The sequence below is a fragment of the Falco punctatus genome, assembly GCF_963210335.1.
Source record: "Falco punctatus genome assembly, chromosome: 4".
Taxonomy (NCBI): Eukaryota; Metazoa; Chordata; class Aves; order Falconiformes; family Falconidae; genus Falco; species Falco punctatus.
The window spans coordinates 36,078,693-37,232,125 of NC_137583.1; the positions used below are offsets into that span (position 1 = coordinate 36,078,693).

At 43.4% G+C, this 1,153,433-nt stretch overlaps 21 protein-coding genes and 4 long non-coding RNA genes across 94 annotated transcripts; 8 read left to right on the forward strand and 17 right to left on the reverse strand.

Annotated features, from left to right (window-relative positions):
• Positions 1–17,436: 17,436 nt before the first annotated feature.
• On the reverse strand, positions 17,437–75,507 carry CPPED1 (calcineurin like phosphoesterase domain containing 1). 4 transcript variants are annotated; one of them, XM_080383458.1, is made up of 5 exons: positions 63,352–68,655; positions 62,048–62,106; positions 60,600–60,818; positions 39,893–40,315; positions 17,437–23,029 (listed from the first exon to the last, which is right to left on the reverse strand). In XM_080383458.1, the coding sequence occupies exons 1-5, from the start codon at positions 63,408–63,410 to the stop codon at positions 22,797–22,799; spliced, it is 993 nt and encodes a 330-aa protein (XP_080239584.1). In that variant the 5' UTR covers positions 63,411–68,655; the 3' UTR covers positions 17,437–22,796. The 4 variants fall into 4 exon arrangements, with proteins under 4 accessions (XP_080239584.1, XP_080239586.1, XP_080239585.1 ...); XM_080383460.1 differs by lacking the exons at positions 62,048–62,106; positions 63,352–68,655 and adding an exon at positions 71,341–75,507; XM_080383459.1 differs by lacking the exons at positions 62,048–62,106; positions 63,352–68,655 and adding an exon at positions 70,887–71,055.
• A 15,636-nt stretch (positions 75,508–91,143) lies between these two features.
• SHISA9 (shisa family member 9) lies at positions 91,144–287,892 on the forward strand. The gene is given in 6 exon segments (XM_080383438.1): positions 91,144–92,112; positions 92,114–92,134; positions 92,136–92,752; positions 99,965–100,092; positions 261,232–261,387; positions 280,907–287,892. Coding segments are annotated over 6 exon segments (2,160 nt in total). The 5' UTR covers positions 91,144–91,245; the 3' UTR covers positions 281,278–287,892.
• LOC308062262 lies at positions 121,649–371,189 on the reverse strand. The gene is made up of 2 exons (XR_013927526.1): positions 335,915–371,189; positions 121,649–151,889 (listed from the first exon to the last, which is right to left on the reverse strand). It is a non-coding gene; the product is annotated as an uncharacterized lncRNA (long non-coding RNA).
• Positions 371,190–385,743: 14,554 nt separating this feature from the next.
• On the reverse strand, positions 385,744–555,393 carry ROGDI (rogdi atypical leucine zipper). Of its 6 annotated transcripts, XR_013927523.1 has the most exons (13): positions 555,068–555,253; positions 552,805–552,876; positions 551,361–551,443; positions 549,880–549,934; positions 549,271–549,351; positions 546,806–546,901; positions 545,405–545,503; positions 544,803–544,916; positions 544,014–544,063; positions 543,319–543,445; positions 533,312–542,755; positions 422,899–423,040; positions 385,744–387,769 (listed from the first exon to the last, which is right to left on the reverse strand). XR_013927523.1 is itself a non-coding variant. In XM_080383466.1 (12 exons), exons 2-12 carry the CDS (start codon positions 552,860–552,862, stop codon positions 542,714–542,716), a joined length of 855 nt encoding a protein of 284 aa, XP_080239592.1. In that variant the 5' UTR covers positions 552,863–552,876; positions 555,068–555,389; the 3' UTR covers positions 541,753–542,713. The 6 variants fall into 6 exon arrangements, 4 of the variants coding, with proteins under 4 accessions (XP_080239592.1, XP_080239593.1, XP_080239594.1 ...); XR_013927524.1 differs by lacking the exons at positions 385,744–387,769; positions 422,899–423,040 and adding an exon at positions 543,530–543,587 and having other exon boundaries at positions 541,753–542,755; positions 543,319–543,353; positions 555,068–555,393; XM_080383466.1 differs by lacking the exons at positions 385,744–387,769; positions 422,899–423,040 and adding an exon at positions 549,662–549,711 and having other exon boundaries at positions 541,753–542,755; positions 555,068–555,389.
• Positions 555,394–556,118: 725 nt separating this feature from the next.
• On the reverse strand, positions 556,119–583,941 carry GLYR1 (glyoxylate reductase 1 homolog). Of its 9 annotated transcripts, XM_080383447.1 has the most exons (18): positions 583,822–583,910; positions 582,194–582,275; positions 581,701–581,737; positions 580,431–580,510; positions 572,372–572,510; positions 571,528–571,770; positions 568,383–568,469; positions 567,401–567,457; positions 566,363–566,395; positions 566,232–566,282; positions 566,020–566,093; positions 564,097–564,196; positions 562,856–562,966; positions 562,451–562,552; positions 561,189–561,351; positions 560,545–560,724; positions 559,921–560,045; positions 556,119–559,562 (listed from the first exon to the last, which is right to left on the reverse strand). In XM_080383447.1, exons 5-18 carry the CDS (start codon positions 572,456–572,458, stop codon positions 559,488–559,490), a joined length of 1,488 nt encoding a protein of 495 aa, XP_080239573.1. In that variant the 5' UTR covers positions 572,459–572,510; positions 580,431–580,510; positions 581,701–581,737; positions 582,194–582,275; positions 583,822–583,910; the 3' UTR covers positions 556,119–559,487. The 9 variants fall into 9 exon arrangements, with proteins under 9 accessions (XP_080239573.1, XP_080239571.1, XP_080239570.1 ...); XM_080383445.1 differs by lacking the exon at positions 582,194–582,275 and having other exon boundaries at positions 562,856–562,948; positions 583,822–583,941; XM_080383444.1 differs by lacking the exon at positions 582,194–582,275 and having other exon boundaries at positions 583,822–583,941.
• Positions 583,942–585,738: 1,797 nt separating this feature from the next.
• MRPS34 (mitochondrial ribosomal protein S34) lies at positions 585,739–588,106 on the forward strand. Its single transcript, XM_080383472.1, has 3 exons — positions 585,739–586,117; positions 586,198–586,240; positions 587,045–588,106. Exons 1-3 carry the CDS (start codon positions 585,800–585,802, stop codon positions 587,320–587,322), a joined length of 639 nt encoding a protein of 212 aa, XP_080239598.1. The 5' UTR covers positions 585,739–585,799; the 3' UTR covers positions 587,323–588,106.
• A 1,073-nt stretch (positions 588,107–589,179) lies between these two features.
• Positions 589,180–659,914, reverse strand: MAPK8IP3 (mitogen-activated protein kinase 8 interacting protein 3). Of its 25 annotated transcripts, none has more exons than XM_080383410.1 (33): positions 659,514–659,914; positions 641,032–641,152; positions 640,186–640,256; positions 639,328–639,419; positions 635,580–635,603; positions 631,851–631,995; positions 626,359–626,605; positions 623,624–623,726; positions 621,447–621,565; positions 617,885–617,896; positions 616,502–616,519; positions 614,067–614,124; positions 612,934–613,086; positions 611,300–611,381; positions 609,363–609,514; positions 608,717–608,773; positions 608,071–608,241; positions 606,334–606,493; positions 605,404–605,499; positions 603,817–603,978; positions 602,725–602,890; positions 602,081–602,173; positions 601,286–601,472; positions 600,363–600,485; positions 600,003–600,083; positions 599,424–599,491; positions 597,831–597,979; positions 596,828–596,999; positions 596,596–596,709; positions 595,135–595,173; positions 593,098–593,277; positions 592,690–592,833; positions 589,180–592,140 (listed from the first exon to the last, which is right to left on the reverse strand). In XM_080383410.1, the coding sequence occupies exons 1-33, from the start codon at positions 659,829–659,831 to the stop codon at positions 592,019–592,021; spliced, it is 3,999 nt and encodes a 1,332-aa protein (XP_080239536.1). In that variant the 5' UTR covers positions 659,832–659,914; the 3' UTR covers positions 589,180–592,018. The 25 variants fall into 25 exon arrangements, with proteins under 25 accessions (XP_080239536.1, XP_080239539.1, XP_080239533.1 ...); XM_080383413.1 differs by having other exon boundaries at positions 602,081–602,266; positions 631,851–631,992; positions 659,514–659,913; XM_080383407.1 differs by having other exon boundaries at positions 602,081–602,266; positions 609,363–609,493; positions 611,327–611,381; positions 659,514–659,913.
• Positions 659,915–666,097: 6,183 nt separating this feature from the next.
• Positions 666,098–683,577, forward strand: LOC308062248 (lysosomal dipeptide transporter MFSD1-like). Of its 2 annotated transcripts, none has more exons than XM_080383454.1 (13): positions 666,098–672,368; positions 672,600–672,700; positions 674,722–674,846; positions 674,943–674,998; positions 675,772–675,915; positions 676,380–676,538; positions 678,097–678,212; positions 679,115–679,215; positions 681,136–681,247; positions 681,876–682,013; positions 682,586–682,725; positions 682,890–683,001; positions 683,345–683,577. In XM_080383454.1, exons 1-13 carry the CDS (start codon positions 672,347–672,349, stop codon positions 683,459–683,461), a joined length of 1,443 nt encoding a protein of 480 aa, XP_080239580.1. In that variant the 5' UTR covers positions 666,098–672,346; the 3' UTR covers positions 683,462–683,577. The 2 variants fall into 2 exon arrangements, with proteins under 2 accessions (XP_080239580.1, XP_080239581.1); XM_080383455.1 differs by lacking the exon at positions 666,098–672,368 and adding an exon at positions 674,500–674,632.
• A 5,802-nt stretch (positions 683,578–689,379) lies between these two features.
• JPT2 (Jupiter microtubule associated homolog 2) lies at positions 689,380–700,658 on the reverse strand. Its single transcript, XM_080383465.1, has 5 exons — positions 700,505–700,658; positions 695,065–695,213; positions 694,419–694,561; positions 692,502–692,547; positions 689,380–691,763 (listed from the first exon to the last, which is right to left on the reverse strand). The coding sequence occupies exons 1-5, from the start codon at positions 700,546–700,548 to the stop codon at positions 691,579–691,581; spliced, it is 567 nt and encodes a 188-aa protein (XP_080239591.1). The 5' UTR covers positions 700,549–700,658; the 3' UTR covers positions 689,380–691,578.
• A 2,155-nt stretch (positions 700,659–702,813) lies between these two features.
• CRAMP1 (cramped chromatin regulator homolog 1) lies at positions 702,814–756,324 on the reverse strand. Of its 3 annotated transcripts, none has more exons than XM_080383429.1 (21): positions 755,895–756,324; positions 753,325–753,674; positions 743,295–743,488; positions 741,482–741,635; positions 739,268–739,351; positions 736,559–736,607; positions 728,782–728,867; positions 727,903–728,026; positions 726,736–726,817; positions 724,456–725,721; positions 722,169–722,346; positions 718,410–718,591; positions 717,669–717,743; positions 716,332–716,413; positions 715,483–715,587; positions 714,267–714,445; positions 713,614–713,694; positions 712,119–712,353; positions 711,663–711,827; positions 710,875–711,020; positions 702,814–707,475 (listed from the first exon to the last, which is right to left on the reverse strand). In XM_080383429.1, exons 2-21 carry the CDS (start codon positions 753,671–753,673, stop codon positions 707,311–707,313), a joined length of 3,981 nt encoding a protein of 1,326 aa, XP_080239555.1. In that variant the 5' UTR covers position 753,674; positions 755,895–756,324; the 3' UTR covers positions 702,814–707,310. The 3 variants fall into 3 exon arrangements, with proteins under 3 accessions (XP_080239555.1, XP_080239554.1, XP_080239553.1); XM_080383428.1 differs by lacking the exon at positions 755,895–756,324 and adding an exon at positions 754,109–755,844 and having other exon boundaries at positions 743,295–743,485; XM_080383427.1 differs by lacking the exon at positions 755,895–756,324 and adding an exon at positions 754,109–755,843.
• Positions 756,325–757,189: 865 nt separating this feature from the next.
• IFT140 (intraflagellar transport 140) lies at positions 757,190–842,831 on the forward strand. Of its 9 annotated transcripts, XM_080383394.1 has the most exons (32): positions 760,223–760,656; positions 765,181–765,356; positions 766,566–766,787; positions 770,599–770,720; positions 771,405–771,547; positions 775,809–775,984; positions 777,093–777,184; positions 778,340–778,446; positions 779,223–779,371; positions 781,582–781,785; positions 782,150–782,222; positions 783,680–783,771; positions 784,632–784,759; positions 786,500–786,617; positions 787,074–787,201; positions 789,704–789,851; positions 791,436–791,567; positions 792,748–792,780; positions 793,943–794,139; positions 828,344–828,427; positions 833,546–833,723; positions 836,405–836,595; positions 837,646–837,741; positions 838,091–838,223; positions 838,315–838,458; positions 838,866–838,994; positions 839,210–839,392; positions 840,294–840,500; positions 840,717–840,929; positions 841,011–841,177; positions 841,513–841,654; positions 842,426–842,831. In XM_080383394.1, exons 2-32 carry the CDS (start codon positions 765,210–765,212, stop codon positions 842,624–842,626), a joined length of 4,479 nt encoding a protein of 1,492 aa, XP_080239520.1. In that variant the 5' UTR covers positions 760,223–760,656; positions 765,181–765,209; the 3' UTR covers positions 842,627–842,831. The 9 variants fall into 9 exon arrangements, with proteins under 9 accessions (XP_080239517.1, XP_080239516.1, XP_080239518.1 ...); XM_080383391.1 differs by lacking the exon at positions 760,223–760,656 and adding an exon at positions 757,190–757,329 and having other exon boundaries at positions 840,717–841,177; XM_080383390.1 differs by having other exon boundaries at positions 760,222–760,656; positions 840,717–841,177.
• On the reverse strand, positions 794,441–826,247 carry TMEM204 (transmembrane protein 204). Its single transcript, XM_080383470.1, has 3 exons — positions 823,047–826,247; positions 808,283–808,438; positions 794,441–796,591 (listed from the first exon to the last, which is right to left on the reverse strand). Exons 1-3 carry the CDS (start codon positions 823,324–823,326, stop codon positions 796,347–796,349), a joined length of 681 nt encoding a protein of 226 aa, XP_080239596.1. The 5' UTR covers positions 823,327–826,247; the 3' UTR covers positions 794,441–796,346.
• Positions 841,661–862,615, reverse strand: TELO2 (telomere maintenance 2). Of its 4 annotated transcripts, XM_080383433.1 has the most exons (21): positions 862,204–862,615; positions 861,581–861,858; positions 860,910–860,978; positions 860,084–860,231; positions 859,598–859,700; positions 858,744–858,812; positions 857,566–857,707; positions 856,115–856,251; positions 855,261–855,349; positions 854,199–854,309; positions 853,493–853,578; positions 853,097–853,188; positions 851,990–852,106; positions 850,933–851,004; positions 850,480–850,650; positions 849,687–849,778; positions 848,725–848,824; positions 848,252–848,316; positions 847,509–847,624; positions 844,240–844,349; positions 841,661–842,437 (listed from the first exon to the last, which is right to left on the reverse strand). In XM_080383433.1, the coding sequence occupies exons 1-20, from the start codon at positions 862,482–862,484 to the stop codon at positions 844,261–844,263; spliced, it is 2,427 nt and encodes an 808-aa protein (XP_080239559.1). In that variant the 5' UTR covers positions 862,485–862,615; the 3' UTR covers positions 841,661–842,437; positions 844,240–844,260. The 4 variants fall into 4 exon arrangements, with proteins under 4 accessions (XP_080239559.1, XP_080239562.1, XP_080239560.1 ...); XM_080383436.1 differs by lacking the exon at positions 841,661–842,437 and having other exon boundaries at positions 842,730–844,349; positions 862,204–862,536; XM_080383434.1 differs by lacking the exon at positions 841,661–842,437 and having other exon boundaries at positions 842,730–844,349; positions 854,199–854,306; positions 862,204–862,534.
• Positions 862,616–862,669: 54 nt separating this feature from the next.
• RNPS1 (RNA binding protein with serine rich domain 1) lies at positions 862,670–872,383 on the reverse strand. 3 transcript variants are annotated; one of them, XM_080383462.1, is made up of 8 exons: positions 872,250–872,353; positions 868,914–869,105; positions 868,397–868,552; positions 867,896–868,087; positions 866,581–866,683; positions 865,619–865,772; positions 864,982–865,123; positions 862,670–863,803 (listed from the first exon to the last, which is right to left on the reverse strand). In XM_080383462.1, exons 2-8 carry the CDS (start codon positions 868,982–868,984, stop codon positions 863,698–863,700), a joined length of 924 nt encoding a protein of 307 aa, XP_080239588.1. In that variant the 5' UTR covers positions 868,985–869,105; positions 872,250–872,353; the 3' UTR covers positions 862,670–863,697. The 3 variants fall into 3 exon arrangements, with proteins under 3 accessions (XP_080239588.1, XP_080239590.1, XP_080239589.1); XM_080383464.1 differs by lacking the exon at positions 868,914–869,105 and having other exon boundaries at positions 872,250–872,383; XM_080383463.1 differs by lacking the exons at positions 868,914–869,105; positions 872,250–872,353 and adding an exon at positions 872,098–872,243.
• Positions 872,384–872,438: 55 nt separating this feature from the next.
• LOC308062024 (uncharacterized protein) lies at positions 872,439–883,583 on the forward strand. The gene is made up of 4 exons (XM_080382858.1): positions 872,439–874,468; positions 879,921–880,990; positions 881,136–881,311; positions 882,754–883,583. Exons 2-4 carry the CDS (start codon positions 880,576–880,578, stop codon positions 883,129–883,131), a joined length of 969 nt encoding a protein of 322 aa, XP_080238984.1. The 5' UTR covers positions 872,439–874,468; positions 879,921–880,575; the 3' UTR covers positions 883,132–883,583.
• Positions 883,584–884,351: 768 nt separating this feature from the next.
• On the reverse strand, positions 884,352–901,851 carry LOC308062021 (uncharacterized protein). 2 transcript variants are annotated; one of them, XM_080382851.1, is made up of 14 exons: positions 901,427–901,808; positions 899,543–900,672; positions 895,690–895,906; positions 893,954–894,111; positions 893,496–893,597; positions 892,518–892,715; positions 891,573–892,132; positions 890,271–890,544; positions 889,364–889,574; positions 888,098–888,240; positions 887,106–887,219; positions 886,196–886,399; positions 885,569–885,662; positions 884,352–884,628 (listed from the first exon to the last, which is right to left on the reverse strand). In XM_080382851.1, the coding sequence occupies exons 2-14, from the start codon at positions 900,411–900,413 to the stop codon at positions 884,565–884,567; spliced, it is 3,210 nt and encodes a 1,069-aa protein (XP_080238977.1). In that variant the 5' UTR covers positions 900,414–900,672; positions 901,427–901,808; the 3' UTR covers positions 884,352–884,564. The 2 variants fall into 2 exon arrangements, with proteins under 2 accessions (XP_080238977.1, XP_080238978.1); XM_080382852.1 differs by lacking the exons at positions 884,352–884,628; positions 885,569–885,662; positions 886,196–886,399; positions 887,106–887,219; positions 888,098–888,240 and adding an exon at positions 888,253–889,262 and having other exon boundaries at positions 901,427–901,851.
• Positions 901,852–903,236: 1,385 nt separating this feature from the next.
• Positions 903,237–934,295, reverse strand: LOC308062023 (UPF0488 protein C8orf33 homolog). 4 transcript variants are annotated; one of them, XM_080382856.1, is made up of 8 exons: positions 933,635–934,295; positions 932,134–932,272; positions 931,225–931,952; positions 929,647–929,734; positions 929,386–929,532; positions 924,422–929,249; positions 906,585–906,635; positions 903,237–905,903 (listed from the first exon to the last, which is right to left on the reverse strand). In XM_080382856.1, exons 2-6 carry the CDS (start codon positions 932,198–932,200, stop codon positions 929,053–929,055), a joined length of 1,227 nt encoding a protein of 408 aa, XP_080238982.1. In that variant the 5' UTR covers positions 932,201–932,272; positions 933,635–934,295; the 3' UTR covers positions 903,237–905,903; positions 906,585–906,635; positions 924,422–929,052. The 4 variants fall into 4 exon arrangements, with proteins under 4 accessions (XP_080238982.1, XP_080238980.1, XP_080238981.1 ...); XM_080382854.1 differs by having other exon boundaries at positions 929,647–929,737; positions 933,635–934,288; XM_080382855.1 differs by lacking the exon at positions 933,635–934,295 and adding an exon at positions 933,363–933,615 and having other exon boundaries at positions 929,647–929,737.
• Positions 934,296–934,902: 607 nt separating this feature from the next.
• On the reverse strand, positions 934,903–942,723 carry AMDHD2 (amidohydrolase domain containing 2). 2 transcript variants are annotated; one of them, XM_080382853.1, is made up of 12 exons: positions 942,373–942,722; positions 941,715–941,851; positions 940,862–941,001; positions 940,436–940,490; positions 939,800–940,012; positions 938,657–938,745; positions 938,169–938,313; positions 937,793–937,900; positions 937,012–937,080; positions 936,463–936,564; positions 935,967–936,047; positions 934,903–935,845 (listed from the first exon to the last, which is right to left on the reverse strand). In XM_080382853.1, the coding sequence occupies exons 1-12, from the start codon at positions 942,453–942,455 to the stop codon at positions 935,775–935,777; spliced, it is 1,293 nt and encodes a 430-aa protein (XP_080238979.1). In that variant the 5' UTR covers positions 942,456–942,722; the 3' UTR covers positions 934,903–935,774. The 2 variants fall into 2 exon arrangements, 1 of the variants encoding a protein (XP_080238979.1); XR_013927443.1 differs by lacking the exon at positions 934,903–935,845 and having other exon boundaries at positions 936,000–936,047; positions 936,463–936,925; positions 942,373–942,723.
• A 58-nt stretch (positions 942,724–942,781) lies between these two features.
• On the forward strand, positions 942,782–950,539 carry LOC308062027. The gene is made up of 2 exons (XR_013927444.1): positions 942,782–945,553; positions 947,098–950,539. It is a non-coding gene; the product is annotated as an uncharacterized lncRNA (long non-coding RNA).
• Positions 949,915–962,016, reverse strand: ATP6V0C (ATPase H+ transporting V0 subunit c). Its single transcript, XM_080382859.1, has 3 exons — positions 961,644–962,016; positions 951,951–952,134; positions 949,915–950,743 (listed from the first exon to the last, which is right to left on the reverse strand). Exons 1-3 carry the CDS (start codon positions 961,717–961,719, stop codon positions 950,539–950,541), a joined length of 465 nt encoding a protein of 154 aa, XP_080238985.1. The 5' UTR covers positions 961,720–962,016; the 3' UTR covers positions 949,915–950,538.
• Positions 962,017–967,287: 5,271 nt separating this feature from the next.
• Positions 967,288–971,818, forward strand: LOC308062837. The gene is made up of 2 exons (XR_013927717.1): positions 967,288–969,491; positions 970,130–971,818. It is a non-coding gene; the product is annotated as an uncharacterized lncRNA (long non-coding RNA).
• A 6,071-nt stretch (positions 971,819–977,889) lies between these two features.
• Positions 977,890–1,008,242, reverse strand: TBC1D24 (TBC1 domain family member 24). Of its 7 annotated transcripts, XM_080384925.1 has the most exons (10): positions 1,008,115–1,008,242; positions 1,004,579–1,004,632; positions 996,676–996,798; positions 993,984–995,018; positions 991,644–991,661; positions 987,044–987,202; positions 986,060–986,123; positions 983,847–983,942; positions 983,176–983,410; positions 977,890–982,342 (listed from the first exon to the last, which is right to left on the reverse strand). In XM_080384925.1, the coding sequence occupies exons 4-10, from the start codon at positions 994,940–994,942 to the stop codon at positions 982,188–982,190; spliced, it is 1,686 nt and encodes a 561-aa protein (XP_080241051.1). In that variant the 5' UTR covers positions 994,943–995,018; positions 996,676–996,798; positions 1,004,579–1,004,632; positions 1,008,115–1,008,242; the 3' UTR covers positions 977,890–982,187. The 7 variants fall into 7 exon arrangements, with proteins under 7 accessions (XP_080241051.1, XP_080241047.1, XP_080241049.1 ...); XM_080384921.1 differs by lacking the exon at positions 996,676–996,798 and having other exon boundaries at positions 1,008,115–1,008,240; XM_080384923.1 differs by lacking the exon at positions 1,008,115–1,008,242 and having other exon boundaries at positions 1,004,579–1,008,108.
• Positions 1,008,243–1,032,630: 24,388 nt separating this feature from the next.
• On the forward strand, positions 1,032,631–1,077,510 carry LOC308062836. 2 transcript variants are annotated; one of them, XR_013927715.1, is made up of 2 exons: positions 1,032,631–1,065,513; positions 1,066,161–1,077,510. It is a non-coding gene; the product is annotated as an uncharacterized lncRNA (long non-coding RNA). The 2 variants fall into 2 exon arrangements; XR_013927716.1 differs by having other exon boundaries at positions 1,032,631–1,065,271.
• Positions 1,075,476–1,129,805, reverse strand: NTN3 (netrin 3). Of its 2 annotated transcripts, XM_080384920.1 has the most exons (7): positions 1,128,690–1,129,805; positions 1,118,663–1,119,658; positions 1,111,448–1,111,636; positions 1,106,061–1,106,210; positions 1,105,025–1,105,078; positions 1,098,904–1,098,978; positions 1,075,476–1,098,629 (listed from the first exon to the last, which is right to left on the reverse strand). In XM_080384920.1, exons 2-7 carry the CDS (start codon positions 1,119,627–1,119,629, stop codon positions 1,098,301–1,098,303), a joined length of 1,764 nt encoding a protein of 587 aa, XP_080241046.1. In that variant the 5' UTR covers positions 1,119,630–1,119,658; positions 1,128,690–1,129,805; the 3' UTR covers positions 1,075,476–1,098,300. The 2 variants fall into 2 exon arrangements, with proteins under 2 accessions (XP_080241046.1, XP_080241045.1); XM_080384919.1 differs by having other exon boundaries at positions 1,118,663–1,129,805.
• A 19,316-nt stretch (positions 1,129,806–1,149,121) lies between these two features.
• LOC308062768 (noggin-2-like) lies at positions 1,149,122–1,151,391 on the reverse strand. The gene has a single exon (XM_080384685.1). The coding sequence runs from the start codon at positions 1,150,769–1,150,771 to the stop codon at positions 1,150,133–1,150,135; it is 639 nt and encodes a 212-aa protein (XP_080240811.1). The 5' UTR covers positions 1,150,772–1,151,391; the 3' UTR covers positions 1,149,122–1,150,132.
• Positions 1,151,392–1,153,433: the final 2,042 nt, after the last annotated feature.

The following is a 1,153,433-nucleotide window of genomic DNA, read 5'->3' on the forward strand; positions in this document are numbered from 1 at the left end:
ATCCAAAGCCATGCATGGATGAAATATGGCAACATTCAGTGAAAGGTCTGCAATGTGTATAGAGTATCCTTCTTCCAGTCTATTACTTGCTAAAATAACCTTGCAAACTTGTAATGAATATGCATTCCAGATGTTGTTAATTATTTCTGTTGTTGAAAAAGAATTATCTAGGGGTGTAAAATAAAGTCAGCATTAACCCAGTATAATCTTAAAAAAAAGTTCTTTCTATGTCCAGAAAGCATGAAGACAGATAAAGCACACTTATAACACATTAGTGCAGCTGAAATCAGATTTAGCATCAGTATCATGTGGTCATCATAATCCTGTAAATTATTAAATCTGTTCCTGACAGTTGTCCCCTGCAGCTTGTGGCCTTGAGAAGGTGATAAGAACCTTTAAACAGGCTTGTAATAATTTTATATTGCACTGGACCTGCATTGCCCGTGGCAAGGGAATTGACTTGAAAAAAATCTAGTGAAATCCAGGACAGAGAGAAGAGGAGAAAGTAATAAATAAATCTGTTATGATATTTCTGATGTGAGTTAAAATTTACATGTGGCTAATGGAGCAAGAACTGCAATGATAGATTTCAGATGTTAAGAATTCCAAGTATTGATATTTATGTTGCTGGGAGAGGCTACCAAAGGGCATAGGTGCTTTGGTCACCCATTTGTAGTGAAGTAATTTTCAAAGGCTGGCAGTAATATGACATCTTCCTGTCCACACTGCTACACACCAGATGGTCATGTTATCCATGTGGTGTGGAAAATGTAAAGACAACTCTTTTCAAGCCTTTTGAGAGAAACATTACTCTATTACTATTATTATAATATTCATATCACAGTCTAATACAGACACCTGTTTCAGAGCTTGCTTAACCTGTAGTGCCATCATTGTCTTGTAAGAAGAGATCAGTTAAGTCTTTGCCTAATGCTGTAGTTGATAGTTACTGGTACTTAGAAGCACTAGTAGCTCCAGAAGATACATACGTACACCTGATGGGATCTTCATCTTCAGGACTGTCATCCTACTCTGAGGCTTTTAAAAACAATGCCGTTATTTACAAGAGTCTTCATGTGTCTGTATGTGTCTGCACTCTCCATACAGGTAAGTTTTTGATCAGTACTGAATATCCCTATGTAAATTCCCCAAAATAAATTCTTACTTATAACTGGAAAAAAAGATAAATCTAAAATACTGAAACTGTGAAATAATGTGATGTTCTGATAAAATTCAGGATTTCTCCCTGTTGTTTACCAAAAGTATTCTAACTTGGCAAAATGTATTTATTCTACATGAAATATAAAAATGCTTTTATTATGTGAAATATGCAGCATTCACTATGACTAATAAATGCCAGAAAACAAAACACAGATCTTAACAGATAGAGATGTGTCTTTGCCAATGCAGAGTGAAATCTTTGGAGTACTGTGCACAGTCTGGCTTCATATTGCAAGTGTGTGCATGCAGGCACTAGGAAGTGTTGGTGAACTGTACTGGTGAATATATGGACCATAGCTCTTTGTTTACAACCTGAGTCAAGAATTTAGCAGGGAGACCATTAAGGAATAAATTGCCTTACAGTAATAAGTAGCTTATTGATTGTTACAAGCATTTAATGAGGATAGTGGAAAGAAGACAAGAATGATATGTATTGAGATTACTCTTAAGCTTTTGCTTAAGTTTGCTCTGTTTGAATTCCTGGTAGTAAAAAGACAGCATTGACTTTAGGATCATTGTTAATGAAGCAGGGTAAAATGGAAGAGATAGGAAAGAGTAAAATTCAGATCTAAAAGTGACAATCTCAAATATTATATTGGGCCACATATCTTTAATGGATGACAGAAAATTAAGGCTTTTGAAGTGTGATACTATGCAATCATGTATTTGAGTTATAGCTCAGTAAAAAGTTTTTGTATACATTTTGGAATTTTATGTATGTTTGGTACTGCTGTCAGTGCTATATCTTTTGTATTTTTTAACTCTGTGTTTGCACAGCAACTAATTTTTGTCGAGGTAGTACTCCTATATTAATGATTCTGCATTTGATTAAATACCTCAAGCTCCTTGACTTCTGAGTGCAAAGCTTCTGAGAACAGAAATAGCCCAAGTACTGCATTAGAAACAGGCTGAGCTTGACATGGCAGAATAAACTTTTTAAATGTATGGATAGCACTGCATTATTAACTAGGAATGTGTTCATCTCAGTAAAGATCTCAGGATACTAACTAAGTTTGATTAGGCAGAAGAAGTCTTAACCAATATTCAGTTGGTGCTTGTCTTCCAAGGGCAACCTGCTGGTACTTCAAGAGCATCTTAAAAACATCTCTGGAGTTAAGACTAAAGTAAAACAGCTATGGAGTGTTTATCCATCATGCTGGATTTCAGAAATAAGTGTGAGGAATTCCAAAAATACAATTAGTAGTATCTAAAGAGAGTAAGTGTATGATATGCCTTGACAGCAGATCCAGCAGGTGAGAAATGTTTATTGAACTAGAAAATCATTGAGCATAAGGATATCCTTCTTGCTTCTATTAAATTTGACATGAGTGTTTGCAAGCAAGTTAATTGACACTGCCAAACCAAAACATGTAAAAATGAGTTAATCCCCAAAATTGGGATCAACTCAACATTTTAAAGAATGTTCTTGGTGTTTTTTTCCTTTTTTTGAGGGGGATATGAACTAATGTGCTGCAGATAGATGATCTTTGTCATTTGTTTTAGGTTATTTTCAGCCAATTTAGGGATCAGAAATGTTAAAATACAAAAGCTGAGATTCTTAAATTATTACAAAGAAACACATTAAGAAAATGCCCCCCAACAGAACAGGTCTTGACATATGTGTTTATTGGTTAGCAATGGCTGGCACTCAACCAATTGGTTTACTTTTGATCCTTTTATAACCTATACTTTGGTAATGTATTTAAGCTAATGTTGTTTCTTTTTCTAGACTATACTATTCAACCATTGTTCAAAGAAGTAATTTATTTCGTTTTGCATCTCTGGTAATGAAAATTACCCTGGGAAGAGTGTGTCAAGGAGCAAGGTCTGGGAATCTCAGCTATAAATCTGGGTTGATATCAGGGATTTTTAGTAGTACACTACATGTGGGCAGACACACTGTAGAATGATGCTATTTTCCTGTGGCTTACTTCTTTATGACTTTGGAATTTATGTGAAACAGGTAAACAATTATCTGGGTTTTGATGGTTTTTTTAAAAAAATTTATTTATAAAAAAAAATAATCCATTATCTTTCATTTCTCTTTTTGCACGTGTATGTTTTGTTTCTGACAGATTTATTAGGGAAGAAAGCAAGTCAGAATCTCGTAAGGTATACACTCAGTGGAATCTGGTTCAAGCTGTAGTGAATAGATACAAAGCACTTTTCCCAGAAATGTCATTTTGACAAAAAGATTTGGCAGCCAAAATTTTGTACATCTACTATATTAGGCTTCGAGGAGGTGAACTACAAAAGCACATCCTTTTTTTTTTTTTTTTTTTTTTTTTTTTTTTTTTTTTTTTTTTTTTAATTAATTAATGCATGGATTCCTGCATTCTAGAAGTTGAAAACCATGGACGTACAAAAGCTGTGATCAGTAGATCAGACTGGCATTCTCTTTGAACAAATAAGACAGACAGGTGTTACTGATATGAATAAAAATAACTTGCTAACAAATAGATTCTTGCAAAATAACATTGTCCCCATTTGTTCCAAAGGGCTTAAAGCTCTGTTTTCAAGTGGAATGGAATTTTCAGAGTACAATTCTAGGTTATTGTAGATGTTGGGACTTCTGTTGTTTGTGTGACATTTTGTTCCAAGTTTGCCAGCTTAAAGACCAATAAACAAATGGCTGCAAAACAGCACGGCTACCCAGGGTGTGAAACCAGTTTGGCGAGCCCTTTAGTATCATTATATTTTCTTCAACAAAAATGCAAGGGTAAGTGGAACTGCCATCAGAGGGTGCCAAAATAAGATTTTATTTTTCATAAATATTTTATGCTAAGTGTCAGGGGAAGAAGTTATGTACTTATTTCAACTTAAGTACATACTTTGAGCAGGGTTTGGACATATGTCCAAACCGAGGTCTCTTTCAAAATAAAATTTTCTCTGTTTCAGTGCTTTATGTATCAACAGAGTGTATGAAACAAAGTAAAATCATGTTCCTGATATCTTTGCAGACAACAATATGCACAAATAGGAGTATTAGGGAGTGTTCTGTTGCCTCCAGAATACCTCTTTATTTGCACATAAACTTATCAGAACTCATTAACGCATCAGAACAGTTCATGGAGGATCCAAAGAGGACACACATAGGTCACACTTCGTCGTATATGGCTTTAAGCTGAAAGAGGGTAGATTTAGATGAGCTATTAGGAAGAAATTCTTCACTCTGTGGGTGCTGAGGCGCTGGCCCAGGCTGCCCAGAGCAGCTGTGTGTGCCCCATCCCTGGCAGTGCCCAAGGCCAGGCTGGATGGGGCTGGGAGCAGCCTGGGCTGAGGGGAGGTGTCCCTGCCCGTGGCAGGGGGGTTGGGACTAGGTGATCTTTAAGCTCCCTTCCAACTCAAACCAGTCTGATTCTGTATAGTTACCAACAATTTTGGTGGGTTGTGCGGGCTTTCACTCATTTGTTAATTTAGCCTTTTCAGGGTCTTCCCAGTCCCATAGCTGTTTAAACAAGTGTATTATTGGCATTCATCTGCTTCATCACTTACTCCTAGGCCATGGAAAGATACAATCCTGGGCACTTCTGCTCTACCTGCTGATGGGCTTTGATAAAACCTTCTCTTGGTAGTTGACGTCCCTTAGAATGCCTTGCTTGCTGAAGGACTTGTCACAGCGTATGTGAGTCTGGAATTGGAAGTTTTATCATCATTTATCTTGGATAGGAGCATGCATCTTGGAGCCTGAAAGTCTTGGGATGGGTTTTTCTTTGGCTTGTTTCTAATGAAATTCAGAAAAATGAAGTGACTGGCAATCTATTTACTTACTTGACACTTGGCATGCATACGAATATTTTACTGAATAGCAATGTGAAGGATGGTGTAGCCAGTCGCCATGTGACATAGTTCTCTAGTTTGTATATGAATATGAAATTATGTCAATGAGCTGAGGTTCCTTCTTTTTCTCCAACATATCAATAAATAGAAGTATTACATGTGCTTAGAGCTTTAATGTGATTAATGTCTCCACAGGATACCAGGATTTAATGTGTTGCATAGAAAGTTTAACATACAGTAGTATGCTCTTGCTTACCGTATTTGTAACCACTTCTGGTGTGAAAACTTGATCTGACTCTAAAAATAACATAAATTTTGTTTGTATTTTACTAAAGAAAAAAGTATTCACTGATTGTTATGAAGGAGGTTTCACAGTCAGTGAAGAACATTGTAGAAGCGTAATTAGTTGGATGATGATCTAGCGTATTCAGGTAGAAACTAAACTTATTGGTGTGTCCAAAACAAGTCTGCCTGCCTTAATCTGTGTTTCATATAGTTGTTACGACAAGGAAAGTAACGCAGTTTGATTTTAGTGTCCAAGAAGCCAAGAGAAATTGTCATTATTTAAAATGAAGAGTAGTTCAAATCAATGATGTAATATCAAAGCAGGGCCTTGTTGTATTATTCTAGCCTCATTTTTTCAGAATCCTAAGTAGTAAAAGTTCCCAGGAAATCTGTAATATAGTTGTGATCACAAGCAGTCTTTAAATTGGATTAGAAGTGAAGTTCCAGATTAATGTGTCCTATTGCATCCCTTTGGCTTCTTTTTTCCATATTCTGTTCTGATAGCACTATATACTGACAATTCTTGTATAAACAAAGGAGAAAGCTATTTTGAGGGCAGTGATTAGGTTCATCCTAATGGATGGTTGCCAAAATTACTTTTGCCTGAGTTCTTGCCCTGTAATTTTCAGTGAAGTCAGTGATACTGCAGGTCAGCCTCTGTTCAAATGAAAACCGGTGTCTGAGGATTGGCATTTGAAAGCAGAAATGTGTAAGTATTTTTGAAACACTTAAGTCTCTGTGCGAGCTTTTGCTTTCAGAAGTGCCACCTTTCATATGCAGATCTGTTTTCTGTCTTTGCAATATAAAAATAACCAATCTTAAAGAACTGCAGGTACTAAATGTAGTACTTAAGTTGTAATCAGCAGACAAAATAACCTGCAGTTAATCACTTTCTTTCCTGTTCCTTTGCTGTGTGGCACAACATGGTGCACCTCTCCTTGTATTTAGAGCAGAGCACTGGACCTGCAGTAGCTTTTCAAGTGTGGCTGAGGCTGGCAGCTGTGTTAGGATATGTAGTTCAGTAGCTCTGTTTTTTATGTTGCATGATATCATTGTTTGTTGAGACTTGTTCCCAACGAATCCTGCTTTGACTGAAGCACTCAAATGCGATGGAAGCACAGAAACTAGTAGGGATAGCTGGTGCTCACCTGACTTTAAAACCCCAGTCAGTTAGTTACTGGAAGAGGACAAAAAGAATCAAGTGTTTGTCATAGGAATTTTAAAAACAAAAAATTGTAAAAATACTTGGCAAATCTTATTTTTCCCAAGATAGGAAACAGTCTTCTACCATTGGTCCTCCCAAAATCTTCCACTAGGTACCTGATGCAGAAGACTAAAATTGAGGGTGGTATGTTTGATAAATAACTCCGACGGACACAGAACTAGAAAAAATTTTGTGCAAATAAACTGGACCAGCCAAATTGTTCTGCTGTCCTTTGTGAAACCCTATATACACACTGTCCTCCAGAGGTGCTGCCTTCTTTTCTCTCTCCAGCCTTCAGCTGGGATTCTGGGGTGACTGAGAGTACATTTGCTGTTAGTACAGGAAGAAAGGTGTCAGGCTACAAATTCTTAAATCTACAGTTGTGAAAAATATGTTTCCTTAAATAGGACCAAAGCTTGCACAATTCCTCTGTATGATCAGGATGTACTCTTCGACAGAGAAATGTTAACACTTCCTGTTGCTTTTAAAATCTGTGCCTTGTTTTGACTGTGGGTTTCAGTCTTTTGAACAAATGCTTTTGTTCCACAACTCACTCAATCATCCGGATTTCTTTGCTTGTATTGTACCACCTGGAAAGGAAAGAAAAGGAAATGTTTACTGAAAGTTGCTATCTGCTGGGGGTGAATTACCAGATCTGCTTTTCTTGAGGCAAACTTTGAAAAGAGCTTGTTACAATTTGTAGCTCATTGACAACTTTAATCAATACTGGTGTGGAAGGCTTTCAGTTGGACCTTTCTGCAAAGTTCATTCAAAGTGTGATAGCTGATATGAGATGTCTCTGGTATATGCTGTGCTAGATGGCAACGTTGAAGGGAATCTGGCTTAAAGCAGACACTGTTGTGTTTAAAAAAATGTATGTGTTGAACATAAGTATGAAAAGGACTTTTTCTCATGCTTTCTTCCTCCATATGCATACATTTTCAAAATAAATTTCCGTTCCTCTCAAGATGGAGAGTGCTCTGTGTTGTGTGGCAGTGATAAAGAGGAATAGTGATCATTCTCACACTTGACAATCCAACCAGATGATCGACATGCTTTATCAGCTGACTTCAGCTGTGGAGCACTCGTGAAGGGTAGGGACTTTCTTGTCTTTCAGGAGAAATATTGTGAGTTGTGAACCAAACTGATCATCTGCTCTGTCTTAAGCAGAAAGTAATGGTGATCTAAGTGTATTCAGTATCTCAAAGCAGTTATTTTGCTTTCTTGCTCTTAATTTCCCTTAAACAGTATCATCCAGCAGAAAGTAGAAAACATGTTGTTGAGAGTGAAGTCAAAAGCATATGATGAGTGCAATTGTACAATCTGAAGCATACCTCATTGTTTCTCTCTGTTAACACACAGTGTAATTAATGTGTAAAGATGAGGGGGAGTTCTACTTATGCATTTACTGAACATGACATGTTGTAAGATCATTGACAGCTAATTAGAAACTTCCAAACTTGTTCAGCACTCAAAGACCTTTTGTAATCAAATATAAATTTCAAATTTATGCCTTTGTATCTAACCTTATGTATATTCTGTTTTCAGTGGCCTTTAATAAAAACACACACCAGAACTTCAGAGGATTCAAAATGTTGACTAGTTTCCTCTTGTACTAATTCCTTTTAGAGTAAGCACAAGAGCTTTTAGAAAAAGTTCAACAATTTAATTCACTAACCAGACATATATACATAAAAAGAATATTGATATCCTTTATAAAAAATAACATAGGAAGAGTAGAAAGGATATAGGTGTTGTGGTTTAACCCAGCAGGCAGCTGAACACTACACAGCTGCTCGCTCACCCCCCACCTCAGTGGGATGGGGGAGAGAACTGGAAAAAAGGTAAAACTCATGGGTTGAGATAAAGGCAGTTTAATAGAACAGAAGAGGAAGGGGGAATAATGGTAAAAGAATATGCAAAACGAGTGATGCACAATACAGTTGCTCACCAGCTGCTGACCGATGCCCGGCCACTCCCGGAGCAGTTTTATTGTTCACATGGTATGGAATATGGCTTTGGCCAGCAGGCATCAGCTGTCCTGGCTGTGTCCCCTCCCAGTGTCTTGTGCATCCCCAGCATACTCGCTGGCAGGGCCTGAGAAGCTGAAAAGTCCTTGACTTTGGAGTAAACATTACTCAGAAACAACTGCATCAGCGTGTTATCAACATTATTCTTATCCTAAATCCAAACCCCAACATTGTACCAGTTACTAGGAAGAAAATTACCTTTATCCCAGCCAAAACCAGGACAATAGGAAAGGATACAGAAGCATTTATATCACTCTGATAAACTTGTAACCCTTTTATTGCTGCTCTGTGGCTCACATAAGATACCCTTGCTGTCTTATTCTCATTCTTGGTTTTGAGGTGGCCATTCCTTATTTTCCTAATTGTCACTAAATACTGTAGGCAAAAACTTCAGAAGTATACAAAGACTGAGGAACCTGTTTCCCAGCCCTGGGCACACTACTTTCAGCTTAGAATAGAACACTTCTGCTGTTTGAATGGCAAAGCTAGCACCTTAGCTGCTTGGCCAGCCAAAGTGTCTTGGAAGATTTTGGCTAATGGTGGTACCTAGTGACAGAACTACTGGGTAAAGGAAGCAGGCATGGTTTTTCACCAGTTCTAGGTAAAAATGCTTGAATGAATTAGTTAATACTGCAGAATTTGCAATATGATTATTTGAAGAATGTATTGCCCTCATTCTGAAGTAGTATTAACTCTGTACGCAAGATACTGTGAATAACTTATTCAGCAATTTGTCCAAAACATATTATGAGATGTGTTCAATAAAATACATAACATTTGATTGACCTTGATTCAGAGTACTGATGTCCTAATTTACAAGCGGGGTAAGGAACTAAAATCACTTCCACATGTTTTGGTTGATGCTAAATACTAGGTATTAAATTTTCCCAGTACCTTTGCTACTTCTACACTGCGCTTAGTGAAATTTAATGTCCAGGAGCAGAGATGATGACAGGCTGACACTTCTGAATACAACCCTTCCAAACAGTTTGATACCAGGTCAAGTAATCAAATTAGGATATTTCGGAGGATTACTAAGATTTTAATTTCCACCTCCTTTGATGTCACTTGGAAAGTGGCTAACAATTCCAGCAGATCAAAATGTTTTTGAATAATGTTTCTGAAGGCTTTTAGAGTCTTAATTTGAGTGAAACTTGGTTCTACTTTGCAAAGGCTGTAAGACTATTCGATCTCATAAGGCTTTCTTTACTAAAAAGCTTTCTTTGATAAATGGTTATTTTTATCAAGGCTTCTAAGTGCATTAAAATGCATTAGTCACATGTCTTGTTCAGTACTCATCACTGAAATATTAGCTACTTGGGGCTGAGGTGATAAAAAGGTGCAATGCACTTGAATACTCAGTAGTACATCACTTGCTGTCATGGTACCAGTTTTCAGGGGGAGTTCAGTCAAAGAAAGTTCAGTCTGTGAAAAAAACCCAGCTATCAGTCTATCCTTTATTCTTCTTTCCTACGTCTCTGAATGTGGAGAGCTGGCTGAACAATTTCCCTGACTGTTTCTGGACACAGGTGTTAATTTAAAATAATTTTATTGAATCTAAGTTGACACCATCAGTGTCTGAATTTATCCTGGTCCCTCTGTAATGCTTCAGTGTCTGATATGGTAAGAAATCCTACACACAGTTGGAGGCCCTGTTAAGTTTCTGCAGTGAAAATGCTGGACATAGTTTAGTTTTCTGGTAGCATTAATGAGTCAAAGATGAACATAAACATTGCAGAAAAGGTTGTCTTGAGTTCCCCAGCTGAGAAATAAATAGAACTGATGGATGCACACTATATTTGCTAGTTCTTTGTTGTGTTAAAAAATGAAGAATTCTGATCTTTTTTTTTTTTTTTTCTTTTAGCTTGACTGTTCTTGCTGAGAGACTTCACAATGAAGCCTTTTTTCACCTCACCTGTCAAACAGTGACATGCATTTTTTTTAAAGAAAGCGAGGGGTTATGATTTGTTTAGGCAAACTCTTTCCTGTGGCCTTGTAATGAGTCAGGCTGCTCCAGTGTTTTCCTACAGGGAAGACAGCTCATGTTTAAAGCCGCAGATGGGCTGACTGGTCAGTGCAGGATAAGAAAGATGTAACTGCATTCATCCATGCAGTCAAAATAGTAATTAAAAAAAGCCCCAAGTTCTGTTTGGTTTTTTTTGGGTTTTTTTTGTTTTTTACTAATAGCATTTACAAATATTTTGCTTAAACGTTTAATTTCTAGAGATACATTCCTCACTCTATAGAAACTTCTTGCAATGGAATATTTCTACAGCTTGCTGTTAGCATTGATATAAAGAGGAAAAAGAGATAAACATCTGAGAAGAAAGCTATAAAACAGTGTATTGAGACACCCCAGAAGCAGGTACTTGAGATCAAAGTAAATTGCAGCAATTAATCTTCTGCTTGTTAAATGTATATAAAGAACTTTAAAAGAAAATTGCAAACTTTTCTCTCAGCCCATAAGTTCAGAAGGTAAGAAATAAACCTTAATGATAATTATTAAATTAAGGATTTGTATACTCCATGGCACTTGCAGAACTGTGTTTTTCCTCATGGGGATACAGTCCTAGACATCTTCTGTAGGTTTCAGGGTAAGAAGAGATTTATTTCTCTTAAAGTATATTGAATTAAAGATTCATTAAAATTTGATCATATTTGCCAAATAGTTCCCTTTAAATATGTATATTATTTTGTAATAAGCAGTAATATTCACCAGTTAGTCTGTGGTGTGGTAGAAGTACATCATGAATGTATACTAACAGTACTAATGTGAGTGAACTATGCCTTGTCATTTTCAATATGCTGAAAAAATTTGAGTGCTGCCATCAAGCATCAGTTTGATTTCTGTCTCATTAACAGACTTACTTAAAGATATCATTAATTCAGAGTTAACAGGAGGAATAATTAAATATCCTTTGTGTAGTGGTAGTTGAAATGGTAAGAAGCCACCAGTGAGCTGTGGGAAGATCAGTTAGAATTTACACTGTACCTGATAGATGAAGGTTTGCATTGAATATGTGCTTGAAGGTCTGTTTTGGTCATCTTTGAGGCAGGAGGTGAAGACAGCCAGTGGAGAATAAGCAAAGTCATCAGTAGTAAGGCAAAGGATTATCTCCCCATTGTAAAACAGACAATTCCTACAGCAAAGAAATACTTGAACAATCAATTGCTCAAGCTAAAGCAGACAACTAATTCCAGTATTGGCTAGTCACTTCACTTAAAAAAAATTAGGTCAACCTCTGCAGCCATGGTTCACTGAGATTTGGTTGTAGAGCTGGAGTCTGAACCTCTGTCAGATCTCTGAGTCTGTCTTGACTAGGTTTTCTGGTTTACAGCCAACTACATTTTTTTCTGCTAAGGTTCTGTCAGGCGATGTCCTAATTTCAGAACAATATCTTTACAATGTTTCAGTCCCCAAGGGCAGTATCTACACCAGATTTAATTAAAACTGGGAACGCTAATCAGCAGGTCTTCCTGTAACTGTGAGATTTCGAAGACTGCAGTCACTATCCCAAAGTTCAGTGGCTTTTGCATTCAGACATTGTGGGAAACGCTGAAATAATGCTCCTGGGTCACAGATCTCAGAGTCTGTAGTGCCAGTGTTCCTTACAGTGGAAACTTCTGAATAGTGGCAAGTTCATTTGGGGATAGTATGTCTTCGGATACCTCGATATAAGGGTTGCATAATTGAATTCTATAACAAATACCCTTCCTACATTTGCAAAATATAAAATAACAGCAAGACTTTTTATGGATGAATCTGTGTAAGAAGGATATAAAAGACCTTGAATAATTTAGTGCCCTTCTTTGCAACGATTGGATCACATTTCTGCATTATAGCAGATTCGTGTTTCGAGGTCCTGAGGCCTTGGTTAGACAGATTGTCCTAACCAGAGCATCTCAGTTGCCCTTATGGCCTGTGCAACCGGATTTTCTTCCCAGAGTGTGTGTCCTCCCAGGGGACAGGGGGAAGCAGAAGCATGCTCAAAAGCGAGGAAGTACGTGAATGTCCTGAAGTGTAGCAGTTGCAACTAACAGTCAAACTCAGTAAGGGGGAGAATGAATTACTTTGCTGCTTTAAAGAAAGAAGAGGGGAGCAAAGAAAAGGGAATCAAGTGAAGATAGTAAGCAATAAATGTAAATGCTTAAATTTGCATTGCCATAATGTTGTCTAAGAGTACGGAAATTTCATGGGTTATATTTTACTTCCACAGGAAGTTTTGTGTTTATATTTAATTTCTAGGAACCCAAGGGCAAAGCAAAGCAATTAAAATGTTGAAGACTTAAAAATAAACTTCTGAAGCTTCAAGTAAAATACCTTTAGCTGATTAGCGCTACAATGCATCTTTAATGAGAAATAAATTAGGATTGCATTATTTCTTAGGAGGATATGGAGAGGCATTAGATATCTGCATTGATAATGGAGAGCTTAGAAATAATGTAAAACTGTGAGCTGCTTTTCTAAAAGAAGTTAGGAAACTTCTATATGGCCTAATGCACAGATAAGGAAAATGGTGAAACTAATAAATTTGTGAAAGTCTAAATGCTTATTGTGAGGTGAATTTTAACACAGTCTAATCATTCTTCTGATTTGTTTAGACTCACCCCTTTGATATGTATCTGTGTGTCTCCATTTTTGTCAAATCATTAGTTTGTCTTGGAAGTCTGATTTTAATGCAAGCTATATAAAAAGTGCAGGTTGTAAAATTTAGAATTAATGTTGAATGACCCACATACAAAATACTACCTCCTGTATCATTTACCCACAGCAAACAAAATTCTATTAAAAACAGGGCTCAAAAATATGATTTACAAAATATTTCTTCTTAGTTATCCTATTGTGGCAGTGTACCAAATGTAGGGAATAAGAACAGTCCTTTGATTGGGAAGATCCACAGCATTTATGTTTTAAAATCAATTGAATTTTAAATATGCGTTTATTGTCTGGGTTAAATTGCTACACAGTGAAAAGGAATGCTGTTCTCTAAACAATAATTGCTCTATTTCAGCTCTCAAATTGGGTCACAGTAACAGACAGCATTCTCTGTTCTTTCTTTCTGTCTCTTTTTCCTTGCTTTCATGAAAAAGTGATTGAGTACACTGCATTATGGCAGTGTACTCATAAAAATACTATTTTGGTGAAGGATAGATCCTCTTCCTCACCCCTGTTTTTGATGGAATTGTATTGTAAAACACCTTGAGGAAGAACGTAGAAATCTGCGGTCTGAGCAAAATTTGCTGAAATGCACTGAATGAGTACAGCAATCCCAGGTGTTGCTGGAATTTGTTTTTAGTAATGAACACTTCACCTTCTGTATAGGACTGTGGTAAAATGAAATAAATTGGAATGATTAATCTTACACTATTTTACAGTAGTCATGTTCCTACACATGCTTTTTAGTCAGAAAAGAAGGACTGGGTATGAAGGGGAAGTGGTCTACAAAGCTAACGTGCTACATCGCTTATATATCAAATTGCTCTGACAATTAAATAGGCTGGGTAGAGTTTTTTAGGTGGCCACAGCTGTTACCTTGTGAGTCAAAGCAGGAATGCTTTGGCTCAGCCTGCTTTTTACTGAAGTATGTGCATATTTAAAAGGGTATTGATGGGATCTGTGGAGCTGCAAGGAAATACTTTGCCCTGGTTTGAACACAGTGAACATCAGGGCAATTGGGGAGCCTACCCATACGGTATACATAATGTATAACATTAATCAGTATTTAGGTTGTTAACAGTGAAAATTTCTTGATGTTGCATTGCTGTGAGTACCCATGTTTGACAAATGCCGTAGACCAGATCGAGCCACTTGCTAGCAGAGAACTAGTCAAATAGCCTGTGGGAGCACCCATGCACCTGAAGAGTGTCAGGGAGAGGATGGTGTTGACATCCAGCTGACCAAGGTAGCCAGTAGCATGTACTGAGTTGCTTCCCAATACTGTTTCATTTCTTCCCCACGTCTTTATGTTCTTTTTTACATGTCTTCCAGTTTGCATCCTGCTGGGTGGAAGGTGGCTTCATGGGGTAAAAGATCAGACCCTGACCTGTTGACTTCTGCCCTAGCCTTATTGCACTGAGCCTCGCCCATCCTATCTTAGATTTAATCTATAACTCTGAGGTAAGTCCACAGGAGTGGGAGGGCTTGAGGAGAGATGGTGGCAGAGGAAACAGAATGAGGAGCTTCACAGACAGTGTCTGAGCACATGTATGATGTTTCTGTCAGCTCATGTCCTGCCTCTGCTGTGGTGGAGGGCTGGAATGAGACATGGTGGGAACGGTGACTCCTTTCTGCAGCTTGGAAAAAGTGAAGGAAAAAGAGGCAAAGGGAGTGGCTATAGTAGGGAAGTCTTCCTATCCCATCTGTGTTTCACTCACTGTGTAGAGGAGGTGTAAATTATTTGCTAGACCAGTGGAAGGCAGAAGAGGTTGGGTAACCTGGGAGAACTGCTTCAGTGGAATTAAGAGTTTTGACAGCAGGAATCTTGGTAAACCCAAATCAGAGAGCACTCATAAGTGAGAAACCTGAGGCATTATCTTTAATTAGTGTCCGGATTAACATAGTGCTACCTGGAATGGATTGAATGCATGGTACTCTACATTTCTGTGCAAACGTATGTCTGTGTACTACTACTGTTGCATGCTTCTTAGGAATAGAGCTGTTGCTGCAAATTCTGTGCGCAGCTGATGATCAGGGAAATGGTACATTTGTGTATGGGAGGGAGTAAGTGCTTTCATCCCCAAAACATTCCAAATCAGGTAGTAGTGCTGGCATTGTTTAGACTTCAAAGATATAAAAGATAATAGGCTCAATAAAAGTCTCTGGATGCTTATTAGCTTATGTTGTGTATAACCAGATCTATGACTGCTTTTCAGCTCTAATTGTCCTCATTGTACATAACAGAATTTTCTGTCATTACATCGCAGGGATGAATGGCAAAGATGACCTTTGTGTTGCTTTGTATTTAGGTTTTGTTTCAAAATGAGAAATGAAAATATTAAACGTGAAAAAATATGAGTAGGAATGTTAACCAGTATTTTTAAAGTAAAACACGTATTTTAACATGGTTTTTATTTGGCAATTTCTGAGGTGCATTTCTGTAAGCGGCAGAAGGCCTGCTGCCGAAGGGCACTTTGGTGTCTTTGGAATGAGCACATCTAGTCCAGAAGCTCAAATCTGAGGCATTCTTTTGTCTTTGGTAGACCCAGGATAGCTTAGGGATGCTGGATGCAAACAAACATGACACTTTGAAAAGTTTAAGATTTCCATGATTTTTTTGTTTCCTAGCACAAATCTTCTAAGCCATTGAACAGCCATGTTGTTTAGAGAGATGATTATAACTTGTAGTAGGCCTAAGTTTTGTCTTATTTTGGTTTATTTTACCTTTTCCGGTATATTCTTTTTTTAGGATGAGTGTATTTTGTTGCCTTCGCAAAAGTAGGTGTTTCCTGAAGGTGCTGGGAATGATAATATGAGCTATGGTTAGTATTGAGAGCAAGGGTCAGAGGAAGAGGTTGAAGCAAATGTTGCAGTGACATAAAATATCTAAGGTTTGAACTCAAGTAGAAGTTTATAGTTGCATAAAAACCACCCTTCCCACAAACCTTCACAGATCAAGTAGCTGCAACATGGGCATGCAGCCAGCTGTTTTGTTTGTTAAAAGATTGTCCTGGACACGCAGAGCATGGCTAGTCCCTGTATTTGTATTACGTAGCCTTGTTGCAAAGTAAGGATTTTGGTGATTTGGAAGTCAGCTACAACCTTTTCCAATGCCCAGGGCTTCTAGCCCACACCTTGCCCTTTCACCTTAGCAGAGTAAGAGCTAGTTATGGATAGAGGTAAACATTGTCTCCTCCAGAGTTAGCCTAACCTTAACTAAAGGTTAGGAATCTTGTCTAAATGACACCTAGATGATCACTGTAGTCAGTAGAGGCATCTTCAGGGGCAATTCAGGCCATGTCGCTTACACATCAGTTGCAGGATAGGATGAATTACCTGCTGGAGTTCCATACTTCTGTGTGTAGGAAGGAATCTAGTTGTCCAGACTGGAACACCAGCTGAAGTAAAGTGAGATGGCTCCACCTCCTCCTCATTAGTTATGACAGCCCAAGGCTTGGAATTAAGTAAGGATAAGCCTAAGCTTAGCTCAGGCTTTGTAAAAAAAAAAACAAAACCGCAGATTTATTGTCTTTGTGCTCTGTGTCCTATTAGCACCTTCTTGGCTTCAGTGCTTGCGGTGTGCCGGAAGAACCATGTTCTTCTGTGACAGTATTATCGTTGCCTCACATGTATCCAAATACAAGTCATTAGTTTCCTAGCTGGTGTGCTGTTGACATATTATTCAGAAGATTTCTGGACAGGCAGGTTGCCGTGTGTGGGCCTGCTGATTTCAGTTCGTTACAGCAGTATGAGATACATTCCTATATTTCTATGCCTTTTTTAATATGGAAATGGGTGAGAAAGATTGGAATAAATATAGATAATGCCATTACCAGTTCATTCAAAAGGCCACATTGTATTTTTTAACAGCGCTATAACTTTCTAAACAATGTTCAAGAAAGACAGGGATATATTTAGAAGATTAATGTTACAATTGCTGGCTACCGGAAAGTGAAATAACACCAGTATAATTTTAAATAGGACGAGGCCTTAATGGGCCTCCTAGAGGAAAAAAGCTGTTTATTGGTAGAAATGTAGTGAACTACCTGCATTTGACAGAGTGCTAATGGAGGGGATTACTTCTAGAGAAACAAATTAAAATGTCAATTAAAAAAAAAAGTAACAGCTGTCTGAGTTGTGGGGGCTTTTTTCTTCTTAAAATTGCTGGGTATGTTTTTTGTATTGAGCGAGGTTTGTGTCTGTTGCCTTACTTCTGTGGGTGGTGTCACCTCCCCCCCCCAAAGTCCCGTCCCATGTCGTCCCCCGTTCCCCCCCCCCCCCCCCCCCCCCCAGTATCTGCTGCATCACAGTTGGATTCCATTTAGATTGGAGGCCAATTTAATATTCCGGTTTGATGCTTTTTTTCTATTATATGTTTTATTTTTCCGTTTTTTTACAAAGCACAGGCCTGCATTTATCAGCTTTGAATTGCCTAATCTTCAGATGACTGAATAACAATTAATAAAACCCCTTTATGTTGGGGAGAATGGGGTTAGAATAGGTGCAAACTTCTCATGAGACCTTGCTCCCTAATAAGAGGAAATAATTTTGCTAAAACAGATAATCTAAAAATACCATGACAGCATCCATTGTGCTTTCAAGCAGCCATTGGAATAACCTTAAACCTGGTGGATGTGGAAGCTGCCACATGCCAGAATGGAGCTGTAGCAGCAGATTCACACCTTTTGGGCCTTAACATGCCTGGCCATAGAAAGGTTTCTCATATTAGCTCTCTTTTTAGTAAATGTCTGCTATTTGCTTAAGAAATTTGCCCCTCTGCTGGATGTTATTTTGGTAGTGGATCATGGCAACTGGCTGCTGGTGGCCCTAAAGCACCTGGCTTTGCATTTCCATACCTGCCAGTGGTGTGACGTCTCATGTCACCATAGAGTAGGCAGATAAAGAAGTTCCTACTAACTGTAGAATATTAGTGAAGTTGAAATTCCCTCTTTACAATTTTCTACTGCAAACCAGCATTTCTACATGGTGACTGTCACAAAGTAATAAGTAATGTCAGGGTTTGCTTGGCAGGCAAGCTTTCTGATAACTAATGTGTGTGTAAATGTTTCCCTTGGGTTAAGGGATACTGCTGCATTCAAATAGTAGTTGCAAAGAAGACTTAATGAGACCATTAAGGGAAGAAGCTTATTCACAGCATTAACATCAGTTGAAACAATGACGTATTAGCCTGCAACAGCTTGTACGATGACATACGTAAACAGAGGAACTGTGCATTTTTAAAGCAGTTTTGTATATTTGCTTATGTTAGATGTGTCTAAGTATTTGTTCTCATAGCAGAATAAAAACCAAGCTACTTGAGGATCATGTCTGGAAAAAACAGATACTAGAAAACAAGTTGCAGTGCTGAGGCAAGAAAGCAGTCATTGAAGCTGAGTGAGCACAGGACATTGGGTCTGCAAATAGAGATGGTGGAAGAGACTTTACTTCTGCCACTGCCCCTTCCCAACATAAAATGTGATTAAGTTTTAACAAGACATCAAGCATTTATTGCCTGTCTGTAATCTCCAGAAGTTGAATACTGTAGTCCTATCAAAATACTGCCTCTTAAAACTTGCAAGACTAGCTGCTGGACACTAATGAACTAAAGGCCAGCAGTACACAAACAAGTGTATTCAAGGCTTAATGACCTTTCTGGAAAGATTTGGAGGAAGTGTGTTTCTAAATTCGTTGCCTACACTGAAACTGACAAACCAAGATAGATCTCAAAGACTTTTTTTATAATTTGTCTCCTGTTCGTAGGTCTCCACCTCAGATTATGTAGTATTTGGTTACTTTCACAGGTTGTTCTGGTGTTCTCATATGAATTTTCCACATTTAATAAGTCATCAGGGGTTATCTCAGCCTTTTAGCTGCCTGCAGGAAACCAAAATTAATTGTGGTCATGACTTTTTTTCCTTCTCTGCCCAACCCCTTGAGTCCACAGAAATGCATGAGGACTCTCTCCCTGTTTCATCAGTAGTTAGAACTTGTAGTGACATCGTGTTTAAAAGTCAGTCATATGCTGACAGAGAGTTACAATTATCAGCCCTGCTGGAGATACAAAATTAATGTCCTCAACATCAAAATATGTTTTTTTAGATTATAATTAGTGTCTCCATGGGTGGATTGTTTCATAATTTACCATAATATGAATTATTTTACTTTACATAAACAAGATGAGGCACTGTGACCACAAGGACCTCTGCCATTTTAGATTAGTTAAAGCATCAGTATCAATTCTAAATTAGCCAATTATGCTAGGAAAAGTGATCAAAGAAAATTTGTCATTTATGCTGGTAAAAAAAGCGCATTCCTCTTTTATTTTTTTAACTCTGCTTTATACAGCAATGTCCAGCAACACACTGTGGTTAAAAGTCCTCCTTCCCATGATTGTATTATATAAATGAGGATGCGTTTTTCATGTGAGCTGTACATAATTGCATCCACTTCATACGAATGAGAAATTGGGTGGAGGTTTCAAGTTGTTACTCAAAGTAAGAAATGTTTTGCAACAATGTACATTGCAAGGGAAATAGATTTTATTTATTTTCCCTCTATCTTAGATTTTAGGATGCCCACAAGTTTAGTATGTGTGCTAACTTAAGACTACTCTTGTAGACAATGGCAAAATTAGCAACTAATGAAATGCTGGATACCCCTTCCTATTTCAGGTAGCGCAGGCAATTCTTAATTCACTGAAATGAGGCATGGGCTCAGTACTCAGGTCGAAGTACTGCAGAGGCCATTCCTCTGTGTCAGCTGACGTTACGTTCATCAGAATGTCAGGCTACAGAGTAATAATAATGCACACAACTTGCTGGTCTCTCACAGTTTAATTTTCTTCCTTTGAAAACTTGCAGGGTAAGAACCCAAATCATTATCTGCCATGTTTCAAATATGAAACTCAGAGAATATTTTTCTTCATCTTGTGAAGTTAATTACATTTGTAATCAAGTCTTTAAGACTATATCTGGGTTCTTCTACTTTACCATCTAGTTCAGTAAACAATAATAGAAGTACACTCACTACTTAGTGATCACCTGTCCTCCTATCATGAACACATGGGATAGAAATCCAGGCAAGAGCCTACAAAACACGTATGGCTACACAACGCTAGTGTTAGGTCCCACAATCCTACACAGGACAAGGATTTAATTAAAATCAGCAGCCCAACTTTACTGTTTTATAAACCTCCACACTGAAGACAAATCTGGTAATATTTTTACACATGAACATTACAAGATATTCTTAGAAATCACTAAATAAAAGAAGAATTTAGGATATAGAGAAACCTTTATTTTTAAAACTGAACTTAAGCTTTGTATTTAAGTGGTATTTTCATGACAAAATGCCATAGAATTTCTTCTGGTGAAGTGACACATGAAAAAAAATACTATTAAGAATCAAAATTATGCTTATATAAACATTTATGATGTATAGTAGTACACTGTAACTCTGAAAATTTTAGAACACTATATACTACTACTATTAGCATTTTCATATTTGTGGGAAGACTTTCTCCCAAAGTTCTGCTTCGATCTCCCAAGCTTTATATATAGAGTTAAAAACTATATCCTTTAATAAACAGGCATATTTAAAAAACTGTTTAAATTTTTCCTCCATTCAGCTTTGCAATATTGCGCTGGAGCAGGGAGAATATTCCATGCTCAGATTATCTCAGGTCCCTCTGCTGAACTTCTTCATCCTCATGATATAAATTGACTTAAAAGGTTTAAATCAGAGAGAGACTATTCTTCCCTCTGCAAAACATAAACTAGCATTGTCTCATTCCTGAAACTGTTAATTAGCTGTTTATTACAAAACTGTTAATTACAAAATAGCTCTCAGCTCTGTAAGACTAAATTTTAAAAGTAGTCAGTGGCTGAAGAGATATCTAAGTACATAGATTTTTAAAACCAGTATCTGAACTAATGAGTGCTTAACTCCAACGAAACTGCCACTTGGGTACTTAGGTACCTACCTATTGCAAAGTAATCTAGTCTTAGATTTTAGTTCTCATTTCCCAGATGTTCCCTTGAAAATGAGACTGTGAAAACATTCAACTAAGCGAAACCAAGTGGGGAATAAAAGCAAAAAAATTTTCTTTCTTTTGGAATCAAACATTACCTGTGCTTAGGTTATTGTTATGGGATGGTAGCCCACATTTGGTCCTGTCCATCTGCAGGTACTGCTGGTTCACTGGTGCAAGGAAATGCTACAGAGGTAATTTTAGAATCTCACCAGTTCCACAAATCAAGCTTGAAGGAGCCTCCTAGATAAACTGTTATGACTAAAATGTAGAGAAACTGACTCTTCAACACAGCGTTTCATCTCCCTCGCCCCATTTAAATACCTGTAATATCCTCTAGGGAACAATGTTGTATGTTAGTATACAGAACAATGGATAGAATGCATTACTTGTTCAGCCACTGTTGTTTGTGTTCTTTCCTCTTCAGGTGCTCAAGCTGCATGCTCTCTATTTCTAGATAACCTGTGGCATGGATTATAGTATGTTCAACTAAATACATAAAAAATACAAGCAGGTATGTGTTAAATTATGTGGAGACTTTTTTTTTTTCATATTTAACAGTAAATAAATAGGATACACTTGCTAAAAAAAACAGGTAAATAGCAGCACACAAATTTCATTTTATATAATTTATTTTTAAAGACTTATCCCAGTGAAGAAAATACACTTTTTAGGGGTTTCAACATTCAATATTGTATAATATTACAGTAAGGCACTCTCATACTGTATTTGAAAATCAAAGCTCTCCCCTTGTCTAGGAATCAACAAAGTGACTTCTGATAACAGTATTATGTACAGAATATTCTCCCCATGCAATTATTCCAACTTTTGAAGCTATAGCAAGAATATGTGTTAATTGAATGGTAGTTAAATTTCAAAAGGAAAATAGTTTTTCCATGTTTAGTTTTTGTCAGTGGCACCTATATTAGCTTCATTTACAGACTTTCCATTACATAAAATCAGGATATAAACAGACACCCGAGCTGTGACTGCTAAACAGAATGTGTTTGCTCTCCTATTTCTGCTGGCTCTGAAAAACTAAGGAAGTAACATATGGGAAATGGTAGAAAATACTATGTCTAGGTAACAAGATCTGACGCAAAGGTTGCTAAAAGTCAGTGGGACTGTGGTGATTTCAGAGGTTTTGTTTTTACAGAGTAAAAAAATGCCCCATTTATATTATCCAGAATGTAACAGAAATGAGTAAATTTATTGATGATAAAATAATTTCTCAATATGAAACTAAAATAGACTGGAGTTAAAGAGTTGTGTAGAAGCTACAACTCTCACTCTGATACGTTCCTGTCTCATAAGAAAGTCTTCTCTAGAAGCAAAGTAAAAATTCTCAGAACAGTTCTTTTCAATGATAGATTACCGTATTAGTTCTGCTATTTTTCCATACTCCTCACAGGTCTCATTTTCAAGAAGATAAACATGTCAACAGCTTTCTTGTTATTTAAGATGATAACAAATTGAGATCTGTTCTGGGTCATGGTGCACAATCAGAAAACTGTAGCTTCAGCTGGGGGAAGCTTTCTGAAACTTTTTATTTGTCTAATATGGAAAAAAAATCATACCATTTGACATAGCCTAATTTTGCTTTGCAAGCATATCTAGCAGCTCTTTCTCTATGCCTTGACTGCTCAGTTCATTTAAACTGTAGTATCTATGAACAATCTTTTCAGCTGTGACAACAACCACTCGAAGCCCATGCGTGTCTTCTCCCAGTTGACATCCTATTGCTGATGAAACCACCATTTCCAGTCCCCTGTAGGACCCTCCAGCATTCCTATGGTAATGTCCAGAAAACACAGCTTTAATGCCTGTTAAAGAAAAAAGGAAAAAAGAGAGTACGCATTTAGTTAGCAGTTGCAGGTTATGTATAAAATGTGTTTACAATAAAAGATAATGCTGCAGTTATATGCTGAGGCTTACACAGCTGCTGGGGTTGTAGAGAAAGTTCCACAGCAAGTACAGCTACAGGTGTTATGTTTATCTTCATTCTTTAATGGTTCATAAAGCATAAAATTAAACCATCTACGTGAACTTGTATTTTAAACAAATAATTAGTAAACAGCAATAAATAATTCTAATAGCAATAAATAATTCATTCTGCTGTACTAGCTCTGCTTAGGGTTACTGGACTCCAACTTCTTTATGCTTACTACAAGGTGTGTTTGTCTTCTTGGTACTGCTTTGGCTAGAAAGAAGGAACACTCTAGAGGAGGTTGATTAAAATCAGAAAAAAATTTTCAGTGATAGCCTAAAGAATGATGCTACTGAAACATGAGTTGAAAGCCAAGGACTGCGGAGCTGTATTTGTCAATTAACAAACAAAATTTTCTAAGGAGAGCTTAAACCTTGTTTACCCAAGGCTAGTAACCTTAAAAAAAAAAAAAAAAAAAAAAAAAAAAGAGAAGATAATTTGTAATCTTTTCTCAAAGACATCAGCAGGAGTGGGGTGGGTATCCACTGATGGAACAGAGCCAGGTACATCAAAGAAACCAAATAAGCAGAAGAGGTTGTGAGTTATAATAAGAGGGGAAGAAAGATGAGAACAACCAAAAAAAGGAAAGGTTGACAACCTGCAAGAGGAGTCAGGCTTGGTAATGACGTGAATTAACATTTATCTAGTACAGGGTACAAAGCAAGCAGGTTTATTCTGATTTCCTCTGTATTTTTAATGATGTAAGGCTGTAATGTTTCTTTCCTTTTACAAAAAAATAGACTATTTATATATTTGGACTGTTTTGGGGTAAAAAAACCACTCCATTATAAACTTGAAAAGAAAGAAATACATTTGATCTATTGTAGGAGACAACAGAATGCTGTATTGAAAATTTCTGGGAAGGTTGCATGCAAGTAACATCCAGGCTTGGTCAGAAGTAGAAGAAAAGCTAAATGACAAGCATCAGCAGGTAAGGAGGACAAACATGTTTCATATTTAAGGCTTTATAATGTACTTTGAAATCCTTGGCCAAATCATTGTCTAACTGATGAGCCAAATGAATGTTTTAAAGTCCAACCATTCTTCCCCTTTTCTCAGAATACGATAACTGAACAAAAATTAAGTTTGCAAATGCTATCTGATTTTGCCCAGCCTCTAAAGACGATCCATATGCCAGGTCTACTTGCCTGCCATACTCCTCAGTAGCTATGGGATTTTTGCAGAAATTTTGAAACCATTTCAAATCAAATGAAATTGTGTCATCCTCACCTCCACACCAGTAATTTCTGATTTTGTTTCTTCTACATTGCAAACAGAAGCAAATAAATTGGTAGAAGCTGTATTTGCTACTCTGAATGACTTTTCTGATTGTCTTTAGAGGTCAACTTCATACTATCAAATAGATTATTTTCCCTTCCCCATGTGATGTTTTATAAATTTAATCAAATGTTTTTATTAATACAAAATAATGAAACCTTGTTTAGTCTTGTGAGTCAAAAAAGTAAAGAAAAAGTCATTTTGATGCTAAGTAAGTATTTTTCCTGTCACAGTTTGTAAAACCATTAACAACAGAGTTGAGAACCTAGCTTCTTCCTAAGAGAAAATATGCTATCATAGACAGGCATTTCATTTCCACGTTATGTCACCAGTTAGCCATTCCGTGCACTGTTGATAGATACAGCTGAGCATCATAGTCAACAACATTTGTAGTTCAGCAAAAAATTATTCATCAGCTTTCTTGCTAATTTAAGATGGTGCATATTTTATTTTGAATGAAAATGTGGAGTTAGTATAAATAGCTAATTTTACAAACAGGTTTCAGGATTAATTTTTGGCATTCTCAGTCTAAGATCCTTGGATTTCAGACTATTGCAGTTTCCTGAAGCTGCATCTAATGCTATTTTATACTGTTGTGAAACAGAAAAATTACTGGACCAGATGGGAATTTTGTTGTTTATCATCAAGTGCAAAACATGTAAATTAGTTTTATATTTTGTTACAGGAACTGCTTAGATCTGATGCTGATTTACAAAACTATTAGTGACAACTCAAAAATTTTCAAATGCACCTGAAGGATTTAGGTGTAATTTCTCTATTGAAATACAATAGGTTGTGTGCTCCTTAATCATAGTAACACTTTGATGGCTCTACATAAAGCATCTCAAAATATATTAATACTAAGTGACTCAGAAAACACTTCAAGTATTCCCTGATAACCATGACTAGATAGCCAGCAGGTCATCAAAATAACTGCCTACTTTATGAAATTGAATCTTTCCTATTAGTTTACTATGTTGGCTAAAAACCTGCTGTGCTATAACAGGAAAATGCTGGCACTATTCTATAGATGCTGTACCTTGCTGAACATAATTTGTGTTTAATTGAAAAATAAACTAACAAGCAAAGATCTAAACATGTGCCTGTTCCAGCGGAGGACAGCAGAGAAGGGTGAAGCTTAGCATGTGTGGGGACAAGCGCCAGCTATTATGGGCCATGTGGGGTGTGCCCTGATGGCACTCCTTTCCTCTGCACACAGTGAGGGTCTTGTTTACCACCCCAGGTTAAAAGCTATCCTTAAATTTGCAGCACTGATAATTACCTTTCCAACCATTGTTTTTATCATTACAGAATAATGAGTAAGCCTATAAAGATACACAGGGACAGACACTGTGATGACAACATCAAACTTCATTTGTTATTTTTCATATATTCCAGCCATCTGCCATTCCATGCTTAACAGGTTAAGAGATGCTTAGTCCTGTTCAAGTGGTAGGCCAGAGAATGGGTAATCTGTGAGATGCTATAACCTTAAATGACATATAAAAAACTCAAAAGCTAGCAGCAGGTGATTTTTGCCTTCAGACAGCAGAAAGTCTGGAAAAGAGTAGAGGCAATTTAAAGGCAGAGAGCTGTGATTAGGAATGCACTATAACTTCACAAGGAAATCCTTGTTTTTCTGGCCAGAAACACCTTCCACCCTTTCTCCTGCAGTAGCTTTAGACCTCTTTCACAGCAATGAAATGAAAAGGAAAGTGAGGTGAACTTGCTTTAAGACCGTTGGCTACATATGTCCTTTTCTTTTGTGGGAGTGATTTGAAGACTGATATAAAATATATAAACTAGGCTCAAAGTATTGTTAAAAATTAAGCAGCTTGGAAAGCAAAATATAAATTATTCTGCTGTGTGCCTGGTAAAAGCTGCACAGGCTTTCATATTTCAAAATCCAAGGCCTTCCCAAATAGCAAATGACTCAAGGTGGAAAACAGAGAATGATGTTACCTTTATATTGAACAGTGGTACATGGTCATTGTCAGCTAGAACTTGTCTGTTATCATATTTTAGTTTATCAGTACTAATTTTCTTTGTGCAGTGTAACCTGCTCATCTGTCTGGTGCATGAGTTACACTTGTTAGTAAATCAGCATGATAACTTTGAGAGCTTGCTCTGACTCAGCTGCTGGGACCTAGCAAAACAGTTCATGGAGGTTTTGGGGGGCTTTTTTATTTGTTTGGTTTTAGTTTTTTTTTTAAATCTTAGGAGAAACCCAGTCATAGAATCACAGACTCATTTAAGTTGGAAAGGACCTTTGAGATCATCAAGTCCAAGATTATCTTTGCCCCTCCTTTTGTTTCTAACGTATTTGTAAATACATTACGTGGCGGGCCGTACCAGACAAGGGAGTTTCTAGTAACATCCCTTACCCAGGCCCCAGGGAGGCAGCAGACTTCCCTGGGGGCTGGGGCTGGTCGCCATCGCAGGCCCTCCACTTCTCTCAGAATACCTCAGAGGGCAAAGGTGGAATATAAAAGCCCTGTGACATAATGGGCTTTTTGCACAGTTTCTGTACTTCCTAGATATTATTTGGGTCCATAAAATAATAATATAAAGATGTTTTACAACTGATGTTACAGTCAGTGTGAGCAGTCACTTCTCAACTGCTACCATGTTGTAGCTTATTACAGTGACTGTTTAACATACATGTAAGTCAGTCAAGCAGCAGAACTAAGTGTTTCTTTCCTATTGCACACCTGTCCAAACCATGAGGCCGCACTTGCCACCTCCATCCCCCAACCCTTCTGCAGTGACAGACAGAATGTGTCCATCTAGAGCTGTTTATGGCACAGCTGGGCATTCTCTTCTCTTGCTTCCTAATACAGAGAGCAAAACTGAACATTGTGGGACCTTTACATATGACATCCTACTCATTAAAGTAGGATCCATCTTGCCTTGTGGCGTTGTTTGTAAAAGAACAAGCCCTGATGGGCTAGGAGTGGAAGCTGAGTAGATGAGGCTGCTTACTGCAGCCTCTGAAGGCATTTGTGGAGAGAACATGACACACTAAGCTGAACGTTACTGATTTGCTTTCAACTTGGAGCTGCCTGTAATGGATCCACATATGTAGCACTTTCCTGTCCCTCAAGTGCTTAAATAAGGATCTCCGGCAGCACTCTAGATTCTACTCTTAGTCTCACACCTAGCATGGACCCGACTGTATCTTGGTTTTTCCTTGCAGAGCTAAGTGGCAGCTAAATGATCAAGGATTGAACATTCAGAAAGCTCACATCTAGCCTGCTTTATTACGGCACCACCTAGATCTGTAAAATACCCTTACCAGCTTCTGGTAAGTGACAGTACTACTACAGTAACAAGTTCTTTTCAGTATTTTCCACTTCTTCTGCAGGTAAGCAAAACTAGTCTATGAAAAAGTTAGTTAGGATGTAAACCCATGTTATACACTTTTAGTATGGGAAATAAGTGTGCTCTTTTTACTGGAAGCATCTGTGTTCCTAAAGTAGCATCGTCACACCATCCAGAGAATTTACAGAAGCCAAGACATTGTGACATTGTATATGTAAACCAACCCCCAACATACAGTTTCAGTGTGATTAGGAGGACAGAGGATACAAAATAAAGCAACTTTAGTTATGCTGTAAGAAAACAAAAGAATATCCCCTTGTCTGAAAATTCATGGGAAGATTTTGAGAAACCCATCCTAGACAGCAGGCAGACACCAGATAAAATGTTTGGCCCACAAATCGTGCAGCTTTTTTTCTCAGGCAAGTACTGCAGCTTCGCCATGATTATGTTTAACTCCTGCTAACTGCCTATACTCAAGAAGGTATTTTGGTATGGAACTGAAGTAGGAATGATTTGTAAGCAGTGCAGATGTCATACCTGCGACCAGAGAGGATGTGATTTTAAACCCCTTTTACCCCCTGTTGGCTATGGGAGGCAGATTCTGCCTAAACAAGCTGGTGTTTATGGGTACGGTTCAGCCTTTTAGCATATGTATGTCATTCAGATCCTAATTGCACTAGACAGGTGTTCAGCGCTGAAATGCCCTTGTGGATCTAGCTGCTCTGCATCAGCCTCTGCTAGATTTTAGTATCTGCTTTAGATATCTCCCAGTGAAAATTCTGCCCAGACCTCAGGTACTCTTTATTTCCAGTGCTAGTATTAATTCTTGTTATTGTTATGTTACAGTATGTTACACCTTGAACAAAGAAACAAACAGGTCACTGCTATGTATTAATAGAAGTCTAACTGATGATGTTTTTTCTTCAATAGCACTTTTTTGTTCATTCAACTGTATTCCACTCACTTTTGTTAGTTAGCATAAGAAGGAAATGTGAACCACTCAATGCAATAATGCTAAGATGACAAGCAGGCAATTTACTTTGCTCTTGCTTTTGATCTTAAACATAAAAAGAATCTTAGAGATGTATGCACTCAATTTATTCATTTCAGATGTTTTTCTGAAGTAATACTGGCAAGTTGCTAGGAACTCCTCCCCAACCCCCTTTCTTTTTCCTAAACTCTTGTGAGGAAACAACAGTGTCTTGGCAGACCTCATTTTTATAGCTTGCTTTCTGGTATCCTCAGGTCAGTCAAATGCATCCAACTATACACAAAATAGTACAGTCCCTTCCCACTACAACAACAACAAAAAAAGGTAGAACAGTGATTTGGTTTTAATCCCTGGTTTCTGAAATAGCGGTTGGGAAAAGCTTTGATATAAAAGCTGTATGAAATACTAAACAACTACTGTGTAAATAAATGTCCAAAGGATGGCACCTTCACAAGCGTTCAGTATTTCATTTTCTATGAAATATATATAGTGATTTGAATTGAAATGTGACTGGAGGTTTCACAGTATCCATTAATCAAAAAAAGCAGGATCCATTACTTCAAGATACTACTCGTATCTAATGGATAATTCATTAAAAGAAAAAAGGGATTAAAATCAGAATAAAGTAAAAAACTGTACAGATAGTTACTAAACCCCCAGCACCACCACCAGAAAACAAACTACACACACTGTCTCTGCGATCATCATCATCTGACGTCAGACTACATAACAATACAACAGTTACCAGGTATCTGCTAGGGAGAAAGGGCCTGAACTGCCAAATTAATTTCTGATCAGAACAGGACTGGAAGCCAGAGACTCAGGTTGGGCACCATGCAGTGTTGGACACCACATCTTGCCTCTGTCTGTTCTAAAACAGTACCTGGATCATGAAAACACCTAAAACCAATGAGCCTCATGCCTGTACACTAAACATGAATCTTCAGAATCAATCAATGTACAAAAAAATCCATGTCTTTGAAAAAAAATATTTAAATACAGGAATTGATTCTGGTTTTAGTAAACCAAAGATTCCTCCTGCCATGCAATTTACCATCATTTTCTGTTCCAAGCACAAAAAGTCCTTTTTAGTTCTGATCTGACAAAGCTGAATCTAAAAGACAAAAAGATTTACTGTTTCCAGAGATCTGATCATAACTCTTTTTCCCTGCAGAATAATGTGTTCCTACTAAAGAAAGAAATACCTATTTTCGTACAAATTCTGAGCCCAAAGCAGCCTATTTAGCATAAATAATTCATGACATAACAACCAACCAAAACATGGATTGTTCAAGAGTCATCTGAAGAGATGTAATACTTAACATCTGTTGATAAGCCTTAGACTCCTCATTAGCCTAACCATGAAACAAGTTACTAAATACTTTGGTTTTATGCTAATTCACACACTGCATTATGTCAGTTCAGCCTGTAAGGCTACACAGTGACTTCGGCAAGGCAAGAGGGGTAATTGCTGCAGAGGGTAATTAATAGCTCAGGTAATTCATCATGCTAGCTTTGATGCTATCTGTATGTTCATTCATAAGCAGAATCTTTTAAAGCACAACTCAAGTTTTAAAAATCTGAAACAAAATTCGTATTTTAATTTGGATACCTTCTTCCAAGTTAAAAACTTGATATGAACACTTTGCTCATGGTTTCTATTGTTGGCATTTCTCAGTAGAACATTCAAAACCACCTCTGAAGACTTTCCCGTGCCCCTCCCCGATTTCCAATGTCTGCTTTCTAAAGCCAGCTCACCACATAAGTAGTCCTCGCAGCACCTTCTGCAAGCTCTTGATTCACATCTTTCTCAGTTTAAGAGCTCTGGCAAGATGGACAATTTTTACCAGTGTTTCCCATTTTCTCTTGGTTCTCATCAAGCTTTGTGAGCCAAAGCAGTACATGATTAAAAAGGGCTTTCCTTGCAGAGATGGTGTAATGGGTACTGTTAAACTGACTCATTGGCCCATTAGGAAAGGACATCGAAACAAGTATCTGAGATTTGCTTTAGCTGCTTCATGGAAAGGATTTGTTCAGAAAGGGATGACCAGGCCAGCCAGGCTCAGGAGCCTGCGTAGAAGCACGTGTACAACCATCGCATCCTCACAGACTGCAGTAGCTCTGATTTAAAAGAGATTATTTTTTGTAATGATGACCATCTTACAGCACTTCTGAGCCCCCAAACCAGACAAAGCAGAATAACGTTCTGAAAGAAACAGAGCTGTATACGAAATACCCAACCCCTCCTCCAGGACCGGTGATACTGGGACAAATTTGAAAGACAACTTTAGCTGCCTTGGTGGTGTAGCATGCTGTTGATTTTATTCCTGACAAGAATCAGATGAGAAAATAGTTCATTACCTGAAAAGAAGCTACGCACTGAGTATTATGCAGAAGACAGTTAGTCTGTTTGCAGGAGTAGCTAAGGTTGTTTTACAGAATTTTAAAAGTGCATCGTCTTCTTCCCACAAATTATAGTTTATCACTCAGAGAAACGCTTCTCAACAACAGTTCTGCAGCACCAGGGAAAAGGGTCAGCATGATTTTGATATAACTGCACTGTAAGAGAACAAAGGCATTTAGCTGTGTCTTATGGATAATTCCTCTGAGAGTGATTACATCCCAGTCTTAGCTTATTGTGCAGTTGCAGACCTGTAATTCCCAGAGTCCCTTACTCAGTACTCTGCTGCTGGTATATTCTGTAGCATAGAAAAATGCAAGAATATGGAAGACTGTGCATGTTTTCGACTCCATTTGAGACCAGAAAGAAAGGGGACTATGGCCTGCCTTCTCTATGGGGGCCAACAGACAACCACATCTTTTCAGTCAGTGTTTTGACCACTTTTTCTGTTTAAGGAGTAGTTAAGTCACTACAAAATACCTCTACTTTTAAACTTGAAATGCTAGCAAAGAATTTTTTTTGCTTTTTTAAATAGACAGCAGGCATATTCCATAACAATGCAACAGTAAGATTTTGTGAAATACATCTGTTTTCCTAAGTTCTTGAAAAATTTGATGCTTGCTAGTTTAATTCAAGAAATACAGATTGAGCCTGAGTCTCAAAGGAGATCTAGTTGCAGTGATTACAGAAATCCAAATAGTTTAAATGAGGATGGAAAACAATGCACTCACATTTATATTGAAATATTAAAAATTATTTCATAAAGAAACATGTCACCTGGAAAACAACTTTTCTCCCACGATCAGATGATACTGGGCTGGAATTCAGGCTCAAACTAGTTTAAATTCCAGGGATGTCTGATTTCAGTTTCTGTAACTACACTCACTTCCACGGCTTGCTTCCAAAACCCCCTGAATTCAGAAGAAGCTGTTTTCCAGCTCTAGTTCCTAACATACAAAAAACACATTTTGAAGCAGGTTTGCTGCATCCAAAATGCGACTGGCCTAGCCTCAGTTGGAAATTCAAACTGCTCAACCCAGCACTACAGGCAGTGTAAAAATATAGGAAGAAAATTACTAATATAAAAATAAACCAAAGAAAAGCAAGCAGATTTTCCAAATTAGGAAGAGAATGCCTGGAATAATCAGCATAGGCAATCAGTAGCATGCTTTATTTAGACTGAGCCTTCAATTAAATAAATGCTTTTCTCAGCAAAAGCAAATGAGACTGTAAGAGAACGAGAAGGCTAAATTAGTGCAATATGAATGACATAATAAATATGTAATGGCTACAGTACAGACCTTGCTTCTCCTCCTATGCACTCTGTAAAGAATTTGGGGAAAAAAGTTTTTCTGACTGAGCAATGAAATTTATCACATGGTCCAGATTATCCCCTTTAAATGCTAATTAATGTTTTTTACAGTAACTGCAGACATGAATCAGTGTTCACTGCCCTTCACTTACAGATTTATGGCTCTCAATACAGACTACAGGTGAAGTTCAAAGCAAACAAAAGGAGGCATTTCTTCACATAGCTGTGAAACAAGAAACTCCCTCCTGCAGAGCACTGTGAAAAGCTGAGAGTTTTCAAAAATCTACTGAACCAGTCTATAAGAGAATCATTTAATTGCACTATATTGATAACAACAATATGGTACACTAAGTCCCTGAAAGAAAAAATGTTGGAAATAGAAAGAGTACTTGGAAGAAAGACCATTATGCACTTGCTCTCCTGTGCTCTTCGCAAGGGTTTGGTTAGTAGGAGAAGCAGGAGACCGTGCTACAGGGATCATAATTCTGGTCTGGTTACTCTGCTTTTATGTTAGCTGTTCAAGTTGAATGATAAAATCAGGTTTAAAATAGAATTAGGCTTATCTAAAAATCACTGCTTCACTGGACAAAACTCTCATTCAAGGACTGAAGAAAGAGGATATACTAGCAAAAGCGGATCCTATATATAGTTGTTCCCAAACCTGCAAGAGCTAGAGAGGAACAGCAGTAGAGCCGAAATGGAAGCAAGCAGGTGGAAAGCCAATTCTGTAAAAAAAATAAATTTTACTGAGTGAAAAACTTGAACTTTATCAACACTCTAGTACTTCTAGTAGTTCAAGAGTTTTCATAGGCAGAAGAACAAAATAAGTAGTATCCAGGCACAGGGAGATGCTACTATAAGAGACGTGTGTGTGTGTGTACACCCACACAGATGTATGTGTAGATCTATTTTTTTAAAGACAACGTTTCTGGCAAATACAACCATTTAAGTCACATGGATAAGTTGATCTTGAGCACTTCGCCTGGAGTATCAGGCACAAACTAGCTTTTCTTTTTTCTTCTTTCACTTGCAGCATACAGCTGCTTTCTGCAGTGCTGAACAATGTGGTCAGTTCAACAGAATACCTGTCCTTAGAACAATCTTGCACCTCAAAATGATGTTCTTTCGGCTCCCCTACAAGAGCACACATTAACCACAGGCATTTTTTACCATACCTTTTTTCTCCCCAAAGGAGGTGCTATACATCGTTTTTTCAAGACCCCAGTACTACAGAGCGAATGATAATATTTAGTAGTCTTTGGAAACAAAACCTCTCATGTGGAATAGAACTGATTTTACCTCATTGCAGTCTGAGGGTGCTCACATCGCCCCATCTTCCAAGCAGCGCAGATGTGAAAGCATCAGTCACAGCACTGTTAACAGAACTGTTCGTGCTCAGGCAGTTCTCAGACGCTGTCCTCCAAAAAAGCCCAAATCATTAGCTACCAACAGAGCTCCAGTAGAAGGAAGCTGTCCCCACTGGTAAGTGTCGGGGATCAACACCCATCATTTTGTAACCTCTTCAGTCAACCTTAAATAACAACATCATAGAATTTTGTGTAGCCCTTTAGAAGCTCTATGTCATGCCACCTCCTTCATCAGAGGAGTTGTGTGAATAAAACAGAACTGAATATGAGCATTTATAGTGCATAGCACTATAAGCACCTTAATAAAAATATGCCATGTACTGTTGTTCACAAACATGATCCTGCAAACTTGCAGGAAAACTCCTTAAATTTGCTTTGTACGCTAAAGAATCCAGAGCTTGATGAAACTGGTGGTCAGTGGGTCCGTGTAAGTGGGAGACATTACTTTGCAAAGTGTATCTGTGAAAAGTATTTTTATATAGGACAACACTGAGTAGAGCTATATAGAGAAAGATCTTAGTCTCACTTGTTTTTTCAGTATAATCAGAGGAGAAAGCAGCAGCACACCCAGAGGGTCAGTCCAGATCACCTAATTAAAATGCTGGTCTAAATGACACTTTAGAGGTGCCATCTGTGGAAGGTTGCTCTGCGCTTCAAGTTAATTTTTGTGAATGCCTCTTGTGACCTCTCAGTGGAATTTATTTCCTGGTTTTGTTGCTTTTTCAACTTGAAAGTGAGGCTTTGTCAGAGACTTGACACAAACTCCGAACTATCCTGGTTTGCCATGTGCTTTGAGGATCAAAAAGAAATTTTCATCAACCAAAACCACAGCCCAGTGGATAAAAAAGATTTCAGAAATTGATCTAAGAACAACTGTTACTTAATGTCATTACAGACTATTAAATAAATGTCTTTTGTACTTGCTGCTGAATTTTTTTGGGGAAAAAAAAAAAGTCTTAAGTGTATCTACATGCTAGATTACATTATCATACCTGGGGACTGGTCTTAAAAAACCCTCTTACACAGTGATGTAGAAGATCTTAAATTTGGTCACTCTACCTATACAGTGAGTGCCTGATTTCAGGGTTGAAAGAGGTTGACCTAAATCACTAAAGTTGAAAGTATTTAATCTCAATTATCTTAAATACTGCCAAAGCAACACAAAAGCAAGCATTGAGATTACTCACTTGGTGTATGGGCTTTGCCAAAATCAAGGCCTCAGTGGCAGGAAGAAGAAAATATTACTGCCTTGTCAACTTTGATTACACAATAAAGAAAATAATGAAACGTAGCATATGTTGTCTGGTAAATTTTAGAAACAACAGCTTTCAACATTTCATGGTTTAATTTTGTGCTCAACATATCTCAGCTGTGGATGTTCAGAAAGCTTCTTCCTTTAATACTACTCTCCTGTCATAACATTTTTAAGGGGAGAACGTAGCTATCACACTTTCTTAATGAGTAAAGGTGTTAGAATTACAGCATCTACAGTCAGAAATATAATGAAAAAATATGCCATTTAATAAAGTTAGGTTGTTATTTTTCCCCATAAGTAAAAATTATTTTTAACCACATCTGAAAAAATACCTTGAACACATTTAGATGAACTTAAAACTTTTTAATTAAAAAAAGCTGGACACTTATGTCTATTATCTAGTAATTCTCTCTTGGATACAAAATCTTTCACCTAGATAGACCACCTATACTCTTCATCTCACTCTGAACAAAAATGCCTTTTCTCAACTTCGTTGGTGAAAATGCAGCTATTAATTTAGGTTTTATAAAGCAGAGCTCTTAAACAAGTTCAGACATTTGCTTAAATGTTTTAGTTCATTAGGGCCATTAAGAAACACTTATTAATATGTTGTGTTAAGGAATGTAAGTAATCTCAGTGGGAAAAAGGTCTTTAAAAGATTGTGTATAGCTCAACAAAAAGTACCCATACTTTTCAGGTCATAGAAAAAAAGTCTTTAACATCCTAAGAAAATTATATGGGAATAAGATATGTAAGAAAAAGTTTGTCTTCCATTACATAACCGCTTAATTTAAGACCTAGTTTATTACTTACGTTTATCAAAGACACATGACATGCAGACCAGATTTTTGGCTAGACCACTACTACTTCTTTATTTTCCCTACAAAGCTATGAGGAAACCTATTTATATCAGCACTATGTAATTCTTAAAAGCTGAATATGCATTTCACACAGCAGAGTCGAGTGACTCCAGCCACTCTCACAGATGAGAACGTCAGGTCTGCTCATTCACAGTCCTTGCACACAAGTTTTTTTTCTGTACTTCGCTTCTGTACGTAGAGGGGCCAGAGCACTGACAACTGAGGCTAAACTTTCCGAAGTTATACAAATCTGCTTTCAGAAATGAATTTTCACATTAATGATAAACTATACTCTCAACTGAGTTGATTTTCAGTGTCACTGAAATCACTTTTTCTAGGACAACACTTGTTATAATGCATTTAAAGAAAACAGAGTATGAGGGTTTCTTAGATGTGCAGCTTACAAGCATGGCTTAACTTTGCATAGTAGTAATATGTGTTTACAAGTGCCAGACTTTCAATTTATAAATATTTATCATAAGAACATGATTTTATCTTTAATTAGCCCAACTGCTAAGGACACTTCTAATGTGAGAAATGTAATTCAGTATTTCGTACCAGATGTAGCCTCTACAGCTAGTCTTTTATCTCTGCTTGTAATGAGCGGATACTTAAACCAAAACCATTATGTAATACATAATTGATTAGAAGAGAATAACTACAGAAAATCTGGGCTTTGAATTTAAAATAACAGTTTTCTGAAATTGCATACCTCACTCTAAAGCACCTGTGCAATATCATCATACTTTAAGTATCTGATTATTCCCTACACATACCCATATGAATTTCTTTGTTCATGGAAAGACCTGAATTACGAGACTGTCCTTCCTCTCCTGTCTCACTCAAACCAGGTGAGTTACAGCTCTGTTTGACACTTACAGAAAAAGTATAAACATGAAAACTGAGGTAATTCCAGGTCTGATCCTGGGTTACCAACAACTAAAATATGATGCTCATATAATAACATTGCATTGCCAAACACAGCAACCCCCCAAACATGCACGTTACACTGTAATTTTACATAATTACAGAACAAACCTTTAGAGTGGCTAGAAACACTTGAATCGGAGAGTGAGAAAGCAGAAGGAAGGAGGGACTGGTGGCAGGTCAGGGGAAGAAGAACAGTAGCAGCCTGGTGGACTCCTTAAAAAGCTAGACTTACTTTCTTTTCCCAGAATAAATAGTTACACCAAATTTCTAAATTAAGTGCTATAAGGGGTTAGCCTCCTTAAACTGCAAGTCATAATTAAAAACAACAACATGCAAAGTAAATTGGGATTTCATTAGCAATATTCTTGTGCTTCAGTCTGCCAAGAACATGTGAAGTGAATGGGGGGAAAACCAATTTGATGTCTAATGATATGCTGAAATCGATTATTCTTTGACAAAGCAGAGAGTCAGAAAATAAGTGGTGCCATTGCCTGTCTGTGCATCTGTCATACCATGGTAACTGCCTGCTGTTTGCAATCCACTGATAACGTTTTGTGGTCTTACAAAGACGGTTCTTCAATTGAATAATAAAATGGAAACAGAACGCATCCGTTACTAAGGAAACTCTGAGCCAACTTTTGGTTCAGCTAATTTTTCTCCGCAGTCTGAGTTACACTGAGCTGCTTGCTCTCTATATTCATTTAATTAGCAAAATGTTTGATCATTGGATTGTGAATATTACCTATTGACTCATTTACTTCTTGTATAACACAGCAAACAAAAGATCAATGTTTTAATATATTCATGAAGGAACCAAACACTGCGTCATTTTGGGGATGGGAACAAAGGACACAACGGGAAATGACGGAGGGAAGGTACAAATGGAATGCTGGCACAGAAAGGCATTTGGGAATTTCTTCCATAGAGTTGTCTTGTATTGCTGGCTTCCCATTCTCTCTGCCTTTCCCCCGTGACTTGAAACCTACCCAACTTTTGGTTAAGCCTCTGGATACACGTTAGTTTGAAATGTTTCTCTAAGAAACACGATAACATAACAACAATAGATATTATGATAATAACATTTTGTGTAATTTCTTTTACCTCTTGATTAAGCATATGGTTTCAGCTGGGATAATTCTCTTTTTAGGAGCTGGTGCAGTGCTGTGTTTTGGATTTGGTGTGAGAACAATGCTGATAACACATTGTTTTCAGTTGGTGCTGGGTGATGTTTATACCAAGTTAAGGACTTTACAGCTTCTCAGGCCCTGCCAGTGAGAAGGCTGGAGGGGCACAAGAAACTGGGAGGGGACACAGCCAGGACAGGTGACCCCAACTAACCAAAGGGATATTCCATACCATGGAATGTCATTCTGAGTATATAAACTGGGAGAAAGAAGGAAGGGATTGGGGGGACATTTGGCGTTTTGGCATTTGTCTTCCCAAGTAACTGTTACACATGATGGATCCCTGCTTTCCTGGAGGTGACAGAACACCTGCCTGCCCATGGGAAACGGTGAATAAGTTCCTTGTTTTGATTTGCTTGCGTGCCCGGCTTTTGCTTTACCTATTAAAGTGTCTTTATCTCAGCCCACAGGTTTTCTCACTTTTACTCTTCCGATTCTCTCCCTGATGGAGAGAATCCGCTCCACTCCACTGTGGCGGGAGTGAGTGAGCGGCTGCATGGGGCTTAATTGCTGGCCGGGATTAAACCATGACAACTGAGTGTTGCAAAATGTTAGTAAACCATCTGGGCGACAAAACTCTAGAACAGCACTGCTTGGGTTTCCACACTAATGCTTGTTTACTGGGATACACCTGTATGGCAATGTCCTTCTGCTAATAAGCTCTCCAATGAACCAGGACCTGTTTTTAGGCAACAGTACATGAGCAGTCATTTAGCTGCCTCACTTTCCAAAAGCAATACTCCCCACTATATTAACGCTAGCACAGAAATTAAAAAAAAGATACTGACGTATTCTTAATGTGTCTCCTTATGGGAAAAAACCCAACCCACAACCCTCTTCTAAATCCTGGAATCTGCAAATATGTCAGTCTCCTGGAGAGCCCTCAGCTGTGAATTTTGGCTCCACTGGCTGGAAAGAGTAGGAGATTCAGAGCTTGGAAATTGGTTTTGGATGAGTCCAGGCTTAACAATTATATGGTAAATTAGGAACAATATTATAAAATACTTGCATTGTTCAGTAATCCAAGTAACATGCTGTCATACAGATATAGGGAAAACACCACTCCAATGCAGCAATGGCAGGCTGGCAGGGAATTTTGAGGGACTAACACACTCCAGTAACATGCAGGCAATTAACAGGAAATAATGGAACAGCATGGAAGAGGAGCTGTGTACTCTGTCTGTCTCCATGGCATTCAAGTGTCATCAAACAAAGCTAAGGGATTTGGTACAATGCGCTTGTTCAGCGCATGTTCCACCTGCCCTTCATCCCAGAAATGGCCCCTATTAGTAATGGATATGCAAAGGATTGATCTTAGCAGAGCAAGATTCTTTTTAACACTGAATAAATCTGGAGTGTATTACACTCTTGGTTTAAAATTGGCTCAGTGTGGGAGAAAACAACCTCCAAGGTAATTCTGAATTCTGTTTCCATGTTTTATGTAAAACATAAATTCTATATTTTTCTCCTACGGCAATACCTGATCTTCCACTCTGTAGGCAGGAAAAACTCAGGTTCTTACATCTATCAGTACTTGCAAAATGGAATGCTTGCTATTTATTTTAAAGAGTTTCTAACTTTTTAACTTTTCTTTCAAAGTTTTAAGTTTTTCTTGATACTCTTTTTTTGTATGATTACATTTGGTTGATAATTTTGACCTGCAGGGAACAATGAGGCTTATAAACAGTACCAAAAATTCCTTGAAAACAGTACCATGTAAGTTAAATGTATTTTGTCTGGCAGCATAACCATTAACAATTTGAAACAAACATTTAAAAATAGGAAATTGTGAGAAAATACCTGCTTTATGAAACTTTTCCATTATCTCTTGACGAACTGATTTTTCCAAGTTGAAATAATCATGTTCTTCATCAGGTTTTCTCAGAAACAGAGGGATGTGCTGGAACACTATTACATGCTTGCATTTCTGTTTTTCAGCAGTAGCCATTTGCTCATTGAGCCACACATCCTGGGCTTGCTTTAAGTCAGGGCATTTGGAAGAATCAAAGTATAACTGCGAATTCAGCACAAGGAAAAAAACACCTCCAACCCAAAAGCTGAAGTAGTCATCTCCCCAGTTCTTGCAATAATTATCTATTGTTTCTCTTGTTGGAGTATTGCCGATATCATGATTTCCACTGACAAATACCAATGGTATATCCTGGTCAGTGTTCTTCAAAACATTCTTTAGATCTTGTTCTTGGTCCTTTCTCCATTGAGTTCCTATAGAAAAAAACCCACATTTTAGTATTTATGCTATTTTTTCCTATCGTTATTGTTAGCTTTCATTTATGGAACTATGTAAATTAAGAAAATATTTTATATTAGATGTGACTGTGATAACACGCATATTGTATGTCCACTCAACCCTTTCCCTCCCACTTCTTTCCTTCCTATATCAATACTCAGCCATTTTCAATAACTTGCTTTAAGCAAGGCTCTGGATAGGAACCAACAGATAGCACAGCAGTAGGTGATACAGTGGTCAGTGTTTTGCACCAGAAGCTTTAGCAGGCTGATTCTTTTCATCTATAGACAGATGTGGCAAAAAAATGCAGCAGCCTTGGATGATGTAACAGCTTTACACAAGGTAAAAACCGGGTCAACTTCTGGTTTGTATTTTATGGCTGTGCAAAGGAATTTAGTTTTTTTTGGTGGTTTGTTTTTTTTTGGGGGGGATGTGTTTTTTTATTTATTACAAGAACTACTTTAACAGCAAAAATATAATTAGTATCTTGTGGTAACTTCTTTATATGATGAGCCTGTTTTAATCATGAGCATGGCATTAATTTCAAAGAAAGGTAATTGTGTACTTCACTACTTTTTCCCACACCTGTTTTTATATTAATATGCATACCCAGACAGTTGCTTTTCTGGTTTTCAGAAATTTGTCCTTGTCTAGGTAGTTTTATGTAATTGCTAGATTAATTTAAATTCACTGAAAAAAAAATTAGAAAGCATTTTTTTAAAAAGAAGCGGTTTAATAATGACAGAGGGTTTTTAAAGTTTTCTAAAGAGTAATCTTTAACCAGAGGCCATTGATATGTTTATTCTTCATGGATTAAACTGAACATTTATAAATTGTATTTTGTCCTGCAATACATAACATGTATCTAACATGGGCACATTTCATAAATAATTACTGCATTTTTTAACTAAGAAGTTGTAACAGGATTTTTACAAGAACCCTGAAATAGATTTATAATATACATTTGCATACAGGTCTATGCAAATCAATCATAATGTATTTTTAATTAGTGTTCTATTTTTGTAACTACACATACATACAGAAATGTATCGGGGGCTCCTGTAATGTAACTATGAGATAAAAGATTTTTTCTCTGTGTTTCTTCAAAATACCCTACGATCAAGACGTTGACAAACACTGACCCTTAGTAACTATTATTACTGAAGATTTCAATTCCTTTTCTATACCCTACAGATACAGGGTTAAGTACTACCTTATTGTTGTTACTAGAATGCTACACCTTTAGAAAAAGTGGGAAAAAGCCATATTCATGTTACGTCTAAACATCAAGACAGATGTAAGATTTGGTATGTGGTGCATAAAAGTCAAAATCCACAACTCTCTTGTGTTTAACTGCGGTACGAGGCAGAAAGTTACTGTAGCAAAATCTTTGAGTAACTTGAGAAATACTGGGAATATGATTCCCAGTGTAGTCTAGAAAGTAGTGGACAGCAGATCAGTTTGTGGGGTATATTAATGCACCAGGATGGTGGCCAGTTTAGACTGTCCTTCCAGTTATAGAAAATACTGATCTGAAAGAGAAAATAATAGAAAATATTAATCTGAGAAACAACAGGGCAAATGGCATCTCATATTACTTGGGGAGCTGGATTTTAAAAAATAAAAATAAAATTTAAGTAAATCTGGCACACTTTGTTGTCCATGGGGTAGGGTACCTGGCTGAAAAAGCTGCTTTTCCTGCCACTCCCTGACCTGCCTATGCAAAGAGTTGGAAATTTCAAGCTATAAATATGAAAATGTATGGGGGAGGGGGGGTGGGGAAAAGGCGAGGAGGAAAGCTCTGTTAAGATATATGTAAACACATTACACCATGTTAATCTCCATGCTATCACTTTGGGAAATTTAGCTAACAGTTTCAGAGTATAAAGACATTTATGCATAAGTTACAGAAATAATTTGTAGAATTATGTATACCTCTTCCCAGTGGTGAAATGCAGGCTCTAGAGACTAACACTTAGATTAGATTTGTCGACAGCAAGGCGCTAGTTCCCTCATTTAATGCGATATTATTTCTATAGCAACAGAGAGACCTATTCAGTGTTTTATTGCAGAAAACAGACTGCTCAAAATGGAAAACAAGGTCTCTGCCCAAGGAGTCTAGGAAATCACACCAAGTAAAGATTATTTTATTGTATCTTGGCTTGACCTTTTCTTGGTAAAAGGTCAAAACAACTTCAAAAAGAAGAGAAACCCATGGAGATAAAGTTGGGAGGAGGCAAAGTACTGTCTCTGTACTCTTTGGGTGTAGTGCTGGAGAGGAAGGGCTAAGACATGCACGCTAATGGTGAGCTGTACTACAGCGGCACACACTTTGTGCTACAGTGAGCCACACCACTGCACGGTCCCCCCCTGAATGCACCTTCCTCTAAAACTGAGGTAAGTTAATAGATAAAGAAGATACAGAAGGGATAAAGAAAAGGAGAAAGCCGCTAGAAAACTACAGTGGTCACTGCCATAGCATAAAGCACATCCCCTTTAATCTCTACCGGGCACAGAGCTATCTATGTATAGTATTTAATTATTCCAATTAGTATGAAGAACAATTTGATTACATGTATTTCTTTAGCTTAGGTAGAGGTTTGTTGTGGATGAACAGGAAAAAAATGTAATACCAAGAGACAATGATAAAAAATAATTTGAGAAGTGTCAGGGTAGATGTAACCGAAATTAATTTCTGTTGTTTATCCTGGCATCATGTGCATTGACATTTTTAAATCCCAGGCTACAATATTCTGTCTTTATGTTAGGTTCTGTAAATACAGTCCTGCCCTGAGATAAATGACTTCACAAATTAAAAGCCCATAGCGGGCAGTTTGGCTTCTATGAAAAACATGAAAGTCAGAACTGTTGCTAGTGTAGTTGCCTACAATTTCCCACAGCTTCCCAGTCTATCGTTTTTGAAAGTGAACAGGAACGTAACGGTGCAACGTTAACGTCTCTGTGGCAGCACAGCTTTCTGTTGTGTGTTGTATCACTGTTTACCTAAACACTTCCAACAGGCTTTCCTGCATTGCTTAAAGGAGCCAAGATGACCTGCCTTCACACACTGCAAGAGCAGATTTCAAGAAAGTACTTTTAAAGCGTTTTTGCTGAAGCTGGCTTCTGTCAGCAGAATACACAGATTATTCTGCATAAGAAATAATCCTTTAGCTACTAATCCACAGTTTACTTTGGAATTCCAAGCACTGGGTCTGTTTTAAGGCACTAGCTATAAAAACAACTCAAAGCACTGTTTACCTCCAGACCGCATCTCTGCGATGCATGCTGAGAGCAATTCCTGCATCTGAGGCAACTCTTCACTTACAGTAACCTCCACCAATACTGTAACTTCCCCCAAAAATATTCCAAATTAAAAACTGGCAATTGATTAACAACAGCACCTGTTTTTCTACTGATACGAATTAGGAGATGGGAAGGGGGGAGTTATAATGGTATTATTAGGTGGTACCCCCAGGTGTTTCTGTGTCAGTGTTAGGAGAAATCCAAGTACTCCCCCTCACCAAGGCAGGAGAAGCCTGCCAGCCCCTGTGGGGGGCACGGTGTGGGTATTGGCCTGGATCTCCAGTTCATGTCATTTTCCAAGAAACGGAAGTTCTAGTGAGCTAATCCGACTTCTTTTAATGATCAAAGCTATTGGTCATAAATTCACAGAGAAACGAGGCCGTAAGAGGTCAATGACTCAATATTGTGTGATGACACTGCATTTCAGAGAACTTCTACTCCCCAGACATCTGAGGAGGCATTTTCAGGGACCTGGCTGGCACAAGCTGACTCAGCCACAGGGCAGAACTGCTGCAGCTTGACCCGTGATATTGATGTCGCTGCTGTTTCTAAACCTTTTGGGGGTGAGGTTTTCTCAGAAGCTGGAATAGTACCTCTCTTGTGTACCTGCTCAGCACATCTTGACACAGACAGTACTGTGTCATGATTTGCGACACAAAAGGCTATAGGCATAAAAAAACATGCGGACCCAACATCTGCTTTTAAAAGTTTGGCAAGGGGGGCTCTAGCTGAGCCACAGTACGTATGTATGTCCCCACTGATGCTCTGCACAACGCTACGACATCTCTCCAACAACGCTGCTCGGCTTAGGCTGAGGACCAGAACAGGTACTTCTAGGATGAATTACTCAGTATGTACAAATGTAGCACAGCGATTTCCTGGATATCTAAATTACTCTGTTTCAGTATTCCAATGTATCTTAAAAGTGTCCCAAAGTTAGGAGTCGCAAACAAAATATTTAAAAGAAAGCACAAAATTTCAGTTTGAAAAAGAAAAAAAAAGTTAAAAATGTTTTAACTATGAGCTTTTATGTAAGCAACACTTGGAAAAGTCCTGATATGTCAACTGGAATCTGCCTGACATGTAACCCAAGAGACTGATTACCAAAGAACAGGTAAGAGCTAGATTGTAGATTAAAATACTACGCAAACTATCAAATAGAAATAATACCTAAATATGATAAAAGCAAAATAAAAAAAGTCAAAATGCCATCAATGCAAATGGAATTTATAAAAACTTTGGGCCTATTTTTCTGTAATTTATTAATGATACCAGGAGAATTACTCTGACGTGAAAATTAATTCTTGTTGGAAGCAATCACATGACTGTTACAAACAAACAAAAGACAGACCTGTGTATTTCCTGGGCTCTACAGTGCATCAGATTTGGCATGCCATTTAGAGGACTTTCCCTAGTAGTATTCCCTGACTTTCTGGAGAAGAGGGGAGGGGAGTCCCAGGCTGTATTCACAGCATGCTCCTTCTCTAAGCACCTCTGCTGAAACACGTTTAACTGCTCCCTCTCTCCCTCTGCGGGAAAACAGCCTCCTCCTGTTCAACACAGGATTGCCTTTCATCTCTGCAGCCTTTCTGGATACCTGGCTGGTGGCTCCAGTTTAACAGGGCTGCAGCTAAGTTCCTACTCATCCCTCTCAGCATCTCTGAGCTGACCCCCACCCAGTGACAGCCTCACTGCTGCACCCGTCACTTGGAAGACGACGCAAGCCCAAAACAAACGGTATCATCAAGAACAGACTGTATCTTACAGGCCCCTTCTGCAATTATATCTTTAATGCATCTAATTTTTATGCACTACCACAAACAAAAGTTTAACTGAGCTCTAATCTTGTCACATCTCGATTACTGATACACAGTTTTCTCTAATCTTTGCAAATGCAACCCAGAGCTCTGATGCAGATGGAGCTTTCCCGCCCCAAAGCTCTAACACCATTCCCTCCTGGGCTGCCTTCTTTCCTAACCTTCCTCATCTCATCCATACAGGTGACTCCTGCTTCACTCTCACAGCCAAACTCTTACCCTCCTCTCATCTGTTTACATTACCATCCCATAAAAGTAACGATTCTCTCCTTTTCAGTGAACAGTTAGAAAAAAAAAAACAACCCACCTTGCTCTCCACATTAATTTTTCCTAGAATGCTACAAAAAAATGTGATAATAGATTGGGTGCTGGCATAGAAAGAAAAAAAAAAAATCTGTCAGGCCACCCAGTTCAGCCTTATTTGTATTCTTGTTAGTCTGTAGTCTTCATTGTTTTATCTTTCAAACCTTCCCCTCTAGCATCTAGCATTGTTTTAAAGTTTCCTCTCTAGTATCTGCCATAACGAAGTCATGCAACACACTGTGTCATTCTGGGTTATTACATGCAAGAATAAGCTGATCAATTTTCATAAACCCAGTACTGTCATGTTCTGAAATAGGCTTTGCTGGCTTAGTCTGTGCTGGAATAGCTAAAATGTCTCCTCTCTCTTCTTTGGACATACATATTTCTAATATTCAAATAGCCTGAAAACAATTTCATGATGTGCATAAAAAAATTATTACACAGTTAAAAATAATGTCAGTATGACTATATTCACCACTGGACAAACTGACTGCTCAGTGTGATTTATAAAGAACCTCATCTCATGAGCTCCACTGAAAAGCAGGAACTGAAACTCTCATTTGGCTACAGCTGGAAGGGACTGATTTTTTTCAGTGCATTAGAAACAAGTAATAATCTGTCCTGAGAGACAAAAAGTGATCACACCAAAGAATTTACCTGCATGAACAGAATTAAGTTTATTTTGTAACTTTGGGCATTGAAACAAGAAGAAAACTCCAGCTCTAGTTAGTAATTAATAATTACATTAAAACAACGACAAAACCCCAAAAGTGGAAGCCTATTAGGGGATCCATCGCTCCTAGGTTTTTGGTGCATGACATTAAATATAATGACTGCAAATGCCATCATTTTTCTGAGTGCTAGCCACACAGGTGCCCACTTAACAACCTAATTTGTGCCATTTACTGTTCCACCTTCTGCTGTGAAAATAAGTATTACGCTTCGCTTAAGCACAACTCTGCCTTCCTTACCCTTACTCATCTCCTGGCTATGCAGAGCTGTCACATCAAGCACAGCCCATTGCTGCCTTTGGGTCTGTTCTTCTGATGAAATCATCACAGGCACGAAAAAATTCCACAATGTTACAGAAGTTACAACAACCAACAAGAAAAACAAGCTGAAGATACGGAAGTCTAATTTCCAGTAACTGTTCATTTTTAAGACACAGAGCAAGATTTTAATCTTTGGCACTTTCTTCAAATGACTACCTGTGTGAATTTTACAGATTTTTGGGGCCGCCTTCATATTTGCATTTTCATATTAAGCAGTTACAGCATGACTAATAACTCTTGGAAACATCAGCCCCTTAAGTCTAATGTAATTGTCCTCACTGTTAAACTGGGAAATGTTGAAGGTGTGTGCTTCTCCTGATGTCTAAGGCATTGTCTACCCTTACAAAGACATCTTTGCTACCAGAACAAGTGCAGAATGAAGAGGCAGTTAATATCAGCCAGAGTCAATGGTTCAGACACAACACTTCTTCCTTAGAATACACTCTCTTAGCCCAAATAATCTTTTGCCAGTTTGTGTACGAGCTGTAATTCAGAGAATTGCTCACAATGCAGGCAGGCAGAGCGGGAACGCAGCCTGCTCAGAGCCACAGGCACAGGCAGCAGGTGGATGCTCTAGCCCAATTCCTACCCAGTAAAACCGTGTTACCAACCATCAACTATGTTAAAAGTTGAGAGTTTGGAAAAGACTTGTTTCAGCTTGATTAACTCAGAATTATGGGGGCTACATCTTCTGCCACTGACTTCCAAGGAAGAAGAAAATCCTTTAGAATTCAGAGAGATGGAAAAGCATGGAAATGTGCCTTTTAAAAAGTCAGTGCTTTTAAACTAGAAAGACAGGTCTAATTACCTCGTCTGACCATACCTGCATAATCCAAACACTGACTTTGTGCAAGTTACTCCTTACATATTGCAAATCCAATTCCAAGAAAACAAAGGAGGCAACAAAGACTAACACAGAGACATAGTTACTGTACAGTGTGCCAAATAAATAACTCCCTCTGGATGTCTGCTCCATGTACGTATTTTCAAATGTTCATAGACAGCAGTTGAATGGCTAAAGCTGAAATTATGATAAGCTAAACCAAAACTTTCTGGTCAAAGAAGCAAAAAAAAAGAAATCATAACTGGACTTTGAGAATTTAAGTTCTTACTAGAACATGAAGAAAATTAACTATGCTTCCATACATATTTATATGTATTTTTATACATACATAAAATCTAGTACTTGCACTAGATTTTCAGTACTAGTACTGAATCTAGCACTTGTACTGATACTGGTATCATAAAAGTATACGATTTGAGCTAAGCGTGTAATTAATCGCATCTCAATGACTTTCATATATAGAGTGTTACCATCAACAGGATTCTGTGGACTGGACTAGAGTCTAAAATACAAGTAAGTATATACTTGCTGAAGACTAAATATTTGCTTCTGACAGCCTAGTGGTTTCTTTGCAGTATGAAACTGCAGTGTATTGCTGAACATGCACAGAGCATCTCTCATGCTTCCCTGCTCTTAGGCTGATGACAGTACATTAAATTTCACACTAAGCTGTTTGGAGGCTTTGAATGCTCCATTAGGTTTACTAGAATCAGATAATTACTATAAAATGTTTACTTACACAACCATAGCAACAGTCCTTGAAATAGGTGTTATTAGGTGTTTGACAAAGAATGTGCTACTTACTCAAATTCTCAGATGTTATTAATTAGCATTAGCATAAGAGTTTGGAGAAGAAAACAGCCAAGAATCCTTTTGGTTTGAGCTCCATCCTACCGAGCATATCTAAGTTTTTGATAGGTTGTAACAGCAACAGGCATGGATGCGGTGAGTTTATTTAGATTCAGCTACCTTATTGTCAGGAAATTAGGTCACACAAACACTGCTCATGTTATTTCAAGGCGGTAGCAGAAAAAAGCCCCACTGATCAGTAATGTATTCATTAAAAAATTGCCTTGTATTCAACAAATTTTTTACCTATAGCCTGATTCAGTATAAACATTGTAAAGCCACTGCTTCTACCTTGCACTTAAAAAGTCAATCTGTGCCTTTTCTACTTTGTGCTCTATTATAAATCTCCACTAACAAAGATTTAGGAATTGGGATTTAGCTGACAATTTTGCTGAAACTGCATGTGACAGTAGAATACAGCTGCCTCCTCCCCAGCTGTGCCAGGCTGATGGGAGTTAAAAAAACCTACACAAACTTGCTTTTGTTAGTAAACCAAGCAGCCAGTTCAAATGGCATCTCCCCCACCGCCCCCACCCCCCCAAAGGTGACATGCCTACAGTCATTTTTCAAGCTGGAACCATATTTTAAGACACCATTTCTTAACCTGCTCATATGCTTGTTATATGCACAAATGAAACATCAGCATTCATGCTCTTGTCTTCTAAATGAGAAAGGGAAATTTTAAAAGAACAATTAAGTTTTTAGTTAAAGTTAAAACTTTACAAAATATCTCCTTATATACATGCTTCCCTTAAGGACTAGCAGAGCAGCTTAATTTTATCTAGCAAGTTTTTTTTTTTAGATTAACATTCCAGTGTTTTGGGTTATTTAACAGTAGTTTAAAAGCAGTAATGAAAGCAGTTCACAGCCAGACTTACTGTGGTAAAATAACTTTTTGAGAAAGATATTAAGCATTATCAGGCATTTTTTTCCTTTGTATAATGTCCTACTAATTTGCTCTATATAACACTAAGAACTTGAATGGGACCTGACATTTCTCTGTAATTTATTCAGTTCACAAATGTATAAATGGCAGCTTGTGCATTTGCATGCAGATTTCAGCATTACATTCATATCACATCTTGTGTGCAAAACCCACCAGCAGCAAATCTCCAAATCTCCAAACAACTCAGTTATTGAAATGTGAACAAGCTAGTTCATATCTGATGTAATAAAATACAAGTACAGCAGTCTGCCTTCTAGAAAGGACATCAGGCTGAATCGACTGCAAAACAATTGCAAATTTAGATGTTTGTACATTAAATGTCTGTGAAGTATTTCCTACGAAGAACACACACGTGCAAATGACTGTGGACTTTACCAAATATAATAAGAGTCGTGAACTTCAGTATTATCTCAACAGTCCTTTTTAGTGGATCCGAAACTGAAAGACTGGTGGGACTTCCTGGGAGTCACCAACTTTAGTTCTTACGGAAACCAAGTATTCACTGACCTTTCTTGGTCAAGCCTAAGACTGTTTTTTAAGTAAGAGAATTTATAACATTCAACAACTGGTTTTAAACAGTAAAGCTTTGACTAGAAACATTTGCTATGGTATGTACTTTCCCCTTAATTTAGAAAGCTGAACAAGAGTTTTCTTAGAGTTGCCCTGTAAGGCAGGTGTTCTAATTATATGCTGCAGCCTATACTTTAAGATTTAGTATCTATTAGAACTACACTTTTGAAGTCATATTAATGCACTCAGTATTTAACAGAAACAACGAGACTGAAATATTCTGGACTGCGGCAGTTGCACTTCAAATTTGGGCATGGGAAAGAGGCTCAAAATAATCCAGTTAGTAATTCTCTTGGGAGACAGGATGCCTTCAAATGTTACAGTGATTATAAACAGAACTGAAGCCATACTGCTGTCTGGACACCAGAACCATCAGCTCTCATGTTCCTCAGCTCTGAAGCTGTCTATTCTGAACGTAAATAACTTCACTCTCTGCAGCATATGTGTCAGCGCTTATAAGAGGTACTGATTGTATAAAAGCCAGTATGCCCAGCTCATCTTGTATCCTGATCATCAAATTGTCAAGCAGAAGCCAAATGGAGAAGTCCTGATTTGAAAATCATGTCCCTTAATTGCTGCCTGAATACAAACTCAAAATTCCAATATTTGGCACCTGCTTTTTAAAATCGTTGTGCATATAATTGCCTGTATTATATGAAAAAACTGTTTGCATGGAAGAGAGGATAGGGTGCATAATTTTGAGGAGACACCTAGCAAGCAGTTTTGCTTCTCACATTAAAGCACATAGTGTTGCCCAAAATTGTAATTAGCTGAATTAGGCTGATATGCTTTATTGAGGCTTTACAGAAGTGTTCAAGCATTAATGAAATGTGCAGAATTTGGGGGGAAAAAAGCCATGCACCAGAGAGCCCTGTATGCAGTCATGAGGAGCTGGCTAGCAGGTAAGAAGGTCCCGGAACAGTCAGAATCCCTGGAAGCAGCAGGCAGAGAGCAGGAGAGCCACACATCCCAGCTGGGCAGGCAGGGGCTCAGGATGCCTGAAGCAGAGGGAGAACAGGCAAAGGGGGTGAGAAATACGGAGGGATGCTGAAGCAGGCGGTGCACATGCATGTCCAGCAACCTCACAGTGATTCTGTGACGTGATAATTCCCTTGCAAATCCATGATCTTGCCTTTTTTACAGGATACCAGACTGTCTAGGTAGTCTGTACCTTTGCACCACTATACACAGCATGGTGCTAAAGGGCACTGCTTCCCTCAGCTGCAGCAGGTGCCTTGCCCTGCTACCTACCTGCTTTTTCACCCCCATTACGCTTAAAGCAGTCTTATCCCAGCTCTCAGGGCTGCACTGCCTCAATGCCAGTAACAAGCTGACAAGCCCCACAGGACTTGCAGCATCTGGCCAGCAGTCTGTAGGTAGCAATGGCAATACTCTTCTGACTGTGCTCCTGGGCAGCAGTGGCATCCATACCTATACATGACCATTCTATAATTGCCCAGGATAATTAACATCCTTTTCAAGGATGTCTTCAGCAACAGGAAAGTATGAAATGGCATTCCCAAAGGATTAGGGGTTTGCCCTGGGTTTAAATTGATACTGGACAATTTACACCTTAACTGGCTGTAACGTACCTATGGAACGGACTATGGAAAACTGTACATATAGGTACCATCTCTCTGCAGAAGACTGGTGGCACATCACAATTTGCTTTCTCCATCAAGATCAGCAGCGAGTTGTTCCCTCCTGTTGAGTCCCTACAGTTATACTACAAATGTAAGACTATGTATCTTCTATGTTGCCTTAGTATATGGCTCTCTGTTGGATTAAACAGCAGTTGTTGCTATTCTTTTTAGGACATTTAAATTTTACAGATACGGGGGGAAAAATATGTAGCTGCCTCAACTACAATTCAGACATTCAGGCTCTAACAATCTCCTTTAGCTGCAGCCTAACCCCATCCAGCTCAATAGGTGTGCCCCTGCTGTCTGTCTGAAGTTCTTCTGGTACTTTCTGTTGTGCTAACAGCCTGAAACATACATTAGACAGCATAGCAAAACTGTGACAACATGTAACAGACACAATCCTGGAAGATGATGCAATCCAACTATGGCCCAACAGTGTGAGAGATACGGACAGCAAGCATACCAAGGAGCAGTAAAAAAATTACAAAATATGACTAACTCTGTAAAGCTGATTGAAACAATCACGTTTTAACTTGTTCCATTTACAGAAGAGACAATTATAAAAACATGTATATTTTATCATGCTTTAAGGTACCAATATTCTGACCAACTCCATGTAGTTATCCTACCATAAAGAACCTTCCGGGCTTTGATTGACATTAGTGGGTTAAACAAAACCCATCCAACTATCCAAAAAGTTGGACAAAATTAAGATAAAAGGCTGGGTCTAGCTGGTAATAGCCTCTGTAGACAATTCTAAACATTGTACAATTTATTTTGTTGAAGAGCACAGTTAAATTTTTCATACTGGACTACATAACTTCCCTCTGCACACATTTTTGTGCAATGTCATGGTTGGTAAAAATTCCCTACATTTTCTCCTGCTGTACTATGCAGACTAGGAGAGCTTTGTTTAAACTCGGAAGCTTCAGTTTAATTCTCTCCAACCATCTTCTGTTCATTAAGGTGTAACTAGTTTGCAACTGAAGAAAAAAATAAAAAAGTCACACCATTTTTACTGCAGTGTACCATATTCACAATACTTAGAAGATCTAAAATGTATTTCTGTGTATACATGAATGGAAAAACACATGCAAAAATAGATCTGTTGGCACACGCTTATTCTACCAGACAGACAACTATTAAATGTATATGGCAAACCTGTCTAATGTTAAGGAAAGATATTTAATAATAGAATACAAGAAGTTAAATGAGACCTTGTCTTTAGGCTAGATACAAAATTCATATTGCGATCATATACATTCTACAAAGCTACTGTCCTTCCTCACAGGCCCCTTTACTACAGCACTGTAACCACTCAAAATAGTATCTTGGAAAGGCTGCAAGTATTCCCAATATTCTGAGACAGGAAGAAAAGCTGCTGTAAGAACAGCATATATTGATTAGATATAACACATTAAATTAATTTTGTTCTTTTCTGTGCAAAAACTGCCTGTTTATATGATATTTATATTATAATACTATGGTAGTCACTGTTAGAAAACCACAACAGCTACTCTTAATGGAGACCCCAAAGGGTCAGTGTATGACATCAGAAGTGTTATGGAAAAACTGGTCAGATTAATTTCTACTGATGGGTGCTTAAGCTTATCGCATATACCTCTGACAAGATAATTTTACTCTTTTTAAACACCCCCTGGAACAAGGTGTACCAATTTCAGGGCCACTGCTGAGGTCCAAAATGGCACAAAGCAGCTCTAACTCCAGTGAATGGCTCCTTCCAGCTTCCCTCCCTCCCCACAGCCTCTGCCTTAGAGGAGGCGCAATGCAGCACAAGTAATTCAAGAGAGCTAGGAAAGGTACTAAAGGTGTCTGAAATGAGTAAGACCACTTAAATTTTTTTTATCAGCTATAAAATGAATGGAAATCTATGCAAAAAAAGCCGCACAACACCAGACCTTGGGAATGAACAAGAAAGCATGAATAGGCAACAACGGCTTATCTTGTGATCCAACTAGAAAGCAAGATGGACGATTGCTTCAGAAGCTAGTGAGAGAAATGAAAGTATACACAGATTAATTAAAAAGGAAGAAGTATCATCATAATTAATTCCCTAGGCACGTCAGAAGAGCAGACAACAGAATTCCTGTACTGGAATTCAGTTTATTTCAAATACAATGGCTTAGTCTCCTGCCATCACTTACACAGCTGTCTAGATTGATTTGTTCTTTGCAAATGGATATTAAAAAAACCCATATGTGAATCGTTCAGAGAAAAGACCTTTGAAACAGCAGATGCAAGTGATGTGGGCATCCTCCAGCTCTCAGCGAAACAAAGAAATTCTGAAGTAAGAGCACAACACTTACAGCTCTGACCTGTCAGGTGCTGTTCCCCTCACCTTAGCAGTGCTAAAGGTTCCTTCACCAGAATTAAATGTTTCAGAAATGTGCTATAGATAACGGTTTGAAAGCCTGTAATTAAACAATAAATACAAAGCAAAGGCTGGGGGGGGGGGGGAAATATTTTTCAATACTTCGGACTTAATTGACTGAAAAGGCTGATGTCAGATTATATAGCACTGAATGACCTGGGCAGGAATGTGCATATTAGAGATTATGCCTTCACTGAACTAAAGGAATTAGTACAAGTATTCACAGTATACTTCAGGTACCATAATACTCAATTCTAGTGATTTTGTTTTCTTCTAATTAACATAGACACACACAAAGTAATCTAAAACTGCAAGCATAAACATTACTTGCTCACTGATCCATTATCAGACTGCTAACAGATCAAGCTTAATCAAGTTCTATCAATTTTTTTTATTATATACATTATTAGACAAGTCTTATTTCATTACAGTCAGAGCTAAGTAAAGTTTGCAGGAGACTTGATGTCTTACTTGTTCTTTCACTCATGTAAGCAGAGAAATTAATGAAAAATAATTAAACACCTGGTCTAAAGCTACATTGCATAAAGGATGTTGCTGGCTAGAACTGATGTCTATCAAGTTACTGACAGCAGTTGTATCATTAAAAAAAAACCCTGCAGCTAAACAATTTCCTTCAAAGGAATTCAGCCACGTAAAAATAGCTGCTAGATTCTCAGCTTTACAAGTCAGTGTTTCTCTGTGGCTTCAGCAGGGTGACCTTGGCTACGAACAGCTGAAATCTCTGCTCTTGTAACGAAACACGTTGAAATGCGGAAGCTGTTTCCTGGACACCGATCTATACTTGAGGTATGGGATGAAGAAGGAAGCACAATGATTCATGTTAAACTGAAATAGGAAAGACATGCAAGAAAGAAGACAGGGGAGTTTGCCCTCAGTGTTTGGCGAAAGCTACTCTATGGAACAGACACCAGGTTTGTTGAGCTTGTGAGTCAGGTCAGCCACTGAGAGCGGGGTTTTGTTACAGACCACCCGAAAGGGGCAAAGACGTGGATTGAGTCTTCCACAAGCAGCTTGAAAAAGGCTCCAGATCACAGGCCTGTGACCTCTCTTACCGGAGGCTAACCTTCCTGACATATGCTGACAGTCCAGGAGGGAGTCTGAGACAACCTCTTGACACAGACAGGACAACCAGGGCCCACTCTCCTAGCCCGGCTACTCACAAACACAGAAGTGCTAGGGAATGTGTTAAGCCCTGGCAGCCTTGGCTGTAGCAGCCACCAAAGTGGAGTTCAAGATCCTGAGAGAAGTAAGGAAGGCAGACAGCAGATCTGGGGCCTCAGGACAGCAGACAGGCTTATTCAGGGAACTGGTATACGGGATCCTGCGGGAGGCGGCTCTGAAAGGCAAAAGGAGTTTGAAAGAGTTGATGTCTTCAAAGACAAGCACTTCCTAATACGAGAATGGTCCCTCCTGATACTGGTGGGGGAAGGAAGTAGGCTATCGGGAGAATGCCTTGGCTAAACGAGGAGCTCGGGCATGAGTACTGATGGAAAAAGGACATAAAAGGAGATGGAAGCAAAGATGGACTTGAAAGGAAGAATACTGAAAAAATACCTGGGCATGCAGGACTGGTGTTGGGAAAACCGAAGCTCATTGAGGGCTGAAACTAGCAAGCAGCATGATGGGCAGCAAAAGCTACTACTTCAGCAACAAGATAATAAGAAAATACAGGCTCACTGCTGAGTAAGGCAGTGACAATAGACAGGTATTCAGTGCTGCTTTTGCCTGTCTTCACTAAAATGTTCTTGCAGCGTTAAAGGAGCAGAGGAAATACTGTAACATTTAACATACTGTAGCAGAACAGGATTCAGCCAAGTATCTCCTGAAAAATTTCAACCCAAGCAAGTCCATGGGACCGGATGGGATGCATCCAAGAGTAGTGAGAGAGCTGGCTGATCTCACCATGAGGCACCTCTCTATAATCATCAAAATAATCTATAATCATCAAAAGGCTGTGGAGTTAGGATGTTGCAGATGAGTGGAGAACTAGATGGGTGAGAAACTGGCTGGACTGTTGGACTGAAAGGGTGTTAGTTAATACAACAATATGGGAAGTTGTCATAAAACAAAACAGAAGGTTCCAATTTGGTATTAGAAATAAATTTCCAGAGTTTTAGAAAAATGCAGTGAAACAAACATATTATCCAATCAACAATATTTTGCAGACTACCATTTTTGCCATACTAGGTTAGGGTACACTAAATGCATACAAGTGTCTTCAGATGTAAGTCCTTCATTATCAGGGTGTATCTAGTTGTAAGTATCGAGTTTACAGAAATTACTTTCAGTAACACAGTTGCACTACAAGGTATTGCTTAAAATTCTTGATTGTGTGCCACAATATTAGCGTTACTAGGAATAGATATCCTATTCTTGATTATGTAATCAAGCAAAACTTCTGAAAATAATATTCAGTGTACAAACTACTTTTAATCAGCAGCTAAATACCAAGATACTGATTACGTCGTTGCTCTAATGACATCTGTAATGGATTCCAAGTGCTGTGCCTGATTGCTTCCCAGCTGATGAGTATTCTGTTCATCACTCCTAGCCGCTGGAATTCTGAGATTTCTTGGAGTTCCTTTGCAAAAGGCTGCAACATTGCTTCAGCTAGATGACTACAGTGCATGCTTTCTTTACACTTCATATTCCATGACAAAAAAGTATTCAGAGAAGCGAGGAAGACCTGACTTCCCCCTGCTTTTAACTCACAGGCATTGATTATAAAGCAGTAAAATCCAAAGAACTTGATAAACACTGGCCAGTAGATCATAAAATATTGCTGAACTTCAGCTAACCATAGCTTTTTGTCAATAACCATGCTGCAATAGTAACTGTGATACCTTCATTAAAGATGTTTTCAGTTTTAATATGTGACACATACAAGTGATTTAAAAGGCAATTTGAGACATTAAAGATAAATGTACAAGTCAAATTCACAACCGTTAAACCAGTATCCTACGTCACACTTGATTTTTGCCTACTGAAAAAATGAATTTTTAATCCTTCATTTTATTGAGCTAACATGATAAGGGAATTGACACTGTAATTACTCTTGGAGACACTCCTCAGTGGAGAAGTATGAAATTATTCACTACCATTCTACTACAGACACGCATTACGTAGGTCTAAGCATCCTCAGCTAGAACAGTGAAAATACTTAAACTACTTCAGGAAAAGAAATATTACTACTAGGCTTCAATTCTGCAAGCATCTATTTGTTCAAATTATCTGAAAAGCTATTTGCAATAAAAATTTTTCAATTCTCAGCTTGCTCTTTTGATATAGTGTTGCCGAAAGTCTACTTACAATTTCAAATTTATGTTTTTACAAACAATGAAAGTACTGGCAGATTTCAATATTACTCAATTTTGAAATGGAACACTTTCTAGAATTGTTTAGAGTTTAATCAGTTGCTGACAGCTTTTTATCTCTTTGTGTCTTTAAGTTAGTATTGTTTAAATGGATTATGTAAAGTATGAAATCTCAAGCACAGCATTAGTACTGGAATTAGTGGAGACAGACTTCAGCCATATGACAGTGGAAATAATGGCTTCTTTTTATCTGTGTCTTAACTGGTACAGAATACACTAGTGGTTTAAATGCATACCCTTGTAAGAGAAGAAATTTAAGAATTTATTCCTCCAAGAGAAGCAAGTCACCTCAATCCCTGCAATTTAGCATGGATGTGGGAGCAAACTTGAGAATGACTGCAGTTATTTCCACATTTTCCAAAAACTTTCACTGCAAGGAATGTGGAAAGTTTTCATTTCTAACATCAGCGGATTGCTATTTTGATAAAATAATAGGCAGCAAGTAAGTTCTTATAAGGTCAACATCCTGGTGTGATACAGTAACAGCTATTTACAAGCCAAACAAAAAAACTTTTAAATAAGCATCTTGATACTGATTTTTAAAACAGAATTTGAGTTGTCTTGCTTTAAAATATATTTTCTTTAAGTTTTCTGTAACTCATCTTGTGTTTTGAAGGAGTTTCTGCTCCAGAAGTAAGCAAGAGGAAAAGGTAGGAAAAAATCATTTGAAAATATCGATTATTTCACTTCCAAAATAAACATTCATGCAGTTTAAACTGAAGTGTTGTTTCAAATTCATTTAAACACACAGATTTAGATTTATCTTCTATGAATTGTTCTTCTGACACTGCATTTGTCTCCCTTGCTGTATCACGTCTCCCTGCCCTTCTACACAACTAGTCAGTCTTAAACCACACGTATCTGCACCATACAGTGATTCACTTTCATCTCTCATCAGTTTAGACACAAAGACAAATGACTGATTAATACTGTACTTGTAAGTACAATTTAATTAAATTGTACTTTTATGTTTACCAACTCAAGGCACAGAACGCCATTTGTATAGATAAATACAAAGGCAGTAACGAGATAAGTAATTGTTCCAGTTGAATATTCTAAAATTCCTTTTAGCAGTACCTTTCCTTAACTACTTTATATAACTATATGATAACACAGGCTTGCAAAAAAAGTATTAACATAATTTCAATTGACAAGGAATTAGATGAATTGAAATATGGTGGCTCAAGCGATGTAATCATAGAATCATTTAGGCTAGAAAACACCCTTAAGTTTGAGTAATGAACTGCTCTTTCTTGCAATTTCTTAGAAATTGCACTAGGCAGCTTCAAATATTTATGCCGTGCACAATGTAAATATCTCAGTAGTGCAATCCCTTCAGCTTCTTTAACACATTTGTTAGCAAAATCAACATAAAATGTTTTGCAAAACCCTGACAGGTTTGTATTTAAAATAGTATCAAAGGCTGTGACATATGCTGGTAAAAGGGACAATAATGACTACAGATATCCATTACTACAAAAAAACAAAACATAAAACCTGCCACATGCAAGGCTTATTGTATCTAGCCGCTCTGTACCCAGTGGAAGTTAGAAGACTGCTGGCTCTCTCTGGTTTGCACTTACTCTCTATCAACAGAAAAGCCTTAGAGTAACATTGTTTAAAGTCAATATAGACAAAACTACTCAGAACTTTGCATTGGTTTATAAGCCTTTAAGAAATACCCAGGTAAAATGAAACTAACTTAGCTTCCTGGATTACTTAAATTTGTATGGGAAAGATCCTTTTCAATAGGATATAGAACACCTATAATCTGTCCTGAATTTTCTTCCTCTTACAAGGAATACTGAAGGTAACATATTGGAAACACACAAATTAAAAATTCCTAATCGAAATACTTATTAAAACTCTGTAACAGGAAGGCTAGATGATTCTTAGTAAGAGATTATTTTATGATTCTGCGTTAAATCTGTACTACCAAAATTAATGGAAGAACATAAACCAATAAAACAACCACATAATGACAGACTTTACATTATGGTCAAGCTACTGAAGTGTTGTACAGATTCAATCAAGCTTAAATTGTTGGGTTTTACACTTTCCCACTCTTGTCACTAAAATCATGTTCTGGTCAAAAGAAAGTCTGTAGCCTATAAATAAGATCAATCAATCTGACTTGTCAATTTGACAGCTAAGGCTTTAAAATCCACTTTGCAGGACACTGAAGGAATTAGTCAACGGTCTCCAACCTGCTCAAAATCTTGCTGTGCAAACAAGAGCTCAGAAGCACTACCTCAGGTGCAAGTGGAGTGCAGAGTGTAGCATAAAGCACACAGGAGTATTTCCACACTCAGTTGGTGGACTGTTGTGCCATCAGCTACACAGCTAAGGCTGTCTGCAGTTCTGCTTCTTACCAAGGCTAAGAAATGTAAGACACTGTGCTTAGATCTGCTTTTCAGACCACCTGCCAAGTGGTAACATCACTTTTTCTTTCACTTCCAAGAAGAGTATTTATCTTCTTAAAATAAAAAATATTACCAGTCTGTTTTAAAGTTTTAACCGTCAAACTTTGTAACCCACCTTTCTAGATGGTCTGTTGTTCTTCCTGTGACTGTACACAGAAACAGACTGATCTCTGAGTCCCACAGCAACAGGACAGAATACTAAAACTTGGAATTTGCTAACTTTTAGCATTTAAAAAATTTAAATATTGAAACAGTTGGATTTATTAAGCATTAGAAAGCCACAGAATTCTCTGATCTTCATCCACTTTAGGTACTCAAAAAGTTATAGATAATTTTTGTTCTTTTCTTGGCACTGTTTTTTCCCCCCAGTGGCTACAGTCCCTATTTGTCCCCTTGAAGCAATTAATTTCTAAGAAAGAATTTTAATACGTGCTCTTAGGACTTCCATTTCAAAGAAAATTCCTCAGGCCCACTGAAAAGAAAGCAACTAACAAAGGTACATACCTAAAATGAATGATACAAGAAGTCAGATGAAGAAATCAGAATAAAGTCTCCAGAATCATCCAAAAGCACACTTTTATCCCCAAACATGAAAACACTAGCATACCAAATCATATGGAAGAATATTGTGAAGACAAGGAAATTAGATTAGCCTTGTTGCCCATCTGAAATATAAAGAAAATGGAGTTACAATCCCCATTCTACACTTTTAATTGCCTTACCTGGCATTCCATGAACAAGGTCTCCGCACAACACAAAGAACTTGGGTTTAGGGTTTAGTTTGTTGATGGTCTGCACCGCTTGCTCTGTTAATTTGATTTCTTCTCCCCATTCATCATCTCCATTGTTGATGTCTCCAACTGCCCAAGCTTTCATCAGTCCAAACTGAGGATCTGCTCCTTGGATGAAGTAGAAGGGCCCCTTCCATTGGTACTCATCATCTAAGAAGAAAGGGCAGAAGAAAGTTAAGCACCAAGAAACTTATAAAAAGGGTAAGAGCTTCAATATATCATTAAATTGATTGCTTTTCACCTAAGTAAGTTAAGAGAGCTTTAATGAAAGTACAGAATTCTGTATTCATTCATATAGAAGAAATATAAAGGCAGAAGTACAAAATTTTCCTCTAATGAGGAGCTGTAATAAATGAAAGTATATTAATCTAATTATACCACATGGTAATTACAGACTCATTAGAAGAAAAGTATGTGAGGAATTCAGCAAATAGTGCTGGAAATTACAGGGACTACAACACAGCACACGTGTATAACGTTATATTTCAATTGATTCTTTTAAGACTCCAATTATTGCTTCTTTAATTAACAAGTTAAAACGTACACAACATTTCACATTTTATGGTTCCAGTAGACTTGTCCTTAAATTATTAAGGAGTTAAATACGTTTTGGTTTTATACTTTTAGAGAGAAATTGGATGTAGCGCATTCTTTGGAGTTAGAACTGATGCCATTCACAGGACCAGGATCAGCAAACACAAAATCCAGCAACATCCTAATTAGCAGCAGCAAATAAAGTCCTAATTTAGAATTGCCACAATAGCTCCAAGACCTATGATAAAAAGGTGATAACTGAGAAAAAAAAAAATTTCCATTGGTAGCATCAGGGCAGGCAGTGTACCACAGAATTTGTACTGCTACAATTTTCTTGTATACTTGTTTCTTGCATGCTATATTAACAAGTACCACAAAAGAAGCATGATACATAGGACTACAAGCACATTAATAAAAAAAATAAATAAAATCTCAACACCAGGGAAATATAGCCACAGTTGGCTACAAATTAAAAACAAAAATGGGTATCCTGTTTCCAAGACCTATGTCTCAAGTTAGAATTAAAGTACAAAATGAGAACACTGCAGTTACTCCAGCTGCCTGAACGCATTCATTTGCTACCTGAATATTTCAGTTTTGACAGCTGTATTTGGCTTAATACATTTAATGTTATTGGGTTTTTTCTTAAATGGCATTTAAGCTGTTAAAAGCTGACTACATCAACCTGGTTGAATCTACAAAAAATAATACAGCAAATTATTTCAAATTACAATATAATCCATAAATATACTCCTATATTATGTCAGTCTGATCTTACTTTGAGGCAAAACTAATCTTCCAATAACAGTACATAAGCAAGTAACATGTTCACCGCGTGCATTTACTTCTGGTTTTCTTCCAAGTGGCCTGGAGCGTCTTACTTTGCAAGAACAGGGGTATGTTTCTTTGGAGGAAGGTTAGAAAAAAAGAGGTCAGAATTCATATCTTGCACCGTGGATATGGATAGGCTGGGGTGAGGGAGAAGTAATGTGGGCAACACCTGGAAGCTGCTTCCAGTTGTCATCTGTTGCTATGACATCAGATCGTTTTGCCAAATGCAAGCTTCCACAATTCAGTTAAAGTAACATTTAATTTCTAAACAAAATTATTTATAATCTGTTAACACTGTCTGTTAATTCATACCAGCATTGCCTTGCTCCAAATAATAAACACAGATTTTATAAACTATCAGCCATTCATTAGCTTTTAATTACGAAATGAAATTAACTTTTCCAATTACATAACTTAGATAAGTGAAACGATCCATCTATCCATGAGTTTGCAACAGAAGCCTTATGGAGCAGCTGAATAACATGAAATAATTTAGGTTTTTATCTTATGTTTTGCAAGGCAAAATATGAATACCTTAAAAAACAGCTTACGTGCTGCATCAAAGGCATTGTCTGTGCAGAGAAATCAATTTAGAGTTTTTGTAAGTGGAAAACTATAGAAAAGTATCAGTTAAGGAAGCTTGCATCAGAAATCTTTTATGATCCACACAAAACAACTGAAAGAAGGGAAAACCTGAAACAGGAACTTGTTTTGGAGGGATGGCCCAATCCTCAAACACATTTAATGGAAAAAAAGCTCAAATCTTTCTACAACATGGCAGGATTTTTAACACCTGTCCCTTTTCCAGCAACTCAGTAGACAGTAATGATAATCAATGCCGAGCAAAATCTACTTGTTTTGTGAAACTAGTAATTTTTACCACCGTAGCCTAAGTAAAATATAGACACACTTATCTATTTATTTTTACAGGAACTACTCAAAAAACCCACTAGTCTTTGTTTTAAAAGACTGCGTTTCAATCACAGGCATGCTGTGTTTCCCTTTCCAGAGCCCCAGGGATGGCATCTGCTGGCCAAAGGCAGCTGGAGCACCTGCAGCAGGCCAGGTAGCTGGCAGGCTGGCTGGCTGACACAGGCAGCAGGACTGGCCCCGGTCCCAGCTAACAAGGAGCTTCACATATACTGCTTGAACAGAGAGAAATCTGGCAAGCAGACAATGCACTGTCAGGGAGCACGCAGAGCTGATGCAAAACAGGTTGCAAAGCCAGACAGGGGCTATTCTAATATATTCTTCATGGACATTTTTTTTTCCTGCCTTGTAGTCATGCCAATACAGTAGCTCTCTAGGTTTTAAGTACCTGAATGTTTCCAAGACTGTGCACAGATGCTCTGGTTTGAGTGGGTGAGTGATGGTCATGTGAGGCAGAGAGAGAGAGAGAGACACTGATAAGATGAATTTGAAAAGAGAAGTTCAGTACACAGAATCAAGAAGTGGCAAAAGAAAGGAGAAACAGAAGATGCAGAGGTGGAGGTGAAGAAGAGTGGGGAGAAAAGGAAAGAGATAGGAGGTGAAAAGAGAAAGGAACTGAAAATGGTGCAGAGGTATATGCTATATTCTCCTGTAGGAAAGAAAAAGATAAAATGAAGAAAGTGAAGCAGGGACAACAGAAAAGATCCAGGAATCAGGGCTACATAAATAACATTTAGTCAAAATTTTAGTGTAATCATCTGGTCTTAGTCAAATAATTCAGTCAACGGATACTTTTGCGGTATTTGACAACTTCTCAAATAGTTACAAAAAAAATAGCAGTAAGGTTGAATTTTCTACCTTTGTCTTGTTATTTGGTCACTCCAACTAGAAACTTTATTTAAAAGCAAGTAAACCTGGTACTTAAACCCAATTTCATTAGCTTATTACTTATGAAGTGGTATTGACTGATTTAGTTCCGCATGGAACAAGAGAACATATGTGAACAAATTAATACATGGACACCCAGTTTAAACTTACAACTTAAGTTTTTGCTTATCAGGAATGTGTTTCAATTACTATAAAGTACTATAAATAAAAGCAGAATATCACGAAGAAAGTTACATTGGTACAACACCACTGGTGCAAACTTTCACCTGCACCAACTCTTAAGCCTGTTCTGAACTCAGCTTATTGATGAAGTAACACTTAATTGCCCTCACTGATCTGTCTGCAGAGGTCATGCAAGTTTTTCCTTATCTGTGCAAGGCATAACAACATCAGTCCAGCTAACGTGTTGCAACTAGTGCAATTCCGCTAATTCCAGCAGCTCACCTGCACAAGTGCTCTTTCAACAGACCAATATGTTATGAGGGTAGCATTGCAAAACAGAATGTAAAAGCATCCTCCGCTACCATAGATGGATCCAGAAGTCTTTTCCCTAACAATTAAATGATTTATCAATGGACTGTATTCAGATAATTATTAACAAAACTTCTGTACCCTACTTCTCTCCCTCACCAGCTGCTTATTATCACCCTCAAGCAGAACAGGTACTCTCGGCTGTACAAATGAACCTCACCTGCTTAAGCAGTTAAGTCAGGCATTACAAAAAACTGTTTGAACCATTTTTTTGGACTTTGCACTGAATCAGAAGAAGAGTGCTCAGACAAATCATTCCGTTGCTATGCTAGGGGAATGCCAAAGTCTGGCAGAGGGTTAGTAACAAACAGCATTGGGCACAAGTGGTGGGAGGGGGAACAGCTGTTTTTGCAGTGATCATCTAGTCATGATCCAGGTGCTAGATGTTACTCCATAACGTTTCAATTAAATAGGGTGCACAGTTGCTATCTTCCCTTCAAACGCAGCTAGCAATGACTTTTATAGGAATGACATCAAAGACAACCTTCTCACTAGGAGTTTCAATTTTCAAGCCTTTAGATGAGCTATGTAGTTGTATTATACAAAGTGCAGGCTAGGTAAAGCAATACAAGATTAGGATTCAATTAATAAACATTTTTTTCTGCCTTCTCTCTTGCATCGCAGAATTGAGTGAAGCTGAGAACACCTGCAAACTGGCTCTTCATCCCTATGAGCATAGAGGCTGTTAGCAACCACAGCTATAAGAAAACGCAAATGTCAGACAAAAGTCAGTATATTTACCAGATAACTGATGTATATACAGTTTCCATTTCTGAAGGGCAAATAATGTCTGTGGAGCTGCTCTTACACACTGAGCCACACAAAACTCCTTTTTCAAAACTGTTTAGCTCCCAGGCCTCCTTAAGAGCTGCACAGCTGATCGCCACGGAAGAAGTCCAACTTCAGAACATGTTGTTATGCCTCAGTTTCAATAGCTTCCCACTCTTTTTCTGCTCCCATGCATGCCAAAGTACAGAGAGAGGATCAATGCAATGTATTTTTAGTAGCATAGGCTGAAAAATGGTGCCAGCTTCTAATTTTATCTAAGGATTAATTCCGTGAAGGGCCAAAGTAGTCAGCAGCAATTCACAAGAGAAAACCTCAGCCATGTATTGTGATCATGCACAAAAAGACACTTCAAGGACCTAAGTGGGATTTAAGCCAAACCTCACCATTTCTAGAGGACAATAGCTAATACCTTGCCATGCTTTTATTTCTTCCCCTTTTGATTTTCCTGATTTCTTCTCCCTTTTCTTGCTGCCTCTCCAAGGATCACAAACACACATATAGATTGCTCATATAAACCACTGTGAGCTGGCCTCTGATGGCCACATAGTAATGCTTGCTCAGTATACCATGGGCAGCAAAAAATACGAAAAACACCCTCATTGTCATGCTGGGTTTGCCAGGGGAATTAATTTCACTTCTCTGAAAAAATCACAGAATAGCAGAAATATGTACATGGTTCCCTGCCCTGAGCAGTCTCTGCCTCTAAATGTGCCTCTGGCTCCTCTTCTAGGTAAAATTGGCCAAGAAGCACAACCTTGGTTTTCTAAAGAAGCTATAGATGGGAAGGGAAATGGAATCTTTTAAGTGAAGGCAGCATTTATACATCATAAACAATACAAAAGGCTAAAACTTTTTCCTTGCAATTATTTTGCAGTTTACCTTTAAAAGAATTTGTTTTCATTCCTGTCAGTCCTGGAACCGCTTGAAAAATAAAAAAGGACTTGCACTAAATCCTTAATAATTTCTCATTTAATATAAAAAATTATCAATACTTATGGCTTCAAAAATACCACCATTATTGTCTGTATGTCCAAATACAAAAGAATTTCAATCTAATGAAATACACATTCCTTTCAGCTACATCTTCCACGTGTACCTGAGAGACTACCAAAGATATGACTACTGAGGGTTCTGCTGAACGACCAAGGCAACCTATTATAGAAGGCACAAGGAAAAAAAACTTTCAAAACAGGTATCAAACTTTTCTGAGAGAAAATAAAACCCTTAAGAAGAGTAATTATTGTAGAAATTAAGTAGAGTGAGCCTAAACTACAGAGATAATATCAGTAGAAACACTGACTTACAGAATTCAGCTTCTCAAATACATTAGGCAGTGCTACTATTTTTAAAAGATATACTTTTAAGCTTCTTAGGTAACTATCAAGGTAGGAAGTGCTCCCTCAGATACAGTTTATTTGTACTGAGGGCTACAGAATGCTAAACTCTAGTCATGCCTTTATGCCCACACCCAAATTCAACATGTAAACTCATTACAGAAACTTTACAGCCCAAAACTGTAGGTGTGAAGGGGGGTGGCTTGCATAATGACAAGGTGAAGTCACAGAAAGTTGCTCAAAACCCACGTTAAAATTTCCCTAATTCATAGGAGGCCTAGAGACAATATTGGGAATGGAATATGCTAGCTGGGAAGCAGTTCTCATCAGTGCTCAAAAATATGACTGTTGAAGAGCTCTAGAACAGTAATCGTAACGTGCCAAGATCCAACACTCATGTGAAAGCAAGAAAAATTAAGAAATCAACTGCAGTGGTATTTAATTTCAAAGGAAGGTGAATTACATATAATTATGATGCTTTTTAAAAGTGCAAAAATCCTTGAAGACAGCGTGGAAACTATTCAAAGACACTATCCCAGAGGCTCAGACCATATGCACAGCATTTACTAAGAACTTCAGAAAGACCAAAAAGTATCCAGACTGACTAAACAACATAAACAGCAGCCATAAGGATGCTAATAAGAGCAGAACAGCACTCTTCAAGCTAAAGCATCCAAATAAAGAAAATAGGAAAGATTTTACACACTGGAAGGTTAGATACCAAAGTCCAAGAAAACAAGGTAAAAAATGTGACTAACAACTCGAAATAGCATACATCTGAAAACTAATAAAGCCATTTTTAGAGGAATTAGGAAGAGGTAGCCTGCCAGACACCAAGGCTAACAGATGTTGCAGATGTGCAAGATGCACCTGAAGATGAAGGCAGAGCAGAAAAACAATGTAAATTTTTGTATCCACGTTTATTGTGAAGGAACTTGTGAAGATGTAATGCCAGAATTCTTCCTTATAGACAGTGCATCAGATCTCTCTCAATCAAATTACCAGTAGATGATTTCACAAACAGACATGAAGAATAACAAGCTGCTCAGCTTAGGTGGCATCCACAGAACTCAAAAAACCAGCTAACCCACGGGGAGTTACTGCTTGCTTAAAACTGCCCTTGCACCAGAGGAGCAAGAACACGGCCAGTATCACAACTACATTGTAAAGGGTTTCCTGAGCAATCTGGTAACTACTGACTGCAAAACTAGCATCGGGACAGGCAAGTTAATGGAAACTGTAACAAAGACAGTAACTACTGCACTCACTGATTCCTCAGAACGGGTAATCCCAACTTTTACATTGGAGCAGGGAAATCTACTTAATACCATCTCCAAGAAGCATCTGACAGTTATTCACCAAAGACTTTTAAGGAAGCCAAGCTGTCTTGAAATATGAAAGTCAGTCCTCCCATGCATAAAAAACTGGTAAGAAGAAAAGAAAATGGACATGATACACAGATCCCACCTGAACCTGTACTAGGACCTATACTGTTCAACAAATTCAAACCAATCTGTCCCAGTAACTGAAGAGTGAGGAAATGAAATTTGCTAAAACTAAGCCATTTGGCAGTATAAGAATAAGGCTTGGCTGTGAAGAACTGGGGAGAGACTTCTTCATGAATGACTGTTCAAGAAAGCAGGTTAACTTCAATGCAGAAAGTGCAGGATAGCGCACATGGGAAACACACCACCCGCTTCATATAAACCATGATAGCTCTAACAAGTGATATGAAGAAGAGCCACCTCAACATTCAGTAATGGCAAAAAAGCAGATATAGGAAAGGAATAGAGAACTGAGCAAAATAAAAAATATGAGAAGCAACTGAATAGACTTAAAAGAGTTTCCAAAAGACTGGTGAGGGAGGCATGACAGAGGAACACAAAGTGACATCTGGAACTGAGAACATGACTATGCAATGCTGGTTATCCGCCTCTTCCAGATAAAGATTTTGGAACCATCAGCTAAAATTAGCCAACAGGTTCAAAACGGAGAAACTTCTCAACCAGTTAAGCTGATGGTACCATCACTTGCCTATCTATTTGAAAAAAGTTCTCCACCGAAAACAGAAATTCTTTGCATAGTATGCTACTTGGGATAGAAAAATATAAAAAAGTATACTTGGGACAGAAAAAAACCCAAACCAACCAAAACCCAAACCAAAACCAACCAAAACCCCCAAACCCAAACAATTCCCCCCCCCCCACCAAACAACAATCAACCCCCCCCCCAAAAAAAAAAAAAAAAAAACCAAAACCCAAAACCAATCAATAAAACCGACAACCAAACCCAAACACCCCACGACTTTTTGGGAGAAGTGGTGATGACAAAATTTACTGTTTCTTCACTAGAACACTGCTAAAAGTAGTAGGCATCTGAAGCACAATTTCACACAGGTAGAAAAGACAGCGAATTTATTAAAAAAAAACACATTAAATCCAAAACATACAAAGGTCTCTTGCCAATAAAGTAGGGTATTTACACACTATTTGCTACTATGCTCCACTGATTAAACGGATAATTTAGATCCCTAAATTTGAGGGGGCTGTTTTGTCACATATCAAGACTCAATTAGAGCACGTTACAGGTATAACCTCCACATTATGTGAAAGCAGACTAAACAAATTACTGTTAGGAGATAGGATGTGGAGGAGTGATTTTACAGAAAGGGTAGTAAGAAAAAAAGGAAATTAAGCTCTCAATGGTGAATTTCAAATTTTAAAAGGAAACAGTCTGCCAAGCCATAGCAGTAGTAAATGTTTTGCGTAGCTACCTGTTCAACAGGAGTAAAACAACAGAATTGATTTATCAACTTAAACTGCAAGAAACTTTGCCTCAGTTTTATCAGCCCTTGGTTGTTTTTTACCAGGTCATTTAGTTATTAAAAGGTTGTGTTCAACTTCAGCCTCGTAAGAGCTCAGTAAATTATTAACAAAGAAACACTGTACCTAAAGATGGCAGCTGGACTATGATAGCCTAAAAAGTCCTGAACAAGATTTAAAACAACCAGTTGCTAAGTCTTAATTAATATTTAAAGAATACCAAACAAGGACACTTCAGGAGAAAGAAACACACCTGGAAAACAGATACCCAAATCACATCTTTTTCTTCCATGTTTAAGGCACTTTTGTAAAAGTACTTAGGTAAAACTGTTGTTCAGAAATTTTTACACTGCCCTTGAACACTCCTTTTGTTACAATTTCACTATACAGTTGATATAACTAGATGGCTTGTCTGCCATCTGTCCCCTCAACAAATGCTAGGCATTCTGTTATAAACCAACCACACCATCTGTAATTAATAGGTTGCCAGAATAACTGTATATGTATACTTCACATGCTCAGTATCGGTGAATTTTCTTTATTTGGCAACAAGCAAAGCCAAATATTTCCAGTGAAACTCAAGAAAATACCACGAAATTGTTGGGATCGAATAGCCTTGCCCACCTCATCAAACCAATACAATCTGTAATTTACAAACAAATACAAGGAAATAAAATACGTTCCACATGTGGCAACGGGAAAAAGATTTCTCAATGCTGGCACACCGCAGAACCTCCATCCTTGGACAACTTTACCAACAGGCAGGATACACAGACAGTCAACATACTCCTCTGTTGGTGGACACCTCACCGTATTCACCTGGGGCAGGCAGGTCTAGAAGCTGGGAGCCAACTGACACCTGGGCCCTGCCCGGGGTTTGCAGCGCTGTCTCTGCGCAGGGTGGAGCACCAGGGAAGGACCTAGCTGCTAACCTCTGCCCCGAGAGAAGCTGGAATACCCTGAAGAAACTGGGATCTTAGATAGTTCCATTCGTTATGGTACAACTGCCTGTCTTATAAGTAACATAAACAACAAACTACTGTTAGGCCACCCTACAGGTACAACAAACACATGATAACGTAGTGCTGGCACCAGCAGTTTCACAAGCTACGGAGATCAGGTTTAGCAGCACGAGCAAGCGTTTTAAAAGAAATCTGGTGTTGGGCACCGCTGACACCTTCCCATGGGCCGGAGCCCCCCGCGCTGCGGCCGGGCCCCAACGCTCCCACGGGCCTGGGCCTCTGCCCGCCGCCGACCGCGGAGAATCAACGTGGGGCGGCCGCGGCGCCGCGCTCAGGGGGCCCCGCACCGGCAGCAGCACGCCCAGCGCCCCGCTCCCCGAGCAGCGCGCTCCCCCCAGGGCCTCGCCACTGCCCCTCCGCGTCCCCCCCCTCCGGCTGTAGCGCTCCTCCCGCTGCCGCCGGGGGCACCCCGGGCCTGACCTCCGCACGCCCCCCCGCCCGGCTGCGCGGCGGGGAAGAGAGCCCGCCGGAACCCGCAGCCCTATGCCGAGGTTCCGCCCGGCGCTCCCGCCTCGGCGCGGGCCCCGCGGCGCGTACCTTGGCGGAAGGCGGCCAGAGTCCTGCCCCGGGCTCTGCCGAACGCGTCCCCCTCCGCCGCCATGGCTCCCGCCCGCCGCGCGGCCGCCGCCGACAGCCGCCGCCTGGCCACAGGCCGCCGAGGGGGCGGCACCGCCTCCGCCGGGGGCGGCGCCTGGGCGCGGGCGGGAGAGGCCCCGCCGGCGGGGGTCAGCCTGGGCAGGGCGGCCGGCGGGGCCCGGCGGCGGAGGCTGCGCCGGGGGAGAGGCGGCGGCCGGCCCGGCCCGGCCCGGCGTGGGGGCGCTGCGGTGGCTCCCCGGCACGGCCGTGTTCGGGGGGCGGCGGCGCGGAGACATGGCGGCCGCGGGCGGCAGAGCAGCCTGCCCCAGACGTGCGCTGGCTTTTATGTGAATTTAAATGAAAATTAAGGAAATTGTTATTTGTCTTACTTACTAATTTTCAACTTTTTCCTAACCTGCCAACTGAAGTAAACCGATGTCACCTAAAAGCATTGGCTGCCGTCCTGTGCGCCTTGAAAGGATGTTCACTGGTCAGGTTTCCTCCTGGCGTTAATTGCAGTCACAAAAGCAGATGTTTCCAGCAACTGCTCCTCGGGGTAAAAAAAACAAAAGTAACGTGAAAAAAGCGAAGGCACCACGTGCCCCTGCCCCCAGGGCCTGCTGTGACCCCAGCCTGGGCACCCCTGGCCCTGCCTTGCCCATGGGCAGCATGGCGGGCAGCCACTGCAGCCCACGCGCCGCCCGTGTTTCTCAGCACCGTGCCATGCAGTGGGCGAGTGACAGGAATACACAGGTAGCCCTTGCAAGGCGATGTTTTTTTAATCTTTCCTGCACCAGAGTCCCGCTTCGACATAGTGAGAAGGATACCACAGGCGCAGTGTCCCGGGCGCACAGGCGGGAGCCCACGGGCCAGCGCGGTGTGGCAGCCAGAGTGGTGTGGCAGCCGGCACAGTGAGTGCCTCTGTTGAACTTGTGAAATCTGTAGCAGAGCATGAGAGAAGGTTAACATCACCAACTAAAACACATTCATTCCTATGGCTGGATGATTTTTCCATCTGTAAAATGGGGGTGTTATTACCCACAAATGAAAACGGTTTATTTCCTGCTTGTAAACCGCTTGATGATCATTAGATGGAAAGCACTGGAGGAAGTCTTTTTTATTAAGTAGTTTTTGTCAATTCCCCTCTTTATGGGGCAGCATTTGTTACATTAAGCAAGTAAATACTGAAGTGCAGTATTCACTCTCAGGTGCAGCCTATCCAAATATCCTAACACCATCATAGGAACAGGTGATCATGGTCTAATGCTGGAACCACTCATGCTAATATAAGAGCAGTTAGCTGAATGATCCAAAGAGATTTTTGACCTTTTCTCTTTCTTTTCCATTTTCTTCTCATCTTCTTAAGAGGGCTGAGCAGTCATATGCTAGAATATATGAATGCTGTGTGACTTCAGCTAAACTCAGGATGAATTTTGCAAGTGAAATACCATCAAGATCAGGCCAAAAAGCATAGAGATAACATTACTGTTTTGGCAAGACAGCATACTGCGGTTATGTCGCACAGGGACATGAGCTTGTGATCAGCTCACCAAATTACCTTTGTCTGGATGTGTTGCTAAAGGCAACCATTTTTCTTAAGTTATGCGCGTCTGAAGGACTGACAGAGATGTGGATTCTAAGATCTAGATTTATCTAGATGTCTAACTTCACAGCTCATTTTTCTAGGCATGTGTAGGGGGCTCTCTTCTACAAAATTCTGTTGACAGTACTGTGTTTGATATCTTTGCAGGATGGGTCACAGAGGAGCCTGGAGATGCTCAGCTCTTTCTAGGTGGTGAGTATGGTGAGTACGCAGTGTGCCTATGTTACCTCCCCTTCAAATGGAATCCTCTGATATTACATCAGCTTGGGTATTATCTACTGTAATGAGGATGCCACAGGAAATTTCTATTCTGCAATTTAAAGACATTTACTTGTGATTTTGCAGATGGAGTGCACAAGAGTTTTCATCTGCAGAAATAAAGGAACATTTGCATATAAACGTGAGAACTGAGGATGGGGAGTGTTTGTGCAGGAGGGGGATTTCTGCTCTTTCCTGCTTCTTTTACTCTGCCAAATTTGAAGTATGCAGTTTTGAAGCCAAGATCATGGACCAAATGCTAAACTCATTTTACTATGACTAAATCATTTAAAGTTACTACTGATCTATGTTAGTTTAATTATAGATTTTCATGGACTTATTCCAGATGAGGCCTGGATAAAGCAGCAGAATTTTGTCATCGGACTTGATTTGTTATACAAAGTGTCATGAATATGACACTGAATAAATAATTTACAGTACCACGTGTCTTGTCTTATTTATAGAGTATAAATTGAGAATAATTTAACTGATTTTAAAAAGTTGCTGAACATACAGAGGAGAATATACCATTCTAGAAGAGCATGCAGTATATTGAAAATAAGATAGATAGAAAGTGAGAAATGGAGGCATTGAAAAAGAAAAGCTTATATAAGGTTTAGCTTAGTAACAACTGAGATTAGAATAGTGCAGATCTGAGGAGTCCAAATCTTCTAAGACTTATTCTAGTACGCATTAGATCATGCTGCCAATCCTTACAGTTCTTGACAACTTGGAAGTTCTGAAAAATCCAGTAGCATACACTCTACTTTATTTCTGACTGCAGTTTAAAGTATGATCGTATGCACTTTGAGAGACCTAGATAAAGTACTAATAAAACAAGTAAATAATTCTAAAATGTACTATCTCTGATGAGCAATTTGTATAAAGATTGCTAAAACACTCAAAGCAATGGTTGGAGGCGGCAATTTTTCTCTATTCTCGGCACATGACAAGAAGACAACAAATTGCAAAAATGGAAGAATACAAAAGGTGAAAAGGACAGAAAAGGGTTGGTCTAGACACTGGAATTAAAATTAAAAAGCACAGACAGATAGGCAGATTTGAAACTAAACCATCTTAATCTTATACATAGAATAGAATGACTATCTGCCATCTGGAATTCAGGGAATCCAATGAAGGTTGGAGGTGTAAACAACACACACAGGATTATCAACATCTGTTTTCAGTGCATGCTGATATATATGAGTCCTTGAGGGATAAGTTGGAGGAAATAATGCAAATTAATAAAACCTGATGATATAAAAAGGATCACACCATTGTATTTGTTTAGAGACAGTATGGACTTATGTTGAAAATAAATAATGCATACAATGTATCAAGTCTGTTTTCTATTAATCTCTTCTTCCAGCTCCCAGAAATCCTACAAGACAGCATTCCCAGCAGATGTAACATTTTAGAAGGTTTGGTGTATGATACCCCCCCTATTCTTTTCCCCAGAACCACTACTGGATACAAATTATTAAATTTTGAAAACTTACAATAGTACCTCATACTAACCCACTCTGTCTCTGTTGCCTATTCCATTGCTGAGAGTAAAAGGTTCCAGGATGACTATGCCAGTATAAATAAATTGAGCAATCTGAGCCTAAAACGTTACACAATATGATAAAACTTAAGGTCTGTTCCTTTGACATTCTGTATGAACACGAATTAATGACTGCATTAAAGAGTGCTTATCAATGTTTAAAAAAGGTCCTGTTAACATTTGGCCTTGATATCAAATGGCTTTCCGTTTTCAAAGGACCCACAAAACAATTTATAAAAAATATTAAAAATATTTTGCACAAACCAACCTAAAAAGGTTGGTTGACCAGGACCAATATTTTGTTGCTAGGAAGGGAAAAATGATGACATTGATTATTTCCACAGTTAAGAATCCACAATGTAATTGATTTTTATCTGACTCATTTAGTGTGGGCAGGCTCCATTTGTTCAAGAAACCTGTAATATATTCCTTGAATCACTGTAACTATGAGAAATATAAAAGTTGATGTAATGAGTTAAACACACTATTTAACTCAATTTGTTTTGCACACTGAATTCCCATTTCTGACACAGATACAGGTTCTATCTAGATCTACTGGTCGTTTTTGTAAGATGTCTGTTTCATTTTGTGTGCTGCCAAATATTCAAGAGTTCTACTTTAATCAAAGTGCCTCTGATTTTGGATTTCCCTATCCTGAAATTTCATTTTCAAGTACAAGAGTACTCGCACCTTTCATTGAGTAGTTGAGACCTGGGCTGCCAGCAAATTCAAATGTCATGACCAGTAATGACTGCAGTGAATGAGAAAGCTAGACTAGAAGCAATTATTTGATCTGGTGCATATTTTTGATACATTACATGTCTACTCCTGAAGAGACAGGGATGTTTGGGTCATGAGTTTTTATTGAAACTGCTAGACAGAAAAATTGCATAGAAGTCCAGCAGGGCTAGAGCTAGGTGAAAAAAAAACAGGGCTTTAATTGAAGTACCAGCTGCCAATATTACGGAGAAAATTTGTGATTGACTGCCATCTCATCCTAAACTATCTAAGAACTTTCTGACTTAAATGTTCTCCAGAATTATTCCAGTCAGAACTGGACAGCATTTACCTACTATCTAAAGTTTATGATTCCTTCTGTTCATCAAGACCTATCCAGTTACAAATGGAAGGGAATTAGGCATATAAATGTGTCTGAAGAAAATATTTATATATATATATACACACACCCACCCACCTACCCACCCCTACGTGTGTGTGTTTAGGGTACTACAGGCTTCAGGTATATACTATTGGACTTGGTCTAAGAAGAAACCCTAGATTTAAGAGCTTTTAATTCACATCTAGATTGAAAATTTGGACTTGTTGGACTTTTATGATTTTTAAAGAAACAGATTTTCCATTAATGTACAAGCAAAAGCAGCAATCTGGCAGAAGAAGCAGTATTTAGTTTATGCATCTGTATGCATAACTCTCAGATTCCTTTCTTCTTCTTTGCTGATAAATGACATTTTATTAGAAAAAAATAAAAACCCAGATGATCATTAACCACAGTTGCTATTTCTGCCAAAAAAATCAAAGCAGCAGCAATCCTTCAAGTATTAAAATTCAATAAACAATCAGAGCACTTAGATGTTTTTGCAGCTAGGCATACAAGGACATTCTTGTTTTACTGTTACATTGGTTAACTCAAAATACATTGCAAACATACTGGGCAAATCCCTTTGTTTATTTGCTCAAAGCAAGGAAAGCTTTGAAGGAAGAAAAGTCTTTTTCAGACTGGAAAAACTAATTTTTCATTACAGGTCACATGCTAACAATTTGGTTTTTTTGAAAAAATGATACTTCCTTTTTCTTCCTTTCTTGTATAAAGAGAATTCATCCTCTTTCATATCAGGGGAAATTACTTTTTTTGTTGTCACCTGAAGTTTAGCAGGCAGGCTCTTTGCACACTTGTTTAAATATATTTTCAAGACACACATCACCATTCTGACAGGATATAACAAAAAAATATCAGTGATTACAAAAAAAATATGTGAAAGAGGAACCATTGTCATACCACTTTGCAAAGTTGTAGCTTCTGCTACGGGGCAAGGTTTGACACCAAAGAACTGCCCTCTGTGTAAGTGGAAACTGTATTATACATCAATCAGGCAAGTAAACCCTCTTGTTGATTGGCCTTCACAGGTCCCAAACTACCACTACTCTCCCCTCAAAATACAACCTTATCAATAGATTGCATCAGCAATTGAGAGATCTGTGCTATCATAGAGAATGATTTGTGTCCCCTAAAACCTTCATAGAACTCTTCAATACATTAGTATTCACTCATGTGTGCCAGGTTTTGCATGAGAAATGTATCTTAAAATTGACTTTACCATCTGTGATGTCACTAATATAGAAGTCACTGAACTTCCTGAAACAGGATGATTGTGAAGGATGCATCTATTTTGCTACAGATCTATATAAAACAAAATGTTTTTCAATAATTAAAGCTAGAGATGAACAATGAAGGTACTCTGGGAAAACCACAGATTAATTTAAGCATAAATGACCCATTTAATTTTTTTTTCAGTCAAGTAATGACTGAAGAAAATGAGTTCAGAGACTGATGAAGGATGCTGAATAGGTAATTATTGCTATTACAAACCTCTTAGTTTAATTTGTAGGAAATATGATTTGAAAATTAAATAGTACTTGATTTTTTAATGTTTCTGTGTGGACTGTCTTTCAGCTGTGTCTAGCACTTCTGTTTCTCAGAATTTCAAGGACCTTTCCTTTTCCATTAGTGATAGTATTAGATAACCAGAAGGATCCATTTTTCAACAGTATTTTCTCAGCAATAAATTACATTTTCCACTTCTCTTAGGTTCCTGGTCTAAAGATCTGTAGGTGTTTTACAGGCCTTGGGTAAAAGAGATAAAGATCAAATCTGGACACAGGTAGAGGCACACAGGGGCTGATTTATGAGTGGAGACATAACACACACCACAAAGCTTCTACTTTCAAAATTATTAATATATGAGGACAAGACTTCATGCCCTACAAGGCAAAAGTAATTCACCTGTTTTGTACTAGCCCTTCACTTCAACCACTCTCCTCCTTCACCATGTTTGCAATGATTTTTTTCAGATTTTTTCCAGTTGTACTTATTCGTAACAACTAAGTCAATGACAGCAAACACTATGTATTCCCATAGTGGTGTTCTTTTAATATTTTAACCCTCCAGGTTTTTTTTCCAATCTGTTACAAATGTAACAGAATCCAATGTTCAAATATAAAGAAGCAAGACTTTAATTGAAAATAGAGAAGTGGCTTTCCTGCTCTTTGAATGTCTTCCATTTTTAAACCGATGGAGAATGAAAATTTTATTTGTGGAAATAATGCTTGGTCTTATTGATATGTTCCTACATTTGCTGAAGGATGATCACAATAAAGATACTTTCCCTGTACAGCAGGCAAAATAAAGAAATTAACTAAAGTGCCTCTTCTCCAGATGACTTGGAACCATTAAAGGTAATTTTGATGTTTGCCAGTTGGTTGCAGGCATATGCAGTAGAGAATGCGTAGAAGCTATATGTTCTGTACAACAGTAGGCTAAGAATGAGAAGAGTGCTACATTCAATGCTTAGCCCATTTATTCTGTGGCAAATTTACCCAGTGACCTTGCAAAATGAACTGCTCCATCCATTTTCACTTCAGGCACTCTAGCTTTAAAATCAGGTAAAACTACAACCCTACTACTATGAAGCCTAGTCAGGCTTGTTCAACCAGCGTGGTGGAGTCACTAATTGCTGTTGCTTGAGAGTGGGTCTGAGAGTGGGAAAATTACATTATGCCAGTCCAAAGAAGTAGAGAGACTGAAGGCCATTGGTGTACAGGGATGCAGCCAACAAGCAGAGATGTAACAAGCCATATTTAACCATGGCATGTTGATGACACCCATTTGACAACAGGCAGTCTGGCTACAAACCTAAGGTCTTGAACTTACGCAATGGCCTTACTTTATAGACTAAGCTACTGGAATGAATGATAAAACACGAACATCCTAAAAATAGTGAAGCACGATTAACGTTTTTGTTGAACACAGTGGGATGGATTCATCAACTATAACAATTTTTTGAATAATTAACTGTGCTGAATTTTTCATAAAAAAAGCACAACATTCATACGGTGTAATTATTACAGTGTGAAACATGTTTGAATTAGAACAAGATAACTTTGTCATTGGGTAGGTAAATTCATAGTGCCAGGAAATGTTCTTCTCCCCAGGTTCTAGGAATTATGTGCCTAACATTCTCTTGCAGCGCGCAGTACAAGCTACTATTAATAATATATCTATAGCTGAACATAAGGTATGGAGGGAGTATTTAAAATGTTTAATTATTCAAATGAAGGAATTAATTGACTGTGCCTTTTTTGCAGTTCCACAACATTTCTAAACATTAGAAGTGCTCAGCATGCTAGGAGGAATATAGTAAGTGCCTAAGAGGAAATAAAAACTAAAATAATTGGAAAATTAAAAATTTGCTAATAACTGAAGCTATGGCATACACACTGTATATGCTGTCATTTGGAGTTATATGCATAAATCAAACCCATGATATGTTCCTATGTATTTAGGCTACTGAATGGAAAGAAATCAAATAAGAAAAATCATAGATTCATAGAATCACTTAGGTTGGAAAAGACCTTTGAGATCATCAAGCCCAACGGTTAACCCAGGGCTGCCAAGTCCATTGCTAAACCATGTCCCTAAGCACTGCATAAATAGGAGCTTATCATTCCTAGTAGAGTGTCGGCAGGTGGTGTTTGCATATTAACAACCTAGTCAAGGCTCTTGCAGAGATGGCAAGATTGCTGATTGGTGTTGGTGTTTACCAATTAACTTTAATATCAAGAAAATATAAATCTACTTTTACTGTCTTTTAATTAAATCTGTAGCACCCACAAATTCACAGTAAGATGGGTGGTTATGCATGTGTCACTTCCCTAGAAATATTTTTTATGTTAGATCTTGTCATGAATGGAAGATGTCTTTTCAGGGAAAAGGTACATCACATTCAACTGCTTATAAATGCAGTACAAGGCTTTGATCTTTGGTGTTTAGTCTTAGACTTTCAAGGGGTGTCTTCTTAATCCCATTTCATGATGAGTTCCATAACTCAAAATGTTTTCAGAGAATGCAGTGACCTTTTGAGTTGCAGAAGCCATATGAATTATATTGTACTCCAGTGAAAACCTTGAAGAAAGGCCTTGAATGTGAACAAGTAATCACTGACTAGAGAGTCAGTGGAGTATATCTGGTGTTGGTGTAGTACTCATACTCATCCTACCACTTCAGTTTTGAAGAGCAAAGTGAAGTCCAAGTCATTCACATTTAGGCTTTCTGGAAGAACTGTAAGCAAGATATTCTGCTCACTGAAGAACCTGTTTCCTTTTCTGTCCTTCCTCATGTTAATCTGAAATAGCTTCTTCATCTCTTATTAATGGTTTCTGTTGAGTAAACAAACCAAAACCACAGAAAGAAACCAGAGACAAGTCCTTCTTTTGCTGAGAAGATGAAAGTAGGATTCATAGTCCAGATTCTTGAACTGATTAGGAAGAGGCACCTGCTTGCTATCAGCTAGCTATTTAACCCCCATAGAAGAGCACTAGGTGAGGGAGACCTCTGTGATCAGCACTTCGTTGTCGGTTGTCATGTTTTCTACTCAGCATGCAGACTTTCAGTTTCACCCTTCTGAGGCATCTAACTCTCCGTGTGTCTTACAGAGAAAGCTTATGTATCTGAGTCTGCATTTGAGATTCTTCTCCGAAAGACTAGCATTATGGAAAAGCAGTTTAAAGTCATGCATTTGGAACAGAGTAACTGACTACAGGGAAAAATCATATCTATATACATTTTATATATATATATATATATGTATATATACACACAGACACAAAATATGTATATAATATATAAAAAGTATGATTGATGAATCTGATTCAGTGGGTGAAGATGTTGATATACTATGCCTATTTAACATACAAAGCTGCACTTCACTAATATTTACTTTGGTATATGACAATTTTCTTTTATTCCTGATTCCAAAGTGACAGTACCTTTTTACCTTCATCAATTCTTAAGCAATTCTAACCTAGTCTCATCTGCCACCATATTATTTGATTATTTCTGTGAAAAGTATTAAAGGATTCTGATTTGGTGAGAATTTGCTAGTACTGAACTTTTGGCAAAATAGCACTCATTATTATATTTCCAGGCTCACCTGGATAGACATTATCACATTCCTTGCTGGAACAGGCTGATGGGAAAGCAACTATTCTGTTTGCCTCTCCAGAAATCTTCAAGGATAATTTGGCTCAAGAGAAGGTCAAATGTAACTGGAAACCAGTTTCTTTTTATTTACATATTTATTTTCAGGCAAGCTATAGCCAATGTTTAAATGTTGTTAAATATTAAATGTATAGCCATATAATCAAGTTATTTATGCAAGTCAGCATATTTCCATTCATCTCGCAAGAAAGAGGAGGAATCTGTGCAGAGAATCAGCATAAAGACTGCGCATAACTTTTGTCTGCCCTAAGCCTTCTTTTGATGATCTATTTTGGACTGAACTGACCGTTTGTGCAAGGCTAAATTTCTCTTGCAGTGCAGGTTTTGTAAGCCAGTATTGCTAAACTGTAGTAAGGATCCTCCCACTGTGCATTTTAAGGCATGGATAGATCTGTACATGGTCTGTTCATGCACTTGATATGCTACAATATTTGAAGTCCATCTACCATAAATAAGGATGGGAAGTTTGTCTAGAACAGGCTGGGAAGCCCTGACCTCAAGAAGCATCTGTTACCTTGCTGTCAGCCAGAAATAATGATGATGTAAACAGACTGGTACTAGAGTTTCCAGTCTTTCCTCTTGGCTTCCAAAGCCAGAAGAAATCTCTGTAGTTCCGGTGTTGCACTCTTATTTTCCCCCTTCAGCTCCTCATTGGGCAAACAGGCACCCTTTGTCCGAATAAGAGTGATCAATTTTTTTACTAACAACCAGCAGAGAATACTTGCTTTTGGGACTTCTGCCAGGTTTGCTTAATTGGAATCTTTGGATGCAAAAAGCTAGCATAAGGCTATTCTAGTAGGCTCAAAGCTCTGATTTTCACACTTTAGCACTAATTTACTTCTGGATAAACTTTGATTAATCAGATTTCTGCAACTTGGGCAAATAGAGCATGAAATTCACCCTGGCTGAAAGGAGCCCTGGTCCCATTTAGATCCATTAGAATTTCATCTACTAATATTCTCCCAGTACTTACTACTTCACCCAGCTTTTCAAGTATAATTGTTTTGGAAGCATCCAGGTATGTACACAGATAGAGTATTTCAGTAGCTTTAGGTAGTTCAGTCTGTTCAAATTAGTTTCTCAATGAAAAATGTTTTATGCTTAACTCCTAACATACTGAATAACAGATTTATAAGCCTTGGAAACTGGCATCTGGTTTCCCCACAACAGCAATTCTTCCACTTATTTCTGAGAATACCTTGTTCTACTTCTGGAGGGCAAAGATTAGCACCTTGTCCATACCCACTTAGACTTTGATTTATAATGATGCTGCCAGCAAGGACACAAGGTAAAGTGCAATGACATTCTTGTACAATGCAGCTGTTAAGAATTTGGAAATTTTTAAATAGTGGTACTTATTATTCGAAACTTATTAGTTGAGTAAATATCTTGAGAAAGGTTTTGTGGACCAGTGAGATCACTATTATTTTTCCACACATTTTCTTTCTTGAAGAAAAGAGAATTGCAAGAAAAGAGAATTGCAATATTTCTGGGTTCTTACATAGCCTAGTCTAGCAAGTATTTATCTCATCTTCTAGATAAAAATAAAAACCAAACAAAGACAAAGCAAAACAAAAACCCAACCCCAACCCCCCCTTGTATATAAATCCTATGTAAATAGAAAAAATCAAGGTAGAAGCTAACTTAGAGGACTTTCTGTTTGAGCTTCTGAACAATAAATCTCACGTAACAAACATTATACCATTCTGAGTAAAACTTGCCTGAGATGACTGAGCAGACAGATAGGTATATAAAAATTGAGTTTTTTTCCCAAGGAGAACTCACATTTGTTTGTTTATCAGCTAGGGTTTTAGAAGAATTTTTCATCAAGAGAATAATGTACCATAGAGATGTCATTTCTGAAAAAACTGTGCACCTTTCATACAGTTTAGCCTAAATCAAGGTGAACAGAGCATTTTACAGTTTCTGCAAGTAAATTGGTAAAGATCAACAAGACTCAACAGATTTTTAGGACAAAATCATAAACTTGTTGTGGTGAGCACCATGATGTGTGGAGGAGGAAGGAGAAGTGCCAGCTGGATCCATAATCTATCTTGGCAATTTTACTGTGTTCATCACCATGGTATCAGAACACCTTTGCAAGCTCCAAGAGTAATCACAGTAAAGGTTCTCTAGTTTCTCCTCATGTCCTAAGAGGGATGGCTTTGTTATTCTCATTATTATTATTATTATTGTGGAACAGGTGAAATAAAGGATTTTATGTTTTATTCTTAAGGAGCTGAGATTTGTAATTGTTCCAGTTATCAACAGGGAGTGAACTCCACAGCTGTGTGCCAGCTGCCAAAAAAATTTTATCTGCTCATGGTATAGAGCTGACTATTCTCTCGTCCCAGAGGAATGCAACTGTAGTGAAAGGTCATGAAGTCAGCAAGAAGTAGCCTTCATCCTCTTACACTGCCAGGGAGTTGCTTAGGATGTTGCTTAGGATGGGTGTAGGTAGAAAGGTAGAATCAAGGGTTGTTGAATACACTGCTGATTTTTATTGTCTTCCTTAGTAGTACGGGCAGCTTCCATCAGCATACGTGCTAGAGAGCTGTCCTTATCACTCTGCCAGCAGACTGTGCCTCCCTTGGGCTTCAATGTGCTGATGGACATAGAGACCAGAGTTCTGTTTGAATACATTCTGAGCAATACATGGCTATCTGCACTGGAGCTTAACGGGGCACTGTATGTGAAAATATTATTTGCTTAAATATTTCTACATTCTCTCTTTTAATAGGTATCAGAATGTGGCCCTTCTCTTTGTTATTTTAGTCTTATTTTTTTCTGTGTGTTTTTTTCTATATCCTTTAACATTAGATTTTAGTTTTGCTTTCATTATGAATAACATGGACATTATAAAATTACTCCGTTGAAACAAATGGAATTTTATGTCCTATAAAAACCATATCAATTAGAATAAACATATTAAATCTTGATCCTTAGAGTGGTGTCTTCACTCCACTGAATTTAATGGTAATATTCCTGTTAACTCTAATGAGTCAAGACTTTGTCCTTTGCATACAGTTGTCAATAAGTAATAGTGATAACCAACAGACGTAACACTTAAAATCCTTTCCAATGAGATGAAAAGACTGAAAACTGGACCCAGGTTCAGGCTTTGCATGGAGAATCTATTTCTGATCTTGCTGTGCACGTGTTTTTTTAACTTGAGCTAAATTTTATGACAGAAACAAGGGAGATAATTGTGTATTATGAAATATCTGCTCTTTTTCACTTATGGTAATTTTTATGTGTTGAAATAATTGCATTGTTTATGTAGGTAAGCAATCCTATTGTTCAGCCATCTAAATTATTTGTTTCATCATACTATCAAGACTCACTGCAACTGTTGTAGTTTGCAGAGAAATTAGATGAAATTTCCTTTTTAATTTTGTTATTTTTTTCTTTTTAAAGAAGAACAATCACTGTATTCACAGGGACAATTTGTTAACCTGGAAGATCATACTTAAACTTCAAGGTGTGTATAAATTACAAAATTGACTTTAAAGAGGCCAGCTTTCTGTCAGGTGTGTGGAAGTGAATGACAGATCAATGCCCACACACACCCAAGAAAATTGTAAGTTGTCCTTTTAGAAAGTATTCAGTTACAGCTGGCCCTCTCTCTATATATATATAAAATTTTTATATTGTACAGAGGTATTCCTTTTGCAGCTTCTTTACATTTTACTCCAGTGTTACTTGCCTATGTAAATATAAATCAAATAATCCATTCCAAAAACTGACTCTCAGGTGCCAGCTTTTTGTATCTAAAATGTGTTTAACCTTATTGTACTCTGCAGTAATCTCCTATATATGGAACTGATATCCTAGATATATTAACATGAGATTATATTTAGCAGGTTAGAGAGAATCTGCTGATTTAAGTAAACACACCAGACAAAAAGATACCACTAGAATCTGCTGTCAGCATCTTTTTGCACCAGTTCTCAAGACCCCCTGATGGGCGTTTCACATCAGGTAAAGTCCTTCTATTTGTCTTATTATTTGTCCATTTGTGGGATCACTGCTCTTTCACAATAATAAAAAAACTCTAGACAAATATAAGTTACAAAACCACAAGAAAAAAGAATTATTACCGAAAGTGTTCTGCTACACATTATTTACTTCAAGCATTTACTTTTCAATTTACTATTGACATGATGCAAAGAGCAAGGAGACTGGATTGATGTCTTTTGATTCAAGACAGGTATAACAGAATACCTAGATAGATGTTCTATATAGATATTCCATGTATGTAGGTTTAACAGATTTGCACTGTGTTGAGAAATACCAGTGATGAATTGGGTTAACATTATTGGAACGTTCTCTAGAAAAAACATGCATATGGAACAGCATTTATTTTTCCACCTCCCTTCTTCATAGGTATTTGACCCATCTGCCAGTATACCTGGTTGATAGATTATTTCTTCTCACTGGTTATCACGCTAGAGGACAGAGAGGCAAATCCCCTTGGAGCCAGCTTTAGCAGTGCTCTTTACATTGCCTGTCAAGTGGAGTCAAGAAGGGACAGTTGTTACCATCTGCCTCAAAGCATAGTCTGAAACCTGTATATGTATTGATGCACGTCAACAGTTTTCCAACACATGTGCCTAAATTTAGTCTCTGAATTCATTATTGGGCTTTCAAATATGTGACACGGTTTTCAGAAGTACTGACCACTCAGACATCTGGTGATTTCAGTGTAAGCTGTGATTATTCAGCATCTCTTGAACAAAATCACCCAGTGCAGTTTCCATTTTAAATCTATAGAAAGACAGTTGTTGAATTTAGTAGATACTGAGTTGGCCTGTGGATATTTAACCTTTGGCAATCACATTTAACACTCTTGGCCAGGCACGGTAATCACATAGGTGAATCTGATAGCCACATGAAAACTGCAGTGACATATAATCAAAAAAAAGTATCACAGAACTCAGACCATTATTACTTTCCCTGTATCTCTTATTTCATCTGTCTTGTGATTTACCATTTTAAAATCCTGAACATCTTTTAACAGTTAGCATTCTTTAAAAATGGAACGGAACTTTCAGAGAAATTTTCTTCTTCATAAATCTGAAAGTTCATACATCTATATATTATTAGTTTGTATAAGTTACAAAATACATCAAGCCTTGGATGGGCATGTTGTGACAATGATACAGAGAGACATCATTAAAGCTTATTATCAGGGAAGCACACTAAAAAGGTCTAATGTTCAGTAAGAACTTTTGAGTTGGTTGCCTGATGGTACATTTTGGAAGACATGCAAAATACATGGTGGCTAAAATCTTTTGTTAGTTAATACATCACCTTTACATTTCTGTGAAGAGCAAGTTCTTTGCTTCTGAGGTTTACCGCTCACTTCTATAGCCTTTAAGGGTTAAATGTGCTAAAACTATAAATGTGCAGACTATAACTGACTCACTAAATTGACTTCTTCCTGTTCTGGCTTCCATCGATGTATGTTCCAGGCCTGAAGAATGCACATTCTAGACTAAAACTTGTCTACCTCTTAATCTCAGATACTGAGGAGGTTTTAGGAGAGGTATTGGTTAGATCAACTCCTCAGCCGTTCTAACGTATGCCAGAGTCAGACAGCCGAGGATTAGAAAATTTTCTCTGTGTGTCCTCTTCTATATCTAAGCACAGCGTCTCTATGCTCAGGTACAGTATACAGCCTATTATACTGACTTTAACTCTGAAATTTTTTAATGCTATTTTAGATCAATTTAGAAAGGCTTTCTCTCTGCCTTGAAAAGTTGAACTCATGGGAACAAAGGTGGTTGAGTTTTCAGTTGGTAGGATACAAAAGCAGTTCCAATTTTCTTGATCCTCTATAGTCTTTCTTTTCTTTTTTGTTAACAAGATGCAGTGATTTTGTTGTCATGAGTTTGGAATGATCTGAAGAGCCTTCTCTGCCAGTTCCAGTAATCCTTGGACACCTGGCAAATCATTTCAGAACTAAACTCCATGGCAGTCTAATTTATAACATGCAGAAATATACCTTGTTCAAAGGTCCTTGCAATACTGTTACAATTCAAAAGCAACATCAGTTTTGCCAAAGAGGGAAACTAACTGGCAGTTTTACTTGTTCAGAATCAGAGCAATAGCTGTGCACAGCCAAACCTGAAGGCACAACTCATTTGTCAGCTATACTGCTGAAAGGTGCTTTAGACATTTTGGCACGTTTTTTACACTGCTGCATACTGAAGACATTTGCAACATACATGTGTTTCCTTTTGTATATTTGCAAGTACTCCATTTACCTTCTAATTTTATCTGAAATTTTCTGAATTTCCTTTCAATTAAACCAAATCTACAAGAACTCTTAGGATTTCATTAAGTCCACTCCAAATGTGAATGCTGTTACTGCATGCCTCAACCCCCACCCATGCAATTACTATAGTTTTGGTTTTACAAGAAGACTGAAGAGAAAAATATTAGTTGACAAAGGTAATTTCTACATTGTGGAATTGCAATACACTATCTTCCTCCTCAGTGAGCCATGAAAACAAGTCTCTCATGCTTTTTCATTCATGAAGCACCTCCTGGTTCGTTAAGATTTCTTAATGGTCATCCCTTTGCTATGTGCAATGTGTATTTTTTTTCAGACTTGATGACAATAACTAAAAAACACTCAATGTTTGTAAGATGTTCTAGTTGAAGTTGCTATGAATTCATGAAGTTATAAGAACAAGCTCATTCTGTCCTAGTCTGTATGTGCCTCTTTTTTAATGAAAAGAGAAAGGTCAATTTAAAAGATGTGTACTCAACAATTATTAAAGGAGAAGTATATTTAGTGTCAACACACTGCAGGCTGTGATTTCACACATTGCTGCATTGATATGATACTAATGATTGCAGTTATTGGCTAAAAGAGCAAAAGCTTATGAAGTTTTAGTTGTGTAAATGAAAGAAAGGTCTAGAAATTATTTCATTTTAACCATCCAGTGAGCCTAATGCCAATGGGAAAGCATACTCCTCACAGAGGAACAACAAAACTTGGTAGGTGCAAATGGAGCTGTCCAATGTATGCTGATTCAAGAATGCAGAGGTGTTCAAAACAAATTTCTGTGTTGTGTCATTCAGGGGTGTTTACTGTATTTGTAAATCATAGGACTGTTTTCAGTGTCTATAAACCTCATGTCACCTGTAGCCTCCTTGTTAAACACATTTTTCTTCTTCAACTAATGTCTGCTGAAGTATTTCTTTCTTGTCTCAAGCTACCTTCTTGCTCCACTGTAGACATCTTCTAACATTTAACTGTACTTTTAAAGACTAGTGATCACAAACATGCTGCTAGTTGACCTGCTGGAGTAGAACCATCACCTCCTTTGTTTTCCAGCTAAAATACATTTTGTATCTATACATCCAAACATCTCATTATGGTATGAAATAACTATCAAGGTAACAGACATTGACTGCTTCATTCCAGTTTTCACATGACATTTCTTACCACAAAATACCTTTCACATCAATATTGCCAGGGATCAGGCCTTCTAGCTGCTTTTTTAACAGATTTTCACAGCTCGGGAACGTCTGTTAATAATAATGATTGAGCTATATGGCATTTCTTGGGAATGACTGATTGGCTAGAAAGCTCCATTGACTCACTGCTCAGCAAAGGACTGTTCTGTCTAGCAGGTAATCAGTCTCTGGGAAATACTGAGAGGTTGCATCAACATCGTTATTAGCAAAAATGAAATGTAGAATTTGGCACATGATAATTGCAATTACTCTGTATGTTCTAATTGTTCTATATTCTTCAGTTTATCACTACCTCAACATTCAGGTTAACTCATTAACTTTCTCCCCTAATTCTACTCTTTTCCAAACTCTTTTATTTACATAAAAGAATGTGCAAGAATCAGTTCGAAGAGTATATACAATTAAGCACAGAATTGAACATGTATAACGCACACATACAAATGTAGAGTATGAGTGTGTATATAACTTCCACTGAGACATGGCTATACATTGCTACAGGATTTACCACAGAGGAAAAAAAAAAAAAAAAGCCTATTTTCTAGCTTAAACTAGAACAACAAGCATTGCCATTGATCCACATATGAAAATCTCAGTGAAAACAAGTGAAAGAAGTTAGAAGAAAATATAATAGGAATGCTTAATTTTGTGTAAGGTCTGTGCCTAAAATTAAGTATTTCACTTAACTAAATGGATATGCACTTGAGTAAAGAAAACTCTGTAGGTTCTAGCTGAAACATTAATCTTCTCAATTGTTTCAGAAGCAAAATGCACTCCTTATGGGATAAAAATGTAGAAAAGTAGGTAATTATTACTTACCTTAAAGCAATGTCAAAAAGAGAAGTCTTGAGAGTGGAAGGCTATGGTGCTAAACTGGGAAATCTGTCATCAACTTGGTAAAGACACCTGAAATAAATTAGAGGTTTATTGACAGACTTCATTGAGAAAAGCTTTAGAAAAGCACATAATGACCCAAGATGTGCATCAGTACTATATGTAATACCCATTTCTCTCAACTAGTTTTTCTTGTTTCCATTATTGCACTTAATGGCTTTACATTTTGATCATGCAGGTGTTCTTACAGCTACATGCTATGAAACTATTAAAACACATTGCCGCAGGCCTAGTAAAACGGGCTTGTGCCCTAGCCTAAAACAAGTCTAGTTCATTGTTAGAACTCTAAGACATGGTACAGCTAAAATAACTTCACTGCTAATATGAATAACAGGTGCAGAGAGCGTAACAACTAGAGTAACTTATGATTAATTAGGGTAACATGATTTATGGGTTCTGGGTTCTATGGGTCTGATCCAAAGTATTGTGGTGCCATAGGAAAAATTTTTCTTCAAGGAGCTCTAATGACCCTTCTGTTTTCCCCAAGCACATACCCCTTTAGGGTCAGATTCTGATCGCATGAACCTGAATCCTGCAAATGTTAGATTCTTGCCTAAATCCTTTGGGCTTTTTTGCTATATCGGAATGCTTAAGGAAAACCCCAGGAACTTGGTGAAACAAGAAACTTCTTCTATAGTTATTCAGGATTAATAGCCCATAATATAAATAATTTTTGATGTTATTATTTCTGCACATGTATGGCACTAATCATGCAAAATAGTTAAGCAGCTTTTTAGCAGTCAGATCAACAGGGAAACTTGCATAATCTGAAGCGCCTGACAGGACTGGACCTTAAATGTCTCTAGATGCGATAAGCATGGAACAGATTCATTCTGTGCAGTATTTTCAGCACAAACTGCATCACAAAGTGTTAAATAATAAATAATAGCAGAGGGAAGTATACACAAGGGAGGAATGATATGATTTCAGAGGAGACTTGAAAGGGGATGTTGATGAGGTGGAGGTTTTAAGAATTAAATATTAAAAAGCAAAAAGGCTGGTTTTGGCCAGGACTGATAGTTTTTCTCTGCTGAGAAATAAAGGGGCTTTCTAACCTACCTCTTGGACAAAGATGCAAGGCTTCGTGTCAAACAATTTGGTGGAATCATCGCTGTACTTAGAGTCTATTTTTAAGAGAAGGCGAAGGATCACAATTAGCTAACGACAACCCTCTCCGATTCCAAACGTCTGCTTTGTCCTCTGCCTCACCTTTCTGTTTATTTACGCTTAACAGCTCCACAGGGAGTTGGCCGAAGTTCCTCAAGTGCGGCAGCACCATAATCCCTTCACCGAGGCAGGTGGGAGAGGAGTGGTTGGTGCCATTGCTGAGCCCAGCCCCTCACCTCACGCCTCCGTGCCCTCCCCGGGGCAGCAGCCGCCTGCAAGGCTGCAGTGAGGCCATCGCACCCATGACCCCGAGGCTGAGGGAAGCTGCTTGAAGCACAAGCCCGCACTGCTAAATCATGCCATAATGGGCTTTTTTCCTACATTTGGTGGCAGCATAGTATTCAGGATAGTATTATCACTACTTGTGCAGGTTACTGTCAAGCCAAAAGACGGAGACGAGTGGGTTAAACGGCAGGGATGGGGAGTGAATCGCTAAAAAGTCTTTCCCAGAGTCAGTTCGTTGTTTGGGGGAAGTTATTTGAATTCTGTGTCTCTCAAACAACCCGCAGCCTCGCAGTGTCCTCTGGAACCAGCCTGACTGACATTATAACAAGATTTTTAAATAAATGATGTGCTGGGGCAGCTCGTGTTTGGCAGACATAAAGGCAGCCCCGCTCCGAAGAGTGCCGCGCAAGTAGCGCGGTACCTGTGCGCAGTGCGCGGGGCGAGGGCAGCGCCCGCTCCCGCCCATGGTTTAGCGGAGGTGCGGCCCCATGGAGGCCGCTCCCGCCCTGGCCTCACAGGTAAGCGGATCAGCGGGCAGCGCTGGCCTCTGAGGGGAGCGGCCGACAGGAGACGGAGCGCCCTACTCGCCGGGGCAGCGGCGCCCCGCTTTCCCCCCCTCCCCAGGGCGCCAGCCTCAGGCCGCGGGGGCGGTGCGGGGTCGGGGCCGCCTGGCGCCCCCGCTCAGCCTCCCCCGCCCTGGCCGGGCGCCCGGCCGGCGCGCGCTGCCCGTTATCCCCCTCAGCGCGGCGCGCGCGGAGGGGAGGGGACGAGGAGGCGCACCCGCACTTTTGGAGAGGCACCTGTGGGGAGCGCCCGCCTGGGCGGGAAGTCTCTTATGTAAGGGATGGCGGGGAGCGGGGCCGGCCCCGCGGCGGGGCTGAGGGGGGCGAGGTGGGAGCCGGCTTCCGCGGCGGGGCTGAGAGGGGTGGGGGAGAGCCCCACAGAGGGGCTGCTCGGGAGGGGGAGGCCGCCGGCCCCTCAGAGGGGCTGCTGCGGGGAGGGCGGGGGGGGGGGCTTCGGAGAGGGGGGCTGGGGGCCGGAGGGGTGGCAGGCCGGCGCGCAGCCTCCCGCGGAGGACGGGCTGAGCTCGCCGGGCCGCCTCGCCCTCGCTGCCACCCGCACGCTGCCCGCCAAGGCGGATTTCCCCCTCGCGGCAGCGCTTCCCCGCCAGCTGGATGCCGCGGCGGGTCCGTCCAGCCGGCCGCGCTCTGCCCTGGCAGCTGTCGCCTCCCGCGGGCTCGCCCGGCTCCGGGCGGGGCTCGGCGAGCGCCGTGGCTGGCTGAGGGAGTTGTGCGAGAGACCGCGCCGGGCTCGGCGGGGGAGTGGAAGGTGGGTGCCCCCGGCGCTGCACGCTGGCACCAGGCAGCGCGGGGAGGCTGCTCGCTCGCCCTCTCCTCCTGCCCGCCCCTGCAGCGCGCTCGCCTCAGCCCTCCCGCCTCGTGGCCCCCTCCACGCCCCTCTCGCCGAGCCCTTTCTCCCCAGCCCGCCGCGCCGCGCGGTGCCCCGCACTCCCGCCGCCACCTCCACCCCTCGGTACTCCTCCTCCTCCTCCTCCTCCTCCTCCTCCTCCCTCTCCCGCGCGCTCCACAAGTGCCGCGCTCGCTCCTCCGGAGCGGAGCGGCGACGGACAGCGGCCACTGCCCGGGGGCGGCAGCCCCGGCCCGGCCCGCCCGGGGCTGTCCGTGGTGCTGAAGGCGAGCGCGGGCTGCGCGGACGCACGGCCCCTGACGGAGCCCCTTTATGTTCAGCTCCTGGCGCAGCGCAGCATCCAGCAGCTCGAGCGGCGGCGGCGGCGGCAGCATCGCTGAGCCGGGGCTGGGAGGCAGCATGGAAGGCTTTATTCGGCTGCTCTTCGGCTACTTGGTGGCGGACCTTCTCACGCTGGTGTGTCGGGCTCAGGAGAAAGCTGGCCAGCAGCTGGGGAGCTTCGTGGTACTCTCGGGAGGAAACCACTCCAGCCTTGGGGAACAGCTAGACCCCTCTGAACCACCTCCCACCCCGGACTTCTGCAGGGGCTACTTTGACGTGATGGGGCAGTGGGACCCCCCCTTTAACTGCAGCTCCGGGGAGTTCATCTTCTGCTGCGGCACTTGTGGCTTCAGGTTTTGCTGCAAGTTCAAGAAGACAAGGCTGGATCAAAGCACCTGCACAAACTATGAGACACCGTTGTGGATGAACACTGGGAAGCCTCCTTCCCGCATAGACGACCCTCTGCATGACCCTACCAGGGATAAAACCAACCTCATTGTCTACATTATCTGTGGGGTTGTGGCAGTCATGGTGCTGGTGGGGATCTTCACCAAACTAGGGCTGGAGAAGGCACACAGACCCCAGCGGGAGCACATGTCCAGGTAAGGCTGAGTGCCAGGCAGCGGGGTCCCCTTCCCCTCTACCTCCCCTTTCTACTCCTAAAGAGGAGAGAGGAGCCCATGTGTTCCTGTTAACAGACAACTCCTGGCAGGAGTTTGCTGCATTCCCTTGCAAGGCGACTGAGGGAGACCAACTTTGGTGAGCAGAGCTCCTGTGGTTCTCCAAGCTCTGGTTATCAAAGCACATGCATATTGAGGAAAACTACAAATAATTGTGGAGTCCACACAGACAGTAGTCCATTTTTATCTGCAGTGTCTGACCCTCTCCCCAACAAGACCCAGCAAGTGTTCCCTGATATACTGTGCATGAATAGGAAAACAAAAAAATCCTGAAACCAGCAGCACTGAATTATAGAAAGCCTGATAAGTTCCCTCTTCCAACTGTCTCAAAGCTTGGAAAATGTTTTTACTTCTCAACAGAAGGATGTAAACAAATGTCATCTCACCCTCCCTCTCCAGCTGCAAAACGGTTTTGGCAGGACCTTCCCTACTCCCCCAACCCTTGCAAGTGTGTGAGCTATTTGTGAAATTTCTAAGCTGTGAAAATGAGCCAGGGTGGAAGGGAAGAGGGAGACACAAGAAGGAAGAGCTATTGTAGAATTCGTTAATGTTTTTTCAGTTACTGTTGAGAGGTAAAAAATGGAATATGAAAGCCTTGTCTCATCTGTATATGTGTGTGTTATACCCTGTATCCACAGTGTAATGGCTGAGTTATATCAAAAAGAATATCCCCCACCTAGAGTTAGGCATGCTGTGTGCCATCTACTCCAGATATGGCTGCCTAGTGGTGGATAGGCAGGTTGGCAACTCAGGACAGAGCCCAATGGCTTTAACCACACATTCCAAACCCAGACTGTCACAGCAGTTCAAAATCAAGGCATAACACATTTGTCAAGTTTGCAGTCTGTCTGATTCTTTATGCTAATCCCAGGCACATGAAAGTAAAGCAGATGGGGGAAAGGCATTAAAAAAGGCAAACAGCTCCATTAAAGAGTCTAAATAGATTCCAGCATATTGGGCAACTTTAGTGATGAAATGCAATTAAAAGGATACCTTCTACTGGACGTGCAGTGTGGCAGAAAGCTTCCTCTTGCCCTGACTGGTAATGGTGTAGTTCACAATCTTTGAAGCTGAGATGAAGAGTCATCCTTTGAAAGACAGTCCAAGAGATCAACTCAACACCTGAAGCCTTATTTTTTACTGAAGTTTCTGCATGACTTTTTGATTAAGTGCTTATCCTGAAATGAACAGAGGAAGCCACAAAAATACGCCTGCAAATGCATCACCAGTTCACTAGCAATTATTTGCTATTTATAAACTGGCTGATATGGATACGATTTCACTACCAAGGAACAAAGCACATTGCAGAAATTTTAGTCAACATTATGTGTCAGTGATACTTCTGCAAAGATAGTTTTTGTTGAGCAAGGTATAATAATCCTTTAGACATGTGGAATATTTTCACATTTTCTCACTAAACTGAGAAAAAGAATATATGGGTCCCAATTTCCTTTTAAAATCTCACTCTTAAAATACAGAGCTTGTTTGGAAAAAGCTCTTCCTTGCATTAGCCTCCTTCTGTAGTCTCTTCATGCAGGGAAAAAGGCAGGGCTCGTAACAGTTACAAAACCCACAACAGAGTGAAGTTGTAGCCATCTCTGCTTATATATAGATTAAATAAGTCCTATTTCTACTCGTAGAAATATTTGTTATCTAAAGGACAGGTGTGAAGTATTCTGAAATGATATTCTGTCTTAGTTTATGGAAATAGAGTTATAGGGGATTGGAAAATCATTCTGAAATCCTTCAGTCATGTATGCATAAAGATTAGGTTTCTGAAGTGGTTTTTAAAAAAGGTCGTCTGTTACTCTGATTACTTAACAGTGTCTGAGATCTTGTACTTTTCTTGCCATGATAACGTTCAAGTCAGGATTATATAGAAACTTGGAAAGTCATGATCACATGGAAAAACAGTCACCCACTCAGTACACATAATAGCTAGTCATGTTCTGAAAAAGCAGCGCTATAGCTTTTTTTTTTTTTTAAAAAAAGTTCTCACACTCTCTTACAGCTGTGGGGTGGGCTTACCATTAATTTGAAAAGGAATTAGATTTGTAAATCCCTTCGACAAACTAAAAATCTGTTCATTGAGTGAAGAATCGAAGTAACCTCTCTGTCCTCAAATGTGTGTTTAACTAAAATATTACATCCTAGCTCATTTTACACAACTGTGTAAAAAAAGGCTTCAACGCTTAAGAAATAAATAATTTCTGTTTAAACAGTTAATAGTATGAACAATTAAAATATGTAGCTCATATTCCTATTCACCTTATTTTATAACACTCATCGCTACAATATCAAAAAGCAAACCCAAAAAGAACACCTCCTATGTTTTTTTCCTGTACTAAACCTTATTAATAAGCAAAAGTATAATGTATTGGGAGTGTTAGGTAGGCCAAACTAAAAGTACCAAGTGTTACTCCATTTTTGCTGGCAGCAAGAAACACACAGAGGCTGATTTGTCATCTATTTCCTTAGTTAAGATTGTCTTCTCACCCCTTCCTAGCCAATGGCTACATGAAACACTTGAATCCTCTTCATTCCTATGAACAAATTCACCTATGGAAGGGATGGTACTGCTTATCAAAAAAGACAATGCATAATATAAACTGATATTTTTTTATGAGAGCTTATTTATTTTTTAGAAAGTGAACAGAATTTACTGGTGTAAATTGTATATTCCCATTTTTGATTTACTAATATTTTTTAAAATATGAACAGAGACCTGACACATGGGAATGAGAACACTGACTTATAAATAGGAAGCAAAACTGTGCCGCACTTATTAATTCCTTGCATTATTTCATCTTGCAGTCAGTGGATCTGCTGTTGAAGTAAGACACTGGTGTGTGTAAGAGTGGTACAATGTTAATAAAGGAAACTTCACAGGCTTGGTGAGTGTAGTTTCTATACACTTGCCTTTCATTATTTTTTGTTTACTGTTATAACAAAACAAACCGAGACAACTCCATTAATTTCACTGAATTTTCCTGAAATATTTGACAATGAAAAAGCATTGTGGAAACTTATTTGGTGAAAACAATCCATAGGAAAAAAGTACTTATTGGGCAAGTCCTTTTAGGAAAAAGGAGTCAAAGTGTCCTTTTTTAGAGAGCTTGTTACTTCCTTTTGTTTTGAGAAAAAAGGCCAAGTGTGGCACTGTTCACATTTTCTCTATTGTTAGATGAGTGTTTTTCAGTATAAAACACTCTTACTGCTGGCATGGAACTGTAAATCTGGAAGATGAAATGGAGAGGAGAGTACAGTACTAACTGTACATGGCATATTTCACTATAGACATCATATGATAGTGTTTTGTTCATATAATTTTCCTGGTTTTTAAATTTGTTATTTGACATTGAAAGGAGATAAATATTCTCTTCAGCTATAGTGTCCAAGAACTAAGCAGTAATGGTAGTACCAAACAGAGTAACTCTTACTTCACCCTCCTGCTTTCTAGGAGAGTAAGGGATTAAGATGGTGTATGTTTTCAGATATGGCAAAGCAAATGAATGTGGCAGTATTGTGCCTAAAAGGAGACAGAATTGATCTGTCTCCTGAAGCAGACCTAGAAGCTCCGTTAGGCATATGAGGGCAGCATGTTCTTGCTGCTAAAGACTACATCAGTGAGACTTCCAGGCTCCATCAGTTAAAGTGGAGAATCCTCGGTTGAAAATGAGTAGAAAAGAGAAAAGCTTTACTTCTCTTAAGGGGGAGATTTTTCTGTAAACAATACCACCTTTGTCTTCTTCCCTAATCCTTGTGGAGAATGTGCAAACAAACCAAGAACTGAAAGGACAATATTTACAGTCATGCTCAGATGCTATAGCTCCTGTTTTTCTGAAGCAGTGCTTCTGACACTGTTAACAGCCTTCCAAATATTGTGAACCATCTGAGCTCTTCTTCCGTGCTGAGCTCATGAGTCAAGTCTTCTGTTGATCATTCAAAAGGCACATACCTGGGGCCAAAAATAGTCTGACTTGCCAAAATCCTGAATCCTAAGTGTGAAATTATTTCCCTTACGGGTTTTGACCCAGTTTTGGAGGCAAAACATGACAAGTGACCTTTCATGGAATAACCTGCATTTCAGCTTCTTCAAGCTTGTACCCATAAGAGAAATGCCTGGCTCCACGTGCTTTATAACACCCAAAGTAGCATTACATATCCAAAGAGAAAAATCCTATGGCAAGAAAAATGCTGAAGTTTTGTGATACTTGATAGTTCTGGGCCATGAGCTCCTAGGTAGGTAACATTTCTCCACTTTTGTAATGCTGCAATCAATATCAATACACAGGACCTAATGATATCACCACCTGATTAGAAGGTTATCTTGTATTTTGCATTTCCTTACAAAATTATTCAGTATAGCAAAGGTGTAGATAAAGACCCTCTAGGTATATATAATTTTTCAATAGGACCCACTAACAATTCCTTCAGATAATGCACAAAATCTATATGATGATATTCAGGTGAGACAAATGCATGAAGGTATTATAGGAGTCTGTTGGCCTATGTGGAATTTTTTGAAACAAACGTCTGTTCAAGGATTTTGTCGCATACTAGGGCACAAACCTCCCTTTATCCATTTCATTATATGGGTAGATCCCTAAAAGAACAAAGTGCGGGTACAGTATTTCCTTTGTACTTAAGTGATATACAAACTGCTACACATTTTTAACTCTCCCTGACATCAGTGGAAGATAAGGACAAGCTCTTTGTTATATGAACTGCTCTGCCCTGAGACGATTATACAACTTTGACTAACAAAGTATAAAGATAGGTGCTGTGCTGTTAAAAATAGAACTTGATGGTGAATAGTTCCTTTTTTCTTAATATAGCGGGAATCGGACAGTTAATTCCTTAAAACCCCTTGGAAAAAAAGCCACCCTAAAATGGTAGAAAACTCGACAATTTCACAGACAGGCAGTAGTTAATCTGCTACCATACGGGGTGTTATTTAAAGTCTACAGTGAACAATATTTACCTTCAGATTAAGGGCAATGAGGAAAGCACTTTTGAAAACCCGCTCTCACAAAGTTGGGAAATGCTAATCTGTGTATTACAAGATCTCACACTTTCAACTCCCACGTTGTAGTCAGGAACTTTGATTTGCTTTTCTTCCCTTCCCAGAAATGTGTCCGGCTGCTTCTGGAATTAGAATTAATATTGATGTCAATAACTTCCTTTGTATAGAGACATATTTGCGTAAATTGACTAAGTATTAATGGTTTTGGTCCCCACTTTTTTTCAGCTGTGTTTTGCAATATAATGCTTTCCTTTTGCATCATTTTCTACATACCTTTGTGAGGTCTCATCTATTGAATTCTTACTATTCTGCTATGTAGGCCAGCTCTGCTATTTCTGCTAATATAAGCATTGCTTCAAATGGGAGCATTGCTCTGATACCATTAATCATTTGGTTACTGTCTTCTGACCTTTTACAGTATCAACAGAATATTCTGTAACACGTTGATCACAACTGTAACTAATATTTTAATAACATAATGCCTAGCCATAAACACAGTGAAACATCAGTATCATTCAGCTGTGTACCAAAGCAATGTTCCTGCAATCTGAAAGCAAGATCCAGTTGTGGATTCCTCTCTGTCTGTAACTTAAACTAATTTTAAGTATTTAAAAGTACAGTGCTTCTTGATCAAGAAGTAATCATGGCACAGGAATACAGTGGAGGAGCTAGACTGCACTTGCTATGGCTTTCACCAGTGAATGTGCTTATATTTTTTTTTTTATTTATTAGTTTATAAACTAGTCTTCCTTGATGCAGTATCTGGGACACTACATGTAATTTTGCAGAAAATTAAACTAAACCGGGCAAAGTGCCCAGAAGATGCATCCATTCCCTTTAAAAAAAATCACTCAAGGGGTCTAAAAATTAAAACTAGTAAAACAGAAAGGAGGCAAATAATAGCCAGTGATGCATTGACCTGAATAGAAAAGATTTGCACTGAACTCTGAAGACACTGGTAACACACAGCATAGCTTTCCTTTGCCTAAGGCAACAGCTTCTGCAGGTGGGCCAATTGTTTTGTATGGCACAGTAGTTCAGCAGGTAGAGATATGGCATATACCTAAGGGCTAATCCTGCTCCTACAGAAGTCAATGGTAAAACTCCATAGCTCAGAATCACAGAGAAAGTTAGTTGTTGCCATGCTGAGAGTTTCAGAGCTTAAAACTCAGTCACTAACTTGATCTGCAGGGCTAATACAGGTGTGTGTGCTTATCTGTATGCCTGGCACTCAGCAGTACACTCGACAGTGAAACTAGTTCTTAGAAAATACACCAAACTAGGATGACTCTGTCTCTTTCAGAGATAGTTACTGCCTGCAGCAATGCAGGAAAGGTCCACAACCAACATCAGGTTGGGCCTGGCCTAATTGTTAGGAATCCTTTTGCTTGCTCCCTCTTTGCTAGCATAAAACTTTAATCCTGTTTCTGAACTGGCTTCAAAGCAGCAGTACAAACTTTGCTCCATCTTAATGACTAGGACACTCAGAGAACTTAGAAAAGATATATTTGATCTCCTCTTCTGGATGGGAAAAGCTTAAAGCCCTGACCATGAAGAGAGCTATGCCTACTGGGTTTCTACCTGAAAATCATACGACCTTTCAACTTTGGTGACATTTTTGAATGAAAATGGCCAAGACCACTGTGTTGTGTTATGCTCTGTGCAAAGGCATGTGTGAGAATTTACTTTGACAAGCCCTGCTGGTAATCTAGGTGTGAAGTTAAAGGGTTTGTGAAAGCTATAGACAGGGGCTAGGTGCTGAGGTGCTGAGCTTAACCAAGATGGAAACATTACTGAGCACATGCTGTAGCAGAAATCTGCAAGTCTCAGCAAGCTTAGATTATGTTCCTACAAAGCCAAGACAACTAAAGAGCTTAATGTGTTTCTGTGTATTACTGCTAGCATGCTGTCTAAGGCAACCTAAAAAGAGCCTTAGGTGCGAAGTCTCACAATGCATCTGATTCCCTGATTTTGCTGTGAATGGAGCTGGTCTCTCCAGCAGACGTTACAACAGACAGCATCTCAAACAAACAAACAAACAAAAATTGGAATGTATTGGTAATGCCTTACAGATTTTGCAGGTTCATTCTGGTTTGTTTGGTTTTCAGGGCTCTTGCTGATGTTATGCGACCTCAAGGTCCTTGTACAACAGATCATATGGAAAGAGATCTAAACATTGTAGTGCATGTGCAACATTATGAAAACATGGAGACGAGACCTCCTCCAAATAATTTACGTAAGTAACATTATAACTTTATCAGTATCTTGAATGCTGGCATAAAATTAACATTATGAAACAAGTATTGCTGGATGTCAAATGACGGTTGATAGTACATGGGTTCTTGCAAATTAGAAATATTCTTTATTTCAGAATTAGAAACATTTAGGATTTCCTAGTGCAAATAGGGTAACACTAAGAGAAAGCCATTTTGAATAGAAAAATTACTTATTGTATTTATTTTTAATTAGTTGTCTTGGTTGACTAATATTAGGTTTGTATCTTTGTCTCCTACCTGGTGTTTTTGCACAGCACATCAAGCTATGCTTTATTCTATGTTTTGCTATACTAAAATACAAATAGTTAAACTTACATCAAGATTTGGCAAGGTGTTACACAGGGCTATAACATCTAGTAAGAAATGGTCTCATTAGGCTGTTGTATCATCTCCACTAGTAAAACAGTTAAACACTTTCCTGGAGAGCATCAGGTTGTGTGTGGTTTTCACTTTCTAATTTTTTTTCTCTCTAAGGGAAAAGGGAAAGGTATATTATTATTTGAAGTTTTAAATAATATTTTTGTTCTATATCTGCTCTTACATGTTTATGTTATTGAAGGAGAGGAAAAAGTGCACCTTGGAGCTTCAGAGGAAATACGGTCACATTTCAGGTGATTCTGAAGTCCTAGGAAACTTATTTCTCAGTCTTGTATTAGACCAGAGTACAGCTCTTTCTCATGCTCAGATACATTTTCCTTTTATAATGAACAGTTCTACTGCATTTTAATTTGGATATATATTTATGTACTTTATATTTATCCGTATCTTATATATCTATACACATATATAGATATATATACATGCATACAAATAATAGATAATATATTTACAAATTTAAGTTCAATGTATTTATAAGAGAAAAGGGGATAATTCAGGAAGGTTTAGATTGTTAGGCAGTGGATGGCTTTATTCTGTGCTGTAGATCAACATTGATGTGCATTTTACTGCAAATATACTTTTACTGCATTGGTATTTGCATTTTGAGACATTTAAAGTATATGCACTGGTCTTATCTTTCTGTAACTATAGAAAGCAGAAAATTTGCTTATATTTGGACAAAGAACAAGTTTTATTTGGATTGCACGGCACAGTTATTGTAAGATTTTACTGCTTTCTTTTGGGGGAAGGGTGTAAAAACAATGGGAGAAAGAGCAGATTCATATGCTGCGTGCACTCCTGCTACTTGTTTGTGGTAGAAGCTGACTGTGATTTCTTATGCGCATTGTTACAGAGTACTAGGAGAGAATTAAAGCCGTGACCTCTAATAAAGATACCACATATAGTGAAGTGTGACACCTAATCTGTCTGCACTGCTCTACAGCAAAGTACTTCCACCTGGGCCTATGCAGTTCTATACTGCAGAGGGGGAAGTACATACATACTGCAGCATTACATCCCTAACTGTATAAAAACACACCACCTCTGGACTTCTGAAGGCTTAGGAAGGATGGCAATATGCACTGTATCTCTCTTTTCTCTGTGTATTAGTTCTTTGCTGATCTCTGATCCCTCCTGTGACCATGTTTTCAAGAAGAAAGATGCCAGATTGTAAGGAAGTTAGGGTACAATCTCATATGTGAAATGTTTATTCAGAATCCCAGTTAATGAAGGAGCCAGAAAGTAAAGAGATTCTTAGTGCATTGATTGTATTGAGATTTTTGTAATCATCACAATGAGATATTTTGCTTAAAACTCTTTGTATACTGCAATATATGACATAACACAGCAGGTTTTTAAAACTCATTGTTTCTTGGATTTGAATTCAGATTTAAGCCTTGCTTCTACAAACTCTTGCATATAAATGCAACTCAGAGCCACACAGTTACTGCATCAGGGAAGAAAAAAAATACATTTGATAATATCTTAGGGTCTTGGCTTATGATGACCCCAAACACCTGTACCACCTCTGTCTCAGAATTTGGCCCTCTGGCACAGATGGAAGAATTACGTGTGAAACAGCTCTTGCATCACTGCAATGTACAACATAGAAGCACTACTGCTACTTTGGAGCTATCTTAATCCATCGGGTAATGAATAAGGGCAGTCCCAAGACTGCTTCACGTGCAGCTCAGGCATTCCTGCTACAGATGGAAACTTCACAAGCAAGCAGCTACAATGGTAGCTGGTTCATTCTCTAATCAACATTATGGATTAAGTCAATCAATTTTAGATTGTTCAATGCAGACCTTCAAGTGGTGCAATTACTCAAGGCATCCTATAACCTATATTACATATGTTTACTTCATAGTGAGTAGATCATTATTCTGTATTTGTTGCCATTATATTCCCTCATAAACTCATCTAAAACCTGACTAAATTACCTACTAGATTTAGTCTGAACATCACAAATGATTAAAGTCTGTTGAGAGCATGTGCATTTATGGTGCAGAAAAAAAGCTTTATAAAGAAAAATTACTAAGACATATTTTCCAAGTCCAGTATCTTAGCAATTTGAAACTTTATAGTGGAGCTCTGAAACACTACAAGAGTGGATACTACTTGCAGATACTTGGCAGTGCAGTATTACCTACTACTAGTGCTGAAAAAGTGACAGGCTTTTTTGGGTATTTTTACAAGGAAATAAATCAGAATGAATTACAGCTTTTGTCGAAATTCTATTCCAGGTATTTACTTACGCAGAGAAAATGAAATGGTACAAAATTATAGCATCAGACACTTTGATAGGTATTTTATAAGTTTCTAAGTTACCACTTTCTATCTACTAGCCATCTCAAAATGAGATTTAAGAAATTGTGACTGATGTACTTTTCACATTGGTCCATAGATATGAAGAGGGCAGAAGGAATTTCTTAGGCATTTGTACCCCTTCCATATTGTGCCTTTTAGAATACTGAAGACAAACTATTGAAGGCCAAACATTATTAACAATGTCCTAATTTGCATGTTCATTTTCCCTTCCTGCCCTGTTGAAAACATTTTGCTGATGCTGCCAACCCATTCTGAAAGTGTTTTATGAAGGGAAGCTCTGTCAAAAGGACAAATTTCGCACGATCTCTGACACTGAAGATGAGTGTGTTTTTGTTTCTGGACTGTTTGTTACCAGAGGACAAAGATTTCCTGAGTTGCCTGCAGCTAGCACAGCTATTTGCCAAAACTAACACTAATGGAAGGCCAGAAGTAGAGATCCCTTTTCAGTGTCCTGCAGTTTACTCAGTTTCTTGTCCCTTCTTTTCTGATACTCAGAAAATAATAGATGTATCAGAGGTTCTGGAAAAACAGATTTTTTTTTAATTTGCCCATGTGAACCCAGACAACCTAGATGCTTTTTAGTAAAAGCTATTTTGTCCTTAGTTGTTGCTGGTTGTCATAATTTTCTTCTAGTACTGTGCTTTATTTAGTATTACTTTTCTATTACTTCCCTTCATTCAGAGACATTAGAATGTAGTGGTGCTTTGTAAACAGGTAGCAGGTATCTACCAAGAATCACAGCATTTAAGTTTTCTAAGACAAAATGTTAAATAAAATTAAATGAAGAAGAGAAACCCAGGACATTTAAAAGTTATATTAAAAACATAGAATCAAAACCAAACCTTCCTGCAGAATTTGAGTTTTGTTCATCTCCGACTTTCATAAATCTTAGGAAAGCAATAGCGTTCAGTATTTTCTGTTTTCTTTTTTTTTTTTTCTTTCTACTTATTGTGATAGAAGCAATTTATTTAACTTGTTTGGATTATAATACTGGTGCAGTGGGAGTTAGGAGGCTTTGTAGCTACATCCTCATTTCTGAAAAGTGATTACTGCTATTATTTCTAATTATGATATCTATGATAGCTATCTATGATAGCAGAGTGAAACAAATACTTAAGTTAGTGCAATACACAGTCACTTTTCCTAATGATCAGTAAAAGATGTTACTCTCTTCTCATTAATAACAAGCCTTGCACTAGTATATTTAAGGCATTTATGCAGACTCCCAAGATAAAGGTAATACTAAAGGGAAGCCAGCTCCAGATTAAGGAGGTTTTCAGGTGAAAAATGCTAGCTTTTAGTTAGTTTGCCTTGTATGGATTGTTTCTTCATTTTATATTTAACATTAAAAAAAGAGAAATGAATTGCAAACACACCATTCAAGGAAGTGTTGCACTGTATCAAATGATCAGTTTTAATACTGGCCAAGGATTTGCAGCACGTGATTAAAATGACTTTTTCTCTTCTTAATTATATGCAAGAGAATAATGTGTTTGCTGCTGTATTTGATTGTCAGTTGTCCTGGATACTTACTGACTACAAATGCTAATGCTAAAAACAAAGCTAAGACATTTCTGTAACTGGTGCCTTATGATAAGTTAACTTTTGTTATTTCTTTGTTTATGTGTTGCTACAGTAGGCATTTAAGAAGTTCTTGCATATTAGAATAAGTGTTCTATATTGCATATTCCCATGCTTTCCCCCATTTCTGTAAATAGAAGCTCAGCCTCTGTTTTCCAGTGAAACTGTCACTAGTTTTGACACTGTGAAAATGCAGTTAGAATTTGCAAGAATTTTTCTTTCATCCCTAGTGAATATGCTTTTTGTTGTTGAACGCAGTGGTCTTTGTCAAACTAATTATTTTTATGTTTAACATACATAAACATGATTATATCAGATGATTCACTGTTATTGCATTGCCTGAATGTAATTCCTACTGTTGCTTGTGGGAAATAAGCATACAGCCATATTAGGTGACTTTAGCAAAGAGAAGTACTATTCTTTGAAATGCAAAGCTCTTGAAGTATATAAAACATGATAATTAATTTACTTACACAGTAACTGTTGGACAATGAATTACAGAGCATTGAGGAAGTAGTCCTTGAAAATGTGCAGGTATTACTGTAACAATAAGCTTCTGGTGGCAGAGACCTTGACTCTACCTTGTGCGGACAGAGAAGTGCAAAATCCGAAGGACTGAGCAAATAATTGTGTGTTTGACCTCATTGGTATCTAGGTTGTTTGGTTATGGTAAAATGCTTTTTTTAGGCCTGGCTACATGCACAGGTCTAGCCCAGAGGAATTGGACTATGTTCTTCCTAAACTTTAATTGGCTGCTCACCTCCTTACTTGGAAGGACAAAGTACAGGCAGAACAGCTGAGCTGTAGACAGGGTTCCATGTTTTATGAGGAAAAGATGGAGAACACTAATAAGTCCTCAGCCAAGAAAAAGGTAGTTTCAGTACAGTGACAGAAGAAGTGCTGCTGATGGAGTGCTCTGAAATGGTGAAGAATGAGGGAGAATAAAATGGTTAGCTTAATTGCAGGATGTACTTAGTCTGCAAGACACTACAGCGCTACGACAGAGGGAAGGGACTGCAGTCAGTAACTATTGGGAATTTGTTTCCATTTAAAGCCTTATTGTTCACTGCCAGTATGCAAAAGCTCATTTTACTGAGGTTTCTATGATCTATCCAGAAACCACTTGACAGTATTCAAAAGAATTGGATAATTCAGATTAAATTCCTAAGCTAAAAGCTAGTAGTCTTAACTCTGGGAGAGGGCTGCTTTCTACATTTTAGTTGTAATATACAAGGAGGACAAATTCCACATTTAAATTACACACTTTACAAAACTAATCATCCAAGGAAAAGCCCACACTACCATCACCAGCCATGTCAAAAGAAATGTTGTATTTTTAAAATACAATTTATGTTTGAGGTTAAAAGCTGCAAGCTGCTTTGTCACAGCTACCTTGTGACCACTTTTTAAACCACTTTAAATTAATTTCTAGATACCAACTTCAACTGAAATTATGCTACCAGTAGAACTTCATAGCATTAGCAAATTGATGATAGAACTTTTGTTAATATAATTACAGAAGTAGCAATGCATTTCAGAGCTCCAAAGCTTCCATGCTGGAGACAAAAGTTCCTGTATAAACTTAGTCTGAAGATGCATTTCTCTTGCAACTCAGTCAATGTAAGACAGTAATGTTTAATCAGTTCTGAACGTGTGTTTAGCCTCACAATCATTAATATAAAAAATGTTTCTAATTTACATTCAGATTTTAATTCAGATGCATGATGCTGATTTATGACAAGATGCTATGAAACTTCTTGAAACACCGATGAGTATTTTCAAGGAAGTTAATTGCAACCTGAGTGTGGGAGCTTCTGAGTTTAGGAATGACAAAAAGTAAATCAAATGGAATACCTTATTTGTCATTGACTGTCGTATATTTAATCCATTAATTTTTTTTAGAAAACAGGATGATTTTGAAAATGTTAATGTATGCCATACACAACAGCTTTTTATTCATAACTACACCAGTCTTTACCAAGTGTAATATGTCAGAACACTAGCAATGATCTTACCATACAATTAATTCCATGCCTTTGGAATCATCCTGTTGGCTTAATCTGGCAAATGAAAAAAATCTAAAGCAAATAGTAAACACAAAATTTTGCACGAACAAGGATTGAGGGTTTGCATCCTGGGTCTATAATCAAATGAAACTATGAACTTAACATCATTATGTATGCTCAGTGGGTCTCTTCTTTAGTCTAAAGTATTCCTTGTTAGATATGATTTTATTTGAAAGTCCATGAGAATGTTAGGCATCCTACCTGTGATTCTAGCCAGTGGGATATGTTTTGAACCATACTGGTTAGGTCTTCATAAGCTCTGCTCCATATAACCATTTCCATTAGTACTGAACAATGAAGATTTCTCTCTTTTTCATTTATTGTACAATAAGAACAATTAGATTAGATTACTGCCTTGCATCCTATCATTTACTTCTACTCAGCTTTTAATTCAGATAAATTTGACATATCTTAATAAAAATATTCATCAACGTAAAATGTATTTGGGAGAAATACAGTTAATCACTGACATTATCCTTTAGCAGCAATAATTAACATTATAGCAATAAAATTATTTAGAGTATGTTTTTGTACTTTATAATGTAGTTTAAAAGGGTGAATGATTATTTAATAAAATAAAAATTATTTTCATGACAGAAGAGATCATTGCTGTACTAGACTATTATATAGGCAGCTTTGAGTCACACAACAGCAGGCTTGAAGAGCATATATAAAGGACAAGACTCATTTTGCTGTCATTGGGGTGCAGGATAAAGCAGTTTGAAATGTTGCTCAATAGTACAGGAATGTATTTACCATCTACAAGATGAAAAGGTCAATATCTAAGTGTGGTATCTCTTTGGAAAACAGTTACGTGTTTCCCTTGTGATTCCACTTTTACTTCTGTAGTATCAGCATAATTATTTAATAACCATTTAGTACCACAGGTGTTTGTTATTAGATATTAATATGTCCTGTCATCACTCACCTGAAAACAAAGGTAATGCTTGGAAGAATAAGCATCCACTACTGTTCTAATACTTTGCAATCTTTTACTTTCTAATTTTTATTAATGAGGTGCTATTCCTATTATATACTAATCAATTTAATATCTAAAATTGTATTTTGTCTTTGGACAGGCACACTGAATAATAGTATTCTCAATGTTGAATAAAATCCAGTGCAAAATATTCCCTCTGTTAACCCCAACTGTCAGCAAGATCAATCATCAATGCTTCATGCCTGTCGCAATCTTTCATGTCACTGGGATTCTTGATGTCAAAAACTTGTATAGGGAACAATGCCAAACTAATATGAATCATGTCTGGAAAAAATATCCAAAACCAACAACACAGCCTTTTTATGATTGTATGCTGCCAGATTTTAGCTCCTTAAGATGAAGAGGATAGAGACTGAGATACCTTTTTGTTAATATGGCATGAGTCACCTCACTGAAAGGCAAACAAAAAATACCTTTTGCTTTCACTGTTGGTTTGCCAACACCATCACTCAGGCAAACTACACTTGCCTTTTCCATGCCTAAACAATATAGTTTTTAACTGTGGACTTAGAGCTTAATCATCTCTCTCAATCCATTAACTCCCACCCTCATATTTTGTCTTAAAAATCATAGATTTGTAACACAAAGGATAAAAACATCAATTCATTAATACATTAGTTTCTGTTAATGCATTCACGTGCAAGCATTAACTGTTACAAACTGATATATCGACAACAAATCTTAAACATTTTTTACCGCTCTGGCTGTGCAAAACTTTGATACTCTTTATTTTAGATGTTAAAATGCTCTTATTAGAAAGTTATTGTTTTGTAAAATTATTTCCCTCTTTATTTTTTATTCAGTCATACCAACTTTGCTAAGCAGAATCAGTGCAGTGATTACAAAATAAAGTAGACAAGGTTGGCTGCATACATTGGAAAGCTTATGAACACACATCTCAGTATTATGAGGCAATTGTGATATGCTATTTGGTGAGAGATATTTTCATGAATGTCAATCTACAGTTTCAATCACAAATGATTTTTAGTACCTTTGTTCTATGTTCTCTGCTTTACATCATAACTTTCCTTGAAATGTACACATCAGTCCTGACTCCAGTTTTATTATCATAAGGTAAAGTCAAGCAGGGAACTGAGTGTATTTAATATTTATGAAATAGCTTTGTTCATTTTTTATAATAGAAAAAAACAGTTGAAAAAAATTCTGGAACCATGATGCAAAACTACATTGCTAATAATTCCCAGATCATTACAATGCAGGTTTTAATGTTTTCTTAGGTATACTAACAAATTTAATCTTTAAGTTTTAGTTACCGTGTTTAAATAGCTTTTAAGAAACATTCAGTAGCATGTTTTTGTTTTTAACTCATAAATCTAAAAAACACATTCATGTACCCAGGCTTAAGCCTATAGCTATGCTTCTGAATCCGTAATGAATTTATAACATAATCCAAAATAATCCAATTGTCTTTTACCATCCATTCCTTACAAGTTAAAGGAAATGCACATTTAATAAATAGATATTTATACACACCCACAAGCATACAGAAAAGAGTGTGCATGACAAAATTTGGACACTTTTGGAGTTAGAAATGTTGATTGTTTAGCTGAAAGTGTCCACAATAAACTCAGCGTCTCAAACACAGATCTGTTTTTTATCCTGAAAAGTTTGTTCTCACAGTGTTAGTTTGCCTTTTACACGCTACAGCACTAGCTGGGACAAAAACTCCAGCCTTTCCCATGTAGACGTTGCTTTTCCAGGGCTAATCTGATCACTTCTTATCACTTTTGAACTGCTTTATTGCTTTCTCTTAACATATTCTCCATGCATACTAAACCTTGTGCTTCCTATTGCTGTCTTTTCTGCTGCCTGTAACAAACTGGTCCTCCATGACTACAAATACTGTTTCATGATGCTAGTTTTTGTTGGTTTAGTCAGCCATTCTGGACAACATATGAAAGAATATGACAACAGAGAAAACTGGCAAATATCTACCAACATTTCATCTTATCAGCAGAGTACCTTCAGCCATAAATTACAAAATGGTAGTGGATGCAATTCACAGGTGGGGGTAGGCACAGTTTCTGAGCCTTGCAAAAAAAGTAGCATTTTGACAGGACTTACAGTAATGACTAGTTTAAGCAAATTAGATTAAATTCTGATTGGTCAAAAGTCGTTAATAAAGCATTCACTGTCTTTAATGGCTCAAGGATTTTACCCAGGGGCACTACAACTCACTTAGGACTCATACATACCTTACTGAGGGGAATTATGGTTTTGTTATTAATTTTGAATAAGGAGAGAGATCAAGGCATATGCAGGAAGTTTGTCTTATGGCTTCGCAAAAAGACACGACACAGCTTAGGGAATTCAGTGCTGGAGAAGAAAAAATGCATGTTCATTGCCAAGACTAATAAAAGCTAGTCAGGGGAAGTGCAGTGAAAACTACCAAATAATTCACCAAATTAAAACCTCCTGAGAAGTGTTTTGAGAAGCCAGGATGCTAGAAGTCATTTCCAGCTAGACGTACTTCCCATTTTCGTTCTGGTTTCAGGAAAGTTTGGGAGTCTGCAAATGAAGAAAATGTCCGTACCCTTGGCACACAGGAGACAGGGAACCTTTTGTGCTCTTCTGCCATGCCCCTCCGCTTTGGCAGCACAGCTGCTGTAGTTGAACAACTGTTGTCACCCCCAGTATTCAGAACAAGCCTCTTGGAGGGCTTGTATGGATACTGAATTCTCAGCTGCTGAACCTTGGCACAAAACAGAATTGCAGGTGGCAGCTTTCACTTAACATAAGTGGTCTAAAAGGTCTCTAGAACCTTATGTGAGTAGAGCAACTGAGCACAGTGGAGAGTTGTTTCACTGAGGTCCTTCCAAGTATGGAGGGATCCAAGTCAGCACGTTTGCAAGGGAGTAGTTGGCCAAGAACAGGCTAACTGGTCTGCTACTCTGGCCGGGTGGGTCTGGCCTATGTAAAACAATATGCTTACATCATTTGGAAGGGAATCAATACATGAATTCTTGAGCATCCCTGTGTTAAAAAGAATGAGGCCTACTGACAGTATTTTATAAACAGCTTCCAAAAACGAAAAGTAGTCCTTTCAGCATCGTTCCTATCCAGGAGTTAAACTAAGGAAGCTGATGGTAGCTTATATATTTTTGCTCTTTCTTTTATACATCAGAGGACCAGAAGTAGTTGCTGTGCAATGTGCTCTCAGCAATTCCTGCTGGGGGCTGGGCTAAGAATTAGGAATGCATTTTTTTCCTAAAAGCTTTGCTCTACCTCATCGAATGACTAACTTTAGTTTAAATAATATATTTTGCATTTGTAATAATGGGTTAAACTATTTCTCATTTTTTCCAAAGCTGGAAGGTTGGAGAACTACATTTCTCCCATAGTAATCCAGATTCTTGTTTAAAGTTTAAAGTTAATTTCTGAAAAGCCAGCGATACTGTGAGGAAGTGTTCCTCACCCTTTGTCAAAACCAAACCTGACCACCATTTTGATTAGAATAGTTTCAAGTTTCTAGTTATACCTCCGTAGTTAAATTGCGATTAAATGCTTTACTTAGTTAAATGAACTTCTATAAGGATTTTTAAAGCAAAATCATTTACATTTATGATTGATTACTTCTTTCCCAGCATTTTAACACTTCAATTTTCTTTGGTTCCTGCTTTTCCTGCTTGCTTAAGGGCCTCCACTTAAGAAAAGAGGTCTGTGAAAAGGGATAGTTTCTCTCAGAAACAACTGGCCCCAGCAAAGATCTGCAAGAAACCACAGAAAATTGGAAAAAAAGCATGTACTCTGTAGGATAAGACATTTGCAGAAGGTTTTTGCATAGATATTTAACTAGAATAAAGATCTCTTTTAAGAGTTGTAATGAGCAAAATTAACTTAGAACAGCCATCTCTTTATTCTCTAGTATGTGTCTGGAGTTTATCTTGTGTCTGCAAGTTCTTGCATTGAAGTCAGTAAACTAAAATTTTACCTTGGGAGCCCAGTACATTATTCCTTAACCATGCAAAGATACAATTGTGATGATACAGAGGCCAGAGGCTAAGCCTGGGTAAAAATGTTTGTAGCAAAAGCAGTAACAATTACCAGAAAATTTTTAAATCTTGAAGATTATTAGAAGTAAAATTATTTATGCTTCCTTGAAGTTGTCCAAATCTTAGCAGATATAAGTATAAAACAGAGTATAAGTATATAAAATACAATTCATATTATTAAAGTAGCTCTTTCTTTGACTTGTTCATTATATTAATAATTTAATGTGCCCATCTAAGAATTACCTAACTCACTGATTCTTTTTCTGACTGGGATCCTACACCTCTTATAGAGAGGTTGAAATAACTATATGCAAATAGATTAGGCTTCTTTCCTCTCAGAGTAAGCAAATAAGAGAAAAAAACACCAGTGCTGCAGGATTCCTTTCAAGCGCATACAAATGATATATGTTATAATCAATGATCTTGCATTGTCATAATCTAGCATTTTAGAGCCATTAACATTTACTTGTGAAAATCTGTTTTGAAATATTTATTTGCAAGCTACACCTTATTTCCTAGGTGACACCGTTCTCACCATTTCTACAAATACAGAGACATAGTTGAAGATGTCTCTGGAACCAGAGACAAAGAGCTGGAGTTAGGCTGCAAAGCATGAATCACCTATCTGCTCTATGCATAGGAAAAGATTTCCAGATATCATAAGCGTCAAAATCACCCAAACATTTTTAGAAAGGAAGACAAGTTGTCCATGAAAATCTGGTCTCTGTAACTTAGTGCTTTACTCTGCTGAAATTGTCCACTGGAATAACACTAGATCTCCCCTTTTGTCTTTACCATCTCTCCGATCTGTTCATCAGGAAGAGGAAGGATTGTCCATCTCCACTCCAATCCCTCTGCATCTCAATAGCTCATACATGGTATCTCGGGTTCCTATTGTTTCTTGATTCGCCTGGACAAAGAATATCTCTGGCTTTTTCAGAGTTATCTATTCTGGTATACATACACTGACTGATCAGCAAACAGAACAAACCAAACAAACAGCTGTAGGGTTTGTACTTCTGTCTTTTGTCTCCATTCAGTCATTTGTTTTCCTAACAGCTGTAGAAACATCTCATCCTTGAGATCTCAAAAACACCAGAAAGGGCAAATGGGTTAAAAGTTACTAGAGGGAGTAACAGGTAGCTAGAAAAAAAATATTACATTAGCCTTGTTCTCTTTTAAGAACAATAAATCTAGAATTATTTACTGAGTGCAATACAATGCTACAGGTCATTGTTAGCACGAAATTTGGATCCATAAATTAAGTAAGTATTGAGATGCTGCTCTGAGAGTCTGTAATCATCAAATATGGAAATCTAGCCAGCAAAGGATGGGAATACCAGGAAAACAAAAAAAGAAGAATAATTTATGGCACATCCTCTTCCCTGTGGATCAAAGAAGTTATCTAGCAGGATGATGCCTGGTCTGTATTGTCTAAATTAATTCTGTAGGAAAGTCTGAAGGGAGCTGGGATGTGTCAGAAGATCAGATCATAGAGGAAAATACAAGCTCAAAACTTGGTAGATGGTTTATTAATTGCTAATTATTCTTATGTCTACTTTACATGATATTAAGCGTATGCTGGAAGCTTCCAAGTGGAAAATCCACACAATAGTTAAAGCAGTTCAAAGGCAGCTTTAATCCTCCTTTATGGCTTGCAACACTCTTGGGAAAGAAGATATTGCACAGCTTCAAGGATGGAAAGTCACTAGTATTAAGCAATCTGAGGCTAACTAGCAGATTACAAAGGGAGAAGTCCTAAGTGCATATTTCCCCATGTGAAACCTATCTATGTAGTGGTGGCTTTCCTTTCCCCATCTACCTGTAACCTATAGAGAGTCTGAGATCAGTGCACTCTGGAAGCTGGTGAGCATAAGTTAGTAACTTTAAGAATATTCTTCTCGTACAGTTACTGACAAGTCTTTTCAGCTTTGAAGAAATTAACAGAAAAGGAATAATTTTATCTTATTTATCATCCCAGTAAGTTAAAACCGGAGCACATGCATGTCATAGTCCAACATCACAGGCATGACTGCATCCTGGCAGTCAGTATGTCATGATCAATACTCTTATCTGAAGAATCCTTTTGAAATATTCTCATAGCAACTTGCAGCCACAGACTTCACTAGTTGTGACCTATGGGGGATAATTGCAAGTGGTTTGCAGCTACTTGCTTTTGCTCTGTCTTGTGGGTTTGATATCAGTTGACAGCTCCTAACTGTCATTCTCACCAGCTTTCCTCTGATTAAAACATGGCTTTTTTACATTGTACACAGGACTAAAACAGGTACACGCTTCCTTTTGTGTTGAAACAGTTCCTGACAACCCTTCCGTATAAAAAATGGTGAGGCCTTACAGCTGGAACTATGTCCATAGAAAACAAACCTGAGTTTTTTTTCAGCCTGACTGCATGCAAACTGAGTGCCTCTGAGCATCAGATTATCTTTGTGCTTTGTATTGCAGAAAGGTGTTGCAGAAGCCAGTGCAGAGCTGGCTATGGTCCATCAATACATTATCATATTTATGGTTAGATACCTACAACTGGATAGCATAGACTGCTGCTGCCACAGCTGTCTGAAATAGTATCCAGTGCTATCACTACCAGTCAGAGCAAAGTAGGTTTGGCAAACTACCGTATACAGTATCAGCAAGCCTGGCAGATACAATTCACGAATGAGGATCAGCATAGCCTCAGCATAAAGAAATACCAGATGAAAAGGTAACTTGCTCAAAGTGAATGTATTGAACATATGGGATGAGAGAAGCTGTTAAAGGAAGATGACAATGAAGAGCCTCACTTCACAAGGAGGATGTCAGAAAGCACACAGAGCAAACGGGTTCGATTTAAAATGCTCCAGAGAGTCTTTTTTTAAAAAAGGATTCAAGATTTCAGAGCTAGGTAGTGTGTAATACCTGGAGCTGCTTACATAGCTCACTGAACTTTCGGAACAGAGCGCTGTGTCTGCAGGACAGATGTTACCCCCACGGGTAAATTTACCTGGACTGACCATTTGACAATGTATCAATTTAAGTCATTTGGTAGATATTTGAATGATATTTTTCTTTTTATGCCACAAATAAATAATATCAGAAAGAGAGTAAGAAAAAAAGAGCCTGAAAACCAAATTAATTTTACAATAATAGTAATAACTTAGTGATTCACCCAGCTGTGACTCAAAAGCAGGCCAGGCAAAGTCTCATTCTTTGCATCCTGAGGAGTATCTAGTGGATGATACCATTGCTTCAGCTCAATCTCTCTCTCACTTGATCTCTTTCTTGCCCATCAAAGCTTTTCTTGCCTTCGTGTGTTTGTGATTCTGCTTTTCTGTGCCTGACAGTTGTAATGAAGATATGCCACAGTTAGTGACAAGGCAAGTATTCTAGAAAAATACTGCCAGAAGAGAATGAAATGAAAAAGCTAATACCTGCCATCGGTTTGTGGAAGCAATCACCAATATGTAAATTTATGGCACACTCTGTAACTTATAGAAAAAAAGTATTTGTTTAAAGGTCATCATTAATTAAAAAATCAATGAAAACACAAATGCATGGAAGAAAACAACTCACCATTAAAATGTCATTGCAGCATAAGGATCCATAAAGGTGATACGGGAAAAGACAGCATACGTTTGTCTCCATTTCAACACCAATTCTAGCTGAAAAAAATGTTATGAATTTTTAAAAGCTTGAAGTTGTGCTACTCGGCTTAAAGTAACAAATGTTTTTGGTTTTCTTTAAACAAATCATTGTCTTCTTACATACTTTAACATTCTTATCACTTATCACAGGGTACTGAAACTCTATGTATGTCCTATGATGGAATATGACATTTCTCTCTCCCTCAAATTTCTGAATTTAGGCCACTTATGTACAAAGTATGTGTAAGTTGCCACAGTATACACAGTAACATACATTTCCTCAGCAATTCTCAATTTGCTTTTGCCTCACCTTTAACTATTAGCAAGGGAAGAACCTGTTTGTTATTAATACACCTTTACAAAAATATACAAACAAAAAAATGCCTTCTGAGAGATGCATTTTCTAACATTATCTGTAGTTACTATTTCAAAATTCCCTGAACTAATTAATTGCACATTTTAAAGCAAATTAATGTATTTTAGCAGCAGCAGTGTGATCTTTTCACCCATTATTTAAAATGCTTTATAATTATGGTAACGATTACAGGCACAGAAAAATCAAGAATTTTGTATCTTTCGATCTTAGAAATTAGTGCAAAATAAGGTGAAATATACAATAGCATTATTATCCTGATACAAAAGCTGGGAAGTCAAGTATTGTCTTTCATTGTCTTTGAATTTCACACACTGTTTTAGGCTTCAGATGTGACAGTATAATTTGTATCAGTATAATACTATAATAATTTCAGAAATATAATACAATAAACACTATCATTGTTTACATAATCAAGATATTCCCATCTCATAATCCAAGGATGCTTGTAACAATCTGTTGTATTGCTTACATTAACATTATTACCTACCCTGAGTACATTGAGATGTAATTTAAAACAGAAACAACAGAGTATTGGGGATAAGGAAATGCTGATCAAAACCTTAAGGATTTCTAGAGGTCACAACCATCCTGGCAGTCTGCCAGGATCACAGGAGCTGACTAGAGAACACTTTGCAGTTTTCCTGCAACTCCAGGTTAACACAGTTACTAAAATCAACACTTGGAAAAAATTAAGAGTTGGTACTAATCAGGAGCTCATTGTGGGGGGGAGAATGGGAGAACCCTAGGTTTTCTAACATCTATAATGCTTCAAATAAGAGTATTAAAATATTAAAAAATGTAAAATGGCTGTCCAGGCTAATTTATTAATTTTTATGCGATTCACTACAGAAATTATCTTAGTTAGCAATGATGGTTCAAAAATCTGTATATATGAAAAAAACTTCTATTGAAGTGGATGTAGGCATTGACAAAAACATACTGTCGTGAAAAAAAAAAGCCTTAAGGGACTGGATGGTGATTAAATAGAATGTGGAGCTCATCACATCTGGATCCCCAGTTTAAATACAGCCACGGTGAGGATAACAGTGGTCCATTTGTAAGTTTGCAGCCTAAACTATCTGTCACTAGATTTTTAATTCTTTGAACATTAAATAATCTGGAAAGAAACAAGTTTGCCAGTTTCTTTACAGTGTCAGTAACCTGTTCTCTTTAGGAGACAGACTTGCTAAAAACAGAGGTGAGAGTGTTTATTAGCAAATGTTTAATTTATGAACACATTTGGTCTTACAGAAGAAAAATAAAGGTCTTTTAAAGAGAAGCATGTTAGCTTTATTGATTGAGTTTTGAGTGGAATCGTTACTTGGGGAACTAATTCTGTGACAGACTAACTGGGCTATCTGGCAAGGTGGAGTGCCTCTGCTTTCTTTTCTCTCTCACTGTTGTTACAACATGCTTCGGGCTAAAGCAATCACAGTGGTATTGAAGTTCCCTCACTGTGGGAGAAAAAAAAAAAAGGAAAAGCAAATGAGCAAAATGTGGTCCACAGCAATATACTCACATTAGCCAGACTCTGCCTCAGACCACCTCTTAGCTGCATGGACTGTGTGGATTCATAGCTTTTAAAGAAGAAATGACTTCTAGTAGATATATGATTTATACAGACACCCCTGTATAATGCAAGTCCTATAATTTTACCCAGCAGCTCCTATAGTCAGAATGTGAGCTGTGAAGCCAGACTGCTGCTATCCTTCTGTACTAAGGGGTAATATTTCAGTGACATTTTTTTCAAAAAAATAATCAATGCTTGTTTAATTTTTTCTTTACTTTCTTTGGTACCATGTAATAATACAAACCAGAAGTGTAAAATATACCTATAATCCTGAGAGTTCTGTTAAACCCTAACTGATAGTAGGAAAAAGGAGAATACTAATGGAAAGAGCATATACTGAAGATTTTGCTTTCATGTGAATGCAATTAGAGCTTTTCTCTTAAGCTAATAGGATAAGTAACTATATGAGGAAATCCACAGACACTGCAAATGTGCAGGAGGGAGAGAGTAGTGTTTGCTTGGTGTTCAATGGTCCATGTGTAATAAGCTGGCAGTTCCATCTAGTTCCTACTGGACAATTGTCTACACCAGAAAGTCCTGTTTCTCCCCTCCCCCAGCAGCACATTTGGAAGTTTCAGCAGCAAAACCAAAGGCTGAATTAAAAGACAGAGGGCTATATTTTCAAAGCTATTTTATTTTTCATTCTATAGATAAAGATACACTCACAAGTAAATTCCTATTGCTTATATGGCATTGCGATTCAGGACAGCAGTTAATTTCCTGAATATCTGTGAATGACTGAACAACTCCCATGCTTTTTGCCAAATTATTCTATGAGATCTATTCTGATATTCCTAAACTTTGATCTTTTCCTAACAGCACTTGCCAACCTGATATAAACAGATAAATACCCTGTCTCTTGAGAGTAAAATAAATGTTGTAGAGTTTTATATATAGTTACTCTTGATTCCTGGATGATAGACTTGTAATAAATGACATGCAGGATGGATCACAGCTCTAATTAATTTTTTTAAAGATGTTGAAATGATTCCTTAATACTGGTAGTTTGTCTATAGAAAATGTAGCATATACACAGTATAACACAAACAAGCAGTGAATATGTGGTATTTTGGTATGGCACAATTATTGGTATTAATTTGGGGTGTCTTGGTTTTGGATTTCGCTTGCATAAATAATGTACTTCAGAAACCACATTGATATAACCTCTGCAGCAAACCATAGTTACATGTAGGTTCCACAGCTCCTCTATATACAACCAGCAAGCAACTGTCAGTCTTACTTTGATCCATAATACTCTAGCTTGATCTTGGCCAGGACACCAACAGTTTTGTTGTAATATACCATACACAAACTATGGAAAAGACTGTCAGGCCCCTTCCCACCCTGCTGCATGGCCTGGGGTGAGAAGGGCCAGGAACTGGTGCAGCTGGCCAGAAGTTCCCTTAAATAACTAGAGATGCACTGTCCTTTTTAGGAACCATAACAAGCACCAGGGGTTGCAGCCCCTTTACAAGGAAGAACAAGGCATCACTGAAGTTGTCCTTGTAACAGCAACCCCAGGAAGCGCTTTAACTTGCTAGGAGCCAGGATGGCTGGCATAGCTTTAAGACTGCTGTAAAACACATCGTGACTGAAGAAAATACAGAATTAGGATGTAAATTGTGGAAATACAAAAGACTCTTTTCAGCTTTTCCTTTAGTTATGGACAGTCCTTAATGACAATGAGCTCTAAATACTACATACACAGTGCTACAAATTTATGACTCAACAAAAGCTTGCAACAATCTTTAATTTTATATTTTTTTAACACTTGACAGATTGGCAAAACCATACAGTTGTAAAAAATTTCTTAACGGAAAGGCTTTTTTCATATAAGAAGATTTCAGGCGGTATGTATGTTCCTTCGCATGAGACAATGGCTGCTGAGTCTCCAATGCGTTCTGCCACAGCTGAAGATTCACAATTCTCTATTCAGCCTGCAGATCTTTTCATGCCTGTTATATCTTTTTTCTGGTCCTTCAATATTCTTTCTAGCATGTGTATGTGATCCTTGTGTGCAGCTGATATTACTGAACTAACCTAGAATTTATACTTTTTGCCCTCAATTCATGCAGGTTTGAAACAACATTTAGCACAACTGGAATGGAGGGCATTAGTATCATCCATCCTCTTATTGTCATAAATGATCCCTACTGTATGAAACATGTTTTAATTCATGGGCAATATCTTGCTAACCCGAATCCCACTTTCCTGTATGATTTCATAAACTTTAATCCCACTCTGTGCAATCTCTGTAATAGCTTAGATGCATAGTGACTTGTCATTTGCATCCCATGAAGCTTTTATAACAATAGCAACTTCAATTAAACTATGCCACTTGGCTTCATCATACTTCCCCCAAAATATCTTTGCCACCAACTTTTCTGAAAGTGGCAATTCTCCTGAGCTTTCCAGAATTTATAGGTCACAGGTAAAACAGCATGTTCTCTGCAAATGTTAATGAGTTTACAAACTGCTGAGTGTTATAATGATAAATTTGATCATATTTCTCTACTGACTTTACACATTCTTGGCACTGCAATATTTTTAGCTTATATCTGCTCTCAAAGGGCCCAATCCAAAGCTCATTGAAGTCAAGGAAAAGAGGTGTATTAAGATTAGCAGCTTTTGATCAAGTCTGAGACAGACAGTGCTGTAAAAACATTATCTGTGCACATCCCTTATATGCAACTGACATCTCCTTGCACCACTGCAGGTTACTGATTCTCATTTTCTTTGCGGCTTTCCACTTGATCAGGGAATCTATTAAAGTCCAAGCAGTCAAGGCAGCTGTCTTGAGTCAGATAATTTCCAGCTTCCTAAATAAAGGGAACTAATATAATATATACTTTATGCCCACATCACTGTCATAATTCATGTGGTATTGTGAAGGGTTTTCAGAGAGGAGGGCAGAATGCAAACAGCAGTGATTTCTAAAGGCCAGTCCCTGGTCAGTCCTCTGCTTCTGCAATAGGATCCCTCTCCTGCTTTTACAGTTACTTTCACCAACCTTCTTGTGCACAGTTCACTTTACAAAGTAATTGCTATAGCTTTTAAATGTATCCTTTCATATCTGCAGGGGTATATAGTGAAGACTGTGAACAGGAGAGAAGGTTGTGTTGCTGTTTAGTGTCTGATGATACCAGTACAGAGAACTGTAGTCTGATATCTTTCCTGGGCATTTTAATATATTTACAGATAGAAAGGTGACCTTTGTTTAGAAAAAAAAAATTGGTTTATTTCAGCAGGGTGCAGTTTATTTTGTTATGGTAAATGATGGCATTAATAAATAGCATTAGAAGTGCTAGTAACCAAAACCAGAACTACACTTATAACTGCTTACACCTGCTTTGTTGAACAATCTGTTACAAGTTAACTTAAAAATTACAGATGACAAAACTAACATTTTTTAGATGAGAAATTCAGATTCATTTCTCCATGAAATACAGAGCAAATACTGAAAATACCTAGTGGTAACATCAATTATCTTTGTCACTGAAAAATGTGTCTTAAACACGGAAGCCCCTTAGGATAGCCTTCTGTCAGAAGGCCAATCACAAAATCACTAAACCCATACAGACAATTGTTCACTGTTGCTTCAAGCTATTAGTATACATGTGTGAAAAAAATAATTATTCAATAGTTCTGTCAGATACTCTCAATTATGTCAAACTTTAAAGTCCGTGTGACCTTTTTTGCTATAGGAAGTGATTTAAAATCTGCCTTGCCTCTGACATTTAAATATGGGGGACTATACTGTTCATTTATTTGCCAAGATAAATAAAGATTAATGGAAGATGAACAAAGTAAAGCAGACTCTTACAGAAACAAACCGTTAGAAAGGAGTGAATAAATAGGACTACTGGCTTTTCTTGCTTTTCATTTTTTGCAAGTCATTAAGTTTACTTTCACGCAGCATAGGGACTAATAACTAGATACAAGTTACTATAAGCACCTGTCAGCTTTGCCAAATAAACTACTCTCTGTTAATAACATAAAATTTTGTAAGGGTTTTGGTATCATACTGCTGAATGTTACTTGTGGAAAAGGTTATTATCCAACATGACTAAATATTATCACATACACTAAGTCTTATGCAAGTGTCAGAAACTTCCTTTCACATTACCAATGAACAAGAGCCTTGTTGTTTGGTTAGGACACTTGGTGGACTACTTTGGAACTTCACTGAACATTTAAATAACAGATTTTGGTTTTATGTTTAAACTGTTTGTTGAAGTACTTTAGTTTGTGGGCCCTGGCATGGTCAGGTGTTTCTGAAATTTAATTATATGACTATTTTACAGTTTCCTAAGATCCTGCTCTCATAGTAAGAAAAAGACATAGAAGATTACTATTTCCATTTTCTGTTTTCCATTTTTTCTAACACTTTGGGAAAACGAGTAGCACAAGCAATAGTCCTTTCTATGCAAAAATAATCAAAGAGCCTCCTCAAAGGACAATGCTAATCCTTCCCTCTTCCATTCCACACAACTACAATGAAAAAATACAAAATTACCCAAGTCCTCAATATTAGACAAAACTAAAAATACATTTTCTAATCTCAGACTCTTGTATTTTTCTTTCCTTTAAAGCATATTCTCTAGTCAGTGTAATATATCATGTAAAAACACCATACACTCCAAGTACTTTCTAAATACCTGGTGAAATGGCTTTTTGACTTTTTCAGGGCATAGGATGAATGTGCAGTGAATTCACAGAAAAAGCTGTATGTGGAATTTCTGAGATTATATTGATAGGTGTAATTTATTTTTTATTTACAGTCTCTCTTGCCTTTAGTCTTCTCTCCTGCTATCTGAATTAAATATTAAATAACTTTGCAATCCCACAATGCTGCTTCAAGCTTTAAAAAAGTGGATTGCAGCCAATGCCAATTTTGGGCAAGTATCCAAAATTACACACCAGCCACACAGTGCAAAATAACTTTTGTTACCTTTGTATCATGTACCCACAATTTTTTCTTCTCTTCTCCCCATTCCCTTGAGGAATGACCTCCTCGTCTGGGTTGCTCCCATCTAGGAAATGTACTAATTGTTATTATTTTGCTTCCTAACATGAATTGTGTTTAATCCTGTGCCTGTGAAGTGCCTGAATAGTAGTTTTCTTGTACATCACGTACTGTTTGGAAATGTAAAGCATAAGCACTCTTCAAGGTAGCATATGGTACCTGATCCTTTTAGCTCTTTGTTTTGAAGGTGAACTTTAGGAAAACAGTATTCATTACTTTCTGTTTCTCTCGCGTATCAGAAACTTCTGTCCTAGTTATGGAGAGATACTAGAGCCTACTGGCCACAATTCTGACATCTGTAAACACAACTTCATTAGGGAACGAGACAAGTCAGCAACATACACAGCAACAGCTATGCTGGCTGTTTCAGACACAATTAGAAAGTGTGTGTCTCGAGTCTCAAAATCTTAGCATTTGCCCTATACCAATCCTGATTTTGTAAACACTAATAAATACAACAAATCACCTATTATTCCAACATATACCTAAAATATAATGTATTGTATAAAGAAATGAGGTAAAAGAAGGGAATAATTGCATTTCATGAATGATTTGTGGATTTAAAAATATTTCCAAAACATTTTTTATACCACTTTTAAATAGCATGATAATTACCTACATGGAACATCAAATAAGCAATTTAAGGTATTTTCTGAACAATTTTATGGCTATAGTTTACTACATCAGTGAAATTACTATTAATTAATTGTTTACTAAAATTTTGTAAACTAAAAATTAATTGTTTCTATCTGCAGTGGTCATGGCAGTGTTTTCAATAAGAAATATTGGAAGAATTGTAAAAGTGAAGAGGCACAAATACTTCTCAAATGATTGAGATGCTCTTCACAAAGTATATAACAAGTCCATATCTAAAAAAAATAATCATCAAATGAACCTCAGACATAAAACTCTTAAGATTTGCTAAAAGATCCTCTACTTCACAGCTTTAAAAAAAAAAAAAAAAAAAAGCTCCATGGATTACTAACACTTCAGCAGAACATTGTTGTAAGTTAACTTTACGAGGCAATGTAACCAAAAATATTTTGGTGTGTTCAAGCCCATATTATATGGCAATGGTGAGCATAATCCAGAGGCTGAATGTCTCCACCCAAAGCTCTTACATTTCTGTCCAGTGCTTTTAAATAAATAAGCACTTAATTTGGCCAACAGATCATAGGGGAACTGTTGCTGATTAACATGGGAGTATGCAGGTACCTGTTCAGTAGGTGCCAGTGATGCCCACACCAAAAAACTATTCAGTATGAAGTAGGTCAAATTAGGAGAGAAGTTGAGCTGGAAGTAGAAAACAAGACTTCTGGAGTAAAAAGAACATGTTTAGGTTGGTTTTAAGAATGCCATCTAACTCACATTCTGAGGCACTAGTGCTTCTCCTCCAGCTAAGCCAAGCAGAACTTTGCTTTTTGTGTAGATTTTGTTGAGGACTATGAGGGGGTAGTATGTCTTCCATTTATAGTACACCCACAGGTTTTGTTATTGCTCTTTTATTAAAGGCATGATAGACAGAATCATTAGCTGTGCACATCATTTTCTTATATAAGAAGAGAGTGTCATGTTGTGATGGTTCAGGGGTGACTAGCAGCCCTAATACCGCCCTGTGTCTGTGTGCGTACGCCTTCCAGCTGCCAGGCCCTGCTTCTGCTGCTGCATCACTACATCTTTGCTCTGGACCACAAGGCTTTGCAGTCACCCTGTTCCCATTGTCCTGCCATGAGAATGCAGTGAGCGGTGCCATGCGTCTCCAGCAGATTCCTCTAAACTCTCTTCTCATGCATCTTGCAGTCCTACTGCTTTTGGACAGGCAAACCCCAAGGTTTTCCCACCTACCTCCAGCTATCTCATGACTGCCATATTTGTCATACACCACACTCTCTACAGCCCTGTGATTACAATCATCCGCAGTAGCTCCTTTAACATATAAAAGAGAAAGAGTGGTAACAATATCAAAATTATGTATGGTTTGTGTGCCTGGCTCATTTTTCTTAAGACCTTGGTGACCCACGTGCTTCAGGTATATCCCAGGAAACCTGTGGTTCAGGCAAGTTTTATCCTCCTATTCTTTGTGGCTGTCATGTCACTAGACAACGTTTTCAGCAATAGCACTGCTCAGAGCATGCTCATTTCAACTCCTAGCCATTTTTCTTTTCCTGTATTGAAGAGTATCACCCTCCTCCTTCCCACCAATTCCAACAGCATTGCTGCTTCACAGCTGTCTTCTGAGTCAGACTGAAGGGCTGGTTATGACTTTAAAATAACTTAACAAAAACCTGCCGTATATGTAGTTAAAGCTAGATCAGTTCCCCTCACATAGTCCTCAGTGTGGCTGCACAAAATGGGGCTGGACAAACACTGGGGCAGCTGGCTACAGCCTGGGGGGATGAACAAGCTCTTTGTCGGCATCTCTCCACTTTTAGCTGCAGGTAGCTCATTTCTTCTGTAGACACAAGGTTTGTTTTCAACAGTTTAGTGTCCTTCTGAGTTTGAAATAGGAGAGAAATAAGCCTGCTAATCAGATTTCAGCCAGGAAGTGGGCGCCTCTAAATTAATGGCTATTTTCTTAAGGACTCTTAATTCCTTTAAGGACCTCTGATTTCCTTTCTTGCCAATTTCCCAACAGCTCAGAATTAAACAAAGCAAATCCATTCACATATTTCAATATACCAACAGAAGCTACATAGTGATAAAGTAATTGCGTTAATCCTGTGTTCTTCAGGTATGTATACAGACATAATATACTAGGCAAGTAATTCTTCCTAGAAGAGCTAATCAAAGGTTTTAGTTTAATCAGTTCATTTTATATTCATCTTTTCTGTTTTGTCAGCCTAATACACCTAATAAAAATTTAATCTCTCCATTGTTTTAGTAACGTGAACCACTATTTTACAAGGAGTACTTGACTGATGGTCATAGCCAAATGAAGCAACAAGTTTTCTTGCCCTCACAGGGATTTTAAATAACTTTTAATTCTATGCCTTTGATGAAATAGTTTCTTTCCTTGACAACATGAGGGAAAAACAAGATAAATGTGAGGCTTGTGCTGGTTTTCTTTCCCCCTCCCCCTCCTCCCTAACTTTTCTAAGATGGACTTGAAAAGATGTCAGTATAAATAATTCCCAGTATATGCATAAACTGTCTACTCTGCCATGGTTTTCTTGAGTCTCCTAGGAGCAATGTGAGGCTGGTATGGGAAGGGTTGTGTTATAAAACCCCCAAATGACCTTGTTTTTCTAACTGAAACCCATTAACAATTGTCAAAACAGTGGTCAATAGAAATGAAGTGTCAATCCAAAAGGCATAAAAGAATAAATGGGAAACAAAGTGATTTTTCTTCCATGGCCAATGACCTTTCATTTATGGCCAACAGCATACCAGTAATGGTAATGGAAGCCTGAGAAATGACTATGAGGACTGTATGCTCCAGTGTGACAATGCTTTGCCCATCATCAAAAGCTTTCGCAGAACACATTGAAAATAAGTAAATGGTCCCCTTACTGTAGCACACATGGGTAAAAGAACTGTTTGCCTTGCTTCCTTTTATCTTAGAAGATGCAAACATGGTCTTTTTGATTATTTTTGTCTTTTTTTTCAGTCTATGCAGGCAATCAGGCAACCCTGGAAGGAACTCAGCATCTCAATGACTGCACTGTGGAAAGCAGACATTCAGCCTTTCCATTATAACATTTTACAGAACGATGTTTTCTAAATAAAAGCAATAGGTTCCTTCCCTCTCTTTTTTTCCTGTCAGGCAAGCCCTTCTAATGGCATTTTTATAAATGCTGGTAACTTTTGAATTTATGTTTATACCATCATTCACAGCATTGCTATCATCACCATGGAACATACTGGTGAGAGAGTATCTTCTTTCCATAAAGCTTTTCTAATGGCAAATTTCATAAAGATATTGATTTTAATAAATTGAGCAGATTAATAGCAGAACATTAAATGCAATTCTCTGATGGATTAGAGGAAGCTTGATAAGCCATTCATAACTTATGCCAGGATTCAGACTAATTCAAGACCTGGAGAATGGAAAGGTTTCTTTGTTCTGCACATAGTCAGGCTACAAGATGCAGTGGCTTGACAAAAGCAAAATTACAAACATGCTGCATTTGCAGCTTTGGAAAAGCTGCCTGCAATTAAGATCTGTTGCCACCAGCAGTGACAATAAGAGTGGAAACAAGAATACATTCAGTGACCTTGAAATGTAGTTAGGTATCATTTTCCTTCAACATTTTATGTATTGGTATGAAAGAATTAAACCTGCTTGTCTCAAAAGAAAAGTTCTTGAATATTATACTCTTTTTCTACATATATGTAGTTACTTGATACTATTTGTATTAGTCATATAAAATATATTAAATCACTAAATATTGTACTATAATGATGTGCGTACACACACATATGTATTTATGTATAAATTAATATAACCGTAATCCTACTTAAACCTTCAAAAGATGAACTTAACTAGATTTCAGAGAAGTTACCAATCCATGGTCAAAACATGCCATTTTAGAAAAGACTTTTCAAACTGGAAAGTGAAGCAAAGGAAGGGCACTTTGGAACTACATATATATTTAAAAATAAGGCACTTCTTGCTGCTAATAGGCTCTTTGTTATCTTTTAGTGTTGCTGTATAAAACCGTCTCCCCCATTTTTCAATGCTGATTGTAAAAATGCTGTTTTTTGCTTTGTCCAGCACAAGATTCTTTGCTCCAACCTTTTTAGATAGAAAGAAAGGAATCAGCTTTACATAGAAAAGCTCTTAAAGACTCAGACTTATCCATGAGAAAATTGCCCCACTGTAGGACTGCAGAAAGCATGTTTTACAGGTTATGCTGAGACAGTCTCACCGTGCTCACTACTACAAACTCTGTGGAAGAAAAACGGGCATTGTAGCCAGCCAGGCACTGCCACTACACTTCTGTGTTTGCTTTCTGACAAGCTGGAAGTCCTCTTAGCAGCATGTGCCTGTCGCGTGAATACAAGACTATCTTTTGCAGTGTTCCTAAAGTTCTTGTTATTAAACCCAATAAATTTTAAGACAGCTTTCCTATTCTACATTTTCCACTGACTCTTCTCATTACAGAAAATGCCTATAATACCAGTAAAATAAGCAATCCAGGCACGTTAGCTAGCTGAGAAGACTGAGACCAGTGATTGTTATTTAACAACTTTGTACAAGTGTTATGTAAAATAAATTCTTTAATAGCTTATAGGAAAAAGTTAGAAGCCTTGACTTCATTTCCTAAAATTTTTGTAACTGACTTTATGTTTCTAGTAATGCAGAGCTTGTAATCCCATCAGTCAGCTCCCTTTTTCATGGTACACTGATTTGAATGCTTTTATTATTTTTCCTGGAATATGTGGATTCTGTGGGCACAGTTTTAGGTTCTCTCCCTTTTTTTTGTGTCGCTGTGCTCCTACAGCTGGAGATGGCGTTTCTGATAAAGCAGGCTAGTGGCCAGAACATCCCCATGACTCAGTAATCCCTGGCTGCCAGAACTATCCGACAGGACTTTTGGCTGCCAGTTGTCATTAACTTTAAATCCATTATTCTTCTGTAAGGAAAAAACCCCAACTTTCCCAGGTTGGACTGAAGATACACCTATATAAACAGATCATGTTTATATATCACATGGAAGGGAAGTACATGTTGGTAGCGTTAGAAAGGTTGTTCAGTATCAATTTAAAATATTCATAAGTGAGTTTTAAAAACCACTGCAAATGGGGATCCAATATTCCCAGAGGAAAAAAAAAAAACAAACAGTGAAAAATTTGCTACAGGTCACTTGTTTCAAGATGACCTTTAATTCTATATTGTGGTACATAATAACACATGGAGGGTCATAGTAGCAGCCCTTGTCATGAAGTCAGTGATTTCAGGATTTCATTACTTACTATTTCAAAGGAAGATCTCTACATTATTATAGCACATATTCTTTAAAATGAGAAGCCCATTTTTAAGGACTGTGGTTTTTAGAGCTTTTTTTTTTTTTTTTTTTTTTTAGCTTTCACATACTTCTCGTACGGTTAAGGTTATGCTGTCTTCTATCTCCTAGAAGTTGCACAAACATACTAATCAGCGTTTTAGTGGGCATTAGAGAAGTTATAAAATATGTTTGTGCCACTACCCTGGGGCTGAAATCAGTGAAGCAGTTCTTTTTCAGAGTGGGAAGAATTTGCTAACTCACAGAAAAAAAAATAAAATAAAATGACATTGCAGTAGACACCTATAGATCTGTGTGTAATAATTACCTAAATTTTAAAAATGCTGTGTTCTTCAAAGTCTTCATGCATACAAGGTCCACTATACAGTAAGCAATATATAGTCATAGAATCAAAATTTAGGGTGGAAGGGACCTTCAGAGGACATCTAGTTCAACCACATGCTCAAAACAGGTCTCAATAGATGAAGTTTCTCAGGTCAATGTTCAACCGAGTCTTGAACACCTCAGAGGACAGACATTCTGTAACCTTGGTGGGAAACCTGTTGCAATATTTAACCACTTTTCTGCAGAGCAGCATCTTTGCAGCTTGCATTGCTGTATGAGATTCCTTCACAGATGCAAGACCTCACACTGTCTCTTATTGAATTTCATGAACTTCTGCTCAACCCATTTCTCCTGTCTGTCCAGTCTCTCTGGTCTCTCTGAAGAGCAGCCCTTTCCTCCAGTGTATTCACTGTTCCCCCCAGTTTAGTGTCATGCACATACTTGCTGAGTGTGTACTCCATCCCATTCTCCAGGTCATTATTGAAGACGCTAAATGACATTGGTCCCACTGCTAATTCCTGAGGGACACCACTAACTACTGGCTGCCAGCTGGACTTAACACCACTGGTCAGAATACTTTGATCCCAGCACTCCAGCCAGTTTTTCCCCCACCCTGACTATTTATCCCAGCCGTATCTCATGAATTTGCCATACTGGGACAAAGCTTTAAGTTATGCAACATGCACTGTCCTCCCCCTTCTCGACAGGGCTGGTAACCTCATCTGAGAGAGAGCACTGAGGTTGATCAGGCATGATTTGCCCTTTCTAAATCCCTGCTGGTTGCTCTCAGTCACCTTCTTGTCTTTCATGTATTTAGAAATGGAGCTAATCCCCTTAAAAGCCATAACTTTAACAAGGACCAAGGTGAAGCTGATCACAGATTTTATTACAATAAATTGAGTTGTTACTGTTCCACTTGCATTCAGGAAAAAAAAAATCTCACACAAAACTTACTAAGTAATTTATTCTATGTACTTTAATACTACATCAGTGGCTCCAAATACGGTAAAAAGCTGCAAACTTGTTTGTAGCAAGAAACAACTTGCTGACTGAAGAGGGATGGAAGCAGCATATTACCAATACATGAGATAACCATGAGTCAGTTAATTTCACAGACTGCTATAATGGAGGTATTTTGCAAAAATTATTGAGGTACTTTATTAAAAGGCAGATAAATAGCATCTCATTTCTTTTCTGAGGATCTATGAATAAGAAACTCACTTTTAAAAAACCCTAAATCACTGTTAGCCTTTGGGACTCATCCTGTAAAGTGCTGAGTGAACACTTACTGAATAAAATGTGCCTTACTGAATAAAATTCTAATGAGAGTAATTGAGCTTCGATAACTGCTATGTCGTTAAACATAAATTGGTTTTTAACTAATTGTATTTGCATTGTATTATGATTTCTATTAATGAATGCATCAATGTTTATACTCTGCAAACTCTTCTGTAGTAAAATATTAAAGTCTACACCACTTAATCTGAAGTGAAATGACCTGGCATGGCACTAGTGGAAAAGGAATTTGTGAAAGAATTTGGCCCAAATCTTCACCATTTATGATTAAGAACAGCAAAGGAAAGGTGACTGTCGGCTTTTTAGACGTTTCTAGACAAGGGAGGCTGTGTATTGGTCTCTGCAGTGTAGGTCAGGGTACAGTGGGGTTTCTCTAATTTGGGCCAGCTGCCACCAAGCCTGCAGAGCCTATGCTGCAGCCCCACTAAACTGCTCACTCCAATAGTAAAGTGTACTGTGGGACCCAATAGTTTTAGATATGGTGAAAGACAGAAAAATCATACAGCCATTTTCCATTTAAAAACCAGAACCACCCGCCAACCAAACAGTCCAAAATAAGGAGGGAAGAGACGTAAAGTGGTACTGAATATATCATAATTGAGCTGTATAATGCAACTCTTTGTGGCATTCAGAATGAATACCATGAGGTCAGTGCTAACACAGAACTCACCTGCTGGTCAAGTCAGGAAAACTCAATTCCTTAGCGATGCCAGGTTCATTGCGAAGCTATATTGGCCTTGTCTAGAAAAAAAAAAACCAAAACCAAACAAAAAACAACAACAAAGAGACGTTACACCAGACTCCCAAACCAGCTTTATCCATTTTTCACTTGTAGGGGGACCTGAGGCCAGGCATAGTGGTGTGTTCAGAATGGCTGCTGATAACTGAGCATTTGCTCTGGGAATTCAACTTTACACATAAAGTCTTCTTATGTATAGTTGCTCTTGCCTTATTTCATTTCATGTGCTACCAAAGACAATAGTCAACAAATAACCACAAGAATTATTTGTCTAATTGGACTCAGAAACATGAAACTTGTGTTGCTATTCTTGTACCTTTGTCATATAATTTGCCACTGCTCTTAGACCAAATTATTACAATATCTATAAAAAACAATTACAGCACAATACAAAAAAAAGTACTAATCCTCTTGAAAATTCTTTTCATCAACATTCCTAATGTTGATCTTATTCACTAGAATATTTGCAGAAGGCAAAAACTGGGAGAAAAGAACATGGACACAAACTTGTCTAAATATTCACATGAATATTTATATGAACAGGTGTGCATTATTTTCTAGTTATTGCTTCCATGAGGAAAATGGTGCAAGTTATGAAAATTAGACACAGTTCAGAAAGCACACAATAATAAAAGTATTAGGGAAAAATTCAGAATTTAAAATCTGCTATTCCATTAAAAAAGATTGCTTAAAGCCCATTTTCAGGAGTTTGCATTTTCAAATTCAAATAGTTTAAAATAAAATAATTGATCAATTATATGCCAGCTGACCATGAATTTTATTTCATAAACCAAATAATCCAATTTTCTGATTCCAATACATTGAATATTCAGTGTCATCCCATAATTCTGGAATGGAAGGCAAAGATAACAAAGATCACTTTTTGTCTAAATAATTCTAAGCAGCTGGAAATCTGAAACTCCATTTGTCCGAAACTCTAGCATATTTCCAAGAGCTTCCAATACCTTACGGACCACAGGACAGATCTTGCTGTTTCTGTCCTGCACGTTTGCTGGCATTCAGCATTTCTAATAGGCCTTTCAAGATAATTGTAGTTTAACTTGCTAACTGATACTACATTAGTACTGTTATTTGGACTTCCAGAAATTTGGAGTTTGTTGTCTTTTTTGCCTAGGCATTAGCTGCAAATATTTTGTACAATGTGAGTGGTTGTTCTGTAAACCCAGACCAAAAATAATCCTCCGTGGAGGTGAGCTTTATCTCCAGGGTTTGGGTCAAAGCTGAATGTGAACTTCTCTGGAACTTGGTGCTTGCAGGGAGCTTTTGATTTATACACAGCCATGTGAGATGAGATGGGGATGGTTATTACTGTCACAAATTATAAAGCCAAAGATAAACAAGGGAATTGCTTGACAAAGCAGTGCCTTACATTCTGAACTTTAAAATGGAAAAAAAACCCTCAGACAATTTATGCCTTTTACTTATTTGCTACACACTTAACTTGATTAGCCCTCCCAATATTTTTGATTTTTGAGTTTTTGACAGTTTTATAGTGAAGTCTAACTCATGCAAGGCACTGCATGAAGTTGTGCGCAAATGAGGGGCACCTGTACCCCTGGCTCCCTGTAATGAATGATGCATCGTACTTCAGGCATGCAGGTAGCTGTCTTGGAAATCTCAGGAGAAAAGTAGAGGTGGATACACTGCTTAGCAAGTCTGACGTCGTTAAGATATGCTGAACTCACACTGCAATTTACTGCTGTGTGCATGCAACTATATTCCTCTTAGCATGAGTTAGACTTACTGTAGACTTGACTTCCTACTTAACTTCCAGAGATCTGAGATTCTAGGATGCTATGATAAGTAACTTTTTCTTCTCAGATAATATTTGTCAGCATCTCCAGGCAAACTCACTGGTAAAAAAGTTGTGAATCTCCAGATGGATATTAATATATAAATAGAGTTACAATGGTGGAACCCTCAAGTCTCCCAGCATTTTAAGAATGACAATTCAGATGTATCTGGCAGTATAAGCATACCTTTCATACCTACTGAAAAGTCAGGTTGTTGTCATAACAGGACTTTCTTTTCTAGAATTATGCTGTACATTCTGCTAGAAAGCTTTGCATATTTGCATATCACTCATTATTTGAAACAAATGTAAAGCAACATAACCAAATATAATATTGTAGTTTAAGTGTAATGACATTACTGCTTTTTCTACTTTCAACATCTGGCAACTTTTACTGAAGTGCTATTGATCTGAGAAATTGCCAAGAAGTTATTTTTCAAATTATTATCTCTATCTCATATATCAGAAATACGAAGTGTGGCTTACCTAGTTCACTACAGTGCTGTATTGATCTCTAAGTGATCCTTCATGTGTTCTTCAAATATGCAAACAGCATAATCTTTGTTTTTAAAGAAATAGTTACACACATGAACTCAGGATAAAAATGTACTCTTACTGCAGCCTGGTGAAAAACTGCAAGCCTGCCTCCCTGCAGTATTCAGTTTTCACTAGAAGAACTCTGTTGACATAACAGAGTTTAAGCTGTGATTAACGCAGTGTAGGAAAAAAAACGTGACAAAGATTGCTCATACACCATAGGTGTATAATTCATAATTTTTTCCATCAGGAACAAGGATAAAACCCTACATACACTTAGCATCTAACAGAGCCAAAACCAGTTACTGCCATTTGCAAAGTGGCCACATTGGGGCAAGAGATTCTTAAAACTTACGAGGGGACCTACAGAATGAAGGTATATTGGGTAAAAAAATGTGCTGTAAAAGGAACTCTGGAGAAGTAGTACAGGAGATAAGATGCTGCTTTGGTGTTGTCAGCCATCCCATTCTACAATCTACCTTCTACATCCCCTATGAAAACACACAGGAGAATCTGCTTTCTGGAATGTATAGGTGTCTGTTTGTTAGATGAACAGAATTCTTCATAACAAAAACCTGCTGTTTTCAATGGTGGTTTCAATAACAAACTGGGAAATGTAAATGGTCTGTACAATGTTCTACAAGGATTAAAGGTGCCAGAAATATATTCAAGTTCAACAGATCATCTTATGGTGAAAAATAACTATGTATGGTATTTTCAGTGCTGAATAAAATATTTTGTGACAGAAATTTCCTACAAAGGGAAAATTGGAGGAGGCATGTTTCCAGTGTAGGGTGCATATATTTGACATACTGTAAAATTCACGAGTATTTAATTGTTGTATTCGTAAAATACGAGCAGTGAGCTCTGCAGTTTTCAGGCAGTGTCCTGTCTGATTATGCTATTTTGAGCTAAATGTTTCAGAAGTCACAAGCACCCTTTGCTAAATGATTATCTATAATCAGCGATACTTACCTGATTATCAGTGACTTCACTGGCTAAAGCACTATATGCCTTTGGAATATTTACCCCTTAGGGCATTGCTTACGCTGTAGTTAACCCCTCATGAATTTTGCTCATTTCCAAAGGTAGGTGACTGCCCAACTTGTAGGAGCATCAGCTCTTGCTTAACAGTTGAAACTTGACATTGATTAGCATCATCAGTACAGGGTGTGTCCTTTTCCACTCCAGTATTTGCAATACCCTTCTGTCATCTGTGTTTAGGAACCATGATGACTTTTGTGTAGGTATCGCTACACAGCATTAAAAGTTCTGTTAGAAACTCGTCCTCAGTCTAATGGGTACAGCATTAGGTTATCACCCAACAGCATGCAGTGATAGAGAGGGAAAACAATAGCTTTTCAAACAAAGCTAAGTTGAGGATAATTTGTTTTGGATCACAAGCTGGATCTACTGACAAAAGCTAAATTTCATCTAACCTTTGGGTATTGCACTTCCTTTGTGCATGTCTTTGTGAGGAAACAAGAACATAATAGATTATAAAGAAAATAATGTTCCTGACCTGTTCTATGTTTTATTAAATGTGTCATGACTGGTAGATTCAGATATATTGTTTTGTAAATGTAATTATTTTTTCATATCAGTATTAGGAAAGAAAAGTAAAGACTATTCAATCTAATTTATGAGACACTTTAGAAGATGATTCGAAGCAGACTGATTACAGTGTATCAGTCTTAATTACAGTATATATAAACTAAATAATATGAAATATTAATCAGCTGTTTTCAGACCAAATAATCAATACTCAGAATGGAAGTTAATCTATTCCATGCACTTAAGTCAAGAAATGAAGACAGCTTTATGTAGTTTCAGGATAGTTCTGGAATCTGACAATTAAATTAAAACAACCAAAATCGCATTGCTCCAAAACAAAAGCATGAATCTTCAGAAATAAGCACTTGACTGCTTCTTTAAATTGAATTTAAAAATATAATCTATTTTTTATTTGCTTCTTCCAATGTTAAAAAAAAGCATAAATAAATAATTTAATTGAAAAATTAAATTAAGGAGAATCAATTTGTGACACAGTTATGAAAGCATATAAAGATTCTTATGCAATATTGTGTGACTATACTTAATATTTAACAACCAGATTTTCTACGTGATCATAATGTATGATTCCAGAAATACTACTTATTTTAATTTGGTTCTGGGATTCTCTCTTTTTTATTGACACACTAAAATCATATCTGTAAAGCTCAGCCCCCTGTCATATCCTGCAGAAGATTCTGATTCAAATATGGAACTTCTTGATGCAAGATATTCACGCTTTAGCCCTTAGACTTGCAGCCTATTTTTTGTCTGGGTTCAGGATTGAAACTTTTCGCTTGTGCTGCTCCTGGGCACTGAATATAAGTTTCAGTTCTTGGTCTCTAGGATTTTAAGACTTGAAGTTATACCCCAAATATGTCGTGGTGCTCTTCATGCGCTCCTCCTCTGGCACACCAGTGGAACAGCAACCACCACCCTACCTGCAGTACATTAGGATTGGTCTCAACATGCAGCAGAATTTTGCACAAAGAGAGCTAAAACTTTCAGGTTCAGATTTCTAAAAAATATTGTATGAACCAGTAACCGATAAACAGGATTTGACTGTGGTTTGAAGTGGTAGAGAAAGTGAGGCAGGATAAGACAGGCAAGCTGCCAAATAAGAAATTCAGTTTTTTCAGCACATGTGAGACCCTTAAGCCTACAACACTAATAAACAGAATGAACTGGAAATACTTTTCCAGCTTGAGACTAAATGATATGGCAGAGCAGATGTCCACACAACTAACTATTCTCACTTCTCAGACAGAACGGCACCATCCCAGCTGCTTGTTTGGAATAGTTTGTGGCCTGTGCTGCCACCCCAGCCATGCCCAGACGTGTGGGTCGGTGCTGCCGGCACATGCCAAATCTGTAGTGAATGTGCGAACCAGGGCATAGTATGGACAACTATGGCTGAGACAGAGGACTTGGTTAATTCACTGTTACAGTTTGATTATCTGAAGGATTCACACTTAAGCAGAAAGGAGGCCCAAGCAGATTTCAACCAACGAAGTGTAATTACAATAGCCTAAAATTATCCCAAGCTAATTTTAATATCTTAAGAATCTTGTGTGCAGGTTTTGTGGCTTTCTGGTGCACAGTGTCTCAAGGCATGCATGCATGTTGGGCTAAATTAATCAGACTCAGGGACAGCACACATCTCCCATTTTGGAGCAGCTGGTGCTGCTAGATTACTCTACCAACACTAGAGTATTGTGTGGCTCCCACTGCCCTCTGGGGCTGGCAATCACGATGAATCAGAGAGATGTGATCACAAGTGTTGAGCATGCCTCCTTGAACCTGCTCCAGTCCCTTCTCTCCCCACATCTATTTACTGCAGCGTGGCTTCTCTGAAGGTCAGCCATCCAGCCTCCCGAGCACTAAGATTTTGTGACTAGGATTTGGCATTTAAATGGCTTTTATTTTATTTTCAAGGCAACATTTTTGCTTTTTCTCTTTGACTATTAGTTATTCAAAAATGTCAAAGACAATTTCCAAGGGGGAAAAAAAATAAGAAGATCTTTTTTCCTCTCTCCCTGTCTTTGTATACACACACACAGAGCTATTTTTCTCCGTATTCTTTTCTTATACTGAGGATAAGCGTACAGGTTGGGGTTATTGGTTCATTTGTTCAGCCAATTTTGCAGAACTGACCTTGGCATTCAGGGACAAATAATTCTTTCCAATCAGCAAAAAGGAGTCAAAAGAGATAATCCAATACTGCATTAGATTTGCAAGCAGTTGAAGGTCTTACCAGATTCAAAGATCTTTTTTCAAAGAGATATAGAGGCTTCGCAAAGAAATACGTAGACCATTATAAACTTGAAATAATAGTTATAACAGCGGAGAGAGCAGAGGCAGTGTATGATTTCCTTTCAGGTTCTGATGACCTTGGCACTGTAATTACGAGCAAACAGTCCATTACTGTTATGTCTTTAAAAAGACAATAATTACCCCTACATTTCTTGATTGCCAAGAAAAGGGATTTTGATACTCATTTATCAATTACTTGGAAACATCTAATACCAAGGTTAGTTCCAAATTCTGAGTTCAATTTGCTGAAAGAAAAGTATGCCAGTAAATTTTCAGTCTACCAGCCTTGGGCCAAGATAGGTCTTATGATAGCACTTAAGAAAAAAAAAAAAAGAGAAAAAAAAAGAAGACATAGTTGCCATTACCTATCTAACAACTGACCATCCTTTCTTCCTATTGGTTTTAATGCTCAGCGCTTCACAAGGTTTGACCAGGGCCACATTAATCACCTGCATTTAAATGCCTGCATTATTTCACTCCAATTAATAGATGTCATGCCTTAGCATGAAGGGAAGCCTGAAGAGAATTGCACTGTGCAGAGAGCACAAAAAGCAGCCTAAAAACCAATCAGATCCTGGAATTAAATCATTTCTCTCTCTCGTACCTGCTAATATCTGCAAAATTGTCTTTGAACTTCTAAACGTAGAAGACATCAATTTAAAGGCAACATAAAAGGAGGTGGCAGTCAGTGCCTGCTCTATTAGAGTCACTGTGCCTCACTTGGATAAAACCCCTATTAATCTCAAATTTTGTGTGAAAAAGAAAAGTAGACATTGAGATGGCTTTCACCGCTGGCTTGTGCTCATGGCCAGCATAAAGTCTGTGCATCAGTAATTTCTAAAGGCAGGTTTAGTTGGAGCTAGACACCTTCCCTACTGGCAACACGAGCTGGCCAGACACGAATCAACCTGTCAAGAAGCTGTCTACTTGATGAGCCATTGCATGCTTTTTCCCTTTTTAATATTTTTAAAATAAAATGTTAAGCCTTTTAAATATTTTTTAAAACAATACTCTTAAAATGAAACAAATGAAAATAAAGCACGTGGTGGGAGACTCTACCTCCTCTTATATGACTTCCTGTAGTTTCCGCTCCCTTTATGAATGAATCTTGCTCTTTTTCATATATTTATTGACATAGTATAAACCAACCATAAACCTGCTTAGCAAAAGCCTTAACCTGCATGCCAAACAGCTGGAATTGTACCTTGCAGAAGTGAGATGCATCTGCTTCTAGGGAAAAAGAGGTACATCAGCTAAACAGGTTTATAGAGATTTGCTTGGTTTTGCTACGTCTCTCTCGGTTTGTAATTTCAAAAACATGTATGGAGAAGCCTTCCACCTTCTTCAGGGCTGCATATTTGAAACACAGAAATATATATATATATGAAATTTTCCAATTATTTGAATCATACCTTTGAATGCTTTTACCAAAACAGTGAAATATTAGAAAAAATAATGTTTAGACCAGATTTTGAGAGGCAGATACACATTTGAAGCATTTTAAGGTTTTCATGGCTCCTTTGATTCCAACAGCCTGACTCAAACACCTGTTAGCCATGTGTTTGAAGTATTTTGTTAAATGTAGACCTAAACAAGAATTCCTTGGCTAAGAGATACTCATCCAAACTCCTGTTTATGAAAGAAAACACATCTTGCCTCGGCTCTTTCACTTCAGAGAGACAGAAAATTCCTGTTTCTGCTTGTAAAGAGACTGGTGTCAGAGAAGTTTCCAAGGAAATGACAAGCTGCAACTAAACATACTCCTTGTGCAGTGAAGTTCATAGTTAAGAGAACAATAGAGTTTTCAGGTCTTCTGTATTAAGCTTTTCAGGTGAAAACTACTTTTCTAGTACCAAAAACAAGAGTCACACATTGGTCCTGCAAACAAATATTAAAATAAGGGTAATTTCACATGTCAGTATTTAATTCTATAAAGTTGCTAGACTTTGCAAGCCTTTTCAAGATGTGAATATGGTTTAAAACCCCCACCCTTTTAAGGAGCAATTACTTGTTTTAAATTTGCTCAGTATCAGAAATAATAAGGATTTTGTTTTGTTTAAGGAGATGGATTAAACTGATTTAAAAGTCCTAAGAATACTTTTATCTATGGATTCAAAAGCAAGCCCATCGAACTCAATAGAGATACATATTTTCTTCAGGCTGTGGATCAGGTTTGATTGCCAGTTTGATAGCAGAGGCATTGATTTTACTAAGAGCACTCTAATGCTACCTTACTGTAAACTGCTACAGTTATAAAAAGAAAGAATTACAGCTCTCCTGAATGAGCAGAGTACCCTCAAAACAGTGCAGTAAAATTGTGATTCTGAGCAGATTTGTGTTGGCATGCATTCCTCTTATTTGGAGATACTTTGATCCATCAGGATTTGGGTGGTCTCATTGCTACCACCCCTGCCACATAAAAGCCAGTTTGGATCCTAAGAATCCCAGAGGATTATCAGAGTATGCAATACTAAACTGTATCTTTTAATCAGCAAATTTGGAGTTAAAAACCCACAGCTTTTGCACCCATCTGGTGATCAACATCTCTTTGGTCCTCATGTCCATGTCCAGGATCATGCCTAGGCTTTTAGCAAGGTCTTGGGTTTTTTCTGCTGATCCTGGAGTTGCTATTGCCTTCAATGGCACTATCTGTTTTCACCAAAAACTAAGTTTGGCAATTACATTCTACCACAAAATCCCATTCAGCTCTTCATAAGAGGGATAAGTAATACAAGCTCTGCTGAAGACCTGATTCTTGTTCTTGGCTTTTCTGTCAGCTGGTTGTAACTGTAGGCAACTTAGAGAGGCCATGTGCCCCAAGGGCTTCCAGAACTCTTGCCTCCCCTGGGCAAGGAGATGTAGCTTGTCTTATTGGTCCAGATGGTTACTAGAGATTAGTATTGCTCAGCTATATTGCATTAATATTCATTCTCAGATCAGGTAAGCTGTGATTAATTGACTCCATCTGAATCTATGTTTGAGGAGAGAATGATTTATAATGACCATTCCTAAAAGCAGCAGAGGGCACACGATTAGCAAGTCAGCACTGATGGGCTATAGCGGTATTGAGAGGCTGACAGAACTGACAAGACTTTCCATAAGAACATTAACGTACAAGTTAAGCTACTGCAATGACCTTACTGTAGTTTAAATTTGAATACAGAACATACATGTAACCTTGCTATGCTATTCAACTGTAAGATTTACTTTATGAAAAATTTGTCCAAATACAGAGACACTGAAAAAAGTACCTGAAACTACTATCATTTAATTTTTGGTTAGAAGGACACCTCAGATAATTGGAGCACTTTCTATTAAGTGCTTCAGTTTAAAATCAAACCAGAGATTTTCTGTCAGTGACCTATTTTAAGAAACGCAGAATGCAAGATACTACAGTGTATATACTGAAGTTGTTTTTCATTACTATTTTTGGAGTACCTATTATTCTGATAGGTTATTACAATTACATATTCATGAAAAAAACAATATAACTTTTTCTGACTGCTACAAAGGTTCCAATATTTACTGTAGGTAAGGATTTTCTAGGGATGAAAATGAAAATTCAAAGACTGTTCAAAACTCAAGTCTCATAACTGTCACTGTACATGGTCAGAGTTATGATCCATATCTTGTAATATTCTTATTCTGAGGCATTTGGGTGATGTAAGGGACTTTGTAAAATTTACATGAGTGCTTTGAATTAGTATTTTTAAAAGTTGTTGTCTTGACATTGGGAGGCCCACCAGAGAGCCAAGTTTATCCAATTCACCTGCTCAATCCATAAAACAAGATCTGTGGACAGTTCCTTATTTCTGTAAGGCAATTTCTACAGTATTGAATTACATAGTTTTGATGCATTTCATTGTTTGTTTCCGTAGATGTGACTCATTGTATCACAAAAGAAGCATTTGAAGGAGAAATGCAGAACTATTTTGATTAGTGATGGCAGTTTTTCCTCAAAGAAAAACTTGCTGGAATTAGTTAACACTTGAATATAGTCAGTGGTAATAGACTGATGGGTGAAGTTCTCCTTCTGAAGGTTAGACTTTGGTCCCTCATATTTTTAAAGGGTCTTTCTGAGTATTCTATGCATTTTGAATAGAAGTCTAACCAATTCTCTAAGTGGATTCGCTTGATCACAAACCTGCTAAGAAGAGCCAGGTGAAAATCTGAAACATGAAAACAAGTGACCTATGTGGAGGCCAGCACTCTTTTCTTTTACAAAGGCAAGCATAGCTCATGTTATTATTTACCACTATTTTGCATTCTCAGTACAAAACAAGTGACTATAGTATTTCAGTGTAGGCTTACCTATAATTAAAACAAACTTGCAAGTAATCTATTCTGGCTATGCTGTAGTAACAGCTGTCAGATCGAGCAGCACTTTGTAAATCACCTTCTGTTTAACATGCAAGCTTTATTCATAACTATACCATATAAACATCACAAAGGATGTTTGGTGATTCACAGATGATAACAAAGAACATACTGCAGGACAGACACAGAAGAGAAAGCAGCACGTTCTTTTAGACAGAGCTATTTGGAGTTCCTCACATTATTCCTTGAGCGGTCCCCCAAGGGCATTGGCACTGCCACTGGATTGGACTTCCACTAACTTTGCCTGAAAACCCAGCTCTGCTGAAGCTAGTGTGAATTTTGCCCTTGTTTTACTAAGAGTCAAACTTTTGCTGATGGTTTTATGTGACAATACTATGTTAGTATAGAACAACTGAGTGAAAATTTGAGTGTGGCAGGTTTACGTTGAGTGCAGTAATTCCCCAGGTTCTATCTACCGCTGAACCATCAGGTACCGCTCATACATATGACTAAGTGACATATATGCTATTTTGCTAAATACATTGCAGATGACAGCAAAAAAAACCCAACTTGCCCAGGAGTTCCATCAGCCTGAGGGAAAAAAAGGCAGGTTTAAACCTGTTCTGGCAACTCACCCAAAATTGTGCAAAGCACACATAATTCTAGTTTGACAACTGTGATCTCTTTAACATCAGGATTTTCACAAAGTTAGCAAAAATTTAAATAAAATTTCTTGTGCCTGACAGAATATCCTAGGAAAGGAAGTCCCATGCTGTTTAAAGCTTGACAAAGCCCAGCTTTCAAACAGATTGGCTCTTCCTTTCAGCTTTTTGACCAGAGAACGTATCTGCTCTGCTGACCTTGACACAACTACACAGACAGCTAACCTTGGAGTTCAGCGTTAACTGGATAAGATAATTCAGAACAAATCACAGGTGTTTCCTCAGACTTTGAAAATTTGTCTGCCACTGACTCCATGGTTATATATTGCTGATTGTCGGCGAAGGGGATTTACAGATATACTTGATTTTTAATCTGAAGGCATGATGGTGTTAGCCATTGCTCTTGTGTCTGCTGACCTTAAACCTCTCTCCTGGCTGTGACCTGGGCTTTGTGATTTCTGATTGATGATCATCATATGCATCTAAACCATAAGAATGTAAAAACTACTGATAAATAGGAGATCATTTTAGCTATATTGAATTGATTGCTGGAGATTTAAGCTCTGATGCTCAAGGAAAAACTTTATTCTTGGTTACAGGGGGCTTTCTCCCCTCCTGCTGTTTGTGATATTTGATCGATTGCCTCACTCAGGTATGATTGAATCTGCCACAACTGGTAGAGATTAGATTTGTCCAGAAGTTTATTCTACTACTTTGGGAAAGAGGTGGACTAAATATTTCTGCAGACCAAAATTTTGCAGTGCTGCTTTTGGGGATGAAAGCATTTGGACTGGTCTTCCCATACTGTAATAGTAAACATATGTTTGTGTGAGACACATAGCTACCAGCTCAACTCAGAGCAGATGAGTAACTCAGAATCCTAAATCACTGAGTTGGTAATCTTTCTACCAAAGCTGCAATAAGCTACAATAAAAAGTAATATCTAGGACTGTATATGGATGTGTCGCTTATTCAAATACGAAAGCTTTTCTAGTGACAGCTAAACATACAATGCCTGGTCAGCTCATGTACAGCAATGAATTATTATTAGAGAAATGAACAATTTTTGCTTATTGGTCCATTTTATACAATTGATCATAGAGAAAAGCATCATTCCAGGCTTCTAGTCATACTTCAGTCTTGCATAGCTTACATACTTCAGAGTGTCAAGTAGGTCTACACAGAGAGATTAAGGTAGTATAATGAAAGAGTAAGCAACAGAAAGGAGACTTTTTTGAAAAATAAGTATCAGTTAAAAATTAATTCTTATTAGCTGTTTCTAATCAATAACACATTAGTATTGGCACTACTTCAAAATCAGTAGGGAGATAACATTCTGTCACTTCCAAGCATTAGAAATAATTGTTAGAAGTATTCCCTAACCACAGAATGAATTTAATTCTCTGTGGTTGACAGTGGTAGTTTTGACTGTAATTATGGGAGATGGTGTTGTGGATGACTTCAAGAGCAAGAAAATACTTAAGCCAAAATTTACAGATGGAAAACAACTTAGAAATAGTATCAAACTTACAATTAATTGATGGTAACTAAAATTTTCATTATGATTGTAATGTAACAGAAAAGCTACAGCTGCATCCAGATTTTTTTTCAGTATTTATTTTCAACTTTAGATTTTTTCCCCTCTTTTACTCTTTTACAGCAACTGTCAGAGAAATCATATTACAATAAATTTGTCTTTTCAAAGCTCTAAAACCTCATACCATTACCTGGCAGCTAATACAAATCTAATCAGCTCATCTAGCACAAGTTTTCATTGAATGTTGAAATAATAGCTCGTAGTTGCCCTTGGCCAACTTAACTACTGCCTAAGAACTGCAAGCCTCAAAACCACCTACAAAACAAGCAAACAAACAAAAACCCTACAAGCTTTACAAAAGGCAGAAACAATCAATCAGTTCCTGACAAAAAGAGACCTTCCAAATGTTATGCTTATTTAAATTTTTCACACTCTTTCTTTGAAATGAAGAGACAGTGTCCACATATCCTTCACAGTTCATTAATCTTACCAGGGTACAACGGCATATTAATCAAAACTAGTGAAAGGAATGCTGTCCACAGCTGACTGTAATATACGCAAGATGTCTCATTGCATTTCTTTGGAGAAGCATCTTTCTCCAATGGATTATCCCTAAGGATGTAATTCCAAACATAGGCATTCCCAGCATTTGCCTAAATAAAAGATTCTTTGCATTTTTGTCAAGAATTCATTTGTTTTACTTAAAGTAACTGCTGTTGAGGAACAAACAAAAAACAAATTGGAAAATTCTCTTACACCTCTTTAAATTTCACCCAGGTGTTAATTTATAACTTCAGCGAGATAGGAAAGAGTTGTGATGGAGACATCTACTGATTAGAAGTCTCACAATAAGTATTAGAAAATAGAGCTATTTGTACAGCTTGACAGTTGAAGGATGTACATTAAAATATGCAACCTCGGCATGTACCCTAGAGTTGACAGACTAACTACAACATAGAATTTTGGGAAGAATAACGGTAACAGATTCTTTGGCTTGGCTTTCACCTCTTTGATGGCTAGTAATCAATACCACAGCTGCAATAGAAAGCGATGCCATTGACATAGTGTTCGTTGCTTTTCTGTCTTCAGGAATTAGATCTTTGAAGTAACATGTGATCAATCATTAGTTTAATCATTGTTTTGGTGTTTTAAGTTTTATCAAGTACCAGATAGTGACCTTTGAGGTTTTGAATTTTCAGTGCAGTTTTAATTCATAATAGTTCTTGGCACTCCACTGATACATGCGTTTCTTGCATACCATTATAGTTGCAAACAGAAGCCCATATAGCAAATCTAGAATGTATCCATGAAGCAACAACACATGAAGCTTTCAAACACTTGCTTCGGACAAATGCATTTCAAATATCAAGAGGCATTAACGAACATCATAATAAAAATAACCTAGAACTAGACTTTAAAGAAAACATTTGCACACTTTCAATTCCTGCAATAGCATACTCCAGACTTCGTCGAATTTACTGTATTTATCTGGCTTAAAAAACTCTCCCTTTCTCACGTCCTCTCCTCCCCATGTGGAACATGCATTCACTCTGTTGAAGTATGCAACTTTCCTAGGAGACCTAACTATGGGTCTTGAGCAAGTCCTGCTAACGGGCATTCCTCAAACCGTGATTTTTCATATGTTAATAGACAGTTAATGTGCTTATGTTAATAAGACAGTTTCGGTGTCTTAAAAAAAAACAAACCCAAACAACCAATACAAGAAACCCTGTAATTTTCTAGACTTTTCAGAATTAAATATAGGTATAAAATTCAGAATTCACTCGGATATAAGAATTGTGCTTTGACACAGGTGTCACAGTACTAAACTACTATAGTACAACCAAATATAACATAAGAAAATACCCTACCAGAGATGAATTTTGATGATAGCTGCTTTTCCATCTTAGAGTTTCTGTAAGCTGCTACGGACTAAGGAAACCATCACAGCCACCCACACCCCCTCCCTGCAGGCAGTGCTCTCCCCACCCTCCCATCATCATCCACCTGACTGACAGGTGGGGCCATGGCCTTCAATTAGGCACAGCCAATCCTTCTTGAATGGGAGGACGATGAAATCTGTAGGCATTAATTAAATCAAAAAGGTATTAGGCTTCCTCTGATTTTACTGAGATTTGAGAGATCCTGGGAGTGAGTGGATTAACAAAACCAAGGTGCAACAGGAAAAAAAAATCAGTATGAGTTAAAATATATTTTTAAGACTTATGTGAGAAAAGATCTGCATGTGGAAGTAAGGTGAAATCCCAGGTGTTTGGACTGTTTTATTTGACCTTTAGAGCCTTTATTCATGGAACACTGCCACCAGTGTAGACTCCATACCCCCATTCTGAGTAGTGTGAAGATGTAGAAATAGAAAATTTATGCTTAAAACATATATATTTGACAAAATTAGAGCATCTATAGGTGTCATTTTTTATCATTTTCTCAAAATTTTAAAGAATCTGCAGATCGATATCTGTAGGTATATGTTGTATTTTAAATATTTTCTGTATTTTTCCCTTTAAGAACAAAACCACAAATGTAAAAATGTATTTAATTTTAGTTCCTGTGTTGTTGGGATTAAAGTTTAACTGATTCAAAGGACATACATGCCCGAGAAGACTGTTTTATGGTAGGAATAACTGGACATGTTTCCACATTAATCTAATTGAAGAACAACTCTTTCTGACAGCAGCTCTTTCTTAAAAATTGTGTTTTAAATCCAGTTCCTCAAAAAGGAGAATTAGTAGAGCAGGAGATTCCAGCTGTTGTAAAAGGCACTTTATACATTGCATATTAGACTTGTTTTCAAAAAGGCAAGTAACAGAATCTCTTACGTTTTTTGCTACTATGGTGTTTTGCCTCTTTAGCATAATAATAGGTATATATATCTTATCCCTTGTAGATTTTTTTAAGTATTAGGGAGTGCTACTAAGCAATGCAGTAAAAAAAATGTGAAGCAGGAGTGTGAAGAATGTGGACAAGATCAACTCACGTTTTAGTCACATGAACCATTCTTTTATTACTGAATTGTCGACCTACAGTTTGGTGTTAATCTATAGTTTGGTAAAGAAATGTATTTGTTTTACCTGCTGGACATAAGGGATGGGGTCAAGTAAGCCATTCGTTGCCTAGCATGGGTCTTTGAGAAAGAACCAGGAGCATGTACAGCCCTGGCACAGCTCTGCTGCTTCTCACCCCCGTGCTCAGAACACTATTATTCCGCCACTATTTGGTAAGATAAAGCAGATTTGAGAGCTACCCAGGCACTAAGGAGGTACGCGCTGTACCCTTTCTAAGCGGATGCAGGGAAGTGTCCCCGTATGAGCTGTGGCCACCAAGGTACAGTGGAAGCAGCAGGGTTTCTGCATCCCCAGCTCAGCACCACACGTGTGGGCCCACGTCTGTGGCCCGTTATAGCCAACAGGAGTCATGGCAGTGACTGCAGTGGGCTTTGATTCCAGCCCTGGAGAGGAGTTAAGGGATCACTTAGCATAAAGAAAGGCTAAAAAATCTGATGAGCAAAACAGTTGCTTTGAAATATTTCTTCATTAAATCCTCATAGAAAGGACTCTGGCTATCAAACGCTCTGTGGCATAAAGAAAGAACCAGACTGTATTTTCTAACTCATGAATTGTTTGATGAGTATTAGCCTTTCAGCTACTGGGAAATAACCAACTGATCCTCCAATCTACAAAAAAAGTCGATAAACAGGAAATATTACATAAAAATCACAGCACATTTAGGCATGTTGAATGAAGAAATCTACGTTTATGTGTTACTGCAAGAGTCTTTTGTTTTCTCATATTGTTATATTTCTTTACCATGTGTTTTTCTGTTTACATGACAAAGCATTTATAAACAGGGAAGAGATTTTAGCCAACTATTACATATAGATGCATATTAATTCATGCTAAATATTTTTTGTAAAATATCTATATTTCAGCAATATAAATTTTTAATATGGATAGCATTGCATTCTCTCACATAAGATTAGTTTTTTCATTCATCACCTCTACAGTTTTCTGCCTTGCAGCCCTGCATTTTATTTGGGGTTACTGATTTTAACTGTTAGTAAAACTTACCCTTAGATCCTTTGTACAAATAATGACTTGGGGTAATAGTAAAAACTAAAATGTAAAATGAAATGTAAAATGTTGATGTTGCTCTACTGTTGCCCACAAAAAATGGGGAAAAAATGAAGGTCACTCATTTAATGGAAACAAAAGAAAGAAGTGCTATGTTATGTTGAGGATTTGATCCTTGCCAAACTCCATTTGCTGAATGAAAACCTCTGAAAGTAAAATGACTGAGGAAGTGTACGTAAAAATGTAAGAAGTGAAGTTTTATTGTTTCCCCTCTCACAGTCCAAGAAAATAGCATCACTGATTTTAAGTTAGTCCCTTTGCTTTCAAGCATCGGACTAATCAAATGCAGCCATATAAAACCCCACTCTCATTCTGAAACAAACATCATTACAGAGGGCTGGAGATAATAAATGCAAAACATCAATATTTAGCAATTAGGACACCAGAAACTACTTGCCGGAGGTAAAATGGTCTGCCACAGACAAGGGAGATTTAAACATGTGTTTAAATTACTTACAGAGTCATCCTCAGGCTCCGTGTCTGATTCTCCTTTGTGTTGTCCAAAAATGAACACTGGAGCCCAAATGAAAGTTGGTCTTAGCTCATCCTTATGCTACCACATTTTTTTATTGTACCCTTACTGCATTCCGGCCTTTTTTCCCCCATTTATTTAAGCAAAAAATTCAGAAAAGTTAAATGAGAAATCTTGTAGTTGCTAAAATTGAACTATAAAAATATTCTTTGCACCCAGAAAGGATCTACTCCTCAGCATCTTTTGACCAAGTATCTTTTTAGCTAGTACAAAGAATACTAAAGAAGAAGGATCTGCTCTTCCCCAGAAACAGGCTAACATGTTCTGGAAAGTGAAAGCAGTTAAGAAAGAGCAGTCAAATCAAACATTTCAGATCTTAGTCAGTATTGATCATCTTAGTCTTTTTTTTATTCGATGTGAAAAATGTTTTAGGAAATAAAACAGTGATAAAAAAATTGCCTGGATATTTATTCAGGAAACTTTACATCAGTGCTTGCTTTTAGGTGGTTCTCACATGGAACAGCCAAAGCAGGCAGTTGCCCAAGGCAGCAAACTGGGACAGTGAAACAGCCATTGCCATCCTGGTTACATTTCCTCTACTAGAGCTCTGAGACACAGACTGGGTCTGCTGCTGACAATATGCTAAAGATTTTACAAACTGATGAAGGAAGTCGTAACAGCCTACCTTACGGAATGCCTTTCCAGTGGGAGAGGATTAAGGCCATTAGAAGGAAGCAACGATTCACAGTTTGAAAGGAAATTTTCATGCTGCAAATATCGGAGCTTCCATGGTGAGAGGCCACCCTCCAGCGCTCGCTGGGCTCAGCAGGAGCAGTGGACACCTCCGTTAACTCTGCACCCTGTGGAGGGGAATGTGGTAGTGACCATGAGCTGGTTCTGGCAGTGTAGTGCGACGGATGGAGGAAGAAATGGGGGTTCACCAGGGCTTACATGTGTGTCTCTTTCCAGAGACAGGATTTTGGTATCTGACTGAGACCAGATGCTGAAGGAGGAGATATTTACAGCAGCCCAGAACAGTTCCCAGGAGAGGGGACTGCAGCAGTGGGTGGGATGGGAGCCTGTTAAGGGCATTTATTAACAGTGGATGCTGCTGTAATCAGCCTTTCGGCACAGCCTTTCTAGCTCCGTGTATGCTGGTACTGACACAATGGAGTAGGAGCAGAAGTATTTCCTCCTGATGTTTTTTCCAGTCCTAATTTCATAGAGCTGGGAAGGGGGAATGTGTCAGAGAACAGCTCCTCCTGTTACCCACCACCCTAGTGTGGGGTTTGGTACACCATTCTTCAGCATCTTGGGAAGGAATGAGGAGCAGGCCGGAGACATGCATCATTTACTTTTGTATTTTTATTTTCTTTTCCACATCATGTCTCTATATGTCTCATGGGAGCTCCAAGAGATTAGCCACAAGCTCTGGCTGATGATCCCTTTAAAAGCAGTTTGCTGGGCTCCTGTAGAAAACTAGATTGTCGTTCAGGCAAAAGCAGCATATACAAAATATGATATATTTGCTAAAAATGTGCCTTTCCCTCTTTGAAGCTGCCTGTAATTACATATCTAGGGAATAGTTTGATGTTTACATTTTCAAGTATATGGCTGGTTGTATTTAGCATAATATTTTTCATCTTTTCCCTTTCTTGTTGCACTTTTTGTGGTCATAAATCAAATTACATTAAGTTACAAACAGAATGAGGGTTGAGAGCAAGTCACAGCAGCCATGAAACAATAGGCCAAGAACCAGCAAGGCATGTTTAGGTGGTGGCCATCTCCCTTGAGCCATCTGAAAGAGATGCCAGCTGCCTCTCTCTTAACAGTTCCTATTCAGAAGAGTCTGGCTATTTCCCATGATGTCTAACGCCCAAAGGAATCTTACTGACTAGCCTGACATCACTTGGGGAGAAAAGCTGGCCAGCTGCCACAGCCTCTCCCCCCTGCAGCCAGACCAAATGTCTCTTGCTCAATAAGCTGGCTTTGGGCCCTTGAATTAAATTCTCTTGGATTTAGAAGCATAAATTTTGAAAGGCTTATCTGGTTCCAAAGGAGGTATTCCAGATTTACACCAGTTTTCTTGTGATCAGAGGCCAAAGTGGGGTCTAGGATACATAAAATAAATCCAGGCTTTTGGTCTAAATTTATAAGGTTCCTTTCTAAAGCCTTCAAACAAGATTTATTCTCCAGCTAAAAATACGTTTCAGTTGACTTCATCCTTGTCAGCCATTGAACAACATCCTAAAAATCTTATTTGCCACCAACACAGCATTTATTATTTATATAATATATGTGTATAGATGTGAACAGCACCACAGAAATAATTTCAGCTATAAATTTACTGTCTTTTTTTCAAAAAATAATTGTGGCTTTGTGATTTTTCTTGAATTCCTTTATTGCTTTCACAAACATTATCTAAAAATTTTAATAGAGTAATTTATATTCTTTAGGTTGGTAGTTAATTTTCTTCACACAAATATACTGTTAATGCAGCTTTATGATTGCAGACGTGAGTTCCAAATAATGGCCTCTAGAAACTATGCACTGACATCAGTGGGATTTATATGGGCTTCTGCAGGCCAAATATTACTCTATGTTATTAACTTTTGGGCAGTATTTGCACATTTTGGTTTTCAGTATCTTGGTCATTAGAATCAGAGAAGCTTAATGATGCATATTATAGTTTCGGTTTTGGAATACTTAACATATTCTTTGAGTATTTTCATGCATTTCCTGGAAAAATTCCTGCTTTGATATCAGATGCTTTAATGGATGGTTAGTATATATGTTATTTTGTGCTATAATAGACATCAGCTGCTTGGGACAGGATTTAGGGGTCTTGGACTTTTTTAAAGAGACATGCTATTGACATGTTAGTAGGTCTGTCTTATATTAAGGTTGCCTAACGTTGCTTTATAAGACCATGTTTTCAGTTGCAAGCACTAAAAGACTTCAGCCACTTCTGTGCTGTCTGCTTTAGGCTACATATTTTTAGCTACAGAAAGTTTGAGACAGAGCAGTTCAGCCTTTAAATAACATTTAGTCTAGCTCAGCAAACAGGTGGGAGAAGGGCACGGGAAATGACAGTGGGGATGGAGAAAAGTGGGAACCCAAGGGAACTAATTTGGGAGACAGTTACTGGGAAGGGGAAAGAGATCTCAGAGAAGGAGGACGGAGGAAGGTATTATACTAACCAGCAAGGTCTGCATTAAAGTGAATGACAGAGGCAAGTTTAAACTGGAGTATTGAAAAGTGAGCTGAAAGAGACAGAACAGCACTGCATAAAGAAACAGAAACTGAAGAAGAAAGTTTTTGGCAGGAGAGGGCAAGCCTTGGAAGTGGTTTCCAGAAGGACTTGCTCTATTACCTTCATGGACTGTGGTGATGCTAAGTAGCTCATAGTTCCTTGGATCCCCTTTCTTGAAGACAGAAGTGACATTTACTTTCTTCCAGTCCTTGGGAACCTCTCCTGATCACAATCTTTCAAAGATAATAGATGGTGGCCTTGCAATGACATCAGCCGCTCCCTCGGCACTCATGTGTACAGCCTGTCAGATCCCATGGACTTGTGCACATCCAATTTGTTTAAACACTCCCTAAACAGATCCTCTTCCACCAAAAGTGAGTGTTCCTTGCTTCAGACTTTCCCAATGGTCTCAGGGAAGGGGGATTCCCAAAGGATGGTCTTACCAGTAAATACAGAGGCAATGAACGTTACTGAGTACAGCAGGCTTTTCCACGTCTTTTGCCATAAGGGCCCCAGCTGTATTCAGCAGTGGGTCCATGTTTTCTCTTGTTTTCCCTCCATGATATACTCGTAGAAGCCTTTCTGGTTGCCCTTCATGTCACTGATCAGATGAAACTCTAGGTTTCCTAATCCCATCCCTGCAAGCTTGGACAGTGTCTCTATTTTCCTCCTGGGTCACCTGTCTTTGCTTCCATATCTTGCATGCATTTGCTTTGTGGCTGGCTTTAGTCAGGAGGTCCTTGTTCATCCATGCAGGTCTCGTGCTGCCTTTGCTTGACTTCCTACTCACAGAAATGAACCACTCTTCATCTTGGAGGTGGTCATCTTTGAAAATGAGGCAGAGGAGTTGCTGGAAAAGAAAACACATCCTGAATGTTAAATCTTGCCTCAGAAAATCACATTATAGCTCTGTGTCTGTCAAAGGTTTCCTGTCCTCTCATTAAGCAAAACACTTAAGCCAAACTTTTCATAGCCATTAATTTCTTATTTTCTAGGTGTCTGTCTTGAGCTGAGGTTCTGATTGACAGAAATGCTGAACACTTTTTATTGCAACTGAGATGAATAATGATGTGTAATGTGAACATAAAGAGCTTTATTGTTCTAAACACCATGTTCAGAGCATCTCAACAGTGCACCTCCAAGTTAGAGGATACTTTTGACCTTGATCTCTCTGTGCCTCAATTAAATGCCAGCCCTTATCTCACAAGAGTTTGTGAAGTTAAATTAATTAGTCATTGTGAAGCCCTCAGAGACAGCAGTGATAAATGAGACAGAAAAGTCTATGTGGGAACTATTTCTCTTCTGAGACAGTTTGAACAGTGAGAAACAAATACGACTGGTGCCACACAGCACGAAGAGTGTATCAGGAGGTGCTGAACAGCTTTTTGTGAGAACTGTTCACCCTTAGCACTTAAAAAGGCAAGGGTCCTATGGAAAAAGTGCTGAGAGATTATGAATTGCATACAAATGAAGAATACAAGTACACTGCATAGACAACCTTAAATTTCAGCATTTTCCAATTTTTAAATGATCTTTTTGCAAACTTTGAAGTGTTTCTACATGTAGTTATGACAGGGTGTTTGATACCTCAGCAGAACAGGTAGTGTCCAGAAGGTTTTGTTGTCACAACTCTTCAGTTTTTCTTGACTTTGTAACTCATATTTTTGTTAATATACTTTCATTATTAACACTCAGAAGTTTTTTCAGTAATGAAACTGCACGAGTGTCTCTGGTAGTATAAGAAATAGTCTCATTAGAAGTAAGACGTTTCTTAGACACAATGCTGTACTTGGTATATAGTTAATTATCTATCCATCTTCTTCTCTGAAGTGAAATACATACCTTAAATGGTTTCTAATCCTGCATTTCACTCAGAGCTTACACTGTAAGCATATCTCGATTACTGAGAAAATAAGGTAATGGAAAACAACTACATTGCAAGGAAAAATACATATTTCATTTTCATTAATGTAACTGAACACATTTTCTACATAATTACGGTACTGGAACCAGTGGAGCTTTGTTACATATTTTTTTACATTCCTTTCTTTTCATAGGTTCAAAGCTTAGCTATAAGCCTAAGATAGGAAATTCAAACATGAACACTCTCCCCTTTTCCAAAACAATCAGATGCTCTAGTGCTAAATTCTTAAGTTCCAACTACACAAAGTTCTCTTTCTAAAACATGGGACATGCGCTTCTTGCCATTCAGACAGCGAAGTGAGAAACTTCCCCGATTGATTTGAAAGAGATTTAGAATTAATGAACTTCGAAACTGAGAATACAAGCCATTTGATTTAAAAAATTGCTGTGTTGGAATCCAGTTGAAGCCATGGAGTCAGCATGGTTTTACAGCAAGCTGAGACTGAAACAAATGTGATGAGTCAGTGCCCACATGCTGCTGGACCTTCAGTACTTCTTCAGTCCATCTAAACATGTGTCTGTCTATGATGCTACTGTGAAGTTGTGCCGCATTGTTCAACATTTCGATATGGCTGTCCAGAACAATAGCATAGAGAAATTCTTTCAAATACTTTCCATAGCAACCCTGCTATTTCCTTTTCCAGCTGCAAAACACTTCACCTCTACTTACAAACACTGTACTACCTAGTAAAAGGCATGTTTTCCTCAGCTGTGGCACATAAGGTTTAAAGGTATTTAAATCTAATGTGCACACATCTTTTTCCTCATCTGCTATTCCACCACAGAAAAGACTGGGACAGTACCATAAAGCAAAACTGCTGGGAACACAAAAAATACGCCGTGAGACTCTGAACCAGACCTAAATTCTTTTCACCAGGGTCAAAGCAACTCATTCTTTACTCCAAAAAGAGCAGAAAAGAGCACATAAACACATACCCTACAGTAATATTCTGCAATATTTAAAATTCCTCTGAAAATATAAGATTACTGCCTAGTAATGCTACAAGCAAAATTGTAGAAATGAGCTTCAGAAAGCCAGTCACATTTCTGCTGAATGCATGGGAGGGGGAGGGAGTGGGGATGGGAGCAGGATTCAAGTTCCATTGCTTCTGTTTAATTTTGGGATATCAGGAATACACGTAGCACAGCTCCTCAGGCAGCCTGGCAATAACGGCAGCTCCCTGCTACATCAGTCCCCCATGAACATGCTCACCTGCCCCTCTGCCAGCAACCCTGCGTAGGAACTTCTGAGAGTTACTTCTCGTACCTGGCAGAGGCTGCACGACTAACTGCATCCTTTCCGGGCGACCTTGCAGTCACCACCATAGGAAGTTTACACTTTCATGTCATTGATATGCTGAAAACTATATACTCTGAATTGTGACAACTGTTAAAGAAGGCTCAATGTAGCAGAAAAAATGAACATTTATACTTGTACTTGCTCCATGCCACCCCCCCCACCCCACCCCCCGAAACAAATATTTAATTTGACCAGATTTTTTTATGAGGAAAGAAGTGGTACTCAGAGGCACCTGGAATCTGAGCCTTCAAGTTTTAACATGAGAATATAAAAAATACTTTTTCATTAAAGAGAATAAGCATCTGGTTGATGTGTCAGTAAAAAATAAATTTTCATTAAAGACAATCAGTATCTGGCTGATGTGTCAGGTACTTCACAGCCTGACATACTGTTAAAAATGTAACCAGCCATGGAGGTTTCAAGAGGAATCTGTATACATGGCATGCTCCAGTTGATGACAGAAATAAATCTTTTACATACAAAGTCCAAGGCAGAATTCTTCAGCCTACACATACACAATGAAAAGCAGGATGATCCTAGGTGATATTTTTAAGTCTGTACCACTACTCAGGATTACACAATCACTCATTTGACTTAAGAAAATGAGAGGTACAGAAATGGGAAGACCAAAGAAAGGGATGAGGTCTTCAGAGCTGCCCAGTTCATTAAAGGTACCACAATAATGTCTGAAAAGGCCATATGAGTAAGAGCAGAGTAAATTTAGTGAACCACGACAAATGTGACTGTTTCTTTTAAGCCCCACAGGTCTCTTTTAACACTTGTATGAAACAATTATCCTTTTGGGTTTTGGGGGGCTTTTTATATTTTTTAGTGAACGGTTACAATTATTTTTATTCTTGATAAAAACTAAATATGCTGTGGGAAGTAAGGGCACAATTCTGTCTTTGGGAAAGAATTCTAAATGTTTGCACATCTGTTTTATGCAAAAAAAAAAAAAAGTCACCAAAAAAGTCACCTTTGCAAAAACATTTTGCCGCAATCAACAGGTTGGCTTTTTTTTAAGTCAGTGATGATTTTGCAGGTTAAATGCAGAAGTACTTTTTAGTTTCGTCAGTCGTGTCGTTGTTCGGGAGTGATGGGCAGCTGTGGATGCTGGCAGACCTGGGCTGAGCACTGACTCGGTGATACCAGGATGGCCATTTGATCTGGGGGGGACAGTCCCTTGGCACCCCAGGGAAACACGCTGCTTGCATCGCTCCCATTGGTGCAGTAGCAGGTTTTGCTTCTGTGATATGGTCAGGGAGGTGGGTTTGGTTTATTTGTCTTGCTCCAGCTATGGCAGTCAAGTGCGAGGCTGCCCAATGGGTACCCCAGTCTGCACCAATCCTATGGTTTGTGTATTTGAATATCCCTTTTTCCCCTCTTGCCTTTTTACCACCCACTTCCTCTGCCCCACTCTCTTCCACAACACCCACCTAATTACTTTTTTTCCCCATTGCTCCCAGTTTTTCTACATCCATCCCAAATTTGCCAATTCCAATACCATTACCTAGGTAACCTCGACCTTCTGTGGTCTTATGTGATGCAGTCACTTTGGTGTGTTGCAAGATGTTACTCCCGCAAGGGCCTCCAGAACACCTCCTCCATTATCTGCAAAGTTGGGCCTTCTGTTCCATTTCTCACAAAATTCCCCCTTAACCGCCTGTGAAACCCAGCCATCTTGCACAGCGCTATCTGTAACTTTCATCATTTGCCCACACTCTTATCAATTGCAGCACATTCTCATGTAATGTCCGGTAATATTCCACATCCCATTTCCCTTCCTAACCTCAGGCCAGGGCTTAGTCAGTGGCCTAGTTATTTGCTCTAATGTTGATTCCATAAAATAGGTTTTCCATATTTCTTTTTCCCATCCATTACTCAATCCAGATGGATCCTCTTCAGTTTCCTTAATTTTTCCACTGCATCATTTACTTATATATGTCTTCCTTATCTTTCCCCTCCCTCAGCTGATACACTTGTTCTCTGGATTAGGGGTGTTACGGGATAAATTGTTTCGCTTCACCTCCTCCTATCAGCCTGTTAAAATCTGAAGACAGTTGCTGGCCTGAAAGAAATCTAGTTAACCGCAGAAAGACTTCAGCAGAGAGAGGAGTCTTACTGTCAGGCAGAAGCAAATGGAAGTGCTTATCTTGAAAACAGTGGTGTAGCACAATTTCTTCCCAGTACACATTCATAACCAACTCCCACTGTCTATTCTTGAGTACAGAAGTACAGACTCCGATGCAGGAGGATAACTATGCTTTTACATGCATATTACAGGCAAGAGGTAGTATTGGCATAAGATTAAAAAGATTAGGTGTCTTTAAAGTGAAGCACTTTGAAAACCCCGTTTTTTTTTCCAAAAATGTCTAAAATTCATTTCTCTGAAGAATTTCAAGTTAGAAACCCAAAAGCTGACATATCCAAAATAATTAGAAACTCTAAAGATTTTGTTAATAATGGTGAAATATTACAGACACATTCTTTTGTACTCCCTTCACAGTGTGGTACTGAAACAGATACTCAGATACAGATACACTCCACATTACAGCTTTTTGTCACTGTGTACCTACTGTCTACTCAAAGCTAGATCCAACCAGTGCTGTAAGTCTCTGCCATGCTGAGTTGAACATAGCACTCCAGCAGCAAGGAGAGGATCTGCAGAGTAGGAGGAGGCAACACAATGAGTTTGGAAGTAGATATCATACTGATGGGACTACTTGGGTAATTAAAGCAAGCAGGGAAACTGAAGTGATAATACAGGCATCAGGATGACTTTAGTGAATTTGAGATTGTATATTGTGTTGGGATGAGTCCTGTCATTTTCCCCTTTTTAGTTTTCAAATTTATACAGCATAACAAAGATTTGAGAAATTATTTTTTTAGATTTCATTGGTGTCCTGTGACTATAAGCACACATTTTGAAAGAAAAAAATTATGACTTTTGGATGATCTGTAATGTGGGTTTTGATGACTCAGAATTTTCAGTTGGTTTCATACAACTCAAATCTCAACTGCACCTAAATGTTTCATATACAATCATGTATTTAATTTCTTCACCCTGCCTAAATATTCTTTTCTTGGTTTTTTTAACAACCAGTACATTTTTTCCATTAGGTATGGTTTTACCCGTGCACTATGTACTCTTTTGTGTCATGTCAAAGTGGAGCAGCCATGAGATGGTTCTGCCTCTTATTCAGATGCTGCTGCATCCTACTCTGTCATTAATTATCCAGAGCTACAAGAACATCCCCTTTTTAACTGCACTGTTAAATTTTGTCATATTCTGAACAAAACAGCATTAAAACCCCCACACTAAATGCAAAGTAGTGCTGTTCTCTCTTAAATGTGCCTGGAATTTCACTGCCATGAACTTTTTATAAGTTCCAATATCTTATTACTATCCCTTATTTACATTGGACTGGGGGATAAAAATGGAATTGAAAAAAAAAATAAAATAAATTTTATTATCTTATCTTCAGGTTCACCAGCCCAAATCTGCCTCTCAGTTCTCCCAGCCTGCACAAGAGAAGGCAGCTGGGTGTAGTAAGGGAAATCTCCTGAACAGGATGGCTTCAACACCAATAAATCCAGAGGCACCTAAGGCTTTAAAACTTCATGACAAAACGCTGTTCTCAGACGCCTTTCACTAGGGCAACGATGTTACGGTAACAGGGATGGTAACAGGGATGGCGATAGCCTTGCCCAAAGCAATCCTGTTTCTTCTCTGAAGTCACCTAAAAGCTAGATCAGGAAACTCCTGAAAAAATGGTTCATTGGTAGGTGGGAAAACTCACATTAGCAGTGAGTTAGGGGCCTTGGATGAAACAAACTGCCACCAGAGGTTATAAAGCACTGGAAGCTTTGATGTAGCTGGAGCAGGGCTCCTTTGTTTTCTGTTTGTAAAAAGCTCCCCTGTGGAGTTTTTGTTTGAGTTGTTAAAATCTGTTTAACTCAAAGAGCTGACAATAAGCACTTGGGAGCAAAACTTGTCTCTCTGAAAGTCTTTTTGCTATTCAACTGCATTGGCCAGCCCTGCCAATTTATAGCTCTGTTAGCTCTCGCTGCTCCAAAGGCTGCTTAAGCAAACAATTAAGCTTTGCTGATCACTCTAAGCAGCAGAGTGGCAAAATATGCACCTCCTCTATAGCCTAGAAGAAACCCAGAACAAAAACATTTTTTTCACTCACTGTGCCCCCTGCCATGATATTAGTCAGTTTGAGATTTCTGGGTTTATAGTCAAGGGCAACCTATCCTTAGCAAGGGCTTGGTTTCTGGTGTGTCAGAGCCCTGGACTAAAAGCAAAGCAAGTATTAGAAGGCGGGTGTTGTTTTACACTTCGTGTTTCTTGACCAAGGCCATCTCTGTGGAATGTCTATCAGAGTCAGTTTGGCTCACTGATCAAGGTCACATGTTACCCCAACACCAACTGATTTGATAAGTACTACTCATTATTTCCAAATTAATCTAATGGGGTCCTTGCTTCACGCTCTCTGCACTGGCTGCCTTTTTCTTTTGCCAGGAGGGCACAAATGACTTGCTCGCCACTGGCTGCATCTTGTACATTTAATCCTGAGGCAGGAAAAAGGTTTAAAAACAGCATGGCAGCCAGCAAATATTTATCTGATAAAGTGGTCCTTGCAGTCCAGGTGACCTGTGTGGTGGGATGCTCGTGTGTCACATCAGCTCTCAGACTGGGCACCTCCAGCATGTGATTCAAGACAAGCTTGTGCCTGCGCCTTCCCATGCCTACCTAAGGCAGCCTCATAGAATAAGATTTGAGATGTCTGTACAAGCAAAAATAATTTTGCTCCAAGGTGTATGCCACAGGGTATGTTATCAAAATTCACTGGAGTGAAATTATTTATAGAACAGGAATCTGTTGTGCTAGGTTCAACATAACAATACAGAGTTAAAAGGTGGTCTGGAAAGTTTCCTGTTTGTTCTGTTCTGAAAAGTCTTCTTGGGGAACTGGTGAAATCTTTGCCTCTGTAAAACCAAAACAATTGAAAAATAAACTGTATGAGAGCACCTGATTTTATATGTGAAAACATTTCTGAAAGAAAGGAAGCCAAACTTTGACAAGTTTTTCAATCAGTTCTAAACTTAATATTTAATAAATTCCATGTCTGCTAAATTTTAGACTTTCATTTCAGTCAGGTCTTACAGCCTCTCATCCACAGTCTTCCCTACTCCAATTTGATCAGGTTGCCATGGCTAGGAAGTTGATGGGCACAGTGTAAAGAACAAGCATCTTGTACTTACTTTGGAACCAGTACCACTTCCCCCCCAAAAAAAAAAAAACAAAAACCAGTAACAGAAAGAAGTGATCGAGTGAACTTTTGATGCTGTAATTCTCTTTGTAGATGAGCAACAGGGCTCTCTGAGCTTTTCTCTGTGCTCAAGTTCCCAAACAGATTTGTAAGCACAGCTAACTGCTTTTACTCTCCTGACAGTTAAAGAACCTGCTCCCTCTGCAGAAGACACTGGATGGAAAGTCACTACATAGCAGTTGTTTGAGAAAAACAAAGGAGAAATTTTGCTTAATACAATTATTTTATACTGCTTTTACCTACCAAGAATGGCAGCACTTTTTAGAACATTTGGAGAAGGCAGGAGGTGTTTTGTGGGAAGTAGTAATGAAAAATTCATGAAGGATTAAAAATAGTTAGATTTTTTGGGTTTAATTCAGAATTGCTTTATATTTCCCTTAGTTTCCTTCCCTATTTATATTGCATATAAACAAAGAACATGTTCTAAAAGAGTTAGATGAATGGGAATGAACTGGAGTGAAATAAGAAATAAATCAAATAATTTCTAAAGTAGGTGGTTAAACTCTAGACCCTATATCTGTATCTAAGTGTCAAAGTGGTATGGCTTCTTTAGATATTCAGACCATCCACAGATTTATCCACAGCTGCAAGGAATTTGAAGGTGATGAATTCCTTGAGAATCTGTCCATTTTAATTTTTTACATGAGAATTCATGGCCTGAGACATTGCGCTTGCATTTAGCTTTATCTGAGCCTTCCGCTGAGCCTGCACTTCTCTTTCACACTGCTTGAATAAACTGTGCCCGTAACAGAGGGCAGTGGAGACTACAGGGAGAGGGACAGAGAAAATGCAAGAGCAGAGGTAATTTGTGTTATTCTGAATCACGTTATCTGGAAGATCTCTTCAGCAGTAACCTGCTAGATGATACCAATAAGAGCACTTAAAGCGCAGTTCTCTAGCGCAGGCACCCTAACACACTCTTTCACAGTTATTCCTCCCAATTTACCCAGAGCATTGCCAAGCCTTCAAAAGACTGCAGAAATGAGGTAGCAAGAGAACAGAGAAAACACTGCTGCTCCTTAAAGCCCCCACAAGACTGCCAATCCATTTTGAGCCAGGTTTACATGACGCCAGAGTATAGGGTGACAGGAATATGTTGGAGGAGTAATTTCTGTGCTGGTATCTCTTTCTACGACTACACCTGGGCTTCTGCATCATGCCCAGTGTGGTTAGGTCTCAGACGAGCTAAGCAAACATGCAATCTTTTTTATAGCTTTCCTCTGTTAAAATCAAGTTTGGTCACAGTGACCCAAACAAAAACTAGGGATTTGGTAGTTTCATAAAAATGAAACTTTTGAAATCAAAAGAAAAAACTTTCTATTTCTACCTTCAGTTACTATTTTTTCTGGTAATATGTTCAAGGATCTTTACAGATAGCTATGAGAAAAGAATCCTGACTTAGGATACTCTGTCAACCTCTAAATTTCAGAAAGGTTTCAGGGTTAATATTATTTTTGCTTGTTTTCTTTTTCTCACTATAAATATGATGAGCAGAAAGATGTTGCCATGGTGAGAGTTTATAATGTACTTAAAAGCACTTGTTACAGTTATGTACCACAGAGCCACCTTCACTTATGTGTGAATTGTAAAGATACATGACAAATCACCTCAAAGAAGTAGATAGTCTACTGTATCAGATGTTTGCAATGCTTACTTAAAGTACAGGTGTCACAAATATTTTAGCAGCCACTATATTATTTGGAGACCTACACATTTACACCCAGAATGGGGGAAAACGATTGAACAAAATCAACACAACTTAAACATGAAGTGCCACCATTATCTGAAGTCCAGTTTTGTAGTAAGCAGAATTAGCGATTACAAATGAAAAATAACACAGAGCTCTTGCCATCCAAGTCATCCATTGCTACACTACGGGCTTGAGGTCATTTTTGTGTAGACCTATGTGAAGTGCAATGGTTTTGCTTTGAGTAGTATTTTGCCACTGCAAAAGGCAGTTTTCACAAATTACTGAAGCATAGCATCATAGATCCTTCTCTCAGGAAAGCAATAGCCTGGGGGCCAGTGCTGCACTTTAGCTAAGCCTGTGCTGCTCTGAAAATCGTAGGCTCTGGAGCAGTCACAGTGTTACCGTGCTCTGCCTCCTGTCCATTTGACTTTTCTTACTGACATCTGGAAGCACACCTGCGGGCAGTGTGCCCAGGCACTGCTGGTGGCTTCCTTGTTCCCTTGACACACTCAAGCATGTGAGTGCCCAACAAGTTCTAATTTTCCTTGAGTCTGAACTTGAAGGCACACTGTCTCCATAGCTTTTAAGACTGAGAACATTCTGGGGCTCATCTTAAACAGATAACGTGGGCTTGTGCCCTGGAATTTCTCCAAGACCTTCAGAGTCCTTAAATCTCTGGCACACCTGTAGCATGCCAATACTGCCGGTTTGTCTGGGATAGAGCTGAACAGCTCCCACTAGAGATGATAAACTTTAGTTAACATCTTTTTTTAAACAAATGTTTTAAGCAGATGTAGTAAGGCTTTCTCACTAGTCCCAGAAGGAAATATAATCCATCATGAGCCTATTGCTAGCTGAAATAAAATGTCACACCACTCTAAGTCCAGTTGGGAAAGGGGTAACAAAGCTCAAACCAGTATTTTCAGACCTGAATGCAGTTACAGTCTGAAGAGGGCTGTGCAATTGCTTTGTTGTTATGTGAGTGCTGGTGTGCGTCAAGCAGCACCACTGGAAGGAATTAACTCCCTGAATTTCCAAAGTGCCTCTTCTGAGGTTATGGACTCAGTTGTGTGTCCACGTGAGCTGGTGCAGCAGCAGGAGGCAGCACTCCTTGCGCAGACTATCTTCACCTTGGATAGTCTTTTGCACAGGCTAGAGAGAAAGGGGTCACATTGATTTCCTTCCTTTCACCAGCACTAGCTCTTGGCTCCACATTGTCACAGTGAGGCAGCCAGCTCAAAATGCCAAAGTACTGAAGGAAAAAAGCTGCAGTAACCCACAGCCTTTCACTGCCAGAATCAGCGACTTTGAAAGTTCCAGCAGAATTACGGTGATTTATACAGGATTTATGTGCATGATGTATGGGGACCCCCTGTATCAAACTGAAAATGTGTGTGTATATACACAGAGAGACATATATATATATACACATCAGTGAGAAAACTTGTCCTAAGAGGTCAAGGCATAGGTTGAAGTTCAGATTCTACTACCAGACAATTATGAAAAGTTGCATTTAATAACAGTCTTCACCTCACATAACTGAGAGCACCAAATGTGCCTAGAAAAATGAGAGTCAGAAATCCTTTTAGTTTTCAGAATACACTCATATACCATTAAGAAACCCCAAATATATTTTGAAATATTGTCAGGACATCCACAGTTTGAGGGACAACTTTTATCTTCTGTCTTTTTACTGAGAGTAGTGGAGTGGCAATCATTCTTGCATAGTATGGGAAAGACATTATCTAGAGCAGATGTATAGAACAATTATTTGTTAAAAATCTTGCACAGAGGTGAAGGGTCTGGAGCACAAATCTTATGAGGAGTGGCTGAGGGAACTGGGGTTGTTCAGCCTGGAGAGGAGGAGACTCAGGGGGGACCTTATGGCTCTCTACAGCTGCCTGACAGGAGGCTGTAGGCAGGTGGGGGTCGGTCTCTTCTCCCTAATAAAAAGCAACAGGACAAGATGAAACATCCTCAAGATGTGCCAGGGGAGGATTAGGTTGGATATTAGGAAAAACGTCTTCACTGAAAGGGTGGTGAAGCATTGGAACAGGCTGCCCAGGGAGGTGGTGGAATCACCATCCCTGGATGTGTTTAAAAAACGCGTAGATGCAGTGCTTAGTGACATGGTTTAGTGATGGACTTGGCAGTGCTGCATTAATGGCTGGACTTGATGATCTCAAAGGTCTTTTCCAACCTGAATGATTCTATAATTCTATCCCAACAAACTGTTTTGAACATTTAGTATAAAAATAGAATATTGTGAACTTTGAGAAATAAAGGAGGTTCATGTCAAAGCATGGGATTTAAATCTGATAACAGGATTTAAATCTGATAACAGCAATAGCCCTTCCCTAAATTATTCTAATTCACCTAAATCCACTGTAATATTGATACACACACACACACACAAAAAAAAAAAAAGTTAAGGAAGTGTGTCTTATGGCTGTGCACTGGTTGAGGAGTATTTTCAGGTCCAAACACCATTTAACCCTTCCTGATTATTTGCAGCCTACATATGGTCTGAATAAATCGATTTATACAATGCTATAGCTAAAACAATAGGAAACTGGATTATATATTTTGAAAGCAACAAGAAAATATTTTTAAAAGTCGATCTGAACACAGAAATGCTAACTAGCAAGAAGAAGAAAATACAAATGAATAAATTAAAAAAATGGAGGAAAGATAAAGTGACAACAATGGTTATGTAGAAGAAAACCGTGCTCAGCGGGGCAGGAAGTTTTCAAAAGTTCGGCACTTTGTACTTCTTTATGAAATATGTATAAGTTGTAACAGCCCATTCCTAGCTACATGCAGCTGTATTTGAAGTATTAAACCAAGGACACCGGCATTACTGGATAACAGAAACAGAACAGATCTTCAAAAGTGTGAGTTGTTATATTTTATTTATGGCCATGAGTCTCAGAAATGTCTGCACCAATTTCCTTTATTCCCAAAATTTGAAAATAAGTCACTTTTGAAAGGGAACCTTCCACACACCAACAGAGTTCAGCAGTTTTAGTAGGCTGAGAGAGGGTTAGTCAAATTGCCGCTACACCCCGAGCTGCACTGTGGTGGTTCAAACCATCGCAGCAATGCCAAGTGCTGCTACGCACACCACCCGCCAGGTCTCGCAGTCAGCCTGGAGATTTGCATGGTGTGTTGGTCTAAAACAGCTTCTTACTCTCAGTTACAAACCACCTTCAAATTATCCCCTCTGCGTTCTGACTGCCGAGACCACTGAGGTATAGTGAAATTCAATTATGGGTTAGGATTTAAATAGTCTGTAATTTTAGTCTTACATTTCCAACCTTCTGCATAATCCCTCTAACACGCACCTGACAATGTACCTTTGTCAAACCGGCTGTAGGTCCAGCTCCTCAGGAAGAGAAAGCATGGTACAACCAACAAAAGGTGAAAGGACATCTCCCCCTGTTACGCTTGATAGACCCTGTTTCTCTCTCATGCCCCCTGCCCCCCTGGAGAAGAGGTGAATGTAGTGCTCCTTAGTTCATCCAAGATCCTTACTAATATGCTGTCTGTGAGAGCCTTCCCTTCTGCTCTGTGTGACAGACTCTTGAGTTGTGTCTTTTCCCTCTGTTACGGAAGAAGAGCATCTATACAAGCACATGAAGACAGGAAATAGCCTTGTGGGAATTATAATAGCAAAATGGAATATAAATATGTTCTGCATTTCAAAATGCAAATCTTATTTTACAATTACTTTTGTTTTAAATCAATAACCCCTTTAAAATAAACTGTTGAAATAATCACATATATGTATGCATTCAATCCCATGCAGAGATAGACAGAAAAGAGAATCACGTTATATATATTAAGAAATAAACCACTCCATCTCACGCATTCACTTTTTCCAATTGCTTAAGCTAAACCGAAACCACGAGGCTTAGCAGATTACACACAAGCATCTATGGATACACTATCTATTCGCACTGTGACATACATGCACATTTTTGTACTCGTAATTTCTACACATATGCATTAGATATGTGCCCTATTTTTATGCTGTCGCATTAAGTAAAGGAAAAGACAATCACGAAGCCATTTCCCTGACAAACGAAACAGTGAAGGCAAAGCCGTAGTCTCCGCGGCCGTCCATCTTGTCATCTTGTGTGTTGTTTGCAGAAATGGCAATGTTTTCCAATGTTACCTTTTTTAAAATCTTTTTATTTATTTATTTTATTACACCGTGTTCTAGCAATTTTAAAGTCTTTCAGCAAGTGGGCAGCGCGCACGGTGCCGGCCCCGTGCTGCAGCCGCGCGTTTCCATGGCTACGGCGCGCGCGGTTGCCGTGGGGACCGGCCCGCTGGCACCGCCCCGCCCGCCGCCGCCCGGGGCAGGGACGCGCCGCGCCGCACCGCACCGCCGCGCACCAGCGCTCTGGTTCTGAGCTGCGGGAAGTTTAATTGACAATTAAGCGGGTTCTCCTTTTGCAGTGAGTTATGCGCCAGGGGATCGATTTTGCGGGAGCAAAGGAGTTCCGTTTGCAGGGAGACAGGAGGTGCGGAGGGATGAATCGGAGCGTGGCGACGATTCGGGCTCGGTGCAGATTTCTGCGTCGAAAGCCTTGCCCGTTTCCGTGGTATCGATTGAAATAAGGACGACAACAGGATGCTGCTACCAAATTGGGCAAGCGAGCAAAACCATACTGAAATGCGTATAAAAAAGCAATGGTGCTAGAGCGTGGGCTGCACTGCTGCAGCCCCTTGAAACAAAAAGGCTGTGGCACAGTCTGCCACGTCTCAGGCAGCAAGTCATCTCGGAATTAATCTGTAAGGCAGCCACACTCTCTCGGAGATTGCCTCCAAGAAGTGCACCAGGCAAGTTAGCGTGTGATTTTTGCAGAATGCACTAAATATTTGGTATCATCAAGAAACCTCATCTTATCAAACAGCTGCATCGAGAATTACATAATTCTTTGTTTGCCCTAAGGTTTGTTTTCTCCGTGAGCAGTTCCATTTCTTCCTGTAAGTTTTAGTGGGTAGTAAACTGTAGCTGGATGGCAAACTCTTGGAGAAGACGTTACAAAATCAAATACAATGAGCCTTCACAATGGCTTGGGACTCCTAATTGTTCTGACAATACTTCTGGTATTGGGATAAGTAATAACAACAGATTGGAAATGCTTTTAAGCAGAACAAGGAAAAATAACTGCTGCAAAGGAAATGGATAATGAATGCTGCACTAATAGAGGGTGTCTCAGCTGCCTCTTCTTGTGAAAAAAATTGTTATTATACAATCTCTCCAAATGGACTGATTCAGATAAGAATTTGCATTGGCTGACAATAATCATTATTTATGTCTCCAGCCTCCTTTACAGATGCCCCAGAGTAAAGCAGATAGATAATTTAACTCTTACTAAGAGTTACAAAGAAATCCCATGAAATCATTGCAAGTCATCATCAAATCAGGATTTTGCCAGCCTTCCAGCAACCTCCACTAAACCCATCCTGAGTACTGGCATATCCGCATGCTGTTGGAGAAGCATTAGAATAGTTAATTTTTTAAGACTTGCAAGCACCTCCCTAGCAGAATTTCTGGGATCTTGTCACTAATTTTATCATTTCCCCTTTGAATGCAAACTGCTAACTAGATGATTTCCAAAACACAAAAAGACTGTCCTCTGTTTGAGGAGCTTGTAACTGAAAGGCAGATCATTTAGTCTGTTTTAGAGGAATCAGCACTGGACAGTTTATACATGGTTTGAGTTTAATGTAATCCAATATGAAATAAGAATCAAATTAATTCCTTATCATTAGAAAGCCCAGCACTTCCGTTGTATCTATGTTTCTAAAACTGGAGCTTTGTTCTTTATATAGCTCGTATTTTGGCTTTGACAAGCCAGTGTAGTTCTTAGAGTAATGTTGCAGATGTCCTTCGTGCAACATGACCCAGCCTCAAACTCTCGCATTGCCTTTGGCAATCAACAGTGAAATAAATATATACATGTGACTCAGTATTGTAACTGTGACTAGTATGCTAACCTCACTCATTCTTTTTGTCTGTCTATCGTAGTTATTTCTAGGGCACCACACTATCCGAATGCTAAAAATTGTCCTTGACAGGAGCCGAACCCACACATGCTCAGTTTCTGAAGAAGCAGTGTAATTTCTGGCACCAGAACGCCAGTTCTAATTAAGGAAGAATGAATCTCTCTGAACAAAATAATTGACCAGCATCGTAGCCCCACATGTGAAGCGGGCTTAGACCAAAACCTCATTGCAGTCTTTTGTGGTAGTTGATTCAAATTTTTCATTTTTCCTCACATCCCACAACTAATTCTTTTCTATTTAGAATCAGGGAGGGGACCTAAAATTCCATCAAATATGTATTTCTGGTGGGTCTGAAACCAAGCAATACAGGAAATCTGGGAATAATGGGCTGCAACCTATATCCTCTAAATTTTGTGTAACACTCCATGTGATTGGGTACTTCTCTAAACACTTTTTAGACCCTCACTTTAATATTTCCTAGTGAAATTAAATATAGGAATATGCTCAGAATCCTAACTTGTTTTATCTTTGAGAATAGCAAACACAGGAAAAAATTAAATACCATGTTTGGCAACAGAAATAATTGGTACTTTATATAGCATATTCCCCTAAGTTCAGGAATGTTCATATTTGGATGATAATAGAAACGTAAATGGAAAATGGGCAGAGGTTTGTGCTGTTATAATTTTAGTATGCTCTGAAAACAGTTATGTGTCTGGCACCAAAATGACTTGGCTTCACAGACCTTGTCTTCACTCAGAATTTTTTTTTTTTATCACAGGGTTAACATATTAAAAATTTTATGTGTTATAACATTACTGGAGAAGGGACACTTGCAGCAGGGGAGGTTAACACAGCATCTACTACTAGTTTTACAGTAGAAATTATATGTGCTTTGGTCATTTTCATGGTGGGTTTGATGTTTCATTATTCTGTAGAAAAGGCACACCTTTTCCAGTTTATGCATAAGTGAGTGCTGTCCCAATTTGCACATCCAGCAATCATTAAGGAGGAAATTTTGTGCAAATAGATTTGCATTTTATATACCCAATGTGGTAATTAATGTCACAGCTATAGATACAGTGTGATGATTTTAAAAATAAAAACACACATTCTAAGTCATATTGAAGGAAAGCTAGTAATTTTGTTTTCAATTTAAAACCACTGAGCAACATTAAAAACTCAGCTTGACTGCATGTATGGGCTCTTTCCCTAGGCAACAGAAAGAGATCGAGTCCTGAAAACTTTGATTGGGAACTGGAGCCTTTTTGGGAATGTACATGCTAGATGTTTAAAATGATTGCTTTGAAACCACCCTAAAGAAACCTGTGTGGCAGGCTTATCTTCTTACTTTGTAACCCTCCTCATAAAGTTCAGTTGATATTGTTACAATGAAATGGCAACAACAAAATTACTTAAGAAACCATAGTTCCATGTTCAGATAAAATATCTGAGACAGTAGGGAAATTTTCAGTTAATAATGTGTACAGGTATAGCCTATGGAAAGAAAATCCAGTTTTTGAGGTCAGAGCTAATAAACAGGCAGATGTCAATATAAGAGGAAAAAAGGAGCTTTTCTATATACATCACAATATATTGCCTGATAATGATCTGAATTTTGTTAGAAATTGGCTTTCCTGGGTAATCAGCAATGCAATCTTTGCATGAAACCCACACAGTATTGTATTGCTATTGCACTAATAAAGTATCTATGTACTACCTCATGCCTATACAGTGAACTAGGTTGAAATAAGTCCTGCCTTCTTTACACACCTTCAGGAAAAGCTACCTGTAGCCGTATCTATCCATAGCTTCAGTTCATCAGTTTTACAGGTTACTCTTTTCTAAATCTGGCATAAGATCAAAGCCGGGGGAGGCTGATGAGGTTGCTTGTGCTGGTGCTAGTGGGCTTTTCTGTAGGTCCCAGGAGGAGGAAAAGAATTAGAACAGGCATAATTTACCTTCTTTTTTCACCATCATCATATTTTTACCTTCATAACATACCTTCTTTTATCCCAAATACATACAATAGCCCTCCTCAAATGTAAAAAAATATTTTCCAATACTGTTAAAAAAATAAATCTAAATGAGAAAGAATAACTAAAAGAAAAAAAATGCCAGTCAAAAGTGGATGAGGTAAGTCCTCAGGAAGTGCTCCAAAGCCTCGCAGGCCAGGTTTGATGTCAGGACCCACCCCAGAGTGTTACCAGTTTGCAGAACAGAGGAAATTGCAAGGGATAACAGAAAATATTAATGGCACTAAATTTAAACGTCACTCATACTGACATTCAAATACATCAAACATACTTCTTATAAATGTTTGAATGCTTAATATCTTCCTATCAGGGAAATAAACACATTTCAGCATTATATCAAATAATATGTAGAACTACTCCAAACCCACTTATCACAAGAACGGAATGAGAATCCCTTATGTTTACAAAATAGTGTAAACCATCATGCTAAATTTTATGTTGCTGTGATCAGTAATGGAAAATACATAAAATATATTTAACAATGCTGATACGTATATACATCAAGAGTGCTACCATGTATAGCTCAGAAGTCTGGACGCTACAGGAAGAACAGCTAAGTTACATCAGTCAGGACTATCCCACCCAGATCTTTAGGCAAAGCTACTGATCAGATGCAATTGCTCATGCAAATATTCTATTTCTAAAGAGGCTGCATAGACAGTAAAATGAAAATCAACAGGAAACAATTACAGCATTAAAAAAATATACATTATTCACAGGTCCCATTCTCTTAACCATGGTTATAAGGCAATCTGTGAAATAATGATTAGTAAAGTAGCCAATATTTTTTCAGCAGGGAAGCAATTGCTCCATGTGGCTCTGAGTGCCTTTCAGCACTTCTTCTCCATATATTTAAAATTTCTTTCATTAAAACCTGTGCAGCTTCCTCTGTTCTTCAGCAATGGAGACTGCATGAGTAAAATAATTGCTGTTGGAACAACCTCAGCTATTACTTTAGCTATTACTTCATGAATAGAAATTTGCCAATATTGTTCTCTACTTGCATGCTCATTACATGAATGCGAAGAAAAAAAAGTCTTCTGACTTTCTGAAATTTTTTCAGTCTGCCTAAATTCAGTATAAATGTGGCAGACACTTTAATTACTGATAATCTTGAATTTGAGTCATGAACAGCATGAGATGAAGAGTCAAGGAAAGATACAGCAGGTTGAGATGGTCAGAGAAAGGTAGAAAGAAAGAGAAATTTACACATATATTACTGTAAGGGAAAAAAAGAGATCAAACGAAACTACTAAGCAAGATGTTTCCAAATTTGAATGATGTATAGGGAAGAATTAACAACAGTCCCCTTAATTTGTTACTAGATTACTTTAGATAATATTTTTATGCCAATTACATCACTCTATAAGCAACAGGTTTTTTTCAGAGGACCCACAGTCTCCAGTCAATATTTATTCCAGTTGACGTTAGGCTGATCTCCTTACAGGGAATGATGTAATAGATCACAGGTAAAAAAAACCAACAACCCAGACTCCAAGAAATCCAAACTAAATCAACCTCCCACTGCTCCAACGGTTCTGTCAATGGGAATTCTCTTGCACGAGGCTAGGAGAAACAGATGCAGGACTTAAAATGCTGCTGAGGTTTGCAGCCCTAGCACAGATGCAGGAGGCTGCTATAACCTGGGGAAAAGTTGAGCACTGGTTTGTATCACCTGCATGACCAACACGACCATCTCCAACAGACACAGATGAGGTTGTAATAGGCCCTAATGTCTTTTCACCTTGCTCAGCTGCCTCCTGGACTGAAAGAGGGGGTGAGTGTTGTAGGTACTCACTCACCTCTTGGAGAGGAGCAATAGAGAATTCTGCCACAGCAGCTTAACAATAGACAGATCTTTATTTTTTCAGTGTTTAAATGAGAAGACGTAAAGAACATTGTTCTTCTGGTGAAATAGTAAGATTGATTTTCCTGTTCATGCAGAAGGTTTTGAAAGAGTAGTAAGAAACCTATAAGAATGAGGGCTTCAGCAACAGAAAGTGTTTGGAGGTTCTTATATTGTCAGGCATTTAACTGAGCAGCTCCCTAAACTTGCTAATGTCATCAGCCACGTGTGGCAGCCCAGCAGCCCTGGGCAGCACCCTTCATAACTTTTGCAGTTGAAAACTGAAGTTATCAGTTAGGACAGAAAAACGAAAAAGGTTATTTGTTTTTCATGTACTAACAACCATTGCATGTGGCTTCCATAACCCCTCTATCTCATTGTTCCATGCAGAGGGCAGAGCAGATGAGTAACTAAGATCAGCAAAACCTTACATCCTTTGTAAAGAATTGCATTGTATTTTACAAACAAAAAAAACCACTTAGGCATGGGAAAGGAAGAGAAATGCATATTTTTACAAGATAAACACTCTTTTTTATTCTGAAAGCATCAAAAATCTCTTAGAATTAGCCACACATCTGGTGCAAAGACACCAGGTTAAAAGACACTGCTAAAAGGAGCTGGCTGGAGTTCCTATGAACAATACACAAAGGGTCGACAGGAAGAAAGAAGGTGGCTTCTTGAGCTGCATCTTTTGAGACGCAGCCACATCAGCAGCACGATGCAAGGTGGTGAGGACCAGAGCAGCAGCTGCAGCAGTCGCAAAGCCGGGCCAGCCCTGGCAGCACGGGAGGGTGGGCAGAGCAGAGGGGGGCAGGGCAGAGGGGGGCAGAGCAGAGGGGGGCAGGGCAGAGGGGGGCAGGGCAGGGGGGCAGAGCAGAGGCGGGCAGAGCAGAGGGGGGCAGGGCAGAGGGGGGCAGGGCAGGGGGGCAGAGCAGAGGGGGGCAGAGCAGAGGGGGGCAGGGCAGAGGGGGGCAGGGCAGAGGGGGGCAGGGCAGAGGGGGGGCAGGGCAGAGGGGGGCAGGGCAGAGGGGGGCAGAGCAGAGGGGGGCAGGGCAGGGGGGCAGAACAGAGGGGGCAGGGCAGAGGGTGGGCAGAGCAGAGGGGGGCAGGGCAGAGCAGGGGGGCAGAGCAGAGGGGGGCAGAGCAGAGGGGGGCAGAGCAGAGGGGGGGCAGAGCAGAGGGGGGGCAGGGCAGAGGGGGGCAGAGCAGAGGGGGGCAGAGCAGGGGGGCAGAACAGAGGGGGCAGGGCAGAGGGGGGCAGGGCAGAGGGTGGGCAGAGCAGGGGGGCAGAACAGAGGGGGGCAGGGCAGAGGGGGGCAGAGCAGAGGGGGGCAGGGCAGAGGGGGGCAGAGCAGAGGGTGGCAGGGCAGAGGGGGGCAGGGCAGAGGGAGGCAGGGCAGAGGGGGGCAGGGCAGAGGGGGGCAGAGCAGAGGGGGGCAGAGCAGAGGGTGGGCAGAGCAGGGGGGCAGGGCAGAGGGGTGCAGGGCAGAGGGGGGCAGGGCAGAGGGTGGCAGAGCAGAGGGTGGGCAGAGCAGGGTGGCAGGGCAGAGGGTGGCAGGGCAGAGGGGGGCAGGGCAGAGGGGGGGCAGGGCAGAGGGGGGGCAGGGCAGAGGGGGGCAGAGCAGGGGGGCAGGGCAGAGGGGGGCAGGGCAGAGGGGGGCAGAGCAGGGGGGCAGGGCAGAGGGGGGCAGGGCAGAGGGGGGCAGGGCAGAGGGGGGGCAGGGCAGAAGGGGGCAGGGCAGAGGGGGGCAGGGCAGAGGGGGGGCAGGGCAGAGGGGGGCAGGGCAGAGGGGGGCAGGGCAGAGGGGGGCAGAGCAGGGGGGCAGGGCAGAGGGGGGCAGGGCAGAGGGGGGCAGAGCAGAGGGTGGCAGGGCAGAGGGGCGGCAGGGCAGAGGGGGGCAGGGCAGAGGGGGGCAGGGCAGAGGGGGGCAGAGCAGGGGGGCAGGGCAGAGGGGGGCAGGGCAGCGGCTGGCCGTGGCCTGGGGGAGGCCGGGGAGCAGCCGCTAGCTCTCAGGGGCGCTGCTCCATGGTGGGCTCCGTGGGGAACACCGAGCAAACAAGTGAATGTGAAGATGGGAAGACCGGGAGCTAAATCTTTGGGGAATGAACATAGTATAGTCTGGTTACTGTGAATGGAAAATTTGCGTGGTGGAACAGAAGGAAAAAGAATGACAAGTAAGAAATGGCAGTGGTCAGATTCCTCAGATTTGGTCTTAAAACAGCACTAGGGGATTTGCCTGCAATAAGATGCAGGCCAGTCCTTCAAGGAGCTTTGCGCGGCATTCCCATGCACACCAACTTTTTAAGGTTGCTTCTCTTCCAATGGCAGTGTCACAGGTCCTCTCTCAAATGTATACTTTACAAAAATGAGCACGAACCCAATAGTTCATAATTGATTACAATTCCATTAGGAAACAGCAATATCTGCAAGTCTTAAATAATCTAAATATAAATCAATTCTAAGTATATTAGTACTTTTAATACTTCCAAATTCTGAGTTAAATGCTTTACAAATTACAAAATCCTCATTTAATTACTTTAATAAATCTTGTTTACAGATGACTGTGAAAATCTGTGAAAACTAATTCACTTTGACTGTTCTGTCTCCAGTGCTGACAAAAAGAGAACAATTTTCTTTTTACTATGGTCTGAAAAGTGGAGAAAAAAGCTTTAATTTAATATGATCACAATATGTTAGCAGCACGTGTTATTTTCTCACTATTATAACTTGAAATTTTTGAGGAAGGAATTCCTTTTATGGGAAAGGACTTTTGTTCCATTTATTATGGAAAACAAATGTTGAATAGGAACTTGGTAACACAAGTTTATTTTAACTTAAAAGACTTCTGTTTTAAACACCATTATCTGTATTACAGTATCAATGTCTAAGACATTTACTGCATGAGTTCATCTGTTGTAATCATTTGTTAACGGTTAGCAATCAAAATACAGAAGGATTTGGCCCAATATGATTACAAAACACTGGCAGCCCCCTGGGCCATACAAACCAGTCAAACATTTTGATCTTGGCTCTCTGGAACCAATTTAGCAGAAGGGCACTTCAGATGCCACTGAAGTGTGGAAGAAATACAATATGTGATCACAAGTTGTTAAGGACACTCAGAAATCAACAAGATCCCTAATTCACCATTTCTAAATTATTCATATTCTTAATTGCCAACATGCTACTAAAAGCAATTAATATCTACACTTTCAGTAAATAAGCATGCAAGATAGGAGATGACTTCTTCATGGTCTTTGTAACTGATCCTGAACCTTTGGGTGAGATTTTCTTCCCTTTTAGGGTCTGATCTAGAGCTCACCACATTCTATAGAAGGATTCTCATTTACATTGCTGGAACAAAGACGACCCTTTAATCCTTAGATGAATACAGCACCAAGTTAAATGTGGATTATAATATACAAAGACTATTTTCCACTTGGGCTCATTACTGTTTTTCTTTCTGGAACTCATTCAAGCTGAAACATGCTGTACATGACATAATACCAAGACAATAAGAAAAATGCTTGACTATACATACACTCATAAAATGTGAGGATCGAACCAAGAAAAAACAAATTCTATTGTCATTCTCTTCCACTTCCTTTCCAATAGATGAGTTAACAACGGATCTAGGAACCCAAAGGATACACAACTCCCACCCAAACTGGTAGAAAACAGACCTGTCCAGCCAAAATTAACAAGCGCTACCTCTCCGGTAAATAGCAGTATAATCGTCATGATATGTGACGTATGCCCAAGGATAGGAAACTTAGTGGCCTGTTCATACTGACATTCATCAGGAAAATGCCTTCCAAATCTCTCTTTCTCTCTTTTGGAAGGTATAATTTCTGGTGTCATATCTTTCGGAAAGGAGGATCTCCACTGTAATAGCCTTTGTCATTTCACTGTCACATAGACACTCTTACAGTACATGGATTCAGAAGACTGAATCTTTCAATTATTGTCTTCTGATTTAAAACAATTATCTCAACTATTGACGCAATTTCTTACTGACCTAGTTCCACCTGAAGCAGATCTGTTGCCAGCACTGTCTTTATCAGAAGTGCTCCTTTTGCGGGATTATTAAGAATAGTTACAAATACAGAGTTTTTTTTCCAATGTATTTGAAGATTATTTCAGCATACAGAAGGTTTCTTTCATAAATGAAAACAGTATCCAATTAATAGCTGACATATTATTGTACATAGTAGGGCATAGCATACACATACAATATGTTTCCTGATTACTGCACAGTACTATTAACATCACGTTGCGAGTGTGGTATTACAATTCAAAAGCATTTTAGGCAGTCTAATTTTCTTTAGGCTTGACATGGCTCTTTTCTTTGGTTCCTGAAATCTAAACCCTGATCTGAGGAAGTGAGGGCTGTGGACACTTCCATTGTTCAGCAGTCAGGAATAGGATTTGCATTCAAATGAACCAAAAAAAGAAGAGGAATGGTCTACAATTAAGACAGTACATACAGAGATTCGTTGACAAAAACTCTGACAGCTGATGATACTTTAAAGGAATACTTAGGAAAAGAGAGTTCAAGCATGCTAGAGCCTTTCCAGTCAAGCATTTAACAGGTTACTTGCTTTAAGTGACCCAGTTGGAACCACTGTACCTAATCAGGCTAACTCATGTGGTGTAGACGAGTTTAAGAGCTGGATTTAGTTAACAAGATACTGAAAATAAACGTATTATCCTGACAGCAGCCTCTGTTAGAGCTGCCCCTGGTGCTATTACTAAGCTGAAAAACTGGGCTCTGCAAACTGCACAGTATCCTAGTATTTAAAACATCTGGCAATAACAGATACCTGTTTAGAGGAAGAGAAGTCAGAGCTTTCAGAAATGATGAATAGTGTAACAAAAGTTCTGAAATGCAATGTAAAAGCTCAATCTCTTGAGTAAATGTTATGTTTGAGAATATAACTACAAGGACTCTAGAGGTAGGAGGAACCATTATGACAAGCCTGAGTGATCAAAGTTGTCCAGAAGGCTGAATTTCTTGAATGTGGTATGTAATAAAACGTAACTAATGGGACCAAACAGTTTATTCCACCAGAACTCTTGCCATTCACAGAAGCTAAGGAGAGGAGACCATAATTTTCCAAATGAAATTTGTTCTGAGAAACTGTAGGTTTGCTTTGCATCTGGGCGGAGGAAGAGTCACTACTGGTTTGCAACCACATAAATCCTGACTGATACGTCAACATATTACTTGGTGCTATGAGGAACATTGCTCCAAGTAAAGACTGTAACATTCAAGGGCCTAATAAGAATTTGAAAGTGTAACAAGACAGTTGGCAGTATGGTGTCTGTTTCTGTGTATGTTTTTAGTGTAAGTCTTTGTGAGTGCCTTCTGTTGCATCCGTCAGAGACTATTAAGCTGTCATAGTAAGAATTCAGAGCATTATGTTTTAAAGAAGCATTTTTTAAACCATTACTCAGGTATTCTCCTTCTCCTTGCCATCATCAGAAACACAGGATCCTGTCATTTAATCACTGATTTCTTGTAGAATGGACGTAAGTAAGATGTCCTGATTCATTTTAATGATAGGCTATAAGATTTTTGCAGTAATATTTTTCTTCTATTCATGGATTATATTGGCTTGTTTGAGCTTCTTACAGAGACAGAGTTGAAAAGCTTTAGATGTTATTAATAGCCGTTATCTCTAATTTCAGAGTATGCAATACACGTAATGCTGACTGAATTTCTTAATGATTGCTCAGTCTGTGCATTGGACCAGTGGTCTCTGAGGTTATTTTGTTCATATGTAGTGGACAAGAATTTGGTATTCTCTCCCCCAAATAAAATCCTTTAGACTTGCCTGATTTCCATATATTGTTATTTGGAAGCCCACAGAGTAGAATGCAGTTTCTGTAAGGCTTTGGAAAGCCTAACAAAAAAAAAAAAAAAAAAAAAAAAAGGCAGAAGAGTTTGCCAACACATGTGGTAGTGTAGGGATATTGGCAATCGTGATTTGCACAGCTATACTGTTTCATCTACATGTGGGCACATCTGTGCCTCACTGACTGAAGCAAGTAGGACTGTAGCCCACAGACCATAGTCCTGCCTTTATCTTGCTACACCTAGTAAATAAATACAGATACAGCTAATAAATTAAAAATACTATTTTTATGAAAAATGTACTAAGAAACTATTAAACACATTCTTTGACAGTTGTGAAACTCCTCAGTCCTTGAGCAATCTCACTTGGAATAACACTTGCAGAAACTCTCCTGTGTTCCAGTTAATCAGATTATTCTATTCCCAGTCTGTAATTTCCCAAAACAATAGCACATTTGTGTTTTCCACTTTTTGACTCTGCATGACAATATTGCAGTTTTCATAAATTGCACATTTGCAGTTGGAGAAAAGCATCGTTTGCACTCCTTGTACAATCCAAAGAATTACTCCATCCAAATTAATCTCAGTTATCAGTGTTTCCTGAAAACCAGTATGGTGGAGCTCTGTATGAATTGTTCTATGATTCTGTTACCAATTTCAGTTACAAACTGGTTTTCTATCTTTCTGTGCTTTAAGTTCAGACTATGATATAGCTGTTGGGTTTTTGTTTTGTTTTGTTTTGTTTTTTTTCTTGATCCAAATTTTAAAAGCACAAAGATGCTTTAAATGTAATATAATATTTCTATTGAAAATGCATTAGCCAAAATAAATTCAGTTTTCTTATGTAGACATGTTATTCTGCTAGGACTAAAGTGAATAAAATGTAGAAACAAATCTGTTTAAAAAGCTCCCAGCTTTGCTTGGTTATTCAGTTATCCTTAATTGTACCTAAATTCCTGAAGTTCTATTTTATATACAAACTGATCTGCAGAAAATTTGGATTCAGGTAAACTTGGGAATGCTGAGACATGAGTTCATGCTTTCTCCAGCGTACACTGAAATAGGTCTCGGTCCTGTCCTGCTCAGCAGCCATGAGGGAAAACAATGACCATGACAATGCTTTTCTTGGAGCGATGTGTTTGCAGTGTGCAGGAGAGGAAAAGAACCTCTGTGGCAGATGCAGTACTCCTTCTGCCAATCCTTCTGCCAAGGGCTAATGCTCCCTGGTCAGAACTGAAGCAGCAGTTCTAGGTGCTCTGTCTTGCACTTAAAATGTCTTAGGTCACCCTCTAACCTGGACAGCAGCTAAGCACCCTGACAACCAGACTGACATTTGTCATGCCCATCTACAGCAGATACTTCTGTCATGTTTGAGCATGTTGAATATATTAAAATTAAACAAGCCTGAAACTGTTTCCACTTTCAAAAGAAACAAGTATTTTCAAGCAAATGTTATTTGCAAATTACCGTCGGGAAATTTGGATACAGGAAAGTTAAGTGAATAGTCTGTTCACATATATTAAGTGTATAGCAAAGACAGCAGAGAAAATTGTCTGATATTTTGGTCACAAAATCATCCATCTGCTCTCATAGAAGACTGTTATTTATTCATCTAGATTTGCCTGTCCTTGTTAAGAAAGAGTAACTCACTCATGAACTTCAAATGCTTCTTACTGAACTCAAAGATAAAACTCGAAGCTAACCCTCCATCAAAGAGCAGCAGAAAACACTAAGACAGTTTGTTCCTTTAAATCCTTTCCTAAGACATGCTTATATCTGAATTATCCTACTTTTCATTCAGCAGCTCTTACAGATACTACCTGTTGGTGGATTTATGGTAATCCCATACATTATTAGCAACTCAAGTATTTTTCAGCAAAAAAGATGTTAATTATCATGATATTTGGAATAATGTAGTGCAGTATGTTTGAATATCCATGTTTTAGGAGCTGTTGCTCTTTCCCCGAGGGACTGTTTCTTCCATTGATTTTGGAGGAATTGTAGACAGACATTATCTGCATTCAGTGTATGTGAAGACTGTATGTTACAATAGCACAACAACAATCAATCTACTTACATAAGGTACATACATGGGATTAGCAGCGGTCCTGTGTATTTTGCACTGTGTTACTCAACCCATCATAAGCAAATGCACAGAAAGTGCACCCTGTGGATTCCCTAAAACTTGATCAGCTCTTCGCCTTTATCTCTGTCATCATTCCCTCTTGCCTGCTGTACGTGAAATATATCTGTAAGTTTCTTTGTGCATTTGTTCCCTTACCATGGAGTATATCCTAAATGGATAGGAGATAGTTCTTAGCAAATAATTGCATATCTGCTTTTAAAGGGGAAGGGAATGATTTTACTCATTAAGAACATGGAGCTGAAGTTAAGTTATCAGCTCATGTAAATCAGTCAAGCTCCATTAACCTCAGAAGAACTGCATTAAATTAGCCAAGTTGCGGACCAGACCATTAATTATTTTCTCAGTAATAGACTTCTTCGACCTTCTGCCTTTAAGACTATGGCCACTAGACCGTTTTTAAACCTCGGCTTTTCACAAGCAACTGGGAGTTCACTCAGAGCAACTCAGATATTAAATGCAAATTAAAATGTGTATTGGGGATTCTCACTGTACACTTAAAACATCTAATGCAAGATTTAGACTTTTCTTTACCTGTATAGTTTAATTGAGGTTGCTTCTTTGACCTTATTATTTCTAATTGAAAGCAACAGTAACAGAATTTCATTGTGCACAGATTTGAAATATTCATTTACAAAGAAAAATATGCATTTGCAAAAAATTTAAAATAAATTATCACAGTCCTGTTGGCTTTTCAAAAGAAAAAGTCTCCTTTTATTTCTTAGAGGAAATAGTCAATAGAAAAAACCTAGCTAGCACTGGACGAAAGAGTAAGTTGTTCCCAAAAGATTATAGTTTAGCTACTGTATTTGAGATCTAAAAGCTGTAATGGCATCAGATTATCAAATTATCATGCTGGTCGAGTTTCATTGGATCACAGATTACAGAGTGTTCCAAGTGTTCCAGGCATCATCTGACCTGGGACTGCTTGTGGCAGGGAAACGGTGCAAGCAGTTACGTCTGCGTTGCCAGTTTGCCTTGCGCCCTCATTGAGCCAGGACCTGGATTCTCTGACTGCCCATACCATGATCATGCTAATTCACTCCCAGGTTCCTTTTTGAAGTGATCAGCTGGTTTTCTCTGAGGGGACACTGGCACAGCCACATTGGTATTTTACTCTAAAATCCACCAAATGGGTGATGTGGATACCGGCCCTACTGTGTTCTGTTCACTCCTCCCAGGACAGTTTTTCAGTAACAGTCCTTGTGCCCTCATATGCCCTCACAACATGCCGAGGGGCATGTAATACACACACAGCATCATGCAATGAAAGCATAGTCTTAAAAGCATTTTAGGCACTTTGAATGCAAAAGACGTATTAAATAGTAATTTTGCCCCCAGGTCACAAGGGTACTGCACAGGAACACTTGATCTGCTTCTGCTAATAAAGGAGTCCAGAGGACTGATCCCCAGCGCCAGGGCTGAAGTGCAATGGCACTCACCAGCTCACAGCTACTCTGCGTAGAGCTAGTCAGCTCAAAAGTGGAGGAGTCAGAAAAAAACTAGCTGGAATGGTCTCTGAATTAGGGAGCAAGCTGATTGCTAGGAAACGGAGCGATCATGGGCTAGTGCCCTTACTCTGTTTTCAAGTGCTATCCAGGATAGAGTTAGTTTAACCCAGTGGTTACTAGTGCTGAGCATGGGGACAAAATTCAGCTGCAGTGGTCCAGAAGGACAATACTGAAACAGCATGTAAAGAATCAGAGATGTGACACATCCACTAGGACCACTACTCATACTAATTTAGGCCATATAAGCCACAGGTTCCTGTTCTGTACATGAAAGTAGTTATCTGCTCTTCCAAGAGCAGAGTATACTAAAAACTAATTAATGGCATGACACGTTTGGAACCAAAGCCATCATTTATGTTATGGGGGAGCACAGGACAGCTGTTTCTTTTCCAAGCTATAAAAGCTGGCTTCTTTTTCTCTTGGTAAGGCAAAGAATAAGACTATAAAATGCTGCTTAAAACTAATGAAATACTTTCAATATTTACATGCTAAATTTAACTAATATCTTTCTGGGAAAGGATAATTGATGTTTTAGAGAAAAGAAACTGGACTTCAGCAAGGCAAAGCAAAGTTACTGATGTGATGCTGCATATACAACTGCTGTTTAAGATGGAGAAGACAGGACCTGTTATAAATGTCGAGTGGATAAGAACTGCAGGTCATCCTGACAGCAGCTACTGGGCTGCAGACTTTACACAGAGAATTCCTCAAGGCCCAGCGCAGAGGCAGAGCTTATTTGTCTTTTCATCAACAAAAATATGACAAAACCTAGGAGTGTGCTAATTGAATATGCAGATGACAAAAGGTGAGAAGCAGATGCCATGTGGGCAGTATCATGCAAGAAGAAGAGGGATCTTGATGGCTGAAATCAAAAATCAGGCAAATTCTGTGGTGGTTTGACCTTGGCTGGGTGCCAGGTGTTCACCATAGCTGCTCTATCTCTCTCTTCCTCAACTGGACAGGGCAGAGAAAACACAACAAAAAGCTCATCGGTCAAGATAAGGACAGGGAGATCACTCAGCAACTACCATGATGGACAAAACAGACTCAACTTGGGGAAATTAGTTTAATTTATTACTATTCAATTCAGAGTAGGATAATGAGAAATAAATCCAAAACTTAAGAACATCTTCCCCCTATCTCTCCCTTCTTCCTCGGCTTAACTTCACTCCCAGATTCTCTACCTCCTCCCTCCCAGCAGCACAGGGGGATGGGCAATGGGGGTTGTGGTCAGTTCATTAGATGTTTCTGCCACTCCTCCCTCCTTAGGGGCAGTCACACTCTTTCTCTGCTTCAGTGCGGGGTCCTTCCCATGGGAGGCAGTCCTCCACAAACTTTTCTGATGTGAGGCCTTCCCATGGGCTGCAGTTCCTCATGACCTGCTCCAGCGTGGGTCCCTCCCATGGGTGCTGCCCTTCAGGAACGGGCTGCTCCAGCCTGGGTCCCCCACGGGGTCACAGCCCGGCCAGCAAACCTGCTCCAGCCTGGGCCCCTCTCTCCATGGGGGGGGCACAGGTCCTGCCAGGAGCTGCTCCAGCGCGGGCTGCCCACAGGTCACGGCCTCCTTCGGGCATCCCCCTGTCCGGCGTCGGGTCCTCCACAGGCTGCGGGTGGACATCTGCTCCACCATGGACCTCCACGGGCTGCAGGGCACAGCCTGCCTCGCGTGGGCTTCAGCACAGGCTGCAGGGGAACCTCTGCTCCGGCGCATGGAGCCCCTCCTGCCTCCTCCTGCGCTGACCTGGGGGGCTGCAGGGTTGTCGCTCTCACATATTCTCATCCTCTCTGGCTGCAATTTGTTGCCCCGTTTCCATTTGTTTTCCACTTCAATATTTATCCCAGGGGCGCTACCACCGTTGCTCATGGGCTTGGCCTTGGCCAGTGGTGGGTCCATCTTGGAGCCAGCTGGCATTGGCTCCATTGGACATGGGGAAGCTTCTAGCAGCTTCTCACAGAAGCCATACCTGTAGCACTCTGCTCCCAAAACCTTGCTACACAAACCCAATACACAGAATAACATATAATGTCAGTACCTGGGGACAAATATAAAGTTCTGCTAAAATCTAAAGGCTATTTCATGACATATGGTGTATTCAAGCTATGATCCAAGCACCAAAAAGGCTTCCTGGTTACTACTTGATACAACCCTGGCCATCTGGTCCTGTGTAAGCAAGATAGATACACTAACTCAAAGTGCAGCAAGGGTAGAGAAGGACTGTGAGAGTGGTCAAAGAGAAAAACATTTCTGTTTTACAGAATAAGATTAAGAGGAGGTAGTATGGCAACCCAAGCAAGACGACAGCTGAATAAGAGAAGAGGCACAACTGCTTTTGGCATAAGTATATTGGAAGGAAACACCAAGCAGAAGAGCTGTTTGGGCTGATGAACAAAGTTGGTACAAGTACAAACTGGTGTAGACTGGCTTTGCATCTACAGAGATTGCAAATAATAGATTCCTAGTCATGAAAGGAGTGAGTTCCTGAACCAGTATCTCTATCAGAGTAAGGAAAGCAATTGGCCTCAAAGCAAATGTGAACCATTTATACCATAGCTGCCTAAGAAAGAAAACAACTGGATTTGATAATCCAGAGAGTCCTATCCAATCTTATTTTCATGTTCCTGCTATAGGAATGCAGTGGTGAGAGAGACAGTTTCATTTAAATGCTGTGGAGTATTTGTGATACGTAAATGTGTATGTTCATGTCTAAAATCTTGGTCATGGGGAAGAAAATGTGAAACACCTCCTATTTAGAAGCTGAAGCTCTCTTGTGTACACTTGGATCAATACAAGGTTATTTCACTCCTAAACTAAAATGTACAGCAGCAACTTCTTGTCAGGACAAATTAAGTAGAGGCAAAGATCTACTAGTATGTGCGTCAGCTGTGTGTATGTGTTTCTTACTGATGCTATACTTACTAAAAGCTAAAATAGCACAATATGAAACGGAAGCTATCAGGTGGTTTATGCCCAAAATTCAAATCAACTTTGAAGTTTGTACAGAATGTTCTCCACATTTAAACTATATGTATTCTAAATTCATAGCTTTCTTGCTGAGGGAAAAAATAACTGGCAATAAACACTGCTTGTACTTTTTATTCTGCTACTGCAGTAACTGCAGAAGGTACCTCGACTAAGTAAAAAAAAAAAAAAATAATATATATATATATATATATCCTGACATCATCAGTGTAAACAGAAAAGCAAAGAGAAATTACATGCATTTCTAAGTATCATCTGACACCAAGAATTCTCTGTACAGGAAGAAACCTCTAGGGATGTCTGTGTCACAGAGCAAAGAACCTGAATCAGTACTGACGACATGTCCCCTGGGACCAGAAGGAGTTGTAGCAGACTGACGTTGTGAACCAATTAGACACAATGTGAAACAGAATTTATATACCTTTACACAGTGCCACACAAATATATAGCCACACTGCTTTTGGAGTGTGAGCCAATACTCGGTGGTACCTCCGAAGATATCTCCAAAGATGTGGGGATTTTGAAACTGAGCTCTACTCTGAGGGAAAAATGCCTAGTAAGTTCAAACAAAGGAAACTTTGCACTTGGATTCACCTTCAGTTTTTCATTTGAAATGTGTAGCCCGGGTTATTATCCACAGCTTTTCATGCACAGGATGATTAGGTAAATTTGCTGTTTTGAAAAATTGCTAGATCACTGTCCACAGGAGAGAAAATGGAGCCACCAATCAGACTAGCCAAGCAAACTAGCTCCTTCTTTATACTATGAAGATTTCTTAGGGAAGTTGTTCTTGTCAGACTTCCATTTCACTTACCCCCTTTATGCTGAAAAAGCAGTTTACTGTACCTCCTTTGGGAGCTCTGGGATAATGAAGATGTGGGAAGGTATGGCTTCAGTTAAGCTGTGGTAGTGAGAAGCAGAGGCAAAGTCCTGCTGTCCCCACAGCAAGGGGTCCTAGGTCAGGGCAGAGGCAGACTGCAAAGGCATTTCCTAGCATAGTATTTGTTATGTTGTGTTTAAAAAAAGCAATATAATTAAAAAAACCACAACATAATTTTAAAACATTAAAAAAACCCCACAATGTAATTTTATCTCTTGCTCCAAACTTGCAGAGGAAACAGCAAGAAAGAGAGAGAATGAGGGGGAAACAAAGTTTTAACAAGGGAAATCCATTCTTGAAAGATGAATTCAGGGACAAACTAAATTAAGAACAGAGGTACCTGGAGGAGGACTTAAGCAGAATTTCAGCAATTAAAACTAAAGGCAAGAGCAGATAATAACAGAAACAGATGAAATGAATATTTTTCAAACAAAAATTGTCATCCATGTTCTGAGACAACTTAACAGACATTTTGTTTCTACTTCACTATAATGCAAAGTTAATCAACTGTACCCAAGCTACCTTCAGCAATTCAAACCACACAGAGATGAGGACAGGGACACTTTTCCTGCCTCCTCTTGAAACTGTGCACTATAGATAGGAAATACAGATTCAGGAGGAAATCATGGCAGTGATTACATGTGCAAGTTATACATTTTGTGGTGGAGACCTGTCGATGTAAATGGCATTAGGAGCACCTCTGGATTTCCTATACAACAGGCTCTTTGCAGATGTCTGTGTGTGAAGTTAAACCAGAGCAGGTTCTGCACTGCCAGCTCACGGTGAAAGGTCAGGTACATAAACTGGCCTGCGAACAAACTACCTCTTTACATTGTTCTGAGCAATAAAGAAGCACTAACATTCCTAACAATCTAATTTATAATGATTTTAAGGACATTTTATGCTAATAGAGCAGTCCAAGGGGCCTTTAATGTAAATGATGCCCTGTGCCTCAGACACTATTTCAGCTCATGCATTTGTACCATAATAAATACTTAATTACCTCCAGGGTTGTTTTGGGGCCTAATTAATAATGTGTGTAAAGTCCTCTGAGATCCCTTGGTTGAAAGACAGCACGCAAGAACAAAGTACAAAACATATTTAGTGAAACAATGTCTTATAAACCAAAATAAAGCAAAGAACAAGGATGCCAAACGGACGGGCGCAGCTTACTTGCTAGTTTTTATATCTCCACTGTGTGCTCCCATTATGTAACTCAGAGTCGCATGGCTGAACAGTTATTTCTGTTGCAGTTGGACACCACCATCTTAGAGGAAAGCACAGCACAGGTGCATTCAAACCTGCAAGTGTTGCATGTAGAAATAAGTATTTGGAAAGCCATGGGTACGGCACTGTAGAATGTGAAGGCTTTTCTTTGTTGCTCTGCGTATTTGCTGCATACTCATGCAGAGAGTTTACAAGAGAAAAAGCCTGATTCTCTGGGTTGCCACCTACCTTGGAACCCCTACTGCACTGAGAGGGGGATGGGTACGTCCTCTGTCCACACAAATTCTGTTGGAGGGGAAATGCCTTCCGCAACCTTTAGCAAAGTCAGCAAAAAGCTCCCTTTCACATCTAAGCATGGTTTGCTTCCCTGCTCCCCAGTTTCTTTGGTGCTATTCTCACAATTTGAATTAGTAACTTATGACCTCTTATCTCATAAATATAGCAACCTTAAGACATTTTCCAAACATTCTTAAAACCTAAAGACGATTTAATTTTAAGAAATAAACTATATCGCAGGAACACAGGAAGATAGAAAAGTCCTGGGTCACTAAGGCCAGGATGTCTATCTAGCTAGCTATCCATCCACCAAAAGAAACACAGTCCATAAAAGCCTGAATAATAATAATAATAATATGACAACAACAACAACAAAAATAGCCCAGAAAAAAAAACAACCTGTTTTTTGAGTTTTAATCAGTGTACCTATCTTACAGTCTTCTGGGTATAAAAACAGTCCCTGTTATAAGTGATCCATATCAGCTCCTGTTACAAAGTACATAATTGTGATTCAGCAGAGGTGAAAGGAACAAGCAGTACCAGGCAACAGACTACACAGAGAGGCTTTACATCATGCTGTCAAGGTCAGCCCCTTTGGGTTCTGTTCTATCAACTGTGATGCCATGTCTACATGGGGAAAGATAAGCAGGAAAGCAAAGCAGAATTATTTAAATAGAGATGTAAATTTAAAGTGTCTTCAATACAGCCTAGAGTTCATGTGGATACTGTAATTCTGAAGTAAAGTTTTAGTTGACCAAAGTAAAATGAATTTACTTAAAGAGAATTTGTTTCTGATGAGAATATTGGAGAAAGGGATACCTATAATAGATGTATGAATACTGCAGTAAATTAATTTGTTTAAATTTTGCTTACATGTCCCTGTCTAGACATGTTTCTAACCTACACCCTGTAGTAAACTTGTAAATCAAAAGATCTTTCTAAATCTTTCTATGCATTTCTTAGCTTTTGAGTAACAGCAGGAAAAGATGGAAGTACAGTCATGTTCAATGACTATTGATATGAATTGTGGTTGGGGGAGGACTAACTTTTAACAGAGGCCTGTAATTTTGTAGGTGAAACTCTGTTGCCAATTGTATTAAACTAAATCAACATTTTGCCTCTGCAACTAAATGTGGATTTAACTAACAAGACAGAAACACAGCCCTCAGACAGTAAAAACTGAGTCACTGGAAAATGCAGGTTCTATGTATCAGAATAACTGCAGCACTTCTGCTAAACAACATGCTTTTTTTGTGAGAATGGATAGAAATCACCAGCCATCAAAATGACCTCTACAAATTAGGGCTGTGTTAAAGTTTTCACACTGTACTCTAGACTGCTGCTTAAATTGTATGGACTTGGTCACTTCACGGCTTTCTGACCCTTTTCTAGGGCAAATCTGTGCTGCTTTCTGGCCAGTATTTATTTGTCTTGGTACAAAGAAAGGCAGTAACACGGAAAGCCAAAGCAGTGAGAAGGCAGAATGCAGAAGCAGCAACTTGCAGGTGGCAGAAAGGCCACCCATGCGCAGCCTTCCCCAGGGACTCCTGCAAGAGGCAATGACTACTGCCATACTAATGAAGCATTTAAGATTAATCTCACCCAGACATACTTTTGTGAAGCTGGCACACTACAAACCTTTTGAAGCTATTCCATAGTTTTCAAGAAACTCTTTCGCAATTCAGAGTGCATGCAGGATACTTTAAGAGGCAGTGATGAAGTGTTAAACTTTGCTAAAGACCAAAAGATGAAGCATCCTATAAGTTTTTCATATGGGCTGAGTAGGAAAACTTCTCTCTTTCCAGCAGTCTGATCTCACACTTAGTAAGGTTCACTGGGCAGTTTATATATTTGTCGTGAAAGATCCTGCCTAAAGAAAAACTGTGTTTTCTTTTACATTGATTTGAATGAGAAAAAACGTTATAATTAGGCTAATGCAGAACTCAGGATAAGTGTGTGGAATATAACTTTCTTTTATTAAGACAAAAATTATTAAGACACACCTGGTGATAGGGGATTGAATCTTAATGTAATATGCTACATGTTGACTAGAACAGAGAGAAAAATAGAAGGAATAAAGAGAATGATCCTTGCGGAAGCAAGGTCATTACGTATGATCGATGCCCATTTGGACAACTCACAAATGCTCCAATGCTCATATGTAATTCATCTGAGTGGTTTAAAGGACACTCGAAAATCGATACATGAACATTCTGTTAAGTGCTTAAGTGGATATAAGGAGCGTGCATGCTGTTCTCAAGCATTTGACATGGTAAACAGGCAAAAATTTGCTTCACTAATGTCACCAGGTAGTGGTGGACAGTATTTATACATAGTCTTTTTGGTTATTGAGTGGAAATTATTAAACCTGTAAAATTCAAGAGGCACAAGACTACAATACCTGCTACAGAAGGTATTAAATTATTGAGTAATGGAGTTGTCAGAGTGGTTTTCTGTTAACTGCAAGGGAGTCGTGCTATTGCTATTTTGTGAAAACTCAGGAGAACGAGTAAATTTGTTCTGTGTATTTATTTACCTTAGGCTATTTCTGTCACTTACCACAACTGCAGTGACATGAATTTTCTTTTCATCAGAAAAAGAAAGAAACCCCACAACATGGCAATTTTTGGCAAGCTTAACCAAGTACAAGAAAAGCTTTTCTTGTCACATTTCCAGGTCTTCCCATAGAGTTATCTGTATAGTAGATGATAACAGCATGTGCCATATACAACTGCATCATACAAACAAAAATACATACAATAGCAATTGTGTGCCAAAAATTTTCAGTGGAAAGCTTTTTCTATCCAATTAAGCTGTGACAAAGAAGCTGCTTGCATTTTCAACTTCACAGAGATATAACTACAATATTTGTAGAGATCTGGAACTGAATTTATAGTGTGGATCACCATATGTAACATACCGCTTAAACACTTTTGATTCTTGTTGCAGCAAGCCCTTTAACTCTATATGATACACTGTAAATGTTATAAAAGTTGAAATAGAATCATCAAAGATATATTTTTTTTTGGTAACAGAAGAAGAAGTATTTATGCCAATCAGTGCATAGACTCTTAGTTTAGCTTAGTTGGAGTAATCGTTAAAGAAACCTAAGTCAAATTATGAAGAATTTTATCTTGCAGTTGCAATTCAGACACTGAGTATATAATCCTTATAATTAAATTGGGAAAAGGAAAATAAAGAAACAACAGTTTTGATTAAAATAAAGCCAGTTGTATTTTTAACTTCTGTGGTTAGTTTCATGTTGGATTACCTAACACATTAAAAGGACATTATATACTAGATGTTTTACTGTAAAGTGAATCGCTGTTTTAAGTAACTATGTGTGTGTGTGCAGGGGGTGGGATTAAAAAGTAACCAAAAAGTTTTGTCCAGTTCTGCTAATGTGTACGTGTGTGTATGCAAACAGTTCCCCTGAGGTGAGAAATGCCGTTCACGTGCATACAGTTACTGTGCTCGGCAAGTGTTTGCACCAGCGAGGGTTTAGATGTCGAGAAAGGCGAGGTTTTCACTGCACCTCAAAAAGCCTCACACGTAAAACTTGTTGCTGATATTTCGCATGCTGAAGATGTCCTGAATACACATTTTAGGAGGTATTGTGATTCTGGACCAAATTTTAAATACAACTGTTTAAATATAGAACTTGCTTAAAGGAAGCACATCTCTTGTATGTCTCGAGGGGCTGTATTTTAAAATCATGTCATTCACATTGGAGAAGCACAGTTCCTTCATAGACAGACAATTGTAAACATTTTTAGTTTACTCAAGGAGCTGTTAAATACAGTGAGGCTGGTGCCATCCCCTTTGGTGGTCATTTACCTCTCAAAATGTGTGCAATAATACTATTACTCTGCTCTGACAATCTTCTGCATCCACGTTCTTACGTGCTAAGGATCACCTCAGAGAACTATACTCTGGTTTAGGGTTTCCTAGTTAATTTCAGTTGAAATCTTCTTTTCTACTGTAACATAATTTATTAAATATATGAAGAACAACTGATTTGAAGAAGCCATAAATACCGGTTTTTATCCTAAAAACAGGGTCAAGTGAGATTAATCTTGAAATCAAGAGAATTTAAATTTTAAAGTGACGTTATGTTTTAGCTATGGTCGTCCACCACACAATGTTTCATGCTTCATAAAATGAAAACCAAATGCTACAGATTTTCTGTCCTAAATCAAAATTTTGATGTAGAAGCAGATATTCTTAAAAGTTAATCTTAAAAAATTAATAAACCTTAATGAACAGAATAACAACAACCCCCTCCCCCCCAAAAAAGAGGAAAACCTAAAAATGCTGAACCCTTTATGCCCAGAAAAACCACAGCTGAAATATCATAAGCATTTTGTAAAAAAGAATTCAGCATCTTTTTCTTAGGATGACCATTTCATTGCACATAGACAAGAACATGAGTAAAAATGTGAAAGTCATATCTATCACACAAACAAGACACCAAAAGGACCTGATCCTACGTAAGGCTAACTGGGGAGGCTTATCGATTCTACTGGCATTACGCACAGGAAAATGAAATTGTGCAACTGTTTACAGTACAAAAATTAACTACCCAACTAATGCAAAATATTCTCAAGAGCACCGAATGGCTGTCAGCGCTGTGGCACATAGCATTAGTGCTTCCGTATTTAAGTATGAAGCTTCATTGTACTTCTCTCTTACTTTTGTAGGCTATTGTTGATGTTCCCTAGAGGTGTCAAATATAGCTCCACTCCACCACCAGCTTTCATGTATATAGTATGCTACTTCTGCCAGATGATTTATGTTCAAATTCTCAAAAGTAAACACATTTCTCTAGTTCAAATTCTGTATCAGGAGATAATATTTTAAAGGATGGCAGTTCTAGGTATTTGCAGTTACTAAATGCACTCATCTTTATTTTTCAAGAAGGACTGAAATTTAATAATGGCACATGGTGGGAACTGAGAGATGTATTTACTTTGTTTGGAATGATTTATGAAAGTCTTGTTATGGGAGAGAAAATGACTGCAACTGAAGGTGAATTATTGTGCACAGTTTAACCACATAACATCTTAAGTACCTGTAAAAATTTAAATGACAGCTTTAAGGTTCTGATGGAAAGAAGCATAGTAAAGATTGCCAACCACCTGGGAACATATCAGTAATGTAAGTCTCTCCTGAAGCTCAGACTAAAGCTTAACTTTTCCTTAGCTTCAAACTAATTCAATAAACGTTCTTCCTGTTTTTCTCCATCTGTTATAACATGGAAAACTTCTTTTCCAAGTTTCTAACCAGGACTATAGAAAAGATATTTTTTTAGATAAGTAAAGTATTTCAAAAGAATCCTAGATCCCTGGTCACTGGAGCAAACCAGCATTTGGGAAGTGCTAAATTCAGACCTGTGAAGGTTATTCCTGGGGCTACCCACTACAGGCATCAAGGATTAAAGACAGTTCTGTTACCATCTCTTGTTAGCGAAAGACTGAAAAAAGAGAAACTCCTAAAACTGTAATACAGCTACAGAGCACTATGTAAAAGGCAACATGTAGCCAAGAACCATCCCAAGTGCCAGCAGCTCCTAGGAGCAGTAACACGTACCACTAGGGAGCGAGGAGCAGGGTTGCCAGCGAGGTGAAGTGACAAAGAGAAATCTCAAACAGCCGGAGCAGATCACAGCGGGACAGCTGTGGACTGTTATGCAACAGGAGAGGAGTGGTGCAATGCAGACACTGCCAGAACAAGGCATTAATCTAGGAAGTTAAACAGTCAAAGGGATTTCACATGTTTCTTAGCATCTGCTGGTAGAACTTCGTAATGCTTCCTGATTAATTAAGGTCTTAAATAATTAATGAACTTCTCTTAAAATTATTATTACCTTATGATAGTATTCCATCTATGCCTTTGAATAAGAACAGGTATGACAGAAATTCCAGGAATAATGTTCATTCTTCCCATTTACAGCTTACAACAGTAATGCCCATTCTCCTAATGAGCACACAGCAATCACAGATATCAAGAACAGCTTGATGCAATATATTGGCACACTCCTAGGGAACGATGCCACCTGCCTTTTCATTCTTTCCAATGGGATTTTTATAACTCTGTTTTATTGTAACATAGTAGTTTCCTAGCAATGCGCCAGGTAAAGAAAGATTCCACCCAGCATATGTGCCTTTTCTTCTGCTCTTTTACTTAAAGAGCATGTTTTCAACTGCTGAAGCCCACCAGAAAGGCAGAAAGATGAGCAAAACTGTTGATGATGCCATTATTGTTCAATGACTTGGAAAGGACAGCAGAGGGAGTTTTATCATCTGAAAGTGTATTCATGCTGTCTGTCCTTCTCCCTGATAAGTGATTTAGATTAGCTTTTTGTAAGGGTGAAGAAATTCAGAACAGAATATTTTTTTATTTAATGAAAATAAATATTAAGAGATGTAGGTGCTGGAATATGGAAGGAAAAAAAAAGTAAAACAATGAACAGACAAGCTTGTGTAATGTATGTGAAGTGTGCAAGTCAAGAGCACAGACTGTGTTTTGAGTAACGCATTTTGTATAGAAAGCGCTCTGAATAACTCAGTAGAGAACACAGCGTGTAAGTAAGACAATTAAGCAATTTTACCAATTAAACTATGGTCTACCTCAAAATGAGGGTCATTATTTACAGCTGAGATAGAATACTGATAATATTTGTGAAACAACATGCTTAAAGGGGACTGGAAGAAACCTATTTCCTTGTAATACATGCAAAAAGTAGATCATCCTTGGTATGTAATAAACAATAGGACCAAACAGTCTAACCTAGATAAATAAAATGTGTTCACATTCCTACTACGTACGTGGCCTAATTACATTTTATGAATCCCAGGGAAATAAAAAGGGAGCTGCACTCAGCCTCTTTGAAAGTTGTATAATTTTTATTTAGGATGCCTATAATGCTATTTCTAAACTATGAAGGCAGCTTCAGAATTTGCATTTTGAGGGAGTGTGGCTAGTTCAATCAAATAGCAGCTGAGCTGGGGCAGTGCTTTAGAAAGGCTCTATTTCTGGCCTCCCAGAAACACAAACCTCTTGTGACTGCAAAGTTGTGATTTGGAAGTCAAAGGTGTCTTCTACTCTTATTGCTGAATCTATTCCCAGCAGAAAAACAAAGCATAGGGAGATGAAGTCTCAGATATTTATTAGCTTACATGATGATCAGAAAGGGTAAATTGACGGTCTCTTCCAGAATCTAGCCAAAGTACAAGGGGAACAGCAAGACAAAACAGCAAGGCAAATCCAAAGAATGGTTAATGAGATAGAGAAGATAGATGTCTTCCTCTTACCACTTTAGACGACGAAATAATGCTGAAGACAAGTTAGGAAAAAAGCTTAAGATATTTCATCAGTCAGTACTAGGTATCTGCTGAGCTTAATGGTTTAAAAACCATAACTTGATGTTTAACCGTTGTATTACATGATTGCATGCCAATAGCCGGGCATGTTAAAACACCTCTTCTATTGACGCGTCTTTAAATAGAGAAGTTGGAGCATTGAACAATTCATACAGAAAATGAAATTATGAAATGACATCATGAACTCTTGCTATTCAAATTATATTTTTTAGAATTTGCTGGACTTTTCCCATTTCCTATTTTGTTTTCTTGACAAAGCTAACTCAGTTTTGGAGATATTTTGATTTTGATTTAAAAATTCATTTTTTGACCCCAAAATCTTTTAAACAAAAAAACTTCAAACTGAGTGCCTAATCAGGATACCAGAAAGATAGATGAAATTCACAGAATACTGAGATTTATATAGAGAGCAGCACATTTTCAGAAAAATGTAAACTATCAGATAATAGACTAACATTTAACCTTTTCATGATTTCACACAGTGACAAAGACTAGAAATTAGTGGAAACAAGCTATAAAACAAAACTTGAAATGCTTGAGAACACCTGTCTTGGCACTCTTCCTGAGCTTTTAATTGTGGTTCTGGGGCTAATTTACTTGGAAGTACAGTCCCAGATGTAGGACTCCTGGATACCTTCCGTCCTATTCTGCCAATCCAGAATAGGCAGTCCGAGTGGCCAAAAGGAGGAAGATCGTTTCTGCTGAGTAATTACTGCTTCATTCTTCCTGTGGTTGGTAGAGGAGCATGGTGGAAGGAGAAGAGGCATATGCACGTGCGGCCAATGGATTACAGCCTACCTCTAAAAGGATGTTGACAGAAACTTCAAGTTATTACCATCAGGTTGGCAAAACATTGATGGGCTTTGCTGGCAACAGCACTTCACACAAGAAAATCTGTTTGCACTATCAAACTTCACTGAAATTGAAAAAACAATATTCTCAGTATCAGAAGGGATCTGAGTCCCTCTATCTTTCATATTTTTATTTTATGTAGTATTGAAGTAAATATTTAATAGTCATACGTTAATAGCTATTTTACTGAAATATGTCTCTGTCAAGCAGCAGTACAGGAATTTTCAGTACCGCAAGCTTCTTACCACAGAATCACAGAATGGTTTGGGTTGGAAGGGACCTTTAAGTGTCATCTAGTGGCAGCCTCCCTGCTGTGGGTAGGGACATCTTTCATTCTTGGTGGGGGGACACAGGTGAAATACATAAAATGTATTCCAATGGAAGTATTTACTTAAAGGCTTCTTGAATAAAGGATGTAAATCCTTTTAGCTGGCTCACAATTTAAGAGACTTCAAAAGGTAGTCTTTGAAGTTTAGACAAGACCTTTGAAGTGGCTGAATATGCAAAAGAGAAATTAGAGTGTTTAGTACAAAGTACTGAACTTCTTTAAGTGTTTCTGTCAATTAGAAAAAACAGCAGTTTTTGCATAGTAAAAGAAGAAAATTAGGGTATCCTGTGAACAAAGACTTGGGATCTCTCCTGACAAAAACTCTGAAGTTACCTAAGGGCTACAAACTAACACACAGTCCTATTAGGTATACACAGGCTGGACACAGCACTTCCCTTTGGAGATGCATCTAGCTATTATCATCTGATCAGGACACCAGCTTGTGCTCTTACCAGCCAATGTGGTATGTGTTCCTGCCCGCAGGACAGAGCTGCAGCTTTGTAGTATCCTGTGTAGTTCCCTTACCTGCATTTGTTTTGATCGGGGCAGCATCTACATCTGACACAAGCACCTTGAGCTATGAACTGCATCTATGGTCATGTTCTCATAAATCTGAAATCCTGAACTGATTTCACTTTTGTAACTTACTCTTTGAGCAGATGTCCTTGGAGATGCATTATTTTTTGCATTTCGTTAAACACATCTTTCCTCTCTTTTGTAAATAAACATCAGTTGTCTTAAAGGCCCCTTATACTTCAGGTTTCAACTAAAGGACTTAGTGAAGGAGTGCTGACAGCATCTGAGATGGAAATGGTACAGACACAAAGGTAACAGGAGTGAACTTCTCAAAGACTAAACATGTGGACAGCTGATGGGATGAAGTCTGCACAAAGATGTACCATCTGCATACACATGGTTAGCAAACATATTGTAAGCTCTCAGTATGTGAGGGACATCACCTTGCCTGATAGAGGCTAAGCTAAATGTTGAACAGTTTCAAGCTCAAGCCCTAATAAATAAGCTTGCAGTAAACAGTACATCCCTTGCAGAGGGCAGACACCACAAAAGTCCTTTCTTTTCCTGCTTATTCAGCCATAATAATGTACTACAGGGGAAGAGGTAGAACAAGCTTCCTACAAGAAACCTTTAAAACAGAATGCAATTTACATCAACAGTTTCTGTCTATAATTCATCGGTAGCTATGAATACATGAGTAGCTGGTGAATATTGTTATTTTGAGCTGGGAAATTTTCCCAACCTGGTGTTTCTGCCTGCTTGATCAAAACACTGAAGTTACATGTTCAGGCTGCATTGGTCTGCTGATTTTACAGCTTCTAATTCTTTCTGCCTTAAGTAAACCAGGGTAACTAAATGAGACATATTTTCTGATGAAACTGTCCTATCAAAAAAAGAGGTAAGAATGCTTTTATTGTTGATCTGTACATTGTATTGCTGTAGCACCTACATAATCGTGAGTGGGAGCTGTCACAGAGAATACCATCTAGGCATAAGAAAGAGGTAACAGATGGATTCAGGAAACAAACAGAGAGTCCAATATAACAGTGAGACAATATTTGGTGAAAAGAAAAGGAGAGGTCAAAGCATACCAGCTGCATAATCACTCAAGATTCTCTGTCATCATATAGGAAAAAAAAGATTTAGGAAGGGATATGAAGACAGACAACAATTAGCTCGGCGAATGCTGATAGGAGGCTCGTGCTAAGTGTGAAGATCTGTGTTTGAAAATGTAACAGATGAGTTACCAAGCTGATGTTACTGGTACAGGAGAGGTTGAGAGTTGATGTATTAAGAACATCAGGGCTGACAGGTGAGACAAGGATGTGGCATAAAAATTATGTGAGACATGTTGGAACATTTTAAGGTTTTCCCAGGTGGGATCCCTTGATAAATAAAGTATCAAACATCAGTTCTAAAAGGAGGAAAACAACACAGACATGAAGAATCCCTTGTTCTAGCACTGAAATAGGGAAAATGCCCCTGATAAAATGAATACTGATCCTTCAGATTGATTTCTTGCCCAGACAAGACTATCTTCTAGGGAGTAGCCAACATCTACATAACACTTGTTTTGTCTGTTGACTGTCATAATACTTTAGGCTACAGCTAAGAACAGAATTGGCAGAGCTGAAAGGCAACAGCAAAACAAATGGTGTATTTTTATGGTATTTTAGTCCAGACAAGAACAGAAGGCACCGAATGTTCCCACAATAAAAAAAGACCCCAGCATTTTCAAACCAAAGTTGCTGATAGCTCAGATTAGCCTATGTAGATTTTAGTTCATGACAGAACCAAATCTTGGAAAGTTCAGATACAAAGGTCTAAAAATCAGAAGATGGAAATGAAAATGTCAGAAGGTCCTCTTAACATAGGCAAATCTTCACCCCTGCTAGTTACTGATGAAAATCAAAACTCATTCAAGCATCAAGCCACCAGGTAGTGCAACAGACAACATGCGCTTTTAGTCAATTTCTACTACGTAAGCCTTTACCATCACCCACACTTAGACATAAAGTCTTATAAAGGTAACTAAAGATATGATAAAGAAGGTAATGGAAAGTAAAAAAAAAAATTAAAAAAAATTGGCAACATCACAGGACTTTTTAACGTTTCAAAATTTTTACATATATAAAGAATACATATGAAACTTTGGAAAGTATAGGTCCATGGATATTTTTGTAGAAAATAGCAAGCTAGCCTACCAAATGAACAAGGGATTTCAGTACGATTTATGTAATATAAATTAAGAGTTACAGGGCCAGAATTTCAGTTAGTGTAAACTTTCAGCTCTGGTGACTTCATACATTATATGCTAAGGGAGTAAAGATGAGTTACACTCACTGAAGGTCTCACTGACACTGTTCCAAACTTTTTGGAGGATTCAGAAGTGGAAATGCTCAGCATCTGAATTTTCCCAGTGGCAACAAATGGGTATTTAGATCTTTCCAGGCATTTGAATCACAGAGAACACCATTTGAAGGACATGGATGATACGTTTTCAGTAATTGCCATCTAATTTCAATCTGCCGCTCTCCATTTAGTTCTTTTTTATTGCTTCCTCCTCCTCCTGTCATAGCCACCCTCAGCCTCAGGGACCTTTATATTTCTCTCCTTGGCTGGCCCCCTTTAATAAGGCCATGCCTTGTTATTTTATTACTCCTTAAGTGGTCCCCTGTGTTTGGGAGCATCTACTCTCCAAATCTGACTGCATCTTCCAAAGCTGAAATATGAAAGTATTTTGACAGGGTTTGCTATGAAGAAGGTGAAGATGCACAGCTGGACTGGTGATCAGCCGACTGCCTGAGAAGCAGCCGTTTCTGATGTCACCTGATTAACCAGACCAGATTTTCTGTGGACAAATTAGCCTATTCACCCTTTTAATCCTGCTGGTTTTTTTAAGTTTTTTCTTGTAGATGTCTTGATTCTTAAGAGCTATCAGGTATAGCTGTTCATATTATTCTAACTTCTTATAATATTCCAAATGTTGAGTCAAGTCCTGCTTGCATTGAAGTTACTAGCAGTTATGTCATTGACTTTAATAAATGCAATATCAGGCCCCGGTATATTACTTTTGGTCAACCTATATGTGCTTTTGTGTAAATGTACACAATACATAACAGTCTCACTGAAATTGCTTTACTTTTTATACAGCCAAATTATATAGCTCTGACTGCTCAGTCTCTCCAATTTTCAAGTCAGCTATATCTACTTTTTGACTTTCTGAGCTTGCTGAATCATTGCAATGTATGAGTCATGCTCAGCATTATTGTATTATATTGTCAGATGTGAGAAAAGGAAAATAACACCATTTATCATAAACAAAGATTTTAAAATCTCTCATACACAAGCAATGATTATGTATTCTCAGTAATACTGCTTTATATCAGAAACTGTCACAAAAATATTTTACTGATTATAATAAAAATTTTAGACTCTAACCAAAATCATTGATACATTTGTAGGCATTAATCCACCATTTATCTTTCCACATCTTAGACAGGAGCATTTGAGATCCCACGTGCTTTACAAGAAAGTGAGGTTGTGACACAGTATCCTAGGGCACATCTTTTCCACCTCTTATAGTGCTATATATGCTTAAGGTCACATTTAATCCCTAAGGCGACTGCCTGAATGTAGTACAATAAGTGAGTGTTACTTGTCTATAAGCCCAAATAGTTCATGAGAGTATTTTACAGAATTGTACCTAAAATACGCCATTTCCTTGAGGCAGGACAGAAAAAACAGTCCTTAAGGGAGAAAAGGGAAACGTAAAAACTTATTACACACTAGATGGTTCCCATGCCTTGAATTCTTTCCCATTTGACTTCAGTTTCAATTGCTTATTACTTTTTGGAATTTTAACTATTCAGACTGATAAATAAATCTGATATAAGTCAAGCCAGTTCTCCAGTTCATGTTAGTGTCATACCGACTCCTGTTCAATGTGAAAATCCCACTGAAGAAATATGTTCACCCATTTCTAAGAAAGACGTGCAGAAAAAACAGACTGCTTGTCTCCTTAAGAATGTCCAGGATCTTAAACAGAGATTTTTATATTTTAGGAGGACACTGGCTTATGTCAAATATACCAGCACTACTTGGGTAACTCAGCAAAAGCTTCCCAGGCATCAGCACTATTAATCTGCACAATCTGTGCAAACCCCTCTGCCTCAGACCTGCTGTGCCGCCCACCTGAGGGTACTGGCTGAGCTCTCCTACCCCGGCAGGTAAAGCACAAGTCATTCCATAGGGCTCACCTCCCTAAAGGCACCCTCAGACTTTCCCACCATGATTTCACTTTCTAGTTTTTAACAGTCCTTTACATTTCTCAAGTATTATGTATAACAGAAGAGGGATGCAAAGGACCCTACTTAACAAGATCCTTCAGGAAGAAAGGAAAAAGAGAATTTGCTTTCCTCCCAGGAGTCAGATGGGCCAAACTCAGGCTTACTGGGACAATGCAGCACTGAACGGATAAATAGTTTCCTTCCTCCACTCCCAGATTCTCTGCTATTTCATTAGTAAATATATTTTACCGTACCTTCACCTGAGAAGCTGAATGAATTGGCAGCACTAGGAAAACACAGTAAACAACATGTGTTTGTGTGATTAACGATTATCTTATAACATATTCATACTAACTGGATAAATTGCACTCCTTAATTTCTGCACGCTTAGTTTTGCAGACGTAATGCTCTTTTAACATCTTTGCCTGTAGCCTTTTCTGAAGCAAAAATGTCTTATTGAGTGATAATTATCGAAGCAAAGTTTGTATTATAAACATTTATAAGGTAAGCCATCCTATACATGTTGGTCACAGTCAGTGCATCCTTATTACGCCTAAACCAGCTTGATATTTATGCTATTACTAAATCGTTCTTTCCTTTTGACCAATGGACAACCAAGTTCATTATGAACCAGAAGAATGTTTTCAGCCTTACACTTCTAAGAAGCATTTCCAAGAAAGACATTTAGTCATAGCGTTGTGTGCAGCCCGAAGTGATGGTTGTAACAGAAATACTAATATGAGCAAGCTTCTCAGACTTTGACTAATTGCTGACTGCTGACTGCTCAGTTTGTGAAGTCTGAGCTGAGCTACAAACATAGATACAGCTCTGAAGAGATATGAATCAGAACAAGAGCAATTAGTTAAGAAAACATAATCAGAAGCTGTTAAAAATAAACCATGTGATATTTTTTGGACTTAATTGTCCAAAATTATGCATCTTCAGACTTTGCCCTGTATTTAGTCACTCATAGAACCAAACATGCATCAATTTTCTTTGTGAAAATAGGCATTTGTGTCTAGAGTCTTGCTTTGCACGTGCCAGTTAAGGTTTGTATGTAGAAAATAGAAAGTGGCACGTGAACACTTCTGGGTGTAGGCTGTGATTTTTAGTTACTATTAAGATTCATAAATGACCGAAGTGGAACATAAGATGTGATAAACAGCAGAGGACTAAATACCAAAATATCCATGAAAAAATTACACTACTAGATTAGAAAAGGGAGAGGATAAGGAAACAAGAAATCCATGTGACATTTAAATACAGAATCACAAAGACAACGAAACACCTCATCAGCTAAAACCAAGTTAGAGTGTTTAAAATGGCATGGCTACAGCTGAACCCTTTGCTGCTAGACAGAAAACCAAATAATATTAACAATACCTTTACCAGACATTTCTTTTAAGTTTTCTCTGTAGTTTAGGGGAGCTTTGAGGAGTGCTGACTGCACTAGGTAAAGTCAGGATGCCTGACCTTCAGACACACTTAGCATTGGGCTGGAGGAATGGACCAAAAAGAAGCACATGAAATGCAGCAAGGACACCTGTAAAACCTTGCACCTTCAGACGAGCCGCCTACAAAGCTCTGCTGTAAGGGATCTGGCAGTGCTGGTGGACAGGAGCCTAAGCATGAGCCAGCATGTGCCCTTTTTCAGTGAAGACTCATAGTACCCTCATCCTGTATGAACAGGAGTGTCACCAGTAGATGGAGAGGAATGATTTTCCTCCTTTAGTCAGCACTTGTCAGACCACAGCTAGAACAGCATTCACCTAACGTACCAAACACTGCATTATGGGAAACAGATCTGTTATTCCCAGAACAAAAAAATAAAACAAACCAGAAAGCTTGAAAGCTGCAAAATATGAAAGTGTTATTTGAGACATGAACAATAATCCCTCAAGGTATTTTCCTACTTCATCTTCCTTTCCCCTACTTCTCCTCAGACTTTCAGATGCTTTATGAAAAGGATGAAAAAAATCTTAAAAGTTCTATTTCAGACTGAAAACTCCTTTCTTTCTCATTGCCCCAGGATATATTTGATTCCAATAAGCTACGTGAAAAATCTATTTGGGGTTTTCTGATATTCCTTCTGTCCTGACCTATTATTGTATCCTCTTTCAACACTTTATGAGAACACCAATGTAATAAGTGGATATTCAGAGGCTCCCTGCATACGTGGAGCTCAGATGCAGCTGCTAACCAGCAAAATCCAGGTTGCTGCTCCCATTGAGAGGGGGGTGGGGGGGTTTCAGTTCATAAAGAGCATTCATACAGGGGTAAAAAATGCTTAATGATCATTAAGTAAACCTTCAAGACTTCAGGCTTCTTAGACAGAAATCTTGTCTGACAGGGAGGGATAGAACAGAGTTGGTCAGAAATTCTCAACCATTTAAATTTGAACTTGGCAAATCATCACAACTGTTTCAACTCCTCTTCCAATTTAAATATAAAGTTTAATTTTAAATTGCATTTCCCTGTGTTAGGAAGAGTGCTGCCAGCAGGTCAGGGAGGTGGTTATTCTCCTTCACTTGGCACTGGTGAGTCCACATCCAGAGTGTCGTGCTCAGTTCTGAGCCTCCCACTACAACAAACCCGGACATGCTGAAGTGAGTCCAGCAAAGGCTTCTGAAGATGATTAAGGGGCAATACGCAAGCAATGGCAGAGCTGAGGACTAAATGCAAGTCTGCCTACCGAGACACGCGTTTTGACACTGGTACACTTTAAAACTGTAGCCTATGTTTGGATGTAAAGAACTTGGCTTTTCTAATGCAGCCTTTTCCTAAACTGCACCAGCTGCAGCATTTCTAAAATTTGAAATTGCTGGTGAGCAGGGAATATGTTCATGACTACCAGGTCTTCCAGCTACCTGCATTCTCATCCTAAGGCTTGTGCTAGCTCTTGGAGAGGGATCTTGTGGTTAATTCTTTTGGGGTTTCTCCTCACAGTATTATTTCCATAGTGCTTCTTCCTAACAGAAGGTCAGGAGTTAGTTTCATTATCTTGCGAAAGTGTTTCTCCTCAAACAAATATTCCTTGCCACCACCTCCAGTTATCTTGAATAAAGATAAATGAAGTTGGCATGAGAGTGTAAGGAAGGAGAAAAGCAATAAATAATGGAGCAGAAAATAAATATATTTAAGCACTGCAATATGCAATAGGTCTGGGAGAATGTATTGCATTTTCTCCAAAAAAATGCAGCTTTCTGAAGATAGCTGTACAACTACCATCTTCTGAATTTTCTATGCATTTCCAAATTAAGAAATACAAGTTTTGTGTTCCTTGATTAAAAAAAAAAAAAGGAAATTTAAATTTTAAAAATGCCTATATGTTCATTGAAATTGACTTTTCTAGTTCATTCTGCTCTTTGGAATCTTCAAAATTAAAAAAAAAAAAGGTGAAAAAAATATTTATTGTCAAAAGCTCAACATTTGGAATGAAATTTCTTCATGTATGGATAAAACTGTTTTGATGCATTCAGTTCTCCTAGCTAGGTGCTAGTCTCTCTGTCCATGTTTCTCATACTTCAAGATCATTTCTCAGAGGTAGTGTTCTGGGGAAGGTCTATTCAAATATCTCCATAGGGAATTCCATGACTACACTGGAGCATCACAGGAATTCTATGTATAACTGCTTTAACATTCACATTTTAGTATGCTTTTTTGTAATTTAAAAATATTTTTTTTAGATCTGTTTGAAGCCTTTGTAAGGCTAAATACTAGAAAATCTTCATTAACATCTTGCTTATGGTAGATCAGCCTATTCAGTTATTATCATATAGGTAAAGATGTATTTATATATATATATAAACACCCATTCACACAAATCCTTTCTAGATATACTTTTGGGGAAATAACAGATTCGATCAAGTTTCAACCCCTTTCAACTTTCTTTGCATTTTCATAGGCATTTGAAATGTCCTGTGTTTAAAAAAAAAAAACCTCTTTGAACTCATACAAGGGATTAGCCTTTCAAATTGAAATCACGCTTTAGGTGCATGTAAGTTAATTAGCAATGGAGTACCTTTCAAAGGGAATTAATTCTTTTGTGACAGAAATCAAAGATCCCCTTTACAACAGATTTTTTTGACTTCTTCATATTGTTTTTCCAATTTTGGCTCTTGCAACTACTCAAATACGACTTTCCCTGCTTAACACACCCCACTGGGGCAGACAAGTCATTTGCAGAGTGACTTGACAATTTATTACACTGTATCAATACAAGCTCCTGTTTACACAGGTGGTACATATCTCCCTGAAAGAGTCCCACAAGTTTGAACTTAGTAAAAACCAGAGAGCCTAAATTGGATATGCAAGGAACAGGCTAAACTAAACCCTTAGATCACAGTCATCGTGCAAAAATACAGCTAAATACACACACAGATTTTAGGCTATATTTTGAAGTAAATGTGATGACAATGCAATTTGAAACCCCCCTTCTAGAATTTGCAATAACGATTCATTTCTAATGAATTCAATTAGAAAGCAGTTATTTTTTTCATCAAGTATTCAGTGCCCAGTATATTATCACTTGGAAAGCAAATGATTTCAGGTAAAGGGAGTCACAGAACGCACAGGCACCAGCTGCTGAGAATTTAAATATTAACAAGCTTAATCTGTAACATGCACCATTCAAAAAATTTTTTACTTTCTCTCAAAACATCAAGTTTTGCTTCCACTGAGAACAGTACCTTAAGTATATGTTTTACTTCATTTCTTTTTCTCTCAGCAGCCTACACAGATTCACTAACTAGTATGTAGGGGGTTTTGCCTTCCATGTTCTTTCTAATTCATTCCATACTTATAATTTCACTTTGGAGACCATCAAGAAAGCATTCCATCTAGGCTGTGACAACAGATCATGATAGCTAGTACTAATATACATTAAAATATGCATATGTATTTTAAATTATATTTTACTGATATCTATGTCCAAAAATATTATTCTTATTTTAATTATTCATTTAGATATAAGATATTAATGGACTTTTATTCACAAGATGGCTTTACTCACAGCATGTGTTCTCAAGTAAGAAGTGACAGTGAGGAAAAAATAAAAGTTCTAATTTAAGCCTGAGGGGTTTATAGGTTAAAACAAGCACTTTTCAACTCATTTTGAGACCAAGGATTCAGGATCCATGATCACTGCTAGGCTATTAGCCCAGTAAAAGACTGACTTTACTTCCAATATTTCTGTGTTGCTGCTTCTTTAAATCCACTGCCAGTCCCCTGATCTTTCCTGAGCGGGACACTGGGGAGCTCACCCTAATATTAACTGAATATTGTCTGAGACAGCAAGCTATCTCACCAGTGCTGGATAAGCAGGAGGTAAACCTTCACTGCTGAGGGCGAAGGTGCCCTCCTGGGCACACTTCTCCAGCTGGGCTAATTCAGCTTTCTCAGCAGGGAGCAAAGCACAAGTGTAAGGCACGTCTATCATGACCACTGCCCAAGCCATTTCACTGAGCACAGGATCTTGGCATGATAATGCACGGAGCAGGGTTGACACAGCAGAGCGCATTGAAAATATGTGAATCCTTCCTACAAAATCCTGCACCAGTTACAAAGCAATTTGGGAAGACAAGTATGAAAACATTTCGGAAAATCCTCCAAGTCAAATGCAAAATTTACATTCAAAGTACTGGTAAAAGAAAAGGGAATTGCATGGCGAGTTTACCAGATAAACAGAACTGTTAAGAAAAATGACATAGCATTATTGCCAAAGCTAATTCAAGTTGGAGCATCAGTAAAACTAATCTGACCTGGTATTGTTTAGCCCTTCTCTTGTAAGTCTGCTTACCACTAAGAGGTTCCTGATTTGAGAGAAATCCCTGTTTTCACACTTTATCTAGACTAATGTTACTTTGCCAGTCAGTCATATTGTTTCTATGACATGCTATGATAAAATGTGTTGGGAAGACATGAATTTTTAAAAGTGAAGTAGACAAATTTCTCCCAGAACTAGTCCCCATCAAATTCTGAGGAATCCTGCATGCCAGGCAACTTGGCTTTCTCTGGGAGGTATGACTTATGCTGAGGTTGCTGATACAGGATTTAGAAGACTTATGTTTGTTTCACGGCATAGATGCAGATCCCTGCTATGGTTCAGTAGAAGTTATTTAACAACCCCAGTCTCTGTGCCGTATCTGATGAAAGGGAACAATCACACAAGCGAGTTTAGAAACTCCACTGAATATAGTACAGCACTGAGATAAGTGAGGATGCAAATCAAATACTCCCTAGATAGACTTGCATTGATCTGGCAGCATTCCTTTTGAGCTAAGTAGACAAATATTTCAAAATCTGATCTTGTACAGGAGAGGAGACTCTAAGTTGCATTTCTAACCTGTCTGACGGATAATCTGCCTTAGTGTACTAGAAGCACTGCAGACAGTGCTCCATATTGTAATAGGGTACTATATTAGACATGAGGGTTTTTTCTTAATTGAAAGCAGCAGTCAGCCTCCAGGATGCAGTGAAAGACCCATGACCCCACAATAAACTGTATTTAAATTATAGAGGTAACAACTATGAAGCCTTGAACAGGCAACAGTTGAGGAAAACACAATTTCTTATTAGCCAAATTAATGTGAAGAGCAAGGTGAGTAAATGCTTTTCCACAGTGGAAGAACTCCATAGACATTGCTTTAATGACAGCTGATGGCAAGAACACCACCACTCTCAGTGGATCCCTATTGATTAAAAATTCAAACGAAAATGTGAAGCAGAAGAAGGAAGCGCTGAAAAGTTATAGCATTTAGGGGAAAAAAAAAAAAGAGACATTCCGGAAAAGTTGTTGTGCTGCTTAACTCAGGGATAGCAAATTAACTCATGCTTATAACAAGAGGAGATGCTTAAAGAAGGAATGGATAAAATAGGACTATATGCATAAAGGGATAAAAGTAAAAGAGAAATTAAGAAACAATGATGATGGACCCAGTGACCTTTGCTGTTCCAGTAATTACAGTTATTATGTTCCCAAGTTATGCAATTCTTTCATGGTTGTGGCTTGTATTCTATGAATAGGACACTTAGTGTTAAAGTAAATCAGGACTTGTGCTATTTTTGGTTCTAAGCTAATAATTAAACAAACTAAAAAAAACCCACCCAACACTCTACATTCAAATCCTTCCTCCATGCTTGAATAATAGAATGAGATACAAGCTGCCAAAACCAGAGATATTCAGACGTGAAGCTGCTACTTTGTACTAAAATCTTTCCATTGTCCGTATATACTTCAGCAGGAGGGTAAGTGATTAGGGCTGCGTAACTATTTAAGAACATAGTGTTGCCAAAGCCAAGGTTTCAAATATCAGCTAAACCTCAAAAAACCCACAGAACCCCAACAGACCAATTTAAAAGAATGTTTAAAAAAATTGTATTTTGGAAGGGTGGGGTTTTTTTCTCTTTTAAGATTTTTAAACTTAAGGATATACTTCTGTAAAACTTTCAGTCTTTTTTGTATAGTAAAGCCATTACACACTTGTGCTACTAATACTCCTCTCCCTTGCTCCTCTTTAGATGAAGTTCTTCTGGATGAATGCTGGGATTCTCATACAAGAACAATTTCAGAAACTGAAGCTTTAGACTTCAGATTTTTTAAAGATATTTAGGCACCTAAATACAAAGCCAAAATTCTAGTGTGATTTTCTGCCTCTTTAGGCACTTAGATACTTTCAAAATCTATCATGTTTACTCATACCAGGTATGCTATGGTTACAGTATAAAAGACAAGCGCACATCAGACCAAACAAAATAATTCCTGATACAAAAGTGTGAACAGAACCAGGTGATATCTGTATTCAGCAGAAGGTGAAACTACCAGGACAGTAATCTCTTCTCTTCTTAATTCCAGTCCAGTCAGCTGTGGGAAGAAAACCTTTTATAAAGCCCACTGTGAAGAGGCTGCCAGCCTCTGTTGACAGACTGGGGGTTTATAATGTATGCAGAAGGGCTGCAGGGGAGAGCAGTACCTATAGCACACCGTGGGGCTGGACCGCGTCACCATGGAAAGGTAGGGAAGGGCTGGGAGGCGCATCACTCAGACGGGAGGAAGAAATTCAGGTATTTTAGTTGAAGACAAGACAGATGGGCAGATGCCTCAGCTGCTCGGCTTGCTGCCTCCCTCTGCCCCACACAGTAGAGAGCTGAAAACATTTTAGCACACGCATTTTACTTGAGTGGACCACTTACCATTCTTTCTTGACATCGGTTAATGCATTAAAGTTAGGTTCTTGGGATTATTTTAAATTACATAATATTAATTTTAAATAACAATAAAGTTAATTGGTGATTTTAAGGTAGTAATTAATCTGTATCGCAGTGCTGCAACTCCTGCTCTATTTCAGCCTTGAAGAAAGCAGTGGGTTTCCCATTGCCACCTCAAACATATGGCAAGCTGCCTGAGGGCAAGACTGCACTGGGAGCAGGAGTAACTGCCAAATGAGTACTCTCAACAGTTACAAAATCTGGGCTTTGCTGAGTCATGTGTAACACACAAACAACCTATTTTTCTTACTACAGAATGTCTTTTTTGCTATTATTATATATTCTTCCTGCTACATGAAATGGTTTTGAAATCAATGGTGCAGAAGCTCTATTCATTTCAATGGGAATGAGCAAAAAATGGAAAATAGTACACAGAGTGGTATCTGCTCAAACCACTGAAGAAAGATTATCCCATGAGATGAATCAGTAACTCCATTGTGTTTTCAGGCCAAGTTCTTATTATACAGTTTTCTGTTACAACTGTAACACAGATTCTCACTGAGTAGATCCAAAGGCTCTCCTTCAACACAACTAGCTGCTATTTTATATTTACTTTTTTTACCAGTTATTTGCAAATGGAGCTCTGATTCCTACAGAAGCTCCCAGATCTGATTCCTCACCAGTATCTTCCTTCCTTCCTATCAGCAAATACAGCACTTACTAAATGCACAGCAGATGCTTTGTAGAAATTGGATTAGTTAAGGGAATTGACAGTCCAGAGAATTTCCGTGTTGACAGAGCTTTTTAGTTTCACATGAATGACAGGGTCTGTGGAACAGGGCCTGTGCATTTGGGTGGGTTGAGAGGAAGAGAGAAAATGGAACAAGGCTTCATATCTTCTGTTTCTATACAGTTTTAAAGCATTTTGGCTATTTCCAGACCCTGTATCACCAATACAGAGAACCTTCTTAGGCAGCAAGTTTAAACAACAAGTATGTTCTATTATTATTATTATGCAAAATGGAGTTATATGCAGTTGGTGGCCGGCCACAAGTGGTGTTCCCCAGGGCTTGGCGTGGGGGCCAGTCCTGCTGAGTATCTTTATCAACGATCTGGATGAGGGGATAGAGTGCGCCCTCAGTAAGTTGGCCGATGACACCAAGCTGGGCAGCAGCATTGATCTGCTTGAAGGCAGGAAGGCTCTGCAGAGGGATCTGGGCAGACTGGACTGATGGGCTGAGGCCAATGGTATGAGGTTCAACAGGGCTCAGTGCCGGCTCCTGCCCGTGGGTCACACCAGCCCCACGCAGTGCCACAGGCTGGGGCAGAGTGGCTGGGAAGCTGCCCGGTAGGAAAGGGCCTGGGGGTGCTGGTCCGCAGCTGGCTGAACATGAACCAGCAGTGTGCCCAGGTGGCCAAGAAGGCCAACAGCATCCTGGCTCATATCCGAATCAGTGTGGCCAGCAGGACCAGGGCAGTGGCCGTCCCTCTGTACTTGGCACTGGTGAGGCCGCACCTCAAATCCTGTGTTCAGTTTTGGGACCCTCATGTCAGGAGGGATGTAGAGGGGCTGAGCGTGTCTAGAGCCGGGCAGTGGAGCTGGCAAGGGTCTGGAGCACAAGTCTTATGATGAGCGGCTGAGGGAACTGGGGGGTTTTGTTTGGAGAGGAGGGGGCTTAGGGGGACCTTATTGCTCTCTACAGCTGCCTGACAGGAGGCTGTAGGCAGGTGGGGGTCGGTCTCTTCTCCCAGAAAAACAAGCAACAGGACAAGATGAAACATCCTCAAGCTGGGCCAGGGGAGAATTGGGTTGGATATTAGGAAAAAAGTCTTCACTGAAAGGGTGGTGAAGCATTGGAACAGGCTGCCCAGGGAGGTGGTGGAATCACCATCCCTGGATGTGTTTAAAAAATGTGTAGATGTGGTGCTTAGGGACACGGTTTAGCGATGGACTTGGCAGTGCTGGGCTAATGGTTGGACTTGATGATCTCAGAAGTTTTTTCCAACCCGAATGATTCTGTGATTCTAAAATCCTACTGAAAGGCAGCAAACATTCCATTAATTTCAACTACAGCTTTCCATTTACTACCAACCATTTTGAAAGTCAGTATTCCATGGTAGACTGCACAGAAAGCAGAGTCTTGTACAGTCACAGAGGCTGGCAATTATATAATGTTACACATTAAACCAATTTTGTCAAATACGCAGTCTTTTAGGTGATTGGAAGATGCAAAGATAGTCCATGAGGTAGTCAGAAGCATCAAAAAATGCAGTTGTGAAACCACATGCTCATCTGAAGTGCCACAGCTGATGTTGCAAAGTTCTACAGTAAATGTTATTGAATATTGGTATGTGTTCCAAACCTGAGAAAGGCACAAGCTCACCTCAGACGGTAGTCATCTGACACAATAGAATTCTTCATTGCTTTGGCTTTCGTTTATCTAGAAGGTACAAAGCACTGTATTTCTGAGAACTCTGTTTCGAAACCAAGCAGTATATAAAAAATGACTGGAGAATGTTTAACGTTTTTGGTAAAAATTGAATGCAAACTGCATTGCAATGACAATCTGTGTAGAAGTTTCAAGCCAACATGACATACACCAACTACAGTATTATTCTACTTCCATTGTCACAAGAGATACCATATGATATAATGCCACATGGACTGACTCCCTATTACAGCAGCATTTACAATGGGTAGAACTGGAAAAGAAAAAGGTTGTAAAGTTTATATTGTGGCATTTTCAAATTGACAGAAGTGATGATTTAAAAGAACTGCTACAAATATTACAGCTATCCAAAGACATTACAGGCAGTGAAATGTTAATATTGGGAGATCACTTATCTGGATAAAGCTTGACATTAACTTCTTTTGGCTGAAAAAATAAAAACCCTTGAGATGCTTTTCTGCAAAATGAGCACCAGATTTTCCAAACAGCTCAGCTTTTATCTAGACTTTCACAGAAACTAACCAGATACTAAGAACTCATTGAGGAAAATATAGGCTGATGGCAAAAGAAGACAAGATGCCTACCCCCATAAGTAAGACCTTCTAGTCTGTGCTAGAAAAACTTGGGAAAGAAGTACAGAAGTAGAGATGGTCAGACCTTTATGAAAAAATATTTATATTTATATTGAAACCTTTCATACTATTGGATTCTTTTCAACTCACGTTATTTCTCAGATTTAGATTGGATTCAGATGCAGTTTTTGATATGCCAGATGAACTGGACTGTGCAGCTTCTAAATACTCTAGGATGAATTTAGGCTCCAATTTCTATTCTTCTAACAACCACCACCAAAAAAAAAAAAAAAAAAAAAAAAAAAAAAAGTAGTAAAGGTTAGCAAAAGCTTATCATTCTTCATGAATGAGATTTTTCCGTAATTTCTTATTTTAGCTGGCTCTGACTGTGGGACAGCATGAGACATGAGAGAAAGGAGAGGTGAGGGTTAAAATAGAGGTAGCAGTTCTGCCAAGAACAGCAAACACACCCACGTTTGGGAATAGTAGGGTAATATTCTGATTATACCTATGTATTTTCCAACTGAACATTACATTGAGCATGAGGGGCTTTAGCTCAGCATGTATAATCTCATTCCCAAACTCACAGGTTACAGGAAATACCCATGATGGCACATTGCAACACATTCTTCCCCATCTCTGCCTTACTTCTGTAGAACATCTCTGGATTTCCTATCAAAGCAGCAGATAAACAGCTGAAGTCTTTGCCTTTGATAATACATTCTGCTGTTCTGTAAGAGTGTATTGGTAGGAGGACAAAACCAGCTGGTAATGTTCAATTCTTGTGAATGTGGATTTCATTAAGATTTCAGAATAGTTTTCCAGATTTCTTAGGACTCTGTACTGCCCTGTGTGAGAGACATTTCAGAATAGAGCAGAAGTCTGAGAAGATGCAGATGTACTGCAGGGGTTTAGAAGCAAGAAATCAAAACATTACAATAACTGTAGCACAGTGGTTCTTGTGCAACAAACAAGTAATTAAAATGTTTAAGCCAGCAATTTCAAAACCACAGGAGGTGATCAGCTCCTTTTCTCTCCCTAGAGCTGCAAGAGGTCCAAGAAGGAGCACGTGTATTACTTCCATTCTCTACACTGGAGCATCCTAGTTGAAATTTGGAGGGTGGGAAAGAGGAATGGGTTTATTTTAGGAATTGGCATAGGAGAAAAATAGTTTGGGGAACTTTCATTTGAGCATGTGACCACATCACCATTCTCAGCTTAACAATGAACATGTGGTCAAATCTGCTTCTTTGTTCTCAGTCCCCCGTTCACACAACCAGCCTCCTCCCTGCTGTGAAGCTTGGACAGTGGCTAACCCTGAGCTGCTGGGCTATACGTAACTCCAAGACTGGTTCAGCCAAAACTCCCAAACCAGACATGAAATTCCAACCTCGTAAGACTAAAAAAAGTGGCAGAAAATGAGGCACATAGAAGTGTTGCTTGAAATGGCCAGGTAATTTTAAAAGGTAAATGCTTGAAATACCAGGGCAAGCACAGTCTACTCTAGGAAAACAGTCATCTAATCAATTTTTTGTTGCTATCTGATGGTACATTTTATTTTCATCCCTACTTCATAGAAATTCTAAAGGATTTAACATTATATCTTGTTCAGCTACAGCAAGTGTTGGCAAAAGATTTATTTCAAAATACTCTTGTACCATTTAAAGAATTTTAATATTACAGTAGGTTTTGCAACATGACCTGATTTGGCCATGCTATTGAAACTCATAAGTGAAAAGTATAACCAGAGTTTGTTGTATATATAGGTAACAGCTAAAGTTTAACCAGAACCGAGTTAGTTCTGGGTACTTTTAAATTAAGCTGGCCAACCAACAGGACATGTATGCCCTTTCAAGACTAGTTGGTGTTGCTATCTTTAAAGTCTTCTACTCACAAAAGAAGCTTTTTCTGTGAGGAGATCAAAATGTTGCCATGCCATGAGGAACAGCTGAAATGATGGCATTTTCCCGAGGAAGTGCAATTAGTCAAGGATTTGCATAACCAAAAGGACAAATAAATTATTTCAAAAATCTTTGTAAAAACCTCAGTCTGAATCAGAAATTTCAGATTTCTGTTTTTCCTTGGTAAATGACACATTTTAAAATGAGAAGCAAAGCTCCATTTGTCAAAATCTGAATGAGTGACTGCACTTAAAATGTTTAAAAAATGTGAAAATGTGGAAGCAACACAGCTAATGAACCATGCAAAAGCATTTGAAGGATCTCAGTTACTTACTGCTGTTTCTTTTGAAGAAGAAGAGAAAAAAAAAATCAAAGAGGTGTTGTCAGGACTCATACACTTGAATAATAGTGGTGTTTGTATGATTTCCCTTTGCATTTCTCAATTGGTGTTTTATTTTCAAATCTAATGTTACAGGAAAAGATTTTCATTATTAAATGTCTTGGGTTTATATCAAATTAGGTATGATGGAGGAAGTCACTGTATGGACATTACTTGACACAATTAACATGGCCAGCTCATCCCATACACTGCAGTATTTTACACGCACACTATCTTACATGACTTGAATAATTACCTCCACAATTGAGTCAAACATTAGAACTTTTAGGAGGTTGTGTCAGTTTTCTTTAAAATTAAATACAAACAAAAGTACTTGATCAAAATGTTTCTGAATAAAATGAATAGGACAAAATTAGAGACGATGCCCAAATAGGGTTAAAGCAACGGTATGAGAAAACAAGTAGGAGTGTTCCTTGACAGCATCCACTGGAAATTAATCCCACCTCTATAAAATTATTTGATACTATAGTTAATGTAGAACACTTGGGATAGGAACAGTATGAGAACACTATAAAGGATAATAGTTGCCGTTCAACAGTTACGCAGAACATTTTTGCCGTTAGTTCTTCAGTATTTTTAACTGGAACGGAAGTGTTTTTGTTGAACTGCATCATGAACAAGACAGCGCTAAACCATGTAAAACGAAAACATTCATTAAAACTTCATGGAAATGTTGCAAAAAGCATAGCAAAGAGCCATGCAAATGTAACAGCTATAGTAAAACTGTGAAGTCCACTAAATGCAAGTCCTGAGGCTTGTATTACTGATTCACCCAAAAACTTTGAGTACAAGCACCACACATGAGGATACTACATGATATAATTGCCCTCTGAGACTCTCTGAAGATATTACAATAGATTTACTGGACCAATACACACATCGCAGTTACACTTATTTAATTTCCCAAGTGAGCCCTAGCAGAGCAGTCTTATTTGAATAACACTGACAACTTAGAGCTCTAAAAGCTTAAGAGTCATGCAGTGATTTACCTGGGAAACTTAGTTAAAAAGAGTGATGGGCATTCGTAGTCGTAACAGTACTGCACCTGGTTCTGATAGATCCTGAAGATGTGTTGCATTCTGCTTTGGACTCAGATTTTGTAAAGAAAAAGAAAGTGTGCACATCGGCCTATTCTTATTCAGGTCAGTATTTAGAACTACAGAATGAGTCAGGTTGGAATGACCTTCGGAGGTCCAGCCCAGAGTGAGCTTAAATCCTGTTGCTCAGGACCTTGTCCCATCAAATTTGGAATTACTTCCAAGGATGGAGATTCCACAACTTCTTTGGCCATTCTCTTACAGTATATCCTCTAACAATGTTGGTGTTCTTTTTTTTCCTAACCAGAATGTCTTACTTGTGCTCATTACCTCTTGCTCTATCATTTTTCTCCCCTGAACAATCTGGCTCCATCTTCTCTCCACCCTCCCGCCAGGGAGCTGAAGACCTCCTCTTGGTCTTTTCTTCTCGAGGCTGAACAAACCCATTCCCTCAAGCTCTCCTCACAATACATGTGCTCCAGGCCCCTGACCACTTTGGTGGCCCTCCACTGGACTCACTCCACTATTTCAACATCATTTGTGTAGTGGGGAGGCTCAGACTCTACACGGTATACTTTTCCGAGTGTGCAACAGGGAGGAATAACCACTTTTTAAACCTGTTCAAGTCACTGTCTGTCACAGATGCGCAGGGAAGGCTTTTCAGCCAGGTCTATGGTGCCTACTGAACAAGTGAGTTGGCGAAATGGCTGAAGGTTTTGCCTTTCGTCAGAGAGTGGCAGAACAAAGAGTTCTCCAACAGAGAGAAAAAAAAAAAGGCTCAAGGTCTGACTTCTGAACTAGATTCCCTTGCAGGAAAACTGGAAGGTCAGAGCTACAACTACTCAGCTGACACCTGGGGTGGAATCAATTTTCCTAAACATAGGCATCTCCTTCCTGCCACTTTAGACACCTTACAGTGGTTCACACACCTTCCTGGGGCTGGCAGATAGTCACAAGGCTTACGAAACCTCACCTTTCTGGGGAGGCAGCTGGAGGTGAGGCAGGAACGCCTCAGTGCCAGACACGGAGTCTGCAATGGCCACCTGTGGTTCCTGCAGGTCAGTGGTGGAGTCAGGGTGGCCACACCGACCCCCCCACGGAGGACTGCTCTGACTCGTACCATGTTCAGCAACTACAGCCGCTCTGGGGCAGGTGTACCTTTGGCATGCTCGTGGTGCATGGACCTGGCCTTGAACACGGACAGCATATTACATTAGCTCCAAGCAAATATGCAAGAAACCCATCAGCTGTATAAATGGCATGAAAAGCACAAACCCACAATTCCCTGGTTACAGCAAACATGACAGCTAGCCAGTCCTACAGAAGAGAGAAAAAGAAGGGAATGGCTCAGTCCTGTTGTAGCTGTTGGCTTCTTTCCTCTTGTCCTGAAAGGACAGCTGTAACAGGTAGACTGTCAGCTTGGGAATTCAGTTATCTAAGTCCACAGCACCAAGCCAGGCCTCTGCGTATTGCACATTTAGCCATTGCTTCAGAACTGCATCATGAAGATAGTAGCTTATAAGCACCTTTGACATTTGCCTTTCACAGTACTCTAAGAACTCTGACTATCTGAGTTGCTATTTTTTATGCGACTTTAAAAGACTGTAGTATCAGAACTGTGCTCTGGATACATCCATTTAGAAAGAGAATGTTACTTCAGTGAAATGAAGACTTCAGCAGAGCTTACAGCAATCTAAAAATAGTTATTTATTCTATATATTTATTCTGTGCCACTTACTGTTTATGCTCAGTTTAATAAACAGTTTACAAAGGATGACTAATACCAAATAGTTCAGACAGTACGATGTCTCACAAACTACACATTCCTGAATAAAGCTCCACCTGTTAAAAATCTAAGCAACAAGTATAAACTCACAGACAAAAAATGACAAAGCACACCCTTTCCTCTACCTCCAACCAAGCAGCTATATCTGAGCGACCACACAATAACTTGAGAATGCAATACAAAAGTCACAAAGATGGTATACACAGATGAGAGAAGAAAAAGCATATTTCATACTTATCTGATTACCACATGAATAACATTTTCAAGAGTATATCTCAAGGGAAGCATTTGCATTTTTAAAGTCTTAATCCCTTTTGTACAATAACTACATTGATTTCTTTTTTTCAGTTTCACCAAAAAGTAATAATTTCTGAGCATTTTAATTTCAGAGCTTTAGTCACTTTGATAAAGACATTCAATCAGCGTAAGTCACTTCCTGAATATATTTTTAGGATACTAAAAACTACTGGAAAGATGTATCACAATGCAGAAGACAGGAACATGATTGTAACAACTTTCAACAATTAACAATGCAGCCTATAATGGTTATTATGCAACTGTGGTGCTCTGTCACTTCTGGAGAGACACACAAGTTGAATTTTAAAAGGCATTGAATTCTAGACTGTTTTAGATAAATGTTGGAAGTCTGGTAGACTTGATGTTTATTTCTTAATTCGGCAAACATTCCTGCAGCAACAGTCTTTCACCAGTCAATATCTCCGTGCAGAAGGGATTAGTTAGTAAACAGTGATTCTCAGAAAGCCAGATACACTTGCTAAATGATACTGTTAGGTGAAGCTGCAGACATTTTGATTTCCCTGTCAGGATCATATTCAGACTCAGCATCTTTTTAAAACAAAAATAAGAGGGCCATGAGACCATTAAAAAAAGGCAAGGATCAATGTAACTCCTGAGAGTTTCAATTACTTCACTTACAAAGGTAATAGGTTTATTAAAACTCTTCTATCTGAACAGTTGTCTCTCTGTGGTTTCTAGTAATTACTGAGTCACATCATATTAGAGTTTACAAAATGCTTAGGAAGGGATTTTAAAACTTCATTAATCTCCTGGTCCCATCTTTGCCATATTACAGCAATGTTTAGGGGCAGGCAGTCTCCAATAAAATAACTCTGAAACTGCAGCAAGTTACACGTGCTAAATCTCATTCTTTACGTTGTGTAACATGCTGGAACACAATAATGAAACAGCAGTTAGATAAATTGCATTTAATCTAATAAGCATGTAGTCCACTCTAATCCTTAAGGAAATTCAGCATGGTACACTGACAGAGCTGCTTTCCAGGAGACATGAACACCGGTCAGGGAGAAAAATGAATTCTTCAGCTCAGACTCGGATATGAGAGCAAGTTTTTATGAGAGCAGTGAAAAAAGAGGAGGCATTACTCCTGGCTTTTCTTCTTCCTGTCTCAATTATTTGTTCCTGTTGTCAACAAAATGCCTCCAACATATTTAAGTGGTGCATATAGAGAAGCACACAGATACAAAATGTGCAGAGAATCCCTTCTCCCTCTCCTTGCCCATTACAGGAGAACCAATCTCAGCAATAAATTCAGCAAATCTGTCTACTGTACATCTCCTAAACTACTGGGCAAGAATGCATATTTTTTTTCCTTCTAGTTAAAATCTGAGATTCAGACAAGATATATCCTTACGTTTGCAAATGAATACTGCGTAAAAGCTCAGCAGCAGCGTTAGCAACAAAATGCATGAGCTTTTCTATTCCTAGCCCAACGCCTTATTCCAAAATCTAACATTTTTCCTCTCTTTCCCCCACATAAAATGAACATAGTCAACTTCTAGCTGTGAATGAGTTACAAACATCATCAAATGGACAGATTTGGCCGCTGTTCTCTAAACAGATGCACTTACAAACTCTGCTGACCTTTGACAGGGAAATGGATTTCATTAAGCCACCATTTACTATGCTTCTTGTGCTTATTGACACAATAAAGCTGCAATTTGCCTCCTAGAGTTTTGTCAGTTACTGCAGCAGAATGTCAAGCTGAAGGGCTGTGGTCAATCAGCTCAAGCCCATCCCCCATCCTCCCCTTGCTTTGTAACAGTAGCTGTAAATCTTCCTGTGCGGAGCTTGAGGGAATGCATTTTGTTGAACCTAAATAGTGGGAACTTAGTCAAGCACATAATTCTTCCTGAACAACACAGTGACTATCACAGCAGTAATGCTATAGGAAACAGAAAGTGATTTCAGGCAAGTGAAACAAATATTTTGAAACTTTGCTCAAACCACAGAAAGGTAGAATGACTGCTGGCAGTAACTGCATCTGTATGGAAAATGTATACAGATTATTTTTTTTTCCTGCTCAAAGAACCTTCCATTTTCTTAGCAAATGTAGAGTAATTTTGGCTTCCCTGCTACTTGAACAGCCCTTTTTTAATATATTTATAATTCTTATTCAGTCAAATACTGGCAGAAAGACCAATGAGGCAAGAGCAGAAAATAAAATGTTAAATAGACTTGGTTTGAGGCTGCTTGACCTCTCCATCCTTATGGCTCTGTCCTTCTGCTTGTTGCTATCCCATACCTCTTTACACCAGCTTGTGTCTTCCAAGAATTTTCAGCAATCCCACAGATATTCCCACTAATGCTTGACAATATTGACCTCAAACTCAGATCCCTTTCCAGTGACTGTTCAGTTCCAGTTCAGCTGCCAACTTCTCTATTGCTTCTTTCAGCCTATGCAACTATTTTTAACATTAAAGAAATAAACAAACATGGGAAGGAACATTGCAACCTTAAGTATGCTAGTACTAGATGAGATCCTTTGTTACTTACATCTGTTTTACTTTTTCCTGTAGTGTGCCTCATTGTATTCTTTAAACATTACACAGACAAATTAGGTCTGCACACTGAACTTTGGGCTCTCGGCTTCCTGCGCTCTTTTGTTCTCCAATTCATCTGTCTCTGAGTTCTCTACCAGCACCCGTCACCATAGAAACTGAGCACGTTTCAGTGATTACATTTGGTGTATTATATAAAACTTCAGATATAGTAAGAAAGCTTTATGGAAGATTTGTAGGTGGGCCTCAAAGATGATCAGCATCTGAAAGTCCATTCTGCTGTGAGCCCAGTGCTCTGTGTACTGTCACCTCAGGCTTGTCAGGTACTGGGATTTTCTCAAGCCTGGCTGGCATGGTAAAGTGAGATCTGCTGCAGCAGCTTAACCTGCTGGCTGCTCAGAAGATCAGAGAGAAGAGAAGAGGCTAGAAGCCAGGAGCTGGACCAGAATGCAAAATGGGATGTATATGAAAAACGGTGTTAAGAAGACATCAGGCCCCTACCTGCTCTTGAAAATACTGTAGCATTAGCATGGGGGGAGATGCGCTGGTCAAAATGAGCAGTGCTATGACTGTCATGCATGCTGGCAACCCTAAAAAAAGATTTTCTTTGTGGACATTGGGGAAAGCTGCCGCCCAAACAGTATTGCCGGTTTTACCGTTTTCACCATCGTTCTCAGTACGAAAAAGGATCTTGGCCATTACAGTAGAGCACTATCTCCTCAGTTACCAGCAGCTCGTTGCTAACATGGAAGCTACTCAAAGGCCAGGTAGGCTGTGCTGGGGTACAGACTTGTATCGTCAGCCAGGAGGCAACAGGCTCTAACGGCAGTCTCCGTGTTACAGCTTCGGTTTAGCAAGGTGTTAGGCACATGCTTGACTAAGCAAATGACTAATACCACCAACTTCAGGCTCTTCAATGAAAAAAAGCCACAGAAGACCCACCTCTGCTAGTCTTATCAGCCTGTCAGAAGCATTTGCTTGCTGAGAATCACAGTGTAACAATAAAACAAATACTAATGTGAATAATAATTGTGCAATCAGGCTCCAGGTATGCAAAAAACTGCATGGATGGGCAATTACGTCTGCTCTCACAGGATCCTGATGCTGTGCATAGGTGCTGCATTCCTGCAACTTGCCAAAAGCTGTAGGAGTAACGCAGCTGCTCATATATTTCAGCTTAACAAAACAGATAATCTCAAGACTATTATTAAAATAATTTCAAGTGGATGTAAAAGTGATCCTTAATTAATGGGAATGATTCAGTGTGTACTTTTGTGGAATACCAGTCTACACTTATTTTTGAACCAGAAGAGGAAAAATGTCAGAGTTGAGAAGTATGTTGCTTAATTCACCTTGTGTAGAACATATTACTTAGAACAATAGGAAGATGGAGATGCAAGAATATTTTAAAATAGGAATGTATGTCAGTGTTTTCTGGTCAGGAACATGAAACTCCCCCAGTATGGCACAACAGGTGTAGGAACACCAAGCTGGTATGCTCCAGATTTTTTAGTAGAAGATGATGATTTCACATGGGACATTTTAACCTTTTCCAGAAATATTCTGTATTGAACTTACAGCTTTTGTATTTTTTAACAGCTTTTCCACATAGCCATTTTTCCTGAGGCCACTGTAGTGTGAGCCAAGAAAATGCTTTACGAGCATTAAGCAAAACCAGAGGAAATAAAAAAAATATATACTTTTTGCCCATCTACTAGCTCCCAACACATAACACAGAAGTTCCATTTCACATGAGATGGTACTCATGTCATCGGCATTTATGTAATTCTCTGGGCCAGAATCTGCCCTCATCTGAGTTCCCTCTTTTCCCCTGTGTAAATGACAGCAGTCCAGCCGTGGCTGAATGAAAGTGCAAAATATTCCAAGCACAGTATTGAAAAAGTTAGAGAGGGGAAAGACAATATTTTAGTGCAGAATCCAAATTATACTAAGGTAAACAAATGCTGCTTGTGACCATTAAACATGCATATGAAATTTGATAGGTAATTAGTCACAATACACATGCGCTAACCATTTTACAAAATAAAATATCTCAAGTTACTATGCATTTTGATCATTCCTATTAGAGAAAGAAGTTAATGTTCTAAGCAGCTGATTTTAAATATCTGTCCCCAGGGAAGAAGGTACTTTAGAGATAGGTTGATAAATTATCCCACCACACAATAAAACAACAAGCCCTGGGTGCAAAATGCTGCTAGATCAGTATCTGACATCCATTGTGTACCGGCACAAAGACTTTACAAGATTTAGAGCAATGAAAAATGATAACCTGTATGTGCACTTAACACACGCTGCTCAACAGAATAAACCACAATATTTACCACAGCAAATGCAGCATCGGAATAGCAAACACTGAGGATGTCTTTTCTGCTGGCAGTAGTAAGGGCTGAAGAGCTCCACAGACACCTGTGGGACAGCCTTCCCGTGGCTGCCCTGGGAGGGGTGCTGAGCCCCAGCCCAGAATAAAGCAGCCTTTGCTCAGTGGGTCACAGGGACGTCGCAGGCTGGGTTGGGAAAGGCAAGGCATGAGCAGCAGAAGGGTAATAGCACCACCAGCACAAGGGAGAAAGAACCACACTGACAAAAGCTAGTGAGGACTCGCTGTAGCTATTGCTCTCCCATTTCTAGTGGGTGAAAGTCCTGGAGTATTGTGCACAGTCCCAGCTCTCACCTGTGCCTCTCCCAGCACTGGGAACAGGGTGCTGGTATCAACAGTCAGAGCTGCGTGCTCTGATCCTTTCGGTTGCTTTTCCAAAAGAGAGGTGAGGCAACAGCTGGGAAATTGCCCACCCTTCCTTCCTACTTTCCTTCCTTCCTTCCTTGTAGAGATGGAGGAAGCAGAAGGTAGAGTCTCTCCTTTTATGCTTTCCTTGTATCATTCATTCTCCACTCTGTGAGATGTGATGAGGGTGAGGCAGTTTCAGCTTAAATTGGACCTTACACTGAAGCCCAATGCAAGTGTCAGTGAACACAAAAATAAATTCCTTCTAATCGAGTAAGTAGGCTTCAGGTGCCTGTTGGAGTGCCACAAGCCCCCAGACCTGCCTGCAGGAGTTAGCACTGCAGCAGTTACAGTGGCATGGGTTCCCGTCTGCCACAACAAACTACTGCAAACATTGAGGCAGATAAAACCAGTTTGTTTACAGGTCGTAGATGTCTAGTGGATAAAAAAAAAACACCTTTTGATTTATAATGCAAGTTGTATAACATATATTTGTGTAAAAATTGAGGCAAAAATATTGGACATCATAGAATCACCTTTCCAAATATAACCAACCACAAAGAATTTTTAGCAATTCAGAAGAGAATTTTTTAAAAAAACAGACGTGGAGATTTACAACAGATCTGTATCTCTTAGTGCTACTGTTACCTTAAAAAACTTCCATAAAACTACCCGTTTCACCCTACTCAGTGCCTAACAACTATTTCTTCCCCCACTTTTCTCCCTTCATTTGGAAGTTATTTGAAGTTAACAGTAGTGGCAACATCATTACAGTAACCAGCAGCTTCTGATCTGTGCTTTAAAGATGCAAGATCTCTTGCAGAGAAAATAATCAGCATGAAGCAGGCATCAGAAATCATTTGAGTAATACACAGAAGATGAACAGCTACCTTCAGCACAGAGACTAACTTTTCTATGTTAGAAGTGAATGATTAAAGCGCCTGAAAAAGAAGCAAGTGAAAATAAATAGTCAAAGCAGGATGAAGACTACATTGCAGAGAGCCTCAATATCTTTCTCTCTGTGTAAGGGAAGATGGTGTGTGAGTAACTACAGAAGGCTCAGGTAGGAAATGAGCCCCCTACATTCTGAAAAAGAGAGAGGAATAAAAAGAATGGAGCTGCAAGGCACCGAGACTGGGTGCTGGCAAGGGAAATCACCTATGAATTAAATGACGCTGAATTCACAGTAATGACATGGAAAACCTTCTGCATTATGCAGTGAGAGACAGAGGGAAGTACAAGGCACAATTGTAGTCTAAAGCAGAATAAAGCAACTAGAGTGAGTCTGTTGATGTGAAGAGAAAAATAAAGCGATAGTTTTCAATAGGAACGTTTCTCTCTGTTAGTGTCATCATCCCAACACATTTACTGACCATCCAGCTTAGAGACTTGTCTTCACTATTGCCATGACACCATTCTATTTACAGTCATTACTCTGACATTGCACTCTACATGCACAAAACACCAGGAAATATAAATATCACTTCCATGAAGTTTAACAGCCTTTTCATTTGTCTGCCTGGACATCTGGACATGGCATGGGAGGGACTGATTCTCCATTCTTACTGGTGGAGAAAAGGAATAGTAAATCTGCATTGCTGAGCAGCAGTAAATTTGGTACTTGATGTTAAAAAGCATGTTATAATAAGGGTATTGATGAGATCCTCTAAGTTTCAAAATCTTTTAGGATACCTCCTCTTTTTTTTTTTTTTTTTTGGTGTGTGTGTAACAGCTTAAAACACAGTCTAGTCACTCACTCAGACATTTTATCAGCATTTGCTGAGTTTAAGTGCAAGTCCACTTGCGACAGCATTTTGTCTGCCAAAAGTACCTGCATCATATGATTCACTAGACAGAAGACAAAAAAAGTAGTTATCAAAGGGCAATGTCAGTGTTTCCTGAGCAATAAAACTCAGTCTCATCAATAACCTGTACCCAAAGCCCCCAAAATGGTCCCAAGTAACAAATAAAAAAAATCATTGCCTGTTGAATCAAGGCTTGATAGGATTGCCAGAGAGAGCACTGCAAAGCAGAAAAGCTAAACAAAATCAGATGTAGTTCACAATTACGTAAGGATGAACAGAGCTCACTGGGATTAGACTGATTTCCTGCTATCTCCCTTATCATAGTAGGATTCTCATCACAAAAAATAACTTCACTAGACAGAACTCTGTAAAAGAAAGAAAAAACTGATCTCACAAAGAAAAACAAAATTCTGTTTATTTTTTAAAAGGAAAAAGACTCAACATAGCAAAATAAAACAATGATAGCTGATAGGGTCAGTCCTGCAGGTATTTTGTATAAGAACTTCTGATGCTGTGCAGTACATAAAGTATCCATAGGAACACACATGGCATTTGCATGTACTGGAAAATTACAAAGGAAATGAAAAAATAACATAAGTGAAACAGAGGAAGCAGTATTGGAAGGTGCAGTTCTTGTGGACACTTTCTGACTGGACTTTTCCCGAAGCCAAAACTAGGTCCAAAGTTAGTATTTCATCTACAGTCTCATTTTTCCCTGTGCTTTACACTGCCGTTAAAAGATAACTGATCAGCACAGAGATGAAACCTTCGAGGGCTGCCACTTCCCTAACCTGTGAATCTTTAGAATGTAAATAGGCACCAAATGGCGAGTGCTTTGTTGGGACCTACCAGGAAAGGAATGACTCTCCCATCAATACACATCATTTTGTCTTGTCGTTGCTATGCTAGGCTGTATTAGCTGTTATTGTATTGTCCATACTACAGAGCACGATTCATGAGTTATAACTGCTACAGATGTAATTCCATAAATAATTTTCACCTCAGAAGCAGAGCTGACCTGCCCTTGTCCTCACCACTTTCCCCTCTGCCCTGTGTTGCTCTTAAAAACAAAAAAATAATAATTTAGACGTGATAATTTCATGAGCCATTTTACTGCATAGACCCAGAAACAGTTGCATCTGTGCAACTGAGCGGATGGTAAACTGCACCATGGCAGGACAAATAAAAGGCTGGGGAAGAGTGGGAGCATCTGGGATAGGCTTTGGTAGCAATATGAGTTGCAACAAAACAGACAAAGATGTGAGCAGAATTTTACTTTGTCTTGTTTCCTTCTACAGAGAAGAATTTGAGATGAAAAGATGAACGGGTGAGAACCTTTAACTATGCCAAAATCCGAGCGTTTCAAAAATGAACCAGCGGAAACAGGCAGTTACACTCCTTGTGCATTAGCTGTGATGGCATGTTAATCTTAACACACAGCCCAGGGTGAATAAACAAGTGCAAGGAACGTAGATGTGAAAATAGCTAAAGAAAAAAATGCTTAAGAAAACTCCACATATATCAATTAACTATTTGCTCAGAACAGATTTATTTCCAACCAAGCACTCCAGAAGTCCAGTCTGGATCTCAGAAGAGGTATGGGAGAGAACTTGCTTTCTCAGAAATTGATGTGAAACTGTAACATTATTTTTTTTTCGAAAGTTCTGTGTAGGTTGAATAAACTTTTCTGAGCGATACTGAGGACCAGTATTAGAATTATTACAAGTGCTGAAGTTTCTGGTTGCTAAGATGCACTGATCTCTCTCAGGGAGCACATTGATTATCTGACATATCTTTCAGAAAAGCAAGAATGCAAAACACAGCCATTTGGAAATTAATATGCAGTCCTTTCAGTGGAGGAGTTTCAGATTTAAGTGGCTATAGCCCACTAGGTAAATGTCATCCTCAAATGGGCATCAAAATCAAATCTGAGGAAATTTGCCATTTATTTCTGTCTCCTATAAAAATATAAGGGCTTGGTAATTCACGTTGATTGTAAGTCTTTACCACCACTTACAATAACTATGTTTGGCAACTAGTAGCATTTGGGGAGCAGTTTGTGCACATTCTGTATCGATGTTATGAAATTTGTAAAGCAGATGGAGTCTCTCTGCTACCGCAACCTAAACACCCCTGTGGCTCTTATTTGTCAAATACACACATTGCACAAACATCCTGATTGCCTCTGTCATCAAGGAAATCAATAATATCCCGAGTCCTCAGCAAGAGCCCTTCTCAATCTTTTGTAGCGTGTGGCATTTCTGTGACTGAGGCATATGAACAGAAGATGCTTATAGTGTCACTGCCCAGGCTAACCAGTGTCCTATGGATGGCCACTTGGCTTGACAGATGATTTCTTAAGGAACATATTCAATAATAAGATCGTATGAACAAGCACATGAAATACTGTGGTTTTACTGTAAATTTGGGTAGCTGAGCAAATGAGACAAAGGTCCAATGGGTGAGCGTATCGCTGTTTTATATGCCACAGCTGTGTGGCTTCTTAATAGCTCTGCTCTCCACAGCAGAGCTTAAGATTTCCCAGTTGACTTTACTGCTATATTTAACCAACTAAATATAGAGAATACTCGACTCAGATTTGTAGAGTGCCAGTGCACTATTTCTCACAAGATATCCATACTAGCACATACAATTTATGCCCTGGCATAACACTGTGTGATATGTCTGGGGATGAAACCCCCAAAGTGCCCTTGGGGTTCTCCCCTGGCAGCCAGCAACGCGCCGAGGGATGTGCAGGCAGGGACAGAGCACTTCACTGCTGCCCATATAGACTCACCAGGAGACTCTTACTCTGTTAAGTGACATTTCCTTAATCTAATTCTAGTAACATTTCCCACATTTATAATTGTATAATTATCCACTAGACTAGTGACAGGCAAGGGTTGTTTTTAATTGGATGGTAGGTTTTGGTGGATTTTTGTAATTCCGATTAATATTTCTCACTATAGTAAATAGACGTTTATTGAAGCAGTTGCGTTTTCCTTCCTTGCAGAGCTGAGTCTTCTGCCTCCCTAACTCCACCTCTCAGGGATCCCTAGTAGATGTTTCGTGTTTGTCCTTTTTTTCTGGAGGGGTGGGTGTGGGGTTGGGGGCGGGGGAACGCCAGGCGAGCTGCTCTGCTTTACACATCACCTTTGGGATACAAGACAGACTGGTCAGGAAGGTAACTTCTGCTCCTTGCTGATCTTGAGAAAAGAGTTTATTCCTTTGCCTTGCTTGGCTTGGAACCACGCAGGTAGGAGTAGCACTACGATTACAACACCCTTCGGTGCATATTCCCTGGAAAAAACCCTTACTGCGATAAGGTGATGTGTATGGGAAGCACTCTAATCAACAAGGATTTGCAGGACTGAATGTTTGCTTTTGGCATCAGGCCCTTAAACCCTGGCCTGCTTCATGTCTTTAGACCTATGCAGCCAGTGAAACTACACTGTATTTTATGAATACAAGCATCAGATTTAAGTTCTTTTCTGGTATAATTTTTGTCTTCAAAAAAAAAAACCCAATAATTCTTAAAAGCACTAAGATTTGTCACAGTTTTGCCTTAATTATAAATTCAGGTTTTCTTTTTTTTTTCTGAGGAACTTATAATGAAACAAGCATTATTTCTGATCTTCTTTGGCTTTTCAGCTGTGATAGTACCAAAACACAGAAAAACGTCAATATATTCTGTAACATGTTGTAACAACTTGGCATTCTGTACTTTTCTTTACAAATGAGACAGAAAAGAAAATATTGATGCCTTACATGAAGCATATTTTATGCATTAAAACCACCACAATTCAAAAGGACTCCTTTTTTAACAAACCCTTAGGGAGTGCACATGGTTAACAAGGTAACTAGATTTTTCAGACTCAGGCTCCGTTGGAGCAGCAGTGTTGATTCTGTGTTAGCTGGAAAAACACTACAGATAATGCAGAGAGTGGATGCAACACGGATATGAGACAGATTTTGATATATCCGCATCTGCATCTAACAGTGGTTGGGCTCCTTGTATTTCTCACATACATTCTCTTTGCTGTAATCTTTCTTTTACACAAGGAGATTAAAGTAAATCACTGGGACATGGATCAGCATGATTTACCAATTACATTGAACTTTGTATTTGACTTTTTTTTTTGCTTTAATGTTTAATGTTCAGCGTTTTAACTAAAAAAAATAATAATAATCAGTATGAGCTTTAGGTCTAATTTGTGACGTGTCCTGGCTAAACATGGTTCCATAAGAAGAACTTCCATTCTGGAGAGTGGAAGACAGACCGTACCTTTCATGTAATTTCGTATCATCCAAATGTCACAGAGCAATGGTCATTGCACACGTGTTTTATAAAGCATTCACCTGAGTTATGCCTGGGACTTGACTCAGGTAAGAATGTGGTAACAGAATATATGACAAAAACGACAGCAAAATACAAGAAATACCCTTAAGGTAGTGCGTGATTTTTTTATGCTTTTCTTAATTCAACCCATAAAAAGAAAGGCAGTCAGAAAAAACCACACAGCCATTAATTCAAGCATATAAGCATAAAATATTCTGCAAAAAAGACTTTAGCTCTCACTATACTGTTCCTCCTGTCCATCCATTTGTTCAGTAAAGAAGCAAAACTGCTTTATAGCTAGAAATACAACTGCCGTATTGTAGGCTGTTATATTAATTGTTATTTTTTGCAAATGTCCAACTACTTGAGAGCATTTGTAGAGTTAAGTTATATACCAAAAGATAACCTAAACATAATTCAAGAAATAAGTTATGCTAGAAATTGGAAAACCCAATATCCACTTAGACAACAAAACGCTACTATGTGATTAAGGGTGGAATATTTACTCTTGGGAGCACAGAGCCTGAGGGTTTCCAGGACACTTGGAGGGAGTGGTGGCAGAGCAGCACTGAAGTTGAAGGAGAGATCAGGAGTGCAAACACACAGCAGATAAATCCCTCTCCCACAGAATCATTGCCTTATCAAAACTGTGAATCAGTCTCTGACTGCTGGCAGAGCCTAAGTACCTATTTTTTTCAGTGTTCCTAGTTTCTCCATATTCATCTCAGAAAAAATGATAACATTTCTCCCTACCTGTGAAACAAGGTCATTTTTCTAAAAACAATGTGAAAACTTTTTTTTCTAACTCTACTCACGTACATCAGGGAACTAATACTCAAACAGCTGTGGGTACTTTGACACTAAGATACATCTCTCCAATATAAAATCCGTATTTCTCAATAACAGATTTGAAAAGAGCAGTAGGGCTTTCCTCGTCTTCCAACCTGTACTATCATGGTAACTTTTAGGTAGTCACAGAATAGGTGGGGATGGCCCATCATTTCCTGATCTGGTCAAGTACTTCAGTAAGCACTTATGAATTATTAAGCAGTGGTTTAGAAATTAAAACACCTTTGCTTTTTAGAATAGCAGATTATCTGACTTTAGTGTGCCACTTACAAGCAGGAGTTGAAGCAGAGATCGAGTAGATGCACTTCTGGAGGAGATCACAATGTTCACTGCAGTGGCTGCCAAGCAGGCAATGGCACCAGTGGATCATTCACTGCTGGGGGGAATTGTTAGCCCATTAACTGTCCTTTGGCAGCCCTTTGTGTATTGTGCGTTTTCATCTTCACAGCTTCACCTACCCCTATATAGAGGTCATCAATAATTAACTGGGACGGCTACTAGATCTGCAAAACTAATACGCTTTTCTCCTCTTCTGATAAAAGTAGAAAAGGTGCACCAGGAGCAAAGGTCAGTCAGCTGGAGCACTTCTTGCTTTTAAACAGCAAGTATTTTCACTTCCTTCCATCCAAGTACATCAAGCAGTGGCCAGACTTAAGCAATTAAACTTATTTTCTGAAGTAGGTGGTTTAGAAGGAAAGAGGTTTTCTGAAGGAGTGCGTGTGGACCTGCCTTAGAAACATGCACACAGATGATCATTCAAGGGAGAATGGTTAAATCCACATATTTTTAACATAGGAAGTTCATTTTCACCTGTAGTAAAGAGGAATTAGATAAAGAGATTACAAAGAAAACAACTGTAAGAGATATCAGTGGAAGAATAAAGAGCAGGGACACCTTGGCAAGTTTATAAACTGCCTGTTCCAAAAAGGAATCAAACTGTTGTACTCTCTTGAAATCTGGTTTGGTTTAAGCATGTTGCCATCATCCTGCCCCTCTGCAGTCTGTTAATAAGCACATGCACAAAACCCTATACTTCCTCACGCTCTCTTTTTCTGACAGTCAAGAGTTTTTGTTTTTTCTTTTAAAAAAGGTAGCTTATTGTCTAATGCTGAACCTCAATAATTTGTTAGAAAAAACTGAAGCTGAAAAGATGTTTTCCTTTTTGGGACTCTCTTATAAATTCTCTGTACTTTCACAGTCCATCCTATCCCTAAAAGGTAATGTATCAGACAGAAGGATAAGGAAATCAGAGAGTTATACTAACTCAGTTATCCAAACAGGGTGGCTGCCTGTCTCTTTTAAGATGCTCACTTTAAGAAATCTAATAAATCTCTAGTAAAGAGATTATATAAATGTCAATACTTACTGTTGCCAAAAGAATATCAAACACTGACATAAAAGAGCAGGTATAGGGCAAATTTCACTGTTTCTGTAATGCATTTTTCACATACAATTGTTTTGTATTATTTATACTTTGAGATGGCTCTCACTTACTTAGACACGTGCCAAGCCCCATGAAATGCTTTTCTGCTTTGTGACAATTTATATGCCGATGTGAAGTTAATCTCAGTTCACCATGTCCCTTCACAGATATTATAACTCATATTTATGATGTTTTTCTCAGCTTGCTACAACATGCATACTTGTACCTATCAACTCACATTGCAGGAGTGTAGGGTCTGTGTAGCCCCACTGGGGAAAAGGTATACAGAAATCACCTTCCTTTTTCTAGAGAATACAGACTAATGATTTAAATATACATATATATTTACAAGTATAAACCACCTTTTCCAATATGTTATTATGTTTGGGTAGCCATATTTCAAAGCTACAAGCAACAGTAGAAAATGGGGTTACCTTACTAAGAACTACATGTTTTTCATCAGGGCATGATGCTGCATATAGATGCAGGGCTCTAATATCTTTCAAGTTACAAGGATTTAGCATTCCACATAAAGCTTCTCCTTAGACTTTACTCCTTAGATGGACTATTCAGAGATTTTATTCTGTTGTCATTATATTAATGATCAATAAAGTAAAATTTTAGAAAGAATTTAGGTTTGGCATAACATACATTAATTGGGGGGTGGGGAGGCCAGTCACACATTGACATATCAAGTTTTATAATGAAGATTACCACTGATCTTAGATGAAGGAACACTGTGCTAGACCACACCCATGGAATTCCAGGGAATATATCTTTTTGGTTTGGCTAGGACCAAGTGATGTATACAAGCAAGTATAATGATATGAGCCTAAGAACCTTTCCCAATGGAAAGACTCATAGAACACCTCCCCCATATAGTCACTCAACCCACTAAGAAAAATAAAAAAAATCTTGTTTAGCATATCTTTTTCGTCATTCTGTAATATTTCTGTATATAGTATCAAGAATCAAGGCTGCTTTTTCCTTTACAACAACACCAGCTTAGAAATTCATCTGTGTTCAAGATAACACTCTAAAGCAATATGCGTAAGTGATTTCTCTCGGGTGATACAACAGACACAAGAATTGACAAAGAATCTATTCAAGCTGTTACATGGGAGTTGATACCTAGCTATACCGAAATGAGAGAAACATGGTCCAGAATGACTGTGAGAACAGAATTTAAAATTCCTTGGGCTGCTGCCCATGACGTGAGCCCACACAGTGTGAGCACCAAGCAGATTGTCTTGGGAGAGTCTATGCTTCAGTGTTCACAGTCTCAGGTGGAAAATGGAAATTTCACACCACTTCATTAGTTACGAACACAGTACACCAACTCTTGCCCTTCAGCATCCTCATTAATGTGAAGTAACTGTAGAATTCAACAGAACTGTACCTCGTACTAGAGATGGGAGTATTTGGCCCTGATAGCTTTAGAAGAACCTCAATGACAAAAAGAAGACAAAGAAAAACTCTTTTTTTTGGGGGGAACACTAATCAGTGAGACTTCTTAATATTTAAGAATATTTCTTTCCTGGCATGATTTTTCACAGTTTTTGTTTTTCAGCTTATGCAGTAACAAGCTCCCTAGCTCCTCCGAGCCCCAACCTTTCCTTAATTTTCTGCAGCAGGCCAGGCAGTGCAATAAAAATGGATGAAGTCTTTCTGTATTATTTTAGGTACAGTTGAGTACAGGGCAGAACTACACTTTTTCCTCAATGTGCCTTCTTGCTGTAGAAGGAATTCATGCCATCTACATGTTCAATAGCCCAGGGTAAGCAGCAGGGACAGGGGAGCCAGCATTTACCCAGGATTAAAGCTGATACAGAACTTGCAAGCACATACATACACTTCTCACAGAAAACTAAGATGCACTCTAACATAGTTTGCCCTCTTTTAACTTCAGCAAATTAAAGGTTTTATGGGGAAACACTTTCCAAGAAGCAAGTGAGTTGTGCTGATGAATCTCAATTATTTGCTAATGAGATGTGTAATTCCTAACCACCATTCTGGAAATGTACCTCGTACCGTTTGAACATATCTTTGTGTTCTCTAAGGGTGAGCAAATTTCCCTGAACCTTGAAATGAGCTGGTAGAAGGAATCAGTACTTCACGCTTCCTGGGAAAAACCTAGATCACATGGAACTATATCAAAGTAGCAACTGGTGTGGGCAGGGAATGATCATAACGGTGTGAGGCTGAAAACTTTATTTTAGACTCCTGCGTAATTGCCACAAGAAGAGAATCTCACTGACATGAGGCTGAGAAGAGGCAAAAGTGAATGTGCTGCCATTTATTTATTTTTAAATGGAACAGACAGTTCAGAAATTGAATGGTTGTGCACAGCTGGCAAAGTATGGACAGAAAAATAATCAAAGAAAGAAATGGAAAGGAAGGGGAGAGGGGGAGCATGAGAGAGAGGGAAAGAGAGTTAGTTTGCAAGTAAAATCACCAAAATGGAAATGCAGCCTCAAAATACAGGAGTACTCATGTGGAAGATGCATGACCTTATAAAAGATAACTAAAGGTACTAGAAATAGAATCAAACAAAAAAAGAAGTCATATTATTAAGTAATCTGACAGTAATTATTACTTTGCTTATTGGTTAAATGGGTTTGCATAGTAAATACAGTTTTATACATAAAATGAAACATTTTGGCTTGGTAATATTAGAAAAAGACAGTAACATTTGAAAGCTGAATTTGACTGCTATGTACTTCAGTCAAAGTGTCTTCTGATGTGTCACTGTTGTTAAAACATGCCCAAAAAAGGTAGCAATCACAGGAGAAGTGAGAGGTCTAATAATTAATAGCAATGATGTAGTTGCATAAGTTTGTTTATTTACTAAGAACTAAAATGTCACTAGGAACAAAGGCTTTGCAACGGACTGTTAAAACGAGTTAAGCTGAAATAAGAATGAAACTTCTGAAGACAACAGTTAGTGGGTAACTCTATGTGGTTAGAGTAATTTCTTCAGTACCTGCATTACCCCAAGAAATTCACACTTCTGAAAGTAACCTGTCTCCTGGAGATCTCTAGTTTTCTTTGGAAGTTACCCTGGATCAGTTTTGAAGAACCATCAAAAGAGATTTTGGGAAGTGAAGTATCAGCATATTTGAGAATATTTAGAGGATAAGGCCAAGATACCTGAAGGAAACTCTCTCTAAAATCACAGCTTCCTTGCAGACTCTGGTACGACCACCATCATATGTCAGTCTCATGTGTGAATCCCCACTAAATACTGGTCTAGAGCACTGTAACTCTATTAGAGAAAGAGAATTGCTGGGAATCTTGTCTCCTTTAATTCACATTAGTCAAAGTCTACCCACACAGTAAAATCAAGTAATGATATGTTTTTAAAATGAATGAAAAGAAAAAAAAATTATCAAAGTTGTACTTGCTGTGAATTTGGAGGTGATAAACACAGTAGATTAAAGCCAAAATATATTTATCTTCTTCTGTTTTCCATTTGCTAGCTGTTCTCATACACGTAACTTACCCTGCAGAAATCTACAAAAACAAATCCATGCATATTTTCTCATATTAAACTTCTTAAAAACAAATAACTGTCTGTAGGGTTAGCTCTTTCCCTAAGGCTAATTAAGAGTTAAAGTACTCTGAGAAGTTATCTTTGTAAATTATAGCTATTGTATGCTGTTAAATGTCAATTACTAGAGTAAGCTGATTCCTGCTGCATATTTATTAAGATTAATTTACAAGGTATATTGAAGGAATTATTGAACATTTAAAAATGTTAATAGATACAATTACTAATAAATCATCCTGACAACAAAAAAGTCCCTGCTGTTCTTCAATAAGACCATGAAGCTCATTAAATCTTCCAAATGAAACTATGACTGTTCTGTCAGATACAGAACTGGTGTTTCTTAGCTACTGCACTGAAGCCGAATGGTCTCAACTGTACAGGGATGCTGCATAGTGTCAGTGTGGTAATATTCAATATATATAATGTGCTGAAGAGTCTCTTCCCTCTGGCTGCCTGCCATTTCTGCCTGCATTTGGTGATACCTTGCCTCCAAAATTCCCAGTTCGTGTTTCTGTAACAGGGGAGACCAGCCTGAAGGGATGCAGAAGGAATTACCTCTAGAAGTTAGCTGACAGGCAAGGGCTTAGGAAATTCCAGTGTCAAAGATGAAAAAAGTATTTCCAAAGCCCACTGTCAGAGTAGATTTTCAGTATTTATTCAATTTACATGTAATGAATTGAGATCCAAGATGACTCTGCCATTTCATCTTTTACAAGTAACCCCCCAACACCTACAACAGCTGTTCACAAGAAAGCACAATATTAGGGAGTTATTTTTTCATTTTCTTGCTCATTTTATTCTTTTATTTCTATGACCTTTAAAAATAATTATTTGTGTGGTTTTCATTTGCTCCTTCATGAGTTGCCCTCTCATCTGCTCTTCTTTCCTTCCTATTTCCTTCTAAATCTCTACACAACGTTGTCAGTGGGTGCATTCCTCTGATTTTTCTGTTGGCCTTCCCTTGAAACATATTTTCCTAACATTTGCTTCTCTATTAGCCTATGTCCCTGAAAACACTAGCAACATGATTAATCAGCTACTGATCTTTTTCTACTGCTCCCTTTATTAAAGCATTTGGAAGACTATTCTCTGCTGCCCTGGCAATTCCTCTGCAGCTTGGAGCTGGCTGCTCTGGTTGTTTTTCCTAGGGTAATTCATCTTCTTGCTTTCTATGCACAGTTACTAACAAATCAATCAAACTCCTACATTTGAATTTAGTAGCGTTTTTGAACGGCAGGCTACACTATTTCAACTTGTATCAAAAAGGGGCATGTAAAAAAGAGACAGAAATGTTCCCTCATTTTGTTTGAATGGAAACAGCTATTCATTTAAGTCTACAACTGGCTATAAATCAGAGGCATACTCAATAGAAACAGCACAATCTCTCTGGTAATACGTAAATTTACCATTGCGGGTTTTGGAGCATCTGGATATAAAGAGGAATCCCTGGGATGAAAGCATGATGATGATAAACTTGTTAAAGATTAATAGGTTATAAACACTGGTACAGTTAGGGGGTATACAGATCACCAGCACATTATGTAAATATGGAAACCAATTCCATTTTAGGTGGGATGATTACTGTTGGTGACAGAATATGTTTCCTGTGTATTCATCAGTCAAGTCAAAGTAGCAGGGAATTTAACATATAATAATTTAACACATAATATTAGGACACTATCATTAAGAAACCATAAAAGTATTTCCCTGAAGTATTAATTAGAGAGGCTTTGGTTTATAATCATAAACCTTTTTGTATTCTTTTTCTTAGAAAGGTTATTTCATAAAGAGCTGAATGTTTGCAATTCTGAGTGTAAAAACCTGCAGCTAATGGAAGATACTAAATGAAAAAAAAGAAATAAAACGATATTTTGCATCAGCTCTTATATGATACTTCTGCAAATATACAGCATGTGGGAGAAACAAATGCAGTCCTTCCCTGCTTCCTATCAGCTATTTGTAAGGACAAAAAATATGATTCCTGGCAAACAGAGGAGCCTTTTGCTCTTTACAGGCATTCCCAATGCCCCCAGCAGGTGTGGGGAAGCTGCATTTTCCTTCCTTCCTCACAGCAGCCACTGGAGCTGGTCAGCCAGGCAGGGACAGAAAACTCAGTGTACGCACAGTGAACCCGAAAAGGACTGGGCAGCGTCTCCTCTGGGACCTTGCTAAAGACCTCCTGTGGTTCCTTTGCACCAAAGCCTTATTACCCAGAGCTGCACTGCATGGCTTTCTTTTCTGCCATTCTTCTTATTCCTTTTAAAAAGAAGTGGAAGAAGGAAACTGGGCAAAATGTAGATTCACACCACTGCAACAGGCATAATACTTGTTACTGTGACTCTGACCCCATCAGAATAACTCTCACACTCATATTCCTGTGTATGCTAGTTGAAGAAAAAGCCCAGCTGGCTCCCTTCCCACTCAGCTGCACAGTCTTTGCATCACTTGAAACAATTTGCTCCAACAGACTGAATCACCCTCCCAGTGCGCTGGGTGTGCTGCAAGCACTTCCTCACATTAGTAGCCTTCAGCAGGTCCTTCTGCCACTGCTGACCTTGTGGCGGGGCACAAGGGTCTGAGAGGGTCCGAGCAGCTCTGAGGTCTTGTGACCCAGGGCTAGGAGGAACCAGGTAATTCCCTACGTTTCCTCTGGCTCTGGGGAGCAGAGTTCTGTCAAAATGCAACACATCCACCTGTTGCTCCATCCCAGCCCTCCTGGGCTTTCCCATGGGCTGCTCTGTGCCGCGAGGACTGCGGTCACCTCCAACCATCCATCTAAACACAGCTACGCTGCTAACAGCATGTGAGCCCATGATGTGTCTGAAAATTACTCCTGTAGGCCCGTGAAAGAAAAACCACTCTGGTCTATGGCATGCCAGTCAAAATACACTGAAAACGTTTACACAGTGTATAAATACAAGCCTCTTGCCATATGTGCTGTGTGTTGGCTCCATTCACGAGAGAGAATACCACCCCTGGTGCATAATCTTTGGTTCATTTTTACACTAAGTAATAGGAGAACAGAGATGACTTTTGACTGAGCTATCTAGAAAGTACAGTACTGGGTGATTCAGTGAAAGTCTCTCTGTCTTACAGTAATTAATCCACAGGCATAACAGCATGTTTCGTAACAACCACCTGCACGACGTGTAAGTCTAGTTTAAACAACCTCTGCTACCACTGCAGTGTCCCCGCAACAAAAGGAGTGCTATATTAGCTCTAAAAGTAATGAAGTTTAATGATCCAACTATGCCTTTGCCTTTAATGCAATACAGAAAAAGTTTTTTATACGGGCAGAGTACTTTCTCGCCTACAGAAGCATTGTTTGGAAAAGAACTCATAATCAGTAAAATTAGAAAACTAGATTCGGAAAGTCAGTTTCTAGTTTAGGATCCTCTCCATGATATTTTTTCTTGCTGACTATTGTCATTATTTGTTTCTAATAAGCAATGGGCTCCTGACATGCTGTCTCACACATTTTCAAGTAGCAAAATCTGATTTGAGATATTTAGTTACTTTCATATTTGTCTTTTTCATTCTCTGCTTGGAGGACGCCTGGCTGGTCTGAGGCTTATGGTACCAGGCATTGTCTGTCACACCTTGTGTTTCCTTCCTCTGTCACAATTTAATCTATTCCATCCTGCTAGCTGCTATGAATCAGGACCTCAGTTTGGTTGGAAAGGAGTCCAAACCAGTGAGCAAGTGGCATTACGTAATGACCAGCTACAGCTGGAGCCTGGATTGCTGTTGTTATTGAGCTCTATAGGTCATAACAGTTTTATTATGCCTCATACCCTCCTCTGTACAGCAAGCAACAGTCTACACTGTTGCTGCTTATAAGCATATAGATCAAAGACATTATTCTCACTCATGTACATATGTGAGTACATGTGCATGTAAGCAGTAAGTCTGTATCCTTCCCCCTTCATAACCAGCTTGGCACAGTGGGGCTCCTGGAACAGCCACAGGGTCTGCTTTTGAATGTGTAAGCAACAATAGTTGTTAAGATTACCTTTCTATTATCCTAATTATCTTAGTCACATGCATAGTTTTTTTCAAGCAGCCTTTTGTTTGTAAGGAAATAGAAGTGATCAGGCAGCTGAGAACGATGGGAAATGGTATAACAATCAAGCTTGGTGCTTATATAAAAAATAAAAATGAACTTGTGAAACACATCAGCCCCAAGTCTGGTGTCCGTTTGTGACAAGTGAATTAGAAACATTTGTCAAACAGTTCATTCCTACACAGAGGCTGAACTGGGAAAGGTCAGCAGAATGCTGAATTATTCCCTATTAGAACTTCAGTTGCTGAAGTTGCACTTTTCCCGTGCAACTAGACTTTCAAAAGATTATGCAGCTTTGCCCGTATGAATTTTGTTCTGCTTATGCATTTGCCAGACTGTGTTCTGCACTTTGGGGCTTTTTTTGGAGGTAGTAGCTGCAAGACAGAGAAATTCTGGGTATGTGTTATTGCTCAGTAATGGCAGAATATGCATCCCTTTGCTGTTGCTTACCACCAGAAAAAAACCCAAACCAGTTACAACTAAGAGTAACAAAGTAATGATTATGCTTTGTGCTTGGAAGGGTTTTGAAATTTCAGCATTTGGTTTACTTCTGGTTTGGATGAAAAGTAAGTCTTTTGGCACTCTCTGCAAAAGGCCAGTCCAGCACTGAGGCTCTGGCTGCCCTGCACCTTGCTGGATGGGACACAGCTGTGAAGCTGGGCAGCCTACTGCTGAGGAGCTGCAAACTGGAAAGCCAAAATCCCAGTGCCACATCAGCACACCAGGAAAGCCGCAGAACAGCCAAGAGCTGGAGCTGTCTCCTCAGCACCATCACATGTGCTGCAGAAAATGAGGGAGCTGGGAAGCAGCTCTGAGCTTTCACTTCCCCATCAGCTCGCTGGGCAGGCAGCAGAGGTGCTTGGCAGATAAGCTGACAGAGACTGATATAACTTTCAAAACCTGTCCATTTTTCATTATCCTTTGTTTAAAATCAAATTACCCCTGGGTAATGCTTTGATCTTCACAAATCAGCATCCTCTAGTGAAAGCATTTCTGCCCAGCTTTAGCTGAGACTCCAAATCACAAATTCCATGAGAGCTGGATGCCTGTCTCCATCAGGTTCCCTCTTGCAAATCCATTCTTCTGAGAGTACCACATTCTCGGGACACAGGCCTGATGCCATGGACTTTAATGTGTTCAGGATTAGAGCCCAATGGATTTCACACTAAGCACAACCAAGAGATAAACAGCAGCATTCTTTAAGAACCTTTTGAAATAGTCTGTTTCTGAAGACTTAGGACAAGAGAAAAACTTTTACATGAATTTACAATATTTACATTTTTGGTCCTCATTTTACCCTTCTTGAAGAATGAAAATCTTACTAATGATTTATGCTATTAAGGATTGGGGAAAAAACCATGAATACCAAATGTCATTAATGCCAGCCACAATTATAATTGAATTGCCCACAGACATTTATTTCTGCTTATTTTTCCCCTCACAATTCATAACTGAATTTGATATAATTTTACATAGCTAGAATTAAGACTCAATATTTTACTTACATGAGGGCCACGATACTTGTATTTAGTTGATATTCAACAGGCTGTTCTAATTGCATTTCATTTTGAAATCTGAACAATTCATTCAAGACTCCAGTGTTGAGCCATGGGCCTGAAGTTTCAGTACAGAGCTTCAGGTTTTAGCACAGACTCCTTTAGCATCAGGTGTCTTGGAAAATGAAAATAACTTAACAAATCATAAATTATAGTCTTTTGTATTTGCTCAGAATTACTACCTTTTATTACCAGTTCTAGCTCTGCTGCTTTCAAAAATAAATAAAAAAAAGAAAAATCATAACCTGAATCCAGGATTCAACGGGCTTGTTCTTGAGAGGGTGACTAACCTTCCCAAGCAACCACTTCTTTTACCTTAATCTCTTCAGGATATATATTTTTAATTCTTTCCATGGATGTTTCTAATTCTTTCTAGGACTATAGCATTCATACAGCATTTAGAGCTGTACTCCACCACAACTAAAATTTTAAAGATTTCCTGTATATAAGCCTGGTAGCATCATATTCTAGCACAGTGAACAAGCCACTGGGACAGGCAACTTGCAGATGCCTGCTCTGCCGATTAACCAAGGGTCAAAGCTGGCCTTTCTTTTATGGCCAAAATGCCTGCTTAGAAAAGTTTACTCTTTTTACCAGGGTAAATATATCAGGCTTTCTTCCTAAAACCAAAGTGGCCATAGTTTATTTCAAATTGTTTTTTATAAAGGATCGTTCTCCTCATGTTGTAATCACACATAAGATACATAGAGTATCAACGCTGCCTGTATAGCAACTACAGTGGGTAAACAATGGACTTCAGCATCCAGAGCCTTCAACCTTCTCTTCTACCAATAGTAATGTTCTCATGTAAAATCCATTACACTGTCAAAATAGAGATTTTGTATGAACGAGGCACATATACAATCACCAGCTATAATATATCAACTCATTTCAATACGACTAGTATTACTAAACTACTATGCTACAAATCTAGGAGTGGGTGGTTGTCTGGTTCACATACAACTGCTGCTAATGTACGTTAATTGCCCAAACTTTAGGGGTTTAGCATATCTCCCTCAGTTCTGCTTTTGGAAACAATCACAACAATAACATACAAAAGTAATATAATGATTTAGATTATTAACAGGTACTGTTACTTACAGCAATGTACAGCTATATCATTTTGTGCTGTTGATATTGGCTCTGATACCGCTTAATTGAATCCCACCTAGAAATAGGTATGAACTAAAGCTATTCAGAGGAGGATATATGAAAATTTTATAACATATTTGCCAGTGCCTCATGCCAATCTTGGCTATTTCCCTGCATAATCAGTTTGCATGGTTGAAGGCTGAACTGCAAAGAGCTGAATCCTGAAAACAGTACCTGTAAATAGTATTGCTGAAACCTGGGGTTTTCTCCAAACCCCACTGCATACAATGAAAATGATCCACCATGAGGGATTAGGCTGAGGTTATATGGTCTTTATCCAGAAAAAGACTTAGGTGTCTGCACAGTGCTCCTGTGTGGGATGGCTTTGGATGCTTAATACATTGTACTTAAGTGCTTTTTCTCAAATGAGTCCCATATGGAAAATAAAATATTATGAGTGAAAGCTTATTGTCCCTTCCTGCCCTCATCCAGGCTAGGACTTCACATGAATAGTGTGTCTACATGCACCACATGGTTATGTGTAGTACCTGATCCAGCTGGGAACAGGCTGACTTGGCTTTAGAACCACTAATGCTGGGCTCTTCCAGACAGCTGTCCCTGCTGAGATATCCGTACACACAGCCCCTTCTAACCCAAATGAACTCCTGCCCAGAGCTCAGATTTTACAGGTTCAGATTTAAAATGCAAAAAATATTGCTTCCCTACCCCCACCCCCTTTATACTGCTTGTGTCATCCTGTTATACAGTAGATGACATCAGTGGCTGAGCAATGTGTCTTCCTGAGCAGGCTGTTATAAAATGAGCAAAAAGTCAGGAACCTCGCTCCTAGGAGAATAGCTCACTCATTACAAACCATAGCACCTGTTTTCACCTTTGCTCCATAGAAAAGCCTCATATCTTAATATCCTGAAGCATAAAATTTATAGTTTATTTGCAAAAAAATACTTCTAGAAAATGTTTAATTCATTGCCTCTTTCTCAACTTCAGGCTTCATAGAATAGAATAGAACAGAACAGACTGTTTCAGTTGGAAGGGACCTGCAACGATCATCTAGTCCAACTGCTTGACCAAATCAGGGCTGACCAAAAGGTAAAGCATGTTGTTAAGGGCATTGTACAAATGCCTCTTAAACACTGCCAGGCTTGGGGCTTCAAACACCTCCCTCAGAAGCCTGTTCCAATGTTGGACCACCCTGATGGTAAACAAGTGCTTCCTAACGTAGACTCTAAACCTCCCCTGTGCAGCTTTGAACCGTTCCCATGTATCCTGTCACTGCATCCCAGGGAGGAAAGATCACCACCTCCCACTCCCCCTCCTCAGGAAGCTGTAGAAAGCAATGATGTTGCCCCTCAGCCTCCTTTTCTCCAAACTAGACAAGCCCAAAGTCCTTAGCTGCTCCTCACAGGACATGCCTTCCAGCCCTGTCACCAGCTTTGTTGCCCTCCTCTGGATGCACTTAAGTGGTACTGTCTTTAGCCAAGCAAAATCTCTCAAGCCTTTGTTTTAATTAAATGCACATTTCAAGTATCAATACAAATAAGCATTATTCTTTAAAGAAATCTTGCTAGGAAGCGACAACAGTTAACATTCTAAGAGAAATAGATACTCATATGCATCTACAGGACAGAATGCCTACAACATCAAAATTGCCCCAACTTATATTCCCTTTATCATAATAAAGGTCAGGTTCTTTCTCCAATCTTTAGTCAAGTGGACTGATGCATGTATAATAAATTACAGAAATGCCCTTTGTGCTCTATTATTTTGTGAAAAGGAATAGCTAAGCAAAGGGTGCTCATCCACCCATAAGGAAAAAAAAAAACAACCACCCTATAACAGAAAAATCTTTATTCTCTTCTCATTGAATTTCAAAGAGAAGAGGTAGAAAAGTCCTACTAAATTTTTAGTCCTGCCAAGGCCAAACAGATTCATAATTGGCAGTTAAGCACATATTTATCTGCTTTCTGGGTCTGTCTCTGATCTGAAGAGTGAAAGATCTTGCAATTTATTTCAATAAGTGCAGTAACTGTTGACACACAGAGGAGGAATTCTTATGGTATTTATTTGTGAAACAAAAGTCTCAGAGTTGTACATCTTTCTTGATTTCACCCTGATTGCAAGCAAACTACAGAATTCTGCTATGGCTTGGAAAAACATCCAAGTTTCTTCCATTGCAAACATTTGAATAAAACCCTAATAAAAATATGGAGAGAAGCTGGACATACTTCTAGTTTCCATGTTCTGTGTGGCTATTACATCATTAATATACATAACATTCAATGAAATATATAGTGTGTAAATACATAATCTGGATTTTTTTCATATTTTTTTCTGAAAGATTTAGGATTAATGAGCATTTAGTAATCCAACATAAGTCAGATGGAGTATTCAGAAGAAAAGCTGTTTCTGTATATATAATGTTATCTAACTTTTATATTCAGTTGATCACTCTAAATTGCAAGGAGAACTGGTATTAAAAAAAATATCTAACTCTGTTTCAAAGGTTTTTTAATTTATTTGGGGGGTTTTGATATGAATTATCCTAAGCACTAGGGGATATAGCAAATCATTGGTAGTTCTCTGTGGATATGATTCTCCCAGACACAGAATTTAATAAAAAAGATCTTGTTACTGAAATCAAATGGGGGGTTACTTGTACATATACTTTCTGTGCATTAAAAACACAAGTTCTTATATAGTTATCTAAGTTGCTGGCTACAAAATTACATTGTGTATGGATTGTACTGTATGTGGAAAGGTTCAATACTAAATGCGCTGTATTAGAAGGGAATACTCCATTGTCTTGCAGACATTATTACTGTTTATCTGCTTATAAACTTTTGTCTCACTTGATTTTTGTTTCCAACTATTTGATAAACCAAGGCTGTAAGTTATCATCATACATTTCAACCATTTCTTCCCATTGAAAAATGAAACACTCCTACTAACCTGCCTCATAATAATATCTGGGTTTCTAACCATACATGAATCCATCCTGCCAGGCCAGTGCAATGAGCAAATGCTAGCTTGTGCTAGCTGTAAAGTTTGTACAGACCAGTTAAAAAGAAAAAAATGTTGCTATATTAGAAAAATTCTCCATCTGCAAATGCAAAAAACACCAGCAGAAATATATGAAGGGTTTCTAAAAAAATACATTAGGTATACTGTTTACATAAGTCTTTTGGTGATTTCACCATGAGTACACAAAACTGTTGTGGTATAGTCAGGAACTGACGTAATGGATTCCGAGTCCACTACTACTGTTTAACTAAATGTCTACTTGTTTTCCTCTCGGAAGAAGACAGAAAGAGAGGCAGGTTACCAATCAAGCAAAGGGATCAGCAAAACCATCAGCAAGAATCACCCTTGGGTGAAACATGGCAGTTGTTTAATAGGTCACAGAAATATTACATAAAAGATTACAACTTGGTCCAAAAATCTGTAATTAAGATATAGAAAAGAAGATCAAATGATTTCTATGTGATTTATCTTTAATTATGCTGGAAAGGAAATATTAACCACAATATTTCTGGCTGTAAATATATAAGGGAGAGAATTTTCCTGAAATAGCATTGCTTAAAGTTGGAGGTAAAATATAACAAAGGCAGAGGGAAACACATTTACAGCATATTGAGTTTCTGTGGGAAGTTTGAGTAATGATCCATTATTGTAAACAGAGGTTATTTACAGTAATATGCTGTGAGAACCAACAGTTCTGACAGAATTAATACAAGGACATAGCCTTTGGTCACAAAGGAAGTTCACAGGCATCCAAATATCAGAGCTTCCAGTAGCTTCAGCCTAGTAAATTCTTAACACATCAGGAATAAATAAATAATAATAAGACTGCATGGGAAAGTTTTCATAATAACCTCTATAACATGGAGAGAGTTCATTGCTTCAGTCAGCTGAGCAGGAAGCTTCTTGCTCACAAGCAAAGCCTTCCAGGTGGGTAACAGTCCCAGGGAGGAAAACCTGACACACACACCCAGCTCCTGTTGATACTGCGGTGCCTAGAATTTCAGTTCTTCCAGGGCTGTTCATTCAAGCTGTCATAAATGAAAGCCCATTGAAAACTGGGGCACCTCAGCAGCTGCCTGGATGTGACACTAAGGCAGAGAAGGTTGAGGCTTTGGCTTCTACAAGTTTCAGAGCAAGACGTAATTGAAGGAAGTGTAGGAAGGCTGTTGCCAAAACAGTTTTGCTACCAACCAGGAAAGAAAAGGACAGCATAAAAATCATACGTGTGTGTGCCTGGCAGGAGTCCACAAAGCCTTGTTCCTGGAAGACATTCTGAGAAAGCTAAAGAGGCATTCTGCAATTCATTAAAAATAATGTATGCAGAGTAATAGGCTGTAACTAGAAATGCCTGCAAATAGAAGCATCAATTTTACTTTTCCTTTTGGGCCTGTACTTTATTTTTGAGATGAACTGCACTGTGAAAGACCAGTGGATGGCAACAGCCCAGCTGATAAGGAGACAGAAATGACGCAAAAAGTCATATCATAAAGGGACATAAATTGTCTCCCCTATTCAGCCTGCCTTCTGACACATTTTACTTCAGGCAGGTAGCATTGGGCAGGCACTCAAAATCTGTCCTGGGTATTTTTCTCATGCCAAGATGTACTTGGGTTCAAAAGTACTGTTAATTAGCGTCACTGCTAAATAAACTGTCTCTGCCCCCCATTCATCATTTTTTATCAGTTAATCATGGTTCTTAAAGGAACTTAAATTTGATGCAGCAGCACCATAAAAATTAGTGAAACAGCCTGTATTTCTGTTTGAGTATCAATTTATCAAGAGGGAAAAAGCCCAGTTTTGAAAGGTTTCTCACATTCAGTAAACCCATCCGACTTACTCCACACTGAAAGGTAAAGGACTGTGAAACAACAGCTTTTTATTTGGACTGTAACTAAATGACCAAAGTAAAATCCTTAAGTCAGAAATGTCAGTCATTAGTACGTTGCCTCATTTAGGAAAGATAATACTGCATGAATACAGCAGTGAGAGAGGTTATATACCAGACTCAATATAATGTTCCTACAGATTAATGAAAGACAGAACCAGAGCTAAGGGAACTGTCCTGGGATAACAACCACTGCACCTCCAAGGCATCAATGCAAACAAAACCCACGTTCATTTGCAAGGGACTGAGAATGAATTTAACAACTCATTTTTATTCAGTGATTTTTCTGGAAAAGGTTGTTGATCTCAGTCACTTGCCAGTGGCCACATTATCAAATACAGCTCTGAAAAAGAAACTAATAAGAAGTTGGTCTCATCAGGAAGGTCAAAAGAGAAGAACAGGGTGAGACATTCTCAGTGAGGTATGGGGCTTCTTCATGAGGTTAGGGCACACTGGCAATGAGGAGTGCAATAAACACACTGGCATATCTACTGTGTTGAGGATATAAAAGGTACTGTGAAGCTAATTCATTGGCAACACATTTGTAAATTAAACAGTGATGAGGTCTCACTACAGAAGATATGCTGAATTACCGCAATTCAGTTTCTAAATATTGGCCTTACTCCATTAAAGTAGGTGTTCATAAAATACGTTCAGACAGAGCTTCGGAAGTGTTCTAAATTTGCCAGATTCTGCTATTCTTGAAAAGTCCTAGTTTCACTGGGAACAAAGTAAAGGCTAGCCCGAGCGCTGATCAAAACCTCACCCTAAATAAGAGTTTTTAAAACATGAGATCTACATTTTCATACTTTTGCCTCCACTTACAAATTAAACCATGCACGAATTTGTAATGAGCAAGAGAGAAGAATGAATAAAATAATAAGCAAATAGACACCATAAAAGGAATAACCTAGTAGCTGAGAAACTTTATTAATTAATTAAAAATCCAAAGAAAAGAAAAGAAACTGTCCAACAAGTAGTTTACAGAGGCCAATTTTTTCACTGTAAATTCACACCATGGCAATTTATATTATAATCATAAGAGCTGGACACCTTTTATTTTAAATTGACTTGGCAGCAATTAGAAGGGACTCATCATCATCTTCTCTCTTTCTTGTTATGCCACAGAAGGGTGGCACATGCCTGTAACTTTGTCTTCTCAAATCAGAAACATGAAAGTGAGAAGAGAGGAGAAAAGAAAGTGGATGGGAAATGTGTCTCATGACCATTCTGGACACAACTGTGAATGGAAGTACCCCCATGCCTGCAGCTTCAGGCTAGCTTGGCATTGTTGTTCTTTCTCAGAACCAAAAAAAGCTGGTATATATATTTCTTACCTTCTCAGAGAAGGGGGAGCAACCTGTGCAGTATGTAGACAGAACAGTGTATCTTCCTCCTGTTGTAACAACCTCTTTAAATACAGCCATGAAAAGGAAGATAAAATGTTTGAAGTGGAACAAGGGATCCAGAAGGCCTTCCCCGGCCATCTTTCCAGGATAGGCAGTATTGGCAGCCAGGACATAAAAGCACTTCTACATATGCCTTCAGTGATGGAGAGTTCCGGGTTGGGGCGAGATGGTACTTGTAATCTGTCCTGAGGCAGGGTGAGCAACAGCCCCCCAGATAAGCCAGCGGGAAGAGGACAGGACTGCTGACACTGTTCTCTCTTGTCTTGCCTTTTTGGCTACAGCTACATTTCTGAAGAGACTGCAGTTACCTCCAGCTGTGCTGGCCTCTCACAAGCCTGTGGGTCAGTGTTGGTGCCAGAGCCTGCTCTGGAGTCAGTGCACCTCTGCCTGCGCCAGGGCACCTCTGGTGCCTGCAGAGACCTCAGCTAGCACCAATGATGCAAGACAGAGCAGGGGATGAGCATAGCTCCAGAGCCGGTTGTCTTGGCTCTCCAGATGCAAGGTGGAGACCAAAGAGTTAGGCTCAAGATATTTTTGTGGATCCATATCCTATTCCTGCCTCTCTGAGATAGCACAGACACCTGCAGTGCAGGCATTTTTCAGGGAAATATAGCACAGACAGCTATAAACGCGAGGAGAAGACACAGCTGAAGATGCCACACAGCCAACTGGTCATTCTATGCACAGTTTACAGGGAGGAGGAAGACACAGAAAGAGGTCTAACTTAAGATAATGCAGAAGAGAAGTAAGCAACAAAAAAAGCTCCGAGAGAAACCTGGTGGCACGGTACAATTCTCTGCAGTGAGAACTGCAGGTCTCATTTACCTCTGGCATGGCAGGATGAAAAAGTCTGGTGCATAAGCCATGAGCACACGTCCTTGGGACATTGGTTTGAAAAAAATGGTCCCAGCTGTAGCATGTGCAGCACTGATAACAACAGTGTGAATGTACATACACCCTGAAAAGAGGAAGTGCAGTACATCTACAGCTCATAGCACAACAGTTCACACAGGCTCACATGCCCAGCCTTACATGACTAATCCATTCTGGTATCCACTGCCGGACAGGTGGAGGCTTTTTCCAGCTTTCCTCTCGCGCCAGCTGCCTATCTTGAAGACTATGCTTGACTAAGCAACTTGCTACAGTAATGTAGCCCGTTATGCCTTATTTTCAGACAAACAGAATGACCCATGCCTAGCCTACTGCAGTTATTTTGATAACTGCTTCCATTAAAGACTATTTAGAAGAAAATATTTGTGTTTTCGCAAAAAGGTTGTAAAAGGATGGGTAAACAACCTCTGTTCAGGTGGCTGAAGTCTTTTAAAAGCCATAGAAATTTGCTTCTTCAAATTAATGGGATTTTCTCATTTATTGAAACGTATGTTCATCATTGTCCCTTTAACAGTAGGGCTACCAGTCTACAAAAGGCCGTTAAAATGCAAAAATAGAACTAGGTCATCTTTATGCTGCACGTCAGTGTATGTGCGTGGATGTTATTGATCACAGAAATTGCACATAACAGGTTCTTAAAATAACACGGGGTTGAGACAGCAGCTATCACAGCTGTCTTTTAAATCCAAAAGTTCAAAATAAAATGGGAACATTACTGAAATGTTAAAAAGGACAATAACATTCCTGTTGATACAGGATTGCCTCTGCCCTAATTATGGAAATATTTCCTCTGTGCTCCTTTTCCTCCACTCTCATATCTACTTGGCACTTCCTTCAGTAGGTCGGTATGTACATCATCAGTAGATAGGATCAAATAACAGCAGGCTGAAGTCACATAGTATACTTCTGAGGGATCCTTAAGATTATTTAGAATGCTAAAATTAAATGGCATCTGGTAATATGATGTTCATTTCCTTACAGAACAGCAATTTAAAATCAAATAAAAAGCCTAGGAATACATCCCTTCGCCTAGTAAATACCTGGTGGTAATTTCAGGGAAAAAATTGACAGATATTCTTCCCCTGTTTTTCAGGACAGCTTCTGAAATTCACTATTTTAAGTGCAAAAATGAAAGTATTTTTTAAAATATATTTTTCAATTTTCTTTTTCTTCTTTTCTCTAGCACCTAAGCATGAAACAAACAGAGTTATTTCACCTCTTGCTGGAATGTCATCAGTAGCTACACTAGGAAACACTTGTAAGTAATGAGAAAGTTACAAACAACTGGTTTGTGGCCAGTGTCAAGTATGTAGCAAGAGCTATAACCTAAACACCTGCCACACACTGCTAACTATGCTGCCACTAAAAAGACCAGTGCACCTCTCAGCTGACAATGCATGCCTCTTCTCAAATCATAGGGGTTTAAAGTACGTTTTCTTTATGGTGAGAATGTCAAGCTCTGCAAACAGGATATATAACTTATAGTCAGACTGCCTATCTGCAAGGTAACATGGTAACACCTTTCCTAGGCTGAATGATTAGAAGTGATTTACTTTAAAGAAAATCAGTTGGAAATGTATCAGCTTTATGTTTACTCTTATAAGATATACTTAGTCTACTTGCATTATTATACCTCAAGTTTCACTTCAGAGACCTAAAGCAAATAAGATGGGCTAAAAATAAGAAAGAAGTTAAGAACATACTACTTTCTCCCTCAAAGATATCATTTTCTTTTTCAAAAGAAGCTGTTTGTCTGATGTTCTGTCTCACCTATTTTTTTCCCCTAAAACTCTTGCCCATATATATTGCCCTAAATAAAAAATAATTTGAATCTAGCAATTATTGAAATAACAATGTGGAACACATCATAACTAAGCAGCTAGATGTTAATCTATTATTCTACATCAAGGGCCAATCCAAATTACTGTGGATCACATAAATGCTCACTTACGTAAGGCTTGGTGTTAATTAAAGAGAACCATATATAAGACTCCAAAATACTTCATTTTTGTTTAATTTTTGGTTATTACAAGCTAACATATGAAGATCCAAAGAACCAAATTGTCCCTTGTAGAAGACAGTGCCTCAGTATTCAAAGGGCAATAATTTCAAGAAACTAACTAAAATCAGCATCAGAAAAGGGAGGGGTCACACCTGAGGACAAGAAGGGCAGGTTTCAAGAGTATTTGGAAAAATTATAATATGTTACTGCTTGATGGCCCAGAAGGATTCATCCTGCACACTTAGGGAAAGGACTCCAGTGCTTTTAGCACCATTGTCTTTCAGAACTCACCCAATGGATGAAGTTCTGTAAAACTATCAAAAACAAAGGTGTGCTGTTGAGCCTTAACAGAGGAGAAAGAACACAATTAAAATAATTTAGTAATCATCTAATTCATTAATTAAGTGTCAGGGGAAAGGAAGGGAGGAAGGAATCAACAATTAATTCATCAAACTTCTTATAGCATCTAGCCAAAACATGGTTGTGAATAAAAACTAATAAAGATTTGTCAAGAACAAATGGAGCTAAACCTAAGCAATTTCCCTCCATGACAATGTAACAGGCCCTTTGGATGGGGGAAAGCTGTAGATATATGATACCTTGATTTTTAATACTATTTTAGAAACTGTTTCTAGAAGATAGATGCAAAATGGTCTAAAAACTGCATTCAGAGAATAGTCCCCTCCCAGGTGCTTCATATTTTCTGAAATGGAAGGATATACTGAATGGAGCTCCATAGGGATTTATTCTGTCTCAATATTGTGCAGTATTTTCATTCATGAGAAGGACGAGGTGACAAAGGGTACACACACTTACTACATCTTTGGACAACACCAAGCTGGAAGGGGTTTCAAAAGCCTTGAAGGACAGAACTAGAATTCTAAAAATCCTAAAAAGCTGGGGAAATGGTGTGAAAAAACAAGGTGCATCCCTATTAAATGAGATTCAAGGTTCTATGTATAAGAATAATCACCTAAAGAAACACACGATAGGAAAGAGATGGTAAAGAGCGGTCTGACATAAAAGGATTCCTGGGCTTTAGGGGACTGAAGGAGAAATGGCAGAAACACCACCATGCTGATGCCAGAGAAGACATGGTGTGCTAGAGTGCATAAATAAGTAGAGATCCTGCAAGAGATGAGACATATGAGAAGATATGAGATGCCAAACCTCAAGAAAGATGTGTTCAGAAAGGCTGGATTTCTGACACCTCTAATCATTCTGTATGAGAAGACCAAAAGCATTCCCATTCTGTAGCACAGACTTGGTTTAAAAGCCTTGAGCAAAATACATAAAATGCTGTAGCACAAGGGATAGTAATCATCTGCTCTTCATATCCTTGGAGGATAAGAGAACTAATGGACTTAAACTGCCTTAGAGAAAATACAAACCAGATAATATGAGAAGTTCTCTAATGGTGAGGGTACCACTAGAATAGCATTAGAACTGGAGCAGACTGTGGAGGTGGCTGTGGAGCCCCTCACTGGAGACTTTTTAAAAACATGACCTAACATCTATCAAGAGTATAGGTAATCCTTCCTGAAAGGAGAATGGCATAAATGAGATAATCTTTTGAAAAGCCAGTCATTTGTATTTTCTGTGATTCAGTGCAACAAGATAACACGCATCCTACACCCTAATCAGTAAATTTTGTTCTCTATTATTCTAAAAGAAAACAAATTATGGCTATTTCTCTGAGAACAGAACTGTAATTCTTCACCAGCCTTCTGAGTTTTTTCTCTGAGCTTTTGTTTGTGTAACAGACTAAGAAAACAAAACTGACACCACCATAACTAAGATGTGTACATGCAAATCCCTAACTGGATACTACAGCTTCGCTGTAGCACACTGATATATTTTCTTCTCTAGAGAAACTCAAAAAAAATAAACTAAACTATGCCATAAAGTAAAAAGCACACTCTTCCCCATTGCTGGGTCAGGTATATCAGGACAGAATATGCCACTAGAATATGCTCAGGCGAGATACATATTTAAGTAAACTATTTCTCAAATCCTGCATTTGTTGGATAATTAGTTAGTGAAATTGTCCTCAACCTTTGCTGACTGAAGGGGAACAATGATGAGCGACTTCTTTGCAATTTTAACTCTGTCGCTGCCTTAAATCTTAACTCAGTTGCCTTTGCCCATGAACTGTGCGAGAATCCCACAGGCGATTTGTTACACACAAGCTATAGGCAGGGGACCACTAAGTTACTGCTTAGACACAACAGTAAATAACAAAGACATTAAGTCAGTAACATGTTAGCTTTTAGAATTTTTATAAAACACTATGTCTAGTCTTTTCCTTCTAAACAGTTGATATATTGGGACAGCTAATGACAAACTAGTAGAATGCCTGCAAGTAAGGGCATTTTTAATATATTCAAGCTGCATAAAAATTTACACTTACCGGTCATCAATAACCATTATGGTAAGAGAAAACAGTAAACAAGTAAGTCATATAAACATTTAGAATAAATATTATAATGACAGGCACATTTCCATTAAGTAAAAGTATATTAATTGTAGGAAGAAAACTAATTTCATTGAAAGACAAAACGAGCAAAACAAAGAATCTCAGCTGGGTGGTACATCTTGGTAGACTCTTTTTATTGTTGTGAAAAGGTACAGAAGCATTTGATTAATAAAATAACTGATACCTTATAGGAAAGTGTAAAGAACATTCTTCTATGCAAAAAGAAAATCAGTTGTGTAAGTCAAATTTGCTGAATTTATCTTTTCTTAATTTGCATAGCTAAGGATATTTGCAGTGCTCAGAGTGTGTATAACTGGTGGGTTTAATTAATTTCTCAACTCTGTTACTTGAGGCAAAAGAAGATGAAGAAAACCAGAAATGTGGGTGGCAGTGAGAACACATCACCGCTCCCTGCCCTCCTACAACCCAAGCAGTGGAAATTGATATGAAAGCAGGGTCTTGATATCTCAAGAGTTCATCTGCTTATTGCTGCCTTAAAGGTTATAATCCTCTGTTTGTGAAGCCACAATGGGTTGCTCTAGAGAAGATTACAATGTCACAAATCCTATCAGGGGATTATAAATCTGTCAGGTTGTGAGTAATTATGAAGGAAAAGCAAACCATCAGAGGACACAGAAATAACCTTCATAAAAGGAGATATGGTGTCACAATATAAAAGTCTACATGGAAAATGAACCTCTGTAGCACTATTGCTAAGCAAGAGCCCAGAAAATATTACAATAATGTGAGTATGACAGTATAGCATGGAGCCCAAGGGAAACACAGGAGAGGCTTCCAGCCAGTTTAGTCACAAGGCCAGTGATATCCCACTCCCACCCTCCTCGGATGGCAGTAAAACAGCCAACTGATTTCACAGAACTCTGCTCCTACACACTTGGAGTCTAACCAGAAACAAGGAGCCCAAACCTGAAACATGATGAAGGCCCCATCTCCTAAATCACTGTGACCACAGAGAATTCAGCACTTCACAGCATCCGAGACTTCATCTAGAATACAGTGGGAAGCTTCAGTCACTAGCTCTTGAATTTAACACATACACAAAGATGCAGTTGCCTCCTTCCCCATTTGTAATGTGTCACACAGAGTTCAGAAGCAGAAGAGCTCACAGGCATGAGATTCTTATATATATATATCTAAATAATTTCCAAAGATTTAAACATAAACTGGCAGCAGCCCATTCACTAAGAAAAAGGCCCTTTTACAGGAACATTGTGTGAACTTCCCTGGCAGGACACAGATGGAAATGGAGCCCCACACTTCTTTGGCCACATTACTACTGATTTTCCTTCTTTTATGTTTCAACCCTCCCTAAAATCACTATTCAAAGAAATATGACCCTTGCCTTTCACATAGGTAAGTGCCTGAAGGATGTAGATAGAAAATTAAAGGGGTGGAGGGGGGGATTTGTATTGTAAAATTAGTGCTGTCCCCATCTGCACTTCAGGTAAAAGTATTGAGAATGAAGAGTTCATCTGTTTCTGAGTGTGTGTAGATAGCATTGTCTTCATGTGACAGCAGTGCAGATTCCACTGCACTGGAAGGAAACTTGGGAGTTTTACCATCTAAAAACAGGCATGGGGCATTTTTCAAGCAACAACAGCACTCTGACTGTACAGCTCACTGATATGTCTCTGCAGTTTACTTCTCGCCAGAGGAAAATCAGTTCCTCCCAAGATATGCACCAAGAGCAGAGCACCGTGGATTTTGTGACCTGGCTCCTTGACCTTCTTTCCCATGTCCAGATGAGTGACATTGTCTCTAAACATCAGCTCATGATCTCCCTATGGTAATGCTTTCTTATAAAGACTGCATCCACAATAACCTCTTTCATCAGTGTCTCCAATTAGATCAACAAGGTGCTAACAGGTACTATGCCATCCAATCTCTTGCCAATTTTCAGCTTGAACCAACAGGAATTTTGGTGTCAGTCAGCACTACAGACCCTGCTGATTCATAAACGCTTGCAGCAGGGGATACACTTCACTTGCCTATGCTCCATGCTGTCAGTGCAGCCCACAACACCACTGTGTCATAAGGAGTTTAATACCTTTTTGAATCCGACAGTGTAACTGAAGATGTTTCGGTGCCCAGCATTTTTCTGTTTTGAGGAAAAAAGCTTCTCCTCAGAAATCTATTGAGGATATCCAGATGTGAAAGACCATGCAACCTCTACCCATCGCAGAGAGCAACAGACCACAGGGTTAATTATGTAGGAAGAGAACAGAAAATATACAGCACAAGACATCAGTACGCTGAGACACTTGCATTCAGTGGCACCATGGAGAATCAAGAGTATAACATGTAGCATGGGACTAACTCCTACAATTCCTTGATAGGACAGAGAAAGGCACAAGGCAGTATGTTTGATGACAGGCATTTACACTGTAGACTGTCACTTCCATTAAACAGAAACATTTTTTTGCTGGATGAAATGCCATCCCACTCATCCTAGACTCTTTTTGTGATGGTGATTAGACGGGTAGGTTGTCTGTGTTACAAGAATGTTTTTGTGATACGGTGCAGAGACAGAGCAGATAACTGGCTAGCATAAATTGCCATGAAAAATATGTATTGTCTCAGAGCTATCACATTTGGGAAAATACGGCTACTCACATGACTAGTGCATCACTGATGAGAAAACAAAGAAGTCTGCGTATCATAAGGGACAGAGACTTACAGGGATAACTTACAACACCACCATATACTGAATAGCACCACTCCATGTGTTACTGCAGGTAGAACCTCACCTCGGAAGCTGCATTGCAAGGCTACAAGTGTTGAGAAATGGCAGCAGTAATCATAAAAGCTTGGAAAGATAGTCAGAAGAAGAAAGATTGAAAAGAGTGAAATTATTTACTTCAGAAAAGAGGCAAATACTTGAAAAGTGGAAAAAGTATATAAAATGAATGGTACAGAAGCTGGATGGCGAGCATCTGTTCTTGCTAAAATACAGAATCAGTTACATTGCAAGGCAGAGAAATGAAGAATATATGATAGGCACACTTTCAGGTTCAGGACTTCTACTAGACTATGGAAAATATTGCTGCAGAGTGCCATTAATGTAACAAGAGCTGAAATACCATTTTATGACTACGTGGAGAGCAAGACCATGCAGATTTATAACAGTTAATGCAAACCAAAGGGTTTAAGAAGGTTGCTGTTTTGGGGCATGACCTGCATTGCTGTTTCTGAACATAACCCCTACTGTAGGGGATAAACACATACCTTTCAGAGACAATTTTGCATATAATACCATTGGGGCTCTTGTACCCTCCTGTCACACATCTAGTACTGGACAGAGAGCGGCTACTAAACTGGACAGACCACACATATTAGGTGCATGTCTGCACATGCACAAACAGTGCATTATTTAATGGGTGTGCAGCCTGATTTTGATGTACCAGCCCTTGCAGAACATACCCTCGCATGCTCCTGCATGCAATGATGCTCTGGATGTGAATAAGAAGACACAACAGTTAATGCACATCTGAAGGCAGGGGCAAAGAATTAAACAAAAACACGATGACAATGGCAATACAATACCGACAAAAAAATAAAAAAGTTATACAGGTGTAGGAAAATGCACACACAAAACCTCAGGTCAGTTCAACCGCATTGGGACAACTTACAGAGAGGCCAGAGCAAGTGTATAGGCCAAGGATTTGAGTTTCACCTAAACAGGAGGCTCAGTCCCATGAATGGAAAACAGTCTTATTATCCAGGAAGGAACTGGTCTGAAAGTAATTTGATTACAGGCATAGCGAAGTTGTTAAAATCCCAGAGCCTTCATCATATCCAGGATTTTTCAGAAACAGCAACTGCAGTTCCTGTTGGTGAGGCTTGTAGGAATGCAAGTATGGATTTGCTACACTTTACGAGCTAGTCTTATAATTAAGTAAAATATGCTCAAGAACAGAGAGGCAAATATGCATGTTGGTGGCAGTGCAGTTATAGATGGGAGGGGAACAATTTTATACTGGTATTCTCTAATCACTCAGATCTATCCTGTTTTCATAGTTGTTATTTTTAATTTTAGTTAGTTCAGGGCATATCATTTTCTCTTGAGTATCTGAAAATTCTCAGCTATTACTATCTTTTGCTCTGAATTTCCTCCCTTTTCCCTCCTTTACTTCCCAGTTGTCTTTTGTCTGTCTTGTTCTCATTTCTTTTGTATGTGTGTCTGCAGGTGGCTTTTATAGCAAAACCTCATTTCTGCTTTCCTGCCCTTCCCCCATTCCCTCCTATTTTGTTACTGCATTGCCTGTCTCATTTGTTCTTTTCTTTATGCCTGGAACTGCTCATTTACTAATAGATTCCAATCTGTGCCTATGGAGTTTTTTTCATTTTCCCTGTCTTCAAGCACCAAAACTGAATTCATTGCTACAGAAAGGAGTGAATCCGCCGGCCACTCTACATAACAGGTTTCACTCTCCCATGGCTGCAGAGGAGGAGGATAGTGGCTGAGCTTAGGGAACGTTCATGGCAGGTTGTTAGATCTCAAACAGCGAATAAGCTTGTTATTGCTAGCTGCCTACTAGCATCTCTTCCTCTAACCCTGATTTTTTCCCATAATTCTTGACAAAAATAATCAAACTAGGTGAACAGTACATTATATAAACAATGCAGACAACAAACAAACAAAAAGAACAAAGAAGTTTTGGGGCTTTTTTACCCCATTCAGACATGTGACCATGGTGTGTCAGGTGTTTCCACACTGGGTTCTTGTTTGTATTTAATAATTGCTGAGATGCTCATTCCTTGATTTCTGAATGAAACACATAAATTAGATATGACACCATCTTAACTGGATAGAATGCAGCATAGCTACAGCAACCAATTACATTATTGTCACCGTGATGCACACTAAAGCAACTCCAAAATTCACAATCAGGGAGTGGTGGAAACAGCCAAAAAAAAACATTTTCACTTGAAAAATGCAGTAAGCTGTTAGCTGTAACGTCAGGATATAAGTTTCAATTGAACAGTCTGAGATGTAAGTCAAGATAATAAACAGATAATGTAATTATCAGTCTTCACCAGCTACTAGGACTGTAATCAGAAGCCAATGCCTTATAGCCATTTCTAAAGGCTCATTGTTGGTGACCGGGATGTAAACCCCGATTTCTCTAGCTATAAACTGGTTTTGGTGCAGCTTCTTTCCAGTTTATATTTTCTGCTCCCTTTGCCTCCCACAAGCCTTTCTATACCTAGGCCTCTTAAGGGGTTAACAGTCAAAAGGACTCTTCAGCATCTGAAGATTTTTTTTTTTCCTGTATGTCTCATTTTCTGCCCAGCAGATATCTAGCTTCTGTGTGGTGAGTTCCAGCATGCTTTTTCAAACTCTGCCTTTTAGGCTGGTAGTAGGAAGACAGAGAGCAAACTTTTAAGGCTACATCTAGAATGACTCCTCAAAGCCTTGGGAGGTTAGGAAGCAGACTGGCATCGTATTTGCTTGCTTCAGCAGAAAATAAGATAGATTGTGAATATTGCAAGCTTTTTACAATATCATCATTGCTAATCAGGTCTGACTATTCATGCTAGAAGCTGTGGCACAAACAGTTTTTTGACTCTTTGTGATATTCATATTCTCTGTCTTTTGAAAATAAATACATAAATTGGCAGTGGCACAGTGCAGCTGGTTATATGGAATGCCATGCTGGACAATGCACCAGGGTCAGGTTGCCAAAAGTGAAGTATCAGCACAGCCACAGCTTTCAGGTTAAAGTTGTCCCCATTCAGTGAAGCCAGCTATTTGCAAATACCAAACACAGAATATCTGGTTTATAAGTATAAAGGATTTCACTTGGCGCTAGAGTTCAGTGATAAAACTGACAGGGATTTTTCCGGTTAAACTTGCTTCCAATTGAAACCAAACCCTTGTATCCCAAATATTTTTTAATGCAATAGATTACTATTTGCTCCCCAAAATATAAGACATGGTATTTTTTCCAATTTCAGGAAAAAATGTCAAAGTCTCAAACTGAAAAAATCTCAGATTTCATATTGAAATCTTGTGAAGTAGTTGTAGACAAATTTCTTTATTTCCTGAGAGAATCCTTATCCGGTATTGCTGAGACTGGGGCAGTATTTACAAGTATAAGACAACCCTGCTGAGGCCAATATCTTTTTTAGTAGTATATGTGGATTGCTGCTGAGTAGGCAAGACCTGTTTGAACCTCCTAGTTGCTACTGGCCAAGCCTAGGCTCCCCCAGTGGTTAGATTTGCACTCCCTATCACAGGTCCTGCTGCAGAATTTGCATTGCATCATTTTTACTTCCATTACAAACATTTCCTAAATAGCATCCAAATACAAGTGAATTTACTCATCACCATTACATTGCATGGAGAAAACAACCTAAGTGACCCATTTGCTAACTTATTTTGAGAAACCCAAAGATAAGGAATCAGAACACACGTAGTTTAGTGAGCTAGCAAGCAAATGCAACATTCAACAGTCTTGGCCAGTTTGACTAAAATTTAGTATGATTCAAAATTAGATTGATGTATATATCCAGACGAGATTTTCCTTTTAGGCCCTAGAAGTCCATTCCAACGGGAGTCTCTTTACAAATTGTAATTGGTCTTCAATATAGTTCAATGCACTTTGTCAGAGTGTGGCCTTTTGCTTAATTGTCTTTGTGCAAATGGCCAGTGGAATGAGTAATTTGAACTGTGTCTTCTATGTGATGACTCAGTCTTGTATAAGCATCTGGGTACGAGTGAGGGGCACTGTGCAGTCAGTGCAGCAGTGAAAGTAAGTCATTAATTTGCTTGAAATTCATAATTCAGGAAGTTCTGGGCTTTTAACAAGACACAAGAGAAGGCAAAGATGATCCAGAAATGGAAAATGCACTCCCTTCCATCTTCATAAACACTCAAAGAATCAAACCTCAGCAACGTTAGTAACTCAGCAACTTAGTAATAACAGACTGCCACTGAACATCTGGATGAAACACAAGTACACCTCATTCATTTTCCCCAGTACATTTCTGGGGTAACTTTCTTCACTATGTTTAAAGAGCTGACTGAGTAAAAATTATAGGTCTGAGTCCTGGTTAACTACACCTTATTTAATGTGCTCAGAATACTTTCATCACAGTGAAATCATGATGTTTTGATAGACTGAATAATGAGAAGTGCCACAAGTGAACTTTATAGTAGTAGCGCCTACAAAGTGCTGATTTAGCTCTACTCAGAAAAAAAAGGAGTGTCTGTAGTGGTAAAATTTGACACCTTCCTTGTATTACAGGTGCAACCCATGCTGGTATCTTTAGAGCTGCCCCGTTACCGAAACGTGGCTGTGCTAGCACTCCTCCTCAATAATGTGCTTGCAGGTGCATCCATAAAAGAGAGATATTTAGAAGATGTGGATGGTTTGGAAAGAGTGGTCAGCTATTTTATGGTTCAAGCCATTAGAGTAAGAGGCTTTCCGCAGTTGTACTCTCGAGATCAAACAGGAGCGGAATAGGATTTCACTAATTCTTGCTCTAAGAGAAGAGTCACTCCCTTTAGTTACATCAAACATGCCAGTACTACAGCTAAACAGAAACTTACTGAGAGATTTTATGTATTAGAAAATAGAAATTCATTAAAATAACAACTGTTTCTGTGAAAGGGTTGACTTAAAAAACTCACCCTTTCAAGGTAAACCTACCAAAAAAGATTCCAAAAGTGTTCAAATACTGTTTGGGGGAATTCTGAAACAGAAAAGTATCTGGTTTTCAATCCAACATAACGTTTCTCTTCTAAGAGTGAGCCACCTTATTTTATATACATACATATGTAATCTTGCAATCATAATAAAATGTTTCTCCTGATCTGACACAATATTTGCAAAAAAAAAAAAAGTCCAACTTCAGATTTCATTTGTTTGGTAAAAGAAATAAAACCACTTAGTGGAAAATTCTTTTGTTGTGGGAAAATCATTTCTGATTCAGCTCTGCTTACTATCAACAAACAGTTTGTTCCCTATTAACAACCAGCAACAGCAAGAAGAATCATACTGTTAGTAGATGGTAGCATTTCCACCGTTTTTCTTGAGTTGCCTTGAGGTGCCCTCACGACTTGTTTACATGTGTATGTGGTAGGAGGATGTGACCTCACTGCTCTGCAGAGGCAGGGGCACCCTCTGTCTGAACGGCGGAGACCGCACCAGTCAGCGGCAACGGTGAATAAGAAGAAAGTTAAAACACACCTTCACTCTCCTTTTCTCTCCTAGCAGTAAATCTCTTACCTGACTTCAGAGCTGCTGCTCATGCATTCAGCTTCATTAATGAGCTTTGGAAAGGCAAGTGGCTCAATTCCCTGAAAATCCTGGCAAGCTGCAGGGATTATTTGGCTCCTGCCAGATCCTTTGGGCACTTGTGGGGTGGTCCACTCACTCCATCACAATAAGCTTTCTTTCCTCTAACTGTTCAGCTTGCTTTCTACATGATCATAAGCCTGTGCTTGATGCTGTGGGAGTTAGTGCATTGTCACCAATCCAGCACCATGGTTTCATTGCAGGAGAAAAATACGGTCATCTGTGATTTCAGAAGCCATGATAAGGTTCTAGGATTGACCATCAGCCCAAATATCTCAGAATACACAGCCTGGATAAAGACTCGGCGAAAAAGATATGCTGACCATGCTGAAATCTGTGAAATTCAGGTTTTCAAATGGAGTGCAACATACAATTCTGACCAAACCTTTTAGAAGCTGAAACCAAATGTTAAAAACAACTAATAAATTATGATGTATCTTAGAAAGAAAAGTATCCAGGTTGTATTCTCTACTATAAAGGAACAAAACAACTCCAGAATGGTTGTGGGGTGAGTGCTGGTATAAAACTGTACCTAAGCAGTAATTAGCTCCTGCTTTTAGGTATGTAATCTACAGAGAACATTATCTTGGTATGATATTGTGATACCAATCATCAGGGAAAAGGAGAAAACCTAAGGACAAAGGGTGAGCTTTGAAGAAATTACCTAATGATATTCATGAGCTAAAACTGCACACTCTGCAGTGTGCAAATAACCGAGCTGGTTCTGGTATTAAAAGCAGTGTCTAACTGCATATATGCAGCAGACTAGCTAAGCTAATTTTAATTATCCTGGCTATATAACTGCACAGACAGAATGACACTACTGCCCTGTATTCAAGCTACATTGGAATAAAATTCAAGTTTTGGTTTGTATCCTAATGCTGCAGCAAATTCAGCCTTTGTGTTGGTGTGCAACTGTTTTGAAAACCTACTTTTCAGTTCAAAGATCTTTATACGAAAGTTAGCATGTATTGCTACAATCATTCGTCAGACTTTAATCACGCCATTAACTGTTTGAAATACAGGTTTGCTGTACTCAGACTCCCACTTCATAGTAAATAGTGTTTTGTTGCATTAAATCTCATGACATATCCTGTCTAATCTGTACTGGATAATGATGTTAAAATCTTAAGACTGATTTTTTTTTTTCTTAATGCTTGTTGATTTTCTTTAATACAGATCCGCCACAGATGAATAATGTCATGCCAACATCTCCCCTCCTTCCTCAGATGGCACATCAACATTCATACCCCAGCCTGGGACAGATCACAAACCCATATGAGCAACAGCCCCCAGGCAAAGAGCTTAACAAGTACGCCTCTCTAAAGGCAGTCGGTAAGTAAGCAACACAACGCATGACTTCTCTTTAGATCAGTATGTTGCTTTTGCTGTTGTCAGCTGACATTCTGCTTCCAAGTTAAAAACAAAGTCTTGCTCATCTGGACTACTTCATGATAGAATTTCATATAGAATATTATGTTAGTTGCAAGTGTATTAAAAATTAACAGGGGGACTATAATTAGTGATAACAAAATTGCATGTAAGGATCGGTGATCAGAAGTATGTGTGTTTATATGTGCATACAAAATTACACCATACCTACTGTACACCATTTTTCAGCAAGTTTCACCTATGTTGTATGCACAGCGTTCAGCCCTAGTTCTTTATGCCCCGAATACGCCCACCTATGCATTTTGGTATGCATTTTCCATACCTATCTGAACAAATGAGAGAGAAAAACATCAAGTATGTTGCAAATTTAAAGCATATAATTTAGACACCTGGTAAACACTTCCAAAAAGAGAGGTACTTGTATGCTTCCAAAATAAGAGCTTTCACATTTTCTGCAGGATGCGCATTAGTAGGTCACTGAAGGAATAGTCTGAGGCTTTATGATTTCAAATAACTGGTGCATCATAAAGCTCCTAATAAAGGTCCTGGTAGTGGCTATTTTCTGTGACTGATCAGTATAATACACTATTATTTTAAGCAAATGGAAGAAAATCCTCAAAGAAACAGTTGTGGGTAGGGAAAAGGACAATAGTGGGTAAACATTTTGACATAATTTTCATATTGGAAACATAAGTTGATAATACTTTTCAGGGGCTGTAAATACCGGCTGCACACTATGTGAAGACAGAAAGCCTTTATGATGTTACATTTCAGGCCCCTACTAGACAACAATAAATGAAGAACTAAGGGGGGTCTATTCATAGCTTTGCACTAACCCTTGCTCAGCTTACACATATGGATGTTAACATCATTTCCCCATGAATTTAGAGCAGTATCACACTGCCTATTTCCAGCCAGAGCTATTTAGCTCAGAAAAACAGCAGAACAGCTGAGAACGTTCTGACTTAAGAATCTAGTATTTGTCACGCCAGAAATTTCCATCACAAACTGACATTCCTTTATCCAAACTTCAGGATAGCAGACCTCTAACAAAATGTACATTGAAGTCCCATCTCAAATAGTTTAGCCTTGGTTTAGCTTGTCATTTTGTTTCTTACATGTGGCATTTTTAAATCTGTTTATAAAAGACAAGTGTTAATAGCTTTCTGCTGCATTTTGAATACAGACAGAGTAGCTTTACAATTGCTTCTTCAAAAGGTGGTACTGTGTAATGATGTGGTGATTATCACAGATTTATGCTCTGATTCTTTTTCAGATGTCAATTTAGGGCAAGCCAATTGTCAAAGCTAAAAGGTACTTAAGCATAATAAAATGAGAGATGAAACTTCTCTCATCTGCCTAAGAGCCACCGAATGCACTTATTTTAAAAAATTATTAAATTACAACTTAGGTATTTCTTGGGTGTCTGAGTACAAGTTTTTAATGCAGCTAGATTATAACCATACAGTTAAATCAACCTTGAAAGATTGTGCACTTCAGCTCCAGAAGTTGTATAATGCCTCTCAGAATTTTAGATTAAATTAAACATAACTTTCAGAGACATTTTCTTCCAGGAGGATTACAGCATCTACCCGTGCTTTTCCCCCCGCCCCTGTAGACCTACTGGTGTCAGACCACATTGGCCAAGTTTTAGATTCAAGTACATTTTCACAAGAAAAGTACAAAAGTGCTGCATTGTTATCCAAACTTTTCAGCAGAAAACAACAGAGATTTTGAAACTGTTACACATTCACGCCTTCTGTCTGGACGTATGGAGCAAGAGTTAAATATGCTCTGGTTTTAACCACTTTCAGACTCTCAAAGCCACAATTCCTCCCAAGAGGTACCTCTTGAGTACATCCCAAGATCACAAAGAGGTTTTTTCCCATGATGCCAGCCAGGCCTGGGTTTGTGACCATGCTGACATCAGCCTAGACAGACTGCACATTGCAGAGTTCATATTGGCTTTGTAGGAGCTCTGAGAGGAAAAAGCAACTGGCCTACATCAGGCCCCCCAGTATAAATTTAACCTGACAACATCTTCTGAACAAATAGACTGAGTTCACCCTGACCTGGTATTCATGTCACAGGGCAATGGCATTTTTCATATGCTAACATTCAGAGTCGCGTTTACTGATCCCCATGGCAGGTTAATGAATGCATCTAGTCCCTTTCCCTTTGCATTCATTGATAATGGCTTGAGGGTGGATTCATTTGCCACAACATAAGTTTAATAAGGGATGTGCTGTGTATTTCTCCATGTGTTTGAGGCAAACCATATTCATTTAAGTGCCTCTTACTCTGCATGAACCCATTGTTCAGGTGTAGTCCACTGTGATTAATTCTCTTCTTTAATGGAGGATGGAGGTGGAGGAAGAAGTATTGCTATTGCTTTGTAGCAACTGTAGCTATAGTACGTTAATACCACTCGTCACAGTGTGGCCATAAGTGGTAAGAAGTTTAGATAACTGAAAAAGCGATGCTTTACCAGAGGCAGTATTAAATTAATTTCCACACAGCTGCTTTCTTCTGAACTACAGATGTCCTAAAAATTTGGCTGTCTAATTTGGGAAGTAAGCTACTCATCCCTCAGTGACTCGCTGCTGTGAAAAGTCAGTTCATGGGAAAGTAGCGAGTCACAATGATCTCCATCCTGGACCATGTTCAGGACCTGCATTAAATTCAGTACCTAAGACTCAAGCGCTTGTGAAAACAGACAACAGTGCCATTGCTATTAATTTGCCTTGTCCTACAGAATGGGAATGACCAATACCATGGTAGTGAGGCCAAGCTGGTCACTAGGAAGCTATTCAGATCTACACCCTAGACTCCAACAGAGTGCAATTTGAAGTTGGACTGTTCATGCATGTATGCAATGCAACGTGTGCATTGCAGAGTGTCTGATTCAGCACAACAGGGGAGAAGAGAGTTGAAAAGGCCAATGTGGATGTATTTTATATAAAACACAAAATATTTTTTGTGAACCAGTTCAAACTGCACAGCCAAACCCTTACACACTCTATGGAAGAGGATATTTTCCGTATTTCTTGTTAGGAATTTATTTTTTGCAGCCTCCAGAATTCCTTAAGTACTGACCAGCAGCTACTGACCAAATTCAACTTTCCCTCTTACTGTCTACGGGCATTTACATCTCTGAATAATGTGAGAATATTCTGTGCCTATTTTATATTAGATGAGAGCTTGGAGTAATAGTGAGTTGAGATTTACTTACTCTTTCCCTCACCACACCAGAATTTTGCACTTCTTCTACCTTAACACATACACCACCAGACAATAATCAGCAGAAGGTAGAAGACACCCTTGAAATGAGACAGAGCAACACACACTTCCTGAAAGAACAGACAAACACTCCATCTCCTAGCATCTCTAGCCTAACTGATAGGTGCACTCTGTTCATCCATTATTTGCTCATTTTTGAGCCAGAGAATCTTTTCTCAACAGTGCCAAATTTGTCCCACCAGAGAATGCCAGAGACTGTATCTGAGGGAAAAGGGTTAACAAGCTGTAAGACCAGTCCCACCAAAAGTGGTCACTTAATATTTTGTGGCAATAAACCACTCAGTGTTTTGGTATTTCAGTTTTTTGGTCACCTGAGATGACATGATCCTACTTTTCTTTGGTGCTTTTGCCGTATTTCATTATTTATGTGAAAAGTGCAGAAAGAGGTTTTTCTGCATAAATTATTCTTATTTCCAGTTCATCAACCATGTTTTTACTCCATGCTTAAATGGTTATTGCTCACTTAAGCAATCCTGACATGCCTAAAGCTACAAGTGGATGGAGATCTTGTATCTGAACACCTTTATAAAATTCAAGTCCCAAGACATACGAAGGTAGCTCATCACAAATTTTTCTACTCATCATGTGGATACTCATTCAGAAAGCATGAACAATCCAACCTCAAATTCCACTCTGCTGAGCTGTAATAGTCAGAGTCCATCCTGTTGCTTAATAAGTTTCCTAGAGCTCAAACTGGTCTCACTATCCTGAGGTATTAGTTATATTTATTCAGTCACATTGATCTGTGAGCTTGCCGCAGTAACAGTTGATTTTCTTTCCTGAGTTTCAGGGAGTGCAAAGTAACCAACTTGCTTTAGAATTTCTTGAAAAAATTAAAAAATACCTCAAATGCAACTTTCTAAAGCCCTGCAGGACTGGGAGATGGATTACTCAGCTGCTGGAGAGGTGCACAGACACACATGTGAAAACAGAATACAAGTATTTCTACAGTTTAACATGATTTTATATTTCTTTCATAAACTTTCTTCTTCCCCTCTCTCACACACAGCCTTTAAGGAACTGATTGGGCATGACTTAAGAAGAGATAACTCGGTCTAAATTTTTGCCAAAAAAATCCCCCAGACCCAAAACCAAATAATGGACAGAATAACTCCCTGAAACTCAGACCTAGAAAGCCTTCAAATTATGCTGGGAGTTGTAGTCTCCTGTGGGATGAAATCAGATCTCATTAATTCTAATTGATTGGATATAGTGAAGCTAGAGGAGGATATAACTGGCAGAAGACTCACGATCACATCTCTGAGTCCATAGCTCCCAGCATTTCTTGGAGCTTCACAGTTCTTTGATCCCAAAGGAAACATTAGACAGTGCTCCAAGCTCTGCTTGCAGCTGCAAAACTCTAAAGGGAATTTTTGCAAATATGACACTTGAATAATAAGTATCTCCTGTTTAGGTCACTGTTACTATGTAGAAAATATTGTGGCCACAAGTGCATCAATGCACATGGCAACATCTCCCTCAAAAAGGTGACACGTGAGAAAACTGTTTGGTTTGTTTGTCCTTTACAGCTACACACACAGAAGGATCCAAAGGGGAAGATCACCATAAGGTTAACTCTAAGATATTATCTTTGAACCATCCTCCTGCCTGATGTGAAATTTGGTGGTACCTTCTCTTAAGCTTCAGATCCTCAGTTTCCATAAAAATCATTGTAACCCTATGCTGACACAAGATCTGTCTTACTAGGATAGAAGTGACTGCACAACTGCCCCCTAAGAATCTGGTACCTCTCTCACCAGATGAGATTCTGTACTGTTCCCATAGTTCATTATGCTCTGGGCTGAAAAAAAAATAATACTGTAATTGGAAAAAAGGAAACACACAACAGGGAAAAAAGCCTGCCCATGCATTCACAGGGATTGATACAATTCACCTTTAGAAAAGGTAGAACTACAGAATTGTTGGGCACAGTACGTTTGTGTTATTCTCCTATACCAGCCACCCTGTTACACTGACAGGTAAATATTCATGTGTCTTTGGAAGGCTCAAAAAGGAGTTGTGTTTTCATTTCAAAGAGTAAAGAAATTTTCAGCTACTACTTCCATAAGCAGTTACATAAAAATGGATTAAAAAAATCTGGGACATGGGAGTAGCTCCCTGGATTTAACACCATGAAAACAGACAAGGAAGTACAGATTAATGCATCATTTTTCATATCCAGAGGGTGATTCAGTTAATGATTTCATATATCTAGAGGTATGTTCAGTGTCACGCATAATGCCAGACTAGGCAATCTGCCCATTTCAGTGCCGGAACTACGGTTCTATCTCAAGGAAATATGACATAAAAGCTTGGTATCTTATTATTATTATTATTTACTTAGCCCAGTGTGGCTGCAGAATTTGAAGCTTTTGAGTGTTCATTTGTTGAGGAAATCTTTCATACTTTAATCCTTGCTTCTCCTTCAGGCATAGGAGAGAAGCCAAGGAGCACTGAGCAGCGAGCCTCCCCTTACCACCCCCCGGTAGCACCGTTCCCTCAGCCTTCCCATTTCCCAGCAAGATGAAGTCTCTTGTTCCACCTGTGTCTTCTGCTGAGACCCCCCAAGCTTCATGTCCTGCCCAGCTCGTGCAGCCTTTCAAGACCTTTTCTTGCTTGCACTAAATCATTTAATTGTTTCCTCTGTTTTATTTACCAAATTAGCTTCTGATACCCACAGGCACTCTGTCATAGGCAAATAAAAAATGCTCGGGGAGTCTTGATCAAGATTTTTCATATTTTTCCGTCCAGCACACTAATTTCTTCTTCCAGTGAGTAGCCATATTTTAATTATAAATATGTTGTTCATACAAAGCCTCAGTATCTTGAGCAAGATCATTTACATTACTGATATTCTTTTACAGCCTTTTAAAGAAACAACATTTTACTATAAAATCTACAGGGTGATATTCTTTCTGAGGCTGAGGAATTCTGCTCGAAGTGATCAGGCACCCGAGCAGCCATTGCCTATGCCATCCTTTAGCAAATAAGCAGAGCTGTGAAAAGGTAACTCTTTGGGTAGACATTGGTCTTAACAGAAACAACATCTAGGCTGCCAGGAGGAAATTGCAAATAGTCTTTCGTTTACAAGAAGCGGTTTTAACACCAAAATAAGCTGCTCTTAAACGTTTCCATCTACGTTGTCTCATTTTTAAGACTTTAGCAACACATTGAACATGTGAAAGAAAGCAAATCTAACCTTCAGGCCCATTTAGTTTAGGTTTATCTCAGGACTGTCAGTTTTCTGGGTTGGATTCACACCTATTGAATTTGTTTTGTCTGAATTTGGTCCACTACCTGGTTTTATGCTGGATGAAGAATATTTATAAGGATCTATTAAATTCTTAACCTATTTTTCATGCCAAAATAGCAAATTTAAATCTGCACATCCTTAATTCTTGTTCTTGAAATTTATATAATTTCCAGCCATGTTCCCTACACTGGATTCCCTACAAAGGAGAAACTATTTTTTTCTTTTTACCAGCATGTATTTTAAAACGGTGAAAATGAAACCATTGCCAATAGTCATAAAAGTTCAGATTATAAACACCACTCCACAATCTATCAGTTATACATCACAGAGAACTCAAACCCTTCCATTAAAATTTAGGTTGGTTCTCTGGAAACTGGTTTATTTTTAAAATCCTTATTATGTGATAATAAATCTAAATGAAACAAGAAGTAAATTTCTCCTTTTTATAACACACAACGGGCAGATCTAAAATAACAGTACTATGAGTCCAGCTGACTGTTATGGAATGCTACGCTTTCAAGGCTTTTTACTGTCTCTTGCTTGTCTTATGCCTTGGAAGACTGCAGTCTTCAGAGGTAAATAGCTTACAGTAACCAGGTTTATTTCCATCTATTGAGATCAGTGATGGCCACAGGAAGGAAACTAGTAAATCTAAATCAAGCATGGGTTAATCAAACCTATTTCTATGAAGCATTAATGAATGATGCACAGGATTTTTTACACATAAAGTGAAGATATGAGTAAGTGAAACTTTACACTTAGGCAATAAGGCTAAATAGAAGTGAACAAATAAACAAAGCTGAGCTCACGTGAAGACAAAGTCTAACAATGTTAAGCATTTTCACTTGCAATCCTTCTTAAACATTGTTTTCTGCAACTGTTATATTTTGCATTGTAAACACACATCTGTGTATAAACATACTTCTCATTCTGCAATGTAATTTTTTTAACCACTATTTAAGAGCAGAGGTTGATCATAAAGATAAGAAAACAATTGTGAATACTCGCAGATAAATAGAAACACTGTGGGATCCCAGCTAAAGTCTAGATTTAGTTTGAAGTGTGGCTTTTAAAATTCCAAACATTGAGCCTACATATCAATGGTACTAGTTGTTCTGAACATACTCCACCAATTTTTCCATCCTGAACTATTAGCTGTGCAGGTCATTTACAGCAATATCTTTGCAATAAGTTTATTACAGGTTATCATAAGTTTCATACAGGTGCTCAACATGTAATATCCTGCAAGTGGTTCTCAGAAGTACAAAATGATCAAAACTTATAACTTACGGGTGACCCAAATCCACACATAGATGTTTTTCAAAAAATTAACTGAGATTTTAAGAATATATCTTGAGCTTATTACCATTTTTAAATACCTGCAGTAGTTAGAAAATGTTTTAAACTCAGCACATGGAAGTGAAGTTCTAAATGATTTCAAAATGTTAGCTTTGAATTGATTCTGGGGAAAAGTACTGAAGATAATTTTCTTGAATTAAATAAAGAGTTTCTCTAACTAAAGGCTTTCAGGGAGCACTTTTATTTATTAAGTAGTCTTTTATGCTGACAATATCCAAATATAAATCAGGTTATAATTATTGATCCAGGATTTTTTATTCTTAAAAATCAAAAGGTGAAAAATGAAAGGTAGATTTTTAAGGTAGGATTTTGATTTAATTTTTCCCAAGAACCCACCAAAGAATAATGAAGTGAAGGCAGAGAGTATAACTCTGAAATCCTACTACAATCAATATGCTTAATTCTGGAATAAATTTAAGAATTTAGGGTTTGGGAAGCAAACTCAGTGCGAAACAGACTTCAATTCCTATACTCGTACTTTCTTTCCCATAGTTCTACTGATTCACATTGGGTTTTAATTTTGTATGAAAGTATTATTTCTTTAAATACATCAGAATCTGCCTGCAGATTCATATCTCCATGCAGATAACAGACTTTTAAGTATTTCATTCAAGTCTGTTGCATTTACAGTGTTTGTGACATGAACATTCAGGTCTGTCTTAGTAATTTTAAACAGGTATGAGGATTACATTGTTGCAAGTCAAGTTTACTTAAGCAAATAATCCTTTTTTGGGGTCTAACTGAAACAAAAATCTCAAAAGCTTTAATGCTCTCCAGCTTTGTACATGGTATATGTCAACAGCAGTAGTGTGATGTTCTTCAGAATTACCCATGAGTACCAAGTAAGAAGAGTAAGACAACTGATACGAATGAATCCCTTATTAACAATATAACATAAATAGCAGCAGTTATCTCTCTGCTATTTTGGTTCTGCAAATGATGTTCTAAAGACAGTAAATGTGTTTAAGAGAGAAATTACACAGATAAAAGCCACAGAGATCATTGCTTTACTCCTACACACTCATACTATAATAACAAAGGGCTTGAGGCATGGAAGGAGGAAGAGCAGTAACGTGATTTGTAATGCACGCAGTTAATTTTTCTGAAAGTCCTTCCCTGACAGCTTATTTGAAGAAGGATAAGAGGAAAAAAGAAGTTGGGGGGGTAGGGAATCTGATATATAGTAGCTATGATATTATAGCATCAAAAAAATCACTACAAAAATATCAGTCTGTCCCATCCTAATGATAATATTAAGTACAATTGGTAGGTTTTATAGTGGGAAAGTTTGCAAAGCTTTCTAGGCTATGGAAGGTGCTCCTGCAAAAAGTTCACCTTCCCTTGCAAGGGATCTGCTACAGTGGGGGAGGAAGATCTGCAGCAGAGTGCTTTTGGTTCTCTTTTTCACAAGTGATGGTTATGATTGCAATTCCTGGGAAAAAAGGTAGAGGTGGGAGCTGAACACTGATATGGCAGAATTCTTATGTGTGTGTGCATGATTAAATATTCATTGAAGAGAGATTCATTACTGATTCTTCCTTGACTGTCTGTCAGACACAAATGCTTTTGCTTTATGTGAAGGCTGTTCAGAGGGATCTGTTCAGAGCAGGCATTAGTTCTGCTTTGCCTTTGGGTTTGCCCAATATCTATGAAAACCTTATGAAACTGATTTTCTTCTGACAGTGGAAGTTTGGCAGTTGCCAAAGAACACTATTTCTTTCCAGTTTGACACACAACTCTGATTTGAAAACCTCTGGCAATTATGCACAAGACTAATAATACAAATGCCACATAGTCTAATAGGAGGGAGGCAGGGAGAGGACAAGAAAAAACAGAACTGAATGTGTGCATGTACGGCTATGTAATTACTTCCTAGATTTTCTTTTTCTCTTGCTTAATAACTCTCTCTTGAAAAGGATTCCTTCTGGCAAAAAGAATAGAAAAGATAAGTTTCTAATAGAAACAACTTATGCCACAGTTAATTTTGAAAAAAAAAAATCAACCTCAATCCAGAATGATTGCTAAAAATTCTTTAAAATTATAGCAGTTAAGAAACAGACCAAATAAAAATAACTCCTTCAAAAAATAGTTATTACATCACTAGGACCTTTTTCATTTAACCAGTGCAATTCAAAAAGCCTTTAGGCCTCATTCATACACAGAAAAAATAACATAAATCTAGTATGATGTCAGTTGAAAGCCAGAAAAATGCTGGTTTATTTCAGCACTAAAAACACATCTTAATTAGGCATTTAGAGATTTGAAAAGGGTCTTCTGGGTTCTCATGCGGCTTCCTACATCATCACAACTAGAAGTATTTGTAGCTGATTGAGACATATGTTTAAGAGTTATAACCAGCAGTATACTAAAAGACCCAAAAACATCTAATAAAAAGTATTAAAACTGAAAATGAAATTCAGAACACAGAAGAATGCCAACAGGGATGTGTGAAAAAAATGAAATTAGGTTCATGCTAAGAACAGTTATTACAAATAAATGTGGTCAGGAATATAACAGCTTTTTCAGTCAACATTAAATAAGATAAATTGACACCTTAAGGAAAAAACAAACACACATTTTTAGATGCTGAATCACATTGCAGAACACTGTGAATTTTTTTCCAACGTGACCCACATACTACTCAGTGTGCAGCCTGCCAGGACAGTCTACCTGGTTTGCGGTCCACTCCCAGGAGCAAGGCACGCTGCTGTGTGTGGACTGCCTGAATTACTGACTGCAGCACTAGGGCCTGTTATTGCACATGGCTGCACAGTTTCTCTGCAAATGTACAACGAAGCGGTGCTCCTGGAATAGTTAGGAAGCCCTGCCCTTAAACAAACTGAAGGTCCTCACCAACCAAAAAGGTTACAAACAATTCCATATTATTGTTCATGTATGAAAGCATTGCTGTGAGCTTTTGACACAATCAGATTTGTCCTGATTTGCCTGAGAAGCATTAAAAACTACCCAGTGAAAAAGCAAGCAAGATAACTGAAGGAAGAAGCAGAAGAAGCCTTTTAAGCAAGTCTCCTAAGTGTTAACCTCTTTGGCTTCGGACAGCATTTTTAGAAAGCAAGCCAAACCCTCATTTCCTATAATCAGTTTATGCCGCAGTCATGCTTTATTCAGAAGCTAAGCATGACAGCATGACTCCTTAGATAGTTTCTATTTCAAAAGGCAAGTTTTCTTACCATATATAAGGTTTCTAATAAAACTCAAAGTGATAAATATGCCTAAATGAGATAAAACAAAATAAATATTTCACAGCAGACCTTTTCATATATATTTGTAATTGTAGATGCCATGAAAGGACATGAGCTTAGAGGCCTTTAGGAAAAAAAATAATGAAAAAAACAGATTTACAGTTACAAGACAGCCACTGGCTGCATTTTCAAAGTGCCAAAGATTTGAATACATAATTCCCTTAGACTTCCTTTACAATTTCATCCATTGGTTCAAGAATAGAACTGACAATCTTATTTCCTTCTCAAGTTTACCATTCATTGCATGATACTGTACCAGCAGTTTAACATCTTGATGCTTGAATTTGAAACATTAAATCACTTGAGGATGTAACATAGTGTGATCTTTGTCTATCTGCATGCAACATATTTCAGGTGTCCTGAAAACATTTACTATTTTAATGTTAATTAACATGACGTAGCCATCATTTGTTTTCAGGTTGACAGAAATTACTAATTCTGGTAAATCAGAAAAGCTCTAGTATTCTTTACACTGGTTAGACACAACCATTGTGTGTGTCATTGTTCTCTATATTAGGTACAATGTGTGTACGTCTTGAGTATTTTGACCAAACCCAAATCATGGTATCCTTGCTGCACTCTACAAAATTGAATCATAAATGTTGCAATCAATTGTAAATCAAGGCAGTCAAGTATACAAAGCCCAACCGGAAAAGTTGTCTTACATGTCCAAGGAGAAACCTGCCTAAACTTACACAGTAAATAAAATATTTGTAAAAAGAAAAAGAAAAAATAGGCTTTGCAGCACTGTGCTTTTTTTGGCACGCTGTCAGAAGAGGGGTGCTTCTGCTGATGGACACGTGGCTACTCTTGTGTTCCAGGGAACTGTAACACGGTACATAAGGTACCACATATGATGACTGATGCCTGAGGAGTTAATCAAATTATGTCTTAGCATCCCCAGACAAGCAGCAGCATTTGCTGCCTGTAGTGGATAAAAAGAACATTGCTGAGACTGGAGGCTCTGCTTACCAAGTCTGATTACATTCCTATTCTAAACCATTCCTAATGCATTTCAAAACCCAGAAATATTCTGGCCTCTTCAGCCTTTCAGAAACTGTCATGAAAGTAGTCAACAGATGAGAAGAAATGTTTGGACATACATATTTGTGTTTCATCATGTCTGATATCATGAAAGTAGAATATTTTTTTTTTTGCTGGGAAAACAAAATGCAATCTGGTGTCTGGAGGTGGACAAGCTCCTTTCAAACAATGACTGCAGAAGAAAAGGTTGATATAATATGTCTTTTCATGCTTGGTATCTGTCCAGATCAATGTAAGAACTGAGTAAACAGATAAAGTGGTAAAGATGGCAAGGACAGGAATCACAGAAAGTAGGTTCTACCTAAGCTACGAAAGTAATTCATGGGTGGTTCTATGCATTATGTATTTTTCTTTACCTGAATCAGCAATAGTGAATAAAAACCATGAGAAAGAATCCACAGACATAAAATATTTTCTTCCTTTCCAGAACATCTTAAATAAAAACAAACTGGTGTTAGAATTTCTGGGGGAAGAAAGGCAAATATCTAGAACAGAAATCAATGCATTGCAGCCCACAGGCTGAATTCTGCATTCTGAGAGCTCAGTACAAGAATGGAGAAGGAGGGATGCAAAAATTATTTAAAATGGCCTTTGCCCTTTCTTAGAATTCAGCATGGTTTAAAATTGCCCCACCTTATACACAGCCAGGCCAGTGCCCATGAGGTGGGAACAGCCAGTCACCAACTGTGAAGTAGTTATAGTCCTTCCTCTTGGCCACACACAGAGCTATCATTTCGTTCTATCCACTGCTGGCATTATATGAACAGAATCATGTCTACCTGCAACATCTAGCTGTATTCTATTTTCCAACAGACTTCATGTTATGCAAAGCAAATTCTTCTATGCTCCATGATGCTTGATGAATCCTTTCACTCAAAAAATAGGTCATTGGTTATTTGTTTTACTGGATGAAACACAATTTTCAGTTAATTTATTGAATCAAATTAATACCTAGCAACAGCTAATATTAACTCAGTCCATGCTAGTTTTTCCCTCTTACCCAAGAAAAAAACTTGTGCTAGTGTAAAAATGATTTTCAAATGAACTGCAAAAGCTCTCCCATAGAGTTAGCTTGTTATCTTGGAAGCCTTTGAACATATTGTCTTCAATGACAGCTTAGAAAAGCAAATGAATAAGCAATCACACAATCAGACAGGATCCACAACAGCACCACCAAAGGCAGCCACCTAGTATTTCCCTGGGCAAAATTCCTGTGTTGTCATTGAGCCAGGATTCGTGACCCTTCTGTCTTTCCTTGACTTTTCACTTTCATTACTTAGAGAGGGACATGTAAGGGTCCCCCAGCTCCAGGTAACTACACTTACCTGAAAGTCTTAGCAAAGTCACGGCTTTAGAAGCAAAGCCTTGTTATAAACTGTTAAATATTACATAGGGTTAGCTTTACTGTTACACAGAAAAAAATCTACAAATAGGCAGCTAGTGTAATTTGGCTGTTATCTGGTGTGCCATTGTAATCCTTTCATTGCTAACCCATCCCCCAGCACTTTCCATCGACTTGCTTTCTGTATCTCTAGCCCTAAATTTGAAATACAATCTCTTTGTGGCTAGAATAAAGCTCTGCAGCTCACAAAGTAGTTCTTAAAATACGTTCAGATAACAAACAATTCTGTGAAGCACCTAGTGAGAACCAGGGTTCCCTATGTATTTTTGTATCTTCTGACTGTGACTGCAAGCTCTCGCTGAAGCTTTTTTTTTTTTTCTTAATGTCTTTAGAGCTTTTATATGACCTCACTCCTTTGTGGATTCTCCTCTCTCATTTCAGAGGTTTCTTCCCACTCCTAGGTGCCTACTTTCACAGAATCTGTAGGACATAATTGTCTTTTATGATTCTACACTTCTCCCACAGCTGTAAGAAGTGGTGCAAGAATTCAGAGCCATTTTATGGACCCACAAAGATAAGAGGATTGTCAACAAGGAAGAGAGTAAAAAACACTACTTCAGAATTACCCAGGATCTCCTTATGTAGCTGTACTTTCTACACAGGAATACTTGTAACTGCAGTATTTTACAAGAAAAAGAAAGCATTACACGATGCTAATGCATGTTCACACAACTTTATGCCAAAAGTGGTTACACAGCCACCTTGAAGACTGCTTAGCTTAGGGAGCAGGACAATATTACACAGCTTTAGGGCCACTGCTTAGCACAGACAACTTGCACTCAAATAAGTGCACTGAGAAATTCCAGCCCTGTTACAGCCACAAGGATTTTTGCCACTGATTTTCAAGAAAACATGTTTTCATCCATGGTATTTACTCTATAACTTACTATATATTTACTCCATATAATTTACTCTATATTTAGTAACAACTCACTGGTTTACATGCTTTTGTTATATAACTGTGGATTATGAAAAATACGTGAAACTTCCAAGTTTGGTCATGGCCTGTCATCAATCAGCAAAAGACTAAATCTTGTCTGTTAGTGAAGATTTAGGCAGAATGGTGAAACTTGAATCAAAACATACCACCAAAAGCCCATTGCTTTCTGGCCACCTCATCTAAATGAGACTAAACTCACTGAAGTTCTCCTAGGCATCCCCATAACCTTGCTATCTCAAGCAGCTTGGTAGCCATCTCCTTTCAAAATCAAAATTCAAGGAATAAGGCATGGGTCCCAATCTGAGATATTTAACACTGATAATGGCAAAGTTTAGATCAAAATAAAACAAACAGTTGTGGTCACTTTCTTTAAGGCATTGTTGGACTCAGTTAAGGGTGAGGAGTGATACACCTTTTAGAGGATAAGGTTCATGGTTGTATAACTGCTTCAACTAAGTGGGATTTAAATCTACTTTCCCCACCCCAGCAAAGTGCATCCCAGCTTCTGGTAGGATGGTCCCCACCCAGACTCACATCCTGATGCTTGTGCTGAGGAGCAGAAGAAAATTCAAGATTTATTAGTCTAGAAAGACAAAGGAAGATAAAGTATCTCTTTAGCTTAATAGTTAAGGTATTCAGCTGGAAGGGAGAAGCCCTGCTTTTGATCCTGACACTGTTTCTATATTTTTTCAGTTATTCATTTCATGCACAGCAGGAACAAAAGCCCAAGTTCTCCCCCCTCCCAGGCACACAGGTTGGAAAAAAAATCATATTTCAACATTTTTTTCCAGATGAACAGCTACAACAGTAACTAAATTTGTGGGTGCATTACCTTAAAGGAGTAAAAACCTTACAAAAATATTGAAACTAAGAACATTCTTATAATTAGCTGCCAAGACTGGAGGGAGGGAACACGAAGAATAACACTCAGAATTAAAGCCCTTCTTTTCTATTGTTCATTTGGCAATTTTGCAATTCTAATTCTTTACTACTTTTGCAAACATGACAGTGATACCTTTAAATCCTATTTTACTGATTTATATACAGAAGCAAATGCAAAAGGCACTTCTATAGCACCTTTAATCTGAAAACTCAGTATACTCTACAAATAGCAATTAAACTTCATAACACTTAACTACCTCCTCCAATGTGTTAACAGCTCATTTTACAGCTGGTGAAACCAAAGCAGAGGGAAGTTGAGTCATGTACCCAGGGTCACATAATAAATCCATCCTGTAACTCCAAAATGTCTCTTTGCATGTTTAAAGTCCACACAATATTTATAGGGGCTGGTTAAGAATAAAAATGAACTTCCTGAGATTCACTGTTGATTTTTAAAGTAGTTGGCATCAGGATACTATAAATACGCTTTTCTTGAGAAAATATTTGTTACAAAACCATGCCCAATATTACTGTTCTGAATATTCTGCTTTGAAAATCAGGAAAAAACCTGTTTCTGCACTATATTAGCATCAGGTCACTCACGCTGGGGCATAGCACACTGGTATTATAAAACCTGTAATCTAGCCATCTAGCCGGTACGCAAGAATGAGGACTGCTTCAAGACTTGCCAAAAGCCCTTTTGAAGAATTGAACAGTTTGATTTTATTAATGCTTTTTTGGCTACTTATTTGCTACAATGGTATTTTCCCCCACTCAAACCTGGTACATGTGCCTAGGCGTAAGCCTGCGTGTGCATGCTGAAAGAAAACTGTTTTAAAGAGGTAAAAACATTAGATAAAGAGCCTGGCTTTCACTTTGAGCATTTAACTCCTAGGCATACATCCGAAATTCTCAGGCAAAACCCTGCAAACCATTATTTGATCAGAACAAACGCAAACAGCAGCTCCCCACACTGTCACTGCCACACAAAACACGTGCAATCAGCCCTTCATCATGTTTGCCAGCTTTCTGCTTGACTTTGCTGATGAGGTTTTACAGATCAGAGCCTGTTTTTTTCTCTTCAACACACCACTTGGGAAGTGCCTAGGAAGGGACTATGGACTGAATAAGTTAAAGCAACTTTAATGTAACCATATTTACAGAATTAATAATTCCACCTTCTGTATGATCTTCCATAAGAAACAAATAAAGAGCTGAAAATTTTACATATAAGGTGGCATGAACAGGAGCAAAATTAATCTCTCAGATGTGTCATAGGCACTTGTGAGGCCAATTTCTTCCTTGCTTAGTTTTTACAGTGGGGGTGTTGTTTATATGCAGGAGTAATACAATTTACTCTTCTGTGAGGACATTGATCTTGATGTGTTTGGAGATCTGAGTAACATACGTAATGTCTGACAAAATTCAGAGACCAAGAACCATTGCTGGCCGTGGGAAAAGGTGCGAGTGAGAAAAATAAAAAGAAACTAAGGAAGTAGCTTGACCTTGTGGCCTTTTTCACTTAGCCATGCAGAAGAGATACACGGCATGAAAAATCAGGCAACGCAAATATCTGCAAATTTTGGTCATTATTAAATAACTGCATCACCACTGTTGCCTTTGTGAACAGAATTAATTTACCTTGTAACTGATTGTCAAAGATCTTGGTTATGTAAGACAAATTGCTATAGTTTAACTAAGATAAAAGTACAAACTTAGAATTTTATTCAACCCTTACATGAGATTAGTTTATTATTTTTTTCTATGCAAATTAAACCAATTCAAATGTGAAATAGGCAAATGTATCTATATTAGGAGCTGAAAATAATTAACTATACTGAATATAAACTACATAAGCTAGCGTGACTTTTCATGTATAGGCGAGGTCTAAGTGATACGATACAGAAATCTTACCAGCTGACTTGCAGTGCCTTTGATATAAAAATTTATACAGACAAATACTTGTGTGGATATTCACATTGCCTATTCTGCAACTATTTTTCTCAGTTATTGATAACAGATTAATGAGAAATTATCAATACAGACTGCATTTCCCTCCTGTTTTTATTCAACTTGTATATAGTATTGTTTTGGGGCATTCAGTGAATATTAAAAAATTAAAAGGAAAAGCCATATTTAGAACTGGAAAAACTTTTCCAAGGAGAAACAGGTACAACTTCTTGATTATTCAGATTACAGATCTCTAAATGAAACAACTCACCCCACAATCAAAGCAGAACTTAGCAAGTTCTCTTTGTAACACATTACAGGTCTATCAGTAATTGCAACTGCACATTCTGTACTGAAATTAGAATAAGCCATTATCTACATTCTGTGATTTGTTTAAAACAGAAGACACCAGTATGCTATAGAAAAGCATTCACTCATCGATTAAAAAATGAGACAGATGGAGATGGGTAAAACATACAAAGCCTAATTTTACAGCACAGATGAGCAATTTCAGTTCATTGAAAAGGAAATACCTCTTCAATGACAAAATTAAGGATTTACGAGCAAAGTCCAGTCGCACGGTTATTATGCAAAAAATGTCATGAGATGATAAACAGTAACTGCTTTTGGTAATATTTGTCCCTGTTGAGGGACCAGGACAATGGGAATGCAGAACTGAAGCCTGATCTTGAAGATTAATGTGGTGCTCATGGCAATTTCACTGCCTTGCATAAAGATCCAATTGAGAACCAGAGAGAAGGGGAAAATTCAGAGTGCAACAAAAGCCTCCTAGCAGTACTGGGGAGAAAAAGAGGGAAAATAAAAATAGTGCAGGGTATTAAAAGCCTACTCATCATGAAGGCAAGAGGCGCTGAGCTGCACAGACAGCTACATGTACAAGACTTCTGCAGAGAAGCCTTACATGGCATAGCTTCAAGAAAAATGGATGGATCTAGCCAAGGCACTGCAAAAGTTAAATCCAGGCTGACACAATCATACACTCAAAGCCCACCACCACTGATTAACACACCACTGTGTTAGTTGATCTACGTACTTGGCACTATCTTAAATCAAGATCCAGATTTCTAAAGGGGTTAAATAAACCCTCTTTAAATAAAAGGCAAGACCTTAAAAAATTAAATTCAGTTAAGCTCCCCTTAAAAGTCTGATACTCGGTCTCAAAATCGAGATGAGTTGCTGGACTGCTGCAGAATGCTGTTAGCTCCTTAAGCATGGTTCACACTTTTAAGCAAGGCCATATAAATGCCAGCAATAACCACAAACTTGAGCAAAAGCATGCATTGGAAGACACATGACTAGGAAATCACAGAGGGCAAAATCCTAATTTGAGAACTGCAATGCAGTATTTGTTGGCAGGGCTATTACTGTATTTCTTAGTGGCACTGGCCTCAGAAAACAACGTCAGAAAACTGAGGATTTTCATTGTCTGTAAAATTACAGGGTAAATACCTAGCCTTCAGCAACCCAAGGTATTTTCAGACCTATAAAGCATTAGTGAACTTCCAGCCATTTAGAAGAACAGATCCCATTCTTCCTTTTGCCCTAGGGCATTATTTAACAGAAATGGGTCCACCTCATACACCACTGGACCTTACAACTGGCTTTGTTAAACACCTGCATGAGACACTGCATTTAAAGGGATGTACTGTCATACAGCAGGGCAGCCCAAGATGGCCCAACATTTCCAAGAAAGTCTGTACACTTCTGACCACTTCCTAAACTTCCCATGCTATGTGAGATGAGCATTCATAGGAACTGTCCCCATAATGTAAATACCAGCATGGCCTGAGTGATTTGGGGCAGAGACAGCTTTTTGTTAAAGGGCAATAGGGTTTTGTCTGCATATCTTGAAAGCCCAGCATAATGACATCCAAAACCACTACAGAGTGAAAATAAGGGGTGGGAGGTGGCACAGATTTCTCCTGCTGATGTACCTGTAACTGTATCTAGTCCACAGATGTAACTGTGCATGTTGTACTGTAAATGGCATAATGTTTTCTTGTGTCCAACTGATTTTTTTTGTCCCTCCCCCTTTTAAATTCAAATAGCTGACAAAGTCAATGATGACTTCTACACCAAACGCCGACATCTTGCAGAACTCGCTGCCAAGGGGAGCCTGCCACTCCATCCAGTGCGCCTAGATGAAGACAGAGCTTACACCATCGACAGTGGCCTAACCAAACAGAACGGGCAGAAATCCAAAATGGCAAAGATCCACACACACCCATTAGGTTACAATTCCCACTACAAGACCTGGGATCCCAATGACCAGTCTCTTAGACGGCAAGCGTACACAAACAAAGGGAAGCATGGTATGGCAAACCCAACGTTAAGCGACCCGCTGACAACTCGGAGCCAGCATTATCTGGGCCCACAGCCATACTTCATAACTAACAGCAAGACAGAAGTAACTGTTTGAGTTTGTCGTCCTTTCTTTTTTCTTTTTTTTTTTTAAATGAAATTCTTTAAAAACCACACGCAAATACACACACACACCACAAACACTCAACTGAAAGGCAAAAAAATAAATTAAAAAATAGAAAATAATAAAAAAAAAAGGAAACGGAAGGAAGGAACTTCCACCTGGACACTCTTGGTATCCAGCCAACCGTAGGCCGAAGAGTGGGTTAATACCATTCAGCAATACACACTGAAGGTTGAATTATAAACTCCATTTGTATTTCACAATGGAACACAAACCCTTGTGACTAAATTTTTTTACTTGAAACTAAAATCCATGATGAGAAGTAGCACAATCTAGAGAAACTTTATGTCTGCTTAAACAGTTACACTATGTTCCTGCCTTGAGACAGAGGAAGAAAGAGAGAACAATATACTGTAATATATTATTTCAGAGAGGAATTTTGTATAAAACCTATTAATAATCATTAGACCTGTGAAAAGCCAAGAGCAAACACCTTGGTACAACCCGTAACAGCTATTATTGTACTTTCACACCCATCCTATAGAAAGCGCAAAAAATATATATACAATAAGGGAAAAGACTCTTTTACAAGGAATTTATGAAGACTGTTATGATTAAGAGCATATGGGACCTTTCTGGCTAATAGAGAATTCTGCAGGATGATAACAAACAGAAGATTTTATTTCAGTTTACTTCACTTGATTTAAAATTTCTGGGAACCTCCAATATAAGAAGAGACATATCATATGACACAGAAAGCTGCTGGGGGAATAAGGGCATCAGAATATTCCCTCTCAGTCCTCCTGTTTTCAGGCAGATGGTAACAATTCTCACTTTGCAGACTGTCAGGACTTTTTCTTCACCTAAATGTTTTGCCTATCTTCAACTGCTTCAGACTGAAATTAAGCGTGGGTGGTGCCTTTACTGTATTACTATTGTTCAATGACAGTCTTGTTTCTCAAAGTGACCCTCCATTCCTTTAAGCTATTTCCTCCTGTTTCACTAAGGATGACAAGGGTTCTGCCCTGCTCAGCCTCCTCTGTTTGTCCCAAAGGGAAAATGGACTACATCTCCATGCAACAGTTGCACAGTCAAGACTCTTTAGTTAGCCCCTCCATTTTTCCAATTTAAAATTTTTCCTCTAGTCTCTCATTTTGTATTTGCTTTTAGCCATGGTAGTTCTTTGTAGTTCAACTAAATGTTATATGGTATATTGTCTCTCTCGTTTGGCTTTCTATAGTGGCGTTCCCTCTTGGTGGACTATTTGGTGGAAGAGGTTAATGAACTAGCCTCAAACGTCAAAGAGATCTGGGTTTAAACTAAACAAACAATTGGACTCCTGGTCTTGACTGTGGTTCTGATGAGCAGGTTGCCTTGTTCATATGAGTAAAAGCACTCTTGAATAGGGCACTGGTAGTAGACTCGCAGTCCTGGGCCTGTAAAGGCTTCGGCACGTCCACAAAGAGATAAAACAGTTGAGATGGGATGGCGGTGCTGCAACAGCCTGATTGCAGGCAATGCACTCAGTCTTTCACTTGAATTCTTGCCCTTCCCCCAGAACAAGTCATTTGACTAAATCCTAACTAGCTATCTTACTACGGTTGCGTTCTCACCAGCTGTCAATTCTTCTGGAGATTAGTTTTGGAGGAGTATGCAAGGAGGAGTGAGAACTGGTATGTTGTAAGAAGAATTGGAAGTGGCATATCTTACTGTACTCAACTGACTGGCAGTGCTTCTTCTTAGTCAAGGATGCAAGGGCTGAGAATTTGAAATGTGGTTAAATGGAGAGACCATTTTTTAAGCTATATTGAGATTAATTTGCATCCTGAGAGCACCGGCATCTCTCCATAAGCGTGCTGCTAAATTGTATGATCATATGTTTTAAGACTATCAGAAGTGGACAAAGCCCATGGGACAAACACTTTGCACACAACCCAGATTCTCCACTATCGTACTTTTATTCCTTTAATCTTTATTGCCTTCACAACTGGCTGACTTAATTTGACCCTTTATGGAATGTTGCTGTTGATCCATATGCTTTAGATACACATTAAAGCTGCACTCTAATTCACACAGGTTTCGTGTAACTTGAGCATATTTTATGTGGAAATATTTTAGTAACTGTATGTTCTGTAAGTAAACCCGTGTTAATACTTGTTAACTACAGAGTTTATGATACCAATAATACTTCCTACAATAAAATGTTTGTTTGTTTTTTAAGAATGTTTATTTGTAAACATATGTATTCACTATATTAATATGAATTTCTTACCTGGCAATAAAACTGATTCTATGTGAATCCAACTTGCTGGCTCATTCCTGAACTTGTATCATTGGGCCAATTTTTGAGTATTGACGGCTTCTGGAGCCTCTCACTGGAGCCAGTGGGATCCATCTAAGCACAAATGATGATTTGAGTCTGCCATTGGTAGTTATTTGAACAAAAGGTTCTTTGGAAAGTTGCGGCATGTTGTGTACGTTACATATGTGCAATGCCTGTTACACGTAACGTAACATAATACACACAAGGTATGCAAGCCCTGCAAATCTCCATGTACCCTGTAATTGTCCAAGCACCACACACAGCTTTTGCCTCTTGATTAGTTAACTACTATTTTGAGGAAGAGAAAAAGGTAAGCATGCACAGGGCCGGATCCTGGTCCTCATGAATGCATGAGAGTCTTGCAATAAGCTTCAGCCACAACCCAGGATTGGAACTACCCAGTAAGAACAGATGAAACACTGGTGTATATCGCTTCAAAGTTTTTATATGTTCATTACAGAAAAACCTGTACACAACATCTGTGTACCAAATCTGCTGGAACAGAAAGTCCTTTACAGGCTTTTAGTACTTGTAATGGCTCATAACCCTGATAGAGAACAAAATGTCAGAAAAGGAGAGTGTTTGGGTAGCTTCTTCTCTTTGCGGCAATGATGCTGGATGAATTTCAGAAGAAGAAACGAAGAATCAGGACACCTAACTTCAGAATGAACTTTAGTGCATGACCTGGTGCAAATTCTTTAGGCAATTTATGATTCCTAGGAAGTCATGACACATTATCAGAGGGAAAAAATCAATTCAGAAGTGACTACTGTTAGCTATTTTAAACAGTAGAGAAGTCTCATTTTCATTATATGCCTTTATGGGTGCCATGAAATAGTCCATAAAAGTCCCATTTTGGTTACAGGACCATTTCCCTGTCTCAGGCACAACTACAGAAACAACCTCATTCTGCCAGGGTGCTCAGGAGAGACATATGGATTGCAGCCACAACACCACAAAAATTCTAGGAAACTCTGTGACCCGTAGGGAAGCCTGGAGAGCCCAGTGGAATACAGGTCTAACCTACAGCAGACACAACTCACTCCTACAGCTCCACTACCAACCCATCTAACTCACATGTTGTTTCACCAGCAAATCCCTGATTGGAATCATGGATGGCAAAAAGGACCACTGCTTCACTAGTAGAAGTGCCTCTGCATAGGCTTTTGTTCTTCCAGATATGTGGAAAAAAAACCTCTCCAAAAAAACCCCCTGCATCTGATTTTGTGTCTCTGCATGTTTTGTTCTCTTGTGCTAGCCTGATCCTTTTGTCACCATGAACAAGAACTCTGCTGGGTTTCCGTAAGTACTTCCTCCATAACGCTTTTTGATATTAACACAGATGCACTGCACTACAAAAAAAAAACATGTCTTACCAAGAAATGAACATGTTCCATATATGGAGCTATGGAGTTTAAAAGCTTAAAGATCATCTGGTTTAGACCTCTTTACCCTGGAAACATCTGTTCTCATGACTACACCTTTTGAGCATGATCCTCAGCTTACACAAACTGAAGACATGGTTACCTACATAAATAGAGAATCAAGTCTCATGACATTCCACACTACCTACAAAGTGTCTCCAGGACTCAGACTTCAGATTTTAATAGATCTGGGAAAAGATTCATGCTTTGCTCTGTTCTTATAGAATGGTTATTGAATTTTGGGTACTAAATAAAATAACTAGTCCACAAATCCTTTTTGCACACAATCCTGTGCACTTTATTTAATCCTGGTCTCTATAGTTGAATACACAAAGGACTTTCAGTGACAAATATGGTCTTTACTGTAATTATATCTGCTTCCTATTTGGCACAGACAATTTTATTTTGCTAAAAACACTCATGACAGGAAGTATTATTGTATTAGATTATATCATCTCATATATCACTCAGTGCTGAAAATGTGAAAATAGGATGAGTATGAGATTACTAAAAAATAAGCATTTTTTTAATGAGTGGGAAAGTCAAATTATTGTGTCTATGATTATATATGACTTCAGATAACTTTTGTCATTTATTTCAACATTAATATAATACCTATATAGTAGTACAGATGACATGCTAACTTGGGCATGAAAGCTGGGTTTAGCCAAAAAGGACTGAATGAAAGTCCTCTTCAAGTTAAATGGCAGTTTGCTCTATGTATTGTTTCTAAAATACCATTACATGGTCAGTAAGAAATAGCTTTGACAGTACATTAAAATCCCAATTAAAAAAAAAATAATTAAAAACCTGTATTAGTCCAATAACAAAATCCTAAAGGGTTAAAACTATTATTAATGCTGTTGACTGTATTAAATATCAAAAACTATCAGAAAATTCGGGGTAACTAATCCTCTAGAAATGAGACTGGTTTAGGAGAACAAAATGCGAGGTCTTCTAATTGTAGATAAAATTATCGATTTGCCGGTACTTTGGCAGAAGATGTAGTGTATAATGGCATTATTCCAAGTCACCTGGAGTCATGACACTGTCTTGGTTTACAAGATATGCATTATATTTACATTACATTCCTATCAGATTCTGACCACTCTGTTCAGCGGCCACCCACCTGAAGAGATGTACAAGATGATCCTTTGTGCCATATTCTGCAGTTCCCACTAGGCTGCCTATGGAAGAGTGCAGAAGTCTATCCTGACAGCTTAGGATTCAAACTCAAGCTTATCTTTAATGTTTGCCCAAGACGTGAGCAGTGTTTTCTCAACAACAGGCTTAATGTCAAAGGGTGACATTAGAAGAGATGAAGAAAGAGACCGTACAATGTGAATTTGTCTTTGGCAGCTTGGGTTATTACTCACAGAGTGCACCTCTTGTAGCACTCATGCTCTGCTCTAGCAAACTGCACAATCAGCCCAGCTGGCTCTCCTGGTATACATTGCGTAGGACCATGTTTAGGAGGGCAATGGCAGATGAGTGTGACTAATGAGGGAAGATAAAATTCAATGTTTTATGCTAAACTACTAAATCAATTCATTTGAAAAATGTGACATAATAGCACATTAATCTCAGCCTACAGATGGGAAAAAAAGAGCCAGCAAATGCTATTACAGCTAAAACCCCAGGGGAAAACTTTCAATGTAAACACCAACATACAGCTTTAATTTGAAAAGTGGCTGGAAAAAACAATTCTTGGAATTCATGCTCCATGCTTTAGAGATTTCCAGACTCAAATTTGCTCAGCAAGTAAGATGTGTTCTCATGTCTGCCAACTGAATCTGGAACATGAGTGGTAACCCAGGCTTTTCCTCACTATCCAGCTGCATTAATGAAAGTCAGGACCAAATTAGCACACTGGTTATATCCTGTATCTATCTGCACAAAAGCTGCTGTCAGACAAATGCAGCTGATTGGACCTAGTAAACACTTCTGCAGAAAATGCACCATGAAGAATCTGACACCCTGCGTTCAGCTGCGCTGGCCCTGCCAGGTTAGGAAAACATCAGACAGGCATATTTGTCACCAGTGACAACAAATTACTTTATGACAGTGGAAGAAAATCAATCCTGACCCTAGTTTGAGGGATTCTACCTATGTCAGAATCTGCCAAACAAACAATGCCCGAACAGGCCAGGGCTTGTTGGATAGGCCCTCCTCACCCCAGGACGGTTCTTCTTTGTGCCGGCTCCTGTCCGTGGGTCACACCAGCCCCACGCAGTGCCACAGGCTGGGGCAGAGTGGCTGGGAAGCTGCCCGGTAGGAAAGGGCCTGGAGGTGCTGGTCCGCAGCTGGCTGAACATGAACCAGCAGTGTGCCCAGGTGGCCAAGAAGGCCAACAGCATCCTGGCTCATATCCGAATCAGTGTGGCCAGCAGGACCAGGGCAGTGGCCGTCCCTCTGTACTTGGCATTGGTGAGGCCGCACCTCAAATCCTGTGTTCAGTTTCGGGCCCTTCATGTCAGGAGGGATGTAGAGGGGCTGGAGCGTGTCCAGAGCCGGGCAGGGGGCTGGGGAAGGGACTGGGGCACAAGTCCTGTGAGGAGAGGCTGAGGGAACTGAGGGGGTTCAGTCTGGATGAGACTCAGGGGGACCTTCTCGCTCTCTACAGCTACTTGAAAGGAGGGTGTAGGCAGATGGGGGTTGGTCTCTTCTCCCCAATAACAAGCAACAGGACAAGAGGAAATGGCCTCAAGCTGGGCCAGGGGAGAATTGGGTTGGATATTACGAAAAATGTCTTCACCGAAAGGGTGGTGAAGCATTGGAACAGGCTGCCCAAGGAGGTGGTGGAATCACCATCCCTGGATGCATTTAAAAAACTCGTAGATGTGGTGCTTAGGGACATGGTTTAGCAATGGACTTGGCACACCTGGGTTTAGGGACATGGTTTAGCAATGGACTTGGCACACCTGGGTTAATGGTTGGACTTGATGATCTCAAAGGTCTTTTCCAACCTGAATGATTCTATAAGGCTATAATTCTAGTGAGATAAGAGCTTTGCTTCAAAAGCAAGGTGTTCTCTTCAGTTTCATTTATCACCTTCAGAGCCTGTGGTCCCTTTCTGGGAAGCAGAAGTTATGAATTCATGCTTATCTGAGGCTAAGTCTAGAACCCAAATATATCACCACTGCTCTGGTTTCACATAAAAGAATGAGATGCTACTTGTACCTAAGCGCACAAAGCAACGCTATAGTAAGTCTGGTACTTTATGGATGCATGAAGAGGCTCTTCGCACCTTCCTCTTCAGGTAACGTGAGGGCAATTTTGCATCCCAAAACAAAATCATTTTGCAAAATGCCTTGGGGTTTTGTTTTTGGTTTTTTTTCCTGTTGGTGTGGGGTTTTTTGGTGGTTTTTTTTGTTGTTGTTTTTTTAGTTTGTTTGTTTGTTTTGTAAAGGTAGAATCCTTCTTTTATGTCTGTCCAGGGCTTTAACAATACACTCACACTGTTACACACACAGTTGCACCTTGGCTGTTTAAGTCAACACTACCTTCCTTCACTTAGCAACTTCACCTGTTTTGAAATTTTAAGAGGCATCATTGCTTACTGATAGAGGTTGATGTTGCACTGACAACTGCCTTCTGAACCTGCACACCAAGCATTTCACAATAAATAAGGCTGGGAGTACAATAGGCTATCAACAGTGATGATTTCAAATCAAGAGAGAATGTCAGGCAGTGCTGCTGCTCAGTCTGAGGTTCAGCTACAGACCAGAACTGAAAAATGGAAATAATCACAAGCCTTTTCAGTGGTCATTGGCAGGGTTATTTTGTAAAGGAAACAAGTCCTACCAAGCAGCAGGTGTGTCAGTGGAGCCACTAATACTCCCTGAGCAGAAGCACATTCTTCTTTTTACCACATGCAGCTGTTGGCCTTCTTTTCACTCTCTGGTATTCGGCCTTACACTAACATTTTGATCACAGTAGTTATTATTTGAGAGACTTTTGCCAACGTTAGTGCATATAATTCCCTGAAGTAATTGGTCCCCAAGAGAAAGAGCACTTTGCCTGCTACTTACTATTTCTTTAAGTGACAGAAACATTGCAAAAATATCATAATTGCACTCTTTTTCCCTGCCATAGGTGAAAAGAAACTAGGTTTTGCTTTGTCTGTACAGGAGTAAGGAGAGAACTCGATGATGCCTACTTTTCTGTTTCTTTTCAAGGCCATGTTATACTTTAGTAGGGATTTTTCGTACCCGCTCTGCAGGAGACAGCACTGAGCACAGAGACATCCTGTTGACTCCCTCATAGACTAAGAATGAAAAAAAGTCATGCAATTGAAAGACAAAGATAGACTGGACTACTGTGGCATCAATACTGGCTTTGCCATATGCCATGGTTCAGTGGCTGCTTTCCACCACACATTTGAAGAGGTCAGGAGAACTGCATGGTATTTTCAGGACTGATGTTCTCCAGTGAACTTCTGCAGTCTTCCAGAGCATCCCCTTGCACCCAGCACTTCACTTGGGCTCTCAGCTGCCATACCAATGCAGTAGTCTCAAAAAAACCCTTTCTCTCTCTCTGTACACATGTGTATGCACACACACATTTCACAAGATTTTCCACATCAGTCGCTTGAGCTTTGGAGCCTCAGTCCCTAAAACATTTGTGTTTGCAACACCATGAAAGGGTAAGAGTGATTTGGAAAATCCACCTAACTGCCTCACTACTTTTTAAGAGCCTTATATCACTTTTGAAGATGAGATCTATATCCCTAATTTACTTTAGTGCTTTTGAAAATGAAATACTAAAGAATGTGACATTCTAAGGAAGAGACAGTCTAAACTTTAGGGATGAAAAGTGTCCTTTAAGTCTGTAATGTATTTTACCATTACTGTTTGGGGGATGATAATACCAAGAATGATAGAGAGCAACTTGACAGGATCCATTAAGGCAGAGACAGCTTGTATATGCTATTACACACAAGACTCTGTCTATGCAGAGCAAACTGTTCTGGCTTTTACTAACAGTGATTTATGAGTTTGGGTTTTTTTCTGTTCTAAGAGATGCATCTAAAATCACAGGGCTAAGAGTGCTCATAACAAAGGCTCCCAGTTGAATACAGCAAAAGACACAACACAGTACAGCATGACTCCGATAGCAAAGGCCCTGATCCTGTACTGCTGAGTTAGTGGCAGGCTTGTCAGTGTGCAGAAGACCACTGACAACACACTTTCACTCTTTGATATGCAAATTTTTGTAGGCTCCACTGCAAGTGATTTTTTTCAATCTGACACCAACTAAATGGTATGGGAAAGGAAATGCAGCAGATACACCATGGAGTTGCACAGATCTCCTGGACTTGGCCACTGCTGAGACTGGAGTTCATCAAAGCAATGGCTGCAATATTGCCTTGTAGCAAAATACAATTATCCTGCCAGGATCTCATCTACCTGGTATCTTCTAACTTCGTCACAGCTTGTAATGAGTAGGGAAGACTCCACTCTCAGGCTGTTGCTTGGGTTCAATGTGTGTGTTCAAAATCCTTGTGAAAGACAGCTACTACAGCCATTAGGGTACTGAAGTCTGCATAAAGTCGAAGTGCAAGTATAAAACATGGCTTTCTACAAACAGCAACAAAATGTATTGAATTTTGAGGCCCTGTTCCAATTCCCTTGGAATTTGCTGTCTAGCTTCTTAGAAACACCTGCCTTAGACACTCTGTAGCTTCTCTGACTTTTAGTTGGTATTTGGCTGCTTACCTATTAAGATATTTTTCATGTTTCTACCCAAATGAGTATCACACTAAATACTAGTATCCCTTATGCTGTTACTTCACTGTGTACAATTTATTTTACTATTAATTGATGATTTTATTAGGTGAGATATCATTCTCCAAAGATGCCTCTTTTATCACCCCCAAATTTAGTGATAATCACAGTTCAGTTATCTTTGGGGTTGCGCTTTCTTGACAGGTTAGTAACAGATACAACTACTTCTTTAAAAGCTCCTATATACACTACAAAAGCTATTCTGCCATTTTAAATGTTTCTTCTTATAACAAGAAGAAAATACACATACATTTGGAGCCATAACCACTGTATGATAATACCTTTACAGAAGTACTACAGAGGCTGACATATAGCCAATGCATATAATCAACTTTGGGGAAAGAGAAAGTTGACTTTCCAATAATTACTTTCCAGTATGTTCTATTACGTTTATTCACTCTTCAACAGTGACCTTTTAGGATGGGTCACAGTTTCAGAAACAGACGAGATACAAAACTGCATAGCCACTCTTCGTAAAATATTATGCTAATCACTAGCTTTGAAAACCCTTTTCTATCGTCGTATCTGAAAATGGGGGAGGAACATATACTGCACCTGATATACATACATATATGAGAAAAGAAGGAGGAAAAAAAGAGACAAAGCCAGGCAAGACGTGTGCAGGTACAATACCCCCCATGAATGCTGTCAGCATTACAGAATGCTAGCTAAAGAGCCTATTACCAACATTAACAGAAGCAAACTTGCATTAATATGTTTAAGCAGACAGAGGGCATTACTTTATAAAAATGTAATGTTATTTATTTCTTTCTCCTGTGCATTGGCTTTGGGGTTTGATTGGTTGTTTCTGTTTGCTTGGTAGATTTTGTTTGTTAATAGCAGAATGGCCATATTCCCATCAACAAACAGAAAACTGAGGAAAAGACAGATTATCAAAAATGTCCACTAGATCAAGAGAAAGGTTAAAAAACTCAAGGGGTGACTAAAGCTGCAGTAAGAAAAAATATATAGAATTGATAGTGCTGCCTGTTAATAGCTACAGAAGTTTTACACCATCTGCTAATTTCCCCTTTGTCAGCTACACAAGGGAACCACATGAGAGACACCATAACAAACAGAGGTATTTTTTCTCTCTTAGAGATCATAAGTCTCCAGAACCTGTGGCATATATGTTCAGTTACACTCAAGCTGTTAATATATACAAGTGAGAAGAGAACCAGTATTTTTATCAATGTGGAATAGCAGCTGAGACAGACAACACAACCTCCACAGAGGGACACATCCATATGTTACACAATAATGAGTGCCAGAAAAATAATAGAGCGTTGGGGCTTCTCCTGGAGAACTCTATTCAAAGGCATTTTAACTAGAGGTCAAAAACCCACTGTCCACAAAGACTGTGCAAAAACTGACATAGAATGAGATCTCAGGAAAAAAAAACATTTGGAATGTACATGCTCTACATTAATCCCCAGACCTGTTTGTATTATCCAGTTAGGATATACACTGCCTCCTGCCAGAGCCCTGCTATGCATATAGTATATTTCTTGATCTTTTCTGTTGCCTAGTAAAGGTTTTTGAATTTGCTGCCAATTCAACCCCTGAAGCACAGATGGGAATAAAAAGCATCTTATCTCCTACCATACTATTCCATATCATGTTTTCTACTATTTTCAAGTTGTATGACATACCTGCTTTCCTTGGGAGACTATTTCACATGCACACAGAATCTAAAACCCCATGAGCATACTCCTGTATGTAAGGCTTGAAGCTGTGATAGAGAAAGGAGCCTCTCCTCTCATCTGTTTTCATCTCATTCTTTCAGCAAAAGGAGGAAGAATTGCCATAAAGCTGTTTATGCACTTCTCCTCCAAAACTATGGACTGACTGAGGTGGTAGCAGGGAAGACACTTTTGGCACTCCATTGGTGAGCACAGAAAATATCTCCTGAGCATCCTGGTCAGAAGTGCAGATTTCTGTCCTGAATTCAGCCAGTGACATCTTAAAAGTCAGCTGCTCATTTCTAGTGGTAAGGTCTCCAATCAAAAAGGTGGCAAGTAGCACACACTTTGGGCAACACTTCTGATTCTGGCTTGTGTCACATTTTCATAAGAAATTTGGGAAATGTGGGATAAATTAGCCTAAATCACAAAGAGAAATCAAGCAACATTCTTCAAAACTTTAATTTAAAATATCAAAATAGGTTTGTATTCCATTGTCTAAGTCAGTAAGGAAAAGTATTACATTTACAGGTAACTTCTGTCAGCTTAAAAAAGGAAAGCAAAACAAGACTGAAAAAGTGTTGAACATACAGCACAGTGGTATGAAATAAACAGGATGGCTACACTGCATGGTATCATATACACAGTTATGTACTATTGGTAGGAACAATAGCATAGACACACAAATTTCAGAATAACAGCTCAAGCAGAAGATCTGCAAAACACAGGGCTATGTATGACAAAGTATGAATAAACAGAGGTGTAGATAAAACAAATTGTGGGGGAAAACGATGAAAAAACTACAGTTGTTTATGTTGCATAACAGACAATTAAAGAAAAATTATGTATAAATTCTATAACTTCTTTTAAAAAAGCCACTGAACAGAGAATAAAACAGTTCAAGTCTAGTGGAGACAGAATACTGAAAGAGTTAGGTCTCTTCTCCCTGGAGAAGGGAGGGCTCATGAGGGACCTCACGGTAGTATGCTACTACTTAAAAAATGGCTATAAAGAAGATGGAGGCTCTCTCCTCACAAAGAGCCGCATGAAGAAGGCAAGGGGGCAGCTGGGCACAAGTTGCACCGGGATATGTTTCATTTCAATATAAGTAACAAATTATTTTCCAGTGAGAACAATCAATCACCGGAACAACCTCCCTAGGGACGTGGTAGCATCCCTACCGCATACATTTTCAAGATGTGAATGGGCAGGGTGCTACGTAATCCCATCTAGGCTCCCTTTCCCATAAAAGGTTGGACCAAATGACCTTTCAATGTCCCCTCCAACCTGGGTTATTCTCTGAATCTTCAGCTTCTGTGCTTATACCACTGGCAATGCAAGTAATGAGTGACATACCTAAACACTGGTATTGACACTGGTCTGTTGATATTTAACAAACACAGAGGATTTATTTTTTATTTATTTTAAGAAGACACAATATAGACAGTACTGATAATAAATCATGATGTAGGTGGCAGTATGAAGCTGTTTGCACTGTGTATATTTTAGAAATACAGACCCTTCTCCAAAGATCTTATATTTGAAGTGGAATTACCTAGCAGACAGAACCTAATGCTGAATGAGACTCAAGGCTTCCTTCAATTTACACCTCAGCAAAGTCAGTAATTGCACCCAGGATTCTAATTCTATTCAGCCAGACCTCTCCTTCCTAGGCCATCGCTGTGCTCTAAAAGGCTGAGATCCTTCTGCCGCTACTTAGAAGATCTAGTTTTGATCATTTATCTCAATGGATTTTAGCATTATTGTAACAGAAGATGGCAGAGATTCCAACAACAATTCTTTAGTTTCACTATTTGGATCACAGCATTTGTGAGAATAGTGCAAATGTGAAGCCAAGGGGAATAAAAGCACTGGAGAGGAAAGGGGCCTCAGACGTAAAGAGAGGGATCTAATTTTCCTATTGTCTCTTGCTCATCTCACAGAGTAAGTAAATGATGCCAGGAAAGGGAAAAAAAATCACTAACTCATTTCACAAGTATTAGGGGAAAAGAGAAGGAAAGACTCTGAGTGGGATCAGAAGAGGACTGCATCATCACATAACAGGGGAAGATCCTGCATGTAACTCTCCAGCACCTCTGTAACCCTCCCCAAACCTTTTCCCTCACAACTTGTCCAGATGGAACTGCTGTAAAATGGATGTCAACCCAATATCAAGGAAATGCAAATGTTACATTGAGTAAGATTTTCCAGGGGTTCAGTACCAATGACATTTTCAATCCTGACTTAGAGGACAGACTACAGAGTACACTTGCAGAAAGGAATGATTTTGGACTGCAAGTGCTTGTAAGACGTGACTGGAATTCAAATGGTCTTGATTATCCAAGATATTTCAGACCACTGCACATCAGCAACAGCATTTACAAAGCACTACTAACGTAAAGATGTGAAAAACAGACAAGGTAGGAAATGATGGACTAGGAAACTTTCCTCAAAAAGTTTCAGTTCTAATGTCACATAATCCTTCTACTCATATGAGTAAGGTTTAAATGGAAATAGCATCCAGAAATTTATATATAAACTCCAGAAAAGAGAAACAGCAATGGTCAGATTAATAGAAATTACAAAGATAAGGAAGACAGCAAAACCCAAGATAAAATTAAACTGGGTTTTAGAGAGTATTTCTTCCTTTTATTCTACAGAAAAGACAGCTATGGAGAGACATGATTACATCTATGAAAAGAGTTGCTGAAAAGAGGAAAATAATATATGCCACTGGAGACAGGGAAAAAATTCTAGTTGGTGGAAGCACGATTTAGTCAAGTATTTGAAGAAAAACCTTTTGAATGGCATGGAATGACAAGCAATGATATACAGAGGCTGTAGAGTTTCCATTGCTAAATAGTTTTAAAGAAACATTGAACTGATTCTGTCAAGAATGATTTAGTTATTGTTGAACCTTTCTTGAAGAAGAAAGATGGACTAGATGATCTTTGAAAGTCCATTACAACTCTTCTATTATTTTTTCTTTAAGGCCCACAGCAAAGATGGGACAGGAAAGTTTAGTTTTTTCTCACATTTCTTTTACTCATTACTAGCAGAGGAAAGCTGTAATTAGTAACATAAAGGTATCTGAGGTTTCTCTAAAATTCAGTGCTGTTACACTGCAATTGCAAATCCCTAGACAGAGCAGCTAAAAGCACATATATTCGGACACATTACAGACTGCCTGGAAACAATCCTGAGGCAAAAACTATTTTAACTTATGTATTATTACCGATATCAACTTCATTCATACATCTGACAGTAGCTCCTTCATTTCACACCCCTACTTGGAGCCAGCCATGGTCTTTAAAAGGCCAGAATCCTGATCAGCAATATAACATCCCAAACTGATGATATGATCTCAGAGGCAAGGAAAGAAAGAATTGACCTCTACAAGTCAGCTTACAGCTATGACCTGAATAAATCATGCCTCTGAATTCCATGAAAGCATTTGAAATAGTAGAAAAGTGCAGAAGGGAAGGGGAAAGGTTTTGAACCATGAAGATCGGGCTTCCAAAAAGCATAGGTTTCAGTTCCTGCTCTGAAATGGACTTCCTACATAATTTAGGACAAATCAGCTCCTTTTTTGTGGTATCAGTTTATTTAAAGGGGGTGGGGGGTGGGGGAAATCACCTTTCTGTCAGTTCCCTGGGACAAATAGCCTAGCCCATACTATTTAAGAGAGAAAAGATTGCTCCCAGTAGAGTTCGTATAGAAAACTATAGTTAGTCCTGGGAAGCAGGCATAGGGTTAAAGCTCCAAACAGATAAATTCACTGAGAATTTAGGCAATGATGTCACTGTGACCAAAAGTTGGCCTTAAGATTAAATGGGCTTTCAGTATTCCCTGCAGTCATCTGCTGTCCCTTGGCACCAAGATGAAATCATAATGCTTTGTAATTACAGATAAAAGGAATTTGACATGAGAGCTCTCCAAAGAAGCGAAACATCCTGGAAAGTAAAAAAAAAAAAAAAAAGACCCAACAACTTGCTTGCATGCTCATTCTCCAGACCCTAGAATAACCATCGAGACAATTTTCTTATTATTAGCAGCTGTTCAGAAATCAGTACTAGATTCATTAGTTAAATCAGTGGGCTTTCCCAGACAAAAAGAAAATTATAGAAAGAGCAGGATTTGAGAATAAATTAGCCACACTGTAACAATGTCACAAACACAAAACCCTACAGCTCTGGCATGTAGAAATTACACAAAAACAAATCCCACAAACAAAAGATACATTCCAACCATAACTGAGTAACTTCAAGTGTAACCTCCCATTCTTTTGACAGCACAGAGAGTGGACTTGTCTACCCAAGCAAAGACTCTTCTGAGAAAGATTAGAAGGATGCAACAGAAAAAACATAAGAAAACCTTATACACTGCTACATCTGTAATTTAAAACCAGCCCTAAATCATATTTAAGGAAATGTTGCTATCACTCTACAAAGGACAGCATGAAAAAAGGTGTCCTAGAGTTTTTCTCTTCCTATTTGCCTAAGCCAAGATCATAATACACGTGTGAAAGTTCTTAATAATTACCACTGTAACCACTGTTATGACAGTACATGTCAGTAGTATGTTTAAAACATCTAGTTTCGGGTTTTTTAGTTGCCCACATGCACTCTGCACTCTGAGGGTAACCCTATGAGGGTTAATTCTGCAAATTTTTTTTTGGGGGGGCTGGTTTTGAGTTCTGGGCTGCTGCCTACATCAGACCCTTGACTGCGGCAGAAACATTTGCAAAAACTAGTGAGACTGACACAAGAGACTTCTCTCCTCTTCTGAGAAACTCCAGCAATCCAAGCTATTGCTATTAACCCACTACAGAGAAAAGCACTATAAAATAAATCCAAGTTGAATTTATATCAACAGTACAGATGTGCATGTAAAAAGCATAGCCCAAAGTCATACTTATAAAGCATGCCTGTATACATTTTATTGATGAAGCTGAAAAACTGTTTAAAAATCTAATTGCAAATACCTCACATTTGCAATGGAAAAAACCCAAGCATGTTAATTCTTTTCACAGTGAGTTCATCATTAGGAAATGAGGACCACATTAGGAAACTCAAATTAGCAGTAACTGTGATTATTTTAATTTTATCCTTTAAAGCCTTTTCTAAAACTTTAAAACAAAAAATACTGTTTCCTAGCATGAACTATTTCCTCCCAGGTATTTTATCTTTTAAATGTGAAATACTTTGGCTTAAATAATACAAACTACAGATGTGACTCCAAATGTGCACATTAAAAAAAGTAACCATTACCTAGTCTAGATCTTCACCTAAGTTTTGGTCACTAGCTTTCTATAAGCTATCAGTGCTTTCTCTGATGTTGCTTTGCCTTGCTGTTGCTGTTTGTATGAGAAACGTGGTCTTCAGTTTTGTAAACCAGTGTCACGGTCTCTACTAGTACTGTTGTGAGGTATGCTGAAAGAAGACCATTAAACAGGACTTTTATTCTCATTTGCACTGGTGAAAATTCATCTGCCTTGACAGACTATGGGAGAAACTCCTATATGCCAAAGAAATGCTATTTTTTTTTTTTATTATGTATATTGTTACCATTCATAGACAACTATACACTCTAGGCCTGGTTGAATGCCATTATAATTAAAACACAAAAAGCACTCTGCAACTTAAGAGACAGCTTGTTGATCTCATTACACTACAGAATTGGTCACTTAATATTTATAAATGTAAATGTAAAGCATTTATTCAGCTATTTCACAGGGAAAGTGGTGATATTTGTTGAATAATGCTGGCAATTGTAATGTGAAAAGTTTATATGCATGAGCTTGATTCTTGAAGAGAAACAGAGATTGCTAAAAGACATATAAATTGGATTAATATTTTAAAAATCATTGTAAATTCTAAACAAAACTATGTAAAATGCTTCATGCTGATACCAGCAGGATTCCTTCAGAGGTATTTATTTCAAGGAGAGGCAGCACCATTCCCAAATGTAATCCTATAGATACTTTCCTACTCACCTCCATAAGGATTAGTTCAACCTGATGACTCTTACTCAGCAAGGTATTTAAGCACATATCTTATATATGACAGTTATCTGATACTTAAGGGCAGAGGGTCTGGACTTAAAGCTAAACATATCCTTAAGCATCTTATGGCACTGGGCTTTAGTTGAGAAAATACCTTTTTGAAACATGCGGAGTTATTTAAATCAAAAGAGTAGCATCTGAATTTGCTGGAATCTTTAACCCAATACAATGAACTGCTGTCTGCATGCTGAGCTCAGTTTCTGGTAGAGTTCTTTTGCCCAATATTGACTTCTGTCGCAAGTTGCTTGTGTTGCAGCAATTGTTCTAACCTCAACAAAAAGAATTACCTAAAAGGTTTTATTCTGTGTTCTACCATACTATTTGATGTCAGATTTATTTATTTCATTTTATTCCTCATTTACGTAAAGTCTTAAAGTAATATGCAGTGGGAAATCCTAACTGCATGTTAAGTTCTTTCCATTTCTACATATATCATTTCCCTTTTCCAGTGGATGCTGTCTTCTAAGCAAATGAAACTACAAAGTTGTAAGACAATTGCAGGCTTAATAATATTACTAATATTCTTTTTCTCTCTTTTAGTAAAGTGCCATTCAATAAACATTCTCAAAAGAAAAGAAGTAAGGAAAAGGAAGAGTGAACATCTGACTGCAAAAAAGGAGTGTAAAGTGAAGAACCAGTTTTCAAGCTATATTAATAGCTGATCCTAAGTTTTCTGAACAAAAGTGGTCAGTGGTAACAAGTGGTGGGTTCTGAAAGACCTGATCAACTTATGGTGATATGGGATCACTTAGTAGATCTTAATAAATTTTTATAATTTGTTGACATATTGTTCCTGTTTCTGTATAATTTTCAGTTTGTATGAATTTTTGGGTTTGGTGGTTGCTTCTTAATCTAAAAAAAAATATTTTCAGATTGGAAGTACACATCTTTATTTCTTTACTGCGAAAAAGTATTACTACAACATTAATCAGAAGTAGGAACTGCAGCATATATAAATATATTTAAAACTATCAGTCTCTTCATTCTCTGTAAGACTGATGCATGGTAAGGGGTATAATTGTTTAAAAAAAAAAAAAGTGTAAGGAAGAGATTTTCATTTTAGCACGAGATTTTTCTTAAACTTTCTCTATGGGTACTGAGCTGAAAGAAATGTTGCATTCTGATCCTGGAGGGAATTTCCTCAACTGAAATTCATGAAATCATGTTCACTCAGGTCATAAAAGATGAAAAAAAACAACCCAGGTTTTTTTACATTTTGTTGTCCCCTGCAACTAATAATAAAGGTAAACAGCCTGTTGTAACAGTCCCCTAAGAACAACTTACAGCCATCTAACTAGCCTGTGAGGTTTTATACATGAAATTCCTCTTGATTTCAGTATTTCTGTGTTTTTAAATGATGAAAGGTTACCTTTAATAAAATGTTTTCACTTCCACACATTATCCATAGATTAGCTTTTTGTGATTTTTCTCTCACCATACTTTATCTTTCCATAAGTGACTTTACGCAGCTTGCATGCACTCCAGCTTTGCAAGAGCTAGCAGAACATACATCATTGGATAAAACATCATCCCCAGTTTTAACGGAAGATTGCAATGAAGACAGATATTTCATAAATGTCTGGAAAGATGGATAACAAGTCAGAAAGAATTAAAAAAAATAGACAGTATCAATCTACATAATATCATTTGCTGTCAAGAAATGGGCTATCTTAAATGTGTGTAAACAGCAATATTATTCATGGTTACACCACAGTGTAATTGCCTGCTGGATTTGAATGAGGTTCCCTTGAATATAAATGAAGAGATAAAGTGAAGATAAAAGAAGCAGCTGAAGCTAGAAACCAGAAAAATTAAAACAAAAATTATCAAGTCAGATACATCTCCTTTTATTGTGTGAATAGGAACGATTATTAAACCAATAGATTTATAACACTAGCCAGAGTGAAGTACAATGCAGAACGAAAACTGTTTCCCAGCTATATTCTGCCAACATGCCTCAGCCTTGACACCCAGTATTACTGCCAGTGGAACCCTAAGCCTGTTTTAAATACAGTCTTGAAATTGCTTCAAACTGCATCAGAAGAACAGGTGAGTATTAGGAGGATAGATGATTGCAGAACCCTCACAGATCTGTATCTCTTTGTGCTGAGGGAGATCTAATACCTAGGTCACTCAAAGTAAAAGGCATCACACCTGCCAAGTTTTCAGCAGGTTGATTATTAACTGAAAATTGTAACAAGAAACAGAAGGGAACTTAATCTACCATTGTCAGCGTGTTGCCATGATTTGGAACAAACCCAACTGAGTAGCAATGTTCAACGTGTAATTCCCTGGTTCTGCAACTAGAACAATAGGATTATACTTAAAGCTTTCCAAAACTTAGCTGCTGAAAATGCAAAAAGACCAATGCATGAGGTGATCCACCTGAACTGCATTCCCATATCATACTGGGACCTGACCCACTGCACTCCCAAGAGAGGCAGAAACTAGCACAGAAACTGGCATGAAACCCTGACAATAGAAAATCTGGCCTGAGACAGTTTGAAAGGAGAAGGCAACCTCCTCTCTGGTAGCAGTACAGAGATGATGGGTGACTTGACATGGAAAAAACAAAAGAGCAGCCCAGAATAGATGTAGCAAACTACCATCAGTGAGAACAGGGAAAAGATACTGTTTGTCTTCTTCCAAAATGAGCATTTCTGTACAGAGCAGGCAGTTGGAGTTTGGATTCCTCTAGAAAAATTAAGGCTGCCTTCCTATATATAGACATTGGGACATTATTAGTGACAAAATACAGCAGCAAAGACTAAGCTGAAGGAGCAACAAAAATTTTATTCCATTCTAAGAAAACCATATTGGAGACTGCAGTGGAGACACAGAACAGTAGATACATCGACTATCTTGTCAGTCCACACCACATCTAAATTTTTACAGAAACTAGCTGACTGGACAGTTTTCCCACTACTCTCCCACCTCCATCACCAGAGAAAGAGCTGAATTCAGATTAAAAAAAGGCAGACTCGGACATTTGCTTTATGAAATGTGACTACTTTCTATACAGCATGTTAGAAAACTTATTAATAATTTTGAAATATTTCTGCTGCTAGGATTTAAACTTTAATAAGTTTTTAAATTTTCATTTTCTAAATTTAAAAATGAAAAGTTACTATATATAAAATCTGGATATTCACCTCTGTTTAATCAAATCTGCTGAATCTGAAATCTTCTAAAAACCTGAGCTGAAAAATTATTTTTCAATGGCATTTACCCATGAATGTTTTGTTTTGACATCTAGGAAATGCTTGGCTATAGCTTTTTTTTCTTGATGAATGTACAATTGACTCTAGCTCTTGACATAAAAATACTGATACCTGAAACTGTCTCCATGTGCATCCTTAGTACCTAAGCAGGGTACTTCATGAAAGAGTAAAGCTGCTGATATACATCTAGCCTTTTTTCAACATTTTTTTTTATATACAAACTTCTGAAAAGAATCAAAGGACTCTAAAAGCTTTCACTTACAGTAGAATATAATTCCAGTTGTACTTGTTTTCTTGTTTATTTTTATGGTGAACTGTGGATTCATTCATTGAACACTGTTAGTTGTCAACTGAAATGACATTTTGTATTACTCAAACCTAGACATGGTTTCCTTCTGTGATGACGGTAAACAATCATTTAGTAGTTCCTGAGATCCTGTTTCACAACTTGTTCAAATACAGTGGAGAAAAAGGAAGTCGAAGACTTTTTTTTATAAATACTTGCAGGAATTATGCAGTGTACGTCAGACTCTACATGTTACAATTTTAATCACAGCAGATTATTTGCATAGTGTCATCTTCAAAAAAATATAAAAGCTACTTACAAATATAACTACAATTGGAGCTTAAAAACATCTAAGATCATTCAAAGCAAAAAAGAAATTGACACCAATCTTACTGAACAAAGTTGTAATTTTTGGATTTTAATTCTTTCAAAATTTGCTGTGTTTAAAACAAGAAATTTTATGGCAGATAGGATTCCCAGTCTTAGTTTTCAAATGCTGAGGTTCATTTTAATTTTATTCGCTCAAATGTTAAATCTTGGACAAACATTGTAAAAAAGATTAAATCAAATCAGGCATACAAATTTCAACAAAAACACCTGTGCCATCTACAGAGTAGTAGCGTTTGAATGAATACATCTAGAGTAATATTTATTATTAAAGCATTATCGATGGCAAATATTTAACCAAGAGGATAATCCTGAAGCAGTCCAACAGAAAGACTGGGTCAAGGGGAGAAAATACTTAAACAGTAAAATAAGACAAGTACAGAATAACCCTGAATCTTATCTCTCACAATGGGCAGAGAGGCTCAAGCAGGAGCAGTTTTGAGAACAGTGTAAGAACAGGTAGTTCTTACCTTGTACTCCCCTTGGCTTCCAGCAGCTTGCAGTTCAGGATCTCCTGAGCCAAGTATGACATCTTTCTATTTAATAATTGTTAATGAATTATTTTTCTTTCATTATATTTCCCAGTCCCTTTTTACACATGTAAATTTTTAGGACCCTCAACAACCTGTAGAAAGACATTCTGTAACATTTTGTATTGCATGAAGAATAAGCCCTTTTTGCTTGTTTTGCATCTACCTCCTGCTAATCTCATTTGATGCCCTCTGAGCATTTTGAAAGATCAGTTGGATTTAAGCCGAGATGAAGTTGTGAACATAAGGTTAACTATTCTTTATGAAACATACATTTACATCCATTTAATTCATGTGTTATCCTTGTATTTGATGATCAGTAAATGAAAAATTGTGTATTTTAAAAGGTAATTTAATTAAAGCTTAAGGTTACAAAAAGACAAAAAAAGGGAGGAGTGCAGAAATGCTAGTATAGAAATACTGAAAAAAAAAGTTATAAAGAAATGGAAACAGACAGGGACATACTGTCTCCTAAACCAAACCTACTAGTCCCATAGGATCCTAGTCCAGAGCTTTTCCAGTTCTGATCTGCAGACATCTAAGGGTATATGGGCTGCTTGTACAATCTCAGGAAGAGTTAATTAAGAGAAGCAAGTCCCTCATCAATAGTTTTATATCTATTATGCAGAGGTCCACTTCTCTTAGAAAATCTAACCTGTGATTTGAAAAAGACTGAAAACCCCATTCTAGACAAAGCAGAGTGGAAACTGTGGAGGAAATAGTTTGCTGAGTTATAGGGAGGCTAACAAAAGCTATTATACATGATTGTTTTAATATAAAGTAAGTATCTAAAGGATTTTTTTATTCAGAGGGGGACACAGTTTTTCCCTTTCACAGATCAGACTGTACAGTGGATCTTCCCCCAGTGTCAGGAAGCTCATAGAGATGTAACACTTTCCTCTTGATTTTGCTGCAGGTCCCCTTTTACTCTGACATATGGTCATCTCCCAGAGAGTGATTTGTGAACAGATGTGAGTTTAAACTTCAATGCAAGATGGCCAGAGCAAGAGAAACAAGTTTAAGGGTAAAGATATTACCAGTTCCATAGGTTACCTTCCTTGACTTCATCATTAAAGGGAGAGTCAAGTGGCCCTTAGAAGTTTCTTTTCCAATGCAACACTGACATGAATGAAAATAGAAACAACAATATTCGAGTCAATGCAACGTAAGTTAATTAGCTTCTAAAGAGCTTCACGATGTTAGACTTTAAACTACCAAGATAAATTTTATCAGTTTTCATTAAAAAAAATAATATCTTTAATGTGTTTGTTTCCAAGGATCTCTGATGGGAATGGGAGTTTGGCAGTAGTTCTATAGCTGTCAGCCAAGTCATCAGGCATAAAATGTTACTTCAATAATGGATAAATGGCAACAGATTTAGAGTCAGCAGGTATGTAACCTAGGGACACAGAAGCATTAATTATATCAGTAAAGGCAGGCAGAAGCTCAAGAGGAAAAACCTAAACAAGAATTTGGGAAGCACCGATAAGGCTTGATTTTCTCTCTGCACAGCTTGTGCCTCTAGCAATTCAGTTTCTAAGATGCAAGAAAGCTGTGCAACAAGCTATCAGAACACTTGTCAATCACTGGACAAACTGTATCATGGTCAAAAGGTACTTCTAGGGCCTACAGGGAAATAATGGAATGAATATATGATGTAGGTTTATCATTGACTAAGCAACAGCAGTTTTGATTATTGCAGCAAAGAGGCTTAAACAGAAGGGGGAGAGTGATAATGGCTATGTTAGGGATTATAATTCTTACTCTCTTTTCATTTAAAATACTTTTTTTTGTTTCAATTGCATTTGCTAATTTCCATGTTATGGGAGACTTTCTGTATTACAAGGAGAAGGAAGACCATTCTGTAAATTGTTAATTGAAGCTAGATCAGGTGGTGCTCCTTTTAATTCCCAATCCAGGGTTTTGAAAGTGACATAGTGAGACAAAGGTACACATTTATCACTGGAGATGCCTGTTCCTCTTTGAGGAAGATGTGATACAAAATGAGAGAAGAATAACCTAAATTCAGAAGAAACCTGATAGTTGTTTCATTTTTTAAATTATCAGTAAAAGTAATTCTGAGGAAAGTCTTAAGAGTATTCCAAGTGTGTGTATACATTTTGTGTATATGTTTTACATATACACACACAGAGATATATATAAATTATGCATGCACTTTGCGTAGAAACTACTTGTAGTACCTATGGAAATAAAATTACAAATCTGGCAAACTGTCAGTTGTCTAAAGTCTTTGTTAATTGTCTGACCAAGAATGACTAGTAAATGAGAATTAATGTCCAACTTCGGTCTAAATAGCCTGTACCTTATCATTTCAAGTTGCAAGCAAATTAAACACATCTGTACTTGTTCGCTGGGTATAAATCTGTCACCTTGCTATCATATTTTCCATCTGATTAATCAATATGGGAAATTAATACTGTCAGCTCCTTAGGTCAAGTGACATTAAACTGATGTTTAAATGAAAGGTACATGGTTGTTCATGTTCAAATGTGTTCTATGGAGCCAAAAATACTAGCCTGGAGCAGGAGTTTGTGTTGCTTTCTGTACCTATTTTTATTATATGAATGTAATACTTCTGAAAGGATCTGGCTTCATATCAACTTTCAGCTATGCAAGAGCAACACAAAGATTGTTCCACTCTTTAGAAATGAAGTGGAACAAAGAGAATAGGGCATGGAGTACTTTAGTAGCTGGAGAAATATTTGTCTTATAAAAAGAGAAAGTATTTGAGATTTCAAATGTTCAGAACCTGACTATCATTACAATTTTTTGAAAATCCTTTCATTATATTCATTATGTCTTCTGTTCTTAATTCACACATGCATATAAACATGATGGAAATGTAACATTAGAGGAAAAAAGTCAATAGAGCATTATAACACAGCAGCTGAAAATGCAATTGGTTTTTCAAAGCCATTTGTTTTATTACCAGTAACAGATAAAATGTGTATCCAGTTTTCAAAATAATGGGTCTGTCATTACTAACATATGGACCACATCGTAATCTGCATTTTGAGTGAAACTGAAGTTAATCTAGAACCCTAATCTGGAGAGGGGGTCCTGTTTCCTAGGGTATTGAAAAGGTGGAGTAAGGCATAATGGGCAGACCAGTGATGGAAAGAGCTACCTCAGAGTGACTAATGCAACCACCTCAAAACACCAGGGACAGATGACATTTCCACAAGAAACCTTTTCTTAGATGCCTGCAACAGTTCAAATGACAGATCTTTTCCACTCTTCTACATACCTTAATGTGCAGCCAGAAGAGCATGTTTTTGAGTGTGTTATTTTTCTACAAATCCCTCAAACTGAGGGAAAGTTCTATACTTCCGTTATTTAATTTATGCATGATATATTTTGCCTTTCATGCTACCTGTCATCGCACCCCCCCCAAATAACCCCAAGCAAAATTAGCGTAAAAAGTGGTGTTTGAGAAAGATATTTTAAATTATTTGCACTGCACTGAAAACCCAGCTGAATCATGAAATTAACTTACTTAGGCTTTGATGCTGATAGTCTAAAAAAGAAGTTTTCTCACCAGTAGAAATCTTCCATTAATGAAGAGTTTACCTAGAGAAAACTAGATCAAAACAATTCCAAGTGCTAATTATGGTGTTGTTATGAAGTTATATTATGAAGTTGCCCCACCTTCATAAGCACAAATAATGAATGGACAGGTTTTTTTAATGAACAACAACTCTAACAGGAAATTAGAAATGTACATCCCTATTGAAGAGAAAGTAACAGCAGAGTTCATTTTTAATTCACTGAAAACAATTCAGCAGTTTAGTCAGAATGGAAGAAGGAGACATCAGTTACAGGGGACTTGTGCATTAAAAGCAAAACTAATCTGCATAAGCATGTTGTACACATCCCTCTAGAGTCCAAGTTAGAGGAAACAAGATGTGACAAAATGGAAGAGCTGCAAATGGAGAAACTGAAAATATTTGTGAAAAGGTTCAGTAACCTTGCTGCAGACTAATCAATCACCTGGCAGTACATGATCAACACACATGGGAATTCCCAGAGTCTAATAACAGGTAAATAAATTGGGTGATACAATTTTGCTAGTTCTGCTGCTACAACTGGAAAGCAGCCATTCATTCTGGTGATGACAGTTATACCCTCTGGCCATCACCACTAATTAAATCACTATCTTTCCTATTCCATTTTTTCCCCAGATATAGATGTGATCAAAGACAGAACAATATAAAGAAGGAACAGGAAACTAGATTTAGGTAATAATTTTTAAAACCAGGTGAGGTAGCCTGAGATATTAATGCAATCCTTTGGAAAACAATGCATGCTTCTGCCAGGAAGACAGGTGCTACAGTGTAAGAGGTGATGTGCGTAGACCACAATGTTATAATTGAAACCTCATGCCTTTCATAACTCCTAAAATTGCTAGAAAAACATATAGAGCACATACAAATGGGAATAGTTTATGGATAGCATGTTTATCAGTAGTGTATTATCTACGGGTTATTTCAAGTTACAGAACAGCCTGTTTCAAAATTGGGATTAACTGATCCTGTTTCGAATACTCAGAGCAGTTGTCACTTCTTAAAAAGACAAATCATACATTACTTAACCAAAATCAAGGTCCAGCCTAACATCTACAGGACTCTGTGTGCGTACTAGAAGCTGTATTCCAGTGCTCAAACCCTCTCCTACCCATCACCATGCATTTCCAATCATAAACACAAAAGTTAAAAGGAAAAACGAAATTAAAATACAACATGAAGAAATTGATATTAGCGTACCTTTGTGGCTCACAAATTACAGACCACATAATACAAGAGATGGGAGGTCTTGTTAGGATCCACCTAACTAAGGTCAATTCCTTTTTCTAAGTGCAACACCTTGCTCTTCTGAAATGGCTTGTGCACACCCTCACATACTCCCCCTTCCACGGGCCAGCTCAGATGCCAGTCACTGTTTGACACAGGTCACTTCTCAGGTGCCCTGAAAATATTGTGTCACTGCAAGACTCTCTAGACATTCTTCGCTTACACAAGGAATACAGAGCTATGTGCAAATAGGGGCCTAACAATAAAATAACTTTAAAATTAAAGCTCTGACAAAAAGCAGCATAGCAATATTGATACAATTGCAGCAACTTCAGGAGTGACAGGCTCTCAGACATGGTTATTTTGCCTTTAACGTGTGGTGATGAGTTAAATGTACTAGTTTTAGAAATGCAACACAGTGAAAAGCAAAGTACCACTGTAAAGTGTTGCTGCATGTTATCCATCTGCCATCTGAAATACCCTCACATGGAACATTCCCGTAGGGAAGAAATCAAGACAGTACACCCCAAAAACATTCATACCACACCAGCATTGGTGCTTTTCATTTCCAGAATGATGAACTAAAACTCCAGTAAACACAATAAATGATTTGGGGATTTCTTTTTTTTCCCTCAGTGTAACAGTAAATCTTCTGTATGATTTCAGATGACAGACTGCCTCCGAAACTCTGTAGGTACAAGTTGCTGTAATAGCAAGATCACCAGATTATAGGTATATTACTATAGGGAAATGCTATAGAAAAAGGACAGACTTAAAGAAAGGTTAGGAAAATTACTGACAAGACTAAGGAATAACAAGTAATTGCAACACCCTAGTACAGATCAGTATGTGGTTGTGCCAGTTTTCATGTAAACAACAAGGTAACCATTCTTGTCCTAATCTTTGCCACCAACATCCTGTTTCAGAGATTCTTGCCTGTGGAGACAGTTTCAACATTGCTTTGAACTCTCTGTTTCTTTTTCCAGCTACTGTCCTTTCTGAGCAGGAAGTATCCATGGCAAATATTTGGTTGACTATATTTAGCAAATCTGGAGTTCATCCAAAACTAGCATTTCACCAGGAAGGACCTTCGCCCAAATTAACACCAATGGAAAGTTGTATGACATGATAACAAAGAAAACCCAACCCAATCATCTCACACAGGATAGCTTCCATTTAGTTTGCTACTCATTTCTCTCAGAGGTACTTCAGATTTCACCTCATCATTAATGAACCTTGCTGGACTTACAGTACCCAGTGGGGAGGCTGCCCATCATGAAGATGATCTGTCTGCTTCAGCCTCATGGCTCTGATCCAGTATAATTATCTTAAGGAAAAGATGGAGTCTTCAAATCCTGAAGTGTTTTATAATGGGTCATTATCTTCTATAGCCTGTAATACTACACCTTAAGTTTTAATCACTAAGAACTACCTTGCTGCCTAATCCTTTGTGGAAGAGAATGGTGGCTTAACACCATCTTTATCACATTTTTTTTTCAAAATAAAATAAAGAAAAACATGCAAAAGCCTCTCACTGCACAAGCACGAAAATGCTGAAAATTAATATGAGAAAACAAAGGTTCAAATTAAAAGTGGGACTGATCACTAGTGCAATTTAAAAAGGGAAATAGAACATTCAGTACTTAGGGAGTAGTGGAATCCCACACTTCAATCATATTAATTAACAACCTAATGTCCTGGCACACCTTCTTGGGCTAGATGCTGGAGACCAGATTTAGCATAACACAGTTCTGTGAGCCTAAGCAATGGGTACATGGCCCATTCAAATCGCACATGCCTGTTGCTGTGCTGGGTGTCCGAAAGGAGGTTCTGAAAAAATATGAAAAGGCGTTCCTTGCACAGCAGTCTCTAATCTGCAGTTCTTTGTTCACTCATAATTCTCCCTGGTAGTTCTCTAAGTACTGATGTAGCCTCAGAGGAATTCTGCATCTTAAGACATTACTGCCCCAAGCTGTCAACCTCAACCTTTCCATAGAGGTCACATACGACAGTAGCTTAACAGGAGATGCCAACCTGTCAGCTGAGAAAGGTGAGATGTGCACACACATCCCGCTCTGTCAACTCTCGTATGGGCATGTTAACCTATGGCACAAAAGATGGTGATATAATGCTAGGAACTGCTGCAGCAACATTCATCAGGAGTTGACTGCATCCTAACATGAGGCTTATCACAAAAGGGGTTTTAAAGTGTTTTAGCTTTGGGTGCAGCAAGATATTAAACCAATGCACACTCCGGTTGAAATTAGCGTGAATATATACATATACACACACACAAGATTGTGCTTGCTCGAGTACCTTGCTGAATTAGGTTTTAATACCTTATATATTGGTATTTCTAAAGCAATTAATGAAAAACAGCTAGAACATACTAGCACAACCCCACCTGGGAGACTGCATTAACTGAAACAATCACATAGTTGACACATGGTTTTGGTTTCTAATGAGGCATGCCAACTAAACAGAAAATAAAGGGATGCAAGTCCTGATACTTCCAGGTATCAAATAATTAGTCTCAGAACAGAAAGCACTGTTATCCTGAGACCTGACTACCCAACAGCTCACAACAGGTTTCTTGTACTTTGTGACAGCTATGACCACAGCGGACACACAGACAAGTCTGACCTACTATGGAAGCTCCTGTATTCTGTTTCTTTAAGGGATGCATTTAATATATGTCCATATGTCTTCCCTTTTGGCTCCATAACTCCTATTAATGTGATTAATGCTGGAGTGGTTTCAGATGGCTGGAAGACAGAAGGTTTGTCTACACACAACTATTAGTATCAGTCTTCATTCTCTTGGTACACTTCTCCCTGGGACAGAAGTATATACAAAAACAGGGCTAAGGAGTTGGCTAAAGGCATTCCTGTAATAATAGCAAAAATGGTGATTGAGGCAGCACCACAGGGAGCAATCGCATACTTAATTCCTTTCCACAAGTGAATACGTGCCAGGAGTGGCTACACTACCAATAGTTGCTAACACATCTATTTAATGTTTTTTTATTACCCTGCAGTAACAGCAGCAATAATTAATTCTGAAAGAGATAATGCCTGAGGATCTGTAAAACTACACTGAGATTTCATTGATCCTCAGTATGCGTGTTTTGATACACATCAATATAGGTACAGATATATGCACATATTCAAAAGTAGATCAATCTGCAATGCAAGCTTCAGAAAATGCAGAACAGAGAGATAAATTAAAATGCACCCAAATATACTCCCATCCTCAAAGAAGCAAAATGTAAACATATTATTAAAGGCTGAATTAGCATGTCTAATTCCATGGAAATTAGAATATAGATAAAAACATAAACCTAATTAAAAGAAGGCAGAGAGAACATTAACAGGATGAACCATACACTCTAATGCAAAAAGGTATGTAAAACTGTAGGCCTTATTTCAAAATTACTAAATTAGAAAAAAAATACAGTCTGTTCCTGGGAAAAGACTGGTAATGAGCAGTTATAGTTATCATACAAAAACTGTTGATAGTTTCTAAAACTTGTTAGATACTTTTTATCATTTGCAGGTACATTGAAGAAGGTTTTTCCTTCCATGCTTTACAAAAAGAATAGAAGTAAGGACAATTTTTTTGTTACAAATACTGATGAATAGATTGGTAATTATGGGTTTTTTTTAGTTCTCTGGCTACAGATTAAAACTGCAGCTTATATTACCCATTTTAGCCTTTTTAGTCAAAGCATCTCAGAGAATTTCCATTTCCAACTATTAAAGAAAACAGTTTTCCGTTTCAAGTTAGAAGTACAGACATTCCTCTGTTTCTTCATATAGTATTTTTCTGTCTGAATTTCAATTTCAGCTTATAGGAAGTTAAAATATTTTCATGTTACAGAATGGTTTGGACAAGAACTGTCTAAATCAATCAAAGGCAAAATAAAAAATACCAATGATAAGGGTTTTGCTGTCCCTGCTGCTGACGTAGAGGAAGATTTGCCTCCTGGAGAAGAATCATCAGCTATAGTCCTGAAATAATGAAATCTTTTTATTTTGAGAAGTGATGTATAAACTCATTTCCATGGTAACTATGTTTTGTATTTCATTAAGTTCTAACCCCGCAATTTCTCTGTTACACCCAATATACAATGCCAGCTTGCCTCTGAAGTCACTGTCTGTACAATGAGTTGCAAGAATATCAGTTGCATTTCATGTATTTACAGGTGCAAAAGATATCAGAAGCTTTATATCCTTCCTCCACTTTGCAATCCTCTGCTTCCGTTTTGTTTCTCTGCTGATTGATTTTAATCAAGATTTCAATTTTAACTAAAACACATACATGTAGTCAAGTGATTCCCACAGTAATTGACCTATCTGCAGTACAATAAAATTACTTCTTTGTATCATGTTGATTTTCTCACTGCTGTGCAGAAAAAACAGATTCTGACCATTATCTAGTTAACTCCATTTAACTCCAGCTAAAAGAGCGCAGCACCCATACAGAAAGGTATAGTCACACCTGGTCTGACATCTGAGTTTTGGGAATCTTTTTTGAGAATAGTTATAAAAACACCAAAAGTGTGTGCACGTACACACAGTCCACAAACCATCGGGAGTGAGGGTGGGAAACAAACCATGCTTTCCACTGCAGCCAAGCCGTTATTCACTTGTCACGGAGAAAGCAGTACCCATTTTATGTTTTGAAAACTATTTGCTTTATTGAGAAAATTTCTGCTTTACTGTACAAAGTGCAAATACAGTATTTGGTTTCTTTTTAATCCACTGAAAGAGTAACTTCTGGTGAAGCTGATTTTTACTATTTACTAATTTGTTCCTAGTAGATTTTTATAGCAATAAAAGCGTACACGGACGATTCACAAAGGTATTGTAAAGATAAAATACAGCTAGACCTCATATTTTAGAGGTCATAATTAGACCTCATCAACTAGAATCAGGGTTTCTGTTACTGCAAGTGCACTGCTTTCCAAAGGGAGCTTATTTTAACAGCAATCTCATAGGTGAAACTTCCAACAGATTGTGGACATCACTAGATTTCCAAGCCAAGAAACCAAGTAATTTTCTTAGGCATGAGACTGTTTTGGGTCAGGTGTCCTAACAACACACGAATGGTTAATTCCTCAAGAACTGGCTTAAGGTCAGACAGAAGTGTAATGAGTGTGACAACTCGCACAGTTTAATATCAAGTTTGCCGTAGGTGCAGAAGGGTGACTAGCTGCATTTGGTGAAGCTCTTCAGATGACTACCTCAGCAGAGAAGCTTGCTGGATCAAAGCTGTGCCTTCAGGCTAAGACCAATGAACCCATTTCATGGATGACTTGAACCAAACTTTGATGCAGAAGTGAATCATTAACTCATTGTCTCCCTGTGGCACCGGTATTTGTAGGCCACCTCACACAGACCACAGGATAATTCAGGCTGAAAGGGAACTCAGGAGGTTATCTTCTAGTACAGAAGCTAACTCAAAGTCCAGTGCTCAAAACTTCTTTCTGCTCCTCTTTCTGAACCTTATATATATATATATATATAACAAACATACAAACACATTACTGTATGTTGTAAGCAAATCCAGTTTAAGAAGGAGATCACATTCAAGGGCATTATTTTGCTCTGATTTAAGGAAAAAAGCAGCCCCACTGCCTTATGAAAAAAATCTCAACTTTAATAGAAGATGCAAATTAAAATGGAGCATAAAGCATTAGCTTTAAGGCCATACTGGCTTTTCTGTTAGCAGCAAAAGTGCACATAAGAGTTAACATTAAAAATTAAAATGAAATAAATATGCTCACTAATGAACTAATATACGTGGGTAAGGTAACATCTGCTACTTTGTTTATAACAAATGTGTCAAACATTAGATATGCCAGCATTCATGCACATGTTCTCATGGAAGTTAGGGAATTTGCCTTATACACCCAGCAGAAAATGGAAGATTTTATGTCATGGCAGACTAATATCAGACCTGAGAGCACTAGAAAAGAAAGTTAGAATTTTCTTCTTAAGCAAAGACACAGCCCTTCTGATAACTGTTGTTAGCTGGTTACTGCAAAAAAGGAGTCTTAACTGAAGTGATGTGGGAAGAAAGAAAGAACATATTTGTAAAGAAGTTCTGACCTACTTTCTATCTCTAAACAAAATTCTAAGTAAGGAGTGATTAGTAAACTGCACTAGGTCAGGATTAACCCTGGGAGGTAATGTGACTGCTGCTTCCTTTGTGTTTCTCTTCCCTTGCCAGATAATCCTAACAGGAACACCCCACCATTTTCCAAGCTTGTCCAGATCCGCTCTCACAGAGAACATGGGGGATATCCCCTCCTTCTTCACAAGCATCATCTATTCCTTTATAGAAAATCATGAGAGTAATGAATTTCAGTGGATTTTTTAGCACCCACCTTAGATAGTAAGCAAGAAGATTCTATACCAAAGCCTATTTTTTTACAGCAGCAAGCGAGAACGTGAAGACTATAATCTGAAAAGTGCCAGTGAAAGGAGTTGCAAATTGATCTAATGCCCAGTTAGTTCTGTAATGATGTAAACTGCTCACAGACATTTATTTGCTTTAATGGATAACAACTCTTGAAAGCTTATTACATCTAGATTAAACATTTAACAAGAAACTAGACCAATTCCTCCATTTCGTTTCTAAAGTTCAACAGTTCATAGTAACCAAAATGTACTTTTAATTTGCCTTCAGTCCACAAATCAGAAAGTTGCTAAATAATAGAAACACAAAACCCTAAGAGCCATAAAAAACCAAGATTTCCATCCCACTTCACATTCCCACTTTGGATTCTTTTAAGTTAAATCATGTCTTGCAAGATTGCTAATGTGGAGTAATTTTTTTTTAAGCTGTTTTCATACTAAATATTTCAGCTGGTTTACCCTGTTAGAACTTTTTAAAATATTTTTGTAACATTTTCATCTCACTTTGGATAGACAGAAAAACATAACTCACTGAAATAATCTATCATAATATTATATTTACTTATTACTGAAGCACTTTTCCACGAGGATTAAAATTGGCATGCCTAAAACTACCTCTAAGATAATATCCAAGATTGATCTGTGGTAATAATACACGGTAATTAACCCACGATAAATAACTTTGGTTTAAAAAAAAAAGTGAAAGCTGCATTTAAAAATTATGTCTATTGTGCAGGAAAATAGGGAACTTTATAATATAGAATTTTACTTGAGAGTTGGAACAGCAGAACTGTCAAAGTTGTTTGGGCACTAAAGTGCTGAGCATAAGGACAAATGAGTGGGTGTGAAAAATATAACCCCTGGTTCTTCTTGAAGCTCTTTCTGCAGTTGTATATAGGGACTGAAAACTGGGCGAGAACAGAAACTTCAGGCTTACCTGCTGAACACACTATGGGTGTGGGAAGATCTTGACAATATGCAATGTTTTGTTGCAGATTCATTTTGTGATACTAAAGAAATATTTTTTTCATTCCAGGAGTACCAAATGGCTATGACAATTCCCAGTGAAAGGAAAGGTTGCTCCTCGTGTTACCCAGCTCAGGGACACTGGCATTCTATTTTTCAAAAGTCGTCCTCGTGCTCCTCTACAGTGCAATAGTATGTTGTGTGTACTGCCTGACTGGAATGCTGAATGCAGTGAGCACTGAGACAGGGTCCAAACCCCAGCTCCGCACTGAATAGTCTGTGGGCAGAATTCCACTTGCACACGGAGATCTCTTAGCACCAACACATAATAGTTCTTGCTTGCATGATTAGGGAGAAGAAAGTAGGGGACTGAGCCATGACAGTCAAAGACCACTATATGAGTCATGACCAGCTCTTTGGTGAAGAATGAGGAGGAGGCCACGAGCATTAATAATTACTATTTAAGAAGTTTCTCACACCAGCTCTGAATATTGGCTGGAATAGGTGATTGTCACTCATCAACCATATTCTCACTTCTTGGGATCTTGACCCTCCACTGCTTTGCTGACAGTCTTTTCAAATTAATATTAAAAAATGCCCACAAGCTCCCAGTCACTGCTATTCTGCTATACTTCAGTTTCTTCAGGGATTTTTGCAGTCAATGGCATTTTCAGAACATGGAATAGAATTTATTTTTTTTTACAAAATATGCCTATGAAAAGATTACCCAAATTATTTCAAATATGCTGACATTACTAAAATACATGCTTTCCTCTACATCTAACCTGCTCATATACCTTCAGGTATGGAAACTATTTTAATCTGAAAATATGCTTTCTTAATTCATGTTTAACTAAATATTTGTAATTTTTCAAGCTCTGTTTGATACCAGAAAGTATTCATAATAATTCAGAGAATAAACTGTTTTCATTTTACATACTGTCTACATTATTTTATTTTATATATATATATTTATTATTTTATGTTCTGATTACTATTATATGCTACAGTGGTTAAAATTGCATTAGACTTTTTTTCCTCATACTTCCCCTGCATCTTGCTTTTACTAATTAAGTCCACCAACTTTTCTTCCTTTTTACTTCAAGCCGTCTGACAATCCAGTAGTATGTAACAGAATACTATGTTCCTCCCACCCATCCTGCTAATTTGACATGATGTACACTATGAGTTGTTTGTACCCTTATGTACAAGTACATTCCTATTTTTAGAGCTTTTCATCATTTGCTATTTCTCAATATTGAGATATGAGCAAATCTTTCATTTTAAATATCTGGACTTGGCAGGTCCAGCCATTTCGGCTGGTTTTTGTTTCTGCTTGCTTAAACTTCCCAAGAATCAGGAACCATCACTGACTAAATTGTTTGAATTTAAATATGTATATTAGACAGAGTATGATTTCTGAATGCTTTCACATATTCTTCAAGTCTAGCTATCCCCTTCCTTTCACGATAATTCAACTTATGGCTAAGAATACAAGATACATTCTTCTAGTTAGAATGTTCGTCTCTTATCTGTCACATATGAAGTCCTGGCCCCACTGATACAGACGGTAAAGATCCCTCTGATTTATTTTGTATAGGCTTCTATACTCTATACATAATTCACCCAGTCTTAGTTATTAATATCTAAATCTCTTTAAAAGTCCAAACAGTTCTGCAAGTATCACCACTCTTCTAATCTCCAAACATCTAATGAAAATGCAAATAGCATGAAGTACGAAAAAATAAATAGTATGCTGACTATAAGAGAAAAGCTGCAATAGTAATAATTTATCATATTTCTCTAGAAATCTTATTATTTATGCTGCTGCCCATAGTAACTTAACATCAAATTGTACCCAAATAAACTAGTTTAGAAAGTTTTTTACAACATAAGGAGCTGTAGGCAGTACTTTCCTTTCATGAAAACCAAATTTAAATACAAATAACATTGGATTTGCACTTTTCATATTAAAATAATCCAGCCTAAGGGGAAGGAAAAGTTAACATAACGGCAACTATAGCCACCTGTTTCCTTTCTGTGCTGCAAAAGGAAGAGAGACTCCAAAACGCTTATGTCCTTGTTGCTGAAGTAAAGCAGAATGGCTTGGCACTATGATCGCTCCCTTCTAACATCAGTGTGCGAGAGTTAAAGGGATGATGCTAATTTGATGAGTCTTCTGAGATGCAGGTGGAATGGCTGTGCTGTCACTTTCCCTCTACTTCTGCACAACAAAATGGCAATTAATTTCTAAAATCTTTCTCGGCACTACAGATCACATACAGACAGAACTTGGTTCACATACTCATTTCAAATCATAAACACAAAGTGTGTCTCATGTATCCTACATGCAAACACTGCACTAACACTGAGGATAGCTATCAGCAAGTTACTCGAAAGTTTAAATGAAATTGTTTTAAAAGAGATTTTTAAAAGTTAAAATTAAATTGTGCTGTTGTGGATCAACTATAAACTGTATTTTGAAAGTATTCAATCAGAAATTAAAGAGATAAGTGCATACAATAAGAGACAAGAAACAGCATTTTTATAGCTATATGTTATAGATTTAGAAATTATCCACTATCTCCCCCCAAACCTGAAACACAGCATATATCAGTGGAAAAGTTGGAGGAGGGATAGACTATGCTTTCAAAACAATTATCTAACTATAGATGTCAGCAGAGACTCTCACGATTCTTATAAAAACATTCAAAGAGGCAGTCTGAGCTCTGATTCAGGAAGATGCGCTAATATTCAGGATATCATTTCACAGGTACTGAATACTTAATGAGGATGCCTTCCTCAATACTTAGTGGCATTTTTACTTAAAGATCTCAGAATAAGATGAACCCATGCTTTAGGTGAATGTTTTTATCAATATCCAATAAATTGGGTGATGTGCAGCTGGTTAGCCAAACATACGTTTTTATTGCCATATGGTAGAAACAGAAATTTGCTGTCTTATTTTGAGGCTGCTGTGTTAAAATAATTTTTAGACTCCCTTCACTGATCATTTGAAAGGATGAAAAATACCAGATCTCTGTAGTGAGTGTACGTGTTCATCTCTAGTGAATTATTTCATAAAGTCACGAGGGGATAGAGGCGTGGAGGTCACTCAGGTTGATACTGGAATGAATGACCCTTGAAGAACAGCTCTCAAGAGACTTGCCAATAATCCAGTACAGTTTGGACTATAGTGAGAAATGCATTTAAGAGGTACTGCCTCAAAGATCACAGATGTAATCTGGTGCTATAACTATAGATTCAACACAGACACAAGTTTACTCCATCAACATGACGCTTATGAAATGTTAGGTAAAAACACAAGAAAAAAATATGCATAGAAGCACATCACAGACTCAACTGGCAGTCAAGTCTAGCAGAAGTCTATCACCTAGTGACAGCTTCCTTTTCTCTCAGTTAGGATGATATAAAGATAAATGAGCGAGACAACTCCTGGGCTTCATTACTGTAGGAAGAAAATGGTTCCCAAGAGAAAAATGATCAGCAATTTGAAGTATTTTGATATAGATCAAAAAGTCATAAACATTTTAAAATGTTTTCAGATAGTTCAAACCAACTATATTCATATTTGATTCATTAAAAAACAGACTTGCTGATACAGACAGAAAATACTCAATATTAGCAAAGTAGAATATTTACTGGAAGGGTCAAGGAAAGGACTGAAATTTCACTCCTACCTCTAAATCACTCACTGCCAGTTAGAGGGAGATTTGTCTGGTGTATAAGAACGGTAATTGCAACCTCCTCCTTTGAGACTGGTGTTTATTTCCCTAAAAAACAACTGTCATATACTTGGGACATCTTAGTCACTGTGTATTTGTGAACATCATGTATGTCAAATGAAAATATCACTGGTAGGAATACCATAGCTAGCATATGAATGTCTTAACTTCAAAGTAAAAAGTGGGAAATCTTAACTGAACTAGTGGAAATCACATCTGTATAAAAAAAAATGAGGAAAATTTCTATGATTTCTGTTATCTAGAAAAAACCCACCATATCTTCCTTCTTTCTAGTTTAATTTCTTTTTTGTTTCCTTCCACTTTGCTAAGGTAAAGGAAGGGTAAAAGAAACCATAAGCAATAAACTGCCTAAACATTTAGCAGGTCGTTACAAAGGATCTAGTGGCTTTATAAAGAAGACATGCACCTGCATAGCGTGGGCCCCATTAAGGCTGTATAGTGATGTTTACATGAGCTACAATATGGACCTCTCAAGATAGTTTTGAATTTATTTCCAATATGAGAAGGGTGAAACAAGCCAACAAGAGGAAGCAATTACATAGAACATAGTGGTTTAATTTATGAAGTAATTCCTTCTAAGAAAAAACATGTTACCATTGAAGAATTCTCTGTTCTGTTCTTAGCCTTATAATGACTGCATCCATTGAACTCTAGTATATAAACTTGTAAAATAGAAATGTAATCTTTCTGCAGGTGTAAAAACCTGTAAAAGGTTTCCATGTTGTGCTTACAGTTTGGATACTTCTCAAAACAAAAGATTTACATGAATCATAGTATCATTCAGGTTGGAAAAGACCTTTAAGATCACCACATCCAACCATTAACCCAGGACTTCCAAGTCCCTCACGAAACCACGCCTCTAAAGAGGCATGTAGTGTTTCAGAAAATATGTTCTCAAAAGGACTTTCTTACTTGGGAAAAGGACAAACATTTTTGCAAAAAAATCCTAAGTAGGATCATTGTGACATAACAGAAAGCCTTCAAAAACTCAGTTATTACTTACCGGCTTGAGCAAATCCTTGTTCAAAACCTATGTCCATGTAAATTTCCTTAATGACAGGAACATTGTGTAGACACTGTAAAATGTCCCAAGGCTTTTCATTGGAAGGTGTGGGATTCAAGCAGTATTCATACTGTTTTTACTTAATGACATTGAATAGCATCTGCATGTAAGCCACAGGTATTTCTAAAAGCAAAGTGACCACCTGAAAAGCTTAATTACAAAATGTTTCCTAAATCTTTAGAATTATACCCACACAACCTTACAAAAGTAAGGCTTTGTTTAATTCCACTTTAATTAAAGTCAGGATATTTGCTGGAGTGAGGAGGATAGGCCAGACCAGCATCTTTCAGAGGGTGAAAGTGGACCATCACCTTCTGCTCTCACCAGCTCTGAGGACCCCATGCATCCCCCACTAAGGAAAAGTGAGACTCTTTCCTTTTTTGTCTTTCAAAGGAACCAAGAATGGCTGGCAAACAATTGAGGTATTTCTAGTTTCCTGTTTATACAGATGGTTGAACGCAAGTCACAGTTGAAAAGCAGCTTTTAAGAATGGACTGCTACTCAAAAACATGTATCTCCAATTTATAGTTCATTCTGAGTGAGAATTAAGTACACTGTAAATTATTTCAGTAGTAACTGTTACTACCCATAAGCACCCCAGCTCCAATGCTCCAGCATGGAACAAGATCCCATAGCTGGAGAATTAAGTAATAACTTGGTTTTGACTCCCTTCAAATAATACTTGTCAAAGTGTTCAAGTCGTTTTTTACAATAATTTACCATGTTTCTTATGAAAATCATTCCTCTCTTAGTGTTTTCTAATAAAGACAGACATTGTAATGACATTGGCTAGACCTTAGCAAAGCTTCCTCAAGCAAGAGAAATGAGCAGCGACATGAGTTTAGTGCATGGACAAATTCCGGAAGAATCCCTGTAAAAACAAACATCATAGACCTAATTCCATTTTTTTCCCTTCAACTTGTTAAATAAATACCCTACAAATGCTAGATTACATTCAGTGGTAAGAAGGGGGAAAGACAGAAGAAATGACTGCTGTGATAATGCAGAGGCAATTAGTCTCTGACTACTACGTAAAACAGGTAAGGTAAGGAGGCAAAGGTCAGGCAGACATTATTGGAAGCAATTTAAAATTTAGTACATGATATAAAATCAGAAAACCTGTCTGATTAAAACAAATCCCCGTATCAAAGAGAAATCTGTATTATATTATAAACTCAAGAAAAGAAATGTTTTATGATAATAATCCTCATATATCTGAAAACAGAGTTTTCTCTGCATTTCTTGAGGATATAATTAATTTACAAATCTTTCTTTTAAATCTAAAACCAAAGTATAAATTCAGTTCAGTTCCAGTGAAGGCATGAAAACATTATATTTTTTATACTTCATTATCTTGATCTTTTAGCTTTGCCCTGAAACATTGCCAAAAATATTCAGCCTTGGTAACAGAATTCCACTCACCCTCTACACCGTGATAAAATGCATTAGCAAGCTTTGCATTTGGAATGGACACAAAAACTTCTACTGGCCTTTTTCTCCAGGTGCATAAGAATGCTTTCTGTCATCTCAGAGCAAGTTCACTCATGCTGCTTTTCAAGCTGACCTTTGTCTGTACAGACAATACACAAAGTATTTATATTTAGCTGATAGGATTTTAGAAAGGTATGGCCTTTGTACTCCCTAAATATTGTACCCCACAAGAGTTTTCACACAGAAATTGCCATCGCAGCACTTAAGGATCTTAGAAAAGGTAATTACTTCAACTAAGCCTGTGAATTTGAAGGACATTGATTAAATTGCATAAAACTATGTAGATGGTTTAATCCAGAATTTAAATAGCTTATTTCATGTGTCTTAATTCACTTTCACTGTAATTTAGATCAAATCAAATTAAGAACAATTTAATTATGAGTAAGGTTGCCTGTACAGAAATTAAGCAGTGTTTAAGCTGCTAAAAATAATTCAGCCCCAGCATAGACATTCTTGCAGGATGTGCTTACATATTACATTCCCCTCAATGACAAAACCACTGTAAGAAATGGCGATGTCCCTCTGACATCTTTTGCCCAAGCCAGCTGTACTTGTCCCCCACACTGCACTCTGTCATGGACACAGATCTGAAATGATCCAAACTGAAAACAACTTTCTGAAGCAAAGTTGCTGCCAAGAGCAATGTGTGATACCACCTCAGATTTGGCAGTTACACAACACACAGCCGGAAAAGCTAGGCTGACCGTTCTTTGTATTTCCTTCTCTGTATTGACTGACTTTTGTCTGCCATATCCCCCTTCTCCCCACTTTCATGCATGCTGGCATTTTCTTTGCTTTAGTTACTGCAGAGCACTTTTCTTAATACTTCTGCAGCTAACATTATTTAAAACAGTAAAAACAAGGCAAGTTTTAAAGAGCTCTCTCAGATTTGGGATCTGATCATTTGATCATCTCTTTGGACGACAGCTTCCTTGTTTCCCACAATACCCCTATGCAATAATTTGAGAACAGAGTAAATGCTCTCCTACTGGACTCACCTGTGTGTCACCACAACCACACCACAAGCTGCCGTGCTAACCATTTAAGCCATTCTTAGTGCATGTGAGCACTGGAAAAACCATCCAGATTATGATGCTCTTGAATCACATTGAAGTGTCTGAACAAAATCACCTGCGGCTGCTGTGAGCATTACAATTCTTTGGTGCTTCCAAATCCACACAGTTGAGGACCATTTTACATATGAAGTAGTCACCACATTATAACGTAACTGCCAAAGATGCTACAAAGGTCTGTTAGAGCCCATTTTTCTTTGAACTGCAGTGCCTGTTAAAGTACATGCAAATTGCATTGAACTTGTATTTGATTTTAGCTCCCAGCTTCTCACAGAGAACAAAATATATAAAAGACATCATGCTTGCCAGATTAAGGGTTCCTGACTAGAGCTAAAAGAGCTGGCTCAAATACAGATGGGAAATAGAAAAGCTAAGCTTTGATTTCTGTTGGAATAGGTACAAGAACTTATCTGCACTCATAATAACCTCTTCAGTTTCATCTCACAATATATTCTAATATGCAGGAGGATTCCATAGTCTGCCTCATTGGTTTTTTATATTTGAAATCTTAAGTCACAGCAGGTAACTCAACAGGCTGATACTTCTGATCCATGTGGGATAAACTTCAGGCATTCATGTGGTTTATATATTGCTAGAGTTGCCTTTGCATCCAAGTTTTACATGAAATACATTTTTCAGCTTGGATGCAAAGGCAACACTAGCAATATATAAACCACATGAATGCCTGAAGTTTATCCCACATTTTTAGACAACCAGAGCAGACACAGAAGTACTTTTTCAGAAGTTGCAAGTTCCCATCAAGACAGAGTGTTTTATTTAGGTTTAAGTAAATACCAAGGCTGTTTCTCCAGTGCTGCCTGTGCTATGCAGAGGCACAGAATTTGTTTATAGACTGAATTTGAGTGGTCCTGGCTTTAAACAGGGAGTTGAAATGACCTCCAAGAGGCCCTTTGCAACCTATACAGCTCTGCAATTCTACAAATAGCCACAACTCACAGCAGTATGTAATTATAAATCAGAAGTGGCATCTCTCAAAGAGGAATTGCCCTGAGATCATGATCCTTCTATTAACACTAGTTCAAAACTTCAGGTAAAATACAACCATTGAATCTCTACATGTAGCTGTATGTGCCTTTTTTCTACTGATTGATTCTTCCACATTCAACTGTGACATAGGGGATGGTCTAGTGATCCAGGAGGCCTGTTTGTTTGACTCCACAAAGGAAGCCTTGTGACTTCTCACAGTTAAAGCCGTCAGATATAGACTCCACAAATACAAATATTTACAAAAGGAAAGAAAAAGCATTCAAAGTTATTATGCTAGGTTTCTCCTTGTGCATGCTTAACATCAAAGGGTGAATCAGTATGTATAGAACCCCATCACAACCAAAAATCCTTAGTATTTTCTGTATCAAAGTCACCACAATGCTGCATCTACAGTCCTTTACTTGTAGCTTTTACGAAGTGGTTATTACATTCTAAATTATATTAATCAAGCCACTTAAACAAGGGGATTTGGTCTTCAGCAGAAATGGAAAGATAGATACACAAAAGCTGTGCTCAGAGTGTAATGCAAAAAACATAAGCTTGTCTAGTCTGAGTTTAGATACAGACATTTCTTGAAGAAGGTTCACTGCATCTTTCTTTTGGGTTTTTGGTTTGTTTGGTGGGGTTTTTTTGGGGGTGGTAATGTGCTTTCTTTTTTGCTTTTGCCAGCATGTAACGTATGTATCCAAAGCTCACATCTTTCAAATAACATGATGGTGTTTCCCTTTCATTTATACTTATTTTTTTTTTGGAAAAATATATCTGTATCTGGGGAAAAATGGACAATAAAAAGTTTGAGGTTTTGACATCTCTGTCAATATTAGTTCTTCACAAAGTACCGTGCTTAGCAATATTCAGGGGTTTTCTGGCTACTGCTGATTTTAACTAAGCAAGGTTTGCCAAAGGCTTCTACTATCTTTTGTTTCTGCCTTTGCCTAACTTTCTCCTGATTAAGACAAAGCATGTACAAAACAGATTTGCTTGTAAAGCAGTAATACCTAACAGAGGGAAAACACCACCTTATGCCAGGAGAGCTTTTTTGGCAGTAGAAGTCGGATTTACGGTCTTAGTAGAGTGCAAGTTCAGGTAGAGGATTCCCTTGCTGCTGGAGAACCTGAAGTCATGATTTCCAGCCTACTGTGTGGTGCTTTCCTTTTCTTGTGAAAACAGCTGTAAGGGGTTTTTGGTCAAAAGAATCTCTTGGTGAAATTAGATCTTAAACAAGTGGGGAACTATAACCTCATGTGCCATGAAGAGAGTCTCCCTCATTTGGAAAACATGGGTATAATTTTAACTGTCATTTGTTTACAAATAAGTCAATGACATTAACACTATTGTAAACAAATCGGGTCAAATTCAAACACCTTGCACTGTTCAAACTAGGGTGCAATGACCAGAATTCTATGCCATTAATAAATCATTGTTGTGACATTTTTACAAGAATTAATACCCTGGTTAATGTTCTCCTTGTATTATTAGCTGCCCGTATACAACAATGTTGTCCCATAAGCGGGCTTGTTACCTAGTGCGCAGGCAGCAAGCTGAGGTATTTCTATTCCTTTATTCCAGCTTGCACAAAGCAGGGAGCCAGGCAGTAACCCACAAAAGCCTAGCACACCAACCGGCAAAACTTTACACTATTTATACAGCTCAGCAAGCAAAAACATCAGCCTTCACTGGTTACAAGTTACATAATTCCTTCATTACTTAATACTCAGTTTCCTATTTGTCAAGTGATTATCCCGCTTCTCACGTTAATTAGTTCACATGCTCAGTTTCAACTTCTTTTTGAGGCTTTTCTTGAGTCAGCGATTGCGACCTTCCCCTGCCACAATTACCTTTCCTCTAGTTAGTGCTTCTTGTGCTATTCCAGTCAGGTCATTCACCTTGTGGTGGTACTTTCCTCATTTGAACAAAGAACTTGCTGGTGCTTAATAAAGCATTTAAAAGTACATACAAAAATGCTTATATCTTTAATATATAACAACTCAGTTGTTCTAATTGTCTTAAACTACTAACAATACATTCACTTTTATCAAACATTTGATATCAACAAGTCCCCCCATACACCTTTTTTGTCATATACGTATCAGATCCTCGTGTCATTTACAGAGAAATAACTTAGTTAAAATGGATAATACTCAAAACTATTGAAATAATTCTATGTCTACTCAAGCAAGGGCATTCAGAGCCTGGACAACCAGGTTGCATTACTGGTTTACTTTCCGTATTGCTCCTCCTGAGCTAATCTTTGAGATTTCTGCATTTCAACAGTGGAAGCACCACAAATATTTTACAATAAACATTATCTTCCTAATTGAAGATTTAATTATTATCCAACTAAATTCACTAATAGTGCTCTCTAAATACTTAATGTGAAATATGCAGCATAGGAAACATCAGGTGGCTCAAGTTTTCTAAGATTTCTCCAATTACTTTTGTTATTTACTTCAGTCAAGTTGTATTTGATGATGTTTCCTAATCAGAAATCCAGCCATCTTTATGACAAAATAATAACAAGGAGGATGTAATGTAATTTAATTTGAAGAGAAAGTCAGTTCAGTTGAATTTTGAAATCTATTTTATGTATTTTTCAAATGAGGTCATTTGCAAGCAATGATGTGCCAGTTCTTACTGCTTGTCCCTCATTTCTCTGTCACCCATCACAGTGAAATCATTAAAAGATCAAAATTTAATCACATGGAAATTAAGGTCACTAAGAGGCATACAAAAGAAGCCACTCCTTCATGAGAATATGGAAGCTTTTTATTTGCTAGGTTACCATGCCATTTGAAAAAAGCTTATCACTTGCACACAGAAAAAGTCATAATTTGCATGAAAGAAGGATCTCAGCATGCAGTGTTGATAGCAAGGTTCCACAGCTGATGTGTGTTGCAAAGCCTGCCACAGGAGACCAGGATAAAATTTTATTTTGGCTCACAGCTGGCTAACTGCAAACCTGAACATCCTCTTATAACAGCACACCATTCACTAACATAAAGGTTCAGCAAATAACAGGAGGTTTTGCTGCCCTTTTTGTACTGTAGCCCCTCAAGGGCAATGGGGTTTTTTTTCAGAAGAAACGCTGCATTCCACAAGTGTGAGACTTCCTGTGTGGCTTCAGTTACCACTACTGCACATCTAGAATAATTTCACTGTAGTATAAAGGGGTACTAAATACTAGGAAGGTACAGCCCTTTGTGCTGTTGTGTATGGCTACATAAGAGGCAGTGGAAAGAAAGGTCTGATAGTATTCCTGTCTCCTACTGTTCGTTATTAAGATTAAAGTATTTATATTCAATTAAATAAAAATACTTTCCAATCATAATACATAATAAATAAAGCCTACTTGTTGGAAAGCAGAAATGGCAAATATCACACACCATGCTGAGAAAGTTTCTCATTTAGGTATGCTGACTTCTCTTTCCTGAGCATGGCAAGTCACTAGAAGTATTGGGGAAGTTTATAGATCCATGCAAACGATAGTTTGTTTTGTCACTTGAGGCTATATCTCAAACCAAACCTCCTTCTTTTTACCCAACCAGGAAATAAGAACAGACAAAATAATTGTATATTGTATAAAAGATAATCTAACAAAACACCATGTTACTGAATGTACTCAATAGGTCCCTTTCAGTCACAGGTTTCTGCTTCCATCCCAAATAATCAGGTCCAGAGACCAAGACAGCTAGGAAATGCAGCCTCAATACACAGCGTCCAAGCATCAAAACTCACATCATCCAGAAGAAACATCAAGAGACGCTGCCCTCTCCACCTGCAGGAATGACTATAGCACAATTCGGGTGTTTGCCAGTGTAGGCCATCATAAAATTGGCAGAGAAGTGGCAGATCCTGACATTTTAAATGAGATGAAAACAGAGAATGAGACTAGTGAAGAGGTGGAATGTGGGCAATAAAAATGTACCCACGTCACATATGCCAAGTAAATGGAAGAATGCCTGGTACCTCAAGCTTGGGTCCTGAGAATAAGAAAAAATTGCACAAAACTAGGTGGTGCACTGCAATAGACAGCCTTAAACTAGCAGCCAACTTCCTGGGACAAAGGTTACTGACTGCTAAACCTAACTTCAAACAAAAAAAACCCATCTGGAATAAAGCTAGATAAGCATGTGCACCAGAGAGATACAGAAGGAAAAGTGCAATATACGTGTTACTATTCTCCATCTTCTTACTTCAGATGAGTACTCCATCCACAGTGCAGAGTCGGAGTAAGTGAGACATCCCCAAAGAAGCTCAGAGCATCCTTGACTTGGGAATTAGAGACTGGTTAAGCTCAATCACCTCAAAAGGCAGAAAATGTTGTAGCAAGACATGAGGGTGAAAAAACAAACCAGCCAACCCACAGCTACACCAAGCACCACTGCCCCACCTTCCCCTCCAGCCCCTCCAAAGGCCACACCAAAAGTGTTATGCATGAAGTCAGTCATCTATGACTCAAATAAAAAATTACATGAAAGTGCAGTTGTATCACTGCTTTGGGGAATGTAGTATGCCTTACTCAATAACAGATGGCAAATCCCAGCTCAGATTGTCCTGATATTCCATGTGGGGACTAGCAGGAAGAAGTGTCATATTTTTGCAGAACGTAAGAAACTTTTTAGGAGATGGACTTGGAAAGATTCTATTTAAATAGACACATGCCCAGGCACTGCAGGACAGCAGGTGCAAGCTCCCGCTCCCCATACTTCTATACAAGACCACATGCTACGCAGTTTCCTTCTTCATTTGCACACCCTCCCATCTCAAGGAAGAGTTCACTTCTGTTGCCTCTGAGGTAGTAAGTTTGTCTGAAGTGGGGACTGTCCATGTGTTAATGCTGACACCACTTCTGTGTCTGATCAAGGCCTCTAAGTGCTACCCACACTACAAATAGCTAATAAAAATTTAGAACAATTCCTTCTTTGGTGACAGATTGTTATCAGTGTGTTGCCAAGATAGTTTGCTGCTTTCCAATACCTCTTAGAAATAAAGGAACAAAGGTTTTAAGCGTTTTTGCTTTTCTTTCTAAGAAAAAGATGGAAAAAAAAAAAGATGAAAAGCAACAGGAGATTAGAGTTCTGGGAATCACCTTTTTCAGCCAAATCTGTATAAAGCCTCAAAAAATACTGGGCCCTTCACACCCTGTTTACCTCCAAGAGAATGTCCCATTTACTAGACTGATGGAGAGTTTGGTCTTTCAGAGCACGCATCCCTTCCCCTAGAAGCAGAATATCTTCCCCCACTCTAACCAGTGGGTAAACTCTGATCATCTGAATAGGTCTGATTTTTTCCCAGACTCCAAAACTCCTGTCTCCAAGGGCCAATAATAACAGTGATTAGTCAGAAGCCCTCCTCATATCAGAGCCCTATTTACAGAACTTAGATAAAACATTTAAAAAAAATAATACAAGTGGGTTTCCATTTTTTGGTTGGTTAGTTTTGGTTGGGGGTTTTTTGTGGAGGTTTCTTGTTTTGGTGGCTTTGTGTCTGTTTTGTTTTGCTATTGCTTCAGGTTGATCTGGCCTTTCATGAACTTACTTTCTTAACTTCAGAAATGCACTGAAACTTCATAGCATATAACTTCTGGCAAAATAACATGTGTTATCACCTCTTAGAAACAGGGATTTTGAATTCATCTGTTGCAGGAGTTTCTGGGGTGGTTCTTGTTTGTTTTTTGCACTTGCCTGCACATACAAACTCACAGGAAATTCACCCTATTGCTACTAAGGAGTACTGTCTTCTCTCTACTGTAAAAGGAATTAGCAAATTGCTTTCACATAGGGAATTCCTATAATGCAGGATAGTTTTTCTTTGCTGACCCGATTACATATAATTTATCTGACCCTATTACAAAAGGGAGGTTATTGCAAAAAACCATCAACATCTTAGGAGTTACATGGAAAGTTACATAGCTCCTGTTGATGACTTTTAGTACTTGGTATTAATTTCGCCCATTTCTTTGCAATGTATAAAATTCTGATGTATTAATTCATTCAGTCTAAAGTGTCTTCCATACAGAAGTCTTCATGTGAAAATTGTTATTTATGAGGTGTCAAGTGAACAGTATTACAGCTGTAAGAGACTATTCGGTAGAGGCATGGGACACATTAAATTTTAAGTATCTGACACGCCTTGTTAATTAGAAATGCCAACATTTGACATTTTTATTCCCAAGGAAATAGATTTATTATAGATCCATTTAATTTTTGGTAAAAAGCTGATGCTAGGGATTCTGATTCAGTCAAAAAAGGTAGATTTCCAACCACAGCGCAGTACAGTTTCAGATCACCTTATGTTGAGCAGATAAACGAAATGGACAGAGCCAGTATATCTAAAACTCTGAGTAAGTACAGCTGTGTAAGAGAACTTATTTCCATCTACTTTCCAGTTCTTCATTTCCCACCTGGGACTCTGCAAAGCACTTTTTAAGCAGTTCTCCTAGCAGCTAGAAGAAAACTAATGATTTCACCACTCAGTAGACGGAGCTGTGCCAGTGACCAGCAGTTGCTTTTGTTGTTGTTGATTGTTGATTTTTTGTCAAAATAAAAAAGATAAGAAAAAACACAGAATATACAAATTCCTGATTTTTACTATTATTTTTATACCTGGCAGTTCTATCTAAGAAGGGCTGTTGATGCAGTGAACAGGTTTCCTTCTACAGCTGTATAATGCCATCATAAAGGACTAATCAGACAGACTTTGGAGGTTTTTTCCCAGAAATCTTAGTATTTCCCTAGAGCAGGGTACTTAAAACATTGGAGGAAACTGCTTTAAGCATCAGTGCAAAAAACTGGAACAGCCCACTGATTTCAACCACGCTAAAAATTTATTTTCTTCCCTAAAGCAAACATATAACAGTGTGACATGTGGCCAACCTATAGCCTCCCAATAAATTAATCACAGTAGTTGATCAATTCACATAACCTCAGTAACAATAGTGGTTCACTTGCCAACATGGAGTTAAAGTGAGGAGGACACGGTGAGGTACATACAACTTGCCACTGACCAAAGAACCTACACCAGGACTAAGAGGGTACTTCTTGACTATTCAGGGCAGTATTTGGAGGGTTTCAGGCCAAAGTCCATCAGCAGTGGTCCTCTGAGTCTGAGTAAACAAGACCTGGCTTATTCACATGGCTGTATCATAGTTTATTTGAAACTTCATATTATTTTTCAATGTGTAACAGCAAGTTTGTGTGTTTGAGCTTCTTTGTTATTTATGTGGAACATGAATGCTTCTGCAAAACAAACACAGCAAAACCTGCTCATAATGGGCACCAAAGGGACTTCTACTTTTCAGCTCTTTGTAGCAGCTGGTTGAATAAGGCAGGGTAATTAGATTCCAGCACTCAGACAGCTGAGATTTACTGACTGTGAGAAGTAGTGCTGCACCAAGTGAAGAAAGTGACATAAATAGCTCTGGCTCAAGGGGTACCTTGGACATATTGACATTGTCTTCATGAGGTATCAGTATGCCAAGTTCCCCGTGTGCGGGATGAACAGGGAAATCTTGGGGTGGGGTCAGTGTACAAAGAGAGTAATGGAGTGGCAATTTGAAGCATCTGGAGCATCTCTCAGCTTGACTATACCACACAGGAAGAGAAGGTTCAAAGGAAAAGTGCAGCAAGAAGGATATAGAAGAAAAAAAAGAAAGAAAGAAAGAGATAGGGTGAGGGGACAAGAAAACAAGAGAGAAAATAAAGAAATTGAGCTAGAAGAATCTTCCAGAATTAGAAGCAAAGAACTAGTCTACAGACTCCACTTTCACCTTCTTTAAATCCAAGTTATTGCAGACTATTCTGTAAAGAACTGTTGCATTACGGCTATGTCTACACTGTAGGTTTCACCTGTCCCTACAAGTGGTTTTGCCCTGATTACATACAATCCATTAATTTATTCTTCCAGTGCTTGCTGTAATTTGAGTGCTGGAGCTGTTAAATACTCTGTATTTAGAAAGAACATTATCCCATGGTTTCCTGAGGGGGAAAATAATCCTTGGACATTTGGCACAGAAAATGTTGCAATTTACCCACAGAGACACAGGGGAGAATAGACCAAGTGACAGCACACCAGCATAGGGAACCTGTTCAGGCTCCACACCAGTCGTATGGCCTACTTGTGCAGCAGAATTACCTTTAGCTGCATCACCATGGTTATTTCCCAACAGTTCATTTTGGAAGAGGTGCAGGAAAATGTTACAAAAATAAAGCTTTGTGAGAGTCTTCCTAGACACCACTAGTAAATATATGAAACTGCCGAAGGTAAATGGAAGATGAAGGCAATAGAGACAACAAAAGGCATAGCTTGTCTTTTTTTCCCACTGATGTTCTGAGATGCCATTTCAAAAAGGTTTATCTCAAAGCATATAGACACATGTTAGAGGCTGGGCATAATTATTTAGACTCACTGACTCACAGATATTACCTTTAACTGGTTTGTCGGTTGTCATGCACCATCTGACAATCATGCTGAAAAGAAGTACAAGCAAGACTGCACGTGTAGTTTCTAACGACAGTGCTGAATATATTGCACCCAAGTGACTGTCAGAAGCAGAAATCTAAAGAGCAGCTCTTCAGGTAGATTTTTACACTAGTAAGACCTGAAACATGAGTGCCACTCATCTATGAGACACTGGCCTTTTGGTTTACCTACCAGGATTTAAGATCAGAGACCTGCAAAGCGACCATGCCTAAGCTACAGTGCCAAGGGTATGAAGCATTCAGAACCGTTATCAGTATTTTGCTGTCAGACTATGAGGTCATATCACAGAAGTTTTTGCACGAGTCTGACCTTGACAGACAGTTAATCAAATCTTACAGTGTGGATAGTTCAAGTCATGATGTGTTCATAAAGCTGTAGATATCACTAACCTAAAAGAGTTTGCAGACATTCTAGAGGGACAGAATTAAAATTATTTTGAAATCTGTTCATTGAAGAACTGTATCCCTTTCCATGTGCTTTGTGACAAAAACAATTAAGACTGACAGACTGGAAAATTTCTTGCTTTGCTGCAAAAATATTGATGCCCTAGTATGTGCTGAATTAAGCCCACCTGTGCAGGTATTTGTTCTGCCCCACTAGCAGGAGGTAAAATAGGGAGCCAGTGATGCGTTCTAGGCAGCACTGAACTGTATCTCAGGATATTCACATTCAATAAATACAGAGTAATTTTAATTTTTTTTTTTTACAGTTAACAAATTTCTGTAGTGACAAACATTAATCTTCTTAGGAAGCACAGCAATGAAGCATTACTGCCTGCGAACAGCAAGACAACTTGAATGCTGCAGTATTCTTGGCTCCATGTAGTCACCTCAGCTATTATAAAGGACCATGCTACGGACACTTGTATAGCTATGTTCAGTCATGTTTTCTAAGCCACTTCAAAGAACTTCAGAACAAAAGAACAAATACTTCAGATAAAGTGACAAAGGACAATCCCACATTTACAATCAAGACCTATTCTGCTACTACAGTTGTTAAGAATTGAAATCACACGGAGCAGAATATAAGTGAAGCTTTGAAGAACAAATTCCCATATAATCCTAATATAGTTTCTTGCTTTTCATATATTTCCTGAAAGAGGCTCTTGCAATATTCTTAACCATTTATTTAACACTGCAGCTACGCCTAGCCACTATGATTAAGGGAGATAAACATAGTCAGAATAATTCATCTCCACTACTTCATATAAGGAAATAAATGAAATAAAAAAACCCCACCCTGCGTTTCAAGCACATTGGCCCCTAACATACAGTAAGAACTATAATTACCGTTGCTTAGAATATCTTACAAAATATACTGGCTGAAATATTTCTAACTTAGGACACCAAATCGTTGAAACCAAATGCTTTGCTCAGGAAATATGTTAAATGTCTCTCCTTGAAAACAGGGCTTGAAGGTGACAAAAAGGCACCCTTTTTAGCTGAACAGTTATTCTCCTAAGTGTTTTTTATTTAAGAAATGGAAGTCAAAGTTTCTGAAAGTATGGCTGAGATAGACATACCAAATTATCACAGATAACACTTTAAAAGCTTTGAAATGTGCCAATTGAGTTAAACTTGATTTTCTTTTTGGCTACATTTTAACTGTTCTTGTTCCAAGCTAGGGAACACTTCTAAAAGCTGCATTTTTTCATAGACTGGTCCATAAGGCTTGGGATTTACATCTGCATGGGGGGTACATGCAAGGAAGTACCTCACAGAGGATTCCCGTTACATTTTCTGTTCACGATGTTAAAAACATAAAAAAATCCACAATGACACTACTGGACTTCATAGCAAAACCAGCAAAAACTGAGCTTCAAAATCATGGGTTTAAAAGCAGACATATCAAATGCACAAACAAAAATATGGGAAGTCTTGGCACACACACCACATACCTGTAAAATACTACAGAGACTTTGGAATATGTAGACCACGTAGATCCTAACACCAGTAAGCAATGCAGCACCTGGTAACAGCTGTTCTACGTTACAGTATGTTCTTTAAGACCATGACCGGATCAGGTGGAACCCTCTGGTGAGTAGAGGAAAATTGTTCTTCCACTTTGAGCTACCTCATTTTCAGGGAGGAAAGTTTCAGACTGGTTTAAGGGCAGGCACAGGAAGAGGTAGAGAGCAGAAAGAGCTCAGCAAGATCTGGGAGCCTGCAGTTTATTCAAAGACCAGGAGACTACTGAGAAAAGCAGATAGACAGACGTAGTAAGGGTAACAGCAGAGTACCAGCTCTGGGGTTGACCACCAGTGTTGGATATAAAGGGCTATGAAGGAAATCTGAAAATACCACCCTTTGTAATACCTTTGGTGAGTGATACAATATAGAATAAAAACTGAAAATGTCCAAAGACAAAGCAGAGTATCAAATTCCCACTGAACATTTGTTGGAAATGGCTGTCTGTTTCCAAAGGTTCCCCTAGAACACTTTGTCAGCCTATATTTTCAAATTAACCCTTAAAACACAATTTCTTCTTGGCACAATTTCAGATTAAAATAGGATCCATTCTATTTCAGATTGTTTCCTATCCCCACCATTTTTCTCTCTAATATTTAATCAAAATGTGAATGTTGCCATATTTCTCATGTAGCACTGTCAAGAAAGGAAAACAGAATTTGTAGCCTCAACTTTAGTTTTATTTTTCTTTATGCTAAGATTTCCCTATCACCAGTGATTTCACCTGTTTTGTCTCCAAAGGTATTTACTGAAAGGAAAAAAGCCTTTCTGATAGAATCTGTGACAACAAAGCATTGGTATGCATTAAAGAAGGTATGACAGCCAAAACATATGCAAGAGACTGATTCCCCCCTTCCTCCCATTGGTATCCAGCTATTCTTGTTGCAGAGCTTGAGCCAGGCTACAACAGTGCCAAGCTTTAACTACAAATGAACTCTTTCTGATGTATTTCTCAATGTAATTTCTAGACATATTTATTGCAAATCTAATTCCCAAAGGAGCTCAAGCGCTTTGTAAACAAAAGGACTGCACCTCAACAGACTCTTAACTTTTGGAGTAAGAGGCAAGTAAATACTTAGCAGCAGGCAGCAACAGTAAAGGTAATTTGGGACCAGTACCTATCAGAAAGAGGTCTCCAATATATGTAACTTCATTAAAATGTAATTCAACTACCAGGATATGAGCCATGAATTCTATGCTGTCATACTTCAGCAGCTCTTGACAGACATTTTGTAACACTGAAGTTTCACAGTATGAGTTGTTAAGTTTAATGTGTTAAACACATACAGCACCACGTGTCTTACCTGAACTCAATTAGAGATAGCTTACATTGTCACACTTTTGCCATATAAGCATGCCGGATTCATACACATAGCATGATTTAAGAAAGGTCAAGCTTGTTGCAAGAAGTTTACCATGTTTGAATATAATTACACATTTTTAAGAAACACTTAATACTCCTAGTCTCCTAACATGTGAAGATAGATCTTGCTCTAGCATTCAGTGAGCACCAACTCCAAGTAAGAATATCAACCAGCTAACCAAAACATGGCTGCTCTTTTAATATGAGCTTTGGCCTTTTTCCACAGTGAGATATTCAATATTCAGTGCAACAAACCGTGCTGTCTCCAACTTACAGGTATTATTAACAGTTGAACTATCACAAGGTACCTTTGGACGGGTTTATAAAGACAGACTGCATAAAAATTCACAAGCTGTTTTCAAATATAAGCAACAACAGAAGTCCTTGCAAAATAACAAGTTAAATAAGCAGATTCTTCTAGTTACATGGTTGGGTTGTTTTTTTTTTTAAAAAAAAATAAATAAATATCATTCCCTGTATCTCATTTCAGTTCAAGAGAAATTAAAATTCTTTTACCTGGGTATTTGTTTTGCATTGTTCTTCCTTGCTCCCAATGTCACTGCCTCCCATGAAGGACTTTTTGCAAGAACCATTCAGGAACAGGAAATAGAGAGTCCTAGTGATACCAAAAGTAAATAAATTGAACAATTTATTATTTAAGGTAATGAATTTGTGTTATATTCTGATAATGCATGATTATGTGCTCCCCCTCCCCTCACCCCAAACCTGATCTTTATTTCCTGTAACTCTGCTCAACTGATAACCACCAGCAGTGGAGCAGAGGTGGTAATAGATGAGTCTGTCTGTGATGGCTGCATCAGGCTCAAAGTAGATTTTGGGGAGACAGGTAACACCACAATATCCAAGGGCTAATTTGAGCAACACAGCCAGTTAACCACAGTATTCATTAAGGTTCAACTCCAGCCAAGTTTGGAAGAAGCTAACATCTATAGTCAGTATGCACATATGACTATGAGTTAATTGTCTTGCTCCATAAACAGCCGACAGCCCAGGGCCCACTGAGCTATCCTGCACAGCAGCAGGCTGTGCGCCAGGATCTCCCCTTGAGTAGAGACACCTCTCAAGGTTACTTCTCAAGGTTGAGAGAATCCTTATCGCGTCAGACACTTGATAAGTGAATTGGGAATAGACACACTAAAACTCTGAAACCTTAGCTAAATGATACAAAGGATTGATCGTGCACATATAATCTTTTAGACGTAAACCATTGACCAAGTCTAGGACAATGTCTAGATCCAGCCACACTTATACTCCCCGCTTTTGGAACACAAGGGAGTTCCTTTTCGTGACTCAACAGGAGGGTCTCTCTGACCCTCTCAGTTTTGTCTGATCCTGTCCTCTATGCAGTAAATAATCAAGTGTATCTTGCAATAGAATCTTGTTAAACTGCTGTTGCAATTATTACCAGATTTTGTAATTTGCTGTTTTATATTAATAAACATATTGCTACTTCTCTCTTATGAGTGAATTGCATCACTTCTTCCACAATATAATGTAATTTAAAAATAAAACAAGAGAAAAGTATCCTGGAGGATACTCGAAATATGTCATATCAGATTAAATCTAAATGGAAAACCTACTCTTCTGCTTTCTAAATGCAGAATGATTCCATGCCAAAAGTGTACATTCCTTCAAAGGAAAAAAGCTGACACAGGGGACCTAAGATACCAACAGATAGAGGGAACAGAAAATTAAAGATTTACAGATTAATGAAGATTGGGAAGTGTAATTTGAATGATAGAGTATCTTTGGGATTTTCATGAAAAGAAACATAAGGAACATATGGACAACCAGTGTCAGATTAACATCTAGATATGATTGGATCACTGAATACTCCTGCGTCTTTCAATACTATTTCCATCACACTATGCCCAAGAGGTACTTTCCAAATAATTCCTATTAGAGAATGAACTAATTAACTGAGCAGAAAGAAATTCAGAAACTCCTGTCAGTATAAGTCAATGATTAAATCTAGCACATGGTTTTTAACTTTTTTTGAAAAACAGTGAGGTAAGTTTTTAAATCAGTGTAGATTTAGTAGAGATTTAAAGATTTCAAAGACTTTCTAACAGTCTAATAACTGTTTCAAATCTTCAGTAAAAGGTTATTTGATAACGGATGTTAGTCTCCTTTGTTTTTAAATCCAAAAGCAAGGAAGAATACCTTCCAAAACAGCCCTATTTACAATTTTGTCTCAAGGGAGAAGGAAAAAAACCCAAACTGTACTTCAATAAAAAGTAATAAAGAAAAACAGTTTCCTATTCACAGTATTCACAGGAGCCAATTATGTTTACAAAAAAAAAAAAAAAAAAAAAAAAAAAAAAGGAAGAAAAATTCAGAAATTACTTTCAGTAAAACGCAAATAGTAGCAAAGGGAGATAAATAAAAACCCAACAGAATTGCTTGGTGTGATTTTGCAATCGCAGCTTCCAGAAGCACAGAGCTGAAAAAGAATAAAAAGTAAGTTGCTTTCCAATAACATGGAAATAATAACGTTACAACTAGCCAGTCAACAGAGGCAGAAAATGGGTAACTAGAGGAGAGTGACAGAACCAGCTTTTAATGACAGTGATAAAAAGGACATAAAAAGGAGCAGAAAACACTGATGCAAACAAGTATTTGTAAATACCAGATAAAGAACAGCTGAAGGCAATAACTCAGGCTATAACATGGCTGATAAAGCAGCCCTGCAACATTCTAATCACCTACAGTCCCAGGACTCCTTTTTTTGTGAGGAGCAAATAACTCATTGTTTTGATAGAGCAGTGAATTTCATGCATAACTTTGAAGTGTTGAAATAAGATGCATCCCTTAGGAAAGCAGACTGTTTCCAAGTAATTGAGAAATGGACATTGGAAATGGAATTACAATGCAGTTTGGATAGAACAATTCCCGTACGGACAGATTCCTGCAGAGCAGGACGTCCTTATTATTACACTCCTCTTAGTGCCCAGAAGCAGCATCACTTCTACTGTTCCACTCTGCACTGGTAATTTCTGATCATTCCAACTCATCTACGTGGGAAGAGGGGATGTAACCTAACAAAATAACAATCAGGTACAGGTTATAAGAAAGGAGGTACAGGCTTTATAGAAATCTCCCACAGCCACCTACACGTGCATGTAGACTTCAACACAAACTTTGACAGAGGATTGCCAGAAGGCATTTTAGCATCTTTCTTCCTCCCTAAAAACCAGGCAAGTATCAAACAGGTTTCACATATAACTGAGCCCCCACCCATACACTTTGTCAAATAATCCCCCCTGAACCCACCTAAAGGGCACACAGATCTAGCTAATAAGAGTATGACCAAAGCCCAGAACGAAATGTCACTTCAATATGATTAAAAACTGTCTTTAAGCATTTGTCTTCATTGCATTTAAGCAATTGTGAAGTAGAAATAAATATGTGGATGGACCTTGGGCAAATAATAAATTCAACAACAATGGAGCCTCAGAATGCAGATGGATGACGTAAATGTGTTAGAAACAAATTGCACCCAAAAAAATAATTGAACATTAGTCTTTGTATAATTAATTTGTTAATAACTGACATTAATTGTACCTTTCCTTTCAGATTTCTGTGAAGGTATTCTTAATCTCGTAGTTTTTAATTTGCCTGAAGCCTTGTGAGGAAGCAGCATGTGCAATAACACAGGGCAATGCTTCCCATAGCTCCCTGCTGTTACATTCTAAATGACTCCTCTTTGTACAGACTGATGTCTCTTTTCTATATATCTGTGTTAGAAGTAGAGCCTTTACACTTGCTAAAGGCTTCTGTCATCTACATACTATATACAACACGTTAAAGCTCGCATCAGGAAAGATTCAGAATTCATAGCTTTGAGAAGGCATTCTAGGTTTTGCTATACATAAAAATATCCCTGCATACTCCCATTAACAATAACAAAAGATCCAAGTATGAGTCTCCTCTCTGAGCATTCTGTTCTAAAATTGTCCCAGATCCTGACAAACAGCATGCAATTAAACAAACAGGATCAGAAGAAGAGCAGAACAGGAATCAGATTTCTAAACCTCTCTGGAGGGTGCCACATCTGCACACATGTTGATAGGACTATTCCCTTTGGTGATTATAGTGCAAACTGTTCATAACATTTCTAGACTAATAAAAATCGCACCTGAATAGAGCTTCACCCAGTGAGAGCCTGAAAGTTCTTTACACACAAACTTCCCTTTCCATAAAAGAGCTTCCTAACTGTTTCTACTGACTTGTTTGGTGTCTTTTTTTTTTTTTTTTTTTTCTTTTTTAAGGTTTATGCGACTGTAATATTTTTGGTATATATCTGAAAAAAGTGCATCAAACATTAAAGGTGGCAAAGGATTAAGTTTTACCAGCTAGAGTTATGTGATATTTTGGTCACCCCACAACTCTTTATAAATTGACAATCATTCTCACCCTTATAAATACAGTCTTTTGTTTCCTCAGTTGTAATTAATTTTAAGAGGAGTCAAGCAAAACACAATTAGCTGACATTAAGTAAATTTTAGGAACTCGTTAACTTGTCATTCTGTATGAATTTTGGTTCTTGACTGTACGTAGTGAAACTGAGGAAAAAATCCAACAACCCATAGGGGCATGTCTGCAAATTTTAAGTCTTATTAAACATCAGTTGCTTACTAGAAGTCCTAAAACATAGCAGCAGAATTTCCTCATCTTGAATCATTTTGGCTGGTAGAAAAATTTGGACACACCATCTACTGTTGTTCTACAAGGAAGAAAATATTGTTTCATAGTGTGTTGTGTGTGATTAAGTGTTCATGGTTATCTTCTGTATTCTTCTGTAAGATTGCAGCCAATCCTGCCAAGGGGCTCCCCTACCTACTTGCCACTAGGCAGATAGAGGGGTCCTAAGAGACAGGAAGGAATGGAAACAGGTCCCTGCTCAGAGCAGCAGGCAAATCACCTCCCAGCCTACTTCACCTTCCCAGGTACCCCGATGCAACATGTATGCAGCTCTGGAACCTGAGGGCCAGGAAAATGATGATCTGAATGACAACCAACCCAGGCTGGAGGATTTGCCTAGGGAGAGAGTCAGTTACCTCTACGCATCATGACCAGCTCTGCTAGGAAACACAGAAATGGGGGTGTCATTGGTGACTCCACTCACAGAAGCGGAGGGCCCGACATGCTGACCAGCCCCAGCCCCCAGGGAAGTCTGCTGCCTCCCTGGGGCCTGGGTAAGGGATGTTACTAGAAACTCCCTTGTCTGGTACAGCCTGCCGCATATTACCCATTGCTGGTCTTCCAAGTAGGAAATGACGAAGCCCAAACAAGAACCTAGGTCAGGAGTTTGCAGGGCTCATTGAGAGAGCTTTCCAGTCAAAGAGGGAAGGGAATAAAATGAAGCACGTTACGGAGGAGCATGCCAGGGTTGGAGGCAAGAGGGACAGCACAGCTGAAGTGCATCTGTGCCGGTGCCTGAAGCGTGGGCAACAATCAGGAGGAGCTGGAAGCCATTGTGCAGCAGGAAGACTGTGACATACTCGCCATTCACAGAAACACGGTAGGATAACTCGCATGACTGGAGTGCTGCAATGGATGGCTACAGACTCTCCAAAAGGGACAGGCAAGGAAGGAGAGGCAGTGGGGTAGCTCTGCGTGTCAGGGACTGTTCTGACTGCCTAGAGCTGAATGATGGTGACAGCAGGGTTGAGTGTTTAGGAGGAGGGCCAACAAGGCAGATATCCTGATGGGAGTCTGTCAGAGACCACCCAGCCAGGATGAAGAGACTGATGAAGCATTCCACAAGCAGCTGGGAGAAGTCTCAAGATCACTAGCCCTTGTTCTCATGGGGGACTTCAGCCTACCAGATCCCTGCTGGAAATAAAACACAGTGGAGAGGAGAGTCTAGGAAGTTCCTGGAGTGTGTGGAAAATCACTTCCTGCCACAGCTGGCGAGTGAGCCAGCATGGGGAGATGCCCCGCTGGACCTGCTGTTTACAGACAGGGAAGGACTGCTGGGTTATGTGATGGTTGGAGGATGGGCATCGAAATCACGAGACGATAGAATATTCAATACTTAAGAGAAGAAAGGAGAGGGGTCAGCAGAGCTGTTCTGGAGGGCTGAATCTGGCCTGGTCAAGAGCCTGGTTGACGGAGTCCCTTGGGAGAAAGTCCTGAAGGGCCAAGGGGTCCAGGAAGGCTGGACGGTCTTCAGCAAGGTAGTCTCAAAAGCACAGGAGCAGGCCATCCCCATGTGCCGAAAGACAAGCTGGTGGGGAAGAAGATGGGCCTGGCTGAACAGAGAGCTTTGGCTGGAACTCAGAGGAAAAGGAGAGTTTACCTCCTCTGGAAGCAAGGGCAGGCAACTCTGGAGAACTATAAAGAAGTTGTAAGGTTGTCCAGAGCGAAGATTAGAGAGGCAAAAGCCCAGCTAGAACTCTTTGGCCACTGCCATAAAAGATAACAAAAAAATGTTTTTACAAAGGCATTAGAAACAAAAGGAGAGGGAAATATCTTCATGCTTTTTTGGATGTGGTGGAAAACATAGCCACAAAGAATGAGGAAAAGGCTGAGGTACTTAATGCTTTCTTTGCCTCAGTCTTTAATAGCAAGACCAATTGCCTCCAGGGTACTCAGCTGTGGATAACTGGCTAGCTGAAAAAGTTCACACAAACATAGTCCAGCTGGCTGGACAAAAATGCACATCCCTCTCAGCTTATCTGAAGTAAAGCAAAAATACACTATCCTTGGCTGTTCTTAACAGGAAGATCGCAGTGGGAAAAGAATGTTACAGGTTGGAACAGATAACTACAGAAGAGAAACTAGGGGCGGGCTTGATATTTAGGCAACTAACCAATAATGAGCTTAACTTTTGTCATATGTATGAGCTAATTATAACAAGGTATAAAAGATGACTGTAAGGCACAATAAATGAAGTCTGCTGATCACTCATATTGAGTGACTGTGTCTTCCCTCCGTCGCAACACTCAGCCCCCTGAGCTGGAAGACAGGGACAAGGAGGAGCAGTATGAAGTCTCCACAATCCAGTCACAGCTGCCTGACAGGAAGCTGTAGCCAGGTGGGGGTTAGTCTCTTCTCCCAGAAAACAAGCAACAGGACAAAAGGAAATGGCCTTAAGCTGTGCCAGGGGAGGATTGGGTTGGATATTAGGAAAAACGTCTTCACTGAAAGGGTGGTGAAGCATTGGAACAGGCTGCCCAGGGAGGTGGTGGAATTGCCATCCCTGGAGAGTTTTAAAAAATGCATAGATGCGGTGCTTAGTGACATGGTTTAGTGATGGACTTGGTAATGCTGGATTAATATTTGGACTTGATGATCTCAAAGGTCTTTTCCAATTGAAATGATTCTATGTTCCATGATTCTAATTTAGTGTGATAGTAAGTCTCCTGCCGAAAATGCAAATGGAAAAAGAGCTGTAACCTATGAAGCTTTTCCCCACTGGTACTCATTAGGCTCTAACTGAAGAAAAGTTGAGGGAACCCACAACTCCTCTCAAATTCCAAAGCAAAGCCTGAAAATTGGGCAGGTACCAAGCCTTAACCTGCTGAGCTCTCTGCATCTTTGAAGGTACAAGTGTTCCCCTGTGCAGGGGCAGGAACCCACCCCATTTGCACATCTTTTTGAAACTGTCCAACTCAAATATTTCCATTGGGTACCCACCACTCAATTCAAGTAATATTTTTTCCCTTCCTCTAATTAACCACAATTTACTGGTTCAGTTGAATTTACATTTTCCCCAGGCTCTTGAGAAGTGAAGATTTGAATATTGCTGTTGCCACAAATCGGTTTGCCTTAGTTACTCTTTAGTTGGGGCTTGCTTTATTTGTGAAGGATTTATGAGGATAAGAGGTACACAGTGAATATTCCTTTACCCATTGGAGCTGGGTTCTGTCATAATATTTAAATCTGTGGCACATATTTCAGGCATATATACAAATTTTATTAAATTTATGTACTTTGCCAAGCATTTAGAGGCACAAATCAAGCTTAAAATTACTAAATAGTAAGTGCTAGATGATTATTTAATCTCTTATCTGTAAAACATGCCGTTTATTTTTGATATCTAATCTTCATGGCTTTAAAGAGACATGGAGCAAAATAAGCGACATATCACCCATTTGATTAGCAAGCTATTTCATCATTGAATGCACAAGTTTTTTCATCCTGTTTTAGAATATGGAAGTAGAGCATAGCAACGTTGTTTTCCTACTGGTTTCTTACTGATCTAATACACATGGTCTTATTTCTAAACACTCTCTTAATGGAGTTCACGTCTTTTTGTACAGCAATGTTAAGAGATTATCTAAAGCAAAACAGTAAAAGGACTTGAAGTAGTGGGTTGAAATCCCAGAGAAAGTTTTTAAAATAAGGTTGACAGGGGGACCAAATCTCTTTCTCTTCTGCTGTCTGCTATAGCTGGGGGAAAAATCCAAAACCTAGATATGAAGTATTAAAGTTCTTTTGAAGTCATAACACAGCTGCATATAGGACTATTCTCTGATTTCACATCAGTGTCTGCATGAGGCTTCTCCTCTTTGTGGAATGCAGGTCTCCTCCACCCTTGTAATGACAAAGTTAATTTTCAGATCTTTTACTGTTTCAGTTACTTGAAAGTTTACAGCTATACTAAAATTTCTCCTAGTATTGGCCAGCAACACTAAAATGTTAATTGCTTATAAAAATCATTAACCTAAAGAATAAACTTCTAACATTCATTCTCATCACCTGTACTTCATAGGTATTTGATTAAAACCAAAAACCAAACACTAGAATCAAATTTTATCCTAAGAATTGTGCCAAAAAGAAGGAACTATAATCACTGAGTTGCAAAAAAAAAAAAAAAAAAAAAAAAAGCAAAAGTTTGAATGTTTTCAGAGGCATAGGCGTAAGTCACTTAAGCATTTAATTCCTATTGATCTTAATGGAACTCAGGCACCTCTATCCCTTCATGCATCCGCGACTTGCATTCTTAAGGCCTTTCAATCATGGTGAAATAACATACCCCATCATTTGCTAAATAAGTTCACTCTAGGTCGTATTTATGTCAGCTTTCATATGGGCAATGCTAGCAAAGAGAACAGCAATCATTTTCATGTAGCTTGGGGCTTGAAACAAGCTCTCACTTATACAGGAGTAAATTCAGGGTAATTCCATTTACTGCATTTGATTGGATCTGGCCTCTTGCCTCTGACACTGCCTGTGGTAAAAAAACTGTACTGTAACATTTTTCCCCCTCCAAAATAAGACTGCATTTAAAGTAGAATGCTTACCAAGAGGAATGTCAAGTTTCTGCACCACTTACAGGAGATTGCTAGCCTCTCTATATGTTTTTTAAGCACAAGCAACCAAAATCATTTTTTTTAAAACAAGAGGGGAGAAATCATACAGACATAACTGCTACAAAATCCCTTCCCCTTACACACACAATTACTTCCTGCTCCTTACCCCCCAAAAAAGAAAGTGGAAGTCTAAACACACAAGATGCCTGCAGTTATGTCACTGCATAAACCATATTGACAAGGACAGAATGATCTGTGCTAAAGATTAGTAGTTCAGAGAAAAACATAAGTCAGATACCTAAACATCTTTTCCGTCATGGTAAATTATTTTTACTTTTTTGTTTGCTCTGACCTGACTATTCCTAGCAGTAGCCTGCCAGGCAGGAGCAGGTGTACAGCTGCCACTGTGCCAGGTAACATATCACTGAAAAGGGGAGCCAATTTTAAGCACCTATAAAACACTTTCTATCACCTCCTTAGGAGAGTTTCATGTTTGGCATATCTTTGCATCACTACTCTTGAAAATTTTGGCTTTTCTAATTAAATATACAAATATTCCATAACAACTTACAGTTCCCTGTGATAATTATTCTTTCCACTGGAAATTATGGCAACTGGAATCCTCTGCACCACAGCACATACTGTGTACGCCAAGAAAGAAATCAAAGTGTGTCATCACTGTTGATAGAAGGATAAATATAGTTGAAGTCAGATTAATATTTCCAAGATTACTCATTTCTACTTCAAAAGAGAAGCAAAGATCATGTGCAAAATGACAGCTACCCATCTGGGACTAGAAGAGTCACCATATGGATGTATTTTTGCTAATTATAGATAATTTTTTTGAAATAGGGGATTTAAAAGTAGGGATCTGTCAGTTCAAAAATATACTTCCTCTCCTCCCTCATTCAGGCAGTGCTTTGGTGCTGGCTAATCAATTAAGCAGAGCATTGAATCACATCGATTTGCTTCACCTTTAAGAAGGCAGTTTTCTCCTACTTCATGTAATATGCAGTTACACTTGTAGCTTAATTAAAGAAAATTTGTTACAAAGATGCTTGCTTTTTTTTCAGCTCAGAGGAACCTCTATGATCTTTTAGCCCAATGGGCCACCTATCAGAGGCCATGAGACTGCTTCACATATGCTATCTCTACTTGAACTACATCATATACTCCTGAAAGACATCCCAAGTGGATTAAAAGATGTTTCAATAACATAATTATCATCCAAGGTAAGTTTTTAAAAGAGCTATTAATTTACATAAATGTTTAAGTATGTATTCCTAACATTGTGCAAGTTGATTCTTCTTCCACTATAAGATTATTTTTTTGTTCTAATTTGTCTGCTGAACTGATTAATTCTCTACCAAAATCGTGAATTGGTTGCATGTATTTATAGACCAATCACATTGTTCTTCAGCCTTTGCTTTGATACACTAATAGAGTGGGCTTCTTGACCTTGGGAGGTGTTTTCCACATTTTAAGTCAGAAAAAAAGAGCTCCTCTAAACCCTGCAGCTTTTGGCCTCCTTCTAGAACACTAGACGATACTCCAACAGCAATTTTATCAGTGCCACATGCAGAGGCTGTGCAGTCTTTTCATGCCTGCTTAGCATTTTATAGCATTTATACATGGATTGCATTAGCCTTTTTGTCACTACAGCAGAAATTAACTTCAGCACATAAAGGCAGCTGATGTGAAGAAAACTGCATCCTTAAACAATGGGGAGAAACAGGCTTTTCTAGGAGACCACTGAGAGCATTCATAGTATGCTCATGACCCCTGATAGTTTTCTTCCTCCACTCTGTTAAGTACACTAAAGATTAGACACAAGAAGTACACTGGATACCACCCCTCTCTCCCAAATGTATTAAAGGTGAGGAGGGGTGTGGGAAAGAGTTAAAAAAATACAGATGAGTTCTGACCAGCAGCTGTGCTTTTCACTCCTCTGTAGAGGAGTTTAAGACACATCATAGCATCTTCAGCTGTACTTTACCCATACAAACCCAGTATGAGTTCTGGTTAATGTACAAGTCAACATACCGGAGACTTTTTTTTCATACTTTTCTTCTCCTGTCCTGGTACAGTCCTGCATTCTGTCCATCATTAAACCAAGCACCTATCACCGTTATGCACAGAATTAGTCCTTGTACCTGCTTTAGACACCTGAGTATCTACTTCCTGAAGATGGCCAACAGTCATCTTTGACATCTATACATCAGAGAGACTAAGGATGAAAAGGCAGATGGAAATGGTAATTGCACCTGATCCATTTAGTCTACTACTTAAAACACAATTACACCTTGCAGAATTCCTGGTTGTCTCAGGAGCCAGTGCTTCCAGGGAAGCTGCTTTCAGGAGCTGGTAAGCAAGGGCCTATATTCCAGGTTCTGCCATTACCTTCCCTTACAGCCCGGTGTGTGTGTGTGTAAGTAGAGATAACCACAAGAAATCAATTCCTTTACTTATATGACTGTTAATACAGGTGACAATGATCTAGCACAATGACTGTCTCTAAAGTAACATAATTCTCAAATGGAGCATTAGTTAAATAATCCTTTACCCTGAATATGAATCATATCCAATCAAGGAGCTACAGCATTTTTTCCTCCAACCAAAATGCTTCACCATTTAACTAAAAGAGTCAGCTCTCCGCTCGTTACTGAGGCTTTACTTCCAGTCATGTTGTTATGAAAAACTTCATAGTTTATGCTTTACCCATCCATGAAATCTGGAAGTTTAACCATGCATAAAAGCCTTTTGACTGTTGCAGTCACACTCCCAAATGAAGCGCGTCCACTCCCACGCAGACCACAACCTGCAAAACCATCTTACACCACTTCAGTCCACATTAGCTTCAAGTTTTCCTCATGTTATTCTGGAGTTTTCCATACTTGCTTTCAAGAAGTAAAATTACAGCACACAAATGATTTAGTTGTTCAGCTAAACCAAAGAGCCTATGCTTTCCTAGAGAAAATGCAGGAAGCTAGTCAGCCTTCCGAAGGATCACCTAAAACTCAGCTTTAAACTCAATCTAACATCCATCCTATGGGCAAAAGCAGTAGTTCTCCTGAGCAAACTGAAGGTAAAACAGGGCACTAAAATTCTAGGCCTGTGTTCTGAGCTTTTTGCTTTCAAACACAAAACTAACTTGCATCTGCCCCATCACTCTCCTCACACCACCTCGGCAGACATCTTAGATCACAAACCCCTACTGCACTCACACTCCAGCCGATATCCCAAGGAAGGGCATTTCCCTCCCTTCATGCCCTGAAAAAATACCAAGCATTCCTTCCATTATAGCCCTCTATTTATGCTAGTCTCAGCTCTCTAGTAACACCCCAGCCCTTTTACATACTTCAAAGATCACTCACAGACAAAGCAGTTTGCTCCCTCAGCGCCACACACAGCACAGCCTCTGCGGCCCAGTGGCAGACAATCCCCTCTGAAGCCCATGGTCATCAGGCACCAGGCCATAGGCAACTTCTCTCAAAAATGGCTTGTTTGTCCTGAGGCAGGCTCCAGCTTCTCCAGGCTGACCTCTTCCATGCCCTTTGAGACAACCTCCTACCCCGCTGCCTCACCTCAACTGCCCACAGGTGCTGCTGCCAGCCCAGGGCCCCTCGGGGCTGCCAGCACCTGCCCACCTGCACCTCATCCCCCCTCACCTGCGGCTTCTAGAATTTTCTTTTGAAGACTCAAATTAAATTGAGGCCTCCTTATTTGTACAAAAAGGTCAACCAAAACAAAAAAAAAATGCAGGGGGGAAGGTAAATTTAGGAGTTGTGTTGTAGCATTGAGTTTTTAAATGCTTAGCTGTGAATTGGGACTGGAAATTGTAGTGAGAGGCACAGAAGGGTACAGGGAGTCACAGGCCTCGCAACAAGATCCTTAACTGTTAGTACCATGATCAAAGAGCTGCCTAAAGGCAGCGGGAACAGAAGCATTCAGGATAAGCTCCTGAAAAGCTTACCTTTCATGAGAGTCAATAGTTTATGTGCAACTGAAAGGCAGCATCTGCTTCCACTTGAAGTTTGCAAGGCTGAACTTGAAAGAATTTAAAGGCTTTTGCTTTAAAAATCTGTGGTTGCCGTCTCTGCCCTGTTGTGTTCAGTACAGCACTAATCTGGAATAAGGGAGTCAAAGTCAAGTCTCTGGCTTATTTGAAGAAGAAACAGTAAAAACTCCCTTTTCTCACCTTTCTGGAGAGCAAACTATTTTCACAACACATCTAGGCCTTTCTTTACCCCTTCCATCAAAGCCATACCACTCTACAGAGGGCAACAGAGATGTATGGGAAGGGGAGCAGAACCCTGCCCAAAGGACAGGGAGTGTGCTTTGTGCTGGGGGTGGGTAGGACAGAAACTGCTTCAAACAGCACAAACATCTGTATCCCCCATTCTGGATCTTTAAACCAGATGACTATAGAGTGGATCAGGCTTTAAAGGAATTGCCTCCAAAATTTACAAGCATTTTAGTACAATGTCAATTTTTTTTTTTTTTTTGGTCAACTGTTGCATATTACAAACTAACTTGTGGGATGCTAACATCCCATTTATGTATTTCCCAGAGATGCATATTTCCCAGAGGTGTCAATGTGTTATAACACAAATCAGGTTACCTCCTCACTCTGTTTTCACCAGGCTTAGTTTTCTTAGGATGCCTTCTTTGCATTCAGATGGAGGACCATTAGGGCTAAGGAAGAAATTTCACGTGAAGTTTCTACTAAAGAGAAAACCTCTCCTAATTCCCTATGCTGTCCTCTGCCTTAACATGAAACTTGGGGGAAGAAAGGAGGAAATCCCTTAGAATAAAAAAATGAGACTTTAGCCTGTCTGCTGATAAAAGTATTGGTATAGATGGAGTTAAGGGATTGGCACAATCAAGTTGTTTATCTGCTGAAAATATGAAGCACAATGTGAATCATTACAATTCTAAAGAAAATAAGATATATTTGAAAATGAAAAACAGCATACGCTTATACTTCCTTAAAATTAGCTTCAAGCCACTTGTTTGTGTCCCATGATAATACCAAGCATGAAACAAAAGAAGAAAGTTTCTATATGGTGAATTTCGTTTAGAAGTGAGTCCAGAAGTACATGGGTACCAAATGAGCACTGCTCAGGAGAAAACGCATCCAAGGTTTGGTTCTACCAGAATGGCCAGTAAAGCAGCCACCTAAATACACTAACTAAAATGTTTGGTGTTTTGAATGTAGATCTTTCCTATGTAGGGAGCAAGTAATGTGAATTTAGGTCCTTTTGCTACAGTGCTAACTTTCCAAATATTTGCAGATGTATGTCAGAGAATAGGATGTAATGTAAAAATCTGTCCATCCATCAAGATGGTTTAGCATAAAGATACCTCAGAACAAATGGCATGTCATGCATAGTGCGGGGTGTTTTATGTGTGTGTTGTCAGTGTACAAAATTTTAATCATAGAGAAACCATGCGTTCTGATATACTGGCCCAGATGAAAGCAATTAACAGACGTACACCCTGTTCAGCATGTTATTACACTACAGGATTAATGCTATTATGCATATTTACATCTAAGGCAAAAAATGTTTGCAAGCAACTACAAAACAAAATCATCAAATCCTGAAAAAAATGTTAGAATATGAGCCCAGATGAAAGTCAATATACTTTATGTGAAAAAACTTTATTAAAGTCATGAATTCATAGCATGTTTCTTTGCCTTAGCACAGGCTAAGAAATATCAAAGTATTTAGAAAATTTAACTTCAACAACAAATAGATGTTTCTTTCATAAAACTTTAGTTAGTAAAGGTGCTCTACATTTAGCAAAACACTCAAATGTACTGTGGGTATCTTATAAGCAACTTCTTTCTTACACCATGCATTGTGCCATATGTCATCTGTACTAAGTACCACCTCTAACCTGTATTATAACAATGATTTTGCTAGTAGATTATTCTGATTACTTTGGGGTTTCTTAACTTCAGTATTAAACAATGTAAAGGAAAGGGAAGAGCTTTGCCTGCATAGAAAGAAGTATTTATTTCTCTGTTCACTATAAGTAAGACTTTGATAAGTTTTATAAGATGAAAGGTTTTATGTTCTCTTTAGTAGGACATTTCTTCTGCAGGCAACATTCTCAAGTTTTATGTTTATACCAAGTACAAGAAATCTTATGTGACATCATATATGTCCAATGTGATTTGCAGACCTGTAAAGTCACAAAATGAAAAATAATGCACCTGACTGGCTGAACAACAGGTATTATCTCCAGACATTGTGATTGTTTGCACAGCAAAGAAAAAATAAAAAATCAGGGCAAGTTGGCAGCTCAGAAGCCTCCTTTGCACTCTGTGGAGACTGGGCTGGCATGGATCAAGAAGGGGTGGCCTAAGACCTGTCCCTTGTGTAGAGCCAACACAAGCAGGGCTGCTGCTGAGGTGCTAAAGGTTCCAATGTGGCAGTACCTTAAAAATGTGCTAACTCCAGCTACCACGGGAAATATCACATGTCAGCAAGCATAAGGTGCTTGTAGGAGGGCTTTCAAATGAAGGCTTCTCATTAATCTCTTACAGATGAATGATGCTTTTGCTATAGTCTCACACAGCTGTTTAAGGACCCAACTCACCTCATGTTTATTATCCAGAGTACAAGAACCTACACTGAGAGCAGAGAAGCTGCCAACTAGAGATGCACTCCCTCTCTCCTCAGTGGATTATGCCTTGATCTTCTCTAGAATAGCTAGAGGAGAAGAGGAAACTTCACGGAGGGAACAGATTTCTATGCAGTAACCTAGAATTTTATAGTTCAAATAAGTATTCAGCCTAGCTTCTAGAAAAAATATAAATGCTAGTCTCAGTAAGTAGTGATTAAGCTTTTAAGAACTATGAGAGCTTTAACTGTGCGTTCCATGGGATTTTTGTGTGCAAAAGTATTATGGCAATTAACAGTTTCTAGCTTCAAGCCATGGCTGTGTGTGGCAACTTCTCTGATGACCAGATTCCAGTCAAACAGTCTACAGACAGTCCATTGAACAGAAGGCTGAATTCTAGTATAAGGCACAGCCAAGGCTTAGTCATGAGATCAGAACCCCTTCCTGCTCTTGTACTGATGAAAAATATATTGGGAAATATAATAGGTATTAATCTATGATCTCTGGTTTCACCTGAACCTCATGACACTGCGTGCATTACTCAGGGGTGAGCACAGTAACAATGACACAGTTACAATAGGACAAATTTTGAAAAACTTACTTGTGCTGCTTAATATTGTACTAGAGAACTAAGAAATAGTGGCCCCAAGGGTGCCAGAAACTGACACCTACAGTTCTCTTTGTTGTTTCTTGTCATTGCTGCTATTTTACATAAATAGAAATGCAACTACATCAGCAAATCAATCTTATGAAATCTTTAGAAATAATGATCCTTAAATATTTAATAATATTTTAAATTTAAATAATTAATACTCTCAAAACTGTATTTTTGAAATGCATACAAAGATATAACTATGAAGGTAAGAAGTATAACCAAGGTAATCAAAACAAATTCTACTGTTCAATCTGCTATACTGCTCAGCATACACACTTTGAACATAATTCTATGAGGTACTACACATTTACATCTAGGAAGCTTAGAACATAAAACAATGCTGTTTTCTGGCTAATTCGTAGAACTGATGTGCACTCATGTAATAGAAAGTTATCATAATGCATAATCTTGTGCAGCAGCAGCTCCAGACTGTGGAATAAGTTTTAGCTTGAGCTGGCACTACTGTGCTACAAGATATTACCACACAGTAACACAGTCTGACCTAGAAAAACAGTGATGTTTGACCTAGCATTCATGTCAATGTTGTGTATTAATTATGCCACTAAGAGCTACTGGTTTTGCCCCTTTATTTACAAATAAAGCCCCAAGTGTGGACTTCTACAAGAAGCTCAGAGAAAGTTCAGCATAAGTTTGCAGATTACTGGAGCTAAAGCCATAGTTCAGAAGGAGTGCTGATTTCACCATTTATTCAAAATGCACTTCCAAACCCTTAGTTTCATCAGGGTACTGAAAAGTTAAGGTTGCCATTCAAATAGCTATAGTTCACATATTTCATAGTCTGTATGAAATTACCCACTGTTTTGACACCCAGGCAATGTTTAATGTCAGTGGGTTAAACCATAATTCCATTTTCATATAATCATTTTAACAAAGCATTATTCTTCATTAGTATGTGATGCTGCCATGATGGTCTCAGAAAGGAAACTCAAGGGCTGCTATCAAAAATGTGAAGCAGAGTGACTGTGCTTTAATCCATAGTGTTTCAAGCTTCCCATGAAAATTTAATAATTTTTGATGTTTCAAAGAAACATCTGACTTAACAAGTGCTTGTGCCATTACTCACATGTATTTAAGTGTGTGACATTGTTGTCATTTCTTCTTCCATTTCCACCCTCTGGAGAACATAACAGAGTGAACATAAAAATTCCCCAAAAATGTCTTCTAGTCCCTATAGGCTGAGGACAAAACAAAGGTAAACACACACTTCAAGGCATGAAGTCATTCAAGAAAAGCTGTAGTTTAAACTTTCTTCTATCTCTTGCTACTACAGTTGTTACACCACAGAGCAAGATCAGAAGCACAGGAAATGTGAGACAGACCCTGAGTTAGTACATATGTGTGGCTTAAAAAAGTGGGTTTGAGTTCAAAAGTAGGTAAACTCCTCAGATCTAAGTAACACACAAAACAATCTTAACATCCCAGAAACTGATCAGGGAATCAACAAGCAGGTAATAGGATTGCCCTGTACATTCTTTCAGCAGCTTTTTCTCACAGGATAGGAGAAATGAGCTTTTCTAGCAGGTGGAGAGAAAGGAGGGGCACAGTACATTCTGTTTTTAAGGAAACTTCTCCTAGAAAAGTAGTTTGACAGGTAGATGTAAGTTAACACAATTTACACATTTCTATAGCCTGAGTAAGCATAGCCTATCAGTGCAGTATAATGCAACCTATGTGACAAGGGGCTTGAAACAGAGAAAAGATGAAAAAAGATGCAAGATGAAAGAGCTACAGTATGTGATGTGCAACTTACACCATTATTCCTACCACCTCTGTCCCCCAGCTCTCATCGATCAGGAGTGAAACACAACCTGCATATAAGTATGAATATATTGAAACAGCCATAGGCAGCAACTAGGGGAGCAATGAAACTGGACAAGTGTTTGAAGGATACTTCAAAGAGTATTACCCTAGAGAAGAAAATCTGATATATGTTTTATCTGATTTTTTTTTCCTTTTATAGTGCATTTGCACTGTAAGAAAAAACTATTTCACCTTTCCTCTGTGCGCTGAGGAACAACCCAGTAAATCTGGGAGATTTAGATCTTGAGTTTTATTACCCAATATAAAAAAAGTAAACTTCAACATTTCATCCCGATTTCCAGCATAAGTCATTAGTACACACTTCTATTTTCCAAATCTCTTAGAATTACTAAATTATTCCATTGGCCTGGCTGGCTTTTTTATTTACCACTTTTAACACAAAAGTCTAGTTGAAAGCCCTCTTTTTCATATTGTACCTAAAATGTATATTCACCAGATATAAAACAACATAAGCAACATAAAATTTTCCTTGTCATATTTAAATGCCAGTTATCATATGAAACTGTGTGTAACCTTACAGTTTCATACATTACAGGGCTTCAATAAAAATTCTGACAAAAACCCTTCCAAATGCCTATCTGTAACTTCCTTCCCAGTATATACATAAGCCTCCAGCAGGTGAATAAATGGCAGATGAAAATGCCTTTTTTGCTGGAAAATTTTTGGAGCTTTCTACTGCAATATCCAGCATGCTGAAATAGAATTTCTTCCATGGAATGAACTGAAAAAAAAAGCAGCAACTATTTTGCTGACAGGATTGCTAACACATAACTGTTCAGTTTATGCACTTACAGTGTTAACAGTACGGACTTTGTTAAAGAAGTTGTGATGTAGAAAGTGATTGAACTGTTGTTCTTTGCATCACTTATTAACTTCCAGATACAGAACCTGAGAGAGCAGGAATAAAGTGGGCAAAGAAGATTCAACATCATGTGTTAGTGCATTACATCTAGCTACAGGACAGATGGCTATAAATCTTTAAACTTCTGTGGTTGATTGTGAATAGCTAAGTCAAAAGAAAAATAATGTAAACCCCACTGTAACTACATTATTTCAGCATTCTTGTGCCTATACACTGGTGTGTGAGGAAACCTGGACCCAACTGTATAAAAACTCCAGTGCCTAGAAGTACTTTTTCCTCCAGCCTATGAGCTTATCCTCTGCCCTCCCCTCTCCTCATGGTGACTTAGGTCTCCTGTCTCTGTGGGGAGCTCTTTCTTCCTCCTCAAACACAGCCCTAGTAGCATATGTAGCTGTATAATACACTCCTTGTTTCTAAATATTTTTACAGATCTCCAGGATCTCGTGACTGCACAGCTCAAGCAGTCACAGAAACAGCTAGAGACAAAATTAGGGCCAACATCTTGTGATCATCCATGTCTCTATAGGAATCACTAAGCTAAGGCATTTGAAAATGTTAATTTGTTTTGAGGAACACATTTTTATTTTTTTTGTTAGCTTGTTCTGATTTTTTTCCCACATGCTAAAATATTTAAAGGACATTAAAACTTTTACAACAGTTGGTGTCTCATATCAAGGCAAAAATAATATACTTTCAGCTGTCTTGCTTTGTATGAGCTTTTAAAGAACCTCCATCATCTACAAACCATAACTGACAACTCACGACAGAATTACTGTGTGATTATTTTTTTCCAAAAGGTGAACAGATTTCTTTCTTTTGTTTTGTCATTCTTTTTGATCTCAGTATACTTTGTCCTCTTCACTTGGGTAGCCTCCAAAGCTGACTTTACATCCCCTATGTACATACTAAAAAATCCACAGTTTAAATCAATAAAATAATTCAGATTGGAAAGAATCTCTGGAAGTTATCCCATCCAGCCCCACTCACGGCAAGGTCAACTTCAAAGTTCGATGAAATTGTTCAAGGCTTTGTTCAATTATCTCCCCAGATGGAGATTCCACAATATCTCTGGGCAGCCTGTGTCGGTGTGGGAACTCCTTCACCTTGAAAAACCTGTTTCATTATATCTAGTTGGAATTGCCCTTGCTACATCTTGTGTCTGTTGGTCTTAGTCCTTTTGCTGTGTGCCTCTGGAAGGCTCTGCCCTGCCTTCTCTATAAACTCCCACTAGGAAATCGAACTCTGTAATTAGATCCCCCCAGCCTTGGCCTTCTCTTTGTAAGCCCGAACACATGTAGTTTCCTGGTATGTCGTCCTCCAACTCCGTCCTCCAGCTCCGTGGTCACCTTCAGGGTTCTCAGCCAGACTGGCTCCAGTATGCCAATGTCTTTCTTGTACTGATGGTCAAAAAGGACACAGTACTCCAGATGGGAGTGAAAGTTAAGTCTGCCTCAGTTTCTTATTATTCAGCTGTATTTAGAGTAAGCCAGGTATTTGACTTCTAGTTTTCTCTCAGTATCTGCAAGCCACAAGGAATTCTGGCCAATTCTGTGTCTAGATAGCATTTTAGGGAACAGCCTCAAACAAGGTGAGTTTCATATGCATTTAGAGTAACAATAGCAGAAGTTTTCCACAACTATCTCAAAAATCAACTAATCATCTTTCCCCTTTGGGATGCATACACATCGCACGCATTCTAGGATGCATGTAAAAATAATCCTAGTCCAAATCTAACAACAGCAATATATTTAAAGCAGTATATAATGTTTAAGAAAAACATATCATGTTAACAAAGAAAAATAACTCTCTCCAAAGACGGGTTATGTTAACAATCTATGTTCTCCCTTTGTTTCTACCGTGTGTTAAAGGGGCCCATCAGCAAGGTAGCAAATCTATTTCCATGGCAGGCATTCTATAAAACCGTGTGACACATATGAAGGTACTTGTGAGATTCAGCAAATACAACTCTGTTCAGGTCTGAGAAGATATCCCTCGTTTGTATTCAGTTTATAAACTGTTCTTTGAATACAGATTGATTTTAAAGAAATGAGAAAAAGACCAAATGAAAAGCAGTAATGATTTCAAGTCTGATCAATGGAAAGTAAAGGTTGAAAATTTCTTTACCAGTCTGTTCACATATTTGTTCTCTGAAATAGCTCTCAAAGGTAAAGGACCTAATAAATAACATTTAATCATAGATTCAGGGTTCCTATACGGAAAAGCATGAGAACTAGAAACAGAGACAGAAATGTTGGTCACAGGGGGACAAATATATCCCTGTTCTAATTCTGCTGGAACCTATAACCTTGAATTAGATCCACAGAATACATACTTGAACAGATATTTTCAGTAATAATCCAGTAGAAGATTTTATGAAAGAGCAGTTATTCAATAAACATCAAGTGCAAGTCATAACAACAAGGTTCAAACTGCCTCAAAGGATCTTCTCTGAAATAAATAAAACTAAGTTAAGTCCCTGTTCAGCAGTATACTGCCATATCTAGCTTTGGGAAATGAAAATCTAACCTCTCCCATTAGCCTGTTAAGCAGCTTCTCACACTTGCAAATTCTCAGGAGCCTTTGTAACATGGAATCATCTGTACCTTTAGAAGCTAACATGCAAAACTCTTACACAGACATAGCTCGGATGGGTTAATCTGGTGTTTTGTAATGCCTTCAGCTTCAAGCACTAATTGTTCAATGTTCTGTTCTCCAGAATATATTCATAAACAATTGTCATGAGCCTGAAAGTCCTTGCTAATTACCTCGATGATATCCATCCCTGCTCTCCTATCATCTAGTTCTGTGAGTCACCTCTATTACTCCTACATGGCCAGTCTTTGCTGAAGGCTGCCATCCTCTTGATCTAATCCGACCCCTCCCCTCTCTTTCCCCAAGAGACTGAGTCCAAATCACCATAATCTTCATTCCAGAAAATAATAAGTCTGACGGAGGGAAAAAGAGCAGTTCCCTGCAACAGAATTGTAGGCTGCCAAAGTCCTCCTGACAGGACGGATATATCCTGTTCCACAAGACACAGCCCACATCAGGCAAGGTGACCCAATTACTCCAGGGTGTATTTTACCCAGTTGCTGGGGCTTTTGTAGGTGCAATCACAGCATCAGCCGTTTATATAATCAAAACACAACCCTTCAACCCAAATAATGTGTTATCTTGTGGAACACTAACAGGAGAGTATCATCTGTCCTAAGGGTGAAACAAAGCAAGCGTAATATTAATTCTACATGTGCTGGCTGATTGTACACCTGAGCTGCACCATGATTCTTGATCCAGGTGAATCTATAGCACTGAGAAAAGGCATTAATGATCACCTGATAAAGCCATAGCTTAACTTCTAAGAAGATGCATTGATAATTTTGTGATGCCCTTGCAATAGGCAAGTATGACTCTGTGTAACTATAGCAAGCTCTTATGGCACATTGCCTTCTAGAAGAGTACTGCTGATGTCTAGGCTGTTGTATTTAAAACCAAGATTGACTGCAGGCTATTTATAAGCACTTCTGCTTGTGCACACTGAAGGAGTTTTAAACTAAGAAAATGCACTGACTTCATGTCATTTGTTTCTCCTTCAACAGAAAATTGACCACCTCCCCTAAAATTCTCAACAGCTAAGCAGAGGGGAAAGAAAAGCAAAAACAGTGACATGAAAATTTAGCTAAAAGAAAATCATATTTTTTTCCATATGATTTTTCTATACTGGAGAGGTTTTAAGAGCAAATTTGCTGATTAACAGATTTCTTATATTACACCTGGATTTCTTGTGTGGTCCTTATAAATATGCAAGTGGAGAAAGTGAAACTCAAGAATACATAAAACCTTTTAATATATTAGATAGTTGAAAATGGTGTGGCAATACTTCCTTTTCATCCTGACTGGAAGCCTTATTTATTGCTGATGCACTGAAGTGACAGTTGTCTTAAAAATCCCTACTTCATGGAAAGAAATAAAAGTACAAAACTCATTTTTCACACAGTGAACAATAGTCATGTGCAAATGACTAGATTGTTGGCAAATGCGTAAGATTTTCAGACCAGAACATTAGAGAGATCTTTGAGAAAAGAATATATATAGGAAGAGTGATACTTTAAAAGTTTTTCTGACAGCTGGAGCTTTCTTGAGTCAAGATTCAACTTTCTTGAGTTGGTGTTGTGATATTTTAATCTCTCTGGTTGTTCTGTAGCTTTTCTACTTTCTTGGCCCTTACTTTGCTGGAAACCTAGATGGCTTGAGGCAAGCTACAAATTATACTGTATCTAACAGTTTAATAATATAATCTGCTTCTGTTATTGTGCCTGTGAAAAAAATCTTGGACGTTTCTTAGAGGTTGTCATAAAACTCTAGTACACAGATAATACAAATACTCTAATATCAATAAAATTATCTTAAATTCCTGTTAAAGTATCAGCACATGAACAAATTCATCTCCAGTTTGTTTTCTAGTGTAAAAGGCTAAGGGGCATGATTTAGAGGTAGGGAGAAGGAGAGAGGCTAATAGAAACAACAGAATGTTTGGAAATTGGAGTTGGAGCAGTAATTACAGATCAGCTTTTCACTAAACTACTTTCACCTTTTCCTGCACTTTTTGATTGTCATACTTTATTTTTTATAGTGACAAAATAGGTTTGTGAATTAGACCATCAGTCTGACAGTGGTTGTTAAAGGATAGTACTGCAGTCCAAGATTGGTTACTATATTGTTAATATCACTAATATAACTTTTAAGTCCTTACTGGTTTTGGAACATTATTTTTATCATTTGCAGCTCTCTAAAATGAAAACAGGAGGTGTTCTACTGACAGCCTGTCAATAGAGGCTGAGAAATTAAAATAATGTGAAGTTCCCATCTTAAATATGCTCCTAAACTATTGGATGAGGTCTTAATCCCAGTGTTACCAGGCAACATGTTTACAAAACCAAATGTAATTTTTATTCTCTGTGAATGGTTTGAATGTTCTGATCTCCAGGTTTTTGTCTCTTCCATTATTTGATCACTGTAATTACAGTCTGTATTCGTGCTCAATACAGTTTAACAAAGTTTATTTCTGTCAGAGTTCCCTTTAGGACAAAGTTAAATCTATGATGAAAATTAAAGTTTTTGAATAAACATCCACCTGGAAAGACCGCGGGTGATGAATTAATCCAAAGGATTTGCTAGTAAGGCATTTTATGATGTTGGAATGAGATTTCTCTTAAAGTTTTTATCTTCACTGATCCCCTTCAGTACCAAGACCAACAGCTTAAAAAGAATCCCAGCCACATTGGGAGTTTTTTAAAGGTAGAGCCCCTAGTTCCAAGAAGGGTAAAGCTCACCCATACTAGTTGATGTACACATACTGTATAAGGAAGAACCTCTGCCCTTTTATACAAGGTTTGCTTTTTTTTTTTTTTTTTTTAAATACCTATTACAGCTGTGGGACAAGGGCAAAAGGAGGTTACGCATGTTTTCCCCAACCATATAGGGGCTGGTGAAAAACCTAGATACTGAATGTAGAAGATGCCTTTGATTTCACAGCTAGGTGAACACTTCAGTCTGAATTTTATTTTTTTACTGAAAACACCATGTATAGGTCAGCCAGTGACTTGGCTGACCCAAACTTCTTTCTGTTTGTTTCAAAATATTTCATAATTGCAATTAAGAGTTATTCTTTTGCCCATATTCTCCACCCTACAAATAAACTGAAGAATAATTGTGTATCAGGTTTTCCTCAGCTCCAGTCTATTGCATTAGTCACAAGATTGGTCTTGATGTCTTGGTGTCAATAAACACTCACATTTCTGATTTTACTTATGCCAGGTATACTAGCAGGCCTGAATTGGCTTATTTTTAAGACAAATTTTCCCATTAAATGTGACTTTAAAGCAAAGTCAATCAACCTTATATGTATGTAATGGTTCACAGCTTTTGTAGGTCTGTTTGAAAATGTATCAGACTGAAATACTCCATGTAGTATTCACTCTTTGCTCACATTGTTCCTTTGAAACACATCACGCAAATGAGAATATTTAATATTGATGCTGGCCCATTAAGAAATCTGTTTTATGTTTACACTGGCTGTAGTATATTGAGGCCATAGAAAAAAATTACAAAAGACACCCATTTTCCTGTATTTGAGTCTGCAGACAACAGTATCCATTTTCTAAGGATCAGACAACACACCATCAGATACCTGAGCTTTGCTTTTCCCAAACCTCTAGTCAATGTATGAAAAAGTAATGCTTAGTTAACAATTAAGGCTTAAGTGACTCTTCAAAGGAAGATTGAATGACTTGCAAATGCAATATAAGTGGTAACCAGGTTGGGAGGTTATCCAAAGTAACTGATTTGTGCATCTGCCTCTGTCCATAGAAACTTCACATCAGTCTTATGCCTGAATTTCCTTTATACTGCTGAATCCACCTCAGTGTAATTACCCTGAATTTTACCAGATGTGGTAGAGGTATAGTAGATACAAGTTGTCACATCACTTTGTTTCCTTCTATTTTAGTCATGGATAGATATTTTAAACATTTATGACAAAATACAGGACATCTATTTACCACAGAAGGGCATGAACCTCTGCCACTTTGAGAACTGAATTCTGAAATTCAAAGAAAATGAAGTGAAATTTCAGTCAGTTGTACTAAATCCAAACTTTTTTTTTAATTTTCACAAAAACAACTGACAATATTTTCTCTTTTTTTCTGTTGTTACCATTAAATGTCACCACACAACCTATTTGCTTAAAAAACAAAGAACAAACAAAAAGCCTCTCAGTTCTTTTAAAAAAATCCAACAAGCTATTTTGAAAACAGAAATCACAGAAAAAAATTACCGAAGTCTCATCTGTTTTATGCTTAACTGAAAATTAAAAATGTTGTTGCAATTATGACTTTGTATTTTAACTCTGAAACAAAAATTACTAGGCTTTAAAAAAATAAAATGGCAGAGTTGTTAGAGTCTGTGAATTGCCTGCTGTGCCCAGGCAGTAATGTTTTCTAATGTGTATGTCTATATCAGTATAATGACAGCACCATGCTTCAGATCAACTGGATACTAATTACAGATTTACCTGATAGACTGGAATGGCTCCCAAGGAGCTGTTGCACTCTATTTAGCAAGTAAGTGATTCTCCTAAAAGCTGCATAAGGACTTGTAATGCTAAATAATCTCATCTGGATACCATTTTGTAATATATTTTTTTAAAAAAGGTTTTGATGAGCTTCAGCTAATACCCTGCAAGGATGTGGTAAGCCACTGCAGATGCTTGGAGTTCCAGACATTGGGGTTTTGCCTTGAACCCACAAAGTCCATTTGCATAGAAGAGACAGTAGGACCCTTGAAGCAGCTCCTCAAATGTCAGATCTAACATGGTCTTTAACACTTTGTGAAGTCTCCTTTAACTAACTTTGTGAAAAGCAAGTATTCTCCATTTCATGCACAGTGAGAACTAGGATACATCCATTGAAATTATGAAGCAGAATATTCAACAAAAAAAAAAGTGAATTAATTCTTCAAGCAATACACAATTAAACTGTGGATCTCATGACTGCAAGAAATTGTGGAAGCAAGAGGAATAAGTAGGTTTAAAAAAGATGAGCAAAAAATATGACCACAGGGAACACAGCTAGCAGGCCTTTAACGCACACTGGATACAACCTTACAGTTTAGAGCGATCTAAAGCTCTCATTTTTTGAAAGTAAGAGGATGGATTGATAGAATAATTTCTTTAAAGATCCTGAACACTTTCTACTGATTTTTCACATCATTGAAGCAGTTCAGACTGGTATAGAGCCCATAGTGTGTATGCTAACTCCCACTGTACAGCACAAACAATCCCACTGCATCACTGTGGGAAGGTGTTACTCAACATGAGCAGAGTATCAGGTTGTGAGCTGTAATCATTGTTTACAAAAACTTGGAAAGCCTTAGAGAAAGACTAAAAATGACAATTTTTAATGAACACTCTCTGAAGAGGTGATTAATTTGTTCATGACCTGTTACTAAAAATGTAATCAGTGAAGTGTAAAAAAGGTTTTATACTCAATATAATTGCCTGCCTATAATGTAATAGTAATAATGAAAACACCTACAGTAAAGGCTTGTTAACTCAGTGTGGGATATATGATCCTTTTTTCAGTTTAAAGCAGAGAAGTTATTCTGAACCAGCATCAAGAAGAATTAGGCACTTGCTTACGCTCGTTACATCTTTTTGTTTCAAAAGCACAGTAGCATAATCAATTGTTCCCATCTCATTTGGAAAATCAACACTTACAGATTCTATTATGAATCATTATTCTCCTTGTCTATCACTTAAAACAAATAGTTTTTGCCGTTCTTTGATTGTTCTTGTCTTTCAGGTTTTCACTTCTGGATGATAATAAAATGCACATCACTAACTATGCTAAGTAATTTGGTGATTTCTGAGATATGCACCCTGGGCAAAGAAATGAAAATTACACTGAAACAAATTAAAATGCAATACAAAATACACTACAGTTTATAAATGCTGTATTCAGATTACATTGTGGAATAATTCTTGTCATTTACCTAGGCTGTTTAATATCTTGCTCTATAGGAAAACCTGACATTTCTTTTTAAATAATTTACATTGCATCCAACATGGTAGCAAAATCTATTGTACTCTTCTGGATACTGGGAGGAAAAAAAGAAGAATAGCTGAAGAATTCTAAAACTGTGCCAGAGTTTTCAAAAATTCTCTTACTTTTTACACTGTGGGGTTTTTTCCTGACACATTACTTAGGAAGAAGAAATTCCATGAACAGTTAATGGTCTATAACTTATCATTACGGATCAGATTCTGACTTCAGAATACTGAACAGTACCTTACCCCTTCATGTTGAGATTTATTCAACAGAACTAATCTGAAAATGAGGTAGCATTCAGCATCAGTAATTATAAGCCTGCTTGCTTCTTTTCCGCAGATCCTTCTGAGGTTTGTTGCAGTGATTTTGGGCTTTTGTTTTAGAAATTACTGGTAAAAGGTACTAATAAACACACGACAGCAAAGTGAGTCCAGACAGGAAATCATAGATGAGACATTCTTGGAAAAACAAGTAAAAGCTAGAAATAGCCATTGCTGCTAGGAAGAGTTCCCTGACCCCAGGGAATAGCAAATAAGTCTAAAAGATCAAGTGGGAGTTAAGTTTTATGACATTATAATCAATTACCCTGTGGCAAGAATGACAGTTCTGCATAGGAACTTGCTTAGAAGTATCTACTTTTTATTTACTTTTGTTTGGTTATTTATTTTTTATAGGGCATAGGTCTGTATTTTGCTAAGCTTTAATGCTTCAGATCTTCCTAATTTCCTTACAAATGATTACATGAAAAATAGTTCAAGAAACGATTAATAGGAAGCTCCGGTTTCTTATTATTGTTGACTTTATCTAATTACTGCATGTTACTCAGATATACACACATGCATATAAAAGCCTTACACCTTCCCTTACAAAAAATAAAATGGCAGTAACTCCTGCAATCAGATTGAATGTAATAGGATTATCTGTTCAATCTATTCACTGAGTGTCTCCACACATGCTTCTTCAAATCAATAGTTATACTTAATAAAGAACTGTAAAACATGTAGCTATTTAGAACAAGAAAAAACCTTAAAACATTATGTGCTTTTGAAGTTTATTTTCAGTAAATCAAGCCTTCCCTTTTCTGAGAAAAGAAAGGAAGAACACATATTTTAATGCTACAAAAGCTTAAAAAAATGGGATTTTCTAAGGAATCCAAGGAGATCAGGCACCTACTCTGTTAAGCTCCTTTGAAAATTGTAGCATTTATCTTCAGAAGTGCTTACAGCCAGCTGGAGAGAGCCGGGCTGAAAGGATCCCATCAGGATTTCACAACCCTGAAGTCATGTAAATTGTAGCACCCTCTTGATTTGCTGGAGCTTTTAAGTAACACAGACAACATTTCTGCTGCAGAAATCACAAGTGTACCCCAGCATGCCCTACAAGGCTGAGGGTGCGGAAAGCACATTGTGAGCTTAGAAAAAGAGGAGGGGAACATAAGGGAGCAAGATTCACCAGGGGAGGCAGGTTTTCTGTGAGATGCTTGGGAAATGGCCATCCTTGAGCTGAAGAGGCAAGGCAGTACCGCGGAGCAGGGGACCCGTGGCTGGTCTCCTCTGCCAGGAGTCCCTGCGCAGGGAAACGAAGAAACGCTGCAAGTCAAAAAAGGGTTGTGTGCTGGCTTCTGTCAAGCTGAGAAGATTCACTACGATGCTTAACCATATACTTTGGTGACCTGAAGCCAGATACCACCAAGGACAAACATGCCTTAACCCATTCCAGCCTGGGCATCCCTGCTGGGAAGGGCACTCAGAGCCTCTGGGAACAGGAGTGGCAGCTGCTGAAAGCTGACGGGACTGGGGGGAACGGCAATGGGGCTGAAGAAGCTGGAGAAATGACAGCCCTTAATCTGCACCTTTCAGTGTTAATGTTGTGTTAATACAAAATAAAGCTGAGGTTGGGACTTCCACGGTTGTTTTGTACTGCTGGGGAGAAACTGTCCCGAGGATCAGTTGATTCACATCCATTGAAAGATGGGAAACAGAAACGAAGAAGGCAGCCCAGACAGCTGCGAGGGAAAACAAGCCAGATGAAAATCATAAACCATGGTTTGCGAGGGACTCTTCTGTCTAAGTCTTATTCCCAGGGATAAACTGATTGTAGTTCTTCCTCAAAAGCATGCCTACCACACCAGAATTCAGAAGCAAATGTTCTATTTTTTTCCTTAGAAATTTGAACCAAATATATTAAACAGAACTTCTTGCTTAGACACAATATCATCATTAGTGAACAGACACAGAGTCAGGCTTCCAAAAACTGTAAGAAGCACAGTAAATGCTACTAATATAGTTTTGTTAAGCAAATGGAGACATGTGAAACCTCTGACTAATTCAAATTGGTTCTTGTGATGACAATGCTATATGTTTGTTAAGATTTATGAATATTGATTGAATTTGGGTTTCTAGCTCAGAAGCCAACAACTGTTCCTCTCAAAGACTGGGTATCTTTGTTCTGTGTCTGTATGGGTGGAAAGATCAATTTTCCAATACATGATTTGCATTTTAGCATCAAAGAAAACAGCTAAATGGCATATAATACAGCACAGGCAATACACACTTCCAAAACTGCAGAAGTACACATGTCTCAAATGGTAAGAAAAGTAATTGATTTTATATTAAAGGTTTGATCTTCCTGCAAAACATGCTGCATTCAATCCCCAAAGCAGCAAGTTAAATAAACAAATATATACCATCACATGCTAAAAACAGTTAAGTCAAGCACAGAGAGCTCCTTTCATGCACCATTTTTGATTGTCCTACTTTGCTACTTTGCTCTGTCAGGAACAGCAGTGACAGCTTAGGCATTAAAGCTTTTTGACATTTCAACAAACCAAACAAAGCCTAGTTGCACATTTTGGAATTTATTTTATACCACATCTAAAATATAAACAAAATAGGGACTTTCTGGCATTCTCAAACAACAGCAGCAACTGAGGACTGTTTCCAGAGATGTTTTCCTCATATAAGGATTCTCGCTAGCTGAGTAGAAAAAGCATACTTGATAGCCAGCTCCAGGAGCCAGGCTGGCCAACACAATTATTGCACATTCTGTCAGCACATTTCCTCCCTTCAGCTTTACTTCTCCAATCTTTTTCAATATTGTTAAAATGAGCAATCATTTGTGATTCACACTCCCAAATAAGGCAGAAACCAACAATTCCCAATGGCTATAAATTATTAATGCAATTGTGCCAATCACACAGAGCTTAGTGCTTTTAAAAATGGAATGAGATTATCTGCACAGTTATTTTCAATCAGATTCATCTCTTATTAGGGGGCATTATGCATATGGCTTGCTTTCAGAAAGCTATCTTCTTTAAAAAAGATTATTGCACAGTCATTTCTTGTGAAATACTATGCAAGCTCTACTTAGATACCAAATCAATTTTTTGTTTCAGGGAATAATTATATGTAATGGGTATTTTCTTTTGTAGACAGACCGATTCTTTCCAGTGTAAAAGCCTGTTCTGTTCCCAGGTGTTATTCCCGTTCAAACCATCCCTGCTTTGAACTGGACCTGATATACACTGGTCTAGCAAATTTACAGGCAGACCTGGTGGCTGCGATATAGCACTTTTTTTCTGCAATAGCTTCAAGAGGCTGTAATAGAAAAGTTTGTAAGAGTTACTGTATAACGTGTCTGTTAAAAATATAACTGGGGTATATGGCTGTCTCAAAAACTACAAGCTAGAAAATCTTCCTTTCCGATACACAAAAACTTTTAAAAATTACAGTCAAGGGCAGTGGAGATTTGAAGGATTTAAGTATAAAGGTCTATTTTGTGGAATCCAGAAAATGTTCAAGGGAGTGATTTTCTTTGTATATTCTCTCTGACAAATGCTGCTCAAATATTTGTCAGATTTTGGAATCTGTCCTGCCAGGGCCTGCACAGGAGGGTGTATGGAAGAGACAACATGAACCAGAGACCGAGGACAATTTTGTATTTACTGTTGCATCTTGTAAGAGGCTTGTAAAATTGTCTTTGTACTCCCAACTCCATATGACATACTCTAATTATCCCAACATCACGCTGTGGTACCTAGGACCCATCAGTACACTGAATGCAAAGAAACTGCACCCAAATTCAGCGATGCCTCAAGTTACAGGAGTAGAAAAGTTTATTTTCCTATTCCCTTGAGTGTGCCTGGCTAGCAAATTGGAATCTGACCTGCATTATATTCAGATAGTTTGAGTGCTGAAATACTGAAATCACTAGGCTAAAGACACTGATTCAGAGCATATAAGCGTTTTCCTCATAATGGAACTTATAATATATTCTGAGTCAACAAAAATGTCAGCAGAAGACTCCAGCACATGCTTAACATGTTTTTGCCTTACTTAATCTAGGCCAAAAAGCAGATCTCACTTTATAAGACCCTTGCTTTTTGCTCTAAGCATTACATTATTTTATATCTTGCATTGATGGAAAAAGTGATCTTTAAAGCACTGAGCTGTCAAAATACTGCATCAGGATTTTGCTATATTATTTTACATATTTCAGCTCTGTATTTCAAGTACTGGCAATCATCATATTGAACACATCTTCTACAATATGGAGAACTGTCTGATTCTTGCGGTCATATGCCATGGTGCCATTTAACAACATGTATTCCCATCTGTGAGTTTGCTTTCTGGCATTTGGCTTGTACTTTATTTTTCCCATCTAAAAGTCTGGCAATAGTTTTGCACTATTATTCTGATAAGAGTGTAGGTCAAACTCATTCCACTGTGAATGTGCATTTGTACTTGCAGAGAGTGATTGATTGGTATCAGGCAGAAGTGACTTCTCTTGTTACATTTCTGGCATGTTATTCTGTGGTTAATCAGTTCTACTAAGTGTCAGTCAAACCTACCAGATGTGACTCTAATGGATAGCTGCTACTTGCCTGACGTCTGTTTTGTCACTGATGTGGCTAGAGTGCTCCTAAAAGTTAAAAAAAAAAAAAAAAAAGAAAAAAAAAAAAAGGAGAGTACGTAGCTTAGCAAGTACAAGGAAGCTGTACTTAGAAAGTAGCTGTGTTTGTACATCCCTGCTTTTAAATATTCAATCATCTGATTTTTTTCAGTATGAATTAATCACAGGGCTATCTGCCTTTGTGTAATCAGGAAAGATTCACGCAAAACAGTACTTGGGATTTTATGGTATGTCCTGTGGGGGGTAAAACAGTGTTATTATTAATTTACTTATTTAAATGCTTAGCAGTTCTGGAACACGTGCATTATGAATAATCTTCACCAAAAACACCACAGAAATTTGTACCATCACTATGCCTTTTAGGCTGAAGCAAAGTCCCATTGAAACACTGTCAGGAAGACAGAATGGAAGACTGTTCTCTCCCAAAAGGAACTTAAAATTCAGTCACAGTGAAGGAATGAAATTCTTTTCATTTAATTAAAAACTATAAATCCATCCAGTTTTAGATCCAGTATGAATCAAAGACTGCAACTTGAAATATCCCAAGATTCCTTTTCCATTCTGGGTTATATCTGAGAGTGGCCCTGGAATTACCAAACATTTGACAACCAGCAGACTGGAACTTACAGCTTGTATTTATGACAAATGTGGTTCGATTAATCAAGTTGCAGACATTTAAGTATAGGGTTATTTATTCAGATGTAATCTTTAGCAATTGCACATCCAGTTCCACTGGATCTACACTTTATTTATGCATATGAACAGATCTGATACCAATTTTTAACAAAAGTTCAATTATTTCATTGTTGTTTAAGACTGTATTATATTGATGTTTTACATACCAAATAAACAAGCTTTTATTGTGTATTTGCCAAGCCTTTCAGTAGCAGTTAAATCTGCTGCCTGCACAGTTCACTTATTCTTTTCATTTGTTAGCTTCAGTAGTATTATTTGTTTGGCTTCAGAAAGCCTGCCTGCCATTTGAAAATAAAAGTGAAATGTGTAATGCTTGCAGCCAAACTCTGCTCATCCTATTCAGGTTTACTAGAATCAACAAGATCGCCTAAGTATGTGTAGCGCTTGTCCTGCTTGTTATGGAGTACAGCTGAGCCGTGGAATGAAACAACTTACATGTCCTGAGGTCTCTCAGAGAACAAACCTTGAAACTAGTTCCACATTTTAAAGTTTTAAAGTCTTAAAAACATATTTTGGAATAAATAGATCTCAAAGTTCAGGGTGAACTTGGTAGGTGAGCTTCTTTCAGGAATTGCTACAAATGGCCATTTTTGTTTTCTGGCTTTTTTCTTTTATTTTAAGACCTGATTTTTAATATTGTAGAATTGATGCATGCTAGTTTCTGAAACAGAAATCGAATCCAAAATTGAATTCCCTTGGAAATTCCAGGGTATGTTCTTGTCCTAATTCAAATCTATAGCTGCTGGTAGCTGACAAAATTTATCTTCAAATCTATTCCCAACTTGAAAATTAAAGGGATGCACATGATGTCTAATGGAGAACATCAGGAAGGCAGTTTTCCTAAGTGGCAACTTGGAAGATTTTTTCTTTTGTTTTTAAGCAAACTGGAACTTGAATCAAGCATAAATTATAAACCTTGCAATGAGAATGAAGATGGTCATTGTGCTTCATTTTGATCAAGCAGTGAATGTGACCCTTTCTCTTCTGTAGGTATACATGCAATGCAAAGCAAAAATAGATCTTAATTCACTGACCTAAACCACCTATGTGCCTTTGTTGTTTTTAATTTTCAGTGAAAATGACGTAATATCTTAAACACACCCCCAAGTAGTATTTTGGTGGGTTTATATTTTATTAATAGGTCAAGAACAGATGAAGATTGTAGTCATAGTCCTAGAACTATTGTTCTATTGAAGTAAGTTTCATAAACTAGAAGTGAAGCTGGGGTTTTGGCACCTTTTTGATTGGTACAAGTGTTTTGCTTTTCACATTGCTGAGATATCATTTAAAAATAATATGCTAAAGAAGAATTCTGAGGAAGAAAGTCTACGCTTACCTTCATCATATCTTCCTTCAGCTAATTTAATGATACTGAGAAATGCAGAGAAGTTATTAATTATTCTAAGGATTCAGAATTCAGCAGATACTATTTTTATAGCTTCTTACACACTTAATATGTGTAAATGTATGCATGTGTCTGTATATATGCACACAACACTCCACATTTTTTTACATGTGACTTCCTTGCACCATAAACAGACAAGTCATAATGAGCTGTAGCTTTAATAATTCCTTGTAAGCAAATTTAGCACAGAAATTTGGCAAGGAGGATACTGCATATAGACAACGTTGATAATGCCAAGAAAAAGGATCTAGATGTGATTTTAGAAAAGAAAGCAGTTTGGCAGTAAGGATATTTATAGTACTGGAAGCATAGAAGAAACATGAAGCTAAACTGAGAAAGTCAAAGGGACCAATTAAGGAGAGGTAAGGGAAATACTGTGGTTATAACCGAGTCTCTCACAAAGGCAATGATCACTTTTATAATGTGCATAGCAATGCTCTCTTACATGTGCTAGAAAAATGGAGCAGTGAACAGGAGAATTTTACACTGCATAAACCTCTATAAAGGGGCTAAACAAAACATCAAAGAGCTGACTTCATCCTGTTATGAATTTAGGGAAACCATGCTTCCACTCTCCTTATCAGTTTACCCATCCCTGCCTATGCTGCTGAGTTCTACAGAACTTAACCGGTACCTGTAAAGTACTGCAAAGGTAATATTAAATCAGGTAAGCAACTCCAAACTATTACTGTTTTTAATATGGAGACCTGCACCTTGCAAAGAAAGTTTTATTGCACATGTAGGAATGGGTTAGGCCCCTAAAAAACAGCAGTAAAGAAAAAACAGTCAAACCCCATAGTTTTATTTGGGGTCTCTCTTAATTTCAAATCTGCAAGGAAAAAAGTAAGTGAGGAGATGAAGCCTTAAAAAAAGAGTAGCAAGTGTTTTTTACCATACAGAATACTTCTTAGCAAGTGTTTTTTACCATACAGAATACTTCTTGAGTGCAATTAAAGTACAGAGCAGGAGGAACAGCAAGTTCTAGAAATAAAATATAAAGGGTTGCAAGTGTTCATCTATCAAATCTATCCTCTTCATATTAGTGTAAGGAAACCTTTTTTATGTTCTTGGATGTGGTCATTACCAGTAAACGAGTTGGCACAAGCAACAGAAGCTTGCTGAGGGGAACTGCACAGGGTCAGTCCCACACCCCTGGGTACCGCTGGCACTGCGTGAGAGCCAGGGACCCGATCCTTCACTGGAGTATCCCACTTACATGGATCTGCTCCTATGCTTCAGCAGGCTCTGATCCTATAGGGAATGGGACCATTACAACAGAATATCTAGTATACATATAAGAGGATATTAACAACATCTATCTACAGGAGAACAAGAAAGATGCTCAGTAATATTGTCTCAGTCAGTGACAAGTATATGCACAGGCTCCCAGACAAATATGCTGTAAGACAGCTACATCCCATGGTGCAGAATCACTGTGCTGGTTTAAGACTCAGTCCTTAATGGCTTTCTGACAAACCTTTGGTTGTAGCTTCAGCAGCAAGCAAACATGCCCTTTCAAATTGCTGCTTTAACATCTTCATTGCATATTACTGGTAGTGTGCTGTTCATACACATGTTTTTCCTATGTATACAGTCACATCACAGAAACAACAACCTGGTCTAATAACCACCCTTGAGCACCTTCAAATCATTTGTCTTCTGCATATTTTTCCCTTCCTGGACAGTTGATCAAGAACAGAAACTTAAGCTATTTTTTCAGACCCACACTATTAATAACAAGATTTCAAAACCTGTGTAAGGGTAGTGCTGAGGAAATGTCTTACTGAGGTTGACTTACTTCATAAACCTGTGAAGTGATTTGGTCACCACATGTACATCAACATCTCCAGAAAGCTGGCGGATTTTTACGTCAGAGAAGATGCAGGTGCTTTTATAGCTCCATAACTGTTTTGTCCCTTAGGATATGCTAAGTTTATGACAAAGCCACTTTAAAAAAAACAAACAAACAAACAAAAAAAAAAACACACCAAAAAAACCCCATACACTCAACAACATTTTATCCACGCCTGAAAATAATCAGATATTGGTCTGAAAAACAATGATGAAAAGATGAAAAATGAAACACAAGACTGCAAGAATTTTCATATTCACTAACAAACAGCAAAAAGTATGATTCTGGGGTTTTCCCCACAGCTAGGACCAAAATTTTTTAGATGTGTTGATTGTCAGGTTACAGAAATAAAGTAGAAATGAAAAATAATGCAGAGAAAGTACAGATCAGTCACATTTTTTTGAGTGTCCAGGCACAGAAAAGCATCCAGATGTTCTGTTTACATCTTAATTAGTTATAATTGGTCAGTAATCTGAAATCTTAAAAGTATCACATGTGACAAAAGAGTATTTCCACTTCATGGCTGGTCTCCAACTGCTTACTTAGACTGATTAAAAATAAAACCAAAAAATCTTTCAGCTGCCTAGGTAACATTTTCTGATGTTCATTGCTAATTTTTTAAGTAATATTTCTCAAGAGGCCTTGTATAATTAAAAATGTTTTAATCACTAGGATCCTGTAGTGAAGGAAGGCTGTTAATGATGTGCCAGAGCGTGCTCAGGACTAGATAGAATGGTAAAGGAAGCTGTGGATCCTCCTCAGGGGTGTTCCCTTCTACACACACAGCCTATTTAACCTAGTGATGCAGGCAGCTATGGATAAACTGCGGAGTCTGCAAGTTCTCCTGTTTCAATAAATAAATGACCTACTCCTAGATCACATCTCCAGTTATCTGCTCGGCTGTATGTTAGCACCTGTCACTAAGCACCTGGCCATCACTGCCACAGCATCAGGCTGCTTCACAGTCATTCATGGATTTCTTTCTCCTAACTGACATCCCATTTAGCAAGACATTATTCCTTATTTCAAGTCGGAGAATTGCTGTGACAAAAAGTCTGATTGAATTGGAGATTCAGCTCCTGCCTCCCAGGCTCAGCCCACAGTGCTGGTCCCTGGTCCATCCCTACCTGGTTTCCTCTTCTGCTGCAAGGAGAGGACAGCACACACTATGCCACTGCTGAAATGAACTGGAGAGGGTTGCTTTCAAAACATCCCACGGCAAGGTTTTTCCACAGTTCTGCCACTTCCTAAGTCATGTCACCCCTACACTTTGGTACTGCTATGTCACACTGCAATCAAGGTTGCATTCTAAAATCGGCATGTAATATATAACCTACCTGGAAATTAATTGACAGCATATTCAATGGAATTGAGAGGAAAAATACAATGGGTGCTGCTGAATTCCCATCAGAGGCCTTACCCTCTCCAAAGCTGGGAGGGACCCTGGTGTGGTGCAGGAATGAGAACGAAGAGCAGTTTATCTGGGATCCAAGCCTCTTCCCAGTAAGGTTAATTGAAAAACTTCTGCCAGTTGAAGTGGGTTTCAGCAAAACTGATTCCTAGCTTGCGGTTTTATCATATGTTTTCTTAGTTTTCATATCTATTAGTTATATTCTAAATTCTTTTAAACCCCTTTGTTAGGCTGAAGGTACTGTGTGCATTTGTGATGTTTACAAGAGGCAACCTAGTCTGTTTTAACGCGTATATTACAAATATATTATTATTGGGTAAAGAGTTTCCATTAGGTTTTATGGGGCAAAAACCTGTGAATTACAATACATTAGATAAACCCAAGAAGTTTATTATCTCTTGCAGAAGACAGGTAGTGGTATAGATAGCTACAGCTCTCCAGCTCTAACTGGATGAGTTTCACCACTATTTAAGCCCTAAGCCTTTGCACTTCAGATAGGTATGTTTTGCCACCCACAGAAGTTTCTAACCAAAGCCTGAGTTCAGTATGTGTGCAATCTTTCTGAGTCCCAAAAGATACTGCAACATTTGGTACAGCCAAACATCTTGCTTAATTCATTATTCACCATTTAAAATTTTGTCAGAATTCCAGGCATGAAGTGAAAGAATAAAAAAAGTAAGATAAAGAAGTTAAGCAATCACACACCATCATCAACAACATAAATAAATCAGAAAGCCCATATGCTGAAATTCATGAATCCAAATTACATGACAGAAAACTTACACATAACAGAAATAGCACAAATCCCAGGATAAAAGCATAAAAGGGGCACATTTCCAGTGAGTAATTGCCACAACTAGTAATGCCTGTAACCGCATGATTTTTCTATGAACATGTAGCGCTACCAAGCATGACAGTAAACATCCCCTCCTGATGCTTCCTGTAAACTTTTGCATCCTCCTGGAAACACAGTGGTGATCAGGGATACACAAAAAGCTTTGCTGTCAAAGCTCCCCACCAAACCCTACAATTTATGTAGCAAACTATGTGCTTTTCCCCTCCCAAGACTTCACTGAATCAAGAGAAAATTCAGCCTTTTCCGTAAGCCCTTGTACTCCGGGAGCTCCAGAACAGGACTGGCAGAGAGCTGGGCTTTGGTATTTCAGCCTGGGGGTGAGGGCTGCATTCTTCCTGAGTCAAAAGCTCTTTGACAGCCCTCTTGCAGTCTCCACAAAGAAAGAAGCAGCTCTGTAGCTTTGGCAACCCAGCTTTAGTCTTTCTTTGCCTTGCATCAGTGATAAAGTGGAAAAGTACCACTCTTTGTTTTTATCTTTTAAGAGATTTGACTGCCTTAAAGTTACAAACCTGATTTTAGCTGCATAAGGATATTTAGCAGCTATTACAGGAATCTAGGAAGAAGCCTGAGCCTGCAGATGGCACAGCAGAAGTGTTCACTTCAAGGCAACGGGAAGACACGGAAGCTTAAGGGACAGGTCATATACCCTAGGGCTTACAGCAGGAGTTGCCCCTGTAGAAATGGGCTGTGGCCACCAAACAAAAAGCCATTGCTGTCAGGGGGACTTAGAAAATGAAACCACAAGGCTTTCTCAGAAAGGATGTGTACCACTGATTTGATCAAAATACAAAGAATTCACAACTTTTCTCAAATTCAAAATACAGCTGATTGCAAATCATGGAAGTGCGCTTTGCTAGACCTGTTTATACAAACCTTCAAATTTGCTCTGAAAGGACACAAAACTTGATAGGGAAGTATCCTACTCTGAAAGGATACAAAACCCATGATGCTGGGTTTTGATATACTTATTTTAAAATTTGCAAGGAAATCCCTAAATATTAATTGCTTTATGCTGTCACTGAATAAGGTTTTAGCATACCAGTCCTAGGGAAATAAGATTTTAAGAATAGGTTATATAATACAGAGATTTTATATACTTTGAAAATATCATCTATCACAAAACTTAGGTTTTGTTGTTATCTGAAGAGACTGGCTAAAATTATTGCACTGTTACTAGTGCCACCGAGCTGGAAACTGTAGGTAGGAAAAACAGGACAGAAAATAGGATGTTATCAGAAACCTTCAGGCTAGAAGCCTGCCTTTGAATTCCTAAATGTGTGATAAGGAGTTACATAACATGGTAAAAACTCAATAAACAAAGCCTGTCTGCTCAGGAAGTCAAAATTAGACCATTTGTTTCCCATAAGGAGGAATGTTTAAAGTTATTCCTCTGTCAACGGTACAATTATGAATAAACTTAATGAAAAATATAGGATCTGTGGGAGTAAAGAATATGCTTGGCTATAACTTCACTTTTGTTTAACTACTGAAGTATTGTTAGTTAAATGTTCCTCTATCTTAAAACATTGTATATTGTAAGATAGAATGTTCCTCTATCTTAAAACATTGTATACTGTAAGATAGCTCTCTATTCTAATCACCCACGGGGGGGGGGGGGGGGGGGGGAAGTGGGACACTGAAAACAAACGTCTTCCTGGTTGTCTAAGTACCTTCATTTGATGAAAATCTCTAGAAAAGAAAATCAGCTTTAGCCAGCTTAATAGCATCCTAGCTAGCTGTTAATGACCTGTTGTAAGACAACCTGTATTACAGGAAAAGTGCAAAGCTTTTTAAAAAAAATTACCATAGGTCATAAGGTAACCTTAGAGCATTCTCTTTTAAAAAAAAAAAAAAATGTGAGTGAAATTAAGGGTCATGGATAGCTCATACAAGCAACATTCCATCCTTTAAATACTTCCCTAACTGCAGCAAGTGGCCACTTCTGTTGTTCAAACACTGTTTGGGTGTTCAAACAGCATTGTGTGTATTGGATGAAAGACTATTTTATTTCTACCTCTTTCTTCTGCTATGCACTTAGTCTGAACAAGTCCAACAGCATACTCAGATCTCTCACTCTGGAAATGAGTTTTGTAGGAATCACAGCCATCCTGACAATGGGCGGGTCCATTATAAGAGGCATAATCAAGCTGGTCACTCCTAGGTTACTGTTCCTTACAAAGAGGGGAGAGAAGCTGCTGATCGGGGAAGAGGGAGCGAACCACAGCTGAACATGAACCAGCAGTGCACCCTTGGGGCAGTGGATGCTAACTACACAGTTCGCAGGAGCACAGGCAGCAGGTCAAGGGAACCGAGTCTTCCCTTTTATGTAGTACTTCTAAGAACTCAGCTGGAGTACTGCCTCCAGTTTTGTGTCCCCCAGTACAAAAAAAAAAAAAAAAAAAAAAAAAAAAAAATCGACATACTGGAGCCAGTTAGTTAGGAGGCTGGAGATGGTGAAGTCAAAGTCAGGATCTTCTTGGAAACTAGCAAAAGGTCAACAGTGACAAGACACCACAAAGTACAACCAGATATACCAAAAAAAGAATTTTCATAGTAAGGCCAGTCAAACATTGGCACGGATCTTGGAGGTATTTAAAACTTGTCAGAACCAGACCCAAAGCAACCTGATCAAGCTTTGAAGTTAGTCCTACTTTAAGCAGATAACCTTCAAAGGTCCCTGTCAATTTATATAATTCTGTATTTTGAGTTTGGATATAAACATGCTGTTTCAACAGCACACCATACCTCAGAGTAGATTCCCTCAACTACTTATAAAATAGCAGGAACATGGTAGCAAGAACGTACTGTCATCATTCTCCAACTTTCATTTGTGACTTTCCTGCACAATGATAAAATGTATCTCCACTGTACAACGTGGGAGCATTTCTACAGCACTTCCTTCATACTAGGTATGGTGATGGTACAAAAAGCTACATCCTAAAATCACCATTTTGCAGTGATCCCAAAAGAACAACTGTGTAAAGAGTTACCCCAAAGTTTAATAAGTACACAAATTTCAACCAAGCCACGGGGGAACAGTCATGTTCTGGTTTACTCGACTGGTCTTTTGACATCCTTCTAGCTACTTCGAGAGCTAGTGTGTCCTAAGATTATGGCAAGAAGAGGTGGGAAAGGACACAATTACTCTTCCAATAAAGAGGGAGGCAAGGAGCTCCATGGAGCATGCAAACAGCCAGCTGTGAATAATCCAGCTCCCCAAGAAATCAATGGAAACTGGATGGGGGGTTCCCAAACTCCATTCTGCTAGATATGTTTTGACTTTGTATCTGTTTGTCACATTACACGCTGCAGAGACCAGGATTCAACACATCAGCAACCTTAAGTCTGAGTCATTACAATGGATAGTTACTTTTCTCGGAGAAAATGTACTGAATACATTTTAACTCTCAAAATATACTCACAGCCTGGAAAGGCAGAGGTGTGCCTGTAACCGAATGTGTGAGTGCAACATCTTCATGTGTTCTTGTAGTGAAAATCCTGCTGAGAAAGTGGTATCAGCCAGCGTGCCGTTAACGTCCTCGGGACAGGAACAACTACTTCTGTGAATATCACTACTCACTCTAAGAATGTGAACAAGCAATTGAGCAAGGAAAGGAGGAGGAGGTTGATGTGTAAGCACATTCTTTGCTAAGCAAAACCAGCACAGGCTAAGTCCTTCTGAATGTCTAGAAGTCTACGTGAGCTGAGCGGTCCTGATCTGTATGACCTTGTATGACTGCCTAGGAGTCAGCAAGGAGAATATTATGCATAGCTAGAGTATGTTTTGAAAATATAAAACAATTTGTATGAACCCTGGATTTTAGAAATGAAGGATGCTCCTAAAGAACCTGAAATTATTATTTTTTTTTCTGAGAGGAGTTGTTTGCTTATTCATGAATAAAATAATTTAAAATGAAATCACATAGGAGGCTTCATAAATACTGTATACAAGTCAGAAGCAGGCAGCCATGGATTTTGTTCTGATCACATTCCAACAGGACTCGGCTTTTGAGCTACTTTGCAGGCAACAACAAAACATTAATCAGATCTAGATGTTTTATAGCTAAAATAATCCAGAGATGGACATTACTTTTAATATTATTTCCTTCCTACCACTTACCAAATTAAGTATGAGGGCTACCTCGTTCATCGTGAAAGACACCTACTGCCTTTAACGGCTTTTGAGCAAAACTTAATGCAAGCAAAGCCCCTACAGTGACATCGGGGGCTCTGGCTGGCCACGCCCCCTGCCCAGGGCTCGCTTGCGGATGCCTGGGGCCACTGCCGAGGCGGGGAGCGTGCCCAGAGGCTGTGCAGGGACCCAGCCGGGGGGCAAGCTTCAGCCGAGGGGCAGGGGCTTGCCCCACACCGCTCCTGCCGCGGGCAGTGCCAGCAGGAGGAAGAAGCTGGTTCCTTCTGAGGCTCCAGCTCTCCATTCAGTGGGGCAGTAGCTGGAGAAATACAGAAGCTTGGCAAGTGAAATATTTATGAAGTTTTTGTCCTTCCATGATTTCTTTTCATCCGGTGTTAACAAGGAATTACAGCAGAGGGTGGGTCAGGCCTGCACAGAGATGGCAGCAGCCCGGGTTAATGATGGGGTTACTCTTCCCCATGTACCAGCAGCCTGTGGTTTGGGAGCAGCCACTGAGCCTCAAAGAATTTCATTAAATTAAATCCAGCTCTGTGTAAGAGATACATGCCACTTCAGTTCTAATTTCTGCATACTCTTTAAACAGGAAAAAAAAAAAACATTGCTTAAATTTTTTACAAAATAAAAATTTAATTGTAAGCCAAAACCAGGATTTAAGTTTGTTTCCGATACCAAACGGTATATATAGAAACGCAACAGGGATATATCACATCTATCACAAATGCAGTCAGAGACTTTTATCTACAATTATTTATTTCAGAATTTATTTAAATATTTTACTGCTATCTATACTCTGACAACTGGAAAATAAATAAGATGATGATGCATTACTTTCCTGTCAGTAAATTAGAGAGTATTATTAACACAAGTATTCATAAAGATCTGCTAAAATACAGTTTATGTCTGAAGGTGACTTTTGTGTGTTTCAAGTATGATAATGATGGTATGACTTGGGCTTTTAGAAATGTCTTAATGAAATCAAAAAAGCGTTGCTCAAGATTTTTTTGTTCCATTTGGGACTACTTCTAACACTGATTTTTTTACAGCAAGATACGTTGTCTCCTGTAACTGATGTTATTTGAGAAGTTTAAAATGGATCTTCGTGGAGTTCTTAGCAAGGTGAATATTACCATCTTACCTGCCTGTGTTTTCTCACAACAGACAAAATCTTGTGCAGACTTTGCTGGGTAACAGTAAGTTAGCTGAAAATTTCTATTTGTCCTCAAATTATTTTTGAATCAAGAATAAGCTGCAGAGCTTTAGCTTGAAAAGTACATTGGAGAGTGAGACTCAAACTCAGAGTGGAGTTTGAATGAGAGGAGAAATCTACCCGAGAGCTCTGCAGGTGAGCTCAGATCTTTTTCTTCTGCCTGTGGGCCCTTAACTTACTTTTGTACAAGGGGTTCCTTTGATCATGAACACACCATTTGTGCTGGAACACAAGAAGGAATTCTCAGTCCTCATCAACTTTGCCCTCCTTTGAATTAATGGTAAAACATTCAGTGAAACCAAAAATGGAACTTCGGTGCCATTCACCCAGGTGTCCAGGCTGCATTTTCTTCTTCCTTTCCAAACACCCAGTAAGCCAGGGAAGGACACAGCTTTTCCCATGGCAGCTCCTCTCACTGTGCTGCACAAAGGCAATGACCCCGTCCACACCTGCTGTTACTCAGTCCTACCCTATTAGTGCAGATGTTGGCTTCACTTGAACAAACCGGCACAACCAACCACAGGCACGCCAAGGGGAACCCTTCTCCTGCTCTGAAGCCATTCCTTCGGCCCAAGCCGCCTCTCTACCCTGGCCCCCTCCCTTAATCTTACCTGCTCTCGGCCTCACATCAAGCTAGAACTGTGCAACATAACTAATGCAGAAACTAGCAATAAGCGTTCCACTGAAATACCAGGTGAAAGTTAAAAAAAGCAACTTGATTTCGGGGCCCACTGCACCCCTCAACCAGTTACACAGGTGTCGCACCTCACCCCATGTTTGCCCATCTCCCCTCATCACGCAGTTCCAGAGGTTTCCCATGGACAGTCACTGCAGAGACCTAAATACGGAGACTTCAGCATGCCAGGAAATATTAGATCAAAAGAAGAGAGTAAGAAATAAACTGACGTTTTCCACACAATACACAGCTTATCATTAGCATCATATAAAGTGTTATGACAAAAAATTTTGGAACTATTGACAAGAGCCTGAAAGTTAGTCTCTAATCCCGAACTTTAAACTGCTTTTGAAAAGGAAAGTCTCTACTCTTGCCACAACAGATGTGGCACATCAGTTCTCAGTTTTGGATTTGTTGGCACAGAATTAACAAAATCACAAAGCTGATCTTCAGTCATCACCCTAGGGCTTTTTGTATCTGTTTGGGCTCTTCAGCCTTTAGAATTACTTTGATTCATATCATGGAAAACCATTACTCAAACACTTCCACTGACAGGCCCCAGTTCAGAAGACACTTCTTATTGGTTCCCAAGTCAGCAAAGGCTGTAAGATGAATCTGCCTCCTTTTAATGCATTGTAAAATATAGAATTGAATTTTATTTGAAAGTAGGCTAGAATTCCTGAGGAGAAAAACTTTGGGTTGGTGGGCAAAACAGCTTAAAATAAAAGGGTTTTTTAACAGACCTACTCCTCTCCAGTTACATCCTCAGTGGCTGAAACCTTTGCTTCAACCATCCTTTCCAGTCCAACACGTTTCCATGACTTCTTGGAGTCCAGTAAGCTCTATCAGCTCCTTCTTGATTACTATACATGGGAAGTGCGACCTGCTATCACCTCTAAGACTTACCTGTGACCTGGGCTCAGCTTTTCTAAGAGGCGCTCCTAATTATCTTTTACACTCCTGACCTCTGTCTAGCTCTCTCCCATGCTTTCTGCTCCAGGGTACTGCAGAAAGCTCTCTGAGCTGAAAATACACAGCTGCTCTGCAGGAGGGTCCACTTTCCCACTCTGCTGGCCAGTTCCCCTAGGGCCGGGCAGGACCAAGACAGTTTTCCTCTGACACTTCCAGATACTCTACTATACACAACAGCTGTGAACACACAAGGCAGATCTACCATTTATCTATCACATACACATAAATTCAAGCAGGCTATGAAGAAAAACACATTAGAAGTGCTTAAATACCTTCTTGAATAAGAACATCCCTAATCAGATCTGAAGTCAACAGGACCTTCTTCCCCTTTTCCAGTTGGACCAATACACACTAGCTGGAGGAGATACTGGAAGCCAAAACTGCCAGTCTCTTGTACAGAGAAAAATGACTGCTGCCACTTGTATTTGACCCCTCACTTATAATGATTTGAACGTTTACTTTTACCTGAAGGTGTGATCAAGCATTTACCATAAAGGGATCACTCTCCAGTCTAAGATGAAGTCTTCTTTTCTAACTAGGTTTATCTGCCTCCCGACTTTGAAACCCCTAAGATCTGTAGGTCCTAGCAACGTAACTTAAAATAACAAAACTGTACCCAAGTCCTCTGAGCCTGTGACATGTTCAACGAATGCATAAAATCCAACTCAAAGTACCCCTAATAGTGATGGCTCTTATGCAGTAAGTTTGCAATTCAAACACAGATCTACTTAAGATTTTCTTCTTCTTTCCCCCCACTCTTGTTTTAAATTCCTGCAGAAGAACTAACTGATAATTCTCACAAATCTTTAGGGTAGGGAAACATTGTCTACCTCATTATCCAACAGGAAAGAGGTCCATGAAAAAACTGACCTGATCAATGACAGCAAGTGAGTGTCAGAGGCAGACCCGAACCTCAGGAACTCTTAGCTATAAAAGCATTAAGCAAATCAGTTTGACGGACAATGCTGAATACAAAGCAGGAGGAAAGCTCAATCTGGAGCTTACCAGCTCTGCATTTAAGTTAAGCTCAAAACAAACCTGAACACTAGAGCCAACTAAGATCAAAAAATGGTTTAAAGATAATGCAACAATCAAGAATCCAGGGTTCGAGCACTTTTGAAATTAATTGATAAGATCAAATTAGTATTTCTCAGATACTTCAGAAACCAACATCCATATATAACACTTTTTAAAAGTCAGAAGAGGCACACACAGTGAAAGGTTTGTATCTTGAATGTATTCTTTTCTGGGTTTGAAAACCAGGCTGTAACTAACAAGCATTCACTCATAGAACATAAACCTCTTATCAGTTGCCTCTGAAACCAAGCTCAGTGCACCCACTTGATATAAATTTCAGTATTTACAAGGGCTTACATGATCAAAATCAATTGTTCATACTTGTGTTCTGAATTGTGGAAAAAAAGAGCTTTTGACTTCTAAGATTTGCACACTTTCAGTCTAATAATCAAGAAGAATTACTTCCGGCATTTTTAAGATATCAATATCCTCCTTTCCACAATTTTTGGGGGGAAATTTCAGTCAAGATAACTGTAGTTTCAAACAACCTAGCATCCAGGGAAAGAAACTAAACAGAAGTATCATGTGTACTCTATTGTTTTGTTTAATCTACAGGTCATGCTTAGCTGCTGTGCAAGTCTAATTTCATTCCATTTACTTTCTGAAGTAAAAAAACCCACTACATTATTCCTTCCCTGATCAAGTACTCATGGAATGAGCAGGCACTTATAATTACTGCAAAATAATCCAATACAAACAAAATATAATCATTTAGCAAATGCAGACATCTTTGTTCTCCTTATACAGCTTATAACACTTTGTATTATGAGATCACATAATACAAATGCCTGTTCTACAAGATTGTACACAAGCAGAATGCCAGCCACCACTTCCCACACTTTCTACATGTTCACATGTGCAAAGGCCACCTGAGGCACAAAGGCAGCTGTCTCTTCATCATGTCTTCAGCTTTGCCAGAAGATCTCCCCAGTAAACATTTATTTGATTCTAGCCATCCTCTTATTATTTTCTGTTCAAAGTCTGTCTGTCTATAAGATACTGTTGATATGTCTAAATTTGTTTAAGCTAGATGGCTTGCTAGAAACTTAGCTGTGCTTCTTTTAATGCACGTAAATGGCACAAGCAATGGCGAAGAAACATGAACAGCAAGCTGTATTTTGATTTCAATGATCACTAGTAGAGAAAGACAGTGCCATTAATAAAAATTTTACAAATATAGTGACACACAACTAGATTTCAAGTGTCATTAATATCTACAGCTATGTCTTTATAACAAAGTATTTTATTCTTATTGTTAAAGATAATGAGTCCTGCAATAATTCGTCTTTTCTATTCCTACCAAACAGTAGAAATCCTCTATTCAGCAGAAAACTGCTTATAATCTGGCCAAATTACTGAATGTAAAGTGTCCCTTGGACAGAAGTTAGCTCTTCATCACCTCTCTCTTTCATGAGGAAACAGAAAAGAGTTACTGAAAACATTTTCTAATAAATGGCAGCACTTTAAGATGTCAGTGCAGAGCTGATCAGCTTTATTAATTCCACTACACTGTGGTTGGCCTCCTCCCTGCATAACATTGCCATGCTGAATGCATTGCAACAAAAGCTAACTATTTAAGGGAAAGAAAGTGCGTCATTGACAAGCTTATCCCCTTGCTGACTTGCTTCATTTCCCACTCCTTCGGGTTTTTTTTCTTTGATTTGATTAAATCCCTTTCCAACCAACTCAATGGTTCTAATGTACATGAAGCAAATGATTTTGAAAGGCTCGTAACAGAACATAAACACAGTTTTCAAACCCCAGGACTCTTATCTGAGTTTTTAAAGCTTACAGGTCTTTCAAAACTCTACTGATGTTGTCTGAAAAGGCACCTAAACCCAGCCACCCATGGAGAGGTTGCCACGACACAGTAGTGAATGTGAAATTCTCCAGAATGTTACTATGGACTTCAACCACAGGAAAGCATCTTTGGATGTGGGGAAGACAATATTGTAACACCAAATAAGTACTTGAGAGCCTCTTGTTCTGAATGCTAGATGTTCTTGTAGCCTTAATCAAGTCACTTCCTATCAAGTTTACTTAAACAGCTTTTCAAGGGATGCTATTAGACTCGACTAAAGCAAAGGAACTATGATGAATTATGATATAAAGTGCTTCGTAAAAACTGCTTAATCATTGAAAATGAAATCAAAGAATGAATCAGCAAATCAAGCATCTTTGGTGCTTGCTAGCTGAAAGTCTCATTATAAGCCCCAGGTGAAAGAGGCAGAGTTTAAAGGTTATTCTTTAGTAGGGCAGAATCTCTGTTCCTTAATTTCCAGGTTGCTAGTGTTTACTGGAAAACAAAAAATATGTTTAGCAAAGTATGGATATTTCAGTAGCTTTCCTTCCACACCAAGGGGAAAAAAATAAATAAATAAATAAAAAACACAAGAAAAAAACCCTTCAGTGTTTTCAAGGAGAATGCAGGAGACTTTGCCTCCTCAAATATCACATCAAACTCTCCACCTCAATGTGTCTTGGTTGAGTTTTCAGTTACTGCAAATATTTCACATCTTTTACCCTAAAGTCATCCCTCTATGTTGTGATGCAGTATAAATAACCATATATTCATTCTTTCTGCCATAGGTGATTTGAAATACATTTCTTGTTATACTTCACATTTCCCCGTCCTAGTTTAGAAGAAATTATGTTTGTCAAGAATTGGAGAGACTGCTCCTTTCAATCAGCCCTTAAAATAATATCCAGAGCTTTGTGCAACAGCAATTAAGAAAAGATGAGTTCTGACACTAGCCTTATTTTTTATAATAGCAAGAGAAAATCTGAAACTCAGATGGGTCTTGTTAGTGCTAAGTGTACTCCTACTGACTCCAATTTGTTTTGTTCTATTAATTTATCATCTTACATTTGGAATGATTTTATACTCTGCTAGGAAAAGGTCTCAGAAGCATAAAGCAGTGAGATAATAGAATGAACATGCAGCTAACTGTGATATTTCAGAGCAATTTGAGTACTATTTGTGAATACACTATTATTCTAAACACAATCCTGCAGCTTTTTATGCCTAGAGCATATACAACATTGTTTAGTATTAACAAATCTGACAGCCTTGGTGGCAAAAATCAGTGAACCCCATACACACGAGCTTGCTACCCTTACTACAAGTTCAGCTGGAGAAGACCCTGTAATTTGTTCATCTGTAACTGATGTGTCTTTGCATTCGTCAGCTTTCTCAAATCTACCCAAGCCAAACCTTGAACGGCACATGCAGCAAAATACAATTTAAAAAAAAAAAAAAAAAAAACACAAAAAAACCAAAACAGGACCGTACAAATTGGTGAAGGTATTTGCGGATGCTATGATTTAGATTTAATCTATAACTTGCTTGGTAATTAGAATAAGAATATATATTGTTGCAGTAAGTTGGAACTGTGACTTAGGTTACATCACGATGCTTTCTTATTTACACTGAAAGTCTCACTTTAATTTTGAGACACCTTTAGTATGCTTGACTAGTTGCAGGATTCTCAGGATTCGTGCCTTTCTTTTCATACCAAAAATGAATAATGTGTTGCTTCATGCTTTTCTTATTTTATCTGCTGAGGATTCCTGCCAGATACCAGTAAACAAAGACCACCTGAGGGATATTGTAATATATGAATACTTCTACTTTCCAAGATGACAAACAAGTGTTCCACAGCACGATGAAAAATGTGCATCTACTGGCAGTCAGTGAGAGGCGAACAAGTTGAATGTTTAATATCCTTCATGAAGTTCTGCAGCACCCAAAAAAGCACCAAGAACTACAAACTCAGTTACACTTACTGATCAGAGTTATAAAAGGCAGTGAAGAACTCATAAAGTGAGCTGAACTGGTTTCTCAGGTTTGGGGCTTTTCTCCCTTTATTATCACCAGTGGTCAGCAAAGGCAGCTCACTGGATGGCACAACTCCCTGTCAATAAGTAAAATCACATCTCCACAATACCTAAGTGCTCTGTGATGCTAGAGATATTGCACTGAAATGACAGGAAACTACACATTTTAGTTAGATTCCGGGAGCTATTAGAAAATCTATGTTTACTAGTACCTTTGCTACATTTCAACTGAAATCGTCATGATCTTCTAATTCCCTATTTTATTTAACTACAAACTTTTTTTTCTTTTCTTTCTTAGCACTGCTATTAACCCATTTAAGGACACCAGACTTAAGGAGAAACTGTATGTCTATGCACAGAGCTAAATGAATGAGTCATATGTATAATGAGTTACCTCCATTTCTGCAAAAAATATTCATGTCTGCAAATGCAAATATTTGCCTGTGTTAGGATACATGGAGATTCATAAACTAGTTTGTTTTATAACAAACTTTATATTGTTTTGAAAAAATACTGGATATGCTTTTAAGACTTCATAGGATTAGAAGAGTAAAAGCCCAACATGCGACCCCAGAAACACTGGGAAAGGTCAGGAGTTGTGGTCATTCCACATGCAGGCACACCTGACCTTTATTAAAAAGAAAAAAAAAAAAAAATCAGATGAATGTAAAATAATTTCTATTTGGTATTTATCATGATGAAAATCACTTAGCCAAAGGTCATGCCCAAGGGGCAAAAAAGAAGAAGGAAAAAAAAAAAAGGCAAGCCTGAAAAACAGAAGAAATAAAAAAATAATTTTTAGCATAAAAAAGTTTGAAGTGTTTAAAACCAAAAATCAATGCAGAAATTCATTCTTCAGAAGAATGCCAGTCAAAGTAGTATATAGAGGAAGCCAAAGCACATTATTAATATCAGCATCTAGCTTCAGTCCAAAACCACAAAATGGTCCACGAGCACCACAGCAGTGACAAGGGACTCAGCAAAGCAGCTAGGTGACCCCAGCCTGGTGTGGCTGGCCATGGGAAGGGCAGCACTCCAGCTTGCCCCTGGGCATGGTGGGGCTCTCATAAAGGTCCTCTGCTGCATCTCAAGGGAAAGGAACCCGAGCAAAATTTTGTCCTCTCACATCACAGAGCTCGTTGCTGGAAACCCCCTCTTTGATTTCAGTAGACAAGTTCACATCAGGCTCTAGCTGACAGATACAAATGTACTTTGCCTTTATACAAGTGAAGGACGATGAAGCCCATCTCTGCCAAGACACCACTGTGATCATAAATGGTTTTGCCTGAGTCACTGTGTTTTACCTTGGTTGAGGTAAATACTTCTGGACTTGGTACATTCCTGAGGATCTTTCCTGTAAGTCTCATGGAATCACCATGGTAATATTCTCCATTTGCAGTAATTGTGCTTGTATGTCCTCTCTGAATATCTAAGGTAGTTATCTGCAGAAATAAAAGTAATTATATAGCAGTCAGTGTAATACAGCTGTGGGCAGCTGTAAATAAAGTGTTTAAATGGTGATGGAGAAGTTGCAGAGCTTTAGAAAACTGTGTTATGAAAGACAAGAAAATAAGCCTGTTCCAGTTTGTGAGAATATGCAATTTAATCCATGTAGAAATCTTGTTCATCAGTAATTACAGAAGGAGATAAGAGTTTTCTCAATTAAGACTAGGCAGAAAATGCTTTCATTTAATGTGTCCTGAGAAGTATCACATCAAAAATAATTAAACAGAGACATAACAATTTTTGGATATTTTAAATATATTACCTCCTTTGAAATTTAGAAAAGCTTCAAAGAAATGTCAGGTTCTGGCATGCTATGAAAAGAGCACTTGTGTTTAAAAAAAACAAGGCCTTTCCCCTAGTTTTATATATATATTTGATGGAGCCACTCTAAAAATGATAACTGAAAAACCAATTTAAATTCAGACATGATCCTTTGGATAACACTTTTGGCTCAATGGTTGAAATTATTACAAATGAGCCTGTGGCAAACCCTAGATTGGGAACATGACACAAAGCAGTTTCTGTCAAGCTCTTTCAATGATTAGTCTTCTCTTCCTGGTTATTTATATTTCCTTGCAACTCACACGCGTAAGTCATACAGCAATAATACAGTGGCATCGTTTCTGAGGAACAGTCTAACAACCTGCGCTAGCAAAGCGTGTTTCATTTTCAGTTTTAGGATTTTCTATGGGAGGTAAGAATGCTTCTAAAAAATGTTGTACTATTGTTACATTTTTACAATCTCTAATCATTCCTCAGGCCTTTGGTAACCAGTCTTCAGGGCCCACTCTTACTAATTAACTAATCAATTACACACTCACTAATCTGCATTATCCAAAGATAACAAAGTAGAAGGAAAAGGCAGACATAGATTTCTTTCTACTACTTAAAAATTATTTTCTTAAAACTCTGGTTGCACAGACCCATTCTGAGTCACAGACCCCCAGCCCTCCATAGAAATTTTCCGAGCAGCCATGTGAATTCATTTTGATTTGAGTCACTTATTGTGCTCACTCAGTGGGCTATTACATACAATATGGATTGGCTAAGCACTGTCATCAACTCATTTGAAATCAATACATTTATTGTTCACACCCGGTACACCATTTTGGACAGAGATAGAGTACAATGAAATGAGAAGAAAGACCCACTGGAAGGCAAATAATAGTGGGGAGGAGGGGGGGGAAGGAGAAATAGAACAGTCATGAAGTAGAGACAAAAGAATAGAAAGGACGGAAGCGTGGAGATTAAAGGCAAACATTGATCAAAGATAGAAAAGGAACTGCAGACAAACAAGAACCTGTGATCAAAACCTGATGGAAAGGAGTGTGGTGAGATATGAAAAAAGGAGAGAGAGGAAAAAAATCCTCACTGCTTCAGGATATCCTATGTGCTTTTGATTCTCTACTAGTCTCTAATCCAGCCATGCTTAAGAAAGAAATAGTGTATGAATTCCCCTACATCCCCTACCGATAGCAGATTTCTGCCTGGATATCTTCTCATTAACTCTCCATTGTCCACTTTGCTGTGAAGTTCATACTCAATGCTATTTTCAGCCTGCTTTGCTGGTTGCAAGAAAGGATTTTCTCATCTCTTTCTCACAAATTTCTCAACAAAGCATATGTGTTAACTCTTACAAGCTAAATTCTGTCACCAGTCCAACTTCTACAGCACTCCTGCTGCAAATGACTATTAATCACTAATTGTGGAGCTACTGCCAGATTACAGCTATTTATGCACTGACCAGCTGAGGTGCGAGTACCTGCTCCCCAGGAAGAAAGGCCTTAGAACTGCTATGATAACAGTTTTTCAAAAAGTAATCAGGACACGGAAAAACATGAGTTTTGTTCCCAAAGAAATGAGCTGAAACCACACAGAAAAGGGAAACGGGCTTTCAACCCACATGTCTGAGTCCATACACTATCAGATGTAAGCATCATTTGTGGTCCATTATTCCCGCTGCAGGTTTTGGCCAGAAATAGGGTCATATCACAGGTTCACGCCCGCAGCGTGATAGGCGCTCTCGGAGTCCCTAGGCTAGTATAAATAATTACTTTTGCTTTTTGCTGAGTTTGTGACAGCTGAGCCCTGTGCAGGTTATTGCTGCAGCTCCCAGGACTGCTCTTCTGTGAAATTCCTAGTCTGTACTCCCATGTCTGGTTTTTGGAGGTGCTGTGGCAGACTGCTTCTGAGGCACCACAGGGATACCCGATTTTCTCACACTGTCCTAATATTGCTAGGCAACAGGAAAGCTACAGCTGGACATGACTGAGCAAGTCCATCCTGCTATATAAGAGGTAGGTTTCCACTGTGTTTCAATAGCTACTTTCCAAACAAAAATAAAATTATCATAATTTATGGTTTTCTGATGATTTTGCCAGCTAAACTCTATTGGTCAAATAATTCTAAGATTATAATATCTTCAAGGTATTGCTCGTTAAGTGGGTCAGTTAAGCAGCCACACAGCTTTGCAAAAATTTGGGGAAATCTGAGGCAGTACTACAAGACTAATTTTAGTTCACAGAACCACAGACTGATTGACATTGGCAGGGACTTCTGGAGGTCACCTGGTCCACACCCTCTAAAGCAGGACCACCTAAAGCCAGTTGCCCAGGACCATGTCCAGATGGCTTTTGAATAGCTCCAAGGAGGATGACTCCCTGGGTAACCTGTGCCAGTGCTGAGTCACCCTCCCAGTGAAAAAGTGTTTTCTGATGTTCAGACAGAACCTCCCGTGTTTCAGTTTGTGCCCGTTACCTGTGGTCCTGTCACTGGGCACCACAGACAAGTGCCTGGCTCTGTCATTTCTGCACCTTCCCTTCAAGTGTTTGTACACATCGACAGGATCCCCCCGAGCCTTCTCTCCTGCAGGCTGGACAGCACCAGGTCTCTCAGCCTTTCCTCACAGGAGAGATGCTCCAGTCCCTTCATCGCCTTCATAGCCCTGGCCCTTCACTGGACTCTCTCCACTATGTCCATGTCTCTTGTACTGGGGAGCCCAGAACTGGACACAGTGTGGCATCACCAGTGCCGAGCAGAGAAGGACCACCTCCCCTGACCTGCCGGCAGTGCTTTCTGTAATGCCTTTGCCGCAAGGGCACATCACCAGCTCACGTAGGTGTCCAAAACCACTGGATGTATAAAAAGGGGAAGCACTGACATGGTTTGTGCAGATTCAGACAGAAACAAATGCCTATATTTTAAGAGCTGGCAATGAAAATTTTTCTTGTGAGGACACATTGTGGCTAATATTTCACATTATTGGCAATAAGCCGTGTCATAGCACTTGGCTGGAGGGAAGTAACGAGAGTATCAGGAGTTTTAAATCACCTCTTATGCCAAATGTATGTCCTCTTTTCACTTTAGTCTTGGTTCATAAAGATGGGATCAGAATCAAGAGCTGTAGTTGTAAATGATAACTATATTTAAATACCCAGAGGTATTTTTGTGAGATTATTTCTTCTGTGGTAGCACTCAAAATATTCTGTGTTTTGCTGGAGATATTTTAAACCTTCATTATTGCAATTAATGGCTTGTATATTAAGTATGACATTGGCATCTACTGGATAAAGAACTGTTCATAATGCACCACTGATGAGCCCTATAAATTGCTGAATGTTTGGGAGATGGTACTGTCGCATCTGTTCCAGGGACAAGTCTCTAGCAGGGAGAGGCGGGTATCTTTCCAAGATATACTAATAGCCACTATGCACAACCCTGAAGAGATGACAGCAGTTTTGTAATGTACCCAAAATATTGCTGCCATAAGACACTGATAAGAAAATAAAATTTGTGACCACAACACTGCTTTCTACTGGCTTTACAACACTTCATGAGGCAAGATAGGTGCTTTGCATTAGAACATTACAATGCAAAGCTGCTGAGACAGTTATTGAATTACATGGACCTAGAGGACAAAACATTTAAAATTTCAAGCTTTCAGCAGCTAGGATAGAAGAACAAGCAAAAATCTACAGTGTCATTTCCAGCGAGACTGAATCTTAGCAGCAGCTATGTGAAAGCAAGGGCACTTCCCATTTCATGGCAGTAAATCTCTATAGCCTCTACACTTGGTATCTCAGAGTTTAATACGCTTCAAAAGAACTAAGAATTCCTCCTCCTCTTTATCCCAGTTACGATGAGTTTTCTAGCACCGGCAGACGTGAGGAAGTGATTATCTTAGACAAATTTGTTTGTATCATTTCTTGATCACAAATGATACCAGAACAGAAAATATTTGCCTTCATAAATCAAAACTTTTATAGCTATCCTAGCAATGGGTTACAGTACATTAGAATCTCAATCTACAAGACGCTGATGAAAGAAGAACTATACAGTTAATGATTTAATCAGTACACTGTGTTAATTACAAATGAAACAGAAATCAAGAGGAAAATGAAATACAGAAACAGCACATATAGGACCAATCCTGCTTGCTTTATTTACCGTGGCATTCCTGTTTAGATTCAATGGGACTAGCTGCACGAATGAGGCAAGCAAGAGTTGATCCTACATGTATTATCTCTCATAAAAAATATTTAGATACTCCTTCTTGTAGTATACTTTATAATATTCTCATTATAGAGAAGATTAACTCTGTATGAAAGGAACAATGTTAGAAGTTTCTAACGGAATCCAGAACAGTGGCAAAAATCACTTTTGGGGAATTTTCTCATCTGGGTTGCCTCATTAATCCCTTTAACCATGGCGCACACATTTTAATTGCAGAAAGTACCCAAGTTCCCAAGTATCCAAAAGCACAACTGTAAATAGTTTATAAAAACCCAGATTCTGTGGTCCCAGCTATGGAAAGAATGCCTTGGGGGAAGCTGATGGAAAGGAAGACAGTCCTGCGAGCAAGGTGCTGGCCAAGCACCTGGCCAGATCAACGCCCTAGATGCCGCTGACACAGACAAGTTACACAGGCTTTCCGGGCTTAAGTGCTCCCAAGTGCTGTTAGTAGCACTTCCCTACACAGGACTGTAATAGAAGATTAACCAAAACAGAGGAGTGAAATTCACGTTCATACCTATAACCATCACTGTCTTAACAAGGGCTTCATACAACCTTTTCGTCCTTATGCTTCTACTTCAGATCAACTCCCTTTTCCTCTGTACTTCTGTTTTGCGGAGCAGTACACAGAGGGAAGGCAACACACTCTGTTTTTTTCCAGCTGATGCAGTAGGGACCACTCCCGGTAAAATAATTTAAATAAACCTTCAGATTTTCTTCTTGTGTTTCATTTTTCACACAGCTTTAGGACCAGGAGTGTCTTAGTGGTTTTTTGGTATATACCTCACAACTGGCTCCCAGCTTTAACATCAACAACTGTGATCCAGAGTATGTTTTGCTAAATACATCTAGCACTGTTGAGAAGCAGTCATATAAAGAATGGCAAACTTATAAAGATAAAACAAATCCCAGTGCTGACGAGCATTTAATTGTGTCCCAGTGATCTTTTCCTGTCTCTACGAGCAGTGCATGCAAGGAGACATCACTTGCTTGTGGGTCCCATCATAACCCTCTTAAACCCACGACACCAGCTCACCTTCAAACAATAACAATAATTTTAGACACACACACACTCACACTCTAAAGAGTAACTTTAAAAATTGTAATAGATAACTGTGGTTGAACAGGAATCCCAAAATCTTAATCTCAAACTCCAGCTATTACATGACAACTCTCTTCAAGATTCAAATAAATAATACTTTGCACACACACACACACCTTTCCTTCTCTGTCGTCTTTAATTCTCGTCTTAAACTTGATCCAGGGATGAACACAGACTGTGAAACTGTATTCTAGATTCAAGTGTTTCTAAGATAATCTGGGTATTTTTCATTTTGCAAATTCTAATCTGAACTGAACATTTCCCATCCCTAACAGAAGTATGGGAAGTGTCATATATTTATACATATGTATAAATCAGGTATATATATATGTGTGTGTGTGTATCTTGCCACGAGGATGTATTACAAGCAATTAAACCCTTGATAATAAATGGTTCATCAGTCCGCAGGTGATGTACTATAAGTGATTGCTCCTGTAGGTAGTAATCATCTGGTGCAATTGCTAGAATTATAAATTCCCTCTGGGCTGATTGGATTTTATCAACAAGAAGCAGTGAAGTAAAAAAGGGTTTGAGGGCGAAGTTTTTTATAGTCTAATATCTAATATTAGAAATTTGCCGATTGGAAATGAGTGCCTTTCCCTTAAAGACATACCCTCACGATGACTGAACAGCTGTCAGAAAAATGTAACCATTTTCAGAACAACCTTTGGAACCAGAGTATATTCTAAGGGGAAGATGAAATTAAACGGGTTTTTTCCCACCCCCACAAAAATATATGCAACTCTCATACATACTCAAACTGTTTTCCCATGGGCAGAGAAACATTCCAGAAATCTGTATAATGACTGAAATAACATGATCATATTTAAATTAAAGCACAAGAGCTAGTTACCATTATCATTTGGACAATCCATCAGACAATTTATGGATTATATTGATAGCAAACTGAGGAATTTCTATGTATATTGAATTTAGACCACTGATGAGAACGGAACAGTATGTTTAAATTTTTGTTAAAAACCTACTTATTAAGTATACCATCCTTTTTTCTTTTTTTTTCATGTCACAAAATTAGTTTTCTTTAATCAAATATCAAAGCAGTAAATACAGCTGTGACATATACTACCCATCAAAAATAAGTCCAATCCACAAAATCAAAAAGCTCTCTAAAATAGTTCAACGCTTATTTCCACGTCACATGGGTTCTTTTCAAGTTTTTGAAAAAGCATTATTTCTTGCTAACCTCTGATTTTTTGTTACTAATGCTGTTACTTTCCAGAATAGATTTAACGAAAAAAAGGATACCTCAAAGAATATAAGCATTCAGTATTAATTTCAAATTTATGATTAATAGCAGCACTTAAGAGTCTTTTCTTATTTTTCTCATGAAAATTCTGTTGAGCACAAGGTGTGCACCAGACATTTCAGCTTTGCTTGGGGAACAGGATTATATCCCAAATTGAAAAAGTGAAGCAGAAGACTAATGATTTATTTTGCATTTTATGACTGCATCAAAATCCTACCATGGTTATTGAATGCCATTACTTTCAAAAGTTATACCAAGCCAAATGCAGCCCAGTTGCTTACAGGAGCTCTTCCAGCTGGAAAAAAACATTGAGATACCATAGCATCCAGTCCACACAGGTGAGGGGGCTCAGCAGGGAAGAGAAAGTAATAGTTTCAGAGTGAAAACCATTTTATGAGGAAATACAGCAGTAATGTGCTGAAGTATAGATACAGCTAAATATTAAACTATCCCAGATCAAGTAGTTTTAGTGTTGCTCTGCTACGCTGGTTCATTTATACAGGAATCAAGTACCTAGCTATATTAACAGTCAAGAAGGTAAAACACAGTAACCACAGCCATTCTGCATCTCTCTTCTTCAATACAAACTGATTTTTTTCCAACAAAATTAAGTTGTTTACTTTCCCACACAAGCCTGTTCCATATCGTCATGCCTATTCACTCTTACTGCCAGGAACCCCCACTCCCTATCATGCCAGCTAATAAACTGGGAAAGATTTTGCACTAAATCTGCCTAGTGTCACACCAGCTGAGACTCACACAGGGCTCCAGATCTCCCCTGTTCACAAAGTATTTAAGCACATGCTTTATTGTTGGCTGTGTAAGAAGATAGAGGAGGAGGAGGAGGATCTGTGTATTTGGCAAGCAGGTCACTAAGTTGTGCCCTACAGCCTTGCTGCATTTCCAGGCACTGGCATTTCCTTCCAATTTGGACAACAAAGACTACTGTAGAAGCCTTGCTCCCCTGCTGGATTTCATTCTGTATGCTACTACCTGCATGCAAAATTAATGCCTAATAATTGCAAATTAAAAAATAGTTCCCTCTCAATGTATATGAGTCTTTAATACTTTGCACTCTTCTACTACAACAAACGCTTCCTTCTCTTTCCTTTTTTTCTTTTTTTTTTCCTCCCTTTTGTTATAGTCTAAATGAAACTTCAAGATGTTTGGGATGCTTTTTGCTTAGAACATGCTCAATACACAACTAGATGCTTTAGCATAACAAACAGCAACAATAAGAACTTGACTTATATAAGAAAACTATAAAATGAGACCTTTGAAAACACAACAGAGTCATCAATGAATGGTTGAAGGGTCATCCCTGTTAATTTGATTATTCTGACACTGCAAAGCTACTTGCAGTGTAAAGGAGCAATTAGAGTGTACTTAAATTAGACAAGAGCAAATTTATAGCAATAACCCAATAATCTAAGAGCTGGTTTAACCAAAATTTCCAACCATTGACCTGCCTGCTTTGCAGAAGCATTGGAAAAGAGGGTGATGGCTGTTTTGACATAAGCAGAAAACTTACTGTGAAAGAAAGCTATGCAGCTGTCTTAAAACTCGTTAATTTGGAGGCATGACGTGCTTCTGCCTCCAGTATATAGAATTACAGGTATCCAAGAAAAAAACATGGAATAGTTACTATTATAAACAGAAAACCTACTATTTTAGAAGGAACTTTTGCAGTACGATTCATTCTCTTGAGTAAAGCCATTTATTAGCATTATGGCCAGGTATTGCAAGCCAAATTAAGGAACTGAGGGAGGAGAAACCCTTACCTTTTAAAGAGGATTCTCCAAAGCTTGCATTGTTAAGTTAGCAACCTGAAGTGTGTATCACGAGTGGTTCTCCTGGGTTTCTGTGGAAATAACCAGACACTGCACATAAAATTTTCAATGCCACAGGGACCCTGCAGTACTCTGTAAAAATAGTGTGCAGGTTTCACATCACTTTGGGTGCACTTGAAACATGTGAGGCATAAGAATAAAGATTGAAGGAAAACCAAGAAACAAATCAGAGAGCAGCCAGAACCTGTCACTGTATTCCTTCTTTAAGCACAAATGGAAGTTACAGTTAGTTTTTCAGTGAACCTTTACCAGATTTCTAATTTTCCCATCTAATATTAGATATAATTTTAAGAATCCAGAAGATAAAACAGACAGGGATATAAAAGGGAAAAAAAAAAAAAAAAAAACGAGAGAAGAAGGAATCCACATAGACCGTTGCCTGTCTGACTTAGGATAGGGAGAAGACACTTGGAACTTTGTTCTTTCAACCTTCAGCAAAAACATTGTTCCTGGAACACATTTTGTCTTTAGGTATCTTGATATTTGCTCCGTAACATGAAGCATGGATCTAAGGTGATTCATGCAGGATTGTTTATTCTAAAGTTCTGCTGCAAACACACATCATTCTGCAAGACACGGAGACCTTTCAAAGCCATCAGGGTACCAGGCAAAGTGGCCTACCGCCCACTGCAAGACTAGCTGAGTGCAAGGCTGCTGCAATTGTTTCAGGTTACACCAAGCCCTGTTGGTTTAGTGATTTAGGCTTTATTTCCACTAAGTACCATTGCTTCACATGGAATCATAAAATCATTCAAACATTGGAAGGCTGTTATTAGGTCCCCTTCCCTGATGTAAAAAAGCCCAGTTCCCTGAGCATCACCTCACAGGGAACTCCAGCTCCGTTACCATCTTGGGCTCTACTGGGCTCGCTCGTCTTTATCCACATCTTCCTTGTACTGAGGACCCACAGCCAGATGCAGTTGGGAAGGGGGCTGTGTTCACAAATTAGATCAATACCATTAACTCCACAGGTCTTCGAACTCATGGGGCTTGAGTTTATGGAACAAGCATGCCACAGTGACTAGCGCATAGTTGATCAGGCCACAGTTATCATATGTTAAAACCAGAGAATTCTATAAGTATAATTCATCACATCCTATTACGCAGACTACAACCAGATTTGTAATACACAGCCATTTGCCCAGAAAGAGGCGTAACAGTAGGTCATGACAGGAACTAGGAAAAAAACAAACAAACAAACAAAAACAAAACAAAAAAACCAATAATGAAAAAAAGGCAACAGAAATGTCTTCCAGCTTGATATCCACTGCTTATTTTAACATGCCGGTGTAAAAATGTTTAATCCAAATAATTAGCATAAATAAGTCTTTTACACTGACAAACTTCCTTAGTGATCATTTTACATGTGACATTTCTATACTATCAAGCAGACGAGCTGGGCCTTTTTTATTCTTTTGTTTTAATGGAAGCTAGGAATCCAGTACTCATATGATATCTTACATCGATCTTGTCACATCACACTATTCATAGCAGCATTTCTATCTGAAATATTAATGTACTTTTCCGTCTTTGATTGTTATTGGGTAATCCTTAAAAGCATTCCCCTGGATTTCATTTGGAAATGACAATATTTAATACTTTGTTTCTGTTCTTTATTTTCCTTTGTTTTTATTGTCACAAACTATCAGGTAGTTCAGAGTGCTTTCGGGGCTCCAAAGGGCACCTGAATTTCTGGGTCTAGCATTTACAAGCTTCTGCATAATTGATTTCTACTACAGCTGAAAAAACCACCACTTTGATCCCAGACCAACCTTCCCATTTGGAAATCAACTGTGGAAGAACCACCAACACCTAGTTACAACATTTTCAATTTTAAAAATCTGAAAGCATCCAATGCAAAATGTTTTTTTTAAATGAAAAAAAAAATATTATCATTTCTAAGGGAAAAGACAGCCTGTTCTCTACCTACACAATGGAACAGACATGACTGCACAGGAGGGAAGGCTAACCTCTCCTTATCGCTAGGCAGGCACCAGGCTGCTCTGCTGAATGCCAGCACCTTTGCCTCTGCTGACTTCTGTGACCATCCAAGATCATTCTTCTTTCCCTTATGTATGTGCTTAACGTAACGTTCACACCAGTGCACGATGCACAGCTATGGTTTTAATACTTTCTGGAGACATTCAGATTAGGTTGATTTACACCGTCTGTATTAAAAATTATACCCGTTTCCACAGAATTTCCCTTTGAACAACATGCTCAATTGTGTCCTGTAAGATGTTAATTAACATGGCTAGGTACTATGGTGCTAAATTATTTCTAAGTATTTTGAATTCAGGATATTTACTTTCTCTGGCGATAAGCAGCATGAGCTGTATCCAGCAAAACCTCAAACTGTTGTTTGAAGTGGCATCGTTTTTAAAACCACTTCAGCAGCATTGCAGAATTAGGACACTTTTAAGGGAGTGGGAGGAGAGATCCCATATGAAAGAGAAAATATTCTCACTCTCTCCAAAACTCAAGCATGAGTGAAATGAAAAGAAAAAAAACCCACAAATATTTAAATTAACTTTTTGAAATTTATAATGTATTGGAAGAGCAGACTTAAAAGCTAGCTCTAACTGACGGTTGCTGACATTACCTTTTTGGATTTGTAATAGCTTTTGAAAATTCAAGCTACAAAAGATCAGAAAGGAAAAACAACAAAGTACATCAAGAAGATGGGTCAATTAAAAAAACACTAGAGCTTTACGGAATTAGTGAAGGCAGCCACACACTGTTCCCTTTTTGGAAGCACTCCAATTCTTTAAATCAGATTAGGGTCAGTCCTAATTGTTTCAAGCACAAAGATGTGTGGTATTTATTTGCTGGGTGCCTTCTTCTCTGACTGATTAGCTTTATGAAGATTAGCTGCCAGTAATTTCTGAAATGGCTAATGTAAGGTAATCAGCTCACAGTGTGCTGCAGTTTGCACTGCCCGGGAGAAGAGTTTACTCATCTCAACCGACAGAAGGATTATAGATGACATTACAAAAAAAGAAGCAGAAAGTTAGCAGAGTTCCTCCAAAAAAGTTCCTGCAAAACTTGATTCCGCTTTTTTCTAAATATACTTTATATATAGAATATGAAGAAGATCAGTACAGCCTGAACTATGCTAGAAAATACTTCAAAAAACAGCACAAAGTGCTTCCAGAAGTGTTTCCTTAAAAATATTGTGGCGCCTCTCACCTTTTTTGTTCTCTGTGGTATTATGTTTAATCTTTTTATGAAGTTCATAGAGAAAGAACAGTGATGCATCCAATAAGAAAACTGCACTCACAAGGAGATCTTACAGTATGATTTATAAAAGTTTCTTCTCAAAGCTATCTCAAGAAAAAACAGCCTGGAGACAGAAATATGCTAACTAGGGCATTCGACAGAGATTCTCATCATAAAGCCATAATAAAGACAAGTGGAAGAAATTCTGATTTTCCGCAGAACTACGTGATATCCTCGTTCCCGGTTTCAGAAGATAAGGGGGAAGGTAAACAGGAGTTGTGTGGGAAATTCAAGACTTTTCCTTCGACAATTGCAAAGACCAGCTCCTTCAGAAAGGTCCGGCTGCCACCTATGATAATAGGAGCAATGAAAATCCCCTATAAATTCCGCAAGGTAGATGACTGCTGGAGAAGTTAAAGAAGCAAAGCAGCTATGATAAAAATCAACTAAGCATTCTCAACCCAATAATTATGTTTGTTATGTTAAATATGCTGTTAATAATATGTTTTCCATTCTGTTTCTCTATGCTTGTTCTATTATTTAAACCAAAAGATTTTTTATAACTCTCCCAAGTGAAGCTGAGGGTTCAGGTACCTTTAGAACTGGGATTCTTACGGTGTTGTGCATACCACGACAACTCAAGTTACCTGAAAGCTTGTATGGCGCTCGTTCACTGGGAATGGATAATATAGGTATTTGCATCAAAGCGATGTTTTCCATTAACTAAGTTCACCCTGTCGTTCAGCAAGACAATGACTGATACACGAACGCTAGCAAGTGCACAGGAGGCTCTGCCAAGCATTTTGTACTGATGTGCCTTCCAACTAGTTTGTGATTTACTGCAGAAAGTCAGAATCTCTGACTTTAAAGGATCTGTGAATTATTGAATTAAAATAGTTAAGTAACTACCATCTTCAGCCAATTCATATCCAAATTGCTTTCCCCTGGAGCTACCTGTAGTCAGCGTTCAGCAAACATTTGCAAGAATAGCTTACAGCAGTGGCCTGTTTAAATGCAGGAAATTAAATATATTCACCACTTGTTAAGAGGCATGAAATTTTAGTTACAGGTCTCATTGTTTCATCATGTCCTGGTCATCATATTAAACATCATTAAAAGTCTTGTAATATATTTTTTAGAGAATTTTTTTCCCATAAATTTAATCTCAATCTCTATTTTATTATGCACAAAACTTTTGGTTCTTACATAAAACTCATCACACAATATGTGTCAACAGGCAGTGACTCAGTTAATGGGTAGGTGGGAATGTGTGACAGGTAAAATTTGTTAATGGAAAACTTAATGAGAGTATCAAACAAAATAACTATTAGCATTAGGAAGGACTGAAATATTTTTAAATGATTACCAAAAAAATAAGCAACATATTTAAATGTGAGATGACGAGTGAAAAAGAATATTAAAAGTTACTTCACCATAGAAACATATGATGTCATTGATACACAAGAATATTGTGGTTGCCTTAAGCTATACCCAGCTACAAGTCTTCGGGCTGCTATAAATAAGGTCTGTTAAAGTTCTTGGATTGGAAGATAAAATGAACAGAGTTTTTAATCTCAGGAGAAACCATGGTTAAACATTGTAATTACTGAGACCAGCTATTTTAATACTGTGTTAATTTTAATGACCTTATTCATCAAAAGACTTATGAAAAGGATGACTAAACCCTAAATGGAAAGAGTAAAATGTATTCTTAAACAACAAAAGATTTCAGGGGTTCATGGCTCATGTTTAAAACTCAACACACAAAGTAATCTGACTCATACCTGTCTTCTTCGTAATGTTAGAAATCTAGGGAGATACTAAAAATTGTTAAGCAATGTTAGGGCGAGCGAAGGATTTAATTAAACTAAATCGTAATCCTTTTAAGGAATTTCAAAGCTGGATCCGTGGCACTATACAGAGTAATTTGATTGGTTTCCTTTACTAGCTCTCTTCCCTTTTTTTGCATTGTAATATCACTACATTAAACATTAATCACTTCACATAGCCACATGCCAAATTCTTGTCAAGAATCTCATTATCTCATGTCTCAAATATTGCAGTATCTTCTCCTCCAGCCTACTCATATCCACTCAGGTTACTACTGCAAAAACAGGTCGCTTACCAGTAATGATCACAAGTGCCCATAATGGCTAGGAACAGAAGAAAAAAGCATTTCTTTTTATTGTGACTATATCGTCCCTCTTGGAAGATTAGAGGATGTCATCCCATATCTGCCATTTGTAGTCTACATGCTTGACAAAGGCGAGCTAATGCTTTATCATCCGTAAGAATGCAAGGAAGCATACAGTACATCCGACCACAGGCTGACCACCAATTTCAGAACTTCCTGACAAAGAAGATGATGGCAGATATTATCACCAAGTGCCTGACAGCTGAATGTACACAAATTTTTATGTCTGCAGAGGGAGGTGGGATTTTCCCAAGCAGAAAAGACAAGTGTGACTACTGGTCAGAGGGGTGAGTGCCTATTAAAAAAAACATAAATTAAAATTTGTAGCTTTCAGGGAAGTCACTTTTCTGTAGCTATGACTCTTAAGAGAAAGGAGAGAAAGCAAAAGAACAAAATACTATCAAGGAAATGAAAAAGTACTGAAGAGACGGACTAAGTGCTTGAAGCATCAGTGCTGACCTATAATACAATGGAAAGAGAACAAAATTGCAGACTGCAGGAAAAAAACACAACTTTCTCCATCCTTTCCATTAGTTTTCTTTTTTAGATTCTGCAGGTTTTAAGGTCATTCACAGCCTCTTATCAGGATCATTCTATACTGACAGATCAAGCAAACATGAATGCTCACCTCCAAATCTCACTGATTATATTTTCAAACAAATTACTTTTGTTTCCCTGAAGTTATCTTCACACTTAGAAAAATCTCTTTATGAACACCTGCAGTCATGATACTCCAAACTGCTCCTTCTCATGGTACTTAAAAAATAACTTGGAAATAGTTACGCTTCTTACAGCTGGAAAAAACTCGTGCCTATAAAAATGAGTGTTACTGATGATGTCTCCATGGGATTTTGAAGGTAGAGGTAAACAACCTCTACCTATAGTGTGTGATGGGCGATGGGCTCTAGTCAGAAGGATGATAGGTACGTTACACCAAGGGGCTGAAAATCTCAGCAGGACTCTTTAGTTTGATCTTACACTAGCACACATGGCCTCTGGGCTGGGGCTGGCAAGCAGACAGCTGGGGTCTGTCTGGAAAAGACCACAGGTACACAACTCTCACTCTTCAAGTTTAGCCAGATCAAGCAGAAATAGTTACATTGAAAACATACAGATAAGCACAAACCCTAAATTCTCCTCAGTTTTAATTTCTTGATTGAAATAGAAATATGCAAAATCAATATTTTATACCATTGATATATAAAATACTAGCTCCTGTCATTCCAATGCTGATCAAAAGGTTCTGTTCTGATTTATCCTAATCTTTTGGATTTCTTATTCACAATGCAGATGTTACAGGTCTGCACATCATCGACAAGGAATGTCCATGCTGGTATTAATGGTATCTATATTTCTGGTCAAGAGAAGAATATCATTTGAAGAAAAGATCTTTTTCCTTTTTACCCTGGAGATGCCAAAAGCCACCATTACATTGAATACAAATACTACCATAGCTGTTGAAAAGATACCAACAGAAATATTTCTTCACATTCTTATAGTGCAGTAGAGTAGATGAATTTTCATTACTTTTCACGTTGATCTTCTCTGAAATTTAATTCCCTGTTCAAGCTCTACAAGCTACATCTACACTGCCACATGTAGATCCGTCGCTCCACTAGCCAGATCCACGGGAGAGCTTCTTGGCACCTTTCTGTGATGAGTCTAACACGAATGTTCTTCAGTTAAATGTTTGGTAACTGTGCATAAACATACTTTTCAAGTTGTGAGATAACAGAAACTAAAAGTCCCTGCAGAGCAGTGAGTCCAAATGCAGCCCCATGAAGGCACTTTCTGTCCCTGGAATCTGGGGGGAAGTTTTATGGCCACTGGTGGAAATGTGGAATGATAGAGGTGAAAGCACAACTGGAGAGCTCTCTCTTTTCCTGTAATTGTTGTAATGGATCATGAAATTAAAGTCATCAAGTAGGAAAGATCCTGTATGGATTTAAGAGATACTGCCTGTTCTGGCTAATTGTGTCAGCCTGGAGTAGCTGATTAGCATAATTAATCTAAACTTCTGATTACCCAAAGGAAGGAGATGTTCCTGGATGCACGGGTGAAATACAACGACTGAAAGATTATTTCAGAGTCCTGTTTGGTTGTCTCTTGCTTTCTTAAAGAAGGACTGAGGGGAATCAGGAGAGCATACTGCTTTAAACCCCGTTCTTTGCTGAGCATACAGTGTTGTAAGTTATTTTGACTCATTAATGACAAAAGACCTGTGCTAGTAATCTGTATTTCAGTACTGTGGTATTATTACCAACTGTCTGTAGTACAACGCTCTGTGCTCTCAAATCAAATATGGGTCCTTGTGGTGCTCAGAAACCACAGAAAAATCCTAGCAGAAGCTTAGAGTTAAAAAAGCCAGGAAAGGAGAAGAGAGAGGTTAAAACACTGAGCTTTTGCCACCATAGCTGTCAGACAGAGAACTGCAGCTAGGAGTCTCCAAGTGTCTTAGAGTCTAGAAAAAATCTGACCCAAGAAGTCAGTCTTTTCTGTAAGTATTACACCACAAGAGACCCTGCATTACATTCTTGAATGAAAGTTTCCCTAATTTCACTAACTGGTTTATACTGTTACTCTACATCTCGCTTCAGAGCTAACCTAATCTTACCCTAAGTAAAAGCAACCAAAGGCACAGACTCTAGGTATCTGGAAAAGACTCCTAACGACTCCCAAAAAAGGTGGATCCAGTAACTGTGATGATGCTCCAGTTGTGTTCTGTGAAGTCACTGAAAGAGTATTTTAGAAGTTCCAGATAAGGAGTTAATGGACACATTCAGGATTTTATATTGACCTGAGTTATGCATTTGGTTGTCCTCCATTATAGATCAGGAAAGCTTCAGTAACTGCAACAGCTGAGAATCCAACTTAATCGTTTTACCATTTTCCACTATCTCAGGAAGAGAAAGACAGTTACAAAATCATGACAATGTAAGATATGTTTTAATGATTACATATAAAATATTTCTTAGGGAACCATTATAATGAGTTTTAATTGATTGAAAGTTGCATTACCATAAACCTTCTGTTTGTTCTCAGTATGGACACTGATGATGAAACATTGCTTAGTATCATTACCGCTCTTCATGTCTCATCAGCAGAGAATAATTACGGGATTTTCATTTAAAATTCGCTGCTAGGACAATCCTTTGTTCTCTGTTGATACTGCCAGAAAATATGAGGCTCGTGAACTTCAAATTGGACTGAAATTGCAGTTGTGTTGCCATATAAGCCACCATGCAGTCTAGGCCAAGAAATCCCAACTTGTTATACTCTATTAAGAGTCCAGATCACAGAGGAAAAGCCAGATTTGAGTGCTCTTCAAATAAAGAATCTTAGAATCATTTAGGTTGGAAAAGATCTTTGAGATCATCAAGTCCAACACTAATCCAGCACTGCCATGTCACTAAGCACCACATCTACGTGTTTTTTAAAACCCTCCAGGGATGGTAATTCCACCACCTCCCTGGGCAGCCTGTTCCAATGCTTGACCACCCTTTCAGTGAAGATGTTTTTCCTAATATCCAACCCAAACCTCCCCTAGCACAGCTTGAGGATGTTTACTCTTGTCCTGTCACTTCTTATCTGGGAGAAGAGACCGACCCCCACCTGCCTACACCCTCCTGTCAGGCAGCTGTAGGAAGCGATCAGGTCCCCCCAAGTCTCCTCCTCTCCAGGCTGAATCCCCCATTTCCCTCAGCTGCTCCTCATCAGACCTGTGCCCCAGCCCCTTCCCCAGCTCCGTTGCCCATCTTTGGACACGCTCCAGCCCCTCTACGTCCCTCCTGAAGTGAGGGGCCCACAAGTGAACACAGGATTTGAGGTGCGGCCTCACCAGTGCCCAGTACAGGGGGGTCGATCAATTCCCTCATCCTGCTGGCCACACTGGGAGAGAAGCCAGGAGGCTGTTGGCCTTCTCAGCCACCTGGGCACACTGCTGGCTCACGTTCAGCCGGCTGCTGACCAGCACCCCAAGGTCCTTTTCCACCAGACAGCTTTCCAGCCACTCTGCCCCAAACCTATAGCATTGCATGGGGCTGTTGTGACCTTTTGAAACACAAAATTTTGTCACTGGGGGTGATCTTTTAGACAATGAAAATGAGGTTTCATTCCACGGAAATGAACTACAAAGGAAAATCATAAATGAGACTCCAGGAGCAGATTTCCTATGGAGCAAGTTCTCACACCTCCAGTACAACTAGCTGGCATCACACATCCTGCCCTAACACGTTAAACAGCCTCACACAAATGTTTGCCGATGCCTCATCCTGTTCCTGTATAGTCTAGGCCATTGCCCCATCCTGGAGACAAGCTGCAAAGACATTTGGTCAAAATCTCAAATACAAGGATTTTGTCAAGACACGCACAACAGCTGCACAGCCTGGCAGGTGAAAAAAACGCAATGACTGCAGCGATGCACCACTGACTGCCACGGAGCAGATGGGATATGAGACACTTCCTCAAACTGAAACCCAGCTGCTCTGAGCAGGGGGAAGGTACCAGCAGCACAAACATGAACATGTCACTCTGCACTAAAAACTGCCAGCGTATTTGAGAAGTTCATTAGAATCTGAAAATGTTCTTCTCATACCAAGTTTCCTAAAACCTTTGCCACTTCCTGAGTGAATGAACAGGTTGATCTAAAATTTGGCAGAATCATAAAGAAACTTAAGTATACTGTAAAGTCTAATACCCAGGGGCTTGACAGGCACAGCTGTTTCATCAACACGTTAATTGCCAGCCCTCACTGTATCTGCTGTTACTCAGGATACTACTGACTTGTCTCTAAACCTTAACCCTATGGATAAATAAATAATTGCCTTATAATAGCACTTTCTGATACTTTTGACCAGAAAAGAGGCTATCCTCTTTTCTAGTTGCACAGCTAGTTCCCTGCTCTAAGGAAGAAAGCACAGTTTGATCCCCCAGAGTTTCATTTGAGGGGAAGTCCTGCAACTGCTGCACCCTACAAAAGCAGTTCTATGGCAATCTGATCAGATCAAGGAATACAAGTGAAAAATAAATGAAACAAGTGGCATGAAATTTCCAAAAGGGCCGCCCCTTTACCTTAGGGAGACAAGGCATCATGTTGCTCAGGACATGGCTTGGAAAAGTATTCAGAGACAGCTGTCCTGTCTTTAAGCTGGAAGGTCTGCTTGCTTTCAAACACCTGCTTAACTCCTGGCATATAGTTTATTTGGTTATTCTGTGCAGGAAAGGATCTGCTTGACTTTCTGAGTATTATGATGAATGAAAGGGAGACATGTTCAGGAAGGAGAGGCTGGCTTGCATTGTCACGTGTTGCCAGGGACTGGTTTAATTTTGGAAGGCTCACATCACTGTACCATTTTTCTTGCTAAATGAAGCTGCTTTATTTCAGATGCTCAGAAGAGCTCAAATCAGAAGATATTTCTCTAGGCTAATGTACTGACCTTCACAGTATTAGCTTTCTAAAGTCAAGCACTAGCTACTTTCCTACAGCTGAGATGAGTATGCCTTTAGGTTCATCCAGAGCTAGATGTCCAACAAACTCACTGCTGTCAGTCAAGCATGAGCCATACACAGTCCTTGGCTCCAGAGGAAATAGACTCTCTTACAATTCCCAAGAAAACCCAGGAGGCCAGATACCAAGTCACACAACTAGTCCTATTAACTGCAAGGAGGGCACTCCTTCTGCACTTCACTTCCACAAGCCAGGCACTATTTTCTTGGCCCCAGCTTGCCCCACAATGAGATTAGATGTAGGAGAGATACAATCAGCACTGTTTTCTAAACATGCAGTTACTTTTCTCAATGTTTATTTTAAATTAAGACAGCTATTTATGACACATACACACTGGTGCTTTAGCTGGTCCACAGAAAGATATGGTTGGAAAACAGGATCTGCTAAGATTAGGCAGCATTAGTAGAAGAACTATGCTGTTCATATGAATTTTACTTTAGTTTTTCAGGGAACAGTTCACTTTTCTCTTTTTTGTGCTAAGGAGACACCAGAATATTATAAGAAATACCACATTCCGTGCCTGAGAAGCAATTCCATTTGCAAAAGCTAGAACACTTGGGCTAATTAGAGTGGTTCAGATACTTTGATCAGTGATAAATGAATGCTTTGTATGAGATCCCACTCTTAGTTAACTTCTTTTACTAAATTCCCTCACTAATGCTTTCCAACTTCACATGGGGGGAGGGTGAGAAAGGAAATTTTTTTAATCAACTTGCTGTAAATTTAAGAATAGTTATCTAAAAGTTCCTTTGCCTTTATAAGAATATATTATGATTTTGTCTTATTAACACCTTTTATTTATATCACAATTTATTAAACCATTGCATGGTATATAGAACAGTAGAAGTACAACGCATTGAGTATTCTATGCCCCATTCCATGTTTATGATTTTCTCATTGCAGAGATGAGGGTAGGGATCATAGCTCTGTTGCAAGCATGATAAACAGTACTAATAATCACCTGTAGCAGTCAATACTCACACTCCAACTACATTTCACATATGAGTAATTCTATTAAGTTTAGCAGGATAATTTTGTACCTAAGGAAGCCTTCTCACTCTAAGTTTTTAGACATTATTCCAGCTGTAAGTTTATAGGCATCTTCAGGATTCATATGCTCTGCATTTCAATGTGCTTGCTTACTCTGCCAAACCTTTTCCACTATTTGTACTGTCCAGTTATAAAACTCGAGTTTACAGGTGAAATGATTTTGGAAAGACTGAGGAATTCCATGGCAGAGAAAGAAGTAAATTAATTCAGCCTTACTCCAAAATTGCCTTGGATCATATTTACATAGTGACATCTTTTGTGATAACGAAAAAACAAGAAAATACATGTGATTGGTTATTAACTTAGCAAAAAGATTAAAAACTGGAAGATTGATGAACATTCCTTTCTCCCATCTGTGTGCCTAACCAAGTTGCGAGTCTATCAGAGCATCTTGGTTCACATTTCTGCCTTTCCCTTGTTTACATCAACCAACTCTCACTGAATACCAAGGAAAACACTGTCAACTGCAAAGATAAAGTAACACTACTTTCCTAATTAGAACTTGAGTTCTACGTAAAGCCAAAAAGATTCACTGAAACACCTAAAGCCTACAAAAATTCCCCAAGAGAGCTTTAAACAGCATGCCTGCTCCTTGGAGAACCCAGATTTGGCTTTTTTTCATTTATCCAATCCCTACTGGCAGAAGACTGATCTCCAGTATTTCTGAACATTACATTCCCTTTATAGTTAAATGCCTCATAACAGTCTGAATCCGTCAGTCATATAATGACAGTGGGGCTTATGGTACACAAATGTTACTTACTGACAAAGGCAGACCCCTCCAACAAATCTTGCCACTCTCAGAAATGTTGTGACAGTCTCATTGGCAAATTTCAGGCCCCTGAACAATCACTGCAAGAAGAAAACTACATTCATCATAATTTAAATAATTTTTAAAATATACCAAGGTATTTTGTAATCGTTCAGAAAAAGTTTTTCTATCCGGAATTTTAAGCTTAGATACTTCTTGGACATATATAATAGCAGTAGTAGTTACACAGATCTGATGCTAATGTAATAGGTACCAGCACAATAGACAGTTAGATACAGGAGACGACCGATATGTAAAGAAAAAAATATAGTTAAAATGCATATATAAGACTTGCAATTTGTCATAGAGAGGTCACAAGCAGCAATTATCTTAGGCAGTTGCAAATAGGCTGAATTATAAGATGGGAAGGAGATCTAGCAGGGACCCAACTCCCACCTCCCAACAGATGGTTAAGTTCTGGTAGTAATTTTGATCCACTTTCATCACTATGTCTAGCAGGCTGCAGTTATTCACATGCTATAAAATCTGCAATGTGTTTTTCCTCACACTTCTGCTTTCTTCACTGCGATGTCAGAGCCATGATGTTAGTGTCCCTCCCCCTTTCCTTCTAGCACTGAGATTCCTGTATTTTCTTAACCTGGCAGACTAAGGTGCAGGAAGGACCAGCTAGCTTTTTCCATTGGAGACGAAAGCTTAATTTCACTAAGACACATAACAAATGTTTCTGTACAGCTAAGCAGGGGGGCGACACAGCAAGGACGCAACAATTCAGAAAAAAATCACTGCTTTGTAACTAAATCAGTCACGAACACACCCAGCTATTGTTGTCACTGGATTTCATAAAGCAGCTTGCTGTAATTTTCATTGTCGTGCCTTTAGAACCAATTAGTTTACCTTGCCTTCACTAGGCATAAATGTGTTTTCTGAGGTTAAGAACTACAGAATGACAATTGCAGACTGGTTGAGGTTACCAGGGACGTCTGGAAGCTCATCTAGTGCAACCCAGCTACTCAAGCAGGACTACCTAGAGCCAGCTCTCCAGGACCATGCCCAGACAGCTTTTGAATATCTCCAAGGAAGAAGACTGCACAACCTCCCTGGGCGACCTGTGCCAGTTCTTAGTCACCCTCACGGGGGAACGAGTGGTTCCTGATGTTGGTGTTTAAAGGCACCTTCTAACCGAACCCATTCGAGGATTCTGTGATGTTCAGACAGAACCTCCTGTGTTTCAGCTCGTGCTCGTTGTCTGTGGTCCCTCCAGGTATTTAGATACATTGATAAGATACCCCCAAGGCTTCTTTTCTCTGGGCTGAATGGCCTCAGCTTTCTCAGCTTTTCCTCACAGGAGGGGTAGCCCAGTCCCTTCATCACCTTTGTAACACTTCGTTGGACCATTTCCAGTAGTTCTATTTCTTTTACTGGGAAGCCAAGAATTGGACAAAGTGCTCCACATGCAGCCGAGGTCATGTAGCCCATCTAGATAGTCATCTAGATACAAAGCAAGTTCATAGCAAATAATATAAGAAAAACATGTGAATATTAAGATTGAATAATTGTAGCTCATGGAAGGCATTCCTAAAGAACTGTGGAAGTACTGAGTGTCTACTGGCTCTGTCACACCATGTTTGGATTCACATTTCAGCTTCCCACACTCAACTGTCCAGTAGCAGCACCGCAGTATCTAACTCACACAAACACTATCTTTTCCACACTCTCAGACCTGCTTTCTTGCAACTTTCTGCATGATAACTTCTCACTAAGGACCACACTGTCCATTAGCCTGTGTTCACAGACCTTGCAGACTTTGAGCAGCAGTGATTTAATTAAAATTCACAATGTTCAGTATGGCTCATAACACTAGAGATTTCAAGTCCCGGGCACTTGCTGTTCAGCTGTAGTTAAACACACTTGACAGGCTGTAGCACAGCTGTAGTTTCTGGCAGTGTCCAGCAATGCAAGAAGCTGATGCTACAGTCATTTTCTTCTGTTCTGTCACCCACACTAATCATCTCCTTCCAGTTGTGGTGCAGTGCCATAGGCTGCTTTTCAAAGCCTACTCTGGCACAACAGCAACAACACACTCACGCAAAGCTCCAAGGAGCCTAGCTGCTCCTCTTCCCTCTGACTGCAGAAAAGCTGCAAGCTGGACCAAGTAGGGAGCTCTGCATCAACTAAGATGATGCACACTCAGGTTGTGCCTAGAATACAGGAATGCTTATACACCAAAACAGTTTTTACTCCAGTTACAAGTAAAACATATGCATGAAGTGATACTAAATCCTTCAGGACACCTATCAAGTTATTGCATCTATGTATAACATCCACATACTACAAATATAAAGGAAAGCATATGTGCATATAAAGAGATATTTCTACTTAATGAACAACATTGAGTTCAGCAAAGCGTATTATACACAGTGTCTGTCACTGGGATTTGTTTGTAATCCATGACAGGTTACAGTCTAAGCCTAAAACCCGAACGAATGCTGTCAGTTGCATGCATCATGCATATAACAGTACCTTATATTGTGTTTATCTTCCTGCAGATTAACATTGTGATCATTTGAGAAAACTTCAAAGTATGAGAGAACATTTCAAATTTTAAGGACTATCATAAATAAGATCCTTGCTGTGTTAGATGTGCATTGCTATCTTTCACATAACATTTAGAACTCCATCCTTAAAGAGAAATGAAATTTTTAAAAATGCAAATGCACATACTTGAGACAAGAAAAAAACTTTTGAGTAAGACTTCTGAAACATATTTGTTGTTGTCTATGCACTCACTGATGCCATGTTAATCAGATGACTCAATAAATTTTATATAGGGTAACAAAAACTAGAAGTAATATCCTAAGACAACAAAGAATTATTCACCATGTAATTGTTACAGCTGATAGCAAACGCTTTCTTTCATGTTTTTTTTCTTATATAACAAGTTTCCTTCAACTTGGTCATAGCAACAACCAGAAAATATCCAGCAAAGTCATTAAGAAAAAGAATAAATGAAGAAGAAGGTGTATTTTAATGATAACCAACAAGTAACATTTTTTGTTCACAAGACTCATTTACCAAGCACAAATGTGTTCATTTCCTTCCTGCTCCATTTTTCAGTCTTGTAACATCAATGAGATAGAAAGCTGCAGAACCCACACTGAACTAAGGCACACCGATCACTTAAGACTAGTACCTTCCTCTCTGTGTCTCACTCATCACACTTTTCCCCCCCAATATAAAACAAATAACAAGGAAATTCTAAGTCTGAACTCTAGAGAACTAAATTAAAATGAGTGCATGAGTCAATTCTCAAGAACAAAAAAGAAATAGATATTGGTCTGCTTACACAGCCCATAATATTTTTGCCTTTCCCTGGAGATAGTATTGGAAAAGACCTTTTTATTAAGCACAGTACCCCTTTTTATTGCAGACAGCGATGTTATACTGTCCTTTATAAACTCATTGTGGGCAACCTTAAAATTCATTGGATTTTGTCTATACTTTTCCTGTCTGCTTATTCCAGAACAACGCAACCATCACAGCAAGAACCATCTCATAATATTTTTTAAGATTTATTTAGAATCAGTTCATTATAATTTGACTTTCTGTTATCTTTTAGCATAAATCCACCTTTTCACTCACTAGTATTTAATTCCTTGATATATTTCAAGAGAGCAATGCATTACATGCCATACTTGCATAGTTTCTTGTAAGGCTGGCTTTTCATTCACAATTAGCCTAGCAGTTTTTCCATGCAACCGTTGACCACAACAGTCTGGAGTATCCTAGATTGCGTCCACTAGCGTCTTTTATGAAGGCATTAATTTCTGCTGTAAACCCCCCCATGCAACAACAACTCAAATTGCATGCACATTTTTGCACTTTTATATCACACAGCAGCTAACAGTTTCCTTCTGATTAGCAAGAAGCTTTTGCACAGTGGTGGAGTTTTGACTCTTGATTGTAATTGCTGGGTCTCCAACTTCAGCAGATTTTCCTGATCTCACATGTTATATTCCTTTACTTTCATCCCATTGCCATCATTACAACCCTCAATACCATTCATTCTTTCCTGTTTAATATTCTACTACTTCTTCAAATTAAGGACATCTTCAAGTCTGAGTTATAAGCAAATTAATTAGCACATTTGTACTTGTTATACCAAGATCACAAGAAAAGTTTCCTGGGATTTCTAAATGCATCAGTTTGGTACTTTCTCCTTCACTGCAAACCATCTTTATAAATTGTGTACTAGCTTCCACTGACCTTTGAATTTTTGCATAAAGATCTACACAGATCATTTGCATCCAAATTAATAATTTTCTATTTGGCATTATGTTTCTGAAATCCAGGTTGATTAAATTCTTTCTCAGTTATTTTCTAAAAATTAATACCTTAAGATCATCTGATTTATCACTGGTAAAGGAACAGCCTGTCATATTCCACTTCCCATTAACATTGTTATTTATTTACTCTTATTGTTAAAAAATGTTCTGAAGACATATTTTATGGAGAGTAGAGCCAAGATCTCACGATAACTGGTTCACTTTCCTCCACTCCTGAATCCTTCACTCCTTTAGCTTTTGTAACACAAAATCCACCCTTTTTAATTTCAGTTTAATATAAGCAGATTTTAACAAGTGATTTCCTGATCTATTGTATTTTCTACAGTAATTCTATAATATCCTCATTAACAACTAAAAGCATAGCTAAAATAGATTCTCACAGATTCAGCAATTACTTTGTGAAGAAATACATCACCTAATACACTCCAGAATATCTAGACATGACTATTGATAACAAAATTTGCTCTTCAATCTGCACTTGGGACACCAGTTTTCCATAAAGGGCACAAATCCCAGTAGTATAAATCAATTTTTGATTTGTCACCCCATCACATTATAATGTACTAAAAATACAAAAGGATTAAAGCTATTAAAATGTCATGTCTCTGCAAAGAAAATGATGAAAAATACAGAAGGAAATGTCCCAGAATAATAGTCTAGGAACAATGATTTTTCGGTCATGGCCTATTCTCACCATGAGTGAGCAAAATACAATAGTCTGTATCACTAGCTGTGTCAGGCTGTGTAATAGGATGAGAGTTTCATATTAGCTTTGTAAATCCTGTTATCATGAGCACAGATTCTGGTTATGAACACAGGTGTTTTGGTTTTTAATCCTAGCCTTCAGAGGGCAGGTATTTGTTTCACCATATCTACTACCCGAGGACGGGAGAGAGAGACTGAAGAAATGCACACTTTTTATTCTAGCCATGGAATTATAAACTCTGCCAGGCAACCAATACATTCAAGTACTGGGCACCATCACTCAACACACTGAACTCATTAGCCCCTCCTTTCATGCATAGTTTCCCTTCAATTCCTTGAACAGCACAGGACAGTCGCAATGGTGGTACAGAGAACAGCATAATCCAGCTGCACGAGGTGATGTAAAGCCTAGAGAATTTAACCAAACTATTCCATCGCTAAATATGGGTTTGTCACTTACATGATTGGAGGGAATAAATCTGATAAACGCATATGACACTAAAGAACGAATGTTGTTTTCAAACAAAACTGTCCCTAAAATCCACTTTGGTTTTTTCTTGAAGAATTTAGATGTTTTTAGATATATGAACAAAGAAGAATATACAAACAATGAAAGGAACAGGTAATGAGGTTGCCCATCATGGGAGTTGGGGGCTTTTCTACAGAACAGCTGTTTTTCCATGCAACATCATTTACAGCATTCAGCTGTATTTCATTAGGTATGTTCTTAGCTATTTAGAACAGTTTACTTATCTTTAGGAAACCATTGTATTTCTGCTGAGGAAATAAAATTATTCTAAAATTGAAGTCACTACAGATATTGTATAAATGCTGTCAGAATGCTGCTGACACACCTCTGTTTCCCAAAGATTTTACAAATTAATTTTAAATGACAGAGGAACTGTACAAATTATGTGCTATTCTAACATCAGCTGTCCCACTATGTTTTCCACATGTTACATGCTTAGAGGGCTAAGAAGGCTAGAAACAATTTAACTAACTAGACCTACATAATTAATGAGCACTCTTTGGCCATTTTTGCTCTTCCTTGCAACTCTATTTTTCTGAAAACTCTCTAAATTACATTTTGTTTCCATGAATATCTGGAGAATCTCACATTCAATAAAGCAGCTAATTATGGCATCTCCAAATGTTAGGATTTGTGGTAAAAATAACACAAAATTTCAAAAGCAAAGAAACAGCATGAAGACCAGTCCCTCCAGATGTAATCCTAACACATAGGTGCTCAAATGCAGTGGCACAACAAGGAAACAATTTGCAACGTTCCTAAAATGCATATATGAGAATAAAAATCTCATTATATTACAATTGTTTATTTTTTTAAGTTAAAGGCAGAACTGTAGTGACTAATAACTGAATATTTATTCTCAACCTTTTAACTATTCTTTTCCTGGTGCGAGAAAACAAGGTCTTTTTTCAAGCACAGAAACTCCATTTCAGAAACCTGAATTGTTAAGCAGCTAACTCTCATGAACTACTAGTCTAAGTACATCTCTATGATGCAAAAGGAAAAGACAAATAGGGCTTCTAATTGAGACCTTTGGGTTAAACACCTATTCCCCATATTCATGGGGAAATACAATGTAAAAGAGAAATGAAGAATTTTCATTTACGGAAATTTTTCTTCGAAAGATTTTTTTACCTTTTGGAAATAGCAAATTACTCAACAATTCTTCGCAACTACAGTGAGATACATCTTTCCAAGAGATTTCTTTTCTATTTAGGTACTTAGTTTTATGAAGTATCCTGAAACATTCTCTCTTGAGTCCATTCAGAGATAAACTGAACTTCCCCAGTTGTGGCTCAGTGGCTTATGGGAATACTGATACTAAAGGTTTACAATTTCAGATGTAAATATTGATGTCCCAAGACAGCTGTCAATGTTTGCAAAAGTTTTAGAAACTGATAATTTGTGTGATACCTAAAAATGTATCATCAGTCTTTAAAATCCACTCTTCTCCAGGCTTACTGGTAGGCATTTGGCTGAATAAATTCTGATTTCTAAAAGGCTTTAACATAGCTGAGCAGACTCTTTCCTTCAAGTTCTCCAAAAGAAACTTCATAAAAATTTGTGGGGAAAAAGACTGGACAGGAAAGATTCACGGGGAAATGACTATACAGGAATTAGGGCACTGTTTTAGAATAAACTCACTCTGGGATCTCAGCAGTGGCTTTTGAAGCATGAGGAGACTTCTTCAGACTTTGCTGGAAGTACACAGCTGCTGGCTGCAGAAAGCCTGTGAATCCATCCATGATTGCTGTTATTTTTTAAAGCACTATACACATCTTTTGAAAAAACAAGTCCTAAATATTTGAATTTAAGGATAGAGAATTATGATTAAAGTTAAGCTTTACCAATTCACTGTACATTGTTCTTCAATGAGCACAATGACCCGCTTCAAGTTTCTGCTCTTGGATTTTTGTGGGTTTGTTCTTCCTCTTAAGTAATCTCAAGATTACATGGAGAACTTCTGGCCACACACAAGAAAGTGTCACGGTTTTGTCTACTAAAGAGATTACGAGCAATAATACAATTATCACTGTACAATTTCAGCAGAAGGACTTACAGCACCATTTGGCTCACTCTCCTATGTGCTTTGCACTCTGTTCTGTGCTAGAAAGGGTATAGAGAAAACCAAGTCCTGAACAGGATAAGAAACGACAGAAGACAGACAATGAATCAAAGCAATCAAAAGTATTTATGAATTAGAACACAAACACAAAGGCCTTCTGGATTTGAACTGGAATTTCCTATACTATAAAGCAATGGCATTCACAAAAGCCGTATTGGTTTTTTTTAGAGCATAATAAATCTCTTCCTCTGCCCTTTCGAAACTTGAAGTTTTGATCAAAGTACGTGACCTGTAACATTAGATGAGAAAGCAAATTCATCTCGTCCCAGGGAAATTATGGAGAGCTGACTTAAAATCCCAGACACAACTCTGCATACAGTTTTCCCTCTGGAGAGATTAAGAGATATAAGCAGATACGACAAATAGTAATCACTCTGTTCAACGTGCTACCAGAAGATGTTAAGAGACCAAGATAACACAGATTTAAGAGCCATGAATAGAATACAGTTTGTTCCTGCAAATTACTGACCTGTTATCAAGTAGCACTTGAGAGACTGGAAACAAGGTACAGCAAAAAACTAAACAGGGCAGCAACATGTAGTTTTAAAGGCTCAGTATCTAATGTTCCCACTAGATTGTACTAGGAATCTGATCTACTCTCTAGAATAACACCATATCTTGTAAAAGGGCAGGCAAACAGCATGTGAATGTCACAATTTTTATCAACCTCCAGCATTTAAACTCATTTAGGATCATTTATAGGCTTTATATTTGCCCTGCTTTCAGCAGCACAGTCCAAAATGCACTCTTTCAGTTGCTATACTGCAAGATCACAAAAATAAAAGTAACAGAAAAGTACATTGACAGAAAGATTGGAATGTTTCACGGCTGTAGGGCAGGTATATATCTTTTTTACAATAACACCACTAAATATAGTCTCTCCTGCCTTCTGAACTTTAATGAAAAAAAAGCCACTTGTAGTTCCAGAGACCCTTAAAAAAATTGGGTTTAAAACATGTCTCCTGCAATAACACTGCCAAAATATACCACAAAAGTTTAACTTTTGGCATCAGAGAACTTCTTACATATGTTCTTTTGCATCCATCACCAGGAAACCATTTATACTTCGCAACAGATCAGCTTCAAGACTTGCTACACTATATACTCTGAGCTGCTGTCATTAAAATCAACTGCTGCAATGAAAAACACAATTAGCAAATGTCAAATGTCTGGAAATAAAATAAATAAAAAAAAAAAAAAGAGGCATTTCCTACAATAAGAATGGGAGTAAAGGTTTATTTGTACTGTAGGGATCAAATTCCTTAGACAGTGCTCTTCAAGCAAGGAAGTGTTACATTTTTTCCTGCATAAATGAAAGCATGTCACTGGACCAGGAATGTAGGGATTAATCAGCGAGATGCAACTTTTTAAAAATCATCAAAAAGTCTAATTAACAGCCATAGAGTATATGCAGTACTTCAACCATATAGCAGGGAAGAAGAACCAAAGAGGGCAAGGATGGGCGTAGAGCAGGGAAATACCCATATTTCTTCATAGCGAAGGTGGACTCTTCAGGAGAAAAGAACAAGATCCTTTCCTGCCACAATCACTCTCTTCTCCAAAGCCTTGAGACTTTCCAAACTGAAACATAAAATTACTGCTGCTGTGGAGTGGGATTTAGTCAGCACATCCCCTCAAGTTTCCCAGTTTCCCTTGGAAGGAAACAGAGTGTGCAGGAGGGGATGGAGTCACTCCGTACTCCAGTGTTACGCCCTGCTGAGATAGTCAGGGACAAGCAGCGAGGTGTATTTCACAGGGCAGCCAGGATATGTCCCCTGGAACCAGGGCAGCCAGAATGAACAGCACCTGGCAGGACCTTTCTCCATGCATGTGTGACCGGTTTCTTAGGCTGAGTTGTCTTTTTTGTATCCAGCTAAGGAACAAAACAGCTCCCACTTGGCAAGGCGGTCTCAGCCTCTGCCTACATTTGCTTCTCTGCCGTGTTACAGCCAAGACAGAACCTCAGAAGCTGCCACACGTGAAGCAGAGCCTGCACAGCTACAGACCCTTACCAACACCACTCTTGACTCCTGACGCCTCCTCAGACCTACCCTCTTTTGCATAAGGAGGAGCTAAACTGCCTCTTCTGCTCCAGGAAGAACATTCAGTATGGACGGAGCACCACTCAACTAATTAATACTGAGAATATTCCTGAAAACCCCTTGTTCTTTCTGTGGCATTTAGATCTCCAGCCAGAGAACTCCACTAGACCAGCTCCCACTACATGGCTGTGAACAACTACTGGCAACATTTGGACCACCCATTCAATTTCATTATTAAGTACAGTGTCTTACCGAAATACCATTTGTTCAATTTAGACTCAAAATCTACCATATTAAAAAGCTTCAGTAATCTGTTGAATAGCTATTTATTCCAGATGGAACTTCACTCAAGCAATATTTTTTTTATTCCAGACTAACATTTTTTTTAAAATAATAACAAAACTTACAAATAAACATTTGCAAGACTTCATTTGAACTAAATTTAAAAAATTTACTTTGGGGTTTTACAATCCAGTTTACTGACTTGAAACAAAAACTTTCATAAGTGACAATACATAAACTTGAAGAGTGCATGGAGCAGTAATAAATAGGGTTTCTACTTGAAGTATTTGAGAGGCTATCTTAAAATCTCTTAGGATTATTTTCTTATGCATAAACCTTGGTATACAATATGATTTAGGAATTAATCACACAACACTAATCAAATGAAATTTCTCCCTACTGCCTATGACCGTATGGAGATCATCAAAATAGAAAGCAGATTTATCTAGTGCAGAGGTTTTGTGCTAAGGTTAGGTCCAAGGTGATTTTTTTTCACTAATAAGTTAAAACAGTAGATATTAAGTACAGTGGCAATGATCCATTCTTAGACTAAAATAGATCTTAATCCACAATTTCTCAAGCTTTCTTCAACAAAAAAATAAATCAAATAAAAACAAAGCAGCAGCAGCAGCTTAAAATCCATTGAAGCATAATTCACATTCAGGAAAAAAAGAAAGATTCACATTGCCAACAGCAAGACTTGAAAGTCTACAGCCCTGTGCTATTTCTGTTTGTATGACTACGCTTTTCTCTGGCAGATTGGCTTTTCACATTTCACCTGGTCTGAAATTCAGCTACAAAATGAGGACATTAAAATCAAAGGGGAAAACTGGTGGAAAGGATGAGCTCCTTGGAGAGAGGAACAGACCTTTGGCACTGTCCTATTCCAGGGACTTAAACATGATTTTCGTAAGGGAAACTGTTATGATATAGTGAATTCCATGGATGTGAACAGCAAGTTCCTGTAGAAGCAGCTATAGTTATTCAAGATTCATTCTTCAAAATAGTTTTAACAAAAATTGTCCATTTTCAAAAAAAAACCTTCATCAAAACAGAAAGTTTCCAGATCTCAACTCCTTAATTTTTCTGCCTTACTTTTTCCTCTCTCTCCAGCTGTTTGGTTTTGGTTTTTTTTTTTTTTTAGAAGAGAGGGATATTATTCTTCATTTTTACTTTTTTTATTTTTACTCTGCTTTTTAAGTCATCTTCAAGCTTGTGTAATCTTTAGAGCTCTAAAATTAAAAAAACAAACAAACAAACAAACCACAAAACAAAACCCTAACAAAATCCCAAAACCCAACAGGTGTGTTTGTGTTGCTTATTCATCAATCTCAGTATAGAAAACCTGTCAAAGAACTGAAGAAAGGAACATAGTACATTCCATTATATTGCACTCACTTCAAAAATGGGATGAAACAGAGAAGAGAAAAATGGAAAAGATAAAAGTTCCTTTCAAAAAATTTATGTTCTAATATTCCTGTATCTCAATATTGATTTAAATACCAAAAATATTTCTTTTAAATTCCTATCAATATTTGGAGGGGAAAAAACAACCAGCCAACCATACAACAAGAAAAAATTGCAAAATTGAAGGCCTCTGAAAATATATAACCAGATCTGGAAGGGCATTTAAGTGTCACCATGTCTTTTTCTATTGGCCTTCTCACCTTCTCAGCAAATGTACAATGTGATACTTCTAACTATTAAAATATTAGAGCTGTAATGCAGTAGATGGTGTATTTATGCAGTAGTATTTATGTAGAGACCCTTTTATGTCACAATCTCCAGGGTTTCTTTTATGTTTTTATCATCTTATGATAAATACTGTTTAGTTCTGGAAAGCCCAGTTTCTGGTCCACAATATAGAAAGAAAAATTTAGAACCACTAGGCTCAGTATAAGGATCCTCAGTGGTTTATATATTGTTCATTAAATACATTACAGAAGTTTTTGCTTTTAAATCTAGAGTCTGCTTTTTCTATGAAAGCTCCTTAAATGATACCTGGCCAAGCTATACAAGCTATCTGTAAAACACTGTCTCTGACAGCTTTTACAGTGAGTTCACAGGTGCAACGGAACTTGGGGAACATTCTCAAGTTTTCCAGCTGAGCAAATACTCAACAATTCATACATTCACTTGAATCCTTCACACCTTGAAGATTCTCTTCAGTTCATCCCATTTGAAAAGTTATGGGGTTTTTTTGTTTTTCTTGAACCTAATTCATTTTTTTCTTCTCCTTTTTCTTTGTTTTTTTCCAGAAACAAAAAACACGAGCATTCTCTCTTTCATCTGTTTTCAGTGAGTTAGCAATGGCATTTCCCCCCAAATATATATAAAGTTAAATCTGAAGGGGGGAGACCTGCAAAAAATGATCTTAAACCCCATACAAAATCCCATTAAATGTGCATGATCTAGTTTCTCTACAAGTTTACATTTATGCCTTCTCAGAAAGGATTAAAACCCCTCCACTTTTCTTGTAACACGGAAAAACGGTACCATGTCATTATTACTGGAACCATAATAAATGTATTGTTAATTTTTCACCAAACATCTCATGACTAACCATAAACCTTATATCAAGCTGAAGGAATGTTACATATCTGACCATTTAGCAGCAGTAACAATCCATCTGTTGTGCATTATTACTTCTATGAATCATAAACTTAATTTTAAATTAGGTGATTAAATAGTGGCATAATTCACTGAGATGTTAAAGAGACAATATTTTGTTTGTGGTTCCCGCTGTTTACCTGTAATTACATTAGCTGAAGCTTAGGGCATAACTATATGAAGTCCTTTAATGACTGGAAACGAACACCAGTTTTTGTGTTTAGAAGTCAGAAGAGTAACAGAGTTTTGGAGATAATAATCTCGAGGGAAAAAAAGTAAGTTGATACTGTCATTCCATGTGATGTCCATGGACACTTTTGAGTGATAAAGTAGAACAAGATAATGATTGTTTTTTCCACCGTGTTACTACTAGTGAAGCACACTAGCCTTCCACTTATAGCCTAATACTGGGTACAGTTATTGCAGGTCTGAGTGGTGGGATGGTAACACCACCTTACCAAAAATGTTGAAACTATTTCATTTCAAACACATAGGGGTTTTCCACATCCTATGAAATTCTTCCTTTCACCTTTTCTTACTTTACTGATTAAACCACAGGCAGATTTCCTATTGACTTAACTCAAGCAGAGAAAAACAAAAGATGCTTTTTTTCAAATAAAAACAGGAAAAAATGTTTATGAAGCATTCTCAGAGATTCAACTTTTTTCCAAATATCAAACTACTGTATTGCTGGCAGGGATATGCCATGAAATAGGATGAAGTGCAAACACTCATTATCTTTTGGTTCCACTAGGCTGATATCCTTCACGTTTGTTGGGCCGTGGCCTTGCTCTTACATACTTGCTTCTGTACGTGAAAACTTTGTGTATGGAATGGATTGTCCCTGTTTAACTGCAAATCCTATCACCCAGATTGATTTATATTTGAGCCTGAAGCATTGCTGCTATTGCTAATAAGCATACTGCCGGGACTGTACCAGGACCCACACCTACTTACCGTCTGAAGATCCCATGAAGTACAGAGCTCATTGCATGATTCAGGCTTTGAATATCACCTGCAGTGTTATTGGATCTTGTGACAGCTCATCCACAGCACATCAAAAGCTTTCAAGCTTGATGGAATTTCTGATGAAAAAGTCCTGTAGGATGCAATAGGAATGTTACCAAATATAGGTCATGTGTTTTAAATGTCAATCAGCTTAATAATATAACCAGCCTTTTCAGTTCTGCAAAACATGTTAGCAGCAGTTATACGTGACTCCTTTGTACCAGGCTCTAAACCTACAAAAATCAATTTTTGCCCTAGGCAGCTACTACATAACTTTATGGAGTCACCCTGTGGAAGCAGGAAGAAACGCAGAGGACCTATGCTGGGTGCCCAGGAGATCAATACAAGAGACAGAATATATAAGTGGTGAGCTCTCTCTACTTCTGGGTGCTTTAGTGGGAGGAGAACATTTAATTTAATTAATGTTCTAGCCTGAAGTATTCAATAATAAACAATAATTAATTTAAATCTCTCTAAAACTATTAGCAAGAGAAATCAATGTTTGTGTTACTTATCTTAGCTGATCTAGTGTGTGATGCTTCTTCCTAACTTTAAATACCATGAAAAATATGTGCAGTCAAAGCCTAGTTCAAAAGCTAAGAAGTCAACAGGAATCTTCTCATTGACCTCAGCAGGCTTCAGGATGCTTTAAGCAACTTGTAGCTGCACAGGAAGGAGGCATACATTCACCAGTACTTTGCTTTGAAACATGACTTAAAAAAACCAAACCAAAACAAAACACCAAACAAAAAACCCAAACCAAAAAGAAACTAAAGAATTGGGACACCTAACATTTGGTTGAAGTGATCATTTAATTGCAGACTGTAAATGGTGTCTACTCACAGTGCAGAAAACCTGTGCTTTCAGAAGTACGAGGAGACCACAAAATAAGAACAACAAGGTGCAGAGTAATAACGTCCTCCCTCTGCTCAACTGCTGAGTTGGAAGGGTGCCTGTTCCTTAGCATTTTGTATGATTTTGTGCCTGTTACATATTCCGCTGCTTAATAAATTTATCCTGACAAAGAAAGCATAATCTTTCCTGAGATAGCATAGTTATTATCTTCCCCAGATGATGAATTGGTTTTCTTCTTTCTGGAAGTGGCAGAACAGAACACCAGTCATAGCTAACCAGTGGCTGGTGCTAGGGATTCAACCATTTTGAAGTAAGCATTACAGTTTTTTATTATAAGGAATTGACAAAGCTGTCTTTGAGCTTCTCTTTATTACTCCCTGGTTTTGCAAATTTTATTTGCTACTAGGAAACAACAGTTCTCATTACATTTGCTGTAGGTGATGTCAGAACATCCCCATCAAAATGGCTCATCAGCCTCGTGCATATCCCTGTCAGTCATGCCACGGGCACATCACTAAGGCAAGACATCCTGAAATGTTCTTATAGCTACATAACTGCCCTAATAATGACATGCAGCTGCCTGTAGCGGACTGCCTGTAGCAGCTGATAAATTCATAGTCTACTTGCTGTCCAGTTTTCACTGTGCTGTAATAAAATGCTATTGACAGGTGTAGATATAAGGGGTGAACAAGGTTCTGCCCCTTGAGTTGCTTGTCTTTTAATGACTGTATCGGGAATGCAGAACCAAGCAGTACAGTAGGGCTTTAATGAAATTTTGAGCAAAACACTGCTAACGTGCATAGATCCAGGCTCTGACACATCCTGCAGAATGAGCTATTCAGCCCAAGGAAATTACTGCACAGTATATGTTTGGCAAGTATGGATTACGACTGACCTGCCATCTGGCACTAAAGAAAACAGTGTCACTCTTCCAGCATAGAGCAGGCACCGGGGAGCCTGTGATTACTTTGCTAGACAATACTTTGCTTGAATGAAAAATATTGCACAGCCTCATTAATTGCATATTTTAACTCTACATGACTGTAATAGTTTGCCGTAAAAATAAAGTTTATGAAGCTGAAGTACATACCAGCACAATGGAAAAAGAGATGGGAAACCTACAACTGAGAGACTCATTAATTCTTAAATTTTTTCTGTCCTGAAAAGGTAGGAAATTGCCAGTATTACACTCAGTCCAATAATCATTTAGAGAGAATCGCATGTAGCACCCTGAACTTCAAAACAGAAAATTGTACATTAGATGGAAAGCAGGAAAAGTCAGCGAGCCCTAATGCCAGGAAAAAAATCTATTTTCAAGGACATGGCCTTAGCAATAGAACATAGAGAAATACCACAAAAGCTTACCAGAAGTGCAACACTTATCTGTAGAAGTGACGCTATTATCTCATGAAATCTCAAAAAAAGCCCCATTTCTACAGAGCTGATTCAAGGATGGGTATACTTTTTATAATTTTCTCAAATTAGCTCTTCTATCACCTCATCTGAGCGTTACTGTATTATGTTGCTCGAAAAAAGGATATCTTGGATTGAGTTCTGAATTCGTTGTTCAGGCAAACCTCCTTGTATGTCTCCTGACTGACATTGTGTTATTAGCAATTATCTCTGATGGCCAAAAGAAATTTACTAAACCATAAAGAAAGTACCCATTCCAAAAGTATCCCAGGTAAGTTGATGGGAAAAACAGTAAATGGGTATTTGAAGAACAATGTAAACTCCCAGCTGGAAGTCATAGTAGGGAGCCTTCTCTGCATGGGATTCTTCTAAAAATCAAGACCAATAAACAGGAGACAGAAGATCAAATTTATCTTTAGACTTCGAGTTTTATCTGAACTGTATAAATAAATAACACCAAGTTACTTATTTGCTTACATTTTGAATAGATGTATCTTCCCCTCTCAGATCCGATGAATATAATGTAGATGATCAAAATTAAATACAGAATGAATCACTTCTTACACAGAATGTCAGTTCAAACTGATATTATTAGGGACAACATGCCAGTCCAGCCATTGCCACTGGAGATGTGCAGAACCTTTAGTACCTGTTTTTGGCAGAAGTGCAGCAATTTTAGTAAAGATTCCTGAAAATGTGCCTAGCTTTCCCCTACCATTCTTAGAAAATGCTACCAGCTGCAGAGCCTTTTTTCTATTTCTATTACTGATAATGTACAGACTAATTTCTGCCAAGACAGTAAACATAGAGAACCAGCTTCTTCACTGAAAACAGTTCAATAAAATTATGCCACAGAGAATCTGCCTGTCAGCCTTGCCACAATCTGCCAAGTACATAATTCAGACACATCCATTTGCCCCTCCCCCCCAAGTTAAAACTTTCGGCTCTAAATACCTTTTTGTTTCATTGTAGATTAAGAGAGAATAGCCACTTCCAGTTTTGTAAGTGAACACTTTTCCCCTTTTAAAAAAATCAAAATTTGTTCTTGAGAGAATACAGAAAAGATGAAGGAAAAACTCCTACAACTGAGTTTCCCACCTACCATTTGTGTTACAAAGATAAGTAAGGAAAACATAGATGTATGTATCTCTTTTCCATAGTTCTAGCCAAAATAACTATGCACACAAAGCCAACAAAGAGAAAAATGCAGCTGGGAGGATTATGCTCTTTCAGGGTAGCAAACCTGTAGTCTGAAGTTTTCACAGCTGCTTCACATTTGCTTTTCCTCAGCAAACAATAATTTGGAGATGAACTGGCAAAAAGCTAATAGTCACTATAAATAATATCCTCTTAAAATACTCTCATAGAAATCTAAGTAGTTATTTTTACTTAAAGCCTTTTTAATATAGCACAAATTTTCAAGATAATAAAGAAAAACTTGTACAAACATGGTAGGTCAGTACCTACAGCTGCAGTACTCAATACAAGACATAAACAGGCACATTACCAGAAAAAAATAGATGCTATAGTATAAGTTGAATTTAGGTACCTCAGCATTAATACGCATATATAGAAATATTAATTGTTGTAAACACTGTATCACCCGCAGTCCATTTTTAAGTAAAAGTCAGAAGAAAAAGCCTTCAAGGTAATACTATCTGTATTACTAAAAGAATTGGAGAATTGACACTGTACCTATGTGTATACACCAGTACTGGAGAATATAAAAATCAGACAAAGACAACATACAAAATTCTTCTAAATACTATGTGCATTTGAAACACAGTCCTATTTTTGAAACCATGGTTTTGATATTCTTTCCATTCTGTCTCTACCTTTGTAAACCCAGGCACAGTTAGAAGCCGTAGAAGTAGTAAAGCTGCCTTGGTTATGGCTTGGCTGCTTTATTTTATTGCATTATGTCACACATTCCTCTATAACAAAAAGCCACCGAAACAGGACAATCTTGCAATAGAGTTGCTGCCTGGTAAGCTTGATTGCTGCTTTGTTTTCCTACCTGTCCTGTGACTCCAATGACCTTTATCATTAGTGCAGCACGAGAGGCAGGACCACACACAGGTTATTTCATCTACCCAGGACAGGTTATGTGAACAGTCCCCAAGGAAGTGTTTTATCCTCACTTTTATCAACTAGGTCTGCTCCGTGTAAATCTGTCAGGTTACCCGGGTTCAGGGAAATTTACTGCTCAGCACAGCGGTGGCAAAAATTGGGTCTTGAAAGAAATGCCCTGTGATTGCTTTCCAGAGCAGTTCATTGAAGAGCTGCCAAGATTTCATTTCTTCGTACAAACAGAAACTGGCCCTCATCCCTCTGTCACTGCTTGTTTCACATGGTGAGGTGGAGTGTGCTAGATGGTGGCAAAGAGAAGGCAACAAGCCAAGGTCTAAGACGGCAGAGTACTTTAAAATGACAAATGGCATTAACTGACGGATGCCTGCCGCAGCTCCTTCACCTGTAATGCAGATGACACTGAGTCTCCAAATGCGAGGAACAAAGGACTAACATATCTTAGAGGTGATGTCGCTACATGGTTATATCAGTAGAGGACCTCCTCTGTAGATGTTTAAATATACTGAAAAAATAATTAAATTACCGTTTCAAACAATATAAATGAGTACAACAAAAACTGTATACTTCTCTCTTGTCCAAAGGTCCAGCAAGCTGTCTCAAAGGCCAGCACAGCCTTGGCTAACTGGCACCAAAGGGATCACAGGAATTAGCGACCCCATTAATCACAATGAACAGGGAGCAAATGTTAATTTGCTCATACTAACACACAGGTCTGACTGAAAGTGAGGTGAATAATGAACTTTCCGGACTCTGCTGTTAATATTGATGAATCTTAAATAATGAACTGCTCAGGACTTGCAGTCCCTTTTAGGAACAGTCTCTTCTTCACGCAGTTTTGAGACACTCGTGCCTTTTCAACAGCATTGTGTGATTAGAAACGACACCAGCACACACCTTCAATAGCACTGCTGAGCTTTATAAAACTGAACAGCAGCACCAGACAGTGGTTCCACTGAATCAGGGTATTCCTGGCCATTGCTTAGTTTCCTTCATACGCCCCATATACCATACTATTAGATCTAAGGGAGCACTGCTTTATCTGCTGCTATTCCAAAATCATGGTCTCACCTTCTTCATATTAAAATTATCTCATCTCTCTACTTGATCTTTCATCTCACTTTTCAACTCAAAATTAGCTTTGGTAAAATTAATGAATACCTGAAAAGGAGTGTCAGTAGTATTTTAGATTGATTTTTAGTCTTCGAAATCCCTCAGAGGAACCCCATGTCATACTATGAGAAATTATTATTCTGCAACAATAGTGAAACGTTTTTTACCATGGAATACAGAATACCAAACTACTCATTTAAATAAGCAAATAGATATATAAGCATGAGCTATTGAGAAAAAAATATCTCAGTCTAAAAAAACAACAGAAGTGTGGTTTCACATCAGTTAAAGACAATCTACTGCCCAAAAGAAGATCTGGGGGAGGGAGTGGCGGTTAGGGGTTGTTTAGGGCTTCTTTTATAGTTTTAGACAGATACAGAGGCTATTTCAGGATTTTACATCTGAGTTAGTATTAGCTGCAAATACACTGTGTCCAAATCAACATCCATGCCTAAGTCGCTTCTATAATAAAAAAAAAACATAACTGCAAGCATATGAAAAACCTGAATAAGAGAAGCAATAAACCAGTACAACTGATTTCTTCCTTTATACAGCTTACACCTGGGAAAGTCTATTTGAAAGGACTTACTTAAAGAAAAACCTAAAAATCAGGCCCAAGGCACTGGATGGATAAGCATCATTTATCCCTAACGCTTCCACAGCTGAGCCAAGGTGGCTACCACAGCAATGATGTTAGCTGGTCTTGTGTTTCTTTACCACCAAACACTCTCCAACTGTTGCTGTCCTCAGCCTTCTGACTTCATGTACATCAGTACACCTACTACAGCCACAAGGTACTGATTATACACGTAGGCAGAATATCTTTATTCTTTCAGACTCCAAACTTGAGCTGACTTGCTTCTGAGCTCTGAAAATAACACGCTACTCACTGCCTGTTTCTCAGCCCTCACAGATTAATTAGATCCTTTTTCTGAAGAGACAGACTACCTCATATTGGGCATGAAATAGTAAACAGCTTTCAACCTCTTCTAAAGTCATCTACACAATATGCTAATGAGAAAAAATATTTACTCCAATTTCCTGAATCAATGAAATGATAAAAGCTATCGCTTATGAAAAGAGTTATGGTTCTTTCATAAGGGGTGTTCTTACCAAATAATTTGTTCGACAAACCATCCGATACAATTTAAAGGAAAATAAATTTAGTTTTTTGAATACACACAGATTATTTCCTATTCTTATGTTAAGCTTGTTCATTCTGGCTTTTCCTTTACACTGCATACTCCTCTTAAGACTATTCACTCTTCTGTCAAATACTGTCTTTTCTTTTTCTCTCTGTTCTCTTATCTCCAAGGCTCTACCTTGCACCTTCTCATCATCATCTCATTCAAAAAATTTTTGATGGCCTGGAACTGAAGTTTTAAGTTCGTGAGAAATAAGCATTTCCCATTAGAAAGAGTCATCTTCCTTGAGGAAAACCTAGTACACTGATGCTTCAGAACATGTTTCTAATTGTATTTATTCATTTCCAAATGTTAATGGGTTTAATTTCAACTAGATAATTCACTTTCATCAACAAATGTTACCTCCAGTACCAAATTACCTAAGCAAAACAGCAGCAATGCCACTCAGTGTCTACAGGTCACTGCTGGAGCACCTGAAACTCCATACAAGTCTGACAGTGGTAATCCATCATACCCTGGTATCATTTGACACATATCTTCCTCGCAGTCCTTCATGTTGTTGGCAATACAAGTTGAGCATTAACACAGAGAATGTCCTTGTGGCTGGCAGAGAATTCAATTAGTAATTCTTTTGCTTTTCCACAGTGAATTGCCATGTAAAATAGCAAAAAAACTGTTCAGTCCTCCTAATCTCTACAAAGGGCTTCAGGTTTTCAGAAATCTGATATATCAGCAACAGTTTCCTCATCTGCTCGCAACAGCTGTCTCCTTCCTTGGGTATTTACCTCAAGCAGACGTGTAGAAACCCACGCATTTGGAGGATGTTTTTGTTGTACATAGCCCTGGACTCACACACAGGTCTCATCGCAGCTTGCAGCACTCCAGCCCAGCCCAGCCCAGCCCTCACTGCTGTTCCTGCCTCAGGGCAAAGCGGGATTCTGCAATGACACCAAAGCTGAACAGCTGGCTAAGGTCTTGCCAGGGGTCTGTCATCTTTGATAACAGATCCTTCCTACTTCCAACATTCATCATTTTACTGCTGTGTGCTTTCCATTACACATGTATTTATGCGCATTTAAAAACTGAGATGTTTGACTTCAGAAACATCTTAATTAAATAAGTATAACAAGATGGCTAACATTCATCCTGAAAGAAACTACAGACCTAATCATAAGGTGAAAATGTGAGAAACGGGAATAACCAGTCTTGGATTTGGTTAAAGGCTTCACAGTGCCTACAGCTGGATGATTTCAACAGCTTTTTACCCCTTTCCTCAGTGATTATAACCACTTTGAAAAGTTTGATTATAATTTTCTTCTAAGGGCTCATTTTATAAACTAGGCCCAATTTGATTCATATCCTCCATCAGCTTCAGGAGACTAGAAATCAGCCATCATTATCATCTCACTTCCATTTTAGAGAATTTGCTGTTCCCACAAAGCCATTTGAACCCACACATCCTTGCTGTGCCTGGTGTTCAAAACCTGCATCATCAGTGAGCTCTGGGGTTATTTTAGCCCTTATTTTTCTGGATGCCCCTCACACCTGCCAATGGCAGTTTTAGGCAAATCTTTACAGAATTGACTTTCTAAAAAGGGGGGGAAAAATACATACTTGAAAAGCAAACCTGAAGCTAAGGATAGCATAGTATGACTAGCCAGCTGTAGTCAGAGTTTAGTATTTCCAAACATAAGCCCATGGTTCTGCATGATACCATATACGTATTTCAGGATAGGAGTGTTAACACTGTAGGGGGAAAAAACAGCTATAGTAAAGTAATACTTCTTTCCTTGAGAATTAACAGAAAAGATATCTTTTAAAAGAAACTTTAAAGAAGTATCCATTAATATTATGTGTGTTTTGATACCATGTCTTACTTTAAAGTAAGAAGTTCTTTATTTCTTTTACTAACAAAGAGCAACTGCGGGCTTCCAGTTACGTGGTTTTCTTTGTTTGTTTCTTTCTTCTGCTACTCTTGATTAACTAGAAAAAAAATCTGAGAAAGATATGATTGTGTGTTTCACTGCTGTTTAAAAGGTCTGTAAACAAAAAGCTGAAGCAGTTTTTAAAAACATAAATGAGTAAATCATACACAATCATCTGGCTTTCAGAATGAGAGAGAAACTCTATGCTTAATGATCAGTTGGGCTGGCCAAAAAAAAAAAAATCACACTGACAGCTCAAGTAGCACTTGGTGAAAGATGGAGGAATGAGATCTTTAGTTCCCAATTCATTTTCGAATCAGTAAAAATGTAGTATCATCAGGATCCTACACTTGTTCAGTATCTTGGAGGACATAATCAGAGGCATGAAACAGTCAGAAAAAGATACATACCTACTCCAGAGAATAAATATAAACATATACAACTGGCTTTTCGGAGTGAGCAGACCGAATAGAAAGCAAAAGCTTATTTAAGATTAAACCAGAGGTGTCATCCAAAGTTTACAGGCCTGTAAAATACACTGCCTCTCCCTCTCCCGGCTCGTTTTCCTGGATTCTGCCTTCTCACAAAAAGCTCTCCAGGGATACATTGTTTTCTCCCAATTCCCTTTACGTTTTCCCAGCCACTCCACTCTCCAAAGCATGAACTGAACTGCCTGACACTTCCCTTTCCAGCACTCTCTTACAGATGAATTTCTGTATATATTCCCACTGACTTCAGTGACTACTTTAAATATATCACTGCTGCGGCTGACTCAGTGGCACATTCCGCTCACCTCTGAGAGCTCCATGGAAGCACCCCAGAGAGAGCAGTCTTAACCTGCTTCAGGACTAACAGGCATCCCGACCCACCTGAACTTCTGCAGTTTTGGTATGGAAAGCTCGCAGGTACCACTGGAATGAAGTGCAAGAGGCACTGAAGAGAGGCAGCTCCCTCTTCTTCTAGGTCCCACTGTTATCCAGCTGCCTGTTTGCCTCCCAGGCCCTTCAGGACTCTGCAACCTTTGGCAGTTTGACACTGAACTTTTACTCATACAGGAAAAATCAGAAACTATTACAAGCTTTGCATGTACTTTTAAAAGAAAAAGGGAAGGGGGCGGGGGGTGGGGGGTGGGAGGGGGAAGTCAACATGATGCCTGACATGAGACCAAGTGAACTGGATGCCCAAACAACTGAATTTTCAAAGAGAATTTTATATGCTCCAACTGTTTCAGCTCCCCCCACCCTGTCAGCCCCAGCCATTTCCCAGGCATGTGCTGCGGACAGAGCCCAGCCATTCTGGGATCAGGTGCTGCCTCCAGGCAGCATCGCTGGGAAGGCGTTCGATTCATGGTGCAGCTTTTGAAATAGACCTCTGGAGCACGTCAAATACTGTTAATGCCTGTGGTGCACTTAGATGGAGTGATTTGTATCACGTTTGGATTCAAATTGGTTCAACCTTTGCCATATAGGTTAAGATTTAGAATTAGTTTTGCCCCATAAAGCTCAGGTCAGTATAGTAATTGGTGCCAATATGAAATTGGAGTAATCGAACCGGAAGGGCCAAAACAATACAAGGAAAACCTACTCCCAAAAGCTAAAGCTTTAACTGAGAGAACAAGTAAACGAGCATGCGAACAAACATACTATTCTTCCATTTTGTTTTTTGCTATTAAAAAAGTACCATTTGCCAAAAAAGGTTTTCCTCAATATTTTCTTTTATCTTCAGATTTGTTCTTATAACTAAAAGGTATCACTAACAGGTGAAAACTAACTCTGGCTTGTTCTATTAATTCATTAAATAGGCTTTAATGTGCTTGCTAAGCAAGGCCCACGATACCTTAACAGGAACTTAACTCTGCAGCCTACCCATATACAGGGCAAGAAGCACCTTCAGTTCTTTAATGGCTGCATGCTTGGCAACTCTGCCAAGAGGAGTGTTTTCCTTCCTACAAATAAAAAAATACATTTCTTTCTCATTTACCTCAGTGTTTAAGCCATTCACAGCAAAGAAAAATGGGCTTGAAATTGCCCATTTCAATCAATGGTTATTAAATAGTATATCTACAGCTACATCTACATGACACTATTATCAGTTTCATTGATTTCACAGAGAATTTATCCATAATCCAGAGGATGCTGGAGAGGATTAGATAAGAAAAACACAAACACGAACAACTCTTTGCCCTTTGCAGCATCTACTCTCAACCAGTCTGTTTTTAAATCAGTGATCTCTATTCATATTTGCAGGATAAATAAATAAATAAGAACCAACAGTACCTCCCAGTTAGCAGTGGGGCAGTTTTTCCCTTCGTATCTTTAAACATCTGCAAGTTCAACACAGCAGTGTGAGCCAAACCAGCCTATCGGACCTGCCTGTGGCCAGTACACAGGGTGACAGCTGCTTTTAGAAATCAAAATCTCACTAGGTTGAGTACATCCCGTTTGCATCACCCCTGAACATCCACCTTGTACTGTCAGAGGGATGAGCTTCTCCTATGAAGGGCAAGAGGTTCATTTACATATCTGTAAAGATTTCTGTTGCATCCCCAATCAGTCTACACTGGAAATTGGAATTGGACTATATGCCTCATAAGAGCAAGTTATGATGAAATTCAGCATCTGTATAGAACAAGAATATTATTCAAGGTTTGAGAATGCCATTGCATTCCAGTTTGAGGATGCCTGGGGACTAATACAACTCAATCCATTATAATGCACTACAAAACACTCAAATTTTATGCTAAGTAAGTTTGACCTTGCTCTATCCTATTAATATCTATTCTGCCCCATTAATATCAGCTTTATTAAGCATAATGACTCCAGAGCATTTCCAAAGACTTCACAAGTTTGGAATTGCAGAGATCATTCCCATTTGTTCAAAACAGGCAGAATTTACAAGTCTTTCTGGACACAACGTAAATTATGAGTTTGACAGACAGAGGTAGACTGATATTCTAAAAAAAATGTTTCCGGTCAAAATATATATGGGGGATTTTCTTTCTTGTATGTCTTGATTTACCAGGGGTAAATTATGTTCATTGATAATGCATTTGTATATTAGTATTTAGAATTAGTATTGCTAATGGATTGCCATTAATTTGAAATTAATTACTGTTATCTTGTCACAAGGCATGGCATTTTATTTTTTAGACAAACTGCTAAAAGCAGTTTATTCAAATGGAAGACAGTAACATACATGAGATCAATGCATCTAATTAATCTGGCTGACAGTTTTGCATTTTGAATACTAGATGGTAAGAATGGAAGCAAGCTGGAATTACTCAGTAATTCAGTGGGCAGTAAGTAAAGCAAGTATAAAATAGTCATACAGGAGGATATAGACTATGTCATCAGTGAGATGTTCCCTGAAATAGGTATTATAGAAAGGTATGTAAAGGAGACGATAGGAACATTCTACGCTGTGGATTTTGCAGCTTGAAGCAGCTGCATTTGGTAGCCCCTCTGGAACGGCTGAGTCCAGGCAAAGCGACCTGACAACAACTTCATGGCTACAAGAGTTGCTTTAAAACAGTGTGCTGCAAATCTGTACCAAATATAATTAATATTAGCTATCCATGCAAATCCATGAGTGTCCATACAGACAGTTAGTGCAAAATAGCCATGGTAATGTAAATTTATAACATAATTTACAGTGCATTAACTTCTCTGTGTCAAAATACTCACAGTATTAACAATAGTTTTGCAGACTTTTGGAACCAATGCCAAGCTGTTAAAGTGTTTGCCAACTTCATGGTCTGTGTTCCATATCTAAGTGTGTCTCAGAGGCAATTTGTGCAGAGCATAAAACACAACCAGAGGTTATAATGATAGATCAGTGCCCTTCCTTAAAATTGCGGTCTAAACCAGAATTATAGGCAAGCTGTACAGACTAATCCCAGTACATTTTTTCTGGCTCTAATATGTTTAAACCTCTTGTGTTATCTACTATTAATGGATTTTTACATTAGTACCTCATGACATTTTTATGGAAAATAATAACATCAAGTAAATACCTGTTTAACTGTGATTTAGAAAGCACAAATATTTGTTCAATGTTCGTGTTCAAACATTCCATGAATTCTGAAATTGCTTCAGAAAGAATCAGACCGTAAAAGAACAAGCTTTGTTCCTCTATCTGTTGTTCTAAAGTAATAGACCGAATATCTTGTAGAAAATATTTGTACTCCTACCATACATATTATTTTAGTGACAAGCTGATAAATGTTTCAGTCATTATCAACAGAAAATAAAAGGGAAATTAGCAAAAGAGCTTCTCATTTCCTCTATAAAGTGTTGGTCAAAAACCTACAGCAGTATAGATAGGCAACAGGAATAAACTGTATTCCCATAGACACATTTTTCTTTGTACGGTGTCTGTTGAAGACCTTTATGGATTATTTTTGTACAGAAAATTCAAAGAGAATTCAGGGGGTTTTACTAAATATAAAAAGTCTAGAGTAATACTGTAATAAGAACGTGTGCTGAACTGACTCACTGGTGACATTAAGATGAAAATATAACCAGGTTCTGCAAGAACATTCTTGAACTCACAGCACAATAAGAATAGATAGACTACGGAAGCATAACCCTCCCAATGTTAACAGTGGAGAAAACAAAAAAGATGGCATTAGTAGAAAATCTAAAGGAATAAAATGGACAAGTTTCCTTGCTTTGATAGCAGTTAAAAGTATATCAATACTTCTAATCAGTCCATACAAACACCAGGGCAGAGAAAGACGTCTAGTTAGACAGTAAAAGGAAATGTCATTTATTGGGGTAAAAAGCAAAAAACCTGCAAAATATGGACTTGAGAAGAGTCTGACTTTTTTTTTTTTCTTTTGAACATTTACCAAACATAACCATTATCATCTAAGATGTAAACAAACACTTTTAAATCAATAGACTTGTCTCAGGTATGAACCAACTGAAACAGGATGCGGATCCACACATCACCCAAAGAAACAGTTACACTAAATGAATGAGATTAATTTCCTGGTTTTCTCTTTGCTAACTTTGTGCACATCCCATTGCACATACTGCATGTTTTCCCTATGTAACCTGTTAACCTTCACTGTTTACATTAGATTTTTAAGATACTTTTCCCTCCCTGTTTTTCTTATTTCCAACATACAGCAACAAAAACGCAGGTCCCTGCTGCAAACTTCTTCCATCACACCTCCATTCAGGACACTTGCCATTTTCTTTCCTCACTTGAAAACCACTGCCAGAGGAGACCTCTTCCCCTCAAGTCAGCTGGACACTGAAGCCCAAAACATGAAAATGCCTTGGGACGTGCTAGTCTGGTGCATCTTTTCCTGTCCTGCAGGGGCACCAGTCTCTGCTTCAAAGTTTCCAACACAGGTGGGTAAGATCCGATTGGATTGTACTGACCCTGCCAGTAGGTCCAGGGATGATGGAGAGGCTAAGAGGTGATGCTACAGACCCTCGCGGTAACAAAGCATGTGTTACTTGTTTGAATTATAATATTTCAGCCATTAGCTCTCATAAAAAATGGACTATAAAGCCACCAAAATCTCAGTCAATCTCATGTAAAAGATACTGCACAACAGGGAAACAATATTTCCTATCGTACTACAGGTTTGTTCCACTCTCTTCTTACAGGTTATAATCACATTGTGTACATAAAATGCACATAAGCAAGCATAGGTACGCACACACAACACATTCACAAATGTATTAAAGACTCACTGAACCCAAATACCTACTGCAAGGCACGTGCAAGACAAGAAACAGCTAGGTTACCTGCCAGTGAGCAAAGCTCTTGCTCTGCGTTTAACATGGTTCGTGTGCACAAAGGGAAAGAATGAACCAACAACCTTCTATCAAGTCTTCCCACACTCCCCAGCCAGCAGTAAGTTCTAATCCTAAAGAGATGCTGTTATCAGGGCTTGGTGTTTGCCTGTGATTGCTCTTCTCACAACGGAAGATGCAATCAGAGGAAGAATTTATGTCCTGTAATTCTATGAATGGATGCGCTTCTCCAGTAATTCCTTTAGTAATTACTTATATAAAGTATGTTTTTTTCTAATTGAAATTCTACAATGTACAGCCATTTATTAAAATATATCATTTACTATGTCATTTTCTATCTCCATTTCATTACTTTCCTTCAACTAAATGTTTTCATAGTCACATTTTTAACTCATTTTATTGGTCTGGAGATACTGAAAGTTGCAGGGCAACTTACAAGCATTCAAACAGAAAAGTGTGCTATAAACAGAGAATAAACCAAAGAAGAGGATGTAGCAGGGCAGTTAGTAATAAAAACAGAAACATAATTTTTTACTTCTCCAGAGGTAAAAAGTAGCCCAAAGTAATCCATATGTAAAACAACATAATACTTTCTAATATTCCCCTACTTAATGTAGTCACTCAACTGTAAAGAGCATGTTAACAATCCTAATTAGCATGCTTGCCCTCTAACAAGTATTCCTGAGGGAGCAGTAAAAACAAGCACAATGTCTTCAGGGGAAAAACTAAAAAAGAAATCCAGAAGAACCCATATTTCTTTTTCGTTTTTCATAGCCAGAAAGCACTGAAGACATCATCTCTGTCATTCAGACAGCAAATAATTTAGCTAGGTATTAAAAAAATCTTATAATAAAGTTACTCCATACAGGGCTGCAGAGGATAATATCCCACAAGAAGACTACAGATTAGACTGTTAATCAGACTCTTAGGGGAAAACACGTATTAAGGCATTAACCTGAAATCATGCAGAAATTGATGCAAGTTCTCAACAAGCAGAATATGATCGAACTTCCAAGAACCACTTGTGGTGATGACTGCCTGGGTCCAGCCCACAGTGTGCCCTCTGCCACAATACCTGCCACAAACTGGGCAGGCACAACTCTGGCAAACAGGGCAATAGTGGAGCAAGGAGTAGTGGCTACTGAGAGGGAAAAGTTGGGGGACAGGCATGAGAGAGGCAAAAGGAGGAAAAGACAAAACAGGAGACTAGTCTTCTACTGCTGTGTTTTCAACAGGACAGAAGGGGAAGCCACCACCACCTTTCCAAATGGAAAGGTGATGTTTCTACAGGACCCTGTGGAAGTGTTGCTAGCTATGACAAGTTGAGCCTGGCTAGCAACCAAGCACCCACCCAGTTGCTCACTCACTTCCCCTGCATTGGCATGGGGGACAGAATCAGATGAGTAAAAGCAAGAAAACTTGTGGATCAAGATAAAGACAGTTTAATAAATGAGGGGAAAAGAAAAAAACACAAGTCATGTAACAGCAATTCCTCACCACCTCCCACCAGCAGATCAATGCCCAGCTAGTCCCTGAGCAAGTGCTACCTTGGGAAGTTCAAACCCTCCCACGTATATTGTTGAGCATGATGTTATATGGCACTGAATATCCTTTTGGCTAATTTGGGTCAGCTGTCCCATGTGTTTCCCTTTTGCTAACCCCTAACATACTCACTGCAGGGGCAGAACGAGAAGCAGAAAAGCCCAGCACTGCAAGCACTGTTCAGCAGTAGCTAAACCATTGGTGTGTTACTGACACTGCATCACAAATCCAAAGCACACCACCACACCAGCTACCGTGAAGAAAGGTAATTCCATCCCCGCCAGCCCAGTACAGTGGCATCCTGCACTGCTCCAGCCTGCCCAGCCTCCCAGCTCTCCTGCCGGCTCACTGCCCTCTTCCATCAAATCCTGAAAAAGCCTGCCAGAGATCCACGCCTGCGGAGGAAGAGTTTGATTTTAGTGAGAGTAGACAACTGAGATTAGGAATGAGTAATGTTGTGCTTGTAAAAAGAAAACAAGCATCCTGAAGGTTATGTTTTCTGCTGTTTCCGCAGTTGTAGGTCACTTGAAGAGGTTGCTAAGAGCTGCTGAAACCAGACGGCATTGCTAGATTTTTGTGCAAAGTCCCTGTGACTTAGGCCTGTAACTTTGAGACATTAAATATTTAACAGAGACTGTTTATCTTTCCTACAAAACAGTTTGAGGACATCTTTTAAGGACCACTTTATCACAAATATTCCTGACTTGTGAAAACAGAAGCATATTTGATAGTCTTATTTTCAGTTTTATATCTCTTTATATCAAATCCTGGTAACTGTGGGAAAGGCTTAGCTGAAGAGTATTACCTGCTACCCAGAAAGAAAACCTTTCCCCACTTTCAATTGTAAATTACTTTCATAATTGCAGCTGCATCTCTCATTTTTTCTCTAACATGACCTGCTCTGTGAAAATCAATATCCCATTATTCAAGCCATAAGGTGAAGAAATTCCAGATGAGAATGCACAGTCAGTCTGTCCTCCCTGCTTGTCTGGAATGATATGAACACAGTGAACCTTGATTCAGTGGGAGTTTTGCCCATTGATTTAATGTAAAGTTATTTAATAGCATTGTGTGTTTCATTCAGGGGAGGCATACATTTAAATAACTCAAACTATCTATAATGAAAATAACCTATTCTGCTAGCTTATGCTGAAATTATATGAACTTTTTGCTTCTTTCCAGTAACTGCTGGAGTAAGTTATTGCACAGATGATTTCAAAGCAAACATTGCCCTAAGCTACAACTTCATCATCTAAAATAAGACTTGGAAGGTGTTTTAAGAACATGAACCAATGGCAGATGTACTGTGTATTTTGCTCTCTTCCAAGACATTTCAAACTTGAGATCATCTCCTTAGAGGCAAGCAGAAGATTTGGCAATGGAAGTCAACACTTAATACTCAGTTTACTTAATCTTTTACTTTGAGAACACAGAAGAGAGAGAATCAAATATAGCCAAGGTAACCGAAGGCACTCCTGTTTTCTATTAGCACAGACTTTGCATCCTTGCCTTCATCTATCAAACCACAGCACAGTTGCATTTAGTGCCATGATTAATTTTGCTTAGAAATGGACCTGCATTCCCAGATACTATGCCACTAACTTTAATAAAGAGTTAATTTATTTCAGCTTCTTGAACACCTTTTTATTTTAGATGCTTGGCACGAGCTACTCCCATACACTTAGACACCTTCAGGTAAGCTAGTCATCTTGATTCCTTTTGAAGTCCATGAACAGAAACCTAGTATTCACCTAAGTTGTTTTAGATGTCAGCCTTAGGATTAGATAAAAGGAAACCTGTCCATTAATTATGAAGGCAATCAAAATGCCTAGCTTACCTGTAGATACCTGCACCTAAAGATAGCAGAGTCTCACTCAAATCTTATTTTTCCTGAAAGGAGGACCGAAATCCATAGCAAAAGGCTCATCCTCCAAGGCCATTAGAGCCTAAACTTGCCCAACATATGTTCATACTGAAATTCTGAAACTCCTGGTTGGGGACCTGCTGGCTACTGCAACCCCTACAGACAAACTCACACATTCAGCTTCTGAAATGCCAAGCTTACATAGAGAATCATTTCATTTTACTAAACATTTACTGTGGACTTTTATCACGTACATTTTCTCCAAAATATTTTTTTGGTTTAGTACCATCAGTTCACAGCAAGCACCTGAAGTGGTGGCAAAAGCTTTTATGCTAAGATCATGTGTAAATATCAATAAAAATTAATACCCTTCAGCAGAGGAAATTATTCAAACACTGCAATATACACCTTAAGGCTTGATCCACTTAGTTATTTCTATTTACCCCCTTGTCTGTACAGTCTTTATGAATATTTTTAGAACTGCAAAAAAGAGAAGAAACGTAAGCTCAAGGATGACTTGATTACTCCTGTTTGCTCAGGGAATACACATTTTCTCTTTACAATGGGATTTCTTTTTCCTTTTAATAGACTTTAGGTCTTCATTCAGCATACAATACAGGACCAAACATGCATTTTAGTGTAGCATATATAAGCATTCCTGCAGATCATATTTTTCTAGGGGATGAGACACCCAGGAGGAGTACAGCTTCTTCAAGTGTTTCCAAATATCACTTTTTTCCAAGAACCACCTCCATTTTCTGCCCTTCAGTAATTTTGCTACTGAGACAGTGTGCACAAAAGCCAACAACATGAACCACAGTTTGATTATTGTGTGCATACAATAAGAAAGGGAAAAAGATTCCTGCCACAGTGAAGCTTGCAGTGCAAATACAGGGCACTAAAGGCAAGAGCTAAAATCAACGCTCAGAATGGGCAACACAGAAAACTAGTGCTGAAAAACTGCACAAAGAAAACAAGTGAGAATACTGTCTTCATTTAGGAAGGAAGCAGAAAATAAAAGTAGTATTGGTGAATAATTTCAGGACTTTCCTTATTGAGAATATGATTTAAAAAATGAAATAACCATCAAAATTCAGTGAGTGTCTTGACTTATTACAACCGTTTTCAGTAAGAAAAAAAATGAGCACTAAGAGGGGAGAGAGAACAAACTCGGTACATCATATTGAGCTATTTCACCACTAAAACCTCAGTGCAGCTCAATTTTATTCATGATATGTATATTAATGATACTGGAGGACTTCTGTGAAATTAACTTGAACTTGATAGTACTTCAATACTGGTCTTCAGCTGTGTGTCAGCCAAATTATAGTCTGTTGGATACTTCCTTTTAGTGTTAAAAATGATTGCCAGAGGGCAGGCACAGAGCAAGGACTCCCACTGCACCTAAAAGAGCCCTCCTATTTCTGGACTGTCAAACTAGCACTTTTCTAGAATTCAAAAATATTTTTAAAAGGTGGTTTTAAGTACCTCTTTTGTGAAAAGGTAAGGTGAAAAACCAGGACTATATTTTTTTATGCCTCTCCCATGCACCTCTCTTGTTTACTTAGAGCTCTTCCTATGTCCGCACCTCTCAAAGCTCTGTTCCTCTCCAGGCAGGATACTGAAGTGAAGAATTGGCATTTTCAGCATGCTCACTCCATCTTGGGAAGTAATGATGTGCAACTAAGGCAGAAAATTGCATTATCACAAGTTACATACTCTAAATAGCTTTAGAAGGTTGAAAGGGTATCTAAAGAGAAAATATCATTAAAATATTTTCTACTTTAACAAAATCCATAACACAGAGTTTCTGCAAGTCAAAAGATGTCATTAAAGGGCATTAAAGCACTAATGCAATTAATTGATGTGAATAAGCAAGTACTAATAGTCCACAGAGCAGTGACAGCATTTGTACATATTGTCATGCTCAGCAGTCAGGTTCAACCAACCAACATAAACCAAAAGGAGGTTTTTTGATAGTTCCTTCTTTTATTCCTCAAGTTTATAACCGAAAAGATAATTAGTATCTATCATTTATTGGACATTCCTGAGAATATCAGACCATAATTGGGATGGGTTTTTTTAACTTTCCAGAGCTTATTTCAAATGCTTATTTTCCTAAACCTCAAACCTCACATTTCCCAAAAACTGCAAAAACACAAGGGAAATGTAATGAAAAGCATAGCAGCTTCAGCCCTTCTTTCTAATTTTCTTTATATCAGCTTTTTCTGCTGCTAAATTACTTCCCCCTGGATGGAACAGGAAGAAAGCTTAGACCAAGCAGATGGTTGTTTTGAGAGTTAACCTACAAACAAGCATCAGCATAAAAAAATCAGATGGACTAGAGATGACTGCTGCTTGCCTACAACTGTAGGTAAAATCTAATTTGGAGATTTGTTTTGAATCCTTTTGTTAATTTGTTCTTCAGAAACACTTCAGGAAGAGAAGAGCAACTGGAATAGAAGGGATGAGTTAATTCAGAAGTTGGCCATAGAGAAAAGAAATGAAAATAAGTGCAAAGGAAGATAGGCAGGTTTCTTTAAAAAGGTAGAAAGGTAAATATCCTGCGATTTACTCTCAAATTTCAGGCCTGATCCGGCTTCCTCTCACGTTCCACTTTTCAATTATACTGGATCTGTTCCACCCAGCAAAGAATGAGGTGATAGTCCATGGACTGCTCGTGACATGTTTGGAGCCAGTAACCTTTTACCATGTGAGCCAAACTCAAAGATAATCCTCTCCATTAATATTGCTAATGCAATGTTCTTTATTATAAAAGCAAATGATCTAAACCTTTCCAATTTTAAATTGTCGTCTCATCTCAGTGTAGAGCTCCTGCCTCTAGCATAAAGTTCCTTTCTGTAGGAACTCTTGCTATAGCTTTTGAAACTCAACATACCCAGCTACTTCCCTTTCCTCAGTGCTGCCTGTATAGATAAAAAAGAACTAGAGTTAAAATAAAAAATCATAGATTCAAATGAACCAGTGGCAGCAGCTGGTTAACAGGAATTTTAGAAAAGTAACAGATTTTCAAAGTAACATATGGAGACAGATGCACAAATCCACTGCTTCTTTTAGAAATCTCACCTGATATTAGCAACTGATTTCTGACAGCACAGCTCTAGTTATCTTCTGGTGCTGTTGAATATTTACTCTAGTTGGATAATCAAATATCAGGATCCCAGGATGGATGTGTTTGAGTTCTTCTCAATGGGAAGACACATCGGTATTACCAGTGCAACTGGGATCACCCAGCAGTGTTGGTACTTGGAAGCAAAAGATGATACCATGGTTCTTCTATTCAGAATATTTACAAAAGCTTTTTTTACTGAAGGCTGAGTGCTCTTAGCCACTGGATAACTGACTTTGGATGATTTCAGAAAGAAACCTCGAACACTTTCACAAGAACTTTTCTTCTTTCACAATACAAATTGTGTAAGCTACTTAGGAGAAAGAAACACACACATCACTTCTCTTACACTCCACAGTTCTCTGTTTTCTAATACCCCTTTTGTAAAATAAGTCTGAAAACATTGATCATAAGGAAATTATCTGTGTCTACATCAAATGACTACATCCATACTATGAATTATGACATAACTAATATAGCAATAAGAAATATTTCTCTTAAAGAGTCTCCCTGCCCCAGTTCAATAAAAATAACAGAAACACATGAGTGCTTGCAGTATATTGTTAAAGCAAGATTAGTGTCTCTGTTAGCCAAAGCATGAAGTACCAGTGACCAGGAACATGTTGCTGCCAGCAGGTTGCTCGTCACTCCCCCACCCCAGTGCGATGGGGGAGAGAACTGGAAAAAATGTAAAACTCATGGGATGAGACAAACGCATTTTAATAGGTCAGAAAAGGAAGGGAAAATAATAATAATGGTAAAAGAATATGCAAAACAAGTGATGCAGAATGCAGTTACTCACTAGCTGCTGAGCGATGCCCAGCCAGTCCCCAAGCAGTAGGTTGCTGCCCCCCAGCCAGCTGCCCCCAGTTTTATTGTTCAGCATGACAACACATACTATGGAATATCCCTATGGCTAGTCGGGGTCAGCTGTCCCGGCTGTGTCCCCTCCCATCTTCTTGTGCACCCCCAGCCTCCTCACTGGCAGGGCCTGAGAAACTGAAAAGTCCTTGACTTAGTGTAAGCACTACTCAGTAACCACCAACATCTACATTACTCTTATCCTAAACCCCAAACAGTGCTATACCAGCTACTAGGAAGAAAATTAACTCTATCCCAGCCGAAACCAGGACAAACGTTTCTCTTCAGTTCCAGTGCTCGGAGAGACACATACATGCTGTGTTAGAACAGCCAGTTTGGCGTGACAGCTCACAAGGCCTTATGATTTAACATCATTTCAATCATCTTAATCCTTTTACATAGCAAGCAAAATGAACTGGTGTGACACAGTATTATTAAACAAAACAATTTAAACCTGGCAAGTTCAAGGCCCTCAAACAACTCAGATTATAACTGGCATAACTCTGAGAGGAAGGATTCACAGCATCTGTGAAACGGAGAAGAAAACCCACAAATATTCACAGCTCTGCTTTAGTCTCTGCAGGCTATTTCTGCTTCTGGAGCTATTTGAGTTATGAAAGCCTGTGTAGGGCCTATTGGATATCCATAAATGGTGACAATTGAAGGAGAAGGAGAAATAGGTCAGGACACTATTTTCTTTTGCAATTGAAAGAATTCTTTTTAGATAGACCTTGATGCTATTAAAAAAAATTAAGGAGAACATACCACGTCATCTGACTTTCCAGCAAAGCTACAGCTATAGCTGATACTGCTTACATTTGCAAGACGTGAGTTTAGAATTAGAATCCACAGCCTAATATCTGTTTAGAAAACAACAGTTTTGAACTTCAGGTTGTGATCAGAGTTGTCCAAAGAGCGGGCAATGGATAATTTGTACTTGGCAGTGAGCGTGGCATTGGCTAAGAGCATGCTATAAGCGGTTTGCCTTCCTCTGAAAATACGTAACATTCTTCTCAGGAGATGATGTGAGGATTTCAGTTTATGCAACATTTAGAAGAAAGGTGAGGGAAAACAAGCAAAATATTATCTTCAGTTCAGTCCCACTAAATCTACACACCTCCTGAGTGCCCCTGAAATGCCAGCGTGACCTGATACCCTATGTAAGATTCAGTCTCATTAACTGCTGCAAGAACACAAAAAGAAAGTACAGTTTCAGGTAACATATTGCTGATTGTATGATGCATGATTCATTTGCTTTCATACACACAAAAATATAGACATACAGGTTTGTTCTGAATGGGATGAAAAACTGTTTGATTAATGCCAATAGCAAAAAAAATTATTTCTGCCCTACTTGCCTACGCTCAGAACACACCTGCTGGCAGGATATACTATTTCTTGTATTTCGGCAATTTTTAAATCAAATCTAGAGAGTTTCAATGCCAGAATTATTTCAGAACAAGTTTGCAAAATATTTGAAACAGGACACTTCTGCTAAGTGGAATTTTCCTCTATTTTTATATCATTGAAAACTATGCTATGTGCTATGAAAAGCCACAAAACAGTGAGGAGCAGTGTGTATTCTCAGCTACCTACTAGCAGAATTAATGCCAATTCTTCATTCTGCGTGCCATCTTCATGAATAAATTATCAGTCATCATAACTATGCAAATCTATTATAGTTCATTAGCTTATTCTGAGAACACTATTAATAATAAAAGGTTTCATAAAAATTAAATAGAAATAAAAACTATTAGATACTGGTTACAAATTTGGATACAGAGTCCAGTGAGATGCGTTTTCTGCTTGGTATCTAAATTCCCATTGACGCTAAGAGTATTTAATTTTAATAGTTGTGAGCAAGTATGAAAAAGAAACCAGGTAAGCTAGAGTAGATTTAAGGAAGTTTCAAAACAATGGTAAATTAAAAGTAGATATTGGTAGTTGACTACTTGCAGTAAGTATCTCCTCCACGTTTAGATTGCAATTTTGCAACCCCATCTTTCCACGTTCGATTTCTGAGAAAGAATATTCTTTCCCCAAAACACAGCGTGGCTGTACATCACAGGAGGTTAGAAACTCTTAAACCAAACTAAGACAAGGATAGGCTTTTAAACAACAAATCTTACATTTCTGTGGTTTTGGGTTTGGATTGCAAAGGTTGTCTCTAACAGTTTTAGTGGGACTTTTTTGATCAAGTGTTTCAAAAGGTCACTGTGTCAGTCAGCTAACACCACTGTCAGAAGAGATAATAAGAGGTAAATTTTATTGTCAGTCAACTATCAAGAAGGGCATAATGTCAAATTAACTGAAATTTACACAGTAAACATAACTACTGTGATGTAGTAATATATTCCAAGATTTCACATTTTTTTCTGAGGCTGTCTCACAGCAGCACTTGCAGAGTTTGCATGGAAGTATGCTGCTAGACTTACACTCAGAAGAAACATCTAATCAATCTTTTTTAATCTTTATGTATTTGGCAGAAGAACGTAGGTGGATGTAGATGTCTAATCTGAAACAACACTGCCCATATAAAACGTGACATCTGCTTTTCAAATATATTTTTCTATGTCTATTTCACTATTACTAGTTTCTAAACTAAAGGATTAGTCTTTTCATAGCAGTTCATATATTTTAACCTTGTCATGACACTCTGTAGAATAGTCCTAATGATTAAGCCCACACAGGAGTTGGGATGTCATCCTCTCACATGCTTTATAAGCATAGTATGAAAGAGCTGCTGAGTGAAAAACATAATCACCTTTCTTAATTTGCCATACTCCTAGCGCAGCACAGAAACGAATGCCTAGGGAGTGACAGATGCATCAGTATCAGACATACACAAAAGACCTGTTTGGTTTGACTCACCCTTCATGATGTCATTGGGTTTAGACTACACCTTCAGGCAGAGCTACATCAGGCACCTCTTTTATGGGCACATGAATTACTTTTCTGATGATCTAAGTTATAAGAATTGTTTGGAGTGATGCAGGGACAGATTTCTACTTATAAACCTATGTACAACTGTTATTCCATCTGTGTTTCAGATTAAAATGATGAACAGGAAAACAGGGCAGGAATATAACCATACTCTATCTGAAATGGCAATGCCTTGGCATAGACTTTGCTTATTTTAAATGAAGAAAACAATTTACTATAATAATATTGTTGCATCTTTCATGATATCTCTTTTCCTCTGCTTAAGGATGTGACTGTATTTGCATATAGTACACTACACTGCTGAATCAGTGGAAAACACAGGTTAAAACCACATCAGAGTGAAGTATTTTATGTTCCAGGCCAGCTCCTCACAAATTCTGAATACTACAGCTTTCCATCAGTCATCCAGCACATTTCATACACTCACAAGAAGTCACAATGTTGCTCAGAAAGTATTGTAGCTAAGCATAATTCATATTTTGCAGAAAAATTGAAGTGAGCTACTTCTTACTCTGCTAATGTCAAGCAACCTCTCAAATATAAAATATTAACAATTAACAAAATATTAACAATTTCAACACCAAAGGCAGGTTGGTATGACAGCTTCCAGAATGGATAAATGAGCTGGCTTTCTGCAAAATGCTGCAAGGAGTTTCATGTACAGTTTATACACTATAGGTTTGGGGGTTGCTGCACAATTCCATGCTCAGTTAGAGATGATGAGATGTTTTGTGGACCATTTGGGGTGCTTTAAAATCCTGGCAAAGAAATCCATTACTTATCCTCTGCAGAGGTTTGTTTGTTTCTTCCTGCTGGTCAGAGATGGTAATTTGTTCTGGATGCCATATGACAAGCAACAGCAATATCTAGGGCCCCAGCCACATTCATAGAGACTTTGCAATGAGTTTAGTCTGGTTTTGAAAGATTTTTAGAGGGTTTTCTCAGGGAGGGGTTGATTTTGAGTTTGGTAGTGATTGGTTTCTTTGACATTTTATCAGGATCTGTATCACTTCTAGACCACACCATCAGACAATTCAAAATACTAATTCTCATTCTCTACTGAATCCTGTAAACTTTAATTTTTGGAATATTTTTAAATTGAAAAGCAAAAGTAATATATTTTGGCCTGTTTTCATTTCAGTCTTCTTTCTAATGAATTTATCTTGTAACCAACAACAAGAAAAAAGTATATTTGCTTATTATAAAATAAAGAAGATATGATCAGTTGATTTTGGTTTCCTTATTGCAAATACAGGGCTAAGAAAACTTTCACTACTAAGTGAAATTTAAGACTATTAGCCCAACATTAACTAGACAGATTTTTATTTGTTCTGCAGCTAACAAGGTTACTTTGTCACAATTACGTTCACCATAGGCTCTAGATGAAAGAATATCTTATCTAGTACGTTTTAATTATGAAGAGCTCTGTTCATAAGCCATGTCAGAAAATCTGGATGTAGGATTACATTTAGAAGGTCACTCGTGAGCTATTTGACAGAAAAATTACTCAGTGCCGCTAAATTGTTCTACTTTCAGAATTTCTTGTGAACGGTAGGGAATAATCATATGTTTAAGAGGCACTGGTGGTATGTTCCTAATAGGAAAGTGTTGCCTGTTAGACAGTGATTGTTTCACATTTCCATCTAGGTCTGCAAAGGCTGAGTTTTACATCTGCTCTTCCAAGCATGATACTGAATCTGAATATGTTAAGATTTACACCCAAATTATGCATATTCATACTATGAAACATTCTGATTTAGATCCGTTCTTCATTGGCAAAATGGCATTATTCACATATCAAGAACGCTGTGGGATTTAATTCAACTTATAAAATACCTGAAGACTCGGAGAGAAGATCACATAGCACCATAGCACTAACAACCTGGGGTTTTCTACCACTAACGCCAACTATTTGACCTCAGAAGTCTAAGCACAATCACTCTCACACAATTTGCATTTGGATAACCAATAAAAGGACATCAGGGAAATACCACTGTAAAAACTACTTCAATTTTAATGCAACAAGTGAATACAGTAATAGCCAGTTCATCCTAGTTTATTTTTTCACTATGGCTCTAACATGTTTGATGACATAGTTATTTTTCCCCTCCAATACTTTTAAAACAAGAACACTTTGTTGATTCTGTATTGCACTCATAAAGGATTAAATTACATTTTAATGTCAACCACCCATCTGCATGCCCCTTTTTACTTTTGCTGTTTCCTCTAGAACAATTTTGCATTGAAGCCTGAAAACTTTCTGGACTCTTCCCAGCTCAATTTCCATGGCTCTTTATTTGACCCTCTGACTCTCCCCAGAGCTGGTCCTCTTCCATGCCTGATTTTAAATGACAAAGTTTGACTTTGAGCAGTTCAGAAATCAGTCATGTGGCTCAATTGTAGAATTATAAGGATTTCTCATCTTGCTTTCCATTTGCAAACTGCCCATCATAAACTGAATCAGCAAGACTTGACAGCTCTCATAATTTTCTTTGTATTACAGAATCTGTTCCAAAGAAGACTTCAGCACACTGAATGAGATACACAGCATGCCTAAGCTGACAACTAGGAAGCCTAGTGTTTAGACAATCCATTTTTAACTCCATCCTGCAATGTACAGTTTCCAAATCATGCATCATTTAACCACACCATGAGACCAATGCTGCCTTCAGGTAGAAGTACACAGGCCTTGCCTGATGTTAACAGGTCACAGACATTTCAGATCCTCTTTACCCAAACATCTCAAAATGAACACACCAAACTTGTCAGCCACTTTCTTCCAATATTATTTGGCATCTTGTGAATTCACCAAGGTGACTGAAAGAAGCCCTTAAGCTTCTCAACCTTAGTTTCTTGCTCTTGATCAATACCACTGAGATGATGCCAAACCAAGAAATAGCATTAATTCAAAATTATCTGCCTTTTTCTGCCTTTATTATATTTTCCAGTTTGTTATTTAGTCAGTCACATATTTTATGTACTTCTTTGTGAACAGAAAAACACAACTTGTTTGTGTTAACGGATAAAGTGTTTGCATTCTCCCTGTTCAGCTAGCCCTTTCCTGTGGCTTTTCTTTATATTGTCAAAGGTTTTAACACCTCACCCATACACGCACCCATATCCCCTTAAAATGAGCATTATTCCACTTGGCTTTATATGGTCCATTTATCTTCTGCAACATCATGTGTTACTGCACAGGATCACCTTCACACGCTGGCCAAGTTTCTAGCTCATCAGCACAGCCTAGACAGAGACAAACTCAGTGATGCTTGTGTCTCAGAACACCTACTCCCCATGGATACAGGGAAACCCAGCCTCAGAGGAGCTGGGTTGCTTGGGAACAGCACATGTGAAACCAATTTACCCATCTCAAAAGACATTGCAGCAAACCTGACAAGGAAGCCATGAAAATCTGATATTACAGGGATGAACCAGTGCAAATATCAAGATGGGTAACTGTTGTACTTACAAGACACAGAGAGGAAAATTAGCTTCTGTGATAAAATGAGGGAAAAGGAAGAAATCTTATTAATAAGAAGGCTGAAAGCACACTGTACAGGAGCATCTACCATTTTACCAACTAAGACTTCCTAATTAGATTTCTTACAAGAGAACAGCAGTAAACCTTTTATGTTGCAGCACCTGGCTTAATTTCTTGTTGACATTTTAAACCCTAATGCATTTTTACATATAAGCACAGATGGTGCTTAGTGCTGTTTGATAAACCTTCTCCCCATGGCCCCGACTAAAAACCATTTATACTCCATTCAACCCACAGATGCAGAATAAAGAACATTCAAGAGGTTTGCATGTGCCCTGCCATGCCCAGGAGGAGACAAACACCTGGAAGTTGATGGGAGTCATGAGCTGAACGGGAAAGTCGTTTCTGGGTTCACAGGACCAGTGTTCAACATGGGTCACTGGCAGAAGGGCCGCCAGTGAATACTGTCTGAGTAACTGCTGGCTGCAGTTCTGGAGTGACAGGACGTTGTTACACCGTTGAGGAAGGCACCGCACAGCATAAGGTCAAAGTCTCACTTGGGCTTAAATGTGTACATCTGCCAGGCAGCACTAAAGTTTTCACCAAGTTAAGGGCGGGAAAAAGAAAAAAGGTCCCATATCTCCCTAAAACTCGTACCCTATGCCAGTGAATTCATGTTCGGTTCATGGATCCGAGTTCTCCAAAACAGTTACTACAACTAGGTATCTATAAACTTTTAACTGAAACTCCCTATATACTCATAACCTGCTGAGCTCACTAAACTAAATAAGGTTTGAGGTTGCAAGACAAACTTTTGGTCAAATTATTTTCATGCTACTAATTTGCCAGAAAGGCCAGGCTAACAGTTTGCTAGTTCCTAACTGGTGATGTTTCCCAATGCTTATCAAATTCTGCCCACAACAAAGCAACGTGTGGGGTAAATACTGGGAATCAGAGCATCAGCTAAGGTAGACCATCATACCTTTGCAGATGCTAATGGGACTATGATGATTTTTACAAGTTGCCTTATAACAGAAGGGCTTGTTTTATGTTGCTGTTTCAGGACAGTTTGCTGGATAACATGACCAGTATCAACCCAGGAGAGTCTGCAAAAAGCAGTTCACTTTGTGTCTTAGAGATCTAAATTGTCTTAAGCTGAGCTACCTCCTCTGAAAAGGAATGCAACGGAGACAGAAATTCACAGCCCAACCTTTCTGAGCATCAGTAGCTTCAAGCAGTCAGCGAAGGCAGCAGCATTATTGGTTAGCTTCATGGTATGTATTTCAGTGCAGCTTTCCAAAAGAGTTTTCCTGAAATCTGTGCTGGTGATTCAGGTCCACCTCACAGGGCTGTCACTGATCTCCCTGAGCTCTCCCTGCCCTGCGCAGGCTGGGACATCAGCACAGCCAGCAAAGCTTGTTGTGCCGCCTATCTCTACAGCACTGCTACACCAGTGCTTCTGCACTCTGCAGCTGCTGTTAGCTGTGAATGATTTCCATGTGCAGATTTGTTCACTTCAATTGTTCTATTTTATCTCTCCACAAATATTCGCTTCATTAATCGCTCCATTTACCGCAGACCATGTCCATGTCTTTCCACTGCTTTGCCTGATCTACAGCAGAGCAGTCGCAGCCACAGAAGACAGAATGAATGTCCCCCTCCTCCAAATTGCTGCTTTTCCCTCAGCTTCTTTTATTTGTGACAGTGCTGCTTTTCTTCATATTGATGTTTAATATTGCATGAAATGTTAGAAAAAAGTATCTTCTTTCTAATTTAAACCAGCTAAGATACTTACATTATGGCATAACCTTGTATGGCACCTTAATTTTCCAAAGAACCTCTGCTAAAGCCTGCAGACACACAGACCTTCACATGCAAGGGTTTGGGAGCAAAAAAACCAAGTATCTAAATTGTGTCATTTAAACCTGCCTTGTTTCTGTTGCTCTGTCCACAAAATCAGTAATTTCTATACTTACACCATGAAATAGACGATGTCTTTGAAGGCCCTTACAAATACAATGTATTACAAATTTTTTTCTGTATTTTTTGGCTCCAACTGTTTCAGTTAGTCCTGCTGTGAGACAGAAGGCATTTTCCTGAGACTCAGAAAGCACATTTCTCAGTTTCAAAATCTGGCAAGGTTCTCACAGCTGACAAACCATATTCATATGTGCTACTGAGGATGGTGTAATGTTTACACACATACTTTTTACATCTTAGATAAAAGCATACTCATTTAAGTAGAGGTGTATTCATCTTTTACGTTGCTTTAATTAGTTCCAAGAGCCAAACGTAACATGTCCCTTCTCTTAAAACTGCAGCTTCTCTTTGCAATTGTGAAAACAGATACAGGTGGTTTAGACAGAAGCTTTAGACATCCAGATTATTAAACATCCCTGCACCCAGTTTGGCTCCAGTAAAAAAGTATACATGAACCAAGAAACCCATCCAAATCAGAAAGTTGTCATCTGCTTAAATTATGAAGAAATATTCTTTCTTTATTCACTGTTATCAAGACAAAACCAGAAGAAAGCTTTTGAAAAGGAAGCACTAGATATCCTAAAACAGCCCTCCTCCAAAAAAAAAACAATAAAACCTCCCCAAATAAACCAACAAAAAACGTGAGAATGGAAACTTGACAACTCTAATCAGGTATTATCATCTCAACTGGATATTTCTATGAGAGGATATTAATATGCACTCCTGAATATAATATACAACCCCTGAATAAGCGCCTGAAAATAAAACGTGCTAAATAATAAACTACACTTACTTAACATGCGTATTTGCTCTTTGTATTGCTTTATTAGTTAAGAAAGCATGTTCACTATTTAAGGTCACAATAAACACCTCTTAACTTTATCCATTAAAACCTCATCACATGAATAAACACCCTTCAAGGACACCTGCTTCTGATACATGATTCAGTTGCTTATTTTTTAAAAAACACATACTTGACTTAATTTAGATTCAATTTATTTTTTTGAACAGCACTATCTTTTCCTTACTTGTTCAACTATGAAATTTTGTGTCAGATTGGGGTAAAAGGAAAGCACACTTTATCACTAAGCAGTATACCAGATGTTTGGAAAAAATAGAAGCCATGGAGTGGCAGGAGGAGGAACAGAAGAGGCAATAGTTGGCAACAATCTTCCTCCTTTCTCATTATCCTCCCTTTATTTTACATTTAACCTATTGATTGTGGTGGCATCATTGGCTGTCCTTTACCTTACTACATCTTCAATGATGGTGTGTATCACTATAGCCGATAGTGCTACTTTGGTTTGCATCATCTGAGAGTTATCTCCAAGACAGCCATCAAATGAAAAAGCTGTTTCTGTCTAGAGAACTCTTCATACAGCAGCAGCAAGAGTGCAATGAGTCAGCACCTCTAACAGGCAATATCATGGTAAATATCTTCAACTTGCAGAGACAGGATTCAACTAAAATCAACCAATACTGCTGTTCAAGTCTATGTTTCTTTTCTTCTTTTACTTTTTCTAGGAACATTTCATTTGTAAAATCACGTGGCCCAGCAATACCAGTTAAAAACGTGTCGTGAATATTTTCTGTTATGAACAGATGATTTCAAAAGAACTGGGGCAATTTCATACTGAATGGGGATGAACTCAATTGTTTTCAAACTACTTCAAGTGGTTTTTTTCTATGGCCACCTATGCTCTGCCTCCTTTTCCTTGGGGACATTTTGCCCCTGAATTTCAAGTTGTCTTTCACTGGGTCACTAGATTGTTAAACTTTATATTCACACACACACAGAGTTTGAATGCAGCTCAGTCCTTTTTCACCTTCATTACCCAAAGACCCCTATAGTCAATCCCAGCAGCTACACTGTACAGCACCGTACACAAGTACACACACTCCCCATCTGCAACCAGAGTCCACCACAGCTCATCTCCAGCAGTTCTCTTTCCCAGGTATTTCAGAAGCAAGCAGTTGACTGGATGAGATTTTTGGCAGTGGCAGCTAATGGCAACCCCCCCATCTCTGTAAGACCTCATTCCATTCTTCACTGTGTGCTTCCATCAGGTCCAGAGGAGCTGCAAAATATCCATTTTGAGACTTGCAGTCTCCACCAGGCAAGCCCCCAAGCAATTGGATCTCATTTTAAAGTTAGACCTGCTTTGCTTTAAGCAGGGTCTGCACTTGATGACCTCCAGAGATTCTTTCCAGCTTATGTTATTCTATATAACAAACAAATCCTCTTTAGACAGTAGATGAGGGGCCAAGAATCCACTGAAAAACAGACAGGAGATAACAGGGTCCTGCAGAGACAGAGGAATGACTGCCCAGCAGCCCACATTCTGTATGATGGTGGAGGCCCATCCCTTACAAAGAGGCATCAGCGTGGCCAGCACTGTGCTGTACCACTGCAGGGACTGCATGCCCTCCCCAGCCAAACAGGTCAGCCAGCCCAGCTCTGAAGGCTTTCAGGGACCTCGAAAGATATAACACATTTAAAGCATGTTGATTTTCAGTGTTATTTTTCTTCCTATTTACTAGCCAGCTGAGAAATTTTAAAAATTATAAAGCACAAGCACCACCAGAGAAACTAACCAGCTTAATTATTTGACAGCTTTTCTTTTGAAAATAAATGTCTTCAAGAATACAGCCAGAGTTCAGTGCTGGATAGGAAGAGGTATTAGTCAGATGTGGTTGCCAATGGTGCAAAAAATCCCTAAGAAACCTTGTTTAAAACCTTTGATCAATTCCTTTTACTTAACGGCAGTACAGAGACTCATCAGATTGCCTTCCCTGGCAAGAGAATTTTACTTTTTTAAGGTAAGATTGAAGACATTCAAAGTTCACTACCTCTCTCATTCCTCCACTAGCAATTAACAGCTAGTGGTTATATACTATACAGTTTGGTGCCAACATTTTCAGAGTCTAATGTTATCTAGCAACAGGAATGAGGTCAGGAAACTAGTTCAGATACATTACTTTCTAGTCTCTTTTCTTGATCCTTAAACCTACTGATGTCAATTAGCAAAGTACTAATGAACCTCTACTAATATTAAATGGCTGCTGCAATTCCTAAAACACACCATTTCCAATCCTAACTCTCTAAGAAAAAAGTGAATTGGATCATGATATGCATTCTAGTTAATGAGTATTTAATGTATTTCTTCTTGCAGGGTGCTCAAGTGGGTCACAACCAGATAATTGCATTGACACTTTATTGCAGCCAATCTTTCCGAGTACTGATACGCTGGTTTATAATCCGGTTATTGTTACACACAGCTCAGGGTAATGAGTACTCCATTTCTCATTTCACACAACAGCTCTGCATGCTGATGATTGACTACTAGTAGCTTCGTGTTACTGTAGTCTCTTTATTTGGTACTAGTGAACTCAAAAATCAAACTGCATGGAAAATTTTCAGCAATATTAGCGTTTGCTCTCATGGAATCATGGTCCCCTTCTGGCTAAAAGCCATCTCTGGAAACCATCGAGCCTAACCCTCCGATCAAAGCAAAGCTAATGGCAAAGTTCCATGAGGTTGCTCATGGCCTTGTCCATTCAAATTCTGAACACTTACATCACCCACCTGGACAGCCTGGTTTCAGTGCTTAACTCACATTTCTCTCATGCTTATTTAATGTCCTGGTTCCAGCTGGGATAGAATTAATTTTCTTCTTAGTAGCTGGTACAGTACTACATTTTGGACTTAGTATGCGAATAACGTTGATAACACACTGATGTTTTAGTTATTGCTCAGTGCTGACTCTAAATCAAGGAACTTTCAGTTTCCCATGCTGTGCTGGTGAGCAGGTGCACAAGAAGCCAGGAGGGAGCAGAACCAGGATGGCTGACCCAAACCAGCCAAAGGGACATTCCATACCACAGAACATCATGCTCAGTATATAAGCTGGGGGAGTCAGCCAGGAGGGGCTGATCCCTGCTCGGGGACTGGCTGGGCATCAGTCAGCAGATGGTGAGCAACTGTATTGTGCACAACTTGGTTCTTCTTCCTTGGGTTTTATTCCTCTCTCTCCCTCTCCTCTTCACTACAGTTATTATTGTTGTTGTTATTATTTTTCTTTAGTTAATTATTAAACTGTTCTTATCTCAACCCATGGGGTTTACCTTTTTCTGATTCTCCTCCCCATCCCAGTGGGATGGGGCAGGGTGAGCAGGCAGCTGCATGGCACTGAGTTGCTGGGTGCGGTTAAACCACAACACTTCACTAGGTAAAAGCTATGCAAGTTGCTCTGTTTTTTGTTGTTTGGTTGTTTTTTTTTAATTCTTTTAGAGTACTTCTCTGTATTTATTTCTTTTGCATCAAACAAAACTATAGTCAGAATCACATGCCAATACTTCTAAGCTCCCAACACTAATTTTCTGTTAGTACCTTTCCATTCAAGCAACGGAAAGTTACAAGACACCTGTGGGCAGGCTGTCCTGCAGGCAAAGCCATGAGTGAGCTGTGGCTTCAGGGATTCTCTAATTCTATGTAACCCACTGTCCAAATAAGCTTAGTAAAAACCCCAGAAAGTTGCATATGAGAGTCCAATGCACAGGACAGGATATATACCTCCTTCTATAATTTCTTAACAATTCCAGCTCAGATAATATAAGAAAATAATTTTTTTAAAGTGTTATAATCTATTCATGTAAAAATGTATCGTCTCAGAATGTGTGACATCATGGAACAACCTTCCATTTAAAAATTCTTCATGAAGAAAGAAGAATTTGTTACCATTTGGAAAAGCTTTTGTCATAACTACTGATAAACTTAAAAGTTGCTTTGCTGCTTTTCAGGGTTATACTTTATAAAGATTCATTGCTTACTATAGGAGAGATTTTCTAAACCCTATCTTTGGTTATAAAGTGGACAGTTAGCTAAACAGGCAACATCTGAACATCTATAAACACCCAGTGACTCAGCAGAAATTGTGATCACACTCACCAGAGTTTGGTTCCATTCCCTCATCTGCCACAGATTGCGACTCCAGCAAGTCATAACTTTTTTGAAAATTTCTAACAAATAAAAAAAAATGGAGTAACGTTTCTCAAAACATATTTGTTCTGAAGATATGTTAGATACAATTTGCATGACACAGCTTTTTGAAATCTGTGTTTATATTAATAAAAAAACTTTACAAAAGATGACAGTTAACAGGAGACAGAAAATTCAAACGATTAAGACATTTCCATTTACGTATTTAATCATCATACCTATTTTACATTGCCCTCATTCTCTGAAACAAAAGCCAGTGTTTCATTTCATCACACTGAAGGGCTTTGTTCACACATTACTGAAACGCACTTATCTGCCCAGCGCACACAGGGATGACCCTGGTAATACTGAGGAGCTGTACTCCTATTTCAACATGATCATAATTTCATTAGCACTATTAAAAATATGTCCCATTTGATGCAGAACTCAGAATGCTGTCCAACTGGCTGGAGTCACAAAATAGTGGACATCTTCCCTCCCACTTCCTCTCCTTGATATGTCAGATTATTAAATGCTGTAAAAAGCAAGAAGCAATTATCATGAAACTCAAAAAGGTTTAGCAGGCACTGACGGTGAAAGGTTACAGACTATGTGCCGTACAATGTTTGCTTTTCCAGTTTCACAGAAATTCATTAGGTAACTGCAATCATCTTAGTGCCATTTTTAGACACCGCAACATAAGCTTTGAATCAAAGGACTCTTCTTAGATATCAATGATGGTCAAAGATGGGAATCTATTAAAGGATAGATAAAACTGTGCCAAGATTAGAAAAGGACAAGCACTGCAGGGATGGGGTTTTCATCAGTAATCTAAATACTTCAACATTTTAAGAGTTACTTTATAAGATTACAATAAAATAACAATTTCCAAACTAGACCATAAGCCAGAGGTCCACGACAGAACTTTGTGACAACAATGCAAAACCATACAAGACAAAAAAAATGTACTCATGCACCACATTCCTGTTGCTACACATGATCTACCACAACATTTAAAGTATGATACTTGTCCATCCAGCCTGAATCATGAACTTCAGGATCCCAGCTTCTTTGGGATCCAATATAGGATTGTGGTAAGAACTTCTCAAAATCCCCACAACATACCACTAATACAGCCATTAATTAGCAATGGAATCCAAGATTATAACAGGATCAGATTTCAAGTCAGTCTGTGTGTCCAGCTCCTCAGCAATTCACATTAAGACATTTCAATACAATGATGCCAAATTACAGTACTGTCTGCTTACCTTGTTGTTTTGATGTCAAGTGTGATAGGGCCACAGGAACCCCAGAAGAAAGAAGATAATACAAACTTCTTGGGTATGTACACAAGTTTGGTATGAATGGAACTGAACACTGTGAGAGTAAGACAATGCTGAGAACAACCCAGTTCTAATGAACAAAGAAGAACTCTGTACTCAAGCTTCACTAAATGGATAAAGATCAATATCAACTTTGAATTTCTAAAGTTCATATGATGTGTTAGAGTTACAGAGAAGTTAAAATTATATTTTAATATAAACTTCTTGCAGATGCTGTCAATAGAAAAATATATAGAACTGTATGGATTTTTGTAGTCTCTTCTTCCTCCCAATTTGATAAAATCCTTTAAAATACAGTTTCCGGAGCCTAGTCCACTGACTTTGACTGTCTTTTACGCAATACACTGGCTTATGCTTGCTAAGAACTGGATGCTTACATGAAATCAAATTAACATAACTTTACAGTCTATTAGTATGCATTTCAATGTAGTTTTAAAATGCTAACGAACAAAAGAATTCCTGCATTTCCCACTGGTGATTTCTGCCGTTGGCCTCAGCAACCACAAGGTTAAAACATTATCTCAAATTAAGAACGCATTAAGCAGCTCCAGAGTTGCAGTTAATCCAGAGCAAGACACAGTAATAACTTGCCTAGGTAATGAAATCAATTGTCAAGGTCATTCTGTTGGATGAATGAGACAATCTTTTAAAAGCACTTGGTAGTACACTTAGTGGTAGATGAGGCATGAAACACTTTTGACAGCGTGCCTTATTCAGCATATAAAACATTAGCAGAGTATCAAACTATTCTTTACTGATCATTCTAGGATCTAGTTTAGCCTAAAAATAGGGTGATTACTCCAACAGCAAAGTTCAATGCACACCGTGATGCCTCCCCACTGCTTCTGCAAGGCACTGCAGGCAAGTTTCAGGGTTCATACGCTCTGGAGTTGTTTTCTGGACAACTGCATCGAGCCCAGAAGAATCTGTCTTTCACAGGCATGTTGATGAGATTTGTCACCATTTTTTTCCTGCTTCTACACTTTAATCTACATGAAGGAGGCATAGTGAGAAAGCATTACTGTCAGAAGAGGCTTAAGTGCCAAAGACAAGCCTTCCGACTGATCGACTGTACAGAGAGGAGCAGCAGAGATAGCCCATGACCACCAGAAGCTATATCCCATCTTTTTCTTACATTACCCTTCAGCCCAGAAGTCCCAGTAAGAAGCAGCACTGTGGCTTCCCGCAGGCTCTTCTTCTTTCTGCACTTGCTGACACTTCTCCCAGTGCTACTGCTCTCAGTTACCTCCTCCTTAGCTGGTCCCCCACTCTGCAGAGTCCCAAACCAAATTCTGTTCTTCAGTTTAAGAACCACTACAAACAAAGATCTCATCTTGGACATAAAGACAGTGGGAAAAGACAAGAATGAGTTATTGAACAGATTACCTCCTCCAGGGCCCACTTTGCCCGTGTTTAATTCAGTAACTGCTCAGTAAAGGAAAAAGAGTGTGTGGGTGTGTACACATGGTATGCATACCACCTCCTCTTGAGTAGCTTCAAAATCTGGGGAAAATCCCAGATCAACTGCTCAATGAAGACAGATCTTTAGGTTCAATGACCTCAGATTAATAACATGCTTTGATGGCAATTCTGTTCCTATAAAACCATACTGTGTTTTTCAGTCTCAGGTACTACATTTTCATGACCTAGTCATTTATTTCAACTAAGCACAGGTATGTTTGTTCATAATACTCATTTGTGTTCATTTCTACTATTATTTGACAAAGAGAACTGAATAAAGACTTTCTGACTAGGTTATATAGTCTCTTATAGTCATGCCTTGGGTAGCGTAATTGAAATCAAAGACAGCACAGACACACTGAATAAGTATTTAGGACAAGTCTGAGGTTTCTTTGACACATATTTTTCTTAGAATCACAGAATGGTTTGGGTTAGAAGAGACCTTAAAGATCACCTAGTCCCAACCCCCCTGCCACGGGCAGGGACACCTCCCCCCAGCCCAGGCTGCTCCCAGCCCCGTCCAGCCTGGCCTTGGGCACTGCCAGGGATGGGGCACACACAGCTGCTCTGGGCAGCCTGGGCCAGCGTCTCACCACCCTCACAGTGAAGAATTTCTTCCTATGTTTAATCTAGATCTACCCCTTGTCCTGTTGCTTCCCACCCTTGCAAAAAGCCCCTCTCCAGCTTTCCTGCCGGCCCCCTGAGGCACTGGAAGGTGCTGTAAGGACCCCCGGAGCCTCCTCTGCTCCAGGCTGAACCACCCCAACTCTCTCAGCCTGGCTTCACAGGAGAGCTGCTCCAGCCCTCTCATCGTCTTCATGGCCTCCTCTGGGCTCGCTCCAACAGGCCCGTGTCCTCCTCATGGTGGGGGGCACAGAGCTGAATGCAGCACCCCAGGTAGGATTTCATGAGAGTGGAGCAGAGAGGGAGAATCCCCTCCCTTGACCCGATGGCCATGCTTCTTTTGATGCGGCCCAGGGTACAGCTGGCTTTCTGGGCCAACTCTACGAATCTTTTTCATAAGGTTCTTCATCTCTTTACAAAACAAAGTCTCATATAAACACATACACATTTCCTATTTAAATCATGGTGGTTTTTTTCCTGAAAATAACTGTTTTCAAATAGGCAGCATACAAGAGGTTCCTCACTAAAATAGGAAAGAACAAGGATCACCTGATTCAGTCAAAAAGTTGACCGCAGAAGAACTACACCAAACTTTATCATATTTTTGTGAAAAAAAGGACTTAAAGAGAAATTATCATTGGCCTGATACTGAAGGAAACAGAACAATTTTTTCCCATTCCACTTCGAAAATCTGCATGCCTAGCTCTGAGTAGAACCACCAAAAATTTCTTTGAACAGGAGGAAGCACACAGCTATATGGCAATAGCTACTACCATTTCTTACGGTCTAATGAAAAACATGCAAGAGCATTCAGAAGCCAATAAAAGCATTTCTACAAACTTGTGCCATTTGAGATGAAACCTTTCTATTCTCTGACTATTATTAGTGTGAATTTTGCCCTCCTGATTTCCACACCTTTCAATCCCAAATGTGTTTTTTGTACCACTTCTTTATCACCCAGCTCAAAAAAAAAAAAAAAAAAAAAAGAATCATCTTACAGCATACAAACTTTACAGCTGCCCTACTGTCAACTCCAAAGAAATATACTTTAGATAGATGATGCTTTATGGTTATAAGACACACATATGTGAAGAGCAGTTAAAGTAGAGGACTGGAATAATTACATTAATAAATAAAAGCCTTTTGTACTGTTGGCATAGTTATCTATAAAATAACTCAAACTTGGAACAACATGAAATATAGTGTAATTGTTCAGCTAAAAGCTTTATCATACTTGAACTACACAAATCAATAGTTTTTACAAAATTAAATAGACTTCTTGTATTCAAGTTTTGTTGGCTGAAACTTCTGCTTTGGAAGAAAGACATTTCATTGAGATTAAACACAAAGCTATTTTGTATGACTCAATTTTTCACTCTCAAGGATCTGTTTTCCCCAGTACTTATGTATGCCAGTAGAACAGTTGAAAATGATGGATTACACTTCTTAAATCGTGTCTACTACATACCATATAGTAGAAAAAATGTCTTTCAATATTTGCTTTTTTCCAAAAAGAGACAACTGAGCAGAGACATGCAACTTCACAATAGTGCACACTCCCTTCATACCGTTTGCTAAATTAATAGCAAGTACATAAAAACCTTAATGCATAAACATGGATAATCTTGACTTCATTCACCCAGACCATCAAGATCTGAATGAGGAGTGTATATAATAACATAATATAAATACCATAATAAACAACACTACTTTTGGAAACTTTTCTTTAAAAAATTATTTCTTTTTAAAGGTGATTGTAATGAAGGACCCAGCAAATGAATGCCTGATTTAAACTGTACAAGTTGTGTTAACTTTTTTTTGTATTTCTTGGACAAAGGATGATGCCGTATCTCCTTGTCTTATGGTCACATAAAATCTATAACCAAAGAGGTATCTGATTATTATTGTTTCCATCCTTTTTTATACCTTTAGCATATGTTTTTGCAGAAAATTTCTCCAAGTAGTGCAATGCTGTTATACTTAAGTCTACAAAGCCATAATTGAAGCTAAGAGGGAAAAGAAATTTTATCCAAGGCTATGGAAGACAGTATGTGCCAACATTAAATACTAATACCCTAAGACCACGAACATTTTTTTTTTTTTTTTAAATGGCCACGTTTAGACTCAGAATACACTCAAACAGCAGTTCAAAGCTTTAAGGGTAGTTTGTGTGCTCTACCCAGATCATGAGAGCGATGGATCACTGCAGCCTGGGGCAGCCCTTAGACCTTGGGGCATCCCAAGGGGCTGAGGGAATATTCAGAGGCAAACCTGAGAGGTGCAGGCACACTGACAGAGAACCAGGCTGTTACACCTATATAGGCTAGCTCATGTCAATTAACCTGGTTGCAAAAGATATATAAATGCACTCAAGAAAAACAAGTTTCACATAATAAACCACCAGGGGGCTTTGGTTTTAAACATCAGTCTTCAAGGAACAGAACCAAAAGAATTCATAGTTGGAGAGGGAAGAACAAAAAAAAACCAAAACCAAAACCAACCACCACCAAACATCCCACTACCTTCATTTCACCTATCAGCTGTATTAAAATCCAAAGCTTCCATGTTATTTTTTTCACATTTTTTTTCTTCACAACTACTGACATTATGGAATATTGTCAGCATCAACAAAACCATCACAGAACAGAGTTGCATATAGACTATTTTACCCTGCCAAGAAGAACGTTTCCAAACCCTAACCCAATTTTTACAAGAATATTACAGAGGAAGGTTGTTTCCAGCTACTGTAATACATATGCTATGATAAATGTATCTTTTCTGCATATTCATCGGAACACTTCTTTCCTCCCAATTAGAAGAATGAAATTTTAGTAATGTTGTTTCCTATTGCAAGAATCTACATTTCTTTTCCTCTCATTAGCTCTCACTATGATACAAATATTAAAGATTCATTCCTTTCAATTTACTTCTGCAAAACACCACATTTATAAAGGCTCCATAAATAATATATAGTGATGGAATAACTTATATTTACTGTAATTTCACTTTTGAGAAAATATCATCTGCCCAATTTCAATTCTGAATTCAGAGAATACTAGCTAGTCACTAGTATTGAATAACAGCTTTTTACTAAAAAGAACTAAAAATTTATGCTGGCAAGTATGTGTATAGATTGATAAGTCCTGAAGATTTAAGTGCTCTGTCTACAGCTCAACAAGTACCATAAACATACAGCGAGCTGTGATGCAAGCTTTCTTACACCACCTTGTCAAACAAGACCTGTCCTAAGCTAGTAGAGCTGTTTATAAGGGTGACAGAATAATCCACTCTGCACCTGTTTTATTTCAGCTTGGGTTGTGCAACTGCAAGCCAGGGCATTACCTAGTGTCTGTCATCCATCTGATTTTTGCCAAGCAGGAACTAAATTGCTGTAAAGGAGGCAGCCGACATGTCAGATGGGCTCTTGCTCTCTTTACCGGCACTGAACCTTTGGTAATAGAAGCTTGCTTTATATTAGAGACTGTGAAGGTAATTAGATACAAATAAAGCTAGAGACATCTTCAAATTCCATTTAAAACAAGACTTTGAACAAGGCTCTGAACTAAAACACCCATAATCTGGAAAACAAAGTGCAATCAATAACACAGTTTAAAGGAGGAAGCAGCAGAGAAACACCAGAAGTCAGAAGAAGCCAGGAATAACCAGCAAGAGCTCACATAGATGTTGCAAATGTCGGGGGGCGGGGGGGGAGGGAAACTACAAAAAACCAACAACTTCATGTTTATAGAATGTTCTAACACAGATAATATCATTTCTCTTGCAGACCTCAAAGCTTCCAGAGCACTGTTTTTTTCCAGAGAAGCAAGTTTTCTCTTCCTGCACCTGAAGCAACGTCATTGCTGTTTGTAGCAGGGTATTGCAGATTATAATTCTTGTAATGTTAAGGATTATTTTGTCTCTGTAATATTGCTTAACTGTGATACCATATGGAAATAAATCACCTTATGTTTGTGGTATAGCATTGTATTGTTGAAGTGTAAAATTTCAGGTTACTATCAATTTAATCTGGTAAGTACCACAAAAGACACAGTATCATATTTAACCCATCTGCCAATTTTATGGTAATAAACATAAAAGTTCATCTGCATTTACTTTTTTAACAAAAAAGAGGAGAAAGACTCAACATAAGATGTGCTATAGCAGTTGTAACATAGCCAGAAAATGTTCATTTCTATGGCAGAAAAGCCCCTAAATATGAGACCTCAGAATCTCCAGACCTTAAAAAAAAAAAAGTTAAAAAAAAAAAATCATCCACTGAAAGCCTCATCCCAGCCCCAGTTCTGTTGAGACAACACGGCCTCCTAAAACCCTGCTTCTTCTGCCACTTGTACCATAAATCTATATAAATACATTGTCCTCCAAGCCCCAGTATAAGAGACATCCAGGGGATGTAAAAGCGGCGAGCCCTGAGCAGAGTCCTACACTGACAGCTGTCCATAAAGTGGCCCTGGGATACACCACAATTTTGTTCTAGTGTTTCCTAGAAGATTTGTAACCTTTTCATGGATGGGACAGGAGAAACAGGGGTCCCTTAGCCCTTTTCCTCCTTGAGGAATAAATCCTGTGCTCCACTTTTTAGAGATGTTAGCACCGAACAGGTAGGTCTCAATCTGTTTTAAAGCATGGGTCACTTGTAACAACGTAGCCAAAAAAAAAAAGTCTAAAACCAGTGAGTTTACAAAATACACAAAGGAATTTCAACTTGAAAAGTTGTGAAGTGTGTACCTTTATGCTCAGGGCATAACTCATCCACTAGCTGAAGTGAGGTTAACTAAAAATTTCTCCTAATTATCCCCTAACTACATATAATTACATTTTGTGTGCATTTTTTCCTATGCTTTTACAAGGCAGTAATGCTTGTGGTCTGTGTAGACACACTTTATGCCAAATTTAAGTGCTCTTTCATAGTGTAAGTAATGTAATTTTGACAGCCTAAAGCTTAGTTAAAAATGCAAAACCCATCAAAAAATAAAGGTGGGTAGATATTTGGCTGGTCAACCATCAGTGTGAAGCTGGGTCAGTCTTCTCACTAATTAACCTTGCACCTAGGCAAGGTGCATGCACATAAGCAGTGGCTGGTACATTACAAATGTATCAAGGGGAAGAATTCCTGGCAAAAAAAAAGTTAAACATGTAATCTAATGGAGAAATGTCTATCTGCTTCTTACACTCTGTAGTAACTTCATTACAATAACACCTAAAGGCTTCCTTGTTAAAACTAGTGCTGGTAATAGGTAACACCAGTTCAAGTAGAAGTTGGGAAGGGAATAGAAGCAGCAGCACATCTCTCTCCGAGGAAACTTACAGCAAATATGCATATAAGAAAGCAGAGACCCTGTGTTTGGTTTTGCCTTTCTGTTTAAGAGCAAGAGGGAGGGAGATTTTCTTAGCTATCAAGATGATAACTGAGATAATCTAATTTGCCTTTAAGTTACTAATGTTCAGACAGAAGGCACTCTTAAGAATCCTTCATTTTCTTAGTCTTCTCCCAACATTTATTTTCCCATCCATCTGTAACGTTCAGTAAATGCAGCAGCTGTCTGCAATCCATCTAATCTGAAACACAGACATTCCACTCTAAAACATTCAGTGCATGTGTTCTGAAAAATAAATCATGTAATATTCTACATTATTTAAAAGCTTTCATCATTCTTTGAAGGCTACTGTAAACAGTAGCTGCAGGGGAGTTCATTTAAATATATTCACTTTGAACTGCAAATCGTATACAGTAGAAAAACAGAATGACACATACAATTTTACCTTTTTTCCTGCTAACTGTTGTTTACAAATGTTATAAAATCTGTTTTAAAATTCAAGGGTATGTCAAGTTTCAGGCAGTTAATTATCAGCGTTAGAATGAGTACTATGGGCTCATAACACTTGATGGGCCTTCGGGGTGGAAATCAAACAGCATTCAGATTAGGCAAACAGGATTACTTCTGACCAAAATATACACATCCACAAGAAAGTAGCCACTGAGATCAGGATCTGTGCCCACTGATAAGCACAGACAAGTGGAAAGCGTGGAAAATCCCGGGCAACTGAACACTCTTGATTTCTTTCTAAACCATCGATATGGGCTTCAAAAAAAGACAGCAATGGTTATGCCAGTGAGCCCTTTTCTGTACTCACAGACTTAGCACTTTCATTTTGTTCCTTGCTGTATGTATGTGAGCGTTTTGGGAAGCGTGATGTAGCATGAGTTTAATACAAGATGACACTTGCAGTGTACCACAAGCGGGAGTTTCACTGGTACTACAGCACTTGGGAACAATAAAGTATACAGCACTCTTAACAGATGCTCCAACCACTGTCCACAGGGCCACACAGAAAACATTTACAGAATTCAATAAGACCTTCTAATTGCATATTTCCTACTAACAATAAGGTTCAAAGGTGGAAGTGATACTGTTTTATAGATCTTGCCAACTTCCAGAACTCAGATCTTGTTGTTAACGGCATCGCAGCAATAAAGCTAGGTGACTGCATTGAAAGTTCATTCCTAAAATTATTAATGCCATTCACTACTGGCCAAATCACTTTTTGATGTTTACTATGTAAGTTTCATTAACCACCACATGGTAATAGCACATTATGTCAAACACAACTCCCCAGTTCTTAGATTAAGCAACATGCTTTCATATACTTATTAGTAATAAATCACCCTAAAAAAGAAGTGCTACTACACTACTACTAAAAAAATGGTTTACTGGTGGTAGGATTAGTGGAGAAGGGAAAAGAGAAAGGCACTTTTTTGCGCCTCCAGTGTAACGCTATTCGCAAGCAACCACTGCCTGAGCCAGGCCATCGCTGCTGCTGATGGTTTACATTAGAGCAGGTGGTGCAGCCCAGGTGAGCCTTGCTGCCCTTCATCTCCAATGTCACACAGCACTTGACTGCAAACTTGGGTAACCCTTGTGTAAGCCTGTTTAACCTCACCAGCCTGTACGGTGGGCTGGAAGCCATGGAAAAGTATCCTCTAGCTGTAACGCTGAGAAAGGCATTGTGGAAACAGGAGAGTGGGCGTGAGGCGCACAGTCAAGACTGGACAGACTTGTGCAGACCATACTGCCCCTTGTCTTACTTGAAGCATTTGGTGTGTCACACAACACTGCCTTTCTAGTTTACTTGTCTACTACTCAAAGAAGCAATATTGTTAAATAAAACGGTAGTACGAAGCAATACAGTTTCACAGCTAAACCTTGTCTAAATTCAAACATCTCTCTCCCTTTATGAAAGATGGCATAAGACTCTGAAGTTTCATTAATGACTGCAGCCATTAATCATTAAATTTCTTCCATTAAAGACTGAAAGAAAAAGGACAGGCAAGAAAAGCAGCTACAGTTGCACCATGACCTGGAGACAGCAATGCCACCCCAAGACCAGCTTGACTCCTCACCTGAAGGAGGCACAAAGGCAGTGCAGTAAATACTTTTTTTTTTTTTTTTCATTTTGAGACAGATATAAAAGATTAAAATCTAAGTTCTAGAAAATGCAATTGGGAAGTAAAATGTTCTGCCCTGAACTTGTGGTTTGCACTTCTTTGAGAAGCTACTTATTTTAATGGACAACACCTGGAAATTCAACATACTTGCTCTTTCATCTCTCTCCTTTTATCACATAGATGCTTTTATTCCGAAATAAGAACTTTTTTCCATCTTAACATTACCTGCCTCAAAATCTGGTTTGCACTTAGAGTATTAGATTGCCTTAGTTTAGATCAGAAGAGTATGAATTCAGTAGATTTGATTGCCCAATATGTCTGCTTTTTGTTTGTTCTACCCCTCTCTTTCTTACACTGTAGTGCTGCTCTCAGCACTGCAAACCATGTTCCAGGCACAGAATAGTTACAGAATAAATCCTAAGGAAGATTTGGATTAAAGAAACCCAAACACTTTCCTCACATAAAAAGCCGTCAAAGAAATCAGGCACTGTGCCACCCCTTAGACACAAATCCTGAGTGCTAATTTCATTAGATTCCTGTAAAATCTCAGCTAAACACTTAAACAGAGTGCACAGGAGCAGAAGTTTTCATGGGTTTGTTAGATGTACACACTGCATCGTGTTTGTGAACGTATGTGTGCAGGGAAATACCGCACTGAAAATGAAAACACTCTAGCAGAATTGCATCAATACTGACTTTTTAACAAACATTTTGGCAACAACCATTTCAGTAGTGTCCTTGGATCAAAACTCTGCACAGATAATTAGTTTATATGCATCAATAATTACACCATTGTGCCAGTTTCTGAGGGCTTTTTTGCCAAATGGAAAGTATTTCAACAATACTGCTTAGACAAATTAAAAGCTATTAGTGCAATAAATGACTTTCACTTTAGATTCCAACCATGGATTATCATGTTAAATTTTATTTTTTTGTATCTCAGTATTTAATTTATGCACAGACCAGCAGTATTAACTCTAAACAGAGGATTTAAGGATTTCATTATTATTTACTTGGCTGCATTTGCACCCTGTTGCACTGTGCAAAGATGACAAGACCTGGTCTGTAACACCCCCAGCATACAAAGACGGCCCAGCTGGAACCCCTCCTCTCCAGCCTCACTCAGCTGGCTGCTTCTGCTGGCTACACACACGCCACAAGTATGCCCAAACCAGCCCAAAGCCATAGGTCACTAAATAAAAAGCACATTGCACATATTTCTGTCCAGTAAGAAAAATGTTAAATATTCTAAACGTTCAGCTTCTGTCCCCTGCAGAAGTTTTATGTGCTGCATTTCTATGCTTCAGGCAGAAGCTGATAGAACGTGTCTAGCATTCTTTCTTCTCCCGTTAAATGCTATCACCTAATATTAATCTGTTTTTCCCCTCAAGACTACAGTATTTTTGCCAATATATCTGCCTTTTATTTTTCATTAGCATTTTTACTCTCACAACTGTGCAGAAAGCTTGTAAATATGACAAGAGGATCCCAAAGGCACAGAATGCAATGGAAAACTCAAGAGCTGAGAACAGACAACAAGAAAAGTACTTACCTAACCATAAAACTTAAATTTTCTTCCACCCATAAACCAAGAGCAAAAAGCTTTTCATTTGCTCGGGTAAGAGCACTCAGGGAATGAAGACATATTAGTCCTTCATATCATCAGTGTGAGGATCAGCGCAGCATATATATCTGTTGTGCAGGTGCAGAACGTGCACGTAGCCCGCTTTGCCTGCAGGATTGTTTAGAAAAGTCCTGTCTACACTAACTGTGGCATAGGGATCATAAGCACTGTGATTATAGAAAGCATTCTACACAAAGAGTAAGCATCAAAAAATATAGGCAGATCTGAGCTAATTCCTCCTCGCTTTATCACTGAACACCAGAAAAAAATATGGTCTATGATTATGACTAGAACTTTTACTTTCCTAAGTTCAATAACTTTGGCTAGTGATACGTTTTCATTTCTGTCATTTTATAATAAGGTCCCTAGATTTAAAAATGTCTGTTCTTCTGGTTATTCATTCTATGCAAGTGTTTTCATTCTATGCAATGTGTAACTTTTTTCTTCTAGTTTATTGACCTGTTTTGACTAAGTGACTCAAATTATTATACAACAGCACATGTTTAGAACAATTCATTTTCCTGATAGAAATAAAATCCTGAATTAACCTTGAGGTTATCCCACAAGTCAAACAAGAGGTGAAAAACCTGTTCTGCACTCAGGCCAAGCCTCCATTCAGTGATGGAAACCAGGGTTCCGCTGCTATCAGGATATTCAAATCAATACAGACTTGCAGAGGTGAACAAAAGATCTGGATTAAGGGGGTTTCATTATTTCATTTTAATTAAATCACTTGGGATAGTTTAACAATATTTTTATATTCCTAACACAAACAACCATTGTAAGCCCTGAAACGTTCACAACAAATCATTAATCTACAAACTAGCTGGCAAGAACATCACTTTACACTATTCATAGATCAGTACAGACTTACACCTGCACTTCACAGCGACAAGTATCTGCCTGAAGTGCCAGCAGTGCTGAGATAGATATATATATATATATTCCTAAATCATTCCTCCCTTCCTGAATGGAGGAAAAAAATACATTCTAATTAAAGTCATGCTGTTGGATTGAAGTAATACTAATTGCCCAGTCATGGGTTTATTGAGGAAACAGAAACGTACCTTCACTCACCACAACCAGCTGATGTATTTGTATTCACAGCAAAGCATTCACCCAGCTAGCCACATTCCCCAGCCTGGTTCTGCCTGGTCCAGCTTTCATCAGGGCAATGATGTTTCAATACAGCAGCCCTTAATTTTAGAACCTTCAACTTGTAACCTTAACATCCCTCTAAAGTAATATTTTCTCTGGAATACAGAGAATTGCACTGCGGCGAATGAAGAGACGGGACGCAGCTTGATGCAAGCAAATGTCAATTTATTGTACAGAAGCACGAGTTTTTATACACTTTCAGAAGCTGCGCGTTTTAAAAAGATTGGTTCTTGAAGCTAAGCCTTGCATACTAGGCAATCCCCGATTGGTGGTTAACTACCATCAATTAACTGCAAGGTGTTATCTTTCCTTGGCGCCATCCGTCTCCCACTCCCCTGTGCTCTGTAAACATGCCTCATCATGTTAATTGTTGTGTCTATTCACACTCCTTGTCCTCCCAGGGTTCGTGACCTACAAGCTCGAGCACATTCCCCTCAGCTAACTGATTGCCATGCATGGTCCTAGTTTCCAGCCCGCTCCTGCATTGCACAAATAAAGATAGAGTCAGAAGAGTATCCCAATGTATTTACTGTATTTATTTGCTTCATTTTGAAGTTAGTTGTCTTTTGTTTTTTAACAGAAGAAACAAGACAAAATTATTAAATAGAGTGCCCAGAACTCCAGGCAATCTGCATATAAGCAGAATTTAGCACACAGTTTAGCAACCTGCCTGCCTTCACCTGAAAGCTTGACATGGCTCCTCCCTGGGCTGTACAAAGGGCAGTTCAGGTCCCTCAGGAAAACCCTGAGAACCTGCCTGTCACATCTGCCACAAAAGCTCTAAGGACAACTGTTTTGTTTAAAAGAAGCTTATAACTCTATTTTCATGTTTCCTTTCCAAGAATCTTTTCTTTTTTTTTTTTTTTTTTTTTTGTCACAACAATGGTTGGTGTTGAATGAAAAACATTCTAATTAGAGAAACAGGAAATTTAAATGTGTTTGATCCAAACAGGTATATATTCTTTTCCTACTTGGTCACCAACCCTAAGAAGTTTACTTATTTGCATTCTGTGTAAATCATCATACTTGTAACATGATTCTGTAGTTGTAAATAACATCTGTCTCAGACTTCAGCTGAGTAAGGTAGGATAAATATGCCACCATCTGGGTAAGTAACTGCACTCTGCTTCAATTTATCCCAGATGTGTGAATTTTTGCCTACTAATGTCAAAAAATATGGCACACTCTCTTTAGAATAATTACACTTTAGAGAAACTTAATTGGAACAAATACCTTTTAGAATATTTCAAATGAAGTGTTGATTACAGATGAGTCCCCAGCAGTCATGAGTTTTATTTCACACCCTTTTTATGATTTTAGCACTCTGAGGAGCTGCAAACACTGTCCAGAACATGTCCAGGTGTGTGTCAGATCTTCAGCAATTACGCATGACTCTATATTCAAGCCTCTCAGGTATTTGCAAGAATCTTTGGCTTCTGATTTTCAAGATGGGTTCAATAAATTTAAAAAAAAACTTAACTTCCCACTCTTTAGATAGATAATACCTTGAAAGCCACATGAATTGTTGAAAACAGCCGTTTAAGAGTTTTACCATTTGCAAACAGAAATTGCTTTCTTTGGCAAAATCTTAAACAAAGTATTTCCTAGGTGAAATATTTTACAAGAATTTTACATCTTGCCTGAATAATGCACAAAGCATCTTACATACATATTAAAGGTTTACAAGGATTTGGATCATTTATACCGCAGATCAAAATGATAAATGCTGAAAAAAACTCACAAAAACCCCACACATGGTAACAGCGGCCAGTTGGCATGCAGGGCTGCTAGCAGAACAGAAGCTATGGCAGACTGAGCTGTTTTAACTCTGCTGCTAAAGTGTCTGATAAAAGAAAAACAGTCTGATATGTTTTCATACAGCTTCCATGCCTAGAGAGAGGATCCAAATAGGTATCTCTCAGGATTTATTTTGTCTTATTAAGACTTACTTTAGAGATTGAGAGATTTTTCTTAACAATTTCTACCGTAACTTTAAAAACAAGATCCAAAACTTGTTTCCTAATCTATCTTCTAATAGAAATTGTGTATCAGAGCCATTAAATTTATTATTAAGGAATCTGAGCATGCATCCCCTAGCACTTTCCATTGCATAGCCAAAAAATAAATTAAAGAGTGCCTAAGCACACACACTATTAACTGTTTGACCACTGAAATCCAGTCACAGTCTTGACTGGAAAATTAATTAATTAAATGAATGTAAATGTTATATGAGAAGTCATTAACTTCTACTGCCCCAGAAGTTCAACAGATCCTCCTACAACAGCAGACTGAAAGTATTAGAAATAAGCCTGTGAGCAGTGATATAATATAGGCTGATGTTTTCCAGTGCCTCATTTCATATAGATTCTCTCATGTCAAAGAAAGCAGCTTTCCATTATTGCTTTCAGTGGAGGCACTTTCATGGTCTATCTCCCACCTCACAAAATTAAAAAAAAAAAAAATTAAAAATAAAAAGAAAAGAAGGAGAAAGGAATGTATTTCTTCTCTGAGATCTGTAACTACTTACAAAACAGCTAAAATTGGCCAACAGATTCAAAGGTATGGGGTGGACAGGAAAAGAAAGAAAAGCAGGTACAGGGCAAGACCCTTGATAAACAAGGGCTATAATACTTATTTCAAAATATAAGTATTTTCAAATCTATCACATATATATGAGAATAAACTTGCTTGTTCATGAAGTTTTATGAACCATATTGGACAGATCTTCAAAAGAAATTGGGAGTGAAAGCATCTCACGTGTGACCTGGCTGGCTGGCAGCCTTTCCTGTTTCCTTTATTTTCAAGGGTTTCATTTTGGTGTATGGCACCAACGGTAACAGCCATTTCGGGTGATCCTGGGACCCCATCTGTCTCAGCAGGTTTCAGTACATCTGTCATCTTCCTGCTGTTACTGAGATATCCTTGGCATGTGAACTAAGTGATCTTAGTATCATGACAGCTGCCTATTTTTTGTTGGACCTTGAATAATAATTCTGGGAAACGTGACCTGCTGTATTCCTATGAGCATACAAGATTTAGACAACAATACTTTAAATACCAAAATCATTAATTACGCTCCTGTGCATGAAAACATGAACAAAAATTATGAAGGTCTGGAAAAAAGGGAAAAAGTATCCCATTCTTCCCCTAATCAAAATATAAAGCCTGCAAAGGTTGGCAGGGCATTTGAGCACCATCTGAAATAGAAGTTTAATTTAGGACTCTCACAGGACACAAAGAAAAGGAGTCTACAAGAATGTATAAGAATATTTGTATTTCTGTATCATGGAGTTACATCAAGAGAGTTCAAGGCGAATGCATGGCTTTACCATTTTAACCTTCCACTAAGCGAAGCCTATGATAGCCAACACCATTTGCAGCAGAGGCTGGCAGAGTGCCCTTTCTCCCCTCCATCAGCCTCTTCCTTACAGGTTTTTGCTCCTGTTAGACATGAGATACACAGTTATAATTCGCAGCACTGGAAGAACTGGTGTCTGCGGGACATTATTTTTGCATAGCTGAGAAACTACTCCCGTCTATTCCAAACGGGCTTAGAGTCCTACCTCCAACAAATCTTGTGAAGTTGTTCTTGCTGCACAGAAATGGTAGAGGGAAGGTTCTTCATTCACTGAACCCAATTAAGTAGCATGAAAGCAATAAAAAAAAAAAAAAAATCTACTCAGGTTGAAACTATAAATGACATTAAAATGTTATCAACCCACTTAGAGTAATGCAGAACAACTGAAAGTGAAATCTCTCCGATGCAAGTGAATATGGTAAAACAGGCAAAACGGCACAGAGTAGTTAACATTCCAGAATTTCCTGTTCCAGGAAACAAAGGGTAAACAAGCTTTCTCCTAATGTGTTTCGAATGGATGATAGTGTTTATTAAATTTGTGAAGACTGACATCTCAAAGAGGAGATCAAACCAGGATTTCAAGATAAAGCTGCAGAAGCTATATTAACACTGGAATAAATAACCAGCACCTGGAAAAGGAAGCTACAGGGCTGGTGGCAAAAGCAGGTCTAAAAGAGGAGCTGGCTGAAGGGTCTGAAAAGCCTCTTGTAGAGCTCTTCTGCTTTTGATATTATGCTCTCTGCTCCTCTCAAATATTAATTCTTTGTTGTATTTTGTCACTTGATTCCTTCCCAGCTTCCTTCAACACTTTTCAGCCATTCCCCCAACTCCCATCCTTTTACCAAGCTCTCTCTGGATATTGCTGTTTTCCATCTCTACTACCTACTCTGAACTAGTTTTTTCAGCTATTTCACTTTCTTGTTTGCCCACCCTACCCACCATCTGCTCCACTCTAGTCCCCTTTCAGCTTCTGTCTCCATTTGTCAGCTGTTCTCTCTTAGCTCCCCTGGCTGTTTTCACTCTTCTTTCAACTCCCACAAGCTTTCTGAATTTCCCCTTACCTGCTCTGTTATCCTGTTTTATCCACTGCTTTCCTCTTTATTACACCTACTTCTTCCTGCAGCATTTCACTCTACCACAGCAAGAGCATTCCCTTTGGATTCTGCACACATAATATTGTAATTAGACAATTTTTTCTCCTTCCTGTCTCCAATCTTCTTTTTGCCTCTCTCTACTGCTTACTACTTTTCTCTTTGCTGTATTTATTTTGTTGAGACAAATAGATGTGATCAGAGAACAAATCGTACAAGATAAAAAATATATAGAGAGATATATCAAGTGACCTGGAAGAAGGTGCTGGAAGAAGATGAAAAAACCCTTAGTTTGGAAAACAAGGTAGTGTTTTGTGTGGTTTTCATCGCATCAATGAAAAAGAAGTCTGAACAGATGGCAAAAGACTATGCAACAAAAACTTTACATTAAGGACTGAAGGATATTGATGTAATCTATCAAACCTATTCTTAACAAGAAAGGAAATTCTATATCCTCTGTAGTTAGCCTGCTGTACTGCTTTCCTGCTCTTACTCTCCTAAAAATATAGTCTAATGTATTTGCCTGAATCCATGATGACCTTGACTCCATAAATACTGCACACAGTCCCACAGCTGCTTTAAAATAAATAAATAAATCTTTTAATCAATATATTTTTTCAAAACAGTCTTATTAAGTTTTTGAAACCATTTTTAACCCATTAAGGATAAACTGCCGCAGATTACTTTATATCCACACAGGATAAAAAATATGCATACAGGCAATGGAGTAACGTACTACTACCTGCCCCATCACATATGTTTGTTGGCTTTTACTACCGTCACCGAGAGATGAATTGTCACTGCTCATTTTTTTCAGCATGGACCCAGAAGTTTCATGCTGCTCCTCACAAGGTAGCCTTTGTTCCTTACAGCTTTGGCCTAGCACTGTAATGGCTGTGGAGTGACATAAAAGTGGATAAAACTAATCCCTCACATGAGACATCAGCATTCTGACATCAGTTGGCTAATCCAGCAGCTGCTTTAGAGCACTCTCATACTTGGTATTTGATGTCATTAGCAGCAGTACCAGCAGCCTGCATTCTGTTTCTTCCTGCCTGACCCAGGCACGGGGCAAAGAGCAAGTGAAGAGCAACGCACTGTCCTGCCTTCTCTTCTCTTCTGACCAAGTAAACCTACTTCACTTAATCTTTCTTCACTGGTCATGATTTCCATTTTGCTCTCCTTTGAAATTTGTCAGTATGTTTGACATCACTGTGTCAGACATCATCAGCATGATGTCCAAATCTGAGCAATATTTCTGCCTCATTAGCTCCAAATAGCACAGATTAATTACCTCCTGTTTCTTACATAGAAAACTCTTGCTAACACATCCCGAAGTGAGATGTGCCTTTATGAAATAAGCAGTGTCAGTCTCTTGACAAACAGGTAGGCAGGCAGTCTGCAATCCACTCCATTTCAGGGCTTCTTCTGTTGTGGGCTGTAAAGCCTATGGACGCCACCGCGTACTTGTGCTGAGCGGTTCTGCTCCCTTAATACATTGCACTGCCTCTGTCTCTATGAAATTCCATCTTTTTAACAGGGGACCACATTTCCAGGCCCTTCAAGACTGACGTGAATTGCAATCATTCTACAAGAGCTTTCTCCCAAATACACCGTTGAAGTTTCCTCTCCATTCCCATTCCCAAATCCTTAACAAGCACATTTGTTAGAAGTGGACCCTGAATAAACACAGCACAAACCATTCCAAGATCCACTGGAAAGTCCTGTCGGACATTAGACTTTGCTTGTTTGGATAAATTTATCCTAGGTTTTAATTTGGTATATTTTTTTTTTGCCTTCCTGAGCTCTGTTTTTGCCTCACTGAGGCCCTCATTGAGTTTTTAAATTTACTAATTCTAAAACATCATGATTAATTTCTTATATATTTGTGGAAATTCTGTGTATCATTTCATAGTCTATGTAGTCCAAAATAAAACGTAATCTTTTGTATTTATGATTCATCCCTGAATCAGGAAAACATCTTCAGTTTCAGGAATTTTTTTTTTATTTTAATCCAGATTTAAATTCTTCCAAGGCAGTTATTATACCTAAACTTCTTTTCCATGCTGATGGCCAAATATACCAGAACCTTTGTGCAGAACCACAAAGAATTCAGAGTTTGACAAACCACGCCATATACCAGTGAATGAGCTCCAATAAGTAAGAAAATGTGCTAAATAAAGGAAGTGATACTTAAATCATTAGAAGCTATCTGTCCAGTGCTCAGTTTTTCCAGTAACTTAGATACAAATCTACAAGCTTAGCCAGACACAGACTGAAGCACAGACAAAGCAAAAGAATAAACCAGCTAGCATTTGGATTAATATTAAATAACTTAAGGAAAAAAATATTTTCCTTTTCATCATAATCTATTTTCTTTCAGATTCCAACTAATTTTACTAAGAAAAAAAACAGGAAAAATCTATTATTTTTATAATATACCATTTTTGGGTGTTTGTCTGGTAGAGCTGCCTGGCACAGGCACGTTTAGGAAAGCTGGTATCAGGAGACTACAAAGGCTCTAACCTTTGAAATGCTTTGGTTTTATTTTGTCATGGTTTTCAAGTTTCATCATCATCACTACTGAAGATCCAGTATTATTACTACCAAAAAGTTAGTATTGCCTTGTGTTCACCCAAAATCGTGACGTTAATTATCAGTAACAGTTACAAAGACTGGCTGATGTAGTTTTCATCAACAATGTCAGAACATGTTGCAGAGTTTTGATCTAAGTCATTGGGAGATACTACAACTGACAAGGAGGAAGCAAATCACACTAATTACACACCCTGTTAAATGCAGTGCTGTGCAAGTCTGGTGTTTGAAAGCCACTCTACATCGCTACACAAAAAGCAGAGACACGCAATTCAGCTCTATACCAGGTTACACGGACAGAAACAACCAACAGCCAACACCCATCCACTCCAAATGCAAGCTAACTCAAGCACATGTTAAGACCTATCAAAACAGGTTTCGTCAATATTTCTTCTATTTCTTCCTGCACAAGGTATTACGGAGCTCACACTAGCTGGCGGTTCTGGCAGCAGATATCCAAGAGTCAGCTTGTGCCTCACTTTCTTTTGCCCTAATTTCTGCTTTTTTTTTTTAAAAAAAAAAAAAAAGTGCCACTTTCATCTCTGCAACAAACTGAACAGAAGCTTCAACTCAGAGCCAGAAGAGTGGTCACAACCTCCCTCTGGCGTAATTAAAATGTTTCATTGTCCCAGTGTGAATTCTGGACTTTAGCCTATTTCACAAGATCTTGATGAAGCCTCTTCATGCTGTGTTTTTAAGTAGGTTCTCTTTCCTTTTTCTCCTCAGATTTTCCCAGCTATTACCTAAAATCATAAGGATAAGCGACTGAAACTTGGGTTTTGACTAGGAAAAGATTTGATATTGATCTTGGAAAGGCCTTTTAGTTTGTAGAACCTAATAAAATATTCCACAGTACAGTTTTATCATCTGTATATTGATCTACTTGCTTTAAAATTGAAAAATAACATAGGCTTAGATAAGTACATCTGTGCAAAATCTGTGTCTGTTGACCGTCCCAGCACAGATGGAAGGACAGCAGAAGATACACAGCAACACAGAATCACCCACAGAAGTTTCTAGCTCCAACAAGTGTAATAATATTGTACTCAGTTTTAAAAAAATATAAATGTTTTGATTGATTTTAGTAACTATCATATTATCAATTATCAAAATTATTATTGCTGACCAAATGTGCATTCATCAAAATGTGAACAATAAAGGCAAATTTAAAAAATGACAACTTTATCTGTGATTTGTTTGAATATTTAGTACGGTTCTTCATCTTTTTAATAAAAATCCTATTATAAGCAATATATTAGGCTGATTAATACAAATAAAATTACTTAGAATATTTCAATAACTATATTGAAAATGACATTTTGGAATATCTTTCTAAACTTGGTGACAAAGATATGTTTTCCCTTTTCAGAATTCTTCATAACTTCCTCTTCAAGGACTATCTATAGTCTTCATTTCTATTTGAGAATATAATACTTAAGTATATTTCAAGTTCTTTGACTTTCTGAAACAACAACTCTACAGAAAAATAATAAATGTAAAATTCACAGATACTTGTAATGTTTCTAATGTTCAGCTGTGAAAACAGCAAATTTTTGTTGCCAGGAAAATAAAATACAATTAATAGATAAAATATTCTTGCATACACTTCAGAGATTAGCACAGATTCCATAATATAAAGGAAGTAGCAATGAAAGATTTAATTTGTCAGATGAAATAAAAATAGCTGTGTTGAGACTTAAAAAGGAAGTGCTAAAAAAATCTGACTAGTTTTGACATACAAACTTAATTACACCCAGAGATATTTTTTTTTTTTTTTTAATATCTAAGTGTGGATACAGGAGTCTATTTTTAAAGATCAATGCCTTTCCAAAATCAAGAAGATTCTGACATCCTCCTGACAGCCCCAGAGCTATCTGTTATTCCCAAAGTCATGCTGCTTTCTCTTCTTTCTGAAGGTACATAAAGAACACAACTAAGATCATGAAGTTTTCCCTTACTTTAGCTTCTACTCCAAATGAATACAATTACCTTTGATCCACATCAGAAACAACATGCAAGGCTGCTTTAATGTTTTTCTTTTTCAACATAAGGTTGATATAAGGTATTTTCCTGAACAGTGACATCTAGAAGTGACAAACACCTATACGAATAAAATGTGTAAGCTTACATAAGCAACGTGCAATGATGCCTTTTGATATTCCTTTTCAAGCAAATGCATAAATTAAGTTCTACTGGTCCTTAGGTTTTCATGTCTATCTTATTTTGTCCAAGATACAGTACATGACATTCCTTCTTCAACAAAAATAACAATTACTCAATTAAAATCTTGTGACTGTCTTTACCAGTAGCATTTCTCATTATGACAGCTCTTTTAAGACATCTTTTCATTCTGAAGCTTCATGTCTTAGATACATACATTCAATGGCAATGGAAAACATCAAAACAGGATGAGAAGCACAAAGGTAGCTTTTTAAGACTGTGCCTGTCTACAGAAATTATTTGCACCCCTTGGAAGAAGTCCCAAAGTCAAGATAAAATATTTCCTCTAAAAAAAAATTACACTGTATTGAAAGGGTTCCAAGGGAAGTCTTCTGAAGATTGCCAACAATTTATGGTCCCAGACCAAATTCCACCTTGAAAACAGTCTCCTAAGCTCTACCCATGAAATAACTCCTCTATATGGAACACAGGAATTTAAGAACAGACAAAGTGTACATGCTACAGACTCTCCTGGACTACTCGCATTAGTTGGGGTAGACTGCAGCCTGGTGTGACCAATCCATGAACCCCTGCAATGGGAGAAGGCTCAAAGACAACAGTTAAGGACAGTGTGTTCACGAAGCTCAGAAGACAATGTAGGAATTGACCGCAGCCATCATGAAGGAATCTAAACAAAAAATAAAACCCCAACCCCTTGTACTATAGCTGTTATTTTTGCTGGAAATCTTGAAAAAGCAGCCAAGGTGAATTTCAATGAATTAATTTCTGTATTCATTTATGTTAACTCTAGGGTAAGAGAGAGTTAGAATCATTAATGTTTTTAAATGTTTGTGCAAATGCTACTCACGTCATGCATTTCTCTTTAGAAAAGCTTAAATTTCCAAGGTGGCTTGCATGAGCATGTGAAGTGCATGTTGAATTAAAAAAGAAAAAAAAGACACACACATCACAATCAGATCAGTACTAATGACTGTAACAACTAGTGTTGCCAGTGCAATTTCTCACACCCAATTTTCACTCAATACGCATTAAAAAGTCACTGTCACCTCTGAGCAACAGTGCAATGAATCATCATCATGATTTATAACAAATTTCACAATCTGGCAATCAAAAGACGTTTGAATATTCTACTAAGCATTTCAGAGACTGCAAAAAAATAACCTTTTATCATTACTGGGAAAACATTTCAGTGGTAGTGGACAGGGCATTGACAACATTACAGAGTTCAGCATGTGTGCTAAGAAATGCATGCTTAAAACAAAGTATGTCTCAACAACAGTATGGAAAGTTTAGAATAAGTACTACTTGTAAATACAACTCAGCATGAGTGTATAGCTCAAAATGTCCAAAATGTATTTGGAAATATTCAATGAACATGAAAGGATTGGTTCTTTAATATATGATCTGTCTGCCTGAAATGGGGAGTGGGGAAGCAGGAGTATAGACGAGAGCTTTATTCTTTGTCCATAAAGCCCAGAAAAGCCAGAAGCCAGCAAAACCAACAGGCAGGGAACGTTAGCCATTTGTCTGTTGCACCTCTGTGCATACCTGTTGATTATAAGGTCTCTACAGCCTGCATCTATCAGTAAGACCCATTCCACTGCAGTATCCATCTCTAACCCAAATTCAGGAAAGCAGAGGAACAATCTCACTCCCAGTGCCCGAGCCGCTGAGTCATAGCAGCACAAAACCAATCAATTTCAAAAGCTGATCCAGGAAATCAAAGAGCAATCCATGAGGGCAATAAAATTCAGTGTCACAAAGGCTCTCCCCCCAGGCTCTCACTTTTCTTTTCAGTGATACAGAGGAATAAATTTTTAACTCATCTTGTTTCATACAACAGCACATCACAACAATAAATGATTCATTTAACTGTAGGTAGTCTCCCAAGTGAAAACCCCAAATACAGTTTTAATTTCCACATATCTCTTTCTTCCATGTATAAAATGTTATTAGTAGTATTTTGGTACTTTATCACTGTTTATTTTATTACTGAGTCTTGTTTACTCAATCATAAGCTTTCCAGTAAAGGTGCCCTTCTACTGTACATATGTACCAAATCTCATAGCAAAGTCTAACCCTGACTGTGTTTATATAGCAACACATGCAATTGTTATGATCAGTAGAATAATCTCATTAATGTCACAAGTGAACTGCAAAGTGAACAAATGCAGACCAAGAGGGAAAAGAAAAAAAAAAAAAGAAGCTGGCTACTGTAGATGTTCCCCAGAAAGTAGCTTATCTTCATATTTTCAATCAACATCAGTGAACAATTTCCAGGATATTGACACCTCCTTGTAATTTTTCACTTTTCCATGAATGTTTTTCAATTTTCTCTTTAACATCACTGAAATCAGCTTACTTATATTGAAATTAATTTACTGCAAAGCACGTTTTTGTCAAGAATTTGATTGCCTGTACACACGTATGTGCCATATTGCCCTACTGTGATGTGAAGTACAGTCTGTCTTTTCACCAGCACATATCAGAATTACTTAGGGGCTGCCTCCCAGCCTATTCAGGGTTTGGACAGACCGCCTCATGAGATCCAAGAAAGCAGGGAGACAAGCACCCAGATATTAATATTATTCAGTACCTGGCCTCCACGCTTTATGGGTACTCTCAACTACTGAGTAATTTCAACATTTCAGATTCCCGCTCCTTCACAAGAGACAGCAGGAATCCAGGATCTTACGCACAGACATTGTCTTTGCACAGACAAAACCAGAAAAAGGAAAGTGCTCTGCTTCTGGCAGAGACTATGGCTACACTCACTAGACTAGACTCCAAAATTTAGGAAAGACAAACTACGAGGACAGCAGCAGCTTCTCTCTTGCTGTGCTGGTGCTCTGAACCAACAGCACCGAAGCCATTTGCTGCAGTGCATTAAAGAGGCTGGCTTGTTATTTCGTGGGGGCCTGGTGGTGGCCTCTGCTCAGGAAAACAGCACTTGAAAGATTGTGGTAATAAATGAATTTCACTAACTCACACTACTACGCAGCAGTGCAGGACACTCTCATTCCTTGCAGAAGGAACTTTCTTCTCTCTTCACCAAGATACCAAAACAATGAAGAATTTGCAGTCAAATATTTCAGAAGTAGAAGATAAATATTTACAAGCAATTTGCTCTTGAAGAGGAACATCAATAGAACTATTCAGGAATTGTTTCACTGTGTTGGGGCAGAGATTAATTTTTCTGCCTGGAACCCCAGCCCCTATAGCTCTCACCATGACAAAAATCATTACACAAGGAAGTTTTGGGAGGTTTCCAAAGTCAATTCATTTCCCAGCCTTCATAGCTACTTAATCCCTTTAAGAAATGCATGCCTTTAGCTGCAGGAGACATCTGAACTAAGAACTACATTGTACCTTTAGTCTAGACAATTAATTAAACCACCAAAAGTAATGCACAAACAACAGGAAACTTTTTTCTGTTCTTTAATAAAAAATACATTAATGTATTCAGAAGTATTCAGTAAATTAAAGCTACAACCAAGAGGGATATATTTAAAAGAAATGAGGTTTTGCATTAAAAAAAATTATATGCCTCATACACCCTGCTGATGATGTGCAGCACACAAATTCTATCAGTTTGTGCCTCCCCCTCCTTAAAAACAAGGCAGATGTCAGCACTGAGAATACTTCCCTCTACTGAAGGTGTGCAGCTGCTCTTCATTGGAAGACTATGTTTTCTGTTGGAAGCATGATGCATGTACTCCAGTGGAAAATTTGGCTCTCAGCTTTATGTTTTCATCCTGGATTTGTATTCAGTCAGATGCCAAGCATCTTCTGAATATCTTTTGCAAACATGCTGCTAAACCACCAGGATTCACCAGCTGCATATCAGGGACCTCAAAGCTTTAAATTTAACCCCATATAAATTAAGTCAATAAGCTGCAACGTTGAACACCAGTGTTAGATACACAAAGAGAACTTAATAACCAGATTGGAAACAAAGGTGGCAATTAAATAAGAAAAAGGAGGGCCTGAAGATAGAGAGAAGGAAGCTAAAGGTAAGAAGCTCTAATCATCATGGGTGTATCTCCAGATGGAAGTTTTGTATTAGGGTTTAATAAATCCATAGTTCAAATTAACTACGTACATAGTATAGATCCACCGTATACCATGTAAGTACACACATGCATACATGCCAGGCATAAGGTATAATACGAGTTATGGTACTCTCTAATGTTACACATATTCAACGGACAATCCCTACCCTTGCAGGGAAGACCTTCCCCACATATCCCCGCTGCTCTAACAGCAGATGGGGCTCCCCCTCACTAGTCACCTCTGCTGTACTGCCTCTTCTCAAATGTAAACGTACCAGCCACAGTGCCTGGCAGAAGGAGATGCTACATCAGCTGAAGTCAGATATCAGGATCTTCTTGGTCTTCTGATTCAGGCAAGCTGATACGCAGCTACACTCCCAGCCAAGTTCTTGATTTAACACGAGTATTTCTGTGTTGCTTTATAAACAATAGCTGTCAGTAGCACAGCTGTAGAAAATTAAATTGATCCCATCTCTTAGTGAGCAGTACACATGATTTATGTTGTAATATAAAGATTAAGTCCCTTTCTTATTTAATCAGGATTTGTCTTGTAAAGTGATTGATAAACTTGTCAACTTACTGCTGTTGATTATACAGTGGAAGGTCTGGTTGGATAACTTTAATGTAATGCAATTAATTATATTTTGAAGAATTTGCACCGATTCAGCCTAAAGTCATGCTAGAGACTTTTAGGAAAGGGCTGGCCTTTTCCTTCTGCAACAGTAGGTAAAAGGGAAGTATGGGGGTTTTTCACTCTTTGAAATCAAAAGTGAAAGAACACCTCCTACTTCAGAATATAATGGAGCCCCTTGTAAGCTAAATACTTCTCTGGCATTTCTAACAAGCCCCTACCTTATAGAAATGATTCATTAAGTTTAAGTGGCATGTTTTCTTATTTTGAGCATTCATTTCAAAACTTTAAAAATGCCTTGTCAGATCAGCCCTAGACACTACCTATTAAAATGTTAAGTTACACTTGATGAAATATAATTATAGTACTTTTGACATCTTTATGTAGCACACATGTTTAAGTCATATTTTCCTGAACTTATTTTTCATTAATATAAGAATAAGTTTAAGTTTTAAAGCTTTAAGGAAACAATAACATGTCAAGCCAAAATTTAATTTGAAAATTGCCTACACAAAAATCACACTTAAATCTATTTTTGAGGATATCAGCCTAACTAAAAAAACACTTTGGAATGGCCTTTCTCCCAGAGACTAATGACATTGCTTCAAAACAAAGCAGAAAATACCATTTTCAGGCAACTGCTTACGCAAAGTGTCTAACTGTGGTGATATCCAATGCATTCCATTAATAACACACAATTGAGGCACATCATTCTGGGAAAATGTTATTTACAGATTGATTGATTGATAAATAACTACTGACCACTTGCCAGTTCTAGAATCTGAAGAACTCATAAGTTTAAAGTATGGAACAAAGCTGCTGGTCTCTCCATCAGTAGAAGTCACAAAAATACAAGCTCTTCTTGAAGATGCAAATTTTTGTAGCAGTATAAGCAGACTTTGCAATAACACCCAAATAGGATATAGTCAAAGTTTACTGAAAGGACAGTCACTGTTATTTCCTTTCATACTTATACGTCTTCTTGGGGAAGACTACAAATCACTGCATCACAACAGCGACAATGATTAATGAAACTAAATATAACATTGTGCCTAGATGTACATGTGTGTTCACAAATACCCTGTCACAAAAACTAACACATTAAGGTTACATTAATCTTAATATATGATCTAGTGTTAATGCCTTATTCCAGCACATTAATTAATGCACTGCTTGTAATTGCTTGCAAAGGAACTAGCAATGACAAAGAAGGTCAAGTGCTTCCTTTCTTGTCTGATGTTGCTTGGTCATTCTGAAGGGCTGGAAACAATTCAGGGAGAGGTGGGAAGCTACCTTCAAGATTCACACAGTTCAGGTGGTTTCCCTTGTCCTCCTCAGCTGGTGCACTCACTCTAGTCAGGATTCACTTCACAACATAACTAATTCCTTAAGATTAGCTCTCAAACATGAAAACAATTTCAGTATCAGTAACAAAACACTTTGTGACTCAGTAGTAACAAACCAATTCCTCTCCGATATCAAGGACCAGCTACCACTTCACAACTTCCCTGCAAGATTAAACAGTCCTATTTCCTACAGAAAATAAAAGCTAATTGGCCATCCCATTCTACATATAAAATCCTGCTTTCCCCAGTCTGCTGTCTGCAATTTTGCCTTCTTTCGGTTGAACCTTCAGGGGTTTTCTCCTCATTAATTACAAGAGATACATACAGGCTAATCTATTCTTTGCTGAGATGAGGCTATCCTTTAAAACTGAGCTCCCTGGAGCCACCCAGGAAGTGGATTAGGTCTGTAATTTGCAGGAATTTCAGCATATCTTTCTTTTATTGCACAGCTTCCTAGCTACATATTGCAGTTAATGCCCCATGTAAATCTATTCCTTGAGATTTCAGCTTGGCAGGCTTATAAAAACACATAATCTTGTGCTATATTGAGGGGAGAGTGAAGGAAACTGGTGTTTTATGCTGGAAGACCAATTACAACTTTCTGTATTGGATTCTGTCATCATCTGCTGAGAAACAAAACATTTCTTCCAAAAAGTACTTCCAAATCTTGATCACAACAGCTACTGTACTGCCACACTAAATTAAAAATTACATTTCTATTCACACTATAACATAGTTGTATTTGTATTTATTTGCCCTAAAGCATGTTTGTTGCATTTTCTACACTTCCTGGATAACTGTATTTCATTAGAAAGTGTATTTTGATGACTTTGTTGCTAGAAGTACAAAAGTAAGTGCACAGACCAAGAGCAAAGTAAATTACAAAAGCAGAACTTCAATCTCCAAATAAATTAAAGAAGATGAAAGAAATGGATAGGTAGGTATCAGTGCAATTCGTGAATTATTACAGACCTCGAATTTCCCATCCAAGTGCACTAAGCCATAAGCTCTGCAGAAAACAGAAATGCTGAAAGCTGCTGCTGCTTGTGCTTTGCTGAAATACCTGACAGACAATATAACCAAATCCACCTGCAGCTCTCCTGGACAGATCAAGAGCGAACGGAGATTTCTGCACAAAGGGCACCTAAAATCTCTCCACTTGTTTATGTAAAAATAAACTTTGACCAAGATATGTAGGTATGTCATCACTCCACTCCCATGCATACCTTATATTTCTGCTTTCAGCATCCTGTCAAGGTGCGTTTCCAATAACAACTCCTAATATCAAAAAAATTTCTCTTTGAACAAGCAAATGAAAAAAAAAACTACCAAAGAGCCCAGAAGCTTAGACCACGCTTCAATACAGAGTGCAGGAAGTGGTTCCAGTAGCCAGCAAGAATGTAAAATCAAAATGCAGAACTGAAAAATGTGAATTTGGATTGAAGACTGGAAATGCAAAGGGCGAGTTTGTAGAAGTGGGGGTCCTGGAGTGGAAGAAACTAAGGATCCTGAGGCAGTAAATGAAAGGTTTGACAGGGGTTTTAAGCACTAGGAAGGACTAGTGAAGGGACTAGGAAGGACTAGAAGTGAAGGGGATTTCAGGTCCTGGTAAAGAGAATCCGGTGGGGGTACTGAACAGGTTAACTCTGCTGTTTGGGATGTGCTGTTGGGAACTGATAATGGTGCACCTGAGGATCAGGAGTGGGTTGGAAAGGTCTGAGAACTCCTGAGGGGTCAGTAAGGGGAACAGAAGCAGATCACCTGCAAAATACTAGAGGGTGTTTGAGACAGCAGAGATAAAGAGATTCAGCACACCCACTACCAAGCACTCCCTGATCCTATCCTTCTCCTCTAAGGAAAACTCACTTCCATCGTGTTATTTCTCTTATTTAACCGTTAAAAACAGGAAAATAAGCAGGCAAAAAATCCATGGCCTTTAGAGTCATGGAATCTCTGACATAAGAATGTATCAGTAACCCACGGGTTAGACTCCAGTCCAGCCTCCCTATGCTACTTTAACGCAGGCAGAGCAGATGAACTAGTAAAAACGGTACTGTTAATCACGAAACAGCAGTTGCTACAGCTGTTGTAAAGCTGCTATTCCCACTGTCAATGCTCAACAAATCACCCTCATAAATGTACAGAGAACTTGGGAACCTCTTGGTAAGTATTAATCTACAAAGACTGCATTACAGTTTGCAGTCTAGGTGAACAAACATAAGCCTGTATTGTTATTCTTTTTATTTCAGCTCCCAACACAGGACATTTTTTGTTCAGCTTGGCCTGGATTTTCAGCACATAATATGAGCCTTGGCAGTCTCATGAGCATCCCTGTGCAATTGAGGCCTACATAAAATGTCCGAGTTCTTTACTAAGGTCTTTTAGGTGCGGAACAACCATCCTATCTTCTGCAGATTTTTCTTCAGTGAGCACTTAGCTAAGAGTGGCAATGTAGGTCACTCCTCACTTGAGCCCAGAAGGTGTTTTCATGTCTTTTATTTCCACAAAATTGAGATCTACAAAGAGCAGCTGTGGATTTGGTTTCAATATACTTTTCTCAAATGCACTGGACTGTAGGACTACAAGCATCAAAACCTCTCTAAAGTTTGTGTTCAATTTACTCAACATGTAATTGCAACTCAAAAATCACCTTTACTCTCAGAGTGCTTACCAGACTCTTTTTGGCCATAACGGGGGTTCAGGATCTGTGCTTTTAACAGTGTTGTCACATAGATGGGAAAGCGTTTATAAAGACTCTCCTTCAGCGTGGTGACTGCTAGCACAAAACCTACCGCTCAAGTTGCAAACACTGCTGCAGAAACCTGTGACTACCAGAAAAAGCAAGAGAGGAGAAACACCTAGAAAAATACAGGAATCAAGAAGTAGGGCTAGACACTGAGAACATTATACCAGATTTCTGGAGATTGCCAGCCCAGCCAAGTTATAGCCAGAAATAAAATTACTCTTCATTACATTCAGACTCAAGAGGCCAGGTAATAAAAGGTGACATATCACCACTTTTCTCCCCTGATAACTTCTGTTTAAATGCTTTCTAAAGTAATTTCTGAACAAAAATTTAGAACTTCCTTCTAAATAATCAAGATATATGGTATCCTTTTAGTATCAATACAGAAAATGCACACCAAGTTCATTTTAAAATAAAGTCCTCTTAAGTGGATTCCTCATTAAAACATTAGTGGGAGATTTTGTGTTTCTTTAAAAAAAACCACCTCTTTTGATTGTTTCCATTCCTGTTAAAAGCATAATATGGAGGCTAGAAAGAGAGAAGTTTTGGTTATTGCTGCAGCTCTCCTGCTTCATTTAATACAAATTAATGGAAAAGGAGACTATGATGAACTCTGTGTGCGAGTACATTGATAATCCTTGCCAGTTCAGGGAGTGAAAGAAAGAATCCTTGGCAAATACACGGGCTGAGTAGCTTTTTCTGGGAACTGTCAGCATGGAATAGATGTTTCACAGACTTAGCAGACGTGATGTGTTCAGGTAAAATAATATCTCCTTTTCATTGCACAATTGAAACTGTCTTCAGCTAAGCTACTTTTCATTTACATTGAAGTGTAACAGGAGCATCTGGTGATCTTAGCTGATATTCCACTGTGTACGCTGCTTATTGCTAACAGTAAGTATTAATCATCTCTCACAGACCTCAGTCAAATGGCTTACCATGAAAGAGCAGCTTGCAAGATTTTCTTCACATTACCCTCCTCAGATACATCCTCTCCAATGCTAAGTGTTTCTAGCATTATGTACGGAGAACAAGACACAAGACAAGTGTTCTCTATGAAACCATCCATAGCTGTGGCCATTTAAACAAAAATCTGCAAAAGTTCATCTGTGACACAAAATTTTCGGAGTTCTATCTCTCAAATTCACAAGATGACATTATCACAATTCTCTCAGAGCTCTCTCTCCCAACTGACAAGATGACAGAGAAAACATTTATAAAATGATCCTCCTCATGTTACCTACAAAAGATAAGCATGGCATCAGTTTATGCTGAAGGATTATACCTCTCTGCTGCAGGATTATACTTCTCTTCTGAAGGAACTGCACTGTGCGTGGTTGGCCTTGATTTGTTACTATGGTGGGTACCCTGAGAAGTCACACTACAATTTAAAAGCCGAATTAACAAGGTTTGGGACTCCACAGCAAGCACTTGCCTCCCACAGGGAAGGTGTGTTGCAGAGGCACATGTTCTGCCACCGCTATAAGCTATGGCTCACATTTGTCCCCCTGCTTTCTAAACCGACATAGAATATTTTGTACAAAAACTGAAAAACATTTTTTCTTCCCCCCCACCCCCCCGCCCAGTTCCTGTCAGCAATTTCAAGTAAATCAAAATCATCAATCATGATAGCTGCATTAGCATCACCGATGAATACAAAAAAGGTATTTTAAATTTCCCAGAGCTGTTTGGCATGTTGTTATGAATAGGAAGATTTTTATTTTAAAATCCATGGTTGCTAATACACGGATGATAATGTGAAATGTGAAGATTAGGTAAAGTTTCAAAGCCAGGCTCAAAGTCAGGATTTATATTATCTAGGGACACTGATCTCATAGTTATTATTGGCAAATGCAAAATTTTCTTCAGTATCTATTTGGCAAACCAAAAAGCCAAGGTAGCTGAGAGTCCCAAGCCAAAAGAATTGTCTAGAAAAGAAAGTACTGTTGTACAATTCACTCTGTGTGTCTCTCAAAAAAACTAAAATGCCCAAATGGCAACCCACTTAAGCTCACAGAAGAGATGGATATTTATGGACCTTATCTTACATATAATTAAGGCAATTTGAGATTTACATAATCTTTAATGGCAACATGTTTTATTTATTTATTTGTCTTGGATTTTGCCAGCCTACATGACCAAGCATTTTCTCTTATGCAGAATCCCGATGTGTTCCTGTAAAATAAACTGACCCAAAGGGACAGAAAAGCAAAAGTCATTTCTACAGTTGTTTACAAAAAGATGAACCACAGGAAAATGCAGCAAATATTGCTGTCATCCTTATGGTTTGACCAGACAAAACACAGTGTTGCCCGCTTTCAATCAGCTGTGAAAGATCTGATGTTAACCTGAGAGTAGGTATGACAGAAGACAAGGATGGTGACTTGCTAGTCACAAGAAGGAAAGTCTTTGTTTAATTGTAAACAACTCTTTTTCCCTTTCTAGTCCAAAACCTGTTTCTAGCTGAGAAACACAAGTACTTGTATGTTTTTGGAACAAAAATACAAAGCTACTAGCTATTAGGACAAGTATTTTGGATGTTAAATACTCAGTTCAAATTTTTGTAGGTGATTAGAGTGAAAAGTAGGTAGTATATGAACCTAAAACAAAGGCAGATGGACTGCTGAGAATTAATGATGAGCAGAGTTGCTTAATGATGAACTCATACTATGTTATAGTCAGGACAACAATCGATTCCTTTTAGGTTCTTCCCTGAAGGCTCTATCTATCAAACGCAGCCTTCTCCAAGCTACTTGACAAAGCTGCTTGTGGCATAAAGATTTTCCTTCATGTTTATCACTGAGAAACTAATCAATCACCTGACAAATACTAGCAACTGTTATTTTACCTTCAACTTCTTAATGAATCAAAAGTTGTCTCCGTTAACCAGTATGACCTTTACCTTGTGTGCATGATCTGTGCCAAAACAGGTTTTGAAAATATCAGCACATTCCAGCTTAAAAAAAATTGTTTAAATTATTTTAGAAATTATGTCTCTAAATGAAACAAACACTAATGCCTAAGACATGCAGGTTATTACTATAAAATTACAACTATATGACAACTAATAAAGATTAATCCACCTACTACTGAAGTTAAAAAATATATATATTGCAATAGGAATCCAATTTACTATCATATATGCAAAGTTCCAAAACATTGTAACTTCTTTCCTGTCAGCACACCTTTGTTTATTCCTTTTGCGAGATAATCTTTATTATAAAAATTTTCTGTGTTTATCAGAAAAATAAACAGTCTCTAAAAAACTATTCCCCTAACAAAATTGTAAGAATATTTTCTCTTCGTGCAAACAGGCAATGCATCAAGTTCAGAATGATGCCTAAGTGCTATTAGTTTCAAGAAATACTTTTAGGACACACTATGATACCTGAAGGTGAGTCAACAGACTGCATCTTGAGGATTGTTTGGCTTGTCTGTGGGACCTGGGCAAGTGATTCAGCTCCAGAGCAATTAATGGAAACATAGGGACTTACTGCTGTTGCTTCACCGTTCCAGGAATCTGAGCTGGGGGGTCTGCATGACCTGCATAGAGTCAGGTAGGCAGACCAGCCCAGTCAGAGCCAAGGGGGATTTCACAGCACGCCTTTCAACTCTGTGTGCAGTGCAGCATGCAAGACAATATGGATGCACTCCTAATCTGCATACACTTCAGGAACGAACATCATCTCTGTACTCTTTTTGGCCTAGTTACTAAGAGGAGATCACTCTTGATTTGAATATACGCACTCAGATTTCACCTCACCTGAGACATAAGCAATTCACATTTAGCAAAACCAGTTAAGCCTTATGATTAATGGGAGGAAAAGATGTTTTTACCAGATTTCAATTTTCCCCTAACTCATTTTTCTCTAGGCAAAGAACAGTTGTTTTCAACAGTGAAATCTGGCAGACAGTTAACCTTTATTTCAGAGAGACAAATTACTTTTTCATCACAGTTTATCAAATCAGCTATTCAGCTCCATAGATCAACACAGTGGGAAATTTTTATCAGGACAGAAAGAGGATTTTACTGAAAACAGATTGGCTCAAAATAAGATATGCCTGCTTCTGCAAGGAAGAACACTAGAGTTTTTCAGGGTACTTCAAAATGAAGAATGGAAGTAGGCAAATTAGAGGACGCAGAATGCCTTGAATGGCCACAAATCTTTTCCTGTAATCTCTTAAAATAGAGAAAGAACCCTGTCTACTGCGGATTAGGTAACATAAACCCTGTCTCCACACAGGCTTCTTTCACTGCTTCATCTTCCATGATAGCAAAAGCAAAATAGCATTGTTTCCTAAAATTATCACAGTAGGATTGACAAAAGCGCATGTTAAGCACAAAAAGCTTGAAACAAACAGTAAAACTTAAAGTTTAGAGTGCTAAAGAGACAGGAGCAAACACTTCAAAGCCTTAGAATTTGTGTGTACCAGGACACTAGGATTTGTATTTATCCTTAGTTCCAATTGCCTACGTGTTCTGCCACAGCAACACTTAATACAAACCAGATCCTTCAGTTTAAAATTAGTTTGGGTAAATCTGCATGGCCTTCTGCTCCATCCTTACCTATCTTTTCAGTGTTCTTTCACCACACCTGAACAGCTAATACAGGCTTGGTCAGGTCCTTTCCCAAAGAATATTTTTTTCTCAGGCTCAGAAGTTTCCAATTCTCCCAACACACACTCAATAAAACTACAATAAGCAAAGCCACACAGTTACAATGAGAACAATGAAAATATAAACCTACTTAAATGGCAGCAAACTTTCCTCTGGATAAAGGATGGCCAGTTTTCCTCCCACTTGTAGGTCCCTGCCTTTCAATGAACAGCCTGCAAGTTTTCCAAGCTTTCAAAAACTACAGCCTGATCTTCTATATACAGCTGCTACAATGGAACTGGCTCCAGGTTTATGGTTCACCATTCACCTCTCCATTCATCTGTCCAAAACTTGATACACCTGCTTACCTTCACACATAAGCAATCCCATGAAAAGGGATTGAAAAGGGACATCCATATTATGCCGTTAAGAACTTTAGCCCTGCTTTTCATCACAACTATGTGACAAAAAACTATCTTGACAAAAAAAGGGTTTATCTGCCTGACTTTATTTTTTAAATTTTTAATTTTTTTTCCTAGATGTTATAGGTAAATTAAAATTCTAGTAGTACAATACTGTCCTGGTGGACTACACAGTATTAATATCTGAGTACTGTAGCATCAATCATTACTGTGGAAAAGCTGTATTTACATTTCAGTGTATTGTTTCCTCCCCAGGAAGCCTATGGAAAAAATACAGTCTTGTCTTGGGGTACAGAAATAGAGAGCATGTAATCATAATGAACTAACTTTTACATCTTTTACTAAAGTAAACTGAAACTCTCAGGAGTATTAAACTTCATGGCTGAATATAGATTCCTCCCTGTTAAAAACAAACTCCTGATGTTATAGAAATGTAAATTTAAAAAAAAAAATAATTCTAGAAGTTGTGCGTTATTACTTCCTGATTTCCAATGCAGTTACTGCTCTTGAATACACCTTGAGGCTAAAATGAAGTCAGCTGATTCCCCCGAGTTCTCAAGACAAACACTGTTTGGGGAATGAGAATAAATAGCTCTGAGAATCTTGAATTATTGAAACAAAGTTACATCTGAAACATTTCTTCCCAGCTTCTGTTTTAACTCTCCAGATTTTTCTGGTGATGGAAAAGACTATTCTGACCCTTACTCCACATAAAAACAGGCAAATACCTTTTCCTTTGCCCAACCCCGCTTGGAGCAAGCAGCTGCCATGCAAAGACAAGGAGCTGAGCTGGACCCATGTGCCTCCTCCTTGTGATTATGTCCTGGCAGAGCTGGCACAAGCTGTCACCAGCAGCACTTTCCAGGAAAAGGATTCTCAAAACCACATTGGAACATGAGGCCCTATGGAATACACTAGAAGTCAAAAGGACTTTTTTTAAAGTTCGATACTACGCATTTTCAAATTCTACTGCAGAATTCAAGACACATTGCAGCTTGAAAGGAAACATTTAATTTATAAACAACGCCACTCGGAGGAAAAGGAGACAGCAAGAAGTTGGACGAGGATGTCATTGCTATCAACACAGGTGGAGAGTGAAACTAGTTATGTCAAGAAAAGCGTATCATTCTCTTTTTATGTAATTCTTCACGCTATCAATTTTCTCTGTGCTGAGAGGGACGACGAGGTCTTGCCTAAAGTAATAGTACTGTAGATAAGCATTAAAAGAAAACTGACTATAGGTCAGATGCTGAAGAAGAAGATGATGAGAACAGGAACAAAGGAGCAATGACATGCTGTTACCATGAACACCACAGATATTATTTTGCTCATTAATTGCTCATTACATCCTATTAAAGTAGCTGTTGCTTCAAATTATGCCAGTACTCCTGCAAAAAGAAGTATAAAGCAAAATTGTGATTCACTAAGTGTAACAATGAAAAGTGTTTTAACAATTTAAGTCGTAGTGCTCTCCATTAGGCTTGGCTGAGTCCTCGGTAGGAGGGCAACTGTCAGAATTCTAAGTAACTTCTCAAACTTTGCTCTCACCAAGCAGAACAGTATAATTCTTTCAACGGAGAATCAAAAAGGACTTTGCAAATATCAGTAATTTGGGCCTCAGAACACCTTTAGAAATAAAGAAGGGGTATCATCTACTCCTCTATCCTTCCAATAGCAAGGAATGATGAGGGAAGAAATAGGAAGAGCCAGCAGATCAATACCTGACTCCAAGCCTGGTATCGCTGGCAGAATTTTGGGTGCTTTGACTATGGGTTGGTTTACACAACAGCAGGCACGGGTTTATGAAACGCAGGTTCTGCCTGATGAACCTGATCTCCTTCTATAACAAGATGGCCCACCTAGTGGGCGAGGGAAAGGCGGTGGATGGTGCCTACCAGGACCTTAGTGTAAACCATTTGATACCGTCTCCCACAGCATCTCCTGGAGAAACCAGGTGCTCACAGTGGGGCTGGTGGTGCTCTGTGCTGGGTCAGAAGCTGGCTGGGTGCCGAGCCCAAAGCGTGGTTGGGGGATGGAGTCACATCCCACTGGTGCCAGGCACACAGGGTGTCCCCAGGGCTCCGTGCTGGGGCCAGCCCTGGTTAATGTCTGTATCGATCGTCTGGACAAGGGGATCAAGTGCCCCTCGGTCAGGCTGCAGAGGACAACAAGTTGCAGGGGGAGGTGCTGATCTGCTGGAGGGCAGGAAGGCTCTGCAGAGGGATGTGGGCAGGCTGGACCCACTGGCTGAGGCCAATCTAATGAGGTTCAACAAGGACAAGTGCCAGGTCCTGCACCTGGGTCACAACAGCCCCATGCAAAGCCACAGGCTTGGGGGAGAGTGGCTGGGATAGGACCTGGGGGTGTGAGTTGTCTTGGGTTCAGCTGAGACAGAATTAATTTTCTTCTTAGTAGCTGGTGCAGTGCTGTGTTTTGGATGTGGTTCCAGAATAATGTTGATAATATACTGATGTTTTCAGTTGTTGGTAAGTAATGTTTATACTAAGTCAAGGACTTTTCAGTTTCTCAGGCCCTGCCAATGAGAAGGCTGGAGGGGCACAAGAAACTGGGAGGGGACACAGCCAGGACAGCTGACCCCAACTAGCCATAGGGATATTCCATACCATAGAATGAGATGCCGAGTATATAAAGCTGGCAGAACAAGGAGGAAGGGGGGCATGTTCAGAGTTACAGCATTTGTCTTCCCAAGTAACCATTACATGTGATAGAACCCATTTGCTTTCCTGGAGGTGACGGAACACCTGCCCGCCAATGGGAAGTGGTAAATGAATTCCTTGGTTTGATTTGCTTGCGTGCCCGGCTTTTGCTTTACCTATTAAAATGTCTTTTTCCCAACCCACAAGTTTTCTCACTTTTACTCTTCTGATTCTCTTCTCCATCCTGACATGGGGGAGTGAGTGAGCAGCTGTGTGGTGCTAGTTGTTGGCTGGGTTTAAACCACAACACTGGTCAACAGCAAGCTGAATACAAGCCAGCAGTGTGCCCAGGCGGCCAATGCAGCCAATAGCATCTTGGCTTGTGTCTGAAACAGGATGGCCAGCAGGACCAGGGAAGTGATCATGCCCCTGTGCTCGGCTCCAGTGAGGCCGCACCTTGAATACTGTGTTCAGGTTTGGGACCCTCACTACAAGAAAGACATTGAGGTGATTAAGTGTGTCCAGAGATGGGAAACAAAGCTGATGAAAGGTCTAGAGAACAAGTCCTATGAGGAGCAGCAGAGGGAACATGGGTCATTTAAGCTGGAGTGAAGGGGGCTCAGGGGAGATCTTATTGCTCTCTACAACTACCTGAAAGATTATATAACCAGAAATTGGTTTATTGCATGATTTTTTGTTTAATGATTTCCAGTATTTGTTTAATGATTTCCAGTAATGCTATCAAATATTTAAGAAAAACTTACTTATCTATCTTTGAATCTTGTCCAGTAGCAAAGTGATCCCAAAGCAACATGATGCCTGTGCAACCCTGCTTCCCCTTAGGTATAATAAATCACTAAGCAGCTGAACTCAAGAGGTCTCAGAGTGCCTTCATCTACAGTGAATTTAAGCCTTACTCAAACAAAACCCAAATTTCAAATAATCTCCTATCCTAGGAGTCTTTAAAAAAGTAGTGCAACCCAGTAATTGATTGAATTATGTGGGACTACATTTACTCTTGTCACGGAACAAGAATTAGAACCACCTCAGATGACACAGACTAAACCATGCAAGTGCAGCTAATCACTGCAGGAAAAGCTAGTCACCAGATGCAAAAATTGCAATTAAATGTCAAAAGTACAGATGAGAAAGCTGGTGAAATACTCAAGCAGCTCCTAACATGCAAAAATAACAACAATATGCTTAATTTTACGTTTCCTCTTCAGGCCCTCCTTCCTTTCATTTGTTCTTTTTAAGTTTAAAACACAAATCTTTTGGTCACATACAGTCTTTGTAGCATTCAGTGTAAGACCTGGATCTATAAACTTATCATATAAGAACAGCAACGTTCTTATATAAGAACAATCTGTGACAAGTTGAACCTAGAACCAGGTCTCTCAACCCTATATTACAAGATAACACTTCCACTCCAGAGAAAAACTAGAGAGATAAGAAAAAGAAAATAAATCTAGTCATTAAAAAACTAAGACTAATGATATTGACGATACTGGTAGAATATCTTTCATCATCAAAATTAGTATATCGTTAAGATCTAATAACTTTCTGAAGATGAGCAAGTCAAAACCTTAGCAAGTAGGGTGCCAAGGATTACTTTCCAGTACTGCAACAAGGCTAAACGTGACCTCTGAATACCACAATGCTGCCTCACACGTTGTCCTGGAACCACAGCAACTCCTTGCCCAGCCTTCCACAAAGAAAAAAAACCTGCCAAACAGTTTTGGCTTTGCTCAGGCTTGGGGACAAAGAGTACATTTATCACTAGCTAGTAACAATACCAAAGAACAATTCTGCAGGAGTACATCACACTGGTCAGTGTCATTGGGGGCAGAGAGAAAGTTCCAGTCCTCATTTGCTCCCGTTCTCCACAGCAAGCAAGGGAAGGCATGCAATATATGCACTTCAGCATGTATTCCTGGACCTAAGGCCAAATGCAAAGACATAGAAAGAAGGAAATAAAAAGATGTCTGATTCATAGTACATAAGACACTGCATCCCTCTGATGGTTAGAACTTAAGAGAAGCAACAAAGTGAAACCAAAATGATTACACCAGTGCAGCCTGTAAAAAAAATCTGCATTAAGGGAATCACACTTTCAAAGTAACCTATCTGCAGACTGCAGTTCATTTATTTAACATCAGGCAAGTGAAAATTCATCACGCCGATAGGTAACAACCTAAATGAGCAAATGCATTCAACACAGAAGAGCACTACATTAAACCAATCACTAAACTTTGGAGGGTAAGCTCGTAATACTGCATTCTGTTCCTTACATGATCACCACACCATATGAAGAACAGTCCGTACAGGGAGGATCGAGTTAATTCCCCACTAGTGCACAGAATTAATCCATTAATTAATCAAGCACAAATGTATTGGGAAGGATGGAGAACGTTATCACCCCAAACTCCACAGCCAATCTATGCAGGCCTGCCAGCCACTGTGGTGTATAGGATACCTTTTCCCAGACCTCACCCAGCCTCCAGGTCTCCCGTGGTGCAAATTTTATTGCTGTAAGAAAAAAAAATCATCATAATGTTCACATGATCTTTAAAAGGTTGCTTTATGGTTTCTAAGCCTATCTTTCCTCACTTCCCCCAGTCCGTGGGAGATCTACTGAGAGGCAACTGGTTCCTAATGCAGCCTGTTAACAGTCACAGCTCTTCAGCTTAAGTGGGAAATGTCTGGCCAAGCCTGGAAACCCAAATCCTCTGGCAAAAAAGTCGCTCCTTAGCTGTGGCTGTTTACAAGTCACTTTTGATAGCACCTCCATTCAAACTGTAGCTTCAATTACTTTTTTTAATGTAGAAAATACACTTTCAAGTAGCACATCAATTAATTCAGAACAGTAATTGTACCACGTATATCATATTGTCTTAAACTTTTCCTAATAAACCTAATGAAATTCTGGGGTACCTAAACAGCACAGAGTTAGGGTCACATTCTGATCTTAATTCAGGTCATCCTCTTTTATAAGTGGCACTTACAATAGATTCATTTATAACCTTACATATATCCCAAACTGAGCATTTTTTTATTTTAAATAATTAACCTTACAACAAGTGAATTAAAATTTTGCTGCAAGAGGTGGATGTATTTGTAGGACACATTACACAAGACATGCCAGCTCAGAGAGGCAGGTGGCCATCTCTCAACCTGGAATTATATATAGCATCCATTACTGACATGGAGAGAAGTACAAGTGAATCACCAATCACCAGAAAAATTTATAGCAGGAAAACACCTGCCTTCCCACCTGTTTCTTTGTGCTCCTTTGTGCAATTAAAATGTGAGCTTTGTTTTAAATAGGTATGTGTTAAAATTCATAGACAAGTAAGGGCTTGTTAAATAGGATAAGAAATAGAAAATAACTGAAAACAGCAGCAGCCCCTTGAATCTGTTCTGAGACACTGTTTTCTTATCCAAACCCAAAGTTATTTTAAAATCTGAAGTTCCTTCCAATCTGAGTTATTCTGTGATTTGTGTTGTTACTCAAAATGCAGGAACAAACTCTGGGTGACCTTCACCTGCATTGCTGAAGAAGAATCACTGCATTTTATTTTCCCCACAGTCATAACATTCTATTGTCATTTGGGAAAAGCACAAAAGAAATATATACATAGTAGGTGTAGAATTGTTTTAAAAAAGGGGGAAATTGGGTAATTTTAGAATATCATCTTCAGCACATCAGTGCTCTGTTTCTGTGGCAAGGAAACCAAAATTAAAGAAAAATGTGAATCAACTCTTAAAGATCATAAAGTCTACACATAAAATTAATTCAGTTATTATAAAATAAGTAATTTGAAATTACAGAATCATCTTTTTTCTTCTTCATCAACCTGTAATTTCAGTCTATAGGACATAGCTGTTTCTAGAAGCACTCAGGAACTTGGTCAGGGTAATTATAACAAACAACTTTTCTTCAAGAATGAAAAATGACCGTTAAATTTGCCATCTATTTCATCTGTAAAAAGAAGAGAACATACAGGCATAGCAGAGTCACTACTTTTACTTTACAATTAATCTCACAACTCTCTTGACTTTGGTAATTAAATCATTACCTCCCTAACTACAAAACACCATTGTCTGTATGTTTATAACAAGGTACTTTAATATGGGGCAGTAGGAACGGGTTCTTTAAAATATGGCTACAGCAAAAGGAATCTTCACAATTTCCATAAAACTTCAGGTAGACACTACAAAATAGCGTCTGTTTATAGACTGTAGATTTGCAAAGTAGCAGAAAATGGCAACAATATTGCACACATTAAGTAAATCTTTCACAGCATCAGTGACCACTAATTTGTCATGAACTTCAAAACTGCAGATTTGGCATATAAAATTTGAAATAAGAGAACTGTTTGTCCAGCTCTTTCCAGATAAGGTTGGGGTTGTGTTTTTTTTCCAGTTACCAGATTCAGCATCTTCCATTTGCAGGAAGCAGGGAAAGAAAAATTTTAAAGAAACAAATAAACCACCCAAGTAGGTGCTGCAGTTGGGCAAATAACGCTCTGCATCTTTGTTTCTTTAACTGTAGGTTAGAGGTAAGAGTTACTAACCTTTATTAAATTGCTATATAAAGATTGCTGCTAACCAGGGATCATTTCACACAGTACAGACACAAAACTACCTCTAGGGTAAAACAGAGCAGCTATTTAGTGAAGCACAGCCATACAACATAACACAATTTTATTCCAGGAGCAAAACCAGAAAAAACAGTGTAAACAGACAAGGAGCTACTGGAGGTTTGATCAAGACATTGGCCTTAATAGTTGCATTATTGCAGAAAAACCTACACTCTCTAGAGGGTTTTCTTTCAACGTTTTGTTTTTATATGGAACTTCCCCATACACTTGCACTGTCCTAAGACATGGCTTGTTGACAATTCTAAAAGAGAAATTCCACTAAATAAGTGACTTCTGGTACAATTTAGCTATTCCAACTCTTGTCAACAGACTCTGCTTCTTTTTTTAAAAAGCTTACAGGAAAATAGCACAAGATTACATGGCTCCTTGCCCATATTATTTTCAAATTCACTAGCAACATGAAGAACGTTAAATAAAAGATGACTATGGAGGTTTCCAAATAAAATCCTATAAAATAATGCAGTTAATATTAATCACAATATGTTGATAAAATCTTTAAAGATCTCCCCCTGAGACACCTCTTCCCTGAACAAACTTTTATTGAGGAAATTTGTCCTAGAGTTGATATTATCCAAAGACAGCTAGTCTCGAATAAGTTATTTGTCCTTTAATATTGACATATTTGTGTAAACTGAAACAAGAATTTAAAGTAGAACAGGAAGTCTCCACTTATAGTTTCTAGTTATTACACCTCATTTTCTTCAAGCAAATCAGGCAAAACTGTAATTTTGCAAATGGTAACTTCACGCAGGTGAAGGGAAGTGAAAATGAAAGCAAGTTGTCAGTTCAAAAATGCCCCCCTTATTTCTGGTCAGTCTTAAACATACAAGATGTAAAGCTGGGGTGCAAAGGTACCCTACCTAATTCCACATATCTAGTTCAATCACTTAAAAGCTTTTCTCTGTAGACACAGGGTTTTTTTTCACGGCCTGACAGGAAGAAACATAAAACCACAAGAATCATTAAAGGTACATTCTGAAAACAAGCTCACCTTGCATCCCTTACAGCATACTGGATGAAGTAGTGGCACTTTCAGGGAAAAAGTCCTGTGTCAACCACCTAAAAATGTATTTTCATCTAGGCTATTTCACACATTACACACACACATACTCCTTCATAACATTTTCAAGTGAGTTAGCATGGCTGGGCAGGTGAGCCTCCATCAGGACATAAATGGCTTCACATAAGAAAAAAGTGAAACAGACTGATTTACTAGCTAAAGATTTCTAGATGAACACTTTCACAGTCTTACACTACTCATCTTTAAGAACACTGTCCACTTGGGAAATTACATTTCTGTGAGAAAAATGAGGGATGAGTGCAAAGGAGTACAAAATTCTGCTGGCTCTGCTGGTTTACAAGTCTGGCATTTCTGTGCCAGACACAGAAAAGTCCACAGAAAAATTTCTTTCTGAATAACCCTGAAGTGTCCCGCATTGTTCTCAGACCATACAAGTGCACCCATTTTTTCAAAAAGATATCAAAAGATCTTATCCATCTGGACCTTCCTTCTCTGCCCAGACAGTATATCCCCCCGCAATCCCCACGCCTCCAAAGAAGCAAAAGTTAACAAGGGAATTTTCCTTTGAGAACAGAGAATCACTGGTCAAGAAAAACTTGGAATGTGAATCCACATAAACCAGTGCCACTCAGCACAGCTCTCTGGCTGGTTAGTTTGTTTCTTACAGACTTGCATAGCCCCATAACCAGCAAACAAACATTGGAGTTTTATTACAAGCATATTAGACATCAGCTCAATTTTTAATGGCATCACTATTAATATAAAACCTAGGAACTCTTGGACAGTCTTCAGGTGGTTTAGCAGCATAGATCCAGTGGAGTCAACATAACGGTCTTATTCCATATCACCTGAGAATCTGGCCCAAAACAACAACAAATCAATAAGTTGGAACAGCCATGCATTTCTGAGTATTCAGAGTGTTTTTTGAAGTATGAGCATTTGGAAGTGTGTGTATTAAATATACATAAAAAACCAAAAACCTTTGCAACATTTTGATTACCTAAGATTAAGGCAAAACACTGTTCTAATCCCAAATTGGCACATTCATTCATGTACGGTTGATTTGATGCAATATGCAAGCAAAAAACTACTGCCTGAAAGGAACTAATTATGTTTAAAACATATTTGGGGAATTTTTTCTTATGAAAGCTACTTTGGGATATATGACCAGACTCAAAGGTTCATTGCTAATGAGGGAGGTGGGATTACTCAGACAGGAAGCAGGCCACCAGGTATTACAGCTCAGATCCTACTCAATACAGAAGAATATTAACGAAGTAAGGGATACAGAGAAGCTTAAAATAAATAACCAGGCAAAGAACACTACAGCAAATGTCCCAAGTGCTAAAAAGTCATCCCACCCTACTGCCTACTAAAAGACTCAGAAAACATCCATACACACTCCCTGTACCCTTTGTTCTTTCAGTCCCCAGGAAAAATTCAGTTACTTTTTCCGGGGTTGCATCTTCTCCAGACATAATAAAATTTTATAAAAGTTTTCGACGTTGCTACTTACTTTACTGATGTGTACACTAAGCGCATAAAATAATCACATGCAACAACAAAAAACTTCTACTGAAATCACTCAAAAGAATGAAATCCACAGTGAAACAACAGTGTAGCAGAAGGGTGATTTCCCATACTGATAAAGTCAAACATACAGGAAAGACCTAAGCCTAAGATCTCCTAGTCAAATTACAGCAAGATAAGCTGCTCCAGGATCAATGTAGATGTGCATGTTCCTTAAAATCACTGGTGGTTTAAAATCAGTATTACTATGGGGTACTCGCTCTGCTTGCCCTTAATCCCAATCATGCAGACAATTTATTGTTCACATCCTGCACCAGATATTACCAAGTACCCATATGTCAGAACAGCCATCCATACACCAACAAGGAAAGAAAATGCCTGTTAAATCATGTATTCAGTCCACTGTAGCATCTAAGACTCTATCCACCAACATCACAAAGGAGTTTGTGTTTTTTAAAAAAATGAAATACTGGAAAAGTAACACTAGCAAATAAGATATGCTGACATTGAAAAAAAATCTGAATTGCAGATGACTAATGTAGGCACAATGTTTACTAATGGATGACATTTTCTTATGGCAGCTTTTAGTTTCTAATCAGTGAGAAAGGTTTGAAGGAATTCTGGTAAAGTTTTTGTTGTTTACTGGCAAAGGTAAGTGTTTCAAGAATCTAGATTTAAATTACAACACCTCCACAATAAAGAAACACATAAAGATACAAATGAGAAAGGTAAAAGGATCAAGAAAAAAAAATAAATGAAATGTGACCTTTTTAAAATTCTCAGAATTCTACTGTTTCGTTCTTGCAAATTTTGGTCTCAGATCTTGTTAATAAAATAACCATTTGTCTTCTGCAAGCAAACAATTTAGCTCAAAGCATTTCCACTGCTTTGAAGGAAACTGTTAGTTCACTGCAGCTGTAGATACTTCAGCAAACAGTGAGATAAAACACGGCCTAATCAGGAGGTCAGAGCACCTAGTGAAGAGGTCCATGTATCTATCTATAGTATATGGTGTTCATGGGTTTCCCTTCAAGTGCTGCGTAGTCTTATCCCCTGGACTGGATGTTCCCATCATAAGCACAATTCAAACCTGTTCAAACAACAAATCATTGGTCTGGACTCTTACATCTCCATTAGGTGCCAAAGCAGAGTTGCTGTGCACCCAGAACAGGATTTTTGGTCTTGTTTCTTTCAAAAATAAGCCAGTTACAAGCACACCAGAACTGCTCTACAGACACAACCAACATCCATGAAGTACCGGAGGATTTCCAGAAGAGGTGATACTCTACTACTTGGAGAAAACTCACATATGGAATAGCTTTTACTACTAGTTAATCCAAAAAAGTGAACAATTACTTGAGTAATAAAACGGTATATGCGGTCCAGAAACAGACAGGAATTGTTAGATACGTGTACATACAATGATGGACTGTTGTCCTACAACCAGCCTGCCCCCCACACTCACTGCATAGTTAACGGCTGCAGATTCCCACTTATTCACTTACTCCCAAAAACTAAATTAGGTAAAGGTATAGAATTTGGAACTCTGTGGCCACTGTAATTAAGAAAGGACTTAAAGCTTTAGGATTTGTTGCATTTAACAGGTGAATGCCTTTTCAAGTGCCTGATTTATTTCACTGGACTCTTCAAGCAGTGTCAGTGTCCTGGGCCACCATTAGAAGGAAAACCAAGAAGGGCTGACCAAGCTCCCCATGGAAAGTACAGCAGTTCCTGACAGAACTTTCTACAAGAGGGGTTTTTTCCTCTGTTTCAGTGGTTATTCCTGTGGCCAAATTTTCATACATGCTCATCCATTCTACTGTATACTTCTTCAGTCTAGCATTTTCCCAAACTCTTTCAGATACTCCTCAGCTTCTGGCCTTTCTGTGGGGCTTACATAAAGCCAGCATGGCTACTTTGGTGTTTCTTATAGACATACACAGACCTGTGAGATTTTTTTGCAATTCCTGGCTAGCATTTACAAGTCACTGATGAATTCTACTGTCTGTGCTTAACTTTAAAAAATAAAAATAATGGAGTTACAGGCTCTCCCATAGTATTCCAGACAAAGAGAGCTGAGAAATAACAATAGTTCTAAATTTGAAGAGCTCTTAAATGTCTGCTTTTGGTATGAGCTTTGTGGGGTTTAAAATTGTAAGGAAGCACTAAGGCTCTTAAACCCCACCAGAGAATTTAGCCAGTAACTACCACTGAAGCTAAAGATGTCCTTAATCCTTTTCTTTTTCCCTCTAAACTATCAACCCTAAACCTTGAGCTCAACCCTGCTGCTTTACTCGGCAAAACAGAACAATTGATCTCAAACGACTCACATCCAAGGCCCTCAACAACCATTCACCACTCAGCTATGTAATAAAGTTCATTTCTCTGTTGCCAAAGAGCTACCTGCAGCAGTAGCAGGTTTCACCAAGCTTCCAGGCTTCCAGAGTCAAGTGTACTCAGCCTGCCTGTAAACAATTTACCAGCTGTAAAGGAATGAAGGCTGTGGGTTGATTAGCATCAAAAGCTGCCATTTGAATTAAGATAGACAGCAAATATTGCAATACACCCATATCAATTAGTCATCAACAGCTCACCTCTCATGGGTTACAGGTTCTCCTGCTTGTCTCTGCTACATTGGGTGCCAGTTGTTGTAGCTGGAGTCCAGCTCAGTTGGCCTCACACAGGGCACCAATTGTCACAGCACAAGCAGACTAGTAGGTTGCAACAAGATTCTACTATCCATGCTGTTTCTCCTTCCTCCAGAGGCCAAACCACACTGCTCCTCCTCCATCCAACTCCCCCACCCAGTCCTCAGGGCTATTTAACTACTTAGCAGAAATGAGCTACAGCTGCACATCATCCATGTCAATCAACCCACTGCCTTCACTCCTCTACAACCAGCAATATGAACAAGTCATGGTGGACAGGACAAGCCTGACAGAGGCTACTGGAAAGGACTGATGAATCATGCCCCCTGCATAAGGAGAGGCAACCAATACAAATAAATGATGCTTTTGAACAAATTATGTGCTGCTGCTTTTCAGGCTATTAATTAATTCAGCAGAAACTATCTTGCAGTGGACCTGGTAGGGGTGACATACTGCAGGAAGAACAATCTCTTTGCACAGGAGGTAATGTTACTTTCTGTGTGTTACAGTGGCTCAGGAGTAAGAAAATTAAGTACAGACAGTACAGTTCACCCAGCAAGAAAATGTAAGGCAATTCAAATAAAGTAATGTGATTCCAGCTACTAGCTCCTCTGCAGTTACTAGTGCCCTACACTGACTGCACAAACCTTCTGTAGTATGCAGTATGTACCAGTATTGACCCCTACATTTTGCACTGGATAAGCCATTGACTCTTTCCCAATTGTGGAGTAAAACTTCTTTAGTTGTATCAGGATTAAAGATGCAGTTTTCAATAGGTGTTGTTACTAGATTTACCACCTTCAACTGCCTCTCATTATCCTACTGAAGAAACTCTTGGGGACAGCTGCTAGTTCATCTTCCCATCAATTTAAAGGTTGAGGAAAATTATCACATAATGGTGTCAGCAAACTATTCATTTCCATAAACTCATCTATTCATGATGTTAGCCCTGAGAACTCATATTATGTTTATTCATGATGACTGTTGAAACCAGGGCTTTATTACATAGCAGTGTCACTGGTATCCTTCACATACCTTTGCAAAAAATCATGTAGGAACTCTCTGATTCAGGGGAAAAAATACAGCAAGTTCATCCCCTGCCTCATTTCACATGAAGAGTCACTTACATAGATATAAAGAGGATACAACCAGAATTCACCATACACTTAAACCAATCTAAATAGAATAGAATTACGTGCCGGGGAAGGGGAGCAATATCGTTCTACAGGTATTTGTAGGAGACACATATATTCCAGCATATTCCCCTACAGCAGCTCAGGTTCTAGCTTTCATCAGAGTTTTCTAGTTTAGGACTCAGTTTTTCCATTCCTACGGGCTGCAAGAATGGGGCAGGTAATAGATACCCCAAGTGAAGGAATCCCACAAGAGAAACACATTGTCATCAAGGAAAAGTCATTATTTGAGCTTGGATTCTCGCCTCTATATAAACATAGTTCGTTCTCAACAAGCACACATTTGGTTGTGGAAACTGCTCTTTTGTTTCTGCCAAACACTCAAACAAAAGCTCACTGGGGGAAGTTTTAACTAGTGCTCTCCACATACACACACACATTCTGCAAAGTATCCATCCCCATTTGTTGAACATATAAAATGCTTTTTGCCCAACAGCTGTAAGCACTGCAGCCTCATCTGGTACTGCTGTAACCATTTATCTGTTCTCTCCCAGGAAGGATCAGTTTGGTCTCAGAACATTAAGAAGTAACCATGCAATAAAAGAACAAAAGGGCCTCTCAGTTCCTTTGTGATGATAAATTTGTTCAACCACTATCCTTACTGAGTGCTTTTCCAACTTAAATTGAAATTAAAAATGTGACAAAGCAAGAATGAAGCAAGACATTAGTATGGAAAAATAGGGCACGTCCCATGAAGAACTGTATGCAATGCAACTAGCGCGTGGCATCAGGAACTATGGCCAGGTGACAAGGCAATCAATCCCATATGCCAAGCTTAAATAGAGAACAAACTTTTAAAGCATAACACCTGAATTTTTAGAAGAGAAGAGAAACTCAGCACTATGTGTTCTGTGTAAATAAATATTTGTATGTTAGGGAGAGAAAGGTAATCACACCTTGGTCAGAACCAAGTTACATCCTATTCCTTTCTAAGGGATATCAGCATCTATCAATGAACTATCAATACTGCTAGATTATGTCTTGGATAAGAAGTAAGGCCTCAAAACCCTAGACAAATTTTGTTCTGTTGAATGTATTTATAAAAATGTGATTCCATTGACTTAATCTGTGTGAAAATTCATACTTATACATACCAGTTTGCTTAAGTTGTTTTACACTCAGGGTAGCAAAGAAGCCATAACTAAGCAGACAAAAGACAGTCTAAACTCTCAAAGCATGTATCTGGGTCTAGTTCCCCCCAGGTGACATTGGTATAATAGTCCAGAACTTTGGAAAAAAATAGAATTCTCCTTAGGCCAAAGATTCTGGACAGGTATTCCTAGATACTACCTTTACATGAGAACTGTCACTGACCTCTTGCTGAAGTAATTGCTAGAAGATTCAGTCTCGCAGGGACAGATATGGTCCTGACCTAAATGGAAAGAAACCAATCCACCGCTGCGTATCTGCAACTCTCACAGCAGGGACAGCCAACAGGACGGGGCAGGGGGGTGTCAACTAGGAACAGCAATGAAAATGCAAACTTCTCAGCACTTGCCTATGCAGCTTTCTTACAGTTTATAGTTTTGACTAACATCTGAAGTCTTTGTAAGATCTTTAAGCACTCAAAATATCTATTTGTTTCTTTATGTCTTCTCTCTCAGAATGAGAAGAAACTTTTCCTGGGTTTTGCATCTATGGAAAGGGTAAGCTAAGAAATTTTGCGGAGAATGCAGTTTCCACATCTTTTCTCAGAACAGGATTCCATTTTCTACAATAATATACTATTTTCTGCCTTTTTCTTATCACAGATTTTTATGCTGCCTCTACAAAACCAGAGTAAAAACTATATCCCTTTCAGTTAAGCTCAATCTCAGCGTGTTGCTCTGTCACAAAAATATTCCCTCTGCAAGTCTTTTAGAAATACGAGTCTCAGTGTATCAGATATATTAAACGGTAATATCTGAGAATGACGAAGTGAAGGAATCATATATACACTTAGCAGATTTTCAGTCATCTCTTCCTCCCACTTCTCCAGCAAAAAGATTTTAGTACCCCTTTTAGAATTTGGTCATGGTGGTGAAGAATCGCTCAAACAATTACAACAATAAAATGCAATTTTTCTATCTGTTCTTAGTGGTGGTAAGGAAGACAGAAGAGTTACTGTGAGTCTGGCCAACACTTAAATAACTGTTTTCTTAACCTCAAAAGTGGGGGTGGGGGTGGGGAAGAGAAAATAAGAAAATAAAAGAGAGTAGTATGCCAGTACCTCCTTTAAGTTTATTTATTCTGTGCTTTGTCTTTGGCTAACTCACTTTCTACTCAGACTATCGGTACGGAAGCATTTAAAAAGCTGGATGCAATTTTGATATTAGAAAGCCTGATTGAAGAGGACATTATCATAAGTGAAGAGTTATAATCCAGCGACCGCATGATACAAAGAACAGATGGAATTTGTTTGACACGACAATTTTCTGTTATTGTTTTGGGATTACAACAAACCTGCAGCTAAACTAATTGTGCCACGATAGTTAAGGCTGTGTCAGCACTTTTCTTGTAAACCTCTTTTCCAGTGGATTTATTACTAAATAAAAAGTTTTGCAGGGGCTAAAACCTGCCATGAAAGACGGCATTCATCTTTAGAGACTTTGAAAAAGAAGTTCAGCTTGTCTTAATAGAAGGGAAGAAAAAAAGATTGCTGGTTTGGGATACATAACTTTCCAATGCTAATCTTACTAGCACGATGTATATTCTCTCCTTTTTAAACAATATAAGTAACAATACTTTGTTGATGTAGCTTCATTTCCATTTAGAAAACACAAAACCCATGCAAGCCACATTTCCTTGTTATGGAGATTTAAAATTTTATATAGCATATGTAATGATTTTTCCCTGAATATCCAAATATAGTGCCACAAGCAGGCCCTGACTATACCCTTTGGTTACACAAAAGACAAAAATAGTCTATGAATTACCCAACACATGTTTACTTAAAAAACAAAAAACCCCAACTATTTCTGGTATGCATTTATTTCTCAATTGTACTAATTACATTTAGAAAGAGATTCACCCTAACTAGAAGTTTTTGAAAACCTGTTATATGGCAACAACAAAAGCAGTACAAAGTCAAAAGAAAGTTGCCAATGTACACTGGGAAGTATAGTGAGACATTCACACTAATGTAACATCCCAGGGAATCTGGGATGGCCTAAAGCAGTGGCCTGACTCCTGGAAGTAAGCTCCCCAACTGCAGCCACATCAGCAAAACTGTACACAACTAAGAGGCCAAGAATTCCAAATATAGAGCAAGTACTAAAACATTTGTTCTGGGATAAGCCTGCTACCTCAGCACACAACCTCTTCATCTAATAGATAAGGCAAACTCAATTTAATATAAGGGTGAAGAACCCCTGTCAAAGATTAGACAATGCACCATCCTTTAACAGATCAAGTGATCTGAGGCTTGTATTCTTGGTGTTTCACAGAGTTTACTGCAAATCTGACTTCAAGAGGTAGTCAGGAGAGCAGCTTATCTTTTAAATAATTTGGCTAGTCTGCAGGTATTTGACAGTAATAGTGAATCAGATTCCATACAAGCCTCACACCAATATTTCATCTGAAATTAGATCCAAAACATCTTAGATTCAAATTCTGTCTATATCAGTGATCTCAAATTTTTCTGTATTTTGTTTTTCCTTTGATATTGCCAGCCCTGCCAACCCATACTCGATTAAACAGCCAAGCTGGCTTGGCTCTCATACCCCTCCCCACCAACAGCAAAGGTCTGAATCTTAACAAGGCACTTCTGCAAATTCACTTTCTTTAAGAAACACATGTGAAATGATAGTTTTCTCAAAATTGCTCCTCATGGACACCTGGGCAGGTCTAGTACTTTCCACGCAGTTCAGAGGTGCAATAGAAAGCTAGCACACTGTTCTGCATTGAAACTCAGGAGGAAAGATACTGGCACAAGCAGTCAAAAAATTCTGGTTAGCTCTTCTGCAGCTGTATCACTTGTGTGTGCCAAGAAAAGTAAAACTAAACGAAAAAAATTTAAAAGTCCTGTATTTGAGTCAGTAATTCAGGAGATAGATACAAGCAAACAGAAGAACTGAAATGTAGAAGTTCAATTTTAATAGACACTTCTTTTAAAGAACAACTGAACATCTAGATCACCAATGTCAGCCTTGTGACCTATCCATTGGAACACAGACAGAAGGAAGTTATAACCCTTAAAACTGTTTTAGCAAAGGCTTTGCACTGCCCTTTGTTCTTCAATGAAATTCCTCCCTAAAAGCTTTTTTCTCGTACAGCTAGATAAAGCTTTGGGCTTTTTTCTAACTTTTTTCTCCTCTCCATATTTCCTTGCTGTAAACACACGTTTGAGACAAAAGAAGAAATAGTACAGAGGGACAACTGAATAGCAATCACTACCCAAATACTGCTTCTCGTGAAAATGATTTTACAGAGTCAGACAGTGCCTTGGCTCCCAAGTAAATAACTGGAGCCACACCACACTGCATAGGAGATTAATGTTCTTTATGAAGTGGAAAAAGGCTCGGATGAAGCAGATACAGTGCTACCAAAAGAAACATGCATTATTTTCGCTTCAGGACAGCATGTCAGAATTGGTAAACTCCTTCTACCTCAGGGGCACTCAGCCTTCACAGTTAGGTCATGTGTGTTCAAGACTTTGTTCAAATGAAACATCTCACACTGTCTCTCCTCAGCCTTATTTAACTGCCTGGTGAGTCTCCTTCCTGTTCCATGCCCTTTTGTAGGGCATCACATCTCCTCCCTATGCTGAATTAAGTTTAAGCCAGTGAGTCTACTCAGTGAAGCTTGGCTCAGCTTCTTAGATTCAGATTTTATCATACACTTGTGCATTTATAAGAAAGTGTGTGTCTGCACATACACACACACTTCATAGCTCAAAAAAATATAAAATCTCTTATTCAACTCAAACACTGGCACACAACACAAAATTCTCCCTTTGCTGTCAGAATTTTTTTTTCTTCATTTAATTGACATGCACTACCAAATTAAGTTTGCATAGGAAAAATAAACACACTTGTTATTGCAGAGAATAAATGACAAATTATTCTAATTTGAGATTTTCTTTTAATCTTTTGTAACTATAGTGATTCAATCCCATATTAAACAAGCATTGATTCTGCAGTATATTCCTTTGCAACAAAGAATAATCAGAAAAATGTTGTTCATAAAGAACATAGATGAATTTTCAAATTGTCCAGAGGCTTCTGGTGGATGTTGGAATCTGAGTCTTTACTTTTCTACCTACAGAAATACCATTCAGATCCTTCAGCATTAAGAACTCATTGTAGTGGTACTATTTAGAAATGCAGTGAGCATTTATGTGACCTGAGAGCTTCTATTCGAACAGGAGGAGAAAACAGTTAAATTCAAAACTTATGTTTGAAATACATGTTATAAATACAATGAAGTAGTAGGAGACTGACATGACCTGTCCATACGTATATATTGTAAAGACAGTTTGCATATACAGGTCCACACTGCACAGCATTCCCAATGACTAACTCCACAGTAATTTCTTTCTATCTTCTACCTCTCCAAGCCTCTCTGAACAGCTGATATTTTGTTTTTAAAACCTTACCACAAGATACATGGTTTCTCTGTAGCTTCAAAAGCAAGACCAAACCAAAGAAGTGGGCCTTGCAGTGGTTACTGGGGGTTGCCAGAAAGGCTCATACACATCAAAGCTTTGGGAGACGAAACAAGTAGTACAGAATTCATTCCTGGCAAATGTAAACCAGCGCATTTCTAAATCATTTTTATGTCTCAAAAAAGTTGCCACAACCACAAACTGTTCAAGAAGACCTTTGTAGTGTCAGGGAGCAGCAGGACTGGGGTACCAGCCAGGAGCTAAGCATGGCAAGATAGGCACAGACAGTGTTCTTGCTGAAATGGGGCACAACCCCACAGTACCTGAGCAAGGAGAGCAGCACTGGTCTGAAACAGTAGCCAGGGTCAGGCACAATTCAGTGACTGTCACCCAAGTCCATATGGGTGCAGCAGGTCTGGGTTCGAGGCAGGAAGTCAAGTCAGTGGGTCAAGATCAGGATCAGCAAGTTAAACGGCCCAGCACAAGCAGAAAAGCTCAGGCAAACAAAACCAGAGAGGTCTCCAACCTGTAGTAGGGCCTGACACCCACTAATTGAAGGCAGATGTATTATGGAATCCACCTTAAGTTGGCAGCACTAAGCCATATCCACCAAAGTGTTGACTATTACTACATCTACTCACCTAATTCTTACTTAGCTTGAGCTTCTGGATGATGACAAGTTCTTAAATGCTTTTACAGCACTAAGAACATCAAAGTGACTGATAAGATGCAGAGAGCCATGAAACCACATGCATTGAGGCTCTAAAGATCATGAGAACCTGATTTCAGCTGCAGAATTTAAGATGTTACCAGAATTTTTTAACAGTTCTTTCTGATCTGACATGGTGCATCTAGAAGACACATTCATAACTGAGAAAATTATGTATTATATACACACACATGCAGACACACATCCCTCATATATGGGTTGTATAGCACCCATTTTTCTCTTGATGCTATAGCTTTAAATGTATAACACTAAAATTATTTTTGTCTTTACTTTGTATTAGTTAGCTAGGGGTGTAACAAAACTTTTTGTTGACACAGGACATCAATTTGGTATCCTGAGACATTAGTCTGCCATAGTAAAGATGCAAGGAATACAGATAGCACTGACAAGTATGTTTGTTCTGCCACCAGTGCTTCCATTAGAAATCAAAACACCATTCTTGAACTACAGTGGATGCTTATTACCAAGTTACAACCTTAGTATCCTATATGCAAGGTTATTACTGCTAAAGGGTAGTAAATATGCTGTGGCTCAGTGAAGAACTGAAATTGCAGTTACAATTATTCCCTTCCCCTCTGCTTATGCTGCAAAACAGATAATTCATCCAGATAGTTTAAAGTGTGAGCAAGATGATGTTGAGATGATATTTCACACATTTTCAAGAAGTGATACACAGATGCTCCCCCCTTGCAGCTGAATTTGTCAGGAGTAATGATAGAGAGAGAACACTATGCTCTACTCTGCCTTTGGATTTCTGTTCTGAAGAAAATACATCTTTCATTTTTTACATGCCATGGTCTCGCACAACACTACTTTACACTGAAAGTATCAGTACTTTGCTAACTACATTAAAACTCACTAACTCAGTGTTATTAAGTGCTCATTTAAAGTAACATTTGTGATCTGCGAAACTACTTAACAGCATGCAGTAAGAAGTTTTAAGCCATTAACAAGCTGCGGTTACATATAATAGGGAGGATGGGTTTAAATAAAAATCACTTTCCAGTACGGCAATGATTAATCATTGCTGTTCTCCCCTTCATTTGTATTCTTAGCAAAAGTTGTCAACCTTTGTCCCAGTATTAATGGTGAGTTTTATGTGACTGTACCTGGTATTCTTAAACTTGATTAATTAGCAAGGCCACATTTTATTTGAAGGTGCAGAATGGAGTCACATTTTCATTCAGTTCCCTAGGGAACTAATTATAAGGTCTGCTCAACATATATCACAACAATATCTCCTATATGGCACAAGTAATTATTTAGATACTGTAAATATCCTTCCAAATACTTAAACCAGAACCGTTTCAGCTATTTTAAAATTTAATTAGAAACTGGTGCAAACCTCTGTTGGGAAGCTGCAAATATTCCCTGTTCAGGAAAATCAGCAGGTACTCAGCATCACAAAAATGTAAACCCTGTAACAGGAATTTATCACATTCACCTCTGAACCAGCAGAAAGGGGGAAAAAAAAAAAAAAGAGAGAAAGAGAACATAGTGGTAAAGATATCACAACCCTGAAAAAAAACAGAACATAAATGTTTAACACCACAATGTTGTTTTTTCTCCCTTAGCTCCAATGCAGGAGTTAATTCTTTTTCTCTACCCACCCCCCAACACCACCACCCCAACCCAAGTATGCTGGAATGTGGCAGGGTTTGTGCATAAAAAATAAGTTTAGAATATACAGAAGCACATCTTTTTAAAAAGGAAAAATCCGTCTTTCCCATCTTGCACTAGCCTTAGGGCAGGGGAGAGGAGGCTAAGGAGGGACAAGGGCTCTGACTCAGTCATTGCTGTTCAGATTCCAGTAGCTTTAAGAATGAAGTGCCATCATACCAGACATACAAAGACATAAAAGAAGTTTTGCACAGCAGCACTTAAAGTCTAAAAATATTAGACATCGTGTGGGAGAAAGAAACCATTCATTTGTACCTGGGAAACTGACACACAGAAGTTACCCTCAGTAGTACAAGCCTTCTCCTTAAGTCTGTACCAGAACTAGAAACTCAACTGCCACAAAACTGCAAATTAGTACTCAGAATATACATGCACAACAACGACTAACACAGCCTTGGAAAGCTGCAGAGTGGCTGTAACCCCACCAAAGATCAGATCACTACTTTTTTTGCTCCTGGAGTTCTCAGATTGCTTCAGCTGTACTCTGATTCACAGGATTTGCCCCTAAAGACAAAATGGGGGGGGTGGGGTGGGGTGCGGCGGAAGGGGGTGGCTGGAGGGGAAAGAAGAAACAAAAAAAAGAAAAAAGCTGTCTGATTGGCTCCAAAGCTCTTATAAATTGGATGATGCAGTGTGCATCAAGCAGTATAGAATAGCTTCCATAGCAACACACACACTCTGCTTAGTTATTTCTAGGGCATCTGTCACTGACTTTTCCCTGAAAACAGTTGCAGGGAGTGAAGGTTGCTTGCAGACTTGTAAACAGCCACCTACGTTATTTTAGAAGTGCATCTGTATTATTGTCAGAGTGTACCTTGCGAAAGCAGGCAGCAGAAAACTGCTGTTCCAAATTGATTATAATGCAAGTTTATATTTCCCAGCATCTCCCAAACAAAGACTTTTGTGCAGTCTACAAATAGACTACAAGACACCCTGCAAGATCCCAGTATTACAGATTAAACTTTCTGAAGACAGAAAGATTAATTATACAAGACCAGACTTGCTAGAATTACACACCAGATATTTTCATGTCTAAGCAGAAGACAATTCTTTCCACATAAGAAAACAATCTTAAATATTTCTAAAATCTTCTCTCAACCCACTTTTTCTAAAGGCATATCAAATATTTTTCAGTATTAATTTACCTCACCTGCACAATATAACAAAACAAATTAACAGTATAACTTGAAGTCCAACATAGACACCAAATCACAAAAACTTGTGTCACTACAATGCTTTAGTTAAACTTCCTGTATTTAGTCCTTGAAGATTTTCTTGTGTTAGTCCGCAAGTTATACAGTATCAGTACCTCTCTTGATTTTCATCACCTTGGAAACACCACTACAAGCAGGAAAACAAATCCCAGGAAAATAAATATGCATTTATTATTTGCAATACAAAAATCTTTAATTCTGAATTATGTACTTGATATTCTTAAAGAACTTTGCAATAACTGGCGGGGGGGGGGGGGGGGAAATCTCATTTTGTACCTGAGTAAATCTCTTCTGTATCTGAGTAATAGCAACTGTGACCATGATTTTGAAGACAACTGAGGTCTGATGAGCACAAACCATTCACCTCAAGAAAAACACAGGACACCTGGAAAAAAAAAAATGGACCACATGTGCATGAGATGTAATTTTAATGTTAAATACTGCTTATTTTTTAAAATGTCTGAAATGTACATATAGGAGAAAACACCAGTTACTAGTGTTTCAAGTAAGAGCTCTAAGACATGTCAGCAGCTACTGAAATCCGTAACAGTTAACATGATTTGCTTCATCAAAAAAAAAGGAAAAAAATGTAACTGCTCTTCTCTTGCTATTTAATATTTTACTCAAATAGACAGACTGAGAAGCTGTAAGATGTTTGGTCTGTGTTTTAGTAAACAAAACTGAACAAGTCACCAAGCATACACATCAAGTGCAGTTAGTAGTTTAAATGTTTTTTGTCTTTTGGGTATTTTATAGTCCACTACCATATTCACTGAACAATGAGTCACTTGAGAAGGAACAAAATGTTCTGCATTTGAGATAACAAATATATTAACCAAGTGAAAAAGAAAAGGAAGAAAAAAAAAAAAAAGACTTAATCTGGAAAAGAAGAAAACACTATTTTTTTATTTTCCACTCTTTGTCCAAAAGAGCCAGTGTGTGATGACCTTCAGGGCAACGCAGCAAACTATTTAGCTGTAATGGCATTTTGAAAGAGCCAGAATTTGATGAGACTCACGAACAGCAAGACTACATAGGACATTTTACCAATGTTTCCTATCACAACGAGTTTAATTGCTTGGCTCTCAGTCATGCCAGAGTTCCTTATGGTCTTGGAAGTAACTTTCAGTGTTCAGCAAAAAGAGAGGACACATACAGAGCTAAAGAAAGCAGGGGAGACCTGTTACAAGAACCAAAGGGAAGTGTCAGGGAGAGAGACACTTTGAAAATAGGTCAGAAAAGTCTCATTGCTGGTCCATGCTAGCAGTCTTTAGTAGAGTCCCCAACACTTTTTTATTATCAACAGTAGCTAATAAAACCAGCAACAAAATGCAAGTCTCACCTTATTCTGAGTGTTGGACAGCAAAGGAAACCATTGCTTACTACTGCTTCATTAGCTCCAGAAGCAAAGATTTTTCGCAATGGTTCTGTCCTCACAGATGGGGTAAGTGAAAATATGTACTTAACCGAATTTGAGTGGCTGGGGAACTCCTTTTTAAGTACTGGAAAATATAAGCAAAGATATCTTAGGGGGGAAAAGAGGTTACGAAAGCCATGCATCTGTACAACTGTATGTCAGATCTATTAGTCTTATACATCATATAATAGTCCAAGGCATATGCTCAAGATTTTTTTCCACAAGACCCCGTCTCCAAATGGCCTGCAAGGCATGAGGTCACACAACAAATGATAACAAAGCCAGACAGTGAATAGCTACCCACTATGTAAGCGTCAGTCCACCTAAGCGCTGATGACACTGAGGTAAAAACTGTCTCTGATGAGGTCATTTGAGTGTTTTATGATAAATATTAGCAGCACTGCACAAGCTCATCCTAGGTTTCTACTTGCATGTGTGCAAAGCAGCCCTTCATTTACTCTTGAGAAACATGCACCATGCAGAGCCATGGAAGTGATTGCAAGTAGAGGAAAGCTATATCCAGCAAGGCCAACACAGCAACTCAGAGCAAACTGAGTGCATCTACACCATTGCGTTCTGACAGTCCTGTAAAACCTGCACCTTTTGGCTTGGTCTGAAACCTTAACTGGAATCACAAAGATTCATTTCTATTATCTACCCTGTTTTGTAAGTACAGTCAAGCAATATTACACATTCAACTCTAAGCTCATGGCAACCATCCAGAGTAAGTTAGAAAAGTACTGCAGAGCTGTAAAAAGTAGAGGAAAATAGTGACAGTCTACCTTTTCAACCATAATATATATCAAGCTTGCTTTCTAAGCCTGAAAGCAAACCAAGTTAGATAGTAAACAGAAAGGGCCAGCAACCCATAGCAGATATGAAAGGCTAAATCAGTATGTATTAGCTATTATAACTCACTAATTGCTAATAGGAAGAAAAAACTTACTTATTTCTTCTGTATTAGAAATAAATTCTGTTGATCTCTGTGTGCAAACTTTGCCATTCCTGCGAGCCAGCAGTGAGCGAGTTCAGAGAACTAAGTCAGCAGAATACCAGTCACCTGGGACTAGGTTTCTGCCAGTGCTTCTGTGCCCAGAGACACTGCAAGGTCAGAGGAGCATCAGAGCTAGCCCAAGGAAAAGGGCAGGAGCCCATAGCGGGGCAGCAGGCATCACCTCAGCTCATGTCTAACATCACACGTATCCACAGCAGGATTCCTCAGGAATTGCCTTATACCAAAAAGGAGTAATCCAGCACCAGAGAGCAGATCAGAAGCGTTCTGCCTCCTCCTGAAAACATGCAGCTGCATCCAAATGCCTACCAGCAGCTTTAATATTGAATGTTTTTCTTTCAAAATCCAGTAAATAATTCTTAAGATTATGCTGGAGATAGCAACAATAACAAACCCATATCACTGCCTAATAGGTATGCTTAATGAAAGTACCATTTTCATTAACTGAAAGTCAATCTGTGCCCTTTCTAGCTTGGTTATCACTGATATGCTTCGCTAAAATGTGATGCGTTGTAAATTCACTCATCATTCAATATAAAGATTCCAGACCAGGAAATTCTCCAAATAGTCTGTATATGTCTCTTCTTAAATCTCACTCAAGCTCTAAAATAAACCTTTGTTGTGCATAGGCTTCACATCGGCTCTCAGAAAGGGACTAGGCTTAATGCCTAGCTAACAGTTTCATTGTTATCATAAAAGGCAGAACAGAATCCCTTCCTTTTACACTTCCATTTTTTTGGCAAAACTAACAGGAAAAAACATAGGGAAAAATTCTACAATAGCTAAATCCCTAGTGGAAAATAAACTGCCATAAATCATTGTCACAATATGAAAGCTAATTTAAATTTGGCCATATTTCTGGCAGATGAATGTTCTGTTTCTACAAGTCTGAGTGCTCTAAACTCTCTGTGAATATCCATTTAAATTTTTAAACCTGAATGAGGAAGGTGAATCCAATTCAACTTATTTTCATGCTGTGTTAGTTAATTTTCATTCACTCAAGAAGCAGAAATAACAGTATATACCTTCACTGGCACACTATGAATTGCAATACTTATATAATTTTTGCATCAGTAGCACAAAACAACTGCAGCTAAAATAGGGACTTACAAGCAGGTAACAAGACGTGTATCTGCTGTAAAACACATCACATATGTAAAGTGGACAGTGTAAAGAAAGGGGGGGAAAATATTTCCTCCAATTGCACATAGTGAACCAGCTCAGAAAAATATTGAAACATTCTCATTCCCACTGAACTGACTGAAACTTCCTTCAGTTGTCTCAGACTGATATCAAGAGAACACTGATCAAAAAATTCACAAGCATCTTCAAAACAATCCAATGAAGAATTACATAATCTATTCACAGTCAATTCATAAGCAAGAAAAAAAAAAAAAGAGTCAAAACATGAGGAAAATTAGTTGAAACAATTCTCAGCTTTAAGGAAATGTTTTAAAGTTACCAAAACCTAAGTGTTTTTAATAGCTTATTTTTAATGCACTTGCAGTGTAGTATTTTTGAAAGAATCATAAAAAAGCTTTACACTAAAAAAAAAATTTAGTATAATTAGAATAAAACAAATTATCTCATTAAATAATGTGACTATTGAAACCCTAATATTTCTATTCTGCAGCTACACCACAGGTGTCAGAATGAAAAAGTATGCCAGCAGCACTAGAATCAGAATTAGTACTTTTTATTTAAAACGGATTAATCAATATCATTTTATTGAGTCTACCAAGACCCCTATACATGGGAGTCATCTATACACATGAATTTAATATGTATCTGATGGTTAGCGGGTGTTTTAATAGAGTTTTGTTGTAAAATAAACGTTAAAAAATACAAGAAAATACTCTGAACAAATCAGCTACTTATTCCGACAGTAATTACCTAAAGCTACTTAATTCTCAGTTATTGCCATATTCTTTCAGATTTGTTAAGGGATCAGAAATCCCGATTCCAGCAACCTGAGTACATTCAGCTACGTAAAATACATCTGATGTATCCTATTTTTCAGCAAATACATGTTCTATTAAATACTTTAGGATGATGAATAAACTCTCATGGATGACGGAAAAGTAAGGTGATGAATATATTCTCTAGTGAATTGCTAAACAGCAATTAAACCTGCTCACATTTAAGCATTTATGGAAGGCTCACCAGTATATTGGACATTGTCCTCATGAGAGCAGAAAACATTGTTTCAACAGTCAAAAGATGATGTTTTCATATAAAGAAAAATATTTTTAATAAAGTCATCCACAATACATTTTTGCGGTCAGTTACCACTCCAAATCCAAGATAAAGTGTAAGTACAACAAAAAAATATTTTTAAATGTAACATAAAAGCCATAAGTGTAGTGAAAAGAATACTGGCACCCCTTTATTTGTGTTCAAAGTCAGAAACAGAAAAACACACCTACAAGTTTACAGGCTTAAGTCTTTATGCAAGCTCAGACCGACAGGTGCAAATAGGAAGCATCTTTAACTGCTACTCAATTACAGAGACAATGATCACTCAGTAGCATTCTTCATAATCAACTGCAAATCAATTAAAACCATCAAGGAACAAAAATAGCAAAGGAGAAACACTGCCCCAAATGATTTGTGTTTCATAAGATTTGTATTTGTATTTCAATAACTTTTGTAACCAACTTTGATTTGGAGGCATCATACACATAGGAACGGAGTCAAACAAATAACACTTAGAGGACACAAAACCAAAGAAAGATCAAGTTAAATGAATTCAAGATTCAGGTCACCAGTACAAAATGGAAGGAGCAGCAAATGCCATCCATAACCACAAAATTGTCAGGCAAACAATGAAACTGAGAAAGGGCAACCTTAAACAAACTATCAAAGAAGTTTTGTATTACCAAATACTAAAGAAGAAAGGGCTTTTTCCTCCAGCTATCTTGAGCTGAGATAGATCAAGGAGAATGACTGGAACTAAAAAAAGAAGGGACAGAATTCAGAGACAAAGTTATTAAAGTTGCCACAGACTCAGCTGGATACCAGTATTTCTGGAACAAGGAACAGACATTCCAAATAACTGGAAAATTAGATTTAAAAACAGATCACTGAAAAAAGAAGGATAAGAAAGCAGCAGAAGGAAGACAGACATTTTCACAATGATTTCTCTAAGACTAGGTTCTTTGTTATTTTGATAAATGAAAACTTCAGTTAGATCCTTCTAGTAAAGCTGTCCAGAAATCATCAGTCTTTCTCAGTGACCACTTAGAAATACCTAGAAGGATCCTGATATTCATAACGTCTTCAGTACCCTAAGTAAACACCTAGCTTTTATATTGTGTTAATATTCAGGCACTCTATAGTCTCCACAAGTGATGTTTGTTTTTCAGACCAAAAATCCAGCTGTAGAATAATTGTACACCTATCAATAAGAGGCAAGAAGAAATACAGCTGCTCCTTGCTTTCTTGAAGAACAGGAGAACTTAATGACCTTGCTATGTGAAAATAATTTGGCAGATCTATTATTTAATACATATTATCCCACATCTTCAAAATAAAGTTTGCCCAAATACACATACAATCAGGGGTTGATACAGCAGTATAGATGTTACACTGCCACTTCTCAGTTGACACTGTGCGTACTATCAGCATTGCCACAGAAGAGCAGGTCGCACATCTACAAACCCCATTGTCTATGTTGTAAGTGCCTGTGATTGTTGCATTTCTCATAGTGTTTCAGCTCTAGTTCAACAGACAATGGAATATTTCTACATGTCAGGAGAGCAGACGCGACCTTCCAGCAAATTAAAGAAAAATTCATACAACGCTTTAAAATCTTCAGATGATCAGTATGTCTAAAACTTATTTTACAAAGAAAATATTTAGAGAGCAGGGAATAAAGAAACCTGAAAAGAATCTCACATTGTGATCTCACATTGCAGGGTATGGGATGTGAATTCCTTTCATTTTTGAACATCCACAGAAAAAGAACTCTTGAGACCAAGTGGCAGAAGATTAAAAAGTCATCCTGAAACAAGACTTCAGCACTGATCTCAAAATAAAGGCGAGGGGAGGGGGGGAAGGCAGTTTTTTAACATACTGTCTGGTTTAATACTTCACTTCTGCAATGTTCTACTTCATTGCCACGGAATGAAAGAAAAGGAAATCACAAAAAGATTCTTTGGCATCCATGTCCTGGGTTTTTTCTGTATATTGTATGAAGAAATGACGGAGCTGATCATTTAAAATGTTATAATTAAGTCCTGCAGTCACCAGATATGTAGCTGAAAAGAGAAGTGGGATCCATTCTGAAAATTATGCAATGGGTAAAGAGAAAGAAAAACTGATGAATAAACAGAGGAAACCATTAGGAAAAAAAAAAGTAGCCTCTTCTGCTAGACTTGGACAGTGAGGGAAGGGAGGACAAGAGGCAGTATCACGTTATTTGAATAACCTAATTTCCTGTTATGTCCTTTTCTGTGAAAACATAATTAAAGGTTTAATGCAGGTTGTGATTTCACTCATTGCAAATAATCAATTTTCTATTTCTTCCCCCTCCCAATTAAAAAACATAATAATTGGAGATGTGTAGCATCAAAATAATTGATCCTGCTGGTGACACTCATAAGTTTGACACTAACAATCTTATGCAAGCAACCATGGGATGTGCTTGCTGCTCAGTTGATACATAAAACCTTCCAATGAAACAACGAGATGAGTGGAGACATCAAGTATATATTGGTTTGATCTTTTGTTGCTTTTCTTACTGAGCAATAAAAAAAATATTCGGTACCCTCCATTAGGTGGTTACCATGCATTTATTCAAGTGGCTGTAAATGCATGTACAAGTAGGGAGCTTCAGCCTCCCCCTTCTCACATGTAAAAGTGACTGAGACCTTCTCCAGCCTGTCACCCCTCTCCTCTTTTATATTTTATCTCTGTATGGAAGTTGAATTTTGGGTCATTGTTTTGTATTCTGGACCCTTAAAAAAAAAAAAAAAAAAAAAAAAAAAGACAACACACATACACACACTCAACAAAAAAGCCTGGGGTTTTTTGTCTGTTTTTCTTTCAGCCTTAAAGAGCAGTATCAATTTTCTATACCATCCTTTGGGCCATTCTGCTCCATTTTTAACTCACAAATTATGCACAATTAGTCTGCAATGAGAGCTACCTTTCCTACAATGTGTATCCATCTGCACCAAATTGCCATCTACGTTTGTTGTAAGCCTGCCCTCAAAGTGTCAGGACCACAGGAGTTCCTCTGTTTTCTTACTGCGGTTGGCAACTTTATTGTTTTACATATGTCAAAAATCCACTTTTATATTGTCAGGATGCTCCTCTTTTACTGATGGTCCCATTACAAGACTATAAGCAAGAGCTGCTGTTCTCTACTGATGTATTGTTGACTGGTGGAAGGCATGCTGCCTTTGCTAGCTGGGAAGTCCCTCTCAGTCGACGCAGGGAACAAATATCTTTTATAAATAAACCTCCTGTCAGGACCGCAAAACCTTCTCCTCATAAGCTGTGCCAGAATTCAAGGATAAGAATTTGAAATCTACCAAAAACATTACTGAGGAAAGGGGTAGAAACAGACAGCTTCCACCAACTGAAAGGACAGAAGGATTATAGAGTAAAAGCAGCTTCAGAATAGGGTATAAAGAAAAAGAAGCTGACTACCTTACAATGTATATTCTTCACAATCAGAAGGAATTCCACATATTAGGGTTTTTTTTTCCTCCTGACAGCATCATTTCAAATGCACATATAGACATCAATAATTCAAAGGAGAACTTGTTTGAATATGATTAGAGAAAAGGACTTCAGCATGAGGCCAACAGATATAAAAGCAATTCAAATTTGGTCATGAAAATCCCTCAGGCTCAAGGAAACAAGAGGAGCATTGCTTTGTAACAAGCACATGAAATTCTACCGTAGCTGCTCAGCCCTGGCCTGCGTGCCCACTCATAACACTCCACCGGCGGTTGTAAAGCACCACCTTGTCGAGCCTCTCCCCAATTGTGGTCCCATCCAGCTATCATTAGAGCGCTCTCCCTCTTCGCCCTCACCCCTAATAGCACAGACTGTTGTAACCAGACCATTCTGCCACCTTCACAGTTGCTCACCAACTTAAATGGATTCTCTGCGTACCCCAAGAGAGAACCAGCAACATAAACTAAGACAAACAATTTCTCCTCCGCTACCACACGGAAATTATATACATTTTGTAATGGCAATTCTTTAACAGCAACAGGTTTGAGATGGGTTTTTTTGTGGGGAAACAAGGGCTTTTAGACAAATTAGAAACTAAAACTGTGGTAGGGATAGAAATTAAAATGCAAATCCTCAGTGGTTCATTTCTGTAAAGGTTTGGAATATTGACTAAAACAGGGTATCAAAATTAAATAAAAACATTTAAATGTTTGAAACATTAAAAAAATCTACATGGTCTAATCATCACTATTCACTATACGATCCTCTCACATTATACAAATACCTGCCAGCTCCCTTGGCAGTATATATTTGGGGATGCAACACAAAAGACTGGCTCATCAAAGGGTGCATCACAGGTGAGAAGCAAGGTTCCCATGCTGGGAGGCTATGCATTGCCCACAGCAGAAGCGTAAGTGCTTTCATCCAGACAGAGAACTCCAAAGCATTCTCCATGTCACATCCCTCGCTCCTGCAAGCCTTTGGGTTAATCATACTCACTACTGAAAACCAGAAAGGAGCTCCAAAAGGTAGGAACACTCCATGCAGATCTGAAAAGCCATGAAAGCATTCCACATCGGCTAGAGTGGGACAAAGGATCAGGTCAGAGCAGGCCTAATTGATACACACTAGACTTTGGAACCTTTCTTTAAATTGTAGAGCGGGGGGAAATACAACACAGAACCATTCAAGGATGGATAACTAAATAGCACCCATTTTTCCAGTAATAATGTGTCACCAGAAAGATATTACTTGATTAAATGTACGTCTTTCAAAGTTAGTAAGAGAAATTATAAGCAAAACAGGTTCAGTTTGTTATTTTGATTTTTTTTTTTTTTTGAGGAAAGTAAAGGAAGGCTCCAGCCCATGAGTCCCATTTTCTTTAGCAAAGACTTCATTTGTCATTTATCTTATTCTGAACTCACTGAAGTAGCGTAGAGGCTGCTGTGAACTACAGCCAACCAGATCAGAGTCAGAGAAGAGCAAAGGAAAAACTGCTAGCTAGCTAACAGATGGAGCGATTAACTACATTAAGGGAATCCAGTAAAAGCAAGTGAGAATAACTAGCAGGGAGCATGGCTTTCAAGGGCATTTAATAGAAAACCTGGGGGTTTTGGCCTTTTCTGCATTTCTAAATTGGTGGTTTATTGTAGTTCCTTTTTCTCCTCCGTTAACATCTTCTGTTACTGCAATTCCTTGCTGTACTGTTGCAAACCTGGAAAAAGTGCTTATTTCTGAGCTACAAGGAAATAGAAAATCCCCTAGGTTTCTGGGCAATGGTTCAAAATGACATTAAATATTTTAATAACAAGCCCTAAGAATTAAACTAGGTCCCATGTTACTGTCAGTCAAGACCTTGATTTGTCTGACCATCTGTTTATTTTCTTGGTCTTACGGTCATACATCTACAAAAAAAAAAAAAGATCTTTTGAGGCACTATCTATCTGCAGCTTCTGCTAATTTCAGCCTAGATTTATGGAGATTGAATGTTTTGGACCTCAGATTAAAATGTGTCCTAAAATTGAAAACAGAGCAAACATGAAGATTTAGAAACACAGTATACATATTCTGGCAACGGAGGGGCACGGATTTAAGATTATAAATTATATAAAAGAAATAATTATATATAAATAAATAATTTTATACATATTATACATATGAATATAAATTATAGAATTATATTATTTGTAAAATAATTATAAAATATTTTAAAAAATCAATATATAAACAATTGCCTAGAGTACAACTCATACCTCAACATTTCACAGCCAAGCAGAAAAATATTCAGAGATGTAAAAATTTCCCGAATACAAAGAGTCAGGTCTTTGAACAGTAATCGAAAGTTTAGCCTGATTTAAAAACTATTAGAAACTTCTGCAGATGGATATTTCATAGTAATACTTACATTGCAAATGTTTTCAGCAGACTATTTGAATACGATTTTGAAGTTGTGCAACAGTCCATCAAAACTGACACTGCACTGGGAAGCAGAATGCTTGGATTCTATTTCTAAGCCTAGGTGAGACCTTAGATAAATCATTAATTGCAGGAGCGGGCTGGAAACTAGGACCATGCATGGCAATCAGTTAGCTGAGGGGAATGTGCTCGAGCTTGTAGGTCACGAACCCTGGGAGGACGAGGAGTGTGAATAGACACAACAATTAACAAGATGAGGCATGTTTACAGAGCACAGGGGAGTGGGAGACGGATGGCGCCAAGGAAAGATAACACCTTGCAGTTAATTGATGGTAGTTAACCACCAATCGGGGATTGCCTAGTATGCAAGGCTTAGCTTCAAGAACCAATCTGTTTAAAACGCGCAGCTTCTGAAAGTGTATAAAAACTCGTGCTTCTGTACAATAAATTGACATTTGCTTGCATCAAGCTGCGTCCCGTCTCTTCATTCGCCGCAATTAATCTCTTTCCTTTCATGCTCATCATCTATTTGGTTTACTATAGTTGTAGTAATCACATTTCTGCAATAACAGTGGACCTTCTAAACTGGCTGGAGTCCATATTTTCTAGTCTGACATCAATTGTAGCAGTAAAACAGTTATGAAGTGTTGATGCCAAGGCAAAATCTGTAGCTGCTTCGCCACAAAAAGCAATCTGAGGGTATACAATATATTTAACATACTGCATTTCAAGATTTGGTGAAATAATCCTTTCTTAATGTGTACACATACACAATATGCAAAACAGAATAATCTATCTCACGGCATTTACATGCTCCACAATTCAAAAAATTCCAAGTTTTCTGTAGGATGGTCTTTTTGATATGTCAGTTTTACTGTGTGAAAAGATGGAAACTACAGCTATAGAAAGGATGCCTACTGAAGAGATAAAATATGCTTTATAAAAGAGTCAGACTATGAACTTTAGAGATTATCTTCTACTTAGCTGTCAAAGCAACAATCAAAAGAAACATCTCCAGACAAAACTGAGGTCATGAAGTTGAAATAGTGAGAAAAGACAATGGTTCACTAGGTATCAGGAGAGGTTTTGTCAGCATGTGGCTCTTCTCTTACCAGATGTTGAAACAAAGTTGTTCAGATGTCTGTCAAGAAGGGACTACCACAAATACCACCCAAATACATAAAGGAAATTCCAGTGTTGGCAGATCAACATGTATCTGAGAAACTGTCTCAGATACAAAATTATGACATAAAAGGAATAGTGATCTTTGTATTAAATAAATAAATAAATACCTCACAAAAAACCACAATGCCTTTCAATTTGAGAAAGAACCCTCCAAATACTGGTATAGACAGCAGCATGTAATATGTTGGCAGATATTATAAGGTTCTTTTTCTACTGCATTTAAGATTTGCCACCCTCCTGTCTGGGAAGAGCCAACCAGAACAGCTTACAGAGGCTTTCATAAAATTTTGGTGCTTGTCACCCACTTTTCTGAGGTTCCTCAGACCCAAGTACTTGTTTTCCAGAGAGCAGATGCTTAGGTGGGTCCATTGTGACACATTGTGAAGTGTATTTATGAGTGACCATAGGGTTACAAATACGCACATATTTTGCATCACATAAGGGAAAGTAAACACATTGGTTTTGTGAGACAGGCATATCAGCTTGCATGGTAACGGGGACCAGGCTTGAAGTGACCTTATCTGTCCAGGGGAAGAGCTGGATACCACTGGTCCCTCCATGGTACAGTGGTAGAAAGATAAAAATATCTGCCATCTTTGATCACGCCAAATGAGAGAATTGAGTTTTCTCTGAAATTATATTCATGAAAGGGTACTACAATAAAAGGCAAAGTTAAAGTAAGTTGTAAGGAGCAGAAGCTAGCTACAGTCTTCCTTTTTGAATATGCATCCCTCCTACTACAAGCTGGCAAGTGAACTTTTTCTCCCAGTATGGTGTACCACATGCGTGTTTTTCACTGCTGTAGTTTCCTGGAATAGCTCAGTATACAGCAAGATATGGGTATTCGCAAAGGAAGAGAGGAAAGAGGTCACATTCACAGGAATTTGAAAGTATCTTAATTTCTGTTCAAAATGCTGTCAAATCTATATTCCTGGAACTGGTCCTGCTAATGAGAGAAGAAAAAGGGTAGCATACAATCCACTTCTAATTTTTTAAATAACCCTTCTTTGCTATAGCTCACGGTATTCCCCTTTATCACAGCAGACAGTACAAAGATTGTCTTTTCAAATGGTGTTAGCAGGGAAACATAAATTTAAGGAGTTGAACTAGCCTCCTGATGTCAGGTTTCCCCATTACTTAGCCGTTTACTACTGAATCCTAATTTCCTAATATATGCTGTTAAGATATTTTATAACATTTAATCACACATGACACTGGTAATACATATTTGAAATAACTACCAATTTCATTTCTTTTTTATGAAAACGTGGGGGTTTTTTTCAGTGAGAATAAAGAGCTATTATCATGACTTTAAAAATAACGTGATCTGAGCACTTTAGATCTAAAGATACAATGCTTAATAGACAGTGTTACGGCTATCTACAAGTAGCACATCATATCAACTCAAACTTTTGGTTTTAACGTTTCTGAAAAGGGAGGTGTACAGTGGCTCCCTGGAGAATTTCCCTTTCTTTCTTTATTCCAAAAAAGCTAATATCTTTCTTTGAGGTCAATATGAACAAAACAAAAAGTTTGTTTGAAAGAAATTGTAAGATTAAGTTTACATGAATGTCTGGGAAGTCGATGTCTTATTCACTGTGCATAACATACCAAGAAAGTTCAGACAGTCAAACTCATATTCCTGTTACGTATATTTTATAGCTTCTAGTTAACATTACGAAGGTGCTGAAGCATTCCAGTATGTAATAAACCTATTGCAAAACAGTAAAACTAACAATGGCTGCCTGAGCAGGTAAGTTAGGACTGATAGGTTATGTGGATGATTGCACCTTTAACAGGCTTCCATAAGAAGACAGAACTTGACATCAAATGAAGCCAGTGCTCCCATTATCTAGATCAGATTGATTTAATCAGTAACATTTTGAACAGTTCCTTGGCTAAACCAAGAACTTCAAGTTGCTCCAACTTGTCTGCAGAGGGAGAAGCAGAACACAGACACTAAACAGGAAAAAGGAACAAAACTGACAAAGATGCTTAACAGAACATCATAGAGGAAAAAGACTTGGTGCTTTGAAGAAGCAGTAAAGGAGGAGAAAGCAGGAAGAACAGAGAATTGCAGGACCAGGCACACTGAAAAGCAGCTCATCTGGAGCGGTCTGATCAGGGCCCACCTGAGAACTACCTTTCCAACAACTGCATTATTTGTAACCTTCTCTGCCATTACATATGTCATTGCACTGGTGCATTAATAACATATCCCCATTGCAACATTCAAAATACACTGAAAGAATTATTTAAGAAAGTCAGCTAATATGCAGGTTACAAAAAAAAAAATGTTAGCTTATCCTAAAATAAGTTGTCAAGGATAAATACAGAATAAAGATTCTAGAAGATGCTATAAACCATTTGGGTAATATATTAGTTTGCAATAAGTAAAATTTCTTAACTACATAAAAAGTGGAATAACTGACACATAAGCACACACATATACATGCCTTAGATCACATACACTAAGAATAAATATAACCAGCAAAAAACCCAACACAATCATTTAGGTTGGTAAAGACCTTTAAGATGACTGAGTCCAAGAGGTGATGTTAAATCTTCTTTTATTTTTTGCCAATAGCAGGATAACATGAAGATGGTGACAGTCTACAAGACGGACTTCTCTTTGCAAATTTAACAAAGAATTGGCTCAAATGGATGAAAAAGGAAAAGGTAAACACTCTGTACCATGATTTTTAAGGAATGCTTTCTATCATTTACTTACAGAGCAGTTTTCCACATGTGCCTGTGGCAATCTTCCCTAAATAGCTAATGATGCAACTCTATAGGTAAATAACTTAGAGACACTTAGAAGAAAGAATGATTTGAGCCATCTTGTATAGATGGAGGAAAGCTTAGTAGTAGTTTCATTCAGTAAAGTCCCTGCCTAAAACAACAAGAAATGGTACCTACATTGTAACAATACAAAAAAAAAAATTTAGTATTCCACAATAGCTTATTTGATTAAATCACAGAGGAAACTTTTCCTGATATGTTCTCCTTGTATTTAATACGCCTTTCCCTTGTATTTAGTAAGCCAAACAACACTAGCATGTTGCAGCAATGCAAGTTTTGTTGGAGGGAGCCGAGGTTGGAGTGGGTTTTTTGTTCTGGTGGGCTTTCTCTGTTGTTTTATCGTGGGTTTTTTCCCAAACCTGTTACAAATATAAGCATTTTGTGGCTTTTCAAGTGATCTGCATCCTAACATTACCAGAATACTGAAGACAAAAGGAATTTTCAATCCAAACCACATTAGAGTTAATCCCAAAGTACAAGCACATTCATGCATATTTCAGTTCTTGAGCAAATTAATCTTTTGTTCTAAACATTTTTTTTTTAATGAAGCTTCTACACTATAGTGTTTCATACCAGAAAGGTATTATAATGCAGAAGGGTCGAAAATCCTGTTTTTCGCATTTCGAAAATCCTAGTTCACGCATTCCACCAATTCTGATAACCTGCAGAGACCCAAGTGAGAAGTTCTAAATCATAGTAAGGAATGGGTAAATTTAGAACCAACCAGTTATGCACTCCTGTAAAGAAAGGAACCTAAAACCAGTCAAGGTATTTATTAGATGGATTTTCAAAACTAAAGGGTACCTGTATATGAAAGAAAGTAGCTTAACATTCACTCAGCTGAAACATGAGAGACTAAAATAAAACTAACTGCCAATTGGACATTAGAAAGCAAAGAACACTGAAGCAAATTTAGGTGACCTGGAGTAATAATGATAATGGGAATTGAATATAGAAGTTGTGTTTGAATGACCTCAAGGGTTTGCATCGTCTGTTGCTGTTTAAAGTGTTTTCCTCATTATTCTTGATGAGTGAACCATCAATAATTAAAACACACAAATAACCAAGAAAATCTGATTGTTGTTCTTTACTGTAACCTGCATGTTAAGAATCTATTGTTATTCACCAAGCACACATACCATTGCCACGGCATAAGGCAGTTTTGCAGTACACCAGCGAAACACTGTTAACTTGCCGCAGTAGTCCAGCACTGTAAGAGAAAGGTACAACAATGCAGAAGTTAAAACATATCACAAAAGACATTTAGCTTCAGCATTCATGAATGCATCTGATTTTCTCTTTCCCCATGCCCTAATTTATTACCATGAAAAAACATTAGTAGTGACCATCATTGCAGTTTCTCTATACATATCAAGAAAATGCTCTTTGTAGCACAAATATATAATGTGTTCTTATCCTATAAAACTTTACAATTCAGGGATCTTCTTTATGAAGTTTCAACATATTTAAAGAACTAATGACAGTCACAGCAAAATGCATGTGATGGAATCAGAAAAAAAACTTATTATTTGTGATATGATGCAATAAGGCACATTGCCCATGCTTACATATATCTGCAGCTTTAGTTAACAGTATTTGTAAAGCAGACAAAACCAGAACTTCTAGAGCCATTATTAAATAAATAAATAAATAAAATTCGTAACTTCAAAAACAAAGAAACAATTCATTCATTTTCTGATATGCTGAAAATATCAAACCAGTCTAGTAGCTGGTGACTTTAATTTTTCATGTCAGAATTTAGAACCACATAGAAAAGCATTTGGTGTTTGTTGACCATTGAATAATTGAGACTTCTTTCCTTCTGGAACCTGGAAAACAGACTTTTCCTGTGCTTTGTTCCTGATCCCTATTTTTGGCTGGCACAATTTAAATAGTGCATCTCTCACTGACAAGTTCCTTCATGCTGACAAGGAAGAAAGCTGCAGCTTTCCTTTTTATTTTTCAGGTCTCCTTATGCTTATTTAATGAAGCATAAATATGGATGGCACCTTCCTCCTTACATCAGTTGAAAACATGCAGAAAAAAAAAAAAATTCAGCTCAAAATCACCTTTTTTAACCAGGCTTTAAATAGTTCCCTCAGTTTTCATTATTATTATTATAGAGACTTACGCTTCCTTCACGCACATGAGCCACTCAGTCTCCAAAACAATCTGTTCACATAAGCCGATCACAGATTTCAGAAAAAGTATAAGAAAAAAACGTATGCAACACTCAGAACAAGAAAACCTTTTCATGTAATAAAGACATAGCGATCCATATTATTCTTTTACTTCATTTCCACTTACATTAGAAAAGTGCTCAACACTGATTTTTATGTCATTCTTTCCTCTTTAACTATAATTAACTTTACAAAGAGCCTGTCACCTAGTCTTGCATAGGATCAACCATACCTAAAGAGATAACTACCTAAACCCTTCCTGACAGATTTCTAGTCCTATTGCCAAAGGACACGGAACAAGTTCACTGTCTTCTTCACAGAAACGTTATGCACAGTATTTTACCAAAGGACATTTCTGTTTAGCCATTTAAGTATCACTGGACACTGCAAACTACCTTGTAATATTTCCCTACTCCTACCTCATCTCCTACTCAGTATGTCATCCTCCTTTTGGCTTATTTTTTGTAGAGGACGGAGACAGTGGGTTTAACCTTGATAATGTGCAGCTGTGACCTTGCTTTAACGATGTGCAGCTGTTATCCTGCAGCAAAGAAGTAAATAACTTTGAGGGGGTGTGAGGAGAAACCCGGAGGAAACAGAGACAAAAAGAGGAATGTGATCTAATCTCCAGAAGATAAGGAAACGCATGAACAGCAGAGAGTAGCCTATAGTGACCAGCTACATAACGGTCTTTGCTTCAACATCCTTGCAAAGTCTGTGTCTCAATTGCCAGAATTTTTGCCTTTTTTGTTTCTATTGCTTTCTTAGTATTGGGATTATTTTTTTTTTTTTTGTCCTTTATTAGGCTCATTTACCCAAGTATTCTGGAGCTAAAGAGAATGTGGTTGGAGTAGTTGGAGTAACCAAGCAAACATCTGCCAGCAACAGGCAAACACTGACATGCAGGTCCACATGTAACACCTGACTACAGAAGTTATTCGGGTCAGTTTAGATAACATGACAAATTTCACTAATATTGACCAGGTAGGCCTATTCCTATACTGGTATTCAGCACAACTTTTTAATTTTATACAGTCTTAGTAATATCTAAAAGCATATATTATTATAGAGCGTGGCTGGATGTTTCCAACATGATTTTGGCCTCCAAATCAGTGTTAAATGCTGAGAACCATGAGAAAACATAGTTACCCTTTTATTGGTTCAGAAAGTGGGTAGTCCAGCTTTAGTGATGTCCTTCAGATAGCTACCAGGGCAGGGAGAGGATGGGTTTGGTGCCATGCTCTGGGTGATGCTCTGTTTATGTTGAGATCCAACAGAGACGGCACGGCCTGTTCTGTTCTGCTGACGGTACTAAAGTAAGAGACAGGAATAAGGTACTCTGAGCAATCTAGTAGTCATAAATAAAGATAAGGTGGGCATATGAAGAAGATGAGAAGGCCGTGAGTCAGGAGGTTTTGCAAGGTCCAGTCGAAGAACGGAACAACCACCCAAAAGTCTCCCCAAAAGATGATTCTAGAAGACTCCACCTCAAGGCCTGCCTAAACCCCTCCTATTATGAATATGATGATTAGATGTCGAAATTAAATGAATATGTATGTAAAGATGTTGCAACCTCTTACAAAAACTGTATAAATTACCTGACTTTTCACTGAAAACTTTGGAGCTAGTTTGTCCGGTGTGAACTGGCTAGCCCCGCAACATTGCACAAAATAAACACCTTTGCTGCTCTAAAGACAAAATTCATCTCTGAGCAGTTACTCTATGCCATTTTGACATAATTTTGGTGAGCCAGCCAGGAGAACTCTTCACCAGTGCTGGAATCCAGGGAGCCTGGGGACCCTCAGTGCCCCCGACTGGATCTTCGGTTGGCAAGACTCCCGTACCCATTAGCTTCCCATACAAGTGGACAAGAACTTCTGCTCAACATGAAAGATATTTATATTTATTCTTTGGTTTAAACTTGGTTGAATTTACCCCTTAAGATGAAGATGGGATGCCATTGCACAGGGTTATGAGAAGGGATGCCTTCTGAAAGGGGTAGCAGCCTCTATTTGGTATGTTGTATTTGGCCAAATATTGTTTATTTTGTCTTAAGATTTGGGAAGCTAAAACTTCCTTTTGGTTGTCTTAAATTTTGGGAAACTCGTCTTGTTAGGAATTCCTGGAATGTAACAACTGAAATAGCGCTCTGTGTTTTGTTTATGTGCTGTCTTGTTTTATGTTCAAGATTAGAGTTAAGGGTCTTTTATGGAAAGTAATTCTGGTAATTCTGAGCGAGTGGCTGAGAACTTACCACGCCGTTTAGGACCCAAAATTAGAATTTGCCCTTTTGTAACTGTTCATTACATAGAAGAGCTCTGTGCACAGATCGGCTATGAAATGTGTATTCTGTGGTCCACAGCGGCATCTTGTGACATTGTGTGGTAACGCGAACTGACCGCGTAAATTTTATCGTCACTGGAGTTGCAAGTGTATGGTACCTTGTCCTGGTTTCACCTGGGATGGAGTTAACTCTTCTTAGTAGCTAGTACATAGCTCTGTGTTTTGGCTTTGATGAGAAAACGATGTTGATAACCGCACTGACGTTTTCAGTTGTTGCTGGGTGATGTGTATACTAAGTCAAGGACTTTTCGGTTTCTTGGGCCTTGCCAGCCAGAGGGCTGGAGGGGCACAAGAAATTGGGAGGGGACACAGACAGGACAGGTGACTTGAACCAGCCAAAGAGGTATTCCATACCATGGGACGTCATGCTTGGTATATAAACTTGGGGACTGGCTGCGCATCAGTCAGCAGGTGAGTGAGCAGTTGTACTGTGCATCACTTGGGTTTTTTTCCTTTTTCCTTTGGATTTTACCCTTTTTTCTCCACCTTTCCATTCTAATGGTTATTACTGTTATTGTTATTGCTGTCGTTATTATCTCTTTATTCTGTTTAAGTTATTAAATTGTTCTTACCTCAACCCTCAAGTTTTACATTCCTTTCTGATTCTTCACATCAGTAGAAGGGCAGTGTGAGAAACAAGAAATATTGTTCCTGGCTCGTTCTCCATGGGAGCAATGGCTGGACAATCCTAACGTGCCTTTGGTCTCCGTAAGAGTGAAAAAGCGAGCAATCAATTTTCTGATCTCAGGAACCAGGTACCCTAAGTTTAGAGATGTCGCTCACATGGCTACAAGGGCAAGGTGAGGAACACAAAGAAAATTAATTCCTGGCTCCTTCTCCGGGGGACCAGTGACTGGATGTTTCCAACATGCTTTTGGCCTTCGAATCAGTGCAAAAAGCCGAGAAGCATGAGAAAAAGTAGTTACCCTTTTATCAGTTCAGAAAACAGGTAGTCCATCATGGCACCCTCTCCAGAGTAGCTGTGGCTGCATGGTTCCACGGAGCATCCGAGTCTGTACATGTACGAAAGTAAGCAATTAAATTTCTTACCTCAGAAAGCATACACCAGAACTTTGGTGATGTCCTTCACATAAGCACCAGGGCAAGGTGAGAACCAGTAAGGGAATCCCTCCCTGGCACCTTCTCTGGTGGAGCTGTGCCTGGGTGGTTCCACGGAGCATTTGTGCTCTGCACAAGTGCAAAATTGAGCAGTTAATTTTCTCACCACAGAAAGCAGAGAGCAGAACTTCTGTGGTGTCCCTCAAACGGCTACCAGGGCAGGGTGAGAACCATGAGGAGAATCCCTCCCTGGCACCTTCTCTGGTGGAGCTGTGCCAGGGTGGTTCCACGGAGAATTTCGAATCAGGATGAGTGCAAAAGCGAGCAGTTAATTTTCTCACCACAGAAAGCAGGGAGCAGAACTTGTGTGGTGTCCCTCACACGGCTGCCAGGGCAGGGTGAGAACCATGAAGTGAATTCCCGCCCCCCGCCACCTTCTCCGGGGGAGCTGGGCCTGGGCGGTGCCACGGAGCAGCTGGGCTCTGTACATGTACAAACCCGCATTCGAAACCAGCGCAGGCCCGTAAGCCTGGCGGCATTTTTGTGGTGTTAATAATTCGAACTCGACTTTATAGTCTTAACACATTTGTGAGGAAACGCGGGGGCGTGACTTACCGTCCCGCACGCACAGGAGCGTGAGGACGGAGGGGGGCGGGGCTTCGTGTGGCGCTTGCGTGAGGCGGGGCGGGCCTCCGTGTGGCGCACGCGCAGAGGTGGCCGCCGCAGGGGTGGGGGAGGGCCCACCTACACCGGGGCGGGGCGCGGCTGCTCGGCACCCCCGTGGTCTGCAGGCGGGGGCTGTCGCTAGGGCGGGGGCCGGTGCAGGAGCGAGCACCCCAGGGCTGCGTTTGTCCCGGGACTGCTGCGGCGCCGCGGTTCCGTGCTCGTGGGGCAGCACCGCAATACCGACACCAACGGGCGGCATCGCGGAACGGGGAGGCGCCACTGCGCATGCGCGGCGCCCGCCCTGCAGTACTAGCTTTCGGCCGCCGGGCGGCAGCAGCGCTGCACCAGCCCTGTGCCGAGCCCCGGCCGGGACCAGCGCGGTTCGCACCCCCCGCACCCGGGAGCTGCTCGGTGCAGGGGTCGCGTTGCTCTGCCCCTCTCCCGCTCGCAGCCCAGCACCGAGACCCGTTGCCTCCGCACCAAGAAGCACCCACGTGGCTCAGACACTTCAATCCCGCCTCTTACCGGCTTTAGTGGTTCGGTCTGTCCGAACAGAGGGAGAAGCAGCAGCACAGGGAACCTGTGGGACAAGGGCTTTTCCCTACGGATAACCTCAGCAGATAACCCCAATTATTAAATTATTGATGATTTATTATTTAATTAATATTAAAATATTAAGCGATTGCTGTCGTTAAAGAAGAAATTGCCACAGCCGTGGGTAGCACTGGGTTTGCTTTAGTCACAACTCGGAGCTGGTCACCACCTCAGTGAGTGGCAGAGAACCGAGGGACACGGTGCAGCTCGTAGACAACAAACCGTTAGTCAGCGGCCGAAGTTTGTAGGAGTTTCCGTTGGTCTTGTCAGTTCTGCAAATCCACCACCTGTCCCTATCCCAGTGGATTCATCTGTCCGGTTCCAGTCTCTGCCTCGGTTCCCAGCTCCTCCTCGGATCACGGTCTCCCTCACGCCAGCTTTAACTCACACACTCCTTCAAATGCGCTTAGCCTTTGAACAAGCAATTCCTATTCACATATACTAATTTTTTAAAAAACACCTGCGTTTGTGAGAGCACCTCTTTACACCAATTGATCATCTATTGTTTCTCTATTCTCCCACTGATTAACCTGACCCGAGTTTTAAACCAACCTTGATTTAGCGCTATACAGGGGACAAGGCCCAGTTCTGCCATTTAGCAGCTTCAGCACTTTACATTTCTTAATTCAAAACACATTTTCTTTAACAATTCCCTCCTTTTATTTTATCATTGTGTACCTGACATAGTTTAATAGCTAACATATTTCCCTGGGCAAAAGGAAAAAAGAAAGGTGGCACCAGGAAAGGTTTTACTCATGAGAACTATAGCTTGCCCAAAAGAAGCTAAAGAAAAAAAAAAATAAAATAAAAAGCCAGCCCAGGAAAAGGCAGTCAGTCTGATTATTCCACTGCGCTCCAGACGCACAGCAGTGTTCATCAGTGCACATACCGATCACAAGCCTTTGCGGTACGGCAGAGCAGCCCGAACTTTGCACACGCCTTGTGCTGCCACGCACCTGCCAAAGCCTGTGGCACACAGCACGCTGAAGTTGCACTTGCAAATGGGCGGGTGGGCGGCCACTAGCTACCCCAGTACCAAACTCACCGGGCTGCAAAAGCAGAGCCCTTTGGGCCTTGTAAATTTTCTTCTGTGCTCAGAGGTTTAGTGGGGAAAAGAGACAGACTGTGACATTTCTTAATTGGCGGACCCTTGTTTTATCTTTCAAATCATGGGGTACCAGCCCAGGGCTTTAGGCCAGCCTCTCCTGTTGAGTCCCATCTACCTTGCTGCCCTGTTCTTCTGTAACAGTAATCTAGGCAACGTCCTGCAGCAACCACCACTGCCACCGAGTAGACTTTGTGACAGAGACACTGTGCATCAGAGCTGGAATCAAGGCAGGTACTCCATTCTGCATGCTCCTGCTCTCCAGAACTGAAGACTGTTTTCATCAGAGGAAAACACCACACACTGGGTCCCACATTCTATCCCTATCAGCAGGAAGCCGAGTTGGAGAGGATGCGGCAACGTTGACTGGAATGCACACACCAGCGTGAATTAAAAAAGGAGCCTCCTCCATGTGCAGGGAGGGTTAAAGAAGAGCACAGACAGCTCCAGAGAAGTTATTAACTATAAAAATACTCTCATCCAAGAAGCTGTTAATGACGAGCCGTTCCACACATACGCAATCATTTTCTAAGCAGAGAATGGTTGGGAGCAGAGCAAGGCTTGGTAAATACATACACAGGGTCATGACCGCAGCTAGTCATAAGGCTAATTGACTGGAATCACTGATGAGTCTGCTACGGCATCAGCCCATCCAGGCCTCTCTACCTGCCACATTTCATTACTTACTAAGAAACATGTTCATCAGTAACAGCCCGATACTCATTCATAGGCTCTGTTACTGCTTAGCATGCATTAGATCGAGCACTGCACCAGGGGTCAAGTCCTCAGAGAAGGAGGCTGCAGCGGTAACAAGGCTGGTACTAACTCGCTCAAGATTCCAGGGATCTCACAAAGGACAGAAAGGGAGGTCGCTGACAAGGTAGGCCACACATGCCCACAACAGATGTCTATCCTGGGGCAGGATGGGATGTGTTTAAAAAAAAAAAATAAATCATAGCAACATAGCTATCTCTAGTCTCTGTCCCTGGAGCTATTCACAAGCTATCTGGACATGATCCTGGGAGAATGGCTTTAGATAGCCCTGCCTGAGCACGAGAGTTGGACCAGCTAGACCCCAGAGGTCCCCTTCCAGCCCCAACCATTCTGCAATCTCTTTGTTTTGAGCACAGTGCTCTGGATAGCACTTGGGAAACACCAGGATCCTGATGTTTTCCAACCATGCTGTCAAGATAGGCTCCAATGGTCCTGATGTTTTGTAGGGACCTTAGTGAGCCTGCAATCTTCACCTAAGCACACATGGAGGCTCCTGGGAAAGGTACTCCAGTGAGGAAAGCCACCAGAAACACAGGCTGGACAGGGCTAGCTGGTGCCAAGCAGGAGACCGGTGATGCTTCCTCATCACTTAGCTAGCTCCAGGAGCCAACCCAAGCCAGGCTCAGTACCTGCAGCCTCTGCCAAACATGACCATCAAGGGAAGTTTTGAAAAGTACTTCAGGTAGTACTCAGGTGTCAGACAGCACGGGCTGAGGCTACACAGACCAGGCCCAGCCTTCAAAAAGCTGCCCAGCTCTTCTCTCAGAGACCACTACGGTCCTCCCAGTAAAGCAAACAGTAACCCAGCATACGTAACTAAGAAGAGTCACTCACTTGTAAGGAAGTACATAATCTTCAGTACTCTTTCATTCTCAGCTCTGACAGCCCACAGGAGCATGGCAGGCCTGAGGACCTTTATTTCACAGTTATCAATGGCTAGAGGGATGAGTTACATACTGTACCATCCATAGGCAGGCAGTAAATCATAGTAACAACATGGTACTCACTTTGGGTTTAATGACAGGATGTGAGACCGCACAGCTGTGCTCAAGGTACCGAGGCAAGTCCAAAGGCTGGCAGTGAAAACAAGATACTAAACCTGGAAAAAACCAACTGGCCCAACTAGGGCTTAGGAAAAAAAAAATAATCAAAAACCCAAACTATAATCACATTGATGCCAGGGGAGGGGGAGAAAGAAAAAAAGAAAAGAAAAGAAAAAAAAAAAATAGAAAAAAAGAGTTCGAACAGCAGCAAATAAGAATATTCCCCAAAGGGGAACCAACAACACGGGCATGGACAGAACAGCTAGGAGAGGGAGAGGCTCAGGGCTAGTCATAACCACAGCTGGACCAGATCACAGCAACGTATTTCACTACACTGAGCAACATGCCCTACACTTTTTGTGGTGTGTTCAATTAGTCTGTCTTCATCCCTTCCCATCCAGCTCACAGTCCAGCAGTTAGTTACAGCACTGTGTGCAAATACAGTTAGTGAGAGCAGTCCACAGCTCCCCGTACCTTGTAATGGCCTAGTGTAATTCATCAGAGGTTTGGAAAGCATAAGCCACAGAACGCACGTGAGAACAAAGACAGGTAGAAGCTCTTGCCAACCACACAGCACTGCCTGGTGCCCTGCTTACGCAGCAGTCCCAGACAAGGCTACTTCAAGTTGTGTCTCTCGATACACTGACCCTACCCCCTGTGGAGGGCCACATGGTAGCGAACCCCTGCATTCCTCAGGCTGACCTGGACTCAGCTGGCATGTCGAAACCAAAAAGAGACACTGGAAGTACTGTCAGGGCTTGAACACTCCACGGAGAATTAATATGGCCTGTAGTTCCAGTAACTGGAGAAAACAGAGATCTGGAAAGCAAGAAGAAAAGCAGGTAAGTTCCTGTATCCCTTGGGCCCCACAAGAAAAAGCATACAACACGTGCCGAAGATGGAGCCTAACAGCATTACACACTCCAGCACTGCATTGCAGAAGGCCGGATTTGCTGCTATTATCACGGAAGAGGCTTGGAGTGCAAAGTTACTTGCTCAAGGTGGCAGCCAGGTCAAGCTGCAGATCTGGAACAGAACATGGGTCTACTCCAACCCAGTTTGCCAAGAACTCCATGCCTCCCCTCCAGCACCTTGGCATTTCCTCACATCCAGCTCACGACTGAGAACACAGAAGCGTCTATCTGCTCCTTTTCATCTAGTCACTAGTTGAGCAAAGACATCTGCCACACTACTATACTTATCCAAGATGGTGCCTGCTAGGCAGAGCCAGCCAGCTCCCTGGCTCCAGAGCACTGACTCAGCACTTGTTTTCAGTTTATACGCAAGTTGTACAGAATAACATGACATCAGATATTTTAGGAGATCTGAGGTCTTCGTAAAATCCAGAGTTAAAAACAAAGCCCCTTTTCCAAGGCCATTACCTTGTCCTTCAGTTGCTGGCAAAGCTGCAGTGAAACTGTGAAGAAGACAAGGGCATCATTTAACCATGGGACAACACATTCCACTTTATGGACATGGCTGACTTCATACCGCTGGTTGCCAAACTCACTGGAGGGGTGGGCAGGGGAGGGGGGGGAAAAAAAAAAAAAAAAGCACAGCTTCACACACAACAGCACAGAACACAAAACTCACCTGTCCTCCATTCTCACAGAAGAGAATATGATGATTTCTACTTCATTTAAAACAGCATCTGGCAAAGTTATAGAATGCAAACTCTCAGTCTGTCTCTGACCAGATTTAGAGTTAAGCTAAATCTAATTGGGTTAAGGTAGAAACTTCGCCACTTTTCAGAGAGGCGCAAAGGCAGGAAATGCAGACGGCAATGCCAATAACCTAATTTTCATTGTGGTTGACAGCTCTCATCTCTAGGCAAACTCATGGCACTGCATCAGTAGGCTGTATCCCGAAAAGTCACATCTTTGGGCCTTTATGACCAAATCATCACAGAAACGCTATGATGGGCACCTATGCATTCACAGGCACAGCCACAGCAAATGACTCAGTCCAGCTTCTCCACTTAACAGATGCTTCAATCAAAACTGTGTACAGCCATTTGGATCTCATCCTCAGCATACTCCTACACCTGTTACACAGCCCTTGTAGCGACTGTACTTACAACATGGCTCCAGGGTTGTGTAAAATGGACCCTCCAGCAGGCTTGAAGTTCTGGAGGAGAAGGAAAAAGTCATTAGGATTTGGATTGCGATGCAGTAAACAAACCACTTAGAGGTTTGCACTTTCAGTAGCCTGACATCAAGAAATGCCTATACCATAATACTCCATTCATAGGGAATCCATGTCATTTGATCCCTTCCTGCTCCTTCATGAAAAAAAAGTTCTACAGAGAGGCTGAGTCCAACTTAGCTCCAAATTTTAACACCACAAAAGTAAGATGAGAAGATCCAGAAGAAAAGCAACAGACAGATTTTAGGGAAGATATCCTTATGGAAGGACTGCATTTCATAAAGCTTAAGAGTTTAGTTCTTATAGGACATCAAGCTGACCCAAATGCAACAGGTGAGGCAGAAATATACCCATCAAAGCTCCATCCAGAAAACCCTACTTTGATGTAAACTGCATTAATACAGTTATGCCCTTACATAATTATGCAAAATTATCAAACTATATTGTAAGATAAAGCATTACTTGGAAAAAAAAGTAGTTACTGGCTTTCTCCACAAGCACTGTGTTTTTCTTCTGGGCTAAGCAGCCATGCTCAAACTAGATTTATAAACAGTGTTCTGTCTGCAGCTGATCTAAACACAGACACTTATCAGGAAGTTACAGTCATTTCTACATTATCTTATGCATATGACATTGCACCATGCAGCAGTGCAATCTCCTCCTCACAGTGGGATGCAGGGAGAAATAAACAAACAAGGCTCAAAGAGACAGTAGGCATCACCTTGGTTGTGCTGGGCTGGAGCACATGGAGTTGGTAGACAGTCAGGCACAGCTTATTCAGGTTTATATAGAAATTCACAAGGATGTCTGGAGGCAGAGCAGGGGTGAACATTTTCTGGTGAGAAAATATGTAGTTTGTCAGTGAAAGGACCATTGTTTCTAACGCTGGGAAATCACTACCTTTTTCTAAGCCATACTACAATTACCCCACAGCGAGAGGGACATTAGGAGAGAAACAAAGACTGAGCAGCTTGCAGGCCATGGTTGTTCTTCTTGCGGCACTTGATCAAATAATGTGCACACAATGGTGACAAAAGAGGATGGAGCAGTGTTCACAAAGGCAAATCATCCCTGGACAAGATTCCTGGACACAGAACAGAACTTACTCTCTAGAGAACCAGAGTCCTCATGCCCAAGACATCTGCTTTCCCACACGAAGATACAGAGCAGCCAAAAAAGGCTCAGAGTCTGCACCTACTTCAGCGCTCTCCTCCTGCCTCAGGAGACACTTTAGAAATCCACTTCCACCAGTGGATGCAGCATAGTACCTTAACTGCTGCATGCTGCCAGACTGTATGGAGATCTAGACCACCATATACTTACTGTAAGACCACTGGAGGCAATCTCTGGTAGAGTCAGAGTGGCTGGAGTGGTAAGTCGATTTCGGGCTCTCGAGAGCTGTAACATCACAGCATCCATAAGCTACAAGAGAACGTACAGTATACTGCTCAGTGGCAATCCCTGGACAGCTCTGGATAGCATGCTGCAGAATCCTACAGTATTTTGTAAGTGTTGCAACAGCAACAACCACCTACCCACCCTACCTTGCCCTTCCAGGAATGAAGGGGCTTACTGGGAAGGGGTGGCTCCCACCTAAATGCAGTTTACTGTTACCACCATCATAGACACTTGTGAGACAAAGCCAGAGGTGCTTAATACCAGGGACTGGAGAGAGAACAGCTATTCATTAGAAGAATAAGAAGAGAACATGCAATCAATTGCTGATGCCACAGAAGCATCAACAAACTCATCAGCTTTTCTGAAGAACAGGCATTAAGGAGAAACAAGAAGCTGTCTTCTAGTTCTCCCCATTCCCACATCATGGGTACAACGACTGCTGCACGCCCCTGCCCCCATTCATAACCACGTATAAGCCAGGGCACTAGAGAAAAGAACCAGCTCATTGTGAGCCCAATCCTGCCAGAAACCACAGTTCCAAGGCTTGATTCAGGCAGACTTCCTTCTCCAGAAAAGAAGTGGAAAGCAACATGTGTCTGTTATAGAGCTCACGACTGCTAAGATGAAGGCATTTTGTATTATGACTAATCTCTCATCCCTACTTCTACCCAGAAGTAAAAAGGAAATAGTTTTATTACCTAGCTTCTTCCTACTACTAGCCCGTATGGAGGCTAGAAAGGTTTAGTGTTCTCGCATTTGATACTGTGATGAATTCGACCAAGTAAGTCAAAACTCTGGCAGCTTCAGAGAGCATTCCAAGCAGAGGGCTGGGCTTCACGGCCACGCAGCACCTGGTCTGTATCAGACCGCATCAACTATTCTTAGCAAGTGAGAATTCGCTTTCAAATCATCAGTAAATCACAAGTACTAACTGTAATGTTTTGTTTGCTGATGACCGCCTCGTTTCTTCTCTCACCAAAAGCACTGACTGGCAGGGAAGAGCATGAGCTGTGTAACCACATCACCCGAAAAAGATCAAGGGAGATGCTCCCATCACAGGTGTGCAACAGGGCACTGACTGCTCAGATTGCCACTCACCATGACGTACAACCCTACTACCGATGCTAAACTGGTATAGATTCATATCAAATATGAGGTCACATGGATACTCCTTGTCACAGGTAGATATGGGTACAACTGGGGAATCCACTTCCAGTAAGAGACCCCACACAGTAATGTGCATTAACTGTACTTGAAGGAAATGGTATATCGTAGGGAAGAAAATAATGCACATTCCTACCCAAGTAGAGAGGGCTTCCTCCTCACCTTGAGGACCTCCGAGCCTGTTTTGAACTGGTAGTTTACGTCTCTGTTCATAAGCAGGTAAATGGCTTGGTTAACATGGTTTCTAGCATCCTGGATCTGCAAAGGAACAAATGCAGCCCTATTAAAGAAACACTCTCCATAATACACACTAGGAAGTAGAGGTTTCCCTGGCTATCTCATTGGCCCTAAGATAACGGTGACTTCTCAAACATTAAGGACATTTCTCTCTGAGCACCACACACACTAATACAAATCTACCACTGCAGTCCAGATGCATTATCAGGGTCTTCACTCAAGGACTGGAGATGCAAAACAGCCTGGTAGCTACAAACTGGATTGTCAATAAAAATACCACTGCTCCCTGAAGGAACAGTGGCATCAGGCACTCTCATCCTGGGACTACTCTGATCATGACTGTTCAGGTAGCAATTCCCACTGCTGATGGTATACAACAGTCAGGTCTAGCAACACCAATAATGATTTCTTCCTTTGGAATTATCAGAGCTAAAAAAAAAAAAAAAAAAAAAAAAAAAAGTAAATTACATCAATAGCAGGAATGAGCAGCAAACATAGATTTCTAATATGTCTCTGGCAGTATTCCAGAGTCCTTCTAAACAGTCATTGTTGGGGTTGAGATTTATCTCCAGCATCAAGAAGCCGCTTCTGTGGAACTTGTCCGGACTCAGGACACAGCTAGCTCAACTCCCTCTCAAGCTCTAAGGCCACTTGCAGCCAGGAGATAATTATCAAGGCAAGGCTGATAGGTGTATCACAGTGCTTTCATGTGAGCCAGGGCAAACCAGAGGAAGAGGAAAACGGCCCTGGGAGAAAGTGACTTGTGTTCGGTTCCAGGCAGCAGCAGAAAAATTGAAGAAAAAAAAAAAGCAAAGGGGTAAATCAGAGGGTGCAATAAATGTAAAATGTAAGCAGGGAAACCCGTGTGAGAGATGGCTGCTGGGAGTTGGATAACACAGCCTGGGACATTTGTAGTTTGATACATCTACACTGCTCCCCACCACCCCCAGATCCCAGCTCAGCCTTGCAGAGGCCTCCCTGACATAGATCTGGGCATGGCTCCTTCCCATCCAGAGCTTGGGGATCACAGAATAGCCCTGCTCTTAGAAAGAAAGCACAAGGCACTAGAGGCTACAGAGAAAAGAGATGATAAAATCCACTGTCAGACTACAGAGAGACTCTGCAGATACTCAGGCTATGGCATCTCCAAACACCAACCACCTCCAGCCTTTACATCTCCCAGATACTTTTGAGCAAGCTAAATGGTTCCTGGCAGCGTTACCCAACCCAGCAACGCCAATCCTGCTATTATAAGGACCTGCTTCATTCCTGCTGCCCTTTGATTTTGCTGTTTTCTAATCAAGTTTCTCAAAACTTGTGTGCCTGCACTTGTGTTCCTCAAAAATGTGCCCATACTACAATTTCTTAGCAATAATTTGACTTTGCACAGAGAAACAAAACCCCAACTGGCACCGCTCGCTAACAGAAGAAACTCACAGACAGGATAGAGATCGCCACATAATCACTATAAATGCTTCTGCACAGAGTCCTTTAGGCACTCACATTCCACATCTGAACAACATCAGAACACAAAACTCTTGCAAGTAAATAAAGGAAAGGGGTTTTCCATAAAAGGCGGTAGAAGCCCATCAACCAGGCAGCAGTACAAAACAGCCACTAAATAGGATGCACTGCTGAGTGTTACCACAAAAAAATTCCTTGCCTTGTTGCAAGGCATAGTTTGGCATTAATGTCTCAAGTACACAATTTTCTAGATTTCTAAAAAGTTAGCAGATAGAGCTTTTACTCTGCTGCCAAAGCAGCTGTTGGAAACTGCACTCATTACCAAACACACACGGACCACCCACAAAAATCTGAACCAGGGCACAGTGAAGCACACTGAATGCATCCTTCTCCAGCCTACTCAGCTATGATAAAGTAACTGTGGGAAACTAGGTCTTCAAGATCAGGCACTAGATCAGGTCCTGAAATCAGTTATCTGGATAGCCACATCCCTTTAACTCCTTAGCTGAGGGAACTCAGCTATGCTACAAGAGCACAATGCAGTGAAATTTGCTCTCAGCATAAAGAAATGCTTCCATAAGAGTAGAGCAAGCTCCTCAAAGCCTCTAAATTTGCTCTCTGTCTGGCTAGCCTGGGTTTTACAAGCAGACACAAGGCCAGTACTAGACAGACACCCTGGGCACTCCTTTCAAAGGATTACAACTGCTACGCAGCCAGCCTTCAGCTCACCGGTGTGCTTCAGGAACAAGCAGAACCCACTTCTCTCTCCCAGCACCATAACCAAAATCAACTGCATCCGTTTCCTCCCTTAGCTTTTATCACTGGAGCTAACGGAGGATGGATGTAACCTTCTCTTCTGGAAAGCAAGGGGCTACCGCTCAGGGGGTGCAGACTCTAGAGGGGTACGCAACTGAAGTTACCAGTACCTGCTGCAGCTTCCACTGCTTGTCTTCCCGAAATGCAAAGTGCAGAAGCTGATTATTTCTGGGCATTTTCAGATTCACATCCTTCAAGAAAGGAACAAACACGTGAGAGCAAGTAAACCCCCTATGCAGAACACGGCGACTGCCAGTCCCATTCTATTCTGTCTCCCAGACCATCTTTAGCAAGCTGCTTTCAGCAGTCTTGGCATGGTCAGAACCTCGGTCCTCCTACACGAAGATCTTAATACAAAGGATAAGTTGAAAGGCATTTAGTGAATTGGGATCCAGGCAGGACATAGGACCTCACCTCAGAAGGCCCCCAGAGAAATTTAGTATTATCCAACAAAGGCAGCAAAGGCAAAGAATCCCCATGAACGTCAACTCCATCACTCACCACGGTGGGGGTGGGGGTAGATGCTGGATCTTGACAAATGTCAACAGTTGCTGAAATGTTAAAGATTTAAGGCCCATTAGGGAAGACCAATAAAAAACACTTACTGATCACTGGTAAAGGATAATAAGGATGGCCTCTCCCTTGAGGTCAAAGTGCGATAAGGATGACCCCCAACCCCTTGATGGCAGTATGAAACAAGAAGCATGGCAAGTACTCACAGCTTGACACAGGGCATCTCCCTGCAGTGTCAACACACCTTTCACCTGGTCTGTGCTGGAATAAGAAGATAGATCTGGGTAACACAATCACAGAAGGCAAAAGACATCTACTGAAACTGCCAGCCCAACACCGCCCCTCCCTGTCCTGCATAGCTTGCCAAGCTCCCCTCCTTCCAGGGGTCACTTGGGGGGTGCAAGTGAACTCTACACACACTTTCAAGTCCCCAGCTCTTGGCCTGCAGCCAGCTGCTGTCACATTCTTTATGAGCCAACTCACCCTAACTGCCCTGCCTAAAACATTACATTCATTTCTGATAGCACGCTTATTTCATGTATTACCTGTCAACGATTTGGCTGCTGTTACAAACAGATCTAGCAGGCACAAACACAAGATATTAGATGAATTACTGACATCGGAGTGCTAGGTGGTTCATATGGGAGCTGAAAGCTACACCCCACCCTGCCCCCCTTCCGAGAAAAAAAAAACCAAAACCAAAAACAACTAAATAAAAAAAAACCCCACACCTTTAAAAGGTCCTGCAAGATGTCTTGTATCTACCATGAACAGTGGGGGAAGACTGAAGCAGCTCAGTGGGGGAAGACTGAAGCAGCTGGGCCTTCAAGAACTCAGTATAGCTACACCTTACATTTTAATACACTAGACAGAGCCTCTTCAGGTCAACACTTTAACATTCATTCACCTTGCAACAACAATGAATGAGAGCTGGAATCAACTTTTTAAGATCTGAAGAACACAACTTTTAAACCCAATACAGAATCACTGCATCATTGTATGAAGTGCTCACCATGCTGTTTCTGAAGACTAAGGTCTACTACTTCACAAGAAGCTTGCAACCTCTGCCAGAGTACAGCTATTCAGACCAAAGCCTGCGGTGAAGATCAAAAACTGGACAGCTATTTCAAAACTGCACTTCTGTAGCACCTTCTGTACAGGTCTCAGTTTGCTCTGTCAGAAGTAGATTTATTATTGCTCTTTTAGGGAGATTTGGACAGAGGTTAAGATTTGTCCACAGACACAGTCAGAAACAGCCGAGAGCAGAATTCAGGTCTTGTAACTAAAGTCCCTCCGCCTTTTGCCAGGAATGCCCCTTGGCAAAACTGCTGACAGCAGCACACTGACACAACGTACCTGTGTGGTCAGGAATCAATCACTGTACTGTAAGTGTCTGCAGGAAATGGCACAAGTATGGCTAAGGCAGCCCCGGGAACACGGCTACGGACTGTTAACGTTAACCTGCCGTGAGAGTTTGTTCGTTTGTGTTCCTTCAGGTGAAACCTCTCATTAAAGAACCCCCTCCCGCTCTGGGGGTGCCGCGAGGACCTTTGCCGCAGGCGCTCCAGGAGCAGCGCCCGTTGCCAGAGGGAAGCCCCCGGCACAAGCACCGGCGAGCGGGGGCGGGAGCGCCCGCCGGAGCAGCCTGGCAGAGCAGCGGCCACCCGCTGCTGCCGCGGCCACTTACCCTGATGTGCTCAGCACAAAGTTCTCCTGCTTGACAGCTCCTCCCGAGCCACCGGTGGGCAGGGTGAACCGGTGAGAGGCCTCCTGCCCAGGGGAAGCAAGAGAGGACACAGTGAGTGCTGAGGTACCGCCTGGGCCCTGAGCGCTGCAAACCAGGAACAAAGACAAGGCAAGAGCAGAAAAACAGCCACCAGCAAGTGGGCGAGCACAGAGCCGTCACCTTTCCAAGCCTCCTGCAACCCACCTAACAGCACACGGATCTTCCCTCATTGTCTTGCAGGACAGGCGCAGCCCAGGAGAAGGCTCAGCACAAGCAGCCCATGGCAAAAGGTGCTGGAAATTGCACCCTCCAGCTCCACGCCTGGAAGCCAGACAAGTTGGCCTGTGCCCAGAGGGGGTCACCAAGCTGCAGGCAGCAGGAGCGCACCCCACACAGTCCAATCCTGTGTGCCCTCGGGCACCGTGGCACTGCCCCTTTCTCAGCACTGCTGGTCCCTTACCCACGTGCTAAGCCTGGAGTGAAAACCAGCCCTCCTGACTGGTTTTACTGGTTGATGACTGTCCTTTGATCACACTTCAGCCTTAAAACCTCTAACAAATTCTTCAAAACACCTACTATATATATATACACACACAGATACCACAGGTTATTGTCACCTGACAGCAAGTCACATCCTGGGTCAGCACTAGGGCACACCTACCTCTGCTGGCACCCACCCCTCACCTCCACATTTGTGCCCCTGCTCTTGCATCACCCACTAACCCCCACCAAAACCTCAGAGCACTGAGAGGCTGATCCTGTTGAAAACTAACCGAGCAGGAGAGCAGCAAACTCTCATGCTCACAATCCCCCCGGCTTTGGCCAGTTCAGCACCTGGATGCCTGGGAAGCGCCAAACCCAGCAGCCTGTGCCCAGGCTGGGATACGGTGCTGCAGGCCGGGTTCAGCTGAACGCTTCACACATCTGCAAGGGGCAGGTACCAGCAGAGAAACGGTATATTTCAAGGGAAGGATGGTTTTGAATGTGGAGAGTGCATGCTTTAATTACTGCACAAGTAGTAGCTTGTCAGCTAAAGGTTATTGTGCTCGTTTCCACCATCACATGACAGTTACAGGCAGATCCAAATTCTCTGTTCCAGAAAATATTCACATCTCAGGTAAAGGTGTGGCAGACAGGTCTGGCTGCCTCCACGTGCCTTTTCAAAGCAGCTCCCTCAGCAAAGAGGATCACGAACAGAGCAATCTAAGGGAAATCAGTTTTACTGTGTGTCCTTGAGATCAGAGGGCAAGCAAACACTTGGGACAGCACAGGACATGCACGATGGACCTTGCTGTGCACCCTTTAGCAAGTATTTTTTCCTCCCTGGGAATTCCACCACCATTCCTCACATGGGAGAGCACACAAACCCACAACACAAAACCCAGATGAAGCAAATTGACCTTACCTTCAAAATATCTTGCAGCTGTTTCAAAACAGCATGGACCTCTTCCTGCAGAAGCCATTTAAATTCTTCATCCTACGTTGTGGAAAGATAGCAGTGGAATCATTAGAAGCTGAACACTGGAAATAAATCTCTCAGACATATATGAAAATTATTTATGTTCTAAGTATACTGCTATGTCCGTGCTGTTTAAATCACACACTAGAAGAAAAATATTTCTTCCTGATCTGTTGAAAAGCCTTACTCTGCACTTCTCCACCCCAGCCAAATGAACTGTCCTCATTCCTGTTTTGACTTTAACAAAACAGCATTCCTGCAAGTCGCTGTACCAATAATCACAGAATCAGCAAAGAACAGGCAGCACGGCATTTGAATTTCAGAGCAAAGCACAGATCTCACTATTTCAAAAGCTGACGGATCTTTTTAAGCTGCTGGGGTGGGCTGACCTTGGCTGGCCAGCTGCTAGACACCCACCCGGCCTCTCCCCCTCCCCCTCCTCAACAGGACGGAGAGAAAATAAGATGAAACACTTGCAGGTCACGATATAAGACAGAGAGATCCCTTACCAATGACCATCATGGGCAAAACAGACTAAATTTGGCAGGCAAACTTGTTGCCGATTAGATAGTGAGAAACAAAACCTAAAATGCTCCTTGTCCTCCCCCCACCCACCCCCAGTGGCACCTTACCAAGCAACAGCAACCTAAAAATAAAGCAAGCTAAACCGAAAAGCAGATGGGAAGAAAGAAAGGCTGAGGACTCCCAATTATCTGGGCGAATTCAGTAGATTTATTATTACAAATTCAGATCTGATGACACGCCGCCTCAGGCCTCGATCAGTTGTCTGCTACAGAGAAGCCTGTACAAAGCAGATCCTCAAACCACAGCAAAGCATTCTTGTTAATTAACGAGACCCCACACAGAAGATCATCAGAGAAGCAGGGACAGAAGCAAGCAAGGGACAAAGAAAAGACTGACACTTGCTAACTTGTAAAAGAGGAGAAATCTTTAGTATGGAAAGTACTGGAATGGAATGAACTGAGCAGGTGGCCCACAGAAAAACTGGAAAGGTGCGGTCGACTCCAAAATTGAGACCTATGATTTCACGAACAGGCATCATGTTCACCATGAGAAACACCAAATAACTGTTCACTGATGTGCTGTCACCTTTTGCACCTGACCAAAGAGTAGCACAAGGAGAGTTTTGTTTCAACAAACATTCACCCAGAGCAGGTATGTACAACAAATCTAGGAAGGATTCTCTGTCATCCTTCAAACCAGCGTGGGTGCAGGACTACTGACTTCCACCATTTCATCCTGGTTTGGGTTTCTGAGCATCACGCTGACATACTGGATTCCCTGCTCTTTCATTCCCTGTGACACTCGCTGTCGTCCAGGTTCCCAAAAGAACAGAAATCTCATCGGTAAAGCGGGTGCCTTTAGTGCCTCCACCAGCCCACTGCTGCCACACAGACATTTCCACTGCAAACCATCACTGGTGCTCAGCCCTCCAGGAACAGCCAAAGATCTTCCCCCCACCCGGGGACCAATTTCAGACCAAGTTCATTCACCACGTCCGTGCACGAGGCGCCTGCAGCTCTCAGGAACGCCAGCCATGCTACTCCAAACCACGAGAACTTTCGGACAACCCGTGGCTCTCAGCCCTGCCCCAGGCGAACCCCTAAGTCCCCTCCCTGGACAAGAAGCCACCCCTTCTTACAGCCCCCGGCCCGGGGCCGGTCCGGGCCCTGCCCGCCCCCGCCAGGCCAGCCGCGTCCTGCGCCCACCGAGCACCGGGCCGGGCCGCCCGGGACAAAGCCAAGGTCACGGAAGGCACCTGGCAGCTCGCCGTAAGCGGGGCCGCCGCCGGCACCGACCGCCCCGGGCTCGCCCCGGCCAGACCGAGCAGCAGCGGCCGCTGCCGCCCAACCCTCGGGGCGGAACGCCGAGGCGGAGACCGTCAAAGCGACGCCGGGGAGAAGCCGGCGAAGGCCGCGGGCAGCACGGGGGCGGGGCCCGGGGACGGGGCCCGGGGACGGCCCGAAGGCCTGTAGCGGGGACCTGCAGCTCTCGCGGAGCGCTTCGACCCAGGCGCGGGGAGCCAGGGGCAGCGGGAGGCCTCGCCGCCGCCCGGGGAGCCCCCCCGCTCAGGCCCGGGCCCAGCCAGCCGGAACAGGCCTGCCAGGGTCCCCCGGCAGGGCCGCCGCCAGCCGGAGCCGGGCCACTGCCGCTCACCGCGGGCACGGCGGCGCCCCGCCCGACTCACCAGCGCCGCCCGCTCCGCCGCGCTCGCCATCGTGGCCGCCATCCCGCCGCCCGCCCCGCCCCGATTGGCTGCCGGCTCCGCCCTCAGAGATAGCGCCTGATTGGGCAGCACCGCCCTCCCCTCGCACCCCAGGCGTGACGTCAGCGGGGCGGGGGGCGGGGGCGAGTGTGGGGGCGGGGCGGGGGCGGGGCCCGGGCCTGAGGGCAGGCTGGGCCTTACCGGGTCCGGCCTTCACCCGGGCACCGACAGCGGCGTCGGGGCTCGGCGGCGTTGCGGCACGAGCCGTTTCGCTCGCGCCGCTCCCAGCCGCAACCGGCCGCTCGCCGGGTCCCGGAGAGCGGGCGCGCGAGGCCCGCCGGTTTCGTCTCAACATTCCGCAACCGAAGTAGACCGACTCCAGCACACCGGCACCGGGGCCCTCGCGCGGGGGCCGCTTGCCGCCAGCCTGCGCTGCCAGCGCAACTCCGCCCGCCCCCCCGCCGCACCTGCCATTCATTCCCAGTAAAGCACATCACGAAGCATGGCAGGCCGCGGCGCCTCGGTATCCGAGCATCCCCCGCCGTTCTAGAGCCAGCGCTGCCTCGGTCATCGCACAGCAGCACTCAGGAGCTCGCAGCCCCTTCGGTGAAGGGACCTGCTCTTGGAAAAACCCCACTTGCTGCTGGGTTAGTGCTCAAAAAAACCCACACGCTGGAAGGCAGAACTTCAGATGGAGTGAACTGGGCCACCGGCTCCAGCCACTTGGACAACACAAGTCATCGATACCAGAAAGTTCCGGGACCTCCAGCTCTTGGACACTCTTTGCTTTCAAACTCGGCCTTCACCTCTGCTCAGCCCAGATACAGGCAGCCCTCTGCGTGCGGAGCCTGGAATTTATCCAAATCCACCTTTTGTAGCGCCTCACCAACAAGATCAAGCTTCTGTAGGGACCCAAACGCACTCAGGCATCCCGCTGTTTTTCAGCAACTCTCCTTTTTTAATGTTTTGAGGCACGCATGCCTTTAATGTCATGATACAGGTTTGACAGGCTTTAGAAACTGCCACAAGAACCTTGTGTTACCAAGAAAGGTTTTATTCTTTTTGCCAGTAGCTTTGTTAATTGCACAAAAAAAAAAAAATCTTTGTTTTGCCATTTAAACATTTTCACACATCCTATCCTGAATGACAAATGTTAATTAAAAACAAGGCAAAAAAATAAAAATTCACAACCTTAATTAACTATAGGATCTATCATTGAGGAAAAAAAGAAACTGCTTTTCTTACAAGCTTTTCACAAGTGTCACATTTTCTCTTTAAAAAGGAGGGAGTCAAAAAAAGCAAATTGCTAAAACAGAAATCCTCATAAAAAGGAGCTTTACAGAATTGTCAACAATATTAAGACAACATTGACTAGCCAGTTTTATTAGAGCATCTCTCAATCCACAGCTTCCCCCCCCCTTCCCTCCCCCAAATCTCAGGCCTAGGAACAGATTTAAGACCCATGTTCAGAGGCTACAGACATAAATACAAGAATCTGAGTGAGACTGACATGAGCCAGTCTCACACGGCATCTGAAATAATCTGGTTTTCACCATATCCATCCCTCCTCCTCACTTCACATCCACTTCAGAGCTCTCAGTCCTCCTCTGCTCCTCCCTGGCTCATTGGTGACCGTGCAGCTGGCTGGGCAGCACCGTGCCACCCCCCAGGGGACTCTATGTCCACCTGCCTCGTCAGAAAGATCGAGTCAGACTTTCCCAGGATAAATTACAGTGTGTAACTAGTCTGCACCTGCCACTCCCATGTAAATGGTGTGTGGGTACTACAGCATTTCTGCAAAACAAAACCTGCAGCAGCAAGTGGCCTAGGGAGTGGTTCTCACTCTCACCAATACGGTTCTTTGCATTCACTATGACATACACACCACAAGACTGGTGAGCTCCTTTTGTATTCTCCCTCCATCCAGAGGCACCACAAAGTAAAAAAAAAACCACCACAGGGAGATCCTCCATTACCTTTGCTCAGACCCATCCACCTTCATTCTGGCCCAAGAGACCTCAGTAGAGACAGGTTGGGGACACTGCTGCACCAACTCAGCACAGTTCCACTCTCAACTGGACCGAAGACAGTACCTCCCTCTTCCTCCCCAAAGGTTTCTTACACTACAAAACCTGTGGGTTTATCTCCTGCCCCCCAAAAAACCCTTTCCCCCCCCAAGATGCCCTCAATATACAATCCATGTAAGTGATTTCTTAACTGCAGCATGTTAAACCAAGGACTTCTGATGCTAATAGCGGAGTTCTGGATGGGGGAAGCGCAAGTGTGTCAAAGGCAGGCTAATGGCTGATTATCCCGGGTAAGTTACATGTGCCTTTAATATGAATATCTACATGCAGGGTGACAGCTGCACTGCCAAAGAAACATGTATGTATAACTAGCATTGTCCACACATACCACTGACAAACGGGCAAAGTGATGCCTAACAGATCTACTACTAGATGTTCACCACAGGACATAATGCATAACACAATATTAGCCCACAAATAATAGTGATCACAGGAGGTGAAATATTCAACAAAGTAACATTTACAGCATTAGGCGCTAGATGTCATGATTTGTAATGACCGTTTGATACTTTCGCTGTTTCTTAATAAGGTGCCCCTGAACCATATGCATGTGCTGCACAAAGCAGGATTGCTAAAAAATCCTAACCTACAGGAAAATTTCCCTACACGGCCATTAAGTTCCTAGAAAAATAAGATGGTGGGAGGGGCAGACCTCACGAATGTAACGAAACATGGTCTAATTTGGATTTGCTTTCTTTGCTTTCAGAATCCCAACCCAAGGGAGAAGATTGTGCCACCGAGAAGTGATTTTAGCCAATGAAGTTTTACTGGCGTTTTACTAACTCTCCAATCTAAAATGCAATAACCCTCCTAAAAGGCTAATACTGAGACCAATTTAAAAAAACAAACAAAAAACTGTGCATTTTTAGAGACAGGCATCCTTTGGACTCTGGGCTGCTCTATCAACAGTGAGAGCATCTCTGCTTTCTAGCCTTGGCACCTGCAGGTCAAGTCCCACGTTTCTAGACTAAAGCTCAGCAATGGTCTTAGCCTCCCATTTTATTTTCTAGTCTTTTCACAAGCTGGTGTCTGGCCACAAGCACAGTCACGGATACAGGAAGATGTCTCATGCTGTGCTAGTGTTGCACCCAGAGTAGTAATACTAAGAACGTATATGGAAAATCTGACATGTATAAAGATCACTAATCAGTACACAAAAATATCCCTGTGAGGTAGGTAATCATCACCCACCTTTAAAGATGGGCAAATAGGCTAAGAGATACAATGACCATGCAAAGGCCAAAGAGAGCGTGGAAAGGAGCTCAGGATTCTCAGTCTCTTGGCTCTACTATCATTCTTCTCGCCCCTTTCAGATTCATCACTCTGCTTGTGACATTAACTACAATCCAAGACACCTTTGTAATTATCGACTGTGGCGGGACTGGGAAGAAAAAAAAAGAGCAAGTAGTAAAGCAACGTTAACTAAGGCCAGGAGCAACCCTAAGGTTTGTTCCTTCCCAAAACAAAGTATCTCTGGCCCAGTTTTAGGTTATGTTTCTCTTGCAGTTTTCTATGCAAACATGTTTGTTTCCAATGCCGTTTGTAGGATGGGCAGCTGTGATTAGCCTTTTAGGAGGCTCATTTATACTGGCATTCTCTCATTTTCAGTAAGGTTTGCATTCCCTAAGCTATAGTTGTCTGTACAGGGGAAGACATGGATGCAATCCGTTCTTCTTAACAGTACAAGGAATTCCTCCATCAAAGTGCTGGGGAAGTGGAAGTTTAAAAAGAAACAGAATCAAGATAGCGTTGCATGCAACCCCATTACCTTCTGGAACTACCATTCTCCTCCATGGGAGGTGCTTTGTTCTCTAACAGTGGCCAATTAACAGGAATGCTCCTCACCTTACTTAAGACCAGGGGCTTTAGTGATATTCACAGGTAGATGGGATGTATGTCACCTGTCCCCTTGACGCAAAGAGTCCAACACACGCATTATTTCACAGCAAAGGAGAAAAGGGATCATTAGAAACAGCATCTTGGACAAGCATACAAAGAGAAAATTAAAAGCAGCCAAGCAGCAGATTTCTGGCAGAGTTGCCTCAGAGCTTCTGAACAAGCTGCCACTGTTCTGTTCCATGACTGTCAGTGCATGGCATGGATTTTTCTAATTACACTGCAACAATCCGAGCCCCCTCCTCCCACCCTTCTGCCACCAGGGGAGGGCTCACCGCAGCAGCTGCCTCCGTGGCAGATCTCAAAGTCTGTGTATAAAAGGAAATGGAGAGACAGAGATGGACTGGTCCAGAGTTAAAACCCAGTATCATAATAATATTAATCAATAATCATAGTATTAACAGTAAGAACGGTGCGGCCTAGTGGATGTAGGCTCTGTACACTGCAGACATGTCGTTGTCCGATTGGTCCAATGCTTTTGCTCGTTTATAGACCTAGAGAACAGAAATTAGAAAAGAATCAGTGTGTGCTCTTGTGCGAAGCTTTTCCCCAGCAGAAAAATTACTTTGCTGACCATTACAAACCAGAGAACTGCACAGTATGTCAAGTAATCAGAGCAGCACAGATCAGAACATACCACGTCATGTTGAGGCCACCTGTATTTACTAATGTGACATTCTAAGGGCTTCTACAATCAAAACAAATCCATTTCCACGGTACTCAAAATATATTTCAATTGCTGTTCCCTTGTCTATGAGACTATACAATTTTTAGATTTTTGCCTCTTGTTGACAAATGGCTCTACTGAAGAAGTGCTGAGTAACACATATCTGAACACTGAACAACTCTTACCTCATTGGCAGCAGCTGCCATGGGAGTTGGGTGGTTGACAGAATCACCCAGTGCAATAGCTAATCTAAGATCCTTCTGTATGTATTTCAGGTAGAAATCAGGTTTAAAGTTTCCTTGCAAGATATCTGTTAAGAGGAATAATGTGCAAATAATAAGCATAACAAAAGTAAATCAAGCCCACCCTGCAAAGGCATGCAATTCAACACCAAACTTCCCTTTCCCATGCTGATCACCAGGAATACTGCTTTTAACTCTTCTGTTTCTCTGGTCTCTATCTTCATCTGGCCACAGCAGATAATGTCACTATTGCCCACTGACAAAGCAGGCTCAGATTTCTAAGCAGCTTGCCCTCATTTTCACTTGTTACCCTGCCCAATGAAATCCTCACTGTGAACTCAAGTCCTAAGCAGGCTGTAGAGAATGCAGAGCTTGGGGGGATTCTCAGAAGCCCTGGCTATGAAGGGGAAGGAATGGAACTCAGCTTTTCATTTCTGGAATGTTTAAAATACCCAGAATTCCAGGCTGATGAAGATGGGACAGTTACTTTCTCCCTCCTGCCATTACATGAAACGCTGCTAGGTTGTGGCAAATGTCCTATAATAAAACAACGTAAGAGAACTTTACTTTGGCACTTCTGGTCCAGGAAGATGCTGGCAAGTTGTCCCTGATTGAGGATATCCAGAAGGGTCTGCTGGGACTGGCCAGTCACTTGAGCCAAAGTCAGTCCTTCTGCTATCGTTGCCATGAAGCTGCCTTGGACCATGTTCACAATCAGCATCATCTTGGCAGCATTGCCTACTTCACCTGGGAGCGAGACAATACATACCATTGGGCATTCCTCCAGGAGAGAGAGAGCAGCCTTGCTCCCCCATCCCACACAGTATTAACACTACTGGTCTCTTCATATCAAGCTCTTGGCAGCTCTCCCTTCCTCTGAAAGACTTTAGAAAACTTAGCCATTTTCCAAGCACTCTAAGGAAGGGAGAAATCATACCAAAGAATGATTTAAAGTAAAAAAGCACCATGGATCCTCCAAAATGAGCCAGTATTTGAAAAACAAAACTTAGGCTGAAGGCTATGAAAACAGCCAAGTTCCAGAAGAACAGGCCAGTTTCCCATACTGTCCAAAGAGACAAGTAACAGAAACACACAGGCCTCGCAGACTCCTTGCTGCGTCCTTGCACTGTAACACATACTCGGCAACTGTCCTTGCAATTCCCAGTCCTTGCACTAAGAAACTGCTCGCAGGCCTTTCATATTTTAATTACCTAGAAAAAAAGACGTCTTCCCCATTGCTTGGAAGCAGCTACTGCAGTCCTCATATAAACCCCTGTCGCCAGCTGCCAGGATCACAAGCATCCCATCATTAGATAGCTGCTGATTTCCTGAGACTGGTGCTTCCAAAAAGCGACCACCCCGGGACACTATCACCTGGAAAAAAAGCATCTCTGGTTAGCTGCGCATGAAGAGCACGCACTGATGCCGAGTAGGCTGCACAGCAAGAACACTGTTCAGGGCATTCCTGTCCCCGAGGACAGAATTTTAAAGCAGAACAAAAAGCTCAGACATATAAACAGGAAAGGAAAGCACTAACACGTGATGTGCTACATCCTGCAAAGGATACTCGAGACCAAAAGTTGCTCTCACACTCCAGCAATGCTTTCCTGCATCCTTCACTACTGTGCATGTTTTAAGCAGCTGAACTTATGTGCTTTTTCTGTGGCACCCTGTAATGGCCAAGAAACCGGTGCCAAAGTTATACATGTGATGCAGGAATCTCAGAAGACTGACTGTTACGATACTTTCCATTTTCCCCAAAGAGCAAAGGCATTTGACAGATTCTATGATCTCTTCAGCCAGAGGTTTACTAACTTGTATGACTCTTCATTCTTCAAATTCATGTTACATGCTACTGCACAACCAATATTTCTGCTTAAAACTTCACCAAAAAGTTCACTACCTCCCCTCGCTTGCGCGACACAACATGCTCTGCCTTTAGGGCGAATGGCAACCATCAAGATGCCAAAGAGGAAATCAAAGATACCACATCAGAAATAATCAGAACCCTTCTACAGAAATTGTCTCTATGATATTTCTACAAAGTGGAACATGAAGACATTCTTTTTCCCCCACCAGAACATTTAAAATAAGAAAATTATACATTTTATCAATTTCAGGGCAGTACTAATCCAGACAGTGCCTTCTCCTCCAGTTTGCTACAGAACACCAATCTGGCTATAAGTACTTAAGGGATCAAAATTTGGCTGGCTGTTTACATTAGTGCCAGCTAACACACCTGCCAAATCTACAGGCTTTGTTGTTACCACCAGGGAACATCTCATCCAGCTCTGTCTGCTGGTCAACGTTTGACAGTTTATTTTGTCTTAATTGCCTGTGACTTCAACGTCTCCTAGAAGAAGCCTAAAAATCTTCAGAAGCATCCTTATCAAAAGCTTACTGCCTGAAGCAACAAGAACTGCAGTACTGCTGCTGAATCACAGGTGTTATAAGTTCAGTTCAACGTGATTACCTGGGCCAGCTCCGTGACTGTATCTGCATCCACAGTGGACATATCCACGTAACACTTCCCGGGGCGAATACCCTGCAACACTCCACTCGGACCAAGGACCAGCTGTGGGGAGCAGAAGAGCGGTAAAGCAATAGGGTGTCTGCAAAGAAACTCCAATCCTGCAGGACAGCAGTTCAAGTGAGCCTGGCACAGCAGTGGCAGACTCCTAGAGAGATATCAAAACCTATACCCCAGGGATTACTTTTTAAATGTATGATTTTTATTGGGACATTTATTTTCACATAGCTGCACAGCCCAGCATCTACAATGACCCAGGCCACCATGGTTAGTAGGCATCAGAACTGCCATTCAGTGACAGCATCTTGTAGTCTAGCTGGTGGAGGAAATATAAGAGCTAATCCTTACATCCTTTGCTGCTTTTGGATCTGACACACAGGCAAAGGTGATGTCACAGGTGGAGACAACTTCAGCGGGGGTTCTTCCCAGCCGTGCCCCCTCCTGGATGAACAAATCACACTGCAAAAGTCACAAATCCAAATGTAAGAAAAATAAAGTACAGAGCAAACGTATTCTCTAGCATTTGCTGAAAAACTCTGCTGCCAGACCCAGCTCAAAAGGATTCAGGCATACTAATTACATAGCAACTGGGTTGTCTTCTGTTGGTTTCTGTCCCCACACACAAAGGGCTCTTCTGCAGCTTTTCTGAAACTCCAAGTGAAGAACTTCAGAAGAAAGACACAGGAAAAAAAAAACACTTAGGTGAAATGATAAGAGATTGAAGGTTGTGGGTTTTGGAGGAGAGATGAGGGGAAAAAAAAGCCTGGTAAACAGCCACAGCAAAAGCTGTCACTGGACAGTAAACAGGAATATGTGCAGCTAAGTGACGTTTCAGTGGGCTGCTGCTTCAAAATCTTAGCTCCTTCTTACCCCATTCCCCTCATACCATCCATGTTTTGCAGTTAAAAAAATACCTTTTAATCCCTTTTAACAAAGTAGTGTCCTTCTTGCCTTTGATATTCCACAATGTCATCCAAGTACCACATCTCACTCAGTTACCTCTTTTCCTCCTTCACTACAAAGGATAACACTGGCTAGTATGTTAAGTGTAATATAGGCTCCATTTTCTCTTTGAATACACCTGTAAAACCCTTCTCCTCCTGGTCTTACAGCACAGCAGGTTTTCAACAGAACCTTTGTAACCGCAACATGAACAGCACAATGGATGCGTAGATGAAACTGTGGTCAAGCCCCAGCACTTGTGGTTTTGATCAGCTCCATGACACAATGACTTGGCTATTTACATCAGCAGTATCTCCGGAGGCACTTTACAACGCATTCCTCAACACATATGCAAGGTTGTAATTTTTCTGGCAACTCTCATCTCACACAAAATGGCAATGGGGTGGGGACTGTTCACACAAGACTGACTGTACTGAGACAGACTACAGCTTCATCTAGTCAAAAGTGGCCACCAACAAGCACCTAGGAAATAATAACAGAACGAGGTGGCAAGCATATACTTGTGTTTCTTTGGCATCCTCTCCCAGGCACCACTGACTGGTGACCCCAGGCTTCCCTGAGCTAGAGGTGGTAACTACATGTTTAGAAAAGATTAATTATCATCTGTACCTTAACCACATGCCTACCTTCTCAGCAGTTCGGTTCCAGACAGTGACAGTGTGACCCATCTTCAGTAAGTTGGAGACAATGCCACTTCCCATCAGGCCAAGTCCGAGAAATCCTATCCTGAGGGGAAGAGATAAACATTAACGCAACAAAAAGCAATTGGAGTCAGCCTCTTAATGGTCTTGGAAATGATGAAGACCAAACCTACAGCATCACCAGCAAAAAAAAAATCCCAAACCCAAACATGTTCTACTGTGGCCACAGCTAGAATGGACAGATAATGAGCTTTAAATACCATCTTGCTTTTATTTTGCTTACCAAGCATCCCTAAGTTTCCTGAAGAAAGTCTTTAGTCTGCTTCAGAAGACTACCTAAATATTAAACGTTTGGATGGTCTGGGTTTTTTGAAAAATTTTGAAATTTTTTTGGTCTGGGTTGGTCGATTGGTTTTTAAATTGCTGCTCCTGTGCTTTCTGTTGCCAGCCATTTAGAGACCAGCAGGTGCTTCTCTAATTAATCTTCTGATTTTTGAACTAAGTCACATGTACAATGACTTGCTTATATTATTGGACAATACACTACAATCTTTATTTTAATAAAGCCCAGCAAGGACCACTGGGCTAAGCATCACACACAGATCAAAGACCCAGCCTCTGCTCTACAGCTGCAATTTTGGACAGACACAGAAAGGAAGTAAGAAGCTAGTACAGGTTGCCACGAGTGACAATACAATAGTCCCAGATAGATACCAGCTGCCTTCCCCATGCTTCCCCTTACCCTGCCCCGCAAAGCTGGCAAGAGTTTTGCTCCCCCCGCCCCCTTCAAGAAAAAGACAACGTGCTAACAAGTTCCATCCCTACAGTTACCTGCAACAGGAATTCTTTTGTGGTCACTGCTGCAAAGCTCCTTCTATACCTCACACAGCCAGCTTCGTACCAAACCCACAATTCTAGTAGGAGACTCTCAAGTGTTCAGCTTACATGTCTGATGTAACTTTACAGCGAAATCTGCCTGGCAATCCCCGAATAATTCTTCAGAATTAATCACACTACAGATGCGCTGTGGCTTTTGCAAGCCACCTGCACTCTTCCAGCTAGCCATGCTGCCTTTCGTTAAGAGCAAACTAATTTAGACAGGTCAGAGCAAGTCACTACAGGCTCCTTACACAGCTCAAACAAGGTCCACCTATCTCCAAGCCTCCAAACAGAGGAGACAGCCCTTCTCTCCCAACCCACCTCTGAGCCACACTTTCCTGAAAGACTGTTTTACCTGAACAGCTTCATTGTTATTTTGGTTCCCCTGGAGTACAGTTGAGAACTGACATCCCATGAGAACGACCCCAACGGCAAACAGCAAGCTCTGGCCTGAACTCAATTTGAACAGAGCGGAAGTTAAGAGTGAAACAGGAAGCTCAAGTTAGGCTCCTCTCACTCTAGAAAGGAGAAGGGGGACATTAGAAAAGACCAGAAAGCTCACGTGCTACACAGTAAAGCTCTTGTGCTGGGAGAACACACCTCCCTCTTCCTCTTGTCTTCTACATGCTCAGGAAAGCAACTAAATAACCCCCGTCAACTGCTAGGCACTACTGCGGAAAGATACCCTTTTATCTTCCTGCCTCGTACGGCACTCAGAAATACTGCTGCTTGGTGTTCTGCAGTACGCGCTACAGGAAAAGGCAACTGCAGAAAGGCTCCGAACTGCACATGTATCCAGGCCAGACCTTATTCTGAGTTCTTCTGCTGTACAGTCCCTGTTTGTTTTTAGCTGCCTCCCTCCCGCCCTGCCCCCAAGATCAGTTTCACACAAGGACAGAGGAGATCTGTAGTTTCAGAGGGAAACGTTAGGTTTATTTATTCTCAGTGACAAGCTGGATAATGGCTGCACGTATGAGCTGGGAAGGAGAAAAAGGAAGGGAAATGGCTGAAGTGCGTTGGAGATCTTACTTTTTGTCTGTAGGCGTGATACTGCCATTGACTGCTGTGCTGTCTGCTGCCTGGATGGAGGTGGATCCTGTTTCCTGGGGGGGAAGGGGGGGGGCAGTGCAGGGGGAGAAGAGGGGGGGGGGGAAAAAATAAAAATAGAGTGCACAGCTCTGGAGGAACTGCAAGCCCTCATGACAATAAAGAAAATCCATCAAACCCAAGATCTGCCTTACCTCTTCACAAACCTTCAGCTTCTTTGTGATGGCTTGATAGCAGACAGCTGGCTGTATGGAGAACACAAAGCATTCAGGGGAAGGACAGTGCTGCTTTGCTCTGCTGAGCAAACAGACCGTATCCTTCCTACATAGAAACAGGCAGTTTGCCCACTCACCACCATCTGCAAAGCAGAAGAACTCTCAGGTTTCCCACAATGGGAGAAAATAAAAAGGAAAATGTATTGCAACCCACTACACAATTCTTTTCCCACCCCGCCCCAGCAAGTCAGCCTATCTTCTGATACAGAAACTGCCAACTTTCTGCAGTTCATATGACAGACTCCCCTAAAGGGAAGGATCCAGGGCATCCCTACTCTCACATTTAGCCCAGACAAAAAAAAAAAAAAAAAAAAAAAAAAAAAAAAAAAAAAAAGGAGATCTCTAAAGCCTGGCACAGAGCGCCTTGCCTCCTATCTATGCTTGGTATGTCAACGCTGGTGTGGAAGCAAAACCTTTAGTAATTATGAAAAGGCACGTGGCTTTCAACAAATGTTAAGGTGAAGGCTGCTCTTTCCCATGCTGCTTATTGTGAGCTTGTCTAGATTAAAACTGTTAGCTGCTCTTAATCCTTCTGGCCCTGCCCAAATCCTCAGCTAGATATAAATCCTTTTTCATTTAACTTGATCTTTCCTTTTCCTCCTGATGTTCACTACTGAAGATAAAATCCTGCAAGACTCTGACTCTCAGGAGATAAATTGGCTATATTTTACATGGAGCTTTTCTGGTCCTGGAAATTCTCCTGACATATTCAGTTAATTGACAAGTTCATCCAGATGAAGGAACTGGTAGGACAACCACCAGAGACAATCAAAGAACCAGGTTTTTAAACAGAAACCCAGCTTTTCCTACCCTTCAATGTTCAGTCTACAGAACTTACTACAACAGATCTGTCAAATCCCAGTGCTAGATAATCTTTAATTATTTAAACTATTCACTGTACTCAATGCTAATCATTCTAAACCTTAAGGTTAGAAAGTAATTGAACTACAAGATTGCATGTGAGAATCTAATTGCTGTTAGCCCCCAAAGAACAGAATTCCAGAGCTCTTGACATACACTCCTTGTACTTAGTCCCAGCAAAGGGCAAGATGCCAAGCTAGACAGAATCTTTTCTGCCAAATCCTCACCTTCTCTGTCTGGCTCAGCAGGAAGTGGTGAAAGTGTGGATCACTGTCCTTCACAGGCTACAAAAAGAGAAAGTTCAGGCTCAGAAACATTTCCTGAGTGTCACTGAGCAACTACAGCACAGTTCCTTCATTCTCCCCAAGCTGCATGAGAACAATAGCTTAAGGTGGAAAATATAAAATGCATCAGCTATATCAAGCAGCCTGTTTCAATTAAGCAGTTTACATTGTGTTTCGTTCTTGAAACCAAAGTCATTCAAGTCAAATTCCTGATTTTTGGACATCTGTAGGAAAACCAAACAGGATTATGAGAAAGATTAACATGGGAGGAAGAGATCTCATATCCCACTTCTTCCTCTTCCCAAGGGAATGAAAACACCTATTTTCCAGTTTCCAAGGCACTCCTTAAAACAGCATTCTGGGAATTGGCTGAAGATTACACCTAGCACCATCATATGCTAGGCAAACTCATATTAAAAGCAACAAGGACTGTAGGCCCAGGTATCTCACCTCCCTGATGTGAGGGAGGTACGCTAGCCTACAGTCACACTGCTCTTACTCTGCTTTACTGATCATTTATTTATGCACAAAAATGAAAGGTTTCCAAAAGCTGCTTCTGAGGAAAGTCAAATGAAACCACCCATGACAGAATCGAGACAGGGAGAGACTATCCGCATCATCTCCTCCCATTTGGGGAAGCCAGTCCCAGAAATACTTTTGAAACAAGAAGTGCAAAAATGAGTGCAGCAAGTTAAGTGTGAATCTGTAAATGGTTCCACCAAGACTGAAATCTTACTTGCCAGCATACCTCTTAATTGCTCAGGATATTGTCTAGCTTTGTTACACTACAGAACGACAGAGAGAGAACATCTTATTTTGTTCCTACAGGAGAAAAATAAGATCTATTTCACAGCCCAGACAAAAGGCTGTAGATTTGCTTTCACAAACTCAGTTCCTAGATTGCATACGTTGTAAAGTTTCTCACCTCACTGACGCTTGGTGGCCATTTAAATCCAGCCACTGTTCCAGTCATCACTCTCTTCACCGTACTCGATTCTGGAATTGTGAGGTCCTGAGAAGACAGAAGGAGGATCAGAAAGAGCTTACAACCTGGCTCAGTGGCTGGCCACAGCACGTTGATCATATGAATACACATACAGCTCTGAAAAGCACTAGAAATGCCTTTCATTTCACATGCCTTTCCATGAAGTGCTTGTATTTAAACACACAGTGTATTATCAACACAGGTGAGGTGAAGAAAACGTGAACTGCCAACAAGGGAATTCAACCGCAGTTATGGCTTCTGGAGACTCCATTCTTTGCATATAAAAGGAATCATTGCGCTTGTGTCATCATGCAATGAGCAGAAAAGTAAAGACATTTGCTTTGCATCAGCAAATGGACTGATCCGTCATTTTCCTCTGGTGGATGCAAAAAAACTAAATAAACGGGTGAAGAGTATCTCCACAGTCAGAGATCTGAACTCTTCTCATCCTCCTCCGTCATAAAAACAGTACCCTACCTGTTAACAGAACCTTCAAAGCATGAGGCTGGCAGTCACATCTGCTCAAGTTTCTGCACAGAATCCACAAGACAGAGACTGATATGTGGATGGCCCCATGGCACTCAACAGCCCTTGTTTTGTAATGTCATGATAATACTGAATGCAGGGGGGAGGGGTACTATTGAACAGGTAGGTTAAAATTTATCTTTCTTATTTCCCTAAGATCTATAGATTAAAATAGGTCTTTATGCTACAAGTCATAGACATATAGGTCTTTAAACTATATGAAGAGAATGTGCAGGACTTCTGCATAGTGTGCGTTATCTTCCTGAAACAAGGGTTCAGAACTGGAATGACATTATCTCCTGTCCAAAATTACTTCCTGAAAATGCACGATACACCTCAGTGTCCACACAGAACCACAAGAGAAGAGCACTGTTTGCAAAAAAAGGTAAGAGCAAGAGTCACAGAGGTAACCCAGACTGACGCAACTGTTTCATCTATTAGCAGGGACAATTTAGACATCAGTCTCCAACCCTGAAGTGTCTAGGGAGAGCCCTGCACACTAAAATTCTCCCCTTAAGAGACCATGTCGCTGTTTCAACTAGTAAAGCGTGGACGAAACCTGCTCTGATACCAGTGAAGTCATGCTGGCCCTTTGAAAATATTCATATAACCTTAAAAATGAGAGTATATGAATGATCATGTATGCCTTCAGAGCATTTCTTAGCAGAGCACACCTCAGCAACAACTAAATTCTTGAATTTCATGCATCCTTACTACCTGGAAAGCCAGAACTTGGACTGTGATGGGGCAAAATAACCCAAATCCCAGCAATGCAGTAATCCAGGGCAGCGACATGTATTTTTTCTACTGCAGGTTTAAGAAATTGGGGAAATCATGACAATCAGACAAGACTATGACAAGATTTTAAAAATATTTCTCAGGCTGAAAAACAGTATTAAGGCAGTACTTTTACATTTTCATGGCAATTTCTTTAATTGTCAGTACATTACTTTCCAGAAGCTATAAGGCTACTTTCTTAGACTAGCCTGCTTGTTTTCATCATCTATGGCCAGACATTTGTCATGAGCTGGCCACCTCTTTGTGATAAGCTGTTTAAACCCACTTTGCTTGCAATATGCCAGTAAAATAATTTGTACTACCACAATTAACTCAAAGCGCTCTGATGCCCTTAGGTAGCTAATACAGCAAAACCTAAGCATGCAATGGTTAAGTAATGCAAAAATCCAAACTCTCCCAGTCATTAGCTTTGATCAATTTGGGAATTAATCTAGCTCAATGACAAAAGCATTTTGCAAGTGGAGAAAAGGTCCCGTGGCTTATTGTAACAGAGATACGTCAAGATACAACATCCTCACAGCAAGACCCTTTGAAAGGTGAAAGTATGTTGTTGGTAAAGTGTTTTCCCGCATCAGTCAAGTCACAAGTTCTGTAATTATTAGTAAGAATTCACAGATATGCATCCATTCCTCCCCTCCAACTCCCCCCAAAAAGGAGAAACTGATGGGCTCTGTTGTACAGCCTGATTTAACAGGAGCTGGCTCTAAAGAAAAGAGCCGGTATTTCCTTCGTAGCTAATGTCTGAAATGAACGGCTTCATTTTACTACATCAAGAAAGAGTCTGCTGTTCAACTGGTGAAAGCCAATCCATTCACAGTTTTGGAGATCAAAGACTACCATCTTGACTTGCATCCTGAAGTGCACTGAAAGCAAAGATTGTGAAACACAGCATAACGTGATCCCTTCGAAGCACAGGTGAGTAAGCAGGCTGTCACATGGTGTTATCAGCTGAAGTCTCCCAATGGTCTTCAGGTGTAGTCTCCAATGGAGCACGCGCATTGTAATGATCCACTGAAATAATTATCCATTTGGAAAAGGATGATCTGGACCATAACAGTGAGTTCCACAATAAATAAAAAGGCTGCTACTCTAGATGGGGGTAGAACAAAGTATTGGTGGCTATTGTTGCTGCTACAACATCCAGAAATAACAGGGAAGTAATGGGGATAAAATAAGAATGCTCCAAGGCTGGACCTTTGTAACGGAGGATGGAAATATATCCTACAGCACAGAAGATGAAATGAATACAATTAATTCTTCTGGTGGATTCCCCAGGCTACAAGAGTTTCTTCTTTAAGCCCTAACCCTTTTAAGAATACCCCACCCTCTGTAAGTACTGAGGGTGAAGCTAACTGACTACTCATCGCTTAATCATATGAAGTAGATGAGATGGGAGAAGTCTGGAACCGTATGAAGACCTGCATCTCTTCACTAAGCCTTCCTACACAAACTGAGAAGTGCACAAACACCTTGAGAGGTGGCAAGATGAAAGGTGGAGTCTCACAATACAGCTCTCAAAGCCCTCTCAAAGATATGACTAGAGCCACTCAAAATAACTGGTAAAAATTACAGGAAGAATCAACAATATGCTTGCCAAAGGTACCAAGCAGCCAAATGGTCTAAAAGTAGTAACATGGAACAGCTTTAAAAAAACCTGATACTGAACTGACTCTTCCTACTGGCCTGTTAGTCAAGGTGCCAGTCAACCCTAGAGTCCAGCTGCAAAGTCCACAGGGCACTGGCGGACATGCACAACACAAACCTTCTCATCCTTGGGTGGACGCCCCCGCTTTCGGGGGCTCTGATCCTGGGCTCTTTTCAAAGGTGATTTTGATCCTCTCTCTGACGATACAGAAGAGACCCTCTTTTTTCCTTCCCCTGTGCCCTTCTTCAACTTCCCTTCAGACAAACTGGCATTGCGTTTCTCTTCACCAGCAGATTGCTTGCCTCTTTCTTCACTGGAATTACGCCGATTCTTCTCTTCATTGGAGTTATGGGAAGACGCCTGAGAGATTACAGAATAGAAGATGGTAAGGAAAGAAGAGAAGAGCTGGAATGATTTTCATGCAAAACCAAGGATGTGAAGGACCCTGTGCTGATTACTATCAAGCAAAACAACAGCACAGTAATTTGAAAACTATGTATTTGTTAGCCCTTTGAAGTCTGTGAGTGAAGTTCCTTGTTAGTTCTCCTGCAAAAACACATCAGTTTAAGTAAGCAAGTAACAGAACAGGCCACTTGAAGACTTGCTGGGAGCACGTGCACATATATGCACTTCTAATACACTAAAGACAAGATCAGTAGGTATCAAATTCTAGCTCAAGACTTAGGACTGATTTATCAAACCATTGTAAGCAGATCAATTAGCCTCTTCAGTTTCTTCATCAGTTTAACAACACCTTTTTTCCCACCAAACAAGACTGAATGGGGAAGAAGAGAGGATAGGGGAAAAAAACACCCCAAAAATGACCAACAACAAAGAAATGAAAACAACCCTCCCTCCTCAACTTGCCAGAGGCAACAAACTCCTTTCACTAAAAACGAATCTGACCATCATTCATGCTAAGACTTGTTTTGACGCACACAGTAAAAAAGAACCCACTCACCTGGTCCTTGCCTTTGGTTTTTCTAAGAAACTCCTCTACAGCATCCACAGCTTGCTGGAAGCGCTTACCCTTGTTAATCTTTATCATTTCCTCTTTGTGAGGGTGATAAGGCTTCAGCTGCTCCACTTTGATCCAAGCACTAGAAACAAATAACAACTAAAGTTACTTACATTCTCCAAACAGCAATTTTCTCCCATTTAGAAACACACAGATACACTTTTTTCCCCCAGGGCAACTGATGATAGCAGCCCAAACTCACTTGCTTTCTACAACCCGAAGGGCTGTGTGATTTCTGCATTCATGGAGAACTTTCTTCTGGCACTTTTTCTTGGTTTCTCTATCAAGTTTTATATCCTCTTATGCTAGCAGTGTTCCGCCCTAAGCATTATTCACATTCTCTATCAGGAAGACAGCTTTTGGATGTGACCATAGGTACTTGTCTAGAACAAAGGCAGTCTAGTGACTGCCCCTGTATCACCAGGAGGAACACCTATGATCATGTGCCTCCACACAAGGTAGACAATAATATAAATCTGCTGGAGAGGTGGTTTAAAGTGGAGGCCACGTAACGATTCTAAGCCATCAATCCCCTTGTTCAAAAATACTGTGCACACACAAGTGTCTGCAAAAACTGGAGACAAAACCCCCAAATTACTTATCTCACAACAGAGCTGACCACAAAAAAATGTGAATACGTTCATCAATAAGCTGTGGAATTTGTATTTCTGATGTATCTTGATATTCTGCATGAGAACAACATTTTCCTTTTTGAGTAAGAAGAACCACTTTCTTCACCATTGATACTTTAATATAAACTAGTACAATAGCGGAGTAGTAACCTTACTGCAGTCCTATAAGGAAACTCAAATTACTTCCCTGTTTCCACTGCTGCTAAATAGGACTTCCTGACATTTACCAAATGGCTAAGTAGGGTGACAACTCCACTTTCCTTCAGGGTGACAAGCCCTTCTACCACTCCTTCACCGCAGCTTAGGGGAATGCCTTCACTTTCAACACTTCTTGTGGCTCCCACAGAAATTAAGACTACCTTCCTCTCTACAGGAAGGGAGATTAGACTACCTTCCTCTCTCCAGCCCACACTTACCAGCCATTGTTACAAAGCTACTTCCATTCTACTGAAAGTAGACCCGAATTAAATTTCAGACAAGCTTTTCCTGAGCTAGGATGGCCAACAGCCCTTCTTACCACACAGCAGCCCAACACACAGCAAAAACGAGTCTAATTGATTTTCTCTGGTTCCAAAACATCTGTGTTACAAACATTGACTGGACATTACGTATAGGTTTGAAAATGTTCTCCAGTGCAGTCTAGCTCCTGCAAGCAGATGAAATGGTTTAACAGCTGCCTTTTCAGACACTGTAAGCATCATGTCATACAGCTAAACTGAAAAAGGTGAAAAGAATAATAACAATAATAATGCTTTGCTGGATCTTGCTTGTCTTCTCTTCATGAAGCAGTAAAGCCCAGTAAACTCTTTCATAAAAACATCATGGAGATCTTTCTCTTCACTGGCTTTAGTTATTGTTTGGAGTCAGCAATCAACTTTTTGGGTTGTATTTGGAGAGATGAGGCCTCCCGATAGAACTGACTGCAAAAAATGCTAGCATTCTTTCCACACTGCCAGTATAGCCCACACCATTGATTCCACCATAGCCTGGAAGCAGAACCCAGTGTCCACACAAAGCTGAATTCTTTTGCTTAGTTTACATCATCTTCGTAATAACTGATTTAATGTAATATACTGGTTACTACTTTCAGACTAGAGCCTGCCGTCCAGCAGTTATTCAGAGAATCCCTCTCAGGTTCCCAGACATTATAGTAAAACATATCTTAAAATTCTTATACTGTAAAGCTCTTCTGCGTGGCACTCGGTGACAAAGCATCCATAGGTACTACACAACACCAGCCCATGAGAGACCTTTCCATTACGTATATAAAGGAAACAAAATTTTTGAGTACATTATAATAAAGCATGTTAAATGTTCTTGCCACATTTGAATTTCTAAATAGTATTTTCTTCTATCAAGGCACTCCCTTAGGTTTCTGCACATCCTATTCTTCCTCACTGCACATGCTCATTAGCTTCCTTTCTCGTTACTTTTCCTTTGGTATGGAGAAAGCCTGAAGAACAAAGTTTTCTGGCTCCTGGCTTCAAATCTGATCCCCCAGGACAAAGAGCTAGATATCTCAGAGACAAACTAATAAGCGAAAAACAGTCTTAAATGTTGCCTCAGGGTGAATAATAATAATAATAAACAACCAATGGTCTTTTCCTTTCCAGTTTATTCTTTGTGTCACCTGCCTTAACAACCTTCTGTAAGATACAAACATGTCTTGACACCGAATGTCTGTGAATCATTTGCATGCATCATTTCAAATGCTTAAAAACAAAATCTCTCATGTTTATACACAAGATTTCTCTCTGTTAAGCCAATAACCTCAAAGCCAATGAAGGCTAATATTTAGATAAGATGTCCCTGGGATACAACATATAAGAGGTACTACTATTTCTCTCCTGACTCAGCAATGAATTAATGCCCTAAAAAAGCATTAGTGACATTACATTACTGAAGATGTCATATTTAAGATGAATTTGTATTCATATTTCTGCAGAGAGTCATCTGGTATTGAGTCACCTGGTATTCGTAAAAAACGGGCTAAATGGAAAATGAAAAGATACAAGACAGCTACATGTTAGTAATGGGTTTCTCTGCTCATTTCTCCATACCCTTCCTCATCCCCTCCAAAACATTCTCGTAAAACCACTACTCATAAAATCTACGTTATATTCATGAACAACAATCAAAATTTAGTATGCTTGTAAAGCAGAGGCAAGTATAAATGAACGTGACCTGGAGCTGCATGGAAAACAACAGCGCAGAAGCGATGCAAGCAGAGATACCAGATTCAAATCCATGAAACGAGCTTAGCACAGGCAAGGAGACTGTAACTCCCCAATGCCCAAGCCACTCTCTTCCAGTCTATCAATTCCTGAAAATAAACCGGTGAAATAGAAGTGGAGGATATCCATAAATGCTCAGTTTTTGCAAGCCTTACAGTTAGGGATGAAAAACAGTGGCACTGTTATCTCTGAATTTCTATTACTTACTAGTCTGGGGAAAATCTCATAAACTTTTACACTGTAGCAGTTCAGATGCCTACTCTAAATGTTAACACAACCGATTTTGAAAGTCAAAATAAAATTGATTGGTTATCCCAGTGCCTGTGAGCACATAACAGAGAAATAAAGATGGGTTTCCTGCTGTTGAAAGGAAATGTCCCAATTTTCATCAGTAAAACAACTCAGATATCTGAAATTTGGAATTTGGTATGTAAACTTCTTAATGGAAAAAAAAAAAACAACCAAAAACCCAAACATAAATGACCACGCTAAATTAGAATAAACGTCTGTCCATGCAGCTGAAAGGAGGGGATACTAAGTAAAAGAAAACAAACAGCAGGCCAATACTGAAAGAAATTCTAAGTATTAGATTTTTCAAATGTGTGCAACAAAATTTTCCAGAGTACTTACGCATCCAAAGATACCAGTAAGAAGTCCAAAAGTTTTGACTACAGTAATTTTCAGCTATGGCACTCTGCCTGCAGAGATGTCTTAACATCATTCCAGCTGGCTCTGCTATACAGCAGTCTGGCTACACTAACACACAGCTCTGCATGGGATAATTTGCCTAACAGAGACACACCAGCAATGTAAGCTAACCCTCCTGTCAGTTTAGCCATACCCTCTGGCTCCTGACATCGCCAGAGATTTCCAAGTCCAACACCTGGCAAACTTACAGCAACTGTTTTCTGATGTCAGGACCTGAAAGCACATTTTACAAAGACTATATCCAGCAATTTCTCTCTCCTTGAAAAGCAAGGAGGACAGTGGCAGAAGGGTAGGTGTTTGCACCCCAGCAGGATATGGAGGATGGGAAGGCAACAAGTGCGGTGCTAAAAATCACTGTGCCTGATGGAAATAGGCTGCAGATTATTATACTTATCTTGGATTGCAAGCTTCCTCCATTTTTTCCTCAACATATCAAGTCAAGAAGTGCCCCTTGACCCCACCACATTTAGTGAGACTATTTAGTTCTGTACTGATGCTTCAAAAAGGCACAATGAGTAAGAACAGAGTGCTCCGGCTTCCTATTAAGACTTTTGGTATACATAACTTGCAAGACCAGACCACTTGGCTATTACAGATTATCTAAGCGGGGAAGAGGGTGGGATGGGAGGTGAATGTGCGTGTGTGTGTGTGTGTGTGTGTGTGTACACCACACACCTCTGATAACTGCAGGACTCTCCCTAGTATTTCTACAAAGCACAGTATAGAATGATACCTTCAAAGCAATGATTATTTCTTTATTTTGAATATTATTATTTCAGTTCTGGCAAAGTCATAACGAATTCCCAAGCAGGACATGAGATGCAAGAGTGTTCTGAACCAGATGAAGCACACCAAGACAGACCTGCAGGCTATGGCCTGCCAGTCTGTTAGTTCTAAGAACTACAAGCAATAAATGCACATACATAGCAATGTCTTAAGTTCTTACACTGCAGTTACTTGACTACTGGAACAATCTACAAAGATTTCCTAGCTTGGGAAATAAAAGGGGATCTTAAAAACTATCTGAAAAGCACAGTTAGAAACACGGTTAGGAGGTTAGGAGGTTAAAATTCCACTTCTATTTAGAAAGACTAAATTTAAATTGTTGTTTACATATAACTGGATGTTGTCTATGGGCAGGAAACATCATCTCTCCTCGATTTTAGATGAAAGACCCTTTTAACGTGACTTAGTTTGAGAAGAGACACTTGAGGAAAAGAAACCAAACCTCCCAGGCAGACCAGAAAACATCTCCCTATCAATTTGGAGAACAAGTTAGTAACAAACATTACGTGAGTATGTGCATCACAATTCAATCAATTAGAAATGGACATGGATATTATATTACTACTATGAACATCAAGGTGGCTTTCACTGTGGTAATTAAGCAAATTCTTCTTCCATGGGTAGAGAATCCTTATCTTCCAGAAAGCTCTAACTAGTTAGACTAACTTCACCAACACAATAAACATAAAGAGCACAGAGCTCAGTAGAAATCTGATCAAAAGCCAGGTCTTAAGAGCACAGTCTGAATATAACCACGCTCTCACTTTTATGTTTTTGGCCAAAACTACTTACAGCCTTTCAATTAATGTATTTCCTTAGTCATTGCAGCATTGCTCTGGGCCAGTAAGTATTTGTATTCAGTTCACAGATAAAGCAAAATGCATTTTCTTCTGCGCTGCATCCTAAGCTTTTGGAGATTTGTGAAATCCTGAATACTTACCTATACACCACACCAAAGCCACTTCCAAACCCATCAGTATGGTTTTGTTCACCCCTCCACTGCACTCAGATGCATGCACACCAGTTCTTACTTCTAAGCAGCTTTCTCCCTAATCTTTGATATGGCAAACTGGAGCCATGTAAGTCAGGAGGAAACAATTTTTACCTAGCCTGAAACCGTGGCATTTCTGGCCACAGCAGTCACCTGGAAATACTCAGAAAAAAACAAGACTATAAAGTCTGAGACTGCCTACCCATTGACAAACTGGCTGGCAACCAAGCTCAGAGGTTTGTGAGAGGGATTCTACCCAGCAACTAGCATCACCTTCACCTTACACACACTGAACAACAGGCAAATAGCTTAGGGCAACATGGGGAATGGCCTGGAGCAGTCTTATGAGGAGCAGCTGAGGGAACTAAGGTTGTTTAGTCTGGAGAAAGGAAAAGGAGGCTCAGGGGGACCTCACTGCCCTCTACAACTACCTGAAAGCAGGTTGTAGCAAGGTGGGGGTCGGTCTCATCTCCCAAGTAACAAGCAACAGGACAAGAGGAAAGAGCTTCCAGTTCCCCCAGGGGAGGTTTAGACTGGGTATTAGGAAACATTTCTTCACAAGGGTGGTCAGGCATTGGAACAGGCTGCCCAGGGAGGTGGCAGGATCACCATTGCTGCAAGTGCTTAAAAAAATACATAGATGTGGTACTTAGGGACATGGTTTAGTGGTGGACTTAGCAGTGCCGTGTTAACGGTTCCACTTGATCTCTAAGGTCTTTTCCAACCTAAACAATTATATGATTCTGTATCCAGATCCTCACGTGCTAAACCTCGACACAGTAAGGCTGTAAAAATGGATCAGTGGTATAGTAACGTCACCTTACAAACCTGAAAGTCGCAGAATGAGTACAGTGCTAGGAAACAGAGGGAATGTACACTAAAATGTCAGTATGAGCAAATGTACCCATCACACCACAGACTACAGTCCATGATGGAACTTTGCATCCTCCTATTTTCATTATGTAGATTACTGTCATTTTGTTTTGCCAGCTACGTATTTCCACTTACTGTTTATACACACCTAGAAAAAACTACTTGCAAAACATGTTAGTTTACTAGCATAAAATAAAGGGATTGTCTCTTCACGCTCACATTTTAAGTGAAATGATGTAAGATTTTTCCTGATTTGGTTTGTTGATTATGTTCTAAGCACGCTGCTTAGACCACCAGAGCTCTAACCACCACACTCTTTTTTTATTCCAGGTCAGGAAAGAACAGGCACAACAAGCTTCTCTCTCATCTATAAATATTATTTTAAAAGAAGAACAAAGGGGGCGGTATTTATTTCTATTTAATTTTCAGGTAGGGTATGTCAGTTAAAGAAAGCAAATTTCTAAAACATGATTATCTAGCGGGAAATGATTAAATAACATAAGCTGCCGATGGGGCAGGGAGGCAAGACAGGACAACAACCACACTACCTTACAGTGCCAGACGACTGGATTTTCCCTAGCCAGAGCTCTAGAATTGTGTGATAAATCCCGATTATTTTGCAGCTCTGAACTCTTCATTTGCAATCAGGCTGCTAATCTCAGCTACAGTACTCCAGACACATGACCACTTTTTTCAAACTTGTCTTAATACAAAACGTCTCTGCATTTGGTTCAGTAACGTGAAATACAAGAATCAAGAACAATCAGGATAGAAATAGTCAATCTCAGATTCTGAACTTGATTAGATCAAATAGCCCTGTTTGACAATGCCACCACCAAAAAACACTGCCTCAAATCAATTTTCACCTGTTGGAGATCCAACAAATGTTCCTATTAGTATGCAGCATTCACTTCTACTCCTTCTACTCCATCAAGTTTAGAGCACAGTTCTTAATGGAAAATTATTTTTAAGTATTGAGCAAAAAGAGTTTAGCGGTCAAAAATAATTTCCCTAAAAAATACCCATTAAATGGTCTCAGCTCTTGTTACCTTTTTTCCAAAAAGTAAAGAGTTTTCTAGTCATCCGCATATGTTTGTAATTTTCTCCCTTACTGCATGACTTATGCAAAATAACAAAATAAAGGGAAAACTGAATTATTAGCAAAACACTTTTTAATTTCATGAAATGCCCAAATTCTCAGGGTTTTGGTGTTCCCGACTCCCCTTCCCCCAGTTTCTAAGTACCTAAGACAACTACGATTTTCTATGCCTGTTTAGAACCAGTAACTTCTACTTCCAAAACGTAGTCTGCAACAGTTTGGGCTTTTTTAAACTGTAAAGTCTTCCCAAAGCACAGCAATAATGTTTTCAGTCACCAGGTATGACAGTATATTCTTTTATGAATGGCAAGTGTATAGCTGTTTTATTCTTCTGGCAGAAAAACAAATGCATACTTTCAGCTTTACCCTTCTTATACATGACTACATGCTAAAATCTAACCCAGTCATATCACACCAACTCCCTGAAAAACGGCAAGCTACCAAGAACTTTCCTTCACAGCGGCAACTAAAATCCTAACATGACTGAGTACATAAGCCTCTACAGTCTTCACACATCAACACCAGCAGCTACAGCATGCAATAATAGTTAATTTTTGTGTAGATCAAAGACAATCCTTTGCCAAGTAACATTGCACTGTCTTAGCAAATATTTCTTCCACAAAATATACATATTATATGGCACAGTATTTTCACCAGATGAAAACAAGCAGGTACATACTGATCTTCTGTTCCAAAAAACTTCACAAAGAAGCACTTTTTTCCACGAGGTTTCTTCAGATCTTTAGGTGGATTAACAATCTGAAGGTAATTAGAAGTAAAAGTTAAAAAGCACATAATGAAAATTGATACTCTGCAATTTTACTGTCATGTGTTACAGCCACTGTAGATTTATTCCTCTTTCTTAATCTGACTAGGAAGAGAACTTGAATCTGTTATAAGTCTTTACAGTAAATATGTAACCCATGTATTTCCTTAGATATGGGTATGCTGCAGCAGAGTGAAAAAGTACCCAAACTCCACTTGATACATCACTACATTCTTAGTGAGGTTTTCTTGTCCCTATGCCCAACAGATAAGCTAGCAATCTTTTTTTTACAAATTAGGAAGTCAAATAGCATTAATAAAAGTTTGTTTCGCTTAGGTGACTTTTAGAAGTTACATTTAAAGCTTTTTCTTTACTATAAAGTTTAAAATATTAGCAAGGAGAAAAAGCTGTCATTCAGTTACACAGGCAACATCTGAAAAACTGGAGGGGAGCCTGGAGTTAACTTGATCCAATAACCAAACATCTATTGTTGCCAACCACATTGACAACACTGTTCCCTGCCGCATGCTGTTACCTCAGCATGCTTAGTCCTCTCACCTACACCAAAAATAAAAACAAAATTCTTCCACATAAGTAGAAACAATAATGGCATATATAATCCATTTTTTAAAATCTTTTTTTCCTTTCACCAGAAGTAACCCCAACCAAACCAGAAGAGAACTATGCCCTACCCCCAGGAATTATTACTCAAAAAACACAGCTCTAAAACAGTATCCTGAGAAGTCAGGCTCTTGATTTCTATTATTTAACGCAGTGCATTTAATCAATTTATTATAGGAGGAAAGAAATCTGTCTTGCAGAAATTGACAGGGATTAAATAGCTACATATGGAAAACAATCGGTTCCAAAGCTGGATGAACTTCTCTCTGTTGCTTCTCATTCCATCTGAACTAACAGCTGTTAGTGACAGGCTGAACTTCTAGATCAAATAAAGCCCTAAGCTGGTTCACAGTTTAGGTTTGTGGGGTATATATTTAAAAAAAACAAAATACCCCACATTAATCTTCAACTGAAATGCTTTCAGACAATGCTTTCTCTGTATAGAAGGAAAGAGCAAAACCAAAACAAACTAAAAAAAAACAACCTAGGAAAGCAACAATAAATAAATAAATAATAATTAAAAAAACAACAAACCAAACCACCACAAACAACCAAACCTCACCTTTCCTGGCCATGGAGGATACCGGCCCAGCTTCCCCCTGGAGAAAAAAAAAAAGTTTTAGGCACTAGAACCAGAAAAAAAAATAACTAGCTCACATCTACCTTTTTGCATTACATTGTATTTTTCATATTAAGAGAGTCACAGTTTAAAGTGACCTACTGTGAAAGGCAAGGTGCGCAGCTGGCACGCAAGCATTGTATTGTTAGATACTGGCACCCAAACTAAGCCTCAAAACAGTCTGCATGAACTCACTGGACTATCAGAATTTAAGTGAACTGAACAGCAGCAGCATAGCTGTCACCTGGAAGATACAGTGCTTATTACTCTTATAAGACTGGATATTCCCTCACAAGGAACTGAAAAAGACTCTTGATGCAGGCAATCAAACCAAAGTTCAGGTCGGTAACTTATATCCATCCAGACAGTACAATCTAGTGAGCAGAGCAGCCACCGATCTCCAGCTCAGAGAGCTGAGACTCTTAGTTGTTCTCACAGGAAAGCATTAATGGCGGGGTCCCCTGAACAGGTGTTCCATTATCACGTTCTTCAGGTGCTCACCACCACAGCAAGACGTGCTAAAGATACAAAAGAGCCACAAAAAAAAAAGGCAGAAAAGTTTATTTCCTACACTTGCGAATGTTTCCATTATGAAAACTACACAAAACTATGTCTTCACAGAGGAGAAAGAGACATCAGTCTCAGCCCTCAGCACGGTGGCTTTCTCATTATCTTTCCCCTGTCACTGGGGCTACAATACTCTCAAACCCTTATCAGTCACTGTCTTGCAAGAGACTTGCAAAGAATCTGCGGAGCCCACCAGCTCCTGAACCAAAAATTCTCAACAAGTGGCACTGCAGCCCCTCCTGGGACAGCAACACTACACAGATGATGCAGTAGCGATGGTCATGCAGGAACACTGCCAAGAGCTGTTGCTGTGATCGTGTCTCATATTCACTGCTTCCACTCCTACCGAAGAAGACATTCATCAAAGCCTTTCATATGTTACTGTCTTATTGTTACAGTTCTTCTGTGATGGCTCTAGGGATAGTGCCTGCCCAGGTCGTCATGTACAAAACTAAAGCAGGATAATCTGCATTCCAACAGTGACAGCTGTGCACTCCCCAAATCCTTGTTTAAAAAAAAAAAAAGTTTCCTAAAAGGAACCAATCTTTACTTCACTATATAAATTATACAATTTTACAGCACTGTCAATTCTTCAGGTGAGAAACTGCAGTTGTCACAGTCTGGAGCACACACTTCTTTTTGTCTGGGATATAAATATAAGTGCATGCACTTGCGTATTGGGGATTACCTATTTCTTGCAGGCCCTAGCCTATTAAGTACAGCAGAGCCTATGCACTTAAAAATCAGCACTTACAGGGCTCACTGGAATCCCCCCAGTTCTCCTGATCAGGAAGTACAAAATCACAGCTCTCTGACTATTCGAGGGTAAAACTGGAGTGCGAAGGGGAAATGGCTTCTGTGAGCTTCAACAGAGCCATCCCAACCTGCAGAAAACCACTTTTCCCGGATTGTTACGTTGCTTCATTAAAGCACTGCCCAGAGATGGTACCGTCGCTCTCCCTCAACACCTACTAACTTATTTATATCCTTTCTCGCCTCCCTTGGGTGAACACCGTATTTCTAACCGAGCCCCGCAACCCCTCTGTCCCGCTCCATCTTACACAGGTTCTTTTACAGGCCGCCTCCGGTGCCGGTGAGCGGAGCGCCGAGCCCGCCCGCCCTCGGCCCGCTCCAGCCCAGCCCCACGGCCCCACACCGCCTCCCGCTGCCGCCCCCCCTCACACGGCCACCGAGGGACGGCGGCGGAGAGCCCCGCCGGCCTTGCCAAGCCCCTCCCCGCCCGCAGCCACACCCTGGAGTGCCCCGCGGCGACAGGGTGACAGCGCCGGCCTCAGCCCGGCCGGGCCGGGCTCGGCACCCGCCGCGCCGCGCTCCCCCGAGCCGAGCGCAGCCCCGCCGCCGCCCCGCCTGCGGCTCCGCTGCCGCAAGCGGAGTCTCAGCCTCGTTCCGCAAGAGACAGCCGCCCCGCGGGCCGCCGCCGCCCGTCGCCGCCGCCCCGCTCTGCCCCGCCGCCGCGCGGCCTGCCCTGCCACTCACCACACCAGGTCTCCGAGCCTCAGACTCACGGCCGCCATCTTACCGACAGAGCCACCAGCCGCACCGCGCAAGGCCTGCCGGGACAGGACGGCACCGCCGCGGGGGGGGGGGGGGGGGGAGCGCGGCGGCGGCGGTGATTGGGCAGCTGCCGTCACGTGGCTGCGCGGGCTGTCACCAGCCGCTCCCCCGCGGTACCGTGCGAGCGCCACGCCCGGGGGCGGCTGGAGCGTGGCCCGCTGGGGGCGGCCCGGGAGGCCTCACCGCCCCGCCCGCCCGGGAGCGGCAGCCTGGCGGGGGAGCTCCGTGTGGGGCGCATCGCGGTAAGCGGCCGCGGCAGCAGCGGGTGGCCGCTGCTCTGCCAGGCTGCTCCGGCGGGCGCTCCCGCCCCCGCTCGCCGGTGCTTGTGCCGGGGGCTTCCCTCTGGCAACGGGCGCTGCTCCTGGAGCGCCTGCGGCAAAGGTCCTCGCGGCACCCCCAGAGCGGGAGGGGGTTCTTTAATGAGAGGCTTCGCCTGAAGGAAAAACAAGCGCGGGATCCTGTTGCGACCCGAGACAAGGCGCTGTCGGACGCCGCCCCCTCAGGGAGCCGGGACACCGGGAGGCACTTGGAGCCGCTCTGGGCCGCCGCCGGGCCCGGCGAGGAGCTGGCGGTGCTTGGAGCACGGTTTGTGCTCGGCCTCCTGCTGCAGCAGCCCGGAGGTGCTGTCTCTAGCCGACTGTTGTGGCGTCGCATCAGTTTTTCTTGTCGACTTGCTGTGTTTGGCGTTGTCTTGCCTTTCCGTGCATCCGACAAAGCCATTTTCACAATTTTTCAAGCATTCTTGTGCCCTCTTCTGCTCAGTGGCCCCGCAGAAACCTGAACGTAGGTGCCTTAAAGGGCGTGACTTGATACCTGTGCTGCATAGCCCTAGATAGAAGCTACGTACTCTTTACCTTGTAATAAGTCATTTAATTGCTCTGCTGTTTTTCCCAAATTTGGGTGGATTGAGGTTGAGTATCTTATTCTAAATCCGTGTTTGTCAACTTAAGCAGGTACATTCTCTTTGTTACAACGTCCCTGTCCCTTTTCAAGAGAGATGCAGCACATTAGGAGAAAATTTCCTATTTTAAGAGCATTACCAGCCTTTAAAATGGGTGGTTTACTTGTTTTGTTGCCTAGCACAAGCCCCCTGGCCCCCACTTTTGTTCTGCACATTAATTGTGGCTGCTGACAAAAAACAGTCTGTGTATGCCTGAAAACCTTCAGTAAAGGACTCGGCAGCAGTACTGGAATGAACGCATTTCCTTCAATAAATGATAACTTTTTCCTTCAATAAATGATAACAGTTTAAAAACAAGCAAACAAAACACCTTTCTCCTGACAGGTTTAATTTACCAGTCTCTAGCTGGAATCCAGGGGCTAATATAGCCAGACCTATGCAGTTTTCTACTCCGTAAGTCCACAATGCACACAGCAGTTTCTGCCGGTGCGGCTCTGTCGCGTTGGTGCTCAGCGGCTGGAGCTGTCAGTGCCAGGGAGAGTTTGTCTTGTCCCCGGGAACGGAGTTATGAGACCCAGCTTCTGACTCTGACCTCGGGAAGACCTTCCACATTGCAGTAATCTGCCTAAAACCTGCCAGCGTCATCTACTCGCTGGCTTTGAACGTTCCCTTCTCTGAGGGCCTGCATAGGTGAGGCTGCTCAAGTCGATCTTTCTATCCCAGCTTATCCCAAGTTACTGGGACCCATCCCGACCACCGAAGCGCGCCGAGGCGTCAGGGCGCGACCGAGCTGCGCCCACCGGGGGCCGAGCCTGTGGCCGTGGCTCTGCCCGCAGCGAGAGGCCCGCTGGCGCCCCGGGCGGCTCTGCCGGCAGCCGGGCCCTTCCGGGCAGCCGAGCCGCGGTCCGGCGGGGGCGGGTGGCGGCGGGGCGGGGCGGCTTCCGGGCGAGACGGGAAGCGGCGGGGCCCGGCGGAGCCGCCGCGCACTCGGCCGGCACCATGGCGCGCAAGAAGCTGTACCGGCCCATCGCCGCCATGGCCAAGAAGATCCGCGAGTACCGGGCGCTGAAGAACCGGCCGCGGGAGTCGCAGCGCTTCGCCCTGGACTACGAGAGCATGCGGCGGCCGCTGACGCAGAAGCGGCTGCCGGTGCGGGCCTGGGAGGACGTGCGGCGGGAGAACCGGCTGCTGGCGCTGCTGTGCCGCCTGCCGCGCTTCGGCCTGGGCCGCCTCGTCACCCGCAAGTCCTGGCTGTGGGCGCACGACGAGCCCTGCTACTGGGTGATCACCAAGGTGAAGGCTGACCACACGGCCGAGGTGAGGTAACGCCGCCGCGCCCCGCCCGGCCCGGCGCTGCCCCCCGCGCCGCCCTCAGCGGGCTCCGCTTCTCTTTGCAGAACATGGACCACGGCAGAGCCTGGGGCCGCCTGACCTTCCGAGGTACAACCGGCTGCGGGACCCTCGGGGGCTTGGGGGGGGGGGGGGGGGGGGCGCCTTGCTCGGGACGCTTGGCTTTCGCAGGTTGCTGCCGGGCAGGTGAGTTACCGTGGGTTAGTTTCAAGTGCGGGGATCCAGCCCACCCCGCCCCCTCCCCGTGCGGGGACCCAGCCCCCCTGGCGCACGCCCCTAAGCAGCGACGGCGGGTGGGGGGGTGCAGAGCCCGGGACCAGCCCTCGGAAGCAAGACACGACTGAACACGGGAGGGTGTTCCAAAGAAAAAGGTCGAAGGAGCCAGGAGTGATGGCAAGTAAACTTATGTTACTGGGATTTTAAATTAGCGCTTAGAGTTGAGCCGGTGAATTTCTCTTTTTAAAGCTGCTTTCTGTAGGCATGATGGTCACTTACCAGAGTTTCCAAAACATGCTCATTCAAAGATTTTAAAGTTGTTGGGTTTTTTTTAGGTTAAATTTCCCAGAGAACTTTCATCAGTGCAGAGGTAAATTACTCTTGTTCCTTAGCCATGGAAACTGAACTGGAGAGGGGTGAAGGTTTAAATTGAGAGGGAGTCAACCATGGAATTCAATCGAATTGCCTGTAGTCCTGTCAGTGGGTTTCTGTATTGATTTCCAAGGACAAAAGTGGGATCCCATAGCATGGCAGGGAAGGTATTGTCTGATCCTTTGAAAACTTCCTTTACTATTGCCTGTTGTAGCATTTTTGGTAACGGAAAACTGACACGCTGCATTTCCCAGAGGGAGGGTGTTGCAGTAGTGTTGTCCACTGGTGTTCATCTTTTTTTCTCAGGCAAAACCGAAGAAGAAGTGCGGGAGATAGACAAAGTCATGTACCACGACTGGCGTGTGGTGCCCAAGCATGAGGAGGAGGCCTTCAAGAAATTCACCCCAGTGCCAGAGGAGACCATTCGGTACCTTCCATACCCACCTCTGCTCCGAGCCATGATCCTTGCGCGGTGGCAGAAGGAGGGAAAACCAATCACAGAGGAGCCCATGATTGATCTGGAGAAGCTCAAGGCCTCTCCCCAGCGGAGTGCAAAGAAAAAAGCTACAGGGACACCAGTTTAAGGACTTGTTCTATGTTCTGAGCTTCCTGTGTGCTCTCACTGTGTGTTAGGAGCATGTCATCTTACAGAAGACCTCCTTATCCACTGTGGTACAGTGCAGCCCTGTTGAGCCACCTCATCTGAAAGGAAAGGTGCAGATACATTCACATCTTTTCTTCTATAACTTCAGTCTCAGTCAGCAGAGGAACCTTCTCTGTTCCTGTATGATCTCTGAATGCATAGCTCCTGTCATCCAGCTACACTTTCTTGGAGCACAGTTTTCTTTACTGCCTGAAAATTAAGTTTTTAAGAACATTTTCCAGATAATTTGGGTCCTACAGGAATCACAGAAAAATGACTGAGAATATCAAGTTATTTCACAGAGCAGTTTACAACTGTGCTAATGAAAATAAATGTCTTCTTATTTCTGCAGCACGGTTCTAAGAAAACTTGCTGTTCTTTTCTAGTGCATGGAGATCATTATGGGGTCCAAATGCAGGGCCATTAACTTACCAAATACAGGCGCAGCACTGGATTCCTCTTAATCACTGCAGAATCATCTGGGTTACTCACATATGATGGCAGTAAGCAACACAGGAGGAACACAACTTGCTTTTGGATACTGAGCTTATCCAAAGCTATCCATCTCTTATTCCCAGAGATGGCTTGTCAGGAGATAGAAGAAATCATTTTAATTCTGGTGACGCAAAGTATACAGGGTTGGCTCTTACTATTTGAGGCCAAACACAAATTGCTACCTATTCCAGTGCAGCATGATGGGGTAAACATTAAAATGTGCAACTCGGTGCAGTTCTCAGCATTTCATTTTCTCTCTTGGTGGTTGCGGATTCTGCTGTGGTGTCAGGAGCTGTTGGAGGGTCTAGTCAATGTGAGAGTGGAGAGGACACAAGAGTTGTTCTGGTCTGTAACCCCACGGATCAGCTGCTTGCAGAAGTTGCTCTTTATTTCTGTCTGCTATAGTAGGTAGTCGGGATGCCTAGAACATGCTGGGGAGCTCTGCTGGGACCCCAAACCTGTGCATTAACTTCCTGGGGCATTCAGCAACATGGGGGTGGCCATCTGAAGGATGATGGTTATGAGTCCCTTCCTCAGCTACGCATCTCATGCCAGACATGGCCCCACTTCACCCAGTGCTTCACCCAGTGCCTTGTTTGCACTGCTTCTGGCTGTATTGACAGGTGCAGCCCTGGGGGGGGGTGGGGCAGGCCCCAGGACCCATTTCCAAACCTCACTGTTCAGGTGCTTCTGTTAACCCAGGAGGTGCTGCCTGTTGTACATCACCCTGGCCTGCACAGAACCGCAGTGCTGGTCATGGAGGTGGATCACCTTAGGGACTTCGGCTCATGGCAGAAGCCACTCCCTGCTGTAAGGAGGTGGCTCCCTTTTCTATTACCACTATGTACAGCCCTTGAATTAATGCAGTTCTACAAAATAAGTACAAACATATGCAAGTGCTGCTGGGACTAAGAGGAAGTTGCTTCCTGCAGTGCTGAATGTCATTGATTCCTATGGGACTTTGTGAAATACCACCCTGTATTGACAGGGGACTTTGGGAAATTTGAGTGTTGGAAGCCGAGTCTGATGTGTAAACTCTGGCAGCTCACCTGAAGGAGACACAAGGACAGCCGCAGCTAGCCAGTCTTTTCCACTTTCTATTTCTGTTGCTGGCAGCAGCTACAGATTGCTCTGTGGCTTGCAGGACCAGCCCCTTCTGCTCTCACCCAGCAAGCAATCCACATCTTCATTCTTGCTACTAACTACCACTTGAGCTGCCACTCCCACCCTTTAAGTGTCTTGCTGTTACTGATGGCTGAGCACAAATCCCAGGACCCTTACAGGAAAGACCCCCTGCACTTGCTGATGTTAACACATTTATTACGTACAGAACAGATATGGTTTGTTGTTTGATAGCATAGGGGACAAAGCATGGGAAGGTATTCATACAGCAGTCTCTTTACAGAATGCCATCTTCTGACCAAATAGCGGAGTTTACAGGCCTTAAGACGCTTTTTAAAATCTTTTGTAACATACAAGATACTTTACATACATCACAGTGGAGATACGACAGGGAAGTGTGTTGAAGCCAGTCAGTTCTCACCTTGCTGCCCAGCAGCCACCAAACGCCCACAGGAGCTGACAGCAGAGGCTGGTTGTACTGAGCTGTAGCTGCCCCCTTGGACATGTGCTTCTCTTGGAGGAAAACATACACTGAGCTGGAAAGGAACCTGTTGGTAGAGGCCCAAGACTGGTTTCCTTATGTTGCCAGGGCCCAGTGGGTGACAGTAGACCGAGCACTGGCACTTTGACAGCTAAAACCAGATACAGAAACAAACAGTAAGAGGTAAAAACGTTGCAATTCTCTGTTTTCCTAGGGAAGAACTAAGGAACTGGGCCCTACTACAGCGCTTTTTTTTTTTTTTTTTTCCCCTTCAATTAGCCCAAATGATGTTTACCTGGCCCTAACTGGTGAACCGTTACATTTCTGTGGAATCTGTGATCTAAATGCTTATGTATCCTGTTAACTTTAATGCACTCTGCGTTGTGATCCGAAGAGCTCTTCCTAGCAGAAAGCACTGTGGGAAAGCAAATGGGAAACCTGGCATGGTCAGCAGTGCCCTGGTGAAACTCCCCTGGTGAAAGCTCCCCCCGCATGCCGGTGGTGGCTCCAGGCACCCCTTAGACAAATGCCAGCCAGAGAGCCCGTGTGCTCATGGCTGGAGGACACCATCCTGCTGGTTTCCTACCTTGGTAAGAGTGGTGTGGGTGTGCGTGTCAGCAGCACCGTGGGCACCACTGTGGCTCTGCGCTTTGGTGGCTGAGGCCTCTGTTCTCCAGAGACATCCTCTTGCCTCCTTGCAGGGGAAATGTATGCCCCAGCCTTTCCTGATCTGTGGATCCAAAAACTGTTTCAGTGATGCTGCGTCAGGACAGATGCCACATGTCAGAGCTTCCCCTGGGAATACTGCATCCCTGCAGCACACCAGTAGCTTTAGACCACAAGCCCTGGGGGCAGCCTGGCCTGTGGCCACAGGCACAGGACATGGCTGGGAGCTTTCCAGGAGATGGAGGCCTCCCTCAACTGTCCCCATACTGCCAACTGGCACAGGGACATCCCTGTGAACCCCCGAGTGCTGCACAGCTCGGGGAAGAAGCAAGATGACCACTAGGAGCTTCTAAATTAATCGCTAACAACTGCTATTCACTCCAGTCCTGCACATACAGGAGGGAGTGTTCAAAGGAAACAGAACTTGTCCCTGTGGAGACAGGACTGTTTCCACTGTCAGAAAGGGAGGACAAACCAATGCCCCTGCATCTGGACCTGCCATGTTCTGTGTCTGGAGCTCAAAACTGCTCTTCCTGGCCCCATTTTTTGCTGCTTCTCTTGTAAGCAGGAGACACGTTTGCAAATCCCCAGCACTGCTTACGCAAGGAGGGCTGTCAGAATTTTTCTCAGGGGCTGTCAATCCTTTTCAGGAGTTAGAAATTTCCAGCTTTTCGAACTACTAAGTAACAAACTCAGTGCTTGCGATGTTAGATAAAAGAGGCCAGGAAATCTGGCTTCAATTCCTTTTTCTGCCTGACCCCAGGCGAGACACAGCCTTTCTAAACCTTGACTGCAACTACAAAGTCTTTCCTAACCAACAGTCACAGCGTGAAGGAAAACAGGTGTCTCCCTTCCAGCAGTTCCTGGGGTGGGGAGACAGACTTATGAGTCAAGGTAATCTCAATGTGTTCACACAGAATTCACAGCAGACCAGCATTATCTGCCCCCATCCTGTGTTTTAAAACCCAATGAATGCTATGCAGAGACACCTGTCTCCTGAACATCTCAGAATGAACTCAAGAGTTCTCTTCTGCCTGTCATTTTTGGAAGGGGGAGTGAAAAGTATTGCTGCCTTTTCTGCTCTTAAAAAAAAACAAGGTTCCAATACCCCTTTGCTACCACAGTTGCCAAAGACCCTCTGGCCTCCATGATCAAACACTATCTGAGGCTACCGAACAATCCTCTCCAGACACAGGCACCCAGCACACAACGCTGAGACAACAGCAGCAGATGAGGGACTTGCCATCTGCAGGTACAGAGGATGTGTTCCCCACAGTGACGGCATGGCAGAAGTGCTGCCCAAACCCTGACACTCCTTTCTATTGAGGGTTCCTCGGACCTGGCTGCTCTTGAGTCCGTGGGACATTATTCTGTGCTTAAGGGTGGATAAGGTGGAGAGTCCACTGATGAACTAGAAAAGGATTTCTGCTAGGGTGCTCTAAAAGTTGTGATTCACCTTCACTGCTTTGGCGGGGGACGCCTGGGGGATGTACTACTTTCTCATGCAGGTGGGAGTGAGGCAACCTGCTGGAGAACCTGAGCCACCACCCATCCAGCTGCCAGCTCCTGAGCACTGGGCAAAGGCTTTGCACAGTTCTAGCTCCAAGCTTCACTTCATCGATGCACTGCCATTTCTCTCCTTGTAGATGCCAGCTCCAGAGCAGAACAATAATCCAACCACACAGAAAGCTCACGGGCCCAAGATGAAAGCTGCGAGTTCAGAGGTTAGAAGGGGGTCACAGTCCAAGGCAGGAGCTGTTGCAGTTGTCTGGGGTCGGTTTCCAGCAGTAGGTATAATGCAGGCGTTCTGTATGTACATCTTGGCATTCAGGTGGGAGGAGGGACACTTACATTGGTGGGAAAGGAGAAATTCTCACTCAGGGATATACGATACCTGCCACACAATAATGTGGCTTCTTTCAGCCTTCGAAAGTACTGGCTTCACCTGGGTGGGATCTCCTGCATTCTCCTCTGTCTCATCATCTTCTCCGTCCCCTGAACAGAGAAAACAGAGAGTAAAAAAGGCAAGGAAGAAAATCCCGAATTGCACTGCTCTGGCATACTTCCAAAGAGGCTAATATCCCTGTTACAGTCTCGGCAGTGTGACAACAGACAGCAGGAGCCGAGACCTTCCTTTATGCCTGGAGAACATTTACAGCAACATGGAGCTTTTCTGAAGCAGGACTGCGTGAACAGAACAAACCATTTCCAGTAGTAGCGAAAACCACCCTTCCTTTTGGGGGAAGCTAATGGTTACAGGACAGAGCACCCTCAAGCAGCACAGGTGACTGCAGTGGGACACCAATGTTTGGAGCCAGTGACACTGACCATTTTGTTCTTTCCAGGGCCCTTAACACAGACTGTGTGGCACTGCAGGCAGGGGCAGGGTTTCGCAGCCTTGTGCTGTGCAAGGAAAATGCTCACTATCTGCACTCACAGCCAGAGGCACAAGAAACAGAGCGTAGCGCTTTTCAGACTTCACTCTCTGCAATCATGGCCCTGCACCCCATCCTGTTCCAGATGCCTCCCACCACAGGCACTCACCGATCCGGAAATCTATGTACCCTTCTCCTCCACTCAGCACCAGGACGTTCTTCAGCTTCTGCCCCTCGGTCTCTGTGGCTGCCGTGCTGGGGTTCTCCGAGGGGCTGTCCAACACGCTCCCATTCAGGGTTGCTAGGACATTGCCTGGGAGAAAAGGTACTGTCAGTGCCTCTGCTCAGCCCCCATGCAGTTCAGAGACACACACAAACACAACTGGGCAGGCTAACTCCTTCTGCTGGTGATATCTGTAAGTCACTGCAGTTTTAAACTAGTGATGTCTGAGCCACAGTGGTCTGCAAGCACTAGAAATGTCACGAACAGACACCCGCTGCAGATCAACTCAAGCTCCTGCCGCAGAATGGATGGCAAGACAAGACTCTCCCAAGGAAGCACTGTGCTCATCCTTACCAGGCACAGAGACGAAGAACTTGACAGCATCACGGTGGCCATGGAAACAGAGCTGTGCCTGAGCCATGGAGCAGTAGGGAATGAAACTGCTGGCAGATTTGTCACTGTTGTCATCACCGTACACATGGATGACCCCGCCAGAGCGGCTGCCCTCTCCAGAGGTTGGTGAGGTCTTGTTGGCTGGAGGTAGGGAGGAGGAATATTGTCAGCAATAGCTCTGAGTCCCGTTTATAGCAGAGACTCGATCGAAGAGAAAACTCATGAGCCATGAAGGAAAACCTTTAAAGGTGCAGGTCTCTTTAAAGGTCTTATGTAAAGGATGTGATGGAGGAGACCACACTAGACTATACAGTACCTCCCTCTTAGGCTGGTAACAACCCACTGACAACAACAAACTACATTTTCTCATCATATCTAGTATTTGGCTACTAATGTGGTGCACACATCCCTGGAGGCGCTGGGCAAGAGTGACCCTAGGGCAGGCTAGGTGAGGTCTCTAAGGTGTCCCAGTGAAGGCCTCTTCACCAGCAGCAATCCTGTGCAGCCTCCAGAAATCACCTGCTGTGCTAGGATCAACCTTGGCCTTTAGTACCTGGCAGGGTATCCAAAGGTGTCCACTGTACCCATGAGACATTAAGGGCAGCTGGAGGAGAATTACTGCTATCTTCTGGATTGGTGAAGTTGCTCCGTTTCCAAGTCAAGTCCTTTGTTCATGCCAAGCTGTGAGCACACCGGCTGCTGAAAGCAGTCTCGGGGTCAGGTGAAGTGCTCAGCCCAGTCAATGTCACAACACTGGAGTGAGGTCCTCCCTTAGTCCTTGATTTATCCATGACACCAGAAGATCAGCTGCTCAAGCAATGAACATCTAAAAGATGTTCACATCCACAGTTTCCAAGGATTTCAAGGTGGGCTCAGGGGCCTGTATGTTTCATATCCAGGCTCCAAGAATGTGAGTGCTTCCACTCACCAAGGAACAGAGAGACCAGTGCTCAGAGCTCAGAATGGGAGATGCTTTCCTTCTGCATGCACCCACATCCGTAAAACAGAAACAGTACTAAAATCAGAAGGCTTTCACCTTCTGTAAGACAACTCAAATTGCTTGCTTGCTTCTCGGTAGTTCTGTATTTTGGCTTGGGCTGCATTTCAATTATTGACTTGGACAAAGGAGACTTTTGCCTGTCAGGCTCAAGCCAGGATGGCGAGACAAGTATTTTGACAGAAGAATAAGTATTGGTGTGTACAGGGGGAAAATGCCTAAGATGAAGGCTCTCTGCATCTCTGTGCTTTGGTTTGCTGTAAGCACCTGCAGTTGGATGAAGTCATCCAATTGACAGGCTGGTATTAGCACTTCTCACTCAGTATCTGGCTTCTTACTGCAACCAATATCAGATGCTTTAAAAGGAGGAGACACATGCTGATAACACTTCTGGACAGCCAAAGAAATGCCTTACAATGAGAAAAAAAAACAACTCACTTTTGACCCTGGAAAGGCTAAGGTAAGCATAAATTTGAACTCAGACCCTTCCCTAAGTGGCACAAAACCAAACAATTCTCAAGTCCCGAATGGTTCTAAGTCTTGGTTGATTACTTGCAGCTGGCAAGTGCACAGCACCTACTGCCACTGGCCTGGAACTGATGAGAGAAGCATCCTTGGAAAACCAAAGATGACCAAGGAAGACCAGTCTACTCGTCCTTCCTGGAACTCTCTGACTGAAAGAACCTTTACAGTCCCCTTCTCAAACCTGGCCTACCACAGTAAGGGAACTACTGATGAAGAATAAAATACTCTTAACACAAAAGAAAAACCCCAGAGGGATGGCTAATGAGATGGATGAAAATGTTTTTTGCGATGGGAAATGAGGATATTTACATTACTGTCTCTGGTCGCTTTTCTCAGATTGCAACTTAAAATGAAAGAGTGACGAGGAAAAATGGACAGAGAGTGCTGAATGGCAAGATGGAAGGGTGGGAAAGCAACTGCAAAGGTGAATGGGTGCAAAAGGAGTGAAAGCTGAAGGAAGGAGGCAATGGACTTACCCCGGAGCCCAAGGAGTTGGCCTCGGTGGAGGACTACAGCTAGGCACAGGCAAGGAGTGGGAACACAGAGGGGCACGGGAAGAGACAGGCAGGATGGGAGAGAAGAAAAAGGTGATTACTGGGAGAAAATTCAGGGAGCAACAGAAATGTATAAAACCTAGAGAAACTGCAACAGGAGCTACAGGCTTGGATCAGTTTATACCAACACTGTTCTTCCTCGCTTTGGTCTTACCTAACGAGCACAAATGTAGTATCTGAGATGGGAGAGGAACCACGGTCACAAGGATCCATTGCTAAAGCTTCTAGTGAAACCTTACTGCTTACCACATTTTTACAGTAACACCAACAGACAAAGCAACCGGTTTATAGCAGGGAACAAGCTTAACTTAGAATTAGGACAGCAGCCCCAAGAAAGAATGGGCTTTAAAACAGGGATTCAGAAATGAGACCTAGACTGCAGTGCTCAAAGGTGACTGTCACTGGCTTCCTTGTGTCGGCCTCAGGCATATCCAGCACTACTAGCCTTAGAGGAGACCACCTTGGCCCAGACTTCCAGAAGGATTACAACAGGTTTGCTGCTCTTATACAAGAGCTATTTGCTTCTCAGCTTTCCTGTATGCAGTGGTGAGAAAATGTAAATTTGGCTGCTTTCTGTTGAAAGCAATTGCAATCAGCGTCAAATCCTACTGCCCCATGATAATCTGGAACAGACCTTCAAAATAAGATTCTGACTGGCACATACAGAACAGGATTACCAAGAGCTTCAACTAAGCTTCCAGCTCCAGAGATGTATGTATTAACTACTACTGCTGGGTCTCCTCACCAGGTTGGATTTGGCATAGGATAGATTTCTACTTGACTGATAAAGCTGAGCCCTAATTTGAGTAAATGAAGCTTTTCTAAGGTCAGTTTCTGGAAAATACTATTACAAAGATGTTTAGACGTCTATGCAGAAACAAAATTTCCAGGGAGATCTTCTGGTGACTTCTCATCCCATGGCCTCCTTTTGGAGACTTACTACAATTCCCAATGTTTCTCCTGCTTTCCAGAAGCTACAGAATCAGTTCACATGAGTCTGCTCTGTCAAGGTCACGCTCAAAAAGAAGACTGTACAGATGGTAGAGATGTCATTGGTCCCCCAAGAAGGAAACAGCTTCAACTGAACTGAAATTGACAGCAACAAATACCTATTTGGTTTTAAACAGGTTAAATCCATTCAACCAAACATTTCCTTAATAAGGAAAAGTTAAACAAAGTTCAGGGTTTCTCATACCCAGGGCTCTTTTCTTTGAACACTGCAATGATCAAAGGCATGTCAGGTTCAGGGTAAAAATGGCTGGAAAGCATTAGCCTGCCTGCCAGAGCCATCCACCATGCCACACAAATAATATGCAGAAGCATCTTTTTTTTTTTTTTTTTGGGGGGGGGGGCACAGGAGTATCTCCAATAAATGCCACTTACTCTCAGTCAGTGGAATGGAGATGACGACACCGTTCCCTGTCCCTACCCAGAGGCGGTTGCCAGCAATGAGCAGAGCTGTAATCCGCACGAACGAGAAGCCCAGCTTTCCAGTGCCTAGTAAGCATGCACAAGAGTTGGAGAGTCAGTTACAACTTTGGGCAAGGTCTGCTAACAAATTTTGGTTGATCTCACTAAGCAACAGACCACTTACTGACGGTCTCTACTGCCTCACCTAGCATCTTGCTGACGTAAGGCTCAATGTCGACATCTTGCAGATGTTGATGGCTGTGGGCATGGTAAAGCCTCAGAGTGGAGTCCAGGCGGATAGAAACCCATACTCCATCTCCAATCCATGCCAGCTGTCGCACCTGACTCTCCCGCCGAGGATGGGCATCAAAAGATTTCTGAAATGCCAAATGGGTGGACCAACGTGAGTTCAGAAAAGCTTTGCAATTATCTACTCATATACTCCATTTTCCTCAACTGAGATCACTTCACAGCTCTTGGAGAAAATGTGTTGATACCAGCTGACCTGCAAAGTCCAAAATCCCTTGCTTGAAATGGTAAGTTGTACAGCAGCTCTGCAGAGATCACGGTCTTTGCAGACCACTTCAGGAGCAAGAACATTTAGAAACCAAGAGCTTTCAGGGTGCTTGGTAGAAAAGGAAAACACACAACTCCAGTCTAAGTTCCACAGATCAAACTGCCTTGGCTCACTGATGTGAACTTCACATTCAGCACTTCTCCCTTTGGTTAGAACTATTCCGAGCACTGTCAGATAGGTTTGTACAAACACCACTGTATTGAATTTCAACCAAAAGGCTCTAAATGTCATTTTTTTTTCCTTAGGCAAGTGGTATCGCTGGGGCCTGCTAGCTGTACTCCTCCTTTGTGCCACAGTGCCCGCAGATGAAGTCTCAGACCACATACGAAGGGCAGCTGTAAAGCACGCATGTACATTTGTACAGTATGTGGCCTCATAGGCTCGCTAGTGATGGCAAAGAAAGTGCTCAGATTAGATGTAACTAAAGATTTAAGCTCTCCGAAAGGGATGAAAGAATAAATACCACCCTGGCAGACTAGGTCATGATATGACCCAGATTGACAGTTTGGGTCCTACAGTCAGCAAGGACAATACAGAGGTTCTGCATTTCCATACACTGCAGCATGAAACAGCTGTAAGAATAAACACAAGACAAGCACGTGCATGCATATACACACGTTTTCTCTCTTACCTCAATCTGCATTGTCTTAGGTTGGATAACATGGATTTTGTTCTTGTAGCCACACCAGACTCTATCATACACAACAGCCATGCAGCGGATGGAATGGTGAGTGTGACCAAGGTCCATTAGGTGGTAATTACTGAGATCCCACTGACCATCTAAGGTGAAAAACAAGTGCGGAAAGATGCATCTCCTTCGTGACATGTCAGTACACAAATAGAATCATCTACTTTTCCATATATATCTAGGTATACAGGCTCAGCTAATACTCAAATGCTCATTTTGGTTGTGTCTGTGAACTTCCCATGAATCCATACCACTACTCTGGGTACAGCCTTATCCTTACGAAACATATGACAATAAAGTTTAGTTTGGTGGGCTGAAAGCTCTCCAAATCAGGCTAATTTAAACATCCTTTTATTGTAATGAAGCAAACAGGTTTCTTTAACAAGTACAAGAACCGTAGGTGAAGAAGAAAGACAGCCTAACAAGATTATGCAGAAACTTGAAAGGAAACGGATCGTACAGTTCTTGTGGTGAGGCTTCCTCATATCCCAGACAGACAACTCCTCCTAAGTGTCAAATCCAGGATAAGGACTCAGATCTCCCTTTTCTCATGCTTATTTTCTAGCTAACCAGGCAGGTACTGTGTCCTTCACAGAGGGTGGCCTCTGTGTCATGAAGCTTTATTCTATTTCTGATGGGAACGATTTTTATGTGTCAGTGGTCAGGCCTGAACTCATGACAGAAGCTGAATCAAAACTTAAGACTGCACAAAACCACTGATCTCTGTATTTCCGCATACTGGATAAACTGCTATTCAATGAACAACTAAGTTCTTAACATGCAAATGTAAGTCACAGTTAGCAAATTCCCATGTACTTTCAGGTATGAACACAGCTCAGAAACAGCTCAAGTCATAGGGAAACAAAACCTACTACAGTGAAGAGGACAAGAAATACAGAATTCAAAAATATCTTGAACTGGCAGGATTAAGGCATGTCAGATTACTCAGATGTCTCCTTTTTGCAACAAGAAAAACTGGCCAAGCATAATGCAAAGGTGACATTGGTTTGGGATTTCCAGACTTCCAGAGCATCCCAGCTCTGCCTGCTGTGTATGCAGTTATCAGTTCCACTTACTTACTTAGAGAGTTCAGCTTCTCTAGGAAGCAACAGGTCTATTCGCAACTACACAGACGATCTGCTCAGGTACAGCCTGTGCTGCGTGGAGCATCCTGTGCATCCCTGTTACCGCTGACTTGTGAATCCGTAGTAACACCAACATGGCCCAAATGCCTTAAACTTACCAAGCATGCCTCAAACAGCTGCACAGCACATGCATTCCTGAAAGTGTTGCATTTACTCTGCATGTGCTACACAGGACATCCACACATGGGTTTTTGTTCACAAAAGCTCAGGAAATGGTATTAAAGTATACCTTAAATGTTTTAGGATGATTACATATGTATAATAGCTATGCATTTCAATTGTGTTTGTACTCTAGCAAGCCAGCACCTTTCCTTCTTGACTCAGAATAGCATTTAATCCATTAGTACACCTTCAGCAAAGTTTGGTTTTCTGTTATTATATTGATTCTTACCTTCTCCCCGGTGGAATATGGCTAGTGTTCCATCTGCCAGAGCAACAAGGACCCTCCCTTTCACATGCCTGAAATCACAGAAAAGTAAATACTTAAAAAAGTCTGTAGAACTAAGGGACTAACAGCTTCTTTCTGAAATACACACACACCATCTTTATGCTCTCTCTACAATTCCCATTCAGTTTAGCACTTGCAGAAACATCCTGCAAGGGCCGATGGTCATACATCTTACCTTTGTTGTAGTAACATCATCCATACATTTCCTGTTGAGGTCAACTTCTTCACACTACAAACTCCATTAATTTCAAGAAATTCCACGTAACTACACCCCCTTTTCTCCTCCTGATACCGCTAATCTCATTTAGCACCTCTTTCACTGAATTGGGTCAGGTCTGCAGTTAAGCAGGAAAATGGCTCAGCATGAGGCTTTCAAATAAACAAAAACCTTGGAAAACTCCTGAAACCAATGCACATAGAAGAGCAAAGAAAAAGATGACTGACAAGAGCTGTTACCCCCATCTAAAATATCGCTCGGGCACTGAACCTTCCCCTTCGTTGTCTCTTGGCATGCACACTTACACTAGACTCAGTACAGAGTCCTTCAGCTTTATCGAATGCAGACACTTCTTCCAGTTGGATACAGCTGAGTGCACATAAAGCCTGTGAGAAAGGAAAAATTGGGGAGGGTTAGCAGCAAGGCTCCACACCTTGAGCCGGACTAGGCTTGACTCTTTTCTTCTGGTAGAAAAGGCAACGATTGGGTAAGGAAGTGAGGTTAAATCCCTGTGCCTATTACAATGAGCTGAGGGCTCAGGGCAACAATGAGCAATGAAAACCTACTCTTAGAACAACAAGTGAACTTAAGGTGTGCAGACATGGGAAGTGGAGCCCAGAGAACAGAGGTGACAGAGGTTATCTGCCAGCCCCAGGGGAACCTACCAGCCGTTCTGTGCTCCCAGCCACATGGTGGGGGCAGCACTGGTGCAAGTCCCAGCAGCATCCCCATTCAACTCCTGATCTGGCAGTGTTGTGCTTGACTCTGTCTTCAGCTGACCATTCTCCCTGATGAGGCAAAAGAACACTGTTAAAGGCTTTAGTAGCAGCAACGCACAGAATGCCCATCTACGCTCAAAGGCTGGCATTCACAAGCAGGTAAGGGCCCCTGCATACACAAATCGCTTCCTCCTCGTCAGTGGTTTTGAATTGCTTGACTCCTGAATCCGCAATTTCTAAAACTTCCTTTTTACCCCCACCAATACAAATAACAAGCACTTCAAATGTACAGAACTTAACTTAGTGTCTGGCAGTACTATCACATAAACAGTATTTTCTCTGTCCATTTCCCGCTTCAACAGAGACGGCTTAGAACAACTTGGTTGTTTAGGAGCAATCTGTCTCCACGACTTCCACCTTGCTCCTCAGGCATCACATCAGACTCATTTGCCTTAAGAATTTTTGGATGGTGAATATGCTGTCTTCATTATCTTTACAGCACAGTAGAGGTAGTACTAGAATAAATCAATCACTGTTTTTATACATGAATCAGTAAACTCCTTTGGTAAGAATATCAAGTGTTCATGTACTTTGGAAGATCAGTCTTAACAGCAGGTCTGAATTCATACTAAGAGATCAAATATTTGCACTTAAAACAGCTGACACAGTCTGCTGCAGGCTGAACCGTGTTTATTTTCCTTTAATTTCTTTCTCTCCCCATTATCTCATTGGTAATACTATCTGGGCACAAAACTGAAAAAGGTTTGCTACTTTATAGAAGATTAGGCTGGTTCTCCTATCAAAAAGCTTACGAAAACAGAGCTGATTGATAAATAACTGAACTGGCACTGTGGCCCCTGACTGCCTACCCGTTCTGCCTAAGAGGCGCCTGTGCAGGGACTGGATCGGTAAACACGTGCTCCGTGAGGGGCCCAGGCCTGGCCTGAGCAGGCTCTGCCTCGCTTGTACCGTTCTCTGGTACCTCCATAGCTTCTGTTGCCTCTTCAGTGGACTGGGACTGGTTGATCTTCCCATTGCAGACAGCCGCCACCTCACCTAAAAGACAAGAACAGTGGGAGATGTACCGGAGAACGAGCTAGTAAGTTAGCTATACAGGAATCAGTCAAGTTTTTAATTTATCCTTCCTTGCCAAATTCAATCAAGCCCTGAGCCTGCACCACAGACAGCAAATCTAGAGTTTTCTGCTTGGATCAGGAAGAGAAGCTATTTTAAAGTGAGGCACAGCCTGTGGCCAGCAAAACATCAGAAATTCTCCAGGGCTTCCCACTACAGTATGGAGTCAGCAAGGGCATCGCTACGGTTTTCATACGGACTTAACTGACTTCACAAGAAGACATGGTTCAGAGGAGAAAGCAGTAAGAACAGAAGCCATTGTAGCAGGGCAAACATATCACCTGTCCAAAATACTCTGCTGTATGACCCCCACCAACAAGGCTGCAGAACGTGGATCACTCAAAGAGAAAAGGAGGGCTCTAAAGAGAACTGTGCCAAAAGTGCCTTTGGTCTTCCTCTACCACATTAAGAAACTTGTTTACTTTTGAAGTATTTAACTCAGGTACAGAAGGATGCAGCTCTAAGACCGTAAGCTTGTATGGGACCAGCTATAATTGGGCTACCATTAAGTTTCATGTCCCAAAACTTACTCTGTCCCTTGTCCAGCACAGGTGTGTCACCACGCGAGGAACAGTTGCTTCGTGGCACATTGCAGCGGGTCGCACAGCCCACCAGAGTGATCCCTGCCAAGACACCATCTGTTCCAGACGACTCTTCAGGATTTACATCTCCCTCCAGAAAGATCTCGCCTGGAGGATAATCACTCTCACTGGCCGCTGAAGGGCAAAGAACAGATTCTCCCATAAATCTAGCTGTCACTGCTAATTTAAATGTTATTCCTGAGGTAACCATAGGGATGGAAGATCTGACCCTCACTCATGGTTCACTGCCCTGGGGAGGCACCGCAGCATCAGGCAACATCATGGTGAATGCCTTCATCCCTAGCGTCAACATCCAGGCCAGCTACAGAGCCCTCCCAAACCTGGGCAAGGCTTGCTCTTGCTCCCAAGAACCATCCTTTACGTGCCAAAGGAACAACTTACTACATGTTCAACAGTCAGGGATCTCCATGGAAGGGTCCTACGGGAAGGCAAAATCTGAATTATGGTTTTGAGGGACAATTACAGAATGCAGGAGGGTCCAAGGGTTAGTTATGAAGTGAGGACACTACATTTGTCACTCCTTAGTGGAGCAGGTAACCCTGTGCAGATCAAAGTGCCTGCGACCCACTTACCAGGGATGCTGGAGATGCAGAGCACATGAGCATTGCAGACAGTGAATTGGTCCACCACTGTGCCAGGCTGATTGGCATCAATAATTACAACTTTACTTGTTGACAGCGTACTAGTGAGGATCCAGACACGACTGGACGTGGCATCCATTTCATGGAGCTCCTTTGCCTTCAGGAGAGCAAACAGACAGGCATAATCAGTGCTCCTCTCAGATCAGACTGAATGTATTAATGCTTGGCAACATTTACACACGCAAATAGCACAATGCCGGCTTCAAAGAACCAAGTGTCTTCCTAATGATGCAAATAAACAATATGAACTATGCATATTGCATTCACATTGCCACACTAGTATCTGCAACACTGGCCAATAAGCCTATTTGGCTCCTTAGGGTTAGAGGAGTTTGACCATTAAATTCTCTTCTGAGATGTCTGTCTAATGTATCACGGAGCATTCACTTCAGACAGACCATGGAGCTGGGATGCACTCAACCTACCAGCTTAAGCAAGCTGATCTCAGAAGACTTGTAAGGCAGCAGTGTAAGACAGCTGTGGGAAAAAAACCCCACACACCAGAAAGAATAAAACATTGTGTTATTATATGTAATTTACAGCTTTGTTCTATAAAAAAAACCTCAAACCCAATGCCTAAGACTACTAAAAACCAGCTGGAATAAATCTCGAGAGCTCCAAATCCTGAACCAAACAGACTCATGGACCCTGCTACTACGTCTACTTTCTTTTTAACAAAGCTTTGCCTGAATTTATGTATTATTTTTTAAATTTACTGTGTTGAGGGCTCCATAATCTTCCTAGAAACCTCATCAAGTAAATTACCCTTATTAGGATTTTTTTCAAAATTCCAAACGTTTCAAAAGTAGAAGTTAGAAAATTTTATCCTGAGTGATCCATCCCAAATCACACAGAAAGTTACGGAAGAGCCAGAATACCACAACCCTGTCCCACAAGACAATGTCTCAGAAGTACAAAGAGTATTACATAGCATAGCACAAAGGTACTGAGAAAGGGGGCATGTCAGGGATGGAATCAGAAAGAACACTGGTGGGAAAAAAGAAATCCGTTTTCTTTCCTGACCTTCTTCTTTTCAGGAGATGTATGGCTACTTTTGCTGTTTTCGCCTTCCACTTCCCTATCACAGGTGAGGGGATCACGTCCAGGATCTAATTTCTGCCCGTTCCCAGGGTCCTGCTCCAAAGGTCTCCATCCCGTGAGATTGACTCCAGCTGCACACCACAGCTAAGGAACAGAAACAGGAATCTTAAACTAAGAATTCTGGAGGCTCCAGGCTCGCTCTAAAATCAGGTGCCTTTGTGGACAACTGTGGACACATGTGAAACACCTGAAATACTGACTTGGAAACAATGGATCTTGTTGATTTCTACTAGAAGACGTAGTCAGATTTGATGGAGGTAAGATAAAGGTTCTCTGAACCCTAGTGAAAATCACTGTTTTTTTAACAGATGTGACTGGAAATTGTAAAGAAAATAAAGATAGTAAATTGAGTGCATAACTGAATACAGGCTTCTGAAATGTCCTCAGTTTTTCTGACTGCGGAGTTCCTAAGTCATTGTAGCAAAGCAAGCAGGACATGGCATATGTTACTAGCCCAGGACACACGAAGCAGTGCTGCTTAACTAAAATCGACAGCCACTGCTGGGCTGAGGATATGCATTCAGTGCATTCCTGTTCCCTAGTCCTCATCCCACCCCTTGCACTCTTCTGCTTCCTCACACACTCCTTTGCCCAAAAATCAGTGTCTGATCTTAGAGAGCCATTTAAAGAAACAGACAGGAAAAAAATGAAGTCACACACACAAAAAAAAAAAAAAAGTCTACTGGTTTAGTTCCCTACATAACAAGTGTAGAGTGAAAGAAGCACACTGCGTATTTTCTGAAATTAAATCTAGCTAACCTTCTATGAGCTATTTCCAGGTAGTTTTTTAGGAAAATACTGTGAACAGGACTACAGAAACAAATACTGGATTTATCAAAAATCATAAAGCAAAGATGCTCAACACAATAATATCCAAAGATTACACCAACCCTCCAAAAACAATTAATAGCATCAGAATTTTCTTACAACTTAAACACCACAATGACATAAATGTGCTTCCCTGTAGAGAGATGACCATCTATTCTTAACCACAATTCTGCTCAAAATATTCTAGTATCGACAGACACAGCTTCACAAAAATCCACTCTAGATAATTTTGGCCTGTTACTGGTGAGTCCTGGTCAACAGTGGAAACTAAGAAAACATGATGAAATGCATTTTTACATTCCCCTGCTCATCTTTATGAATTTTTATATTGTTTTGCATTATACCATAAGGAGCCTTAGCAAAAGCCTTATAAGCATAGAATTTTGCTAATAATATTGAAGAGTTGTCCCAAAAAAAAGCATAGTTGTAAGACAGAAGCATGGAATCTGGCAAACACAATCAGCTGAGAATATGTCCTTACAGAGAAAGGCACTTTCCCCTATGTACACCAGAAGCTACCACTCAAAAAAACGGGAAGCAGAAGACAGAATTTGGAATATATAATGTAAAAAAACCCCAACCAAACAGATTGTTGTAAAAATTGCACATCTATAGACCAAAATTCTTTGCTTATCCCATGTCCCCCTTCTGGACTGGAATGGTTCGCAGAGACAATGTTACCTTCATGGTCGGGTCCTTCTCTACAAGGGGGCGGCAATAGACAGGTACGGGGACGTTTTTCATGCGGGTGTCTTCCTGCCCACCATTGGGACTCAGCTGTAGGGAAGAGAGGCGCAAAGCTGTAAACGCCGAGTTATGGTAAATGAGATGTAACCAACGTGGCAGAACCAAACTTGTTAGCCTCAGAGCTGCGTGCTGCTGAGGCTTCATCTCACATCTTGGGTGAAGAGTCCCTACAGGGATGGGAGCAGACTACCTGAGAGACTGCCTCTCTCACCGTGATACGGTGCCCCCGTTATGGTCACCAGAGGCTACACGCTGCACTGCTGACAGAGAAAGGGTTGTTAACGGATGCTCCCTGCAAGGAAGTCAGAACGCTGGTGTTCCTTTTCCATCACGGCCTGAAACTCATCCACTTTCAAGTCACACTGCAAGTCTCCTTCTTCCAGGCAATTGACCAGTCAATTGAGCCACAGGCCAACAAATGAGGCTGATGACATTTGACTTCGCATTACTGCTGGGGAGAAGCAGGAGCAAACTGCACTGCATTTGAGTTTTACGCTAAACAATTGGTAAAGTTCTCAAAAGTATCAATGAAATATCTAATGTACGAGCCCAATTATAATAACAAAGGAAATAAAAACAAGCACTAGGCTCTGGACAAGGAAGCTTAATTACTTTTGGTTTAGGGTAGGTTCTGAAAGAACCTTCATGCAAAGGAACGCCCCCTCCATTGACTTTGGTGGAAATAAAGAAAACATTATTTTGAGCTGTGCCTACAATTATCAGCCAAAGAAAACATGCATATCATATCTCTAAATGACATATTTAGGGACTAAGGCTAAGGTTACCAGTGGGAGAGTTAGGTCTTCACTGGTTGCACTGGGAGGGACAACGTGCCCTCAGCCTGTCCGGAGACTGATCCCCTACCTGTTTGTATTTGGCAGGGAGGCTCCAGCCACAGGCCTGCAATCGCCCGTCATCGTTCCGTACGTGCTCCCGGACCTGGCGGTACTGCTCCCGTTTCTGCTCCCGACGCGCTGAGGACGTACAGTCACTGAGGAGAGAAGAAACAGCGTCACTTCCCAACCTATGGTTAAAAACAGAAGCTGAAGGTTAACGGAACATTACCGTAGCAGCGGGAGGAAACATAAAGCAAACCAAATCCATCTTTGAAAACAGATGCAGGAAATTGGAAGATAGAAAGCTCTGTTAAGAAGACAATACTGGCATCCCTAATCTTTTAACTCCCTGTTACCTGAGCGATGTGGCAGGCCAAATCATTGTCTTCTGTGCTGCAGTGCTCCACAAGGCCTTCAGAAACAGGGAAGCAACCTTCCGTAAGGCCTAGAATCTATGAGATTACACTGATTTTTGCTTTGCAGTTACAATTTACTGATCTAATGTCTCCACCAGGAAGGCATTTTGAGTTCTTTCCCTCTTCATTACAGTCAACTATTTATTTTTCTGTCCGTTTTAAAGCTTTCTCTGCTGACAAGGGAAATACGCATTAAGTGCTGTTGAAACGGCTGGTTTCAACAGAACAACTCCAGCTTTGCACTGGCAAAGGTTAAAAGAAAAATTGATCTGTGAGCTCTTAAGATATGTTTTAATATAAACAAAGGCTGTTTGAATATCAGTTCCAGCTCTCAATAGGTTTTAAAAGTATCATTCCAAGTACAAACATCATCAGCAAAAAAATCCAATCTAAATCAAAAAGCCCTACACACACACATAATGACATATATACTTAAAATAAAAATAACCCCCTGCTAAAACAAAACATCTCCCTCCAAAAGCTCCCTGGGGAGAGGGTGAAACAGCTTCTGGCAGCGATTAGTCACATCATCTAATGCATTGCTGAAAAGCATTCAGACACCACACAATGACTGTGATAATGTAGTCAGATAAAAAGAACATAATATAGGCAGTGGGTATCTACAAAATACAAATTTACCCTTCTAAAGATAATCTCTCTTCTCCTGATCTAGCACCTTTCCAACAAATCCTTCTTACAGCAGAAGTTATAATACTTTACTATCACATTCTCCAAAGTCCTTCCACAAAAACATACCACAGATGAAACTGTACAACCTCCTAAGGGCAGCACACATTTTAAAGTCAAGTAAAGCACAGAAAAGTTTTCTCCCTTCATGTAGGAGACATAAAGAACATGGAGAAGACTCTGCAGTAACAACACCTAGAGACTCTTTTTAAAGCATGGTTAAGATTAAACCCAAATATTGTACCTAAACGTGCTGTTGAGAGAACTTTGGTCTTCACCTAAATTCTCTGTCAACAGGGTTGGGCAAGACATTTCGTCCCACTGCCCCAGTGTTGCCATCACACTCTACCACAAAAGCCCTACTTCATTCCATCACACAGTCTGCAAACGCGTTGCAGAATGAGGACTGAGGCCAACTCAAGCCTAGAGCGGGGTCCCTGCTGAGATGAACCATCATGGCCTAGAAAGCCATGGCAGTGATGTTTAGGGAAGACAAAGTTTGCAGAGCTCATCGATGTGGTAAATAAGTGAAAGATCAGGGATATAAACCACAAGAGACAGAAACGCATTAACACCACAGACTCTTTTTTTAGAGCTGAAAACAGCTTATTTCAAGCTATTTTGGAGAGCTACAGGGGGACCTGGCTTAGCACACAACTCACTCTTCAGGGAAGAACTCCAGGGTGCGGCTGCCGGAGGAGATCTGGCACATGGTGTGACTGCGACGCTGGCTGAACCCTGCTGTTGTTGGAGACTTGTAGTGGATGTTCACAGACGGGTAGGTCCTCTTGGCTGGCGGGGGACTCGAGGAGGAGCTGAACAGACGGCTGAAGCTAGGGACAGAAGGCCAACAAGTAAGAGAAAAGGTGCCTGGGGAGACAACACACCATAGATTCACAACAGGGGAAGCAAGAGGTAGGCAACTAGGGGCTGTAAACCCTTCATGGAAACTGCCCTGCTTCAGACACGGAGCTAAGTCCTCAGTTTGATTGACATAAGGTGTTTTTAGCTTTCAGAAACAGATACTTTCTGAAAACAGCCCTTTATTAAAACTGATTGGGAGTGTATGTATCTTTCCACTCCAGAATACCCGTGAACTTTTTCAGCGTGTAAAACAAAACCAATGCAAATGTTCAAATCTGATTTTAACTTCACTACGGACAAAGGAAGCTCTTGAAGGCAAAAAGGTTCAGCTAACACTTCTAATTGATCTTTCATTAATATCAGAGTCTATTAAGTTGCTGTCTAAAGCAGAAATGGCAACACTTCCCCTTCTCTTAATCTTACACAAACCACCAAAGAACTTACAACTGCCAGATGGTGGATTTCTTCTTCTCCTGGACGGACGGGTGCTCACGGGAAGCTCTAAGGACAGACACAACAGAAGCAAGTAAATTTCAGCATCTCTGCCAACCCAAGTTTCTGCCAACCAGAAGGCCGCTTCCATCAGGGAAGCCATGTCAAAATTCAGAATTCATTCTAACATGTTTCAAAACACAGCACATGAAGTGACATGCACTGGTCTTTAGTGTAAGCACACCCAATTGCTTTATGTTTCAATGTTGACATGAAGGACAAGTAAGTGTGTTCAATTTGAAGTTTTATCAACTCCCTGCAACATTATCATCACCAGAGTAACAGTCTGCTAACTATAAACCCCTCCATTATACTCACTTCAAGCCATATTGATTAGAAGCAAGCACAGCTTCTCCTAGCTTAATTAGCACACAAGAAACAACTGCCCAGCGTTTCCAAATACCAACGGAAACTTGAGATTTGCAGCCCAGGTTCAGGAATAAAAGAGAAAGAATTAGGTATTAGGAGAGAAGCAACTAGTCTGGAAAACTTCCAGCACTTCTCAACCCGTATCTTGGTAGGGGTTCCACGGACCACAAGGTCAGACATGGCCAGGTTTTGTCTTAAAATAGGAATGTTCTCCAACACCCAGTCTCACCTGATCATCTCTGTCCACCTGACAGCCTCCTGGAGCTCCATCAACCTCTCTTTGTATTGATTGCGCTCCATCAGAACCCGGGCCATTTCCACGCGAGTGAAGCGGCGGCGCTGAGCTATGGGAATGTTGTCCTGCAGGGGGGAGGAGCACTGCTTCAGCCAACAAAAGATGGAAGGGGATTGATGTTAGTACAGGACAAGTCAGGAGACAGAAAGACACAGCTGTTAGTTCTCCTCCTGTTCTGTTGGATTATCCCCTAAATTCCCCATATGAAGTGTTAATTCTAGACAAGTGAGCTCCAAACTATGGGCCACAGACCTCTGGGGTGTTCTGCAAACCCATGGAAATTAGAATTAGAATCACCACCAAATCGAAAACCCCACCCAGGGACTATTGCCAGAAAGGTGCTCTGATAGTCTGCAAGGGATTACGAGAGCTGACAGTGGTCCACTGGTCCAGACGTTTGGAAAGCGAAGTTTTAGTTCATTAGCAAAGGCAGTCACAAGCAGCAGGGAGCACTGCACAACGCCGTCCGTCCCCTCAAGAGGGCCAGGAAGGAGGCATTCTGTTAGTACACGCTGATAAAGGTGTAGGGCACAAGAAACTGAAGAAAAGCCTTTTCCTCTTTGGTGACACAACTCGGCCTTGCAGCGAGAACACATGCAGCTTTGGGTTTGGAGGCAACAGGAATGAAATTGTTTGTCTCCTTTAAGGAGGGGAAAATGAGAACAGCACGGCTAAGCTGGGGCAAATATCTGCCCAAAAGGAAACGGTCAGGGGGTTGGGAACTCGTTACTACTAAGTGGCACTGAGTTGTGCCTAGACTGTGACAATTCCCAAGCTCAGCCTGGCTCGTGAGTACTGCCGAGAGCTGCAATAGCTCGAATTAACCAAGTCCCTCTCCAGCCTCCCTGGACTTGGAACAAACCTGTACGACCCGTCAAAACAAGAAGCGTATAAATGAAAAGGAATTCTACGAGATTTTTTTTATAATTTAAAAAAACAGACCTTCCGTCAGTCCAGCTTGAAAGAAATCCAGTGCTCTTCAGTATTTCACAACCACAACTTGAAAATTTTCCTATCTACCTAAACTCTCAACTGACCAAGTTCACCCCAGTTCAGTCAAAAGAATTAGGCTAGAACTGAACCTGCTCCAATACCTTTTACAAAGAAAGAACACAGTAATATTGAGAAGAAGGGTACCTAATGCCCTGTCCTAGCAGAGTGACATTTACAAGGAAAATCTCTGTTAATGCTTTGATTTGCATTTTGGTTTTTTGCTACAGTTGCTTTGTTGAAAAGCTTCTACCTCAGCCAAAATAGTTTTAAGAGCTCTCACAGAAGAACAGTCCATAAACCTTCTCTGTGTCTACCTTGTAATAGGCAGTACTGGCTTATGTAAATGAAATAACGAGAAAAACAATGCTGCAAGACTGAGATTACAGAACTAATAAAAGGCGGCAGTTACTGCGGCAAAGCTGTCTGTGGTATAACCTGGATTTCAGTGTACAACGGCCTGATGGCTTACAGCTTCACTGCCATTGTGGAGACAAGGTCTTCTGGAGAAGTCTGGCTATCACAAGACCCCGAGAGAAACCACACTGCACGTGACACTTCAATTCAAAATCAGGGAGAACCAGATAGAACAAGAAGGTGCTGAGCAGGGCACTGCTCCAGCACCGTTCTGCAGAAGCCACATCATGCATGGTATGTATTGCCGTTCTGCCAGCTGCTCATCTTAGCTGAACTATGGTTTGAAGTTGTAAAAAGAGGTAATCTCATGGCATCTGTTTGTTAGCAATGCTCATCAACAACAATCTGCGATCACTGTTAATGAAGGCAGATCAGCACACATCTCTGGACTGACAGACCTGCAGTAATACAGAATAAGTACATAAACCCCCTTTCCCCACAGGCATTTTAGTAATGTAATATACCAATTCTGTACAGAGATAGCTGCTTACATCCTCCACCTCCTCTTTGGGTTCTCGTCGGGCAACAATCGCTTCAGATTTCACTCTAGGAAACAGGAAGAAAGGCATCAAACCACCAAGTGATACCATGGCTGGCCCCAAGGTGTTTTGGTAGAACAACCTATGGGAAGTTCTGTCTGCACACACCACAAGGAAGCGTTTTCAAACTGTGAGCTAAGCAAATCATGAGATGTTTTTCTAGTCTCTTGCAGCATGTTACTCTGAAGAGCTTCACCAGCATCACCCCATTCCTTTGGAACATTTGATGTAAGCACCAAAATACTGACCACTGGAACAGTCCAGCCGCTTTCTATTTCAGAGCCGTGATGTTCAAATGTTTGGTGAGATCTTACCCGTGGGAAAAACTGAGCCATTATCAGCATTGAAAATGCTGGCTTAAGTTCTTCTTCTGGGCTGCTTCTGGTTTTAAGGCAGTGAAAAAAGCTTCCAATATGAAGGACAGTTTGCCATAACGGTAAAGAAGAGAACACCAAATCAGTGTTAATGAAATACCTGAAGTACTTAACTGAGTACTTTTAATTTCATTAAACTCCATACCGAGGTGCACTCATGCAGTTCCATTTGAATTACAAGCCCTTTTAGTAACAGCAAAGGCACTGTGGAAAAAAAATGCTGTCCCCATCTCTTAAAAAGGCACATTTGCCCGTTAAAAGTCCACATTCCCACTGCATAATACATTATATATATTCTGAGGCTCAAAAGGCATTTTAAAAATCACTTATTTCCTCTGCTTGTGAGACTACTTTCATTTCAGATATTTTGAAAAACAAAGAGACCAGTCTGTGTTATTCTTGGTCATTCTGTGCTCAGATTAGTGAGGCAACATTCCAGATTCCAGCTGCAAAATAAGCACTGTCCTCTGAATTCAGATACCACAGTGCAATGTACAGCTAGTCAAAATGTAATTACGTTGCTTTAAGCCCTGTGGGGCATCTTTAGTTTTATGCACGTGAAGTTGTCAAAGGCTTTGCTACACGTTCAGGCTTTGGTTTCTCTAGTTTGAGTGGAAAATAAGAAGTGAGATTGCTCCAAATGCATCCTGCATAGGAGTTTAAAATCTCTTCTGCCTCTTCTTCTCATTCTTAATATGAACAATGAAACAATTACCAATACTGGCATGTAAATATCGTTTGTGGCAATCTGTATTAGCTCTTTCATTAAATGAATGGGCATTCATTCCTCCCAGAGCTATCTTGGCTGCTGCGAGGATCAAGCTCTTGACAGCTTCATTCAAAACTACTGGTTTCAAAATTCTTTCCTCCCCGCCCCCCCCCTTCTGTGTATATTTGCAAATTGAAACTCCGAATGCTTCTCCTCCGGGAAGCCTGGATGTACAGTTGCTGCTGCAGAATCCTAGTCCTGGGGAGGAAAATTCTGCAGGTTTTCTAAGGTTCAATAATCCATTTCAAACCAATAAAAACAATGTAACACTAAAAATCTCTTCCACCTACCATCAGCCTTGAAGTGCTCTTAAGGCACCTCTGAATTCCAGTGCTAACCTCCGAGAGGGAAACAGAGGAGGCAGGTTTATCACTCGTGTCCTCCCAGGTCCCTGGGACAGGGTGTGAATCACTCACCTTTTCAGCTCCTCCTCCAGCTCCTTGACTCTGGTTTCCATTTTGGCTTTGGCCTGCTTCGTTGCTTCAAGTTCGCCCTTCAGCACTTCTTGCTCTCCAGACAGCTGGTCCACCTTGGCAATCAAATCATTCTTCACAACGTTCAAAGCATTTCTTAAAGGTGTGAAAGGGACAATAAGCAAAAATGCCCAAAACCAGCAGCTGTCCATAAGAGAGACCTGAAACTAAAGTCACAGGTACTACAAGGAGAGTTGAAACAAGTGTTTACACAATTCAGCCCAGCTATAACTGATGGAGAAGTAGATTTTGGCAGGAAGGAGCTGCAGAAGAACACAGAAATCACCATAGTTGTTTGGGATGAGGTTTGTCCAGTCCTGCACCCTGACTGACAGACCAACATCCTCTTAAGAAGATGGCAAAATGCTGCAGAACAGAGGTGTAGGGTAACCTATCACCTACATAAGGCTCAAATTATTTTTAACAGGATGAAGATCTGAAACACATCTTTCAGAACTGGCGTCATCTGTAATTGTGGATATTTGTGGATGATGGTAATATAAATAAGCATTTCCAATCTGCTCCGAAATACCTTTAAAATCAGCACCTTCAAGCTCTCCAGCTCTCCCCTAGGAATACTTTGCCTTCCTCTTCCTGGCTGCTTAGCTTTAGTACCTGGTTTGCCAGCTTTTCTCAAAAAGTAAGGCCATTACACCATCTACTTCTCCCTTACCAACTATCAATCTTTGAAAATTCTTTTCAACAGTAAGACAGTTTTCTTTTCAATTAGCAAACTTTGCAAATAAAACCTTATAAACAGCAATATCCTCACAGAGGCTCAGACCCACACCTAGATTCCCACTGAAGTTAATTAAAAGCTTGCCATTGATTTCAGTTGGGATCAGGCCCTACCAGCACATGCCCAGAGATTTCACCCAAGTGCCTGCAGCAAAGAAACTGTAAAGTCACACAGAAAAGCAATTCCTCCTCTACAATTCAAGGACTGAGTATTCAAGAGAACCCGTTAGACAAATGAGCAAGCCCCTGACCAGCAGGAGTTCTGGCCAAGACCTACTTCGAGATGACATCTCGTTTATAACTAGGCAAGCAGTTCAGAGCAGGCAACAGTTCCTTACTTGGTCTCCAGTAGCTGCGAGTTCTCCAACAGCAGATTCCCCACTTCTTTGCCCATTCCTGAAAAGAAAGGCCAGGCAGTTTTCACCTGCTCTTCTAGAAACACGAAGCGTGTGTGGCACTGCCTGACTCATGCTTGAAGAAGAGAAATCACTTTTGTTAGGCTTCCCTAGGCTTCGGTGTCCTGCTGTGAAGAGCAGAGTGCCTCTTGCTGAAAGACCGTGCAGCACAAGCAAAGACACCCATGTGTCCTTCTGTAAAGAGCCCAAATGCAGACCTAGCTTCTCACCCCAACTTTCACAGACTCCCTTGAGAGGGATGGAGAAGAAAGCTTCACTAACACCAATTAGGGGAAGTCAAGTCAGTAACTCCTGGTTCAGCCATGAGCCATTGCAACCATTTTTTATCATCACTCATACAGAAAGAAGGTAGAAGTTTATGGGTTTTTCACAGAGGAAAGCAGAACACTGTCCAAATTGCTGGCCAGATCTGCACATCAGTGATTTTCTTTCTTAGTATAAGCCAAATTTTCTGTTTCTCAGTACAGATTTGGGATCATGGTTGTGACCAGTTTCATGCACGTGAAAAGCTTCCCATTATCAGCGTTCCACTAGAGGAACTGTAATAGGACTTCAGACTATCTGTTGCTCTACCTACATTTAACAGTTTTCTCACAGATGTTTAAAATCTGAAGTCTCGGTCCCATCACTTATGACCCATGCTCAAGAAAACATCTACATCAGACACGCTGCGCTTCCACCTGGTCATCAACGTGTGAGAACGGCAATATTCAGACTGGGTTGCAAGCACTGTGAAAAACCTGAGGCTAGGAGCGAGGTTTTTCAGTATTTCTTAATTAAGAAATTCAGTATTTCTTAAAACCAAAAAGAAAGGAATTTAGGGACCAAAAGCACATCTGGGTCGTTTCCTGCTGCCAGGGACCTGCTGGCTCATAGGGTCAGCTTCTGTTTTACAACGGGGAATAGAGGCCACCTGAGAACTAGAAGCAGAGAGGCCTCTCCCTCCTGGGGGACAGTGCTCAGGGCTGCAGCTCATTTCTCACCACAGGTCCCAGAACATGAAGAAGTCTCACACCCATCAGTGTTTGTGCCGAAGCGCTCCTTGTCCTGCCCTCTGAACTACCTTCCTTTACAGCAAAGACATCAACAGTTTTCATGATCCATTATTTGCTGATTAATTAATATTTGCAATAAAATAAAAACAACACAAACTTGAAGTAAATGGAAGTTAGAAAAACATGGGAGCATACAAGTGAGAACACATCACAACACTCCAACATACAAATCCTCTTCCCACAGTTAAATGGGATGAATTTATGATGGCAAAAGAAAATTCCCAGCAAGAATGAGTAAGAAGCAGCTTTTTCAAATTAAGTTTGAAAAATTAGTAGACAGATAAGTAATCACTTTGATGTTTCAGGCAGCATGTTCTTTGGATGCTGTGTCAAAGAATATTACAAACAACAGAAAAGTGACAGACACTACCTGCAGTGTGAACAGAAGTGTGGTTTTGGTTTGGTAAGGTGACCTATAGCTCTTTCTTTCATGGTATGCCCTATGTTCATTGGAAAATCAAGAAATCAGCTGTTTACTAAATTATTGTCTTGTTCCTTTTTAGTGATTCTACAAGTTATCAAATAAATACTTAGCCAGTAAGGCATTAAAATGGCACAAGGGTGTTACAGGTGCTAAGAGACATCAAGGGAAAGAGTTCATCCTGGTTTTTTGGACTAAATCTTTTTCCTTCCCATTCTTGAGTCATCTATCCCTCTCCATGTCTGTTTTGGGGAGAGAAAGGAACTCTGGTGAAAAGGGTGAGCTATCACACCAGAACTAAAAGTCATAGTGTGTCTCAACCATCAGTATCCTCACCACAGCTTCTACCTTATTTGTGTGCAGCACAGTGACAGCCCAATGCTTTAACAGCCAGAGGTCTGAAGGGCTAGGCTTGCAATAAAGAAACGGATGAAGCCTTCCAGAGCCATAGGATGGACACTATGAGACAACCTTATGCAGGTTATGGGAAAGCTCTGCTCCTGGGGAAAAAAAAAACCAACTCACTGTGGAGCAACTAAAAACTCTCTTCACCCCTTTGTGGTGTGGAGCAAAGGGAAGAGGTCTGGACAGAGCTCTGACAGAGCCCATCCTACACTGTGCACCTCCTGTAGCCAGGCAAATAGTGTGAAGCATCAAAGTGGATAATCAACCAAGAGAAACGGAGAATCCCCAAACCACAGCTGCGTCCTGCTTCTTGGAGAGGTGATACGACCATCACAAAAAACCAAACCAAGGTAATGCAAGACATATGGAGGGATGTTGAGTGAATGGCAGAAATTTAGTAAGAAATGCACATTTTTAAAAAAAGAAAGGGAAAAAAAAAAAGAAAGGGAAAAAAAGAAAAAAGGCCTTCGCCTTACCAAAGAAATCATCCCGTACTATGAGAGCCATCCCATACGAGAAAGGGAACAGAAAGAGATGGGGACAAAGGGGAAGAAAGGAAGAGAAAAAAAGCAGCCATTAAGTACCAATCTGTAAATAGCAAACACAGCAGCTCATCAGCACATGTACCTGTGTGTGGTGCCAGTGTATGTGACGCTCAGCAGTAACTAATCTACACCTTGCTCTGCTGCAGCCTGGCCTAACGAGTATTTACACTCGAGTGTCAGAACAAGCTTGAGATGAGCTCATCTGTTTCTTCCATCTTCATCACCTCCCCTGGACTACAGGCCTGAGTTTCCCATTCCCACAACAAAGGCAGTTCAACAGACATTATGAACAGGGTGAGGGGAGGACAGGGGCAGGAGGGAAAACAGAAGGTGGGGTGTGTATCAAAGCTCTCATCTGGCCCTTTTGCACTGGCCCAAATCCACCTCCACACTGCAACAAACTCCGACTCAACTTCAGTGGGAGGTTTTCTGAGAAAGGACCACAAAAAAGTGGCTTACAGTTTGAACTAAAAGAAAGGATGATGCCATCCCTTTCTTTTGTGACCTTACAGCGCAAACACCACGAGGTGCCTGGCAAGGCAATGGGGACAGCTATCATGTCTGTGTAAGTCACCTGCCCTTACTACAGGGAAAACTTCACCCAGTTTGCACTGAAGTCAAGAGATCCCCTTGACTTCATCTGAAATTGCATCAGGGCCCATGTGCATTTTATGGAAACCTTCTGACCACAGAGCACAGCCCTAAGGCAGCAAGTCTCCTTCAAAACAGAAGACAGAGGTATCAAACTCCTACCACAAAGGCAAAGCTTCCATGAAAGACAGGTTTTGCCACTCTAAGTCATCAAGAAAAGTGTCTTTAACATCACTGCAGCTATTCCAGAAGACGGTCAACGTGCATCAATGAACCACAGCGGCCATCATGCGCACGGAAGGATCCCCGCAGCGTGGTTCGCGGGGAGGACAGTGGGAATCTCACTCAGTACCGTGCCCACCCAAGCCCTGCTTCAAGCACAGCACCCATCCTGACAGGAAAAAAAAGCACTCTGAAGCCCCAAGACTTTGGGTGACAGGCCAGTGTAACACAGTGGAGCAAACCTGTGGAAAGCCACACAAGAAAAGCTTACTGAAACGCAGCAGGCTTGTGAGCACAGCACGGGGACGTCCTGCTGCCCAGGGCCCCACCAGTGCAAGGCAACCAAGCAAGGCGAAGGTGGGAGAAGTCTGCAAAGCCAACCGTGTTTGGACAAGAGCAGGGGAGTATCACACGTGTATACCACATCATTTCACCTTAACAAGGAAAAAAAAAACAAAAAAACAAAAACAAGAAAATGAACTGAGCAGAGGAGATACACACCTGAGAACTCCCCTATGGGCCATGTCCAGCGAAGCACAGAGAGACAAGGGGAAAAAAGGAAGTGAAAAAAGGATCAATCAGTGACTGAAACCAACAAAATAAAAATTTTGTTCAAAAAAAAAATTAACAATGATTCAGCCATTTCAATGTCAAAAGGCATGAAATAGTAAGGACAGGACCTGCCATGACTGTAGATGGCATGACTCTACATAGAGGACATTAAAAAAAATCAGGGGAAGGTAACCTGCGGTACAACCGCAACCACATGCCTCAGCTACCCCCAGTTTTCCAGATGTGAATCTCAGGCAATCACATCTTCCTGGACTAGATAAACCTTTATTTTCTTTTTATTTAGTTGTGTACCACTAAATGCAAAACAGCTAGTTACTACTACCTTCTCATACCCCCTCCCATGTGATTTTAGCAACTAGATCTTCTGATAACATGTGCTCTTCGGTGATAATACAGCTTGCAAAAATCATTTAGTTGCATATAAACCCCCCCCCTTTTTTTTTTCATTGCAGTTCTGGGACTCTGATAATCCCATTTCAACTTCTGTACAAAAAACTACACATAAACTTACCGCTAATATGACTGAATTTCTGTCTTCATCACAGAACCCCTGTTATTTGAAGGGAGGTTTTAAACTCCACAGCAAACACAGTGGGCACCCTAAAACTGAAAGGAAGGACCTGCCAATAGTGCACAACCAAACTGCTAGCGCTCCTTTGCATCCAGAAACTCTTGGGATAGGAAAGAACAGGAAGGGGGAGATAGGAGATGGGGGAGCCAACCCAGGACTGGGGGGGCAGAACCTGCAATTAACAAGTGAAAATGCAGGAGAACAGCCAACTAGTGCTCCTAAAGCTGTATTGAGAGAAAGGGAATTTGGTCTACAATTACCACTAGTAAATAACTGTTTAACTTCCACATTTTTCTCCTATAGAAACATGTATGTAAAACAGTATTAGAGGTGGGATGGGGGGGGGCGGGGCAGGACACAACCCACATATTTATTATTTGGTATTGAAAAATAGCAGTGAAGAGTGCCAATTTTGTACCAAGAGATGTTGGCCACTTTGCAGATATCCAGAAGGAATGAGTAAGATTTTCCATTCAAGAAACAGACTTGCCTGCCAGCTACTGTTCAAGGGTAATTTCTGTAAGATCCTTCTATTTTAAAGTCCTCTTTAATGAGATTTCTCTTTTTTTAAGAAACAGACCAAAAAGAGAGAATGCTCTTTGAAGATTGATTGCCAAGTTTTGAAAGAGACTAGAAGTATTCAAATTTCACTTAGGTAAAACTTCACCTAATTAATTCTTTTGATTTACAGTGAGAAGCGAGCTCCAAATACAACCCAGATAGAGCACTCTTTCAGCTTGTGGCTCTTGTTTCTTACATCACACCCATAAAGCACAATTTCCTCTGTGGCTCTTCAGACTCAAAAGGTACAGCAGGAAGACAGAACAATTTATCTAACAAAAAAGGCAAAATTTTGAAAATTTTGAATCATGTTGACCTATTTGTCAGTACTAAGACCTAGTCTTTTGCTTCCACCTTTACCAGACTTTCTTAGTGCTTTCTATAATGCAAAGCCGAGGCTGGGGGGGGTGGGGCGGGGAGGGAAGTACAAATCTCATTTCTTGGTTAGAGATGTGACCTCTAAGATCTCTCTGCCCTCCTCCCTTCGTACAATCCTGCCAACATGTGCGTTCATTTTAAATAACACTTTTATATGGACAGAGTGAGTAGCCAGGACTCAACAAAAGGACTGATTAGATTAACGTCTCTCACAGAAAATTCACAGAACTATCTGATTTCATCCCAGCCTATCTCCCAGGTTTGAAAAGGAACCAGGAGAAGCCCTCGTGTTCTGCTAGCCCACTGTGCCATCGCCTGCAAGAGTTTTGCTGCTCTGCTCAAACCAGAAAATTATCCCAGCACAGAAACATACTCTTCATAAGCCACACTTACATGGGCGCTGTTCAGCAGAGCCTCTGGACGTGGTTATTACAAATCATAACTGCCAAACAACAGATGATTCACAGCCCAAAATCAATCCCTGGTCTTTGGGCAGCCTTACATACTGGAGGAGGTGAAGCACCTCTGATTTAACTGAAGCTGTGGTGATCAGCCTTGCAAGGTTTGGGCAACTAAAATCTTTAGCCTTTTGAAAACAACAGTCTGCATTTCTCACGGATCACTGGGTCAAGGCTACAGGGTAATAATCCAAAGGTCTCCAGAAGGCAGGCTTCCAGAAGTGGGAAACAGGTTGTCCAAAGCAGTTCATACACCAAGCAAATCACTTTTCTGAATACTAACTCTTAGAAGCTGACAATCCCTGATGCCCCAGCCATTTTGGGGAGAGAAGGAAAGCAGCAGTTGGCACAGGGATTCGTGGAAGACAGCCATATACCATACGCTCTCCTGGATAAGGAAGTACCTGAGGACCAAGATGAAATGGCTAATGGCAAGACTGTCAGTGTTTTTAATGCTTTGACTCTGCTAGGAAGAGAGCTCCCAATAACATACGGGGGCTGGCTGACCAAAATTCATTTCACAGCACATAGACGAAGCTTTAACCATCACATGCCAGTTCCTACTGTCATCTTCACTTTAAGCAGGCATTCCCAGCCCTTCTGCAATGACTGTTAACATCCAGGTGATTCTCAAACCTGGAAATCTTGCTTCCCCTTCTAAATTCTTAATTTTTTAAGTACTGCACATTGGGTCCAACTGCAGGCAGAGAAAGCCTGTGCATTCATCCTGAATCTTCTGTAGACTTTTTTCTTCCAGCAATCTCAAGTTGGAGGTGAAACAATAAATGTTTTAACACTTCTGGCAATGGTCATCAATCCATGCATGAGAGCTCTCTTGCACATTGCTGGGCTAGCACCATGCTTCCAAAAAAACCCCCAAACTATCCGTATCAAAAAGGTATTGCAAGCATTCTGACGACAGTCTGGATCTTGTTCTTACATTCCAGTCACACTAAAAAGAATGGCAAGGAAGGGCTCAGACCACCACCTGAGGCAAAGCTACATCTCTGACTGCTTCAAAGTCCTAGTCAGAAATATGTAATATAACCAGACTTTAGGTATTACAAGCTCCTTCTAAATCAGCCTGAGTAGTTAGTTACTACATCTCTTAGCCTGACTATAAAAGGGTAAAAACTGGAATACAGACCATAATATTTCCATGTCATTTAAACTTCGAAAACTTAACAAACAAAAGGAGTTACTTTCTTGCAAATTTCAAGTGAACTCTATTCCAAGTAAAATTACAGGGGAGCCAGGGTAGGATAGGAAGCTGAATTTTGTCTTCAAACCATGTGGGAGAATCCTATAGAAAAATAACACGCACATAAAGACAACCCAAACACAAGTTACCCATCACTGTACTGCAGCTATATATTTCAGTCACGTAATGTCTCAATTTCTAAATATCCAAGTTTCGGGGAGAGGGCAGGAGAAGAGAGAGACACAATTTAAGTGCTCCTAGAAGCTTAATATCATTGTCATTGTACCAAAGAACACAGAATGGTTCTAAATAAGTTTTTACCTAGCAGATCTGCTCCTTCATCAACATCTCCGATAACCTCAGAACCTGCTGTGGAAAGTTCATGATACAGAGAGTCTGTGTTGATGCCAAATGCTTTGTTCACAATCCCCTGTGTTGGGCTGTTGTTGGAAGAAAAAAAAAAGACTCTTGTTACTTGGCAACATCATTTAAGCTAGAACGTTTCTCTCCAAAATACCGAGCATCCCAGACCACTGCGATCAAAACCCTGAGAGCACATACCATCTGTTCACCGCTAACCTCTGGGATTGTCGTTGCCTACTCTAGAAAATGGTCTTAAATGTGGGTATAAACACTTTCTAAGTGTCCTGCCTTGTATGAGGGGAATCAGCCAGCATGAAGAGCTGTGCAATTTTCCCAGCAATCTAACAGGAAGGTCAGTACCACTGGAGATTAACTCAAGTTGTGTGGCTTTGTTCTCAGATAAATCAAGTCTCAGTTATAAACCCTAGAGGTTACAAACGGGGTGCGGTAGCCGTCTCTGATATTGTAGAGAAAAGGGAAAAAAATGGTGGGTGTGTTTCAGTTACAGAAAAATTACAGTACCCAGACATCTGACAGCACTGAGGATTACAAATACGTGCCGGGACTGCACCAGAACTAATCAGCTCACACAGTGTAACGGACAGCACAAGGGACAAGTGACTTGGCATCTGACCTAAAGACCTAATTCAGCTTGAACCTGCCTCTTCAGCATGCAGCTTTCAGAAGCTGTACGTAACTCAAAAGCATTCTGCTTTTAAAGCAGCAACCATCCTGTTCAGCAGCTCGAGTTAGCTTGCATCTCCTGTAGCTTCCGGTCTCACGACCTGGATCCGAGATCGTTGCCTGAAGAGCTCCCAATGCAGCAGCCCTCTCCATCCTCTTCTTTTCCTTGGGTTTGACCAATTTTTGATCTGACCTCACAAGTCACTTTTGTATTCCCCACACAGAGCTGTTTCGGCTATCTAGATTCCTCCTCTACCTGACCCTAAAAATTGTCCATGCATCCTACATACTCCGAGGGGAGCTTAACTGTACGTGGTTTCACAGCTGAGAAATACATCTGTTATGGCTGCTTATAACCTCGATGAGGGTGCTCAATGGGGCAAACCCACTACAGATTTGGACTGTGAGAAAATCTTGCCTTAACTTTGTCAGGGTACTATCTTCTGCATACCTGTAAGAGCTAGGGGGTTATTTTTGCTGGTATAGTGCCAAATTACCCACTGGAAGAGGGTAAAAGTCACCGAACCCTGTAAAATTAGCCACCCAAGCTTAGTAAAAATGAATCCAGGTACTAATACTTCCAGACTAATACATGCCTCACAGCAACATGGTGCCAAAATCAATAGCCTTTAGGGATCCTCTTATTTAGAACAAAACAGGTGATGGATAGGAACCAGAGCAGCAGAATAGTTCAGTAAAAGTCTGCCAATTTAGAGAACTCTGTTGAGGTCCTGAGTGCATCGATGGGTCAAAACTGCCCTGACCAACCACCTCACCTGGGACCTGCACCCACCCACTGGTCCAAGGGCTCCCTTAACCTCTGGCCTGCACCTTCAGTCCTTCTCTGAGCTACACTATAGGTGTACCTGTCTTCAGCCCTCTATCCTGCTGCTCCTGGGTAGCACCAGGACCTAACTCATCCCCTCGCCTTGTGTGGGGCTGCTGGTAGAGCTCATTATCAGTGCTGTGCCCTCTCTGCTTGGAACCTGCAAGACTGGGATTGCTGGGGTTACTCCTGCTTGTCTGCCCTCACGGAGCAGCCCTGCTCCTGCTCTTCAAATACTTGAAAAAAGTAAAACTGGAAAAAGCCTGAGGTTTTAAACCTGAATCCAGAACTGATCTATTAGACAAATGCATCTTTTCTCTCTTCCCGATAGCTTAAGCCCATGTCCTCTTTGCCTGTCTTAAACCTTTTGTTGCTCCATCTCTATCCTCCCTGATCGAGCAAGGCAGACAAGCCCAGCCCTGGGCCAGCTGGCCAGCCACTGCTGCAGATTGCCAGCCTTCTCTGGGGAGCTAAAAAGAAGGTCAGGACCCCTCATGCTCACACTATGCAGAACCTATGGACTTTCTCAAACAGCTGCATCTTGAACTCAGTGCGAGCCACAGCACCCACTCCTCACTCATAAAACCAAGCGAAAGAGCACACAGTGGAAAGGCACAATCAGTACCTGTTACCAGTGCGTTCCAGGCGGGGGTCTTGACACATGTCCAGCTCTGGAGTAGAGTCTATGATGTCCTGAACATCGGACCACTCATCACTGCTGCCCATTCCTAGGTAAGACAATACATGTGATCTACAGGATCAGGATTTTCAGAGGATTGTGTTCCTTGAAGGGATTTTTGTGGCTTTTGAATATCGAGGTTTCAAAACTTCATGGTATCATGTTCAAAGTCTTAAAATAGGAACAGAAAGTGGCTGATCATCAAGAGTCACAAATGCACCGCTGCTGGGAAGGTGTCCTCACAACTCCAGAGCAGGGAGACTGTAAGCATCCCCTCCCCTCTCCCACACCAGAGTGTCACCAAAGTCATTGGCCTGAATCCTCATTAAAATGTGATAACCAGAAACAACACGTCATTCATCAAAATAAACTCCACATAAACTTTTTATCTGTCAGCACAAACTCTTCAATCACCATGCAGCTTTAGCTGAGATCTAAGACAACACAGTGGGTTTCTGTATAGCTCCACAGAGACTGCTGTAGTTACGAATTAGCACTATTCAGTTTTAACAGAAATAAGTTTTCAGTACAAATTCTCAAGTCTACATTAGTTTAGATAACCCCTACAGTGAAATTTCACCTAAAAACTGATACATGAAATCTGCTCTGGTTTCTGTATAATCCACAGCCTGAAGCCAGCTGTTCAAAAGCTCAGACTTGCACCTATTCTATCAACAAGGAATATGAACACAATGTCTGTTCACACAAGAAATTCTTGAAGGATTAAAGACCTCATTTGTAAACTACATTAATCCCTCAACGATGTTAGATGCGAAATTTTTGACCTTTCCAAACAGCCTCAGTAGCCAAACATACAAAGCTCATGACAATTTGAGTGTTGATTTTATTCTTTTAGGCTGGCATTGTGCACCAGCTGGCAACAAATGCCAAGTTTGAAGACAAAGCGTAATGTGTATCTGTTGCCAAAGTAGGCTTCCATACACCAGTGGTTCTCAAGCTCACAGAAGCAGAGGCTTCCTTTTCTTCATTCTTTCAAGTTGGGAAGCTTTTCTGCAAATACCTTCAAGTACCTTTTTTTTTGGTAGTTCAGCTCTAAGGCATGCACATCACTGACAGATCCTTTAATTATAGATGCATAAAATACCTAAGTAAAATTCAAGTATCCGTGTTGCTCCTCAGCATGGAGACCTTATTTTGCATTACATGCAACAAACAGCTGAAAGGTTCGATGTGCAAAGCACACAGGAAAGATCTATCTGCCTCGAGCAGATTCTACAATACTGTACTTCCAACCAAGAAAAAAGAAGCTTTCACATGCACGACTTCCTAGTTGCACACAGATAGAAGAGGGCAGACTTTGACCCAAGAAAGCTACAGATGATAAACAAGCTTGTAAAGCAGCAACTGTAAAAATAAGGAAAAGTCTTTATAGGGCATTCAAACTGCTGACATCTGTGCTCAATTTCTGATACCAATGCTAACTTGCCTTGGCCAGGATCATCAAACAGATCAGAGTTTTAACGTTTGACTATGCAGAAGCAGCACATTTTATGGAGAACTACACTGCTTCTGGCAGACTGACATCCGTGACCCCAGGACCCCCTCAGCTGCTAACATAAATAGAGAATGGGACTCAGTCCCGACAACTCTCATTCAAATGCTGCCATAGAAGATGTAACACGTTGTATTATAGTCTTAATTTGTTAGGAACCCACTTATGAATGTTAGCAGCGGGATTCCCTCTACATTACTTAGGGAAAAAAAAAATCATAATCTGGTTCAGGTGCTAACCTCGGAGACTAAGTTCATCCCTGTGCTCCTGCATGGATTTTCCTTATGATCTTCTAGTTTTACAGTCCTTTTGTCAACAGACCACTTCTCATTTCTGAAGGCTGCTGCAAGTCTAAACACAACACAGGCTGGAAGTCACTCAGACACTGCACTGGCACTGCTATATTAAAAAGCACAGAAAGGGGCTTTTATCATGTTATTACATCATTTTCTTTATTTACACAGCCTGGTGCTAAAGGCTTAGGTGATGGCTTGCCTGAAAAGAATTAATGAATTCAAACTACTAAAGGACTGTGGGAAGTGGAAAGAAAAAAAAAAATCTAACTTCCAAAGACTTGGGAGGTTTCTTATATGAGAAATGGACTAAAAGAAAACACCTTATTTAGCTGAGAAAAACAGCTGGATAAAATTGCTCTTTCTAAACACATCAGGGCATGGGATAAACACACAGAAGGGAAAACTATTACTTAACCTGACAAATCTGGCATATCCACAACTGGATATAAAACACTTACAAATAAATCCAGAGAGAAAACTAAATGGGAGCTTTTAACTATCATATATTGATGAGGTCTAGAAACAGCTTTCCAAAAGTTCAGTTAGACTAAGATGGGACCTGAACATTCATGAAAGATATTCTATGATGTCGATGAATGCCACTGCAAGGGACTGAACTCAATAGCCTTCTCCCACCCTTCATACTGGTGAAACTATTCATATTCCTGTTTTTTTTTTATTTGCTAACCAGAAAACTGCTAACATCCAATTAGCCGTCTCGTTCACGTATCTTTCTAAGTAAGGCTTCCTCAAATCCGATACTTATCAAGCTGATTACCCCTCAGTCTCCCAGCCTCTTTCTGTAAGGGGAACACAAGCACTGGCAAGTCCATTATTTTAATGACCAGGTACCCAAGCTCCAGTTTCCATACCTATGCTAACATTCCTCATCTCCTGCGTGACCTGGACTTCCATGTTCCGGCTGTTCCGCTTTTCTCGTGCTCTCTTATTGCTCTTGGTCGTGCCATTGTATTCACTGATGGGCTGGATACTCTCATTCAAGGGTGTGACGGCAGCAGAGGGCACAGATGACGTGGGAGTGTTGGACTTGGTTCCAGTCGTGCTCGGTGTGGCAGCTGCTGAGGACTGCCCAGATTCAGACATTTCATCTTGGGGGCACTACAGCAATTCCAGGGTGAGGGAAGAACAAAAAGGGAAAAGCACAGCTATACATTTCAATTAATTTCCCATTTGTTGGTGTATGGCTGCCTTAAAGCATTATGGAGAATGAGTCCTGCTCGCTGTACCTGCTACGTGTCCAGCACTTGCTGGTGACACTAGGCACCGCAACCACAATGAAGCAGTGAGTTCTCGTGCTGAACTCAGCAAGCAAATCCCACCTGTGAAAGGACCAATATCCTTCCTCTTTCACTAGTAAACACTGTTCTTCACAAGTCACATCAGTATGTGAGCCCGTCATCAGGCACCCCAGGAAAGGTGGCCTTATCATAAGCAAAAAGCACCTGCAGCTCACACTGACTACGGTGGAAGCTGAAGGGCTTTGGCACTTGCAGGAAGCCAGGCCAGCGTTTCCCAAGCCTAGAAAGCAACATGGATATTGCTTGGGAGGATCTGAAGTGGCCTCTTAGAGGTCTTGGATGGTGTCATTCCTACAAGCCATTAACACAACCCGGACGAGAGAACAGCAAAGTGGTTTTGACACTAAACTGCAGAAGCAAAGCGGATACCAAGCTGGGATGGTCTCACTTTGCCAGCGCAGGAGACCTACACCCCCATACCACCATATGCAGAAGCTAGCCAGGCACGTGTCCGGGTTGACAACACAGTAGAAACAGGCGTGGTCTCCCCACTTCCAAATAACAGGATGACAAGACCCAAGAATTCAAAAATCATAAGCTGACAGATTAACATAGGAGATGGATTCCCAGTGTGAAATGCACACAAATGGCTCTCAGTTTTACAGACATTACAGCCCCATTTCTTGTAATATCACCTCTTGAAAAACATGAGGCTTTCAAGGCTCTGTCAGGATTTTATACTGTGACCCTTGTTTGTCAATTAAAGCAGCAATGTTTCACAGTCGGCCAATTAACGTCTTGACCAATGCGGTGATCACTCCCAGACCCAAATGAGATCTCCCCATTCTTCATGGCAGCTCCCTCTAATTACTGCCTGCAGGGAGATGACAAAATTAACGTTGATAGTTATATGTGATAATGAGTTGCAATTGGGTGCAGTGACATTCAGCATCTGCACATCTAGACCCAGGTTTAATCTTTACTATTTGCCTCTCCTCTCCTGTGCAAACACTAGAAGGATCCAATTCTGCTCAGAGGCTGCTCTGAGCCCCTCAGCCTTGGAGCTGTGATGCTGTTTCACAGCACTAATCTGGAAGTCTTGTTCTCTTGTTCTAAGAATAACTCCACAACACAAGCACACAAAAAAAAAGGATGAGAGAGAAGACTGAAAAATATGGTGACTTAACCCTTTGCAGCCATTTTTTTTAAAAATAAAAATCTGGAATTTTATTAAGATCTTCCTTTAATTAGACTGGCCTCTGTATGCTTATCTTAAAATACTCTGCTGTATATCGCACTGTGGAAGTCAAGGGTTTTTACATTGCATCTGTGCATTTATATTGGAAATTACTATTTTTTCAAACTGTGTTACCATTACATATGATCCACATTTTGCATATAGTTTCTGCACCGTCAGTCCAAATGGTACCCACGTTCTCATATGGCCATTCAGATCATCTCCCTGCAAATTTGCTGATTTTAGCATCAAGACTAAGTTGGGCCTTTTCACTTAGGCTGCTACATGTGAAAAGCACACTTCCCACCTCTACTTCATATTCTTGTTTCAGGAGTTACTTTCCTAATATGTACAGAAAAAAAAAATCAAACCAGGTTTTTAAGAACAAATATGACCCAGGAAGCCTTGTACTACTTCAATCGCAGTTTGCCTGCTGTGCTTTCTAATGTACAAAGGGACAAAGAGTATCAAGTGTAAAGTGCACCCATAAAACCTCTTTCCTCAAACAAAACTTACGGTGGATTAAAGGATTCAGAGATGTTCTTGCACCCAGTGTAAGTCTATAAGCATAACCAAAGTCCATGAGCATCTTGGCACTGTACAAGAGACATCCAGGTGGGTCCACATGTCATTCCTTATTCTTAGGAACTAGATGTCATTCAGAAACCTCGTATCACCAGGGTCTACAGGGCAATGTCTGTATCAGAGATCTGCCCCTCATCCAGAACACACCAGTGAGTAATTACCTTGGTTCTCCACTTACTCTTTGGTTATACATCTGAGTTTTATATTTATCTAGAAAACACCAACCTAGCAGCCTGCATCGGAGAAATCCCTCCCAAATGTAAATACTACCAAGGTGCTCCTCTTCACCGTCCAGAAGCTCTATTAATCTTTGCTGGTATCTTCCTTCTATCCTGCAGAGTGCTCCGTTAATGCTAAATGTTTCACTAAGTGTACAGCTCTCCTCTACAGCGTAGGAGGCATTCGCCATAACCCATAGCTCACCCAAGGAATACTCTCCGCAACCACCACTTACCTACAGCCATACCTGTCAACCTCCTAAACATCAAATGTGTAGTAGTGACCTCCAAAATGCATTGCAAAGGCCCAACATTCATAGCAGTCATATGTCACCATGAGAAGCCACAATTGTATGGTTATAACACTGAAAGCATAGTACATAAGAACAAAAATGTTAAGGACTTTCATCTCTAAAACATTGTATAAAATAAAAGTACAACTGAATGTAAAAATAAAGATAATGACAGCAACTAAAACGGAAAATAGTAATAATAAGTATACAAGGACACTTAAAAAGTAACTATAGTATGACCCCATGAAAAAGGAAAACAAGTCAGAAGCGTCAGGATATACTCGTGGGAAGGCAAGTCACACGTGCGCAGGTGATGTCAGTGTGACAGCAGAGCTGCTGAAGAAGAGGCAGGGAGTGCATGAGCAGTACTGCAGAGATTTCAGTCCTGCAAAATACTTAAGCAATAGCATTCCAGTCAGAGTGCGTGCAGGAAGTTTGCAGGAGAAAAATCTCCACTCCAAACTGCAAATCCAGTCAGTCAGTCAGTCACATCCTTTATTCATAGGCTTGCTCCATACTCTTAGGAAATCCTCTGTAACACGCTACCCCATCCAAGTTTTCCACAGCCCAAGCTCTCTAACTCCACCCTGCCGGCCAGTCTCCTTAAACCCAGCATCCCACTTCTGAGTTTCCCCAGTGAGCACCAACACAAATCCCAGCACTACCTGTCAGATACATCGCAGTAGCACACTACTACTTCTGCACAGAGCTTTCTTGTAAACTGAAATGTTGTTTTTTTCACCTGACACCATCACCACCAAATCACTAAGAGATCCAGTCAGTAACCTTCCATTACCTGAACTTGGACATCAAAGCTTCCAGTTTATCTGGGTTCCTGTTGCACTCTCCTGCAATTCAGGTGCTGGGTTATCAGTGAGATCCACTCAATCTGCAATGGTACCGCTTACAGAATTACTGCTTAGCAAGCCTATGGAAGGTGGATCTAATCTCAACAACCTAGCTCTTCTCTAAAAACTAACCCCTGCCACACATGCCTGATCGCTAGAGAGCATGTTCACACCATAGCGTGCAGCACTGCCTGGAGATCCCAAGGAACAAACTGGTTCTGGAACGAGAAGCAGGTTGGTCTCTCTGCATTCTGGGTGTCACCTGCATCTTTGCAGCAGTGTTGTGCTGCCATAACACTAGTCTGAAGAAACACATTCATGCTCTATCTTCATTTCCACCATCCTTAGTTAAGTTATTGCACTGTGGCATTGCTATTCCCTAATTCCAAGCAAAGCTCTCCAGAAGTGACTGTAGGACCCCAGTGGCATTCTGCAAGTTGCTATGCTCTCCAAACTTCTGTGCCTCTAACACTACAGGCAAGGGTTGGGTTCCAAGAACAGTCTTCATCCTATCCAAAAATCTTGCTTTTGGATTTCTAACTTCCATGACAGCTGAGAGCTGATGAAGCGCTAAGGTTTGTGCTCTGCTAGACCTGGCTACTTAAAAAAGGTAGTGTTAAAAAAGGAAAGTTGCTACTTTGTTTTCTGCATAAATTTTTAATTTGGCTAAATACAAATGGCATCAGGGAGGCCACTCCTGAAGAGTCCCTCAGGCCGAAGTACCATTAGTGTAATCTGGAGACACGCAGAACTGGTACAACAACAAATTGGGTTTTTCTTTGGCTTTTCTTCCTCTGCTTTGCCTTTGCTACCTCTATGTATTTTACAGGATTAGTGATTTATGTCTTCTCAAAAGGAGACCAGTCCCCAGATGGGACATACGAAGTACCCGTTGTTCTACAAATTCCAGGCAGAGAGAAAGTGAATTTTATGAGACATTTTTAAAGCAGACCAGAAGCTCTGTGAGATATTGGTGGATGTACTGTAAGGCATGTACGTGCTGGGCAGATGCGCCACTGGCTCTCAGGCCTTTCATCAGGCATTTGTGGAACATCATTCAAAAAGAGGAATTTGCTGGCATTCTGAGCACGAAGATTTTGAGCAGTCTACAGGTACAGCTCATCAGAAACATGGGCCACCATGTGTACTCTAAACTGTAAGCAATTGCAGCGAACTGTCAGCTAAGAGTGCAACACCTGGGTCTCTGGGCTCAGACCAGTCTCCGAATGGCAGAGCAGAGCACCACAAGCAGCAGGCAGAACCATGCAGCTGCTTCAGTGCAGTTGCAATGCTGTCAGGTTTTTGGCAAGCCCCCGTGCAGAAGGCAGCACATTGAAGGCGACAAGTGTATTGAAGTAGACAATGCAAGTCTAGAGCAATGACTAGATATACGAGGAAGTGAAGACCTTTAAGCACAGTGCAAGACTTGGACATCCAGAGAGGATTAGGAGCCCTTTTTACTGAAGACAGGGAGGCCAGAACAGCAATCAGTCAGAAAAGACACCCACTGGAGAGCAAGTGCAACCCAATGCTTGCTCTCTTACCAAGGGGGAGAGAGGGAGACAGGTCCCACCATTTCCTCTCCCAAACAAGCTATAAAAAAAGTTTTTTTAAAAGGCTTATCTTCCCTAAATCCCTAACTGCCACCCCACACATTCCTCTCAACTTGGGGCCAGCCAAGTAAAGGAAATTATCACTGAGATAAGAAGCATGAGAAGCTGCATCAAGTCCCTCCCGCACTATATGCCAGATCTGCAGACAAATATCCTCCCACCTACAGCACAGCTACCAAGGGAGTAGACGCACAGCAGGGAAAGGCTGCAAAGGGTTATGGACACAGACTGGTCTCCATCTTAATGAAAATGTGAGATGCTATTGACAGTGGGAGAGTGGGAAACCCTTGCTCCGTGATGGTCTATAAAACCTTGTAGCTGGAGTTGGACTGCAGCTGGCCGAGGTCACTCAGGTGCCAGTGGTCCAGTGTTGGGACGATCTTGGACCCTATCTGCCCACGTACCATGCCATCCGCGAGGGGGAAGACATTCAGAGAGTTAGGACGTTCCTTCCTGCTAAACAGAGAAACAGAGAGAGGAAACCAATCTGTTAGCCATTTACAAGGTTCTTACAGAAAAGAAACAGCACGCTAGCTTACACGAAATATTAGTCACTGGAAATTGAATTGCACTCCTTCCCCTCACATAGCAGCTGTATGACCTCCCAACTCCCACACTGCCATGCTGCTGTCTACCCAGACCCGTGGCATCTACTGCTAGAGCTGTATCTCTTCCCAGGGAGACTCTTTAAGAGGGAGAGGGTCAAGTGACCACAACAGGCACGACCGACTGCTCCATCAGTATGAAACATTTGGGGGAATGCAAACAGGCAGGGAACCACTGGCCAATTTAAGTCAGTGTATCTTCTGAGAAACAAAGGTACTGTGGGAAAATGAGCCACAGCAAACAACTCTTACAGTAATAAAAAAAAGCTCCCACGTATTTTAGAGATGTCATCACTAGGTCAGGAAAGAGGATTTTAAGTAAGAGTCATTTACATGGCACTTCTGTACATTTCACACCAAACCTGGTTAGTTCCAACAGCAGACAGAAATCAGAGGGTTTTAGATCACTTCCAATATCAAGCAAGAAAAAGAATACTTGTACTCTCCGATTCCCTCTCTGTGTCCACCTTACAGTGCACTCAAAATTCAGAAATTAAAGAAAGGTGTAAGTGAACGCATCATTCATACTGTCAGATGTCTGTAATTAAGTTTTCTTCATGCTCTTCTTTCTGGCGATTGCAGGTGACTAGCTAGCTGCGGGTTTGATTCTGAATATAAAAGCTGGCACAGGTTTTGAGACCAAGTTCCAGCAGGAGAAAATCTAGAGCAAGCAGTGGAGGTGGAAAAGGCTGCAGCCGCATGCTGAAACAGACAACTGGTTTCATGCCAGAGGAGCAGCCCTTCAGGGACAGAGTACACATCCAATTTAGGGGACATCCCCAGCAGCCTGCACTAGCTGGGCTCCAGCTGCCCTGCAGAGGTGAACTAAGCTGTTCCTCTGTGTAACATGCTCCCCCAGAAGGGTTTGATGATGGTACTTCACCAATGCCGGCACGGAGCTTCCGCTTACTGCTGCAGGGAGTAATGAAATCCACCCTTCCGTACACCAGTATTAGTAACAGTAGATCTTCATGTGCCTTTCTTTAATGACCATCAGCACTGGTCTGACCAGGCTTGGCAACCATCACAACCCCCTCACCTGTGAGTGTGGGTGAAAAGCCTGCAGCAGGACCTAAGTTTACCTTGGGACATGTGCAAACACACCAGCACAGGAGGTGGGGCACAAGCCAGCTCATTTAGGAAGGAAGGAGACGGAGTGCTGAGCAGAGGAGACGATGTTTGTGGAGAAAACCAAAACCCTCCCATGCCCAGCACTGCCCAGCCAACACACCCAGCCTGTGCCACACCACTGCGCCAGCGCTGCTCGTGCTGAGCAATAATCACCTGCTGTGGCCTATCTTGGACAGGCACAAGAGGCAGAAAAGTGTTTCCAGTGTGGCCCAGCAAGGAGATTTAGGATGCGCTTTTCCTAAGAATCTGCATTCAAACCCACTCCTGAAGATCCTCAAGACTCACTCATGGAAGCTTCATAGACAAGCCCTCTTACCAAGACAGCACATAACAGGATTTTAGGGGAGCACAGATCATTGACACAACCTGATTAACCTTATTTTTCTTTACAGAGCAGACTGCAATCACCTTTCAATAGATTCAAACCCAGATTCATACATGATGATAGGGATTATCAATTTCCTTGTAGCCTTTCCACTCCAAAGGCACCTTGGTACTTCTTACTTTTCAATATTAACAATTGCTGAAGGCGTATAGAAAACATTTCACTGCTGTTACCCTAAACACCGATTTACAACTTCTACACTGCCATTTACACCTGCTCCTAACAGGGTATGATGCCAAAGTACATTTACCCCTGTCTGTCTTCCCACATTTACCTCTCTTTATCCTACTGCTATCATTCCAAGATCCTGAAAGTTTCTAACAGCTCTGGTTTAAGTTTCTATAGATAACGTACTAGGGAAATGTTTTCTTTAATATGAAATCTTCACCCCGGCACTGTACTGATCAAAGCACTGCAAAACATATAGTCAGTTATGTACAATAGATTATGAAGAGATTCAAAACTAGAAGTTAGAACTTTATGCCACAAAGACAGAAAATTCCTAGTTTTACAGTTAAAGACATAACTCAAGGGTCCCAAAGAGTCTACTTCAGAAGAAACACTCTCTTCGGGGAGAAAAAAAATATTAGGCCATTTTTTGAGCTGCTTTAACCATTAGTTTCGTATCTTTGCTCTTCTTAGGTTAGAATAATAGTCTTACGGGAGTCATACTTCACAGCTGTACAAAGCTGGAGAAAACTTTCTATAACTGCAAAAAATGCCTTGCAGAACAATGGTGCAGTCTATAGGAACAAGCTATAATATGAACACTTTTGTGACTATGCTGGGATGGCCTGACATAACTCAATGGCAGCACCGAGAAATACGAGCCACCCCAAACATAACCTGAGAGACTTACTAAATTATTCCTCTTTAGGTAATCTGTATCAGATTTCTTTTGGGAATGCAGAGCTTATTTCTATATTCATATACAAACGTGTACATTTAACATGCAAGGAGATACAGCACCCCACTGAACGTACAGGGAATGTATGAACTTCACAGTCCCTGCTAAACAGAGGACAGAGGTACAAAGTCTCTGTAGCAGCAGAAGCCATAGGATCTTCAGGAAAGGATTTTAACACAGATTGTTAGGAAATTTCCTTGCCAAGTTTCTTTGGAAACACCTTCCAGCCTCTTCTAAACCTCCCAGGGAAGGGGAAATAGCAAACACCACAGAAGAGCTAACTTCTGCTTTGCAGTTCTGGGGCTGACTATGAGTCTTCAAAGACATTTAGAGTATCCTCAGGGCTGCTCTAAATTTTCAGTGCTGGAGTAACCTTCATACACCCAATTATTTCCAGTCCAGGGTGAGTCTTAAGACTTGGTTAGTTCCACCTTCTGTTACAAAGTAAACAGCAAACTCCTCAATAAAGTTTTGCAGTAGCTAAAACCTGCAATCAGGATGCTCTACAATTCTAAAATCCTAAAACTACAATTCATTTGCTGGCATTTAAAGACAACTGCTCTCTCTGGAGGCCCCAGGCGTAGAACTCACTGCCCAGCCCAAAATCAGAAGTGCCTTCAGGGAACTACTAACAATGACATGCATTTTCTGCCCCGCTCAGAAAATACACGTGCCACGTACTCTGTAGTAAAATAAAGGAAAAAAGATGATTTTTGAACATTTTTGATACAGGGACATGAAGTGTAAATGTCCAATCAGAGAGGACTGATCCTGTTTTGGGACTGAACTTTTGCGTCTTCTGCGTTTGAGTGCACAAACTTCTTCCTGATGTTACCCCAGCAGCTCGGCAGCTCCCTCTGCCTCACCCTAATCAGCAAGTCCAACACAGGAGCCAGTAGACAAAGAGGGCAAACGTGCCAGTACAGTACATTCCCAGCACCACACTGTTGCTACTCAACAGCAACCTCCAAAACTAGGATTAACAAAGTCAAGATGCCGCCACAGGATTTACCTTTTCCTCCATGACTGGCGATGACTGGAGTGACAAACATAACAGCCAAAACAGAGCAGCAATTGCACAAAAAGCGAGACAAAAAAACAACCATTAGAGAGCAAAGATCATGCAAACATGCAGCCCTACAACAGACACAGGTTACACATGCACTGAAATCCACACCACGTGGAAGAGTGCACCGTACCGATTACCTCTCTTGGATGGTGGTTGATACACACACATCCCCCAACAGTTCTTGCACAAACTTCTCCCAAGAGACAGGCAAACTCACTCCATGTACTTACGGCCTTATGTACGTATGCATCCCTATGCAGTCTAACACACCCAAGCACATCCACAGATGAAAATAAATAAATGCACTCCAATTTGTGTGACAGGCCATGAGAAATTATGTCCGTGTCCCCCCCAGTGCACACCAGTGCACCAAGATACACAAATACTGGTGCTCACCCCCACCCAGCTGTGCAATGACACAAAAACACACATCTGTCCCAACTGCCTGTGCACAAGCAGATACAAACACAGAGCTACACACACACACACGCACACACGCAAATAGTGCAAAGCTTGAAATGAAGGAAAAAGTTCCATTTCTTACTGGCAGTTCCTACAAACTCAGATCACAGCCCCATCAGGGGCTTTCATAGATAAAAGGTATAACTCTTTTTTTTCTCTCCAGGGAGACTAGCAATATGCCACATTTAAAAAGGTAAAAAACTAGTTTCTCTAATACGAAAAGGCGATTCTTGATGAAAATTCTGCCCTTCCTTCCAGAGAATGGCCATCTTGCAGCTATAACTGGTAACACTTTTCACTGTGCATGTCTTTCACGGAATGATAACACAATGCTACAATTAATATTCACTTATTTCAGAGTTAGGGAAGGAAAATGTCATTAAAATAAATTTTTACCATGCAGTCCAGCTCGAATTTGGCAAGTGCATATATGAACTACCCTTTAAAAAACAGAGGCCCTAAGCATACTTTCACCTATGGTACTTTTATGTTTTACTGTGTAAGTACCTCCAGAGATATATTGTTATTTACAGAAGGGTAAGTGGGAAGGGAAACAAGCCTAATACGCTTATGCCACTTCAGCTGTAACACTAGGGTCCCACGTTCTGGGAGCTCACTGTGGGCATCCAGACCATGAGGACAAGAGGAAGAAGAAGAGTCTGACAAGGGAGATTTTACGAACAGAACACCTACAAACTACTGGTTCTTTCTACACCATGTCTGTCTTGCTATCTACACCCCTCATGCCTCTCTCTGTCATCTAGGAAAGCTGCCATCTACCTTTTGATAATTTTTCCCCCAACAGATTTTTATATTTCAGACAATCTAATTTTAGCCAGACCCCAAACGCTGTATTCTGTAATTATTTTTATTCTCCTAAATGATTCCCTGTTGTGATACTAATTTACTGTTTTGCAGAAAACTGCACAGCGATAACTCACTGTACAGCCCACTCAACAACTACAATAGCCTTTTGTTAAATCTCTCTAGAAGAAATACTGCAAGACATTCTTTACTGAAATTACTATCTGACTGTCAGAAGAGGAACAGTAAACAATCCCCCTTGGTTCACATGTAACTATGTCTTTCCTTCCCTTACGTAAGGCTCTAGTAGCCTTACAAATGAGAGTATGAAAACTTTACCAACTGATTCAGAATAAATAAGGGATCTTTCTTTGAGATACCAGTATCTTCCAGCTGCAAGTTATTCTTGTAGCCAAGGCTACAGAAATATCTTTAATTATTATGGGAGGTAATGAAATAGCAAATAGACAATATTGGAAAAAATTCTTCACAGAGAGGGTGGTCAAGCACTGGAACAGGCTTCCCAGGGAAGTGGTCACACCTCCAAGCCTGTCAATGTTCAAGAAGTGTTTGGACAATGCTCTTAGACATATGGTTTAACCTTTGGGTTGCGCTGTGTGGGTTTGAGAGTCAGACCCAATGATCCTTGCAGGCCTCTTCCAGCTCAGAGATATTGTATGACCCTACGGCTGCAGGGAACTGGCAGAAGTCCCAGGCTAGTTACCAAGGTTTCTGAAGATTCATGTTTCTTACTACTCCCTTTCCATCCTTCAAGCCTCTTTCATTGCCAAAGTGGGGTTAGGTCTTTTTTTCTCTCCCTTTTTCTTTCTTACAATACACTGTCAAAACTTTGGCAACTGGAATTCTGTCCTTTCCAGAGCAATCCAATCCAACAGGGAGCCATAGCAGACAAAGGCTATTTACATGTCCTATGCCAAGACCTCAAATTTCCTTTCTATTACATTACCCCAAACCCAACTGACATTCTGGTATTTAACTGTTACAGACATAAGTACAAGCTACTAAAATATCCTCACTTATTTCTCCTTTACGCTTAACATATTTCTTTATTCTTTATTTCAAGTTATTTTGCTCTTTCTTCATCTTAAAATTTTTCTCAGTGCTTTTTTGCATTTCATCATCCCTACCGAATGATACTTCACAAACCTTCATGGCTTTCCATTTATCTGTTTTCCCAGTATTTTCATCTCTATGTCTTTGCCCATGCTGCCCTTCCTGTATATAGTCTGACATGCCATCCTCACTCCTTTTCTTAGCCTAATGCTTCCCGAAGATTCCGGTTTTGAGTGAAGTTCAGTGATGTTAACCAGCTGAAGTTCATAGATATTAACTGAGATCAGTCAGACGTATTTTTTAAGAGACAAGGGAGGACACACCTAGCAGGCACTCTTTTGCAAGTATTCCTGTGCAGCTGGTACTGTCTCTGTCTATTTTTCAGACCAACAGCTCCTATGGCTCATGGTCACCATGTGTGCAAAACCTTTTAACATTCCTCAAGGCCAGAAGAAATTTAGAAGTTAAAAAAAGACAGGCAAGGACAACAAAAAGATTTAATCTCCTCCAGCATTCCATCATTTTACTTTATCAATATTGTTCCCCTGGAAAACACTGTTTTAGTTTAAAACTTTCTGGGTTAGACAGTGTCACTACAGTGTTAATCATCTCATTAGCATGTGATGATTAACACAAGTAGTGATCTGTCATGCATAAAAATTGCCACAGAAAACATCTTTTTTATGCCCGAGTGACTGAATAGATTATGCTTAATCTGAGTAGATTATGTGTTATGTGATCTGTTACTTGGAGACTCTATCCAGTAATTATGGAACACCACTTCTACCTCCCACCCCGTGGGCAATGTTACTGGTACACAGCACCATCAGAGAGAAAGCATTTGGTTCCAGGGGCAGGCAGGGAAGAAAATCAATTTCTTGGGTGTAAGTAGGTCTATTGGGTGACTGACTTATGGAAAGCTTCCCTTGAAGGAACGGGGCTGGGGGGGGAACAAATCCTATAATGGCAAACACATTTAATTGCTACACTTTTGCTGGCTATCACGCATACAGAGACGCACACACACACTTTATTTGACATCTCCATCCATTTTATAGATAAACCTTTTACATGCTACTTCAGAATACAAACATGTTTTTTCCAGAAGCCCTACATCAATAGCAGCGTGACAAAGCCTAAGCTTTGTAACAGAACACATAAAGCTGCTCATCGTCAAACCTTAGAAAAAGCACCCACACTCACCCACAGCCCATTACAAAAAACCTTCAACTACAATCCATGCCCACAGGGAAAAGATTCTGCTTCTGGTTTCTCTCTCTCTCTCTCAAATAGATGCCCTCAATTTGTAAATTCCCAGATGGCATGTTACATGGAGAGGTTATGGCCCTACCTTCTCCCAGGTAGACTGCTCTCAGTTTGATTATTTCCCCCAACTTGCTGCATCTTGGATCGCTCAATGTGTTCCACATAGGTTTGAATCATCTGTGAGGAGAGAAAATCCATGAGCCAAACAGAGGAGAAGAAAAGACCAGCTTTCTGCTTTTGCTTGATCCTCTCCAGCATCCATTTCCAATTCCCTTTCCTGTTTTGCACATCTCCTTGCCTTTGCTCCGGCCTTCTAAGCTGATGATATAAGTGAATAGACTAATCTGACAGAAAATCTGACAGCAAATAGTGTCGGAAATGATTTAAGCTTAATCTTGTAACAGAAAAGCCATGAAAAAGCATATCCAATAATAGTGTAAGATGTCTCCTGAAGGCTTGCTGCCAGGGGGAGATGAGGTAGTTGGGCACTGCTCACAGAATCACAGAACAGTTGAGGATGGAAAGAACCCGCTGGGGTCCATTGGGTCCAACGTCCCTGCTCAAACAGGGACACCTAGAGTATGTTGTCCAGGACCACGTCCAGGTGGCTTCTGATTATCTCCCAAGGATGGAGACTCCACCACATCTCTCAGCAACCTGTGCCAGTGCTCATCATCCACATAGTAAAGACATTTTTACTCATGTTCAGAGGAAGGCTTCTTTGTTCCATTTCATGGCAGTTGCCTCCGGTCTTGTCACTGGGCACCACTGAGAAGAGCCTAGCTCCATCCTCTTTACCTCCTCCGTTCAGATAATTCTGATGTTCTCAAAGTTCAGAAGCTCTAGTCATCACTACCACTGTAAAGCTGAATTCTTTGATATGACTTTACATATAGGCTAAAAGTTTGTTTAGTTACTTAGAAATAATAAGATGACATCCTACCTCTGTGTGACGTTGATGTAGAGCATTATACTCTTTCTTCATTTCTGATTCACGTTCCTCCAGCCGCGAAACTATGAAGAGAAGATTGCAACCATCAGCTAACACACATCAGGCTCTCAAAAGAAACTAGAAGTCTCAAAGCCTATTTTGTTAGAAATCAATTTATATCTTTGGAACAAAACAAACGGAAACAGAATAATGCACATTGCAGGATCTGGTCTTCATTACAAACTATATTCATGGGTGCCTGCATGCTGCCAAAATCAGCAGACCAAATAGTGCAGTAAAGAGCATAGAAGCAGACTTCCTCAGCAGTAGCCTGGTGCCACTTAAGTGTCCCAGTTTGACAACAATTTTAATTACCATGTGGAATGGGTGCTTCTGACTATTTGAGGAGCAGGAGTACTGGACAAAACATCAGTGAACTGGCTGAGGGGAACTCCAGCCAAGAAACCATGGCTGCACCATTTAGAAAGTGTTTGTAAAAATAAACAAACAAACAATCAAATGTGACAGTGTATGAGAAAAAAAAAGGGATGTTCTATTCAGGGACAAGGAGAAACTGGAAACCAGGTTCTGAAGCTTCAATAGCAGCCCAAATCTTGCCTCTGGATGGACTGAGCATGCCCCACACAACAGAAGCAATGAAGCCTCTACTAAATTAGGTGGATGCATCCCATCCTTTAGAAGGCTCAGAATTTTATAGCTAAGTAGGGGATAACCAGACATTTCAGGCTTTGCCTAAATGACACTAAAACAAAAAGTATGAACCATATTTTCCAAGTAGCAGTCTATGTGTGTGGAAGTCAAAGTGTACAATTATGTCTGGTATACAACTTTGCTTACTTTGATCTGCATAGTTTTTGGTCTTCAGCTCCAGCTGTCGAGTCTGAAATTCAAGGTGTTCCACTTGGATTTGTAGTTCTTTCTTCTCCTGCTCCAGTGCATCTTCAAACTCTATAAACTTCTGAATAGGGAAGAAGTAGCAGAGAAGGAGGCACAGATGAGTAAGAAACGTAAAATGTGTTTGCCCTATATGACTTCTCCTCTCCTCACAAAAAAAGAAAAATTGAGATAATATAAATCAGAACATAAGAAGTAAGAATTTTTAAGTACTGTAATTAGTACAATAGCATTTAATCAAGCTGAAGAGATTATTTTATATGAGAAGGTATTAGGTATCTTTAATAGACAAGTAATATATAAGCTATGGTCCAACACAAGTTATGTAAACCAGTGCAACTCTATTATCTTCAGCAACATTGTTCTTCCTCACGCCAAGCTAAATTTTGATTCCTGTTAATTTGATGGCAGAGAAGACAAATTCTATTTCTGTGGTCAAACATTTACAAATACATATGTCAGAACTCTTCAGACAGATTCTTCTGTTTCAGCAGTTTTAGAAAGCTTCACCTACAATTCAAGTGGTGGGTAAGTTTTGCAGGACCATGCAAGTCTTTTGGAAAACCTAGCCACACCTGCAGGCAGCTGAGAGCAACCTCTGCACCCAGAGATAGTGACCTGCCCCAGCAGCAAACTCCAGAAGGGCTCTGTGGTACACCGGAGCCAAGAGGAGGAGCGAAACAGGCAGAGGAGTAGATTCTCACTGCAGAATTTTAACAAATTTATACCTAGCAAGAAAAAGCTTGGCTAGCTGCTCTTAGCAAAGAAGGGAGGGAAGGCATCATTGCTGCTAACTCTGAATAGCGACAACAAAGTGGCAGCTGTGCACATAGCTCATGCATAGAACGTTGGGCTGAAGGAAAGATTTTCATAGATAAGATATACTCATTTCAATACAATAGAAGAATACCTAATATCAGGTTATTATTTCTGTAAAATGTCACTTTTGACCTGGGAGCTTTTGTCATTCTCTGCACTGGATATTAGCATGCACAGCAAAGAAAAGTAAACCACGTGAAACATTCAATTTAGCTCCACTGTAGTCGCAGTTACTCTCATGAAATATTTAAGCTAAACATTATAAATATAAAAAATAATTAAAGGCCCCTGGAAAGTGACGAGCACCTTCAAATCTCTGTGTATACTTAAACTTAAGCCTGGTTCTTGTACTACATGAGGTCACGAGAGTTCTTCTGCACAAAACACTAATGCATATCCATATGCAATAACGATCCATAACCCATACTTCTGGACTCAGAAACTGAGCCGGTTCTAGTAACACCCCTGACATACATTTGTGGAAAAATCCGTAAGGCTCAGAAAACATTTGCTCCATTAACCACATACATCCTCTCCACAGCAAACCAAGTCTAAAGCCCAGTACCACCACACTTACACTGGCGGAGGATACTAAAGCTATCTCACTAGCTGCAGAACAAGTCCTATCCTGGCCTTATGAACCCAAAAATTCAAGTCTTGTTATATTACTCCTACCAGCTGCATCCAAGGAAGATAAAGCTACAGAGTCATCTGCACCAACCAGTCTGGTAATTAGAACACCAACTCATCAGCTGAGCAGCAAGAGCACAGCCAGGGCCAGGAGCAGCCCTGGATTCAGAACTGCAGAGGAAGAGAGTGAGCTGGAACTAAAGCCGGGACAGCTTTAATCTGCCTTTCAGATGTTTATATATCCACCAGCACACGCACATCAGCTGGCTGAAATCTCCTCTTTCTAAAAGTATGGATACTGGGGAAGAAAAACCTTCTCTCACGCTCTGTACTCTGCACAGGGGAAAGTGTTGCTCTCCACAAACACTGCTGCTCAAGAGGACATGGCAATTTTAATTTAACAAAGTAAAGCCTCATTGCACTCTGAAAGAGAAAGAATCTGGTGAAAGTAATTTTTGGATAAGATTCCCTAGGAAACAAATGCATTTAAATGCACAGTAAGATTATTTTGTTAAACTCTGCACATAAAACAATATGCACAGTATTTGACTGCATTCTCAGAATAAGTCCTATGCACTTCTCCTGTTACTTTTACTGCAGTGATTAGCAATGACACTGGAGCCAACACTATGTTCTTGAACTGGATCTTCTCTCTGTAGACAACTGAAAGGCTACAGCATTTATTATTCTTGCAGATTTTTAAAACTGTTCGGTAAATCCATCTTAACAATGTGTCAGTTTTCATTCCTACATACCTGTATTTATAGAAACAAACACATTTTAGCCACATCTCATTGTCCTGCACTCTATGTTCTGCAGTGCCTTCAATCTTTAACTGGGCCTCTAACTATCTTTTCCTTCCTGCCCCAAAATCACTGCAAAAATGGGTTATTTTCCCTGCCTTATGGTTGTTTTCCAGCAGTATTTTCTCGAAATAGCAGAAATGCCAATAACTTTCTTCCACTATAAAGGAGTTATCTGAGAAGCTAAACATTTACTTCTTAATTAAATTCTAAAACTGTACAGGGTTTTAGATTTTTAAGTTAGCATTTTCCTCTGAGACGTCAATTAAGCATTGAAATCCCCTAGTCACAAATATCCAGCAAGCTGTTCTATGGATTTTGAGAAATTTATAAAGCAATCCACTTTGTAAATTTTCAGATTTATTCTTGAAACATTTTCTGGAATAACAATAAAATTCCAGAATGAGTAAAAAGGAAAAAAAATCCTAACTGACACAGTTACACAGAGCCACAGACCTAGAGAAGCAGCAGTTTTAACTTGCTCCATTTGGAGGATTGACTGAAGCCACACTAACAAAGGAGTTATTTACCTGGTATAATCTCCATCTCCTTGCAGGGTTTTGCTGGAACCACTCTGTGCTAAAGCTCTGTTGACAAACGCTTTTAATTACAGCCAAGGGCTAAATCCCCATCACATTGCATTGGCTCAGCTTTCACTACCTTCCTGGCTCAAGATGCCCTCTTGCTCCCAGTTCTCCATCCAAGAAAGAGCATGCCACCCAGGCCAGGCAGGAATGACGTTTTTAGCAGCAATAAAAATGAATGAACTTTAAGGAAAACATTCACATATTTCCTGGCAGTACATTAGGAAGCAAAAGAAGGCACAAGCTCAATTTTATTCCCACTATGTAGGTCATCTTTAATAGGATTCCTGGATTTGTTTTGGTTTAATTCAGAGGAAACCGATTGAAAGATTAAATCTTCTACAAGTGTGGCTCTGTTTTCTTATTCAGCCCTGTCTATTTTGCAGCCTAAAAGTAATCAACGAAACCAAAAACTAGAAATCAATTAACTATCTGGAGAAGAAAAACACATGGAGACAACAATATTAAAAATTAGTATTACCCTAAGTATTCCCAGGGAAGAACAGCATTTCAGATAAACATATAGCAGTATGTCCTGTCCTGTCTGCTGAACAGTTTGAACGAAGAAATTTGCATGCAGGGACCCAAGGGCTCTTTACTTTCCCAGCCTTCGAAGCACCTTTTAGCTGCTCCTGCATCAGAAGCCTCTCACCTGAGGTTCTCCTCGTGCATCAGAAGGGCTGAGAGCGGGAAAGGTCCCAGATCCAGAGAGAAGCAAATGGCCACACCACTGGGATAGGGAGGAAAGGCTCCACTGCCAGGGTTGTCCCCAAGGAAAGCACGCTCCTCACTGAGGGGACAGCTTAGCACACAGTCGCTGCCACTCAGCCTTTGTGGTACAAGTCAGCTCTCATCAGGACCTTCAGGCAGGCTTTATTTTTTTTCTAGTAAGCCAGCAACAGCATCCAGAGACGAGACTGACTAGCCACTAAAAGCCACAGAGGTCGGAATGACCTTGCTCAGGAACATGAGCACAACCACAAGCACAACTAGGCAGTGCCTGGAGTTTGCACAGAACAGACACTTCAGGTGCATTTGTACAATCCTGGCCCTACGGAAGCCCTGGGAATGACCTCAGTAACTTGAAGAGGGCCAAGATTTCATCCCAACCTTTTAAACCTCCTAAAAATAAATAGGAAGAGGGGACGCTAACTTGAAAATCACCTTACTATCTGAGCATTTAATGTCTGTAACATTTACAAAAAATCACCAAACCCAGTTATAACAGAAAAAGTATCCCCCTGGTCTGTCATTTCTCGTGTTTTCCATCTATGTTTATGCACAGTCAATTCTATCTAAATGCTGCACAAATGTTCAATACACTAAGACAAAGCTCCACATCTCTGTGGGTGCTAACGAAAACCAGCAAAGCCTTCATAAAGGAGAAGAATCTTCACGTGAATCGAATCCATACTTCTGGCCTCAGAAACAGCAAAAATTCCAGTGACTTAACTCAAAGCAGATACTGCAGACATTACTCTTGCTTCATTATAAACTTACATATTTAACAGGGTAAGAGCGGGCCAAAAAAAGACCCACCACAAAACCAAACAGCATAGCCTTACAGTCTTTTTAAAGACATCTTAAAATAACTGAGATAACGCTATTTACAAAAATACTCTGCCACGAATTTAAAATGCCCAGGGTACTAAGTTTAAAAACTGAAATGCAGATTTGCTGACTGCATTCTTTTATTTTGGTGCTGCCAAGAAGCAAAGAAATAATAAAAAAAAAAAAAAACAAACACCAGTGCTGGCGAAGGACCACAGGCTTAACCTGCTGCTACAAGCTGCCCTTTATTCCAAGGGGTTTCTCATTTGCAGAGCCTGGTGCTGCAACTGATCTTGTCCGATGGCCTCATGGCACCGAGGTCAGTTCAGACCCACACCTCGGTGACTTCACAGCTCTCAGCTCCATCTTCGTGGAGATGCAGTAAAGGTATTTAGAAAACAGAAATAAAAAGGACTAAGTAATTCCACTGATGGTTAAGTATTTTGGTGGGTTTTGATCCCACCATGACAAAGTAGCTGGGTGCACTGGAAGAAGAAACAGCCCATACTTCCAGCAGTTCTCAATAGCAAGGCTGACCACAGTATTACTATTTTTACTATTTTTTTATCATTTTTACTATTCCTTCCAGAGCCTCTACATCTGCTTTCAAAGAATTATTTCTGAATACAAGCAGTCACAGTTAAACGGTTAATCACCTCGGTGATCTAAGAAAACCGGAGTATGAAACTGTTATATATAAAACTCAGTCACATGGATTCTTTTCTGCTGGCCTCTATCCCCAGATTTCAAGCAGGGTAACTGTAATATAACCCAGGATTATGCCAAACAACAACGGCTCGCACACTAGTCTTTACAGTGGAAACATCTAGCACAACATCGTCTTAAGGTGAAAGAATGAGTACTATAAAAATAGAGCGGTACAATGCAGCTCGCTTGGCATCCTGCTTTACTGCCTTTTGCAAAGGAAAAAAAATGACTAAAAATAGTACCATATAATCAGAAAACATCACATCACATCAGTGATAAATCAAGCAGAGCGGCGAGATGCACATATATGCAGAGATCTCATTCCATGGCCGCCGATGGCAGCGTGTGCCGGGGTACGCATGGTGCGGGGAGCGCCGCAGGCTCGGGCTCAGCCTCACCCCCAGCCCCTCGGCCCTGGCAGCGCTGCGGCGGCAAGAGCAGCACTGTGCCAAGAAGCAAGAAGCACACACCTGGCAGAGACCCCCGCTGAGAAAGAGAGGCATGCTGGGCAAGCAGGGCCGGGGTCCTGCCGCAGGTGGCTCCCCTGGAGGCCACCGCCACCGCAGGCGCCCGCAGGCCAGGGCGCAGGGCTGGCTGGAAGCCCACCTCATGGCCCCTGGGCAGCGGCCGGTGGGGCCAGGACGGCAGCCTGGGGAGCTGTGTGAGAGCGTGTTGCCTTAGACAGCCATGACGAAGGAAGAGGCTAAAGCCCTGGCTGCTCAGATCTGACCCATCCAAAACCAAATCTCCAGTCCCACGGCCGGGCCCGCTGCTGCTGCGTTCCACACGCTACTCAAGGTGAAGACCTGGTTCTGCTCTTGAACGGGACCACTTCACTCAACGGCAGCTTCAGGAAGAGAGATCCCTTCCTGACGGAGCCAAAGCCTGCCACAAGGTATCCCGCACCGCAATCAGCCCGTCACGCTTCCAACAGTCAGATACCAACAACGCCAGAGCTTCAGGAACAGGGTGCTACATCTTTTCACTTTGACAGTCAGGAAAGGGATCCTTAAGTTAAGCCACTTCTCAAAATTACGGTGGTCAGCAGCAAAATGCTCCCTCAGGAAACAACTTCCATCTCAAACAGTCAGTAACAAGAGAATTCTGCTTCTCACTTCATGAGCCAGCCTACACTGCTGCAGCTACATTTTAGAAGAGCATTAGAGAGCTGTGCAAACATCAACAGAGAGTTAAAAATCTCAAACTATGAACAGACGTTCAGATTTTTATCCCTTTAGGCATTTTATGTAAAGTCAAGCAATTTATTTAAGCAAAGCTGAAGCAGACCAAGAAATGGAGTCTTGTCTACCTCACGTCAACAGTGGCTTGACTCCATTGCATGGAAACATTCCTAGTTCCTACCCGTAAGAGAGGCAGAACAGACATACTTAGCGTTTCCCTTATGAAAACAAAGGTTTTGCAAATACTTCAGGCCGCCCTCCCTCGCTGGTCTCAACAGCTGCAATGCATCCTCAAACAAACAGAAAACTACAGCCATCAGCCCACACACAGCACCAAAAGCACACCTGAGTTTCCAACACGTTGTATCAAATATCACATGAATTTTAGCAACGTTTTGGCTCCCTGAAAGCAGTTTCACTAGCACGTAAAAAAGAGACTCCTTGAATTTCACCTGATAATCATTCACCTTGCTCTCCAGTGCCCCGAGGTGACAGACCCATGGGTTTGAGGGTGCTCCGAGCAATTCTCAGAATTTCTCCCGGAAAAGCCTTGCCTTCAGAAAACCCTTATCCAGGTGACCTAGGTCAATCCCAGCCACAGCACCTCAGGAGCAAACCCCAGATGCCCCTGCAGCCTGGCTGCTCCCCAGCAGTATTGACATGCCGTAAAACTACAATGCATCTGTCATCCACATAAAAGAGACCCAAAACAGCAGCAGTGCCACGAGAAAATACGCATCAGTAAGTGTAAATAACAGCCCACATCTTCCCCATCTCAGAAGGATCTTAGTTACTGCAAACAAGAAGAATCTATCTCAGGTATTAGCTTTATAAGACATCGTTCAAAAGACCAAACTGTAGCATTCCCACAAGTACGCCGACAAACAGCAGACAGCCCACAAGCTGAAAAGAGGTTCAGCTGCAACTGTGAAATGAAGCAACTGACAATTTAAAACCCCTATCTCACAACTTTTAAAACTCACAGATAATTTATTTACCCTCTAAAATTTCATGACTGATCAAAATCTTACCCTGCACTTACCACAAAAGTCAGCAAACCATGACTGTGTTCTCCAACTTTACTTGTTCTGCTCCGAGTGGGCTCCCCATTTCTGCTGTATTTGGCAATTACGCAATCACAGTTTGATAGCTGTGATACAAAAACACTTATTTCATTGCAGAGCTTAGCCTGAACTTCAAACCGTATTCACAGGACAACACAGGTTACGCATCAGCCTTGGGACAAAGATGTGGTTTATACTAGGAATGCATGATTATATTAATAATTCTATACTGAATACCTAAGACACATAACACTGATTCACATGAAGACGCTTATACATAAATATGCCTTTAATATGGAAAAATAAGCGCCAGCCTTCCTTGGCTGAGGTCTCTGACCTCAGATAAAGCTGACAGTGGACAAGGCCATTTACTAGTAGAATGGCCAAAACATCATAAAAAAGAACAACCCGTTCCTCCTCCTTCCCATTCTGACACATTATAATGCCATTTTAAATGTATTTTTAACTTAGTTTTTAGAATTTATTAGTCCATAGTGACACACAGTACACAGTTTCATGATGGAAGGATTCTCTCAGCTGTGCCCTGTGTCTGAATCTTTGCTGTCCTCTTCAAAGACAAACGCACCCCTGAAGGAATATTTCCATCTCCATAAAAGCATACAATCTTCTAGTGAAATAAGATTTCTTTTACGTTAGCAGAGCTTGGAGATAAAGATTTCTGTTCCTGTTGCTAACTTCAAGAATCAAAAAGACATCTTTCATTTGCTAAATACTCTATAGTCATAGATCAGTCTTTGAGCGCCTTCTGTGAAAAAAATTCTTTTTTTTTTATTGATTTATACAAAGATTACCATCTCCCATATTCCTATCCCAAGGGATCCGAGCCTTTCTTCAAAGGAACATCACTTTTCTCGTAAGGGAGTTCACCCCTCTGGCCGCACCATATCCCAGCGAGACTAACAACATGCTTACGGGGGACAGAAGATGCAGTGGAGGAAAGGGGCGTGCAAGGAAGGGAAGGGCAGCTAGTGGAGCTCTTCTCCGAACTGCCTTGGAACAGCCTCATCCTGTACGTCCATCGGCAAGCATGGCCAACAATAAAGGTGGTGTGGCTGTCAAGTCTTGCAGATGACACAAGGCCAGAAGGTGCCATCAGCACTACAGAGAACCAGAGCACCACAGGGGAAGAACTGTACGATGCCGAAGAGCAGAGCAATACTGGGGCTGAACCCCACACAAGTGCAAGAGCACGCACGTAGGGACAGCCATTTCTGCTGCAATGAGGAGGGTCGAGAGGAAGGAGCTGATGACAGAACGATGAGTTAATCGGGCCCCACGGTGACGTGCTCTGGGCCAGCTGCAACTGCAGCGTGAGGAGGGCAGAGAGGGGATGGACATGCTGCCACCTCCTGCCACTCCATGTCACACAGACTGCACTGCGCCATGCCAACAAAGGCAACAGCCCTCAGATAAATCTTATTACAAGGACTTTGAAAAAGGCAACTGGGACACTACCAGGAGAGCATTCCTACCACCGCACAAAGCACTGGTAAGAGCTACCTGGAGAACCACCTGCCATTCCTCCCACCTCTCAGGGAGGACCAACCCAGGCACCAGATGTGGCTAAGTGTCACTCAAGGGGGACGAGGGAATCTGAAAAACAAGGCCAGGTGACATGAGGGCACCTCCATGGTAGCAGGACATGTGGCACAGGCCAGCTCACCCCCCTGCTTTGGCGAGAGAACAGAAAACTTGGCTCCAACACCTCGCAAATGGAGACCAAGAGAGGACAGGACCAGCCTCCCTTAATACAGCAGACATCAATATTTGATAGAGCAAAAACTTACTAATAGTAAAGGACAGTGCTGGCACAAGAACAAACCAGTAAATCCAGGCCATGAATAAAAAAAAAAAAACAACTCCACTGCAATTTAGAAGGTAAGAGTAGAGGCAGGAGGTTTCACTAATGGTTTTAAGACAAAGCTTGACATATTTATGAAACGGATTATATAACTCAATTGCCTGCAATACCATGGGACTGGACATGCTGACTCAGAAAGTCCCTTCCAGTGTTATTGTCCTAAGTTTTTAATTACGAGTGGGCGTCTTTCTAAGAATGCTGGAGGCAAAATAGTTGCAGATTTGGTGCAAAAATTACCATGCGGTAAGAAGTCCGTAGGGACCAAGTCTGGAGTAACACAACTTACACTAACACAGTTTCCAGCATTATGACTATACATACTATAGCTACATGCATATTTAATACTAATATTACCTTGTATGTATGTGTGTATGAACATATAGTAATAGACCATTCAGTATTAAAGCAACAGATTGAGTGGATGCTGAACACCCATCACATCGTGACATGCACAGACCTCCTGCTTCACGTGCTGCTTCCACAACGGGCTGTACTGTGAAAGCTGGCCATTTGGACAGAGCCATTCTCAGTGAAATTACATGGTAAATACTAGTTTAAGATAACTTTCCTTATTTCAAGAGCGTAGATGTTAATTTTCTCTCAAATCATAGAGATCATCATAGCACAAGTGCAGCAAGTAGAGAGCACCAAACAATCGCTATCCAAACTCTTACCTCCCTGTTTTTATTAAGTTTTTTTGTGGATGGCATTGCATTACTGAACTCACATTTTTCTGTTTCCTGGATAGCTTCGCACAAGCCTTCATTAAGGGGGATAAAAGACACTGATGCACTGTTTTTAAATGTCGAACAGAAACAGAGCATGGATAACAATGGATAATGAAAAAAGTATTAATGGAACAGACATTTTAAAAAGGAAAAAACCTCAAAATTATGCAAGCTAATAATGTAAACTTTTCTTCTTTTGTGAGGACTAAAACGTAATTGTATGTTGTATGTACTTCTGTATCTGGAATTATGGTGCAAATTATGTGGCAATTTCAATCCAACTCAGGCTACACACTACAAAAGTCACCCAGATGAAGGAACAAAAAGGAAAGAAAGCAGGGAGATGAGACCAAGGTGGGGCTGGTAAAATGTAGGCAGCGTTTCAAATAACTGGAATTACAAAGATGATGAAATTGCATTTAATGCTGCTACAAAAGGTAGTTGCGATGAAAAACTGTGTTAAAACACATAATTATCCTGAGAGGTGCTTAAATAATTTTTTTTACAGATATGAAAAATTGCAACAAAGCAGGCAGAAGATTCGCCAAAGACCACACTGAAGTGAGCAGCAGAGCAGCCATCGAGACTCCGGCAGAACAGGTAGCAGGCTGGTGGGAAGAGCACGGTCCGCTGCCTGCGTGCCCTCGGCAGGGCCCTAGAACAGGGGTACGGCCCACGCTGAAGCCACAGCCACCAAGGAAGGAATGAAGCTGACAGCCATCACCAGACAGCCAACCTCAACACCACGGTCCTGATCAGCACAACTGATGGGAGCCTGTGGTGCCCCCGAAGCTGAACGTGTGGCACGTGTTCTGCTGGACTGGGACCTCCAGAGAGGGGAAAAAGAGGGAAGCAGAGACCCTGCGCAGCCCCAGCAGGCACCCACGGCTGGGCCACCACAAGCTCTGTCTCCCCCATGCAGAACTGGGGGCACCACAGGACCCTGCCAAGGCGCCGCACGAGGATGCCCCTTCAAAGCAGACTTCTCCTTACACTAGTAAATAGAGGAGATTTCTCAGGGTAGAAGGCACCTAGTGCGAGGTATACACAAATGAAAGGATAAAAATAACATTTTAGTTTAAATTGAACGTGCTTTTAAACATAAATGCTCAAGAGATTGAATGTGAATGTATGGTACTATCTGTTCAACACTATTATGTTCAAACACTGAAAGAGAAAGTATTAGTCCTCTAACAGGTCTTTCACCATTTTCCAGTAAAATAAAAATGCAGTAAGAAGTACGACTAGTACAATTTCTTAAGTAGATGTGTGTAAATACTGTATCTCCTTATTTTATATATACACAGAGCCAAATGGCATCAAACCAGTGAGAAAGAATTTGCCTTTAAAAGACTACAGAAAAGCACAAAGCAATAAACAAAATAAAATACATCATTTAGAGTGGGAAACATCTATTTAAATAATTAAGATCAGTTACTGGAGCTTATTTTCAGTCACTCTGGTGTACTAAGGATAAAACTGATACCAACTCCAATCTAGTGCACAAACACACCTTAAAAACAAACTTTTGTGTGCGCAAAGCTACCAAGCCACACACTCTTCATGTAGCTGTGACACTGGAGAAGACAAATTCCTTGTGCAAAAGGAATTTCTGTTAAATTCTGTTAAGTGTCAGGCGTAAGTGAAGAGGCCAGCTGCCACAGCCATCCTGTATTTCAACAAATTTTTCATCTGTATTTTATGAACCTCTCTTTCACCCTAAAGGGAAAGATATTTCTAGCAGGTATGTCTCATACCTATGGCACCACATCGTCATGATCTAAATGAAAAAAATACATGTATTAGTAGCTGCTCAGACCTTCATAGGAAGCAATCCTGAGGTGTCTCAAAGTGGTACAGAACTTTCACCACTCTAACACTACTTTTCTAAAATAGCAGAAGTGTCCACATCTGTTACAATGTCTTACGTGACAGAACATTTGCTCTATCTGGTGCTTCCCAGGGCTCAGCATCGGGGCCAGCCCTGCTCAATATCTTTATTGACTATCTGGACAAGGGGAGCGAGTGCACCCGCAGTACGTTTGCAGATTACACCCAGGTGCGGGAATCGTGCATCTGCTGGAGGGCAGGAGCTCTGCAGAGGGACCTGGGCAGGCTGGGCTGATGGGCTGAGGCCAATGATACGAGGTTCCACGAGGCTCAGCGCCGGGTCCTACACGTGGGGCACAACAGCCCCACACAGAGCTGCAGGCTTGGGGAAGGGTGGCTGGAAAGCTGCCCTGCAGGAAAGGACCTGGGGGGCTGGCGACGGCCGGCTGAATGTGAGCCAGCAGTGTGCCCGGATGGCCAAAAAGGCCAACAGCATCCTGGCTTCTCTCCCAGCGTGGCCAGCAGGACCGGCGCGGGGACCGTCCCCCTGTACTCGGCACTGGTGCTCCGCACCTTGAATGCTGCATTCAGCTTTGGGCCCCTGGCCACAAGAGGGGACGCGGAGGGGCTGGAGCGTGTCCAGAGATGGAAACGGAGCTGGGGAGGGGGCTGGGGCACAGGTCTGATGAGGAGCGGCTGAGGGAACTGGGGGTGTTTAGCCTGGAGACAAGGAGGCTGAGGGGGGACCTTCCCACTCTCTACAACCTATAAGGAGGCTGTAGGGAGGCAGGTGCTGGCCTCAGCCTGCATTTGGTACCCCTCCATCAGACCAGCTTGGCTTCTCACCAGCAGGATGTATCTCTGTCCTGCACCTCAAAACCAGCACTGACTAGCCCATCACGAAGACAGATGCCATGGGAGATGAGGTCCTGGGAACAGACTGGTACGTTCTGCATCTTTCAGGATGCCACGCTGCTGCCAGCCTGTTTCATCCACGCTGTTGCCCCTAGTCTATACCCTACCACGTGCTGACTCGCCTTACTCCTGATGGAGCAATGCACAAAGACGGAAGCAAATAAAAAAGGGCAGACTGCCATTACACTAAAATCCTACTGTGGAGAGGGAAGAGACTGGCTGCTGCTCTTAAACCTCTGCAGACTGTCTCTTCCCTGGTGTCACACTGGCAGGTGTAAGGGCAGAGCAGGAACCAGTCCAGCAGCAAACCCTCCTTCTGCTTGCAGAAGCAACTCTTGACCATTGCATCTGAGCAGAGCAAAGGCACTGTTTAATTATTTCCCAGCAAATTCCCCTAGTTCACCTTTGGGGGAAGGAAAGAATTATCTCTATCACTGTTATTTGCATTAACATCGATTCTAGCCCTGCATCAGGAGACATGCAATGCGATGTGATATCTTTGGCTTACAATCCTATTTAGTTTTATCACCACAATTTTTTGTAAGGAAAGGCTCAGAATCCAAAGATTACCATCCTTCACACGGTGGGCATGCCGATTGTAGGCCAAAGCAGTGACAAGGTTGTCACTATTGGCAAGGACGGCTATTAAGTTTATTTTACCATTTAAGAGGGCAAGGAGAAAACTAGAATCGTTGTAAGTAGCACTGCCTATTTAGATATTAATTTGAAATACAGGGGTCTCCAGAAACATTTTTGTTGTTGCTTCCTTTTTAAATATCTGGAGTTAATTTTACTATCTGCGATTGCTGGGTTTTAATCATAATCTGCAATATTGTGATGAATTCCAAATCATGTTCAATTGGTGTCACTGACAAAAGACACTAGACAAAAATGAGAAAAGATGATTAATATTTCCATGATTTAAGGTTTGTCTCACCCAGACAACATAGGATCATTTTACAGACACACTTCTGTTGCTTTTTACTTCTGAACAACTAAATGGATATATTTTGGATACTTACAACAAGCAAGGAGGAGAGTATCATAAATATGAAATCTAACATTCATACACCCAGTAGAAAAAAATCATTAAAAATATGATACTTTTCACTAAAATGAAGACTAGTTTCTCTGGGACCAACAGCTTTTGTAGATCAAGACAACTGCAAAAGAGAACTCAGGACAAAGTGGAAGAACCCTCTAAAAATGACACAGATCCTGCTGGTCTTTCTGTTGGTGAAATCTGACAGTGCCTGCAAGCTGTGGGAATGGACAAAGAGGCATCTGAAGAATACAGAGACAGATGACAGCTGTGCAGCAAGTCTGCATTACATGCCTGCCCATCACTTCCAACTGCATATAAGTGGAAAGGATCCATGTGATAAGCAAAGCCTTTTTATCTGGTATCTGCTACTCCCAAACGCTTTCCTCTGATGCTATGAGGTCACCATCAAGCTGCAGAAATTCCCATAAATCAGCTATTTGTGAGGTCAGGTTTCAGGCTGGGGAAACAGAAAGTGCCTTCCCAGGCTGCGATTCATTTCACACAGAAAGAAAATACAAGGCAGAAAGGGGAAAAGCACACGCAGTGGAGAACACTAGAGGCTGGAGCACAGAGCACCACTTCTATCACCCTTCCTCACCATCTTCTTAACGGGAATTAGTGTACGAGGCAGAGACGATATTTGAAGTATCCCTTAACAAAATCTGGAGCAGAGCTGCGGCAGAACTTTCGAAAGCCTTTCTGTTGTTTGAGATGCAGATAGGAGCTAGTGAACTTGCAAAATTGCCACCCAAGTGGAGAGCTCTCCAAGGACCCCAAGCCACAGAGAAATCTGTGGTATCTACAGTCCATGCCTCTCGCAAAGGACCATCTCTTCCCAAAACACTGACCACAGGAATCCTAAAACATAAAAATAAAATACTGGTAAGGGAACATGCTTATCACGTAAAATAATAACGCAAATTGCAAGCCATAATGAGGAAGCGATGGCCGCAGCAACATGCCATCAGAAGGCAGAGATCTTGCTTTTTTTTTTTTTTTGGAAGTGAGAGAGGATGACACCTAAGTATCCCTTGAACACGAGTCTCACAGTGGCAATGCCAGCAAAGGGCTTTTACAGCTCACAGCCTTTTTGGGTCCTACACATGGGGAACTACAGGCCCAGGCAGCAGTATATGCTGGGGCCACCCAGCTGGACAGCAGCTTGGCAGAGAACTGGGGGTCCTGGTGGGCACCAAGTTGAACATGAGCCAACAATGTGCCCTTGCGGCAAAGAAGTTGAATGGTGTCCTCGGCTACTGCTGGCAGGTTGAGGAGGTGATTCCTCTGCTTTATTCAGCACTGGTGAGGGCACACCTGGAGTGCTGTGCCCAGTGCTGGGCTCTCCAGCACAAGAGAGACAGGGTACTGCTGGAGAAAGTCTACTGAAGGGCCACAAGGATGATGAAGGGGCTGGAGCACCTGGAGAAGAGAAGGCTCAGTGGACCTCATCAATGTATATAAATACTTGAAGGGAAGGTGCAGAGAGGACAGTTCCAGGCTCTTTCCAGTGACAGGACAAAAAGGCAATGGGCAAAAACTGGAACACTGGAGCATCAGGAACTCTGAGCACCAGAAAACCCTTTTTCACTGTGAGGGTGACTAAGCACTGGTACAGGCTGCCCAGAGAGGTGGTGGAGCCTCCATACTTGAAGAAATTCAAATACTGCTTGGATATGGTCCTGGGTGACCAGCTCCAGCTGACCCTGCTTCAGCAGAGGGTGTCAGGCTAGATGATCTCCAGAGGCCACCACCAAACTAAACAATGCTGTGATTCCATGAAACACCATACCACACAAGCCATAATTACCCTATGTTGATCCATTATACGGAACAGACGGAAGAAAACAAAACCACTGAAAATCTGGCACAATCCCACATCTTCAGTAGCTTGGAGGTCACAGAGAACTGAGATGTTGTGTACTAAGCCCTGTAATCACAGAGACTGACAGCATTGCCTCGTTTCAAGGAATTTCTATTTTCAATCCGCTTGCCTAGGTGCTTCTGCTGTCCTGTTCCAGGACAAGTGGAAAATACAGAGTCACTCTGCAGCCCAAGTGTTTAGAAAAATACAGTATTTAGAAAATACAGCAATAATTTGCTTTTGGCAAAGACTGTTTCAGAAGATAATATACAGCATCATCTTAGAGAAAGAGAAGAGTACTGAGAGGGAAAACTTTCCTTTACGGCATTTAGCGAAAATGCAATGGAAGTTGTTAGAAACAGCCCTAATTTAACAAGACATACCTATAGAGTCTGTTTGGGCACAATTTCTGCATAAGGATGAAACATCAAGATTTGAGGGTTCTGCAGCAGTGCTGACAAGACAATACAATGCCAGAGAACAATTCCCACTTGTGGTTTCAGTTACTTTGAAATTAATAAACTAAGATAAAGTAATTATAACTTAGGGTCTTTTGACACAATATTGCAAGCGGAGAACAGATCAGTTTTTCATCTCCAACTCCCAACCTCTCAGTGTCACTTTAATCGTTGCAATTAGCACTGACACACAGAGAAGAATCAAGACAGGGGACAAATCCCATTCCCAGAGGAGGATCCTCCCGCTTAAAAGTGAAGGTCTCACCCCAGGACTTGAGGACAGCACAGGAAGCTGAATGCTGCTCAAGAAGTGGGACACACCTTCCCTGGTTACCACAGGCACTGCTACAGAACAGCAATCCATATTCTGAGGGGGGGAAAAACATTTTTACGTTTTTTGATTGTTTACAGTTATCTGGCGGACAGCAGAATTCTCGGTAATACACAGATTTTCACCCCCATAACAGGTAATTAACTGCACAGCAAGTGGTATATGGGAAACAGGCGCAGACAAATAGGTACTTTTTGTTATATGCAGAGGGAAGTAACAGCCATATAGGACCTTGTAACAGGGATTATGGAGAGGCAGAACGCTCATTTGTTCTCATAAAAAGTATGGTATATATTCCTTTTTGGTAACAAGACCCCTCGCAGACACTTTTTCTCCCCACTCACCCTGAGCTGTGTCAAAGTATGACAGAGTATCATCATCAGTGACTTTTAAATCTCAACAAACAGCATTCTGCTATGCTTCCTTGCGGGGAATGTAACTGCTGTCATTACGTGTGCTTCCAGAAAACACATCCTGTATCCAGTTAAGTCAGGAACAGAAATCCACCCAAGTCCAAAGATGCAAGATCATTCCAAATGGACTGTTCCATTCCTCATTTGTAGCCCATTTTTTCCCCACATAAACAGTCCACTTCAAAAAAAAATCTGTTTCTCAGAAGCTGCAAAATACTGTCTCTACGTAACATTTAATTAGTCGTCTCATGTATTCAGATCCATTTTTCAACCTCTACATGCATTCAAAATAATTTAAAAAGAGTATTAGTCCATTAATACATAATTAAAACGCAGGACTAAAACTTTAATAGACTGGCTCTCGCTTTCAGTATTAGTAATGGACCATAAGTGTCCCCCTCAAGTTAGCGTCCTCCTTGCACGCGATTAAGCCACACAAACATGTCTGTGAAAATACTACACGCCACTTTACATTGTTCCCCAGTTCAAAAGCTATTTCACAAACTACCCCTTATCAAATCAGAACGTGACTCCTAGCAAGACCTTCTTAGTCTAAAAGATGGAAACCCCCACGGTTTTTATTACATTTTGTAGCGGAACGAGGATGGTGATGAACTTTCTCCCCCCTCCCCACTGCTTCATCCCAGTTCACAGACTGACACTTCAAGAGGCTGAACAGCCAACCCGACGGTACGGCTGGAAAGATGCTCTTGATTTCAGCAGGGGCAGGCGCAGGACGAAGACAGTGTGCAAGTCACCTGCGCTCTCCGTTTCTGCGTCGTTGTAACCCCGGGATTGTGACCCTTCCCCACGGAGGGGCTCGTTCCCCCCACGGCCGCGCCCCAGGGCCCAGGGGAGCCAGCCCAGGCGCGGGGGCTGCAGGCGGCAACGGGAAACTATTTTATTCAGATTCAAGGTGCCGTTGTGGCACGAACAAGTTTCCCAAGTCAGAGGCTACACTCTAAAGGTAACGACTGGCTCCAGCTGAAGAGCTTACCGCTGACACTGAAAGCGCTGCATGGCTGCACCGAAACCATCGATTTCTAAAAGTGCTTCTGAAACCACAAACCGGCACGAAGGCCAAGGCCGAGGCCTCTGCGCGCTGCCGGCGTCCCGAAGCGGCTCCCTCAGCCGCCCCGGGCCGCTGCTGGGTCTGTCCAGCCTCCTCCCCCCTGCTTCAGCCGGCGCGCACCAGCCGCAGCGGCAGCCGCGGGAACAACCGGCCCGGCTCCGCGGCGCTGCGGGAACGACCGGGCCGGGCCGGGCCCCCCCGCGGCCTGCAGCAGCCAGGGGAGGGGGCGGCGGCGGCCCCGCGCCCCCCGCCGGAGGGGACCCATCGCGCTTGCTGCCCGCGCTCCCGGTTCTAGAAGGTACCGCCGACCCCGGGGCTCCCCCCGCCGCCCCGCCCCGGGAAGGAACGGGCCCGCCGCCGGCGGCCGATGGAGCGGACGGCGCCGAGGCCTGCGGGAGGCCGCCCCGCCGCAGGCCCGAGCCGCCCCCGCAGCCTCGCCCGCCGCCCCCCCCCGGCGCGGGCCCTGCCCGCCCGTCAGCCGCAGCGGGGCCGCGGCGCGGTGCCCCCGCCCGGCGGGCGGCCAAGATGGTCGCGGGGCGGCGTCGCTCACCTCCTCGGCCTGCTTGCGCAGCGCCTTCTCCCGCTCGTACTGCGTGAGGAGCTGCTCGTTGTCCTCCCGCAGCAGCTCCAGCTCCACCTCGTGCTCCTGGTTGTCGGTGAGAACCGAGTCCAGGTTCTCCAGCACCGTCACCACCAGCGGCATCAGCTCCTTCACCACCTCCTCGTCGTAGCAGTGGATCAGCCGCTCGAACTCGCGGTAGATGCTGTTGGCGAGGCCCGAGACCCGCTCCGACATCACCGACCCCGAGCAGTAATCGTCGCCCGGGTACCCCCCCACGCCGCCATCGTCCAGCTGGATCTCCAGCATCCTGCCGGCCCGACAGCCCCCCGCGCCCCGCCGCGCCGCTGCCCCGCCGCTGCCCAGGCCGCCGCCGCCGCCCCGCCCCCGCCCCGCCCGCCGCGTCACGGGCCGCGGGGCCCGGCCTGGGCGGAGCGCGGCGGCACCGCCCCGGGAGCCCGGAGCCCCCCCCCGAGGGGCGGAGGACGCGGCCACCCACGGCCGTGCGGGGGCCCTCCCGGGCCGGGGGCGCCTCTCCCGCGGCGGGACGCCCGAGCCCCCCTGCGCGGCCCTGCGGCGGGGGAACGCGTGGGGCCGGTGGGTAGGTGGAGGCCGACGGGGCAGCGCAGCCGCAGCCCCCGGCGCCCCCAACCCCTGCGGCGGGGAGCCCGAGCGGGGGGGCGGCCGGGGCCGGCCGGGGGCACGGACCCGGCGGGTCCAGGGAGCAGCTGCCCCGGCCCCGGGGTGCCGCCGGGCTGCGGCGGGGAGGGGCCCTCACGGGGAAGGGGCCGGAGGGCACAAGCGAGCCCGCCCGTTGCTAGTCGCTCCCAAATGCTCCACCACCTAACAAAAACCTACAAGCGGTAACCGAACCGGAAGGTGTTCAACCTGAGGCCTGATCCAGGAGGGCTCTTTCTGGGGGAGGGGGATAACTTCCAGCCAGCAGAGCGTTAGAACCTAATTTTGGAACCCAATTATTAATGCGGAGCCTCCAAACACCTTCAGACTCACAACTCTCTTCCCAGCATCGATGAAAATCAGGGCAGTCCTTTGCTCCGCACATGCTAGTTGTTTCAATTTAGTTATTCAATTATATTTCCAAGATAAGACAGCTATAGTTACCACAGCGAAAGGAGACAAACACCTATTCAGACAGGGACGACCTGACAGACAAAACCAGAGGCCAGAACTGGCCGTCTGAAGTCCTAAAAAAAAAATCCAGCACCCGAGCCCTTGAAAGGAGCAGCACAAGTGCAGAACTTCATCACCAGATTTCTGCCAGCAGCAGCACGCTCCCAGGTACGGGAGGCAGGCTCCAGCACCCACGGTGTATATTGCAAAAGGCAAATCGATGCATACGATACTCATTGGTGTAAGACATTTGTACAGAGTCTAACAATGGGGTGGAAATGGGAAATACTGCTCCAAAATGCCTGTGTTATTATCAGCATCCCCCAGTTCTCACTGCTGGGAGGAGAACGTTTCCTTACATTGTTATTCATCTCAATGCCCTTTTGCAAACTATCCTTGTGAATAACCTACTTGTGAGAGATACTGCTTTCCACGTTCTTAGCTGAGAAAGTAGAGAGGTTCTGAAATATCAAGGACATACTTTACTATTCTTAACAAAGAAAAGGCAATTAAGTGCTTTACTTATATCTGAAATTCAAAAGCTTCTCATTTATGCATTCTAATTAGAAATAAAAATGGTTTACAAGCTAGGCTAGGTAAGTGATTTGCATCGTTGGAAGAAATAAGCATAGGCAAATGAGAAAAAGAGAGTTATTAATTAGCCAATCTGTTACTGTCTTAAAAATAATTTAAAATACCAAGCCATAGAAAAGATTTTATTATATGCAAAACAACTGTTCAATCTCCATAGGATCAGAAATATTCAAATGAAGTATCTCTAAAGCTCTCTGAAGGATTATTTCTTTCCACTTTTGGGGGTTTCCAACTAATTGGAATTCAAGTCTAAGCCAAAACCTTTGGAGGTTTATGGTGATAGTTGCCATTTCTAATATTCTAAACAAAACATTTCAAACTTACAGGGCAAATCTCTGCATAGAAAATATGGCCAAACCATTCTTGAGGAGTTCAACTTTCCTTTGTAGGACCCCAAATTCCACTCCTCTGTTACTCAACCAGCTCTCACTGGTGTTTACTTTTGTCTCTTTCAGGAGTGCAGAACAGCCTCTGAGAACTCCTCAGCCGGGAAGAACGAACAGCCAAACTGATACACCATCAACATTTCAGATATTAGGGATGCAGTTTTTTCATCACTGGGACAACACTTCAGCTTGAGCTTAATGAGCGGATGCAGGACTTCATGCTAATTGTGCTCATTTGTGTTAGTCGCATGTATATTAACACCCAGGAAACTACAGTGCAGCTACAATTCAGGTGCTATTCATCCAAGTCCAATCTTACTTTTTCATCCTCAGATTTCTACAAGTCAGGAACAGGCACATAAAAAAAAAACAAAAACCAATTATTGGACAACTTAAGTGTTTAGATTCTTGGAACATATAGTTTTTACTGTCCTGTTACAGTTATAGAGCTTTTCCTGAAGAATCAATCAATTTGTATTTTGTACAGTGATATAAAAAAAAAAAAAAGGAAAAATGGCCACAGAGAGGCGAAGAGAACAATACAGCCCCTTCACTACAAGGAAACATTTTCAGTTTGGGTGGTAAAAGGAGGAGACCAAACAACTGCTTAAATTAATAGTGTAAAACCAGAAACAGGTTTTCAGATTTCTTACTGTTATCAAAGGATGAAAAACTTGGATAAAACAATGTAACAAGTTGTTTGTATTTTCCTAGCTGCCTTCAAATAGTTTACATCACTAGAGTCCCAAATACTGGATTTTATTAGAGAAATTGAACAAGCCAAAGTATGTACAGGCTTTGAATTTCAGCTGGGCAAAGCTACAACAAATAGTGTACACACTGTGACAAAAAAAGGGATATTCCCCAAAGTTATATAAGATGGTGTTGTTCTGAGGAAAATTCAATGGTTCAGTCACCTGGAATATCATCCCAGATATTCGTGGTTGTTGTTAGGCATGGGGATAAAATCTGCATGATAGAAAAAAACATGGAACATTTTGCTCACAGATGAACTGAGACATCCACTTCCATTTCTACAGATGCATTATAAAACAAGTTTCCCTATCTAACAACACCAAATAAGCACACCCAATGTAATCTTCTGATTCTGGTGACTCAAACTGTCCTCTAAACACAGGAAAATTATGTTTAATCTGAATCTCCAACTTGCTTACTAAATACCCAGAAAGGGAATATCCACTAAACCCTAAAAAGCTTTTTCCCCTGCATACATGCAGTAAGTACTAAATCAGATCAATCCAACCAGTTTTTCAGACACTGTATCAGATTTAGTAACAAAATATGTATTACTTTCAAATAAGTCCTCATTTAAAATGTTACCATAGTGTAAGATCATCCTAGTCATAATGTAATCAAAGAATTGTCCACAGTACCAACTGGAAAATGTTTTGGTAGCCCGTGCAAACTAAACAGAGCTTAAGGTGGATGAAATTCTCATTACCTAAACAGGGTCAATTTTTATCATTAATACTAAATAAGGTAGCATGTAAAACCCCCAGGTACAAGCCACAACGTCAGCATACTAAATACTTGATAAACAAAGGCAGTAAGGTAAAAAATAGCCCCATCCAGAACAATCTTGTGATCTAGAAAAAAAATCTTGCAAAAACACAGGCAACTGGGAATTTTCCTATACAACATGTGAAAATTAAATACTAAGGCAGTCAATTGTACACAGCAGCCTATGTATGGGCATATTCAACCACACCTCAAATACCATGTTCAGTTTTGGGCCCCTCACTACAAGACAGACACGGAGGGGCTGGAGTGTGTCCAGAGATGGACAACGGAGCTGGGGAGGGGGCTGGGGCACAGGTCTGATGAGGAGCGGCTGAGGGAACCGGGGGTGTTTAGCCTGGAGAAAGGAGGCTGAGGGGGGACCTTCTCACCCTCTACAACAACCTGAAAGCAGGTTGTAGCGAGGGTTGGGTCGGTCTCTTCTTCCAAGTAATGAGCACAAGAGGAAATGGCCTCAGGCTGCACCAGGGAGATTTAGGTTGGGTATTAGGAAAAATTTCTTCACCAAAAGGTTTGTGAAGCACTGGAACAGGCTGCCCGAGGAGGTGGTGGAGTCACCATCCCTGGAGGTATTTAAAAGACGTGTAGATGTGGCACACAGGGGCATGGTTTAGTGGTGGCTTTGGCAGTGCTGGATTAACGATTGGACCAGATGATCTTGTGCCAACCTGAATGATTCTGTGATTCTACATCCTGCAAACAGAAGTAATGCAGAACAGAGTGGGATTACAGCAATATGCATATTAATAATTTACGTAAAAAATATGTATGAGTCCACAGTTCCACAGCAACATACTCAGTAACTCCCATTTTACAAATGCTAAATCAGGTCTTACACTTCTTGTAAATATTTTCTCTGATTTAGAGATGGAAGAAACTGAGGCAGAAGCGTTAAATGGACCCATAAAGGCCACATAGGGAACAACTGCTAGAGCTGGGATTAAAGCAAAGATGCTTTTGAGGGCTAAACACAGGTCCAGAGTCTGCATTTGACCTGTGTTTTCACCTTTCTACGTAAAGTGAAGCACTGCCGTGACCGACAGTCTGCCTTGGTGCACTGTCACTTCCTGACTGTAATAGAGTTATCAAGATAAGGGAAATGCCAAAAGGGTTGTACTTGGATAGGGACCAGCTAGTCCCTAACGCAGCACAGCTACAGAAAACCACTGCAGGCAAACCTTGGAGCAGTCAGCCAGATCTTGGGCTCAGCTGATCTTAGGCTGTTGAGTTTGAGCAGGAAGGTAGGAGAAAGCCATCTTCTCTGTACGGAGTCCAACCCGGTGGGACAGAGATGAGGCACTGATTTGTAAAAAGGCTCCCAACATACATATTTGATTTAGAGCTCTTAAAGAAGAGTGTAATTCCAAAGTTGTGATTAGCAATGACCCTAAAAGCTTCATATTGCACAAAGGGAAGGAACTTTAACCCTACCAAGAAAGCATAATTGCAGTGGGAATATCACATCTCATTGGTAATTAACAGGTTTGAGTCTTATGATTGTTTCATCCTATGTTATGTCATTACAGCTAACTATATTGCTAGTATACTATAGATTCATTGCATGACAGCTTTCAGACAATTGCATTTATAGCAAAAAAAAAAGTTTTCTCCCCCAAAAAGAAGAATTGACAGAGAAAAAATAGGAAATACTAGAATATTCTATCAAAAGGAAAAAGAAAAGGAAAGGAAAAGGAACAGGAAAAAGGAAAATGAGAGAGGAGAAAGGAGAGGAACAGTTCACTTGGAAGGGACCTACAATGACTGAGTCTAAGGTGTAATTAGTTATGGGATGGATCACCAATAAATCATGAGGCATCTGAAAGTAACAGTCAGATTTTCAATCGTTCTCCACACAGAGCAAGTCCAGCCAAGTGCAGCAGATGCAGTGGGTGTATACATACAAGCAACAAACGTGAATGCAAAAAATCCCACTAGGAAATGTAAAACTCAGAAAGTTCACTGGCAGGGTGGGCCTTGATTTGCACTGTCTTGCAGGGGAAACTGTATAGACAAAAAACTGTACCGTCATTCACAACAAAAATAGCATGCCAGCAAACCTGATTGCATGCCTGATTAAATGCCTGATTGCATTTAAAATATTACGAATCAAAATTTACAAGATCAGGGAGAGAAACAAGGCAGGTAGAGGGTGGAAGAAGGCTCATTTGCCAATTTATTTTGGTTCATTCCTCATTACATTGAACTTCTAATTTCATGTAATCTAGAGGGCATGTAAAGAACATTTATGAAGTTTTCTTGCCTTTTGCCCACATACGTAAGAAACTATAACAATGGGAGCAACACGAATTAAAACCCATTAAATTGCATCACCTGATGAGTTCACGGTATTCCCCACACTTCTTGACTGTAATCTCAAAAGGTCCAGCAGGCATCCCTGAGGTGAGGTGATCTGAGCTTAATAATTCTCCCTTCTACGAAAGACAGCTTGCTCAAGTCCTATGACATTGCTAAAGCTCCTACTGAAAAAGATAGGTGATTTCTTTAAGTTAAATCATACATTAAAATATACATTCCTGTATATATAAATCCATAAATAATTTGAAGTCTGGATAGGAGTCTAGGAACAGCAGAAATGTTAGGTGCTGCCACATGTGAGAAAGAGTTAAAATTACCACTTCAATACGAAAGTTGGCAAGAAGAACATTTGCTTATTCTATCTCTCTTGGTTTTTTATTGTATCTAGCATAGGAACAACTCAAATATATATCACTCAAATTGTTACTTGCTTAGCAATAACAATATGCTAAAAACTAATTGTTTTACAATGTGACTGCAAGGTCCCTTTCCTAAACAGTTTACTTTTTCAAATAGATTATATAAAGGCAACACACAATGAGTAACAAACATTGTTTTGTTTATTTATTTGTTTATTTGTTTGTTTTGTTTACAAACAGTGTAAGAAACACTGAGACTAAGCAAGTAAAATCAGGGTTGTTTTTTAACAACCATGCAATCTCCACTTAGCCTGGGTTTTTTTTTTTCCCTTTGGAAAAAAAAGTTGGAACTTTGCTGAGTGAAAGAATAAACATTTTTAGGTTTTCATCTTGATGGTAAATCAAGAAGGAAAATATTAGATTGTTTTTAATGGCTAGAATTTACCTTCAAATTATATTCAGCTGAAATCCAAGGTGTGGTTTCTGCAGAAAATTATGGTATCATAGTACCAATATGACAGTTGTGGCAGAGGTAGGATTTCTGTAAACCAGACTTTCTTTACCAGTGATTATTCTTGTTTAAAAACACCTGTATAGCAGAAACTACTTGCTCTTTCTTTCTATAATACAGTATCTGAAGAGTTGACTGCAAAATTTAGCTGCAGGAATGGGATTGTACAAAACCCTTTTAAAGAAGTTATCTCTGTCTAGCATAAGAACTGTTGAGCGGTATTCCTTTAAAGTTTAAAAAGAATGATTGATTTGGCTTCAAATAATTTAATGAAGGTCTGCAAGCATTTTAAAGACAATGCTTACAGAAGACCACTGAGCTCATTTCCCACTACAGAAGCACCTTCCTTATTTGTTAAGGTCAGGAAAAAAATTCTGGTAGTTTTCCAATATCTCATTCACCCAGTAATTTCTGAACTGTGGTAATGAGTTGTGCTTTAGCAAGAGAACGTATGTTACAGAGATATTCAGCCTTCATTTTTAAAAAGACAATCTACCATATCTCTTGGAAATCATTACCGGTATTTCCAGCTTTAATTTTTAAAATTTTTAATTTATAGCCATGAGATCTTAATATACCTTCTACAGGACACAGGAGTTGTCTCACATCAGACATCATTCCTGGGTAGGTACTTCCAGACCACAGACCTTTGCATTTTTGTTTGTTCAATTCTCTCCTGACTGAAAACTGTGTGTAGTTTTTTATATTATATATAAGTTTTTGTATAGACTAGCTGTGTACATCTACTCATCCTACAGAGCACTCCATCATTGCTTTGCAAACAATACTCTCATTTAGTCAAAATTTAATTAACCGCTTTGATGTAGTGCTTCGCTCTCTAACCAAGGGAGAAACAGGTGCATCAGTTCATCCTTTCTAATCTTTTACATTTCTTCAGCAGTGTAAATGGCACTAGTATAAATACGCACAACAAGCAAACAAAAAAGGATTTTCAATCAAGGAGCAGTATGCAAGCTTGTGCAAATACCAAATAAGATCTCAGACAGCTGTTAGAGGCCATGTAATGCGATCCATTCCCTACCCAACCCTAATGGCTAATCGAGGAGGCTTTTTGAAGGTTCTGGCAGAACAGTAACCAGAGCCTTAATCTTCAGAGGATGGTGAAAAGGAGGAAGGCAGGCCTTGTAGGAAGGCTCAGGAGAGTTTCTGTTTAGTGTTCATAAAACATTAGTAAGAGCAACTTTAATTCTGGGTGACATCCCTAAGATCCACAAACACAGATTTCTGCATCCCTGAATGCAACTCCCCTCCTTTTTTGTAATCTATTTTATTTGAGTTCTTTAAAGAACATAAGAAAGCAGGGATGAATTCACTATTAACACTGTGATTCTCTCTCTGCAATGCTTCAAGTAATTATATTTTTGACAATATTTTGAATAAAACACAGATTTATAAAATCTGACATAATTTTCTTCCAATCTGCTAGTTTGCTAAATTTTTAAAGTGTACTACTCATTGCTGTGATGATATCGTTTAGCAATGGAAAAGACAATTTCTCCTCTACCTCTCTTCAGTATACTCCAGAAACATTGTTTGGCCACAGTTTTTTAAATGGTATCTTTGCCTAAAGCAAATATCTTTTTGACATGGTTCTCCAAAGTTAGCATATACTCCATTATTATGGAACTTTTGATCTGTCACGATGAACTGCTCAGCTTGTGCAGTAACTTGTCCCAAGCACTCACAGCTGAAGTTCCTTTTGGAGCTCTGCAATACATCAGGAAATGACATGCAAATGGTATAGTATTTCCTTAAGATAATACTGTGATCATTACTAAACCACTGATTGCAGTGATGATCTGCCCTAAGGATCTGTGGGATCAGAGTTCCATCTCCTATCTCTGTATTTTATTAATTCTCATTGCTTTATTATTGATTTCCAAGTGTGCTTTTCAGGGGAGATGATAATTACATTCACGGTGAGCACTAACACCAAAAATGCATGTGAAGTGTAAATTCAGGATTTTTTGCTGGTTTTGTTTTTACTAACTTGCATGTGGACTTTATTAATTTTCTCCTTGTATGTTAAATCAATGAGTAGACTCTGAACCGAAGGCAAAAAAGATTTCCTGAATGAGGCCAGGATGTCCTGGTCTGCTGAGCTCAGTGCTTTTGCTCCCTGCCCTATAAAGTACAGAGAGGACAAAAACCCCTCAAAACCCTAAGCAAGCTATATTATATGAAAACCAATGCCTCTCCAAGGAAGGGTATCTCATGGTACATTAAGGAAGAGCAGAAACATAGCAAAATGTGCAGAAGCTCATGATGTTTTCAGAAACACTGGCTGCTGTTAAATGTTTTATAGTAGCCCTTCTGCACCTGATATCCTTCCATGCCAGTGAGAAACAGAGAGAAACATGAAGGGAATAGAATGGGAGAAGTCAAATGTCGCTTTGCCACATATATTCTGTATCAGTATGCAGCTTTCCTTCTGTGTCCAGGACCTTAACCCCAGCCCCACTTTTACTCCTCTGCTCTTGGCTGACATGCTGGAGGTGCAGGGATGTGCCTGGCTGGGGACAATCTTTTCAAGCAGAAAGGGGCAGCTGCACCCACCTTAGTGCCTAGATTATTTACATCAACTCCCCCATTTGCTTTCCATTTACTTTTTATAAAGTAGGAGAGAGACTCTTGCAGAGCCTCTAGAAATCTAAGCTACATTTAAAAGACACCTTTGTTACAAATTTAAGGTGACAGACAGGTGCTCAAATATGGCAATAAGGGATGCCTTGCAGGCACCAAAAGAGTCAGGTTGCTTTTATTAGTCGTTCGGTAAAGGTGGAAAATTCTGCCCCCATGACAAGGGAAAAGAATATAATTAACAGGACTACTTAGTTTAGTGCCACATTAAATCCATGGTGGATTCTCAGGTCTGTCCTGAACCCGTGTGAGGGGTGGTTTCTAAGCTAGCTGGAATGAACATCAGCAAATGGAGCAGTAATGCTAGGGAAGGTTACATTATTAATTATATTAAAGAGCTCTCTCACAGCAGCAGGACATTACTGAAAAAACAGAATAGCTCATCCCTCAGACACTGCAGTAAACACACACACACAAGCATGGGTCTTCCTGCCGTTGTAAACCCTCCTCCTTCCCGCGGCTCACCCTGTGCATTGGGGATTTTCCTCCCTTCCAGCCACTCAGCCTCAGCGGTGAGCACCACACATCATCTGGTGACAGAGCCTGAGACGGCAGCAGCAGCGAAGAGACATTTCAGAGCTTGGCAGCAGAACAGCCTCTGGGGACCCAGTGAGCCTGAGAGAAGGCACTGGCTAGTCAGTAAGAAAAATAGGCGGTCATGAGAAGGATATGGCAAAATATGTTAAAAGATAACGTATTAATGCTCCTGCTTGCTCTATTTACAAAAGAAACACACAATCCATTGCAAAATGAAGTATAACACCTGACAAGTTAAAATCACTCACCTGCCTGAAAACATTGTACTGACTACCGCTACACTTTTACCTGACTGTTTATGATCAAAGAGATATCAAAAAATACAATATCTTTTCTTTTCAAAAAGGTTTAACACAACTTGTCACGAAACCAATTTCCCCATTTTCACTCATGTAAGGCAATCACTTGGAAATAGAATACAAATAACGATGCATGCTTTAGTAAGTTAAGCATTAAACTCAAAGGATTTTAGTTTAATTAATTCCAGCATTTTCAGAAGCAATGTGATCGCAACACAAGTTCCTGAGGTGTGATACAAATACTAGTGGCACAAACATGTCTTAGAAGTGCTACAAAGCTTCATACAGGACAGGAACCTGCTGCTGCTCCCAGCAGTATTGGTACACACCCCCACCACTGCTAGTAATGATTATAGCCTGACAAGAAATCTGAGAATCTGTGGGCTTTAGTATGTATTATTTCCAAGTCTGGAATCTTAGATTCATTCTCTGAATTTAGAAAGTAGTCCTGTCACAATATATTGGTAGCTGAAATGGTTCTCCCAGATGCCATTTTAATAATACTTGCCAGTAGGCATCCTTCATGAAGATATAAATAAATGAAAAAAGAGGAAGCACTGTTAGAAAGAACTGGACTCAGGAGTATTTAATTGCTTTTCAAAGGAAATACCTAGAATTGAACCCCAGTTAGTCTCCTGAAAACCTGCAAATCACTAGGAAAACTCTAATCCTAGTTTTCAAATCAGTTACACACACAATCATGTACGTTTTATACACACACACACATATATATTTGTATACACACAGTAGGGGTATATATAAATGTTATTGTTAGCCAGACACTTTTATTTTTGCTAAATGCTGTTAGAAAACACTTTTATTTGGCCAAAAACGTTCCTTTCAAGAGCTGGTTCTTAGTCTGTGTGCTGTGTTTAGGTGGGGAAGAGTTTATTTCCTTCACAGCAGCTGAAACAGTGCTGTGCTTCAGGCTGGTGAGGAAAACAAGGTTAGTAACACAACAATGTTCTAGGTGACCAAAGAGACATCTCATTCCATGTAGCAACACATTCAGCACAAAAGTTGGCAGGGGAAGTTTTTTCCAAGGTAACCATTGCTTGGGGGCCAGGTGGGCATTGGTCTGTTGATGGCAATTGCTTGTACATCAGCAGGTGGTTTTCTTCCCTTGTTCCCCCACCCCTACCCCCCCTTATTAAACTGCCTGTATCTCAACCCACAAGGCTTTGTGTTTTTTTCCTCACTTTTCCCTTCCAAATTTCTCCTCCATTCCACTGGGGGAAGTGAGTGAATAGCTGGGTGTGGGCTCACCTGCTCATTAGAGTCAGCCCATCACGGCTAGGTAAGGACGGCACGGGTCAGTAACACAAAGCATCCTCTGCACATAAGATAATGATGCTGTTTCAGCATTCTCCACACCTGCAGCCCAAGGAAGTGAGAAATCATACAGTAGGATAAAATAAAAAACTTCTACATAGCAGCACAAGCGATGTCTAAAACAACTGCATTTACAAATACAAACTTTTAAGGGTATCTTGTAGTCTGACTCTGTTCACAAGTCAGATGCTCCTACAATTGGTAGTTATTGAGCTATTTTCAGTACACACCACCGTGAAAAACTTTTACCATTGCATTCCATGTCACGCACGTGTACCTTTGACCCACAGACACAGGAGCGGGAAGAAACTTCTGGATTCCCAAATCCTGCTGCTTGCTGTGAAGAACAGATGTGCCACATAGCCTTATTACATGTATTTATCAAGCTCTATTTTAAAATCAGGTGAGGCACCAGCCCTCACTGTTGCTGCTGTGAGGCCTGCCTCGGTTGATGGCTCTTTATGCCTTGTTTGGGTAGAAAAAGGAAGAGAAATAGACTCACCTTTCAGTCATACAGGGGCTTTGGGGTGGGGGGCGGGGGGTGGTGGTGGGTGGTGTTTTGGGGTTTTTCGCCTTCTTTTTACCTTCTTTTTTGTGTTTTCATTACCAGGACCCTGCTCCTGTGACAGCTGAGAACGTCCGAGCTGTGCCTGCCTGGTGCCTGCCTGTCCCGGCCCAGTGCTGCTGCTGGCACCGTGACGGCCTCCTCCCTCCTTGCTTACCTCAGATGCTTCTGTTAATGTCTCCTAAAAGATACGCTGCTTTTCCCCCTCAAAATATCACACCTTTGACTCCTGTTCAGAGCGTGGTGCATTGCAAATCATTTTCTGCTGCGCTGCTGTTCCCTCCCCAGCTATTCCCCATCCCTGCCTGACCGCTGCCTTTTACATGCACCGGTGCAAATCCTGGGTACTACGTTTCCTCCGACTGCAGATAACGCCCAGCTGACCACGCCACTTGCAGGCCGGCGCCTTTCCCTTCTGGTTCCTTCCAGCGCCCCCCAGCTCCCGCGCAGCCCCGACCGGAGCGCGGCCTCCCCCGGGCAGGGCCGGCGGGGCGGGCCCGGCCCGTGTCCCCGCTGCGGGCAGCCGGCGGGCGGGGCCGGGCCCCAGGCGGGGCGGGCGCAGGGCCGCGGCGGGCGGCGGGGCCGAGCTGCGGCATGGCGGTGGCGGCGGAGCGGGGTGAGCGCAGGCGGGGCGCGCCGGGGAGCCCGCGGGCGGCGGCGGGACGGGGCCCGCACCCTGGGCCCGGCTGGGCCTGGCTGGGCCTGCCTAGGCCCGCCTGGCTGCACCGCAGCAGGGGGCTCGGCGGGGCCTGCGGGAGGGCTGGGCCGCACGGTGGTGCGAGAGGCATGAGGTTGAGGGGTCAGGGGCATGAGGTGAGGGGTGATGTGTGTCTTCTCTGCCCCGCAGCGGCCTACAGGTTCGTGGTGCTCCTCTTCAACTGCCTCCTCACCTTCGGCTCCTACTTCTGCTTTGACATCCCCAGCGTCCTGCAGGAGCAGTTCCAGGGGGTGAGTGCTGGGTGTTCACCCCAGCCGTGCTGCTGCAGGGGGGTGGGTAAAGAATGGCAGAACCTTCAAAACGGGGGCCTTGGTCGCCGGTAGTTTCAAAACCATCACTTATGGTGTTGGTATGGGAGCCGTGCTCCAAGGTCCCATATTCCAGCTGCTGGGGGGAGGTGTGAGGGCTTATTACAGGGAGGTTTGCTGGGAAGATGCACAAAGCTGGGACAGGCCGTGAGGGGTTGGAGTTCTCACTGCTGCCTGGGGAAGTGGGAATGTAAACCCTGGCCTTGCTTGAGGATTGTCTGCTCTCCGTCCAGATGACTGTTCACTGCCCTAATGAAGTTTGAAGTCAGAAATGTGTTCACACCACTCTGCACATAGGGGGTACATAGAACTGACCACTAGTACCGACACTAGAGTGGAAGATTAGTGACGTTGGAGATAGGAGACAAGAAAAGACTTTCTGGATTTTAGATCCAAGTCTCCTGATGCTGCAGGTACCAGTCACATCACATGTGTGTTTGGTAGCCAAAAGACAGAGCTGTGCAGGGAGATCACATGAAGACTGTGCCATGTAAAAACTGACTAGCATTCTGAAATGCTAGAAAATTTTGTTCTTAGCATTCAGACTGATGTCCTAGTGGATTTCTCCAGTGATGCCGGAGTCCCAGAGTTCTTACCCGAATTCCTGAATAACCTGAAAAAATCTTCCTTGACTCACTTACCTGTTATTATTGCATTTGTTTGCCGTTTGAGAGCTTATTTTACTCCTGTGTGCCATCTGCTGGTAGATTAGTACGCGCAGGCTGAGAGTCACTGTCGTGTTCTTTGTCTGCTTCAACAGCAAGGGCAGAAATAAGTATAGTTTGCATGTAGCTTTCATTTTTTTTTTTTTTTAATGCAATTAATCCATAACATTCGAACAGTGAACTCCAGGCTAAATTGGGTGCAGTTTGTCAATGCAAACAGGAGTAAAAAGAAAAATAAAAGATGTCAGTATTTAATTCCTTGATCCTCCACAACTTCTGTAGGTCTGTGGGAAAAGTCATTTATTTATGGAGTAAAGGAAAGATGGTGTCATGTTTTGTTACCTAGGTAACTTTATAGGGCAGTGAAACCAAGCCATATTTTTCTGTATTAGGTACTGTGCAAACAATGGTTTTATCTGTTGGCACTTGCGTCATATTTTTACTTTGGCAAATTTAGCTTCTCTACCTGCCTTATTCAAGTGGTACAGTGGTAGTCAGAGCATCTAAGACTAGTGCTTGCAGTGAAAACACTTTGTTGTAGAGAAGTGTTCCCCTGCAGCCTCGGACGTATCTACTGCAGCAGATCTGAGGGTTTGTAAATATGATGGCTATATAAAAAGCATGTGGTTCAGTCACGCTTTCCTTGTGCTTATTCAAGATGTTAAGCTTGTGCCTACTGGTGTGGAAGACCTAGTGTCTGTTTCCTAATGCAGATAGATTTTTAGTAGCTGGAAGATCTAGGTTTTTTTCCTGATCATATGGTGTTGAGGAGATGTTGCTTTTCGGTAGCAAACTTGACGTTATTAAATCATGCTAGGACTACCAGTTCCCTACCATTCAGAAAATGCTTTACAGCTGTGAATTAATATTGACGACTGATAAGTTTCATATTTATGCACTGCTTAAGACTTTATAATATGTAACGAAGAGTTGGATCAAGCTAAACTATAGCCAAGAAACTAAGGGATCAAATAAACCTTGTGGTGCAGTCTCCTGGCTTTTCTTTTGGACTGGAAAGTGTATAGAAGTGCTGAGCTCCTGTCACTGCTGCCACAGGAAGGGAAGATGTGATGTGCCGATGGCCAGTCACTTCTCATTTGGCAAGGGCTGGCTTCCTGGGAGAAGAATAAGCCTTCCAATTCCTGGTTGTGGAAGTGGAAGCTGAGTATGAGAAACAGAAATCTAGTAGGCAAGAACTTAACTTCATTTTTAAAGGAATGTGTGGGGTTTTACCTGTGTCTGCTGCCTCTAACAAAGGCTTTGTGACTTGTTACTCAGAACTTGACCTGCCCTAATGGAACCCATCATAACAACACTGGGCAAAATAGCACACTGGCCTGTGTTGAAGGCTTGGGAATGACACCTGCACAATACAACTTGCTGTACGCAATCTATGCTTGGACGTAAGTAATTTTTCTCTTGCTTTGTGAGGGTGGGGTAGTTCATTATTTGCTTCCCAGCAGCAAGACACAATTTTTTCTATTCTTGTTTTCTCCTAGAAATGCAGTAGTGGTTATTCTGGCTGGATTCCTGATTGATAAACTAGGAAACCGGTGTAAGTTCTGAGGATCAATGAATTTATTCTTGTACTGAAGTGGGATTTCAGGCTGTTCTTTCAGTGCAAAGGCATGATTAAAGGCTCCACTTCAGTAAGATCACAGTGGAATGGGAGAAGAGGGACAGCTCTGTGTGCAGAGCACGTGGTGGTTAGTTGAGCAGCTCCATGAAGACAAATGAGACATTTTCATTCTTTGACCACTGACTTAACTGAATTTACACAGCAGTGCAGTAAATGTGCTTCCTCTGGCACTCTCGTAACAGGGAACAGCATTATCTGTTTTCAATGGGACAGACTGATGAAGTAGTATTCTGTCCTCTGCTCTGATGTTTGTTCTGGCATGTGCCATAATCTAAGACCCAGCAGTCCCAGCAAATGCAGTTATGCTCTGTCTCTGTGTCACAGAGGTAAACATCTTACAGATAACGAGACAGGCACAGAGAAGGAGATTGCTTGCTCTAGGCCATAGTCTGTAGTGGAGCTCAGGACAGGAACAGGGACTTCTGTAGAGTTCAGAGTCCTCTATCTGACTTATTCTGCCTCTCTAACCTCCCACCATGAGAATATCATCATCGTTTTGAGGATTCCCAGGTCATTTTATGAAGAGAGCAGTCTTTACAAAATTAAAATAATGCGGGTAAATTGACGGAAGTCCACAGGTTTACCAGTGTGTTTTGAGGTTGCTCTTTTGCTTTTTGACAAAAAACGCTTTTGTCCTGATCTTAGCATGTCTGTTGAGGTTTGTGTATTTTTCTTCTGTTTCTCCCTAGTTGGTGTCTTTGTTTTCTCTTTCCTGACTGTGCTGGGATCATCAATCTTTGCTCTAGGCTCACATTTCAAGGGGTCACCATACCTCCTACCAATGATGCTAACAGGAAGACTGCTCTTTGGCTCTGGGAATGGTTCACTTACTAGTAAGGAATTCATACTCTTCATTAAGCCTCACCAGAGGGTCATGGTACATTTTTATTTTGCCTCCTAGACCCTTGTTCTACCAGTCAGCTTCACCTGCTTTGCACCAAGAACAGTGCTCCTTGAAGGGTTCTGTGGATTTAATGTGTGCCAAAATGTTCAAAAGTCTTCCCCTCTAACAAGTTTGTCCTTCTCCCAAGGGTGGGGATTAACATGGGATTGCTGCACCTTTGGGGTTATTTTTCTTGCCTTATTTGAGGGATAAGTTCACCTCCCACGTCCCAGCATGATTTATTAAGTTTTAAAATGGACTACAAAGTTGACATGTACTACCTCCACCTGGGATGTGTAGAGGTCTCTTACCCCAGCTCAGGCATTCCAGCTTGAGAGGCTGTGTTTGTTGCTTCTGTGCAATACTCTTGGCCAAGTCTGTCTGTTCAAAAGAGGATTTTTGTCTTCTCCCAAGTTGTGCAGAATCGTATTACAGCCTTCTGGTTCAAGGGGAAGGAACTGGCACTGGCATTTGGACTGACTCTGTCTTTCTCCCGTCTTGGGAGTGTGCTCAACTTCTTCTTCACCCAGCAGTTTGAGGCAAAATTTGGAATGCAGTGGACACTCTGGGGAGGTGAGTTTCTTTGGTGCTTTGGCCTTTTGTTTTCTAGACTATAAACAGGCTAGCCTGTGTCGTCTAGTTATGAAAAGTACCTGAAAGACATAGAGAAGTTAGCAGGAGGAGGCACGTTATTTTCCAGTTTTTCCTGTTGCTTTCTGTATGCAATGGAATGGCATTTTCTTCACTGACGCCTGAAAACCCTCTCTAAAGCAGTAGTGTCAGCCTGAGTTCTGTCTGCAGTTTTCTTGAGATATTTTAACATCGGCAATCACAGGTAGTCAGTACTTAATGTAGGTTTACTCCCATGGAATGGAAACCTCAGAGTGAGACAAAAGAGGAATCTGATGTGTGTTCTTCTGTATTTTAGCTAGCAGAACGTGCAGGTTCTGCAGGAGTATATATTGGTCTCAGCATAAGGTGCCTTGCAGATGGACTGATCAAATTACCATGAGAAGCAGAATCTGAATTACATGTTTCTTAGTGTGAGTCTGTTCTAGGGCTCGTATCTTTAGAAGATTTCTGTCCTCTCTTCAGTACAGTCAGATGGGATCTGTCTCTAGTGGAAGGGATGATCTGTTTCACAGTGCAGTTAAGTAGTGGCACTCAGGTACTCTGGTGGGCTGGAATGGCGATGTTAGGCATACCTGACTCAGGGCATCCTTTGTGTACAAAGACTTGTTGATTATAGGAAAGTGTTATTTCCCAAACAACAAAACAGTATGGGCCATCACTCATGGAAAAGAGGATGCATATGTGAGATAAATTTCTTGCAGAAATTGAAACCCATTGCCCTCCTCCGACTCTTGCTCTCGGAGAAGTAACTGTGATGAGCATGGTGTGTTGCATCCCATGTGACACAGTTTTGTGTTCAGGCAGCATTTGCAAGCACAGCACAGCAACCTCAGTAGCCTGCAAAGGGATAGATATATCGGACAAAGTGTGTATGCATCACAGAGATCGTTTTGGCTCTTTGGAAAACAAAACTGAGACAGATCTCTTTCTGTGAGAAGGATGTCTGCAGCAGATGCCCATTGCCAAACTTGGTTCTGGCATATCCAGCATAATCTGACTCACTTCTCTCGAGCCGAATGTGCTAACAGGCCAGATTGCTGTAGTAACTGCAGTAAGTCACACAGATGAAGAGGTACAACTTGGCTTCCAGTACCAGCCTGTGTGATACCTCTCCTGCTCAGGGGACTATGGAAGTTTCTTAATGTCTGCCTTGTTTTAACCTTGGGTTTGTTATGCCCAGGCGTGCTGCAGTTTAGAAGGCGTTCTGGCTGTCTTCCAACATAGCGGCTGTCTTTAGAGACAAGTGGGGCTTTAGCTTCACTGGCCTCAGGCAGTTCTGCAGCATGTTGGAAGCTCAGTGGACAAAGCTCAAGGACCCTGACAGGGTGGTAAGCCGTATGTGGTCCTACTATACATATGGCTGCAGTAAGTAAGGCTGTTAATGTTAAGAGAAGCCAGGAGCAGGAGTCAGAGAGAATTCTACATATTACATGCAGTTGGTTTTGTCATTCAGCTCTCTCCACATGGGAATTTCTAATACCTCTTGTGTCTTTTCCAGGTACCCTGCTCTGTGTGCTTGGTTTTGTTTCAGCCCTTACAGTCAGTGTGCTAGATAAAGTGGGCATGAAGCAACTGGGCTTGGATGGGGTTATCCAGCAAGAATCCAAAAAAGTGGTACGTGGTGCACAGACAACTTTTCTGTCTCAAATCTTTAAAGCCTGGGGTGCATGAGCGCTGCTTTGTAGTGCGGGGAGGCCTGCAGCAGTTAGAGCTGGTCGTGGCCGGAAGAGGGCATCAACACTGCTTGGTTAAATCTTGCAGAGCAGTTCTTCAGGTACATCGGAGGATACAAACCACCAGGCAAGTGCAAATTTTTTGTTTAGAGACTGTGTATTTGCAGCCTTCCAGAGAGCTGAGTTAGCACTCTGAACGGCGTTACTTTCCTGAGCCAGTTACTTCTTGACTGTAGGTGGCTCGGAGGAGGATTTTGTGCAAAAAGCTAGATAGTAGCTTCTCTCTGGAACTGCCTTCTGGCTCACAGGATCCATGATAGAAAACAGTTAATCTGCTCAGTACAGAATTATCTTTTGCCAGCCCTTATCTTCCATTTCACCTTGCATTCTTCTGTTTAGGAACAAGCATTACAGGCAATAGGTTGCAATTTTTATGGCACTTAAATCTATTAGACAGCATCCTTCTGATAACAGTATTCTTAACTGTTTTTTGTATCTCAGTGGTGTGACTCCTGTTCCTACTGAATGTTTCCACTGGGTTTCACTTAAGGTTTTGCAATAGGCTCTTAATAGAGCTTGTTTAGAATAGTGTCTTGCAGCCATAACCTTAATAAAAAGAAGAAAGCTTTTTTTGGTATTTTTACTGAATACATTGAAGAAGGAATGCTTTGGAGTCAGCACCTGCCAAATTTCGCTTAGAGATACTTGAGCTGCCATTCAATTCCCTTTTACCTGCTGTTACCTCTTAAATGTTTTGTGACTTTTAGCGGCTTGCAGAAAGTGCCATTAGCGTGAAGCTAAAGACTATTTCCTGGTGAGTGAGGGCACATCTTATCTTTGCAGCGGATTCAGGATATCCATCGACTTCCCCTTCGCTACTGGCTCCTGGTCTTCACAATCATGTTCTTCTACAATGGAGTCTTCCCCTTTGTGGCAGATGCCAGGTATTGCTCTGCGGCTGTAGTCCCACTGACTGATACAAGTGTATTAGACCCTTGCAGGCCCTCAATTTTCAGCTGACTGGGAAAGATGGGGGTAATATGTTTGTTCCTTTCACTCATGAAACACAGAGAAACATGTCTTTAACACCTAGTTAAAGATATGAGGGTTCTTTGACCTTTCTTTCCCTTCAAAGATGAGGGAGTTTTCTGAAGGAAAGCAAAAATAACTTAAAGGGGAATGATTCATCCAATATTTAAAGCTTGGAACACTGCCGAAGGAGGATCAGAAGGATTTGAAAGGGAAAGAAATACTTTATTTTAAAAATTGCCTGTAGACATCTCACCTTTGTGATAGTCCAACAACATGGCTGTCTTTTCAGCTGGGTGGGGTGTTGGCTTGACAAGCCTGGGGCAGTTCTGTCCTGCAGCTCCTGCACGTTGTCTGCTGTGTTTGAAATAAAGCCAAGCTTGCATCAGCCTGGGTTTGCAAGTAAGGAAGCCTTTGCATCCCAGCGCAAGGCTTGCAGACTTCCCTTTTGTGCCTTAATTTGCTTAAAACAAAGAAGCAACCTGCCTGACTAAACTAGGACTCCTGCTTCTGTCCTGTGGCTCTGCTACAGACTTGTCATTTTGCTGCTTTTTTCCTGTTTGTGGATGATGCAGCTTTTACCATGTAATGAGCATGAACTCAGATTAGCAAAGACCTGCAGTGAAAAAAAGAAAATTATTTAGGTAGTGTTTTGTTAGTGATGTATAGTAAGCCACTGTGAAATCAGGAGTGAAGAAATGTCATCAACATTGTCGTAACAAATGTACAAGTGACCTTTTATTAGTAAAATAAAGACATTCAAGATGGCAAGGATTGTCAAGGCCTTGATGAGATGGTCTTTCTATCATTTGCCCTCTTGTTTTAACTGAAAACAGTACCTATTGATCACACAGAATCCTCATTTCTGCAGTTCTGCCTCCCTGCAGAATTTTTTTTTTTCTCCCTGTGGAACAAAGGTTCAGGCACCAAGAGTCATGTTTCATACATCTTTTCCAGCAAAAAAATGCTACACTGCTTCCCAGTCAGAAAAATAATGGTCCCAAGGCCACTGCTCTTTGGCGAATTCTGTTGCAATAAATCTTCAGGGAAGTGTCGCATTTCATACTTTGCTGACAGCACAGGCTACAAAGGCTCATTATTACTAACGGTGAGTAGCTGTGCAAGTAGCCAAGCCAGGTTTACGTAGCTACAAGATCTCCAAACAAACTAGTTTTTCTAAGCTATTACGAGCGTATGACTGTAAATTCGGTAAAGAATTTGAGTTGTTTTAATGCCGTTTTTGTGTGTCCTTAACAAAGGTGAAAGGCTGACTTCTGACAATGAAAACAAAACTTGGTTTGTATGTTTTCTGCTTTAACCAGATCCCCTTCAAGATACTAGGGGAATTGCTAGTACTTCTGAAATGCAGGTGCTCAATTTAAATGCTGATCTTTGCTGTCGGTTTATTTTAAGGTACTTTTCTTGCCCCTCAGCATTCTCACCCTTGAACTGATAATGCTTTGTGCCTTTTCAAAAAGAATGTTACAAAAATCCATCTGTATGTTCTGGACAGGTGACAGGAAATTGTCGCTTGTGAGCTGTGCTGATGTAATTGAACATATGCCCAACTTTAACCTGCAGTTTTACTCTGCACTTGCAGAAGCATCTTGAAAGCCGCCATTTAAGCTACCAGCTTCTCTATGGTGTGCACCAATTAAAAAGAAAATAAAACGACAAAGGCTTGGCACTACAAACCACATGGACTCAAACCTGTTTACAAGTCCTCTCATTAAAACCCCTCCTGTCCATATGTTTGTGCTCAGATGTACTTTCTGTCAAAATAACTAAATCAAGAATCCTAATTATATATTCCCCCCCCTTTGTTTTATTTTTAGCAAGTTTATCCAGGATAAATATTCTGGTTACAGTCAGCAGGCTGCCGCTTATATCGCTGGGGCAGTGTATGACAGCTCCCTTGTTCTCTCTGCAGCAGTTGGCATATTGATTGTGAGTACCCAAAACAAAGTGCTTGCTGATAACTTTTTCCTAATTTTTGGAAATGTCTTTGTTACAACACCCTCACCCAGAACCTAGCCTGTTGTTGCTGAACAAGCAGTGCTTTAATTCCTTGCAAATGGCAAGATGCATTTTAGTCTGAGTTAAATCACAAGAAGTAATGTTGACCTATTCTTGCCTCTGTCCCTTAGTTGTGCTATGGTAGCATCAAACCATGGCAATGCCTGCATGTTTTGAGAAGTCCAAGACTGGAACAGAAAGGATCAGGATAAACCTTGCAAGTAGATGGGAAAGGAAAACCTGCATGTAATCGGTGCCTGTTTTGTCAAACTCTTCCTTTCCTTATTTCCATAACTGTCAGGGCATAACGGTGTGGGTTTCCTCCCCCTTCATTAAAGCCTGCCATTTCACGTGAATACTGGGCACCAATTGTCTGACAAGTGTTTCCATCCTGGTTCACGAGTATGCAAGAGGAACTAGTAATAGCTAGCCTGCTACAATACCAACAGCTAGGAAATTACCTGGTAGTGCCACTCATTTGCAGAGCCCCTCATGTCTCTAGGATCTGTGGGAAGCAAGGATCCCTTCTAAGAGGCCTTCTGTCTGTTGCCTTTCCCAGGACTATGTTGGACTGAGAGGTGTCTTTGCTGTTGGCTGTGCTGCATTGACTCTGCCGGTCTTCGCTCTCCTGGCATTTACGTTTGTTCCTCCGTTAGTCTCTACCATCTGGTTGGGGATTACTTACTCCTTTGCTGCTGTAAGTTCACAGCCCTGCTGCTGTAGTGGTTTTGTGGCTGTGCTCCTTCTATATCCTGGATGGCATCTATCATTGCCCTTGTGTCTTGATGAGCAGGTTTAGCAGCCAGAGTCTGAAGTCATTGGCTCCCCCATCCTGAAGATTTTGGTTAGTAACAAGTAACACCAAAGAATCAATATGGAGCAAAACACAAGCAGACTAAGGGACCACTTGACTTAGTGTGAAGCATTAATCTGTCTAAGCTTTTCTTAATGCTTTTTTACTTTGAATATAACACCTGGATCACCTTTGAGTTTTATGAACTAAATCATCAGGTCTATCTCCTTCAGAAATCTGGAGTCAGGTTATTCCAGTTTCAAATAACATGCACTGTTTGTGCTGTCTCAAGCTGCTTGGCAAGGACGGGGAACAGTCTAGAACCAGGCAACAGGCTGGGAGGGATAAATACCAGATTTTTTGAGGGAAAAGTACCAATTTTTATTTAGTGGGAATAATTCCTTTTTAAACCAATGACCATCTAACACCTTTAAATGAGGCTTTGAGTTAATTCCTCTTCTCTTTACTCCTACCAGGCTAGTATGTGGCCATCCATACCTCTTGTGGTCCCCCAAGCAACTCTGGGGACAGCTATGGGCCTTGCAACTTCTGTGCAGATGATTGGAGTTGGCCTTTCAAACCTGATTGTTGGACACATTCTAGGAACAAAGTCCAGGTAAGAATGCTTTTTTCTTTTCAGGCAGAGACATCAACTGTGCTTTAGTGGAGCAGTGAGAGTAGAAATCAGTGTATTTGCAGCCTGGTGCTGCAAGGATCTATAGAGGTGCCTTGAGTATCTTCAAATGACGAGCTGTCCTATCCTGTTTGGGCCTTTTCTAGTGAATTAAAGATCCCCCTGTGGCGCTGGCAACAGATGATGATATTTATGTTGGCAAACACTATTGCGTGCATTGTTGCCTCCGTTAGCCTCAATGTTGTGGACAAGAAACAGGTAAGTGTAATAAAAGGCATGAAAACGATTGTATTTTTCCCTAAAGCATTGTTCTAATTTTAGATCTGTAATTCCCCCCTCCAAGCAATTTCACAACACCCTGCATCACAGAGTTGCTGTTACTGATGTAGTAGCTGTTGGGTGCACATGTACGTCATTCCCCTGACAGGAAAATGGGACTGCATGGAAACAGAACTATCCACTGAAATACCGATGCAGTGCACAGTAGTTTTTCCTAGTACCAAGCTATCGGCAGCTGTATTTTTTTGCAAGAAGGGGAAGGGCCAGGGCACAGCTGTAGCAATGTATGTGTACAGAAAGAACAGTATCCTTTTTGTCGCAGGGTGGGACACTGAACAGAACAAGGAAGGGAGCACCCATGGGACGGGAGGACGGAGACCCTGCAGATGCAGCACCGCTCCTCGATGAGGAGACAGGGAACGAAGGCTCTGTCAGCTGAACCTCTGCACCGTGAGCACCACACTGGCTGCCAGACGCAGCACTGAGTGCTTCTGTTTGAAAGCGGATTTCTAGCCTGTGTATTTTAAACATCTTTAAAGGGAATGGTCTACAGAAGGGGAATGTTTCCACTTTCTTATGCCTGGCACACCAGTGAAGGATGTCTGCTGTCTTGTTCTTAGGCATTCTCCAACACGCAGAGACACACGTGGGACACTTTAAGAACTAATCTCGCCGAAGTTTGTTTATAAGCTGTCAGATAGTTGCTTTTCAGTCTTGCATCACAAGAGGCCACATAAGGTGTGCCTGCCCCATCTGCCACTGTTTCTCTGTCACAAGAATTCTGTATGTCAGCACCTGGTAATCCACATACCTTGGCAGGCCTGCTGTTCAAGCTATTGCTCTGGATTAGCATGCATCTTTCACAAATTACATACGCATGCAAGCGGCACCATCATTATTATTTAGGCAGGAGACTGAACTAATCAAATCAATTATGTTTTGCACGCAAGCCTAGCTTAATTGCTAACTACCTTACTAGAAATACTTCTGTAAACTGTGCCTATTCATTTGCCTTCAAAAGCGTAAAACGTTTTGATCTGAAATTCTGCCCTTTAAACCAGGGTGCTCTTACTCATGAATGCTAGAGGCTTATTTTACTCAGCCAACCGCCCTTTTCACTATGCAAAATGCTCACAAACGTTCAGTGTTTACAGAAGCACAAAGGATGCTTTAAGAATAAAGTAAACTTTTAACATAGCCAAGTACAAGGAATGCTGAAGTGAGCGACTTAATGTAAATTATTACAAATTCTTAGGAGCAGCTCTGCTCAAGTTGCATTTAACATAAACACTAGTAGACTGAAAGCAATTTAGACACAGACAGCATCCAGGAAAGTCATATTGTAAGAAGATGTCACAGAAGACAAATCCACCCATCAAAGCACAGTTTTGTTAAAACTGATTGACTGAAGAGAATGTGTTCAGAAGAGCAAGGTCTTCTAAGTTTTAAGTTACCCTGTGAATTCATTTCACACCACAGGTAATTAAAGGATTTCCCTGTTGGGAGGCTAGTGCAGCAGAAATTTGGGAGTAGGGTGAGAAGTCACAGAACTGCAAAAAAGGTGGACTCTTTTAGTTTGGAGGTGACCTCCTGAGATCATCTAGTCCAACACCCTCTGCTCAAGCACTGTCAGCCAGAACAGGCTGACCAGGACCACATCTGGTCAGAGTTTGAGCACCTCTACAGATGGAGAGACTACAACCTCTCTGGACAACCTGACCCAGTGTTTCACTGCTCTCACAGTATAAAAAGTGCTTCTTTGTGTTCAGATAGAATTTTGCGTGGCTTAATTTTTGCCTAATGCCTCTTCTTCAGAGAGGAATCTGGCTCCCTTGTCCTCACTCCCTCCCTGCAGGTCCTTGAACACACTAGTAAGATCTCCCTGAGCCATCTCCTCTGCAGGCCGAACAGCCCCAGCGCCCTCAGCCTCTCCTCTTATGAAAGATGCTCCAGTCCATTTCACACCTTTGTGGCCCATCACTGTGCTCTTTCCCTAAGTCACATCTCTCTCATACTAGGGAGTCCGAAACTGGACTCAGCCCTCCATGTGAGGCCTCACCAGTGTTTTTACCGAGCTGGTAAGTCAGACTCTTCCTAGACTGGCTTTAAGTGCATCCCTCAGCCCCCAGTTGGTGCACTGCTCTTCAGCACTGAAATCCTGCAGTTGCTTTTTTTTTAATGTAGTGGAGAAATCCCATGGTGAATTTCCAAATGTGATTATGAAAAACCACATGCAGCAGTACTATACTCAGGCTGGATGCTTGTGTACCAAAGAAAGCACACGTTCAATAGAGCTGATTTTTTATGGGAGTACTGCCAATGCCCAGCTTAAATGCCGTGGCTTCAGCCTGGCTGGCAGGGAATCACCAGCTTTCTCAGTTTATATCCTTATGTTGCTGCAGCTAAACTCAGTGGGGTGGCCCTGTCACAAGTGCTGGGATACCCACTGAAAGCCCTGTACTGGTTTCTTCATGGAAGAAGGTCAAAAGCCAGCCATTCCTGTTTGCCATTACATCATCTCCTTCTGAATTACCAGAATAGAAACCTCACTCTTCTGTTTTTGAGTAAGTTGTGCCATACATACTCTTTCTTTCTTTCAAAGAAAGCTCTATTTTCTTTTGGCTTGTCATCAAAGATTCCCTTAAAATCTACCATTGGTTAACAAAGTTCACGACTGTGTAGCACTGGGAACCTCACTGTCTACATTCCTGTGTATTTCCTAGATTTGCCACCTATAATCCTGTCACTGAATCACAGAACGGTTTGGGTTGGAAGGGACCTGAAAGATCACCCAGTTCCACCCCCTGCCACAGGCAGGGACACCTCCCCCCAGCCCAGGCTGCTCCCAGCCTCATCCAGCCTGGCCTTGGGCACTGCCAGGGATGGGGCACCCACAGCTGCTCTGGGCAGCCTGGGCCAGTGCCTCGCCACCCGCAGTAAGAACTTCTGCGGGCTAGAGAGGTTTGTGTAGACAGTGTTGTGCAAAGGTCCCTTTTAAAAACCACTTCATTATAATCTAAAAATGTTGGGAGATTCTAGTGACCTTTGAGTCTGTTGCATGAAGACCATATTTAGGTTGGAAGGATTTTGCTAGAGCCTCTCACAGGCAAGGAGTTATTCTTAGAAGACTGCTCCCATATTTCAGCTCAGATTAGTAAAGCTTGAAGCCGACGTAAGACTAGTAAAGAGGCAGAGAACGAGCCTTCCTGCAACAGTACCTGCTCATCTCCAGTAGGGTATGTCAACAGCTTCCTGTTATGCCTGTTGAACTGGTTGTTTCATTAATTACTCCACTGATGACAGGAAAGTCACCTTCACTTTGCCTGCCTTCCCGATTCTTGCTCGACCCCCACTCCTGAAATGCCAGAGCTCACTTCTGAGAAACTTCCTACAAATTACTTGCATGGCGCTCTGCTTTCTTTGAGCTTGTCATGAAAGTAAAGGGTGGCATTCACAGAAGTCAGCATGCTGCAAGAAATCGAAGAAACAATCAACTGGTTTTAATTTTTGTGGTGTTGCACCAACCACGTGTACAGGAAAACAAGAATCCCCACCCCGCACCCCTCTGCCTAGCCTTGGGCAACCGTGGAAAATAAGCTCTTATCAACAATACTTTGGCAGAACCTTCCTCTTGCATAAGACACAGTGGATTGCAACTCTTAAAATATAAACTGTGAAACGTGAGAAGTGGACATTAGTTCAGGCAACTCACACTGAGGTGAATTTTTTTTACTGATGCTCCAGAGCATGCTCCCAGAAGCCAGAACGTTAAGCGGTTTTACACAGCTGAGCACACATTTACATGTTTGTGGGAGGTGGCACTGGAAGAAAAGCCATCACCGTTATGAAGAAACTGGCACAACATTAATTTCCCGCTTACTTCTGACAGACCTCTACGCTTCCAATACACTTTGACACAGAGCTGTTTGCATTTTTGGCTTAAGCGGCATATAGCATACACCCAGGAGTAGCAAGGGAGGGATAACTGAGAGGCCAAAGGCAGCATAGCTACCATTTAAAATACACATATATGGAGGAGGGAGGAGGGAAATGGTAGGGTAAGAGAGAAGAACTAGAAGCTAACTGGAGCTAGAGAGGCTGATGAGTAAAGCAAATTCTGGCATTCTTTCTTGCCGGTTACAGCAGCATTGAGGAGAAGGCGGTCCTGCAAACAACATCAGGAGTTGCAGCTTGAAAGGGAAAGCAACATTCAAGAGAGAATAATCTTTATTCCCAGATGCAAGATAAAGCAATAAAAGTAATCAGGGCTGCAAATTTAGCACAATAATTAAAACCTGCTCTTTCTGCTCACTGACTGTGTTTTCAGAGTGAGGAGCAAGTAGCAAATTATCCAGTTTAGTCTGCTGGCTGTTTGTGGGGGTTCCGTGCTTCAGCTCTTGGCCAGCAATAAATCATCACTCGGTCTTTTACTTGCACACCTTGTAACAAGCAGTGACACACACGGCTTACCTCGTGCCAAAGTCTCTCTATAATCCTGCCTCCGTTACCAGCAGATAGACTACACTCAGAGGTTGGCATCCTTCTGCTTTCTCTTGTCCAGCACAGCCCAGCATCCTGGCTGTGCCCCTAGTTTAGTCCTCAAGAAAAATAAACAATGGAAAACTCCAGCCTCAACATTCTAAACCATCACCTTTTCCAAAGGGAAGTAATACAGGATTTCAGCAGAGCTTCAAGCTGCAATTCAATAGAGCCACATCATAGGGCTCAAACAAAATGCTGAGTGGCCAGCTGGCTTCCAAACTGTGAAGATGTGAGCTGACAACTGAGCACGCTCCATGTGTTGATGCAAGCAAGCATCAATCAGTTCTCCACCACATGATCACACACTAACTTGGGTGTCCGTGCACCACTGCGATCACATTGTATGTAAGCAACTGCAAGAATTTTTCAGGGAACAAACCACAAGTTACTCATTTAGTGCTTAAATAATTGTCTCCACACACCACCGTTTATGTTCTCTCACTAGACAAGCCCCAAGAACATACTTCAGATACGCCAAGTCTGATTAACCTGTATAAATCCTTCAAAAAACCCACAGTAATGCTACTTAAAACACTGACAGGGAGGACATTAATCTTATGAAGAGTGCAAAGCGGGCTGTTTGTCAGTGGTTACACAGTGACGTAACAGAAGGACAGCATCAGCCAGTGCTTGCTTAGAAGGCATTGCACAGAGGCCAGCAGTCCTGAGGGGGGAAAACGTGCGCTGACCTGGGCGAATGGGGTTCAGGGGGATGGGGAGGGATGATGCACTGCAGCTGGGCTGTTTATTAGAACAGGGTTGTCTTGTACTGGGCAGACACAGTGACATTTAGGAACTAAGCAGCAGTTATACCTAGAATCGTACACGACTTAGGAAAGCACACAAGGCATACTTTAACCACTTCCCAAGCTAAGCTTATTATGACAGTTATCACCTTACTTCCAAGTCTGAAACAGTAACCCCGATAATACTCTATCGTAAGCGTTTAAGCTACAAAACTTCAATTTAGGGGCAAAGCAATGAGGTAACATACAGAGTTGCAAAGCGAAAACTATATTGTAGTCTCCTAGTTGACAACAGTTCAAAGGAGGGACAGTCCTTCATTACCAACATGTTATCCATCAAGGATATTCGCCAGTTCCCACACTAAGCAGATCCCACCCAAAGCACTGTGCGTGCTTGAAAGAGTCCTGAACTATAAATGGCAAAACTCTCTGTGCAAAACACAGAAGTCACTGTAGAAGCAGGTGCTGGCTAAGAGGCTCTGTAGGGCACCACAAGCTGTGGTTTAAGGGATGAACCCAGCAGATTTAGAACACACCCTGGCTGAGAGGCCATCATGTCCCACACGCCCCAAACTGGAACATCTGCAGCTGCAGTTACCTCCACTCTGTCAGCCAAGACAGTCTGGCACACGAAGAGTTTTATGTACTCATTGGAAGCGCAGAGGTGGGACTATGACTTCTCCGCATGAATAGCATCCCTTGCTCAAGGGGAATTACTACACTACTCTACAAATAGATTTAAGTATTTAAAATATTTGGATATTTAAGTCTATTTACAATATTGCTGAAGAGCGTAACAGCATCCCTGCTTTGTACAGCTGCCCACAAAAAGGCATTGACCTGAACAGCCCACCCTTGCTACCGTCCCTTCACAGTCCCCAGGGATAAGAGGTGCTTGTCCCATGACCCCTGAGCAGGATGTCAAATCTCCGAAGTGTACTGCCCAGCACAGGTGGCCTGAAAAAGGATTTTGTGATTTTTCCCATTTCGGATAACAGAATTCACCAGTGCATCTACCCTGAACTGGACGACTGATTGATTTATACAAGCAGATATCTGCAACACACCATGAAGTAACAAAATACAGAGGTTTATTGACAATTGCATGATTTATCATTTGATTTCCAATCCCCTTCTGTCCCGGAGAAGTGCTCTCATCAATCTCACTTGACAAGCTGAAAAACATGGTGTACATTCCAAAGAAAGAAATGCAAGAAAATTAACATAGTTTAACTAATTTAAGGCCTAGCCGGAAGTTGCTGTTTAAAAGACAGGCACTGTAGCCAATGCACATCAGGTACTATAAAAGATGCCAAGTCTAAGCTCAGTATTACAGACAGGTCAATCACACCAGACCCTTCAATGCAGAAAGCAGCCTCTGGTTGACTTTTCCACATGGCAGCATCCTAAAACCCTTGGCAAGTGCTGGAACAAGGAACTGAAACAAATAGATGTGTCCGAGATTCAGCCAGAGGCTAAACAGCACAGGCTTAAGAACAGCTTCTAGGAAATACATGTTTAGAAGTAAGAAAAATCCATTCCACGGTTGCAGTTACAATTGCTGTCTTGTTTTCCTAGGTGGCCAACAAGTAACAGGGAGCTCCAAACCGATCAGAAAGGTACAAAAGCATTGAAATCCCTACTTCCCATGGCTATTTCTACCTTCAGCACTGCCCCATATATTTCACTATCCAAAAAGGCAACTAAGTCTTCATGTAGACATCCACCATTTCCGACATCAACTGAACTAGGCAGTCTAGTAAGCACTATAAAATCAGAGTGTTTTAGCACCTGGCCCAGAGGCAGTCCCCTCTGAACAGTCACTGTTCCCAGGGGACCTGGGCTAGAGCAGCAGCAGACACACGCAGGTAAGGCCGCTTGTTCTTTGGTGGATATGATAAGAAAGTCCATTCAGAGAACAAATGATGGGAGCTACCCTCCCTAACAGATGTCTGTGCAAAACGTGCACGTCTTCCAAACACGATTTAAAATAGCCAGCACAACCAAAAGGTTTGTATTGCTAAAGTCATTGTTTCTCCAACTAGGATCGTCTACAGCACATCTCAAAACAACTACAGCTGTGGTTTGGGGAGAATCCACATAGTTCTCCCAACCTTACCAACAAAAATTTGAGGCAGTCAAAGGCAAAACGTAAGGCTGACCAAAGACGAGAGAATTCACTAACAGAGTCAGCACAGACAAACAAACAAAAAAAAATGCACTGTGGTGAAGGCAGCAGAACAATCTTGGTTTCTGCAGGGCACAATGTAAAAACCTTTGCAGAAGCAAAGGCATTTCTATACAGGCTGGGTCAAAGCTAGCTGTCTGGACAACCTGGTATACTCTCCACTGTAATCGTACACTGTAAGTTACTTCTGTTCAAGGAGGACCATAAAGGTATTGTTTGCACCCACATCTTCACATTTGCACCCACATCTTTACCAGAAACCATGCAAGCACTCACCCAGGATACATTAAATAAAAGTCTTCTAGAAGCACCTACATGAAACAGCATGTTGGACTGGCATTACCACTTGTCAAGAGCTAGTTGTAGTAATCGGCAGATTACTGAAGGCATCAGAAAAGCCTGAATACTCTGAGGAGGGAAGACCACGATACTTATTAACGTATGATGGTTTATGAGTACAAATGAAGCTTTCAGCATGTTTTGTCCTCGTATCAGCAATCGTGCTGCAAAGCAAGAAAAGAGGAAGAGAGAACCAAAGACTGAAGACACTCAAAACCACGGTAGCACTACTTGTTCCAGTGGAATGTATTTACATTAAAGTGCAAGTCACCTCACACTGTGAAGCTGCATCCTATCACCCAGAGGAAAGCACAGCCTGCCTGCTGCGCTGCAGAACCTTTCAGATGTGACCTCCAGGTCCCTGCCCATTCACGCTGTTGTACATGTTGACTGTATGACTAAGCCTGACTCCACAAGAGTGTCCTGAGCCGCTAACCAGCTAAGAACCTAACAGTCTGAGATGAATTCACCACAAAGTAGCACTGATCTTTCACAAAGTTACACTAATGTCCCCCTCTGCCACCCACCCAGGCAAGCCAATACTCACATCTTCCACAGGGTGTCCTTTCCCTCCCCAGCCCTCCCTCCCCAAATCACCAGGTTACCCTTCCTACACACTCGAGCATAACCCTTATCCATCTGCCTAAGAATCTATTGACAAACAACAGTCTATAAACCAACCTCGCAACCACAGACAAGTGTTTCTGTGCAGACTCCGTTAGTGAAAGTGAACAGATGACCCTAGTAGAATGCAATGCTGGACTTCCCCCCCGGCGGATTGAGAACTTTGTTGTGTGAGCGTGGCCTTGGCCCCAGTCGGGGCTCGTGATTGTCTATCTTGGGTTCTGGCTCCTTGCATCGCTCCTCTTTGCCCAGATCTTTTTTCTCACCTCCATCTTCCAGCTGTGGTTTGACATTTTCTGTAGCTGAATAAAAAGGAAAGAGATTAGATCAACTTGCTATTCTGTAGTGCACAACATGCCTCATCTTCTGTAGGCTGCATTATTTCCCATTTCTCCCACCCATAGCACACTAAGGTTTCTCTGGTTATTTTTCCTGAAGGAAACAGGTGCTGAGGAAGAATTTAAGTCTTCACAACAATCCCTCTCTTTCTTCAGTAGTCTTTCTAACAAGGATATGCAGGCTAAGCAACATACCTTCAGAATTATTTTGGCAGTTTCAGGCAATTAAGAGTTGCAATATACTAATCAATCCTTTCATGCTGAGCTTGAAAGCAGTGTTCCCATCATTCTTTAGCCATAACTAGCTGAGCAATAATACATTTTGTCAGTCAGCTACCTGTTATTTACAAGATTACACACATGAAGGAGAGAGCAAGAGAGGAAGAAGTGATCTGATCAGATGCTTTTCTGTATATACAGATTCCATATATATCTACATATACACAGATGGTATAAAGCAAAGTATATACAAACACACACACACACAGTGTCAAGACTTACGCCTGTGGTGTTCTCCTCAGTAAGAGGAAGAGAACCACTTCCCCAAGACAAGTGATTAAATTTCCAAAAGGAGGAAAACTTCTCAGTTATACTATCCTAAACACCAGCCTTAGTCTTATGTTTTGATGAGGAAGCATACAAAACTATTCCTCAGAGCTTATCTTCTGAAGGAGAAGAGAGAAAGGAATTTCTCTTGCTGACCTTCTAGCTTCTTTGGTGTTTCATCTTCTTTCAAGACAATGTGATCCTGCAAAGAACCAAAAACCACCTTAGTGTATTATCAAACAGTAGTTCTGCCACAAAATCTTTCAGAAAGTCTTGCTTGGCTTCTGATCTAAGTTTATGCATTTATCATGGTAAAAGCCAACAGCTGCAGCCACTATGTGCAGCTCTTCATCCCCTCCATTGCTACATAATCCCCAAAGAAGTGGTAGGAGGTAACTACTATGTTATGTCAAGGTGCACATCTCAGGATTCACACAGCTGCAGATGCTACATCCATCCATCAGTCTTAAAACTTTGTCTATGAGAAACAGTTCAGTCCCAAGGCCTGGAAGTACCATTCTTGTCAAGCATCCGCTACCACCCAGGAGAAGCTGGTATTCACAACCAGAACACAAGCAGCCCTTGAGCACCCTATTCCTATTCAGCAATTACTGTCTTCAGCGAGTATCCCTTGTGACCTGAACCTCAGGTAACTGACAAAACCTTTTCAGATCATTTCCCCAACAATCTCAATTAACTGCTGGAAATACACAGCAACACTTCAGAACAGCTTGCATGTTTTCCCACCCGTGAAATTCAGCTTGCAGTAATTTTTGCAAATATGCTATCTCCTTTCCATCCCAGCATTTCCCACAATTCCAATGCTTTAAATGAAGACACAGGAATTTCCAAAGTGCTGTCCTCCATTTAGTCAGAAATTCACAGGAATTAATGTTACATTCTCGAAAAAGGCAACTAAAGAGAACCTGATGCCAGCCTGATAAAGGGGTACAGAGGAAAAACAAACCCCTTTCCTACACCAACAGCACCCAGCTGACAAAACCCAGCTCCCAGTCTTTTTTCCCCTCCTCCTTTCTTATGACCCAAATCCCCCGAAATACACTCCAGTCTGTATAAGGTAGGCAAAAGCACACTACCAAGCACCCTCATACTTAAGGGAAAAAAGGAGGGGAAAAAAGTTACATTGGACTAATCTTTTCTTCCTAAGGTTCCAGGAGAAATGAGGCTGCTACTACTTTTTCAGCACAAAGAGTGAACGGGATGTCAAATTTCCATGCTATCTGACATGTCAAACACGTTGCCCACACAGTGGCTACTCACTGAATCCTACCTACTTAAGAGTAAGGCAGCAGGCTGTAAAACTGAATATAGGGCACTGAAATACAGAAACGAATAGGCAACGTACCCTTTATTCCAAAACGAGATTTGGTGGTTAACTACAAGCCTCACCAACCATTACACATCCCAGCTTTAAGATCAAAAAATACCTTATAGAGTGAGAAACACTTTTGTCTGACATCACAAAATCAAGTACATGCTGGACCTGACACTCAAAGCTGATCTTGAGTTAGTTTTTCACTGTTGATCACTTAAGCTTAATCTCCTGCTAAAATGCTTTCACACTGAATGCAGAGACACGTATTGAAGAGAGGTGAAGCACACAGCCGGGCCACATCAAGATTTATGACTGTAGCTCACCAGCATTCACCAACCTTCAGAGCTGGCATCAAGACCACCTCTGCCGAACAGCAGAACAAAGAGAAGTATCTCCTCCCTGCCTGGCTGCGTGCCAAGAACTCTGGCTGTACCTCACTTACAAGGAAGACCAAAGGCTTTGGAAGTTTTTTTTTTTTTCTTTTTTTTTTTGAACACACATCCACAGTCTAATTAATAGTTTTCCATGCAAACTACAGAGCATGCTAAGATCTGATATACCAAAGATAACAAGCTATCAAAAAGAGAATTCAGGAATAACTGTCTAACTTGAAGTTACCCTATGCATAATTCAGGTCTGTCATCTTAAAGAGAACACAGGCATTGCATTGTGACAAGACTGTAAGACTTGTCTGAGCTGCTAGCTTCGTGGTTTGACAGTGAAAGAAGTACAAATACCTTAGGCTTGTTTGGGTGAGCTCGCACAACGCTGGTGGATACAGGAGATCCAAAGATATCACTTGTCTTCCCACCAGGTGGATTCATGCGTGGACGAGGCTGAGAAGAACTAGAATCCTCAAAAATACCACTTTCTTTTCCTCCTGCAAGAGAGTTATGATTATTTTTTTTGTCCCTAGATGACCTAGTTTTACAACACTGCATTAAAAAAGTAAAAAAGAAATTAAAGAATTCAAAGACTTGTAGAACTCTACTGCCTAGATACTTACCTTTGCTTGCCTGAAGATACTAGTTGAAATCCTTTGTTACAAGAATTCACTAGCCCATCTCAGAATCACAGCTGTACTCTGTGCAGCTAACTGATGAGACAGCTCTAGAACAGAAGCAGTTTCCTTTCATCATTTCCTAGACCTCAACTCAGAAAGAATCAGACTTGGATGATGTGCTAAGAAGTCTGCAAATATGTAGATCACTGAAATATTCATATATTCAGAAATCTGAATAATTTATTCTTCAAGCCCACTCAATTTGTAAAAATGCAACATAAAAAGACAGACAGATCTCAGTGTTCCATTTGAGGAACACAAAACCAGTACTGAGCTGCAATTCAGACCCCAGTGGTGCTAAAGGAGGTGGCTGCTCTTACCTGGAGGGTTCGTTCTTTTTGGAATGTTTTGAGGTTGTTCTGATGCTCCAAAGATATTGGATGCCATCCGATGTGGCCGGCTTGAAGAAGAAACTTCTTCTGTACTCCCAAAGAGATTACTAGAACCTCCTCCTGGGGGCTTCAATACCCTACATTGCAGAATGAGAGAAGAGACAAAAAGTTTATTTGAGATTTACAGCATTCAACATATTTGATGTCCCCTCCCCATTCTCCCTTGTACGCTATGAATAACTATTCTGATTTTAATTTAATTCAGGTAATTCTGCTATGTCTATGAAGTATCTACTTTTCAAGAGCTGTTCTAATAAAATATTCTCAAGTTCAGCACAAATATTGCCAGCCTCCTAGTAAGTCAACTTCATCATTAAGTTACGTGCGATTACTTGGAATGGTCACACCAGTGCCACGAGAACAAATGGCTACGCTATCTGTGGTGTTCCAGGAGCAACAGGAGATTAGGAGAAGACGTATGACTCTGGTTAGTATTTTAAAAAAAACTATTACGGAATCAGACTTTCTGCTAAATTGCAGTACCAACTTTGCATCTGTGATACAACTCAAACTCACTTTTTAACAAAACCACGTATTTCATAGCTACTAAAAAATTTCCTGGTTTCAACTGCCAGTAATCATATTAGCTGCTGAAGAGTTTACAATGGAAAGCTGGAATGCCAAAAAGCCACATTTTTAGGGGTCAAGATACAAATCCATTACAACCAAAGCTCTGCACCAGAGGCGTACCAAACAGATCCTCATAAATTTTGGAGGTTACAATAGAAATGGATTGACTTCTTGAAAACCTACCAAAAGTCATGCTTGTCCTTGAGTAATAAGTCCAGTTAACACCTATGCCTTGTTCAACAGACTTCAGGTCCTGCCCTGAAAAGGAACTGAACTACTACCCAGAAGCAGAACCAGTGGAACTGATTGGGAAATGAATAGAAAAAGCATGGCAAAGCAATTAATACGTACATAGCAAAAATAATCTTTACATTTATGTCTACTCGGCCAATTACCTACAATCTTAGCAGCTGAGCAAAAGTAGTAGCTGAATTATACCTCTTCTAATCTGAATACTTGATCTGGGACCTAAACTAACCTTTACTTTTATACAAAAGGAACACTTATAAATTGCAACATCTTTATCCCACACTGCCTGAACAGAATTCAAATGTCAGTGAATCAATACAAGACATTCCCTCCATAGATCTGTGACAGAAGCAAGACGTTTCAAGTTAGGTATCTGCCAGGCATAAAAAGAGGTTCCTCTCTGAGCCAAGATCTACTCCAATTTAAGTCTAAGATTTAATTTCACAAAAGTGGAGATATTTGTCTGCTCTGTCAGAAAATGAGCCTTGTCAGCATTTTAGAACTCAGGATGCAGAAAGCAGTTCTATACTCTTTGAGAGGAAGGAGAAAAAAGTTCCTCTTTTAGTCTGGGAGTAGTTTCTCTGAGGCTGGTTCTGCCTGTATAAACTATCTTTACTGGCCAACTTCAATATTTTAATCCTTAGTAAAACCGTGGATTTAATGAATCCCTTTAGCTTGAGGGAGTAAGTAGAATTTCAGTAGACAGGATAACTCTTGTCCACTGGACAGGTAACATCATATCTGAGCAGAAGGTTTATTTACAATTTAACTTTCAACACACTACAGATCCAACTATGCTACAGGCTTTCCACATATCTCAGAAGATTTAAAACTGCTATTAAAACCAGACATCATATAGGCAAATTATTTATGTCAATCATTCAGAAAGGACCAGAAACCACGAAGCAGTTTGAGCATTTAAACTTGAGAAATGGAAGGAAAAGGGAACAAGGGGAGATGGACGGATGACACACCAATGCAAAAACAGGAGTTTGGGAAGGGGCTCCTGTTAAAACAGCAGCTCTGTTAGTATCCTTCATATAATTTCAGCGATTTCTGGATTTACCCATTCTTTCCAGAAATTTTTTTAAAGCATCTAGTCTTTCTTGAGTTCTAAGTATACTATCAAAGAGATTGAAAGGAAGCAAAACATACTTTACACAGATAGCATTTCTTACACTATAGATTCACTCCATTTACCATGCTGTTTTCTTAACACATTGTTACAGGCGTAGGAGGGAATAACAAAATAACTATATTCAGATTTTTTTTGGTTTAAGAAAAACAACCAGCCATAAGAATCAAATTACTTCTCATTCCTGTAACTGGATTTAAGATTCACTGCAGGGAGGAAAAAAAAAAAAAAAAAAAAAAGAGCAACCCCATTTTAAGATTAAAGGTCTTGATTATTCCGTTAACCAACTCAGTTAAGCATCAAAAGAAATCCAACACTAATTAATCTTATATTGTCCTCCCATTTTCAGCTCAGTATACATACTAAGAAAACCCTACTGCTGCAATGAATAAGGCAAGGTGCTTTACGAGGCACTTTGAAATCAGCTAATAGGTGACCTTTTCTGCCAGCATCACCCAAAAGAACTTCTTTGCTCTACATACACAAAGTGGATTTGCCTCCTCAATTTCAGAAACTTCCAATTGCTAGTACAATTCCAAATATTCCATACACTTGCAAGTAACTGTGACACCAGATCCCTAAAATTCTAACTAATGCTAAGTTAGATAACTAAATCACTCACAGGAATTACCAAAACTAATCCTGAAGTACAGCAACAAAGTCTTCCATTTTACGATAGTAAAGAGGACAAGGTTTTGTGCTTCTTCACATCAGCCCAAACTTGGGGAGAATACAAAGCTATTTTCTTGCTTTGTCGCCTCTCGAGCACTCCTGACCTCCTTGTCACTCAGTTCTAGATCAGCTGAGATGTGCAGGTCTCCCACACAAAGAAAGAAAACAAGATTTAGCCTGTGAATCCTACCAAGGGAAAACAGTGTGCTAAAAGTTGATAAGCCAGCCTGAGCTGCTTCAACGGAGTACAAGGAAATTCAACACTTTACAGCAGTTTTAGTTTATATTAGTATCATGCTGTTTATACGGGTATTATACCAGTTACATAGAGTGCCATACATACATAGAGATATTTTTGTGTCTAGTAGCCATTGTAACCAGGTAAGTTTGATCACCTTTTCTTCCGGGGGGTAGGAGCTGCTGCTTTAGTCTTTTAAACTGTAATAAAAAAGCCCTGCCCCCTCTGTTTTTTACACAATCTAGATCTGCCTGTTCTTCCCCTCCCCTCCAGTAGACTACAGGACTGTCAATTCATCTAGAATAGCTGAATTAAGAACCCTACCTTTTAAGTTTAAAAGCCTCTACTAATTGCTTTGTTCTCTTCTGGCAGGCTTGAAGAATTTTAATTAGTTCTTGTGGTCTCTTTCTCCTACATTCTAACACACTTGAATTTGAATGCCTTTTCCTCATTAAATCTTTCAGCCGACCTGTGGAAGAGGTGCTGAGACATCCATTACTTCAAGACACTGGCTATATAAATATGTATTTTTTTTTTAAATTCTGCCTAGAAGTTAAATACTGAAGTCCCACCAGTCTCCAGACAGTTATAATAAAGCAGGTAAAATAAGTTGCGTTATACATAAGAGACTATCACTAAGGTAACTAGCAGAAAGCAGGCGTGTTAAGGTTTAGAACACCAGGCTCTGAAGCCAAGACCAGAAGGTGCTGGGGACACTCCGGCTGTTGGATCAATACCAACTCACGGTTCATTAAATAGCTCACTCATAAATAAACAGCAAACTCTGTTAAGTCAGTTACGCTCTTGATCTGAAAGTTCTACAATAACACTGATGGGGAAGAGGGGAACATGTGTATTACATTTCCAAGATGGCTACATGTAACATTTTCAGCTCTATACAGCAGCTGTGAAATCGCTCATATACTAAATCAATTGACGATACATAAAAGCAATGCATCTTTATAGCACGCACCAAGAGTAGAATGATAGAATTCTGTCCTGCTTTGCTTTCCCAGCAACAACTCTTAGATGTGCAATTCCATGTTTTATTTTCAAAAAGCAAAACTTCCTTAAAAATACAAAGCATTGTTACAAAGTTTAATAAATTAAAACTAGGAAGTTAGTTTGATTCAGCAAACAAGTTGTTTGCTGTATCACTGTATACATTACCTGGATCAGTAGATAAGTCTCACTGGATAATTACTTAAAGTGGAAGCTTTCATTTAAAGTATTTTTTGCATCACTTATTTCTAACAGCAATACCTCTGTATTATGAAGTTCTCAAAATGCAAAGCATCTGTTCATAATTTCATCATCACAAAGATTTTTACATTAGGAAGAGTTATTTTTTCCCACTTCCACAGCAGATGATGGCTGCTGCAGTGACTTTGAATTCAGTTTCATTTTAATTAGATAAAATTCTACACATTGAGAAAAGCAAAAGGATTTGCATTCTCATGACATAAACTTTTGCTTAAGGAAAGAATAGAATAAGCTCTGGAAAGGAAAGTGTCTTTAAACCAAGTACTTTTTGCTTTTGATGGCATAGGCTGTATGTCGATAGTCATCATCTCAGAGCCCGCTCAATAAAATCCAGTAAGGTAACATATTGCAGTGCTGCAGTATGCACGCTCGCTGCGCCAGGTCTGTTCATATACTGTGTGTATTGCTATGGTTTGTTCTCAGGCACGATGAAAACACACAATGCCAGAGTACAAGGTGTAGTAACACCACCTTTGCTAGCTGTTAACTAGTAAGTTATGATGAACCTGGATCCCAGACTCTATCCAGAAACCCTGAGTGAATCGTGGTTTCAGAATTACCAATGGGAGCAGAAGCTTCTCGGAGACCACACTACGATGGCATCCTCGGATGTCACGTAAAAGCCGGACACAGCTCGGAGCGGTTGGCATAAAAGGCAAACCCAAAGAGCCCTCCTAACACCGGGAAACGCTTCCTTCCCCCGCTCCGAGCACGTGACCGCCTCGCCCACGGGTTAATCACCTCAGCCCCGCGTTACCAGCCCGCATGCCCTCGTCCAAACGTAACAACAACGTATTTCACCTTTGCAAGGCGGGCACAAGCCAGCACCGGCTGGTGCGGACGCCTGTGGCGGGTCCTCTCAGCGCAGCACTGAGCGCGGCCGGGCCCTCCTCCCGGCCCGGGGCAGCGGGGAAGGAGCCCCCGGCGCCAGGCCCCCCCTTCCCCGCGGGGCAGCCCCGGACCAGGCCCCTCCAGCCCCGCAACCCCCGGTAGCGGCTCAGTCCCACCCGGCCGGCCCTGCCCGCTCTGCGCGGCCCGCCCCAGGCCGCGGGGGAGGCGAACCGAGGTCACCGGGCAGCGGCCGACCCTCCGCGGGACCCCGCTCCCCTCAGCCGCAGCCCTCCCCCCCGCCTCCCGCGCCTCGGCCCTCTGCCGCAGCCCTCCCCGCGAACAAAGCCCCGCGGCCCGGCCCGCCCGCGCCCTGCCCGCCCCGCCTCGGCCCCGCACCCCCGCCGCGCCACCTGGAGCTGGGCTTGGCCGAGTCGGCCTCGGGGCCCTGGAACATGGTGGCGGACGGCGGGCTGGGCTGGGCTCGGCTCTGCGCGGCTCCGCAGCGCCTCGCGCAGCACTCCGCCTCGGCTGCCCGACCCGCAGGTAGCGCCGGCGTGCCCGCCCTGCCCTGCCGTTGGTTGACGCACCTGCTCATCATATCCAACAGCCTATCGGACGGAGACCGCCCCCCCACACGATCCCGCCTGTCCGGTGAGCCTCGCAGAGGGAGGGAAGCTTGAAGAGGGCCCGCGTCGTCATTCCTCCTGTCCTCCTCCCATTGGTAGGGCCGAATGTCCGTCAGAGGGAGCTGCGGAGCCATTGGTTGAGAGGAGCGGGGCGAGCAGCCGGAAGGTATTTAAGGGCCAGGGAGGCCGCCCCTCCGCCTCCCGGGCGAACAAGGGCGCGTGTGGGCTACTGAGGCGGGTACCCTGTGGCCACCGGCTGCGACAGGTCCGGGAGGGGCCGGCTCCGGTCCAACCAGGCCCTGGCGCCTCGCACGGGCACTTGGCACTGCCTGTACGGCGGCGTTCTGGGGCCAGCAGGCCGGCCATCGCAAGGCACGGCCTCGCAACAGGGCGGCCGCGGCGGCAGGTCTGCCGTGGGCCTCGGAAGCTTTGCCCGGGCGGGGCGCCGCGCCTCGGCTCGGTGGAGCGCAGCAGGCGTGGAGGGGTGGCGGCGTGCGCCCTTACCGGGCCGTCACCGCTCTGCCCGCAGGAATCCTCTCAGCCGGTGCCCGCCCGTCGCTGCCGCGGGGGAGCCGCCGGGGCCTCGGGGCTGGGGGAGCTCTGCTCCGGGAGCCAGCGCCGCCCGGGCCTTGTGAACCAAACGTTTGCAACGTCACAAATTTACATTTTCAGCTGAAGAATCTGATTTAATGGTTCCACGGCTTTCCATAGGCCAAGAAGTAAATTTCTGAGGCAGCTGTACTGCTGCTTGTGCTCTGAAGGATTAAAAAAAAACCAAAACACCACACCCAAAACCACACCAAAACCCCCACAACAATGAAACAACAAAAAAAAAAACCCCACACACCAAAGACAGGTATTCTAACTGCAACATCTTGCTTTGCTGATCATCCTTTACTTCCAACTCATTCCTTCTGTTTTTACAGTGTCAAGTTTTGGACGTGAAGTGCAAAATTAGATAATCTGTGACCAAAGAAAGTGGTAGGATTCAGTACCACCTTTGACATAAGGTAGGAAAAAAAGGAAAAAAATCCCGTGGAAGGTCTCTCAGCTTTGAGCCTGTGTCACAGCAGGGTGGAGGTGAGAAGCTGCAGAGAAAAGAGCTCGGACCTGGTCCCTCAGCCCAGTTTTCCAGGTGGTAGAGACAAGTCCTCGCTCTGGATGGAAAGGATGCATCAAAGAACATTACTGGTAAGGTTTTTGCTGAGCTTTTTAGTACATTCTTCATTTCTTACCTACTTGAAGAACAGCCTGGCATTTCCTCAATGCAAAATTAAACTGAAGCTCCCATTGTGTATTGCAGAGACCAAACTCCTAAGATGTGTACAAAAAAAGAATCGATTAATGACACACATCACAGGATAATTCAGCTTGAAAGGAACCTCAGGCCTAGTGTCTGACAGGGTGAGCTAGATCACACCAGCTTCCTCTGGGCCTTACTCAGTTTTGCGTTGGCAAGCTCTGAGGACAGACACTGCCCAACCCTCTCTGGGCAACCTGTTCCACTTCCTGATTGCCCTCAGGGTGAAAGTTTTCGTGGTAGTGGCTGTATAAAATATATAGCCTGAATACAGCCTCTACATCCAAGCTCCTGCTTACCTGAAGCGGTGACAGAAAAAAAACCCACCAAAACCAAAAAATGCACCACCCCAAGATACTCTTTTGCTTGGTGCTGGTTTTGTGGTGGGTTTGTTGGCGTTTTTTCTGTTTTTCTTTCTTTCTTACCCTTGTTACTGGTGAGCATGGATGAAGATGGGACATTCAGGACCAAGAGCTCTCTGGTTTGACACATTTCTGACACAATTATCGGACACTACTGGAAATGGGAGCTGTAAAGCAAAAAATCCCCAAACCCAACAGAAGCCTTCTCTCACCATGGTGAAAATCATGAAAGTTCTGGGATGGGAGACATCAATGGAAGTTATGCCACTGATTTCACTGAAACCGTAATTTCACCTTTGGAAGGTTTGGCCTTATGGACAAATTTGTAGGCACCTCCACCCCCAACCCCCTTCCCGGGGCCATTATTATGTAAAGGTTAAAAGGAAAAAATCCGATAGGGCATGAACGGCAAGTAACACACTGGACGTAAGTTAGACCAAGTATTAGTATGTATTTATGCACAAGAATAAAAACAGCTTTACAAGTTGAATTGGAAATTTAAACAGAGGAAGTTTAACAGCTTTTGTATATTATATTAAATAACCAAAACACCTTTTTCCAAAATTGGTAAAGAATAAATAATATAATTTACAATATGGTACAAAAAATAATCAGTAAGGACAGGCATTCTGCTTTATACATACACTATATAGGTATATTTATAATCTATAAAACAAATTCACATCTCAAACAAGCCAGAAACCTTAGATGATATGGCTTAACTATTATTAAAAGAAACAGCATTAATTTTTGCTGCCAGAACCATAAGCTCTAAAGCAGTTATCATGTTTCAGTAATTAATGATAACGTATTGCCGTAGTGCTTGTCAAGGTTTCACTTAGTCAACATTAACAAACTGCTGTGAAATTAACGAGATTCAAAGGTTTGAAAAGGTTAAAAGTGCAGTACTTTCCTTATAAATGCATCCAAAGTCTGAGTGTAAAAAACAAAATGCAACTTAATTTCCACTCTGGGATCTGCAGAGTCAGTAAATGAGATGCCTTTACAGATTAGATTTGATCCAAGTAATTTCATTCTATTTAGAAATATGAAGAGGGGTGTCAAAAAAAGGCTTAACAATGCCATAATTAGTATTCCTATGCTTAGTAGATTTAGTGATAAAAATAATTGTGTGGGTAATTGGGATGCAACACCCAGCAGAAAACCCAGTTAGCGCAAACATGCACACACAGGTCGATCTAATTCTTAGGACGTCTTACTGCTTTTCACCCGGGCCATGATGACAAGAAATACCAAATTTTCTGCCATTCACCTTGCTGAACCACTCAGAACTTCCTTATTACATACAGTCACTAAACCGATGCTGGGAAAGCCTAGAGCAATTAATAGTAGAACTGGAGGTTGTTAGTGTCCATTTGTCCTCTCCAACCACCTTACAGTGCCCCAAGAAGCTATTAAGCTAACAAAGTCATGTTTACCTCAAAACAATCCTGTGTGCATTTCAGTGTAACTTGCTTGAATGTTTGCTTAGGATAGGATGACTCTGTTACTTCCGTTGGGGAAGCTGAAATAATTAAAACTGAAAAAGTTTTGTTTTACAAAATAATATACATATATGTAAGCATAACTACGTGTATATGTGTGTGTGTATACATACACACCCCCACACCCCTCCTACATCCCCCCCCCCCCCCCCCCAGTTTTTCGCTTAGCAGTCTTAGGCACAAACTGATGATGCTTAGCATTGTAAAACACATCTACCTAAAATCTTGAACTGGTGGAATCAGAGGTGTGTTTAAGTGACGTTTCACATAATAAGGATAACAAATTCTGCATCAATTAAAAATTACCACAATGATCTAACTTATTTTCAAGTTCTTCCTCGATAAGACTTACTTGTCCTGAAAGGGCTTTATTATTAAAACTGCAATTTGCAAAGCATTACATTTCTGAAATTAAATTCTGTTTCATAATGACAACTTCTAGGAGGCTGATGCCAAACACATGTCTAACCACAGAATTCTGAGTGCTCAACTGACCTCTTGTCACTTCCAGTGTTATTACTCAGTGGTCCAAAGCCTACTCGCAAAGAAAGGTTCAGGATTGCAGTTTTCTGATCTAATGGTGTCATGAAAAATAACCGCTATGCTGACTTCACTCTACAGTTCTATTATTCCCCTATGGCAACTGAATGGGCCGAGAAAGGGCAGCTTGACAGCTCCCTGTATCAGATGGCAGAAAGTCTTCACAGAACTTGATGAAGTGCTCTGCCATACAGGTGCAGCAACACTGGCGCTTAGTCTAAGCAACCTAAGAGTCAAAACCAATTCACATCCACTCCATCACCAGTATGGGTAAAGAAGAGGAAACATATGTCTAGCTACCTAAATACACTGGAGACCATCAGGCTGGTCTTTCAATATTTAGAAGTTTAAGGATTTTTTTAAGATTAAATTTTTGACTTTTTTTTTTTTTAATTAATTTTTAAGATCCCCCACCCAACACTTGATTAGAATGTATCACATCTCCTGCATGGCCTGTAATCCACAGCCACAAAAGCAGCCCTCTGCTTTTGTCCTGCAAGCCCAAAGAATTTCTGGAGGTACAGCATATAGGATAACCAGCATTACTAATATAAGAAGCCAAAACCAAGACAAAACAAACTGAGAAAGCCTGAACCAAAATACAGCTCAACGTTTAAGTAAAACTTAAAAGTTTTAGAGGGAGTGACTCTTGAGATTAGCAGGCATCCTCTCCATACCAAGGGTGAATGCTTAGAACAAAACAGTCCTCAGCATTCATTTTTCTGACAGCTTTCAACTTTTTAGATTCTAGGTTTACATGATTTCCTGATGATTGCATCGGAATTCTCAAACAAGGTTCTGTAAAAATAACGAAACAGAAATAACGACAGGAGGACTGAATATCCCACATGACATGCAGTCAGAATAGGAAGTTAGCCCACAGGAATTAAATTCTCTGTTCTTCTCGTCATGACCATTTTCTTGCTAGTAATACAGGTCTGCCTCCCTGTTGGGAACATCCAGTTGCACTAATGCTGGTTTTACACATCTGTATGGTTCCTATATCCAAGACAAGAATGCAGCAACCCGATAACATGGGGTCTCAGAATGTCATCCAAATCCCACTACTTTTTGAATGACATCAGGAACATTGGTCTGGGCCACACAAAAGGTGCATCAAAAAACTTGTTACATTTTCTCTTAATGACAGAAAGCATAAAGGCAAATTATATAGCGGTTAAAAAAAAGAAATCTACATAAAGGAGGGTAAAGTGACTGGGAAAACAGCAAATCCCATCAGTGCACTGTGAGCAAGGTTACAAGAAGAAACTCCCAGTCAAATGCCTTGTAAAAGTAGCTAAAGGCAGGTAGAACTACATCTACCAAGTATAGTGCAAGTTGGGAAAATGAACCCCTGATAATAGCCTAAGAGATGGAGAAGTTTTCTTTATTTATTAATAATATAAATTGTAGTTTATATAGGACTAGCCCCTTGGATAAGTTCAGAGCTACTTAAAATAGCCAAGGGACATCCTCTTACTGGAGAAGCAGACAAGTGCTTCAAAAAGGGGCACAATAAAGGTATTCTCTCATATGACCGGTAAGAAAGGAAATAGGGAAAGTCTCCTGAGTTATAAAGGTAGAATGGATGGACAACCAGCTCTAAAGAAAGTAACTTTATATTCCTTTGAACCTGCTGGTATCAGGATCTGAGTCTTCCGATTATTAAAACACTAACATTAAATGCATAGGGATTTAGTAGAGGGAGTACCAGATCCACTAGTGCCTGAAAGTGACTATAATGAAAAATGATGTCCTGAGGTACTACAGAGCACCTGGAATTCACAGAACAAGGAGGAAATATAGGACTAAGGGATTAAGCCAGGACTCGACATGTCTCCTCTTCATGACATAAAACAGATCTCAACAACTTTAGCGTTAATATATTGTTTCTAAACATTACAATATTCTTTCCTATTTCCTCTCCCAGGTAAATCCTCAGGTTTTGTGAAGATGGCAATATATACAGGTTTCCAGCAAAGTCAAGAGTAATTATGACAAAGCTTTCATAGTGATTCCAGTAAGCTCTTTTGCAGTGTTTCTTGACTTTAAAAGCAACCACTCTCCAGGGAAAGCAAGAAAGCACTCTCCCAACTCATGGGGATGAACTGTGCAATGTGATGAAGAATCTCAAAGGTGGAGAGTGCAGTCAGGATGATGATGATTGTGACACGTGATGGGGTTTAAAAATAGAGGAAACTCCTGAAGGACCCATGCAGTCTGGGAGCAGGGTGAAGCAGAGCTCCCCTACAGAACAAGGAAGCAGGTACATGCCCTTGCTGGAATGGTCAAACAACAGAACATAGCCAAAGAAACAGAACAGTCTCTAAAAGCCAAGCATCGTAGAGTTGCAGTGCCTTTGAAAAGAGTGCAAGAAACCTCAGTTTGACTGACGGATAGAAAGAGTGCTAACTAGGACATATGAAGATGCAACATGGTTCCCATACCCACACCCAGCCTACACCCTCCACAACTTCAATGTGGATACCAAGTCATGGCATTTTGATTACTACACAAAAAATAATTCATGTTGGGGAGCTTCTGGCGATACCCTTCCCTGCTTGAGCTTCTTGCTTATGCCATTCAAAAGCAGAAGTCCAGGACTGTCCCATAAACCTGCCATCTTGCATCACGGATGCAGGGGACGCACTATTTCCTGTAATGCTATTCCATGTTTTGTTGTTCCCAGTATATTGCACATCCCAGGACTTGCACAAACTTTTTCAGACCTTTGAAGACAATGCTTCTCTTCTAGAAAGAAGCACACAAGACAGGGACAACTGAGCCTCAGCTGCCTCTCTAGAACCTGCCCTTGCCATGATCCAGCGCTGCCAGCTCCACCTTTAGCCGAACAGTCCACACCAGCCTGCTGGTCTCATACACTTACTGTGAGAGATCCCCAATTGGGGGACCACCACCTCCTCCATCAAACAGAATTTCCCTGCGGGTTGGCTCAGGTATTGATAGTTCCTGGGCAAGGTCATTAAAACGAGATATGTAATCTATGCTGTTCTCATTCATCATGCAAGCCAGCTGTGAATCCACCACCTAGAAGAGACATGAGAAAAAAAGAAGAGCTTCATGTCAGTGGACATTTTACAGAACCGCAAAATTGTTTAGGTTGGAAGGGATATCTTGAGGCCATTTTGTCCAACCATCCTGCTCAAGTAGGGTCAGCTAGAACAGGTTGCCCTGGACCTTGTCCAGTCAGGGGATGAATCTATCTCCATGAATGGAGATTCCACAACTTCTCTGAGCAACTGTTTCTGTGTTTGACCACCCTCACATTAAAAGAGTTTTCTTGGGCTCAGGTGGAATTTCATTGTTTCAATTTGCGCCCGCTGCCTCTTGTCCTGAGAAGAGTCTGGCTACCTCATCTTCATTCCCAGCGTCTTCTCATATGAAAGATACACTTATCTCACCAAGTCAGAGAGTAGCTCTTATCCATGGCTAAATGGAAGCCTCTAAAAAACCCAAAACAAACCCAGAGTCTCAGTGGGCTTTACCTCCCTATCCTTAATTCAGCATTAAAGCGCAGTAGTAAATGCATTGTACAAAAACTCTAAAGACAGCACCTCTAACCTAACAACTACATTTGTAAATTAAACTTGATTCTGCAGGACACTCAATAAAAGGCCTTTCAAAATTCTCCGATCATTAAAACCATCTTTAAATGATACTTGCTTCCTCTGAAGACTCCCACACAACCCACATCTGCCACCAAAAGCTGCTCTGGTGGGCCTAAAATGATGGCTTAGCCCATTTTCTTCTGAAGACAGTTTGTAAGATCAAAGGCTGCAATGTCACTTCAAATCCACACAAATAAATTATCCAATATTCTTTTAATTAACACGCACCTTGAGATATTCTCACCACCAAGCAAGCAGAATCTTCACATTTATGCCAGGAAGTAGAGCTGTGCGTGGAGTCTGAAGCTGCCAGGGGCACATTACAACAGCATGAGCTGGCCACAGCTTCTGGTTACAAGGTCTGTACAGAACCTCCTTATCCAACTCCAAAGGACAATGGAAGAATGACATTTTCTTTCCATCAGGGCAAGCCCCCACAAAGTTACAATGTAAGTGATGTCACACTGAGTCAACCACTGTAAACTCTGGGATAATTAAGACTGGAAAGGGCCTGAAGAAGTTTCTAAGTTCAAACTCTGCTTAAAGCAGGGTCATCTAGGAGCACAGACCAGCTTATCAGGGCTTTGGTGATGTTAGTCTTGAAAGGCTCTGCAGACAGACACTGTACAACATCTCAGGGCAACCTGCTCCCCTGCCTGACCGTCTCCAGGGTGAGAAAGATTTTCTTTCAGTGTAGTCAGAACCTTCCTAAAATCAGCTTTTGCCTGTTCCTCCCACCATGCATCACCACTCTGTGAAGGGCCTGACTCCAGTTACGTCCCTCTGCCCTGAAGCCTCCTCCTCCAGGCTGAACAAGCCCAGTACCACACAAACAGGTGCTTCAGCCCCCTAATCATCTTGGTGGCTCTCTGCTGAACTTGCTCCAGTTCCTCTGTCTTTCCTGTACTGGGTGCTCAAAACTAGGCACGATGTTCTAGACATGGTCTTACAGCTGTTGAACAGAGTGGGATAACCATCACTTCGTTCCATCTACTGGCTATGGTCCTGTTAAAACAGTCCATGACACTGTTGGTGGTCTTAGCTGCCACAGAACATCCTGGCTCATGCTGAGCTTGCTGTGTATCAAGATGCCCAGGTACTTCCCAGCAGAGCTGTCTCCTAAACAGTCTCCAGCCTATATTGCTGTCAGGGTTATTCCTTCCTGGGAGTAGGGCTTTGCATTTGTCCTTGCTGAATTCCATAACGTTCCTGCAGCTCCAGTCCATCTCCGTCCTTCTGAAAGGGAGCTTGGTCCTCAAGCACACCTCAAGCCTTAGTAACTGCTGGTCTTCACTCTACCCCTTAAAAAGGTTTCAAAACAAAAGAATAATTCTACCACCTGAGAAAGTAATTCAGCAGCACAGGACCTTCTGCCATTCTCTCAGGTAACTTCATATTAGCCACCTCCTGCTTCTTCCTTCTAGACCTATTTATTTTTTCTACCAGTCCTCCAACTGTACTGCACCAGTATTAACCCTTCTCTCATCTTCACTATTTTCAATTCCTGCTCTAAAAAGCAGGACACAAAACAGAAGTATTACAGCTCTGTCAAAACAAGGTTATGTCCAACAGGGGAAACATGACCTCCCCCAGAAAAAGAACCTGGTGCTCGCAACAGCTTCTTGCACCACAGAATAACAGACTGGTCAGGGTGGAAAGTGACCACTGGAGATCATCTAATCCAACCCCCTGCTAAAGCAGGGTCTCCTAGAGCAGGCTGCACAGAGTCACACCCAGGCAGGTTTTGAATGTCTCCACAGAAGGAGACTCCACAGCCTCTCTGGGCAGCCTGTGCCAGCACCGTGACAGCCTCAAAGCAAAGAAGTTCTTCCTCATACTCAGATGGAACTGCCCGTGCTGCAGCTTGTGCCCGTTGCCCCTTTGTCCTGTTGCTGGGCACCACTGAAAAAAACCTGGGGCCGTCCTTTGGCACTCGCCCTTAAGGCATTTGTAGACATTCAAAGATCCCTTCTTGGTCTTCTCTTCTCCAGGCTGAACACGGACCCCCTCTCTCAGCCTTTCCTCATAAGGCAGATGCTCCAGTCCCCTAATGACCTTCACAGCCCTTTGCTGGACCCTCTCCAGCAGCTCCCTGTCTCTCTTGAGCTGGGGAGCCCAGCACTGGTCACAGCACTCCAGGATGCAGCCTCAGCAGGGCAGAGTAGAAGAGGAGGATCACCTCCTTCCACCTGCTGGCCACGCTCCTCCTCATGCACCCCAGGATCCCATTGGCCTTCTCGGTCACAAGGACATGCTGCTGGCCCACGGGCAACTTGCTGTCCATCAGGACTTCCAGGTCCTTCTCCACAGAGAAGTCAACCCCTAGCCTGCTCTGGTGCATGGGGTTGTTCCTCTGCAGGTGCAGGACCTTAAACTTGCCTTTATTGAACTTCATTTACGTTCCTCTCCGCCCAACTTTCCAGCCTGTCTGTCCAGGTCTTGCTGAATGGCAGCGCAGCCTTCTGGTGAATCAGCCACTCCTCCCAGCTTTGTATCAATCATCTGCAGACTTGCTGAGGGTACACTCAGTCCCTTCATCCAGGTCACTGATGAATAAGGTAAACGAGACTGGACCCAGTACTGACCCCTGGGGAACACCGCTAGCTACAGGCCTCCAGCCAGACTCACCAGATCTGGTGTCATATACCCTCAAGTCATTTTACATCTTCCTCTTAAGACTGTAACCCTGTTTTACTAAGCTACAGTGCAGATGTCAAAGCACCTTTGCCTTAAGTATCTCAGGAAGGTATGATGGACAATATCCAGTAACACTGCACTAAAAAATAAGCAGACAGCTGAATGTGATTTGATGACATACCTCTGCTACATCTGCCAGAGACCGTGATACAAAAGAGTCCCGTGAATTTCCATCCAGAAGGCTGGGTCCCAGTAAGGAGGTGCCACTGGCAGTCCCAGCAGGAGTTGGCAACATTTTTCGTCCCTTCTCAGGTGAGATGAAACTTGCTATAAAGAACAGGCACATCAGTAAGTCACAGCACTGAATATTTGCAATTGGGAGAATAAAGAGAAGGACAAGGAAATAGGTATCTGCCGTCCATTTCCTATTTCTTCTATCTCTCAAAAATTATGTGTTACCAGGATGAACACCGTTGGCACAATGCTAGGAGTACACAGATTCATTACACTGGCCCCATTAAACATTAATTAAAAAAAATACCAACCAAACCCCAAACAAACCCAGTGATCTCAGGTCTTTGAGATTACACTCACGAAGCACAGAATGAAGACTATTTTTCCAAAAGCAGAGCCAAGGGCATCTTTTCATTCTGGCAGAACAACTAAAATGTCTCAACCTAACTGATGAGACAGGCTCCAAACAGACTGCAAAGAACTGCCAAGGAATTATTTGTCCCAAGGTATGGGCCTCAATCTAGCAACAAGATCTTTTCAGGAACAGACTTGTACAGAGAAGGAAGATGTATTCAAGGCAACACCGCTGAAACGAAAGCAAGTAGTAAGGGAAGAAATCTATAAACGTCCTACGGGGTTTATGATTTTCCAAAGGATTCACTTCCACAGTGTTGGGGGGTTTTGTTGTTTTTGTTGTACAGAAAAGAGCTTTTTTGTTGCAGTTCTGACACTTACAAAACAAGCTGCTGAGAGACGAGTCTGTGGAGTCATTGGGGTACCACTGGGGATCATGGCTGGGAGACGCAATCCAGTTCTGTTGAGGACTACTGGATGGGGACGGAAGACTTTTGGAGCTGTCACTGCCATTCAGTTTTGCAGGAGAGAGGGAAACACCTTCACCTGTAAGGCAATGTCAGGAATCACTGATTCAGTCAATACAGAAAAGTTACAGGACAGTGCATCAATTTATATTTAGAAAGCAGACAACACCCTCATCAACAACTGCAACAACAAAAAGCCCCACCTATATATGCTAGAAAATAAAGGCTAAGCACAATTTTATTTCCAACCGCTATTAAAGAAAATAACCAAGAACCGCATCCTGCAAAAGTTTCTGCTGAAATGTAAGATGACAGACTTTTTTTTTTTTTTTAAAGTTAATAAGAAGACTTTATCTAAGCTCAGACTTACTGTATTGACCAGAGCTGATAGCTATTTCAATGATAGAGTCACTGATCTGAGTGGCAGGTTCTCCTTGAGAAAGCACATCTTCAGGTGGTCCAGGCAGAGAAATATCCAAGAGAGCAGAAACATTGGGAGGAGAGAGCCGGGTACTGGAAGCCTCTGATGAAGGAAGTGGAGGGGTGGAAAGACCATTTTGGAGGGGTGTCTTGGACAGTTCTGACAGAGAAAGGACTGATGTGCCCTGTTACAAGAAACAGAGTTAATTGTTCATAGATTTCTGAAGACTTGGAAATCTATCTGAAAAGCAACTAGCTCCTAAGCATCAGACTGAAATCAGACTGGGGGTGGCTGGGAAGACTAATAATCCAGCAGGTAATATTCCTAAAATTTTAGGAATCTATTATTTATAGAATAGATTTGTATTATTTTAACCAAAAATATCTGTAAGCATAAACAAATACACTTCAGCCCATATTCTACCAAATCATCTGAAAAAAATATGGGTTTGTAACATTCCAAAGAATATTTAATACAGTCTACATAACAGAAACAAGCATAGTAATATAATTAACATGATTTTGATGAACCTACAAGATAGTTCTCAATCAATCTTTCTTTAAGGAGTCTCGTTATTAGTACCTCATCGTACAGCTGTGTGATTCGTCTTCTGATTTACAAAGCTCTCCTAAGAGCAAGAACCAGAACCTAGGACCCCATTACCACAAATAAATGCCTAGTAGATTGATGTCCTAACATGTGCACTGTAAAAAAAAAAAAATAAAACCACCAACAAGACAAAACAAAACAAAAATATTTCTTCTCCTTTATGCACTCCAATCAAATTAATTTGACTTTTTCACATGTACCTGTTGCAGGAAGAGTAGAACATGCTTCCACTGAAAAATGGAAAAGCCTGTATTCTTAAGTATGTAAGTATCTAACACAGTGCCCTGGATTCTACTGGAAAAGGAAGTTGGGAACAGGATGACACCACTCTTACAACTTGGGTGCTGCCACAGCTACTTTCCAAGCATCTATGTCTTATTGGATGCAGCATAAAGAAAAGTGATTCTCTGAAGAGCATGCTAGCATTACAATCACGCTTTTAGTCTTAATATTCCTGCTTCAGCAACACAGAAGCAGCAGGACTGCCAACTACAAAAACTTTTTTTTTTTTCCCTTTTCTTTTACACAGGTAAAATTTTACAACAGCAACTGTAAACTCCTCCATTGTATCAAGAAATATGTAAAACCTGTTTGTCCTTCAGAGGTCAAAGACTGCCAGCTTCACTTTTACTTTTTTTAAGAGTACGGCACTCACATGAATTTAAACAGCTTTCATAAATTTCTTTCTTTAAATTTCTTCAGATGCCAGAGATTTCAATTTCCACAAAACAGTACCAGTGGTGTACAGTTACCTGGGAACAAGGGGTTTTAACTAGTAATACCAGTGGTGTTTTCAACACATTTCACACAACTGTTCTTTCAAGACATACTCTACCTGGAAACCATCAGGAACTGCCTCCTGCTCGTGCCGTGTCGGTAGGCTGATGAACGGAACCCGACACCCAGGGCCTGAGCCCTACAAGCACAACAGAAATTATGTGAGTGACAAATATTTACATGAGATGATGCAAATGTAGCTGGGGAGGCAAGAGACGAGTGCCTATCACTGTTTACGCATGCTCTTTTTACATACCACGCATTTCAAAATTGTCCATCAACTCCCTGAGAAAATGACATGGATTGACACGTATCTGGGTCTCAATGAAAGAAATTGCAAAGAGAAATCACACTTCCCATTCCAAATACATCCCTAACAGTCCCTGTTTTGCCCCAGATTCCCTCCTGAATTACCGTCTATTTAAATGCTACTGTTTCTTTTCAAGCCCAGATTTCGGCATGGCCAACTTCAAGAGTCTTACAGCTGAAAGCTGTTCTACAGGATGGAAATCTGTTCAGAGTGATCACGATTTGACCCCTCAACCCTAAAATACACAATATACAAGATAGATTGGGTTTGCCACGATACAAGTGTCTTACAGCTAGCTCCAGAAGGCGGCTCATCAAAGAGCTATTAATAATACAGGTTTTTTTACAATGAAATGGTAAGACACTGAACTACTTTAAAAAGTATGCTCAAGAGACTCTGACCTCTACAGTAGTGATGGAGCCTCCGTTCTGATGTGCTGCTGTTGACTCCTGCGGCGTTACCACTGTGGTCACTCCGTCCGGTGACAATGGAGACACACCTGACAAACCATCTGCATCCAGAACAGGCATAGGGCTACCAGGGATAATACCAGCACTTTTAGCTGCCAAGTCAATAGCACCTTTTGTGGAGAGGGGGAAAGGAAAAAAGCAGCAAAAAATACATTACAAGCCTTTTCTTCAGGCAATTACTTTGTTGTGACTTATCTAAAAGATGATTTTTTAAAAACTGCCGAAAGTCAAAACTTAACACATGCAAAAAACAAAAATGGTAATTATCTGATCAGCTATACACTTTGTGAAGAGGAACAACTGATAACATTCCTTTCAGCTAAAATGTTCAGGTTTTCTGCCTTGTTCCAACATGTTACCAAGTATATAGAAACAGTTTAGAGAAACATCCCAGTTCTTTCTACCTGCCCTCTCCTTCCATTTCTTTTTTTGCCCTGCAAATTATTAAGTATTTGGTTATGCAATTTCTAGACATTTCCTGTGGTTTATTAGAAGTGCTCTAAACACAGTATAGCCTTATCCTGTTACCTTGCTTCTAACAGCCATTTAGACTCAAGATTAAAAAAAAAAACCTTATGCTGTTGCAGTGTCAGCCTCACCCAGATCTTTTAAAAAGCATTTAAAACCATCTGAATGTCTTCCCATCACAGAGAACCCTCTGACTAAACCAGAGGCAATCAAGGCAATCACTGATCTCACCTCCCTAATCATTCTAATTACAGGACTCATTCTTTTGCTGCACTACTGTATTTGCTTGGGGCACACCAGCATGCTTTTTTCTTGTAGAATTCATAATCTCATGTCAGTAGATAAGCTGTTCATAAGTTTCTTTCAACTATGGCACAACCTCTTTTCAAAGTGGTCTTACAACAAAACATCATAAAAATGCTCAGCTTTAGTTACAAATTCTAACCCCTTGCTTTGCCTGCAGGTCAGACACAGCAAAGGAACCTAGGTCAGACCGTGCCACCACTGACTGCTCCCTTTCTGCAGTCACACAAAGCCACAGAAAGTCAGACATCATTAACACAGGTGTTTTAACCTCCAAAGGCACTAACAATTTTACCTAGGAAACAGAAACCAACAATACAAGAATATACAGATCACAACAGACCATGACTCTCATTCTGTTTAAAAAATGACTTACTAGACAGATGATTGGTAGCCTGTGTTGGAAGAACTTTGGGCACAATTGGACGAGAAACAGCAGCTTTAGTCAGTGAGGACTGGATTGGCCGAAATGAACCTCTCCCTAGGGTGAAGGGTTAAATATATCTCAAGCAAATGAAATTAACATCTTTAAAGCAGAACGAACAGTTCCAATAGAAGCAAACAAATTCCAAGCAGTAGCAAGCTCTGGGAATGCAAGCAGTGGAGATGAAGAAACGGACTTGAAACAGTAATGCAAGCTAACCAGTGCCTTACCACAAAAAGCAACAGCAAGCACTGCTGTGTTATTCAAGCTGCTTGCATTATTTTCAATGAAGATAATCTTTACGGTCTCCTGTTGATTTTGAGATTTAAGCTGAGATGGGGGGGATCACCTATACTACCACTGTACTTAAGATGTATCAGCAGAACAAGGACAACGGGGCAGTATATTGATTACACTATATGAAATTCAGACTGTATTCCAGGTACTAGGAAAAGTCCACTATGAGATCTAGACAAATGATTATAACCTACAGACAAAATATTCTTATCTAAGTAATGTATTCCAAAATTTTGTCTCCTTGTAAAGAACTCCTTACTCTTCCCTGCTTTCAGTACGGGAAATGGAATAAAAAAATTTCTATCACAATCATGACTTGCTTAATGATCCAGGAGAACAATCCCATCATCCTGTAGGAAGTGACTCAAGCAGCTGGTACATAACTCTCTGGTTCTGAAAGCGTACTTTCTCCTTTTTAGAAATTACGTCTTTATACAGTTTTAAGGGACACCTTCCAGTCCAACTCATGGCAGCATAAAAGTGATAGAAGATATGCGGACTCACCTGTAATGGATGAGTTGGATAAGATAGAAAAGGAACAGACATGCTGGGACGGATTTCCAGAAGGCCTGGGGAGCAGCGTTCTCTACGTAAGAGAAAAAAACAATAAACCAAAACTATTTAAACACAGAACAGAGGGTAAAACTCATCTTCTAAGGCACAAAAATCCATGATGGCTTCCAGAATAGGCAGAGTATTTACATGGCATGACTATAATGCAACAGACAGAGCAATTAAGGTCTGCGTAATCTTGAGAAAGAAGCTACAGACAGGAATCGTGTTTCCTCTGTGAACTACTGTAAGAGAAAATTTCCACATGGACAATTCTCAGAAATGCTGATTAGAACTATATTCCTTAGAACTATATTCCTTTCTGATTATACTTGCAGTGGTTTTCAAATCCCCCACAGAAATACAGCAGTGGTCGTAAGGATGGGATCTAGTCTGTGCGCAAACTGATCTTCCATTACAATTGAACACGTGTGAATTAATGAGGTAGCTCTGCATACTTGGGGGTTCTTAAAACAAATGGAATTGCATTGACCAGAATATCTCAGTACTAAAATATAGTACGTATGTAATTTCTACGTCTCCCACTCTCATACAGAGCAGAACAGACAAAAGGATATACTGACACTTGGTAACTTTGTTTTCCCCAAACAAGTTTCCATTATTTTGGTTTTAGATTTCTTTTAAGTTCTCCACCTGCCTGTTGTTTCACAGTGGCATGTGCCTTTTTGGTGGGCTGTCAGAGTAGTCTGAAGGAGGTTAATGCCCCCCCTACCATCAAAGTTCCATGACAACAGGCTATACCTCTTTCATACATTTCTTAGCAAGTCCTATTTTTTTCCAGAAATCATTGTTCTTTCAAATAGTATTCTGTTTTATTTCACTACAGAGGTTTATACCCACCCCAGCTTAGCAGCCATTAGTAAGTAGGAAGCAGGGAAAAATTATCTAAAGGGAAATCTTGTTGCAATAGCCCTGAGAGCTCTAACGCTGACAGACCAGGACACCACATGAACACACTGATGCTTGTGCATCAATACCAGCAGACCCAAACAGCACAACCCGCTTTCAGAGGAGGGACTTTTATAATTTTTCCAAACTACCTCATGCACTGGACACTGTTGTTGACATTTCCCATATAGGGAATACAACATGGCTGGTTACAATATAGACCAAAATGCTTGTTACTTCCTTTGTTCAGCTTCACTTTTCCAGCAGATGTATGAAGGAAGTTCAGATTTTTATTTCAGTTAAATGGAAATCATTATAGCCTTACTGATACATATTTGGGAAGCAAACCAGGCATTTCACACTTTGAAGATTGTTCTGACCTGTACTACTAATGGCTTCCGCAAGTGCCTGTTCCGTAACTTCCTTGGCTTTGGCAAGAAGAAGTCCGATTGCATCTGAACAAGGACAGAAAATGCATTAGAAAATATCCTAAGCATGCAGACACAGAATAAATTATACCCCCCAAACTCTGTATTTCAATAAAGTTGTAACTATTTATTAAAAGACTGTGTTTTGTTTCAGAGCGTAGAACATTCTTTCTGCTAGATTAGGAAAACTTTACACCAGGAATGTGTTTTTTTTTCTTCTTGTTTTATGGAGATATAGCTTTCTCCAAAAAAAGCCATTTCACTACTTAACTACTGTAGCTTGCTATGAAGTTGTTACTGAGACTGTAGATATAAAAATAAAACCAGTATTTGAATTAAATACAGAAATGAGGCTGTATTGAAGTTAGCTGCATGATAAGAAGGATATCAGTTTTGCTATATCTGGCAAATATGTTTGCTGGAGTAACTTAAAGAGAGTGACCCAGTTTCAACAGGCTGTGTGATGGCATTCAGATTCAGGCCTGAAGAGGTGATGTCACTTCAAAGCATAGTTATATAGTCAAAATCGGACTAATTTCAGCTAATATAATGTAATGTTTATGCTTGAGCATCACTAGAAGCACTGCTTCACGGGGAAGCCCATGCTCTGATGAACCAAAAAACCCGGTAATGCCTACTGGAAGCTGGCTCAGGTACAATATGCTACCTTTTTCATTCAGTCACCTCACTTACACTGATTGTGTCTAAGTGCTGCCGGAAGGTCAGTTCTGCTTCTTTGCTAGGCAAGAACAGTTTCCCGTGGCGGCTGTTGGGTGGCAGAGTTGTAGGAACTGCAAAGAGTCCACCATCAGCATCAGTGCTTCCAGAACTTGAAGGACCAGCCACCAAGAGAGGTCTAGGGAGGTTTCTCAAACCTAGAGGATTTTAACAGATATTTAAATGAAGGGGGGGGGGGGGGGGGGGGAAGAAGGTAACTATGTAGTAATTGAAGGATCATACAGAGAGCTGGGACTTATGATTTCTGGCTCTGCCACCATCTGTTTGTGAACTCAAATCATGAAACTCTTAATACTTCAGTTTTCCCACCTGCAGATTGACAGCATTTACCTACTTCACAAGGATACCACAAACATTCACTTGCTCTGAAATCCTTGGAAGAAGGGGGTTAAATGCAATTTTTCACTACTAAAGAAACTAGAATTTAAGCACTCAGTTTTAAGCACTCAGTTTTAAGCCCTGCAGACTGTGTTATCTACTTAGCGTGTAGAAATACTTGAGGGCCCTTCCCACTAAATAAACCATACATCCACCATCCCTTCTGTAGGGGAAGAGAACACAGAGTTATCCTACAATGTTTGTTTTTTTGGTTGTGTGTTGTTTGGTTGGGGTTTTTTTTTGTTTGTGTTTTTTTTTTTTTTTTTTTTTCTTTTACACTCCCCACTTACCACCTCTTCCTCATGGTAATTCAAAGTGCAACCCCAATAAAGTGATTCTGGTGATAGAGAAGTGAAAGAGATGGGATCAGTTTACCAAAATATCTTCCGAAAGATGGGTTGTCTTAGAAATACATTTGGCCCATTGAAATAATGGCATCTGGTCTGAGTAAAACTTCTCCATTTACATTTAACTTTAAAAAATATCGTAGGATTTCACAGCGGTGTGCCCACTCAGCAGGCATCCAGGCAGGATGAAAATCAGTACTGTTCGTATGTTGTTCTGCAATAACCAAGATGCGTTACCTGCCTGTATTCCGCAGAAGTGCTCGCTGCACATGTAACGCTGGGTTTCATTACAATAAACAGTAACAGCTATTTTCACACTTACATTGCACCCATACTTGTCATGGTACTCCAGCCTCTGCTGCTGGGCTGGAGATCTCAGCTGGGAGGCAGCAGGCACCTGACTCACCCGGAGCGGGAAGAAGCAAAGTGGGCAACAATTCTTAGTCATGCCTGCTACCTTCCTGGGCAGGAAAACTATACAGCACATGCTTGGGCCACACTAATGCAGAGATGGGTATATGCAACAGTACTCAAGAAGTCTTTTGAAGAACATCAAACTTTTACCCTCCTATTTAAAAGATGAAATTTATCCTCCTATTTAAAAGATTAAATTGCCAGCTCCACCCTGCTGCTCTAGACTCTGCTGTTTTTCCAAAGTTTAGTTAAAATCACAGTGTGCCAATATATCTAAAAATAAATTAAATGCAGAACAACATATAAATTTGTGCCTCCTGCTTGACCAGGAGTTAGAAAGAATTGTTAAAGAGATAACACATACAATATTGTATTTAAAACAGCAATAAAGGGATGCAACTGTTAATTATGTAATGATATTTTAAGCACTATAGGTGATATTGCATCACAGCTGTTGCTTCACTTTTTCTAAATCTCTTTGCATGATTCTTTTTATCCCCTTTTCTGTCTCTCCAACTAGCTGCGTGGCTTTTGTGGAGCTGTCAGTTTGTCAACACTTTCAGTATTTCTGGAGTGGACACAGACTATCTTCCAATCTTTGTTTTCTACAAAGAAGGCCAAATCAATTTATCTTTAATAAAAAAAAAAAAAACAAACAAACAAAACCCAAAACCCAAAAAGTAGCTAGGACCTAGATGGACTCAAGACCAAAGCCAATGAAGGAATGCACCAAGAAGGCTCACCACCAAAAGTAACCTAGCAGTTTGCTTTCTGACAGACAAATTACTGCAATCACTTCATAGCCTTGTATGTGAGGATACAAAGAAGCTTGATAATTACTATATACTAAAGGTTGCAATCCAGACCACAACCAATGCTCTTTTAGATTGAGAACACCTCTACCAGGGCTGACAAAAGGGATTCAGCTTGTTTACCAAAACAACACAATTTAGGGTAAAGATAACTTGCTCGGCTACCCATGTGACAGGCTAGAATGCCATTACCTGAGGTCTAAGCTGAGTGCATCACCCCAGGCAGAACTGCTGAGAAGCTAAACTAATGAACTAGTAAACATTGTACTGAACACACTTTTGCTGCTCCTCTGTTCAAGCCAAACAGCTCAGTTGAAGCCAACTTGGCCATCTTTGGTACTGTAGAAAAGCAGGAATACGTAGTCTGCATTTTTCACTTCCTGACATTACACTGAAGACTCTGTGCTTCATTATAACATATTAAACCGTACTGCTGCACAACCCTACTTGTAATTCAGCGATGCGAATTGAAGACTAACTTGGACAATTATATTTGTTTTTGAATCCATGAAGCTTTATGTAAAAAGAATAGATGTCTGCTTCTAGGGGATGAGATACAAAGTATTGTTATCTTCTTGCTCTTTCTGTCTGGTGTCCTCAGTGGATGATCCTTACCCTAGATTAAAATGCTTTAGAAGGGATTTTCAAGGCATTTGGGAAGCACAAAGTACAATCTCATAAAAATGAATGTAGCAAACTGATTTTACTTCCAAGTCTGATTTAAAAAGATACGTCCCTCAAGCCTGTGAAATTCTCACATTTCAGTGAGATAATCTGTTTGATCTTTAAAATTGTTGAGGATTTACTAGATATTTGAGTACGTCCTTGTCTGCAAGTAAGAGCAATGAAGCTTTAGAGAAAGGTGAAATTGAAGAGAAAGGTGAAATTGATATAATGTCATTTGAAAATGAAAATCACACAGAACACCAAGCCTGTCTTACGGCATCAGTTAAATTGCTCATGGTCCATTGCTCCTTACAGCACTGATGTGAAAAGGACAGTGCAAGAATCGCAATTGTTCCCAGTAACCCTGACACCTTCACAGACTTTTTTAAAGTCATAAAACATTTGCTGGCAAATGCAGCTGGACTGAAGAACTAAAATTATTGGTGTGCATGGCTAGGGCTCACAAGTTACAGCAGCTGACCCTACTATTAAAAGCAAAGGTAATTCACAATCATTCTGTATTTTATAATGGCAGAATGGCACAGAAAATTTTCAGTAATTATTTTACCAACAAACTTTACACCATATATTTACTGTCCTGATCTGTAAGCTCTGCCAATGGGAAGTAGTGGATTAATTCCTTGTTTCACTTCGCTTGCACGCACGGCTTTTGCTTTACTTATTAAAGGGTCTTTATCGCAACGCATGAGTTTTCTCGCTTTTACTCTTCTGATTCTCTCCCCCATCCCACCAAGGGGGGATGCAGCTGGGGTGAGCAAGCAGCTGGGGTGGAGGGGCTTAGCTACCAGCTGGGCTTAAACCACAACACAGCTCCTGGCAAATGCCAGCACCTTTTGTACGAGTGACTCATGGGAGGTCTTCTGGACTGTAAACTGTATTACTGACATGTATTGTTTATCAGGATTCAAAGTACTGACAACCCTAAAGCAAATTAACACATACCAATGCTCTTAAACAGTTAAGTTCCTAAGAGTAAGAACACTCATTCTCCCAGTGTTATATTACTGGGATGTACTCCTCACCCTATGAAGTACTAACGCTCTGATCTCTTGAGATGGATTTTTATGAATACTCACTTGAGGAGCTGGAAGCAGCACCAGGAGAAAAAGTTGTCTTGTTGCGAAGGGCAGATTGATTTCGGGCACAACCTGGACTCCTGGTGCTGATGGCAATCACCTTTCCCGGAGGAGTCAGTGACTGCTCCTCTTGAGCAGGCTTTATAGGTGATGTGGCAACAGAGCTCATCTCGGGTGTCTGAAAATGCATACACATTAAATAAATACCGTGCACTGTTACAATACCATTAAACTCATTCTACCTAAAAGAAAAAATTGTGACACACTACAATATCTTTAAATATTTGTGTGTGTGGTGGGCAGCTGAAATCCCCTTCCTGTGCATTCAGCACTGTTAAATGTCATTGGTTCAATACCGTTAATTTATGTTACAATCAAGTTAACCATCAACAAGCTTCACACAGTGTGCTGGACCACCCCAGGGTAAAAAGGAAAAAAAAATAAATATAAAGGAAAAAAGGTGCTTTCCTAATTTTCCAGGCCTATCCAGTTACTTCATTAAGTTGTTTAAACATTGTTCTAGAAAATGCATCCTTTTTAAGGAATCTGTGTGCAACCAAAGGCACAAAAGTACCACCACACTTGACTGCAACGCACTTTGCTACTGTTTGGTTTATGCTCTTCATCTTGATTTAAAGGAATTAACCACAGCACAGTTGCCCATTTCAGCTTTGCTACATATTATCTTGAGAAAATAGCAGGGATCTGAACAATCAATCCTTCCCCTGTTGAAGTACACCGTGGCAAAAATACTATGGTTTCTGTCATTATTTGATGAAACACAAAGGATTTAGGAGACAAAACTTTCAAAAGTCTCCAGCTCTTTCAATTAGGCAGTAAATATCATCCCTGCCTCTTTAATATCCATTGGTCCCACAACATTAATCGATGCAAGATCAGTATCACTTCTTCTGAAACACAGCAAGTATAAAGTGTTATCTGACAAATAAAAGGTTACGTTACTTCTTTTTACTGGAATGTACGATACGGTACGTATCTGAAAGAGCTTTATTTTTTCAGTAGCACTATACTACTTTGTTAGGATACCAAGAGTGCTAAAGTGACAGGTAAACACTTGCAAATTATAACTGCTGGGTCTTCCTCCCCCCCTCTTCTATCTCTCTCCCTGAGTCTAAGGAGATGTCCTTCTTTCTAGTTTGTTATTGTTTAATCATGTCATCATCCCCGGCTGTCACATGTGTCACCAGAAGTAAAAGCGGATGCCAAAAGAGGAGACACTGTCACAGATCTGCAAGATGTCAGACCAAAAGTCTTTACAGTTTAAATGAAGTCTATATCTGGAGCTGTATCTGAGCAAAGATGGTTTTAAGTTCATAAAATCCTACATTCTTCGTCTATAAAAATCAGGATCAAAAGGAGCTCCGAGGGGGGTTAAGTCTGCACCAACAAAGAGATCAAAGAACTGCATGTGTTTGGGAGTAGTGATACATTTGCATCCTATGCTGGAATATGATGCAAATGGTATCTTTAACTGATTTTATCTCCATCACAGGCAGTCAGATCTGTTGAATTCAGTATCTTTTTGGTCTTTAAAAGGATGTTTTACTAAGTTTCAATTGGTTGCACTAGATGGAGATGACTGCTCAGATATCACAGGGGCAGATCCTAAACATTGGTTACAATGCACAAGAAGGAAAGCAAGTTCATTCCCAGCTGTCTGTCTAAGGAAGAAGTTATTTTCCCGGGTCTGTTAAACAACTACCCTGGAGTTCAGGAACTTTCTTAAAAAAAAAAACAACAAACACTGTGGCAGGCACAGTTATATTGCCTACACTATTCCAAAGAAATTCTTTTCACATTTACACTTAGTGTAACTTGAACCACAAACATTCGAAATTAAGGGTTGCAGCATTCATGTGGATTATTAATGTCATCTAGGCTCCATTTCCCACAAAAAATTGGACCAGATGATCTTCCAAGGTCCCTTCCAAACTTGGCTGTTCTATGGTTCTGTGAACCTGAGAGAGAATAGAAAGCACCCACCTAGCCTAACCTTATGACTGATCTTTTCAGTAGTCACATTAAATGTCCACTGTAATACACAGACTCACAGCAAACCAGAAACTAAAAGGTAGTGCAAAAAAGCAAATGAAGCATATTGAGAAGTCCACACTGTAGCAAGCACAGTTGTGTTGCTTTGTTTGTTGAGTTTTTTTTAAATGCAGGAATCTTCAAGATCTTGTCAAGGCTGGTCATTCACCGACTATGAAAACATGACTGGGCATTATTTCCCCAGACCTCTGGAGCATGAACAAGAGCTACTTACTGGTTTGGGATTGACTTCGGTAGAGATGAGTTTTAAAAGGCAGTTCAGGAGTCTCTGCTTGTGAAAGGTGGTACATGCAGGAACAGCACTTGACTCAGACATTTGCTCCCTAGCGTCCTGGGTTTCTGGCTCCAAGACAGCCAACCAGTCATATTCCAGCTGCAACTTGTTCGGTTTGCCCATCATGAGGTAGACTTCAGCCAGCGTAAGGCTCTCAGAAGTTCGCAGACTCCATCCTTCTTCTCTAACCTGCTGAGAGAGCCGGCTCGGGTCATCCTTGAGAGACTTTGTACTAGATTGTCCCTGAGGTGGAGGTGGAAATGAGGAGCCCAGCTTCTCTTGAGAATCCTCCATTACTGCATCTGTTATATCCTTGGTACAAGCATCGAGCGGCTGGCCCTGGCTGTGGCTAGCCTGAGTTTCGTATCTAGATGGGCCACTGCCAGGTGAAGCCGCACCACCTCTCGGTAGCTGTGAATAGGAGTCGGGTGTCTCTGTGCTCCTCCCACTTGGAAAGGCCACAGGAGAAGTCTCGCCAGCTGCTGGAGCAGAGTCTTTCACAGGCAGTTTGTCTGTGCAAGAACATTTCTCTGGGACGATCAGGTCCTGACAGGACTTCATGTACCGTGGGAATGGATCAAGCAGAGAAAGTTCCTCCACATCAGGGATCTTATTGCAAGCACAAGCTGTGCCGCACGATGGTAGCACAGTTGCTTGCTCACTAGCCGGGGCCTCCCTGCCCTCCACACAGAAGGCCACTGAGCTCAGCTTTTCATGGTTCCCTCCTGGATCTTGAAGTCCAGAAGGTGGCTTTTGGAGAGAATTAGCGATGCCGAGATTTGAAGCTGTTCCTTCCACCAGGCCAGGCTCTGGGGCACCATCTTCTGCACTTGCAGAAACTTCAGCTGTGGGCTGAGAGGTTCTGCTTGACTCTGTAGTGCTCTCTGCCCTTCCAACACCCTTACCTTCTGTTCCCCGCGTGTATTTTAGCTGTCCCCTAGCTGTCCCCTGACCACTCTGTATACCTAGGATTTGTGCAGGGGGTAGTAAGTGAGAGTCTTTCGTGTTTTGTTTGCATTTGCCAGTTTCCTGCCAATGCACTGTGCAGAAAGCCTTGGAGTGGACTACTCTGGCTACCCCAGGCAGTGGAGTGAGTGTACAATTCTCTCCTGGAAAGAGATGGAGCATGACTTTCTCCTCTGAGAAGCTGCCTCTTGTTTCTGAGTCTCTGGAGTCTTGAAGTTGCCGTTCTTCTAGTGTTTTACGCTAAAAAAGATGTGTCAAAGAATACAACAATCATCTGCCCCTTCCAATAAAGCACCTGGTAGCCTATTCTGCAAGTTAAAAAAAAAAAAAAAAAGTAGCCAATCTCTATTCAGCATAGATATAAGACACTATGATCGGAAATTAAGTCCTTTTGTGCTACAAGCACAAACTAAATTTCTGTTGCAGACAAAACTACTTACCTCTGCTTCCCTCACCACTGTAATTGTGAGAACATCCAATCAACTAATAAACCCCAACAAAATCAAGCAAAAAACCTCAATGTCACTGCATAGCAAAACAGACTCCCCTTTCTGTGCAGTAACTTCCATCTTGCATGTTTTGACATCATTCTGAGTTTCAAGTGCTATGCTGCTACTTTTTCCAGGCTCAAAAATTAAAAAGAAAAGCCTGAATTAAAGGACTAAGAACAGGATATATAGCATACCAGTCAACCAGGAAGACAGAACGGCTGTTAACTCACAAATCTTTCTACTCCCATGGATCAAAGTTCAGAGGTATCTCTAATATTGCATGGCTCAGGCAGTGTATAGATACATAAAAGGTAGCAGCAGCTACCTAGAGAAGAAGCTTAAGCCTTCATTTGGTGAAACTGCATAAAGCAAGTGGAAAGACCTGTCCTTGATCTCTTTGCTAAAACTGGAAACAAAATCATCAGTTATTATCCAGGTTTCTGTGGTGGTCACCCGTCTATAACGAAAAAGATTAAGACCACTGCTTAAAGAAATGAAATAAAGGCAGGGAGTTTCATTTGTTACTAACTAGCTTTTCAGGGGATCATAGCAGAGAAAAGCTGAGTTAAAAGTGGAATATTGTGGTATTTCCCATGAAAGGTTCCATTAGTGATGACAAGATACTGACCTGTACCTTTACTAACCACGAGCTGCTAAATTTATGAGGTAGATTCACATTTCTGATGCAAAAATGAACTTAGAATAGGAAGGGAATTGCGTCCAGGACACAGCATACAGAACAGACTACGCAGAAAAAGGATACAATTCGCACTTCATGGAGAGCCCACTTCTGCTTCAGAAACTCAATGAGGCTGGAGACCTTCCGATGTAACTCCACAATCATCCTGCACGCAAGATAAACAAAGCAAGGGAACAGAGAAAAAACATCAGCAGAAGTCAAGTCACAGGCTGGATGCTAGAATGGGAATTAAAGGAAGAAACTGGCGTTCTATAACACAAGCACAGAGAACAGACCAATCACTCCCAAGCTCTAAGAAAAAGAACCAAGAAAAACAAATCTTATCCCACAACTTTAAAATCTAGGTAACTCACAACTGAGAAAGATCTCAAAGCCTATTAGATGTATCTTCAATCATGGCAGTCAGATTTAAGTTTTTCCAGATCAAAAAAGATAGGAAAAGATGGCAAGATTTAGCTAAACTGCCAAAGTGCAGGCAAGGCACAAAGCTACTACAAGAAGTACAGAAACAAAGAGAAAGGGTCACAAAAAAATCCCCAAACATTTACTTTTTGCTCTCAAAGCATTTTACAAAATAAACCTAATGCTAAATGTCTTCCTTCTCCTCTCTGCATGACCTTTGGTCATGGCACTGAAGTACTCCATTATTGCAAAGAACAATCAACATCACAGAGGCCTTGTGTTTTCTGCCCTGAGTTTTGGACTAGATGCAAGTACTAGGATGAACAGCCACTGATGACACTGGAACAACAGTACCGACTACATTTTTCAGGGAGGAGATTAAGCTACAAATACCTTCCTTTCTGCTAGTATCACTGTGTTGCAGTTGACATGTTCAGAGTCTGGGGGCAGGTGCCTCTGACCATTGTTTTACTTCTCCCTCCCCTGTGCCTCTGTTTTCATGGTATCTCCATTTTACTTGCACTCTGCTCTGATAATTGGGTGTAAGTGGCACAAAGTGCCACTCATCTCCAACTCTAGTACCTCCTATCATTACTCAAAAGATATAAAGAACAATGGTAATTAATTTTCAACTCTTGATACCTCATGTTTACAGCAATGGTACTCTGGCTGGACAAAGCCTCCAGAATAAGGACATTTAGGCAAACTGCATGATCAAAATGAACTGCACAGTTGGCATAGAGAACCCTGAGGAGAAGGGAAGATGCTAGAATGCTGCTCATGTATTTCCCTTTTGTATTCTGAGCACCACAGTCAGTTCTTCATTACCTAAGCCGTGGATTCTGGGCAAGACTCTGTACTCGAGCCCATGCATGATTATTTCGTGGCTGCAACTCCACAGGGACCTTAAGAGGAAGACGCACTGGCTTCTGGTCCTCTTCATCACTAATGCCTGAAGGGAGTCAAAGCACAAAGGGCATGGGTCAAAGTAAGGACAATTCAGAACACTATATGCTCACTTACATGAAAGAAAGCATCACAAACATCAGCATCACCTACAGACAACTTAGGCAGCTCAGCTTCAACAGTGGAGCCTGCTTCCTTATATTACCTCCTGTTCCAATAGGTTTATTTTTTCCCTTGGACACTGCAGTAGTACTGGAGCTTCCAGTTGAACAAGCAGTGTCAAAATCAGGTGGCTGGAAACTTTGTACAGTATTTCAGACCTTTAAACTGCATTGATTCTACTTATTGGGGGGGAGGGGAAAGAAGAGGGAGAAAAAAAAATATTTAAAAAACCCTCCAAAATCACTTAGCTGAACTGGAAATGGTAAAAAAAAGTTGAAAAATGCACAGTACTAAACAACACTGGCTCTCTTATTCACTGGCACAAGAGACTAAACTTCACATACAGTGAGAGCACAACTGGTAAAGCAGTAGTGATCTTGTCTGGTGCAGCCATTTCCTTTTCAATTTAGCTAGTGACATACTCCAAGACTTAAGAGAGCTGGGTGAGTCCTAAAGCTATTGGAATTATACACACAAACAGGATAAATAAGACAATAGGGACATATCTGTGCCCAGCACAAATGTGAAATAGCACAAGCTTCCCTGCCAGTGACATACACGTCAAAACAGGCCTACTCTCTCTCATATTCTTCTGGCCATCTGTTAAAATCCTTTCACGTTCCAGTGTGTCTTACTTACCATCTGGATCACAGAGTTTCTTCAAAGCCCTGCACATCGGAGCTTTGATACGAAGGTTTCTGCCTTTGTAACGAACAGTCGTAGCCCTGAATAGATTGAAAAAGAAGTATTTACAGGTACCATTAACATGAATACATAGATACTAGGGACACAGAGCCAAATACAATTATGGCTATAAGAATGAACAAAGAAATGTATGGGTTTGCAGAGCAGAGTCATGAAGGCATTCAATCTTTTCTATCCCCTTACTTTTCATTATAGAAATGCTACTCTTCGACCCTCCTCTTCCAGACTTTCATGAAACACCAGGCTGTCCACTTAGGGAGCGCTATTTAAAAAAGTGGACCAGAATTATGTTACTTCACTTGAACAGTACCCTCAGAGACAGAATCTTCAAAAAAGACAAGTGGGTTTGCTTTAGTCTCCTCTTTATACTCCTAACTCTTAATTATAGGAAGAAAAAGTCTAAAGTTTCTGAAGAATCTTCCATTCTGGAATATCAACACCACATCTGTTGTAGAAATGAGGTCTAAGAGCTTGTGTGGGGTTCTGAACAAAGTAACTTTTACAGCATGATTTCACTGGCTTTTAGCTTAATAACACATTAGCAGCTACAAAGATCCTTAAAAGCAAGAGGCCATTTTTGCTTTCACACAGTGAAACTATTTGATTTCTTCACTTAGTCAGCCCTGTTTTCTTTTTAGAGACATAAAAGGCAAACATTGAGACCAACAAAGTCACTGATGGCAGTATTTGCTACCTAATACTTCAAGCAATAAGGATCAGCTAGCATAGAAGCAGCAGGATTGAACACCAGTCCTTGCAAGTAAAGTGAAAGAAATTACAGAGAATATTCCTACAGCAGGATCTTTTTTTTCCTGTGCTCCTAAGGAAGACCACATCAGGTAAGAGGGAACTTGCAAAAAGGCAGCAGAAGTGAAGCCAGACCTGAAAAGACAGAGTTGATAAGGTGAGCAGCTCAAAAGTTTCAGTTACTAAGCTGCAAATTTCTACAGATTCAGAAAATCCCAGGGCTGGAAGGGCAGAGTCCTCAATCTGCATTGAGCTACCAGAAGCTAGAAGGAATGTGTAAGCCCTCATTCTTTCTAATGAGCTCTGAGACAGAAGTAGTGATGGCTCAACTAACAAAAAGAGCAAAAGGCTCTCAAGTGCTGAGGAGAAACTAGCAATAGCGCTACTTAAGATATCAAAGACCCAGGAGCTCCTTGCCTGGTTTTAAATAGTGCGTCCCATTTCCACATCTGCCACAGCAGACACCGCTAGAGCTGCTGTAACAGAAGCATCACAGTTACCTTTCCTCTTCCAATTCTAACTTGAATTGTTTGAAGATAGTGAGCCCCATCAAGTACAACAGTCCATCTCCATCAGTAGAAAGACTTAAGAGTGGATATCTCGTAAATGACATAAGGTAACATTGAAAGGTAAAACTTCCTCCTGGTCATTAAAACTGACACCTTAGCCTTAACGTATGAGGCTCAATGTCCTCCTGTCATTATATTAAAGCGCAGACATGATTTTATCATAAAATCAGCATTTTTTAGATAATAATCTCTTGAAAACAACTTCAATCATATGCAGCTAGCTAGCTCTCTCTTTTTTTTTTTTTTTTAATGTGTAAATAAACCAAGTTTCAATACAAATGAGGACAAGATCAGTATGAATCAACGCGCACTCACTTAGGTCAAGTTAACGGGGACTGCAATGTATAAAGACAGGAAACTCTACTACAAACTCTGCTGTTCTCCAATTCAGCTGGTCAGTGTTTTGACAGTTTCTCTCTTGGGTGTGAATCTTTAGGTGGAGAATCTCTGCTTTTCTTCATGAGCCCAAACTTTCATCTAAGCCAGCAGTCAGGAGCAGTTGCCCAGTATAAATGTGCCTAGTACAAATCCTAAAGGATCTGCCAGAACCTAGAGAATTTTCAGCAAATAAAAACTCTAGATACATTACATTTCTTTTTTCCAGTGCTTATTACTTCCTCCAAGAACAGAAACTGAAAAAAACAGCTGAGGACTTAGTCTTCAGCTTTGATTGTAGCTCCTAGAAATCACTCTTCCTGTTACACAGTTTTACACTGAAGTAACACACCCTCATGATTCACAACAAATACCTTTTGCCTTTAACTACAGGGATCCAATGAAAACTACATTTACTCCACTACCACTAATGCTGTTCATCACCAAGTAATTTTCTAAAGCTCATGTTGAGATAACAGGATGCATGAACGCACCCAGCTGCTAAAAGATGCAGAGTCTGGGAATGCGATAGAATGGCTGTACGGAAAACAATGCTGCTGCATGAACATGCCAGAACTATTGTCTTCCTTGTTCTTGCAAGGAGTTAGTTACAGCATTATAGCCATCAGAACTGCAATGATTCCCTTGCTTAGTGAATACATGCCTAGATGTTCCCTCCTGTTCTAGTGGAGAACACAGTTTCCTAACAGCCTCATATAGAATCCACTAAAGCTAGGGAAAATAAATCCAGTAATGCACTTTGAAACAGGATACTAGATTGCAAATTTACGCTACTTTAGGACCACAATTCTTATAACTACTTCTGTGAGCTTAGAGTCCCCTCCTGCATCTTGATTTTAGCTAATGCAATGCCTTTTCATCAAATGTGCCCCTGAAGTAGCTCCATGCAAGTGAAGAGTCAGAAACAGCATTATTATTATTATTGTAACTGTAACACAGGGTATAAGTGAGGAGGGGTTTGTGGGAAGAAATTATTTCTTCTTAGATTAACTGATATGACTATATAAAACGGAGCTTTGTGGAAATTTTTCCACCACGTGACTCGAAGGTGAATAAAAGAAGGGCCTGAATGCTCAAAAGGCTAATTTGATCCACCAAGAACAGCTGAGCTAATCCGATCAAGAAAAAAGGAGGAAGAAAAGCATTGCTATTAATTTTCCATATTTTCTATTTCTTTTAAAAAGAGCCTAACTAGTTGGTTATAAAGCATTCATTATTGAGTCAGGCTTCCTGGAAGTGGTTCTTGATCAATTTGTGTACCAGCTGCTCAGCTGCACCTTGGGTTGCAGACACTCACTACCTGTTACTACCACAGAGCAGCTCACAAACAGGCAATGGGTCAGCATCATAAGCTCCTAGCTGCATTTGTATCTGCAGGGGGACAACCACCCACCAAAACCTAGGATAAAAGCCCAGAAAAAGAAATGTGAAAAACATTAAGTGTATTATGGAAAAGGTATTTCAAAAATATATAAAAAACTAGGAGAAAAATTCTTTGGAGTAAAAAACAAATGTAAACGTGCTGATAGGCCTAAGAGAGAAGCAGGACCTACCTGTATTCCAAGTACCGAGTTAAGAATGGCACGGTTTAGAAGTCAGCAAGCAAAGTACGCTGTTCAGTAAATGAAGGAGCAAATTTGACAGAACACATCAATTTGACAAAACGGCATTAAAAACGTCACATGGACGTTTTCACCCTGGCACTACAGCACTCTTCCACAACTAGAGCAATCAATACTTTTGTTTTCATTATTCCCTAAAATATATTTCAGAAGTAGCATTCCAGCTCTCTAAATTTAGATATTCTGCCTGGTGACTCAGGAATAATTCCCCTAATTCCCTTTTTCATAAAGGATGATGGGTTTCAAGCCATGTAGGGAGAGTCTGATAATAAGTTATTCTTTAAACTAATATAAAATTAAATGTATTTACAGACTAGTTTCCTAATTGAAATGCACAACTAGAAGGCTGGGAAAAGAATAGTTCTAACTGAAAAGCACAGTAAAAAGACGTCAGCCTGCAACAGAACAACTCTTAGCTTAAAAGTACTTATTTCCTTTTCTTAACTAGATCCTGGATGTTTCCAAATGCAGAAAATAGTAAATAAACCCAGTTATTCTACTGAATATTCATTAAGAACTACTAATATAACTTGACATCAAGAGCATATTCTGCCTCCTTAAAATGATCGTTTTTATAAATGAATTTTTTCAGGATGAATTGCTGGTTTATTATCAAGATTTTTTAGAGTTACAATTTCCCCCTCAGCATGCCAAACAGCTTTTACAAGGAAATCAAAGGCAACGAAGGATCACTCCCACTCCACATAATGCACACCCAGGAACTGAATGAGACAGATCAATTGATGCCTGTTAAAAGTTTCTGTCTTTAAGGGTCTTTCTTACTTGTGATATTAAGAGCCTCTCAGGTTGCAGGGCAAAAACACATACACCAACAAACACTGAGTAGTACTGTGCTTTAACTGTTGCGTATTTATGGTATTTCATTATGTGCTTGATGTGGTTTGTTTTTTTAAAACTCATCCACAAATCCTACAGATTTAAAGATATCCAGAAATGATGTTTCTTCAAGTGCCGTTTTTTATTACATGTAAGACTGTTGCAAAACCAAAGTTAAATACAAATGTTTCACTCCTAAAAGTGAAACAAAACAGAACAACTTTGGTTTATATTTAGTTAAATGGGTTTCTAAGCAGTTCTCATACACTGCCATAAATCTTTGTTTCTTGTTATATATCCCAATCACACAATCCCACAACATCTTGTTGTTGCTAATTTTTTATTATAGCAAAGGACTGGACAAAGTGATTCAGATTCCCTATAATTTCTGAGCGAGCTTTGCTTCATAGCTGTCCTGCTTAATGATTGTGAAACCTTCTTTAAGCAGCTCATGGGGGCCAGCGTTGACCTGAGTTTGCCAGGCTACTCAGACCAGTTATAAAGGCTGACAGAACAGTTCTTACCTTCCTCTTGCATTTATAAATACCTACACTTTGACCTATTTCTAAAAGATCCCTAATTCATTCAATTACAACCATACCAAAGGCTACAGTCTAGCCTGATTTCACATGTTACTGAAATTCTGAGGACAAGTATAGCAGTGAATGGCCTTAACTTCAGTGACCAAACAGCGACATTTCACACACAAATTTTGCCATTATTTGAAACAGCCCGTTGATTAAGTTTTCAGGCACTACTTAGTATCTGTGACCCGGGTTATAAGCTCAGATTTTAAACATGGTTTTCTTATGAGCACCTCATAGCATCATTTGTTTTTCCATACGCCATGTAATTATTACAGAAAGCCAGAGAAGATGTGTAACCTAAGCAAAATAAGCACTGAAATAGAATATGTAACTCCAGGGTCTAGCGTCACCCTGCAAATAAATTAGCTAGGTAGCTCCAATGTTTACCTACTTCAGGAGAAGATCAACAGAATAATGAATGTTCACATTCCCTATTTTTAACACTTTGGATTTACTTTCACTCGCCACTTTCAACATAGCGACAAGCCTTACAAAGCGCACTGCACTCAGAGTAAAAGGAGTATCACCCTTGAAAGAAAAATGTTATGAACTGAAAAAAAAACCACACCACACAAAAAAACCCCCTTGCTTACAAATAAATAGAGAGGGGGATCGTAGAATTGTACCATCACTGAGCAAGATGTAAAGTTTAACCAAATGGGATATATGCAATGCGTTCACTTGTGTGAGATATGAAGCTGCCATGCACATGCAGGGAATGAATTCAAATAGTGTAGACATCCAGGTGGTAATGACTATGAAATTGTGAACATTGCTCCCCTGCATGGTTTCATGGTTTGCTCCTCTTTGGCCGACAAGGTTTACCCACCAAATGGGTTAAGTGATGCAGGAGAAAAGGCAGGCAAAGATGTGTCTTCCTTCTGGTAGTCAAAAAGCCTATGCAAGGGCAACGATTTCTGAGCTGCCCAAGAATGTCAATGTTACACGCACTTTAGCTTTTGGTTAGAAGACTGCATTAGCATTTTCAAATGCAAAGACTCCTGTTTTCAAAATGCTCTGTTACAAGACTGGCCTTTATAGAATGAACACCTACACTTCATAGAAATCATTAGCCCTTATTAACAACTGATTAGAACAGCTAATCATGCAATCAATCAGCCTTAATCATGCAAAGTGCTAGACTGATGCTACTACAGCTTGCTGAAAGTCAAGTCTTATTCTGGTTTAGTGTATTTGGATGACACAGTAATAGAAAATCTCCCCGGTACAATGCAGAGAGACCAAAATGACTGCCTATATATCCTGAACTCTAGAGATATTCAGGACACTAGGGAAAAAAGGCTCATCCTAGGCCCATTTTAACTGATAACTCCAATTTAAAGAAGTAATTTGCTTTAAGAATAATTTTGTTATACACAAAAACTTACTGCTAGAATTTTCTTGTAAAAAAGCCAAACCAAATGGCAATTTCTCTTCTAATTTCAAACTTAGCCGTTAAAAAAAATGAAGTGATTTCATAAATAATCACATTCAAAACCTGCAACACAAAAGTACACTGTACAAAGTGCATCTCCCAGGAGATGAAAAGTTAATAAACCATAAGGAGCCCTCTGGAAACTCAGTTTGTGAGCAACAGAAGGCACAACACAAACACCCATTTTAGGAAAGGTAAAAGTCAAAAAGTCAGCAGCTGCTGAGTGAGCATACTCTTCTTGTTTACAGAAAAGTTTACTTCATCAATAATGCCTCTGCTACAATGAAGCACCCTGAAAGCACAAATGCCAAAGTAAAAAGGAATCTGTAACAGACAGAAAACACTATTTTCAGATCTCTTTTAAAAAAGACATGATTAGGAAAAACCAATGCCTGCTGAGTGTGCCGAGTGATGCCTGCTTAATGATCACACTCCTTAAAATAATATCCTTTGAAAGAGATTTCACTACAGAATACACAAATTCTAGAAGCACAATAATTTTTACATAGAAAGAAGGGAATACCTGATATGTTTTTAACTGCAGAAGGGGTTAGAAATTGCTCTGCATTCTAGAAGTATATTGCCAAGACTGAACCCCCAAATCCCGTAATTCTTTCTTGAAGTAAAAGAGAATACTCATTCCTAAAGTCAAGGAGATGCAGAAGCAACTGGAAGGCTGACATCTATAGTGTACTGGAAGAGTTGTTTCAGGTATGAAAGTCAGGACTCATGAGCACTGTTGGCAGAACTGTTTGGAGATGAACCCTCACTACAGACAGACGCGGAGGGGCTGGATTGTGTCCAGAGATGGGCAACGGAGCTGGGGAAGGGGCTGGGGCACGAGTCTGATGAGGAGCGGCTGAGGGAACCAGGGGTGCTCAGCCTGGAGAAAAGGAGGCTCAAGGGGGGCCTGATCACTGTCTACAACGACTTGAAAGAAGGTTGTGGTGAGGTGGGAGTCGGTCTTGTCTCCCAAGCAACAAGACAAGAGGAAATGGCCTTAAGCTGTGCCAGAGAGTTTACACTGGGTATTAGGAAAAATTTCTTCACTGAAATGGCCACCAAGCCCTGGGACAGGTAGCCCAGGGAGGTGGCGGAGTCACCATCCCTGGAGGTATTTAAAAGACATGTAGATGTGGTGCTCAGGGGCATGGTTTAACGGTGCACTTGGTAGTACTGGCTTAACGGTTGGACTTGATGATCTCAGAGGTCTTTCCAACCTAAACGATTCTATGAATCTATATCACCTACAGTGAATCAACAAGTTCTGTCAGTAAAGAACTCTCATTTCATTACCTCCTTAAAACTTCACCCATCACTTCTTACTAGTAACAATTAATAGCTTCATGAAAAAGTGGCATAAAACCCGAAAAATCTACACAAAAACTAAGAATGGAAAATGTCAAACAGCAGCTCTAAAAAAGTAAGAAACGCCCCTTAGACTCTGGATGACCAGTTTAACAGTCAAGCTGCTGAACAACCCATTTTTAAGAGTTTCAGGAATAAGTTCTTACTTACCCAGCTTGAATGAGCTCATTGAGTTTAGCTGCATTCTTGTCATCCATACCTTTACATGAAATGGGATAACACAGTGAATTAGGATTTAAAGTCATGACCTTTTTTTGTGTCCTTTCAGTTTTCAAAGCTATTACATTTTCTTCTCACACAGGACTAACTTGCAAAAACTGCTATAACATACCCATCCTGAAAAGTTTCTGTTTTCATAATGTGCAAGCATTACATGATCCTCACCATGCAAACTATGTCTTACTCATGGATAAAATGACCCTAGTTTAGATGCTATAGTCATCTTGGGTTGCTCGGCTTTAGTCTGATACGGCAGCATTAAAGAAAAACTTCATCTTCCTGCTCAACCTCTGTTGCTAAGGCAGCACAGCACAATGAAAAAGCATCAAGCCCTCACAGCACTGAATGCAATAAAAAAGTAAATAGTAAAATGCACATGTAACCCACACTTCTGCACATTTTTAAATGGAAGTAACTTGATTTATATTCCCTGTGATAGTTAGGCTCAGATCTATTTACTGAACAATTAACCTCCTTCTGGCAATGCTGGAAGTATTTCTGACATGCTTTTGTGTCTCAATAGCTCTACATAAGTCACCTTGATTTCCGGGAAGATGGGACTGGGTAATACCATAAGGGGGGTGGGGAAGAGATAGAAAGAAACTACTTTCACCAGCTGCAGAGCAGACCTCTCAAACTGGGTGTAAAGGCTTGCAGTTTAAGCCCATTTTGTCTCAGAGACTAGAATTTTCCAAGTGACAGTGGGTAAAATACATAACCAAGTACCAAAGTTATAAAAAGACAGAAGCACAGAGTATGCATGCATTGCCATGGTGACTGTGTGAAATTTTATGTCCAGTCATAGCAAGAAGGGTCTGTTGATGCTTTTAAGACAAAATGTTGATATAGGGAAGAAACACTGATTTCTACTGACAATGCAATCTGTCTTGCCTCTGCACCTTCTTTGTCATGAAACAGATCAAAATTGCTTCTCCAAGATGAATTAACACACTGAAGATCTTTGAACAAACAGAATAAAGTCAGCATAAACACTCACAACAGTCTCATTCATAACACATCACAATAAAAATCCCAGGTGAGGAAATAATACAAAAAATATTTTGCCAAAATACCATTATTCTGTTAGGAACTGCACATGTCCACTCATTAAAGCTTTCCTGCCTTTTTCACTTTGCAACCAGTATGACTTCACAAAGAAGTGAAAATATTTTGATGATTTTCCATGGCTCACAAATTCAACAAAGCATGTAGAACACGCACTACCATGTAACACTGGCTCTAGAAAAAGCTTAGGGACAAATGAAAAAAATACACAGATGAGGTATACGCACATGGACTAGCGCACACAGTGCATGCTCCTCTGCCCGTTTGCCAAGCTAGCCACATTGGAGCTCTCTCTAGACATCATAAAGACCATGAGAACAATATCCTGGGCTGCATCAAAAACAATGTGGCCAGCAGGTCAAGGAAAGTGATTCTGCCCCTCTACCCTGCTCTGGTGAAACCCCTCCCTGCAGTACTGCATCCAGCTCTGGGGTCCTCAGCTCAAGAGAGACATGGACCTGTTGAGCAAGTCCAGAGCAGGCCACAAAGACCATCAGGGAGCTGGAGCACCTCTCCCGTAAGGACTGGCTTAGAGCTGGGGGTTGTTCAGCCTGGAGAAGACAAAGCTCTGAGGATACCTCACTGCAGCCTTTCAATACTTAGAAGGTGGCTTAGAAGAAAGGCGAGTGCGGACTTTTTAGTAGGGCCTGTAGCAACAGGACAAGGGGCAATAGTTTTAGACTAAAAGAGGGTAGATTCAGACTAGATGTAAGGAAGAAATTGTTTATGCTGAGGGTGGTGAAACACTGGACCAGGTTAGGTTGCCCAGAGCGGCGGTAGATGTTCCATCCCTGGACACATTCAAGGTCAGGCTGGACAGCGCTCTGAGCAACCTGATCTAGTTAAAGATGTCTCTGCTCACTGTAGGGGCATTAGACTAGATGGCATTTAACAATCCTTTCCAACCCAACCATTCTATGATTCTATGAACATGGTACTAAGCCTAAACTCAGATATTTTGCTAATCCAACTAATGAGCTTCCAGAAAACAAGGGAGCATTGGTATGGCATACACTCATCTGTCTACACTGATCCTTACAGACAAAACCAGCCTTTGGGATTGACATGGTCAGAACACATTTTGGTTAGCCAGTGAAGTTGTTATTTCTGATTATGATTTGTAATGCTTTTTCATCTTCAGGGTTCAGTAAGTACAGATTTAGAGAATGAAAGAGAAAGGCACCATCCCAGATTTTGATTGCATAGGCAGAAATAATTGTGGGTGCACATGGTATCATTTACACATTTAATTCCTTAGTTTTCAAGAATAACAAAGCAGATCATCTAAGCTGTGCACACATTTACCTGTCATCTGTGGGTATTACATGTACTGTGTTTCACAAATACCAAAACCTAAAGAAATCTGTCAAAGGGGACTAATGCCACAGACTAAGTAGGTCTTTAAAAATACAAATGCATTTAATGAAAAAACGAAACCACAGACTACTGCAATAAATACAATGACCACAAATTCTGAATAAATCAAAAGTGAAGCTGTACTAGACATTACCAGCTTCAAGGGTAGACACTTCTGATTCTACCATACAAAAATAATTTAAAGTCACTCATACTCACATCCCCCAATCTTTTTCCTTAGTTCCCCATAGCAGATTAAGCCATAAAGCTCCAGGGAGGATTTTTTCAGCCCTTGAGAAAACACTGAAAAGCAGAAAAGGTGTAAGATGCAGACTGTAGATACTCTTACAGAATTACATTGCAGATACTCATTTCAATGCTGAAAATTACATGATTTGTATTTTCAACGACAAGACCAACATTGAAGGTAAGATTAATTTCTGTTTCAAGAAACAGTACAATGAGATGGGTTCACCAATTTTCTTTTGGTGACTTAAATGCCTGGGAAATGCAACAGTTTTTAGAGTACAGAAAAAACAAAAGCAGCTTCCATAGAATTTGAACAAATATACAACAGTTCAATATGCAAAATAAAGCTAAATCATAATAAAGCTAACTTTAGTGTCACATAACTGTTTACAATTTCCAAAAGAAATGCCCAGATGCCCCCAAGTCAATGCATACAGAACTCTTTCTTCTACAAAATTTAAGAAGTAGGTCTGAATTTTCCAGAAGACAGAAAATGTCTTCTTTGCACATGAATACGCCTTGAAAGATTTAATGCAATTATAAATTTTTATATGAAGAACTGCACAGATTTTATTCAACTTCACAAGTTTTTTCTCTCCTTTCTTGTCAACTCATGATGTGGACATTATTGCTAACAGATCTAAGTATCTCTGGTAGCAAGGAGAGACAGTCTTGTGGTTTACAAGTCAGATGAAAATATCTATTCTTGCCTATTCATCAAGAATTCAGTTCTTTGACTTACATCTCTTTTAAACTCAAAATCCAGGCACACATATTCCTACCAACAGCAACACTCATCAAACTACTGCAGTAATTTTTAAATTCCTTCAGCCAATGACATTTCAGATCTTACAGGTATAGTTATGGAACTTGACATTATCCAGAAAACAGATGAAGTTCCTCGACCGACTTTTTTTTTTTAAAGTGCTTCCATACTGTGTTTGCTGTAACGTTTGTTTTAAAATAAAATACTAATAGCTTGTTTAATCTTAAAATGCTGTCTTGTTTTAAAAAAGGAACTAAAAAATACACCTTACGACAGGTGTTTTAGATGTGTAAGTCCTCCTTTAGATAACCTAATCTCACGAACAGACAAAACAATTTAAAGACACTACATTTCACACTATCTTGCACTTCTTCAAGTTTTTCCTAGTCATACCCACTTCTCATTAATGAGTTATTTTTAATTTGAGAGGCTCTGGCCACAAACCATATACATGAATTTACTATCCAATTTTGCTGATGTTAGAGTTGTTTAAATACAAGGGGGGAAAAAAAAAAAAATCAACCACCATGAAACTTAGAATATAGCCAGGGAAGGGTTGGAACGCCCTGGAGACTTTTACTTCATCAACAAGCTAATGGGAAAACTGATACTCTTCATACCTCAAAGTCGTCAAAAGAACTCTGGGTCTTAGTAGAATTTGTTCACTCCAAAATAGATTTCTTTAACCTGTTATTCAGATTAGCCTACCTGCAAACTGATTTAAATTCTCACTGCCTGTTACTGAATAGTATGCATTTGATAAAGACTAGTTATCAATTATTGCTATTGTTGTTAAAAAACACCACTAGCAGTTTATAGGACTTCCCAAATCCATTTTTATTCAACAAGCTGGGGAAGGACAGATAAGAAGGGGAAGAGGGGAATAGGACACTGGGAATCCTAAGGTACTGAACCAATGATACAATTTCATACTTATTTAAAGTGTGAGCAAATATTTCACCTTTTACACTTGTTCTGGACTATTTATTTATTTCATTTTTATTTACTTCTACCTTCCCCCGTGCTGGAGTCTATTTGCTCAATGAAGTCATGCCTGACTAACACATCTAAGACAGCTGTCCTCAAAGGTGTGTTCCTGAGAAAACACACACACACAAAAAAAATTTTCCTTGAACCTGGCTTTTCCCCAGTGTTAATAGTAGAATCAATATTTATTATGGTGCGGTGAATTCATGTAAAAGCAATGATACAAATACCAGTCTTGAGAAGTATTTTTCAAAAAACATGAACCTCAGATGGCCACGCTAATAAAAATAAGACATGTTCACAGAGATCCTATGGAGTATTTATTTTCTCATCTCCACCATTGCTGTCCTCCACGATGGCACTAAGAGGCAGGACTCCAACTCTTACGAGATTGTCAGCTCTACACTAAGCCCATTTCATTGCATACTAACCATTATCAAAGTCAATGTACTTTGAGATCTTGTGCCAGGTGCGGTAGTAGAAATGGCGGACCTGTTCCTTATTCTTCACCATGCTTGCTGGTTTGCCTTTCTTCTTGTATTTCAGGGCAATGTTGTTCTGGATAGCTTCAAAGTCTTTCCCATGCTGGAGAATAAATAAGACAAATCCAATACTCAAAATCAAACTTGCATCTTGTCATAAGACAACCCAAACAACATGAGGGACTTTGGGGTTCTTTGTGGGAAACTAGATTCCAGTGGTCATAAATAAAATTCCTGGGTATCAGAATTCAACAGCAAAAGAATGACCCTACCTTCCTTTATTTTACATAAAATGCATTACAGATGCCAAATAAATTACTTTCTGATTCCTTGAACTGTTTCAGAGTAAGTTGCTAGCAAACTTTAAAAACAAACAAACAAAAAATCCTTAACTTTACTCATAAATGTGCTAAGTAGCAGAACTGAAAATACCAACTCTCTCATTTAGCTTTCTTTCCCCTGCATTTTCTCCTCTCTCTCTCCTACCTACATTTCTGACTAGGGGGAATGAAAAGCCTGTCACATTTAACACATTTTGGTTATTAGGAGTAAAAAATCTGAGTTTCAAATAATGAAGGTAAATATTATATTTGTAAAAAACCTAAAAATAAAAGACTTCCTTTCTAGAAAACACATGTTGTAAACTGTAGGTCATTCAGAAGTTTATTCTCAGGGTAAAAATAAAAATGAGACACCTAAGTATCCCTGTAAAACTAGGTAATTCCTGTAACATCCCTGGAGTTTAAAAGAAGAAAATTTAATTTTGTGTACATTATCATTGAACTCCTGCTATCACAAGATTTCTTAGTATTCAAAAAAGGTTGGAACTCATTTTTAAACACCCAAGCATGAAAACCTCTTTTGAATGGTAGCAACACAGAACAAATGGAAATGGGGGTCCAAACAAACCAAATCCCAAATCCATCTCACAGCAAGTTTTTGAATATTTTCCACAGCATTAAAAAAAACAGTTTTCTTTAGAGTGATGAAGGGACTTAAACATTATATGGTTCCCAGGAATATTACTGCAAGTCAGAGGAGCTAAAGAAAAAAACCAGTGTTTAAGTGTTCATTTTGTTCACAAAATACATATGCATGAGTCATGCCTACCACTAAAAAAAAATTTATTTTTAAACAAGATGCACACATGCAAAGAAAACCCACCACCACTTCTTTTGTTTTCACCTTTAGCATGTACTTCCGTAACAGAAGTGCTCTTAAAATAATCACAGCAACAGGACAACCAGGAATATATCATATACATCGTATGAGATAAAAGATAAGATGATCTAGCTTTTCTTTGTCTCTCAGCCCTGGTACTGATTTGGCTCAAACCTTTTTGCGGTCAAAGACTAAACACAGTGCCTACAATTCTTATTAGAATAGAACATATTTTCTTATTTGTTAATATTACAGCATAAGCGTGTTGCTTTTGGAAGTTGAGATGGAGGCATTTATTTATTTCTCATTTCACACAGAACCATAATTGAAAAATAATGTTAATTATTATAAACATTCATGAATAAAACTCACAAATATTTCTTGTGTATTTAAAAACAAAAAAGTTTGACACTTTTGAAATGTGGCTTTGATCGACATCTGGTTTATAACCAACTGTATAGACACATATGCATAGACCAATGAATGCATATATGTTCATATGCATTTTGCTCCTGCAAATCTCAACTGCATCAATCTTTTTTTAGGAGTGTCCAAATACTAAACAAAGCCATCTAAGCTTGTTATTTTCCTCTACATGTACCTCATACAGTCCCTCGAAGAAAGTATTTTTGTCCTCTGTGCTCCACGATTCCCACTGCCGTCTGACCTTCTTTCCTTCCTCCTTCTCTCCAGCCGTGGAGCCCAGGTTCCTTGCTGCTGACTTGGAATTCCCAGCAGGATTGCTGGGAGGAATTCCTGATGTCCCACCAGATGTAGTGCCTCCATTATCTGCTGCTGCCAAAAAAAACCATGTCCAGAGTGAATATTAAACCAACAGCGGGATTCATGGATAGAGGAATAAGGGAGGAACTCAGAATTTCTTCCTTCACCACTACTCCCATCTGTATCAGATTTTTTCCCAAAATATTTCACCTGAAATACAATAGGCAAATAATAAGATTTTTTTAAGGAAATAAAATCTCAAAGAGTTCAAAAAACAAAGGGAAGGTTTCAATAGTTTGATTTGTTATTTCCAGAGATAAGATGGATAAGCAGGAATATGCCAGAGCAACCTCTATAAGGCAGCACACTCCGTGCGCTCTGCAGTTCCCCTTTTGCCATCGAGGAGAACTTTGGAGCTGCTGAACACAGTGTTCAATGCTGAACATTGATGTAATCAATAAAGCAAACTAATGACCATGAGAAAATATATGTAATTTAGTATCTTTGCCTTTGGTCTTGATCCTACTGCGTCCAAAATAACTGTGGTAGCGAAACAACTGAAAGATGTCTACTTTAGTTCATCGCATGACAACGGATCAGCATTCTCAAGGGTCTGACCCTCAACATAAGGAGTCCCGTCTCTGACACTTAGCCCGCCCACCTAGGATAATTAAATGTATCCCAAGGATGGCAAGTCCCAACCCCTTCATCTTCCCCAGATCCCCGTGTGGCTTTTTGGAGAAAGGCAGAGAACTGTAATCTAGATTGTACCTTTGGCATTTATTGGCATCCCAGACTACACGGATCAGAAAAAAACACATGAAGATTGGAAATACTAAAATGAGAATAAAGCCTGATGGAACTAAGAGAATTTGCTGTTTATGCAAGCAGGGGACAGGGAAGAAAATGGGATGGGGAAACTGCAGGAAGGTAAGAGCTAAATATAATGCAGTAAGATTCCATTCCCTCATCTTAATTCAGAAAAAAAAAAGCGCCTTTTTTCTTTAATTGCCTCTGAAACTACTATTAGTCTTTCAAAGGCATTTTAATCAGCAAAAACATCATCAACTAAACTTAAACCTGTGATTTATTCGCAACAGAAATCAAACCAAGCATGATGCTTGGTTTGATACTAACAGATTATCGGAATGTTAATCCAGAAACCAGGGAGATGTCCCAAGAACTGCACTCTTTTTTCAGTGAAAATGTAACCATTCTCAGTAACTTAGATTTCAAAAATTTATTTTCTTCATTTTTTCCAAGTAGTATTAAGATTTGACTGCCCTTATCAATGTGATGCATACTTAATAAAACAGAAGCCTTTTAACATTAAAGCATAAATTGCTCATTATATAGAATGCTTCTTACTATTTCCATTTTTCCAGTTATTGTCCTTTATGTTTTGTCTTATGATAAAATGGCTTGCCTTAGTTAATCTGCTTACAAATCCAGCTTGCACAATACGGCAGTCCCAACTAGTTTCCCAAACTCTTATACACATTAGCTGAGTTCTCTCTATCATATTTAGGCCTTACAAGTATAGTTATCTTTTAAAATTCCATTAAAATAAGCAGTTTGATTACCTGAAAAAGTCAGTGTTTTTATATATACATATATCTATCTCATTCAAGAACCACGATAACCCAGTCTGATAATCCCAGTATCATTTTTAAAGAAGAGAGTATCAGAAGAGTAAAAGAGCACCAGTTATAGGCTTACTAAGTTTTAGAGATATGAAAGGTTTGTAGGTATATCTTAAGTATTCAGTTGCAATTTGAAAGTAATTCCTTTGGATGACAAAACCATGTTTCTCCAGATCCCTAAAAAAGCTGTTTGTTCAAATAACAAAGAACATTTGAAATCAAACCTTGAAGAGAGCAAGATGTATGAAAGCACATTTTTTTCCCTGCACACAATAAATATTTACTTGATGTAAAATATGATATTGTGAACATTTTAATGTTAATGTTTCTTTTATTTCTATCACAAACAGGGAAGCCTGTAAGGCAAAACATGAAAAAGAATTAGGCATCTAGAAGCAAATGCACATAAAACCAACTTCTCAAACAGCTTCTCTGTTTTGTAAAGCCTTCATCAGCCACTGATAAAATTACTGAAAGTTAACCAATTTAATTCTATATTGTGAAGTTAAATCCTAAAAAAAAAACCCAAACACCAAAAACAAACGTAAGAAAAACCTCAGCACTTTAACTCTCTTGATGGCTGACAAGAAAACCAACAATTTTAACACAGAGAATTGCTTCCTTTATTCTGCAAATATAAGATTGGAATATCACAATTTGCACGGTAAAGAAATACACATCTTAATACTTAAAACCTTTGGATGAGAAGAAGGAATTCAAACACATCACTCCTCAGTCTACAGTCTCCTGATGCTAGTAGCTCCCAAGGCAAAAGACATCGTTTATCAAGATAGCTACAGGATTTTCTACTCCAGAGCTATTATTCTGATCACAGACCTCTAACTTAGTGAGACATCATTTACAGGAACCACAAATGCAGGGTTTGGGAGTGTTTGTTTGTTGGGTCAGTGGTTTTTGTCTAAGGTTTCTGGGTGGGATTTTTTGTTTGTTGTTTTTTTATACATCACTCTGTACAAATACTCAAACAAGTAAAAACCTAAAGTCAGCTGCCTAAAGTTCAGGTCTTACAAAGGATTTTTTAAAGGTTGTACAGTACACTTGGAACACATGAAGTTTTCATTATTAAAAAGTGTAAGAAGGAAAAGTACAGTAAGGACTTCAAATTCTAACATGACTATATAAAGCTCCTCTTAGGTGTATGTAAAATATGAAATTAATGGTTCTATTAAGGACATGCTAAGGATTCCATTGATTCCACTTCTACAAAGGATACGTAGTTTATAATTGCTCTTTTGTTCCTTTATATATACTTACTATTAGACAAGCCAAAATGTAGTCCTGCAAAGTTTATCACAGCCTTTCTTGTTCTAAACACAAGTTAGCTACTATCCAGACAACTGTTTAGAACACCATCTATGAAGACCTAAAAATTCTAATATCCTATCATCTCTACAGAGGTTTTCCATGACATTTAATTCTTCCAAGAATAAAGGAGTTTGCTGTATCATCCCTTTGTGTAAACCTTCTCACTACTGTGCACGGTAATATTTATCACTGGGTTACCACAACCCACCCTAGAGTTTACGGATCTTAGTGAGGCAATGGAATGCAGTATACTCTAAACCATGGTATTATAGACCGATTCAGCATAAAAGGCAAAAGAAAGAGTAAAGATAGTCATACATCATTAAATTACACCCCATAAATTCATTCTTCCAATCTTACTGTACGAGATTCTTTTAACATACAAAGCAGCTAACAAGTTTTCATGCCTTCACTAATGATAAATGATGATCATTAACTCCCAAAAACAGATTACTTAAAACTTCAGCAATGCATTAAAACAAAAAGGTCCACTGAGGCCAGCCATAGTTACTGCTGCAAAATGGCTGGAGAGGGGAAGAAGGCTTACTGTACCAATCTGCTTAGGTACCTGTTCTAAGTAAAATAATTTCTAAAAGGAGAACACTGCAGAGAAGACAAAGACAAGATGGTCATTCTCACTCTGTCTACTTATCCTACATCACCCAACCACTGAACTAGACACCCACACAATTACAGCTACAAGAATTCCTTCCCTTCATGCCAGAATGCAGTGGAGCACCAGCATCTGCACATGAGGTACAAAGCAGCAAGTTTGGATGTGTAAATTCTCAGCATTCCCACTCAGCTTTCAACCCACAGTTTGCAAAGACATCAGGTTTCTGTATTTGGTATTTGAACTATAACCCCCAATAAAACCATGGATCAGAACACCAATGTTTCAGAGAAACTTACTTATTCCTCTTATCCAGTGTTCTCTACCCATCTATATGCCCTGTCATTCATCTGTGAATGGCCTAACATCCCCTTAAACCACATCTTCTGTAGAAAAAGCTGCTGCTTTTGTACAGCTAAGCAAAACACAAGGACTTGCAAAAATTATATAAAGGGATTAAAGTCCTGCAATTTAAAAATCTGGTATGAAAATGACAAACAATGGAACACTGCATGTATCAAATAATCGAGTCACTGATAGTGCCAGTGTCTTATCATGGCTACAGCCACAAGTTCTTCCTTCCAGGCTCTACTAGCACCTTACTGTTTGCTTTTCAATTTTCCACTGGCAGCTCTTACATGCCAGCTTATTTGTATCTTCTACGACAGATTCCATGTCCACAGAAGCCAGAATCCACAGAGTTAATCCCCACTACACACATGTATCTTAACACACACGCTGGTTCTCTTGTTGGTGTTCTATAGATTTAGTTTGCAAAATTCTCAGCTTCTTCAGAGGTCACAGGCCAACTGTAGGTGGAACATCTATCAGTGAATACCTTCATGAACAAGATGGTACTTTCAAAGACTCTTGCATGCTGCAGGCCAAATGCAGAGCATTAGGATGCTAAACTCACTCCCCAAAGCACAGGAAGTGAATGCCAACTTGTGACATGCCAGAAATTTTCCTTCAGAACATTCTTTCTTCTCTTTGGGGTTCTACAAGAGGCAATAGCAGGGATAAACTACGCGAGATCACCTTCAGAAGAGGTTTCAGTAAAGATTCATTAAGGAGGCCACACCAGAAAACACATCTGAGTGACTATTTTATCCTCACAAACCTGCATTACTGCTCAGAGTCTTATGAAATTGTGCATCAAAACATCTGCTGCCCACAGAGCTGGGCTAAGGTGCTATGATCTATACTTTCCAGAAAGCCTCAAACACATTCTGTGGCACAAATGCGTTTCCCATTGCAGAGCATTCCTCAATGAACATTTACTCCTCAATTTTAATGAAAAAGCAACTGAAGACAAACATCCAAACTTCCTTTCTGATCGCTTGGTAAACGAGCCCCATTTCTAGCCACTTATCTTTCTAATGGCAGATACTACATCATGCACTTCAGTGAAGAAATGAATCAGGTGATCCCACAGAAAGTGCGTACTTTCAGAATTTATGCGAAGCTGCTTGCTCTGTGGAAGGGCAACCCAACAAAGCTGCAGGCTGGATCCAGTTTGCTTTCGTCTCCAAGAATTGTAGCTGAGAAGAGAATACAGATGAGAGAGGAAAAGAAACAGACACATTCCCTGCAAGTCAATGCTTCATTTTGAGTACTAATGTAAGTGGAAAACAAGATTCTACCTTGTATGCCTCCACAGTAAATAGCAGGGACTCCTAAGAAGGGTAAGTCCAGGACAGTTTATGCCATATTGCATGGTTGTACCACACTGTGTTCTTCTTGTATATTAACATCCAAAGTTTTAAACATGGCCAGTAAGCATCCTTATATCCAAGGATACAGACAGTCTAGCTTCTTCTGCCTCTTATTATTTACAAGATTTGCACAACCAAGATGTAGTTGAATGTGTTTAAACATATACAGTATCAATTATCAACAGGAGTCTACAAACAAAACTATACTGAAAGGCTGCTTTTCTACAGACAGTATGTATTTAATATCTAACGTATCAAATGCAGCACTGAGCTAACCAAGCATAGCTGTAAAAAATAAACACAGTTTATAATAAATTTGGTTAGTCCCCCATGTCCAGTAAATCATTATTCTCTTGCTCTTCCATTAGAAAATACCCGTAAAGCCTAGAAAGAAGTTCCATCCAAATCGCACAGTTGTGCGGCCTTGCAGACAGGCATCTTTCAAAGTTCAGTGCCTACTACACAGGGCACATGAAAAAAAATCCTTCTCTTGTGGCATGGGATACTGAGGAGTTCTGGGTCTGAGCCACTTTCAAAGGAAGGGAGGGAGAACAGGGGTAAATGGGAGGGCAAAGAATCAATGAAAGCATGCCAGGGTAGGACGGAAGGAGAAGTACCAAGTGTAAATGAGGTGGACAGAATTAAGGAAAACATGAAAACAAGTGCCAGTAGTCTCTGAAGAGTCATTCATGCCCTGGAGAAATAATGCTGGAGGAATGACATTTCAAATTAATATTACAATACATTCTGCAGCATAAATATTTGGGCAGATAAAATAAAATCATCTTGTAAGTACATATATTGGGTACCTCGGTACATACATCCTCTCCACGAGAGGACAGTAGTTAATTTAAACCGTGTGCTATGGGACACACATTTTGCTGCACTGAAACAAACCGGACTGCCTTCTAGCAAGTTTTATATGATGCCAAAAGATGGAACATTTTAATTCAATTAATGCTTTCAGCTGAATGATCCTTTTTTCAGGAAAGAACTGCCTCCTACTGCAACACAAATCCAAATACTTGTTTGGGCCATTCTACACGTTTTATGAATAAATCTAGAGCAATGGCATAAAAGACATCTTCAAGCTTCAGCTCATCATTGTTAGACTTTATTACTTTTTCCTCCTGACTTCATTCTGCATTCAGAAAATGGATAAAAACACAGAAATGGGAACACTCTACTTCAAACTAAATCTACAGCACATGATGGCAACATATTCCACATTTGCTTTTACCAATGTGGTCGCAGCATACACATGCATGTTCTAACCACTTTCACGGAAAAAAGCCCCAAAACACACCTTAAAACCTGTGCTTGGCAACATTTGTATTTCAGAAGTAAACTCTCAGAAATCCCTCTTTTTCAGCAGCCTTATATTGGTCTGCTTCCTTCCCCTCAACGAACCTCCCTGCTTTTGAACTCTCAAACTGTCTCCACTCCACTATTCCTTCAAGTTCTTCTGCTAATTTCATGCAAGTTACTTCAACACTTACTTAAAGCATTCATACTTCAAAAAGTCATGCATTAGTTGAGGTGTAGACTATGAACTTGAAAATACAACAAAAATGTAACTAACATTTCAAAATAAGAATTCTTAAAAACAAAACAAAACCAAACCCCACAGATTTAGATGTTTGTGCAGGAAATTTTATAAACCTTTCAGCAATCCAAAATGGGTTGGCTGTTTGAAGTGAAATAGTTTTCAAACTTCATTTTACTATGCTGCTTTCTATGCCACTTTTGCCCTAAACTCAAAAGTGCACAAAAAAGGCAAGAAACAGAATTCAAAGATGCAATTAAAGATTACATTCAGGGTAACCTGAAAATAAGCAATGCATTTATACATTCTACTAGGCAGAATTTGAGAATTATTATGAACAATCTTCCCAGAACCATAGTAAGGTAAAGTTGAAAAGTCAGCAGCTGCTGGGTGGGCATACTCTTCCTACAGTTTACAGTAAAGTTTACATTATCAATAATGTGTTCGCTACAATGAAGCGCCCTAAAAGCACAAATGGATCTGCAACAGACAAAAAAAATTTACTATTTTCAAAATAAAATTTAAAATACTATTTAAAAAAAATACTATTTTCAACACTATTTGTACTTTTAAAAGCATGATCAGGACAAGCCAATGCCTGCTGAGTAACAATTTGAAAGAAATTAAGTTTATTGATTGCACTCCTTCGGAACTTTGAAAGAGTTTTCACTTTAGAATACCAATTCTAAAAGCAGGACCACTTTAATAAAATTTTAAGGGCTACATAGCATTTTGAAAGACTATCAACAAAACCAAATTTCTGGTTTCACTGGACCAAGCACAAGCATGGTCTAGCCACTCCTGCTGGCCAATGTTAAATTTGCCTTTGCAGCCATCACCTTGACTGCGGTGCTCAAAATGGAAAAGCTTCTCGTTTTCAGAGCCAATCCAAAGCACAGGCTTTCAAGCTTTTTATCATTTTTATACTTACAGGGGGAAGAGAAAGTTGGTGGGACAGCAAGTGGAAGGATTTAGGTCCAGTCTTTACTAGCAATCTTCACCCTCACATTCGTTCCCTATTGGAAGCTAGATCTGTAAGACACTTCTCTTGGAATGCAAAGCCCTATAAATTCTGATCACAAGACACTCCATTAGGGAGAATTCAGACGAGCCTGGAAAACCTCTCAGTATGCATCCCTGAATGTAAAGAACTCAAATTAGAAAGGATCGCGCTCCATGGCTCTTTTTCTCCAAGTTCTGACAGTTATGACCTCAGCTGTATCAGAATAATCAACTTCAATGCGTCCACATCAAAACTAGCCAAGTAGAGCTACGGCTGGTCTTGCAATTCAAAAAGTGAAAGCATAACCATAAATTCTACTACCAACTGTCAATCCCAATGATTTAAGAAGTTTCCCCAAACTTGACAACATCGTCAGGTACAGTGATTACAAGCACTATCTGTGACTGATTACGGAAATAAAATTTTCCATTCTGTATATAATTTTATTTGGGTTATTTTGGAATCTGAATTGCAAAATAAACTAAGTTTGTTTTTCAATTGTGTCGATACACCTAGTTAAAAATCATTCTGCCACTCTAAAATTGGAAATGAATGTTTATGTACAAATATACAAACATGAATACACACGTGCACAAAGGTACATGTGTTTTGTTCACACGTGCATACACTTTGAAGGCAATGTAATAACTTCAAATGTGTGTATTTGACTTGTCAACCATGGACAACATGTATTCCAAGGAAACACCTTCTCACATTCAATACTACTTACAACACCTGAAATAATTACCTGTAGCTAAACACTCCTGGGTATTCTATCCATTTGTTTATTTGGTTCAATGCAACTAGGAGAAAAAATTATGTAGGCCTTTCCTTCTGTCCTCCAACATGACGCATAGGAGTTTTTCCACTCAAAAAGTTTTAAGAGATTAAAGAGGCCTAACTAAGGTATTAAAAAATACTTTAGTCAATTATATAAACTAACTATCAAGCAACTGATTTCAAGAATTTTTTTGTGCTATGTAATAACTAAAATATCACAATTTGTACTGCTTTATCACTGTTAACAAAAAACTGTTGTAATTTTTAATGTTTACCTAACACCCAGCATGTGCATACCGCCGTAATGGACCAAAGAGTGAGGTAATCTCCAAGACACATTTACGCTACGTGGAGTTTTATCATGTTTTACAACAGTAAACTTTGTTATTTCAAATGCTGAAGAAATCTCAGAGGTTTGGATTTTTTCTTCTCAAAAATTAACAGAAAATAACACAAGGTACCCAAAATTAGTCTCACATACAGCTCAACTACCGTGCCAGGTGTCATCCAGTAACTGCTGAGCACACACAATAGCACCAAGGTATTCAAATACCCCTGCTGTCTTCTAGCTACTCAAGAAACAGCTTTGAAAAACATCAAGTTCTGATCTACAATGCTAAAGTGAAAAAGCATGTGTAGGTATGTACACACACACAAACATTCAGATGTATGCAAAACAATTTTAAACCAAAATCATATGAAAATGCCCAAACTGTTCTGAGCCAGTAACACAGGACTCACGACCTTAGGAGCAAGTATGGCAATATGTGTATTTCATAGCTGTTTCCAAAACAGTTTCTTGGGTAAAATGGTCATAGAAATAATTTGGGGAAATTACCAACACCTTCTGGGTTGTTTTCCCCCCACTTCTTTACCTAGAATGAATATTTTGTTATTATCCAAGAACAGAACTCAGAGTGCAGCTACCTGATTACACAGCTAGCTAGAGCCTGATTTCCTAACCAAAATACGGGAATTCCCTAAAACCTGAGAGATGAAAAACAGGAATTAAAAATTTGCTTCCATAATGCAGATGTTTTCCTCCTCCACATAGGCATGTAACCCCCCCATTTCTGTAAGTGCAAAGGGGACAGTGGGCAGCAGAGAAGCTGAAGCCTTGGGACACAAAGAGGATTTCAGCTACTGTGAGAAACAAGCCCCAAAACACCTTCCCCAAAACCAAACAAAAGATGGCATCTACAGGAGGATGACAACCCCCAGGCCCACAGGTGACCCCCCCCAGCCCTGCTCGCGTGTTTGAAGGGTGCCCAAAGCCCAGTACCTTTGCCTTTTGCAGCAGTGCTGCTGCCAACTGAGGAGGATGCCTGGGAATCCTTCTTCAGCCTCTTGCTCTGAGGCCTGACGCTGGACCTGAGAAAATGATGCTGGTCCTGGCTGTGGGAGGGCTGGAGGGAGGCCGGGGCCTGCGACAAGCTGGGGTTCGGTGGGGGGCTGCTGCTACGGTTGCTGTTAATGATCTTCTCTTCTTTCTTTGTGCTGCTGCTGCCTGGAGCTGCCTCTCCTCCTCCTCCTGCCCCTTCTTCTTCCAGGGACTCCTCATCTCCTCCTGCTCTCTTGCCCAGCTTTTTCACCCCTTCCTCCCCACTGCTCTCTCCGAGTTTCACTGTCATCCTGTGGGGGGGGAGAGAGAGAAAAGAGGGGGGCACAGAGTCAGGGCGGGGAGCCCCCCAGAGAGGGCGAGAAATCCCTGGGCTGAGAGGGGAGAAGTTTAGCTGCAGAAATTCCTCTCAACATGGCCGCCGTTGTTTGTTACTAAATCCCCTTTCGTTTGCTGTCCCGACCCAACAACCTGTGCCGAGGGCGGGAGGGGGAAAGCCCCGCCGGAACCCCCCCCAAACCGGCCCAAAAGGCAGCCGGGCCCCCCCGGCAGCCCTCCGGCACCCTCCCGAAGGGGTTCGGGGCGCCTTTGCCGGAGAAATCGCCCAGCCAAACTCGGGCGTGTGGAAGCGCTCGACAGCCGCCGAGAGGAAAGGCAGCCGCCGAGCCCGGCGGAGCAGAGCAGGGCAGCGCGGCCGGGCCGGGCCGCCCCCGGCCCCCCATCCTACCCATTCCGCGGCTCCTCGGGCCCAGGGGGGCTCTTCTTCCTCCTCACCATGGAGCCGCGGCGATCCGACCTGCCGCGGGGGGGGGGTTCATATTCCCAGATGCGGCGGCGGCGGCGGCGGCTTCTCCTCCTCTCTGTGTGTGTGTGTGTCTCTGGGGCTGGGACTGGCCAAGGCTACCGAGGCTTCCAGCTCCCCCTCCGCCCCCACCCCGCCGGAGCCCCGGCACCTCTCCGCCGCGCCCGGCCGCCCCGCCGCCCCGAGCATCGCTGTCACCGCGGGCCCCGGCGCCGGCCCGGCTGGCCCGGCTGCCCGGCCCGCAGCTCCCGGCCCGCCTGCTCCACCTCAGCGGCACCCCGTTTGCGATGCCCCGGTACCCGAGGGCTCTGCCGGCGGCTCCACGCCCCTCACGTCGGGGGGACCGGGCAAAAAAGTTTTAAGCCATCACCTGCCCGAGGGCCGGCGGCTCCCGGGCCTCCTTCTCAGCCCAGCTACCTGCACACCGCATCGGCCACCGGGGCCACCCGCCGGGGCGGCCTGCTCCCTCTTCGTCCCACCTCATACAGCCTCTCGATTCTAAAGTTAGGGGGGGTTAAATCCTGGAACAAAGTACCAGATAGACACCCAAAAGCTTAAGGCATTAAATCATGTTATCCGCCAAAACCCAACAACTGGGTTGTTTTTTATTCTTAAAGGCGGTAGAAAAATATCACTGACCCCATCCCTAGAAGTCAAGTCCCAAGAAAGTAACCACCTCGAGCAAAACAGAAAGAAGTAGCAGCTGCAATGCAGCCGCCTTGTCACCAGAACAGGAGCCACAGTCCAACTTTAATTGAGGGCAGAGATAAAGACCAGCAAGAGAAGGAAATTCTGAATATCACAAATAAAGAATGCAATGGCTATGGATTAGCCTGACAACAGAATAACGTGGTTGAAAATAAACAAGACACATCAGCATTATATGGCATACAAATTTGTGAGACTCTACAGTTCACAGACTGTAGTCCTACTACTAAACCAATACTTTTCCCTCTCGCGATTTGCAGTGAAGCCATTGAATCTACCTGTTCCAAATTGCGTCGGGCAATGTTCCGTTCCTTGCAAACATTCAAACTGATTTGAGCTGTGGATCTAAAGTCATACTAAAACTTGGTTAACCGTTCACCTGACAGGTCCCCAATTGCAAACAAGCTTGTCTCCACACAACAAGAATTAGAGCGTTTTCAAGTTTTCAGGACAGAAATCTTCTAACTCTGATAGTCTGTGCTGACAAACTTAAGTAAGCCTTTTATCTCCTTGATTTCTAGTTTTATCACGACTATAAATGAAATTATGCATCCAGTGGCACCCTCCAACAACTAACGGGGGATACCCCAGAAACTCATCTTGGGGACAGTCACTTCCAGGGCTGGGGCAGCAAATCACACCGCCTGCCCTGCTTCCCCGCAGCGTCCTGCCTGGCCCTGCGGGGAGCGGTGCCCGGCACCCAGGGTGCCCGTCTCAGCTGCTCTCCCCTCCCGTTTTCACGCTGCCCCTGCTTTTCCTTTCTCTTCCCGAGGGAAAATCTTCTTAGCCCGGCTGCTTTGGTCCGCCAGACCCTCGTGCTGGGCCGCCGTCCCTTCGCCTTGCCCGCTACAGGAGCCCAGCCCCCTCAGAGAGGACGCTTTCCCCGCAGACCCCAGGGCCGCCGCTCCCCGCTGACCGGTGGCCCGGCCCCACGGGGGCCAAGGGCGCCGTCCCCCGTCCCCCCCCCATAAAACTCCGCTCCGCCCCCCGCCCCGAGACTCACCTGCCGCATCAATGCCGCCGCGCAGGCTCCGCGCTCCAGCGCTCCCGCCGGCAGCCGTCTCGGGTCTTCTGGCTCCCGCAGCCCCAGGCACCCCCAGGCTGCGCCCCGGACCCGCCACCTCGGGAGCAGGCCAGCGCGCCCGACGACCACCGCGGAGCCCAGCGCCCCTCCCAGCTTTGCTGGCAGGGGCAGCCCTGCTCCCGGCCGCGGAGGCGACCTCTGCTCCCCGGGCTCCTCCGAAACCGCGGCCGCGGTCCCGGCACCGCCGGCTCCCCACTGGGCCTCAACGCCCCCAGCCGGCGCCGCGGCCCCCTGGCGCCCCGCGCTCGGCCACACTCCGCCGGCGCCCCCGGCCCCGCGCTCGGGCGCAGAGCGGGCCGCGGTGGAGTCCGGGCCGCGGCGGTTCCGCTTCCTCGTCACACTGCGCCGGGCCGAGGGGGCGGGCCGGGACGCAACGCGCGGGCCCAGCTGAGCGCGCCGGCGCTCCCCACCCCGGGACCCCACGCAGGGCGCCCCATTGGCTAGCGGCAAACGGGAGCGAGGCGAGAGGCGGGGGCGGGGCCCCAGGGCCAGCCAAACAAAGCGCGGCGCGGGGCGGGTGACGGCAGCTCGACGCAAAGGAAGAGGTGGTGGCTGGTGTCTGTCAGAGGGCGAGACGAATCCCGAGAGCCGGCTGCTGACTGGCTAAAAGAAGAACCAATTGAGGGCCCTATAGCCGGGGCCCTTGGACGTGATCTAGGTTTCTATTGGCCAGAAAGGCGGTGATTTGCATGTGGCCGTGCCCTCATGGCCTGCCGGGAAAGGGCGGTGCTCCTGGGCGAGGCCGGGGGGGGTGTGTGGGGCGCTGCCCGCGGTACCGGCTGTATCGGGCGGGTCACAGCCGGGCGGTGACGGCAGCGCGGGGCTCTCCCGCGGCACAGGCGAGGCCCGGCTCGCCGCGGGGCGGGGGGGGGGTATCGCGGCGGCAGCAGCCCTCGCTGCTCCTGCTGCCTTGTGCCCGTCGGGGTATGAGGAGTAGGCTGGGGGACGCTCTCCCTCGGAGCTCTTGTCGCTCTCCTCGGAACCGGCTGGGACAGCGCCGGGGCGCCCGCCGGGCCCGCGCTTTGCTGTGCCGCGGGGCTACTACCGAGCATGGCTCCTTGGCCTCAGCCTACCGCTCCTTGTTAGTCGGGGTGGGGGGTGAGGGGGCACTTCTGAACGGGAACGGCCTGCGCGGGCCCCGCCTGCCGCCTCTGGTGGGGCTCGGCCGCCCCGCAGGAGCCCCACCGGCCGCGGCGCTGCGGCTCGCTTGGCAGCACGCTGCTTACCGGCGAAAGGGTTAGATCAGGTCTTCGTAAAGGTTACAAGTAACTCACGTGAAGTTAGGCACGTGTAACCTCCTGGGAAGACCTAGTGTCTTCGCAGCTTCCCGTGTTCTTGCAGAGCTTACACTTGTGTAAGTACCCTGAAGTGGGAATTTTTTAGTTTTATTTTTTAAAATAAACCATCTCCAGAATGAAGAAGCTTTACTCAGTGATGTACTGAATTAAAGGAGGTTGAATTTTTCTTGCTACTCTACTGCTGTGGCCAGTTTTCCAGTGACTGCTCTCTGGTACTTTCATGAGCTGGCTTCACGTTAATTGCTAGGAACAATGATTTCCAAAAATCTTTCAACTGGTACTGTGTGACATACAGGTTTTTTTCTTAAATTCTTTGTAGAAGGAACATTAGATCATCCTCTTTTTGAAACTGTGTTACTATCGTAGCAGGAAAGGACGTCTTAGCCCTCTTCTGAGGCAAATCTTTGTAAGCTATACCTTAGAAATCAGTGTCTTAGCAGCTTAAACTTCACGATGACATCTGCATTATGGAAGATTGGGCTCTCATGGAGAGTGTTGCAAGTAATTATCTTGCAACGATGAACTAAACTTGAATATGTCTTGGGCTCGGTGTCTTCTATAAATATGCTGTAGAACGTATTTGTGAGTAACCAAGTGTATTGCTATAAATGGAATTTGTAAACAAAATGAGAGCAGAATTGCTCAATGGGCTTGTCTCCACTGTAAAGCTTTGCATTTAAATCTTCGAAATAATTAGGATGGGTTGTTGTTTTTTGAGAGAGTATTTTTGCAGTTTTGTTACAATGTAGCACAAGATCGTATGGCTTATTTTTGCCACTTGGTTTGACCCCAACCGATTTTTACAATATTGACAGGAAATGATGCATTCTGCATCTGCAGTGCTATGTATTTCCATGGTGCTTTGCAAAGAAACATGAAGGTATGTTCAGCTCCCCAAGGAGCTCAAGAGTTGAAGGTTTCCATTCTCTCTGTATGTAAATATCTTTATATGCTTGAATAGCCCCATTGCATCAAATGGACTGTTAAGGTGTGAAATTGCTCATGTGTGTAAATGTTTGTGAAAGAAAGACTGAATAAAAAGGAGTTGGACAAGAGCTGAGAGGCAGGGGGTAGGTTGAGATGTCAAAAGACACTTGAACTTTCTTTCGTTCTTTTTTTAATAGTAGGGAGGGTCCATGATCATGCTTTGGCAGACCTGCACAGATACAAAATGCAAATAAACTTTCTGTGTTTGTTGCCATGGTTTTATAGACTAGGCAAGAACATTAACTTGGATTTGCTGTGCATCCTGTGTATTTTAAGGTATGATAACAAATTGCATGTTTATTAGAAATGGATCAAGCAATACAGAACTGTCCAGGAGAAGGACAAAGTTAATTCTTCTGTTGTATGTGGTTTTGTTTTGTTTTTTTTAATTCTGCATGTAATGTGCATGATCATTACATTATTTATAACATGAAAATACTCTTCCAAAAATCTTAGATGTAAAAGCCACCAGTACAGTGCATGTTGTCCTGTATTTCCTTTTTAGGTTATTTAGAAGCTACTAAGTTTCATTCATAACTCATTTGTGCTAAAAGGCTCTTAAGTTATTTAATCTGACAAATGGTAATGGATGATCTTCATGTTACTAAAATAGTTCTTTCCTGTTTCAGGTAAGAGGATTTAAACCAAAGGTCATGCACCTATTGTTAATCCTTTATGGCTTACTAAATAGGAAGCACCTAATCGTGAAACTTTTTTCCCCCCCCCCTCGGCATCTGAGGTCAAGCCCTTAGAGGAAGGGATGAAATGCACTGTGTGGGACTGCACTCCTGAAATCTGTCTTGGGACTACAGGGACTCAGAGCTGTTAGACATCTTTTATGAGTGCAGTGTGCAGGAAGGAAGATCTCTGTATCCTAGGATGCCCTGCTCATTTGTCTGTTTAGGATACAAATCCTTTACAGCAGGTCTTCTCTGTTGGGTATTGGAGGGCAGGGAACTTTAATATTCAGCTAAGCATGCACAAGTAGGGATGTCTAGTTCAGTTACTGGGCAAAATTTTGTGTAACATTGAACGAGGCAATTATGAAAGCTGTAAAAGTGGTCACTTGAGCAGAGACAGTCAGTGAGGTTTTCAGATGATTTTTATTCCAGCCCAGAAAGGTATTATAGACTAGATGATTGCCTGAGGCTCCTGCTGGCCATGTATTTCCAACTTGATTGTACTATGTAATTGCAATAGTTTCCCCATTAGCCTGGTCTGAGAAAACAAGGCATCTGCCCACATGGTCTGCTGAAATGCTCCAAGTCTGATGCTCTCAAAAAATCCTGTGGGCACTGTGCTTTGGGAGTGGCACCAATGTGAGCTAAAGGTGTTATTATGTGTCCAAGAATCCACCAAGAAGAGATGCCAGAAATGACCTTCTTGGAGCTGATGCCTTGTAAGAGAGAAGATAAAAAGCTACACGAAATGGGACTGTCAGTGCTGGTGCTCAGAACAGTTTGTTCTAGAGGGGTTGCTGAGCTTGTAGTAAGACAGTCTAAAGCCAGTGTTTTGCCTTCCTACCTAAAGCCTATCTTTAAGTTTTGGAGGAGACATAGAGTGTTTTAATGAAGTCTGCCTCCCACCTAGTACTTTTTCCTACTTGCCTAACAAAACTGACTTTTTTTTTTTTTTTTTTTTTTTTTTTTTTTTGTCAGAAGGGTCCCAGTAATTTCTGTATAATTGGAAAAGGTGTGAAATGCCACATAAATTGCAGAATATGTTACACATGGCCAGAGTCAACATAAGTCAGTGCATGCAGAAATTGCTGGTCACAGCTGTGTTGGAGTGGCTCCTTTCCATCCGCTTGTGTGGAAATGTTGTGACTTCAGAGGAATTTAAAACATTTGTGGAGTTGACAGCAGTATGAGGACTGGATCTTGAATTCTCTGTTTTGAGTAAACCTGGCCGTGAAGGCTGAATGCAGGCCCAGCACGGGTGAGGACTGGGGATGGAGCTGCGCTGTCCCTGGCTGCACCCGGGGGTGCTGGAGGAGGGGAGGGTGGGGTGTAGGCACAGCGGCGGGAGAGCTTTGGGGGGCTACAGCGCAGCGTTAATGCATGACATAACTGAAGGCAGCTGCTGATGCTTGACCATGGCGCCCGGGCGCCGTTCGAGGGCGGCGGAGAGTCAGTGCGGCGCGGTCGCTGCTCGCCCCGCTCCGCTACCGGCCCCGGCTCGCCTGCGGGGCACCGCGGGGCGCCGCAGCCGAGCGCGTTCGGCACTTTCCGCTTCTCTTCGGTGTGCGAGCGGACGGCTTCGGTTATTCCCGTGACTCTTCGGCTCCAGGTTGGGAGTTTCCGTGCTCGAGGCTCTCCGTTGTCAGGGGTAACGCGAAGACTCGCGTAGCCGGTGCGGCCTTCAGCGCCGGGGCCGCACTCCGGGGCCGCCGGCAGGTAGGGGCGGGCGAGGGGCCCTGGCTCGCTGCGGTCGGCTCAAGCGAGGGCGCCGGGCACGCTCAGAGGCTTGGCCGGCTTCTCCCCGGTCGGTCTGGGCCCGGCCGGCGGGAGCGGGGCCAGTGGCGCTGAGCCTGAGGCAACGGGGCGGGCGGCGGGACCGGGGCGGGCGGGACCCGCGCGTTTGTCGCGCCCGGGGCCGGCAGCGGCGGCTCCTTGCGGGCTGGCGAGTGCTCCCTGCAGCTCGGCCGAGGTGGCCCACGCAGGTTTCGGCCCACGCGAGGCGCTGGCCCCGGGCAGAAGCAGGCAGGGCTCGCCTCGGCGCCTTTTCACCCTTGGTGCGGGTTCAGGATTTAATCAAATTTTTACTATTTATTCTTCGTGTTTTGCTGGTTAGAGGAATTAATATTCAGTCGTCAGCCATCTTTTTGTAGCATAACTCAATTTTGTGTTCCAATTCTTTTTCTGGGGCTATTTTAAGCATTTTCAAATGTAAAAGCTAGCATTTCTTATAGATTGGGATTATAAGAGAAACCTGTGGTTTTACATAGGTAGTTGTGAAGACTTGTCAGGGAAACACCTTATGAACATGCTTGGTGATGGGTTTTCTCATAAGCTTGTGGCTGGTAGCAGTTCCACAAGAATAGCAAACCTAATCATAATCAGCCTCCTTTAGATGCTAAATGTGCTGACAACATTGTCAGACAGAGCGTAAAAGTAGCTTTTTAATAATTGTCACCAAAGACAGAATAACATATTTTTTAAAAAAACAAAAATTTCCTGGTGTAGATGATTGTCTTTTGAAATAAGTGCATATATTCTGGCTCACTGCTGTTAGTTGTAGCAGTAGGAATCCTGATGTTATCTATCTAAATCCCAGAACATTCAAACCAAACAAATAAAAGCTATTTGGTTTGTAATTTATTTTAATAATCCTTCAACTTGTAAGTAGTGAATTGAGAGGTTTGTCTGGAGGGAGATTGTCCTATATCAGAGGATAATCTTCCTCGTAAAATGACTGATTCCTTGTGAAATCTGACGCATGTCTATGTTGGTGGGTGCAGACAAAGACAATCCTTTGCTCATGCTCTGAGGTGATGGCCGGTTATCAATCTGCATTGGCCCCTGTATTGGTGGCATATGACTGGTGAGCTGATAAACCCTGAAATAAGGCTTGATTTCCCCAAAGGACACGATACCACGAGCACGGGGCCACGTTGGTATGGGTCTGTGATGTCTGGACTAGACCTGCCTTGTGTCTGGCCAGTTAAGAAGAGGGACAGAGAATGACCTTGAACCTCTCTTTAACTTTTCTGTGTGGGCAGACATTAGTGTCATGTCTGATGTTTGCCAGCGTGAACCTTATGAAGTTCAACAAGGCCAAGTGCAAGGTCCTGCATCTGGGTCAGGGCAATCCCCAGTATCAGTACAGGCTGAAGGATGAAGGGATTGAGAGCAGCCATGTGGAGAACAAACTGGGGGTACTGGTGGATGCAAAATTGGACGTGAGCTGGCAATGTGCACTTGCAGCCCAGAAAGCCAACCATATCCTGGGCTGCATCACAGCATGGCCAGCAGTTTGAGGGGGGGATTCTGTCCCTCCACTCCGGTGAGACTCCCCTGGCAGTACTGAGTTCAGCTCTGGAGTCCTCAGCAAAGGAAAGACACAGACCTGTTGGAGCAGGTCTGGTGGAGGGCCATGAACATAGTCAGAGGGGTAGAACACCTCTCTTGTACGGAAAAGACTGAGAGAGTTGGGGTTGTTCAGTGTGGAGAACGAAATGCTCTGGGGAGACCTCAGAGCAGCTTTCCAGTACTTAAAGGGGCTTGTAAGAAGAGTGGAGGGAGACTTCTTACCAGGCCTGTACTGATGCGTGAGGGCTAATGGTTTTAAACTGTAAGAGGGTAGGTTTAGTTTGGGCATAAGGAAGAAAAGTTTTGTGATAAGGATGGTGAGACACTGTAACAGGTTGCCTAGAGAAGTTGTGGATACCCCATCACTGGGTATTTTCAAGGTCAGGTTGCACAGGGCATAGATGAAGCTGATCTAGTGAAAGATGTCCCTGCCCACACAGGGTCTTGGATTAGATAATCTTTAAAGGTCCTTTCCAACCCAAACTGTTCTGTGATTCTATGAACTCTGAGGGGTTTTATGAAGTGCTTGTGGGTTATTTCAGAAGCATCCATCAGGTGTATCTAATCTGATTACTGAGATCAGATATCTGGACTTGGTCATGTTCTATTCCAAGCCACAAAATGTTTAACTTTTCCAGAAATTCTCTTCTTTTAGACCCTGAAAAAATAGAACATGTAGTGCCAGAATAATTTGTAGAGATAGTGCTACTGGTTTCTTTTTTTTTTTGACAGCTTCTTTGAAGAAGCATCTGTCAAAGCTGCAGTTTAAGTACACACGCTTGAAGCAACAGTAAACGTGACTAATGAATTCCCAAGATTACAGCAAGCAAATGAACATTGGTTCAGTGATTTTTACATCACTGAGTAATCCACTTACACAAATAAATTAACTATTTGTATATAGCAGTCTCTTGTACAATTTTGTATAGTTCTTGAGATGCTGAAAATTATTTTATATTAGGGATTGTCCATAATTTGCATGACAATATCACTGAATCTTGTTTTAGTAAATGCTACTCTGTCTCTTTGAATACATACAATGTTGACTGAAAAATTGTTCTTGCTGTCTATTAATGCTGAAAGGGATCATTGGCTATTAATGAGTTGATCAAGAGAAGCAGTTTGTAAGCTTGACAAACAAATCTTTTCCCTTCTCTGAAGGGGACTGAAATAGCAATAATAATAGGTAATACTTATGACTATAGATGCAAGGAACACTTAACACCAGAAAAAAGTGGCTCTAGAAAAGGCATTACAGCTGCATGGTTTTGTATTATAAAACCATTATTTCATACCAAACGTGTTGGGGTTTTTTGTTTTGGTTGATGTGGTGTTTGTTTTTTTCATTTAGGCATCTCAAAGTATCTGAAGTGAATTTCTCTTCTAGTTCAAATTCTGAGCCTATATAAAACTTAGATTCAAATGTGGACTAAATTTTTCTCCTGTTAGAGTAAAATGAAACAGATGAAGTAAGAACAAAAGTGGTAGAATGGGTACAGTATTTTGGAACAGAGCTGAAGAGATAAGAAAGCTATTAAAAACATGAAAACCACTCAAATTTTTATTTGACTGTTTTATTGCGGTGGTTTTGTGTGGCAATAAAACTAGACTCACATGCTGCTGTAACATGGAGGTAAAGGTGAATGAATCTCATTGAAAGATCAAATTGCTTGTCTTTAGGCTAACTACACATTTCTGTTTGCCCATCTGGTAGTTCATGTTGTTCCTTGTAATATCAGAGGCAACGTATGGAACTATCAACTTATTTTAAAATGTTACCCATCTCTCTAATCTGTGGTTAGTCGAAGGTGTTAAATCTGATTTAATTTTTCTCTTTTTTTTTTTGGCAGGGCTGGGGGGAAAGACAGCCTTCTTAAAAGCAAAATATTTATTTTAAGCACTGACAGAATATTTGAAGTAAAGAGATGTTAAAACAAGAGTCTGTTTACATCCTGTGTTGGTGTCCATTTGGTGATTTAGGCAAATCTAACTGCTATGCATATATGTGCCTGCAGGTTCTTAAATCATGGTTTAGCTGTGCTGAAGAAAGTCTCTTCCCCTGAAATGTCAAAGGAGTCTTCTGAACATTTCGCAGCTGGCGTTTTTTTGTTTTTTTCTTTTTTGTTTTGTTCTGCTTTTTTTCCACCAGGTCTCGGAGTTATTCACTAATAACTCAAGGTGTTTTTCTCCAGCTGTTTTTCTTTTGAAACCAAGCCAGTAAGATCACACAACATAGATCCCCAAAACCATCTCTGTATTTAAGATTAATTCCTCCTTTTCTGGCACAAAAATCTGAAAAGAGCATTGCTTTCAAGTTCTTTTCCTTAGAACATCAGCACTTAGAATATTTTCATTCAAATGTAGATAACAGTTTAAACATAGGAAACGGGTAGTACGAGTTAAACTAATACTGTGTAATTTCAACAGTACAAGCTCCAAAGTGGTGACAACTGTTAAAACTTACCTTGAAAGCCTAGATAAGAGCCTTTACAACATAAAATCATATCCAAAGATGGATGAAGTACTGGAAGTAGTTTATTGCAAATTCTGAGTTCTTTCCGAGTCCTCTGAAACAAGCCAGCACAAGCCACTGGTGAGAGTTTGGTACTAGCCTATGTGCACTATGAATCTACAGACTACAAGGCTCGGTATTCCTCTGTTTTTGTTTTTGTTTAGTTTGTTGGTTTTTTTTTTTAAAATACCGCTATGACCTTTTTCATGTCTGTGTAGTGCGTATTAACAAGATGATGTTGTAGTTTTATTTTTTCCACATTTTTAAAGCATACGTGTTATTTTATATATATTATATATTATATAGCATATATACCTAGCATGTGTATGTTATATACTTAAGCATACCTTTTAGAAATGTTTGTTTTCCTTGTACAGGTTTGCAACCTGTGACAGCTGTTGTTGTGATGGCTGTGTATGTGGATCATCGAACAGAAGCTCCGGATTCAGTTGCCTCCCCTTCTCATATAGCCTGGCACCCGCTTCATCCACTCCTGGCAGTTGCTTCCATCAGCACAGCGTCTGGGGGCTGTGTGGATATCTACCTGGAACAGGTGAATAAGCAGCAGGTTTGCTTTCGGAATTGCTATCATTTTGCTGGTTTGAAAATTCACTTTTTTAAATCTATGTATTTGCAGCCTTCCTTAGGCTTCTTGAATTTCTCTCTCTGGATTTTAATTACTATCCATGTCCCATGCTATCTAGAACACATCAGATTTGTCAGTTACTGATCACATTTTATAAAAAGGATCTTCAAAACTTAAATTGATCTTTCCATGAAATTTAATTTTTACAGCCTTTAAGTCTTGTTTGTGGTGGTTACTCATTTGCTTTTTACTTCTCATATTATGAGAATTTCAGGCTTATAAGTAAAATGGACACATGGTGCTTCTTTTTTAAACTCTTAAGTGAATTAAATATACTAAGAAATGTAATTTTAAAAAATAATTTCTCCACCTTGAGACTGAACTGATTTGCTAGACTCAGCTTGTCCCATTTGAGTAGGCTGTTTCCTACTACAGTTTCTGCCTGTAGACAGACACTTCCTTTGCATACTCTAAACTGTACACACAAGGCTTGCGTAGGACTTCAGTTTGCATAATTTTCAGGAAAAAAAGTGGGCTATTTAGGGAAGTGGCACTACAAGCTATCTAGCAGCAGACATACTGGAAATGTTTAAGTGTTAATATAAGTAGCCTATAAAATGTATACTTTTCAAAGTGCATTTTGAAAAACTGTCATCCAGATTTTACAAATAGAAAAATACATAGAGAAGTTAAAGGATCTGCCTGAGATAGTGTTGCAAACCATGTACAAGAGCTATTTAAGCATTAGATTATTCTTGTCCTTAGTGAGGTGCTCTATCCTTTCTCAAAACTTGGGGGTTTTAACCTTGAAATATGCTGAAAGCTTCCTCATCTTTCATACAGAAGTGAAAGATTGATATTTAATGAGAGCTGCTTGTGTGTGCTGTGAGGAAGAACAGCGTGGAAAAGCAGAGTGAGACAGTGATTTAATGCTGTGTTTTCATTAGCAATTTTCAAGTGGATTTGCTGCATGTTGTAGCACACTTTTGTCCATGTGAAACATCTGTGAAGAGAATTTGTGCAGCCACTTCATATCTCTCGCAGGAAGCTCTATTACATGCCAGTCCTGTATCACAGAAAAATATCTTGTTGACTGGGAAGCGAATCTGAAGGTTTAGCTGCATCCTTATACTGAGTTTCTGTTGTACTGAGCTTGCCCTTTATTTCCATTTGTAGGGAGAACATGTGTCTGATGCACATGTTGAGAGAAGTTTTCAGGTCACATCAGTTTCCTGGCACCCTTCCAGACCAATTCTTGCAGCAGGCTGGGAGACGGGAGAAGTTGTGATACTTAACAAACAAGACAAGGAGCATCACACTGTACCACCACATCATAATACCAAAATTACAGTCCTAAACTGGAGTACGAATGGTACCTGCCTTGTGTCTGGTGATGGGGTGAGTAGTTGAAATGCCAGATCTATGTTTGATGTGGAAGGCAGTGTTGCAAGCCCTGTGATGGAAAGAGGTTATGGAATGGATTGTTAAGGGAAGAGATAGTTGTGGGGAAGAGAAATTTCCTCGCTTTAGGTACAAATTAGATCTGATGGCAGTGAAACCAAATCTCAGTTTTAACTTTTTCTTCAGTGCTCATTGCTGTTCTATCAATTTAAAGAAATAAGCATCTAACATCAGTATGTGCTGATCAGATTAGGGTTTAAGGCTATTTCATGGCTGGGGCAATTAAGGCATAGACAATTTGAATATTTGCTCCTGTCTATGCATGAGTTTTGTGGGAAACTCTGGAATAAAGCCCAGCTGTCAAGAAACACATTCCAGTTACAACATATTCATTTGCAGTAAATGCATAGTAATGCTCACTTAAGTACCAACCCCCCATATTTTTATTAATACTCTAAAAAGGAGTCAAGCTTATTGTATGAAAAATATGTTGTGGAACTACTTGAAATGTGACAGTCTTTATTTCTTGTTGAGCTGGTTGCTCTTTTAGGTAGTGAAATGAGAAACTAGCTATTGAATATTTAGCATTCAGGATTAAGTATTCATAGAAGTTTCTGGTTTTGCCAGTTCTTGAGTCAGCAAATGAAGAAGAAGAAAAAGGTGGATTTTTCTATATTTTCCCTGATACAAACTTGAGCTTGTCCAAGAATTTCAGTTCTGCTCTTTGAGAATTACTACCTGTATGAGTCAGAGGAAATGCAATTTTAAATCATCCTTTGTATAATTCTGTTGCTGCATTTGACAGAAATGCAGAACTTCAAAATTGAGTAAAATATTAATTTATCCTCTTCTTTATTAGAAAAGACAAAATGCTGCCTGGACAAAAAAAGGTCACGCACAGTGTAACTGAGGCCTTGTTTGTATATAAAAGCCACAGCTTCTATTAACCCTATGTTTATGAAGAAACTTTTTTCCAATGGATTTATTTGGTATCAGATCACAGTAATGAAGTAATCTTAAAACAGATATAGCTGTTCTTACAGGCAAATTTCAACAATCCTAACTGCTCCTCTGATGGGAATAATCAAAGTAGAATAAGCAGTGAATTCAGGGAAATACCTTAACATGACAAAACAAAGCCTGTGCATGTGTTGGCATGAATGGTCTTCAGTTTCATGTAGTGTCAATTGCTGTAGTTGGAAGGACCAACGTCTATATATGGATCAGCAGCACAGCTGAACTCCGAGATGTTCGTTATAGCAAAATAGCTGTGTTACCCTCTGCAGACAGTGAAACACACAGCTGAATATACTTTGAGATACTCCCTGGTGTCCCTGACCAATGAAATGTGGGTCCTTAAAAATCTGCAGCTGTGTGTCTAGTGGCCAGCCTGAGCTTATCAGCCTTGCTCAGAGCCCAGGCCTGTGAGGCTGAGCATGCAGCTGGCCCAGCATCCTGTGGCCAGCTCCAAGACGGTGTGTCTGCCCAGTACTGTGCTGGGTGGGCCCACTCACCCCATGTGTTAAACACTCAGGGGTGTTGTACCACGGTCTGCTGTGCAGCATAGGTATGCTTCATTTCCTATGTCTTTTCCAATAGCTTTTAAGTTTATTTTAAAAATGTTTCCCATGAAGGTTTATATTCAGGAAACTACCGTTAGGTGAGTGCTGCTAGGATCATACTCTGCTCATATTAGAGGAATATCGTTAGAAAGAAGATAAATAATGGGGTCCTGATTTGGTTTCTGTTTGATCTTCACTGGGTCTTCATAACAGAGTGCTCAGCTGAGGACATTCAGTCATCATAAATCCAGAGTTGCAAGAAAATTATTTGAAAATAACTGCTTAAAGTTGGAATAGGATCCTGTGAAAATCAAAGCTCTTAATTTGTGTTTTAAGCAACAAGTAACATGGATGACTTCCAGGCTTTAATCACGTAAAAGAATCCTAAGAATCTAGGTGCTTTCTATAATGAAAGCCTATTTATAAAGCAAGTAGCCTTTCTAACAAGAAGCTAAAGCTTTGAGTTGTTAAGAATGATTGGGAAGATACAGGATACCTGAAGAGTAAATCTTACAGATTATAAGGTCAACGTCCTTTGTCCTTTTCAAATACCATTTGCAAGCAGACCAGTTCTGCATCCTTTCTATAACCAGTCGTGCTTAGAAGAGGTAGTGAGCTTTTTTGTTTCCAATCTCATGTGTTCCAAACTCAGAACTGGGTTTGCAACTAGGTTATCTAGATACAGGATAGGGTATCTAGAAATAGATGGAAGGAAGGTCAGCAGCTTTACAAAGCTGCAGGCTTTTCCTCCAGTTTATACATGGTGCAAGTTTTCTTGGGATCCCTGGAATTGGGTGACGTTTAAAGCTGGATGAAAAGTGAGAGAAGCCAACAGGACATGAGCTTTCAGGTCACAGGATCTTGTGATTTCCAGAGGTAACCAGCAAACGTTGCATGAACTGTAAGTGGTCTCTTGGGACAGGGGTACAGCAGTTTCACAGATGCACAGCTATGTCACATTCTTTAAGCTGTTAAGAGTCAGCACCACGCTTTAGTAACAGTTGTGTGAGGTATAAATATTACCATCTTCCTGCTGAAAAGAAGTTAGAACTTTGATTCTTGATTTTTAGGAAGAAAAAGAAGGAAATGTTTCCTTGGAAGGCCTCAGCTGCATCCCATGTGGCTTCTAGTTAGGATTGTGAAGAATACCTGTTTAGAGTGTACCACTGCTACTAGTCTTTCACTTTTAGAAAGGCAATACTCCAGTGAAAACGATAAAGAAGGATAGAGCAAATTATGCCATTTTGTTATCTATCTTAATGAAATAAAATGAGATTGAACTTGATATTGAAAATTGTTCCTGGTTTTTTTTAATGTAATGCTTACACACAGGGCCTCCAAATGCAGTTTGGTTCCCTAAGCACTAACATAATAATAACAATAAATAATAATCTTAAAATTCCAGCTGTGAGGCTGTAGCACAAGTCAGTTTGTTGGGATGGTGGGTGGTTAACGTGTATGTCATGCTGAACTGTCTTTTTGCTTCTCTGCATTCTTCATTCTTTCCAGTCACCTGGGGTTTGATGCTTGTTCTGAGCTGGCACTGCAAAATGCATGTTACCTTCAGAACCTGTGCCAGGCTCTGAGGGCCAACTTATATTGACTACCAATGAGTTAATTAGCTAACCAGACTTCCTTTCTTTAGTGTCTATGATTCTTCTAGTTACTAAGCTCTGTTTCTAAAAATGAATTCTTGTTGTATGTCTACTCTGAAAGAAGAAGAAAGCTCCAGAAATTCTGAAATTTTTTGCTTAGGTTATCTGCATCCCGTGACTTCACGTATGTCTAGTCATATACACATGCTCATCTATATCAGTGTTACATATGCTTGCTCAGGGATGCATCTTTTATGCTTTACTATCTCGATATCTTTTCTTTTAGCAATCAAACTACTTGCAAGAGAGAAGTGGAAAGGGAGTTACCTAAACAAATACTTGCATATGCTACTTGCAGAGGAAAATGCAGGCTGTTCAATTTCATTGCTCTCGCAGTGTCATTTTCCTAAGAATGGATAGGACCAACAAGCTTTCTTTAGATAACTTCATTTTAAATAAGCAAATAACTAAAATGTTAAAGATCATTTTTATTCCTTGTGGCTTAGTTTTAAATGGGAGTAACTGTATGTGTTAACTAAATTAAAAGAAGGGTGATGCTCTGTCAATAAAATGTTTATTTTTATTTGCATTGAGTAGCTGGATTCTCGTCTGTGTGCAAAGTGTAATGAATTAACCACTGTCTTTTTCTAGCATGGTGTCTTGGTTCTATGGAGAGTGGACCAGCGAGGCAGAGTGCAGGGTCCTGCCCTGCTAAAACAGGAGTACGGGAAATGTCTGTGTCACTGTGTCTTTCGACCACCACCTCCTGGCGAGTAAGTGTTGTGTCCTGTCAGAGCATTGGTAGACCAGGTCTGTCCTTCCACTGAAGAACCCTACTCACAGACAAACCTTGTTAAAATATATATGTATTTTAAAAAGTTCTTTTCCTAACTGTCCTTTATTTCTAAGTTGTCCTCCCACTCTAGCAGCTGGCTATTTGTGTCCTGTATGCAGCAACTGATTTTCTTCCTTTTGTTTATTCTTTTCTCTCTGTTGCTGTTGGCTTTTCTTCCTTTGGTTCTTCTAATTAGCCATGTTGCTGGTTGTGAAAAGCAGAAATCACACTGAGAACACAATTATCCATAAAATTATGAGCAAGAATAATTAAATTAAAAGTCAGTTCTTTAAATGTCATTATTTCTTTCCTCTCCAAGCAAGAAATAGGAAATGGCTGTAGTGTAAAAACACAAAACAAAACATTTTCCTTGTGTGAGCCACTTCTGTTTCACATCTCTAAAAATAATAATACATTTATGGTAAAAAAGTTGAAACAATGATAATGAAAACTAGTATTAAAAATTCGCTTTGTATTTTTTTGAATTTATCCTTTTCCCAATCATGGTATGAAATGCCTTTGTACTCTCTTTATAATGTATTTTTATTAACTACTCATCCATTCTTTGAGCTGGAAAGTACCGTTATGTAAGGAATTGGAAATTAAATATCTCTGTTTGCAGGGACTTTGTACAGCTGGCAAAAGCAGCTGTGAGTGGTGATGAGAAGGCCTTGGATATGTTTAACTGGAGAAAAGCTGGAGCAGGAACAACTCTGAAAATGGGACTCGAGGAAGGGCTCTCCTACTTTATCACTTTGACAGATGGTAAGAGTGAAACCACTTTTCCAGTCTGCTGGAAATTTGTTTCCTTAATGCTTCAAAATAGCTCAGTGCACAATAGTCCTGTTTTCATATATCTAATATCTAGAGTATATCCATATAGCCATCATATTTGTATATCTAACAGGATGGAGTGTTCATAGGAGCTGAAGTATGTTTGGTGAGAAGAAATAAATGAAATTATTAGATTCTTAGCATCTTCAGGGTGGATTCTGTCCAAAAGGATACCCTAGGTGTTGGATTAGTCAAGCTCCCGAAGAACTGAGTGTAAGGAAAACGATTTCTGACACCTAAGCCTAAATAAAATTAGAACTTGTCAGCATTTTGTGCAAAGCTTCAAAATAATGCTTGTGTTTTAGTTTTGTTTTTTTTTTTTTCCTAGAAATAGGCCAATGCTGCTAGAACTTACATTTTAAATTATTAATGTACTTTTTCACTGTTTTATTATGCTTTGAAATGATGCTTCCGTCTAAGAGAGCAAAAAAGTCTGCGTATCTGTTTTGTTTGTTTTTTTTCCGAATGTGATTTCTTCCCTGCTATTTGTCTTTCTCTCCCTTTTACTGTTCTGGGTACTAGTTTGCTCTGCTCCTGCTGCAGTTGTTCTCGTAATGCCTTCTATGTCTCTCACCTGCTAACTCTTTGGACTGGTCAGAATGTGTGTGACAAATGTTTCTGGTAGAGGATTCGAGCATGTAATCCTTGATTCAAGTGTTAACTACTCCAAAAAATGTTTAAGTCGTGCTTAGTTGTGCAGCAAAATTAGAGTCTGATTCAATGCTTACGTTATCAAGAATGAAACCCATCATTTACACCAGTATAGCTTCTGTACGATTGCAGGACTGGCATTGTCCAGCTGGATGTTTGTTTGGCAGAACAGTGGGATATACCTTCATTTGATTAGTGAGCTACAAGCCTCTTTACTAGATATGAACCATTTAAATGGAAAAAGGCTATAGGGCACTTCTCAAAGGTTCTCTGCTTTTATGTTTAAGTAGCTGTGCCTGTTACATCCCCTCTTCCAAAGCAGCTGTTGTGGCGGTGCACAGCGCCATCTAGGGACAGACTCTATATTCTGCAAGTGACTGTCCGCATCTTGTTTCTTGGGCCTCCTATGCAAACTTTTCAAATTTCAGTCAAGTGGCACTGACTGTTTCTTTTCAGCAGTCTCATTGCCCCCGTTGATTTGGACATATGTATTTTATCTAGTCAGGGATCTGTTAGAACTTCAGACTCAGTTAATGTTTTCATAGTGTTTAAATTGTGACCTGTAGTTTTCCTCTAAGGTACAAATTCTCAGCCCAAATTTGTTTAGTAAAAATTAATTAACACCCCCCCCCCCTTATTGCATGCTTTTGTATATCTCAAAAGAGATTTGACTAAAGACAACAGAGCGTCTTTTAAAACAAAACTAAATAAACAATGAAGCTCCTACAAAAAGCCCAAAATAAAATAAAAAACCTCCCAAGTTTCAAGTGTTTATTAGTCTAGATATTTTTTGACTTCCAAAACACCGATCATTGTAGTAAAACAATAGATGCAGTTTAGGTAATGTTACATGAGATGCTTATCTGAAGAGAGGATACTTGAACTGATAACAATTTTTGGACCTTGTTTTGCAACACTTCCCATGAGCAGAAAAAATCATCTTCATTACTGAGCATTTGAAATGACTGGGGCGGGTATTGGGACAACCTGAATAGTGGAGGTCATCCTGATATTTTTACTGAATGCACCCTTGTTTGTTTTCACTTCAAACATTTTAGGTCATGAGTCATAATCCTCTTCTGGTCCACTTTGTATTTACTAAACAGCATACTTTTGCTGCTTTTTTTCTTCTGAATCTGCGTTATTTGCTGTACTTAATTAGCTCAGATTTGTTAACTTTTGAGACTAGTCTATTGTGTGATAGTGTGAAAACATTTACTTAAAGTTACTCAGAAAGCTATAACCCCTAACTGCCTCAGTAGCTTCAAAATAGTGGGTAGCATTATCTGTGTGTTACCTGATACTTTATATAGTAATATCCAAGTACAGAAGGTTAATTTAACTTATGAAAAAATTTCAGGTGGCAAATAAAATCAAGGGACTGACCATTTTTTGTGAAAGATGTCCTAAAACTGAGATTCAGTAGGTAATCAATACTGCAAAGTATTACTACAGTAAACAGGTATCTGTGTGATAGAAAATGCTATGTTGGAGAATTATCACAACAATCCCTAGTATCAGTACAGGCTGGGGGATGGAGCGATTGAGAGCATCCCTGTGGAGAAGGAATTGGGGATGCAAAGCTGGACATGAGCTGGCAACATGTGCTTGCAGCCCAGAAAGCCAAGCGCATCCTGGGCCACATCAAAAGCAGCGTGGCCAGCAGGTGGAGGGAGGTGATCCTCCTCTTCTACTCTGCCCTACTGAGGCTGCATCTGGAGTGCTGTGACCAGTGCTGGGCTCCCCAGCTCAAGAGAGACAGGGAGCTGCTGGAGAGGGTCCAGCAAAGGGCTGTGAAGGTCATTAGGGGACTGGAGCATCTGCCTTATGAGGAAAGGCTGAGAGAGGGGGTCTGTGTTCAGCCTGGAGAAGAGAAGACCAAGAAGGGATCTTTGAATGTCTACAAATGCCTTAAGGGTGAGTGCCAAGAGGACGGGCCCAGGTTTTTTTCAGTGGTGCCCAGCAACAGGACAAAGGGACAATGGGCACAAGCTGCAGCACGGGCAGTTCCATCTGAGTATGAGGAAGAACTTCTTTGCTTTGAGGCTGTCACGGTGCTGGCACAGGCTGCCCAGAGAGGCTGTGGAGTCTCCTTCTGTGGAGACATTCAAAACCTGCCTGGGTGTGACTCTGTGCAGCCTGCTCTAGGAGACCCTGCTTTAGCAGGGGGTTGGACTAGATGATCTCCAGTGGTCACTTCCCACCCTGACCAGTCTGTGACTTCTTACCAGGGCTTGTACTGATAAGACAAGGGGTAACAGTTTTAAGCTGGCAGGGAGTAGATCTAGATTAGGTACAAGGAGTGAAGTCTTTACTGTGAGAGTGGTGAGACACTGGAACAGACTGCCCAGAGAAGTTGTGGATGCCCCATCCCTGGAAGTGTTCAAGGTCAGGTTGGACAGGGCTTTGAGCGACCTGATGTAGTGACAGATTTCCCTACGCGTGGCAGAGGAGTTGGACTAGATGATCTTGAAAGATCCCTTCCAACCTAGACTATTGTATGATTTAACAAGAGAGATTAAGTTATCTGTTCGGTGTTTTATTTCAGGGAGAAAATGAAGCAGTATGGAAAGAGGTGGAAGAGGATTTTTAATTGTTTTTAATACAGTTGGAATGTAGTGGCTGATAATATATTTGCAATAGTTTTGGAAGTTAAAACATTCTTTTTAACTAGATACATCATATTGCCTCTTGGGCACAACATTTTAGCATAGATCCTTTATGTTCATTCTTATTTAAGTTTTCTACTTCATTTTTTTGGGGAAAATATTATATCATTTCATAGGGGTTTTTGATTTGCACTGGCTTGAAATGCCAGGTTTATGTAATACAATGATTTGCTAAGAAATTGTGTGTAGCATGAGATCTGTCAGATTTTGATGACTTCATTAGTGTGGGTAATTCCTATAATACCATTTGCAAACTGCTGTACTGTTTTTTTTCACTCTGTAGACCTGTGCATGGTTTATACAGTAGTACAATTTAAGAAAATTACAATGAATTTTAAAATGTTGATAGGTACTGTAGTTGCCAATTCATGCACTATGTTGTCAGTGTTCTTGAAAAGGAACTATCCCATTTGCTTGTCAAATGAATGTAGAAAAGCTGTGTGCAGTGGAGTATTTCTAAAGAACAAAGAACGTAGTTTCTGCAGTTTTCTGTAATCTAGACTGCTGTAAATTGTACCAATTCTTAGCCGCTGTTCTTCTTTCACAAAGTATTACTAATACTGAGGATTTTGGAAGCCATCATTCATGCACACACATGCAGAAAGTTTACATGTAGTTTAAAATTATTTAAGTAATTCCCCTCTAGATTTCCTATATGGGGGAAAAAGTGAGCAAGGTCTGGTTTATTGCACTGGTCAACTATCATAGTCTGTATCCTGAGAGAAATTAGACGATGAATGAGTTGTGGTTAGTTTTGCCTTTTCAGCACTTGAAGAACATTTTTATTAAGATAAAAAGCAGCAGCTGTGATTTATTTATTTATTTTTTTAAGCTAAAAACTGTGGACTAAACCCATGCTTTGTGTACTACAGGTTCTGTGCATTATGTGAATGAGAAAGAAAAGATACGGCATGTATTGTCCACAGACAGTCTGGTCCAAAAGCTTCTGTTCATAGAGGAAAGAGATGTTTTAGTTGTAATAACGGAGAACCTGCAGCTGTCCTTGCATGCAGTTACTCTTGAGGGAGAGACAGAAGAGCTCATGAAGGTAGGATTCAGATGACAGGGTAAAGTTGCAACGTTTAATCTTTATTTGTTAGGGTTTTTTGATGATCACTTTTTTGCTTACAAATGAATCCACTCTCATTTTGGTTTCTCAGATAATACCTTGATGAGCAAATATATGCTCATTTACAAGTGGAAGAGTGATGTATTATTGAACTTGGGAAGATAATTTTCATCTTGCCTTCCTTTGTTTACGTAGTGTCTTTCATTTTGACCCTATGCTAATCTTTTCACACTTAATTTACCTTGTCTTAGTGAATTAGAGAAGAATTGAAAATTCCAGTATACTCAAAATATTTGTTAAAATGTCTTGCGGATAAATAATTGATAATTTGTGTCCTCTGTTTTATTCATCAGTTGCTCAGAGCTGTCTTGTCTTTCAGATTAGCAGGAGCAGTATCTCCTCTTGAGGCCGTTGTCTTTGCCTGCAAATCTGAAAGATGGTTTAGTTCTCATATTGTGGAAGAGTTCTTCACAGCTTCAAAGGCTAGGAAGCTTTTAAAAACTAACAACCCACAAGTCGTAGAATCACAAATAATAACATAGTGGCCTAAAAATTATTGCATAGGAACAAAACCCAAACTGTGGTCATTCAGGCTTACCATCATCTTGCCTCAAATAAAATACTGTACTGTTGGAGAATACTGCTTGAGGGGATGGAACCCAAACCTTCACCTTCCTAAGATTTTTTTTTCCTTTTCATCTAAGATCAAAAAAGACTGGGCACTTGTGTATTACAGGAGTGTTCACTTATTAATTGTTACATATTTTTTACTAGAAGTAAGTTTTGGTATTTCACATTTTAAAGCCATTTTTATCAAATTCTAAGAGAAGATCTAGTGCGAGAGAAAAAAGAGCTTCTTACCTACTTAATTAACCCACTACAAGGTTTCTTTTATTAATTTTATACATTATATACTTGATGCATTTAGTAATGATCATAGCCTGAGAGAAACTGTTGGCCTGTCTGAACTGACAGGTCTAGTTATTCTTCTGTTTTAACTTCTTAGCCAAACTAGACAGAGGCTTGCTGTTATTCAGTGTGTTCCTCCTGCCTTCTGTAAATTTATTTATTTACTTATGGTTAACAGGTGAAGTTGAGTGGGAAGATCGGTCGTTCTGCAGACATCATTTTGATAGACCGTAGTCTTGTTGTTACAGCACTAGGTGAGACTGTCATCAGGTAAGAATCCTGTTTTAAAGCTGTTCAGGCTGCCTATGAGAGGTGCAAGCTAAAAGGTTTTTGGTCTGCCATGTACTGAATGTTTTACTGAACTGTTGGATTTTTTTTTCCTAACAAATAATGAAAAAACTCCCAATATTTTCTAATTTTGTTTTTCAAAATAAATAGAGAAATTCAAAATCCTGTTTCCTTGAGGACAAGAACTAATTCTATTTATCTGTCTTTCTCTCTAGTTACTTTCTTAGGCCATACTAGCTAAATCTGTGCCTTTCTTGAGCGCTGTTACTGATTTTTTTTCTGAAAAAATGTCCACTCAGGTTTTTTTGCATGAAAAAGCCACTTTGCTGTTCTTTCCATTGTTAATTCTGATTCTTAAGATTGTCATAGTATCAGCAACAGGAAAAAAAATGGGTGCTTTTCGGGATGTTTCTTTGTTACTGTAGTATGAGACAAGTATTTCAGTTACTTCTATCCCCAGTTCTTTGAAGTTAAGTATGTTACTTTGCCATGCTGCTATGTTGCCATGTTCTGTAGTTTTTATCTTTCTGCATCTTTTTTTTTAAAAAATATTAAATCTCCTTTTTCCTGTCTTTACTATGACTTTGTCTACCTGTTTCTTCTAACTTTTTTGGGGGGGATGTTACATTAACTTCAGTAGTTCACTTTCTTGAGCCTCTCTATCTGCTACTATAAGCCAAAATGATCTGTTAATTTTGTGAGAATGTGATAAAGACCAAATATTAAGAAGAAATATGTTTGATGACAATGTTTACTTCTAGAAAACTAATCTGGAATCCAAAGGACTACTGGTTAACTGAGGAGTATAATTAAAATAGAGGAGGAAGCATAAGTAGGGAGGAGGAAAATTGCAGCTAGACCTCGCTTCTTTTTTTTCTTAAAGCTGGGTTTGATTCCAACCCCTTTCTTCCTTCATGGGTGAATGTCACAAAACATGCTGCAGATTAACAAATCAGAGGAAAAGGAAGGAGATTAAGAAATCCACATTCCAGAGTCAGCTGCTGCCAATTTAATTTTAAAAATTGAATGATTGATGGAAATAGAAAATTAATACCATGTACAGTATCCTATTGAGTGTGTTTAGCAAGACATCTGGAGGGAAAAGCATTTTTAACACTCTTGTTTTATATACCTTAGGTTCTGGGATTTGGACCGAGACGAGAACTATATGATCTCCTTAGATGTGCAATTTGGCTTTGAGGGAGGCGAATGTATTAACTGTGTTTCTTACTGCAGTGCTAAAGGTGAGAGATAACATGGCAGCTATGATCTCTGGATCCTAAACCTTGTCAAACCTCAGCCTTCAGTGTCCTGTAGTCGTTTCAGTATGTTTGTCTTGTTACTGAGGGTTTCAGTAACAGCATGTGGTGTTAAAGCGTTTTAGTTCAGGAGTGTGATTTTGAAGGTACAAGATCATTCCATACTCGCCACATTTTGTCGCAGTGTGGAGTTGCCTCCTGACACACAAGCTGGATTCCCTTCGATGACACTGAACTGTTACAAGTACTCCTGGGGTGCACCTAATGCACTCCAACGTGTTATGGGCGTTTGGTCTAAAAGCCCACACTAGAGCTAATGCAAAGTAGAACTCACCAAATATGTATACCTTGAACGTCAGGTCCTTAAAACTGATGTTTTCTATGGAGCTACTACTATGCATCACCTTGTTTGCCAGCGTAGGCATAGCTACTGTCTACTGGAATCATTTTCAATGGTGACTTGCCCATGGTGTCTACAAAACCAGCTGTTCAAAAATAAATGGTTAAAATGAAATCATTGTCTGATACATGTAGTAGATAACTTCATCTGGTAGCTTAGAAAATGGGCCTTGTCACCTGTAACTTTTCCTGTTGTTTTTCCAGAAAGTTTTTGCAGTAAGGCAAAGAAATGGATGCTGCTAGAAGGCAGCTTCTCGGTATCTTAAAAGCAGAGCTAGGCTGCCTGCTACTTTGTATAATAAAGTGGATTTGTTTTCCTGAAGTTTAAGATACAAAATGCCTAAAAGGTTTGTGAATGGCAGGTCTCTTAGCAGCTGGTACTAACAAAGGGAGAATAGCTATGTGGAGGAAAGCGGCAGGATCCAATCAAAGCATGCGGGCTTTGGAGGGCAAGGACAGGTGGAATCTCCAGGCACCTACAGAACTTGAAGGAAACGTGTCTCAGATAAAGGTAAGACAAGAAAGTCTTCTTGTATGTTAGTAGGACTTCACTAACATTAGATGAATAGATCATCTTTGTGAAACAGACAAATGCAATTGCTGTCATACAGATATGTGCACCAGCAGAGGCTAGTCCTCCTTCAGAAGAAGAAGGAAAAGCCATCAGGATCAAGTAACTTTTAAAATTGGAATTGGGCAGAAATGTTACCTGTTTGTAGCTATTCTGTTACAGGCAGGGTTGAAATGCTCAGCAAGCTAAGACACTGAAATGCAAATGCATCTCTCTGTCTGGGAGAATTATCAGTCATGGCATCCTTAAATCCAAACATCTCTTTGTTATGTGTCTCATTGACAAACCTTATGGATTCAGCACCCTGAAATTATTTTCTGGAAAATACAATTTATCAGAAATCTCAAATTTCCATAAATTTATTAAAGTAGCAAGCAAGAAAATCTGACTAAATGCATTATGTTGCTTGTAGATAATTTTCTTCTTCTTAGTCACTTTCTTAGTGTAAGGTTTGCTCTTACTTGTAGTTGCAAAAATAAAAAGATGCATTTACAACCAAACATTCTTTTGTGTGAAGATATACCATCTAGAAGGGAATGCTGTATTTTTACATACAAAATTATGTTTTCAGCTGCTCTTCTGCCAGAAAAATTTTCTTGTTTGCTAGATAATTTTTTTGTCTGTCTGACTGATGGGGATGGTAGGTTTTCTCTTACAAATTTGCAAAACCAATGATTTAAAACATTTTGACTGCTATTTACAGTATTTTGAATGCTGAAGGCTATGACAATACAGAGCATTATAGTATTTGTTTTTTAACGCTTGGTCTGTTAAGCGTCAGGGTGCAGCATTTTTATTTACTTGAAATATTTACAAATAAATAAAATTGGCTGAGGCCAATGATACGAGGTTCCACGAGGCTCAGTGCCGGGTCCTGCACGTGGGGCACAGAGCTGCAGGCTTGGGGAAGGGTGGCTGGAAAGCTGCCCTGCAGGAAAGGACCTGGGGGGCTGGCGATGGCCGGCTGAATGTGAGCCAGCAGTGTGCCCGGATGGCCAAAAAGGCCAACAGCATCCTGGCTTCTCTCCCAGCGTGGCCAGCAGGACCGGCGCGGGGACCGTCCCCCTGTACTCGGCACTGGTGCTCCGCACCTTGAATGCTGCATTCAGCTTTGGGCCCCTGGCCACAAGAGGGGACGCGGAGGGGCTGGAGCGTGTCCAGAGATGGAAACGGAGCTGGGGAGGGGGCTGGGGCACAGGTCTGATGAGGAGCGGCTGAGGGAACTGGGGGTGTTTAGCCTGGAGACAAGGAGGCTGAGGGGGGACCTTCCCACTCTCTACAACAACCTGAAAGCAGGCTGTAGCGAGGTGGGGATTGGTCTCGTCTCCCAAATAATGAGCAACATCACAAAAGGAAACGGCCTCAAGTTGCACCAGGGGAGGTTTGGAATGGGTATTAGGAAACTTTTCTTCACTGAAGAGGTGGTCAGACCCTGGAACAGGCTGCTCAGGGAAGTGGTGGAGTCACCATCCCTGGAGGTATTGAAAAGGCTAAACCAGGGACATGGTTTAGTGGTGGGCTTGGCAGTGCTGGGTTAACAGTTGGACTCTATGATCTTAAAGGTCTTTTCCAGCCCAAACAATTCTATGTTTCTATAACCTTCATAGAAGTCATTGAAAAAGGTTAGCTAGAACATGAAGATCCTCCCAGGAGAAGGGGAGAAGTGAACTTTTGGAACCCTTTATGCTTGTGTTTTAGCATGTTTTGCTAGAGAATTTGGACTACATAAACAGTAAAGGGCTATCAAAACTGCAGAAAAGAATAAAGTAATCAAAAAGAAACTATGCATGCAACTTGGTTTTACAGATCGTGGCATTATTAAGCCCTTTAAATATGTGATGCTGTCTTGCAGTACTAAGTGTGAAGCAGTACAAGAATATCTTAGGGAAGTGGCTTTAATTTAAAAAGCACTTCTGCTTAGACTAAGGGAGCGTGGGTAGTTGGGTCACAGACAAAATAGTTCTAATCTGTAATAATTCCTATTCATTGACTATAGTTTTATTTAGGTAGTAGGACTTTGTATATTTATAAAAATGTTTATTCTATCTGACCCATTGTCATCTGTCTTGGGATATTTCTGTGACTGTTCAAGATCTTAGATGGAACTGTGTGTTGTGCCTTTTGTTTTTTTCTCTTCCTATTGTGTGCAGTGGGGCTCCCGAAAAAACCTGCTGGCCGTGAACACCACCAGCTCTGTGGTGATCCTCAGTGAGCAGGCCATGTCGTCTCATTTTCATCAGCAAGTGGCCGTTGTCCAGGTGTCTCCTAACCTGTTTAATGTGACCATCTTCAGCACAGGAACCACACACACTCTTTGTGTTGATATGAGTGTTAATGGAGTCTTCGCTACTAAGGTTATTTGGATTTTTTTTCCTTTATTTGCTCAATCGGTTGCCTAGTTCGGCGTATGGAGACCAAACATCCTAAGTCTTTAATGTAACCCTTCTCTGATATTTAATGTATTGTGTTGGAAGTATTCTGATGATGATAGCAATGATGCTGAGGTGGAGCTGATTTTTCAGATAGCACAGTGACTCAGTAATTCTATAGGGGCTGACCAGAGAAATTCGGGGTTACTGAAAGCCTTCTAACCTGATATACAGGGGAACTAGTAAATGGTGGCTATTGCTGGAGGTCTTGCTGTGTTCTTGCATGAATTCCTGTATGATTCCAAAAGAAACTGAATTTACATATTCTTTTGCTTTTTGATTGTTTTAGGATGCTGTAGTATTCTGGAATGGGAAGCAAGTTACTGTCTTTGAGTGCTCAGGAGATACCTTCAGAAATGCAGGTAGGACTTAGAACAATGATCAGAGCTGAAATGGTTCTCTTCCTCCAAAGTTACACATTCTCTTCATTCATGAAAGCTGATGGACTGTAATCATAAGTGCAAAGTGAATAATATTATTAACACTAATTAGACACTATTCCCATTTTGCAAAATAGAAAGATTTGGGTATAAAAATCATCAACAGAACCAGAAATCAAATGTCAACTCCTACATCAGTGCTTTATTCACTAAATATGCTGAGATATAATGTGTGGGTTAACCTCAGAATATGTGGTATTCCTGCATGTCAGTAGCAGTGTGGCAGCAGAGGTAAAACTGAAGATGATGTGCATCTGTAGGCACAGAATTAAATATATATCCTCTTAACCTCTGTTCAGCTACAATCCAGTCCTGCAAGTACCTAAAGACTGAGTATGCTTCATTCATAGAGTTCCTAAGGCATCCAAGTGTGTGACTGGCCTTGACAACACCAAGTGTCTTATTGCTGTTTCCCATAGATTAGATGTATACCTGACTGTCACGTATAGAGTTGAAAGGTATCCCAAGAGCTAGCATGTTATACGAGGCTTCACACAAAACATGATGTGAGGATAAGGCTGCTGCTTTGTATCTTTTGAGTCATTCCCACAGCTGACTAAGAACAGATTTTTATATTTTTTCTACTTCTGTAGCCATAGCTCCTGTTGCCTTTCACAGATAGGTCATGATGGTGGCTTTTCTGTTTTGCTTGGGAGAAAGCTTAAAATTACACAGCACTTATGTAGGAACTCGGAAGGTGGGAGTTTTAGCTGTCAGGAAAATCTGATCCATAAATTTCTGTAGATACAGCTAAGTCAAGTACATTAGTTTTTTCTATGATTAACTTTCCCTAAATATTTCTGCCTTGAGAAACAGGTTATGCAGAGTTCCATCAATCTCACCCAAAATCTTGAGATATGTCTTTTTAGAACCATCAAGTGTTTTCTGAGAAGTGGTTTATCTTGTCTATATTCATTCATTTATTTTATAACTTTCCAAAGCTGAATCAATGTGTTATTGAGACCTTGGTGTCAATAACAACGGTCTACTACAGTCATGAAATCGAGAACCGCTCTTCTAACTCTTCAACTGCAGTTCAGTGAAGGAAGGAGTGAATTCTCCTAACCTCAACTCACATTGCACTAGTCTTTTTCTTTCTTTCACTCCCAATACAAACTCCTTCCCATTCCTCTTCCACTGAATTTGATGAGGAGAGTATACAAAACACCCGTTTTCAGTAGGAGTCCCAGCTTTTGGTTGTAGTGGCAGGATGGAAGAAGGCTGCAACACCAAGGAGTCTGAGAATCAGTAGGGACTGACAGACTGAAAAATAGATTTGGTGCAAGATAGTGGAAATTGAATGCTTTAAGTCAAAACTCCCTTTTTAAAAAAAAAACCCACTGCTTATTGTAATGATGGCTTTATTATGGTTGTTCCAGGCTCTTTTCTCTGTGACTCTCCAGTTCTGTCTGTTCATGGAGAAAATCTGTACACAGTTGAGCCATATCGAGTCCAGGTCCGCACCTGGCAGGTAAGGGCTGATGAAACCATGAAGTGACAAATGATGCTTTATTGTTTTCAAAGGCTGGTGTTACAGCTTAAAAGTTAAGTGGATATTCTGTAAAACAATTAACTCTACCTTTGTCATAGGAAAAATATTTCAAGTATTTCAGTAGAAAGATCTTTGGCATTTTGTGTTCTTTAAAAAGTCTCTCACTTTAAACACTATGTCACTGTAACTAAGAAGTATTTATAAAAAGAATGGAATTCTGTAAGGTTCAGACTTTAACAGGATCAAAGTTACATGCAGATTTAATGTGTCTGTATATTACTGACAGGAAGATGAACATACTGAATATTCTTATAAAATAATGAAAAATACCCCCTGCACATTCTGTGTTACTGCAAAATCTTTTGCTTAGCCTTTGCAGCCTCTCCTAGTCTGTCAGAAACTAAAAGAGAAACTAATTATCAGAGTTCTATGATATATAATTTTATTTAGTTAAATAAATATTGTATTCCAGAACAAGTGGGATTTATCACAATAGGGACTGATTCCATTCGTATATTTATTTTTGCAGCTGTCTATTAAAGGGCCCTTCAGGGACCTGTGTTTCTGTATCCCTCTCAGTTGGAAAAGGTTGTATCATTGAAAAGGAAATTGTTGCAGGAGGATACCTCTAAATTTTTACTTTTTTGGAGGCTATACATCCAGTTTTCAACCTGAAAGACAGATTGCGTTTGTAGAGATTGTGTAGTTTCTCTCATTTTGCTGGTAGTGATTTGTCTAACATGAAAGTTCAGCTGTTAGTTACTTAACTTGCTGGCAAAACAAGTCTTTTCTAGTTAGACTCCAAAGACACAAACCTGGTGTTACACATTTCTTCGCAGGGCACAGTTAAACAGCTACTGGTGTTCTCTGAAGCAGAGGGGAATCCATGCCTCTTGGATATATGTGGAAATTTCCTGGTTGTGGGAACGGATTTGGCTCACTTTAAAATCTTTGATCTCTCTCGCAGGTATTGATAAGCCTTTTAAAAACATCTGTTTATAATTGGGTGTATATTCTGTGGGGAGGAGAGAATCTTTAGCTGGTTTTGATCTGATAAAAAGCGATAGCCACTTTGAATCTTGAGACAATACATTCAGCCTCTGTGAACTGATGGCCTAAATGATGGCAAAGGAAGAGCCACAGAATTATATACAAATCATGGGATGAATAATAATAGTAATAATAATCTTTAAGAGAGGATATTATGAGGGATATTTGTGTGCATTTGAAAATGGGTGGATAATTTATGGAAGATGGAGACAAGGATGTCACATGTTTCTGCTGGTAACTTGAACAAGGCCTTAACCTCGGAGTTGAAATACAGAAAAGAAAAAAAAAAGCCAGGTCTTGTATCTCCTCATAAATCAACAAACTTTGTTCAGTGAATTCATGAAAGAAGTGAACCTAGAATTGGGGACATTGTTCTTCCTCCCTGTTTAGGTTAAGAAAGAAGTTTACTTGATTTCTTTCAAACTTTACTGTCTGTTGCTGTATTGACAAACAGCTGTGGCATGAAAAAGATACATGCCTGACACGACCTACAGTTTGAAAAAATATCTGTATATTTTTATATATGATAGAAATAAATAAATATAATTATTTATATAATTATATAAAGAATATTATCGATTATTTATTGCTATCTGTAATTTTGAAAACCTGAAAAACCTCAAGAGTGAAATGGATTTTGTTCTTCCTTACATGGTGTCACCAGAGGAATTCTAAGGTCTAGTTAGTTACCAACCTGGAAACTCATTACCTGTGCCGAGATCACACAAATTCCGCATGGAACAAAATTTGAAGGTTATTTGATTTGGGCAGGGTGTTAACTAGCACATATATTGCATTATGATGTTTGGTAGTGGAGAAGAAGTAGCTGAACTCCTGCATGCTACATAAAATTTTGTGGCTACCCTTCTCAAATGGTAACGGTGTAGCGTACTTTAATTTCAAAGCAAGTGTAGTTGGCTTAGAATAAATGAGAGGTCTAAATGTGTAACCCAAGAATGTTATTTTTACAGAATCAAAGATTTTTTTTCATGGGATCATGTAATGGGTCTAAATTACTGTAATTTCTTTGTCATGTTCTTTTGATGCATGAGCTTGGTCCTCTTTGTTGCTGAATGATCGCTGGGTTTGTATCTATACCAGCAGTAATATTCTTTTGAGATAATAAAAAAAGCAGGGGGGTGGGGTTGGGGAAGGGTGGTTGTTAAGTATGTGAGTGACACAGTTTTCTGGAACTGTTGTATAAAGGGAAAGTGACCAATAAGATGATATACATACCACCCCCCAATGACATTTCTTTACTTCTGCTCCACAGTGTGTCTTCCATACACAGAACTTACATGGTGGGCTGTGTTCAGCATTCATGGTACTGTTCAACTTATATAGGAAAAACAGACCTCTAAATTCAGAATTCTGGTAGGATGCTCTTGCTGTAGAGCCCTGTTTTGGGAATCCTGTAGGAGCACTGAAGTTTAATCTTGCTGATTTGTTAAGGAAAAAATGTCTCATTAACTTCTTCCTGAAAGAAGGGCAGTCACAGCAGTTCTCTGGAGAGGGAAGCTGGATTCTGGGGCAGTGGTGTCATAAGGTAGAAATAATTTGGTTTTAAAAGTCCTACCCGTAATTTAAAAAATGTTTTGGCTGATGCATATTCCCAGTTGTTTGCCACCATATGATTTAAGTTTTTTCCTTTCCACAGAGAGGCAAAAGTGCACTGCAATAGCAAGAATTTCTCCGAGCTGTTTCCTGGCCTTGGAGGCATTGCATCTGTCAAATGCAATGCTAATGGCAATAAAGTCAGCATCCTTGTTAGCAAGGTGAGGCAAAGCTCTTTGCTTATCACCCTAGGACCTAACCATCAGTTAACAGAGCAGTGCAGTTCAAAAAGATTACTGACACAAGATTCACTTCTCAGAAATGAAGCTACATGCTCTATGCAGAGTATTAGTCCTTGAAATGTGGCGTCCAAGCATGTAACTAAACACTAAAATTAAGATATGTTGTGGTTTTGTACATTTGGTGAGAAAAGCAACCCAGCAAAAGAAGCAATATTTTAGTTACAGAAGGTACTTTGTAGCATGTTAAAGAAATCAAGGCTAATTTGCTAGAATAGAAAAGCAACCAGAAATTTTCTGATATTTCTTCCAAAGAATGTTCTTGTGTCATTACCAGTAAACAAAACTGAGAGGAGTCAGATGAGAAAAACATACCTTTTTTTTTTTTTTTTCTTTTTGACTGCATGCTTCAGCTGCTTTTGTTTTCTCTTCTTGTAGGCAGATGGGAATGTTGATTCCAAGATCTGTTTCTATGATGTTGAGATGGACCAAGTTACATTCTTTGATTTCAAGGCTGAAAAGGGAAATGTTAGAGAGAAGCTTTCATCTGGACAAAGCATTGACAAGTAAGAAGCTTTTATTTTGAGAATTATTACTTGTGGATTTACGGTAGGTATCTACCCTATGATGACAAGCAACACCTTGACACTGACATTCCTCTGTGTTTGTGTAGGAGGTTGTACAAATTTAATTATTTTTATCTCTAAAGAGTTAATTAAAAATGGTGCATTTTATGTCAATCAGCCTACATCCCTGTCTCTTCCAATATATGAACTACAGTGTGTCAAACAAAGATAACAGAAAGTAAGCTCAAAATAAGCAGTTGGAGACAGTTCTTCAGGCAGTATACATCTGAGCTAAGGAACTCCATGCCAAAAAGTTAAGAGATGTTGAAGGGGAAGGGTTCATGGAGGTATTGGACAGATTCACAGGAGAGAAATGCAGTGGGAACTATTAGATATGTGGAAACCATATCTGACTCAAGAGATCTGGATCTTAACATAGAGAAAAACTTTGGAAGATCTGTGAAAGCTACACTTCCATGAAGAATTTACAGGGTAGTAACTGAAAAGAGGACATTCTGAAGCTCTCACTAGGAAAAAAGTTAAAGTCCAATACAGGATGGTTTTGTATGGATAAAAACTCATTAAATGTCCACTTAGAACGGACAGCTTTGTTTTCATACTAGCCGTTCTGTGGCAAATACATTAGAAATCCTAGCGAGGCAGCAAAATGCAATGAACTATGAATTCTCATGGAAGTACAGTGGAATTTTAGGGTAAAAATTCCCATTTGGTTTTACAATAGTTCTTTTGGCTATATGTTTCCTAAGAAAAAACAGTGTTGGAATAGTAGGTGGTTTGATTTTTTAGTAACTATCTGCTGCAGGTGTTGCAAGCAAAAAAGGATTTACTCACTCTTATCACTGAAAACAGGAAGAAACTGCCCAGCTCTTCGAAAACTAAGAAGTGCACAAACTCAGGGCCTTAGGTCTTGCTCAGTTATGCGAACAGTGTAACAATAAGTGGTTTTTTTCAAGTGTATTATCTTGTATAGCCCGACAGAGGCCACCACAAGCTAGTAGTGCTGTTTCACTGATATTTAAATGCTAGGTGGTGTCCGTGTGAATAATCCATTTATCTGTGCTTTATTTTAGGGTATCTTGAAATTGAAATGAGTAAACTCACTAGAAAATAATAATAATCTACAGTTCTTCTCCTGAGGCAGAATCTAAACACTCCCAATATTATTACAAATACTGCTTTTTAGTTTGAGAGTAATTTATTTTTAATTCAGTGGCATGGATAGGACATGGTGTATTTCTGCATCCCTTTGAATATCTCCCTTCTTTTGCCTTCCAGCCCTACTCCAGTCCTCCCCACAAAATCCACCCTTCAGTGCTGACAGCAAATGAGAAAACTATTTTAATGATGTCTTTGGTTTCTCTCTTTCTTTTGAAATTTGACATCTATTTATATTCTTCACTTTTTTCAGAAGAATCCTAAGCCATTGCTAAAGTAGTATGATTCTTTATGTCTAGAGTCTTAACATGGCTGGCATTGAAGTAGTATTTAAATGCCTGAAGGAGGCAATAAGATGTTTCTTATTTAAACTGCTGCCAGAGGGTGGCTTTTCCTAAGGCTTCAGGCATTGTCCTAGTGCTTAATGTGCTATTTAACAGTGCCTCAAAATTCTTTATATGCAGTATGAGGTTCAAATGCAGTGTGAGGGAAGGGGACGAACTGTGGCGTAACAAGAGACTGAAATCCCCCAGCTGCCAGTCAGGTTCAGCTGCAACTGGAGTTTCCCTCAGCACTGAAAAGTTTAGTGGTTCAAAGTGTCGATTGCACTGCATGCCCAGGTCTCTTTGCTGAACTCTCAGTAGAGAGATCTGTTGCCTGAGAACATAAACTAATTTCCGCCCCCCCCCCCCCCCCCCCCGCCCCATCAGTTTAATCACAATTGTCTAGTTGTGATTTCTTGTAACAGCTGCTTAGCTGAATTTGAACATGAGGCATATGTACTCAGAATCCCTCCTTACTGCGTATCTAAATGCACATCACTGCACTCAAGCTGTCTGTAACCTGGCTGGGTGCTGCCAGCAGTGCTGGCAATAAGGACCCTGGGGACAGGTTGTAAAACCCACAAGAAGACAGAGCTGAGGTATTCCCCATGTTACAGTACCTACACCAGAACAGTTGCTAAGGCAGATCACTTGAAGGATGTTCCATGTTTCCATAGGACACACAGTCTCAGTGGAGGCAGATTTTGGGTGCCTATTTGTATTTGTGGCAGTACCAGCTTTTTTTTCCCACAGAAATGCTTTATGTCCTCTAGTCGCTGTTAACGTATATAGAACAAACTAAAAGTGGTGTTGCCATGTGTAAAGTGTTAGGAGGTAGGAAAATGTAAAGGGTTAATGTTACCACGCAGAGGCACTGGTATAGATAACTGATCATTATCTGAAAATTATCCCTTGGTTAGTCCTTTATTGACGCTGATGCTCTGAATGGGCTGGAATTATTTAGTCTTCCTTTCTACATTTTTTTTTTCTTGTCTTTTGGTAGGTCTGTTGTGGAGTATCCAGAGTTGCAGTGGCATGTCCCTGCTTGCCATTTCTGGGACCAGAGTGAACCAAGGCTTTTTGTGTGTGAAGCAATTCTTGAAACAGGCCTACAAACTCCAGACCAGAATAAAAACCAGACCGAGAGCACAGTATGGTCTTTTGGGTTTTTTGGTGGTTTTTTTTTTTGTTGTTTTACCTTGCTTTACATGGAGTTCTCCCTGTCAAAGTAATAAATCATTGCTCCTTCATTAAGGTTGTGGGAGTAGGTAGTATACATTATCTTGTACAAAAATAAGTAACAAAACTACATGTTTGGTGTCTGTGGCTTCAGGCAGTCACTATAGGTTAGCTTTTGGGTTTAGCCCTAGCTTGTATACAGGGACAAAGAAAGGTGGTTTCTTTATGCTAGAGTTTTGAGGATGATCATAATGCAAGCTTGTATTGGGACTGTGGTTTTTCAAGTTACATTGAGTGAATTGATAATCTAGAAGTTTGATACATAGTCTCGTTTTTAAAAAGATCATGCAGATTTTATATCTTGAGTCCATTCTTAGCAGCCAGAATTAATTTGATAGAACAACAGGGACCCCCACCATTAAGGTGAATAGTGAAGTACACTCTTCCCACCCGGTTCTTACCATCTTCTGCTTTTCTGATCAGACATAGTACATCTTTATGGTACTTTCCAAATGATCTTTTGTGGTCTTTTTTACATTAGAAAAAAGAATTCATTTTTATTGATCAGAAATTATCTAATAAAAAAAATTCTGTCATCAGACCAACAATTCTTCCCTGCTTCCCCCTGCTAATGTAATTGTAGCGGTCCTTACAGTTTTGTCTGTACAGAACTGCCTGTCCTTCATAAATATTAAATTGATTTGAAATGTCGTCATGCATGATTTTAGGTAAACCTCTTTCAATTAGAGATAGAAAGTTCTTTGTTTCTTTTGTTGGTTGAAGCAACCTTGGAAAACTCTAAGGAAGATCAATGTAGAAAGGAGGAGTGGAATAAGGATGTCTCAAAAAGCCCTGCTAAGGTCTTCTAGTAAAGAGAAAGAACACTTCAACCTAATATTCTGAATGTAAACAAGTAAAAGTGTTTGGCTTCTACATAAAGCTGAAAAATAAAAAAGATAAAAAAGAAGTGCAACATTTTGGCCCTTATTCAACAGAACTTTTAACTGTGTGTTTTAAGAAATAAGAAGTCTGATTAATTTTAGTTGGAAATAAATGTTTCATTTTGACTTGAGTCAGGTCAGTATTTAAGCTGTTACCAGCCATTTAAAAATAGTTTATGTATATTCCCCAGGAACTCAAAGCAGCCAGTGAGCTGCTGAAATTACAGTAGCAGTAATATAGGATTTAAAAATAAATTGTTGAAAACAGTTGAGAGTATTTCTTTGACCTGAGTCAGATCTGTGAGAGAGACTTGTAGAGCAGCAGTCTGTGGCCAGGGACTTCCCTCTTTATGGCCGGCAAAGCTGGTTCCTGAAAGGCAGAGGTGGGGGTCCCTTTGCAGTAGGAACAGTCTGTAATGCAGAATGAGTTGTTGGCCACTTACTATAGGGAGGAAGCATGCAGCTCTGCCCTCTCCAGCAGGTGTGTTTGTGTGCATGTATATGTCATACTATTTTCAAGAGAAGGTTCTGCCAAGTGAACATGGAAAATAAAAACAAAATGGAAGAAGGATATTGCAGCGTAAAAACAAAACAATGCTTTGCTTCCTTTTGCAGGTGGATGTTTGGATTATATCATTCTTCAGTACTGAAGAGCATGGCCTTTTGCTTCAGGACAGTTTTCCATTGCCTTCATCCTACCAAGTTCTTCTGGGCATGGAGGTGCCACATTATTACTTTGCAAAAAAGGTGAGGAAATCTTTTGTGATTCCTTCCCTTCTGATAAATTAAGACTTTTCACTGCGTAGGGATTACATTTAACCAAACGGAGTCTGGGGTAAGTAGAGCAACTCAAATGGCAGTTGCTGCATCACATGTAGAAATGTCATAAAGACAATTCCAATGCAGGTGTACTTGGCAGTATTGTGGAAGTTGTACTGAATTGGCTTTTCATGGGATTTGCAAACTGGATGCAGTGTGCAAGCATAGAAGACACAGTAATTACCAGGGAATGCAACTAAGATAAGGGATGTGAAAAAAATACTTTCTACTTTACGTAGTCACCATGCCTATTGCAAGTAGTGTGTGTGTGTGTGAACTTTACATAGGCTGTAAGAGGGGACATTTCCAAATATCTTCAGCAGAAGCAACCCATTTCCTTGTTGGAATGGAGCTTAATCCCTACAGAATACTGAAGAGCAAGGATACTCATTCTGCACTGTCACCAAATGCCTATGTGCTACAAATACCAGGAATGGATGCTTTAACTTCTTAAACTTGAACAAGAATACAAAATTGCTTGCATCTTAGGTAAATAATACTGTGCATAATTCCATGCATACTGGAAGAAATGAAGCCTATTACCTACAGCTTGGTTTTCTGGTTAAGCTCTGATCTGAGTTTCTTAGTCCCTGTTAAGATGGTGATTTGCACTGTTCCCTTCTTATAGGGGGAGCTTAACAGAGCCTGTTCATTCCACCAAGGCATTTATTTTTGTAAAATCTGCAGGAACTTAATAAGACTTCTAATCCTCTAAATCTTCTGAATAAGACAGACCAATGAGATCACATAAATCTAATTTAATGACATTTAGGAGTAGTGTTAAACAGGGAGAATGTATCTAGATGTTTTTCTACTTATTATATTTAGATTCAGAGCAGTACTTTGCAGTCTAGCTCCCTTCCAAAGAACTGACTGTTGTCACTCTTCCTGTGCAGATTTAGCTTTTAGAGTTGCACTCTATTTTACTTTCCTTTTTCCCTTAATTTGAAAGGTCAAAGGTGATCTGCTGCTTTTTCTAATTTTCTTTTAACACTTCCCCCCATCATGTATCATGCTATTTTACTTTGATATTATGTTTCTTTTTTTCTCTCCCTCCCCCCCCCTTTTTTTTTTTTTTTAATTTTGTATGGATTATTGCTACCATTAGTTGTTTTTTCAGAGGGGATATGTCTATAAACCTGTAAGTATCTGCATTATTTTGTTCCTCTTCCTTCATTTTCTGCTTTTCTCTTCTGTTTCCATTTTCTTTCTTCAGTAGGTTACTTTTAGTGACTAAATTACTAATTTATAATAATAAATCATTATATTAAAATAAAATGAATATAATAATTCATTTTAGAAACATGATTTAGTATATGAGCAGTCTGCTTTAAATACAGCAAATCAAGTTGATGAAACAAGTCTGTTTTGGCCAAGTTTCATTTCAGGGTTCTTCCTTATTCATTGTAGTGTTTTTCTGTCCTGGTTCCAGAAATTCCCCAAACTGTAGTCACATGAATTTGCACTGCTGATTTGTCTCTTACAATATTCAATACCTTCAGTGTATAATAATATAATACTATTTTTTTTATTGGCTTCTGTAAACCATAATATTTGGTTATCTCATCTAACTATACAATTAGAGTAGAGTATATGTGAAATTTGGTGTCCTTCATGACTCGGATGATCTTGCACTGTTTGGCTTGTGAAAATTGTTATACTCTAGAAAGATCATTTGATATTGATGATTGACTTTATTCTTTTTCTGAATGAATGTTGTAATTGCTTTGAGCTGCCTTTCAATGTCTGGTGAAAGTATCACTGGAGCTCCAGAACTGCTAATTGTATGGGAAGGGATTTGAATCTGAACTTTAGAATTCATAAGCTTCACGTGAAGGCAAGAATAGAAGAATTGGGTCTGAAAGTTAGCTTTCAGAACAGAATACTCATTTTTGAGACGAGACAAACCCTAGAGAAATGTTATCTGAAATCTCCAGAAATCTGGGGACTTAAAATAATAGTTGTTATTATAGTAAATAATAATAACAATATTTATAAAATAATAATAATAATTAGTATAATAACAGAAGGCTGCCTCTCCTGTGGTATTTTACCACACTGTCTCCAAACTGTCACTAACGTGCTGTGATTGTTCATTATGATATGCTCATCTCTTCTATGACATTCCATATTTCGAGGCATTTTCTAGGGAGTTCTCAAACATTGCAACTATTGTCACTATTGATCGTGGTCCTACAGAAATAGAAAACCTGGACTGTAGTGTAAATAATGTAATTAATTATAGGTACAAAGGAGTAAGTTTCAACCTACTTGACACCTAAATGATAACATTCTCATTTTAGCTGGGAGAAAGTAAGAATGGACAAGCAGAGTCTGGTGCAATAAAGGTGTCTCAGATGGTTGCGAGAAGGCCCATGAGAGATTTCATTGGATTAGGAGACTGTGATAAGACTACCCGGGATGCTGTGCTGAACTTCAGCTTCTATCTCACTGCTGGCGACATGGATGAGGCCTTCAAATCCATCAAACTGATAAAAAGGTATCATAAGTATTTTTTATGTATTTCTTTATGGGTACGGTTTGTTTTCATTGAAAGTTTAAAGTTTTGATCCTCCTAAATTCTCCTTTGCATTTTTCCTCTGATTTCATTCTCCCTTGCATTTTTAACAAGATGAAGTATGTTTACCTTACAGACATTTTATCGTTTTCTCTGCTTATTCTTTGTCTACAAGATACTGCAGGCTCTGTGGATTCTTTTTTACTAAATGGGAAAAAATGATAACAAGCAACCATATTTTTTGTCTAAATGGGAAAAATCTCACATTATTACTAGAAGAAAATGAACATTCACACCTTTATTTATACAGCTAAAATAATCACAGTAATACAGAGTATTACAAATTTACCGACCACATAGCTGATTTTAGAATTTAAATGTACATTATTATAATATGGCTATTGCAATATTAGAAGAAATAATATAATGTCTTTTAAATACTCCAATATTTTATTTTTTAAAAACCCTGCAATTAATCATAGCATATTATTTCTAGAAAATATTTTCCAGAAAGTAATGCAGGAAAATGAATACAAATCTTAGTTGGTTTTTACAAACCTACTGCTAGAAGAAACTCTTTGTCAGCTTTATGGTAGTCTACCCTGATAGTCTAGAACAATGCAGTTGTTCTTGTTCTAGAGCATCAGTCTCTGCAGTGTCACTCACTTTGAACATGGTGCAGAGCCGCAGTTGGGGTTGAGTTTCTTATTACATCAGAACTGAGTGCAGAACAGAACTCAAGAGCCAGCTTGATGATCACATTTGTAAGGTGGAAATAATGATAAAGAAGAAAAGCAGTGTACTCAGCTGGGAGCAACACAACAGTCCTAAAGAATTTGTAACATTCACAGCTCATGGTCCTTCAAACCTGTCAGTTAACTGTGCTCAGAGTAGCGTCCTCAGAGGTTTTAAACATCTGTCGTTGCCTCTAGTTCCTGTATCCTAAGTGTTTCTGCCTAACAGTTTTTGACTATGTTTTTCTTCCTCAAAGTTCTGTGCACATGACTTCTGTGAGCCTGTGTGCTTCTCAGGGTTAGGCTTATGAACATTATACCTAATTCCAAAGGTACTAATTATTTTAATTTCACTACCATATTAATTTACCAGGCAAATATTTTTAAAATCTCATGCTTAAGTCTTGCATATGTCTCTTATTCTCTGATTCGGGTGCTTGAGTGGCACTTATATTCTCAAATATTCACTGTGTTACATGCCTCTGAGCATTGCTGGGCAGAGCTGGGTGTCCTGACAACGCTTTCTAATCTGAAAATGTCACAGCAAATGTTAAAGCAAGCTGGGAAGAAAATAAATTAATTTGGGCTTAAATATCTATTTTTAATAATAGTTTTCAATAATGTAAGTTAATAGTATCTTGATTATTAGGGAGTCCAGGTAGCCTCCTTCTGTTGATATTTGCCCTCATTGTAACAATGAAGTAGATTTTTCAGCAACGTGTATGGCCTGTTCTAGCTGCGTACCCTTTTCTTGTTTTTAATGGCATATCTGTTTACATGTAGGATGAACCCAAACCTCTGTCTCGGGATACAAAAGAAGCGTCTGAAAAAATGCCCCTTAATTCTTCTGCATTCCCTTTCTTTAGAGTGGTTAGAGTTGCTTTTGCTTTTTGCTGTCTAGGCTATGCTGTGGCTGGGGAGCAGGTGTTGCAGCTAATGAGAAGTTGTTTGAAGAGATGTGTGGAGGGACTAAAGATTTGTGAAATTTAAATAGCTGTTAAAATCATCACTTATTCTATAGTAAGTTTTCTGCTTTTTCAGGTTACCTGTTAAAGCCAAAGTTACTGTCACTGGTCTCCTATAGCTTTTACATTATTATTAGGAGGCAGGATAACTTTATGCAGACAGAGGAAATGTTTGGTTGCCTTTCTATTGCATACACTCTGTGTCTGCTACAGCTGACCCTGCTGATGCTCTGTCAGGATTCTGACAATCCAACATTCTGTGCTGTACAGCAGAGGGAGAGGGCAATATAATATAATATATATAAAATTATGTGTTTTATACATATGTATATAGATGGAGCCCATCCAAATAATAATTGAGGGCCTCTGCCCACAAGAGTGAGCTTTGTGATGTCTTTCAACCCTTAGTTTTAAATTATAGCATATATTTATAGAAAACAACTCCAATGCAGATCTCCTTGGAGATCTTTCCCCTTTCAAGTCCATTCTTTCAGCACGGTGACTCAACATAGTCGTTTTCCAGGCCACGGCGAAACCGAGCAGTCAGGGTACGACTGATGACAATGACCCGGGGTGCCATGCAGTCCTCACGCCTATGAAGGATGTTCCATATGAGAATGGCAGCTGCCAGTGTGGCCAAAAGACAGGCTCCAATGTTCAGATAGCAAGACCAAGAGAGGTTGGTGTAGGGTCCGATGCGGTAGAAAGTCACCAATCCGATAACCAGAACAAAACCTGGAAGGAGAACGTGAGAATTATTTTTGATCTGTTAACTCTCTTGAATTTCTGTAGTGGCAGGATGCCATAAGCCAACATTTATGAGTTTCCACCTCTGTATGGTGTGCTGTATGTGTTCTCAAAGGCTTATTTCAGCATGATGATGTATGCAAAGCCTGGGTGCCTGAAACGGAGTCTCAATGTTAGGTTTAAATCTCTTTACTCTTTTTAAATTTCTTACTCCCATTTAGCTGTATTCCATGTTACTTTCTCCCCTGGCCCATCCTCTTGTCTCACTTACACAGATGTTATCTGTCTTATTCCTGTTGCCAACATAGAAAACTGGTATATTAATAATAATAATAAAAATCTTTTATTCAGAATATGGTACCCTTACTCTGAAATTTAAAAATGTTTATGTAAGGCAGGCCACTATTGTAAACTGCAAAGATGATGAATAGCTAAATATCTTACAAAAATAATAAAGAAGTACAGAAGCTTAAAAAAAAAAAAAAAGGAAGGTGAAATAACTGTTCCCACTAATACATGGCATCTGGCTCTGGATCTTGATTGATTTTCCGTGGAAGAGCATGTATTGTATCCTGAGTATGCATTCTGTCAAGTTTCTTTCTTAAAAAGAGTATTAGTAATGCAGTTAAGATAGAAGAGTTACAAATTATATACAGATAAAAAAATGGGGAGGGAAATTCAAATAGGAGAAAAAAGTAATCACTACTTAAGTAGACATGATACTTTTACTATTCTGTCAGTTATGTGAAGGCTGAATCCCCCTTCTAATAAAATAAGCAATGAATGAGTATTAATTCAGGAGACATCTGGCATCCTCAGCTCTCTTGTGTCTATCTAGAAGGTGGTTTGAAACTCAGTTGCTTGCTACACCTCCTCCTGAGTAGCACTGTCCCACAGATGGAACGTATTTGAGGGTTTCAAGTGAGGAATGTCTTCCTAAGGGTATATATAGCTCTTTCCTGCTCTTTTGCCACTATTCAGTAGCCTTTGCTGTGGAAAAAGTCTAACATAATCTGGATGGGTTTTAGGCTGTTGGCTCAGTTGTAAGGACAGCAATTAATAACTCCCTGATTTTATCAGTAAGTCTAGTAGGTGTTTAATGGTTCAGCATAGTTATAAATGAACAAGTTGTCATCTGGGAGAAATCTGCCTAGATGGAGCACACTGACTTGAGTTGCACAAATCACTGATCTGTATGCTAATTGTTTGTTAGCCCTCCCGAAACGGGTCTATAGGCTTACTCAGGAGGCCGTTTTAATGTTAGCCGAGTTGGAGATGGGATCCCAGTACATAGGCGGTGATCCAGCATTATATCAAAGTATACAGGTTTGAAAGTTGCTTCTCACATCCTGTTCAAAAAACGACTCAGGGCTGAGTAGAAAAATTGTGAAGTTGAGATTTTGACAAATTAAGCTTAAACCTTCATTTTTTTTCAGTAATCACTGTTGGATGACTTACCTTATATCAAATTGCACGTGCTTTTAAAAATCCTGTCTCTTGAAGTAAGGCATGGTTATCTGTGTCCTTGGATGGATTGTATAAGGCAAATCACCTGTCTTTGAAGGAGTTAATTTTTCTGTATATTCATATGCTTATCTCATCACCACTTGAACATGGCAATGTTCTCTCCTGCATTCAAAATCCTCACTGAAGTTTGCAGAACACTACTTCTGTCCTCAAAGCCACACTTAATTGTGCTCTTCCTTTTCCGCGATGTTTCCTTGAATTGCTTTTGAATTCTCGTGACTTTGGTGTTATCAGGGTCTTGTATGGCTTTAATCTATGTCTTTATTGTTAGTGGTAATAACCTACAAGAAGATTGTGGCAGAACTGGGAAACAAAATAGTTTTCCCCTCACTTCCAGTATCATTCTGTGAGTTCAGTTTGTCCTGAGGCACATGGTAGACAAGAGAGGGGGAGATCAGCTCCCATATTGTGGAATACCTCATTTTTTTTCAAACTCTGAAATGGCTCAGTTCCCTATCTGTGGAACCAAGATGATGAAAATTCTGTGTTTTGTTTTGTATTTCAGAGCTTTGGAAGCAGAGTGTGCTAGTTGTAATGTGCTTATGGAGAATTTGTATGTCTACATCTACATTTGAGGTCTTTAGGTCTTATAATACAGATAAACACTGATAGTGCTTTGCTCTTCCACAGGTTGCAGTCCACTCTTTCACAGGATGATAGATAGCAGTTTTCTCACAAAGGTAGGAAACTGAGAGAAAGGGAGATTGCTTGCACCTCCTGTAGTCAAGTTGTTGACCTGTTTCTTTTCCTTCCGGCTTAAAATTCATAGGAAGGAGGGTATTGAGATCCAAATCGGAGACCCATCTCACTGATGAGTCTGGCTCATGACAAAACTGTGTGTGATCGATTTTCCTTTTCAGCTTTCCTTTTAGAACTCTTTCCAATTCACATACCCTTTCATAGGGAATCCAAAAAGCATTAAATAAAAAATAAATAAAAAAAGTGTGAAGCAAAATCATAAAACCTTAAGCAGGAAGCACTTTGAATCTAAGCTGTTTGTACCAGTGACCGCTTACAGGTACTTCTAAGGGGCAGATATTAACAACAGCCCACTTTAGACTCTCTCGCATTGTTTGTTTGAGGGTCTCTTGGCAGAGGGAGCTAGGTTCAGGAACACCAGTTTAGAGTAATCCTGACGCTATGTCATGCCTTGCAGCTTGATTTCCACTTACTGAATTAATGACTGGTACTTTCCCACTGCAGGTTTACAGCTATTTACCACTATCTCTAGGTTAGAGGAGTAATGGATGATTAGGACTTCTAGTTTCCTTACTGAAAGTCAAATCTGCTTGTGCAAAACTGCCGGGAAAAACCTTTAGGATTCCTGGTGTATTTGTGAGCTGTATTCCCTTGGGCATGAGTTCTGCCCTATTCTTTGCTCATTTAGCAGAGGCAAGCAGCAGTGGTCTGTCTATACACGTTCCTTTATGGTAAAACAGAAGTAAATAAATGCTGTAGGAATACTTCCAATATTTAAACTTTTTTTCCAAATAGCCAGCTTTTAATTGAATTACTTGGCTTTTTTTTTTCTTGTTTATATATCACTTATAGTCAGTTACTGTTCTAAATGGCTACATAGCTCATGAAGGTGGCCGGTCTAGCATGGAGATCTTTTCCATCCAATGGAGCAATTTTCCACCAGGAAAAAGCACTAAGGCTTCCTTACAAGTCCCAAAATAAAACTATTCATGCTAGCAAGACTATTTCCCTTCACAGGCCCTTTGCCTGAACCCTGATCAGACGAGCAGCCAGTCACACAAGAGGCTTTCTCTCCTTCTGCAGTTCTGTGCCAGTGCCTGAGCAGCGGGGCTGGGGAACTGGGAGGATAATGGGGTTTGAGTCTCTCTGACTTGGCAGATAGCAGGAATGAGTCACTGGAGCTCCTGAGTGAAAAATGTGGGATCTCTTTAGAGCACTTCACTGCAGGCTAGACAGGAACTGACATCTAAGAAGAAAGAAAAACATGACAGAGGTGGGAGAGTTTGAAGCATGCTACTGTAGAGAGTTTCCACAATTAGTTTTACAGTTCTGTCAGCATAAGTAAGCTCTGGAATAAAAATGTTGCTGGAGCATTATTTTTTCCAGCATTCCTATTTCATTTTAGCATGACCTGATACTGGATTTATAGATGTAGGAACAAGCAAACGGTACAGAAATTGTATTGATCAAAAAAGACTGAGTTTGCATAGGGTGATATTTAAATTTTGATGAATGCTGCTTTTCTAAAGATGTGTGAAAATCCCTGCAGTTTGTTTAGAGTTTTGTCTGTAACGACTTAATCAAAATTAGAGTACTTGAAGCAAAGTGTTCCAATGTGCTACTTAGTTTTCTTTGCCCATAGAGTGATCCTGTACACCAGTCAAGAGTTGAGATGTAAGGTTTAGCAACCAGGCTGTTCTCTAAATGACTGGGCAAACACCTTCAATTCACTTATTTGTGGAAGCCTGATGCCTCTCCTTCAGTGATTCCTTTTTCCTAGGGAAGGTAGATTTAAAAAAAAATGTAACGTTTATTCCTTTGTTATATGGATGTATCTGAGGAGTAGTGTCTTCCTAGTTTGGAAACCCTACAAATAATCCTCTGTGCGCCATTTGGTTGCAGACTGTAGTGTATGGATGTGATAATACTCAATTTCCATAAGGAAAGAGAATGACACTAATGTTTTATTTTTACTAAAAATTTTGCTAAAGCACAGTATTTTCATGATAGTGGTATCTCCTGTCTTGCTTACTACCTTCATTGTGAGTGTTACTAACATTAGGAAATCTTTTGACAACATTTTAATTTGTTGCCTTTTCATATTGTTAAATATTCATTTGGTGTATCACAGTTGTGAGTATTCAGTTAGGGGAAAAAAAGGTGCAGGAATTCTACTCCGTTGATGGTTGTGTAATATGGATATAACTCTGTTGTTAATGTAAGTATGCCAATGCAGAATTTGGCTCTGTATTCAGAACAGTTAGAAATACACCTACGAAAATTAACCTTGTATTGAGAGTAGCTTCCGCCTCCGTGACTAAAAGTGACTATGGTGACTTTGCACTTCTTAGATAGATACTGTTAACATGGAGCAACAATGTCTGAATTTAATTTCAGTATTCTAGTAAAATACCTGGAGGGAGACAGTTGGCTTCTCGGACTATTTTCCATAGGTAACTGCTAAAAATAATAAGAAAATCGCTTTACTTGCAATCAGTCTTCTTGATCTTTTAATTTACAAGACAATTTGAGGAGAGCTGCAGATGGCAAATATTTCTTTAAATTTAGTTATGAAAATACTAAACATTTTCATCTGGTTTAGTTTCATTTCTATGTTGTAGCAATGACATGACTTTTAGATGCATGGCTGAGTTTCCTTGAATTAATTTCATTATGTACGTCAGTCAATTTCAGATCGTTTTATTGTGTATTGTCTAAAGTCTGCACAGAGGCCACAGCTTTACTAAAAATCCTGATGAGATTACTTAAAGTACTTTATTTTCCCATAGAGCTGCTGTTTATCTCTAGTTGTTTCCCATCTGTAGCAAAACAAGCCTGGATGGGGGGGCTTTTCCGCTGGGGAAGGAAACAGATAACAAATTCACTAGGAAGACTTTTGGTTGGGACAGTATTGACTGTGAGTGGGGGTGGGTTGAGAGAATGTTACTTTTTGAACTTACATTTCAGATCTGTATACTGAATTTCCTGTTTGACTGTAGCTGGCTGCAAGCCAACTACAGATTTTTAGCATTTTAAAAGAACTCTCACAGTCACTTCTTCTACTTCTGTGATAGTTTATTGGGGTTTTTTTGGGGGGGTGGTTTGTTGTGGTTTGTTTTTTTTTTTTTCAGACACCCCTTGATCACATTGCTCCTTCTTATTTTTACTTTTATCCATTAATAGTGCAGATGAAGAAACCTACATTATGTTTTTTGAGGTTGGTAGAAAGTCTGTATTGGGACTTATAATCCTCCTCTTTACAGCCTGTCCTACAGGATGACTTTGCTGCCAGGAAAAGGGAGAACAAGGAAAATAGAGCAACCAGACTGCTGTTGAGAATTCACAACCCACGCTTGTGCAGCAGAACTGCAAACAAGGAGGGGAATTTTTTTCACCCTCTTTCTCTATGCACCCCATTAAACTTTTACAGGGGGTGATTTAGCTACAGTGAGTCACAAGCCTGAATAAGTTGCTTGTAGCAGCTCAACTGTATTCTCAAAGTCTGATTGCCTTAGGACTTATGTAAATGATTAATCAATTAACCCTTTTTTCCATATCAGCCTGGCACAAAAGGAGCTTCTGTAAGAGCTGCATGTTCTTCATTGTAGTACGAGGCTGAAAGCTGCAGCAGTATGCTTGCTTTGGTTTATCATTCCACAGGGCCTTTAGTGGCCTTTGGGTTTTCAGTTGTACATTGAGTACAATAAAATTTTCCTTCTAAGGATTCTGGTAGAATGTAACATCTCTTAGAATTAAACAAGTTGTGAACAGCAAAGCTTCTCAGGGGCACTAAGACCCTCTTGTCTTTTTCAGTTCTCACCACTGAATTACAATGGCTTTCCACTTGTGGTGTTCTTTGAGTTTGTCGGTCCCTTTTTGTCTTTAATCTGATAATGCTGGGAGATTTAGTCAGTGTAAGGCAGTGAATTCTACTTTATGTTGGTTGGAAATCTTCAAAGGGAGGTGCAGAGCACTGTTTAACAAGTTTAGGTCTACTGACAATGAACTTGCTTTACTCGGTAACCTTTTGGAGGTTTCCTTAGAAATTATGCCAGTCCTTGAACTGAAGGTTGAAAAGCATTCCCTATGAATTAGACATAATTCTTGTTGGGCAGCTGTTTAAAGATAAATGTGCAGACTTTCACACAAAGTCAGCTGCAAATGTTGCTTGGCACCCTGGATTCAGAGGCAGCTGGAGTCAATGAAAGCTCTGCTTTTGATAACAGTAAACTTCCTATCAGACACAGGTAAGAGCTCTTGTCAGCCTCAGCAAAAACAGCTGGTGCAGAGAGGAGTCACGGAGAAGTGATCCTCCTGGAGGTTTCCATAGTTGTCTTCTGCTTCCATTTTTCATGTTTTCTGTCAATCTCCTGATGCACCAAAGGGTAGGAGTTGCATAACTGTGGACCTAGCTAGTCAACTTGTTTTGAAAAATTTTTTTTTTAGGAGAAACCTCCATGCATATATATAATAGGCATGTTCTTAAGCAATAAAGTCAATATTTGAGTTGAAGAACTTTTCATTTCATGTGCTGCTTTCTGCATTACTGCATTATTTCTAATGCTATGTCTGTCATAAAACATGTTCCTTAACTATCATTCGGATATGCAAGTATATCTGGTAATATCTATGTTACCATATTTCTAATCGGAATACATGCCCTTGACATTGAGATGCTACAACAAATGGCCTGCTGTGTATCAGTATTTAGACATGAAGAATGTACACAGATTTTCACCCTGCTGCAGTTATACCAGTTGAAGAGTTTAACATACTTCTTGTGAGCTACCGTTTTTCCTGGTTTGCTGGTTCAGCTGCTCATGTGAAACATTTCAGTCAAAATAAGTGGGATAGAAGTCTATATTTTAAGATCTTTGCAAATGCAGTTCATTTTGCGAATGTGTGAAAACAAGATTACTTTACTGTGAGGTTGTCAGTCCACCTAAAGACAAGCAAGTTTGGCACAGAGGTGAAATAAAAATGAGAAATAATGAAAATATTTAGCACAAATCAAGGAGTCAAGTTCTCTCTTTTTGTTAACATTTTTAGGTTATTTGCAGTGTCTCACTTATTTGCTTCCTTTTCAGGAAGCATTAGGTTTACAGCTCTGTAGATTTCATCTTAGAACAGATCTGGCTTGAGGGTGTCGTGAAGGAAAAAGGTGGAAGGAAGTAATACAGAAATCAGAATCACATTGCTATTGTGAATATCTTCAGCCATATTCTCCAATGGCTGCTTTAATGGTCTGTTCTGCATTAAGATTTTCTGGAAATCAACTAATCTAAAGTTGTAGTACCCAGAAAGAAGAGAGAAGGTAAATGGTCTAACAATTGTTTGATTTAGATTTAATAGCACAGAAATTAGAGTATGCATGAACTCAGATTTCCTGTGATGCGTTAGGGATCTGGAGTGAAATACACAGTCAGCAGAAAAACACAGTAGGAAGAGTTGAAATGCAGTGCTTGAAATTTGAGAGAGGTGAGACTGTAATTTATTTGACTGTAAATGACAACCTCAGTAGGAACACAACACTTTAATCTTCAGGATATGTTATGTATTAAAGTAATTTAATGCTGAAGACAGATTTGCAAGAATATTAATCGTTATGATTCAGATTTATTCCAGTCTTGGACTTTCAGAAACTACGATGAGATCTAATGTAAGGGATATTTCATCCTGGATTTTCCCCGTTATGTTTCTAACATTTCACTCAAGTCTGTGATATTCACCATTGTATAAGATTGGAGACTTGGCTAGAGTTCCTTAAGATCTGATCCAGTCTGGCAGGTTACTGCTTGTAGTAGTTTAATATTCTCTGAAGTGCTCTTTATTCCCTAACCTCTTTGTATGGATTTCCCTTTCCAACTGTTCTTCTGTCAGCTCTGTTACTCGTCCTATATTCAGCACATGGAGTTTGTAACAGTTCCTCGGAAAAAAACAGAAACCCCAAAACCCTCTAGAGGGAAATTTCTGAGCATTGACACACAATTCCACATACAACACTGGTTCCATTTTCACCACATGCCCTTTCCAAAGCAAACAGCTTGCTTTCCTGTTAACTGGGAGGTGTGAGGTTGCAGAGCTTCGGAGCTGTGTGAATCCCATTGCTATCCCAGGAGCAATGCTGTTTCCTCTCTTCTTTCCTTCCTCTTCGCTTCCTGGAGCTTTATTTTCTGTCAGAGGTCCATCCTTTTTGAATGACTGTCAAATGCTTGTGCAGGTGGCAGAAGTGAAAAAGCAGTGGAGCCTGGAGTCATCGCAATCTCTAGTGGGATCAGAGATGGTTGATTTGAACTTGTGATGGGGTTTGGAAGAGAATGCTTAGTACACCTAGTTCTTGTTCAGACCTCGGGAAAATGTAATGAAACCCAGACATGTTTCAGTGAGTAAACTGACTAAAAATAAGAATAGTTGACTTTGTGATTCTGAGCCATATACTTGAGCTTTCCTCCATAATACTAGATTTCATTCTACTGGTGACCGTTGTGGTTCTCTTCAGCACTTGTTGGCATGTTCCAGGATGAGAGTTAGAGACCAAACAGAAGTTGTAATTAGAGGGGGTGACATAACGGAAGATAATTCTTTCTGAATTGCACAACAATTCTTCAGATCATTTGGATTTTTGAAAAGGAAAAAAGCAGCAGGTGGGTGCTTGTGTTTTCAGTAACATATTTGAAAGTGTAATAAACAGAAATTACCCAGCCAGTACTCAAGAAATATTTAGTAAGAACTAAGGATGTACATCCTTAAATATTGTTTGCTCTTCACACAAATGATCTCTCTGGCCTAAAGTACATTGGCTTAAAATTAAGTAGGGGAGAGCTTCACAGTGATTTCCCTTGAGCTGTTTTGCATGGACAAAGTGCTTTTAAATACAAGCTTTTGTATCCGCCGTTCTGCTGGTTTTGCCTGATACTTCTACTTTACTTTAAAAATAGATGAGAGGTTACCAACTCAGAGTGGAAGCTCAGGGCTGAGTATTACAGGTGGTTTATGGGACAAGGGGTGTCTGCTTTCCTCCCCTTCAAAAAAAAAATCTTGGTCTCTAGCTGTGGCAGCAGTCCTTCATCAGAGCAACATAAATGCTGGACTTGCTCACAGTTTGCACATGTGTGTTGTCTGATATCAAAGATGTTTCAGCCATAATGTACAAAATGCTGTTGCCTGGCCTAATCCAGGGTATTTAGTGGACAGAGCTGATTTTTGTGGCCGGTTTGAGTGGCTCAGCATTACAGAGTACACGTTGGGCTCTGTGAAAGAGGAGGAGCAGCCTCTTTTGCCAGTGCAAGCTGTACTCTGAACTACCTGTCCCGTGAGTGCACACCCTTGATCACCCAGGTAGTCAGCAGTTGATGTACCACTGTCCTGGAATACTAGGGAGCTCTCCAGAAGTCTGTTTTATTTTGGGATAATGGCAGAGATGATGACTCCTTCCCTCTTTTTTGTTTTGGGTTTTTTTTGGGAGGGATGTTTGTTGGGTTTTTTTTTTCAAGTATACATTCCAGAAGACTTCAGCTGGCTGTTCTGGATATCAGGAAGAATTTTTTTAAACATAAAACCTTCATTAAGATAATGAAATGTAAAATGAATCTCATGTTACTGACTGCAAGGCAGAAAACCATCAGATGACAGTGAGGGAGAGCACAGCATAACTGAAAAAGAGGATGGGGAAGAGGGGCAGGGATAGCCACCAAAGTCATTGCATTATTTCTGCAGATGGGTGACCTTTGATTCCTATAGCGCAGTCTCTGTCTTTGGAACTGTCATGAGCTGCCAGATCCGTCTAGTCACACCTTTTGAACACAAGCAGGCAGATGAACTCCTTGATTCAACAGCTTCTTAAGCCATTCTCATTAGTGTTTTGTTAATCATTCAGACTCTGGCTTTCCTCCCCTCTCCCCTCCCAGCACTGGGGATTTCAAGGTTCAGCTTGCATAACAGGTAATAGCAGGCATTTCCTTCTCCTGTGTCGGGATATCCTGGCGCCCTTCAGTCTCTCTCTGACTGTGTTTAAAATGGACTTCAGCACAGGAAAAAAAAAAAAGGGCAAAAAAGAAAAAAAAAAAAAAAGCGGCCCAGTCTAAAATTAGCAACCTTGATAGAAGAAAGGCACACGGCTGTCCACTCTGCTGTTTGTCAATGAAACAACACATCTAAACAGGGCCAGAATGCATTTCCTCTCTGGGAAAAACAGGCATGTCAACTTTTGGGGAGGATAGGAGGGAGTGAGAATAAAGCAGGCATCACACAGATGACCAGGGAGAGCTATCCAGAAGGTATCCAGAATTTCAAAGACCATGATGTGTATGAAGAGGCTGTAGGGAGGTCCTGTTATGGCAAGGCTATATATTTGTCTCTTGGTAGCACTGACTGATGCTTGAGGGTCTCACTGCACATGGAAGCTGGATCAGATGCTTTGAGAGTTACAGAACCTCTGCAGTCTTCTCCTCTTGCTCAGATTTCAGGTTCATCATCCTTAATGGGTGTTTAATGCTGTGAGGACCATATTTAAATGACCTAGGCCAAATTCTGATGATTCCAATCTTGCAGCAGTGTAAACCCAAGGTCTCAGTAGGCTTATACCATTCTAAATATTCTGAGTTTTTAAGATTGAAATTAAGATTTTAAACAAAATGGTGTTACTTCATTATAACCTGCTGTTTACATTAATAATAGTGATGATATATTTTTAATCTGATCTTGTAAGCAGCTTGAATGTTATACTCCATTAATGACAGTTTCATGCATGGATATTTTATAGCATTTGATTCTTGGTGTAATGAATACTGAGTGACTTAATGTAGTAAAGAAAGGTATTATTACAGAATGTTTACAGTTTGTTGCCACCACTGTTAATATGGAATTATGATAAAATCATTTCTTCCTTTCCTCATTCATTTCTGTATACAGTCTGTACATGCGAATTACTGTGGGAATTTTATTTATAATAGTGTTAGGAATTTACTTCAGCTGTCTTTGCTGGATTGCAGGTGTATTTGTCTATCAGCATCCAGCTGAGGAGTCATTGAGTAAATTTCAGTTTGGTAAAAGCAAAAAAATCCTGTTTCAGCAAGACTTCAAAAATTTCCTCGGCCATTCTGCTCTGCTTTCAAACAGTTCCTTTGGTATGTTTTGTCCCGCTAAATTGTGGGATTACATTGCATCCAGTTTATTTCTTTCATGTTTGCCTTCCTGACTTCATAGGAAATAATAAAGGCTTGTTTTTCTTGGTTGGCAGAAGACTCATTCTGATATATCCAAGATAAAAGCTTCTATTCATGTACTGCAGAATCTCATGGGGAGAGCTTTTAAGAGACAATGAGCTTACTTTTTGATTTAGACCTTTTTGCTATTCATTGTCACTTGAAAGATTTATAAAGTAAGAAACTCTTTTCCCACCTGGATTTAATAGAGCCTAAGTATTTTTCCATCAGTAAAAAGAAGTGGACTTACTGGCAAGTTGGAACACAGCAGCTATGGCCTCCTCCCACCACTGGGTATCCTGAGAAATGATAGGTAGCTCCATCAGGCCCAGGACGAAGATGAGCTGGCCAGCAGTCAGAGCAACAGTGGCGATGAGGTTACAAGCACGCATCATGTCAAACTGCACTAGGGAAACATAAGAAATAAGCATAAAGTTAAAGTGGGAAAATATAAAATTGGGAAAATTGGGAAAATATAAAATTGGGAAAAATAAAATACTGGCTGAGCCAGGTATGTAAAATTTGTCAGTCCATAGAAAATGATTCTTGGACACTATTCCTACTCCTAGTAGTCCCTTGCTTTAACTGCATTCCCTGTAGTCTGATTAAGGCAAGATTTTATTTAGGATGTGTATGGAGTCTTTCCTGTAGTTATACAGCATCCTATAAGTATTGCTTCAGTGCAAAACAGTCTTGTATGAAACAATCAGCTAACTTCCAAGGATGGCCCACAGTGCCATTCTTTGTAAAAGAATTAAGGGATATGTTTAGATCAACTGCCCTCGGCCTTATGGGTGATTTTAAGTTCCCAGGCATCAACTGAGAATATTGTATGGTGGACACAAACAGGTCCAGGAAATTTTTGAAGCACGCTGAAGATAACTTCTTGGCGCAGGTACTGGGGGAGCCAACTAGGAAATGTGCCCTCCCAGGTTTGTAGTTTGTGAACAGAGAGGGACTGGTGGGTAAAGTGGTTGTTGGTGGCTGGTTTAGTCACAGTGACCACGAAGTAGCCAAGTTTCAAAACATTGGCTTCAAAACTTCAGTGCTGGATGTGGGGAGAGCAGACTTTGGGCTGCTGAACAGCTAGTCAGTAAGGTCCTCTGGGAATCCGCTTTAGAAGGTATTGGGATCCATGAGTGCTCGCTACTTTTTAAGAGTGCAGGAGCAGGCAATTCCAGACTGTCAGGAGTCATGCAGGCAGGGCAGAAAGCTGGCTTGGCTAGGCAGGGATCTTAGTCTAGAACTTAGACAGAAAGGGAAAGTGTATGGCCAAAGAAGCAAGGACGGGTGCTATGGGAGGACCGCAGGGATGCTGTTTGCCACTGTGGGGAGAAAATTTGTGCAGCCCAAAGCTTGATTAGAGTTCAAGCTGGCCAGCACTGTGAAGGACAACAAAAAGAGCTTTTAAAAACATGTTACAGCAAAAGGAGGATCTGATGGAACATTAGTCTGTTCCTTGATGAGGTCAGTCACCTCACAAACAGGGACATAGACAAAGCAGAGGCATTTAATGCCTTCTTCACTTCTGTCTTTAACACTGATGATGGGCCCTGGGACCCCAGAGCCCTGTGTTGGAAGACCGTGACTGGGGGGATGATAAACTCCCAGCCAGCCCTGAACTTGTCTGAGACTTGCTGCTCCAGCTGGATGTGCATAAATCTACGGGCCCTGATGGGATTCATCCCAGGGTACCGAAAGAGCTGGCCGCTGGAATCACGGGAACTCTCTCAATTATTTTTCAATGGTCTTGGGAGTCTGGAGAGGTTCCTCGTCAACTGGAAGCTGCCAAACGCTGTCCCAGTTTTCAAGACTGGTCAGAAGGAAGACCCTGGCAACTACAGCCCTGTCAGTCTCAGTTCAGTGCCTGGTAAAATTGTGGAGAAGGTTATTCTGGGAGTTACTGAAAAACACTTGAGAGACAACACAGTCATTGGTCACAGTCAGCACCGATTAACGAGGGGAAGGTCCTGCTTAACCAGCTTAATGTCCTTTTATGACAAGGTCAGCCATCTAGTTGACCAAAGGAAGCCAGTAGATGTGGTGGGTTTGGGACTGTAGCAAAGCTTTTGATACCGTCTCTCCCAGTGTCCTGGGTAAACTGTCCGGCACGTGGCCAGACACGTCCGTAACGTGCTGGGAGAGCAACAGCCCGATGGATCGGGCTGGGAACGTTACAGTAAATGAGGTTACATCAGGCCGGCGCCCGGTCACCAGTGGGGTTCCTCAGGCCTCAATTTTAGGGCCAATTCTCTTTAATGCTTTTATAAATTATCTGGATGCAGGAATCAAAGGTACATTAAGTAAGTTTGCTGGTGATACTAAACTAGGAGGAGCTGTGACCTCCCTCAAGGGCAGAGAGGCCTTAGAGAGAGATCTGAATAGGCGAGAGCTGGGCCATCACCAAGCATATGAAATCCAAGAAGGGCGAGTGTCACGTTCTCCACCTGGGATGGGGTAATCCTGGTTATGCATCCAAAATGGGGGGCGAGAGGTTGGAGAGCAGCCCCATGGAAAGAGATCTGGGGGTCTGGGTTGATGGCAAGTTGAATATGAGCCAGCAGCGTGCCCCAGCAGCCAAAAGGGCCAGGTGTGCCCTGGGGTGTGTTCAGCACAGCACAGGTAGCTGGTCGAGGGAGGGGACTGTCCCACTCCCCACTGCCCTGGTGCAGCCCCCCCCTCCAGCACTGAGTGCAGTTTTGGTTGCCTCAGTACAAGAAGGGCATCAGCCTCCAAGAGTGTGTCCAGGGGAGCATGGCCAGGATGGTGAAAAGCCTCAAAAGCAAGGCTTGACAAGCAGCGGCTGAGGTCACTTGGCTTGTTCAGCTTGGAGAAGAGGAGGCTGAGGGGTGCCCTCATGGCAGCCTGCACCTTCCTCAAGGGGGGCAACGGCGGGGGAGATGCTGGTCTCCTCTCACTGGTGACCAGTGATAGGACACGAGGAAATGGGATGAAGCTGCCTCCAGGGAAGCACAGATTGGACACTGAGGAAAGGTTCTTCGCTGAGAGGGTGCTTGGTCCCTAGAACAGTCTTCCCAGGGAAGCAGTTGTGGCCCCAAGCCTGCCAGAATTCAAGGAGCACCTAAAGGATGCTTCTTAGTGGTATAGTTGATTTTTAGGTAGTCTGCAAGGAGCAGGCAGTTGGACTTTGGTCGTTATGGGTCCCTTCCAACTCAAGATATTCTATCATTTAGTATGAAATATAAAAAACAAACACAGAAATTATTACAAGTAGATCTCTGTAGTCTTGACTAGGGACCTGATGAAAATGTGTCTCGGCTGGCTACTGGGAGATGAATGGAATATATTCATTGCAAAGTTGGGTGCTTTTAGTCAGGCTTTTTTCCTACTTTTCCTGTTAACCTGATGGATGTCCTGTTTTCATCCTTTTCCTTCCTCTCTAGCAAAAGGTGCGATTTGTAAATATCATTGTGCCAGTTCAACTTCTTGTGCTAGTATGTTATTGCTACTCCAAAACAGAAGCAGCTTAGTGTTTCAGTTGGCTTATATTAGAAAAAGAAAGGCTCTGGACATGAGTATTCTTAACTGGTTATAAGTTTAGTGGGTGCACTGCCTACCATAATTTGATTCCTGATCTTCCAAGGAGACTGCTAGGAAGTGCAGAAAACAAAACTTGATACAAACAAGCAAGAGTAAACTTCACTGGGGTAATCATTGATTTTGTTCTACTTTTCTGAGTTATAAAAATGAGTTTACCCTTTATTTTCCCCTCATATGTCATCTTTAGCTTTCAGCGCTCTAAATAACAACTCATGATTTAATTAAAATTTAATATAATATTCTGTCATATATGAAAAAGTTAGTTAAGAACTGTAGTCCATTAAACTTTCTCACATTGCTATCTTCTTAACATTTTATTCATACTTAGTATTTTGGCTTTTCCTAGTGAGTTAATCTGTGACGGGAGAGGAAAATTATTCCACTCAAAAAGAGTTTGTTTCATTTGATCATGTTTAACTTTCAAAGTTGTCCTTTCTAGCATCGGGAGCATTTAGATCTCTTGCTGTGTTGAATGCTTACAGGTCATGAAACATGTTGGCTAATAACAGAATCACATTTAGATGTCTGAGTTTGTAAATATCAGTAAAACTTTGAGCATTTGGACTGTTCTTCTGTTTTTCAATGTAAATGGACTTCATAATACTTTGAGGACCAGTGCTTGCTGAAGAGATATTAATGACTTTCAAAGGAGAAGCGTACTAAGTAAAAAGCAGACTTGCAGCTATTATTATTACTGTAATTTGTCAACAGAGCTATCTGTAATGTTAAATTAAAAAACAGCTATAATAAATTCTGTTGCCTTGTTTGTATATAGTATGCATGAACTTTTTTTTTTTTTAAAAAAAGCCTCTGTTGTTATATACTCTCTAAATGTCTGAAGCTTATCCCAGAAATACATTCTACCCCTTGACATAGGAAGAAAGACCGAATTTTTGCCTTCACTGTTATTCAGACTTCTTTTAAACACTTAACTGTGTTATAAATTCTTTTGGCTTTGCCACAGATGGTATTATATCTAGCATACTAAGAATGGCAAGTTTATGACTGTGACTCAATTGAATTCCAAAAGAATTTGTAATAATTTAGTCTTCATTCAAACTCCATTCTAACTTGCAGTAGTAACTCTATTCTTCTTGCAGTAGAGCTTGTTAATTGTATTCAGCCTGAAAGTGCCACTCTGCAGAAGACTGTGCTTGCTTACTCATAGCCGTTGTAACTTTGCGTGTTGTCAGCTCAGCACATGGCAATTCTATTGTACACACACAACCCTAAGCTGAGCTCCTGTGACGTGAAACCTACTACCCCAAAAGGTGGTAGTTGTGGAAAGCAGCTCTGGCCTCCTTTTATTGAGGGCAACCAATGGACAACACTGATCAAGAGTGTGCAATTTCAAAGCATTTCTTCAGAGACTGTACCCAAAGATGTTGAAGATGTAAATCATGTTGAGGAAGGCCAAGCCACAAAGCTGTCTTCCTGCTCAATCCAGGAATAAATATTTCTCATCTCTTATAAAATTATCTGCCCTATAGTTTTTGTAAGAGCTGTGAAATTTAGTGTTTACTTCTGTGCTCTTTTACTCTGCCTGTTGCTATTTTAAATTATTTGTAAACCAGAAACTCCTCAGTAGCCAGCTTCAGTCCATTCTGATGTGTTTTCTATAGATTTTATAATTAGTATGAATTTAGGATCATCTGTTCAACCATTTCAAACGTTTCTGCTTAATTTACAGTAGCCATGACCCTGTTCTACCTTTCTGTGGCCATTGCAGACTTCATCAACTTTTGCAGAATTGTTTAGCCACAATTTGTAACACAAGTTCATAATGGTTATAACGTTTGCATAATTACTGGTGGCATTTGTGTTAACATTTTGCTTCTAGAATCTATTGTTGAAGACTGTCATGACATGTATTTTGAATGTCCCACTTTTTTTGTTTTGAACTCATTATTGTTAATGTCACATGTCTCCTGAAGTTTAACTGTGAAAGGAGTTTCCTTATAGCTAAGAGGTGGATACTTCCAGCAGAACAGAACTGGGCGCTGCAGAAGGTGTTTATTCCTTTGTGCATGTCTGACATAGGTGGAGGAGGGAGGGCAATCCAGAATACATCTCTGCTTTATACATACCTTTCCTTCATCTCCCTTAAGATGCAACTTTGCGGTTGAGAACTGGAAAGGGGTAGACACTGAATGGCTTCAAAACTCTGCTCTAAGCGGCTGTTGTTCATCAATATAAAATGCCAGTCTCTGGCTTTTTCTTTCTGGAAGCCCATCTTGATCCTAGTTTACTGTGAGAAGTAGTTAAGTCATGGGCAGGGTATCCAGCTGGGTCTGCTGTACAGCTGGGGGTACTGGCTAATGAATTCTGCTTTGTTTAAAACACAGTGATCAGTCAAGGGTCAAAACCCAAACTCCAGGGATGAGACCAATTCAAATTCCTTGTTGTTTCGCTCACTTCCTAGACCAGATGCATCCATCTGGGTTAGAAATGTTGATTTGATTTTGTTATTTGCAAGCAGCAATTTTGTTTTGTTATGTTCCATGGTAGCCCAGGACTATTTGCACTTTGCAGAAGTAGGTTATCCATATTGGGGAGTAATTTGCAGTGTTTTGGGATAATGTGGAAGGATGATCTCACTGAAAAATCAGATTATGCTAATTACTTAAAACGTGAGAGTTTCTTCCACTTTTCTGTCTGCACATAGGGAAAAAACAATCATAAGTGGGAATTTAAGCTTTTTAGTGATTAAAGCACAGAGTGTGTATGAAGGAAACTAAATGGCCCAAGATACTTTAGTATTTGTTTAAAACATCCCCTGAGAAACACCACTTTCGGTGAACAAAAATTTTAACGCAAACTTCAGTCCAGCTTCTGTAACTCATTAAGTCATCAGCCCTGGGGAGAGTCTAGTGACCACATGTTTACTCACTGTATAGGAACAGTACTGACTCCCAGCATCTCACTGCAGCTTCACCATTCCCTGCCGATCATCTAAGCTGCAGGAGCTGACTCTGAGCATGCTGTTATCACATCCCTGCTGTGGGACACAAAACGTGTTACATCTAAAAAATGCTATTTAAACTTTGTAATTAGGTGGGCAGGTATTCATTATGCTTAGCTGAAGGATAGTGCCACCTTAGGCTGCTGCTAAGTTGCTTACATCTGTCAGTCTATCCATACTTGAAATCTCCTGAAAAATTTTGCTTCTTTGTTTCTATGGATTGTTTTGGTGTTAAACAACTGCTTTAGCTGTGTTTAACTTCAGTTTTCTTTTAACCAAAAGTTACCCTTTTAGGTTATTGATTTTAAAATTTATTCCAGCCAGCTGGAGTTCTGAGTATAATACCTTTTCATCGTTGACTTGCTTTTTAAACGTTACTTGGTTGTTAACCCTTTTTCTCTGTCAATGTAAAACAGCAGACTTCATAGGAGGAGTTTAATGGTTGCTATGTTTGTGATGAAAGAAATTTTTAAAGAAGTATTCTATCAGTGCTCTTTCCTTGCTATAGTTTTTGGATTTATTTATTGATTACTTATTCAGTGAATTACTGAGTATGAGTTCTGAGATGTACTTGATAGTCTTCATAAATGCTAAATGTTCATATGTGACTTTATTCTGGAAAGGAGGATAAATGGTTGCATTTCTGAAATGGAAATTTCTAAATAATTATGGATGGAACTAGTAATGCTTCTTACGCTTAAGTTGCTTTACTTATTTTTGTAAGAACCTGTTTTCAGTTGCTTGTAACTTTGCTAGACTGCATTTTCTTAGGCTGGGTGTCTGCAGGCTGAGATCATATTCTGCTGTAAAAATTTAATCTAAGTAGGTCAGTAATTAGATTTTTCTCTGATACAATCAAGAGCCTCTGAGTACATGGTTTTCCTCTGGAACCTGACATTTTGCTGAGGTGTTCCCCTGAGATAAGGGATGCATCTCCTGCTGGTCCATTAATATTCACTCCAGTAAGTAATTTGATAAGTCTTTGTGACACTGCCTTAACAGAACCGTAGCTGACAACCAAATCCTTTGAAAGCCCAGCAGTGCTAGGCATGTTCGTCACATCATGGCTCTGTTGTCACAGAGCAGTGAATATGCCACAGTATTGGCTACACTCTTGGCATGTGTTCATCCAGCCACTGTGGTACCAGACACTGAAGAGCAGAGAGCAAAGAGTTCATTCTGTCCAAGCACCTCACTGCAGAGCTCTGCTGAACTCCACTTCTCATTCCTGCCTCAGTTACTAAGCCATTTGGAAAATAATAGTTATGCTTCTGCATTAACTTAAAAGTTTGAAGCCTGCCCGTGGTTGAGGTTGGGCTTAGTGAGTGGGTTTGTAGAGCAGAGTTCTACTTTTTCAGCCTTTTGGAGTAATTTTTAAAATCCACATTATAAGGACTTTAGAAATGCAAAGCCAAGCATCCAGACAATGGGAAAAGCCAGAAAAGTACACTGTCACCTAAATGGGCTTAGACTGTTTTATCGTAGCGCTTTGTGAAAAAGCTGGAGTCGTGCTATTCAGACTGGCTCTCTGTTTGACTTCTGTCTTGCTAACTCTTACTAATGGTTTTGCTATTAACAAAGTTGAGTTCCAGCCTGGAGAACTGAATTCCATATTAATAAATAATTTTTAAAAAGCCTTCTTTATAATTCTACAAAAAAAAATCCACTTTAGCCAAACTTTTGGCAACCAGTTGTGTGTTCCCCTTGTTTCGGATGTCAGCATTGTCAGCAAGGAGCAGATCTGCAGAAACAGTCTCTACAGCTGACATGGAAGTCAGCTGGAGCTGTGCCTTGAATATCAAGATCACTATGAAAATGCATAGTACAATTATGCTTCATTTTAAAACATAGGAGATTCAGTACTTTACTGTTAAAGTAGTTAAGAGATAATAAAGACAATAAATAGAATCACATCTCCCAAACTTTGTTCTATTTATGAAGTCTGGACTTTTAATTTTTTCTGCTGATTTAAATTTGTGGTATTTCTTTTGTTAACCTCTTGAGCTGTTTTTTGGAGTATGAATTAGAAAATACGTTGAAACACTTCAAAGGTATTTGTTAAACAAGCTGAAACAAATGCTAGCAGCATGTAAGGGCACCTTTGCATGACTACGTAACTGAGACTGTGGGAAGAGTTAATTAAAGCACTGCCTCTTTGAAAATGATATTTTCATGGTCTGGATGTACACTAACTTCTTTGAAGTGAAACAGATCTGAATCTAGTTTTTTTTCTTTATTGGTTTGTACCCTTTCCACATTATGATGTTGTCTGCATGTCTTACTGTAATGACAAGACTTCATCCTGAAAAGGAAAGTCTCTCCCTCTCTTTTCTTTTTCAGTCTCTGTGAGCAGCCACGCAGCTTTCAGCTACAAGCTCAATACATGCTGTTGCTGGATGGATATCTTAAAAATGAGAGCAGTCACATAATTTGCTTAGTTTCATCTCCTGGGTGGCTTTCTGGAGTATGCAATTTATGCTTTTTCATTTAAAAACAGTAATTAAAAAAAAAAGAGGCGGAGGGAGGAGAAACCAGTCTATTTCAGCACAACTAAAAGAATGTGCTGATGTGACAAACTGGTGAAATCTTCCACCCCTTTAGGTATTTTGGAACTTTATGATTGAGCTCATTTGAGTGTGAAACTTCATATTTGAATATTTAGTTTGAAAGGCTTACAGATGTTATTTGGGGAGAGAAGACTGGTGGTTTGTTTTTTTAACAGCTTCAAGTAGTTACTTTTGGAGTGAAGACATAGCTACATCAACTATTTTCAACATAAGCAAGTACTTACCGTTAAATGACGGGGATCTTTCAAACTCAACATCAAGAACCCTTTTATACAGTCACCTATTTGAACAGACTGTAGATAGTTCCTGTTGGGATGTTAGTTGTCTACATGTTATGGTTTGCCTGTTGATAACCATCAGTAGGATGTTCTGTGTTTGTGCATTTAATCTGAAATTTTCAAATACTCCATAGCCATTTTCACTCTCAATGCTATATTTGAATTTAGAGTCTCAATAGTGAGAGTAATCAAACATTGATTTTTCAGGATAATAGTTTTGTGCAATGCATGGGAAGGTACTGTATTGAAACATATATTAGGTTCATTTTCCTGTCCTGAATCCCGAAAAGTTTTGAACTTTTCCAAAGTAACTACACAGCATAGTAAAATCCACATCAAAATGAGCCTTCACTCTAATTTGGAGAGTCAAACCTCTTACAGTTCCCCTCCACTGGCCTCTACTGTTAAATTGGTAATTTCACTTATTTATATATTGATCATATTGCAGATGTTAAGAGGGGAAGTCACAAGCCCTGGGGAGCTGCCAGCTGTCTGCCCTGCCTCCATCTCTGTCACAACCTGAGCAGTTTACCAGGCAATCATGTACATAATAGGTTTTGGGCTTTTTTTTTTTTTTTTAATCTGATGGTAGTTCCTGTCATCTCCAAATGCAGCTGGCCTCCTTTTTTGATCTGCATATATTGAAAAAGCAACATGTGTCTACAGCATGCTCAGCTGCTTGACTCAGTCTGGCTTCCATCCAGCCAAATTTCAGAGTTTTGTGGACATGGGAAATTTGTGAGAATACAGTGGTTGTGGGGACTCAAGTGAACTATTGCCTCTGCAAGCAAGTATCGTCCTTACTCCCACACTGAGAAGCATCGTGCCTTAGCCACCGCATTTCATAGTGTACATGTGTTTGCATAAATCATACATTTAAGGTGTTTGTATTTGGTCTCTCTGGCAGCCATGTAGCTGTTCATGATACTGTGCCTCTCCCTGGCACTGGTTACACCTCCTTGTAAGAACTTGTGAGGACAATTAACAATGGGTATCTTGCTCTGGGCATCTGTAGATGATACATGCTTCCCACCGCAGGGATTTTTGTTGTGTCTTCTGGAACCCCAAAGAACTGAGCAAGGTTTTTATATCTTTTAAGCCCCTCCCTATTCCTGCATATCCACATTGTTCATAATGTTCTTTAGACAACAAGGGACAGACTGTGACCTCGGCTAATGAATAAATCAGCTCCATCTGTCCACCCAGAGATAGCCTTGTAGCACAGCAGGACGTAAGGGCATATTTGTACTGCACAGTGCGGTTAAAAATAGCTAAGCTGATTCCAAGTAATCTGGTGTGTTCACACAGTGCAACGCAGTATTACTGGCCAGGTATTGGGCCGGGATGTAGGTAACAAGGGCTTTGTGTATGTCTGGTTTGCTCTGAGAGGGCATCACTCGTGGTGTAACTACGTGTTCTTGCTTCTCAAGGTAGCTTGTGTGACCCTGTGTGACACTGCATCGCTCGATATGCTGTGTCTGCTCATGCCTTAAGTGGGCACAAAGCTGAGTATTGAGTACTCAAGACACCCTGTCTTACCCAAGATCTTACTAAGCGTATGCTTCTGCCACATGTGTTCTTTTTTTGAAGGGTTAAGAGATGCAGACAAAAGAATAATCTTTGTACATTTTTAATACATAATACATAAATTTGTAAATTTTGCTACAGCTCTGGAACTGCATAACCTTTGGCAAATTCCTTTGCTCTCATTGAGATGAGAGTTAGGCTGCCTGGCTAGGTTTCCTTGAAGTGTTTTGAAGAGGGGATGTACCGTGAGTTCTTGGTGAAGCCTTTAAGTTTGTGTCGTCTAGTGGTTTGTCCATGTTAGAAAAGCTTTGACAGTTGTCCTTGTAACTGGGCTCTGATTCTCAGCATAAGCAAAGATTTCAGATCTGATAGTTAGCTGCCACTGAAAGGAGCTATTCTTACCTGTCCTAACACTTGCATCACTCAGCTTGTGCTAGAAGCAGTACCTGTTGGACTCCTGCTACCACTGCTTAATCCAACAGAAAAATAACCTCACAAAAAATGCATCCCCGCCCCAAACCTTCTACTCCAACCCTGGCTGTTTTCTTGCTCTGCTGCTGGTCATTTGAACTGTCTCACAGAAGCTTTTCAGCGTCACAGATGGCTGAAAGAAGGGTGCAGGACTGCACAGTTAGAAGAGAAATAAAGAAGCTGATAAAGACAAATGGAAGGGCCTGAGATCTCCCCCTTCCAGGAGCAGTGAGGACAGGAGCTTGAAGAACAGAGCTGAGGGGTTTTCTCCTAGGACCAAAGTAATCCATGTTTCTTGTGTTGTGCCTTGCTGAAATAGTTCGCATTGAGATGCTTTGTTTCCATATAGTATTTTTTAATACCGTTTACTCCTGTCCCCGGATTTCTTTTTTCCCCCATTTCTAATCTTTTTTTTTGTCTCTTACAATCTCTCTGCTACAGCATCTGCAATCTTTCCTTGTCATTTATGTCACTTGGTATTTATACCAGTGGTCCTTTACTGACACTTTAATACCCTTGATGCAGTGTTTACGTTGCAGGATTTGAATGCAAAATACCTTAGTTTTCCCCTTGCTCCAGTGGTTTGTGTTGCAGTGAAATAATTCACACAGGTGTCCTGGTAGTGGGGAATTGGATCAGAGAGGTATTTGGTATGGAATTTGACTTTGCATTTCCAGAGAGGCTTTTGGCAGACATGCTCTATCATATCGACTCTTCCTGTTCATTCCCTGTGCGGTCTTTAGACAGATCATTTACTATGACTTTCACCCGAAATATGCAAAGCTTCAATTATTATTTGTTTCAATTTCATGTAGTTTAGTTTAAGCTCATGCAAATCCTGACACAATGAGCTACTTCCATAATTTTTCTTGCAAATCATTTTGCTTGTCTTGCAAATTGTTTTGTTTGAGCTGTGTATGCAATGAGGGGAAAAAACACCTCAGCTTTATCATGTCCCCTGAAGAGGAGCTTTGCCAATGATTTCAGTGGAAGAAAAAGCAGGCAGTGAAAGTCAGTGAAAAATAAGTTTTAAGAATGTGCTCCCCTCTGCCAGTGAGCGAGCCTGCTTATAGTAGTGCATTTAGTTGGCTGTCACTTATATAGTACTTGTACAGAAGTCATCAGTATATGGAAAAGCAAATTCTCAAAGGATTTACAGTTTTTCTGTTGAACTGTGAGACAAATAACTTGCCCTCTCCCCAATATGTATGTGTTTATATCTATATTTTTTTAATATCTTCAAGATTGTGGCCTTTTTTGCACTGCTATTGCAAGAACATATTTTGTGTTTATTGTTCTACAAATGGTATCCAAAATACTACATGGGTAACTCTTATTGAGGAAGGAATTCCTGTGTTCAGAAAGTTATCTTTATATGTATGCACATACAAACACACATATTTGTGATTTATCCACAGCTGGCAGATGAGGACTGCCATACATATTACTAAAATAACGTGATTTGTTATTAGACAAATAGACAAATGTGACAAAAACATGGATGCAGAATCAGGCTCATATTGACTATGCATACAATCCGTGGGAACATTTGTCTTAAAAATGTGCAACATATTTTTTCCTACTTAGTTTGTCATGGCACAGCTGTGGAGATGAGATTTTCTTTTAAATGCTTTATAAAGATTCAGAATTGGCCTTTTGCTTATTATTGGCTTGCAGATTAAATAATTAATGGATGCTTTATTCCTATACCAATTGAGTCACTGGGCTTTAAAGTCCTCCTTTAAATCAGGATTTTTAAGAGTGCTTTGTCAGAGAATGCTTCTGGGGATTTGATCATACTATAATTATTAATTTGAAATTTAATGTTTTCCTATCACATTTATCTTCTATTTGACATAAGAAATTGCTGGCCATACAATTTTGCCATGAAACAGATACATCTGTGCCAGTCTTTATAGCACCTCCCATCTTCTGACCTGTGCACAGCAAGAAATAAAAGTTTGTGTGTTTAAGACTGCTGCAGGAGCCAAATTCAATATGCCGGAGCTCATTCTAGCTGTTGAATATGGAACACCTACTTTAAAATTCAGGAACGGTATGCATGTTTCTCAAGTTAGAACATGGCTTATAAATATTTATTGGGGCAGTGATCCCTGTGATGAAGTTGCAGGTACACGTCAAGGACCTTTTTCAATGGTCTAATCTGTTTTATAATGGTTTGTAATTACAAAAGTTCTTTCAGTTAAAAACTAATGTGAAGTTAGGTTTAGGGCTTTATAATGGTTTAGAAGTTTTCTGTTTGTGACTTATGCAGCTTTAATATCAGCAAATGTGCAAAAAATATTGCCTCACAATTTTGTTGGAAAACGTGATAGGGAATGGGTCCACATTAAAGCATTTTCTTAAAAGAAATTCCTCTTATATTTATTTGGTTTTGTCTCCAGAGGGATATAAGAGACTTTGAGGAGGAGCAGAGCATTTTGTTCCTTCTCCGCATTTCAAACCATGAATAAAAATCTATCTGAAATTACTTAGTATTACTAATGCTACTGTCCTTCAGAAGCATCAGAGCTGTGTATGAGCACTGCCAAAATCTCTGGGAAATCCTACTGTCTGTCAAGGCATGAACTTACAGACGTTTCTTCTGTTAAATTCAGTTCCTTGAAGGATGCAGTTGATCTGACTGACTGACCGGCCGCTGAGGCACTGCTGCTCCCAGCCCTCGCCCCCCAGCAGCTTGCCCGGCTGCCTGCCCCCAAGCCAGCTGCTGGAAGCAGAGGCTTTCCGTGGAGCAAACCTCTTGGAACCACAGCTAGCTGTGGTCACAGCTGTCGTGTCAGAGATGACCACAGGTACTCCAAGCACAGTTCTGCACTAGTTTCTTAATGAGAGCAAGGTCACATCATTAATGTGAATGTGATAAGGTGCACTTTTTGATTATTCGGCTTTATAATTCTCAACATTGGCTTACAGAGTTTCATTTTACAAAATTTTTTAACTAGCTCAGTTTAAGCTATATGCATTCTTCAGATCCCCTGAGTCTGTGAATTTGCAAAATCAGAAAACCACCTTGCTTAATGATTTCCATGCTCCCCAAGTAATATACTAATTGTGTTTTTTCACCAAGAAGAATAGTTGCATACATTAAGGCCTGTCTCAATTTTACGTGTTTTTACCAAAACTGTTTCTGTCTTTTCTGCTCCTGGCACTTCCAACAAAAGTAGACAGAAGGGAGAAATAACTTAGCATGGCATCTAAATACTTTTTCTTTTTTTCCAAAAATTTTATGGTATTCAGAGCAACTACGGTTGATGTTTAATGTATTGAGAAGGAAGGAATATGCTTATAGCAGGACCCCAAGAGGGAAGAGCGAGCGGCAAATGTCTCAAAGCTTTAGGCTAACATTGCACAGATTATTTTTTCAAAGTGTATCATTCTGTACATTGTATAAACCAGCACTATATAGATTACTTTTAGGGTGGGAGGAGAAGGAGTTCAGTCCATCACTGTTGGACATAATTATTCTTCTTTTTCCAAATGAATTTGTTTGGGGATGAATGTTAAGAGATGTTTAGAATCAGATGGTTCATAGTGATTTCGGGATTAGGCTATAAATCTCCTGGGGACCAGGTATACCATATCAATTGTAGCCTAGTGTAAACAGAGAAGACAAGAGATTGAACTTACATTTGACAGTGCTGCGTGACTCCTGGAACCCAGCTGACTCGGAACCCCAGCCCAGGGCTTCACACTCGCGCTCCTCCCCTTGCCCATGCCTGGCACTTGTGCTCGCACCTCCTCTGCTCTTCTCTGCCAGCCAGCACATCTTCCAGAGCCCCACGCTACGTTTACGCCCATCCTCCAGGGTCTGGTATACCCAGTTGGGAGTAAAGGCAGCCGCATTGTTAAGAATAAGCGAGACCAGGGCTACCAACACAGCTGTGGCTACCAGTTTCTGGACAGTCATATCTGACTGTCACCTTGCTGCCAGTCTCTATTTGCAGAAGACACGGGGTTTCAATCAGCTGCAGCACATTGAAATTGGACTTGAATCAGAGGCAGCTTCGCTTGGATGTTACGAAGGGCTAGAGGACATCACCGTTCATTCTCAAAGTCAATTCCAGAGGTGTTTCTGATCAAGGAAATGCAAATTTTGCGAGGTAGGTAGGAGAATTCCATAAAATAAGAACACAAAGAAGCTTTCTTAGGTCCTTCCCAGCTTTGGCTTATCCACCTTCTTGCACTTTAATAAGTAATGCCAGTCCTGTGATGAACTGAATGATAGGGAGGTCCATTCCTTGTGACACAAGGCGAATCCAGAAAGACTCCAGTCTCAAGGCAGGAGAGCCAGGGCTGTTGCAGGGGCAGAGGTGGAGATGCTCGCCAGCAGTGTACTAAGCGTGCCGGGTCCTCCGAGTCAGTCAGTGCTGCTCTGAAAGCCTCTTTCGTGGGTGCAAACTTCAGTATATCCCGCAAACTGTGACAAATGTCATTCTCTCAAAGCCAAGCCGATCTGGAGGTGAATGCTATCATCCCAGAGGAGCTCTGCAAGTTCGGTGTATCTTGAAGTTTGCTCTGCTGTATCGTGTCCCTCTCTGAAGATCCGAGCTGTGGGTGCAGGGACCGGAGAACAGCCACTGCTGTGAGGAAAAGCCCCCCCCACCTCTCCACGAAGAGGAAATGGCTGTTTTTGTGGCTGTTTTTGGTGAGCCTCAGGGCGTAGTCGGCTGCAACAAACAGAGCCACTGCCACAGCAGTCAAACATTAACAGGATGTGTTTCCTGAAAGGAAAAGACTATGGAGACTTCTAAAGTTGTACCTCCTCCCCTCCCCGTCTCACTCCTCCTCCCCTCCCAGCAGCACAGAGCAGGGCTGCGAGGACCAGGCTGCACATCGCAGGGGAGCCCAGGGAGCAAGTCACACGTCCTCTTGAAAAGTAAAAAAAGAATTCCCCAGCCTCAACCCTCGGAGCATCAGGTGTGCAGAAATGGATTGAGGAGAGGGATTTTGAAATGCTTTTTACTGAAAGAAAAGCAATATTGGGGTTAGATGTTGAATAGTGTGACAAGAGCAATGGAGGGGCGTCCACCGATGTCTCCCTTCCTCTCTGCAACCCTGGAAGGAAGCATGGCAGATAAATAAGAAATATAAAATCTTGAGATTCTTAACCTGATAGACAAAGGAATTTGGGGGTCTCTGAAAAGGCAGTTGCAGGTTACAACGTGAATGAAGCTGAAAATCGCTGCATTGCAACTGGGCTGGCACAGCCCCAAGCCCCACGTCCCGCTTTGCTGTGAACGCTGGTGGCTGTGCAGTGCCTCTGAGAAGGCTGGCCACCTCCCAGCAGTGCCCAGAGGCTGGAAAAGCTTCTGCAAGTTGCTTAATGTAGTGCCTCTGTTCACCATCCAGTATAGAATCAACTACCACACAGCAAGCCAGGACCGCAGCACTGGTGCTGCAAAAGCTGCAAGGAAAGCAGCTCTAATAAACAGGTTAAGAAAGTTCTGGAGGACGTTTCCAACAGTCCTTGAACATGGATGTTTCCAGAGGAGGCTTGCAGAGAGCAGCTCTCCATGTAGTCCTGCTGCGGCTGGCAGCTTCTCCTGCCCCTCGGGGTCTTATTGCTGTGGTTATGCTCTTCCTTGAACTGAGCTGAGCCTGCCAAAATTCTTTAGGCTGAAAAAATACTGTAGAAGGTGTAGTATTAAATAGTATATTGTGAAATGAAGGTGTAACGTTCCGTCAGGAGCCTGGAGAGGGAGTAGTGAGAAGTCGTGGCAGGAGTACCGGCATCACCGCACAGACTGCACCTGAGATGTGGGCACAAGAGTTCACAGGGGTGTAATTAATAGAGTTAGGTGAGAAACTGTTTTGATTTTATAGCAGCTCTATCTTACCAGCTAAGTTATTTGGCCCTTAATTGACAGGTTCATACTGACCCAATACACATAGACAAACTGGAAATTTTTTGAAAGGCAACGTTTTATTTTCTAAGACTTCTTGTGGAGAGGAGTGGAAAATATTGCAATGAAGTTCATATGCCCCTATAATTAGTTTTCAGCTATTGGAATTGAATGTACAAATCTGGTTATGAACTCACACCCTCCTTTGTGCACTTGATTCATTTTTAATCCTTAAATGGATTGAACTTTGAGCATCTTAGTACTTTGACAGCCGTATGGCATCTTTTCCTCCTTTTTCCTGTGATTGGTCATGTTTCCATACATCCCTGGTTTTAGAAGTTTCAGTATAAATAACACGCTGGTGTCTGCCATTCTTCAAAGACATTTCCTAACAGCAACTGTATTTTCATATTTTATAAGCCATGATTATTTGTTACTGTTTTAAGCCTGTGATTGAGCAGCAAGGCAGATGATGTTCATACACAGATAGTGTCAGGAGAGATTTACCTTTAGGGAAAAATCTCTTCTACCCAATCGTACACCTGCTTCTGCCCCCTCCTGTCGTTGATTTTTGTGATTTGTTGAAGTCTGAGTATGTATTTTCAGAAGGGCACAGACTTTCTTTACATGTTACATGCAAAAAAAAAGAAAAAAAGCAATTGTATTTCACAAAGACTGAACAAATCAGTCTAATAATTTAAAGCATAGTCACATCTCTTTCTCTTTTCACGCCAGTTATTTGGTGGGAGAATATTCAACCTCTTTTTTGAATTTCGTCAACATGAAAAATAAATTATATTCTTCCCAAGTTATATTTCTCTTTGAGCGCCAAAGGCACCAGGTGATCAGCATCAGGTGATCATCACAGCATTAGTTTTGTGGTTTGAGATCTATGATACTTGAGAAATTCTTCATGTTACATATGCAAATCTGTGCGAGTCAATGAGTTTACATTTAAGGCAGCTTTCCCAGAGGAAAAAAAATAATCTGATTCTCTCTCCTAAATTGCCTGTTGTTGTGGCTGCAGGTGTGTGGGTGGCTATGCAGTGAGTTGCAGCTGGGAAGAGATGCAGGTGAGTCAAACAGATCGTTTCACTGCCACATCAAACACAGGAGATGGTGCTGGGACTGGTGACAGAGTTGGCCTTAGATCAGGTGCTTTGTCCTTCTAGCTGTGGTGGGGTGGTCATCTCAGAAGAGGCTGCATGGCTTCAAGCCCGTGTGGTCTCTCTCTGGATGGGGACTGCCGCATCACAAACGATTTCAGACTTTTAGTTTTTGTGATGATGGAATTTGTTCTGGGAACCCTGATCGCAGCTTACAGAGCAGGAAGGACAACAGTGCAGCGCTCTTCAGCCCACCCAGGTAACACACCGGTACGGACAGTATCTGAGCAGCGGCGCAAGGTAGCAGTAATTGCTGTTGGCTGCAGTAATTCAGCAAACATGTGATGACTTTTTCCCATGGCAAAATTTCTGGTGGGTGTTCTTGTCTGGAAGTAGCTGTTTGCTCTTTTTTTCTATGCTAGAGAGTAGTTCTGCCTAGTGGTATGTTCAGTTACTCCATCAAATTTGCAGAGCAGCTTATAAAGCATTTTGGGTGTTTCTGGGTGATAAATCAGTTATGTAAATGTAATTAGACTTTCAGAATCTTAATAATTTAGATTATATCAGATAAATAGTTGCTTCCATGCTGAATTTTATCTATTTACTACATAACAAATTCTGCTTACAGTTGCTTATGTGGAGCATAATATTTTTTTCTGTTATTTTTTAGTAGGCAAATGGCTTTTTATCATTCTATTCAACTAATACCAATATTTAAAGATGTAAAATTGGGGAATTCCTCAAATAAGTAGATCACTTCAAGTCAAAATTAAATAAGTTTTGCAAAGATCTGGTAAATTTTCCTATCCTCATTCTGAAAGGGCACAGTTGTTAATTTTTGTTACAGTTTTAATCAAATGGTTCTTGTTGGTGTATTCACAGTCAGACATTTTCTATCTTCACTCAGAGATCTTGCACTTCCAGTACAAAACAGTCTGGGAATCCCTCTGATCCTTTAAAAAAGAAAAAAAAACATCGATCACCTTAATGAACACTTCTCTACTGTTAAGTGTGCAGCAGTATATTAAATTGCAGTACTTACTGCATTCCTTAGGACACAAGAGTTTTGTTTGATAAAATTCACAGTGAACAATAACCTGGTGCTGATTTCATCAGGGCAAGTTTGGAACAGACAAAGCTATGTATTTAATATGATATTATAGATACTATTCTGTAAAGCTTTTGTTGCTTTATCAAATATTCTTTATCTGCCAGGGAAGAGGTTTTTTGGAATCATCTAGACAGCTTTCAATGTTTTGATCATACATGAAAAATTCCTGCCATGTTTCCTGGAGAAACACTTGTTTAATATGATTAAAGCTATCAACAATCGCATTGAATTGTTGCAGCTTTTAATGCATTATTTAGTTCCTTGTTATCTTTTACTCCCACTAAAAAGGCATAACCAGAATCTGAAAAATGTGTTTTAAAATCATCTAACATAATCTAGCTACATCAAATAAAACTTCATTTTTTCAAGTCCTGAGTTTTTTCTTGGTTACAAGAGAACAGACAGTAAGCCACCAATTTTGACATTATAACTATTTATTTTGCAGTGGTTTGAAGATAAGATCGGTGTCCATTTTTATAGGTGTGTTCAAAATTTTACATAGTACTTCTAAATGATCAGCTTTTCATTCCTGCTAACCTTAGTTGTCATGTAGTTTGTCTCATTCTGACTGTGTCCGAGCCCTCTTTAGTCGTTATGGTCCACAGCTGATGCTTTTATCCTGTGACCAGTCTACCAAATCACATTGATGTAAAATTGCTCATAAATGAATGAACTGGTCAGAATCACCCACTGTTGTACATTTAAGCCAGATGACATGCTAACACTTTTTTTAAAGGGGTTGGAAGGTGCAACTTTAAGTTGCTGACATCCAGGAAAGGTATTAACATTTGAAAAATAGGAATAGATGTTGCTAATTTTCCTTAAGAAGCAGCACCTGCTTTGTCGCATCCTTTTCCTTTCCAGTGAAGACGCCCCCGAGCAGCACGTAGGCAGCGGGTGGAGGCTGGGAAGGGTGCCCCGTGCCAGCCCCGTCATGTTTACTTCAGGGTGAGTCTCCCAGCAAACGCTTTGCACCAGGACGGTACAGCTGCAGCGGTCCCAGTTGGCTGAGCTGCTGAGAATCTGCTTTGAATTTCTCATACAGTTTATTTTGTCGTAGGGAAGTGAAGCTTCCTCGTCCCCACTCGTGGGTCGGCAAATGCTCTCCCCCGTGCTGGATTTATTTATTTCCATTTTTGACAGCCCAGGCTGTGCCTGAGGCGCAAGGGGACACCCACTGCTCTGGGTAGATATATGCATTAGGGAAATAATAATAATACACATTAAGGACATAATAATATTATGATATACTATCTATCATATAATGTTATAGGGGTGTAATAATATGTAGTTATATATAATAGTGTTACTGTATCTGATATTAGTGTTATAGATATTGTACCTTATATTGGTGTTTCCCTTTGCATTATGAAGTAGTCTTTTAAAGCAGAATGCTCGGGGTCCTGTTTAACAACCTGGGGCCCAAATTGGAAAGAGAGATTCCTTTTTTTCTCCTGACCAAGTTATTTGGAGGCAAGAGACGGAACATATGTTCATTTTCCAAATATACCCCATTAAACAGAGGGAGAGAGATTTTGTAGTGAGATGCTTCAGACATATAATTCTCCAGCAATTCTAAATAATACTCCATTTACTGGATTATTTTTTTTTTACACTTTCATGCAAAATGGGCGATGAAAATATATAGGAACAGAAGGGTTTGTAAAATCAGACTGTTAGATACTATAAACATAGTTCCATGGAAAAATAGATGCAAAGGATCGGATATAAAGGAAGAAAAACTTTTTCATCAAATACATGGTAAAGCTTGTGTCCGGTCTTAAGAGGCATCAAAGTTTACTTTTCTCATCCATAGCACTACTGATGCGGCCTGAAGCCTGGGGAGTTCGGGGTGCAGCAGCAGATCATTTATTCACGTGCTTCACGGGGAGGTGTTGCTCCCTGGCGTGCTCGGGGAGCGTGTTCCCATGGCTCTGCTCGTGCTGGTGCTGTGTCTGGTCTTCATTAAGTTTCCAGCTTCGTCTGATGAAGTACAGATGCAAGCAGCTTTCCAGGGGGAGAAAAGGAGGAAGAGGAGGAGGGGAAGAACAGGAAATTCCCAGAGCATGAGCTGGGGGCAGGTTAAAACATTACTTGGTATTTTATATGTGACAGTGGGGCCAGGCCTGGAAAGAAGAGTTGCTGGCTTTTAAGGATGCAAGGACAGTTTGCCTTTCTCGCTACACTAACAACTATTGAGAGAGAAGCCATGGTTTGCCTGGGATTTAAGTGAGCCTGTTTCTGTGCCTCCTGTTTCTTGGTCCTTAACAAGACCTACGTTAATTTGCCTGCATTCCTCAGGGACAGCAAAACGGATGGGCAGGACTGTTGCTCTGGTGCGGGAGGCGTCTGCCTGCCAGGGAGGTTGTGCCATCCCAAAGCCAAGCTGGTCTTCTTGAGACACAGAGAAATGTGGAAGCCTGTTGCTGGTGCTTCCCAGATTGTTCTCTTCTCTAAACCCATCCCTTGCCTGCAGGCCTGCCTGCTCCTGCCAGCAAGCCTGTTGGGTGCCTCGAGCTGAACAGTTTGCAAGGGAAATCTCTGATGAAGAATTTGCTGTTATAAAACGTATCTGCTCTTTCTGATCAGCCATGGTGTGGAGAGGCTGGAGTTGTCTCTTACAGGTAAAGGTAAAACTGAGATTCTGGCTAAAAGTCCCCATGTCTTTCTGCAAAGGAGCTGTGATGATTTAGCATGGTCCGTGTTGTTGCCCAGCGGGGGCTCGGTCACGGTGCTCTGTGGTGGTCAACAGCTGTGCAGTTTGTGCCTGTGTTAGGCAGTGAGACTTTCTGTGGTGTGTGCTATTGAATTTTTGTCAAGTGCTTTGGATCTTTTGCACTTCACAGGTTGGTAGTACTCTGGTACCTTTCTAGTTTTTAAATAAGATACAATAAACCACATATTAAACTAATAAATACAAATATATTAATAAGCATATAATATACGCATATGAAGATTGTCTTTGCCAGCAAATAGTACATTGCTGTGTCAGAAATACCTGCAGACCTTAGCAGCAGTATATGGAGTGCCATGCAAAACTGAATGGTCTCTCGAAGCAGAAACAGTTTTCCAATATTTTGCTGCAGGAAGAACATTGAAATAATACATGTATGTGCCTTATCAGAGCAGTTTCCTTCTTGTGAGGGAAATGTCCACGGGAGAGAACCAGCGTCTGCTGCAGCTCCACATTGACCAGGGGAGAAGGTTTGGCTGTGGGTTCTCCCCCATGCAGCTGCTAACAAAGCCCTCCTTAGCTCTAGTGGGAGAAGGGAACTGCTCTGTGCAGAGCAGGGCCGGTTCATTAGATAAAACATTCCTTCAAGTGCTTCTGGGGGGTGGAGGCAGGAGAAGGGATGGTCAGAGGGAGGCAACATGCTCACATAGCTGCTTGTGCTGCTCTTGGCCTCTCTCTTGGTCTCTGTGCTGGTTAAGTTTGCGCAAGCACTGCTCTACTACACTTCCAAGTTCAGCATCTTTGGTCTGGTTTGACCACAGTGCTGAATTCTGGTGTGTGCTCACCACCTGTCGGGAAGGCAGTGCTTGCCAAAATAAAACTGAATGCAGAGTACATCAACTGGAGATGTTTCTTCCTCTGTATTTGTTGCACCCAAGTGGTACCCCGCTGCTGGAGCCCCTTGGATTAGTTTTACAAATAGTTTGGAGTGGAGGAGAAAGAAGTGGGATGGCCAGAGATCCAGCTCCTCAGGGCAGAGGTACATTTGGGTGGTCCAATGTGTATGGCTGGCATGGGCGCTGAGGTGGCCCGCAGGCAGGCTGTGCGTGCAGCAGCATCTCCCACCGAGTTTTGAAGGTGGCAGGAGCTGTTGCCATTCAGGAAAGCATAATGCAGCTGATAGATGATGAGTAGCATCTTCTAAGTCCTGGTGTGTGTCTCTGCACACTGTTATCTTTTAACTTTGTACTTTAAAATACACTGTTCTGTTTCCTTTCAAAAGTTTCCACTCCCTGTAGTCTAAATCAGATTTCTCATCTGTTTATCTGTTCAAGCCCATGAAATCTCATCTTCTTGCACTGAGAGAATTGCAGGCTGTCAAAGCTCTGAAAAATAAAGATTTTGATTTCCTTTCAGTAATTTGCCATTAGTCAGTTTGACAAATCACAGCACAGACGTGCATTCCTTCACCCAGAGTGAAACGGCTTTTGGCAACTTCTTCTGGCATGCTACGGACTTTGGAAAATATTTCTTTTCCTTGTGTGCAGTGAAGCATAGCCGTGCACATGCACCCCAAGATTTTGCATCTTTTAGTAATGACAGAACTCACTGTCCACCTTGATCAAAGCAGGTGACCATATCTAACACAACCTAAATGTACTTTAAAGGCATTTTCCTGCTCTTTCTAGTTCTAGATACAGGCAGTGGCTGGAATAAAAGGGAAGCCAATTCCAATTTTTCAAAAATTAGGAAGATCGCATCTTCTGCTGATATAAAGTCAGCATTTCTATATTGAGTGACAATGCATAGACTTACAAAAACCTCACCGCTAGATCCTTCTGAGTGTAAGGTCTTTCCAGTTCAGAAATTACTGTGTTCTGTTTCAATGTTCCTTTTGGCTTCCCAGTGGGGGGGACTCGGATGTGTCAGAGCAGAGCGTGAGAGGAGGCTGCATTTGAACCACATTCAGCACAGACATGCAGATGTAAGAAATTCAGTAAAATATTCAGACGTGTATTTTTGCTTTACTAAACAAGCAGAACATCTGAAATTTGCCCCTGAATTATCGCTTCTGATCCTATTTTATTTTCTCTAGACTGTTTGGCCTTAATGAAGTTTGTCACATACATTGATCACTACCTGGAAACATTATTCCAGTTGTAGTTGCAAATAAAAAATGCTGTAATTGTAAAGTAACTTGGGAAAAGCATTTTTTGTTTGCTTTTCTTTATTGTTTGTGTTTGACAGCACATTGTGTCTCATCTGCTTTGCTGCTTCCCGGTTAGTCACTTTTCCCTGTTTGTGCCGGGCTTTCCCACAGCAACTGGGAAGAGAAAAACATTTTAATCATAGGAAAACTGGAAGGGGATTTGCTTGCAGATGGAGGAGCTGAAGTGTCATTCAACTTTTTTTTGTTGTTGTTGTTGTTTTTGTTTTCTTCTTCTGTCATCTAGACACTTATTTTGTGTTGTGGTGGTATGTGAGAACTGTATGGACCATACCTCCGCTGAGGTTCACACACTGAAAAAAACCCATATTTTGAATGTGTGTGGTTTCTATTAATCAAACATATTGCATTTTATTCTGAAGAGCCTCAAATGCAAACAGAATCTATGAATACCTTTGCACGTCACCTCATGTAATGGTCAACTGTGTTATGGTTCTCCTGTTGAGCAACGCTGCCTGCTGAGACCTGATGTTGCGGCATGGGAGTGTGGTGCTCAACTAGTCCCTGCCCTTTGTCTTGGCAGAGGATTTTGCAATGTTCAGCGTAAGCTCTTAGCCCTGAGTTCTCATCCTGAGCATTGCAAAGTTTTTCTTTGTGCCATTTTTTATGCAACTTTTAAATTAGAACATGATAGTTTGCTCGGTTGTTTCCTATGCATCATTCCCTGTTACTGAGCGCAACTATTAGGCTCCTAATAGATGTTGCATATTTGAACTATGCAAGACAGTTTGAGTGTAAGGTTTATGTATACAAGACCTTTCCCATAATTTTTCTTTTGAAATCTGAACATTGACGTGGGGGAATTGTGAATGTCTATATGTTGCAGCTACAGCAAGAAGCACAGTGATTGGTGCATGATCAATGTTTATAAACGTGCAAACGTAACTGCTTTTGTTTAGACGTTGGTGTAAAACAAAACCTGCCAACCAGTTTTCCTTAAGGCTGTGGGCATTCAGCTCCAGAACTGAGCTTTATGTCCGAGGCCTATTTCTGTTCCTCTTCAATCTTTGCACAGCAACTGGAGTCTCTGTCACATCCAGCAAGTGTCCAATATACTAATGGTTTTCTTTTTCATGCTCCTTTTCCCTTGCATCTTACCTGCTCAGTACCCAAGCCTTAAAGGTGACACCGTAACAGCTCTCCTCTTCTTTCCCATTTCTCACAGTGAGGCTGTCTGGGAGAACATGGCTCGCATGTGCGTGAAGACTCAGAGGCTCGATGTTGCCAAAATTTGCCTTGGAAACATGGGTCACGCAAGAGGAGCCAAGGCATTGAGGGAGGCTGAACAAGAACCAGAGCAGGAGGCCAGAGTGGCCGTCCTGGCCATTCAGCTGGGCATGCTGGTAAGCCTGCTGACTGTATGCATCCCAGAATATCCACCCTGCTTAACTAAGGACAAAAAAGAGAAACTAACAATTTGTTAAAATTTTGTAAAACATGTTATGGTGCAGAAAGGTTGGAGGGGGAGTTAAATGTATTGCCAGGTTTCCAAGGAGCAGTGAAGAATAGTTTTGGCAATTATTTTCCTAGAGTTGAGTGTTTATCCTGGGGAAATAGGCATCTCCTTCAGCAGTGCACAATTCCTGCATGACGCTGATAGGGGCTTTCCCTGAACTCCAGAGGCTCAGCAGTTACCCCAAGCCCTTTTAATGTTTCTCAAAAGAGTAGATGAGAATGAGAATGGCAGAATCTGATGCCTGGAAATAAGAATACCAGGAGCCATGGCTGCCTAAGGGTATAGCTAATTAATTTGCCTGTTTCCTTAACTGCTGTACAGAATTTATATGGGAGTTTTACTCCCATGTGAAAAATTGCTGAGTGAAGGAAGCTGCTGGCTGAATGAAGGAAACATCTTTTAAGGATGGTTTATGTGTGAAACATTAAACAGAAAAACTGTTTTCTTGGGGATTAGTTCTTCCAAGCTTAATCATTCTATGTTTGACGGGATTAAAAAAAGGGTGCACTTTAAGTGTTCCAGCTAGAATGTTTCAACAAACATATTTTAAGGTCCAGTATGGGAAATGCAAGTTCCCTTTTGACGTGTTTGTTTGTAGAGTGAAAGGCTAAAACTGTTCTGCCAGAGAGTAAGGGCTTGCTTAAGGCATTTAAACAGTCTAGGCAAAATTGGTGTTTCCTGTGGGAATGGAGAGCTGTGGCAAGTCACATTCGCTGCTTGTGCTGTCGCAGGGACGTCTGCTGTACTACAGTCGCCCAGATTTCCATCCTGGCTTCTTCCATCATGTGAGCAGTAACTTGCCTGGATGCAGCACAGCCAGAGGACACGGTCAGGCTGTCCTCCCCACAGTCTGGTGCACAGGGTGACTGTCCTTTGTTCCTGCCTTTGGAGCCCAACCTGGCAGTTAATACACAGCAAAATGGAGATTTGTCTTTCCCCTGTGTCTTTGTTGTAGTCTGAACCCTCCTGCCTTGATTACCAATAGAACTGAGATCTAAAATGGGTTTCAGACCAACGTTATCCTGTGGGTTGAACACTGACCAGAGCACTGTTGAGTTAGATGAGTGATAAGAGCATGTGTTCCACTGGGTTTGCCTTTATTTAATGTCTTCATTAATGGTCTTCAAGAAAAGCAGAAATTTCTAGTTTGGGAACCGTAAAAGATCCAGGCGTATGATCTGTAAGAGGGAAAAAAACTGGAAAAGGATAATTGATTAAATACCCCACAGGTCACAGGAAATCATGAATTAGATAAAAAACGGCAAGGTGCTGTGATGGCAAAAATCTGTTTGGGGCTGCATTTGAAGAGACACAATATCCTGGGACTTTGATTTGATAATTTCTATTTGTTGCAGCTACAGCTGGAACATTGATTTCCACTCTCAAGTATCTCATTACCAGAAAAAAAATGTTGATGAACTGGAAGAAGTTCAGAGAAAATCAGTGCAAATTGTTAAGCTCTTGGAAAGATTTCACAGACGAGGAAATCTTTAAGATAGCTGAATAATTAGAATTTGGCTGTAAAAGGTGTTTAGCAATCTACAACAATAAATAAGAGTATATTTATTTATAAGAGTATAAATGCTGAAGAGAGAGAGTAACTACTCTGAGTTAAAGTGAAGAAGAAAAGGAGAATTCAAACTAAATGTTTGGAAAACCTTCCTGGCAGAGAAAGCTGAGGCTGAAAAGTGCCAGGACTCCCTTTGGATATTTAGATCTATTTAGAGGTGGAGGGCAGCTGTAGCAATACGAATGCACTTCTGTTGCTTTTTTTCATCTCATACAGAATCATAGTGCAGGCATCTTCCTTCTCTACTTTCTATGCTTTTTTGAATTTGAAACAGTAGGAGACAGAAACTGTTCTGTCTTGGACAGATAATCTCAATTTACTAAATATAGTGTACAGCTGGACAGCAGTTGGGTGGAGCAGGAAAATGCTCCTTCCACAGGAGTACCTCTCAAAGAGTAAAAATAATCGTTCCAAATTTGCTCACCCTTGCATCAGCATCGGCAAACTCCTCCTGTTCTAATTCTGCCTTAAATTAATGGCATTTATTCCCAGGAATGGATCTGAGTTGTTCATGAACAGCATTGCTACCTCTGAGACCTGCTTGGAGGTCACAGGGGGTCCCCTGCCGTGTAATGCCTTCTTGCCAAGCCCCCTAGTGCCTAGGACCATTTGCCTGGACCTTAGCTCTGAGTAGACAGTGTGGCTGTTAACTGTAGCCCCTCATGATCACACCTCCCCTTTCTGAAATGATTTACGCTCCCGATGACAGCGTTTAATTGTTGATGGCTTGCTCATGTCACCCCCCAAGTTGATACTGTACAGTAAATGCCAGGATCTGAGCGCTTTCCTTGTTTTCACATAAACATCCTGTTTCACAGTAATGTGCTATTCTAGGCTACGTGTATTTAGTTGGTTAAACCTCCCGCCTGAATTATTGTTAATTTGATTGCATTGCAATGACCTGCACTAACAAACTACTTTGAAGTGCAGTGTCTGTTGTGAATGACACCTATGAAACGCCGGTTGGAGCTAACACTGTTTGTATGCTGTCCTTGCAGGAGGATGCAGAGCGACTGTACAAGGCTTGCAAACGCTATGACCTCCTGAACAAGTTCTATCAAGCTTCAAACCAGTGGCAGAAAGCCATCGAAACAGCTGAAGCTCACGATCGGGTTCACCTACGCACCACCTACTACAACTACGCTAAGCACCTGGAGGCAACCGGAGAGCACAGTCTTGCACTCGCCCAGTAAGCACCAGCCCGTGGCCCCCAGGGAATGTGGGGTTGTTCCCCTGTGAAGGCAGGCTAAGGAGGATGTCTGACGATGACCAGTAATCATTATTTAAAGTCTTTTCCTGTTTCTGGTGCTTTTTACCTCCTGGAGTGAAAGCATCGTTACAATAAACTTCCCAGCACCCTCCCAGGCTAATAAAGCTTAGCATCGGAAAGATTGTCTTGTTGGGGCCAGTAGTTGAACCCCACTAATATCCAATCCTGTGCTTGTCTCTGGAAGACCACTTCCCTGTTTTCCTTCCTTTTCCCCTGACCAAACCCACTTCTTTACTTCTGAGAGTCCCCCCCACAATTTTTGTAGCAGAATTTAGTCATGACTTGGGTGCCTGGTCCTCTCCTGTGACTGGGATGTGTCCCTAGAGAAGTTAGGGGAGGTGATTTTGAATGTGTTGTATTTCTTGTTTGAAATCCTGTTCTTGTATGAGTTTTAGCATATGAAGTCTCACAATATAACAACAACGTGTAAGGTCACTTCTGTTCAGAGTCAAAGTAGAGCTCTGATGTGATCAGACAGATAGGTGAGATGAGATCACTGCACTTACACCACCAGCTACTGCTGTAGTCTCTCCTCACCTCCCTGCCCACCTTGATCTCATCATGGAAAAAAGGCTGCAGTTGCAGCAGATGGCAGGAGGACGAGGTGACATGAGGAGCCCAGGGCTTTTGTGATCTTTTCAGCCAGTTGCACAGGGATGTGCTTGATGTTTGGGGAGCTTCCTGGGGTATTTCATTGGGCCATCAGTGGCACTTGAAGTATTTACTGTCCTGTGATCTTATTACCTCCCTGATTCTAGGTCCCTGCAGGACTGTTGAACTTTTTAGCGTTGATGGTGCTGGCAGACTGCAACTGGTCTTACAGTGAACTTTTAATAATACAGCTGAAGCAGTGTTACCAGTGTCATCACTCTGTGGCTGTCAAACAACATTAAATGCATTTTTTACACAGGAAGCGAGCTAATACAAAGGTAGTCATTTCACAATCTTATACCTTTGTCTTCTCTACAGCTATGAGAAGTCAGACACGCACAGGTTTGAGGTACCCCGAATGCTCACTGAAGACTTACAGGCCTTGGAGAACTACGTCAACAAGATGAAAGACAAGTCAGTGCTATGCTTGTTCCTTCTCTCAAATGGGACTTTCAGGTCTGAAAGAGAGCAGGGAAGGGCGAGTATGAATCCTCTCACCCACAAGTTCAACCCCTGTCTTATCTATTCTGATCCTCCTACAGCTTTTTCAGGGTTATACTACATCACCCTCAAGAACCGCCACATTAGGTATCTAGGCTGGCCTCCCCTTATAGTGCAGACATTTGAATGTCACCCGTGAGTTGAGGTAAAGCTTTGTCTACATTCTAAAAAAATATATCTAGTCTTGAGTTTGAGATCTCCAGGAGTGAAAAATGCAGTCTGGCAATTCTTGTTACTGCAGTTAATGTTGTTGCTCTTCTAGGAGCCTGTGGAAATGGTGGGCACAGTATCTGGAGAGCCAATCTGAAATGGAGTCTGCGCTAAAATACTATGCACTGGCTCAGGATTATTTTTCCCTAGTCCGTGTCCACTGCTTTCAGGGCGACATTCAGAAGGTAAGGCAGCCTGCTCCTATCTGCTTCCAGAAAGTTCTCATTCCTGGGACAAATATGGGCACAAAGTAAAGCTACGTGTTTTCCTTTTCAGGCTGCTGAAATAGCAAATGAAACAGGGAACTGGGCAGCATCGTATCACCTGGCCCGCCAGTACGAGAGTCAGGATGAAATCAAGCAGGCCGTGCACTTCTACACCAGGGCCCAGGCGTTTAACAACGCCATCCGCCTGTGTAAGGTATGCGAAGAGGCACGTCTAGCTCCAAAAGCAACGCAGGGTTCTGTCCTTGGGCAGTGTACAGAATGAAAGCGGTCCAAGTCGTTCATGCCTGTTCTCTCTGGTGAGGCACTGCTTGCTGATGTACAGCCCACTGTGAAGATGCTCCTGGTTTCTGCCTGTATTGTCTACAAAAGACGCATCGATAAAGGCTTGGTGGTATGGGCTTTCTTCTGTATCTCAACAGAAAACTGCCTGAAACAAATGATGACCATTGCAGCTCAGAGTTTCTTGGGTTGGTATAGGTTTTACACAGAAGGGGGTTGATGGACTGCTACGTGACAGCATAAAGCTGTAGGCTTGCCAGAATACAGAATTACGAAATCTGTTTGCTGCATACCTAAAGCCAGATCTTTCCTTTTGAACAGGAGAACAATTTAGATGATCAGCTGATGAACCTGGCTCTTCTGAGCTCTCCAGAAGACATGATAGAGGCAGCACGCTATTATGAGGAAAAGGGGGAGCAGATGGACAGAGCCGTCATGTTATACCACAAGGTAAACGTCTTTTTACTAAAAAATTACCAAACTTCAAACTGAAGCGGTTCCTACAGCAGAGGCATGTTAAACCAACTGCAGTTTTTACTGTATGTACTGTTTATTAGTAATTTCTTCATGGTGAGTAATGCTTTATTACTCTGCTCCAGGGTATCCTGTAAACTGATTCTTCAGTGCTTATTCTAGTCTTTGAAGACTTGTTTTTAATTTTGCAGGCAGGACATTTCTCCAAAGCACTGGAGCTAGCCTTTGCCACGCAGCAGTTTGGGGCCCTGCAGCTAATTGCTGAAGACCTGGATGAGAAATCAGACCCAGCTCTGCTAGCGCGCTGTTCGGATTTTTTTATTGAACATGCTCAGTACAAGAAGGCAATGGAGTTGCTGCTAACAGCCAAAAAGGTAAGCTGTGCGTTAAAAAAAGTGCATGCACACACATTTATCTTTGTTGGTAAACAGTTATGTGGAGACATTTAGAAGGTTTAAAGTTTCTTCTCGTGCCAATGACTCGTGGGGTGGCAGCTCACTAGCCTACCTCTAGAAATGGATTCCTGATTTTTAGTCTTATTTCTGGCTTAAAACCTGCAAAACTAAACTAATGTATTGGGAGACAGGGAAATTATAACATCGTCAGGTCAAAAAAACCCAGTGCTGTCCCTTTTGTCATACCACCAATGTAGTTAAGGCACTTATTTTCTTACCTAAATGTTTTTCGTGCTTCTACTACACCCTCATTATTGTGCTGGCACCTCAGCCTTACCAAAACACCGGGCAGCAGAGCAGTCCTAGACCCCCTCCTCTTTAATGAGCTCTTATGTCTGTCTCTTTCTTCTGTGATTTGCTGTGTAGCCCGTTTCTGGGCTAAAAGCTATTGTATATCCTACTCTCCTAATTTATTCTCATATGGAAAGAAGCAAAACATTTAACAATCTTTCAACTGCCTGTATTTATTTTGTTTGTATTTGCTGAAAACCTTAATGTAGTCACACCTAATAAATCAGAGAATGTCACGTTCAAAGAGACAAAATGGATGAATCTTTAGTGCCACATTTATTCTCACCTGCTTTCTCAGGGGACACTAATGGCTTTCATGGGAGAACACATGTGTACAAAATGAGACAGCATGGACTTGAGCAGGAGTTGATGTCAGGATGCTTAACTGCACAGCAGTGCTCTAGCCAGAGCCCCCACAGCCGTCAGCATCCGTGCCTTCATGTAGCTCATTCCTGTAGGTTACACCACCCACAATGTGAAGTACCACTGTGGTGGTAGCAACATCTCATCGCTTTCTCACTTCCTATAGTACCACGAAGCTCTGCAGCTCTGCCTGAAGCAGAACCTGACCATCACAGAGGAGATGGCCGAGAAGATGACCGTCTCCAAGGAGTCCCAGGACCTCTCTGAGGAGTCCCGGAGAGAGCTGTTGGAGCAAATCGCCGATTGCTGCATGAGACAAGGCAATTACCACATGGCGACCAAGAAATACACACAAGCAGGAAACAAGCTAAAGGTCAGCCTGGAAACAGAAAAAAAAGCTGAAGAGGCTGAGCCTATTACCTTCCTAAGATTTCTCAAAACCCTTGTTTTGAGAAGTATAACTTGGAAAAGACTTCATACAGCAGACTATCCAGATGGGGCTGCCTAGCTATCTTAGCATAGTTTATGGTTTTGCCTTCACAATGATATTTTCCCCCCTCTTCCCCCATGCCCCCCTTTCCATTGCTAGGCTATGAGGGCACTGCTGAAATCTGGAGATACCGAGAAAATTATCTTCTTTGCGGGAGTTTCCAGACAGAGAGAGATTTATATCATGGCAGCCAACTACCTCCAATCGCTGGACTGGCGTAAGGACCCAGAGATTATGAAGAACATCATTAGCTTCTATACTAAAGCGCGGGCCCTGGACCTTCTGGCAGGTTTCTATGATGCATGTGCTCAGGTACTTCCCCCTCCTGTGACTGCTGAAGGTGTTTGGTTTGCTAGCCGGACAGCAAGGCGGTCAACTCTTCTCCTCTTGCAGGTAGAAATTGATGAGTATCAGAACTATGAGAAAGCACAAGGAGCACTGACAGAAGCATACAAGTGCCTTTCAAAAGCAAAGACTAGAAGCCCTCTGGAACAGGAAAGCAAACTAGCACATTTGCAAAGCAAGATGACCCTGATTAAGCGATTCATCCATGCTCGGAGGTGAGTTGCAGTAATGCCAGAGCTGTCATACAAGAAAAGCTCTACTACTACCTACAGTTTAATAAATAATTTGCAGACTCACTTCTAAAAGCTGCTGTTACAGGGAAACCATTATGTGATTTTTAATTTTAAAAGTGCTGTTGACACTTCAATGTCAACAATAAAAGGCAACCTGAAATACAAGTAAGCGTATTGACCAAGGAAAGTGTAGCCAGAAAGGTGATTATGAGAGAACACAGTAAAAAACCCAAACCCACCAACCTTCCCTGGTCTTCACATGACAGGCTGAATGCCCTCCCCCAGCCTGAGTCATTTCCTTTGGCTCTTTATACTAGAGTTTACGCCGAAGATCCCGAAGAAGCAGTGAGACAGTGTGAACTCCTCCTAGCTGAGCAAGATTTTGACAGTGCCATCCATCTCGGCCACATCTTGGGATTTCTGGTCGAACACTATGTACAAGTGGAGGAATTCCACATGGTAAGTTAATTCTTCCGATCTGCAGAGCCCACATTTTGTATGTGCCAGTGCAGCTTGGTATAGCGTGGTTCTCATACAGAAAACAATTCCATGGCGGAGGCTCTTTTACAGGAGCTCAGCTGCTCAGCAGGGTGGGGTAGACCTCAGGAATTATATCCACATTAATATATTTCTCATTCCATGGGACTGGAGGAGAAAAAGCTCACAGGACATAGAGCATAAATAGTGGTGGAGTCTTAAATATTCCCAGTTATTAGCCAAGAACAAATGGGTCAGTCTGGGTGCATGTCTCAGCAGCTACACTGTGTTCCTTTGCCACTGGGCCAAAGAAGAGGAGAAAATTGTAAAATTGCGGTCATTTGAGGAAATGGTGAATCACTTCTGCAGGGCAGAAGTGCCACACAGCAGCGCTCAGCCTCAGCTGGAACCCGCCGCTATTATGAAACACAAGGATGCCAAGCGCAGGTTTCTCCAGCTGGGCCGATTAACCTTAACATGTTGTTCTGACAGTGCTTCTGCTCTCGGGAGAATGTAAAACCAGCCTCTGAGCCCCCTTCTTTTTGAAACTGTAAAAGACAGAAGTGACCCAGGTCGCTGCGAGGGGCCATCATGTTAGCAAAGGCTGCACCTCGTGGCTGAGCATCAGCAGCCTTCACACAGAGCTCCTGACCGGAGCTCAGCCGCGCACCAAGGGTGGGTGCTTCTCACCCACGGCATTTTCATATAGCAGCTTCCCCCCGCCGGCCCAGTGATCTCTGTGCATTGCTTTAGGCTTACCGGTATCTGGAAGAGATGCAGAAAAGAATTCCAGCCACAAACCTGAGCAACTACGTGACCCAGCAGACCATCGAGGCAGTTCACCGAGGAGCAGGCATTCCTGTAAGCCGAGCGCTAGTTCCAGAGCAAACTTGCCACAGCAGCATGGAGAACAAGGATGTGGAAGAGGTGGCTGATGAAGCGGAGGACCCTTGACAACTTACGCTTTTACCAAACACAAAGTTGATTTTAATACCAGGTCATTTATTCTGTTCTTGTTAGGGGTCATGTATTAGTGAACACAATGCTGCAACAAGGCTTTTTGGTTATTACCAAGAATTTATTTTTTCTGCTTGACTGTACAAGCAACAGTATTGAAGTTAATTACTTTGAACACTACATAAAAAGATTCACAAACTGGTTTCAGTATTTTAATAAATTTGAGAGGGAAAAAACTAACAAGGACTCCATATCGTAACTTCAGGCCTTTTTCCCAGTATAGAAAAGAGCTGAGTAACTGAGGTGGCGACTCCTGAATCGACAAAATTTTCAAGTACAACTTTGATCTGCTGAGGTGCTAACTGATTTGTCATTCCCTAGAAGTCAGAACATCTGAAAACAATCTCTGTCCCCTTTGAGTAGGAGCTTGGCTAAAAGTCAAAACTACTCCCCTGTTGCAGAATGAAGGGAGGCTTCCTCCAACCCAGAGCTTTTGTATTTAAATACAAAACACAGGGTCACAAGCTAGAGCTACCTTTTACAAAAATCTGGACTAAACCTTTGACTCCCACAACGGCTGGAAGGGACCTCTGGAGGTCACTGGGTCCAAGCTGGGTCACCCCGAGCAAGTGAGGCTTCTTTTCCAAACACCACAGTTACATCAAGCCACTCTATACTAGTCAGATTTGAGGATGTACATTTCTTCCCTGGCATAAGTAACATAAATCATCACGAGAAGTGAAGCCCAACGTAGGTAACTAAGGTTTCACTCACTTTTAAGCCTGTTACGCTGTCCCAGGAAGCCATATTTAGAGTCACTCCTCACACACTTCATACCAAGCAGCCCTTCTGCTTTGAATGATTTTCCTGTTTCGTGACTTGCTCCAAAACTTAGGGTGAATATGAAGTTTTTAAATTGTACGTTTTCAGGGAAGAAGGCGGGGGGGTGGATTTTAAGGTCAAAACCTGGACGTTACTTGTCCTTTAACAGAAACTTATTTCTGTACTAAGATTACAAAAAGGATTTCTGCTTTGTGCCTTCCTAACCACAGCACAGGTCTAGCTCAAGCCTTTAAGGTTTGGCACATTTTCAGGAGTTCGGTGTAACTATTCAGTTCTTGCATCTCACCAGTCACTCCCTGCGCCGTGCCACCCCTTTGAACAGCAGGCCGGGTTCCACCACATGCCAGCTGCTGGAAGACATGGGACCCCTACGGGCACGTCACAGCCTTCACCCTGGGAGGTAAGCAGCCCTCTCCAGCCCTCCTGTTTTTCTGACAAGAAATCTGCTATGAGATCTTCCCTGTATTTTTAGCAGAGTGTTCAAACCTGCCAAGGTTATAAATAGCTGGGGGTGGGGGCTGGGGAGGCGGGGGGAGGATGGCAGCGCTTGCCTACCTTCCTGCATCTGTACACTCCGTACCGGATAGCAATAGCTCACTAAATTGGCCTCCACTACAAAGTCCAGATGTCAAGTCAGGTTCGCTGGCTTACGGCTCTGCACCCTTCCCCCTTCTTCCTCTTCTCCAGCCAGGTGACTGCTGAAGGGGCCCCAGCAGTGCCTACACTCATCCAGCTGGCAAGTAGGAGGTGAAGGTCATTTCTTTTACCTTCAGCTAGGAAGAGACAGTTCAGAGTTTCTTTTTCAGGTCCTCCATTAGTAGCAAGTTCTGCAAGGCCAGCCTCCTGCAATCCCCATCTGGATCTTTCTCCACCACATCTGTAGAAGAAGCAGACACTGTTAGCTGGAAAATAGCAAAACGTGCCCTTCACCCAACACGCCTCTGCCGTTCCACTGCCCGTCACAGAACGGCATAAACACAACAGCATATGCAACTAAGTCCGGGCCGGGCATCGGCGCCTGCAGGAATTACGTTAGGCCAGATGGCAAAGATGCACAAACTTGACCATCTTAAGCAGCACGAGTTTAGCTAAGGTGTGGTCAGGTGTGGTGACACTCAGTTCATTCTTGCAGCAGAAACAAATCGTCAGCTGGGTTGGAACACTACGGAAACCATCTGACCTTGGCAGGGAGGTTATCCCACGGAACGCAGAATGTGTACTTGTGCCCTTGAACTAGCCTTTCTACAGCTGACGTACTAGTATGAACGCAGTCTGCAGTCAGACACTGCACTTACTCAAAAGCCTAAAGTCTCCATTCTGCCAGTTCCTGCCATCTGAACAAATGCTCGGTGCTCCCTCCTGAAACCTGTGCTCACACTGCCCTTCAAAGGGGGGAAAGAGAGGCAAGCCCTGCGTTTCAACACATTCTCCGTTCTGAGAGGTTCGTCTTTTGATAAACTAGCAGCTCTTTCACACCTTACGCAGCATGTAGGGGAAGGCATGAAGCTGCTTCCAGCAGCTGTTGTTTCAGGGGCCTTTAATGAGCCTGCAAAGTAAAAACCAGGATGCACGCAGGATGTCTGAGCAGGGGGAGCCTGGAAGAGCAGCGAATCTGTGTAAGGATATCCTGTACGCACAAGCGGTGTGCTCAGAGCCCAGTACTGTCAGCCCAAACACATGACTCACTCAGATGGAGTAGGGCTATTTATAACCTCAGGGAGCGCTTCACGATGGTGTTTCCATATTCCCTCTACATAAGGCAAAAAGGGGGAGGTTACAAGACAGCTCAGAAGCTCAGAGTCTGATGTTGGCACCGTTTCCAATTGCTGTGAGCACAGACCTTGAACTGCTGCCACTGAAAGGGAGGCACAGGGCACCAGAGCATCATTCAGGTCTTTACACAAAAGAGACTCACCTATGACATAGGTTTGCGGCACTTGTGAGGGGTGGGGAATTCCCTCAAAGGCAGCTGCTGAGGAATCAAAGGAACCGTTTCCTAGAAATGTTAGGTATTCCCTCCCTGCCCAGGAAAGATGAGGCTCCTCAGTAGTAGGTCCAGCACGGCATTAAAGGCAACGACAGACAAGTACAAGGTGGATCCCTGCCCCTCTCCCCAGCTGAAACATCCCAAAGCGTGTCACAGTACCGTGACAGTGACTGAAGGCGTTTTACAGCACGCTGCAAACGCTTTCTAATGGGGAACAGTTCTAGATAGGGCCCAAAGGCTGAAGGGCCCAACAGTCAGTCATACTCACACGATGAACTACAGCAGCCTGCCGAGGCTCTGTAATAACAGAAGTTATATGAAGTAATAACACACTGCAGCAGATTTGTAGATTTCTACTAAATGCTTCATGGATAACGTTTTCTAGCCCACTGTTCCTCACTGTGCTTTAGCCGTAGCAAGAGAAACATAGCTGCTTTAAAGGGGTGATTTCTCCTGGCCATTAGGCACGGTAAGAGGTGGCTTGCGTGCTCGGCAGCTTGTCATTTTTCCCAACTACAGCAGTAAATCTAATATATGACCCCTCTTGCTAATCTTGCCTGGAAGAGCCATGAAACACAGCAAGCCCACTAGCTCAAAGCCATGATTCAGTCACAAAAGCGGGTCTCTAGTGACTGATTTCACCTGCTGGAGCAGCAGGGGGGAGCCCCGTGCCTCACTGCGACTGCTGTTTTACCAACAATCTTACAAGAAATAGCAAAGGCATAGCCCAAGAAGCTGCTGTGTTTCAGGAAGTGGCTCTAGAAGCCCTTTTAAATAGCACTTAAATTGTATTTGATCAGGCATGGAACAGAGCTGCATTCCTTAATGTTTCTCAATGGCTCCTACAACAAGTTCCCCTTCTTTACTAGACACACAACTGGCATCTCATCCTGCTCTCATTCCCACCAGGATCTACCGTGCAATTATCATAAAAAAATCACTATATGTAAAGAGATGGCTATTACACAACCTACAAGCACAAAAAGATGGTACTAGCTCGGTGATGATCTTCCTTCCAAAATAACTCAGTAAAAACCGATTACGCAGACCCTCACACTGAAAATACATTTACAACATTCCTTGAAAGGCTTTACTTGGCAATAGCAGCGTTAACTGCAGAGACAAGCAGATTCCTCGGAGCACCCCATGTCATGGGAAAAGTAAAGTTTCCAGCCCCACAAGGCGGCTCTCTTCCTTTTAAAGGGCACATAGCCCCACAACCCAGCAGGATCCGAGGCCGCCCGTGTCAGTGGCGCTTCCTGCCTGCTCCCTGCGGGAAGCCAACTCACCAAGAGTGAGAACGGTGAAGGAAACCAACCCAGGGAGTCACACGAGGTCCACTCAGAATACAGTGGATGCTTCAGAGCCACAAAGCACACTTTCCCCTTGTACTTCCAGCACACTGCAATACCAATTTGCACAGTTCCAGCCCACCAGAACCCAAAAGCGGTGCGTGCTGATGCGAGCCACGCTGATGCGAGCCACACTGGGAGCAGCATGCAAAGCTACTTGCTGTCTTTCACAGGTTGTTCCTTCCATCAGCAATAGGAAGTCAGGGGATGGGGCCATGCTTTTCTTCCTTCTATTTTTAGCACTAACGAAACCCATCTTCCACACACAGGGTGTAAATGGACCATACGAGCCTTGTATGTTACTGCTGGTCACGGTCACTGCCAGGTTGTAATATGCAACATGACAACACTTCCTGCAGCTTCATGAGGCGGGCGGCTGGACACTTAGACCAAGAAAGGGGGCACAATCAATGCACTTTGGGATTTTTTTGGTCGGCCTGTAAGGTGAGGATAGTCCCACTCTGAAATGTCACACACGCAGCACTCAGTGTAGGCCTGAGGTACCTCGGCACTACACCTGTACAGCACAGAGTGCTCTGGTATTTGCCCTAAAACAAGCAAGCAGTAAACATGCTTCTGTCCATGTCTGCTGCGCAACACCAGGACACTACTGCTACCATCACAGTCAGAAGAGACGCCACAGAAAGCCTGCGCCGCTAACCAGAAAGACGCTGGCAGATGCTCCCCCGCATCTTACCTCCCAGCCAGGACTGAGTCTCCAAAAGCTCCTCTGTCACGTCTTCCAGCAGACACTCCGTAGGGACACTGAGGAGCGTGGAGGAGATACAGGACAGAAGACCCTGGCGCACGTACCTGTTGGAGAAAAACTGAACTGGTTAGAGCCTGCAGCTTTGTGCTCCACCTCAATTTCCTCAGCTCAGGGGTTCTCCAGTTTCAAATGTTTGTCATTATGATGACTTTTACCATATTACTACTAAGTTTAATCATGCACCAGCTGGCAGAGGCTCCCCATACAGAGCCCCCGCCATGCTGTGGTGCAGGGAGTCTAGCATAATTCAGTGTTCCGGACAAGTCTGAGATCAAAACAGAAATTGGGTGTTTACAGCATATTTTGGCTACAGGTCTTAATGTCTTTCCAGGCTTGAATGCCAGAATTGAATTGAAAGTTTTCTGAGCTCCCCGAGTAAACACAGATGGAGAGTTGATCAAAAAATTTGTCACGCTTTCTATAGGTAACGACTGTACCTCCACGCTAGAAGAGAGCAGACAAGTTCATATGTTGGCCTGACATTAAAGTAATGCCTTCATTACGTATTCTTGCAACACTCAGTCATAAGAACACAAGGCTGGAGGAGAGCATAGAGTTTACACATTACATCAGTGTCATTCTCAGGTGCTAGTCTTGGACAAAGACAAACCATGTCTGGAGACTGGCTCACAGCAGATTTTTAAAAATGAAAACACGCAACTACAACTCACGGGTCGGTGTGGAAACGCAGAGCCCAAACAAACTCCAGCAGCGCCTTTCCCATTGCAGTAACTGCCTGCAAAACAGGATTATGACAGGAACACTGACCACCTTCGCATTCACACCACCCTACAGAACTGGACCTTGAGATACACTGTTGTGAAAATCATGGTTACAATTAACTTTATTTTACAGATGAGGAAATTTAAGCAGTAAAGCAAAACGATGCACCCAGCCTCCCACAGAAGTTGGTAGTTTTTCTAGCAGAAGCAAAAGATACTGCAGGGGTGTCCTGAATTCCTTGTCTCTTTTTCTGACTATTTTTTCCAAGCCCTTTTCCCAGCTTCTCCCCACAAGCAACTCAAACTTGCTGCCAGTCTGAGTGGCGGGCCCCAGAGCCCAGGGCTATTTCAGAAGGCACGCCCGGGTCGCCAGGCTGGAAGTCTCTCCTGCTATCTCTGCAGACTTGTGCAGCCTTTCTTACCACAGTGTTGACAGCCAAGTACATCAGGGTGGCTAAAGTATGGACCAGTCTTCCAAGGACAAAGTGATCCTCCCCCAGGAGATCAAATGTTGTCAAAGGCCTGCAAGTGCAAGATACACAGCCCTGTAGCAGTGAGAAGGCTGAGCAGCGCCTTTGGAACGCTGGCGGGTTATGCAGGGCAAACTGTCCCCCACAAGCCTGAATCCCTATGACAACAGTCATTACACAGTCATTCCCAGTTTAATGTAGGCCACAGCTGTTTGCTCTTTGCTCCCAAACCAGTAAGATCCTCTACTCTTACAGCACTTATCACGTATTCTACCAACAGGCTTTACCTGGAAAGAACTGCATGCAAAAACCACCACCGCCGCCATACTAGGAACAGTCCATTAAGGTGGGTATTACAAGAATCTTGATTCTCATGAATCAATTACTCAGCCTTCCCTAGGTAATCAAAGACTTAAGTGACTGACAATAAACTGTGTCCTGTGTCCTACGTGGTCACAAGGACCTGTCCAGGCAACAGGCCCAAACCTGAGGCAGGGCTAACTGGTTAAAGACAGCACTCCGAGTTCGGCGGTTTTGTGTGAGCCTTCCCAGGCCGGGGGTCAGCCAAGACAACTGGTTTGGTACTGCCAAAATCACCCACCTGTGCACCTGTCACAGGTCATTCTTTATGGTGTATGTACGTTTCATATTCACATATACACATACACACACATATCTGTCTTCACTTCTGCAGGGTCTTGCATACTCCTGCCCAATAAGACTTCATCAGCTAAGTCCAAGAGACCACAAACACCTCCTCTCTAAGCTTTATGCACGAGCCAAGCATCAGTGCAGTGTCACTGGACTCCCACGCAGCCTCTGGGCTTTAGCCTGCTGCTCTGAGGCAAGCAGAACAAGCAGAAAGGTTCATTCTGGCAGCTGCCATGCCCACGTCCCAAGGTGTTCACACTCACCTGTCAAAGTGCTGAATCAACGGGAAAAAGAAGTGCCCAGCCACAGAACTGAACTCATTTGGGCCAGAAGCCAGTTCCACTTGAGACTGACCCTGTCCAAAAGAAAAAAAAAAAGTCTAGGCACAAGATGCAGCACCCAACTCTTCCACTTCACTGGACGCTGTCAAGACTATGGGTTCCTCGCAACCACCCCACTATCAGCCGCTGCTTGCTTGTATGCCTATGGCTACTAGTTTCCAGACTGGACGGCTCGCTTGCCACTCGAGGTCCTCTCACACATCTAAGTATAGCTCAGTACTGCTGAGTTAGATATAAGAAACAAGAACATGCAAGGGATAGAGGAGTTTTGGAAAGCAAGTTCTCTGGGATGAACCACTAGGGAGTTCTGGGAACTAGGAAACTGGCATCAGTTTATCTCCCTGAAAAACAGGAAGGCTGAGACAGTCCAGCCCAGAGGCAGCTAGTCTGATGGAGGCTCTGGGACCAGTGAGGCGCAGTCACAGCTCCCTGCAGTGGCCAGACAAGCTCGGAACAGCAACAACTATCCCTCAAGGCAAGGAGTTCAAGATTTATTTTCCTCTCCCTGCCAGGAGAGCACTACAGGAGCTGCTACTCTGCACCAGAAGGTTCAGCCAGATACTAAGATAAACATATATTTGCAGTTACAAAGTCTTTCCTTTGGCTTGGACCCAATTTCACAGGTATTCTGCTCTTTCCAGATACAACTACAGCAACTCCTAGCGTTCCCATTTTTACTGGATTTGACATTAGTTTGCTTCTGCCCTGGCCTCACCGTAGCAAATCTCCGAGTCTTGCTTTTGATCCTCTCATCAACAATTCTTCTCCAGCCCTTAGAGCTGTCACTTCCAGGAAGTGGCTGGATACAAGGTTTTTGGGCACCAGGGCGTGTGGTCTTCCCACGGGATTTGGGATAGGACAGCTCCTGAGCTGCCAGAACCAATACCTAGATGATAAAGAGGAAGGTTCTGTAAAAAAGGGCTGGGAAATCCTTGTACTAGGGAACAGAGTTACCTGCAGCCAAACTGATAGGAACAGCCAGGCAGAAAGGAACAACAGGTTTAGAATGAAGAACAGCAGGTTAACTGACCCTCAGCCAACGCTAAGGTAAGAGATTCCCACGCCTCTGCCTACGAGGAGTAAAACGTAACCACATTCCATCTCAGGGAAACAGCAGTGGTGCAGCAAAGACGCAAGGGAAGCAGGAAGTGAAGAGAAGAGCACTTACATCGAGAATGTCCATGCGTTGACGAAGACTGTAGTTCAGAGCGTAGAACTGAGAGGTCAAGTACTTTGCTACCTGTACAGAAAAATCAAGGCACAATGAACACCATCCCAGGCTGGAAAAAGCCTTCCCACCCATCCTAAAAGCACTCTGTTTCAGAAGAAGTCCTGCTTCCTGTTAGTTAACAACAAGCCTCCAAGAGAAGGGCAGAGACGTGCTGTGCAAACGGGAAATTCAGACACTTCCACTTCCAGATTCTCTCAAAGGCAGTAAATGACAAATGGGACTGCCATTCTTCTCCCCCTCCCATGCAGGGACACAGAAACAACTGCCACGGCAGCTTTGGCACTTCGAAGGAGACTTACTGTGGCCTTGCAATACTTGAAGAGGGGTTATAACAAGGATAGAGAGACACTTTCTACCAAGGCCTGTCCTGAGAGGGCAAGGGGAAAAGGTTTTAAACTGACAGAGGGTAGGTTTAGATTGGACATAAGGAAGAAATTCTTTACTGTGAGGGTGGCGAGACACTGGAACAGGTCGCCCAGAGAAGTTGCCCCAGAAGCCTTCAAGGTCAGGTTGGATGGGGCTCTGAGCAAACTCATCTAGTGCAAGATGCCCCTGCCCACAGCAGGGGGGTTGGAAGTAGATGATCTTTAAATGTCCCTTCCAACCCAAACCATTTGCTGATTCCATGCTTACAGCCACCAGTCAAATCATCTTTTAGAGAAGCCCTTTGTGCCTCAGCTTCCCATTTTTGCGAAACAATCACTCCTGCAGTGCATCAAGATCTTATTTCATTTGCCTGCTCAGGGATACTCATACTAACAGCCTCCAAAGAGCTCCTCCAGTCCGTTGCAGCTCTGAGAGAGTTTTCTCTTTCCTGTTGTTTCAGTCATCTATTGCAGATTCTTCAGTGCATAGCCCATCTCTGCATAAATGCTGCCAGACATGAACTAGCCATTCTACCACACTCTGATAGCTGCTTCTAGCAAGAGACTCAGCTGCTTACATTTTTGCCTGTGCCTCAAGTGGAAAAAGGAAAGCACCAAGAGGGACTCACAGGTATTGGATCTGTGGTTAAAACAGCTACTTGAGCTCTCTGACGGAGCTCCAGGAAGCCTTCGATGCAGGTCTTCTCCTCCAAATGTAATAATATTTTTGCCAGCTCGACACTAACCTGCTCAAAATACAAAAAAAACCAAATCAAATCCCTGCAGGTGTTTGCGTTTTTTCTTCTCACAGGATTTACACACCATTTCTAATGTTTAAGCAAAGACAATAATGGTATATAGTATAGGCAACATGTCGGTTACTTAGGAGGGAGAGAAAACACATTAAATGCCATCAAGACAGATTTCTCCAAACACTATGCCAATTTCTCTGCCCACATTTGCTTCAGCTTTTTGGACAAGTGGTGGCATGATGATACAGCAGGACCTGTCACCATAAGCGATGGGTTAAAGGGTACAGTACCACACCCGAAGCCCATCCTGCTCAGTAACAGGCCTGATGAGCAGCAGCAGATCGTGCACTGTCTACACCCCTTCCCTTGGCTGGCAGCTGCCACCTTCAAGTGTTCACTAACAAGTGGTGGTGAGCACTCATCACACCAGTGACCTTGTCCCAAGTTCCTCTCACCTGAGCTTTTCATCTTGACCAGTACAATCCAGCTGCTCCCTCTGGAAGACATCATGCTTGTACAAGCAAACAGGGAAAGTCCATTTGATTTTATCTCCCATTTTTGTTGGGGAATAACAATTAAATTCCATTTTAATTAAAAATCAATTAAATCCAAAACTAAAATCAATTGGTCTGTGGAATTCATGGCTGCTCTGCAAACTGCATTTCTAATGTTTTGTCTTCCCAGCACCAAGCATGGAGCTTCCTGACGTTACCGGCAAGCTCTACTTGCAACACATTTCATTTTCAGCACCAGAGCTGCTAAATGCCATACTATGCCAGCACCTTTGCCTGCTTCTTTGTTCCTCTGTGCTCTGTAGCCTCACCTCCAAAGCTATTTTTCTATTCCCTTCCCAAGTTGAAAGCTTTAAATCCAGGTACACGTTAGCCTGGCCTGCTGCTCTGTTGGAATGTTTAGACTCCACACAAAGGCAAAGGGATAATTCTGTAGCTACAGCCCACTGGTAACTCATACTGCTTCACCTACCTCTCTTGTTGCTACTGGATTCTTTCGAACCAAGCCCTCAAGAGCCTTGACTGTAGCTTCCCATCTGTCCACATCTTCAGATCCCGTCAGGACTAAAGGTAATCAAAAGACAAACGAAAGCTATTAACGGAATAGTTGTGCTTGCATATGTGCCCCCAACTTTCTTCTGCCAATAGTTTATCTTGTGTTACAGGCAGACATCACTGACCCAGCACACTATCAGTAGTATGAGCTAAACTGTAATTACTCAGAAATTAAACTTCAATACTTGAGCCCAGATTACTGAAATCTTACAGCTTTTTCAAATTAGCTCATAAAAAAACCCAAACAAACTTCAGAGATGACTCTCCCAAACCCAGTGAGAAACAGATGAAAACTCAGCCCCAAACCTCCTACCTTCAATACAGTCTCGGATATACACAGGAGCCTTAGTTTTTAGTTCTTTATCCTCTGACATGTCGTAAGGCATAAGGTCATCATCACTGCAAAAGAAATAAAGGCAGGAGTTAGCCTATGGGGTATAGATGTTCTTTCTTTCCCCAGCTATCCACAACAGGGAAAGAACCAGCACACACTGTCCTAACACCATCACTGCTGCCTCACCCCGCAGCACTGTTGAAGCCTAGCCTGGAAGTGTTCCTTAGGAAGTTCTATGAATTACTCTGAAGGTCAGTGGAAGAGCACTTCTGTGACCAGATCTGGAACTGGATCTCCTGGTCAAGTGCAGGAAGGAGACAGGTGACCAAAAGACTAGAAGCCGATTCTTCAGATTTCTTTATACGTTGGTAAAATGACAGAGTAAGACAAGTCCGCTATTAAAAGGGGTAAACATACCCATAATGCCAGGAAACACGTATATACGTCAAATGGACTAAATACAATGGTTGTACATCATGTGGGCTTTGCTTAAATTATCGACTAATGTACTTACATGCAATTTCCTACACAAAGTTCTACTCTGCTGCATACTACTCAGCTGAACAAGGTTTGAAAGCACAAGATTTGCCAAGAAACGCAACTACCAGTAGCTCCCTTCTCCCCACATCTGCTCTTAGAACCTGCCATTTTTTTTTCTATTTCCTACCAGTTTCTTGCCCCATACCTGTCCAGCTCAGCATCCAACTCCTCGTCTGGCACCACAGGGGCTTCTGTATGTGATTTCTTGTTACCTTCCAATACCAATGGCAGTGCAGCATCTGCTTGCTCATTCCTGCTGTGAGGAACAAGAAGTATTAAAACCAATGACAGTAACAGCCAGATAATCATTTCTGCTGCAGTCTCCCACCCAGCTCGGTCAACACAAGGAACAAAGTCCTGGGAAGGAGAATGTGGTGAGGGGAGAAGACATGCAGAATTTCTTAAGAGAAGAGCAAGGGAAAACAAAAATTAAGCTAGCTGATTTGCTGCGTTCCCCTACACTAACCTGTACCTAGGACTGCTAAGGGAAGACTTGTCTGTGATAACTGGATCACACTGGCCTGCACCATATTTGAAGCTGCGAATGAAACTGAACAAATAGGGAAGAAACATCTTTAGCCGTGACTAGTAGAATGAATACAATAATTGAGAATTTTTCTTCTGTCTCTGTGCTTATTCCTGTGGACTTCGGCACTGCCCTTTCATCTCTCCGTTTCTCAAATGCTGTCCATGCTGATTATGCACCTAAAACGGGAGCAAAAACTTCTGTACTTTACTGGAGTGCTGGACAGCTTCACTTGCTAATAACACGAAGTGCTTCATTCATCTGCTGATAAAACCAAGCGCTACAAAGCGCCTCGGCAGATGCTATGGAAGTTAAGAACCAAAGAACCAGTCTTTAAACTGACAGATATGCTAGATTTTTGTCACTGCATGGGCTGGGGGCATACGACCCAAATGCCCAATTTCCAAGATGCAAACAGAAGGCCCATTTGATTCTACCCAGGGGGCCACAAGACCCCTGCAGCATGGTTTCATCACGTGCAGCTATCAAACAAACAATGTTAATACACAACTACCATCTGAATAATGAATTTAACATAACTACATTGCACTGCAAGAATAAGCATTATGATGCTCAGGAATATGTAAGACATCTTGAATACTGTATACAGTTCTACTGTATAACTCAGAAATGGAGAAGGGCTAAAAGATGGTGTGGAAATTAATAGTAGGAATATCTTACTCATCATCTGGAAGGCTGGGTACAACACAGAACGGTGGAGCCTGCACCAGAAGGGACTTCAGTTCTCTTGCTTCGTCATCTTCTTTGTACTAGACATTCAAAATAACTGTTACTGCACTCCGTTTGATTGCAAATACGCCCAGCATTCAACATTTGACCCTTCTACTGCATGCAAGCAAAGGCTGAATCACGAGCAGATGAACTCGCACAAATCCCATTCATTTCAGTCACCGTGCTGCCAGCAGCGATGTATTTATGCTGTACAGTGATCTGTGCCGTAAGTAACCTTCATCGCTGTATTTAACAGCAGTACCTGATCAGACCTTGCCTGAACGTTGTTAGAATCTCTAAAAGATTTAATAAATGGCAGTGCAACAAGTTTTTTTTTAAAAATTATGTGATTTAATCTCATAATTCTTATAAACTCTACTGGAAATAGCAGAGCATATATCCCCACATCAGTCTTCAAAATCTCAACTCAGAGCAAGTCTTCCCACCACGGCAGGGACTGAATGTTCCCCACTGGTTTAGGTTTGAAGTTCCCTCTCAACCTCCATGAGTCAGATTCTGATTCCCTCGTGCCATAGGATAACCCCCTAGCAGTCCTCCACCACCAGTCTGCCCTGAGCTACGCCATCAGGTTACACTCTTAAGGTCACTCGCAGCCACCTGGCCATTTTCTATGCAATTTTTTGTAGGCAGATACGCTCTCTTTTTGAAAGTGTTGCTGCCTCTCCTTATTTCCCAATAATAAGTGTTAGAACTTGCTATAATGCTCTAGATCATCTGGTTTAAAGCTTTTATTATTTTATTAAGCCCTGCACACCAGACACAAATTTCATTATAACCTTCACCTGAAACTTCAGGACAGGTCCATCAGTGTTTATTTTTGAACTAATGCTCTCTGCCACAATCATTCCCAGACGCCGTATTTGTGGTAGATTGCTGTCCAAATGGCATTTCACACCCTCCATCATGCTTGTGAGAAGCCCTGGGGAAAAAAAAAACCAAACAATCCCCCTGAAACACACACCACAAAAAACCATGAGACCCAAACAGTACATCAAACAACGACAGGAACAAACATCCATCTTTATGGTGGTTCCCTGAGAGGGCTTCTTTAGCTGCTCACCATCCAACAATGGGTAGAAAGATAAGAAGGGCCACACAGCTGTGACTTCTCTTTCTGCAATGGCAGTGTTGCCCTTCAGCACCAACATAGTAAAACCATACCTCTTCATGGGGTACAAAGTCAATGAAACATTACAATATATTCTAAATTTGGATTATTTTGGTTTTCACTGAAACAAAAAAGGATGGTAAGTCAAGTCAATCTTTAGCTTTTTTTCAGAACGCTTCAAAGTGAAAAGTCATGTTTTGAGATAGGCACAAACTCTGACCGGTACAAGAATCACAAGAGGGAGAAATTTACCTCATCACCTAGATAAGTTGAAACAGGCAGTTAACACCAGTATTTCTCAGCCCACAGAGAATGATGGTTGCCAGCTTTACCAGGGCAGACCTACAGCTGTTACACTGACCTCCTTCAGCTCAGAAAAGCTTATCTTTTCAACAGCTTTCAGATAAAAAACAGATTCTGAAACTACAGTACTGTTAGCAAATAACAGGTCACTCATTTGTCTAAAGAAGAATTAATTCTAGAACGAAACAGATGAACAGGTCTTATAAGCCAACCTTCTCCTCCCATAAAGGCCACACATACAGAAAAGTAACTCTAGACATTGGGCAGATTTATTTTTTTATTTTTTATTTTATTTTAGACCAGGACCCCAATGTGCTACACACAGTATGAACACAGAATAGAGGAGGTCCTGGCCAGTAACTCATTATCCCTGTTTATCTCACACTGAGAAGCAGAATGACACTGAGAAATGCACATGGATAGTCCGACGCCAACCAAACAGCTTTTTATCCTGACAATACTTTCCCCTGTCCCCTTCGGAACCTTACTCATGCTCCAACAGTGAGCCTATAAATCGCACATCACGCCACCCCTCTAACCAGCCCCAGAGTCAATCCTTGCTTTCCTGTGACAAAACTTAAGGGTTCCTAAAACATCGTTCAGGTAAGAACCTTAGGTCAAAGACACACTTCTCCAATTCCATGATTTAAAGCTATGCATTTGGAACCATATCACATCAGTGCTACAGAAGAGAGGCTACCCTGTTTACCAAGATGAAGATGAGACAATTTTGTTTATCCATAGATCAAAACAAGATGTTTTTTACTCACAGTCAGACCTTCTGTTAAACAAATCTAACCTGTACTTCTTCCACCGCCTCACCTTGTCTGCAGCTCTCAATTTCAGGCTCCTTCAGGTGGGAGAGGCAGATAAGGATGGCCTTGCTAATGTACTGCTGCTGCTCAGGTGGAGAGTGTTTCACAGCACTGCTGCTGCCCCAGGTCTCCAAAAGTTCTTGCAGCACCTGAATCAGAGAACTCAAGTGGGCTTGAAAGATCTTTTCTACACCTAAGTAATCTCTTCGAAGCACATTTCTGACATGTGCTTTCACACAGCACATTGTATGTTCTGCTGGCCTTTTGGTCTTCACACTTCCCAGTGAACTTCACACTCCCTACAAATGGAGCTAACTTTGTATTTCAGGGCCCAAAACATACTGCGCTTGACCAATTGAGAACTCCGCATTGCCTTTAATAAATTGTTTTTAATAATACATATTATTAAAAATATGTATTTTTAATATTTTTTAATTTTAAAATTAATTTTTTTAAATTCTATTTTAAAATTAAATTTATTTTAATTTTATTTTAAAATTTAAAAATATGTATTTTAATAAATACATATGTTTTTTTTTTCATTTAAGTGGTGAGCTTATTTCTCATAAATATTATATAGAAAGCAATAAATAATATTGTCAAAAACCAGTATGATTTTATGTGTTTTCAGTCCAATCTTATATAGCTGCCAGTACTTCCAGGTAATTTTAGAATGTGTAACCAGCAGGGGGGGGAGGGGAATTGACAAAAACGGTAGAGATTTCCAGAGATACCAATTTCCTAGAAGTTCCATCACGCTGCTCACTTGGAGTCTGAAAGTATCTGCAACCCCACTGAGGAGGCAGATGAGATTCTGGAGCACCATCCATTTGGCAGGCAGCTTTCAAGCAACTTCGCCATCTGCCCAGCCGCACAAATAGGACATGACAGAGGAAGCTGAGAAGGATGGAGGACATGGGACATCTGTTGGAACCCAAGCCGCATTAGTTTTGCTACTTGGAAGACAATCCACCAATTAAATTTGAAAAACTACTGCCAAGTCTTCAATTTGTATATGACAATTTACTTGTGATATGGCAGGGCTTCCCTCACTCTCATGAATAGTGGCAAAATTGTCTTAGAGAAGCACCGAAACTGTGCACTCCACAGGCACACATATACGCACACTCACACAGCAGAACGTTTTCTATCAGATACCCCACCAACAATGTCACTTAATCTTACTTTGATCAGTAAGGGACGCCGAAGGCTATCCAGGGACAGGTAGCCAAGGAGGTTCTGCAGCACTGCAGTCTGCAACAAAACCCATGAGTTTTGCTTTAACTGGGCATAAAGTTGTGCAGCAATAGCAAGCATGTATTTTTACTGTGTTAAACATCTCATTCTGAGGGACTGGTTGACAACATTCAAAGACAGAAAAATAAGCAAATTTAAAAACCCAACCACACACACACTCATGCAGTTGCTATGAAATACACGGAAAAACAAGACAGGAATACAGTACAGTATTTTTACCATCAAAACCAGATCAGCAGAGTCACAGGCAAACATGGAACACAGAAAGTCTAGAGAACATCTCCCACAACATCACAAACCACAGAACACTTTAACACCTTGTGACAAACACAGGTGCACAGGGTGGGGGGCAGAAGAAGTCCTTGTCTCATCTCTTCAATCTAATTCTTAGCCCGAGGCCGATCACAGCTTCTTCAGTCTCTCCTTTCAGATTCTAAATTAACTAGATGTCGCCAGCTCCCCAGAATACTGAAATTATGCACAAAACCCCAACTGGTTCCAGAAAAAGACTACAGTAACTCTGCTAACGGCCATCAACCCTAAGAGAGCACATGAATCCCATGATTTCAAAGCAACCATTTACCACTCCCTCTTCATTACATTCAGCTGAGAGGATGTAAGTGAACAGCTGCATAGCTCAGGTAGGCATTAGGAGACAGAGGGCTGATTTCAGAACGAAATGTTAAATCTTACTCGAGAACACCTGCAGCTTGGCTAAAAACCACATCAGCACTTGGGAAAAACAGGTGTTACTGCACCACTGTTCAACACAGAGTCCTTACCGTGTGGCCATACTGCAAGAGCAGCACCTTCTGTGTCACCACAAACTGAGCTTTCTTGTTTTTCACAACCAGGTTACCCAGCAACCTAGACAAGACATCTGCCCTAGGAGGACAGGTCAACAGCAAAACGTTAGGGATCCACGTAATTACTGTCACGCTGTTACCAATCACAGGAAATTTTGTGAACAGCTATTTGCAACAAAATTTCTAAAACGCCTCTAAAGTTTTAAGAGTGAGTCGTTAACTGCAAAGAATGTTTAAACTTGTTTTTTCACTGCATGTCATGGTGCAGATGTTTAAGAAATGGTTGCAGGTTCTACCTGAGAGGGAATAATCAACTACTTTACCCCTGGAGTAAGAAACCACCTACACAAACACACCCCCCCACCCACACACACCAGCATCTTTCAGAAACCGATTCTGCAAGTATTTGTGAAAAAAAATCCAGCCTTTGCTCTGTAGCAGGGAGGAAAGCAGGGTTCTTACCCAGGTGCTGTCTGCACAAAACCAAGGACTACTGCTTCCATCCAGCGGTCTGGCACACATTCAACCAACCGCCAGCATATTCTTTGCCAGATGCAGTCTGACTTGGTGAGATCCGTTAGATGGGGTACCAAAACACTCAGAATTTCCTCTGAAGTGGAAAAGAAAACAGGTAAGCACACCAGATGGACAGAACTGGTGCAATGGTGCTCAAAGCCTGCAAGCAAATGTCAAGGTCCTTACAAGATGAGGACATACGATGTACGGTTTGCAGTTCTAAATTGCTCCTGTGGTAAGAACTAACCTAAGCAGCCTAAGGAACTTGCAAGTATTCCTCATCACAGTAAACACAGCTAGAAAACCTTTCCTCTTCTTCCCCAGCCCTGTTAACTACTTCTGCATCCAGTGGCTTCCAAGTCCTAAGGAAAGCCAGACTGAGGGCTACTCACATGAGAGGGTTATTACGTATGGGCAGTGATTTATGCTGGTATTTATGAGGCACTTCCAGACCACTGGATGAAAAGCACTAGAAAAGCACAGTTACCCTGAATGGCAGGATGAGAAAGCTAATAACCTTTATATCAATTAATATCAATTTTTGAGAGAACAGATCGCATTCACATGAGCTGACAGAAAAGCACCAACATCTATCAGATGCCTACTTGAGTAGCCTTGGAAAGCCTGTACAGCTCACCTCGCAAAACCCCCAAAGTATTACTTGGTCAATCTCCCACTCCCTCTGTCGATTATCATCACAGTCATTCTTCTGTACTAGTACAGTAAAACAGACCTTCCCTCAGCACAAAATAGTCTTGTAAAAAACACTCACTTTGTCTTCCTTGAACGCATACCTTCCCCAGGACATGAGAAACAAAAGAGATTGAGCAATCCAAGCCACCTGGGATAAAACAGACACAAGCTTAACAAGCGCATACCAGCATCCTCCAAACAGCCTTCAGGAGGTGCATGCACTTCTACAAGTGCTGAAGCCTGAAAACAGATTAACTTCTTCTCTTCAAGCATCACCCCTTCCTCCACCACCTGCCTTCAGGCACAAAATGGCACTCAGTATTACTTATATGCAGTGAGAGTCAGAAGACTAAAATAGTTCAGTCCCACTTTAGCGCAATGGTAACAAAGCCACTGTTCATTCAGTTGAACATGAATTCATACAGAATGAAACAAAGTTAATTCAGTACCATTTAAATCTTATATAGAATTCCTCCAGCAGAGACCAAGTGACCACAATTAAGCTTTGGCAACAGATGAAACTATTTAACCACCTGTAGGATTGCACCTTTCAGGGAGATTTAAAAAACCTGGGCCATCTTGCTCATCCCTGGTACCTTACACTTTTAACACAACAAACTTTAGCCTGGAGGATGAACGTGAGGCTCAGCAATACCCGTTATCTGTATTTCAAGCACCAGCCAAGGGGGTCAATAGACACAACACTTCTTCATGAGAGCTCTCTATAGCACAGCCCTCCTGCACTCTTACCTCTCAGAGACTCTGAGATCTTCTGCAGCACCTGGATAATCGCACCACCCAAGAACGGAAAGTAGTTCTGTGGGAAGAATACTGGGGGGGGGTTCCCTTGGAGTTTATTGCTCACGTGATCAGGCAAACATACGACCTTGTTGAGCAGGGCCTCCTGCAGCTCAGGCGAGCCAGCCTGTGCTTGCTGCTGACAGACATCCCACATCAGAGCTGAAATCCGTCCTTCCTGCAGGAACTGCTCCAGCACCGCAACGACCTCCCCCAGACGAATGTTAGGGCTGGAAGAAAGTAACTGGAGTACGTCCCTGCCCCTTTTAACTGATTAAAAAACATATAAAATATGTGCATCCCATTGTTTTTGTGTTGTTGTATCACCACAACACCGCTGCTCAATCACACGTAATTTTAATCAAAACCGAACTAAAATCGAAGCGCTCTCTGCATCTCTCTAGTTCCCGCAGCTCCCAGCCTCCCGGGATGCTCCACAGGCATAACTAAGGAGCGGCTGGAGCCCTGCGGGAAGGCCCAGCCCCCGAGCGGCTGTGGGCCCGGGCGAGGCCCCCCGCACCCTGCGGCCCCGCTAAGCCGCGGCCCGCCGACCCCCGCCCCCGCCGCGGACTGACCCCGGGGAGGCGAGGGCCTCCAGCAGGGCGCCGAGCGCCAGGCCGGGCGGGCCCTCCAGGAAGCAGCTCTGCCACAGGCCCTCGGGCCGCGCCGCGGGGGGCGCCCGGGCCAGGCCCCGCAGGAAGGCGCCGTACAGCGCCCGCTCCCGCTCCCCGAGGGCGGCCGGGCCCCCCGCCTCCGCCAGGGCGGCCCGCACCGCGCCCAGCGCCGCCGCCGCCCCCTCCCCGGCCTGGCACAGCTCCGCCGCCGCGGCCCGCAGGGCGCGCTCCAGCACCGCCATGACGCGAAGGGAGCGCGGCCACAACACCACTTCCGGCCGCCGCACGCCACTTCCGGCCGGCCGCAGCCAATCAGCGGCGCTGCCCGCACCGCCCTTAAAGAGCCAGGCACCCCCGGGCGCGGACAGGCAGCTGCCGGCCGCGGAGCAAGGGGCGGGAGAAGGGACAGGGAGCGAGGCAGGCCGGCTATTCTCAACCCTACTGCTTTATTCAAACGTCGCTCGTCCTACACAAGTACAAACACAACATGGCCCCAAAGGCTACAAAGTTATACAAAACAAAACGAAACAACAAAAAAAAAATCTTTATAGTATTGACTGTACAACAGGTGGTAAATTCTTTGCCTTTCCCTACGTGAACCCCAGTTAATCCAGCCAGCATCACGGCCTCGAGCCTCCCTCTCTGCCTTGCAGTTTCCAGGGGGTTGGTTGATGCTCAGTCGCTAACTTGAGATTTGTAAAAGCAGAAGCACTCGCACTATTTCACTGCGGGGTTGTGTAGGAAGTTTTTACCAAAACGCTTTAAGAAAAGGTGGAAGAAATCACTTACGGGCACAGCTACAAAGCAGTTCTTAAGATTTCCAGCTTCTTTTCTAACGTATCATGTTCAGTGGATACCATTGTTTCTGTGGTGATCACCTGCTATATGCATTATAGAAGAGCTTAACCTGCGGAACCAGCTTACTCTGCAGGAACTAGGAATCTGTTTGGGAACTGGAATAAAGCAACAACTTGGTATTTAAGTCTTGTGCAGATCTGGACTCCAGCTGCTCTGAAAAATCCTGTGCTGGCACCTCGAGATCAAGTTAAATGCCTCCCTACTTTACTATACAGGGTTTCTGAAATAGCTCAAGATTTACATGCTCATCTGTACAGCGTGCTAAGCGTTTAGAAATCACCAAGCAGCAGCCTGCTAACTGGAGAAAGAGAGGCTGTAACATCTTTCCTTACGTTTATCTGGAAAAGATGGTTTTGCAGCCTTTAAAAATCAAAGCCATTTTAAAATAATTTCAATTCAATGCCAGGAAACTAGAAGCCCCACAGCAAAGGCTACCTACTGGCCAGGAACTGTTGCTCTCTCCTCCTAGGTTGCCTTCCCTGCCAGGATTATCTCTCTCTCACTCCTCCTCACCCAGACCCATTATAAAAAAAAGGTACAATATTTAGTCTGATGGGATTTAAGTTAAAAAATAAAAAGCTGTCCAGTCCTTTTGCTTTATCGTGAGGAGTTTGAGCTGGAGCGGCTGCGATGGCGCCTTCGTCCAGGAGATCTGGATCTTGATCGCCGGCGAACAGGGGATCTGCGCCTAGGAGACCGGGACCTGACAGAGAGGAAGGAGAAAGCTTTCACTAGGAGACAAAAGCAACAGGTTCCAGTAATGTCAGCGCATCTACCAACTTTTCAAAAACATTTCCCCAAAGATGAAAGACTGTTTAAGATCAAAAAACCCCACAAGAATCTTGTCTTCTTCCTCAAGCAAAACAAGCTCAAGTTCATTCTACATCAGATTCTCCTTCACCTGAAATGTCAGCTTTGGCCCATGTAATAACAGTAATATTCAGGGAAAGGATTTACATAAGCCCTTTCAAATCACAAGGACACTTCTTAGAGGAAATCTAACTCTAAAAAATCATTAAGCTTCAAGCTCATCATTACTACCATCAATCTGCATAGCCACTAGCATGACACACCAAGGTTCCAGGCACAGAATATGAACAGAGCCTGGACAGGATAACAGAAGCTAGACTAGGGAAGAAAAATAAACAATAAGAAGGGAATGCCAAATCGAGCATTTACCAGACTTTTGTAAAAGGCGTGTTTAAAGGAGGACCAACAGGCAGCAGATCTTGTGCCACGTTAGCTATTTCTCATTTTTAAATCTGTAGTTTGAAAGCTGTTCAGTGATCCAGTGGCTCTAACAGGAGCTGCTTTTACTAGTAACAAGACTTTAAGCAGATTTCCAAGACAGAGGAGCCCATCTAGGTGCTGAGGAAGACTCTGAAAAAATTCTTATCTGAGCATGTTCAGGCAGTCCGAAGTCACACAGCAAGCACGTGCACGTCAGGTCATGTCTGGGGGTCAGTGTGCTCCACACACCTGGTGCACGAGGACTGCTTTTTGATCATGTACCCATTCACAGAAATAAGGGAGGGAGGTGCAAGGGCAATCAGAAGGATGGAGCAGGCTGCCAAAAACATTTTGCCAGCTATGAAGTCCATTCCCACTTCACCTCGAAGCATTTATGCAGAGGGGACTCCACAAAACAGGCTGGAAAGCATCTGACATTTCCAGACTGCATTCAGGGCGTAGACCAGAGTAGGTCACCCTGGTCTTAAGGACTTAAGAAGTACAATCCAGGTCCAACTAATTCCCAAAAGGTGCTCCTGTCATTTGGAGGGAAAAGTCAAGTCCAACAGGATTAAATTGTCCCCATGCCAAGTCTTTCACTGATAACATGTTGTTACACCAATAAGGAAATAAAATTGCCACAGCTCTCACCTTCTCCTCATGCGAGGGGGTGACCTGCGCCACATCGGTGGTGGTGGCAGCATCCTCCTGGGTGGGCTAAAGCGTCTGGGAGGTGGCCTAGGTCGTGGTGCCAGCACAGCTGTGGCAGTGATCTCCTGACCATCGATCTGGCCTTTATAGGGAATCACAGAAACAGGAAGAAGTAAGTATTTTCCAATGCTAACATCTACATGTCACGTTACTGCACCTCACAGCTTTTGTCACAAGCAACTGAAGCATGCATCAGCCTATAGTGCTACTTCCACCACCCCCTCAGGAGTTATTTTGACAAAGTCCACATACATACTATACTTCTTAAACTAATATCCTATCAAATTGCAGTTCAGATGTTAACCAGGGAAGATTTTCACAGAAACGTAAAGAATTTTATTACTGTTTTTTTGTGGGGAAAAAAAACCCCAAACCAAAACCATTTTAATAGTTCTGTAATGTTTCAAATCTATCCTGAACCTCACAAAAGCCAAAGCCAATTGGGCTGAAAACAAACAGTATTTCAGATCAGTTCTCCAAAGGCTTCCCTGTTACCTTTAACTCATTTTCAGATCAAACTCATCTGCTCCAAAGATTTTTAAAAGCATCCAGCCTCTTTACAGCATTTGATACCTACCTCCATCCATGTGTTTCAGGGCTTTCTCAGCATCATCTGGGTTCTCAAACTCCACATAAGCATAACCTTTAGAGAGGTGTGGATTTAGCCTGTCAACTGGCATGTCAATCATTTTAATCTTTCCGTAAGTGGAAAAAATTTCCATGATGTGATCCTGCAGAGAAAGAGCAAGTCTTAAGGACACAGACCACACTTACTGACCTGGACTGGCTGGCACAGCGCAGCAGTAAATCCACAGCACTAGATTAGCTTTAAATCAATGCCACCATCAAGAAGAGACATATTTCATTGGCCTGACGGTGGAACTGCTTTCTCTACTGTTGTCTGTTCAGTTCCTCCTCAGGTTGTTCCAAACCTTAAGGTGCTGCACGTCAACACCGTCTACAAAAACACAACTAGTGCAAAAATCTTGGGCACCTGAAAAGGGAACTTACGCCCTCACCTGAAAACTCTTAAGGTCCAGTTGTTAATATTGTTTTTAAAACACATAATTTTTTTCAGCACCCTAAACCTTTTATCTCTGAAGACCTTTAAACTACATTCTAGCAAAGACAGTTCAAGCCAGCCCAGCTCTCTTCAGATCTTCTATAAAGAACCTCCAGGTATCCTTAATGCCTCCAAGGTAACTTCAGCTATTATCCCAACTTCTGCACTTCCTAGTAAGGCAGGACACAAGGTCTGAAATACTGACAAAGCTGACAGACCTTTTAAACATTACAGTCTCAAAAGCCTGCGCTGTACTTTATCCAGTACAGTCCTAGCACAATTTTCCTCACTGGAAAGATGGAAACCAAAAAAAACCCCAACCCTCACTGTGGTTTGAACACAAAGCAAGAATTTCCAACATCAACACCCTGGCAGCACTCTAGCAACAAAAAAAGTTTTGAGAGCTTTAAAAGAGCCACTCACAAGTCCCCACAGAAGATACACAAGCTCGATATTTCAGGGGAGCATGCCATTACCTTCGTCACATTTCTAGTGAGCCTTCCAACATGCACTTTTGTAGGTCTGGGTGATGGGCTCCGCCTCTTCCGCTCCTTTTCATCTCTCTTGGGTGGCTTGGACCTGATTTTGACAACAGAAAATGTTTACAGTTTTCAGAGAACATGCGAGACAACCAAGAACCCAGTCGTTGTCACATGTTTTTCTTGGGAGGGCATCTTTTTTCTTAAACTACAGGTTAGGAAGTGCTGCGGTGGTGGTGAGGGTGTTTTCCTTATGAACACCTCAGGACTTGCATTTGTCTTGTCTGCTTTTACTTTAGAACCTTCCGGAACGGGGGGGCCTTTTTTTGGGAGTTTTCAACTTTACTGCAACCTCGGCAACAAACATGGTATTTAGCAAACATTTCAATAAAGTTGTTGGCCACAATTAAAAATTTGCCGGTTGTTAAAATGAAACAAGAAATTCTTTGCCTCAACAATTAAAGAGGCAAAATGAGGACATAAACACCAAAGCATACCACAACCAGGCAAATTAATGGATCCAATGATTTGTGTTTCTGTATCTTGTTTACTACAGAGGTCCAGAAATGTCACAGTTTAAAAAACCCTATATAAGTAGCTGTATATCACTATTTCTTTGTAGTTAAAAAAAGAAACAACACAAAACCTGGAACGTAATTTTAATAAAAAATTCAGTATGCAAAAAAATTATATTTATGCTTCTTCCTAATCTTCCTGTCCATAAATTGAGTGATACACTAAAAAAAAAAAAACCACCACACTGCCTTATAATACTTCAGTAGATTTTGTTAGCCTACAGCACCTTACCTACAGAATTATCCAAAGGAAAAACCGTACGGACATCAACAGTTTGATTCCTACCCTTACAGGAAAATGCTTCCTTTGCCCCCAACACACCCTTCTGGGGTTTTTTATACGTAAGAATACACATGCATATACATATATACACACCATTTTCAGCCCTGGCCTTTCTGTTAGTCTTGGCTGTAATTCGCAGGAACTGCAGAGCATTACTCTCATCTAGTGCTCATATAGTCCCACACTACTGGGAAAACATTAATTAAAACTGCCTCTACATAATATAATACCTAAAAATCACTCTCTAAAATGAAGTTTTTAATCTCTCTTCCTACAGGGCATGTGTTTTGATTGTAAGCAAAAGAAGCACACCCATTCTAACAAAATTCAGACTTCTTAAGTTATGGAGAAAGCAAACAGCCCTCAGAGAACAATCTATTCTGATCGCAATCTTGTATTCTACAGAGAAATTAACCTGCCATCTAGTGATTCCCAGAAGGCAAATAAAACTCACTTGGAGCGGGAGCGTCTCCTGTTGTCATGTCTCCGTCGAGATGGACTTGGAGATCCAGAGGAGCTGCTGGAACTGGAACTGCGTGAGGTGCTGGAGCTCCCAGAGCGGCTTGAGGCAGAAGAGGAGCTAGAGCCACTGCTAGAACCAGTGCTGGAACTAGACCCTGAACTGGAAGTTGAGCTGGAACGGGATCTGTTGGGGGAGGAGGGGAGGATAAAAATGAGCCGAGTAACCAGAAAAAGAACAGCTGAAAAACCTGCTGATAATTACAGAGAGCGCAACTGTGAGTTAAAACAATGAAAACTTAAGCTCCATAGTTCACCACACAGGCAAAGGAAATTCATACCCCAAACATGTAAACACCCTTAAGTTAGACAAAACTGTGACTAACACAACACAAACTTTCAAGAAGTCCATGAGACAGTGAACGATACATACCAGAAAGCAAAGTGGTGGTTTCTGAAAACACTGTAATTTGTTACTATCTGTAAAAGTACCTACCTGGTACTGCTACTCCCACTAGAAGCACTGCGTCTTTTGCGTGTCTTGTCTCGACCACGATCCTTTTCACCCGATTCCTTAGTGGCTGCTTTATCCTTGGACCGGTCCTTTGATTTCTCTTCAGACCTATCCTTGCGCTTGGTTGGTGAGGGAGCCCTTCAAGAACAAATTGCAGAAGACATTGTTTAATACAAAAAACCACAAACAACAAAATAAACCCACACCCCCGCAAAGAACAGAACAGCAACACAAAACACAACTTCAAATGTAACTCAAGATCACCATAACTGCAGAGTTAAAGCATTAGCCAAGCCTGGACGTTTTAGAAAAAGGTAAATATTTTACAATACAGAGCAGCTTTCAGGAAGACAGCTATAGCATACAGAAATTCTCACATACAGAAATTCACGCAGAAAGAGGTACATTTCCAATTCCTCATCCTCACTGGGAGAGACCTAGCACCCTGTAACATCCCCAGTTTTGTTAAGCCTAGAAAATTCGGACAGAATGCCATTACCTAGTGTTGGATTTTTTATTATTTTCTTTGAGTCCTAGCAAACTCTTCTTTTTCAATCCTGATAACTCCATTTCCCCTTGGGAGGCGTCCAAAGCAGCACCGAATGGGCCTCACTTATCTCAAATCTCACTTCTAACTCCTTGATTCTGAGAACCGATCCCTAATCGAGTGCAATAAACTCCAAAGAACAGCCTAGTGACAAGATAAAAGGGTTTAGAAACAAGAAGTTAACAGATAAGCATAAAACAACGAACCTGCTTTGCAACAATGGCAGCACACTGGGCATCAACTGACTTCTACATAGTACTTCTCAGTTACACACACAACTGTTACGTGGCTCTTAACAGCCAGTCTCTGTGCTGGCTCACACTGGCACCGTGTGCCACCCGTGTTTAAAGCTATCATTTTGACATTCACAGAAGTACAAAGGACCTTAATTCTCCAACCAAAAACATGGCAGACAGAGGACATCCGTTTTCCCTGCAACATGTACGTGCAGCTCATGCCTCTTGACAACAGCCTTGCCTCCAGAGGAGTAAACACTGATTTTCTCCAAAGACAAACTGTGCTGTAGAGCATACGTTTGTCAGGAAGAAAGGGTTGTTGAGAGCAAAAAACCCCACTGAATGGTGGCTGCTTTCAGCCTCAACAAGCTGCTTCCAAGGCTCTGTCAGCCTTGGAAAGCTGAGATTATAGGGCCCAGTTTGCTGCACTGCTGCAACAACAGATCCCAGTTTAACTTCTTAGCAGAAAAGTCTAAATTGGATTCTGACCTCAGCTACGCCCAATCAGTCCCCTCTTTACTCTAGATCCAAAAGGAGACAAACTTAATACCCCACTACTTAACACTGAAATACTGAGCATTGGTTGAATTCCAGATGTTTCCCATGAGGGGGCTGCATCCATCACATATTCTGCAATGTCTAAATGTTACTGCATTTTGACTATTCCACATGGATTGTTTAACACCTGCATTACAAAGCTGCCTCCAATGTGTGTTTTAATAACCACTAAAAGAGGTGGCAGATCTGATTTGCTGTAACGCCTGTTATCTACCTATGAGCACAATGTTCAGGAAATGGAAGAGTGGGCACAAGCATTCCTGAACCGCCAGGCTTATATGATGCAGTGCTGAAGATCCACAGTACTGCATGATGCTGGAAACACCTTTATCCCCACATGCATTGCAGGTAAAATTAGTTAACAAGAAAAAAAAACCTCTCCAGCTCACTGCATCCAACAGTCTTGTTGCTTTTATGCTTCCTGGTATCAGGTTCTGCTAAGCAACTACCATATTCTCTAAACTGCAATTAACTTTATGTTTGGGAAGAAATCACTTCGAACAGCTAAACTAATTTTCCTGATTTTCAGCGTCACAGTTTTCTCTAATAAAACAACTCCCCAAAAACAACACAAATGACTATTCGCAAACCAAGCTCTCCGCAGATCCAGAAGTCAAGAAACACCCATGCCTTTTTGCATGGAGAACAGGAAACCCACAATACAAACGTGACACTGGCAGGGCTTGCTGGGAGGGGGAAACATCTTCTCTAACACCAATGGCAGTAAGAAGACAGTCCAAGGACTGTTCCATAGGTGCTGCAAAGGTGACTAATAAAAGCAAACCTGTGTACTTCACTCAGCTTTATGAGATTTCTAACCAGCTCTACGCTTCTAGTGCAAAGTGTGAGGGGGCCAAGCTCACTTGCCACTGCATGAAACCAGCTGACTCACTTGGAAGAACAGAACAGACAAGTCTCTAGACTCACAAGACCAAAAAATCTGGTGTTTTCCTTTCCCACCTTTCTTCTCCTAAATACACCATAGTCAGGTTTGTGTTATCTCTTCCTACACACCAACTCCTCTTGAATCTGTGGACTATCACAGTGGCGATGCTATCAGCTCGGCCATACAAAACTATCTATTACTGTCTGATAGCTGGCTCCAGTTTCACCCCTGCTGGAAGGAGGGAAGAGAGAGAGCACAGAGGAAGACCAGCACATGCTTTCCTGTCATCCGACCGCTGCTGTAGTAGGTAATGCTTCAGTTAAACAGCTACCACTCAGGCACCACTCCTCAAAGCAGGCGCTTTACCAGACAAATTAGCCACATGACGTTTAAAAATCCAGCAGATTTCTCTATGATGGTATATGCTGCATTTAAGCGGCCTCCAAACTAACCATTGTTTGCCCTCCATTAAAACGCATGTACCTTTCTCCAGAATGCCACTTGCCTAGCTTAATTCAGTTGGAAACCTCAGCCTAAGAGACACAGCTGCGGGCAGTTTCACCTGTATGTGTTCAGACATTCACCAGAAGACGCGAGAAAACTAAAATCATGGTCTTCACACAACGGTGTAAAACAAAAGCATTTCTAAGTGACGTGCTTCCTTCTTACAATCAAAAAAATCTCTCAGTCCCTAACAGGTCAATGTTTTTTCAGCACCCACCCAAAATGCCAGAAAGTCTAAGAGCAATCTACACAGGCCAAATGTTCATTTCAAGCACACACACCTCTCTGCTTTAAGAGTTGACTTGCACTCTTACAGAGCTGCAATTCTGTAGCAGAGGAAGCAAACTCAGCTCTCCCCCAGACTTCCTGCACGACTACAGGCAAGCCCTTTAATGGCAGTTTGCTTCAGGTCCTCATTTGCAAAATGGGGAAAAGATTTCCTCGTGTGAGGAGAAGAGGGTTCAACGCTCGGCAGTTCTTTGCAAAGTTACGGCCGCTCGCCCAAGCTAACTACAGCGAGCGGGGCCGCAGGAGCGCAGGGGCAGCCAGCTCCGCGTCCCGGTTCGAGCGCCATGGGGTACGTTACGGCGCCAGGCGGACCGAGGGCTTGTCGCTGCTGACCGCACCGTGCGTGTTGCCATACTACGGGCCAAGCCGAGGCGCGGGCTGAGGAACAGGGAGAGAAAAGCACAGACCAAGCACAGAGTCGGTTCAGAGCAGAGCCCGCACCGCCCGCGGCCTCCACCGGGCCCGGCGCCGCCGGCCCGCCCGCCCCCGGGCCCGCACAGCGCTCCTCCCGCCGCCCCGGCCGCGGGCAGCACCGGGACCCCCGGGCCCCGCTCCCCTCCAGGCCCCGTCCCGGCCCCGCCCAGCCCCTCCCCGGCCCGGCCTCCCCTCCTCCCTCCCCGCCCCCGGGCGCGGTAGGCCGCGGCGCCGCGGCCCCGTCCCTGACCCTCGCCCGGCCATCTCCTCCTCCTCGGCGGCTCCGGCGCGCTCCCCTCGGCACCTCCGCGCGGCGCCGGGGCGGCTCCGCGCCGCCGCCGGGCCGGATGGATGCCGATCCCCCGAGGCCCGGGCCCCGGCCCCCGCCCCGGCCCCACTCACATCCTCGGCGCCCGCCACAGCCACCGCTCCGGGCCCGTCGCGCGCGATAGACGCAGCGCGGGCGGGAAGGGGCACCGCGCGGCACGCGTTGATGGCGTCACGCCCGGGGGCGGGCGGCCTTAAAGCGAGTGGGCGGGGCGGCCCGGGGGGGCGGGTCAGTCAGCGGGGCCGGGGCTGGGGCCGGGGCCGGGGCCGGGGCCTTCTTGTGGAGAGAAACCGGTTTCTCACTGGGGAGCTCCAGCGGTGACGAGGCTGCGGCCTGCGCTCTCCGGCGGGCGCGCCCTGCGGCCGGTAAAGTCGGATCTCGCTGGCCGGAGCCGCCTCGTTGCCCCGGGCCGAGCGGCCGCGGCTGCGGGGTGCCGGCCCCGCTCTCCCGGCCCGTGCGGCCCCCGGCACGGCGAGCGGTCAGTCCCGTTTGCGCGGGGTCGGCTCGCCCGGCTTTCCGCAGCTACGCCGGTGGGCGTAGCAGCAGTTGTCACGCCTTCCTGCAGGCCTCGTCCCGCTCAGTAACGGCAGCCGCAGCTGGGCCTTCGCCTCCTGGCTTCCCGTAGCTCAGCGAGCCGCGGGCCCTCCTGGCGGTGCTACGCCCAGCGTCGCCTCCAGCTGCGGATCCACACATCTGGGGCTGTGGCAGATGTGCTCCCCTGGGGAGCAGAAAGGGCTGGTACCGCTGAGGGGGCACTTGCCAGCTGCCTGACCCGCAGGAAGCGCAAAAGGCACAAAGAGAAGAGTGATACCACCATTCAGTGGCATTTCATAAATCCTGTCATTTAAGTGGGAAAGCCATTTTCTGCCTTTTTTTTTTTTTTTTCCCCTGCCAAAATGTGTGCTGTGAACTTCCAGGAAATTTGCCGCTGGAAGTACTGATCTGAGATCATCTGACCTGGTCCCAGTGGATTCCAGCTGTACTGGCTTCCTGGCTTCCAAGGAACAAAGTCAGGAGCATACTTTGACCTCATTCCTAATACAGGGCCTTAAACATGACAAACCTTCCTGAGAAGCAGGCGTGCTAGTCAGGACTTCTGTTAAATTCCTAAGATTCAAATCCTTGTACTCTCATGTGAAGGGCAGATAGCTCCACCTCCTGAACACAAGGTAGGAACAGCCTATACTCATCACAGAACCTGGGGGAGAACAGGGCAGGCGTCTGTAAGATCATGTGTGGCAAGGATAATTGGTTATTTTCTCTTTTGCTGCAAAACTAAGGGGGTATTACATAAAACTAGCTATGGGCAGGTTCAGAAAAAAAAGAAGGTTGTTCTTCACTCAACATCTCTTTAAAGGGCCAGTTTCCCTGCCATAGGATGTTGTGGGCTACTAAAAGTTTACATGGGTTCAAAGAGAAACTGGATGATGTCTGTTCAGGACTACTGGTAGACTGTTGTGATGATCTTAGAATCATAGAATCGTTGAGGTTGGAAAAGACCTTTGAGCTATCGAGTCTGTTAAGCCAGCACTGCCAAACCCATCGCTAAACCGTATCCCTGAGCGCTGCATCTGCACGTGTTGTAGATACCTCAGGGATGGTGGCTCCGCCACCTCCTCGGGCAGCCTCTTCAGTGCTCCATAACCCTTTTGGTGAAGAAATTTTTCTTAATACCCAACCTAAACCTCCCTGGCGCAGCTTGAGGCCGTTTCCTGTATCGTGTCGCTTGTTACTTGGGAGGAGAGACCGACCCCCACCTCACTACAACCTCCTTTTCAGCAGAAAAATAAAACTACTGTGAAGAACCAGACGTTTCCCTGCAGCAGTGCCCTGCAGAGCTGGGGCCAGCCCCAGCCCGGCGGCGGGGAGCCCGCGGGTCCGGCCCCCCCGGCCGCGCCCAGCTTTCGGGCCCGTCCCGGGCAGCTCCGGCGGACACGGGGCGGCGGGAGCGGGGGGCAGTGCCGCGGCTCCCGGCCATGCCGGCAGCCCAGCCTGCCGCACGCAGCCCCTCCCGGTGCTCCCCGGGGCGGCGGCGCTGCCGTGGGTACCGCGCTGCCCTGTGCCCGGGCCGGCGGCGGCGCGGCGCCGCGCCCCGGAGCTGCCCCGAAGGAGTTAAGCGGCGGCTCCTCCCCCCGCGCCCGCGTCCCCTCCCGGGGACCTTCCCGGCAGCCCGCGCTGGCGCTGCCCCAGCCAAACAAAGCGGTCGCAGCCGTTCAAACGCAGCCTCCGCGGGGCCCTGCCCGCGGGCCGGTGCCGTCGCCTGGGAGGATCCCGGCGGTCGTCTGCGGTCCCTGTACGTGGCTGCCCTGCCCGTGCCGCCGGGCGTGGAGCGGGGCTGGGCGCTGGGAGCGCGACGGGTGCGGGCGGAGCGAGGCCTGCGGGGGGAGCGGCCGGCCCGCGGCGGCGGGAGGTCCCTGCTCCGGCGCTGAGGCTCGGTGGCGGCGCCGGGAGCGGCGCGCCCGACCCGAAACGCTGCCCCGCTCCGGCCGCCCCGGCGCTTGCCCGTGTACCGACAGGCCGCCGGGGCGGACCGAAGGCGGCGGAGCGCGCAGCGCCGGCCCGGCCCCGCGGGCGAGGAGGGAGCGGAGCTCCGCCGGTGCCGGATCCCGGCTCGCTGTTCCCCTGCCCCTTCGTCCCCGCGGCGGGAGGCGGCGGGGCCGGGAGCGCCCGTGCTGCGGCCGCCCTCGGGGCCGTGCCCCGGGGGAGCTCCACGTCAGCCCCGGAAGGGCCCGGTGGCCCGTGGCCGCCGTGCCAGGCGGCGCTTGGCGCTGGCTCGTAGGGCTGGCAGCGCCGACCGAGCCGCAGCCTCCGGTGCTGGTGTCTGCCCGGTGCTGTCAAGGCTTCAGCCCGGTGTCCGCCTCGGTCCTGCACCCGTACTGAGCGGGGTTACCTGTGTGGCCGGCCTCAGAAAGCACCGGCTTCGCGGCTTCCTTAGAGGGGTTGCAGGATGGGGGGGGTTGTCTTCTGAACTTTTCATCCTTCTCTGTAGTAACAACCTTGGTAATCGCTGCAGAGTTTGGAGGTGAGCCCCGGTTTCCGATGGCTGCAACAGCAGAAAAAAGGAGATTCTGGGGGTTCCTCTTAAGTCTTCAGCAGTAGCTTCTGAGCATCTGGCCTGCCCTGTCTCGAGGCCTGAGGCCGGGTCTTGCAGTGCACACTGGCAGCTGAGCCATGGACAAGCTCAAGACTTCTGTTGATGCACACGTTTGTATTTCAGGGCTCTTGGCCTAAAAACTGTGCCATGATGCACCGTTTCTCTGTTTTCCTGCAACACTTAGAAAGCATGCCCTGGCACTGTAGGATGTTGTGCCTGCTCAATGTTAACCTTTCTCAAACGTCTTGCTTTCGCTACGAGGAACAAACATCATGTTACGCTTTGCAGTGATTTATTTGTTTCCTCTTCAGATACCTGAAAGACAGTAGAAATTCAATATATGTTTGCAGTTTAGGCTTTGCAACTCTCTCTGCTGGAAAGGCTGCACCTTTGGAGGCTGGAGGCTTAAAGCTGCATAACACTTTAAAGAGAGGCTAATGTTGACTGTGCAGGTAAAGGCAGGGCAGTGAGATACTTGGCATTTATTATTCTTGTCTGAATCTGGTCAAGTCCATCTGTAGGTAGGTGCCGAGATCTCTCCAAGGCTGCTCCGTCCCTGAGGGTCAGGCTGGCCATGGGTGTGCTGTTGTGCAGCTAACCCAGCTGACCAAATAGCCATTGAGAAAATAAAACCCCAGGGTAAAGCAGCTGCACAACTGTGGCATGGCACTACTGTCCGTTGAAGATTCGGTGGGGATCTGACTCTTCCCTGCTTCACCCCAGCATGAGTTTCAGAAGAAGCTTTGCTTGTACCTCCCCAGGGTAAAAAGTGCCTGCATCCAAGAGCAGGCGTGCAGCTGAGACAGAAGGGAAAAGTCAACCTTCCCAGACACGAGTCAGCTCAGTGGTCACACAACTAACTTTTAAATCTTGGGGAATTTGGCGTTCAAGCCCTGGTAATCAGGGCTGCAGAAAGGCTGGGGACAAGCGGGTGGCAGCGCAGCTGGTGGGTGTATGTGTGTGCAGGCAAGCAGGGAAGCTTTATCCCGAGGGACTTGCAGGACAGATGCTGGGGACCTCCTCTTCATCAGGTTTGCCTTCTGGAGCTGGGGCTTGCACTGGCACAGAAACAAGTGGTGAAGAAAAGCCTGCTGCTTGCCCTAAGGCTAATGGTTGGGTACCTTCACCTGCGTTGTAGGAAACTTGAGTTCATGCTCTTCCTCCTTCTCAGACCTTAAATCCACTCTGGCCTGAAGGGAGCTCGAGTGTGTGCAAGGGCTGCCTTCTTTCTCCTCTCTTGAGGCTATTCCATTTCGTATGTAGTATTTTCTGGGCCAGAGAGTGGAGGAGCTAAGGACATAATTCTGGTGATGATGAAGGTTGCTCCAGGCTCTCATCTGTGGTTCTGTAGATGTTACTGTGTGCAGAGTTATGGAATAGAAGTGTTACAGCAGTGATGCCTGGTTAAAGGTTACAGCTAAATACTTGAAGACTTTAGGCATTGCAAGGGTTCAGCAGCTGCTGAAGAAAGGATGGCTGATGCGAAATTTGGACAGATGCCTAAATTGGCAGGCTGAAGTGAAATTCCTTTTGGAGGCCTGGCTGTATAACAAAATATGCAGCTCTTCACACAAATGCATGTGTCCAACTGGCTGAGTAAGGTCTCGAGAGTCAACCCACTGATGGGCAAAACTTGGAGCCTGTGGTGCTGCATGACAGCCCTCTGCAGCTGTAGCTCTGGGCTGAGTGTTCCAGTTACCGTGTCTTCCCCCTAGGAGTGTGCTTCCAGCTGCAAAACAAGGGGTGTGGGCAAGGGAAGGATGCTTGCAGACCCACGAGTAATCTCACTGAAGCTCTCCTAGCTCGCAGGGGAACATCGCTGTGTCCACACAGGCACGATTGCAGAATCGGGGCTTGCAAAATGACTTGCAGCTGTGGCTGGCGCACAGCGCGATAGCCGGGTAGGTGGAAGCAAGCTGCAATTTTGGAAAAGGGGACTTCTAGTGCCCCCACGCAGCTCACAGTGCTTGTGCTTTGTATGGAAACATCCAAGCCAAGCAAACTTTGTGGTGCTGCTCTATTTTAGAAATAGCAAAGGCTGAGTCAGCCCAGATGAGATTGTTCCAGGGACTTTCTGGATGAGATGAAACCATTCCATTTTCCTGATATCCACAGAAATGAAAAGGGGTAAAGGCAGAGAGGAAGCTCACATGATTGCAGTGCTGTGAATTTGCTTCCACTGATGCGCTCCCTTTCCCTGTCCCCCTGCAAAGCCACCACTTGAATGAACTTCTTCCAAGTGGTGTAAGAAATGTTCAGAGGAACAACTTCACCCCAGCCTGGCCCTGAGAAGTGAAGGGAACTCCATTCCCGATGCAAAATCACAGGTCTAGGAAGATACCTGAACCTTTCCCTCTCATTGGATGGATTTTTATTTTTACCTTGTGCAAAAACTATTGGAGAGTAACACATCTTGTAGGCCAGGTGAGTGTAAAGGTCTCATCTCAGTGGGTGTGTAATTTGAGCAGCTGCATTGCGTAAGCTGCGAGCATGACAGGCTGCAGCTCCATTGGGAGAATCCCCTCTGGAGAGGCAGAAAGAGGAGAAGGCGATGGACTCAGCTGTGGAAATGGGGAGCATGTTTAGTACAGAAAAGCTGCAAGTTCGCAGCAGGACCTGGATAAAAAAGGCGTAACTAGAGATGGAGCCAGACCTGAGCTGTCAGGGAGGTTGACTTTTGTGATCTTGGAGGAAATTGCTGGAAAACTATTGTTTGGAAGGATGACCTATTGCTTTCCCTGGCAACTCTTTTCTCCTACCTGACAGGGTAGAGACTAGCAGCTGTGTGCTTTGTGTATGCCCTTGTGGTGTAAGTGAGCAGGATTTCAGCTGGATTTCACCCTGGCCCTTCTGCCTGTGCTTGCCTCCTGCTCGCCAGCTGGACCCTGACCTGCAGCTTGCTTTTCAGTGTCTTCTCTGAAATGGGTTTCCAGGTGCGGGTCTACCGCTGATCAGTAAATATGTATTTTTCAAAAAGCCCTGCTGTAAAGGCAATTTTTTTGAAGCATAAGGAGCCTGGATGAAGCTACCCTTGAGCCCCAGGGTGCTGATGATATCTCCATGGAGCTGCTGCCCACAGACAGGCACTGCTGGCGTGGAGCCACGTGCTGCAGTAAGAAGCCATCCTGGCCAGACTCCCCATCCTGCTGTCCCTCCAGAAAATGGGAGGCTGTGGGGGAACAGCTTGCATTGGGAATGCCGAGCTGACATGAGCAGGGCAGGTATGGTCCATGCCTCCCGTGAGCTGTCGCTGAGCCCGGGAAGGCAGGGCGGTGGGAGCTCTGCAGAGGGCTGTGGAAGGTCTGGAAGGGATGAGCAGGCTAAGGAGCTGGGACCTGGGGATGTTACAAAGCAACCTAGGTCTTCAGTGAGGAGGGAGCTGGCGGAGATGCTGTGTAGAGTCAGCGCATCTCCATGGTGCTGTCATCATCTTTCCTCCTGTGCAGAGGCTGGACGAAAGCTGCACGCGTGGGGTGCTGGCTTTCCTGGGTTTATGTAAACTTTATGTTTCTGTTGCTGGCTGTTCAGATAGCTACACTGCTTTGCTTTTGTTCTAGTGTCCTCTGGCCACGTCTTGAAACGCTCTGGGAAAAGGGCAGAGTATCTTGCCGAGGCCCGAGCTCCTGTACCTGCAGCCACAGGAAGCTCCAGGTGGTGGTTTCCTTGTGGCATCTCCCCTTGGCATGGGGAAGGTTGGGTGTTCCTGACCTTTCCTCTTGCTCTGTAATTGCAGTATCTGCATCCAGGGACATGTTTTTCTCTATCCACTCCCCCAGCTCTTATCTACAAGGTCCCTAATGCACATAGCAGGGCATGGGGTGATTTGTAGATGTAAACAGATCTGGGTCAAAGTACAGTCTATATCTCTGGAGTTAATGTCTCTCTCTTTTGCCATGGAAAGAGTAAAACGCAGAGGGGCACAACTCCTGTGTCAAACTAAGTGGCTCCATTTCTCCCTGTGGCCGATGGCAGTGTTTTGGTGGCCAAGGAAGCACAGAGACTGTTGTACCTTTTTAAGATCCACATGTACCTGGGGAAGTGGGGTTTGGAAAATGTTCCTATATTACATCTGCTCGGCAGCGACCACTTGAGGTAGCCTCTACTATACATTGCTAATCCGAGAAGTGTTTTGTTGCCTTGTGGGAATGCTTGAGGCTATTTATCTCAGTGAGGCAAACCCCAAACTTATGTCCTTTAGGCAGCAGTTGCAGCACTGAGTGTCCAAGAAACACCTGCAGATGAAGGAAGCTGATAGTATACATACATACAAGCTTATGTATACACATAAATAGGTATATCTCCATTTAGGTATAACTGTATATACACACATACACAACATGAAGTGCTGTCCATCCTGACCTGGCCTCATCATGATGCCTGCAGCAAGGGAAGGGGCTGGTCCCACCTCTGGGGTGCAACCCAGAGGAGACATGCATGCAGGCTCTGTACCAGCAGCGCAGTCCCTGGTATGCCACCCACGCATGCAGAGCGAGCGTGACTGTGTCCTGAGCCTCTGTCCCCTGACTGACACCACCAGCCATGGCTGTGCACGTGGGGAGAAAGAGGAAGCGCAGGAGGTACAGTCATGACGTTTATAGTTGTGCCGCCTTTACCACTGGTATATAAATTGTTGCCTTTGCTTCTCCCAAAGGTATGGGACAGTGTCATCTCCAGACCCAAAGGGCAGGCTCTGCAGCACCAACGGTTTCCCTGCAGTAGTTCTCAACGTGGGCATCCTCGGTTCTGCTTGCCGTAACTTTCCAGCCCACCAAGGAGGCACAAGGCTATGGTGGGGACCTGCCGGCCTCGTGCGATGAACTGCTGCTTGCCAAGACTCACGGTGAGCTTCCCAGGATGCTGAGCTGCTGCTTGGGATCCTGACTGCTCCCATTTCCTCACTCTGCTGCTGGCAGCGTGGAGTCAATGTCCAGTTTGGGGCGCTGGGCAGAGCCAAGCCTGTTACTATCCTCTGTGCTCTTGGTGGACTGGGAGACCAGGCTGGACCCCCCACTCTAAGGGGGCTCCACGTGAGCAAGGGACAGGTTTTGGGCTCTCTGTCATCGCTGTGCTGGGAAGAGCCGTCTCCTTCCTCCTGTCTGGCTGGGACCAGGGTCACTGCTGGAAGCAGGGGATGGCGCTGCATGGACCAATGGCTGGGGCTGGTGGCTGGTCAGCAGAGCACTAGAGCACTAGTGGAATCCGAGCACCACCGCAGGGCTGGGGGCTGCCAGGGGGGCTGCCAGCACCCCTGCAGCGGCTGCGCCCCAGGGATGTAGGTGCTGGGCGCAGGACAGGCTCTGGGAGCGATGGGCCGGCTGGATGACCACGCCAAGAGGAGGATCGTGGAGCTGCGCAGGGCCGGGCTGAGCTTCCGCAAGATCAAGAAGGTGCTGGAGCTGGATGGCATCCGGGTGACACCGCAGGCCGTGTACCTCTTCCTCAAGCGGAAAAGCGTGGAGCCCGTGGTGGCGGTGGCCAGCTGGGATGGGGAGCAGCCCTGGCCCCCACTGCGGGGGCACGAGGCTGAGCCACCCAAGCCGCTGGGTGCCTGCCCCACCGCAGTGCCCGGCAGGGGTCCCACGGGCAGCCGAGCACCCTGCCCCGCTGGCGGCCAGGACACCAAGGAGGGCATCCAGATCGTTAGCGTGGCCTCGCTCTGCCAGGGCAGCGGGCAGCTCGGGGAGGCCCTGCCTGTGGGGCTGGGGCTGCCCCCCGGGAATGGTAAGGCCTGGCTCCCCACAGGGGTTCACCACCATGGCCTCCCCCGGCAGCGCTGGGCTGGGGAAGGGGCTTCCCATTCCCTGTCCCCCACCGAGGCGTCCCCGAGGGCCACCTTCCGAGGCGTTTTTCTCGCTGTCCCTTGCAGGTGATGACAGCTGCACGGGTGCCCCCGTGGCCCTGGGGAGCTGCTCCCCTTCGGGGGGCACGGCCGCCCCGCCACAGCCCCTGCCCAGCCGAGGGCGGCTGGTCGCACCCTCTGCCAGGAACCCAGCCCTGATGGTGAAGAAGAAGATCATGGACAGGGCTATCCTGCAGAAAAAGGTAGGGTGCCAGACAGGGTGGGAGAGCCTGTCTGCTCCAGCCAGGAGCCGGTGCAGTGCTGCCCGCCAGGGTGGCCCTGCTGCATCTAAACCACGCAGCTGGGGCAGGCTGTTGTGGCCGAAAGGCTCCCGAAATGCCCCCCGGCCTCCGCTAGCCGCACTCCAGTTATCCTTGACCCTGGCACTTGGCAAGCTTGTCTGTGTGCCAGGGCCACGGGGCACGCAGCCAGCACTCGCTGCTGCCCTCGATGCAGGCCACGACCACGCCAGGTTCTGCCAGCGTTGGCCCCCAACCTGCAGCTCACAGACCCCCTCTTTAAAGCTCAGTTTCCGTACCAGCTCAGGAGTTTCCTCAAGCCACCACGAGGACGGCAGTGACCAAGTGGCTTGGTGCCGCACCACGAGATGAAGGGCAGTGGCAGGCCAGGATGGGGTGACACAGCCAGGACAGCAGCCCTCTGGGACACGTCATCCCTAACGTGTACACCCCTGCCTCACCATGCCATGAGACCCCCAGGCTGTGGCCATGCAGGCATTGTCCCGGCAGGTCCTTGTCTGTGCAGCCCTCCTGCCCACCATGGTGGGCATGCAGCCAGCTGGCCAGCCCCACGGCCAAGCCCAGCTCTGCTGGCAGCTGTGGCATGTCACAGGGCAAATGTAAGTGGCCCAGAGGACCCAGGACCAGCCCCAGGTGGGCTGCTAGAAGGGCGCTGTGGCTGTGGGGCTGCACCGGTGCCCATGGTTGACCCCTTCAGAGCAGGCTCCTACCTCCGGAGACTTCACTGGTGGGCAGTGCTGTTACTGCACGGAGGGTGGTAGGATGCTGGCACTGCCTTTCTTGCCAACAGCTGTGAGTCAGACTGAGCCTTCACCCACAGAGGCCCTGTCTCTGCTTGGACACGGCCAATGCCTTCTTCAGCCCGCTCAGGTGTTTGTCAAGAGCCCTTGCCAGCTGCTTGAGAGGACACAGGTTGTTCAACACCCTTTCCAGGAGAAAGGCTCCCCTAGGGTTCCAAACCAGCATGCGACTCCTCTTGGGGAACAGAACAGCCATGTGCTTCGGGGTGAAATACAAGAAATGGAGGGGCTGGAAAAAAATACCAAACAGGACATGCTATTTCTGTCCCTGCAGAAGAAACACAGGCCTGGCATCAGCATGAGGAGCCTGGCTGCCATCTAGCAGCATCCACCAGCAGATGGCTAAGCACGTGCTGACAGCATGCAGGGCAAGGTGGCATTCCTGTGGAGTAGTGGCACAGGGGCTGGGTGGGGATGAAGTGCAGCTCAGAGTGTGGGAGGTCTAGAGGTCTGCAACAAGGTGATAGCTTTCTCTTACGCCTGGTAGCTAAGTGCAGAATAAATCTGTCTCTTCCTACACACCACTGAAGGAGCAGCTGGTAACGTTTTCACCTTCCCATCTCTCCTGCCTACTCCCTACTCCAGGTCAAAGATGCCAGCACTCAGACTGCCCTGCTGAATGCCATGAGTCCTGGAAATCAAAACCTTGCTTGGGGCGGACCAGTGCTTCCCCCTGCTCCCAGCTCCCACGCCATTGCTGAAAAGCTGGATGCTGTACAGACAGAGATCCAGAAGCTGAGCCAGGCCCTGCAGGCAGTGCTGGAGAGGCAATGCCACCTGGAGCGCCAGCAGGAGCACCAGCAGCGGCTGCAGCAGGAGGTGCTGATGACGCTGCAGCAGCTCAGCTCCACTGTGAGCCACGGTGCTGTGCCAGCAAACCAGCCCTGCATCCCCTTCAGCAGCATGGCCGAGCCCTCGCCCACCATGCCGAACTTCAGCCAGTTCAAGATGGAGCTCATCTGACCTGGCGCATCGCCAGCATGCCCTAGCAGCAGTAAGCTGATGGCAGGATGAAGCTGTGAAGAGCCACCTCTCGAAGGCTGTGGCAGCTGCCTCAGGATTGTGTGGGGCACCCTGCAGAGAAGGTCACTGGTGCCTCATGTTTTCAGCCCTGCTGACTGAAAGGGGCTGCCTGCTGTGAGAGGCAGGGCAATGGAAAGCTGAGGCTTCACTTCTCCCGTGCTGCCCATCCCAGCTGGTGCTGGAGCTGGTTGGTGGCCCATGGACTTCAGCAGCCCAGGCAGGCTGCCTGAGAGTAGAGGATGCAACAAAGCGATACAGCATATAGGTGGGTCTCAAAGAAAATGCCTCTTACAAGGGTCAGTGCCGTGATCCTCAATCACACAAACGCTTTGTGCTCTCCCTCTGTAGAGCCTTTTCAGTAAAAATCTATATACACCATGGTTCAGAAACAGCATGGGATCTCTTTCTTCATTTTACCTACCTGTCACCCCACCACCGAGCAGGCTGGATCTGTCTTGGGTGCTGCCACCCTGCGTGGAGCTGTGCAGGGTGCTCAAACCCGTACACAAAGGATGCTACTGGAAACATGGCATCAACTGCTGCACTGTTAGGGATGTATTACACTTGTGTAGGAAACAATCTTTTACTGAGCAGATTCCACCGAGGTCACCCTCCTCACCCCAAATTCCCAGCAGATCTGGAGGCTGGCACTGGTCCTGCCCACTGTCTGGCCAGGATACAGGCAGGACCCTATGAGTAAGAGTTGCACCTGGGCATGAGCTGGGTATTTGTCTCTCCTCTGACTCCTTGTGGTAGGCAGGAGGTCCTCCTGGTTGTGGTCCCCAGCAGCAAGAGGACAGGGGAGTGCATTAGGCTCTCTCGTGCAGTTTGCTGGTGGTGCAGAGCTGCTCAGGCAGAGAGGGGCACGATGCTGAGGACCCCCTTGCCTGAACAAGATGGGCTTGAGGGAGGCTCGTGTACTTTCACTGCACCAGCAGACTCCAGAGGGACTAGAAACTAGACTTGCCTGCCGGGTGGAAGGGTCTGCCTGGGGGTTGCCTTGGTTCATCACCCAGCAGTGAATCTCAAGAGGAGACAGAGTATGTCCTTCCTCTGCATCAGCCAAGCAGGCTTCTTTCTTCCTGGTCACCACACTCAGCACAAACTTTTCCTAGAAGTTGTCCCCAGCCTGTTTCTTTGAACTCCTTGAGTCTGAGGTCAAAATTTAAAAGTGTAGAAGTAATTCAATAATGTATTTGTATACACACACACACACATCTCTCTCTGTATAGATACGAATACACCTGGGCATTTTGCAGGTCCTTGCAGCAAACCCTGGTGGATGGGGGAGCTCTGCAACCATTCTGTCAACCCCAGAGACACATGCCTGGCCCCAGTGCTGTTAGACCCTCCCGCAGCTGTGCGCCGGAGCATCAGAAGTCTGCTGCAATCTCCCCAGCGTCATTCATTTCGATGTTGGTGTAATTTGGGGGACGTCTGAAAAGCAACAAAGAAAAATGCAAGCTCAGTTGTTCTGCTCTTTCGCACAAGGTAGCTAATCTGCATCTCAGCTTTGCATTTCAGCCTTCAGCAGGTACAGAGTTTCCTAAGGTCACTGTTAATGTTTTAGGGAAAAACAGGAGCAGAACACTTGCCATCACCTGACACAAGTACATCAACTTAAAACCACCCTGGTTTCTCAAAGAGCTTCCCTAAATCTGACTTAGAGTATTTTTAAAATTAGTTTTAAAAAATAAAACTGAGTTTTCTATTCCCCAAATGTATTTTAAGAACTTTCCTCATTTCTAACTCTTGCACATCAGCCCCCTTATCCAATGATAAGACTGGCAAAAATTAATGGAAATAAATCACCTGGGCTGGTTAAATAACCCATCCACTGTAATGCCTGTTTCAAAAAAAATATGTGGCCTGAGTGTTAAGCTGCTGATTGTCTGCTGACAATGTTGGGAAATGCCAAGTAATTAAAGTGGTGTCATGTAATCGTGTGGAAGCTGTTTCCCATCAAGGTAATCCTAAGTGGTCCATTGCTTTCACCCTACTCTAAGGAAGAGTTCTTCCCTGTGGCCAAAGCATCATCACTCACTGCCCCTCATGTGCCACGAGCCTTCAGCTTTCTGCTCTCCCACCACAGCGTGTTGTAAGATTGACGGCCTTTACACTGTGCCCACTGACATGTCTAGCATTATCCGTGGTTTTATTGGTGGTTATCTTAACCTCCTGCAGAACTTGCAGTCTGCTGCATCAAAAGCAAAGGGACTTTGCTGCAAAAATTAGGAGCAACATCTCGGAGTGTTTGGATGCAGCATGTAGATGTTCAGCTGAGTGAAGGAACAAGTCCCTGTACAGCAATTCCAAAGGAAGCACCTGGGAAGGAGAGGGTGAGAGATGCAAGGCAGATGGGAAGACGGTTTCTCACCTTTTCATGAAGTAAAATGCCAGGCCAACCAACAAGAAGATGAGCAGGAAAGATCCCAGGACAAACAAGGCGATTTCCCAGCCCTGGAAGGAAGCTGAGGGTGCAAAGGCAGAGATGGAGTGTTGTGACACCCTTCCCAGCATGGGGTGTCACCAGGAGGTCACAGAATCAGGGGGTGGCAGAACCAGTTGGGTTGGAAGGGACCTTTAAAGGTCATCTTGTTCAACCCTCTGCCAAGGGTGGGGACATCCTTCACTAGATCAGGTTGCTCAAAGCCTTCTCCAACCTGACCTTGAACACTTACAATGATAGGGCACCCGTAACTTCTCTGGGGAACAACAGGTTGGGCTGTCCCTGTCTCCTGATGTGGAAAGCCACTCTTCCACCCCACGCCACCCCTTGTGGCATGCCAGCTCTGCCCAGCTCCAGCCTGCTGCTCCAAGCAGGCTTCAGGGCTTCTGGCTGTGTGTCCAACAGCTCCAGAAGGCGGGGGCTCTCCAGTGAAGCCCAGTCTGGTGGCTTGCTCTGCATTGCCCCTCTCACATGGAGACGTGGCCTAACCCCAGCCCCAGCCCCGCGCACTGTGCTGAAAGCAGATCACTGTGCTCAGCTTTGCCTCCTACTCACCACCGCTGTGTGACACGGACGGTGCATTTTTTGGGGCGATGCACTCAGGACTGGTTCTCAGCACTCTCCCATCCACGGAGAAAGGATGGGGGCTGGCCAGGAAGCCCTGGTGCCAGGTCTTGATGGACTGCTGCTGCTCTGGCTGCCGAGCCCACAGCTGGCCCCAGACCTCCACCAGGGAGCCCACACAGGTCAGGTTCAGCTCTGCAGAGAAACAACAGTGGGTGTCAGGTGGCTGGAAACCCTCCAGCTGTTCAGGAACACATTGCTCCTGTGACTTCACGCCCTGCTCAGTAACACCTCCTGATCCCACGCTCTTCACCCTCTTCTTCCACCGCTCTGAAATCACACTGTATTGCAGGTAACTTGGAACACATGCTCAACCTTTCAGTGACAAAAGGGACTTGGAGTTGTCCTCCCAGCCCAGCAGAATACTTTGTACTACACTTTGTAACTTCATGATCTATACTCATTGGTGAGAGTTGTCCGAAATTGTTCAAAGGGTCTAAAAGGTGTTTGGGCGAGGGAGACAGAGCATGGCTGTGAAGCCTTCACTTCCTTACAAATCAACCAAAACCCAAGAAACATTTCTTCCCATCCCTCAAAAGCTGTAGGTCTCTAAGACTTCCAGAAGTAACTTTTTGATCCAGGTACTTCAAGCAAGTATAGAATGCTGAAAGAGTCTGATAAAGAGTTGAGAACTAGAGCCCTCAAAGCAGCCTTTTAATTTGGGGGTTTAGGACATTCAGTTTGGCAGACAACTAAAGGCATCATCAGAGACGCCCATTCCTCACAGCCCCTCGAGCAAGCAGCCTGTGTCAGGCTGTCTCCTGCTCTCAGCGCCGAAATCCCATGTACCCACCACTGCTCCTCCAGCCCCCCTCACTTGCAAGTGGAGCGGGGCACCAACCTTGCAGATAGAGCTGAGAGACGCCACAGGAACACTTCTCCTCTAGGGAGCTCACCAAGGCCCTTCTCAAGCTTTCCAGCATCCTCCTGTGGTGCAGGGTCCACATGGAACAGTCTAGGGGAAAAGGAGATGTGGTTTTCCGCGTGCAGCTTGGGTCTACTAATAAGCTCCCAGCCGCGTGCCCCTTCCAAAACACTTGGCTTCATGCCTGAGCTCAGAAGCAAAGCTCCTCCAGAGCCTGCCTCCCACCCTCCTCTGTATCCCATCCTCTTCTGCCCCCATGCTGCAGGGCGAGTCTTCACTTCTGGCCTTCTACACCATGTGCCAGCTTTGCTCCTTCACCAGCCTCCCAGGGGAGCGGGAAAGAGGCATGCCCCATGTGTCCCACCACACAGGCCAGTACAGAGTGGTGTCTTATGCTGGGAGAAGAGGGAGAGGTCCACTACTTGTCCCTCTCAGGAGGCTGGAGGAGGAGGGAGAACCTCTGTTTCACTTTATCCAAGTCCTGACTGCCCCAAACGTGGCCTTTGAGGGGCTGCAGACCCCACCGCACTTCTGCTCGCTGGCTCCGGAGCTAGGGCTGAGCCGCACTGCTCTGCCCCTCCGGACGGGCTGAGACAGGAGGGGGTTTTGGCAGTTTCCCTGACCATGTCCCTGCCATCATGAGAGGCCTGGGGGCACTTTCCTGCCAGTGCTGCAGATCTAATGCTGCAGAAAGAAACCCTGAGCAGGGCTCGGCCCCATCTGAGCAGAGGTGACATCTCAAATGAAGTACGTGGCCACCTGCATACAAGCACAGGGTGAAGCTGCGAGCACGTGGCATCACATCCACACGCGGGTCTGTACCAACTCTCCCCCAGCGCATCCCCTTTCACAGCTGGGAGGCAGCAGGCTCCCTGCCAGCATCCCCCTCCCATGCCATGTGAAGCTGAGGTCAGCCCACCATCCCAGCCCTCCCACCCTGCACCAGTGGGGCACCCAGCTCTACTCACTGGGTGTCAGGAGGCAGAGGTGGAGATCCACCGCCAAAGTGTCCTGGGGACAGCTGTTCTGCAGCCCAGGGGTAGGGTCCGAGATGGCAAACTGCAGTTCTGTGCTGGCATTGCCACTGGTGCAACGGCTCAGGGACATGGGCCTGTCCCCAGAAGAGGAGGTTAGAGCTCACCGACACGGCACGTACCATTCTTCCCACCTCCAACCGCAAGCCCCCCAAGGCCCCAGTTCCTGACGCTGCTGCAGCTGACGGAGAGTTTGTTGGAGCTGGAGCTTGAGATCAGCCTTCACAGAGCCATCACAGAGATGGGGCCAGCCAACCCCACCACCTGGAGACGACCTGGGCTTAGCCAGAGCAAACCTAATTGGTCTGACAGGTACCTGCAGGAGTAACATTGCTGCCTCATTACACCCAGCCTCCCAACATTAAGTTTGTCCTCAGTATAATGAGTTTTCCAAGCTACACAATACCTGCCCCTGCATTTCACTGAACCATTTGCTTCCAGGGCTTAGGAACTTGGTCACGGTGTGAGGGACCAGCTTTTCTGGATGCGGTCATTCAGGACTGGACTGACAGAGGCTGCCTGGAGCCAGCCCGTGGTGAGCTCTCCCACCGAACTGCTGCCCTGGAGATCGCAGTTTCCCAGGACAACCACACACGTGGGGTTGCACCCTGTGCATGCACGCTCGTAGGGGAGGCTGTGAACGCAGAACTTCCAGGTTGTCACACCAGATGGGACACCTGGGGAGAGGACTTGATGACAAATTTAATTAACAGACGTGCTCTTGTGGACAGGAGGCACTCTGCTAGTATTCCCACCAAGAGAAAGGCTCGGTCCTATGTGTTGTTGACTCCACCTGGGAGTGAAAGGGAAGTAAGGTTTTGTTCTGTTTGGCTGCTCACAGGGATATTCTTTTTTGTTTGGTGTGTTGTTTGGTTGGGTTTTTTTAAAGAAAAAGTTTTGAAAAGAAGCATATACAGCAGCTATCTGTAAAGGCTGCATTCCTTCATGTCACGCCATACATATCCCTTGGGGGAAGCAAGTGAAGTGAGCAGTGGAGGAACAAAGTTCAATTCCCTACGCCAAGGGTGGGGAAACATTTTCCATTGCTGTGTGCTACCCTCCTGTCTGCTTCCCATCGCAGTGCTAGTGAATCGTTCAGCTGTACAGGGGGCAGGAGGAGGCAGCAAGCTCAGCGACATGCCACCCAGAGGCTCTGGGCACAGGGAACCCACAGACATTTTCCCAGAGAAGTGACCTCACCTGTCAGCCTTGCAGGGCACAGTGTAAGATGGTCCAAGGAAGTCCAAGTGTCCTCCAGCTGTGCTGGGCTCACACATGTAAACCAAAGCATCCACCAAGTGCTCTGATGTCGCCTTCACGCCACTAGGAATCAAGCTGGTGCTGTACACAGCAATAGCGCTGGAAGCTTCACTAGCAGCAGAGATGTCCTTGAAAGTCAGGTTTGTCCCATCTGGAAATGCCAGGGGAATAGGTGGGATGAACATCTGGACAGTATTAGGCTGAGCCTTGAGCCTTACAGGACAAGCTGGTAACGAGGAGAACTCCAAGAACAGAAATGGGAAACAAAATAATGGTGGTGACTGAGGCCAAGTAAAGCTGTAAAGAAGTGCCTGCTTGCTGTGAACATAGGTTTACAAAAAGATCAAGGTTCCTCTGAGATGCAGAGTCCTCTTCATGGAGCCCAGCCAGAATTTAAGGCAAACAAAAAATAAATCAGGGTAAACGAACGTGCGGAGGAAACACCACCTCAAGACCAGGAGGAGGCAGCAGCACTGCAGGGCTCAGTGAGCATCAATGAACATGGCATCAGTGAACGGTGGTCCACCCACAGTCCTGGTGGACCCTTCTTCTCCTGAAAGCCCCCTTGTCTTGGCACCAGCAGGAGGAGCTTCCAGTCCTCCCAGTCCCTCTGCCCTGCACAGGGAGCTTGGCAGAGGCACGGAGGAGCATTAACCACCTTCTTAGCTGGAGTGCGATGAAACAGCCCAGGCAGAATAAATACAGAAAAACCAGGAATAAAGGACAGGAAAGGCAAGGAAGAGCTGTTCCGCATGCTGCACACCCTCCTCCATCCCTTTCCTCAAAGCTGCTCAGCCACCTGCCCATTTGTTTGAAGACAGACCACAAGCTGTGTCATCAGCCTCACTGTGCCCATGCTCTCCGTCCAGTGCAAACACAAACAGCCCCGTGGCTCCGATGGTGCCCTTCAGTGGGACGCTGGCACGTGCCTTGCCCTCCTTCCCTGAGAAGAAGACCAGGCTGAGCCCTGCCAGGCTGCTGCCAGGCTTCCCCTCCAGCTCAACAAAGCGGTAGGGGGTAGAGCTGCCGGCCAGGCACAGCTCGCTGATGCTGACAGCAGGAGGGACAGGCACCGAGGAGCTGCTGCAGAAGTTTTCCCCCAGCGGCGTCACCACAGTCACCTGCGGGGAGACACAGAAGCTGCTGCCACCGCTGCTGCTCCCCTTTCTTCAGGTGGAGCGATGGCTGCTCACCTTCTTGCTTCTTGTTTGTGCCTCCTACAGCTCCCTGGTGAGGCCCGACAAGGACTTGGTGGTTCTGCCCCACACTCCCACCACCTGTTCACCCATGGTCCTGGCTGCTCAGTCCCACCAGCACACATCCCCACGGCTGCCTTGGCTTCCACCCTCGGGGCTAGGAACAATTCTCTTGCCCTACTGCCAGAGGCACTTCTGCACTCATGCTTCCACCCACAGCATCACTTCCTTGTGGGTCTCTCCCACTACAGATGCACGCCCCTCTGCCTGCAGACCTTTTCTGCTTCTAGAGCGGTTTTATTGCCCCAGCTTTGGACCTGAGCACACCCTGCTGGTTTTATTGCCCTGCGCTGGCCTGATCCCAGCAGGCATCAGCAGTGGAGCAGCAAAGCCCTCCCTTATCCAGCTTTGTGCAGGACAAGCATAGATAGCCTGCAGTGTTCCTTCAGAGGGACTGTCTGAAACTAGACATTTTGAAATAAAAAAGAATGGTTCAGACAAATTAACAAAAATCAATCATAGCCATGGTCAAGGCACGTCCTTCACCCATCAGCCCTGCAGAAAGCTGGGTTTTGGGGTCGCGGCATGCTGGGCCACACATCCCAAATGTGGTACCCAACAAGCAGGGGTGAAGAGGTGGCTCCACATCTGGCTCAGGGTAACCTGAGAGTCCAGGCTGCTGCCCGAAAGCAGACTCCCTGGTTCTGGGGCTGGTGGCCTGTGAGCTGTCTTCAGGGATCTCCTGGCGCTGAGCCATGCTGCACAGGGCAAGGAGCTGTTATCCGGCCAGCGACAGGCAGCTGGTGAGGGCTGGTGACAGTGGCGGCAGACAGCAGCAGGTAGATGCTGCTCACCAGAATGCCCCGCTCTCCCAAATAAAGGACATACTGAAACACGACCGCTGCCCTCCCAGCGACTATGGATGGAGAACAGACCATCTCCCATCAACCCACCTGGAAGCTGCTCTGGAGTTTTGTGCTCAAACTGTGGCAGCGGCTCAGAGACTCGTCCTCAGTACTGTGAGAATCATTTTCGTACAAGATGCTCTGCCCTGGTACCAGCACTTTGACCAGCTGGTCTGCCTTCTCTGCCTTTCGGGATGTGTACACCACAGCGTCCACCAGCCCCTCTGCGGTCACAGCCATGTTCACCACGTAGCGGGTGCTGTTGCTGTAGTAGAGAGCCACAGCATCTGCCCCATTCTGGATGGTGTTGGGGGGCAGCCTGATCGTGGGTGCTGGCCTCACAGTGCTGCTCCCCACCAAGAAGTAACCCCGCTCATCTGTGTGGTGTCCAGAGAGGTCCAACACACGGTAGGCCTGGCTATTTTTACCATTGTAGAGGACCAACCAGTATCCCTGGAGGTCAAAGGATGTCCGTCCAGTGTAGAAGAGTTCAATGTACTCTGCATCCTCACCTCCCCCTGGGTTGTCTGGGTTCACCTCATTGATGAGTAGCTTGGCCACTTGCACAGAGGGCTTTCGAGTCCCTTCTGGCATCTCTGATGGGACACCTTGGAAACCAAAATGTCACAAATACAGGCTTAAGCACAGAGCCCCAGGGAAACAACACGGTGTTGCACACTATTTTGTTGGGGTGAGACCAAATCCAGCAGAGGACTGAGGGTGCTGGATCAGATTTTTATCGTCTGTGTGCTCTGTACTCCTTAGAAGAGCCCTGGCAATACTCTGGCTAATACCAGCTGTAACAACAGAGCTTGCTATTATTCCAGGTGATGAGCAATATGGGCTCTAGTGACTGGATGCGATGGAATTGGAAGGGATCTTTGCCTGAGCTAGGGAACAGAGGGAGGGACATCTCCCTCTAGGAGGGCTAGAGCCGCATGTCCACCCGCGAACACATCATATGCCCCAACCTGCAAGAATGATGTCTGGTACCTGGAGGCAAGTATGGCACATTAATATCCTTGGAGCAGGAGCTTTCTGCTGTGATGTTCCTTCTGTCAAAACTCAGAAGTCTGGGTGTCTCTAGGAAGGTCTTGAAGGCTAGCAGCAGGCTGCTTAGCTCGTCCTCTGACTTAGCAGTCAGCAGTGTAGTGAACACAAGCCCCAGGTCCTGGCAGACTGCCTTTGGCTCTGCAGAGGCAAGCAGAGAACTGCCTCAGTTTCCCCACGCTGCAGAAGACCCACTTTCTACTGGAAGGGACAGAGAGTTCACCAGCTCATCTCTGCCACCATGGCCCTCCTGGTCAGACTGACTCAGGGCAGCTCATGGCATCTACACAATGCTGGATGCCCTCTGCATCCCAGGACCAAGTCACACAGCACACCCAGATACCGGCTTCATCCTTCTGAAGCCTTGCAGCTCCAGCAGTGAGCAGAATGGTCTCTTTGGTAGGGGTCTAAACATAAGATAAACATAAGGCTGCTGACAAAGCAGGCTGCAAAGTCACGGCTCTTCACGTGCCTGCATGTGCTCATCACACTCGCCGCTAACCTAGTAGGGATATCAGAAAAGCAACACAGACCAGTAAGTCCACTTGCATTTCTGCTGCAGCTTGGCTTAGTTCATATGGATCAGAAGGTCAAACAGGCAACAAACTCATAGTCAAGATGTCAGCCCTGTTGCCACACCTGTCTGACTGCAAATGCTCAAGGTCAAAATAGCTGGTGGTCTGCAGATGAGCACTGATGTGTGTTGGTGGAGCTGCAGATGGGAGCGCTCTGTGGAACATGGAAGACCAGCACCATGTTCTACCTAACATTCAACATTTCTGCCATCGGCACCAAGTTCAAATTAGCTGGGATCCAAGCCAGGAGGACATGTGCAACAGGGAAACACAGGGCTGAAAATCAGAAGCAAATGGGCATTAACCACAGGTGGCCCCCGGTCTGCCCCACTCCTGCCTAGCTCACCTCTGAAGTGGGCAGCAGAGACTCCACAGCTGCAGGATCCATCAAGGGCCTGGACCAGAGCCATCAGGATGTCTTCTGACTTCAGGAGCCACTCCTGGCAATCTAGGAAACAAAAACCAACTGCTACCCAGCCAGTACAACCTCACTCACGGGATCCAGCTCATTCTGGATGGGTACAGCTCAGCTCCTGCTTATCACTCGGAGAGCCGGAAAAGGCTTCTCTTCACCACAAGCAGCTGGGTGGGGTAAGGAAGACAGGAGGAGCTCAACTTGGCATGGGTTGCCATGAAGAAAAATACTGCAGAAAATTGCCAGATGTCCTGGTTGCATTCCCTTTGGTGTTATGTTCACACAGCTCAGCACGGCTCCGGGTGGCCTTCCTGGACATCTCTGGCCTGGTGCACATGCTCTTGTCCTGAGGAGGTCCTGCCTACAGAGCAGAAATAGCTAATACCCACCTGCTACATGGAGGCAGAAGGAGAGAGTCTGGCTGAAGCGTTTGCTGGGGCAATCATTGAACTTGCCAGGGGTGGGCCTGCTGGGGATGTAGGACAAGGAGTCCCGGGTCACAGAGCAGCAGCTGCACTGGCTCATGGACATACCTCCCAGCGGGTGCCTGCAAGAGACGGACATGGAAATGCAGGAAAACACGACTTGTCAGCCAGGGACCTGAGTGCTCTTCACCCACCAGTCGCACCTTTCCGCACCAGAGGGAAGAACCATGCACTTATGAGTCTTCTCCCTTCACAAGGTTTGGAGAGATATCCCAGCCTCATCAGTAGTTCCCTCTCTCAAAAAAAAGCCCAAGAGCTCACTAAATCTGGAGAAAGATCATGGCCTTCACCCAACCCTTTCCCTTCTAGCACTGGCTGGTTTTTTGACTGATGTGAAGACTGACAAGACAGTACAGACACCCTCAGGCTCACCCTGGGACCACTGGGAAGAGCGGTGGGGTGCAGCTAGACAAACTGGGAAGGCAGCACCGGAGGGTGAAATGCTTGAGCAAGGGCCCTCAACTCAAAGGCGAAGAGGACGATTGGGGGTTGGACTAGATGACCTTTGAAGGTTCCTTCCAACCCAAACTGTTCTATGATTCTATGAAGCCCCACTGTGAGGAGCTGCACAGAGCGGAGCTGCTCAGAGCTCCTCAGGGAACAGGACCACCTCCTTACGGGACGAGTAGGAGATTTCGTTTCACAAGTGGAAGAAAGACGAGCAAAGGGAGGAATAGGAATATGCTGTAAGTGGTTGCCCTGTCATGGGAGTAAACTACACCCTTTCCTGATACGATTGACTCCATGTAGTCTCAAATGGTCTTTTCACAGGGCCATCCAGAAAGGGTGAATCTCCCACCAGCTACGGAGCCAGGACATGGGTATTTAGTTGGCAGTTATACACAGAGGTCAAATCTCGTGCTTTGCCATCAAAACTGCAGATGAGAGCGTGGCCAGACATTTTTTTTTTTTTTTTGCTTATTGCCCAGTTCTGCACACCCCACCCCATCTCATGTGCATGGCACCTTGCTGCCTCTGCTCCTCCACCTGCTCCACTGTGCTTCACCCACTCTGCTCTCCCCTTTCTCCCATTAGTAGAGCATGCCTAAAATGTGAAGGAAACAGTTCTCATGTCTCACAAAAGTCTAAGGTTACTAAAGGTTCCCCTAACCCACAAAGACAAAAAGAAACCCAAATCCCTAATAGGAAGTGGCTCAACCTGGGATGAATGGTAACCCCGCTTCCAGCCCTTGGTCTGGACGAAGCAAGGCAGGGATTTCTTCCTGGGTCAGGCGAGTGATACTGAAGTCCCTCCCTTGCCCTCACTTTGGCCTGAAATTCCATCCTGAACCTAAGAAAAACCTTTTCTTGTATAAAGCAGTACTGGAAAAATTATAGTGACCGCTACACTTTAATTAAAAAAAAAATTAACATTATAAAATAATGAACAGCAATCATTTGGTAAGAAAATTCCTCCTCAAGTACTTCAGCAGCTGTAACAGGACTAGTGGAGAGAGGGGGACAGTGGCAAACTCAGAGCAGGTGGCAGAAAGTAAGCTGGGGCTTGATAGCACCGAGGAGACCCTGGTCTGGGGGTGGCACTTGCCTTCCAGTCCTGACCAGGGTTTGGGGCAGGGGGGACCCCAGCAGGCAAGGGAAACTCCGGTGCCAAGCCCTCCTCCCAGCGAGAAGCCCCTCACCGCTTTTCCTTGTAGGCAGGTCTGCCAGGGGTCAGGATCTCCAGCAGCTCCGGGTTCGGCTCCTCGTGTCTCGTATACACAAAGGCATCCAGCAGGCTGGCCACCGGCAGCGCCTTCCCCGGGACAAAACTGCTGCTGTTGCCTCTGTAGAGGGCAATGGCACTGGGGCCAGCCCTGAGGACAGGACGGCTGGTGTTCTCCGGGAACGTCAGATCCACTACACACCAGCAAGGAAAGGAACAATGATGGCACATGAGCAACACGTGAGTGAGAGCCCGTGTAGGAAACCAGCATCTCTTCAGCCCTGGAGAGCTGGACACAGGAACTGGGAAAGTGGCTGGGGTTGTTCCGTTATTGCAAATTTGGCATCTGTTACCCCATCTCTCTGCTCACTAGCACTTCTCATGTTCGCTCAGCCTGAATTTCCCCGTTCATGGCCAGATCCACAGCAGGGAGGAAGCTGCAGGGGGAAATCTGAGCAGAGCTCGTCCTGCTATTTCGGTTCTGCGAACAGAGGAGCCGGTTCATGCCTAAGCAGGAGAACTGGAAAGCAAGTGCTGACATGACTTTGCAGCAAAGTAAATTTTTAATTCTAAAAGAGGTCTGTAAAATCCACTAACCTTTCATGTTAGTTACTTTAATAGTACACAAAAATGTTTAAGAATCTACATTTTATTCTAGCATTTAAAGTCCATGGTTTTTACAAACACGAACACTACACATACACAACACACGTACTCAGCAAAGGCCCAAGATACCAGCATACAGAATTAAGGCTGAGGTTTGGTGCAGTTCCCCTGCTTCATGAGCTTCCCAATCTCCTTCCTCGTATTTGCTGTTCCCTTCACAAGTTACTTCCCCAGCACCCAGCAAGAGCTGCTGAGGACATTAAAAAGCAGCAGATTGCTGATGTTTCAATACTTCTCCCTGCGTGACCAGCTTCAGGGAACAAACGTTAAAGAAGGAATCATGTGAGAGGCGGAAGGGTAAGGAGAAGTGGTTATCCCTTGGGAAGGGCCACCAGGGCACCTGCACACTACAGGGCAGTCCTGTACCTTAGCCCAGTGCACCCCTGCAGTGGGACCATTTTTCCCCTGCCTGACTAATCTGGTGGTCTTCTACAATGGAGTGACTGCATTGGAGGGTAAGGAGAAAGCAACTGATGTCACCTGTCTTGATTGCTGCAAGGCCTTTAATGTGGCCCCACACAGCATCCGTGTCGCTAAACTGAAGAGATTTGGGCTCGATGGATGAACTATTCAGCGGATAAGGAACTGGCTGGATGGCCACATCCCAAGAGTTGCAGTCGACAGATCTATGCCCGTATGGAGAGCAGTAACCAGTGGTGTCTCTCAGGGGTCTATATTGGGACCAGTACAGTTCAACATGGTCATTAATGACACAGGCGGTGAGCACACCCTCAGCAAGCCTGCGGATGACACCAAGCTGAGTGACGCAGGTGATACGCTTCAGGGAAGCGATGGCATCCAGAGGGACTTTGACAGGCTGGAGGGGTGGGCCCATGTGAACCTTAGGAAGTTCAATGAGGCCAAGTGCAAGGTCCTATATCTGGGTTAGGGCAATGCCCAGTATCAGTACAGGCTGGAGGATGAATGGATAGAGAGCAGCCCTGCAGAGAAGGAACTGGGGATACTGGTGGACACAAAGCTGGACATGAGCCAGCAATGTGCGCTCACAGCCCAGGTGGCATCAAAAGCAGCGTGGCCAGCAGGTCGAGGGAGGTGATCCTCCTGCTCTACTCCGCTTTTGTGACACCCCACCTGGCGCACTGCATCCAGCTCTGGGTGTCACAGCACAAGGCAGACATGGACCTGTAAGAGCAGGTCCAGAGGAGGGCCCCAAAAAAGATCCAAGGGGTGGAAGAACTTCTCCCATGAAGAAAGGCTGAGAGAGCTGGGGTTGTTCAGCATGCAGAAGAGAAGACTCTGGGGTTACCTTCTTGCAGCCTTTCAATACTTAAAAGCAGCTTATAAGAAAGATTGGGACAGACTCTTCCCAGAGCTTGTACTGATAGGATGAGGGGTAATGGTTTTAAAATGTAAGAGGGTAGATCTAGATTAGAAGAATAAAGAAGAAAAGTTTTACCATGAGGTTGGTGAGATGCTGGAACATGTTGCCCATAGAAGTTGCGGATGCTCCATCCCTGGACATGTTCAAGCTTAGGTAAGATGGGGCTCTGAGCAACCTGCTCTAGCAGACGGTGTCCCTGCCTGTGGCAGGGGCGATGGAACTAGGTGATCTTTAAGGTCCCTTCCAACCCAAACCGTCCCATGATTCAAATGGAAGTTTTCACACTGTCATCTGTCAAGGGAGGAGTTTTGCTCTGTTGCTCTCACAGCTTTAAATACTCTGCAGCAACAGGCAGAGAAGTTGTACAAAGGCAGGACTAACAGCCAGGTCTATTTTAAAAGTTCCTGTCCCAAATCTGAAGTGGCCAGGTTAAATCAACCTCTCCCAGGGTGCGTAGCATGGAGTCACTACAAAAGCATCCTTTTAAGACGAATAAAATGAAATGACACAGTGTCATTGAGTGCTTTTGGGCGAAAACCCAGAAAAATGTGTGTGCAATATGCTTGAGACATCTTGACAAAGCCTCACTGGGAAAAAATGCCAAAGTCACCTTCTTGACTTGGGTGAGCCTTGAGGAAGAGTTAAATGTAAGGCTTAGAAATTTCCTGCTTAGTCTGCAAGCTGATTGTGCTTTCACATTGCTTGCTTTGAGCTGCCTTAGCTCTTGACTGCTAACAGCCCCAGCTCACCAAGAGGTAAGAGCAGAGAACCTTTCCTGGTGAGAAAAGCAGGGCTCAAGTGGACAATCAGCTCTTCTGCTGGTGGTGAGAGAGTATTTGGAGCAGTTTGAATTGTCAAAAGGAGCTCATCTGCTTTAAAAAAAAAAAAGCTTTCATTGCAAAAGTATTTTTATTTTTATGGGAACCAGCTTTGTAAGGGATGAGTATGCTCCTTGACTCAAAATCATGAGTCAGTGAATTACACAAGACATCTACAGAGACAGTGTCTGCAGCTGCCAAAGTCTGCTTTTGAGGTGCCCAAAATAACAGGATTTTTCTTCCTCTTGTGGTGGCCTGGAAGAAATTTTGAACGCTGGGAGGAAGTTTAGATCACAGCTTCACACAGCCAATACATGTGTGAGCTACATTTGCACATGGTGCAATGGAAGAAAAACCCTTGTGCTTTTTTAAGAAGAGAGTGGACCTGCTGTGAACGGCCACCGAGACAAACAGAGAGAAAGGGGACACTGCAGGGAGGTGTGGCACAGGCAGGGTCCTATGGCAGGCATCTTCTGATGCTCTTTAGTTCTTGCACCACAAGAAAAGGTAAATCGAGCCCTGTCCGCTTTGCCCAGGCCACTCACATTTCTGAAACTTCTGTCAGGGCCCTCCTAAGCTTTCCCTTTTCTAGGTGTACTTAGTTATTTCTTCTGTGGACACATTTCCAGAGTGCCGTCCATCCTAGCTGACCTTCTCTGAATGTCTCCAATTCTAATACATCCTTTCTGAGATTAAGGTTTTGTACCACACAAGACATAATTAAAGATACAAGCAAACCATGAATTTACACAGCGGCATAAAAGATGCCCTCCATTCTTTCCTCTTCTCCTAGTAACTTCTAATGTTTTATTTGCTTTATGTAATTCCTTTTCCAATAATTTCTAACATTTGTTTTGCTTTTTTATCTGCCATGGTGTTCTGAGTCACATTTTCACTGATGTCTCAGATGCCAAACACTAATAAAAAATGACAGCACCCTCCTGCCCCAGACATGGCTGTTTGCTCCCCCAGCTCTGAGGTAGTCACCAAACTGCAGTGCTTACCTGGGGCTGTGCTTTGTGCTGGACCGATCAGGAATAGCCCATCCAGTGAGGTTTTGCCATGAATGTCTATGGTGAAATAAATGTCTTTGGTACAACCATCGATTAGCACCAGAACAATGTCCCTCAGCAGGGTGGAGTGCGGACCCTGAAGCTCTATAAACTCAAACTCTTCAGAAGAAGAGGCAGGAAGGACCTCACTGATCACGACAGCAGATGCGTTCAGCTGAGAAGTCAGCATGCAGTGGTTGTCTGTGCCTGGGGTGGGCATGGCCACTTGGAAGATCCACTGAGAATCTTCTCCATGGCACCTTTCTATTGACTCATCCACGGTCCTGAAGGTGGAATCCTCCAGGAAAGCTTCTCTGCCAGGGGTCAGTACCCTGACCAGTGTATCTGCCCTGTCTGTTGTCTTAGTCTTATGGACCAAAGCATCTACCAGTCCATAACTTGTGACACTCATGCCTTCCTTGTAGTTCCCTTTTCCATAGTAGACAGCAATTGCATCAGGGCCATTCTGGATAGTGTTCTTAGGAATAACTATAGCAGGGTTCACAGAAGAGGAGCCGATGAGAAAGAGCCCTTGGTTGTTAGTAACTTTGCCCTGGAGGTTCAAAACTTTGTAGGCTCGGTTTCCATTGCCATTGTAGAAGACCAGATAGTAGCCATCCAAGCGGGCTGTTTGACCACTGGTGTGATAGAGCTCCACAAACTCTGAAGTGTCCTCTCCTGGGCTGTCAGCATTGACTTCATTAATTAAAAGGGTATGCTCTGTTCTCTGGTCCCTGGGTTTTTTTATGAGATTCTGGGCAGCAGCCTTGGGAAACCAGATGTAGACAAGTACCACCAATCCAACGTGCCAGATAGCTCCCATGAAGAAGGCTGGGATTTTTGGTTCAGGTCAAATCTAGAGGAGAGGGGTGTCTGTCCTTTCCACAGGCACAAACAGAGCACAGAAGGAAGCTGCCACCACTTGGCTGTTGCACGACAGCAAGGTAAGGCCTCCGAGTATGATGCTCACAGGCAGAGGCAGGCACACTTCTCCAGGGAGTTCTGGTTTGCAGAGCAGAGCAGCAATCCCACAAAAATCAGAGAAGGTTACGGCTTGGACAAGAGATTTCCTAGCTCAGCTCCTTTAAAAGTCAGGGCAGGGAGAAAAGAAAAATCTTGTTAGGAAACACAGAAACACCAGTGACATGTAACAGCCTTAAAGACCCATAATTTTTCCTCCCTGTATTTCTTCGACGTTAATCAAGATGCGTAACAGCAACTGCAATGGGACAAAGCGTGTGGGTTTGTGTTTGAAAGCCTGAGACTTGTGGGAACATGGGAAGTTGTACAGTGTCTGTGCTAATTGTTATTTCCCTGAGTCAAATTTATTCCACGGGAATTAACACTAAATGGCACTAAAGACGATAGTGGGCTCAGCCTGAGCTGCCCACCGCACAGCCCCGCACAGCCCGGCACAGCCCCGCACAGCCCCGCACAGCCCCGCACAGCTCCGCACAGCCCCGCATAAACCGGCACAGCTCCGGCACAGCTCCGGCACAGCCCCGCACAGCCCCGCACAGCTCGGCACAGCCCCGCACAGCCCCGCACAGCTCCGGCACAGCCCCGCACAGCCCGGCACAGCCCCGCACAGCCCCGCACAGCTCCGGCACAGCCCCGCACAGCCCGGCACAGCCCCGCACAGCCCCGCACAGCTCGGCACAGCGCCGCACAGCTCCGCACAGCCCCGCACAGCTCGGCACAGCCCCGCACAGACCCGCACAGACCCGCATAAACCGGCACAGACCCGCACAGCCCCGCCGGGCCAGGCGGTCCCGGGGCGCAGTGCAGGAGCGGTGCCGCTCCGGGGGTCGCTCGGTCCCCACCCCGCGCACTCACCGCCGCTCGGTGCCGCGGACCCGCCGGGGCCGCACCGCGGGGGCGGGGCGGGGCGGGGCGGGTCGGGGCGGGGGCGGAGGGAGAGCCGCTCTCTAAGGCTGCGTCCCAAAACCAGGTTCCCTCATCCCGGCGTGCCAGATCCTTCTCCAGCTCCTCTCCCGGGGCGGGGTGGCCCGAGCTTCCAGCGCCCCCCGCCAAGTCGCGCTGGGACCCAGGGTGCAGGCAGGCTGGGCGCTCGGCGGTGGGGCCGCGAAGCCCGTACTCCTCCTGGCTGATGTATTCAGCGCAACTGTCTCATCTTGGAGACATTGTGTTTAGGCAATCGTGAGGCTCTGGGATTACAAAGGGAGGTGGAGAGCTGCTGGGAAGAGGAACCACCCGTGCCCAGAAGGGGCCCTGACTCATCCCCTGCTGCGATCTCCTGGCGCAGCTGGGGCTGGAGCAACCCCCTGTCACGCCTATGGAGGGTCCCAGGCCCACGCGGGTCCCTAAGCCCCCCGCCTCTGCTGCGTGCTCGGCCCTGGTGCTCGCTTCGCGCACTGCCACGCCATGTGGCCGGGCCCCGTCCTTTGGTGAGGAGGACAGCCTGGACCCCCAGAAAGCTCCCTGCTCCCGTCTACACCGTCCCCGGCCAACCCTGTAGCCCACCAGCCTGCACGAGGGGAGGGAGAGCCAGGGGGGCTTGGGAACAGAAGACCCAACGTCCTGCCACGAGATGAAGGGAACCGCTGCCGAGCTGCTGCCGTGAGGGGCTGCGGCCCATGCAACGAGCAGGGACCTGTGGGGCACAACCTGGCCTCCAGGTGGAAGAAGGCCAGGGGTGATGGGACAGGACCTCTGGTTCATGGTTACTGTGCTCAGGCGTACGGCTGATGCCCAAATTCCCTTTGTGTCCAGTCTGCCTGGGAGGTGGGTCTGCAGCACCGGGCAGCTCTGGGCTGTGGCACCAGGAGGAAAGCCGCGGCTCTTGCTGCCTTCAGGCAGGGTCTGTGCCTGCTGGCCACCCCATTAGGAAAATATACCTCGCTGTTGGAATGCATTTCCTACCTGTATTCTGAACAAGCTCTGCCGGTTGAGGTTATTAAAGGCAGGAAAAACCTGGAAGGCTCGGGTGCTGCACGAAGGCACATTTTTCCTGTGTTGAAAATACACGCTCAGCAGATGAAGTTGCTCTGTTCAGGTGCTGGAGCATGGCCAGCCTGTACCTGGGTCTTCCCATGGAGTGGGACTTGCAGGAGTTGCAGCTGGTGGAGGAGGTCGGAGGTGGCCAATCCTGAGTGCATGGGGGGACAAGCAGAAGCACCCCGTGGTGCCACTGAGGGGGACCGGTGGGACCTGTGCAGGATGAGCTGGGGCAGAACAGGCTCCAGCCCTCTCCAGCAAAGCCCCTGGGGGTATTTGGCCAAGTTCATGCCCAGCATGGTGCACCATGCCCGCCCCACCCCCCCCCATTCCTACCCCTGGGCGCCGCTGTGTGTGGGGCTTGGGGGACAGCAGGGGTGAGGTCGGACCCAGTGCAACCCAGGACAGTGGCTGAGGTATAGCAACCGCCATGAGCCTGCATGGGGTGGGTGCCTGGCAGTGGGTGCTCACCGCTGTGCTGCAGCACCCAGGGGTGTGGAGGGCTTCCCGTGGCCATGGGCATCGCGTCTGGATGGTCAGCGGGAGCCACCACACCCACACCCAGATGGTCAGCCGTGGTCGTGTGTGCCCTGTCCTGCTGGTTGGGTGGCCATGGCTGGGCTGCCACTGGGTGTGTGGAGCAGGGACAGTGCGCGGGGAGGTGAAGAGACGTGCAATGAGGCTCAGCTTGCTGACTGATGCAGGCCTGGAGAGCTCAGTGTTTATTAGTTTTACTCCAAATGGTTTGTACAGCAAACAAGCTGATTCTGCTGCACACGCAGACACACGCACCCATTGCCGCAGGCCGACTTGGCAGCTGTCCCAGCATCCCAGAAGCATTACTCAGCCTCGCAGAGCAGGGCTGTACCAAAAGCCCCTTGGCCAACGCTGTCGTGCTGCCTGCCAGGCTCTGCCTGCACCCATGCTGCTGGTGAGATCCTGGGCTGTGCCCCAGCCAGCACCCACGGCAGTCACCAGCATGTGTCTGCGCAGGCACTGACATCCCTGGGCGGTGTGGGCAAAGGACCTGGCGTGGTCCGAGCCTGCGCAGGGAGCAGCACTCCCCACGTATGTGCTCTGCTGTCATGACAGAGACGTCTCTGAGCTCCCACCCTGCAGTTAACAGGACCTTGCCATTTTTATCGCTACTCTACGTTGCGGTGATACTTCTCAACTAGCGAGCACTGCCTCTAAGGCTGCGGCTGCAAAGCAAGTCTAACACATGCTGCCCTCCCGAACCTGGAGACCTTCTTGCTGCCTCTAACAAAGTGCTTTTGGAGCTGCTGACCTGTCCCTTGCAGGCTGAAAGACACCAGGCATTTACTGCTGCATGGACGGGGATGTACCCATCAGGTAGGGTTTTACGGCACCCAGCCAGGAGGTGCTCCCCACCCCTAGGGTCAGATGTAAGGGCCTGGGGAGATGGCAGGGGCAGTGTTAGATGAGCTGCAGCCTCCCCCTCTCCCCTTCCTCTTCTGCAGAGGGCTGGTGGGTGGCTTTGGACACCACCGGTATCCTGCCCAGAAGGACAGCACCACACACAGGGGATGACCCTGACAGCCGCTGGCGCTGGCACGAGAGAACACAATGAATAAAAAAGCATGACCGATCCTGTCCCAGGGGACCCAGGTGATGCTCCCAAGCCCATCAGCCCGGTTCTGGGGGATGCTGTCCCTCCAGGGGGATCTGCTGCCCTACGTAAGAGTGTGGCCCTTACCCATCCTTCCTGCTGAACCGCCCCCCCCCCCGCTCTCCAGGAGCTCCTGTCCTGGCATCTCTCGAGGGTGAGCGGTTATTGTCTGCCTGAAGGCTATTTTCAGCATCTTTATGCTTCTCACCTGCATCCACTTTAGATGAAATCCTGAGGAAATGCTTACTATTCATCCACTTCAACTTTCTTCCTTCCCCAGTTGCTGCCTATAAAGGTCATGAATTGAGAGATCTGCTGAGAGTTGTTTTGTTTTTCTTTTCTCAGCAGGCTACATTAGTGGATGCTGTGCTTCCCATGGGGTCTCACTGGCACGTGTCCTAGTGAAAGGATGGTGGGTGTGGAGCAGTTAGAAACTGCTCCTTTGTGCACCTTTCTGCCAGCCCAGCAGCAGGGATGTTTCACTGGCAGTGTGCCAGCCCAGCCGTGGCGGGGGTTTCTCACCTCCCACCCACCTGTGCTAAGGGTAAGGCTCTCCCCAGGACTTGCAACTCAGCCTAGAAAAGCCAAGGAGATCTAGAGGTCAAAGCAGAGACTACTGCCTCCAAGTCTATCCTGGAGGAGTGTCTCCTCCCTCCTTCAGGTCACGGCACAAAGACAAAAAGCCCGAGGATCCCAGACACTGCAGATCCAGGCTGACGAAGCTGGAGTGCTTAGGGGACAGCCCTTACATCGCAAAAAACGGGACTGAAAAAGCCACGCGACGGGGCTGAGCAGGGGTTAGCAGGCTAGATGGGATGGATCGGCAGCCCTGCACATTTCTACCAGCTGTATTGGCTCTTCTCCTCCTCTGAGCCTCTTCTGCCCACTGCCTCCCAGTGTCACCAGCCACATCCAACTCCTCTGGCTTCCAGGTGCTGTCATGTGCGAGCAGGCTCTGAAAAGCCACTGAATAGGGCAAAAAAGCTCTAAAGAAGGATGTGCAGCAGTGCTCAGCCCCCGGACTCTCTGGTTTTGCTCTCAATTCACTGACACGAACTGAAGCCACAGGTGACAGCGTTGGGCTGGCCCTCGATAGTGGGCTGCACGTCCAGCCCCCTGGTTCCACTGGTGTTTCTACAAACCCTGTCTCCCCTGAGTCAGAAGGGTCAAGCCAGGCACCTGCCAGCTGTAAATGCCAGCAGTCCTCAGGTCGTGGGACAGCTCTGGATTCTGCGTGGGGCAGCTACTGCGCTGATGTGCTCAGGGAGGCTGGCCAGGTCAGACAGGCTGCTGTTTCTTGAGGTGCTGCCTTCTCTTTTTAGGCATTGCCTTTTCTCTCAGTGCCGTGTGGTGCTGACCAGGGCCACCAGCTTGGTGGGAAGCTATGGCTGCTGAGAGGAGCAGGGAAGGGCTTGCTGTGAAGCAGCCTGTCTTCAGCCAGCGGATGTCTGGTTAGATGAAGACTGCAGCTGTACAAACAAGTTGGGGTACTTATTCTCAAGAAACAGCAAATGTACCTGGCCTGGCCTCAACACAGGGAAAGCTTCTTGCCTTAGCCACAACAGACCTGCAACATCAAGCATTCCCCTCACCCAGGTATGCCCCTAAAGATCCCCTGATCCCATCCCACCCCACCAAACCCCTTGGTTCACTCCAGATCTCCTCCGGGAAGGCTGCGATGACACTAGTTCTGCAAGCTGCCGCCACACACTGTGGAAGCTGGAGCTGTTGGGGAACAGAAAGGAAAAGGGAATGAGACCTGGCTGAAGATCACAGGAGTGGGATGTAGACTAGAGGCTCTGTGAGGAGGAGGAGCAGGAGTAAGCACTGACAGGCCATGCCCTGGTCGGAAGGCAAGCATCTGCTCAGGGCCAGCTTCACTTCAAGGCAGATGACAATAATGGTGGCAAAGACCATTTCTCGATTGCTGGTTCAAGTGGCTCTCAGGCAACACTTCTGCCCGCTCTGCATTTCTTGCAGAGGTCCTGGCCGTGTCTGGGCAGTGCGGAGAGAGTCTCAAACTGGTGAACAGATCATACCCCTGGAAACCACAGAAACACAAGGCTGCGGCAGGAACCTGCGGTGGTGTGGCAATGCAGGCAGATGGCTTCAACCCTCAGTCCTCCCCTCTGGCAGCATCCAGGCAGGGATGGGCCAGGCAGAAGGAGACATGCAATGGGACTCCCAGCCCACCAGGACTTCTGGTGCAATACAAAGCACAACCTGAGGTTCAGGACATCAGTCCAGCCTTTGTGCTTTGCAATTTCTTGATCCACAGCCCCGGTGGATAGACAGGACAGCCACACATACTGCCTGTAGGTTGGTGTCGTGAGCTGTGGCCACCTAAACCTTTCAGCCTGATGGAGCTATATAAAATGGGTGGCGAGTGATGGGGGGGACACTTACCAGCTACTGCTCTAAGTAGTATCGGTCTCAGGCTGAACGGCTCTTTCAGGCCTGCAAGAAAAGAACAAAGCTGAAACACGCAGGCAGTCAGTGGGGGGACGACAACCGCATCTTGAAGCAAGAGGAGAAACTAAACAGCGGCAGCACCCTTGGAGGGAAGGACACTTTCACCAGGGTACAGCAGTGGTTCTCAGCCCAGTGCTTGCAGATGGGTCCTGCTGATGCTGCTCACGGGCTGCGGGCGCAGCAGTTCCGACCAAGGTCACTGGTGAGAGCGGAGCAGCACTGGTCAGCTCAGTTGCGGAGCTCTTTACACACTTACAGCTGCAGCCCAAATGCTCATCTTCTTTGTGCTCGTGCAAAGCCCACATGACTTCAGTGCCCCAAGCTGGGCTTTACACCAGAATGAGCTGTGACAAAGTACAGATGAGCAAACCAGCAGGCACAGCAGATCAGGTTGTCAAAGGCCCTTCCAGCATGCAGGGGCCTGGTGCCCACTCTTGAGGAGCATCCCAGCTATGAAAAGCTGACACTGTTTGTCCAGTGAGTGCTTGAATGTTTGCATATACTTAAAAGGGGAATGAAACATGCATGTAACTCTTGACACCGGGAAGCACGAGAAGTCCTTGCTTTCAGCTACATGCAACCCTGACAGAAAAGGGCATCTTTTTCCCTGCTCATCAGGTCCTGGGAGATGGACTCTCTGAATCCACTTCCCTTCTCAATTATGTCCTCAAGGCAAAAAGGGGAAGCTGCCTGACCATCTCCCTTGTCCTGGACACCAGCTGAGCATCTCCACATGGAATGACAGGGCCAAGCCCTTGCTCCCTGCTGAGACCCAGCCCTGTGACCAGGACATGGCTTTGCCAGCAGCAACGCTCTGGGGAAGTGGGTCCCACCAAGCTGCCTTCCCCATGACACGGTGGACGGTGGCTGACATGATTAACCAGGGTCCCACACCTACGAGGCATGAACATCCCTCCTCCCTGCTCCCCATCTTCCTCTGAAACTGACTCTGCACTGCTGCAGCTGCTGAGGAAAAGGCTCTAATTATAAACCAGCAGATGCTTTGCCTGTCTAAGGAAGGTTATTTCAGCTGCCGATATAACCTGATGCTTAGGGACCCTCGGTCAGCTCTAAATTGCCATGACAGAGCATTTGGCATGACCTACCCTGCAGAGCCAAAGCAAGGTTAAACCATGTCATTACATACACACACCACACAGACAATGTACGCTCTGCATGACCTTATAGATTGTATACAGCTAATGCATCACAAATGCCCCTATAGGGAATACCTAACAGTAAGCGTGCATATGTCAACTGTCTTCAACCATGCTTAATTTCATGAAACCAGCACAAGTGCTTAATGTGTGCTGAAGAAGGTGGAGCTGGGCAGAGGATATTCTATGTAAATACATACATACAATCTATATACGCACATACATTCGTCCATACACTGTGCATTATGCCTGACAAAGAGCACTACTACAAGGTGCAAAACCAAGCTCCCCCAAGCCACAGATTATAGGACTACTCTAAGCATTGACCACTGAAAGGGAAAAGAAATAAAATCACAAGCAGGTGCTTTCAATGGCTGAATAACATAAAAAGAAAGCCACTCCTTTTCTTTTCTTTTTTTTCTTTTTTTTTTTCCTTTTTTTCTTCTTTTTTTTTTCTTTTTTCTTCTTTTTTTTTTTTTTTTTAATAAAGCCCATATCCCTCTTGCTCTCCTCCTGTGCCTCAAGCGGCTAGAAGATGGACAGCCTGGCTGTAGGAGCCCACACTGAATTTCCATAGGTGCCATTTCTCCCTTTCCTGTCATTTAGGTCACGGCAAACCTCAGAGCTGGACTCAGCCCGCTGTAACACGGCTGTTCAGCTCTCGTCCATCAGCATGGCTTATTCTGAGGTCCCCACCTGCAGCAGTGGCTCAGCAACCAATATAAACCCTTTCCCCTGTGCCTCAAAGGTGCGGCCCCCAGCGTCCCCGCATGGTGACTGAGGACAGCTCAGACAACGCAAGCCCAGGCTGCGGTGTTGCCTCCAGGTCCCACCTGGCATGGCCATACAGCCCACCAGGACGCTGGCCAGGCTCTGGGCTCTGTCAAGGGCTCAGCTGCCACCCAGGCACCCCGTGCTGGGAAAGGCCTCTCCAGTTCCTCAGACGTTCCCAAGTCAAGACACTGTCCCATCCCCCAGACACGCAACACACACTGGGTGAATGGTGGAAGCCAAGCAGGGCTTTTGCTGACATGCCAGCCAATTCAGGCCGCTCATGAGACACTCTCCTCACTGGCTGATGCCAAGGAAGAACATGGTGCCACCTCTTCCTCAGCTCTTGGCTCACATGGCCAGAGCTCCTGCCCCACATTGACAGGGGAAAGTATCCCAGAACTGTGTCGTGTTCCTCCACATCTCCCCGCTTCACAACCTGACCCATCCCCAGCCCACTCCTGCCCCAGGGCCACCACACACCTCCCACAGGGAGCCACCAGTGCCGTGAGGAGCTGCCAATAGTTGTTCTCTCACCCCACCCCAGTAAGGACATGGTTGAGCTTAGCAGAAAGAGAGTCCAGAAGAGCAGGAAAAGAAGAAAGAGGCAAGGAGAGCTACAGCCAAAACAAGATGCCCATGGAGAACTGTCTTTACCGGTAGCCCTCACGGTATCTCCTGGAAGCAGTCGGGTGCTGTCTTCTTCTCACATACAGATCTGTGTCTACCGTCTCCTGAACCGCTTGCTCTGGAAGCAGGACAAAGAAAGATACAGCTCTGTAGATAAGCTCCTGGCAGCTGTCAGCAAGCCCTGCAGGAGACTGCCTGGTCATAGCTGCCGGTGGGGGCTGAGCGCGGTGGGCGGTCAGGGATGGCACCCCTGAGACTGGATCTCATGTGATGGCCCAGGAAACCTGTCCTGCAGCCCTCTCGCTTTCCTCAGCTCAACAGGCCTTTGTCGTCTCAAGCTCAATTAAACTTTTTTAATTTGGTGCCTTTTTTTGGGTGGTGCGTTTGGAAACCCAGCACGGTGACATCCTGAAGATGACAACTGCTGCGTGGTGCAGGAGATCATTGCTTCTGTGTTCTCCAGGACTCAAGAGGGACCTCTCAACCCGGGTCATACCTGGCCCTGCACAACCAGTACCAGGCAGGCACTGGCTCCCAGCACAGCCACAGCCCTTGCGTGCACACAGAAACAATGGTCTCCAAATGACTTCACGGACATCCTTCTGGCCTCCTTCTCCTCCATGCTGGCCAACAAGGCTGACCTGGCATCACATAAAGGTAGTGCATTCTCTTTCAATGCCTGAAGCCACCCGTCCTGTTTTCCTAGGAAGCACATCACCTGCTGCATGTCTCACATAGGTTCAGACAGCCCAGAAGAGCCGAATGGCCAAACCCAAAATCACTCCCCGTTTGGAGAACCACCATCAGCTCATTGCTGTTCAGCCTCTTCCTTGCCAGCTGGTGCAGCTGAAAGCCTGGCCTTGTGCTTGGTGTCGCATGGTCTATTGTGAACCAGTACACATACTTATTATGTAAGATTTGTGTGCGTATTTAGCATAATAAGGAGGTTTATAAATAAGTTGTGGTTTCCAAACATAAATCTGCAGGGACTGCAGAATGAGGAAGTGGGTAAAGCAGCTTCACCTGCACATGGTAAACCAGAGGAAACTAAAATCAGGAGGGCTTCCTTCCCTTCAGCACACACAATACTAAGTGGCTGTAGAGCTGGTCAAATCAAATTTGGGCAACAGAAGATTTCTTGTGAAACAAAGCATGGATTTTATGATTTCTTTTTTGGTCAAAAATGCTCGTTAGGGGTGTGGATAGAAGCAATAAGTTTCCAAAAGCTGCCATCAAGGGTAATTGCTAGTGATGTTTTGTGGAGGGCAGTTTTGAAACCCACTGGCTGTGGAAGGGCTGGGATGGGCACGGCCCGCCTTCACTCTCGCCCGTTTAACCATTAAACTCTCATTTATTTAACCGGCTCTGTCCGCTAACAACACACCTCCCAGGCTCACTGCCTTCACGGGGCAGAGGGGTCAGTTTGTAAGGGGCAAACACAAAATCTGACTTTGAAGCCAATGACATATTTGCAAATCAGGCGGAGAGGGAAAAGCTTCAGGCAGGGTTTCAGCGCTGGGCTCCGCAGCCAGGCAGAGCACGGCACCAGAGCGCAACTCGAGTCGGAGCCCATGGAGCGGGCTGGCCAGGGGGACACTGCTGGGAGGAAAGGGAAAGCGAGACCAAGAGTATCCAGATCTTCACTCCCATCGGCTGCCTTCGGAGTCCCTGGTGGTGGTGGGTCAGGGCAAGGACCATACTCTTTACCTTTTGTATGTGACCTCAGGCGCAGCCGGAGAGCATCCTCCAGAGCACGCTGGGCGCAGAGCCATGCTTCCCCAGGATTATCTGCTAGGCCAGCGGGAGCATCTTCTGCTGACCGACCCTATTTTCAGGGCTCTGTAGGCATAGCCACAGTGTTTAGGAGAACAGTCTCTGGGCCCATACCCTCACGGAACCAATGCCCAAAGACAGCTCTTGGCTTGGTTTCCCTGTAAGTTTGCTTTCCTTCAAAAACAAGCTGCAGGGAAATGCCCACATGCCTGGCAGATAACACACAGTGCTCACAGCTGGACTCTGGGTGCTAACTAAGAAGGAACTTGAATATTTGGCTGGGTGTAGAGATATTCATGCATGAGATAGCAAAGCCAGGAGTGTTTTCCCCATCACTCCTGGTTAAAGTGGCAAAAGCAAACGTCTGCACAGGAGGAGATTTCTCTAGCCGTAATCTCACAGTTTGGCCCAACTCACCAATCTCTTCCACAATATTCTCAGTGCTTCCAGGAGGAGTGGTTTTCTCCTGTTCAGAAACAAAACAAAACAAACAAAAAGAGTGACAACCTCAGGTGGGTGCCCCCTTGACCTGCCCTTTTGCTCTGAGAGAGGAATAGGAAGTGCTGGGGCTTTCCTGGTTATCGCTGGGATTAACACCATGAACACCATGGGGACAGAACTGCTGCCATCCTGCTCTCAACACCAGCACCTGCTGTCTTCAGCCACTCCACCCAGCAAAGCGGTGTCCATCCCATCCAGTGCAAGTCCTTCAGTTATGCTGCTATGCAACCATCTGAACAGCTAAGTCCTTCTTCTCGGGGTTTTGTTGTTTGTTTGTTTTCTTAAAAAAGCAACATTCAGATCACCACAAATTAGCGCAGTTTGCTCCACAGTTTGGGAAAAAGAGCAAGAACAGCTGCTGTTCAGCCTTCTGAAAAACACTGCTAACGTGACTGACGTGCACACAGAGAAACGACGAAAAAAATGCTGCCCCCAAACCTGCAAATGCTTGAAGTTATTATGACTGATACATTTAGAGTAAGCAAATACCAGAGATTGGCATATACAAAAGGTTTAAACGCTAATGGTACACAGCCATTGGCACTGCAAACCCCATCACACACTTGCTATCCCCCTGCAGCTGCACCCATCAGGACTGCCCGCAGACACGTCCAGGTCTTCAGGAGCTGGATCTCACCCTCCTGCACCAGAAGAAAGGACCCAGGAATGCGCTCGCTCTGCTCCCTTGGACCTGTAATGCCAGACAAGGCTTTCCTAATTCCAGCTGAATGATGCACGCAAATATCTCAAAATATCATACGTAATTTTCCAATCTATCGACTCAGCAACGATAGTGCATGTAGAAAAAGATGAATTAGGAAATTAAATGGAGTGAAATGATGCTATGAGTTTCCTTAGGGGTTCACAGAGTTTATCAGTGGAAACACTGACTACATTGATCCCACAGGTGCTGGAGCATTTGGTCCTTTGTTATTTAGGATAACAAAGGAAATCACACAACAGAATCCAAGTGGCATTTGTTTTTAAATATTAAGAAAAAAATAAAATTCAGAGAGTAAAAAAATTAAGAAGCTTTAAAAAATACAGAAGAACCCCTTGTTTTACAGGCATAAGGAGAAAGTAACAAAACTGATTATTTCATTCAAGTGCAAGCTATCACTTTTAGTCCTGTGCACATCAAGTACGTGCTGCTGTTGTCGTTTGTGCCCTCTGCTGTCGGCAGCGTCTCCCTGTGACTCCTCTCCCATGAGTTTGGTGCGTTCACTGTCCTTTCCCTGCTCACCCCAGGATCCAGCTCGGAAAGTCTCAGGCCTTGGGTAGAAAGAAGCTGAAAGCAGTGCAGAAACCCTATTTTAATTGATTACAAAATCTCTTCTGAGCTTTCCACCACGTCTTGCGTCTTCTGTACTTACCCTGCTTATGCCCTAAATGAATAGGACTTGAGTAGAGCTGTGTAGGAGCAAGGGAGATGCAAGCAGTTGGGAGCAGTTTGCAGGTCCACTGGCTGGAGCCAGCCCACCCCCGGCTTTGCTCACTCTCAGTGACCGCAGGTAGGTCCTGCACTCTGTCGACGGAACCGTGCACCAGAGCTACAAAACTGGGGACACAAGTGACTTCTGAGTTCCCCTGCTAGCATTTCATGTTAAGGTTGTTTTAGACTGTTTTCCTAGCCTGTGGATTATACTGAATGGGCTGCGAGTCCAGCTGCCTGGGTGCTGATGCTGCTAACAGCTGGTTTGCATTTCTATGAGCTTCCCGGGAGCAGGTACCCCCTTGGGGTCACTCCCAGCGAGAACCTCTCTGAACTCAGAGGCGTCAATCTGCTTCTTTTGTCTCCAAGCACAGCTGTGGCTTACTAGGTTTCCTTGGATGTGAGCTGCTGCAAGGATTTGTGTTTCTTACTCAAATGACAAGCCCGAGCAGCTGAACAGGACCTGACCTTTGAGCTGAGAAAACTCCTGTTCAATGTGCAGACCTCCCTGAGGGCAGGACTTGCTGTGGCCTGGCTAGGTGGGCTCTTTGCTAAGCACTGCCTGCCCTCCAGAGGTGTCTTTGAACTTCATCACCCATCCAAGAGCTTTAAACAATCCAAAGAGACCATCCGAGCCACCCAGTGGAAAGGTTGGCTCATCTGGGTTTCACTACTGCCCTCCAGCAGCCAAGACCTGATGTTCTTCTAGTAGGTTACAGCTGATCGGTGAGAGGGAACAACCGAACAAAAGGAATGGAAAAATTCAGAACAGATGGGAAAAATGTCTCAAATTAGCTCCCCAGGCTGCATTTCAGAAGCCTTCCTTCTGGCAAAGGTGCGCTGTGACATTAACTTGACCTCTGTGGTTTAAAGACTGCCAGTGACTCCTGCTCTGTTGGGATATCTGAACAGGTCACACTGGCATGGTCCTGCATTCCTGCGGGGGCCTGACTGTAACTCAACACGGCCCGGGTCAGGCAGTCCATATACTGTAGCAACCCGCCTTCGGGAGCAGGAGCCCAAGACCCCTGGCTCCGACTGGGAGGCTGTGCGCTGCAGGAATGCCATTTGGAGAGGGCAGGTGGCAGCGGCATGCGAGGGCGACACTCCAGCAATGACGGGTTTCAAACAACAGACAGGTTTTCCAAGGCCTTTCCAAGCAAGAGCTGTGGGTTTTCTGGGAACACTGCTGGTGAAGCCAGAAGTCGAACAAGAGCAGTCGGGAAGAGCGGAGCAGAGGGTCTGACACGCTGGTGGTGTCGAACTCAAAATGGCCCGCTCCCCCTGGTGCAAACAGTTTAAAGGAGAACCACAGCCATACCTGCTGTCAGGTGAGCACACGCAGGATTAACACCTCCCTTGCACTCAGCAGGGTATAACAAAGTAGGAGTTATGTACCTATAGCTACCCCAGCTCTCATGAACTTGTGCTTCCTAAATCCAAAAGGCCACCTGCCAAGAAGTGGCACCCCTGGATGCGCCAGTGCCGCTGGACACAGCCAAGTGCAAGTGGCGGTTTTCCTCCATCCTTCCTTAGACTTGCTAGATGAGATCAACTTACTGCATCCGAGCACTCTACTGATCAGCTGAGCCAGGGCACACCCTGATCAGAAAGCAAAAGTGGCTTAGAAATACCTTGAGAGTTGATTTAAGATAACACCCAATCTCCATACTTGCAGTGGGCTAAAAGCATCCACATGATAGCTCCTGCAACTCCGCTGGGAATTTCTATCAAAACCTACAGAACTGTTCACCACATCTTTGTGATGCTCCTCACTGAGTTTCTTCCCGGTCATTTCCCACTGTTCCCCCGTCACCTGGGGCTTGCCCTGCTCTCTCCATTCAGCAAGTTCTCTGGACTTAACAGCTCCCTGTCCCAGATGTCCTTTACAGAGATGGCCTTCAACCCTCTTTGCTCAGCCCGGGGAAGTTCAACTGGCTACCCCTGATCTCCTCCTTCCATCCCTGTTGTCCCATTGATTCCTCAAATTCATCTTGTGACTCCTCTCTTCTATCCCTGATGGAGCCAGTATTGATAGTCTGTCAGTCCATAAACTCTGGTCCTCTCTGTCTTGCTTTCCCAAAATACCTCCTCTTTCATTCTCTCTCAGGAACACTCTTGTTCACGTTTCATTTTCATCTGCTTTTCCAGCTTACTACCCAATTCTGTTCCTCACAGTCCTCTAACTCTTCTGTATACTCACATTGCCTTCAATTATTTTCTTCCAGTTCCTCCTGGAAGCCTCAGTGCCAGCAATCACCTTCTCTACTCTTGCATGTTTCTCTTCATTCCAGAGCCAAATCAAGAGTCTTTTGATTTCCACCTACTACTTTTACATTGATATTTTATCTTGGTGTCTCTGCCAAGGCATCATCTCTTGGATGTCTACACCAAGACACTTAGACTCACTCCACAACCTCAACGTATTAATTGGCAGTTCTCATCTTTGCCTCCACACACAAGCTTTCATTAAGCCCTGGTCATTTGCCTTCCTCATCTGATCTTTGAAGAGCTAAAAGGTGTTGAGGAGCCTTTATTCCTTCTGCTCTTCCAGCCCCATACTACCCTGCCCTTAAGTCTTTCTTAGGTCTGGGAAAACTGGCTTCATTTTCAGAAGGCAGGCTAAGGTCGTGCCTCCCGGGAGCACGACGCCTCTGCAACCCACCTCCCTGGCATTCAGAGCCTTTGTAGACGGCCTGTGAGCGACCTGCGTGCCTGTGCTTGCTCATGACTGAACGACCCTTCAGCGTTTATCTGGAAAGAGCACAGGCTGTTCTGTTTGCGACCCTGACCTCGAGGGCTGCCTCCAAGTGCTCTGCAAAACACAGCCTCCAGTAAGACTTACTCAGGCTGAACTGGAGAAGTGAGGGACCACCCACAACTACTAACCCACCGCTCATAATACCACCTTACTCACCAAAGACCAGGAATCTAAAAAGAGCTAAATATTAAATATTATTGCCTTACCATCACCTTCCAAATCCTGCCAGGTCAGTCCCACGGCACCAGTCTCAACCTTCGGCCCGCTGGGGGAAGGAAGTCATTACCGTGTCTAGGACATTACCTTTAGGCTTATAATGGCTCCTCAAAGGGTTTAACCCAGCTTGGCTCTACACCTGGCTGTAGGCCCATGCTCTCTTCCAGAGCACCTCTGTAACGCACCAGCACTTTCCACAAAGCCCTTCAGCTGTCTCAGACCTGAGGACAGATACATGATCAGCAGTAAAGCTGTCACTCCGAACGCTGCTATCATTGCTTGTTACTGAGATTCGGATAGCTAGTGACCACGCTGGATTCCCTTCTGGTGGCCAGAAGACCTTGAAATCTGGTTTGCCAGAAGCAAGGCAAGATGAAACAAATGGCTGTCTTGGTTTATCTGCGAGCTCACCTTACACGTTTGCTGGGACTCGGGAAACTCTTCCCGCTGGGCAGGACTCCAAAGGCTAAATATTCAGCACACCTGCCACGTCCTGCCTATGAAATAGCCTACTTCTCAACTATCCCAGTTTCTAAGGGGACACTGATAAGTCTTTTCAATCCAAAACCAAGACGTGACATACACAAGGTGACAAATTTTTTATATTTCTTTAACCTAAGGACATGCAGGGCAATTAGCTGCCCTTTTGGTTTCAGGGATTCAGGGACAAAAGTGTGTAAGAGTCTCTCATAGCCCCAGCTCCTATAAAACCTTTAGAAAGCAATCAATATATTTCATTCCCAGGTCATTTTTTGGCAGAAATGCACTCTGAGTGCTGCTCTGCTTTAAATCTTACACTCGGCAATTTTGTTGGTGAACCCGCATTTTTGCGGGGAAAGAGAGCTAGCGCACAGTCATTCCCACTCGCTGAAGGTGTGAACCTTCAGGTTTTACAGAGTTTACTATATTCTCTTCATCTGACTTTCCCCAAGACACATTCAAAATTTAGATTCATGCTTTCTGAAACTAAATCGAATTTGGTGTTTGCTTAAAAGCACAAAAGATCAACAGCATCAGAGAACAGAACCCTGTGTGTCTACAGAACAGGCATGGCATGGCCAGCAACAGCTCACTCCGCAGCTTGTGCCAAGACTCTGGCAGGCACCAAACTGAGATAAGAACACGTGTTTACTAACAACTGCACCGGATAAAAAAAGATGTCACAGAAGCCACTGGAAAATCAGATGCAAGTGTTCAGTCACTATGGAAAAGCTCATATTTAAGGCATCCATTTGAAGACTACCTGCTGTCTACGTAAAATTTCCTGAAATATTCAGGCATCTGCTCAAGTGTGTTTTCAGGCATGATCAGCTTTGAGAAAGATTCCTTCAGAACTAAGGATCTGCCTGAACCAACTGTGTTAATACAGCCTAATGAAGTTCACGTCAGGGTAATTTCAACTAACGTTCTCTGGATTGCCGTTGTAGAAAGCTCACTGATAAAGAGGAATTCATCAAGCTGCAATAGTTAATCACCTTATGATGATGTAAATATGTGTTTATATACAAAGAAGAAACAACAAAAAAAATAGAAAAAAAGTATGTCCTTCTGGAATCAGCGACAAGGACATTAGCTCTTGTAACTCCTTCCCTCAGAAGGTTTCTCTTTGTACGATTGTCGGTTTACAGGAAAAACTTGGCATAAGACATTGAAGATCCACTGCTCTGCTGCCTTTAAGCCACAGAATAATCACAAGAACTACCCTAACCAAATAACAGACATTTTGTTGTAAGGTTAATGTATACATTTGTTAATCTCTTTGTTAATTTGTTTAACTGGGATCAAATGGGATGAATTCTTTCCAGAACATGTGTCTGTCCCCAAGACCCTGAACTTAACGGGAAGACTCCTACTCCTTTGTTAGCCTGTGGGTCATACCAATACCAGATATATTGGGCATTTTTTCCACTTTCATGAGAGTCTGTAGAACCTAGGAAATGAGCAAAAGGAATTTTAAAATGGTGACCTGGAAATTACGGAGGAACCTAAAATCTAGTGATTTAAAATAATTGCTAAGGAAAACTAACTAGCTAACTAGCGTGAGCGGAGCACCATTCCAACAGAGCCACACCACCTGTCTGCACGACCAGCTCAGATCTCTCCAAACCACACGATGCTCTGCCATAAAGAGGGATGGGGCTCACTGCCCAGCTTGGGCAATCCATCTAAATGGAGCTGGTGATGCACAAAATGAGTCAGCCTCGGAGGATGTCCGTTTCTCTCCCTTGACTACAGACAGAGCCGTGGTCAATTAGCTCAGGGTTTAGACACCTTACTTGTAGGTGCCTAAGTTTGGGCACAGGAATTCTCCTCCCACTTATGTCTCGAGTCAGACAAGTCAAAGCTTTAGGCTCAACCTCTTACACGCACTCGCAGGCACGGCACTGTTGAAGACTCTGTCATCCCTGAGCTGCAGGTCCGTGCTCCCAGCTCTCTTTTCCAGTGGCAATGTCATGGCACGTCAGAGTGGTGCAGGCTAGGGGCAAGCTAATGGAATGGAGGTGGTGTATTGTTAATCAGACCATTAACTGGGGTTATTTCAGGCATTTTACCGTGCTCCTACCTTCAATGCTCCAAACCACAACTCTCTCCCAGAGCACTTCAGTTAAATGTCTGCAGTCAGGTAGCGTGCATATGCCTGAGGTCACTTCTGCTCACCTTCAGAGGTTAGCAGGGGTACAGCTCCAGATCCAGTAATGCTTTGAGTGCAGAGAACACACTGATAAAAAATTTCTCTCAGTTAAACAGTTCCCCATTTATCAAAGGCTGGGGCGCTGCCACTGTAGAGCACAGCTTGGAGGACAAACTGATATATGACACGAGGACCAGCGAGGCAGCGCTGGTAGGCACGGCTAGCTATGAAGCTGAAGCTATGCTGATTTTGCTTATATTAAGGAGTTGCTTGTTTGTTTATGGTCCTTTTCCTCTGCTGCTCCTATTTTGACTGTGTCTTTTGAAGGTCTGCAAAGCCCACTACAAACAAAGTGGCGTTTAACAACCAGAGTCAAAGATGGAAGAACTGAAATGATCCCCAGATTTGACATGGCATGTATGACACAGATACTATGACCTTCCTAACCATATCCAGGAAAGAGTAAACGGGTAGTGACAATGGCTGCAATAAGCAGGTGGCAAAACTTTAGACTAAGGCTCAGCACCAGGTCAGTTGCAGGAGATGTGGCACCTGCTCTCACCAACACTGCCCAATTCAAACAGCCAGGAAAGAAGCCCTGGCAGCTGGCAAGATTCTTCCAATGGACTCTTCATTAGTTTTCCCCAAAATTAACATCAACTCTTTCTACTCTTTTCCCCAAAGAACCAAATACATGCTTGAGCTGATATGCCCTCCTTCTTCACCTTGACTCACTCAGCCTTATGAGCAAGTGCCACATGATTAAAAACGTCTCATCACAAAGCACAATGGTGATACCAAATGAGCAACGTATGCAGTACAGTCAGCTTATGAATAACCCAAAGGCTGAAATTTATTTGCACAACATCCTTGAATAAATAAAACCCAAGGGAAGAGCTCTTGGAAACTTTGAGTCTGGGCAGTCTTCTGAGAGCAAAGGTCCATGGAGGATTGTAAATATCCATCCTTTGCCATTCTAATATTCCTACTAATTTTTCATCTTATACCCTTCCTTTTATCTGCTTTAACCTGAATCTTACATCCCCTGCTGAAATGGGAAATAAATTCAACAAGCCTATAAATGGGCATGTGTACAGGATAACAATACTGACTCACTTATTCTCTGAATATTCTATCAACTCCTGAACAGCAAGTCCACAAAAAACTCCTACATGCTGTCTAACAAAGCACCAATGACTAAACGCATGTTCTTCTCCTCTTCAGTCTGCACCAACCCTTCTCGCCTAACGGATGGCGTGGATCCACACACACATCTACATTGCTGAGTGCCGGCTCACATCACAAACTGCCAGATCACGCTGAATTGTTACAGAGCTTGTGGATCACGTGAAGGCTATGCCACAGTTAACTGTTCAGCCAACTAGAAGTTAAATCTTGCAAGTTAAAAAAATCCTAATCTTCTAGACTACAAATATAGCTGTTACTTAACTCGCCAGCTGCTGAGGTAAGAGAAGTGATTCAAGAAGGAAATTCTGTACCTATGAATAAATGCTTGTTATTGATGATAGGCTTGAAACCTATTGAACCTTTGATCATCTTGCTGGAATTAGCGCAGGACCATCTCCTTACCTTAAAAGTGAAACTTAGAAGTTCACCGCATTTCACAAACTGCTTGGAATACACCTGGATTAAAAGTCAGGGCTGAAGCACAAACATGAAACTTCAGTTTTCAGACACACATGCTGATATCTACCTAAATTACTTTTCTGGTGTCCCAGTGTGTGCTAGAGAGTTCAGAGGCTGGGAAATACCTCGATGCAATACAGAGACGGAGGACCTGGACAGAAGCGGAGAGTTCAAAAGAAACAGCATTTTGGTTTTCCTGTACAAATGCTCAAATTCAACCGTGTTAGAGGACATCCAAGTATCTAGACAGAGATATTAAAAAATCTGACTGGACATAGTCCTGGTCTAGCTGGTTGTGCTGCGAGCAGAGGGCTGGACTAGCTGATCTCCAGGCATCCTTTCCAACCTCATCTACTCTGTGATTCTAACGAGGGGCTATATAGGTCAGAGGCACCCTGCAGCACAAACGTGGCAGACAGATGATCTTTTCTCAGAACAAATGGTGTAGCTGGGGAAAAGAAAGAAAGAAAGCAAAGCAGAGAAGCTTTCAGGCATATAAGCTCCACAGGTGTAATGACAGACACCCTCTCTGCCCACAGACCTCTGTGCTTGAAAAACAACAACTGCAACACAGACCTAAAAAGCAGCATGATGGCAGGTCTTGAGAGGATTACAGAAACACGTCCTAACAGTATTATCTTAGGTAATGTCATTTAAGGTGTCTATCACTGCAGCACGAGATCCACAAAGACATTTAACCATATGGCTGCGTTAGCCATCTACATAGTTTTCAGGCTGAAGCAGCAGGCTGGATCAGGTGGAGGACGCAAGGAGTAGAGCCTCTTGCAGTATTATTAAACCCATCGAAAATCCACCAGGAATGCACTGCGGAGAGCCTGCCACTCTTGCCAGACCTGGAGCAGTGAGGAGGCCCGGTACTACACCACAGAAGTCAACCCTGTGTGGATGAATAATAATGATTTTTCCTTGTAGCTCTGCCTATTTGTGCCATGCTCACGGGAATCACAGCTGTATAAGCACCGACACGTCATCACAAGTATTTCCATGGGTACGACTCAAAAGATATCCAGGGTAAGGACAGCACTGGTGATGACTGACTATGGGAAGCCCTTCCAGCAGAAGCACTGGGGTGCTGAACCTCCTGACCTGTGCAAACACAGCACAGAGAAACACGGGTCTATCGGAGTCGGGCAAGTTACCATGAATTTACCCAGCAGGTACCTCACACAGCTGCTGATGACAGACATCTCTGACACAGTCCTGAACTGGAACGCTTGCTGTCACGGGGCACACACCAGTACTCAGCCAAGCACCTTTGGAAACAACTCTCAGCTCTCTGTGAGCTGGGGCATGGCACTGGCTTTTCCCACACCGTGTGGCTCGGAGCTGGCACTGTGGGCTTTCCAAAGGCATGGCTATGATAAAGACTTCCAACTTCTGCCTTGTCCCAACAGGCACATGTGCTCTACCACCCATGGTATGCACCACAGACTGGCTGGCAAACTATTTTTCCAGCGTGTAGGAGGCCCACGCCTCTCTGCCATCTGCCACCATTCATTTTTTGTTGCTTCTGAAAATAACCCTGCTCTGACTAAGTTTAATGAAGCAGGAAACCCTCTGAGTACATTTTTCCCAAATAACCTGCTTACTGCTCTGTCACACCTACTGCCTTTACCCATCTTACCCTCCTGCACTTCTGAATCCATTCATTTGCTCCTGTTTTGGCTGTAATGAGTGGACTGCTCAGTTTCCATGAGAACAGGGTCGGTGGGAAATAAGGGGAAAGCTATAAATGATTTTTTAAATAATTTAATAATTTAATGTGTAGCAACAAATAGAAACTCATAAGAAAATATGGATTCTGCCCTACTAGGCAAGGGCTTAGATGAGTGCAATGAATAACAAAAACCCCTAGCTCCTTCTGAACATTCTGTTTGCAAGACAAAACAGCTTCCTCCAGTGGAAACTGGATAATTGAAGGTATCTACATTGATAGCTGACCAAGTATGGCCAAAGTAAATTTAATAAGTCAAATGCCCCCTGAGAAATCTGCAACTAGTATTGCCTCTTGCCAGCACTGGTTACATTACTCCGATTTTCCAGATATTGCTCCTGAATGTCCTTGCCCAGGGCTCCAGCTTGGTGGCGTTTTCTCTTTCTCCACCATAACAGGTTTTAGATCCCTTCTCTCTACACAGTAGCGCCATCTGAGCTGCAGGCTTTTTCAGAGCTGGGTAGGAAAAGCAAGCAGAGATCCTGGATGTGGCTGGTTGAGAAGACTGGCACACTTACTCAAGAAGCTTTTGCTGCAAGCCATCCTACCTCTGCTAGACGATGCTGAGGATTTCGTTTTCCAGAGATCCTAACTTGGCACATCCCAACAACCTACATTCACACTGAGAGAGAGAGAAAATTCTCCAAAGAAGGAAAAGAAGGTTAGCCCCTCCCTGAACAAAAGCATCAATGTCCCTCCTTGATCTGGAAGAGACCCGAAAGCCTTCGTACACACCCACATGCTCTCATGCTCGTTGTTGGTACCTAAATCATGTTCTGAGCTGACTCCATCTGCATCAGGCCATGTGCCCAGGTAATCATGCTCAAATACAGCTCCTGAAACTATCCCAACACTTAGCCTTTGCCATAAACACCCCCCCTGCCCCCCAACAGTTCTGGCACTATTACCATTCCAAGCAAAGCTGAAGTTCCCGATTTCACTTCAGCGGCTGAACAACTTTTGGCAAGTGCTTTTTTAGGTTTGTTTAGGTGGCGACTTCTTTCTCACTGCTTTCTCACCGCTCCCAAAACACAAAATGAGGAAAATCAAAAGATTATTTCTGCTGCTTTGCTTCTGAATGATTATTGTTCATTCCATGTATCAAAGGAGCTTATATTAAAGTTTTCAACTGTCCAAAGAAGGATCATCTGCTCCATCAAGTCTATGAAAAAAAGCATACTCCCTTTTTCTGAGCAAGTGAATATTCACTGAAGGTAACTAGCTTTATATTAAACTGTACAAAAATAATTACCACAGCACCCTGTCTCCCCAATTTGTATTCTGCAAACAGTCACCTTTAACCATAGTAGAAAAATAAGCTAACACTGTTATTTTGCAACGTGATCCATTTCCATAACGAAAAATCATTGCTATTTTTTGATCTCTAACTGATTTAATAAAATAGCACCTTCTTCAGTAAATGGAATATACCCTAAGTAAACAACCACTTGAATTACTCTTTCTGCCCATGTACTTTGCACGACATTCTCACATCTTGTGTATTTGCCCCTCTGCTTTCAACTGGGTGCACTGATTCTTCCAGGCAGCTCCTGAAGACTTAAGAAGTGATAGTGTCCTGGCTCGCTGAAAAAGCTGTTTACAGTAGTGCCTTCATTGCTAAGAAACCTGCCTCTTGACTCTTTGGCAGGGCACAATTATTGGCATCAAGGTCTGGCTCCCCCCTCTAAGCCGAAGGCTTCATACTGGAGCTCTCACCTGGACCCAGAACGTGCTCAGTGACAGAGCGGGGCATTGGCGCTGCAAGATACGTGTCTCAAGAATGAAGAATATAAACAGCTGCTAGCATAAAGTAACACAGCCTCGCATAGCTGCCATGAAACTCTGTCATCTCAAGGGCAAAATCTGATGTATTGCAATGAGGATAACGATAAAAATATAAAGGCATGCATCTTGTGCCATCCCCTAAAAAAGGGCCTTGGCCAAGGCAAAGAGAATTTTGCAGGTTGCCAGTAATGATTTTCATGTCTACAGAGTACGCTGTGCATGATCACTGTGCACAGCAGAAAAATTAGGTATTTCCCACGGCTCAATACCATGCGTTCACCACTAGATAGTGTACACAGAGCTCCTGAACCCTACTGAGTCAGATCCTTAGCTGGGTAAACTGGCAAAACGCTGCTGGATGTGGGAAAAGTGGGAGATTTATAACAGCTGAAGAGCTGCGCAATAATTTCTTGAAGAAATGACACCTATTTCTGTTAATATAGGAAAGAATAATTTACGTTCAGACACATGCACAGTTGTTAATGCCAACAATGACAGCTTACACAAGTAAGGTATGTACAACTCATGTCACATAGAGCTGTCTCTGAATGACTGCTTAATGTTAAAACCTACAGTGCAAAAATAGGAAAGTATTATGCATCGAAATAGCGACACTTTCCCCCCACTTCTTCCCCATCCAAGCTCACAGCCTATGCATTTCAACAGGATTCACGACCTCGGCCAGGAGCTCTAAGTCTGGTTCAGTCTGGAAGTCTTTATAAGCCTCATACCTGAACCCTGGTGTAGCTTGACAGATGCTGAGAGCGTGCTGCCTCCTTTCCCGAGTGCTCCCTAGTTTCAGACATCACATCAGCACTTCTGTGATGGTGATGCTGGGACTTCTGATCATGGTGACCATCCCTTTTCCTAGCTTCTGTGTCAAACAAGACGTGGGTTAGCCTGTCCAGATAGTTCTCCAGCTCTTCCTGAGTGTGCTCCAGTTTTTTGCCGACATTACTGGGGAAAAAGGAAGATGATGGCGGGGGAGTTTTGCTCTCCCTCTCCTTCTTGGCCTCTTCCACGTGCGGGTTATGCTTCATTAGAAAAAGCACTATGACAAGCAAAATCAGGCAGAGATACACAACCCAGACTTCTTCCATCTTGGCGGTGAGATACCAAGGAGCTAGCAGTGCCTGTCGATGTACTCAAAGGGAAGATGACAGACAGGCCAAATACAGTAGGTGCTCAGCACTTTCCAGCTGTCAGCATCCACGGGAAGGACTGCTGCCAGTAATCAAAGCACCGTGGTAGCTGATGTCAAAGTTCAATTTTCTAAAGCAGCGTGGCTTACAGACCCTTACAGACCTTCCGGCAGCTCTAAAGATGAAAGCAGCACAGACAGCAAGCAGCAAAATGTTTTAGGCAAAGAAAATACAACTTTGTCTTTAGAGTAAAATAACTTCAGCAGAAAGATACAAGATCATCTGTCACTTCCATATGATCTTAAAATAGCAGTATCTCTCCTCTTTTTTTGTTAAGGAACTGCAGGTTCAAAGCTTACTACTCTTCAAATAACTTTCCTTCTGTTACACTGTTTGAATACTTGTCTTGCTTGAAGTGGCAAGCTTTTCTTCTTTCTGATTCAAAGAAAAGGTAAGTTAGGAGTGCGGTTTTCCTTCACACAGGAAGGCAATAGAGTATTTTATCCTTCAGAGATCTTTAGATGCCGTCCACGCTCAGCACACTTAAAAAAATTTCAGTGGCAGAAGGGAATATTCATCACCCGAGTTACAGGTTCAGTAGGACCAATTTGTTGGCTTCCTTCTGTCTTTGCTGGTCCTGGGAGAAGGAGTCCTCATACAAGTGGCTGCTGGGACTTGGGAAATTTCAGCTGAACTTTGCAGGTGTCCCTTGCAGATCCTTTGTAGGCTGTTCCTCAGCGGCTCTGCCCCCAAATACTCAGGCCAGAAAATGGGCAGCCCAGGGACCAATAACTGCACTTCCACTGACCAAGGCCAAGGGAAGGATCGGAAGAACTTACCAATTAGGGCCCAGCACCCAGGTTAACGGCCAAAATGGAAGCGGGAACGAGCAGCCACCGGGACAGAGCTGGTCTGTGACGGGGAGGCTGCCCATCGCCTGCTCTCTCCCCTGCCTGGAGTCAAGGTCTGTGTGGAATGGGATTGCATTTTCTAACCTTAGCTAGGGGATCTTTTTACAGATGAGGGTGCCAAGCCTAAAAAGAAGAGAGATCACACACAGATTTCTACCGCCTCTGTGTGGAAACATTCTTGGGCTCACCCTGCCACAGAAAAAAACTCTAAAATTCTTGCACTTTGTTCTCAAAAGTGAAACCTTCCCTCTGCTTTCCTCCAGTGTTCCTTCATCCTGTTACTCACTCTAGAAGTTGATCCTCAGCTTTTTACTTTTTCAAGACCAATGCTATTAAGCAAGTTTTGCTCTAGAGGCACTGTTGTACTTCACACTCACTTTTTGCTTGTCTTTAACTCATTCCTGAGGCCACAACCAGGCTGAACGATATTGTTAGCAGCTTGCTGCCCTAAGAGCCCGGACCTGGCGCTGCTGCACTACATTTAGAGGCAGTCACCAAAAAGATACAGTACCACAAATCCAGTCACCCCTTTCGCACTGCTATCAAATGCATGGCACAAAGCTGAGGAGAGGATGCAGAAAGAGATGGGCAGATCAGAACTGAGCTCAATCTTCTACCAAAACTGAGCTACGCTTCCTTAATGCAAAAACACGGGAACAGAGAACTTCAAACAGATGAGAACATCTTTCTCCCTCACTGCTGTACATTGTTAATGCCTTTAGGGCATGGACCATCCCTCCAGCCAAATGTACTAGAGTAACTCCTGCAGCGAGACTCTGACCCAAACCTGACACTGCTGTAACGAGACATCACTGAAACCCTAGACAGCATTGAAATCCTAAAGAAAGAGATGCTAAATGGGGAAAACTAAATTAAAAAAAAAAAATTAAGACTGAAGTGTGGCTCCTATAAAAGGGAACAGACTGATGGAGCAGACATTTCCTAAATTCTAATATCATTGCTTGTTTCCTTTCAAACAAACAGTAATGCACCAGAGATACTTCAAACACTGAAAAGCTCGAGAGTGAAGCAAAGACTGCTGCAATTTCAGATGCAAAATACTACAGAATTACCTCTTCAAGACACAACCATTAATGAAATAACTTAGGCACATCAGTCAAAAACACAACAGGCATCACCTTGCCTATGAAAACAAGGAGTGGACACAGAAAAGCAGAATGTCTTATCCAGTATCAGAGTCCACTCATGGCACTGACCCAGCCGACTCTGGTCTCGCACTCAAGTCCACAGGTCAAGCAATACATTCAGGTCTATGAAGTATTGGATGGATGAGCATTTGCCTTCTGAATCCTCCAGTAATGAAGCACTGTGAAAGGAATACGGGTTGACCTCTGCAGGTCAGCATTATGTGAAGATATCTGATAAAACAGAGGAGCTATTAATGTATTAGGATGCACTTTTCTCTGACCTTTTTGGAGATAAACCAGCTGGATTCGGTTACACCAAACGTCTACCTCACTGGTATCTTTATTCTGACTGTGAATGCCTAATGAATCGTACAAGCACGAGGCAATTATGTAAGAATGCTTCCCAGAATCCTTCTGCTGCCTTCCACAGCACAGGATTTTATAATGTTTTAGCAACTCTACTTGAAACAAGACAAGGAAAAAAAAGTAACTACTTCCCAGACATATGCTGCATAACCAGCTAGGATAGAAAACAGCTGTAGTTCCAAGGTCATACACAAGAAAAATGCTCTTTCCTCTTAGTAAACAGCATGAAAACACTAAAACACTAAAAGTTTGACAATGACACAGCTCTTGTATGTTTAATATAAAATCCTGGAAATCCAAAAAATACTGCATAGTGTTGTTCCATAGAAAGTAACAGCAATGCTCCTCAGCAAGTACAATAATAGTCTGATAACCTATTGGTTTCCAGTTCTAACATACTGAGTTCCAGAAGACTGAGAGTCTTCTCTCCATATTTCTCCTCACCAGATATATTACACAGGTTCAGTTTCTCCTTATGACTAGACAGGCATTCTTTAAAATACATATATATATATATATATATATATTTATATATAAACACCCAAACCGCAACCCTCACAGATGCAACTGACTGCATCAGAGCTTCGCAATAAAATGTATTTTTTTTTAGCCAACAACGGGGTTTTTTAGTCTTTTCTAGCAAATGTTTTCTACCATCTCTCAGCTGCTCTCAGTACACCCTGCAATCTGCCTACACTCCCATTTCTCACTTTTCATACAGGATGACTGAACTATAAAAAGGAAGGAAAGCACTGCACCCTAGGGACACCTGATATCATGTTTCCTTTTAAAGGACTTCAATTCCTTCAGCTTTTTTAGCCTTAGTGGGGAAGATTTTCTGCATGAACACAGAAGGTGGGCTCAGTGGTTGGAGCAATATCTAAACACTGGAGACACAAATTCAACTGTTTGGAAAGCAAAAATTGAATACACATCAAGTGCAAAAGATTCTTTGGGCTCTCACCGTTCATTTCACCACCACCCAAGGTTTGGCATGCAGCCGATTTATCCTCTGAGTCACTAGTGGTTGTAACTGGGCTACTTATAAAGTTATTTTTTTAAGAACTGATTGTACATCTTTCCTAGCTGGCCAAAACCTGGCTTCAGCAACAAAAATCTTTCCCTGTCTGGAAACAGCTGTCCTTATACCCCTAGACTACCATCAGCATTTGCAGTTCTCTTCCTGTCAATTAAAGAGATGAATGAGCAAGGATGATTCTCACTCATTTTCCTCCAAGATTCTGAACTCATACTCTCTAGATGGCAGTGATGACACACGCTGCCCAGTGCTTTCTGGATACCAGAAGTTGCACTCACACAGACTCATAAGGAGCGGAAAAATTCAACTATCCCTTATGCTTACGCTGCTGGATCTTCATGACAAACCATTGCCTTCTGCACGCATCACTGCCTCATCTGCTATAAAAGGTCTGCTCTATTTAAAAGCAACAGGAAAGTGGGAAAATCTCCCAGTATAAAAGACAGAGTCTTAGGTTAATGTCAATTCTCAAGGAAGAAAACCAGATCCTTCCAGACTCTGTGCTGGTATTTTGCAAAGACGCCCTTCTACAGTGTGAGAACAGAGGAGTACCGTGTATACCGAGTCTTACGGTCATACATGCAGCAGGCAGATGGGTTTTAAACCTCTAGATAAGGCACTCTGAAAGAGGATCCTTTCTTTAGGAAATACACAGAGATTCTTGCACAGTATTTTCTACAGCATCTTTCCACCATTTTTAAGCCTACAGGAGATTTGGCACGGTTTTCGGCCACAGTTTTAGTCTAAAAACCTTTCCTAAAAGAAATTAAAGTAAAACTCTTCTTGGGAAGTTAAGAATTTGAAAGAATCTGTGTTAAGTGTCCTGGGTGACTCTGGAGGGGATCCTGCTGAACCTTGGCTTTTCCTGCAAATTCCTGAGTGCTTTCGGATGAACTGGCCACTCTTGTTGCGGATGCTTCCCTTCACTTCCACAATCCTGGCAGATTTTGCAGCTTAAAGAGGGGAGAAAAAAGGAGTAAGAGAAGTTTAGTCATCTCATATAGTGAAGTCCCACTCCACAAAGCAATACAAAGGGCAGGAGCGAAGCCTTTTCTTCTTCTCTTCCCCCACCATGCAAAGTTCTCCTACCTATCTCCATGAGCTTCAGCTCTCTGCACAGATCCTCCTCCATCTTCTTCCTGTAGTCTCCAAACATGGCTCTCATGAGCTGACGCTTTTTCACCAGTGGAGCCTTGTCACTGCGCAGTGTCTTGATTGCACGGAGAGACTCCTCAACTGAAGCAGTGCAAAGGAGAAACAAAGCAAAGTTTAAGACTCCTCACTATCTCTACACCTGCGTGCTTGCCAACCCTTTCACAGGGGAGATCTCTCATTTACTTGAATGCTTACCCTGCTTTGGAGTAGGTTTCTGTGTCTTCAGGCCAAGTTCCAGCTGTTCCACACACCAGTATACCTCTTTCCGCAGCTGGTCATCTGACTGCTATGCAACAGAGCAGAGTGAGCACAAGGAAGTAAGCAGTCCAAAAATTAGAGCAGCAGTTGCTACACAGGAAGAAAAGTATCTACATAAAGTCAGGACTACTCCAAATTTTATGTTCTGGTGAGTACTTTATTGACTTCATGACATTTTCCCTATAGTGTTTTTCACTGGATAAAGTTAAAGCACTGGACAAATGTTTAGTTGCAACTCAGTTGCCTCTGATGGATTTTATATTTGGCTGCCATTCACATAATGCTGTTTTCTAGAAAGCTGTCCAGGGCCTTTTCCCTGAAAGAAGCTGTCAAATCAACTTACAGTTGGGAGGAATAAGCATTAACAACAACAAAAAACCCTAATCTGCCCAAAATCAAAAAGCAAACAATGGACAAAATCAGAAGCTGTGTCTTGGTTTCTCAGCTCCTTTGTGCTTGTTCAACCTGAAATGCATGAGGAGAAGGAAGCTGAAAGCCCACAATGATGGAAGAAGCCAAGTCCCATCAAGCAAAGCCACCTGGCTAACAGAGCAATGGAAGGGAGAGGAAAACAGGGTTGCATGCTGTGGCTGAAGCAATTTTTAACTGTTATGTACATGTAAACAGAAAAGCCCTCATGCTGTCTCCTTTTCTTTACAACAGTCTCCATCCAATGGACTGGAAGGGCCATCACCTTCAAATCTTTCTACCTTTCTGGTACTCAGCAGTGTTTATTAGTAGAATTGTTGGTGAAGCAGCACTTTGGATGGAAGGTATCAAGAGACAGGTGAACACCCAGTGTGACTTCTGTGTAGAATACCAATGAAAGGAAGGTTTTCTTAATAATTTTGTATTTCAGTATTGCTCAACTGCCATTGTTTATCAATAACTACACCAGTGCTGAAAAGAAAAACGGAATGAAGACCTGGACCTTAGCAGAACATTAGAAAACCTTAAGGGTGTGCCTTAATAGTGTGTTTACACATAACTTGCAACTGCAGTCAGTTTCTGGGCCATGCCTTACAGCGGGAACCTTCTCAGAAACACCCTTAAGCTTTGCACCAGACCCTGCTGCATCCTTGGCTACACCAGGTACCTCAGCTTTGCTGTTTGCATTATGTGAGCAATTCATCTTACCCACTAACACACAAATCAGGGGCACAGTGCCTGGTTCAGCATGCACAGATACCAGCTTGGCACTGACTGAGGACAGTTACCTCCATTTTACATTATATATTTATTTTTAAAAAAAATTATTTTTTTTTAAGAAAACATGGCACCCAGCTTCCCAGGATTAGTCATCACAAGCCTAAACATAAAATGTTTTAGCACAAGTCTGAAGCAGACAATGAAAGACCATTAACTTACTTTTCACTACTTAGGTTCCTCAAATGCCTAGCAAAGGAAGAAAAGAGCTGCTGTAAGAAATAAGCAGCAATCTTTGTCTTTTGGCACTCAAGTTTCTCTTTTGCTCAAGGGTTCATAAACTGTGGGATCCCATCAATATTTAAATACCTGAGAGACCTCTTCTGGGTGGGAAGTATTTTGACATCTGTTAGCTTCTGCCTTTGCCTTCGCCTTCCTGTTGATTTCAGTTTCTTCAATCTCCTTTTTACTGACAGATGTTTTTTGCTGCTGCTTCTTCTTCTTCTTCTTCTGGGCAGCTCCACCTGTTGTTGATTTCTCTCTCACCAGCTCATCTCCAGGGGCAGTCTCTGGTTGGGGGATCTTCGATGTGACATGGCTTCTATCCTTGTTGGGTGCACTACTTATAAGTTGAGTCAACTCGGGCTTCTGCAAGGCTGAATTACGTGGCAAACCTCCTGATTCAGCAGGCAGTGAATTACCTAGCACTTCATGATCTGCTGCACGCTCTGTATGTTGGCTTGCTGGAACTAATTGAACCAGAGAACAGTCATCATCTGGGATAGCAAAATTGAAAGCAAACTTGGGTTCTTGTCCAGAGGCAGCAAAACTCAAGGCTCCATTCCAGTTCTCCTTGGTGGCTCTTACACTGGTTTGTATCTGCTCAGCAGCACTGACATCAGGGACTGCTTCCAGAGGTGTGCCACTTGCTCCTGGGTCAATCTGAGAAAGAGTGAAATCAAATTGGAAGCTGTTGTCAGATGACACGAACGACTCTGGCTTTGCCTCAGAGACTTGGTCAAACTGTTTCCCATATACCACACCATCTGAGGCCTGCCCATTGCTTTGCTGCACTTCCACATTGCCAGGTTTCACATCTAGAAAAGACAGAGAATAATGTTTCCATCAATATGCCAGTTTCCTACTATGGGGATGCTACTGCAACTCCTCCTGTAAGGCATTGCTGCAGAGAGGCAATCCAATCAAAAGCTGCAACATAAGAAATCTACAGAAAAGGACCAAAGATCACCATCCCCTGAATGGACAGTTCAAGCTCACCTGCCTTCTCCATGCTCTTTTGGTTCTCAGCCATCTTGAGATGATAGCTCCCAAACACGTGGTTCATCACTTGTTGCTTCTTCACAGGAGGAATCTCATGGGAGCGCAGGACCTTGAGAATGTGCTGTTGTCTCCTCTACTGCACTCAAGAAAGAGACCAAGAGAGACCAGAAACAGGTTATGGTGGCCTTACAAACCGTATTGTGGGATGCTGATGACTCTGGTCTCCTTTGAAAGTGTTCTGTATTCATACTTCTGACTAATCCATGACTGACATTCAATTGAAATGAAATTCTCCAAGTGCTTCTAGAAGCTGAAATACCATTAAATGCTCTTAAGTGGGAGATATCTTAGCTGCTTATTATACACAGTATGGATCTTACACTGCACTAAGTGCACTACTGACACAGAAGCTACACAGGGCTTAACCACCCTTCCCCAAAGCAACTGACAAATCCAAGAGCCTAGCTTGGTGTCTCTTCCTTGGAAGACTGGAAAAAATCTGACCTGAGTAGAGAGCACACTCTGAAAAGCAGGACGCTTGACTCTCATACACACTGGCGTGACCACAACAGTAATCCCAGTTCTTTGTGTCAGAGCAAATTATCTACGAAGCAACACACTTTGTTTTGGGGCTGAGTTGAGACAAGTGACATTTGCCTCCAGCTGCGAAAGGCACCACGCCGGCTCATCTTGGAACATGCCTTGGGGAGCCTTGGACATGGGATGGGAAAAGACACAATATTTAAATGAAGCATAAATCCCTCACCTGCAAAACTGATTCAAAACCTGAGTTTTCTGAAGCCTTCTCCCCTCTTACAGGAAATCAGACCAGCTAGTCATAAACCCTTTTCTTGGCTTTATGCTTGAGCTGCAGGGTGTAACAGCTCAATTTACACCATAAAGCAACACAGCACAGGGTGGGACACATGCCCTGCCACATTGCCTACATGGAGGGCATCAAGCGTGCCCTCTTCATGACAAAAATTAGAGACAATAAACCTACTAGCTGTAACCCCCCCCACCCCTGGCAACCCAGGACTTCCCACGATTTTTTGCTTCTTTTTTCTCCTCCACTCATTTTAAAGCCCCCAAATGGAAGACTTCTCGTTTTTCCTGAAGCTTTTCCCATGACATAGTTTGTCTCCACAGCAGGAGATTTCCCTCCAGCACAGCTCCGGCAGCACACAGGATTTATCTTCATGCTAAGCACAAGTCCTTAAGACTACCTTTGCTGTATTTTTACCCTGTCGGCCTCCTATAAAGTAAGGCTCAGAAGTCCACCTGCGAAGGAGTCGGTCATTATAACGCATAAGGAAATGAAAAATAAAAATCTTGCTTCAGCGAAATAACGAGGTGACTGGGGGAGGCAAGCAGAGCTGCCAGGGAAGCCGTCCCAAGCGAGCCTCCCGGGAGCTGGGGCGGGAGGGAGGTGCCTCGGCCGAGGGCCGGCGGGGAGAACAGGGCACTGAGGTGGGGGGCGGCCGCCCGAAGCTCTTACCCGCTCCATGCCGGGCAGGCGCCGCGGGAAGGAAGCCGGCCCGCCTGCCGCCGCCCGCCGCCGGTCACGGAGCAGCGTGCGGGCGCCCGGGCTCGCCGCTCCGCCCGGCACCAGCCACCGGGACCTGCCCGCCACCGCCGGGGCCGGGCCTGTGAGGAGCCCTGGGCTCGAGGCGGAAGGGCCGGGCCGCCGTGCACCGCCCAAAGGGCTCCCCCCGCCGCGGTCCGCCCGCCGCCCGCTCCCGCGCCCCGCGCCTCCGTTCCGCCCGCCGCGCTGAGGGGAGAGCGGGGCCCGCCGTCCCCGCGAGGCCCGGTATCTGGCGTACAGCGGGGGCAAGCCCCGGCGCCGTCCCCCCGGGCCCTGCCTTCGCCGGGGCCAGCGCGGGGGGGGCGGGGGGTGCCGCGGCACAGCGGGGTCGCCTGGGCGGGAGGCGGAACGGAGGCGCCGAGCCCCCCTTCGGCGGGGTAGCTGAGGCCGCCGCGGCCCGCCTGCCTTCCCCGAGGCCCGCAGGGAGCCGCCGGGCCCTGCCGGGATGCGGGCCTGGCCGCTGGGGCCCCCTCCCGGGACCGAGTCCCGCGGGCCCCGCCGAGCCGCAGGGCCCGGGGCCGGTGCACGGCGCAGCGCCGCGGGTCGGGCACCGCGTACCCGCCGCGGGCAAGAAAGGGCAATACACATATACAGGCACGGTGCCACTTCTGGTTTAGGCTTCCTTTTGATTATTTAATTTTGTAAATAAAAAAAAAGTTAGACACCTTGTTCCGTATGCATATTTCCCTTGGATTTTTTTCATCAGCAGTCAGAAGTGGCCCCGCTGAGACTCGTAATGCTGTAGCACGTCACATTTTGCAGCACAGTATTTGACATCTCTTTCAAATGCTTGAAGTCGTGGAGGTTTTAGTTTCTGCTGACATTGGCAGTTGATGTTAGAAATTCTCCAAGGCTGCCAGTTATTCCAGCAGGGCTCTAAAGTGCTAGGAAAGCACTTCCGAATGTTGCTGTTCAAGGTTATAAAAAGGTACTGGAAAAATCAGCACACTTCTGCCAATCTTGATCAGACTTTTGTCTTGCTTTACAACCTCCACCCTCGCTAAGGCTTAACCCTTGTCTAAGCCCTCCCCTCACTACAAAACCCATCTAATTCAACTGAGGCTTATCAGAGGTTGTCCAAGACTTATCGCAAGGCTCTTCTGACTGTGGTAGGTTTGAAATTACCGTCAGTCTTTGCACAGAAGCGTCCAAATGTCAGTAAAAGAGCTGACAGTCAAGTATCAGAGAAGATAATAATAAGCACGGGAATAATGAGCTATCAGCAACTGTCTTGAAAGGCCAGAATCCCACTGCAGTTCTCCTCTTCCTCAATCCCTGAGCTGGACCGAGGGGTCATGAGCTTGTCACCACCGGTCTGGATGCATACCCCAAAGCAAAAGCTTCCCATCTGTGGCCTGATGGCACAAACCCATCCGACAATGCAAAGGCTCTATTAGTATGGCTGGGCACAGAGCCTACGGAACCCAGCCAGCCAGACCAAAGGGTTAAGAGGACCATTGCCTTCTGTGGCAGGATGCTGTCCATGTCTCCAGCTGAAACCCCGTGCTGCGGACTCAATGCCCATGCAGGGAAAAGGCACAAAGGACCAGCAATACCTGTTTTCCTGGGTTTGATCTCTGCCCTGAGGATTCAGCCCGTGTGGATTCACAGCCCCACAATGGCACCAAGTTGGCAAGCTGCACCAGCCTTGCTCCGAGGACATAGGACAGAGGGACTGCCGGGGGATCGGATCACGATCCTCAACTTCTGCTGACACAACAGGAACCTTTTAATGTGAAGAGCTGCGAGCTGAGCTGGTGGAAGCTGATGTCTAACCAGCCACGACTGCCCGGGAGGAGGCAAACAGCAGGCAGAGGAATGGCAATGGCTTGAGTCTGCCTCGGGGCACAGGGCAGGTTAGCGTGTGCTGTATAAAACAGTGCAAAGGCCGGGACTGCTTCACACTGCTGTTAAGATGGCAACAGGAGCACCTCTGTCTGGGGACTCCATGCAGGATGGCTGTGCAGTCCTTCGGGTCAGTCCAGGGACTGACAATTCCCCCCCAACACAGATCTGCCTGCTTTCCCCACTCCACCAACTGAGCACCAACAAATTAGTTGCAGGCATGGCTGTAACTGGAAGCAGCAGCTGGGCTGGAAAACGCAGCTCTTTGGTATGAGGCTCCTTTAAGGGAGTTGCAGAAGGAATTAGGAAAAAAAAAAAGAGAAGTGGGGTGGTTACCAAAACTGCCAACCACAGTGCCAGGGAGCCTCAGAGGGCACCAGGACAGCCCAGCGTCACATGCCTAATGCATCCTGTCTCCAGACTTCCTTCCCTGCGATGTACGTGGCTTGCACATACAGACCATCATTCAGCATCAGGAAATCTGCGTTGGACAAGAAAGAAAAGAAGCAGCTGTCAGAGAAATGGAACATCTGAAGATGGCTGGGAAGAGCTGGGCCCTGGAGAAGAGCTTCTCCCCACCCCATAAACAGCAGCAGGATGGCAGTGTGGTGCCGTCCTTGCTGTGGCAGCCCTGCTCCATGCTTGGCTGAGATGTGGGGGTCTCTCCAAAGGGCTCATGAAACACCACCAGCATCCAAGAGAAAAACTACTGGAGCAAAAGTCCAGAACAAATCCCAGGCAGAGCAAGTCTCTTTACAGCTCGCACTGAAACAGGGGATGAAGATGTGTTCACGGCAGCCCCTGCTTTGCTCCAGTACCTGGGAGCCCTCACACCGTTGTCCCCGTACCAGTACCTGCTGTGCCCGTACCAGTACCTGCTCTGCCCATACCAGTACCTGCATCGGAGTCATAATTTAGTGTTCCCTTTCTGTGTTCAATCCCCAGGAGCTGGGCGGGATGCAGAGATGCTGCCTCCAACGCGGTCTCTACTGAGCACCCTTGGACAGAGAAGGAAGGAGACAGGGCAACAAACAGCTCTGTTGCTAGAGCAGCCCAAACTCCCCTGGCTAAGGCAACTGTCAGCCTAGCAGGGACCTGAGCTGGAACAACCTCACCACAGTTGGATGGAGCTGGGGAGAAGAAACATCACTATGGGAGAGAAGCGAGAAGAGGCAAACTGAACACCTAGGGTATGGGGAGGGGAAAATCATTCACCTTTGTGAGAAAGGAGTAGGACAGTTCACCTCTCACTAGTACTATGGGTTAAAATCAAACCTCCCCTCAAAAAGGTGCGCATCTGAAGCCAGTGGCACTGTTCCCAGCGCTTCTCATCATGCCTCAGGTGAGAGGGAACATTCCCTAGTGGAGCAGACACAGCTGGCAAAAGTGATACCTCTTCCTGTGTCAACATAGGGAGCAGCAGCTTGTGGGCAAGGCTCACTCACCTGTGGCTTCTTGGAAATGTCGCACACATATGTCCATGGTTGCCACGCTACCGCTCAGGGTCTTTGTGCCTGGGAGAGGAACAGGATGGCGCTGAGTGGGTCCCAGAACTCATAGCAAGGAGAAGCAGGATGGTGGGAAAGCATAATGTGACCAGAATGGGCAGAAACCTGGGCTGCATGAGGAGCAAGTTGGAGGGCCTGCAGCCATTGCTGCCAAGTGACAGAATGCAGCAAGGAAGAGCCCATGCTGGCAGTGCAGGGAGAGGTGCCAGGATGTCACCCCACAGCTCCACCGTAAGACCCGGACTGGGTGAAACTAGTTCACAATGTGGGCACCTGCTACCAGAGACAGAGGAAGGGAACTGAGAAAGGAACGATCCTTCTCTGAAATACCTTCCCAGTCTCCAACTGCTTGCAGCTTAGGGAGCTTAGTTAGCAAGAAGCGGCAGTGTTACAGTAAAGACATGGTACAATAAATATCTGCAGGATTTCTCTGTCTTTTCGTACCTTGCTGGAACCTCTGGCATCCATGACACTGGGCAACAAGGTGTTTAAAAGTGTTGCCGACAGCTACAAATTGACAGATTCCTCCTCCCTCCACAAAGATGGGGTACCTTCTCCTCTTTACGAGGTGCCTCATTCTCCCCAGGGCCAAATCACAGTGGAGCCATCAGGCACCAAACCCCAAGAGGGTGGCACAGCACTGCGAGGTGCGCTGAGCTCTCTAGGAATGGGCATGAGTGGCAGTGCTGTCCCCAGCTCTTTAGCAAGAGGCACTTACCTGCAATGTAGGTGTTCAGCCCATCGATCTCCACCACCTGCTGACCAAGTGTGTGCCGACCTGGTGCCAGCCCCATGCCAGCGATCGCATCCGTCACTAGCACCAAGCCTGAGGAACAAAAGGAAAGAGGCTGCGTTAGCTTTGCAGCTCTTGCTGCAGCTCTGAGCACTGCCCCACTCTGGTCCTCCTACAGCGGGGCCAAGGTGTCCCTAGCCACATCTGACCAAGACAAGAGGGCTTGTGGATCAGCACACGAGGCTGTGACCTCTTTTAGGCAGTGAGGGCAGCATGCCAGAGCACTTGCAGGTGTGTTCTGTGGGAGATGGCACAGTGCTCAGGACAGCTGGTGATGCTGTGTGGGCCTCTCATGGCTCACCTTTGGGGTGGGCTCGGTGGGCGATTCGCAGGGCGGCAGGGTTGGTGTGGATGCCATCAGAGATCATACCATAGAAGACCCTCCGCCCAGCAGGAATCTTGTCACTTGTCAGCAGCCCTACGATTCCAGGATCACGATGGTGGAACTGCCCGAGGGGAGAGAGAACAAGCTGTGGAGCATCACCAGGACTCGTGGGCCAAGACCCTTCCTCTCAGGTGACGCAGCTGCCATCTCTATCAAACAGTGCCTGGTAGCTGGGCGCTCAATTCTTTACCAGACAAATGTGGGCACTTCCTTGAATTTCAAGTTTGCTACAGCCTTGACTCTTTTCGATCAGGCAATAGAAACCTGAAGCCAGAGGTTCAGCGCTGAAACCTCATTGCAAAGCCTGGTACAAAACAAGCTGGGGAGAACATGCATCTGTGGGGAGCAGGAGAGAAAGCACCAAAAGCAATACCAGTGCACGGCAAGCGCCCTCGGCTACTCACCGGCAACATGGCATTGAAGAGGTGAGTGATGAAGGTAGCACCATGCTGCACAGCCTCCTCAGCCTGGGAGAGATTAGCCACTGAGTGACCTGGGAACAAAGACCAACACATTCTTCTGCCCATCTCTCCATTTATTTCCCTACAGGAGAGGAGACACTCTGTCACTAGGACTCTACTCTGATGCCCCACCCTGGGCTGATGTCTGAGATGTCAGCCTCAGCACAGAGGTGCCTGGCCATGACTGTGGGTACCCTAGCTGGTTGTTTTGCTTGAACACATTCACTGTTCACATCACAACCATCACAAATGCTGCCTTGCTCAGAAAAAGTTGCCTTCAGGCTGGGTTACAGGTCCAAGGACATGCCTTTGTGCTGTCCTTGGAAATTTAAAGGCATTACAGAGACGTATCAAGGGAGTAGAGACAGCAAGGACTTTGCCAGGAAAGAATATGGGGATAAAGCTATCCAGAAAGAACATTTTGTTTTCCCCAACACGGACGGCAGCTCTAATGCTCTGTGGACAAACCATGCTTTTCTGTAATTTTTCACTTTGTGTGGCTGTGAGATAAGAGATGCTCCGCTGTATGAATCCCCTTCTCACTTAAGGTTGAATTTCACTCCCCCCTCTTTTTTTTTAAAAAAAAAAGGAAAAAGAAAGAAAAAAGAAGAAAAAAAAAAAGACACTGGAGTAAGAGGTCTCCTATAGCGCTTCTGGTTGAAAAGCAGCATTATCAAAACTCAGCAGTAACCCTTGGAAAATGATCTCACCTGTCAAATAAGGCCTATAGCAGTGGAACTTCACCACATCATCAACTCTCAATTACACCTTTATTCACATAAGACTGCTATTCTCTCCTGTGTTTGAGCAGCACCAAATGCTACTTGGTGTTAAATGGGAAGGGCTCCTCAATCCATATGATGTTTGGCCCTTACTGTACAAAGGGCAACAGATTTGCAGTGTCGAGCAAGGTCCCCATTTGTGACAGGTCTGTCTCCTCCATATAGGCCAGGCCAAAGAAAATCCCACTCCGCCCAGCTGCACTGAGACACCATTAGAGATGCTACACCCCTGAGAGGGGCTGCCTGGCCCGCGTGGCACAGGGGGGACGGAGTCTCCCTAAGCCCCCTCTGCCCCAGCCCTTACCGAGTGAGACACAGATGCCCCGCTTGGTGAGTTCCTGGATCACCTCACTGCTCCTCTTCATCTCTGGGGCCAGGGTGACTATCCGGACACAGTCCAGAGACCCGTAGGTGGTCAGTAGGTCCTGGAAAGCACCTGCCTCGAAGGTGCGGAGGCAGTGTTCTGGGTGCGCTCCTTTCTTCTCCTTGCTGATAAACGGTCCCTCCAAATGGGCCCCTGCCCAAGCAGGAACACAAAGCCATGACCTTTCCTCTCCGCACCAAGGACCAAGAAACCTGCTGTGTCCAGCCTGCTCCAGTCAAGCTCTTGCTGCTCTCCTGCAGCAAAACACATGGCTCAGGTAACTTGGGAGCTCAGCACAGCAAAAGATGCTGGCAACTGGCCAAGCCAAGACACCTGCACTGCCATTACCAACCCAAAAGGGCTGGAGTTGTGTGGGTACAATGACCGAGACCACTGCAACAGTCAGGCACAAGTTGAGGGAGAAAGCGGCTCTGGGCCCACCTGTATATCCCTCCCATCGAGAGAGCTCCAGCTCCCAACTATGCTGTCCCCACAGCAGCTTCTTTTCCCTAACAACAAGATAGTTACCTACTGAGGGTAACACCAGGGAGAACAGCAAGGGACAAAACCACTTACCCAGGATACCTGCTCCATGGGATCCACCGTTTCTTATACTGATCTGAGGGAGAACCTAGAGAAAAGGGGTTTGTCAGACATGGCATCCCAGATACAGCACCCCAGCCTGCCAAAACAAATCCAGATGTTGGGTCTGGAGAGAGCTTTGCTGCTGGACCACTTGAGACCATCAGCCAAACACAGCTTACAAAGAAAAAGTCAGCTCAAGCCCTGCTGTGCAAAGCTGGCCTGGGAGACATTGCTGCCTCAGCAGTCTAAAGGTTAAGGCCAAGAAATCCAGGGGTAAAGTCCAGCTCCTCCTGCCCATGGCTCTTGCACCAAGGCAGCTATTCCAGTCTCTACATGTCCAGCCTTGGCCCTCTCACCTCTTGGTACCAACCTCAGCCCTTTATCACCCTGCGGATGAGAGGGGAGGAAGTCCCTTACCTGGTGGTACACAGATGGAGGAGAGGTCACCAGGGTGGGACAGAAGGAGGTCACTCCATGGGAGAGGATTTTCTGACTGACCAGGTCAATCCCTGATTTGAAGTCATCTGTAGCTAGGGAGAAGTCCACCCCAAAGCCTCCTGCACCACGAACAAAACCGAGATGAAACTGCAGCTTCCCCAGTGGACATTTTCCCACCCAAAAACGCCAAAGAAACATTTTGCATGACTGGAGTGAGCTGCTCCATTTGTATGGCACCGACCAGAAGCAAAGGGCTCCACCAGCACTTCTGTCCTACATTCATGAGGCGCTGTGAGTACAAATCCAACCAATTGTCCTCCTGAAGGGCTCTTCCCCACAGCATCCCCATGTTTTGTGAGCACTGAATTTGTATTTTGATGCGGGGCAAAAATCTGAGGATTTCCCACTGAAAAGGGGATTCGACTTCCAACACAAACTACCATCGAACAAGCCATTCTTGACCCTCAGGAAAGAGCTATTGCACGTATCGTTTGTTCCCTTGAGAATTCCTGCTCTGTCCTCCCTCTGTCCTGGAGATACCCTAAAGAGGGTAGGGCGGGCATCCTGCCAGCGCAGGGGCAGGATAAAGTGTTGATAAAAATGAGGTTAAGAGGAAAGCTGGGCTGAAAACCCCGCCTAGCCAAAGGGGATCAGTGAAGTGACAGCAGCAACCATGGGCAAAATTGTTCTTTATCGTTGGTTTGGTGACTCACATCTATCTCGAGCAGCTGAAACGCGCTTGGTCACAGGCAGTACACATGCAGCAGGGTTTGAAGGTCTGGGATGGACAAACCTGGGACCCCCTACCCCTCTGCACAAGGCCTCACTGTACCGTTGATCTGGACATCGATGAAGCCGGGGGCGATGATGCTGTCCTTACAGTCCAGCTGGATGTCGGCAGAGCCCTTCTCGTCAAAGAAGAGTTTCTCCGGGTTGAGGATCTTCCCCTCTCGCACCCACAGGTCCTCCCTGAAGGAGGACACACACCAAGCTCCTGTGACAGCTGCAGTGGAGCACACGGGAGCAGGTGGCCACGGCCCAGTGACAGGGGTGGCCTCGGGCAGGACAGACCGCACCAGCACCCTCCGCCACGGGGCCGCTGATGTCTACCAGGGCAAAGCTGCTCTTCCAGCAGCGACAGCGCCGGCAGCCCTCCCCCTGCCCGGCCTCCGGCTTTACAAAACTCACGGGAACGGGATTTTCACGGGCAGCCCGTCAGCTGCGGTGGCCGCGGGGCCGGGCAGGGGCGGCAAAGCGAGGGACGAGGGCGCGGAGCGGAGCCGCGCCTCACGCCCGCCCGTCTCCTTCGGAATGAAACCCGGCGGAGGGGCCGGGGGGCAGCGGGAGGGCGGGGGGCGAGAGCCGGCAGCTGCGCACGGGGGCCCTGGGGACAGCACCTCGGGCGCTCCGGCTTCCCGGTCGGCTCTGCAGCGCGGCCGTGAGCCCCGGCACCCCCGGCACCCCCGGCCGCCCGCACCCCGCACCCTCACCTCTGCAGCCGGTGGCCCCGCAGGATGCGGCAGTTGGTGAACTGGACGATGGGCGCGTCGGAGACGGATTTGTTGGACGGCATCGCGGGGCTGCGGGAGCGCCCCGGCGGCCGGGGCCAGGGACGGGGACGGGGCGGGGACCGGGTGTGGCGGAGCGGGGCCAGGCCGCAGCTCCGCGGCGAGCGGCTTCCGCGGGAATGGGGAAGCCGGTGAGGGGCGGGGGGCCGGAGCACCGCCCCGGGAGCAGGTGGTGGGTGGGCCCCCGCCCCTCCCCGTGGCTCCGGGCCTACGCCGTGAGGAAAAGGCCCCGCCGCGGGACCCGCTCCGGCCGGGCCCGGTGCAGCTCCCGGCTCCGCGGGGCGGGGCCGCCGGGGCGGGCGGGGCGGGGCCGCCGGGGCGGGCGGGGCGGGGCCGGGGCGGGCGGGGCGGGGCCGGGGCGGGCGGGGCGGGGCCGGCCCCCCCTTGCCCCGCTGGTTCCCGGTCACGTGAGGCCGCTCAGGTGACGTGTTTGGATTCCCCGCGCACGTGACCCCCGCAGCCGCCATCATGGGGCAGGCGCCGCCATCTTGAGGAGGTCGGCGCAGAGGCTGACTGGCTGCTCGGCTGAGGGGAGCGGGCGGGCCCCGCTGTCCTCCGCCGCCACGACCTTGCTTGGATGGCCGGAGGGGAAGGAGAACCGGCGGTGAAGAAGCTCCCTTCCCCGGCTGTCCTCGGGCTGCGGTATTCTGCTGGCTCACGCTGTCCGCAGGGCCTGTGGCCTGGCCTGGCCGCCTCAGGCGGGAGGGTGGCAGGCCCCTCTGCCCTGCAGGCCCAGGTTCCTGCTTGGACCGCTAGAAGCATGCAGTGCAGGACCCCGGGCCTGCAGCCCTCCCTACTTGCAGCGAGCATCTTGGGGGATTTACTTTCAGTATCTGGTTTATTCACCCTGTGCGTTAAAACAGAAGTGATAACGCTCCCTACTGGAGCCTCCAAGGGGGCTGGTGGCAGCATACACTGGTGTTTCACCACAGTGTGTAACACGGAGCTGATGAAATGCACTTGAAAAGGTCTGATGCCAGTGGGGAGTGACTTGTGTCCTAAGGGTCAGCCCCAGGACAGATGAGAGTAAGCTCAAGCCTCACAAGTTCACTACTATCTGGTATCTTTCAGCCAAGGACCAACCCAGCAGCCCTTAGTGAGCCATGATGCAGCTCCTGTACCAGCACCATCAGTGCTGGCTGGGCAGCCCTGTCGCGTGCCTATGGGTTGATTACTTTTTGGAAGAAGTGTTACCCATGAAACATTACTTTTTATCAGACAAAGCTGAATGGCCTGAGAGGTCAGGGGAGGTGAATTAGTGGTTCCTAATGACTTGTAATTCTGTGAATTTGTGAATAAGTAACCTTGGTTTGAATGGCCATGGTGGACTTGCTCCTCTCTGGGGAATGATTCTGCCTGGAGGAACTGCTCTGCTTGCTTTGTGACACGCTGCACGTGCATGGGACAGCACACACGCCATACCTGTGGGGGGCCAGCAGGCTGCATCCACTATGCAGGTTTTGCTTTTACTTTTGCTTTATTTACTTCTTGAATGACAACCCCAGGCAGACCCAGGTATGCTGAATGGCCCTGTCACAAAGGACCAGCTGATCCTTGGCCCTGAAAGCTGGTAGACAAGTGTTGCAAAGCACATAGCTGCTCAGAAATCTGGCTGGGCACAATAATAATTACACTAACAAAATTAAATTTCAACGGTTGGCTCAGGCAAAGTAAAGTTTCTGGAACTCTCCCTTCAGCGTTCCTTTCTCAGTCTCAGCTACAGGGGGGAAAAAAAAAAAGTTAACCGCAACCTAGACCGGCAAGCCATTATATCTGTTGAATGTTACTTTCCAAGCTGACAGCATTGCTGTAGGCAGGTTCCTAAAGTCATTTGACAAGTCAGCAGTAGCCTGTGAGGGAAGACAGAAAAGCTTGTTCTGCGCTCTACAGCCAGGCCCCTGCCTTTTCTCTCCAGCAGGCTGTGCCACCAAGGGCCCTGCAGTCTCCGTGGCCAGAAGGGCAACAATGTCCGATCTCCAAAATGTTAAAGGCAAGAACTATGCATTGTTAAATTAAAGCCAGCATCCTCAACACTCCTGAACATCTGCTGGCAGATGCTTCCATTTCCCCTCCGTCCTCTTTGCTCCACAGACTGCTGTGTGCTGCAGCAGCCCACTTAGCACACTCACTCACAGGTTTATCCTGTTTGGTGTCCCATGGTATCACAGAGAGAGTCAAGTGTCTCATCAAGGTCTGTGCCTAGGCACGGTGCTGATAGAGGGTCTGCTGATTAATCACACCAAGAAAAGATAAATCACGGGGAATGTAATTGTGCATGAACATAACATCACCATCCGGCCAGGAATTGAATTTTAATGAGATTTTATGCTGTACTTAACATTCCATGATGTCAGTGCTTGTCCACACTACAAACTGCCTCTTATTAACAGCAGAATGCCAGGCAAAGGCCCCTGAAACAGAGAGCTGGGAATGATGTTAGTCGAGGCCAGGAAAACTATGTGCACTTTCTTGGGAATTTGAGGCTAAAAACGGCTTCAGGCAGGTTTCCCTCATTGTGGCTGAAATTACGCATGTCTGGGACACCCAACAGCACATTAGTGGGAATGGTATGTGGCTTCAGTACAAGTGAAGTGGCGGAGACTCCAAACCCAAAAGATTAGAAAATGAATCCTAAAAGCAGATCTCAGGCCTGTTTATTTGAGCAAATGACAGTGAGGAAGGAAGTACCCTCCCAAGCTGCTAAACTGAATTCAGATGTCAAAAGGAATACACAGCACCCAAACTGCCTTGTTTGTGGCCTTATTTTGCCTGGTTTGTGGCCAAACCAGGGCACTTTTGTATGAATGTACAAACTAATGGACTTGTGGCAGAAACTTGATACTGGATAAGACAGCTAGGTAAATGCAAATACTTAAAGATAGTAACATCCACTGTATGAGATCCTGCCACAAGGTCCACCCCACGGACACAGCTTTGCCAACGCTTCGGTGACAGAGATACATTCTTCTAGGCTGCAAGCCCTGAAGCATACCACTGAATCACAACACTGGAAAATGGCCCAGACCTCCCTCTGTGCTCTGGGAAGAACAGAAGAGCCGTGCTGAGGTGAAAGGTATGGAAATTTGCCTCATCAGTGCTGCAGGTATGTTCACTCAGCCCAACTTTATGTCATGTATCTGTCTTGCTTAAGTCTTACTCCCTTTGGATGTTCTCCTTTCTTAGTATCAAATTAACCCTGTCTTGTGTCACCGATAATTGCACACTCTATTAATTGCATGATCTCTCTACTGCCCCAGTAACAGGCTGAGGGAATCACATGCTGTAGTTTCACTTGCATTTTCTTCAGCAAACATTTTTTTCTTCAGGTCAAGTTATTTTTAACCTGGTTCAATTCCCAAATTAGATTCACTGCCTGGCAGTGTGAGAAGTTGTACCAGCACACTTGGGAGAAACAGGGGGAGTGCATGCTACAGATGTGAAAGAAGGTCTAGATGTCCAGAGGGAGGGTTTATCCTAGCACTGCTGCCAACTGAAGTACTTGTGGAGATGCTGCCTTGGCTTCTAGTTTTTCATGTGGATTCACAAAGAGATCTAAGAAATTGTGCTAATGTGCACAACAGCCAGGAGGCTGTTCACATCTACGAGTTGAGAACACACTGCTGATCTTGGGAATATACATGATTTCCTAAGGTTTGTCGTCAGCCTACTTTAGGCAGACAAAACCATTAGGTGTAGGTGGCCGTATCTGCTCTCTGCCACTTGAGGTCACCCCTTTACCCTCTCCCAAAGGTGAAGGAGGAAAGCACAGATCTAAGAGCACAGACAGGACAGTTCAAAGTGCCAAAAAAACGGTCCAGGACTGAAGTAGCAACCAGCATCCCCTTGGTAAACTCAGAAGAGCCAGGACTTGAGCCTGTGCTGAGTGCATCTCGTCCCCTCAGCGAAAGAAAGATGGTAAACACAAGCCACTGATTCTCCAGGAACCGCATCTTGCCCTCCTGCTACCCACCTCACAGTCTCACAGGCCAGTGAGAACCATCAACTGTCTGTAGGTACCTTGTGGGAGTCACTTGGGACCCTGCAGTTGGGCCCCTAGGAAAGCTTCAGGCTTCACACACTGTAAGGTTGGGGGAGGATTTTTTCTGCATGCTTTGGCACTGTGATACGCTCCAGAGAAACTCAGAGATACCAGTTTGCAAAGCTGTGGCTGTCTTGGGAGCTAAATGAAGCGTAGCTTGCAGAGAAAAGGAACAGCATTCATTAGTGAGCAACAGGAACAAAAATGGAGAAGCTTTTTGGGACACAATCCTTTGACCCTGAGACAGAAGATTTCCACTCCAGGATAAGTGGTGGCACTGGGCAGACTTACTCTGGGTTTAATTTATGTCAAGAGATAAAGATGGTTAATACCTGTAGAGCAGAAAGAGATACGCTAACACAATGGTGGCAAGTAAGTCCCATGTGTCAGAGACACCTGAGAACAGTGGTGGTTTGTACAGTAAGGCTGGATGTAAAAAGCCACAAAATCAAGAACCCCATGGTTAGACTGCAGAAGTAACAAGGTTTATTGAGAGTTGTTTTCATTAGATCTGCTGCTACCCTGTAGTTGAAAGCAGCAGCTTAGTTTCTGGGATCAGTTTCTCTTAATGAGGTTTTTATTTCCTCAAAGCTTATTTACTTTTCCAGGTTACTACACTTCTCTAAACCAGGTCTCCCAAGGCAAGAGCAAGCGCAGATAAAATCCTACTGCTTAAAATGCTTCTCCAACAGAGCAGTAAAAGAAAAAGAACAAAAAAATTTGATCTGCAGCCTTTGGAAAAAGCGCCAGTATGAAAGAGTTAAAAGAGAAAGGTCAGCAAGCTCTATGAAGGCATTATCTATGCAAGCAGCATCCCTTAACCTCACCTGGCCTGAACTGACTGCTAATGGACATTTACCCTCCGCTGCTGCTGCAGAGCCACCCTGCTCCATTCTCTCTCTGCAGGGCTGACTCACTCTGCAGTGCACACTCACAGGCACGCAATCTGCCACGTTACAGAGGACTATTTATGTGCCAGAAGACGCCACCTCTTTTCATCAGGAACTCTAAGAGTCTATCATTTTACTCTCTGAGACTGCCTGTTCTCTTCCAAACCAAATAAAAAGTCAATCCCTGCCAGATGGGACTGCACTCTGATCTAGCATGCTGCCATCAGTAAATGAAGGAAAAGAACCAAAAGGTCCTTTATTTTCTTAATGCCCTGAATCACTTGAGCAATTTGCTGATGCAAGTGCATCAGTGAAGGACTTGAAATGCGAGTTTTCACCTGGGAGTCATCAATGAGGATCTGGAGCATCGCTGTCAGAAAATGCTTGGCCAAGGCAACACGCTCAGGTTGTTAGTTTTATTCCTGGCATATCTGCAGGTACTCAGTGCAAAGCAATCCTCCACCTCCACATGCTAACCCCAGCCTTTGTTTTATGCTCTGTTCTCTTGACTTACGTGGGTTTATGTATTAATGAGAAATGCCTGATGTTCCAAGGTGTGAACAAAAATGCCATCAATAGAATTTTGCCTGCATTTGGTGATGTAAGTATCCATCACCACCCTGAGCCTAGTAACTGCCTTCTGCAAGGTGTCACCCAAGGTACAATCGGATCTTAAAGAGTTCCTATAGACCAGTGCCTTCACGCTGCTTATTTCTCTTAGAGGCGAGCACTACCATCAGCATTTAGTTGCTCTCTTAGATGCATTTTGCCCATACTGTAAATTGACAAAAATCAAGGCTGGCAGCAGGTTCCCCTTAAAGAAGGTAAAACCAGATCTTAAAACATATTTGCAGCCCCAGCCATGACTTTCTCCTGTTCTGCTACACAAAGCAAAATACAACACTTCTCACCAGAACTGCAATGTGGCACATGCTTTCTAGAGAGCCTGAATTTGTGACTCACCCCACTCCTAGCTGCAAGCTCTATCAGACTACATGGAAATACTGGGAAAGAATTCACTGCAATCAGTGCTGAGAGAATTATGCTACAGTTTCCATACATGTTTGACCCCTGCGTAAAGCCTAATTCAGAAGTTTAGAATCTACTGCTGCTGAAGAATGACCAACACAATTCAGATCGGGAATTTTTCCCCTTATCCCAGGCAATGGTTAAGCAGGCATCCAGGATTTTCCTTAAGTCAGCTTACACCTCTACAGCCCAAGCACCACCACTGCCCAGACTGCTGTGAAGAAAAGCCCTTCTGAAACACAAGACCAGCAGTACAGCTCACTCCGAAGCCAAGCAGCTGAAAGCCTATAAATGAATGCAGACAATGAGTTTCTTAGCAAACAGAATAAGCCAATTAATTATTGACAATCAGCAATATTTAAAACTACACCTTCACAAAAGTCTGTGAAAATATACACTAGCAAAACAATTGGCTCATAGCTGAAGTCTCCTGAATGGTCCCCAGTTTGGAGACCAGCTACCCAGAAGGTGCATGAGGTGCCACCAGGCCTGGGCCCATGAATGCTCCTGCCAGGCGAGATGCTCCAAACAGTTTCGGTGAACTCTTCCTGCTCTGACCATAGCTCTTCATGGCACTTACATCAGACTTGTTTGCTGCACAGGCACATGGGTGAAATGCATGTACACCACCAGCACATCTCCAGTCCCAAGTATGGTGACAGAAAATGTTCTGACAGATCACTCCAGATTCCTCAGTTTAGTCTGATCACAAAGATGCTACTAGCAGTAGGTCTTTAGTAACATTTTGGCTTGAAAAGGGTAGAGCTTGAGCAGCTCTCCAAACTGCACAACAAAGATTAAGGTGATCCTTAACTTCCCAAAGGCAATCTGGAACAAGCTCTAATCTGAAGGGGTCCAACATACACTTCCCATATAAGCTTTAGCATTGCTTTGCAACACAAATCCCCACAAGAGAACCTGGCTACAGCATTCACTACCTATGAGAACATAACTTCTCAGCTTAAACACTTCTGATTTACTAGTTAAAAAAATGAGTTCTTGAGTGAACCAGTTTTGTTGACGACACTATCATTTAGTTACTTCAGACAATTGCTGCTAACAGTGCAGCTTTCCAACCAGCTGAGTTTCCACAGAGCCATCACCATAACAAGCTGCCTAAAGGCTCTTCAGTAGCTCCTATTCCTTGTCACATGCTGAAGCCCGCACCCTTGCTCCCTGACTCTGTCTGCTCAGGCCATGTTGCACAGCCTATTACATGGCATTACCATGTGCCAGAGCAAAGGTGTACTGCTTGATCAGGGTGAGCACAGCACTGCAACAGCCTTGCAATTCCTCCTCACCATGAGTACTGCCTGTGGGCAGCAGCTGGAAACAGCATCACTACTGGCCCAGGAGAAAGAGGGAACAGTTTAACAGTTATGACAGCATCACTGCTGCATGGTGCTCAGTCACTTCAAGAACCTGCCTGCCCCTTGAAGGAACACCTCCTCTTCCTAAAGGAGCAGCAAAAGCATGAAATCAGAGGCAGAGGACTCATTACAGCAATGTAGTGAGGAAGTTTTATTTGGAAACATGGTATAAGTTTGTAACCCAACACTGGGTGCACGACTCTGATGCCGGAGCATACGCGATTACTACTGAAACACAGGAGTGTTTCGGACAATTGCTGTAATAAAACACAAAATTCTCATACTCCAATACCAGGACACTACAGCAATCTTTAGAATCAAAGTTACATCCAAGGAATTCTCTGCACTTACAATTGACCCCACAGTGTAATCTACCTATATATAAGATTAATATATAGCATGGGAAATTGAAAATCCTTGCTCCATAGATGTATGAACATGTCAAGTCTTTTATAAATAAACATCCAGTGAAGAGAAAAAATTACATTTCTAGTTCATATTTATACATAAAGTACTAACAGCAATGGGTGGAAAATTGCACACAGGCCACCCCAAGCCATGCAGTAGGCTTGGAGCAGCCCATCCAATTTAATATTGAAGTACACACAGGACAGACAAGTCACTAACATACATTGCGCATTTACAAGAGATCAACTACCAAATTGGGACAACTGTACACATTGGAGAGACCATTTTCATTCTGGAGCTTTTTTTTTTTAAATGTGGATTTGTTACATCTCTTTACATCATACCATGACATTTACTTTGTGGAGAGGATAAGGGCAACAATGAGGCCATAGAGACCCAAAACTTCAGCAAAGATCAAAATCAGGATCATGCCCACAAATAACCTGGGCTGCTGTGCTGTTCCCCGTACACCTGCATCACCCACAATGCCAATGGCAAAGCCAGCAGCCAGACCACTGAGGCCCACACTCAAGCCAGCACCCAGCTGAAGAAAGCTCCTGTAGGAGAGATGAAAAGAGTTTCAGTAGCAAGCAACAGCACACCAACCCTTCAACTTCAGGCTAGCTCCACCCCACCCCCCAGAATAATTAACATTTAGAGTAAAACTTTCCTGCAGAAGGAGCTTCTATACTCTTAAGCAAGCACAGTATCTCAGAAGCAGATGCTTCCTGAGCCTCCTAGCTCTGATACTCAAAATGGGCAGTTATGCCAGGTCTTCAGCTGACATTCCAGTATGGTTCATACACTAAGCTAAGCTACTGGTCCACCAGCTTGTCTGTAGCCACTTCAGTCAGCTGCAGGTTTAACATGCTACCAGAGCTGTACTTACTACAGACACATGGGCTAGTGCTTGCAGTAATGCCTGTCCCAAGGCACTGTGTAGCCCGTTACTAGCTGCTTTTTGCCTCCCACCTTTAGCAACATTATTATACAGCCATAGCACATCCAAGTTATTATTATCTTGCACTGCAAGAGCTGACAGGAATGGTCTGCTTTTCCAGGCAGCAGTACCCAAGGAGCAGTCCTTATCAGTATCTGGCCACCAAGTAAACTGCAAAGGAGCATTTGTACCTGCTGTTTCTTAGGTCATGGCTTATTAGACCAACCACACTACTCAGCTATAGCTTGTACAGTGACACAGGTATCTGTTAAGACCTCAGAAGCATTGTTTTATTCAGAGGTCTCAATCAAGCCAGTTCCAGCTAATCTCAAAAGCCTAGAGCAGATTAAGTTTCAGACTAGCTAGCATAGAGGCCTGATGTATAGCTTGAGGATTGATTTACCAGCACATAAGACAGCAAGCAATATTAATTATTCACTTGCATCTCCCAGGCAACAGGAGAACTATTTAGACAGTCTGATTATAGTCTTGGAAAGACCTGTGTATACCAGTTCTAGAATTTGGCACCATGAAAGAAGCATATCCCAGTACTGGCTGTACATTGTTTCTCTCAATAAACCACTGCATTATCTCTAGCAGTGGGATGTCTGATCTGTTAGCCAATACAGCAAGCTAATCAGGCAGCACTCCCACTGAGGCTAAGGCAACAGGTAGGACAGCTAAAATCCAGCCCACACTCTTAAGCCCAGGTTAGAAGCATTTAGCATTGACAGTCCTTCCAGGGGTCTTGAGCAAAATCCACTCACTGAGCAGCATCAAAATATGACAGAACAAACTTAAAGCCAGCAGATGCAGCAACTTACTTGAATAGTGTGATAGAAGGTGAGAGGGCATTGGCAATAAGGACTGCCACTACGAGGCCATAGATAGCTATAATACCCGCCATGACAACAGGGATGATTGACTTCATGATGAGCTCAGGCCTCATAACAGACATGGCTGCAATACCCGTGCCACTCTTTGCCGTTCCATATGCAGCTCCCAAGGCTGGAAGAGAAAAAAAATGCATTAGACATCCACAAATATAATCTCCTTCACTAGGCTGCAGTATTAGAACAGCTGAGTCAGCACAAGGAAGAATTGTGCAAACCAAAACTAACATGGTCACTTGACTACTTTGTTTGTCAGCCTGGAATATCCCCCCAAGAGATGGGGAAGTGACCTATCCAGAGTCCTAGACCAAAGCCAGATCAATAAAAAGGTGCTGCTCAAACACTGATAACAGAATAGCCTAAGCCAGCTTCACAGCAGGATATACTCCCCAGCAGACATTAATTGCCCATTTAGCAACCAAAACCCAAGGTCCAAATTTGAACTTGTTGCTTCAGAGCTTGTGCCCTTGTAGAGCCCACACTGTGAGGCTCTACCCAGCCCAACTACAAAGGAAACAGCAACACTTGTCTTTCCACCACAGCAGAATGTAACCCAGCTGAAAGCCAGGTTTTACAGTAACTGGGCTTTAAGCCACTTGGGCCGAGTTCTCAGATGCACCTAACATTTAACAAGTCACCTTCCTGGGGCCCCTTCTTCCACAAGAGGAATCTTTTTCTGCCTATGCTTTGACCTGGGATTAAACATGCCATTTTGGCTTCATGAGACACATACCAAGATAGCAACAAACTCACATATTACTGCTGCACTTCATTCCTTGGAGAAATGACACCCTCTTCATGTGTCAATAGTCTCACCTGTGAAGGCTTCAGGTCCAAACACTTGTTAATCCAGCCATTGGAACCACAAAGTGGCTTGTACATTAGAGGGGACCATAACCACCTTACCCCTAAGGTTTGCTGACCACCTGTGTAAACACTTGACATGCAGAGACCAACACAGGAATCCAAAGCTTGGTTTTCACAGCAGAACATGGGCTTATCACCTCTAATGGAGAGCTGCTAGAAGAGTCCCAAAGCACTGTACCAAAAAATCCTGCCTTGAAAACTTTGTACTAGTCTCACAAAACATCTACAAAAACAAAATCAAAGGATTAGGAAGTACTTGAAAAGATCCCTTTCCTTCCAGCCTTGCTCTGGAGTACTCTAGAAACTCAGCTCTGGACTGCACTCACCATCACCCAAGTCATACCCAGGTGAACAGCCATCCAGGACTAAGTCTTTGAAGCAGCACTGCAAGGTGGAAGGGCAGGTTGTCTCCTTTTCAGATACCATCAGGCTGATAGTCAAAGGTAATTCTTATTCAGCATGAAAATGCTCTTGCCAGTTCTAAAAGGCTGTTAGAGTATTAAACCCAAAGGAATTTCAAATCTGTACTGTTCAAAGACTATTTAAGTTTGCTCCACCTGCTTAAAAACTGAGATTTCTACAAGGGACAGCTGCTTGTTCCACACAGACATGTAGCTGCCTTACACCAGCATCCAAGTATGGTATGGCACACCTGCCTAGGAGTTGCTGGGAGGTATTCAAAGGGCTTAGGATATGTGCTTTCCTGCTTCTCCCTCAGCATTTACATAAAGCCTATCTTTGAGCAGTCAAGAATTGAGCAGTAATCCTCCTGGCTTTGCACTAAACTTCAGAAGATTAAAGGTAGCACCACTGCACTAACACAAGCCCCACTATCAGAAGGAAATTCAGTTTTAGTTACAAAACTTGAGGGGAAAACCTCATTATCAACTACAAACTGGTTCTGTACTAGCAAAGCTCTTGAACCTTGACTGCCACTGAGCCAGAGGTAGAGGGCTGTGCAGTGCAATTCAGAACCAGAATCCAGCTTAGCAGGAAGCCTAAGCCAAGACAGAAGACAGGTTTTTACCTGCAAATGTAAGCCAAACCTGGAAAGCAGCACACAGGCTTAGCTAAGCAGTATCAGTGATGGCACTGTTGAAAGGTCTAGCCCCTAGGAAGACCAGAAAGATAATGATGTAACTTGAATTAGGAATCTTTTCTGTTGGATGAAACAGCTTCTAAGGACTGGAAGTGGAATCAAGGTTCAGGCTATCTAGACTGGCTATGTAGCATTTAGCAGAAGCCACTTCTCTTGTGGTTCCTGAATCTTTTCTAAACCTTTCCAGAAACAGGCTTAGGAGGAAGTTCACTATTTAAGATTAGATCAGTCATTACTTCCCCCAAGTCTGAAGTTAAAGGTGTTGCAATTAATGCAGTGATGGATTACAGAAGCTGATTTTTGTAATCCACTTACAGAAAGCCTGCCTGCTTAAGCTTTTGGGGAAGGACAGATCAGCAGAAGTTTGTCAATTCCCAGTTGTTAAAATCCAATGCTAGGGAACGGGCAAAAGCTTATGCCTCGAATTAGATCTAGACACATCAACAAATACAGTCTACATGTACTCTGCAGCAGCTAGTTTTCAGATGGCCCCGAAGACCTATTACACTCCCGCTGGTGGACAGTCACAGATGCTACACATACAGCTTCACAGAATGACACATTTGCTCCCAAGGAAGTCTTTATCAGCATCCTGACCAACTGGAGTCCCCTGCAGCAGCATCTCCAGTATCTTACCTTGCTGCTCTTCACTAGCCTGAGAAGTTCTCCTTACACCTCTGTCAATACCCCAATATTACAGTGCAAGTGGCAAAGATTATATCTGCTCCCCACCACAACACAGCCATCTGATGGCAGAGCTGTTCAACCATGAGCTGTTTGGCACTAGGTCTATCTTCCTGCACATCTTGACTTGTGCTTCAAATGCTCAGAGTTGCTGAGAGGTACATGTGCTTCATATGCTACATTTAATTACCCTTAATCAAGAGTCGGAAGGACATGTTTTCCACAATCTGCTCAGTGAACAGGGTTTGAAGAGATCTATGTGGAAGACAGTGAAAGGGATACAAGAGCTATACCACAGCTACACACTAAGATTCCACATATTTACTTCAGATCATACAGCTCCATTACCTCCAACACACAGACCAACGAAGCTCAGTGTCTGTACCCTTTTGAGCTATCAAAACATTTACCTGGCAGCTGGAGAAGGACCTTGCCTACCTAGCTTTACCACAGAAGGAAGCCATTCCAGTCTATAACCAGGAACTGTGCCATTTAAAAGTTCAATGGTGGTATAATACCGAGGAATTACTTTATACATCACTCAAGACCAACTACTCCCAAGTAAGCCCGTTTCAAAGCTGGATTTTGAAATACTTCGGTAGAGTCACTCCTTGAACTCTCAAGTCAGAGTTCATACAGTACTGCTCCTGGGGATGAAAACTCCCACAGGGCTGTGGATATTTTGCCTGGCACCTCACCATAGCTGTTACTTTCTATGAGACAAAAACATTAGCAGAGGTATTTTAGCTGTGCAGCTGCAAGATGAACTACAAACTAGAAAATAACTTGCCATATAGTCTATAGCTTCGGTAAGGACTGAACACCGGTTGTAGTCTTGGCACTGCCAGGACCTTTCAGTACAGCTTTGCCTCCGATACTCACTGTCACTGCTCAAGCAGCCTGCTGTTCAGATCAAGTGCAAGACCAAGTATTAGGACCAACCTTTGTAGCTATAGTTACAGTGCTCAGTAAGGTCATGCACAGAGAACGTTAATCTTGCAGCTAAGTTAGCTGCAAGTCACCTCATGCGACACTCCCTCAATATAGAAAGAGGCTATTACCAAAGGCCTTGCATCAGTTCTGCAAAGCTCTGCAGACAGATATGCACCTATGGACAGTGACCACGTTGTCAGGAGTCTTCAAGCCAGGGAATGCAACAGGATGCATTTGCATGCATCCAGTTTCAGCAGTTGCAACACATTCAGACATGCTTAGCCCAAGAACAGAAGTTTTGAACGAGCCACACTCTGGTGGCATTTGGTCCATTTAGGCCTGTGATTCCTCCCATGTCCCACCTGGAGAAGCAGATTTTCACACTGCAATGTGGGAAAGATTTTCACAGCACTAAATACGCAGCCTCTTCCTGCATTAGGAAGTGAGCTAGTAACACAGGTCAAACTTTCAAATTAAGATACCATGGGTTACTATCACAGCAAGTCTGAGAGACCATTCTGGATGAGTTCTTAGATCCGGAGCCTTTTATAAATTAATCCATTATCAAATGGGCTGCCCTCTGCAGTAAGTAGGCTTCCTCTGAACCAGACAGACAGCAGGCAATTCACCCCAATGCCTGTTCATCCTTGAGCAGGTTAAGTGGCTGGAGAACTGTTAAGAGGTGATATCCAGGTCAAGTACAATCCTTGCTTTGCCACGACAGAAACCTGGGAATTTTCAAAGAAACAGGCTTCTCCTCACTGGTATTCTAAGGCCCCTCCCCACACCACCACATTTAACACAAACACAGCTCTACCTCCGATTACAGTAATGGATACTCCATGGCTGCTGTGGAAAAACCCTGTTGCTATGCCCAGCTGCACCTCCACAGAAGAGACAACCACATTAGCAGAACTGTATCTGGAGCCTATGCAAATTCAGATCACACTGCAGGTTGGCTATAGCCAGTCCCCCAGCAGTAACACCAGAAGGGTTAAGCTGCCCTACAGGAAGTTGTAGACTTTGAAAAAAATATCTTTGAGACACCCATTACAGGACACACTTTTTGTTCTTACCCAATGTTATGAGTGTTAGATTATGGGTGTAGGGATTTCAAACAAGCCTAGGACCGTCAGCTTACAGCATTATCAACCAGTCAATGGCTAGCAGGCCATTTACTCATGTTCAGTAAGTGAGAACTTAAAAAGTCTATCAGTTCCTCAAGAAGCTGCTGCAATAGTAGCAGTCCAAAGAAAAGTTACCAGTCAACTGCCCCAAGGAGCTGAGACTGCTGCAATCTGTACTCTGGATTGTCTGGCACAGCACACAAAGCCTTTTGTTTTTGTTTTTTTTTTTTTAAAGCTGGTACAGCTGACACTTCACAGTGCAGCCTTGCTCTTCTGCAAGCAGCAAAGTCCAGTTACTTGTTGTGTATCATCCAAGTTCCCCTGCAACCCCAAAGATGACTCATTTTACAGACTGGGTGGACCACTGCACTCCAGGTACTGACTAGCAAAAGCTATTTGTTATACCATTAGCAGAAGCCCTTTTTGTTTAGTTGGTCCAACAGCAGCTTACACCACTCACCAGGAGGCAGCCACAGCTACGCTACCTCATTTCTGAGGTGTGGGAAAACCAAGATCATCTGACTGCATCCAGCAGACACACCTGCAGCCAGACTAACTTGAAGCATCATGCTCACAAGATTTACAGTCTCAAGGAAGCAAGTTCAGCAAGTTATATGTCTTACTGTGTGGTGAGGACAACAAGCAGGTGGTAGTATGCACTTCTATGAAACCACTGTTTCAAGAATCACTGAACAGTCTGATCAGGCTGAAAAGTTTTCCAGCTTCCAACTACTGCTCAAAATCAGTCAGCCTTTGGACAGACGGAAGAGACTAGTTTTAGGAAGGAAGGAAGAAAGTTGGCTAAGAGGTCCTGAGGCAGCTGGAACTTGTCTCCACTGCTGCCCTGAATGTTCCCATCAAAGGGGAAGTACCTGCAGACTTTGTCATTTACAGTGCCTTCAGAAAGAGGCAGGAGTCCCATCAGGTACAGCTGGAAGCCACAGTACAAATGACAGCATATCTGCTCAAGCCAGATTTTGTACAGCCAACTGTTTATATTGCTGTTCAGTCTGGTTATCAGATATTCAAGACTACCATTTACCAAGTTGAAATAATGCCCATGTTGAGATGTCTTCTGTTAAATTAACAGAGCTGTAAAAATACTGCCTATCTGGTTTACTTCTGGTATACAACACTTATGTCTTTACAGTCCACTAATTTACCTGCCATTAAGGATGAATGCTTAAGCTAGTCTCTCTACTGTAGACAGTCCGGTACCTCAAACATCTGACACACTGATTTTTCCTGCCCGTACCACAAGGCCTTTGAAGTACTCTAGTGATCTGGAACAGAAGACTACACTGAGCTGCACTCAGTTCTGCCATTTCACTTTTACCTGCACACTACAGCTAAGGAATCTGCAAGCTCCTCTTAGGATGAGGTCTACAACTGCTGAGAAGCAGCTCTCCTCTCTACCAACTCCCCACCCCTCAAGAGACAGTATTTCAGGAAACACCGGTATAATTTTCCTTCAAGGCTACAAGCTGTTTATAGTCATGATGCCTTCTAGAATCAGACTGCACACGACTGCCAGCTGCGTCAAGCTAGATGCTCTGAGCCAGCAATTTCACCATGGAGGTCTCTTAATAGCTAACCAACTGCTACAATTATCTGCAGCTCTAGTTTAAAGTAAGGTGTTATTTTGCTAGCTCTGCAGCAACAAGACAGAGGCCTAACCATAACACTGCTGGCTAGAGTTCCATTAGCAGTCTTCCAGATGCCTGATAGTGAAGCAGTACTGAAGGCACTGAATATCCATCCAGACTGCAGGTCCAAGTAACACTCCCTACCACATCAGGGAGCCCATCGTGGGGCACACCTGGGACAGCATGCTTTTCTACAAAGAGCATCAGCAACTGCAGAATCAGACAGCTGTGCCCAATACTATGCTGCTTCATTTTGGCATGGAAAAGCCACAATAATTTGTTCACTCAACAGCACCTGACACTGAGCCAGCCACATGTTTTACACATTGGAAATAAAGGAACTTTAGCTATCACAACAAGTTGTAATCAGCAAATGAGTAAGCAGGCTTGAAGACGACCAAGGTCACAGCAGCCTGCTTTAGTCTTTCTAGCTGCCAGCAGTACTAGCTGACCAGAACAAGTTCTGCTATCTATTTACCATCAGCAGTTCACATTCGAGTGTCAAACAGTACCACATAAAGCCACTTGTTTTCACATCAAACTAGCTTGGACAGTATAGAACTTGAACCTGTTTACTAGAAACAGGTCTCAGAACTACAAGCTCCACAAGAATCTGATCTTCAGATACAGCATGAGCCAGACACTATCACCACAGTAATAAACACTGATCTAGGACAATTTTACATAGTTTTACACTGCTTGTCCAGACAGACTTAGCTCCTTGCTTCTAAATCTGGTAAATGTTTCAATAACTAATATTAAATTAACATCAGAACGTGCTGTAGTGTCACATCTCTGTAAGGAAAGCTACATGACACTGCAAGTTTTAGTTTATGCTATATTGACACCTCTACCACATTGTCTTAAAAAAAAATCAAAGCTACTTCATGAATCAAGCAGTTTGATAACATTCACACCTAAGAAATAAACTTTGCACCAGCAGTATCTATAACCTGCTGTCCAGTGACTGAACCCATCAGACAGACATCGGTCCTTGCAAGACTAATGCTTCATGGCTTAGACCTGCTAGTATTAAGACCATCTGACAGAATCTGCATCAAGGGCCAGTCATATACCAGCAGCAACATGATGGTTACCAAACCTTCATCAATATAGCTTATGCACTCACTCTGGATTACTCAACTCAAGCCTTCCCCTTTAACTTGCAATCCCACAGTACCATGCTACCAAACCCACAGCTTGTAGCAAACACTTCATTTCCAGTTAAGTTGTGCCAAGGAACACTTGGAATTCCTATCAAAAAGCTCCCTCAGGTTTGCATCCCTCACTGATGTTTGCACTGAAGGAAGCTCGCATATCAAAACCAGTGTCTAAAAGGCCACACAACCATGTCCTTTTGCTTCAGAGTTCGATTTTGCAAGAGGAATCCAGTGACTCCTTTCTCAGGAAGAAAGCTCAGTATTTAGGACTTTAATAGCTGCTCTTTTGCAAAAGGCAGTGAGTGGGCTGTTCCTTTCCAAGAAGTAACCAGGTCTCAGTCTATTCCTCCATTATCTGCATTAGCCAAGTCAGTCGTCCCAACATTGGCTCCCACACCATTCCAGCCATACTGTTTCCTGAAAAATCCTTACCCATTGAGTGCAAACACAATCTTTCAGCTCCAAGGTGGCAGGCCCTAATTGCCTTCAGCACAGGACATCTGCATCCTACAAACTGGACAAGACTAAAAGCCAGTCAGGTGTTTGGCTTTAATATTTGCAAAAAAAATCCCAAGAACATGGCTGGTGTGACACTAGGCAATGGTGCCAACACCAGCATGACCAGACTGCTTCCTCTCAAATATTAGTTTTGATCCACTGTCTACTTAGCTATTTACACAGTTTAATCTACCAGACTAATCAGTCAAGAGCAGCTTCCACAAATTTGCCTTGCAGACCTAGCTACCATCTCAGAGGCTACTTTATCATCAGTCTCCAAGCACGAGCAACATGAGCGTATGCAACTCAAGCTACAGCCAATTCAATATTTGATCGTTTTGATTCCTCAACAGGGAGCTAAATTAGGCAGCAGATGAAGACAAGTCAATATGCTAATGCATGCAGAGGCACCGGCTAAGCCCTCAGAAGAGAAAATTCAGACCGGTTTCTAGTTCTCATATTCCTAGCTACTGTAGCACTTGCATTTGGAAAAAAATACCTAGCTGAAGCTTTGCCGGTGTTACATCCCAAACAGAAGAGCAGGTCTGCACCCAACAGGAAACAGTAAGTGCTCAGTCAGAACAGCAGTCATTTTCTACAGAAGGTTCCCTCAGGATTCCAGAGAGCCAAGGCATCATATGATGGTCCTTCTAGTGTAAAACAGCATTTATGGGTCTCAGCATGAAGAGTCTCCAACAGGGAGAGCGGATACCACAGAATGACCCAATTTACTCCGCACTGAGGCTCCCTGATTCCAGATGCAGCTGGACGGCCACCGGAGAAGAGCTTCCCTTTTTCAGTACTTCATGCATCTCCCATTGCCAAGGGAAGGTCAGGAGCCTATCACTTCCTTTTAATGTCAATAACCTTTTTAAAGCTGATTCCACGCCTGAACTGCCTGCATAGCTAGGTTTCAATAATCCCATTAAATATCGGTCTTGCGTTATCCAAGGAACGCTTTAAAACAACTGTCCTAGTTCTGTGGCAGAAGCACCGCACCCGGCCCCGGGAGAGGCAGCCCGACCCTCCCGGCCGGGGAGGCCGCAAAGGCCGAGCCCTGCGGCAGCACCGCCCGGGCTCACCGCCCCCAGGACCGAGCCCCGGGGGGGAGGCGCGGCAGCAGGCCTGGCACGCCATGGCGCACATTACCAGGGCTGTGGTGGCACCGGCTTTCTGGCCGGCAAGACCCCCCCATTCCCGCAGGCCCGGCTCGCCGGGGGCCCGGCCGCGGCCCCGCGGGGAGGGGGCGGGGAGGCGCGGCCGCCCCCGCGGGGCCGGCCCGGGCGGCGGCACCGCCGCAGTCACGTGGGCGCGGGGGCTCCGCCGGCGACGGCCGGCTCCGCGGTGACGTCACCCGCGCAGACCCCCGCCGCCGCGCCCCGGTAGCCCGGATGAAGCCGGGGGCGGGGGGGGAGGGGTGGGGTAGCCCTCCCCGGTCCCGGGGCCGCCTCCCGCGGCCAAGCCGGGCCCGCCACCGCGGATCCCGCCCCGCCGAGGCGGCAGCAGGGCGGCGAAGGTGTCTGCCCCTCCCCCCCCCCGCGATGCCCCCGCGGCGAGCCCGACCGCGCTCCCTCCGCCGCCCCCGGCGCGCCCCCCGGCCGGGTGCTCACCGCTGAAGACCATGGCAGCCGAGGCGCCCATGACGGCGAAGAAGGAGGCGTACTCGGGGCTGGCGCCGGAGGACATGGCTGCACGGGCCTAGCCGGGCCGGGGCGCCGCTGGGAGCAGGAGCGCGAGAGGGCGGGGGGAGGCGGGGGGCTCCGCCGCGGCGCCGGTCCTCCGCGGGCAGCGGTCGGCCACAAAATGGCGGAGACGAGGAAGGACGGGACAGATGGGGCGGAGGCCGGCTGCAGGCACCGCAGGGGAGGGGAAGGGGCCGGCCGCGGGCGGAAGAGCGGAGGGCGGCGGCACGCAGCTCCGTCCCGGCGGCAGTGCGCGGCGGCCCGGGCGCGGCGCCCTAAATACTGCCTCCGCAGGACAAAATGGCGGCGACCCGCCCGCCACGTGACCCGCCACCCCCGCCCGCCCGCCCCGCCCTCGGTTGCCACCACGCGCGTGCGGCCGGGGGGCGCCAGCCCGTCCCTCCACCCGCACGCTCGACGTAGGATCCCCCTCCCGTCCTGCGGCGGGTCTCGCCCCACCGGGACGAGCGAAGACCGCTCTCTCCCCCGTGCTCCGTGTCGCGACTGTGGCGCTGGGCCGCGCCGCCCCCTCCCCGCTCTGCGCCCGTCCACTCGCCCTCCCCTCCTCTCCGCCCGGGTGGTTCAGTCCTGCCCGGCGGCCGCGTCCCGCCGAGCGTGATTCAGCGCTCATTAGCATAAGGGGCGTGTCCAGCGTGCGGCACCGCCCACGTGGCGGCGGGTCCTGGCCGGGCCGAGTCCCCACGCCGGTCCCTCTGAGCCCCCCCGGCGTGTCCCCTGCGGCGTATCCCGTGTGCCACGCCCGGCATCCCCTGTCCCATGTCCTGTGTCCCCTGTCCCATGTGCTATGCCCAGTGTCCCATGTGCCGTGCCCCATCCCCGTGTGCCATGTCCACAGCGCCGCATCCCCCACACTGCTTGCCACGTGCCACATCCCCGTACCTTGTGCCCTGTGTACCCCGTCCCCGAGCTGTGGTGACCTGCCATGGACTCTCCAAGGGGGATGTAGCTGTACCCACGGGGCCTTGTGGCTTGGGGTACCCTTTGGGGGTCTCTACCCTCTGCCCTCCACCTTCTCCTGGGGTCTCAGCAGCATCCCGCTGGCGTTCCCCATCTCCCCTGCTCCTCTCCCTGGCGAGTCTCCTGCTCCCTCGCACATTGGTGGCCAGTGCCTCCAGCCTATCCTTCTCCCCCAGGGCTGGACAGGGCTGGGTGGGCTGGGTTCAAGCTAGGGTATCACCTCACCACGGGCACTGCTCCCCACCCCACTGTGGGCAAGGTGCAGGCGACCCCTTCCAAGCCAGCCTCCTCCCAAAACATCCCAGAAAGGTACTGCTACAGCCCGTCCTACAAGGGTGACTGGTGCCATTTCTGTTACCCAAGATATTCTAGAAAAAAGCCATGTTAATTTTGGATTTGGGGTGCTCATTAACGGTTGCCTGTGCCTGCTTTGCTGCTGCCACAAATCCTGCTGGTCTTCTGATGTCCTGAAATACCAGATCTCTTAATTAATTGAGGGCCACCATCTTTTTCCCATTGTTGCCACTCTTCTGGACACCTCAGCCTTGTCAAAGCCTACAGGGAAGGTGAGAACAGGATTTGAGCCCTGCGTGGCAGATTCCCTGGCCCAACACAAGAACACAGACGGCTCCATCACTGCGACAGGCAGAGGTGGCAAGTACTCGCTGGGGACCGGCTCCGATGGAGATGGGCTTCCAGCAGGCTCTGCCGCTGGGGCTTCACAGGGCTGGCAGCAGGACAAGTGCAGAGCTGGTGGGAGGGGAGGAGAGGGCTCTGAGGGGTCCCAGTCCCGAGCCCTGGCAGAGGTGGGTGCAGGGGGGGCTGCGCGTCACGTGTGGAACACGCCACTGCTACCACTGGCACCATCATCACTGCCACCACTATTGCCATCACTGCCAGCACTAGCACCACCACTGCCACCATCACCACACCACTGTGACCACCATCACCACTCCCACCATCACAGCCACCACCATCACACTGCTTTTCCTGCAGTGTTGCACCCTGGGATGCTTGTCAGCATGGTACTGTCATCGCTGCTGTGATGGCGGTGGCTGTCATCACTAACCAACACTTTCAGCAGCCCCAGTGAACATTAGGAAGCCTTTCACTGGGGCAGGGACAATTCCCCCTGCAGAGGACCAGAGCGATTGCTTTGATGGGTGACTTTCTCACCCCTCAGGCACTGGTGGCACTGACAGTTTGTTCACCAGGCTCTGGGCTGGTGAGGGGAGCAGGCACCGGCAGTGCCTCATCCCACTCCTCACGCTGAGGTCTGTGCCAGCCCAGTGCCCACCCGGGCTTTGGCTGCATCCCCCGGAGCAGCCGTCTCTCCCAACTCTGTGCCCAAGCGGGCTGCGGTGAGGGGTCCCTGTGGGGCGCAGAGCCTGGGCAGAGAGCGGCACAAGTGTCCTGGCTGACAGGGATGAGCCAGTTGTCTGCCCCTGTGGGATTTATCTGTGAAGCCACTGCATGATGGGTGCTGACGTGGCATCGGGCAAGGGCTTCAAAGCCCCAGGGACAGCCATGGCCTGGGGCAACAGCATCATCGACACTTGGAGCAGGGACCCAGGGAGCAGGGTGGATGGATTTGAGGGGCCCCCAGAGGATGCTTTTCCCCCTGTGCCTCCGGGCATCCGCTGTCACCAAGGTCTCCCAGTGCTGCTCCTGGGTGCCACCTGGTAGCCCCAGCTGCCTGATGGAGTGGGTCCCACCACCCCATGTGCATCGCGCTGCCTTCTCCTCTCCCTGTGCCTGGCGCCATGCCAGCTGGCTGCCCTGTGCCTGCTGCCCCTCGCCACTGGTGGCTTCCCACAGATCATCCGGCATCGTCTCCGCGCCGTCGCTCCCATCCGCCTGGTGAACAGCCATCACCCGCAAACAAAGAGCCTCCCTGTAGCAGCGAGCTCACGAGTTGTGGCAGCGGCCGCACTTTGGGGATGCCGTGTCTCCAGGAGGGCTGAGCGCCGGCTCCATGCGATGCCCCAGGGGCCGAGCTTCCCTCCTCCACGCTTCGGAGCTGCAGGATGTGGGGAGTCTTCTTTGCCCCCGTGCTGTGGTCACAGCCAAAATCTCAGGGTGCTCAAGCACCTCGAGCCAGGCCCTCTTGCCTTTTCCCCCTTCTTCCTCCACCTCCTCCTCTTCCTCCCATGCTCGCCATTTGGGGCTCCTCAATGGTTCTGGGTCTTTGTTCTCCGGCACTAAAGGTCTAATAAATTGATTGGGTTTTCACCAGAAATTGCTGATTCACAGAAAGGATACATTTTTAATGCTTTTGTCAATGCTTCCTTCCAAAAGATTTCATTTTACATTTCCTCCCATGTCTTGTATTTATTTAGCCCCTCAATCCCCCTCTCTTCACCCTGCCGCTGGAGCCGGCCAGGCAGAGGCAAGGAGAGGACATGGTGGGGCTGGCATGGCTCCTGCTGCACGTCCCAGCGCAGACATGCTCCACTCTTTGGGATACACATGCAGGGAAGGTCTGGGTGCTGGGAACGGGAGCATCCATCTCCTTCCATCTGCCTGGGACTGCCCGATCCTCCTCCACTCACGCCACATGACCCTGGCCTGACCACAGCCAACGGAGGGACCACGTGCTGAGCGTCCTCCTGGGATGCCCACCGAACCACGCTGGTTGCCCCAGGTGTGGCTGTGGTGGGTGGAGTGGGAGGACATGAGGTTGTATAAGGCCCACGTGAGTCAGAGGAGGGGAAGGACTGTTTGGATGATGGTGACAGCATGTGTAACCTTGCCTGGCTCCCTGCCATGCCCTGGTGCTGGGCAGGCTGCAGGGGGTATCCAGGAATAATTTAATGCTACTAAATCCTTTCTACACCATTGCTGTTTAAAAGCACAGTATTGCCACCGTCACTCTGCTGCTGCCGCTGGGTCTCCTGGCCTGTGCAGTGCTGGGCACCGCGTGGCCAGGATCTCTCTCATACCGCTCCTCGAAGCCAGGTCTGCTCTGCCCCTATGGGTGCTGTACCCCACCCAGCCCCCCCCTCCCCCACCCCCCTCAAGGTGTCACCCCTAAGCGGGGTCACCCCCGAGGCTCTCATGCCAGTGCTTGTTCTGCCCTGTGGAAGTCAGGGATGCTTTCTTCCTCAGGGAAACGATGACGAAAGGAGGGAACAGAATTCCGTGCAAAACCAGGAGGCGAACGCAATATCAAAGGCAAAGAGCCAGAAACCCAGAGGCAGAACAACCCAAATTACTGTTCCCACAGCAACTTGCACTCACCCTCCTCACACTGCCAGGCAGGCGCTTACCAGGCTGCCACCGACTGTGCGCACACCCTCGCCATGGGTGCCGTGGCTTTGTCATCTCCAGTTTTGCCTTTTAATTTTGGGCTGGATTAACCCTGCTCCGTGTGCGTTTCCAATGGTATTGCATGTCACTGCACCAAACGCAACCAAAGGGTGATTTTAATTTGTCCGTTCCCATCCCAAGGAAGGGAGAAGAGGGCTGAGATGGGTTTTCCAGCAGGTGCAAGCTCTGGGTGCCACCACCTTTCTGGGGGGCACTTTCTGAGCAGCCTTATGGTAGATGCCTTTCCCACCATGCTGGGACCATGCACCCATCCTTGCATGGACAAAATGTGCTGGAGAGCGGTTTAACATGGGGGTCCAGCTTTTGTTGGCTGCTTTTAGCAAGCAGGAGCTGGCTGCAGGCTGCTTGGTGCTGCCGATGAGACACCAGGGCTGCTTCTCCGCCCTGGCCCCGGCTGGCTTTTGGCAAGCTGGATCAGCCGTTTGCCAGGGGACCTGTACCCGCCCCAGGCTTCTGGTTGTCAATGTTGTAGCGATGCCAGCAGCTTTGCCCATGTCATGAAGCAGGGCTGGAAGGGGTCTGGGAAGCCAGGTGGGAACACCCTGCCCCTCCAGCAGGTCCAGGCATGGAGGTGCTGGCATGGAGGTGCGGCGTTGCAGGAGAGGGGTGCTTTGGCAGGGGATGCTCTGGCCACCTGGTCCTCCCAAGGGGATTTGGTGTCAATGCGTTAAAAATGCCCTGTACCTCCCAGGACCCCACAGCTTGGTCCACAACAAGCCCAGGTGAGCTCTCGGCCAGGGCTGGGGAAGGGGGTCTGATGGGGTCAGGGGAGCTGAGCTGGTGCCAGAGGCGGGGATGGGAAAAGCAGGGCTGCCAGTGGACCTGTCACCCTCAGCCTCAGCAGCAAACACTTGCCAGCAATGGAGCAAGCCTGGCTGGAGCTTTTCCTTGTTTGGCATCTCCTGCGGAATCTCACCAAAATCACAAGCCGGAGTCACGGGGCTCAGAGGGGAGACACACCGTCCCTTGGTTGCTCCTTGCTCCCTGTGTCCCAGGGGTGACACTGTCTTCCAGGAGGTCAGGACCTTGGCTGATTTGTAAATGCTCTTCTCTTGCTCTACTTGGATCTTAATTAACTGATTTCCATCCTGGTCAGTTAACTCCTTCTTATCTGGGACACTACCTGGTGCTAGACTTCTTGATGAAGCAAATTAGGGTCCTCTAATTCTGTTTGGTTTTGTTCTGTTCTATTATCATCTCATCACATCTCATCTCATCTCATCTCATCTCATCTCATCTCATCTCATCTCATCTCATCTCATCTCATCTCATCTCATCTCATCTCATCTCATCTCATCTCATCTCTCTGTCCAGGACTTTCCTGCCCTATATAAAACCTCTCTTCTTCCTCTTTTCCATGTCATACTCGTGGCCGAATGCAGCTGGGAGATTATCCTTGTTACTACAATTTCTTCAGCTCCTGGGGACAGTGCAAAGAAAAGCTGGGTTTTTTTCCACTGTCCTTTTCCTGACATGCCCCATCAGGGGGCAAGGAGGAAGAGCTCTCCAGGACCATGTGCTGGTCTTCATCCTTCCTTCCACAGGGCATCCATTCCTGGACTCCAGTACTCAGCTGGCAGCTGGGATCAGCCAGGGCTTCTCACGAGGAGGATCTGCCCATGGTTTGAAAATAGCATTTATTTGCTCTGGGTTACCATAGTTACTCATGGAAGTCGCACGGCGCTGCTTCTGCTGCTTGCTTGGGCGATTCTCTCCAACACGGCACAACCAGCTAAGTTTATGTTCGAATGGACCCACCGAAATAGCTGGAATATCTTGGGTATTGGCTGAGCTCTGCATGGCATGCCCCAGCCACCCCTCATGCCTTTCAGCAACCCTCTCTTTAAAGTGATGGATGCACCTGCAGTGCTGTAGCAGATTTTGGGGGTTTGATCACCGGTTTAGCTTTGCTAGGAGGAGCCAACATGGTTTTCCCAGTGCCGAGCCTGTACTCAGGCTGCATCTCGGAGCTCTTGAAGACAAATACTGAGAGCCAGCATGGCAAACCTCCCTGCTGCTACCCCACGCCTGGTTTTTGGGAGGCTGGTCTGCAAATGGGGGACAGGAGCAGCTGATGTGTCCTGGAAAGACACTTTGGGAGCAACAATGCTTGGTGAGACGGGAATGTAGAGTGCTGCTCTCCCACGGGCTGGAAGCTGATGGTGATAACTCTTCAATCAACAGTGACCAGCAGCTCAGCACGTAAAGCACTGTCCATGTTTGTATTACTCTGCACAAGCGATAGAGCTTGTCCTTGATGTCAGACCTGGCAGAAGCGAGTTCCAGCAAAGTGAGTGGGAGGGATGCCTGGTGGCTGGAAGCCACATCTGGGGCTGTGCTCCCATGCAGAGACACCCAGAGCAGTGTAAACCCAAAGCACGGGTTGGTCCAGCACCAGAGCCTCCAAACCGTGGGATTTTCCTGCAATGCTTGCCGGAGCAGGTGGTGTTTGTTACCTTGCCCACAGAGACGGCAGACACCATCCCATGTGGGAGAGCCAGGAGGCCACCAGGGATGCAGCTGGACTCTCCTGCCCACAGCTGTTTCCCTGCCGTCCTGGGAGCCCAGCAGGCAGCTGCCCAGGGGTGGCAGGTGCCTGGGGTGGGCAGCGCAATGGGGACAGGACGTGGCAGGGCAAGGCAAAGCCCACAGTGCTGCGTGCCAGCTGCACAGCCACCTCTTTTTGGGGATGGAGCTGCCCGTGGATGCCAAGAATGGGCAGCCACGGGGAGCCAAGGAAGAGAAGCCTGATTTTGGTCATTGCTCAGCACCCATGCTCGGTTTTGGGGAGAAAGCATGCGCTGGTTTCTACCAGGAAAGGCGAGGGCAGGGGCTTTCTGCTGCCCGGACAGGAGCTGCTTCGGAGCCTTGTGCTGGGCTGCCCTGAATCTGTTCTTCATCCCTGGGCTGGGACAGTGCCATGGCTCTGCCTCCACTCCACAAACCCGCTCCTCCTCCATGCTGCCAGCTCTCCCTCAGCCTGCAGAGCTGGCAGGCGGAGAGGGAAATAAAACCTTGGCTGGCTGGCAGGACACACCGCCTTTCTGCAGAGCTGCTGCTGCCATGTGGCGAGGCAGCTGAGAAAATCGCTGTCTTTCTGCTCTGAGCTGTGCCAAGGCAGGAGCCTTCTCTCCTCTGCCTCCCTGCCTGGCTCAGCTCTCAGCAGAGTATCCCACTACGAATTAGCAAATTAAATCAAATCCCTCTGGAACTTCCCAGGTATTCCCACAGGGCTTCTCTGCTTTTGGCTCCTTCAGCCTTGGCTCTTGCACTCTGATGGAGCATCATCTCTGGCATGCTGCCTTCGGCTGGCTGCTGTGCTGTGCCAGCCTCTCCCCTGGGATTCTCATGCCTGTGGACCCCTCAACAACTAGAGATGAGATTGAGCTGGTGTCGGTGCTGCCAGCTTGGTGGCAGCCAGCTGGGAGCCCCCAAAGTTCCTCTCCTCTGGGGCTCATCGGACACAGGGTACCCCTGCCTCCTGCACACACTTCTCTGCTGGGTTTGACTAATACATGTAGAAAAGGGTATTTTTAACTGGGTGGATAAATTCGCCAAAACAGGGTTAGATTATTCCCAATAACCGTTCTATACATGAGTCGGGGTGACCAGTTTGCCTGCAGTTGTGTTTCTGGGTGTGGGTGCTGGCAGCATCCCAATCCTGCTCTGCCTGGCTGGAGAGTCCATGGGCACCGTGCTCTGGCCCCTGGCAGCCTCTGTTAACTCACGATGGGGCACAACACCCCTGCGCCCTCACCTCCCTGCCCAGCTGTCGGGCAAAGGATGCAGTAGCCAGCTCTGCCAGCAGCTGTCCCAGCCATGTCCTTGCTGCCTATGAGCACCCAAACCAAAATACTGCAGGTGAGCCAAATCAAACAACGCTTGGTTATCATGTTGCTTTAAAAAAGGTAAACTGAAAGGGAGAAGGAGCATGTTTGGTTTTGTTATTTCCCTCTCAGGCTGTTATTTCCCTGCCTGGATTGCTGGGGAACGGGAGCTGCCTGCTGAGCCTCAGCTGGCCCCAGAGCCGCTGCCGGGCAAGGCACGAGGCCGTTTTATTTTAAGAGTAATTTTTCTGTTTCCTGGGTTTCACATCTCTCTTGCAGGCAGTTCCTCTCCTACAACGCCCGATGTGCAACGTTGCACCAGTACGAGCGGACGGTTGGCTAATCACGGGGATAAAGCGCACATCTGCTTATCTGAGCTGCCCGGAGCCCCGTGCCCGGGCGGGTGGCCACGCGGTCCCCACCGGGCTGTGCCGGCACGCGGGCCATGGGGACCAGCGCCTGCTTCCCAGAGCATGGGCACCTCACTGGGAACGAGCATCTCATCAGGAATGAGCATCTCATTGGGAACGAGAGAGACCGCTGCGATGCAGGAAAGGCTCCAGGGGTGGGAGGGATGAGTTTCTGTTCCCCTTGGGCTGCAGAAAATGATTGCAAACCCCTGCTGTGCAAAATTCACAGCCTGAGGGGGGTGGGCTGGGCTCAGCTTCCAGGGCCTCCCCGTCCTGTCCCTGCCTTTGTGTGTTGCCTTCTCCTCTACACCTCCAGAAAGTGCTGGTGCTTGCAGCCATGGTCATACCCAGCCCCTGAAAAGTGTATTTTAGAGCCACCTTGCAGAAGAGAGAAGAAAAAGCACAACATTTCCCCATCAGTCCCAGCCCCGGTGCTGGGATTTGCCGGACCAGGGCGGCTGGGCCAGCTCGGCACGCAGCTGTGATGGGGAATGAGCAGCGAGTGTCTCTGGCTGCTGCAGTGGGGGAGGACAGAGGCAGGGCCAGGAGGGACCACGGTCTGTGGCAGCCTGGGGCTGTCACAGCCTTTCTCCGGGGTGCCAGAGGCAGGCTGGGGATGGTGCTGGGGTTTCCTTCACTCAAGCTCATCCTTGGCCGTGATGGCCACGGATCAAATACCTCCTCTGGAGGAAGCTCCGACAAGCCTAGTCAAAGATGGGCTTAATCAGATTGTTTTGCTATCCTAGCAAAGAGAAAAGACACAAGGTAATCCAGAGACCTCTAAAGGCTCCAGTGCAAGTTTCCGGCAGAGCTGGGAGCAGGTGGGTTACCTGTGGGTTCTTACTATCCTTTTATATTTGTTTTAGAGGCACACACCAAGCCTCAGCCAAAGGCAGGGTCCAGCTGTGCCAGCCACAGATGTGCTGCCCTCCAGGGCAAAATAACTAAGAAAGATGATATTTGGTAGGAGAAATTACAGTGTGCCACGGACCTGCTCACCTCAGTGCCACCAAAGCGGCAGATCTGGACCATGATCCCAAGGTTTCCACCGCCAGTCCTCTGCCTTTTTAGGCTGGTTGTCTGTCACGGGCTCAGCAGGCATTGCCTACTGCAGGGCTGCAGCGAGATCTCGAATTTAGGCTTTTTACAGGGAACAGAGAGGCATGACATTAACCAGCAGGTTTTGAAGAAGGTACAGCCAAGACAACAAAGTTCCGTGGATGGGGATGAAAAGGGCAAGAGCATTTGCAGATGACAAAAGATCACACAGGGATATTGGCTCAGAAAAGGGGAAGAGGTAGAGGAGACTCAGTGGAAATATGTGGGGGACATACGAAAACAATCAGTTCCTCTTTTTGCCATATCCCGTAAGTACAGTAGAGAAATTAAAGGGCAGCATATGTGGAACAGATTAAAAAAACCTGATTTTATGTATTTATTTACTGTCAGGTTTTGAAATACACAGGCATGGTTCCGAAAGCCATGACTGCCATGACATGAAGCCCAACTGATGGGTGACAATGAAGCATCATATTTTCCAGCACTGCTTTGAGGGTTTTATAAAACCCAAGGGACTTTACAGTAGGAATAAATTCAGCTTTGTGACTCCCTTTGTCTTTTGAGAGAGGGCGAAATACACTTTTAGTCCCTGATGGAAACTGGGACCAGACTGGGATGAATGCATCCCGTGGTGTGCCCACAGCCCGGTCCCATGCAGGGTGAGACAGTGGCTGGACACCCCGGAAAGCAGCCACACCTCCCTGCAACACAGCGGGCTGTGAGCAGAGTCCAGCCCCTTAACTAAGGTGGGGGCAGCAGATCTCCAAGAAGCCAAACATGGCAAGCCAAATCCAGGTTGGGTCTCCATCCTCCCTCCAGGACACATGGCTTGTCCTCATCCCGTCCCCTGTGCGCAGCTGGCTCTGAGCTGGCTGAGCACAGAAGAAAGGGGTGACATGCACGGTCCTGGGCTTCCTCAAGGAACACGCAGTTTCTTCCATAAAGAGATTTTTTTCCCCATCAGCTGACACAGTCAACATCACACGGGGCAGCCTGAGCTCAGGAATAGCTCATTCTTTAAGATCGCCTGTACAGCTCCATATATATTATGTACTTGGTGCCTGTGCATCAGCACCTTCACCCAAGCTATTGCTTTTTCCGTGGGCCCTTCTCATCCTCGTGGTCCACCCCACCCCTCCCCGTTTCCATCCTTGCAGAAAAGCTGCCGTGTGCCGGAGTGGCCGGGCAGAGCCTGCGGCACTTGGCTCTTCACCGCTCACCCACCGGGAGACACGGGCGAGGGGCTCCCTGCCAGGGTGGGGGCGCGGCAGCCCGATGCCCTGCACCTCCCCGGGGAGCCCATGGCCCACCCGCAGTCGCGTGCCCCCCGGCAGAGAAATCAGCAGGAAACATTTGATGGGGATGTAGAGATTTTTGGCCCCCAGGGACTTTCAGGGCAGATCCGCCCATCGTGTCAGTGCCACCAGCAGCAGGGAAGCCCAGTTCAGGGTGAGGGTCTTCAGAGAAAACACGGGGTTGTTCGAGGCCAGGGCAGAGCCTCAGGCTCCGAGGACACTGGCTGGCTCTGGGTTCCAAGTGAGACCTGCTGGACAATCCCCAGTCACGCAGACCTGGGAGAAGGGAACCCCCGGGCCCATGATGCCTGAGGACAGGAGGGACAACGCTGGTCCCGTGGCCTTGGCGTGAGCTGGGGGACAGGCTTTGCTGCAGCAGCGCCCATGGCCACAGAGGGCTTGCTAAGAGGGGCATGTTTCTGCAAAAGCACTGCCCAGAAATTCAAAGCTTTCTAAATTTTCCCTCTTTCTTGTGCTCCCAGCGCAACTCTTTTGCCCGGGAGGAGGTTGTTCATCATTGTTCATTGTGTGCCTTTCGCCAGCCCCAGCAAGCAGCCGGATCTCCCAGCCCTGCACTTCTGACCTCGTGCAGCTGTTTCCCAGTCTCGTTTAACCTCTGCAAGTTCTTCTGGTTAGTAGTGTGCAGATTAAACATTAAGCCCTTAAAAACATCCTTTGCCTCAAAAAACCAGCATAAAGGAAGGGCAGGAACTGGCTAGGACAGACGGTCATGAGAGCGTACCCTTGTCGTGTGTACAAGGAAACACAGATCCAGCCCCTGCAAGTAGGTTCTGGCTGCATGAGAGACCGATCACAGCAGAGGTCATGAGACACAATTCAGGCCAAAGGCTTCTGCTTCGAGGTTGTTTATGCTGGTTTATGGGCCAAAAGCCTGCCTTCCCTTTTCTTTTTTGGGCAGCCCTGGACCCTGGTCTTTGCTAACAGCTCTTTAGGGCAGCCCGGGAATCGGGGCGGGCACCCGCTGGAGATCGCTCTGACCCAGGGAACGGGCTTGAGCGAGCATCAGCTCCCAGCACGCCGCCCCTCCCAAATACAAGCTAGAAATCCTCTCCAAGATGCCACTCTGAGCCTGAGGCAGCTCCAAAACCATCAGAGGGTTAAGCACAAGGTAGGCAGCCATCCTGGAAAGAAGTGCTTTGATTCTTCCTTGGAGACTCTACACTTGCCTCTACCTCCACCCCCAAGGCTGCGCTGAACACACATTCATCAAATTTCCTCTGCTAGTCAGTTATTCCCAGCCGCGGTTTCCACTTCTGCAGTTTCAAAAATCTGTAGATGACTCTGTTATTGCTCACTAGGGAAGGAAGCTGTCCCAAGAAGACCCACACCCTCAGAAACGCTCAGTTACGGTTGCGTAGAGCCCTCCAGTCCTTGAAGCTAAACTGCTCCCTTCAGAGTCAACAGTTTGTGAGTGGGAAACAAACCCAGGCGTACAACCCACAGCGTGGCTGCAAGCAAAGTTGTGACTTTGAGCAATGCTTTGCCTTTATCTGCCCCCAAGGAGGGCAGCACGATCCCACAGCTCGTAGGAGCTGCAGCTGACGAGCCGGCAGCCTAAGGGAAAGCATAAGGAACTTGGGGATAGATGCTATGGCAGCTGGTAAAAATTAGGCAGATCCTTAGAGGAAAAGAGCATCAACAAGTATTTCTGTGAGCAGTGGAGCTGCTGAAATCAGTTTCCCCTACCTTTGTCTCCAGGGTGGGTAACTAGGGGTGGGGGGAGGCAGTACCAGAGGCTTGCTTCCCGGTTCTGTGAGACAGGCAGCCAAACCTGGAGCAACTCAACATGTCTGAGACTTTGCTGCCTCTTCCCCCTGTTAAATTTGCGTGAGTGTGGCCAGGAGGAAGCCGAAGAGGAAGGCCACAGCCAAAGCACTGCAGGGAGGCAGCAGGGAAGGCTGGACTCTGCTGTCCCACCGTCCCCCCACGTTCTCTCTACATGCTGTCCTCCAGATGAGCGGAGTGGGTGGCTGCGGCATGCTGCATTGCTTGTGGAAGCAAAGCCGGCATGTGGCAAAGCTTCTGTGGGTGCTGAGATGACAGAAAGGATGGATGCACATACACCCATCTTGTCAGCCCAACCGGCCCCAGCTGCAGGGCTCACAGCTCAGCCAGACCCCCACGGCCACCAGCCTCGTGCTGCCCGAGCAGGCAGAAGCTGCCCTCCCGCTGCCGAGGGCCATCACCACTGAGCACGTATGACCCAGCATGCGAGACGTCAAGGGACAAACCACCAGCCTGGATGCAGCTGAAGCCCCTACACAGCTCAGCAAACAACTCCTGAAGTTTCAGTCCTAAACCTCCCTTGAACAGAACTGGACAAGGTGGTGCTCTGCAGGGTTCATAGCAGGCAGCCACCCCTGCTCTAGCTGTGGTCTTTGTTGGGCTTGAGTTCAGAGCCTCAGCGAGACGAGTCTACCAAAGCATGGCACTCTCGGACCCTGGCAGAAGGTAAGCGATGCAGAAGCCCACGTGTAACGGTTCTGGAAGAGGCAAGGGACTGGTGCCTGAGGCAACCCCTGCAGCACAGCTGAGAGCTTCGCAGTGAGGGGGCAAAAGCTGGTCTTCACATCGACTGAGGGGAGAAGCAGAATTTAAGGAAGCAGAATTTCACAGCATGAGAAGGAACACTTGAAGAGAAATAAACTGTGCCCCAGCCACCGCAAGCGGGAGAGCACTGGCTGCAGCCAGCCGGCCCCGTGGGCTGGTGGAGCCAGCGCTGGCACTGCTCTCTGCAGTGCTTACAGGTCAAAACCATGGACTCCCAGTTGTTTATGGCATGGAGGATCCAGCACCCTGCAGGCTGGGAGGACGAGGCACTGATCACTGGCTCGCCGGACTTGCACTCTTCCCTCTGGGTTTCCAAAGCTGCCTCCTTCGCCTCGCAGCTGTGAGAGATCAGGAGGAGGACAAGTCCAGTCAGAAACCCTGCCAGTCAGTGGCAGCTGGAGGGCACAGCCCTTAACTTTGGAGGACAACTTACCCACGAAACGAAACGGGAGGTGACTCACCAAGCAAGCAATGCACTGAAGCTGTGTCAGCAGCTGGGAGATGTGTATCCTGGTTCAGCGACAGTCCTAGCGCCTGATCTACACTTGCACAAGAGAAGCCAGCACTTGGTTAGCAAAACAGGAGCTGAATGCTCTCAAGTACTGCCTAGCTAAAGTCTGGATCCAGTTCCACCGAGCAGCCGTTTGTGGATTTGAAAACGGTCAGAAGCAGCCACGACACCAGAGCATGGCCAAGGAACTGAGCCACGGCTCTCCCAGCTGCTCATGCAGCGACTCTGCAACCCGAAGTGGTGCTGGGGAGGTGACAGCAAGGCAGGTCTGGAAACACCCAACCGGGTGCTTTACAAGGCAGGAAAACCTTTAAGTTTGCCGCCAGAAGCAGTCTTGTGCCGTCAGCTGGTTACAAAACGTCTCCCAAGGAAGCAGGTATCTGTGTCACATTTACAGAAAACACAGTGCATAGAAAATCCAGGAAAAAAGGCACAATTAGCGAGCATCATGCTCTTCTCATACCACAGCACCATGGCAAGACAGAGGACAGCCTTTCTTTTCAAGGACTTAAGACTCCTCCAGATTCATTATGAGCTCCCAAGCCCGTGAGACATCACCCATAACCTTCCCATCACCAAGCCCTCCAGGTATGATAAAGAAGCTCCCACTACTTGATGCAATCAGGCACAATACTTTCCTTTCAGGTCCTCAGTCAAGTAGTTTAAAGTAGCTGTGAGGTTCAAAAGCAGCAGCCTGCATTACTCAGCTCCTCAAAATCCCTCAGTTACATTTTCCTACCACTGAGCACCTTCGTTACTAAGTTTAAAGTCTTGAAAGGAATTGTAAAATTGTGATTTGTGGTATTTAATGCTAAGCTCACTTTTGGAAATCAAGTGAAGAAAGCCTATTCATACGCCTTTTCCCCACTCCCATCTCTTTTAAAAAAATAAGTACTCAGCCTGATAACGTTTACGAAATTCTGAAACTTTTGGCTTGCAAGAATGGATTTACTTGTAATAATAACTATTATAATAGATAAATATGTATTATAGGAAGAAGAGGCTGACACCCAGGCCAAGGGGAACCTCTAGTGGCCACAGGCTTTCCTTGCACAGCACCTCACGGCAGGCAGAGCTGGCAGGAAAATCATCTCTGCAGTTTCTGCAAGCTCAGCAATCCCGCCTTTCCACGTCGCACCTTAGACCTCAGCTTTGCTCTTGGGAACACCCGTGTACAGCAGCATAGGAAGCCCCAGGGCTGTGCACAAGGTGTGTAGTTGAGGTTTGGGTTTTTTGGTGGGGTTTTTTTTGTTTTGTTGTTTTTTGTTTTGTTTTTTTCTTCTTTTTTTCTTTTTCTGCCTGCCAGGAGTTTCACTGAAACCCCAAGAATTTAGTGGAATTTCACTGGAAACTCAAATACTTTTTTTTTTTTTTAACCTTCACCGGTCATTGCATGCAGGGCGTTTCCAAAGGCATTTTGCTCCAAGTATCTTGATATCCTCCTCCAACTCTACCAAGAGGTTCCTGTTAGTTCCCACAAGTCTTAGATTTAAGTTTCAGGCATTGGCAAAGACTAGCCTTAAGTAACAGGAACATTTGTTTAAACCCGTGCTGCTAACTGGAAAGACTCTTTTCAACCACGGCAAAAGGCATCCACACTAGTATCAGGGACATGGGCTGACGTCCAGGTTCAAACTAAGACATCAAGAGGAACAAAAATACTACTTTTAAAAAAGCAGTTCCCCAACCAAGCTGCCTACCTGCTGCCAACAGTCACGTTTGTGCTGGCACAAGTCAGGCACAGCCTCTAGCAAGAGCAGCGCTGACTTACAGCGGCTGCAGGGCTCTAGCAGTGTACAGGACAGCGCTGACATGCAGAGGATGCAATGGCAGCGGTGGCCTGACCTACAGCTTCCAAGTGCTGGTGGCCAGAAGACACCTCTCAACTCCATTTTAAACCCAGGCTGGGCTGGGGCAAAACACACTCTAGACCCACCAAAAGGAAGAAGGCTTATTTCAGAGTTTGCCAATTGAAAGTGTTTTTTGTTTTTTTTTACAGTGAGTTTGGCAGCTGACGTTGGTGGAAGCCTTGGGAGATCTTCTTGCAGTCAGGAGCTGTGTAACGCTCCACTGTAGCAAAGAGTTCACGTGAGCAAGCACGTTCCGCAGTTTATTTCTCAGTTTCGGCATGCCATTTGCTATGAGGTCTACAGGAAGGGAAATAACTGAACAAAGGACAAAGTCAGTAGCCCCCACAGTCAAACAACTTTTAATATAATCAAAAATCCTGCACAGTGACAAAAATACCATTGATATAGGGCAGTGATTCCAATGATAGGGTAAAAAACCCATTCAGCAGCACACTACCACTCATCTGAAGAAAAACAACACCCCAAATAATATGCACATTCAACTACGAATAGTCTGAAAGTCACAACAGAGAGCTGGCAGAAAGGCATCTCACCATTAACAGCCGGGTGCCCGAGCCACCCATCCATCCAACAACCGGACTCTGGGTGCTGGTTGCAGGAGCTGAGCGGTTCCAGTGCTGAGGCTGCAGGCGACCTCCTGGTCCCCACAGACCGTGGCACCAGCATCTCTACGACCACTGTATGGTCACTGGGCAGAGGAGATCATTCCCCATCAAAAATGAGGACGGATTTCCAAGGACAAAGTACACAATTTCAATGCACACACACTAACAGCAGTTGATCGATCTGCAAGTGCCACCCCTCCACAGCTAAGCACGTATCTCTACTGGCATGAAATTTAACTCTTTAAAGAATAGTCCTGCCCGCCCCTCCAATTTATCTTCAGTTATCTCAACACAGAGGAAATAACAGTTTTCCCCTTCCCTTTGCTAACTGGCTTCTAATAATGGGAGGCCAATTAACATGCTTCATTAGAAAAGGAAGTGTGTCAAAGTGTATGACCCGTAGGAATGACAGTTTGGGTGCAGTGATGAAGTTTGTCCAGCCCGGCTGACAGCTGGAAATAGTTCCTGTGGCTTTCCAAGCTGAAATGCCATTTACAATAAATTCAAGTTTCTGATGTCAAGAGTTTCTAGTCTTTTCTCCTTTCAGGAGAATATTACAAAGTAAAAATGTTCTTGCAGAACTGTGGTAGCTGATGCCCAGCCTTCAGCTCTCCAGCTCTGCTCCAAACAGCTCATCAAGCAACACTGGCACTCTCCACTCTTTACTGTCATTGCTGCCATCAGGACTACAAACTACATCAACAGCTGTTCAGAGTTACAATGACCAAAGCACTTCACCACCGGGGTACTTCAGATAACTGATAACTTTCTGATAAGGCGCCCATTGCAGTCATTGTCTTAAAAACCAATCTGCGGTCTCCACCTCAAGAGTTTTGCGTGTAACAAACTGTTGGCTTAATTACATGAACTTTGATACACACTTGGTCAGCAACAACCATCAACTACACAGACACAAAAAATGCCTCTGCTACTGGAAAGAAAGCCAAGTCACAATGATGCTCCTCTAAGGTGTCCCACAACCATAACAAGAATTACACGGGAGGATTTGTGCATGAAAAGGAACATTCATTTTTAGTGAACAAAAGGACTGGGTGAAGATGACACAGCATCGCGCAATTCCTCTTGCTAGATCATTGCAGCCTCTTGCTTATTCAGTCTGTTCAAATTTAAAACACACATACCAGTCCTGCAGGAAGCCTACCGCAGGGTAACGCTGCATCAAACTAAAACCATCCCCATCACACGTGTGCCAAGGCTGACTTAGCCCTTTTAGCCCCTGCTGTGATTTGCAAACTCCAGTTGCTCTGGGCATTGTGTGTGCTCCAAGCACGCCCACACCAGTTACAAACGCACAGACAGCAGCCGTGAGACGCTGCCAGCCACCCAGCCCAACGCCTGGCTTTAAGAATGAAGATGCCTTTAGCCCCATGCCAGACTGGCTGGCCACCTAGATAAGCTACCAAAAAGGGGCCTTCTGTGGACCTTCTGTGTGTGTGTCAGCAGCTGTACTCCTGGCAGAAGGGATGCTGAGCTGAGGTCTGTGATTGGACTTTTGAAAGACACTTGAGACTCAGATGCCTAAACCTCACTGATTCTTCAGTACTGCTCTTTGGATTCTCACACTAATATCCTACGATGATTTCTGAGCAACTATGAGTTATTTCTGATTTGAAACATCCAAATCCCTGTGCACTAAGAACAGAGCAGGAAAAGGAACAGCGCCTCTTTGACATGGTATGGTACTCCGGTTTCGCTGACATAGCTGCATCTGGCACGGATGGGGAGCAAGAAAAATCACATCACCACTGCCAGCTGCAGGAAAGATTTTGCAGATAAAATCTGTTCATTTTGACTGTAATACTAAACTCCCACAAATCCTACCAACACACAGCTCAAGGGAATTTCTGACAACTTAAGCTGAAAATTAATGCTATTGTGTTTTCAGTTTTTGTTTTATGGTTTGTTTTCCAAGGGCACCTCAGACAAGCTCAAAAGAGAGGAGATATGGACAAAACTGAAATCCCACCTACATTTAAGAGAACCTACTGAACTGGATACATTTTCTGAGTGATTTCTTTTGTCTGAGGAAGCTTGTGAGATACTAGCAAGTGCAAAGTGATACTGCTAGCTTTGTAAAAATAACAGGATGCAGCATCAGCCAGTATCTGTAAAAAGCCAGATAGGACTGTTCAAGTTCTTCCGCACAAAATACATAAGTAAAGCTGAATTACATCTCTCCTTCCAGTTCAATCAAGTTTATGGTAAACCTATGAAAAGATAGCTGGACAGAACTCACAGAGTGGGAAGTAGGAAAGAGAGGCCCAGTACTGACTCTCAAAATCTAATTGCAAATATAAAAGGTGCAAAAGACATCTTAAATTGTATATGCCGTCTAGTAATTCAAAAAGTTATTCTGACAAATTTAAAATGGCACCTTAAGAAGCAAATCACATTTTTGCCAAGTTTGTTTGTGTACTTTGCAAGAGGCAACATTTTACCAAGACACATGGTATCTTCCTTGATGGCAAGCTAAACAAACCAACATTAAGACTCACCCGTGACCTTTGAATATTAACATGACCCTGTCCAGCCTGAGATTTTATCAGTACAGATTTTTAATTTTTCCTTTTGATGTTCATCAAGCTTAAGTAGTAATAACATTTCTCCTGCTCTAAAGCATTTTTTTACATTGAACTGCTGAAAAAAACCAGCAATTCCTCTTTTCCGTTCATTTTACCTGTTATAAGTCTTCCTAGTGAATTACCCACCAAAGCTTTGACAGCATCCTGTCATATGCTCTGGACTATCCATTGATGTTTATGTATTTGTGCTTCATGTGGGAGAAGTTTTGCAACAGATACTACAAGTTTCAGATAATTGATAATTACCGATAATTAGATAACTAGGCAATTGCCTCCAGACAATACATGCCACAAGGCACGCTTGCAGAGAACTATACAAATTCTCAGGAATGAGCATCATTCAAACCTACTAGAACACTGCTGGAAAAAAAGCGTTACCTTTTTCAGGATCTCATCGCAGGTAAGACTCATGATATGGAGAAACAGTGTCACCTAGAGTTCTCCTGGGAAACTCTTCCACTCCCAGAATAATATAACACAGAAGATCTCCCTACCACCTCCCTTCATTTACTTGTGGGGAGAGCATTAAGCTTCTGCATCAACCGTGTCTCATTTCCCAAACACGCAGGGATATGAGCACAGTTATTCTCAGATTTAAAGCTCCATTTCAGCTTCCAGGAAAGATGAAGAAAAGGAAGTTTCCGAGCGCTGCATATATGCTCTGGCTGCCTGAAACGTGAGCCTATTTCAAGTCATTATACTGATATGGAATAGGAATGTAAACAAAATTACGCCTTTGAGATATCGCTGTCCAGTCTGGCTGCCTTTCTCAGAGGCAGAGTCCTCATGCAACTGGAATGTGTCAAGGGCTCAGGTACAAGGAGAAGGATAACTAGCAATCATGGTTCTTGTGTGAACTGAGGGCTTTCATAACTTATGGAACGGTACTGATATGTCTGCACAATGTCTGCTTATAGTAGGGCAATGATTTTATTAACTACTGTTCTACATCAAATCTGAGGTCATTAATGTTCCCTGGGAGCAGACACTTGATATTACTGGCTCAAGCCAGATATCGGTGCCAGTGGCACACAGCTCTACCGTACACCTCAGCCAGCTCTGTGCCTCTGAGGAATTGCATCAAACTACAAAGCTATCCCGTGATATGGACTTGTATCCATTTAGGATGGTTTGAAATCATTACATTTTCATTTTTACCCTAATAACAGGACCTGAATCCAAATCTCTAGAGGTAAACAGCTAAGGAGTTAATCAGATACATTACTTCACCTTGACCTGTCTTAGATAAACTAAGAGTAAACAACTAAGCTCTGCATTCAAGTGTACCGCTTAGTAATTACTAAAAAACCACCGAGCCCAGCAGAAATTACGTTCTAACTTGGCTCCTGCATTCGAATTTTTGTTGGGAATCCTAAGACAATTGAAAAACTATTTGATTAATGATAGTCATGTCAACCATTCATGGTGTCCCTGAAGCCCCACACCTCCAAGACAGAGATTTGGAAGCTTTCAGAGCACAGTGGCTGATTATTGAAAGTATTGCAGTGGCTGGTTCTTCCGTGGTTCAGATCTGCATCGAGGTAAAGAGCCTGGCCATCACCACCTCCTGTGAAGAGACAAAGGCAAGTGTGAGGGTCTCTGCATTTCTTAGCACGGGAAACTGCTATACAAAAACTGCCCACAGGACGCAAGTGCTTTTCTCATGGGAACATCTGGAAGCCCTAAGTGATGTTTGTTTGCTGTCTTCAGTTGTAACAGCATGATCAAATGTACAGCTTTTAAATGACACTATCAGAACTGGATGATTTTTTAAAAAATTTAAAAAAACCCACAGTAATGCAGGGCAGTAAGAGCAAGAAGCCTGATTCAAATGCCTGCATTTAAGATTTATTTTTCAGTGCTGGACGATCTTGGGAGCTACGGCTACCAACTGCATATTTTCCCTCCAGTAAAGAATTCTGTTAGCAGTCAAAAATCAAAGCTGGCAGAAGAACAAGATCAAGAAGTAAGCACCCTGGCTTGGTCTTCTAAATCATTAAGAAACATGTCAAGAATTAAAAACATTTTGATTATCTGTGGGTTTATGTCAAGACTCAGAGAGCTTACAACCAGAGAATGCAGTGAAGTAAAATAGATTTAGAGAGAAAAGCCTCAGGGGAAAGTAAGTTCCTCTTCAAGAACTATTTCTCATCACGAATTAGGCAGTATGAAGGTACGGCTGTGCTTAAAGCTGTGAGTTACTACATTACTCTAAAATGCTCGATACGCAAGTTTTCCCACTGAAAATTTTTGTTGGGCAATAATATCAGGTTTTGTTCACTTTCACCTCTAACTGTAGTGATACTGAAATACACACATGGTAAATGTAGGTGACTGTCTTATCTGAGGCAGGTAGGAAGAGCTGGTAGGATATATGCTCAAATTCTCACACTGCCTTACCTATAATGATGCATTCACTGCTGCCAGCCATGAACATGGAGGCTGTTTTGGAAGGCAAGTTGAAGTGGCGAGCTGATAAGAAGGGAGAAAGGCGATCTGAGGGGTCCGATGGGACGCTGCCAGAAGAGAGGGTGCTGGAAGCTGGTGAGGCATGATTTTCCATCTCTGAACCAGCTGTGGCCAGTTCTGGATGTTTTATGATCACCCACTCATAGCGTTCCACTTCTGGCTGCAGCTGCATAGGGGCAGAGAAGAGCAAAGGTGGTTAGTGCACATGCACTACGCAGGCAGCTCTGCACAGCAAAGAACACTGAAACCCCTCAGACTCCACCTGCACAGTGAGTGGTAAAGATTGGATCAAACTGTCTTTTAGGCCAGATGTTATTTTCTTACTTTACACCCTTGCCTTTTGGGTATTTTTAGACTGAAGAAATGATGCAGTGTTTTCCAAGTTATCTTAATACATGTTTCAAGAAAATATTCTGTGCAAGGGAAGGAAAAGCATTACCACGAAACCAAAAAGTAAAATTTTCTCCACGTTAGGAGTTCAGGAGAATTTATAAACTAGGAGGGTGTATAACTCAGCCTCTTCAAGTAGAAGGGAAGTAAGAGTGACAGCGGTACAGCAGTTCTGCCTTGCTACTGGGTAATGACAAGAAAATTTTACTCACCCTAAATACAAAGCACTCCCCAGTTCCAAAGAAACTCAGCTTGTTCCCTCCTCGCCTGCGCTCGCTCCAGTCAGTGGACAGATAAGCCCCGCAGACCTAGCACAAACAGCACCGTCAGGAGGCTTTCCGTTGAAGAAGAAAGTGTGTTAAACCAACAGACACCATCATTTCAGAGTCCAGAACTGAAGGTTTTGTATTAGATATTTGATTTTCAAAAATCTCTGTAGCAGTGGATTAAGGCAGCACAAATACTTAGGTCTAAACAGATTTAAACTGCTTTAATCCACTGGTGGGTACCCTTAAACCTCAAGAGTTTCATAAATTATTTCACATACGAGGCCTTAAAGGAGAAATGTTCCAACATAACCCCAGGTACCAAAACACAAATCACTCTGAATTTGTAAAGCCTGACTTCCACTTCCTCATTTTGGCATCCAAAGCAACAGTGTTGTCACAAGTCACAGTATGAGCAGTTCTGCCTGAATATTTTCTGGTCATAAACAGTAGCCTTGGTGGCTTTTTCCATTTCAGACTGTAGGTTAAAATTAGCTTAACTAAGCCAATGCTGAACTAGCTCAGGTATTTAAAGCAGCCTATTCAAACAGCATGGGGTTCACTAGTTTCCAATAAAGAAAAACATAGCCTTAGAGGGCTGAGCCTTTCTGTGGAGTCTTTTGTTTGCACGAGAAGAATTTCTCGCTACCAGCAATAAGCATCACTGCCAAGTGGATAGAGACCAAACAATGAAGTTCTAAGAATGGCATGAAAGCAACCCTGCTTCCCCCCCGCCCCCCGAAACTATGGTTAAACAGATTGTTCTAAGGTATATTTGCCGTTTAGTTTCCACCAGTATTAAAAGCAGAGCTCCTAGGACAAAATTACTGAAGAGCAGGGTTTTTTTCTTTTTTTTTTGTATGCATAAACAAAAAGATGCCCCAGAACTCAGTTTCATCTGATATGCCTGAAGTGCATGACAGACAGAAAACCAGAAGACAAATCTTTCTAAAATGTAAAGATGGACATATGAACAAAGAATGAATGTAATCCTTCGGAAAAAAAAACCCCAACAAAAAAAACCCACCAAAACCCACAACCACCAAACAAGAAACCCCGTATTTTTCTCCTGTTTTTTTGTTTCTACTATTTTTTTTGAGGGATAAGAAACGAACCATACTATACAAACCAGTATCACTTACGAAACCAGACTTCTGGCATGCTCCAGGACAAGAGGCAAAATAATAAACATTTTCCCTCTTCCCTTTTGATACCACAGGCATTCTATAAGCCACTGGCATGTCAGTGTAGGCCTGGGATGGCCAGAAACCATACACAGAACTATGAAATGGCATGGAGCGTTAGCATTAGGTAGATGCAAACAAGAGTAGAAATGGGCTTATTTCACGGACAGTCATCCTGCATGAACATAAGTAAAAATATAAGCCCACAGGCTGCACTAATAGCTTAACATTATATACAAAATATTGAAGTCATGCACAGTGGCACAGATAACCAACGCTCATTACCGAAAGCACCTGTATACTCTCTGTCAGAGGTTCTGGGAAACTTTGTTTTATGGTTTATGGGTTTTTTTCAACAAGAATGAGGTAAAGCTAATATTTCTATTTTCACATTATGTTGTCCTATATTGTCGCACAGAGTACACCAGAGAACAACCACTCATTAAGTAAGGCACCTGTGTGCAATCCTCAGGTTCTCAGAGCTGCCTCTTTCACACACACCCCCCCACCCCAAAGACAGAGATGAAGTAAAGCTTTTGTTTCCAGTATTATTCACACCTTTTAAATTATGCTACTTTCTCTCCTCATATCCTGGAGAAAATGAAAATATCTTCTATCAATCACTGAGTTTCTTAACACAATTCCCTAGCCTCTCCCTCTGATTCTGCAATTAAAAGAGTCTGACCAAGAGCTTAATGAGATACTCTAGTGCATCATCCCACATTACTTACAAGAGAAAGAACTGCTGACCAAGACCTAGTTTACAAGATTTACCCAAGAATGCACAGTCCCATAATCAACAAACGGAACCATTTAAAGCATGCGCTGTTAAAAAACTGAAACAAAACCCCAAGCAATTTCAGGTCCCTTGCTTCTTCATTTTATTATAAGCAGTTATAATAAATATGTGTCGCCATACAGCATTACGTAACTGCCCAAAACCTAATTTACTCAGTTGCCTTTCACCTCACTCACCTCTTTTGTTGTGGTCTTGATGAGGAGAAGAGTTGGTTCATGTCCCTCACTGTGAGAATAGAACCTGAAGTGCAAAGTACACAAAAATGAGCACTCAACTACCACCGACTGCAGTTCTCTTCCTCCTTAACTCAGGCACCATCCCTTCGTCCAACCATCCTTTTTGCATGGCAAAAGAGACATCTGAAGGCTAAGCATATTCCTGTAAATGTTTTCTATGGTCTTCGTAAATAACAGAGTTGAGTGTCATCAAAATTATCCATCAGTTCTTCTCAGTTCTCCGTACAGTTTATGCCTCTGCAGAGCAACTACAAGACTACCTATCACAAAAGCGGTATTTTACAGCATTTTGAATCAAGAACAAGGACTGATGGCTGTGTCTGAAGAGCTTTTGGTTTCACCAGAAAATAATTATGACACATTCTCTTTGCTTGCTTTTGCTTTTCCTCATGGCAAATGGGGCTGGGACAGCAGACCTCTCCCCACCTCAGCACCTCAACTGCTGATGTCAAAGTCATTATTAGGAGCTAGACAATTATAGTCTTCTGTGTCATGTGCAAGGAGAACTCCTATCCAGTTTACTTCACTTTAAAACTAACACAGTGTCATAGGTAGAGGAATCTCCAGTTTCCAGTTCCCTTATTCTTTGGATCAGTTTGGATGTGGTTACCTACCCAAGAGAGTCTGCACAGCAGCCACCGAGTTAAGCATTCGTATCCAGTGGGGAACGAAACAGTCTCAAACTAGCACATTCTGTGAAATGATGCAAGTTTGACTTTTCCATCTGGTCTTGGACAGTTTAGAAGGGCTTGCCATGCTCTGGCATATGAAGTATCCTGGTCAAATGCTGTAGCCAATACGAATGTCACATTTGCAACCCATTGCTAATAATATTCTTCTGATCAAGTTCGGACTAGGCATGGTGTTTTTGTCAATCCAGCAAACAGTTCACCAGCTGCTCATTTTTGGGAAGGTGTTCCTTACCTGCTCAGACTACAGCCATGTTCCAAGGTGGTGAAAAGCAGGAGGGGCTGGCAAAGTGCAAATCGCTCTGGGATCCATGACCAGATATCTCGCATCTCTTTCACACTGACAATTTCAGACTTGAAGTTCTCAGCATGAACTGCCAAGTGCACATTCTGCCTGAGAAATACAATACAAAACACTGAGAAATAATAATTTAACAAAAAACCCCAAGCTTTGCATTACTGGACAGTAACATGCAAAGACAGCTGAATGCTAGAAGACCCTAGTGCATATGCCATTGTTCAAAGCTCCAGCCCATGGGATTAGAAGGCCATGATTTAGCGAATACAGTAAACTACTGCAGTTTAGTGTAATCCTCAAGAGGCAGTGATCTGGCCTTACTGAAATACCTGGAGCAATTCCTCTGTATGGCAGCTGTGGCCTTTATATATAGAGGACACAACAGTGAAGCCAGCTAAGATGACTGCGAGCTTAAATAGATCAAATCATATTCACCGTTTGAGACAGCCTCACTGGTGCTAGTATTTAAGCACAGAGAACAGAATACCTAAAGAAACAGCCAGGGTCTGAAAGGAAGAGGTAGTACTTTTTCCCCCTCTGAGGTCCCGCCTGTACCATGGAATTAGAGAATTCATAAAACCCTCAGAATTTTAGAGGAATTGGTTACTACCGGGCTAAGCAATTTTAATCCAAGGCAAATATTTGAAGCTTTTAGAAAGTTTCACCTCTTGGAAACATGTCATCACCAATGACTTCCACTTCATTAAGAACCAAAAAAGTTCCTAGGTTCACTGTTACAGACAGAGCCTGAAAACATGAAGGAGTGCTAGACACCCCAGAAAGCAAAGCCCTCTGGCACAATTATTAGAATGGATTCATGGCTTTGAAACACTTGAGGGTAATGATCATCATCATCATCTTAACCAGCCTTCATTTCTCAGAATAAATAAGCACACAAACTCAGAGCCTGGGGATTAAACAAGTGTTATTGCATCCATGGCCAATGTTATAGACTTTAAAAATGCAAGGGTGACAGCCAAGTACTTGGTGGAAGTGACATAGGAACTTATGCAAGATACTAAATTACTGGGTAGCCATTAGTTAAATGAAGCTTTAGGCAGTTTGCTCTGCATGCAAGGGTTCAGTTGCAAGTATCTGCCAATTTCTGGTGGGGTTTCTGTTGTTGTTTTTTTTTTTTTTTTCCCTTACAGAATTCTTTCTTCTTAGTTTCATGGAACATAAAGAGAACCTTAATACTGCATATCTGCATGTATCTGAATAGCTTAGCTCACTCCCTAAAACACACAAACTACACATTTTTTTATTATTTTTCTTGCTTGTAGTGCCAAGAAATCAGTGGCATTTGCATGGTACTTTAGAACAGTGCTGACTTAGAGACATTGGGAAATGCTTACTGAAATTTACTGTAGCTGCCTTAGTGTCAGCATTTCTAACGAAGTGACTCCTTAGGTCACTGAAAAATAAATTACTGCTTCCTCTAGCAAAATGAACCAAATCACTACTTGTGTTACTACCCTGCATTATCTAATTAGCAAGGAACTCGTATGGACACCTATTTAAGCAAGCTGCAATTATTAATGATTTTAAAACCTGCAGTATCACTGACTAGGACATTATTTGTGCTTTTAAACCAGCAAAGTGAGGCACAGGAGAGATCAACTGAAGCAAAGTATGAGCCAAGACTTGAACCCACATCTTCAGAACCTTACTTTAGGTCTCAGCCCTTCCAGTCCTGTCTGGTGCAGCTAGAGTGGTGACACTACGGAACAGAGCTGAGAAAAAGCCTTGGTTTCAGTTCATCAGAAATCAGATTTTTCTCACGTTCAAGGAATTAAAAAATGTTCAGTGCAGTCAACTAGCTTATCACAGTGAATTTCTGGAGGAAAAGTAATGATGATAAACAGGCCGAGTTAGTAGCAAATACCAAAACAGTTTTAAACTTACTAAACCTCAAACAAGCAAGCCTCAATTATTTGTATGCTTGGTCTGTACATTTTTCACACCTACGTGACCTGTTTGGGCAACTAAACTGACGTACTCGTTCCTAAAAGGCTCTCAACCTTGGTGTACCTTTTCTTTTGCCTCTGTTCCTTCTCCTGGCTACTATGAACTGCTGACTTAAGGACTTTCCTACTCAGACCCCACTCAAAGCCTGCGTTCAGCAGTATTCATAGCAACACATCACTTTCAGTACCTGTGCCTTCCTACAACTTTTCCATGTAGGCAGAACATCACCTTTAAAAGCAGATCTTTCTGATTTACTCCAAAGCACTTACCATTGTATCCGGCATTTAAAAATATTCCAAGCATGCCACTCCTGCCCCTTGAGTATCACGGCAAATCATTTCATATTTAATGTCATCATTCAGTTAGTAAAACCGAGACCATAGCTTGACCAAAGGATTTGAAATAAAATGACCTGCTGTTTCCCAGTGCTAAATCACAGCTGCAGGTGCTTAAGACTGAAACCTGATGCTGTGTTGAGACCAGCGTGGATACACAGCCTGGCCTGCATCACACCAAACTGTGCTGCTCAACAAAAACACAAGCTTTTGGTCGGCCAGTGTGCGTGTTTCAGAAAATTGCAACTGGAGTTCCAAGTATCTAACCTGTATGCATTTTCTCATCTTTGACAGTATTTCCCCTAATGACACTGAAAATAATTTACTTCAGTTGGGTGGTTGCTTTTCAAAGTATTAAATGACTGCACACAGCACATAAATTGGCTAAGAAAAAGCCTCAGTGTTTTGGTTTATATTGGCTGATGAAAATTAAGTTTAGCCTTCACCACAGTCTTTCAGGGTTATCCGGTAAAAATTCAGCAGTTTGAGAGAATGCTTTATTTGGACTGACATTGCATTAAAATCTACCACTAGAACCTAACAAATCCATTAAGATTTCACCCTGCATTAGCGTTTTCCTCAGTTCTTCATACTGGCTTATTGGGACTGACATGACAACTTTCTACTGATTGCTGATGTTGGAAAGACATGTTCAATTGTTACTATCGCAAAGGAAATTAGATTTAGAAAAGTAGCACTATTTAAATGTTTAACAAAGTGGCTTATTCGCGATTTTCATAGGAATGTTGTTTTTTCAGCTGTATCATTGACACAATGCGCTTGAGAGACCTCAAAGCTCCTGAAGGTAAAGCCAACGCTGACAACATGCGGCAGCAGCCGTGAGCAGATGCGCTCTGTACGTGTTTTCCAGGACAGCAAATACCACACTCCAAGGTATGACTCACTGAATTACATCTTCCTGCTCTGCTCTGGTTTTGGTCAAACCTTACAGGGTCTGCATTATGTTTAAAATCCATTGTAATTTCAGTTAGGGCATAAATGTATGGTAGAAGTGATATATTGTTTCTCAGTTGTAAATGGCAATATAAGCCGTATGTGGTATATAAGGCTGACACCTAATCCTGCATTGAGATCAGTGTCAACAGACACCCTGCGTTTACCCAAGTTCCCTCAAACCCAAACTACATGCTTCCTAGCAGAAACCAAAGCTTTCTACTGCTTTCAGAACACTGTAACTACAGTAAAATAATACATGGACACTGAACACTTGCCTGGCTGGAATTAACAGCCTGCTAATTTATTAGAGGTAAAATCCTCAACACACAGGATACGATATGAAACATGCTTCGGTAAGTCTCTTAAGGTGTTCTTTCAGACATGAAAACACAAGGAAATTAATTCCAATTTTGATTTTATAAATTAGTACAAATGTTAGTGCGCATCACTTACTAAAGTTAACTCAGGGCACCTGCAACAAGGCCAAGATTCTCAAAGGCATTAAACAGACACATCTGTGTTACTTAATACTCACAGGGCTGTCTTTCTCCTTTCCAAGTTCTCCGCTTATCAGGTATCACAATCCACTCTGTTTTGTTCTTTACGATTTGCTTTTCAGGCCAAGACTTGATGAATGACTTCATTAACCATTAATGCTATATGGCTGAGTAACTCTGACCTCCTCGACACAGGAAAAAGAGTCTTGTCTTCTTGCCTCTAAAAAAAGCCCTTCCTACTTAAAAATAATCTAGTATGAATAGACACAAGTCACTTTTAGGAGCATGCCAAATTGGTTCAGTCCAACATCTTTCTGAATAACTACAGAAAGCTTCCAAAGAAGAAAGAAAGTTGAGTATGTCTCTCACATCTCTTGCAACAACATATACCAGGTTTGGATGTGGGACGATACCCAACAGTATTGTCATGTTACTTGAGGTTTTTAAAACAAAATAACACTTCGTCTTCCGGTGTAGAAAGGACTTTTATCCCACCACTAACGTTACTCTTTTTCCATTCTGGAAAACACAGGCTTGTATCGCTGTATGGAAGTGCTATGTTGACCAGCTGAGTCTGTGATCCCTCATCTTACAACCTTGCAGGTGCTTTGAACTAACTTTGCAAGAGTGTGTTCAGGAGATGTTACACAGCAATCGGATGCTGTAATTGCTGCCCTTCTTCTCCTGCCCCACCATTAGCAATAATGACAGCTTCAGAAAAAATAACAAGCCAAAGAGAAGAAACAAGCAAAGTGCAAAGATTCAAGTGTTTTAGCCTACCTTTTGGGAGATGCAACACTGCAAACAGGAGGGGTGCAGTGGGTATGGAATTGACAGAAGGAGAACGTATAAGGAGAAAGACAAAAAAAGATAGAAGAGATCAGTGATTTCCTACATCCACAACAAAGTGAATAAAAGGAGTCTGGAGAGAAACAAAGTAAGGTTTGATTCAAATCACCAAGCACAAGAAAAACAAACAAAAAAGGTTAAAATATTTCCCATTTCTTTCCTTTTTTTTTTTTTAATACTTTTTTTGCTACCTACTTGTAGTTATCTGATTGGAAAACAATTCATCATCTCTTTGCACAGGCCAAACACATCTGGACAGATAACTTGCCCACATCCTATCAAGCAGTGGAGAAAAGCTCAGCTCTCCAGCACTTGCATCTGCCCACACTAGGATCCAAACCGCACCAAGTTCATGCAGTACCTTGCCAGGGGATACTGAGAAGTTTCAGTATGCACTTTTTCACTAGCAGCTCTGCCTGGTGAGGCACTAACTACTGGGATTATTTGGGTACGAATTCACCATATTTTGCTTTGAAGAAATCACTGTTGTTCTGAGCAAGAATACCTCTACCACATTTAACACACCAGGAGCTTCTGAGGTTTCTGTGGCTGGTTGGGGTTTTTACTTGGTATTGTTCGGTTTTTTTGTTATTTTTTTTTTAAAAACCTATTATTTACTTAAAGCTGTCATTCTGTTGCTGAAGAATATACTTTCTGAGAAAGAGCATTACAACTCTCCTGAAGTTCAGTACAGAAAGAAAAGGCACACATCAGAAGAGTTAATACTTCTGGTTGCGAGTCCCAGATACCATGGTCTGAACTCTACCTGATGTGACACTCCACTGGCTAAAGGCCTTGAAATATTTAAGACTGTACAGAGCAGTTTCTTCCAAGATATGAGCGAAATAAAGTGCAAACTAATTGTAAATCAAACTGTGATCTAAAAATAAACCATTGGAAAAGAGTGGAGGCAACTTTACGTGTATTTAGGCACACAAAAGAGGTTCTGCTAACATTTACATTATTTTATAGGCTGAAATCTGCTAGGTATATATTTCAATACCATGGAATGATACCTGTTTGCAACTACTGAAACTAACTCAGCAACAATTGGCCATAAGATGCCACCACATCAGTGGCTGGTACCTTTTGATTTTTGAAGATTTAGAGAAAATGAAAGACTGTCCCTCTAGAATACCACACTTATTGACCCCAGTAGACTTCTAGAAGTCTTCCTCCCTTCAGAGGTGCGGACAGCTGATAAAACTGTTCAACACAAGATTTGAAAAACATCTGGAAGAAGTTTTCTGCAGTCACAGAAGGCCTTAGGAGAAAACAGGACGTATCTGCAACCCCAGCATTTACCTGCACGTACATTTGCACTTGGCAAGATGCTAATTTTGTTTAGATTAATATATTGCTGTCTTTTCTATATACACACATATATTTCTACGTATACAGTCTTTCAGCTAAGCTTTTTATTGTGTCTTTTATTATCACATTAGAGCAGGATTTAATTTACTAGTTTTACAGCTGGTTTCCCCTCCCCTCATTTCTGAAAAGAAATTGTGATTATGCAATCATCTTTTGGATCAGTATCCTCACATTTCTCTTCCACAGTTCTTTCAAAATAATTACTTAAATTTATTTAAAAAAATATTTCTAATAGTACATGAACCTCTCACATAATAGGCCAACTCCTATCTATGGTTACTATACTCTTGGCTTTCATGAGGCTTGCAGTCAAACTAATTTCAAAAGTAACCTGCAAATAAGACTTATTCTTCCTCATTCTGTTCAAATAACTCCCCAGTTAAGCAAAATGTTCCCAGCTGGGACAGTGTTCACCTACTTACACTAAAGATATGGCTAAATTCACAGTACGGGGCAGCATGAAATTGACTTCTTATACAAATGATCTCACAGTTAAGAATTAATTTTCATATTTGTTTGGGTATTTTTCTTCCAAGTAATTTATCAGTGTTTCTTCCAGCTGTTCTAAAATGCCTTTTAGTTTAAAAACAGCTTGTGAAGGACACTTCTGAGATACAGTACTTGCAATTAATATGTACCTGTAAGAAGTAATTGTAAATTCATCACTGAGTAAGCCATGAGAAACTGCTTTGTAACATTTCAGTTACACTTCTCCTTACAATCCCAGGAACACTTAATTTTGGGGCTGCAGACTTTTTCTAGAGAGGAAAAAAAATGAGCAGAGATACCAGCATGTACCAGTAGAACTTCCCCACCAGTCAACCAGGATTACCTGACAGCTCACCATGCTGCAAAAACTCACGAGATCACTCTGGCAACCTCTAGCGAGAGCCCTACCTTTTCTGTTTGACTGTGATGCCCTTCTGCTGCAAAGCCTTCTCATTGGCCATCTGCAGAAGCTGGATCTCCTTCCGTGAGAAAAGGCGGATAGCAAAGGCTTTTTCCAGAAGCCTCTCTGGAGACACCGACTTGGCAATGTCTCTCACAAAAGCTCGAATGTCTTGCTGTATGCTGTCAGACTCCATGGGCTGCCCAGCTCTGACTTTGTGAAAAAATTTCAGAAGGGCCAGTGCAACACGATAGAGAACTTTGTAGCCCTCCACCAGAAACACATCAAAGACCCGAGCAATGTACACCATAGGCAGTTCTCCAAAGAGCCAGCGCTGCCAGTCGGAGTATACCTCCAACACATCCTCAGACACCGCCACCATCAACTTATGTGCTGCCTGACAGTACTTGTTAACCAGGTCTCCAAAGGTCATGCAGGATGACTCAAAAGCTAAGAACGTCTGATCAATGAGCCGCTTAGATGGGTCATTGCAAGCAAGGATGCGACAAACCTGTTCGAAGCACTCTGCCTCATCTTTGCTGTAGTGGAGGAGCAAAGCTATCACAGAAGGCAGTGCTGGGCAAAACGATATGTCCGGGAACTGATTAGCAATGCACAATATAATCTTCCTCACTGCCCCAATGCCTTCTGCGTTCAAACAGTACGTGGGGACCAGGCTGTTATCCACAAACTCTGGCAGTGGAAGGGAGCTACTGTTACGTTTTCCAATGATCTTCACAACAATGTCACGGTACACATTTGCATCTGGGGTCACTGTGCGGCATGGGATATTGCTGATTAGTTTGTGGTACGCTTTGGCCCTCAGAGAGTGGTTCTTGGCCCAGTAGCCCTGGCGGGCCAGCTGCTTGAGCTCCTGGAACTCCGTGCAGGTTAGCTCCTTTGCATCCTGGCTCTGGACAGTAACATCCATTTTGTCCCAATCCACAAAGCGGTTGTATTCATCCATGGCTCCAGGAGAAGCATATCAGATAAATCATGAGAATGGAGACCTTACTTAGTCATTAAATGACTTGCAGCTTTTTCTGCAAAAGGAAAAAACACAGAGGTTTGAGTAACAGGTAATTATCCATTTTCTTTAGGAACACACACATACATTCAACTTGTTCCTGAAATGCCAAAACTGTTTTCTAAAGCAAAAAGTTAGATACATGCCTTTTTATTTTTAAGCCAAACTTTACTTCCATTCTGTCAACAACTCATACTGAAGTAATTTATCAATGGCCGGCCAAGAGGTTGATTCTAAGGACACCTCCACAGGGAGTTAATTTCCCCAGCTGAAGGTCCAAGCTGAGGCACGGACCTTTATGTTAACTTCTCACTTACAGAGCAGAAGACTCTCACTTCAAAAACTGCCATTGTAAAGTCTGTTCAATTTGCAATCTCCCTTCCCAGTTCTCTGGGGAAGTAACCGTTACTTACACGACACAGACGCAGCCTGATGAGCAGCTTACACTGTTCTAAGAGTGCGTGGCCAGTGACAAGAGATGCTGACCTCCTGCTAGCCACAGCCATGTGTTCTTAGTCATTTCTTCATGCTGATACTAGCACTCACGTGGCCACGCAGTCACCGAGATTAGCTTGTTAATCTGGTACAAATTTTCTTTTCTACAGGATAAACAAGATGGTGCAGCTGTATGGTCAGCCAGACCATCATTGCTGCCAGAATAAAGACGAGTGCAGGACAGAACCAGCCCTTCTGACTGCAGTATGGTCTCAAGTCAGCTTGAAAGAGCTTCATGAAACTGATCCTTAATTCTCTTGAGTACCACACTGGACCTCTGGTCCCAGCTGTGCACGACTTCTATGACCAATTCCCCCTCCAGAGGGCCTGCTCTCACCAACAGCGGGAGATGCTGAAGACACACACCACTGCAACAGCACCCAGAGCTGAAAGATCAGGTTCTGCCTCTAGTTCCTCAAACCACACGTTTACATGACCTACCAGTTGATTCTAGCTTTAAAGTACACCTGTGTCCCAGCAGACAGCATGACTGCAGCCAGTAATGGCCACACCTGAATCAGCTTTAATCAAGTCAGTGCAATACTAGAAGGGGAGATAGAATAAAATACACTTGTAACAGCAGGCAACAGGTTTGCCTAGTGCTGGAACATCTCTGCCAGACTGATTAAAGCTAGGAAGCACGTGGCCCTTGATGCTGCACATTCTGCAAAGGCAGATAATCCCTATAAAATGCAACAGGCCTATAAAACTGTTTTGTACAATTAAAAATACTATGTAGCAAGGTTAAATCAACAAAAACAGTTACTGAAACACTTCCAAAGAACCCTTAGTCATTTCTGTGTCAACAGACTGGAGAATGCACACAACTTGACATTTATCAGCATGGTCTTTTGTACAGCAGGTGTATTAAAATGATTTGAAACTCCTAAGTCGATACACATCAAGACAGACAAGTCATCCTCCCTACTGCACTACAGGAAAGTAAAGCAAACATTTTGCTTCAAGTAGAAAGAAGTTCATAAACATACAGTTACCATTAGTTTAGACAGCCATACATTTAACTCAGAGTTTTACATTCTGACTAAATATTAATCTGGGTATTTTGGAATCACATGCCGAAACTCCAAAATTTAACTCTTCTTTTAAAAGGTTGGTAGCAACACACAGGAGATTTTCAGAAAAGGCTTTTGGATGGTTCTTCTCTATCAAATACATACCTCAGTTTTGGTGTGGTTTTTTTTTTCTTTTAAGAAGATTCTTTTTGAGTCATCTTTGTACAATGTAAGAGCAATACAGAAATCCTCACCATTTCTTTTTGTTGCAATCTTCCACATCTGAAACTAAATCTCAGACTGTAATTAAAGGAGGCGACACATTGTCCTGACTTTAGCTCTGAAAGCAAGGTATCTTACGATGTTTGGAAACGATGCCTCTCAGTGTGAGCTGCGAGCATGTCTTCAGGATATGCAAAGACAGTAAAATAATGGTAGGATACCAGTCCATCACAGAGTCAGTATCAGCTCTGTGAAGTTAACATTTTAATGTTATTCTCCACCTGGAAACCATAGGGAAATTCATTATCTTTAATTCAAATCCTAGAATAAAATCCTTGTGGAGAAGAGAAACTTAATCCTGTTTAGCAGTGACCAAAGCATGGAGAACAACTATTCTGTTCAGGTTCAATTCAGTACAGAAACTATTACTATCCTGTGGTTGCTTGAGTTTGCACTACACAACAGCTTCTCTCTTCTGCCACCATCCCCTGGGAGCTGCTCCTATTTATATTAGGGAGGGTTAAGTAAAATGTCTATCATACGAGACAACTTCCGAGATACTCAGCTGTCCTTTTTCCTGTAAACTTTCTGCTTCCTCCTCCATACTCTTTCCTGTCTTATCTTCTATGATTTAGAGACACAGGCATATTTAGAGGTTGTATCAAATAGTCATTTTTCCCTCTAGAAGTTACTGCCCATTCCAGAAACTAATGGATTTGGCAAGTAGGTGCTGCTCCTCAGGGAAGCTCACTGGAGTCCGTAGCTAGAGGATGGAAGTCAGACGGCCAGAACTTTTGATTTGAGCTTACAGTCTTCTAAATACTTTGGCTGGGATAGGTCTGCAAGTAGGTCTGGCTGTTTAAGCTTTTCAAAGCTCTAGATACTGCAAGAAAAAATGACAGCAAAGCAAATGGGCATTGTCAAGGTTGCCAGAGCATGACCAGCTCTAATTGTGCTTGCAAAACCAACAGAATTAGTGTGCTTCAGCGTAACGGTGCATATCTCCTGATGGCGTGCCAACAGCTACTGCAAGCCAGCAGGCCTCAAATGAGGAGTATTTACTTGCCCAGAGGCGAAGAGCCCAAGAAATCTCAGGAAAATTCCAGCCAGCCTTCATCTCCTCCCACTCTTTCCACATCTTCCTCAGTCACTCCCTCCAGGCAAGTTGTCTCCTGGCAACCACGTAAAGAGCAATGTTTAACTTTGAGATGGTGGGAAGAGGAGGCAAAAGCTGCCTTGCATTCAGCAGCAAAGGGGCAGCTAGTCAGGCTGTCTCCTACCCATCTCTCCTACCACAAGGGAGCAAAAGCCGGCAGTGCAGGCTTGTATTTGGAGGGACGGAAGGCTGGGTTGTCAGTTAAGGAGTAAAACCAGAGGAGGATGGCTGTGTAAGAGTGTGTGTCTGTGTCAAAAAGTCCTATCTTCACCTAAACTACCTAGCTTTCACATAGAAGGAAAGGATAAGACGCTGACAGAAAAGAAAAAAAAATCAGAATGAAAAGTTCGTATAAAGATACGGTTAAAGGCAGGCAGAGAGACCCATTCACACACTCCCCCCCCGCAACAAAACTCTTTCCCTCTTGTTACAGCAACTTTAGAGAAGTTAGCATCATGCTGTGGTAAGTATCCTCTAACTGTACATGGGGACAACAGGACGGATCAGCATCTGAACGGCACAGAACTGAAATGCTTTCAAATATCTGTTAAAACAGAACTATAAGGGGATTGTAAAAATTAGCAAAAATGTTACATTACTCATAACCAGCACAAAACATGAAAGTTATGTATACCTTTACTTAAGGGGAAGAAGTCACCCTTTCTAATCAGACTGACTTTTACAAAACAGGAGTTAACACAAAACAGAATCAGGAGAAAAAGCTTTTTCTTACTAACTGCTACACAATTTGGAGATTGCTAGATCTATTAGTCTATAATAAAGCTCTTTAGTTAAGTGCAATGTGAAAAAAACCCAAAAGCACAGAAGTGAGAACTAGAAATATACATACTGAAGCTATGCCAAAAATGGCTGCAGAACAGGCAGAAGATTTTTCAAGGTTTAATTTAAACTATGAAGCAAGCAAGTAATCATTACAATTCAAACCCAAGCAATAACCATGGTAACTGGAACTGGCATAATTCCAAGTAACTGACTAAATTTTTAGGAAATATTTAGCTTGCTAGTCTAGCCACATTTTCCATTCCCTTCCCTTAGTTCTTCCCACCATCATTTGGGCTACTTTCAGAAGACAGCTGAAGACTGCACTGAATTTGTATAAAATACACAGCAGTGAAGCCAAGCGTGAGTCAAATTCCCATACTGCCTCTGAAGAAAAATTCTGTTAAAGCATCTAAAAGTACATCAGCAGAAAAGAGAAGATCTGAATTATGACTTACCTTCATTATGGGGAATATAAGGCTAAAATTTTACTAAAGTTAACACGGCTAGGCACAACTTCAGTATTTTTTTTTTGCTTTCCAAAACGCAGGAATTAGCAAACTGTAATATCTGAAGTGGAACTAACCCAGAGGACCATTTTTTCTTTCAAATCCAGAGTACATGCACTACTTCACAGCAGCGAAATATTTACATTCTAAACTTTTTAAAAATAAATTCAAACTTTAGTTAAAACCTGAGATTGTGTGATTTGATATTGCTTTTAATAAACACAAGAAAGTTTCCTTAAAAACCAAATTATAATTAATCCAGAAAACCTTGTCCCCTATTCCAGTTAGGTATTCTTGCCACAGATTAATAGTTTATTAAGATACTTAATTCAAATCTAGTGTAGCTGTAACAAGAACCTCAAACTTTGAAAATAACACTTTTTCATCTTAACCATGAACAGTTACAACAGCTTTGATTCAGCTATTTGCTATGTACTGTACAGATACAGTTAGATACCAACAATCAAAATTCTGGCATGCATTTTTATAACCTGCTGACAGAAAGCAAGTATTTTCTTTTGCTGCTCTACAAATCAAGACTAATCTGAACTCCCAGACCTGCAGCATGCCATTTGCTGTTTATACTGTTGAGTAGTGATGTAGCCAGGGAAAAGACTCAGATCTGCTCTCTTTCATAACCTCATTAAACTAATCTGTGCAGAAGGCACATAAACAGATAACGAGAACTGCTTCCTCAAGACTGCTAGCTATTAGTCCTCATCCCAGGAAAAGAAAATTAAACTCAAACCTCCAAGTAGGTGATTTCCCACCACTGAGGAATACTCAATCACATCTGAGATGTTTGCTTCATACACCAAAGAATCTGACAGAAGAACAAAGCAACACAGCAAGACAGTAATAACTGCAGAATAAAAGACAATTAGCAGTTTCTCTTTTCTCCCCCAGTACTTCAGTGTGTCCTGCGGTTTTCCCCAAGCTCAGACTTGCAGCAGTATACCTTGACATCTCTGCTACATGGATCTGGAAACAAGACTGGACACCATAGTGCCATCCCTCCTTTACCCAAACATCTCCTGATCAGAAGCATGTTCAGTCATATTTACAGCTTCAATCACTTCCTATGCCACACATCATTGAAGAAGATGTACGCATCGGAGCCAAAATTAAGCACGCCATTTAGCACTAGAACAAGCTGAACACAACCAGCTCATCTTGCTAGAAGAGCAATTTGGACCATGTTGATGCATTCTGGAATGATGATCCTTTTTGGAAGAATACAGAGTTCGATGGATTGCTTTAACGAGGTTAAATGCAGTTCGATCTCTCTATGATTTGCCCCAGGCATTGTGTACAGCACAAGCTGGGCTCCAGGAATGCAATTATGGATAATGTTCTAATACTAGTTTACCAATAACAATAGGGGATTAGTTAGCTGCTCCCTGCTGTTTTTTTTATATTCTTTTGGGGCAAAGTCTAGAAACCTCTTACTTTTCTGATTACCTGATAAAGACCTGACATAAGAGTACACTACAGGGCAAATAATTTTGGGCATCTAGATGATTTCTCTTGGCATGTTACCTCTGGAAACGAAGCACAGACACAGAAAGTTTGTCCTAGAATCCCATGCTTTCATGCTTAGGAAAGTACTATTGCCTTCTTAAACAGTGTCTTTACATTTATCTGTGATTAATCTATTGTGTTCTTTATCATAGTCAAAAGGTCAGACACACAATGAGCTCTTCGCTGCTGGCCAGATAAATGACAGTACCTTATATTTAGGAGAATGTGTATGCCTTAAATCTGCAAGCACTTCAACAGAAAGCAGCCCCCCCTCCTTCTCAACCCCTGCCCAGGGATGACACAAGCACCTGTAATGCTCAATCACCATTGATACTGTGAGCTGCAGTGATCATTAAGATACCATGGAGGTACAAAAAGTCACAAAAAACAAACAAGGTACAAGTCTGGAAAAAACCCAAACACTTTTGTTGAAAAAAATGAAAAAGAAAAGAAATGAGTAATGGTTCCACAAAGGGTCAAAAAGGCTAAAGAACAGAGCATTGTAAGAGGATACTGGATGGTAAACGTTATCATCAAGATCAGGAGCTTTCTGTCCTGTCTACCTCATAAAAAACCCAAGGAACAACTAGTAAAATTAAAGGAAGAATTCCCATCTTCCCCCCTCCCTGCAAACCAAAAGAGAACTGCATTTAAGCAGCAAAACTATTATATGTGATGTATTAAAAATGATCCATTAAAAAAAACCCATCATCTGTCAAAGTAGTGCAGAAAAATCAATACAATTTTCTTACTATATGGACTGTGCTTTCGGTCTCATATTTTTTTTCATTTTTAAAATTTGGAATAAAAGCCTCACATTCTGCCAATTATTCTTCCCTTTGTTTTAAAAACTGAAGTAACTAGAAACAGGTCTCCCTTCAACAGCAAACTCTGGCTCTGACAAAAATTTTACACTGAACATGCAATCTTCAGTCTTCCTATTGTTTTCCTTTCCCTGAACACCTCAGTTTGTATCTTTCTCTGTTTGGAACTACAGTCTACTACGTACAACCAATGATGCAATGTAACTGTCAGTGAAAATCTCCAACACGGTAATAAGTCTATATGCAATAAAACAATCAATTTTCCTGGTCTCCTACATTGAATGCTCTCTGTCGTTTTGATGTCTGTCACCTCTAGACCTGTCTCCACTACAAACATTCACTAGCAGAAAAATACCTTTAAACATCTGTGTTTTGAAATGTTCTCTTAGACATAATGTCTGCATATGTTGAACACAGATTTATTTCTTCTCCTCCTAGCTAAACTTTCTCTACAGAAGCACATGTAACCACCTTTTATTTTTCACATATTAATTTCTCTAGGTCCAGAACAGCAGCTGACAGCACGAATGGAAACACACATGGATTTTTACAAGCAGAAGACACAATCTTAGGTGTGACCTTTTCCGGTGTCTAAGAGACACATTTGCCAAGACGCATTTCACAGACAACAGCAACGTTTATGGGTTTATTAGTATGAGAAAACCATTCAGAGGTTAAAGAGCACACACCTCCTCAGCCTGTTCCTTCCACTGTCTGACCAGTTTCAACAGTACATGATTATACCTTTTCAACAGGTTTTGTGACCAAGTCCCACAACAGTATGTCAAAGAGTTTTCTCCATGAAGTGTTTGGTTTCTACTCCGGGCCAGTCTTTACACACCAGTGCACCTCCACAACTGCTATGCTATTTGAACACTCAGCAACCCAAACTGCAGTGGGTGCAGGTTGCAAAACGAATGCAGTCTGACTACAACAGACCAGTGCTCCCAGCTGACAGGGGTGCCCTGGCCTCAGACTGCCAGCGTTAGGATTGCACTCAGGGAACGAAAGCTGCTCTGTGGAGATTAACACACCTTTTCACAAAGCCCCACATACTTTCCTACAGACAACCTCAGCACTCTCCAAGTCATCATCTATACTCTACCTGGTTTTCTTTTTGGTTTTATCCTTCTGTTCCATAAAATAGAGGCCTTTTCTGTGTGGGATTTAACAAAACATCTGCTAGGCTGGGCCAAGTAGAATCAGAAGCCCTGTCTGCAGGCTACAGAGAAGGCTTTGCTGTTCAAGTGATGTATAAGCAGCACTAGCTCAACACAGTCTAAGCCTGTATCTTGTTAATACAAATATACTTTCCATTCAAATATAAATACATATAAACACAAAACACATTGCATTATACATATACATACCATATATTGTACGTATATATACAATTTATGGTCAAAGAGATATGCACATTTTTAAATTACTGCTAAAATTCAGTTTCTTCACAATATTCACATTTACCAAAAATATGTCCACATGGATGAACCCTGTATATTCTCTCTTGCAAAGGGTTCAAAATATGAACTATGCCATTTAAAGTCTGCTAAAAAAACAGGCCAGTGCCTCAATTCCCCACATCATCTTTAAAACAAAACGAAAAGACAATTTAATCAAAGCAGTACAAGTATCAATATGGATAGTTATGCCAATGTAATTCTTCTGTTAAATTAACTGACTGGATATGTTTACATTAAGACCTCTCAGTGCAATATATGAATATACAAAGCCTTAATCTGGTAGTGCTGGAGAGCTTAAGGGATACCTAAATTAGGAAATGGGCAGATGAACCGGTAGCCCTGGTCTAATCAAGCACACAAGCTCTTACTCTCGTAGTGAGCCTATGTAAACTGGCTGCACGCATTCCTTGCTTCTGTAGGGAGCAAATGAGGAGGTACACTCTATGCCACCAGTGGTTGTCACTAGATCTGGTTTGATTCCATGGTAAATTTTGTGCTCCCATAATTTCATCTGACAGCTAAAAATGGAGTAGGAAAGTTTTATTGTTTCAGGCTATTTCATTATTCGCTGCACTAAATTCTAAGGAAGTAGAAGTTTTCTCTTAGAAAAAGAAAGCCAATTTACAGTAAGATAAGCATATAAAATTTATAAAGTTAAAGCTGTCATTTGACATACAATTTATTTTCTTCTAGCTCTGCAAAGCCCTACAGGCCTTCTCCCTTTCATCCAAGATTGCTCAGAAGAAAAGCTTCAATAATCTGGTATCCCTGATAATGGACTACCCCCTTCCTGAAACAAAGGGTAGATTATCCCTCACACAAGAGAGAGTTCAGACATCATCATCATCAAGCCAGTTCCAGATATACTTTACAAGTAAAGGAGGACCTAATCTCAGGCAGAACACCAACAGTTGCGTTTCAGGGAACTTGAAAAATATATTACTTCATTTTGATGCTTACTTCTGTAGTCTTTCCAAAGTTACGCTCTATTAAAAGTCAAAGAGTAGCAACAAACACCTCCTCTGCAGCAGCAAAGGTACAGAAACAGTGTTTCCAAAAGAAAAACTAATCAATGTAGAATTCAAAACTAGACCTGCATTATTTTGATTATGATTTTTAAAATCAAAGGGCATTTATAACAACAGGATCAGATGCCAAGTTTATAATCTTACTATTAGTGTATACTGGTAGTCTTACCAGAGCGGAAAAACTCTGGGAAGACTAGGCCTGTTTGAAGGCCATTGAGACAGTTAAGGGGCCAGAGCACTGGATGTCTAAGAGGCTTTGCTGCTGATGGTATTTTTTACCATGTGCTTGTTCTGAGTAAACCTAAAGGGACTTAACATCCCTGACATGCCTACTGGCCTCCTTGAAGCATCACTGCACTGGCCAATGGATTCAAAGTGTCTGAATTAGAGGAGAGGGCTTACTGGCATATTGAAATATAAAGCAGGAATTTTGCCTTTGCATGGAACCAGGTTATAAAACAAACATTTTCTGCATACAGTGAAATTATTACCAAAAAAACCCCCAAACAAAACAACCCCAACACTCCTCCAGTCCCCAGACTGAAGTGTTTTTATTAATGCTTACCTTAGAACTCACCCTTGTACGGATCTTCTTATGACTTACTCCCTTCTGCTAGGCCTGGTGGTGGTGGGGGAAAAAAAAAAAAAAAAATTAAAAATCAGGCTGTTTTTTAAACAATGCATTGGGCAACATCCACATGCATCAGATGCACCATTGACCTCCAGGTATCTGCCTGCACTTCTGCATGGCTTCCAACCTTCAGACTTGCAACTGCATCGTAGAGAACAAGGAGACAAATACCCTCACAACAGAGAGGAGCAGCTAATTAACCACATCATTAAAGTGCTTACAGCATAAACAACCCAAGTATCTAAAATCACAAGCAGGATTTTTACTTGTGGCACCTTTATTATAAAAACTTTTAGCTAACATTCTCATTGTAACTTCAACTGCTGTGTTCTGCGCCCCCCCTTTTCTCTACAGGAAGGACAAAACTCTGCATTCAACAGCAATCTCTGGAAAGCATTTCTCTTCCTAGGACTAATAGAGGTATTTGCTGCACAGGTTTGCTGCACAGGTAGGGGATTTTACAATGCCAGATCTGCAACTTACAGTATTTAGATCCCCAGTTCTGAAAAAAAAAAAAAAAAAAATTCTGAACATTTGTACTGGAGTATGGGTTTAGGTCAGCTAATTTGCTGAGGGTTGATATACCAGGCCCTTGTCCTATTAGGTAGAAAAGTTTGAATTAACTGCTGAACATTATTTTTCTTTTCAAATGTATGATAGTCAGCCTAGCAAATTTTGAAATAACCTAGTTCTAGTTTTCTGCAAAATACAGTCATTACAGCTTTGTGTACCAGTATTTCTCCCTTGTTTTCCCTTGAAAAATGTAACAAAATAATCCAATGTTGGTGTACCTACACCAAAGTTACACCTATTTGCTAACATCATGTAGCTGCATACAGCCCAAGCACAATTAAGTATGCTCATTAATAAAGACTTTGGCAGTCTATGAGATTTCTTCTGAGTCTCTTTCCTGAGACGGTGGGAATCATCACTACATGGTCTTTTGCAACATGTCTGAAAACTCAGGTAATTGTCCTCTAACTTTAGAAGCTTAAGAGAAGAACAAACAAGATATGGTACAGCCTAAGAGTGTGCACAGCACAGATATGAGCGCTTTCACACACTAATCTCCAAGAATTTAAAGCAGTTGATTCCACAGCTGGACATCTCCAGCACATACTCCCACCAATGCACATGGACTCCAAGCAAGTCAATCATTAATATGGTGCAATTAGGTCTGCCTATTTTTATATCAGAAAGGTTGCATGACTGCTTGGTCAAATACAGAAGAAGTAAATGCCTGAAGACCAGCATTACTCCAGACAAACCCCACCGGACGTCACACCCCACACCCCCAAAACATGCTATGCAAACATGTCAGAATATTGCAATTAAACCTGACAATAAAGGTATCCCCAAACAAACATTTGAAAGATATTTTAGTTCTTTAGTTGTCAGTCACAATTCAAAGCTATGTATAGATGGACTATAAATAGCTATTTTTCTTTCAGACCATTAACAGTTTATCTATTTTGAGTGTTAACATAAATCTATCCGCTTCTGAGCATGCACCCAATACAGCCTAACACAAGCAGTTTTGATGGCCTCTCCAACCTAACAGGCAAGGCAGAGTGTACTCTAATGAGGCAGAAGAATAATGGCAAGGCCTAAATTCAGAGTCTGTTGCCAGTAATTTGCTTGTCACTAACACTATCCGGCTTTGGCACCAAAGTAAAGGTACTTGCGATCCAAACAAATGCCAGGGTAAGTAGTATCAGATTGCAATAACCTTGGTGTTGGAGATGGCAAGAGACATGTGCAGTGTGGACTGGTCTGCTTTGCCTGCTTGCCTGCCTTAAATATAAGGACAGGGTAATTTTAGTGCAAGAATAGCTTCCCCCTCCCCCCAGTTTTCTTTATAGTCCAAATGATTTCAAATTAACAGAACGAAGCAACAAAGACAACCAAGGGGAGAAAACAAAGGTCACAATAAAAGGACAGAGCTGGGAAGAGCAGAGGTGCCTAAATACGTGACAGGTCTACAGACAGCCTGCTAGAAACATTTACTTGGCAACATTTAATTATTAACAGAAAAAAAAAAAAAAAAAGAGAAGCAGAAAGCTGCTTTCCTTTGCTTGCTTTCCTTTGCATTTAAATTCTAGCCACAGGAATACCTGCAAACTTTCAAATATTAATGACAGAAAAGACATTCTGTACAAAGATTCCCAATAGCTAATTGTTGCGCAATACTACCCACAGCCATTTCGCAAATTAAAAAGGACGTAAGCATCATGTATGGCTTGGAAGCAACAAAGAGCCAACATAAAATGTTGCTGGAGTCCTTGGATTATCAATGCTATTCCTGCAAAGTAACTATCTTAGGTCTTTTGCAACATGGTCTAACTGCTAGTGATTGCACGAAGAAGGAAATTCTAACAATAGGGAATTCCCTTTCCTGGTAATACAGAGCCCTAGATGTGATCCATGTAATTTCTGTGCCCTGGGTATTCCGGAATGCTCCAGCAATCCTCCTGTGGTTTCCCGTACACCAGAACGGCTTCCACATGCTCTAGCTTCCTGTGGGAACTGGGCATGAAAATGCACGGTTTTAAGATAAGACAGCTCAATCCACCCCCCCCCCCCCACTCCCCTTCTTGCCACAGCGATGCAGCACCCGCAAGGTGCCATCCCTCCTGCTGCCCTTGGACAGCACCGGAGGCTGTGCCAGCCCCGCGCTCTCCGCGACGAGGGACATTTTGGCAACTTCGAGGCAGCACCCTAAGCCCGGTGCTCCGCTGGCTAACACTTGGCCAGTCCCGGTAGCCCAACTGGAACCTGTCGCTTCAGGATGCGCTGTACACACGCGTGTGTTCAGAAAGCAGCTCCTAGGTAAAGGCCAACATGCAAACAAGCTTGTGACAGAAGTTCTACTTTCACTACGGGAATTTTAAAGCATCGAGGGAAGAAGCTGCAGAAGACCAAGTGCTGACTTGAGGGAGCTCTTCATGTGAACGGGAACTGGGACCAGCCAGCAGGGCGGGTGGCAACGGGGAGTCAGGGTGGGCGCGACCGGCCTCTGCCCCCTCCCCAGGCGCTGCCCCCGGCGGGAGACACCCCCCCGCCCCCGGCTGCCTGCCGGAGAACGCCCCCGGCTCCGGAACCGAGGGCCACCCCCGAGCCGCCGCGGGCCACGCAGCACCGAGGGGAGAGCGCCAGCGCCCCCGGGCACCGACAGCGCCCGGCGGCGCCGCAGCCGGCACCGGAACCCACGGAGACAGTGAGGGGGGAGAGCGCGTCCCGTCCCGCCCCCGGCAGCTCCCCCCCGGCCTCGGCACCGGGAGCGGCCACCGGGAGGGAGCCCCGGCGCGGCGCCCGCGGAGGCCGGGCTCGGGGCAGGCCCCCTCCCGGTGCCGCCCGGCCGCTCACCGGGAGGGCGCCACCGCGGGCCCACCGACCGGCACCGAATTCCACCCCCGCGCTCCGCAGCCAGCTCCCGGTGCCGGCGGAAGCACGCCCGGGCCTTGCCTTACCGGGGCCGCCCTCGCCGCCACCCTCCCTGCCGCCGCGCCTGTCAGGCCGCCTCCGGCGGGGCCGGGGGAGCGCGCGGCCGCCGTGCGCATGCGTGAGGCCGTCCCGCCGCCGCCGCGCCCTCTGCGCGTGCGCCCTGCTGGGCAGCGCGGGCACGTGCGCGGCGTCGAGGCGGGGCGGGGCCGCCGGGGGAGCCGGGTGAGGGGCCGTGGGGGGCGGAGGGGGGTTGTGAGGGGCCGTGGGGGGGCGTGGGGGGGCGTGAGGGGTTGTGAGGGGCCGTGGGGGGTTGTGAGGGGCCGTGGGGGAGCGTGGGACCCCGGGGCCGGGGTGCTGCGGGGTGACGGGCGGTGACGGGTCCCCGGGGGCGGTGAGGGGCAGTGTCGGGGCGGTGGGGCTGGGTAAGGAGGCCGCGGGCCTGTGGTTCTGCACTGGAGGCTGCCCTGTTCCCTCACCTGGCAGGTGCTTCAGCTGACAAAGCGCAGTGCAAGTACTAGGTACATTATTGCTTTAAGAACACTCTGGAGGTCTGAACAGTTTTGTGCTCAGGAACAATGCGGCTGGTTCTTCGCAAACCTGAAATGGCCGGGACAGAAATGGGTTCGTTTTAAAGACGAAGGGCTTCCATAGTGTTTATTTGACTCGACTTGGCAGCAACGTTCTGTTTACGAGTGGATAAATAACTGCCACATTAAAGATTATTAACTAGGAATGCTTAAGTGACCAATAAAGTACTAATCTTTTATATGGTGTTGTAAATGTACACAGCTTGGTTAATGCAGGCTTTTGCTAAACAGATAACAAATTCCTTACCTGGAAGGTTTACCATTTAGAGGAAACCACAAAGGAAAGTATGAGGCATGATAATGAAACATAAAACACAAAGAGGAGTTGTAACCATTGCAGCTGGATTTTAAATGGGGTCTTAAGGGTGTTTTTCATATTTATCTTAAAGCTACTGGGCCAGTGATCAGAAGCAAGACAGACACAGTACCCGTCGTGCTAGGGATAAATGGCGATTAGGGGCTCGGGCATTGCGGTGGCAGGCAGTGCTGGGCACCCTGCCTCTGATGGTGGCAAGTGCTTCAGAAGGCAGGGCAGTTCCACTGCTTCAAAGAATGGCTGAGCTGAAAGCACTAAGCAGTTATTAACATACCTGTTAATATGTGCTTCCTTCAAGGCTTCCTTGTAACTGGCTGATACTGCTGTGGAGAGCAATGAGCTTGTGTCACAGAAGCGCATGACAGAACCATTTCCAGAAGCTGTGCTGAGAAGTCATTTGTTTATCCAAATGTAAGTTGGAAATATGCATTATTTTATGTTCACTTGTGTTTGATTCTGTTGCGTCCCAGAGGGCACTTACACACATGGAAGGGAGTATGTTCCCTATGCTAAACAAAGTTGAGCTGGCAAGGAAAGCAGTTTTAAAAGAGCATGAAAGATGGAGAGCTGTGGAAACAGATAAATGGGGGCAATATCTAATAAGATTTTGTAGGAGGATGAAAAGCTTCCATCTGTCTACAGTAGTTTTAGCATCCTTTCACTGTAGTACACGGGTCCTATGTAGTCTGTATATTTGGGCTTGTGGTGCCCCTCTGAGGTAAAGCAGTGCTGATATTCCCATGTTTCTCCAGGGAAATTGCAGCAGAAAGGTGTTCCCATGGTGTGAACGGAAGTGGGGATTGACAGGCTTTAGAAAAGCAGGACCAGGCATGGGGAGATGGATTGGACTGCAGGAATTCCTCTGTTGAAAAGTGAACTATGATTTGAACAGAACATACCCTTTAGCCAAAGAGTGGTTCTCAGTATTCAGAAAGTAGAAGCAAAAGATATTCTAGGAGTATAATGGTGACACTTTTGTCACCAAAGGCTCTGCGTTGCCTGATGGTTTTACCATTCCAGTAACCCAGGTGCTTTAGGGGATAGTGTTCAGGGAAGCAGAACCCTGCACAGAGGTAAGATCAATGCAGGGAAATTTTTCAGGAGGAGGGCCTGTGTGATGGCAGGATAAAAGGAGGTAGCAGTCTGTGGACTAGTAAAGGTTGAAAAAAATGGCAGATGATGAGGACAGACTGGATGCTGTGTGCTGTCTTAAAATTGGGGAGACTATATGAATAATCTTCACTAGCCTGTACTCAGGCTGTTGAACTGCTGTGACTATGTGAGAAAGAGGGTGGAAACCATGCTTGACTAGCTGGTTGATGGCTGATGGAAAACATGTTTGAATGCATCTACTTTTCTTCCTGGAGAAAGGTGTTCATTGCTGACAGCTTTACAGACACCAGGGAGTGTTAAGGCTTTAAGTACTGAACCCTACAGCAGCTCAAACAAAGAGCAAGACCTGGTAACCCCTGGGCACTGAGGGCAATGAGCCTGCAAGGGCTTTCCAGGGATAAATGAAGGATATTTGTTTATAAGGCTGCCAATCAACAGCTTCCCTGAGTTTTGGAGAGCTTTCACGTATCATGAAGTAGTAGTTCCACAAGTGCAGTGTTCAGTGATGCCTGTTTTCCTACGGGTTTGTGTCTTGAGGGCGGTTTCTCTCTCTTTTCTCTGAAGACTAATGAAGGGTGAGCTCATACTGACCCATTTCTTTGTGTGGGGATGCTGTTCCACCTGAGCATTCATTTTCCTGAAGTGTATTGGAGCAGACATTTCTCGGAGCATGCAGTTGTGTGTATCTCATTTTCTTATGAAACCAGCCAGAGTTACAGTCTAGGCATTGGGTGTAATGGAGTCTTTTTGGCAGGGGCAGTGAAGGGACTGGAAGGGTGGATTGGGAAAGGATGTGAAAGCAAGAAAAGAAAAGAAAGTGAGGAATGGCTGAGTGGATGGAATGGGCCATCACATAGGAAAGCTGTCCATGTGGGTGTCCAACAGCCTCGGAGATGAGGCTCGCACTCGTGTGTGGGCAGGAGATTGGCTGGATGATCGGCAGGGAATGCCAGGATGCACAGAAGGGATTTAGGCCAAAATCTGAGCTGGGCTAGTAAAGCTGTGGCTTTCCTGGTCGCACAGCAATGCTGTTTGCACAGGGCTGCTTGCATGGAAAGCTGATAAGCCTGACGAAGTGTGACCCCCTGTGGGTAAAACTGGGAATTGCCATGGGATAATTAAGCAAATTCTTTTCATTCACGTGCCAGCATCTTAACGGCAGCTTTGTCCAGTGGATCACCTCTTCCACCTGCAGCAGCTAGTTGTCGTTCCGCCCCTCTGGATGAGGAGCTGCTGCTGCTGAGCTCCTGGCAATGAGGATGAGGCTAAAGCCAGAGGTACCAAAATTGGGAGAGTGCTGGGGGATGTTTTAATGACACTAAAAGAGTCACTGTTGTGAAGGCAGCCATGTGTTTCTGTGTGACTCCAAGAAGTGCTCTGTGCATGCTGAGTTTTCCGTTCTGTTGAATGGGCTGCAGCCAGGTTTTCCTGTTTCTTTGTCCCATCCCTCTCCCTAGTTATGGTACCTCCTGCTTTCTAGGGGTGGGCAGTCATCTTGTTGTACCATGAATGCCAATGGAAGGGTTAGCTTTTGGTGTTGGGTGATCCTTTTGGTGTGGACAGAGGATTTGCTAGGAGGGAATTAACAGCCTCCCTTCTGGATGACTTTAATGCCCCTCCTTCATGAGGGGACCAGGATGTAGCTGTGTAGTGACATGTGGTATGCTCTCAGCATATTGCATCAGATATTCCAGTGTGTGATGATCACCTGTTAGCATCTAGCTTTGGCTGCAGGTACTGCTGTTGCATTAGGTACCCAGTAGGGTCAGGTCCACAGAGATCCCTCTGGCTGTTGGGCACCTTTGGGGCACTCTTGCCAGCTCCTTACTGTCTGGGGGGTCAAGAGTTCATTGCAGAAGGATCTTGAGTGTGGCAGTTTGCCTCTGCCCACGGAATGTCTTTCTGATGACCTGCAGGGTCTTAGGGAGTGGCTTATGTTCCCAGGGCTCTTCCTGAGAGGGTGATTTTGAAGGAGTTTGGTTTATTCTCAAGTGCAGGTGTATCATAGAAGCTCTAGGGACTGTTGGTGAGTCACATGCTACAGACATGGATGGATAACTAAAAGTTGCTTGATTTATGCCCAGCTGCTGTCTTTGATGATGTCTTGGTCCCTTCCTCCCCGCTGTACTCCTCTGCACCAGCTAAAACAGAGCACTGGGGGGGCTTACCGGTTTTGACCAGGCGAAGCAGGGTCAATTTTTTCAGGCACTGATGTACCTCATAGTGTTGTGCTTCTGCTTAGTCAGCTGGCTCTGGGTACATTTACCACATAGTGTGATGGAGAGGGAGCAGAAAGGGGCCTGCAGAGTTCACAGCAGAGGTGGCTAGACAAGCAAGTGAAAACCGAGGCTGCAATCCCATAGCTTTCCTTTCTGGAGACTTGAGAATAGGCTGAACCCACCCAGGTGAAGGATGAGGAGAGGGTGTGGTGCCCAGAAAGCCTCTGGCCAGAGTGAGTTCCTTGCTGTCCCAGCCAAACAGCCAGGGCAGGTCCCTAGCTCAGCCTGTCAAGTGGGTTTTGCACCAAAATCCATGGCACTGGGTGCTCTCAGACCTGTCTGTGTTCTCCTGTAGGGCAAAACAGAACCTGCAATTAGTGTTTCCAAAAGGTGTGAAATGGAGCCAGAGCAAAAGCAGGCTCGCTGGGTGCTCTGACCTAGGCCTGGTCCTTGCAGCCCTCGCACCTGCACTGGAGCGTGAATTGCTACTCTGTGCTGGTGCCCCTCACCCCTCTGCACACTCTGTTTTCATTAGTGTGTGCTCTTGGGTTAAGGACCGTTCTCACTTCCAGCTGAACAAACACTTTCCATCGTGTGTAAAATCCAGCCTGGTGCTAATAGGCGTCTCCCCCTGCCTTCCTCCCTCCCCTCTGCCACCTTTTGTGCAGTTGGCGGGACAAAAAAGTGGCGCTATTACCTGACTTATTATCGGCACGGGACTGTAATTTATGGCATATGCTTGGTAAAGTGCCATGCTGAAAACATTTATGGCCCACTTAGAGTCCTGCAGGGTGGTGGGGAGGGTGACGGCTGCGGAGGGGAAGCCAGTTGTTCCACCCTTGCAAAATACCGCACAGCCTGAAAGCTTCCTCTGCCTTCTGACAGCAACACTGTAGGCAGGCAGGCTCAGTGCCCCTGCCCCATAGATGTCAGACCAGGTTGAAACACCAATGCCCAGGACAAATGTAAGGTCTTACTGTCTTTAGGAAACACACGGTTTCGTCTCCCTTTGGGCATTTACTGAATTCCACATCTTTGCTGCTTCTGGTCCTGTACAGTCTCACCCCTCAGGCCAGGATCTCAGACCCTGCCTTCCTCAGGTTTCTCATGTATGTGGCAGCTCTTCCTTCCTCCTCAGGCTCCAATGCCCTGTCCTCTTGTGGAAGAACAAATACCAGCCTGCAGAAGGTGCCCCGTCTGCAGCAGATCAAGCACAGGAGCTGTGAATAACGCCTCCTAAAGGAAGGGTGCAGGTCACCTTCTCTCTAGCAACCAGATTCATGCTCTGTCTGAAGTAGTTTGCTACATCTGGATTTGACCTGGAAATGTGCTGTGAAGAGATGGAGACAAATGAATCGTCATTGCTGTAGGTGGGCAGGATTTGAATAGCAATATAGGGGGCAAGGGAAAGTCATTCCTGCCAGCAGTGACTTTTCCGATGATTGAAGAGAGACTTGTGAGAAATGGGACTTTATACCCCAATCTTGCGATGTATGATACGGAAAATTGGCATGGAAAAGTGTTTTTGACACAGGACTGTTTGCTGATTACTGAAAAGTTAATGTTGGCTGTTGAGCTTCTCTCAGGAAAACAAAATCGTTCATCTTTTAAAGGTATTCAGAGCTTGGCTGTCTGCCCTGTCCAGTTGTCCTCATTCAAAGGATGGGGAAGCAGAGCATTGTCCAAACCATTTCACCAGCTTTAGGAAGCTGCTTAGAGAGAGCATTTGCTTGGCCTGCAGTGAGCCAGGCTCTCTGTGTACCATGGGGAAGGATCATGTGGCAGTTTGTCCTCTTTTTTCGGATTCAGTCTTTGCCAGCTGCTGGGTGAAAAGCAGGCCTTGCGAGCCTTCTGCTTCAACAGTGCTGTGTGTGCATCTGTGTCCTGGTGCTAAAGGAGATGTTCTGGTTGTGGTTGTGTTGGTGCGTAAGTCCCAGGTGCTCTCTGCTAGTTGCTGTCTGAAGGTCTGCAAGATAAAACTTTGGGAGTTGGATGATACAAGTGTGATACAAGGAGTGGTGTGATGCCCACAATGCCAAGCTAATGCCACTTCCAAACAGAGCCATCACCCCTAGTTGCTGTTATTTCCAGACATCCTGTCTGAAGGGTCCCAAGGCTGAGGTTTTGGTCTGGGAAAATGCCTTGAGCTGTGAGTTGCTTCACTCATGCTGTGGCTGGGCAGAGTGCATGTTTTAGATGGCATTCATTTCCCCAAACAGTAGCTGTCTAGAAGTTTGCCATCTGGTGTAATTTTGTCCTTTAAGCTTCATCTGTGCTGTGCAGTGGGGAGACACTGAAGAATCAACTCATCTGTCTTAAGCACTTATCAGATGGAGCAGGTTGCTCTGGAGCTGCATCTGTTTCTTGTCACTGGAGCTTAGATATTCAGGTGCCAAACTGGGTGCTAAAACCAGAGAAGGTGAAAGCCACCCTTTGCACTTTTTGTGTGAGCAAAAGACGGTGGGGAATCTCATGTCATCTGAAGTCTGAACCACCTTTTGGCCTTGTTCTGTCGACTGAGTTCCACACACCCTGTGCCCAGGTCAAATCTCTACTCAGATTTTAGAAAGAGCCCTCCTTCCTCAGATGGTGTGAAGTGGGTGGGTGGCAATGCTGGGACTGGATCCCTCTGATAACAGAGAACCACAACCTTGAAATGCTTCAGTGCATCCTGCAGAGTGAAGGCAGTTTGGCTGATAATAAAACCTCTGCTGAGTGTGAGAAAAGGGGGAGAAATGGCAAAAAATACCTGTCTTAAGAGGGTTCACTGTATGTGCACCTGATAAAAATCATAACATGGGATCAACTTTCTTCTCTGCTTGCTCGGCTTTTGGCATGTGTAACTAAGCTCTGGCAGGCAGGGCAAATTTCCTTCTCCCCAGGGTCTTTAAAAAAAGAGCGTTTCCCCATTTAAAGAGCAGGAGGGAGGTGGGGATGGAAAGGGGAGCTGAGCCAGGCAGCGGGCTAGCCCTGCCCATGCTGCTGTGCAAGCTAGCAGAGACTTGGCTCTCCCACCCCCACTGCTCTCCACGGCGTTAGGCACGTGGGATTGAGGGGGACTGGATGGGTATGAAAGCAAACACACATCTGGAAGTTCCTCCAGTTAATTGGGCAATTATTCATACCACTCTTGCTGGAAGCAGCCTGCTACTGCTGAGCCAAAACCAACAACAACAGACCGTGGGCGTACTCCATCCCGGCTCAGAGCAGGGAGGCCTGTGTGGTGAGGTGGGCTGCGGAGGGCAGGTTAAGCAGCGAGGGCACGGACCTGCTCCTGGGCTGCTCCGCTTGGCTGTGGAGCTGGGTGGGGAAGCTCTGGAGGCACTGGGTGTGATGAGATGCTGGGGCAGTGCTTTCTGCACATGGGCCCCAGGTGAGGGGGGGAAGCTGCTGTGCTGGAGCACCATGAGAACCCAAGTCAACCTGTGTTGGGTTTTATTAGGAGCTTGGCAGGCCATAGTGTTGGTGAAGGTAGTCCAGGCCCAGCTGTGGTCTGTAACACTTTACTCCTCATAAATAGTGGATTCGCTGATGTTTTTGCCCAGCTCCCACCAGAGCAAGGCTCTGGCAGCCCATGTTCACCTTTTCCATCCCTCCTCCTTCCTGTTCCTCACATCCCTGGTTTCTCCTTAGTCCAACAGCAGTGTCACTGCATGTCCCCATCCCTGGCTGTGCAGGTGAAGTGCTGAGGGAGTGCCATGCTGGCTGGCTTTGGCTTTGACAGTTCATGCTCCATGATTTGCTTGTGAGATGGGAGTTGAGTGTGAGCGCTTCAGTCAGAATGGTTTTCCCTGTGGTAGAGTCAAGGGGCCTCAACCAATCCTCAGGGAGATGATGTGAAGGGGGTACCCTGGATACATCACTTTTGAAGCATTGTCTCTCCTTCTTCTTATCTCTAAATCTGGAAGGATATGGGGTTGCTCCTGAGGCTGAATTCTCTGTGATTGCATATCAGTGGGATGGACCACATCTTGAAAGTGTTCCCCTGGAACCGTGGCTGACTGCTCTTTGAGTGCTTTGCTATTCCCTCCTCACTGCTGAAGCTCGCAGGAAGCCTACCCCCTTCCAGCAGAATATCTGTTAATGATAAAAATGATCCCTTTCTCTCAAATTGTGCCTGCTGCAAGGAGGTAGGGGTGCTCTGTTTAGCCCATCTGCTTCCTGCTTTGCCTCAGTGCATCTCTGGCACTGGGAGATACTGTGGCAGCCTCAGAAGCACATGCAGTGCTGGGCTCCACCAGCATAATTGGAGCCAGCTCCAGCCAAGCCCAGCTGGGATGTTGAAGGAGAAGAGTTCTCTTTGTTTCCTCTTCCCTTGTCTTTTTCCCTATTCCATGAGATGGGTCTTCTCTGAAGAACTTTAGTGCCATTAACTCAAGATCTTCCTTAGGATAACATAAATCAAACAGACAGTTTGGCTCTAGGATGAACGTGCGAACGCAAGCAAGGCTGCACTGGGTCATACCATGGAGCTGTCTAGTGTGGGATTCTCTCCCCAGCATCGCTGGAGTGAGTGCTCTAGGAAAGGGCTTAAAACAATGCATGCATGGTGTGTGTTGTCCTGCCTCTTCTCTGGCAGTCCATAGATGTGATGAAAGGTTTATCTAGTGGGTGATCAGCTATTATTTTGCATCTTTGTTTGTCCATTTTTGAAGTGTTTTAAAAGCAGCGATGGTGCTAATTCTGAAGGGCTTGGGGATATAAAGTTCTCTGCGTGAGATTTAGTAGTGGTCTCAAAAGTACTGTGAGGGCATCTGACCATCAAAAACTACTGGAGAGAGGAGAGCATGATTCCCGGTTTTACAGGAGGGAGCAAAGAATTGAAATGGCTTATCCAAAATTTCAGTGGGAATCCTTAACAGTGTGGTGCTGAAACCAGATTTTTGGACTCCTGTGACTGTCCAGCCTTCCTCTTTGATAATCATCCACACAGAGATCTAAGTTAACATGGGAACTGGTCATTAAGGAGCCAATGCAGAAATAAAACTGGCTGAAGCGAAAGCCTTCCTTACTGTCAGGGTGGATGACTGTGCTGTAGAAGGAGGATATTGCCCAGGTGGAGAGGCCAACCAACAAAACTTGCTTTGTCTGTGTTTAAGAAATGGAGACGTTGCTGAGGGTCCTGATGAGGAAATAAGATGCTGAAGGTGCTCAGAAAATCAAGATACGTGGTGAACAACAAATGGGCATGGTACCGTGTCAGGGAACAGGGCGTGAGTTTGGGACAGGATTCACTAGGCAGCCAGAAGGGACAGGCTAGAGCCAGCAGCCATGTCAAAGGGATGGGAAAGGTAGGAGGGTGTATGGAGCTGGGCATCAAAATGAAAAAGCCGAGATACAAGCACCAAGGGACAGCTCTTGCTCTCACTGCAGGGAATGGACCGACTCCCATTGACGTCAATGAGGGCTGAACTGGGACCCTTGCGAGAAATATATTGAACACAGACAAATCCAGCAAAGTCAAAACAGATGATGCAGGCCACTTAATACAGTCACAGGGAGCTTGTTGCGAAATTTCCTAACGAGGCAGTTCTGTCAAGCAGCCATCTCCAAGCCCAGTAGGCTCCAGCCTAGGAGAGGAACATGGGAGGCTGTGGTCTTGGAGAAGGCATGCCCAAGATGGAAGGCAGGAATGGCATGGGATGAGTCTTCACTGTGCTTGAACATAACCCCACTGGCAACCTAATTTCTGTTACCTCCTTAGCTACCTTACCATACCCCAGGCGCTTTTTCTTGAGGCTTCCCTGTCCCACTTGGTGAAGCTTTTTATGAAGCTGGAGGCGCGGACAGACTGGACAAGTTATCACAGAAGAATATGCTGGTGTACATCAGATGACGGTGGGGGGCATCTGTGTGCACACCCTTAATCCATGGCACATGCAAGTCAATTCAAGTTAGCCAGTGTGACAGAACCGCACTAAGCTGGCTGAAATGACCTTATTTGCACGGACTAAGCGAATGCACATGGACTGTAATGCTGACATGCAGTAACTGGTTACCGCGTGATAGCCTGTTTCTGCATTTGCGTTTAGTCTGTGACTCATCGCCCCAAACTCTTCCCTTGCTGTGCTTCTCAGTCCCTTGTTCCAGGTTCCCAGTACCCGGTTTCCTCTGCATCAGGGATGTCTGTGATCCTACCCCAGCTCTCTACCTCAGATCCTACCCTTGTCTCTCTAGAAAGTAGTTTTGGCATCTCTCCTGCCCTGCTCTGTGGAGTCACAATGATCTCCTCGGGGGACAGACTCTCCTAAGTCCTCTTCACGGCCAAGGATACTCAGGCAACCAGCTCCCTGTAGGGATCTAGGTCACAGCTCAGAGCGTATCGCCTCACTCCGCAAACACCTGCCCCTTTCCAGCCCAGCAGGCCTTCTTTGGCACTGTGACCTGCCTCTTCTCCATCTTTGCTTGTTCTCTCCATTTGGAGAAAGCTGTGAGTCAAGACAAGGTGCTACCCTTAGAGAGCAAGAAGATGTGGAGCACCCTAATGAGGTCAGTGGGAAGATCTGGGCCATATCCTCTCTCTGGGGTATCCAACATATCCACAGTTGGGAGTTTGGAAAAGATGAAGGAGTTGAAAGGAGAGGCAAGATGAAGTTACAGTATGAGTTATGAAACTGAAAACAGAAGGAGCTGAGTTTTTGGATGCTCGTGAGGATGTGGGCCTCTAAAAGTGACCTGACTTCTCCATGACCAAGCCCTGGTTCAGGCTGAACAGCAGAGACTTCAGTGAAGCCACCCTTACTCTACACCATATTGAAGCAGAATTCAAGTCCTGAAAGCCCCATCTCCCCTAAGCCTGGAGTTGCATGTCCTAGCTGTGATATGAGAGAGGGGACGGATCTAAATCAACTAATTTGCAGCTGGAAAATTCAAAGGAATGGAAGAGAGTGCTGGGATGGAGACAGGCAGGGGGCATTGTTGCTCTTAAAATGGTTCTGCACTGTATGTGCAGCTTAGATGTTTTGAGAAAGGTGGAATGTCACCCTTGAATTCCCCCTGGATAGACTGGGCTGCAACTTTGCCTTCCTTTTCATTCTGGATTCACTGAAATAGCAGAATCTTGGACAGGGACCAGCTTCCTTAATGCAGTAGTGGTGCTTCAGAGGGGAGTCCAAGAGGGCACTCCTGAACAAGCAGCAAAAGCAGGGACAAGCTACCTGCAGTGGACATTGAGGCATTGCCTGAGCTTTCAAGAATGGAGTGAGGAAAGCCAAAGCTCAGCAGATGTAAAAGACACCAAGAAGGGCCTCTTTCAAGCGCCAGCAGCAAAATGCCAGAAGGCTAAGGAAAGTGTGGGCTTGCTCCTTGCTGGGGCAGAGGATCTAGAAACAAAGGAGGTGAAAAAGGCAAAGATATTCAATGCTTTTTTGACACTGGGACCAATAATGTTTAGTGTCTTTATTAATGGCTTAGAGTATGCTCTCAGCGAGTTTGTGGATGATGCCAGATTGGAAGCAAACAGTTCATACACTGGAGGGCACAGCTGCTATTCAGAGGGACCTTCACAAGCTGTCGTCTCTTTCATGCTGTGGTGTGCATTACAGAGCTGATGGCCTGGCTCTTCTCTGCTGCCTGGGCTGCTCCTTTGCTTCTTGGTTCCATTTCAGGAAGCCCTCTTTCTCTGAAGATGTTGGAAACAAACTTCCCTTCTCAAAGTAAGCAGCTGAAGGGATTGTCAGTGAGTGACATTTGCATTATGAGTCGTAGTTCTGTACTTGTGGGTTTCCCACAGTAACAGCATCACCAGGAGCCACGTGTAAGCTACTATACCATCCTGGTGTAGCTTTGAGGATGACTTGCCTATGGGCTGTGAGGTGGGAAAGGGGCTGGATCTGAGATGTTGGCTTGGAGGAACCGTGCCCCAAGTTAGCTCTCTAGCCACAGCCCGGCACAGAGCTGCATCCCTCTCCATGCAAACTGGCATGTGGGGACTGTGCTCTGGGAGAGGAGTAACCAGAGGTCCACACTGTGGTGAGGTAAAAGGTGTTTCTGGAAGCACACAGGAAAGTAGCAGCAAGCGTGATGGGAGCATATCATCACCACCACCACCTCCTCAGCTGTTCCCAGCTGCACAGCAGTATAACCAATACTGTGTCTTCTGGGCAGTATCTGGGACAGCCTCCCTCATCAGTGTTGCTACTTTTCCATATTCATGGGCATATCATAGAGTGAAGTATTACTATTTTTAAGACTGATTTTTTTTTTCTCTCCCTTGTCTCTTTGTAGCAAACACTGTTCCTCTCCATGTCCCATGACCATTTGCCTGTTTCAGATATCCATACAGGGATGTTTATTGTCATGACAGCATGCGGCAGTCAGCACTGCCCAAGTCAGCGTATCCTGTGTCAGTTTAGGGCAGGCTGGGGCTGTCAGCTTTGTGTCTTCTGAGAGATACCAAGGCTGTTTGTTGACTTTGCCCTTGGCCGGCATTAGATAAACAGTGAACTTGTATTAGTTTTTGTGCTTCTTCCTATGGTCAGCTCACGTGCTGCAGTGGGCACATCAGTCAGTGACATCAGTTGTTTCCCCTGGATTTTGTTCTGAATGTTTGGTGAAGCCTGTAGAAAAGACACCATTATTTTTAAAACCTGCCTGGAGGGGTGAGAAAATCGTGGCCTTTCCAGCTGTTCTGAGGCCTGGGTGTAGTTGATGCTGCCTGGCATTTTTGGGTGCTGGTCTCCTAAGGCAGGGGACTGCTTCTTTTCATTGGGTACTGGAGTTCTTTCTTGGTCATTCTATTTCTTAGCATTACCTTCTGTGTATGTTTTATGGTGGTGGCAGCCTCAGTGCAAAACCAGAGGCAGCAAGTCTGAGCAGCCAGCTCAAGGAAACCTTTCCCAGGGCTCTGTCTTCTCTGTTGGATCCTCTGCTGTCCTGGAAAGTATGAGTCCCGTCTAAAGGTTCTGCATGAGGAGGGAGTTTGGGGAAGCTCTGTATACTGTTTTCAGATGTCTGATAGAAGTTGAGCTCTCACAGCAGCTTTCTGTGTGGGTTTGTCCCATGCGACTGGTAGAAGAGAGGAATCTCATGTCAGAAACTGAGTCAGCCCTTAGCTTCTTGACCCCTCTGTCAGGTTTGGGTGAAACTTGCTGATGGGTTCCTGAGCTGTTGGGGATGGATGAACAAACACAAATGGCATGATTGCTTAAGTTTTGTTTCTGTTGGAAACCAGGCTAAAACAGCCTGCGCTGCCATTCCCTGTGGGATAGCTTGCAACCAAAAGCATTGCAGAGGTAATGAGAACAATGCTTCCTGGTTCCTGGATGGGATTTTCTGTTGGTGTAAACTAGTTCTGTGCCATTGGAACCAGCTGACGGATGCTTATCTGCAGCAGCTGGCCTGAAACTGTAGATCCTGCTGTGCTGGGGTTTCAAAGAACTATGCTAAGGCATGCACAGGTAGCCAAAGGAGAAAACTGGGTTAAGAAACACTTGATTTTGCTCTTGGGCTTCTGCCAACAGAGAGCAAGCCCCACTGAATACAGTGGGGACACAGAAGTGAGACCACTCGTTTTCCCAGGTGCTGGAGTCTTTCAAAGTGAGGCACAGCAGAGCAGAGCTGCCTGAGGTGTGCTGGCCCTGGTGGGGTGGTCTGGCTCGAGAGAGGTTCCATCCCACTGGACTCCAGTCAGCAGGAGGATGCAGATGGTGGGAGAGGTGACCCAAGCAGTTTTGGTCTGCTCGGCGTTCCTGGCTGTCGGGGATTTTTGTTTGTGGCAGTAAAGTAGAAGCTGGAGGCCAGCCTACCCCTGCAGTACACAGTACTTCTTCACCCTACATCAATAAATTATGCCTAATCTGCAGGATTAGAGCATGTCACAGTTTTGTTCCAAGCTGTGTGTCCAGCTTGCTTTCCCACAAAACTCAGCAAGGGAGAGGGCAGGCCAAACAGTTTGTAGCTGGTGTGAGTGATGGTTACCACAAGCAACATATTATAAACCACGAAAACAGTGAGCAGAGTAGCTGCTCTGGTGTGATTCAAGGCTCTTTAAGAACAGAGATAAGGAAAACCAGGCAAAGTGTCCTTGGAAAGATAAACAGAACAAAACAAAGCAAGTTATGGTTGAGTTAGGAAGAAGCAAAAACCACCAAGAGCAGTAAAGGTGTTTCTAGACAAAGAACTGCAAAAATTTTAAAAGGGAGCCAGAATAAAGAAACCATGAGCAACTGAGCAGGCTGTGACCTCCGCTGAGCCTGAAGGAGGAGAGTTGGCAGAGCTTCCTAGTGCATTGTCTCCATGTTCTTGATGCTCCTCAAATGTCTGCCCAGTACCTTGAGGTCTTGCTAAAGACTGTGCATATTGCTGCTTAGAGCTGTATGTGAGTCCAGGATAGTGTGCTGACTGCTCAGCTTCTGCTGCCTTGACTTACTTTGGCATCAAGAGCGGGAGGGATGACCGTGTTACTTCTCTGCTGTAGAGCTGTGATGTGACTTGATTCCTACCAAATACTGGTGCTGAAAGGTGTTCCTGAGTCTGCCAGCTTAGGCACAGTTACTGTCTCTCTGGTCTGTCTCATACTTCTCAGTCCTCAGGACTGAAACCCTCAGAGGCAGCAAAGATGAAGAACTGAAAGACCTTATTTTTAGATTACCAAGAATACTCTTTCTGGCTCCTTGTTTTCTGTCATGGCCGATCACACTGCCTGCCTCCCTTTCCCAGTTCCTCTCCCACCCTCTGTACCCATCCATTGCCCTTCTGTCCCATACCTCACACCCCTCCTGTAGCCCCCCTACCGCCGTGATGCCAGGAGAGCAGGTGTGCTGCCAGGGATGGAGGTGGTTCCTGCTACGCCGACGCTGTCTGTGAGCTGTCTGGTTCCTTGTGAAGTTCCTGGCACAAGTCCCTGCATGGCGGCTTTACGTACTGTGCTCATGCAGCTGTTTCTGGAGGCAACTCATGGCCACAGCTCTCTGTGCATTTGCCACTACTTGCAGCACTCACACAGCTGAGGATGGCAGCTGGCAGTAATGTGCTACGCTGCAGTAATGCAGTTGCTGTGAGCATGTCAGTATAGTTTTGTAGTTGTTGCCTGTGGACATGCCAGAATGGCCTTGACCTAAAGCCATGCGCTTTTCTGTGTGTCTCCCTCCTACCAAGTGCCTACCCTGAGGGGGTTGGACAAGAGCTGCCTTCCAGCCTCAACCATTCTGTGATTCTTTGAAGTAAGAGTTGCCTCTCTGCAGTGGAGGATGTGTCCATATGGAGGTGGGGTGGCACATGGGATCTGTATCTGTGAGGTGATGTGGCTGGCAGTCTTAAGTGTCAAGAGTCAAAAAGGAGAAGGGAAGTGAGTCTTCTGCCAGGAAATGAGCTCAAGGAACTGGGTGCTCAAGTGACAAATTCAAATTGTTTGGGTGTATAGTGGTGCGTCTTGCGTCTTATGCTCCTGTGCAGGAGCTGACCCAGACCAGAAGCTCTTCAGAAATAAGGCAGCAAATATGTGCCTAGGGGCCATGGAGCACAATCTTGAGCATGCAAACATTTGCCTTCGTAATGCTGCTCCTGGGAACCTTGGCTGTTTGAGACAATAGTATGCGCCTGTTATCTTAGCTGGATAGGCCAAAACACCCAGACGCTGTAAGATTTTTCTGCAGAAACAACCTGAAAATCTTTCATAGAGGCCATGTGTACACCAGCCTCCATGGCCAAGAACTATCCATTTATAAAACCATGTTGTAGGTCAGTGGGAAACAGAGATGCTGGGGTAACTCACAGGTATTGCTGGAGTAAACGTTACCCCTCTGAAAGCACTGTCGTGGCTGTGGGTTCCAGGCTGTGCTGGACCACAGAGGTTCATGGTGCTCCTCACGATCCTTGCTCTTCAGTGGCTCTACCCAAGGCCACTGTCTTGAGTTGTCCTCAGCTTCACCATGCCTTCTGCTCTCTCCTATCTGAGGAAATGCACTAGCTGGCTTCTATATCATTCTGTAAGAGTTGCTCTGTAAGAGGTAGAGGAAGGAGACTGTAATTAATGGGCAGAGGTTCATTGAGATGCTCCTTCCCACCCTGCAGATAAAGCCACTGAGGCTGGCTGGGATATTTTGGTATCTGGACAAAGTTCTGCAGTGAGTGGCAAGGTGTGTGATACTTGAGTCCTCCCTTGCAATTTCAGGGCAGAGTGAGCTGCGTGCATGTCCAACAGAGACACCCTTGGAGCTGACCCTGCTGCAGAGTAGCTCTCTGCATATGCACACTTGCAGGTGCATCCTACCAAAGGGAAGGACGGCATCCTTGTGCTCTGCAAACCCTTTCTGCTTAGGGCTGAGGACAACTAGGGCTGAAACAGAGGGACAGCACAGTTGTACCACATGTCACCTGAAGTTCATGTTAGGTGGATGGACCTGACCCTGCCTTCCTGGCTGAGCTCTCTGCCCTGCATGTGGCTGATACCCTGGTCACAGCAATCCTGCTCTGTCTCAGACACAACCTCCTGTGAGCAGGCCCCCGTGCAGGCCTGCAGCTCCATCAACACCTCCGTACTGGAAGTGCGTCTGCCTGGAGCCGGGCTTGCTCAAGGGAGCTGGCGTGGAATGAGCACACACAGCCACTGGTTGTCTGTAGCCCTTGCTTGCTGCCGTCCCTGACACGATGCCCTTGCTTTTCTACCAGCAGCACTGGCCTCTGCCCTCACATCTCCATGTCCTGTAACGTTAACTGACTTACACTGATGAGACCAGCTCAGCAGCAAGAGTCGGCAAGGGTTTTTTTGTCTGTTCATACAGGGCTCAGCTCCCCACTGTGCTCACACAAGGCATTATGAGCAGGGCAGGGGGACAGTGTCAAGAAGACAAGGATCGCTGGTGATGGGGCAAATGCAGGAAAGAAATGGGACAGTCACAGGGCAGAGAGAAGCAAATAAAAGTTGCAGAGAAGACAGTGAGGAGCTGCTTCAGAGGAGCCTCCTGCTGAGCTACGAAGGCCTGTCGGATGCTTTATGGCCACGTTCTCAGCCAGTGCACAGTTGTGGGCACTGAACTGCTTGGGGACAGCAGTGAGGGAAGCTGTCGCAGACCTACAATCACAGCTGGGGGCCCGCAACCTCTGAAAAATGCTCCTGCCGAGCTGTGTGTGACCCTCATGGCACACCTGGCCAGGGCTAGTCAGAGCAGCCACAGAGATCCACTCTGGCATGGGAGCGGGGCCCCAAGAGAGAGCAGCATCCCAGCTACAGTGCTGCTGGCAGTGCAGCCTGCCAGGGAATTACGGATTAATGTGGAACTGATCTGAGATGAAACACTTTGGATCAGGACCACAACCAAAAATATTTCAAGTCGGATCAAACTGAATGAAACAAATCTGTCTGTTTCCTGCTTTCCCAGCAGACAGTCAGTCTTAAAGGTCACAGAGCTGAGAAGCACGGCTGGGCACAAGTGGATTTTCCTTTAGGAAAATTACAATGACAGAAAATTCCTGACCAGCTTTGCCCTAGGGGCAAGGAAGGGGATGATTCACCTCTCCCAATTTTAGGCCCCTTTGTGAGGAGCTAAGACTGGGAGCTCTAGGATGGAGAGAGTTGTACATCCCTAGAGAGGGTCTCCCAGGGAACATGACCCCCTGCATCCTCCTGCATGCCGAGTGGAGGCTGGGACTCCTCAAAGCGGCTGTCTGAACTGCTGACTTTTGGGAAGTGGGAGCCTTTCCAGGCCTTGGGGACTTTGTCAACATGGCGTGAAGGTATGCAGACAGGTTTAGGCAGACAGGGACAAGAACAATCAGACTTATCCCTTTCGACAACTGCTTTTTTGATAACTCCCTGTATTGTTAGCCAGCATCAGCCAGTGACTCAGAGACAGAAATCTGTAGGGACAGACATTGTAACCATCCCAGCTGCTTCTCCCCCATTCTCCCCAAAAAGCAGGGCCCCCATACTCTGATCAACAGCCCTGTGGGCATGCTGAACCCCAGACCAGGTGGCTGGTGAAGGCTGGGCTCTCGTTCACTTGTGTCTTGCTGCAGGCAGCCACACTGGAGGAGATGCAAGCTGCAGGTCCCCTCTGATTGAAACCCAAGGGCTCTCACCTCTGTGCCGTGAACTCACCTCAGTGGCTGGCCGATCCCCGAAGTGATCTCGCCCACCAGTTTTTTCTGCAGATGGGAGCAGCCTAGAAAGCCATGCAGCCTTGTGGGAGAGCAGCAGCAAGGCGCTGGCTCCTGGTGAGGCGCACTGCTCCGTGCACGGCCAGCTGCAGCCTGTGCTGGCTGCTGGGAGCCTGCTGTGCTGCTGCAGCTTCCTGCAGTGCTGCTTTCCCGGTTCCTGTGAGAGCCCAGCTCTCCCAGACAGGTGTGTGCAAGGGAGCAGGCCTAGGATGTCCGCTCTGTACCCAGGGATGCTCCTGCTGAAGAAGCAAAGCAGAGGCCAGACACGTATATATGCAAGCAGCTGTGTGCATGTATAGATGTGTGTAGGAATATACTGGGTGTACTCAGTCTGCATCCTTCTGTCTCTGCTGGTATAGTCACGTCTAATTGATGCAGGCTAGTTTCTAAACCAAGAACATGCACTTTAAATTTGGCAATGTCTCTTTAATTCAGAGAGCACTTTTAAGATGCTTAGATGTATTTGGCAACTGTGGTCTGTTTTTATTAGTAAAATGATAGCATATGATATCAAAGTCTGTTTTCATTGCTCTTGTTGAAAGAGATGCCAAATGCAAATCCATTTAGAGAAGCAAACTGGATTTATAAACTTCCTTTTTCTGTGCCTATTAAACTAGTGACAAGCTGGGGCCTTGGAGTTTGTCTCATTTTCCAGGCTGAGAGCTGGGTGCTGGATTCGCAGCAGGGCCTGCCGGAGCAGCAGCAGAGGGTGCTCTTCGCCTGCCCAGGTCTGGCTGCAGGCAGGCGGGCAGAGCTGCCTGCCCAAAGCACATGCAGCCCTGCCTTGCCTGGAGCCAGCTGGGACGTGAAGGGGAACAAACTGTTCAGGCTTCGGCAGTGGATCTGCTGGAGGTGGCAGGGGAGGCCTATGGAGCCCTGGGAGCAGCCCCCCTGCCTTCACCTGGCTCTGCTGTGGCCCCGATGTGCCAGGAGCTGCCTGCAGACCTGCTGGCAGAGAGCTCAGCTGCCGTGGTCTACTGGAGCATCCCTGGGGGCTCCCTCCGGGGTGCCCTTGTGGGGACTGAGACTGATGTGGCCAGGGCCACACCACCACAGTCTGTGGCACAAGAGACCGGATCCAAAACCTTTGCAGCCCTGGGGACAAAGCTGGCTGCTGGGGCCCGCTGCGTGTTTCCTTTGGCAGATCCTTCCCCATCCCTTCTGTTTCTCCCCTGGGACCCCAGTAGCCACATTATCAGTGGAAGATACCTGTGTTCTGATGCATGTATTTTTCCTCTCTCTGCCTCTGTGGCTGTTCACCCTGCACCGTGGAAGGGCTGACATCTAGTTGCACACTCAGGGCACCCACGTGCGCTGCAGAGGGGAACAGTGCCCTCATGGGAAGACTGTGCATGGTGGAGGTGCTGGGCAGGGTGCTTCAAGCTTGATTTCCAGTTTCACACTGTTGCTGACCTCTGTAGCTGACTTGCCTCTTGCTGTCACAGTTTTCTCTTTGGTAAAATGCAGAGAACATCATGTCCCTGGGTAATGCCATGTGGAAGGAAACTGTGAGCCAGTATCATCAGGGGGATTTGTGTTCATGGACAGACCCTTGTTCTCCTCCAGACAACTGCAATGCTGCCTACTGCACCTCCTAGCCTCCCCCTGACATCTGGCCTGCGACAGCCATCCACATTCCCTACCAGTTTCTGTATTTCCTGCCTTCACTTCATCCCCTTGTGATGTCGTAGAGGCCACTCTTGTGGAAGCTCTTCAAGGAACCTGATGGTCCCTACCCCAAACGCCTGATGGCTGCAATTGCCCAGCCCGGTGCTATGACGAGCGTGGGAGCTGTACCTCACAGGCCTGTGGGTGCAGCCCCCTGACTGGCGTGCATCTGCGCCAGTGCAAGCCCAGCAGATGCACAACTTGTGCAGCATTAACAGTACTGAGTCATCCTGATGGTCCAGAACATTTAAAGTTTTATTTCTAGCAACAAGCCTTTTTTTTCCCCAAGCATCAGAAATCCTGGGGATACCACTGCTGGGTCTAACCTGGATCTTTCCAACCAGGCACATGGCACCAGGGAGGGGGTATGGGATCCCCATCTGCACTGGACTGCTGGAGCACATGAGGCTGTCCGAGGCAAAAATGGGCTCCAAGGATGTGGGGATGGCAGAAGGGGGCACAGGAGGGAGAGGAAGGAAACCACTTTGGTGGCACAGGTGGCCTTGTCCCTACTGTGCCTGCAGCGGGCTGTATTTCAGGCAGGCTGGGTACAGCTTGGGGTGTTCGCCTGCTTTACCTTGTGCCTGTTAACAGGGATGACCTGGTCCTTAGGGCAGAGGCTGGTCCTGATGGAACCGAGAGCTGCCCTTCTCCACTATGTTGTGCCCTTGCTGCCCATCCTGCAGACAGCCAGGTACATCCACATGGTGCCTGGGGAGTAGCAGCTGCCCCAGCTGGCACTTCCCAGCTGAAAACACACACGGAGGGAAGTGATTCACTCAGAGCCACCCAGTGAGTCAGTGGCAGAGCTGGGAATAAAGCACAAGTCTTCTCCTGCTCAAACCACTAACTCAGCCAGCTTCTCCCGGGAGGTCGAGTGCGTTTGAGGGGACCGTGAACTATTTTCTCGCCTGCTTCAGCAGTTTCCAAAGAGTCCGGGCTGCAGAAATAACCCAGTCCCAGTTTCACAGCAGACGCTCTGCTCCAAACTGCACTTGCAAGATTGGTTGTTTAGAAAAATATGAGCCCAGGGAGCAAGGCAGCTGCTCCTGCCAGGGCAGAGCACAAGGGTCTTTGCACAATGGAGAGGGTAGTGAGCCAGGTGCAGAGATCCTGTCTCCAGCCTTCGTGTGGTCACAGGCAAGTCGAGGTGCCCAGGGGCTTCCAGCACAGGGTCTAATAACATAGTCACAGCAGCTTAACGATTTACTACCCTTCATTTTGCTACCGTCGCCACATGCACTTGTCCACGTGGCCTCTGGCAGGGCTGGCTACAGTGCAAGGCGATGGGACTGCCATCTCCAGCCCAGCCTGACCTCCCTCCAGCCTGCGGCCGGAGCCGGGCACTGTATGGCAGAGCCAGGAGCCACAGCATGGCTGGGCATTCCTGCTCACACCTTGGGGTGCTTCCCCTCCCCAGCTCCTGGAGGTGGGAGCTGGCGTCTGACAGGGCTGTCTGCTCCCTGGCCGGCATGTGGCAGCTCTGCCGCTCTCTTCCCCGCTCCACCGCCTCGATGGGATTCAGCTTCTAGAGGAGCTTATCTCTGTTTCCAATGTGCAGGCCTAGCCAAGCTGTGCATGTTTCTTGTTTGTTTGTTGTTTCAGTCCTGCTCTCCGCCAGCCGTGGTGGCAGGCAGCGCCGGCAGCCGAGCCCACAGCGACCACAGGGGTGGACCTTGCTAAATCTCTCAGCCGTGCTGCTGGCACAGCCGGGCCAGCCGAAGGCGGCTGTGGTGGCAAGAGGCAACAGCCCTGGAGGAAAGGCTGTTTGTTTACCCTGGGCCACAGGCGCGCTCGAGCCTGCGGGGCATGGGCCAAGCCGCAGTGTCTGGCGAGCAACCGCAAGAGGATGGAGCGTGCAAGGCGTGGGAGCTGTGGTTTCGGCAGGCAGAGGAGCCAGTGCATGGCTTTGGTGGTGGCTCACAGAAGTGGCCCCTGGGTTTGGAAAGGAGGGATGGGGAGAGCCCCAGTTCTGTGGCACAGCTGGATTGCTCTGTTTGGGTTTCCAGTGGCTGCTCCGGAGGTTGATCTCATGTCTGCTCTCCCTCCAGCGCCACACTGGTGGAGCAGTGGTGGGAACCCAGTGGCTTCTGCTGCTCTGGTTGAGAGGCTGCAAGGGTCCCTGGAGGTGCGGCCCTCCTGGTTTGTCCCCAGCCCAGTGAGCTAGTGGCTGCAGCTGCATGGATGCCCAGCCTGCTCTGTGATCCTGTTCTGCCATCCCAGGGCCCACACGGGATGGAGTGGCTGGCTGAAGACACCACTCTGGCACAGGGGCAATCGTCACCCCTCTATGACCATCCAAAATAAGATGGCACATGGCTTATTTCTCCCTTTCCCAGGGGAAACCGAAGAACAGCCCTTTGCCTGAGGCTGCAGGGAGCACAGCAGTGCGGGAATGGAGACCCCTGGGAGATGCTTACTCTAGAGCCGTTTGTCTTCCAGCTTCCTGGTTTATCCCTCCTCCTGACCAGGAGGCTGGGCTGTCGCCCAGACGATACCAAGGAGGGTGGATGAATCAGACCATGCAGTGCAAGGAGCCATAGGCTTCTCAGGAGGTGCTGTCACTGTGCTATAGGGACGGGAATGGACTCCTCCATCCTGCAGTAACCAAACCCCAGTGCTAGCAGAGTCAGACCACTTGCCTGTGGCCCAGCTCTCCGACCTGCACCCCACATTCCCTTGGGCAGGCGTGGGCACGCTCTGTGCTTGGATGGGGAGATGAGGAGGAGCGCAGGGTTCAGCCTGCTGCTGCTCCAATACCCAGAGAAAGCTGCTGGGGTGGCTGCAGAGCCAGCGCCCTTGGGGAGGTGAGGGGGTGGATGTCTGCATCCTCTTCTGCACCTCATTAACAACAAGGCGTCCCCTGTCACCAGCTTGCCACAGAGCCCTGTGTGGGATCCTGCTCCCCCCGGGCCATGCTGCTCCATTCTCCCCCGGCTGCTGAAAGCACCAGGGGGTTTGCTTACAACTTTGCCAGGCCGGCAGTGAGCTGGGAGGGCTCCAGCTGGCGTGCCGCAGTTAGCCCCGGGCTTGACAGCCCTCTGACACAGGAACCCCAGTGGGAAAATTATTCCCACCCGGGCAAGCGGTCAGAAATCAGGGCCAGGCTCTGTTTGCTCTCCCCGTGTGCTCTCAGTCTCAGGATATTGTTACTGTCACTCTTTGAATTGCGCCGCCTTTGAGAGCTGGGGCAGGGGAAGGCTGGAGACACCCATCCTGTAGTGTGCGGACCAGGGTGAGGTGAGGGGACTCCGACCTGCCAGCACAGCCCCCGGCTCCATGTCCAAGCCCTGTCCATGCTCAGGAGCCATGGTGCAGAACCAGAACGGAGCAACCGTGGAGCACAGCCGGGTTGGCACATCCCTGGACACCACTCAGTGTCAGGTCTAGCATCTCCTGCCAGAGGTGCTGCTGCAGTGGGACAGGATGCAGCAGCTTGCCAGGATGAATTATCGCCCTGCAGCTGCTGATGGCGGCAAGACTGGCACCATTACGCTTCCCTGACAATCTCTTTATACCAATTTCATGCCTTGGATCTGCCCAGGATCTGCCCTTTTTCTATATGGAGAATAGCACGCGAGGGGCTCCTCCTCCACCCGCAGACCCTGGCCTGCTGCCACCAACTTCGGAGGCCGTGGCAAAGTCATGCCACACTTTAATTACATCAATTAATTCCTGAATACCAGCCTTACTATGGCATGGGGCAGGGCGGGGGATGCCGGGAGCCAGGAGCACAAACGGGCTGTTGTATTGTCCTCCTGTCTCATCGCCTGCCAGGTCCTGCTGGCCTGCCCCCACACTCCGAAATGCTTCAGCATCCTCGTGGCCTGCCCGAGGCGCTTGGCTCTTGCTCCCCTCCAAACTGGATGCCCTCGACCCTTTCTGGGGACTCCCTGTGCCAGGAGAAAAAGATCTGGGAACTGTCAAAATCCAGGAGGGCTCATCCCTGGGGCCACGCTGGTGGTGGAGGGCATTTCCCAGGGTGTGAGGGTGGCCGTGGCCACTCTCGGTGGTGTCCGCGTGAGGCTGCCCAGGACAGCCAGAGGTTATGTTGACCCCATGGCTCTGTGGGGTGTTGGTTTGCTCTAGCTGACGTCAGCTGCTCTCCCTGTGGCTGGAGAGCTGTCAACGTACTGCGGAGAGCCCGGCCAGCTCCGGCACTCCCGCAGGGCCTTCCTGCTGCATGGTGCCTCCGGGGTCTGGGGAGTTCATTTGTGAGCTGGCTTCTACGGCCCCTCTCTCCACTCCTATGAGAATCCGAGATCCTGTCCTGTGTTGGGTCTTGGTTTCCTCCGGGGGAGCAAAGCCCCTTGGTGCCTCCAGACTGTCTGAGGTCTCCAGGGCATGAGGGATGGCGAAGGAGTTCATGCTGATGCCTGGGAGATGTGCTCTTCAGCCTGCTGCAAGCAGCCCAGGGGGCTCAGGGTGTTTTGGCTCACTGGGTCCTGTTTCTTGCTGTGGGATGGTGGCATTGTCCACCTCAGAGCCCCCTGACAAGGAGTGGTGTGCTAATGGGAGTGGGGCTGGGGCTGGACAAAGACCAGGAGCAAGGCACCTGAGTGCTTGTTTGAGCTCCCGGGTGTAAGCCCTGCAGCCACTGGGTCTGGTTTGCCATGGGGCTTGGGATTTGCTCTGTGCATCCATCTGGATGCCACACCACCCTCCTTCATCATGAAGCCCAGGACCTCTGCCCAGAAACACTCCAGAAAACATTGCTTGGCCCTTGCTGTGCTCCTCCCTTGGTCAGGGTTTGCAGTCAGAAGTTGCTCCTCATCTGTGTATCCCCAGGGCCTCCCGCCTGCACTAGGATCAGCTGGACAGGGAGGACCCTCGCCTTGTATCACTTTATACCCAGCAGCCCAGTATACCTTCTAGCCCCAGAGCTGAGGCCACCACTTGCCCAGGTGAATCCCCTTTTTTCTGATGACATTTTACCCACAGAGATTTGAAGATTTTCAGCAGCGAGTGGGGGCTGTGCTGGGGTGGGGAGCAGCCTGGAGCAGAGGCAGGGTGGGCAGAACTGCCTGCTGGGTGCTGGTTAGGCAGCTCTGCCAAGGCAGCGGCTGCTGGTGGCCCCGCTCCCAGCGGAGAGCATTTTGAGGAGGCAGTTTAATTCAGCCCATTGTAATGCTATCTGCAGGAGCATTTTTGCGGGGGGATTTTGCTCATTAGAGCCAGGCCATCTGCTGGCATTTCCCAGCCATGGGTCCCCCCAGCCCACTGGCTGTGGTGCTGGGAGGCACTAGGTGCTCAGGCTTGTGCTGCCACCCCCCCCAGTCCTGTCCCCCACCCCAGCCCTAGGGTGCTGCTGTGCTCATGTGCCGCCAGCCCACTCACAAGCCGAGCTGGCAAATGATTAACGGGTGTGTGAAAGTCAAATGCTCTTTGCGTGGATTGCGTACAGCTGGGCCAGGGAGGAGGGAGACAAATGGAAGAAAGAGGAAAAAGAAAAGGGAAAAGGAAACAAAAATAAAAAAGAAAAGGAAAAATAAAAAATAATGGGGAAAAAAGAGAAAGAAAAGAAAGAAAGGAACGAAAAGAGAAAAGAAAAACAAAAGAAAAGGGAAAAAGCAACTGAGGTAAAAGCACCATATGGAAACAGCCCAGGCCTGTGTGGTGCCATCATCTGGGAGCATTTTCCAAAGGGACAATGTGCTTGCAGGGCTGTCTGGAGGAGAAAGCCTGGCTTTACTCCTGCCATTGCATCCAGGCTTCCTCCTGGATGAAGCCTTTGGCATCACACATGATCAGAGGGTGGAGCACCTCTCTGTGGGGGAAAGGCTGGGAAAGTTGGGGCTGTTCAGCCTGGAGAAGAGAAGGCTCTGGGGAGACCTCCTTGTGGCCTTTTGGTACTTAAAGGGGGCTTGTTAGAAAGATGGGGACAGGTGTTAGCTGGACCTGTAGCAATGGGACAAGGGACAATGGTTTTAAACTAAAAGAGGGTCAATTTAGACTAGATATAAGGAGGAAATTTTTGATGCTGAGGGTGGTGAGACACTGGCACAGGCTGCCCAGGGAGGTGGTGGATGCCCCGTCCCTGGACACATCCAGGGTCAGGCTGGACGGGGCTCTGGGCAGCCTGATCCAGTGCAAGGTGTCCCTGCTCGCTGCAGCGGGGGTTAGACTGGATGGCCTTTAGCAGTCCCTTCCAACCCAAACCGCTCTGTGATTCTGTGCTTCTGTTTTTTCTGCAGGGTGTTTCCCAGGAGTCGGGGAGGTGGTGGGGTGCTGTTGCTCAGGTGAGGGCAGTGGGTGTCATCCTATATGTGCCTGGGTGGAGGAGGGCCTCAGCCTTTCCCTGAGCATGCTCAGCCCTGCTGCCTGCACAGCCCTGCCTGCAGATGGAGTGGTGCTGGCCACCACTTTGCCCATAAAGGCACTGCAGAGTCAGTCCTGCCTGGCATCATATGTGGGCCGCCAGGCAGGCTGGGAGGGGGACTGGTGTGTGACCAGCTCTCTTCTAGCTTGCCTGGGCTACTCCATACATCAAGGTGGTGCTTCAGAGGAGGGGATAAGGGTCCCCAGGCTGCCATCCCAGGGTGATAGTAGCTGCCTGCTCACCTTACAACATGCTTGCAGATGGGTAAGGTGTGAGCTTGCATGCGTGTAGGCACAGCAGTAGGGTGTGAGCAGGCATGCTTATGCGGAAGAGCAGTGTGTGAGCTTGCACACGTGTATGCAAAGGTGCAGTGTGTGAACTTGCAGACTTTTGAGCTTGCATGTGTGTGTGTGGGTGGCAGTCTTTGAGCCTGCACATATGTGTTGGGATATGCAGCATGTGGGTCAGTGTGTAAATGGGGAGTATGTGATCCTACTTATACTGCAAGGTGGGCTGGATGTGAGCTTGCACATGTGTGTGTGTGCAGGTGGGCTACCCCTGGGGAGACAGGGCTATATGGAGCCCCAGGGCCTGAAAAAAGAAGGGAGGATAATTTTTGCAGTAAAATTGTTCCCTTTGCAGCAGTGTTAGAAAACAAATGGCTCTTCCAAAACAAATGGGGCTCATCAGCCCCAGCAATAGAGAGAGCTGCCAAGAGGCTGCTGGGTGGGAAAGGCCATGCAAATATTGGCTTAATCCCTCTGTCCTCCCACCATCTGTAGGGATGCTCTAGCAATATCCCTGCCTCTTGCACCCCGAGATGCTGCAAGGCAACAAGGAGCTGCCTGGGGACTGCTCCTCACCCCGGAGGTGTCCTGGGTCCCTCTCTCTGGCTCCCCCAGACCTGCCATGCTGAGTGGCTGAGGTCCCTGGGAGGTGTCCATCCTCCATCAAGCACTCGAGCTCCCTTTGCTGTAGGACACAAGGCATTTGGTCATCCAAAACCAAATGTGAGGGTGCAGGGAAGATGCAGCTGGGTCTTCTTCAAGGTGCACAGAGAGACAGTGAGAGGCAGCAGCAGGAGCTGGAACAAGGGAAATTCCCTGCAAATGCAAGGACAGATTATGAGGCTGCTGTGAGGGTGCTCAGATACTGCAGTAGGGGCCTGGAGAGGGGTAGGAATCTTTGACCTTGGAGATACACAGACTGAGACTGGAGCAGTCTGCTCAGAACTGGCCTGGGTGGGAGCAGAGACCTTCACAAGGCTCCACCACCCAGCACCGCACCCTGGTCTGGGGAGAGGGTCTGCAGCATCTGGCAAATGTAGGATCTGCTTGAAAAATGTTTATGGAAGAGGAGAAAAAAAATAGTAAAAGGTTGAGGAAAGAGAGAAGAAGACAGACAGCAACCCCATGAGACCCTCCCCTCGGGAGCAGGAAGCGGGAAACATAAGGAGCCATTTATTTTAAGTAAACTATAAATATCGGACTACAACAAATGCATGTAAGAAAAGAAAAGTTGGTCTGAATCCAAAGATTTCCAAGAGGTTTTGAGCAAACATGTGTGATTGAGTCTGGCAGTGGGGGGTGTGCGTGTGCTGGTGCGTGTGCTAATCAAGGGCTGCAGTGCTAGATACGGCATCATCCCCCCAAATTAAAACCAGAGCAAATTCAAAATCTAGACAAAAATGTGTCTGAGTCTCAAGGCTGGTGATAAGATCAGTGTGTGGGGGGAGGGGGTGAGAGCAGGGATTGCCCTGCCGTGCCCTCATGCTGGGGCATGTCCCTCTGAAAATTCCTGCTCCAGTTGGGAGCAGCACTGTGCCACCATGCCATGCTCCCCACCCCCAGTATTACCAGTGGAGAGCATCCTGAGCCTGCAGGGATGCAGGACTAGGAGACCTGGGGCTCCCCTGAGCAAGGTGCTATGTGGGCTGCGGGTGCCGCTGGTGTCCTTCACTGGTGCCCTTCACTGGTGCTTCCAGGTTGGCTCTGGGCTTGTACCACCACTGCTGGTCTGCTTTCCAAGTCCCTGGTGGCCAGCACACTGCCTGTGAGCTCTTATGACCTGAGCTGCAGCCACGTCCTCATGGGAGCACCTAGCTCCATCGACCATGACCCCCAGACGTGGAGAAGCAAGGGCCACGGACAGTGTCCGGTACGGTCTGCTGCAGTGCGGGCAGGGCAGCCCTGTTAGGAGGGGTTTGGGCCGAGCTTGTTCATCACCGTGGCTGGGAAGGACCCCAGGTGAAGGTGCTGGGTGCTGGCCTAGTGTGAGCAGGGCTCCTGTCCTGCTCCCGGGGAGATGGCACAAAACCAGCCTTTCTAACCCCAAACTGGCAGGCTCAGTGAGCAGTTCTTGGGTTGCAGTTTCAGCCTTTAGCAGCAGTCCCGGAGCTTGCTTGCACCCTACCACTGCTAGTAAGTCTGTGGTCATACTTGGGCAGCTTTCAGCTGATCTGCACCAGCTTTGTTTGGACCAGAGCCCTGCTTTAACCTCAGGCAGAGAACAAATCTGATGGGCATGAGGTGCTGGCCCTTGTCATGCTGCCAGGCTTGATGACAGTTAACATATTGCTCTGCAAATGGTGCCTGCTTTGTGTGACTGCTCTTATCACAGTGAGCTGACATGTTTTGCCCTTTTCACCCATGTGCAGTATCACCCCAGTCCGCAAGGGCCAGCCTGTTTTTCATGCACTGGCTGACCCTGCTGCTGGGACGTGCCTATGTTTCTGCTGCTGGGGCATCTGTGTCTCTCCTCCCTGCCGGTGTCTGATGCTTAAAGTCAGTGTGGGAGGGGACAGGAATGCCAGCAACATGCCTAGTGCTGGCCTGGGCTATGAGTGGCCATGGAGCACCCAGTGCACCCATAGCCCCATGGGTTGACCATGCCAGCACCCTGGCTGCACTGGCTCATTGCTCTTGGCTGGCTGCCCTGGCTGGCGGTTCTTGGTGGCATGGGACTGCTCCTGCTGCAAGGGACTGGCCAGCACAGGAGCTGTGCCAGGGCAGGTGGCTGCTGGTGGGCAGCTGGTTGCCGGGGCCCAATGGACCCTTAGGTTCCTTGATCCGCTGTGCCAAGGGGGTCTGACCCCTCCCAGACCACTCTGCCGGCTCTGCCCTCCTCTTGCTGAGCCAAAGGGCACTGGTGGAGCTGGGCTGGAGCAGAGCAAGACATCAGCTGTTGATGTGCCACGCCAGACTGTGCCACTGCTCCTTTGCATCCCACACTTCCCTCAGAAAGCTGCAGAGAGAGGTCTTTTCTCCAGTGCTGCTGGTTTGATCCTTCAGGAGAAGCGCAGGACAGCGGCGTGCTCGGTGCCAGATGTGTCTGCAGGATTACAAATAACCCGAGTAACAGATTACTGTGTCACCACTCGTTTGCTCTGTCTGCCACCAGCATTGTCTTACATCTCTGTGGTCACTGTGGCCTCCTCCAGCTGCCATCACTTGTCACCATCCGTCACACACGCACTACTCTCAGACTTGGCCATTAGGCAGATTAGCCTTAATTGGTACTGCCCGTCATCACTAATCACTGTCTTCATTGTCAGCTTCAACACCACCCAACGCCTACAATTTCCACTTATTAGGAGCGTGGTGGATTCTCCAGCGCATGGTGCCTCTGATCCAAGATATCTTCTCTGAAGTGGACTGCATGGCTTCAGCAGGCACTGGGGACCTGTTTTCCCAAGCAGTCTCTTTCAGCACTCCCAAGGCATTGAGTAGGTTTGTCCCTTCTTGGCTTAGAAAGCACCTGCTGCTGGTCCCTACTGCTGGTGATGGGATGCTGCTGCCATGAAATGAGATCCAGGTTGTGCCGGGTCCCGGGGTGCCTGGGTGAGCCAAGGTAGTGCTCAGGCAGCTGGGCTGCTCTGGTGGGTCTTGGGGACTGTGTGGGGGGAAGGTGAGACATGGTTGCAGACCAGTCCCTCTTCACTCCCACGGGATTTTTGGGTAGGAGCAGACACCTGGCAGATGGAGGCCATGAGCAGGGTAGGCACACAGGGTTGGTGTCCTGCTCAAAATTTGCTGAGTGGGAGCTCAAAACAGGGTGAGTGCAGTGCAGAAGAACATTTTCCTCCCCTCTGTTCTTTCCTCCAGGCTCGCGGCACTGCTCTGAGCTGTGCTCTGCCCCGCATCCCCTGATGCCGTGTCCCAGACACCCACAGCTGCTGCTCTGACTGCAGCGATGCCTGCCGTGCTCGTCTGACACACGGCTGTCCCAGCAAGGAGGGAGCAGCTGCTGTCTGTTTAGGAGAGACCCAGAAAATATCAGGGCGGACTACGGGGAAGGTCAAACAAACCATTTATTTTCAGGCAGAACAGTCAGATGTGAGCATCTCTGTTTAGGAATCACATCCAGATGCTGAAGTTAAACATCTGGGCTTCACCTCTGTGTTTTGTCTGTGCCCTCCAAGTGTGGTGCAGCCTTTTGAGCCATCTGCTGAGGTGTTATCACCTCGTTCATCAGCTGCCTCTCACCTCTAGCCGGGGCTCCCACATTCCCTCCAATATGCTGGGAAGGGCCAGGAAGAGCCAGGATTTCAGAGCTCCACTGCCAGTCATACTCTGCCTGCCCTCTGTGTCCACCTCACAGGCTGCTCTGCAGCTGCCACTGGTGCAGCGAGTCTGAGAGCCTCAGCTGCACAGGCGTTTTGGCCCTTTCCCTGGGCAGCAACATGGGAAACATTTGGTCCCTTTATGTCCTGGAGAAGATGAGGGCTCTTCATGTACCAAGAAGGGTTGGGAGGCTGGTGGAGGGTTTGCACAGCCCTGGGGGAGTGGGACTGGCAGCTACATGCTGCCCATCCCATGCCTGCAGGGTGTCAGTCCATCGGCAGAGGTTTGTGTGCTGGGCATCTGCTAGCCAGGCAGCTAATATCCTGTTGAGTAACTCGGCTGGCACAAACAAATCCATCTGCTGGAGGAGGTCCTGAAACCCTACATGCAGCCAGTGCTGGAACAAAGCTGGCAGCGGGGCTGCAGTGCAGGGTGGCACAGGGCACGTGGCCAGGGCACGGTCCAGGCTGGAGGGTCTGATGCTGATGGGTGCAGCCCACTGCTGGTGAGGTGGATCTCAGCAGGGCTATGCCATGAGCAGAAGGAGAAGCCAGAGGCTCTGTTGGATGGCTCCAGTGAGCTCTTTGCCCTGGTGCTATAGCTGATGAGTCCTCTCCTTTCAACAGAGCCCTTGATTTCCACATGGAGTGGTTTCTAGAGAGGCTCTGGGGCTTGCAGCCCCTGTGTCATATGATCTTCCAAGGTTCAGGGTCATTGGACATGTCTACTGCATGAAGAGCCACTGGTTTGCTGGGCTGGAGCCCTTCCTTGCTTGCTTTGGGTGATCAAACCCGTTAAAGTGGCACAAGTAACGGATGGGATCTTCGTGGTGATATTTGAATACTCCGTATGTTTCCTCTTCCTTCAGCAGCACATGGAAAACCATTCTTGCACCACGTAACTTCCGGGAGCTGAGTAAGAAGGTACATTTTGCTTAGGGGACTACAACCCTGTGGCTTCAGTTATGAGGTGGGATGGGAATCACCACTGTCCCAACAAAACCAAGACCCAGCTCTCGTGACTCGGCCAACCAAACTAAGTCAGGCCTCCCTGTGTTGCTCTGCATGTTATTTTGGCCATGCCCTGCTGCTGCTCCTGCTCTTCCAGGAGGAGCCCCCGTATCCCCAGCCTGCCTGGAGGCAGGGTGCGCTGGAAGTCCTACCCAAGACTATTTACTACCCAGTTTCCAGGCCAGCGCTGCAGACTTGAGAGCTGCAACAGGGAATCTGAGACCCTAAAGAAGGACCCAAATTCCTACCATGGTGACAGTCCCGCCTCCCCACGGTCCTTTCACTTGCAGAAGCCCAAGGCACATTACATTTCACAGCCTTGTATCAGGGACTCACCACCTTTGGAAGAGGCCGTCAGGCTGGGTATTGCAATCTTTTCCTTTCTGGAGATTAGCCACTACCAGTCATTTGGGGAGATAAGGTTTTAAAGCAGAGCTGGACAAACGCAGCTGCAAAATCCTCCTTGGTACTATGAAATTTTCAAAGTCCAGATTTCAATTTGAATTTCCCAATTGACCACTCTGGTTCAGAGGGAACTAAGTGGCAAAAAGGCTGTCGTTCGGTTGGCATCCTCCATCTGCAGAGCTTTACAGTGGTAAAGCAGCCTGTGCCGTCTGTTGCACAGTATGCATGGGGGAACCTCACACTTAAATGTGCTTTCCATCCTGAGACTTGGAAGAGGCTTGCCAGGAGATGTCCCTTCTGTCTCATGAAAACAAAGGGCTGAGGCAAGCAGCAGAGTCAAGGTCAAAGCTCTGGTCCCCAGCACCCTTCTGTGGTCAGCTCTGCTGCAATGGGGCCTTCTCCAGCGGTGGGAAGAGGCTCGGTGCTGCTGTCTGAGGCCATGGTCAGGAGGAACAATCGCAAACCTAGAAGTGCAGCTTCATGCTTACTGCTTCCTTGGCTCAAAGTGTCAGGCCCATAAAGATCAAAGAGCTTCCCCTTGTTTTGCTTCATTCTTCTGCTGGGAAACTTTGTGAATGTCCTGGCACAGGCAGCCTTGGAGCACCTTCTCTGTGCAAGTCAGATCCAAGATAATAAAAGAAAAAATTTGGTTCCTTCCAGCTTTTCCAAGAGGAAGGGAGTCTGACTGTGAGCTGAAGCAGCAGAGCCCAGGCATGTTGGCAGCACCTCTGTCCCAGCTCCTCTTCTTGGGGCTGGCTGGGGTGGCCACTGGCTCTAGTGCTCTGGACATGAGTCCCTGTTCGTGTTTCCCCATGGCTGGCTCTGTGCGCAAGCAGCTCTGCTCAGGATACGTCAGCTGCGGGTAAGTCAAGGTGACCTTGGTGTGGCTTGTTCTGCAAAGTGCTTCATCTACCCTTTGCTTTTCTTTTGTCTTGTGAGCCCATTTTTCTCCCCCAAGACTTGAGCCCCCGATCTGTCTGCAGGTGAGCTGCAGGCGCATGTGATGATTGGGCTAATGCTTGCTTCCGTCTGCGGGATGCTGGGTTCGGGAGTCAGCACGGTGGGCTGAGCAGCATCAATACGCTCCATCCAGTGTCCCCTGCCAGACAGGCAGCGCTGCCTCTGCCCTGCACCCAGAATGATGCAGAGTCTGACTTTGTGGAGCAGCATGGTGGCCACAGGGGTGGCAGTGCAGGGTCATCCCAGCTCTGCTGCTGGCCCTCTCAGCCCCTCACCTGCAGCACAAGCGGGTCTGGGTGAGTGTGTCCCGACATCATGTTTCTGGCCTCATGTTCAGACAGGCCATGCAGAGAGACATTTGGAGCTGATTAATTAGTAGAAAGGAAACAGGTCTAGAAATAAGGAACAGCTGGCCATCTGAAATGGAGAGCGGCAGTAAGTTTATTGCAAGGGCCAGAGGCAGTGAGCAGCAGCTTTGGAGGGTTTTGGGGATTCCTTGCAGCTAATTGCCATATGACAAACCCTTCTCATCTCTGCAAGCAGCCCCCATGGGATGGGGACCAGCTTGTGATGATCTGCAATGCCTTAACTGCAGTTTTTGTTCAGAGCTAACCAGCAAACGGGCTTGTTTTATGTTACTAGTTGGCCATGTTTGATTCAAAAAGGGGTCAGAGAAATTTTGGTGTGTTGGTGGCTGTTGAAGAAAGTGATTTGGATGTCCCAAAGCAGCTGACTGCAGCTGGGAAGGTCTGTTGAGTTCTTCTAAACATCCATAATCAGCCAGTACTGGACACAACCCCAGTCAGATGAGCCTTTTGGTGTAACCCTGTGAGGCGTCTCTAAATGCATCCCTGTGAGCTCCCAATAAAATTAATCTTCTTCTTGGCTTTTCTTGACACTCTTCTTTCTGAACCTAGGACCCAACCAACTAGAAGATGGGGCACAGGGAAGGAAATCAGGCAAGGCAGACCCTGTACAAGAGCATCCTTGCTGAAGACATCTTTTTTGTGCCCTCTACTGGGGCTCAAACTCAACCTTGACTTCCAGGCAGGTCTTTTGGTGGATCTTCTGTGTAAGAAATTATCCTCCCCTTGAGCACTGTCATTATATGTAGCCCCATTGCCTCTGCATCTTTTCTGGGGTCACAATCTTCAGGATGCCCCAAACATGTGTCTGTCCTTCTTGCCCTACCTTGTACACCCTGTGATTCCCACAGGTCCCCTTCCTTGGCTCAGCAAATGCTGGTGAGGATGGCACCAGTGTTTAGCTCTGATGGCCAGACTGGGAGAGGGGACCACACAATGTCCCTGATGCGATGCTGTGGGCTCATCGAACACCCAAGAGCCTGTTTTGGGAAAGGGGCTGCAAACCAGAGAGAAAGACACACACACACACACACATACGTATATATAGACACATAAAATAGTGTCTTCTGCATGGGTGGCTGGGGCCTCCTGGCAACACTGCTGGGGTAAGATCTTGGGAGAAAGTAGCTGAAGATCAAGAGTTTTGCCCTTGTGGAAATTGTGATATTTCAGAATTTGTTTTTGTCCTCAAGAGGGTGGAAAAATCAACTTGTTAAAATCTTCTGTGGGACGGAAAGTTCCAAAAAGAAAAAAAAACAAATGAAGGCAGAAACGCTCAATTCAGCAAACTTCACCTTAGGCTGCCACACGCCAGCCCATGCCCTCCCAAGCTGGCGGGGCATCGCCAGTCCCTTCTCTTCTCCCTGGACCAAGTTTCACAGGGGCCTGGGCTCTCATGGTGGGACTTAGGGTGCACGACAGTGACCTGTGATGTGTCATGGGAGGTTTCATGTCATGTTGACCTCAAGCCATTCTAGTTTGGCTAAACAGGCCTGAGACCTGGCCTTTGTTAGAAAACCAGACCTTTCTTGTGGGGAAAACACTACTTTTGCAGAAGCTGGTGTTTTCCACCAGAAAACTGCTGACCAGCAATGCTGTGGGCAAACGAGGCTTGGCTGAATAAGAAAAGCGTGATGTCCCGAAAGTGGGGAGGGGCTGTGCCAGCCATGAGCACCTCTGCCCAGCCAAGGGATCTCTGCTCTGGGCTCATCAGCAGAGCAGCGTGGGGTTCAGCCACCTGTGGTTGGGTGGGAAGGACCACCCAAAGGCTGCTAATGGAGGTATCCAGAGTCCATGATGGTCAGTGTGGAGTATCTTTCTCCAGCCTTGTTCCTCAGTGCAGAGAAGATGCCTAAAAGGGTATGTCTGTGGTGAAGTTGGTATTTGACCAGTAAGAAGAGGGGAGCTCCCAGCTCTTCATCTCACCCATGGGATCTCACCAGGAACCACCGCTGAGGCTCTCGGTCCCCACGAGGCAGTGGGATACCAAGCTGGGAGGGCCTGCAGAGGGACAGATGGGCAGGTGGGAGCAACCTGCGCCCTGGTCAGGTCCAGCTTTTCTGTGCTGGGAGGAAGAGCAGTTATGAAATGCCTTGTCCCTTTCTTCCGCCCTGGGACTGGCTGATCCAACAGGCTCTTGCCCCAGCTCAGGCTGTTGGTGGGGGGCAATTTGTGCAGCAACAGATTTAACTCCTCTGTGAGGTTGGAAGGAAAGGTTCCATTTTCTGTGAAAACACATTAATTAATAACACAGAAGGCATGATTTTGTCTGTCTGTGGTGAGGCAGGGCCTGACAGCAACTAATGTGAAGTAGCCGCTCCCTGGCATAGGACTGCCCGTGGGCACCCCCAGCACCCTGCTTATGGCCCATCGTGACTCCTTTTTCAGAGACTTGTGGCCAGGGAAGCTGTTGGTGAGGGGGGGATGGTCTCCCTGTTTTGGGGAACATGGATCCCGGGGGTTCAGGCACCCACGAGGGTGTGTGTGCTTGACCCAGGTGATAAACTGAAGGTTGCATGGGTGCTGGTCCTTGCGGGCCGCCTGCTCTGGTTGCAGGTGGGCACCGTGAGTGATGCCCGCGTGGGGTCGGGATGGTGGCATGGGCTCTGGGTAAGGCGGGGACATGGATGCCCTGGAGGGTGCTGTGCACAAGCTGGGGTGGGGGCTCTGAAGGTGGGGGGAGCGAGTCAGTGAGCACCCAGGGGTGCCCTGCTCAGTCCCATGGCCACGGGCAGGTGGGGCACTGCCCCCCCGGCTGCTCCCCCGGCTGAGGACTTGGAGGTGCTTTGCCCTGTGAGGGTGAGCTAAACTCCCTACGCAGCACGGCAACCAGCAAGCAGCTGGTCCTGTGGGGGCTTAATTGGGCTAATTAGGGTGTAACACCACAGAGAGCTTTCAAAAGGGCAGCATATTTGGGATGCTATGTGGGTATCCTGGGTGTTTTCCCTATTTTACCCATTTCTGCTGCCAAGGGAGGCCAGGAGAGTGCTGCAGCTCGGTGCTGCAGGTGTCACCCCATGACCCACCCTCACCGATCTCCCTTGCCTCTGGGATGCTCGTGCCTGTGGCTCTCCCCATGGCTTGTCTGGGCATTTGGCTGTGAAATTCAGCACTGGGCACCCACCGCTTGGGCTTGGACCTGCACCTGGCGTGGTGCAGCTGGGGGGAGCAGATGGATCCCCACGGTGCCCTGTGCCTGGGCATCTCTGGGGCAAGGGGCAGGCTGCAAGTTCTAGCGCTGCTGGAGTCCTGAAGCACTAACAAGGGCTGCTAATTAGGAGTCAGGTTTGGCCTGAGATGGGACCCCACTGGGACCTGCACCTTCCAGCCCCAGTCTGAACTGATGGGCAGCACCTTACGGTGCCACTTCTGGCCGTGGGCTTGAATCTGTCCCTGGTTGCTCCCTGCTGGCTCTGGCCCTGGTGCACTGGCCATGCCTTCGTCCTCCCGGGCGGCAGAGCAGGATGGACTGGCAACTCATAGCTGATAACCAGCCGCTGTGTTGGGGTGGTCTCTGCTCCTGGCTGTTCTGGGGTGAGGACCAGGCAGCCAGGCACACCTCCATCTCCAGGGCAATGTAGGGATGAAGTGCAGCTTCATCACAAGTGCAGTTGCTGAAGTTTCTGGCCACTGTGGAAAACCCAAACCCATGAGTCAGAAGGCTGGGAAACCAGAAGGTGAAGAAACAGATGGGTGTTTATGTGAAGTTTTTGCAATCTGACAGTTTTTAATCCTGCTGCACCGTTTTTCTGGCTTTCTGATGGAGTTGTGGTGGAAAGGCATGGGCACAGCTTATCTGAGTGTCCACAGGGGCTCAGTAATGGCTTGGCCATTTAGACCAACCTCTAATCCTACAGGTTATGTGGCAAGAAGCCACCCCCTGGCTGGTCCAAACCCTGGATCAGACCAGTTCCTCTTTGGGTGATGGTGGGAGCTTGCTCACTTCAGCCTGGCTCCTTTTCAGGCAGGAGGTAAATTCCTGGAGAAATGGCTGAGCCTCATGGGATGTGGCACCACCAGGCCAAGCCCAGGACTTTGCTCCCCTTGGGCCCGGAGTTCTGGTGTGAGCTGCACAGGGATGCTCTGGACATGGAGCTGCGGATTGGATGGATGCTCTGATTCATGGAGATGTTTTGCCACGTGAGCAAATGTTCAGCACAGGGTGAAATGTCTCGTGGTGCTCGCAGAGCCAGAGACCTCTCACTCGTGTCGGGGCAGGAATCAACCGCTGCTGTCCTGGCAGCTCTGGGGACAGAGCTGGCCCCAAACCCGCCGCAGCGGTGGCAGAGGTGGTGACGAGGAGGGGGTCTTTCCTCTCAGCAGACTACCACTTCTAAGCCCATCTTCCTAACATGGGCTGGCTTTGAAGGAAAGCTCCCAAGTATGCGTTTCATTAAGATTTAATAAAGCAGCTGCCTGCTCCTGAAGCACAAAATGATTATTAGACCCTTTATTGAGGATTAATAGCTATGTAATCAGCACGTATCTGGTTCCTACAGGCATCTATTACATAGCTTCTAAACCTCAGTGAATATGTTTCTAATTGGCCTTTAAGAACATGCTGTTGCTTTATTAAACCCTAATTAAATACATATTGGGTGAAGTCCATTCAGAAGTGGTTATTGTGAACTACTTGTCATTACCTAATATGTGGAACCTAATGGGCGTTCAGCTTATTTGCTCTGTTAATTATTAGATTTTACAGCCTTTGTTTGGGCTTTGTTTTTGAAATTTGGATTGCATATGTTGTTTTCTTCCTTATTCAAAGTCTTCTGAAGAAATGGTGCTACTGTACAGGGAGGGACTGCCACTGGGTTCACCAAGCAGAGTGGGCTGGGAGAGGCTCTTCCCAGCCTACAGGTCTTTTTGGGGATGCTCTGGCATCACCTGCTTGCATTGGGCTCCAGATGTGGCATCTCGGCCCTGGTGGAAAGCATGGCTTCAGGCTGGGCTGGGGGCTTCAGGCTGGACCATCCCAGAGGTCCTGGAGCCACACTGGGGTTTGGTGGCAAGTCCTTTACTAGATTCAGCTGCATCTTCCACTGGGTACCTGAGAAACCTTGCAGTCTTGTTTCTAACTATTTGCAGCAAGGTGTGATGGCCGTGCTGGGGCAGCCACGCCAACCAAAGCAGCCTTCATCCTTGACTTGGCTTGCTGTCTGCAAAACGGGGGTGCCGGTGCTGCCTTCACACAGGATCTGAGCTCTGTCAAGCATCTCTTACACGTACGCAAGCCTGTTTCTCAAAACCTTGTGACTACGAAGCGTAAGACACCCATTATAATAATTAGGGGATGTGGAGGAGGTCAGAGTATGGACTCTGGCTGAACAGCAGAACAGAGGATGTGGATGTGGTGTTTCAGCAGAAAACAAGCTCTGCAAGTGCAGCCACTCAGCAGAATGCTGATGGGAGGATGCAATGTTGAGCAGGATGGTGTGGCTGAGCTCTGAGAAGCTGCATGGATTTCAGTTTGAGACCTATTTTCTATTTTTTTTCTGGCAGTGTCAGCACATTTCGATTCAGCAGATTCAGGACAGGCCATATCCAGCACAGGTTCAGGAAAAAATGATGCTTTGTCTTAATTTGCTGTTGCATCATGTTGTGTAAGGCAAAATGGAAAAGTCAAAATCAAGGAAAGTCGGAAGCAGAGCAAAAATGCTTCAGTTTGCCCAAAGTGAGGTTTTGTTGGTTTTCTTTTTGAGGGAGAGGAAGGAATTTTCCATTGTTGGAGAATTTCAAAACTCCCCAGAGCCGTTTAGAGGGGCATGGTGCCAGCTGCAAGCGCCAACACCCTGTCCCCATCCTTTACCCTGCTCTGTTGCCCCACTCTCCAGTGAGTCTGAGCATCGTGCTCGGGGTCAGGTCCCTCCACTGGCTTGGCTGGGCAGTGCTGCAAGGCTGCACGGGGGCATCACCCGCACTGTGCTGCATCTCAGTGTGTGCGTCCAGCCCCATGGGGGGAGGAGGCACGTTGTTAGGGGCTCAGAGAGAAACTGACTCATCCTGGGACCTCCTCCAGGTCATCCTGGGACCATCTCCAGCTGCTGAACCGGAGAGGCAGTGTCTGACCTCCTTGCCCACATTGGGGTGTCTTGCACGTGCTGCCTGGCCTGTCACTCTCCATCTGGGCTCCAACGTCTTGCACGGGGCCAAGTTCAGCTCCCAGCCCCAGGCTGTCCTGGCTGGGGAGAGTGTGCAGCCCCGGCCCGGGGGGCTGGCTCTGGTGTGAGCCCCTGCCCCTCAGCTGACGCCTCTTGATCCTCAGCTTCCTGCAGCTCCGTTGTGTGATTGTTAGGATAAATACGGATGCTCTGATTCATGTAGAATGAGCACCTTGCCCGAGCTTTCACCTTGAACTTGAACAACCCCCAAATCAAACTCGCTAATGCTTGAAAACCTTCAGGTAGCCCCCCTCCCCCTGCTGTTTTTTTTTTTAGGTTTTGCAGCCTTTGTACTTTCTGCACCCCCGTTGGAAGCAAAGGTGCCAAAATACTTCACGAAAGGCTGTTCCTGCAGTGTTTCCCAGACCTTCCCGCACCAGGAAATGCTGGAAACCGTGGGAGCAAGCCTGCTCACTGGAGAGCGTCGGTGCAGGTTTTGCAGACCCTGGAGATCTGGAGAAGCTTGAACTTCCCCAGGCGTGGACCTCTCTCCAAAGCCAACAGGAACTCGGAAACTTTGGGGCCTCTTTGGTTTTGCTTCTCTCTAGACCCTGAATCTTTAAACTCAACCTTTGTTTTATATTTATATGTTGCATGAATATGTCCTTATTTTTCTAATTAGGGTTGCAAATTCCTTGTTAAAGCTGCCAGCAGGCCAGGGTTTGTCTTGCTTGACTTAAGGCCAAATCATAGAGGTATCCAGGCTTGGAGCTGTATGTCCTTGCCCTCCTTTGGAGCCGGCTGGGAAAAAAATTGATCCAGACCTCGAGGAAGCTCTCCCGGGAAATAGGTTCCCCTTCTCGGTGGTGAAAGGTGAGACCAGGAGGCTGCGGGAAGGAGCTGCGAAGGGCTTGAAGTGGTGTTGCCAAGATAAGCCAAAGAGGACCTCCTCTTCTTCTTCCTGAACTTCAGTGAGGATGGAGATCCCCATCCTCTCTGCAGAGCCAGTTTGGTTTAAAATTTAAGAAGAGCAACAAACCATTGTTTGTTCCTTTAACATTTCCCAAAGACTGCTGCTGGCTAATTTATTTCAGTGGGCTTCCCCTTCCTCTGGCTTTACGTTGAGTTTCTTCTCCTTCCGAGAAAATGCAAGGGAAAGAAGAGAGAAGGAGATTTCCTTTCCCGTGGAAATGGCCTTGGGCTGCTTACTTGCCCTGGGTGGGGGAGAAGGAAGAATTCACAGAAAAGCTGAAAATGAGGAATTTTCATTTTGAAATTTCCCTTCAAATAAAAAAAGTAACACTTTTAGCTAACCCTTCTGGCCACAATTTCCTTTTGTCCCATTTCCAGCCAAGGAGAGAAGTCTGAAGGGGGCATTCCGGCTGACTGGAGCTCTGTTTCAGTTTGCTCCTGCTCTGGTGGCAGCGTGGGGCCAAGCCCTGACCCAGGGCATCTCCAGCCTGTGGTGGGGCTGGTGAGCCCTGAGCACCCTGCTGCTGCCCTGGGGCTCCTGACTGGCTACCACGCAGCCCTGGTGAGGGAGGGACACAGTCTGTGGCACACTGGGACTCCCAGCCTCTGGCAGAAGGGCTATGGTGGATGCCTGGACTTGTCTTCAGCCACACCAGCAAGGTCTGCCCAAGCCATTGCTGGGGCCAGAGGAGTGAGGAACTGGCTTGGGTCTCCCCATCGCCTCCCCTCCACCAGTGGCTCACAAATTGCTCTCTGACGGCCAGAATCTGCCCAGTAATTCCTGCCCATGTCTGCACATCCGTGATAGCTGAGGGCTTGGGTGATGCTCTTCCTGCATCTTCTGTGGAGCTCTTCTCCCAGCAGCGGTGGTGTCAGCTGGCACACGTGCACCCCTGCGCTGTGTGGTGTGTGTGGCCAGTGCTGGCAGTGTGGTTGGGTGTTGTCACTGGCAATGGGTAGGGGAGAACTGGCCAAACTACTGCCTGAGCAGAGGTCCAGGCAGAAAGTGACAGCAGCAGATGTGTGGCCGTGGGCATCTGGGACGAGGGGAGCCCAGGGCTGGCCAGAGGAACCCAGAGCCTGGCTGTGCTGGGAGGAGCACAGTGGTGGCACACTGGAGGCATGGCTTCTGGCTCATCGGCTTTCCTTATCCTGCAGCCTCTCCAGGCCAGTGCATGCAGCTGGCTGTGTCAGTGCTGTGTCCCTCTGGCACCCGCATCCCTCCGGTGACTCTGTGGGTCGCTCGGCTGAGGGCCGGTGTGGCTGCGGAGGTGCCACCTTGGAGGAGAGCTGGATCCCTTTATTTTTCCTGCTCCCTTGATGTTCCCCTTGGCCATGGATCAGCTGGCGGGACCCAGCAAGGCTTGCAGCAAAGATGAGCGAAAAAAGTATCTCTTCATGCCTGTAAAAGGAAGGAGAGCACAGCAGAGACAGGCCGGCTGATACAGCTCCACTTTCTGCTGCGGAGGCGGGAAGGCTTTCGGGCAGGATTTATTTTGTATAGTCTTCCACGCAAACTGGATCCCCCTCCTCTCCCGGCCCTGCCCGGCCTTAAATCATATCCTTTGTAATGACATCTCGTGCTTGTGTGGCGCCTCGCTTCTGAGCATCCCCAAGTGCTCTATAAATAACGTATGTCTCTGAGCCTGCCAGAAGGACGCAGTACCACCCCTTCTGTGCCTCTGCCGCCCAGGGGAGGTGGTGAACCCTTCCTGCAGTCTCACCTGGATGCCCAGCTTTGCTGGGATTAGCATGGCAGCTTCCCCTGCATCCCTTTTGGCTCTTCTCCTATCTCAGCCATCCCTGTGGACATCTCCGTCCCTGCTGGAGGGCTTGGGGCAAGGTGCTCAGGGGCAGGCAGCACCAGCCTGTAGCCACCGGGATGCTGCCCTGCAGCCCAGTGGGTGACCTGCAGCCTTACCTCCCAGGAAAGCCCCCCGCCAGGGAGCTGGCACGGCCATTCCCTGCCATGGCTGCAGGACTGGTGATGAAGCCACCCTCCGTTTTCCCAGACCCCTCTTTTTTAGGTCAGGAAGGGATTTGTCTGGCACATTGGGTCCTGGCCCTGGAGCAGGGTGGGTGTTAACCGCATGAAAGTCTTGTTTGCTAATGAGTCCAAATAATAGAGCGCCTCAGATTTCCTCTTCCCTGTCCAAGCCTTTTGCTGTCATCAGGTCCTTCTTAGTCCTGTCCGGAGGTCTGTTCACAGCTGCAGTGTCCCAGGAGATGCAGCGGTTTTCGTCGGACACTGCTCTGGCTTGGCCCAGCAGCAGGAACAGTCTGCCTTTCCGGATCTGCTCCGGGTCCTTCAGCTGCCTGGCTTCCTCCGCTGGACATCCCAGGCTGCAGGCGGGGAGGAGCCCATCCACCACAGGGACTGTCAGACTGCTGCTGCTGAAATACCTGCATTCAAGCAGGGTGTTCGGCTCTGCCGAATGGTTTTGGAAGCTGTCTCCAGCTGCCTACTGGATTTTTCTGAAAATTGCTCCTCTGGGAAGAGGCCTTTTAACTTTTCTCACAGCTGGAAAGCCACAGCCCAAGACCTGAGTGCAGGCAGTGACGCCTTCTGTCTGGGAGCGAGCAGTGTTGCCAGCTCTGCTGCAGCCTCTTGGGCAACCCTCGCGGTCTACCTACACGATGGTGGCTGCGAAGGGTCTTCACCAGCGAGGGAAGGAACCTGCTTGCCTACAGCCTGCTCAGTTCCGGACCAGCAGGGTGGGAATGGGAAAAGGAAAGACTAGTGCTGGCTGTAGGTGATGCCTTCTTCCAGCTGCTGGAGGAGTCAGTGCACAGACTTTAATGAGCACATCAGCTGGCTGCAGGCACTGATGGTGCAGCCACCTCCTGGGGGTCTGGAGGATGGGGCTGGAGTCTGCTGGGCTGCTGCAGCTGCTTCCATGAGAAACAGACATGGTGGCTTGCCCCAACCTGCTAGGGACCCGGCCATGGGTCTCCAATGAGCCCAGCAGGTGCCAGGCTGCTCTGGTTTCTTTTTCCTGTGCAGAAAGTCAGTTTCCTTTTTCTAAGGCATTTGGAGGAAGAAAATTGAAATCTGAGGGAAGGTTTGTGCTGAAATGGGGAAAAGCAAGTGCTCTTGCCTGGTCTGGTCTCGTCACATCATCTCATCTTATCTCCTATCTCATCTCATCTCCTAATTTTATCTCGTCATCTCCCACCACACCCCACCCATCCCATTCCACTCACACCATATCCCATCCTTCCCATCACACTCCATCCCATCCCACACCACCCCATCCCTGTCTTCTCTGGGCATCTCTGCCAGCTGTCCCCAGACGGAGCTCCTCTGGCCAGTGGAGCACGCCTGGTGGTGGTGGAGGCCACTTGGAGCATTTTCTTATCCAGGATGTATGTCAGTGAAAACAGAAACCCAATAAGCAAGATAAGGAGACGATTTATAATGGAGTTCGCGAACGTTAGGAAAGAGCTTTACAGCCAGATTTTGCAGACCACACAGGGAGAGGTTATACTCTCCAAAACCTTGGAGATTTTTTAAAAAATATTTTTATATTTAAAAAAAAGAGTTTCCAAGAATTAAATAACATGAAAGTGTATGAAATATGATGTAGGGAATGTTCCCATTGCTCTCACATCTGAAGTTAATTTGGGAGACACTCTGAATAGCTTTTTAAAGAGTGGATAAACATTGGCATCAAAAGTGTAAATAAAGTTACCAGACAAAGCGGCCGTTCAAAGGGAATCGTCTCTGGGATATTGGCTGGGCAGTTTTAATGGCTGCGTGCAGGAACATTTGAAGATAAAACAAGGGCCTGGCTGATTAGCACGGGGTGAGGTTCTCCGCTTTGTCTCCCTCTCATGATGTCAAAGCAAGCGGTGCTGGCAGCTCTTCTCAAACGGTTTCCCACCCAGAGGTGGTGCCGGCGAGAGGTCCCATGCCTGTGGGACCCCGGCAGCCCCCTGCACTGCTGCTACCCAGAACTTTGGCCAAACGCTTCCAGGCAGCAGCTACTGAAGATCCAGCCTTCAATTTGGTCGGTGCTGGTCCCTTGGGAGATCTCACTTGTCAGAGGCAATGGGCTGGTGAGAGCCTGGCCCAGAGCATCCTTGAGAAACCCCTCGTGCTATCACACCTTGCCTCGCATCGGGTGCTTCAGCCAGGACAGTCCTCCCTGGCCCCACAAATCGTTTGATTGACAGGTGCTTGGTTGGTCACAAATATTCTGAAATGCAATAGGACCTTCAGTGTTACCCAGTTTAAAATTACAGCTGGTTGGAAGAACACAGAGGGGTCAGTTCTCTCCTGGAGCACATCACCAGCATCAGGGTTCTCTGCAGCAGTCCCCCGCGGTCTGTGGTGGGAAGGCAGAAACGGTGGAAGGACATCTGACATCTCTTTAATCTTGCCAAGAAGAAGAAAAAGGAATGCTTTTGAACTGACATTTTGGGTTGTGTCTTTTGGTATGAATTTGAAGGGGAACCTTTAGGAGTTGTCTTTGCAGGAGCAGTGTGTGAGTGAGAGGTGGTCGTGGGTTGGAGTGAATCTCAGCCCTGGCAGCCACATGCTCATCGTGGGGTGCAGCTTCCCCCTGTCCTATGGCTCTACCAGGAGGGATTTTCCTGAGAGCTTTGGACAAGCAGGAATGGGAGTAGATAATAATACTTGCTCTCCTACATCCAGAAGTTCTTTACCTCCACAGCGCCCGATATCAAGGGCTGCTATTCCACTTGACTCTATAGAGCAGTGTCAGTTCCTTCTTCATTGGAGACCCTGGTCATGGCTCTGAATCACTTGACCGGTGAAGGTAGGATGTTAATAACTGTGGCAATGAAAAAAGACACAGTATAAATCCACCCCTGGGTTGTCCAAGAGCAGATCACCTATTTTGTGATTATCTGTACTGCAGTAATGGATGGAAGGCTGATGGGCTGCTCTTGGAGCTGGCATGGCCCTGGTGACCCAAGAGTGCTGCATCTTGACCAACCCAGCCTGTGGAGTCTCGTGGATCCACCACGTAACCTGCCAACGTGTCAGCTGGGATTTGGCTCCCACTGCAATGGCTTATGTTTTAACTGGGCACTGTCATCCTGGGTGGGTTATCAGCTCCTGAGGCTGAGGGGCAAGCATGCAGAGCATCTTCACTGGCAACTCTGCAAGTCCCCATGGCCCCGGGGCCTTTTCCCAGTGGCAGCAAGCCCTGGTGTCTCCTGCCCTGTCCTGGAGACCTCCTCTTCATTCCTCCCGGTGCCCTGTTGCCAGAGCAAACCTCTCGTGTCTGACCCCGAAGCCTGGGCATCAGAGGAAACAAACTGATCTGCAGCATGACCTGTGTCAGGTAGGAATTACAAGGTTCTTCTTTTTTAGTTTTTGCCTGCTTGGGTGTTTTTAAGATGGATAAACCCAGGATGACTTGTTTACTCTGTCCTTTGCCTGGCTATAACAGGGGTTAACAATGGCCATAACTCTTCTGATCTTTTCTTTTTTTTTTCAGTCTTGACTCCACAGTTGCTTTCCGGAGCGCTGGAGAGCAGATCTCGTAGGGCTGGGAAGGCTGCTCCCACCCCAGTGGTGTTAACCACAAGCAGCAGTAGCTCCTCTCTCCACCCCTGGGTGAGACCCAGCAGGATGGAGATGCCGCCTGCCGGGGCACCAGCTGGAAGGACTGAGTTCACCCCAGAGACCGTGGCAAGGCTTTTATTGCAAATAACTGCGGAATGACACGTGAACTCTTCCTTCGCGCGGGATTGCCCACAAAGCGCGGCTGATTCCTGCGCCATGGCTGGTGAGCTGAGACGCCCGGCGGAGAGCTTGCGGGCACCTTTGGGTGGAGGGGCTGGGGGCGAGGAGGTGACCCTGGCTTGGAGGATACCTGGTGTGATCGCAGTGGGTCCGGGCTCGCGCAGACCGCCCCCGCACATCAGGAGACATCGGCCTTCGTGCCACTTGTGTAAACTATTACAGCAAAGGGCAGAGGTTAAATGCAGCACATGTGTGGCATCAATTAACAGGATTTCAAGGTCTCTAGTGGAGTTTCTGCTCAAATCTCTTGTGGCAGGTTCAGTTTTCTTAACCCCTCAAATGCTGTGCAGTTGGCAGCCTTGGCTCTGCCGTGCTTTTGGGGGGGAACAGGCTTGTGCTGGTTGGGGGAGCTTCGCAGGGGCTGTGCCAGGAGGGGCCTCTGCCAGTTTGGGCCTGGGGGGACAGGGACACGATGCATCCCATGCCAGTTGTCCGTGGGGCAAGTGAGAGAGGCTGCACTGCTCCCTGCAGGAAGGGTCCCTGGAGGGGCATGGAGCCCCAGCAAGGCAGCTTGTCAGCAGGTCAGTGCATGAGCAGCCGCCCTTCCATCCCCTTCTGCTTCAGATCCCCTCTACCCCCACCTCGGAGCCCTCCTGGGGAGTGGCTGCTCCTGCACTTGGTCCCCAGCCAGACCCCGCTCTGCTGAGGCACCCTGATGTCCAACCGTGTCCTGCTGTTGAGGGGGCAGAGGTCCCTGTGGAGCTCAGGACCTGCTGGTGTCTTCAGTCCCTGCCTGTAAAACAGATACAGTCACCCCTCCTGCTGCCTGTGGGGACCGGGAGGAGATGGCTGCAGTGAGATCTCAGCAACGATCCAGGGCAATCTGGATGGAGAAATAGCAATTCTAAAGCTTCACCAGTCTGTGGCACCGTGCTGTCCCCAGCTGAGTGGCTCCCAGACAACACACCCATCGACAGCACATCTTCTTCTGGATTTATCAATGGGACTGGGGATACTGGGAGAGGGAATGGTTTAGAAGATGGCAGTGTGACTCAGACAGCCCTTGCTGCATCCTGCGTCTCCTCCAGCTGCTCCAGCAGAGAGCTGGGTGCCACAACTGCACTGCAGCTCTGCCAAGCTGTCCACCCAAGGTCCCAGATGTTCCTCCTAAGGGCCAAGCTCTTGGAGTCACAGTGCCTGAAGGAGGCTTCCACTTTGCTTGGCTGGGGGAAGGGCGGGCCGTGTTGGTAAGGAAAAGGAAGGCTAGAGCTGCCTCCACCATGGAGGAAGCCTGAAAATGTTACACTAGCATGGCCTGAAGACTCAGAAACTTTAAGATACGTTAAAAGAAACTGAAATGTCCCAGACTGATGGCTCCTACAGGTGTTTTTTTCCCTGCACAAACTGTTAGTTTTCCATGTATGGGTGCTGCTGAAGGGAGGCCTGCCTTTGGGGTGTCAGTTCCTGGGGTTCCCAGTCTCGGCTCAAGGCTGGGGACCAGTGTACAGGGCTGGGAGCTGAGTAAGGAACATCAATTCCAACACCGCAGATGCAGACCCCATCCCAGGGGACTGCCCAGGGCTGTGACCTGCCTGGCTGGAGGAACAGGATACGCGCATGCCCTTCTGCACCTGCATGCCCCTAACATCACGTTGCCTGTGCACTCCTCTTTTTTGTTGGAAATGAATAGTTTCAATCCCCTGAGTTAAAAAAACCCAAACCCCAAGCCATTCAAGAGCACTAGAAAATCATGCATTTTGGTTAGCTTTTGATGGGAGATTTCAATGTGGTTTTCAGTCCTGCATCCTGTTTGGATGAACAAAAGGCATGCCTGAAAAAAAGATGCTCAGCTCCCCCAGCTCCCAGTGTCAGGGCTGTGGGGAGACTTCTGGATGAAAGATGGATTTGGCCCGGACAACTCCACACAAATACCACACTGTTTGTTAGCAAACCTGTAAAAATCTTGGTAATCCCCTTGATCTGAAACAAATGGGCTCTGCTGTCTGGTGCTGATTTTATTATCAGACACTGCTTAGTATCATCACATGGCTTGGACTTGTGCCTAAGACTCAATGTCGAGTCAATCATGGCCTGGCAGGCAAATATCTCCCCTTTGCTCTAGATGCATGCTGGTGCTCTGCACATGTGTGGTGCCCTGGATGCTGTGCTGGCCCAAGCCCAGCGCGGTGCGGTTTCCCTGGGACCTCTGGGACCCCAGCAGGACTGCTCCAAAGCTGTCTCCAGCCAGGATGGGAGCAGCACAGCATGGCTGGCAGGGTGAGCGCTGCAGGGTGGGAGTGTGAGAGAGGGCAGCAGCCTGGGTTTTGTAGAGTTGCTTCTGGTCTCTTCTCCTGCTGGGGTGGTAAGCTTTGCTTGGGGGCTGCATTTCCAGGGCCTGGAGCTTTGTGCAAACACGCGGCAGGGGGGCAGGAGTGTTTCTGGGATGCCACAGCAGTCCTAACGCCATTCCCAAGGTGTCTGTCAGCCAGAGCTCCCACCCGACCACCCCTTGGAGATGGGACTGAAGACAAGCCTACAGCATCCATAGGCTGATCGGGGGACTACTGGGCATCTTGACGCTTCCAAGGCCAGGTAGATACCGGGCTGCCTGCAAAGTGGGTGAGTCAACCACAGCCCCCAACAGCAGCACCCCCTGCCCTGCTCTTCTTTCACGCTGCCCGCAGCAACTGAACATAAAACTCCAGCCCCCAGGAGACCCACCATCAACCACGCGAGCCCCAGCCGGTTTTGTTTTGATTATACATTTGTTTCCTCCCTCCTGGGAGTGTCTGACACAGCTTTTACCTCTCAGCGTGTCAACGCTTGACTCCCCCCCGCCACCTCCCTCCCCTCCGGTCCGCTCTGCTTGGATTAGCCCTGACCCCTGCTGAACTCCGCTGCCAGCAGAAGTGTCAACCCCTTTCACTTTCTGAGAGCTTTCCAGCCCTGAGCGCTGAGCAGGGAAGGAGTGTCCTCCAACGGAAAACCTCCTACGTCATTTTTTCCGACTCCATGCTCTTGCTGTGCATCCCTGTGCTTGGCTATGCTCCTGGGACAGCCTGGGTGACCTGCAACAGCACATCTCTACCTTTCCCCGAGCCAGCACAGGTGTAAACAGGGCAAAAGGTATTTTTAAGGAGGATTTGCTTAGTGGAGGAAAAGCGATGAGAGAGGAGAGAGTAGGGGGGTAGCTTTGGGCATGGCATGGCATGGCATGACGTGGTGCATGGGGCCAAGGAACACTGCTTTCATGCAAGTACGGCAGGGTCAGCAGCTGTATTTCTGCAGGGGGATGTCCAGCCTCCGTGGGATGGGTGGACCTCAGCAAGATGGGAGGGAGAGGAAGAGCTGTTGCCATCAGGAGCACAGAAGGTGGGGAGAAGGTCCTCTGATTCTTCCCACCAGCTTTTGGCAGAGGCTGTGCTTCACCACACTAAGTAGCAACAGCTTAAATGTTCTGCATGTGCTCCAAAATTAATGGAAAATAGGCTCGCAAAAAAAAAAAAAAAAAAAAAAAAAAAAACAACATGAGGAAAGGGCACTAGCCGATGCTTGCGTGCCCACATCTCCATGGCATTAACACTTGTGGAGCCAGGAGGCAACACACCCACCCGTGAGCAGCTACCACATCCAGATGAGATGCTGGGTGGTGGAAGCGAGGCCACAGCCAGGGAGCGGGAAGGTTAACTCCAGCAACGCCACTGAAATATAGAAGGGGAATGCCACATGCTAAGGAGTTACAGATGTTTGGACATTGGTGGGGATTTGGGTGGAGCTGCTGCTGATGCACAGCATGGTTTGCAACAGGCTGAAGGGTGGGAACGGCCAGGGGAAACCTGCCCCTTCTCTAAAGTCCATGGGTGCTGGGTGACGGAGGGAGCCCTCCCCGGCACAGGCATCTTGGGTGAGTGCATGGCTGGGACTGTCCTCTTGAAGCGTGGAGATGCCATGGAAAAGGGGTGCTGGGGTCCTTAAAAATAAATCAGGCACTGCTGGGTCTGAGTGCTGTTGCAACCCTCTCTGTTGCAGCCCCAGAAGCAGCCAGGTGGGCCCCATGTGGGCCAGTCTAGGACAACTGAGCCATGAAGGCAACGGCTTGGTGAAGTGATGGCCTGCCTAGCTGATGCTGGGAGAGGTCACAGGCCTGTTTTGGTCTCATTGGTTCAGCAGAAGACTCTATGCTTCATCACTGTTGTCCCCGAGCTGAAGCAGCCGTGCACGCTGTGGCAAAATGATGAATGTCATCTCGGTAGTGAAGAAGGCACTGTCAGAGGTCCATGTGGTTGGTCTCAGGTCAAGGCAGTCCCCAGCCTGTGTGCCTCCATTAACTGCAGAGATGTGAAAGTTAAGCAGGATAAATCCAGGCTGAAATCCAGATTTACGGCTGTGCTGACCTCAGCTTTTAATGATTTTGCCTTATCCCTGGCACAGGGATGGCCAGGAACCTGACCATTCCACTGGAGCTTCCCTTTGCTGGGGCCAGTGAGCTCTGAGCCCTTTGCTGTTGTACCTGAGAGAGGTGCTGGGGTGTTGGGGACACAGCAGCTGAGAGGTCTCTGTGAACCTAGAGCTCGTGATCTGCCCATGGGCAGGTCTTGCTCCTTCCTGGGGTGCCAGCTCTTCAGGATGAGCATGAGTCCCCTTGCTGGCTGGCAGCTGGAGTCCCACCCCAGAGGAGTCTTTGGGACCTGCTTTGTGCAGGTCTTGGTGAAAGCCCGAGCCCCTGGAGTGCTTTGCACCTGCAGCCCCAGGCTTGCAGGACCAACCCTTCCACGTGAAGCCCTCCTGATGCCCCCTGGTCACCACAGGTCTTCAGCTGCACTGGGTCGCTGCAGTGTTCTTGGCCATGTCAACGGCACGTTTGGTAGCTCTGCAGCCATTGCGCTTCCTGACATGTTTTCTTTTCCCCCGTGATTTTGAGAAATGTATTTGTTTCTTTGTTGAAGAGAGAGAGGGAAAGGTCATCCCTCGCTAGCAACTCATTAAAGTGAAACAATGGAAAGAACAGCAAATGGGCTCTGGGACTGGCTTCTTCAGGCATGTGTGACGCTGCCTTTTGTCAACGCAGGAGAGGGGCAGCCATCGAGATGGTGGCATCGCAGGGAGGCCCTCCCACAAACCAGTTCAAGGCATCGCTGGAGGACCTCAGTGTGTGCTAGGGCTTTTGTTTGTTTTGTGTGTGTGTGTGTGTGTGTGTGTGTGCGCGCGCGCGTGTGTGCAACGTGCATTTAGCCCCACTGTCATTGAAAAAGAGTATTTTCTGAAAATTTTCTCCTTCCCCCCTCCTGAGCTTCCCAGCTTTGACCAGTTCTGTTTCCTTCATGTGGGAGGCAGCTGCATTTGCCTCAATAATTGTGTTTCCCTGTTGCTATGTACTGCTGAGGACTTGGTGACACAATGAAGATGTGAAGTGTCCCTCTTTCCCAGGCCTGGCTCTGGGGACACTCTGGTGTCGGGGACACTCTGGCTCCCCTCCCTCCAGGATGCCCGTGCAGGGTTTGAGGTCTAGCTGCCATTTGAAGGGAGAGACAGTGCTTAGAGCTGATGGTTGCGCTTAGAAGCGATGTGAAGAAGGAACCGCTGCTCCGTGCCTGCGGCACGTCTGAGGATCAATTGCTCAAGTCCATTGCCTGTCCCAACGGGAGAGAGGGGGTGTCCATGCAGGATGGACTATCTCCCTGCACAAGGACGCCCAGCACCCGTGCTTGAACATCCTGCTGGCCTCCAGACCCCAAACAGCCCGTGCCAAAGCCCATGGTACCAGCTGCTGGCCGTGTCCCAGGCAGGAGCGCGATGTGGGGCCCAGCAGCCCTCGGCGGTGGCTGTGGCACAGCCAGTGTGCCCTGCCCGAGGCGCTGGGCTCGGGGCGGTGCAGAACTTCTCCCAGTTTGAGGTGTGGCAGGGCATGGCACTGGGAAGAAGGGCTGGGCATGCTGCCGGAGCAGGGCTGGGAGCGGGACGCGGGGCGCTGCTGGCACGGGCAGGAGAGACACGCGGGGCGCAGGTTGCAGGTGTCCGGGGGGGCCCTCACCGGAGCCCACCAGGCAACGTGGCTTGGGGTGGTCTGGGGGCGAGGAGAGACCTCTGGAAGCGGGAGGGCGTGGGATGGCCCGTTCGGTGCTGGGGGGCACCCCGCAGGCAGGAGCGGGCGCGGGGCGCTGCAGCCCCCACCGCGTCCCGGCCGCCGCTCGGCAGCCCCGGCGGGGCCAGGGCCCGGAACGAGCGGCCGACGCCAGGGCGAGGCGGGCAAGCGGCTCCCGCGGCGGGGGCACCGGCGGCGCTGCAGCCGCCCGGCCATCCCGAGCCGGCGGGGGCGGCGGGGCCGGGGGCCGCTGGCGGCGGGGCCGGGCCGGGCCGGGCTGCGCTTCCCCGCGGCGCGGAGAGGTGGCAGCAGAGGCCCTGGGACGGGCCGCCCGGGGCGCGGGGTCCCGGGCCGGGGGGGATGCGCGTCCCCCCGCCCCGCCGCCGGTGCGTCCAGCGGGACGCTCGGGCTGGGGCCGACTCCGTCCCTGGATCGGTAGATCAGCGAGTGGTTTGAGTCGGAAGAGACCTGTGAAGATCACCCGGTCCGTCCTCCCCGGACATCTCTCACCAGATGAGGTTGCTCCGGTCTGACCTTGAGCGCTGCCAGCGACGGGGCAAAACCACAACAAGGTCAGGGGTCCTGAACCTGCTTGTAGGATGGGATGAGCTTTAGCGCTTTTGTCCCTTTTTTCCAGCCCAGGGCTGCCCCGCTGTGCCCACTGTCAGTCCAGGGCAACGGGAATCTCCTGAGAACTGCTCGTGAGATGTTGGGACTTGTCAAAGCTGAAGTTGAACCCTGATCCCCGCCTGGCCGGGTGCCCGCAGCCCAGCCAGACCTAATCTGGGGCTGTACACGGCCCATGTTTAATGAGGTATTGTGTACGGATGTGTCTGACTGTGTGTATGCACATGTCGTGGGCTCTGGGTGTCTCGCTCAATGTTTGCATCTGTCTGTTAGCGAGTTTGGGCATCTGGGGCCGTTCCCCTTGCCTGATTAAATATCTCCTTGGGAGCGTGTTTCTGGAACCATGGATCTTATCACGTGTGTCTGTGACTGCACACAGAGGTGTTCACAGCTTACAGTATTTGCATGGTGCCAGCGGGTCATGCCAGGCTGTTGAAGATGCTTCTTCCACCATCAGGATGTGTTGAATGATGGGTGAAGAGTGGGTGGCCGGCCTGAGGCCAAGGGCTGGATGAAACAGTGCAGATCAGGGTGGGTTTCCCCCTGGGTGGTGGATGAGAGTGGGGACCAGCCCTGCTCTGGGGCCATTCCCTCTCCCCAAGGGCAGGTGGAGCCCAGCCTGGGCACTGACCTGCACCCCACAGCCGAAGACGGGGGACAAGGCATCCCTGAGGCTTGGATGCAGCATCAGATGTGACCCCCGCTCTTGCAATGAGGTGCCCCTGCAGGGCAGTGCCCTAAGCCTGGCTATGGCTGCTTTATCCCAAATGGCTCGGGGGTTTAACAAACCCCCCTTGCCCAAACGGCTCAGGACCTATAAGGCAGTGCCCATGTGGTCGTCTCTGCTCCCACGTCTCTTCCCTCCTGTCCTCCCTGCCTGCACTCAGCTCATTTCTCGTCCCAGGGAGCATCCCTTCTGGCCAGGGAGCATCCCTCCTGGCCGGGGCATTGCCCTGCCTCACCACGCTGCCCTCTCTGCAGGGACCTCCGGACCCCCCCGCAGGCAGGGAGGGCTGGCAACAGCGGGCAGCGGGAGGATCACAGCCTCTGGCACATGTGCTGTCCACCCTGTCGCCACCTCTGTGAAGCAAAGCTGATGCTGGCCAGGGATGTGCCCCCCAGCTCTCTCCCTTTGTCAAGAAGAGCCAAGCGTGCATGCCGGAAAAATCACCCCGTGGTAGAAACCATCCCGGCTGGAGCAAGGCACTCCCTCCTCCGCTCTGTGGCCGCGGGGGTGTTTGGCTGCAGATATTTACCGAACAATTTGCATTCAATTACAGAAGCCGGAAGGACTGGGAGGATTTTCCTTCTGGTTTTCTCTCAACCGAAGCCAACTTGTCCGAATTACAACCTAGGAAGCATCTCATTAGTGGGAAGTGAGGTCTCCAAAACACAGGGCGCGGAGAACATTCTGCCAGCAGTGTAGGGATGTGGGCTGGCCAGCGTGCAAGAGGGTGAGTAGCTTATCTGGTCACCACCTTCTCTTGCCTGTGGTAATCTTCCCTGTGCACGACCTCTCCTGTGGCACCTGAGTGGAGAGGAGATGGGGTTTTGGAGGCTGCCAGCTCATCACATCATTTCCCTGTTCCCACTTTGGCTGAAGAGGCATTTGATTTTGCTGGGCTGAAGCATAAGCTGATTTTCCTATCAATTTCTTTCCCCACCACCTCTCTCTGCCCTTCCTCCCAGGGTGCGTGGTGTCACCCGGGCCAGGAGAAGGTGAAGGTCTAGTGGCAGAGCCCTGAGGATGGTGGTTACAAGTGTTTAACAACCTCACTGAAAGCTGGATCCTCAGCGGTGCCACTGGGCTGATCTGTCCCGTTGCTGTTGTCCCAGGAGGCTGGTGGCCGGGGGATATTCCTCACCTGGCCTCCTGGAGATCTGCTGTCCCGTGTGGCTCTCCTGCAGGGCATTATCCCAGAGGGACCTGAGCAGAGCCCTAGTGGTCCCAGTCTCCTTGCTGGAGACTGTCTCAGGTGGGATACAAACTGGCACAGGGGGTGAGGGGGTGAGGCAGGAGCCATCCAAAGCAAGGGCAGAGGGAGAAGGGACCAGGGGGTGACTGGCTGTGGCTACAGAGGGATTTTCTGCCAAGGTTTGGGAATGGAAGAGATCAGGGAAGTGCAGCTGGCAGCTGTGCTTGGGCTTACGTGGCTACGAGGCAACTTCTCTGCCAAAAATCTAATGCCCTTCCAAAACTACTTTCCTGGATAGAACTCACAAGCAAACTGCTGAGCGAGCTTCTGCCAGCGACCAAGATGGAGGCATGGCTCCGTCCCCTTCCTACCGACCTCTGCACTCGGGGCATACGTGCTGGCCGGTGTGATGCTTGCTGCCGTGCAGGAGCGAGGACATTCGTGTTTTGAGGAGGGAGATTGGGTGTGAGGAGCCCACTCACCTGGCTGCCTCCCCGTCCCAGCAGAGCCTGTGGGTGCTGGCAGGGAACCGCGCCATCGCCTTGGCTCCTGGCCCGGGCGGGGAGGTGTCTGTGCTCGCCTGTGGACTGCACCATCTGCTCCTTGAGCTGCTGGCCAGGCTGGCTCTTCCTGGCTGCTCTCCCTGCCCAGCACCTCCCAACCCTCCTCAGGCACCCGGCGCCTGGGCAGGAGCATCTGCCTGGGCCCTGCCACCACAGTGGAGGTGGCTGGCCAGGAGCCCTGGTCCCCTCCCTGCATCGTGCCACCTCTGCCAGCATCTGGGTGACAGCGTGCGCTGGGGCAAGTGGGTCTTGTGGCTGTGCCATTGAGAGCCACCTCCTTTCTTTGCTCCTCTTCAAGGCTGTGGCTTGTTTCAAGGTTGAATTTGATGAACTCCAGCTTCCAGCTGGGTGACCTTGTAATGGTTTTCTCTGTAAAAGAGCATCACCCCTGTGTCCTGCAGGTGTTCCCTGGGCAAGGGTTGTGCAGGACACCAGCTCCCTTGAGCACAGGGTGAAGGAAAGGCTGGGATGGAGAAAGCCAAGCTGCCTACATCAGCTCAGCCACTCTGTTCCCACACCTCCACCAGCCCCGTTGCAGGAGAGCCACCAGGTTTCTCTGGTGCAATGTGCTTCTCCCAGAGCCAGGCTGGCTGGCCTCTGCTGTGCCCCATGGGTCCCAATGACCCCAGAACACACCAGGGTCTTGATTCCAGGCTGTGAAGTGCCTGAGCCCCTTGACACGACCGAGGCTGGTTTTGATGCGGAGCTCCTCACAGTCAGAGGACTGTGACCCACTGCGGGAGGATGAAGTGGAGTTTCCACTGGAGGAAGCTTCTCTCTGGCAGGAGAGGCAGGAGACTGGTGGTCTGGCCCAGCAGACATGGGATGCAGCTCTCCCCACCGCAGGCTGCCCACCCTGTCCCCGACGAGCCTCCTGCCCCTCTGTGTGGATGAATGGGGTCCTCCTCTTCCTGAACCAGCCCTGCCTGCCCCTTGGGGGCTGCCTACTCCTTCTTGCTGCCTGTGGAAGGGCTGGTTGCCGCTCCCAGCCAGGCAAGGCAAGCCCCCAGCAAGGCCTGCCCCACGCAGCTGCTCTCAGTGGCGTGCCCTGTCCTGACTTTGCTGCTGCTGGCACCTTGGGGATGCCCACCCTTCACTCCCCTGGCCTCCAGCAGCCCACAGACCCAGTACCACCCATCTTTGCCCTCCAGACCTGTCCCCACTCCCCTTGCCCTGCCACCCCTGGACCACCATGGGTCTGTGGGGAGCTCTGCTTGCATTGCTTTGGGGGCTGGCGACAGTGTGGGGGGCAGAAGCTCCCCGCAGGTGGCATGGGGCCGAAAGGAGGAGTGGGAAGGGGGTCGGGAGACAGGGCAGCCCACCACCCAGCTTGGCTGCGCCAGCTCCCCTCCCCGGCCCCACCATCCCATTTATTACCCCTCTGCCATTCATCGGGCCAGACAGATGCCCCCAAATAAATACCCCCAGACAATAGGGTGGGAGGGGCCAGCAAGGCTCCTCATGAATAAACATGAGGGTCTTTGGACACAGCTTCCTCTCTTCGCAAAATGGGACCGATTGTGCAGCAGGCGTTTAAAATTCAGCCGTGGTCGGGCTGTCTTCCAGTGCCCCCCGAACCGCCGAGGTGCTTCATTTATTTCATAATTTCCCCTCCTCCCCTCTCGGCGACAGACCTGGCTCTTTTCACGCCTTGTCCTCCCTCTTTCTTTCCTTCTTGCTCCCTTTCTCTATTTTTTTTTTTTATCTTCCTTCCTTTTCCTACTCCTTGTTTCTTTCTCTCCCTGTCTTTTGTGCTGGGGGCCGTGACGAATGGCTCAGAAAAGAGGGTGCTGTGAGAAACTGAAGCTGCCGCTGGCGGAGTGGGTGGTGAGGACTCGGTGCTAGGGGGGTTGGGGGGGTCTGCCTGTGAGCGCCCGGCGGGGGCTCCCACGGGGTGCTGGGATGGAGAGGCAGCGGGGTGATCCGTGCTCCCCAGGGACCTTGCTGCCTGGGGGCTTGGAAAGCCAGGGGTTGGGTCCCCCTGCCTGTCCCCCTGCCTGCGGGGAGCCAGCCCTGATGGTGCCCATCCCAGCACTCCCAGCCTCTGGCGCTGCGCAGCCGCGGGGGAAGGTCTGCCCTGCCACATCTCCCACTTCGGTGAAGGGCAGCCCTGGGCAGGCGTGTCGGAGCGCAGTGCCCAAGAACTGGGACATGTGGAAGGAATGAGGAGATGTCTGGCCACGCCAGGGCAGCCCCAGTTTTGGTGGAGGGCTCCTTGACCTGCACCCACACTGGGACGGCACCGGCGGTGCTGGTCATTAGATCCTGTATAAGTGGCTTGTTGGGATTGTGGGCAGCAACATCCCTGATGTCCCCATGCCCACAGTGACACTTTGTCCTAGGGAGTGGATGGAGGGGTGAGGGCAAAGCCGGAGCAGCAGCAGGGAGTGGAGGGGTGGGAGCCTGGGGCACAGGTGTCAGTGTGGATCAGCATCCCGGGGAACATGCCAGCACCCAGACGTTTTGTCAACCAGATGCTGAGATCCTGACGCTGCACACCCATGGGAAAGCCAGAACACGCCTGTACCATGCATGGGATGGATCCGCAGGTCATGGCACCCTGCGTCCCACCTGCTGGGCTGCTCGAGGGGTGGCAGGAGGATGCATGGAAAGGTAGGGTCCCCTATGCTCATCCTGCCTCCAGAGCTCTGGTGGGATTAAGCAGCACCCACATCCTTGAGGAGCTGCAGAAGGTCCCCAGGTAGCTCTGGCGTGGTCCCTGTGCTATAAGAAAGTGTGCCTACCCCTTCCCCACCTCTGTGATTCTCTGCCTGGAGGTGAGGCAAGGAAAAAAGAAGTTTCTACCCAAGGGCTGGCAAGAAGGATGCGATGAGTGAGGTGTTCCCTGCCAGACCATCTCCCCTTGGGGCTGGCAGGGGAGGGGAGGGCTATGCTGGCAGCAGCAGGTGCTGGTGGGGCCAAGGGGACATCACCAGCTGCAGGCTGGGGGTGGGCAGAGCTCCATCCAAACCCCTGCAGACTCTCCATGCCTGGGAACTTGGGGGATGGCTTCCTCAGCCCACAAGAGGATGCGGAGGGTCTCACTGAGGGCCTGGGGGTGATGCTGGGGGATGTGGGTGCTCATGTGAAGAGACGCTGTGCATCGCCCACTGCCACCTCCCACACAGGCACTACTGCCCGGCTGTCCCGCTGCCTGCTGGTGGGGCACGGCCGGCCGGCAGCCTGCAGGAGGACGGGCCTGGCAGGCTCCAGCAGCGGTAGGGCTCCTGCATTACAATCCAGTACAATCTGTCCCCCTTCCCGCTGCCCAGCAGTAGGGGAGACGGTTACTGTTTAATCCCATTTGACAGCTCTTTCATCATCTGCCTGCCTCCCTCCAGCTTCCCCATGGTTCCTCCAAGGCTCCTTTGTGGCCGTAATCAAAGCCTGGTGAGTGATGGCTGTTTGGGGGGAGGGAGGGAAGGGACAGCCGAGCAAGGGTGGCTCACTTGCTGGGGGGCAAGGGAGCACGGCCTTGCTGCTGCCCCGGAGAGCTGCTCGGACGGGGCCAGTGGGATCACGGCGGGTGGGTGCCTTTGCTGTGCAGGTCCTGCAGGTGTGGCTGTGGGTGGTGGCATTGCGAGCTGGACTGGATGGAGTGTCTCCAGTGCTGGAAGCCACGCTGTGCTGATCATGCCCAGTGCTGGGAGATGGACTGAGCAGAGCATCCCCAGCACTGGGATCTGGTCTGGATGGAGCATCCCCAGTGCTGGGAGCCAAACCAGTCAGGGCATCCCCAGAGCTGGGAGCTTCACTGGATGGACCATCTCCAGTGCTGGGAGCCACACTGGACTGAGCACCCCCAGTGGCAGGCAGGTGGCTTCCCCACAATTAGGCTGGGAGGTCCTGGTCAGGACAGCCAGCCAAGGGGCCAGCAGGAGCCAGGCAGGAGGTCAAGGCCACACCAAAGGCAGTCTCGTTGCAGGGCAGAGCAGCAGATCTCCTCCCCCAGCCCTCTCCTGTGCACCCTGTGAGCATCCTCGCTGGGGCTGAGGGTTCAGCGGCTCAGATCACCCCGATGCCCTGGCTCTGCCTGCCTTTCACTCCTGGTGTGCAAGCGTGGCCCCGGAGGAGCATGACTGCTCTGTTCCCACGCCAGGGAAGACTGGGGACACTGTGTGGGAAGGATTTTGGTGCAAATCCTTTGGGCGGTGCACGGTCCTGCCAGCACAGCATGTCTTGCATGTCAGGGTGAGCCTTGCCATGCTTCAGGAGGCTCTGCCATCCCCATCAGCAGAGAGTCTAGGACTTGACTGCTCCCAGACAGGCTGGTTGCAGTCAGGGCAGGCTGGGGCAGCTGAAATGGCCTCCAAGGGGTCCCCTGGCTTTGACATTTATGTGAAATTTGGGAAACCTGGCCCCAGCCTTGGTCTGGAGGCTGTGCATGGGCAACAGGTCCTCGCCAGAGGTTTTTAGCTAGCGGAGAGAGGTCCACCAGTGACCCATCTGTGGGGTCACCCATGGCTTCCCCCTGCTCAGCCCTGTCTGGACTGAGCCTCTGTCTCCAGTGCCTTGGCTTCACCCAGTGCAGACTGGTGCTCAGCCATTGCCCCACCAGTGATAGAGCCACGTGGGTCCGCAGGGGCTGGAGGGAAATACCCTCTTGCCTGTATTCGTGCTTCAGAGAGGGACTCGGCACCCACTGGTGCTGCCAGGGAGTCCCTATCAGTACCAGCCTGGCCTGACCTGTCCTAAACTCACTGCAAATTTTTTGTGAGTTTCAATAAGCATTAAACCTTCTGCTGAATTACAAAGCATCCAAAGAACTGGGTCTCCTGGGGGTCTGGCGGTGCTCTGCACTGCAGCATTTCTGTGCTCAGCAGCAACGGAGCAGGGGAGCAGGGGAACACACACACCCCCACCCCCCCCACCCCCAAAACACACCACAGCGGCCCAAGGCAGCAGCCCCTGAGCCCCGGTAGCCAAGGGACTCCCCGATTCCTCGGGGAGGGAGCCTGCACGTCCTTGGGTTATCACACGCATCGCAGCTGGGTGACAGCGTTTCCCAAGAACACATGTTCCCTCGTAAACCCGGCTCTGCTTATCTCAAAGGGCATATCCGACAATTAGCTTATCTGCTGTGAAAGTGAGGAACAGCTTTGGTTATCTGGCTGGCTTCTGCAGGCTTGGGAAAAAAAAAAAAAAAAAAGGGGGGGGGGGAAAAGAGCCCCTGGAGGGCCAAGGCACATCCTCTGTGTCCTATAAATAAAGTGACTGTGCTCTGAGCATGCCACAGACGGACTCCATGTGCTCAGGGTGGGGAGCCAGAAGGGCCCCCTGCTTTTAAGGATACTTGATGCTTCCTTCTGTAGAACCCTGCCTGCAGTTGCTGCCAGCTTTGCCAAACCATCCCAGGCTGGGTGGCAATTTTTTTCAGGGTGGGTTGCAGCCTCCAGTTAAATTTTGGGGGAAGCTTTCAGCTGGAGAACGTGGCTCTTTCCAAGAATGGGGATAAGGGAAAGCAAAGTATTTGTCCTTATTTCCTTATTTTGTTTTAAAATTCTGTCTTTGAAGCAATTTGGCAAGTAGGGAGGGAAGAGAGGCTGAGATTTGTCTTGTGTCCCTGGAATATGCTCAAATTTGACCAAGCTAGAACACTTTATTTGGGAAAAAATGCGGTTAGCACAAACTCGGTGCAAAACTCTTCCACGGGAGCAGCTCCCATCCCAGGGTGCAGGTTTGCCATCTCCCAGCTCCTGGGCAAATGGCTACCAGAGCAAGGGGCCACCCATGTCCCAGGGGTGCCGAACCCCACCAGCGGCATGGGGCTCAGAGGAATGCCATGACCCTGCAGCCAGGTGAGCTCTGTCCTCTGCTAGCCGTGCTAGGGCCGTGCTGTTCTTGACTCTGGTTTGGGTGATTTGCATCATTTTTCTCCTGTCCCATAGCGGTCCTGCATGGAATGCATGCACAGCAAAGTGCGCATGTTTAGCCAGCCCTGTGCAGTGTGGTTAAGTTGTTCTCTGTGCAATGTCCTTCAACCCCAAGGATGTTTCTCCTTCCTGCCTGGCCCAGGACATGACATCCCTCAGTTGGAGAGAAAATTAAGAATTGGTTGAGTTAATTTGCTGCAGATTATTGTTTGAGGAGCCAATAAGCAAAAAAGCTGCTGGAGAGCCCAACTTTCCTCCCTCCTGGAGACTTTCTGGAGGACTTTCTGGAGCTACTTCCTTGAGACTTTCTGGAGGGTGGCTGGTGCCCCATGTTTTGCTCTGAGGAAGGCATGGTCTGCGCTTGGAGGGGAGCTTCAGTCAGCACCCCCCGCTCCTCCTCCTGCCTCGTACCCTCTCCCAAATCTGTATGAAGAAACAAGTATCTTGTTTGCAAGCTAAAAACTAGAAATGATTTATATGTTTATAAGCCCGGCTCTGGCTCCATTTATTTTGGCAAAGGAATTGTTTGCATCTTTGCAGAATTCCTTCACCCAAACCACTCATTAGATATGAATTTCAAAACAGCCAGAGGGAGCGGGTGACTCAGGGGAATTAGCAAATGGCTTCCCAAAGCCTTTTACGTCAAGGCCAGCAGCTTGATTCCAGATCTTGATGCCAGTGGCCCAAAAGACATTGTCATCTAATGTTTGGTCAGTGACCATGAGTCAATGAGTGCATTTGAGGACCTTGGTCTTTGACTCCTGGCTGGCAGGTGTCTTCCCATGGGAACCCTCAGCCAAGGGAGAAGCCAGAGAAGACAGGAAGAGAATGTTTCAATCAATGAGCTTTCACCAGGCAAGATGACGTTGGCTACAGGAGCTAACCAAAAAGTGGAGATGTTCCACCACAGCCCTTTCACCATGGTGTGGAGATCTGGGGACTTCTGGAAAGGCCATTTGAGGAGGGTCAGCCTTGAAGTCTGGAGATGGGGAGAATCTGTGACACCTGATGCCTCTGCTGTGGGTTTGAAGATCACCTTGATTTTCACCCAGAAGCTATGGCGAAAGTTGTGCATGGAGATGACACCAGCTTTCGCTTTTCTCTGGCAGACAAAAACCAACAAAGCAGCCTTGAGTGTGACGGTGCCCCATCACTTTGTCCTGGCAGAGCTTCTTGACTTGGGATGGCACTGGGGATGGGAGCAGCCTCTCAGGCTGCTTTGGCTGAGGAGATATATGCTTTGAGGACATTGCTCTTCTGGGGTGCAGTGCCCTCAGAAATGTGTGCTTGGGGGCAAGGGGACAGGCAGGTGTTTTGTGGGAGGTCTGTGAGAAGTGAGGTTGGCTGAGATCCCGCCCAGAAGGAGGAGAGACCCTGACCCTGCGCCAGGCAGCCTGGACTACCAGAGGTGTCCCATCATCTAAACCTCCACAGGTACCTGGCAATGGTGTCCCCAGCCTCCATGTCACTTGTTTTCTCTGGTGGCTCATCAGGCAGCATGCCCTGCAGTGGTGTGAGGAGCCTGTGTCCGAGTGTCCGGGAGCTCATGGTGCCACCAAGCTCCTGGCCTCCACCCCCACCCTACCCCAACGTGCCCCCACCTCGGCGTGACGGCTCGCTCCAAGGCAACCTTGGCTCCTTGTCTTGAAAGTAGAGATGAAAATAAACTCCAGTGAAGGGTCCTTTAACTTTCTCTACTCGAGTGAAAATAAATGTGATTTCCCCACCACCCAGCCCTGTAAATTCCCCACGCTGTGAAATATCTTCCAGATATAGTAAAGAGACGGCTTTCGGCTATTTTTTTTAAACATCTTTAACTGCTGTATATATTTCCAGGGAGACGTAATAAGCGCTACAGCTAATTTATCTGCGTGTACTGTAAATATTTTCAGGAGATAGCAGAAAGGATTTCAAACACATGGCTGGGAGGATTGGCACACAGTGTATGCTGGGTGGGAAGGACACCTTTAACCCTTCATGTGCCATGTCCCTTCCCCTTGCTTCCTCTCCGTGTGTCCCCCTCGCAGCACCTCAATGTGAGCCCACAGCTGTCCCTCAGCCTGATGTCTGGCCAGAAGATGCTTGGTTTGAACAGTGAGACTTGCTCTTCCACTTGACCGCCACGTCCTTGCTCGGGGGGCACCGGGAGCACAGCTCTGCCATGCCCCACTCTTCTGACCTGCCGTCTGCAGCTGCATCTGGACCCCTCCACCCCTGCCTGCACAGCTACCTGCTGCTGCAAGCGCAACTACAAGCTTTGGGAAGAAAAATGCCTGCTCGGGCATCTAAGCGAGTGTCTTGCGGCCTCTGCGTTTCAGCAGGGGTTGCAGCCCCACGGGGAACACCAGGGTGCCTAGTTACTGCTGAGCACTGGGGCCGGGTGAGGAGGCTGAGCAGGGCAGGGGCAGAGATGCTCGCTACAGGCTTTGGTCCCCTGTGTCCCAGGGGATAGGAGTCCTGCAGAAGAAGGAACCTTGGCCCCCAGACAGCCCATCCCCAGGGCTGTCAGTTGGGATGAGAAAGACCCTGGGCAATGGACAGCTGGGGGAGCAGAAGGTGGCAGGATACAGGTGCAGGTGGCTCTTTGGGGAGCAGCCACCTGCAGATGCAGAGGTCCCTGACCATCCTTCACCCAGCCTGGCCCTAGGGGATGTAGGAGAAGGGAGCGGCTGCAACACAGCCCACTGTGTGCCCACAGCCCCACTCCTGGCATGGTGACTCCCTGCTATACATCCCACCCATGTCCCCATATAGTGGGGATATGGTGCCATGGCACATATAGTGCCATGATCCTCTGGGGGCCATGACCCCATTTTGGGGACAACTCTTGCAGGGATAGATGAGATGGGGGTCCAAAGGCCATCTTCCCTCTCCCTGTGCCCTGATACCCCCCGCAGAGGTTTCCGTAGGGGGGCAGGAACCTTTCCAGGGCAAGGTCCTGGGAGGAAGCCATGGGGTGCTGGGCTGGGGGGAGCAGAGGTCTTTCATCACACAGCCGATGTCTGGTGTCAGCAGGGAATCGCACAAAAAGCACATTCAATTCAATGCCTGTTATTAAGCAAACCCAGCTCTGTGGCACGAACAGTCTGTCCTGAAACTGCGGGTCACCGCAGCCAGGCCAGTCCCCCCCCCGAGGGGTCTACTTGCTGGATTGGGGAGGTTGTGCACCCTCCCCATCACCACCCTCACCCCTGCCATGAGCTCACTGTGAGCTCCTGCCTCCCGCCTGCCTTGTGGGGGTGATTTGGCCAAGGCAGCATTTCCCCTGGGATTCTCCTGCAATAAGCCCACTCCTCCACTCCAGCAGCATCCCCCGCTCCTGGACCCACCCAGGGGTCAGGGGTCCCAGGAGTGGCTGGGGCTCCCACCATCCCATCAGCAGGCTGCTTGTGGCTCACTGCAGCTGGGCGCTGCCTCGGAGAGGGTAGCTTTGGGGTCTCTGTTGGCACGTGGGATCTGGGAGGATGTGCTAAGGGTCTGTTAGGAAGGAAGATGGGATTCTCCCAGCAGTGCGCACAAACCTTTAAGGTTTTGGGACTCCTCTCCACCATCTGAGTGCTGGGATCCAGACTTTTAGTGCAGGTGTGGCTCTGATCCAGACCAAAACCCCGAGGGACTGCGGTCCCTTTGGCTTGTTGCAAAGCATCACCAGAGTCCTAGGTAGGGCAGTTCCTCCCACCAGCTAAGGCTGGGCAAGAGGCTGAGGTCTGCAGGGCAGGAAAGCTGCCCCGGAGTCACTTGGGGGGCAGCACTGGCCGGGGCGAGTCATACCCAGCCGTGGGCATAGACGCACTGGCTGCATCCTCCTTGTGATCCGCTCCCCAGTCTCCTTTCCCTGTGATGTAATTTAATGCAGAGTAAGGATGCAAGGCACCTACTGGCTTGAAGCCCACCTGAAAAACCATAAAAAGGAGATAAAAGCCTTTAAATGCTAAGCCTGTCTGAAGAGACAATAAAAGGCAAATGTCTTCCCAGCTTTATGTCTATGCCTTTTTTCTTGATTTATGGAGATTTTGCTATACTCCGTCATGGCTTGTGACTCTTCAAGCTGTTCAGTCATTGTAAAAGGCCTATGGAAGCAAACTGCATCATCCAGGGGCTTGTCTGGTCTCCAAATACATCCCTCAGCCCTGGCTGGTCCTGCTGCAGGGTCCAGCATGGAGTCTACAATGGTCTTTGCCCAGTGTCCCATGGAGGAGAGCAGCTTGGGGTGAGCCCTGATGCCCGGGGTCGCATCTACGCCACTGCAGAAGGCACAGGGAGGATTTCATGGCCGTGAAGAGGAAGAGGCGAGCAAAGAGAAAGGGCCCAAATGTTTCCATTCAGCCTCTGGGTAAGCGGCAAAACATTTGGGAGCTGGATCTGCAAAGAGGATCCAGATGGGGGGAACCGCAGCTGCTCCCTGCGAGCGGAGCCTGGATGGCTTTGGGGACATGGGGTGGAAGGTTGGTGGGGGGCAGCCCCGGGGCTAGGGGGGCTGCGGGAGTGAGGAGCGGGAGGCAGCCATCCTCACACAGCCAGTGTGTGCATATCTGGAGCTAATCAGCCCTGAGACAGGATGCATGCGTGTTTGTTGGGGCAGGGCTATGAAAGCAATTGCTCTCAATAAAACAATGCTTCCCTCCGCCGTTTCATTTGGAAGTGAAGCTGTGAGCCTGAACGTCCTCAGCTGACTCCCCTGGTCCTCCTGCCTCTGCTGAGAGGGAGGAATTGATCGAAACGTGGGGCTCGGTGCAGCTGAGCGGGAGCCTGTGTGCTTGCACATCACCCGGTGCCAGTGCCCCCAGGCCAAGCTCTGCGGCTCTGCCCGCTGTGCCAGTTGCTGGCTGTTGTACTGGGCAGCCGAGCAGGTCTACAGCCAGGGACTCTCAGGAGCCATCATCCCTCTGAGGTGGGGCGGTGAAGACATACCTGCCTTCCTGCATCCCTTCAGTCTTCCCAGACCAGCTCTTGTCGCGTGAGGAGCAGCAATAGTGCTTGCATTGCGGCAAGGGGGAGGGGGTTGCTCTTAGCCGGTGGAAATGTGGGGATGCAGGGATGGGATTGTACCAGGGCCAGATGGGCAGCGCCTCTCGGCTGGGGCATGGCAGTGGTGGGGCACAGCCCCTCCACGTGCCTGCTTCCCTCCCAGAGGTGGGAGTCGTGCCAGTTGGACTGGGAAGGTCTTAGGTGCCCAGTCAGAGGGCAGCAGCCGACTGTGGCTGTCCTGAGGGCAGCTGGGGACATCCCCACTCTCTCCCTGTAGCCTATGGCCCTGCTGTCCCCTGCCCTCACTCCTGATGGGCAGCAGCAGCCCTGAGAGCAGGATGTGACTCCTGTGCAGGGACAGCCTGGCCTTGCCCTGCAGCACCCAGGGAAGGGCACACGTGTCACAGCAGGTCCCCCCACCCTGCAGCCTGGACCGCCACCAGAGATGCCCCCAGCCCATCCCCTCCCCAGTGCCACTCTGTGCTGTTGCACCCCAGCCACATTTAATTCATTTAAATTTTTTTTCTGCAGTGAGAGAGCAGCAGCGCTTTTTTTGTGCCCATTCCTGAAACCTGCGGGCTCCAGGTCCAACTTCTGCAGCTTCAACTGGTGACTTCGGGTCTCCCCTCCCAATCCAGCTCCACGGCTAGGCTCCCCTGAGACCCCCAGTTTGCCGAGCCCTCCATCACCTCTCATGCTTAGTGCCAGTTTGCAACAAACCCAATGTGGGGGGAGATCTGGGGGTGCTGGGGGGGAGTGGTGAGGGGGAGCAGAATTTGGCCTGTCCTTCAAGATCTTCAAAAATATATATATTCTCGCCTGTAAAAAAATTAGTAATTTTAAACCGCAGGCAAATGCTTCACATTCCTGAGCAATGCTGCCCTCTGTTTACTGCCCTTATTGTTCTCAATGAGCTGGAACCGTGGAAATGAATATTCGCTCCGACCCCATCCTTGCCCCGAGAAAGAAAGGAAGAAAGAAAGAAAAGAGGAAAAAGAACCAAAACTGCCGAAGGAAAACAGAGTCATTCTCCCCATGATTGAGTGAAAGAATAACATGGAACCGTGGAAACAGAGCTGCCAGGGCGCAGCAATTGATTTAAAGCGGGATCTGAATGCCGTCACTGCTGTGGTGTGCAGGGCTTATGCTGCTGGGGGCTGCCGCGGGGGTCCCTGAGCCGTCTCTCCGGTATGGAGAGGGGATGTTGGTCATGGGACAGGGGGGCTCAGGCACTTGGGGGCTTCTGGCAAAGGGCAGCAAGATTTAAAGCTCAGCCTGGGGCTTCCTCTGCTTTGGTTATCCCAGGCTGGGGCATTGCTGCGGACCACACAGGCACATGCCGAAATAATTTTTACTGGTTCCGCAATATAACGGGCAGCACATGGGGCCGGGAGCCGTGCTGTGCTGACAGGCTGCCTCAGCACGCTGGCACGCCATGGGGCCTGCTGATCTGGGCTGCAGGGGGGACCTGCATCGTGCTGCAGGACATGCATCGGGCTGCAGGGGGGACATGTATCAGGGAGATGTGCCTCGGGCTGCAGGAGGATGTGCTTTGGGCTTTGCAACCTTGTCCTCCACCTGGCTGAGGGCTGCCAGGGTGCTGAGGGCCAGGGAGCAGGGAGCCAGCCCAGGAGAGGACTCCAAGCCCCCTGCCTGGCTTTCACCTCCCAAGTCATGAACCTGCTGCCCGAGGGCTGGGAGGAGCGGAGAAACCACCTGAGCTTTGGGTTTGGCAGCAAACAGCCCTCTGCCCCGCAGCACCAGGTTTCTGAGCCAGATACGGAGATGCCAGGGAGGGGACATTTATGCTGAGACCCGGGTGCCCCCAACATCCACCTGCAGCCCTGGCTTTGGGATTTGCTCCAGAGGCAGTGCTGGGTGCTGCGGTACCCAGGGTGGGGGCACCCAGCCGCCCCACATCAGAGGCAAAGGCAGTCGCTGCTGGCAAGGTGAAGTCCTCATCCCTCCTGCACTCCCTCAGTTAATCATCACGTTGGGTAATTGCACGAGTGGCCGAGCAGGCAGCCCGCGAGGATTTGCCTGCAGGTGTGGGGCGAGCCAGAGGCCCGGCGGCCATGGACGGGTGCAGAAAGCTTTTAACCGGAATAGGGTTACAGCCAGGCAGCCCAGCAATGCCAGGGATGTGAGGAATCCCCTACCTGCTTCAAAAGGACGCTTTCTTTATCAACTAATTAAAAAAAGGGCAGCAGTAGGGGGGGACTGGTGTGCACCTGTGCCGTCAAACACCCAGCCAAGAAAGGGGAGAGCGAGGGACCAAGCTGGGAGTGGAGCCCCAGCGAGGAGAGGGTGAAGGGACTGCAGTGGAGGGCAGTGGCAGAAGAGCAAGGACTGGGATCGGTCAGTGCCTCTGGGACCCCATGGCATTGCTGCTGCCAGCTGGTTGTGCCAGGCAGCCCTTGCCTGATGCCCACCGTGGTGATGCAGGGTGCACCGTGCATGCACGTGGCAATGCACCATCACAGCACTCTGGCAGTGCCCAGCTCAAGTTTCACATTGCTTGGTTCTTGCTCTTCTTTTCCTCTTCCTCAGTTATTATTATTAAATGGGAAGAATGTTTTAAAATTGGGGGTTTGGTCAAAATAGCTCCTGCAGTGAATCAACCTCTGCAGCATTGGTGCAGGCAAAATTTCCAGTAGGAAAGAGCAAAGTTTTCTTGGTGCTGGTGGGGGCAAGCACTGACTTGGCAATTTGTGTCTCAAGGCCGTTTTCCCACCTGGCTCCTCTGGTGTCCAGTGAAAGCAGAGCTGGGGATGCAGCATCTCCAACCCTTCCCACAGGCCATGTGGGGATGGAGCATCTCCGAACTCCATCCCTGCATCGACTCCAGTTGAAATTGGCTGGTGCTTTGAAGGTTATAAAGCTGGACAGCGAGACATACCTGCACATACCACGACTGCAGAAACCTTGTTTGCTTTGGAAACAAAGCCAAAAAAAAAAAAAAAAAAAAAAGAAAAAAAAAGAATGAAACATAGTGGAAGAAAGCCATTCAAAAGCTGTATGAGCAGTTTGGACAAAGAGCCCAGCACTGATTTAATGAGATCATTTCACACCTTTAATTAAATAGGTGCAACTCTGTGCAGGGAGGAGGCTGTGGGCACTGGGACACCCCAGGGGTTTGCAGGATGGAGGAACAGAGTTGTTGGTGAGGCCACGCTGGCCAGCTCTAGCGCTGGGGAAAGGGATGGAGCCATCACTGAACACATGGAAGAAACCTGGAGGAGTTGTTCATGTGTATGGGACCATCGCATCCCACCTCCACACTGGCATGCCACAGGGATGGACACCCCGCAGTGAGAGCAGGGGACTCCCAGGTCCCAGGGGACGCTGGTGGCACCTGGCTGAGGCCAGGCTGGGATGTATTCCTACCTGTTGAGCCTCAGTTCACGCAGCTGTGAAGCTCAGGCTGTGGCCCCCATGGAGTGCTGGGACGTAGCAGATGGAGGAGCAGAAATCCAGCTGGATGGGAGGTCTGACTCTTCTTATAACCTGCCCTCCCCGCTCCCCCCCCCAAAAAAAAAAAAAAAAAAAAAGGAGCTTGGGTTTCCCAGGGGTCCCTAAAGGTTCTGCTGCTCCCCACCCTGCAAGAATGTTGGCAGAGGTGATGGGTGCCACCCTGCTGACTTCAGCAGTGGTGAGGGACACGTCCCGCCAGCCACGGTGCCCAGGACAGGTACTCAGGGGGGGTTACCCCCATGGGCCGCATCCTGCAGCATGGCCCATCCCCAGCCTGTGCCCACCCCTTGCAGGGCCAGGGCTGGATCAGGGCAGGAGACACAGGCTGGATGCTGAGACAGCAACGCTTGTTGGGGAGTGCCTGGGTTTGGGAAGGCTCCCGGAGCTCCCAGAAGACTCCCCCTCCTTCCCCCCCAGAACAGAGGGGCTTCGGCACAGCTCCCAAGCCTGAGGCTGCTGCAGCTGGGTGCATCCGCTGCTCTGCCCTGGCCCTGCTCCCAGCCAGCCTGGCCCTGCCAGCATATGGGAAAGGCACAGTCCTCTGGGGACAAGCGGGTGGGAGGAGTAGGACAGGGACGAGGACAGCTAAACCTTGAGCTTCACATGCTTTGCTCTATAGCTTTTGGCTTAGCCTCGCCTCCCCTCCCTGCCTGGCAGCCGGGCTCCGTGTGGACCTGTGCCAGTGGAAAACAAATGCCCTTCCAGCCCCTCACAGGGGGCAGTGGGACGGAGGAGCAGGGCTTGGGGGGCTGTGGGGCTGTGCGGGAGAGGAAGACCTCCTAAAGCCCCCTGCCATGGAGCAGGAGAGGACTCCTCCATCCTTGCTGCAGCAGGTCCTGGGGCAGAGTAGAAGTGCAACCCTGGCCATGGGGGGGCTAAAGGCACCCTAAGGATGTGCAGCAGGGCCCCCTTTCCCTCCATTCCCCTTTCACAGGAGCGGGAGTGGTGGGAAGCGATGCTCAGCCTTGGCAGCAGCATCACAGCGGCATTGCAGGGACATATGGTCCCGGCAGCTCAGTGGGGAGCTGCGGCACAGCCAGGGCCGGAGCTGTGCAGCGAGGGGGGAGCCAGCACAGAGCCCCAGCCTTGCTGGGCCAGGACCGTAGTGACGACAGGCCTTTGCAGGGCTGAACCCTGCACCCTGGTCTGGCTCACAGGGCTGTGCTGTGCTGGCTGTTTCCAGCCCAGGCCCCCAGGGCCAGCAAGGGGACGAGTAGCCTCAGAACTCCCAGCCCTCTTCCCAGAGCAGGGGATGTCCAGGTTGTGTAATGCAGCCTGGGTCGGTGCCGCCTCCAGCCACACTCTCTGTGCTCCTCGGATGTCCAAGAAAGAGCTTGCAAGGACTGTCCCCATGGTGCGATGGACCTGTGCCAGTGGGAGCTGCAGGCAGCTGGGCATCTGCCCGCACAGCCTCCCGCCGGGTAAAATCTGGGATGTGTTTCCAACCTGGAAGATGGAAGTTATTTTAATACCCTAGTTGCTTGGTGAGGCAGTGCATCTCCCAGTTTTCCAGCACATCTTCCCTGGCCAGGGGCCTTGGCATGTCCCTGTCCCCTGACCCTTGTCCCTGCAGTGGGAGGAAAGCCAGTTCGCTGTCCCCTGCCAGCTCTCCCGTGGGACAGCATACTGCTGCTGCCCTGTGCCAGGAATGAGACGGTCCTGCCATGAGCCCCCACCTCGCATGGGCAAACACATGCAAATCTGTCCCCAAAGCTGATGTGCCAGCTCCATCCTAAAAACACCTGCTCAGATCCTGCAAACACAGCACATGTGCGAGCTGGCCCCTCAGAACCTCCTGGGACCTGGCTGGTGGCTGCTGGCAGGCAGAGCTGGTGGCAAGGCTGGTACTGCCCTTCCTAAAGCTGTCCCTTTCTGTCCCTCTGCCTCAGGTCATAAATTTTAAAGGAAAAATTCAGGGAGAGGGTGTGGAGCCCAGCAGCTGCTTGAGCAGTTTGAAGCCGAGTACAGAATTTGGCTGGATTTTCCAGTGTGTGTGATGGTTTGCTCAGCAGCTTGCATCTCCTTGCCCTGCAATGAGGGCCTGTGGCTCAGCATGATGAAGACTGGGGTGAAAATGCCAGATTTGGTTAAAACATCCCTCTGGAACCTCAGCATCGGTAGCAGCTTGGCACAGCTGGTGGTGCCATCGGCTGCTCCCCGCAGCTCCTGCTTGGGTCCCATTGATGGGTTGTGTCCCTGCTCAGCACAGTGGGACTTTCCCCCTGGTCACCGCCTTGAGATGCTGCACCCATCCCTGCTCTGCCGCTGTTAGTGCTGGCCACCACGGTCTCTGCCCTGCCATTCCTGCTCCTGTTACTGCCAGCAACGTGGCCTGCCTGCCTGCCTGCAACCTGCCTCCGCTGCCTGCCTGCAACCCAGCACAGCTGCCTGCCTGCAACCTGCCTCCGCTGCCTGCCTGCAACCCAGCACAGCTGCCTGCCTGCAACCTGCCTCCGCTGCCTGCCTGCAACCCAGCACAGCTGCCTGCCTGCAACCTGCCTCCGCTGCCTGCCTGCAACCCAGCTCGGCTGCCTTCAGCCCAGGCCTCTGACGCAGCGGTGCAGGCGCAGCCCTGCTGCCTGTCACAGCATGGAGAGGAACTCCCCGGCCCGAGACGCAGCTCCATGACGTCTTCAGCTTTTCCAGAAGAGCTGAGAAGCTGAGCTGCCCCAGAGGAGAACCCGGGGGTGGGGGGAGCAGTAGAAAGGAGGAGGGGGAGTTTCCCCTCCTAATTTCAATAAACTAAATATAAGGGGTGGAAAATTGGTATTTCATGCAAAACTTGGCGAAGATTAAACCACTTCCAGATGCTGTCTCAGAAGGTTTTGCTCCAACCTGATCTGTTGCAGATAAAGTCGTAGACGCCCCTGCCAGATATTGTATTACATGCCAGCGGAGTTTCCAAATAGTGTCGTGATCCAGGTGGCATTTTGTGCTGTGCTGTCCCACAAAGGGAACAGAAAGGGCTTAGAAATGTCCCTGCAGCTGCAAGCCCAGTCTGGGACTGCACTGGGCACTCCTTGGTGTGGACAAGGTGGGGCAGGTCGTTGGGGTGGCCATGCAGTGGTGGCCCCGTGGGGGACCAGGCAGTGGGCAGATGACAACATAAGGGACGCCCTGCCCCTGGCCACCACTGTGGTCGTACCCCCTCCCACCAGCCCTGTCCAGCAGGACCACCCTGTGGGCTTCTCCCTCTGCTCCTGGTCTGACTCACTCCCACCCTGTGGGCTCTGCTCCACAGTTCATCGCCCCTGCGGCACCTGGTGTGCAGGTGGACAGGACCTGGCAGGGTGACCAGTGGTGACACAGGGGTTGCCTTCTCCATAATCATGGAGATATCATGGGAGATCCCACAGCATGGGAGATCAGAAGTTCCCTTGGTCACGGCTCTCTCTGAGCAAGGTCCAGGGGCGTGCACAGCAAAGCCCTGAAGCTCTCCCCGCCGGCAGCTTGTGCCTGCCCTGGCATCCCCAGGATGGGGCTTGCCACCATGTGTGGCTGATGTGCAGGGTGATTTGAAGTTTGGGGAAACTGAGGCAGGGCCAGGCCAAGACTAGAAAAGGAGTTGCCTGCAGCCCTTGGGCTGCCACGCTCCACGCCTGCCAGTCTGTGCAGAGGAAACAGGGCTCCCATGGCCAAGCTGCAGCTTTGGCGTGGGTCGGCAGCGGGTCCGGCACACCTGCCTGGAGCGGGAACATAGCCGGCATTCCTGCCCCCGGAGCCCCCTTCCTGCCCCCCCGCCGGGCGCTGCGCCCCCGCTGCCTTTCGGCCTCCGCTTGTTTTCTTAGCAGGCGGGTCCCGAGCTCGCCGAGCCCAACAATTTCCTGCCCCGGCGAACACATTCCTCTCCCCCATCGCAGGTCCCTCCTGCCACCTTCCCACCTTGCTGCTCCATGCTGCCACTGTCCGCACCACATACTCCCTCTCCCCTCCTGCCTCCCTGCCTCAGTTTCCCCAGCTGCAACCCCCACACTGCTTCTGGGAAGCAGAGCAAAGCCTAGGGGTGTGGGATGCTGAGGTTTGCGTGACCCTTCTGCGGTTTTTGGGTGCTAAAGGAGGTGATGTCTGTCCCCATTTGCAGTGTTGGGGGGGCTGGCCAAGCACCTGTGAGGAGGTGGTGATTCGGAAGTGGGAGCCAAGGGCACCTAGTCCAGCCTCAGTCTGGGCACCAGCTCAGAAACACCACTGGCAGAGCGGCTGGCACTGGGAATGTCCCCGGGCTCATTGATGGGAGGTGGTCCAAGGGTCCCCCTGCCCCCCCAGGAGAGTAAGCCTGCGAGCAGGGCAGGCGGAGTGAGGCAGTGCCGAGCACTCTTCTGCCCCTGCTCGGGGGCACTGCTTGGGGGGCATTGCCACCACCTTTACAAGCCGGGAAAACCAAAAAGGCAGCAGAGCAGCGGTGAGACAGTGGCCTGGGATGGCCCGGGACAGCCAGGGTGGCACCAGGTGGATGGCAGCATCACCTCAGGGTGCTGAGCCCTGCACTGAGGGAGCTGCTGGGACCGGGGGCGAGCAGGAAGGGAAGCGGTGGGTAGAGTCCATCAGGTCCACCCACCTTGCAGACCACCAGCTCTTGGGGACCGCGGTGCAGGGGCCAGCTGCAGGGGACTGCGGCCTGCGTGACGTGGTGGGGTGCGGGCTCTGTGCCAGAGGGAACCCCTTTGCTGGGGCTGGGGCTGCTGGCAGAGGTGGGGGGCCAGCAGGCAGGTGGGCAGGGGCATCGAGCCCGGTGTGGGCAAGGCTGCGGGACGTGCCCTTCCCACGGCCCCCCGCGCTGCCAGCACTCCTACCCACCCGTGGGCCGAAAAGAAAGAAAAAAAAAAAAAACGGCCCGCCCGTCAGGAAACCTCAAATCAGGGCCAATGTTTTTGAAAGGTTTTTTTCTCATCTCTCCTTTAACACATCTGCCAATATAATCTGACCTTTTCCAAATAAATAAAGCCCGCGCTCTCCAGCTTTGATCCCGCGCTCCAAATTTTCTATTTACTTAATTGGCCCATCCAAGGTCTGAGCGAGCCGCGGGCCGGCAGCTGCCGCCGCATTCCTGGGGGCTTATCACCGCCTGCTCACCTGGTTGTCATTACCGCGGCCGCCCCCCGCCCCACGCCCCCGCTGCGGTCACCTGAGCCTGCGCCGCCCCTGCCCCAGGCTGCCGGTGCTCTGGGCCCCGCTCCCACCGGGTACCCCTGGACCGGGGCGGGGGGACGCCCCGTGGGGGTTTCACGGACGATCCTGCTCAGCCGGTGCCCGTCCCCAGGCAGTGTGGGGAGGGATGCTCCTCTCCAAAGGGGACCAGAGCTTGATGCGCTGCTCAGAGATGCTGTCTCCATACAGATCCATCCCGGTAACCCTTCCTGGGATTAAGGGGTGTAAATGTCCCCCCTTGTAGCTGGAGGGAGCATAGAGCTTTGATGCTACGTGGGGATGAAGGCTCTGGGCATCCAGAGAAGGGCACCGCCTTCTCCCCTAGACATTCCCTGCTGATGCACCAGGTCAGGGTGAGGACCAAGCCCTCCTGCTGCAGACCTCCAGCAACCAGGACAGCTGAGCCCTCCTCGGCCGGTCCCACCTCTCCTGGCTGTGGGGAGCCCAGCTGGGACACACAGGGCTCGGACTGGCAGAGGCAGCAAGACCGTGTGTCCACCGGCAGCAGAGCCCGTGCCGGGGCAGTGGGGGCTGTTGGGCCATGGGGAGATGGAAAGCCCCCAAGGCTGGGTGGCTCCTGTGCTCTCGACAGATGCCTTTCAGCTGTTGTATTTTGGTCCAGGAAAAGGAAAGAAGTCCAAGGAAGGCTGCAGACAGACCCACATACACACCTTGAACCTGAATCTTTACTCCACATGCCAGCTAAGGTGATCCCTGTCCCTGCCCTGAAGAGGTAGAAGATGCTCCTTCTGGCTGTGGTTCCTCAGCTTCTTCAGGCAAAACCCAAAGGGTGTGAGTGGGCTTTGGGACCCTGCAGCTAGCGTGGAGAGCAGCACCCAAAGGGACCCCTTGATGAGAAGGAGGGTTTGCCTGGGCGAGGGCACTGCTGGTGGACTTGGAACCTCTGGCAGGCAGGTCCCAGCTGTGGCAGCCTTGGAGATAACCACATGCAGGCAGGGTTTGGCAATGGGAGGGATGGCTCAGCTGTCCTTTACTTCTCCACCCTTCGTTTTCCAGTTTTGCTGGGGAGGGAGGCAGGTCTCTGCTTAACCTCATCCAGCTCAGTGGCGTGGGAAGACAACGATGGTGCTTTGTGCACCCAGAGTAATCTCTGATGTGTGGGAAGCCCTGGATGAGCCCTGGCCAGCTTGTTCTGGTACTTGGATACTGCTGAGGCATGAGGATAGTTTCCAGCTCCCAAAAACCCATATAGACCATAAAACCTGCATTCTTGGCACTCATAATGAAATGGGGGAGCTGAAAGCCACCTACAAAGCCCTAGATGGTGCTTGGGTTTGACTGGCAGCAGGACCGGTTCTTTTTTTTTTTTATCCTCAGGACCTGTGAACGAAGGGAGGCAGATGGTCCTGGCCATGGTTACTTCCCTGGATGAGCCAAGCCCACGCCCTGGGTTGCAGGAAGCTGAAGAGCAGCAGGTTAGAGGCTTGGCCCTGGGGGAACAGCACTGGAAGCTGAGGCCAGAGGTGTAGAAGGGGTGCTCAGGCTCAAGTGGGTGGAACTCAGCCTCTTCAGGGCATCCAGCATGGGGAAGGAGCTGGCCTGGCGTGGTGGGTGCCACCCTGCACAGCTCTTGTCCTGGGGTGCCAGTCCTCCTCCTGAGGAGCCTATTGGGCTTTTCCTCTGATTAACTCCCAGTTCTGCTTTTTCACATAATGATTTATAATTTATAAACCACTGGTGGGAAGAAGGAGTATTTCACTCCTGAGCACCCCTGGGAGGTGCTGCTGGATGCTGGATGGGCACCACAGGCTGGCGGGTGATGGATTGTATCTGGGGTGCTGCGGACGGGCAGCCCTCAAGAGCAGAGGACTCCGTGGTGCTGGCCCAGGCAGCTGGCAGATGTGCCACATCCAGCCCATGAGGGGTGGCACCTCCAGCGGCTGCTGCTGGCTGCTGCTTGCTGCTGCTTCAGGGTGTCAGTACAGTGTGTCTGGTTCAGGATGGATGTCACCCCCTCGGCTTTCGCTGACGTGCACTCCCCACTCGCCCAGCCAGCTCTGAATCCTCAAAGTCCATTTATCCTGACAACAATGACTCAGTATGACTGCTCTGTCCAAGAGCTCCTTTCTCTGGGGAAGCGGCCTCAAGACTGCCAGCGTGCCCGTGCCCTTGCTGGCAGCTGTCTGCTCAGCTGTGTTCACCCAGGGACTGAGAAAGGTCTTGTCTTTGCCTTGCTGGGTAAGCCTTGCTGCCAGAGATGTGAGATGGCTTCACCACCCACACGGTCCTGCTGCAGCCCCATTTCCAGCTCTCTGAAACTGCTTGTAGATGTCTCCTCAGTTGCCTGGCTCTGCATCATCCAATGCAGGCAGCACCACTGTGAGCTCACCCAGCCTCTCCATATCCCTCTGCTCGGTGAACCAGTTGTTTCCAAGTGACAAGCTCAGCCCGTTGATGCCTCTTGGTGACACTCATCAAGGGCTCAGACAAACCGCCCCTTCCTCTCACTGCCATCCCAAGGGGATGATGCAGGCAGCACAACGAAAGTGGGATGAGGAGAAGGCGAAGAGGGGCAGGGAGGGAGGGGAAGGTGGTGTCGGGTGGGATTTTGACATCTGACATGTTGACATTTCCCAAATAGAAGCCAGTCACTCAACATCTGGATGAGAATATTGCGTCTTGCTTAAGAGCAACTCCAGATGTTCCCAAGACCTTTTTTTCATTATTTTATTTCTTTCTTTCATTCTTTTATTCTCCCCCCTCCCTCCCAGCCACTCTTGACTCACTAAATCAAGGGAGACAGGCTTTTAACTCTTGGGAAAGAAATAAACGGCTCAATGGTGATATGAAATGAATTCTCTGGAACTGTGCGAGCAGATGTGTGTTGGGGGAGGGATAAGGGGGAGCAAGGTAAGAGAGATCAAGAGAAAAAGGCGCATGTGTACCTGGCCGTCTCTTTAGCATGAGGTGCCCCAGCTGGATGCACAGCATGATGGCTAGAGGGATGTGCAGTCTGCACCAAACATGCAGGACTGACAAGGGCAGGACTTGTGACTGGAGGGAGAAAGGGGAATGGCCCAGTTCCTGTTTCATGAGGTCAACTGGTGATCTCCTCTCCAGTGTAATTGGGTCCAGTTCTTACCTCCTGGAAGTGGCTCAGAGCCGAGAAGGTCAAAAGAAGGATGAGTCTGGTATGTTGATGACGCTCTTCCGAAGAGGTGATTTATCATCCCTGACGGGAATGGGAGAACAAGCAGCCAAACAGCAAGAAACTTGGGAAAAGAGAAAGTTTGACGGGAGGAAGGGAGAGGTCAAAGGTGAGAGAGATGAATAAGAAGAAGATGGAGGAGGGTGGTGAGAACGTGAAAGGAAAATCCAGAAGTACAGAAATGTGGTGCCTCTGTCGTGTGTCCTGACTACTGCTGAAGATCATCTGTATGCTGGCCAGCCCCGCAGTGTCTGTGCCCACTGTGTTCCATACAGACAAAGGCCTCACGTATCTCTGACGCCCTAGAGCTCTCCCATCTGCAATCTCTTCAGGCAGAGAATCTCTAGCACGATGCCTGTCTCCCATTATCTACGCTATCCCCTTCTGAGCCATCACCTCCAGCTCCATCCATTTGTCAGGGCTGCTTCGCCTGGGTTTGCATGCTCCCAGCCTCTGGAAATCTCACCCCTTCCCCAGGGGGTTTTGCAGACTCCTTAGATAAAGCTACAGGGCTTAAATCATCTGTTTTCTTCTCTTCTTACATCTGTAATGGTACCCTGACAAATAGTGCCACGGGGGTAACTCAAGAAAAGCTCTTGTTGCCTTCCCCTTCCTCTTAGAACTAATGAGCCAACAGGACCGCTGCAGTCAGCCTAGAGGAGCGACCTGATGCATCCTGTGGATGACTACCAACAAGCCTGGGAGAGCTTGTCTCAGAGAAGCATGCCATTAAGAGGCAGTTAGGATGACGGAATGGAGCTCTACATCATTTAACCCATGCCAGAAACCTGCCACTGGCCCCAGAGCACCAAGGAGCCAAGCACCTCCACCAGCACTTCTAACCTGGCTTTCAGTGCGGTGCTGACCTGCTTGTGCCAACACCTCTGCAGGACATGTCCCGTGAGACTTAGCTAAACGCCAGAAATGCAGCAGTAGGTGAGGCTGATTCTTTGGCCTGGTGAAGTCCAAACCTCGAGCATGGGAAGTGGTTCCAGATGCCTGCCTATTAAGCCTCCCTCGTGGCAATGACGGAAAGGCTCCTGGCTTTCAAAGACCTGATGCTCAACATCCTCTAATAGCTGGGTCTCCACAAGGTCTGAGGGCTGGAAACGCACACACACACAGCCTCGTTGAGGAATTTTCACTGTACTGTATACACTTGAAACTCACAAGAAACCCTCAGAGACCTTCTGTCTGGCAGTAAGAGCCCTTCAGAAAATGATAGAGGAGGTCTCTTGAGGGCTAGAGAAACCACAAGTACTGTCCAGCTAACCAGTGGCTGCTGACACAACTCTGCAGAGCTGTTCAGATCATTCATGAGCAGGAATTAAGTCTGGAGCTGTGGAGCAGCAGAAGGTCCTGTGGGGTGGCAGCACAGGGTCTGCCACTGATGTGGTTTGTGCAGGGGCTGCTGAGGACAAATAACCCAGTTTCTACACCAGCAGCCAGCGTGCACCAGCCCCCGTGTCTCGTCCCTGGCCAGCACCACGCTTGATGGTCAGGCGCTAGGGCTAGTTAGAAAATTCCCAATCAAAATGGTTTTACCTTCTGAAAAAGTGCGTTTTCCTGAACTGAGCCAGCTGATCGGGTCCCTCCTCAGCACCCAGCCCAGCCCCTGGGATGCTGGACCCCCGGGTCCAGAGAGCTCCAGGGAGGCTTGGCTTTGGCTCCAGGTGGGCTCGTGGGGTCCTGCTCCCGGCTCAGCTGCAGGTGGCCTGCGGCTCTGCTGGGCTCCGGTTGAGCTGTGGCTATGAGAGTTTCTAGGCTTCCTGCCCTGGAGCCGGGGTCTTGGCTCTTGGTTCCTGGCTCTGGAGAGCGAGGCCGAGAGGCCATCCTGGCTCTCGGGAGGACCTGTGCTTCAAAATTTTCCAAACAAATCACTTGGATTATTTCTAACTGACATTTTTTGGAGGGCTTTTCTTTCTGCCGGAAGGGAACAACTTGATTTATTAATTTTTCAAAAATTCCTGATCGGAACCCCCTGGATGCTTGGAAGAGGGTGGAGACAGGGCCAGTGAGTTTGGCCAGACCAGGTCCGCCAGCCCTGGCTGAAGCTGACAGGCATGGGGGCTCCAGCTCCTGGCACCTCCTTGCTGCCCCGGGCTTGCATGTGGGCTCCCCCATCCAGCTCTGTGCCTACAGCACCCTGGCGCTCATGGGCTAGGGACCAGGGTGCTGCCAGCCCTGCACCCACAGCACACCAGTGGGATGGAGCCACCAGCTCATCTACGAGCAAAATTTTAATTTTTATGCTTTGGCATCTTTTGCCTTTCCATTTTTGCCTTTCCCTGCAGCTGGGGGAGCCCCAGGAGATTTCCAGGCAGTGGAGGGCACCTGCCCTCAGACAGGGCACAGAGCCATCTCCCTGCCCTAACCATGGGGCCACACCGTCCTCCCACCCTGGGGCTCAGACCCCAGCCTATGCTGGCAGGTCCCCCAGGTCAGGCACTGTGGGAAGGGCATGGGCAAGGCAAGGAGGGGATGCAGCAGGCAAGAACCAGCTGGGCTGCAGCCCCCCTGCCCCCCCTCCACCTCCCCAGAGATCCCCTACAGGGGTGAGCACCACAGGGGGATCTCAGCAGCGTGATGAGAAACTGGGACCTCGCAGGGAGGAACAGGGTTCCTGGAGCTGAAAAATCCCCAGCTTTGCTGCACCTGTCTGCCTGCCCTGTCCTGGGGAAGGGTGGCAGAGGGGTGCTTGCACGGGTGATGGGGATGGCCTGGGGGCAGCCTCTGAACATCCCCAGCTCTCCCACCACCCTCCCATTGCCTGGCTGTGGAGCGATGCCCGCCCCCTGCCAGTGCTGGCTTCAGGGAGGTGGGACCACATCTGACAGGCTTTGCCAAGGCATCTTCTGAAGGGACCTGATGGTGACACCTCTTTCAGGGGCTGCTCTCTGCCTGGAGCAGCTCCTGCCTGTGAGCAGCACCTGGAACTTTGGCTGCTCTTTCCAGCATCAGGGGCTCACCAGCCTCTTCTGCCCCAGGGAAGAGTGCCTGTGGGCAGCAGGTCCTCACTCCCACCCCACACCACAGAGCCCTGGGTGGGTGTGAGGCCATGGAGCAGGAGAAGTTGTGGCACCGTGCTGCCCAGGGACAGGAGCCATGTGGGCTGGGGGACGAGGTGAGCAAAACCCTGAGACACCTGCATCCCTGGGAATATGCACTGTTTGCAGAGGAACAGGGCAGATTTCTCCTCTCCAGAGTGGCTGCGAAATTCAGATGGAAAAAAAAATATTTTCCAACCATTATACTTCACGAAAGGAGCTGCTCATCCACTTAAAATATAGGTGACAAGTACAAAAGGCATTTGGCATTATAAAGCAGGCCAAATCTTCAGGAGATCGAAGATATATGGTACGCAACCAAGTCCCAGCTTCAATCTGCTCCTATACTGTAAATTCCAATTACATCATGCTGCCTTGTTTAAATACCGTGAAACCTGGCTCATGCCCTAAGTATGTTTTATATATTGCCACATCCATTTGAAATAGATGGGCAATGTGTTTTACGGCACATGTGCAAATATCTCTGTATTTTTCCATCTGGGGGTTTATGGGATCTTTCAGAAAATTAATAATGGGGCTCGGAGGAAATGTTCGACTCGGAGGCAGTAGCAGAGATTTATGGCTGTCCCACTGGATGCCAGGGAAAAGTCTGAAAGCACCCGGAGCAGACGAAGGCCCCACGATTTCACCAGGCGCTCCCTGAGAGCTAATTTTGCATAATGGATGAGATGGGGAATTTCCCCATGCAAGCCGGCAGGTTGATGGGAAGGGATTGCTCTTGAAGGCGAGGAGCCAAGTGCTGGAGCGAGGCATGGGGATGGAGGTGGCGACCAATACCCAGGGGGCTGCTGCTGCATGGCTCGGAACTGGGCAGGGCAAGAGGAATGGCTGAGCCTTGCTGGTGGTGGGGACAGCACTGCCTGGCCACCGCACCGGCCACCTTTGGCCACCTTGCCTGGCTCCCAGCTCTAGGTACTGTCTGGCCTTTCCGGAAAAGGGACGGTGTGAAACTCTGTAGGGGTGGTCTGGCCAAAGCTACCCCGATTTCTGGCTCAGGATGCAAGCCAGAGCCTGCCAGGCTCTGCTGGGCTTCCTGATGGATGGGCAAACACCGGCATTGGGTCACAGCATGGAGAGCACCAAGGACTCCTGGGGCACCAACCTGAGCAGCACCAACCCTATCCCAGCTGGGCCCTGGGGCACAGAAATTGCAGCATGGGTGGCCAGCGGCACTGGGAAGGGACACTTAAGAGTCACCACATACCAAAAGCCTCAGTGGCCATGAGGTTGGGTTAGTGACCCATCGCGCAGACCTAGAGCTGCAAGCACTGGAGAAGCTTTGCTCCTGTTGTCATCTGCCTGGCAGGGCACAGGCAGAGGACAGGCAGGACACAGTGTCTGGCTTTACACTGCTGCTTCAGAGGTCCCTGCGGGGATGCTAATGCCAGAGAGAGACCTGACCCAGGTGTCTTTGGGTCACTCAGATGTGCTGAGCTGGTTCCTCTCAGCCCTGTCTCCATCCCCTCTCTCCCTGTGCCGTGAGCAGGATCCTGGTCCTGCTGTAACAAACCCAGAGTTCAGCTGGTGGCTGCATGTGGGGCTGGCTGCTGCTGGCTCTCGACAGGCAACCCCTCCGCGGAGCTCCCCCAGCAGCAGCCGTCTTCTGGGAATGACGCCTCTCCCTGCCTCTCCTGATAAACAAAAGCCAACGATTTCCCATCGCGTGGGTGTATTGGGGCTGGGGGGGGGGCAGCAGTGGGTGGTGTTTATTTTGACAGGGGAGAGGCCCATTCTCCAAGCTTTTGGGGTAGTGCATCTTGTCCAAAATGAAAACATAAGTAGTTTATTTGAGTCTTGCAGTGACTGTGTAAATAGAGGGCTTGCTTTAATAGATGCTGGCTGGTGGCTCGGCAGTGAGGACCTGATCCTGCCCTGCATGGAGCTCGCAGCCTGTCATTGATTTAACTGAGATGTAGCATCCCTCTGAAAAAGCAATCCCACCAGGTCCCATGCCTCTCGGGCTGGGGACATGAATGGCAGAGGATGAAATGGGGGGATGAGGTTGTGGCAGCAGCTGAGCGGTGAAAGCCTGGAAGGAGGTGCAGCGATGCTGAGCCTGAGTCACAGGGGGACGAGCACAGCTCTGCCAGGACAGCACACAGCAGCAGCCCTGGGTGGGATGCTTTTTTTGTGCCATGGTCCCTGTGCCACTGGCAAACCTGGTACAACATCACATTGATGCTTATGGCCGATGCAGTGCAGATGCAGGTCATGGGGTGCAGCAGGGTGCCCCCATCCCCAGGGTGCTGGTGGGGACTGCTTTTCCTTTTTGCCTCGTCCTCTCCATTGCCACTGAGGTGGGAAAGACCCAGCAGGAGGGAATTGACGGGTTTCTCCAGATGGTGCCCTGCTGACCCCAGCTGTTCCCCGTCTTCGGCTCTTCCTTAGGAAAACACGGCACGGGCCAGCCCATCGATTAATGGTTTCCTCATGTTCCCCCCGCGCAGCCAACGTGGGAAGCTGCCTCCCTGCTCCCCAGGCTCTGCTGAACCAGCCCCTGCTTCCCCGTACCCCACACAGGTGCCGGGTACCCTGTGCACACGGGGTGCGTGGTGTTCAGCCAGTGAGTCGTGCCCTAATAAAGATGAACAAGGAGATAAATAGATTGGATGAAGGAATAAATGAACAAACAAATGAATGACACAATGATTAACTCTGATGTAATAAATGCCCCCAAGGCTTGTAAAAATACACTTGGCATTTGAAGAATAGCACATTTCTAACAGTTTTGCAAGGATGAGAGTGGCTGGAGCAGCTAAACCCCCTCAACACTTGGCTGACACAGTCGTGAGTGAGAAAAGTGCATGCTGCCCAGGAGCCTGGGTGGGTGGAAGAGCCCTGGTTGGGGCTGGGAGGGCAAGAGGAGGGCTGGGAAATGCGGAGGCCGAGATTTGCTTAGGAAGCAAAATTTTGGAAGTTAACGAGGCTTTTGGGGTTTGTAAAACGCCGTGCTTGGGTAAGGGGTGATGGACAGAGTGTTGCAGTACCAAGGGCACAGCAGAGCAGGATGGAGGACATGGCACTGAGCGGGGCAGTCAAACAGGTCACCACACCTGAGGGATGGCTGCAGGCCACTATTCCCTAGTACACCGCGTCCACAGGAGGCAGAGTACCACTCTTCCACGTTACTGACCACAGAAGCATGGAAAGGATGGGCTGGCAGGGCCACCATCACTGCTCTCCAGCAGCTGGATCCCCTACTAAAACCCACCTGGATCTGCATCGCAGGACAGAGAGAAATTGCTCTGCATATCAGAGAGCATCAAGGGAGCAAGGAGATTGTATCAAGCCATGACAAGGGGCCAAGCAAGTAGGTCTTGCCTCTCTAAGTAGGTGTTGCCCTTACTTAGAGACAAGCTCCTCAGCAGGCAGGGTGTCCCCAGAGCCCAGCACTGAGCTGTGGCCCTGTTGGACGAGCAAAATGTTCTTTGCTCGACTGTGCTGCACCTAAGGGAGATGTTTTCCTGTGGGATTCAGGTCTATTTTTATTTATATGGATTTCAGTTACCAAGAACAAAATGATGGGAAATAATCTGTGTGTGCATTCATTGGTCTGCCCATCCACCCATGTGTCTGTCCACTAAGGCTGGGGTTTAGCTGTCCAAACGCCTGTGATCTCTCATGAGTGGAGCTGGCTGGATGACACGGAAAAAGAGCATCGAGTTTTCTGTAGTATTCTCACATTTTGATTCGTTCCTTGGCCAAATTCCGGGTTTCCATGAAAGATGTCCATTGGCGTTTTGAAATAAGAAAAATTTCAACCAGCTGCAAAATTCAGTCCCAAAGCAGGGGGGAACTTGCAAACCTGGCCTCTCTTTCAGCTGCCTTTGAATATCAAACATTTTGCCCCAGCTGAATACTGGGAAAAGGTCTATTTAAAAAAAAAAAACAAAACAACAAACTGATGCAAAATGTGCGTAGTCGTTTTGGCCCTTCCCGTGTGGGGACGAGGCATAAACTGCCTGGAGCAGCCGGTCCCAGCATAGAGTTTCTCGGCACATGCCTGAGCTCAGCCAGCTGCTGCACGGGGCAGGCAAGAGCTGCGCTCTAGGAAATGGGAGCACACCAGAGTGTGTTGAAGTCTTTTCATGTCCTTTGTTAAATTAATATTTTTTTCCTTGAAGAGCTGTTCTGGAAAACATACGTCTTCCTTGTGGCAAGGCGAATTTGCACTGCAGCATCTCTTGCCCTTGCAAAGCCTATGGCTGCTGGCTGTGGCCACCAGGGCTGCATGCCATCCCCTGCTACCACCCAAGTCCCCCTGCCCTGTATCACCACTGGCTCTGGCAGCACCCCGTGGTGACAAGCACTCCCCAACCACCAAGGGGGTGGCCAGGCCTGGGTGGGTGCAGGCGGACATGGGAGTGCCCCAGAACAGCTTCAGGCTGCCAGAGCTTGTGCCAACCAGCCTCCCATTGCATCGAGGGTGGAAAGGCAACTCCGTGCTTGACTGCTAATTATCCCCTTTTTTCCCCTTTAAATTAGCTTTGAAAGCAGTTAAGCCTACTGGAAATTTGGCTTGATTGCACTTTCTTTTAACTGTGGCTTTGTTTAAATGTTAGTGTTATGAACAGCAATGAAGTAATTACATAAGCCATTAATGAGTATATAAAAACAATACCTAAATAAAATAAACAGCAAGTAATACCATTAATGTTTCTGGTGTTTCCCGTTACAGCTCTTGGAGAGTCATGATGGGAAGGTGGAAGAGTTTTTTCAGCTATTTAACCTCCATGGCTATAAAGTCCTGCAGGTTTTGGGTAACTCTGGATGCTTGAGGTGCCAGAGAAGTGGAGGTGGGTGGGGGCTTGTGAAGAGTCCCCCACTTCCCTGGTAAGTCCAATGAGTACAAGGAAGCCAGCTGGAGGCTGGTGACCCAGTCTTGGTGAGGTGGGAGAGCTCGCTGGGATCTGCTGTCCCGGTTGTACCCAGATGGGTGGACAACTGCAGAGCCAAGCCTGGATCATGATGACCCATGAGCCATCGTTCCCTGGTGCACCAAGGGACGTTCAGAGCCAGCCACGTGGCATGCCCTGAGCCCACCCACATCCAGATACAAAGCTACGGGGAAGCTCCTGCAGTGCTCATGAGACCCTACGGATCAACACAGCCCCAACCTGCAGAGCTGGGGGTGATGGGAGAGAGAAGCGCTTCGGCAAAGCCCTTGGCTTCCCAGCCCACATGCAAACTGAGAGTGCGTGTGAAGAAGATGCAGAATTAGGCAGTAAGTACTTATTAGACTCGTGTTATTAAAAATAAAAATAATAAAATAATAATACCCCCCAAAACATACATATCATATATGTTACACTATAGTCCATAACATTTGCTGGCTTTTCTTTTTACATATTTCACAGAAGCCACCAAGTTGCAGGGCCAGGGTCCCTCTGCAAGGGCACCCTCAGGGTAGTATTTACATGACACATGTCCCAGCAGCCCGGCCCAGGGCACCCCAAGAAACACAGCAGAGCCCACCCCCAAAGGTGCTTGCAAAGGGTCCCACCAGCATCCTGGATCTGCTTCGTCCAGTCATACATTTAAAATACAAAGCAGACAGAAAAAGAAGATTAAAAAGACATGTGGATGCATGTGGAGATTCAAATATGTGTCTGGGAGCAGCTGCATGTCTAAGTCCCCTGGGCAGCATTGCTTCTCCCCAAAACCCTGCTGCAGCAGGCGTGGGGCATGGTTTGGCAGGCTGAGTTCCCCAACTGGGGTTGTCCCACCTGCACCTGGGGATGCCTCTGGTTGTATCTCCGGTTCAATGTGGACAGAAGCATCAGAGCGGTGTGGGGTTGTGCAGCGCAGGGCCTGTGCAAGGCTTGCGTGCAGGCTGGGTGCGATGTCGCCAGCCCTCTCTGTGAAGGGCCTCTTTTCCCCAGCAAGCTGCTTGCATGGCAAGTGGGGCATGGAAAGCACAGCCAGATGAGCCAGCTCAGCAGCATCCCTGTGAAGACGGCACAGCAGCCCCTGGTTTTGCAGCCCTCCCTGGAACTGTGCTTGTGGTAGTGTCTGCGCCAAGCCCTTACCCTGAGTTGCAGGGCAGGACAAGCAGCATCTCTGTGCAACCTCCACCATCATGCTGGGAACCCTGGCACCAGCTCTGGGTGACCCAGCTCCGGTGTTCCAGGGACAACCAAACCCATGTGTAGGCATTTCCAGCTGGCCGTGCCAGGGAGAGGGAGAGGAAGAAGAAAGATGAATCCTTACTTCGGCCTTTGGGGTTGACACAAGCAGGGGAAGTCAGAAAAACATCTTCCAGGCAGCAGTCCTAGTGAAGGTGCAGAGTGGCCCACTCCAGTTTTTGGCCAGGATTTTAGGACATCCCCCAGCCAAAGGGGGAGAGCTCCTCTCCTCAGTGGCAGCCCAGGGGGTATGTGGTCGTCCTGCCTTGGGGTCTCCAATCTGCCCCAGCAGGACACCCATGGGCATGAGGACACCAGCTGGGAGCCATCTCTCCTTGTCAGCAGTCCCAGATGGCAGAGCTGAAACAAGAAGGAAGAGCCATCTTGGAGAATAAATCGAGAACTTCAACCATTAACATCAGAGTCCTCAAAGAGTTTTAATTGCCCTGCTTCAGGGGAGGAGAAATCAGGTGCTAAAGGAAATCCTGGAGTCTCCTGCCCTAAGAGGCTGTGCAGAGCACTTTTGAGGAGCATATACACATCGTGCCTTGCTTGGAGGAAGCATGTGCCTTCTGCAGCTCTGCCCTGATAAGCATCCGTGCCCATGGAGCAGTGGTACTGGCCTGCTCCTTTGTGGGCTGTGGCTGCTGAGAAGAGGGGCCAGGGAGCCCCCACACCCCATGGGGTGATACTGAGCTGTCCCTGGGGCCGTGGAGATGACCCCGATGGGAGTCCTGGCCATGCACAACCGAAGGATATTCCACCACTGACTAACAGTATGTGGTGTTGGAGTGAGCCTAGGGCAAGGGCAGCAGCTCTGCTTCCTGGGCTCCTGCATGCAAGCAGTCATGGGAGGAAGAGGGGTTGGGTGGCCCACATACTTCAAAGACCATCTCACAGCAGAGGCCAATAGCCTATGACAACCAGAACAAGAGGAACCAGGGATGGGGGGATCCCCTTAGCTCAGCTGGAGGAGGGAAAGTTGGGGTCTAAGTTAAGAGTGTGGCATAGGACCAGCTCATCTAACCCCAACTGGTCCTGCATATGCTTTGCCCTTCAGCTTCTGTTCTCTCTCCAGTTCTGCCTGTGCCCTGTGGACCTGAAAGCTGGCACTGCAGAGCCTCCACATCTCTGAAAATCCACTCCCAGCACCCCCAGAAATTTCACCAATGCACTGAGTTCCCGGACTAGGGCACCTGTATGTCCACACAGACATCCCCCGGTGCCTAGATCCTCACTTCCCAAATTCCTGGGTGCTGAACACAGACAGTGCTCCACCAGTCTCTTTGGCTTCATCCCACCCTGGGATGCTGGAGCCTAGAAGCACCAGACCACCCATGGGACGGGGAGTCCATGCAAACTGCTGTGGGCTCAAAAGGGCAAAGCATCATCCTAAAGCACTGGAAGACTGTGATGTAGGTTACAATACCTTGCTGAGGCAGTCAACAAGCAAGGCAAGGTTTGTAGGGAAAGGAATATCTATTGTCAGAGCACCTATTATTTCTAATCATATTTATTATGCCAGGACTGCTACAATCTCAACATGGGAAGATACTGATGTCTGTTTGAACTGGAGACTAATACATGGTGAAGAAGATATAAAAGACTAGAGGTGGGTCAATGAAAGCTCTTCTCTCTTCCTGCCACCTCTGCCTTGTGCACCTCCTTGGACAATCTCGGCCACAGCAATACTTCCCAAGGAGAGCATGCAGTCAGGCCAGCTCTGAAGGATGCACACCAAGGCAGATGGTCACTTGGCGTCAGCTCAACAGAAACAGGTGGAATTCTGTCAGTTGGTAGCAGCTGAGAATATAGGGGCGTAGACCTGGGTGAATGGATGATGATAGACGATGGCTCCAGTCAGCCTGTTCGCTCCACCCCAGGTCCTGCTGGTGGGGCAGGCTACAGCCTTAGTGGACATGGGAGGGGAAAATGGGTGTCTCCAGGTCTTTCCCGCTGGGTCTCCTGGACTATGCACCAGGATAGGTAATGGCCAGGGGGGCTGCGAAGTGTGTTCCCTTCTACCTGGTGGGCACAGAGCCTGGTAGTGGCCACCAACCCACTGCCATGGCCTGACTCCTCCCCGCGGCACTGCAGCATCGCATGGGCCCTGCCCCAGCAGCAGCACTGGTTTATGTGAACCTGAGGTCACCAGAGTATCAAGCCTTGCAAAAGTTCCTTTGTTCTTCCTGGCGAAGCTCCTGGGGCTGGTCCCTCTGCAGCGTTGGATTCTACAACCAGCGCTGGCTGGTTTCTACTCAGCCTGCCCGTTGCACATTGGCATGAAGGACAGAAGACTCTGAGCTCCTGTTCCTACTGGGCAAGGAGAAGGGCAGAGAGAGGTCTGAGACAGCAGAATGTTTTCAGAGAGCGAGGAAGAGGAAGGCCCTGGACACTGGAGAAAGGAGAACTGTCAACTCAGGTGTCAACGCCACACCGGGCAGAAGACTTTGTTAAAGGGAAAAGAAAAGCCTAGAAATGCCCGGAGCAGGACACCAATCCCTTTTGAGCTCCTTCAAGTGACAGGCACCCATGGGATCTTGCTCCACTTTGCTCCCCATTAAAGGTTTGTCATTACTGTGTTATTTTTAATACACACTTAGAGAAAAAAACCCACACGCACACCCACACGTGCACACGCACGCACAAAGGGAAACCATTGCCAAAATATACACTATAGACAGAAGAGTCCGTTCACACTATATATATGTACAGAGTCTCTGGGCGCAGTCTGGCAGCGCACAGCCGGGCTGGGGCTGAGCACGGGGTGGGATGGGACGAGTGGAAACCCCTCAGGGCTTCACGCACTTCCCCTTCTTCTCCCGCCGCTGCAGTTTCCGAAGGCGGCGTGTCCAGGCATCCCGCCACTGGATGACCAGGCTGTTCTTGTCGGCCATCAGTCCTGGCCGGTCAGTGGAGTTTTCGCTGATCCCCATGACCAAGTACTTCTTGCTGATCTGAATCTTGGGGCATTTGCAGGACAGGTCTTTCAGGTGGATCCACAAGAAGTTATCACCGCGCTTGACCCGCTCATCGCGGCACTTGTAGACAGAGAGGATGTTGATGGTAAACTTGGCCCAGTTGGCCACCGTCTCCATTTCCAGGATGTTCACCTGGACCACTGAGTGAAAAGAGGGGGGGAGGCATGGTGATGGGGGATGCTTTGTCTTGCTGTCAGAAGGAAGCTTTGGTGATGGGAACTGCCCGTCCCCAGCAGCCCCACCTGCCTCATCCACCACACCTGGGGTGGCTGATTTGGGGACCCCCCTCCTTGCTGGGTACTCCCCATCCCCTGGGACATCTGCATCTCCCCCACCCACAGCCAGCCTGCAGCCCGCCCTTGGCTGCCTCTGTGGCAAAGCCCAGCGGGGCCTGGGGTGGGAGGAGGTCCTTACCATAGTCCTTCTTGCAGTACTTCTTCATGTTAATCTTGTAGTTGCCCTTGGCTGGCTTGCAGTAGGAGTCACAATCTGTGGAGGAAGAACAGAGGGTTGAGCACTGAGGGGCTTGAGGTACGTAAGGTCCTGTCGCACTGCAAGGTATGAGGGAACAGGGTGGAGGGTACAGCAATGAGACCCAGCCTGGCACAGGGTGGGGGGTACTCCACATCCCAGTACTCTCCAGAAGGCTCCTGAGCCAGGGCCTGGGCTGCTTCTGGGGATGGGGGTTTGGCAAGTCCAGATGCCACTCTGACAGCTCACAAGAGCAGGGGGCTCAAATCCCAGCATGAACACTGACACCACATCAGCTTGGAGGAGAAATCAAAGGGCCTTGTGCCCACGAAGCAGACTGTGTCACGTCCTGTACTGATGGGGATGATGTCCTGCAGGATAAATCAGCATGGAGTGGTGGAGGGAGCCTGGGGACTCTCCTCCAGAGGAGGGGATGGATGGGAGAGATGCAGGTGAGGTGACAGTGGCCACCATGGCGAGCAGGCAGGGCCATGGCCAAGGAGGGTCAACCAGAACAGCTATGGCCCTGCAAACCTGGGTGATGTGAGGAAGAGAGAACTTAGTACCAACCCCACCATCGGACCCAGAGGCCAGAGACCAAAAGGAAGGTCTGATCCCAGACCAGGGAGGCTGTAATTCTCAGGGGTGAGAGCCTTCAGGGGCCAGGGTGGTGGGAAGCATCCTCATGGGGCTGCCCCTCCAGAGACCCACACCTCGTCGGTGCCCAGAAGCAGGGAAGGGGACTCGGGCTGGGGGAAGCAGGTGGATGAGGGAAGTGGCTCTGCTCTGCCAGGCCACTCCTGCTGCCCAAGCATCCCCTGCTCAGGCTGCTCCAGAAGGGCTGGAGAGGCCACCAGGCTGTCCACCACTCCACAAAGCATCCCTCCCTGCTGTCCCCCAGCTCCAGACAAGGCTCATGTCCTCAAGGAAGCTTTTTTTTCTGTGCATTTCTAAAGACCCCAGATTTGCATCTCAAGCAGAGGGAGGGCAGGGAATGACTTTTTCCTTCTCCCCAAGGCTTTGATCCCAACAATTGCTGAAGCAGCCCTGTTCTCCTTTCTTTCCCCCTGCCATCTTCCTTTGAACATCTCAATTTGTCTCTTTCCAAATGGCATGTTTTTTCTAAGCCCATCTTTCTTCTTTTCTCTCCCCCTCACAGGTTCTCTCTCTGGCTTGGCCCCATGTCCCGGGACAGAGCCAGCAGTCTCTGAAGTTGTCTTTGTTTGCAGGTTGCCACAGCGATCGCTGGGGATGGAGGAGAGGGTCGGGGGGAAGGTAGGGGAATAACAGTGCCCTGTGCCAAGGGGAGGAGGAGAAAAGAGGAAAGAAAGAAGCCCAGGACCACAAACTGGCTCTGGGCTCTGCTGCTCTCCTTTTTATCTGGGACTTTGTGCCGCCTGTTCCAAATTTGTCATTGATAGAAGTGGCACAGCATGAACTTAATTCTTGGCAGAGGTGGGTGAGCCCTGATTCTCGGCTCATCCCCCCTGTGCTGCCATGCTACCCCTCTGCCCAGGCTGGCAGAGCTGCCCTGGCCCCGCTGCATCCCCTGGGACAGAGGTGGTGGCCGTGGAGGGGGCACAGGGCTGCCCCATGCAGGGTGGCTGCCGAGTGCTCTGAAGTGCTCTGCTGTGGCACTGGAAATTGCCCCCATCTGCTGCATTCCTGGGATGTGTTACAGCCCTGTCCTGGACCCCGCTGCATCCTCTGGGACATGCTATGGGCCCATCCCTGACACTCTGCTCTGTCCTTTCCTGCTATGTGAAGGGGACTCTAAAAGGGAGCTCCCACCTTATTTTGGGGAGCACCCAGCAGGATGGGTGACATTTTCCTCCCCAAGCAGAGCAGAGGAGGATGTCATGTGCCCAAGCAACTACTTTTTGGGGTTGGGTGCAGGCTGTGCCCCTCCCTGCCTGCTGCAGGGGCCAGCCTGGGTCCCAGCCCTGCGCGAGCCTTTGGTGAAGGTGTGGGACCACATGGGTTTGTGGTGCTCATGCTGCTGGAGTTGGAGCTGGGAGCCCTACCACTGCAGCACTTTGCCAGTGCCATGCTGTGCAGGGCCAGGTGGTGAAAGGAGACAGCTGGGGGGCACAGAAACCATCCTGCAGCCGGCCACGAACCAGGGTGGGTGCCACATGGTGCTGAGCCCATGAGTGGTGGGGTGACGGGTGGTGGTACCAGGCTGCAGGGCATCCTTGGCCAGCCTGCCACCCTCCTTGTTCGGTGATGGGGAAGAAAAGCAGAAAGAAAACCAGTAACTGCCCTGAGTTCCTGTTCATTATTAACATCATAAAACTCTGATTCAAAAGAACTGAAAATGGTGTTGGGAATTAACAATTTGGGATTATTTTGGGGATTTTTTTAACCTCAGCTTTGTGCTGAGGAACGTCCCTCAAATATAAAAGCAATTCCTGCTCAATTTCTATAAGAAACTTGGGAAGAAAAAAACAAAGACCAAGTAGCTCAAAGCATTTGCCTTCCTTGCCTCTGAGTGTGTGGCTCCATCACCACGCATGGGTGCTGTGGGTGGGGGGTGGCCAGGTGAGGGGTGCCAGGCCTGCCACCCAGCTCATTCTCTGCCAGAGGGGCAGCTGGGTCCTGCCTGCACCTCCACAAACTGCCTCTCCCTGGGCACCCCATCCAGTTCCTGCAAGGTTCCCCTGCAACAGGGCTCTGCTGGGGGTCTCCGCCCTCAGCCCTCATCACAACATGGCTGTGGACCACAGCTGCATCCTCCCATGCCCACTGGGGTGCCACATGCCAGGGGATGGCTGTTCCCCCAGGCAGAGCCCAAGGAGCCTGGCAGCAGCTCTTCCCACCCTGCTAGCTCAGCAGGGCAGCACGCTCCGTCCATCCCTAAAATCGTCTGGCAGGCCATCTGAATGGCCATCGGAGAAGCCGCTTCACGAGCGCCTCTCCCCTGGCAGCCCCCAGAGCAACTCCTCACTTTCCCAGCTCCTTTTTAAACTTCTCAGTTGCGGCATTACACATCCTGCAGGGCAGTGGAAAGAAGATCAAGTTTAGCCCCCACCTGCAGCCACCCTCCTGCCCACCCCTCCCACCGTGCCCACACAGCCTGGTGGGGCAGCTGAGCCCCATGGAGGTGCTGGGGGGTGGCAGAGACCTGCCACAACCTGAGGCTGGGAGAGTGCACCCACAAACCCCGAGATGCTGCTGCGTTCCCAGGATATGCCACAGCCCCGTCCTAGACACTTGGTGCACCCCTGGGATAGCTACAGCCCTGTCCTACTGCTCAGTCCCCTTCGTGTCCCAGGCAGTGGCACCCCACCCACGGACAGGCAACGTCTCCGCTGGCAGTGGGGAGCTGGCATGTGGGATGGATGGACAGAGCAGAGCAAGCACCAGGCGATGCCACACACACGTGGGAGGAGGCAGATGGTGACCAGCAAGCCACCAGCCTGGCATGGGCATCCCCCATCGCTGAGGGGGAGCATGTGCAAGAGGCAGTGATTTTGTACATCTGGTTTACTTCTCCTCACCTTGAAAAAAAAGAATATTTTGTTTTAAGAGAGATGTAACTTAATTAGGTGTTATGGCTGCAAAACTTTTACTGCTGACTTTGAATTCTTTTAAAGCCCTGTTTTGTGCTCCATGAATTTTGTTAATTCTGCTAACAGGGAACAAGGATATTTTTTTTCCACTAAGTGGAAAATATTTTAAGATAATAATAATAAAAATTATGAGAAGTGGACCTACGACGTTTTACTGCTGAGCCAGTCGGCTGCTCAGGCAGAGAGATCAAAGCCGGACCTCAAAGGCTGCAGAGGGTTGGAAAGGCAGGAGAAAGCTGGGAAGATCGATGCAGAGGATGGCAGCATCCGTGAAAAGCCCAGATGCACAGGGGGACAGGGAGGAGGATGGGGAGAGGGGGGGAAGCCCAGCACCTGAGTGCAGCAGCCCTGAACAATGTGCCCCTGTTCCTGCAGCCCAGCACCTGCTGCCAGAGGCAGGGAGAGAGGTGGGGAACCGGGGAGAGAGGGGGCTCAGAGGCTGCCTAGGGTGGGAGGGCTGTGGGCACTGAGGGGGTGAATGCCCTGCTCACAGGGGAGCCTGGGGGCTCCTGGGGCAGAAGGATGCAGGCAGAGGGGCACCGGGGTGCAGGCAGCAAGCAGGGTGCAGGCAGCAGGCAGGGTGCAGGCAGCAGGCAGGGTGCATTGCTGTGGCCAGCCCTGCCCATGGCACAAGCACATGGCAGGCAGGGTAACCCAGGCAGAGTTGGGCAGGGCAGCACCACCTACTCCATCCATCTCTGATCCCTGCCTCAGCAAAGGGGGCAGCAGGACCCCAGCTGGGTGCCCTGCTCCCCCCAGTGCAGACTCTGGGCAGACGCGAGCTACTTTGCATTAAAGATATTCAAGCTAGAAGCCAGAAATCTTAAAACAGCAAACCCACAGATAAAACTAGAGGCAGTTTAAGGCAGACCTGCTCCGCTAAAACAAAGTAAACACCCGGGTCTCCAGAAAGTGCCATTTATTTTTACGCAGCTGAAAAGATCAGACATCACTCTAAGACTGTTCCTATTTATAAAGCACTAGAGGGGAGTCACCTTGATTAACTCTGCTCCATGTGTCGCTGTCTGTTTGCAGTGAAACCGTCCAAATCCCCCTTTCCCTCCCAACCACTTTTTTCCCTTTCCCAAAGCCTGGTGTTCCCAACTCCTGCCCGCTGTGTGGGCAGGGCAGGCAGAGAGGCAGGAGCAGGGGTGGTGCTGGTCTGCCCCATCCCATGCAGCCTCCCCAGCATCACTGACAGCTCAGCCTTTATGGTCACCCCATCGGGCAAGATGCTGCCAGAGCGTGGAGTGAAACCTCTGCAGGACTCACATAGGGCGGCTTGACTCACGACCTGATAACCCTCCTGTTTTCTGGAGCCTCTGCGGAGCAGGGCTGGAAGGGCTGAGATGTGTCTGTGGGTGCTGGGTGGGCGCTGGGCTGTGCAGAACTCCCGGTCTTTCATTGATACGTGGGATCCGCACGCGTGCAGGGCCAACATCGCTCTGTAAGCAGCTGAGCTACCAGCCTCCTTCTGTCCATCTCCCCTCTCCATCCCCATCTGCACGCTTTTGTCCTGCCGTAGATCCACATCTTTGACACCCCTTGTCCCTGTCCCCCTCCCATGGTCACTGAGTGCGTGCATGTGGCTGCAGGGGTCATGCTAGATGTTCCCAAAAGGCTGGGGAGTACATCCTAAGCACATGTCTGCCAGGGAAGGGGCTGTTGGCATTTTCCATCCCCAAGGCAAGGTGGCTGCAGGAAGGAGAGCTGGGGAGAAGGATGCACATAGGGCACAGGCTGTGTATTACCCCACACTGGCATGCGGGAGAAGACCAAGATCCTGAGGACAGCAGGGTGAAGGGTGGCCCGAGGAGGAAAGGGACTGCTTCTTTCCCTAGCTTCTCCCCCTTGACCTGGCTCAGGATCCCTACAGAGGGATAGAAACAGGATAGCTATAAACAGTCACGCTACCACGCTGACAGGACTGCGGAAGGAGAGGAGGGGAGAGAGAAAAGCCCTTCTGCAGCCCCCTCCCATGCAAGGCCATGCATGCATCTCAAGACCTGGCCCAGCATCAGCACAGCCCATCCATTGCTCCCACTGTTTGACCACCACGTAGGGCACAGGGGTGCCAGGATGAAGTGAGATGGTGGGGGGTGGCTGATAGAAGAGGGGCGGTCAGGGAGGAGGTGCAAAGCAGCTGCTTTGCCCTGCGAGGCCACATCCTGCAGCAGTGGGGAGGGCTGAGCATGGTGCTGCCAAGGGGTGGTGAGGAGCTGGTGGGCTGCACCCCTGCTTTCCTCCTTGGAGGGGGTGGAGAAAACTTTTCCCTGAGAAAGCCTCATCAAGCTTTGTCAGTTCCTTCCAAGAAATTAACATGATTTCAAATCTCAGTTATTTTTTTCACCAACATTTTTCACTATTAACCTTTTTGCCAAAGGGCTTGGCAGGGCTCAGCCCTCTTCTTGATGTGCAGGGGATAGGGGAGGTGGGAGGGTCTCTGCATAGGGCTGGGGCCACAGGCTCGGCCTGGGACGTGGAGCACTTACCTGCGGGTGCCTCTGTGCTGGTGACCAGGGAGGTGGGGTTGATGGCAGGGATCTCTGGAAGAGGAAGGGAAAGATGTCTTAAGGAAAGGGATGATCAGCTCTGGGGCTAACACCTGGGCAAAAGCCCCCTTGCAGGCGGGGTGTAGAGGGGGTTTTGTGGGTCATCTCCAGTGACTCACTAAAAAAGACAATGGGATGAGTCTGACCTGAGTATTGCAGGCTATTAAACAGATCCAGAGATGCCCAGACTGAGCTCAGTAAATTCGGCCAGGCTGAGATGCCGCAACCCCCAAGAGCCCTGAGCTGCCGCTGTGGAGGACACATGCTCCAGGGACGGACGCTCCCTGGATGCTCAGCTCACCTGGACTCAGTTTGGGCATCGGATGGGTGCTTGGCTGATCTGAGTATGTTCGAGGCTGCGCAGTACAGGGTAAGTGTAGGCAAGCCCCCACTTTCTCAGGATACCTGGTGACAAAACCTGAGGGAAGTTCGGTCCTAACCCCAAGTGTGGGGAAGAACAGAAGGAGAGGAGCCAGCCCTGCCAGCTCACCCCCACTGCCACCGCTCCAGCAGTGCCAGCGGATGCTACAAAGTGGGAAGCTGTTCCTCTGCCACTTGGGTCAAATTCAGACATACTGCAACAATAAACACAGTTTTACACTGACCACAGGATCTGGCCTTGCCCCAGACCTGACCATGCTCAGGGCTCAGCCAGGTGAGGAGGGCACCTTGCTCCAGCCAAAGATGTGACCCAGCAGGGCTGTTTCAGCCAGCTGGAAACACTAACCCAAGGGGTCTTTCAGAGCCTCTTGCGCGGGGAGATGTGAAGCATGGGTGCCCACAGAAGGTGACCAAACCACCCAAACTCAACCACCTCCTGGAGGACGTCCATAAGGGTGGCCACTCTCTCGTCTCAGCTTCTCCCCCACCACATGTGGTGGGGGACTGAGAGGCACCCACTGGAACCAGCCCAAGGAGAGAATCCCCCAGCACTGGCGGGGGTCCTGAGCACAGGGCAGGGCACGGCAGCACTCACTGATGCAGGGGGCCACTGGCGAGCGGCTCTGCTGGTAGCCCTTGGCACAGCGGTTGCAGGTGAGGCCGGTCACACCATCCTTGCATGGGCACTGCCCCGTCGTCTGGTTGCAAGTCTTGCCAGCTGCACCAACAGGATGGCAGTCACAAGCTGCGTGGGAGAGAGAGAAAAGGTTACGTGGGAGGTGGTTGCACAACACAACCCCCAAATCAGACCCAGCGTACCACCCCCAGAGAGTCGAGGAGGAGGTAGCCCTTCCAGCACACTGGTGGAAAGCAGCTGCTGGGGCCGGCACAGCCAAGACCCAGGGGTCCAGGCTGTGGCCCCATGTGTGCTGTGAGCAGCGTGGGCAGGAGGGCGAGTGGACAAAGGACTTGGCCCGGGTATGGCCTCCACTGACAAGGATGGTTTAGGATGAGCCCCTGGAGACCCCACAGCTCACATGGGCACCTGCAGACACCAACTCGCATTGAAGGACACAGTTTCTCCCCTCTGGCTTTGCAGGCAGCGGCGCTGGGAGAGCCCGGCACGCATGCAGGTGGGAGCAGGGACTTCCACGGGCAGCCCTGCACTGCTGCCAGCCGTGCCCTGTGCAAGCAAAGGGAGAGGGGCTCACAGGGGGCTACACAAACCTTGTTCACGGTCAGGGTGGGACTGGGGGCACTACCAGGACAGAAAGCAGGCAGAAGGTCTGCTCTTCCCTCACCTCAACCCCAGGGTGATGGTCCTTTTGCAGCAGTAAAAAGCATTTTCTCCACTTGCTCACCCACCTCTGAGCTTTTCAGTCCATGGAGGTAAACCAACACTGAGCTTTTACACAAACCTTGGTCTTGTCTTGATTTTAGGATGGTCTAAAGTGCATCTTCTCAATGTTTGCCAAGCTCATGAGCCTCAGTACCCATCCTAGCTCCTGGAGACCCCAGCCAAAGGATGCCCCCATTCCTTTCTAACACAGCATCCCCAGGGACAGACCACACCTAAGGTAGGTGAAAGTTGGGTCTTCACCCCGAGAACAGACCCAAAGCAGCTCTCCATCACACCACACTGGATGATAGACCCACCAAAGACTGTCTACATGGAGGGATGTGGGAAGGAGGTGCTCGCTCAGGAGAGGACCTCCCCATCTGCCAGCCCAGGGCTGGGCTGGCTATGAGCTGAAGAAGGTTATCTCAGCCTCCATCAGTGTAAGAGTTGAACGTGATTCCAAGGCACAACAAAAACAACACCACCACCACCCCGCAGCCCCCGATGGTATAGTTTCCCTAATTTTCACCAGATGGGATTGGTGGGAGCACCATGGAGCTGCTCCTCAGCCCCCCTCTCGCACAGCCAGAAACCAGAGCGAGCAGCCTCTAATCAGGACCAGATGCTTTGTCCTTATCAGATCTTGGCTGGGACTGGAAGCGGACGTCTTTCTGACAAGGATATTTTGGGGGCTCAGCTGTGATAACAAATGGCAGTGAGAGAGCGAGTCTTGGCATGACGCAGGGCTGTCAGAAACATGGGGTCTTTCTTGGGCCCCAGCGGTGTATTCCTGGTGTAAAGTTTAAGAACGGACATAAATCTCAGCACAATCAGGATCCAAGTCATCTAAAGCAGATCTCTCCTCATGCCATGGAAGAAGGCTTTCAATGAGTCTTGATGTTTTACCTGGATCGGCAATTAAGGCAGCTTTACTCAGAGTGTCTTTTGGAGGTGACCTTGGTCTCTGCCAGACCAATCTCTGGCCCCTCGCCCTGTCATGGTGGGATTTCCCACAGTCCCACAAAATCCATTGCTCCTTCCCGCTCCAATGGGAAAAACATCTGAGGCAACACCCAGTGCTTGCCCCGACCAGTCCCATGTCCCATTGTGGCCGCATCCCACTGCTCTGGCTCTAGCATCTCCATCCCTCCTCATCCTGACAGAACTCACAGTGGGGCGCATGGCTCAGGGACCCCATCCTGGCACCAGGGAATGCAGGTGCTGGGGGAACAGCACAGCTCCATGCCGGCTGCCCACACACCGAGCCCTGCTGCTCACAGCCCTGCTGGTTGCCAGGATCTGGCCCACAGTGCTTGAATGGTGGATTAAGTCACTAGCTTGGAGCTTAACTCATCGAGCTGTGCTTGCCAGAAAGCATGTCTTGCACCTAATATTGAGGGTATTTTTGCATCTTAAGGCTTAGCTGCTACTGCTTCACCAGTTTTCATTGGAGAAAGCTCACGGTTTACAGCTTTGTTTAAATTACAGGGATTAATGCACAGCCATTCTTTATTTGACTTTTCAATTACCACCATTGAATTAATCCTGCAGGTTGTTCTGCCTTTTCCATCCTCCCAGCTTTTCCGTCTAGCAGGGTCCAGCGGTGACAGCAGCTGCTGGTGGGCCAGCGGCTGGAGGGAAGAGCTCGCCTCCCCACTTGCTGGACAGTGGCTGAGGGCTCCGCTCAGTTGCTGGCAGGAGATGCAGGCTTGTGCAATCTGCAGTTGATATTTTTGTGCTTATTGCAAAGACACTGCATCCCAGCAGAGACAAACCATGATTTGATGGTTTGGTTGGATAGTTATTTAGTAACATGTGCTGGGGTTTGTTTAAATAAAATGTAATAGTCCCTAGCCTCTGGGCTAGTATTTCACCTCCTGAATATGAACCGAGCTTCATTCCCAGAGCCTGCAACACCCAGCTTTGCTGGGATGCTCAGCTTCTGCCCTGCACCAGCACTGCAGTAGGAGCAGAAACCTTTGCTCATAACTGCAGCCCCCAAGTTCACAGCAGCTTTTAACATCTACTGTCCTGAGCCCTGTTTTTCCTTTTATTTTTTTCTTGCAGGAGCGTAGATGCCCAAGCCATAGGTACAGAACGCACCCTTGGAGAAACAAAGCCCAAACTGTTTTGTCCTCTCTCTGTGCGTGTATAGATCTCTCTGGCAGCATCAGCTCCCATTCATGGCACTAGGCAGGCAGGCTCCCAGGTGCTCCCAAGGAGCTCCCAATCTCAACCAGTCCACCACTGGCTAAGTACAAGAAAGGGTGGAAATGCTCTCTGCTTTACTGAAGGAGGGGCAGCCAAAAGGGAAGCATCAGGGATTTTATTATTAATTCTGTTCCCTGAGGCAGAGCTAAAAACTGGCTCCCAGGACCCAGGGTACTGCCTTTACTGCCAGATCCTCCTCAACATATGCACCGTAGCGGGGGACAGCCCTTGTGCACATGTTCATCTGGCCAGGCTGATCCGTGCAGCATTCCCAACCCACGGGCAGACCCTGCCAGCCCTCCGGAAGCGGCATCCTCCAGGCCAGGCTGGCAGAGACCTGCCTGTGGCCTGGCACGGGGACAGACAAGGGCGGGGGGGTTGTCTGCAAGGGGGGACCTGCTGCAGCCCCCCACTCCTCTGCTCCAGCCTGGGCACTGGTCACTGGCATTTCTCCCGCACAGTGGCATCAGCCCTCACCCCATCCCACCAGCTCCTGAGCATGCTACGATGCTCTGCCCACCCCATCCCTTCCAGAGGAGCCACTTTGAATCCAAGATGCTTTCCATCACCTTGACACTCCACAATTACTGCCCTGTGAGGACGGTGGAGCAGGACTTGCCTTGACAGACCGCAGGCTGATGCCTGCATGAGGCAGGCACAGGCAGACTGAGGCAGCCAGGGCCCCTCTGCTTCCTCCATCCTCAGCTCTGAAAACAGAGGGACCTGAGCCACAGCCCAGGCAGGAAACACTGCGCCCACAGTGCCCCTGGTCCCACAGACCTGTACCATATTCAGTTACCCTCCTCTCTGCTTCCAGCACTTAGCCAAATGCTGCTTGATTTATTTGGTTGGTTTTATTTTAATTTTTTTTTTGGGGGGGGTGGGGGGGTGGGGAAGTGTTCTCTTCCCTGGCATGAGCCCTGTCAATGGGAAATCCTTGCTGCTGCTAGGAGGCTGCCATGCCCCCAGCCATAGCTGTGACATGGGCTGGCCAAGGCCATGGCTCTGGGAAGCAGCGTGTGGTCCCCTGGGGCCATGGTCTGCCGAGGTGGGACCTGTCAAATCAACTGCTCAGGTTATTAAAAATGATTAGTTCACCGTTTGCTAACGCACTGGGTGCGAGCAGGGGTCCCCCTGCCAGTGCCCCCTCAGCCATGTTGCTGCTGCTGCCACGGCATCAGTCAAATGTAGGAAATTTCTCCCTTTGCTCCATCCTCGCAGCACTCCTGTGGGAACAAGGATGTGGTGAGGCAGGGGTGGCTAATGCAGCACAGGCAGCGGAGGGATTTTACCTATTACATCTGGGCCCCAAGAGCCATACCTACAAACAATGCTAATGCACCCAAGAAGGGAACCCCAAAGCCAAATCCTTCAGTTCAGCTCTGTGGCCACATTAATGGTCTGAAATCTGCTTCAGCAGTTCCTGTAGCCCCTACATAAACATGCCAGCATCATGTCCTCACAGCAGTGAAGGTGCCTCATGCCCTTGTGGCTGCACAATGCACTCGAGAGGGATGATGCGCTCCTTTCTGGGAGGTACTTGCAATCTAAGCTGGAAAAAGATGAATCAGGGATGAATTCCCAGCCTCAGAGCAGCTGTGGCCATCTCAGCCTCTTAGTGAAACTATTGTTTTGAGGCTTCACAGAGGAAGATGGCTCCACAGAGGGGGCTGAACAGGGAGAGATAAGACAAACCAGACAGGCCTTGCCAGGAGCTAGTGGGAGAGGAGAGGTGCAGGTTTTGTGATGTTTGGCACAGGCTGGAGACCTTGTGAGGTCAAGCTGTGGCTTGATGGCTTGGAGCCAGTGCGGCTCCTGGCCAGCCTGGGGACAAACTACCCTGCCTGCAGGCACTGGGAGACATGTTGCACAGCATCTCCCAAAAAAGAGGTCCCAAGTGCCACCCCACAGCTGAAATACACACTGTGGGGCCCTGCACCACAGCCTAGGAGGGAGAGGAAAACCTGCATCAGCATCCCCAGCCCTCCAAGGCAGGGAAGCCATCACGGGTCATTTTGTGAAGCAGCTTGAATGCATGTCTATGGCCCAGACACCGTCAGCATCACAGATGTTTAGTCACTTGCCTTATTCAGCACTTGCCCAGCATCTCTCCAAACACTGACTGCACTGCACAGCAGGTACTGCCACACCAGGACCTTCCCAGGGCTCCTGGGACTCTGGTTGCTCCCTGCCCATCATCATCGTCCCCATCCCTGAAGGAGACTGTGGGCTCAAAACGATGTCCCTGTCTGTTGCCCTTAATGTGGCAGAGGTGACCAGCGTGATGGAGCCTGGAGGTGACCTGCAGCTGCTGAAGGGAGAAGCTGGGATTTGAGCAGAGGGATGCCCCAAGCACGGAAGGGAAGAGCAAGGAATCCAGAAGAGATTATATCACCTACGCTGCCGCCCACACGGAGACACCCCCAGCTTACCTTTGCAGGCCTTACGGTCTGTGATGGACTTGCTGAGGTCCCGGTAGAAGCCCTCCTTGCAGTAGTGGCAGTGCCGCCCCGCTGTGTTGTGCCGGCAGTTGAGGCAGACACCGCCGCTCTTCCTGCCCGAGAGCTTGTACAGCTCCATGTTGAAGCGGCAGCGTCGGGCATGCAGGTTGCAGTTGCAGGCTGCAAGGGAAAGGGAGAAGGTGAGGACAAGAGGCAAAGCCTGGAATCCCCCCTGGGTGGGCTGGATCTGCCCCGGTGCCGCCCGCTGCTGCTGAGGGCCAGCGCTGCCTGCACCGGGGGAGTGGGATGGGCAGGGCATGGCACAGCACAGCTGGCCCCCATGTGCCGGCCAGATGTGCAGTATCTGCCGCCCCATGGGGCCGGTGCTGGGAGGTCAGGGCAGAGGAGAAAGGGCACATGTAGGGACAGGGCACTGCTTGGCTGAAGGCAGACAAGTGTGTGATGGAGGGGTGCAGCTGGGGGTCCAGCAGTGCCAGCTGGGTACCTGCAGCCCTACCGTCCCCCCTGCCCCTTCACCAACAGCTGGCTCTGGTGACAGAGCCCACCCAGCCTTTCTGCAGGACCACCTGTCTCGTGCCAGGGGGTGTGATGGCATTGTCCTTGCTGCCTTCACAGGTACCATCCTCAGCGTCAGCCACAGAGGCCCCACATTCCTTATATTTAAGGCTTGACCCTGCATGCATGTGGATGCACACAAAGAAGCCCCAATAGCAATCCATGCATGCGTGTGCACACACAAACACCCACAGGCACACTCACAAGCTCATATGCACACAAACACATACACACGAACGTGTGCACACAAATATGCCCCTAAACATCCACAAACCATTACATGTGCACACAAGCACGTATGTGTGCACATGCATGCACACAGAAATATCCACATACCGTTACACATGCACACACAGATGTGTACACAAACCTGCACACAAACCTGCACGCTTACACATGCAGGCATGCACATTCATACACATGCTCATGTGTATGCATGCATAAACATGCACGAATATGCATGCACAGATGCCAGCACATGCACACACACATATGCATGACCCGGCAAACGCACACTATTTTTTCATTAGCCACAGGAACCACGCAGCCCCCCCGCCCGATTCCACGTGTGCGAGATAAAAAGGCAAAGCAATGCCCATTCCTGCTTAACACCCTCGCAAAAAGATAATGGGAACAAGATTTCCTTTGGCAAAATGCGGCGCCCTCCTCCCCCAGCCCTGGCCCCCTCCCCGCGCCGGTAAATTGAGGTTGGGTGAGAGTTTTTCCAGGCGTACTGTGAAATTCATTAACGTGTCAGCCCAGATTTAACTGCTTAGGCCTGGCTTGGCAGTCGTGTGAAGTTGCCTCCCCCCCAGCCAGCAGCGCTGGTGGGAGCTTCAGCCCGCGCAGATCAAACGCTCCCTCGCCTGCCTTGCTCTGGCCTCGGAGATGCTCGGGGAAGAAAACCGGAGCAAACCCCAGACCTAAAAAAGAGCCTTTTTGGAGGCTTAAATGAATTGAGTGAAAGGTTGTTGCCAGCCTTGGTGCTGCCGTCACCATGCGCTCAAAACTCAGCTCCCCTGGGAGCTGCCCCGTGTTACAAGATTAGTGTAAAAATCACATGGCAGGCATCAAAATAACACTCTGGTGTAGTGGTAGGTGCCTTTGGAGGCTTGAACCTTTTGAGCTCTTCCCCGTCCCCCTCCCCGTCCCCCCAGTGCCAGTGAAAAATAGGGACTTCTGAGGCCAATTCTGACATGGGGCTAGGCACTGGGACAAAGCTCCTGGAGGGAGAGCAGCAAATACTGCTCATGGTCCTGAGCAGCGTAGGATAATGCTGTGCCAGGGATGCTGACACTTGGCCAGGCTTTGCCAGGGCTAGGAGAGATGCAGTGAAGTATCTCAACATCCAGGCTGCTCTTGCACTCACGAGACAATGGCACAGGGACAAGTTGGGGTGGTCTGTTCCACTGAACTGAGGCAGCCACACGTAAGTGCAGCAAAGGAACAACTTTTTCGGGGTAGAGCTGCCTTGTTATTCCCTTACGTCACCAAAAGACCAGTTAGGTCACCCCAAAGGCAGCTTCACTGTCCCACTGGGAATGCTCGGGGCCACTCCTGTGAGCCCCCGGGCATCCTCTCGGGGCGGAAAGGGGACAGCAGCCCAGAGGGGAGGCGATGGGCGACAGAGGAGAAAGGTCAGGTAAATGATTCGCTGCCCTTGGCGCAGGTCCCTCTCTGCCTCCAGCTTAATTAGTGAGAGAGTAACTGGCCAGGACCTTTTCACGGCATCACCGACCCTGCTGCAGGCTGGGGCCCCTCCTGGCTGGCATGTCTCCATCAGTCCCAGGGCCACCTTTCCCTGGGAACATGCTGCAGATCATCCCAGGAGCCAGCTTTTGGGAAGAAACTTCCTCTGGCTGCCCAGCATCGGGTCCCCTCTGCCTGCATGCAGCAATGCTGCCCACGCTGGGCTGCTGCTCCCAGCCCCGGCTGGGCATCAGCAAACCGCCGCTGGCTTAGCAGGAACCAAGCTGGGATTTTGGCGTGATCCCGGCCAGCCGACATGGGTACCTGGCTGGGCTTGGCCATGCAGGAAGGGGTGGCTGTCCCCTGCTTGGGGACAGGGTCACACCAGCACGCGTGACTGTCCCCTCACCCCCCCGGCGCAGCCATCCAGCACTAATCAGAGCAGACGGGTCCCCGCTCTTACCCAGCTAAATACTTGCACTGTTCCTCAGTGCCGACTTGGTTGCAAGCTCTGTCTGTCTCCCGTTAATCACTAATTAAAGGCTTGAATGTTCCCTGCTGTTTGGGGTATTAATAAGAATTTAATTGCACAGTTTGGGGCTAATTACATGGTAGCTCACTTCCGCCCTTGTACAGTATGCCAATTAAACAATCATATGATCAATTAAACAATCACAAGATCTAATAATTTGCTATAATAGACTAATTAAACGTCAACACCTTGCAATGGAACAACCTTCTGTTCCTCTTTTGATGGTGTTTGAACCCCTGCCCAGGCCCTGGCCACCCTACAACCTCTTCTCCTCTGGGCTGCTGCATATGGAAGAGCTCAGGGCAATGGTGCGAGGGGCTTTGGGGCAGGGACCCTGGATCAAGACGGGCAGCACCATGTGCCGGGGCACATGGGTGCAGGCCACGGAGCCCGCGGGGCAGAAGCAGGGCTCGCCGCCCCTGCAAGCTCCCTGGGAATAATTAGCAAAGGCAGCCGGCTCAGCGAAACCCTAGACCGGCCACTGCTGCCAACCCGCAGTGGATTCGAGCTACGCCCCTGCTTTGGCTGGAGGAGAGCCCAGCTGGGACGGCAGGGCAGGATGGGGCTGCACCTCCGCCCTGGGGATGGGAACAGAGACCAGAAAAGCCCCTTCAATCCCATCCGCACTGCCCCTCCATCATGGGGAAGGTGTTTAGAGAAAGGGGCCTGGGCTCCTGCCTCTACCACTAAGAAGCAAGAGGGGAAATAGAAGTGAAGAGTCCTCCCTGAGGGGCTGTGAGCTGAGGATAGGTGTGCGAGGGACAAGATTGAGCTGCTCCAGCCCCATCCTCAGAGGAACAGGACTCAGGATGGTCAGACAAGAGTTAATCCCCTTCACCACAGTGGTGGCTGCCTCCCCAGATCATCTGGGATGCTGCACCCCACGGGGAGCAGGTGCCCAGGCAGGGGTGGCAGGGGGGATTCTGCCCACCTGCCCACCTCCAAAAGCCATCACCTACCCTGCACCACTCCCCCCGCTTTCTCTGGGAAGAGCTGGGGCCAGTGCTACTGGGAACACACTGGTTCCCAGCACACCTGGGAGAGGCTGGGGAGCACCCCACCATGGGGCACGCGGCAAGGGAAGGGGCTGCAGATGCGACGGCCAACAGGCCACTGGCAGCACGGATCCTGCTCCGCAGGGTAAAAGAGCCCAGGCCAGGTCACTGGGGCATTTCTGAGATAGTTTTTGCCTGGGAAGTGCTGAGACAGAGAAAGCAAGCATGCATGTACAGGAAGGGGCAGAGGACATGGGGGAAGCACATGGGATCCTCTAAATCACATCACCCCTCCAGGGATTTGTGTTTTCAGGCACTGGCATCTCGGATCGATTGCCACAGCCCCCCAGCCCAAAGCAAAGGGAGCAGCAGGCAGCAAAGTCTTCCCAGGAGAGAGCAGCCCCTTCCCCGCCGAGCCCCCCCGATCAAAGCGAGCCCCGTGCATTATCCCGGTGCTCCCGGGAGCGCTCCCGCCGCGGCCACCACAAAGGGAACAAGAGCTCCCGCATTACCAGCGAGTGCATCAATTACTTCCAGTGGCTGCCTTGTGCTAATCCGATTCCCCCCCTTCCCCAGGCCGGGGGTTTGGGGGGCGGCCTGCTGAGGGGGAGACCAGGCTGCCCCAAGCAGCTCAGTGTGTGCAGGCAGGGACCAGCAGCGGGAAGGAAGAGGTGTGAGTCTGCAAGAATAAAGCTGATGCATCACACAGTTGGGGCTTGGGATTTTGGTGATCCTGCTCCCGCTGGCCGCTCTGCTGGGATTATGCTTCGCTGAGCCTGACCCAGGCTAAAAGCTGGGGACACACATGGATGGGGACACGTGTCTCTCTTTCCTGACCCTCTCTCTCTCTTGTTTTGGGTAGGGCACAGCAGAGGGTACACAGAGCATTCCAGTATTGGCGGAACAAGCTCCCCACAGGACACACAGCCCTTTTGGGGTATTGGGAAGCCCCCTGTACCCACAGACCAATGGCACTGCTCTCTAACCACCAGGCACAGGGCCACGCACCCTGCGGCATGGAGCTGGCACTGTGCCCTCTTGCCAAGCCAGCAGCATGGCAAATCCACTGTCACCATCCTGGCTGCAACATCCCCAAACCTGCCTGCTTGCCAAAGTCACGCTGTGGCACAGTGATGTCCCTGCGAATGCCACGGGCACCCTATGGCAGCCATGGCGATGTCATGACCTGTGCGTATGCTCAGACCCCAGGCATCACAGGGCTGTTTCACCCCTGCATTTCCCCACACCAGCCAGAGGCATAAATTCATGTGAAGTAAGAAAAGTTTGCCCTCACCTTCAGCTGCCTGAATGGATGTCCCAGCTCTGTGATATGATGCAGGACATGAATTTATCCCCATGCCTGAGCAGGCAGAGACAACCATGCACTGAAGGGGGACAAACCCCCATGCAGGGTGCTGGAGAGCACAGAGACAAGAGGTGACATCCCAACACGACCTGATGCTGTGCCAGCCCTATGGCTCCATCTGGACCCACTGCCGGGGTGCTGCAGCCCCCCCAACCCTGCCCCTCAGCCAGCACTGGGCTCCAAGCTCCTGCATCCAGCCACCTTCCTCCTACTCACTCCTCTCCAGCCACGTGTGACCATCCACCGCAAGCCTGCATCAGTGATGCCCGGCCAGAGGAGAGAGCCCGAAACCCTGCAGCCCCCAGGCTGAGCAAAGGGAACTTCCCGGGCGGCCTCTCCTTTTAATTGGTGCTAATTGCTGCGTCTGTTCGTGCTGGCTGGGGAGATGTCATTGTTGAAAGGCACAGAGGGGAAGGCTCGGGGAGCTAATCCAGCTTTCAGCTGCTAAGCCCTTCGGAGGCGGGTGATGGAGAAGCTCTTTCAGGTCCCTTCAGAGAGGGCACAAAGCCCGATAGGGGAAAGGGAGAAAGAAGGGGAGAGAATCAACAGGAAAAACTACTTTCACACGCAGCTCGGGGAAAGGTCTTTGTGCGCGGGGCTTGTTGGGGGGAGCTTGAAGGGACCGCGCTGTGCCCCCACCTCCTCTTCTCTCCCTCATTTATCTTTTCAGCCCCATCTGCCAACAGGGTGATGCAGCTGGGGACAGGGATGCTCAGGAGCACAGCCCTGCAGCACCAGACCCTCACCCCGCAATGGGCACGACGCACAGGAGATCTGCAGATGCTCCCCCAAAATGAGCCTCCTCTGGTTTAACTGCTTTTGTGCCAGCAGAGCTGGCTTTACTGGAGGATTCAGTGGTGAGGCAGATGCAGTGTGGGGTGCTACAAGGGAGGCAGACATCGGGTCAGGGTCCTCCTTTTGTCCCAGGTGGCCTCCATGGGTTCACCCACCAGCCGGAGCCCTCCCCTGCCCGACCTGTCGGCAGCTGGAGGCAGCAGCCCTGGGCAGGGTGCAAAGTTGAGGGTGGGTTTTTTTCCCTGAATTTTGATCCAAAACTCATCTTTCTGAGACAAGTGAGAAAAAGCAAGGGCTGGCACATTCTTACAGGGTGTGAGGTGCTTTAAAGCATCATCTCCAGCACTTGCTTGAAATCCACTGCCTTTTTAGCCATTCCTAAAAGAAATCCGCTGTAATATATATATATATACACACACACACATAAAGCCAACAGCTGGGATCTCAACAAGACACTGATCACAAATACTAACAGGTCCCTCTGACCTCTGGCACATCCACTGAGCCTTTCAGGGGCTGATTAATGGTATGCCTTTCCCTTGTCTCCATCCTCCTGCCACCCCCTGGGACCTGGGCTCCAGTCCAGCAGGAGCAAGAGGCTCTTCCTCCCTCTCCCAGACCTTCACAGGGCTCTGGCATCCCCCAACCCCATCCCAAATCAGGACAAAAGGCAAAAACCTCCACTAAAATCTCACAAAGATTCACAAGCGGGACAGCCAAGCAACACCAGTTTGACGCTTCAAAAACGTTTCATTTCAATGATGGTATTTTTAACTCATGGAAGCCTTTGTAAGGACAGAAAAGCTAAAAGCGCCATGGAAAGCACCGTGCCAGACTGAACACGGATGATGAAATGTTGAATGGAGGTATCTCGAGTATTTCCCTAATCTCTGCCAGGTTTTGCTGCCTGCTCCCTGCCTCAAAGCACATCTCGCAGGGGCCTGCCATGATTGCCCCTCCTGGCACAGGCACTGCTGGTTTACTGCCCGAGGGAAACACCTCCTGCAGGGCATCCCACATCCCACACCGAGGTTTACTGACACCAGTGGTTTTTTGGAGGGTGAGCACCTGCAGCAGAGACCAGGTAGATGTTTGAGCCTTTCCCAGCCCTCCAGCAAGGGGGATGCTCCTCAGCACTTCCAGACAAGCACGCTCCATCACTTCAGCTCAGCACCCACCAGTTCCTCCCCCAGTAACCCATTTTAGGGTTTCAGCCCCAGAAAAAAAATAATAAAAAATTAAAAAGCACTTACCCAGACACTCGTTGGCCTCCCGGGCGCTCGCCCGCTGCCAGGGCCGGTCATAGTGGAAGGGCTTGCAGCGGTCACACTCGGGACCCTCAGTGTTGTGCTTGCAGTCACACACCAGCTTCTGCTCCTTGTCCTTCACGCAGCGTGCTGCGTGTCCATTGCACTTGCAACGCCCACCAACCTGCAGCTCCCCCACCGCATAGTAATAGGGGGTCGAGCCAGTACCTCCCTCCTCCTCACCAGCATCCCGGCTGCCCAGGTCACGGAAAAGATGTGGGCGGCTGAAGACCACGCGGATGTCGGTGGCCGTCACCCAGTCCTGGAGCACGGGGCTGCTGTCAAAGTCCTGGGCAGAGGGTCGCCCATCAAGAGTGCTGAAGGCAATGAGCCCACCAGTGAGGGGGTAGAGGTCAGTGAGGCCATCAGTGCAGAGAGCCTCTTGCTCGTTCTGCTTGGTGACAGTGGCTTTGCTGGGCTTGCCGTAGATCTTACGGCACTGGGAGGAGTAGTACTGGTACGGCACCCAGGTCTTGCCATAGTCCATGGACTTCAGGATGGCAGTTGACTCGGGACGGGGCGAGCAGAACTGGAGGCTGACATAGACCACCTCAAACTTCTTGCCGAGGGAAAGGGTGAGGGTGACATTCTGGGGCGAGTGGTGGAGGGTCTCTGAGCGCCAGCATGTCATGTTGGATGCAGTGTTGAGGTCAGTCAGGTAGGCGGGTGGGTGGGCTCGGCGGGGGTCTGAGGCATTGCAGTGCCGTGTCGGGGGCTTCCCACATGTGCTAGAGGCTTGAACCTCTTTCCCAAAGGCAGCGTTGACAAATTCAGGGATGCAGCGGCGAGGAGCACCGCTCTCATCATAGCAAGGGTCTGGTGGAGTCTGTTGGGCCATGAAGGGGTTCACTGTCTGGGAGAGGCCCAGCATGGCGGTGGTGAGGAGCAGACGCAGGAGCTGCAGGACTTCCATCCTCCCAGGGTGAGGGAAAAGGCTCCTCCCTAGGGCAAGAGCAGAAAGAGCAAATGGCACTGGCAGCCCTGCCAGGAGCAACACGGCCGTGGCACTGCCCATGCAGGGTGGCTAGTAAGGGATGGGGAACACCCCCATGCCTGGCTCTCAACCTGTGTCCACCTTCCCACCCCACATCTACTGATGCAGCACCCTGGGAGCGGGGCAGGGAGGCAATTACTTTGCACTGCCTTATCCCCACCCATCCTTCACCGCTCATCAGCGAGAGTGAAATACCACGGGAAATGGCAAAAGGAGCTTAGCTTTGGAAGGAGGAGATTGAAATCAGGGTCCAGCCCTCCCCCAGCCTCTTATAAACTCTCAGGGGTGACAAGACGGTTCACATCTGCCACCAGCCCCAGCTGTCATGCGGTTGCCAAGGACTGGTGGCAGGGAAGAGCTAGGGAGACCTTTCAGCTGCAACAGTAGCTGCGAGCTCTGGGTTATCCAACTGCGGTCTGAAACAGCTCCTGCCAGTGCAGGAGAAAGGAGCAGCAGCAAAAACAACTTACAGGGACATTTTGCAACAGGCAGGAGCTCTCCAGGATGAAGCCCCAGGGCTCCTGGGTCCAGCATGACTTTCCCTGCTGTGCCACAGCCCCAGCAGCATCCTGCTGGCCATGGACATGGTGGCTTCTCCAAGCTGGGACTGGGTCCCCTCCAAATCCCACTGCCACACTACCTGAGCATTCCCAGTGGCAAAGGGAGGTGACTCTGGCCTCACCCCCAAGAAACCCAGGTCTGGGTCTGGCCTGTCTGTTAATGGAGGGAAAGGCAAGGACCAAATGCAGGGTTTGGCTGAGCTCCTCTCCCAGCAGCTGCAGCATAGGGTAAGGGATGCTGGGTGGCTCCCAGGGGACACGGCCCATCTCCCATATCATCGCTGGCTTGGAGGGTGGAAGAGGAGCTGGAGTTCATGTCCCCTCCCACCAACTCCAGCTGCAGCAGGAGCATCCCACAAGATACAGATCAGCCATGCCACATCCTTAGCATCATGCAAACTGCCATTGCTCACAGATTCACTTGAGAATGGCCCCAAACACTGCAGCTGGCAGCAGAGACCTGAGCTGCCTGGCTGAGCTGATGGATGGCATCAGACCTGCCATCCCACATTTGGCTGGAGGGGCCACACTGTCCACCCCAGCCACCAAGCCAGGTTCTCTGGCCTCTACCAGCCTGTGGCACAGGCAGGGCAGGTGGAGGGGATCCTCTCATTGTCCCCTCTCCCACTAGTGAATCCTTACAGGGTTTTGCACTTCACTCTCAGGAACAAAGCCCTGTGCCGGCAGCATGACCCAGCATAGCAGATGCTGCGCTTCCCATCTACAGCCCCCAGCACCACTCCTGCTGGTCCAGCTGCCCACACTGGCCAAAGGAGGCCGGCAGGGAACAGCCCATTTCAAATGATCTGGTTTTTTTTGTTTGGTTGGGGTTTTTTTTCCCCTTTTACCAAAAAAAAAAAAAAAAAAGGAAAGGAGCATGGCTGTGGAAGAAAGCTGCCTGTTTCTGAGCTGCCAAACCGCAAACGGGGGGAAGCTCCTCCCTTCCAAGCCATGCTCAGCCAGTGCTAGAGCCTGTGCCCGCCGAGGCAGGAGTGAGGACGGGGGTCTCAGCCCATCCCTGGGCATCTCCTCCAGGACAAATCCTGGCCCTGCCACCTCTGTGCCAGTTTCTCACTGCTTAATCCTCTGCTGATGGAAAAGGAGATGCTCAGTGCTGAAAAGCTGGTGGCTGCCTTGGTGGTCTCTGCATCACCCCAGCAGTGAGTCCCCCACTATCCGGCAGTGCTGTGGAGCCTTTTGGGGACACCAGCCTATGGCGCGGTGGCTGGGCAGCCAGCAGGCAACAAGATGAGGGATGCTGTCCCTGGAGCACCTGGATTACCGAGAACCCCCTACTCGAGGAGCAGGCTGCAGGCAAGGGCTGCAGGAGTAGAAAGGTGAGCTGCAAGGATGGAGCAATCAACACAGCAAAGGAAGCACCTTGCCACAAGCACCAGGCAGTGAAGAGCATTCCCTGCTGCAGGAAGCCCACCAGGCTCTGTCGGGAGCCCCAGCCCCACTGCAGGCAGCTGCCTCCTGGGCAGGAGGCAAAGCCACAGCTGCTGCAAGCTCCCCAGTGTCTGCCTGTCTGGGAACCTGAGTGAAGACAGCACCTGGTTGACCCTGCTAATGCAATCCTGACGGGACCATCCCCAGCACCTGCCTGGCACAGAGCAGCAAGCCAGAGCTCTGCTTCTGTACTCACATCCAGCACAGCAGGCTGCAAAAAGCTGACCTATCCCCCTGCAATGCCTGACAAGACCTGGCCATGTATGTACCTGCAGAGACCAGCACAACCCCTTCCAGTCCTGTGATGCTGCCAGCTTCTCCTTCATCCCCATCCCACGGTGCACCCCACAGAAAGGGACCCAGCCAGGTGCAGCCACCACTACCTCCCATCCCACCAGCCCCAAGGCAGTACATAGCATGAGGACAACCCCATGGGAAGACCTTTGCGCTGGGAGGAGAGAGGAGAAACCCCTGGGGATGCCTCAGCAGCTGCATCCATCCACCCCAGGGGGACTCAGGGAGTATTGGACAAAGTACCCACTAAACCCTGCTAAGGAGGATCTCCACCTCCTCTCTGCTACATGGCAGCAATGGGACAGGATTAGGGCCATGCTCAAACGTGCCACCTGCAAATACCTTTTAATTCCCTGTTTGGTAACACACAAAGGTAAGGGGAAACCCTGCCCAGGGGAGAGAGACAGAACCAGCAACAGTAATGGCAAGGGGAGAGCCCAGAGGTGAAGGTGTTACAAGCAGGGGTGGGGGCAGCAGCTCCAGGACCCAGGCTAGGGTTACCACTGCTTTTGGGGCACATGGGGAGCACCAGCATCTCCTGCCCATTCTCCCCGCCCCACTGGCAAACTCCGTCCCTCCTGCCAGCCAGACCAAAGCAAAAGCCCCAGAGATTCAGTACCCAACTTTTGGGGTCTCTGCTCCTGCTGAGGAGCAGCCGTCGGGGAGCCAATGCTCACCCAGCAGTGCATCGGCGCTGCAGAGGCAGGGCATGAATGGAAATCATTATCATCCACAAGACCACACACAGGCACGCACGCTCCGCGCTCGGCTCACCCCATTATCCCGCTGAAAGAGAGCCGGGGCCGGTGGTCTCCGCAGACCTCACCTCCGTATCAGAGAGGAGGGCAATCTGCTCCCTTTTATGCATATTCAGCGTGACCCCGGGACTGTCGGCAAACTGCCAGAGGCCTGGGAGTGGGTATTTCTCCTCCCGGCCCCCATATGCCCCCCCTTTCCACTTCCCATCTTCACTGCCCCTGGATCAGATCAAATGGAGACACTGCTGACTAAGCAGGGAGAAAGGAGATGAGCCCCTCGGCGCTGAATCCAGCCCAGCACCCACTTGGATCCAGCACAAGGAGGAACATAAGCAACGGGGTGCGTCTCCCAGGGACAACATCCCAAAGGTGTCCCCAGCAAGGCTCTCGGGTGGCCGCCAGGTCCTGGCCACCAGCAGCACCCGAGGAAGCAGCCACCCTCCCAGCTCCTCCCCAGAAGCGGCTGCATTTTTGAGGTGGGCGATTTCCTCACTCCTCGCTCGGGGAATGCTAACAGCCGTGCGGTTTGGAAGGAAGTCATGCCGCCGTAGCGCTTCAGAAGTGCTTTGAAAAAAAATTAGCTACCGCATCCAGCACCTCCACACCCCTTCTCCCTACAGCAACACGCTTCCCAAAGCAGCTGGCAGCATTTCCCTGCCTTGTGGGAGGCTTGTCGGGGTGATGCTCCAGCCCACTGTGGGTTTCCTTTTCCATCACTTTCTCGGGAGGCAGTGCTGCTGAGAGCAATGCTGGGCACAGATGCATGCCCAGAGCTCAAGGCCTCCCAGTGCCAAGCCACCAGGTGGGTGCTTGGTCCCCAAAACTGAGGCAAGTGCAGCAGGTGAGCCAGGGCAAAGAGAACAAACTTCCCCAAATACAGACGCTGGTGCCTACAGCAGGCCCAGGGTCACCACCCAGTAGACTAGGGGCAGCAACAGCTTTGCAGAGGTAATTACAGGATTAAGTGGAACAACACAGGGCGGGAAGGGAAGGGGGTTATTAGCCAGATTTGATCCCAGGACCTCTGTGGCACGGGAGCAGCCTTCTCTAATTAAAGCAGAGGGGGGAGGCGTGAGCAGCCTGAGTGGTGCTCCACCAGCCACTGCAGCCCTGCTACCAAAAACCGTGGGCTTAGAGGACAGGAGATGGCTAAAGCCGAGCAGCCAGCACTGCCTGGTAGGGGAAGGGGAAAGCCCCAAGGGATGGCAGGGGAATGGTGCCCTCCTGCCAGGGACCTGTGCTGCTCCCCTGGGTCCTCTGCGATGCTGCTGGCGTGGTGCAGTGAGCTGGGTTTCTCCTCCAGGCCAGGGCAGCACAGTGCGTGGGGTGCTCGCATCACCTTAGGAAAGCACATGGCCTTACTTGCAAATGGTTGAGATGGGGATGCCTGCTTTCCACAAGGTGCTGCATCACCCCGTGCACAGGGATGAACTCCTAGGTGCCAGCACTGGGCAACGACAGAGCCACCCATCCACACAGGGCACCAAAAGGCCCCTCATGGCACAACACAGCCATGAAGCAGTGGGTAGAGAAACCCCAGGCAAGGACCAAAGGACCCGGCTGCTTGAGTGGACCCAGCAAATAGATCCAAAGTTCTCAAATAGGAGCTGATCCATGAGGATTGCTCTTCCGTGAGCTGTGCCACCCCCAGTAAAGCCTGCCAGCAGCTCTGGTGTCCTCTGTGCAGGAGGGCACTGGTGAGATGGGAGGGGAGGAGACTCAAAGCAGAAGAGAAGCAGTGTGCTGAGAAGCTGCAGCCGGGCACAAATGGCCAACATGTCCCTTGATAAGGATGTATCAGCTTTTAGACCTTGCACATTCCTACCTCATTACGGCCTTCCAAGGGCATCACCTCTCCCTTGCCACTTGTGCTGTGGGAGCAACCCACTACAGATCTGCTCCAGCCCCATAAATAGCACCCATCCTGGGGAGCTGCCAGGGTCCCCAGGTCCCTCTGCCCCCTCCCCTCCATGAGCACCAGTCCCTCAGCCACCATGCCAGCTGGCAGATGTTGAGTGGGGGGATGCAACAAGCAGAACACGTCAGGACCAAACTGTGCTCCGGCCATGGATAAATCATTCCATGTGTCGCTGTGACAAAAAAACACAACTGAGAAGTATTTAAAATGAAAGGAAAAACCCCACGCAGCCAAGGCACTGGGACCAGGCTCGGCTTCCTGGCAGGAGGGAGTGCACACGGTGGGGAGAGGCCAGAGGGACACAGCAAGGCGGGCAGTACTAATTGCCTCCCAGCCGCTAATGGAGCAACGGGTGCCCACTTGGGACGCAGCTAATGGCACCAAGGAGATGCCTTGCTTTTCTTTACAATCTCCCTCCTCTCTTCTGATATTTAAATTAGAAGCTTCCAAGCACTATGGATCCATGGAACCAAGTGCTCTGGGCAGCCCCTCAAGCTTTCCGACCCTGCTCCCCAAAGTATGTGCAGCTCACATGGGCAATTACACGGCAGTGCCTTCCTGCAGCAGGCACTCCTGGCGATAGATACTGCAATGCACTCTGGCAGGCCAGAGCCAGAATTACACAAGCCATACGATACCCCAGCGGTGCCAGGAGACGCATACAAATTACACTGCACGCAGGAAAGGATGGGCCAGATTCTGACCTCAGCCCGTTTGGCATCAGCCAGAAGTAACTCCATTCAGATCGGGCCAAACCAAGACGTAAGCGACTCCATTCAAATTTACACTGGCATACCTGTGGTCAGAATCTGGCCTGGCTTGAATTAGTTGCTGCCTGACGTTACAAAAGGCAGAAATGGAGCCCAGATTTCCTAGGTTATCGAAAACAACTAGAAAAAAAAAAAGGGGGGTGGCGGGGTGGCAGGGGGAAGAAAGAAATCCACTACAAAACAAACAGTCCCTGGGCTACCCAACCATGTGCACAGAGCTGTGAAAGGCTGGAATGCCCAGATGCGTCCCTGCTCACCCGTTTCGGTAATTCATAAGTCACAATGATTTAAGCATGTTATCACCCACATGCTGTGGAGCTGAATCCGTTTTGCTACAACACTCTCGCATCCCCTGGCCAGCGCAAGCCAGAGATCTCCTCCTCACACTCCCAATGCAACAGCAGCTCAAGGAGACATCTGGAGCCTCCGGCCTTGCAGGAGCAGAAAGCATGCCTGCCTTGATGCTACCCTATTTATTAACTTCTACTACTGCTTGACTTGTTGCTTTGCCCCACTCTAATCCCACCCCACCTCCCTGAACCCCTTTCCACACTCCTGCCACGCTGCTCAGCTCTGCCACATGCTCCCAGAGCATCCCTCAAGGTGCAGAGGGCTTTCTTCCTGCTGCTCCCAGCAGATGCATGGGACTTGCGTGGTCCCAGCCCAGAAGTCCTCATCACTTCAACCCCTTTCCACTCCATATGGGAATAAAGTGATCTGGTTTCCATAACATCCCTCCTTGCCTTTTCACAACATGCCGGGCACAGATGTTGAAAATAGTCTGGATGAATATTTAAAATGGTATTCAGAGATGACAACATTTGGCCAGCTTTGAAAGATCTCTCACATCGGGTAGAGGATGGCTCACAACAACGGGGCCGGAAACATGCTGCACTTTGACATCTCATTTTTTTTCTTCCCCGCCTCGCCCCGGCTATTGGTACGATATTTCATGCCCCTGGTGTCACACAGCCTGTTATTGCTTGAGTGCCAGCCAAGTCTGCAGCATTTGGAAGAGGCCGTCACGTACGTTTTTAAACATCACGGGGCAAAGCGGAATATGGAAAATCTGTCGCGTTTCCATACTGAGCACAAGTGTCCTGCGCAGGCTCAGGGAGGGGCTCATGGGGGCACAAAATAATTGCTTCCTTATGGAGCAGGGCCTGACTAACAGGGTGGGGGAACAGGAGGCAGAGGTGCCGTGGACACCCTCAGCATGGCGGGCTGCTTCCCTGCAGAAGGAAGACCAAGCCGTCTCAGCACATGCCCCAAGGTCTGCACCAACACTCACCTCCTTCAGGGCTGGGAAACCCTGCTCAGATCCACACCTCTGCCAGCTGCCACCCAAGGTGGGACCTCTGTTCCAACCAGCCCAGGCTGAAGACATGTTCTGGCACCCAAGGAGCAACAGCAATGCTCCTCAGCCTAGATTCCCATCAGCTTGCATTTCTAGTGGGCTCCTCGCTTCAGGCCACAGCTGCATCCCTGTGTCTGGCTTCTTTCTTCCCCAGGCTCCAGACTTACCTCTGCTTCTTCCCAACCCCGTGTTACACCTGCTCTCTTCTCTGCAGCAACGCTACTCGCCTTCTTCCTTCCACACACAGGTGGAGAAGGAAGGGCTGTTTGGACCCCCGCAGCCCACTCTGCGTTTGGACCGCTGGACCTCCTGTCCCCTCACCAGCTTGCTCCAACCAGGTGATCAGAAAAGCACAGCAGCTCCCTCTGTTTTATAAATGGAATATTGCAGAAAAAAAAAAAAAAAAAGTTGCCCTCCATCCATCCAAACACCTTGGAGGGTGTTTTCAAAGCATGTCTCAAGCCACAGCCCGGCTACACTAGTTACAGGGAGCTCCAGCCTCTCCTGGCTTTGAGAGCAGGCACCAGCAAACTTGACCAGGGGAGAAGGATCTGTGTCATTTCCAGCCATCCGGGGTTTGCACATCCAGGTCTACACTCGGTATCATTTCAGCCCGACTACAGGTTCGACACTAACAGCATGGATGGAGACAGGGATGCTCAGCCTGGTTTACATCCCGTATGATCATGGGGTGAGGTCATCCGAGAGAGGAGAATCCACGCACAAGTGCTGCCTGGCTGAACGGCAATCCGACAGGACCGCTGCACTGCCGGAAGAGCTCCTGCTGCTGCCCACGGGGCCTTCCTCACCCAACGCTGCTCAGCGAGAGCCAAGCAAGGCAGCAGACTGCTGAGCGCCACGTCCCCCATCATGCCAGTTATTCCTTATCCCAAGAAAGGTATTTCCATTCACCCACTCTCCAGTGGGCCGGGGAAGCTGCCAGAGGGACAGCGTTTTGAAGAAACAAGGGTTCAGCAGCCCTGAGGCAGAAAAGCAGAAACAAACCCACCAAACACAGCCTAGCTTCCACTCTGCCTGTGCCACCACCCACTCACCCATGCCCCAGCCAGAACTGCCAGCCTCACCCCAGCTGTCATTTGGGGCAGGGTGCTGGGGAGTCTCACCCAGCCCGGCCCCAGGACTGCAACACAGCTGAGGACATGGTGCGGGAGCGATTTCCAGAGGGACCCCCCCACCGAGCTGCTTCACAGGGGGGGTGTCTCTCAGACAGCTGTGCTGGGCAGGGACCAGCAGCAGCCTCACGCATGGGTTGGTGGTGAGGGCAAAGCCACCCCATCAAAGTGCCCAGTGGCTTTGTGGTGGTGGAGACCTGAGCAGAGAAAGGCCAGCGGAGACCTGAGCGGAGGAAGGCCAGGCAGGAGCTGCAGGCAGGGAGCACGTGTGTGCCCAGCCAGCCGGGGCTGGCACTGCGGGCAGCAGCCGGGCAGCGCTCCCGTCGCCGGTGGGTGCCAGGGCTCAGCGCCTCGGCGGGCTCCGGTCCCCCCAGTAGCTCCGCGCAAAGGCGGGGGGGTGTGGGGGGCCTGCGACATTGCGAGGCTTCGCCCAGCGCCGAGCACCCCCGCGTCCCCCCCGCCGGGGCGGTGGCAGCGAGCCGAGCCGGGACAAAGCGCGGAGCGGTCGGGGCTGCGCGGGGCCGGCAGCGGGGCTCGGCTGCGGACGGGCGGCACCCCCGGCCGCGCTGCGGGGAGGTCCCGGTTTCGGCGGTGAAAGGATGGAAAGGGGAATAAAGGGAGGGTGGGGGGAGTGGGAAGAGGGAGGAATAAAAGGCAACGAGGGAGGGGGCGGCGGGGAGGAGAGCAGGGAGCTGCTCGGCCAGGGCCGCCGGCGCCGGGAAGTTGGAAGCGCAGCTTACCGCGGCCGCGCAGGTAGCGGGGTCGGTCCGGGCAGCAGGTCCGGGGGGCAGGCGGCGAGAGGAGCCGGGGCCGCCGCAGGAGCCGCAGGGCGAGCGCGGGGGCAGGTCCCCCTTCCCTCGGCTGATCGCAACGCACACACACCAAAAAAAAAAAAAGAAAAAAGCGTAATAGTAACAAATTGCCAGGGAAGAGGGGCCGGGGGGGGGGGGGGGAAGAAAAGAAAGCAGAATAAGGCGAAATAGTGCAAAGCGGGAGTGCCGCTCCCGGCGGTGCGGGCGGGTCCCCAGCGCCGTGCCCGCAGCCGGCCGTGCTCCCGCCCGCTCCGCCGCACCGCCCGCGGCTGCTCCGGCTGCGAGAGGGAGGGAGGGAAGGGAGAAAAGGAGAGAAAAGGGAAAAACAAAAAAAAAAAAAGAAAAAAAAAAAAGAAAAAGCAAAAAGTGGAGAAACTGAGCCCCGACCGCTGCCTGGAAGCGGAGTAAAAAGGCTCCAATAAATCCCGGGTTGAAAAGACGGGAAAAGTCACCTCCCCGAGGAAATCAGAAGCAGATTTCGAGCCATTTAATCACATGCAGGGAGGTGTGTGTGCGTGTGTGCGCCGCCCGCCGTGGCGCTGCCAGCCCTGCCTCCGCCCTCCCGCCGCCGCGGCCGCCCCGCCGGGAGCGGAGCGGGAAGGGGCCGGGAGCCGGGAGGGGAGGAAGGGGCCGCCCCGCCGGCGGACAGCCCTCCCCATCGGGGCGCTGCCGCGGGGGTCCCGGCGGCCGCGAACTCCCACCTGCCGCCCGGCCAGCCCCACCGCGCCCCCGAGAACTGGTTTGGCCCGAAGCGGGTCCGTCACCCCGGGCGCACCGGCAGCTCCGGAGCGACAGCCCAGCGCGCCGAGAGCTCAGCCGGTACCGCAAGGCAGGCGGCTGATAATCCTCCCCCGGCTTCCCAAAGCAGAAGAAATGAGGGATTTACCAGGCGGGGAGCAGCCTCCTCTTATGGAGGAGGATAGAGTCTCTGCTCCATCCCGTGATGCGGGGGCTTTTCACGTGCTGCGGCACCGGGGCTGGCCTTGGCCTCTGATTTCTGGTCGGGGGTGGGGGAGAAAAATGGGGGCATTTCCAATTTCTGCTGTGAGAAGTCTGCCTCCAGACTTCCCCAGGAGGGTCTGCACCCACCCCCCCTCCCCCGCCCCCGGCCACCTGCGTGCGGGGCAGGAAAAAGGTGAAACTAATTTAATCAGCATTTGTGTGAGGCGCTGGAGGAGAGCAGAAAACCTGGACCTGGATCCCCTTGCTCACTGGGGTCACGTTCACAGCACTGCAGCCCCCACACCTTCCAGCACGGCCTGGGGAACGTCCTTCTGTTGATGCCCTTGCAATGGATGCAAGCACTCGGGAGGGTACTGGAGGTGGGGAGAAGGGCAAGATGCTGGTGCTGTGCTCACCCGTTACCTCCCAGGCTCCAGGCCAGCATCACCCCGCTCCCAGAGGATCCCTGGTTACCCACATCCTGTTGCTCCAAGGCAGCAGGTTGCAGAAGCACTCTCCCCAGCCGGCTGGCAGATGCTTGCTGAGGGAGAAGACCCCAGCTGGCCACAAGTCCCAGGGGAAACACTGTTTGCTGCTCTCAGCCTTGTCGCACAAAAAGCATTTTCCACTGATTCCAGCAGCAGGGACGTGGATAAGGAAGGGTAAAGCTTCACTGAGTGATGGGGCAGGGGAACCTCAAGGGTCTATAAGCCCAATGCCATGGGTGTTCTGTATCTCCTGTCTCTCTCTGTGACACTTGTGCATTCAGAAAGCCAGGAGGCCAAGCCACAAAGTCCCAGCAGCCCAGATGCAGATCACAGAGAAGCAAGTGCAGGGCCAGCATTTGCTTTTCGTGGGGCTAGATCAGAGTGTGGGACAGAGTGAGGCCAGCGATTGTCAGGAAAGTGAGGGACTGTATGCATGGGGCTGGGAACAGGCTGGGATGACCATGGGGCAAAAGAGGGTATGGTTTGAAGATCCTGAGGTGACGTAAAACAGGAATTGTGGCAGGGATGGACCTGAAGGTGTTTTCCTCACCAGAAAGCCCAAGGACTACCATGAACATGAGCCGTGATGCTAAGCCTGGCTGTTCCAGGGTGGTGCTGAGCCGGGGGACTGTGTCACCACAAACTCAGTGCTGCTGTTTTCACACTCATCAGACATCCCTGCCTTGGGACTCAAACTTAATGTTAGAGGTGCTGGCCACCGTACGAGGAAGTCCTGGGACTGGTGTCTGCAGACTTCACATCAGTGAAAGCCCAGCTGAGAAGGACAGAAGCTGTTTCCTGGTTCCCCATTTCCGCTGTTCCCTGCACACTCCCTCTTTGCAGGGTGGAGAGTCTGAGAAAAAAACATGAATCTGGGTTTGGCAAACAGGGGATGCTGAGGATATCAGCAGGGATGGAGCACAAGCTATAGTAGGAATCGGACTGCTGAGACCCTGCTGGGTGTCCCTCTGCACACCAACATTACCATGAACTGGGTACCCAGTGCTCACTGCATTCCTGGACAGATTTCCAAGGGCTGGGGGGAGGAGAAGGCAAATGCACTTGGTGGTTTCTGCATCCTTGGTGTCTGCAGGAAGCTCTGCCCCCTGCAAGCTTCTGTTCTGCATGCGCATCCATTCCTGCTCCTCATGCCATGTGAAGGCATGACATCTGGTGCCAGCCAGGCTTCTCATTTAACAAAGGATTGCTGGAAGGATACGGACATCCGTAAGCTGTTGGAGCAAAAGCTGTGGCTCCAGCACCAAGTCAGCTGGGGCAGATACAGAATCACAGAATGGTCTGGGTTGAAGGGACCTTTAAAGACCGTCTAGTCCAACTCCACCACAGGGCCTTCTGTTGTTAGACCAGGTCACTCAAAGCCCCATCCAGCCTGACCTCAAACACTTCCAATGATGGGGCATCCACAACTTCTCTGGGCAACCTGTTCCGCTGTCTCACCACCCTCAGGGTAAAGAGTTTTTTTCCTTATGTCCAATCCAAACCTACCCTCTGTCGATTTAAAACCACTGCCCCTTTTCCTGTCACTACAGGCCTCAGTAAAAAGTCTCACTTCGTCTTTCTTATATATGTCCAAGGGCCGCAGTAAGATGTCCCCGCAGCCTTCTGTCATCCAGGCTGAGCAACCCCAGCTCCCGCACCCTCTCTGCAATCAGTACCGCACATCCCCCCGCCACACACGCTCACAGTCGGTCCAGCCGTGCAGGGGACGTGCGTGGCCTTTGCCCTCGGCCTGCGGTGAGCTCTGCCCCCCGACAGCCGCCCGCCCCCCGGCAGCCCGGGCTGCGAACGCCGCCGGCAGCCCCCGCTCGGGCGATGCGCGGCCTTCGCTTGCCCTCTGCTGGGCTGGCGGGGACGCGGCAAGCGGTGCGGGCCAGCCACGGGCCACCCCGGCCAGCCACGGGCCACCCCGGCCAGCCACGGGGCCACCCCGGCAGCCGGGGTCACCCCCTGCCCTCCCGCTCAGCTGCGGCTGGGGGCGGCGGCAGGGAGGGGGCGGAGCGGGGGCGGGGAGGGACGGCGGTGCGAGGGCCGGGCACCCCAAGGTGGCACCCCTGCCAGACCCGCAGCAGGATGGCCACAGCCCCCAGCCCCACTGGAGAGAGGAGGATGCGTGGGCACCAGCAGCTCCAGCACCCTGCTGCCTCTGCATCCCGCCGTGTAGGAAAGGAGAGGTGGAGGTTCCCATTCCCAGGCGGGCTCCTGCCGCCTTGCTAGGCAGGCAGGGAAGAGACCCTATTTACCAACTTCCCCAAGTCCTTCTTTAATCTCTTCACTGGAGAAGGAAGAGGTTTGCTGCCAGAAGGGAGGACTCTTTCCTTTGGCTGGTCCCACAGGCCCCTGCCCAGTGCAGTAAGATAAGAGAACCCCATTTTAGCCACTGGGTCGTCTTCAAGGTGATTCCATAATTCTCACATTTCCCCTTCTCTCTGTGCCATTTGCTCTTCAAAGGCCACCTACACTGCCTCCTTTGCTGGACTGCCAGTCTCCTGGCAGACCCATCTCCCTTCCCATGCTGTGTTTAGAGCCTGTCACCACAACTGGCTTCTTCTGGCGTGCAGGTCACCCCAACTATCCCCAGGAACTGAGACACGGTCTTGCCAGGACATGCAGTGAGGTAGGAACACCCTGCCTCATGGGGTGTGCTTTGCTCAAGGTATCCTGCCACAGCTCCATCATGCCAGTGGCTTGGGATTCCCCTGCAGCTCACGAGCCCTTGGGGGACCATGCCCTCCAGCCCTGAGCCTCCTGCTCACTACCAGCCTTCCTGCAGGCACAGCACGCCCACGGTGCGGTAAGTCTTTCCTCTCAATCTGCACTGGCTGGAGAACAGAGATGTCCTAGGCTGCCTGCCCACCCTGGGGTCCAGGTGCAGGCAGCACCCAGGGTCTGAGTACAGTGGGGGTATAGGGGCAGCCCAAATGGGCGTTTCCTGGGGACCAGCAGCACTGCTCTGTGCCATAGTAACTCTTCTCTGCCACCCGGGAGGGTCAATGGGGACAGCTCGCAATGAAGTTTTCAGGTCTGGGTGCCCCTACGAGCCTGTGTAAAATCAGCATAACATTGCCACAGACAAAACCACAGACAGGCACACACCTTTGCCTCCGCCTGCCATCTCCCAGGGGAAAGCTGAGCATCTGGGGCTCGAGTCTCATTTATACACGAGCCATTTCACCGCTGACATAGATACGTGCTTCCAAGCATAAGCAGACATGAGCACCAGACTCCAGTGGGGATAGGGATTGTCAGTTGAAAGATGTGCAATGACCCTGGCTTGGGAAAAAGAAACAAGGTACAACATCACTGCAACATCCAGCATGTAACACCTCTGCATAGTGATGCTACATGTATTTTTCCCTGCCCTGACCCTGCTCACTCCACTCAGAATGGGCTGTACAATAACATGGCACGGGCCAGGCACGGAGCCAGAGCTTTAGCTAAAGGCACAAAACCAAGCTGGGGCAGACCAAGGGCTAGCCTGCCCTGCAGCCTCCCTCCCCAGCAGGACCGAGCCAGGGGGAGGCTGGAGGGGTGCTGAACTTGCAAGCAGTCTGTGCTGAGGCCACGTGCCAGTGCTGTCACCTTTCCCAGCCTTGGGCTGGGGGGATGCTGCAGGAGGGGGGTGAAGAAGCCAGGAAGTACGTGCAACACCTCCCCAGACACCCTCTGTGCCCCCAGCAAGCTGCAGCTCTGCAGGCATCTCAGGTCCTGCTCTTCCAGCTCTGCGTTACCCCCTGTGGCTGTGGCTGCCCTCGCCCCAGGACCGGTATCTCCCTGTGGCTGTGGCTGCCCCCACCCCAGGACGAAGGGAAGGGACTGGCATGTTCCTGCTCTGCTGACTGCCGAGGTGCAGGCATGCCCTGGGCAATGCTGAGTTCCAGGAGCTTACTGCAGGCCGCCAGGCCCAGCAAGCAGCTGCTCGCGGGGTTCAGGAGTGGGTTTCGTGCCTCTTTCCGCCCCCGGCAGCTTCCTGAGCTGCAAGCCCCGCGCCTGGCCCTTCCCAGCCACCCTACGGTTCGTTTTTAACTGCCCCCGTTGCGCTGCCGCGGCTGCGGGTCGCTCCAGAATGTCACCACCCCAGCCCACCTTACCAGCCTGCCTGCGGCCACCCCCTGCGCTGCGGCCACTGCAGTCCCTCCCCACGGCAAGCAAAGGGACACGCGTGTCCCCAGGCGCAGCAGCAGCGGCTGCGGGCGCCGACCAGGCAAGCCCCGGCTCCGGGAGCGGCGGTGCGGCGTGGCGAGCGCCGGTGCGGGCCCGCTGGCAGCGCAGCCCCGGCCGGGAGCCGCGAGGTGGTGCCGTTTCCCCGCCGCTGCGGGCTGGCCCCGGGGCTTGCGCGGGGAGGGGCGGCGGCAGCCTGCAGCGGGTGGCTCCGTACGGTGGGAGCGGGGAAACCCGTCCCCCGCGGCATTTGCGGCTAAATTTGTGTTTTCATCAGCGGGAGGATGCGGGGCGGTGTCTCGCACGCCTGCACTTGTGATGGGGGGAGCCCTCGGCACGCTCCCTGCGTGGCGGGGTCTCTCGGCAAGCAGGGCTACCTGCCAGCAGCATCTCTGATGAGCAGGGTTATGTGGATGCGGGGCAAGGGTTTCTCCTGGAAAACATCTCACCCGACCTTTCAGAACTGCCTTTCAAGCCCCCAAAAGCTGCTCACAGGCCTGAGGTCAGCAGCAAACCTGAGCTTTAGCACAAGGAGCTCTGTTAATTAACCTCATCAGGTACCTCAGTATCTTTGGGTGCTAGGGACCCTATTCCTGCCTGCCCTCACTTCCCAGCCCCAGTCAGGTGCCGAACAACCTTGGGCTACCTGCAGGGATCTGGAGAAGCTGGGCAATGTCCTCGTGCGCTGGAGGAATCTGGCTGACGGAGAGCACCTCGTCCGCAGCATTGGAGAAGCAGGCGTTCACCACAGAAAGCAGCTGCTGATGTTGCAATCGGAGCGCCGCATGCTCCTGGTGCCGCAGGGGTGTTCCCAGCCAGACACTGAGGGAAGAAGCCCACAAACCTGCCTGGCAGATGGAGGCTGTCCTGTACAAGCTGGGAGCAGCTCGCTAGGCTGGCTTTAGCATGGCTGGAGTTGAGGTTTGGCTTGTGTCTTGTTTGCTCCAAACCAATTCAGCCTTCAGCGGGCAGATTTGGGCTGGGATTCCAGAAAGCCTCAGCAGCTCAGGCCGTGCCTCTGCCACTCAGGCGGGCATGGTGCAGGGTGCCTTTGTTTTGCTCCCAGGCTGCTGCTGGGCCCATGAGTTGCAGCACAGAGATGCCAGCCCAGGAGCCCAAAGCAGCAGGAGCTGCTGCTGCTAAGACTTGCCTCGAGCTGTACCCTGCAGGCTCTGCTAGCAGCCTGCGCTCTGGAGCCCACAGACTTGTGAGCAGCAGCACCTGGCATGACGTAAAAAAATCCCTGTTTTTTGAAGTGCTGGTGGATTTAAGTGCCTTGCCCTCTTTGGGAGTGCTGGCACATGGAAAGGCCCGTAGGGATGAAGGTAATTCCCAGGAGGGAGCAGAAGCACGGTGAGCACCTGGGCAAATTGATGTGCCTGCAGGACCAGCCGTCTGTTACCACTGCCAGTTATTGAACCCGCTGCGGAGCACATCCCTGCTCCCAGCAGTGCTGGAGCCAAGCATGACAGTGCCCTGCAGCCAGAGTGTGCAAATGGGGTGTGCAGGTGTTTCCCAAGCATGGCTGCTGCCATATTGTCAAAGCCCCTTGTTGTGGCACCCCACCCGGGCCAGCACGCCCCCAGCCTCAGCCCCCAGTGGCACTTGCTATGGCTACAGATGGCCACAGAGCTCATGGTGGGGTTGGGGCTGCTCTTCTGTGGCCACACTCCTCCAGCCCCAGCTACTGCTCGGGAAGGTCACCTCTCCAGCCAGCCTCTGCTGACAGTCCTGGGGCCCAGCTCCCACCAGGGGAGAGCCCAGGGGTGCCCTGGAGTGGCTGTGTCACACCAAGCAGGCAGTATGGGCCCTGTTGTATCATCTAAAGGTCTTTATCTGAAGCTGTCCTGGGAATGAGTTTGTCTGGAAAGTGGTGGGGCTACCTGGCTGGCAGCCACAGGGAGGGCTGGAGGGAGCAGGGATCCACGGGGAAGGGCTAGGGCAACAGGTTAGGAAGGAGGGACCAGGATGAAGAAGGAGAGAAGGCAGGAAGGGGAGAGGAAAGGTGGGAGGGAAAGGAGGGGCAAGAAGCTCATAGGAAAGCAGAACATGAAGGGGGAAGAGAAGAAAGACGGGTTGGGGGGAAGAGAGACACAGAGAGTTTTGTAACAACTTAAATTCATTCCAGACAATGTCCAAGGAGCCCTGGCAGCACGGGTTGAAACAAACCCTGCCTTTGATTTTATGAGTTCATTATATGTTGTTTGGGACAGTGATTCACGCGTCTTGGCTGCTTCACATTTTCCCTTGTGTCACAAATGAAGAGGGGACCACGGGATGGATTCTTTGGGTGGAAAATATTCCCTCAATTGTTAGGTAAACGTCTCTGTGCCATGCAGAGGTCCCAGGAGAGTGGTCTCCTGGGCTGCCCCAGCTCTCCGCACAGCATACACAACCTCTGTGCCTTGTGTCTTGCTCCCTCTTAAAGGGAAAGCACTGGGGCTGGCCGGGCGAGGTCCAAAGGAGATGAGAAGATGCCTGGTGGTGACCACACATATTCTGCACTGGCCTTTCATTGCAAAACATGGGACAGGCCAGAGGACAGCCACTTGGGAGACCTCATGCTCAACTGGGGAGGAGATGCAGCCACCAAGGATGGTGCTGTGAGAACAGTATCCCAGAGCCTATGTCTCCTGAGGGTGAGGGAGGGTGATATCAGAGCTGCAGCCCCAGGCTGGGGGACCATGCTGTGGTCATACCGCAGCACTGCTGTTAGTGTTCCTCACCTCTGTCCCCATCCTAAGAGCATCCCTGTGCTTACCGCTTGTTGCTGCCTGAAGGTGAGGGGTGCTGGACAAGGTCCAGGGAAAACCATTCAGGAATGGCTTGGTGGCTTTCCTAGACCATTTTGATTGGACATATTCACAATCCTAACACAGGACCTGGTCACAAAAAATAACAAAACCTGCCTGAGCCAACACCAAAGTTTGCATTGGAGCTGATTGAAAAACACCAATGACTTGGTTGGGTATTGTTACTATTTTTAGCTTCCTGTGTCATTTCAGGTTTTCCAGCGAAAGGAAGAAAAAAGTGCACTGATTTTTAAAACATGTTGTTGGTAGAGAAAATAAGGCCTCATAAACCGAACACCAAAAGCTTTTTGCCTGACATGTTCTGGTTTTGATTTATAAATCCTCTTCCAAACCCAGACAAAGTTCAGCAAAATTTTTCATTTTGACCAGAAAGACAGTTTTTGGTGCTGTCAGTTCTAGCCTGAGCCCTGGGAATGACAGCGCTTCTACCCTAACCAGCCATGACCCATCCAACCTGACCAGCCATGACCCATCCAACCTGAGCAGTCACAACCCATCCAACCTGACCAGCCATGACCCATCCAACCTGACCAGCCATGACCCATCCAACCTGAACAGCCATGACCCATCCAACCTGAACAGCCATGACCCATTCAACATGAACCACAACACAGCCTGCAGAGCTGCTCACGCTGCTGTGTCTTACACCAACCAGTGTGAATGTGCTACCAAGATCCACACGTTCCTCATCAGGGCATGGAAACTTTTGCATGGATCTGGATTAGCTTGTAAGGAGAGCTGAGACTTGCTTCCATGCTCATGCCAGTGCCACATGAGCTTCGTGCTGACCCCCAGGTAGCAACGCCATGCAGAAGCTCACCTTGAGGTGGGCTGTGGCAAACGGGACAAGGAGCACTGCAGTGAGGCTGCTGAAAGCTCGTAGGCCAGTAAGGGAGGACCGATAGCCCAGCCCTGCAAACACAGAGATGCCCTGCTCTTGCTGAGTCCCAGAGAGCTGGTTGCCCCATGCTCCCTTCTTCCTTCAGGCCTGGGCTAAGGCGCTGCCAGTCCTGCAGGGAGTCTCTTCTGAGGATAGAGTGCAGTCTTTATTCTGCTGGCATTGCCGGCCAGCATCTTCCCCCAGCACAAGCTTCACTTCAGGAAAACGAGGGTTTTTTTAGTTTGAATGTTGTTGTTTTTAAAAAGAATTCTTAGGAAAAACACTCGCTGAGACGGAGCAGCTCATTTTCAAAGTTATCCTGGGGCAAGAGACAGAGGGTGTGGGCTGCGATGCACACCCACATCTGTACAATAAGGAAGGCAACAGTGCAAAGCAAAAACAATTGCATGAAAAGCTTTCCAACAACAAAGTTTGCAAACCCGCAGAGCCCAGGCTATTTCTTGTGGTCGGTGGGTAAGAGTTCCCAGATAATGGGGCCTGACAATGGAACAATGGGGGCCGAAAGACGCAGCTCATGATTAGGAGTTATATAACAGCGGCTGGCATTTATTAATAACACTCGTGTTGTGCTTTATTTTCTTAGTTAGCACTTTTCAGGTTCAGAGCACTTCATAACCCCTGGCTATTCCACATTTGATGCTCAGCATGAGGTGACTAGGAGGAAATGTTGGCCTTTAGCAGTAGGAACGTGCTTCACACCTGCTTCTGTCGTAGACCTTAAAGGGGAGAAGGGGCAGTGCTAAGCGATGGGCTTGCACTGACTGTGTGGGACCTCTCCTGCTCCCCACAGCCTTACAACTGGTGTTAAGACCACAAAGAAGCATCATCTGGGAAAACTGTTTTCCTGAGATGAATTACAGAACCTTAATTTTTTCAAAGTGCTCCTTTTCCTGGAGAACAAGCAAAGCTTGGACTTTCGTTGGGATGCAGGAGTACAGTTGGGTGCGATCCCAAACGGGAACGAGCCCTGGAGAAGCAGTCCACAGCCAGCCTGCAGCGATGGCATCTGCCTCTTGGCTCAGCTTTGAAAGTAGGAGTGAAACGTCCCTCTGGAACAAAGACAACCCTGATGGCTGTCTACCACATCCCTGGGACGTCCCAATCGAAGCAGTAACCATGGCTCCTCTTGGAGGACCCACTTGGTGCAGTCTGGGCCAGGCCAGTGGCTTGCTTTCCCCAGCACGCGTGAGACCTTGATGCAGAGCAATAGTCATTCCGCCCAGCGCAGGGGATGAGCGGTCCCGTCTGAACAGGTTGTCTCCTTCTGGTCTGGGTAGGCTATTTATTGCTCCTCTGACTGTTGCTCGTGGTATGTGCTGACCGCTCAGCCTGCTCATGAAAAACAAGAGGATTCCCATCCAAGCTCCAGTGCCAAGCAGGCAGCGACGGTTTTCTTCTGAGCAGGCCTGGGAACCTCTTCTCAGTCCTGGGCGGCAGATGTCTCAAAAGCAGCTCAGACCTGGGAGAGCTGTAGCCCAGGGACCAGGCTTTTGGACTCAGACACCCAAACAGCTCATCAGACAGTCCCCTGGCTCACCCAAAAGTAGAACTAGCACAGACAGGAGCAAAACCTGCCCATGTGCATGCAGGTGAAAGTGAAGGAGTCCTCACAGCCCTGCAGCTCTACTCCTAACCAGGAGGCACGGGGAAGCTGCAGACCCCCCCCAGCAGGACACCCTGCAATGAGAAAGAAGTGGGTTTTGCAGCTAGAGCAAGGGATGGGACCCTGTGCTTTTCTCCCACTGGTGCTTGGAGTGCACGTGCTCCAGTAAGCGGTCCTGAGGCATGGAAATTCACACTTCCAGTATTTTCTCTCCTAGGAAAGGCCTGGGGATGCTAAACAAAGCCAAGGGCAAAGAGCCACCCTAGGGAGAGCCCTATGGCAAGCCCAGGGAGTCGTGGGCAGGTGCCCATGCAAGCCTTGGCTGCAGTTCTTAGATCGCTGACTGAAGGCACAGGGCTAGGACGCTGAAGTGTGATTCCCAGAGCGTGTTGAGCAGTAGCCAAGATGATGCATCCTCTGAGGAGGAAATCTTGTTTGTTAGTGTGATTTAAATCATTCACATCTGCCCAGACATGCCCACCTACACAGGAGAGATCTTGAGGTAACAGATACCATGACCCTGCTTTTGTTTCACCTGGTGTCTCAGGGGTGCTGGCAGCATCAGGAATACTTTCTGCAGTTGTGATCCACCTCCCCATTCTGGGGAAAAATCACACACACTGTCAGCTAGTGCTCTTTGGTGGAGAGAATATTGCCTGCTGCACTCTTAAGTGCCAGAAGCAGACTGCAGGGATTCTGCTCAGTGGCAGCCACCTGCCAGCTGGTGGCTCATCATCAGTTCTTAGTGTCTGAAAAGGCAACGGCAAGGTAACCCCCCCAGACCAGTCGCTGCACATCTTCTCACCTTTTTGCTGTCTGCATGCCAAACAGCACGTGAGACAGAGACAGCAGGATGCCAGCTGCTCGGTGTCCTCCATGATGTAGCCAAGGGGATGAGGACAGGCAGGGCTGGTACCAAGCGTCACCGGTGACACAAGGGGACCACAGAGAGTGGGCTGGGGTTGGCTTGCTCTCAGGTCTTTGGCTGCAGAATGGATTGCTGGCAGTGGTGGAGAAACAAGGGCATCTCCTGTGGTTCCTCTCTCGTCATGGGTCTGGCTCAGCCTCGGGAAAGAGTTGGTCCTGGGGGGCCCCTTCCTGCCCCGTGTGCCTTCCTGCGCAGCTGGGATGGATGCAACCAGGCTGGGTCAGGCCTGGGGAGACTTCACAGCTGCACAGCTGTGCTACATGACAGGGGTACTAACAGGGGGAATAGTGCCCCTTGAGCACCCACCTCGGGACATCTGGCCCCAATGATCTCACCCAGGGGCTGACCGGGCTGGCGGTGCGGATGGGATCCAGCTGCCTGTGCCTGACTCCAGGTGAGGCGGGGTGAGGTGAGACTGGCTGGATGAGACAAGGAGTCAGAGGAGATGATGAGAGTCACTTCAGACCTTTTAAATCAAGACTTACATGTACCGTTTGTTGCTGAGATTGAAATCGGGACAGTCCCAGCTCCAAAGATGGTGGGCATAAAAGGTCAGATTTTTGTTCTGTATCTCCAACCTGAGCGCTATAGCTAGCAAAGCTATAGCACACCACTTCCAGGCAGGAAAATCCTTTTTGTTATGCACCCTGAAATGCTGCATAGAAAAGGTTTAGCTACAAAGCATTTTCTCTGGGGAAGAAAAGCATACTGACCCAGGCAAGTTGATGAAGAAAAAAGCATTCTCCTTGCACGTACTGGAAAAGGATCACATCCACCATCCAGCCTGAAAGAACCTTTTGGTTGCTTTTTTGCCTTGTGCCACTGTGACCACACACACCAGCAGCACAGTCTGAACGTGCAGAGCCAGGGGGTTCCAACTAGATGAAAAGAAGCCTCTAGAATACCCCATCATGACTTTTTTTGCTACAATTTAATTTGATGGGAAATTGCACAGATAGACAAATAACATGGTTCAAGGTAAGGTCTGAAAAAGTTTCCTGCCAATAGCAAATCCATTTCCTGGGGCTGTTCCTTTCCAGCATGGGTCTCAGATGGCCTTTCTTAGGCAGATGTGCCGCATAGTGCTTGCCAGCAGTTTTTGATGAAAAATGGCAACAAAATATGACATTTTGATGAAGAACAGAGGAAAAAACCTGACTGAATTTTCACAATTCCTTTCCTGACTCCTGGCTTGCTTCAGAGTTGGTTGAATGTTTCTAAATTCAGCCACGCTTCAAAATTTTTGACCAAAAAACACAAGGATTTTTTTTTTTAGAAAAATGTTTCTCAGTTTTTCCCTTCTGGTTTGGCCATGTGTCCTACTGACTGAGAGGAGACTCCAGTTGGATTTTCTGACTAGAACCATGTTTTAAAGAGCGCAGCCATTCCCTTAATTTGGGCTGATAAATCTTGCAGCCATAGATGAAGATAAATCACATTTTGAGCCTGGAGTACAAATTCTCAGGGTTTAAACATTTGTGTGGTATTTGTTAAGCAATTTGAAGGCTTATTGAAGTAACTGAGCTGGACAACAGGGCTGGACCTGGACCAGGACAACAACTGTGTACAGACACTCGGCGCGTAGGCAGCAGAGATGGAGGAGCCTAGATGAATCCCACTTCACTCAGCACGTTCACGGGGGATATCTCCTTTCTTCTATGCAGGGTATCTTTGGTTGTGCTTCTTTTACCGCTCCCTTCGGGAGGACGGAGGGCTGCTTTGTCAGTCCCCATGGGAAGCCTTTATATTCAAGGCATGCTAAAGCTCCTCGTGAAGAATAAATGGCCAGAGGAAAGTCGTGGAGGGCTTTGGACTTCTTGGGGCTGTTTTCTGGCCAGGGGCTGCCACTGCTGCTGCAGCTGCCAGAGGAAAAGAGGCTCCTGCAATGCTGGGGTGGCCTGATGGGACCTCCCGCGTCAGTGGTGGCTGGTGAAAAGCGGGATGTCCTGGAGAGCCGCTGTGTGCCTAACACGCGTCATCCAGCCCGGCTCAAAGCTTCGGCTCGAGGGCCCCTGGCTGCTCCGTGGGAAGGCACGAGCTCCTCTCCGACACTGCCAGCACTGCGCCTCTCCCAGACCACTCGGCAAACGCCACCGAGTGTCCTCACCGCTGGCAGCCCCCCTCCGTCTCCCTTTGAGCTCCCTCTGGCTCCCCTCCATCCCCCCTCCACCTCCCCTCCCTCCCCCCTCTGGCTCACTTCCCTCCCCCCTCTGGCTCCCCTCCACCTCCCCTCCGGCAGAGGGGGGCCAGAGGCCAGCTGCCCCCCCGTTCCCCCAGGCCGGGAGACCTGTGGGGGGTGCAGAAGCCCCGCCAGTCGCAGCCCGCGGACAGACACACGGCGCTCTGCCCCCTGCGCGCCGGGCGGGAGCTGTCCGGGACCGGGCACGGCCGCGGGGGCCGCGGGGCACGGTCCGGAGCCGGGGGGGTACCGGGCGGAGAGACCCCGGGGCTGGGTGCGGCCCGCCGGGCCCCGCGCGGCCGCCAGGTGGCGCCCTCCTCCCGGGTCACGGCGCCCGCGGCGGGCGCTGCCTGCTCTGCCTGCCCTGTCTGCTCTGCCTGCCCTGTCTGCTCCTGCCTTCCCTGCCTGCTCTGCCTGCCCTGTCTGCTCTGCCTGCCCTGTCTGCTCTGCCTGCCCTGTCTGCTCTGCCTGCCCTGCTTGCTCCGGACTGCTCTGCCTGCCCTGCCTGCTCTGTCTTCCCTGCCTGCCCTGCTGGCTCAGGACTGCTCTGCCTGCCCTGCCCAGTCCTGCCCACTCCTGCCGGCTCCTGCCTGCCCTGCAGTGGGTGGGCAGCCTGGGCTGAAGTCACCTCCCAGTACAGCTTCACTACACACACCTTCACCAGGGCCCTTCATTATTTGCAGCAAAGCCCAGCTCCATGGCTACGTGTTGACCTGCACGCTGCCTTCTCTGGCTCAAGGAGGTGTCCATGAGGGAGGAAGCAAAGTAGGCTCTTTCCTAAAATACAGTCAAAGAGCAGAACACCAAGCCCAGCTCAGTGCCTAATCTCAGCTCCAGGATGAAATATGGTCCCTGTCCCAATAAAGCAGATAAACTGAGCCAAGGCTGGAAGCCCAGTCCTTTGTTAGTACCATCTCCTGGAGAGAAAGTGTCTTTTGGCAGTAAATGGGGTGGAAGCAGACCAGACAACGCTTGAGGACACAGTCAGCCTCAGATGGGATCTGATGGCTCTTGCAACAACCCTCTGAGAAGCCTATGGACTTGAACACCTGTACATGATCCCTCAGAGTGAGACAGCATCCACAAGGAGCTCGCTCTCTCCAGCCCTGTCTGCTGGAGAGAGTTTTCCCACCCCAAACTCAGAGCCTGCTCTCCAAAGGCTGCCTGGCACCCAGAGACGCATCCTTTACTTCTTTCTCAGTGTCCCTGCTGCTCAGCTGTGCCTGCTGCTGCATCCCCCAAGGCTGCCTCCAAAGCATCGCCGAGATGGAGGAGGTGCAGCATGATGCTCGCTGGGCATGCTGCTGCACAAGGGGCAGAAACACCATCCTGGGAGCTTCAGGGTCCTCACTGTGCACCCCCAGCAGCTCTGGCAGCACTGGCTCCAAAACCCCAAGCTTTTTGTAGTGGCTTGTAAAGCTTCCCTTGGGGGAAAGGTCCAGATCTTAACCAGAGCCAGTGAGTTTGGCTGGCCACCTTGCTCTCTGTTCTCCAGCACAGGGAGATAACTGGTTTCCAAGGACCATGTTTGTGAGTGACAAGGCACATGACATGGCATGGCTGACCTAGTCAGGCCCTCTGTGAGCAACCAGGCCCCAGATGTGGCATTTACCTGATGTAATGCCCTTCAGTCCCAGCTTCCATATCCAAGCAGGATGCTTTCCCATCACAGGCTCTGTCACACTTCTGGAACCATGGGCTTCTGCTAGGGCTCCTCTCCCTTTCCAGGACATCTGTGTGACGCTGAAGAGCAGAGTCTTCTACTACACCCCGATGGTAGTCCATGGGCTGTCAGTGGTCTGTGCTCCACTCCAGGGAGTCTGGCAGGAGGCTGAGGTTCTCTGGGCAGGGCACTGAACCTCTGTGGGAGGAATGGCAGGGCCTTCAAATTGAGAGAGGTGGAATTGGTCCTCCTGAGTTTGCTGTACCTATGCTGGGCTTGGACACGGCCGCCCCAGCCACATCCCACACATCTGCCTCAGGGCTTGGGTGTCTCCTTGGCAGACTCATCCTGTGCAAAAAGAAAGAAATATGTAGACTGTTTAGCTGTTTGCAAACTAGCCCTGCCTTTTTGTGAATGGATTCATTCACCCGCTGCCTGAAAGGGCCATTTTAGCCAATGGTCGGCTTGCAAGCTCTGCCTCCCAGCTAGCCGTGATGTGCTCCTCCTGGCTCTGCCTCTCCAATTGGGCTCCCCAGCGCCACATGATGTGGTCCCTTCTCCATGACAGGGTGTCTGACATTTTTAAGCGAAATACCAAATAGCAAACACCAAAGAGCAACTGTATCTCCTAGGATGGTGCTGCTGTTAATGTTTGTTTTTAATCACCAAGGGGGAAACGGAGGCTCACGCTCATTTTTTGCAGATAAACCAGCAGTCTGTCTGACAGCTTTGGAGTGGCAGTGAGTAAGCCCTAGATACTCCCTGCATCCCCTCACACGCATGCTGGTGAGGGGCCAGGGCCCAGCTCTGCCGAGCAGCAACTGGCCATGGGGTTGGGTTTACTATACATGGAGACACAGGCAGCTAAGGAGAACTGCAAAGGAGCGGGGAGAAAGGCAGCCTGAGGTGGGTCTTGCACAGAGGGAGCAGATCCCCCACCCTTGCACCCAGCAGCCCTGGGGAGATGGTGAGGCAAGAGCCCACTTCTGCCCCTCCCACGGGGCATGCCTGCAGTCAGCGTGGTCTACCCTGGCCCCTACCTGTTAACCTCAGCATTGTGCATATTTTTGGCTGTGGTGACAAACGAGGAGCTGGGAGTTCCTGGAGGAAGCCGGTCCAGCTCAGCCAGATCTCTTGGCCAGCAGCGGTCAGCGGGACGAGCTCACCAGGGACCTGCTGCTGGAACAAGCAGAGTGTGCAGGGAGACTGGCCTTCCCTGACAGCTCCTGGTGGCCATACCAGGCTGCAAAGGCGAGTGACAATGGAGGAGGAGACAAGTACAATTTCACATGTTGAGAAAAGTCCCAGTTTAGCCTGGGCTTAGAAGTTTGAGGAGGCCAATTATTGCCTCCAGACCATTCGTGTGCCTTTCTAGGAACGATGAGTGATGGGCTTAGATCATCACCCGGCCCTGAGTCAGATATCTCAAGAGCTGGCATTAGACATCTGTGAGCCTGCGCCCTGTGAATCTGGGTCACCCTGGCAGAGCCGGCGCGCCAGCAGAGACAGCATTCCTGGAGACTGGCCTTAGCTGGGGGGAACGGAGCTAAAAGGGGTGAGGTGGCACAGGAAAATGGGGCTGAAATACCTTTTGCCAGCAAAGACAAAAGAGTTAATCTGCTGCTGATGTCAAAGCAAAACCGCGATGTGAAAGACAAATGGAAAAGTGTCTCCATACCAGCAAGTCAAACGTCAGAAGCCATCCTGAGCTCACGCTGTATCCCAAGACAAGCAAGATTGTCTAAATCTGGGGTTAGCGCATGGGAGAGTGATTCACCAGGTGACAGAAAGGCCTTGACATGCAGAAGGAAGAGATGGAGACATCTGTGGACCCGAGAGAGGGGCGCTTTGCTCTGAGCCAGGCTTTGTAGGGACTACAGGGAAGAGATCGGATGTGACCCGGTCAAGGGAGCTGCTGCAGAGCATCATGTGGTGCCAGAGCAGGTGAGCCCTGGCCAGTGCTGGGTGTGGGGAGGAAAGTCATCTTCGCTTTCCCACGCTGCCAGTGGCCATGTGCCTGCAGGACGTGGGGTGGGCGGGCATCAGGTCCCACGGAGCCTCCTCCATCATGTGTGCTCTGCCCTGCCCAAAGGAAGAAGGGGTTAAAGCTCTGATCCTCCCACTAACCACCTTCTGTTTGAGCCTGGAGGAGATGCAGCCCAGCACAGAGAAGGCAGGCTGCAAAGCTGTGGCCCCCTGCAAATACTGGGTGAACAGGGGGACCGGCTGGGTGCCCAGAGGCGGGTGTGCCCATGCCTGTCAGCGTGTGGCCGCAGCCATGCATGTCTCTTGCCAACGTGATGACATGTGGGACCCAACCTAGAGGATGCTACCCACCCTTGGTGCTCCAGGCGCATCTTGCAGGCCACCACCCCAGAGTGCGAGGGCAAAGACCCTCGTCTTCAGAAGCTGGCACCCACCTCATCTTGGGGTTCTGCCGGTTCTGCCCCCTTTACCCCCACCCCCCCAACACTCCCCCCAGCTTGTCCCTTAATCACAAGCAGCTTGGGGAGACAATGAAATAACCACACCAAAGAATCAGGCTTGTTCCCCTTTGTCTTTCACTCCTTTGAGGCTCAGCAGACGAGGCGGGCCATCACGCCCATGGCCCAGCCGTCACACGTCCGACTCATCGCCTCCCGGGGCAGCCGGGCAGGACGCTCTGTGGCACGAGGTGACCACGCGCCAGCACGAGGTGACCATGCACCACGTCACGGCGGGCTGGCGAGGCAGGGCCCAGTGAGCTGGCCTGCAGCCCGTGGTGCCATGCTCTGCTCCCTGGCCCCTGCCCGCGCCGGGCACCTCGGCTCTCAGGTCTCATGGTTTTGCCTCCAGACAAGCCGTCATCTCAAGCGGGACCACCAAGTTCTCCCCAGAGAACGGCAGTGGCCCCTCCTCCTCCCTCCAGCACATGGCACAGAGGCTTTTAGGCTGGTTTTCGCTGAAGTTCACACAAATCTCGCCTTCCCCATTCCCATCCCCCCCCCCCCCCCGCTTCCCCGCGCAACTGAACTCAGCCATTGAGCCCAGCGAATGGTTTATTTCCCAGGTTAGCACAAAGCAGGGGTCTCTGTGTGCCCCTGAAACCAGCAGAACAAAACGCACAAAGACGTTAGAGGGCCATTTGTAACCAAATCCCAACACACCAGATACTGTTGGGATTATGTCAGAAATATTTTCCCAGAATGCCCTCCCCCCATGCTCCCTCCTACAGATGTTCGGCCCCCACACCACAGATGTTGTTCCTCTTGCAAAATGAGCTTTCCCCTTCCTCTCCCAAATGCCCCTGATGTTTTGCACATTGCCTTCGCCGAGGTTTCTTTTCCACCCTGCCCTCCGCATCCCCCCCTTCCTCGGTCCCTTGCTGACAAACGTGTGGAAAGGCCAACCTGCCCCACTGCATGGGGCTGAGCAGATGGCCACGGGGACGTTGGCTGCTGGATGCCACTGTCCCTCTTGCCTTGTCCCCACTGTGCCAATTAGAAAAGCTCTCTCCCTGTTTGAGCCTCAGTCTGCACAAGACCCCCTGGGTTCTGCAGGCCTGCTCCAGGGGGCTCACTGGACCGCAGTCCCCTCGGAGGATGGCAGAGGGATGGCAGCCAGAGCCCTCAGAGGGTCCCGGCGCCTTCCCACGGGCTCGGTGTCACGCTGCTTTCCTGCGCTGCCCACAGAGCTGGAGGGGGATGGGGTCTCCCCGCCACCCTGCAGACGGCTTGGCAGAGCACAGCTCTGCACTGGCAGGGGCCTTCGGCAGCAGTTTGCTCCTCAGGGATGCCGAGTGCGTTTCAGACATCGCAGGGAACGGCCAGACGCTCCCATCCAGCACCGGCAGCCCACGCAGACATCGCAGGGGGACAGCCTGGCAGCCCGTCAGGGCCCCGCTCCAAGCCCTATGACAGACCGACCGACCGACCTCCGCCGGGAGCAGGCTTGACTGCCGGTACCCCCGCTCACCAGTGCTGGGCTCCACCCCAGCTGGCCCAGCAGCCAGCCTGAGCCCCCATCGCTTTCCCTTGCCCCAACTCCGTGGAGAGCGGGGGTTCCATGGCCCTGGCACACAGGAGTGCCATGGCCGTGCCAGCTCTTCCTCCTGACCCCAGCGCCACCCAGCCGCGCCACGGGGAGGGATGCCAGCCCTGGGGCTCAGTCGCGGCAGCGGGGCTGGGCACAGGGCTCGCCTCCATCCTTCCCTCCTGTGCTAGTGGCGGCAGCCGAGAAAAAACATTTGTTCTGACAGACACGGGGCTGCCAAGCTGTGTCAGGCGCTTTGATGGCCGGGGCGGTAACCTATACAGCTTCCTCTGCCAGCGGGAGAGCCGAATCCAGGAGCCACAGAGTATGGAATCTCCCAAGGACTTCAGATGACACCTCCTGTCCGGGACATCACAGCTCTTTTATGCATTACAAGCCATTTTTCTCCTGTCTTTTTTTTTTTTTTTTTCTCCTCCCCAACAGGTTACACACACAAAGCAAATCCAATCCTGGAGAAGCAATAACTAGCAGGGCTCTACCAGCCTTCAGGGCATCTCACAACTTACCCCAGTGTGGCCCAGCCAAAGTCTTTTACTCATCACCTGCTCTGAGCAAGAACTCGAGTCTCTGCCGATCTCCCAGGAAGATGGGTTGCAGCATGGGGGTGGGGGTGGGTGGGGTGGGGGTGGTGCTGGGGTTTCTTCAAAGATAGAGTTTATTGCTAAAAATGTTTTGATCAGTGATAGTTCATATTTACATTGATATGTTTTTAAAGGAATATTCAAGTAAACATTTCCAATAGTTTCTGGCATAATCTCTAGCTTTTTTTCCTATACACAAAAGTTAAAAATAAATAAACTGTACACAGAAAATTTCCTTTAACATCTACATGACTATATGTATTCCCACACAACAAAACGATTCCACTCTTTCATAGATCTGTACTTTTCTTTAAAATTTCCTCCTTAATTAATCGTTATACACTTTAAAAAAAACAACCACCCTAGAGAGCTTGGCAAATTAGTTCAAACATCAGTGACAAGGTCTGAAGAAGGGGGGGGGGGGGAACAAAAACAACACAGAGAAACAACTGTCTTCGGGGATGCTGCCTTTTTTTTTTTTTTTTTTTTTACCCCCTCGTACCCCTTTCTCCTTTTGATAAAATCCACCTTTTACAGGAAATTTCTGCCCTTCCCTTCACCAGGGAAAGTGCTCAGGTTTTCTGTGGGGATGGGTTTAAAATGTGGTCCTATGTCTTTAAAATAATAATAATAACAATAATAATTATAATAATAATAAAAAACAGCTGCAATTTCCCCCCTCCCCCCCTTTCCTTTAAAATCTCTCTATTTACACGGCTGGTCATTTTTTCTTTTTTCTTTTTCTTTTTTTTTTCTTTTTTAGTTTATTTTTCTTTTGTTAGAAGGCTATATACGTATAAAAATAGACATCTGATTGTAGTGCTTTACTGTGCCTTTGGCCTGCCCTGCAGTTCCTGGGTTCACTTTTCCCTTTAAAATAAAATAACATTAAAATAAGTCCGGAAAAAAAAAAAAAAAGCCCCCAAACCAACCCAACCTCGGTTCCTTCTCTCCCCCGCCCCCCAACCCCGCGCTGGGGGAGGGGAGGGGGGAAAAAAAAAAGCACCCCCCACCCCCCCATCATCCAAGCGAGAAAGGCGGCGGTGCAAGGGCCGGGGGCGGCTAGCAGGAGCACTTGCACTCGGAGATGAGCGGGTACTGCACGGGGATCCAGGTGCAGTACTTCTGGCTGGACCAGCCCTGGCAGTGCCAGCGCAGGAAGGTCTTGGTGACCGACTTGACGGGCTTGCAGAACATGCCCTCGGGCAGCGAGCAGGACTTCTCGGCGAAGCAGTTGCCCTCCTTGATGTAGCGCGGCCAGAAGCGGACGCCCAGGTCCTTCCAGGTGTAGAGGACGGGGCAGTAGGTGTAGGCCCACAGCCACTGCAGCACCTTCCGCCGCGCCTTCTTGCCCACCCGCAGGCGCGGCCCCCGGGCCGGCCCCAGCTCCAGCCGCCGCAGCTCGGCGGGCAGCGCCGCCCGCCCCCGCCCCGCCGCCGCCTCGGCGCCCGAGGCGTTGGCCGGCCCCGGCACGGCCACGGCCATGAAACCGGGGTCGAAATGGCTGCCCAGCTTCTTCCTCAGCGTCCTCTCGTCCAGGTCCTGCTCCTTGGGGTCGTACTCGGGGTCCGGGTGCTCCACGATGTCTTTGACGGGCAGGTTGTCGCTGGGCGAGGGTCGCAGCCGCAGGAAGGGCTGCCCGCCCGCCGGGCGCAGCAGCCCCAGGCAGCAGCAGAGCAGGAGCGCCCGGATCGCCGTCATGCTCCGGGCGGGCGCCCGCCGGCCCCGGCTCGGCGCTGGCTTCCCCGCGGGGCTGGCGCGGCGGGCTCGGCTCCTAGCGCTGCCCGGCGGCGCCTGCCAGCTCCCGGGGACTCATAAATAGGCAGAGACAAAAGTCCGGCGAGGCCCGTTACTTTAAATAGCTCGGCCGGGGTTGTGTGACAGACGCATCTGAGGCTCGCTCCGCGGCCGCTGGCTCCCCGGGGCTCCCCGCCGGGCCGGCTCCAGCCGCGGCCGAGAGCGCCGGGGGGTCCGTGCCTCCCCCGCGGGCGGCGGCGGGGCAGGGCAGGGCACGGCGGCGGCCGAGCCTTCCTCCTCCTCCTCCTCCTCCGCCGCCGCTCTCGCTCGCTCCCCCCCAAAATTCACAGCGGACTCGTCTCCATCGCCATGGTGACAGCTGGGCCGAGCCCCACGACAGCTCGTCTAGACGGTGTGACAGGGTTTGGCGTGAGACCGGAGCCCGAGAATAAAACCCTCCTTTATAGCCGGGCGAGCCGGGCGAGGGGGCGGGGAGGAGGGTCACGGCGCCGCGGCCCGCTCGGGCGGCCCCTGCGCGGGCACCGCCGGGGCGCGGGGCTCAGGCGGCGGCGGGCGGCGGCAGCGCCCGCGGCCCGGTCGGGCTCCTCCTCATGGCGAGCGGCGGGGGCGGCCCGCGGCCCCCCGGGGCATCCTCGGCGGGCGGGCGGGGGTGGGGGTGGGGTGTCCCCGGCACCGGCGCGGCGAGGCGGCGCGCCCGGGCTCCCGGCGCAGTCCCCGGCGGCGCCCGCGGCTCTTCGGCGCGGACGGGTAGGGGCAGGCTCGGCCGCCGCTCAGCAGCCCCGGCGACCCATGCTGCTGCTGCTGCTGCTGCTGCTGCTCCGGGGGCCCGGTCGGCCCCGCCGCGCTCAGCGCATCCAGCCGCGGTGCCGCTCGGCTCGGCGCAGCCCAGCCCGGCGGGGTGGGGTTCAGCTCGGCCCAGCGGGGTCGGGTGGGGTTCGGTTCGGTTCGGTTCGGCACAGCGCAGGTCGGTGCAGCTCGGTGCGATCCCCGGCCGCGCAGCTCCCCCCGCCGCGCCCGCCGCCCGCCCGCCGCGCACTGCCGCGCCGCCGCTCGCCGCCCAGGTTAAATACGCGCCCGGCGCGCGGCCGCCCCGCCCCCGCTGTCACTTTCGCCGCGCGCTGAGTGACAGCCGCGCCCGCGCCGCCGCCGCCGGGTCCTGCCGCCCCCCCGCCCCGCGCGTCCCACCCGCGGGGCCACGCACGGAGAGGCGCCGGGGCATCACCCCAGCGGCGGGCGCGGCACCGCGCTCGGGCCAGGAGCCCTCGGCTGCCCGCGGCATCCTCCGCCCGGGGCGGGGCGGGCAGCGGCGCAGACCTCCCGGGTCGCCGGGCCCTCGCTCTGCCTCCGCTTCCCACAGCCTCGCCGCTGCCCCGCCGTGCCTGCCTCTCCGCGGGAGCCCACGCCGCCTTCGAAGCCCTCCCCAGCCTCTAACGGGGCACCGTGTCCCAACAGCCCCTCCCGAGCAGAGCCCCCAACGCAGCGCCCCCGGCATCAGCATCTCGCCCTCCCCCCCCCCGCCCCCCGCAGGGGAGGCTGCAGCCCCGCAGGAGCAGCGGTCCCGCTGCAGGGGAAGGGCCCTGGCATCCTCCGTGCGGCACGGGGCGGCAGGCAGCCCCATTAAACCGGTGGCTCTTCCTTCACCCCCTTCGCAGCAGCGTGGGGCTAAATCTCTCGATGGAGAGGTGGACCCGCAGCCTTTGAGGCGCAGAGTGTGGGGGCCTGGTGTGTGTCAACGCCGCGAAAACCCAAACCCTTCTCACCTCCTTTACCTCCACATCGCTCGGCACTGAGCTCACGCTTGAACCATGTCCAGAAATTGGACACACAGCTGGTTCCTCCAGGCCGACAGTGTGTAAGAACATTCCTGCCCATGCCAGTCACTCCCTCCCAAAAGCATGAGATAACCAGCTACCCACTGGGGCCAAGGCCGGGTGCGGAGGGGTCGAGGCAGATCGCGGGGCCAATTTCTCACCGTGATGTGCTTATGACCCACCAAGCAAAGTGAAGGGCTGCAATGGCAGGCCAGCCAGGAGCGCCCACCAGCGCACACCAAGCGTGTGCAGAGGTGGCTTTGCTCAGCAAGCTAACGAACGGAGCATATGTCCATCTGTGTCCTGGTTTCTCTCTCTTCATCATCCCAGAAATGCCAAATGTTGGGTTCAGACAGGAAAAGAAAACACCCCCCCCCCAAAATGGAGAGGTCAGAGATCCAGCCCTGAGTTTGCGTGGAGTCAGAGCATCCCCTGGACTTCGTGGGGACAAAGCTGCTGTGCACTGGCTCAGGAGCCAGGCACATGCATCCTGGTTATTTACAGTGCATAGGATTAAAGCACACAGTTTAAACATATCCAGCCTTTCTTGCCTTGCTGTGCATTTCTGCTACCCTGATCCCAGCGTAGTTTGCTGAACTCTTGAGATTTTCTTCGCTCATTTGAATCACACACACTCCACAATTACAGTTGTGAAACAAAAGTGCTCTTTTATCATTAGCTCTCAAAACAATTTGCAAGAGAGATGGGTATCGCTGTCCCTCAGATATTGCCAGTAGAACATTTCCACCACCGATTTCCTGAGCCCTATCTGCATGTGATGCTTGAACCAAAGT

What these genes read in the sequence shown, in the direction of transcription:
- CPPED1 (XM_080383458.1), bottom strand. Translation starts at nt 63,410, where the DNA reads ATGACCATCACTCACCCACTCAAACCAGAGCATCTGTGCACAGTCTTG. An exon ending in ACAGTCTTGGAAACATTCAG is followed by an intron (nt 62,107 to 63,351) that starts GTACTTAAAACC and finishes CTTCCTCCAAAG; the next exon opens with AAACATACCCCTGTTCTTGC. An exon ending in GGAAAAGTTTCATAAAGCAG is followed by an intron (nt 23,030 to 39,892) that starts GTATTTTCTCAC and finishes TTTCTTTAACAG; the next exon opens with GCATTAAAGCTGTGTTTTCT.
- ROGDI (XM_080383469.1), bottom strand. Translation starts at nt 555,109, where the DNA reads ATGGCGGCCACGATGGCGAGCGCGGCGGAGCGGGCGGCGCTG. An exon ending in CGGCGGAGCGGGCGGCGCTG is followed by an intron (nt 552,877 to 555,067) that starts GTGAGTCGGGCG and finishes TCCACAACGTAG; the next exon opens with GATGAAGAATTTAAATGGCT. An exon ending in CACAACCCTGGAGCCATGTT is followed by an intron (nt 543,446 to 544,013) that starts GTAAGTACAGTC and finishes CCACCCCTCCAG; the next exon opens with TGAGTTTGGCAACCAGCGGT.
- GLYR1 (XM_080383444.1), bottom strand. Translation starts at nt 583,859, where the DNA reads ATGGCGGCCGTGAGTCTGAGGCTCGGAGACCTGGTGTG. An exon ending in ATCCTCCATGGCCAGGAAAG is followed by an intron (nt 580,511 to 581,700) that starts GTGAGGTTTGGT and finishes AATTACCTTCAG; the next exon opens with ATTGTTAATCCACCTAAAGA. An exon ending in ATCACGCCTACAGACAAAAA is followed by an intron (nt 564,197 to 566,019) that starts GTAAGATCTCCA and finishes TCTTCCCCTCAG; the next exon opens with GATAGGATTTCTCGGACTTG.
- MRPS34 (XM_080383472.1), top strand. Translation starts at nt 585,800, where the DNA reads ATGGCGCGCAAGAAGCTGTACCGGCCCATCGCCGCCATGGCCAAGAAG. An exon ending in AGGCTGACCACACGGCCGAG is followed by an intron (nt 586,118 to 586,197) that starts GTGAGGTAACGC and finishes TTCTCTTTGCAG; the next exon opens with AACATGGACCACGGCAGAGC. An exon ending in GGGCCGCCTGACCTTCCGAG is followed by an intron (nt 586,241 to 587,044) that starts GTACAACCGGCT and finishes TTTTTTTCTCAG; the next exon opens with GCAAAACCGAAGAAGAAGTG.
- MAPK8IP3 (XM_080383402.1), bottom strand. Translation starts at nt 659,831, where the DNA reads ATGCTGGAGATCCAGCTGGACGATGGCGGCGTGGGGGGGTACCCGGGC. An exon ending in AAATCCACCATCTGGCAGTT is followed by an intron (nt 608,242 to 608,716) that starts GTAAGTTCTTTG and finishes TTCTGTCCCTAG; the next exon opens with CTTCAGCCGTCTGTTCAGCT. An exon ending in CTCCATTCCACTGACTGAGA is followed by an intron (nt 595,174 to 596,595) that starts GTAAGTGGCATT and finishes GCCTGTGCCTAG; the next exon opens with CTGTAGTCCTCCACCGAGGC.
- LOC308062248 (XM_080383454.1), top strand. Translation starts at nt 672,347, where the DNA reads ATGGCGGTGGCGGCGGAGCGGG. An exon ending in CCCTTTGTGGCAGATGCCAG is followed by an intron (nt 679,216 to 681,135) that starts GTATTGCTCTGC and finishes TTTTATTTTTAG; the next exon opens with CAAGTTTATCCAGGATAAAT. An exon ending in CAGCAGTTGGCATATTGATT is followed by an intron (nt 681,248 to 681,875) that starts GTGAGTACCCAA and finishes TGCCTTTCCCAG; the next exon opens with GACTATGTTGGACTGAGAGG.
- JPT2 (XM_080383465.1), bottom strand. Translation starts at nt 700,548, where the DNA reads ATGTTCCAGGGCCCCGAGGCCGACTCGGCCAAGCCCAGCTCCAG. An exon ending in TCGGCCAAGCCCAGCTCCAG is followed by an intron (nt 695,214 to 700,504) that starts GTGGCGCGGCGG and finishes TCTGCAATGTAG; the next exon opens with GGTATTGAAGCCCCCAGGAG. An exon ending in AACACCAAAGAAGCTAGAAG is followed by an intron (nt 691,764 to 692,501) that starts GTCAGCAAGAGA and finishes CTTTTTATTCAG; the next exon opens with CTACAGAAAATGTCAAACCA.
- CRAMP1 (XM_080383427.1), bottom strand. Translation starts at nt 754,158, where the DNA reads ATGGTGAGGAGGAAGAAGAGCCCCCCTGGGCCCGAGGAGCCGCGGAAT. An exon ending in TCTTCGAGGGACTGTATGAG is followed by an intron (nt 741,636 to 743,294) that starts GTACATGTAGAG and finishes TTTATTCTCCAG; the next exon opens with CATGGGAAAGACTTTGAAGC. An exon ending in AGCACTTAGACACAATCAGT is followed by an intron (nt 717,744 to 718,409) that starts GTAAGTGAGGTG and finishes GTCCTTGTTCAG; the next exon opens with ATGCAATCGGACTTCTTCTT.
- IFT140 (XM_080383391.1), top strand. Translation starts at nt 765,210, where the DNA reads ATGGCTGTGTATGTGGATCATCGAACAGAAGCTCCGGATTCAGTTGCC. An exon ending in ACGCCATCCGCCTGTGTAAG is followed by an intron (nt 838,459 to 838,865) that starts GTATGCGAAGAG and finishes CCTTTTGAACAG; the next exon opens with GAGAACAATTTAGATGATCA. An exon ending in AAGTGGAGGAATTCCACATG is followed by an intron (nt 841,655 to 842,425) that starts GTAAGTTAATTC and finishes GCATTGCTTTAG; the next exon opens with GCTTACCGGTATCTGGAAGA.
- TMEM204 (XM_080383470.1), bottom strand. Translation starts at nt 823,326, where the DNA reads ATGACTGTCCAGAAACTGGTAGCCACAGCTGTGTTGGTAGCCCTGGTC. An exon ending in GTCACGCAGCACTGTCAAAT is followed by an intron (nt 808,439 to 823,046) that starts GTAAGTTCAATC and finishes ATGTTTCCCTAG; the next exon opens with TGCAGTTTGACATGATGCGT. An exon ending in TGCTGTGTTCCAACTTGCCA is followed by an intron (nt 796,592 to 808,282) that starts GTAAGTCCACTT and finishes TTCTCCTTCCAG; the next exon opens with GTTTTGTTCTGGTTATCGGA.
- TELO2 (XM_080383433.1), bottom strand. Translation starts at nt 862,484, where the DNA reads ATGGCGGTGCTGGAGCGCGCCCTGCGGGCCGCGGCGGCGGAGCTGTGC. An exon ending in TTGGATGCTGAGCTGGACAG is followed by an intron (nt 853,579 to 854,198) that starts GTATGGGGCAAG and finishes TTTCTTTTGCAG; the next exon opens with TGATGATGACCTTATGCCTT. An exon ending in ATCCAGTAGCAACAAGAGAG is followed by an intron (nt 852,107 to 853,096) that starts GTAGGTGAAGCA and finishes TATTTTGAGCAG; the next exon opens with GTTAGTGTCGAGCTGGCAAA.
- RNPS1 (XM_080383462.1), bottom strand. Translation starts at nt 868,984, where the DNA reads ATGGAGTTATCAGGATTGAAAAAGAAGAGTTTGCTAGGACTCAAAGAA. An exon ending in AATAAAAAATCCAACACTAG is followed by an intron (nt 868,553 to 868,913) that starts GTAATGGCATTC and finishes TTGTTCTTGAAG; the next exon opens with GGCTCCCTCACCAACCAAGC. An exon ending in CCTGAAACACATGGATGGAG is followed by an intron (nt 865,124 to 865,618) that starts GTAGGTATCAAA and finishes TTCCCTATAAAG; the next exon opens with GCCAGATCGATGGTCAGGAG.
- LOC308062024 (XM_080382858.1), top strand. Translation starts at nt 880,576, where the DNA reads ATGGGCCGGCTGGATGACCACGCCAAGAGGAGGATCGTGGAGCTGCGC. An exon ending in GGGGCTGCCCCCCGGGAATG is followed by an intron (nt 880,991 to 881,135) that starts GTAAGGCCTGGC and finishes TGTCCCTTGCAG; the next exon opens with GTGATGACAGCTGCACGGGT. An exon ending in GGGCTATCCTGCAGAAAAAG is followed by an intron (nt 881,312 to 882,753) that starts GTAGGGTGCCAG and finishes TCCCTACTCCAG; the next exon opens with GTCAAAGATGCCAGCACTCA.
- LOC308062021 (XM_080382851.1), bottom strand. Translation starts at nt 900,413, where the DNA reads ATGGGAGCTATCTGGCACGTTGGATTGGTGGTACTTGTCTACATCTGG. An exon ending in TGTGCCATACTTGCCTCCAG is followed by an intron (nt 892,133 to 892,517) that starts GTACCAGACATC and finishes TTGGTTTCCAAG; the next exon opens with GTGTCCCATCAGAGATGCCA. An exon ending in GGACGGAGAGCATGGGCACA is followed by an intron (nt 889,575 to 890,270) that starts GTGAGGCTGATG and finishes TGGCATTTCCAG; the next exon opens with ATGGGACAAACCTGACTTTC.
- LOC308062023 (XM_080382854.1), bottom strand. Translation starts at nt 932,200, where the DNA reads ATGAACCACGTGTTTGGGAGCTATCATCTCAAGATGGCTGAGAACCAA. An exon ending in AAAGAGCATGGAGAAGGCAG is followed by an intron (nt 931,953 to 932,133) that starts GTGAGCTTGAAC and finishes TGTCTTTTCTAG; the next exon opens with ATGTGAAACCTGGCAATGTG. An exon ending in GCTGAAGCTCATGGAGATAG is followed by an intron (nt 929,250 to 929,385) that starts GTAGGAGAACTT and finishes CCCCTCTTTAAG; the next exon opens with CTGCAAAATCTGCCAGGATT.
- AMDHD2 (XM_080382853.1), bottom strand. Translation starts at nt 942,455, where the DNA reads ATGCCGTCCAACAAATCCGTCTCCGACGCGCCCATCGTCCAGTTCACC. An exon ending in ACATTTCCAAGAAGCCACAG is followed by an intron (nt 936,565 to 937,011) that starts GTGAGTGAGCCT and finishes TCTCTGTCCAAG; the next exon opens with GGTGCTCAGTAGAGACCGCG. An exon ending in AAATTATGACTCCGATGCAG is followed by an intron (nt 936,048 to 936,462) that starts GTACTGGTATGG and finishes TGTCCAACGCAG; the next exon opens with ATTTCCTGATGCTGAATGAT.
- ATP6V0C (XM_080382859.1), bottom strand. Translation starts at nt 961,719, where the DNA reads ATGTCCTCCGGCGCCAGCCCCGAGTACGCCTCCTTCTTCGCCGTCATG. An exon ending in GGCTGCCATGGTCTTCAGCG is followed by an intron (nt 952,135 to 961,643) that starts GTGAGCACCCGG and finishes TTTCTCTTCCAG; the next exon opens with CCTTGGGAGCTGCATATGGA. An exon ending in CCTTCTATCACACTATTCAA is followed by an intron (nt 950,744 to 951,950) that starts GTAAGTTGCTGC and finishes TCTCTCCTACAG; the next exon opens with GAGCTTTCTTCAGCTGGGTG.
- TBC1D24 (XM_080384926.1), bottom strand. Translation starts at nt 994,942, where the DNA reads ATGGATGAATACAACCGCTTTGTGGATTGGGACAAAATGGATGTTACT. An exon ending in CATGGCTGTAGTCTGAGCAG is followed by an intron (nt 986,124 to 987,043) that starts GTAAGGAACACC and finishes TTTGCACTTCAG; the next exon opens with GTTCTATTCTCACAGTGAGG. An exon ending in TCAAGACCACAACAAAAGAG is followed by an intron (nt 983,943 to 986,059) that starts GTGAGTGAGGTG and finishes TGTTTGTGCTAG; the next exon opens with GTCTGCGGGGCTTATCTGTC.
- NTN3 (XM_080384919.1), bottom strand. Translation starts at nt 1,119,731, where the DNA reads ATGGGCAGTGCCACGGCCGTGTTGCTCCTGGCAGGGCTGCCAGTGCCA. An exon ending in GGAGGCCAACGAGTGTCTGG is followed by an intron (nt 1,111,637 to 1,118,662) that starts GTAAGTGCTTTT and finishes TTTCCCTTGCAG; the next exon opens with CCTGCAACTGCAACCTGCAT. An exon ending in CAGCACAGAGGCACCCGCAG is followed by an intron (nt 1,098,979 to 1,105,024) that starts GTAAGTGCTCCA and finishes CTTCCTCCACAG; the next exon opens with ATTGTGACTCCTACTGCAAG.
- LOC308062768 (XM_080384685.1), bottom strand. Translation starts at nt 1,150,771, where the DNA reads ATGACGGCGATCCGGGCGCTCCTGCTCTGCTGCTGCCTGGGGCTGCTG.